Source organism: Cuculus canorus, chromosome 13, assembly GCF_017976375.1.
Source record: "Cuculus canorus isolate bCucCan1 chromosome 13, bCucCan1.pri, whole genome shotgun sequence".
In the NCBI taxonomy this organism is placed as follows: Eukaryota; Metazoa; Chordata; class Aves; order Cuculiformes; family Cuculidae; genus Cuculus; species Cuculus canorus.
Genome location: NC_071413.1, coordinates 7,748,597 through 8,853,242, shown reverse-complemented (window position 1 = coordinate 8,853,242; position 1,104,646 = coordinate 7,748,597). Strand labels below are relative to the sequence as shown.

At 38.9% G+C, this 1,104,646-nt stretch overlaps 10 protein-coding genes and 3 long non-coding RNA genes across 27 annotated transcripts; 9 read left to right on the top strand and 4 right to left on the bottom strand.

Moving 5' to 3' along the window:
* The first annotated feature begins 12,098 nt into the window (after window positions 1-12,098).
* Window positions 12,099-18,967, top strand: LOC128853476 (uncharacterized). Its single transcript, XR_008452018.1, has 3 exons — window positions 12,099-12,309; window positions 12,448-12,569; window positions 17,815-18,967. It is a non-coding gene; the product is annotated as an uncharacterized LOC128853476 (long non-coding RNA).
* A 2,048-nt stretch (window positions 18,968-21,015) lies between these two features.
* CMIP (c-Maf inducing protein) lies at window positions 21,016-153,249 on the top strand. 4 transcript variants are annotated; one of them, XM_054078673.1, is made up of 21 exons: window positions 21,016-21,637; window positions 89,788-89,913; window positions 98,574-98,624; window positions 116,335-116,496; window positions 117,641-117,682; window positions 120,465-120,527; window positions 121,947-122,027; window positions 125,285-125,388; window positions 125,916-126,020; window positions 127,256-127,609; window positions 136,395-136,460; window positions 137,554-137,580; window positions 138,056-138,104; window positions 139,624-139,749; window positions 142,264-142,380; window positions 143,827-143,967; window positions 144,889-144,936; window positions 145,685-145,831; window positions 147,419-147,524; window positions 148,659-148,729; window positions 151,305-153,249. In XM_054078673.1, exons 1-21 carry the CDS (start codon window positions 21,356-21,358, stop codon window positions 151,356-151,358), a joined length of 2,322 nt encoding a protein of 773 aa, XP_053934648.1. In that variant the 5' UTR covers window positions 21,016-21,355; the 3' UTR covers window positions 151,359-153,249. The 4 variants fall into 4 exon arrangements, with proteins under 4 accessions (XP_053934648.1, XP_053934649.1, XP_053934650.1 ...); XM_054078674.1 differs by having other exon boundaries at window positions 21,017-21,637; window positions 139,624-139,731; XM_054078675.1 differs by lacking the exon at window positions 21,016-21,637 and adding an exon at window positions 56,028-56,087.
* Window positions 153,250-177,080: 23,831 nt separating this feature from the next.
* On the top strand, window positions 177,081-245,462 carry PLCG2 (phospholipase C gamma 2). Of its 2 annotated transcripts, none has more exons than XM_054078667.1 (33): window positions 177,081-177,870; window positions 190,501-190,749; window positions 203,759-203,899; window positions 206,633-206,726; window positions 208,126-208,173; window positions 210,851-210,935; window positions 211,697-211,780; window positions 213,234-213,277; window positions 214,437-214,509; window positions 215,299-215,400; window positions 215,567-215,685; window positions 217,057-217,142; window positions 218,104-218,224; window positions 218,353-218,521; window positions 220,355-220,459; window positions 220,679-220,768; window positions 221,737-221,915; window positions 222,744-222,944; window positions 224,209-224,328; window positions 225,608-225,788; window positions 226,323-226,391; window positions 227,619-227,728; window positions 228,489-228,585; window positions 229,465-229,531; window positions 229,776-229,933; window positions 231,891-231,993; window positions 232,944-233,153; window positions 233,748-233,893; window positions 234,811-234,925; window positions 236,187-236,354; window positions 236,990-237,078; window positions 240,332-240,516; window positions 241,280-245,462. In XM_054078667.1, exons 2-33 carry the CDS (start codon window positions 190,554-190,556, stop codon window positions 241,320-241,322), a joined length of 3,798 nt encoding a protein of 1,265 aa, XP_053934642.1. In that variant the 5' UTR covers window positions 177,081-177,870; window positions 190,501-190,553; the 3' UTR covers window positions 241,323-245,462. The 2 variants fall into 2 exon arrangements, with proteins under 2 accessions (XP_053934642.1, XP_053934643.1); XM_054078668.1 differs by lacking the exon at window positions 177,081-177,870 and adding an exon at window positions 185,715-185,754.
* Window positions 245,463-247,441: 1,979 nt separating this feature from the next.
* Window positions 247,442-252,451, bottom strand: SDR42E1 (short chain dehydrogenase/reductase family 42E, member 1). 2 transcript variants are annotated; one of them, XM_054078670.1, is made up of 3 exons: window positions 252,398-252,421; window positions 251,204-251,287; window positions 247,442-249,727 (listed from the first exon to the last, which is right to left on the bottom strand). In XM_054078670.1, exons 2-3 carry the CDS (start codon window positions 251,269-251,271, stop codon window positions 248,620-248,622), a joined length of 1,176 nt encoding a protein of 391 aa, XP_053934645.1. In that variant the 5' UTR covers window positions 251,272-251,287; window positions 252,398-252,421; the 3' UTR covers window positions 247,442-248,619. The 2 variants fall into 2 exon arrangements, with proteins under 2 accessions (XP_053934645.1, XP_053934644.1); XM_054078669.1 differs by having other exon boundaries at window positions 247,447-249,727; window positions 251,204-251,305; window positions 252,398-252,451.
* An 18,146-nt stretch (window positions 252,452-270,597) lies between these two features.
* On the top strand, window positions 270,598-283,280 carry HSD17B2 (hydroxysteroid 17-beta dehydrogenase 2). Its single transcript, XM_054078887.1, has 5 exons — window positions 270,598-270,923; window positions 275,355-275,567; window positions 275,883-276,068; window positions 279,119-279,256; window positions 281,231-283,280. The coding sequence occupies exons 1-5, from the start codon at window positions 270,647-270,649 to the stop codon at window positions 281,560-281,562; spliced, it is 1,146 nt and encodes a 381-aa protein (XP_053934862.1). The 5' UTR covers window positions 270,598-270,646; the 3' UTR covers window positions 281,563-283,280.
* Window positions 283,281-314,573: 31,293 nt separating this feature from the next.
* Window positions 314,574-318,794, top strand: LOC104059382 (arylamine N-acetyltransferase, pineal gland isozyme NAT-3). Its single transcript, XM_054078342.1, has 2 exons — window positions 314,574-314,714; window positions 316,596-318,794. The coding sequence occupies exon 2, from the start codon at window positions 316,603-316,605 to the stop codon at window positions 317,473-317,475; it is 873 nt and encodes a 290-aa protein (XP_053934317.1). The 5' UTR covers window positions 314,574-314,714; window positions 316,596-316,602; the 3' UTR covers window positions 317,476-318,794.
* On the top strand, window positions 314,576-324,064 carry LOC104059383 (arylamine N-acetyltransferase, liver isozyme). 2 transcript variants are annotated; one of them, XM_009561050.2, is made up of 2 exons: window positions 314,576-314,714; window positions 323,161-324,064. In XM_009561050.2, exon 2 carries the CDS (start codon window positions 323,166-323,168, stop codon window positions 324,051-324,053), a length of 888 nt encoding a protein of 295 aa, XP_009559345.2. In that variant the 5' UTR covers window positions 314,576-314,714; window positions 323,161-323,165; the 3' UTR covers window positions 324,054-324,064. The 2 variants fall into 2 exon arrangements, with proteins under 2 accessions (XP_009559345.2, XP_053934319.1); XM_054078344.1 differs by lacking the exon at window positions 314,576-314,714 and adding an exon at window positions 319,747-319,885.
* LOC128853453 (uncharacterized) lies at window positions 318,834-323,152 on the bottom strand. Of its 5 annotated transcripts, none has more exons than XM_054078347.1 (5): window positions 322,733-323,152; window positions 322,275-322,358; window positions 321,521-321,627; window positions 320,329-320,531; window positions 319,688-319,986 (listed from the first exon to the last, which is right to left on the bottom strand). In XM_054078347.1, the coding sequence occupies exons 2-5, from the start codon at window positions 322,326-322,328 to the stop codon at window positions 319,688-319,690; spliced, it is 663 nt and encodes a 220-aa protein (XP_053934322.1). In that variant the 5' UTR covers window positions 322,329-322,358; window positions 322,733-323,152. The 5 variants fall into 5 exon arrangements, 4 of the variants coding, with proteins under 4 accessions (XP_053934324.1, XP_053934322.1, XP_053934321.1 ...); XM_054078346.1 differs by having other exon boundaries at window positions 322,275-322,355; XM_054078349.1 differs by lacking the exon at window positions 320,329-320,531 and adding an exon at window positions 318,834-318,971 and having other exon boundaries at window positions 319,913-319,986; window positions 322,275-323,152.
* A 1,517-nt stretch (window positions 324,065-325,581) lies between the features above and the next one.
* Window positions 325,582-333,962, top strand: LOC104059384 (arylamine N-acetyltransferase, pineal gland isozyme NAT-10). The gene is made up of 2 exons (XM_054078345.1): window positions 325,582-325,720; window positions 328,175-333,962. The coding sequence occupies exon 2, from the start codon at window positions 328,180-328,182 to the stop codon at window positions 329,050-329,052; it is 873 nt and encodes a 290-aa protein (XP_053934320.1). The 5' UTR covers window positions 325,582-325,720; window positions 328,175-328,179; the 3' UTR covers window positions 329,053-333,962.
* Window positions 333,963-334,025: 63 nt separating this feature from the next.
* MPHOSPH6 (M-phase phosphoprotein 6) lies at window positions 334,026-341,408 on the bottom strand. Its single transcript, XM_054078350.1, has 5 exons — window positions 341,280-341,408; window positions 337,330-337,442; window positions 335,688-335,778; window positions 334,608-334,705; window positions 334,026-334,180 (listed from the first exon to the last, which is right to left on the bottom strand). The coding sequence occupies exons 1-5, from the start codon at window positions 341,328-341,330 to the stop codon at window positions 334,036-334,038; spliced, it is 498 nt and encodes a 165-aa protein (XP_053934325.1). The 5' UTR covers window positions 341,331-341,408; the 3' UTR covers window positions 334,026-334,035.
* Window positions 341,409-344,347: 2,939 nt separating this feature from the next.
* Window positions 344,348-360,298, top strand: LOC128853545 (uncharacterized). The gene is made up of 3 exons (XR_008452150.1): window positions 344,348-344,449; window positions 354,544-354,588; window positions 356,521-360,298. It is a non-coding gene; the product is annotated as an uncharacterized LOC128853545 (long non-coding RNA).
* A 7,426-nt stretch (window positions 360,299-367,724) lies between these two features.
* Window positions 367,725-384,384, bottom strand: LOC128853544 (uncharacterized). Of its 4 annotated transcripts, none has more exons than XR_008452147.1 (6): window positions 384,306-384,373; window positions 382,397-382,498; window positions 378,031-378,490; window positions 377,168-377,221; window positions 371,598-371,996; window positions 367,725-369,006 (listed from the first exon to the last, which is right to left on the bottom strand). It is a non-coding gene; the product is annotated as an uncharacterized LOC128853544 (long non-coding RNA). The 4 variants fall into 4 exon arrangements; XR_008452146.1 differs by having other exon boundaries at window positions 367,725-368,931; XR_008452149.1 differs by lacking the exon at window positions 382,397-382,498 and having other exon boundaries at window positions 367,725-368,931; window positions 384,306-384,384.
* Window positions 384,385-505,898: 121,514 nt separating this feature from the next.
* Window positions 505,899-984,362, top strand: CDH13 (cadherin 13). 2 transcript variants are annotated; one of them, XM_009561054.2, is made up of 14 exons: window positions 505,900-506,064; window positions 596,709-596,820; window positions 671,720-671,928; window positions 703,751-703,867; window positions 731,455-731,607; window positions 779,244-779,388; window positions 836,205-836,383; window positions 891,491-891,631; window positions 919,972-920,154; window positions 921,111-921,364; window positions 947,535-947,677; window positions 961,815-962,048; window positions 963,323-963,538; window positions 978,729-984,362. In XM_009561054.2, exons 1-14 carry the CDS (start codon window positions 506,020-506,022, stop codon window positions 978,734-978,736), a joined length of 2,139 nt encoding a protein of 712 aa, XP_009559349.1. In that variant the 5' UTR covers window positions 505,900-506,019; the 3' UTR covers window positions 978,737-984,362. The 2 variants fall into 2 exon arrangements, with proteins under 2 accessions (XP_009559348.1, XP_009559349.1); XM_009561053.2 differs by lacking the exon at window positions 978,729-984,362 and having other exon boundaries at window positions 505,899-506,064; window positions 963,323-963,561.
* Window positions 984,363-1,104,646: the final 120,284 nt, after the last annotated feature.

Here is a 1,104,646-nt window from a genome sequence, read left to right as displayed (position 1 = left end):
TTTTTAAACATACTAAGAGCCTGGACAGAAGCTTTTAATTTTTCAGGGCAACTTTGATGTTTTCTGTCTTGAAGAGGAAAACAGATTCCCCTTTCAGTCCTTTTCCCCACCCTGCTGCCTCTGGAACACGCAGCACATCGGGTCCTGTGATCTTGGGCTGCATTTTGGCTTGGGTGCTTTGCAGAGAAAGAGGCTGGGTATGTCCTCTTGCTTGTCGCAGTGCCCGTTTAACTCTGCCACCCTGGGGCAGAGGCTGCTGGGCGCAGGCGGCCCTTCTCTGCTCCCTCTGTACCTGCACTCAGGGATGCCTGTCCTCGGGATATGAGTGCAGGGACACGAGCGCAGGGTTCACCTTACCAGCAGCAGGGCCCTGACATTTTCCACAACCTGTTCCTTAATCCTGAATCCTGCCCCGACTAGAAAAACCTTTATATGAGACACATTTCAGGACAGACAATAAGATGCCTTTCAGGACACCTTGGCAGGAGGGATTTTGCTGATCCTGTAAATACAGGCTTCCCTGTTTTAGTCAGTGTCGGGAGTCACAAAGAAAAGAACTGCTTTGAAATGCTAAAAGCTGCCTGACCAAAGAGACAGAGTGTTACCACGGTCCCTGGCAGCATTCCCAAGCGCTGCTGCCCACCTCCTCCTGCAGCCTCCCATCCTTTTCTGGTGCAGGACCTTCCTCTTCCCCCTCCCGCATTCAGGCTCCGTTCTGCCCTTCCCCAGGGGCCCCTTCGCTGAGGATGGCTCAGTCTCTAATGCTCACGCTCTTGATAGTCTCAGATTTAAGGACTGTAGCCCATACACTGAAATAATTGCACGGTGCCGTAGCACTGGCTGCAGCCGCCTCCCGAAGAGGCAGCGGGATGGACATGACCCCATCCCCTGCCATTCGTGCCCGCTTACAGTTCACCTGGGTTTTTCTTTCATCACTGGATGCGGTGACCCTACAGGAATGGGGAAGGCAACGCTGTGCTGCTCCTCCCCACGGAGTGGGTTTGTCCTAGATTTCTTCTCCTTGATGTTCTTGTGTCTGAGCGTGAGTCAGCCTGGGGACTGCTTGGTCTGAGATCTGAATGTCTCCTTGGGAAAGGCCTATCTGTTCCCATCAGCTGCCCTGGGTTGCTGAGGGCGATGCTCTCTGTGAAGGGCTTTGACATCAGGTGGAGTGATTCTTTGCTTTTTGCTATCTGTGCTTCAGCAAGTTTCGCTGATTTGCAATTAAATCTTCTTTCATGTTGGTTTTAATTGCTCTCTCGGTTCCCCATACTACAGAGTAATGCTGAAGAATCCATTTTGGGCCTTTGGTCTCCTCATTTCAGCAGTGTCTGTGCTGTTCTCCTTGCTGTCGTAGCGTGCAATATTCAGGGAGAAATGTGAAATTCCCTCATCTGAAAGTCACATACCACATCTTAGAGCTTGCCATGAGGCATGGGAACATTCCTGGCTCTACCTGCTTTGAAGAGCAAACAAAGGAAAGTTGCAAGCTGTCTAGTCTTGGCAGATGCTTTGGAGACCAGCCCGTTTTCATGGAAATTAGGTTGTTACTGTTAGTTTATTTTTTGTCAGGACCTGAGCGATTCCTCAATCATTTTTCCATTTTCCTAGAGCAGTTTGTGAATCACACGCAAGTAAAACGAAGGAGTGCTGCTTCCCTTTGATGTACGGTAATCTAGCCTTGTTTTTGTTATTGCTCCCTGGAATTTTACATTTTATTATGCATATTTTATTGAAAGTTGGAAAAGACCCCCCCCCACACACACACACACTGCCTTGTACTGGTTTAAAGAGAACAGGAAGGTCGCGCCAGCTAAAATGAAAACAAAACTGTTTGCAGCTGAATAGTTGTATAAACCACGTTAAGAAAGGAGACAAGGAAAGGGCTAGGGAAGAACATCCTGAAACAAACCCTTCAGGTGAGGGGCAGTGGCTAAGGTGAAACAGTCCCTGCCCAGAAAAATGTGATGCACTCACTGCATGGTATGGGAATAGCATTATGGCATTGTATTTGTTTTCCTAAGCCAGAGAAATGGCTTTAAAGGCAGCCACATTCCATTTGTCTTCACTCAGAGATGTAGCATCAGCATCAGAGCCAAGCGCACCACTACTCAGTTCAATGTTTACAGCATTTCCCAATGAAATGGGGAAATTCTCTATGCTGAATGGCATTTTATATACTCCAGATGTTAGTCTGGTGATTGACATAACCCGAAATCTTACAATTTCCTGCTACCTGCTATTAACTGCCCAGTCCAGCTTTCTGGGCTCCGTTTTTTCCTTTAACCTACCCTATTCCTTGGAGCTGATGTAATTAAAATGGCACCACCCTTGGACCTTGCTCTGAGATGACAAACGCTCCTTGCATTTGCTCTTCATTGCACAAACACAGAAGGCTCCTAGAGATGAACTTTTTCTTGCCTACATGAATGCCAAGAATAATTTAGGGGAAGCATAGCTGTTACTTACTTTATCCTTGAATTTGAAAAGGTAGGTATATTATTATTATGGATTTTTTCATATTTGTAGAAGTTAATCTGAACTAGAAGTCTTCTCTGTTTCCACTCTTTCACTGTCATTGGCAGTGTGGTGCGAGAGCGTCTTCCTACAGGGTTTCTCTGGGATGTTCAGTTCTGTTTACGTACTTTGGGCCTGCGGTGAAATAAACAGAGAAATGTCCTCTCTTTATGGTTGCATTTAACCATTTGGAAAAGATAGTTATCTGAGTCGGAGAACACAGGAATACCACAGTTTAATAGAGGAAACAGCCACGATCACAGCCACAGGCATCTATAACCCTGTGCGGTTTCTCGAGAAACCTGGAAGGAAGGAATCTTCTATAAAGTTACTTGGGCTGGATCAACACCCTGTTACTAACACGTGATGTCAGCGTTACTCTTGGGGTTGACCCTGAGTTATAAGCAGCACTAAGATTGCACAGTAAGGCCCAAATCCGACAAATATTTAGAGCTATGCTTAGGTTTTGTATTTGCAGCTCTTCGGTCCGACTTTGTGAGGCCCCTGGGAGCACAGCAGGCTGCTAGACAGGGAAGTGTTGCTTGGACCTGGAATGATACAGGGTCGAAAGCAGAACAGATAGGGAAACCTGAAAATTTGGACAACCAAGGGAGTGCTTTCTCAGCAGAGCTTCTCCCAGATTCTTCCACCACTCCCCCACTGTACCAGTTTATTAAAGAGACCTGAAAAAAGGAAAACTAGTTCTTGCCAGCCTGGGTGACTCCTATCACAGCTATGACAGGTTTATTCCATTTGCAAGTCAAAACAAGTTTCTTCTCTCTCTTGAAGGTACGTAATTATCAAGATCATCCTTTATGGCTACACCCGTTACCACTGCATATAATCTTGGGGTATTTGCACTTTCCTGGCACAGTCCTGACTGGCAAAACAAAGCTTGTGTGTGTGATAAGTTTAGCATAGGAGACTCTTCTCACTAGCGCTGGATGCCATGAATCAGAATGATTAAATTATTTGTCCAAAGCACAAAGTAGATTTAGTGTTTCTGCACTGCAGTCCTACTAAATCATGAATGTCACCAAATTCACATATATTGCCTAAAAATATTAAATTCTCGTCTCATAAATATGACCTGCTTCTATTTATACTGGAGGCCTCAAACCTTAACCATTATTTTTTTCTATAAACAAAAAAACTCCTAGAAAAATTAAAATTATGGTAGTTTAAATTTTTTCCATGCAAAAAAAATGTCACAAAGGTAGTAATTCTCTTTGGGCAATATATTGTTTGGAGCCAGAAAAAGCATCTAAAATTTAATCTGCTTCCCTCAGTTAATTGTTGTTTTTTATTTGGCCAACTGCAACTAACCTACCCACTGGTTATCAGTGAGTGAACTGTAGGCAGCAGTTAGGAGCGATAATGCTGGTGAACTATTATGAGAAACTCAGCAGAGATGAAGACAAATGTCCAGCAATGAAGACAGAGGTGCCTGGTGGCCTTGGTTCTGGTCCCTGCCCTTCTTTGCATCATCTGTGTGACTGGTAGGCTAGAGAGAGACAGATCTTTGGTCATTCAGGATCATCCTCTGAGATCTCTTGACTTCAAAGTCAGCTCATACCTTGGAGGAGATGCTTCCATCTTGTTCCTTGAGCTTAGACGAGAGAAAACAGAACTGACTGGTCTGCAGCGCTAATCTGCGATGTTTGAGAAGCTCTTACTTCTCCTTAGCAGGGCCTGTTCAACACATGTGGCAGCTCCCCATGATATTTGGGGAGCAGAGCCAGCATGACAGGGTGTAGACTAGGGGAGATGAAGAAAGGCAGCCCATACAGGTGGCTGATACCATCACAATCGAGAGGGCTTTGCTTGGAGCTTCTGACACACAGAAAAGCCTGCTGACAGCTGACTTCTGAGAGATAAGTGTAATTTTTTGCACTACTGCTCTGAAGCTCTCCTGTAGCTGCAGGGGCAGATGGATATCTCCTTTCGCCATAGGGCACAGCAACATGCAAAAAGCTCTTGCCTTTAATGCTTCAGTGCACAGTGATGCTGCTGGAAGGAGGAAGTATGAACAAGATGAAACTGCTTCAGCACCTTTAGCTCTCCCTGCTCACTCTCTTTGCTTTTCCAGTCATCTTAGTCCTCTTCTGCTGCTCAGCAGAAATGTTGTGCAATGCTCTCCATGTCACTGGAGCATTGCCTCCAGTGAATGGCCCCTGGTGGCTTAGGGGAAGGCTGAGTCCCTTCCCTGAGAAAGTTAAACAAGTCTCTTTAGTAGATTCACACATTTCAGTTGGCTTTCACGAGGCCAGATAGTGACAGTGACATCATAACCCTCCTCTGAGACTTCTCACCCAAAGTATTTTGCAAATGGTATGTAAAGTTACTCTCGCCATGCGAGATAAGTTATGCCTGAATGCCAGTTTTGTTGATGGATGTCCAGGGGCTCAGAGTGCTGTGTCCTACCAGGTGTCCCCTGAGGCACACACCAAACCTTGACCATGACCCAAGGAGCAGAGGATTTAGGAACGCTGCTGGCTCACGAAACCTCCAGGGCTCAAGCTTACACTCTGAAAACCCTCCTGCTATAGCATCCAACCCTTCCACATGGCAGTGGGGTTCTTGTGCCACATCATCACCTTTGTAGCTCTGTCCATAAAGGAGCTGCCCTCACCCAGGTCACAGGGAAACCCACAGCAGTCGTTCAGTGGGAAAAACTCTGTATGTGGCCACTGTTTCAGGCAGACATGCCTCATGCCCAAAAGAGAGGATAGAGAGCTGTGTGGGTGGGCAGTGCAGAACAGCCCCATGCGTTCTTTCTCTCTAGGGCTTGCGGGTGGTGCTGGCCAAGCCCCAGCCTGCACAGCAGAGCTAACACCGCCAGGGCCAGAGTCTCCTGGGGATGCCATAGTGTTGCAAACAAACATGGCCTTGGTCATGTACTATGGACTGACTGCACCCAGCTCCCCGCCACTTGCACACGGTGCCAAATCCCACTTCCTCTGATGCTCTCTCAGTATTAACACGCCAGGTCATATGTCTGATGGGTGCAGAGATGGGGAAGTCTGGTCAAAGCCTTTCTATTTATTTGCATCTGGCTGGGGTCTGCTCCCTTTCTGTTGCCATCCTGGGCCCTATTCTAGTCTTCCTTTCATTTTTTTTTCTCCCATGAAAGGGCTTGGCAAAGCTGTACCTACAAATTGCCACCAGTAAGCACCCCCTAGGAGTGCCTCTCTCTTTGCTTCCTCTAAGATCATAGCTGTTTGGTTTGCCAGCTGGAGAAGGAGACCACGGCATCACCAAGACCTGTGACTTTTGGGTATAAAGCATGCTTTATTGTGATTTATAGCCTAATCCCTAAATAATAGGACCTGAATTCATGCTTCATTCATGGCAAATCATAGCCTGGTGGCTTACACTGAGATTTCTGTGCAGGTTACTTTGGTCTTGCTTTTTACATCCCAAATTTGGTCTAACTTTCACATTGCTTCATGCAATTATGCTTGCAGAGAAAGGCTGAAGAGCCTGGAGAGTTAAGGAAGGTTTGCCTCTCCAGTTCCTCTTATGGAGGCAGTAACTTCTGCAAAGAGTGAGGGAACAGGCAGCGTCTACAGTCGCTGCTCGAGCCAAAGTGTCAGGCCATGGGCAAAAGTAGGAAGCAGCTGTGCCAGCTCCCCAGCTATTGGGGGCCTCTGCTCTCATGCAGCCAGAAAAGCCACTGGCAATTCTCATGCACTACTCTGAGAACAACTGGGCTGTTCATGCTATTTATCTGGAATGGATTTACATACCACACATTCAAACCTTAGTTTACTCTGTACCAGCCTCCCTGTGCAAGCAATCCCTAAGTAACCATCTTACCCAAAGTGACTTGCCCACTTGAATTTGGATAAGTATGTGCTTTCCCAATGCTTTCCCAGCTGGTTCATTGTTCTGCTGCTAAATATTGCTCAGTTATCCTAGCCATGCCAAGCTGGATTTTTATCTGTGGATTCTGCAAGGCAAGCTGTGGAATGCAAATTATTCCAGTCTATTTGCAGGTCTGTGCTGAGGAGAAGATCACTGGAGCTTGATCCTTCCGTTTCCCAATGACTCATTATTGTTACGTAGGTTGTATTGCCCCACTACTTTGAGATATGAAACGCTGGGGGTTTGCAGGTCACTCTTCTTTTGTAAAAGAACACAGGGTCACAGAATTGTGTGTGTGTGTGTGTGTAGCAGGAAACCCACATTCCAGTGGTGATCACAGCTGCTCTTGTATGCAAATCTTCCTTCCAAAATCTCACCCAAAATCTGTCTCTAGGCAAAGGTGGTGTCACCTCAAGCACTTCACAGTCCTTAAGTGCTTAGAGAAGGAACTCTGACTGCAGACACCAACTGTTAGCACAGCAAAGTCTAGTACAAGGCAAGCAGCTTTCTGCAGGCTCTTTTGTCTCAGGTGAGCAGCGTAATCCTTTGCTTTCACATCATAACCCCACCAGCAAAGAAGAGGTGGGGGGATCATTTACTAATTAGATGCTCATTTGATAAGGTGCACTCAAATGACTGCAAGTCCTTGTAAATTTTAATAACTCCTGCAGTTATGCTCCAGTTGCTCTAGTTAGATGTCCTTTCTGCTCTACTGCTGAACAAAGGAGGCAATTTTATCAGCTGCCTCAGTGAGAGAGATTTTGTGGCTTCCTTATGCAGAACAAGGCAAAGAATAGGTTAAAAAGTCTTGCCTCACACAGCTGCTCCTTCTCAAACAGCCAGCTATCTCTCTGCAGTCAGGATGGGTGGATTAGCTGCTGTGCCAGGAAAGAATGATGATCCTCCTGCAGCACCCATTCACCCCGTGGGAAGGGATGACCCAGAAGGGAGCAGTGAAGAGGGTAGGAAACTTTGGTGAAAGGAGGCACCTATGTCTTATGAGCAAATTAGTGTGTTTGATCACTGAATGGATCTAGGGCATCCTCACAAAGCTCAGCCCTGCATATAAAGTCTTACAGATTAAACAAACGTCTGGATCCAGGGATCTGAAAGCTTACGGCTGCCTCATCCTTACTTTGAGTTAACTCCTGGCTAATGCACACTACCGCGCTGACACGTAGGCCGATTTTGTCATGGGGTTGACTTTTTGCAGGTTTCCCCTGTTTGCCCACGCTTCATCCACCCTGCCCTGTCCATAGCTACTGTGGTGGGGAACGATGTCCGTGCTTAGCAGTGGTATGGGACAGAAGGTTGTGGCCAGTAGCATGCAGGTGGTGATTGGGCAGGATGAGGGACATAGGTTTTGTGCTTGCCACTGATAGTCTATGCATAGTGCAAAGGGTTTTGGGCTGTTCTGGAGATCCAAGCCAGGAGGTTTAGGTGATTTCAGCAGAATGCAGTCCAGGATTTGACTTTAGGTACCTTTTCTTGCTGTCATAACTAGTTTAAAAGAATGTTGGCAATAAACAGCAAAATGTTGCTCACTTTAGCAAATGCAAAACCCATCTTGAATACATGCTCTCTCTTTTATTTTCTCTATTTTTTGTGCTCTGTTTGACAGTGGTTTCTGACTGTCTTCCAGCAAGGCAATACTCAAGCTGACTAGTATTTGTCACCTCATATGAGCTAAATATAATTTGGCTTTTATTTACCTCATAGTATTTCTCTAACAAGTTCTCTGATTTGAGTTCTTCCTGGAAAAAAAAGAATTCCCCACATTGCTGTCCTGATGCAAAATAAATAAAATCTTTCTGTCTTCTTGCCACATTTAAATCTATATATAACCTTGGTACACAGAGGAGATATCAGCTTGAGAATTGGCACGCTGAGGGTAAATAATGAATTTACAGTAAAGCCTGGTTATTGTTTGTAAAGACCTATTGAAAGCAGAAGACTGTTCTTAATTTTCTCTTGTAATCTCATTTCAAGATGTTTAGCTCGTAAGGGACTGTCAGAACGTGGGGCCTGGACTTCTATCTTCACTCTCCAGTTGAAAACCTGAAGGACACTCTGGTTTTCCACTCCTGACCGTGGTCAGGAGGAGAGGCCGCGGCCAATATAGGATGAGCTCCTGTGGGCCGCCGCTGTACAATTCTTGTCCAGAAGTGAAAAGAGCTGTTAATCCTGCCTTGTTTGCTTTGTACACCACACCCCTGCTTATTGCCCACGATCTAAATTACAGAGGCAGCTAAACTTGCTTCCTGTTAAAAACAATAGCCCTGGCTGACACATCGACTCGAAATGCACGAAGTGAAGTGCAGGCTGGAACGGCTGAGTGGGTTTTACGGGCAGATGGGCCCCATGGCTGGGGGTGCCCGTGCTGGTGGCCCCTGCGGTGGGGTCACTGCCTGTGCCCCAGCTGGGCAGCAGGCTAGAGAAACACACGGGGGCTGCTGGTAGCGAGCTGAGGAAAGAAATGACTTTATGGAGGATGTTCATGGAAATGTAGCAGAGAACACGGGGAAATCTTCCTGAAAAGAACAAGCATGAACAGGATCACTAAAGTTTTATGAATTTAGTGGGAATTTCTATAAGGAAGCTAGTTTCTGTGTCCAGCTGTCTCGAAATCCGAGTCTTGCTTTTCTCTGTAAGAAGGAGGATATTGTTTTGTTGCAGAAAATATTTTCATTAGGTAGTCTTCATTTGAAGGATCATATGCGGGGATATAAGACCTAATTTCCTCAGTTTCTTTTACCTCTTCTAGGAAATGCCTGCAGCAGTCAGAGCTGATGTTGTTTGTGTCTAATAGCACTATTGGGAAGAGTTGTGCTGCGTAGGAGTCCCTCTGCAAACAGAGGCTTTGTAGAAAATGTCCCAGGTATTTCTCAGGAACTATACTGGATTGCAGCCAAAATGTCATGGAGGACGTAGACAACAGACCCAGCACTTCGATGTACAAACATTTGTGTTCACTGTGTCTGGCTAACAAAGGCCAATACAAGGTGAGAGCAGATCTGCTGTCCTTTAAATACCTGGCTGCCAGTGGCAAAAATTTCTGATTCTGGTATATCGAGACACATTCAGTGACTGTGCCTATGGTCTTAGGATGTGTACCAGCTTCCAAAACAGGAATTATCTTTCTCTTGTTTGAAATGGAGAATGTCACTTGCATATAGGAGCACTGCTGCTTCCCCGTGTTTACCCTGGTGAGATGCCACTGGGTTCAGTTGTTTACGCTACAGCTGACCTGCCCGAATAGTGCAGTAAAGGGGTGGTGAGTCAGGCCCACAATTGTTCAAGTGCAGGAAAACAAGCAGTGTGTGCAAAGCGATCTGGGCACTGGAGCTGGAAAATCTGTCTGAACCCTTTTGCTCTTGGTTCGAGGAGACCTGTGTTATGAAATTGTTCCTGGGCCACTATTAAGACTTATTTTTCAAGGGATGCTGGCATGTTGGGAAACTTTGCACTTATTTCAATTTTAATGTTCTTTTGTTCTGCATTCTGACTCAAAATAATACCTTTCCCTGTGAGCTGGAATTACAGCTGGAACTGGGTAATGGGTTCAAAGTTAGTCCGGTATCCCAGAGATCTACCTCAGTGATGAGTGTTAGAAATAATTTTCCCTATCTCTACCTACAATTTCTCTGCTTACAGTTTCTGACGGAATCCTGGGCATAGCTTGGGAAGGTTCTCTCTCCCTGTTTGCATCCTTGCTTTGGGATCAGAAGACATCTGGCTCCATCGCTTTCTCAGCCTTTAGATAATTTACTGTGTCCATCTCTCTCCCAGCATGATCTATACAATCTTCCCCTGAGACATTTTAATGTCTGGAATGAACTCCCCCATCTTCTCCGGTGAACACTGGAGATTTAACTGTAGTCAAATCTACCCTTTTTTTCTCTCTAAATTATCCCTCACTGTCTCCTCCTTCCTTTTCTTGGTTTTAACTAACAACCTCATGAAATGCCTGACTGCTTGTTTTTTCTAGGAAAAAATTTTAAACAAAACCACATTCAGACGCACAGACATACACACACAAAACACGAACAATGAGCACTCACAGACAACCGACACCATGCTCACAGAGGCATGCTTATATAGATATACAATGACGTAAATCAACACCCAGAAGCATTTATTATATTATCCAGATATATACACAGAGGGACAGGCAGGTGGGTTAGGGCTGCGTTTTTACTGATGGATAAATGAAAACATCACTTTAATGCCCACAGGAGAGTATTTTGGAAAAGCGGTGGCAGTAACCACACCAGATATTAAAGGTGATAATGTCTCTTTATTCACCCTTTCAGAGTAATTGGCTTATCCTAGGAAATGGCAACTACTGCTGCATAGCAAGCATGAATCCATACGCTTTCATCATAGACATCAGTGTGAAAACAGCACAGCAGTCTTTCCCGAAATCATTCCCTGTTCCTAGGCAAAGAATGATTCCTGGAACTTGCATAGCTAAACTCCCTCTTTTGATTGCTCTCGGCAGCCCTGTCTTCCTTTTTTCTTTCTAAAAGCTATGAAAGCAAACTGAATTCCCTGCATACAATCATGGGAAGAATTATTCCCAGCTACGCAACTCCTAATGTATTAAACAGACATTTTCCTGAATGCCCACTGTCCAGAGAGTGTGAGGCATTAGGAAACACTGTAGTTCATTAGCAGCTGGTACTCGGTTACTCCCACACCCATTTAAAGAGGCATTTTAACCACAGATACAAGTTAACTGAAGCAGCTGCGTGAAGTAAACCAGAAGAAGGTCTTCTTTTCTGGCCCATATGCAGGTTTTCACATTAGAAACTGCTGCTAAACTAACTGTAACCTCCTTAGATGTCCTTGAACCATGGGATTCACTGGTGTCTTCAATATGCTTATACTTAGTTATGAGCTATATGGTATAAGTGTACATAAGCACACTATACCAGCCTCATGATCCCTACTTGCACCTTTCTACCCAGTGCCTCAGTCTGACTAACTTCACCCAACGTCTTTTTTATTTCTTGTTTCACTGCTCAAATTTAAATAGTGTTTAGAACTGTAATGATCTTCTTTGCTCTTGATTACAGGACCAACGGAAGGCCAAACCCCAACTGTCTGTAGTTACAAAAGAGACTTGGTACACACATAAGACCTTTGTTCTGCGGGTGTTGATGATAACCCAGCCCAACCCCACTCTGCTCACCTCACATCCATGCACTGGTGCAGCTCCTCCCTCTCCTCCCATCACCTGTGTGGATGTGGTAAACAAATGTAAATTGATATCCACATTGGTGCAATTTGCTGATGGAGTTAACCATTTCACAAGTTGTTTTTTACTAACAGCCTAACCATCCCTAATACTCCCAGGGTCTTACTAACAGCTTCAGGAGCTAGTGCCAGACAGGTGGTTTGTTCCTATAATGCCCTGTTCTGCATTTGTATCTTAAAGCTTTCCATAGCATCAAAGAAAAGCTCAATCAAGATCTACTCTTTCTAGTTCTTTTACATATTATGGGAAAATAGCCTTATGTACTGAAAGCCAATTTTATATATTGAAGAAAATGCCTCCATTTTGGAACACTACGGTAGCTCAGAAACTCATTTCTGTGGTCAGCTGTGGCCTTGGGCACTATCAAAGCTATATGCATAATTTTTTTCTTTTTTTTTTTTTTTTTTCCCCTGGTTGTGATGTGTGATGTGTTTCTTCCAGGTATATGGTACAATCTGTCCATGTGGGTGAAATCTACCATCACTGACCATCTGTTCTTTTCAGAGAATTCTCTTGAATTTATCATCATCTTGCTCTGTCGCACGTCAGCTGGGGACTGCCCAAGAGACACCACCGTTCTCTTTTTTTTCTGTTTCCCTTTGGGTTGTAAAGCCTCCAAGGATATTATACTTCCAAGAAATCAGCTATGCTTAGCTGATGGACAGGTAAAAATTACAAGGTATACAATTACCAAAGCATATCCAAACACCTAATTTCCCCAGTTGTATTTGGGAATCTATAAACGGTGAAAGATAACTATGTTAAATTGATGCTTCTCTCTGCCCTTTATATTTCTTTCTTAGGCTTAAGTGAGGACTGTCTTAGAAGGTTGCTTGCTTAGCACAACAAAGCCACAGCACTGGATGGTGTGCACTATCATCAAATGGGAGTTTCTACTTTGCTTTATAACCCTGCTCATATTAAGGTAATGCTAGGAAAAGACGGGGACAAGTGGGAGAGTTTCAGCTGCCTTTTGTGTAATATTGTTTTGAAATGATTGCAACACAGTAATTTCATAATTAAAACAATAATTAAGGATGTTATTTTGCCTTCTCTTTCTTACTCTATGACACCTCTTCAACAGAAAATCTGTGGATACTAATCCTGCTAATACTTGATGCTCTTTTCCATTCTGCTTTTTTTTCTCCTCTGGTCTTTCAATAAGTAATCCAAGTCTTTCAGCATTTCATCCACTTCTGATTTCGCTTCCCTAGTGTGTTGATTCAGTGGCTGAAGATATACTTCCCTAATCTGTGGACTACCTTTTTCTTTCTTAGTTTGTCTTCCTCTGCTTTGGGGAAACTTCACCTTACTGTGATGAGGTCACAGCTCTGCATCATGTCCCACTTCCCTTTGACTTTTAAGACTTATTTGTGTTACAGTGATGTTTTATAAATGTTAAAAGCTAATAAAGTATTTCGGACTGACGAGCACTTACAGCTTGGAATGAGTGGCAGGGTGTAACCTACTGATGAAATAGGAAATATTAGCTGGGGGTGGGAACAATAATGCAGAAACGGAAATGGTGATTTTTTACCACGTCCTGCCAAAGGACAGTTTTTTATATACATCTTGATGGTGGTAAGCACTAAGGGAAAATGAGAGGGCAGCCTGATGAAGTTTGTCGGAAGTGCTTCTTTTTTCCAGGGCTTATTTCCATTCCTAACTGTGTGGGTGGCCGTGGAAGAAGGTAGAGGTTCATAGGGAAGAAGTTTACCACTTAGGGCTGCTGTGATTTAGAAGGGTGAATATATCTGATGCAGCAAAGCAGAAAAGACATTTCAGGCCTTCCCCCCCTTTCTTTGTGTCTTCTGCTTATTTCCTTCCTATCTACTCGTTTGTTTATTTTAGAATCATAGAATAGTTAGGGTTGGAAGGGACCTTAAAGATCATCTAGTTCCAACCCCCTGCCATGGGCAGGGACACCTCCCACTAAATCAGGCTGCCCAAAGCCCACCCAGCCTGGCCTTGAACACCTCCAGGGATAGGGCAGCCATAACTTCCCTGGGCAACCTGTTCCAGTGTCTCACTACTCTCATGGTAAAGAAATTCTTCCTAATATCCAGTCTAAATCTGCCCCTCTACAGTTCCCCTTTCCCCCTCCTCCCCCATTCCCCCTCCTGTAGGTCCCCTTCAGGTACTGGAAGGTCGCTATAAGATCTCTGAGCCTTCTCTTCTCCAGGCTGAACAACCCCAAATCTCTCAGCCTGTTCTCATAGGGAAGGCACTCCAGCCCTACAATCATCTTTGTAGCTCTCCTCGGGACCCATTCCAACAGCTCCATATCCTTCTTACATTGAGGATTCCAGAACTGGACACAGTATTCCAGATGAGGTCTCACAAGAGAGGAATAGAGGGGCAGAATTGCTTCCCTTGCCCTGCTGGACACACTTCTTTTGATGCAGCCCAGGATACGGTTGGCCTTCTGGGCTGTGAGCGCACATTGCCGGCTCATGTCGAGCTGCTTATTGACCAGCAGCCCATGTCCTTCTCTGCAGGACTGCTCTCAATCACATCGCCTCCCATCGTGTACTGAAAACGAGGATTGCCCCAATCCAGGTGCAGGAATTTACACTTGGCCTTGTTGAACCTCATGAGGTTCTCAGAGGCCCACTTTTCCAGGTCTGTCCAGGTCCCTCTGGATGACATCCTGGCCTTCTGGCGTGGCAACTACACCACTCAGTTTGGCGTCATCTGCAAACTTGCAGAGGGTGCACTCTATCTCGCTGTCAATATCATCGATAAAGATACTGAACAGCACCGGTCCCACTACGGACCCCTGAAGGACACCACTTGTCACGGATCTCCATCTGGACTTTGAGCCATTGACCACTACTCTTTGAATACGACCATCCAACCAGTTTCTCATGCACTGTACCGTCCACCCATCAAAACCATCTCTCTCCAACTTGAAGAGAAGGATGTTGTGAGGGACTGTGTCAAAGGCTTTATAGAAGTCTAGATAGATCACATCCGTCTGTTTACCCGTGTCCACTGCTGTGTTTACCCCATCATAGAAAGCCACCAAGTTGGTCAGACAGGACTTGCCCCTGGTGAAGCCATGCTGGCTGCCATTGATCACCTCCATGTCCTCCATGTGCTTTAGCATAGCTTCTAGGAGGATCTGTTCCATGATCTTCCCAGGCACAGAGGTGAGGCTGGCAGGTCAATAGTTCTCAGGGTCGTCTTTTCTACCCTTTTTAAAAATGGGCACAACATTACCCTTCTTCTGGTCACCAGGGACTTCTCCTGACTGCCATGACTTTTCAAATATCATGGAGAGTGGCTTGGCAACCACATCTGCCAATTCCCACAGGACTCTGGGATGCATCTCATCAGGTCCCATGGACTTATATATGTTCAGGTTCCTCAGATGGTTGCTTCTTTGTTTCTGCTTGTCCAACTCAGACTTAGACCTGCGATTATAGACTTGAGACTTCCTCTTTCCACTTAAATAAATTCCTCCACCACAGCAAATCTGTTAATGCTGCTTCTGTTCAGATATATTTTACCCTCTTTGCCTAGTGTGCTATCCTACTAATATCAGATCAGGTTAAAATTAGACTGGTGTGCTGCTCAGATCAGCAGATGGCAGACTCCTTCTAGCAATGGATGCCACCAACTTCAGCCTACTTTCCCCCTACATCAGAACATCTGATGATGGCAGGCAGAAAAAAGTATGATTTCTGCATCATGCACTCAAAATTGTGCATTATGTCATTAAGGAATCAAAGATATATGTGTCACCAGAGACTGTTAGCATGATAGTGCAATGTGCATCACCTGGGAAAGCAAGAACACTGAGAGTGAATAAACCTGAGAACAGTAGAAATCTGAAAGTCAGAGAGTTACAAGCTCACATCAGAGTCTGACTTCTTGCTGCTCCACCTGTGAAGTGCCCTCTAAAATTAGCGTTAGGCTCAGAAGCGGGCAATGAGAAATTCGGGGAAAAGAAAGAGATGCTTGAAATGCAAGCTTTATTTCATGCATCTGTGATCAATGGCGCCCCAATTAAGCCCTTCCTTCCCTTAGGGGCAACTACAGAACGGGAGGGTGTTTCTTTAATCTTTATCTAGTTAAGCTTTAAATGACCATCACTCCTTTTAGGAAACAATTCTGTTTCCCAAAGTTTTATGACTTGCTGAATCCTCTTAACACCACCATGCTGATTAATTTAAACAAACTTCAAATGCGGGCCTTTAAGCGTTACTGATACAGCATCTCTTTTATGTTTTGTGTGTTTGCTTGAATGTGTTGTATTCCCCAGTTTCACTGAAGAATGATTTAAAAGTATTTTTTTAAACAATGCAGCATTGTTATGAAAATGAGCTGACTAGTGAGTGTGATAGCAGGAATTTGCTCTGAGTCAACACTGGCAATTTGTAAGCATTGACTAATGAATTCCATAATCCACTAGCACCTCTGTGAGTAAGGGAAGAAAGCTCCATTATCTCTAATATGCATCGAGGTTTCAAACATGAGAGGGACAGCTGATGCGTAAGAGTCTAAACAAACGGATACTGAATACAAGTTGGGAATTCCTGGTACTTCCTTCTCTGCTTGGAAAAACTGTATCTCACAACTCTGTGCAGACAGCTCTCGGGTATGTTAGGAGAGGAGCGGAGGTTTTTTTAGAGAAAGCAGCCTCTAACAGAAAATTTCAGTGAGAGACAATGAAAGGAGATTTTTTTTTTCTTCTCTGTTTGACTGGGAGAAGAGTTTGCTAAAACATCTATTAATACTGTAACAGTCTGTAAAATAAATTATAAGGTGGAGTAAGGGGTTATTTTATTCCTTTTTTTTGTTTTCTCCTTGAAACTGTACTACAAATTCACCAGAGCCCCTTTAGGGACGGTGCTTCCCTCACGTAAGCACATATCCTGTTGAGGCATCTCAGTGTTTACATCTGGCCCTCGGAATCATAGCATCCCTCAAGTTGGAAGGGACCCATAAGGATCATTCAGCCCATGCTCCTCACAGTACTACCTACATCAGCTCCTCATACAGCTTGCCATAGAACGCCATTGCACAGATTTACACTCAAGCAAGGTGCCTTAAGGCAATATTTTTTCCTGCATAGTTTTGGCATCTCCAGTGTTTTCTCATGGTTTTCCTGAGACCCCACTGCTACGCCACTTGTGTGTTATTAGCACTGAGCACTACTTGCAAATTGCAGTCTTCTTTGGCTTCAGAAGATCATATTGTTTTTGTTGTAACACATGGTTACCAAGATTAAGAAGCTATGTCACGACGGCGCTTCTGTTTTGGCATCCAGGAATGACCTCTGCGGAACACCTGATGGAGTTGAGTGTAGACAGGCAAGAGACCAAATGCTGGAAATACATGATAGGCATTTGTTCTTAAGACTAGAGTCCCACTTGGAATTTGCAAATGATTGTGTTTATGGGCCTTCCTGGTATTATGGGCATTTAACTGAGCAGATAAGTATTCTGAATAATACAGATCACAACCAAATTACTTTTGAAGAAGGGAAAAAAACTCTGAATTTATTTCTCTGTTGCCCACCCAGAATTCTGTCTGTCTTAAATTCCACAGTGGGTATATCCCAGTTTTCCAGGCGACTGTGTTTTTTAGGAAGTGATGCTTCTGTTTACAAAGCCAGTGAGTAACAACAACAACAATAATAATACTAGATACAAAGAAGTACAAATGAAAGGGCAGAGGTCAGGAGCAGGGTATAGGACTGGCAGGTGGATCTGAATTATCCTTCTGCCACTGACCTTTCTTCTAGAAGAAACATCCTTACCTCTCCCTGCTCCTCTGATAGCCCCACTCTTGTTTTGGCACTGCACAGTAGGATAAGTCTCTCTCTAACTCTCTTTTCATATCTGATCTGGATTTACAGACCCTGCCTTAAAAGAGCTTCTGCTTGGTAGTAATATCAAAAATAACAAATGCTCAACTTTCATTTCCAAAGCCTGCATTTCTGTTCTAGCAGAGAAATTAAGTATTTCATAGAAAACCTCACAGATTCTTGAATTATTCAAAACTGGTAGCATACCCATAAGCACCTTGTGAGTAGCTAGAAGTACTTTTTCACTGATCTTCTATTTATTATGAATTATTTGCTCAGTGTTTATTATAGGAATGAATTACTTGTGTCTCAATTTTCTGATAAACTTCTGGTTGGATTTCTTCATAAAAATTAGATTCTGTGGAGAAAACTAAAACATACGGCAATCCTCGAATGCCACCTTGATATGCTGCCAACCATGTATACCTAAGACGTCTGCTGGGCTACATGGAGCCAGAAGAGTAAGCCTGGAAAAACACAAAGCTGGGAATACAATTCATCCAAACTCTGCTCGGTATAATTTATAAGGGACATGAGAAGGATGTTAGTTTTAATATGTTCAGCATTGGGTCACATACCAGCCATTTGCCGCAGCAAGCAGCGTGTTTCAATTTCACTTGTCTAGACAGAGTTTTGGGTTGTCCCGTTCTGGCAGGCAATGTGAGATTTCATACCTTGATCTTATCATTCTATGTTGAATTTACTTCAGAGAGAACACCTGCAGCCTGAAAGTGTGGATTCAGTGAGAGCTGCAAATGCAGAGCACCTCTGAGGATGTAGACCTCTGTCCTTGACAGGGGCTGCTAGCAGCAGTCCTTGCCTGATGTATTGTGTTTTTGCAATATCTCAATGGATTTCAATGATTTTGAACAGTGGTTTTCCAGCAGAGGCTTCCAGGTAACTCCTGGGTTGACTGCTAAAGACCACCCTTGCATTTTTTTGCTACCTTCTGTGGAACATGAGTGGAAAACATCGGCTCGAATTTGCCAGGAAATTCACTGAAGAACACCATATCCCTTACATATCGTCCTCCCACTGGCGAGCAGCTCTCAGAGACGACAATTACGGTAGACTTAAAGCAGTGGTTTGAACAGCTGGCTGGTTTGTGCAGACTTTCACCAAAATAGTCACACTGGTTGCGGTTCTCGCTGATCGAAGTGTTGATGCAGATGAATGTATGTGCATAATTCCAGTATTGATACTATTATTGTTTGTAGCAAAACAGTGCCTTGGGTCAAACAACAGGTCTTCCTTGTACCAGGCACCCCAGGAACTCCTAGAAACTGACAGTTCCTGTGCTAAAAGGCTTACAGATAAACAAAGCTTCCTTTTTAAATTGTTTGCAAGTCTTCTTTATATGATTATTATTTTTATTGCAGATCCATGCATATTTACAGGTATGAGTAGATCTGGATTTGGCTTTACTTCAGTGTAAATGCCTGTGTCGCTTATCCCCAGCAGTCTATGGTACACAAAGCTCTGTGGGAACCGCCTGTAAACTTTGGTGCATTTTGACCAGTCAGTGTGTTTAATTTCAGGAGGTAAGTTAATTACCAAGCCCATGAGATACTGATGTGAACCTCTATAAAAGTGGTTTTTGTCTTGCTCTTGGTGGTATTATTCATGTCATTAAATTAGTATCTTTCTTCTAACCTTAGCCAAATTGCATAATTCAGTGCATCATTCTATCAACCATCACACAGGAGAATTTCAGGGACTTCCCATAGCTTTTTATAAACAATTTTGATGCTAACGTAACAAAAGTATCAATCCAATTTGCCAGTAATTGATAGGTTACAAAAACCTTCCCTCCTGAAAGTGTTTAAACAGCAATTCTCCCATCAAATGCAAGCCTATTTCAACACAACAGCCCTATAATAACACACGTGATGGACACGCTTGCAGTAATTGTGGTCCAGCCAGTCATATATTGTCTTTGACAGCAGACACTACAAAAGGCTTTATGGCAAAGCCTCCCAAACCCTTCCAGTTGCAGCTTGCCTCTCCAGCAGATAATCCGTGTAACTCGTGATGGGAACATGTCAGATGAAAGAGCTTTCTGTTGGGCGGGCTCACGATTCTGCTCGTAACTGCTGGCACCTCACTTGGCATGGTGACCTTTCATGTGAGAACTATTGCACTAGAAGAAGCCACCAGAAGCCCAGCCGCAGGTACGTGCTGTGAAATAACTGACTTGTCACAGGGCAGACCATCCTTTTCCCAACCTCCCTCAAGTAGAGAGGAGTTTCAACTTTTAAACACAAAGGCTTATACTTCCTCCAAATATTTTGCTCGTAAATTTTGCTGTAAATTCCTTCTAAGTTCTGGACCTCAACAATACCCAGATCAGTCTCAAAGTTTAATGGCAGGAGCACACATTATGTGAAATGTAATTTTTTTGTTGGCCCTAAACTGGTTGTTCAAATGAGAAAATTTAAATAGAGATCCACTTTCTACCATTGCTTTTTTACAGTGCTGAGAAAAAAAGCAATTTACCACTGTACCGTTTCTCTTGACACAGCATCCATGCTGCACGTGGCATTACTGAGCTGTTACACAGGTCTGAGAAGGGAGTTATTTTTTTCCATTGGAGTTTTTTTTGAGGTGGTCAACAATTGTTCAGTGATCACAGAGAGGATCTCGATGCCCTGCACAGCACCGCATCATCAACTTCTGCCATTAATGGGTATAAACTGGAGAAGGGCAGATTTCTGGACATAAGGAATTTCTTCACTGTGAGGGTGGTGAGGCCCTGGCCCAGGTTGCCCAGGGAAGCTGTGGCTGCCCCATCCCTGGAGGTGTTCAAGGCCAGGTTGGATGGTGATCCAGTGGGAGGTGTCCGTGCCCATGGCAGCAGGGCTGGGAGCTGGATGGGCTGTAAGGTCCCATCCAACCCAAACCATTCTATGAGTCTACGATTCCCTGCTGGTCCCAGTTTCTCCATAAAGCCTGAGGAAAAGAATCACCAGTGGGAGCCACCGGGGAAGCTGACAGCGACCAGGCTCGGGGTTTTCCCTCAATGCTTTCTGCGGTGGTCGCCCTCAAAGCCGGAACGCAGACGCTCCAAACTCAACCAGTAACGCGCTGTCACCCCTTCCCTTTTCCCCTCCTCGCCACGGGTGAGGCGGACACCCGCCCGGGCTGGAGGAAGCGGGGGATTCACCGCACCCACTCCGCCCTCCGTGGGGCGCCCGGGGATCCCCTTGGGGCGAGGGGACCTGCACGTGTGCCCTCCCCTCCCGCGGTCAGCCTTTGCCCCTCGATGAGGCGACAGCGCCGAGGGGCCCCGTGCAAGAGGCGAGAGGAGGCGCGAAGGCGCCCCTCGCCCGCTGCCCCCGGCGGCTCCGCGGCCGCTGACGTCAGGGCGGGGTCACGTGACAGCGCCGGGGCCAATCGGGCGCCGCTCCGGCGAGGAGCTGTTGGGCAGCGCTCGCTCTTCTCTCTCTCGCCGCCTCCTCCTCCTCCTCCCGCGGCGGTGGCGGCGGCGGCGGCGGCGCGCGTGGAGACACACACACACACACACACACACACACGCGCGCGGACCCACGCACCCACCTCCACATGCACGCGCGTCGCCGCGCACGCGCCCCGCGGGCAAGGAAGGAGCCGCGGCCGGACGCCCCGCAGCCCGCGGAGCCCCCGCGCTCCGCCCGCCGCCCGCAGCATGGACGCGGCGCTCTGAGAGCCGCGGGGCTCCCGTAAGGATTTCTTCCTCCGGCTTCAACCCCTCCATCCTTCCCTAGTTTCGTATTTTTTTTATTTTATTTTATTTTCCTCCTCTTTTTTTTTTTTTTTTTAAACGTCCGCACGGGGTTGGATTTTTTTTCCCCCTCTTAATTATTCCGTGCGTGGCTCGTTCCCCCCGCGCGGCGCCGCCCCCCGGGCGCGGGGCTGCCATGGATCGCGGGGGCGGCGAGCGCCGGCAGCCCGAGGAGAGCCGGGCGCTGCTGGGCGAGATGTCCGCTCCCGACGGGAATAAAATGGGTGCCGCGCCGTGCCGGAGAGCGCTGCTGCACTGCCACGGCATGAGGTACAAGCTGCTGCAGGAGGGGGACATCCAGGTGTGTGTCATCCGGCACCCCCGGACGTTTCTCAGCAAGATCCTCACCTCCAAGTTCCTGCGGCGGTGGGAGCCGCACCACTTGGCGCTGGCGGACAACAGCGTCGCCTCGGCCACGGTGAGAGCGCGGCGGGGGGCGGGGGGCGAGTGGGGGGGTCCGTGTGTCTGTGTGTCTCTGATACGTGTGTCTCTGTAAAGGTGTCTCTGCGTGTGTCTCTGTGTGTCTCTGATACAATGTCTCCGTATAGGTGTCCCTATCTGTATGTGTCTTCGTATATGTGTCTGTCGTACAGTGTGTCTGTATGTGTATTTGTCTCTATGTGGGTATGTGTATGTGTCTCTCTGTCTGTCTCTCTGTCTCTGTGTGTCTATGTGTCTGTCTCTGTGTGTCTGTCTCTGTGTCTCTGTGTGTGCCTATGTGTGTGTATATGTCTGTGTCTGTGCATGTGTGTCTATCTGTGTGTCTGTGTCTCTGTGTTTGTATATGTCTGTGCATGTGTGTATGTCTGTATATGTGTGTGTGTCTGTGTGCGTTTCTCTCTGTGTGTATGTGCATGTCTGTATGTGTGTCTATGTCTGTGTGTGTGTCTGTCTCTGTATCTGTGTGTGTGTCTGTGTCTGTCTCTCTGTGCGTCTGTGTGTGTATATGTCTGTGCATGTGTGTATGTCTATATGTGCGTATGTGTCTGTGTTTCTCTGTGTGTCTCTGTGTGTGTCTCTGTCTCTGTGTTCACACCGGGGCCCCCCGCGGGTTTCGGTGTGCGAGGGCTTCTCTGCTCCCGTGCATCCCCGAACGCCTGCTTGATTTTATTCTCCCCATCTTTGTAACCCTCGAGATATTTTGCAGTTTCGGTGCTTTATTTTCCAAGCAACTCCAATTTCCTCCCAATATTATTGTTAGTATTGTTTGGTTTTGGGTTTTTTTTTTTCCATTTTATTTGTAATCAATCCCCCTTCTCACCATGAAAGTGACGGGGAGTCCCCTCCCCGCTCCTCGGCAGCCCCGGCCATCTGCTGGCACGCCGGCCGAGCTGGAGCCGAGGGACCTGGAGGATGCTTTTCATTCAGGAGCGAAGGCTCCGGGCTGCACGGGTTCCAATCTGCTTCGTTTCAGGCCTGGTTTTGGGCATCTGATTTGGTGGCCACATACCCTGCCCAGACACGGGCAGCGTGGTTGTAAAATAAAGGAGATTTCTTAGGGTTTTCTTCCTAATGGAAAATGATGCAAGAGAAAAATGCGAGGTGGTGGTAGCGACAGTACAAAAGATGTGTAATAGAGGGATGCAGTCTTTAAATATACGATGAATAAGTCTAAATACACGTACAACTTAAAATTTCATGGCCAGCATTATTTGAACATTCGTATCGTTTGTGATGTGACTACACCCGGATTTTTGTCTAACAGCGATTAACACAGCTCGCTAAACATGCTTTACAACTGATTTTTAATCATTCAGTTCTTCGATCGTGCCCTTTTTTCATTTATATATAAAAGCCTCGTTTTTCTCAATGGCTTCGTTCTGGCCTTCCTATAGGACACTGGAGATAGGAGAGAGTGGATTGGCTTTTGTGTAGGTTTCTATTAATGATGTCTTTAAATGGGATTCATCCAGGCTGTGCTGTGCTCGGAGGTTGGATTTTTTCACACTTTGGTGCACAGACCCAGTGTGTGCGAGTGCCTCTCCTGCATTATGCTCTGCTGTGGAGTATTCAGAGCAGGTTTTCAGTGGGAGCTGCTTTAACCTTCAGACACACCAGCTGCCTCTTCTCGCGGAGCTTTTTTTTGTGCCACAATGACATCTCTTCTTAACATTTCCACTGGGCTGTCGAGGATGTTTCCAAGGGAATATTTTTTTTTTTCTTTCATAGAGCTGCTATGTAAAGAGAGAAGGAAAACTCGGTTGAGCGTGGCTGGAGGAAACCCCCAAAAGACAGGAGCACAGGGAGTTCTTGCAGTTCTTCATTTTAGTAAGATAGCATCAGCCTGGAGGGGAAGTTGAATATCAGTGGAGATGAGGCATTTTCCTGACGATATCCATAGGTGATTATTTCTGAGCAAAGAAGAAGGACGCTGGTAGGGATAGGCATGGATATGATTCAGATGTTTCTCCCTGCGCTGTGGCAATACAAGCCGTGAAGTTGTATTTGTTCAGGACCTGTCAAACTCTCCTTGCTGGCAAAGCTGTTGCCAAAGACACTGGCTCTGAGAAAATGTAGTCTGAAGTCCTATGGGGTTGTGCTTTTAATTAATGTTGAGGCATTCTCATTCCTAATTATTTTATGTATATAAATAGCGAGAAGATACTACAAAATGGTACATGCCATTGCAGGCTCCATTTTGTTAAGCAGTGCTCTTCGTGCTTGGTCTTGCGCCTTATGATTTTTTTTCCAGCCGTAACTCACCAAGTAAATAGCATTACTCATAGAAATACCTGTGCTTTATTATTTCAGGTAGCGTCCTTGGTTTCCAGGGAGTAATTAAGGCACTAGGATAAGATTTGCGTTCACTTGTTGCGTGAATATACATTTAGCAGGCATTTTTCAGATGTTGGTTCTGCAATGTCTAGATTTTACTCTGATTTGAGCTGAAAAGATGTGATTTAAGCGAAAAATGCGGTAGCTTAACTTCTGCTCCCTGTGGCAGTGGGGTGCAGGCACAATGCCAAAACCTCCTGAAACTCTAGGTAGATATTTAAATGCAACTAATTCAGTTTTCAAGAGATGTAGAAAAATAACCACACCATCCATTGAAAGTGAGCATTGGGAGCACTCAACAGCTTTGATAACAAGGTCATTTTTACACATATGGCTTTCCACAGGCAGGGTGCTTTATGAACAGCCACTAATTAATCTTCACATCATCCCTTTGCAAATCCTCTGGCATGACGAGTTCTGCTGCATTCTATGTAACATGAATAAAATTGAACAGGAAAATAACATCACTTTGTTCTGCATTTGAAAGCAAAAGTTGTAATGACAGCTAAATCCAGATCTGGCCAATTATATCCTTGAGTAAAGATGATAACTTATTTGTTGATTCCACGCACTTTCTGTCCTTTTTATTGACACTCAAGATGTACATTTGAATTAAAATCTTCTCAAAATGAGCTCTTATCTGTCAGTGCCTGGGCTGCAATACAGGAGTCAACATTGGTTTGTGTATGGATTATTAATCTGCTTTTTTTCCATAGGTAGACACTGTATGAACCTACACACAGGTCTGAATAATGAGATCCTACTTACAGCTTTTTTTGCAAGAGCTGACTACTTGCATTGTTTAATTAGGCAGTTAAATGTTTTGTGCTGATGAGATAGCTTTCTGTAGCTGAATCACTATGCAAGAATGTAATGGAACAAGTGTTAGGTCATCTTATTTTCACAAAATTTAGGGAGGAGAAAAATCATGTTCTCTAAAAAGTGCTTTTTCTGACAGTATTACAAGTGGCTGTTTAAATTACCAATCATGTTCATAGTAATAATCATATTCTGTAGTGGTATATGTGCTTGGTTCACAAATTGGAAGGTATTAGCTTGTGGAGAGGAGAGACCTGTAGGTCTCAGCAGGTGTTGGGACTTTATCTGATTTACATGCTGTTTCCTTTGTTTGCTACATGTTTCTCATTTCTCTAAGAATGGGTTAAACATAGTACAGTTTCACTGTTAGTTTCACTCGCATCAGGTCCAGGCTTTCATTCTGCTTAAGATTTTTTGGGTGAAAGTAATTTTTTTTTTTTTTTTTAATGTGAATGCTAAAGTCCCAGTAGGAAATTTTGATACTTACAAACTTTGTTTGCCAAACAACAGCTTGCCTGGGGATGAATCTGACTTTTTCCCTCATGGGAGGAATAATGTTTATTTTATAAACACCTACCAAACTCAAATGTAGCGCCGTTACTAATTTTTTTCCCAGTGAGATCTGTCCTTGCACAGTTTGAAGGGCAGTGATAGTAAAAACAAAGACAACAATAAAATCAAATTTTATATTCTTTGTTTGATTTTTTTTTTGTTTGAGGGAGGTTGAAGAATAAAAGTATGGCTGTCTTCAGCAGAAATGTTAAAATATAATTTTCAGTAGTTCATAGGTAGCCATGATGTCTGAACTTCCATGCCTTTAATATCCTTCTGCCTTGTTCCTTTTATGTCTCTTCCCTGCTTTTCTCTTTCTTGCACCGTTAGGGAATACATGTTTAGGACAAACAATCTTAAAGCACTGGGTTGCAAAAAAGACTTGTGATACATGTGTATGTGCAGCAGACAGAGAAAGAATAAATAAGCGATTCATTTTCGCTGACTAGAGATGACCTCTAATTTCCATCTGAGGAGATAAGGCATTATTGAAACCATGAAGTTACTCATTAATATCCCCCAAGGAGGTGGAAACTTTGGCTTTTCATGCCCATTTGACATTTCTTGGTTTCACCTTGGCAGGTAAGTTGAGTGTAATGTAGTGTTATAGTCAAAGTTGGTGACAATCCTGAAAAGCTTTGAGTGTCTTTTAAACTTTTTTCTGTACAAAAGATATGCATGAAGATGATGATAGTTTATTGAGCAGCCAGCTAGTCAGAAATATATTTGCAACAAGAACATAAGTGGATTAGGGAACTGCATTTATATTTTTTTCTAGAGACAGGAGCGTACCCAATTAATATTAAATGAGGCAGGATGATATGTTTCAAATAGAAGAAGCAGAGTAGAAAATTGTCTTCTGATTGTTTTTTGAAATTCAACAATTCTTCTGCGTATGTTTCAGCATGCTATTACATGTCTTTCCTTCCTTCTTTTGGTAAAGATAGAACAAAAATTCCTATCAAGCCAGACTCATTGTTTACTTTAGCACAGGTTCCCATTAGTTAGAAAAACACACTTTTAAAAATTAAATTTCCCTTGAAAAACAATATGCTTAAGTTGGAAGTATTGTGTAGAGCCTAGAAGTTTGAAAACAATCTTACAAGACTAATTTCTTTAAAGCTTTCCTGGAAAACAAGTGTTATAGCACTAGTCAGGTTACAAAGAGAATTATTATGAATTAGCGAGGATAATAATAATAAAAAGAAAAGTAAACAATCTGCTTGGTAAAACAAGTGCTGTCCTTAAGTCCTGTGCTGTGATGAGGCTTTACGAATGGGACGTAAAACTAGCCTGATGGGCCTGCCATCATTAGGTGTATAAATAAATAACAACACATAAATAACAAAGCAATTTAAGATTTTTTTTTTTTATCTGTAGTAACAGCAAAATGCAAAATTACTATTTAAATTTAACATTTCTCATGATTTACTGTTACAAATGATCGTTTTTATTTGACAAGAAGCGGTACCTGTGGGTTTTGGGTCCATATATTTTTGCCTATTCTGGGTTACCTTGTTGCTCTCTATCAGGTATTTTCTTCATCAGAGAAAGCATTGAATCTCATAATTTGCACACAACCCCTGATAATTTAGAATTATCTGCAAATTGAGAACAAATTGCTCTGCATTCTCCATATTATCTGTGCTGGTGAGATTCTTTTTCAGAAGTGAAGGAAGGCATGTTGCCTGCATTAATGAGATCCAAATTTTTCTGAAGACTCAGTGCTTTAATGGAGTATTACTCTGTTGTTGCAAACTTACTTTATTGCTGTATTAGTTTGTAGCTCGGCATAAGAAAAGCCTAAAATGATATTTCTGTAAAGCTGTTTAATGCCTATCAAACATATCTTTGAATATATAGTTCCTGCAGTGATTAAAAAGCATATTTATAAGTCTGTAGTGTTAAGGTATGTGTTTATATGTCACAGAGCTTATATAAAATATAGAAACAGAAGCTATATTCATTGATAGGGTGAGAGCTCTTAAGGCCATTAATGTTAACACCCAGCCAGTAAATTTTACACGTTTAGGAGCATAAACATAAAGGATACTCAGAAATACTTCTGCCTCGTTTTTCATTTTGGCTGGGGAATAAAGATGTGGTGCTAGCCACTGTGTGGTGGTAATAGTCCCCCAGAGGAAGCTTGTAAATTGGCTCTGATCCTCTATGGGGACCTGATCCTGCATCAGAGCAGGGACTGGAGGAGCTCAGCATTCCTTATGGGGCATCCCTCTGTGGAGCTGTGAGATGATCTTCATTTTTTTGTAGTGGAACATTGTAACTTGTGATGAGAACAGTCTGCTGGATCATGGAAGTTGGGATGTGGTCCTTCTAGGAGAGGACCTACAGCCCAGAGAAACTGTGCATGCCCGATCATTGGAAGTGTTGATGGATGGGACTTTGAGCAGCCTTTTCTAGTGGAAGATGCCCATGCCTATGGCAGAGGGATTGGACTAGATGGTCCTGAAAGGTCCCTGCTGACCCAAATCTTTTTACAGTTCTGTGATTTTGTGAAACGCAAGAAAGACGTTCAGTTTTTCAGAGGCAAAAGGCTAGATTGCAAGTCCTATTTGCTTCACCATTCCAGTTTGCAAACTTAGGTTTGCATTATTAGCAAGAGTGGGAGAACAGAGATTGAAGCCTTGGTTCCACCAAAGTCTTTGACAGAGCTGTGTACGCTGAGGGGCATTTTTGGTGAAAAGATGGTAGGTTTAGTACATAGTGAGGAGTGATTTTTTAAATTATTATATGTAATTTCTTCATATCTTCGAAGTTCCTAAATAACAGGTGAGTTTTAATGTGATACAATAAAATGGCTTCTCTCATTTCCTTATATGTTAGTAAGCATGACTGAGGTAGCAGGGATTTACATTTACTCATCTCCCCACATAGGATTTATGAAAGAAGAGACCTACCTCAAGTAGTTCAAGCCTTTTGGATTCTTTAGAAGTAATTAGATTGTGGGTTGCATGGGTAGATTGTGGCTTGTTTATTAGTGTTTTCAGCAGTGCTAGTTGCATCAGTTTTGTTGTGCTTTGGTGTGTGTTTATAGATATGTAGTGCTTAACTCCATAAACAATTGTGTGTTTGAAGATGATTGATACTTTGGCGTGCCTCATCCCTGGAGAGTGCTTGTGCAGGTATGTACGCTCAATAAAACGCTTGTGCAGTCTGGTGATGCAGTGTCTGTTTCGGGTAGTCCTGGCCTGTGCCATTCTTTTCTCCATCTGTGCCATACTGCTTTAATCCATCTTTTGTACGTGTTTAACGGTTTGCAGGGTCAAGTTGAGCAAATTTGTGTGAACTGGCTGGTGAACGCTCTCTGTTTGAACCTTTTGCGGTTTTGTTGTCTTTTAACTGGATCAGAGAACTGATCTGTTTCAGCGTTAACAGTGTGCCAGACTGTTGAGGAAGAAGAGAGAGGGAAACATGGTAGGCTGGAATTGCTGCCAAAAACAATGTATTATTAAATCATTGCGTAAAATTTTCCTGTTTTGCACAATATTTAAGAATGCAGGGGCAATAGCAGGAAAGGGAAAAGACAATTGAAAAGCATACATTATAACCGAGCACGTCAATGTGAGCAAAGTTTTAGCTCTTGTGGTTGTGGAGGAAAACATGGAGAAGTCAAAACCAGATGCTAAATTAAAAGGCCTTCGCTTCATAGGCTTAAGTAGGAGAATTAAACAATACTCTCTGTGTTTCGGAGGAGGGGGTCTTGTTTCAGGGTCTGTGGGCATTTGATGTTAGCACTACCGGCATTTCTTGACTTCGCCTCTTGGGTTCTCCCATGACTGATGAGACAGGGCCAGTGGAGTGGGAAATAGAAAAGTAGGTAATGTGCCAGGTTGCAGACTGTGGTGCCCCAAAATAATTTTAAGTATTTTTCCTTTTTTTCTGAGGAACCTGGGGGGAAAAAGGCATCTGTTCATTTCTGGATTTAAGTGTGACTGCAAGATGTGTTTCTGTTGCTAATTGAGCTCAAGAAACTTGTCAAGTTGTGGTGACTAAAATCAGAACTGGAGGTACACTTGGTCACATACATTCTTGGTCTCACCCTGCCGAAATCAGAGTAACTTGAGGAGGGGGATTACCATTCATTGCTTGTAACGTGAATGGCAGGGTGTGCTGTTCAGAAATCCAGAGAGGTACAGCGAAAGATCACTGTGCATCTTGCAGGTTGGCTGCTGGCTGGGAGAGGTGTCCGACTCTGCTGTCAAGCTTGTCCAGCTCTCCACAAAACAGAGCCCCACTTCTTTTCTTTCGTTGGCAGATCTCAAGGTATTGAGCAGAGTGGCTCTTTTATGAGTAAGAGGCGTACTTGAACGTTCCTTGTTAGACAGAACCCGTATGAAAGTTCCTTGTTAGACAGAACCCAACAGAAGCCGATGAGTTTTATTCCGATGTTTCGACAGCAGTGTGCTGGTGGAAAGTTAATTTGTGGTAACTGAGTGCTAAGGACAGAGAAGCTAAGGAGAATTGCTCACCACAATCTGAATGCCCTGACAAAGGCAGTAATGAACATCTTAGACGCGACAGACCATGGGACCAAGTTCTTCCTCTGCCCCTTCATATCCCACAAAGCTGGGGAAGACCCATGTGATTTGCTGCAGTGTATTAATGTTTAATTATTCAGTAGAGTTGTGGTGGATCAGCAAATGTAGTTACTGACAGGGCAAGCTTTTTTTTTCGGCTTTTTTTTTGTTTTTTTTTAATTTGTGTCCAAGTCAAGTTTCCATGGGAGGACAGCGAGCTGATGCCTGTGATGCAGGAAATGCAGTCTGGCTCGCTGAGTGGCCCTGTGTCAGGCTGCACTGCGGTGCACACTCTTCCCATTCAGGATTCCTGGAAAGGTTCTGCCAGCTGCTGCCACTGCTCTGCAGGGCATGTGCCGGCTCCCTCCTACCTCTTTTCCTTGGACAGTAGAGCCTTATTAAGAAAAAAATGCTGCTCTCTGCAAATTGATCTTCTCTTGGTCTTGAAATCTGCCCAAATACTGCTGTGGTACATGGTCCTGGCTGAAGCTTCCATGAGGGTAAATCTTCTACAGGGGCAGCTGTCTCCAGTTTATCAGAGGTGCAGGAAGGCGGTGCTGCTGCTTCTGCTGTTGTCTTGCCTGGTATTCACATCTGTAGCCACTTTCACTTTGGAGACCATGGCGAAGTGTGAGGTTAGAAATGTGATAAGCCTTTTGTGGGCCCTTGAAGTGCCAAGAGATCGCATGATTTTTCTCATTGGATGAAAAATTTAAAAGGAAAAATTGCTTCCACTCTCATTAAGGAAAAGAGTAATAAGCAGGGCTTAAAAAAAGATGATTTAAAAAATGAATATCCAGTGCTTCTCAAACTCCAGATCTCTAATTTCATTATATTAAGAATGAGGAGGTTGAATGGTTGGAACTATCACTAAAGGGCTTTTCTACTTGGATTTACAGTGCTTGAAGAAATGCTGAATAAAATAACTATTTTTCTCCTCCTAAAAAAATTTAAGACTTAAATCTAAAAGCACACAGAAATGGATTTAGGTTTTGTAGGATTTTGTTTGCAAAGATGCCACATGTGGTACAATAAATATTGCCTGATGAAAGCTGAGATTAAGCTAAATGAGAGGGTTTTTTTTGAGTATACATAATTTTATTCCCAAATATAATTATTTCAGGTTTATATTTTGTATAGTATTTTTCTTAGACCTAAAGGGAAGTTTGCAAGTGATAACCAGAAATAATGTTTTTTCTCTTAGAAATAAGTTGTACATATTTTTGAAGTGTACAGATGTCTAGGCATATTTTATAGGTGAGATTTCTGGTGATGTTAAACCAAAGGTAAGGCAAAAATTTTGTAAACGAAAAGGTCACCCTGTTCTTTATTTGTGTATAGACAACATCTAAGTGAGGAAAATTAGGTAATTGTGTGTGCAGGTAGACAGTTCAGGTAATTTTTAAAGGAAATTCTCTTTTCTTAAACCTCCTGAAGATACCCATGGTGTGTTCCTAACAGTATTTTTCAAACAGCAGATATTTCTCAATGGTGAAGTTGTGATATTGCTATTTTTCGCATGGCAGTGGCCCTCTCCTCCCAGTCTTTGGCTGTTTTGGCTATTTGAATACAAGATTTCTCTTTCCATGTCTGGTTCCTGTTGTAATGGCGTTCTGTTGTGCCATGGAGTTTTTTGTTTGCTACTGTAACGCAATTAGCGTGTATTGTGAGCAGGCTATGTTTTTGCTCTATCTGTGCAAGAACCTAAAATAAGACTGAATGGCTTTGTTGTCCATTTGCAGGGATGCGCATTATTAATAGTAAAGTAGAAACTGCTTTGAAAAAAAAAAAGTTTCTGAAACTTGTCAAATGGAATCCAACTTTTAAATCAAAATACTAAGAGTGTGCATGTTTTTTCCATAAATATGAGTGTCTGTTTGACCTTCTATGAAAAAAGAAAAAAAGAGGGATTATTTTTGGCCTTTAAAAATGATCAGAAAAAAAGATTTTTGGATGACAGTATAATGACTTCATTCTACAAGTCCTTCAGTTTCAACTTCACTATGCTTTAACTGTCTCAATGTGCTTTATGGTCAGTGTTTTTATATGGGGGAAAAACAAAAAGATAAAAATGTCTGAAATTTTGATCTTCATGCCTCTTACTGTTGGTTCATGCTTAATTTGCATTTCCTTCTTAGTGTATGCATCTATGGTTCATTGTGGAGTGTCATATGTTGGACTCCAAGAATGAGTAGCATGTTGTGTCCTGCCCTCATGTTCACGATAAATCACTGGTAGGAGATGGAGCAGAAATGGAGTTTCTTTGCTTTGGCTGCCAGGCTGCATCTTCCCTCCTGATTTTGATGGCTATTCATTTTCTTAGTGGTTGTAAATCTTATTAAAAAATCAGTGAAGTGTAGGAGAGTGACAGCAGAATGTGGCCCCGGATGTCGTGCTCTTCTTACTACCCTTCAATCTTCCTGCGAAGAAAATATCTGTCAGGGAACCGGGTGCCAATCAGTTCAAGTCTCTTGCTTTCTGTGGTGTGCACGCTCTGTATAGTCTCCTAATCACCCCTTCTGACAACCTACCACTTTGCTTTTGCTTTTTAAATTCAGAAGTAGATGGCACTGAAATTTTCAGGATGAGAGTGATCTTGCAAAATTACTATAGAAGCCGGGTGTTGTGATCCATTTTTGAAAAAAAGATCAATTCTCTCTCCCTTCTCATATCTGGGATTTGCTATACAAACTTTTTAAGAATGTGATTGCAGAGGTATCTCAAAGTGCCACCTTTCTCTCTACTACAATGCATGCACTAAGATAGGAAACTGAAAGCAGAAAGTTACATGGGCTCAAACAGTGGATGTATGAGCCATTGGTGTAAGTTGATGCAGCCCTGCATGTTTGTTTCTGGTAGCTATACAGTTACGCTAGTTGAGGGTCTGAGTGTCGAGTAGTTCTTGGCAGCTTGAAAAGGCAGTTGAACAACAAGAGTTGTCTTCTCCCTGACTGTCACGATGGTGGGCTGAGCATTGGATATCAGTGATGGAGAGTTGTGTGTGCTTTCCTTGAATGCTCTGCCTCTGTGATGCTCTGCCCATAGGTAAGGTGTGTTGCCATCTGAGCACTTTGCTTAATATCTTGGCTGTGGAGGGGCCCAGTGAAAGGCCCAGTGATTTTTTGAAGAATGGCATTTACTATTGCAGTGGAGGAGAGGTCTACTTCGATGGACCGTGTTGAATGAGATCCATCTGTTTCATTGTCTTACTTCTCAGTAGTCAACAGCCTGTAGTTTCAGTACCTGTTGATTCCTTGTGGAAGATGATTCTATGTTCAATGAAGCGATCATGATCCTTATCCAACAGGAGTGCAGAACAGAGTCTTATTAGGGTATCTGGAGAAAGAGAAAACAACATTGTGTTACAGGTGTTGTTCAGTCATTGTTTAAACCAGAAGAAGATCTATACAGTTGCTGTACTTCTGCCTTTAGTAAGTAGGTTATAGTAGCACAATTATGGGATTGGAAAAGGAGCTTCAGCTTATTCATTTAGTGCAGGAATGCTGATACTTCATCACATATTATTACAAAAGGAATAGCAACTCCAACTGTATAGTAAGGGTTTGAAGTAGTGTTCCCAATCCTATTTGTTATGAAATGCAGCCAGTTTTCTTTCCTGGTATATAGAAGTGAGGAGCGTTGATGAAAGATACTACACAAGCGCAAATTATTAGTCTTTACTTGTTGAGTTTTTCTTTCAGCTCTCCACAGTTCTTTCAGATCCTTCCATGTTTTCTCTGTCACTGCTATTATGGTGACTTTGGATGAAAGTTTTTAATTTTTTAACTGAAGGTGGCTTGACACCCAGAGGCACAGAACAGGCTCCTCCTCCTCTCCCAGAGAAGCAAGTGGCCAGAGTGGAGTCCTAGCACTGGAATTTCATCTACTTTGCAACCAAATAATGTGGACATTGAAGAAAACATAAAAGTCATGCTGGCACAGAACTTTTTTGCTGAAGGTGAAAGTGTGGACATAGTCAGCATATCTCATCTGACTGAAAACATGTTTTGTAAGGTTAGATAATTCATCTTTTGTGATTGCTGTGAATGAAACAGGGAATAAAGCTGGAGGAGCTTCACATGAAATGAAACGTGCAGGACCAGACATGGATTTTATTATTAAATATTGACATACTACTTCTAGGTTACCACTTTGCCTTTGGAGCCCAGTTTTTGTCTTAAGACTGTAGTGTCATCTTGCTCTGAGGTTTATGGTGAAAAAATTGCCATTGAGAAGTATTCCTAATGGTCTGTCTCCTAATACTAATCTACACTTCTTCTGGTGCTAAGTCACTTCCTCCCTTGGAATTAATCTCATCTGATTTATTGTAAGTTATTTCAAATGTCCCCAGTGACTTGGGTTAACTAATATGCTTTAAATCTGGTGAAATCAAATCTGTCGTTGGAGTTGACTGTGTGTAAAGCTGCTCCCTCATGGAAACAGAAGACATGGGAAAGTACTGAGACCTCCTTGCTCAAATATAGGACTGATCCTCTGTTGGACTAAACCTGTATATTGGTGTGTAAGTTGGTTGGTTTTAGACCTTGGGTGAGTTGGGAGTGAGGTAGCACTAACTATATGCATTATCTACGTTCTGTGCAGGCTGTGTGCATTACTGGTGGTGTAGTATGCCCTGAGTGGACTTGAAGGAGAACAGGAAAGAAAGGAAGTGGTGATACGAAAAATTTAAACAAAGGAGCCTCAAGATACAGATTGGATCTTTGTGGTCCAGCTGAAAAGGGAAGTCTCTGAGTTAGTGACTGCAGCCTGCTCGTGGCTGGAGCTTTTTCACTCATCTTGAAGGGTTGTAGTCCACAGTGCAGCTTCTTAATATGAGGTTGAAGATGGCCTTCTGGAGCAGACCGCAGCATGCGAGGCCTATGCCACTGTATCATCCCTTTTGAATGCAGTTTAAACGTAGTGGAAATGTTTAAATTTGGTGGATTGTGTTTGTCTTCATTCATCATACCTGCTTTAACTGAGATAGAGATATAGTGCTCTCTGTTACATTATCTAGCTTTACCATTAAGAATTTGGGAGGTTGTGTGCCTTCACTTGTCAGATTTTTTTAGCAGAAATAGAAGAAAAAAACCCCCTACCAAGTGCATCTTCATGCCTGTACAGTCTGTACCTGGAGGTCTTTTCAGAACTGCTGTGTTGATACCCTGTGTCTGATCTAAAAGTCTTTCTGTGCTTGAATTTTGTGTTACCCGATTTTTTTTTTTCTCTTGCATTTGTAAGAAAAGCCTGTACAAAGAATGCTGTGCTGTTTCCAAACACAGTAAAGTTTCCCCCCTTGCTTCCTGTTTTTGTAGTGCGTTTGTGAAAAGGCTTTGTCTTCTTTGCACTGGAGTTAGCGTTAATGTAAATGCATTCAGCGTTAGCTACTATGTGTTCCAGCACGTAGGGACCAAAGTTTCTCTTCAGCAAGCAGTATTACCCTTTATTTACGGTAAGACTAGATTAAAAGAGTCTTGTGCATGTAAAAGTGAAAGCACAGGCAGTGTTAAATTGTGCAGTCATGAGCTTGTTATTTCCCCTCCCCCCTAGCCATGCAAGCCAGTTAGTAACCTAGTGATCTATACATGAGGCTTTAATTGGATATACGCCCAGAGTGCAGATTAATATGGAAAAGCTATAAAGGCATGGGTTCACAAACTTTATTTGACCACATGAGGACCGTCTGCATGATCCCATGTGGAATGCGTGAGGGATTCTCAAAACAAAGAAATAACTTCATGTATTTGGGCAGATCTGCGTGTAAACCACAGGATACAGAGGTGATGTCTTTGTGTTAAAGCCAGTGGACTGTTGATTGAATAGGACTTCCTCAGCCTAGTATACACTGCATGTTTCTTAGGAGTACTTAGGGAGGGCAGAGCTGCCTCTGTGGCCTCTGTGTCATTTACCCGACTTTTTAAGTTTTAGTTTTGAAATTGTTGAAGTTTTCTTTTTACAATTGGATATAATCTTGGCCGCCTTTGGAGGTAAGGGGGGAGCAAATCTCCCTGTAGTGAAATGAAAACAAGCAGCTGTCTTGACTGCAGCTGGCTTGAGATGAATCATTTCATATAAACTCGCCTGGAGAACATGATCTTATTCCTCTATAAACCTATACTCCAGAGGGAAGGGAGAATCCCCATTAGTCAATGACACCCTCCTGGCCTCAGATTCCAGTGTTTCTGGTTTGCAAATCACATGAAGCACATACAGGCTACTAGCTGTATTCAGCAAACGCTTTCTCAAGTCTCTTTAACTCAGATTTTGTGTCTCTTCTGGGATTTTTTTTTTTTCCTAAGTGAGAATTACAGTGTCCCTAAGTGTGTAAAAACTGCTGCAGTCACACCCCTGCATCCCCCAGATCAGTTTAATAATGATAAAACACCTTTTAAATTGGGATAGTATTGCAATAAAGAGTTTCGTGGCTTAGGAGGGCCCTGCTGCAGGCATAGCTAACCTTCCTGACCCTTCATGTGATGCAGAGCAGTAAGGCATACCACCTGTCTCAAAACTCTTTTCTCTCCCCTTCCACTTCCCCATGACTTTCTGGAAAGGGCTGGTGTGTTCAGAAATAACAGTGGTGGCCCCGGATCTCACAGTGGAATGGTACTGAGCTTGGTCATGCATCTGTGTCCCAGAGTAATCTACCGACACTGGCTTCTTCAGCCTTTGATGTCCTATTTCCTTCTGTAACACAGGGGCCCATGCCAGGATAGCTTTGCAGTTGATTTGTAATGTAGCTCGTCATTGGAAATGTGCTGCTTGCAAGCCTTTTGCAGTTGAGGCTATCTTGGTACTGGCGTTTATTCTCTTTGCTATCTTCTGCATGGTTTTGTGACACTCTTTGCTTGTTCCCTGAAGATGGTGGGATGCAAAAGTGATCTCCTTTATCATAAGCCCTAATCAGCCTGAAGAGTGGGGAGGTGACAGTAACTATGCTTAAATAGTTGCAGAAAATAAGATAACCCTAGATAAAGTTTTGTGCAGGTAGTTTCAGCATTGGATTCCGACTGTTTGTCTGACTAACGAAGATGAGGAACAGTCCTTAGCTCTCTGCCTGCAGCAAGAGTATGGGAATTCAAGTGACTCATTCTTAGGGACATGGCAGTGGGAATGAAGTACTGCTGTGGTTGCAGATAATTCCTTGGAACTCTCCGTTGTGCAGACTGCATTAATTGAAGAGATTCATGAGCTGCCTAGTGTCACATCACTTCCATTTCCTCCTCAGGGAACTGGAAGTCTCATCTGCATAGCAAAAAAACTCTGGTTTTGAGTAAATATTAACCTTTGTGAGAAGAGATTGCATGTGTTGTCTGGCTTGTTGTCCTGTATTGAACCTGTTGCCATATAGCTTGAATTTTTTCTTGCCATCCATCCTGTCAGATATGGGGACAGAGACAGTAGTGTAGCAACATGCATTTCAGTGCACAGAGGTGAGCAGTGGACCTGAGGAGGGAACTGTTTGCCGCTGGTTTCTTCAGTGATGTGCAGCAGAAGGATGGATGCTTCCTGTTTCTAACTGATCACCATCTGCGATGATTGCATTGGTCTCAGAACAGGCATATCTTTACATGCAGCGAGAGGATGCGGTATAGGATACCCCTGCTGAGAGCTGGAAATACAACGTGGTACTGTGTGGTCTTTGCTTGTTCCGGGGTGGATGAGAGCATGTGTATCTCTGGGGAACATACTCCTGCAGATAGTAACATATTCCTAGTAGGCAGTTCTGATGCATTGTGTAGGCAGCAGAAAATAAACAGTGCAGCCCACCGTTTGCAGATTTAAACTGGAGAAGGAAATGTGCTGCACTTATGGAAATTGGCCTTGCCACATGTGGTATTTCAGTTTTCAGAATGAGGTGTACTCGAGTTCTGATTTTCCCAAGTGCCTGTATTTCTGTCTTGCCCATTGCAGGTCCAGGTGAGAGCTAGTACAGAATGAGTACTATGGCATTTGCCATAGTTTATCCCATGGCATCTGAAGACACTGCTTCAGCCCAAGTTTTTATCCCTGTATTAGTTTTGTGACGGGGAAACATTGCACAGAAAAATACAGTTTAACACTTTAATAGCTACTTGTTTAAAAAAAAAAAAAAGCAGCTTGTATTTTTCTTATGTTTTTGAGAAGAAATTAGTAAAAATAAAGATTCTTGCATCTTGTTTGAATTTCTAATTGTAATATGTTTCTGAAGGTGATTGTACCTTACAGTGTTTGATGCTTGACTGAAGAGAGTTGGTCAGTGAGAGGAGATGCCCTTTCCTGTGGCTTTATGTGACACTGCTATCCTGAGTTTTGGGAGAACTAATAAGACTTCAGGGATGGAATTGAACACCTTTTGTCTTTCTAGCATCTCACTCTACCAGGAGTTACAGGGGTTTCAGTTGCATGATTCAAGCTCCTGTCTACCAGGAACAGCCATAATGCCTTAGCTATGCTCTTTGTCTGTGGCAAGCTGGTTAAGTGGTAAGAAGTACCTTTTAGATCCACTAATAACTGAGTTTTCCTTCATCTATGCCTTTGGGAACATTTCCGTACTTCGCCTGGCAGTGTATCACTGCTCTGAGTTGCATGTGGAAAAATGTCTGAAGCAAATGAAACAAAATGACTTGTGAGTAAATGATCAAGTCAAAACACTGTTGAGATGAGAATCATTGAGTTGATGAGTGCAACTGGGAAACCTTTAGTGATGCCAGGAGAGAAAAAATTGACCATGGTAGGCAAAGTTGCACTTGAGGTTTCTGTGACTTAAAAAAAAGCAACCCCCAAACCTCTTTATTTCTGTGATTTATTATTTTTGTGGTCACATGGCATGAGCTATTGTGAACACCAAGAGTCTTAGCAGAACATCCAACAGGTTGCCTATTTCAGCAAAGTGTGGGTTGAGACTAAATCTCAAAAAATTAAAGTGGAGGGAATGGGAGTGAAAAAAAATATTATTATTTTGGCATTATAGTTGTGGCTTGGCACGTCTAGATCCTGTGAGTCCATTTCATTGTTTTTACTCATAGTATCTTTCGCTCTTGTTGGGAATCACTATGAGTGATTTGGCATCTGTATCATACTAGTAAAATGAATCTTACAATTAATGTAAAACTACTTACAATTAATGAATTGTGTAAGTTGGCAGTTGCTGATTTGAGAGGATGGAATAACAAACATAAGAACAGTGTGAATTCTGCAGCGACTGGCAATGTATGTCAGAGAAAGAACCGCTTTATTTATCTGGTGTTGAATTGCTTTAGTGTGTAGACTTTTAAATAAACACTTCTTTAAGGAAGTGTGTCAGTTGCTTGATCTAAAGCCTATATCTTGGCTGAAAAGATGATATAATTTTATATCATCCTCTGTATCATGACATGACATCATTGTGAAGGGAAGACGCTGTCATGTTTTCCCTGATGTATTTATCTGGTTTTACTAGGTGGGAAAATAAGCCACTGACCTGAACTCGTTATACTGAAATGATCTTCCTGTGCTCGGTTGCTGGTTTTTTTTTTTTATCTCTTAAAATAGGATAACTTCGTGAGGAAACAAAAAAGCCAAACTGAGAACCAGCAAGGTTTCAAATGGTGACACTTGTTTTTGTGTTTTGTTGTTCTTAATGGAGAGAAAACAGCACTTTTGTTTTTTTATCAAGACTTTATCTGCAGCAAGATAATTAAACAAAACAAGCTACATGGACTAATTTTTGAAGAGAGTATTTTTTTTTTTGTTGCATGTTTTATTGGTTCAGAGTCGTGTGATTCCCCTTTGGACTGTCTCTTCAGGCTGTATATGTATGTTTAATTCAGTCAAGAACTAGATAAGATAGTAATCCCCTTACTTTGATTCTTTTGGTTTTTTGAGCATTTCTTGCCACATCAAAACCTTACGAAATGCCTGTTTCCCTATGGAAAGACAACCATTTAAGGAGAGTTGATGTTCTGGGCAATACATCCAAGATGACTATAGATGCTAGGTGAAGAGAAAGCAGCCTCAGGAACAATAGGGATGCTCTAAAATGCTGTTTAATTTGTGCCAAGCTGCTACTTTTTTGGGTTTTTTTTTTGGTTGTCATAGAAATGTGCCAGCCTGTGTCTCTCACAGATGAGCTCACTAGATGAATGGCTGTGCAGGATGAGTCTGTTTTCAATGAAGATGTTTATACTTGAACACAGATGGACTTAAACCACAGCTCAGAATCTAAACACCCCTGAGCTCCTGGGGGAGGGGAGCGATAGGAAATGAAATCTGGATTTTATAGCACATGCCTGCATCTGTTCTCCTTGATTTGAGTTATTATGGGAAAACAGGAGAGGAATAATATCTGCAGTAAGAAGGGTTTGTTTGTTGTTGGGTTTTGGGGCTGAGGATGATTCTATATTTGTCACAACTCCACTGGATTGGAAGAACTTCCTTATCTAGATTTCTTTGCAGGACTGTCACAGCTGAGGTTAATTGGTTGTAGAGACATTACTCTGATGTGTAGTCTTTAACAGGTAATTTTTCTGTCATTCCTGTACTTCTGTTACTCTGTCTTTTGAAATTAAATATTTTGAATGAGAGCTGACAATGTTATCTCCCGCGCTGCATGTAAAGTGCTGTGATACAGGTTTGGTAGGAGCTTACACTTAAATTTTGCTGGTGCAAATGACTGCGAGTGCTAGGAACAGCATCAGACCTAGGAAATACTGAAGAGTTTGCAGACGACACGACTCATAATCTTCAATGAGGTGTGTCATTGAGCGTTGAACAAATGCAATGCAGGCAACAAACACAGTGTACTGTATTGAACAAGGTGGTGTTCAGTGCAGGCAAAAATGTCATTTGCAGGATTTAGTCTCTGGATTGTTTGCTTATGAGCATAATTCTGTGACTTCTTTTCGCTTCCAAGAAACCCATTAATTCTTTATTTTCATCTACACTTGGCACTGTCAGAATGCCACAAAGGAGCTTAGGTGTAAAATGACAATAGCTACAGTAATCTCTAGGGTTTTCAGGTATCCAGATGATTTGTTTATCTGGCTGTCTTGCTTTCCTTGGTTTTTTATTCCTGGAGCTGGGCTGCTGGAAACGGTGCATGTTTCTGAATGCAGAATAGTCCTTGCTGTGCCAAGACATGTACTTGGAAGAATGGGATACTCTGTCCTATTAACTGGTATAAATAAACGAGAATATGGAATAAATGAAGTACTGTCTGTCTTTTTGTTTTCTACAAAAAAAAAAAAAAAAAAGCATTCCCAACAAGTGGAAGGTAGCGTCTTTTGAATTGAAGTCTACCCTTACCCGAAGTTTTCACTGTTGGAGAATACTTTAAGGACTTAGATCTTTAAGGACTGTTGGAGAGTACTTTAAGGAACAAGATCATAGAGTTGAGTTCAGCTGTGCAGACTCTTCTCTTGATACTTATTTTTTCCTTGTTATTCCCTGTTAAGTGTCCTGCTTGAACTTGTATTGGAAGACAGGTTGGGCTAGAATTGCCTTGCCTTTTAATGGAAAATATTCATTTTGAGGTAGGATGAATTCTTCACATGCAACAGGCTTCAGGAAGCGCAGTTTCTATGCAAAGAAATTCCTCTCCTGCTAACCTGACCAGTGTTTTGTGGGATCTGAGAAGATCCCCTTGTTCTGTTAAAGTCTCATTCGTTGTAGTGGAGGCACAGTTTCATTCAGATGAGGACACTATGTGTGTGTTGTGTGCTGTGCATCTCAGCACTTCACTGGTGTTAGCTCTCATGCAACTCCAACCAGTAAGGAAAGCTGCTGATGAGGAAAGTTGAATAAAAGCCAAATGGTTGGTCTACTTGAGGTAAGTAAAATGCCAGAGTTGGGGTGTCCGTTTCATACTTATCACAAAGGGGATGGTCAGCTTAGAGGAGACCATGGAGCCAGGAATTCCTGTGCTTTTCCAGCTCTCAGGCCACCAGGCAAAGTGGAGCCCTGCGTGCTTTCCTATTCTAGAGATGGTGTTAATAGGCTTCTTTACTGTAGGTATTTATTTTAAGGGTTAATTAATTAAGTGAAGCATCATCAACTGGAATTGTTGAGATGAATAATTTATAAACCTACTCAGTTTTCCGGTAGAGCTCTCTGAATAATTCGTCCTGTCTTTCTTCTAGTTTTGTAATAAATACCAAAAATTGACAATAGCTTTTTCTTCTCCAAAATCCGTCTCGTTCATTCAGTTTTGTAAGGGCCTTCGTGGAAAGGGAGTGCACAACTCATTACATCGTACTTAAGGAACTACAAAGTGATCAGCATGACAGCTGCCAAACGCATGGAATTAAGATGGAAACAATTAAATGACCATTTTAAATTTTTTTATTTATATCCTAGAACCCAGACCTCATGGAAATCCTTCAGTGGTGCATGTAGCAAATCAATAATGACTTCAGCGTGGTGCTCGCTCTGCTAGAAGTTACTGGTGAACCATCAGGCAGAAGGTCTGCCTGATGTTTAAGTGCCCTACAGCAGAGCAACAATTGTGACAGTAAAATATAAGTGGAAAGATGAGGTGGGGTATCCGTTCACTGCTGAACCGTACCTCCAGCCAGCATCATCTGTCCTGTGTCCAGAAGCACTGCCAGATCGAGGGTAGGATCTGAGCTGGAGTCAGCTTTTAAGGGGTGGAGAAAACCTGGGTGAATTGTTCACTTCTTCAAATACTGGAGTAGAATCATCTAAAGGAAATGGCAGCGTTTTTTTCAGGGCCAGTCAGTTTTATGGAATGATAAAATAGGTTGCCATCTTAGTTCTGGTTTAGGTCAACTCTGAATTTAGTACGAGGAGAGCTTTTGGGGATACTCCAGTCCTGCTGGCAATAGCCCTGCTCCTGGTGTGGTGGGTGAGAGCTCTGTGCGCGTGGGGAGCTGGGGTTGTGGGCTGGGGAGAGAGGGGAGTGGTGGGAAAGGGGAGTAAGGAGAGAGGGAAGAAGGGATGGGGAAGAAGAGAAAGCTCCATTTTTAAGTAAGGAAAAGAAAGGTAAAAGAAAGCTCCTTTTTTAAAGAAAGGAGTAGCAGTGGCCCTATTTGGTAGAAACACAGCTAGGAAGATTTACTTGCCTGGCTGTATTATGTATTATCTGGGCCAGTAGGATTACTTTATTTTTATTAATCAGTTTTGTTCCGTCTGATCGTCAAGGCAGTATGTACCCTTCTGACTGGGTCCTGTATAAGCATGAAATGGGTAACTAATAGATCCTGCCTTGGGGTCAGAGAGCACAACATTTACGTTTCAGAAGTAGCCAGAACACTCACGTGCATAAAGATAATTAATGATTTTCTTGGTGAATTCTCTAACTTGAGCTAAGTGTTCACCGGCATGTTCACATTCTACGTGGGAGCTGTTGGACATGCAATTGCACGGTTGTTACGCAACAATTGAATACCAGGGACAGCAGTTAAATGGGTTTTTCTATGGAGAAATGTCATAAAAAAAGAAAGATTTCAGCCCTGGTGTGTCTTTTAATTCTTTCATCACTTAGCAGAGCTTTTGTATACACACGACTTCATGTTTCCTGTGAGTTGCCATGTTTGGTGCTCATCTCTTGGACATTCGGGGCTGTTTTGCTTTCTGTGTGGAACAACAGGCATGGACTGACCAGTCACTAAGCTTCCTTTGCTTGTGCACTGTGCAGGGGTTTTTCCCCTGATTATGAACCTCGTCTGAACTTCATGCCAGAACCTCTTTGCTCTATGCGTTGGCTCCTTGCACAGGGGCTGGACCTGGTTGTTTTGAAGAGTGACCTTTCTGTCAGGGCTGATATGCCGAGCTTGCTGGCGTCGGGTCAGCAAAGTGATTCCTGACTCAGTTCAGTCTTCTGCTGCTGGTAAATTGTTGTAGCACTCTCAGCCTGAACACTTTGATCTACCTGAAATACCCAACATTAGAAATTACCTGGATGTGTGAAACCAGGTTCCCTTGTCGCATCAGGAAGGACCTAAAGGTAAAGATGGAGTTTGTGTTTTGCCGTGGTGGAACTGGGAATCGGCCTGCCAAGAGCAGGAGTTACATATGTTAGAGTCACGGGAGATTTTCTTTCCTTCAGCGCAGCTCAGAGCTTGCTGCAAACAGCTTAGCAGAGATGCTTAGAGAGAGGCTGCAGCGGGCACAGCCTTCATGTGTGTATTTGCAGATAGATAAAAACTGCTCAGGAGATCTTATGGTTGGAAAAAGGGATGGTTGTTGGAGATAAAGCTCTGTCAGGGGATGATGATAAAGGAACTGAGACTGAAAATGAAAGAGCTGCTGGGTGATAAGAGGAAGCTTCTCTGTTTTGAGAGCTGGACTTCAGCTAGATAAAATTCTTAAAAGCTCAGTTCAGATCAGCAGAATAATGCTCTTATGTAGGTTTTGCTAAGTTTTCCTCTGCCACCCAGGCTGTAGGAAGCAGTTTTCCTACTTCCCTGGCAGCCAGATTTTTGAATGTGGGAAACCTGATAGTGTGTCTGCTTAACTACCAGATTTTGGCCTGGTGCCCTTTCTGGTTTCCTTATCGAGTAAGTGCAGTGATGGGAAGAATGTGCTTCTTACACATGTAGTCATCTCGGTGATAGTAAACTGTAACACTGATACTCTGTTTAACCTACCTCTGCCTGCAGAGACATTGCTGCTGTACATGGGGGGTCACTGACAGGATAACAAGAAGTCAGCTTTAGATTGTGAGTGCCAAAGAGAATCTAGAAGTGAAATCAATTTTAGTTTCAGTCTGATTTTTTTGGGGAAACTAGATGTCTGTTCTAAACTGTTGACCTAATGCACATTAATCTATTTTCCTGAATGACTTGCAGTAGATGTATACAAAAAAAAAACCACCATGAATTTTGCAGGGTTCTTCTTACAATTTTACTTTTGTAAAATTGCTTTAGTATCATTTTGCATGATGTTCAGGTCAGTAAAAGGGAATTTGAATAATACAAGTAAGAACAGCTACCTGCTGGGAAGCCCCAGTCTGTATATACGACTGATGTCTTACCAAATCAAATTTGTAAAGCCTGCCAAACAAAAGCAAAATGTTTTGAATTATGGAAATGTAAACTGAAACTATGAAGGCCATGAGTTTGTGCTAGAGACAAAAGACTCTTCGGAAATGATGATAAAATGGTTTTACTTTATTTGAATTTTAATGTTTGTATTTTGTTTGTTTTTATTTGGGGGTATGTGTTTGGAAAATCAGCTTGCTGAAGATGTGTGCCAATTTTGGACTTTTCTTTCTGGCTGTCCCAAGTGGAGGTGAAACTGTAGGAATCAAGCATGAATTTAAGATCCCGAGGAATCAGTAGCTAGGACTTGTAGGTCTTGATACTGCAAAATGCTGCATACTCTGAAATCCTGTTGGTGATGGAGTGCTCTGCAATGTTCAGAACTGAAGCCAAGAAGCCATCAAGCCAGGTAGATGTGCACTGGGAAGTGATTTGGCAAACACTCGTTTCGTTATGACAGAGCTATTTGTGATGGTAAATGCTTGCAGGATCCTTATGCCTGGGTCTGAGCTACAGCCATGCACAACTGCAGTGTAGAAGCCTGATGTAAAGCCTCATTAAATTGAGGAACGTTTGAGTTGGCTACACTGGCTTTGAATTAAAACTTGAGACTTTAGTTCGGAAGAATACTTTCACTTAATGTATAAGAAACATATACGCTAAAGAGCGTGGTTTCTAACAGTTATTATTGGAGACTTCATTGATTTTCTGCTGGGAAGTGTGATTTGCAAGGAAGAATATTTCTAAAATATTTTCAGAGCTTTGCATATAATACATTTCAAGTAGCGAACTGCTTATTGGTGTGGTGTCTTACAAAGGAATGATTATTAGTACTCATTAAGGTTCTCTGGTGATCCGCCGCTTCTTAAGATACCCATTGTGGACTGTTATCCCAGTGAATCTGATAAATCACAATGTGGTTTCTCATGATACGCTTTATAATTAGGCACTAATACCTGCGTGTTTTTGGTGGGGAAGCAGAGCCATATACTCTTGTCCAAAACCAAATCTAAAATCTGTGTCAGAGCAAGAAATGGAAGAAGGACTTCCAAAGCTCAAGTTAAACAATGAAACTAAATGAATACTGAAAAAAAAAAGATTGTCTTGTATACAGGCATTTCTAACCCTGATACAGCCTTTTTGTAACGTGGCAAGCCAGTTGTCGTTATTACAGATACCTTTAATTATTAAGGTTTTTCAAGTCAAATCATGTTTGAGTTGTACAAAGATCAAAAAAGTAGCTGATGAGCTGTTCTTGAAAAAGTATGCCCTCCTGGAAAAGCTCAAGAAATTGTACAGAATTGTTTCACCACACGCACTGCCACCACCCCCTTCATGAAGGTTTTTTGAGAAATGATGTTTCTAATAGTTGGTGACAGGTTTATTTCTTCAAATACCAGTACAAATGTGAAATAAAGTATTTAACTATGTGCTACTGGAAAATAAGGTTCAATGTTCAGCTGTAGTGCCTCGTTCAGTCTTTTCTCTTTCCAGTTTCATTCACCGAAGAATTTCTAATACAAGGATATTTCTTAGTCCTGGGTGACTTTTTCTGAGGTGGTGAAGGTTTTCTGATCCTCTGCCTGTTTCTTATGTGGCATTATTAATCTGTTTTCCGGATCATATGTATGAATGCATAATAAAGGCCAGGAAAGTAGGTCAGCATCAGTGATGCTGACTCTATCTCCAGTACTGCTAAAAGAGCTCACTTGTCAGTTCCTACGTTTTATAACTTTCTTGTTGCTCTTGTTCATTGTTTCTTTATTCTGGAGGCCAGAGATGAATTTTAGAAAGCAAGTTTTAAGCTTGTCTGAGGAATATGTTGTTATTATTAATTTCCATATGTTAGCAGACAAGCGTTTTTTCCATTTCATTAGCATTGTTGTTGACTGTTGTAAAGAGCTGTACTGGTAAGTCTGCTTTTCTGTCCCCTGGAGAATGAATTGTAAACCCCTTAGTAACAGCTGGGGGGAAATTTATATCATACCTTCCCTGTGTTGGAGGGAGAGTCAGAAAACAAGTGCTGCAGATTTACCTGACATCACCTGGTTCGGAGGGACCGCTGCAGGGAATGAAACCAAAGAGAGTAATTCTGGTTGGAAAAGTTGCTTTAACTCACAGGATGAACGTGATGTCAGATGTGATGTGTTCTCTGTTTCAGTGAGTCAGGTTTTTGTTCTGTTTGTCTGGGTCTTTCAAACAGCAGCAGAGGAATGATAAACACTGGGACTGGAACCTTCCAAAAATGAAGCCATTTTTTCCTCAGGAAGAATTTTACTGCATGTGGGAACCTTGCTCTGACCGCAATTGCAGACATTCAACGGCACTGTATTATTTAAAGAATTGAAGGCATTCATTCTGTTTTACCCTAAGCAGGGTTTTGCTGTACTTGTGGTCATCCTGAGCAAATCTTTGTATCTTTATTTGTGTGTTTTTTTACTGCATTAGGCCAGTAGCATTCAATAAACAGTGTTAAATTTATGTAGCTGTTAAATACACTGACCTTTAGTATCGGTTTGCAGAAACCATGTACAATGTGAGTACCACTGAAATACCGTGTCTGATTTAAGCAAGTTGCTGTGCTGCAATCAAAATATGACATTTCTATTACTGAGCAGATGCTTCATCAGTGAGAGCATCACTGTTTCCCAGAACTAATTCTCTCTCTCCATCTTTTGAGCTTTGGTGTGGTGTCATTTCTCTTTCAGTCTCTGTTTCCTTACTTGAATAATAGAAATATAAATTCTTTGTGCTGGGGAATAACCAAGTTAATATTTGCTGAGTGCTTTGGAGCTGTATGGTCCCATGATACGCTGTATGGGGTCAACGTGACTATTGCTAAATCACACTCCAGTCAGAATTACAGTCATTAATAGCTCTGAGTCTGGGGAAAGAGTCACTGCAAATACTGTAACAGCTACTTTAACTGTTTCCTTTTAAGCAAACAAAACCTCTTGACGTTTCTGCTGAGCAAGTTATAATGGCTTAACTTATTAAAATGCGGCAGAGTATGTTGTTCCTTACTGGCCACAGTAGCCTTTTTTCTTTTCATTGAACCAACTGATGAGTGAAATTCCACCAAAAATGATGGCTGTTCTTCAGCTCAGTAGGTTTAGAGAATGGCTTTCTTGCTGTTACTCAAATTTGTGCCCTGAGAACGTGCAAGCTACAGTAATTTAGCAACAGGAGAAAAGGGGAACCTAGAATCAGTGACGCACGTAATTCTACTTCCCGTTCCCAGTGTCTTGGCCTTGGGTTTTCAGCACATTAATCAGCTTTGTGGAGGGGAATGCCCTGTTTTAATACAATTTAACTCTGTGTTTCCTGGTGGGCTGATGCTACTGTACCAGGTATCCTTTGAGAGATCGGGAACGGGGAGAGACTGATTGCTGGTGAGATACAAATAGCTGTACTAGGGGCTCACAGTTTCACCATGACAGGTACCACAGAAGAGGTATGTTTTCCTTCAGGACCTCTATGTGCAATATGATTTGTCCCTCCTTGAGATGAGAAGAGGGACGCCACATGTGCCTTAGCACTCTGCAAGGTGAATGGGAAAGAAATGGGAGAGAGGGCAGCCACAAGATCCAAGGAGTTCTTGGCTATAAAAATTACTTAGCATAAACTTTTAACATCTTGGATTTGCCATCTGTAAAATGTATGATTTCTCCATGCCAAATCACCTAATAATAGTGATTGAATACTGGAAAAACAAAAGGAAAACCAGCCCTGGAAGGAGTAGTAGAGCAAAGTCAGGTTGGAGAAGCTGTTAAGCTTTCTTGGAGGTATGAACGGGTTAGGAAATTGTTTAATCCTTTTCTTTGTTTTTTTTACAAAATAAAAAGTGTTTCCAGAGGGAAAATGAATGAAACTATTGCAACTAAAAATGCAGCACTAGAAGAAAGAACTGAAATAGTCTAATTTAATTAAAATCTGTGTGAAAGCGTGGGGTTATGTTCGCCTTTCTGAACAACTAAGAAAACAAGACTGTTTGCCAGTTGAGTGTATGTTCGGGTAAGTCTGTGCTTCCAAGTGAGAGATATCAGGAGAGAGGAAGTGGCTTAGTCCTTTCGTATCATTCTCATTCTGTAGGTCTGCTTTCTGTTCTATGAACTATTATGTGAGATATGCACGGTGAAAGGTTTATTAATTGAAAGATTCAGGAAATAGATTCAAACTGAGAGACTTAACTTTGACCATATTCCCATCTCTCTTTTTCACTGAGTTAAGAACAAAAAGAAAGAAAAAAGAAAGAAGAACCCCTAATAACTAACGCCCCCCTCCTTAGTCTTAGAATGAGCTGTGGTAGGCAGCTCCGTTTTGTTTTACTTTTTCTCTTGACTGGAGCTCTGGTGTTGCTCAGGCTTTTATTTAACAGGACTCCTCTCTCAGATTGATGTGGAAACTACAATGAGCTTGGAGATAGAGGGTAAATTTTATCTGATTTGTTAATTTTGGTGGTTGATCATAACCAGGCCCAAATATATTGTTTCTTGGATCAGTGCTGCCTTCTCTCTTATCCTTTTCCATCTTATCTTGTCTTGCTGTGGTGATTCTGATTCAGTAGACAAACAAAAATAACCAAAACCATCAAAACGAGAATTACTGGTACTGACTTAAACATTTGCAGCTAAGGCTCCTGTCAATGCTTGGTTTCTCTCTTATGTTATTTGGGTTCAAGAACTGTAAAAGTTCCTGAGGGTGCAATTTCATAGTTTGATTTAAACCAGACTTAATCTGTACTCAGAACAATAGGATTGTCTCCTCCAAAACTGCTGTGCAGTCCCATCTGTCTTGTACGCCTCCTTGACTTGTGCAACTGCGTCGTTGGATTAAGGATGTGGCTGACCTGCACATTTTTTATTGTTTTATTTATTGTAGGGTTAAGTTTTAGCTTTCAGTTCTCAATTCAAACTGCAAAATTTGTCTTTCAAATTCTCTTGTGAGTGGGTAGGAGTTGAGGGTTCTCAGCCCTTACGAGAAGCCCTTGGTGTTTTGCAGAATTAGACCACAAAGTGCTGTGGTGATTTGCACAGTGCACATATTTAGATCAGCCTGAGATATTTCGGGTAGAAGATTATTTGGGGAAAAGTGAGGGAGTTCCTGCTTTTCTGGTACAGAAAAAAATAAAATAATTTCTCATAACTTCAGGCTGTGAAGGGGTTTGGTTTAGCAGTTTGCATGTGATGGCCGTATCCTGTGAGGAAAGAAATGGTGTTTATCTAAGATGCATTGCAGTGAATGACAGGACAAAGGTCAGGTGTGTGTTGAAAAGGCTGGGCATTGATTTCCTGAAGACTTTTTTTGAAAGCTATAGCTGTTAGGGAGTGGAGACCTCAGTCTACACAATTAAGCATGTTTTGATCAAAAGTTACAGAAAAAGGTATGTCAGTCTTGCTCTTAATCTCTTACACAGAGATGATAAGACTGTCAGCTTTCTCATGCTTTACTGAAATAAAGTGTTGTGTTACAGTCTGGCTCAGTGATTTTACATGGACTTCACCCCATATTTAAGATAAGTGGTGCAATATATTTATGCCTGAGAATAAATTGATTTCTGAATGGCATAATTATTTCTTCACTGCTTATCAAACTGGCATCTCCAGGCAGATTGTTTAAAGACCAGATCTTTTACACTCATGGGGGCACTGGAAGAGGTTTTGTTGATGGCTTGGTAAACAATTGAAAAATCCAAGATCAGAAAATGCTGGGCTTTATGAAACAGAGCCTGGTAGGCATTTATTTTGGTTTTAGGTTTAGGTTTAACTAAGTTTTGTGTTCCCTTAATTTTTATGCACAATGCATTGTCTTAAGTGGTAACTTAAGAGCATTCTAATATACTTCTAGCAGTTCTGTGCTCAGCATCTGCATGAGGTAGTCACTACTCACAGTAGCAAAAAAACCAATGCTTTGTTCTTGCTAAAAAGCCCCGGTATCCCTCTGCTTTGTCTGTACATGTTTCATTCCAGGCTTACTGAGCTGCCTTTGATAAAAACAAAAGCAAAGGAGGGAGAAGCAAGAAGTGGATCTCTTGACGGCTATGACAGAGATCAAATTCCAAGCCAGGCCATGGGATTCTTGAGAAAGGGCTACTTAAACAGGACTCTCCTTTGATTAATTGGAGATAGGGTGACACCTCAGACGTCAGAACTGTATTTGAGTTTGTAATCAGATGCAGAGGGTCAAAGAGATGAGATGCTTCAGGGCTGAAATGTGATCCCAGCCGCTTCCCTCCCTCCCTTCTCCCCTTTCTGGCTGGTGTACAGACCTGCAGGTCCTGCTCATGTGGCTTTGTTTTATGCTCAGCACTAGCTCTGCTAATCATGAGTTCAGAAACTTTTGGCAGAATCGGTTGCTTTTCTGCTCTATGCAATGTTTTCTGGCATTGCCACCCTAGAAATCAAACTTCTTTACAGCCTTGCAAACAACCCTCTCGGTTCAGGCTTTGGAAACTTCCACCCATTGCTGAACTAGCCTTAGTAGACTTGCTTATTTTGCCCCAAGCAAATCTCTCATCAAGGACAGTGTTTTTTGAGTGGTTAATCACTTTTGCTTATCTTCTCTGATAGCAACCCTTTTACATGTTTGTTTGTTTTTTTTTTTTCAAGTGCACATTGCCAATATTAAAAAAGAGAAACAAAGGAATGTCTTCCGCTAGAGGAATATTTGGTCTCTTCTCCTTTCCTTGGGCTGTGGACAGGTTTAGTTTAACCAAACTGCTGACTCAAGATGCAAAACTTGGGATGGAATTCAACTTGCTTGACTTCAACAGCATAAAGCTTGTTGTAAAGCCTTCTAATTAAACTAGTCTGCTAAAATACTTTTGTTGTCAGCTGAATTCAGTAGCTGCTGAGAGTAATTCATATTCCACAGGTTTAATCATTTAGTGTCCAAAGGGCAGTCATGTTGCCAGGACTCAAAGTGGGTATTTATGGATTATAGATGTTCATAGACAGTGCAGGTTGCAGTGAGGCTGTAGCCATTTAGTGAGGTCTTTGGGATAGTCCTGAGTGTATGTAATCCATAGATTGAGGTGCTACAGGCTTTTTTTAACTGGACCTATATGTTGAGTTCTCTTTGTTCCCCAGTGCAGGTACCACCTGTGTTGGTTACAGGTTTGGAACCAATTTGCTGTCTATAAATGCTTGGGGATAGCGGGCAGCGCCTGCTACCGTCTTGGGAAGGTTGGCTCTGTTTTTGTTTGCAGAAAAATTATCAATCCAGTTCTATGCTAAACTCAGTCAAAGGCTCGGAAGTGAGTTAGTGTAGTGAAAAGTGCTGCTCCTTTAACTAGTGTCGTTAAACAATGAAGTGCTTTCAGCAAATTCAAGTGACCCTGCTTTTAAAGCTAGTTCTTAACTGAGGCGATCTTGTGTTGAAAAGTGTCAAAGGCAAAACATCTCTTTGGAAAAAATAGGCAAGCAGTCTTTGTGTTACGCCAGAAGGGCTCTCTATAGCAGTAGAGTCTTTACAAAAGAAATAATTAAGCAAAAACACATACTAAGAACATCATGGTTGAAGAATTTGATTCATTACCTGAGCCTAATGACCAAAGTTTGAACCCAACATGCAACCAAGAGTCCATTTAAAACAATTACGTTTTTCAAATGGAGAGACATAAAAGGCAGCAGAAGCGTAACTCTCCTTGTAGTTTACCTGTGGCCACAGGCATTTTTGCCTTTCTGAGTGCCATAGAGGAGGTATCATGGAATGGGGACAGGGTTTTCCCAGTCACCACCAATCTTGAAAAGCCCATTCAAAACTTTAAAAGCTAATTCCAGACTTTCTTCAGTCAGTTTACAGCCTTCGTTTTGGTGGGGTTTAAACCTGACCAGAGAAGGGATGAGATCCTGCCTGTTACCTGATACGAGTCGTCTGCTGCTGCTGCTGTTCTTGGATGTACGGCAGATGACCAAGGACCTTAGCAGGAGGTTGTATGTATGTGTATAGACCATGGGAACAGATTATTAACTCCATAAGCTTATTAGTTGTTCTGTTTTGAAGGAGCCTTACAGTTTTCACTGATGGTGCTAAACAATATAAAGTTGTCTAGTTCTGGATTTCGTTGGTTTTCTTTTTTTCTTTATTTCCTTTCTTTTCCTTCATGGCTTTTGAGACTGGCCTTAGAGTAAGCCTCGAGTGGCTGCTCTTTTTGTGGCTGGATCATTATTTGTGAAAATGAGCGGTACTGCAGAGTTACCATGGAAGCCATGCAAATGGAATTTCTGGAGCACAGGTTGCAATGACAGGGAGACAGGACTTTTTAAAATGAAAACCTGTTTTTAGCTGCTCTTCCTTGTTTGTAAATGACGTCGTTTTGTTTTTATAAATGATTTACATACATAATCCTTTCATCTATGTTCAGTACCTTGAGCAATCTATTTGACAGGCAGTTAAAAATTTAACTTATTCATTAAATGGGTTTTTTTGGCTGTTGGGAAGACCTCAAAACTGGAGTTGTTTCATAATCCCTCAGCCTCCCACAAAATTATTCTGCTGAAGCTTTGCCTTTCTGTAATATATGGTTTTCAGGGTTGGCAGCAGGGTTGCAACAATAGATTCATGACCTGCATGATAGAACTAACTAACTTAGTTGTCTCTGGAGCCTTTGAGATCTTCATGCACTCCTGAGATAGGGTGACTTGTCTTCGGTACAGTAAACGAGACTGTTTCATCAGTTTCTATTTGTATTCTCTATGCCATGGGGTGTCTGGGAACCCCAATCCTGGGGCTGGTGGCTGTACAGGTGTAGAGCACTAGGATAGCCTCTGTCAGGAGCTCTGCAGTCAGAGAGATAACTGATACCTCAGGCAGTTCAAGCCAACAGTCAAAAAGAAGTTTTTAACCTAATCCCTTGTAAGTGGTCAGTCTGGTACAAGAGCTTTGTAGTTTTTCCACCATTATTTGAATCTTGCTTCTCCTTCTCACTACGCATTTTGACACCACTTAATAAAGCTTTTCTTCAGATGCTCACAGTAACTTCCAGGGTCTGTTCTGAATGCTCATTGTTTGCTTCAGGTGTTATATTTATGGAAAGACATGAAAAAAACCTTGAAGATGATAGTGCTGTTGGAAGAATATGCTTGCCCATTTCTTCCCTTCATCCTAGGACAGCAATAGACCTTAGGTGGGCGTCTTCCCATTTTTAGGTGAGCTGATGTGGTAATTACACAGTTTAGGTGTATCCTACTTGGAAATAATGTATTACCTAATATAGAACAGTTCAGGAAACAATATGATGCTGACATTGCATTTTTTCTACTTCTGTTTTGAGGTTGGGTGTTTCCTTCTAGAAAGATTCGTGTTCTTGGATAAAGTTGTTTGTGCCACATAAATGATCAAGTGTTTCAACTTCTGTGGTAATTCTCTGATCAGAAAAGAAGGTAATTAAGATTATTTCTTTTTTTTACTGGAAAAGCAGCACCAACTTACATCGCTATAGTTATAGTTAGTAAGCCAGCCTGTGAAATGAAAAGAGACTGATTTTTTTGTGTGAGGGGTAAACACAAGACTGCTAAATCCTTTTAAAGCATATTGTATTCCTGTATTGTATTGATTACTAACCAGGTTTTACCTGACATCTCAGAATATGATTCATATTGATACTGACCTGCCTGGGAACTTGGCAAGAGGTTGAAAAACAAACAAACAACATTGCCTGGGCCCCTATCCCTACCATCTCAGAATTGTCCCTCTGCCATCCAAATCCTGAGCAGTGTGTTTTCCTGTTAAATTAGCCTTTTGTATAAGTAATGCTTACGAAGAGTGGAATTTGGTCCTGAAAAACTCCAGCCTTCAAGCTGCTTTGAACTCCAGCTCATGCTCCTCAGGTACTGAAGGATCTATAACAGACAGACATGTTCCCTATTTTCCTGCTTGATTTAGTTTTAGGTGAACCAGGAATGGGGTATGATGCATGAGGGAAGACAATGTTGTATCAAGTCGTCAGTGCGTAAGAAGAATTAGTCATGGTTCCTCAAAAAATAGGCACTGACTCTGTTCACCTAATTAATTCACTTTAGGTTAATCAGTTATCAATTCTGCTTGAACATGAAACCTTTGATTAGGAGTTTACTTTTGATCACTTGCAGTTGATTTCTGAGGATGTAAGTAATGCTCACATGTCTTGTGATAATAACTTTGTTTAGTGAGTGATAGACTAGGAATTTCTGATCTGCAACTGACCCTGTACGTATTCTTCAGAATGGCATTTATTTTCTCTTTCCACCTTAGTTTCTTTCCCTGTAAAACAGTATTAATCTTTAACTCTTTGCACAGTAGATTGTAAAAGTATTAATCATCCAACGTCTTGCAGTGCACTTGTCTTCAGTGCAACAGGCGCTTGAATGAGTGTACTCCTGTTGTAGTACTTTGGAAAAAGGAGTGACTGCGGTGTGAGACATCAGGAGCCGTGTGGAGGAGCTGGCTGAGCAGAGGCTGGCTCAGCAGGAAGTGGTTGATGAGTTACTAGCATTACAAGGTGAAGATGAAACTTGAGTTACAGTTTGAGCTTGCAAATATGATTGAGAAAAGTCTTTACAGGTGGAACTGTAGCATTATTTATTTTTATTCCACAGAACTTGTCTTGTCTGTGCGTTCAAAATTGGTGCTAATGTGAGATGTAATAATGTAGTCAGCTGTTCCTAAGTTAGCTTTCAAGGAGGAAAGGCAATTAAAAAAAAAAAAAAAAGGCAGAAATTGATAAAAATTTGTATTAAAACCAGCATCTCTTGATCAGTATTTTCATATTATTTGGAACCTGTCACTCCAAACAGGAAGCTCCATGCTGGGAGAAGAAATATTAAAGCAAATGGTCACTTTTCATGTGCTGTCTAAAATCTTTCAACAGCTGTGACCTGTTCCTTTGACTGCATGGTACACAATTTCCAGGTTGTGCCAGCATTATTTTAGTTCTGGTCTTGAAGGTGGTTTTACTGTGTGAGGAGGAATAAGTGCATTACAACTGGAGTATAATAGAAGTCTGCTTAAACCTGGAAACTTACTTTTTGGACCTTGATTTTTATTGCCAACTTATTTGTTTAGATATTATTTTTATTTTAATCTAGTTCAAGGGATTTCGTAGTCAAACTGATCTAGTTCTTTCTTTCCCTTCCGAGTAGCCACGAGTTGCTGCAGGCTGGAAAAGTATTACTGGAGACATCAGTGTCCCTATTCTTAGATGCTACACTTGAGGTACATTGATGAACAGAACTGGAGGAGGAGGGTGGGTTGGACATTTGAGCTCATTGGAAGAGCTTTCTTAAGTTCCCTCTCTGCACGGGAGTAATGGGAGGCAATTCTGGCAGTGTATGCTGAGAAAGGTATGATTTAGAAAAGAGTATTTACTTTGGTCAGGGTACTCTTGTGGACTGAGAGCAACTGAGTTTCGAGTCTCTTCTCTGAGGACGTTTCTGCATAGGTAAGTTATTGCAAGGTAAGCAGCAGTGAGGAAGTGCAGTTAATTAGCTCCTACTGCATGATCTCATTTGTGCTCTAGTAAAATCTTCTTATAAAGAACAGGAAATTGGAGAGAACAAAGCTTGAACCTGAATCTTCGTGTTTTCACCTGAAAACTCTGACCTTACAGCTGTGCAGGACTTGCTTGTGTTGTTTTCCTCAGAGTCTGAGAGAGGGAAACCTAGATTGCATGTTCATTCGCTCTTCTTTTTATCTTATTTTATTTATATTTATTTGGAGCACGAAAAGGTAGCCACAGAATAGTTTGAAAATGAAAAATGGAATTGTTTGCAGTGAAAATGGTATTGCTTGTACCTCTGAATTAAAATTTCGTGGGTGAATCAAAGTTCTCCTGCAGAATAAGAACAAGAAACAAACACACAAAAAATCCTTAGATAAGTACAGGAAGGAGAAAGGAGAATTACAGGCAGCTACTGGCTCATAACACAAAACTCAGTTTTAACTTGGAAATTCTTCTGCTAGTAAAACAGTCGCCAAACTTTTGATCCAGTTGGAGTCCTGACAGTAATTACTTGTACGTGTGGTACAATCATTGCTACTGCTCTCACAGCTATTCTTGAAGAGAGCTGGGTGGTTTTGTGCTAGATATCTATTACTGCTCCCTCTGCTTTCTAGGCATAGCATAACACTGTTTCGTGGGAGTATTGATCTCTACTGGCATTGATACCGCCTGTCTGGCTTCTAGTGCTTCTCAGAATCCAGCAAAGTTGGTTGTTACTTTTGACAACTGAATTAGATCTTTTTGATTTTTTTCCTTTTTATTTATACTCTCTCTCTCTGTAACTACCTGGAGGATGTTAAAAGCATCAAGGGTGTAAGTGAATTAACTGATTTTGCAGGAGAACTACCAGCATAGTAGTTTGCATCTGTGCACCTCAGGTCACATCTGATGCAGGTTTTGTTCTCTCTAGGAATGCCTCTTCTGCCCACAGGCACATTTTGGTGAGAGGGGATTGTGCTATGACAGAGTCTTGCACTGGTGCTGTGTGCATTTTGTGGGCAGGCCATGCACCTTGAATCACCTCTGTCCCTTGGTGAATCTTTCCCCAAGTATTTGTGCCATCTAAATATTCACACAAGATGTCAGATAACAGTGGTGCCACAGCAACTATCAATATTCTTGCTAAAGGACTTAGATCAGAGGCCAAAGAACAAACTCGTGATGGAGGTTCAAATATCACGGCTTCTTGGATGCCAGACTCGGTCCAGACGTAACTGAAGGATGTGAGCTGTATTGCAGTGTGTTAGGGGCTGTTGTGGGGTGAAACAGGGTGGTGACCTCATCGTGACGCCTTTCACCTGCTCGTATCTGTTGTTCAAGTTCACCTTTGAAACCAAGTCACTAGTCTCTCTGACAACTGGAGTGCAAACAGGCCTTGGTAATCTGTGTTCAGTAGGGATGCCGGATGGCTCTTTGATGTCTATAGGGATTGTTTAACAGCTTCTTTCTTACTTTTTCAAAGTGTGGCGCAAGTCAAATACAGCAAAGTTCATAAGCAGTTCAGCAGCTGAAGAGGCCAGAGGAAGAGCCTACGTGACAAAAGTTTTGGGTACCCTCCCTGTACAATATTACCAGTGGAGCTTATCCATGGAGAGAATATCAACATTTTGCCTTGGGCTGTGTAGGTGAACAGCTGAGCCAAGAGCTGCTCGTGCTCTGGAACTGCGTCTAAAAGGTGGGGATGCAGCAGTGTAAGCCAAAGAAAGTGAATGAAGAGCTGTAGTTGGGGAGAGAAATATTCCAGAAACTGAGCTGAGAGCTGTCTCTTTTCCTCCCCCTTCCTTGCCCTCACAGAAGAAATGTAAAAGACGGGTTTTACAAAACCTTAGGGCAAAGTAATTGCATGAAAAGACAGTTTAAATAAACGTGTGAGTAATTGTAAGTGTATTTAATTAAATACTATGCTGAGTAATGTGCTGAAATTGGGCCATTTTGAGCAGAAACAGAATACTGGAATAATATGTAGACCTATAAAAAGTTAGTTGTGTTGTAGATATTCAGGTGATGCCAAAACATGGCAGTCTGTCACTTGTGCCTGCCATTGAAATTAATTGCAAAACACCCGGAGACACAAAGTTTTATGAGGATTGAACTATCAAAACGGCTACACTCCATACTATTGCCCCTGTAGTGCTTGTTATTCTCTGCCTTCCAGTAATGACAAGGTCTTTCACCACTTTGACCTCAAAACATTATATTTGAACTAATTTTATAGCTGGGGCCAAAAGTACACTGAACTCTGCATCCATTGTCGGTTTATTGTGATCACCATAAACAGTAAAATGTGTGCAAATTGTGCCCTCTGACAGCCCTTTATACACGTGACTGAAGTTTATGTATATGAGTGCTGCCACTGAAGTCAAGAAGAACATCCTTTTAAATAACTTGAGTCCTCATTTCTTTGGTTTGATTTGTCCAACCATGACCAGAGGGAAGTTTTACTCTTTAGTTTCTTTACGTTGTAGGCTTGCAGTGTAGGTAGCAATTGATCTTACATTTCCAATTTAAAATAACAGATCTTAAAATACTCTTGATCTCCCCCTTGCTCCCGTTTATCTCTCTTTTGGAAAGATACTTCTAAGTGTCAGTGTCTAATTTAGGAAGTAGAGAGTTTACTTGTTTTAAATCCAAACACTAAAATGAGTTTATTGAGTTATGTGCCAGCAGAAACTGAAGCACTGGTTTGCTGCTGGTGTGGTATTTGCAGCTAATCAAGTTGTGGATACTAAGAAATGAGTAGCTCAGCTTGACTTCTTGGCATGCAGAATTCTTACCCTGGCTAGTAATTTTGAAAACTTGCTTGCAGACAATAGTTCAGTGGGCGCACTCACAAAATTGTGTGGGTAGTGATGTCAGAAAAATTTACCCAGCTGCATGTTACCCAGAAACCTAAATCTTCTGCCTCAAAAAATGCAAAGAGAATGAGAATAAGAAGTGATCTATGAGCTTTGTTAGAATGCCAGTTAAGAGGAACTGAAGGAGATACTAATTTGATTTTTTTGCTAACAGAAGGCTAATAGTAGAAAATAGAGTGATTTGATGTATTTTAATAGTTCTCTAAGTCTTGACCAGTACATTATAGTCTATGAAAGGGACATTTGAATTATTTGGTTTGCCATTATGTTCTATAACTTTGAGTAGGTACGCTAGGAGTTAGCTAACACAAATGAAATAGATAATACAGGAGTAAAATGCTAGTAAAACTATTTTCAAAGGAAAAACAGAAGGAAAAGGAAAACTTTGAAGTAAATATCTTTAAAGGTACTAGGAGCTATTATTTTCAAACAAACTGCTTTCCTGTCTCTGCTGCTTAGAAGTGTCTTACCTCAAAGGTAATTTGTTTCATGCTCATGCAACATTAATGGTATTCATTTTTAATTAATTTAACAGTAGCATTGTCCATCTGTCAGTGCAAACCTAATCTGTTAAACAGATAAAATCAACATGTCTACAAGTTCATTGTAGGTCGGCAGGCAACAGTTGTGTATATGCATTCAAGGTTCTTTGTTAAATAATAGAAAGACTTTTATACAAATACAAGTGCAGAGCCTTTTGAAACCGAATGTGCTTGGATGTGCTAGTACAGAACGGCAGAAAGTATCCTAGCTCATGGTTCAAGCATACCTAATGCTGGTAATCTTCTTGGCCAAAGTCTGCAGTTACTGTGTTATACAAATGCCCAGTTTTTCAGTTGAGTGGAGCCCTTGGAAGATGCCAATGAAGAATGCTTCAGAATGCTGTCTTTTAAATTTGGCCTCCAGTTCACCATCCATATTTGGAAACCCCATGTGTACTGCTGTCTAAATTTGGATTACAAAAGGTATTTTGAATGGAAACTACTGCTGGATGTGCTTTGTTTTAGGACTTTTTAAAGCTGGCTGTGCAGTTGTGAATAGAGGAGCATGTCTGTGTATCTGAGAACACTCAACTTTAAATGAAAGTGTTACTTGGGGTACTAGAGGTTGAGAACTGCTCTCTGTTCAAAGAGTTTGAATACCTCAAAAAACACTTGTATTCCAATTTCCTGTTTGAATGCTAAAATATGCTTTCGCACAACAGTTAAATTTAACACTGTGTTTTTGGTTTGGACAGAGATAAGCATCGGCAGCAAGGGAGAGCAGTTTTCTTTGCTACTCTTGAAACAGTGTCTGAATGGTCTTTGTGAAATACCAGATAGTGTGTCTGTTTTGTACTCAGGTACCTGACTGGTGGGAGCCAGAGCAGTGCTGTCTCTAAAAAGTGGGCAGATATGAACTTTGATTTTGCTGGAATTCTTACTTCAGCAATAACCTGCTCCAACAGCAGTTTGAAGCAGGGCTCTTGCATCTCACTGCCCTCCTCCAGGTTTGAACTGTGTTGATTAACCCAGTGATACTTGGATACGAAGTTTACTAATCTTTAGTTCTTGAGCAGCACAGGTCCAACATCAGCTGTTGTTGGGCTTGGAAAGGATAGAACTCTTTCACAGCCATAGAAGAAAACAACTACTTTTCCACATGTTGTATGGACTGCTCTGGTTTTGGCTTTGACTTGTTTTTCATCGTTTACCTAAGCAAAGCTTTCGAGTGTTAGAACTAGCAGACTGACAGTGCTGAATGACATGGGATCCCCTAATGCTAATTCCTGTCTGTTCTTTTGCATGTATCTGAGCTTGGTGTGTTTGCATTTCTTCCCAGTCTTTGAATTGGGATTCTTTAAAGAAGACAAAATCCTGTTGGTAGCTGCTTAGCAGTTTTGAATATCTAGTCCTGCACATGGAGAAATCCAGTGTATGTGTATTTGGCTATTCATCCTTCTCTAAATCTCTCCTCAGGGGAAAATACTCCATGTCATTCTTAACACAGTGCAAGGATGGATGCTGCAGGTCACAGTCCTTCAGCCCTTTCTTGGCTATCCAGTTGCGTATGTCTTGTGAAGAAAAAAAAAATGCTTGAAAATCAAGTGCTTTATTAAAAAGTACTGGACTATAGATCGAAATGAATCCTCTGCAGTACAAATTTGTGTAAAGAAATGAGTTTAAATGTAAAGCAGAATCAAGTTTTGGAAAATGAAATGTGTGATTGTAGGGGGTCTCCTTGTCTCTAGAGGAGGGTGCTGTGATAGGAACGAGGTGTTTCTGAGCTGGTGGAAAAAGCCATCGCTGCACTGACAAAAGCTGAAAAGTTGTCTCAGTGTAAGTGCTGGCTGAAGCTCCTCAGGCCTCCTGTCCGGTCATTCCCACCCCTAACGCCATCCTTTGCTTGGGTGGTCCAGCTGTTTACAGGCAGCCTGGTGAGTGAGGTCAAGAAATTCATCAGGGCTGGAAAAAAAGAGGCGGGGTTATTTTTGTCCTGGATCCGTTCCCTGATCCCATTTACCTTCCAGGCCTGCAAATGGTTGAACTAGCTCAGTTGAGGGAGCGATGGTAAAGCAGAAATGGGATGCAGGAAAGCAGAGAGTGTTAGATTATGACTCTGACCAAGAGAAATAGTCTATTTTCACTGGTTAAATAAAGAACTTTAAGGTTGGCTTCTCAGGCAGAAGTTTATTTTATGTTGTGCTGGCTCACGTAGCTGTTGAAGTGGCACTACCACATTAATTTTCCTAGCGCTACTTTCTCTTGAAAAATAAAACTGATTTGATCATCCCAGTGAATTTCAGTGCTAAGCTTTTTGGCAAGGGTAGGGCTTGTGCTACCTAGTATCCACCCAGTTCTGGCTCTGTTAGGACAAATTCGACGTCATGAACTTCAGTATAGGTATATGTTCCTACCATGCTGTTCCTGTAGAGATTATAGATTAACTAGAGTTCTGTGATAGCTATGGTTTCAGTATTGGGAATTTTTAGAACTAAAGCAGGGGATTCTGCTCTGTGCTGTCACTTCTTCAGCCTTTTGCCAAAGGATCCAAATAACAATGAAAGATGTGGAACTGGCAGGCCACCTTCCAGCATGCTCCAGAAATGCATGACTCGCCGCTTGCGTGCTGAAACGCCAGGTTCATTAAAGTGCAGGTCTCCTCCCGGCACCATACTGCTGGGGAAGGTGTGGTGCAGTCTGTGTGCGTGTGAGCAGGTTTTTTTCCTTTTCATCATGTAATATATTAAATTTTGGAGGCAACGCTGCAATTAGAGAGGATTAACTTGTTGATGTCAGATCAGCTTTCAGGATTGCTGTTTTGTCAAGCCTTGAGTTATGAAAGTAAAATGTAAAGGTGGGTCGATGACCTTGTATCCCAGGGAACATCTCCCCGAGCTCATGTCAGGTTAAGCATTCCTCTCTGGACTGCAGAGGGGGAAAGCAGATTCTGATGGCCTGTGTAGCTACAAATCATAGTGCCAGTTGTTGATTCAACCTGAAATACTCTACACGATATCTAAGACCAGCTGGCATGTTGTAATAGCCTTTTAGCTAAGAAGCTAAAATTTTGGTTTTAAAGTCTCCGATTTTCTTAACCAATGGTATTGCCAGACACTGCTAACTAGCTCTGTTTCTTTTTCAAAAGAGGAATATACTTCCAGTTTCTGGAGCGGTGCTGACTCTTACAGAACTAACTTCAGCAGGAGGAGTTGCTTTCCATCGCTCATTATTTGGAAACCAGTCATTCATTATTGCATACTCTACTGAGACTACCTACACTTTGACCAGCAAAGTTTCACTAATATGCAAGTCTGACACAAATAATATAATATTTGAGCTTACTGACTTGCTAAGATGCATCCTGTATTGCCTTTCCAAGCCTGGTGCCATGTACCACACAAGGTTTTGCAAGTTTTTACCTTCAATAGGTAAATGGTTGGCCAGTCGAAGCATGTTGAGAAGGGAGATTTTTTTCTTGTTGATTTTCCACAACTGTCTGTTGTGGAACTGCAGATAGTTACGGAATTTGAGTCTCAAATCGGCCCATATTCTTGATCAGACAGTATAAGTATCTGCAGTCACATGAAAGAAGTGGATCTCCCCTTAGACCAGTGTACGTGGTGATTGTAAAGTTTAGTCCACAGAGAAGTGGTGTTAGTTATTTTCTAAAAGTGCTCTGCTAAGGTGAAATAGTTTGCCTGGTGGCAGTAGAGTGGTGGGAAGAGACCTCACACAGGCACATTCAGAGAAAGACAGCTCGATTTATCTGGCTTTACTTTCACCATATTTCACTCAGCTGAGAAATTGGCATCTGTATTTTCTGCTTCCAGTGCCAGCGTCGGCTGCCAGGAACTGCTGCCTTGCTGGGTAGGGCTCTCTGATGAGTGGAAAACCAAAGAAGCACAGAAGAGTTGTTAATTACTGCAGATAGACAAATCGGCTTCTGAAGGACCACTCGAGGCCTCAGTGTACTAGCAAAGATATGCTTGGGCAGGGAGTATTTCACTGTGGTTTTGACCCTATCTAGGCACATAGGCAAGCTTCTCAGGTGTTCTTGACATGCTAACACGTCTGATTCATATTCTGGGAACTTTGTGGAACCTTTCCCTTGAAATAAGAGCAGAAAATTTGTTTTACGTACTTCGGTATCTGCTGGACTATAGATGTATTCACAATCTGTTCAGCACTGTGTGACGTTCTCAGTTTTTGAGACAGAGAGAGGCAAAGAGAACGGACCTGATGTGAATGCTGCAATGTGGTGTGGCATTCTGACATTCGCATAAAATGGCTTTTGATAAAAGTCTGGGCTGATGAAGGTCACAACCTGCGTAATGGATCTCCCAGCAAACTCATGTACTATTACACTCCTCCATCAATTGCATTCAAAATACCACTCTGCATTGCTTTCAGTCCAGTCCCTTTGTCCTTCTCTGCTCTTCGCATCACACACCATTAACCAGTCCAGGGCAGGTGAAGATGAATTCGGCCGTTGCGCTCTGGATCTGCCCTTGTTAAGGGAGGTTCTTGGATCTGCAGAAAGTTTGCACATGAACCACAAGTTAGGATTTTTTTGGGGAACGGTACTTGCTGTCCTAGCTTATGGATTATGTTTGACTGCTGCTAATACTCATGTGAATGATGTGCAAAGTACCAAGCAAAGAGCAGAGAAGATTGAAGAGCATGGGTGGAAATGCAGGGTATTCTCTATGGTTGCTGGAGACATCATTTGCTCAAGTTTGTCAGGAAATTTGATGGTTGTAATTTTTGTCAGTCATTAAGAGAAAGTGTTAGCATTTTAGGAGTAGGCGTGTTTTCCAGCAACTGTGATAGGAAAGTACTTTTGCTGCAGGAGAAAGAAGTGCTTTTAAGATAGTTGGGAACATACTGAATTCAGTCCTTTGAAGTACAACAAATTGGTGTGAGGTGTATTTTACAAAAATAAATCTTTAATTTTTCACATCTCTTTCATGTATCACCAGTGGTGATTTTTGTGAATTATACTTTGCAAAGTACACTTATGATTAAAAACAATGTCCATATTTATACCATCTCCACTAACCTTTATCCACTTCTGAACATTGACTCTAGGGGAATTATATTTGAAATAAATTTGGGAAGAATGTTCCGGTATTTTGCACACACCTGGGATGTGTGGTCTTTATTATGATGTCTGTTACCAACACAGGAGTTGGGTGGAGATCATAATCATTTTACTGTTTAGTATATATATAACAATTACAAATAGAACTCGAACATATGGTAATTTCTAACAGTATTTGGCCAAGAGTAATCTGTGCTTTTGTGATTGTAAGGATGGAAACTGTGCTCTGAAGATCCTCTATCCTTCCAGAATCCTTTGTGCATGTCTGTGTATATATGCATGAATACTTGGCCTGTGTAAGTAGGAAAGAAAATTGCTTGCTGAGATCTAATCTTACGTTCTTGGTGTAAATATTCTTGTACTCTCGCTTCCTTCATTGTTTTGCTAACAGCTGCCATCCTCTGAAAAAGGAGCACCAGAGCATGAAGGGAGATGGGAGGAGGGGGAATCTCCCATGCTGCCTGCGAATATACCATAATTGTTTACGTTCATTTTTGGTTCAGTTGTGAGTGCAAATCTTGTAACTCTTCCCATCTGCTTTGGGCATTTTCATCCAAGGATGTGACAAAACTTTAATGAATAGCCCCTTTTACAGTTATGTTTTAATGGCCTGGTTTAATTGAGGGGAAACTGATAGGCTGTAAGATAAGCTCTGAAAGCAGCTCGCTGGTTGGGTGAGTCCAGCTTAGGGTAACTGCATTAAGATACCTGTGAGCCAGTTTTGAAGGAGCTACATATCTGCTGCTAAAACTAATTGTGATGGGGTTTTTGGGAATCTGGATCCTAGATGGCTGGGTCCCGTTGGCTGAAGTGAGCACGAGTGTCTAGTCACCAAGAATTATTGGGAAATTCCAAAAATGTCTGGTTGCAACAAACTTGGTCATATCTCAAGTATTCGATAGATCAGAGAGTGGAACACAGCTCTGTGCATTAAGTACAAATGAGCCTTTCTGCTTTCTGATTGAGTTTTTAATTTTTTTTTTTTAGAAGATTACATGACCAGGGTAATCAGTTTAACTTGCTGTTTCCCCTGAGGTTTTTCCTTTATTCTTCACACGCATACATGCTCTACTTGCCTTTCGTTCCTATTTTCTTTTTTTACAGGCTAGCGGGAGTTTTTCTGACCAAGTTAGCTTGTAAGTCGTGATGAAGTTTTGGTTAATTGCAGGCCTAGAAATCTGATGTCCTGAGATGTCTAACCTGGCTGTGTCACACTCATTGTTCATTTGATAGTTCTTCATCAAAGCCTTGCAGTTCCCACTGGGATTTTTGACACAAGGAATTTGAACCCATTTATCTTTCACACAGAAAACTTAGTTGACATTTTGCTGGAGGCTGATAGCGACAACAGAAATAATCTCCAATCAACAACTTTTACAACCAGTTGGGCAGGAGGCAACACCCGTGCTATGCATTTACAGAATAGCTTTGGGACCAGGTATGCAACCATTTCCAATCACGCAGCAATCCATTTTTGTTAGAGGCAGCAGATGCGTGCAGATAGGAATCCTTATATATGTCTCTGTGTCCTGGGGTAGGTCTCTCTGCCCTTGTGGACTTATGGGTAGAGCTGAGCATCAGATGATTTCTCTCCTCTTGATGCTGACCTCTTAGGACAACACTGATTCATGATACAAGCATCCCAGAAATGTAGAGCTAGATGTAAAACTGTATCGCCCATGTTTCAGGCCCAAATCTTTTCTGAGGGAAGAGGTGATTTCTTAGGATGATCAGTGGGATTTGGCTATTGACCTGTGGACCTCTGCTCCACGCACACTGTGGTGCCTATTCTTGTAGGTGACGTGGTGAAGACTTTCTTGGCGAGACTTTCTTTAGGTTCTATTTATTTATTTAATATATCTTTGCTGTGGTGCTCCTGCCTGTGGGTACTTTGTACTTTTAAAAACTGAAGCAAGCATACCATGTTAGCTACAGTAGACAAAGGAACTGCGTAAATATACAGTGACCACACTTTTGAGGCCCTTTGTTGGAACAGTCATGTTTATGAATGATTCCCGTGTTCCTGAGCAACCAGCAGTGGCATGGGAGATCTGCTTTTCGGTTCTGCTTGCAGGCCCAGCTCTGCCTTTCTGGCTCAGGCTTCCTGACTTTGGGTGGAGGAGAGGTCTCTGCCCTCTGTGTTTTTACTTTAATTTCTCAGATAAAAAGATTTCTCTGTGTAAGCCTATTGGTGGTCGATCTTTGTAGATCAGAATTGGATAGTGGGGAAGCACGCCACCCTTGTGGTGTGCACCCTTGAATCTGCTAGTTCAGATGCACATGGGGATGGTCAGAGGTGCTTCCTTGCTGTGGGCTTAGATGCTGATCATTCCCAGTTCTGTAGTTTTGCTTTTCAGACTTGTCTTTTTGGTACACAAGTAAAGGTCTAGCAGAGGCAGGAGTCTTGGATTGCAGGCTTGGCTTTGAGGATTTGCATGAATGCAGGAAGCCCTTTTTGATGTACCCTTTTTCTTCAATTAAAAGAATATTTATGACGTGAGATAGCTCTCTTAAGGATTAATCAAGGTGAGACAGCAACGTTGCTGCAGATTTCCCTGATAACATACTGATGCTGTGCCTCTGTCTGGGTTAGCCAGTCACTAGTGTAAATGGCAGCAAATCAGTATGTCCCTCGCTTTGCCCTGAGTCAGGAGGCATTAAGAGAGAACACTGGTTTGGCTGTGTATGAAGCACAGTACCACCTTTATTGCCTGCTGACTCCTGGGACGAAGCCACAGTGAGCTGAACCGCAGGCTCCAGCACACACAGGGAAGCTGCTGAGCTCTCTTGGGATAGCGGAGACTTCTTGATGTTTGAGCCCTTTGGAGTAGCTGGTCTCGCATGTCGCTTTCAGATTGCAGCCTAGTGCCTTTTCATCTCCTCCACAAGGAATGTGTAAGTGCACCACAGCCACACACACGATAATGTGTTGGTTACCCATGTTTGCAAGAGCTGCAGATTTTTTGTTGTTGTTTCTCTTATAAATACTAACAGATGTAACCAGCGGACTCCATGAAAGATCGGTGTAGGGAAGGGCGCATTTGCATTTAAAGCCCTTCTAAATATATCAATACCAATAAACATTTTAATGAGAGGCAGGCCATAAACAGCGTTGGGAGAGTGCTCTGTCCTTCAAAACCTCTGCTTTTTATTTTCCCTATTTTGTTCTCTGACAGATGCCAAATGTATAAAAGGAGGATTTCAAGGGTAGTTTGTGCAGCTGGGGTACACAACTGCATCTCTAACAGGTTATTTTTCACTTCCCCAGTGCCAGCCCCTTGAGGGAAGCCTTGTTCTACCACCTTCATTTTAGTTTAATGTTCTTTAGAGTTTAATGCTATTGAAACAGGGAGGAGAAAAGAGGGAAGTGCAGTCTTACAATTATGTAACCTTTTGTGGAACAGTAGTTATAAAGGATGTGATTGTTACCTGTACTTGACTGAGAGGCCATTTATATATTTAAAGATATCTAGGACATACACAGGCTGGCAGATGCGGCAACCTGCAGTAGACCTGAGCCCTTCTGCAGAGGTCACTGGATCCTGCTGTGTCCCAAATGGTACCAGACATCTGGGCTTTTGGGGGAAAAGTTTTGGGGAAAAAGTTTTGGGAAAAGTTCTTGCAGCATCTTGGGCACCTGTGGGCAAAGAATCCTTTCAGCCTTCTTATGAATTTGCTGTGTAAGAAGAGATGACTGTTTTGTGCCTGAGTTTTCCTGTAAAAAAAGCAGAGGTGGTACCACAACTCATCAGAGTTCCTCCCAGGGAAGTTCTTGTGGATCAGAAGTGAGACAAACTTTTTTGTGTTTTGTCTGGATTTATGTAGTCTCTGTCCTTCCTGTGACGGGAAATTAGGTTTGCTCTGATAGTTTAAAGTGGTTGGCAGGATTTGCACCTCATTGCAAATCATAAAATAAATTCCCTTGTGGTTACGTTGCTTCTTTTTACTTAAATGCTCTTCGGCTGCCATTTAACCAATACATTCCAGTAACAGCTGACATATTTGAGGTAGAGGGGAAAAAAAACCTTAGCATTTAGGACTCCGACAGAGACTTCTGCATAGCCTTTTCATTTTGACCCTATAATTTTGATGTCATTGGAGATCATCCAAACTAGCATTAACCCTTTGGGCAGCAGGAAAGATTATGCAGTTATTTGTGTCCGTTTTCCTACATTTTCACTGTATTGCTGGCCTGTGAAATGTCTTTACCTATGGATTTGTCTGTATAACAGACGAGAAAAAGAGCTTTGGGTGAATGTGTTTTTGAGGTGGGTTTTGTGTGTCCATCACGCCTACCCCTCACCCCCCCCCCCCGCTTCGAAAACTCAGCCCACTGAAATGAGTAACTTCTGGGAGGACTCACTGAGATTTACTTACTTTCTTTGTGTTTTAAATTGTTGTCTAGATAAACATAGCTTGTACCGTATGGCCGGTGCTAAGACAAGCTTTAGAAAAAGAAAGATACTAAAGTCAGTCTATGCTCCAGTTATGTCTTGTCCTTCTGCAATTTGGGGATCTAGGAAGGAAAAACAGATGAGGGGAACTGTCTTTTCCCCAGAAGCATGGGTGAAGCAACAGTTGCCTTTGCAAGTGGCTGCATTTCTTGGGCAGTTCCAGACCAGAAGCTGCCAGCCCTCCACATCTCCAGCAAGAAACCAGAGCCCTTTGTAAACATACTCCATGCAAAGGTATGCAAGTAGAGCAGACTTCCCCAGCCAAGCATTGCTTCGCTCTCTCCTGTCCCCTCAGCCAGGAGCCAAGGCTGCTTCTGTTTATCTGTACCCTCCTCACACAGAGAAAAAGCCCTGGGCTTTGGTTTCCACTTCAAAGGCAGTGTTGGCTGCTGTGTTGGAGATGGAGCCTGATAATTTTGGTTATGAGTGACTGGTATGTTCCTACAGCTGGAATTACTGCTGGTGAAGGCGTTTTGCAGGCAGCCTTGCCGAGTGATATCATCTGTGTGTAGTGAGGGCAGAGGGCTGGAAAAATGTTTCCTTGCAGTGCTCTGCCCTTGTGGTGAGACCACCTCTAAGAGATCCCGTGCCAATATTTCTGGGCTTCTCCACAGACACTCTTTGAATAGATGCCAGCTGCTGCCAACTATGATGGTGGTTTTTGAGCTGTGTCTACTAGTAATTGAAATCGGGGAAGCCTGTGGGATTTGGCTCTTTAAGAAGAGAAAGGAACAAATATGTATGTTGCATTATCAGTGCATGCCACTGTAAAACCAACAGCTTGCATGCATCTTTCAAGAGAATGCATTTGGCCCAGTCTCACTGGTACATGCATCCATAATTTTAGATTTATGGTGAGGTACCGCTGGAAGAAAACAGTAACTTGGGGTTTGGGTTTTGAGTGTTGTAGGCAGTGGCTTGTGCAGTAGTACAGCTACTCGGAGGATCTCTTGAAGTGTAACTGTGCTTGCTCATTTGGTGGTTAGAGTACAGGAAGTTTGTGTTGGGGGGTGTGTATGTGTGTTTTGTTTTTTTTTTTTAAAGCTTTTGGTAAAGTAATAGATAGATCATAGGAAATGACGCAGCTGCTAGTTAATCCCTAGTTTTGTCTTCTGTTTCTTCTAAACAGTAGCATTTACTTAAAAAAAAGTTATAAAGCTATACAAATCAAAGCGCAAATGTATGCCTTAGATTTTAGAATCAAAACCACCTTGTCTTATTTTGAACGTTTGAGAAAAGTGATCTAGAATTTTAATTACACTTCCCAGCCACGTAAATTGCAGAGATAATTGTAGACATCAGCATTGTCTGACCTAGTTCTACAGCCGTGCCTTTCATCTGTGGATCTCCAAGTGCCTTGCAATGAAAATTCCTTCCTGTTAGAAGGTGGGGAACCTGGGGCACAGAGAAGCAAAACGAATATCCAGCCTGACAGTGACTAAACCCCACAGGGAAGCAAGGTCTTTTTAACCCCAGCAGACTTATTCTATTAAGGGGCACTTATTCTTTGCACAAGTGCTCACCATTACTGGCTACTTGTATACCCTTGCACTACATGCTATGTAACTGCATACCCATCTTTTTCTAGGTTTGTCTTGCATTACTTCTAACTGAATGAATGCCATATGTAATTTCCTTCTAAGCATCTCAGGTTTTGTTGCAGTTTGTGGTTCTGGAGATTGCTGCTAGGTGTGTATTTTCTTTTGGGTTTTCTATTTCCTTTGATGCCTGTGACACCTCCCATTTTCTCTAGAGTTGGCAGTGGGATGGTAGGGGAGCAAAGAGAGTCATGTTGCATTTAGTTTTCTGCAGCAGTAGCTTCTTTCTGATGCCTTTTTTTTTAAGAAAACAGCTGCTGAAATAGTGGTTTCACTGGCACACAGATATGTGATGTGGGTAAATAATCCCACATTGGTTAGCCAAGGCTTTGCTTGTCTTAAGTGGAGAGTGCAACTCTATTCTACAGTGTGTAAGCTGATCTTTTTCTGAATTTGAAATCAAAAGGGGACTTTCTGATAGGGATCAGTGGCAGTTGCACATTGCTCTGAAATGTAGCAGTTTTAGTCCTGATGAAAGATGTTTATCTGCTTCCAGAATCAAATCTTTCTGTTTATCTACAGAGTTGGAGTATCAACAGTGCAGTCTCCCACTACTACACATCCCATCCATTGCTCACTGAGGACAGCATGCAAGGTCAGAGGTGCTTCGACACTTCTGACCCAGTTTTTCCTTTGGCCTTCGTTCTGACTTTGCTCATCAGTGACGGTCCATGTCAAGAGCAGTTGTGATAGATAGTGGTTGTTACTAGTCTTTTTGCTACAGAGACAAATAGGTGGTGGCTTTGTATTTGCTGTGTTCCAAGATCTCAGCACAAAGAAATTAAGTGGGATAGACAAAAAGATTTTGAGGCTGAATGACGTTGCTTTCCTTCTGTCGGTTGATAGCCAGCTGTCACTTTCCAAAGCCCTAGTGTTGTGTTGGTAATGAGCTTTCAGATCAAGAGCAGGAATGCGAATGCAGTCCTCTGTCCCAGGGGGTACTTTTCTCCCTAATTTCCCCACCACTTTATGTAACGCAGAGTGAAACATCCTTTGTGCTCTTGCTGTGTGAAGCACCCGTGGTCAGTGCTGCGGTGCAAGTTGTCGTTGGTGTGTCGTCTGTGGTCCATCGATGTGTTAATAGCCTGTGCTTCATCGAAAGCTGACACCAGTACTATTTGTGGACTGGTTGCTGTTGAATTAAGTCAACTATTAACATTGGCACTTAGGTCTATTGTCTGCTTGGTCAAAACCAGGTTCTCTTTGCTGGCATGAGGTAGTAAGTGGCCTACAGGAACATTAGCAGTAGTAGTATGTGGGGGGAGAGGGGGATAAGCTGGGTGCCCTGTGTTCAGGATGTTGCTGGAATCTGTCCCTTAGTAACCAGGCTGTGCTCCCACAGTGTGCTGCTCTCTTAGGGAGAGCTGATCCCAGCAGCTTTTGTAACTTTTTCTAAGGAAATGTTCTCTTTGCTAGTAAATGGATTATATTAGTTGAGAAGCTGAGAGTCAGCTGTGCCTGTAGGATGTGGAACTTATAGGCTGGGCAGTTGCTTTGTAAAAGTGGGACAGAGTGTGAGCTTGTACGATACCACATTATGAGTGGTGCTGTCCTTGCTTTTGTCAAGTTAATTTAGGCAGTTTAAGAAAACAAACTAGGCTCAGCTGTTGCGTGCTACTTGTGATCAGGCATCTTACTGATGAAGTGATTTTATATTGACAGATTTTTCAAGTTTAGGGCTGTGCCTTTTTCACTATTTTGTACAAAATAAAGACAAAGTGGCTATCTGTCTGTGACAGCAAATGGGTTTAGGTTGTTTATTTTTTGTATTTGACATACTCTCTTTCCTTTGGCTGAGAATAAAAATATCTCTCTGAAGAGAGAAGGCAGATTCTGTGTCTGAGACATTTCAAAATGAACTAAACAAGAAAGTCTATGGGTAACCTGTGATACAGCCTAAGGCATGGCCTGAAGGAAGGCATATGAAACCTAAAAACCCCCAGGAGCCTTAAAGGTCGGAACAACCTGTTAAAATCAGCAGGATAGATTGGTGGAAGCTGAGGCAAAGCTGCCAGAAATGCAATAACGTGCTGGTCAGGCTTAGCAGCTGATGGACTCCTCTCCGTTGTCACGCTTGTGATTTTTCAGGTGTGGTTGTTTAAAAGGTCTATCTCTCGCCCTGGGCTGTGTTCGGCTGCAGGTGTTTGTGAGATGACAGTAGCACTCTCAGTACATTCAACGGCTTTGTGCTTGCTGGAGTAACCCTTGCTGAGCCCCGGTCAGGCAGCACAGCTTGCTGTGTGCAAGGTCAGCCTTTATCTTATTTGCATGGCTGGCCAAAGATCAGGCACTTTAACACCAAACCTGAAATCGGAGGCTTTGCTCTCTGTGGATTTTTCTGTGCTTTCTCAGGGAATTAAAGAGCAGAAGGTCCAGTTGCTGACGTCTTTAGCTTCTGCTGAAGCAATTAGGGACTGCTAGCTGCAGGGCTCGGCTCTCCCCGTGCTGGTGTGGGAAGGCCGTGTGAGGGAGGAAGCTCTTTGGTTGAAAGTGGTTTCATAATCTTCAGTGGGAAGGCAGACCGCGTCACTGCAAAGCAACGTCTTCAAAAGTCGCGCATCACACCGCCGATACAGAGCAGTAAATACAAAGTCACCCTCCACCCATGGCTGCTTTGTTGGTGTGGGAGACGACATTTGTAGAGTGTGGAGACTTGGTGGGTGTGTAACTTTTACAAGACTTGCCTCTGGGGCTGAGCGTTGGACGAAGCATCTGCGTGTCACTGAGGCTGTCCCTGCTCTGACATGCAGTGGTACCTGGCAGCCAGAGCCTTGCTGGTGGCTCGACAAGGCAGTCAGAAGCTGAATGCACACAGCCAGCTGCTGTTACACCCTAGAAGAAAACATGAGGGACCTCTTGTCCTGAACCAGGTTGTCAACCATACAGGCTTCATCTGATATTAAGTGGGTAATGAAAAAAATCCACCTTGCCCTCTGAGGGAGATGAATTGCAACCACATGTGGAAATTCCGTGACTACTTTTTTTTCCCTTCAACACAAGCATAAGTGGTTCTTTTTGTGTTGTGTTCTTCACCTAAGCTTTTTTCTTACCACTTTAGTCTCAAAACTGAAATCTATGTGTCATCAGAGCTTACTGTCTGAAAATCAACATTATGCTACCTGCTGTCATTGCTTTTGTTGAACACAGCACAAAGTTGAGGAATAACATGAGTGAGAGTTAGTGAACCAAAGTGGTGAAGACAAAATACTACTCCTGAGAATGATTAGTGCCTGTTGTAAGGAATTGTTCTTCCCTGATGTTGAAAACAGAAATAGATTTCAGAATTCGGGAAAAAAAATTTTTTATTTAACAAAAATAAAGCTACTGTTTAAGTGTTAGTTTTAATTGGGAAGCAAAGCATGAAACCACAGGTCATTTGTGTGTGCACAGTGTTGCAAAAGGCACGAAAGAGACTGCCAAGCACAGCAAACCTGAGATGAAGAAGTGAGCATTCAGAAAGACTGTCCAAAACTGTACAGTGAAATCTGAAAAGTATGCTGTGCTTTTTTCTCTTATTCTTTTTAAGCATGTAGAGAGTAGGTGCTAAACTCCTCTCTTGTGTGTTTAAGGTCACTATCTCCAACTCACACCCTTGTGTACAGGCGTATTCTGGTTAGAAGTGGAAGCGCTAACTAGGATATATTCAGAGAGCCCAGATCCTGACTGGGTGTTGCTGAAATTCTTGCTGATTTTTAAAAGCTGTTCATCTGCACGAATTAAGATCTGTAGTTACTTGTCTTTTGACATTGTAGACATCAAATTTCAAAGGCTTCCTTGACTGCCAGATAAAATATTGGCATCCTTTTATTTCTAATAGTCTTTAAAATGAAAGTGTGCTACAGGTTCTCAGCTGGAAGGAGTAAGTCTTGATCACGTTGGAGTACAACTGGAATGAGAAGTCTCATTTGCTCTTTGAGAATAATTTATAAAGAAGTTGAATGGAGCAGGAAAGATGACTCGGGTTTTCTGTTTTGCAGTACTCATAATTAGCTCATAATTGAAAAGGGAACCTGATTCTACAGACACATAATTTGTTATTTAGCATAATACATACACAGTGTTTTAACAGAAGAGGATTAAAGCATCTAGCAAGGGACTATTTTCAGTTCTGCTCCTTGTCAGCATATGGTGATTTTACTCTTCAGTTTCTGTGAATGTGAGTTATGCAGAAGTTATAAAGTTATTCATTGTAGAATGAGAGCACGAAAGACCTGCCATTATGTTTCCAGATCAGAGGTTTCAGTTTTTCAGTGTTCAGGAATTTAAGGCTTATATTTGAACAGTGGCTATAGAAAATTGTTGTAGCTTACCTCCTTCTATTAGGAGAGATATTGTTGCATATTTTTGATGAATTCTTGCCGGCATCGGAGAAGGCTCAATTTCTCATCAGTCCCACTGGATTTGCAAATGTACTCTTCCATTTGCTGGAGATGTACGTTGCTAGAAAAGAAGAACAACATGGCAATTTTTTTATTTGATAGGAGATTTTGCACTTTTTTTCAGTCTCTGCTTTTACCATTTCTGGTCATCTCTAAATTTTGTTTCAGATAAATGTAGTGAAAGAAGAGACTTGTATAAACTGACAGGTTCACTTGGTAAGGCTTTGTATTTTGTGAACTGCAGAATCTTGGTGAGAGCGGCAGAACGACTATGTGTCCTCAGCTATGATTGCCACTGGCTTTGAGTCTCCAGTGCATTCGTTATACAGCACTAATTAATATTAAAAAAAGAAACAACACACAGAAAAACTTATAAGAAAAAACTGTAATAATTTGTAGGCTATTTCTAATGATTTTATAAAGTATAGACTTGTTTAGCATGGAGTTAGTTTTGTCTCAGACCCTCCAGTGAACCTAGGTTCTAAGGGGAGGGCAGGGATCCTGTTTACACTGTGAGAGATCGCTGCTGTTTGCCAGTTCTGTAAACCCTGGTTTAAATTCTGCTAAAATCCACTTGATTTCAAATCTCCAGGACCCTGCATTCTGTAAGATTTTTTTTCTGTTAGGATCAAAACATGAGCATGGAGGCATCTGTACCTGAGTAGCCCTAGATGTTCACAGGATGTGTGTGAGCCTGGACAGCTGAGCAAGCTACATCAGAAGTGCAGCTTTTGCCACATGAATGTCTATTTTCTTGGTAGTGATCCATCTGGGCTTGGTTCTGGCAACAGGATGAGATGCCAGGAGTGGAACATAGTATAGAACCAGGACACCTGATTTGAGATTTTAGTGTCTGATTCACTGGGGGACGGATTTTCCTGGTCTTGATTGGATGGCTCATGGGAACTGGAGAAATGAAGACTCATGTAATCTTATAACAATCTCAGGTTTTGTATATGGTTTAAATGATACCCTTAGAGCATTTGGGACCATTCAGGAGAAAAAGGAAGATGCGGGAGTGTGTACTATTTATTTTCCATGACATAGTTGCATGTGGCTTTACTAGATTTACTCTACTTTTGTATTTACATAACTCAGGTGGGTGTCTTTTAGCCTTTAGAATTCTTTCTGTAGTCTGAATTCACATCTTTGATGCTTTACTTATGGAAAGCATTAGAATTGGCTACAGCTCAAGACAGAAGTGTCAGTCTGATTAGTCACAGAGCATCACCCGAGTGATCTCCATCCTTAGCCTGGCTCAGTCTCAGCCTTTTTGAAGCTATGCTGGTAGTTGGACTGCTGATTTCTGTTTCCAGATAATGTCAGTGTATCTTAAAGAACTTTATTAATTGATTAAAATGGTTCATGAGATGACTAAGATCTCAAGGGATCCAAACTTTGAGTATAATGGTGTAGAAGTGGCCGATCGCCTGTATCTGACTTTGGTAGTGGCTGAAGTAATAGCTGATAGTGGTCTGACAACTTGCACCCAAGATTCCTGTAGAAATGTAGCTTCAAAGGCATTTTGATTAGGTCTTGTGGAGAGCAACTGTGTCATATAGATTGTTAGGGAAAAAATAAATTCCATAAAGCTTCAGTCGCTGTGAGTTTCCTGTTTTCCCTTAGACCTTCAGCAACTGTGATCTGGATCAGGATGCTGGAAACAGGTTTGAGTGCTGTGAAGAGGAGAAACAAAGTAAAGGGTAGCATTTGTCCTGCAGTGACTAGTGAAATGTATTTTTGTGTGTGTGCACACTTTAAACACATTTTTTTTTTGGCAGTAAAAGTGTCATCTTCAGCTCTTCTCATCCAACATTTTAATGGTCTGACATGACTTTATGCTTTTGTGTCTGGTAAGGCTGATGGGCAGCTCTCATAACGCACTTGTCAATAGCTCGGTGTATTTATCCTGGCAGTGTTGAAGGCCTATGGTACTTAGTGCTCTGGACAGACAATACAGTTGCCATTCTTTGTCCTAGTATTGTTTTTTCCTGCTAGGAAAACAGAATGCACGCAGCATTAGTCAAGGACCGTAGTTTTTAATGCCTGAGAAGAAACGTTGTGATTGTCTAGTCTGACGTCTTCAAATCCTCATTCAGTGAGTTTTGCATTGAGTTGTAATTTGCAGTTCGCTAGCTATTTGTTCTATTCATGGTAGTATGAGGAGTAGATGACAAGTTTAGGGGTTGAATCTCAGTTTTTTACTGATGAAGGTTCTTGCAACCACTGGTTGCTTGTCTCAAAATGTGTGTGCAGGACCTGGACTGCTACATGAAAGCCATGAAAAGTTTCCTAATGACTTGCTCAAGCTGCTCTTAGTTACTGAAGCACACAGTTATGTCTCACTTTGTTCAAAAGTAAAGCCTAGTGCAGTCACTGAAATAACTGATTTGGTGTTTCATGATAACAGCTCATTCTTGAAAGTACTAAGACCTTGTATTCATCCCAAAGGCTGCTCTCTGCAGTGCTGTTGAATACTGAGTGCATCTCTAGTTGTATTTAGAGGCTAGTAGAATACTTCTGGACTGACAACAATATATTTAGTCTAACGCTAGATTACTGCCAGGATTATGTGTGCAGGCAGTGTTTTAAGAAGTGCTATTAGAATTCAGTGACATCTACAGTACATCTGCTGCCATTGAGGCATTACTGCTGCGTCCCTGCCTCTTGCAGGGGTCACAGAAGCACGCTGGAACATTGTGTTTCCAGCTCCGTGTAATAACCTCCCAAATGAATGATATACTGGATAGTAACTGAAAATATTTATGAAAATATTATTAAAAATAAAATAATAGAGGGAGAGATGACTACGTATATCTTCCTTGTAACTGGGCGTGTGGAGACAGCATGCTTAGATGAGATAAAAAAGAAAATTGGAGACAGGAATTTCGGAGGTGTGGTTTGTCTGGCACTGGTGTTTGTGACTGTGCTTGTAATACTCTGATGCACAAGGTACGCTTGTAGGCAGTTGCACCTTTGAAAATATGACGCTCTTTATTCATACCTAATCCTTGCATTACAGGAATGGCCCTGAATGTACAGGAAAGTCTTTGGTCTGTACTTGGAGAGAAATATGGGCAGAAACTTAGTAGAACTGGCTGCAGAGGTGTTAGGATGTGGGTCAATCTGAAACTTTCTATTGTTACTTTGGATCCCAGTCTGATTTTTGTTATTTGGCAGAGAACAGGATTTGAGGTTAAGAGTCTGAACTTCAATCTAGAGCAGCCAAGCATATTCCTTGGTTGTTCTCTGAACTTTTGAGTAGGGTTTAGTGATCCAAAATCTTCCCAAATATAGGAGTATTTGGAAATAATCTGCTACAGTGTTTTGTAGTGTGGAATTTGGTTTTCGTTTCTGTTTTATTAATTTCCAGTAAGAGCTGGTAATGTGTTGAAAGGAAACAAGAAGGGAGACTGATTTGGAATTCAAAGATGCATATTTTTAAATTCTGTGTTTTTCAGAAATAAAGGTCTTTCTCAGCAGGATGAAGGCTAGAGAAGAAGGCAGAGGTTACTTTATTATGCAAGCTTTATAATTCCTTTCCAATCATAATACTTCCCTAAAATGTCTTGATAACTTCCAGTTGAAGCTGGCTGATCACTTAGGTCTTTTTCATAGGTTAATGTCGATGCTGCTGTACCTTATTTTAAGATGCTTTGCATTTAACATGTTCCTTTGTCAATGTGATTGATAAACGATCTTTCTATTAAGCATTCATCTGTAAATGTTACCTGGGAAGAAGTAGGTAGGAAAATGGAGCTATTACATTCTTGATGCTTAACCCTTCCTACTCATTCTGCTCTGGTTGTTTTTCTTTTAAGCCAGGTTTTTCTCCATAGTTGCAAACGTGGTAGTGCCATAAGATTGGGTTAATGCTGTAGTAGTAACACTTAGTTGAAGCAAAGAGAAGGAAGACAGCCAGTATCAACAGTAAGTTCATTTATACCATTTGTTCAGCTGTGTTTAGTGAGAGTTGAGTTTATTAAAAAACATGCTAAGAAACTAAAAGCTGAGAGACAAAGCCGTGCATAGTTCAGTGCGGGTGACTGGTTCTGCTTCATGGCCGGCCTGTTGTGTTGTTAATCCTCTGCTGTTAGGGGAAGATAGGTGTGTAATGCAAAGCTGTCCTCAGCTGGAGGGAGCGTGACGTATGGGTTAGAGGGAGCAGGACTTTTCCTTGGTCATCGTTACGATTCTGTGCTGTGCAGCAGCAGTGTCATACAGTGACGTGGTAGTATTTGTGGATTTTAATTACATAGAGCAGGGCAGGAACGGTTATCCTTTTTTTCCGTTCCTGCCTTGGGTAAAGCTGATGCAACCAGAAGTGGGCAAACCCTGTGGTGTTTGTTCAGGTATATAGTTCAAACATACCTCTAATTCGGGAGCATTTGTAGTCTGCTAAACAAAAATGCCATAAAGGGGAAGCAAGTCATGTTTTCATCAATGTTTGGAGTCCACGTCACAACGCTGAGCGGTAGTTCTAAGTCCATGGTTGTTTGGATTCAGATTTACCATTAAATGTTAACGTACTTTGGTAGTATTGACTTTCTGTTGGAAGGCCTGTGGCTAAGCTAATGCTGGGCAAACAGCTCACTACAGACCATTCAGCTTTCCTTGGTAGAAATTTCTTGGTCTAATAGTAATAACTCTTCTGTTGCTCAGGTCAAAATTCTGCAATAGTATGCCCCTCTGCCCTTTCCTACCTGGGTGGAAAACACAGTCTACAAAGTTGTGTTTGCAGTATTTAAGGTTTTATAAAAATGAGCTGTTTCCTGTAGACAGTAAATAAATCAATAAAGAAATCTTGATAGAGGGCAAGGATCTGCACAGGAAAGCTGACTTGACCTTGAAACGCAAAACATATTTGCCAAGGATGAGAGTGAAACCTGCAGCCTGAAGGTCTGGCTTTTCTAAAAGTCCAGAATTATTTTAAAGCAGATTTTGATATGAAACTGGAAGGGAGGAGGTGTGAGTCAACCTAGTCTAGTATGCAAAGCTGCTTTGTTGGAAGGGTATTTTCACTGAGCACATGACTCTCAAGTGATACTGTGTAAGCCACCTCTATGCTGATAGACAGTGTGCCACATAATTTTTCCCTTTAAGTGAATCGTGGTCGTCTTTATGGTCTGAGAAGATAAGTAAGGCCAAGTAAATAGGCGGAGGAAATCCATAAAGCTGTGTGATTTTTCCTGCACTAGCTGCTGGCTGGGGAAGTATCTGTTTTCTTCCAAGATTGCACTGCAGGGACGTACCTGCATGGGCTGGTTTGTTGTGTTGCGTGAGCCCCAGCCTGCTCTCTGGAGACAGTAGCAGGGAGCGCATGTACCTCAGTTTCTTTGCCCCTGTGTGATCCCTGTATGGGAGGATACAGAGGAAATATCCAAACGTGTCTTGTTGAGGGCTGAATCATCCAGTTGGAACAGAAAATATATACGATTGGAGGATTGGGGTGGTTTAGTTTATAAAAAAACAGGGTGAGAGAGAAGAGTGGTGCGTGATGCATTATCTTCTGATAAACAAGGCTTCTCTGGAAACTGCACGGTCTCGATCCCTGGGGGGATTATTGCAATTCCTTGGAATTGTTCTCCAGCCTTTCAGGAGCCGCCCAGATAAAAGGGTTTGCCAGTTTCACAGCACCTGATTGTGGGGTTGCTCTTTGTTCTGCTTTTCAAAGTGTGTCTGTGGAGATGATGATAATGACAGCTGTCACAAGCAGGTGCTCCTGCTTCACTTTAGGCACTCTTATTCAGCTGTTTTGAAAAATAACTTGCTAGGCTCATAAATGTTGTATTGAAACAAAAAGTTTGCTAGCCTGGCATGCCAGTTTCCTACTGCTTCATTCTCTGTGAGCACAATGCCTTTATGATTTTAGCTAAATATTTATTTTTTTTTAAGCCAAAGAGAAAGCATCACTTTAAACGCTCCAATGTGACCTTTTGCATAGTAAGGGAGCTTATGAAAGTAATTTGGGTTCTAACTGGTGCTCCGTGCCCTCTCCATTATGCATTTGCCAGTCAACTGACACTCTTCTCAAATATTTACTCTGATATTTCACTGCAGTTGCCCTCTCCTCCATTCCAATACCATCTCCCTTCCACAGAGGTATCGCACGTATTTCAGTTACCCTCTATTTAAATAGCAACACTCCCTTCCAATACAAACAGTCAGTCAGTCATTAAACAATGAGGAAGACCAACAGTGGAGGAGGTTATAGGTGGGGCCAAGAGTGTGCAAGCGTGATTTTGTGTGGGACTTCCTGCTGAGGAGAAGAAAAGGACACTTTCCATTAGTGTTACGGTGTCATTCTGTAACGCTGAGAGACAAAATCAAGAGATCACTGCTGCAGACATAAGAGTGAGATCTCACTTAAAATTGTGTAGAAATATCCAAATCATTGTTGAAAGTAAGGTATGTTAAACAAAACACTGGCACTTTAACCATGTTTTCCCACCTCCTCCTGTAGCAGAAGGTGATTCCAAGTGGCTGTGACTCATGCTCAGGAGGTCCCCAGCAAGACTGTCCTTAAGAGGATAGCTACAGCTTTTCTGAAGGTTCTGCTACACATCCTTTCTTTTATGTAATGTACAGCAGAGAGCAGTATTAGTATTTACTCGTAACTTAAGAGCTGATCATGTTTTCTCCAAAAAAAGATCAGAATAGGGCATTCCCTGTTGGGAATTCAGAAGTATAGTTGGGTTCCTGTACTCTGTCCTGTGCTTGTTCATTAGAGATTGCATGTCACATCCTGGGAACTGCAGGATTAAAAATGCATTAAGGACAAGGAAAAAAATGATTAATGGAAACCATTTGACTGCTGAAGTGTCTAAGGGTTTCATGACTGTACAGGTTAGAGGCATGGTCATGATAAATAGTGTTGGAGAATGCTTGTTAAAATGAAGAACAAGAAGCTAATATATGTAGCGTATTTATGTTATGTTTAGATTTGCACCAGTTTAATTTCTAGAACTTGTAAATAAATTGTAGTAAGAAATGAGCTGGGATGTGAAGGTGGTAAGAACTGTCAGAATTGTGAAGTCTATGTGTAAAATTCTACATTTGTAATGGGACATGGGATCCTGAATAGTTCAGTTTCTTACCAATTCAGTATTTTATACTTGGATCAACTTTCAGATGGGAATTCACACGCCCAGGCGACAGAGCTGAAGGTATTGCATCCGTTGCAGCCTCCTCAGCCTTCTTGCTTTATAAACCTCTAAAATTTTGCATGTGCAGATCCTTGCACAGTGGATGTGACCCGACTGATAACAAATGCAGTTTCCTTCTCCTTTTGTTGACCTACTAGGCATTTGGAGGTCTGTAAGCCAGAAGTAAAAACCACTCTAAGTGCAAGGACAATATGCAACAGAAACATGCTATTGCTGTTACCTAAGCCAATTCTGTAAAACATAATCAAACAGTGATCTCCTGTTTGTAGTAGATGTAGTTTGGCCACGTTTTTGGTTATTTAACACTGTTTTCCAGGTGCCAACTTTGTATTTGAAATCAGCTGATGATCTTTCATTTCCAGCTCTCAGGGCTGCCCCTGGTTAAACAGACATTGAAGGGTAGCATTTTCGTGTAACGTACGTTGTGTCTGGCTTTGTGCAACCCTTACTCCTCTCTGTCTGGTTTATTGGCATTTGATAGATTTCATGCCGTGTGAAGTAGCTAATTTATTGAAAGAGAATTGAAAATAGAGAGCAGCCTTGACTCAAGATGTGGATGTGGTTTTGTTTTCTGTCACATCATGGTTGCTATGGTGACTTAGCAAGGATCTGTTTAGCAGTTGCTAGATGTTTCGTGTTCTGGGCAAAAGTTAGGGATTTTCCAGTATTCCTGTAACAGTTGTTTTACAGAAGTAGGTGTATGGAGAATGTTCTGCAATAAGTTCCTACTACTCTTGTTACGTATTGCTGCTTCTTTGAAGAGTACACCTGCTGTGTTTTGGCTGGTGGTGTCCCTGCCTTCCTGAAGTAACTTCAAGGAAGGTGGATAAACAACCTACCTGTCCTGTCAAGGTTGTCAAGTAGTTCCTCCCCAGGCGGGATGTCATGGACTGCAGTAGGAAATGCAGAGGGCTGGACAACACAAATGCTGCTAAGGGGTGGTCCTTCTTAGGAATCAGTTATGCAGTTTTGAGGAGGAGGTTGTGTTTGGACCTGATTTACAATGGTTGGAGTCAAGAAGTCTGAGCTCTGTTCACATATCTCTCAGGCTTCTCATGTCACCTATGGCATGATTAAGAGTGTCATGCAGCTACAACCATAACTGAGATTTTCTTCTTTTAGGTTGATAAGTGGAGATAGGAATTTTGTTCAGGTTCCCCACGTTCATTGGGAGGGGTTTAATGAAGGCTGCAGCGCATACGTGGAGAGTTACTGCTTCAAGTAGAGGCTCTCCACCTGGCAGGCGAGTTGGGCCAGTGTTTGTGAAATTCATGCTGTGTCTGGCAGCTTGCGTCAAACAGCTCTCTCCTCTTCCTGCTTCCCATCACTGGCCTGGGAGCAGCCTTTCTGCCCAGCGGTGGTGATCTGGCGGATTTGGTCACATCTCGGTGGTAAAATAAGCTGAGCACTGATTTCGCAGACTTTGTAGCTCATGTGTCTTAATGTTGAGACAAGCGTTTTTTCTTGTGAGCTCTTTAATGAACAGTTTTGTCCTGTCCATTTTCTGTAGCTTCGCAGAGCTGATACTTCAGCCCCACTGCAGACAGAGGCTGAAGGGTTTTTTCCACATGGTCTGGGGTAATCATTTTTCCTACTGGCAGCTCTTATGTTTTTATTAGTTTTGTAAGGTTAACTAATGCAACAACCTCCAGTCCCAGTTGTCTTAAATATTTAGAAGAAAGAAAGCGATTTATGCACGTTTTTGCTGCAAAGCTAGATTTAGTTGAATTTCTGTTGAATTTCTGAGTTAGATTCCCAGCTGATATAGATCGGTGAAGTGTCGCTGAAGTCTTTGGGATGATCAGCTCAGCTGAGGATCTGTCCTTTCTCAGTTAAATCATGTCACTTACGGAGGTTGAGATACTTTGCTCTGAGTATATGACAGTTGTTGCTGTATTTTTGTGCAGAGAAAGATGAGAGATATTTCTACTACCTTTTATCTCTGTGTAGCTATGGAGACAGACAGGAGTGTATGTGTATGGTTATACACATGCACACACACGTGGATGTTTATACACATGTTCCACAGACAGACAAATGTGGCAGGAAAACCTCTCCCTCTTTTTCCTATCGTTAATTAAGCCCTAATAATCCTAGGCTTCTGCTGACATGGATGGGTAGAGCCTCACTGAAGACTGGGGCCACTGTGTCCAAATTTATTTCCATGTATCAAAAAGCTCCAAACCCCAAACCTACGAAATGTCCCTAGCAAACTGGGAGACGCTTGGGAACAAAGCAGAAATAGTTTAGATTCACCCTACGGAGACCTTAAGCATCCATAAAGTCCTGCTCCCAATGCACAGAGCAAGTGAGGTCTCTTCTTATAGTCCAATACATGATACTTCATATTCATGCATAGGAGTGGGAAGAGAATGGTGATGATGGTCAGGCTAGGGGTCTTGGGAAGTGTGATGGATTAGGTGACAATGTTGTTCCCAGGAAGCTCAGAAATTCCTTTGTGCAGCTTTGAGGCAGAGTTGGGTGTCTCCCTGCTGTTAGTCTTTCTGTCTGTTTTCTTATCACGTTAATCTCTGTGAGATTAACATTGACTTTAAACTCTTTAAAGTCACTATGACAAGTAAGCACGGCAGTAAATTCTTCCATATCAAGAGTGAGACAAATTGTACTGCACTGCATATTATGGCATAGTACCACTAATTGCTTAACTTGATAAATGTCTTCTGATAGGTTATATAGTTAATGAACAAAGATGTTAATTGCTCTTATCTGAAATAGCTGCATTTGCAGGGGCGTTCTCTGGAGCCATGGATGTCTCATAACAAAGATTTATTTTAAATCATCCATTGTTTTCAGCAGTTTCAGAGTCCATTACCCCTCAGTGTGCCAACTGAATAGTCTCCACCCCTGTCAGTTTTGAGAGCAATCAACTTTTCCTACATGTTATTCAGCAGGTCTGAATCTTATTTGGGTATAGCAAACTTACATGTAATACATCATGGGCCACAGCAGCATGGCTCATTCTTAAGAGCAGCCAAGAGAGAAAGAAGTAGCTGACAGTGAAAGAGCAAGAGTCTGGAATAGCCCTGTTCCCCCGCATCATGTGAAGTATTTGATTGGAAAAATCATTTTTCATTGTTTTGTTGGTGGGAGTTGTCAGCCTAAATATGTTTTAATGCAAATAACCATCTCTATTTGTAGAATTCCTCTTCTCTAGACACTTTCTTTTGAAAATATGCAGCTGAAGGTCTAGTACGTTATTATATGAGTAAGTGCATGCAAGCCTCATATTAACAATGGACGTCATGTTTATTCTTTCCCTTTTAGAATTTCCCATAAAAACAAGTGGGCAGATTTTTGCATTATTGAGTAGTCTGCTGCTGCTGCCTTTTCTCAGAAACAAAGAGAGAAAAGTAGCCTTACTTGGGAGCCTACATGTTCTTCCAGTTTTGGGAGCACTGGATTCCCCAAAGATTTGATTTATAGTAGATTTTGGTGTGTGGCTATTCTGGTACAAAGTTATTTCAAAGCTGTATGTTTAATAAATCTTCATGGAACTGAAAAAAGACAAAGTTCTCACTGAAGTTAAAACATACCTGATTTCCCAGTGGAGAAGTTGCATGTTTCGATAGGAGGCTAAAGGCTAATGTGAAGAGAAAAATGTTTCCTTGACTTTGGGTTTTTGTTTGTTGTAATAAATTTCTTTTTCATTTATGAGTCTCTTAGTCTTACAAAATTTGTTCAGCAGCAAACAGCCAGAAGTTAAAAACTGTAACTGTAAATCTATAAGCTGACATATGTAGATTCTCTGGCCAAAGTTTCCTAAGTCAGGATTAATTTTGTAGAGTGAATGAGAAAAGTGCATTATCTTACTTCATTTGATAGATTTCAGACTTTGCCAAGAAGTATAAATCTCCTTTCAAAAATGACAGCTATAAAAATAAGAATTATTATTTTCTTAAATGAAAGCATTTTCAACTGAACTTGATGTATTACTTACCGCTCAAAGATACCGTGGCTTTAGACTGTCTCATACCAGTAAATAGACTGAAATATTTAGGTCCTCACTGCTCACTCTCTTCCCCACGATATGCTGCTCCCGAAGTTATGTTAACACAGTGGTTTCTGTTTCATGTTAGAAATGGGGCCAAAGGAGCTAGAAAGTAATCTGGCTGGATTCCTTGATCTTCCCGACACCACTGCCAGACACAAATATTTGTAGGGGCAGAGACACAGGGAGTGGATGGAGGTGGGAAGGCTGCATAAGACTAGTGTTGAGGCCAGATCCTTTGTGGTGACCCACTGAGGATCGGTCTCACTTTAGGTATGTTTGAATCTCTGAGGCCACATTTCTGGTCTTGGATGTTAATTTCAATTTACCGTGGAGTGACCTGAGAGAGTGGAGTGGATACAGCTTCTCGAGTTGTGTACGATGAAGACCAACTGAAACATGAGAATGTGTAACACTTGCACTGCTTATTTACCAACCACAACGATTCACCATGAGCGACGATGTTGGCATACCTGAATGTCAAAATAGCCTGTGTTTTAAGAGGAACCGGTGACTCAGGCTGTGGTTTTGCCTGAGGCCAGTTCCTGATAAACGACTGAACTGTGCTTGGTCTTGTGAAAACACAACCAAGGAGCACCATTCCGTCCTCACATCTGTGTGTGTGCAGGGATTAGGGAAAGGACTACTTTGTGTGGGGCTGACCTTCACCTCATTCGTGCCCTGGTCTCTCTGTGAGGAGCACCTTAGCCTTGTGAGGTTCTGGAGACCTCAGGTCAGACGAGAGGTCTCTTTCAGTGCTTCTTTAGAGCGTTTCTGCACAGACCTAATGTGGGAGTGTGTGCAGTGTTAGCATCTACAAGCACAGTTTCAAGGAGCTCTGCACAGTGATAAATCACTTTGCTTTAGACTCTTCCCATTGCAAAACAGACGTGAAGCTGCCTATAGCTGGTGTTGTCAGAGCTGAAAATATTTCACTTGCTAGAACATGGTATTTTTAATGAAAATGGAAACAATGCTCATGACATTGCTTTATAGGGATTAAAGTAGAGTCGGGCTATTTGTTTTTTGAGTAAGATAGCAGACAACTATAGTAAAGCTTTGTGTGTGGTATGGCTAGATAGAAGGTATGAAGTGGGATTATATGAGTGCTATAGAGACCGCCTCATTGGCATAACACTTTCATTTGGCGAGATTAACCATGTGTAATTGCATGTTATGGCTTAGGTAGTCTTCTCATCCTTTGCAGACCACAGAACTCTGTGTTCCTCCATTCTCCATAATGAAAAGGACTGTCCTATGAGAAGAGGTTTATGCCTGGCATGAAATCACTTGTGCATGACTCTAGAGCTGTGACTGAACTGGATCATTTGTCTTTAATGCTGTTTAAATGGATGGTTTAAGGTATAGAAGAGGCTTCTCTTGGGAACAGATTCTGTGAGAATTCTTCAAATCCTCTTTGAAGTTAATGGAGGGTATTAAGGGCAGTCAGCACCTTCTTAAGAGAGAAATTTAAATTGCTTTGATTCATTTTGTTTTATATTTGCATCGGCCAGTTCTGGATTTCTCCCTTCACTAGTCTTCCAGAGCATGTTTTTGATAACTTTGTCTCCTGAGCATACTAGCTTTTATGCTGGCTGTTTTCATATTTTTCCCTGAGTGTTGTAATGCTGATTACTGAAGGATCTTGGGCCTTTAGCTTCCTGTGAGAACGAGATAATTACTCTCGAATCGGCAACGCATGACGTATAGTATCAGCGTTAAGCCACTGGGATTCCAGTCACTAGTGTAGAACAATATTGTGGGTAAATGAATAAGCAGAAGTTTATCATACTTCCTGCATAACAAGGTTTTTGTTAAAGAGACAGGAAAATTGTTTTCAGCGAGGGCTCACGTAAAATGAACACTGCTGCAACAAACGTTACTGAGAAATGGGTTGCGGTTCAGTTCCCTGGCTTGCTGGGCTTTTCTTGCTGAAAAGACAACTGACAAGGTGGTTGGCAGGGCCATCAGCTGCGTTTTGACAGGTGACGTTTATGGCCTCATGAACATATATGAAGTGTGTAACATCAAAGTATGATTTCCAGATGCAACGCCTACTTAACGTATGGGAGAGAGTTGTACCAATAAGAAGCAGAGACCTTCCAAATGCAGATTGCTTATTTCACACTCGCCCCCAGGAATCCTCTGTTGTGATTTTAAGAGTTGGTCCTGTTTGACCCTGAAATAGATGTGGTTTCTCCCTTGCCTTCTTTATTTCAAGACTGTTGGTTAAAAATAACTTATGCATTGAGTACAGTGGGAGTAAATTGGAGAAGTTTAAGTTAGATGTAAACCAGTAATAGTGAGAAAATAATTCATAAATGTAATGAACTTTACTCTCATGCATGATGTGGCCAACCCAAGGATTTTTTCATGTGGTGGGATTAATCAGTAGCTTTTTATGAAAATAATTGCACTGCTATAGCAATACCGACCAGTTTGCAAAAGCAAAGCAAAGCAAAATAAATCACATCTTTAAGTACCTCTGCTAAATACTCAAATTAATTAGACAACATGAAGACTTGCATAAAGTGTGCTGTATGTATGCATACTCGATCGATACACAGCTGTATCTCTGTGTATTTATGTGTAGGACATAATTTTACTTGTTCTTACATATATACATTCGTATTTTGGCTTATCTCAGAGATAATTGTACTTCTGTGATGCTTAAGAATTATGGATATACTAAGAACTTTCATGTTCAACTTTGTTTCCTTGCTCCTGTCAATTTATGTTGTACATGTAATTGCAAAGTGCAGTTACTTATTTATGTTTTAATTGTGACTTTCACTTTAAACTGATCATCAGCAGTCTGTGCAGGAAACCAATGCTTTTGTATAAGCTGAAGTGAGTAGGTTGGTTGCTCTGCTTTTGCTTGAGTCTAAAAGCTGCGGGCTGACTCTCTGAAGCCCCAGGAACCACTGTCAAATGTAGCAGTCTAGGGTTCAGTGTGCTTCATCAACCTTGTAGACAGCAAGGAGAAGAATAGAGTAAAACTACCTTAATATAGTACACTGCTGTTCTGCCTACGACTGAGATGGTACGTTTGTAGCATGTGTATGGCCAAATACCTTTATAGCTCAGTTCGAATTGAGATTAGATTCCATTGAGTCTTGGGCCCGAACAAATGCAGTTTGACGTTTTCATATTTCAGGTACCTAGGTCTAGCCTGGTTTTGGTTTTATGTGGGTGTTCTTAACACTTGAGCATATTGGATGAAGGTGGCTGGATGTATCTCTCTGTTGAAAGGCATATGTAGGAATTTTGCTTTCCAATTAGATGTTTTGCAGATATTTTCAACACCAAGAGTAATTTTGATAGTGCAGTTGCTACTTTGAAATTGTGAAACTTCTGATGACTAAGTAAACATTTTTTTCCTCTCCTTTGTTTTCTTGCAGCCAACTGGGTACATGGAAAACTCCATTTCCTACAGTGCTATTGAAGATGTTCAACTGCTCTCCTGGGAGAATGCCCCTAAGTACTGTTTACAGCTCACAATCCCAGGGGGTACTGTCTTACTGCAGGTACCGTGAACACAGAAGCACAGTTTTCTTTCTCTCTTACTATGAATCTTTGAATTTCCCTTTGCTGTGCATGAAGTCTTAATTAGATGGACTCAGAAAAGACAGAGAAGTTGGTGCTGTTCGGTTATCTTAACGCAGAAAATTTGCTTGGGATGAAAGCTCTGAAACTCTTCATGTTGTTTGACAGTCAGAATGGAAATTTTGGGCCACAGTGATTAAATCTCCTTGCTAGTTTTGTATATCAAAATAGTGGACCCTGTGGAAGGGTACACTGATGTGGGCCTGGAACAATTTAATTTTTACATATAGTCCTATTCCTGCATGAAACAAGTTAAAAATTTCATCCTCAAGTTCATATAGGAAACCCATAACTCATGCTGGAGTTGGCAGGTATCCTTTTTTTTTAAGAGGAATTTGATCTTCACTGAAAGATTTCAATATATTTGTATGGATATCTACATATGCTAGTTCTCTAAGTATTGTTTTCAAACAGAAAATTCTGCATTTCTGTTATTCCAGACTTCTTAACCCACTTGAGAGGCTTTGTAGGACTCCTGAGATAATTGCAAATTTCAGTGACATAAGTGTTCCACAGCACTGAGCTCTGGAACTACTTCAGGAAAAGTAAAGCAACTGAAACCCCAGCTGCTTGGCCCCCAAAAAACTTGGAACAGTCATAATTTGAAAAAGACCGTTTTGGATCTAACTTAACTTTGGATCCACAGCTCCCTGCTGCATTTAAAGAAAATTGGTAGGGCATGCAGACTTTAATCTGGAGCAGCCTGCCATGTGGTACTTAAAAAAAAATCCCAATAAACCAAGCACACAAATAATTACATTTATGAGAAAGTAACATCTTAATGTGGATGCTTTGGTATTTTCTTCGAAAAGATCAGTGTCTTTATGTAACCTCATAGGAACTGATAAAGAAGTGGAGTGAGCTGGGCTTCTGTTATGTTTACTGGTGACTGGCTGAGCAGGCTGGATCGGATTACATTCTAACTCTATGGGAATTTCAACATAATTGAAAATACAAACTTTAAAAATGTTTTTGGTATGCCTTGGCCCTTGGTGGTGTCTCGCTTCATCCAATGTGGCCAGATTGGAGTGAGTATAAAAATAGATTTCCCTTGTACAATGCTAAACACAAATGCTAAACAGTAAGAAAAGTTATGTTTAGTAAACTTAAAAATCAAGAAGCAAAACTTGGATTAATCTGTAGCAGTCGAGTTCAGCAGCAATTCTTTGGTGTATGTGACAAAGAGTCTTAAGTATCCAAAATACCCATTCACTGGGGTGCTGGGAAACAGAAATGCTGAGAAATTAGTCCTTGCATACTTAGTTATTTCCACACTTCCGGGAGAGTTCAATACATTTATGGGGAATTGGGACTTCCGATCTTTTATAAAATCATTCTGCCCTGGTAGTCTGAGCAGCAGCGTGCTCTGATGTAATTTCCAACTCTGGTATCAGGAAGTGTATGATATTGGAACAAGTAAAACTAGTCCAAAACACGTTCCCCCGTACTGGTTTTTTTCCTGAAGTACACTTTTGGTGAAACCTGTTTTTTTTTTTCCCAAAGACTGTAGAAATATGATAAACTGTTTCGATTACTCTTCCCCCCTCCCATTTACTTACTATTTCTGATTAATTTCAATGTTATGTTTTGACATGAGTTTTTACACATGCTGTATTGCAAATTCTCTAATACTATGGGATACTATTGACTTATTTTGATGTAAAATTAAACATTTTATAGTTCTGAGTCACAGACTTTACTGATTTTTCATTTTTCATAAAAATTTAAAATTCCAGCTCCTGCTTCACTGATTTGAAGCAGAAGCAAATTTTGGATGCCTGGCATTTCCCGCTGATGGAAATGTATTTCCAGCAAACCTTGTTGTCAGCGTGTGATGTTAGAGCATCCCTCGTGTATTTGTCTGTTAGGCATGACAAATGCCATGAGAGAGTCCAAGTCTGTGTTCAAGTTCTCATTCTCCCTATCTGCTGTCACCAAGGCCTATTTTTGGCTTATTACTGCACAGTAATGAGTCAGAGAAGGAAGAGTGCCATTACCTTTCCTTACATCATCCTGATGTCCTCCCATAGCAATACTGACCTATCCCAACCTATATTAACACAGGAAATCTGACAAAGCAGTGCCGGAGCTGATGCAGCTGCTCTTGGGGACTCGGATCATGATAGCAGGACGTGTCTACCTGGGTTTCAGAGGAGAATTTGGTTCTCAGGCAGCAAACAGCTTAGTCTGGGCTGAGATCACACTGAAAAGTTGTCTTTGTGCGTGTGCTTCCCGCTCAGTGTTTGTTGTGGAAGCAAAACTGTGCACTGGCATGTTTCACTGCCTGGCTTTTGGGGATTCTCATCATCTCTCAGGGGAGTCCTGGACAGTGGGTTTTCTGGAAGTCACGGACAGTCAGTTCTCTAGACAACGCTGGTGGCTTGTGTTTTCTTTGTTCCTGACAAATGGTGTGATCCCTGGTCCTTCAGATGAGCAGCAATCAATTCTTGCACATTTTTTTTTTCTTTCCTGCTATTGGGATAGCAGGTGTGAAACAAGGTGTTGCTGAAGCTGGCTCGTAGGCCACAAACACTTCAAGCCAGGAAATGGGAGCTAAATTTAGCCTTTAAAGAAGTGTGAGCTTTTTAGTATCAGGGCCCTCTTCTGCTGGGCTAAACTTCTGCTCCTCTGCTGTCTGCCTGTAAAGCACAATCTGCAATTATGGTATTGTGCGGATGGTTATGAAGAGCGTGCTGCTATTGATAGTGAAATAACAGGAACAGCCTTCTGAAAGAGACTGAAAAAACCCTTAGAATATAATTTCACAGGCTGCTTAGCACCAAATGTCGGAAGAGACCCAGAAAAAAGGCTTTGGTGTGTCAGTCATGTCAGTACTACCTGCTTTCCTGTGATGTCCTTTCTTTTCGATGGGTTCTAAATGCCTTAAAGCTGCCACTTCTATCTCTACCACCAGTGGTGTTTACTCATATCTTGGCAATCGAGTGTAGTCAGAAGGAAAACCAAACAGAACAGAAAGCCCTGACAAGTCCAACAGTCACACGTTGTTGAGCTCAGTGCTTGAACATGATTATTTTGCCAGGGATTCCCCATGGTAAATGTTTTTACTGGATTTTTTACTAACATTTTGTTTTAGCCTCCTCAGAGAACCTGGCTTTTGTTTTAAGTTCAAGCCCAGCTGATATTGCTGGTGTGGAGAGATAGTGCAAGGACTAGAATCCGGTGGAGACTGGAATGTTTTCAGGAGGAAAACAGTGTTTCTAGGGATTGGCAGCAGCTCTGTCTGTACCTTGCATTAATCCAGGAAAGTAGCAAGTTTCACTTACCCGCCTGCCCGCGTCGTGGAGGTGCAAGGCTGGGATATGCGTCAGCAGTGTAAAGGTTTTGTACAATCAAAAAGGCAGCAGTGTGTGTTCCATGGGAGCTCGATGTCCTGCAGCCCTGAGCTGCTCTGCTCTGCTGTTCCTCTGGATGATGATAAATGGGTGCAGAGGAGCCTGCAATGTTTTATGAATCTCAGTAACGAGAATCAGCTGGAGGAAAGCATAACAAAACCCCCTCCTGCTGACCAGGGAGCAAGCTGGGGAGAGGAAGAAACACAGAATAAGACTAGGAAGAGTTGAAACCAGAGTCTGGATCATCAAATCCCACTTATTGCCACATCTTTTCAGATGGTTAAATCCCTTAGGAGGGTATGTGTGAAGCATGCTATTGTAAGGAAAAATGTGGGAACTTTTTGCTACGTGAACAAGTCTGTTCTTGTGTTCTTCTGAGTAACGCGTGCTAGTGAAAAGGGATCCGTAATGCTGACTTACCATTAAAGGACCTTGGTAGCATGGCATGTGTGGTGTGGTGGAGATGACAGGTTTTCTGCTCATGCTTGTTGCTACAGACATATTGATATCAGTGGAGCTGTGAGTATTTATATTATCTAAAGGTCTTCACCATAATTTCTAGAGTAGTTGGTTTCTTCTGGAGTTTGAGGTGTTTCTCAGTATCACACAGGTTCCTATTTTGTCTCCTCCTTGCTTGGGTGGAAATTACTGTAACACTGCTGTGAAACAAGTGTTCAGTTTCCTATTTCTGTGGAAAAAAAAAAAAGAAAATCTGGTTTTAAAAAGTTCACTTTTTTTTTTTTAAAATGAAAAGATATATTCCTATTCAAATGTCTAAGGAACCAAGTGGTTTGGGTGCAAAGAAAAATACTTCTCTTTTTTTGCAGAGATGTAAATTTACTTATGTTGACCACAGCTTTATATATACAGGCATTTAATCTGTTGCACAGTTTTCCTCTTGCAAGCAGTCTTTTCGAAGCTGATGAAATTAATCCTATGAGTAAAGTTTGTGCTGCAGTTGATCCCATGTGACTCTGTGACTGAACATTTACACCCCAAAAATTAGAATATAAAATCCTTCAGAACACAGTTCCAGGATCTTTTTTTTCTTTTTTTTTTAGAAAAAAGGTGCTGCCTACAGTGGATGTTTTGAAATCAGATTTCTTCCTCCTCATTGGAAAAATAATAAATAAGTTACAAGTAGTTGGAATCTTCTTGCACCTGCTGAGTTTTACTGTTACATTTTTCTGAAGCACTTTTCTACTGTGTTGTGGTTGTGCAAAAAAAACCGTGGGAGGCTTTGGTTGTGCAGGAAGCTCCAGTCATTTGGACTGTGTGCCACCCAGAACTCTGTAGTTGACAACAAAATTCTTAGTGGAATTGAGACCTAAACATACTAAACACAGGGGGCCCAGGCTGTTATTTTACTTACATAGGCTGTAAAATCTCCACAGTACTTCATTCGTTTCTCATTGACTATTTGTAACAACAGAAAGCAAAACATTTCCAGGTTGAATCTTTTTTTTCCCTAAGTTGGAAAGGTAGCTGTGAGATTAGTAGCGTAGAACCCACCATGCAGGCAAGGCTGAGTGTAAGAAAAATTTTCCCTGTATGGTCAGAATGCCTAAGGAAAGCCTGTTTTAGTTCTTTTGTGTCTCATTTTCTCCACCTTATTGTACCCTAGAGCTGAATAAATATAGTAGGTTATGCTCTTAGCTGAAGTAAAAAAAGTAGGTGTCGGTTCCTGGGAAGTGATGACTTCAGCGTAGAAGTGCTGGCCTCCAGGAACGCACTTCAGATAAAACTGTAAATGCGTGTGTACAGCCCCTGTAAATGGATTGTAGTTCCCTCCACTGCTTTGCACTTTTGGTGCTCCTTTGCATTTTCCTTGCTCCAAACTTTAGGCATTTTACGCACAATAACCTGTATGCTGCAGTAAGTCAGTGTGTGACAAGGTGGCCATCGGCTGGACAGCTATCTGGATGAGCACTGCCTGGCCTGATGACTCTTCTGTCATCCTGGCATACTCTCCCAGTTGTTTTGGTAAGAAATAAATATTCTCTGTAGTCCCTTTCCCAACGTAAGCCTGAAAAAGGAGGGAGGAACAAAGGATGCTGTGCAAGAGCGAGCACTTCATTGTCCTTTGCAAAAGATCCAGCATTTTCTGCGCATCACTGTGGTTTTGCAGCTTGCTGAAGTCATGCAAGCGGAAGGGTGTATAGGAAGGATTAGTCTCTGCTGCCTGGGAGAGGTGAGGAGTGCTAGTGTCAGACAGCTCCGTCCAGATAACGGTAGTTGGGTTAAATGCATTCAGTCTATCTATGTTAAACACTGTGGAAAAGCGCTGGTGAAATGACTGCTCACTTTCCAAGTTGCTCTTACCATCAAGTCCTGATCATTAATAGAAGTGTGGGAATTCCATAAAGGTTTGTTTTTCCACTTTTGTCCTCTTCTTTGTCCTCTTCTTTGTCCTCTTCTTTGTCCTCTTCTTTGTCCTCTTCTTTGTCCTCTTCTTTGTCCTCTTCTTTGTCCTCTTCTTTGTCTTCATTTTCCTTGGAGGTGGTCTCGAATGACAGCCGAAGCTCTCAGGATCAAACTGTGATCCTGAATCGTTCAAACTCCTCACCTAGATCCAGATGCAAGTTTTCTCGATCACTTCCCCTCTACAGTAGCTGACACTACATATAGACAGTGCTTGATCCCACACTTGGAACCTGCTCACTTTGCTGATTTTACTTTTTAAATGCTTCCTGTATTTTTCTGCTGTCAAGTTGAACAAGCCTTTCCTCTGCCTGTTTTGGTTTTGCCTTCTATAGCATTCTTTATTTGTTTTCTCCTCCAGTATTTACAGTGCACTTGTGTCTTGACCTCTGCCTGATGTTGTCCTCTTTAATAGTTTCTGTCATCCAGTTTATGTAAGGCTCCAGTCAGTTTGGCAATCTATCTACACATAGTATTTGCTACTTCTTTGTAGTGGTCTTACAATCTGTAGCTTCTGACATCCTGAAAATAGGAGAGTAATTAACAGTTTTCAACAGGTCCCATTTTTAGGGCTTTAGCATTTGCCCTCGCTGTAGACTTCAGTGCATTTTTGGTTCAAGTCATTTAATGGTCAGACCATGGCTGAGTCAGGTTGACATTTTGCCTGTTTGAGAGAAGTACTTAATCTCCCTAGAATATTTTGGATTTTATCAATTTAAGTAGCAGTATCATAGTTTGCATTGCTCCTGTGTACTCAATGCATGTGTTTTTTAAGGAAGTAATGGATGTGTAACCTGCAATATTATTAGCGCTGTTGCTTAGCGTACATACTCAAGCCTATAAAAACTTTCAGTTTTACTTACTTTTTAAAGGACCTTGTTGGTAATTTTTGAAATGAGGGTTTTCCATTCTCCTTCATGAAACAATTTTCACCTTAAAAAAAAAAAGAAAAAACGTTCTATTTGAAATTGTATCTTTCAAAGAAATCTGATGAATTTTGAAAGCATTTTGTCTTGGCAAAGATAAGAAGAACCTAAGCATATGCGCCTGTGTACTTCATGCCTTTTTAATTATGTTAAAAATGTTCTTCAGGCTTTTTTGTGGCTAATTATTTTTGACCGTTTTGTTATATTAAAATAGAGTATAAAGTATATCAACTTGAAATTCAATTCTATAATGTGTATAGGTAAAATGTCTATCTTACAATATGTTATGCATATACATGAAATACTGTGTAAATAACAGAAAGAAAATCATTAAATATTGGCAAACTAAAATATCCTGAAGACCTGCACTCTGAATGTTTTTACAGTTTTTCATTTCATGCAAAGAATAAAAAAAAAAAAAAAGAAAAAAAAGGAAAGGAATGGTGCTTTTTGTTTCCATTTGTTGGAAATTAATATTCTGATATGTCAGCATTCTTCATGAAATGGAAAGTTTGGTTTTGATAAACTTTGTGGTCAGCCAGGATTATTTATGATAGATTTGTTCTGCTTTATTGCCTAGAGATCTATTGGAGGAGCAGTCAATTCTCATTAATATATAAATAAATAATATGTAATACGTATATAGAACAGCATTACTCCATTAATTCCCAGAAATCCGTCCAAATTTAATGTCACTGTGGCAGCAGCACCTGACCTTGAGATTCAGTGCTGTTTTGGTAGCCATGCAGTTTTTACTTCCAATATTCTTGCTATTACCTGTGAACTGAACCAGCGTCAAGAAATGAAATTCATTCTGTGGTGTCAGTTTTTCATAATTAACCTGGAAAGGTGTTGGGGAGTAAAATTTTTTGCATGTTCCTTTAATTTGCTAGTAATATGTGTTTTTTAGCCTCTGAAGAATCTCACCTCATTTTTTTTTTAACATGGATTTGTAGGCTATTCTGTAATTTTCTCTGATTGTGTAAAACATTTTGAATTGTATGTAAAAATTGCCCATTGGCAGTGAGAGCTGGAAAAGCCAAAGGGCATCTCTACGCACTCAAATATTTCAAACCTATGTCACCTTGTTAAGGCATGCATATTTACGTCACTGTAGATGCTTTTGTATTTTTTGATACTGAGCCTTGTGACCTTCGGGAGTTTTGAACCGTTCCTTCATTGGCTCCAAACCTGGCTTCACACTGAGGATTTCTGGCAGCTCTGCTTAATACGGACGAAAGCGAGTGATCACTGGGAGTGATTATTGCAGTATTTATGCTGTTCCTGCTAACATTTCTGTGCATGTGTCTGCACGTCTGTGCGTTATGCTTTTCACTCTGTTTTAATATTGCTGAAAGAGCTAACATGTTGTTTGAATTGCTTTGGGGCCAGATGAGAAAGAGAACAAAAAAGGAAACTGGAGTATGGAAAAAACCCACCCTTCCTAGCAGAATGTCAACCTGGCTTCTTACTCTACTCCCCATGATTAATAGCAAAGGCAAATATCCTATGGACCTTAAAGATCTGACCAAAACCTGATTGTAACTAGAGAGGACTTTTCACAGTCTTTGAGTTGGACACTGTTTCGCAGAATGTTAATTTTTTGTAGGATTTTGTTTCAATGTTTCACATTTGCATGGAGAGCTTCATGTCACTGCTTTCTGTGAAAATAAACTGGTTATAATGTAAAGGTGTAGCTTTGAGCACAGTTTCCCTTGCTTTGATGAGGCTGGGGGTGAACTTAGACAGGGTCATAAAGTTTGGAAGAATATGGTGAGTGCAGCCTTGCTAGTTTTAGGGCACATATAGGTTATGGGCTTAGTTTTGGCTGAAACACTGTTAGAAACTAATGGTTCTCTTTGTAACTTCTGTTTATTGCAGGCTGCAAACAGTTACCTGAGGGATCAGTGGTTCCATTCTTTGCAGTGGAAGGTAAGTTCTGCACTTCAATCTCTCTCTTGTCTGGCTCTAAGAATACTTTTTAGCATTCCCTATTTCTTCATTGTAAGAGCCCTGAATGGACAATGTCTTTTTCTTACAGAAAACCTAAATCAGAACATGCATGCAGTTTCAACTTGTGCATATAGTGAATGAAGTAGATAGAAGTATAGAGACCGGTTCTGGTTTTGTACTATGAAGTGTACTCCATTACAGAATGACTACAGCTTAATCGGATGCTCTGTGTTCTTGGGATACATGGGGTTTTTCTTTATTACTTTCTTTGTCTGAGAAACTAGGGAGAAAAGGTGTCTTTTAGAGTTGCTTATTGTAAGTAACATCAATTTGTTATGCATCAGTCTGTGTTTATGCTTTAGGATGGTTTGGATTTAAAAGCAGTTTCCATTTCAGAGATCTTGAGCTGTTTCTCATTTTCAGTGAGAACAATTGACTGATTGCCCAGAGTAGGGGAAGTGGATCACAGTGAGAACATTGTCTCTCAAAAGCAGCACATTCCTCATTGAAAACTGTGGCTGGTGACCTTTGGATGGAATCTGTATGGATCTTTGGTGCAGCTAGAAACAAGTTATGGCCAGATGCTGAGTATGGTTGTCCTCTCTTTTCTTGCGGTGGGAAACACAAGCAGTAGCTTTTCAGCTCAGGACTTGTCTTTGGCAGGGTTTCAGTGAAGTCAGCCAGGTTGGCTGTGTAGCTTATCAAGATTTCAGCCTGCTGACAGCAACCACATGTGAAAATATAAGGAAGTCCCTCCCACCAAACTGGTTTTGTTGTAGGTGTGTTTGGTAGTTGCAAAATAGTTGTGTGGCAAAACTGCAGTATTGGTGCGCTTTGTATAGCAATCAGCATTTGGCAGAATCATATTCTTAGTGGATCCAGGTTCTTATCAGAAAGATCCAAGTGTCAGGATCTCCTTTTCCAGACCACTGGCATATCTTCCAGCCTGTTACCCTGATTACCTAAATGAGCATGGGACAGTAGTGCTGATAGCAGAAACTGGGCTATGGTGTTGCACTTTATTTCAGCCTCTTGACAGTATCATTAACACAGTGCCTAGCCAGTCTTGTTTTCTTTGCAACTCCTGAGCATAGCGAGAGCTAAAGGCATGCAGAGACAGTATTTCCATGTGGCCATTATTTTCCCTCCTGCTTTGGCCGACAGGGATGATCAGGGAAAGCGTGGACCAAAATGGTGATGGAGTTTCTTTTTCTGCCTTGGCCCTAGCCAGGAGGGCTCTGGTACTAATGTGCTCGTGGCATATGCCCACTTTGCTCCCACAGAGAGAAGAAAAATGGGGGTCGTAGATACAACTCTGAAAAACAAGGAAGGAGTGGTAAAGATGCAACCTGGCCCCAGCACCACCCACACTGTCAATTAAATTATAGGGGGGAAAGAAAAAAAGCCTAGACAGAGTGACCTGGCTTGCTCACATGCTTTTCAGTCATGGAGAGGGAGCTTTGCTCTGTGGGAGTTGTTTTTAAAGGAGTATTTCTTAAACTTTCCGATGCTTCTGACCAAGCATCTCATTTTGGGAAACTCTGAGTAATTTAACTTGTTGCAAAGTAGAATTTATTTTTGCTTCCTTGCTTCCCTCCCTACCCCCATTAAGTTCATTTCTAAAGCACAAGTGAAATATTATCTTGATTTGAAAGACCTTCCCATTACCAAGAATAGCAAGTAACTTTTTCCCATAAGAACAGTTTAGTCACTGCCCAGGTACTTACCACTAATAAATTTCTCTTTGCTAAAATGGTGATAGTTTTGATGAATTTTGTTGCTTAATAGTTTAAAGGAAGAGCTCCTGGTAACTATCTGCTCTTTACTTTTGCTCATATTTGACAGATTTAAGTGAGGTCACAACAGAACTAAGAGGAAAGACAAACAGTATTACCTAGAACAGGAGCGGAAGGAGCTGCTTTAGTGAAGTTTATCAGTTAATTTGCGCCATAGCCTGTGACTTTAAGAGCTTGGTGCCAAGGTTCATCTTACTCCGTAATTTTTATGCTTTGATGATTAAGCAGGTAGTGAGGGAACCCACAAAAAAACAGGAAGCCTGTTCTTCTGGAATGGGTCATTTACACAAAGCACCAGCTGGCAGAGAGATCGCCACAGCTGTATTATAATGGGATGGTTGTGCTGATGAATGATATATTTGTCCAGTGGTCTTACAAATAATAGGTCAAAACATTTCTGTGGGCATGTAGAACACAGATGCAAAGTGGTGCAGATAGCTGAAGCAGTTATTCTGGGGAAGATGTTCAACAGATTTGAGGTTGCTCTTACTAGTACTCATGTGGTGGAAGCATTTAGGGGGTCCAGCTGAACCCAGTCCCTGCTATTTTAGGCAGTAGATACAGGTGGAGCAGGAGACCTTCTCTTCTCCTGCCCTGCCCAAACGGGGCTGGAGGAACCCATTTTATGAATGGCAAACTGATATTCTGAGCCAGCAATGGGGATTGCCGACCTTGTTCTTAAAACAGGAATAACTTGAATTACAATTGTGGGAGTAGATCCGTATTCTGTCAATATTCTTCTGGCTCCTTTTCCTGTGCTTCAGGCTTTGGGAGTCAGATGCTGCCTGTGATCTGAGCTACCTGGAAAATGGCTAGGTCCAGTGAACAGCTGTGGTGTTAAATTTGGGGAAGTTCTTTAAGTTCAGTTGTACAAGGTTCAACACAAAAAAAAAGGGAAAAAAACCAAGAAGCCCTCTATCTTGGGAACCAAGAGTGGGAGGGGAGAGACAAAGAGGCGATTGTAGACCATATTCTAACCTGTCACAGTAAGATAAGGCTCACCTCAGTCACTTCACTCAGTACGAGTGGATGTGTGTTCAAATATAAATGTTTTCTTACCCTCAGTCAGAAAATATTGGTGTGCGCCAGTCCACAACGCTTTGTCTGTAAAGCAGTTTTTAGGTAATAACAACATTGCTGTGCTTGAGGACCCACCCTATTCTCAAGACCTGAACTCCTTCTTCCCAAAGATCCGATTGGTGCTTGAAGGAACCCTTTTTATGTTGATAGAAGATATGAAAGCAAAAATGATGGGGATCCTCAATAGCCTTTCAGAAAATGATCTGCAGAATTGCTTTGAGTGTTGGCAGTGTTGTATGCAGCAGCTGTGTGTCAGCTCAGAAGGGAACTCTTGAAGGTGATTGTAGTTGATTTTCATAACCTCTTAAAAAGACTTACTGGCATGGTCTCTTTTTTTTTTTTTGTCAGACCTCATATACTGGTTATCCTTTGGTATTTTATGAAGGTGCTAGGGCTGTGAGAGATCTTTTATGTGGTGCATTTTTAAGGTTTAACACACTTAGGGAATTTAATTTGCCAAACACCACTCTGGAAATAATTTTTGTTCTAGAGACAAACATTGAAATAAAAATCAAGAATAATTTCTTCCTACAGCCTCGAGAATAATAAAAGAGATGCTACAGATATACAGAAATAAAAGAAAACCAAACACATAATTATCCTTGTTTTAGATCCAGCTCCAAGAAGTTTTATGTGTCATCCAACTAACTAGCTGTCAAGATGCTTACACAGCTTTTTAGATGTGACTTTCTCCTTGAATACTGTGCTCATTGAAGAGAACATGGGTGTAGAGACAGACTGTTCCTTATGTAGTCATTTTTTCTTTGGGTTTTCCAGTTCATAAGCTTCCACTAAAAGTTGCTCATAATTCCTCATTTAATCTGGATATCAGTGTATATCAGAACTCCAAAAGGATTATTGGCCACCTCAGCCTATTAGAAATCCTGATTTCCCTCGGGTTGTAGCTAAGCCAGACTATCTTTGTCCAGAGAATAAACAGAACATGTTAACAAATGTCCAGATCCTCAAACATAAACAAATCATTAATCCATTGTGTAAGGAATGTTCCTTTCAACCAAGGAGGTTGGATTGAAACCATGGTATGTAATCTTTGGTGTTTGGAAGCTGATAAGTCATAACAGTGTATCAATAAAGATAACAACACTTTCTGTGAATATACAGAAGAGAATAACACATGCCATTCATTGCCCTTTCTGGATCTAGGCTGGGTCCAGAGGTAACCAGCTACTTCTGTAGGCAATGGAAACAGCTTAGTGTTGAAAGGGCACTGCAGCTGGTAGTTCTGACACACACAAATAAGCAAGTATGTACCCTTGGCATTTTCCCAGACTGCATCCATCTACTTTCTTGCATGTTTATATCTTGACGTCTTTAGGCTAAGAACTTCTGTATATTTGTGTAGTGCTGAGCACATAAAGGTACCACCCTCTGTAGAAAATGTTGACCCCTACATGCTTAAAGTATTAGTCACTAAAGACCCGCTTAACTAATTTAGTACCATGTTGTACTTAAAGACATCAGTGAGGTCTTTTCCAGGGATCATTGGGTCTTCTCTTGTAAATCTATACCTGTACTCCATATCACATTTATTGGGGGGGATACACCTAAAGGTTATACAGGGCATGTAGCATTTTTTAGCAGGCTTGTTAGTAATGTCTGAACACTGCCCTCATTGCGGGGTGTGGGTTGCTTGTGTTTTCTAGTTATCTGAATGACGCAGCAATGAAACGTGTCAGTTGAGGGCCTTTGGGGGAATGTCCTGAATTGACACAATACGGAAAGTACAGACCTAGCTCTGCAGTAAAGCGTGAAACATGACTCAAGCTGAGTTTTGTGTACCTCTGACCTGGATCTTCTAGAAAGGCGATCTTCTAGAAAGGCTTGCCTATACCGTATCTTTCCTACTGATGCTAATAGCCTGTCCTCTGCTGTCCCCTAATGAATGGTGCTGCTTGGTTGGGAGTTTTACCCATCTGTTTGCACGGACAGTGCAAATGTGTTAATTGTAGAATTGTTTAGGTTGGAAGAGACCTTGGAACATCATCTGGTCCTCTCTGCACCCATGATGCACTTTTCTTCACTCAGTGCAGGGTATACTTTGAAGTTGTAGAAGGTCACTGAGAGCCTGTGAAGCCTGCACCAGGCACAGTATTGATGTGTGGTCTCACAAGTGCTGAGCAGGGGGAGCAGTCGCCTCCCTTGCCCTGCTGTCTGTGCTTGTGCGTGTGCAGCCCACCATGTGTGTGCAGCCCTGGCTTGCAGTCAACAATCACATTACCTTTGTTTTAAAATTTGTCTTTTACACAGACACCATGTTTTGATTCCCATGAATTGGGAAACTGGAACGATGCTGTCATTTGGGATTTGCGAACATTATGCATCGAATGCTAAACTAAGTAATGCTGGCCTTCATTCAAAAACTTTAATTTTGGATTAATACTTCCCTGGTTCTCATAGGGATTGCTGTATCTGTGTCTTCAGGAAATAGATATTTCCATGCATAAGCAGTCTTATTAATTGCAAAAGGATTGACTCATATAAAGTCACACTTGACCTGAATGGTGGTTTCTGGTCTTTACTGTGTCCTGGATATGAATTCATTGTCCATTAGAAGTGAACATTTTTTTATACAAGAAATATGGATGAGTATCAGTTTTTGTATCTAATGGTGAAAGTTCAAAGGGAGTTATTTTTTTGTGCTGTAAAACTGCAAAAAAATTAAGTTGAAAGAAACTGTTCTCAAAGGGGGGTAAAGCCTTACTTTTGTAAAGCACCTTTACAGTTTTGTCGCCATGGTAATGATTAAAAATAGTGCTGATACAGGAGTGGGGTTTATATAGAATTTAAATGATGACATTAAAGAAATTTATAGCCTTAAATTTTGGTAAATCATGCCTTAAAACTATGAGATCAGGAAAAAAATCACATTGGTTATGGCTTAAAAGGCCCATGTCTGTCATTTGTATTTAATAAATTTATGATTCTAGAGAGAGGAATCTGTGATGCCCTGTGATGATTCAATAGCCCCATGCTGTATCGTATAGTAGAAGTATTGTTCAGAGCTCGGCAGTTCTTTGGAGTGGTAGTTCCTGGACTTCAGACCCTCTCGGTGGTGGTTACACAGCACATGCAACTGTAATTGTCTTGGCCGTTTCTTTGTTTTCTTTAACTGAATGTGAGATATTTTCACAGAACACAGAAATTTACATTTTCTGGTATTTTAAGTTGAAGCAGTAAATAATTATCATACAATTAGGCCAATGATGGCTTTTTTTTTTTCCCCTTTTTAATTTTGTATCTATATGTGAGTCAATAATATATTGATGGGAACTTAAGCTGTGAAATTAAGTTTTGCCTTTCAAAGCCTCAGGGCTTTTAAAACTTCGTGGGCTTCGATGACACACGTTTTGGAGAAGCGAGTCTCTTGCTTTGATAGATAAAAGGCAGGCCACAAGGTTTGACTGGTAATTTTACTCTTCCCGTGGAATGCACGGGTGCAAGTTGTGGGTGACCATGAAAGTGCTTGTAAGATAGCCAGAGCCTCTCCACTGCAGGACTTTGAGCATCCTGAAGGAGTTTCAGACTGGACTTTAAACTCCATAGGAAACAGATGCAGGGTCCAAGTGGTGTGTTGGTGGATCTGTGCTGCCAAGAAGAGAAGCTGGTAATAATTAGAGCTTTCTGGTGAACATAGTGGGGCTAAAAACGTGTCGTGACATTTGTCAGTCCCTGATGCACCCTCTCATGGTTAGGTTGATGTTTACTGCCAAAGTTTGTTCTTTTGTATTTGGAAGGTTTATAGTCTGAACAACCTCATTGCAAATTCAGGAGCTATATCATGGAAATCTTGACATACTTGTGGCCTTTTATTTCCATAATGTTTATTTTTTGTAGTTTCCTACCCTACAGGTTTGTCTTTTTCGTTTTTTTTTTATTTTTTTTTACTTAACACATCTTCATAAGCACGTGAAGTCCATTGGTTCCCTCATTTCCCTGCATGAGTTTGATCAGTCTTAGGCCATCTGTTATCAGAAGTCACTTGAAAAATCTTGGCCTTGTTTTCTGTTTCTGAGATCTCAGTTTGCTAGAGGTAACTGTCTTCTGTCGCAGCAGAAGGGCATTAATCTCACTTTGGGAAGTGGAAATGAATAGATGAAAACCAGACAAGATGTTGACAGAACTGGACTAGATAGAAATTTTATTTTTTTTTATGTTTCACTGGTTATGTTTTAAAAACTGGAATGGTTAGAATGATTAGGTTTTTTAAGCTTTCACTGCCTTTGCCTTGGGAAAATACCTGTCTTTCTGGGGGACTTTGGAACAGGTTCCTGCTGTAAGGTATGTCTGCAGCAGCAGTAGCTGATCTGTGGTCTGAGCTGGCTTAGCACGAATCAGTTTAAATCTCGGAGCTGCATATCCATGTCAGCACAGCACTTTGTCCAGCCAAAAGAAGCTCTCGGCAACACGCTGAGATGCCAGACTGGATCTGAGCTGCTGCTCTGAGCTGTTCTGCCCTCATCCAGCCATACACATGCATAGTTTGTATATCCATAGCTGCCTCTTGCATCGCCAAAACAGGCTTTTTTAAGGAGACAGAACTCAAGCCAATTAATTGCCCAGTGGTGAAATCTGAGTAGAAACTAGATAGTTATTTTCTATCTTGCTTTAGCTAAGTCAGGACCAGCACTAAATTTTCCCCTCTAGACTTGGATGCTATCCTATTCAAACTAATATTAGGTCTGAATATAGAGGGGTGTCAAAAACAGCTGAATAAACAGGTCAGCTTGTTATTGTGTACTTAGGTCTCAGCTCTAAAGAGGAGTAAATACAATTGCTGGCGTATGTTACTTCTCAGGAATGCTGAGCTGTTGGCCAAGAGGGATCCTCAGTTTTTGTCCTGGCAAATTGCTGCATTATTCCAGGACTGACCTTATGACTAAGTCTTTGCAGTTCAGGACTTCCAGGTCATGGTGACCACTAGTTTCACCAAATTACAACTTCTTCTCTGTGGCTGTTATGATATAGAGATGCACCAAAATTAGTGCATTGCTCAGGCTCTTAGATGTAGAAAAATCTGGTTTTAGGAGATGTCTTATGAACACAGGGCAAGACTGGTAGCTTTCCCGGGAGTGTAATTATCCTCTTCTCATGATGCATTGAGTGTGAAAGCCTAACTCTGGGAGTTGACACACACCAAGTACCTTGTTAAGCTAGTGTCCTGGGGCCTAATTCTGCGTTATGGATGTTATGAGTACTCTTAGTGTCAGAAGACCTATGTGAGCCTGAAGAAGCAAAGGTGTTGTTTTATATTTCTTTTTCCTTTCTTGATCAGTTTTGTCTTTGTGTATATTTCTTCCAATATAATTAGTGTGTTGAATGCATCATAGTTTACATAATGTATTAGAGAATTATAAAACTACTGCTCGTATCTACACAAAACCTGAAATAGTATGTTGCAAGTGTCACAGCCTGTATCATGCGCTGTCTCTTGCTATAAGTCACACTTACCTTGTCTATCATATCTCCTTGTCTTTTTCTCCCCCTGGAATACTGATTATTTCAAAATTAGAAAAAAGTATCAGAAAACAAGTAAGAGTATGCCCTTCATTCCCTTGTCTTCATTTAGAAGTCATTGCATCACAGCTATTTACTGTAGCCTGGTCTCTGGTGCTCTTTACTGTAGTATTTAAGCTGGGAATACTAGATCAGGCTGTGTGACCGGAGGCAAGATCCATCAAGGACAGTGGGGTTATTGCGGGTGACTTATTTGCATCAGCCCATCTCTGAACGTGAGATGGGCAGTCCTTTCGGTAGCACCTCAGTGATCTCTGATCCTCTGCGAGGAAGCTAGCCTTGGGATCAGAAAACTGAACACTGTGAGACTTGACTCAGTCTTGCATGTCATGCAGCATTTGTACGAAGGAGAAAGAAAACAAGCAAACTGCAGAGATTCAGGGGTATTTTGGTAGGCTAAAGAGTTGCAGGAGGTTTGGAGTTTTGTGCTGAGGCGGTGTAATAAGATGCGATATAAAAACATGGAACAAAATGAGGCTGTTTCAGATGCAGATGCTGCTCTGAAATCTGGTATCTCCCTGTGAGAAACTGGAAATTTCGAAGCTCCAAAGTCCAGTGGTCTGAAGACAGAAATACCCTGCTTTTCTGAAGTCCCTTTTAAGATGCTTGCAAGCATCACATCAGTATCCAGTATCCGTGCTCTCCCTAAGGCTCTGCAGCAGCTTTCTGACACAAACATGTTCCTCGAGCCGTGCACATCTCTCTTGCTGACGACATTGATGATGCAGGTGCACAAGAGAGAAGCCAATTTCAAAGCCATTTATGGTGTTGAAGTGCTAGAAACCCAGCTAAATAATACATTCGCCAAGGAGGAGAAAGTGAAACAGGTGGGTAAACCTCCATTTGGAAGGTTTTGCTGACAGGCGAGAGGGGAACACTGCAGGAAAAGCTGAAGGTGCCCACTGCTAGCACTGGAGAGTAATAAGGAAAAGAGATGACGTGGCTTTTTATTCCGGTTTGCATATCTGGGAAGAAATAATTGCTTTGTGTGCTACTCAGTGCTACCTAATCTTACTGGCATTTCCCGGAAAATAGAAGGGGATGAATTATCTTTCAAAGATTATCTTTTGTTAGCAGTTACTGCAATGCGTAGCATTAGTAACTGCTTAATCCCAGTTTGAGGCGGTTCCTCAGGTGGCAAGTTCTTCCAATCAGAGTTCTTGCGTGCCTGAAATTACTGGCATATGTTTTGCAGCCTTGCAGATGAGGCAGCATCCTGTTTTCCCGGTGATGACCAGCTCTCTCATGCCTTAGTGGGCTCTGAAGAGTGTAGTGTCAAAGTGGGGGCAGTTCTGCACAGCAGGCATGCTGCCTGGCTGTTCTCCATGGTGGCCTTGCACACAGCTTTTTCTTTGGCAGACCTGGTCAAAGTGCAATGGTGATAAGATTGTGCATGTTCTTTTTTTTCCTACACACTATCTCCTCTCTGCAGTAGCAAAGTAATTTATTCCCATTGCAGGCTGAGAGCTCGTGGATGTCAAGGACTAGGCTCCACAGATACCACCATCATGTGTGGAATATAAAGTGCCTGTACGTAAAGGTATTAGGAACCTGGATCAGTTCAGCTTACTGTCAGAGGCATTCTGTAATGCAGCCAGTAATATTAAGTTTCTGCACAATCACACAGTGCAGACCACATCTAGGTGGTAGTTAATGTGGCAGTGTTTTTTATCTTCTGCTTTCCGTTTGATGCATGCTAAACTCCACAGTCACACAGCGGCTGCTATAGTTTCTTTAATTTAATGCTATTCCCTCTTCCACCCTGCCATCCTCTGCAATGCAGTTAGTCCACTGAAGGTTTTGGAAAGTGTGGAGTATATATGGTACACGTATCCCTGCTTTTCATCTAGTAGTCTGCTGGTTTTTTTTTTCTTTTTCAAATGGAACATGATTTTGCTGACTCCAGCTCGTACTGCATAATCTCAAATACACGAGCACGTCAGGCTCACACCCCTCTGGAAACTGTGGATTGTGCCAGAACACTGAGATCTCGATGTCCAGACAGTGTTCGTGTGGCACATTTTCTGCTATGGGGAAAAGGACCAAAAATGCTGCAGCAGGCAGCAGTGAGGTCCTGCAGCAGGAGAGGGTTGTTGTGCCTAAACATGTTTGAAACCTTCCCTCTGATGAGTCAGAGGCTGAGTGCTGTGGATGAAGCAGGGTGTCTGGCTCCTGCCCTGATTGTGTGAGCCCAGCAACCTCGATGTGAAGGTTTTTCTCACTCATTCTGCGTAAGAGTTAAAAGCAACTCAGAAGGGTTTGTAAACCCTACCAGCCTGCAGTTAGGGCGGATCTTTTCCTGTACATGCTATTCAACTGTATTGAAGTTCTTGAAGATTTTTCTCCTGCCCAAGATCAGAAGGAAAAGGTGTTGTGTGACTTCTGCTTAAAAAAAAAAAAAAACCAACAAAATGCAACCCCTCAGAAATCCCACTGAAACACCCATGGACAACATATTATCAAGTATTTCTTTTACGGAGATGTTACATGGGATTTGCAACCCAAGATCGCAGCTGTGTCTCGCTTTTTGCAAGTAAGGAGTGGCTTGTGCTTCTGCTAGAAACGTATCTGCAGTCATAGTGAAATTCCGCATAGCCAAAGCAACATTAAAAACAAACCCCAGCTTGGCTCCGGTACGAAAAATACGGAACAGCAGTTGCTGTGTGCAAGATGAAAGCTGATGTTTTGCCAGCCTGAAGTGTAAAGCTGGTGCTGAAACTGGGGCCTGAAGAATGGGAGTGTTTGCCAAAAGGAAATGGAAGCAGGGATGGAGGGTTTCGGGGAATGCATCAAAGTCAGCTGTGCCAAAAAAGGTCTCCCCTGTGGACAGGTCTCATTACGATAGTAACCGCATTATCCCATGCAAAGTGCAGCTGGAGCCACAGTTGGCCTTTTGCGTTTTCTAGCTGGGGAGACGGCATCTTGAATGCACGGCTAAGGGAGAGTGAGGTTTGGATCGACCAGCTGTGTTCCTGCATCTTAGTGACTGAAGGGCTGTATGCAGGGATTTGAGAGAAAGATAAGATGCCAAAAAAAACAAAGCCAGTTTCTCTGCTTGGTAATGGGAATGTCTACTAAAGACAACCTCTTCCCTCCCCACTTAGGGGGCCAGAAAGAACCTACAATTTTTGTGTTGCTTTCAGTTTTTGAAAACGCACACACTGTATCTGCATGATACATGATATCTATCCTCCTATTCCAATCCTCTCATCCCCCCTTGTTGCAGATGGGTATCTTTGCAGTAGCCTTGAGCACATCAGAGAGCAGAAGCCCAGAAAGATGTTCAGTTAAGTGAAGGAGGTGGAGGTCAATCTGTCTGTCTGTCTGTCTATCTGTCTATCTACCTATCTTTGGGAGCAAATTCTTCAGTGCAGTAGTGTCACAGCTGCTCAGTATCATGCTGGGAGGTGAGCAAGGAGGCTGCCCTGTGAGCTCCCTGGTCCCATTTGCTCTTTGCACTTCTCTTGGTCCAAGCAGATGTGTTTTGTCTGTTTCCTCCTTTTAAAATTTTGTTTATATCAGCATTCTTTTACTTTGCAGTTGTACTGTCCCAATGGTATCTGAGCAAAGGACAAACTCTGTGCCTGTGGGAAGTGTCTGAGTGGTTGTTCCAGCTCCTGCATTAGTAACAGCTGAACCCACGTCACCACTTGCTGAACCCATTGAACTTTGTCGGCTGTGAAAAGGCACGGATCTGCGTGTTTGGGGGTTCTTACCTAGATTAACTGAGATCTGGAGCAAGGTGGTAGACTGGTGGGAAAAAAACAGGTGAAGGAATGTAGATTGGAAAAGGAGTGGAGGAAGGTGTTGTGATGGGGAGCACAGCAACAGCATAGCGACTTGCAGCTTACTTGCTATAGCTCCTGTGCATGCCAGTGATGCTTTTACTTTGGGGTGCCACAATCTAGCAATTAGTGTTGAGGGCTGAGAATCGTAAGACCTCAGTTCTGCTCTCATCCTGCCTTGATATATGAACTCAAAGAAGTCACTTTGGTTTTCTTGCTCAGTTTCTCCTTCTTGCCTTTAATCATCAAGACCACGAGCTGCTCAGGGCAGACCCTGTCGCTTGATGTATTTATTCAGAGTATAGATTCATGGTTAAAAATCTCAGTGCAATATATGTTGGTGATTTCATCAGGATCTTTTTTAAATGATTTGGGGAAAATGAAGTGTTACTTAGACCTTAGCTGAGTGATCTTCAGGAAGTGTCTAGCTTATAGCACTTCCCTCCAGTTCTCTGGCCTGTGGCTAGGAGCTTGTGGGCAAGTGAGCATTTAGAGAAGCGATCGAAGTAGAGAAGTTGATGCACTTCAGCATTTAGCACTAGGTAGAATGAAAAATGCCTTAACCTGAAAACACAGTAAAGTGCAAAAGTTTGCTGCTGCTGTTTTACAGCTATTTTAGAGAACAACACGTTAGTCTTTCCATGTAAGACGTTCAGAAGGTGATGAAGAGTTTGCAGCATGAGTACTCTGAAGTCCCCGATTTGGAAAAATCCCTATAATCTCGTCCCAGCCCCAGCTGTTTGCCTGGAATGGGACTCTCTATAAGTGTAGTCTTTTCAGATAAGTTGCTTTTTTCCTTCATATTGATAAATGTAGCTTGTAGGAACTTAGTTCAGAAGGCTTCCAGTGGATCCATCTGTTGGTTTAAGTCCATCTCTGGCTACCAGGGAAATTTCTCTTAGCAGCAAGTTATTCTTATGCTTTTTCCAGAATAACATGAAGTAAGTGATGCTTGCTAGTATTAAAAGCAGAATATGGATCTAGCTGAGTTCTGGGGATGCCATACCATCTTTGTTATCATGAAGGTAACAAGTTAATAGACAAAATGCCAGCAGATGGTGCCCAAGAATATGGTACAGCTCCTGGGCTTTGTGGGACAAGCCGAGCATGTGTATTGAACATCTCAAGCAACTCTTCCTGTTTGTTGTTATGCAGCTTTTTAACAAAATGCTCTGCTGCAGTGGAGAAAACCGTTCCCGTGTCTGCTCTCTGCGTTTCTTTTTCCTTGCGTCTAGCAAGAGGCACCTCCATTTTACACAAGCGTCGTCAACATTAAACTGTAACACTAGCTTGGCTCAGCCATCCCCACAATGAGCTGGGGAGGACCTCTGTGCGGGAGGTTGACCTTTTCCCTTTTGCTGGAACTGCCCTCGTTGCTCAGCAAGAAATAAACAATTGCTGGCACATGCAACCCTCAAAGTCTGTGTATGTTCCTGCAGTAGCTCCAGCCTCTCCAATAAAGAAGTGCTTAGTAGCAGACTGTTGTGCAGTAAAGGGCTGAAGAGCAGAGAGCTAGAATTTAACAGGCTATTCTGGATTAGGCTTGGCAATTAATTTTAATGTAAGGAAGATGGTATTTGTTTATGGGAAGACAGGTTTCCAAGAGTACAGAACGTTTCCTGGCCACCAGTGATAAAGCAGGGATGAACTTTGGTCATCAAGAATGCTAACTTCATCTTGCCCTTTTTGGATCAGGTGTGCCGGCTGCTTTAAGACGTTCCTAACACAAAAGGTCTTGCTAGGGCTGAAAAAGGCAGTTGTTGCCTGCTCTCCAGTTTTGTTCATTACAGTCCATTTTTCTTGGATGTCAACTACATTGATATTATCATTCTTGTTCAAGGAAATAGTGTATGAGCAAGAGCTACAGGATGAGGCCTTTATGGGATAGAAAAACACATGAAGATGTTACTTAAGAAAGCTGAAAGTTTCCTAGGCTCTTCTGAACTTCTTGTTCACAGCTCAGGAGGTTTTGAGCACTCATAGTAAAACCTGCTGCTTAACATATTTCTGTCACATTTTGTGGCTTAATAACACTGGAAAAGTAATTTTTCACATGTGGACTTCAATCCCTTCTCCTCTAAAAGAGGATTGAGACTTAGGTCTTTGGGTTTCTGCAAGACTTAATTAATTAGAGTGATTTGAGAATGATGGATGCCCTGCCACTGTCACTTATTCCCCATGCTGCTGCTTCTGGGTACTTATTAAATTCAGTGGTTTTGCTTTTAAAGTCAGCATAGCAAGATTTTGGAATGATACGAGCTGCATGGTTCTGGCTGGTCAGTAACTAGAGGGTCAAATTCCAAGTTGGCGTGTGTTATTTTCACTCATAAATTGTCGTAGGAGCTGCTGCTTTTAGTGAAATCCCAGTGAAACTGGATTCCCACCCCCAGTATTTTTCTCGTACATGCTATTAATGATGAATATTTTGTGAGTATTTTCAGCAACTGAAGGCATCTTTTACACCTACATTGAGGGGGAACAAACTCCTTACATGTGTTGATGTGCCTGTTCTCCAATATGGGTCTTTACCAGGTAGCTTTGCTTTTAAGCTCATGAGTGATTGTTTCTCCTTGCTCCAAAGTCAGCACAGGTAGAATAGACCAGATGGCTCGGTGTTGGCTAAGTGCTTGCTAATACACAGCAAATTGCTTCTGTAACTGAGTGATAGGTTTCAAGCTTTAATTGAGGCTTTCAACAAGGCGTTCAACAGTGAAAAGCATTCTGCTGAAAAAAACAGCAGTGTAGCCATGGGCAAAGGTTCAGGGTAGCAGAGTTCAGCCCTCTTGGGAATGGCTTCTCAATTTATTTATTTTCTGCTGCTTTCCCACCATCATTCAAGAATTCTGTAATGTCGCTTGCAGATTACAATTCAGTGTACCAGTTCGGTGCAACCCTTTGTGCTGAAAACGTGAAGCAGACAGTGATAGGTTTGGGGTTTCTTCTTGCAGTGGGCTCAGAAAGTCTGCAAAGGTAGCTGTCCCCTGATGCTCTGTTTGAGTCGTTGTCTGCCTGGTCTGAGCTGCAGCTTTTGTAGGTCTCCCTTGCGTAGCTGGGAGTACAGCTCCTGCTGCCTTTTCTCTTACGTACGTCAGCATCATTAGAATTTCAATTTTTAATGGACATCTCTAAAAGGGAAAAGAAACTTCCCTTGCTCCTCCCTCCCCACAAGCAAGAGTGGCTTTGACAGTAGAAGAAAGATATTTGTGGTGGGGTTGTCTGAGCTGTGTCCTGTTGGGCAAGAGGGTTTCCTTCAGCAGCTGTTCCTTAGGCTGAAGGAGCTGCTGTCTGACATCCCCTTGTAACTCACCCAAGTACTGGGCAGCCCAGAACAGGCAGGGATGCAATAACCCAGTGGTCTAGCTCTTGTGCTTCCCCCCACCCTCACTTTTTATCCTGCTTAGAACTCTGCTTTGAATTTGATTTCTTCATAGTCCAGGACCAGGAATAGGTTCCAGCATGGAAGATGTCTGTTGAACTAGCTTTGTTTAGTGTCCTCAGTTAGGCAGAAAGGAGTTGCTTAAAGTTATGAAGCTGGTTGGTGGGCCTTGAAGTTTAGATTTTATTTAGTGCTGGAGTGGGTCTAACAAAAAGTCCATTTAAAAAGGCAGTATATGAATAAGAGAACTTAAACTATGATTCAAGTTTCCTACAGTCCCAGAAATCTGTGATGATGGTAGAAGTAGTACTGGTAGCTTAAAAGCGCTGGTGGACTTTCTATGCCCCAAGGAGCTTAGAAGTACAAAGATTTTTACTCAGTTTTGAAATCCCAAGCTCATTTGATAATGCCCACAGTGTGTGTTTTTATGTTCCTTTAGCTTTTCAGTGGCTTAAAATGCACTGAAAGTGTGAACTACTGCCAGAGTGCCTTTGTAATTGCATGAATTTAATTAAAAAGGTAATTGGATTGCTTTATCAGCCTCTACATGTCAGCCCAGTGCCACCTTCTTCTCCCACCTCTAACAACATCGACAAACCTAAGGCATCTGAAATCTGTATTTTCCTGTGTTCTCTTCTGTTGTGTTTTGGATAGGGTACAGAGGTGACTGTGTTTTCTGTTGAGCATTAGATCTGCTGCCACGTGGGAAGGAAGCGACTGATAAGCAGAGAGTCAGCCTCTTCAGATGGTTCCTGCAGGGGCTGCCCTGTGCGAGTGAAGGGGGAAATGCTGTGTAGTGGCAAAACTCCAAAACAGAACAAAACAAAGCAGACTGACTCTTTGTGAAGTCCTCTGTCCTTATTACACTGACCATGTATAGCCCAAAATGCGCAGCTGAATCTGCGAACTGCACGATGTGAACAGTTTTTGTGATTCCTCTGGAAGTGCTGCCGAGGAAAGAAAGATCCATTTTTAGTGCAGAACACTGAGGTTTTCATGTAAACAGAGAAGTGCCTAGCCTGTGCTGTTTAATAAAGCTGAGGATGTATCCAGACTTCCTGACATCCCTCTGACAAATGGACCAGATTCGCACACAGAGAGGAGCGGAAAGGGCATATGACCTAAACAACATGCTGTGGTCCTGGCAGTTGCTTTCCATCAGCCATTAGAGCTCCTTCCCTTCCAGCTCCGGGGCCATGCAGTGCCTCCAGCGCTGCCTCCAGCACTGCCTGCTTTGGCAAACCTCGCCTGGCTCTGGTGCGTGCTTCGGGTTGTCGTTGGGAGTGGCATTTTAATGCTCGTCATCGTTTCCCTTAACTTTTAGAGTTTCATCAAGCCACCTCTGGGAATTTGGGAGGGTGGGTTTTCTCTAAAGAATACTATTTATAATACGAAGCAGCCCTTGTTCCAGTCATTTGTGGCAACATGGCTGCTGAGGAGGTAAGAACTCTCTTTTGCTTATCCAGCTGACCTGTGCATGGGGCGGTTTGTGAAACAGCTTGGGCACAGCCAGGAGCAACACACAGGCATGCAGAGGACTGGGGCAGAAGGGATTAAGCAGTCAGGAATGTTTTTCTTGAGAGTGGAAATGCTGTTGTGTTGAAGGTTTGGAGACTTCATGAGTTAATTTCTGTTACTTTCCAGGAATCTTCAAGAAAGAAACAAAAAGCTGTGGGTCTGTTGGAATTTTTCACTTTAATGAAATTGATTTAGTTCATACTGAATGTGAATTCACCTATTAGCAATGTAGAATAAAGTATCTGTAGAGTGATGTTTTGATGGCCTCTCTCCCCCATTCTTAATGACTTACTCCCTTTAAAAGTCTCTGTGGCTTTGGAAACAGTGTAATAGCTGTTATGTGTTATTAGCCTGAGGAAAAAGGTGTTTACAAGAGCAGATGATGGAAAGAAAGATGTTCTGGAATTGAAAAAAAGAGTCAATTTTTCATTGCTTCCTCAGAAGAAATTGGTTTAGACATATGAGGTCTGCAAACAGAAACGGCAAAAGTCTAAATACAAAGTGTCTCACTTGAAGTTGCCTGTAGGAATCACATATCCAGTCAGTTTTTACAAGGGGTTTATGATGGTGTCAGTGTGACCCTTTGTTTTTTCTTACAGAAAAAGATTTACAAGTACAAGAAGGTGCTCAGTAACCCCAGCCGCTGGGAGGTGGTGTTGAAGGAGATCAGGACGCTGGTGGACATGGCGCTGACGTCTCCACTTCAGGATGACTCTATTCACCAAGCACCGCTGGAGATTGTCTCAAAACTGCTCTCAGAGGTATGACCTCAGCAGTGCTTCTGCAAGACTGTCACATTTAGACAAGAGACAAACAGTTAAAGTTTGTGGATGGGTTTTATTTTAACTTGGGCAATCAAAATTCTGCTTTTGAGCCTACTTGTGATTTCTGCTGACTTGAGTGGAATTTGTACTTGCTGGAGAGAGAGAGAATTTGACCCATGTTAGCTAGATTTCTAGAAAGAAAACAAAACACATTTCCCTTGAGATTTGTTACTTATTTGTGGCATATTTATGGCAAATTTGTTATGGGTCTGATTCATGTCTTAGTTCAAGTCAGTGGAAACACTCCTCTTGACTAATATCCCATTGTCTTTCTTTTGATAATTCTTGTAGCAGTATGTATATACCAATGAATTTATTGTGCAGCTCCTGTGTTATTACCAATTCTGTCAAAGGATTTTATTTCTTTAGAGGTATCTATCCTCCTTTGATAGCACCTGTTTCAAATAGCTAACTGTTTATGGACAGGAAATGGAATGCCGAGTAGATTTTTCATGTCTTAATTCTGATGTACAAAGATTTGTCATGTGCAAAAAATTTACTAGTTATTTTTTATGCAGGAGGCAAAGGTCTTAGCAACTCACAACTTTGTAACCTCTGAATGAATCATGCTGCTGAGAAAGCCAAAAGCAAACTCTTTTGCATAGGTGGTGGTAGCGTAGGTGACTTCCAGTAAATGTGTTGGCTTTTACTGGTTCCATGTTTTAAGAAGGAATTTCAGGAAAACTGCTGCAGTTAGATTACTGCCAAATAAATGGTATACAACACCACAACAATCCTTTTATTAATTTTATTAGAAATGTAAAGCCTGTCTTAAGCAAGCATTTTTAAGAAATTTATTGCTAACTTTACTTTTCCAGCTGATTGAGACCTACTCTGTCAATCTGGTGTTTGTGTCCTCAGCTTTCATGCTTGGAGTGCTTGAGTCGGAAGATGCTGAGGGAGAAACAGAAGCTTGCACAACCCCTTGTAGCAGATATTAATTTGATTAGTTTTATTCTAAAAATAAGCAATTGCATTTGCTTTCTGCTTTTGTCTGGTGGTAGCTAAGAGTACTCTATGTGCTGGTGTGCCAACTTGAAGTACTCTGTGCTCATTCATGTCTTCTGTTCAACTCTTTCAGAACAACAACTTAACCACTCAAGACCATGAGAGCATTATTGTGGTGAGTACCTTTCTGTCATATTCTGAGGACAAAGATGTATTGTTTGATAACATTTCTGTTAATGCTTGCCTCTATCCGAGTGCAGTAGGGCAGATACGAAAGCATTTCCACCAATGCTGGTGAACTTAGGCAGGACTGAGCCCTTTTATTCTACTGGTTTTTGTGTGGTTGTATCATTCCTCTTGTTTCATAGATGAGCAACAATAGTTTCCTTATCAACTTATGTGAAACAGCACAGCATGTTGAGGGTTAATCATCTCCCCAAATGGCCTTCTTACAAGGTTACACAGTGCCATGTTCGTCTCTATAGATGTACTTTAAATAATCAAAAGCCCATCATTTCCAGATGTGTCCTATAAAACCCTTAGGCTTAGTAGTTTTGTGAGGGACTGTTACCATATACAGAATATCTTCATTGCTGATGGTATATGAGCAAGTGATTGTTTTTGTGTCTATATGGATATGTGTCACTGCAGTTTAACCTCCTGCTTGCTTAATTTGTAAAAATATCTTCTTCAGCTTTTTTCTTTTCCGTAGGTTGTGTTTATTTAGACATAAAAATAAGTGAATAAGTGGCAGTCTTTGTGCAACAAAATACAAAATCTCAACAATTTATCAGAGAGGTGAACTTGGTTCCCCATCACTGTGATTTAATTTCAGTCACTAGCAATTTCCAAGTTTTCCCAGTAATCCAATTTAGAACCTTACCACCGCCTATCATGTCTTGATGACTCTTTCTGCAAAATTACAAGGTAGCATGTAGCTGCCAGTTAGGTGTGAATCGTGTTTAACTGCTGCTTAAGGTCCCATTTTAGCTGGAATCGGCCACCAAGATAGGTTCTTGAAGTGGCATTTACTTGGTTTTTTGAGATCTTCTATAACTTTCATTTTTCTCTAGGGTAATTCAGCCCTCCAGCTACAACTGGTAGTTTTGGGGCAAGGATTTTAAAATCAAAGATGTAAGGTGACCCTGCTGTGAGCAGGGAAGTTGGACCTGGTGGCCTCCGAAGGTCCTTTCATCTGACATTATTCAGCACTTCTGAGTGATGGGCACAACTTGAACTGAAGAAGCCTTCTGCAGGTTGTGCCTGAACCATGAAGGAGCTGGCAGTTTCTGGGCATTGAGAGCTCACTGCTGTTATGTGGCTAACCTGCACTATTCTTAGGAAGTATTGCTAATACTGTGTATTTATGTGGTGTCTTAAAAGTACTCGGTGGTTTGCCGTGCGGGTGGGACCAGCTTTCCTTCTGTAGATGGTGCTGGAACGGATCAATATTACAATTGATTCTCTTCCCAGTAAGGAAGGGGAAGCACATGTTTCCGTAACTGGGCAACATGAGATAGAACGTTAATGCGTTTAACCACAGCACACATAAGGAAAATACAGGCTGTTTTCGTGCTGTCACTCTTCCACACTGGTCGTGCAGGCAGAGCTGTGACCTGCTTGATAGAGTCAGTTGTGGTTATTCCCTACATTTAGGAAGGACTGGCTTGAAACAATAAAGCTGATATTTCTTATACTAACGACATCTCTGATGCAGTAGTCCTCTGACAGTTACAGCACCGGTATAAACATTTGGTGATATTGCAATATGAGGCTCCTGTGGTTTGGCAGGTCCTGTAGCAAACGCTCCAAAAGATGGGTTCAAGGAAGATCTTTAGCTCGAGTGTTGGGTGGTTGGCAAGGATATTCTAGTCTCACTGTATAGCATCGCAATCTCCATCAGTCTGCTGTTGCTGCACCAGCAGAGGGAGAGCGAAGAGTTGCAGAATGGCACACCATAATGAACAGAAACTTCATAAATGTTATGCACACCCAAAACAGAACTTTGCAGATGTACTTGGGTTTCAGTTAATCTTGACCTGCTAGTGTGTGCAAGCAGACTGACTGGGGCTGGAATCCTTAAGGAGGTGAGGGAGAACAAAACCTAAAGCAGGCTGCCATAGTAAAACTCCAGATGCCATCTGGATAAAATATCTGCTGTTCAGTTGCTTAATACAAAATGTCCTAGCTGCTCTTTTTAGAGTACTTTTAAATGAGTACTGGGAATCCCTTTAGCTCAAGACTGGAAAAGCCCGAGGGCACCATTGCATAGAGAGAATACGTTGTTCTAGTACCATTCCCTAATTTACAAAGAAAGTAACAACAACATAAGTTCATTACACCCTCGGTGACAGGTATGACCTCTAATGTATTTACCAAGCATAAGCACATTGGTTTGCATAGCAACAAAGGAGGAATGGTTGATCTCAACTTTCACGAATTTAGATGCTTGATTTTTATGAATGGGATCCTCCGTTGAAGAATAATGCTATGTTACTTTTAGTGAGTTATTTCTCACAAAAAGAGTGTGAACCTACTTATAAAGGGTTTGTGTGTGTTTGTGGGTTTTTTTTTCATTTTTTTTCTTTTAGGAAGATGTTCTAATTGAAACAGTGAGACAGATTCATCCTTGCTGTTTTACATCCTAAAACACTTGGTCTGCTTCTGTTTTCATTTAAACCACTATAAGAATTATACGCTTTTGCTATATTTTATTTATGTACACTGTTGTAGTTAAAAGCAAAATTTTCCAGAAGATTCATAGCAAAGGTGTGATTGAGCTTACACGTAAAATAAATGCACAGCCCACCTCTAATTTCTCTATTGATGCTTTTGTGATGCTTTAGTCCTTGCTCTTTAAAAGTAAGCTTCCCCCCTCGCCCCTGAAAAAAATTTCCCTGCAAAATGCTTACTCCATTTGCAGTCCTTTAAGTAAATACTTCTCTCTTTTCTTAAAGGCAATTGCACCTTTGCTGGAAAACAACCATCCTCCTCCTGACCTCTGTGAATTCTTCTGCAAGGTATCAGAACAGCTTTGCTTTCTGCAATCTCGTCGTTGCGTATGAGTGTAGTTCTTTGAGGGGGTTGTTGTTGTTTTGACTCCTTACCTGATGTTCAAATTGATTTCAGTTTTTGGTCAACAACCAATGACATTGGCATAGTTAACAGCACCATTATGATAAATAGATCCATATCTTCAGTACATCAGATTGCGTAGTCTGTGAGAGTTAAAATCTTCAGACTCCCACACCCCAGTCTGGGTACAAGAGATGTCCTGCTGCATGTTCTATTTAGCTAATGCAAAAATCATTGGAGTCGCTGTGTTCAGATGAGTTGGTAATGTGATGCACAACTCAGCCCTAATGGTATTATATAATTGCTAATGGCAGCAGGAAGATCATAAGGACCCATCCTCTTTTCTCATAAATCCACGCTTTTGCTACATTTTGCATCTTTTCCATAAACTTCTGAGTATTTTGGATTGCAGAGCTTCTGGATTTGAGAATACTACTTTTCCTCCAGGCCTGTTTGTGTTTCAGTTTCAAGTCTGCTTAAATTTGCTTATTGATGAGTGGGTCTACATTTGTCAAACGTTCTGGATACTGCTTGTAATTCCCATCCAGACTTATTCATTAGCACCTTCTTCCTACAGAAATTGTCGAGTTTCAGAAACTTCTCTGACTGTTTCATTTTTATAAGCCAGTCACTTTTATTCCTGTGGGGTTTTTGCCTTTGGTCTCCTTCAGAGGTGGGCACCTAATTATCTTTAATAAGATGTGTGGGATAGGCTGTGTATAGTTGCAGGAAGGGAAATGGACATTTCTCCTTAGAGATACTCAGAACTGAAATGGACAAGGCTAATGAGAAGGCTAATGTGTCTCCAAAATTGACCCTGCCTTGAATGGTGGGGTTGGACCAGATGAACTCCAAAGGTCCTTCCCAACCTGTTTTATCTGGTTGATACATTATGACTGTATATTTTAGCTTGTGGTGGGAGAGTGGCTTGTTGATACCCTTGAAGATCCACTGTAGGCTTTTAGCCTGGATCCCAAGGAAAGGAAGTCTGTGCCATTACACTGCCTGTGTCTACATATCTGTTTTGTCGGCAATGCCTTTACTTTTAAACTGTCGGCGATTTTCAACCAAATTTGTCAAAAGGGGTAGAAGTCTCAAAAATAGTACATTCCAGTGAGCTTTGTGAAGAACAGGCAGTAGGGGAAGGAGCTTGTGTAGTTCATGAGCTCCCATGGTAATCTGCTATTAAATGGCAGCAAATCCATAGGAGAAAACGGTGTTAGGAGTACTCTAATTCTGGGAAAGATTAATTTCGGCCTTGGATCTTGGTAATCTTGGGGTTATCCATGCGTGGGGTGTGAAGCAAGAGAAGACACGTATTCGTAATTTCTGCAGCTCACAAAATGACTTGTTCCTCATTACAGCACTGCCGAGAGCGCCCGCGGTCCATGGTTGTGATAGAAGTGTTCACACCGGTGGTACAGAGGATTCTCAAACACAACATGGTGAGTGCATGTTGTGGAACTTGGTCCATCGGAGAAGTTTTACTGAGATACCTTTCATAATTATCAGCTGCTTTATAGCCTGTAATGCACAAAGCACTGTAATATCTAAATGTAATCCCTGAACTGTGGGTGCTGCATGTAACCATGTGGTTTTTTATAAATGCAAAACTAATAAGCACTCAGTGCGACTTCTAAAAGCACGTAAGCAAACCCATGATTTGAGAAACGTATCTTTTGACAGCAGTGCCAGTGTATGCAGCTCCAGTTCTTTCCCACCTGGCTCTTGGTTGCTTATTTGCCTTCTGCATGCCCTTGTTGTAGTTAAAATATTTTAAAATCAATTAAATAACAAAATCAGAATAGGGACTTCCTTGATTTTGAGATAAGGTTCTCAACTTTTTTTCTTGAAACCCCCAGCTCTTTGGATTTCCATTTGTCTTTAAACTCGTGTCTAAGGAGTTCTTACCTAGGTTTCCTGAATTTCCTTATGCTTTTCTGCTATTCTTTCTCTTTCTCATTCCAGGAACTGTGTACTGTTGTCATTTTATGATTGTTCTCTCCCAGGCTCTCTCTCCTCTGTTCCTTGCTAATGATTGAAGTAAATGCTAGGAGGCTGCCCTGCCAAGTCTACTCTCTCTGCCCAATATACCAGTTTCTCCCCTCTGACTCTGAAGATATTTTTACATGATCCATATTCCTTTCCTAAGAGAGGTCTGACTGATTACCAGCCCTCCATCCTTTGTAGCATATTAAGTTTCTTGCCACAGTTTTTAAGTTACATAAAGAAATTTTACTTCACAATGCTGTGGCAGAGTAACAAATACATAAAATATTTAAGATAGTTGGCTGTGATTCCAAGGATGGGTCTCATACCTCTGTAACTATAGAGTCAACTTCTTTTCACTAACTAATATAATTTTAGAGACCATACGCTGTCTTATGTACAGCGTGAACCCAGCTCATATTTCTTATTTTTACAACAGTATTATTATTTAACTTGAGCTTACAGAACTAGGTAGAAAGCCCAAGGTGGTGAAGAGGTCGTATTCCTGGCTCTATGCCTGCACTCTGCAGACATGTAAACATTTTTGAATATTCTGTAGTGTTTAATGAAATATTCTGTAAATGTTATTCTTGGATTCCAGACTCAGTTTTTTAAAGCATCCAGAGCTCTTGAAGGGGTCTCAAATGAAATTTAACTGCATAGTGTAATGCTTGTGTTTGGTTAGCTTCAGAGAATTTGGTATATTTACCATACTTAACATTTGCAGATTGAAAATCAACATGTCTGTACCACAGTGTGTAGTCAGAGAATTTATGGTGTCATATATTAATTGGAGTGGATTTGGGCACTTTACTGCTCTCTAGGGACTTCTGTACTGAATAGTCTTTTAGAGAATGTGTGTGTGTGCCTGTAAATAAAGTTATCCTTTAGGGAGACAGCGTTGTTGGCAGTAAACTTCATAACCTTAGGAGGCCCCATGTAATTCAGCATGCTTACAGCAGGAGACCTAGCTCTCTATTCCCTCCTTTGCTGCTAATTCATTCTGTGGTCTTTGATAAGGTCATGACCAATTTTGTTCCACAGTTACCCACCTATAAAATGGGGAAGGAGTGCTTAATTTATCTACCATTTTGAAATCTCAAAAGAAACGAGAGTAGCTTTTTCTCTTACTGATAGTAAGTTATGTGCAGGACTGGAGACTATTGTATGCTGAGTTGTTTGAGGAGTGCTCAGCAACCTCTCAGTACCTTTGGATTTCAGCTGTTTGTGGGCACAGCCCGAATGTTTGAGTATAAGCGCTATTGTTTGTTTTTTGAGGGAGAGCAAACAATATTGATTGTGTATAGTTCTGTACCTGGAATGGTGACAGGGCATCACAGTGTATTTAGAGAGGCATTTTATTTTAGAGCAGTCAGTAACCACATCCTCTTTATGATCTCTTGGACTTTCTTTCTAACTTCAATTAAGACACCTACGCAGGTTGAAGAATTTTATCAACAAATCGGAGTTGCAAAAGCTGTCTTGCAAGGAGTGTTCATGAAATTAAATGGCACCAAATAATAGGTGAAGTACACACGGTCTCATGCCCTTGAACCAAGTGTATTTGCACCTGCCAGAAGGAGTTGTTAAAAGTTTAATGATTTTAATTATAATACCAAGCGTGGAATCGCCCACAGTCCCTTTGCTGGGTGAAGTTACCAAGTGGCCATTCAGTGCTAGTGAAGAGTGCCACTAACGCTTAGACTTGAGGGAGACATTGTTCTGCCTAGGCTTGTATTCACGTTTTTTGTGAACCCATGAGATGTTAACATCAGTTGTGCTATAGAAGTGCCTGAAACCAGAATGAGTAGCAGGAGGTTTCGGTGCTTTGGAAGTGTATCTTCCTTTTTATGGACCACCGCTTCTTTACCACTTGTGGCACTTCTTAAACATTTCAGTTGCCATTTATTTTTTCAGGATTACTCTTCTTCTACAGCCATCTGCTTGAGGGATTAGTAGGAGGGCTTGTTTCGCCTCAGTGGGCCTTGTTTGCTGCCTGGAAATTTAGCTTTGTAGTTCTGTAACACCTGTGTAATAAGGTTACACCTGTGTAAATGTGAAGAAATGTACTGTGGAATAACTCTCACTAGACAGCAGATTTTACTCCTTTCATATCTAAAAATAGCAGGTGATGTGAGGAGATGCAGGATTTCAGTTAGCAGGTGCCTTTCTGACTGCAGGATTTGAAGAAGGTGACTGTTGAGCTCACTTCTCAAATTTGCGTTGTAGCTGGAGTAAAATCCCCAGAGGAAGAACTGATCTCTGGTTTTATACTTTATCACTTATCGATTGCACGTCAAAAAGATTTTCTCTAAAACAAGAATAGCTATGATGTCGAACATAGAAGTAAAAAACTGTCTGTGTTGCATTTCTAAAACACTACAGTTATCAGCGGAAGCAAAAATGCAAAACAACAAAAATTACAGGTATAAAGTGAAGTGTACAAAAAATCTAAGTGCAGGGAGGTTTGTTTTTTTTTCATTAAATACATCTATTATTTCAAGATGGATCTAGGGGAAAGAACAATTAGAAAGCATGTCATTATTAGTGGGAAGAACATTACTTCAACGTGCAGTGATAGTGTGCTCTTGAAGCTGTCAGCATCGAAGTGAAATAGGTTGTGTTTGAGTTGCTTTCTTTTGAACACCTACAGTTGCAATGTACATTGCAGATGTGTTTCGCTGTCTTCACTGAATCTCTCCTTTTTGGACAGGATTTTGGGAAGTGCCCTCGATTGCGGCTGTTTACTCAGGAGTATATTCTGGCTTTGAATGAGCTGAATGCTGGAATGGAGGTGGTAAAGAAGTTTATTCATAGGTTAGTTACATTTAATTTATGGTGTGTTTCCAGTGCTGTGTTACTTCTCCCAGCCCTGCTTATCTCTCTACTGGCTGTTAAGAATAGCTGGCACTCTTTCGTACTGGAAAACAGCAAATAAATTAGAAGACACCATGAGGCAATGTTGCTGAAGTCTTTTTTTTTTTAATAAAACAAACTGATTCTCAACTATGGCTGTGGTTTTCTGCCTAGGTACACAATGGAAGCAAATGAGCTTTGCTGAGCTTACGTTGTTTTTATACATTTACAGTGGAAGCTCAGTCATATGTGAGACTTTGGGGGGACTGTAGAGATACCATATCAAATACACCAAGGATGCAGCATAACCTTATTCATAAATAAGGACCATTGTGTATGGATTTATAGGGTTAAAATAGCTCTCTGCTATGGCCCTTCTGAAAATTTCCCAAAGCTGTCTGTCCAGTTCTGGCATCCTCTTCTGCCTGACTGCTTATGCCCACAGAGATCTTCCTCACAATGATGTCATCTTGTTTTTTCTTTTTCAGCATGCATGGTCCAACTGGACAATGCCCCCATCCCAGGGTCCTGCCAAATCTTGTAGCTGTCTGCTTAGCAGCCATTTATTCATGTTACGAGGAGTTTATCAACAGGTCAGTATGAATTCCCAGCTGACTGCATATTACGCCCTTCCGAACCCATGGTGTCCGTAAACAACATAGGTGTGAGCATGGGTATGTGACAGCGTGTCTTCGCTCTCACTCTGCTTGTTGCTAGAATTACATGTGGGAGTTCTGGTCAATCACGTCCATCTTTTTATAGATAAATGACTTTATTTATTACCGTTTGTGTGCTTGAAAACCTAAAAGATGCTGACCCTTCATTCAGTTGTACTCACTGTTACATGTTTTGAGGCGGTGTGCGTGGCAGTCTGTTATCGCACATCTTTGTCTCCTGTGTTTGAAAATGAGGGCAGTGCTGGTGATGCAAGGAGCTTGGCAGTTCCCAGTACAGAAGTACTGCATGCTGCGGTAACTTCCAGGATGAAGCTCAACAGCCAAATGCATGCTGATCATGGCCACTGGTGGGATATTCCTCTAAGGCAGACTGAAGCTGTAACCAGCGTCTCTACGCCAGCAGAAGATCAGTGGTCCACAAGAATCTCTGGAATTTAAGCACTACCCAGAGCCGTGCCAGTTTTGATCCCTTTCTGGCACATCAAGTGTGTGTTATACCTAAAGCAAAGGGAAGGATGAGATCCTGAAGAAAGGGCTGTGTGTAAATCCCTGTGTATCTACAGCTTTGAACATCAGCTGCTTTCGTAGTGCTGTCCCCATTATTGTGGAAAAATTTTATTCCTGCTTACTGCAAAATAGATGCCACAGTTCTTGACACATGAGCTGGTTTCCAGTAGGCACTGAGGGTTCCCGTCTGCTATGTTTCCTGTTTGTTGATGCCCATCTGACTTTCCTCATGGTAGTGCACGGACAGGGGCTCTTGTGTCCAACAAAAATCTCAGACGCGAGGACTGCAGACAAATGTCTGGGCATGTACTGTAGCCAGATACATACTTGGGCATGGATTCTGTTACAGCTTTGCACGACTTGGATGGGAAAGTTTACCTTTATACTAAACTGGCATGTCAAATAGAGTAAAGCAAGCTTGAATCTTTGTAGAACAGAGGGTACAGAACAGTCCTATTGGAGTCTTTTAATGTTTTTAATTGATTTCAGTAATCCGATTACACAGGAGAAAGCAATCTGGTGGGCTGGGGTGAAATGCAGTGGGAAATTGCAAAAGATCTTGGCTTCTCAGTGTTGCACTCTTTCTCCCGCGCTCTGCTGTTATGTCTGTCTATTGAAATTATTTTTTTATTTTTAAAATACAGTCGAGACAATTCGCCAAGCCTGAAGGAAATTCGGAACGGCTGCCAGCAGCAGTGTGACCGAAAGCCTAATCTCCCTCTCCGCCTTCTTCACACAAGTCCTGACCTGGTCTCTCAGGAGGCCACCTTGACTGAATCCCGTCTCAAACCAGTTATTGTCACTGCAAGTGACATCCATGTGGAGGTGGAACGCAACAACACAGCTAATCAGAAGATGACAGCCAACGTTGGCAATGACAGTGAGCCCAACCTGATTGACTGCTTGATGGTCAGTCCTACCTGCAGCACCATGAGCATTGAGCTGAGTGCCCAGGCAGACAGGATTCTTGGCTGTTATGTGGAAATACTCAAGATGCTGTGAGTAACTATTGTAAACAACTTCTTGAACAATATTATCTTAACAATAGAGGGCTTTTCGCGCAGGCCTGTCATCTTCAACATCTGTGTCCAGCAAGCACATGGTTATAAATCCACCTCCAACTCTAGAGCCCAGCCTTTGAAAGAGACATCTGGCACTGCCAATATGTTCTAAAAATAGCAGTAGGAAAATGAAAACGGAAAGCTTATTTGTACAATGAGCCACAGGCATATTAGAGAAGACGTGATGTTGTTGCGTGTGGTATGTGTTTTGTTCTTGTCCACCAGAAAAGAAATAATTCCATTTGTCTCCTCTGGGGCTCTTGAGATTGTCCCAAACAGAGCAAGAAAAGACAGGTTTGTGCTAGGCTCAGTGCTTGCACAGTGATGGGCAGCACTGCTCCCCTGGCTTCAGCAGGAGTTGGATGAGGTTAGTGTCTTGCACTTAGGTATTCTTCCCTCACATGTTTGTAGGCATTTTATGACTTGTTGGGATTTACTTTTATTGGAGTGGAGCCAGTTGTCAACCAGTTGCTTCGGTACACCAAATCTGTATTAGAACAAATGCTCAAATAGCCTTTACAAAACGATGGTTCCATGGTTTCCAGGGAGACAAATCCGCTGAATATCTTCAAGAGGAATATAAAATAAAAAGTTATTTGGGAAGAGCTTTTTTCCCTCCTGGATAAATAAATAAATGAAAAGGAGTAACACAAAAGGTGGACTATGTAATAGAAATTTATACTAGAAGAGCAATAAAGCAATCCAAATGAGCTGTGTTGACTTTGACTGTCAGCTCTGCTACTGAGTTGCCTTACGTCTTTGGGCAAATTGTTATATTTCTACATTAATTATTTGTAAACAATATAGGGCTAAATGAAGTAATATTTGAGTTTTGTAGAACAGGAGGCACAGTGGGTGAAATCTGGGCTCCGCTCTAAACTGTGAGCACGTGGCTACACTGTAGTCAGATGTAAATCTGGATGTGCACTCTTGTTAAATTAAAGGAAGTCCAACTGCCGTGATGGAGGATTTTGCAAAAGTTTCATCCCGCATTTTATTTTTTTCTGCGATGCATAGTACCAATTTTCAGTGTAATTCCTTCATTCACTGCAGAGCTGGCTTACAAATATGTTTATAAGCATACACTCGGAACTAGAGACAGGACAGATGAATCCAAGATACTGTTCCAATGTGCCTTTGCTTCATCTGGTGGCTTCTAAGTGTTCACGCACCCAGGTGCTACATTAAATACATTGTGTATTTATTCCCGTCCCCTTGACTCTAGATGTTTTCCATAAACACTATGAACTCTTTTCTCAGTCCTGATGCTGGCTTGGATGCTGACTCACTAAGCATTGACGGTTTTGGTTTCATCATGCAGCTGACACACACTTATAAACAAATTCACGAACGGGCATGTTCTTCTTCGCCATCTCTCCACACTTTAAATATTTGATATGCCAGGTCTCAATTCCCATACCGTTTCTGACACAAAAGACTGTTTATTTCAATCCATACCTTGAAATATTTTTTGATGTGTTTGCTGTCTTTTAAAAATCAAGCGCTTAGTGAAAACTAAGCAACAGTGAAAAAGAGAGTCTGTTACTGTTGTTGCGCAGGTTGTGGGGTGTGGAACAGTTTTGTGCCCTTTTTCAGTTTGAACAGTGGTAATTCTGAAGGGTGAAGCCCACAGGATATGTGTATAGTAAAGGGTCAGTGACACAGTAAAATTGGAACAACTCTGCTTAGAGTGCCTTGCCAGAGTCCATATTCTACTTGAGAAATCACAGCCTATGAGAATATAAGACTATTTCTAAGCAGAGCGATGGCTGGTATATGTTGTAGCTCCATTAATTTGGATTCTCTTCCATTCCTGTTCACACCTTGATTTTTTTTTTTCTGCATCTGAAAGCGTTAATGCAGAAATTAGTTTTGCTCCTGATTCTGCCACTGGCTAACTGTGTGGTTTTAGACAAGTCGCTTTTTATTGCGCTTCAGTTTCCTTACCTGTAAAATAGGTAAAGATTTTGAATGTTGTTTTTTAAACTGAAACCAGGGATGGAAAAGTGTTGTAGAAGGGCTAGTAGTTATTAATGAAAATGAGGGATAATGCTGTTGTGATGGAGATTCCTTGCATGCTCAAGCATTTCTTGAACAAAGGCTTTCTGATGCACTAAAAACTATTACTGTACCTTGAAAAACCAAGAATATGAAGAAAGAGAGTTGAAGAATATGCCAGTAGGAAGCAAACGTTAATTATAAAACAACTGCTATCCAGGAGCTGAGCTCTCAGTGGGCAGTCATTAAAATAATGTTCTTATTAATAAAGTGGTAAGCCAAACATAAATAAGTTGCTTAGTACTGAATTTAATTGTTCTTTTAGATGTCTGACTCAATATCATCATCAAAACAAGAGAGTCACCAACAATGATATCTTTTTTACATAATTAATTTAGGGAAGCAGGGAGTAATTTATCTAGGCAGATTTTAATTATTGAAAGTCTAGCAAATAAGAATTCTTAACAGTATCTTCTACAGAGGATGTTTTATTGTTCACCTTTTTCCTACACAGTGTTTACTTTCTGGGGAAAAAGCACTTCTAATATTGATAGGAATGCAACAGAAATTATTTAATAATCCCTGAAACACTTTGCTTTTTGCACTGAAGGCTAACTGTGCCAGTTAGAAAGTTAATCTGTGGGGCTGTTATCATAGCACCAAGAAGATCTTTGACCTCTTTTCTAATGTGTTTGAGTAACAGAACACAACTATTGCATACTAATGGAAAACAGAAAATCATGGTTTTAAAGATGTTGGCAGATAACCCAAAGCCTGGGCAGATTATAAGGGAAAGGCAGTCTCCAGTGGAACATGGTATTTTTGTCCTGCACTCACAAGTGGATCAAACTTCTGTGTCAATATTCTGTAATGCATTCTGGACTCTGATAGTGTTACTGATGCATTCAGGAGGCACTGACTGGCTACAAGTCTTAAACTGGTGTGTAGAAAATGCACTAAATTAATTGAAATCTTTCTGTTCATATTAAATTAAATGCTCTGAGAATGGCTTAGTGTTGTCCAGCTCCAACTTGCATGTTAATGTTTCCATGCATTAAAGAATATCTTGTACAGCCAAAGTTATGCTTGAACAGCACAACTGTGGTTAGAGAAGTTTGCAGTAAAAGGGTCTACGTGTCCTCTTCCTAGGACTGGAGAACTTCCAAGTGTGTGTGTCACCTGAAGGACCCTACCGATTCCTCTGGCAACACCCAGTGTACAGGGGAAACACTTAAACTCTGCCAGTACTGAAATCTAGATCAACAAGTAGCAAACCAAACTGACTGCAAGAATAGACACATCTTAGCGAGGCTGTGATGTTGAATCGTAAGCTGTCCCCCTTCACCTGTGTTATTTTTTGTTTCCTTGGTTGCCTGTAGTGGCAAGGGTCCTTCCAGATGCCCAGACACTTGTAGCCTTACCTGGGGCCAGAGTAGAGTTTGTTCCTTCGGACAAACCTCTGTTGCTGTTTGCTGATGCTGCCAAATGTTCTTCTCTTGAAAAAAAAAAACAACAAACAAGCCCAGCTCAAAAGAAGGCTGAACGTGAAAAGACACCTCATTGTTTCACCAATAGAAGATTTGTTCCTTATATGATAAGGGGATGTGGGTGGGCTTTTTCTCAGCCTGTGTGGAGCCCAGAGCTAAACATTGTGTCGTACAGTTCAGAGGAGTTGGACCTAGAGCCAGGGAAAGACTGAGTAAGGTACACTTCTAGGGTACTTGGTCATCTTAGTATTATCTGATAACAGAGTTACCTAAAAGATTTCTGATCTTGTCAAGCTGTTCAGGATGGAGAAAGAAGCTGCTTCCAAGTAGTTGCTCCTTGTCTCTTTATTATCCTCTAAAAACAGAGGGCTCGGGGGTGCAGTCTCTCAGTGATAAGACTGAGAGCTTTCTAGATGCAAGCGCCCACTGGAGCTTCCCCTGCCTTCTCAGCATTCCCCAATAGGTCAGTGGCATGCTTTGAATATCCCAAGTGGATTCTCTTATGTCATGTTTATCAGGGTTGCCCTGGGCTGCTAATATGTTTTGAATTGTTTGTGCCGCACATGACATATGGGCAGGTTTTCATTTTGGTGAAAGGTGATCCTGGGAAAGGAAAATGTATTATGTTGGCAGACCAGTAGCGACAGTGGCCCAAAGGCAAAGTCACTGCAGTCAGTGATTATTTAATTCTGTGGTTGGCCAGTGTTCTGGCCAATCCCCTCCAAAGGTTTCTGGTTAAGTAAAGCTGTGTGCAGTAGCAGTCAACTGCTGACAGACTTCACCTGCTTGGCACCCTGACCTACAGACTAACACACACTTTCCACGACCAGAGATTGGGCTGCAGGTTGACTGCTGTGCTCTCACCTGCAGTTGCAAATCCTGCAAAAATCAGAGCCTATGAGTGCATCAGGGAGTCTTTCTCCCCGTCTGCTTTTATAAGGCTAGTCCTGAGGTTAAGCTGTCTGATGAGGATGAGTGTTCAGCACAGCACCCTTTGAAGAGCTCCAAAGGGAGTTTGTCGCAGGTGCTCTCCTGAGATCTCCCTGTAGCTCTCTGCTCCCTCCTCCTCCTAGCATGGCCTCTTTGTCTGGCTCATTGCAGTGGTTGTTAACTGCCGCCAGAGCTAATCTATCTCCCTTTCTTTCCCTACTTCAAACGCTTTTTGCCTGTGTTAGAGCTTTGAATTCGACCAAAAGAGAAAAAAAAAGAGAAAGCAACTCTCAGAAATGAAAGCAAAGTGCAGATGAGATGAGCACAGACAGAAGGAAAATGTTTTTGAAAAGGGAGTAGGTGGGAGGAGGAGAAGCACCGTAGACATTTAATAAGTAGTTTAGTTTTATTCTTGTGCTATGTTTGTTTCATGTTTCCTAGCTCAGATTGAAAGGATTACAGGTTGTGTAGATTTTATGTTCAGGTCCCACTTGTGACCAAATTCTATATATTTCACAGGAGGCAGTTTTCTCTCTTTCTTCTTCTCCTAGGAAGTAAGGCTGTGGTTTATTTTCAGTGCCCTCTCTCAGACCTGCTCTGTAAGTGGATTCAGTAACTAACCTGCGACTTCAAGAAAAGTCCTGTTCTGTCTACAGTATATCACTTGGTGTTAGTCTGCTAGAAAGCAGCTTTATTTTCTTCCTCTTGCTAGTTCCTTTGAAGATCAGCCATTAAAAACTGATTGATCCACATTATTAGTAATCACAACTCTCTAGATTGCTCATGGAGGAATTTTAGTGGTGTAACATCTTTGCTTGAGGTGTCATGGGAACTAAGCTTCCAAGTGGGTCTCAGCTTTTAAGCTTCTGTTAGGAAAGATTTGTAGTTGCTTTATCTCATGTCATGTGAAACATCTTTTAACACCTTTGAATTTCCTAACTCAGACTTCTGACTTTCAGGTCTCTTCAGCTCAAAAATCTGCTCGTAAAGTTGTTGCATCTACCACTAAAAATGTGCTGGTTTTAGAGTAAAACTATCTATTGGTTTAGTAGGAATTTCCAGAGGGTATGTATATTTTAAAAAACAAACAAACAAACAAACCAGGAGAAATACTGCTCATTAGACTCGTCAGTTCTTTGAGGACCCAGGCGCAGGCACTGAGGTGTATGAGCTCTCCAGGGCCAGTGTTCTTGCTTGCGAGAAGCAGGGCTGTGATGTGGAGAGTGAGTTGAGTCTTGGGCAAAGCAGTGATCCCGAGAGGACAGCACTGCAGGACTTTGCTTGTGAGGATGTCACTAGTAACAGGAGGGGCACACAACATCTTGAGTACAGAGACCAATGTTTGTGTGGAAGTATGGTGCCAGCTCAAAGTCAGCCTACTTCTTGCGGTCTGGACTATTTTCTCACACCTAACAAACCTAGTGACACTCAGGCTATGTGGATCAGAAACCTCTGACACTTCTCGTAGCTACAACTATAGAAATGTTGCATCATCTATCTCTACAGAGACCTGGTCGGTAAACAAGGGACTTTCAGATGAATCTGAACACAGGTCAGAGTTCTGTGTCACTGACCCATTCAATTTGTCTATAGGTCAGAAACAACAAATAGTCTTGTAGACAGCCTTCTCTTTGTTAAAAGAATTCAGCGAGCTCATCTTAGAGGTGCTATATCTTGACTTATTTCAGTTTATATGACAAGCCCCGTCCTCAGGTGTTTCACCATATTCATTCTACAGAGACAGAGTAGAAAATCAACCTGTTGTAATGAAGTCCTGCTTCATGTCTTGCTCTTCTCAGACAGTAAACAAAGTTGGTCATTTTCCTTATTTGTTAAGTGTGTAAGTAGGTAAGGAGTTTTTGTCTCTGGAAAGAACCTTGTGAAAGGATGATTGCAAAATGCTTTATCTGCAAGGGACTCACGCTTGCTTTAGATTAATGTAACACCCCTTATCTCAGAATTGCTCCTAATTTAGAATACAGAACAGCATTCTTGATGGAGGAGAAAATTTGGCTCAATGGCTTTTAGTGCAAATGGCGTGGGCATTTTTTTTGGATTACTGTAGCTTCATATGCTCCATGCTTCATGCCTCGAGTGCTAAAGATAACAAAAGGAAAATAAACAAGCTGTGTTTATTAGGTGGCATAGCCAAGGCTCTCAAGGGTTACATTTGATGTTTTGAAGAGAAGCAGCACTGAGATTTTTGCCTGGCCGGTGCCACCTCAGCGGCTGAACTACTTGCCTTAAAGCCCCAGCCTTGTACCTAAGTGCTTTTATGATTGTTTAACAGCTGTAGGTGGGGGAGGAGACATCTCCCTGAACTCAACACAATGTTGTCGTTCTTGGACTCCTGGCAAGAGGGACTTTAGGAAATGACTGGGAAGTACATGCTAGGATTATCTTGTAATGCATCCATGAAAAGGGCAGGACTACTTGTTGAAGTTGTGGACACATAGTTTTGTGTGCTAGGCTGTATCTGGCATGGTAAAGAAAAATGTATGTATTGAACTTGAACCTTTTGCACAGCAATATGGAAGAAGGGCTACTACCCCATCCCACAGTGCTTTTGTATGGCATTCGTCTGTTTTTTTAATAAGTTAAGCCACTATCAGATCACAGTTGTGGATTGGTTACTTACATGAGATATTATATTCTATGTGTTTGTAACCTGAACTTGTACTACTCTGGGGCAAGTGGTAACTGCCTTCTTGGTTGATTTGTACATCATGATTATCCCTTCGATTAAAATTTCTATGCATGTTGCTTCTTATGAATACCCTGCATACGCACATAAGTTTTCTTTGTGTCCATGACCATGCCTTTGTGGACTGCCATTTGTATTATTAAGCTACAGATATCTCTGGTTTATGTGGTTCAAAAAAAAGGATGAGACTTTTGGAAATGCCTCCATCTTTGATTTCTCTGGGCTAGAACCTTCTCTTTGCAAAAAAACTGCATTATTTTGGAATGCTTCCCGTGCATATGTTGTCTCTTTCTAATGCTGTCAGTAGGTACTGTCCATTTGAGAACATTACACTTCGTTCCTTCCTCAAGAAACATCATACTTTTGTGCCAAGTTTGCATTAAGCTGCAGCCAATTATCTGCCTCTTAAAACTGAAGTTCAAAGGGTAACAGCACTCTTTTACACTGTCTTCTACAGACATCCCAAGGTGTTTAACCCATGTATGGGGCTTACTACGCTTACTTGTGTGTGTGCTCATTGGTATTAGTTGGAGTAAGAGTGGCCTAGCAGGCAGGCAGTGTCAGGATCTGGGCTCTGGCTGGTGGGTTCTGTGTCCTGTTCTGCTGCTGACTTGCCAAATTCTCTCATCTTCTGTGTACTTCACTTCATCCATCTTGTAATTACTGTATGCTTTGTGCAGTCCATTGCTGTGGCAATTAATTTGTGCTAACTAACCACTAAATGTTTAAGATCATTTGAAGGAGAGGGTTGGCAGTGTGCAAAGTGCCATTTCTATGTGAGAAGCCGTACCTGCTTCACCACATGTGCTTGAGCAGCTGGCGTTTTGCAGGTAGATTGAGGTGATGTGCCGCCAGATTAGTTTGCACAGACCAGTGCATGCTGTAAAGCAAAGTATTCTCTTTATCTTAGTTGGCATGAGCATGGATGGCTCCTCATAGAAGGACAGTTCTGTATAATTACAGCAGAATTGAAAACAAAAGGCATCATCTGGGAACTGTGGTGCTAACACAACAGAGAGGAGGCACTTCGTACAGGGTGCACCGGCTTGAGCTCTCAGTTCTGATTATTCTCTTCTGTCCTCTTTCACTCTTAATAATTCTGAAAGAGCTTCTTTCTCTGTTCTCTTCGGTCATAAGCTAAGGGCTTTGTGCTGCTTAAACTGACCCGTTCCTTTCTGCCCAGCTCAAAAATGGTGGTGGGGGTGTCTGTTTCTACAAATGGGCTTATGTCTTATAGAAAAAAAAAATAATTCCAATTAACTGCAGAGTAGAGCTGTAAATAGCAATGGCCTGGTGATTGCTGTACCAACTTAGTGAAAGTATTACTTGGTGATTAAATGTCAACAGGTTTAATAAACAGCAAATGTCTTTAAGTTGACATAAAGAAGGCCTCTCTGGGGATCATTGTAAATGCCAGATTTATTGTGCCTCAGTGGAGAATGTGCTGAAAATGGAAAGGGAAATGTCACTGTAGGTCTTTAGAGTGTCTCAGTAAAACAGAAGGGTTGTTGGTGCCTGCAGTAAAAAGCTTTTGACTTGAACTAACTGTTGACAAGCCGTATTCAATACTTGGTATCTTATTAATTAAATGTTTGTTTTTCAGGTCAGACTATGATGACTGGAGACCAGCACTGGCCAGCTTGCTTCAACCTATCCCATTTCCCAAAGAGTAAGTTTGCACTTAGTATTTACTGGGTTATTGTTGATACCTTTACTTTATGGGGAAATAAAACGTCAGCTAAAACCCAATGATAATAGAAGCCTTGTGCCTCTAGTATTGACTTAGAATTTAGAGTTGATTTTGACTGGTGGAGGGGGATGCAAAGACTCCCCTCTCTTCATCTTCCTGAACCTGGAGAGAAAAATGGTTAACTAGACACAGGCATACAAGAAGGAAAGGAAAGCTGGTAAGGAGGAGAGTAAAGTTAGAAATTTAGTGGAGGAGAATGCTTTACTGGCATCACAGAGACTCATATAATTTATATTTTGTATTAAATGAAGAAGCTAACCTGTGCATCAGCCAAGCTCCCTCGGAAACCTATTAATGAACAGTAGTGTTTATAAAATGCAGACCTCCACGGACAAACATTACAACCTATAATTGTACAATTTGCTAGCTTATCACATCCCCTAATGACTTGATGTCTTGAATCAGAGAGATCTAATCCTCCATGCCAGGTTACCTGGGCTACAGTGAAAGCTTGGAGATGGGCAACAGAGACATCATTTACCCAAGTCAAACTTGAGTCCTGGGAGAGGTGTAAACTGTACCATGGTGCAAGGCTTTTCACAGAATGAACATTAATTGCTTCACTGATGTATGATGTTAATTAGTTGCTACTGTACCTGAATTGCATTGCAATTAAAGAATTCACCTGCCTCTCAGATGTAGCCAAAATTCTGGTTTTAATTATATAACGGTAATGTAGGTCTTTTACTTACTGTCTTCTGACCCAAAGTTCCCCGTGACGTTAGTCAGAGCCTTGTCTAAGGCACTTCTCAGAAAAGCTACAAGATTTCTTCCAAGTCATTTTTACTTCCTCCTTCATTTCCACTCTTCGCTAGATTAATTTACCTGATCTTTTTTGGAATGATTATTCTTTTTGTCTTGTGGGCTGCAGTTGGTTAGCAAATCCTTTTATTATCTGGATGGGACTGTAAAGTGGTTGGTTGGCTTTTGGTGTGTGCTGTCCCCATCCCTCCATCCCTGTCCCCTGTCTTTCAGATACTCATATTCTTCTGTTTTCTGCTTTAAATTTCAGGGCTCTTGCACATGAGAAGTTCACAAAGTAAGTTTGTGGGGCTTGTTTGTTCTATTAAAGCGGGTAATTACTTAAAATACTTGTACTAGTCAACAATAGCAATGATGCGTTATTCAGTATTGTGCCTCTAATGTTGTTTATCTCTGAGAGGCTGTGAGCATGTTCTATTAGCAATAAAAAGATGTAGTTTTCTTTGTAATTTACTGTGACAGCAGGAACCCAAGGACTAAAGACACTGGATGCTGATAGAATTTACAAACTAGTTCATCACTGTGCATCTCTGAAAACTTTTCTAGACTACTGTGAATAGACACTGTCCTTGGCAATCACTCTTAGACTTCGTATTTCCTTCCTGTGGAAGCAATTCAACTTGTTTTTCTCTGAAATGCATGAATATATATCATTTAAAGTGTAATCCAAGAGAAATGTGACAGTTGTGTGAATATTGCAGCCAGCAACTGCTTATTCTTGTCCTTTTAACTTTTTTTTTTTTTTTTCCCAGGGAGCTGAAATATGTGATTCAGAGATTTGCAGAAGACCCAAGGCAAGAAGTGAGTTTATTGCCAGTTTACAGAACATTAATTGAAGGGGTGGCAAGTGTACTTGTTCAGAAGATGTCTCCTTAAGTAGTTTGTTTCAAAACATGGTGTTGTTTTGCTGTGCTAAAGTCACTTAGGGGGTTTAGTAGCCACTTAGGGGGCACAGTCTTAGTATGAATGGTTTCTTGCACATGTATAAACATGTGTTGTGACCTCCTTCTCTGGCATCAGTTGATATCCTTGCTCTGCAGTAAACTGCAACCAGTAAGATTTTCCACTCTGAATCTCTCGTAGCTTTTAATCTTCTGTACAAAAACAGGGAAGCAAAATCCATGGAGCCGTACAGCTTAAAAAATAGCAGGTTTTATTTAGCTGCATTTCAGTTACATTGTGTGCAAATGACCATAATTCTCATGAATTAGCGGGAGAAAGGAGGTGGGAGGTGTGTTACTGGAATGAGTGCGTAGCTGTAGCCTCATGGTGGCTGACTGCTTCATAGCTGCATGTGGAGCTTGTTCAACATCATCAGCTTTGGCTGAGTCAGAGGGAACCTCTCATCATTTTTGATGTTGGCATAAAGGGAAGAAAGCTCCCCCAGACTGTGGGTGAGGAGGCTGTGTTGTCATCATTGTTTGCTCAGAACTCCTGGTTTTCATGGTTTTAGCCTTTGTGAGCAGTAGTCACCCTTGTCAGATGAGAGATTATTTTGTCTTCAAATGGAACCAGGATTTCACCTGTCACTAGTGTTACATGCCCAAACGAAAGAACATGGACTTGACCTCTCTCCACCACAAAATTCGAAATAGGACATCTCTCTCTCTCCAAGGAAAAACAAAAAACGAAAAAGAAAAAAAAAAGCTTAATTATGACTCTTCTATCAAACTGTGGGACTAGATATGGTAATCTCTACAGTGAGCAAAATTTAGGCTAGTGGTTGCTCACTGGTGCCAGTTATTCTGTGCAACTTCTGTCTTACACATCCCTGTTGAATTTTCCTTGCAGTCTTCCTGCACTCTGACTGGTTAAATTTTATTATAGCAGGTGTAGTAAGAATTTGTGATGATTGGAATGATCAAGCCATCAGCCACTGCATTTGGTATGCAGGTCACATCAGAGGTATAGACACACATGCTGGGAGGATAGGGGGAAAATGGCAGAAGCTCAGGAATTTGAGTCTCTTTGTTGTTGTTTTTATTTTTTTGGTTTTTGTTTGTTTGTTTGTTTGTTGTTTGGTTGGTTTTTTTCCCCAAATGAGAGGAGCTGTTCTAGATTAGAGCCATTTGGGGTTTGATTTGTGTAAGGGGGATGAAAAAGGCCATGCGATAAGTGACGATACGGCTTCCCTCCTCATTTGCAGTGAAAAGCGGATTCTGTGAGTGGAGAGTTGCCTGCAGCTCTGTAGATGGGAGTATTAACCATGCAATTTCCAGCAGTCCCCAGTTTTGCACTTACTTCTTTTGGCCCTGTGTGGGAAAGTCTGGTGATTATTGGGAGGAACTGTAACCTTCACAATGTCTTCACTTCTTGGCAGGTCCACTCATGTTTACTGAGTGTGAGGGCTGGCAAAGACGGCTGGTTCCAGCTCTACAGCCCTGGAGGTGTGGCGTGTGATGATGATGGAGAGCTGTTTGCCAGTATGGTACGTGTCTGCAATAATGTGAGTTTAGTAACTTCTTTGTAGTAAGTAGCTAATGTGTAGTTGGCAGTAATGAGATTTACTTTAGTCAAAAAAAAAAATCATGGTTGTGTAAACCACAGGAAAGCTAAATCTTTGTATCTCCAAATCCATTGAATGTCCTTGCTGTTGCAGTTTGGTTAACATGTTAGCTTTCTCTTTTTGAACTTTAACATGTTTTTTCACTGGGAGCGTAATGCACAAAACACGCATGTATATATGTATTTGCACATGTATGTATGTATTTTTGTATCTATAAGTGTGTTTGTGTGTCTGCATAAAAAGCTCACAGAGAATATGGAGTACTGGGAGACAGTGTTCTGCACATCCCTACCTATGGTTTTCATTTATAGGCTTCCCTGGAATTTAAAAACACTGGTAGCATTCAGTTAATCAAAGGATAGACAGATAGGTATCAAAATGCATTAGGAGTTTCTCTACCCAATTACATTGTTGTGGGGACATGTAATTAGAAACCAGCATTCCACTTCCCGTAGTTATTTCTTTTGTAACTCTTAGAAGAACTAGACAGAAAATAACAGGTTTTAGTCACTGATGCTGGCACTGTCTTCCTCTGCAACCTGGATCAAGTCACGTAGGCCTCACTATGTATTAATTCTCCATATAGCAAGTAAGGTGGAAATGATATTACTTCCTTTCCCTGGTAAAGGGAAAAACATCTGTTGAAATTGGCTGTTGGCTATAGACTAGAATGACTTTCAGGATGATCTACACTTTGTGCATCTCCCACATGCTGAATGTTTTGGAACTTAAAGAACATTCATGTTTGTCTATACCCTTAACTTAAATTCTGATGGATCAGATACCTTTGAAACAGATAATGGGACAGTGACTGCTCACAAAAGGTTTCATCCTTCTTCACTGATTCTGTGCCTTTTATCTTGCAAAATTTCCTCAGAACTACATCATTTCTCCTGAGAGCTTTTGTGGTTCAGGATATCTATGAGCATCAGGAGATGGTGTGCATGAGGAAGCAGAATGCGAGCACTTATGTGCAGTACTCTGTGCCCTTTGCAAAGATGTTGATAAATACTTAAAGAGCTGTTAACAACTAACCATAAAGTTTGAAAAACATCCCGTTCTAAGATGGACTTTACATTAGTGTTAGCACCAGTATTTTCTGTTCCTCAAGAAAACTCCCCCAAAAAGCCTAATGATAACTGCATGAAATGAAATCCTTTTTGGCTTGAAGCTTACTATTTTTAAAAGCCACCTGAGGTGATGAATACTTTAGAAAAAAAAAAGATTTTTTGTTTTTCTAAAGGCCTTGCTGGTAATGAAACCATGAAGGATTGCATGGTAGCATGGGATCTGCATAGAATTGACCTCAGCGTAGCATGGTTGCAATATTTTTGGCAATATTGAATGTAGTCCTGGTGATGCCATGAAGCAGAGGGACCACTGAACGTATTTACAAGCTTATTGTAGAGTAGTGCTGATGTTGAGTCTACGTAATGAAGCTCTCACTGCCCAGGTTATTGGAAACGACAAATTCTCACGTGGTGCTCTGCTAGCAAGCTGGTGAATCAGCCGTCTGATTTTATGGCTAAAAGCCATAAAAGAAAGCTTTTAGCTAGGAACCAAAATTCTTTGTAGCTAACCTCTAGAGCTTTTAAATGGGAAAGTATATTGCCAACATTTTTTGTGGGAAGATGCTTTTAGATTTGATTTGTACAAGTGGCCTTGCATTTCTTTCATAGGTGTTACTGTGGGATGTCATTTGATGCTTTCTGGAGCTAGGAGAGAGTCTGCAGGACACTTTTAGTGGACTCAAAGGAGTCCTGCTCTCAGGCAATGTTCTCAGCATTCCTTTCCTTTCAGGGAAAACTGAGCCAAAGGGAAAGCAAGATAAAGACCCAAAAGCATGAAAGTGTATGAAGTCATCTCAGACTTAGGGTTCAGGACTGCTGGATTTTCTTGAGGCACTCCTTCCTTTCCCAACAGTTCTTGTCTGTTCATTCTAAACAGGTGATTTTGTCCATCACCACCCGTTGACCAAGGCTTGTGTTCAGTCTGTAGATTGGTGGTACCAGTGCCTTTTACCTAGACATCCAGCCCACACAATCCTTGCTCACCAGCTGGCATTTCCAGAGAAACTGAACTGCGAACAGATGTGAAAGCAAAATCTCCTGTGGTTCCCCTGAGGCTGGGTTCATAGTGTTACTAGGGATGGGGGCAATTGTACAGCTGCTCTGATGTTTCCTGGAGAGCCTATATCAGGCCTCTGGGCTGTCAGCTGAGCTCTTATATGGAGGAAAACTATGCACTCCCTCAGATCTCTCTAGGCATCACCTTTTTCAAAAAGTCACGTACATTCAGCAATAAAGCTGTTGAAACTGCAACTGTAATTATAACAAGGGCCTCCTTTTCTTTAGCTTTGTTGCTAATACTTCCATTTGTTTGGCCGTGTAACAATGTCTCTTCCCTCTGTTTCTTAGGCTTTCATCTCTAATTTTAGCTCTGTTTCTCAAATAGGTTCATATTTTAATGGGATCCTGCTATAAAACAAAGAAGTTCCTGCTTTCACTGGCTGAAAATAAACTAGGACCTTGCATGCTACTGGCTTTGAGGGGTAACCAGACAATGGTAGAGGTAAGCCCTAAACATATGTAGTGATATATGTTTCTGAGCAGTATTGAGATTTGATTTCACGTTGCCTTGCCCAAATTAGATCTAGTCGAAGTAGAAAAGCCGAGTTCAGGTTTGTGTCATATCAAACACCAGCAGCGGGCAGTTGTGTTTCTCTTGATTAAGTGGAACAGAATATTGTTGTTCTGCTGGTATGAGTGTGAATTATCTGAAAGGTGGGTGCAAGAACTTTTGGAGAGAGAAATTGTTTGTTGTGATTCAGTCAGAGAGGCTAAGATGAGAAATTAATGGCTGTGGTGAGGTGTCAGAATTCGGAACCACCAAGTTTTTCCATGATTAAATGCCTGATGCTTGTCTTGCCACCTGCAAAATGAGCAATGTGCAAGAAGTGCATCTGTAAAACCTTATTTACTTGCATTAATGCACTTTTTTTTGTGCTTATGACTGATTATTTTTGTTGCACTGATCATTTATACATAGTTTTATGGATATCTTTAGAGAATTTTCTTGATAAATGTCATCATTTATTTTAAACGGAAATACAGGGTGGTTAAATAGGTGGAAGGAGCTACAATTTTTCATTGACCTAGATCTGTGCATGCTAATTTGATCCAGTAAATAAAAGTGTGCTGCATGAATTTGAATATAATATTGCTTGATTTTTTTTTTCATTAAAAATAATTAAAATTAAGAAGGGAATAAAAGCTTTGCATTTGAATTGCAATGGCAAGATGTTTAGCTGAAAAGGAAAGGCAGCATGGAGGGGGCAGCTTGTGTGCTAAGCCGATGTGATCCCCTGGAATCAACCCCTGGTGTCTACCTTGCTCCTGGCAGCCCCTTGCCCAGGAGTGAGTCAAGTGTATTCCAAGTGAGGTAGAGGGTGTCCTGGCCACAGTAGTGATCTCGCAGCGTTATCTTCTCTAAGAGCGTCTCTGGCCTTTCCCCATCCTGCCTCGTAGACTGGATACACTTCACACGCATTCTGGTTGCACAGAAGCCCCAGCATTTAGGGACAGAAAATCCAACACTTAAGGAACTGCTTGGCTCTGCTGTTCATGTGTAATGTCCCAAGTCTGCCCATCTGCAGTCTAGCCAGTGTACCTGGGAATTACTGGATCGATTGTGCCTGTTCTGAAGAAGGCTGTGGCATGAATCCATCTTCCAGGACTGATGCAAAGTAATTACACCTCTCAGTCAGAAGGAATGAACAGTAACACAAGATGGGATAGATAGGCTGACTTTCAGAGATCAGAGTTCATTCTTTACGAATAAAGAATTGGTTTCCTGTGTTGGAAGGCCAGTAAATGTTGCTACAGTTCTCTAATATAGGCTGCATGCTGTAAAACCATACCCAGTAATTTAAACTAGCACGTCCAATGTAATTCAGATATTTGTAAGAAATTGAATGTAAGCACTGCAGTGACCACTCTTCTTTCATTCTGCTGCTAGATTTTGTGTTTAATGCTGGAATACAACATCATCGATAATAATGACACCCAGCTCCAGATCATCTCTACCCTGGAAAGCACAGACGTGGGAAAGAGAATGTATGAACAGCTGTGTGACAGGCAGAGGGAGTTAAAAGAGCTGGTATGTCACCCTGCATGCGGTATTGCCATAGCACATTGTGGTCTGTACTCTCCAGAAATGGAGGTACAAAAGAAAGACAAGCAGGGTGTGAAATTCCCGCTTAACAACAGGATGGGAACAGTATTTGGAGGGTTATACTGTGAATATATATCCTGTGTGATATTTACTGATGTGTCTAATCCCATACTATGTTTATGAATGATATTCAATAACCTGCGTAGAATCCCTGTGAAAGAATAAAGGTGAAATCCTGCTGTCTTAAGATCTTACAAGTCAGCTTGTCAAATTCTGCCACCTTTTGACATATGAGTAGCAAATGGTTCTAGTACCGGCCAGCATTTCTTAATGCTTTCACATTCACAACATTTCACTGAGATGGTCTCGTTCTCAGAGCTAGAGCTAGGAGAAAAAGATTTTTTCCTGCTTTTAAAGACAGGATCTACAGATTGAAGATAGATCTGCACTCATTAGCACTTTTTCACCTATGCAAACATACTTTCAGACTTCCTTTTCCCCCTTTTTCTCATTTTTATTTGTGTTCTTTAACCTGTGCTCCCTGCCTGAAAAGTATATGCTTTTTTTTGAAGTCAAACACACGCACTCACACCTTGCTATTTTAGTCCAGCATTTTAAGACTGTTTCCTTTAAATTGAAAGTAACCAAATAGTGGCAGGCTGAATCAGACGACATGCTGACCCATGGCACGAAGACCACTAGCGGCAGTTCATGCCAGTCCCCTGGGTAGCAACAGGCCTGCATCTAGCACACTCAGAAAAAACTGTCAGTGCAGAAAAAGCAGGGAAGAGGTGGAAAGGCTGGCAGGGAGTTTGAAACTGGAGCAGGGTTTTCTCTAGTGAAGAGTTTGCTGTTCTGAAATGTAGAATGGAAGCTTGTTTGACCAAAATATCTTCTCTATTACAGCAAAGAAAAGGTGGTCCCACAAGGTTAACACTGCCGTCCAAGTCCACAGTAAGTTAATCATGTCAATAGAAAAACAAGCTTTGTCTTTCCATATTTAAACACTTGATTTATGTTTACCATGTGGCACAGTGGTTTTGGTCAGTCGAGGGGCGAGCCATTCCACTTGCTCTGTCAACACAACTGGAGTTTACACAAGTAAGGGCACGTTTCTGCTCTTGGGTCCCTGCAGCAATTACCAATGCCAGTGCAAGCATCAGACTGTCAGATTTATACCAGTGCATAGATTTGGAATTTACAGTGGGATCTAATGATAGATTTAGGGACAGAATACTGCATTAAAAATGCAATGTCCAGTTCTGGATTTTAGACATGAAAGTCTGAAACAGACCCACTTCAGTGGGTAACTTACACAGAGTAACTTCACTGATGCCGGGGAAACGGTCTTAAAGACAGTTTGGGTTTAGAACTTGCAGTGAAATCTTCATTAAGTTAAAGGATCAATATTCACATTTATTCTAACACCGAAGCCTTCGTGTCTCATAAGGATACACACACGAAGCAAATTTTTATCCTAGTGTCTGGATACATTTTTCCCAGGGTATGTGAAGCAACACTGCCACGAGAGCCCAGCTGCTTGCCAAACAAACAGAAACTTCTCTGTGTGGTTCTCTGTTACTGTAAACAAGCGGTATAATTGTGCAACCATTGCTGGTTAACAGTATCAGTGACACCACTGCAGATGATTGCAGGCTGAGCAGTCAATACTCTTGCTTATCAATCTGTTGTTTGTTTTCAGGATGCAGACCTGGCCCGCTTGCTAAGCTCAGGATCTTTTGGAAATTTGGAAAACCTCAGCCTGGCCTTTACCAATGTGACAAGTGCTTGTGCTGAGCACCTCATTAAACTGCCTTCGCTCAAGCAGCTGAACCTGTGGTCAACTCAGGTAAGAGCTTTGCAGACTGAAACTCGGAGCTGACTAATTCTGAAATTTCACATTACGTCAGCACAAGAAGAGTGTGTGAAGAGGCTTGCTTAGAATAAGTTTGTCCTTATGCTATTTTTATAGGGCCTGTCTGTGGTCTAGCTCATCTTGGAGGCTGATTTTTCTCTTTTTCTTTTTTTTCTTTTATTCTTTTTCTTTTTTCTTTTATTCTTTTTCTTTTTTCTTTGTCTTTTTTTCTTTTTTCATTTTTCATTTTTTGTTTTCTTTTTTTTCTTTTTTTGTTTTAAATTTTATTTTATTTTTAATTCTATAACGATTCCTACTATCTTGGGTTGAATGTTCCCTTTGAGACATTGTTGATACTGCATACTTTGCAGTACATGTGCTGCTGTTCATCAGAGAAACACTCATCTTTTCAGCTATTTAGGATGAAAAAAATGATGCCGTGCAGCTCATCTGGTCAAGCAAAACATAAAGTCTGTGCAGTGTAGGCAGTGCAGTGAGTTTCTCTGAATGCTGTCCATCCAGAATTTCTTTAAACAACAGCAACAAAAAGAAATTCAAATAATGAAAAAGTAGAAGAAAACTATAATGAGAAAGTTGTTATTTTGTAAGCAAAAAGATGCTAAGTTAACTGAATAAATTATTCAGCTGTTAATTGAAAGACCTTTTAAAATTAAGATTTTCTTCTACATTTCCCTGCTGGATTTGGTCTCTGAGGTTCCCCACTGAATACTTTTCCCCCATTTGTTAGCACCTGTTTGTAGTGCTTGCTGAAAATATGATTATTCTCAGTGCAACCACAAAAAGCAGCATTATTTCCCCTCAAATATCATGTAAATGCCTTGTTTTGTTTTCCTAACTACTTTCGTATCCCAGAAATTTCCTCTTTTTGTGTAGGGAATATAAATCTGATTGCTTGCTTGTTTTAAGACTGTCTTGTATCTCCTCCAGATTTGTCCTAAAAATGTAACTTTTGGATGTGAAAACTTTGATGCTTCTTGCTCAAAATGAGTTTGATTTCACTGCACAAAGAGCCTGCTTTTTATATGTTTGGTTTTTTTAAATTAAGACAAAAAATGAGTTTAGATTCCATTTTATTTTGTGATGTCCTGGGTTCCATTAATCTAGAATTTAGAAACAGCAGAAATTAAGTGGGTCAATAGAACAATTACCAATCAATAGTACATTGTTCTTCAGACCAAAATAGCTAATTAGTACCACTTGAATTATGCTTATTTTTTTTTGTGATGTGGTTGAGAACTGGCTGAAACTGCCACATCCATCTTGTATAGCCTGGGTGGGAGATCTCTCGTACAAAGTCCAGATTTCAAATGAACCATTTTAATTAAATGATGGCCTGTGGTTAACTGCGCACAAGTCACTTGATTTTTCTGTTCCCCATCTGCATAATAGGGATAAAACTACTTGCTTTCTCTCCTGTCATTTAAGATCACGGTGAACAATGTGAGCGTGGATTTGAGGGCTCATCTGCAAACCTCCTTTTAACGTGCCCTGTTTGTGCTGAGGTGTTTGCACATGATGTTGATGCAACAAGTTGAAAACAATTTTGCTTGTGCCCCACAGTTTGGAGACGCAGGGTTGCGGCTTCTGTCTGAACACCTCACGATGCTGCAAGTGCTCAACCTGTGCGAGACCCCTGTCACAGATGCTGGACTGCTGGCACTGAGTTGTAAGTTACCAAATAAGCTACGGAGTGAAATTATGTGGGTTCGGAGGAATTCACGTGGGTTCAGACAGAAGATTGATTTCTTGGCTGCCACAGTACTGCTTCCGCAGGGATTTGGGACAGACTGTGGTTGTGTTTGGGTTTAAACTTGCCTCTTCCCTGCCCACTCAAGCGGCTGTTCAGCTTCGGGCAGGGGAAGCAGGACATGATCTGAGCCAAGGCCTACGCTTGCTGGCCTCATGTGGGCTTTGTTGTCCCGGACCGTCCTCTCGGTCTTGCCTCTGACTTTACTGATAGCACTTGTCTAGATCTCGTGTGGTAACTCGTTGTCCTGGGACTTCCCAGTTTTTTTCACACACTGTGTGTCCGCTCTGGATGGGAGGCTGACCGTGTGCGGCAGGAGGGGAAGGTTGCAAAGCCATGTAGCAACTTATTAGTGAGTTTAGCAACCGTGCACAGTTTCACAGTTTTCATACTCTCTGTGACATTTTTTGTTCCTTCTTTTTTAAGGAGGTGAAACTCTTGCTGTTCTTATTTAAGTAGGGCAAGGCAGAGTGAGGCCTCTAAGCAGCATTCAAGATTGCCCTGTGCACGAAGAGCTGCTCGACGTGCCAGAATGAGACCCTTTCCTACACCCAACAGTGTATTATAAACCTTGCCCATTGGGTTTAAAGGGTTCCTTTAGTAGGCTTGATCCTACACAGACATGCCAGACAGGCCAGTAGTTATGGATCATCTTAGGAAACTATTCTGCTAAGTACTGGAGCCTAAAATGGAAATGGAGGGGAGAGAGAGAGACTGCTAGATCAGTGTGGCCCCTGAGTGCACCATGCAGAGCACTGAGAACGGGTCCTGTCCAGAATAATGTGCAGGAAACTGATTATGAGAAGTTGCCTGAACTCCTTTGAAGTCAGCGGATTTAAGCATATGCCTAATGGCCCTTCCTAAATAGGGACTTTTTCCTGGATGGGGGCCCAAACAGCTGTTTATCTGTTCGTACTTCCACATTTTATGCTATTCAGCTTTTTCCTGAGAGTGCTGCACATAGGCATGCTTTGTTTATGCTTTGGACTACTGCAAGCTTGGTATTTTAAGAAAATGTAGCGTGATTGTAAATATCTGTGTTTTCTGTTTTAGCCATGAAGAGCCTGTGTAGTCTAAATATGAACAGCACCAAACTTTCAGCAGATACCTACGAAGATCTCAAGGTACTTCTTAATTGCATTCGCTAAAGATGAGAAGTGGCTGGCCCAGGAGGTCTTAGATTTAGCAAGCGCGTGGTGGTAGTGCCTAGTGCAGGGTGAAGTAGCCCCGTGGAGTGGGTAGCATGAAAGTCTTCTGAAGAGGGTGAAGTGGATTATTTTGGGGAGATAGTGACTGAAAACAGCATTCTTGGGTCGCTGACTTTGATGGACTCGGGAAATATTTAATATGCTGAATGGGCAAGTATGAGATGGAATCAGAACATGAATCTTTTTGTCAGCTTTATCAGCAGTAAAGGTTCCATAAACAGGACAATATCGGTTGTTTCCAATGATGATACAGAGACAGGTAAAATCTAGCATACACCGCCAAAGCTGTGTCCTCTACTGTTGTTAGGACCAAAACTAATCTGGGTGAACAGCATTATGGAGCTGTGATTCAGAATGCAAAGGGAAAATTAAAAGCATTGAGGAAGGTCAGGTTTATCTTGACACCCCTTGGACTGGTACTGGGCTTTAAACAGAAATGCCTGCACTGATGCCTGGTTCCTGAGTTTGACACATGAGATGTCTGGGGTTACCATTTCTACTGTGAATTTACAACCACTTCAGCAAAATGGTGTAAGGAACTGGAATGTAGCTGTGGGAGGGGAACGGCCCCAGGTTGTTTCAAACAAAGACCGCCTGAGATGTGTTGGCTTTCATGACTTCACGTGGATTTCATTTTCAGTCTGCTGTTGTGTGAGTCACATTTCCCAAAGTCTTACCTTATAAATCCAAGTGCTCAAGGTGAAACTTAACATCATGTTGTCTTGTGTGTAGAAACCTTAGATTGTGCCAGATTCACTCAGAAAGGTCACAACCTTGAATTGAGTTTCGAACTTCAGGCAAGTCATGAAACTCCTCTGCTTTCAAAACTCGCTGTCAGCTGTATATCTTCAGTTCTGATTGTCGAGCCAGGGCTCCCTCCCCCAGGGACTCGGTTGCAATGCTGCTAGCAGGGATTTTTCAAGATCGAGTTTTCAAAACTTGTGTCACAATTGTATATGCAGAGAAGTTGTCCTTGGAATTAACAGCTGGCTTGCAAATGGGTTCACACAATGGAGCTTGTATCAGGCCCCAAGCATTTACAGACAATCAAGGTCAATGCTGTATTTGACCCAGGGTTCTGAAATTCAGTCTATTGAAAGGCTTCTGCAGTCCTACCCCTGTTTCTGAGCCCCTTTGCCACTACATACCAAAACTCATATTTTCCTAACCAGTTCCCTCTGCTCTGGTATTGCGTGAACAGTCCTAAGCAGCAGCACAAGAAAGTGACTTGCCAGGGCAAACAGCAAAACTGGCTGTGGGCAAAGTCCCGATGATTGCAGAGAATTGAAAACACTGAGAACACAGACACGCATCACTTTTTCCCCCTCTCACCTCTTTCATTGAGATTTATGTTAGTGGCCATTATTTTAGAGTTGTGTTTGTGTGTGTGTGTGTGTGTTCAAAGGGAAGGTAATAGTTTCTTTCCCTGAAGCACATGATTGTACATCTGTTGAGAACGACTTAGACTTCAAAGAACATACTTTTGATAGAAATCTTTCCTTCTTTTCCCCTTGGTCTGCAAGAGCATTTGGGGCACAAGCCAGTGATGACATTTCCTCTCTCTCTACTCCATCCCCCACCCCACTAAACACGCTTGCACACACAGACGCCCACATATGTACCAGGCAGGCTGAACCAGACAATAAATAAACACCCACCACTGAAGTCATTATTGCCTAACTGAAAAATTATTTGCTGGCAGTGTCTGTAGGATTATGACTAGCTCTTATCAAAATATGCGCGCACATAAATCAAGGAGTGAGGTAATAATGACTCCTAGAAACTTCCAGCTCCTCAATTATGCTGTAGCCTAATTAAATGTGTTTATTTGTTTTGAGAGAATTAGCCATACAATTATGGTCAGAGAGAATGGAAATGGGATCAACATGTAGGAACAATGCAAACAGCCGATTCCCATTTGACTCGTGCGGGTAATTCAGGAACAATATGTCCAAATGCAGTGGAGTTGTGGAAGGGAGACCACAAAGACACCAAAAACCGCTAACAGTCTCTACACTTTTTTTAAACATGAAGGGAAATATCAAGCAATGACTTAGCGTGGAGGTGGAAGAAGCAGTGTGTAGCTAGTTGCTGCAGTTTGTCCACTGCCTTCACAACTAGAGTTTTACAAACAAATTTTGTGAAGCATTTGTGTAAAAGAAAAGAAGATTGAGGTCTGATCTGGACCTTATAGCTGGTGCGTGAGTTTTACTAGAGCCACTCGATTTTGCTGGGGGTGGAACTTAGTCTTGTGTGTGTGTGTAAAGGCTCAGCATGGTGTTCCTTCATTAACACCTGTAATGCTTCAGCTCGCTGCTGAACTCAGCACTGGTACTCGCCAGCAGGGTTGAGGTCGTAGCGCATCTGCCTGCAGTTTGTGGTCGATAGATCAATCCTTCCAACTTGCTGATGGTACAGATTTGATGGGAACTTTTCTCTTGAGTCCTGAACATGTGTCATTAATTCTGAAATTTTCCTACCCTCCTCACAGGCTAAACTACCCAATCTGAAGGAAGTGGATGTCCGCTACACTGAAGCGTGGTGAACTCTCCCTGCCTCCGACTCTTCTCTTTTGCTTCTCATGAGAAGGAAAAGATTTTTAAAAGAAACAGAGAAAAACAAACCGGAAAATAACTTTTGGCTAATTCCTGTAGAGCAGTGAGTCCTGGGACTTGGTGGTAGGAGTCATGGTTGTGGGGTAAAGGAGTGGCATTGTGTGTGTTGGGGGGTTACATGGCAAGCCTGGACCTGGCCGGATTCTTTCAACTTTGTGATTTTGGAATCAACATAATTTAAATTGAAAAGGAGAAAGAAAAAAAAAAAAAAGGACAAAAAGACTTTGTAGCAGCAAGAGGATTATAAAGAGGAAAAAAAGAACCTTTGTGGATTTTATTTGCCTTTGTGTTTTATGCCGTGTGGAGAAAAAAAACAATATATTCATTTGTCATTATTTACCTGGGTTTCCTTGGCTGGCACCCATCCAGTCTGAACTCCTCTTTCACCAGTTTTGCTCCAGATAATCAAACTTACAAAAATTTCAAGAGAAGAAAACCAAAACCAATATGATTTTCGCCTCCCCCTGTGTCCTTGCAGTTGTTATGCAAAGTAATTTTGTTGTACATAAGATTTACATAATGCACCTATTTAAGAAAATGGTTCACAAATAACAGGTCTGGGACCTGTCTTTTATTTATGAATTGTTAATTCTTTTACCCTTTTTTTTTGCGTATAGTACTGTATAAAGTAGTTTGCTGTCTTGTTGTTATTATTTTTTTTTAAAGGAACTGTCCTCCTTGAAGAATTGCCTTTTAGTAATGCATATTGTATTATAGTCCCTCTCTGTCACAATGTTCATCGTGTTGTCTTTTTGATTTCAAAATGCCTCAAACGTTATCAAATAGGAAGGAAAATCTCTCTCAAAGGGGTCTGGTTATGAGGGAGGGGGTGCAGGGATTAATAAAAGCCACATTTCCTTCTGAAGTCTGAAAACTTTCTTTAGTCTTTCAAACCACGTCAGGTTTAAATGGGGGAGATGGGAAAAGTTTATTCTGCCAATGGGGTATTGCAAAACTGTAGATTTTACAGGTTGCCTCGGTTGCTTTCTGTTTACGTCCAATATTTCAAAAAGAGAAAAAAAGCTCTCTCTCCATTTTGTGCATCAGCTTTTTCTAATTTTTTTCCCCTCCTCCTCCCCACCGTCCCCTCCCTCCCCCACCTGTTCTGTGCACGCATCGTTCTGCATGTTCCTCTGGGGAGACTGAAAAATACCGTTGTTGCTGATCCGATAGCTCTGACCTGTCTGTAAATGTGACTGCTACATTTTTCAAATTCCACAATTGCTTAGAAGATGATTTTTTAAAAATTGTGGTTTCTTTTATAACTATGCTGTTGACCTTTTTTTCATAATGAGCCTTCATTGTACAGAGCTGCTTATTTTAAAAAAAAAAACAACAACAAAAAAAGAAAAATAATTTTTCCTCTGTTTAACACCTTTATTTTATTCCTCAGCACCTCAAGGTTTCACATACAGCCAATGTAATTTTTTATATATAAATATATATATATTTAATCTTATTCAATGGAAGCCAAGCTTTTGGTTTTTGTTTTGTTTTTTTCTTGTTTTCTCTTTTTTAAACTTTGTTGCTACGTAGACAGCCCCCTCCCCAAATCACGTTCTTTTTTTTTTTTTTTAATAAATGAAACAGAAATTGAGTCTTAACTCATGTAGTGTGCCAGGTTTTTTTTCCCCTTCAAATCCCAAACTGTATGCGGATGCAGTATGGGAAGAAAGAAGAAGAAAAAAAAAAAAAAAAAAGAAGAAAAATTACGCCAACATTTTCCTTAGCACTGTTGCTTTTACCAATGGTTTACTACTACTGTTCTGTAGCTGTGTACAAAGAGATGTGAAATAATTTCAGGCAAAAATAAACTGTAAGTGAATATCTTTTAGCTGCGTGCTTTGTGTTTTCTTTGAAGGAAGCTTTCACTGGCCTGATGACGCAGGGATGCTGTGGGAGGTGCAGAGATGCTGGAGCTGGAGGATGAAGGACGGTGTCTCAAAGAGCCGGGCTCTCGGCTCTTGCAGCTTGCTCTGTGCCACTCCTCAGTGCCTCAGCGCTGCCCCTTTCCTGCAATCACAAAGCAAAGGGTCCAGCAGGCGGCCGTCACAGGTTTTTCCACCAGCCACCAGGTTTTGAGGCACCATCACCCAGAAGGGATAAGGAGGAGGACGACAGCCGAGTCTTTGTGCATCTGGTTCTTGTATCTCTCTCCAAGACTGTTTACCTCTGTTTTATTCCTAACCCTTTACAGGCTCAAGGAATTCTTGCACTGGGCATCAGAAGAGTTGCATTAATGAGATTTTGGGGTTTTTTGCACTGGTTTCTTGAAGTAGAGAGTACTGGAAGTACTGTGGCATTTCCAGACTTTAGAGAGGTTTATGTATGTTAAGGTGCATTTCAGGGCATCGTTCGAATGGAGGGATCTGCTGTATTTGCATTTTGTTCACTGTCCTTGATAAAGCGTGGTTCGTGGGCTGGAGGCCAGCAGAGAATCCAGCTGGAGCTTCACAACTCTGCTTCGATTGTCTGGACAGTTACTGAACTTCTTTAGCTTTTAGACAAATGGACCCCACTTGAAACCAATTCCTGCAGATGTTCTGAGGGTTGCCTTCATCATCTGTAGTACCTGCCTCCTGTATTCTCATTTTTACCTGTATTTTTGTCCTGTTCCACAAAATAGATGTTAAAACAAGAAGAAACATGGGTGTTTGTACTGTGTTTCCAGCCAAGGCAAAAAGTACTCACAGGATGGCCCCTTGATAAAGAGAATAAACTATGTCTTTATTTTTTTCCCCCTACTGAGCCAAGACAGCTGTAACGGAGGCTGTCAAGCTTTTTGCATCTTTCCCTTGAGCTGTCACTGCTGCATGTGGGCTATCCTCCCCTGGCAATGGCAGGGAGTTCAAAAAGCCTTCCTGGACCCTCAATAGCCATAACTAATCCTGCGATGGTGTTGCGTGAGAGATCAAGAAGTTGCCCAAGGAAGGAGAGCTTTGGGCCTTGGCAAAGCACGGGTGTGTGTTCGACACAGCTTCCCTTCCTCTCATGGGCAATGACCTGCTCCCTTGCTGCTCCTCAGGCTTTGCCTTCTGGGGAATCAGTGACAGCAGCTGAGTTTCTACAACTTCAACTGGATCCTCAACAGTGGAAGCTTGAACATCCTTGGTGCACTGGTTTCGTTCTAATGCCATGCAGGTGACTTGAAGTGAGCAAGGAAAGGGTGTGTGTGTGATCCTCCAATGCTTAGCCGAGTCCTGCCTTCTGCAACGACCTCCAACAAATCTCTGCTTTGTGCTTAGTTCCCTCTCCTGAACCAGCAAATATCGCTGCATGGCAGCAAGCTGAACAAAATCCAAGTGAGCTCAAAGATGATCAGTGTGTTGTTAAAAATGGTACTTGCGGTCTGTCTCACCTTGCAGGAGTCGCCTCTGCTGGGGCAGGTGCCTCTGGCATCCTGCCTGCAGCGATTACTGAGTGGCATTGTTAGAAGTTTTGAAGGATTGCATTGGACCAGGGATTCTTGGTAACAAAAGGGGAGGATTAAACATGGCATGATAAGAGATACTTTATCTCAGCTTGCTCTTAGAAAGGGTTTTCTGAGTTCTTTACTGCAGCACTGAGGTTTGTAGAGGGCCCTGGTGGTTTCACCTGGATAATGATGCCTTTCTGCCTGCCTTTCAGCTGCTGCTCCTGATAATATGAGCCATTATAAAGCTGCCTGATTTCATCTGGGAGGTTACCGCAGCCCATCTTCCCAGGGACTATGAATACCAGGGGTTTGTCTAACCTACAGCTTTTGGCTTTCAACCCAAACTGGAGTGATGGCTTTGATGCAAGTCCAAAAAGCACAAAGCCACAGTGCTGCCTTGTTTCAGCAACAGTTTTCTCATGTTCTTGTTAAAACCCTGTGATTGCCCTACCTTGCTTCTTCCACTGTTCACAGCTACGTTTTGAGTTTCAGGAGAAACTGCATTGAGACCAAATGCAGAGATGAATCTCAGGAAGTACTAGTTGCCTCCAGTTTCCCAGCTACACAGACACAGACTGTTCGTTGTCTGGAGAATAAAATGTATGCCTAAAATCCCAACGGTTAAGCATCAATTTGCTTGGAGGGGAGCGCTGGAACAGCTGCTGATCTGAAGAGTTCTCTGGTGGTATTTTTACCAGGTAAGAGTTTGGTATGTCTTATTCATGGAATCATAGAATGGTTCGGTTTGTAAGGGACCTTAAAACTCATCCAGTTCCAACTCCCCTGCTATGGACAGGGACACTTTCCACCGGATCAGGTTGCTCAAAGCCTCATCCAGACAGGCCTTAAACACCTACAGGGATGGGGCTTCTGCATCATCTCTGGACAACCTGTTCAAGTGCCTTGCCACCCTCACAGGAAAACATTTCTTCCTGATACCTAATCTAAATCTCCCCTCTTTCAGCATAAGACCCTTCCCCCTCCTCCTATTCCTGCACTCCCTGATAGAGAGCCCCTCCCCAGCTTTCCTGGAGGCCCCTTTTTAAGTACCATAAGGCTACTGTACGGTCTCCCTGGAGCCTTCTCTTCATGTGTTTGTATAGTCTTCCTCTGCAAGGAAGGACCTGAGGCAATCTGCCTGACGCTGCTTGTGGGACCTTGTGGGCAGATGTGGTAGATAGCATCGAGGTGTGTGAAGAACCTGCACTGTCCTCAGGGTAGATCTGCAGGTTGCTCGGTGCTCTCTTGAGATCTGTGGGTGTCCTGATCTCCTGAGAGCTGTACATGTGTCCCCAAAGCAGGCAAGCCACGTCAATGGGCTTTGAGCAGGCCTTGTCCCCATGTTGGTAGATCTGTGTAGGACCTGGGATGTGGACCACCAATCTCTAAATGGAGTAAAACTATGAAATAGTAACAATGTGCTCATACAAACTCTGCATGAGCCTGCTGTCTTCTGGACAACAGCAGGACCTTGGGTTGTTACTGTCTTTGCTATTTCCACTCCCCTGATGGATAGGAGCAGGAGTAACCTCCTGCCTCATGTACAAGGGTTTTTAATCTGGAAAATAACTCCCTGAAACTTTCTACATATCTATAAGCAATAAGACAGTAGTGCTACCATCGTTCTCACGCTAATGGCAATGCTGACCCCTCCCAGACTCTGTAAAGCCAACCAGCTGTACCTATTAGAACATGTCAGTCAACTCTATTGCTGTCTCTTGAATTTTTAATGATTTTTTCCAACTAAAGAGAGTACATGCATCAAAATATTTGTTTTAAGTGGATGTTGCCATCCAGTTTTTTCTGGTTTATTTTCTGTTGAGTGGGGGAAATCTTAAGTAAATATTTGAGATAAGCCATTTTTATTAATAACAGATCTTGGAATATCCTTTATGCCAGTAATATTAAACATGCAGGTGTTTTTCCTGCTAGCCTGGTACCTGGTTTTTGGTTTAGGCATTTTCGCTTTCATGCTTTTCACCAACCAACTAGAACATGTACTATAATCTCTTTGTAACTTTAAAAAAAGGTCCTATCAGATTTTATATATATCCATGTACACAAACTTCACAGAGGTCCACTGGTCATGAATAAATCTTGTTGATGTAGCCAAGGTAAATGGGTGTCCTTTTCCTACCAATCTCTACAAAGAACAAAACAAGGGTCTGTGTATCAGAATATAGCTCGCAGCTCGTGTTCAGTTCTTTGCTAGAATTAAGTTGGTCTCAACACCTAAATTAACTGGTTTGCTTCAAGGATCTGGCAGTTGATATAGTAACCAGTTTCTTGTTAATTTTTGTTCCAGCTGGGATATAATATCAACCATTAATCCTTTGATTTTAAGGCAGCATGCATTTGAAGTTGAATTGTCCACAGCATCTGAGATACTTCTAAATTTTAGCAGAGTCTCCCTCACCCAGTATCTCCCATTCTTACATTTGTCTTTACTATAAAATCGGTGCCTTTGTGTTAGATTACTTAACGTTATTTTTTTAAGTTTGCTTCGAATATGGGGTCAGAAACCTGCCAACCGTCTCACTTTAATAAAACTGTTGCTGGTGTCTTTGGTATGCAGTATGTGTCACTCTATTTAAAATACAGCAACCTTGGCTTAGAGGTACTTCTCTTTCCATATTTTACCAGTTAGGATGACATTAAGGATAACTAATGTTACTGACTCATTTTCAGGTGCTTTGAGATCTTGGAGCTAGGTTTTGTTATTTATTACCTCACTGAGTCGCAGGGCTGTGAACCTTGAAGGTTGCAGAAACACATTTATCAGGAATGCTTTGAATTTCAGTTTAAGCGTCATAATGACAGAAAGAGCAAGTTTTGGTTGTTTGTTGTTTATAAAAGAGGAAAAGTATTGTAAAAATCTGTTGACTAGGATTTTGTGTTGTTCTCTGATCCTGTTTTAGCAGCTGCCTCCCTTCCACGTGATGCTTTCTCCAGTCCTGACAGACAGGATGAGCGTGGTGGGGTTGGGTGAGAATCCCCATGCCTGGGGACGGGTGGATGGGGCTCATCCAGATCTCCTTCCTGGTTAGGAAAAGAGCAGATCCTGCACTCTCTGCACCGTGAGCTAGTGTAGAAGCGGGATTTGTCCAGCACAACAACAACAAAAAAAAATCAAACCTTTTTAAGAATTACAGACATAGCTAAAAAAAAAATTTCCCCATGATGGCAGGAGAAGGGCTGTGTATGAAAGGAGCAGTCAGGAAAGCTCAGCTGTAATGTTCCTCCTGCCCCGTTGGCAAGGTGAAGTGCTTAACATTGCTGTGAACTGGGTAACTCGTAGCACATGTTTGGCTGGAGCAGCCTGACCCAGACTCCTGCAATGATTCCCTGTTGGCGGCAGAAGCCTTGATAGGTGAAAGTTAAAGGAGGCTTCAGGGGAGTCAGGGATTTGTCAGATGGGATTATATCCATCCCTGGAACATGGCCTTGCCGAGGTCTGAGTCTCTTTGCTTGAGGGTCAGTGAAGAAGCCAGGTTTCACTGCCTCGCATTCTTTTCTTCCGAAAGCATGCTGGGTGTCATCTGAAGAGGGAATTTTGTTTCAGTGCTGGGGGGGACACCGTGGTGGTGTGTGCAGGGAGTTCACCCCAGTGCCAAGGGGAGAGCTCAGCCTCCACCACGTAGCTAGAGCCTCTCACAGCCATCAGACGTTCACGGTGGGCATTAGGCCCCTCGCAGAGACGTGGGCTTTCTGCCTCAGTGCATTTTGTCTGACTCTTCCTGATGGGAAAGCGAGCAGCAGCAGCTCTGGCCTAATGTGGTGTGACAGTGAGCCTGGTGTGCTCCAGTGTGGCGAGAGCCACAAGCGCCATCCAGAGCAAGTCTGCCAGCATGAGGCATCTCCTCGGGTGTAAAGCCTCGGGTCCTTTTTGGGAGCTTCCAAACTATTTCCCTTGGAAATATTGTCAGTTTACAAGGACAGGGGAAATGAGTCAGCATGTGTAGGGCAGAGCGTGGTCCTGATGGCTCAGTGTCTGGAATATGGCCGTGTCCCACTGCTACCAGTGACGGGACTCCCTGCCACCACCAAATGACCAAGGAGGGGCTTAGGGCTGGTGGACTTCAATAGATGCTGCTGCAGACCATAGCGGTGGGGTCACCTGCTGAGAGAAGAGAACAAATAAATAAAGAAAAGCCCCAACCAAGGCAGGGGATAAAAAAAGAAAAAAAAAAAAAGTTGCAGTTGAGGTTAACGCTGCTCTCCGCTGCAGAGCCGATGACATCAATGTTGCCGTGGCAACAAAATCTTCACTTAGGTATGGTGAGCGCCCTGAGCTTGTGGCTGCCAAGGAAACCCGCCTGAGCTTCGGCACACAGCCATTGCGGCAGCCCTGGGGCCTTCCTCTGCCCCCCCCCCTTGTCCTGCCCTGCTGCCGGAGGGGCTCTGGCCTGCACCCTTCTCCTTGTCCCTCCTGGAAGTTACTCGGCAAAATCTACATTTGTCCCTGCTGCTGTCCTGGCAGCTCCAGTGTGTCCTGAGGATGAGGGATAAGTGCTATGAGTAGAGATGTGAGGACATGGCAGCTCTGTGCCTGAATATCACCGGCACCACGAGTCACCTCCAGTCCAGTGATGGACTCCGACAACTTCACAGAGACTCAAAGCTATTTGCCTCCGCTCGCCCATGAGCGAAGTTACTTTGATTTTTGAGGAACAGTTTGGTCCAATGCCGGGCTCAGGGTTCTTGGGGAGCCCAGCTTTGCACAGGGCCCCTTTCTTTCCTAGTGAAGTTCCAGCCCCACGGCGTGGTGTGGCACAGCCCCATCCCCGGGGCGGCGAGCGTCTGGAGGGGCAATCCATGGAGGAGCAGGTGGGTGGGACATTTCGCATTCCCCCCGTGGATTGAGGCACAGCACAAAGCAAACTCCTCTGCAGCTGTTTCTCTACTGGGAGCCCTGCCACCACACCACAGGCTGGTTCCGTGTCATTTTTTTCCCTGTGATTCAGGTTAAAAGGCTGTGAATGCCATCAGCATTGGGGACCACTCCCCAAAGGAGAATTAGGGGAATTCGTGAGATGAAACAGCAGTGTTTATCCTCCTCCCCCTTCTGCTTCTCACCCGTTGTCATCAGTACAAATGAGAAACTCCCCCTAAAGTTTGTTTTTTCTCTTCATAATCCACTGATTTCAGGCAAGAGCAGTCTTTAGTCGCCAGGGTAAATCCATGGGCTAACGAGCAGTGGTTGAAGTGAGGAAAAATATTTGGTGAGATGTTTGGGTCTGAATAAAGCCCTGATTGCAGTTCTGTGCTCAGCTGAAGCTGTGCCATAGCCTGGCCAATTGTGAGCACCCTGACAGCAGCTTTGCCAGCCCAAAAGGATCCCAAAGGCCTCTTCAGCATCTTGGAAGATCATTTCCACACCTTGAGTACTGTGTTCAGTTCTGGGTCCCTCACCACAAGAAGGATGTTGAGGCTCTGGAGCGTGTCCAGAGAAGAGCAATGAAGCTGGTGAGGGGACTGGAGAACAAGTCTTACGAGGAGCGGCTGAGAGAGCTGGGGTTGTTTAGCCTGGAGAAGAGGAGGCTGAGGGGAGACCTTACTGCTCTCTACAACTACCTGAAAGGAGGTTGTGGAGAGGAGGGAGCTGGGCTCTTCTCCCAAGTGACAGGGGACAGGACAAGGGGGAATGGCCTGAAACTCCGCCAGGAGAGGTTCAGGCTGGATATCAGAAAAAATTCTTCATGGAAAGAGTCACCGGCCACTGGAACAGCTGCCCAGGGAGGTGATCGAGTTGTCTTCCCTGGAGGTGTTTAAGGAACGGGTTGATGAAGTGCTTAGGGACATGGTTTAAGGGAGGGTTAGGAATGGTTGGGTCCAGTGGGTCGATGATCCAGTGGGTCCTTTCCAACCTGGTGATTCTATGATTTGGTGGCTGCTGTCTGGGGAGCCTGTCCTGCCATGAATTCACCTCCCATGAAAAATTATAGTCCATATCCCACCAAAGCTGGTGGAAAAGATTGGGTTTTTAGCACATTTTAAAGCAGGCCTGAGTTGTTATTAGGCAGTCTGAGGTTTTTTACTTGGTTTTGTTTTTTAAGTGGATATTGAGTACAGGCTTATCAGTATCAGCAGCAAATAAAGTGACTCATAGTGGCAAATAATGCAACTGCGTGACTTCAGACAGGGCAGTGGCCATCCCTATGTGAACCCAGCCAAGCCTCTCTGGCTGCCTGTCCACACACAGAGGTACTGCTCTAGCTTCGAATTTAGAAGTTGGGGGTTTGGATCTTGGTCAAGCTGTAGTTATTTCAGAAAGAAGTGAAAAGAAATAAGGGGGAAAAAAGAGCCGATCTGTCTAAAAGAGAAACAACTGCTGGCACACGAGACACTGCTGGCTTTCAGGCTTTGGGGTCTGTGATTAATCAGGCTCTGAGTCGTGCCGCTGCTGGTTGCTGGAAAGGAAAGGAAAAGCTCGACAGCAGCACAGCACAGCAGAGCTGCCAAATCCCACATGGCAGGTGGGAGCCAGCCTGCCGGTGGGGATAACCCCCACCATGGACGCACTGCGGCGGCTGCGAAGCGAGTGCCCGAGGGTGAGCATTGCCTCACACCGGTTTTATTTTGGGAAGGAAATCACAGTTTGCTGGGAGGCAGAACTATGATTCAAGGAAAGCCTGACCTGCTGCTTGAACTCTGAAAGATGCTTTAAAAAAATGTAACAGTTCTGCAGTAGCATTATTCAGTTTTATTATAGAGCTGTGGTAGGAGCAAAGGCGATTAACTAATAGTAAATCACTGGACAAAATGAAGGAGGGTTTTGAATTTTGAATTTTTGAAACTAATTATTGAATTATTGAAATTCTTTCAAAATAATTATGAATTTTACACAGTACCAGATCTCTGCTATCTGATTTCTGGTCACAAGAGAGGAGCGTAGTCAAGGGGAAGTGACTCATGGCTGCCTGTGGTTGAAATTAATGAGATATTTATCTGGAAATATTCCTGTCAGTGGCTTTTATTTGTAGTTCGAGTCAGGACAACGGCATGGAAATCATCACTGAGGACAGTGGTGCCCTTGCTGTGATGTTGCAGGAACTGGAGGATCAGTTCTGGTAAGCATGTGATCAGCTGAGTGATGGCCAAAATCACTCCTTCTGAATGTTCAGGTGGACATGCTGCAGAATGCAGCCCCATTTTGCTCTCTGTCTCCTGCCATAACCCCACAAACAGTATTTATTGGGGAGAGAAGGGAGAAAGGAGATGATGAAGGAGAAATAGACAGAAGGCTGTTTCACATCCCGCATTGTCTTTCCTATAACCAAGATCTCTTACAGGATACCCTGGCTTTAAATATACGTGGAAGAGAAATCCTTCCCCTGCCTGTACCTGGAGTTACCCAGCCTGTCACCTTCCTGGAGAAAACCAGCAGTGACTGTGCAAGCAGAAATCTCTGTTTTCTGGACTGCTTCAAAGCTCTGCCCTGCCAACCAGATTATTGATCAAGAGGAAATGTCGGCATTTCTGAAGCTTCCCCAAAAAGGCATGGAGGCTGCTTGCTTCCCGTGCGTCACTGGGGCTGTTTTTATCCATGGATTTGCCGGCGCGTTTAGCAGAGCTGGGTCGCCCAGGAGGGACCCTGGCAGAATCTCCCCGCTGAGTGACTCATGCTCACACACCATGGGAATACGGGCTGGCTTCAACATACTGCACTTTTCAACTCTGATTCATGCCACCCTAGGAGAGTAAATAAGGCAACTCTACACACGTCTCTGCTGTGATGAGGTGTCTTCCCACTGAAAAGGTGTTGGGGCAAACAGCACTGCCAGTGAATAGTGTCACCTATAACTTAGCCAGCAGTTTCCTAAATGGGATGAAATATTTCTGTGCAGGCATGTGATGAGTCTTATTGGAGCCCAGGATACCTGCTGTCTTGCACATTGCAGGAGGTCTTTACTAAACCAAAGATGCTGGGCTAATTTCAGTGATCTTTGTAGCAGGTTTGCTAAAGCCTGGGGACATTTATTAGCAATCTGGGGTTGTCTCGTTTCAGGTAGATCATTTCTCTGCAGATCACTTCAAAAGGACAATTCAAAAAAAAAGCAAAAAGCCTCATTTGCCTGGATGATTCCCAAAAGCAGGGCAAGCCAGGTCGCTGCTGCAGAAGGTCTTACTTGATACCAATGTGTTTAGCACCATAGAGACAAAATCAGGAGCAGAATTTTTTAACAGGATCTAAACAAATCACATATTTGAAATCAGTTGTTTGGGGAAAAACTCCAGCTGTCATTACTAGTACCTGCATGGTGGTGAGTCACCAAATTACATCCTTGCTTTTGGGGAAATGTGTAGCTGGATAACTAGATGTCTAGTTGCCTGCTAAGCCAGTGAAGAAATTCAGCTAAAAAGCCTCATGTAATGGTCAGATGATTTCTTTGGTACAATTTCATTCCAATCCTGGCTTGCAGCTTTGGCCAAGAAAACCCAAAGAAAGCATCCAGGTGCTCCTTACGTATCCCATTGAGCCTCCGCAGCCAGGAATCGCAGGCAAAGGACAGCCCCTGCTCCGGGTTAGCTCTCGCAGCTCCCACTAGCATATGACACTGCAAATCCAGTGACTCAGCAGGAATATCTCTGCAGAACTCATGAAAAGAAGGAAGCCTTAGACATTTCCTGATGTCAGTCTGTGAATTTGTGCTTTTTATTTAGCCTAATCCGTCATCAGGAAGACCATATTGGTATCGGTCCTGGAGGATCTGGATTACGGGTGATTTTTCCAATTGCAGGTTGCTGATGCAAGAGCACTGAATGTGTTCTTATGCAAGTTAGCCAAATGAAAGGGGAAAAGCTATTGAATAAGCAGTAAATGCACTGTGTGCTTGATTCTCAATGAATGCCAGCTCCTCCAGTTCTTTGCTACCTTGGGCTTCAACAAAAACAATCTGTCTTATCCTCAAACCTGCAAGAGAGAAATATACATGGCAGCATAATTATTGCATGCTACGCCACCTCTTATGTTGCAGTGATATTGTCTTTCTTTCAAAATAAAGAAAGAAAGACATCCCCTCATTTTATTACATGTGCTGTTCTTTCCTTCAGGCTTGTCAACATGAAGCACAGAGATTGCCTAATCTGTTCTTGTAATTTAATTATGTGACTATGGTACGCTGCTCTGGCTTCTGTCCATAACCCATCACAACTGGCACCGCATTCCTGCCCAGCCTCCAAGTACTTCAAACACCAGTGGGTAAGGGAAGTTTTTCCTTACTTCTCTGCCTATTGGGTGCTGCGAGTGGTTAGTAAACACTGGAGTAAGGACATGACTTGAATTCAGCTGAGAGCTCGGTGAGTGAAGTGCTGGGTCCCCAGAATCCAGGCTTGTGGCCCCAGAGGGACTTCTGCCAAACCTTTGAGGAGGAGGCAGGTGGAGGCACTGGGTGTCCACCCTCTTTGGCATGCCCGCTCCCTAGGTACACAAGCTGGGATTTGTCTTCTGGCATTCTTGTTGCGTTCCCAGTAATCCTCTTGGCCCTGAGGTGTGGGACAAGCCAGGCTACGTGGTGTGCTGGGCCTGGGTCCCTCCGTGGGATGCTAGCAGCTCCTGGCTAGCTTGCATAAGTCCTATGCTGCCATCAGGGGAGAGCTGCAGCCTGTGTGTGTGTGTTTGAGGGCAATGTCTTAACCCAGACGGTTAAAAAAAGAATAAATATCCTTCATCTGCTAAAGTGCTGTTCCAGGAAGGACAGAGAAGCTCAGCTGTATGGCTCAACAACATGGATGAGTGGTGAGCTTCGGTGATGTTATATTAGATGAATTTATCCTCTCAGCCTTACTCAAACTGTCTGCATACCTGGTCCCTAACTCATTGTCTACATTGTCTTGTTATTTATTCTGTCTCCTTCACAGAGCTATTAAAGCCTTGGGCTTAAGAAGGTAGGATGTCTCTCCATGACTGCATCTCTGCCCTCTGCTGCTGACCATGTCCCCACATATGACCCTCAGCAGTGTTGCTGTATATGCCAGAGGAGAAAATATGGAGAATTTGGTCCCCACTGGCTTAAACCCTGAGGTGCTTTTCTTCCTCTATCACTTGCAAGGAAATGGATTACCATCAAGACAACAAACAGCCTAAAAATGAAGTCTTCTGCATGAAGTTGGTGTAGCTCTTGGAAATGGTCCTTCACAGTGGGACGGAGGTAGGAGAGAGGACTTAGAAAGAACTGCCTGGATCAATAGCTTTGCAAAAGCACTTTGATCCTCTGTAATTTTTATTAGGTGAACACCTGCATAGGCACAGAGTGATGTATTTTCCACTGAGTCAGACCCATTAGCCTGTGTCTAAGCAGCTTTGCCTCGGAGGTAATGTGGACTTTGTGGGGCTTCTGCATTGACACTGACTTCATCCAGCCCCAGCACCATAACACATATGTGGGAGAGCTTTGCAAAATGAGGGATTTCACCTGGAATCTGGCACTCAGATTACTCAGGCTTTGGGAATCCCCACCTAAATTCATGGGGTGGTTGGTAGGGGATGAAGTTTCCCTGTTTTTCTCTGCTTTCATTTCGTATCACTTGCTTTGTTTGAGTCCCATCTTAGCAGTTCTTGGGCCCAGGCCCAGCACTTAGCAGCAGCAGCAGCAGCAGCAGCACAGGAACTGGTTTCAGCAGAGGCAGACAATTCCCTAAATTATTAATGTTAACAATGGACAGACCACAAGACACAAGCAAAATTATACAGAAGAAAGAGCTAGAGAAAGCAAGAGGATGGCAGCTGGAACGATCGGGGTCATGAGAGGCAAAAGTGGGATAGAGAGAGGTGTCCCAGGTGACAGGGACCTAGAGAGTACAAGCCAATAAGATTTTGGGCAAATCCAAAAGCAAATTAATGCACCCTTTGGAGATGTTCTTAGATGCTATAGGTACGCACACTGCTATCTATCAGGGCTTCATAACCAGCAACAAACAGTTCACATGCAGGATTTCCTGTATGGCAAAAGATGTGTGCCCCATGTCTGTATTAAAAACCTCCTGAGGGGGCAGGGGACATTACTATATTGTTCCCCATCCCCTGCATGGAATTGGCCCTTGAGGTTGTGTGGTCCATACAACACTCGTCGGCTTGTTGGCAGCCTGCCTGGTGCGTCCTAGTTGTGTTTCTCAGAACCCCTCTGTGTTTTCAGCTGATTTGCTTTGACATCAGCAGCCGGCAAGAAGTTCTCTGTGTCGGGGTGTGTGGGAGTGCTATATGACACCTTAATCATGCTAAACAGGAACACACAGTCAGATTTCCTCGGTGTTTCAAAGAAATGTGATTTCCTTTGTGCTGCAAAGAAAGAGTTGACTTGATTGCAGCTCTCTGTGGAGATCTGCTCCAGTGCCTGTGAATTAGGGTGCCAAGATCTCATTCTGGGATAAAAAGGGAGATAAAACATACCAGGCTTCCGAGCTACAACCAGCAGGGTTTAGTTTCTTACTGGTAACTGGAGGGTATTTTGATGAGAGCTTTTTAATTGACCAATATATCAAGAAATCAGATTTTGTTCAAAAATAAATATAAAAATAAAAATCTGTATAGAGTCGAAGTACCAGCAAACATCATACTAAATCCCAACTTGGGAAACAGTTGTTAGTCATTTAGCACAGGCATTAGAAACTAATTCAAAGTCTAAAAGAACGATTAACTTGTTAATTTATTTCTTCTCCCTATATGGGTGACAAATGTTTTAGATCTCAGTGGAAACTCAGCTAGTGATGGTTAGGTACAGAGTTACCTGAGCATTCCCTGGCCTGGATGAATTGAAATAATGGGAACAGTTGTGAGACACCTTCTAGCACAGGGACAGGCAAAGGGTGATACATGGCATAGAGTGGGATTTTAAAGGGGGTGTGATATGTGGCAAGGCCAATGGAAAAGCTGTATTTGCTGGTCCGCTTATCCTGTTGACAGCCTCATTCACTCAGCTTTGCTCATCCAGAGGCACAGGACTGCTTGGATCCCCAGCATGAAAATGCCTTTCATTTTTTTCTGATTTATAAGATCATATTAAAAGCTCCACATTTGGTTAATTACCATGCATAGTAATAAGATCCTGTTGAATCTGATAAGCAAATTTGAATGATTATGTTTCATTTTTAAAATGGCTGTGTTCTTGCTAGATATGTATCCAAAACATACATCTGGAATGGAGTAGCATCCAGTAACCCTGTCATGGGGCAGTGAGGTTTTCATTGGGTTCATCAGTTCTGATAACTGTTGCTGCCCAACAGTTTCATTTTTCAGCACTGAATTTAATATTGCTGAATCTTGTTCACATAGCATGGAAAAAATAAGTAGGTCACTCAAGGCAGCAGGTGTCTCTGGGCTTGGAAATCCGTTTCTGAGTGATCACCATTCAGCAGCTCCTCTAGAGGATTACATGCATTGCCTACCTGAGCTGCGTCTTCAAAAGAGCAGTGACCTGTGTTCCTTTCCCCAGTGCTATGTGAGGTGCTTTTCCTTTTCCAACTGGACTGCTCTGAGAAAGGGAATGTCCCTTTCCACCTTCTGTGGTAATGACCTTTCTGTTTTAATTGAGAGCTAACAATAACTTCCGTTACTCTCTGAATCAAGGTCTGGACTTCCAGTCTCAGAACAGGAAATGATGCCTCTGCTGCAAGGGGAAGCTGAACGGAGGATGAATTTCTCCTCCCTTGTCTTGGTCTGCTGTTTCTCTGTGGTGTTGCGAAAACCCGATTCTGCCCCGAAGCAGAATGAGCACTGCTCCCTGAAGCTGCTGAGGGCCACCAAGGTGCACCGTGGTGTCCAGGGCCCAGGGACAAAAGGAGAGTCACCGTGGAGATGGCCCAGGTGTGGACTGCTGGTTGAGCAGCACTGGCCTGGACAGCAGGATAGTACGAACCAGCCCAAGCAGAGGGGGTTTGTCCTGGGAGCCTCTTAAAAAGAGTTCAGCGTTAGATTGACAATGTTGGATGTTTGTCTACTACAAGCTGCTCTTTCCCACGCTGCTCAGGCATTCTCCTTTGCCTTGCTCGGGGGATTTAAGGCAGTTTGCATGATCAGCTCTTGGCACTCAACCTACCTAATACTTTGTGCTCTGAATCCTGCCTGCTGGCTGGGGTTAAGTAGCCTGGTCATCTCCAGGAAAGCAGACCCGGGCAGGAGCTTTCTGCAGCTCACTTGCAGCTGCATTGCCACCCAGTCCCTCATCCAAATGGGCTTTCTGTCACCTCCTGCTCTTGCCTTATTTAAGCTCTTCATGTTGCATGCCTGGCTGCTGGCCTGTATGGCAGGAGGCAGACCTGCGAATGGCACGTTCCAGCACAATCGCAAACAGCAAAGTGTTTTTACTTCCTCAGCTAAAATATATCTGCTTGCATCTCTCTATGGATTGAATAGTGTCAGTGGCATCAGGCCAGTGTCCATCACTGCTCTTTCTCTCTGGGTGGAGCAAGGAGCTTTCCCACTATACTTTTGTCAGAGCTTGGGGGATCGATGTCAATTTAGAGCTATGGTTAAGCAGTCATGAAAAACTACCTGCGTAAAAATACAGTGCAGGGAACGTTAGCTAAGCTTCACTTAGATCACTGCAGATGTGTTATTTTGGGAGAGCATTCATACTCTGCAGTCCTTATTCAGGCAAAACTGCAATTGACGTAATTTTTTCCATAATGTTACTTTTATTTGAAATCATATCTATACATCTAGTACAAATCAAACTAATAATAAGCATTTCCATGACAGACTCTACATATGGATTAATTTTGGAATTTAGTTTATAGACTTGGTTTGACTTCAGTGGGATTTATGCCCCTAAAAGGACTGCAGCAACAGGGGACAAATGCTAGAAAGTGGCTTTTTGTCTATAATTCAACACATTTGTTTGTGGAACCCTGAACAATGTTCTAATCTTCCATCTGAAAACCGTCTTGTCACCTTTTGATTTACAGCTTTTTCCTTTGCCTTTCCTCTCTACAACTCAGTTGGTATTTCTTACAAGGCAGGTATTGTCAAATCTCTTCCTTCAAACATATAATAACTACCTTTTGTATTGAACAGGCATATAAATTACTCAGCTTATATGACAGAACAGAAAATAAAGAGTTGAGTATCTGGCAGAGATGCCAAAGAGTGATGCTATTATAACCTTACTGTGAAAGATTTGCCAACAGAAAACTACGTGTAAGTGAGGTAACCAGCAGCAATATTTCCTTTTTTACACCAAATACTCAAAAATGTTATGACATAGTGTATTTCCAGACAAATCACACCTCTCTTACCAGGAGGTTCAGTACCTATCCTTGTGCATAACAGATGGGATTTACAGCTTAAATAGACCCCGGATATTGAAAGACATACAACTACATAGTTTACGACTTCCAGTATCACAGTCTTGTTATTCAGACTTTCTTGGGAATTTTTCCAAGATGTTTGTTTTTAACTGGGAAATAGTGTCCCTGCAAAATGAAAATCTTGCAGGTTTTCAATTTCTCTTCGTAAAAAATTGTACCAGTAAAAGAATAGCTATTTCAAGGTGGAGTGGTCCAAATGAAACCAAACCACAATGCTTCATTTGGAGTAGTTTATAATATCCACCCATCCTTGCTGCTGTCAGACATATGGGATTTTTGTTCAGACGCTTTGTCCAGTTTGTGCAAACAGGCTTGGCTTCCCAAGGCACCTGCAGTCATCTTCTGGGTGGAGCAACACGATCTGCCCTGGCAGCCAGCACACTCAGTGTCTGTTGGGCACGGAGGTAAAAAGAAGCACATTGTAATCTTGTAGGAAAAGCTGAAGATTTCAGTTTATAGGGGAAAAGAAGATTAGAGGGCTGAGAGGCAGCTTAGAGAAAAGTACCTGTAGCTGCCTCTCCACGTTAGGGTTTATCCACTCAAACTTGTATGACCTTTTTTAAGCCTCAGAATAAAGCGGCCTTTCAAAGGGTAATCAGGACAGCATAACACAGCCACTGAAACAGAAATGTAAACCACTATTTCATCAGCTCTGTTCTCTGTGGCTGTCTGCATCCCGAGGCAACCCCGTTACCTACTGACTGGGGTGGGAATGGCTAAAGCTCTCCTGAACAGTGCCTATAGCACCCGAGCAATAACGAACAGCGTTATCATCAGCGCTTTCTGCTTGATTTATCGGTGCTTGTCAGCAATCAGCTGACCTTGGATGGAGACCGGCTCAGCCTGGCTGATGTGGGGAAAAAAAGAGAGAAAATCTCTTGGTAGCCGGTTATTCGGCTGGGATTTGGTGCATGGCTCCACCTCATGGCATGCAGAAGCAATCCAGGAAAGAAAGAGCTGTGGTTTGGCCTCATGGGGTGATGAGTGTCACCGTTGCCTTCTCAGGACCATAATTACCAAGCCAGCCTTAATCAAAACCCTGGAAATCAAAGTCAGGTGCAGCCGAAATCTTGGTCTTGAACTTTTTCTGCTCAAGGCATGAAAGTAGCACATAGGCTTTGGCTGCTTTTTATAAAAAAGCCTCTCTGCGTTATAAGTGGGGTGAGTAATGCTGCTCACCACGAAGGGCACCCAGTATTTCCCATTATCCTACTCTGTTTTCATATATTTGCAAATAGTTATTTGCAATTTGTTTACAAAGTTTTGGGAGGCTGAAAATTTGCAGGGTCAGTGTCTGCTTTGGAGAAACTTGTTGCTAAAGTAAACTAGTTGTTTGTGAACACAGCATCTGTTCTAAAACAGGCTTCCGAAACTTCATTATTTTCCCTTTCAACTGTTTTTTGTGCTGTTTTTTGTTTCCAGCTTGGGAACATGACATTTGCTGGCTTGAGGCAGAGCGGCTCTTTGTGTGTGTTTCTTGCTGTTCCCACCAGAACTAAAGAAAAAAACATTAGAAGTTTAAAACATTGTGGCTTCAGTACAGACATTTATCATCTGATTCTCCAGATGCCAGCTGCGGTTCCTCACATCTTCCGCATCCAGTAAGATGTCCAGCAGAGATGGCAGGAGACCTCACAGCTTGTCCCCAGCAGCCACCAAGGCAGCCGAGGCTGGAGTCAGGGTGGCCGGTGACACCACCCTGGTCAGAGCCACCTCGGTCACCAGAGCCCCGCAGAGCAGCTCCTCGTTTCACAATCTCTGCTGCCCTCACATGGCACATCCAGGAAAGCAAGTGAGCCTTTAGGTGAATTCAAAGGCATGGTTTGAATATGACATCATACATATAGAATAATTTGGGTTGGAAGAGAACTCAAAGATCATCTAATTCCAACCCTCTGCCATGGGCAGTGGCACCTCTTTCATTTGTGAATGCTCACACAGGCTCGCAGACGGTTTGGCAAAGGCTGATATAACTCTTTCCTTGGTAATCATACCTAAAATATATTGTCACTAGACTTCGGCACACTCAAAGCTGTGTTCAGTGAACCTGAGCTTCTGTAAGGAAGGTCTTGAAATACAAACCTAACAAACTGACCTAGCGATCTGTGCTTGTCCAGGCAGGGAGTCCTTGTCTGCTCTTCTGGTAAGTCGCTTTTTTTCCTTTATAGTGTCATTTTGCTCTTCACTAATGCTCTCCATCCAAGGTTATCAGGAAGCTAATCAGCTAGACCTCCCAAGGGCAAATAATTACCTAGGAAGACGTTACTTATCCTGAAGACTAAGTACAGCCTTGAGTCCTGCTTTGAACCGACATAAAAGGAGGATGTTCTAACTTGATGTAACAGTAAAATTTTTGTTTGCATTAGGGTCTTCTTTCTGCTGTTACTAGTAAACTAGTATTTTATAGAAGTATTAAATCATAGATCTAACTATGAAGAAAGTCTGAATTCAACCTGCTTCTCAGCTATGAGAAATTCTGGTATCCTGGATGTGGTCAGTACGGTAACTTGCATCCATTTCTAGTTATAACTTAGTAGACTTTTGCTTCCATTTTAGTTAAGCTTAATTGTAGTACAAGTTTGTTCTGTTTGCCTCTTGGTTTTTAAATCCCAAGGTAATATTTACACTAAGATGCACATCTCTGTGTGTGTTTTTGTAGCGATTACCAAAATCAAAGAAAGCTTGTACTGCAATGGCTAATAACATATAGCATGCAAAGGACTAAACCTGCTGTTTTACGGGATATGTGCTATATTCATGTACAGGTCACATGTGCGAGAGCAGATTTGAGAAGATAAGCTGCTAAACTGGCCTATCTCTGGGAGAAAGTCAAGCTGACAGACTGAAACAGCTGAGCTAATAGCTAAGTTGATCTTTAATCCATCTTTGTTGTAAGCTATCTAGAAAGAGATCACGAGGCACTAAGTGGTCTGTGTGGATGAGTTAAATGACAAAACCTGAGAAAAATCAATGCGAAAGTCAATATCTTGAATCATAAGAACTACCGTAAAGGCGTAATTGTATAAAGTGCAAGGCAGAAGAAAGATAGCCCTCTTTATCTTGGTGCCAAGCAAAAACCAATCATCACTGGTATTACCCTGGATTAGCACCTCGATTTGTTTTACTATGTGTCCATGCAAATGCAGCACCCTTGGGAAGAGCAGATCTAACTGGTGAAGGTGGGATGAAAACATTTGGTCATGTTGTGCAATTTCATTTCTATGGATGGATGAAAGGCTGTGGCATGAAGAGAGAGCACCTGTCCTTTGTTTTAAGGTTGTATAACTGTCAGAGGGCTGAAGTAGACCTCGTGCTGGTGGCTGTTGGGGTGTCTGGAGGTGACTTTGCTGATGCAGTTATTTAGCTTCTCAATTATGTTTTCCCCTTTGAAAGACACAGTCAAAAAGATCCAGCAGGTGTGCAGCAAGAAGAAAGGTGCTTAGGAGCCAAGTCAGAAACTTGCATGCTTCTGCTGAGGCAGCAACGTTTCTACTAAATGAATCCCGAGCAGAAAGTCTGCTAATACTGGATGTCGGCAGTGAGTGGCATTGTGGTATCACAGAAGCAGTAGCAGAACAAAAACTGGAGAGGTTTATACACAGCAGAGAGACAGATAAGAGGCATAGGAGGGGTGATTCTCAGTGTGGGGATCCTACCTGTGTTTGTGTCCTGTTCATATGCCCATGCACAATAAGCTCTATACCCTGCAGTTTATGGAAATTAAGTCATTTGCCAGCAGAGCTTGGGGTGCTCCTCCCTCTCTACAGCACCCAGCAGTAAGACAAGCAGTCATGTCTGTCTTCTCCTCCTGTGAATTGATGTGCCTTCTTCATGGCTCATAAAAATGCACAGAATAATAAATGACAGATCTTGATGATGGAAACGCCTGGTACGTTTGGGGTCATTGAGCCATTACTAGTTTATCATTAAAAGGGAGGGTGGCATAGGTGGTGCTAGAAGAAGGTCATGAATCCTGGTATGTGTAACAAAACAAGTGTCAGAGTGCTCAGATGATATTTTAACCTACAGGGAAAGAGAACGTTAGGGATCTGAATAACGCAAAGGTGCTCACTGGTGTTTCTGGGTCACTGGCTTGAAACCATGGCAGCCAGGAGCTCAGGGGAGGCTTGCTGATCGTTCATAACTGAGAACCGAAGCTGGAGCAAGTTTGCTAACTGAGGCTTACAGTCCACACACCACAGCCTTCCAGCCTGAGGAAATGCAGCATAAGGGACATGTAAATGTGACATACATGAATACAAATATTACTTTGGTAATCTGCTCCTGCATTATATTCTGAATGGCAGCACCTATAAATCATCTGCTCTGTTATGTTTTATTACTTGTAAGTACATAATAGAAGCAGTATTGTTTTAAAAGTCAATTTATCATGTTAATTTCAAATCTCAGTCCTGTTATATTCACTTTCTTTTTATCACATAATCCTTTACCTTCAGGAAACCAGTAGAAAAGATGTTAAATTTGCCACAAACAACTGATGTTTTGAAATATATTTCTTCTTTTTTTTTTTTTTCCCCAACTTAATTCCATCACATGGTGGCTGAGAAAAGAGAAATACAGATAAGTATGGTCTCAAAATTACAAATTGTTTTTTTCAGTGCTACAGTCATGCAGATTGCTGAATCCAGCAACAAACCTTGTTAGCATAGATTCCATTCCAGTAATGAAGTAATAGCAATGTTAATTGTAATGATAATACTAGCATTAGCAGTGCTATCTTGCTGATAAAGACTGTGTTGACAAATACTGCCTCCCATTCCCTGCTCCTGAAGCAAGAAGAGCTCAGCCAAGAGAAGCATCCTATTCTCTGCTCTACAGCTGGGGAAACTGAGGCACAAAGTGGTTTGCCCAGAGTCACCAAGGAGCAGTTGTAGAGCTGAGGAGACAAGAGTGCAGCTATGGCTGAGATCCCAGGAGGAAGCCTGCCCTGACACGCAAAACCGATGCTGTACAGACCATCTGCACGCATGCAGAGGCTCTGGTAAGCAACTGGGAAGATCATGTGGCAATGTGATGTTTTGAGTCCCTTGAAAAACGCTCGCAGTCTTTTTGAGTGCTGCTGTTGTCTCAGAATGCCTATGCAACACATTCTGCAGAAAGCTGTCCCTCTCTGCCGTATCAACCTCCATCATATTTACTGTCCAAACAGTTTAGGGGCAAACAAGGAAAGAAAATGAACTGCCAGCTGCTTTCCATAAAGTACGCTGGTTTCTCCTGGATACTTTGCAAGGGTTTTGTTTAGCCCTACTCTAACTTCTGCCATAGCGGCACGACCAAGAAAATGAGTTACCTACCACTATTCTGGTGGGAATACAAATGATCTGACAGCGGTCACACAACAGCAGCACATCAGATGGAGGTGTCTGAAATGTGACTCGATGCTACAAAACCACAGCACAGGCTCAGCTATGTCCTTTGTTTTATTATTATGCTCTTGAATCTCGAGGGCCTGTGGCAAACCCTGCAGAAGTAGTGAGTGTCTGTTTTGGGAGGTTTAGGGTGTTTTTTTTTTTAGTAAGTTGTTGAAAATCAAAATTTCTTAAAAAAAAAAAAATCCTGTAAAATCAACTAGGATTGTCACCCTGCCTGGGCTCTCTTCTTCTGCAATAACCGGGCACTTCTGTACATGAAGTACAGCCATTTTTCCCTTGTCTTTTTTCAACTAAAACATAACCAGAAAGACTGCTGCCCTCCTCCATTTCAAGGGAAGACTAATTAGAGAACATCCTCTTTATGCTATCAGCTTATCCCTAAAACATTAATTTTTCCTTCAAACAGTAAAAATGAAAAGAGGGTATGGTCAAAACAGTGAGATACAGGAGTCCCACACACACTGAGGAGCAACTGCAGCTCATTTTATCTTCAGTTGATCCAAAATTTTCTGCAGACCCTGATTTTTGATAGAATGATTAAACATCATTTTTGAACACGCCCGAGAAAGCAGCAAATTTGTTCTCAAGACAGATATAAATAAAGCCATGCTGTTTGAAGGTCTAGAAAAATTATAAAAGGTAGATAAGCAAGAAATACTACTTCCAAGGCAGCTCTACTCTCAACTTTTCTGCTTAAATATTTCAACAGAAATTATTAGTGTGGAATTTTTTTTTCAATCATCATGGAGGTTTTCACAAAACTTTTTTCTGTTTGCAAAATGCTCTTTTTCATTGACAAATTGCTTACACTATTCTAATTTTTTCCCCAAATCGACTGTGATAGGTCTTAATATATTTTAAGGTATCCATAGATGTCAAGACAATAGATTTTTTGTTTTCTCTTTGTCTTCACAAGAATCAGTCAATTGCTGGCTGGGTGGATCTGTCATTAGCAAATTGCAAAATACAGAATGATTTGCTTAATCACATGGTCACTTTTTTCAGCTTCCTCTCGGAAGATGGATGTAACTAAGTAACATGCAGATCAAATTCCAGGTATTTCAGCCAACTATGCTGTTCAAAGACTATTGTTGTGAGCTTCTGAATGTTTTTGCTGGATGAAGATGTATGTGAAACTTCAGCTTTAAACCAATTATGCTTCATCTCTTCACTTATGGGAATAGAGTCAACAACCTCTCATTGTTTTTCTGTCCTGTATTCTGTTGTTGTCTGTCCTATGATGCAAAGAACCACTGGTTTTAGCTATCGTAATTGCTAATAATAATAATAATAATTCTATAATAATTACAGCTACAGATGTGAAGTATTCCACTTGAAACTGGCATTCTTCAGTGTGAAACATGATGTCCACTGATAACTTAATGATAGGCAAACTCAAACTTCGCATGTTTTAGTTAAAAAAAAATTTCTATTCTGTATTTTTCTCTGAGAGAAACATGAAACAAAAATACCTGTCGTTTAAATAGGCAGCCCCGCACTTCCTGACTGACCCAGTATAAACCACTGTTGCTCTGCACCCATTATTTCCTCTCTTTGAAAAAAAAATGTAATAAAATTAGCCACAGTCTGGCAATAACTTGCTTTCCCATTGACCTTATCTCTCATCTTCTGGGGGTAGTCGCTTTTCACAAGAAGATAAGCTAAAGACACAGCTCACCTGGATTCCCACATTCAATTCTGGAGTCCTCAGCATAGGAAGGACATGTATCTACTAGAGTGAGTCTGGAGGAGGCCACAAAGATGATCAGAGGACTGGAGCATCTCTCATACGTGGACAGGCTGAGAGAATTGGGCTTGTTCAGCCTGGAGGCTCCTGGGAGACCTTAGAGCAGCCTTCCCATACTTAAAGGGGGCCTACAGGAAGCCTGGGGAGGGGCTCTTTGTCCTGGAGAAACCATCAAAAATCAACTTCAGCATTTGTTTCTGCTTTGCAACCGAGTCTTTCCTTCCAGAGAAGTAGCTCAGGTCCCCTTGTCCATCTGAAGACTTCTTTTATCAAGTCAGCAGCTCTGCATGTTACCTCCATGTATGTTGCTAGATCAGTGGGAGCTGGTGCCTTTCACACACAGTGTGCAAGTTTTTCTTGCTTCTCTTTAGCGATCCTATAAGGAGCTTTATCTCCAGTTATATTTCTGCTTTTTTTTTTTTGAGTTTTGTATGGGTTTTTTTGGTCAAATGGTGTCATATTTTGCCTGGCTTTCATAAAATACTTTGAAAAATATCTTGCTAGATTTGAACACTGTTTTGATATTAATATTTTTTGATATTAATATTTGGATTTTGTTTTAATCTGTTAAAATTATATTTATGAATAGATTTGTCTGTAGATCTATTGATAAATTATGATTACTATTTGAGAATAAATCAATAGGAAACTGGTATTATTCAGCTTCAACATTTTCATTTTTTAAAAATAAAAAATAAAATTGGTGCAAATTATCAGCTATTAATCTGTTTCCCTCCAGGCTAATAAACCAGGAGCCGTCTTCTGGTATAACTTTTAAATCCTCAGTTCCAAGTGGAAGCCATTTTTATCCTGACAGCAGATGGCTCAACACAGGTTGTGTGTATATATATTACAAATGCATATCTCAAAACAGAAGTAAGTGCTTTCAGTTCTCATGGTTTGTTTTATTTTTCTTAGGATTAAAGATATTAGATATTTTCCTTAAAGCCCAGCTGCTGGAATCGGCAGAGTCCAGGAGACTCTTAGTGTTTGCTAAAAAAGTAAATGATGAACTCCCTTGGTTACAAAGAAAACTTAAAACCAGGAAGAGAGGATATCCCAAAGGTTTAGAAAGCTAAGAATTCAAAATTTGCCTAAGATGAGCTAGAAACAGTAATGATTGTTGTGTTGATGTCAGGAGGGGGCATTTTTAATGCATTACTGCATTTTTAATGCATGATGGAAGTGACAGAACATGAAAAGAGCTCAGCCCATGAAGACGGTAAAAAAGGAGTGAGTCTCGCTGGCTGGAAGTGACATATTTCAGAATTTGTTTCCACTTTCTTTCTTATGACTTCCTTTTTTTTTTATTCCCCCCTCCCCGTTAACAACAACCGTAACAAAATCTGTCCTTGTGAAGGAGAAGAGAGTGTCATCAAAGGCGACAGCTTTTTAAACAATTTTAAATTAGCTAAAAGGCCCAGGCTGCTGAAAACTGGATAAGAAATTTTGTATGCTTAAGGGATCTTAACAGTGTGCTTTTACCCAGGTGGAATCAGAGTACAAAGAGGAAGAAACGTCCGTTTGACACTGCCTTGCTAATCTCAGCGGTATATCATTCATTATTCCGCACAGGATTAAAGGTAAGCTCTGTATTGCTGCCTTTGAGACGCAGCAGGGCAGCTATCCTTTGTAGAAATGGGGTTAAATAATTCCTGATGTGTGGCAGAAAGGATCTGGAGAGAAGACAGTTGGGTTTAAATTACCTGGCAGAGTATTCTGTGTTCTAACTTTTGTCTTCTCTCCCATAAAATAAAACATTCTGTAGTTTAGCTCCAGAATAAAAGGACTTTCTTAATCGTAAAGGAAATGTAAAAAGCATTTTATTTGAAAGAGGAACAGTATCTTAAAATTGCTAATCGAGTCTAAGAAAAAAAAAAAGGAGGAAACATTTTTGTGTGTGTGTGCATGAAATTTTTAATGTCATGAAGAGGCAAATAAGGCCTGGATGCTCAGCTGAAGATAATGAGCTATTTTTAATTCATTCCAATTTGGAGATGAGGCTAAATAAGCATTTGCAAATTCACATTACTAGGTTCTTTCTTTATTCTAGACATTGTTAAATGAGGGACATGTTAGAAACTTTCCTTTGAAAGAAAGTTTGTTGTTTTTTCGTGTTTTGTCTCTGTTAGAAAAGTTCAGGTTTAATGTTTGTTTTTTAAACAGCTCATACAGGGCATAAGCTCAGATTTTCAGTCAAATATTTCAGTCAAAAGATTGAGAAGATCTTGGTAGCCGGTACTTACAACATATTGTGAAGTTTCTGAATATTGTAGCAGAAATGAAATCCTCTAGGAGATGCAGAAGGCTTTTAATATATGATTTTTAATATGCTAAGGGACACAATGACTCTACCTGCATATGCAGACTTGTATTTGAGAAATAGTGTGTGTCTTGAGGTGGTTGATATCTGCCCGAATTTCTGAAAAATGGTCCTTTGCCAACAGAGCTTCTTCTGAAGGTGCAAAGTTGAATTTGCTTCACATGGTACTCAGAAGGTTGTTATTATAGACCATGGACCTCAGTGAATCTGCACAGTTTGCTGTACCAAGTCTTCTCTACCTATCAGCCCCAGAGCAGAGTACACATCCGGCTCTAACACAGCTGCTCTCATTCCTTCTGCAAGCTAGAAGGCAGTTTGGGAGACTAAAAAATTTAAGAAGCCTATCCCAAATATCTAATTTATTCAAGACTTCATTCATTAGCACCTATATTATCTAATTTTTTTCCTCTAAATTCTTAATAAATACGTTAATAAGATTGGGCCCCTGTGCCAGGGTCTGTCATGCCTCACCCAATACCAACTCCTACCTCGATCTGTTGACGCACAGGGTCTCTAACTCTGTATGTTAAAAAGATGTTTATCATAAAAAGTAGAACAGGAGGTTTTGACCCTTTTATGTGACTCATTCAGTTATGACTCCGGCGCATAAAGATAACAGCAATTGCAACAATGATTTGCATTCTATACAAATATGCTGATCTAAGAGATAAACCAGATGGATGCTCTTCCAAGGCACAGGCATCTGCAATGCATATACCAGAAGAGTATCTCTCATTCTACCCCTGTTCAGAAACTCTCTCTCAAGTAGACCATTAATTTTTCAATCATATTTTTATTTTAGTGAGATTTTGACACGTGTTTTTATGTGACTACATGCTTATCTCTATTAGGACCAGTGTGCTTTCTCAATTTCCAGCTAATTCCAGTACTTTGATTAGCTAGAGGGCTTTTCTAAACTTTTCTGATGTAGCATGTGATGGATTATAGCTGATTTTTGCATGAACGAGCACAGATGCAAGAACTTCTCCTCCCTTCCTGTGTGCCCTGAGGGAAGGCCTCAGACAATAATAAATCCCTGCAATCAGCCATGTATAAAGTAGTGAAAGACGTGGGTTATGTCTGTTTAATAGTCCCGGAAGATCTTCCACCAGTGGTAGCAAAGTCAACATTAACAAGAAGTCAGAATGGGAGGAAAATGGGAAACAACCAGCCTAAGAGCATGTTGCAGCAGTGCTTGGTGTGTGTTCTTACTGTCAGTGAACACCGCAAGACCTCACCAGGGCTTCATGTGGTGAGTTCCGAGCAGTGGCTAAACACACCAGTCCAGCCTCGCTCATCACTGTGCCCAGCCTGCCTTAAGTTAGCCTTCTTTATGCCTCTCGGAGCTCATGAGGATAATGAATGAGAGCAGGTGGCTAGAGCAGACAATAACAAAGCGCTTTTCTCTCCTAAACTTAACTGTGGTGCTACTCTGCAGTGGGAAAGAAATGAAAGGCTGAAAGGTAACTGGAGGAAAAACCTGGACTTTTTCTTGCTGAGTTGCAACTCACTTCATTCAGTAGTTTTTTTCAGTGCTTCCCAGTTGCAATCACATTGTTTTTTATGAAAGGTTTTCCTTTTATTGGCTCAAAAGGCACAGGAGGAAAGTTATCCTGGTTCCCTGCAGAGTCTCCTGCAGTTTTCCTGTTCTGCTGAGACCTTGGTAGCACTGAATTTCTCAGTGTCGATAGTGCTAATATTGAGCAGCTGGCATTTTACCACTGTTGCTGCAGTGGCTGTAGTGTTATTCCCTTCATTTGGAGGTGTGACTGCAATCCCTTTAAATAAACTGGTGTTTAGTGCAGCCAGCAAAACTGGCCCAAGACAATGAGTAAATATAGCTAATTAGTATACATATAAAAACCCACACTTTGATGCTTAGTTCAAATGTTCTCGCACGTATTTTGATGTTTTTCTTGGTCATCCAAATCACACAACAGAGTTGCTGCTCAACTGAAAGTTAAAAAAAAAAATAATTCTGACAAATGAAAAGATTTCTTCTGGCATATCTAGCTTTGCAATGAGGGAATACCATTCCTAGGGCAGGACGCTATTACAAAACCTGGAACACATTCTGCCCAAGGTGTGCCACTGCTGTGAGATGTCTGGTCAATCTGCTGAGTCTCTAGGTCTGATGCCTTTGAAAATGTGAAATAATGATCTCAATTTTTTTGTTTTAAATTGCTTTGACATCTACAAATGAAAATTATTACAGAAATTGCAAGGGATAGTACTATATTTTGTGTATGAGGACAGAAGGCAATAATACCTCAGAAGTTTTTTTAAAATGCAGTGCTCGCTAATACCAAGGGATAGGGTGAATTAACGGTGGAGTAGCTGAATGTTTTAGGACTCAGACAAACATCAGAGCAGGCAACAGGCCAATCAAATAAAAGTAGAACCAACCCACCTTCATGTCAGCTTTTCTGTCAGTGACTTAAGTAGTTTACTTTAAATCAATATTTACTTTAAATATTATGATTAAGAGACAATAATGTACCAAGATTAAAACGAAACTGATAAGAATGGAGCCAAGTATACACTGGAACACTTTTTACAAGAAATACACTTTGCCAGGAGCCTGAACTCCATTATGCTGAGAGGTACTGAGGGTGTTGGACCTCTCACGCACTACCATCATGTTTGAAGGTGGATGCCCTGTAAATTTCATTATTTGAGTTGTGCTGCTACAGCAGGACATTATTCTCAAATGTCAGCTTCATGCTGTGAAGGCCCTTTTAAAACACTAAAGAGGTGACCATTAAAATCCCATCAAGTCTTCCCAGCTGAAGCTACTGCCATGGGACAACAGGATGGTACAAGACTGTTCTGCCAGTGGCAGCAGTCACTGGAAATCCTTCCCCACCTTGCTCCAGCATGCAGCAGTCGCCGCCACCTCAACTCTGCAATGGGGCAAGAGGCCAATGGCTGCTGGGCCATTGCATGCAACGTCAAGTCTAGGACTAGCCTTGATTACTACATCCTGTGTACAAGAAATTTAATTCTCTTTGGCAAGGGAAAAACTTTGACAAAATAAGAGTTTTTGCATAAAAGCTATAAAAAAGCAACATATTCTTTGCATTCACTGGCCTCTGGAATCCCAGCAGCCAAAGAGTTCATGTGGATGTGTGTGTGAGCATCCTCTCATAAATCCGCCCAGGAAGCAGTAAACAGTTCTGCAAAGGTAATATCACTCCACTTACAGCAACTGTCTTCAGTCAGACTTGACTGATCACAGATATTTCCCTCAAATTGGCACTTGCTTCCTGAGGGGAAATTGAATTGACACCTAATCCTGAGAAGGCTGTATGCAAGTTCTCTTGACAATGAGTGTAAAACTTGCTTCAGAAACCTGCAGATTAAAAATTCATAAAAGAAAAGCTTGAAAATAAAGTATTCTCTACGAAATTTCTCCTTATAGGTTTGCAGCTCTAACTAGGAAATCTGGCTGACCTAATGTACCTCCTGCTGAGGACTGGTAATGGTGTGATAGTGTAGCAAGTACTTGGGCTAGATAGGCTGCCAGTGACAGTCTCCAAAACATTTGTTCCTCCTGCTTAATGACTCTAACATTTCTTATAATTGATGGGACAAAGCTATTCTACTGTCTTCTATATAAAAGCTGTATTTTCTTAGTAGCTCCTGTGAGGAGGCGGCACCAGTGTTATGACCATTATTTATTATATTCATGAGGCTGCTTAGCTAGTTCTGTGATTCTCTTTCATGCCTTGCTTTGTTATTCAGAGTAAGCAATCAACACTTCATTACCAAATACACCAGTAACAGAGCTGAATTTCTAATCCTGTAATTAAAGAAGTGTCAATGTCAACACTATAAATGCCCTTTTTGAGGATTTATGACTGAAATGTAAAAATGTTCTCCCAGCTGAAAAACCTGCTTCTCAGCTCTTATAATATGAACTGTGATTGTATTTTTTAACAATTCAAAGAGCATTTTAAAATTATAAGAAGAAAGTTGAGCTGGGGGAAAGAAAAAGGAAAAAGAAAAAAGGCAGGAAGATTTTATTCTAGTGGCTAACTTCCTTCTCCTCTTTAAAAGCACAGACTTTGCTGGGGCACCTATCCAGGCATTTTTGCTACAAAAAAGACTGAACATGTCACCTGATAATTATCTGTGACTGTGAGTTCCATACTCTTTACAGCAAGTTGTGTTTTCTGTCTGAATGGTCTCACTTTTAAGATTAGAGAGCTGGATGGCAGAGTTGTTGATTCTGACAGTAATTTGAATCTTCTGTTGTGATTGTGAAGATGTCTGAGTACACTTCTCGTGTAGTGGATGTGCTGAGTAACAGCTGGTTTCTAAGAGTTACTATTTTATTGGTTTGGTTTTAAGACTTACTTGCTTCATCTGTACGGCTGAGATTTTTGCAACATCCTGCAACTTATTAATTCGATGTTATGATCCCCATTGCAGTTATGATTTTCTTCCACGTACCTATTTTCTTTGTCTATATGACCACTCTTCAGCTTTAAGAGAGAGAGCTTTATCAGGTAAGTCTACAGTTGTGCAGGAAATGTTGGAAGCTTTGAGTCTTCCTTCCAGGACACCACTGAGGTACAACCACACCGAAGTGTGTCAAGCCCAGTACACTTTGCCGCAGTGCTTAACATGTGCAGCAGGGTCTCCAAGTATCATAAAGATGATTGACTCCATGCCTGTGCAGCTTGCAGGTTGTTCAAGGGTGGTTCCTGTGCTGAAGCTGTGTCATATGACTGACAAAGAGGCTGTTGGTACCTGGCCAAGTGAAGCAGAACCCAGCAAGGCTGCTGAGGTTGATATTTGCTGGAACTTGGATTCACTGTCATCATCTCCAGACGAATCCTGGATGTGAGAGATGGGATTCTGAGAATACTGTTATCTCTTGCTTGTAAAATGCCTGGGATCACCTCCATCCTTCAGCTCTCTGTGGTGTGTGGTATGCACCTTGTGGCTTTGACCATACGGATGTTTTAGTATTAGCTTTTGCAGCTGTGGAAGTTGGCCACTCAGTGCTAGCATACTGTCACCATTCAAATAATTTCAAAGGCAAGCAGCTTCAACATAACTGAAGGCTTAAAAGTTGAATAGCTAAAAATAAAGTACGGGAGACACAACCTGATATTACTGGTGCACATTCTGCTATTCTCCTTCTTTTACTATCATGTCTCCTGTAAGATGTTGTTCTGTGAATTTGTAAGTGTTGCATGCTATAAAGAGGGGAATTTTGCCAGATTTGGCATCCAGAAAAATCTGAAGTGTTTTTAGAAAGGTGGTTCATAAAATGGTGAACAATGATGAGATTGTAATCGTTGTCATTTTATTTTGCTTTTAAAATGATCCACACCTTTCACAGGTATTGGAGTTCAGGCTTTTTTTCCTTTCGAGGTGATGTATTTTGAAGGGACTACACAGTTCTGTTCTTGTTAAGTCATACTCATTTGAAACTCTCTGGTGCATTTAACTGTGATAAAGGCTTGTTAGTTTGCTTTTGGAAAGAGTTTCCCGAATTGCTCCTACAGCTTTTGCTGTATAAAATGGACATTTTCTTCTCTTTCTAGGTAAATAGATAGTATTGCTGCTGGTGTTTATTGCAGAACTTGTTGCTACCCTGTTCCAGATATCATTTTGTTTCAGTAGTTTCTCTACGTACAAAGTGAAACCATTAACACAAAATAATGTTTGACTACTGTTCAGCCATTTATAAAGCTGATTTATGGAAAACTTTTCCTCTCGAAAGAGTAGATTAGATTCTAGTCTTTTAAAAGGCGTGTCCATTCCACTCCTTGTGTCAGCTACTGGTGTTGGAAGGAGAGGAGATGAAGACGTATCTTTGCCAGACTTAACTCCAGTGTTTGGAAACCAATATTTGGAATATGGGTTCTGCTGTAGTAACATGGAGCTGCCCTAGCAGAATTAGCCAAGAACTTGCTTCCTCTGCATGAGAAATGTGTTCCTTGCAGACACTGTACCATCTCTAGCTTTGGTTTCTAGGCATTTGTTTCATAGTTTTCTGAACCGGCCTGACTTGCTTCCTGCGATAGCTTCGTTATTCTGCCTACAGATGCAGGAATTCTCCCCATCTTTATCAAACAGGTCTGGGGCAAGACTGATTCTTCAAATTTCATGGCAGCATCGGGGCTTGACCTGAAAACAGTAATTCCTGTCCTATCATTGCTATTCTGATTCCCAGACTGGGAAATACCTTGTGTTGGTGATCCAAAGCCCAGGTTGTTGAGATACAAAGGTATGGTGTATCAGTTAAAGTGAGTCAGTTTCAGCTTGAAAACCCCAGTGATGGTCAGTTTCAGAGCTCAAGGCTCTCATCAATCAGCCCAACCACTGGGGCACTGGGGGGACATTGGCAGGGGGATATGAGGGGGTGCTGAGGGGCAATTGGGGGTGCTGGGAGGGCACTGGGGAGAGCTGGGTGGGCAGTTTGGGGCGCTAAGGGGTGCTGAGGGGCACTGGGGAGCAATGAGGGGGCAATGGAGGGTACTGGGAAGGCAATGAGGGGCACTGGGGGGGCAATGGGGGATTCTGGGGATGCAATGAGGGGTGCTATGGGGAGGGCTGAAGGGCACTGGGGGGCACTGGAGAGCACTGAGAGGGCACTGGGGGCTCTGAGGGGGCTATATGGGACGCTGAGGGTGCTATGAGGGGCGCTGGGGTGGGCAGTGGGGGGGACAGTGAGGGGCAATAGGGAGCCCTGGGAGGGGACTGGGGGGCGCTGGGAAGCAATGGGGGCACTGGAGGGGCAACGAGTGGCTGTGGGGGATTAGTGGGGGGCACTGGGGAGGATATGAGGGGCTCTGAGGGGCACTGGGGAGCACTGGGGGGGATTGGGAGCGCTGAGGGGGAGCAATGGGGGGCACTGGAGAGCACTGAGGGGGCACTGGGGGCTCTGAGGGGGCTATATGGGACGCTGAGGGTGCTATGAGGGGCGCTGGGGTGTGCAATGGGGGGGACAATGAGGGGCAATAGGGGGCAGTGGGGACGCTGAGGGGGCACTGGGGGACAGTTGAGGGACACTGGGAGGCAGCCCCCCCCGCCCGTCCCCGCGCGCCGGGAGGTGCCGGGGGGGTCACGTGTCCCCGCCCCTTCCCGGTCGCGGCAGAAGCGGCAGCGGGAGCCGCGCGAGGCGCAGGTGAGGGCGGCCCCGGGGGGCGCGGGAGGGGCCGGGGGCGTGCGGCTGCCCCGCCGGGGAGGACGGGAAGGAGCCGTGCCCGTGTGCAGCCCACCCCGGGGGAGCGCCCCCTCCCCGCTCCGGGGCTGTCGCTGCGAAGCTTTTCACTGTGCTGTGTGTTGATTGTTGTTAATTATTAGCGCGCGGTAATGAGCTGGTGGTGGGTATCGCTTGTGGCAGTGCTGGGCTGAGGCAGCGGTGGTGTCCCGAGTGCATCCACGGGCAGAGACGGGGCGAGGGTGCCACGACTCTTGTGTAAGTGGAGGCGCCGGTGCCTGAGCAAATGGGAAAGGTTCGAACTGACTGGAGTCGAGCTTTGAGTTGCACCGCTGGGTGGGTGTTGTGTGCCGGGAAAGCACCTGCTGCGTTACAGGAGTGAAGTTTTAACAGGCGGGATTCAGCAGTGCTTCTCCGAGATGTCCTTTGCTAGCCTGTACCCTTGGAGTTTGCCTTTACTACAGTTTTTCCTCTTTGTTTTATCACAAAGAGTTGTAAGCCGATCTTAAGATAAGAAGGGTTTGTTTTTGAAACTCTGAAGTACTGAAATGAAGCTAAAACAAATAAACAGATTTTTTAATAGACTCAGTAGGTTTTTTTTTTCCGTGTCCATGTTCACTTGGTCACTTGCAATGAATCTTTCTGACTTTTTGTCCAAATTAGTCAGACTCTTCAATAAAAACCAATATAGAAACTATTTATAAACCAGCAGTAAGAAATGGTTCTAATTTTGCGTGTGGTGTGGGACACCATCAAAGTTTTGCTCTTTTGATGCCTACAGTCAAGGGGAAAGAGTTGTGCGTTGATTTCTGTGTCTAAACTGGAGCTTGCGATATGTTTCTGTGGCTGTTAGTTCACACCTTAAATTGTATAAGTAATGCTGGACCTTTCTACTCTAGGCTTCAATAACTCTTTGGTTGAAGAACAATAATGTTTCCATTGCACGTAAGGGTATCTTGTAGCTCATACCCCACTGGTTTAGAGGTATCCAGATAATAGGGTAATGAGGATCATTACAGAGTTCTACTGCATGAATGGGTAGAGATATTGTTGATTCGAATAGTTGTGCAGTGATGGGTGTTAGAAGGCTGAGGGACACCTGTGGGTAGGTGTAAGGAGGCTCTTATTATTAAAAAGATCAGGTCTAATATCAAGGGCTTCCTAGTGGAAGCTCTTCTTAATGGAACACTCTTTCGGTAGCTGTGATGTGTTTTATTGCTCTTTGTGACATTCTTAAACTGGAGCAGTAGCCAAAACACTATAGGAACTGTCAGCTTCAGATACTACAATGTTCTTTCAACCTTTTGCTGATGAAGTAGATATGCTTAACTACAGTATTGTTTCATAGCGAGTTAAAAATCTTTCCTTGTGACTTAGGATTTAAGTTTGACTAAAACTGCTGTTTGCTCTGTTTTTTGAAGAAAGAGCTACTTTAAAAGGGGAAGTCCAGTATATTTTATTCAGCGGAAACTGTTTACGAAGCCACCTCTGAGAGGCAGTTCCTTTGTATGAAGGGACTAATCTTTCAAAAAACCCTGCTGCCTTGCCTTTTCTTAAATGGCTGTATTTAGAAACTCATGTTTCATTTTACAGCTACACCTTGTGCTGTAAAAGGCAAAGCAGATGCATATTTTGTTATTAACTCCTAAAAACAATATAATTTAAAAGTTTAGGCTCTTATTATTGCAGTGTGGTTTTAATAAAACAGTTAAACTTTGTTCCAAATCATGACATGTTCTTTTTATTACAATTTTTAATGAAAAGAGCAAAGTGAGAAGACAAATTTTTTTGTCAGAAAACCAGGCAGTATACAAAGATTTTAATTTAATTTAATTTTTTATTTTACATTCCTTTTATTTCTTTTATTACAAGTCATTGTAGCAAGACCAGATGACTATGACTGTCTTGTTAGATGCTAGCCCATGATAATTAAAATGATTATCTGATTAGTTCCAGGGAGCCAGAAAGGATGAGTTACATTCTGGCTAAAATCTGCCATTGCTTACTACCCTTAGAAGATGCCCACTCCCTCTCGATTGAGGGACTGGGGTGTGTATATATATATTTCTTTTTTCAGTATTGTAAGAAAAGAGTACTCTGTTTTCTTAATGCAATATCAAGCTTATAGATGTTAAACACCATGTTATCTGTATAATGCTTTGCAAAACACGGAGTGAGACATGGTTTCCGCTCTAGATCATTTCAGGTTCAATGTGTAAACAGGCCACCTTGCAGGTAAAAAGGGATTGTTGTTTGCTTCTCTTTTACTATTTTTTTTTTTAAAAAGTGTTTATTGAAGTGGAATTTACAAAGGGATTGGAATGATTGCACCAGACAGCTTTAAAGTTGGACAGATTGCACCAAAAATAGTTCGTGACATGGTGTGAAAGACAGTTTTGTTGTGTTGATGGGAGAGCGAGCAAAAAGGAGCGCTCTTTAGTGAAGAGCAGGTCAGGAGACAGTGACATGGGGTGAGGGGGAGGAGGGTTGGAAGAAGTTACGAAGGGGAAGCGAGAAGTGGCATGGTCGAATTAGCTATCAACACGGAAACTGAAACTGCTTGTGATGGAGAGTAGTGGACTGAAGAGAGAGGAAGAGAACCAGAGGAGATGCTGTGGCTGTGGCTGCATGTGCCCAGAGATTCTTTAAACCCGTCCTGCTCAGGGATGTGGTTAAGGGAGATGGTTGGGAACTGTGCAGCTTCTGCTACTTGTATGAACATCGTATGCTTCCTTCTTTGTGCGTGGATGAATGAGTAGATTCCAGGGCATCCCGTTTATAAACAGTCTTGCTGAGGAGTAATCAAGCTTGTAGTTAGCTGGTTGATGCAATGGTGTGTGGGAGACCAAAAGCACAGAAATTTACTAATATTTGAGAGCTGCTGCATGTGCATCTGTCTTTTGGCTGTTTTGTGCCAAAATGTCTCCTGAATATATGTACACAAATATCTGCTGCCTGACCAGGGCGTAAGGAAGAGTACACTATGTAGGAGAAACACAGCCATGAAGTTTTAGCAGTACATAAACTGAGACATTTTAGACACAGCCAACATTTGTTTCAGTATTTGTATTTACTCATATTTCCCCCTCATTTTCCTTAGAGTTCACTGAAGGATCGTTAGCTGGTTTGAATTCTCATATAAGTTAAAGCTTAAGAGTTTGCACAAGCTGATAGCCAGGAAATAAGGATATCTTGTCATTGGATTACTAGGCTTCAGTCATTGTAGCCCCTCCTAATGTCTGTGGAGCCATTGAGGCTTCTCAGATTTCAGAGTTCTCTCCAGGCAGCAAATTGATGCTTCTTTATTATGCAGAGCAAGAAGAACAAACCTGCTGCAGTTCACCGTGAGTTGAGCTTTTGGTTATCTGAAGACAGCCCTGAGAATGTTAAAAGAATTAATCTTGGGAGAGTAGAAAATTTTAAATATGATTCAAATCTGTCACAAATATCTCTTTTATTGTGTTGATTGGCAATATTGGGACAAAATAGGTTTCCAGATACTTCTTGCAGTTGTGGAAATTAAATTATCCTCAGTTTCAGGAATGAAAGGTTTAACTTCCAGCTTATATTGAACTTATGAGGTTTTTATGGAACATAATTCTACAAATACCCTAAAATAATGAGATTCCTATAGGAATGGTGATTTCTGGTAAGAGCTACTTCTGTCTCTATGTCAGTTAGGGAAAATCTCTGTGAGCAGAAGTATCTCACTGTATAAAATAAGTGAAAGCAGATCTGATGCTTGAAAGGAATTTGTTTGGGGTAATGGCTTTAGACTACAAGGGGAGAAGTTTAGACTAGATATTACGAAGAAATTTCTTACACTGAGGCTGGTGAAACACTGGAACAGGTTGTCCAGAGAAGTGGCAGGTGCCCCACCCCTGGAAGCATTCAGAGTCAGGTTGAATGGGGCTCTGAGCAACCTGATCGAGTTGAAAATGTCCCTGCTCACTGCAGGGGAGGTTGGACTAGATGACCTTTGTGGTCCCTTCCAACCCAGACCATTCTATGGATCAAAGTACACATTTTTTTTTTCATGTCTTGGGAGACTCCTGAAGTCATCAAATCAAGATAAATGTAGTCAGGGTTTGAACTTTGTTTAAGGAAGTCTGTCTTCGGACCTACCAGTAAAAGTCGCCGTTTTCTGGAGTAAAACCAGTATTGTTATTTGAAAGCTTCAGAGGTGCATTCTTCCTTCTTGATGCTATGAAGTGCTGTTTTGGTGAAAGCGCTTTTGGACAGAATATGTGGTGTATTATAATTACATTCTGCATTTTGATGTGCATGCATAATTTGTAAGTAATATACTTACTATAGAAAACCTCTTAGATACTACAGAAGAGAATTCTGTTCATAATTGTATTGGGTACCGTTTTTGGCTATCTAATCAAGAGTTGCTTGTGTAACCATCCAGGAAGTAATTCTTCCTTGGCTACTCATTATACTGGCAAAAAAAGTTGGAGACTTGGTAAGTGACATAAACTGCCATGGTCAAAGCAATTTCTGCAGTGTAGTTGCATTTACACTATCTATTTGGTTAGGAGAAAGTGGTAGAAAATGGGACAGAAAATGCTACAGAGATATAAAATATTGCTTCTTTAGAACAGGTTTTTAACGTAGTTCTGCTTTAACTTACACAAATGTGATTTTTAAAGAAGCTAAAATGCTGTTTTAAATATTGAATTTTCTCCCTTTTTTTTTTCTTTTCAGGACATTGAAAATCATAAAACTTTGATTTAAAAAAAAAAAAAACCACAAAAAACATGCCTCGAAAGAGTATCAACTATGGAGTGTTGCCAGAGTATGAGAAAAGCCAGATCAAAAGGAACCTGGAGTTGGGAACTGTTATGACAGTATTCAGCCTGAAGAAGAGTAGTCCAGAAAGGAGAACTATTCAGGTCATAATGGAAACCCGACAGGTAGCGTGGAGCAAGACAGCTGACAAGATCGAAGGTTTCTGTGAGTATTTGCAAAGTGTACCTGAACTTGGAGTCACTAATAAATTGATATAATTGTCAAATAATAATTTACTGAGCCTTTGTTAACATAATGAAATTTTTGGCTGAAAAGAGTTTGGTAATTTGCTAAGAATATTCTGAATTTTTGCAATGTAGGTGAAGAAACTTCTGCAGCTTGTTATTTAGGTATCTAAGAGTACTTAAGTATGATTAATGTTGGTTTACCCTAAACCCTGTTCTTAAAATTTTCATCTTTGAATATGATGGTGCTTGTGTTCTCAGTGAATTGGTTTACTGTATGACAGTTGTTTTCCATCATTAAGCATCAAGATGTCTTATAAATTGAAGTGATTAGTACTTATTTATTCATTCTCTCTTCAAAAAAGAAAAAAATTCAGATACAAGTAAGTTGAATTCAAATTTCTGTTTTCTTAGAGAATTTACTCTTTCAGGGTAGAATTCATTCTTTAGGATGATTATTGGAAAGTACCAATGACTTAAGAGGATGGAGTGATAGATGTAACAGCTGATTTTAATGTCCAGAGTTGATATGGGCTCTTAAGTTAATGGGCTCTTATTTGGATTGACTAAACCCACTGTTTATAACAAGGTCGGGAAATAGAAGGGGAGTGTAAAGTTACATAGAACTGCAAAAGCTGTGGCAGAATAAAGCAAGACTGATCTTCAGTTCTTATTGAATGTGGCTGAACCAAGGTCAGCCTGTGCTTTTTGGGGTTTGTGTAGCTCGTGTTATAATGTAATTACAGTGCTTGCGTATGACTGTGTGGCAAGTTTCTATTTATTTATTACAGTCATGATTTTACTATGCAACAACTAAATAATGTTTGTCTTCAATAAAGGAAGTGCATCGTTTATTGGTCAGCCTCAGTTACTATGAGAAGCTTGGAGTTGAGGAACTGGGGGCACTGGGAAAAGAAATTGTAGTAGGAAGTTGGATTTTGGAATTGGAGAGCTGGGAAGGCTGAGCAGGTATATATTGTACTGTTTGAGCGCTATCCTATTCATAGAGCATTTGTGACTGGCCCCAGTTACTCCCGTAGTGCAACAGACAGGAGCTATAGTCCTGGTGTTCTCCCTGAATGAGTACACACTAATGTGAGAGAAACTGGGAAGAAAGAGACTAGTTTGTCCAAGTTGTGGATTTTTAGAAGGGCTTTTTTTGGTGAATACACAGTAAGTTAAAAATTCATTATCTGTTCAGGTTGAAAAGCCAGACACCGAGAAGTTGCACGGTTTTCGAATTGTCTGCAGCTTCCTTTCATGCTCCTTACTTACAAGTGTTAAATCTTGGTTTGCTACCTTTTCCATTAGTTCCTGTCTCATTCCTTGCACAGATCAGACCTGCAACTGGAAATGTAATGTAGTGGAATGAAAGACTGTTTGTCTGGAGAATGTTTTTATCATTAGTGATGAAAATATGGTCATACACTGTGTTCTGGGAAAAAGCAAACAGGTCTGGACACTCGAATTAACAGGTAGTCTGGATCATAATCTTGCAGTGCTCCGGTTTCTCATGTGGAGAATGAGGGTAATTGTCCCTTCCTATAATGATGCATATGAATGCAAGTCCATTACTGGTTCTGATATGCTCAGATCCTGAAGAGAGGTGTGCTAAAAAAAAATAGTCCTGGAGGAGATGAATAATTCAGTCATAAGAGCATGGTTTGCATATGCTTAGCAAATAAAGCCCAGGGTTACGCGTGCAGCCATAAGATTAAAACAAAATAGCAAATGACCACTTAGAGGGGGGAGTGAGGCATTAAAGACTCTGGCAAAAACAATATATGAGATCGTGTAGTTGAGGAGTTATCATTGCCGTTTGCACAGAGGGGGCTGGATTTAAAGCTGTACGGACTGTGCTTTCTAGCTTTTGCGGTCAACTTTTTCACTGTTCGACTTTTAATCTTTTATCAAAGCTTCTTGGAGGTGGTGTGTGTTTGTGGTAGTACATCCCAATAATTAAATAGTTTGCTCTGTATGTAGATTTTAACACTTTTAAAGGGAGGACAATGTTGTAATTTGTTTCTTACACCTGAATAATTCAGTGTGGTAATGACTTGCTTCCAGTTACACAGGCAATCATTACTAGAAGAAAGGCTATAGCTGCAGACCTGTGACTTATCTGAAGGCCATCTGCCTCGCTCCCCAAGAGCTGTAGTGCTGTAGCAGTTTTTTTAAGCTGAGCAAAATTTAGGTGACCTTTGTAATGATAGAAGCTTTAGATCTGAGAATATGTCGTACTCTAAAGTGTAATTTGCAAAATGTTGTTTTGTTGTCTTAACAGGCAACTAATCTGGCCAAAACCAAGACATATTTTGCAGGCATAGTTTCAGAATATGGTATGAACAGTTGTGACAATTTACCATGAACTGTCTGATCTACTTCAAATGAAAGTCTCTGCACCTTTAACTTGCTGACAGTGTTTTTGCCGAAGAGGAAGGAAATATTTTATTTATTTATTTAAATGTTGTTGCTTCTCTTGACTGAGGCGCAAGCTTTCTTTTTGCTTGAAAAGTGGAAAAATTATAGATTTGAAGCTTTCATATTTATTTATTGAATGGATGGGCTTCTTGAATACCGATTACAGGGGAATTGAAATTTTTATTTCTCTGGAGCTGTACTGAGGAGATGGTTTCAATTTTGTGGTAGGAATAAATCTGTTTTGTTTTGTACATATAAGTGCATATGTGAATTCCACAGATGGATTGCACTGTTTTTGTGAAAAATAAAAAACACTTTTTATTTTAAGTGTCTGAGGGCATAGAATTATCATCTCAAGTATTTATTGTTTAATATACTTGTTCTATACAAGAAATAGTATTTGTCATGTGATCTTTGTGTTTGTTATTTGCATGTGCTACAGTTCAATAAGAATTAACGTTCCCACCCCTACTCAATATTAAGATGTCTTCCTGTTGTGTATGTGCCTTTTAACTTGTTTGGCAACTGCTCTATACAGAAGGCTGAAAGCTGAACTTTTGCATCTGTGCTTCTAAATAAGATAGTGTGGAGACTTCTTAAGCTTTGGGATACAAAAATAGGCTGCTAATAGGTAAATGTGATGGAGACCAACTTTTGTACTTTGTTTTAATAGACTTTCTTTGGAAATCAAGAAAAAAAGATTATTTTTTTCTCTAACTGCCCTGTATAGTTTTGGGAACTTTGGGTGTCCTAGTGCTGATTTTCTTGCTGGTGAACTGTAAACATGTGAAGAACACTCGAATTACTTTAAGTCAGTGTTGCTCATAGTTATTACAAGGGCCTTTTTCAAGTTTGGTTATCGTTATTTTGGAATTAATTTAAGTTAAGCCTCAGAATAGCAAAAAGGCATCTTCTCTTATTCTGGAATAATTTGACTGGTGCAAGGGAGGTGTAAGATTAACTATACTGATGTAAATGTTTAGACAACCCAAAGGCCCTGAATGTGGCAGTACTGTGTATTTTAAGTTTCATTACTCTTGAAAGGATCCCTTTGGTTAAAACCCATCAACATTTCTGTTCAGAATAGAGCAAAATAGTTGCTAAAATTATGGCTGTTTCCTGCTCAGTGCAGATGTGTTTCTCTGGATGAGTAAATAAAATGGAGATATCTTTCTTTAGAAAACTCTTTTTAGACTCAGGCCTTTGGTTTAACTTCTGCGGACAAATGTTTTTCCCTTTGAGGAGCTGTGTGGTTTGGTGTTCCCCAAGCTCCCTGCTGCACTTTGGATGTTGCAGTGTGGTGTTAATACCTTATCAGATCACGCGTGCTTTGAAGCCATTGTGTTTTGTTTTTTTTTTTTTTCTGTTTCTATTTCTTATGCACATTGACTTTAGTTTCAGGGGAGCCCATAATTGATGTCAATAGGAGATATTTTCTCTGTTTCTTGAATGAGAAGTACATTTTGGTGAGTGTTGCAGAAGTGCTGCCCCATGGATAGACTGACTTGGCGAAAGGTTAATGACTGTGATGCAGAATGTACAGGGGCTTGGGAAATGAGGGTTATAAATAGCAATGGTGTTTCTGACAGTATATGAAATAACTTTGAGATTATATTTTCACAGCCTAATATCAAGCAGGTAACTTACAAGGCTAGCCTGCCCAGATAGTCATTTGGGAGAATGAAAGGCTCCTTCAGATTTATTTAGTTGCTGCTGTGAGTTACTGTCCACTGGAGTCTCTTGCTGTGGCCACTGAAAACATGAAATGCACAATAACACCAGCTTTCTAACTCTTGAGGCTGTGTGGTTTTCTTGTGCATTGTTTCATCTATACTGCTGGTTTAATTATAGGAGTTCTGCTGCAAAGCATTGTACATATAACAACGTAATTTGAATGTTGAGAGGAATTTTGAGTGTAAAAGAGAGCGCACAGAAATAAAGGAGCACTTTTTAGACCCACAGCTGTGGGTCTAAATCCCGTGGTGCTAGTTCTTCGACTGGTATCAGATACTATTGCCAGGAAAAATAAGCAAATCTCTTAGAAGTCTAGAGTGGACTACAGTCTTCTCCCACCACTTTTCCTTGCTGTAGCACAGGCTGACTTAGAAGCTGTGTGGTGCTTGAGAAAGCATTTGGCAACTTTGGTTATGCAGCAGGGGAGAGTGTGTGGTGCAGAAATGTGTTTTTCATCCAGTGATACCCTAGTGCAGGTGGGACCCAGTATGACTGGGCTATGGATCAGTTGCCCGTGTTGACTATTGCGCGTTCATGGGTTTGCAATTTAAGAACTACAGATCTTAGTGGCTGTAAAAGAGCTGAACTTTTGCTTTAGCAATACATCAGAGAAGGAAGCATCAGTTCCCTTGAATGGAGGGAATTGTTTTGCTTATCTAATTTGTAACAAGCCTTTTTCTTGCAGAAACTAATTTATGCATAGTAGATCCATGACTGTGAAGCTGTGACTTACCAGCGTGATTTATTGCAGTGTGTTGTTCAGCATGTTACTTCCTTATGGTTCTGCTGGGTATTTTCATTTGGTGTTTACCCTTTACAACTGTGCGTGGGCCTGTTTGGTGGCCCTTGGATTACGTACACGCTGTGTTGTTTCTTCCTGCTTCAAACTGTCCCAGGCTGGCCACACAACGGATGTGTGCGGTGCACCCCCGTGGTATCTAGGGGTCACTTCTGCCTCCACATCAGCTACTCTGCTGCTCTGTTTCTTTCCTAGGATAGCGAATGGCCCACAAACAAGTATACTGTTATAGCTGAGATAGTGGTGGAGGGAACTACTGGACAGCAGTGAAAGGCAGAGGGGAAGGAAGGGCTGGCCAAGAGCGAGAAGAGCTTGTCAGTGCTCTGCGAAGCGACATGTCTGTGAAACAGGCACCTGGGGTTTGCTGACTCAGTACTTTTCTGAAATATCAAATAAAGCCTTCCAAATTTCCTCATACTGTGGTAGACACATTTACATGCACAGGAATAAATTAGTGCCCAAAGAAGTTATGGTATTTAAGCTTGTAGAGCAAGTGGGTGGCAAGGTGTAAATCTCCAGGAAACTGATCCATAATGGGTGTTTCATTCTTTATCTGATGTGGAGTGCTTTAAGGACAGTTATTAAGGGAAAGTTTGTGGCTACCGCAGTTTGATTAGTCACTGGAAAATAAGATTTTCTGCATAGTCTTCCATGAATCCTTGTGTTAAGTGATGATTCACAGCCAGGAGAATTTATGCTCTGAGAAATCTATGGAACCTTCCTTGAATGTGCAAGTGTGTAATACAAGCATACATATTTCAAGGAAGATTCTGTTGAGGACATAAGATGATTTCTCTTTTTTGATTACTTAGGATTTTGGTTTTTCTTTTTAATATGTAAAGAGCCGACCTTCTCTTGTAAAATAATTTAAACGATATTTTAATCCTTTATTCTTTATTCTCAATTAATTGCAAAATACTCAAGGAAAAAAAATCTAGTGACCATTTAGTTGTGTAAGCATATGACTAGAAGTAAGCTTAAAACATTGGAAGGCCATACTTAGAAAAAGGTCATATAGTATAGCAGCTGTTAAAATGCTCATTCTGTAGGTAAACCAAGAGGTTAGGGGATAGGTAAGGTTGAAACAGAAAATGGAATAGATGTGATAGTATTAATTTATTAGGAAAACTTTCTGTTTCTCAGAGGATGTAACACTCGGAGGATGTTTTGGAATGGCAGAGACGCAGACCTCTTGTTGATGTAGTTATAAAATTATGAAGCAGAGGAATAAAGGCTACGTAAATAGATGCTGATGATGTACCTGAGTATAACATATAGTAACCATTTATTTTTTTTTCAGTCTAGACCTTATATTAAGGTGGTAGGACTGTGTTGTAAGTATTTTCATTTTCAGTAGGAAGGCATGACCAACAATGCGTAACATTTTATTTTAGGATTAACATGGGCTGATAATTCATATTGTCTCTCTTCTCCTGTTTTTTCTGTAGTATTTTTCCAGAGTTTGTAGAATGAAATTAATGTGGCCCACTTTTTTAATACATTTAACATCTCAAGTTCGTTTAGTGTTACTGATCTTTCATCTAACCTCTGAAAAAGAATTATTAAAGATTATTGAGATCACTTGAGATATTCTTCCTGCTCAAAAGAGGAGATTCTTACAGAATTTGTCCTCTAGAATATGATTTTGTTTTAAAAAAAACTTTAAAACAAGTTGAATTTTCATACTTCACAGATTTGTTAAGAAAGGGAATGAATGAAAACAAAGAATTGACAATATATTCATGTTATATGTAGATTTAGAACGTGTGCGAGCTGCTCTCTTTTATTTCTCTGTAAGATTACATGGTGTGTGTTTTCAGATTGTGTTACATTGCCAAGCAGAAATCACTGCTTTCTGCAAAATGGTGCACCTGTATTCGTAATGATCAAATCTCATTTGAGAAACAGTGCTTCTAAAATATAGTCCTGTGAATAACAGGACCAGATCAGGCCACACACAATTCCGGGGTGAGGTGAAAGGCAGGGATGTATAATTTAATGTAATGGCAATCTTGTCTCTGTTGCCACGGGGGTGCAGTTCTCGCTAAGAAGGTTTTTTATTTAATCTTCATTGCTGTATTTTGTGAATTTTGTCCTGCAGCATGTTTGCCCTGAAATCAAATGTAGCTAGTTTTGCTTTTAAAATCTTTGCTAAAATGACTCGTCAAAGAGAGGAAATATTGTTCCATGCAGCCTTTTGCCTGTCCGATACAGTTTGGAAACTTACAACGCTAACAACTAAGAGCCAATTCATGCAAGTGGCTTACGTACTTAAACTTAAATCATAGAATGAGGGATTACCCCCCCCCCCCATATGTTAAACAGCTAAGTTATTTAATTAGTAGAATTGTTAATGCCAATGTGAACTCCCTCTATGGTGGAAAAATTGTGTTTTATGCACCTTTCTGGGAGAAATGATGAGTATCTGCATATGCTGCTGAGAATGTGTAGTGAATGCTTCTTTTGGCTCGAACGTTAGAATTGACCCTGCTAGTTTCTTGTGGGGACTTTTTTTTTACTATTATCAGGATTTCTTTCTGTCTGAATTTCCTTACTGTTTTAGACATAAAGAAATAAATAAACTTTAACTTGCATCGAAAACCTCAAGTCCATATTCTGTCTTTTTCTTTCTGTTTTATATTCTGAATACTGTTAAAAAAGTATGTCATTGCAAAAGCGAATCTAATTCTTGCTCTTGGTGGAATATCTTTTCAAAGAAACATTAAAATTCACCTTTTTTTCTGTTTTGAAATTGCTGTGTTTCAGTTGCTACCCAGGGGATCTTTGTGTAAGTCTTCAGCTGAGTATTTAGAGCTTGGTTTCTGTGGTCAAATGAAAAAATGAACATGTGTAGCCTTTAGCTGTTTTCAGATCATTCCTTCCCTTTAGCAGCTCAGTTCTGCAATGTTTAATGCTAACTTAAAACGACCAGACTTCCTGTCACGGCCAGACAGCGAAACAAGGATGAAGTGAGCTTCATAGACCTGAGCACCTCCAATGTGATAGATCAAAGTGGGCCCGTGATATAGGTACTACAGTACACCATTATACTTTGTCCAAAGTCAGTTTTACGTGGCAACGTGTTTGGGTTTTCTTTTTTTTTTATTGCACTGAGTAGAATGTAAATTTTTATAGGCACATATAAAGATTTTGCCCTATTCTTATCTCATATTGTGAAGATGCCTTTTATTTTTTTATATGAAACCAATAGCTGTTTGAGCTGTATGGCTCCTTGAATTCAGAGCCCAGTCTGGGAAGGGCTGTAATATGTTGTTCTGCTGAACAGTCCAGTGAGAAGTTAATAGTTTAATGGCAATTCGTTTACTGTGTATGACAGCTGTGTGTGACCTGATTACTTAAAAACCTGTGGGTTTAAAAGGTGCACTTCTATAAAGCATATGTGAGTCATGCAGCTAAATCCCCAGGGAACCCCTTGAAAGGGTAGTTGTGTGCTTTCTCAAGACGCACTGCTCTGTTTCTCATGTTGTATCGTAACTGTTTTCAGATAATTTTGTTGCTTACCTGTGATGACTTCCTTGGGCCACTGACTGTCCCACTAAATTTCACTGTTTATATGAGCTGCATTACTTTTCATGCCACATCTGTACTGCCGTGCAGCAGGAGATTTCTGCCTTCATATGACTTTGTCCTTCTCTGAAAGAAGCCTCACCTTGTTCCCTTTAGATTTGCACAAGGTCTGTGTTTCATTCCTGCTCTGAATAAAACCAGCTGTTAAGACACACCTTGTATAGTTAATCTTTAATTCTGCAGAAGTGAGAACAAATCCATTGTCCTCAGTAACCACCGTGAAGTGCATTTGCAAAAGGATACTAAAAGCTTTCTTCATTCACTGGGAATTCTTTTGCACATAACCTGTGTTGCAGGAATCAGCTTCTACCTTTCTCAAATCAAACTTTCTTTGGAATATTTTGTAATGCAAATTGTTGGGGGAAAAAAAAGTGGATTCTTAAAACTGGTTCTTAAGTGCAGAATGTTGCTATACATTTATATATATACACACAAGAAAATGTGAATATATTCACATAGAGAATGCCTGTGTCTCCGTCTGCAGCACTCAAGTGATCATAGTCCCTTATTGTTCTCTCTAGAATATTGCCAGTAGTTTTCCTTTAACATTCTTGAGGCTTATAGAAAATATCTGCTGAAGTAAATAATGCTCATGGCCTGATTTCTGACTCCTTTGAATCTCTCTGTAGGCTTTTTCTTCCCCTGTATTAGGTACATAACTCTCAGATCCAAGCATCATTTGTGGCCACAGATACTGAAAGATTCCTGGGGACTTTGGATCAAGAGCCCTATCTTATGAGACTCTGTAGTCTACAAAGCCAGTCTCAGGTGAAATCTTACACTGTTAATCAAGGCTTTTCTGTCAGAGATACCTTGTTAGGTTGACAGCCTCTAAGGTTTTCTGACTTGATTTATGTACAGCCTCTCTGACTTTCCAGCCTAAAATTACCTGACTTGACCAAAGCTGATCCATGAAAATGTGCCTTCCTGCAGTGAACTTAGGTGGGCACTTCAAGCTATTGTAAGGTGTTCTGATATTGGCATTGGTTGTTTTTAAGCAGAATCCGTTTCCTATTTCAATTGTCTGTTTGAGTGCTGAACAGTTGCGCTCCCAACCGTTTGCGTGTTGTGTGAGCACAGGACGGACAGAGGCAGAAGTTCTCCCTTTGAAGAGCAGTGCTGATTCTCTTCTTCTGGGATGTGGAACAGTGTTACCGTGTACCACAATGAAATGGGGGTTTTTTTTGCAGTTCTGCTCATGTCATTTCCTACCTGTGCTTACCTTATGTCTTCACTTCTGCTCAGCTTGTACTGCACCTGCTGTAATGGAATCCAAGTTCTGTTTTACTGTCTGCCTCAAAGTTTAACTGAAGGAAAGGTAATGGCAGTTCATACCTCTGTGTGTGACTGAATGTGACCATTGCTGCCAGGTTATTTGAATGGAGATCAGTGGAGATGTCGAGGATCAAAAGTTTATGGCAGTAAATACCTCTAGCAAGGTACTCTGGAAGGGACTGAGCAATTAATTTGTGCAGTCTTTGGAACGCAGCTCTGTAGTAGTGTAACGATCCTTTGAATTAACTGATTTGCCAAACAACACATAACAGCAGGAGCTGAAGTTCAGCAGCTTCAGGCTTTGAGCTGCCATGAGTAACTGCACATGCAGTTCAGAGCCTGAAACAGGATGGTGATTGAAGGTGCCTTGGAGTACATTCTTGTTAAAAAAGAGCCACTTGAGGGAGTTGTCGGAATTAATAGGTGACTGATGAGGCTGTCGAGGAGATCCTTTTAACTTGTAGAAATAACCACATAAAAGGATGGATGAAATGTAAACTAGTGTTGTTGTAGCATTCTTAGAGAGGTGCTAGACTTCTCTACTATTTGGCTGAGGATTGAGTGCTTTGGGAGTGTTCTTGTCTTGCTGGGTGTGAGTCAACTTCTAATTTTTTTGCAGTAATTTATGGAAGTCATCTGCAAGCCTGTTGGGTTTGATCTGACACTGCAATCTGCATGTGTCCAGCTCTGTGATTTTCAGGTGTATCAGCCCCCAGGAGTATGTGTCTATGAAGCTAGGTTGGAATATGGTCCTGCAGTTTGAGCATGGGATTGAAAAGGGGGAAGGTTTCGGTGTCCGAGGTGCAGCGCTTGTAGTTCTGTCACAGGCATGAAGTTACATTTTAATTGTTCAGTGATAGATTGTTCTATAAAAAGTTCACAGTAACTGTGTAACAGCCAAGTTGGTACAGTTGATTCACTAATCAGAGTGAATCAGAGTCTGAAACATGTTGCTGCTTTTGCTGGCCTGTTTCTTTCTTGGTTTAGTTGGGATCAGCCACTCTGGACTTAGCAGGCATTGTGTGAAGGATGCCAAGTGACTCCGGTCTGCCTGGGGAGATAGCAGAGCTTAGCGAGAGACCAAAATTGATGCATGCAGTGTCTGTCTCTCTTTTCCCTCCTCTGATTTTCTGCCTTGGATTTTCTTTTGGTAATACAGAATAATGCATCCTAAACCACACTATAAAGTATCATTAAAAATGTGCAGGTAGTTTCTATTCATTTTCTGAATCTATAACATGTATCGAATCTTTCTTTTTCTAAAACTTTGAAGAATATTTAATAAAACTTGTGCTTTGTACATCTCTTTCATATATTATGTAAGTAAATGTAATGATATCTTGCCAGGATTTTGTAAGATATATATAATATGTTGCCTGAAAAGTACAGGAATGTAAAATGCTGAATTTGAAGGTATTTTAATATAAATCTTTCTGCTCCCCCATTTTCTTCTCATACTGACCCATTCCTCTGTTTACTGAATGTCTAGCGATTGGGGTATAGTAATCTCTTTGCAAGGACCAGCTGGAGAAACAATAATAGAGTTACCTGTGTGAAACCTGTGCATGCAGAAGTGGTTATGCCTGTATCTGTATATATACACATGCATTCACAAAAGAGAATGGGGTGGTAGGCTTGAAGGGTTATAATGGAAGGATAATAAGTGTAGCGAGTATAGTAACTGAAGGAGACATTGAGTAAGTTTGTGTTTGTTTCAGGGGTCAGTATGAGGTAAGAGCCACTTGAAATGACAACAGCAGTGCAGGTTGTGAAATTCATTTTATCGCTGCTTATAGTTTATATTTTGAGGATGTCTTCATGGCAGAGTGTTTCATATGTGCGGATTTATGAGTCTGAAATGAAAGGAGTGCTTGTCGTTGAAGTTAAAACTGTGTTTTTCAGCAGGGTTTTGTTGGGTGGAGGGAAAGCAGAAGAGGTGACTGAGGTTTCTCTTGCCTATGATTAGAATAAGCCAGCATGGTTTACAGTCCAAAGGCCTTTACTGCAGCCATGCAATCCCCTCCTTCCTTGCTTGTCTTTCTCTCCTTTCCATGTTGGCGTCATAGAATCCTAGTGTTACACAGGCTAAAGCTTTAATCAGTGTTCAGCTCCCTTTCTGTCAGCAGCAGAGTTGCTTTTTCAGTATGTTTTTAACTGTGTTCTGTTACTGATGAGGTGCTCAGTTAAAATATTGGAGCGTTCTTAAATACATGGACAGAAGCCCTCACATATTTCCCTTGGATCTTGCTAGGTCTGAGAAACACATTTCAACAGCAGCCATGAAGTGTTTCTTCACTTTTCATCCTCATAAGTCAAGACTGTCCAGAAGTGCGATGAGCTGTTTATTTGTCTGGTCCACAGGCAGAACAAAACCACTTCCTCAGTTTTCTAATAAGTATCTTATCTTGAGAGTGCACATATTCCTATTTCAGTGCTGTCTCACTACTGTTATGCAGGCCCGTATAGCAAGGGTTTGATAAAAAGGGAGGTGACGTGAGAAAATGTGTGCTTGTGCAGTGTTCCCGTTCTGCTCTGCTCTCATACGTACCTGGCTTCTGTAGAAAGCAGTTAACAGTGATACAGTTGGTTACACTAAATGATGGAGAACTCTTTGGAGTTGACCAGGAAAAAGCTTTCAAACATTCTTCTTGTTAGGCTGGATTTTCTTTTTCCATTCCTATCTTAATACTTTTCTTACAAGTACCAGTAACTGGACTAGCTGACTAGCTAATATCTGATGCGTAATATCTTTAGGTGAGTCAGAAGTTGTATCTTTTCTTGTTTGTCCCTTAACAGTTGTCATGGCAATTGGACATTTCTTGCTTAGAGTAAATGCCATTTGTGAAATCATGTCTTCTGTAACCCAAAGGGGCTATGTGTATACACTTTGGCCACAGACAGTCAGCGATAGAGAAATGCTAAAAAGAGGATGCTATTTTTCCTCTTTCTTTTCATCCTTCTCTGCTGCTGACTGTTAGTTGGTAATATGGTTAGTTATGGATTTGTGGATTGCAAGCTGGTGCAATTTGCATTTCTTGCCCATAAACATCTGTAAGTTTATTTATATAGGTATTTTACACATGTATGCATGTTTTGAGTTGTTCATGTTATTGTTTCAGTCCCTACTGGAATGCAAGTGCAATTGTACTGATGGAATGTTGTTTCATTTCAGTGGATCTGATGGAAATAAAAGAAATCCGCCCAGGAAAGAATTCAAAGGACTTTGAGCGTTGCAAAGCAAAGCAACGAGAAGAACACTGCTTTACTATTTTTTATGGTACTCAGTTTATCCTCAACACCTTAAGCTTAGCAGGTACTTTTTTCTTCTTCGCTTCTTTTTTAAATCTACAGACAAAATGAATCAAATGCATTGATGGAACAGAGATGCAAAGAATACTGTAGTTTTGAGTTCTGCAGTTCAGGAGTACACCAGTTGTTTAAAATCTGGAGATAGACCTTTTACTCAGCCCTTCACGTTTGTGAACTGTTGCATTTGTAATGTTTTGCTTTCAGATAGATTATGATGTGAATGTAGTTTCTGATTTGCTCAATCATTTATAGCAAGATAGACTTTTGCTGGTTAAATATCTCTTGTAAATATTTCAACACTAAGGAGCAAAACTGAAATTGTTCTCTCTAAAGTCAGCAAAGGATTTGCTTTTGTCTTCTGTGGTAGCCAGAATATAACCCTGACATTTACAGCGTGGCCAAAATGATTCTGGAAACAATAGGCATAAAGAGTTAGACTACAGCTGTATCACACAAAAATTTCTGTCACCAGTAAGCAGTTGCAGACTAATTTGCAAAAATGGAGTTCTAGTTTGGGTTATGTATGTGCCGATAATAGTAAGTCCCTTCTGAAGAAATTAGTAGAGGACCATATATAACATTGGAAGGTGACAAATTGAAAATGAAGAGGTCCATGTGAAATAGAAGGAAGTGGTATCCTGTATTTGTGGAAAGGTTTGGGCATTTCTTATTTCAGGTGAGATTATCCAGGGTTGCAAACCCGAAGATTTTGCAATGGAAAGGATTTAAATTCTTATAGTGCAGACTGAATAATTTTCTAACTAACGGAGTTCGCAAGAAATTTATCTACTAAAAATTTTGTGATAGCTCCTTGGTTTGGAATCATACACATGATTTATTTGGAGTAAGAGTTCTCTGTGCCCTGTGTAGGAACATGCTTGTCCATTTAAAGCATTAAATTAATTGTAAAATCTTAATGGGACAAAGAGGAATGCTTTGTAGCATTGTAACGTGAACAGTAGGTTGTTTTTTTTTTTCAAACTGAATTAATTGCTTATGGATTGCAGTACTAGAAGAATTTTTTTTTTTTTTTTGCGGTCTGATGCACTGGAAGTTAAAGACTGCTTGTGACTAATCTATTGTTATAGGCTTTTAACTAAGAATTACCATTGTTTGATGAAGTCTGTGAAAATTTTCAGTAAGTGGCTGTGTTTAAGTGCAGCTGTGCCAGGTATTTCAGATTGATTTCCTCTAGCAACCCCCTCACCATCCCTCCTCCACAGCAGTTCTCAAAACCAGGTCTTTGACTGGCTGAAAACATGCAGTACCATGAGATATGTTGCCATAATGCTGAACTGCAGAACAACATGATATAACTTTCAGTTAAGGGGAAATCCTTTTCCTTGTTGAAGGACTTTGTTGTGGCTTCTTAAACCAATGTGAAATAATTGTTACTTAAAGTGAATGGTAGCTGTCATAAAGGGCAGAATTGTCTTGGGAGAAGAACTGGTTTGGCAGTAGTAGTGGGTGTTTTTTCTGAAATTGTAACTAATTGAAAAACATTTCCATGGGGAGCTAAGGCTGGGCTCTAGCTTAATCCTTAGGGGATAAAGCATTGTTTGAGAGAAGGTTTAAATAAAATGTAATCTTCATCTTTTGAAACAGTTTTGCTTTGAAGGCGGTTAAGAGAATTTGCACAGTTTAGAACTCCTGTGTGAAAATAATTTTTCAGAACTGGTTTAATTGAACAATGCCTTCAGGAAATTTCAGAACCAGCATGCTAAAGCAAATGGATTTGTCCAGCTAAAGGCTGTAATGATAGCATCTTGTCCAAGGCCTAAAATATTGGTTTCAGCTTAACTGGTATTCCCTAGGGAAGGCTATATTCAGCATGCGGTTCATCATCTTGCTTCTGCTGGGTTGAAGCATTACCAAATGTGATCATGTTAAATGATGTGGAGGACTCTTCTGTTTTGGGAAATGGAAAAGCAGACTATGTTTAAAAGGAAACAAGACAGTGATAAACCAACTTGTAAGGTTGAGAGGAAGATGTACCTGGCTTCTAATGCCAAGCCATGTGGGGAATTAAGACTTTTTTTTAACTTAACTTGTATTGAAACATATTCTGTCTAAGCTTCACCAGTTTTTTACGTTGCTTCCTTCCTCTTCCTCCAGCTTAAGTCTAGTCTGGAACAATCTGTTTAGGGACACAGTTAGGAAAGACAGGAGGTGATTAGGTCTTTCAAAAAGCAGTACTTCACAATTTTCTTATAGATTCCTAGAATCATAGAATAGTTTGAGTTGGAAGGGACCTTAAAGATAATCCAGTTCCAACCCCCCTGTGATAGGCAGGGGCACCTACCACTAGATCAGGCTGCCCAAAGCCCATCCAGCCTGGCCTTGAACATCTCTTGTAAGTTCCTTGAACTGTAATGAGTTCACTTGGGTGATAGAAGATAAGAAAAGGAATTTTGATCGTGTGAGTTCAACAGTAGTTTCATAGCCTTTCTGCTGAGATATTGAAACTTGCTGATAAGCAGACTCTAAATTGAGGTATTTTTGGCCAGAGCTTCCAGAATTAACCCTCCCATCCCTGGATTTATGCTGGTATGAGGTTCTTTTGTGTTTTTTTTTTTGTTTTGTTTTTGTTTTTATTATTAGCAGCATGAAGCTATGCAATGAGATTTCTCAAAGAGGAAGATTAATCCGCAGCTTTGTGTACTAGAGTTCATATAAACATCAGAAATTGTGTGTTGATTTTGTTTTGGTGTTTCTCATGGCACATTTTTTTTTTCAGCTGACTCTAAAGATGATGCTGATAAATGGTTGTGTGGCTTGAATATCTTGTATCAAGAGGTCATGAGTGCTCCCACACCTGCAATCACAGAGAGGTAGGTGGACATATTTTCTTGTGAGGCTTGGTGTGTCTTTGGAACTCAAAATGCAAAATCTGAAAAAAATTTTTAATGTGCAACAAGTGTTTCCTGCCAGTTACCTTAAGAACAACTACTCTCCAGTTAGTGTATGATAGAGAGCTCACATGGAAATTATTTATGTCTGTTTTGCTATGTGTATGTTCTGGAATCGCACTCTGCTGCATCTACTACTGCGCACTTGCATTTACATTGTTCTGTATACCAAAAATCCCCCACTCAACTCCAACTCTTAATGCGATCCTGAGAACAGCTGGTGCAACTGTGTGTTGACTTCTTCGAAAATTCAAATGTCTTATGCAGTCACAGTAGGCTTGCTCTAATAGTGTCCCTGTGTCCTGTGTCCCAATAATTCTGAGATGTGCTTTCGCAGTTTGTCCTCTTTATTGGACCCATTGCACTATATGGCAATAGGACTGTGGTACAGAAAAGATGACTGTCTGAGCCTGGCTGAAAATGAACATTTTTAAGGATACTTTTTGGTAACGATGGTGACACTGCACCCTTAATGGCTCTGAGGGTGTTGCATGCAAAACAACTCATGCTCTGAATGCCAGTTTTGTTGATAAGCTTTTAACACTGTCTCCGTACTCACTGCTTTTCAGCACTTCTGGCATTTTTGTTTGTGGTGTGTCACTGCTGTTGGTTGTTGTGAGGCTATACCCTATCCTTTCTTGCTACCTGACCAGATTGTGGCTTTGACACTGATGGTGTCTTTACCTACTTGCTGTTCCAGTCGGAGAGAAAGCATTCTTACCTATTTTTATCTACATTTGTGCAGCAGAGTGATGCCCGTAGAGACTGACGATAAGCTTAATAATGACATGCTGTGTTCATCCTTTAGATCAAAATTTTGTGTGTATACTTACTGTTAATGCTACTAATAGTATTTTGCTGTGCACCTAAAATGGATGTGCACTCTAATGAGGATTTTCTTTAAAATTCTCTGAACTTCCCCCTCTACCCCCTTAGTTTTTATGGATCTAATAGATAGATTGACTTAATAGAGTTACTCTAGTTTAGATTAGCTGAAGTCCTGACTTGCTTTGTCCACTTATATTTTTACAGCTTCTGGTTGTTCTTTCTTTTCTTTCCTGCCCACCCTTCCCCTTCTGTGTTGTTTATGTGGCTTTAAAATGCAGTATTAAGCAGCAGAAAAGTATGCATTTACAAATAGTTACAAAACTGTCTGAATCCTTAGATGCTGCACTGGAAATGTTTTTGCTTTGTTAAAAGAGATGTATCTTACAACTCTTAGATATTTCTATTGAATGTTGCCTTTGGATTTTGATATTTCATTGGCTGTGTTTTCTCTATAATTCTTAGAGTAAACATTTTTATCCCTTTTTTTTCACAGCTGGCTGAGAAAGCAGATCTATTCTGTTGACCAGACCAGAAGAAACAGGTGAGAACTTATTTCCTTGTCCAATTTGTTTTTAGTGAACTTTGTTGCAGATTCTAAAAGAATGCAAAAGAAATGACTAAAAGAAATAAATACTTTGTCCAAGGTGCGAAATATGACACCCCTGAAAAGAGCATTTGCTCTTGCTTTAAGAACTTGAGTTTTGCTTTCTGCTAAACACAGCATGTTCGTAGCACTTGCTCATGTTCATGTACAAGCTATAATGAGGAAGCAAATGATAGGTTTGCTTTTAGCCTGGAACTGCCCTGCCAGAATAGGGAAAGGGAGTTGTCATCTTCCAGTCTTACTGTAGACATTCAGCTCAGCTCTGCAGTTGTGTTAGGCTGCTTGCTTTGTAGAGGTCTTTGCCCTTTCATAGCCAAGTTGGGAGTCCAGCAGCTTGGACTGTGTAACCAGCTGTGAGCTTTGCCGTGTAGCTATGCCGCCAGTTCTTCCTTCATTGTTGTTTGGGTAATAGTAACAACGAAGCTGCATAGCAAAGTTCAACATGGGCTGCTAAAGATCCAGGGAAGATGTTTAAGCATTTAGCCTTCCCTTGTTTCAGTTCTGATGGAGCCTGAACATGGCTAAAATGTGTGGTATCTAGTTTGAAACTAGTCATAGTAGCAGTGTCAGATATATCCAGAGATAGGGTTGTCCCAGATAGCATGAATTCTTTCTTGTAGGAATCAGAGCTGTGAGGAGAACAGAACAGAATATTAAGAGTAAAAAGAGATGAGAGATACCTGGGGATATTAAGGGTGAGGAGGACGAAGACTCTGGTATGACAGGATAGTCCTGTGGGAAAACAGAAAATATTCTTGGGGGTGCACAGAGAAGGGAGCCAAGTTAGTGGTTTGGAATAAGGGCAAATTATTATTTTTTTATTTTATTTTTTATTTTTTAGCAATTGGCTTGATTACATGGGCTTGGCTTTGCCACTTATTTGAATAGACCAAAGCCATAGAATTACCTCTGATGTGGCTGTGACATGGTGCTTCTTATATTGAAGAAATCCCATGAATTGTAGCTCCCAGGGTGCCATGTAACTTTGTATGTTTGAGTTTCATTAGTTCATTTCAGGTCTATGTGTGATGTGGGCTTGTAGCTTTTGCACAACAAAGGAGACTTTTTTTCTTTGTAATTCAGTTGCATACCTCTCTTTAGAGTCAGAAATCATGAAACACTGAGAAGAATGTTCCCCTTCTCCCCCACGTCTGTTACTTTACTGTGTTTTTGTCTTTGTCTGGAACTGCATTTTGTTCTCAGGTATATTTTAGTGTCAAAAAGTACATGCATTTCCTCTTATTTAGGCCTTTTCCTAAAAGCAAAATAGTGTGGTGTTTCATCGTGTGAATGAGACTGTGTTATTGCAGGAAGTAACACCATTCTGCAGAGTGGCTGTGGTGTTGTGCAGCTGGCTTCAATGTGAGCTTAAATGCCATTTCAAAACTGTTTCCCAAGTTGGCCAGAATGGTGAAGGGGAAAGTAAAACCCTTTACTGGATATTGGCTTATACCTCGTGATGTATTTTGAAAAACTAGCCCTGCAGTGGGGTTGTGATGGTGGACATCATGAAGCAAAAGCAATTGTTAGGATAGAGAAGCTGTGGCTTTGGTGCATGTCTGCTGAAGAGGTTTCATTTGCTGCTTTAGGACTCTTTCATTGCTACAAAGCAGTCTGGTTAGGATCAAGGGGACTTCCACTATGGAGAGGGGAGTTTCCTCTTGCCTTGATAGATGATTCCTGCTTTTAGAAAAATTCAGGAAAAGAGTAGGAATGGAGTTTCATTCTGTTTAGTGTTGCAGTTTCTAGGGAGGTTAATTGTAAAGGTTAGGCTTGCAGGCAAGTCGTTTTTCACAGGTTGAGTTTTTTTCCAGTGGTAATGAAGTCCCAGTTCTTTGTTTTGGCGTGCATTTGTCTGGCCAGAGGAAATTGCTTCTGCTTGGTGTTTAGGGTACAAACAGAGTGCTCTTTCTTGCTCTTAAAAGAAGTGTTTTTTTCCAGAGGTCTGGCGACAAGGCGGAAAGCCAGGAATTTCCTGAGTTCTAATCTGGCTTTGGCATGGACTTTGGCTAAGTTCCTTCTTGCTTTGCCTCTTTCCCTCTATACACAATGGAGATGAGAATATCTCGCAGCATAGCTGCTTGTATGGACACTGTAGATTAGAAGTGTTGCAGAAGGGGAGTCTTGCTGCTGTGAATCAATTTTACCATCCAAGTGAGTAACAGCTGGAGAAAAAGGCTATAATGGTAATGAAAACTGGGCCTTTTTCTTTTATGTTTCTGCACATCTCTTTGGTGTATCCTTTGAATGTTTTCTGTGTCTATATACCAGTTCCAGTGGGACTGGAACAATGGAAGAAAGGCTGCAGTTCATCTGATCATCTATATCTGATTAATTGCTGATGGAGACAAACGGGTATCTCTGCAGCAGGGTTCTTTTCATCCTGACAGGTGCCCAAATTAATTGAAATGCCTATTTCTCCCCACTAACTAGAAAACATGTCCAACTTGCTCACATGTAAGTGTTATGTTCATAGAAGTTTACAGTTATGCGAGATGAGCTCTATCCAAAATGTTTCAATAGTCATATTTTTGTTTTGATAGAAAAGACATTAGTAGCTGGCTAGGTAGAACTGTAGAGTTTCTGATGCCTTTTTTTTTTCTTTCCCCCCTAGTATCAGTCTTAGAGAGCTGAAAACGGTCCTTCCCCAAGTAAACTTCAAAGTGAGCAGCATGAAGTTCTTGAAGGATAAATTTGCGGTAATTATCTGATAACTGATATCTGTTTGGTATTGTCTGATACGTGTTGTTATTTGTTTTCAGAATATTGCCTGTGGTTTTGCTTCTTACTGTGTACAGTTAAATAAATTAACTGATTTCTCAGCTTGGCTTTACCAGTATCTAAGGCCGTAAGAAAATATAGACATAAATGCTCCTTTTTATTGTGCAGTTGATCAAAGCGAACATCGGGTTTGGAGCTCCGGTGCTGGTACTGTGCAGGTGCATAGGAAACTCTTTCATCTTTAAGATAAAATTGATATATAAGAAAAATAGTGTTTTTTTTGCAATATGATCAAGTAACAATTTCTTCACTCCAACTTCTGCTAATGCTAATAATTTCTGAAGGCTGTTTCCATTCCTACAGGAATTTTAAATATCCCCACCTTTTCCTGCTTTATAGCTCTCCACCCTTAAAGCATACATTCTTACTTCTGTTGCTCCAGCTAACAATGACCAAATCAGGCACTACTTTCCTCAGTAACGTAGTGGAAATGGAGTCAGGGTACAAAATGGAAAGCCAGAGATGCGGGCTAGGAGGAGTGTGTCGCAAACCAAGAATCTATTTATTTGTTTGTATTCTTAAGTAAATAAATTTTAAAAATCCCGAGTGCTTAAAACAAATTAAGTTGGAGTAGAACAGAATGCATGAGAGAGAGGCATCTGGAGTAAGAGTAATTTATTTGCTGTGGAAATGTAATTCAGGGAATTCTAAATTCACTGCATGCTAATTTCTATTGTAGGAAATAGGCGCTTACAAGGAAGAGCTTAGTTTTGAACAATTTCATTTGTTCTACAAGAAAATCATGTTTGAACAACAGAAATCGGTAAGCTTGTTCATAAGTGGTCTTTGTACTGTTAAACTGCTTGATCAGAATAAAGAGTGAATGCTGATTATTATTTGTTTCTGTTTGTTACTATTTTTTTTCCTCTCATTCTTGTGACAGAAAAAGAGTGCAGTACAGTACTTGTGTAGGTAACAGTCACCATCAGCTATTGGCTTAAGAAGATAAGTCTTTCATGTTTCTTCTTGTGTGCCAGTACTGGCGATATGCAGAGATAAAATGGGGTTTCTAGGAAGAACTTTTGGAGGGGATTTGTTTAGGATGTAGAATGTCTTTTCATTAGGCTTGGCTGATCTCTTTAGTGATAAGAACAAGGCTCATTCATACTTTATATTAATCTTTGATTGCTAAGACCATTCTGTCAATCAGGGGGATGTATCCTGAGCATCAAATAATGTTCACTCAAACAATGTCCTCATTGTCTCTCATGCTTTGAAATTACTGGTGGTGCATCCATTACATGACAGGCATCAGATGGTCCCTGAGAGGCATGAATGTGGCAGGATAACAGTTTAGCTAATTTATATGGGCAGCTGCCTGACTACTGTTTCCATGTGTTCGTTGCACAGATTCATGAAGCTGGTGGAAAATGCACCCATTTAGTGACTCTGAAAGCTAGGAACCTGTTAATGCTGTGAGAATGCACGTGGTTTGAAATTACTTTGTTGACAATGTGCTTATTGCTGATTCAACTTGCAGTTGCTAAAATAGAAGCTGTGATAGTGAAAGTCAGTGCTGTTTCTTAAGGCAATAGAGCTTTCTTGTGCTATTTAGAAGTGATGTTGAAATTATTGTGAAGTAATAAAGAATCTTCATTTACTGGCAGGGTTTTATTTTTGGTGATGAAAGTCTAGTTAATTAGCTTGAGCAGAAGGTTGGAGAATAAAACACACAATAAGGAGGCTCTCTGACTTCCTAAAACTCTCCTTATCGCCCCTTGTGGACAATTTCAAGGAAACTCCACAGTTTGCTCAATAATTGCTTTGGGTCAGTTGATATGTTTCCTGCAGTCTGTAACTATGCTGCTCCATCCTGGAAGACATTTAGATTTTATGTTCACCTGTGTAGATGTGATGGATGATATGTAATTTTCCTGGGATATCAGTGAATACAAGCTCCCCGCAAACTTGACTGATTGTGTGAATGAGGTACCTTATTGATAGCAAGTTTGTTGCCTGAGAATTGTGTGTTCCCCCTGAAAAGCCTGAAATGCAGTTGCCAGCCTTGGCAGTATGTTTTTTCTCATGTGTTTAATTCAAAATGTGTCTTGCCAACTTTTTTTTGCAGCTTCTCTAGAGCAGAAATGCATGTATTTTCCCTTCCCAAACTAATGAACATTATTAGATGGAATTATATAGAAAATTGCATGTTCCTTTATTATTTATGTTTTCCCCTTTTTGTGTTTCTTTGTTTGTTTTATTTGTTTTGTTTTAAGATTCTTGATGAATTCAAAAAGGATTCCTCTGTGTTCATTCTTGGGTGAGACTCTTCATTTGTATTATTTTTTCACATTTCCATACGATTGTAGTGCTGCAGAGTTGTTTTTTAATTGCATGACTTTTTTTTTTGTTGTGACACTTTAGTAAGTGTAAAGAAAATGTACATATTTTTGCATTCAGAAAGATGAATTTATAATGGAAATAAGTCCTGAATATAATTTGATAAAAATTTTTTACCTTCTGACTACCAAAATGGTATGGGCTTGAACAAGCAAATTTGCTTGTCCTCTGATTTTACAAAGAGCTGAACAGAACTATTGAAGGACAATTTGATGGAGAAGTTTTAACTTCAGTCTGGAGGAAGGTGTGGGGCACAGGATTTGCCTAGACCTGAGCAGGATGCTGGTACTAACAGTTACTGCGTTTTTCATTGGTGGACTTAAAGAAAGATGTGTACAGCATGAAAGGGGACGTCACAGGCATTGCTAAGATTTTGACTATGAATTTAAATAGTTTATCTTGGTTTTGACTATTATGCTAACAGATTAAGGTTAAAAAGTCTGCTCCGAGTGTACTGCGTATTTCCTTAGCCGTAGGTCATGTCATATGAATTAAATTTTGTGAGACCGCTTTAAAGCACAGATTTATCAAGAATGTGTAGGTTATGAATACTTTCTTGGTATCAGATGATGCAGAACATGTGTCCTACAAAGCAGTTGTGCCACTTTGGTGCAGCTGCATTTGGCCTTCCTTTTCAGGAGGTTTGGATCTGTCATAGCAGATCATCTGAATAAGAAATGGAAGGAGTTACTTGCGGAAATGTGGCTCTATGATAAAAGAACAGTGTCTCAGTATGCCTCAGCTAAGGTTAACAATGCTCCTGTCAAGTGAATGCTGCTTGTTTGCTACACAGCAATGAGCAAAGATTTGGTACTTTTCCCAGTGAATCACTATTGAAAATACATCAGGAATCCTGGAAACTTTATTTAAAGGCTCAATAATACAGTAATTACATAATACGCTGTTACAAGCCTAATCTAAATTCCATTGAAGTTATAGAAAGTTTCTTGGTGGTGGCAGTAGATATATACTGTATGTCCCAGATACAAATCTATGTAATTTTCTGCTCTAACATTTGATGACACTTGCTCTGTTAAATCTTTAGCTTCACTTTCCCTTTCTTTCTTTTTTTTTTAAAGAAATACTGACCGTCCAGATGCTTCAGCAGTTCACCTCCATGACTTTCAGAGATTCCTGCTACATGAGCAGCAGGTGGGAAGGTTGCAGAAATTTTTAGTTCTTTTTTCTTGAGATTGTCATGCAGAACTCAGTTCTCATTAAAAAGAAAGGTGATGTGTCAGAATATAATTGATGTCAGCTGTGATGCTAGGCCTTGGAAAGATTTCTCCTTATTTGTTGCCGTTAGAGTTCATGAGAACTGTTGTTTTTCATCTATTTAAAGAGTCTGAAGGTGCACCAGAGCATGAGAGGGTGGACAAAGTAAATAAAGTTTTAACAGCTCTCCATTTAATCACGTAGATGAACAGTCAAGGTTAGAAATAAACCCTGGTTGAATGTCAAAGATGATAGTCTGGCCAAGTTACAGCTGTAACAGCTCGGTACGTCTGGGGTAATGCCTTGGCTGTGGCCCCATTTTAGCATCACTTACGTAAAAAGCTGAGCTGACCACCTGCAATTGAGTCGAAGGTAATTTTCTGTTGAATGGAGCCAGTTCCATGTCCCATACCAGCAAGCAGATAATGATGGAGGCAGGGATTGGAACAGTGTCTTTGTGGTCTTCTGTAATGTTATTTAGCACAATCACCATGGGGGAAAAAATGTGTGATATTTGCTAGGCACTGCTAAGCTCCAGGTTTGCAAATATGATTAAAAAGTGAGACCTGCACTTCCTCTATAAGCTTGCTACTTTCTTTTTCTTTCCCCCCAGTATCAGTCTTAGAGAGTAAATCACATCTGTAGGTTTCTCTGTTCTTTATTTGATTTTGTATAGCATACCAACCACTACAATTTTTTTTTCCATTATATTATTATTATGTGAAGGAATCTTGGGCACAAGATCTCAGTAAAGTCCGAGAACGAATGACAAAGTTTATTGATGACACTATGAGAGAAACTGCTGAGCCCTTCCTCTTTGTGGATGAGGTAAGATAATGATACTTTCTACTAGTTCCTCGGGGACTTCTTTCAGTGCTTCTTCCTAGTTTGTTAATTGGTTGGCAGATCCTCTAGCGTCTTGCTGCATTACTGGATTTCTTTTAGTCTTCTATGGTAAAAACATCTTAATTCAGCCTCTCTCTTTGTATTGTAGTTCCTCACTTACCTTTTTGCAAAAGAAAACGGTATTTGGGATGAGAAATATGATTCAATAGATGCCCAGGACATGAATAATCCTTTGTCCCACTACTGGATTTCTTCTTCTCATAACACGTAAGTTACCAGAAGTCCGTTGTCTATATCTGTTGAAACAGACCTAGTGCATGTTAGGAGAATGTAATACTGTATGCCAGAAATATACTGCATGAGTGTATGAAACTTTCCTAAAGTGTGATGTAAATGTGGCAAATACAGTTTGTGGGACTGCTTTTCCCCCTTCTGTTACAATCTTAGAGGTTTTGAGATATAAGCAAGTTCAGCTGCCAGAAGACCCAAACTCTGAGTCCTGTTAAAAAAATGTAAAGAAGTCTTGAGTTGAGACTGTTCCAGCCTCTCTGCTTTCAGAAATTAAGGTTATTGAAGAAGCTTCTGGTTTTGCCAAGCACCAACAGCCTCCTTGGGCTAGTTTTGGCTTTAATTGTACCAGAACATAAGAATGTCTTAAGGATCCCACTGGTCCCATGGGAAAATCCCATGCTGTTGATGTGATCTGAAGGGCAGTGGATTTGTTGCCTTGGAGAGGAGGCACTATTAGTGATGTGCACTATTGATAGAATATCTCACAGTTTACAGTGTCCCAAAGTAGAAAAGATTTGGTCCCAAGTAGGACAGGGATATGGAGACCTTAAATTAGCGTCTGATGATTGTGGCCTGGCTATTCATGGTGTTTGCCCGTGTGACAAGGATTAGAGCAGATGGAGGTGCTTGAGGAAGAGGGGTCCAGTTTGCTATCCATACTCTTCTTTATTAGTTTGAGTTTATTTTATAGCCAGAACTTTGAAGGCCCAGGGACTGTATTTTTGTTGTTACTGTTTTTAGAATGTTATGCTTAGTAACTTGCTGATTTCTGTAGTTTGTGCTCAGGTATCCTATCCAGCCCTTTTCTTTGACAGTCTGTGGTATGCAAGCTCTTTCACCCAAGTACAAACCTATGTGGTGATGAGTTTGAACTGTCTTCAAATGAAGGAGGTTTGCTCACCTAGCATTGTAATGAAAAGAAAGAAGGTATAAAGAGAGGGGAGGAGAGATGAACAAATAAAATATTGCGGGGAACAAAATACAGTGGAGCTGGGTATAGCTTATAAGTATATTTTTGAAGTATAGAGTGTGGTATCTACGCTAAATACCCTCCACATCTCTCCAACATGAATATTCCTCAGCATGATGTGTTTCAAAGCTTGTGATTTGCTCTCCAGAAACGTGTGAGAGTTGGTTAATGTTTAGATTGAGCCTTTAATGTCCTATAATTTGGTCCTTTCAAAAATGTCATAGCATCAGATTCAGCAGACTTTGGCTTTTGCATCACAAGTTGAAAACAAAAAGATCAACATACAATTTCCATGACAGGAGAAAAAATGTCACCCAGTAAATGAATGGGAAATGATTGAAACTGGCTGCCTTTTACAATTTCCTTTTACTCCTTAGATATCTGACAGGAGACCAGCTTCGAAGTGAATCCTCCACAGAAGCTTACATCAGGTGCCTTAGAATGGGATGTCGATGTATTGAGTGTGAGTAAAAAGTTTGTTGAGTGGTTTGTATCATGCTTTCCATGTAAGTGGAGTTTCTTCTGTTTACCAAGAAAAAAAAAAAAGAACTGAAACGAAGAACTAATTTGTTTTCTTAAGTTGAAGTTAGGCATGTGAAAAATACTGATTCCCTAAATTATTTTTCTTATGCCTCATTATGGTGATGTTCACTTTTTCTGATTCTTGTTCCCCTGGAATTTTAAGAAGATCTTTCCAAATTGTATCTCACTGTTCAACTAAAAATCAGTTTTGAATCTACTATAGGAAGGCATAGGATTTAAGTTGGAATCACTTCTGTAATGTAGATAGATATATAGATAGTTTTTTGCTGTCATTGTAATACAGACAAGCTTAAGGCACAGAGGATTTGTAATTTGGTGCTACTTGTCGTCCTCTTTAACTTGCTTGTAAATCAGTTGATGCCTTTGTGCATTTGTTCTCAGCTAAGTCTTCATCCCTGTGCTTGTGTACTTAGTGAAAAGTTTGACTTTAATTTCATATTACTTCATTATTTCTTTCATAAAATTAGTTGCTACCACCTGTTTAAATTAGGTAACGCAAAATGTATCTCAAATTAGAGTTTCAGGGTTAAAATTAACACGATAGGTAAGCTGTCAAATTGCCACTTGTTGGAATGTGTTTATCCCTGCAAAATTGTTGTAAACTAGTAGACTGACAATATAACTGCCTGAATTCCTTACTTCCAGATTCCCACATGATAAGCCTTGGGAAAATGTTGCATTGTATTTTATTTGTATTGTTCTTACTTAAGTGAACTTAATTTCCCCTATGAGAGAGATAAATATATATAATAGAATGTTTTATTAGAACATTAATCTGTGACTCAGTAGGTGGAACACTAGAGATTTGGATGTATTTGTTCTATCAGAGTTGTTTAAGTACTGCGTGGTCTCTTCCTTTTTCTATTGCCTGTTTTTCCTAGTGGATTGCTGGGATGGTCCTGATGGGAAGCCCATAATTTACCACGGATGGACACGGACAACAAAGATTAAATTTGATGATGTAGTACAGGCAATCAAAGATCATGCCTTTGTTGCATCTGAGTAAGCTATACCTTTTGTCTTCTTGTTTGCTTTAAATGTGGGGGGTGAGGGAGGGTGCTGTTTTCGTTGCCTTGTCAGTTGTAGCAAAAATATGTTGTCTTAATTCACCCTGGTTTTCTCCATCAAAGATACCCTGTGATACTGTCAATTGAAGAGCACTGTAGTGTGGAGCAGCAGCGACACATGGCCAGAGTTTTCAAGGAAGTATTTGGGGAACAGCTTTTAATGAAGCCTGTTGAAGCCAGTGCAGATCAGTTGCCATCACCAACACAGCTGAAAGGAAAAATCATCATCAAGGTAGGCTTGCTTTGTGTGATGGTAGATAAAATAGGAAAACAAGAGCAAGAGCCAGAAATACTACTTCTGGCTTTGTTAGTTTCTGTTGAAAGAGAAAAAAACCCATGCTTGAAGTGTGTACTAGTAGCATTTTGAGATGATGTATGGAGTTTTGTAACGCTATCTGTTAAAGTCCTGCTATTGGTTTTTTCTGCAATAGGTGTTGCTAGTTCAAGCCCCAGATTGAATGTCAGCTCTGTTCTAAGGTCTTCCAGCTCCTGAAATGTCACTGCTAAATTTCAGCAAGATTCAGTGCTGCAGATGCTTGTCATAGACTTCTTACACAATGTGGCCTGCTTAAAAATGTCTATGTTCTTGCATAGAAAGTTAGATTAGTGTTATTAATTTGTTTTTCAAGCAAAACCTAAAGTACTTGCAGGCTGCCTACTTTAATTTTTAGGACTACTTCCAAACTGCAAAAGTTTATGGATATTTAATAAGTCGGTGTGATTTACATATGCAGTTTAATGAGCCACGTGTGAAACATGGAGGTGCTCCTATCAGAAGGCAGTTACTGTTAGGGGTCTTACCTTCTGGGCAGTACAAACTCATTATTGTTGTGCAACAACATGAGGCAGATAGCTGAAATAAGATTTCTCAGATTGAAACCGTAGTAGGGCTTTTTGAAAGGCAAAATTAGATGGAGGGTGTGAGGGCTACTCATGATTTTTTCAGTAAAATAAGAATTACTTTTGTCCTTGCTTCAGTTTTCCAGCTCTTGTGATAGTATTGCATCCTATGCATTAAAATTCTGAATAGAAGAAACAAGAGTAGATAGATATAAGCATACACCTCTTGAATATAAGACTGGAAATAACAGCAGCTGATGATAAGGTGTAAAAGTTCTTTGCTGAGATTTATGGTTTGTTTTTCTTTTAATTATTCCTTCAAACTGTCTGTTGTTACCATAGAGGGGTGTTGTGTAGACACATAATAACAACACGACATATCTGATTTAAAGGGTATTAGAAACTACTGTGGGTGCACAAGAGAACATCTGTATTGCTCTGTCCTGTCTAAAACAGTGTTAAAAGGTCTTTAAATAAATCAGCACCTGCCAGTAAGCTTGTTGTGTTATTTGGCTTTTGTTTGGAAACTGTTGTCAGTAAACAGCCAGAAGCAACTCCTACTTTAGGGGGCCTCTGGGATATTTCAGATAAGGCTGTCAAGCTGAAAGCTACCTACACTAGGCTGTGCAGAGCTGAGTGTAGTTGACAACTGCTAGATATGAGATGATTAATCCAATCATGAACTGCAGTAAAGTACTTATTGTTACCACTGGCCCCTTGAGTGAGGTTTTTTGTGAGCAGGCTCGAGGAGGTAGAACTTTTACCTTCTTTTCAGAAAAGATTTTTCTTCTAATTTTTCTTGTAAATGAGTGAATTCTCAATTTTATTTCTTTATAATTTTGTTTTGTTTTGCTTTTCTTGTTCCTTATGTCCTGCTGTCTACAGAGAGATCCTTGTTTTATCCTTGTTTTGTGATAATGTGCCACTTAATGTTTTCTGTCCTCTAACGAATGGTGAGCTCTTATCAGACAAATTGTTTCTTCATTGCTTGACTGATACCTCTACTAGTTTTTTAACATTTATTATGAGATATAAATTTTAAACAAAGAAATTCCAGCCCTGTTATATAAGGCCTTGTGGAACAGCTGTTGTTATGGTAGAAGGCTCAGCGATGGAGGGAAATACTACCAGTAATACTGCGTATGTTGAAATATTATGACCAACGTTGTATATGAATCTATATGAGTGTATGAATGTGGTGAGGTTTTTTTTTTTTGTTTTTAAGCACAAAAAACTAGGTCCAAAGGGAGACATTGATGTGAACTTGGAAGACAAGAAGGAAGAAAAAAAACAACAAGGAGAACTTTACATGTGGGACACAATAGAACAGGTATCGTTTATGTGACATTTGCTGTGGTTTGTTGTAAGCTTGTGTAATACTGGAAGTTTACACGAATTTCCTCATTTTTTTTTTTTTTAAGTAATATTGTCAGTTACACAGATGTGAATGAGGGGTGGTGGCATTTGTTTATTGTTACACGTTGTTTGGAAATTGTGGCTAGTGAGTTTGGCTCTCTTTTTAATGGTTTTAACATCTCTCAACTTTTAGAAATGGACTCGGCACTACTGTGCTATCGCTGATGAAAAGCTTTCATTCAGTGATGATATAGAACAGAATGCTGATGAAGATTCATCAAAGGTGATGGCTGTGTTTTATCATTTAAGCATGTTCTTAGTCTCTCAGATTATTTCACTGTCTTAAGATGTGTAGTTTTTATGCTGATGTTAAAATTGTAGAGGATCCATGTCAGGTAACAAGTGCGTCTGCAGAGAAGAAATTTTAAGGGTCTTTGCCAAGGTACTTTTAATAAAATAACTTTTGCTTTTGGGTAATTGAGGATTTGCAAAGAGGAGTACAAAGACAATGAAATATAATTTTGATACTCAAATGCTAATGCTGATGCATGCACTGACAATCAAAAGTATTTATATGCCTTTGGCTAAGTAATATTGCCATTCTCAAGCTAGACAGTATGAGTTAGTAACACAACACCTCTCTCACACAGTGCATGTTGTTCATTTCATATTTGCAAAGTGTCACAGATGAGCATGTATTACTTGTCTGTTGTGCATGGTAAAGCAGAAACATGAGGCTTACTGAGCATTGCAATAGCACTGATCATTGTGGTTTCTTGTTCTGACCTTTCAGGTATCCATGCACGATCTTTTGTTGCTAAAATGTACGTGCATGGTTTGGAGATCTCTCTGCATATGCAGAACGTTTTACTCATTCACTGTTAATGTCATTAATGTGTGAGGGAGAACACAGATGAATCCTGGAGAAAGCTGATTAGAAACTCTGTGATTAGCAGTAGGGTGTTTTGCCCTGAAATAGAAATCTGTTTGCACTGCTGCATTCTTTCACTGTCTCTTAATTACACATTTGAACAAGGCTGAAGCTGATCCCTGCTCCAAAGAAATGGCTTGACCAGGTGAGGGAGAGTCAAGGGTGACCATAAAGGTGATTTGCCTGTTTGTGGAAGGAGAGTTCAGGGCTAGGAAGAGATGAAATCCTGAAATAGTAGATTGTTATGTCAGTAACAAGTCCTTTGCTTCAAAATGATCAAATTAGAAATACATTATAAAAATTCTTACTTTCTGATCTAGGAGGTGAAACGTACTGAACTGCACTTAAAAGAAAAATGGTACCATGGGAAAATGAAAGAGGGGAGAACAACTGCTGAGAAACTGCTCCAGGAATATTGTGCAGAAATGGGTGGCAAGGATGGGACTTTCCTAGTTAGGGAAAGTGAGGCTTTCCCTGATGATTGCACCTTGTCATTCTGGTATGGTGATTGCCCTAAAATTTTTTTATGGATTTTGTTTGTTTTATGACATTGCTCAAAATGTGTGTATTTTTTCAGGTATGCATTTATAGCTGAGAAGGAATAGGAATAAGGAGTTACTATAATAACTAGAATGTTATTGATGGGATCGTGAAGACTACTTTCTAAATTAAACTACAGTGTAGCATAATGCATTTTGGCAGAATAGCCTTTATTTGAAGTGTTACAATTGTTAGGAGATGTTTGATTCCCTGCCCTTCTGCCAGCCTCCCCCGACTTTTCTAGTGTTCTGGCTGCATTTAGGATTTGTTATTTCCTCAGTGAAAGGATTCAAATTTTATCATTTAATTTTGGGATAAAATACTAGTTTCTGTACTGAAAAGGTACTCTCGTGAGTTTACCTTTATTAGCAGAAACTGATCTTTTCAATGAAACAATCATCTAAAGGGAAAAATAATACAGTATTTTCAGAGTTGGGTGTTTGGGGTTTTTTTTTTGTTAGTCTGTTTTTTTTTTTTCATTTTCTTCTAGTTGTGATATCCTGAGTAATAGTGTATTGGATGCATTTCTGACCCAGAGAAGCTGTCAGAGCAAGTTTTGCAGAGAGTCAGTGTTTGCCAGGATTTAAACTGTTGTGGGTTGAAAAGTATTATCTAACTTACCACGACTTCTGCTGCTGTTCTTTGGTGATAATGGAGATAATACAAATTTCTTGCCTCTTTACAGACTCACTGAGTAGCTAACTAGAAATGGGTGAGGAAACGCAGCAAAAGAAGAAAACCCGTTATAAAATCTTTCTTTTTCTTATGCTCTTCTTAATTTCTTCAGGAGATCAGGTAAAGTCCAACACTGCCGGATCCGTTCTTTGAATGATGGGGACACTGTGAAATACTACCTGACGGACAACCTCACTTTTGATAGCATCTATGATCTCATTCAACACTACAAGGAGACCCATTTGCGCTGTGCTGGGTTTGACCTGCGTCTGACTGATGCTGTGCCTAATCCCAGCCCTCATGAGAATAAAGAGTACGTACAGGAGCAGGCAAGCACCAGGGTTGTTATGTCAGTGTTTTTTTGCATTGTTTTAGATAGTCTTGGATTTTTGCATAGAAAATTCCCTGGATTCAGGAGCATGCCTGAGTGTTGCTTGTGCATGGATGTCACAGAAATAGGCTTCCCTGAAAGATGCTGAGTAAGCTCAGTGACTTTGTGAGAACCTGGTACAACAGAGAGCAGTCATTGGGAAAGCAATTTACTAGCAGCAACTAGGAAAATCCCTGAGAACAGTAATACTGTGGAAGTGTGCCAGTTCCTTCTTCCTCTCTTCAATGTTTTACAACACCCAGTGGGTTGGATTAGATATTTAGTAGTTGGCTGTGGTTTGGCAACTAAGTGGTCATGGGCTGTGCCATCTGGAAACTCTATTACTGGGGCAGTGAGCCCATACAGTTATGTTTTCCTAATCCCATGCTCCACCTCACCTCTGTCAGAGTTGGTTAGGCTGACTTCACCCTATGCTGACGGGAAGAAGTATAGCTTTGTGTTTATTTCCAGTTGGTATTTGCCTGTTGTAGATCCTGGGCAGAGCTTGCTCCTGTTTGCTGGCAGAACACTGTCATCACTGTCCTTTGTACTGTTTTCTTTGCAGTGAGAAAAAGTAAATCTCCTTTGCCTGTGTAATTTTGATCTGTGACTTCTTTTTTTGCCCACCCCAGGCTCTGGGAGTCACTCACCACCCATAGATGGTTTTGCAAGTTAGTGAGAAAGGAGAGTAGAGTTTAAGGGTTAGGCTTCCCTGCCTTTCTGTTTAAGGTGGAGATGTACTGCCAGCAGAAGTGGCCACAACTTCACTGAAGGCACATAAGAGCCAAGATAGGTCCATACTTAAAGGGAAAGGTAAAATCAAGCTCTGAATAAAAGAATTCAAATGCCTGATACTCTTCTTAAGTCTGCTGTGTCAAAATTCTGAATAAACTACTGAAAACTGAATGGCAGACTAAAAGCAGGATCCAGTGCCTTTGTTTCAGGAAGAAATGCAGATTTATGTTTTATTGTTTCAGACAGACAAGATGTTGTGATATATTCTTGATGCTTTCATATAAAATAAGCTGCTATGTTACAATGTGTTGTAATAAGCTGCTGTCATAGGTGGCAAGATGGAGAAAATCTAATGCATATTTTTTCTTGTAACATTTGAAACTATTGTTAATAATACTGCCTTTTATTCTTACTGAATGACATTTGACAAGCTTTGTAATCCTTTGTCCATTCTGATTTTTAACTGTTATAGTTGGTACTACAGCAACTTGAGTCGGGGAGAAGCAGAAGACATGCTGATGCGAATTCCTCGAGATGGAGCCTTTCTGATTAGGAAGAGAGAAGAACCTGATTCGTTTGCCATGACTTTCAGGTAAGAAAAGACAGTACCTTGTAGTCCAATAATGTTTGCTTTTTCTTATTTAAAAATGCAGTGGTGTATACATTCTTGCTTTCAAAGTTTGAGTAATTAGCATGGTCGATTTGTACAGCAGGTCCATGTATAAGAATATAAACAATAGTCAATTTGTGACTGGAATAAATGTTTATCCTTTTATAAAGAACATTTGGTCACCAACTGTCCATTTCTTCCTATACAGAACTGTTCATGGCCCTTCTTCACTTCCATGACACTCCTTACTACAGAGTATTATTTTGAAGTTTTCCTTGGTGCTGGTTCAGCAATGATTCTAGGTTCTTACGCGCTGTAAATCCTGCCCTGTCATATAACTGACTGAAATGAAATGTAAAAATGAAACTGTCAGCTTTTTTTTGTCCAGGGAAAAGATTTTTGAAACTGTAGTTCTTGCAACAACATTAATAAAGCGTATAGAATTGCGATGTTCTCCATTGTGCCTTCAAATCAAATTGCATTTCTCTGAAACTACGTATTTCTGCAACATATAAAATGGATTTGGAAAAACAAATACTTGTTTTCCTCTTACTTACACGTGTATTGAAGATGTCCAGAATTCCCCAGCCTCCTGTGTGCTTTGGCTTTAAGCTTGCTGCTGTTACCGAGGTGGATATTGAAGTAACTTGAGTTGCAGTGTCCTAATAAAACCATTTCACACTGAGGAAAACAAGTACCAAAGCTTCATCACCTTGAAAAAGATGCGGGGGTCTTCTGTGGGTAGGATGGTTGCTGGTGGATGGTTTTACTGTTACCAATGCAAGCACAAACCTTGTGTTCAAGCACAAGAGATATTTTTCTTTCACAAGTGATTCCCGTAGTTATCAAAATGAGTATAGGGAAGAGACAGCTATTCGTTTTGAGAAGAGTGCGTCTTTTGCTTAGGGACAATGGCAGATCAGCAAGAGCAGATGCCAGAGGGACTCCTAGTCTGATCAGAGGCATTTGTGTTAGTATGAAGATATGACAGAATACCTATCTTTAGAGGAAAAAATAGGGAAATTTAATGTAAACAAAAGCATAGGTTTGTCCCAAGGCTCTAGACCTTGTAGAAAAGTGAAAATGTCTCTTTGTGAATTTAATTAGGCAACTGGAATTCAATTTGAATAAAAGGCATTGGAAGTGTGGGAAAGTATTTCATATGATTAAGTTGCACAAATCGGTTTTGGTCCAGTTTACAGCACTAGGGGTCCCTCTGCAATTGCCAATATCTCTTAAAGCACCTGCACTTGTTTCACAGAGCGGAGGGGAAGGTGAAGCACTTTCGAATTCAGCAAGAAGGTCGACATTTTGTGCTTGGAACCTCAGCCTACTTTGAGAGTTTAGTGGAGCTGGTAACGTACTATGAGAAGCATCCACTGTACAGGAAAATGAAATTACGTTACCCAGTGACTGAGGAGCTGCTGGAGCGCTACAGCGTAGTAAGTGATGATCTTTGTGTGAGTGGTGGTTGCTGTAGTGGATGAGTCCCATATCTACACCTGGGGGTGCTCGGTTTGGTTCTGGCTGTGGTAGATGACCTTTGGGGTAGGTTAGGCAGGCAGTTTTCTTATCTGTGAAACCTTCTCACACAAAGGTTTTGAGATATGGGAAGGAAAGAGCTTTATCTTTGATTGCAGGTCAGCTCTTGCCTTCCTTATGATTTGATTGAAAAGCTGCTTTGTAAAGTGAGGGATTGTTGCTCTGCTAAAACGAGTTTTTACTAATAGCCTTGCCTGTATTTGGCCCTCTTTTCTATTGTTAGAGTGGGCAGAGATCTTAAGATGATCATGCAGATGCCAATAGATGGCTATAGAAATGAGCATAACAGAGATGTCTGCCTTCCTTCCTCTTCTGCTTGCTTGTGTGTTGCCAGAAAGGTGTTTTCAGCAATGAACATTCTATTAACGTGAAATACCTCTGTAATTTTTGATTCCTGTATCTTCATTATTCTTTTTCCTTCTTCCTGTTTTTAGGAAAAAGATATTAACTCCCTCTATGATGTCAAGATGTATGTGGAACCCAGTGAAATCACCCCTACAGTGGTAAGCTTAAAGAGAGAAATTCACACTTACTGTAGACTTCTGAAAATTTTAAGACTTCTGTTTTGATTTCCTGTTAGCAGTAAAAAAAAGTATAATTGAAAGCATCGAGCTGCTTGATTTATGGGGGAGTGGACAGCAGAAAGTTAAAGAGTGTAACGTTTTTCTATCATCTCTTTAAAATCTGTACTTGCACAATTTCTTGTGTGCAAATCCTGTATTGATTCATCCATACTGGGAACTTGAGCACTTCTTGCTGTTGAGTTTGTGGAGCGATTTGATTTGGCATGCATGGTTATGCAGGCTTGCCCCCAAATTAAGTAACCTCTAAAAAGGTTCAATCTGAGAAGGCCGAATCTTCATGGAAAGAAAGCACAACATGTAAACCCCAAATGTATGTGAGTCTGTGTGTCTGTGTGTTTATGAGCACTGTTATTTGTGCAAAAAATTATTGCAGTTCCGTTCGCAAATATGGCCTGCTTACACAAATAGGTGCAGAGTTTATTTATGTACTTTCTATATAAAAATGGTATCTTTGGTTTATAAATGAGTTATTAAAGTTTGTCTTCTTTTGAGATACATATGTTTTAAAAACAAGTTCGCCAGCAAACTTGTACTTATCTTTAATTCTTGTTAGGGCCTGCCTACTTGTAAATGCTCATAAAAATTCAGCTACTTGTAAATTTTGTGGCTGTAATTCTGTGACGCCTTTCTGGCCAAGGAGTTTGTATTGATGCTGAAGAATTTGGGTGGCAGTAAATTCAAGATAAAGAAATTGCTTGTCCTGCTAAAACTGGATGTCTTCCTAAAGGAAACATGACCAGCAGGATTGCTGATGTGGTTTTGAAGTGGAGGCTTTGTAGGCATCTAAGCCTACAAACTCCAACTGCATATGAATGCATGTCATGAAGATAGAGGATTGTTATTTTGCTGTGTGGTTTTCTTTTTTTTTTTAAATTTCTACAGTAATTGCGCAAGAGCACTCATAAAAGAAATATTTTCTTTTCTTTTCCTTTTTCCAAGCTCATACCTGAAGATAGCAGTTAAGTAGCTTCACTTGCTTCCACCGATAGATGTCACTCTGGATCTTCAGTATTATGTTTTCTAAGCTTCATAATAATAAAAAAAGGGTCCAATCACCCCCCCCTTTTTTTTTTTTTAAAGATTGCATTATTGATCATTTTATGACCTGTCCCCCTAGATGACCCTTTCGCTCTGTTTCTCTTAAAGCCTCAGAGAACAGTGAAAGCCTTGTATGACTACAGAGCCAAAAGAAGTGATGAATTGAGCTTCTGTCGAGGAGCTTTAATTCATAATGTCACAAAGGAAACTGGAGGCTGGTAAGGACAAAATTCCTCATAGGACAACTTCTGGTGACTTACTAGATGGAGGAAAATATTGAGCTTTGGGTAGTAGTTTTTAAAAACTTTGCCTAGTGTCTGATTGCTGCTTATTAACTGTGACCTAACAAATCTTAATGCCAATATATCAAAAAAAAAAAAAAAAAGCAAAGCGAAGCAAACCACTTCATCCTGAAGTCTCCTTTTGTGTCTTTTCCATTTTTCTATCCTACAGCAATTGCCTGCAGATCCTTCATAGTCAAATGTATCCAGTCTTTTTCCTCTACTACATTCATCTTTCCTGAACACTTTTGTGTGTTCTGGGAAGTCATGCATCTATTGTCATCATTGCTCTGCTAAGTATTTCTCAGGAGTCGAACTCAGTTTTTTAGTTATCTGTAGAATTTCCTTTCATAAAAGGATTTATTTCTTAGCTGGCTTGTAAATTGCTTGGAAAGCTTGGGAATCTAATGTTTCCCTGTAGTTTCTGGAGGGTAATCAACCACATAATAGTATTTTTAGTACTGGAGGGGGAAAAAGCCTCTTAAGTCATTAAATGCAGGTTACTGTAACTGTAATCCCTCTGAAATCATCTGTTACTACAGTTAATGATCACTTTGTTAGAGCTTTTAGCTAGTTCATCACTTATATTTTGGTGTTAGCCAGCTAGACAAGCGACTGTGGGGTATTAATGTTCAGTTATTTGCTTCATTAATGGGCTATTGAAGCTATTTTTTTCTCCTTTTCTCTTTAAATTCAGGTGGAAGGGGGATTACGGAGAAAAAGTCCAACGCTATTTTCCATCTAATTATGTTGAAGACTTGTCATCTAATAACTCTGCTGAGCTTGAGAGTCAGGTGAGGGTTAAAGTTTGTCTGCTATGTTTCCCTGGAAGATACTGCCTGCAGGAAGTGGAAGTCTGGTTTATGGAATTATGACTCTGCATGCTGTGCTTGAGATGACACAGAACAGAGAAATGAATGCATTCTTCATTGTTCTCTGCTTCTGAATATTTTTGTGAGGACATTCCTCAGAGAGAACTAGTATAAGGAGATAGCTGATTTGGTGGGTTTTTAGGCATTTCTAATGATTACCTGCTAATAAAAATCATACCAGCTTGGAATTTTCTGATAATTTGGCTAAACAGTAATGTGTCTGACACTTATAACTCATTATAACTTATTTGCCTATATAATTAATGTCTTGATATTTGCAACTAAGAAAACTATGTGTGCAAACACATCTTACTAGCTATTTCACACTCTACTATTATGCTTTCATGCATTATGTCTAAAAATCTAGTCCAGAGTCTTGGACAAAGAGCTCTTCAACAAAAGAAAGCAAAACTCTGTAGTAAACAGTTTTGACATTTTTGAGTTTTAAAAGTAAAAAGTTGCATTCTGTTGTTGTTCTTAAGGACTTCCAATGCTATGCCAGGAGTCTTTGTAGGAAAACACATGTATTGGATTTCCTTCTCCAGTCACTGCAGCTTGAAAAATAGGCAGTTGTCAGGACAGGAACTGCACTCCTCATTTTGACTCTCACTGGAGAAATCCTCATGTGTTTCTCAAAATGAGAAATTTTTGATATTGGAAACAGGCTTTTAAACGTTACAGTGGGCATGCTTTCAGTGAAACTGAGGTTAGATTTAATGGTGCATGTTTATTATTTGTTAATGTCCTGTGCATAATCACTCAAGAGAAGATTCATGGTCTGATTTAACTCATGCTTTTCAGATTATCGAGGACAATCCATTAGGCTCTTTGTGCCGTGGCATACTGGTACTCAATAAATACAATGTTGGTATGTATTTTCTGATATTTATATATGGACTTCTGAGCTTTCTGTGTTGACTAGGCTCTTTTATGTTTAGCAGAAAAGTTTTGTTTTGTTTTTTAAAAAACCCACCTACTTGTATTCATATAAATGTAAGAGTAATATGATGAAACTTTCTGATACTAACTGTTGCAATAAATCAACAATGACAGCTTAGAAGAACAGTTCTTGGATTTTAGTATAAATTTCTTGTTACTGTGTTGCCTAACAGTGAAAATGCCACAAGGGAAACACAAAAAATCTTTTGTCTTCATTCTGGAACCTAAGGATCCAGAAGATCCATGTGTAGAATTTGCAACTGATAAAGTAGAAGAACTCTTTGAATGGTACCAAAGTATCCGGGAAATCACATGGAAAACTGCAGAAGAGGTATTGATAAAAATTTATCCATTGATTTTGGTTTTTTTTAATCATCTTTTCTAGCATTTAAGAAGTCTTTGACATGACCAAAAAGTCCTTACAGTGACTATGTTTAAGTATACTCATCGCTTTTGGTCACTTTTTATTTTTAAGTGGGTGATAAGAGTGATGGAAAATGTGTTTCAGTGTCATGTTGGCTCAAGCTGTTTATCTGTTGTCTGAAGTGGTAATGCCTGCTGAGGGTCATCATAATCCTATTTATGATGGGCAAGTTGGTCTCTCAAGCAGAGGACTGCAAATTCAGCAAGGGAAGAAGCAACAGGAGCTGTTGACCTATTGTTGGGGGAGGAAAAATGCAATTCTTATGCCAGGCTGTTGTTTAGAAATAAAAATAAGGAAAAGAGAAACATATCCTAGGAGAAGTGTCTCTAAATTAAATATTTTTTTTATAGTACATCAGTGGCTCTTCAGGAGCTTGGCAGCTATTTCACCCTCTGTACAGTTAAAGAAGTATTAAACAATCTGTGTTCAGAGATGTTTTAAAACTCATTTCTGTCAATCAGGAGGCTTTTCTCACAGTGTGGCCTCTAGAAAATTCACATGATAGACTGCTGCATGGAGAGGGGAAAAAGATAAGGGGAGGCCCTTTTTGTCAGTACAGTTAACAGGCTGAATTTTGCGGGAGGAAAAAGCATAGTGAATCAACACTATGTTACAATAAGACACAGATGTTTTATGAGTTTATTTTTGGGCTCTGTCCATTATATACCAAAAGCAAAACTAAGCTCCTTGTATCTTGTCACCTCTATTTAATGCTGACGCTTGCCAAGCTGCTAGGAACAGTTGTTCAGGGCCAGCTCTCCTGCTTGGATACCACTAGGGGGGTTGTGTCTAAAGATCAGCTCGTGGCATCTAGAAATGCTCCTTTGCTGTTTGGAGCTCTGGTTACTGCTGAGCAGTGTCTGGGGAAACTATGGTGTATCACTAAGTACAATGAGGTTTGTACAGGTTTTTCCCAAGGTTTTTTTCCAGCTCTAAATGCCATATTTCTCTTTTCTTAGAGGCATAATCTCTGGTTCAGTGAAACATTGTAGAAGTCCCTGGCTCTCTAGCTCTGATTTTCATTCCTCTTTTGTTTGTGTTGCGTAGGGAATTCTTTTGGAAGCCTTCCTAAATGCTGCTACTTCATAATGTCTTGTACGAAAGCTAATTGCTGTTCAGTATGGGACTCTTCTAACAAATTTTGTCCTGTAATTGCTTCTTATGTCTGGAGAGCCTCCAGTCCAAATGTCTCTACTCAAGACAAGTCCTGCTGATTTCTGTAGCTTCCAGTCTCTGGTTGCAGGGACCGTTGCGCAGCTTCTGCAGAGCAGGTGCTTGCAAATGTGGAAGCAGATAGTGGGTTTATTACCGATGCTGCCTACGTGATTGCACATGGTTTTCCATATGTAACGTTAATGGTTTGTTGCACAAATAGAAAAGTACAAGAATGACGCTCATAGATTTTGAATTTAGCTGTCTGGAAGTTACGAATAAGACTTAAGTCCTACTCAAGATTGTAAATAAATACACTTCAAGACCCTTTACATTTTTTCTGCATACATTTGAATTTATATGAGATACAGAGTTGAGAATGTAGCTGGCATTGAGTAGAGCCACATTAAAAGAAAAAAATTATTGCCAGGATTCTGAGTAGGACTCATCAGGGAGGACTGAAACACTTGCTTAAAAAAAACAACATAACCACCTCCCCCCAAACACCACTCCCAGCTAAAACCCAAACCGGCTTGGTTAGCCTGTTCTCTGTATAGGGTCTTAAAGTACATTACATCTATACAAGTGTCTATCAGATAGGAATCTGGGCAACAAAGTCTGCTTCAGCTTTGTCATTTCATTACAGTATAACCTGGAGTTACTGTGCCATAATACCAATTGTGTCTGAATTCCAAGACTTTATGTTTTACAGGAGAACAGGAGGAAGTATTGGGAAAAGAATCAATTGATTGCTATTGAATTGTCTGATCTGGTAATCTACTGCAAGCCAACAAGCAAAACCAAGGACAATTTAGGTATTTCCTTTACTATTACACCTGAATTTTACCATTACTACTATCTTTAGAGACGTTAGTTGAAATCTTAGAACTGAAGATAACATCTATTCTTTCTGTACTGGAAAACAAAGTTCTGTCTCGCCCATGCAGTTTTCAGTGGCCCTCTGAAATTGTACACTAGAGGATTTGATGCTATTCAGCTGTCACAAAAAAAACTGTTACAAATTTCTAGCTAGTTAACTAGAGACATTCTCACATAGGTGTCGTTCAAGGGGAAGCTCTCTAGTTATCTGTTAATTGATTTGAGATCAAAAGCTCTGACCGAACACTTGTGATTTGTTTGTAAAAACTTTCAAAATGGATTTGTTGTGCATTATGTGACTTTACTGCAAGAAGCCATTTGCCATTTATGTAAGCTATTGGAATGGCTCCATAATATGTTTGATCTAGGGTCTATGTAATTGCAGGTGTGGAATCCAATACTGAAGTATGTACTACTTATTCCAGTTTTTTGTCATTACTTCTGGAGAAGCTGGAAGATGTGCCCTTCTTCCTTAAGTTTCTTTGCAAACATTTTTAATAAGCTATCGGTGTGGTTAAGACATTGTAATTATAGTCACTATTTGAAGCAGTGGCTAACCCAGGCTCACCCTTTCTTCTCCCCATTTAAACCCAGGAAAAGACATCTCATTTGAATATGTGTTCTAGTGGTCAGAAGTGCATTATTAGCAATGATGAGATGAGAAAATTACTATAGACTCCTATCTGCCCTGCTGCAAAACATGTGGCAGGAGGGTAATTTTAACTTTCAGACTTGATGCTCAACCAATTTGCTGTGTCTGCATGAAAACTGTGCCAATTATTGCATTAAAGGTCAAAGTAAAACAAAGTGTTAGTAGAAATGCTGTATAAACTTTGACTTCTTTCTTCCTTTAGTAACCACTCTTTTTCTTCCCTACCCTGTGTAGAAAATCCTGATTTCAAAGAAATCCGTTCTTTTGTGGAAACCAAGGCAGAGAGCATTGTTAAGCAAAAGCCAGTGGAGTTGTTGAAATACAACCTAAAGGGACTGACACGTGTCTATCCTAAAGGACAGAGGGTTGACTCATCCAACTACGACCCATTTCGTCTCTGGCTTTGTGGCTCCCAGATGGTAGCTCTTAACTTCCAAACTCCAGGTAATAGTCTCTTTAAAAAGTGATCTAATTCACCTTCCATTTCAACATAAACAAGCCCATTTCTGGCCCCTTTGCCATTCTAATTTCTGTGGCAGTCCTATTTATTTGTACTCTCAGCAAGGTGAGATATGCAAGAACTAAAGTTTGGTTTTGAATGTGTGACGCCTGATAGAGCTGGTTCACAAAAATCAGTCTCCAAAAGCCATGTCTCTGAGCCTAACTAGCCCCAAACTTGGAAAGGTTTGTTTCACCTTGATATCTTTGTGACAAGCAAGCATTGATATTTACAGTAATTACAGGTGGATGAAAGTCGCAGGGAAGACTCTACTCAACTTCCTGGTAAGGGTCAGCCAGCTTATGTCACATCTATAGGAAACTAATTATGAATGGAGATGGGTTTATTTGGATTAAAATTAATGAGAAATGGCCTATCGTGTTCAGTTACTGAAGGAAACTGAGTCTTCCAACTAATCTTTCCAGCTTTTTCTGATAAGGTGGTGACCAGAAAGAATTACAGAGATGAGCCATTAGTCTGGTATTTCCTTAGCTTTATTGAAATAGGGTTCTTTTATGACTGTTTAACTCTCTCCCTAGATAAATACATGCAATTGAACCATGCCTTGTTTTCACTTAATGGACGCACTGGCTATGTTCTGCAGCCAGAGAGCATGCGAAATGAAGACTATGACCCAATGCCAAATGACTCGAAGAGGAAATTGCAGATGATTATGACAGTGAGGGTAAATCTCTTCTGTAAATTATGTTTTTTACAAGTCATAAATCTCTATAAAACTAAAAATAAGGCTATTATTTTTTCAGAGCAAGATCTGACAGATTGTCAAAATACTGTTTTTAAATGCCAGTGTGTTTGAGAATTTAACTAATTCCACTGGTTCCTGAAAAGAAATATCTATCTTTGTAATGTTAATGAAGTACATGCTATCCGATTGAAAACACAATCCTGGGATAATTTTATATAATTGCTAGTGAAAATTCCAAATGAACTAACATGCATTTCCAGTCTAATGACTTCTCAATAGAAAGGCCCTATTGGAGATTGGTTAGCAGCAGGCTGATTAGTTCAGAGATTTCCAGTGTGGAAGAAAGATATTTATAATGAAATATAGAAACTAAGCAGAACAAATAATAAGCTGATTGCCCTCCTTCATCACATTTAGTACACTGTGACTTAATCAGAATTTTATTCTCATTTTTCATGGAGAGATGGGTTTATCATTTGAAAATTATGCCATGTTGTCTTTGGGTGCCAAACAAGAATTGAACTTGTTTCTGTTCTTAACAAAATATGTTTTCTGAGAAAGAAGAAACACATTAGCTGGTTTTCGTTACAGTTTAGAGAAGAGGTAAACAAGGGCTGTGAATGTAAAGCAGGAATGTCTTAAAATAAGTACGTAATAAAGACTTGTAATAAAGACTGAGGAAAGATAACAAAACTTATGTTACAAGCCTGGCCTGGAACTGCATTCCATGTGTAACCAATGTCAACTACAGTATCTTACAATGAAAATCAATGTATTTTTGCATGTTCTTCTGGACCCCCCCCCCCCCCATCATTCTGTAGGGAGAAACTTCTGTAGAGAAATAATGGTGCCAAGTTGCCTTTGGAGGTGGTTATAATTTATGGTTGTTTTTGCAGGTTTTAGGTGCTCGTCATCTCCCTAAACCTGGTAGAAGCATTGCTTGTCCCTTTGTAGAGGTAGAAATTTGTGGGGCTGAATATGATAATAACAAATTCAAGACAACAGTTGTGAGTGAGTATTTTCAGCTTTCTGTGTTGTGAGGTTGTAGTTCCAGTGTGCTTAAATGAGTGGAGAATGAGCACGAATTTGTTATCAGTAACTGGCCAGCAACCTGTATAGGGAGGAACATGGTAACTGTTGTTCTGGACTGATGAGTTGTACAATATTATTCTTTTGCTTTCCTCAGGGCCAGTTAATTTCAGAAACTTCAACGTATATCAAATTTAGGGGAAAAAGTACTGTTGCAATTTCTTAAGGGAAAAAAGGTCTAAATTTTATGATGTTTTTGCATACGCATAAGTTTGTGTATTTGCATATTTTAAAAAATTGCTGTCTTGAAAGTGCCTTCAACAGTGCTAGTTGGCTCCCAAAAGTCTGGCCCAAATGGGGAGTTGCTACTGTGAGATCCAGATTGTGTTTATTTAAACTTGGGTTCTAAGAGTGGCATCCCTTTGGAGACAGCTTGGGAGTATAGGGCTGAGAAGTAGTATAACTTGCAACACTACCGAAGTTTGATCAAAGCTCACTCCTAGTGAGTTGTGGATAAGGCATTTGAGTTTGTGTGCATGTGTGTTTGTATGTACACAACCTTCATTAAGTGCACTGAAATGGGGCAATATCTCAGCCACAGCCAAACAGCACCCAGGATTTTGAATGTAAGAAAATAACAGCCATTAATAAATTACTATCTTTTCACCATTTAATATTTCTGGATGCAGCAGTGTTCCTCTAGTAGAGAAAAGGCTTTATTTCTAATTATCCAAGTGACTCATTGCAGTGGAAGATAACATGGAATGAGGAGCAGAAGGTGTATTGTGGCTCTTCAGTACTTCAGAGAAGAGGATTATGATTTTAACTTTTTATGGGAAGTGACCAAGACTCTCGAGAGCAAACTTCCTGGCCTTTGGGCCATTGTGTGCTAGTCTTCCCAGTGTTTTTCATGCTTTTACTCTGATACGGAGCATGAGGCTCATGAATATGAGCAGTGAATTAGCTTTTGATTTTTCTTAACAAATGCATGTCCGGAGGGTTTATATGTTTAAATACAAATAATAGCTTTTATTCATGGATTTCCATCCCTGCCAAGTTTCCTCCTCTCTTCCCCAACAAATAAACAAATACAAACCTTCTGAAGCAAGGTTACAACAGGAGGCAGATGGTAAATAGGATTTTTGCGCCTTTGTATCCCCAGAAAATGTCCTGGGAGACATACCCATATGTGAATGAAGTAAAATTATCGCTTCATACTGCAAATGTTTCCTTTTCATTACAGATGACAATGGCCTTAATCCAGTTTGGGCACCCTGTCCAGAGCAAGTGAAATTTGAAATTTATGACCCAAATCTAGCATTTCTGCGGTTTGTTGTTTATGAGGAGGATATGTTCAGTGATCCCAATTTCTTAGCACATGCCACTTTTCCCATCAAAGGAATCAAATCGGGTAAGATCAGTGGGTATAATAAAGGGCTAACTCAGAAAGATGCTGTTCAGCATTGTTGTATCATGACTTTGCTCTTAGTAGCCACTACAGTGTGACTAAGGACAAGTGCTCCTTTGATCCGAGTTCTTTTAATCCATTGTTTATTATGATACTGGGTGTGTAGCATATAAGTATTTTTAATAATCTTCTCCCCCTCTTGAAATTCCTTTTTTTCAGTTGAGATATGGAAACATTATGTAGAATAACTTGCACTGTCTTTACCACGTACTCCCTTTCAGCCACAGGATGCTATGAGTAAAATTCGGGAAGATTATTTTTCTGTTTTAGTGTCAATGCATTTGTTTTGTTAATTATCTTAAATGTGGACATATGTAGAGTAAGTTTTCTGCTTTCCTCTGCTTCTGGCTTTGGTTTTCAAGAGCATGTGAAATCACACATTTCTCAATTTTGCCATTCTTGCCTTTTGCTTCCCTGTAATTGTCATACATAAGCCTGCTCTCAGCAGTGGGGCATTTGAGCAGTGAAGAATCTGTTAGCTTTCAGGACTGTTTGCACCATTTTTATGACTGCAGGTAACCCTTTGCCTTGGTTCTAATTGTCCTTTGTATGTGTTGCTTCTCCTCTCTCCATCCCAGGTTTTAGATCTGTTCCTCTCAAAAATGGATATAGTGAAGATATAGAGCTGGCCTCACTTCTGGTTCACTGTGAAATGCAACAAGTTCTGGTGAGAACCACCGGGGATTTTTTGTGTGTGCTTAAAGTGTGTTATCGGTTCTTTTTGGAAACCAGGAAATGAGGATTTAGCTTTCAGTTCTATGTCTGATGTGCTATTGGCAGGTGTTACTTCTGTTGGTACTGGGCAAGACCAATAAAGCAAATTGATTTACTCTCCCTCTGGTTGGACAGATGATGTAGTGGTTAAAAGAAATCACGTTAACATAGAATCGTTACCTCTGCTTTTTTAAAGGTCCTACACGAAAAGAATTCACTTTAGAAAGAGAAGGTAGTAATTTCTCCTAGTATTTCATTAAAATAACAATCCATCAAGTGGAAGGCATGTTCCAATTCCTACAGAAATGCTATTCTGTTTCTTTTAAGTCTCTCCAAAACACCTAATCGAAGTTCTAGTATTTTTAAATGTGCAGGGGAAAAACAATGATGCATCCTTGCTCATGTAGCCCAGCATTAAAGTGGCTGATCTGTGAAGAGCATTTGTTGGTGTTCCAAAGGTCCTGCTGTATATGTTGATTTGAAACAGGATTATTCTCAGACTCCCACTACCTCAGCAATATTTTATGTAATTTAAATATACTGGTGTAGAGGCTGTTTGATGAGACTTTAAAGATGCTTCTGTGAAGTGGGTATTTCGGGGTGCTTTGCAGTACCCTTCAGATTCACAGAAAGAAAAAAAAAGTCCAACTACTTATTTGTAGTCTTTTACAGCCGTTCAGTTCACACTAGCGTACATTATTTTCCCTGATTAAAACAGTAACTTCTGCTAACTAAGTCATTATGTTTCTGGAGGGATTGTGCCTGCAGATGTGTACACCGAAATGAAAATTACTGAGTTCAGTCACATTTTTCTTCACAAAGGAGCCTTTTTCAGACATCCTTTGTCAAGGTTTTTACAAAGCCACCTTGTAACACATGATGTAACACAGCTGTGTGTAATGACAGTGTTTGGCAGCCATGGTAGGTACCTTCTGTTGGCTACCAAAGAGTCATTGAGAGCAGGGGAAGGCTGGAAGCTGAGACCAAGAGTGTGTGTGTGTATGTAAACAAAAGAGACCTATGTCCTTTGAAGATAACATTTACAACCTCTGCATTTCATGGACACGAGTCTGATAGAGGAGGCCAGATAAACTGTTATTTTTTGGCTTGCTGCCTTTGAGAAAACTGGCAGGAACTCACCGTTGCCTGATATGTTGAGCAAGGACATAACTTGTAGGTATATTGTCAGTTCCTCCTGCTGTGGTTTCTCTTTGGAAATTCAGGTCATGATTTGCCTGAGGCAGGGGTATCTCTTACAGTGTTGTTCAGAGCAGCAGTATGCCTCCCAATCTGTTAGCAGCAAGTCCTTTGACAGGAGCGCATTTCGCGCTTTTGAAGCCCCTTCTGCTTGTTAAGCCAAATGAAGATGCAGCACAGCTCTGTTTTTTACCATGTCTGATGTCTCTGGGTGGTAAGGCAGTGGCAGGAGAACTTACAAAAATTTTCCCTTTTGTTTGGCAGTCTGCAGCAAACCAAGACTTGCCATAGTTAATCAACTTGTAGAACTTTTGCCAGATCGTTCAAGGAGCATCAGAAAAGATCAAGGCTGTCTCCATCTGTTCTTCTGCCCCTTTTTTAAAATGATGACCCTCCATAAAATGATATAATTTAATAACAGGCCTGTTTATATACAGAACCCATCTGTGTACTCTTGGAGATGAAATACAAAATTATAAAGGGGAATTACAGATGGCTGTGGAATGGTGAGGCAAGAATATTGTAGATGTAAGCATGCACATTTGTCAATTATTATGTGAGGTCTTACGCCGCTTCTGCTGAACTTAACCAGTTTTCTTGATATTGTAGAAATTGTACTGTACTGAAGTGGTTGTTACATTTAGAAGCATATTTAATTTGCTTGAAAACTGATTTATTTGCTTCAGGAAGTGTGTGTATCTCTTCAGCATTTTCTGATTACGATCGGCCTCAATGGTGTATGCGATTTTAACTTAAAGACAGAAGTGGACATTCTTAAATGGTTTTTTACAGTCTATGTTTGCAGATGCATTTATTTACAATAACAAATAGTAGTACATATGCATCTTGATGATAACACCTGCAAATCAGTACTTGGCAGTCTGCTTTCACTTTTGTGATTTGGGAATGCAAAGTTTCCTTCCCCTTTAAAAAGAAAAATATTTTTTAAAATTACTTTTTAAATCTTAATTAGTAACTTAGCACTGAAGCTGTTTCAGATGCTTCAACCCATACCTGGGAGCTGTGGGAATACACTTTGGGAGGAAAAAGAAGGTTTAGGAAAGTATCTTGTTGCTCTAACTGAAACTGCTTGCGTATGTTTCTAACCTGTCAATTTTCCTAGATCTAGACTGAGTGCAGAAAAGAGGCATTCTTATTAGTATGCTGCCTCTGAAAAGGTTTAGATTTATTGCATTTGTCGGTTGCATGTCATTTCGTGTAGGAGGAGTATCTGGTTTTACTGCTAACATGGAACTTAAGACTTGAGTCCTGCCAGTATTATCCCCCGCTAGTAACTCTATAAAGGAGACAGCTTTTGCATTCAAAGCTTTGAAGTGTTAAAATAATTTGAAGTCATAAAGGGAGTAATGATGATTATTTTATGCTTGTGGAGTACTTTGCAAGTATTGAATTGCTGTAGTTCCATAGAAACACAGGATCTGTCCTTTTTTTCATCATCTGAGTACTTGCTGCTCTTAGGGGTCATATTTACTAGTTAGTATTTCCACCTTTAGTTTAGATTTCGATAGGAAAGCACTGGCGTTGGTAGTGTGTAGTGTAATGCACGAATATGATGAAACAGTCAAAAATGAAACTTCTTTAAAAACTATTTTTAAAACTGTTATCATCTCATATGCCACCATGATACACCGTTTGCTGTCCTTTACTCAACAGACTTACATGCTTTATTAGGGAAAAGTATTCCAATAAAAGTGTTGCAATAGAAATGTTTAGATGTACACATTTTGTGACTGCTGCAATGCTCCTCGTGCCCCCATTATGGGATATGACTGTTCATAGTGTGGGGCTGGGTATTTTCCTTGTGCTTTCTTAGTTTGTTTCTGTAAACATTCCAGAAACATCTTATAAAACTGATTTTATAAAACATTTTATATAAAGCTAATGGAATGTGTTTAGGAAAACAAAATAATCGCCCAAACAATGTTGATTCTGTGTAATTCTGGGTGTGTTTCTTACAAGTTATATTGATTTCCAATATTCTTTTGAAGGAAAGTGAAGAAGAGCTTTATTCCTCATGTCGGCAACTTCGAAAGCGCCAGGAGGAGCTTAATAACCAGCTGTTTCTTTATGACACCCATACAAATTTAAGGAATCCTGCCAGAGATGCTATAGTAAAAGAATTCAATGTGAATGAGCACAAACTACAGATATATCAAGAGACATGCAACCGCAGGTGGGTTGATAACCACTATCCTTTCCAAGGCAACTCTTTCTAGACATGATTTATGGTAAGGGAATCGCAAAATTATCAAAATAAGCGTGTCTGAGGCAGGGAAGGGCTCCAGTGAAGCAAGGCTGGGCTGCAAACCGCTAGAGGCCAGCAGATGCTGTGAAACGTCTGCTCAGTGAAATCTCGCTTTCAGTAATTGAAGTGAAACCTGTTATCCCATGAGTTTATGTTCCCCTCTTCCAGGCTTTCCTCCTGGAAATCAGGAGAAGTATTTACAGCCAAATAAATAAACAACCTCACTCTTCCTACACTATCAAAGTTATGTCCCTGGAAGGGTTGTTAGCATATTATAATAGATATGTGGGAACAGAGCATGCTTACAGGTACACAAACCACAGAAGATAAAAACAGCCTTGAGTAGTAACACGACAGTGTTAGTGTCAGTTTCCTGTCAGTATGTTATCCAAAGCTTAGGGGAACCTGCCACCTTTGGGCTGTGTGTGAGAGTGACAGACAGAGGCATCATGTACCAGGAGGAAGTCTTGAGTGGATATCAAAATAGGATGGGAGGAACACTTTTCTTTAAATATTTGTACCCTTTTTTATGAATCACTCATTTCCTCTGGCTTACTGAGGAAAAAAATTGCAATGCTTGTTACCGATACATTAGTTGCCGTTCATATCTAAGTAAGTTAATCTTTGGTAGACTGTTTTCCTCTGAGTAATTCCTATTAGACTTGACTTTTTGTTTTTCTTTTCCTTAAAGATTAAGGGAGAAGAAAGTCAGTAACAGCAAATTCTACTCTTAAAGCAATCGTTCTTTCATGCGTGCTTTATGGTGCAATTCAGGAAGAGATGTTAATTTATCCTGGACACCCTATTCTACGATGGTCTCTCCAGACTGAATGACTGGAAGAAGAAGAGGAAAGATGGGTTTCCTTAATTTCTTCTTACAAGAAAAACTGTTTTACTTCCTAATAATTTATATTCTGCACAAAGCATACCCTCTGTGCAGGCCAGATCTTCTGCATATTCAAGATTTTTAAAATCTGAGGGCATGTAGTTGGATAGACTGCACTTGTCATTATCAATACCTGCAGTACAAGTATAAATAATCTACTGTATTTGTGTATGCAGGCTATAGATAAGACATTTACAACAATTTGCATGCATGGCATCGCACCACTTTAACAACTCGGCCCCTTAAGATTAACTGGTAGTGAGTTTTTAATTTATTAAATGCTATAAAAGCACTTCTACACCAGAATTGTCACGTCATGTATGTTACAGTATCCAAAGCAGCAGATTGTACTTCTGATACTGTATAAAATATTTTGGGCAGCTGATAGTTCATACTGTATTGTCTCTTGCTCAAAGTTTTCTGTTATGTCTTTGAGAAATAGTTAATATGTTAATTTTGTTGAAACCAAATATCCTCTGCAACTGTAGTTGTGTTTTTCCTGTTGAACTCTCTGTTAAAGTTTAAGAAAGGAACAACGCATGAACCTGTATTCATAGCCCCTGTGAACCCATGTTCACAACTGCAAGCACTGTTTGTTTGCAGAAAGGAAGGAGATTTCAAATTCTGAAAAGCACTTACTTTGGTATAGTATCATTTTGCAAATCCTTTCAGCTGCTAATGTGCTTAGAAATGAGTTTTTTAATGAACTGTCAATTTTTAATCTTGCAGTCCTACTTAGACAATAGCGTCAAATGATAGTGTTCTGTAAATGTAGACCATTTTCACAAAATGTATCTAATTGAAGAATGATCATATGCACAAATATAGAGGTACATTGTTCTTACAGCTTTAATCAAATGAAGAACATGGAGCTACAGATGAGAAAACTTGTTATATTAGCAAGTGTTTTCCTGCCAGAGCAGAACCAAAGTCTTCTGGTGTCATGTAACACCAGTTGTTATAATTTGTGTGTTTGTTGGTTCTTTGTGCTAGCACTGTCTTATTGCTATTGAATTCCTAGTTGCTTTATATCTACCTGGGTGGAGTTTTGCTGTCTATATGCTTGATTTTATATTTCAAATATGTGTAGAGGAGTTGTTTTTCTAAGTGACTGCCTGAGGCATAAAACGCTGCATATATAGTGCTGTATTTCTGATCACAGAAAAGTTGCATGGACTTGGGATTCATGGCATGATGAAGCTGTCTCAGCATTATGCGGTTTCTCTTGCTCACATGCTATGACTTCTGTTGCTTCAAGAGGCACTTAATTGATGCCATTGTGCATTCATGGATGATGGTTTCAGGAACCCCCTTGAAGTTTTAGTTATTCTCTAAAGACAGTCTTGTCTCAAAGATGAAAGTGCTGAGTGTCCCATAGTGTGATGGCTTCTGTAAATTTTTAATGATAAAGAAATTAATTACTAATCACCCAGCTGAAAAAGAGATGAGGGCAAAGTTAAAGGCAATTCTCTGCATTTATTCCTCCTGCCTGGAATCTCTTCAGTACCCGGTTGTGATTGACCTGTTCAAGGATTAGATGGGTTCCGACTCCCCTCAAAAAAAGGAAAAAATCAAATCAACTATGCATTTGTGAGGTGGGGCTGTAACCTAGACTACTGTATAAAGCTAGGCTTATCTGCAGTATCGAGGTGGAATGAGATAATCCATTTGCTGTTCCTTGAGGGGAGAACCGTTGGTGTGCATGCATTTTGTAGTGTGTTCCAGGACATGGTTAGTTTGTGATGTGATCAGTCCCTCTGCTATGTGTTTCATTTCACAGCCTCCATAAGTCCTATTTAATATTATGAGAACACTGCGTTGATCTCGGACAAAGTGGCCCGAAGGCTTGTTGGGAACATCCTGAGGTTGTTGCTACAGGTGGGACAGGATTTACAGCCAGCTGAGCACCAGCTAGGTTTGGACTGATCACAAAAAATAGGAGACTACGAGAGATGCTAGGGCTTAGGGAGATAAAACCCTAGAGCATGAGGCTGTTGCTGTGGTGGTTTTTTTGTTTCGTTTTGTGATGATTTTATTTAAGCTCAGTTCCAGAGCTGATGTAACCAAATTGTCCATTTTTCCTGGCTTCTTCTCTTGGTATGTGTATTCCAGGCACAGGACAGCCATTGTATGATGAATACAGGAGTTCCTTGTGCTGCTGCTGTGCTGATATTTAAGAATTAGCACATTTTATAGTGCTTTGAAAAGTCCTGTGCACATTCTTCACACATATGTAATGTGAAAAGTTATGAGGCACTCTCTTAGTGTTTATGAAAATGCATTTCATTTTACAGTGAGACTTTCCTCAGAATATAATGTTATACCCTATTCAGAAGGAAAAGACTGCATTGACTGTTTTTGTTGACTTGCAAGCAATGGGCAAGGCTGTGTACTAACTCTTCTCTTGTTTCTGGCATTCTGTGTTTTAACTCCAAAATTTCACCTCTCAATTCTTTATCAAAGAAGACTCTGTAGCAACTTTTTCACAGTTGCAACTGTTTTAATATGAAAGTAGGTCGAGTGTGTGTGCTAATTTTATAATCTAGGAGGAAAAACATTTATAAATTTTTTGAATTTAACAATATCTGTTAAATTGTTGTATTCTTATAGAAACTGTTTTAAATCCTTAAAATAACTTATTTTAATAAATAATTTTGTATATCTCAGCAGTGATGTGAATGATAACAGATGCTTCTTTAAGCATCGCTCATTGAAAGCAATGAATTGTGTGAGTCATCTGAGGCAGTATGAGTGAGTTCTTGTTAAGAAGTCACCTGCTGGAGTGTTATGGTGTGTTCTGCTAGAGGATGGAGGAAAGGTGTTTCTGTGTTCTGACTATTGATTGTTTCCATAGACATGGGTGTTTTTGCACTTCATCTGGCTGCAAATCAACAGGGCAGAAAGAAAAGGTCAAAGACCATGTTTAACTTGCAGCTCCTGACTGACCATTTTCAGTGGTAGGTTGATATAAGCTTCAGCCCTAGCAAGCATCAGTTTTGGATCAATTCAAACCATGAAGTCTGACTAAGGCAGAGATGACTTTGTAGTAATTTGGAAGCACAGTAATCTTCATGTTCACTATAAAATTATATCAGCATTATTTCTACCCACAAGGTTGCCTTAATTGCATGGGCAGAAGTGCTGCTGAGTGAATGCGTGCTGTCTTTATGTTGAGATTTTTTTTCACTGTTGGCAGTCTTGGGAACAGTTTTTTCCTCACTCTTTTGATAAGAATTATATACATATTGAGCAGGAATCATGTGAGGTATCTGCAGCCTAGGTCTTCTAGGAGGTCATTAGATGGCCAGATGGTCTTTATCACCCTTTAATTTGTGAATATTGGTATCCATGAGTTCTAAGTCGAAAAAATTGCTTCGTTCAGCGGTTTTGTTGCCTATGCTCTTACTGTCTTCCATCCCAGTGCATCTGTGTTGCAAATATTTTAGTGCTGCAGTTCTCAAGCCGACCTTGTATATGCTGAGATGGCATTAGCTACTACCAAAGATTATCTTTCAATTCTCCAAACTAGTTGTAAAATTATGAATGTGATATGGAAGCTGAAGTACAGTTGTTGAATTCTGCTATAGTCTTGTGTCAGCATTTCCAAGTGCAATCTAACTAGTTAACTTTGTTCCAGACTGGAATTCCACATACAGCATTAGAATCCGAAATTGCATATAATGAAAATTAACCTTCAGAACCAGTTAGGATCCAAATTTATCTTCTGCTCCCTAACAGTATTTATGAACATGCCCAGCTATTAGTTTCAAAAGAACTTAAAGTGCAGTTTCATTCATTGCTGGTTTATGTTCTTAAGTGTTATTTCATCAAAATAAGGAACTGTGAACTTGAATAAAATAAAGTAGTATTTCCCTTAACACTTGTGCACTCCTGAATTGCAATTTAACCTGGATTTACTGTATGTGTAAATTGTTACTGTTCAGGACACTTTTCTGTGACTATCACATCAGAAATTATTAAATATGCCACTATATTGTTGAAAATATGTGGAAATGAGTAATAAATAGTAAGGAGAAACAATTTTGTTTGGGTCACTTAGGAGAAGACACTATGAAAATCTGTCTACTTTAAGGATGATATTTAAGAGTCTGAAATAAATGTGTATATATATATATATATATACATAATATATATATGTATATATATATATTAGAAGTATAAGTTGTTCCTGTGTCTGGCAAAGTTTTACCTTGACCAAAGATTCTTAAACTACTCGCTTAAAACATTAACATCTTTCTTTACAGTGAGGCACGTATCAGTTCAGAAGTAATTTTGAGGACTAGGAAAAATTGAAGCTGTGCTATATTTTCAGTTCAGCTTTTTGAGTTTTTAGATGCATTTCTGGTAATTCTTTTTCAGGAAAATAGGTAACAGATTGAAATTGGGAATTGGACACAACACTTGAATTAATTAACGTTAATTTACACAGCGCGAGAGTAGTATTAAATAAAAAACAGGAAGGAGGAGAGAATTCTTATTGTAAAGTACTTTAAAATAGAGCAGCTGTGACTGGCTTTATACATACTTAATTTTCAAGCATTTTTTTAGAGTATCTCCTTGAGCCACAGATTTCCTGTTTTCATTTTGGAAAGAGTAAAGTATCCTTCACCTCTTCTGTAGCCAGGACTTTGCTTTTTTTACTAGAAGGGGCTGAATGACAGAGAATTAATGAACGTACTGACACACTGTTGATGTGGTCTAGGATGGCCATTGCCAAACTGATGACTGTTTCTCCTAACAAGTACCTGATTTAGTACACTAGGCTTAAGCAAATCATGGGCTGTTAGGACACAACAATGCCTCCTGTTCCGTTATCAGTGAAAAGTTCTGTCCTTGACTCCAGACAAATGAAAAGGTTCATGTGTTCAGCTCAGCTTCTGCAGGAGTTTTGGTATTTGTTGAGGTGGTTTTTGTCTGCTCAGGATCTTCCATTTCTCTTGCACCTTAAAAGCCATCCAGGGCTTTAACCAAAGCCAGCATTAACAGTGTGGGTTTAAGCCTTGTGAGCTCAGGATGCTTCCATAGATTTTTCCACCAAGCCCACCAGTGAGATAATTATGAATGGCAGTTGCTGAGTTTTGCTAATAAAAATACGAATAGCAGAAGAAATTCCTTTGGGCAGAAGAGTTATGTTCCATATCTTAAAAAAAAAAATCTTCTCACAAGACTTAGCATGAAAAACTGATGCTATGGTTCTGTGCAACAGGCTTGTGCAATTTCTCATACATTTTGGTTTTGTCTATTGATTCTGATGGCGCAGAAATTTCTTAATCTATTTCTGATAACATTGTGTCAAAACCAGAGACATTAAGGGGGAAAATGAGTACGTGGTTTTAACTTGAAAAACAGGCCCTGTTGGAAAGAGAACAGCAGTCCAATGGTTTCACGAGGTCACGACTGTCTTTTTGCTGTTTTGTTAAAAAGAAAGTTTCTTCTTTCTGCAGACTTAGGATGATTAATATTAATGACTTCTGGAAAAGGCCTTTCTGCCATCAGCTCTTTGTCAGAGGCACATAAGCTCTTTATAAAGGAGTGCAGCACTCCTACGGGAACACTGCTGCCTGAGGCCCCCTCCGTTTACTTGATATTGTGGTGAGGGAGGTGGGGGGAAGTTGAGTTCTCTTTTGAACTGTCCCGCAAGCTAAGTATTAAGTTTAATTTCTTTCATTGTACATATTTGGGGAATAAGGAAGAAAAGTCAGATTTCGAGCAAAACAAAGCATCTAGTTACCAGTAGTAAATTTTTTTTACAGGTAAACATATCAGGAAAAGAAGTTAACATTCCAGAAATAATGCCGTCTTCAGTCAGCACTAACTGCAAAAATCTTCTAAACACAGGCGGCAGTGACCTTTTATTTTGGTTTTTCTATTTAGGCAGTTTTGTTTTCTAAGAATCCTTTAACAATGCAATAGAAACGCTCTCTTCATCATTTAAATCATGGTAGAGTTCAACAGAACTGAAGCAGCTGGAACTTGGACAAAATTAAGATCAGTGTAATATTCACTGGAAAGGCTAAATTTTAAAGAGAAATGTGCAATTCTTGAAGGACTGTCCTTTTATCAGGAAGTACTATGGCAATGCTGATGGGTTAAGGGAAAACAACTTTGTAATTTAATATTTTGATATTAAGTTTCTCAGGATCTCTTCCTGTATCAAACTGACAGAGATGAGTGAGCTGCTAGAGACAGTGGAGACCCGCACTTAATGAAGTCTTATTTCTGTTCGTAAATATTCACAGAATTATGAGTTGCATTGTATCAGGTATTTATCATCCTACTGCAAAGATGAAATTCTATTCAAATGGTGTCAGGTATTAAAGAAATATTATTAAAGGCTAAAGTATAAAGAGTAGAATATGAATGTAATCGCATACCAAATGTCTTTGATGGATTGTTTGTTTAACCATTCAATAATGCTTGGAAAAATCATAGGTTTTATTTATGAAAACACTTTAGCTAGCTCATTCATTTTAAACAGGCATATTTTACTGTTAGGAAAATCTACAGATCTGTGCTGCTTTGAGCACTCTGCTGTAACTTGGATTAACCATTGTGCATTTTCTGGAAATGTCATTAGATATCCCAGAGTTAACTCAGAAAAGCATACCAGAATGCATTCATTTTAAAAAAAAGCATTTATTTATTGTCCAGTGGTTTATCAGTTGATCTTGGTTAGGTATATATACATTCAGGCTGGAAAGAAGAATTTTGTTTTGGAATGTGATCAAAGAATAAGATTATTCTCTGGATCATGTAGCACAAACTAGGAATAAAGGGCAGGGATAGAGAGTATAATCCCTTCAGGGAGAAGAAAGGTCAACCTAAGGACATTTGTTCCTTTCAGTGTGCTGTTGTACTTGAAATTAAAATGCTGTTTGCAGTAATACTGGGCTTCATCTTGTTAGTGATCTAATCAGTTTACTTTGAAGAGGAACCACGTATAAAAAAATTACATATTTTTACTCAGCAGTTCTGTTCCTGGGGGAAACAACTGTTAAAAATATTTACTTGTGTATTTTCATTTTATTATTTTTGCTATTACCTGTCTGTCAATACCAAGAGCACTCAGAGAACATAACTAAATCATAACTAAATTCTGCTTTCCATACTCAGTGTTTCATCTTTCAGAGCGAAAAAGTAAGTGCAGATGGAAACCATGAGACCATCACAGCAATCAGCAGCAAGAGCAATCCTCCATCCCTAACAAGATGCATAATGGTGTACATTCTGGGCTTTGGTCCACATCCCTGAGATCTAAACCACTCAACCACTTCATTCAGGCTGTATTGCTGAGGCTCATACCCCAGCTCTTTTTTGGCCTTCTCCATGCTAAAATAATGTGTGACACCAGTTTTGTAAACCTCTGTGCGAGTGAGGAGCGGCTGAAAATTATAAACATGACCGACAAGAAAATGAACTATTTCAGTAAGGAATGCAAAAAAATAGACAAGGGAGAGAGGAAGACGGCAGGTTGGGAATTTGTAACCCAAACCTTCCACTAATGGTCGGAAAAATTCAAAGTTATTTACAGGCCTGCCATCTGAAATAAAATAGGCTTGGCCTGCAGCTATGTGCTTTTTGTTGGCTTTGAGGGCCTCAGAGGCAAGGATATGAGCCTGAACTAGATTGTCTACATGTACAAATTCTACTAAACTAAGAGGATCTCCATATACAAATTTAAACAGTCCTCTTTCGATGTAACTAACTATTCTTGGAAGATGTCTTTGCTCTCCAGGCCCATAGATGCCTGCTGGTCGGAGAGCACAAGTCCTTAACACACCTTTCCCATTTCCAAGCTCAGCACCGTTTGCCTCCAGCACCTTCATCTCAGCTAAAGATTTGGTCCGGGAGTAGTGATCTGGGTGAAGGTGAAGAGGTAGGTAAGGCAGAGATTCATCCCCATTTTCTATAACCTGGCCTCCAAATACCACATTATATGTGCTCGTATAAATCAGACTCAACACTCCAGTGCTCTTGCAGGCTTGGATGACATTTTCTGTTCCTTTCACATTAACGTCTTCTATAAGTTTTCGGTTCAGCTGCTCCCTGCCAGACATTCCATAGGAAGCGATATGGAATACGCAGATTACATCTCTAAGAGCCTTTTCGACTTCAGACAGGCAACAGACATCCCCTTGCAGGAACTTTATTCCGTCTGGCATCGTTGGAAGTGGCTTCATGACATCAAAGAGAATCACATCAACTCCCTTTTGGTATATGGCACAACCTAACCTAAAACATGATAGAAACCGTATGTTACTAATCATAGCATAATGATGCATGAAACATTTCACCTGGAGGTAAGAGAAGACTATTAACTATTTTAATACTGGGGGGGGTTCTTTCATGTTTTGCTTTTTTTTTTCCCCCCGATGGAATTCTTAAATATTCAGCCATCTACTACAGGGAATATTCATCTGTAATACTTCAGGTACTGAAATAACTTTTCATGCTCCATCAATATTTTGGAGAAAAGAAGAACGGAGGGGGAAAAAGGTAGAACTGCTATAAAGTAAAATTCAGAACGTATAAATGCAGTGCTTTCAGCAGCCTTTTGAAAGAAGGCAGCTGTTAGTGTGCTTCTGTCCCCTATAGATCAGCAATAACCAACCTTTCAGATGTAAACCTGTAGCCAAAAGTTATTTTTTTTAAACCATACTGGTTTTATCTTATGGCTTTTGTACCATCCCTGTTCTGTCAGAACAATGGGTTAGTTTTTGCCATTGTTTGAAATTTATGGAGAAGAGGAATGAGCAAGCATACCTACATTTTACTTCAAGTCACAGGTAAAAGTGCAGGTGTTGACACAAAGTATAAACCTGGTATTCCTCTCTTTCTTTCCTACAACTGTTGTATTTTTATAGTGCTTAAAGGGCAAGACAGTGGAAGAAAAAGCCAAAAAGCCAAGCAGAAGTCAGATTGGTACCTTCTGATAGTTTGGTTTTTTTTCCTTCACTTGAAATTTACTTTTTGGTCTTGACTATAATCTCTCACCTATGCAAGCAGCTGTAACTCTGAAGGTAATCGGGAAGATAGTCAAGGGCTCAAAATAGGATTTTTTTCTTTACGTGGCCTGCAGAGCCATCTACACTAAAAGAAAATAGATTTCACTGACTAGGTACCTTATTAACAACCTTAATCACTGTCCATAAAAATACATTCTTGAGAGTAGAGAGCAGCTGGAGTATTTAATTTATATAGCTAAGCATGTGCACAACTCTTTGCAAGCCACAGTGTACTGTCAAAAAGATGATCTGCTACCAGTGTAGGCTTGTGCTTCAGAGCAGGCTGAAAGGCAGTGGTCTAAATCCCTGTTAGGAAGGGGAACTGACAGATAAATGTCTGCAAGTCAGTTAATGTTTACATTTGGAAACAGAAACACATATTAAAACCTTTAGAAACAGAATGTTTGTTTAAAACTGGGACACACGATGGCCAGGCACCTCCAGTTTTCCCCTTTTACAGATGAAGTTGCCTCACGAGCAGCAACCTATTGCAAAATTTTCCCAGGTTACCCAGGGAAGCTGTGTATGCCACCTCCCCGGAGGTGTTCAGTGCCAGGTTGGATGGGGCTTTGAGCAACCGGATCCAGTGGGAGGTGTCCCTACCAGGGTGTGTGTGCGTGTAACTGCATGATCTTTAAGGTCCCTCTGACCCAAACCATTCTGTGATCAGTTCTTGTACGTAGTAAGTATTTAATGCACCAACCGGAAGCCAAAATACCCGCCTCCTCCCGTGATGAGGACTGTGTCCTTGGCAGCGTGTCCTGGTTCCATCCTCTTCCCTTTGGCACTGTTTAAGGAAACTGACCTATAATACACATTGTAAACATACACATGAAAATCAGCCAGAGCTTTAATATTACTACACATTCAGTAACACACAGGTCTATTTTGTGTTTTAACGGAGGTCCCTCACTTCGCTGTCTCCGTGGCAAGGCAGAACTGCCCTCTGCCCTGTGTCCCTTAAGAGAGAGGGTGCACTTGGAGACAAAAAAATGACCGGTGTGAAAGAAGGATGAGGGGCAGATTTAGAATCACAGAATAGTTTGGGTTGGAAGGGACCTTAAAGATCATCCAGTTCCAACCCCCCTGTCATGGGCAGGGACACCTCCCACTGGGGTCAGGTTGTGCAGGCGCCCATCCAACCTGGCCTTGAAGGTCTCCAGGGATGGGGCAGCCACAACGTCCCTGGGCAACCTGTGCCAGTGCCTCACCACTCTCATCATGATGAAATTCTTCTTTTATCAAGCCTAAATCTGCCCCTCTCCTGTTTACACCCGTTGCCCCCTGTCCTATCCCCACAAGCCTTTGTGAACAGTCCCTCTCCAGCTTTCTTGTAGCCCCTTCAGGTGCTGGAAGGTCGCTATAAGGTCTCCTCTGAGCCTTCTCCAGTCCAACTCTCTCAGCCAACCCCAACTCTCTCAGCCTGTCCTTGAATGGAAGGTGCTTCAGCCCTCGGATCATCTTTGTAGCCTCCTCTGGACCCTTTCTAACAGCTCCATCTCCTTCTTATGTTGAGGATTCCAGAACTGGACACAATACTTCACGTGAGGTCTCACAAGAGATGAATAGAGGGGCAGAATCACCTCCCTCGACCTGGAGGAATTTCTTCACTGTGGGTGGTGAGGCCCTGGCACAGGTTTCTCAGGGAAGCCGTGGCTGCCGCATCCCTGGAGGTGTTCCAGGCCGGGTTGGATGGGGCTCTGAGCCCCTGACCCAGCGGGAGGTGTCCCTGCCCGTGGCAGCGGGTTGGAACTGATGGGCTTTAAGGTCCCTTCCAACCCAAACCATTCTACGAAAGCAGCAAAGCCCGGGCTGCCCTTCGCCCCCGCCCCGCGCTCTGCGCCCCGTGTCTGTCCCCCCGCGAGGGGAGCCGCTCGGGGCCCCCCCGCCCCGGTACCTGCGCCGGCAGCGCCGCGGGGCTGACGGGAAAGGCAGCTCCGGGGCGGGGCACGAAGCTGGAGGCTGCGAGGGGAGGGATCTTCTCTTGGTGGAGCGGGGGCGGTGCTGAGCCGGAGAGTGTGGGGGAAGCGTTTGGGCAACGCGCTCAGACACGCGGTGTGAACGTTGGGATTGTCCTGTGCGGGGACGGGAGTTGGACTCGATGGTCCGGGAACAGATTGCCCAGGGAGGCTGTGGCTGCCCCGTCCCTGGAGGTGTTCAAGGCCAGGTTGGATGAGGCCCTGAACAACCTCGTCCAGCAGGAGGTGTCCCTGCCCATGGCAGGGGGTTGGAATTGGGTGATCATTAAGGTCCCTTCCAACCCAAAGCATCCTGTGATCCCTGTGTGTCCCTTCTAACTGGGGTCATTCTGTGAAGATGATGGTGGGGAGGTCTGGGTGGGACGTGCGGTCTAGGCAGGAGGTGGTCTTTGGATGTCAAGTGTTGCAGTGAATGTCACTTAGTTGGGGTTTGCCGTGTTGTGCCAATTGGAGTGTCCAGATGCTGCTTTTCCCCTTCCCTTCCCCGGCGACACTTGACCAGAGCTTGGCTCTCAGCATAAGGCACTGAAAAGTGGTGAATCTCCCCTTGTCTCTGAACTCTGAGCCCTTTCCCCCTGTGTCAGCACGATCATTACTTCTCTGGGTGACCTGTTCCAGTGCATCACCATCCTCCTTGTGAAGAAATGCTGCCTTATGTCTGCTCTAAATCCGCCCCTCTCCAATTTATAGCCATTCCCTCTAATGCTACCGCTATATGTCTTTGTAAAAAGTCTCTTCCCAGCTTTTTTCTCTGCTATGTTTGTACTTCTCCCTCAGCGTGTGCCTGCAAGCACCAGCCCAGGGCTGCAAGGCTCTGCAGAGGTCTAGAACGTGCGAGAGACAAGTGGTTGAAGAGCACTTTCAGGTATTGTGGGCGGATGGGAAAGTTCTGGCCTCGCTGCTGAACACAATGATTCGAAGACATTGTGGCCACTCTCGAATAACCCACCACGTGTGGGAGAGCTGTGCCCTCGCAGCATCTCCGGGTGTGAACGTGGCAGTCCCACATCCTGGTGCAACTGTTGTGTGCCTGTACCCCGCAGCGTGCCGACAGGAGGCTGCTGCCCCTCAGCAGAGGCTGGAATGCTTTCGGCAGCAGGAAAACACTGTGCAGCAGGGGCTGACTGCAGCAGAACCGCTCCCAAGTTAAGCATCAGCAGTTCACTGCGAGCTCTCTGGAAGAGTGCCATCATAGGAAAACAATGAAGAATTAAACTATCAAAATCTGCTTTGTGGTATTTTCCCTTCTTCATTTACAGAAATTCAAGTCACTTGGGAATGTTAGAACTCAGAAAGTAGGTTCAGTGTCAAAACTACCTGAAACATGCAGGGTTCTGTTTTGTAAAACCTTGACAGAAGCAAATGCAGAACGCTGTGTTTTGATTTTGGTTGATGTCTGTTAAGAATTAAAACTAACCAGATTCTAAAAAAGAATACTGTGAGCATTAAATATGTTTTTTAGCAATGATTTCTTGGTGGTGAACCTCTGTGACTTTTGAATAGCTATTTCAAGCTTTGAGCTTGTGGTTTACATCCTGACCATGACTATGTAGATGTGCAGAGTGTCTAGTCTGGAGAGTATACTTTCACCATAGGTGATTCCTGTCAGCTGTCTGTGGGGCAGAAGAATGGGTTTGAGGCAGCTTTGAAGCATCTCTTAAAATGCTATGCAGGTGTATTCCCTGATGCGTAGGCAAATCCTTGTGTTTGAATAAGCAGCTGTTATCCTCAGGATGACATTTTGTCCTTTGAGCTTTGTGGTAGGTCCCTGCAGGACAGTTTGCAGAATTCAGACCTCTTTCTTTCTACATTCTGCCTTTCCCTGCTTTCTGCCTGGTATGTTATCTACAGGGAATGAATTGTGTCACATTATCCCATAATTAGAATAAATATTATGAATTATAATTAGAGTAAATATTATGAATATAATAAAGGTGTAGATAAGATGCTATAAAGTTTCTGCTCTTAAACGACTATCAGTTTTGTTTCATGCTATTGTAAGTAGTCCCTTTTTTTTTGGCTTCAGAGACCAGTAAGGAGAATTCATTCCTTCAAAATGGGGTGGCATCTGTGTGAAAGCTGTGGGTAAATATTGTTCTCATTTTACAGTGACAGATTTGACTTTAGAGTTTGACGCTCTCAGATCTCATCGCTTTGTGCAACCTATTTGTTCATGCTCTCATTCCTAACGAGACCCTGCTTTCCCTAAGACTTTATGGACTTTCTGAATGTATCGTAAATTCTGTATTGCCAGTAAATAAATGGAGTACCAGTTTTACTTTGTATATATGGGATTGTTTGTTTTTTAAAAATACTCATGTAAACCTGATCACCAGTAGCAATTTCTACTTTAAAGAACCAGTCATTTCAGAGCCTTGTCATGCTGTGGCATGACTTGCAGATATCCAAGCACACAGAGAATCAGACTACGTTACAGGCACCTGAAGAGATCCCATTGATACGTGGAATTGTGTGCTGGGGTACGATGTGTCAGGATAGAACCATTTGCGGTGCAAATACCATGTTATCTGCCACAACCTGAGTTGAAATGAACCTGAAATAGACTGTAAATAAAATCCTTAAATCAGCAACTAAACAGAGCAAAAGCAGCAGCTGTAGTGAACAATGCAAGTTAGAAAGAATGAGCAATGAAAACATTAATTATTCTTCCATAGCATGTTAGTTCATCTGGTTCCCTTAGCAATTTAAAATACTTACCTAGTAAAATTATTTTTGTTTTCAAAATATAAAATGTGCCAAAAATACTGTCTTAGGAAGCAGGGCAATATTTCATCTGGGGAAATAAACCTTAGTCTACTGCTTTTGTATTGTTTGATTAATTTCTGTATTATTTGATTTCTTTTTGGTGTTAATTAATTGTGCTTTTTTTTTTTTTAGTTGAAGAATGGGATAGGGAGAAGAGAATGAGACTTAAAACTAGCTCAGAACCAACAACATTGGTGGTTTACTAAAACATATAAAAACATTTGGTCATAGTACTAAAGAGGTGAAAGTAAATAAAAACAATAGTCTGAATTTTATTCTTGACTTTGATACAGGTCTGAGTGATCTTTATAAAAGCAATTTCCGTTCTGCAACGAAAGTAACATTGTCCTTCTTCACTGCCCAAGGTTGTGGTGGTGCTTGTTTCATTTGTGTTTCTGAAGCTCAAATTTGAGGTGCTGTACAAATATTCATAACTCAGGATATCAAACAAGCTGCTCAAACTTTGGCTGTTTTCAGCGCAATAGTTCAGGTTGGTTGGAAACACCAATCAGTTGCTAATGGAATCAGCTTCTTAATACGTTTGGATAATTTCTTTTGTATGTACCTATTCTTCAATGCTACCTGAGAGAGGATGCTGTTATACCGTAGTGCTGATGTAGCGCAAATATCTGAGATCATTAGTAGTGATGTTATATTTGATGTTATGGTACCAGATCTTATGGCCGAGTTACCAGGCAGGTATTTCATGCAATATATGTGCACTGTATGTTGTTAACAACAGGATTGTGCGAGTCAGCTTTCTTTCCAGATTGCTGTTCACAGGTCAGGACAACCTAGGCTCAGTAGTCATGCCTCGATTATCTTGAATTTTATGGGTGGGTTTCACTGTGTTTCACATCTTTGGTACATTAGTTACGAAAAATCATTAGTATGAAAGACACTGAAAATGTTTTGAATTACTTTTGCAGGGATTCTTAAAGAACAAGCTTGATTCTGAGATGTCTATTCAGCATAATGAAGTGATGCCTGTATTCTGCAAAGTCATCAGAAAGGAACTTCTTTTATCTTTTATAATCTTAAAAAATGTGGATTATTATGTGTTCAAAAGTAACATTAAGTTATTTTTGCTATAAGGAAGGGAAGAAAGAAAGTTTACATTTTTTTTAGGATAAGTGAATGTTTAGAGCACAGGACAGAGAATAACCTGTGTTCTCACCTTTTTATGTTGATGACAAATAGCTATTTGTGGTCTGTGTGTCCCTTTGGGTACTCGGCAGGGCACATCGATAACTCACTTTTCAAAATGAGTGGATATTAGTCTTCTTAACCTCCATGGAGCTCAACAGAGTCTCAAGAGACTCTTAACAGCCCATTCTAAGCATTTCAGTCTAGTTATCTAAACTAAGTGGTTGCTCCAACATTATTGATCTGAAGCTCCCATAAGCCTAGGGATTTTTTTAAGTTGTAATTTGACCTGATGTAATGCCTGATGTTCTGGAGTGCTAATACCTGTTTGCAAAACGTGTTTCAAACTTATTTGTACTTAACAGAATAAAAGGCTGTCATCCAAGATAACTGTGTCACCTTAGAGGTAAAAAGCCATATTTTAGTCCATTGTGTAACTTTACTTCATGAATAATTTTAGTAGTGCAGAGAGGGACACAGGACTGCAAGGGCTAAAGGGCTGAGCCTCTTTGTACCTGAAAGGATTGTATGTTTTAAAAGCTAGTACATTAAGGAACTCTTATGAAAAGACTAGCAAAATAGTCTTGAAAAGAGTTGCAGATGTTTTTGCTCTCAGAGTGAGGGAGGACAGGCTTTGGAATGCTATGCTGAATGTTTTTGATTCAGTTACTCAAAGCAAACCTCCTTGAAAGTTTAAATAGGCAACAATTTCAGAAGGTAATAATATAGTTATGTTTCAGTAATTGTCAGATTTAGTTTCAGGTGTGATAGATGTGCATCCAGCTACTCCTATTTACCACATTGATCATGAGGGATGGCTTCCATGTTGTAGTAATTTGTAATTTCATTCAGCTATCTATAGGTTTACAGAAATCTTACCCTTTTAGCTAGCAAAACCGAGATGCGGTCAGTCTGCTGTGAATCATTGACACTAATAACCGAATATCCAGTTGATGGTTGAAGATGTACTACTTTGATCTTTTGGAAGGATCTGAAGGGTCTTTCAGCTTCACAGGCAGCTAATCATGTGCTCTGCCATATGTAGAACAAGCTAGAGGCAAAATGTGTTCTTTATGTTTTGTACTGTGTTAATTTTCTGTCTGGGAATAAGGAATCCGAAGGTAGTGGTGGTGAGGATGAGAAGAGATGTGTCAGCAGGAACAACAAAGCCTGAATTTGTTGTAGAATTTCTTCTCGGTGAAAGCTGTATTTACTGGGGTGAATAGAAACATATTTGTTGAGGAAATGTCATCCATCTTCACACTTACTTCTGGTGCTTTCATATTCATGATACTGTCTTCAGGGTCTAGATAGGGATCTCCCATTTCCAGGCACTTAGAACAGCCAGAATGCAGAACAGAAACTGGCTTAAAAGTGATACTACCCAATTTAGTTCTGTAATTATCCTGAAAAACATTGCAAAAAATTACATAACTTTGCAGAGGAAAGATTAGGTAAGAGTTTGAACATGTAAGTAGGGGAAAACAACCTCTTGCTTCAGCTGTGTTTAAATTAGATAACTTCTATAAGGCTTACTTAATTGTATCTTGGTATTTACAACAGCACAGTGTTCTTATGAATTTGTGATGGTATTTATTCTGTTCCACAAAACTGATGACTCTAGAATTCAGAATTCATAAGTATTTTATTATGGCCTGATATGTGACTTAATTCTGAGCTATTTCAAATCAAACGGTTTTGACACAAAAAGGAGTTTTCCTTTGAAGTGGATTTCTTCAGAACCAAAAATTTGTCAGGTTGAAGGCATTTGGTCAAAACAAAATAAAACCCTTAACTCTGCAGTGGGGCAAAGTTACTGAAGTTTCAAAGAGGAGATAGCTATAATGTGCATTCTTCAGTTCAAAAGCCTTATTCGGACACATTTTGTCCTGGAATGGTAACATGAAGAAAGAACGCGTTCAAAGTGGGAGCTGTTCAACTGGGAGTATAAGCGTACCATAACTTAATTTATTGCAAGATATTCTTGCTCTTAGTTTTCATTCCACTCAGCAGAAGTTGTGGGTGCAGCACCTGGTTATAACTAATTTTGGATTTTTGCTACTTTTTACAGAGAAGCAACATCTGAATAATGGGGGGAGTCAAGTATACGATCTTTTGATTCTTACAGTGAAGAAATTCTGACTGAGCTTTGCATTTAAAGTGTGGCTTCTTTATCTTCTAGAAAGTAGCCCAACTGAAACAGAATTTGTGCCAGTTGAAAATGCTGTGTTAATTCCAGGACATAAATCAGCTTAATTATTTGTTCATCCTAGGAACAACCCTAACTATACTATGACTATGACTATGACTTTAACATGGAGCAATCAAACATGAAATGCATTATGAACAAACTGTATAAACAGAAATGTTCTTCTAAATGACTTAAAAGAACAACGTGTTCTAGTATAATGAAAATTTCTTGAGTATAATACGTAATCTTCAAGTTACAAAAAAACCTCCAAACTAGTTTGTACCTAAGGAGTTCTTTATGCTCCAGCTGAATAAAATGGTATAGAGGAAAATTACTTGCATAGTCAATTTAGATATTCAGCTTTAACAATTTAAATTATTATTATCATCATAAGAATGCCTGTTTTAGCATGTCATTTTAACACTTTCCAAGAGAAAGCATTATCTAGTACAATTCTCTCCCCAAGTTTGTCACTGACATTGCCAGAGTTCCTTTGCCCTTTCAAAAAATACTCTGGGAAAGCCTGGGAATGAAGTTTGAGTGGCCAGTGAGCGTCCCTTGAGTGCCATGTTGTTAACAATAAAGCCAAATAGAGATCACTATTTGTGTTTCTTGTGTAGTTTTGGTCCTGGCTCCTTTCCCTGCCCTCATAAATAAAACTAATCTCTGCTAGGAACAGGCATCAACTAAAGCAGGCAGTTAATCACACTTAGGCAACATGCACGTTATTAGTTTGTCTGGCAGAGTTGTCCCACCTCCTGCGATCTTTATCTGTTTATGAAGAAAATGCGTTCCATAAATGTATTTAACAAACCAAAATTTCTCACAGTTTTTAAGTGAGTTTAAGAGAATATATTATGCAGCCAAACTCTCCTTGTGACTTGTTCACCTCTTCAATAAGATTTTGTCAGCAATGGACTTCTCATCGTGTTCTGAAGTTTATTAACTTCAAGAGGATTTCAAAGTTGGGATGACTCTTGCGAGAATAGGCTATAAACATTTTTCCCGCTTAGGTAGGAAACTTATTCCCCTTATTATCTCTGGTAAGAAATGAAGCAGTCCAACCAGCACTGAATAAAGAGGTAGGCTTCTTAATTCCTGTAGATTATGCTTTAAGAAGGGGTCTCAGTTATCATCTACTGCCACTGAATTCAGCTTTTACAGGTAATCTCAGTGCAATATTACATAATTAATATGTTCTATAATTTAGACTTCTTAAAATTAGAGTTATTAGATTATTTGAGTAATTAGATTTAACAGGTTGACCACTAGGTGCTTCTGGCCATAATAGCTGAAGTTAATATCATGTTCTGATATCTTGGGGTGAAGGTGCTGTGGATTATGAAATTTTAATTTACTTTCTCATTTTATGAAATAAAAAGAGGAATATTTAATATAAAAATTAAGGTTAAATTAAACATATATATATGGAAATACCACAGAATTTACTTCACGCGTAGAGGCTCTAGCTTGTTTAGTGCATCATGCTGAAAGGCCGCACAACAGCACTCTAAGAAAGGCTGCCAAGTAATTTTTTTTCCTCTGGTGCATGTGTTCTGAGGCTGCATTTGCAGCCTTTGAGTTGTGACTGTTGTATTTCTGTGGCACTTCCTGACGTCTCTGGGCCGTTGAGCTGACCAATTTTGACTCTTAGTAGGTGAATGGTACTGTTGTAGGCAAGGTGCCACATGTAAACCTTTAATATCATTCAGCTAAGTCTTCATGTTCCTTTGCTGTAGGTACTGATTTTATAAAAGCTTCATGTGTCCTCTGGCACTTCACAGACCTTAGAGATTACAAAGAGACTTCTTTATAACCACACACAAGTCCGCAGTGGAATTTAAAAGAATGGATGAAAATAATTGTTGCCACTTCTTAAATTTTCATTAAAAGTCTGTCTTTTCCTCGTAATATTCTAGCTTGCATTGCTGTAAACATAAACTTTCATTTTAATGGATAATTTGTAGACTGGATCCCTCTTTGTGTGATGTGTTACTGTGCATGCTGGGCTGTGATTTAGCCTCATGAGGTTGCAATAGCTGTTTAACAAGCTGACAAAGTTTCACAGAACCTAAAGTACCAGTTTTAAAGATTACATTATTTTTAACTTGTCCTGTGCCTGGTGATCTTAAGGGTCTTTTCCAACTTAAATGACTCTATGATTCTTAGTCCTAAAGATACTCATCTGCCTCAGCTGAGGCTCAGCTTTCTACGTTCTCCATTCTGTGACACACCTCCTCTCTGACATCTGTTGTTTAAATCCAAAGAGTTTTGCGTGGAGTATCCTTTCTCAAAAGGAATATGGTGAGTGGCAAGAGTCCCGTTCAACTCTTTCTAACTGGATTTAGATTCAAAGAAGATGTATGAAAGATGAATAAAAAAGCTATGAACAAGGGGCCAACAATTCCTGCCAGAATGGCAGCGCACAGGACTGAAGGAGTTCTGCAAAAGAGCATCCTGTAAAGAACTTCAGCTGATTATTTTCCAACGCATTCTAGCTGAATGTGGCTCTGTTGCAGTTTGTGCCTGAGTGTAGATGTGAGATTTGAGACCTGTTCTGCTGGCAAATTGGTTCAAATCTGAACACATTGTGCCTTCAAAAAACAAGAGTAAGTAGGAAGAGCTTCACATTTAGAAATTTTAGACTGCTGCCATTTAAAAAAAAATTATTCTGAGTAATTATGCTTGTGTTTAGCACTACTGAGGTTTAGCTTATGACAACAGATGTGAACCAAGTGGGGACATCAGGAAAAGTGAATAGAAGAGGAATGATCTTGTGTGTAGAAAAGCCTTCTCTGGCTCACACTAGTGAGGCCAGGTGTGTCAACTAGCAGTTCCCCGTGGGAAATGTCCTCATAAAATAACGTCTTTTATTTAGGCCTTTGTCATAATTTTCTTGGATTAGGAATATCGTGTTTCTTGGCCTTCTTTGTAAAAGCATTTTTTCTCATTCGTGTCTGTCTGTCTGTCTACATGTGTATGTTTTTATCTTCTACACTTGTTTCCCATTCAGCAGAGAGATGCAAACACCCTCTCCTGATGGCCCTGCAATTCCATTCTCCAGTGCCCACTCCTTATTTTTTCAGTTAATCGTCTTCTCACTTTTTCGCATGTTTCTCTCAATTCTCCAGAGGAATTCTGTATAAGCATCTGAAGTGTGATTCACTGCTGACCTTTATACTGTGTTGTGATGTCTATAAAACATTATTTGATGTTCTTTATTTTACTTGTTCTCAAAGAGCATTTCGTCTCAAGCTGATCGCTCGTGACGGCAGAATCAAGCAGCAGAGTCTGGGAATGAGTGCCATGATACAGGAGTTTTCACCTTTGATTTTTTTTGACTAATTATAAGATTAACCTCTCTTTCCTTCAGTTCATTCATGTGTACTGTGGGAACAGTATTAGAGCATTTATGATGTCTAAGTGCTTAAATATTCCTGAGGGAAGGGAGCACCGTTTAAAGAGAGATCATGCCAGCGTAGTCAACATACCTCTTTCCTCTCTGTTTCCTGCATCTAGAGGTACTAAAGGCTACTTCATTCTTTTCCACTTTTCCAAGTTGAGTGCCTCATTTCTATTTGCCATTTTAAATATATCTGTGGGGATCAAAGACTGATAGATGAACCAGTTATCAGCAATTAAGCATACAGATGCAAAATTATACTCCTAAGTACACAGTTTCCATGTTTTAGACTCCTGTAATATTTTAAATTTAATTTGAATTCAGTTTGTGAACTTTGGCCAGTATCTGCTGATTTCCTTCACTACGACGTGTGGTCCAGTTTTCGTGACTGCTTTGAAAGCCCACTGCCTGCTTAGAGTCATTAAATAGCTTTCTTGTGAACCCTTTCTCCTTAGTTTGCACAACTCATTTTGAAATGGCATTGTTTAATTGAAAGTAGTAGTAATCAACTCTTCTTTGCAAGGTAGGAACTTTTATATGACATTGAAAATCTAATTTTAGCAGCACAAAGATATATTTGACATGAGCTTTTACTTTATTTAAAAATAAAATAAAAGCCTAGTTGAAAGGAAGCAAAAATTGCTCCTAGGCTGGTGCTTTTAAATCCTAGTTTCAGTCCATAAATTTGATTGTAGAGTTAAATTGAAAAACCAGAATATTTAACAAGTAGCATAAAAATCTTCAAGAATTGGAGATGCTCTCTGCTTTAAAATGTTAGAACTTGGAAAAAAGGAAATTGAAAACACATACGAGCTTGTTATTAGCAGTAATCGAGATCTAAAAGCCATCTTGGATGCTTGTGCGTGTCTTTTTAAAGTTAATAGAAATTGTATCATGTATCTGAGACCTTTCCTAAAAACGTGTGTCTGGAATAGTTGCTAGGCATGAACTATCTAATTATATTCCTCCTCCTCGTTACAATATAACTCCTGTAACTTTTATCATCTCTAGGTTGATTCAAAGTGCTGTCAAACAGTTTACAAAAGTATTTGCCCTTCAGTTACTAGTAAAAATGTGATTCAGCAGTGAGTAAAACTAGCTGCCTTCTGGTGGCCATTTGCATCCAGTGTTCCAGTTTAGTTCCCAGAGACAATATTTCAATGTGGATGTGATACCCTAACTTCCATCCCTAATGGAGAGAGAAAAAATATACCTTGTCATAGAGCATGAGTTCTTCTAACACTGCTGTAATTATGATGGGTTAAGAGCGTGGGCTGTAGATAGATGTTAATTTTAATAATTGTGTCCCCAATCTGCCCACATATATATATATGTAAATATAAATATACATAAATATAAAAATCCCAGGGACAAAGCACAGAACCTTTATACCATCTGACATTTTTGACAAGTTCTTCAGAATTATTCTGTCTAGGATCCACTATGCTCAGCTTAATTATGGAAAGGCTGCATCTGTGTTCAAAGCTGTTGAGAGAGAAAGAAGAAAGTAAAAATGTCCGCTAGGTTTGATTAACTGCTTTCAGCTTGATGGATAAAGACAGATGGTTACTAGTTATTTTTCCTTAATGGATTTTGGAGCTCCATTTGTTAGATGAATTAAAGTTATAGGTCCCAAATCTGCCTTTGAAGCTACGCCTGCATAGCCTGTAGCAATTCTACCAAATTTCGCATGCATCCAAGAGAAAGGTTTTCACTATGGCTGTTATATATGTTGGTAAAAAGCAGTTTTGAAATGAAAACTAAAATTCAAGTGATAGTTTACAATATTAATAAAACAAGTTACAAACTGTGCATAATTCAGAAAGGAATCCCCTGCAAGGGATGATTAGTGTGAATTGTCTGTGCAGACTTATTCCCCATAAAGTCTGTTCCTGTTCAGGTATGACCTCCACCTGGAGCTTGGCAATATTTTAATAGAGACTTTAAACTTGGAGAAGTTCATTAAAGTTGCACTTGATAGTTTTGTTGGCTGGAAAGAGGAGTAAATAGTTTTATGGTGTAGGTTCATTTGCATGAATCTTTTAGCACATCTCAAATCCAGGTGGAGGAGGTCTTTAAGACAGGGTCTAATTCTACAGATATGCGCGTTTAAATACATGGGTATGAATATTTCTGTCCTTTACTTGTGTATTCAAATCTGTGTTTAGTTTTTAGGGTGTTTGTAAGGGTCTGTGATTCAGGCTCTCAGGGTACGTTCAGACCTAATGGGTATCGGGACCGTTATTCAGCAACCTATTAAATGATCTATCTAGTTTTATCTGGGGATAGTCTTAGTGATCTTAATGGGAGTAGTTGTGCTTACGTCTAAATAATTTTTGAGTCAGGGGTTAAGGTTACTGTACGATATAAATTGTCTAAAGTGGAAAATGAAGAGAAACCAACAACAAAAGAAGTCACTGAGTATACAGATTTTTCCATAGTTGGTGAATTGCCTAAAGAAAAAATACCATTCAACTAAAACACTACCTGCCATAGAATCATCAACCACCCTTCCCCCAGATCCTGAAAGAGACCTTGAGAGGTCATCTAGTCTGTCCCTTTGCTCCACAGTAGGATCGTCTCTCACTAAGTCATTCCTGACAGAGAGCTGGTCTCGCTGGCAACGTTCGAACATGATTGCGGCAGTTTACAAGCAGCCCAAACATTGCTGGAAAGTGATGGGAACGCCCTTCAGATCAGCAGCATTAAGGGAGAAATCGGTGACATTCAGTATGTAGCAAACACACATTCAATCAAGATAATAATGTAAGTCATTGATTACACACAGACTGAGGTCACGACTCCTCAACAGGAAAAATACATGGCTTCACCATTTGGAAGCAAGGGATTTGTCCTTCAAGTGGCATAAAACAGAATGCGTTCAGGGCAGGTGACACTTTGTCATGGTTGATCGCTTAATGCTTTTTGAATCATTGGTTATTTTTCATTTCATTTTGCTACAGTTTTCATTTCAAAGTCTGGCTGATGTAACTGTGAGGAGAACCTAAAAATAAGTGAATTCTGTTTATGAGAGTCGGAGAGGTTTTTGAGTGTTTGCAGATGGAAGGGGAGGCATGTCACAGATGTGCGTAGTTAATCCAAGTGATGATGAGGAGATCCTACCACTCATTCTGTTTCATCCTCTTTGCAGAACCTATGCTCAGAGGTCAGATACATGTTCTGCGGCTCCAAGTTGTATGGGATGTTTTTTTAATGTTGCCACTATCTACGATGGCTAACAAGTCATGTTGATTCCTTTACTTTGAAGGGACTGTTTTCTGGGGGCCAAAGAGAGAAGTGAGGCTATTCTTGGAGCTGAGGATGGATAATATTGGTCAGTGTCTAGATTGCACTTGAAGGTCTCATTAAAGATGTGTATTTATGCTAGCTGCAGGGTAGCTAGCATATTGATTAAATATTTATAAGGGTGCTATAGGGCCTGGATTTCAATGGGAACTAATAATCTTCCACAGATACCTGGAGTCCCTGGTGAGCTGGGATTGCTGAAGTCTGCATTTACATCATTACTGTTACCTGTCTTAGCTACTCAATTTGTCTATCCATGCTTTAGTCAGACTTTTGATTACCACGTATGCCTGATTTTCTGTTTGCCTCTACATTCATGTTGCTGTTTATGAATTTAGCTATGGCAAAAATGATTTTGCGTAGATAATACCTAAATATTTGAAAACATTTTGTGGTCTACTAGTAACATGTGTGGAGAAGGTCAGATGTAGAACAGATGTTTCTCCAGCCTGCCATTGTTTGGAGACATGCAGGAGGAAAAGTTACAGAAAGATGATGCAGAGGTGTATCTTTTTCTGATGTAGATACGGTCTTATATGACTTGTGGTTAGGAGAAAACATCTAAAAGTGAGGCAGGCAAAATTGCAGTTATATTTCAGGACCTGCAAAGAAATGAGCAGACTGTGGGCAAGGAAAATGTGGAAATCTTTTGTGTTCTGGGCACATAGGTGCTACCATTAACTTTAGAGAGACAAAGCTGTAGAAAATGGAAGATGTAATAAAACTCAAGTTGGAAAAACAGACTAATATTACAGTCCACGGTATAGTTTGTATCTTTATTTCTCCTTTATTGAGGCATCACTGTGCTGTGCTTGGTCCTAGGCAGGGCTGGAATTTCACTCTAAATGAGCCAAAGGAAATTTGCTGTCAGAGAAGAGGACTAAGAGAAACTGATATCTTTTTTTCTCCAACACTGATAGTTCTGTGAAAGCTGGTTAATGTTATCAGATGACAGGAGACAGACAAGTAAGTGTAATTTCTCAGGAGGATAACCTAAGGATGATACCTGGCTAACTTCCTAAAGAATACCTGATTGCCTTCAGGTTTTCTGGTTCTATCCTCTTTTTGGAAAGTAATGTCAATTGGGTTGATAAAAAATGACTTATTTTGGAAAGAGTGCAATCCACTTTCAGCTGTAGCTGAAAGCCTCGAGATCCATACGTGTCTGGAGAGTTAGAGAAGAAAACCTCCCTTGCAAATACAAAGGAGTGCTCATCATATTAATGATTTCTCTGATTTAAGATGTTTTGTCTATTGCAGAAAATTTACAGTGGGTGATTAGAGTTCACGTAAATACCAAGACACAACTTACAGCCCATGGCTATATTTCATATGGCATGTTATTATGAGGTCTGCTGCTTCAAAGACAGAGCTACTGCCAGCATTGGAGTCATATGAGAACTGCAGGCTGCAGTTACCTCTTTTGAAAATCATATAATGCCAAGGTGTGTATTGCATGGGTACCTGCCAAAAGGATGTACAGGTCCAGTTTGGCCATCAGTACAGAAGCTCATCTCTTTGAGATTCTTACGATTGATAAAATAATGGGAGAATTAGCTGAGGAAGTAATTTTTATTGTTATTAGCTTTTGTTAGAATTTAATATTCAGAAATGGTGAACTATAGCTGTTTCTTTACTTGTGAGTGATCTTCAGGAATTGCTGTCTATCTCTCAATTTACAGTCTTTATAGTTACTATATTTCTAAACCCAAAATCTCCAGCGTCCTAGAGGTAAAATATACTCAATTTTCTTTATGGGAGACATACTTTATTGGACAAGAATTCTTTTCCCTAAGAGCCTGTTAAATAAATAATTTGAAGACAAAGCAGAGGTTACACAGCCTTATTTTCGGTTGCAAATGATCTTTTTTCCCCCCTTATTCAGTACAGGCCTATGAGCTCAGAGAGCTTAATTCACAAAGGTACTTGACTGCATTCCTAGCTTTAGGCAGTCAAATATGTTTGCTCTTTTTACTGGGACAATTCATATGCTTCAAGTTGAGTGCTTGAATAAATAACTGACCGAAGGAAGAGGAATATCTCAACCTTTGTATAGAAATTCACTAGTATGTGTAAGAGCAAAGTCTGTTTGCCCAAATGAATTTTGTGTGTGCAAGTTCAATAGTTTCTGTATCCAGGACTTACAGCCCAACAAGTGCTTGTCAAGCCATTAAGTGCACCAAAATCTAAATGTAGGAAGGTGTTTATATATTCTCAGAAGCTGTAGTAAATCAAAGCAAATAATTATGTATTTTTTCTGCCCATATATTTATTTGCAGATAAGAATATTTTTTTCTGTCTTAGTTGATTCATTTGTTGAAACGGATTCCAACCTATTTTCTGCTGAAATTATTTTCCAAGAAAAGCCTTGTAGCCAAGAATCTCTGTAGAGAATTTGAAATGCAGTTACCCTATCCAAGCCACAGCAGCACACGAAGCAGGGGCTCTCAGGAGCAACAGTCACTGCATTGCACTGCTGAAAGACTCTGAATCAGCAAACAAAATAGAGCAAAATGGATAACTGAAAAGTTCTGTAAGAAATTCTAGTCTGAACAGAAAAACAAATATGTCACTGGCAGAGGAAGCTGACATAGAGATTGGATATGTAGAAAAGATGGTTTATGCTTCTAGGAAATATAATTCATGTTGCAGCTGGAACAGAAGAATATAAATGGAAAGCAAATGTTGGATATGGCACATGGTACCTCTGGATGAAGGGAAAGTACTGAGAGGAAAACTGTGGACTAGTAAATTACTGAAAAGAAAGCACATGAGAAATATGGTCAAAAAAAGTGAAAAACAGTGCAGAGAAAGGTAGCAGAGACATGCTGAAGGCTTTGTGGTGAACTGGAAGCTTCTACTATGCTGGAAAGTCACAGAGGCTTTCAAAAAATATGCAGCAGGTAAACTGCTGAACCAGAAATGGAGTCATGAAAAGCAAAGACAGAAGAGTGCTCCTTAGCTGGATAGAACAGAAAAAGTGTGTGGTGGTGCTTTCAAAGAAGTTGTGAACAGGCTCAGTTTCACCAAGAAATGGGAGAACTTGAACGTTTTTCCTTTTCTCGTGTTAAGAGCAGACATTGAAAGCACAGGCTGCAGCCATCGTGGTGAGAAACATAGGGCCAGCAAGACATGACAAGATGGAATCTTAAAGAAATGGGAAGGCGGTAAATTAAAATCTGTGAAGAACTGGTTGTGCCCAGAGAATGAGAACATGGAGTCAACGAGTGGATGTTTATGGAAAAGATCCTACACATTGGAGAGTTGTCCCTGCATTGTCCTTTGCAGTGATACTACACCGGGTGAAAGATGCCATTAACTGTAGCGCTCAGAGAAAAACGTGCTGGATTTGGATTCAAGAGACGGTGTAGAGATTTGCCATTCATGCTGAAGATCACCATGGAAGGAACATTCTCCATGAACAACACCTTCTTTTGCCTTTGCTTTAATTGACTTTCAAAAGTTATCACTTATCATGACAAGGCTTACCTGGTGGGGTACGCTGGAGATCTACAAAGTCCGTTTGAGAAACATCAGAAGCGTGCACAGATTTCAAAGTGCTTATTGAGGGTAAGTAATCACACAATGGAAGAGTTCAGCCAGGAGGCTGGTCTGAATCGTTTCTTTGCTGCGATTTGGCATTAGCGTGGGCTGACTGTATAAGCAGTGTTCAGGCTTCGGTATAGAATATATAGAGTGCCAGGGCAGAAGGGGATGGTGCACTGAGTTATTGTCTAATGGCTCTGAAAACCTGAGGAGAAAGACAAGTGGAGAAAGCCAAGCTTAGCTCAAAATCAATTAGCTCGAATCCATTCTCCTTATAAGTCAGATGTCATGTTGAAATAACATCCTGGTTGTTTGGAGAAGCCGCAGTTTTGCCAGCAGAACTACTAAGAAAGAGGTAAAGTATCTGTTGGATGAGTGGAAATCTTTAAGAAGAAATCTTAACGAAGGCTAGAATTGACCTCGAGACCACCATGCTAATAAAAGAAGAAGCAGCAAATGGCAAGGAGAAGTGAAAATAGTTTACAGGTTGTGTACCAGTGGGAGGATGGCTGAATGAGTGTTCACTATAGTCATGAATGACAAGCAGACCTCGAGGGTAATGTTCCTTTAAGAAAGTGACTTCATCTGTAATGTAAGCTATGTCTAGACATATGTAAACATGATCACTGGCTATAAAAATGTATATTCAACAGATTTGTCATTCTATAAAACCCCAAACGAATAATGGAATGGAAGTATGTTTGTATCCCATGTTAGGTTTGCACTCTGCACTTCAGCCTTCCAGCCTAAAATAAAATAGGTCAGAACTAGATTTTCTTTTGGAAAACCAGCTACTTCTTGTTAGCTGGTTGTGTGGTAACTTACACTCGTCTCTCAAACCAATTAGCAGGGATTTTAAAATAGGGTTAAATGCTCCTAAGTTGTATTTAAATAGTTTTAGCTGGATGGATTTTAAAATATTGTTTTCTAATTGCTTAAATAACTTTCAGAGTACACCACAGCAGATGTCACACCTCTCAAATATAGTTAATCAATTCCTTTTTTTTTTTTTTGTCAATGTGCTGGGTGTTGAACCAGTGATTCCTGTCGAAACTAAGGTGTATGTTGTTACTGAAGGTCAACGAAAGACTTGGTCTCAGGTGTGTTACATGTGTTTGCTTAACGAAGTGCCCTTAATAGCAAACCAGCAATCACCCCTTCCCAGCCTCCTAGACCCCTCTGAATGTAATAGTCACTGGATGTGGAGTAAGTAAAGAGCCAAAGGTGTGCACTAAAGCAGGGAAGGTCATTTGGGGCTTTTTGTTGAAAGAGGAGGGTGGCCAATGTGCGATAAAGCCCAATGCTAACCACATGGTTTGCTCTACAGAGAGTAAATAGCCCTGTTCTGACTAATTCTTGTCACTGCCCATCTAAAAACAGTTCCACTGAAACAACACCCTGCGTTTTTAGGCAGGAAATTCCAACTGTTTCCCATAAAGGAAACTGTTCTTTTTTTTCACTGTCTGGTAAAATACGCTTTGAACATATAAAACGTATAGCAGTTAATTTCCTCCTGAAGGCAGCGCTCGCTACGTCCCAGTCCATTCTGAGTGCTGTCAATCATTTTCTAGCCAGCATATTGTTCAGAAGGTGGAGCTGTCAGGCAGAAGGAGTAAAAGGTAAGCAAAGGAAAGCCTCTGATTCTTGCTGATGTGGTGTGAAGGGTAAATGAGATTATGTCAAACCTTTAAACGGAGTCCCCTTTCTCTGCCCCACCCCCTGCTCCTATATAACATGCACTGCAGTTAGCAACACCTGCTTTTACCCAGCCAAGGGTGAGGGCTGTGTGCCTGTTTCTTGACCCTGCTGATGGATGCTCTTGCCAGCAGCCCCCTTGGATGGTTCTGTGTGGGCGTCACAGCTCTTTTTGGGGTGACCATGCTCCACGTGGCCAAGAGGAAGCCGGTGGAGAAAGCAAATGTGCTGGTTTGGAGCCTTCTGCCTGCCTTGCTGGGGCTGCTGTGTGTGGCTCTGCTGGGTGCTGGTGAAGGGCTGTTGGTGTTTTGTGCTGTGAGCATCTTCTCCTCTGTGTACCTGGGTGGCAGTGTGCTGCTGCCTGTGGGTGACAAAGCTGTGCTTATCACAGGTAAGGTGCTGCAGATGGGCTCTGGGAAGCAAAACTGGCTGGAAAACTTTGTGTCCTGGGGTTAGATATCTAGGAAATGCCTGCTTATAAGGTTTCCTTTTATTTTTTTTAGCTGATTTTATTTGCTTTGCCAGGGATGTTTTTTTCCCAGGCAAATAAGTGTTCTGAAATTAAATAGAATAGCATCTTACTAGATGCCATTAATTTTTAGTGTCTCATTTAATCTTTACAAGTAGCTTTTTAGACATGCTTGTGAAATTAACTGTTGCAAAAAAATGTAAGAATACTTATGATGGCCTTATTTTTTTAGGAGAGACATTAGTTTCTGGAAGCCCTCAGAACACTACATTCATACATTACTTTTGTTTACTCGAATTTATCGCGCTGTTACAGATGTGTGGGTATTTTTTGGTGTGTAGATTTACTCAGTGCACACTGTCTATATAATGTATATATTTCAAGACACTGGTTTAGTGCTATGTCTTTGAAACAATGTATGAAATCATTTAGGAGTGGGTAATTTCCTTTTCTTGCAGTAAAAGTTGAGATCTAATGAATTCAGTTGCTGTTAACACTCAAAACCCACTTCTAGTTTGCAAGGATAGCTTTTTTTTGTAGTTTTATGGCTTTTCTCCAATTTCTTCTAAAACTTTAAATGTTGTTTTATTTGTGTTAATCAAACCTTGAAACTGGAATCTCTACCAATTCCTCTTGCACTGTTAATATACTCTTTTTTTTTTTTTGTTTTATTTTCTAATTTTCCCCTCTGGAAAGCTGAATTAAGTTGTTTGAGTTTATATAGCTATTATTTCTTGCAGAATTTAATTTTGTTTTATAGAGACACCTGGAAATAATCTAGATTTGCCAAGTAAGCATTAAATTTAATACAAAAGTGGAGGGGACAAGATGAACAGGAAGTTCTCCCCTTGCAGTTTATGCCAGATGGGTTTCTCCCTTCAGATGAAGACAGGTATTTGGGTAGGGGGGAATAGGGACCATTTTTTTCTCCCTTCTGCAGATGTGGGGATTGAGCTTCTTGGACATCTCCTTGCTTTCTCTGAGACTGCAGTTCTTCAGGAAAAAGCACTATCTCGGAGCTCACTCGCTTTAAAGAATTTAAACTATAGCAATAATAGGAGAGTAAAGAATATTTGGGTATATTCCAGAAAGTGGAATATATCTTTCTTTGTACCTGTGCTGCAACTGTTCTGAAGAAATGCAAGTTTTGATGCTTCTGACAGCAACACATCTGCAGAGGCTCTTGGTCTTTCTTTCAATCCAGGCTGGTATGCAATCAATCAAACCCTCCATCAACTCAAATGAAAGCTTTGCTCAACACGTTTCTTGGTTAAATTGCTCTGATTGTAGTATTCTTCTCCATACCAACTGTGGGATGTGTGACTGCGTACAGGTGCAAGGTGCCTTTAAATCACTTTTTGTGTCATTTTCTCCAATTTAGGCAAGACCTGAGGTAGACCCTTCATGGACAATGGTGATTTATTTTCTGCTTTTCCCTCCATTTCAGCCCCACAGAGTTAAGGAATGCTGCTGTGTTCTGGGCAGCTGCCACACATCGCTTGTGAGACGGCTGCCTTTGGCCAGAGAGTCAAGTAATCTTTGTGCTTTTCTCCCTAGGCTTTGTCACATATTGTTCTGGTCCTCTTTGGATGTCCCTTGTATGAGTGCCACTGTACATTATTTGTTTAAGCCAACAGATCATCAAAGTACCTTCATAAGGGAAAACTGTGCTCAGTTGTCAAAATGCTTTTTTTGCATGAAAAACTGTGGGCGTGTGGGCAGTCATTGGTGAAACATTTCTATTGATCCTCTTGCTGGGAATGAGTGCTTTAATGTCCTTAAACAGAAGCTCCTGGGCATGTGGATACTTCAGGGTAGTTTGGTAGATCCAGTACCTAGTTTCTGTAAAAAATAAATCACCACGAAGATCTGAAGTAGTGGGAATTGTGAAATTCTTCCCTCAGTTATTCTATGTGCAATGGGATGGATTTCTCCAGCTAACCTGGTCTTTTCATTCTTAATGTGTGATTCGTCTGTTGTGATGTTTAGCATGAGGTGGCAATAAATTCCCAGTAATTCTTCAGTTACAGTCAGTAGTGGCTGCCTTTCTTTTAATAGACCTACTCATTCACAAATTGTTATTTTTGATATAGAAGCAGAGGATAGGGATGGTGAAATTCTCTATTTCTTCTCTAATGAGACCTAATTACTGTTGAATTCATTTAACTGGAGTTCATTTAACGGCTCTGAAACTCTAATCAGGCTTGTTTTGATAAAGGAGTAGCAGGCACAGGGAAACACTGCTTTTTATTTCCTCTCTGCGTTATTATACCTATCCCTAGTTATTGAGCACTTTGCCCCTTCCCAAGTTAAAACTTCATCATAAAACTTGAGTAATATATAACTCTGTGACAGTGTACTCACTGGGAAGGATGAAAGAGGGAGGATTTGATGTAGAAGGAGGGTTTTCACTAAACGAAAAAGGAGGAAATACACTCAACACAAAGCTGGAACCCAGTCATGTCTCTAGGATATTTGCAGGCTTCGCTGTGTTTCTTTAGGGAATTCCAGGAACACTGGCTTCTTCTTCTCTTTCAGGTCAGGGCTGTGAGAAGCTAAAATCCTTTTTTTTTTTTTTTTTTTAAAAAAAAAAAAAAGGATTAAGTAGAGCATGAGTAATTCTCTTCAACATCTTGCACTGATTGATCCAGGCAATGTACGTGTCTCTTTTAAGTCACCTGGAATTAATTTTTTTTACCTTTCAAGACTAAAGCCCTGGTTAAAAGACACAACCCAGAAATGAAGACACAGCATGATTGGGTCTCTGGCGGTCAGATTCTATTAACTATGAATTTTGAGTGCAGGAGCAGATGCGTAAATAGCTATGATAATATCCACTTTGGTGTGCCAAAGTCACGGATTAACCCTTATAAATTCCTGATAGGGTTAAGCAGGGAGTATTACGGCTCTTTCAGAAATGAGGAAATGGTGGGAAACTGGCAGGAATCCCAACTCTTTGTCCTGCATTCAGGTTCCAGCCATGCATGTAGCTTTGGAAGCTGAGCATTTATGTAATAAATTGCTGTTGCAGGAAATAGCCAAGCACTGGGATAACTCCATGGATCTTGGTGCACATCAACATTCAGGAATATTTGCTGTAGTTACAGTGCAGGGTGTGGTGCTGTATTGTGGGACATGCTGATGTATCTCTGCTTTTACAGTGTAAAAACTGCATTAATTTTTTTTTTTTCCCCTTTTTTTCCTCCTGATATTGTCTGTCCTTTGCAAAACTCCCACAGCACAGTCCATATACTCTCTGTCTGTCTCTAGCAGAGCCCTGTGCTGCTTCATTGCAAGTCTTAGCGGGCAGCTGGGTGAGATGTTTCCTCCCTCACTAAGAAATTCCTCTTTAGATGGGAAGAATGGAAACGGGGATTAAAAAAGACACCAGGAAAGAAAACACTTAGAAGTTTCTTAAGATAGCAGCAGCAAAATGCTGTGTTGACGGGAGAGATTTGTGAATCAATCAGATTATGTGTTAAATATTCATTATTGTTACCTGGTGGGAGGAATTGCATAATTGTGATCACAATGATCATTGTGTGTTTGCTCTAACAGTGCTCACTGTATTTGGTAGTTCATTGCTTTATAAGGATGAAGTTTGGGAGTGTGTTTGAAAGATGACAGAGTGGATAAGAGAAATTCTGATGCAAGTTTGAATAAATTAAACAGCTGGTACTCTTTGGCTTAGCCTAAAAATGCCATTCTAAAGCTTTCTTAGTGTTTGAAAGCACTGAACTTCTGTGCAGGTGGAGAAACAATTGCTTGGCTTTGACTTGGTAGCAGTATGTGACAAAAAAAGTGTTTATGAGAAAGATCTGGATGGTATATGTTTGAATAAAATAACACTACTTTGAATTAAGAAATAGAACCCAACGATTTCAGTTTCAGTGCCCTATAATTGCTTTGTCCACCTGAGATTTCAAATTCAATATTTTTGTGGGTTTTTTCTCGGTCCATTTCTTTTTTTCATAGTAGATATTTTGCTATCAGGTTTCAGTCTGAATATTTGTATACACCAAATGTAGGCTTTTATTTCCTCTGCATATATAAAGTAAGCCTTGGAATTTGTCAGTGGTAAAGCATGAGCTGGTACAATCAGCTCTGAGCCAAGAGGGAATGGTCTATCAATCTTTGTGGAACGTGCAAAGGTCCAGCTCATCAAACCTTCAGATCTGATCTATTCTTCCTACTTTTATATGCATACTGGTGGCTTTATTTCATCATCTTTTTTTGTTTCATTTGCATGTATTTCTAATGTGTATCTAGTTTGGGTTTTTTTTAGTTTTGTTTTGTTTTTCAAGATGGTTTAGGACAGACTCGCTTTTCAAGTGTCTTTTTTGCTGCTTTCAGGAAGCGACACTGGGATTGGACATGCACTGGCTAAATACCTGGATAACTTAGGTTTTGTTGTGTTTGCTGGGGTTCTGTATGAGGACGGACGTGGAGCTGAAGAACTGAGACGGACCTGTTCTCAGAGACTCTCTCTCCTGCAGCTGGATATAACCAATGCCACCCAAGTCAAGGAAGCCTATCTAAAAGTCTCAGAGAAGGTGCAAAATACAGGTATAGCTTTTTTCCGTTATATTGGGAGTACTACTGTAGTGGCTGACAAGGTGCATCTCTTAACTGTTGGCTGCATCATGGCTTATGTGTGTAGGTCACTTCCACACCACAGTCTGTGGTCTGTCAGTGTATTTATATCAATGAGTCCCGTTTTCTGGGATGTATGAAAAAAGCTGGTGACTGTGGAATGGGTGCTGTGTATCTGTAGCTGCAAACAATCTCTGCTTTGATCTGGAGGCACTGTTTGACTCATTTTAATCTTTATGGAGTTGATTCCCTGCTGTAGAGTAACCAGGTGCTTTCTCCTCTTCTCAGGACTCTGGGGAGTCGTGAACAATGCAGGCATCCTGGATTTCCCTGCCGATGGCGAGCTGCTCCCCATGAGCACATACAGGCGATGCATGGAGGTGAATTTCTTTGGGGCTGTAGAGGTGTCCAAGACTTTCTTACCATTACTTCGGAAGTCACAGGGGAGGCTGGTTAACATGTCCAGCATGGCAGGTAAGCTGAACTAAAGCACCAAAGGTATTTCTGATGCAACAGAAAAAATGACTAACTTGCTTGGCAAAAATGCCAAGGAAGGTGTTGGTTGGTCTTGCTTGTCTATACACTTTGGGAATTAATATCTAGGTAATAAATGTACACTTTTTCTTTTGTTTCAGAGACTATTTCCAGATAACAGCACTTAGAGGAGACTTGTGGCTAAAAATACGCCTTTATGTAAATGACAGTAAAAGTCAGATCTTGTGCTATAGATGCGAGGAGTGATGGTTTTGTAAGGTTCCAGAAAGATGGGTGGTTAATCACATGTCTTTCTGTAATGTTTTCCAGCAGAAGTCAGTGACCGTGTTGGTTTGTCTGTCATTGAACCACGCTATGGACATGCCCAAAAGCTGTCTGCCTTTTGGAGAGACAAGGTCTCTTCCATTTGGGTTGTTTCCACCTAAAGTTTCCATCTTTTTTTAATACTTCATGTTAAAACTGGTGCATTAATATCTTTTGGAGTAAGTTAATGACATTTGCCATTTTTAAGAGTCTATGGTAAACGTTAGATGTTTCACTTGGGCAGCTCCACCTCCCTACATGTTTTTTGCTGCATCTTATGTTCTTTCCAGAACGCACAATCCTAGAATGTGGTGTGAAACATTGGGACCTTAAGAGACTGTGTGTTTATAGTTCTTTAAAAATATTTTGGATATCTTCTTAAAAAAACTTTAGCTTAACTTATTAGCAAAGTAGTATTTCATGAAGAAAATAACTTTTTACAAATTCTTAACAGCATGTAATATGCTTTTCAGTTTTATTGCATAAATTTGATCTTGTGCTTACTATGTATATATGCCTTTATAGCATGACCTTCTAGTCTAGGAGGACAGCTGAGATGCTAAAGGAACCAAAGTAATACAGTATCTGGTAGTCAACAGCTGAGAATGCTCCTTTGAAAATAAGACCTGCTTGAAGCAGGATATCATTTTGCTGGAAAGAATTTTGGCTTAAGACTTCTTAAGGTTTATCTTATTGTCTGCTTCCCACATTTTCTTTTGCCCTGTATGCCTGGACCTTTCTATGCAGTTGACATCCACCGGTATCTTGCTGTAGTGGCTTGTGAAGGTGTTACATTATGTTTGCGGCTTAGGTTGAGTGTGTGGCCTCAGCCTAGCTCTGACATCTTGTCTTCTGTTTTCTTTTGATAATCCCAAGTATGTTTTGTATCTGCACATCTGTGTTTATCGTTTGTTGCTCACACTTAAAGAAATTGGGATTGAATTATCAGAAGGGTCTTTCTGGTGCTACTCTGCCCACTAGCCCTTGCACGCACAGAGACAGAGGTCAGTCCTCTGTGTTCTCTGAGCACTCAAGTGAAGCTTGCACATCCAGTGTTTTGGGGTAGTTGTCTTAATTCTTGGCATAAATTCCTGAGCTACCTTGCAGGGTTAAACAGAGAGAGCTTCCCGATGCTGAATAATTGGCCCTTGCTGGAGTTGATAATGACCCTGCTTAAACTATAGCTGTTTACGCAGATGTTTTTGCATGCTGGCTGGTTTGGGTAAAAGTCTTCCTCTTAACACAAGGGCTAAGGGTCCTTTGGTAAAACATTAGCAGAAAAGTTAGTGAGGTTTCATTGTGCTGAATCTATTCCTGTCTGCGTAGAGCTGATTTCACTGGCCTTGAGGTGACCCTAACCTCAGACAGGGAAAAGTATGTGGTTCGATCGGCTCAAACCAATTCAAACTCAGACTTATTCAGGTGCATATGGAAGAATAATTGATGTATAATTGGCCTGACTTCTTCGAAGGAATGACTCTGTGAGAAGCTCCCATGATACCTTTGGTTGTTGTGGTACAAAACCCAATAAACAGCAGCAGTGGCTTAACTGAAAATTCCTCCGTATCAAAGTATTTTCTTTTGAAAGATCGAAAGAGATTGAGATACATGTGTAATGTTTGAAATGGGGGCTGCATTGGATGATGTGCCCAGCTGCCCATGCAGGCAGGAGAAGGAGTGACATGCCTCAAGAAGCATTGTCCATTCTGTTTCCTCCTCCCTGCTGTGCCAACAGCCCATGGTGGCTGTGATGACCCCGACATCTAGCAGTGGTACTCCATGTGGGGATAACGCCAACATCAGGGGGGATTAAAGGGAGGAAATCAAAGTGTCTTTGGATTTTAATAAAGCTGAAAAAGGGACAAGTTTGCTAGGTTTTGGAACAGAGGAAATATCTGAAATAGTATTTGGAAGATACTATTTTCTAGAAGCTTTGGGTTTGTAAACATATGGGGCCTTGAACAGCCTGATCTAGTGGGAGATGTCCCTGCCTGTCGTGGGGGGTGGAACTGGATGATCTTTGATACCCCTTCCAATCCAAACTATTCTATGATTCTATATGGATTTATTTTAAGTTCATCTAAAATACTGCCTGTCCTCTATCTTTTCCATCTAAACAAATGCTGCTGCCAGAAGGGATATAACTATAGGCAGGGCATCTTGGAGTCCTGTCACCTGAGGGGTGTGATTACAGCTTTAGTTTGCCCACAGAGGTTTCCTTCTTGCACTGTTGTTTCTGGTCTTTCCAAAACCAACTGGAAAAAAACTGGAAGATAAGTTGGCTTTATAAGGCTAGAATTGAGAATACTTACACTGTTGTAACTGTGGTTTATAGCAGGAGCTTGAAATTCGTGTTATAGTGACAGGAACAGTGGTATTAAACTATTGCTTTGCTATTTATATGAACTAAAACATTATCTGTGTTTCCAAAACCAACAATCATAATTTTCAGCAGTTTTTACTCTTCAATGTAATGCAGTTTATTTTTTCTGCCATAGAAGGTGTCTTATCAGGTGTTACTGAGCATAACTGCTATAAGCAACTGCTATTTTACAACTTTCCCTTTTTTTAACCTCTAGAAAGAAATGATTCCCTCACTGACTTGTCTTTAACCTCAGTGAGAGCCACATAATTTTGGTTGTGCTATAATCTTCCTTCTAAATCATGAAAATAGAGGCTGGAAAGAGGCACTGTCAAGCTTTATCATGTATATATTGCTCCTGCAGGAGGCATTCCACTACCAAGGTATGCTGCATATGGTGCATCAAAAGCAGCTCTGTCTATGTTTTCTGGAGTAATGAGGCAAGAACTTTCCAAATGGGGAATTAAAGTTGCTGCAATTCATCCATCAGGCTTCCAAACAGGTTGGTATTTGACATTTTGGGAAGATCTTGCTGCCTTGCCTCTTTTCCTGTAGTCCAGCATCCTCAAACAGAGCCTGAGTGATTCTCAGCAGTTGAACTTTTTCCCTATTCTTTGCGTTGCCTATGGAAATTAGGATCCACAGTTTTGCAAGAGATGTTCCCTTTGGTTCTTCACGCTAATTGCCCATGTCTTTCTCCTCGGTGCAGGGGAGAGCTCTCTTTGCTTTGAGAAAGGGCTGCATTCTGGCAGTTGATGCTTTCCCTCTGCTCTAGTTTTGCTGAAGTGAAAAAAAACCCCAACCAACCGAGAAGCGCACCCCACCCCAAACATCACTATGTGGTTGATTTGAGAGTTTTGAGTTGCTTGTCCTGCATGAGAGCTTCATGACTCACTGTCAATCCTGTGTTTCTCAATATCAGAGCTCTTTATTGAGGTGCTCAATCTTGCATGAAAGTATCTGCAGCAATACCTGTCATCCTACTTACTTGCTGTCAATATTACTCTATATAGTCCTGAGCTTTCCTCTCCGCTCCTTCGTTCTGCTGTGTTCCCTCTGCTTTCATAGAATCATAGAATCACCAGGTTGGAAAGGACTCACTGGATCATTGAGTTCAACCATTCCTATCTCTCCCTTAAACCATGTCCCTAAGCACTTCACCAACCTGTTCCTTCAACACCTCCAGGGAAGGTGACTCGACCACCTCCCTGGGCAGCCTGTTCCAGTGCCCAAATCCCCCTGGAATTTCTGTTCCAAATCCCCCTTCCACTGCTCTGGATGCTTTCTGCAGAGCCCATATGGGTTGGACTCACCTCCTGCACCTGCCTGGGAGCAGGGTGGGTGTTACACAGGTCCCTGCTCTGTGGACAAGCCTGGCGGGTACCTTAGCACAACATCAAATCCCGTTGCTGCCTACTCAACGAGTCCTGATGACTTCATGGAAGCAATTTTTATGTTGATGAAAAGCAAAATGGTCTTTTTCATAAAATCCTGTTCCCTTGAATGCCTCCCCTCCTGGAGAAGAGGCTCTGTGGGGCACTGGGTGCTGACAGCTCCCGCTTGGTCAGTGGGAGTTTTGCCTGAAGTTTTGCCTTCAGGGCCCTGCTTTACTGTTGTCAGACTTCTGGAGGAAAACTTCATGCATCAAAACAAGTCCTGGTATCTGAAATTTAAATAAATATTTAAAGATTTTTTTTTTCCCCTTTATTTGCAGTGCTTAATTCATGATAGTTAGGCATAATGCCGATGAGAAAAATAAGTTTTGGTTTTGTTTTTTTTTTAGATCTGGCCTATCCTTTATGAAAATACCAATGTCACTCATGAAACAGGAGCTTAGCACTTGGCCAACCCAAGTGAATCCCGTTCATCTTAGCTTGCCTGTCTTTCCTTACTCACATCTGTTAATAAATACTGATTAGAAACACTCAAAAAATGAAGGAGGACAGAGTGGTAAGCAGAAAAAGTACAAATGCTGACTTGACTGTGAGAGCACCTTTAAAGGCAGAGCTGGTAACCAAATGGTGCACGAACCCCATGCCTTTCATACAGTCTGTCCTTTGTGCTTTCCCTTCTCTTCCAGGTAAAAGCACTTGCAGCTAACCAGTGGTTTGGCCTGTTCTTCACCGACCCAGTTTAGACCAACTAAATATTAGGAAGAATTTCTTCACCATGAGGGTGGTGAGATACTGGCACAGGTTGCCCAGGGAGGCTGTGGCTGCCCCATCCCTGGAGGTGTTCAATGCCAGGTTGGATGGGGCTTTGGGCAGCCTGATCCAGTGGGATGTCCCTGCCCATGGCAGGGGGGTTGGAACTGGATGATCTTTAAGGTCCCTTCCAACCCAAACTATTCTATGTTTCTAACTGTGAATCAGGGTGGTGGTGGAGAATAACTTATTGACTATTAATTATATATGAATTTTTTTTTTTGCAATTCAGTCTCAAACCCACTTGCTATCCTATGATGTCGCTGCTGCAGGTATACAAGGCACATCCGAACTGTGGGATAAGCAAGAAAAGGAGCTGATGGAGAATCTCCCAGCAGACACAAGGCAAGACTATGGTGAAGACTACCTCCTGGGGCTGAAGAACTACCTTCTGCACATACCCACGTACTGTAATGCTGACCTCTCCCCTGTGCTGAGTGCTATTCTGCATGCTTTGCTGGCCGAGAGACCACACGGCTTATACACTCCTGGGAAAGGGGCTTATATGCTCCTCTGCATCTTCTGCTACTTTCCCCTCTGGTTTTATGACTTTGTCATTAGTAAGATGCTAAGAACATCGGAAGCTGAAAGCAAGAATCTCTAAGGTATCCATCAGCATTTGTCTTACTTCATGAGATAACTGGGAAAACCTCTATTTTAAGGCACTGCTATTTATTGTACTGTCTTTGTTAAATTGCATTTACACCGCCTTGCAAATGGAGGTAAATCTTTGTGTTAAGAGTAATGTTCAGGAAAAATAGTGGATAAACAGAAAGAAAAAGCTATCCCCAGATGAGGCCCTTTTTTTTTTTTTTTAATAGGAATTCCTGTTTTCCTGATGTCTTTGTATCCTGCCTTCTGTGTAAGGTATCTGACAAGGTTATATAGCTCCTGTCTGCTTCAAAAGGTACAACCAGCACATAGAGAGATGACTAACCAATATTTTAAAATGGAACAAAAAAATCCTTGAGCATCCACAACCTTCTCGAGCATTCAAGGAAGCTGCATATATTCCTGTCACTGGAAAGATTTAGAGATGTCTAATCCAAATCCTTCTCGTTGCAGCTTTAGCCCAATACAGATTTATTTTGATTTTCATTGCTGTTGGACCTGAGAAGTGATTGACCTCCACCCCTTCCCCCCCCCCAGTTTTGTGAAGTATAGTTAAGATATCTATATTTTGTCCTTTTTGCTAGACTAAGCAACATGAATTAATTGGGGGGAACTAAGAACAAAGATGGATCAAGACCTTTTGTGAAGAAGCAAACAGTCTTCTTCCTTTAATATTATTAAAAGTAATAGTGAATATATAAGCTGCCAATTTAATATGACCATGTTGGAAATTCTGTGCATTGCCTGTATGTGCTTGTGCTTCTTTAATCTTTAGTAAATTCTGATCTTGCTTCTGCTTTTTTTTGTACATTTTTTTCTTATTCAGTTCTTCAATTTATGAAGAACTGGTGATTTCTGCCTTTCTCCTGATACCTTCCTGTTTCTCCCTCTGGTTTAGGAGAGTTTGTGCCCACTCGTCTAACATCAGACAGACTTCAAATTGGCTTTACTGGAGTCCCGTGTCTTCCTTCTGTTAGATTTTGATCACTCCTTTTCCCTGAATTCATTCTAGGACATCAGATACCTTCCCTGCTCCTCGTTGTCTGTGCCCTTTACCATAAAAACATCTCCTATGCTCAGAGGGTGGGCACTCTGCCTGTATTTCCTTACCCCACTCCCTTTTTTGCATTGCCTGTCACACACTTGGGATTTGAAAGGCTGTGAAATTTTGAAAGCAAGCCTCATCCCCCTGAGTTCCCTGGTTTGACCATCTGTCCTGAGCATTGCTTTGATAAGATGCATTTCTTTTCACATGACAGAAAATTGAAAGTCATCACTTTCTGGGCTTTAAACGTAGACGTACTTTCCTCCGGTTCCTTTCTGAACAAATTCTAGGCTTCTGTCATAATCCTACTTGGTTGATGTACTCTTGCAGTCGGCTGAACAAAATCACAATTGAATTAACATCTGTAATATTTCTTCCATCTCCTCCTGCATCAGTTCAAGATTCCTGTAAATGCGCAGAGGATGGTCAGCAGGTTTGGGCCACTACTTTAATTTTTGTCTCAGTGTGGAAATCCTCCTGTCCTGTACATACTGGCAGGATTACTGCTTTTCCTGCCAAGCCTTATCTCCTTTTGTGGTTTTACATCAGTACCGCTGTTACAGACTATTACTTTTCTTTGAAAAGTGTGACCAAAAATGCACTCAGAAAATCTGGGACTATATTGATCATCCTGTCTTTTTCCTTTACCTATTCTCAATTTTGTATATGCCAGCAAAAGTGCATAATAAAAAATATTTAGAAATGGGATTTTTGTGACTGTTTCTGTCTGACCTGATCTTTTGTCTTTGGGGACCAGTGCTATAACCCTTCTCTTCCAGGGCTGCCCTTGGTCTCGTAGTAAGAGAGTACCAAGGAGGAAGATGGTGGGGACCTCTTCCAGGGAAACGGGACAAAGCAGGAGTCTTGTTTTGAGAAGGATATGATCCCTAAATGGCTTAAAGACAGCTGGTGAACTGAAAAGAAAGGCAGGTGTGAGGGTGTGCTGGATGGCAGCCTCTGAATTTTTGACTGCCTTCAGGGTTAAGAGAACTTGCTGCCAGTCAGCCTTCCTCCGTCTCAGATGAAGGTGGTTGTTTTTCGCTCAGTACCCAGTTTAGGTGTAACTTAGGTGGGCTGCAATTTTGCCCTTAGGTGCATTATGCATTATACAAACAAAATCCCTTTCAGCAGTTAACTGTTTTCTGTAGCAGTCTTCACAATGATCTTTAATTGTTGCTATGTTATTTGGCTGTAGTTACAAAACATAACTTTTTTCTTCCCTTTCTAATAGGAATATTATCTCACACGTTGCAGATGCATTAAACTAGGCATCTACTTAGGCGATTTGGGTTTTTTTTAACTTTTTTTCCCAGAAAGTTTATGTTCTAAATAGCCATTTTTCAAATTTTCAACTAACTTAAAAGATATTTTGATAAGCCTCAACTAATTGTATCAAAGATTTGTATCAAAGATTAGTTTTTAGTTCCTACAATGATACTTTGTGATTTTAAAATAATTCTGTTGTAACAGGTAATTGAATTGTGTCATTTAATGAACTGTAGTATTAGAGATAAGTTTCTTTTACTAATGGCTTGCAAATTATTCAATGTGAGACTGGGAGAGCTGCAGAATAAGTTGTGGGTGTTTGTGACAAATACGGAGATATTAAATCTCACGCTCTTAAGCATCAGCATCTAGGTGATATTCTCCCTTGCTTACTAAAAAGCCTGATCTAATGCAAAGTTATTGTAGGTTAGGAAGAGAGTCCTAGCAGTGGCAACTGAAATATTACCTTACCCCCCCCAAACTAAGCACTGTGATTTGTGCTGATTTCAAAGACTATATTTCTAATGAAAAGCATATGGTATGAAGAAAAGCATCTGACAAGTTGAAGAAGTTAGATGTAGCTCTAAAAAAGGGGTAATAAATACACACTAAAGTGCTACTTAATGCCTCACACTAATGAAGAGTGTATATGTTAAAAACACGTGTAGTTTAAAACAGGGTTATATGCTGCAGAAATCATGATTAAAGAGTAGATTTTATACACAGCCTTCTGATCTCGCATTCCTCTGGAATGCAGGTTGTGACAAAGAAGTAAAGGCTCTTGGATGATCTTTACCAAGAAAATCTCTCTCTGGTGTCTGGATGCTCCCACTTTCCTACTCAGTTTAATAGTCTGGCTGACATCTGTTAGTCATATAAACAATTGATTTGAACTGTAGCTTTGGTGAGACAAAAGGTGAGTTGTAATGTAGTTTAGTTTTGAAACTTTTTTTATTTTAGGTCATTTTTCCATCTTTATGGGGTCCCTGATCACAACAGTATCTAATGTTTGCTTCTAGCATCGCACACTGGGGAAAACAAATAAAGTATCAGGTGTGTTTGTGGTTATGTCACTCATTCACCATAAGAAAATATTTTGGTGACCGCCTGCTGAGGGACTATTTCTGCATTTAAAGAAGCATTAATGTGCGAATGGCCCCCATAGCTGGAGGTTGGGAAAGTTTTGAGTGTGTTCAAATGACAGCTCTGATAGAGAGTTTGGATAAAACCAGTGATGTAGGAGGATAGGGAGCTCTGGATTGCACAGGGTTAGTCACGTGGGCACAGGGGTTAGTCCTAAAACTGCCTTCAAGCCCTGTAAGCGGCTGAGCAAACCCTTCTGCATCAGCCTGTTTTATGGTGGCTGCCTCAGTAATGTTTATGAACGACTTCGTTCTTCTGGGCAAAGCCATCAACATAGCATTGCATACATACAGTAATCTTAAAGCTGATTTTTCATTAGTATAGGCCAAAAACAGGGATGGGGAGAAAAGGAATAGTCACTTTTTCTAATTTAATAAGCATGAACAAAAGCTTAATTTCCACATGAAAGCACTTAAAATGCAGCTGTGACTGTTAACATACCTTCATGCTATTAATTATCTGTGAATATTAATGAATCTCCAGATTTTGACAGCTTGAGTCCCTTCTCCTGTGAAAAGAGAGGGGAAAAACTTCTATTTTCCTATGAGTTAGTGCCCTGGCATGTATGAGGATTTGATTTTTTTATAGCTGCATAAAACCAGTTGTAATTCTTTCTATCAAGACGATGCTTCCAAGTCTCTGTGATGTCAAAATGCAATGTTTTTGCTGTAAATTAACTAGTCCAGGTACAGTGTTGTACAGATATGACTAAAATGGGTGTTGTTTCATTTGCTTGAGTCATAAAGTCCACATCTGGCCACCAGCACCCATCTGTGCACCAATCATGTTTGCAACGTTTGAGACAAATATGTGAGTTTGGTCACAAAGACTGGTTCTGGGATCCTTTCTGGGACAAAACTTTGCTTGATATAGCCTTTTTTTTTTTTGGCTGTGTTTTGGAAGCCATCTGGATTCCCAAGATCACGCGACATCCAAGTGTGTTGCGCATCATGCCATCATCGTATTTCTAGGAACACTCAAAGAAGCTTCCTTTGAAATAAGAGTGATGCAGAGGAAAAGCATTCAAACAAAAGATGTTGGCTCTTGCAAGGAGATTAGCAGGAGAGTATTTTGTGTTGGTTGGCTGGTTTTTTTTCTTTTTACATTTCTTTTAAGTGTTAGTATACTTAAATGGAAAGTAATGCCATTGCCAGGAAACGCCCAGCACATTGGATCCAGAGATGCCTCATATGCAGTTGTTCCTGCTGAAACTTGTCGTCTGATGTAGTGCTCCCTGGTATGCAGACACCATCACAGACGGTACGTCAATAGCCAGTGCTTTTGTAATCTAAACTGAAGATTAGAGCTGTTGCTGTTCAATTATAGATGTATTGTGGCGACCTTGAGGCGGTGGGCTTTTACTGTACTAAAGGAGGTAATTGCTTTTATTTTTAAAGCGTGACCGAATAATAAATCAAGAATCACTGACATGTCATGAAAGGAGGTGAGTTTTAAATCTCTTTAATAGGATAAATGTGGTTTAAGCATGTTGTATAGGTCATCGTAACCTAAGCTAATGAATCTGGCTTTAACAAGCTGTATGAAAGTAATTATGGAGATATAAACAGTGTCCACAGGTTTAATGCTTGGAATATGTAGGTTAAACAATCCAAGTTATATGCCTGTGCATCTTCTTCCCTTTAGCTTTGGAAAGAGTGCTGAACAAGAGGGAAACTAATCCTGTGAGCTGAGAATTTGGATCTTGCCAGCTACCACGAGTGACAATAGTAAGGATGGCTCAGGAGTCAACAGATGGCTCTCAAATCCTAGTGGAGCCAGTCCAGCCTTTGCTGCTACTCTGATCGATCAGGAGAGCTCTGTGAGGTACAGAGTGTGTAGCACTTCCTACAGAGCCTTTCAGAAGTGACCTCGTAATTTGACTATATTTCTTCTGAGAGTTTTGTGTTCTGACTGTGTTTCTACTGAGCCCATCTGGATTTGGGACTTTCTCCTCCAGGTATAAAAGTGCACATTTCAAACTTTAAAATAAAAGGTCAAAAATGAAGCAAATATCAAAGAGTGTGAGAATGAAAGATCTAAAGAAAACAAACCCACAGTGATTGGTATGAATTTTAGACAGTGAGGGATGCAGAGGAAGGAAGAAGAGTGATGCTCAGGAAATGGGTTTGAGCAAGTTCAGCATGGCATGTCATGCTTGCGTGATGTTAAGGTACCCGCTGTCTTCACACCTCCTCCACCATCCTCTTCAACACCTGACTTTAAGAAGTGCTATTTAAGAGACTGTGAACTGTGATAAAATTACTTTGATGCTTTACTTGTGTTACTTGGCTTTGTAGCATCCCATCCCACCAAACCCTGGGATGGGGTGAGCTGCTCTGGCATGGGAGGTCACAGTGAGGACAGGAGAGGATTCTCCAAGCTTGACCTGCTCTCATTGGCTCTGGGTGGTAATGGGAGAAGCAGGTCTCTTATTTCCATTTCCCTGGGAATGTTGGTGGTGGGACAATGCACACCAGCACTCCAACGCAAAGCCTGCACCAGGCTGGTAGAGCTTACTTTGTTTGAGGGAAAGAATATCACACTGTAGTTTATGTCCTAATGGAAAAAAACAATTATTGCCCTTTAGCGATAGTAATTTCCATAGCAGAAATCTGTGAGAACAGGCGTCGTCGTCTCTCCTGGGTTTCCTGAGGGCATGCGCTGTCAGCAACAAGCCCTGGCGCCAATCTAGCAGCGTATGTGCAAATTTTTGATGCATGTATGACACAGTGAACAAAGCAAAAAAGATGAAGATGTACATCTGAGAATGGCCCAAGGGTGATTAATTCCCCTGCTGTGGGTGAATCCTACCTTTTCAGAAAAAGGGTTAGAAATCACTGTTGCAGTTTCTGCATATCTCAGAAAGCATCTTAATGCCTTTAATTTCTCAAACAAACTCAATTCACTGCCTGAAGGACAAAATGCTGAAGGGCTAATTTAATTAAAAAGATGAATAGTGGAAAACAGAGCAAACACGATACAATTATTGTTTTTTAATGTATATACGGCAATGTAATCATGTCGCATGCTTGACATAGATTGAATTAAGAGAATAAGAGGCTTGAAAACTTAGCATTTTTGAAAATGTTCTATCATGTAAAATTCTGTTAAAAGTTCATGTTGGAAGAAAACATGCTGCTTTAGATGTTAGAATGGGGAGCGCTGTTCTTAAAGAAAAAAAACAGCCAAAAAAATCCCCCAAGAGGCATCCACTCACCAGCAGTGACCTGAAAACATGGCTTTGGGTCATGCCATTGCTCCCTTCATATTTTTCAAGTATTCTTAAGGACAGGAAAAGGCTGATAGTAATAATATAAAAAGGATAGATGTTAAAAATAAGAAGATAAACGATTCTGTTCAGCCTACTGTTTTAACACATGGTATGGAGAAGCAAATGGGATGTGGTGACAGAACCATGTACAGAGTAATGAATGGCTGTGTCCAAGAGGTAACAGCACAGCAGCCCAACTCCAGTGGTGTCAGCTGAACTGGAGCATCGGGCAGCAAAGGATGTGTAAGCATGAATGAGGGCAACGTGATGAATGTGCCATGTAGTCCTTAAAGCTAAACTTTAGCAAACTGGCTTTGTGCAGTGGGGATAAAAGATGCTCCCGGTCTGGGAGAGGTTTTGTCCTTGCTGGTGTTGAGGTGTAGCAGCGGGGAGTGCTGCACTGAGGAGCAGGCAGCTGCCTGAAGTGCATTTTTTTTTCGGTTTGTTTGTTTTGAAGTCTCTTGAAAGCATTGCTAAGCATCAGAGGTTTTCTGTCTGAGGAAGGGAGGAAATGTAGATTTTTCACCCTAAAGTTATCTGAGGCTTTTTAGTTGCAATATGCAGTGTCGGCACCTTGCTGTCTGTCTCTTAGGGGATTAATGACTTAAGAGGTGAGTCTTTCTGTCTATGAAGAAAAGATTATGGGGATGTTTCCCCACTGTGTGAGCTGAAAGGCAGTTCTTGTGACCTTTTGTGTATCTTACTGCAATAAAAATACCCAGTGCCTGCAGAAAATATTCAGTTCAACCGTTTTGAGGGATTTGGCTTAGAAGTGACAGATGCTTCTGGAAGAATTAATCTTCCATGTAAACATTTGCACGATCTTTTGGTATCCGCTGATAATAGGGCTGATGAAATAGGATTTGCTGTGTTTGCCCCTCTATTGAGGTCTGATGGTCTCGTATTCCTGGGCTTACATATGCCACCATGGAAACTGGTTCTCCACAGCCTCTGGTTGGTCTTTGTTTGGGCTGATCTTGAATTCCTTGCTCTTTTGCTATTTGGTGGGCAACGACACATCTAGCAGAAACAGTATTGCTATGGCTAACACGAAGGGATAGCCACCATAAGACTGAATTAACTCTGCGACAGCTTGTGGCAGCGGTGAGATACCTGGCAGGGTCCTACCTGGACATATGATGTACCTATGCAGATATTTTTCTTTCCGGAGTGACATTACTACTGGCTGCTCAAGCAGGGCAACACTTGTACTTCAGAGCTGTTACAGCTGCCTCCATCGGAGAGCTCCAGAGTGTATTTATCTCTAGGAGTGGAGTCACTGGGAATGAAGATAGTATTTGCTCTCCTATGAGGAATGGGCAGATAGATTGCGTCCATGAGCATGTCGCTGGCACGCAAGCAGCTTGGCAGCAATGCTGTCTGAGCAGCAGCAACACCTGTGGGATCCCTGGGCATCTGCACCAGGATAGCTGAGGGCAACATCCAAACACATGCTACTGTTGCAGGAGCTGCTAGCGATAAAGCAAATATCCCCATAGAGAAATGAAAGCTCTCGAGGCATGGTTTCATTAGCCTTTTGAAGCCCTGCTGAATCCTGGGTTGTTCCTGGTTCTTAATGGATGTTTCTACACCTAACAAATTCTTGGTGCAGTAATTAAGTTTTTGATACTGAAACATTTAAGTCAAGTGTCTTAATTTTTACACTAATGAACTGGGATTCCCCATGGGTTGTCAACAGAAGCTGTTTCAGCATCGCAGAAATCTCTCCGTGCCAAATATATTTCAGGAAGCAGTAGTGAAAGCAGTTTGTTTCTCCTGTGAACCTCTCCATACTATTGAGTTGTTTGTGCTCTGCTGTCTTCAGGGGTGACTTTGACAATGCAATTCCCTTTAGGCAAGGGAGATGATTGCTAATTTTTTCTCATAAGCAGCTTTCTACCCACTTCCTAAACCAGCTGAAACTCCTTTTTCCCTGCAATCTGATTTGTTCAGAGATTGTGCTTTGACTTGGGACCAGTGATAAAAAGGGAAAGGTAGATGTGGCTGGGACACAACAACACGTTGCTGGTACCTCTGTGCTGGTGCTCAGGGAGACCTGGGGGTAGGACCTCGCTGGCCAATACCCACTGGTAAAATTCCCCCCTTCAGACAGCAACAAATGCAGCTGCTTGCTTGGCTGTGACCACTCATAACTCTGTTTAAACCGCAATCAGAGCCAGCAACTCTTTGCCAATATATTAACGAGACAATTTACTACTCTTTACTAAGTATTCACAGCATATTTACACCTGAATTTTAACACCAAATTCTCTCACATACGGAGATACTTTGGGCTGTGAAGTAAGATGCAACATACTGTAAAAAATAATCCCAAGAATCCCTAAATGTCATGTTAGTTTTACCCAACGTAAACATCTCCTCTGTAGTTGAGCTATAGTCTCTTTAACTCCAATAATCTAATTGGTGTAAGACTTAACAGAGAGGCAAAGAAATGATTTAGCTGTTTTTCTGTTGTAGTGGTAGATGAAGAGGAGAATCGGGCTGGAGTGGAGGTAACCACCTGGAGCATATGAAGGAAAGAAGGGATTTCCATGGCTGAGCTGTGCCTGGGGAGAGCAGTGTTTTGGGGGTGTGTCATCTCGATGCGCGTTGCCAAGAGGAACAGGCGAAATGCTTTCTTGTCTCCAAGTGACAGAGGTGAGAATGATGAGAAGCACAGCAATGTGTCCTGGCCTGTTGCGAGGAGCTGGTAGGAGGGAGCTAATAAGGCATCTCGAATGTGAGGTGCAGTAAATTCAATTAGCTGCAGGACATCTCCCATCAAGGCCTAATGCTGCCTTTCCAGGGTGCCTGGTAGTGGCCTTGGCCTGGAAAGCACGACCTACGTGGGCACGGGGGTACCAGTGGCTTAACTTGGTAATACTGAACCGTACCCAGCCCCTAGAGCAGACTAGTTCATGCTGATGCAATAATCTTACAGCTCTAAAAACCAAAGGACTCTCTCTGTCATGGCAGCTTTGAAGCCATGTATTTTGTAGAAAGATTTTGCTCTTCTTATAACAGCAGCATCGTTGATCTCATATGCATTTTTAGGACTGGGTGTGTGTCCAGTTGCTGACATTCCAGCAAACCAACAGGTAGCTGTTTGCAATGAGCAAGTCTGGGCTTCTGTTTTTGGTTTTTTTTTTTTTAATTTCTCTTTGTGCACTCCCTGGATGCAAACCTGGCAATAAAACCAGCAGACGCCAACTTGAGGGAACTAAGGAGGTGGTTTACAATCAAGTGTGCAGTACACGCTGTCCCAACATAAAATTAACTCTGCAAATTTTCTTTCTGGGCTAAGGAAAGAGAGAAGTGCCAACCATCCGACCTCCTTGCTGTCACGCATCCTTCCCTCCTTTAGCTAAACTCGCTGAGCTGAGGCAACTGATGTTCTCATCCTGAGTAAGTGCTTACTGCCAGAAATGCTTAGAATGAGGTTCACAGGATGTTCTGATTAAATTCTAGATCCTTGCAAACAATAGAAGCCAAGGGAAAAAAATACAGGATTTGAATTTGCAAATGAAGTATTATTTAATCCAAAAGAAATTGTGAAATCTTCCGAGGCATGAGAACCACTGCAGTTTCATGCACATGCAGCTGGCTGTCCAGGATCTTGCCAGGTCTCCTCCTTTGTTATTCTAAGCAAAAACCTTTTTGAGGTGAGGAAGCAAGCCCCAACACCAGCAGCCTCTTTTCTTGTGGTCATCTAATGTTCACACAGGAAGCACAAAAGGTTTGAAACCCCTCGGCAGACTTAACTCCTTGTTCATAATGTCTGAATAGATAACATAGATGTGAATTACATAAAACCAAACCAAACCATGAGAAGACCTAAAAAATGTGAGAAAACTGTCTCAGCTTATGGACAATATAAACTAAAGAGAGCTGTCTCCTCCTTTTTAGCTTAATCTTCCCATGATAGTGGGTTCTTGGTTTCTTTCTTTGTGCCCATTATACCCCTCAGGCTGTATGTGGATAGAGATTGCCATCAGACAGCTTTAATTAAAGCACATCTTTCTCTCCAGAGGCCGTACAGACCTCTTAATTCCATCTAGGCAGATTTAATTTTTCACCTTGAAACTTCTTCTGCTGCTTCTTTATTTAGATGACTGCCTGGCTGTGCTTCTTAATTAGATGACTGACTTTTATTCTTTCAAATCTTATCCGGAAATACTATTTTTATAAATTCTGCAGAGATCCAGAGAAATATGAATGACAGTCTCTTAATATTCCATGATTTTGCAGCATCTGTCACAGAGGGCTTGCATGATGATGGGGTTTATGCAGCCAGAAGGGCGAGTTGTTCTGCAGCTAAGAAGGAGATGCTGTAGTTGTGTCACAATCTGCCATCTGTTGTGAAAATACAGCTGAATAGGCAGAAAGGGTGGAATTTAGATCATGATCGCATCCTTGCATTGCCTGGTGTCCTCCTTGTCCTGAAGAAATACCACTTGGCTTCAACGAGGTAAAATTGTGGTTGGCCAAAAGTGATGAAGTCTGCGAAAACAGCCATATGGTGGTCAGCAATGGATGGTTGACCCTCTGCCTGCTAATGAATGGTGTGAGCTCTTCCTGAAGCTGCTTCACAGACGGTAGCTGGAAAAGCTCAGCCTTTCTGCGTCTGGAGGTACGTGAAGCTGTGGTGGATGGAGTGGGCAAGGTGCAAAGGGAAGGGAGAACAGAAGGTAGCACCAAGACAATCTCATCAGAGAAATTCTGGCAAAGACAGTCTAGTCAATAGTTAGTGGAAGATCTTGGATTTCAGAGCAAGGTAATCTTTGCTTTCTCACATACTGAGACCCTTGGCTGGATCACAAGAGTAAATTAGGTGTAAATTTTGGGTGCCTATGCACTGCTGAGATGCCTGCTTAGAAAAACCAGAAAATGGGAAAGTCCCCAGAAGTCCTGGCAGAGCTAAGCTATGTCCCCTATCCTGGCTGTGAGATTCAGAAAAGTGAATAACTGCTCCAGTGTTTCCCCTGCAAGATGCGGAGAGTGGGATTTATTTTCTTCCTTAGCCTTTGAATCCCAGGCAGCTGAAGGGATGGTCTGACTGTGCCACAGACAATAAGGCTTCATGGTGTGCACTGTTTGCAAAGGGAAGCATCGAGCTCTTTCTGGTCTTCTAAAGTGGTCTTCTAACTAAATCTAAGATCCAGTCAGTTTAAAGGTATATGAATGCCAAAATCTTGCAATACATTAATTGGACTTGGGAATTAGTTATTCAGTGCGTCAGAGCAGTAAATTGTATTTTACAATTTTTAGCGTCTCTCATCTTGAAAAATTGCGAGAAAGTTTAAAACTAGATGAAAGAATATGAAAGAGATTAATTAATAACAGGTATGATTTGCCGCAGAACACATTTATTGTTTTAATTGGACATATCAGATATCTCTGTGTAGGAACATACATACCATTTTCTTTTTGCTTTTCCTGGATTTGTGGAAAGGGAAGATCATTTGGCAAAGAGGGGGTAAGAAAAAATTATTCTCAGCTGTACAGTTTATCTTATTTGGAGCTCTTACAGCCCTTGCCAGCTGAGAATTGAATTTACCATCCCAGGAAGGTATGAGAAGTTCCTTGTGCTTCTGCAAACCATAAAGTGGGCTCCAGGAAATAAGACAGCATCTTCTCAAAGGAGCAAACTTGCTATCCCCATCCCTTCAATAAGGGGTTCTTCAAATGGATAGCATCACCAGCTTTTGGCCATGGGGACTGCATCTCCAGCAGAGAGCAGCTGGAGCTGAGGGCTGTAACCTGTTTCCTGTGTTTGCACTCTTTCTTAACTCCAACTGTACAGCTGTTTGCATAAAGTGCAAATGATCCTAACCCAGAAAGACAGGGGTGTTTACAGAGAGCGAGCCAACTTTGCACAAGTACATTTTGTTGCTGGGCTTGGGGTCCCTGTGAGGTGGGGGAGCTGCTGACAGTCTTTGAGACTGGATTTGCACAGAAGTGCGTTCCGCCAAATGTCTCTCTGGTACACTCCAGTGCTGCATCTCTATCAGACATGAACAAGTCACATAAATACTGTCACTTTTTGTAATGTTCTATAAATCCACAGGTACTTCAGCTTGCTACAGATCACTAAATAGTTTAACGTGTCCTGCTGCCAGAGGCGTTCTCCAGTTCCTTTTTATTGAGCCAAGTGATTTTGCTACTCTGGTTATGAAGATGTCCAGAGATGAAGCCTACTCTGCTGCAAGGCACAGCCCAGTCCCTCCCCCAGGTTGTATACCCCCTCGAGCCTTCTCCTCCAGGTACAGCACTTGGGGCAATGACTGTTTTTGTACAAGTGTGCGTCAGCCAGGAGGTACAGGGGAAAGGAAAATATTATTTCAGCTGGCTATGGTTGTGCCAGTTAATTTGTCTCCGGGATGTAACTGGAAATCCAATGATGCTCTTTAAGTATTTAGCTAATTGGAAAATGAGTTAATTTTTGTGTCAAGCTGTGCAAAATAGTCAATGGGTGTAGAATCATGCAAGTCCAACAGCAGTCTGTTTGACATGCTTCTGATAGCCTTTGCCTTTTCATTTTCTCTCTACGCTAACAGAGAAGTTAACATTATTCATTCTTTCCAGAAAGAAAAAACAATATCAAGTGTTCTAAAAGCTGTGACCTGAAGGCTTTCATTGTGTTGTGAAGTCAAGGACAAGGCTTGTATTCAGAATTGCAGAGAGGTAGACAACAACATGGATCAGCATAATAAAATTATTCAGCTTGAAAGAAAAAAAACACACACCAAAAACCTGGAGACCAAATATTTTCTGGTAAATGCAGAGAAATGGGTATAAAGAGATGGTTGTGCTCAGACTTGTAAAGACCAAATTACCTTCCCAGCAAAAGGGCCACTAAGTGAGGTTTCCATCCCACCAGCAGCTGCTTCTTGCTGATGTCGGTGGCTTTTCTGTGAAATAATGGGGCAATTACGCCTTCTTGACCTCAGGAGTTTTTGTAGGGAATAAGAAGAGAAGCTTGAGTTGGTCAGGGCACACTGCCATGGCAGCAGAGCATCACTCACCAGCAGGAGCTCCAGGATATCTCTAGAAAAGGAAATCTGAATTTAGTTTGTTTTTAGTTTTTTCCTTGCAAATAACACACTTGACTGCTCTGGCTCTGGCTATCGAAACATCCTCAGTCCCACACAATAGCTCGGACCTGCGCAAAATATGTAAGAAGATCCCCAGGCTGAGCTGAGGTTGGTGGAGGCAGTTGTCCTCTCCCAGTGCTGTGCTGCCAGGTGCTGGCAAATCTCCCTTCCCGACCGCGAAGGGCAGCGTAAAGCAGCCACAGAGGCACTCAGCTGCAGAAGGTGTGGGACACAAAATTTTGTCTCCAGTGCCTTAGCTTCTGAGGCTAATGAAGCTTTGAGGGATAATGTGAATCACTGCAAAAACTGATATCCTTTGCTAATTGCATCAGCATTTTTCTTTGATGAAAGCCTAGCGTAAGGTGCCAAGAAACTAATAACATACAACATCAATGGCTACTTTATAGAAGCAGAAGCTGATGATTGAATGTTCGATGATTCATGGAGCCATGAGTCAGCTCACCAGGAGATGTATTTTAAGGGTTCAGCGGAAGACTATTTCAACACGGTAAAGCATCACTCCTTAAAAAAATAAAACCCAAACATTTTCAGTATGTCTTTCAGGCTACTAAGATGAAGGTCGCCTTGTTCTGCTTGCTAAGACGAGACTTATCACCACCCACAAGCTGCTTCAATCCTCTCTAGTTTTCTCCACTTCTTGACTGCCAGCCAGTCATCTTATCCCAGATACGGAAAAAATAGGTGGCCAGAAACATTATCAAAGGCCTTCAGAGCCAAATCACTTACAGACCAGGGCTGCTGTGAATGCCTCACAAGCTTTTTCATGGCCAAATTGGATTAAGGCAGACCGTCGCTTGTTTGCTTGGGGTCTGACAGAAGGAAAAGCCCTGATATTCCTGAATGGTGCTGCCAAGCACCTCTGTGTCAGATGGTTGGTAGCAAACAAATTGTTATTACCTGGCAGCTGGCTGGAAATGGAAAGTCATTCACTCAAGTTTTCTATGGACGGAATAAAGCCCTGCAAAGTGGTACCATTCGCAGAGAACTGTTGGCTGCATCCTGCATGGCTGTGGCTGTTCCCGGCGGCTGCAGCGGCCTCCCCTGCTGCTCGATGCCAGCTTGTTACGCCTATTTTGGACACTTTTATCTCGACCTTGTTGCAATATCATTTCCTGCAGCAGTGCTGACAAATGCACTTCATGCCCATCATTTCTGTGCTCCGGAGAGGCCTGTCTCCATCACCGGCTGCGTGAACCAGAAATGTTTGCTCAGGCAGCAGGATCACTCAGTGTTATAATGGAGACATAGAAAATGAAGACTGGTTTTGCTTCCCCACTGAGGGGAAGCCTGATGAAGTTTCAATATTCTTATTTTCTTATGTGTAATTTGTTATAGAACCCGTTTGTGACGACTGTGAGGAAATGGTTCGCTTTCTTTTGGCGCAGGGGGCTGTGTGCGTGTTCGCTCAACTGGCAGCGCAGGAACAAAACCAAACACCCTGACAGATGCCGCGAATGTATAACTCCCTGTTAACTGCAGCCAAAATCACAGCTGCCTTGTGTAAATGTTTAGCAATGCCGATGAAGTGTGAGAAGGTTTGGATGAACAGAGAGTGGAAATGAGTCCAAAGGTGGAGCGATGTGGGAAGACATTTTGGGGATGTGCATGCACCCACCTGCCTGTTGCTGCCAAAGGTTAAAACACAAATGTTCTAGAAAAAGACACTCAAAGTGCATAGAAACATTGCTCATGTCTGAATGAGGTAAGAACTAAAGAACTCCACAGACGGAAACGCGGAGGGCTATCCACCATCTTTCCTCGCTCTTCAGCTCCTGTCTCTGCTGGTTCACCTGCATGACTTTTACCTGAGTATTCCTTATTTCTTCCTCTTCAGTTCCAAGCACATTACTGGAGAGCCTTACTGAACAATATATAAATGTTTACAGGAAATTACATCACTAAACAGATTTCTGAGAACAAATAATTTCAATCCAATCCAATTTATTTCTAAGATGGAACTGCTGTATGTGTTGATCTGTTTTTATCTTCACAGGACTTTTGCTGCTGTGCCTGTGACACGCTTTTATATCAATAGAGAAAATACAGGCTAAAAAAAATTGCAACAAGGTGGATGTATTAAAACTGAAAGATTGTTTACAAAAAGCAGCAAGTAACGGTCCAAGCACTGAAGTGATTTAGAGGTAAGGATGTGTCCAGTTCTGTTGCACATCACAAAGGAAGAGCTGCTCTGAGGAGGGGGGAGGAGGCCCTCAAAGGAAAAACAGTCAAAATAGTTTAGGCTTTCTAAAAAGAAATCTCTCTTCAGAAATTGTGGAGAATAGGGTTTTTTTTTAGTCCATGAGGGAGACAGCTGAGAAGGGATAACAGACTTTGTCTGAGGTGACTGGAGGCGAGCAGTGAGGTGATGGGAAACAGGAGTGTGATGGTGTGGAAGCAGCTGGGGCTGGTGGGACAGGGGATATGGGGGGGTAAGACATCTCACCAGGTGCTCATGCCACACCTAGGATTTGTCATTCCAGTGCAGAGAATTTCTATAATTCTGCACAGTGAGAATCTGCCCTAGTGCAGGAGGTGGGACCCCAGCAGCTCTTGCTGTCCTTTCATGTCCTGCATCCCTGGAATTCTTTTCCCCTACCTGTCTGAAACACAATGGGTTTCTTCTTGCTTTTTAAAACATTGTGATGAAAACAGGGGCATTGCATGCGCTTGCACGGTCTGAATTTGTTCCAGCTGAGGGGATGATACTGATGTAAATATGTAGTATTGAGTTACCATTTAATGCTACAGCATAGGTGGCTTTGTGCCACAAAGATGCAATTTCCAAATCTTTGGATCCCTGGCCTTGTTCCCCCTCAGCTAATTATACAGATCTTATTGATTTTATGTGTTTTCTTTTTAAATTCTGACCCAAAAGTGGTGTGTATGTATGGATGATGAATGATAACAGTATCATTCATAACTCTTCTACAGCTTCCTTAATCTTTTAGTGTATGCCTCAACACTTGATGTTACCCATTATGCAGAGATCAGTGTGTCAAAATGAGGTAGATTTATAGCGAAGACAATTCTGCTTCTGAGTTTGAAAAAAAAAGTGAAATATTTTCCCTGAGTTAATCAAAGGAATTCAAAGAGAGTTTAAATCTTTCAATTTTCTTTGACTCATGAAGAAGATGAAACATGTTTGACCTCCAGTAAACCAACTGAATTCATATGGTGGCTCTGTAGATAAATTAAATGTCCACCCAGACAGAATATTGATTACTTGGATACTAGTTGCTGAATCACAAGTAGGACTATCAAAAGCAAGAGAAGAAAGTATCATAAAATATATCAGGGCATTCAAAGTGTTTGGCTTAATGCAAATAGACAAGTTAAACAAGTTGTATTAAACTAACAAGATGCCATTGCTCCATTGCATTATTCACGGCAGCGGTAGTTCTGCTGTACCAAATACCTCTCCAGTATATGTTGCTTACTTTAGGGGAGCCAAATTGTTGGGTGGACAATTGTTGAATCAGCTGGGGCTCTCATGGAAAGTTAGGCTCCCAAATGATCTTATTATCACTGAGGCTTTTGAATGGGTGATTTAGTAGAACAGAAATTACTCATCGGTGGCCTTTGCAGTTGTATTTATTGGAAGTGTTGTTTGTGAATTAGAGTTGATAGCAGATTGCTGAGGTGACCACCTCCTGGGGCTTCCCGTGACGCTGGCAGTGTCACTGCTTGAAGCAGAGGTTACCTTAACAGCAGCCACTCTCACCTGATGGTGTTTTCAACACATAGGGAGGATCCATCACCTCTTGTTAGAGATAAGGAAAAAAATGATACTTTTTTTCCCACCTGTTAGGAAACCACGGCCCTGGAAGATTATATCAACCTGGTCAGAAAAAATAGGTAAATCTCAGGATTCATATTTTGAGCAATGTCTGCTTTCCGAGCAGAGACTTTGAGACTCTTTCTGTGACGGCTTTTCACAGAGCTGTATCTCTGCATGGATGGGTATAGAATCACCTTCCCTGCCCATCAGGTGGATCTGCTATATGTTGAGCAGGTGGTTTAGGAAGCGAGAAAAGAGAAGAGAGGATTACAGGAAATGAGGCATTAAAGATAGATATGTACTTCTTTCTGTCTTTCTTATGGAAGTGAGATCTAGCAAGTCCCACAGGATATTATACATATTTTACTGTAAGAGTGAACTGAAGATATTTTGTCAAAATAGGTAATTGGAAATTTAAATGAACTTCTTAATCCTGAAAGAGGTATATTTACTTCCTAAGGAAAAACACAAAATGAAAGATAACCTACATCAACTTCTAACCTGTAGCAGCTACAAAGTGACAAAGTTACAGATACACTGGCATGAAAGAAATTAAAATAAACAACTTTGCTGTTTTTATATTTGTGTGAGAAGTAGTGATAAAATGCATACTCTGTTTCTCCTTTTTCTCTACTGAAAGTACACAAGCCGCAACTAATTAGAAGTGTAGCAGCACTGCTGGAAGAAGTGATCATAAACCAAAGACTAATAAGCTGGGTAGTAATATTTCTAAGTTGAGATAATTTTGGACTTGTCATCTTTGGCTGAAGTTCTGATCCAGGCATATTTCCTTCCATATTAAATATATTACGTGTCATGAAGCAAAAATGAAAATAACCCTGGGCCTAAGTTAAAACAGCTCTTCAGACAGAGCTCTAACGTCTGTTTTGTTTGACTTTTCTTGGAAGACAGCAGACTTCAGATTGAAGGAATATGTGCTGTAGGAGACCCAGAAAAATCCTTTAAGCAGGCACGGGCACCTTCAGTAGTTATTGCTATGGGGTCCATACCCTTAGCTCTGAAAGGAGAAATGGGATGTAACCAGGGCTGATGGGGGAACCCACACCTTCATTCCCACTAAAGGCTGACTATGGAAATTCTGAAGGAAATGTATTCAGAAAGGGACCCCTATTTACAGTACTTTGTGCCATTCAGGGCTTATCCAGAGCCAAACAGTCTCTCAGTAATCTGCTGAATTACTGCATGATTCAGGAAATGAGGTATTGACCGCTCCATTTGGATGGACTTCTATGTTGCCGAGCTTTTGGGTAAGTGAGGATGATAAACTTGTTCAAATGTATTCTTGAACCCAAAGAAGCAGAACAGCAGCACAGGGATGGTTTGATTAAGAGCTGAGCTGGGTAGAGAATTTAAGAGCCAAAGAAGAACAAACAGAAATTAGGGCTTGTGCTAGTATTAGGCCAGTAGGGTAGCATTATGAAAATACCTCTTAAAAAACTCCAGCTCTTGGAGACCAGGGATTTTATGAAAAAGCAAACAATTCTGCTCAATTCAGTATCTAAATATCTTAGAAATCAGACCTTAGGTTCAATTCTAATGGAAAGAGACATGAACCAGCACTGGTTCTTTAGTGCTAGAGACAGAATGACCAAAAGCAAAGATTGATTTTTAGGCTTTGGCAGAGCTGTGGCATGGGCTGTGCTGCTGCCACGGGAGCCTTGATCACATACCGGGTAGTATTTGCACATACAACTTACGTTGTGCATCATGTGTTCGAGCACATATCTGGGGAGGTTACCAACACTGAACAGTGGCACAGGTGTAGAAGTTGGGACACTGCTGGAGGGCTCCAGCCCCCGCCAAGCCTGTGGTGGGTTGCCAAAATCCCACCGCAGCCTGGGGCTGTGTTTACATGGCCTTGTGCCTGTAGGGTGAGAGACAGAGTGGAGCCTTGTGGGATTATGAACACATTTTCTAATCTTTATCTTTCAGATTATGAGCAGTGTGGCTACAGGTTCATCATTAACCAGTGGATGTTAATGAAAATGAATGCATCGGCTGCAACGATCACCGGAGCCCTTTGTTTTCCTATGGCCTCACACCATTTGGAGACAGAGGTATTCACAGAAGTGGTTTTGCTGATTTGTTTGCATGTGGAGCCATTTGATTCATCTCATCCCCAGATATTCCCTTGTCTACTTTACTGTTCATGTAATCTGCTCTCCATTAGTTGCTTGTCTGCAGGCATAATTACCAGGTGAGTGGGATAGATTTAAAGCAGCAAGCTTGGATAATTAAGTAGGGATCTGATAAATGCATTAAAAAAAAGTAATTTTTTGCCTGATGCCTAGCTGGCAGAACTCCATCATTACAATATCAAACTGTCCTCTCGCCGTCAAGAGACACATTAAAAGTTGTTTCTGTGCATGCAGGCGCTCTGTTTAATTACCCTCAGAGATGGCACAGACAAAAGCAGGAGTCTGGATCACTTTTCCTCCTTCTCCGAGTTCTGTTTATTGTAATACGTGAATATTTTTTTTTGTTATTAATGATTAATTTTCCTATGTTTTGTGGTCCCTGGTTGGTTTCAGTTTAGAAAGCAAGTAAAATCGTGGTGACATCTAGTGGCTGCCTGGAATTCGCAGTGATATTAGAGGTGAGAACACCTTCCCTCTGTGTGGCCGAGTGTGCTGTGCACAAAACAGGTGGAAATATTGAACCTTTCAAGACCAATGGAGTTACACAACCTGAAATTAGAGACCTCCCCCTCTTGCTCAAGAACATTTATTGTTGCAATTTCTTTGAACAGTGCAGCTGTGCAAGCAGTCTTGGCATGCTTTCGTGTTGTCCCCCAGCACCTAGAATGCTTCAGAGAGACCAAAAATAGGTAATGTCACCAAAGTGGCCTTTTGTCCCCCAAATTTCAGTCTTCTTTAGGACAGCCTCCTGTGTCCCACTGCCCTGCTCTCTGTGGGCAATGAATTCACCAGCATCCACGGACTGGTTGTTTGCTGAAATACGACACAGTAAGTTTAGTTCACAGACATCTAGTGAGAGAAATTTAAGCCAATAACAGAAATATTTTGGAAAGCCGATTGCAAGGAAAGTAATATGCATTATAAGTTAAATAGCAAATACAAAGAGTTGGAATTAGATGATCTTTAAGGTCCCTTCCAACCCTAACTATTCTATGACTCTATGATCTGCCATGGCCATCCAGCTGTCTTGGCTGTGGGTTGCTGGCAGCTGGTCCACAGCTTGTATGTCTCCCACCTTCACAACTTGCTGAGACAGTTTGAAAGTGAGAACAGCTGGGAAATTATAAGGGAAACTGAGGCTTGTGATGATGTGGTTGGTAGGCTTCAGCACACGTGGTCAATGCAATGGATGGTCCAGCTAGTAATGTGTGTGGCCAATGCATGTAATTCATAAGGAAATGTGAGTTGTATATATTATGTGTTTCTACAGCAATATACCTCTAATTACTGGAGATAGTTGCACCCATTGTGGAGGGAAGTAAACCTCTTCCTTTCTGTCTGGGCCACAGCACATACAGCTGACGCACATGTCCTCTGGCAAGTCAGGACTCAAACCACCACCACCTTTCTGGGAGGAAAAAACAAGCTTTGATCTTAAGAAGAACCCAGGTTGAAAGTGATGATTAGGTGTCACCCAGGTAGCAGCCAGGCTGCCTGTGAATACAAGAAGCCTGCAAATCAAGAGGGAGAAAGAAAATCCCTGAAGGTATGTGGGCTGCAGAGATGGGAATACTGCACATCCAAGGCAGCAGTAGAAGGTATGTCTGGAGAAGGCTATCGCCTGCCTTCCGCTGGCTCCACACTGCATGGCAGGGATTGCACCCCGCAATGGGAGCCTGGCTCCTTCCTCTGCTGCAAAGCATGTGAAAATTGAAACTGCTGGAGCTGAGTGATATGCCCTCCCACGCCAAGCATTAGTCTAGTCTGTGCAAAACACTTTGATAAGTGAGATGCTGTTTAGGGGGAGTATCATTCCATTCAGGGCTGCTTGCGTAAAGTGATAGTAAGAGTGAATTAAGCAGGCAAGACCCGACCGTGAATAAAGATTTTAAAACTGGGGATTTGCTTTCATTTATAAGCACCTAGTGTTATTTTTGCATTTAAGTCCAATTTTCAAAATAGAGTTGAGAGCAAGAAAAACAGCAGGTCCCTGAAAGCCCTAACCTCAGGGCTTGTCGGCATAAGGAACTTTACTATCATTTCTCCTGTAGTCAAAGTATAAGTGAATTAAAATAAATCCAATTATGGCCACATTTTCTCTGACAGAGCGCATCCACACAGACTTGCCATCTGCTTTAAGTAATCTGTGCTATGAATTCATAACCCAGTATTGTTCCAGTTACTCTTCTGGGGTATTTCTGGGTAAACAAAGATTAAATCCTTTTAGAAATATGATTTACAGTTATGTCTCTATAAAGGTATTCCCCCTTAATTTAGTCTTGTTTTGAATTGTTTTCCATGTGCTATTAATCTGGTTTACAAGTGATGAAATGAAATGTGTGCTAACATTTAATATGCCATCTCTCACTTTGGACTGATAACAGTTTATGTTGGTTTTTGTTGAAAGAGCTCTTGACTGAGTCAAATTACGTTGAAATAAGTCAATGACCTGGAGAGAGATTCTGTCTGTAAGGGCATTGCCCATGTTTAAATGGAGCTTAAAGTTGTCACACCTGTAATCGAGCTGTTTCGATACTTTTTATGTATGCACATTGTGGCTCCTAGGTAATTTATAATAATTTATAAGTTATAATAATTTCTGACCCTCCAAAACAAATAAGACAATTCATGCAATTCCTTAAGAAGAATCTGCTATATATACAAAAATAGATCCTGGATACAATTTTCATTAGTCAGTTGCTTTAGCCCTTTGGTTTCTCTGTCTTCAATTAACAAGGAAGGCACTTCTGTCTACCAGCTGCTGATCTACCATAGAGGTGGTTATACTAACGAAGTCCCCAGTCATTTTCTAGACCTAAATTCAGTGGCAAAACTTTTAGAAGTCTCTTTATTTTCTGGTTTGTTTGTTGCTGTTACTCATTAGGCAAAACGCAGTGTGACCTGTTAGGTGAGATGTGGAGGAGAGTTTCTAAAGGGAGGACTGTGTTGCTTCCAATAAGCAACAGAATCCAAAAGGAAACAGGACTTTTTATGCTACGGCTGGCACAGAAGATGAAAGGCATTTGACCTCATAGGAACTAACAAAGCTTCTCTGCTGGTTCCACAGAAAAATAAAATGCGTGTCGGGAGGCATTACTGCTCATTTAGGCTTTTTAATGAATCCTGAAGAGAAAGGCTCCTCAAAAGCAAGATGGTGTCAATATCAGAATGTAATGTATTAGAGCAGACAAAATGTTGGGATTAATAGAGCTGGACAGGCCGTATAATTTGGGTGAAAGTAGCAAGCCAGGAGCCGTCTTTCATTAGTGATGTTTACCACCTGCTCAGACAACCCACCTCTCGCTGCTGCTCGCAGGAGAGTCAGGCACTCGTGAGCATTTAAAAACCCGCTGCCACCAGACCAGACAGCTACAAAGTCAATATGGAGTAATTCAAAGGGAAATGTGTTGTTGCAGACATTGTAATTAGCTTCTACCCAGCATACATTACCTCAGCATTCCTCATATCGTCATGGCTCTGTGTGGCTGCTTCACAGCAGGCATTCTTTTCCCCAGCTGTGAAGCTTCTTTGGACATGGCCAGGCTCTGCCATCCATCCCTTCCCACCGCAGGGACACGGAGACAGCCATGGCCCTTGGTCCTTTATCCTTGCTCACCAAAAGATGCCAGCAAAGAGCTTTGGTTCCTCAGGCTCAGCTCCCAGCATTGCATTCCGGAGCCTCCACGCTGCACTCTCAATAACTGTTTTTTCCTGAAAGACCTGCTTTTGGCATATTCCCTAGTGGGACCTGGAATATAGAGTGAAGATGCATGCTGCTGGTCTGGATAATGTCGTCAGATGGAGACAAACGATTTTTAAGCAGGCATTTTTACTATTATCAGTGGTGAATATTTTCCAATTTAAAAAAAAATTAATCCCATGGGTACCTATGCAGGAGTGTGGTTTATAATATTTAAATTGTCATATCCCAAAGGCTGAGTCCAACGGAGAAATCAACGATTCAGGAAATAGAGTGTGTGGATTTGAGTTGGCCTTGAAGAAATATATGCTGTAAAATCTTTTAAGACAAGTATCATAGTAACATAGTATAGCAAGGGTTGGAAGAGACCTTAAAGATCATCCAGCTGCATCCCCACTGCCATGGGCAGGGACATCCCACTGGATCAGGCTGCCCAAGGCCCATCCAACCTTGCCTTGAACACCTCCAGGGATGGGGCAAGTAAAACAGGTAAGATGCTTTTATAGAGATTTCTGGAGTCCTAAAACCTGTGTAATTAACCAAATTCACAGTAGGAATGGGTTGATCAGGTGAAAAGGAGGAAAATAGGAGTGCTCCGATAACTGAAGGAATTTGTGTTGTGTGCTTGGGAGAGAAGTGGGGGCTTTATTAGTGAACAACAAAATTTTAAGGGTATTTGGAGAAATATGCCATTGATCAATGGCATTATAGGTGTACCAGCCCCATGAACTGCACATAACTCAGGGCAGCACGTGTCTGCACACGTTTTGCTGCATGCACACACTGGAGGGATTTAATAACTCACTATAAGATTAACAGGACTTTCATGTTTTGAGCAGAAACCAGTGCATGCAGCCACATGTGGTATGTGCGTACACACACACACACACATATAAGTGCTTGGCTCCAGAGTTGTGTGGTTTTGTATTGTCCACACTGCAACTGCCCATAAAAACTCAGCCAAAGTCTGAGGCAAAGCTGGTTCTGCCTTCCCACCCCAGGAAACCCTCCATCAGCACAGCAGCTGGGTATTTTTCTGATCATTAACAAATACTTCAAAAGGGTTTTCAAGTAAGTTTACTAGAGCCCAGGAATCACATTGGTTCAGTAGGGCTGGAGATAGAGTAAAATCACAGTGACATCTAGCGATCGTAAATATTTCACAAAGATGCGACTGGTGAAAAAATAAAACATTTATTGTTAGACACACTCTAAAAGCGTGACACACAAAACCAGATCATTAACAGAGGCCAAGGAATGAGTTGGGACAGAAATAAGGGCAGACTATGTCAGATAATGTGCTGTGGGGATGATACAGGGCGAAGTGCCGGTGCTGGGGAAGGGTTGTGGATGGGTTTCTGCAGCAATCTTTGCCAGGTCCGCGTTTCTCACTGTTGCAATGGAGTTTGCTGATGGTACTAAATCGCAGCACATTTATATAAAAGAAGCGCAACGTTTTGGAGACTGGGAATACAACTAATAAAATGATGTGGAGCTTCAAAAAGCGCCGGCTTGTCCCCGAGGAGAAAAAAGCAAAATGAACCCTGTTCGGTGGAAGGGATATGCAGTGCTGCAGTAGCTTTGCCTGAGCTCTGGGCCAGCATGGAAGGATAAAACAAATAAAGAGATAGTACGAATTGGACATCAAAGCTGCAATTCAGGTTTGTATCTTGAATCAAAGTGGGATTTAGAGACCAGTAGGAACTCACTGGTTTAGTGATGTTTAGATCAATTAATTGAATATTTTCTACTCCAGGTTACTGATTGACTAATGACGTAATTTTTAAAAAAGGATTTTTCTTCTGTTTTTCAGTGGCTGAGGGGTGATCTGACCACTTGATCAGGTTGGACTTAAATTCTGCTGTCCTGCTGAAGTACCCTGCTGTAGCTGAAGCTGTAAGTATGAGCAAATGGTGTGTTACTGTGCAAACGATCAAGAGAAACACTTTCTCTTATGAGCATAGGACACGGCATTGCCTATTTATGTCTTCGTTGTGCAGAGTGATGAAAACCAAGTCAGTCAGGTTAGATGGAGTAACAACAAAGCATGATAACTCTTGCATTTGGTGAATTGATTTTGCAGCTTTAAAGTGGATGTCTTTGTGGCCATATAAATATGCAGCCACATTTTCTTATGATCAAACATTCAGGAACTGCTTCAATAAAAGTTGAGAAGGAAGCTCCCAGCCAATTTCTGAGCCCTTCCCTTGAGTCTCTAGCAGCCAGGCAGGTTGAGTGTCTCAATTATCAGCTGAAAGCAGAATATACATTCTCACCGTCTGATTTCAGATGCTGCTGGAGAATTTACCTCAGATACATGGGTAAGGGAGAAACAGATTCAGGCACATTGGATGCTATGGCTGCCTCTGACTCTTATGAGCAACAAAAAAAAACCCCAAACAGAATTGGAGTTTGTTCAAAATGGTAGCCCAAAATTAACTACTGGGGTTTTATGATTAGATAAGTGGTTTTCTAGATGGAAAAAATACGTAGATTGACTTCAGGTTCTGTATTTCAGTAAAGTTTTTGATACAGTGCTATTTGGCAGAAATTAGAAGAATGATTGCAAAGTGGGTAAGGACCTGCAGAGGACAGCTGAGAGGGGACCAGTGTTGCTTCTGGTGAGGTTGCTTAATGCTTTCATGAGTGATGAAAGGGAAGGGGTTCACAGACCTGCTCACCTTGTCTTCCCAGTACCGCTGGGGAGCGCTTGGTGCCTCTCACAAAAGCTGGAAATCAGAGCAAAAAGGGCATTGCAGCCACTTCACTTGCCCAGACAGCTGCTGCATCCTGCCACATCCCAGAAATTTCCCAAAGGGTTTGCACAGCTCTGATACTTTAGCAGAAAGCTATCTTGATTCGAAGGCACTTTACTCCATCGCCTGCCTGGGTTCCGGGTCCCGGTCTCCAGCCCCAGTGACAACACTATATTTGTCAGCATTATATTTGTCTCCATTTGCTCTGACCTCAGGGGATCTCGAGCTGTGCTGGGCAGGAGCCGCGATGAAACACCACGCGCAGCACTTGGTGCTAGGCAGGCTCTGAGCACAACTGCCGAGAAAGCAATTAAAAATAACATTAGTGTGAATCGACAAATTTAGCATTGGGTTTGGTCTCAGTGGGATTTCACGGTGTGCGGCTGAACCATAGGCTTTTCTCCATGATAGGTCTATTTATTATAAATAGGGGAGCAGCAGAGATGTGCCTCCAGCCCCTTAAAAAGTGAGTGGTTACTTTTGAAGGACTATTTCACCAGAGTTTCATGCCACAGCTCCTATTAAATAATGTTTTTGGTCAGGTTGATGACAATCTTCCAGCATGTAAGCATCCTCAATGTCCGCCTGAGAGGAAACACTGACCTGAACGTAGCATTGATTTGCAACAGTGTGATGAGGAAAATAAAGTACCACTGCTGTTGCATGGAAATAAGCTGCCTTTTACTTTATAGGATGAAAATGTACAGGGTTAATGTCACTTTAATCAGGTTCATCATCTCACAGTGAAGGCCATTCACCAGTTCAGATAATTAAGGATCAAACTGGTTCTTGCTGAGGAAAAATTAAACATGTGGTTATTGGCCCCGGGGCAGCACAGCAGATGTGGAGCTGTTTTCTGGGAAAGGGCTGTTTCTTGACATAGCTTGATTCCTGGAAGAGAATTTGATTCAGTAACTTGATTTTTTTTTTTTTTACAAGATTTCCTCAGCTCCAGCCCTAGCAATGCAGAAGTGGATGTGATTTTACATCTGTCAATAGGGATTTTTTCACCCCTTCTGCTTTCCAGAATACAACTTCCTGCACCAACCATATCTAAAATCTGCTTCCCAGGTTTCAGTCCTCCCCAACCCCCTGGAGGGCTCTGTTCTGCCTTCCATCCCTCCTCGGGTACAGCAGTACCCAGGATGCCAGCTTGCAAAACCATGGGCAATTTCTCCCTGCATCCTCTGCTCCAGGTGTGAATACTTTCTTTCCTTTTCCGAACACCTATATGTGGTGCACATTATTCTGTGCTGTATAGAGCAGCTGAGTGTGCATGGGGAGGCAGAAAAAAAAACACACGAAAAGGCCCTTTACATGTCCACTCGTACCCACCGTGGCACTTAGGAGTCACATCAGTGTCCCGTGCAAATATATAGCTGGGAGGAAAGCCAAGAGACTCCAGTCTTGGTTGCTACAGTAACCCTTGCTCTACTGCTCTTGGCTTTTACACCAGGGAAAATCTTTCACTCTGTAAGTACCCAGCTCCATGGATGTGCCTGACACTGATAATATTTATGGTGGGGCTGTTTATTGCCAAGAATCAATGAAGAAGAGTCTCATAGGACCATCTTCTTGCTTCTGAATCTTCCCACAATTTCCAGCCTCTCCTTCACGCAACCAAAAACTCCGGTGAAGGTAAGTCCGAGGGAGCATTTCGAATCTAGAGCATCTCTCCTTTCCTTTACCCAGTTGCACTCATTCAGCAATGGGGTGAAGGGAGTACGTTGTAGTCACAAACATATATTATTTCTGTGATGCATGTTAGTGCATTGTAATGAATATGTGTTTTCTGATTGTGTGGTTTTGTTTTCTCCTTTGCTGTCACTGTGCTGTTTCCTTCTCTTCACTGAGAAAAAAAGGTTTCCCTCCTGCCTACCTCCAAAAAATAAATCTGAGCAATAGGAATGACAGAACTCATGTAATTCTTCCTTCTTTGCATGTTTCCAGGCTGATATCCTGAATTAGGGCTGATTCAAATTCCCATTGAGGTCAATGAGAGCCTTTTCACTGAAACAACAGCTTTATTTTGGAGGAGCTTTTTGGAAGGGCAGGCTCAAAGCCAGGCAAGTGCAAGTAGCATTCTCCATGGCTTCAGTGGAATAAGGACAGTTTAACCCTCCTGAGGACGAGTCAGATTCTTTGCAAGAATAACTATGTGTAAATGGTGACTGTTGCTGCATTTAGGTACATGTACAAAGACTGATTTTCTTAAGAGCTTTTATCTCTGTGTGTATGTATATATATATATGTATAAATATAAATTGTCCAGGAATATAAATTGGATCACTATAGGGAGAGCATATAAATTATAAAGTCAAAATATTTTCCAGTTAGAAAAAATAAGGGCTATTTCCCTTTGAGATGTTCTTTCTGTTGTTTCATATCCCAGTTGTGGAAATATTGCAAGTGTTTCATCAGGACCTCTCTGCCATCCCAAACATGAGTTCACCTGAGGAATTTCAGAGGGCTGAGTGAACTTTCACATTTTCTGACTGTATTCCTGCACATATATAACTCTCGTTTATTCAGTGCATTTGTTGATTAGCTGGGAATGATAGACAGTACTTGCAAATCCTCTTGGCGCAAGCGGATGGTACCTAAAGGGGTGGAACTACATGTGCCCAGGTCACAGGCTATTTTATGCATTTTTTTAGCACAGTACATAATTTTTGCAGATGATTAGGTAATTAATTTTTGTGGGATGCCTTATGTTGATTTTTGGACTAGATCAATGTAACATCTTTATTTTCAAATAAGGCCTTTCTGTCACCACACAGAAAAATGCATTGCCCTGCAACTACCAAACAGCTACCAATAATGGTGAAAATGTGGTGAAATCTAAGAGAATTATAAACTGGTCTTTAGCAACTAATTCCCCACAGACAACCTACTTTGTTTATGCGCTCTTGCTGTGGATACTCATTTTGCCAGGCTGCACCTCTGTGACACTGCCTCAGTTCCAAATTTTTCCACATTTCCATATTTTCCCATTTGGAAAATGTCCAAAGCAGACTTCTGAGAGCATGACCCCATCTCAGGGTCCAGCCAGCAATGCCGATGCCCTGCTGTGCAATCCACTGTCGTGCTCCCTTTGGCAATGACAGTGTAGCATGATGGCAACTACTAACTTGTTAATCATGGAACAATTTATCCGCACAAAAAAACCCAGTGAAACAGACATATTTGATTTCTAGATAGGACATTGAAATGAAGAGAGAAAGATTCAAGTTCTGGGTCTCCAGAGGTGCTTTGGGTGCCTGCTACCCACTGATTTGGGAAGCACTGGAATATTTCTGAGTCAGTGCGTGCAATGGTCAGATGCAGAGAGAGAGAGTCTCCATCTCCAGGAGAGGTGGCCCATGAGATGGAGATGCTAACAGCATATTGAGGGTGTGATTATCGCTCATGAAATGGAAGACAAGTTTCCTGTCCTAATAGGCACCTGGAGCCTTGCACTGGAGTGGCAGAAACAGCTGTAGAGTGCCCCCATGGTGCTGTGACCATGCTTTGATGAGGATCCTGCCCTGATGTGTCCTGCCACAGCAGTCAGGATTCATGGGAAAACAACAACCAGATGCATAGGCACGTTTTTCATCAAAGCAGTTACTTAATTTACTTTTTTTTTTTTTTTTCTTCAAACCCACTATGAGATAAAGCCATTCAGGTAGAAAAGCCGATTGTTCCCCTTGTAATGGAATTCAACTGAATTACAACCACCTACATATAAGAGATTTATGCTGAAACCCTCAGGACTGGAAAGCACTTCAGACCAATGTGGTCTCCTCAATCTGCATTAACACCCTTAGTGTTGGCTTGGGTGAAAAACCTCATATTGCCAGGGTAAAGATAAGTAGAGAAAATAATTTTTGACACTCTCAGCCCTCAGAAAGATGGTTCTCAAGCGGAAATTGAGATTTTGTCTCTTCCTCACTGAAAAAAAAAGTCAAGCAAACTGCAGCACAGCTATTCCCTTCTGTAATCCCATGGGCAAAAGTTGCCATCATAGTCATGGGCTTATTTTTCAGCTGGTGGGGAGGGCACTACCAAAACCGCACATGATGGCTGCTGCAGATACAAATCAGAAAGATATGTAGCCACAAATATTTGATATCTGTGATTATATAAGGAAGGTCATGAATATAAAGCATGGGAGAGCTCTGCCATTATGAATACGTTTCTGGGCTGTGAATATTATTTACCAGTCCTGTATTAGAGCAGCCTATGTCTACTAAAATCCCTTTGGATATGTTACCCTAGAGTCAGCTACTTTGCTCAGGGTGTGCAAGGTTTCCTTTTCCAGTGGCTTCGAGCTCAGCAGGATGGAAATATCTGACCTTGTGTAAGATTTTAAGATTGTATACTAATTCCATTTAAAACTCTTAGATTGTTTTATTACTTTAAAAGTCTGCCTTCTCTCCTTTTCACCAAAACTGGATAGAAAAGTAGAATACAATTTAGTTTGTATATTCAGCATCCAATTCATATAATATAATGTGATATGATATGATGGGATAAACTTTACTTCTTTATACACCCCATCAAAGAGGTCATTATAGAGAGGAGCTGTTTAACAGTGAGCAGATAGTTAAATATTACCCCAAACAGGGCACCCTATGCTTTTATTTCCCCAGGCAAATATTGCTCTGTTAAAGTGGGGAAGGATATTAGATGCAGCCTCCCAGGAGAGTTAGGATGAGAGAAAGATTTCAGTAATAAATTAAAGGCTCTTGGCAGTTTAAACACAAATAAATAAAAGCAAGTGCAATTACATTTAGGGTCTTCTGGAAAAAGCTCAACCAGCTTCAGCTCCTGCCAAGGTTGGAAAACTGCATTACAGTGTATAGGTGGAAAGCAATATCTTTTCCAAGGGCATTCCTGTTTGCACATTCACCCTTTGGTCACTAGCCTGGGCTGGGCTTTGCCCTTTGTTGCTTTTGGGATGGGTGCAGGCAGGGACATGGCAGAACATTATGGCTGCATTACCCAGAAGCCATGATTGCAGTTTATTGCCCCACCAAGCCTGAAATTGGCCCCAATGTCCTGGCACAGAGCTGAAATGCAAACAGACCCCTGGGTCAAGATCAGCCACTTTGTACCTTCAGCGCTCATGGAGTGAGCTTTGCCTTCTGGTGGCCTTGGGAACACCTGGAGAGGATGAGAACTCTTGTTTTTACTGTCTTGGGGAGCAAAAGGTGCAGGATGGGACCAAAAAGGAGAGCCATGCAAGAATGATGGCATGGGGTAGTGAGTTGGAATGAGAATCTGAAAGACACAGGAAGAAAATGGTCAATATCAGAGCTATGTTATAGGGAGAGGAGCTAAGAAAAGCTGACTACTGAAGTAGAGGAGAAGTGGGGTTTGCTCCGACTTGGTTAGAAAACACTCTCGTCTTAACAGGCACCCAAAATGAGCTGCAACAGATGCTAAGCTGCTTAACGTGTTTGCCCAAGGGAGCACAGCAAAAAGCTGCTTCTGGCATCATCTGTATTCCCAAATGACTCTGGGCATGGAGCACATCCAGGTTTGCTCAGATATTGCACAGTGATGGGTCTTTTTGGTATGGTTCCCACTAGGACTGCAGGTCTGACTGCTTGACTTTTGGCTTCACTTCGTCAAAATAAGGGACTCTTAGTCTGTGGGAAAAGAAGGGATTATTCCACACACAGTAAGATCCACCCAGGAATATGGACTCTCTCTTTGTACCAAACTGGATCTGCCCAGAGGAGCCTGGTGAGGGCAGGTAATCCATTCCCTTCAGTGCCTCTCATCTTGGGCATTGGTTCTCACTTGCGGCGTCAAACTCTTGGGATGACAAAGAGCCAAATTTTGATATGCGAATGGAGCTGCGTAATGGGTTACTACAGGTATCACTGTTCTGATTTATTACCTCTGCTAATTATCCCAACAAATCAGTGTTTGAATGAAACTTGCTGTTGATACCAAAAGTGAAAGATTGGAACTATTGTTGGGGAACTAACGGAAAAGAATCCAGCTGTATATGAGAGACTTAATAGGACTTAGCTTGGCAAAATGCAAGCAAAATTTGTAGATACAAAAGTAGTATAAAACACAGCAAAACGATGGAGCTCCTTATGTGTTAGCACTCCGTAGTCATCATTTCGTCAACAGCCTCTTCGACACCATGGCATCCTCGGACACTACTTCTGGGCAAAGACCAAAGAAGACACACTCCTGTCCCAGTGTTTTCTTATAATCTGTGAAATTAACTGTGATAAAAAAAGTACACAGAAATGAGAGAGCAAATTAAGCAAAGGCAGTGCTGAAGTTCTTGTGTATATTCATTGGGACAACGGGGCTGCCGGTGCAAATTACAGTGCCAAAATCTCCCTGCTTTTCAGAAACAGTGCAAAAAACTTCTCAGATTGAAAGTATGCAACATTTCTTCCCCATGTTTCCAAACAGATAGTAAGCTAATAACTGGAGGGAAAAAAATATTATATATATATATCTATATATACATATATAACCCTGAGTGCATTCAGGCAGTTATTGAAACAGTGAAATACCCTCATCATCACAGTCCAGGCTAGTCCCTGCAGAGAGCATGAAATGCGTGAAAATGGGAAGCAGCCTCTGCTTTAATAACAACCAGGTTTTGCATTCATGTTGAGTCAGTGCTGTTGGTTTGCTTGCTCACTACAGCTCTCCTGCTCCACCCTTCTGCTATTTTGTTTCCCTTTTTTTTTTTTTTTTTTTTTTTTCCGGCTTTTGTAATCTGACAGAGGCGGTGAAAGCAAGTTGAGGGAAAAGACATTCCCCTGAAGAGGAGCAGAACAGTCCTCAAGCCCTGCCTGCGCTAGGGAAAGGACAGCCAGCCACGCCACTTGCTTCAGCCTAAACCCACCCCCAGCTCCAGAGAGACACTGGCGGGTGGACTGGTTTTCCAGGTAAGCTTTTTTTTTTTAAACCCCGAATCTTGGTAGCTGAGCACTCTCTAACCAGGAAGTTAAATCTGTTTGAAGACAAAACACTGCAGAAAATGGTGTAATGACAGAGTGCGGAATGCTCAGCTGTTCGGTGTAATAGATACACTGGTTTATTTACTCAGTTATCAGCCTCAATCAGATTGATTGGTCATTTGTGCCATCTGACTTATTCCAGATACCACTGTTGAGAGGGCCTTATAAACACCCTCAGGAGATGGACAGGCAGAAAACCCCACACCAATGTTTTCCCTTTAAGTAAAAGTTACTATGTGTGTTTCGTCTGCTGTGGCAAAATGAAAGGATGGGGGAAAGGAAAGGAAAAACATCTCCTTGCCTGTGATGCTGGTTTAAAGCTCACATGGCAAGAACTAAGTTTTCTGCCAAGTTTTCAAAAACGAGTAGAGTTGTCATTCTGGGGCTTTGGGAAGAAGCTTGGGAACAAGAAAAATCTGAACAAAGAGAATCCCCCAAATAATCATCTGATGGTCTTAACCCAACGGCCTTCTTGTTGGATGTTGGAGATGTGGTGGTGACCATGATACAATAGTTACAGATTGTTGTAGTGCCAAAGTCCCGAAGGTTAGGAGATGTGGATGACCAAACAGGTCACTCTGCTGCTGCCAGGATATTATGCCAAATGGAATTTTTTTTACTTTTGTTGCTTTGTTTATGTACTGAAAGTATCTTTCCAAAATTCCCGTGTAATTTGGGGTGTAACATTTTTCATCAGATTGAGAATTTAATCCTGTTGGAACAGTTGAATATTTTTCCTATGATTTTACCTTAAGAACTGGATAGTGGAACTTGGGAACGTTGTGGGACTTCTCGGGCCAATAATTTGAACAGCATCGCTCCACAGTCAGAGATGTCTGAGATTTAGCAGTGTCCGGGGAGCAATAACAAAAGTATTTGGCTACATAAAAATTCCTGTCTTGTTTCCTTACCACCACTCAAGCTGCTTTCTACTCTCGCGCTTGTGAAACAGCCTCCCGCCTAGCTGGGGAGCGCAATGCCTGGTCCCTTACCCCTGGGCACGCACCCACCAATGGGGAGACTGTGACTTGAAGGAGCAAATGCACCCAAAAATCGTGTCAGAAAATGTGAGGCCCCCTGAAAACGTGTAGTATTGGCCCAAACCTTGTTTTCCTCCTGCTGCTGGTGTAGGGCTGTGATTAGCAGAGCCCTGCTGCCGGGTTGTAGATCACAGCAGATGCAGCAAAAAACCCTCCCGCAGCCTTTGCTGCCCTAAAAAACTCCTCTGCGCTCCAGGTCATGTCTGCTATCACTGACATGGAGAGCAGAAGCAGGTAAGACCAGTCGGTGCTGGGTTGCCTAAATAATGAAGGGAATACCACAGCAGATTTATTTCAGATTGGTTGCAAAGGAGGCTCTGGATCGCTCTGCAAGAGTGGGAGGCTTTGTTTTCTCCTTCTGCTTCGCTGAGTCAAACCACAAGTAAATCAGTTCAGACTGGAAAAGTGTGAGTTCCTGTAATTTCTAGTGGGGAAACAGTGCTGCTACTGTTTCTGTTCCTTCCTACGGAGATTTGTAGCTTTGCTGGGCAGGAACTCTCTGCTGAAATGTGCTTAGCACAGCTGGAGCCTCTTGTCACAGCTGTAAAAGAAACAATTAAAAATAACATTTGTGCTCATCAGCAGTGTCCCATTGGCTTCTCTCAGCGCTAATACTCACTCTCAGCTGCCTTTGATAGGGCCATTAGTCAAATCCGGCTCCTCTTCTGAGCAGGCTGCCCGTACTGATGAGTACCCTGTTATAACGGATGGGAAAGATCCTTCTATCCCTTCTGACACAATCTGTGGGGTTTTTTCACCCTTTTCTCAGAGGCAGCATGGACATCAAGGAGTATTTCGACAGAATTTCTTACCAGGGCTCCTATGATAAACCGGACCTGGCCACCTTGACAGATATATTCCAGCACCACATCCGAGCAGTCCCCTTTGAAAACCTCAGCATCCACTGTGGGGAAAGCATTGAGCTGGACCTGGAAGCGACTTACAAGAAGATAGTGAGGAAGAGACGTGGGGGCTGGTGCATGGAAAACAATCACCTTTTATCTTGGGTCTTAAAAACCCTCGGCTACAATGTCACCCTTCTGGGATCAAGAGTTTATGTCCCAGAGTACGATGCATATGCGGAAGAAATCGATCACCTGCTGTTAAAAGTGGTGCTTGACGACAAATCCTACATTGTGGATGGTGGGTTTGGGATGGCCTACCAGATGTGGCAGCCAATGGAGCTGGTTTCAGGGACAGACCAGCCGCAGATTCCGGGGGTGTTTCGCTTCCTGGAGGACAGTGGAGTCTGGTACCTTGAGAAGGTGAAAAGGAAGCAGTGGGTTCCCAACCAAAGTGTCTCCACTTCCCATAATGTAGAAAAAGAAGTTTGCCGGCGAGTTTATCTCTTTACCCTTCAGCCACGAGACATTGAAGAGTTCAGAGCTAGCAATACCCACTTGCAGACAGCACCAGACTCTCTGTTTGTGATGAAGTCTATCTGTAGCCTGCAAACCTCCAACGGTGTCTGGGCTCTGGTGGGGTGGAAACTCACTGAGATAAAGTACAATTACAAGGATAATATGGATCTGATGGAAATTAGAATCCTTGCAGATGAAGAAATGGAAAAAACACTGAAGGAGAAATTCAATATAACACTAGACAACAAATTTGTACCCATCAATACAAGCAGATTGTCTCTGTTTTAACTCACTGCCTGAATTATAATTCAATCCAGCGGCATTACATGCAATCCTTCCCCCTGTTTCTGACAAGCATCTAAAGGTTAAGCTTTCTCTTTCCATCTACACTAGTGTAAGGCAGAATGTATTAGCATGAATCTGGAAAAGAAATTGATTTTCACAACTGCTACTGCATCTCTTTTTGGTTTGGGTACAAATAATTTCTTCCTAGCTCAATCAAATCACTCCCCTTCCATTTGTGCTTAGCTGGAAGCACACTCTGCTCATTCCCCACTCCTTTCATCTCTTAAAAGCTTTTCCAAATACATCCAGAGTAGCAAGGCAGAAGGATGGAGCTGTATGTCTTTTTCTTTATTACTTTGTGCTGCCACCTGGGGAAAATCATATCCACCTCTTAAATGAATATCATATTATTTTTGGAATTTAATAGCCAGAAAAACAAAGACATCCAGTGCCAAGTTTGCTACAGTAATCCATAACCCTGGCCTTTTTGCTCTTGCATTCACAACACTTTCTCAGGTGGGCAGCTGGGCAGTCCCATCTCTGTGCAGCACTGTGCAAATGCTCATGGACTGGCTATTCATGATCTAAATATCATGATGAGAAATATTAGAGCATTTTTAGTCTGTCTTGTTTCAGACTGTACAGAACTCCCGTTCTTTCAGTGGCATAACCAAACAGAGTATTTCTTTGAACTGGAAGCATCTCCCATCTACTCAGCATGTTTCTGCCCATCAGCGAACTGCTGGGAATACATGCTCATCTTGCAAGATCCATATCAAGTGATATTGCACATTAATTATCATGGCTGAACTCAAAAACATGCACAGAATTATTTTTCTGAAATTTATCTGTTCTACCGAAGGATGTGTTTGCAGTGATACTAATTATATTGATATAAGGAGAAAGGATGAATCTTAATCAGATACCTAAAGGCTAAGATTTTTAGCATGAGCAATTACTCAAATGTAATCACTTTGCCCTTTGAGATGATGCTTGATGTTCCTTTATGTACAAATCATGGAAGCATTACAACTATGCATTTATAATTAAGTAAATTATATAAGTGAATTACAATTAAATAAAAAATCAAGAATATTGGAGTAGTATTCAGCTAGTTTTCCCCAAATTACAACATGTATCACCAAAGTAAAAAAGTCTATTAATCACTACGGTTGTCTTGATTATTTGTATGTGCTAATATTTTGCAGCTAAGACTTTTAAAAATGCAGTAACTCACTGGCCCTTTTTCATTTGTTATGTAATATGTGCAGCTTTCTATAACCAGCAATTTATAGTTAATAAAAGCTATTCTGCACAATCACATTACAGAATCATAGAATCATTAATGCTGGAACAGACTCCTAAGATCACCCGGTGCAGCCTCACCATGCCTACTAAACCATGTCATGATGTGCCACATCTACATGTTCTTTGAACGCCTCCAGTGACTTCATCACTTCCTCGGTATTCTTGGGCGGATCAGGTCTGGTCCCATAGGCCTATGAGTGTCCAGATGGCGTAGCTGGTCATGGACTAATTCCTCTTGAGGTGGAAGAGGCTTTTCATCTCAGATCGCACGAGTTTCCTTTTCCCTCATCACTAATTTTAGAGGCAAATCCTTAAAAGCATAGCAGGCTCAGGAAGCCCAGTACTCTGCAGGAGCAGAATTCTTGGTGCCAAAGGACAGGGCTTCTCTTTGAACCCAAGGGGATTTAGACAGCTAAATGACTTTGCATATCTGACCTTATTGCTTTAGGGCTCTAGGGTCAGCCACAAAGAATAGCTCAATATGTTGTGATTAATTCAACAGTTGCTATCCCCAACAAAGAAACAGTGACTTACTTCTTGGCTGGGTTTACTATCTTTTTATCATGAGTCACTTCCTATAGAGCTCCAGGCCACATGTGTGTCAATAATGTAAAATCCATATAAAAATTTGCACTATTGCTTTACTGCTTCAGCATGGTTGCAGCTACCAAGGTGCTCCAGGAACTGAAGCACCTGAGTGACCTGCAGGGTTGAGGACAGGTTTATAACCACTTGTATAAATTGCTTGCACTCCCTATTTTCTCCTTTGCATTCCTGAAGGGCTTCAGGTCTCAATCAGTAACGTGGGAGGTTTAAATCTACTCAATATTGGATCATTTTCAGGCTTTTCCAGACACCTAACACAATGAATTGCGTAACAGAGCTTTCTACGCATGTATCAGTACAATTAAACTAACGAGCCCATCAGAATATAGATATTACAAAAGAAGAAACTCTCTCCCCTGTTTATCTGTTCCACTGGAGGATAGTGCCGTCCCTGCCAGGCAGTAAAGGCAGCCTGGACCTTTAAGAGCAGCAGTTCCCAGCACAACACTTCCTGGGAACTTTGGAGCAAACCAGGGCAGAGGGCCCTGCTGGCTGAGAGGTAAGCACTCGAGCATCTGATCTTTACCTTCATCCTGCAGCTGTGGGTCAGTCTGTTTGGAAAATCCCACCGCGCTGGGTCTGCGTAGCACATGCTTAGCACTGTAGGCGTATAAAAAAAGTAGAAATTACAGCAAACCCAGGGCTGACAGCGTGCGTTACATTGCAAGGACGTTGTCCAAGTACAAAGATCAAGTGCGCAAGATTTAAACTAACCCCTTTATGCTGAGCTACTGTATGAAAAACCCAGCTACTGCCTCACAGCATGGCTTAAAATCAAACAAATGGTATAGGCATGTGTAAAAGGATCCAACCCTGGAAGCCCCTAATGAATTTTAGCAGAGAAGAACTGTTCCTAATATTCAGCCTAATTATGAAAGGATACAGTGATCCCCAGGGATGCTTGCAGACAGGCAGAACTAACGTCTGAATCTCGCTACCCACCAAGCTGCTCCTGTGAACACGCACAAACGCTGAATGAAGCTCGGCTGCTGCAGAAACAAAAGTAAATAAGGCTGAGATTGGGATTGGGGCTTAGATATTTGGTAACCCAGTTTTGGAACACAAACTGTCCCCTGGGTAAGGGCTTGCTTACTGCTATAGCTCCATTTCCAGCATGGTGGGAACGGTTATGCCAAGAGGAAAACCTTGAAGGAATTAAACAATGGTTTACATGAATGCTCCCTAACGCCAGTGATTTTGCAGCTTTAGAATACTTAAACTTCTCTAAGGATTCATTGAGATCAGAGGCCATTTTGTCAGCCACCACGAGGCTGTCTCTACTACATAAACTTCAAATTGATGATGCCAGTGAAGGAACAACTGGGGAAACTGAGGCATGGGCTGCAAATTTCCCAGAACATTTTCCTAATGCCTCATTTCCAGCCCCTCATGGAGGCTTTTGATGGATGTGCCGGTTTGGGCTTGGGTATGGTTAATTTTCTTCATAGTAGCTAATATGGGGCTATGTTTTAGTTACTTTGGAAGACAAACAGCATCGCACTGAAAGCGATCCCCCTTTTTTCTTCTTCTCCCAGCTTTATATTGCTGAGCATGACATCTTATGGCATGGAATACCCCTTTGGTCAGTTGGGGTCAGCTGTCCTGGCTGTGCCCCCTTCAAACTTCTTGTGCACCCCCAGCCTTCTCGCTGGTGGGGTGAGGTGAGAAGTAGGAAAGCCTTGACTCCGTCAGCACTGTTCAGCAATAATCAAAACATTCCTGGATATATCAATGCTGTTTTCAACACAAATCCAAAATGCAGCCCCGTACCAGCTACTGTGAAGAAAATTAACTCTTTCTCAGCCCACACCATCACAACGGGGAGGTTGCTTATGGCTGGATGAGGGGAGATGCATTTACCCTATGGCCAGAGTGACGGGGGTAGCCAGACGCAGGCGATGGGTTATAGGAAGGACAACAGGTCCATTGCTGGCCTGGAGCAGGAACTGATAAGCTCTTGCTTGAAAGCAAATTTCAATCTTATCAGACCCACTGGGCTAACAGACGCGCTTAGGTCCCTCCTGGGCACAGAGGTTCAGCTCGACACCAATCACAACAAAAAGATATTTCCATCTGGCTATTCAAAATGGCTAAAAGTGAGAATAGAAAGAAAAAAAAAAAAGAGGCAGAGCACCTCGGAATGAGCTTGCCAGCATACAGATGTGCTGTCTGTTGGGGACAGAATGGCTTTCTACAACCAGCGTTTCCAAGGAGATCCTGCCAGAGATGAGTGCCCTTGTCCTAAAAAGGGATGAAAAAACTCCATAAAATGCAATATCAAAGGCACATTACTGTGTTTTTTATGTAGTCTCTTTGAGTCCTTTTGAAGTGAAAATGTTTCTCTCTTATTCCCTTATTGGATATTCCTTTATTTTAGTAAACTTTCCTGTAGTTTTGCATCAGCCTGTCTGAATCCCCGTACCAGTGCACATCAGGAGCAATACAACTAAGTCAAGTCAGTTGTGCTACTGGCATCAATGTTGGGCTTAAATCTAGAGATTAGGTCACCTCATGTTCTCACCTACTGGAGTGGGTGTATTTCCACCTACATATTTGAGGTGGGATTTTCAAAAGATCTCAGCACTTGCTTGAGCACTGGCATAGACATTGGGTCAAACTGCTGGTCACTCCTCGGGCAGCAGTTGGACCAAAGCTGAGAATAGACATAGGAAGATAATCTCTCCCATCCCATAGACATCAAATCATCTATGGAAAATCCTCCTAGGGAATGCGTGACCAATTTCAAGGGGCAAGAAATCCTCAGACATTTTGGAAAGGACTACAGTCCTTAGCAGATTGTTGAAAACAATTCTGGAAAACAAATATCCTTGCATGGAAAAAAGCCAAATTAAATCTAAATTAAAGGCAAAATAAATCCTTGCACATACCAGATGAATCAGTGGATTAGAAGTGTTACAGGGAACCTTTTGCCTCTTGGCCATGCAGCCAGTATCAGTGACAGTCTCTTTCTGCTAATGAAAGGGAAGGGGATCAGAGACATGAAGACACAAAATATACCCAATAATTTGAGCTGAAATTAAGGTCTTTGGTTGATAAAAGATAGTAAAAGAAACCAAAAGCCGATGAACACGCCTCAAATGTATTTTTAGTAATTAGCAATTCCTCTGTCCCTTAGGTTAGAAAAACTAACAGTTTCTTCCTTTCAACAGCCAGGGTCAAAGCTCTGTCTGAACTCCACAGGGAAACTAAAGAGATTAAGAAAACAACAATCACGGAAGCTTGCCTAAAATGGTGACACACTGAGATGTTAATCCCAGTTAGCTGAAGCCATGAATGCAAAACCTTCCAGTTAAATTGACTGTGGGATAAGTAAGGAATTGCTTACCTGTTATGAAAAAGAAACAGTAAGAAACTGCTGTGACTTTTAGGCCAGTATGGTCGAGCAGATTTTCTGCAAATCCATTTTATAAGCTTTCTGTCACATGGGATCCTCATCCAGAGCCAGAGATTCTGTTATGCCGTGTGCCCTGTCTTCCCCTAGGAAAGACATTCACCTGGGTTGAAGGCTACATTTGAGTGAGAGAAAGCATTATTGTCACCTGCTCCTATCCTCACATCTTTTTTTTAAGAAATACAGATGACACAGGCAGGTCCAGCTTGTATTTATCTCCTATCAAGGGCACAGGTTTCTTTCAAATCCATGATACAATGGCCTAGCCTACGCTTGCAGGCTAGTTAACCTTTGCTACAGAAATAGGAGCGAACCCCTTGAGAGCGGCACAACAGTAACTGGCTATTTTTCTGCTCACACAGGCAAAATGAACATTCAGGAGTATTTTGCAAGAATTTCTTACAATGATTCCCATAAGGATGCAGACTTGCAAACCTTAACAGTCATCTTCCAGCATCACATCCACGCAATTCCTTTTGAAAACCTCAGCATGCATTGCGGGGAGACCATTGAACTGGATTTACAATCTACTTACAACAAGATTGTGAGAAAGAAACGTGGTGGATGGTGCCTGGAAAGCAATCACCTTTTATTTTGGGCCTTGCAGGAATTAGGGTATGATGTCTGTATTCTTGGAGGAAACAGTTATGATCCAGCAGAGAAGGCATACACTGCTGAGATGAATCACATCCTAATGAAGGTGGTGATCAAGGGAAATTCCTACATAGTAGATGCTGGTTTTGGTGGTCCCTACCAGGCATGGGAGCCATTGCTGTTGATTTCTGGGAAGGATCAGCCCCAGATCCCCGGCATATTCCGCTTTATGGAAGACAATGGCACCTGGTACTTTGAGAAAGTGAAAAGGAAGCATTATATTCCTGAGCAAAGCATCCCTTTGGCTGGTACTCCAGAACTGGGGAATATCAGAAAAATATATACATTCACTCTCGAGCCACGGCATATAAATGACTTTCAGGAGTTGAATGGATACCTACAAGTGTCTCCAGATAACATACTTCAGAAGAAGTCAATTTGCAGTCTCCAGACTACTAAAGGGCTTTATGCCTTAGTTGGATGGACCTTCACTGAAGTGATGTATAACTACAAGGAGGACATGGACCTGATACAGATCACAACGCTTACAGATGAAGAGGTTGAGAAGACACTGAAAGACAAATTCAACATAGTGCTGGAGAACAAACTCACACCAGTAAACGTTCGTGGATTGCCACCTAATATAGTGGATAGAATCTAATTCTAATGCTGTGCTAGATGGTTCTTTAAATATCCAATATAAAAAATTCTAAAATTAACATTAGCTACATTAATGCGATTCTAAAGTTGAGCTAGTCAGATGAACAAAAAGCTTGGTAAATTCAAATACGTTGCAAATTAAATATATATACCAATTGCAATTTTTTTTCTTGAGCATCTCCTCCTTTAGAAACTGAGACATCTTACTACCTCTAATTTGCTCATATGGAAATTGCTTTTTGACTCCATAACATTTTGTTCCACCTCTCTAGATCTCATTTTATTTCAGATGTATTTTGTGGCAAAGGAGATCAAAATGATACAGAAGGAGAAGCTGTGGTACCATTTTACAAAAGAGACCCCTAACCTTTTTAGGTATTATTTCCAATCTTCTCAACAGAGTTTTTCAAATTATTCACTTTCTTTAGCAGTCTGAAATAGAAAGTTGAGCTGAACTTGGCTTTCAGAGACCTCATACAAAACCAAAAAAAAGGTTAAGACTTTCTCAAAACAAGCCACTATTAGGTGCTGATTAGCTTATGAAATAACTTGAAAGACTACTATTCTCTTACCAGAAATTAGCTTGAAGTAAGCCATTTTTTATGGGCTCATAAAAAAACCCAAAAACTCTCTAATTTTCAGTGTCCAGTTTTTCTGAGTCTGTTTTTTCTGTGCCTCTGACACAAAACAAAATCAATAGAAGCTGAGATGATTCAACTGTTCTTAGAAATCTGGCTTTTGGTTTAAAAAATGGAAACAATCAAAGCTGGATCAAGCTTTGCCAATTTTAATCTAAACTTTTGGGGCCTAAACTTCCTGTGATGTGAAGCGGACATTACTATATTATAGATAAAACTCATCATATTTATCACAAACAGTATTCTGCACAAAAGCTACCACAAGTAAGTAAAACTGCAGGTATGAAAGAAAACACTGGGAAGTCAGCACATTCCACAAATGCGTTTTCACAGCATGTTACACGTAAAATAAAAGCTTTTTACCTTTATGATACCCATTCGGTGTGTGTCATGGAAGAGAGTGACAGAAGAGCATCGGTCCTCAGCCAAGGAAAAGACTTCGACACTCATATTATTTGGGGTTGGAGTAGATGGCCTTCATAGTCCCTTCCAACCCAAACCGTTCTATGATTCTATGATTAATCAATCACACAGACTCACAGAGGTGAAGGTTTGAACAGATGGAAAAAGTTCCTTTGTAGGAAAAGAATAATAATTTTGTGCATCCACGGAACATGGGAACATGGAGCCTGCAATACCTTGGCAATTCAGCATATCCAAAAGGAAGCAGAAGACCATTCCCCACCACAAAGTGCTGGTTTGCAAAATAACAATAATTTAATTGAAAAACATTATGGAGCCATTTCCAACTGTCTACTGTAATTATTTTACATGGAAAACAAGTTCAGTCCGGTCTTAACTAGGGGAAAACATAAACATCTACTAATAGAGAAGAAACAAAGTTTAATTTGCTCATGGATCAGTGAAGTCCAAAAATGTGCATTCATTTTGGATGGACTCTGCCCCTTGTCAGCATTTAAGATACAGGAGTGAGGGCCAGTGGAGCTTAGAGAGGAAGACAACCCTCACAACAACAATAAACAACCCAGGAACTGAATAAATAAATAAAGAATTAAGGCTCTCTTAAGAGGTAAGTGTATTTTCTTAAAAAAACCCTCCAAACAGAGTAACAAACCCCCTGATTTCTTTGTGATGGTAAAGGTCACGGGCAATGACATCAGCAAATTCTCTTTAGGAAAAACGTTAGAAAAATGTGTGGATATAGAGATAAAATATCCCCTGCAAATACAGTAATAATGGGCAAAACCAGTAATAATGCAATCTGAATTCTTCTATCTTTTGTTGTCCAGGAGGAGATTCACTTAACTATGAGAGAGATGTTTCTATTTAGATACAATAGTATATATAAATTTAGAATGACAACCTCTTGTTGGAAGTTTATCTTTTAAACTTTATTTAAAAATATTGCAAACGCAAAGGCATCAAAAGAGCAATCCAATAATCAATAGATTCTTTTTTTATGGGAATAAAATTACAGTCCTTTAAAAAAAAACTTGAAAAACCCCAAACCTACAAACCGTGGATTGTATACTCCAGAAAGTCCATATGCTGATGTATTAGCATAAAGGTAGACAGATAATGTATTTTAACAGTGGAATTGCTCGTAGTGTGTATAGTCCTGGTAAGGAATATTTTTGTATGAGCACCTTCATTTGCACATTTAGAAATAGTTCATTAAAGTTCTTCTGCTGATGTTTTTCTCTGCATAAATCATAGCCACATTTGTAGGACTACCCTTTCAGTATCTGGCTTTTCATCTGATCTGCTCGCAATTCAAAAGAACGGTAGCTTTCATCTCCTACAGTCAAGATCTAACGATGATCAATCATATTATGGAGCTGCAGAGAGAAATTACAAAAAATATAACCTCAAGAACCAGCTTCATGCTGATGTGAGCTATTTAGCATTCACAATTTGAACGGGTAGGATCCAATATACTTGGATTCTGCAAATCAAAAGAAAAAAAGTGCTAGAAGTTTTATGTTCTATTTAACAAATATTACGTGGAGAATATCCTCCAACAATACACTTAAGTATCACTGGAAGTTAATTCCTTTCTGTAGAAGATAACATGGTTTTCCACGGGGCTCTCCATTCACCTTGGACACCTGCTTTCTATACCATGCATATGCACATCATGAATCTGTCACTGAAAATCACCTTGAGAAATTCTAGCTTGCAGTAAACATTCAAATGTTTACTGCTGAATCCATCTGAATACAACAACCTTCCTGAGTCGCTAGTATTGTCTAAACCTCAGATTACTCCAAGCACAAAAGATTTCCAAGTAGCTTTGTGGGTTGGCACGAAGCTAAATATTTGCAGTAACTCTAGACTGCTGAAACTCTTAGTGCTTTCTTTGCAAAGGTTCTAGCCTTCAAAACATTTTGTGCCCAGCTCCACACCCAAGCAGACGACCTACACTGTATTCCACAACCAATATCTGTTAGATACCTGCAGACTATCCAGCTCATAACGGTGGCCAGCAGACGGTGATGGGCCATTGCAAAAGCCGGGTGACGGTGCATGACTTTCCACAGTATTAGAAGGCAGAAAATAAGTTAAGTAGTTCCTTATCCAGCAGTCTTGTTCACGAAGACTCCTACCAAGGCAAGCCAGGAGGTGGGCACGGTTGAAGGCAGAATAGATCAGGGATGCACTGTACGAGGCTATGGTAATTCTCAGACATGCCTCCTCTGGAAGAAACAAAGTGAATTTTGAGAAAGGCTAGGACTAGAGAGGCGCAAACTAGCCCCTGTCCATTTTCAGAGCACCCTGTGAGATGTGCAGCAGGAAACAGAGATGTGCTCTTTGTCTTTTAGGTCACTCACCTCCATTCACATTCATTATTCCAACACCAAAATGAGTTTGTGCAACACTCAGAGGAGCCAAGAGACTCAGTAGTCTGTGACTCTTGCAAAGGTCAGAGGTATTTTTCTGTCCTAATTATCTGAATAAAACTTGACATTACAAAATGTATAGGGAGTATCATTTTCATTTTTTGTAAGTGGCGAAACAGCAACGTGTACTGAACGAGCAATTCATTTACCGTAACATAGATCAGTGGCAGACTCATGAAAAGAACACGTGAATCCTGGCCCAAATTATCCTCCCTCCAACCGGCAGACAACGCTGCTTCCCCCACTGACAATCCTTTCACTGAACAATGAATTTGGACCAGTTTTCCCAAACCCTCCTGAACCTCCCTCGCATGATCCTATGTTTCTTCATGTTACAATGGAAATATAGCAAATCCCCATTTCGAAGCCACTGCATATCAGCTGAAATTGCATCTGCTGTGTGCCATAGGAGTGACTCTAGGACGAAAAGCAAGCCCTCACGTGCACTGCTCTTCTTTGCTCAGGGAACCATTTTACATGAATACTTGTTACCTTTAATATCTGCTCTGATGAGGTTCAGTAGATTAAAGCATCTTTGCTGGCAGCAGCCTGAGCATTTTTCACAGTATCGTAAATCATCAATGTAAAGAAACAAAACCAAAATGCATTTCCTAACTTTACAGGAGACATGAACCTTGAAGAGTATTTTGCGAGAATTGGCTATAAAGGTTCCCCTGAAATACAAGATTTACAAACCTTAACGGATATATTCCAGCACCACATCCGTGCTGTTCCCTTCGAAAACCTCAGCATCCACTGCGGGGAGAAAATTACTTTGGAGTTGGAGCAGGTTTATAACAAAATTGTGCGGAAGAAGCGAGGTGGCTGGTGCATGGAAAACAACCAGCTGTTGAGCTGGGTCCTGAAATGCCTGGGGTACGACGCCAGCTTTCTGGGAGCGTATGTGTTCAATCCACATGAAAATGCATACGCCAGCATCATGACCCATCTCCTTGTAAAGGTTGTGATTGATGGCAAAACCTATATTGTTGATGGAGGCTTTGGTGTGTCCTATCAGATGTGGGAACCGATGGAGCTTGTGTCAGGGAAAGACCAGCCCCAGGCTCCTGGTGTCTTCCGCTTCACAGAAAAAAATGCCGTCTGGTACCTGGAAAAAATGAGACGGAAACAATATCTCTCTAATCAAAATTTCTCTAATTCTGATCTTTTGGAGAAGAGTGAGTGTCGGAAAGTTTATATGTTCAATCTTGAGCCACAGACAATGGAAGATTTCCGCTCCCAGTGCTCATACCTTCAGACCTCTCCAGATTCCCTCTTTACAAAGAAGTCCATCTGCACCCTCCAGACCACTGATGGCTTTCGAGCGCTAATTGGGTGGACACTCACTGAGACCACATACAACTACAAGGAAAATATGGATCTGGTGGAATTCGTAACTCTTGGAGAAGAGGAGATAGAAAAAACCCTCAAAGAGAAATTCAACATAACCCTGGATAGAAAACTTGTCCCAATTAACATAAAAGGATTTTACACAATCTAGAGGACCAGAAAAACCTACAATAATGTTATGTATGTACAGTACCTTCCGCTGTCTATGCAATCACTACTGTAAGATTATGGTATTCTTTTGCTGGTAATTGAAGGAAAAATATATTAATACCAGGTAAAAATGAATTTCGTTCTGGTAAAAATCAGGAATTTGAGACTCTTTAGTCAGGCAGAAAGAATTATTTGCTGTTAGATGACTGCAGTTCAATTTTTGGCACCAATGTACTATCTGATTTGAACCTGGTTATAAACTTGGGTAATAAATATGTCTGGGGAATTTTGGAGTGCCTATAGCACATAAATAGGAGTATGGATTATTAATTATGATATGCTGCCAACACATTTTCTACGGTTATTATAGGGAGAAAAGTCATCTGTGAGCATTTAGACAATGAAGTACACATTTAAAACTTCATTTTTCATAAGATCTAACCACTTGCCGCTCATCTCATTTCTCTACCTTTAATATAAGTAAAACAATGTCATCTTTGAAAGGAGCATTAGGATGCATAATGCCATTTCACTGTCATTCTTAGACAAAATATAGTACAAAATGAAAATTACCATCACATGCATCCCTTTTGTCATTGCTGCAGTAAATGGCCCAAAGTAACTTCTGGTATGTGCGTATTTTCTGTTGATGCAAATTGTATATAGTGCAGTATTACTGTGGCTGATGGGCTGTAAGAAGATACCTTCAAGCATTGCTTCTGCTAAGTGATTATCCTCTGAAGGATGAATGGCGCTTATACATCACAACTGGCTTAGATTTACTTCTATCCCAAAAGGAGTGGAAATTTTATATTTTTAACACTGCAAGTTATTTGTATAACAAAGGCAGAACAATGAAGCAAACACCACTACACTCTTAATTTTGCCCTCTTTGTGTATAGCAAATATGGGAGTAGATATGGCTATCCTGAAAGAGTACCACAAACAAAACCAAACAAACCCAGAGGCCTCGAGCTGGGGTTCCATTAGCAAGGCATTATTGCAGAAGGGAGATGCTCTACCAGACTGAAAATGAACAACCTAATCCTTAAAGCATCAGCTCTCACAGAAATTTGCACTCACATGCAGAGGGGAAACACAGGATGTTTGACATCCTTCACCACCGCTATGCTTTATTAACACTCTCTGAGAAAGGTTTAATGAGAGCCTGAGCTATTGTGCATTTTTCATTGTTGATTGTTGTTGAAATAAAGCAGAATAAATGCTTATAAACCTCCATCCAGGACCTGTACAATTCCAAATACAATTTATAACTATGGTATTGCAATTAACAGAAAGATGAGACAATCTTTCTTTAAGTCACCTCCCATACGAGGACAGGCTGAGAGAGTTGGGCTTTTTCAGCCTAGACAAGACCTTATAGTAGCCTTCCAGGGAGTGCTGGGATAGGATGTGGGGTAAAGGTTTTCAGGTGAAAGAGGGTGGATTTAGGTTAGATATTAGGAAGAATTTTTTTACAGTGAGGGTGTGAGGCACTGGCACAGGTTGCCCAGAGTTGTGGCTGCCCCCTCCCTAGGGGTGTTCAAAGACAGGTTGGATAAAGCTTTGAGCAACCTGATTCAGTGGAACGTGTCCTTGCTCATGGCAGGGGGTTGGAACTGGATGGTATTTAAGGTCCCTTCCAATTCAAACCATTCTATGATTAAGTCCCAGAATCCCAGCCCAGCTGACATTACACACACACAACACACAATGGCAATGACAGCCATTTGTGACAGTAGAATTGTATAATGGAATGGCTTATTAGAAAACAAGACATATAACAGAAGAAACACGGTTCAAACTCCATGGCACCACTGAACATCTTCCCTCCTCCCCAGTGAATCAAAGTTTAATCAGCTCATGCATTACTAAAAGGAGGATACAGGATAGCTCGCTTCAGTTGGACTCTGGTCCTGGACTTTTTAAGATCAAATACTAAGAATAAAAGTAACAAAGTGAGAAACATCAGCAAGAAAGATGAAGTTGTTCCATACTTACATGTTTCCAACCTCAGCAGTTATTTCATAAATAAACACTGCCAGCCTGTCAAAGGGAGGGACAAAACTTCACCTGACAAGAGACTTTCTTAAAATTAACTCTGCAAGCTGCCAGTGAGCACTGACTACAACACACAATTTGTTTTGTTCACCTTAATAGGTACATTAGTGTAACAGGTACAAGCACTTCTGGTCTGATACCTATCTACCCATTAAATTTTGCAGGTAGCCATCTTCTTTACACAAATGCTTACTACCTATCCCAGCTTGCCTTTGTTCTCAAAGAATAAATGCTTTTCATTTAGAAAGACAATCACGCGGGAAGGTTCTACAGCTTAGGGAGCTGCATATGAAAGTGCATCTGCATTTGAAATTGTGTCAGAGCGAAGAAAGCTTGAATTAACGTAGGTTCACATGATGAATATTTCACCGCTACATTTACATCTCTGTCAAGAGTAGTTCAAGCACAGATTAAATATAGCAGAATGTTTCCACCCTAGCAAGGAAGCTAGAGCCAGACTTCTCTCTATCTGTGTATGTATTTATAAGGTTAGGGATACAAATCTGTATTTCTGAAGATGTCATCATATAATGCCTGCTTGTAACTTTGGCTGCTTAAAGTACATTTTAAAAGTCACACAGGGCTGATGTTTAGTTTTCTCTTGCTCTTAATAACGCACTACAAATGGAGCTTTTAAAAATGCATTTTTCAAACTCCCCACGACTTAACAGATTGTGCTAAAAATTAGTAGTTGGTCCAGCATAGTATTTAAATACCTCACCTAGCCACTAGCTAAACACGAACAGCAGAGCACCCAGATTTGAAGACATTACACCAAAATCTGTACTTCCTTCACAGTTGGTATTGGGCACATTTAAAAAGCAGAAGAACCATCCTTTCTTCCTCCCAAACTCCAAAATTACAGATTTCCAGGAAGCTGTTCAGAGTTCACTCATGCTCTTACCCACACATCACACCACTCACATTTCCAGCAGTCTTTCAGGAAATGACATGAAATTAAGGACCAGCATATAGCAGAACGCCCTATAACTACACAAAGTTACCCCCCCATTGGACTGAACAGAACTCTGCAATGTGAGAGAGCTCTGCATAGACCTTTGACAAAGAAAGACTTCACTCAGAGTTCATCTGAGCCACCAATAGTTATGGAAATTACCCAAGAGCTCCTTTACATGACACCACCGGAACCTTCTCCAATCCACTCTCTCAGAGTCTGCAATTGCAGCGGCATCTCTGGGTTGCTGGTGGTTCACAGTTTCTTCCTCAACTACCCAGCACACATATGCAGAAATTCCCTCGCCATTGAAGAAATATGTGCAGATAGAGGGGAACCATTTTCCTACTAATAAGCAAGAAAGAATAATGGCATACATTCCGAGTTTTTCTTGTGATGACCAACAATAAATCATTTCTTAACTCAGGTCACATCTTCTATGAGAAGAAAAATGTCTTACCATCATTAACTTCTTTTCAGCTAGCAATAATATATGATCAGGTTTTAAGTAACTGAACCAGTAGCATTTAATTAGCTCTGAAAAACTCTCTCAGATCATGAATCACAGACTTCCCACCTGTATAAGGTCCCCTTACTAGGTTAAAAGAATATCTCTTTCCATATGTGATCCATCTTGAATATCTAATAAGGTGCTCTTGATATCTGGATGGTAGTTCATATATCACACACAAAATACAGCAGACACACAGTCTCTTTCTTGAGTTTCATGTCTTGCTTCACTGAGTTGTTAGAAAGATAATAGAAAAAAAAAGCCCCTTGTGTCTATGAAAGGCCACTACTAGGTTCAATTTAACAAATTCCTCTTACTCCAGACAGTCAGCATTAAGGATGCCTAACCTAAGATATCTGGCTGGGGAAATGGATTAAAAGAAAGAAATATTCCTTGTTGAAAATCAGGATACAGAGAACTGACATGATCTTAGACAAGACCACACTGACATTTTTGAATAGGCCCAGAGCACTGACTGACCAAACAGCATGTTGCTTCCATCCTAACATTGCTTCAGACGGCTTCTTTGCATGTTAAACAGGAAGTCAGTGTAGTCAACTAATATTTGGGGACATCTGTGGCCATCATAAAACGGGATCACTTTGTACAGACTGTATCAAGCATCATTTTCACATTAAATTAGCAAAACCACAATCATTAGCCACAAAAAATCAGCTTTTATTCAGCTTTCAAATATGTTTCTGAAGCTGTTATTACGCTTTTATGATAAGACCTAGATAATTATAAGATTGGATTTTTTTGCTGAAAAAGAGACAAGATTAGCAAACTTCTTTTGCAAGACTGAAATTGAGACTCACAATCTGCTCAAGTGTCAAACTGTAAATGTTGCCCAATATTTGGCTTGCTCTATAAAAAAGTTTTAATACACAATCCTCTATTTTTAAATAAGCTTTATAAAAAATAAAATTCAACAAAATGCATTTTATCTCTCTGTTCCCATCTTATTTTTAGCACAGTAAAAAAAACCACCAACCACTTGTTTCTGCTGACTTTTTTCAATTTGAAGACACCAAAAGTTTTCATTTTCATAATTTAAAAAAAAGAAAAAGGCAGTGAAAGCTGAACTACCTTACTGGATTGGACATTGCTTGTCCTTACTCCAAATACTCCTTTCAGATGCTATCATAAATTGTAAATAATGTTGCTCTAGATGGCACGAGACACTCAATCAAGTTGTACACAACATTTAAAAACACTGATGGGATTAGAGCCACAACACATTAAAAGCTGCTGAGAAGAAAGGATGTATGACATCCATTGTATACACATCCACTTCGAAGTGTCTGTCATATGGATGGTAGGAATTTCAACGAGAAAAGACTCAGATTTACAAATCCATCCTTTATATTAAATAGCAAAAACTCTAAATAACCTCCAGTTTGTGGTACTATATTTGGTAGATAACATTTCTATTGGCTCCAGTTCTGCAGCTGACATTAATCCTTAGGTTTTAAGAACTGTTTCTTAGCTGTTTTGCTAGGTGTTGCATTACTACTCCTATCTTCATCTTCATCATGGAGTACACGCTGGTCTCTTTTTCTCAAGAATTTCTTTCCTATTGTTCCCACTAATGTTTCGTATCTGTAAAGATAATGAAAAGTTTACAGCTTTTACTAAAACCAGAGAAAACTTCAATGCAGCAAATCGTAAATCTAACCAACAACATAAGTGGTGTAAAAAAACTTGTTATCAGAAGCTTAAGAAGCATAAGTACTACATGATCACTTATAACATTATTACTCATTGTGACAGTTTAGCTTTGTCAGCAATCTGGAATAAGGAGGGAATTAGCATGGAATAACAGAGGGCAGAACACCCCTACCAGATATTTTACCGTGAAAAGTGATAGAGATTTCAATAAAAACAGTAGAATTTCTGGAAAACCAGTTCTGTAAAGCACTATATCTGATACTTCATCATTTTGCATTGTTTGTTTCATTTTTCCCCACACATAATGCAGTAACATATCATATTTCTAGCTAATATTATGTCATAAAATATAACTTACCTTCTGGCCATTTCTTCATCTGACACATCAGCCTCCATTTTATCATCCACTTCAATTTCTTCTTTTTTGCCCTTAGAGTTCATTTGGATCATTAACTTCTGAAAATGAAGTAAGAAATAGCTTAAACACATAAACCTGACACAATGCCAACTATGCTGAAATTCATTGGTAGGAGAAACATATAAAAAGTGAGAGTCAAATTTAACAATTATTTGCTGTTCCTGGTCAGGCTAGAGCATACTGATATGAAAACTCAGGAAGAAAAGGTGACACGCCCGCCCGTTGCTAAACTGAGCTCAGAGTCTGCCTTTGGGAAAAGAGGCAAGACAGAGACAGGGCTTTCAGTGATTTGTACTATTCAAATATCTGCAAGGGCATGCCAGACATCTTCAGAAGACCAGAGAATTAGATCATAATGAATTTTTCATTGTGATGTTAACACATAGTCCTTGAAATGGTTTTGTTTGGAAGTAAAAATATCTGCAAAGATTTGCAAGAAACTACTAGTAAAAAACTATGAAGCAATGATACGGCAAGTCACAGTGAAAGCAAGCTCAAAACGGCTAAAAGAATCCCCTGGTAAATGACCTTGCAGAGCCTTCTGCATAACTCTTAGTCTTTATACCTTCATCCTCTTGCTTCAGTTCAAGTGCTAACATTTTTATTACTATCTCAGTGTAGTTCTTCAGAAAAAAATTAGAGACTCTCTTGTCTAGAATTTTTACTTTGGAGTTTTAAGTCCGTCCTTACACAAATGTTGAATAAACAGGGTTGAACGTTCACAGGATTGGACTCCAAATTAAATGGCAGGAGGAAAAGTGAACTACTGTTTTGGTGAGCAGCATGTGGGACGGTTTTCACTTCAGGGAGGGAAAACCTGCAGGAGCCATGCAATTACTCACCATCAACACAAGGAGATAAAAAGCTTCTATTTACCAGATGCTGCATTGATCAACATTTTGTTTTGAGGTAAGGTGCTGCAAAGGCCAAACAGCATGCAGTGTGAACACTCACATTCCTGTTGCCAAGGGCTTCTATCCTAATGCAAGACCACCTCAGAACAGAACATTTAAACAGTACCTCAATTTCCGGATTGAATCCTTTGAAGGACATTCTGCCATAAAGTAGATCCTCACATGCCATGAAGCTCCTCTCTTCTATTATAAAGCTCCTGCATGAAACCCCAAACCCAGCATTTTGTCAAACAGTACGCTTTAAAACAATCAAATTAAACAAATGCAAAAAGCATTTGCTGTCTTCCCTCGCGCAGATAAACAAAACCACAGTGTATTTTAAACCATCAACTACTTTCTGAAGCTTAATTGCTCCGATAAATCTTTCAATACAAGGAGCTTGGAGTGCAAAGGAATACTTTTTGCCAGTAGAACTGCCAGTTCCACAAGCAAAATTAACTCTCCTGACAAAAAGCACTCTTTGCTGGTATGATTCCACCTACATTAATGCCTTTGCCAGCATAAAAATACCATATAAATATCACTCTCCAGGTGGCATTACTATACCAGCAAAAGCTTCTAATTAATTTTTCATTGTGATATTAGACTTGGCATTAGTTGAGTCTGTCAGGATATAAAACACTGTGTAATTCTCTGTTCAGCAGAGAAAGATTTCCCCTTTTTCCCCTCTTTTAATGAGCATGGAGCGAGAAAAGAAACATGACCCTGAGGCGTTCATAATACACACATTAGATAAAAGTATTTCCATGAATCCTTCTTTTCCTTGCACACATATACACCTCTTCCCTCATCCTCTTCATCTCCATGTAAAACAAACTCTGACAGTCATAGGATGTTAGGCTGAAGAGATCAAGCTCCTTCTCCTACCTCAAAGTAGGATCACTTATACATGTACCATGAACAGCAGAGGTCCATCTAAGCTGTCCTCAAAAGATTTCCAATGATGAAGAATTTCCTTAGGAAATCTATTTTAGTGCTTTAATAGCCTCACTGTTAGAAAAATTCTCCCAATGTCCAGCCTGAGTCTTCCTTGCTGCAACTGAAGCTCAAATACCTTTTTGTCATATCCACCAACAGTCACGGAAAATAGCTTATCAAAGACCTTATTAAACTACAGTTAATTCCCTGGATCCCTGCTTTTAAGAAATTATGTTTCCCTCCCTCAAAGGAATTTTTGTCCTCTTTTGAAAGGACAAAAATCAAGCAATTTTAAAAGTAGTTCTTTTGCTATTTAAAGCATCTTTCTAAATAGCAGGATTGGACATTTTCTTCCTTATTAGCTAGACCTTCCTTTATTTTTGCCATTATCTCTCTTATTTCAAAACCAGGATTTGAAGTGAGCAGGGCTCAAAAGGACAGAACTGTCCTGAATGGACCTAACCGTGTGACTGGAGCTGAATTTACTAACACAAGGCTTCAAACTTCTTTTTTTTCAAATGATGGGAAAAAGCAGCAGTGAATGAATTGGTCCCTGCCTGAAAGAAACTAATTACGTGCATCCAGAACAATGTGTGAATGAAAGAAAACAACACACACAAGAAATGAAAGTAGGTCAAACTGCACTAGGCAACCTTGAGAACGTCCCTGAAAATAAATAATTAAAAAAGCTGTAATGCTAGGCTGTCACTATTTTTGCTTGTGCTAATTGCTTTTTAATAATACTTCTTTTATAGGAAAAATATGTATATTCTATTCCCACTCCACGATAATCCAATGATGAGAAGAAATACAAAAAGGTACAAACTTACTCTTTCTCCTTTAGATCTGGTAAATCAAGGTACCAGTGTTCATCACTAATTATCTTCTTTTCTTCCTCTTCTAGTTGTTTTTTAGTTTGTGAATCCAAACCCCTTTGCATGAACTAAAAGGAAAGACAGATAAACACATAGTTTCAGCTTTTTGCACCATTGGTATGTGCTGAACACACAATAATTACGTGACCACAATTATTCACCACATAATATTTAACAGTTGATAAAAGAAGTAAACACTTTTTGTTATTTTTCTGTGGGTTTGGTCTAAGTTTGAGCAAACAGGTAACGTTAAACAACTGCTGATCACAAACATCTATTGGAAGTTAACAGTCAGCCACATCTGTACTTAACACACAAAGAAACAGACCTTTCCTGGTTAGTTATGATATATCCGACTTGTAACAACTCCCTAACTTTGCTAAGATTTTTCTAATGTTTCAGCAAAGTCTGCCAAGATTGTTGAAACCAACAATTTAGATTAGGGTAAGGCTGCTAATTTTGCCTAATACAAGGACATTCCTGCAAACTGCTTCCTCAGTGATAACCTTTGGCAGAGGACGGCAATAGGCTGATAGAAACAGTAACCCCTCTCACAGGTGGGAGTAAAAGAGGACATCTGTCATAGCCTCTGAAAAATTGCTGAGAGTGCAAAACTACAGACCTGATAGATGTGAAAAAACCCTTTTCTTTCCATTTATCTCAAGCCAGGTGCCTGAATTGAGCAGCAATTTAAGTATCAATAACGTTAACCAAACACGTCGGAAAAAACTCAGAACCCTTCACAACCTTATATTAATAATCCTTACATTCTTGCATCCTTAGAAACTAGGATCTCCTTTACAGCCTACAGATGAAAGCATACCTGTATGTGCAACACTGCAGAGGAATTTCAGATCAATTAATTTTACCCCCCTCATTTTATGCAGCATCATTTCTGTGTTCAGATAAGCCTGCAGGCTGACAGGTAACATTCCAGTGGGGCACATCTGTTTCTTGAAGACTAGCAGAGACTTGGACATTATTTAGTCCCAGCTAAAATGGGCTTGGTTGGGGATAAAGCCCAAGAAAGCATCACAAAACACTTTTCTCCCACAAAACAACAGTACTGCAATACTGCTAGTGTCTCATTTTCCATTTATATTTCTATTTGCATCCATTTGTACAAGATATTTAATAAAAGAAAAACTGACTTTTCTGAGTCAATCCAAAATACGTCAAAGCTTTCCAATTAAAATTACAGTATCTTCTCAAGGAAAATAAGGGAATCTATGATGTGGAAAACGATATTGCTCAAGGAAATTGGTTAGCCAGTCAGAAATCTCCACAGGAGAAATTCTGCTACAAGCACTCAATTAAATAATCATTTCACATTACATTTTAAAGATTATGTTCCTAAGATTCCTAGAGGAATAACTAGATAAAAAATATGTGATCACACTTACCTAAAATGTAAATATATACGGATGAATTAAAAATATATCCACTGTGGTAGGCAGAGAATAAGTCAGTCAGTAAGTAAGTGGTTATTTGGAACAGTTTCCCCAAGCAATGGGGCCTAGATCAAATGGTGCAAGATCTAAAAACAAGAGCCATCCTTCAACACCAAGAGGTGAGCACACATGGTCTGGTACTTTACACAAAGGGTCTTCATAATGCTGCCACTGACCACATCACCTTTGTGTGACATTTCACCTGCCTACTGAATTGTGATAATATAATTTATCAGTATCTGCAGAAGCAGCTGCTAAAGTATTAATTAAAACATTTGTAAACAAGAGGATATGCAGAAGGCAAGTGCTAAATACAGGATCATGCATGACCTTTTCAAGACCTACTCATCTCTTCAAAGCTGGTTACTACCGCCCGATTGTAAACTTGCAAATGTCACAGCAGTACATTCACAGGCTGCTTCTCTGCAGCCTGCCATGGAAGGAAGTCTAAAAACTGGCTTTTGAAATCTCCAGGAGGTTAATAAACGGGCAAACAACAGGAGCAGAAATTTCACTTTAAAGAGAGCATTACTTAAAAGTAAGACAAATTAATGATGCTGCAACCCAGGTTATGGGATTCACTCTGTCATACACCACTAGCTAACTAAACTCAACACGTACTCCATTTTGAGAGCGAAGCAAGACATGTTCTGTTCCCTCTGTGCATGAGTCTTTCATTAGCAGATTCTGTTAACTGGGGTAAGTATTCCGCCACATTAGCATAGAAGCGTATACTTTACACGGCAGATTGAACTGAAGTCTGCTAAACTCCCTTCAGTGTTTGAAATATTGTCCCATATAAGTATATGGGGGCAGGAATGGTTAAATAAAACAGAAGCAAAAAGCCACAAAGGCCCCACCATACTCAGTGACAAAAATTTGATGGATATTAACATTTAAAAAAAAAAACGGCAAACCAACTGGTTGTTTTCCAGCAATAAAGGACCATCAAACACAGGAGAACACACTCTACTGAACTAGGTGCTGCAGTACCTGACATGAAGCAGAACCCATTAGCCAGTAAAGGGAAACAAATTTCACATGGGACTCGTTACAATATCCACAACTCCCAGGGTAAAAGGCACATCAGAATGTTAGTAACAGCCCTTACATTGATAAGTTGGGAAATGTGGGTAACTCTGCCATTCAGTTTGGGTATTTTTTGAGCCATCAATGTAAATGGAAATAAAAATGGACCCAATAAAAACCCCCACCCTAAGATTAAAAGCTCCCATAAGTAAGGCAAGCAACATTAATGTTTCAATTTGAACGTGTGTGTGTGTGTGTGTGACCAGGGAAGAAGTCCTATAATTTATCATGATAAGCAACCTAGCTGCGGAGAAGCTAGGTGGAACAAAGACTACAAATGGTGCCCAGAGTTGGCTCTTGTGAAGGCCAGGCTTTTGCTGCAATCTTGAAGTTGCTTTCCTAGCTCAAGTCCTCCAGCACCCTACAGTTTACAGCTCTGAGACCTCACACATGGTATTCACTGACGGCTCTTCGAAACTGCCTCTTGCCAATGCAGCTGGAAGTGATACTGAAAATGCAAGGAAATAAACTCCCTAAGACTCATTTTGGAGTTTTAGAAAGCAAGCATCCTTTAATCAGGCCTGGGCAACACAAGGGAGCAATCTCCATCAATTGTACGCAGCAAGACAAGAACTGGGCCAGAATGGATTTCCCACTTAGATGTGTATGGATAAACTTTCCCAGAAGTCTTATGCATACTCTACAACCTTCCAAGGACTAATGTTGCTATAACATTATAATATATAACATTATTAATTTTATTAATGTTATAATGTTATTATAACATTATAAAACATTACATATATATAACATCATATATACACAATATTATATATGACGATGTATAACGTATCAATATACTTAAAAGCACGCACCCCATGGGCAAGGGGTGGGCTGCCCCGAACCAGGGCGTTATAATATATATAATGTTATTATAACATTATCATATAATGTTATTATGAACTTGACAGCAGTCGGAACTTTTGCTAATGCGGAGCTGGCTCCAGCTCTGCCTGACCTCGCATTTGGGATAGGGGGAGACTGCAAACAGAGGTGATCACAGAAGACACATCTGTTCAGCACAGAGGTGAACACGAGGTGTTATCATCTCCAAAGCGTGAACAATGTCTTGGAAAAGTCTGAAAGAAAACACGCTGCCAGAGAGACGTTCTGTTTAACTGTCCAATAAAATACAATCACTCAGATGAAACTTAAATCCAATTTAAATAAAAAACACCCCACTTCTGTAGCAGTGACCACTTCCTGCGCCAGACAGCAGCAGCTCAGGACGCTGCAGGCCCCAGCGAGAGGGCGAGCGATAGGTTTATGGTTTAAAGCGTGAACAGGAGGGGGGACCCGAGCCAGGGCCAGGCGGGCCCCGGCCTCCCCGCCCCGGGCCTCCCCCTGCGCTCTTCCCGGCCCCACCTTCATGCGCAGCAGGTTCTTGGACAGCTTCGTCTTCACCTCCTTGGCCATGTTGGGCCGCGCTGCCCGCAGGCCGAGTCCCCACGCTTCCCCGGCGCTGCCACCGCCCCCGGCTCCGCCCCCGGCTCCGCCCGCCGCCAGCGGGAACGGCCCGGCAGGGGCGGGAACAGCCTTAAAGGGGCAGAGCGGGGAGGGAGGGGGTTGAAACAGGGGTGTGTAGGGAGACCAGAGATTGAGTATGATCTGAGGGGTGGAGGAACTGTGCTGTGGCGCCAGGCTGGGAGGGCGCGGTGTGCAGCCTGGAGAAGGCTCTGAGCTGAGTTTAGAGCGGCCTTCCAGTACCTGAAGGGGCTGCAGGAAAGCTGGGGAGGGGCTGTTCGCAAGGGCTTGGAGTGATAGGATGAGGAGGAGTGGCTTTAAGTTGGAGAGGGAAATATTTGGAGCAGACATTAGGAAGAATTTCTTCACCATGAGGGTGGTGAGGCCCTGGCCCAGGTTGCCCAGGGAAGCCGTGGCTGCCCCATCCCTGGAGGTGTTCAAGGCCAGGTTGGATGGGCCTTGGAGCCCCTGACCCAGCGGGAGGTGTCCCTGCCCCTGGCAGGGGGGGCTAAGCTGGGTGGGCTTTAAGGTCCCTTCCAACCCAAACTATTCTATGATTTCTTATTGGCACTTGTGCCTTCTCTAGCACTGCCGGCTTGAGGTTTCACCCACAATCATGTCACCTACAAGAAAGCTGAGGAGGGACTGTATTCAAAGGCTTGTAGTGATAGGACGAGGGGGAACGGGTATAAACTGGAGAGGGGCAGATTTAGACTGGACATAGGAAGAATTTCTTCACCATGAGGGTGTTGAGGCCCTGGCACAGGTTGCCCAGAGAAGCCGTGGCTGCCCCATCCCTGGAGGTGTTTAAGGCCAAGTTGGATAGGCCTTGTAGCCCCTGATACAGCAGAAGGTGGAACTGGGTGGGCTTTAAGGTCCCTTCCAACCCAAACTACTCTATGATTGTATGATATTTCAAAGAGACAAGGGAAGAACACATAATCCATCTCATTGGCATTTGCAAGTGGCTTGGCTTGTCTAGCTTTCAGATTTTTTATTTTTTTTAAATCAACACTGAGTTGCAGAAAAAGAAAACCACAGAATGGTTAAATGTGATTAAAACCAGAAAGCAAATTTTCCTGTCATCGTGGCACCTTCATTTCCAGGCTCCATAAATGACTTGAAGCTGCTCTGAGATTCAAGGCTCCAGAAAGAAGTTTTTTTGTGAGCGTGGGGCTGCCCTGCTTTGCTTGGTGCCATGTGTTTTGCTCCCTCTCTTCATTTATTAACAGCCATCAACACTTCCCGACAAAAGAAGGCTGAGAAGAAATTAGCAGTTTTATGAATGCAAATGTGCATAAAGGAATGAATATGTTTGAATCCTAGTAAACAAACCAATCAGCGAAAGCTCTTAATTAATGTAATGGCACAGCATGGCCATAATATCACATTTGGTGTTCTTTCTGTTTGCTGTTCATTCTAATAACGTATTTGCTTTTTGGTGATCACTGCAAACTAGAGCCCTGGGTTTAACTGCAGAACCTTCAGTGTCACTCAGGGCCTTTTCTGAGCAGTTTCAGTTAATTTACAGTCCAGGAATGTATTTGGAATGATTTCTTCTAAGTCCGTTTCTGTGCACCCATCAACACTTCTCCAGCCACTGAGCTATGGCAGCGCCCAGCTCTGCTTTGTGCCCTTTGTGGGAGCTGTGCCTGTTCACCCATCCTGCCCACGGAGCACCCAGGTCCTCGGTTCCTGCAGCCCCTTCTTCTGCAGGCTGTTTGCAGCCTTTTTGGCATGCAGACACTGCACCTACCAGCTACCCTTCATGTGAAGGAGCGTGACACCACCAACTCTATAATCTTGGGAGCCAAGTCTAAACAACACTGTGCAATGTTCAGCTGGGAGGGGGACAGTGCAACAGCTTTTAAGCTCATCTAACCATGAGGACTATTCCCCACTCTCCCTGCTAAGCGAGAGCTTGGGATCCGCAGCCCGAGCCCCATTGTGCCCCATGTCCTGGTGCTGCACCATGGGCTTGCATGGAGATGATGTTTTGTCTTGCGTGTCAAAAACATCAGCTAACAAACCACCTCATTACAGGCAGGGAGCAGTGTTTTGCAGTAAAGGCAGTACAGGCTGCGTGGTGTTTATTTAGAAAAGTGGAGATTGTAAAAAGGCTGCCACAGAAGTTGATCTATTTTGGCAGTAAAAAAGTCTGAAGAAAATTTTTGGATTACATCTCCCATTGCTTGAATTGGATGGGGAGGTTATAGATAACAGTCAGCTGTCTCGTGGACCAGATTATACTGTCTGGTAAATCTGAAGACACTCCATTGATTATAGGAGAAATTTTTATGATTTACTGGTGGTAGTGGAGGTAGCTGAGAGAAGAATCCAGCCCTGTAAATATGCCTGCTTGTGAGGGAGAGCAAGGGTAAGGAGTCAAGGCAGGAGAGATACTCTGTTTAGAGAAGTATCAAGGGTCATTTTAAATGACAGTTGTACACCTCTCCCACACCTCCTGCACGGCAGCTCTGCTTTCAACCTGGAAATTCATTTCTTTTTCAAAACAAAAATGCTCAGGGAAATAAGTCAGTGAGAGGAGCTCCATCTCATCAAAGACTGTACATTAAACAAGCAGATAAAAGACTTTTTCTTCCTGGGAAATGTGGTCCGTTCTCCCTCTAGTAATTACAGAAGTCAAATCAAAGGTGTCTTTAACATTATTTAAGAAGTGATCTCTGTTGGAGCAACACAAGTGACAGCTGTGAACTAATGTCACCCCAATGGGATCTAATTTGAGGGAACTTGTGGGTTACTTTTTTTGTAACCTTTTATTTATTTCTATTGTTGCAGGACTGTGATTTTAGCATAAAACATGTCTCAAACCTTACACCAACCTATCCCTTGACTTGATTTTTTATGAGCTGCCTTTGAATTGTGAAGCAGCTTTTTACATCTCTCGGAATACTTGCAGCCTTCCGTCCCACCCCCCGGAAATATAAAAATTCATATAGTAAGACAGGGAAGTCGTTAATTTGTGTCAAACTCCTCCATTATGTTTCAAGGATATTATGCATTTTTCCCTATGAATGAGGAAAAGAAAATGAGCAGTGGAGCTGCTGGAGGTATGTTTGCAAACTTGAAAGGAAGGTGTGCGTTGCTGTGTATGTCTGGGTGGGATCAGAAAGGCAGTTTTATACCCTACGCTCCATACATGATAGTGTGAAATTCTCCGAGTGGTAGAGAGGCATCGTTTTAAAGTAGAGGACATGCTTTTTATCTCTCTTGCTCCCACCAAGCTCTGAGCTGGCTGATGCATGCAGTGTATTGACAACTGCTAAGGTCCTAAGTGACTGAAGATTTGTTACAATATTCATTATCCTTTGATGCATGCACGTATAACCTGCTGGCCCGCGCATTTTGCTCAGCCTGCTTTGTACCTAATCCACGGAGGATAAGGGTTAGCTACAGCTCTTGGCTTCAGCATGTCAGCTCAGCCTGCACTGACTCATCTTCTTAGCTTTTGAAGTCCCCTTTTCTGGCTTTGGCACTGGTTTAGGTGGCAGCTCATACATGCAGAGTATTTTAAATCCGTGCCCTGTGTTCCTCAGCTGACCCCAGGGTTTCCTGTGGATGGGGAACGGTAGGGAGAGAATGAAGCAGAAGCTAAAATCCTGTAATTTGGGTAACACAGATCCATAAGCACTGTTCACATTGTTGAGGCTTTCCTTTTAATAGCCTTATGTGGTTCAGCGTGCAAAAAGGTGTGCCTTAAAAATGTGCTTGTGGCAAAATAGATTTACAAAATCTCCAGAAGAACCAAGACGTGTCTTTGTCTATAGAAAGTGCCTGTTGTCAGGTTGGGAGAAGACAGTTTATTCTGAGTGCTTCTGGCTGTCCCCACGGCAGGGTGACCTTTATGTGAATAAATACAGTAATTCCTTTTTGATTACAGAAAGAAGCAGCTTCATAATGGTAGCTCTTTATCTCCTGCCATCACCTAACGTGACGGGGGTAATACACACCAGTCTGTGATTCTGCTGACATGCGGATAAGCCTAAAAAGTTTGATCCTGTATTGCAATGATTTGATGTATCCCAGTGCTAGGAGTCAGAGCAGAGAGTATGACTGAAAAATGGTGTGGACCGTTCTTCTCTTTGCTTTCCTTTAAAAACTGGGAGGCTTTTAACTTTTTGGATTTGATGGAATCACAATTAAAAGAGAAAAGGAAAATATCACCTTCCATTTGTTAACTATAAAAATGTAATCCAGCAGTGCTGCTGGTGCTTTGCTGTTTCCCAGGTCAATAAATGGCTCCCCTGACTTTAATAAACATTGATGCTGCAGGCTTGTTCTACAGTGATTGAACTTTTTTATAGTTTCAAACACTCACATTGCATGAAAGTGTGAAGATTTTTTCTTTTTTTTTTTTTTTTTTTTTTTCTTTTTCAGGAGGGTTGGTTCTGATTGATTAAATTGTCATTTTCTGAGTTAGTTGCTGAATTATAACTTGGCATTTTTAACTGTGTGATTTGTTTAAAAAGACAGCTTTTTGATATAGCAAACCAGCTGAGAATTTTTAAGCAGTAAAAGGATATTTGGATATTTTACTCACTTTGTTCTCAGCCTTTCATCATGGCCTGACAAAAGTGCTCCTGAAAACAATGTAGAGGCTATGATATGAGGAGAAGGTATTTAGATTCATGCTCGTTTCTTCTTTATTCCATCATGGAACTGATCTCTGTAGTATTAAGTTGTTTTCAGTTATTAGTAGTCGGACACCTCATTGATGTTAACGTGTTTATCTTTCCAAGGAAAAGGGAAGGGAGGAAGAATTAGAGACATAACTTTGAGCGCCACTCAAGGTGATTTCAAAAGTAAGCGGCAGAACTGTGCTGTGGACCAAATGATTTTCCCCTTTATACACACAATGGATTTCTTAGCACCAAAATAATGGGCCCTGAACACACCTAAGTCAGATAACTGCAAGGTTTTCACCTAAATCCAGACTGGGCCTAGTTCAAAGGGAGAAAGACCTTGTAATTCTTTGAAAACTGAGAAAATCACAGCCATTTAATGCCTTTTTTTTTTTTTTTTCCTCTTATTTAACCAACTGCCACGTTCCTTCTCTGTGGATAGCTGCTTGGTTTCAAGACCTGATTTTTTTTTTTTCTCTTCTCTCCCCTCAATTTAAATCTGTATTCGAGACAGTAAAGCTGAAGTGAATGAGGCTCACATAAAACATGTGTGTTCAGAATGCGTTTGGAAAGAAAGGATGACAAAACTGTCTTGTAGCACATAACAGGGTCCCTTTTGCTTTTGATTTACGATGCCTGCAGGAGAAATGGAATAATCTAATGGTCTGAATATGGGAGATCTTAATGTTTGTTCACGGCAGTGTTACTGTGGTCGGACTCAGTGCTTAGCAGTGGAATTCTCAGGGTATCAATATGAAATACTGAAGTCCAATTATGCTTCTGCTTGTACACTTCCCCCTCTCTGGCCATTTCAGCTTCTGCACTGAAATAATAACTTAGGACAGCACGAAGCTGAATTTCAGAAGTGAATTATATCCCTGGCCTCTAAATTTAATTGCATGATACTGCAACTAACCCACAATCCATCTTGGTCCCTTGAATTCTTTTTGCCTCTTTTCCTCTATTTCTATACCGTTCATTCAAGACCTTTAAAAAGTGCGAAATAGGTGCCCAGGAAAAAGGCGAATTGTGAAATGAGCATTAAAACTTCTTACCCACTGCCAGTTCCTAAAGGTCTTTCATGAGAAGGATGGAAGTAGAGTTCACAATGGGGTCAGAATGAAGTGCTACAGGCTCTGACTGTTTTCTTGCAGTGCTGCTAGTGCTGGTTACCTGAAAGAGGGTTTCAGGAGGACCCTTTGCGAGCAGCAGTTTGGGTACGATCCAGTTGGCCAGGTGCTTTTCAGGATGTCCATTGTCCCTGGTAGTGCCAAACAAAAGTTGGCTACTGGAAAAAAAGATGGAATAGATAACAGATTCAGCATGCTCTGTTTCCCAGGTCAATAAATGGCTCCCCTGACCATAGATGCTCTGATTCAGCATGGCGAACCTGGTGTCCCTAACACCTGTTTTAATCAGCTGAAGATTTCACAGCAAAATGTTGGTGCATGAGCAAACTTTTAATGACAAACCCAAGAAGTTAGGTATTCTGCAATTATCGTAAATACAATATGATGAAGTTTTTAGGAGAGTCGCTCACGTTCATTTCAAAATCATCTTGAGGCCATTTTACAGAATGGTAAATAAGCTATAACATGAAAAGAGTAAAATATTCATTAAAGCTGTAATAATTTATATCATAACATTATGAGGTAGCACACTTTACTTTAGTACAGTTCCTCAATGGATGTTTTTCTAATTTCCATAAGTAATTGACCTCTCATTAGCAACTCATTAGAAAAATTGAGGTGATGTGACAAATGCAAACCCACTGCGACAGAAACTCTGCATGTGAATAAATTATTGAAAACTCTAATGGATTCAAAATGAAGGACCACAAGAATACTTTCTCTGACTGAAAAAGTATTCCATTTACATCTGCAAAATGAAACACTTTTCTCTGAACGTATATATCTGCACACTCAACAGTCCTTAAATCCATACTTTGACTCATGGTTGGTTTTCAAACACAAGAGAACATTCACTACTTCTTGCAAATAACTGCATGGGAAAAAAGAATTAGCCAAATAATTCAGACACATATGTAAGATTCTGGTACAACTGTAGACATCAAAGCTGGAAAAACTGAGAACAATTTTTGGAACATTTACTAAGTATGTGGTCTTATTTTTAATGAAATTAAACATAAAATGACACTTCTCAAGGACTCCAACCTAGAGGTGGATACCTACCAGAAAAGGCACAGTGCTGAATTCTTGTCCCTGAGCAATTGTTTCAGAAAGGAGGTGTCTGCCTTGTCCTTTTTATAGCCACTGTTCACCAACACATGAATGTTAACAAGCTCAAATAACAGATTTTGCACATATTGAAGTGTTAACTTTAATAACCATATATATCTGTCTTTTTTTGGATCAATAAATCAATTTTGGGCTAGTTCTTCATCATTGCAATATTGTGAAAAGTGAGGCTGATATTTAACGTAAAGGTTTATGAGCCCTGGATGCTTCTGCACAAATCCAGAAAAGAAACCCCATTTCTTTTTTAATATTTCCCTTTAAGTCCCGATGCCTATCTGAAACTTATTTGAAAGTAACTGGATTTATGGGTTCCAAGTTAGCATTTCATTACAAAGCTACATGAGGATGAGAAAGAAAAAAACCCCTATGTTTCAAAGTCTTATACAATGGAGAGAAATAAACTGATGATCTTCCCTGACCTTTTGCAGTACTGGCAAAGAAACTGTAGGGTCTAAAAAGGAGGCTAAAAGCAATGGCGTAATAATGTAAAAAAATGGGAAAAGATATTGTCTTAGGGCTGGCCTGGAAAAAAAGCCAGTGAGAATCTTGCTTTTCCTCATTTGGGAACTGAATCTGTTATCTGATTACCCTTCTCACAATTTGTGACAATACCAAGTGATCAGTTCTGTGACATTGCTCCTGTGTCTTTGTTTCTGCATGGTTGCAGAAACTATGGTTGCATGGTTGAGCTCTGATGGTTTCCGTTGATGTTTAGAGTAAAATCTACTCTCTAATGCCTTTTAGCACCAGAGAGCACATCTTTCTAGAGCCATGACTCAACTGAGTTGCAGGACTATTTAGGAAACCAAACATAGTACAAAACCCAAAAGCTGAAACTATGTTATTCATACCCATCTGCCTTATGTTCAACATCTCCTCTAGGATTTTCAGGACTGCTATAGCAATGAAGCCTTTAAAGTCCTGGACAACTATTATATTTGAATAAACCATCACAATCAAGTTTATCATCAAGTCTCTCAGCACAGCGCTATATCCTCTTCATTAGAGCCCCCTCTTTCCTACACAGTGACACACTCCTACACTGCACTACCAGGGTGACTCAGACAGAATTTCTTTGGGATTTAGGAATACATTTGGATTCCAGTCAATTGTGTAAAATACACATACTTCTTATACCCACACATGTACTCAATATATTTTTTTACCTATAGGTTCTGAATCAGTTGTTCTAAAAGCCTAAAGTTGAAGAAAGAACAAAATGCATTTATAACTGTGTTCCTTGATAAGGTCTTTTTAAAAAAATCATTTATTCAATCATTTTGTGAGAGTGAGATACCTGATAACACTGCAAGGTGGAAATAACACCTTATATAGATTGACTTTAAAGAAGTCACAGTGCTAGGGCTGGGCTTAAAATAAATAACTAAAGTAATTAAAAACACTTCCCTTTCTTCCCTCAAAATGAGACAAAATAGCTCACCTGTAAAAAAAAATGGGCAGTTTTGCAAGGCTTTGGGTGTACAGCTCTACTGCCCATTAGTGGGGCCCAAAGGTTAGCCCAAGGCTATCTGTGTCTTGCTATTTTATGCTGAAAGCTGCTTACGGTAAAAATGAAGTTAAAATTATGGGTCCAAATGCAATTTACAAACCTGCAATATCATATCAGCATGCCATGGGGCTATCAAAACTGTAGCTATTCAGGAACCCACCAAAATACCTAGGAAGGGCATCCTTAATGTCAGCAACAAAGGAAAATAGCTAGTTTTCTGTTGCAGCATGCTTTTGGGGTTTGTATGCAAAATGGTTTAATATCACCTTAATCCCAGCTTGCGGTGTGAAAAATGACTGTATCAGTTTGATGCAGTAGTAGAATATTGAGACTTGGAACATTTTGTCTAATAGTCAAGAGTTGACACAGACTAAATAATGCTTGATTGGATAAAACTGCCTTGATTTTGAATTCCAAACAAAAATAAAAATTTTGCACTAAGATTTATAAGGTTTGGGTTTTGTCTTTTTTTTTTTTTCTCCTGTCTGTGTTTGCTGGCCTTTGCTTGTGTCATCAATATTTCAGTTTAGCAGCAGCAGCATTTTTTTTTATTGATAAAGGCTAAATATTGCAAGATATTTGGCAATGCCAACATCAATGGGAGCTCCTCCGTTGTGTGCTGTCTAGTTATTGATGTTTTTATTAACAATCCTTATAAAGGCACATTTTGTCTTCCTTCTCACTGCCATAATGTAGAAGTGGGGAAAATGGGAAGACGCCTGTTGCGCTAAGCTATCTGTAAGAGAGTTTTGACTGAATACATCTCTGTCCTGTGACTAGCGACAAGCATAATGTAAATATGTGTGAGCACACTGGCGGGGTGTCTCCGCAATGTGGCTTTTGCATCTTTGCCCATCGATGCCTCTTCTCCTCTACTGGCTATGGGGATGGAAGACTAATCTTCATTGAAGCAGCCTCAATAAACAAAATCTGATGTAGGAAATACCATCCCTTATTTCTCCAGCTGCTTAGAATAGCTTTCCAGTTCAAGTATATGAACCACAACCCCACTGTGTTCCTGTAATATGTGTTGCCATATGGATTCAGGGCAAGGCTTGTGTGAGGGCACTATAGGGAAATTCTTTGAGAAAATTATTTTCTTATAATTTTCAGTAGCCACTATAAAAAGCCTGAACTTTTATCTTTGTTATTTTTTCTCCTGCTCTGCTTTATAAACAAACATGACACTTCATTCTACAAAGTGATGCCTTTCTGACTTATAGAACCGCAGAAAAAGCATATATAACCCACAAACCTTATTATTTTCGGATTCTTGAAACTCAAAATTGATTTAAACCAAGTTCAGCCAGCAATATTTCCTCCCTGTCTGAGGAACTATATCCTGGGTTTCAGACTAAAGTAAATTTTTATAGGCATTTGTAATTATAAGCCCTTGAGAAACAGAGTTTGTAACGAGGACACTGGCGCAAAGCTTCACTGTAGTTACTCTGCCAAGCACTGATGCAAAGAGGCTGAAAATCCATTCTCCCAAGAAGGAGTTTATTAAAAGACTGCAGTAGTTTTAATGACATTTCTTGTGACAACAAAATTATTTCATTTGGAATTACAGAGTATCTCTGCTTCTGCATTTTTGAAGGTCCAAGGAGAAAATACTGCTGCAGCCTCACAGTTATGAGCAGTGACTGAGGGAAGCAATCCGCAGAGATAAATCTACTCTGGTGCTCGTATCCTCTCACGATGGGAGATGTAAATCAATCTGTTTAATTAGAGCAGCATTTAATAATCATCACTAGGAAGGCAGGAGAAGTGTTTGGAATTACCATACAGGTTTTGTAAATGATCTGAGTTTAGCTTTTCCTCCCAAGCTATTGAATACTTGCTGAACTGTCAGTGATAACTGAACTCAAGATGAGAAGGTTTGGCTCATATCAGGTGTATTTAGTGACTTATGTTCTCATTCTGTTCTGTAAAGATCCTGGATTGATTTTCCTGCAATATTTCAAGCCAAATGGGTATTTTGAAGCAATATCCATTTCTGATAGGGCTGATCTTTGTACTATTTATCTCATGTCATTTGTACACATGAATTCAGATTAAATGATAGCAAAGTGCTTGGCAGAGATATATTGCAACATAAGAGACTAAGTCCTGCTCACTTGATCAACCTTAAATTAAAATTCTCAGCTATACAGGCATGCAGAGGCTTTACAAAGGTGGGTAAATAGCTTTATCCTCGTTTTAGAGGTGTTCAAAGACAAGTTAGCCCCAAGGCATGTACTAGCTCAGAGGCAGGAGTCCAAATTGCAGTCTTCTTCCACCATAATGTGTACCCTGATCCAATATCCACTGAAGCCAACAGTAAAACTCTCACCTACATCAAACTAGAATATCCAGCCTCTGGCAGCAAGTTTGTTTGACTTTCTCCTGATCTCCAGTCAGAGGAGGAAGGGGCTAAAAACTTGTATGATCTCAAATAACACGTAGAAGACAACAATTGATAGCAACACCATATAGAGAAGGGAGGAGAGGTTGGTAGAGCACATAGACTGTCACAGGCCATTGAATGGGAAATGACATAGTTTGTATTATAGCCCTTGACTTTTCAGGATTTTTGGCATTGGTTATTTAATCAGTCAGACAACGAAGCAGGAAATGGAAAACCACAGAAAACTCGACCTCTCCCACGGGGTGTGCAAGTAGCCAAAAATTGCTGCACAAATTGAATAGTGGGGCTGGGGAAGTTTTCCAAAGTTTTTCGGAATCTCTGGCCCATATTCCAAGAGAAAAACCGTGTTCATCTCCCTTTCTCTGAGCCAGCTCACTCATGCATTCACAAATAACACCGGCACCTGGGGCTGAACCCAGCTCCTTCTGAAGGCAATGGCAAAGCTCTTACTGGCTTCTGTGGAGGAAGGATTTGTCCCTTTGCAAGCTGATCATATTCAACACCCTGCAACTTAAAGTGAGGATTAGCAGAATTAAACTCTCCTAATTTGTATATCTCAGACTGCCAAACTGCAATTAACTTTTGTGCGTTTGAATTAACAGGAAAAATTATTAACTACCCTTTCCTCATGCAATTATCATTTTAGACTTCTGGAAAAATTCTCGTAAATATGAAAAGTAGCCCACGCCCCTGTGAACCTATCCTTCTTAATATCCTTTAGTTATTAGAGCAGGAAACAATTTTTCACCCCATTGCTTCCATATGCAAGTGATACTTGCCCAACACCATCGCCGTGCTGCGCACTCCGCTGTGTGCTTTGCTTTCTGTTGGCCAAAGGCTGGCCACTTTTCCAAGGGAGATGGGCCTTAAAGCTTGAAATTCAAGGATAACACCTGTGTGCATAGCCTTGGCAAACAGTACAATCAAGGGTATTCTATGCTGGTTTTAACCGTGCAATGAGCAGGCTCAATATTCTGCCTTTCCTTCTCTTGTGCAATCTAAAGAGGATGCTCTGGTCTTCTCTGGGCGCAAAGTTACAAGTTGGCATGGCAGAATAACGGCAGCATAAAGAAACCAGGTTTCTGCCTTATTTTCTGCTCTTCTCTTACACGTGCTGGCTGGACTCTGTCCTCGCGTAGGGCTAGTGAGGGAGGATCCAGCCAGTACCAAAAGCTTGCAAAGCATCTCTTCCTTGCACTACAGCACACCCTCTCCACTGTATGAAGAATGATGGTCATTTTTTCCCCAAACTGTAGTTTTCTGGGAAAAAGTACAATCCTAAGTGCTGGTTTGTTTTTTTTTTTTTTTTTTTTTTTTAACTGGGGATATATATATATATATATATATATATAAGAACATATAGCTTTTAATTTATTACCCTTTTATACAAATAAATTTTTAACAACATAATGAAATTGTTGAACAAAAGTTCTTTTCCAGAAGAATAATCTTTAACTGGTGCAAAATGCCTGACTGGGATTTTGTCAGGTTTTAATTTCAGTTTGCATAAATAATGTGAGACTATTTATGGCTGGGGAAGATAAAGGTGAATTTCATCTGCTTCCAGCTTGTCATAATGGAAATAACTACTTTAGCCAAAACCAAGTTTCCAATTAGTTTCTTAAAATAATATTATCCCCCCTTTTTTATAGATACTGCAGCTCATTTTGGAACTTAATTTTGATAATATACAAATGTTTCTAAAACACCTATTCCCACTGAAAGGATGACAAGTACAGACTTTGGCAGCACATGTTAGGAGGCTGTCTGTGCTGAAAAGCAGACTTTTCTCGAACTGAATCTTAAACAATGAAAAATAAATTTAAAATCTTCTTTAAAATGAAGACATTTTTCCTGAAAGACTTTATTTTAATTGCCTGGATAATGATCATTAGGCAAGACATGCTGAAATTATAAATTTCATTTCTCCTGCAAAGCAGATGGACTATTTATTTTTATTTTAAGAAAAATTAATGTGCTTTATGGAGGGCTTCAGGACACAGGAAAAGTGAAATAGTGCTGGTTTTTAAATGCAGCTGAGAGTGGCTGATTTATGTATTGTGATAAATTCAGAAACCAACACTAATGTGGTTCAGAAAAAAAAAATAAAAATCAAGACTAAGTTAATGTGTTTGAAAGGATCCTTTGAAGAGACTTAAGGGGACTATGTGCTGTTCAGTCCCACCCAGTGTTGTCTTCTAATACATCCCCACAGCACAACAAAATGGAGTTTTACTGTTTAAGATGATGGTTGTTTACACAAGAAGAAAAAGCCAATCTCTGGTGTCTTATACAATATACTGTACTCACCAAAATAACATTCATGCAATGGTGCAATTTATTTCAGGTCTGATCTGGCACTGTCTCCAAGCCACTGCAGAGCTTCCAGCTGGTAAGTTGGCTGGTCAAACACATCCCTCCAAAGGCCAAGTCAGGGATGAGCAAAGCTCCAGAGTTTATACTGGATCTTCCTGGGCTTCATGTTTCCCTCCCAAACATCCTATACCTTTAAGCTGCTGACCTCAGCCTCAACATTTCACTGAGACAACATTCAACATTAAGATGAGTTTTTAAAGGCCCTGAAGAGCAGTTTGGTGAAAAACACGGCAGCTGTGGGGCTCAGCAAGGGCTTTCAACTGCTTAAAGTTAAAGGGGCCTGAGGCACGTGCCATGGGCATTAGCTATTTAAATGAGCACAACATCAGAGCATAGGATTACTCACTTTAGCCATTCTGACTGCTGCAAAGTCAGTGTGGTATCTTCTGTCTTTCTGTACGCGCAGTGGTTAATAACAGCTAACAGCACTTATGGTATCAGAGGCATGGCTTGAGCTCTGACCCTATGTCGGGGAAGCTGAGATGCGTGGCCCTGGTGTTTTATCCATTCCTGCCTAAGCAAAAAAAATTAAAAAAAAAAACCCAAACCCCAGATTGAAGTAAAGCAGATGTGTTAAAACCATCAAATTTCACTTAAAAACGATATTTCAAAGTGTATAAACCTCTGGTCATCACATGTACATGTGTGTGCAAAATTATGTTGGAACAGGTCTGCGAACCACTGACAGTTCTAGTGATGTTATTCTAAATTTCGACGTTTTACAGTGTATTCTTGCTGTAATTATGGAGCTACTGGTAGAGTATAATGGAAAATTATCTCATGATAAAGGAGTGGACAAATAGCCAGCATGTATTTTTTATGAATGTGGGACATGTTGGCTGTCATACTGGCTTGAATGTGGGGTCCTTCTAATCTAGTATGTTGTCTCTGCCAGCAGCCAACATGAAATACTGTGGATGAAGGAGTAAATAAAGATCATGCAGAAAGCAATTGTAAGATAATTAAATAATTCACCCTTCACTATAGGTCTCAGCCTTCGTTGGAATTTTTTTTTTTGTAAGTTCTTGCTACGCAAGTTTTATGCGAGTAAATGATTACAGCAAGTAAACCTCAGTCTTCTGGTGTGACATGGTGTTAACAAGAGACTCTTTCAACTTTTGTGATGATAGAAAAAAAAATCTGTTGTAAACTGCCACAAAAGAACTGCTTGTCAACAACCAAGCTGGCGTTTGCCTGTAAAGCTGTTCAAACAGTTCTGAAATAAAACATTTACAAACATCATGTGCTATGTGCACATGTAGATCTTGGAAAAAAACCTCACCACCACACATATTACAATAAATAATTGATCAGTGCAGGTAGTTTTTCGTGAAAAGAGAATAAGGAAACAATAGCAAAGCAGGGCAGAAGATGGAAGTGGCGGTTTCTCTTTGTATAACATGCCAAGTGTACCAGTTAACCTACAGCAGAACCATATTTGCATCTGTTGTAAAAGGAAAAGATGTTATATGTGTGATTTACAGAAGTATGGTTTTACACAAATGAAAATAGGGCACTGATATGGCAAACCAGAGCATGGTATTTTTGTGCAATAAAGAAGAAAAAGTGGAGCAAACCATACTTGACAGTACATAAGATTTTGTGAAACCTCCTCTGTGATGCCCAGTCACTGGTACTAAAGCCAGACATTGACTTTATTGTGGCTGTTTTGATTTTTACTGAGTAAATAGGCGTTGTTGGGCAATTATGTAATGTCTTTAACGGAAGCCGATGTAAAGTGGTGTTGCAAGGGACGTGCAGGAGGGCTGTATGGAGGCTTTTGACACCTAACCAGCTCTTTAATCACAGACCTGAACTTCCCTGGAAATACAATGGGACCAAACTCTGAAACAGCAGCAGTATTCCTCGGATGGTGTTAGCTCCTAGGTGCGGGTATGTTGAATCTCACCTCTTCCATCACAAAAAAGCTTTTCTTTTTGTTTTACAGACCTGTGTATTACTCAGTGGAAGGTAAATGAAATGCTTTACTTGAGAGCTGAATATGACGTTTCTATGTCATGGAAACTGTCTCATAAAACTGGTTATTAAATGGATTCTTAGAAAAGCCCAATAAACAGAACTGGCAATTTTACCCATTCAAGAAGGAAATGAGTCAGTGACGGTGTGAAAAAGTAAAGGAATGACAGGGAAGCTTCATCACAGTATGCTGAGGGTCTTCTGAAAGAAGAAATCATTTGTTAAAAGTTTTAAGTTTGAATTAACTAAAATATAGGATTCTGACATAAAGTTTTTTTTTAGCGGGGCGGTGACTGTATCTGGTTGAAGGCAGATAACAAAGACTGGTACAACGGTCATAGGGAGAACCACCAGCTGGGCCAGATAAGGCCTGAAGGTGGCCTAAGCTCTCTAAGAGCATGCGCAAGGAGGGAAGGTGAAATGTTCCATGCGAGTAAGACTGCCTGCCTTCGTCCCCAAAGACCCCATCGACCATTACCACGAGAAAACGCACAAGTGCTGAGAGGAGAAGACCTATGATAATGAATTCCCGGAATTAATCTTACTATGATAATGAGTTCCAGGGACTAATCTTACTAACCCTACCCACTTCTTGGAAAAGTTATGACTGTGTATGTTAGCGCCATGCATATGTATAACACAGCACAATAAAAATGAACCGGCTTTGACACGTGCTGTGCAAGCTTGGAGGAAAGATCCCCCTTGCACCCTGTGCACAGCCACATACCTGCACCTAACTCTGCGTTTGGTGTCATTACTCCGTGAGTCACTTCCCCACTATGCTGGGAAGGGGACCTGTTTTTCTGTCAAGATTGCAAGTAGAAATCACTGGCTGGAGAAACAGTGAAACTTATGCTTGATGAAATGGAACCTTAAAACCAGCATAAATAGAGCCACTCAAAAATACTGAAATGAAGTTTTAAAAGGCATTAGTGCATTCCAGATTCAGCACCAGCAGCTGAATTTACATCCTGCAGAAAAGCAGCCGCAGAGGTGGAAACTGAGAAAATGCTGTTAGAGATGGGAGTGCTGAGCCAAAGGAGCCCCAGGAGGGTGATAGCATTGCTGAATGTTTCAGGATAATCCTTGAGGACTTTGAGTTTCTTTCAGTCCCTTCCATGCAGAAAGAAAAGAGTTAATAAATATTGTTAGTGCCTAGGGAATTGTTCACACGGGATCTTTTGGAACAGTAATCTTCATATTTAGAAGTATTTTCTCATTACGGGTAATAGGATGATGAACTGAGGGATGATCTCAGCCACTTATGATTCTAAAAGCCCCTAGCCTGAATAATCTATGCCGATTTAGAAATAATAACATCAAAGACATAACTCATTTAGCACAATGTCCATTTACTTACTCTGAAGACTTTTACTATCCTGCACCTATTTTATAGACACTTGTAAAAAGTTGATAATGATATAAAATGAATAACGTAATAATAATAAAAAAAAGATAAGTGTGCAGTGGGAAGTTCTCTGCCCAGGACTGAGCAACACACATACCAAACCTGCTCCTAATGAAGTGCAATACAAATGCTAAGAGAGACGAAAAAATACAGAGCATTCCCATTCTGCACCCATTAAAGTAAAACAAACTGACAGTGAGGATGGTTTTGTGTGCAAGACACTGTGGCAGCACTTAGAAGATGATAGTTGCACATTCCCTGTGCCAAGGAGAGTGCTTGTTGCTTCACTGCTGGGTTTCTCTTTGGTAAGGAAGCGATTCTGAGCCTTGATTTCACTGCTGCACCTGCTTAGTCTCTACGCTTTTGGAGGCAGAAGTCATCTTTTATCACATCTCTGTGCAGGATCCAGAATAACTGCATCTCTGCTGTGGTCTCTGCGTTCTCCTAGGACACACGTGCTAGCACTAGCAGAGGCAGCTGTCCCTAATTGCTCAGGATCACAGCCAACAGTTTCCCCATTTTACTTCCAAGTCCTCATGACTGTAACATCTTATTGTCAGGGAAAATGTTTTCCCACGCACGGGACAACAAATGTCAGACCACCTGAGAAACACTCTTTTCCTACCCTTTCCCTTCGGTTCTCTCTCCTCTTCAAAAGGTGATGATGAGCTCTTTAAATGCCCACTGGAGCATCATAAATCATCTTCCACTTTTTGTTTCATGTCATAGAGGTTTTGCTTCCATGTGTCCCACTGATTTTAGGCAGTTTTTGTATCTCCCAAGAGCATCACTGCAGGGGTTACTCATGAACCGCGTCATACTGGGTGACTTGCGTTCAGGCATATGGACAACGGAGTCAACACTTGCAGCACTGCAGTAACTGGTGACAAGTGTTTGACATATGAAAGGAGGGACATAGAGAAAGGACGTTGTGATTTAACTTTGCCTCTGCATTTTTAGGACAGAGGTGACATACAGCTGAACCAATGCAATGCTGCAACAGGGCCAGTCCTCATCCCTTCTCTCCTCCACTCCCAAATGTACACTTCCAGTGGAAATACTAAACTAACATTGTCCTTGAAAAATGTCGGTCTCCTTTCTAACTGATTCTTTCAATATGGATTTTATCACATACTTCTTTCCTCTAACCAAGTCATTTGTCATACAAACACAGCCTTTCCCTCCCAGATCAGAAGCGAAGAGCAGGCTGGTGGTGTGATGTGTGCATGAACAGCAGCTGATCTCCCCCTCGCTTAATACCTTGAGGTTTTACGTTCTTCCACTGCATTTTTTCCTGTGCTGTTTCCTCCTGCGCTGAGACCTTCTGCAGTTACATTCCTATTTGATTATGTAATAAACCCATGAATTATTAACAGTATATAAAATATTGACAAACTGTTCTCTGAGATAGAACAGCTTTAAAGTATTGATTATGAATCCAGAGAATTATAATTAGTTTCTGTGTAAGAGATAATTAAGTTATTATTGTTTCTCTTTCTTCTAATATGGTGATGTATGGAGGGTATTTATACTGAACACTATGAAATCTTATTAAAATTAAGGCGCAATAGGTTTATGGGCACTCAAGATAATGGCAAAATAAAGCATGATGAAGAAGCATTTGTGTTTTCAAAGATCTCAGCTGGCAACGTCCCCTTGTTGTGGAAAGATATAATTTCAGGTTTGCTCTGGTGAAACTCCTGGGCACAGGGATGTGATTGGCCTCAACAGAGCCAGAATCTCCTTTCAGTTTGGTTTCACCAGAAATCAAACCAACGCGACTGCGCTTTGTGCACGTTTTGAACCTAGAGGCTGACTCCAGTCAAATTTGTCTGGGAGGCAGCCTTAGAGGTACTTAGATTCTATAAGTTTTATACACATTTGTTGGCAAAACCATTGCAGTGTTAGTTTAGCTCTCGTTAGGTGTCAGAACAGGAGAGGGTTCAATATCAAGGGAAAATGATGCTGTTAACTACTTTTTATAGGTTCTGCTGCTCCAAAGTGATTTGTGCACCCCTAAAATTAGATATTTTTGCTACAACATTATGCCATATGAAAACCTAGTTTTCTTCAGTGGAATTTACTGTATGGGTAGAGCATTCCCAGCCAGGACTGGGCAACAGAGACTCATCCTGCCTAACTCCGTGCATTTTCCAGTGCTCTGCTGTGGAATCCTACTCCCTCCACAGTAAACAGGAGTGAGGGTTTTCTTCTAAGATGTAATCCATCTGACCTGCTTTGGGTGGAGACAAATCACTGTGGGCATTTAAAGTTAGGCAAAGTGAATCCTGTCTTTGGAGTGTGGTGTTGCAGAGGAGCTAATATAAATGTCAGGTGTAAGAAGCAGCAGGCTCTGCCAGAGGAGTGTCTGCCTCTCAGTTCATCCAGTTCTGCCCACACACCTGCTGCTACTCTCTCTGCCTTTTCCTCTGCTGTTTGTAAGAAAAGAACAAGCTCCAATGACGTGCAGTAGGTCAAATCCAGGAACTGGATGAGAACAAATGTAACAGTTCTTGGGACATATTCTCTTTAGTGAGGATCTCCTGGTGCTATTTAAATACATATTACCTGTTCCTGGAAAGTCATCTTTCAGGCTGGTGAATGGTTGGGCACCAGAAGAAAATAGAGTAGAAGAATTCAAGACGGTGACCCCTCCACCTCTGTGCAACTGGGCAGGATCAGTGCTGCCAAAAACCTTCCTCATGAGAGCATTTGTTCTGGAGCCCCTCAGAGATGCAGGCTCCCCAACCTCCCCTAAATCATGAATTTCATGAGTTATCCTTATGATTACATTTCCTAATATATAACTGTTTACAGCCAGGAACCTACACCAGAGAGAAATTAGGACAAGTTAAATCCACAGGGTGAATTAGTGCTACAATTTTTTTTGTGAGGAAACACTGTATAATATACCAAGATAACTGCTGCTTCACTTTGGACAACACTTGCAAATTCTGGAACTTTCTTATGGTTTCAGTTGCTTTTCATTATTGAGGGTTATGAGCTATTTGTCATTTCTATATTCTTGCATAACACAATTGGACCGTTCCCATCACCCAAGAAGGCCTGACAGCTGAGCCGAAGTGGCTTCCTTCAAAGCACAGCTTTTTCTCCTGAAAAAAGGAAAGGAATCTCAGACAACAACAGGCAGGCAGTGTTGTCCTGAGCCTGGCACAGTGCTGGGTGCAGACACCGGAGCTGGGGTTTGGTTTTGCTGAATGGCCACTTTCCAGTGCCTCTCACCGTGCCAGCCCTTCCAGGCCCCTCCAGCAGCTGCCTGACCTCCCCTGCTGGGCTGGGGCTTTGAACTATGCCCAAATAGCTGCTTTTAACTGTTCTTCATCTTCAAGCTTTTCCTCTTGGCATCAGGTGGGGGTAAATTACCTTGTTAGACTTATGTGATCCAGAAGGATCACTGTATTAAATAAACTGTGAATAGAAGTGCATAAGTAATACATTTGCAGGTCTCAAGAGCTGTCTTCAAGAAGTCAGAAAATACACGAAGTCTATGAGGGAACACGCTGTTAGGATTTCCACCAAGTTTGTAAGAGACTCTTAAATCCCACCTTCTTGGCCAATCCACTCTACATCTCTGAAAGCTACCTGCTAATGGCAAACAAGCCTCGGATCCAGAATGTGTTAATGTAAGAGGAGTCTAGGGGAACGGCTGAGCCATGCATGCGATGAATATCTCCCGTATTGTGAAATGAAGCTGAAATTGCAGCTATCTGTCAGGAAAGTGGATGAGATGGTTCTCCATCAGCTGTTAATAGGCATATGTGGCTGCTTTCATTATTTAACATTTGTTTGAAAGTACCTCTCTTTCGCTTTCATGCAGAGATATGAGCATCCTCCTGGAGGTCGCTGGTCCTGCACAATCACCATCTGCCTACAAAACAGTTTAAATTAAAATGTCTCCCCAACCCTGTGAACAAAATAAAGCACTTAATTGAAAGCCACACTATGAGTGCTTCTCCATCCCCTCCCTCCCCAGCACTGCATCTTCATCGCATCTTTTGTCCCCTGTACATCAGATGCGCCTTTCTTTCTTGGTCTGAATGAAAACAAACCCTGCTTCCCTGCAGCGAGCATGAAAACGTCTTCACAGAGCATGAGCACTAAATGGGAGCCGTGCTCACTCTGTGTACTTTGGAAGGCAGGAATATTTTGAGGGACTAAATTAATCCCTCACATTTTCAAAGTGCATGGCACAGATTTAGACTTTAGCTCCCACAGCGGTTAAAGCAAGAAAGAGGAGACAGGGTCCGTCGGGTTCAATCCCGCTGAGCTCTGGTGTGATGCATGGCACAGCTCAACTTTGCTGTGTTCAGCACTGGGGGTGAGGAGTGGCAGACAGACATCAGAAGGGACCTATCCTCACATTACTGCTTTGGGGAAAGATTTTTTTTTCCAGCCCCCCAATTGGAAACATCCAAGCTGTTGTGGAAAAGGGTTGCAGGGGAAAAAACAATCTGCACAGTGTGATGTTTTGGGATTACATACCACGTCTCACTCCTCTGAAATGTGTCGCATGGGCAGAGTGCAGCTCTGCTGGGTTGAAAATTGCCTCTCAGTGCTCTTGCCTTTGAGCCAGCGGTGTTTATGGGCTCAAAGGATCAAAGAGGCAGGATCTGCCGTGGCTCTAGGAGAACGGCAGCCAAGAGATAGAGACATGATTGCAAAAAGCAGCTGTGCCCTGGCTTTGCCAAGTGGTAGGTGCCCTTGCAGGGGATGGGAGTGAGCTGGAAAGCCACTGATTCAGCACGGAAGGGCTTGCCAGGCTGCCTCTTGCACATGTGACATTTGCAGGTGTGCCAGCCTGGCTCCCACCCTCCTGGCCATGAGCAGAGCCAGCAGCTTGCACCCATGTTTCAGTGCCATCTGGGTCTGTGTGGTGACCGATTGCAGTGCCAAGCTTGAACATGTGGCCCCAAGGAGAACTACATTTAGAGTTTCTCCTTGGCTTTGCTTTCTCCAGCAAGTTTTTCTTATGTGATATTCCCTGCCTCTTCTTTCACAGCAGAGAAATGTCAAACCTCTGGCTGTGTAATTAGACTGAGAAATTCCAGCTCCCCACTCCCAAATAGGTTGAGGGCAATGAATCCATTGAAAATCAATGCCCCCTATCAGCAGCAAAATTGTTGTTGCAGGAAGAAAGTCACTCTCAGCTGCTAGGTTTGATGAGTCCCCCTTTCCTGGCCATTCACCTGCGTAACTCAGCTTCTCACTAAGGGGAAACAGTTTTATCCAAAATGGAGCTGAGAGCACAAAGCAATGGTTCAGAGAAGGTTACCTTGAAAAAAAAGAGGAAGAATCTTCTCAAAAGACAAAGAGGGAGTTTTGATCTGCTGCAGACTTCTCCCTGGGTTGTCACAACAAGCTGCTTCTAATCGAGGTTGCCCTCACAGAGTGCGATTTCTTTCAATAGCAAAAAGGCAGAGATGCACTGCTTCAGAACAGCTGTTATTTAATGGCAAGAAGTAACTGTGTGTCTTGCTGCATCTTTTCTGAGTTTAGATGCAAGTACAGTATCTTCTGCATCTATAGGCAGAGGACACAGTTGAACTGAAAACCTTGCATCCCGCAGTGCTGCACGATACGCTGTACATCCTTACTAAGCCCTCCAGCTCTCAAACTAACTGCAATTGTCTGGCTGAGATTTAAAATGATGAAGATGGGATCAGCAAACATATACATCAGTAGTATTTTTGGAAGACTACAAGTGCAAGTAGGAGATACGCGTATTCACTTTAATTTCAGAATTTAAATTCCCGTGTGCTACTTGCACTTTGGGCCAGAAAAATAATTGTCCCTGTTGTGATGATGGTGGGATCTACTGCATTGATAAACACGGATTTGTCTACACTTCTTTCAGACATATTATGGAAATGAATTTATTCCTATCTTCGCCTTTCTTCTCAAAGGATCACAGATGCATTTATCTTGATGCTGTAAAGCCAAAGCTCATTGTGCCTAACATAACATGTATTTTTGATGGGCTGATTTTTATTACAGTACTTGCCTTGTACAGCTTCACCACTTCTAAACTCTTAAAAATTCCATCCTGTACTCTTCCCTAAAACAGGATACAACAGCAGCAATTGCCACCTGTTTTCCACCATGTGGTATTTTTCCTTTATTCTTTTCAAATGCTTGACACAACTGGGCAGAGTCAACTTTCCATTTTCTCCATGTGTGTCATTGCTTAGCAGCAGCTGCTGGAAGTAAAGCCCCATCATAATCAGTGTGTTTTGCCTGTAGCATAAGGCACTTCAGAAACATTGAAAAGCTGAAAGGAAATAGGAGATAAGTTGGAAATCATGAGCTGAAATGTGCTTTTCCATTTTAGATAATAAATTAGAAAAATATATTATCATGAATTTAAAACAGTACAACCAGCCAGCTTGACAGCTCGTCTGCGCTCACACTGGGCTGTTACTGAGGGAACTTGGGCCAGCATCCAGCATTAGGATCCTCATATCTCTGATGTTCAAAGGCCAGATCAAGCTTTGGGGTAGCGCTGCTTGGTGAGGAGCAGAGGAGATTGCTGCTGGAGCAACCTGCTGACTGCAGCACTTTGTGAACTCGATGACAGGCCAGCATTACCATGTTAAAGTGCTGCTGACCCATCTGGAGCGAGGAGGAAAAGGAACATAATGGTGAAAAATTGCAGAGATGGAAAAGCTGATATCAAATAAGACAGTCCTCTGGAGAATATAATGCGCAGCCAGGTGTAACTAAACAATCATTTCCTGGTCATCAGGAACACTTCAGTCCCATTGCATAGGTGACAAAGCTACTGTTTCATGGTTTTAGATGACATTCAGACAATCCCCAAGTGACAGTGTGCAGGAATAAAACATGAGGGCTCCTTAGATATCTCACTTAATGTATCCTCATCATTAAACCAAGGATCAAACCCCAAACTCCCTGGGAATCACACACACCCCTGCAGTGGGTTTGGACCTCTGATCTGTGGCTTCTAGCTTTGTGGTGCCATGGAAATCAGAGACTCTCAAAGCAGCTTTGCAGGGAAGATAATGAAAATTGGATAACTTTCTATGTTCCATCCTGCTAGTGATAAAGATGAGGTGTGAATCTTTCTTGTTTTCACTGTAGACTGTTCCACTGCCCATGCTAGAGCAGGAATTCCTCTGTGGGTTATCTTTTCTGTGTTTTCCCCCTTTTGACCATTTTCTTTATGTTGTCAATGGAATAAGTGTATAGACTTGTATGATACCACGCTCAGCCCCTCTTTTAGGTGAAAGCAGGAGAAAAATGGGCCAGATTAGGGTGATGTCTTTATTTCATCATCTCTAAAATGTGGAAAAGGTCCTGGCCTTGACTGACAGGGTGTCTCATCTATGCATAGCTATTTCACTGGACCTTTCAAGATGCCCAGTGTTCATGTGGAGAGCTGAAAGTCCTCATGAAAAGTTCACTTACACATGGATGAAACAATCAGGCTGCAAAGTTGTGCAATGAAGGAAGACTGCACCTTCAAAAGCAGGTGAAGCACCAGATTGAAAGTTTAGAAACAATTAATTTACCATGGCCTAACAGGTTGATACTCTGCACCGACACAAAGAGCTGGGCCAACCATACTCTTTCACTGCTATATTTGTCAGGTAAAATATGTAAGTTTAAACCTCTTCATTTTTCAGTCTTTTCCTCCAAGCAGAGAATTAATGCATGCAGGACATGAAAATAACTTCAAGAAGTTGAGGCAGACCAAATAAGTGTTACACAGAGAGGAGGCTGCTTCACAGCTTTCTTGGAATGAGACAGATGCTGTTCAAGATGGTTTAACGAAGAAAAAAAAAAGAGAAGATATGTCAGCAGGCTGTGCATATGGAATAGGGTTAGTTGTCTTGAGAAAAAATTAAAAATAGGTAGCTTATTGTGCCAAATCTTCCTGGCTTCTGTCATAAATTGTCTCAATATCTAGCTAGGAAACCACTGGGAAGATACACAAACTTAAGGAGCAAAGCAGCACAAAATGTACAAACAGGATCACTGAGTAAAGGCTGTACTGAAGATCTGAACTTCCAGCTACTGGTGGGGACCAGAGATGGGTCAGAGAACTGCTAGGGCTCAGCTTTTATTTCTTCCTTCAAACATAGCTGAAGGAAATCCTCTTTCTCCTTTAGCAGTTGCAGTAGAATGACTTCTTGCGTGAGCTTCATGGTACAAAACCATGAGAGAGATGTTGTTCCCATCCCAGCAGCACTGGAGGGGTGGTGGTATCCAGGGCCAGCATTGTTTGGAATGGTGATATATCACGGGGAAGGCGACATCTGCACAATGTGCAGTGCTGAAACAGGTGCCAATAGTGAAGTGGGGCGTCTGCTTGCAGGATGCAGGCTCAGATATCAACTCTTGGATAATAAATTGAGGTTCAGCTCTCACAGAAGAAGCAAGTGAGAATGTGAGATTCATGAGTCATGTGAAGAAAAAGATGTTTCTAATTGAATGGCAATCTACAGTTCTATCAGGTCATTGCCATAACCAGAGAATGAAATGCATTCCTACAGACTTACCATCTGAAAATTCATTCTACTTTTATTTTTATTGAGCCCACCATAAACAGTGTCAAGGCTTTGCATTCGATCAGTAGCAAGACCCATAGAAAGAGCCCCTCTAGCAGAAGACTCTGAGCTTGCCAGCCATTCAGTCAAGAAACTGTGTTGACTGTCTCCATCACCAAATGTGATGACAGACTACTGGGAACTGTGAGTTTACATCTGGAAAACACCTCTCATTCTTGGCCATTTGTACTCTGTCTGGGACACATGCTTTTGGACACAGTTAAAAACAAGATAGATGAACTTTCCTCCTACATCAGAATAAAGACAGTTAGCGTTAATATATGCTGATCTCTACATGTCTCCATTATGTATATCTATCTGTAGTTATTTCCTATATAAATGAATAAAGGGACGTTTATTTCAGAATTGCATGAGGACACACTCGGCTGGAACCACCCACAGAACCCAGAAAGGAAGCATTTTCTCCTGTCATCTGTCTCCCATATAAAACCAAACAAATGTCTTTGGACATACTAAAACAAATCAGGAGTCTGCCATTCAAAAGAGAGAAGATTAAAGCAAGGAATTGGCTATATGCTTGATTTCCCCAAATTATGCCTCTAGAACAAGGAAGGTGGTCCCTGAGGTTTTCCCTGAAGGGCTGCAGAGTGAGGCAGCACGGTAAGAGTGAGCAGAGCTGGCACCAGCTCAGTGCTGTGTACTGCATGGGCCTTCTTGCAAGGAGTTCGCATGGTCTAATTACAGCTTTCACCTGATTGATTTTTTCTTTGTCCATTTCATATTTTTCCAGTAGTGCTTTAATATTATACAGCCCCCTGGCTCTTTGACTTTCCCATTTTGGATGCATCCTGGGCTCCATTCAAAATTATGATACAATCCCCAACCTTGAACATAAGCCAGGCTCTCTCTTTCCCAAACTGACAGGCTGCATGGGAAGCAATGAACATATTTTTCACAGTTATGCATCTTGCATCTGACTCAGGTTGTTGTTGTTATGCAGTAAGTGTTTCAGTCTGAACATTAAAGAAAAGAAAAAATATTCAGGTCCTAAGGGGGGAATAAAATCCACTAATCCAACATAGGCTTTATTTGCTTGTTGACTACCAACCAGTGTTGAGAACGGTGGGACTCCCTGAGCTTCAAATGAGATTAGAGAGTAGGAAACAGGAAATTTATTTCAACTCAGATTCTTATTTAAGTCTTCATTCTAGCTATGCAGCTAGGTATTTGAACATCTGGTGAAAACTCTTGGCCATACACAAGCTCTGAAAATGTTGTTAATCTTTAAAATCAATATTACATTTAGGAAACTGCTCACCTACCAGTATGTTTGTGACTGCTAATTCATCCATATGCTATTTCATGAGTCATTAACTATGTAGGAAAAGGCATTACTTTCTCCTTATCACTCTTGGACAACTTAAACCACCTCTTATTCATTAATGTGTAAAATACTTTATTGCTATTCATTCGTATCAACTGGAAGGTTTAAAGAAAATTTTATAAGTGATTTCTGTAACCGGGACCTAAATGCTAGTTCAAAAGTACTTGAACACACATAACATTATATGAAAGAATGCTGGGTATCAACAAGTTGCACTATTGTCCCTCTGACCTCAAGAGACCAGTTGTCCCACCCATAATTAATGCTTTGAATGTCATACTGTTAAAATACCAAGCTGAATCTTGCTTTGCTTAAGAATCGGAAGGCTTGAAATACAGACTGTGGAAGTCAAACAATGGGGAGGTTGCTGTAATTTCCTAAAGCTGCTGCATTTGATTTGCCTTTAACTCCGTTAAGTATCTTGGCAAACTTTTAATTTGAAATCTGTAGAGGATGAGCATCACACTCTGCTAGGCCTATCGACAGATGGAGGAATTACTAGAGGTAAAATGTACGTCCTTATGCTACTTTATTTTTTCATCATTATACTAATCATGCGTTGAAATTATTAGTAAAGTCAGAGACTTACAGATTTATCTGCAACAAAAAGTGCTCCTGGAAAATTGTGGGACTCAGAGACACAGGTGGCAAGACTTTTCCCAACATGGGCTGACTTTTGTTGTGTGAAACTTAAAAGCTGATGGTAAACAAGGAAATCGGGTTTGAATCCCAAAGAGTTGGAAAATATGAAGTGTTTGGATTGCAAATGGGCAGTTGTGCACATGGCATGAGAGGCAACTTGAGTTCTCCCCTGTCTCTTGAGTTCAGATGAGAGCCGTCAGCCCCATGTGTTGAGTGTGGAGGACTAGGCATGGAAGCAGCAGGGACGCCATGCGCAGTCCATGTCATTTCTGGAGATGAAGCTTGTCGTTATCCTTATGATGTCCTCAAAGCCTGGAACATTGTGGCAGCCCTTCTCAATCACACTGTCCCACTTGGTTCTTGAAGGAGATCCTGAATACATCAGGTTCAATTCAAGGGCTGGCAAAGCCGAAAGAAAGAAAAACCTTAAATTCAGACCGCTTGCCTCCAGTGTGCACATAGTACCTAAGTGAACTGGAAGGAAATTAAATGAGCTGGAAGGAAATAAAGAAGTCCATGCATTTTCTCTTTACTTAGCTTGCTAACCTTATCTTCATTAATCATTAATCTTGGAGCTAAGTAAGTTACCCTTGCAGTGACCTAGTATCATTTATTTCCCTCCAAAATAATGCTGTTTTATGCAGATGCCCACTCATTGCAGGAGTATCCAGTGATGACACTAGCTGAGGTTTGCTCTTGTGCCCTCAGGTAAGCTGTCGGGATTGCAGATCACTTACATCCCACAGCACACTTGTCTGGCTTCCCTTTTGCACTACACATTTCATCCATTCTCCCCAAAACAACAATTCTCTTTACAAGCAAAGATCTTTAACAGGAGGCACATTGCAGAGAACTATTTGCTCCAGTTGCCCTCTGTGCTTGATACTGTTTTCTCTTTAAAATAAGCTTTTCAAAATAGTCTGTGGACTGAAAACAAAAATACAAGTGCAGATGAACCTTAATATACGATATAGATGTGAAATGAAATTCAATCATGCAGAAAGCACCAGTGACTTATTATAGACGAATGAGTTGGGAAGTACATTTTGTCTAATCCCAAGGCATTTTAAAATAACTGTTCAGCATCTTCTCACCTGAAATGTATCATCTTATTGATTTTAAGCTGACTTTTGCAGATGGACTCCATCTGCCTATTTGGCTGTCATGCTTTGGAGTCCTCAACTGCCCAGAAAATGGTGTCACTGCCATTCTTGAAGATGATTTTAGTGTAACTGGTTTAAGGTGAACTAGAACAATAGCCTGGAATGAAAACAGCTGAATAATAATGCCAGCCAGCTGGGAATAATAAGCACGGGGCTACAGCTGAACTCTTCTGCCATGGGATGGAAAATCTGTGTGTTTTAAAGGATTAACCAGCTACACAACCAGGAGAAAATATTTTTAATTGGAACAGGATTTTGTCAATTTACAGTGTGCAACATGGTCAAACGTGTAAGAAGTGTCAGGTCACTTATCACAACGATTTGTCTGCCAGCTAAATTGTTCCACCTCTGGCCTTCTGGCAATATTTAAGGCTTCCTAAGATATCTTACCAACTGCCCCCAGATTTTCTTTTATCAAGTATATAATTCTCTGCAATGAAATACAAGCTCCATCATGGCAAAACAGCAGGGCAGAAAAAGAAAAACAGAGAAAGAAGTAAAACTCAGCAGATATGAGAGTAAAATGAGAGTAAACCTCACTTTCAACACTGGAATTGCATTTCAGGGTTGGTTCACTGAGTCATGAACTCGGGCTGAAAGGGTTCGTGGTTTCTGCACTTAGTGAGCAAGTCTGTTCGAGTGTGCATGAGGGAGGAAAAGCTGGCTGCATGATTTCCCTGTGCGAGTTAATGTTTAATATCAACTTCAGTCATGACAAATTTATGCAGAGTGAGAACATTTCAAACATGCAAACTCAAATGCTATCCAAATACCTTGCTGTTTGACAAACACCACAGACAGAGTTCAAATATATCTTGGAGAAATGCAGAAGTTTAAGTCTGGGGTCCCCGGTGCACGCCTGCACCAGGGCAGGATGCTGCAGGGCAGGGATTATTCTCCAACTGCTTGGAGTGCCCAGGTACCATGAAAATGTGGTTGAAGAGCAGGATGCACAGGCTGATGCTTCTTACAGCACCCCACCTTACTGAGGCACCTGCCTAAAAACACTCTCAACAAAAGGCCAGATTTCACTTTCAATCTGAAAGATGCAAAATGACCCAAAATGTGTGCTGATTTAGAAATACCCAGAGCAGGATTTACCACTCATAAAACCAGGCTAGAGCAAGGCCTCTACAAAATTTGGTCTATATTTGGGATTAGAACTGATTTTCCAGCCTTATTGGCCAAATGTGGATGGGGTTCAGATTTGTGATCTGAATACGATGCAAGTGCTTGGCCATAAAGACACGAAAAATCACAGTTCAGATTTGTAAACAAGTGCTGGCACCCCAAACTATTTTATTACATTGTTTTGTTTCTAATCAGGCTGAAAAACATCCAAAGATCTTTACAACTTTCCCCCCATCTCAGTAAAAAGCTTCGGAATTCCCAGTGGGACATTGCAAACCACAGGTGTGTGGCTGGGTGTGGGACTTACTCTTACTATGGTTTGGGGTTGGTTTTAGTTATTTCTTCTAGAAGTCATGATACCAAAGTAAATCCACATCTCACTACCCAGCACAGGGATACTTTCTTTGTGCTGCTGTGGTATTGCCCGCATCTATTTCCGTGGTACATGTTTGCGATCTGTACACGGAGTGCGGATGGAGCCTCTTGCTCTGAGCACAGACCTGTGTCTGCCCTCAGCTGGTTTCCTGCTCACCAGCCTGATGGGTAGAGGGAAAAGATGGGTTCTGCAGCTTGTTAGGACAGATCAGGGCTTGGGGTGACCATGAGAGCAGATTGATTTTGGCTGAGCTGCCCATTCCCCCTCATCTCTAAGCTCTCAGCAGATACCTTCACGATAGAGGATGAGGCAGGAATTATCCTAGAGCTTGGCAAAATGAAGCAGATGATTCTGAGAGCTTCAGTGGCAAAATCTCAAGCCTAATTCTAGCTCACCTGATACTTCCTTTCATCTCTGTTGGAGACGATCCAGCACTGCCCAGCAGCTCCTGCAGCTCAGCAAAATAAGCGGAACAGCATGCCAGTAATTCTGACAGAACAAGAATGACACATTCATCTCACAGCTGGGCATAACTAGTGACGGCCGAAACGCTGTGTATAAAGAAATCAAAGCAGCGTTACACCGTTTATAGGTTGCACCGTTTAAGGGGACGCAGGGCAGCAGTCCCCTGAAGCGGATCGGTGGTTTTGAACACAACGTGGTTCATGTGATGCAGAGATAAAAAATGGAGCATTACTTTAGTCTAAATTGTAGCTTTGGTTTTTGAAAATTAATCACAGCAGGTCAGAGGGCCCAACACGTTTTTAGAAAGATTCAAAAGCATGGTAATCTTTCTGAAAAAAAAAAAGAGAGAAAATAGTGTGTGATAACAGTAACACTGCCAGCGTTACATCTAATGTGGAACAACAGGGGCTCTGCTAAGCAGACATCACTTCACCTTAAGTATTAAGCTAATTTCCTCGTACCATCAGGAGACAGCTTTCCTGCCAATCATTTCTGGGTGCATGACAGTTTATGGCTTAACTGCTTCTATCTTGTGTCATTTAACCAGATAGTATCTGTTTTGACATTCATGACTGAGATACTTGGCTTGTAATTGGGAATGAGTACAACAGAGCAGAACAGAATGATTTCCCTTCCCAAGGATGGTTGTTAGGGTGATGTGGCATTCCGGTGCTTAACTCACTGCACGTTAGAAACCTTCCTAGTAGTGCTGCAGAACAGGGCAAGCAAAGACTCGCGTGTGATTGGAAGAAAGGGTCATGCTCTAGAGGTACACAGGCCAGGTAACACATACGAGATGCCGTTGGCCTCATGCATAATTGTGTGTTGGGCTCTGCACCAGCAGAACGCAGAAATTTGCACAAAGCCAGGGAACACGTGGCTGCTGTGGGGCAGGCAAGGTGCCTTGCTGCGGAGATAACGCCCTAAGCATCAGCACACCACAGGCCTGAGGTCCCTCCTTCGCTTACACACTATGTTATTTGATTTTGTTTCATAATATTTTAGGAGAATTTCCCTACTGTGAGAGTATTTTATCTCCTGTCTTGGTTGTTATTTGACCTCCTCCCTTTATTTAATGGCGGGTAATGTGCAGACACCATAATGAAATCTGCTGTGTGGTTTCTGCTTTCATCTACAGTGGAGAAGTGGCTGGTGTTCACACAAGGTAAGCCAACACTGTCCTATTTCACGCCAAACGCACCTCTGGATTTTTCTGCGATTCAAAGAAACCATCACAAAACCTGATACTGAATATTTGATAATCGCTTAGATCAGAACCAAGATGGTAAAAGAAAGGATTTTACAATTGCACCTCAGAGCAACACTACTATTATTCTTCCTGAATATGTACGGTATAAGGAACTTGATAAAGCTATTGATGGCACAAACCAGGAAGAATTATGAGACTAAAAGAAGAGATTGAGTTCTTTGAGCTGTTTGATGTAACCATTACTGTCAGGTAAGCACCCTAATTAATACAGGTATCTCATTCTAATTGCATGGATCAGGCCGCTTTGTCTTTTCGATAATCTATGGAGCTGTACCTGGCATTAATCTTATTAATGGAACTATTACGCTGCCTACAAATTAATTTCCTGCATGAGATTATCTACTGGATGTGCTTGTGTGCAGAGGGATTTCTTTCCTCTGAACTGTAAGAATGGGAATCCCCCCAAAGTTCTCCAGGTTTTAAGATTTAAAATTTCAAAGTTGACCCCTGATGCTGAGGCTTCGAGTGTAGATTTTAAATGTCCCGATAAAGAAGTCATAGTCTTTAATTTCTGCTCTTTAAAACAGCGCTGCTGCTTGTATCGCACAGCTTGTTGTGTTGGGAGCAATCCTGTTGATTACAGCGTGATTATTTGAGATTACATGAAATAGTCCTGCTTAGTGGAAAGATTTTGTAGCCTAGTGTCTCTGAGAAGGAGAAAACTGCCTGTGGGACCATTGATTGAAGCCAAAATATAAATTTTGGTTTTTAGTTCAAGGAAAGGGATTGCAAGTGGGAGCAAAAAGATAGGCATCTAACCCCAATTTAATCACCTCCCTAAACGGGCTGCTCTGTAGGTCTCCATGAAGCCCCCAGTCGTCAAAATTGTTGCCCTTGATGAATTTCCTCCCTTCTCAAAAGGAAACTCTTATAGCGCAAATTATGAGTGACTCTGCAAAGGTGCCAGGAAGCAGAAGCAGAAACAGCTCTGGCATTGAATATCACAGCCAGAAAGAAAAAATCATGAAAATGAAATGAAGATTAGGAAGGAAAACTCCAATAAATGACTGATGATGCCTCCTTAGCATGTTCAGATGGATGCATCCACTTAATCTTCTTTCAAAAAACAAACATAAAATTAGGAAATCGAATTCTACTGTGCATTTATTATTGAAAAAAATAAACTCAGCAGCTGTCCTGTACGTTCCTGTAATTTTGCAGACTTGTTTGGATAGGTCATATCTTTTTTTCAGGATTTGTTAACGTTTTTCCATATGAATATCATGTGGAAAAAAAAATTGTTCTGGAGGTGATTACACTTCAGATCCTGGTTGCCTCTGTAGATACACGTGTGTGTTGCACACTGGTGGCACCCTGTTCCTGCAGGAGTGAAGTAGCCCAGGCAATCGCAAAGTTCTCACGTCCATCTCCCCATCTCCTGGAAATGCAATGGGCTTTCCTACATGTAATTTGGTGGGATAAGTTTAAGAAACTCCTTTTCATATAATTTCTTTATTCACAAGCCTGAAAGTTTAATAAGAAAGCGGGCATGACGATGTAAACTCACTCAGAAGCATTTGTTGCTGCTTAGACATGGTGTTGTATGGGATGTGCAAGGGCACACAGCTACAATTCTGCCACAAGCTGAGTATTCACCTCTAAACAAAATAATAATAATCCACTCTTCCCTCTCTGGAGATAATCTCCTCAGTGGATGGGAGGCCCCTCTCAGCTGGGGAGAGACAAAGTTGTATAACCCACCAGTTGAAAGGAAACGCCCTCTTGAAAAATGCCATTTCCAGAGTGCTAGACCTCGATATAGGCAGTTGTATTTTTTTCTGCCTCACACTGATGGAGCATGAAAGTTAAACACCTAATAATTTAGATTTCTATTAGAAACACAAGCAAAAATTGAAGTGACAATAATATAATAGTGCTATGTTTCAGCCACCGTTGCCACTGATGTCTGAAGCTTGGAGCTGTCAGAAATTCTAATAAAACTGAAATTGAAGTGACAAAAAGAAACAATTCCTTGTTAAAGTTTTAATTTTCGCACACCTCCTTGGCCATATCTGCTGTGTGTCAAAATGAGTGGAGATGGGAAGGATGCTGTCCCAGCTCTGCTGAGATCCTCACGCTTGGGGCAACTGATGCCTCTACTTGACCAAGAGATGCTGAGCCTGGCTGGATTGCAACCCTCAGAGCAAACCCATACGTCTCCATGCTGTGAAGTAGAGGTGGACACAATCTGAGTAAGTGAAGGCACTTAATTTCAGCCTGAAAACCACTGTGTGTTTAAGACATGTATTGATTTCCGTACTCTGCTAGTACTTTATGAGTGATTTCTTATTTAAGTGTCAGGTAAGAGACATGAAAGGAGACCTAATTAAAGTGTACACAAAGTACATGCAGTAAATCTCTTTGGCATGTCAGCCTGCTTTAGAGCAGCCCAGGAGAGCAAACAAGATGGCATAAATGAAAGATAAAGAAATACTAATAGTCTGTGACGTTCCCAGAACAACAACTTAGCTTGTGAGACACTAACATGAAGCAGCTGGGAATACCAAAGGAGAAAATGTGCTATTCCTGGGACATGTTCCACAGCCCTAAAGCACAAAACAATGGGATTTTTGCTCTCAACTTAAATAACAGCCCTGTGTTTATCCCTTGTGTCATAGCCATTATTCCATCACTCTTATAAATTAATGCTGTCTCTTCATCTGCGATCCATCCCAGTAGATTTTTATACCAACAAGAACATCACAGAGACAAAGAGAGTGCAGAAAATACTAGGGAAGTGAAAAAATAATAATTTTAGTATTAGAGATCCATCAGTATCAGGACAATGAGCTATTGTTTCTTTTTTTTTTATGACAGTCCCTAGCAAAGCTGGTGCGACCATTCTTCGAGGAGGAGCAGACTATGCTCACAATAAGCTGGCTGAGATACCATGATGCTCACATGCAGATTTTGGATGAGTTGAAAGGCTCATTGCTACAGTGAATCAGCAGCTTTATGGCAACATTTTCAAAAGCAAACTGATTTTGCATTGTCTGTCTGGATAGATGAAAACAGATGCAAGTTTTCTCTGCCTTCAGACCCAGCTAGTTGGAAATTCTGGTCTGGAAGTTATACACAGCTGCTTTCTACTTTTGGGAAATGCTGCGGCCAAGGTAATAAATACTACTGGAAATAAATACCACTGTATATTGGCTTGGGCATAGCACTGCACTAACTTATCTCTACAGCTTTTTGGACTGAAGCTGGCTTGTCTTTCTGCACGAAGGAGCTAAGGTCCACGTAAAGGTATTAAACACCCGACTACCCGAAATAACTGTCCAGAGCTGAGTTACAGTGGATTTTGTGCTGCTGTTTTCCTTAGCTTCTCTTGAAGATAAGACTTGGGAGTTTTTCAAAATGCTACCACTTCTCTTTTATAAAAGACTCATCCAGAATCTGCACCGCATTCCTTCTAAACTCCCACAGTGGTCCTTGGACAAGGAGAAAGCTATTCCCAATCTTTTATCTTGGCTGTGTGGCCTGGGACCTATTTTAATTTTACTCATCCATTCTGTTCATTAAAGTCTGCATTAGGGTGAAAGTCTTCTCTCTTAACCTCTGGGCTTCCTCACGTTGTGCCTCTCCTGGATAATGTGATGGAGTGGTGCACGCTAAGAAAATGTGCTCATTTCTAAAGCTGGTCATTAATAAGAAGCAAGATGGCTTTACCACGGGGAAGCTGGTATTACTTGGCTGACAGTGTCCCTTACGATCCTGGAGAGACTTTAATGGATTGAACAGGTTGATGTTGTCATTTTCAATTTGCCAAACTATCTGACAGTGTTCCCAACAATTAATACATACAAAATATGGAAACATGTTACCTTTTACGTTAAAAAAAGAATATGAGAAGCCGCCTGGTCTCTGGAGTTGTATAATAACTTGTTATTCTGGAGTGCTTGCTTTGACTTTAAATAGATTTCAGTACAGCAGAGTCACCCTAACCTTGGGATAAATTTAGATGTTGCCTGAGTCAGTACAGGGGTTTGGGATCATTAAAAGCTGATCAGGAATTAGCACATTCGCCCTGTGGTCGGGGTTGAAGGATGCGGCGGATGCGCTTGTGCAGCCCCTCGGTGAGCAGTGCTGGCAGACGTGAGGGGACGGGGGCATGGGAGGATCGCTGCTGAGACCCCCGTGCACAGTGCCTATCGCTGAGACCCCCTTCACCTCTGCAGCTCCCACCCCACAGTCACACAGCAAAGCACAGGAGGGAGCAAAGTGACTCACCCAAGGTCACGCAAAGGGATGGGCCCAAACGCCAGCCACCTTGTCCCCAGGCTCCTGCAGTGCGGATGAGAGAGAAGATGGGACAAATTAACACCCGTGAAGCAGAAGGTGCTGCAAGAGAGGTCATTTACCCTGGCTTGCTGGAATTAAAAGCTTGCTTTTGTTTCCGGAGTGGACATGAGACCATGAAATGCAGCTGTCAGCTAAGGAGAGATGGAAAGGAGCAACTAATGCAAAAAATTTGAAGGCAGCAGACACATATTTTTTAATACAATGTCAGCTGCAGTCATTTGAGATCCTCCACATCTTATATTAAAAAGAAATACATCTTCTGGCTTCTGACAGTGGGGCTGTTGCTTGCTCTGCATGTGACATAGGGTGACCTTCTCTGAGAGCAGGGTGGGCTCAGGAGGCATTCTTGCTCTCTGGGAAGCTGGGGGTTTCTCAGTGAATTTCTAGCACAAAGGGGCAGAAACATCTGCCTTCGAAAGACAGGGTTCAGCCCCATTTTTTTTCTCCCTGACTGTCAGTGGGTATCTTGTGCCACTGTGTGTTGTGGGGTGCACGTGTGAGCTTGGGCACACCCTCTCCTTCCACACTGCTTTCTTCTTTGCCACGGCAGCTGAGGAGAAGGGATTGGGGGATCAACAGGAGATTCTTCCAGAGTGCATGTGGCTTTACTGGGAACTGCGGACTGAAATCTTCCTTTAAATAAAGCAACCAGCCTAGGCTTGGTGATGTGTCCCCACCTAAGATGAGGGCAGGAGTAAGACCTTCTCTCACAAACCCCTGTCAGCAGGGAAGTGACCCCGATTTTTCACCGTATAGCAAAGGATGATGAATAATCGCTCAGATTCCACTACCTGTGGTGAGGCAAGTCCTGTAACCCTCGGAGTCCAAAGCTGTGCTTGGCAGGCTGTGTCTGTCTCAGTGCTGAGAGCAATACTCAGAAACCACTCGCCAAATACTTCTTCTTCTGGATAGGCATAGTCAGCTTGGCTTGCAACCAGGAGAGAGGGGCAGAAAGGATAGAAAGGAGCCCCCAGGCTGGTATCTGACCTCCCTGGGTGGATTCAGAGATGCTCTAATGGCTGCAGGATTCCATGCTTCAGATTTCTGTATTTTTAACTGCTGGCAATTCCTTGAGGACTTAGGAAAAGTCATAGGAAAAGATGAGCATAGTCAGAAGGCAGCCAGACATTTGAGATCTCAAGCATCAGAGTTGTGTGCATGTAGGAAACAAAAGTCTTCCTCAAGCATCCAAATCCAAGCTAGAAGTGTAGGAAGATTTGTGCTTCTTTGCAGGTTCTCATGCTGCTTTTCCTAGAGACAGTTTTGAGAAAGACTGTCAGAATATCTTCAACAAAATACTAAAGAAACACACTGGGAACTGTGAAAGCTCAGATTTGAATATAAATATGAACTGACAAGCTGCTTTGCGTGGTATCATTAAACTTCACAGTTAGACTTTTTTTGAAAACCAAATTATCTTGTAAAAATATGCCTGTAATAGTCAACTTAAGATGAAAACTGCTTATTTTTGTGTTTAGTGTAATAACTAGTAGAAAGAAAAGTTTCTGTGATTTAATGTTTAATAGGCTTTAGATTTATTTCTACATTTATAGCAGCTTAATTATGAATAACACTCATGAGGCTGCAAGCACATGGGGGCTGCAAAACTGAGGAAATCCAGGATGATTTTAAGATCATTTTTATGCTCTTAAGTCTAAATCAAAGCTCAAAAGTGGACTTCAATGTAGCTGCCAGCCAGGAGGCAGCCCAGCCTGCATTAGAGCATCCCGAGCGAGAGGGAACAGCTACTCTGATGCACAAATATCCCTATATTTAAGGAAGAATAGGGGACTTTGTGAATTTTGCCGGTCAGGCCGATGTCAGAGGGACCTCTGTGACCGCTGGATGTCACTGTTAAGTCACACAAAAGGCCTGGGCAGCCCCGGTTGTTGCCCCTGTGCCCCAGCTTTTGGCTCCCCTCTCCCCCAGGCTGCCAGGGGCTCACCCGCAGCAACAACCCCTTCTGCTTTGGGGACAAGAAAACTCCTGGTCTTTTTTTTTTGGTGTTTTCTCATTATTTTTAAGAGCTATGCAAAGTTCAAAGTGCTGAGGCAAAGCTATTCAAAGGCAGGGGCTGAAATTTAGGACAGCAGGAAAACAAAGTGAGATTTGGCTTTATCCTTTCTTTCAAACAAATCTCCGTACCCAAATCACCGTAGCCTAGGATGCGAGGTTTGTTTGGATATACAAGGTGTGAGGATTTGTAGGCGACTTGATTTCACTGCTATTTATGCTGCAGGAGCGAAAAAGAAAAGTGCCGTAATTCATTGGCACAAACAGGCTTAATACTAAACTGGAGCAACGAATCCTGCTGTGACCTGGGTGTAGTCCTCGGGACTTTTCTTCCACAGTGCGTGGATGTGTGGTTAAGTACTTCCCATATATTAAACACACACTGGATATTAAGCAGATGTTTAGGCAGTGTTTTCCTAAAGGAGGACAGAAATGCCTTTCTCCAGTTGTTTCCTATTTCTCTTTATTCACAGCTTTGACTACAGGTCTATTTTCAGTGCAAACTTCGGACAGTGTGCACTTCTCAGTAGTTTTAGTGCCAAAGCCATGGAAAATGGGCTCATATTATCAAAGCCTCACTCTGGAGCAGCCCTGTTTGCCAGGCCATTTTTACTAAAAAGTGGCCTGTTTTTTCTTAATATGCCATCACAAAAATTTCCTTTGAAAGAAGGCCTATTCTTGAATTCCCGATGGGCTGTGACAAACCCTGAATTTCAAACAGTTCCACATTTTATTATAAAAATTTCTTGCTTCTCTTCACATGAGCAAGTTGTTGTAGATATTTGCTCCAGCCCCATCATAACTCCCCGTCGGTGAGGTGGGGCTCGTTCCAGTGCTGTTCCCCCTCATGCTGACCCAGGAGAGCTCCCCTCATGGCAGGGGCTTCCCCACCAGTTAACTGAGTTCAGCCTCCAGCACATCTTACTTCATAATTCCCCTTCCTTCTGACATCTCAATGCCTGAGGGCTGGTGTGTCAAGAGGCTGTTCTGGCTATCCGTGGCACCTGGTAAAGTTTTTCTCTACCTTAATGACCCACAAGGGTATTCAGAGGTAATTTAGAGCGATAGGAGCTAGGATTGGAGCCACTGAAAGGACAAAGTTTCTCTTACCTTTGGATAGCATTTTTGTGACATCTTTCTGTCACTGTATGATAGTACAGGGGGGTCCTTGCTGTGGACCACAGGTGCCACCTTGGAACATGCAATAATTTAATCCCTTTGGGACCAGACTCATAACTGCTCAATCTTTTATGATGGAAAGGATCATATTTTCTTTTTCTATCCCCTCCCTCTGAACACCAGTTTTGTATGACCTTGGCTGCATCACAAAATCCCAGGAATATAGTACCAAGCACTGATCCTGCCACAACAGCTTTGCAGAGGCTGCAGAATCCCTTGTAAAACAGCCCATTCCTCCCAAAGCACAAGGTGTTGATAAGATAAACTTTTTCCTGGGACTTACTTACCCCTTCCTTTGAACTGTGAGCCCAAGTGCACTTCACTTATTCCCTTTGTTTCATGGATCCCAAATCAAAATTCTCACTTTTATCTATTTGTCTTGATTGGTGTCAGCTGTAATAAAACATCTATCTGAAGCAACCTAAGGAGAACTTAGCAAGGTGTTTGAGGCTAACCGAAGTGTTTCATTCTCCCCAATAGCTGTCAGCTAAAGTAACAACAAAATAGATCTCCAGTAAGGAGAAAACACTCTCAAGCCCTGAAATATATTTTGAGTGTATGTGTAAAAACACAAGGTATAAGGAAGCCTTAGACTGCAGCTCAACTCGGTGTCATCTCACCAATTTCCTTTATTGCTAAGCCTCCTTGCCTCTGCCCCGGCTCTGCTCTCTCCGTTGTTTCAGCCTTCTCACTCCGATTTCTGACATTGCCTCAGTCCATCACGCTGAGGAAAAAGAAAAATAGTCTTGTGCTATTCAGGCATTGAAAGCAGCAGGGTTACTAACGTACTGAGAAATGGCTCATTTTAAGTGTAGGGTACAAATATCTGATCTGTTTTCCGGATTTGTGTGAGAAACTGGGAAGACATCATCCGTAGTAATTGTTTCTGACTTCATCTGAATTTCACTTCATTAAACCAAACTGAATGTGAGATGAACTGGGGAAGGAGCCGAGTTAATTGCACTGGCAGTGCTGCCTTGAAAACTGGGATGAGGTGGGAAAGCAGGGCAGTTTGCTTGGGAGACACCAGGCAGGGAGCAGGCAAAGCCTAGTGCTTCACGGAGTTAAAGGAGTGGGCAGACACACCAGAGCAACCAAGTGGAAGGAGTAATTTCATGGTCAAAGGTCTTCATAGTGAAAGATGACCTAATAGTAATTATTTTTATGAAGATCACAGATTAGCAGCGAAGAGAACATCAGATGTGGGAGTCTGCATAGGTGGAGACTATCTGCTGCTGTAAAGGTTTGGGGAAACACCTGCTGCCAGGTGGTTTTGTGCTTATTGCCCCTGGGGAGTGGGAAGAAAAGCTGTAGATCCTTTAAGCACTCAAATGCTTTCGGCCATATAATGTTTGGATTAGGATCCACTTGAAGGTGCAGAGTGCATACTTGCTGAGTTCAAAACTGCCAGAGATGTGCTGGTGCTTATTATAAGGTAAGAAGGAGAGAGGTAATGTCCTTATCGCTCAATCAGTTACTCACAGAGAGAAGATAAGAGGAGATTCTGAATGGGGAAATGAAAGTTATTATTATCTGGACAAAACCATTCCTCCCAAAATTATAGTAATAGGGATAAGATATGTAGGGCTGCCAGCAGGAGGAAAGCAGACCTTGATTTCGCATTAGGAGGTGGCAGGAGTGCAGGTGGGGTCAGATCCCTCCTGGCATGACACTGTGCCGCCCGTGAGGCTCCAAGCACTTGGTCCTGCTCATTAGCAGCGTACGGACTAGAAGGAGCTCCCAACAGATCTGCTGCACTGCACTGATTAGGGGGCAGGAGAGATTGATTTATGATGAATGAATAAATAGGTAAGAATAAATGGAAAGGAAGCGGGAAGAGTCTAGAAGTATTTGAAGGGTGTTAACAGAGAGAAGGGATAAATTAAGGTGGAACAAGGGGTTTTCGCTGTGAGCAACAGGATGAAATTCAGAGGTAATACTCAGATATTATGTACGTGGACTTACCTAAATAAGGGGGCAGCCCAGAATAGCTGTTCCTCACTTGCTCCCTGGAGGATACCTTGCTCTGCACAAAGACTGCTTTGAGCACTCTGGATGTAATGCTAGCTATGTGAAATAAGAGGCATTTCTACACTGAATTGGCGGTGCCCTTCGCACTCATTTCAGCTTATTCGTCACTAACATCCCCATGTAGACAACAAGTATTTATCAGCGTAACTTTCTTTTTCAGTAGTGAGATTTAAGCCTGCAAAATAATCCCCTCATTGGACATGCAGAAGTAGCTGCAATACTCGGTAGATGTGAAAACTAGTCAGTCAACAGAAAAAGGGTTTTAAGAAAGAGATCTTAAGGAAGGTCAGTGCCTGAAGTGGCAGCCCCAGATTTACCAGCCTGAAATGGACCATCCCTCAAAGCACACATGTGGGCACTGTCTGTGCAACTGCCCACCTGTCTGGGTGGTTTCCCCAGGAGAAGCATAAGCATTTTCACCAGCATTTTTCCACCCCAGAGAGGTATTCCCTTGAGAAGACGATACACTTTTACTGGAGCTGTGCAGAACAATCTCGTTACGAGTACACGGACTTAACTCCAACTCATCCATCTTAATAGGACATATCATTTTACTTGATGGTTCTGATTTTCTATCCCATTAATAATAAAAAAGCTTCTCTTCTTATATATAATGCAATTCAACAGTAAGTCTCAAAGGAGGATCAAGATCACTTTGACTTTCCATCAATTTGATACCGATGCCTCTCCAGTTAAATAACTCGAGTGTGAGAACAGTGAAACGGGACAGGAGATTCATACTGTCACATGCAGCTTTGAACCCAAGCTTTTCTGAAGACAAAAGAATCTTCCAACCAATGACAGCAGACTTTCCACCACCTCCTGAAGGGTGTACCAGGGAGACAAAAGCCTCTGTATTTACCTGATGTAAACTGGGATGTCACTGTGACTTCAGCTGGGTAAGGCTGATCTCGACTACACAAGAATTGGGCCCAGAAGTTACCACATGATGGGTCTATGATTATTTTTCTGACACATACATTTCAAATTGGTGTCTGGAAAAGGGCTTGTTAGTCAGTGTTTGCAAATGGAATACTTCATGACAGTGCTAATTAAAATAAATGAAACTTGACTTTTCAAGATGATGGGTTTTTATAGCAAAGTACAGTAGTTTGGAAACATCTTTAATTTAATTGCAAAATACTTTCTCTGGTTATTTACTTAAAATTGTCTCCCATTGCAGAGCTGCACCAGTATTCTGGATGCACACTCATGATTTCGACATTTCACATTACATTATCAAGTTAATCTACCCAAATCATTAACCCCCAGCAGGAAAGATTTTTAATTATGTAGATTCACCAAGTATTTTTCAAGAACTGTTTTATCTCTAAGAGTTCAACCATAACGTACTGTGAGGAGAGGGAGGGCACTGTCCTACACTTGATTTCATCTTGTAAGAGGCTTCCAAATGTGCCGCAAGTTTCAGCAAATATATCTTATCCACAACAGAAAACAGCTAATTCCCTGGAGATTCCCTGCCCTCCTGGAAAGGAACACTGATGAGCGCTTCAGCAAGCAGGAGGGTAATTTAGACAAAACTGAGTCTAGTTTTTCCCTCTAACATAAGCCAGTTTTATTTCAGTTTATCTCAGTTCTGATTTGCATCTCAGGATGTGGCATCTGAATCAGGCTGAAGCTAACAGAAAAGTGTTCATGGTTAGTCCTGCGTTTATGTAGGTTAGAAACCACATGAAAAATTGAAAACAACATCAAACTCTATTTCTTAACATCATGGGGAAACCAAAGCTTTGGGAAGAGGATGGAGGGAGGACACTGCATTAGCTTTTAATAATTAGCACTGCTAATAGGTGTTGGTTTGAACCCTTAGTTTGAGCCTTACCTTGCTCGTATGACCCCCATGGTGGAAAGGCTTTCTCTAGTTGTCTGCAGGGACTCAGATGCTCTTTCTCGGGTTGGAGTCATACTGGGAAAGGCTTCTTGCTGGGGGACAAAAAAACCAATATCATAGGTCGTGGAAAAATCAGTGAGTCACCAGTGGCAGAACTACATAAAATTCTGCTGGTTTACTCATCCAAATGACTGTCAAAAGCTGAGCAGCAATTGGGAGGAAACAATTGCACAAGTGGGGTGTTCTCTCTACTAATGTCATTGGTGGGGTCAAAGCAAGGATTCATACCACCAAATGTAGTGCATATACAGGATGACAGATGATGACAATAATCCTACAGGAAGGGAAACATTTGAAGTGCCAGATTTTACCCTCCAAAAAAAGATGATACCAAATTCTTATGACTTGTGCCGCCAAGAGACAAACACAAACCAGAAATGAAACCCTTCAGAAAGTAGAGTGCATTTTAATTGAATCTGTCACTGATGGGAACCACATAGTGGTTTTACAGGTGTTTGGAAGCCACTTCCATGGCCACTTTTATCAAAGAAAGTTCATTTCAAGTTTTATTTTATCTGTTCTTGTACCTGAAGCCTATGAAATCTCTAATCTGTCAGCCTGTGTGATGTTTCACAGTGTTTCACATTGCTGTATCAAAGTTAGTAACAGCATCTCTATCTACTGCTGCAGACATCATTATTTATTTGCCCAGTGCTGCACTCAGAAGTCCCAGATGCAATCAGAGTTATTGCCGAGTCTGCACCTAATTTAAACGTCAGTCTAATACCAGACAAGCCACCGTACTGCCAGTATAAATATATGCTCTCTGATCATGGGAATGGATTTGAAACTAGCAGCTCTTCAATGAATTTCTTTCTTGGTTCACATCTTTCTTGCATTTCAGATTGGCTAGGATCCTACCAAAGACACAGCTGACACCACCAAGAAGAAACATGCTGTCTCTGTCCTCTTCACTTTCGTTACCTGCCTGTTGCCGTCCCCAGAGCTGTGGATGCTGTCTGCTGCCAGCAGATGTATGACTGTTGAACACAGGAATGAAGGGAGAGAGATGAGCAGCTACTTCATTGCAGGATGCGCTAAGTGCAAAGGTCGAAGACATGATGTGTCTGTTGCGTTGTGGCAGAGACGCGCTGAAGCATCCACAGGCTTCTGCCTGGAAGATCTCTGGAGACAGGATGATCTAGCTGTGGCAATATGTCATCATATGGCTGCATATAGAAAGACATCGTCTCATTTAGAGAACACAAAAAATTGCAGTGTATGTAGTGGTACAAGGCAACTTTCCTGATAGTTTGGGCTGATCCTCCTGAGGGCCTTTAGGGAGATCAGTGGATGTTTTCAGGAGATGCAGAGCGTTTGAACTTTATAACAGGAGATGGAGAAGGATCAAGACCTCAGGAAAAAAGCAGCTGCTTGGAAGTACTTTGTGTATTGCTTGATGCAAATGAGGTACAGAGTGTGGATCTAATTGCAAAAGAGAAAAAGAGAAAAAGGCTTGAACCCTTTATCCTTTTGAACTGGCATAAATCAGGAATAGCCTGGAAATCAGCTGCCCAAATCTTCATCAGTTTTCCTGATGGTTAAATTAAGTCAAAAGAGCTCTGCCAGTTTACAGGAGCTGAGGATATGGCCTGATGGAATTACACAAGCGTGAATATACTGTAAGCCAAAAGAGAATTAGACCCATTATTTTTAAAAAAGCAAGGCTTGATTAAGGATGTTCAGTACAGGTTTAGAAAAAAAGAGCACTGTCATGCCTCACTAACTTTGCTGTTCTGTTGAAACATGACTACCGGGGAGCTATTACACTGCACTGGGATTTTCTAAGAAACCAATCAAGGAAGTGTGGTTTCAAGAAGTGTGGGGAACAGGACTTTTGTCAGTGCTAATTGCAGGCGTTAATAGGAGCCCTAGCACAGCTAACTGTCTGGTACTCTGCTGAAATTGGAAGCACAAGTGCACTTCACTTTATGGGTGCAGACATACAGAGATAATTTCACTTGCAGAATGGAGAGGCAGGATACGAGCTCGAGAGGAGACATCCTGATCGCTCCCGACATGATCAGTCAGAGGTTCAAGAGCTGCAAGGAATAGAGGGGGGAGTTCGGAAGGCATTTCTTAAGATTAAAACATAATTAATTTGGATGCCTCAGAGGCTTAGTTCTAATGTTTGCGAAATACAGAGCAGGAACTTTATTATTTTTAAATGTACTGGATAAAACATGAAGACTAAGTTCGCAACAAAGGTCCATCAGCAGATACTTAACAGTCAAAACCTGATGTTGGCTTTTCAAACTGGGCATGTGTTAGGAAAATAATAGGGTCTGGCCCCATAAAAAACACATTAAAAACTACTGAAGACAGTAGACTGCTGAGACTTGGCACTGGAGCTGACAGCGACCAGGACTATGTGTGCATGCAGGGACTGTTACAGGAGTCACTGGGATGGGCAGTAAATTCAGGGAAGATTCACTGTTAGCAGTTCTGTCACTACCGGAGGGGAGGTACCAAACATGTCCCACACTGGCCCTTTACTTCAAAAGTCTTTGAGGTATTTTCTTAGTCATATCCCACATCAGAGAGCCTACAGATCAACTTCACACCATACAAAGTTAACACTGCTTTTTTTTCTGAGATATTTAAGCAGGTGAAGTTGATTCCTTTTTCCTTTCTTTTATATTTTTTTTTTTTTGTCTTTTCTTTGAGTGACGGTTCCCACATTAAATATTGGGCAAATAAGACCAATGTAGAACGTGACCACTGACATTATCAGGACCTCTATTTCTACTTTTTTTTTTTTTTATCAGCATAATGTGCACAGATCAAACAGTCTTTTAGGTATGGTATTTTACGTTACTTACCACATCTTCTCTTACTCTTATTTCTATCAAGTCATTTTTAATATTGAAAGATTCTCCTATAATATAAGAGTTTATTAGAGGCCAATGCCTCATTGCACCCTTGCATCCATGTTGCCCTCCACTGATGCAGCTTCTCCAGGTACTACGTGCTCTGTCTTCCTTCATCATTTCTACATACAGAAAACACAGTCAGAATATCACAGGTCCCCATCTCAGGGAAGTCAAGCACTGCAGCTGCCAGAGATTTCAGCTAACACTGCAGAGCTTCTGAAAAGTCAAGTGTCTTCAGGAGGGGCAGACATGTTCTGCCATCCCTACTGCAATGCATCCATATTTTTTCCCTGTGTTCAGATTAACTGTCTCTGTCCCTCTGCACAAATTGTTTGCTAGAGGGAAAGCCAGGACCTAAGGGTGTTTATACTTCCCCATTCATTCAAAAAGGGAGAAAAAAAAAAAGGCTTTATATAGCCTGAGAAACAAAGACAACAGCGTGGGTAAGTAGGAAAGCACAGGTGTAATTTCTGGACACAGCAAGAAGTCTTTTAAAAGCTCTTAAATGAGTAGTGTGTACATGTTTACCACTACTGCAGCTGGCATATAACCACAGGAGCACTGCACTACAGGGATAAAATGAGAACTTGTGGAGGGCTACTGAACACTGGGAATTTTCACAGTGAGGCAGAACAAAATTATTTAGCACTAGGGGGTTCTCTAATTTTGATACATTGGGGGAAAAAAAAGCACTGCCTTTGTCCAGGACTAATATTTGCTCACCAATGGTCCAACCCATCCACTCTCTTTCTCAAATGTGACCTGGAGTATGAAAGCTAGCATTTGTCACTCGCATTGTTCAAGAGAATCTGCAGGTGTTCACCCAAGGCTTACTAAAGGTCTTCTTGATTCTGTTTTGGTTGCTTTGCCTACGTGGCTTCTTGAAATTGTCCCAGGGCTTACACTTTGGCATATTTTTAAAAATGTAAACAGATTTTCAAGGCAAGCTTTGAGCCTCAGGGAGTCTCCAGCATTATAAACAACTGAGCCGGTGAAACACTTGAAGCACTTGCTGTGAGAGCAGATGAAAACCCTCCCGAGATCTGAGCAGCTTTAGCCATGATAACGTGGCCATTATGCCTTGGAGCTGCGTTTCCCTGCGCTTGCTTATAAAAGGTGGCCATGCAAAGACTTTGCAGCCAAGAACAGACTCTGTGGAAGACAAAGACCCAATTGCTCATCCAAGCGCTCCGCTTGGCCACAAGTTACAGACCCACTACATGCATTTTGCAGCGGGTCAGGACTTTTGCCTGACACCTTGTGTGGCTTTGCACTGCATCTACTGAGGCTGCTGTGAGTGGTACCATTGATTTGAAAGGCTGCAGCAAGATGCCTCACAAGACGATCCCATTTTTATGGCTGATATTACACTTATCTATATCCATTAAGTACCTCTTTCTCCTCATTAAATTTTGATCATTTTCTCTGATAAAATATGGCTTTGGAAGATTGCTGTTGCAGGTTCCAGCTTTCGTCTTGCTCCTGAGGCTAAGGTTTTAAAGGCGCAATCCTGCAAATTACTCCCCAAGTAAGGATTTTTATGCAAATACTCCTGTTAACTTTACATAAGAAAGAGTTTGCTAGATCGAGCCATTATTCCTAAGGCTTACAATGGAAACACAACTGACCTTTAGCTGTAATGAGCACCAGTAAAAAAATAAGTGTGACAAAATTGCCTAGATCTTTGCAAGCTGATACGAGCTGTGCGGTGTGCTAGCGGAGGACAGATCTCTGAACAAGCTGAAGGAGTTAAGTCATTTCACGGTGTTAGATAACAGCTAACTGACAGCAGATATAATGCATGTTGATAACCAAATGTGATTCGGCAGCTAAGAATGAAAGAACCCAAATATCTGCTAAACCAAGCTGTATGGGAGTTATTATAGGAATGTTCCCAAAGCTTTTGCAGCTGCAGAAAAGAAAAAAAAAAAAAAAAAGAAAACGCGATGCTGCAATCTAATACAAAAGAAAGAGGAATCAAAACAGATGGTGCAGTTGGTATATAAGGCACCAGAGTGATCGCACCTAAAGTGTGGCATGTTCAGTGCTGCGATAGCTGCGCAATGTAAATATGCAGCAAGGTATGAGAACTGCAGCTAAGCACAAGCGTTATGCCACTGTGCTTATGAAATTATAGGCAGGATGAACTACCTGGGTGAACGTGTGTATGAAAACAAGGCAGAAACATCCCTGACGTTATATCAAATTAAATTCAGCTATACAGAGGTGAAGGGCAGTGAGCCAAATATCTTCTGGCAGGTGGGTGGGTTACCAGCACTGAAGGAAAGTGTACAATCTGTGGGTAGGTTGTCAGACCAATGAGCTCAAACCTGGGCATCGTTTACCTCTCAGCGCTTTACCTCCCCTTTTAGTCCAAAAAGGCTGTGAAAAAGGCTCAGTATAGGTTAACCCATAGCACTGACCAAACAGCAATCCTGACTCCAGCTAGCTGCGGCTCGCTCTCCCCTCAGGTAACCAAGCATTAGCATTATTAATGCAAACACTTGCCATCACTTTGCAGCTAGAACAAAAACAGGTCAGCGGCATCACTGCCACTCCACACTTCCCTTTGCTTTGCTTTGTTTCCACTCCATTTCTCCTCCCTGCTTGTGCCTGCCCGTGACCATCCTCTGTCATTCACCCAGTGCCTCTTCTTCATTTCTGTTATACTGCTCTTGCTCTGCCTTCCCTTCATCTCCTCATTGTCCTTTTCCACCCCATTATCCAAGTGGCTTTTTTCTTCATTTCCTTGCTTTTACCTTTTCTTTCTGTCTTCTTTCTTTCCTTCCACTCTCTTATGATATTTTTAATGCCTTCCCTTTCCCTCTCTTTTTATTCCCCAGCTGCATTGTCTATTGTATTACTAGCCATTATCTCCAAATATATTTTGATATATTTTCCTCCTTTTTCCAGTCCAGCGTTTTGTTCCCTTTAAGGCACCAGAAAGCACTAAAGGTTAGAGAGGGAAACTGAAAAGCATTCCAGTAGTTTTCCATCAGCCTGTGTATAAAGCGTTTCTTTTTCCACTTGATGAGAAAGCAGTAATCAGTTTCCCCCTGCATCAAGCTCTTTTACACAAAGAGATCGCTGCAAAAAGGAACCAAATAGATTTCTAAGTGGCCTCCCCCTTATCTCTGCCTCGGTGCCCAGTGAACCCAGAGCCTTTTCGTTTGCTGCAGCTGCTGATGCCACGTGAAGCGGACGAGGTTGAGGGGGATGGCAGCAGCATGGCTTGCTGGTGTGTGTGCCTGGCTGATGTTGGCAGCGCTCGTGGCTTGGGTACTGTGCCTTGTTTCTCATCTGGAAAATTTAAAGCCTTGACGAGATAACAGGGAAAGGAGATCTCTAACTTTGCAACACCTGAAATGGTGGCAAAATGGGAGATAAAGGAGGAAATGTTTCAATAAGTACTAAAATTAAGCTTTGATCTTCAGAATCTTCACCCCACTCCTTAGGTACCCACCCTCCTACCTGTAGCCATGGGGTCCAAAAATGGCAATATATGTGCAAAGAATGGTTCCAGTTTAAGGAAGTATGGATTGAAATGGCATTTTCAGTCTGTTAAATACAACGTGCCCTCTCCTCAGTGTTGCCTTTACCAGAAGAAATCAGAGCACCGTGGGGAGACCACTTGCTGCTCCTAACATGGGTGCTATCAGCTCCCTTATCCTTCTGCATCAGCAGCCACAGACCCTACTGGGCCAAATCACCCCCAGTAGAATCCTTCCCTGCACCATGGAGCCCCTGATTTGTGATGACTGGGTCTGTCAGAACCCACCAGATATACTCCAGACCAGTGTGACCAACAGGTAAGGGCCCAGGACTAGCGACTCCCTCGATGTGGTTCTTAACCTCTATAATAAGTAAGTCAGAGCCCATTGTTGGCCAGCTGGGTGTTTCCTCTTCTACATAAGCCATCCTGTGTGCTGAGGATGTGCGGGGGCTGCACTGGCCCCCAGTGAGCTGGGTGATGCATTAGTGCCATAAGCATTTCTACAAGTTTAGGAGGAGATGAAACAAAATACAATCCTGAAATTGTGCCTAATAAGGTAAAGGGAAAATGAGAACATACAGCCAGAAGGTGAAAGCCCCATTATGAAAAATTTGGTTTCCTGTTTTTCTTTAAAATATAATTTCAGTCAAATGGATCTTATTTGCACAGTTGCATTTGTCATTCTGTCTCTTTTCTGCAACCACACAATACTTTTATCTCTGATGAGGAAATATTGTAATTGCTTTTGTCTCCTTCTCTACCTTTGTTACAGTTCTCTGCTTTCTTCCCCATCACCAAAAAAAAAAAAATAATAATAAAAAAATTCCCTCATCTAAGGCACAGGACCAGAGGTTTAATGTTGACAGTGTGCTTTGTCACTTTGGCTCTGGAAAAGGCTTACAAAAGCTTTATTAACAGGCTCATTAGCACGGCCTGATTTACTTCTGCAGACTTTACTCTTTTACTAGTTTCCAGGAGCATCAGCATCAGTTGCAGGGCTAATGAATTCACTCAGATTTGCATGCTAATGAAGCTCCCATGACTCTCTGTGCTCTCTACTTCAAATCGATCTTTGCTGTTGCTTGAGGAATATTAATAGAAATAAAAGTAAAGGGTAGCACCAGGCATTTCATTTGGACTTGCTGTAATCCAAGGCTGCTGAGCAATTCATATTTCATACATTACACTGTTTCAGATCTTATTTCTTTCATGCCTTATTGACTCAAACTTTGCAGAAGACATCACCTTTAGGAAATTCCTGGTATAGCAGTTGGCCAGGGACTCAAGAGACTACTTACCTAAAATCGTACTTGAGCTCTCAGTAAATAGGTCAGTCACCTAAAAGTGCTTCCGTGCAGCAATGCAGTTCCAGTTATTTTTCCCTAAACATATTAATTTCATTTCCCTTTGACAAAACAGAAAACCTTTCGACTTAGGTTGCCTATGATGCCTGTGCATCGCATCACATAAAAAAGTGGGGTCACGAAGCTCCTCTTAACTGGACCTTAAGCTCAGCTGGGTTGAGGAATCCAATCCAGGGGGGTTCTCTGGCTCCGGACGGGGTCTGCAGCCATAGGGCAGTCTCCAGGGACATGACAACAGGTGACCTAGCTTGAAGCAACCAGGGTGCCGGTACTAAGCTTATTCCTCAGCTTCTGGAAACCATTGGAAACCATCTTTCCTGAACTGTCCATTGTACTGCAACTGCCAATATATAAATTAATATATTTATATCATCCTGGAGCCTAGTGATTGCCATTTCATAGTCTGGAAAGTCTGTTTTTGCCTGAATGCCTTTTTAACAGGGACTGATTTTATTTGGGTTCTTGTAAGAAAAGCAAAAGGAATTTGGAACTGCAAGTAAGGATTCAAAGCTCCAAATCTTCTGCTCTGGTAGCTCTATAGGCTACCTATCGCATAGGATCAACGCAACAGATCCAACCAAATAAAAAGGCAGGTGATTTTTTTCTTTTAATGGGAGATGCTACCCTTTCAGCCCCTCTTTAATTTCAGCAATGATGATTACTGGTAAATGTCTGAAGCCCTAGAAAGAAATCCCATTGCACAATCTTGTTTTTACAAGAATATTTTTGGCTTCTGAAAGTGCACTTAACACATCCAAATTAATGGAAAAGAGGATTCTTCACTGAGCAGCCTCTCGAGCCTGCTCCTCTTAATTTGATACAATAGCAGAGCATACATTGAGATTAAAACGCTCTTTTGGATGCTCAATTGCAAGAAATCATTCAGCAAAAACCAGGGCACCATTTTCACATCTCTTGCGAGTGAGGATAAATCAAACAGCTCCATTTTGCTTGCTGCAAAAATAACACAATGGCCACATACTTTTTTGTTTCCCTCCCTCCCCCAAAACAGAAGTAAGGAAAATTAAATAAAATGAAAAGCAAGCTGTGGACTAATTATCCTTTTCTAAATGACTTCATATTGTAAAATAGCCTATTGAATGCATAATGAACATCATTACTACCAACTGCTTGCAAGTGGAGGAAAGCAGAGTGGTCATCCCATCATTATCAGCACTTGTTCCATGAGTGATGCAGAGTGCCAAGGTGAAGCGGATGCTTCCCGCCCCGGCTGCTGAAAAGGCAAACCAAACTGACAGCCTCAAAATTTTATTTACATTCAGTAGCACCTCACCCTGCCTCCAACTCCACTGCCTCGCTGCCCTCTGATGAGCTTTGTGGGACTCAGATGCTGCTTGTAGCAGGGACGTGTTTTGGGAATTGGCAGCTCTTCCCCCAGTTTCCCAGCAGCCAGAAGGAAAAAAAAGGGCTGGGCTGTATCTTCTGCTGTGGGAGGTTTGAAGGGGAAATATGTGTTAGGGCACTCATCAGGGCGGACGTGAGGATTCCCACCCATGACTTGGTGAGCATATTTGAGTATTTATAGCTGCTGTTCCCTGCAAAATAGAATGATTTCCTGGGAGAGGCTGGAGGAGCCCAGCCTAAGGTCTCTCTCCCAAGCCCCAAGCTGGGCACCTCCCCGAGGCTGTGAGTGACCATCCTTACTTTCAGTGAGACCCTCCTCTGCCCGACACTCATGTGCTGCTGTTCCTGACCTCAATGCAGACCTGGAGGATGCTGCAGACGAAAATCTCGTTTACTTTCCTCTCCCATTTTTCCATACAAAGGAAACAAATGCGAAGCACATGGATTACACTGTCACGGAGATGAAAATACTCAGAGAGATTAAAATACTCCTCCTATGTTAGGAATGTTCCTAAATTATATTTGTTGGACAGTTTCCCTGCTTTCAAGCGTTTGCAAGTCCTGGTTGCACTAGCCTGGCAGGTGCTGTGCAACAGAGGTTTGTGGCTACGACAGACGGTCACTCCCATTGTCTTCCGTCCAGTCTCATCCTCCATTTAGCAATTCTGTTTTATGCTCCAAGGCTAAGAGGTCATTTGTAACAGTTTGGCCTGGATCACTCGGAATGAAAACATCCAATCAAGCCCTAATTGTGACAAATTATATTACTCTGTGTTTGCGCAACTTGCATTGCAGCAACTTAATTCAGGCTGTGCTTAGGCTGTGGAAACCAGGTGAGGGTAAAGAGGTCCCTTTCGCACGCGGAGGGGTGTGTGTAGGAGACCTGAGCTTATGTACTGTCATTTAGAAGAATCACAGAAGAAAGAACTTCTGGCCTGTGATACAGAAAAAATGTCAAAATAAGGTTCAAGAAAGAAGAACGTGAAGGGAGTGTGTATCATTGCCCCATCATTCCCCATCCTCTGTGGAAGGTTCACTGGATTTTCAAATACTTTTCTCTAGCCCAAGATGTGACAGTGAGGCTGAAAAAAAATGTAAAAAAAAAAAGAAAAAAGGAAAGAAATCCTAAAATTAATTTTCCTACATGACATATTTTAAAGGGCACTGTCAATTGGCTTTATAATTACATTTCTAAATCACTGGAAGATTACATTGAAGGCTGAACTTTACAAAACCTGAATATTTTTATTTTTTAAAATTGAAAACCTTTCTGGGGATTTAAATACAATCCTTCAGTGATGTAAACCCATGTACCAGCAACAGCAAGGAAATGACTAGAATGTGCTATCCTTGTTCCTGCTCATTTGTACCTGTGATTTCCCACCGAGGCCACTATACCTTGTGGGATTCAGCAGCTCCTTCTTCAAAGGTGAGTAGCATGGTTAATCACAAATGCTGAGGTCTCCTCAAAGTTATGACACCTCCATCATTCATCAGGCTCCTGAGAAAAGACTTTAAGTGTTAATATTTGAGGCATGAGGTTTTTTTTGCTATCCGGCTTTTGAGCCTCCCAGATATCCCCACTTCATGCCTTTAGGCTTTTCTCTGCAATGAGGAAAGCTCCGAGTATCTTAACTCAGAGCTGAGCTTCTCACCTTATCAAATTGCTCCAGGTGTGAGAGAGAAACTGGGCATCAAGAGACTCAGCAGAGATATCGCCAGGTCTGCCTTTGGGGAGATATTTCTTTTGAAAGCATTGGAGTGAGCCAAAGAGATGAAATCCTTCATGGGTGGGCACCCTCCCAGTGCCCTCAAGCCTAAATTCCACTAGTTTCACAAGTCCTGTGAAAATACAGCGAATCTTGGGTAAATTTGTGCCCTAGCTATTCAGAAGATGCTCAGGAAAGGTATCTCGGTTAAACAAGGATGTGATTTGAAAACACCCAGGCTAAACCACGTTGAATTTTAACATCACTGCTCTACATTGAAATCAGACTTCTTTTACCTGAGCACCCTCCTCTGTGAGCTGAAATCCCATTTAAGTAGGTAACTTTCCCATGTGAGCAAACTCACTGCCTAGTCTTTACAAGGCAGAAAAATAAAAGCATAAAGCAACTTGACTTTGTAGTCGTCGGGCTTGCCAAATGCACTTAGGAAATGATGGAAGTCCCTGTGCTCATCCAGTACAGGAATCTATATTAGGTTTTTCAAAGTCTTACAAGTATAATAAGCTAATGCAGTCTCTCAGCACAGGTAAGATTTATTTCTCTCTTTCTCTAATATATACGGACCCGGATTCTCTGCTTGTATAATCCATCGGCTTACGTGGATTTACACCAGATATTGGCATTTGATCTACGACTGGTCTTGGTCTTTTGGCTCTAGTTTTAGTACAAGAATAAAGTTCAGAGGACAATTAATAGAGAAAGACTGCTTTTATGTGTATTGAAGACAACAAAATTGTGGTCTGATCAAATGGTCATCTAAGTAAATAATCTTGAGAAAACCAATTACTTACATACTAGGAAGCTACTGTCAGAAGCGTGCGTGTGCTCCTGCTGCATCAGACCAAAAAAAGCCAATATTTGTGTATAAAATGGATATCTGGTTACTGAAATAGTATAGCAACTCACTGATTATAATTAAAAAAACCCAACAATCAAAACACAAGATAATCCTGCGGGTAATCAAAAGCAGCATAAGTAGCAAGTGCTTGTAATCAGCTGTGGGTTTGCTGGATGGCTACCAAAGCAGGCTCTGACTGCTGAAGGTTGGAGGCGACAATGTGATGACTGATAAGGCAGTTTAGTCTGAAGGAGCACATGCTAATAACCTGGAGAACTTGTAGGGAAAGAAACCACAACCACCTTCAATCTACAATAGACCACCTCACATAAACTATGCAAATATATAAGTTTATGCAGCACATTTAAACGAATTTATAGGTTACATTGAAAATTTAGGTTTCATAGCTTCGAACAGGCCAAGAGCATCAAATGATATTACTTTTAATGTGAGCGTGTCAGTGATTTTAACAGCATTTGCTCTACTGAAACAAGATACGCCTTGGAATAATAAACAGCAGTTCAAAGATTAGATAAATATGTTTGGCAGTTCCCCTGCCCTTTGCCTCACAATATGTATATACCACAATTGAGGCTATCCCCAGTAAATTACCGCCCTCCGTGGGGTTCTCATGTTAAATTATTTCAAATAAGCAAGGCCAAATGCTCTCAACTTAGCCAGAGATAATCAACTAATGTAAAGCAATTTCCAACGGTTATGTTTTTCTGCTTCAGGCTCTTAAAAAAAAAAAAAAAACAACCCACAACAAACCACACACACACACACACAGAAAATTGGGGTGGAAAGAAATAAGAAATGTTGTCTATTGCTTGCCAGTGCCGGATCAGCTATCGTGTGTTCCTAAACTTTAAAGTTAGCAGTGCTGGATACTGAGCCCAAGCCATCCTCTACGAGTCAACAGCAGCACGATGGGGCTCAAAGCTCACCTGTACTTGACAGGAGCCTATGTGGATGAGATCTTTCTCATTAATTAGGTGATCCTTCTCCTAGTATAAAGCTGCAGGAATTAGTTTCACTTCCAGAGCTTTTTAATTACCCTCCAATATAAGTGCACCAGTCAGACAAAGAAATTGCATTACCTCCGAAGTTTCAGATCATGAAACTCTCTCCTTAAGGCTTTATTTTTGAGGTTTGCATTGACTTTCAATTTACAGTAGCCATTTCTTGTTGTAGCATAACACGACAATTTTCACTCTATGTTCAGAAACTCGTTGCAATTTCATGATTTGCATAATTAAGTTCCGAGCTGAAAGTTCTGATTTTAGACATATCCCTAAAACAGAAATGTGTGTTCTTTTTGCTTACATTTTGTAAGATCTGACACACCATTTTTTAAACAGTTGTGTAATTCTGCCTTGCTATTGCCAGTATGCCCCATTACCAGTCAAACTAATAGGCCTGGAGAATGAAACCCCCAAAAGAAATCCTCCAAATTAGTGAAATAAATACAGTTAATGACGATAATTAAGTCACTGGGGATAATTGAGAGATTATCCAATTACTATCTATAATTCTTTGGCTTGCAAATAAGATAAGAGCGTGTGGAGCTAATCCGTTACAATAATCATAATAATTTTAAAAAATAGGGGAAAACACCACAAAGAGCACCAATCCAGTAATTATTAGATTTCTTCATGACTGGAGGTATTCTGCCCATTTAATTGCCTAATTTGAGGTTTAAATAGTCTGGAATATTTTTTTAGGCAGCTATTTCAACCCTGGGCTCTTGAGGAGGTGGAGGTATTCTGGATCAGGATTGAATTCTCTACCACAGATCCTGAGCAAACCCTCCTGTTTCCTTGACTCAGACCAAGATGGGTGCATACATACCTAGCAAAGGTCTTAGGGTAACTACAGGTGAACTATTTAATGTTCTTGTGTGCAAAATGATCTCCAAATTCCCTCACATCCCCCATCAGCTGCAATGACACTCTTGTGGATGATTTTGCAGACGTGTACCACCATGCAGTCACATTGTCATCGTGCTGAGGAGAGGTTGTTGATCTCCTATGACCAGGTTTGGTGCTAAGGAGGAGTTTTCATCCCAAATATTTCGCAGTCTGAGACAAATAAGTCTCAAATGTTGCAAGTGGGTTAAGGATATGAGCCACACTCCAGGAAGACAAAATGATGCATTGGGTAAGTTTACATGCCCAGGGATAGGCATCAGTTTTGGAGGGCTCACTACATTTTTGTTCTTACTTTTGTTGTAAGTATTTGTAGGGCCTTGTTTGGCACAGGTGATATAAGGAGATCTAAATATGGCCCCTAGCAAGTCAATTAAGGATGTGTTTGATTTTCACACGTGCATAGTTCCTTTGGATCACATCCATGGAAATCAATGGCAAGACTGCTGATGGTTTGATTGGCTTCGGATCAGAGCCAGCAATTTTGATTGTAGAGATCAAATACTTAAAATTAAGCATATGACTAATACATCGCTGGGTTAGGGAATCAATTAATGGAAGTGGGGGGCTTGATATAAGATTTCATTAACTTTCATGCAGATTTTTTTTCCTGAACAGAAACTGCATATTCATTGCCCTTGAATGCATTTAGGTAACTTGGAAAAGAAAGAAAACAGTTGATATAACAGGATCTTCTAACGAAGCTTTTGCAAGGGGTGTGTGATTCTGTAAAGGAAATTATATCTTTACATTGAAAGACTGCATAGTGAGACCTTGTATCAAAAAGGTAAGTACCAGAAGGCTGTTCCAATCCTTTTTATGCCAAAAGCTCTTCAGAATATTCCGAGACTGACAAAGCTGGAAGGCGATCACCTTCACAATCAAATCAAATGGATCAGAAATGTTGTAGCAGAATGCGATCCCCTCTCTGCACGTCTTTTTTCATCTTTGAGTAGCTACTGGAAGTAAAGCATCCCTCAGCAGTTCAGCTCTTCCTTAACAGAGGCTTATACAAGAGCATCTCTATTCCCATCCTTGTTCAGTCCTACCAGCTCAGTAAAACTCCATTTCAGGCTCAAAGCTTCCTAAGCACTCAGGAAAAAAAAAAACCCCTGAAATCAGGTGGTGGGATGGTTACACACATCCTGCCAAGGCCCAGGAGCTGCTCTAGGAAGGCTCCTAGGGAAGGTCTCAGCCTACCCAGCTAGCACAGGCTTTGATGGGCTGCACTTCGTAGCAATATGTTTTTATTCCTTGGCCACAAAGGGAGCCCTGGGCAGCCAGCTCAGCTCTGGAGAAATTCCACTCCTAACACTTCCCTAATGCCAGCCTGGAGCTATGGAAGGGGGGCTGCCTTCGGCCAACAGAGTTGGTGCACATGCAGATGGCTGTAACGTCAGAGCAGCATATTAAGTCACAAAATGTTTCTGTAAATATTGTTTCACACTGGGGTGAGCAAAGCATGCTTTTATTTGAGAGACAGTGCAGGGTGTAAATTACATTGTAATTGAGAAATTGCAAATGCCAGCTTTTGCTTATTTTTTTTTTATTGTTAGTATTTTGTTACTAAAAAGGCCTGATTGTTAGTGCGGATAGCTCTGAGTGAAGCTCCCTGCAATGAGCCCGCTCTTGTTCCTGCAGAATTTCCCTCCTTCCTTCTGGCTTTTCTTGCCTAGATTCTCCTCCTCTTTCCTAATAAAGATGTCTCCAAGCCCACGAGAATTCCCAAGCCTTGCTTGCTCACAGCTTGGCAATCTTCCCCTGCAACATCTGCCAGCGGAGAGCGGGTGGTCTGGCTCTCTCTTTGCCCTGCTGCCCCTTCCTCCTCGCTGTTAGGCAGGTGCAAGCGAGGCTGACAGTCTGCTAAGACCCAGCCTTGTCGCTGGAGGGTGGAAATCAGAAGAAAAAACTCTGTTGAGAGTCTCGACATGAAGTGTTCTTTGCTGCAAAATCCGTGAGTGTGATTTCCCCCTCCCCAGAGCAGCTGGCAGCGGCACATCCATCGAGGGGCTCATAGGAACACCTCCCAGGTTTGACACCTGACCACTGCCATCCCTTCGGTCCATGGTGCACTACAGATGTTGTCCTCCCTTCCCCCACATATATTCTTCCTGGAAAATTGCCAATGCAGCTGGAAGCATAAGGAACATCTTAAGACTCTGTGCATCTTTGCAGGTCTTTGCATTATCCTAATGTCTTACATGTTGTCGTTGTACCCCAAAGGGTCACCCATCTAAGACTTAACAGGACATGAGATCTTATAGCATCCTGCTTTTTGCTGCTGATGGAAAAAGCCAATCGTTTGGAGCCCAGGCAGAAAGCATCCTGATTTCTGGAGTCTTGCATGTCCTTGCTTGCTCGGAAGCTTCCCTTTAGGAAGGGGAGTGGAGCACAACCTCATTCCTCAGGGCAGTCAATGAGCCTTCAAGCACAGGAGCTGGATGTGGCCGGACAGGAGGTGAGGGCAGGAAAGGGAGAGGAAGACAGAGCCAGCTGTATAAATCACTGCTTCATGGGCAGCTTTTTCTGGCAGCGCTCCGAGAGCCGGGGCTGGAGGCACAGCGCTGTGCCCCCCCCCCGCTGGGAGATGCAATGGGAGCATGAAGCACTTCCAGCTGGGAACTCAAAACTGCAATTGCAAATTGCACCCTCAGTGCGCAGGGGGGTGAGTCAAGCCCATTAGCCAGCTAATCCTCACAACAAGCTTTTGTGAGGCTACTATTTTGTTCTGGGGAAATGTATGATCTACTGATTACACAGTATCCCAACATGCCAAATATATGCTTGAAACCAGTAAACAATAAATATTTAATTAGCCGGTCATTTTTACAATAACAACAGGCAACAATTAAATGGGCTTTTCATTTCCTGTTCATTTAGTTGTCAGTCTTGTATAGTTACAGTTAAAAGCCAGATCCTGCCTTGACCACAACCTTTATTAAGATTGTGAAGAGAATATTTAGGTTTGATACGAGCTTTTGATCTATGTTGCTGATTTCTTCTGCCGTTGTGCAGATTGTGGGCATGCCTCACATAACCATTAATATAATGTGAGTTGAATTTGAAACTTAGAAGCTTATTTGTTTTAGTCTAAGAGTGCAAATCAAGGTTTCAGAAAGCAGTAACACTTGACAATACAGTTATGATTCAACCTGACACTGCTGATCTACTCCATTCCCACCAAGGCTTTGCTCACCTCACCTGTCTGTGTATGGTCTATTTTTTCTCTTTGAGCCCTTTTTCCATCCTCATTCCTCTGTGTATTCCTCTCTACTTGTCCACTCCTGTTTGTCCACAGCTCTTCTGCTGAATCCCAGGGGTGCTTGCCAAGGGGGTGTCAAATTCCTAAATGGAAAAAGAAAGAAGAAAGTAATTTCCAAGCACCAAATTGAAATTACATGCCACTTATGTTTGCATCTACAGCCTCTATATTCTCTCCTCTACAGTTTCATCAATTATTCTCTCCATTCTTTGTCTTTGCAGGGATCACCAAAATTTGCAGGCGAACTGCCTTCTTGGCAGGTTTATTGGAGAAACCTAGGGCTGGAGACTAAAATATTCTTGCATATTAAACCTACCTCCTCCCATGTTAAACACCTATCTCAAGCGTAGACACTTAGCAGTGTGGGAGCAGGATTAGGTGGAACATTCTCCCGCTGCAGATGAAGCCTCTCCTGACACTGACAATGACCCTTCTACTCCTGCAAATTAAGCAGGGGTTCTCTTACACAGCTTTCAGCCAGGGCACGCAGGTATGATAAGGAAAAGAATGGGGATTTCGGCTGGATGGGTTCAGAGCAGCAGACTGTAAATGAGGAGACTTGGTTGTAATCACAGTTCTCCTGCTGAACGGCTGTTTGACTGCAGACAAGTCGTTTTGCATCTGTTTCCCTTTCCATAATTTTCTGTGTTGTCTGTATGAATGTGAGATCTTTACAACACATTAATGTCTCCCTCATGTACCCAAATGACATTTAACATTGTGCAGCTGTGACGCTGCTCAAGACATGTAAACACTACTGTAATGGATGACATACACGCTCGACATGTATTCGCTTACAAATATTGTCCTTTTTTACATGTTGCCCTTTCACTACCACAATGCCACTTCCTGCCCAAATTCTTCATAGAGTAAAACCACTGAATTAAAAGTTTGCCACTAAGTCTTGTTAGATTTCAGTGAATGTCAAAGTCTGGTTTTCCTTTGATGAGAAATGAAAACCCTGAGTCCCCTCATACAATAGAGGTAACGTCCTGTAGAATTAATGGAATTAATTGTAAGAGTCAGATTTGAATGAAGTCTACTGTAGTTAGACTTACTCATCAGAAAGCATTTACAGAGTCACAAAAAGCTGATAAATTGTGTACACAGTTTTAAATATCCCATTGTAATGCGTTGTAAACCTTAATTTTAAACAAGACAGCTTAAAAGCTTTATGGATTTGATTGATGATATAACCTCTATATTGATGGCTGAACCCAGCATACTGTTATTTCTGCTTTGTCTTGCTAACAACAAAGTTCAGAATGATAATGTATTTTATAAAAGGCTTTACTATTACACCGCTGCAGAAGTGACATTAAATAATGATAATAGGCCTGAGACACAACTTCTTGTAGGAACGGTTCTGGAGACAACAAATATACATACCACAGGCACAGAGGCTGCGGGCAGCACAGGGATAATGCTCTAGCTCTCCAAAATATTAGTGTGTCAACATCCCACACAGTAAAGCATGAAATAAAGCTAAATTTTAGAAGCTAAGGGGTTCAAACCCTTCTGCTCCAGCAGTGCTAGTGGGGAACTCAGCAGTTTGTGGCTCTCCATTCAGGCTGGTAGAGGTCACATCTGTAGGGGCCAAACAGCCCGCAAAGCCCCTTGAAAAACCCTGCTAGAAATGCCGAGTCTTCTCCCTGTGAAGAATTCCAGTTCTACAGGGAGAAAAGCAAACCCAGCAGTTTGCTTTAGTAACACAACATAGTACTTCATTTTCCTCTGCTGATCCTGGCTTTGTCCCACGGATATAACAGAGCCAACACTCAGCAGAGCAGAACAGCGGCTTATCCACAGGAGCCGCACGAGGTGCTGCGTCACCTGTCCGTGTGAAGGGAGCAGCGGCCTGATAAAGTACCTTCAAAGCCTTCATTCCTTCTTCTCAGACTCTTCACATATCTTCACACATCTGAGTGGGATCACGTTTGTGCCGCCACGTGATTCAGGGGTGCTCAAATCCTCACGCCTCTTTCGCACTGATGCATCATTGTACAGATCACCAAATAAAAATGTAAAAGTTGTACTGATGGGCAGCTGCTCCTGCGCAAGCCAGAGTGGCCCCAAATCACATTAAATAAAAATAATAATGGCAGGAGAAAAAAATCCTCCTTGAGAAATAACCAGGTTAAGCAAGAAGTTGCAATGGAGCATTGACAGCAAAAAGCATTTTTATGTTTAAAAAACCTGTAGGGTTTATTCAACCAGAGCTGAATGGTGAATTGCAGATTTGGAAGTTACACAGGTTTACAGTTTGTGTAAATTAATAGTATGACTTCACAAACTAGTAGAGTTCAAAAGTCAACAATTCTTAAAATACTATTCAAAGACTTAAACTAAAAAAAAAAGGCATCTAGAGTCAAAAAGACTTGTTCTAAGCTTTACATGAAATACTGTCCAATAATACAATATCGTGTGCAGCTTCCTGAACAGCCAACAATTTTAAATTCTATCTTCAGTCTTACATTTACAGTGGATTGAATTTACACCTGTTAAGTAATCACCAGAAAATACAGTATGTAGCAGCCTCAAAATGTGACTTCTCAAATTTACTCCTCTGGTTTGTAAGTTAAGAAATTAATTGCTATCTCTGAAGACCACATAATTAGCATTTACATTTAAATGCATTTATGCTAAAATTTACCTTATAAACCCTATAATTACAATACTCGCCTGTGCAAAGAGAATTTTAGAAGTCGGATTTTATGACATCATGAACTTCCACATCGTAGCCCAGATTCCCTTCTTGCAATGAAGTCAAAACAATTCAGCACTGTAAAATCCTGTAGTTTTACATGTGTAATTAGGGGTGTGTTTTGTGGAAATAGTAACATGACAGAGATTGAAAGGAATCTATATTTCCTATTTCATATACACACAAAGAAATGCAGATTTTTTTTTTTCAGTAGATACACACATATACATGCATGTATTAACAGGTGGAAGACTACCAATATCAAAAATATTTGTGTGCAATGATGTAGAAGGCTTCCATTGCATGGAAACAAGGCTGATGCCGACCTCACTCTTGCCTGGAAAATTAAAGATTTAGGATTCAGACATAGGGGAACTAAAATCTTACCTCTTTCATGCAAGAGAGTTGTATGAAGAGTATAGAAAGCCATGTAGAAATGCAGTGAGGTGAAGCAATAGCAGAAGCTGAAATGCATTTGGAGCCCAAAGGGGAAGCTCTGAGGTCATTTACTGGACTGACTCTCAGCAGACAAATGCCAACTTTCTGGCTTCTAATTTAGGTTTGGTGTTGGATAAGGATTGAGTATTTCCAGCACCTTTGAGTTTGAAAACTACCCCCTCCAGGCTTTTTGTAGCGTCTTACACATCTAAAGTATGGATTGAAGCAGCTAAGAGTTCCTTTAGGCACCAAAGTCAATTTATGCCTGGAGAACACGTTTCATAAGTGTGATTATTATCATTCCTGTGCTAAAAATGTGCTAGGCAGTTCATGGAACAGAAGACATACCTCCTGTCTAGACAAGCTTGCAATCAAAGGTGCCAATCTTGCAATTTTGTGTATGCAAGCAGACTGCAATGGGAATATAGCAGTGCCGTCAGAGGGTGTGGTGGGCTGTGAGACCCCAGAAAAATGTAAAATCCAAGCACGGGGAGAAAATCTTAGGGATGCTAAGGCACAACAGGACTGTCATATGGAAATAAGCTCCCTTCAGATCCTGCTCCCAGTCATAAAAAATGATCGTAATAATATCTTCTTCTATTAAAATCTATGAATCTGTGAGAGAGGAGGGAGGAAAGAGGAGGGAGATACGAATTTACAATTCAGGCTTTTGAGTTTACACAAACACGCAGGCTCCGGGAATTCTGTACTGCTGCTTTTTAACTCTTCCTCAAATGGGTACTAAATATTTCAATCCCAGTAGTTGTCCATTATTTTCCATCTTAAGTAAATGCTACTACCACCTCTTTCATAAGTGTTCCTTACTGAACTGTGCTATTTGGGGAAGATTTTCCTTTTTTTTCTTCCTCCCCTCTAGTTCTTTCACTTATGAATCCTGATCGTTTTGGGTTTTGCTCTGTTCCTTCAAATGCCCCTTTAGTTTATGTGCATCTGTTGTCCCAGGACACTCTGCTTTTAGAAAATGGATCATTAGCAAGTGTTTCTCTCCCTCCCTCCCTCCTTGTGGAGAATAGAAAGTAATTTTTCAGGTAGCAGCTGACAGATCTGTAGGCACTTCTGGACCACTCTGTTTTTCTAGATTCAATGAACCACTTGACAAAAGTTAATTAGAGTATTGCTGTCTGGGATAGGAAGGCCCACTGAGAGATGTTGAAAGCATCCTGGTTCTCATAGCAGTTCAGCCAGAAAGCTACCCACCATGACTTTTATTATTAATAAACACACCATGCAATAATTATACCTTTTATAAGCAGTATGGATTAGAAAGTCGTGTTGTCAAACCTCCTGCATGGCTCTGAAAACAAGTAGCACCATGCCCCAAATGTTCAGCCGGGAGATGTTATATACATAAAATTACTAGAGGTGTCAATAATAATGCCAAGAATAAATAGAGATGCAAGTCAACCGCCAAAACTTCCTCATGCTGGGACAACCTAGGGTGGTCCTACAGGCACAGCTTCATAACACATCAGTAGCTTAATTTGGTAGGCAGACAAAACTGTGAGGAGAAGCAGGACTAGTTCCCTATTTCACACATTTTGTGTTTTTTCTGATATTTAGTCTTTTCTTACCCACAGCTCAAAGTGGCCCATGAGCCAACTGAACAGAGGAACAGGAAGATAAATTTCAGCCTACAAATCTTAACAAAATCAGTATAGAAACAACTCAGGACTGCCCAAATAAATAAACCCCCAATCTAAAAGGTATGTTAGGTGACCTTTTTCCTTGGAGAGTTGCTTTCAGTTAATGGGAGACAGCTCCATCTCCTAAGCTGGCTCAGTACGTCATTAAACAAAGCAGAAACAACAGCAAGTTCTTGATAAAAAAATTAGATAGGTGGAATTTATTAAGTATGCTTAATAATTCACTTAGATGAGGAACTGCAGGTTGAATTACAGTGTTTCCTGATGACAGGTTAGTTCTTATTAATATCACTGCCCCGACCTTTAACAGATGGTCACCAGATGACTCGATCTTTCCTCTACTGCAGAAACTTATTTGTAGCTCCCATATTCTACCAAAGGCTTGATCAGGATTAGAAGTTTTGGGGCTTTGCCACGCATGGGAGAAGGACGGGGTAGAGCTGCACAGGGACAATGTCCTTGGTGCAAATGATCTTCACCGTTATTCTTCCCTGGCTCCAGCTCTCTGCTTCCTGACCACGCAAGAGGTCTCCGTGCTGCCTCCTATACTTTTAAATGATGCCAAGAGGTCTGTGTTGTTACCATTTTGCACACGTAAAATCTGTGTCTTTCACTGAGCCCTTTCTTTCAGAGGAACAGTATTTAACTCCTCAAGCCACCGGTCTGTTTAGCTGTAGATTTCAACAGGAACAGAAATAAGGCCTCGGTCCAGAGAAGAATATTTTGCATAGGCAGCTAAAATTAGGATCTGGCCCTGGGAATGTATTTGCAGACATCTGGATATGATGCACAGCAGCAATGCTTCTGTGGATCTGCAGCATAATTGCAATAAATAATTCAAGAAACAGTAAATGATGCTAAAAGTGAACCCTCTGGCTTTGCGAAACAGCTGATTGCATCTTGTCTGCAGTGGGGACGTTTGCCAGGACAGGCGGCAGGCGCTGCGGAGCACAGCAGGTCCCTGCAGAACTGAAAGTGAACAAACGGGGCTGCAGATGAAGTCCCTTTGACAACCTGGCTTCAGACTGTAAATATGTAATTGTGGGCTCTTGGTCCTAAATGAGCTCTCCAACTTCCTTAAACCCCATAATTTTTCCTAAACTGAGGAACATCTAGAAATCTAGAGTTGGTCTTACACCACCTCTGCCTCCAGCCCTTCCCTGACAAGGCCTCCAATATACAGTCCCTAAAATATCAGCAATCATAACTCCTAACTGCGCACTCACAGGTGAGTGAAGATGGTGTTAAACATAACTCAGTAGGATGGAAGTACGTTGGTTTCTGTCATTTGTTTTTCTGGTTCCTTCCAACCAGTTCTGAGTTTGTTCCACTGATGCTTCACAGCAAACATCACTTCGCAGTTGCCTATAACCAGCAATCACCTACTATCTTGTATTTTACCTGCCTGAACATTTGATATTACTTGATATTGTATGAAAACACAGAACTATTCCACAACCCAGCAGTGTGGGTGCTACACTGGCTATCAGTAGGTTTCAAGTTTTGCCACTACTGAGTTGGCAAAACACCTCAACTTTCCTTTTAGGATAAATCCACCTCATTTTTAGAAGTCTTCAGGGCATGAACTGCCCATGACCAGTGTCTGCAGTATAAAGCTCCAGATCCCAGGAGGGGCTTTTAGGTCCCACAGTGACACGAGTGACAGCAGTGGTAACTTCACTGGGGAGAAGAAGGATTAGGAAGAGTAAGTTGGCTTTGCAGAATTGCACCATATGGGATTAAGAGGTGAACTCAGGCAGGGAATTAAGCTCTATGTTCAGTTCTTTCATGCACAGCCTGGGTGGATATGTTGAAATAGCCACTTCCAGATCCCAAAGTGAAGCCAGATAGGAATTTTCCTTTATGCCTATTGTTCTTTTCTTGGGCAATTGAGACCTTGGCCAGGAAAACATACAATAACTCAGAGATACAAGCTATAAATACAGAGGGTGTGGAGACAAGTTCTCTTTGTACAGGTGACACTGCTATACATCACAAACCCTGATGCTTTGGCACCAGCAGCCTCTGATTGAGCAGAAGAATTTGACTTTACTTCTGCTTATAAAATAAGTCTCAACACAGGGCTGTGAAGAAAAGACTCTTTCCTCATGAAATACAAGACCTTCAGTCATGCAAGGGGAGCAGCAATGTCTCTTGCTTGCTTAGAATTCAAATATGCAGAAGGGTCTTTATTTAATTAATTAATCAACTACGAAGAAAAAAAAAGGATCTAAGCAGGTCAGATGGCGCTGCCTCTAACCACTGCAGGTGGAGATGCCACTACCAGAGTAAACATCCACTAAACCCCATCTGACCACAACCGAACTATCTTCCATCTGTGATGGCTTAGAAAAATTGAGGTCTTGGAGATGCTCTCTTTTCCATCTCCTTACCCGTAGAAGGGCAGAGCATGCCTTTGTAGCAAGGTGTGAACAGAATCCACCACTACAAACTCTGGCTTTTTCTTAACAATTAACAGATTAACATAAAGTAATTTGTCCTACCGATGCATTGCTATCTAAGTCTCATATACATCTCTAATTGTGCTTTATTCCTTGGAGCACTCAAAATTCTGACTCACATTTGAATTACAATTTTGCAAAGACTCCTGTTACATATAAGAGGCAAAACCAAATCTATCTTCTTCCTCTGCTGCCTCACAACCTAGACGATTAAAAATCTATACACAAAATGTGGCACGTGAATCACATTTGCAGTGAAGTGTAATTATATCCAGAATAATGAATGTATGAAAAAAGATCCCTTCCTGATCCAGTGTCTACCTCTTATGACTGTTTGAGTCATGCTGGCCTCACTTTCTTCACAGTGTATTTTTTTTAATGACTACTATTGCTGTTAGGCAACATAACTGTGGAAAGAAGGTTAGGTTTTACTTTGCATCCCCTGTTATCACCAGCAACATCATCAGCTAATCTGCTCTAGGCAATGACCTACTTCAGGAAGCGGAAGGAGTGCTAGGTGTTCTTATATCTCAAGTTGGATTTGTTATGACTCACTCTTGGAAATACCATGTTTACCTTGTAAAAAAATATAATTTTATCTACAAACCATTGAAAGACACCAGAAATTGGAGCTCATAGAGTTTATAGACTTCCTTCCTTGAAGGAAGGACTTCTCTTCCATTTCTTGAAGAGAAAGGCAGCAGAGAGAGCTTGAAAGACCAGAATCTGGGGCAAAACAGAGTTTTTTTTCCTACCTTAAAAAAACCAAACAAAACCACAGGAAAAATATGTAAAGCATCCAATAAATTTACTATTACTGGTCCTAACCTTTCTCCTCAAACTCTTTGCTCATTCCAGCAACTGTGATTTTCTCCTGAAGCGCTACCCATGTTATGACACTTCCTCCACAGAAGAAAGATGGGAAGTAGCGGCAATTTCAGCAAAAAAATCACAGAGAAGCAGCAGACAGGAATATTACTGATCAATAACAAAAAACAAGATTAAAGGTAGTAACATCCTTATGGCACTTTGCCGAGCAATGAGTGAAGATCAAAGGGATTATCAAGTGCAAAGAGAGAGCTTGTGGCTATTAAGTTAAGAAAAAAAATCCTAAGGGAAATAGGAACAAAACTCTAAGCAAAAGATAAGAATCAGATTTTCTTGTTTCACAGAAGTAGAGATGTCAGAGGGACAGGTATCAGGAACCAGAGTCTTCTTGTAATGATATAAGGGCAGGGAGCTGGGCCTTAAAGAGCAAAGAGAAGGATGTAAATCACGGAATGGAAAGAAGAACTGAAGAAACTATAATGCGAAAGCCTCCATGAGGCATACAGCTCGGATCCAGTGATTCAGCAGGAGAACAATCAAGGTGCAGATATGTTTTAATGGTGAAATTGTGTTTTATACATTTAGACTTGATCTGGCTAGGAATGGGCATAACAGCATCTACTTAAATTTAAGGTCTTTTTGCTGAAGGGGCTCTAACAGGTTTAAAGTTCAACGTATTTTAAGTGTTTTTGTGGATAACTTGAAGCAGGAAGAAAGGGTGAGCTGGATTATGAATCTCCTTATACCCTTTCACAGCATTTATAATTAACTCTAAGTCTATTTTTTTTTTTGCTACTGGGAAGTAGCCTTGCTGTAATCTTCTAATTAATAAATGGCTCAATAAATCACAAGATCTTTTGTCCATGGAGAAACTTACACAGACTGTCAGAAATGCTACACTCCAAAATTGGTAGTAGACAAGCAACCATTTTTTTCCTCCTTTTGCAGCATCTTTTTTTTATACTTAATTTGAAAATGTTAAATGACTAAATTAGTCAAAGAAATTATCCAGTGAGGATGTAGTGCCACTTAAATCTGCATGAAAACTCTCATTAGCACCGAAAGGCTTTGGCGAGCCAAAGTCCTAAGAATGGTTCAGCAGCCAGGGTGATGCAGTAGCACAGGCTGTTCATGGTAGACCCCCATCCTGGTGGCTGGTGGACCAGGACATTGTGGGAGGGCATTCCCACAGCATAGTCCCAGGCAGGTGCTGCTTGGGCTGCATTCCCACCACAAACCCAAGAAAAAGACCCTTAGATAAAAATCCAGTCTTTGCAATAGGATTTGCCACACCCCCTTGCACGTAGTTGTCCATTTTATACATCACCCTCTATTCATTGACAAGAACTGTCCCACACCATGAGCCTTTTGTCATCGCTTCATTTGCACAATGTGTTTCTAGGGGAAGAGCCTGGTCCAATGCACAGAGCAGTAAAGAAAAGAGCAGGAGGTGTGGACTTCGCCCTTTGAATTGTGCTGTGGGCATTCTGCTGCACGTAGGTCTGCCCTGTCTTCTTTTACTCCTTGTTTTTTTTATCTCTTGCTCAGGTAAACTGAAAGCTCTCTCAGACATGGGCCATCTCTTACTCCGTGCTTGTAACACTCGGTTTACTGGAACATGAAATAAAAGAGCAATAAAACTTGCTGTGGGGCAGCAGTGACTGACAGTGACCTGGACTTTGTCATTTGTTAGCCAGACTTTCCTCTTGTCAACACCTCAAGTCCACCCTCTTCCTTTGGAGCAATGTTAAAATAAATATTCGCCATTCTGCTACTCAACGTAGGTAAACACCTTTCACTGTTCTCTCAGGAGGGAATCAAGGATCCTTATCTTCATTTTCAGAGTGGGGATGTAAAAGCAAAGACAGACAGGACAAGACTTTTCTGCTAAAATCATGCATCCTGTGTTTATCTAGGCAATGACTGTGATTTGACAGCCCAGGGATGGTTCATTGCATGTAAAGTAGTCCAGCATTTCCCAGCTGGCATGCAGGCTAATGTGCTTGTGAGACAAGACTTGGAGAACCAGGGAGTGATGCAAAGCTTGGTGGTTTGAACCAGCTGAAAAGGATCATAACCATGGAAAGACTACGAACGCAATAGGAAAGAGCAAATTCTGGTGGTGGCCACTGCCACAGCAGATTTGATAGACCACTGAGCTGCTCCCATGTACCATCCACAAAAGAGAAGTCTTTGTTACGGACTGTATAGACTGAGTACTTTTGCGCTGTATCTGAGAGCTGCAGCCTGTGACTCCTGGGGAAGGTGGTTACAGTGCCTGAGGAGATGGCAGAGTGCACAAGGCTAAGCAGAAAAAACATTTTTATTGTGTAAAATAAAAAGATTTTCTGAAAAGTTGCTATTTTTAGAAAATGATAGCACCGCATTTAAGACATGTCAAGAAAGGATCGATCACCCTCTCTATTTACACTGGTAAAAGACACAGCCTGTGTGTTAATAAAAAAAAATAAAATGGTGTGTGCAACTATTTTTGTTTGAATACTTAATTATTCCAGAAATCTTTCAAGTACAGCTCATCAGTTGGATATAAACACTAGCTTAGCTACAAGCATAGGTGTGAAAAGGGAAAAATTCCCATTATCAAAGCAATCTGCAGCTCTGAAGACTACAGCTTCCTGCACCAGCAAATTTTTAACTGTTCCTAGTGACTGATACTGGCAATAGTTTAGGAAAGTGAAGGAGTTCCTAATGCGAGATGTAAGATATTCATTAAAGACCAGGCAGGAGAACATTAATTTACCTTTTAAAATATATCAGGAGAAAAATAAGGCAGTGAAATCATTAGTATGCGTGCATTGCCTCTGCTGGATGAGATCAGACAGGCTCAGCTGTGCCTCCTAACGCTTGCACTGCAAAACATTGCTTGATAGGCTTAACATTTTAATAATAGTAATAGTAATAATATTTACTGATAGGCAAAGGCAGGATGTGATTTACTGTAATCAGAATTCTTGGGTTTTCTCTCTAGCTTGCATATGACTTCACACCACCTCTGTGAATACTTAAGTCCTTTTGCCTATGATAGTCAACAGTGAAAGAGGTAAACTAACAATAACCTGCCTAAGATCATCCTAAAAATACCCCAGGAAGTCTTAACAAGTCAATATTCTAGATATTCTGCACTAACCGGGAATGCAGCAGAACAGAGATGAATAAAAAAAAGGTAAAAATTTCTTGTGACAAGAAGTAAATAAACCATCCAAAACACTGTAGCTTTTTAAGGCAGCTCTGGGGTTTTCGTGACCAAAATAATACACCCAGTGAGGGTCAAATCAAGGGGATTTCTGCTGTCGAGGGCAGCCCTGAATAAAAATGATTACATTTCCTATCATTTATATTTTACTACAATCCTCCCTTCTAAACTTCAGCCCTTTCAGCTGAGATTACTGTTGGGAGACCCTGCCCTTAGCCACACAGTCACCTATGAGCAGTGATAAATCACCACTTCAAATGCTAAATTATGTTCTGTTTCAGGGTCTCTAAATATGGGGTGAGGTTTTTCCTTCATGTCTTGGCCTGATGCAGCATTAGTGCAAAAGGTAAAACAATACTTGAGCACTCTTTGATCTGGGTATCATCATGTGGGAAGCAGTGTCCTCTGACAGACAAGCTGCTGTGGGAAGGGATGGGTAGTAATTACCCATAGATACTTAAAAGTGAAGTTGCCTGCTGAGATTAAGCAAGAAAATGCAACAATATCTGCATATATTTACTCTGAAAAGAATAATCAGGAGATAAGAGATGTCTAAGAAGTGTGATCCTAGTCCACTAAGTCTAAGCAGACAGAATATGAGTTTTCAAAGGAGTTAACTTCAAAGGTAAAATTCTGGGGAACAAAAGGGAGAGGCATCGGTATGAACCAAGCAATACAGGGGAACCAGGATTTAACAGCTAATTAATTATGTGTGCTTCTTCCAATATAGCGACTCACAGTGATACAGGGCAGCCGGCTGCAAGACAGAAGATGGAGTCATCTCCATGGCTGGCTGCTCTCAAGCCTCTCCCCAGTCTTGCAGCCGCTCTTACACATCATTAAGATCCAAGCTCCCCACGGGGAACACCAGCAGTCTCATCAACATGGACAGCAGCCTTCTAGCTTTGCATCACCGAAGTCTTGAATATTCCCACATAGTCCCTATCTGAAACACTGCAGCTTTTAAAGGCAGGTCTGTGATTTTCATGAACCAAATAATACAGCCAGAGAGGGTCAAATTAAGGAAATTCCTGGTGTTTTGGGCAGCCAGGTGAAAGCACACGCTGGTCCGTTCAGTGCTGGTTCATCAACGGTTTGTATTAAACGGTTGCAGGGTGCTCGGAGGGAACCCTATAGGTATGAGTTTTAATTGAAAAGGGATTTCAGGGGATATAAACCAACATGAATGTCAGGGCACTGTTGCTTCCCCGAAAGGTCAGAACAAGCAGGCTGAAACTGTGCCTGAAAATGATAACTCTGACAGTGCTGTTCCAGCTATCAGAAGTTATGTAGCAATGCTCATCTATTCCAGCCTGGAAACTGCCATGGTAGGATGGGAAAACAGCCTCACAGAGGGCTGGGGATTGGAGAGACCTTTTTTGGATAGAGCTGCAAAAAGAGTATTCTGCTTTACAAAGGCACAGCCCAACTTATTATAGAACATTAATTTGCCATTAGGGCTTGCTGGAATCAGAGAGGAATATTTTTAAAAACAGAGTGAAAGGAAGGCATAAATGAAAAAAATATATTCAATCCTTTTAAAGTCTGACCTAAAAAAAACTTGCAGTGTAAAATATGCACTAAAATATTTATGTCAGGTTTCTATGGTTATATGTCTGTGTACATACATGATACGGAGCAAATTCAGCCTTGCGCCTCCTGCCTTGCACACTGTGAAACTCAGGTCCTCCCAGCGGAAGGGTAAAGCCCCACTGTGGTCAGCAGAGGCGGCTGCGTTTGCTGTATGGAGCGAAACAGTTCAGCCTCCAGATCATTGCCCTCTGCCTTGGCAAGTTTTTGTTAGCATGGACAACAGACCTCAAGGCATCTCTCCTGCTCTCCAGCACACTCCAGGGATGTTGAGAAGCTCTACCACGGGCTTCCTGAGAACCTAAGCTGCGGGAGAATTGCTAGCCATGAGCTCCTGGGATGGAGTGGTTCAATACATTCCCTACCCCTACAACAGCCCAGGTTTCCAGAGGCCTGTGAGAACCTTATGAACCTGTGATATAGTAGTAACTCCAAATAGATTTACAGGTTACTAGTTCAGCATTAACTCATCTCCCCCAGGTCCTGATAAAATCAGTCCCGTGGGCCTTCACCAGAAGCCCCTTATTCCTGTGTGAGAAGAACACTGTGCACAGGATGTCAAACCAGAACAACCTCTGTGCAAAAAGGATTGATCTATTGGGTGAAACTTTGAAGCAAGAAAGTTTCTTTCCTTTATACCAGAAGAAAATAACAGCCCTCCTTTCCCCCACCCCCATCCCAGAGAAAGGATTCAAGTCTCCAGGAAAATAAGGAAAGCTTAGTTCTACATAGAAACAAAGGGCCAGATTCAGACTTTATCTGTGCAAAAAAAAACCAGAGTAAAGCCTCAGTGTTAATGAGTTGATTCACATTTCAAGCAGCGTAACAGAGCTGAGCTGCTATATGAGTGTGCCTCTTGGTTTCTAAGGAGCCGGCTGTTATTTATGCAGTCTATTTACACATTCTCTTGGCTCTTTACGCAGAGGAAACATTTTATAGTGTAAGCTCCTTCTTTTTTGCCCCCCTTACATATACACTTACGCACACACTACCAACAGAGGAGGTGGGACAAAGATGTTTAAAAGAAAGAAGACATTTTAGGTTGTCAGTACGAAACTGTCATAGAACATAAATTATTATTGTCTGTGCATGTCTCTCTCCTAAGAGGATTGTGCTAATTAAACAAGAAGAGATTATCAAACTTTGTCTACACCTGATAAAATCCAACTACAAATTAAAATGCATGTTAAAGCTAATCCATCACAAACTGAAAAATTAAACTAGTGTATTTGCAATGTTTTTAGCATCCATTTGTCCTTCAGACAAATGCTAGAATTCGGTTGAGCTTAATGTTTTGCACTTTCATAGACATTTAGAATTGAACAATCCATACGGTTTCTAAAAGCTCATCTTCTTTGCACGTTGAACATTGTGTCAATTATTTGCATTCCCTTTTACAAATGGAATTGTATAAGAGAGAAGAAAATGTAAGCAAGCTGGATTAAAATAAACATTTGCCTCCTTCCAGTGCCAATAAGTTTTGAAAAGTTTCCTCATTGTTGCATACCTCTTGATGATTCACAGCAGCTGAAATGCCAAAATGCCACCAAAGAAAGGCTTTTCCTCTGTTATTAGTGGAACAAGAAAGAACAAGTAGTTCTGGAAATTCAGAGGGAGACACATACTCCTTTGGGACTCAGCCCTGTTTGCACGTATGTGCCTGAGTCATTTCAGCCGTGATTAACCAAATCAAAACGATCAGGGAGCTGCTCCAAAGTGGCACACCCAAACTCAAGCACTGCTGAAATAAGAATTTAAAGTTCAGGGCTGCTAAACCAAAGCACCCAGTCTTCAGATAGCAATCTGACACTTGATAACTAGAGGGCATTTCCCTCCTGGCACAAGTCCACTGCAGTCCGAAACAGTGCTGGGTTTGAGCGTGACAACAGCTAAAGGGTGAAGAAACAGATCTGAGTAGAAAAGATAACTGAGAGGCCGTGTAATCTAGAAGAAAAATCGCAGCTATCAGTCACAGGATCTGAGGTCTGTTCCTCGGTCTGCTGCCTGCTTGCTGCATAACCCTGGGACAAGTCACCTCACATTTTTGCTTCTATTTCTTTTCTCATCACTTGACATTTCAGACCCCTTTTGAGCAGGGTCTTTGTTTCAGTAGCATATGGTGATACTGAATGCTAATCTTACTAGTGACCTTTTGGACCTATGATGATTCAAATAATAATAGTGCAGCCAAGAAAAGTAAAACGTATGTAGTGTCTTTCAGCATAACAATCTTGTACCTTTTAAAGTAGTTGTTTGAATGGCTTACTCATTGCTAAAGTATTTAGTTAGTTTTTGTTCTGGCTTTGAAGGATATCAAGACTCAGATGGAGTCAAAATGATGAAAAGCACAGGCTCCTTCTCCCAAAGGACACAAAAAGCAAATTCTTTTCAAAAGGCAAGTTTGAGAGAAGAAGGAGGACATGGGTGAAATATTTTTGCCCACAAGTCACCCTCTTTCTTTCATTTGCCAGATGACATTTGAGCACTGCTTTTATATTTGCCCACCTCTCATCTCCTTGACTGAACACGTATGCAGTGGTCACATCCTCCCCAGCAGATGAGAAACCAGTCCAAGAGGTGCCTTCATTCTGCAGTTCACCTCTACCTCCAAGACCTTAGACACTCCTCTGGATCACCCAAAGCATCGCTAAATCCATGTATCTAACGAACCTGCCTATGCCCTGATAGCTCAGACTGGGTTTAACGTACCCTTACATAGAAATCTTTAGACACTGCCACTGTTCATACAATGTCATGGGGAATTATCTAATTAGCTGTACAAAGGGAGCCAACCTCTCCACACTTACACCACACAGATTGTGTGCTTACCCAGGCCCTGTTGTGACCCAGCATGGACAAGACATGTGTTAGCACTCTGCTAGATACCTTCTCTCAGAAACTCACGTTTTCATGTCAGTTGATTTCATAAGCCCTGCTCCAGGTTCTCATGTTGTGTCCATCTAGGCAGAAATTAAGATCCTGCTCTACATGGAAAAGAATAGTTGCAAGTCTCTGGCCTTTTTCATATTTAAAGCGGAGTTAATTCCTCATAGCTCTAGGAATCAGAATAAAAATTTCCACGTGTCCCTGCAATTGCTTTGACCTTGCTCTATGATTTGTGCTAGTGTAGGGTCTATTTAGACTACAAAACACAAGGGTAGTATTATTTAACTGATTATGCTGCATTCTTGTCTTATGAATCACTCTCCACAGATGGTACTTATGCCACGTCCTACTTTCTTGTTTGACAAACAACTCTCTTACATTGGCTCTTGCATGAATGTAACTACATTGAATGCAACGGATTTATTTTTTATTTATATTTGTGTCGACAAAGTTGGACATAGGGCCTGTAAAGTAAAAAAAGTGCCCCAAATACCTATAGAATTCGCTACGGCACATTAATTATTTATAAAATGATTGTTTCTGTTGCAGAACATTATTGATGATGTTATTTTGTGAGCTTTCCACATGTACAACTAGTACATACAACTGTACATAGTCAATACGGTTTGAGATTAATAAGACTGGTAGAAGGTTTACCAATCGATATATTCTCTCCAAAGAATATGCAACAGTGTGTATGAGGGAATTGATTCTGTTTTCACAGAGGTGTACATGAAAAATAATTCCTAGAAATGAAAGGAAATGTAAAAGCAGGAAACAAGAAGGCCATATGCAATGTAAAGATTAACATACATTTTAAATCCAACTTTGTAGCATTTTGGAGACCATTTTGGGATTACAGTAATTTTATGTTCAGTAAAAAGATTTTTTTTCCCCATGAAAGGGTTTGTCAACTTATTCTTGCAAAATTTTACTCTCTTCAAGAGTGTCTTCTTACATGAATAGTACCACCAGAAGGAGAAATCATTGAGAATGAGCTGTCTAAAGACTATACGCGTGAAAACCAGTCTACAAAGTACAAGGAATAATCTGTTATTGCAGAGGCCTTTCCATTCTCTAAGGAAGGAAAGGAGGTGTAACCGCCCTGCAACCCTGGGAGAGGTGAGAAGGGGTTAGGACCAATTGTAGATTACCCCTCCAGCTTTGGTATGATGAAAGGAATGTGAAACGTCTGTAAAATCCTTGGTGATTGCTTTCACTCATGTGCTCTGATGAAAGTTCATGGCTTCAGGACTTGTTCTCTGACTGACATAAGATCTCCTAACTAACCACCGAATAGACAAGTTCCTTGGTCCCAACATCGCTGAGGAGAAAGCAAAGCCTCGGCACCACCCATGGGGCACTTCTTAAAATTCATACATGCACATCACTACCAGTCATCTCTTCTGCCTAATCCATCCAAGAAACATGCTTCCACCCCATGGAACAAGCGACGTTTTAAAACCCATATGTGTTACACAAATATAAAGATGTTATGGATCCCTGCAGCCACACTGTTCTGGACAGCTTTTGCAAGATACTGTTGAGGTTTCGAGAGCTTCAAAAAAGGAAGCTGTTAAGCAAAACAGAAAGTATTACACAAAATGGGTTGAGCAATTGAGTTGATTATACTTGTCCTTCAATAGAGAATTAGCTCTACTGAGGGAGGTGCCATCTCTGGAGGAGATGTTAGATAGATGTCCTGGATGCTGAAAAGATTCGACAGCCTGGTAGCATTTTATACTAGATATTTTTGGTGTACTGGCCAAACTACAATTTGAGTAATTACATCCTGCCCACCTCTGCTGCTGTTATACTTTCAATCAGAGGTAATATTCTTCATATGCTGTCCAAAACAACTGTGTGCTGTAAAAAGAGTTATTTCATTTTTTCACAGGACTGACTTTTTCAGCAGTGGCTTGGACTCCTTGCAGATGTAAAAATAAATAAACAGGACTTCTGGATAGAAATATTCTGTGCAGGCTATATTGTCTTTACACATCAACTGTAATACCTGATCTTCATACATCGACCCCAGATTTACTAGCTATTTTCTACCAGTGCCCAGAAATGCAGAATCACTCAGGACCTTTCCTCTTTGGCAATGTATGAATCCACAGTGACAATTCCCATTTGGGAAGAGGTTGCACTCTGAATACCTAAGACAGTCCAGGTAAAACATACGCCCAGCAAAAGCAAAGAGATTTGGCCAAGGTCATCCAAATCTCTACAGCAGCCTGGGGACCTCACCTGCTGTTCAGACTCCTGCAGCTTTTGAACAATAACTCTGCTCAGTTTCCTCCCCTACTTGATCAGTTTACATCTTTATAAGTTGATTTGCTTTTGCTTTGTAATGATTTTTAATTCCCTCTTGCCTCCCTCAAATGAAAGCATGAAGTCACTGAAGTCTATTTTTTGCCTATTTCATGCATTTTTAGAGTGCACATTACTTGAGTTGATGCACAGAGTGGCTGCTTTAATAAAATTGCCTTTTTAAGTTGGATTGCTCCGAGTCTTCTCCTGGCGCCTGTCTGGAATGAGCCCCTTTGCTAGGGGTTGAGGCTGCAGCTCGTTTAGCAACAACCTGAAATATCTTGGAAGTCCCTCCAGAGGCAGGATATCATCTGGAATTTGTATTGCTCCTTGCTGCGAGCATGCCTGGTGGGATAGACTGGGGAGGAAGACTGAGTCGCTTCCCAGAGCATCTTCAGCACAAGGAGACAAACATTACAAACCTGAGGCAAAACACCTCAGGGCTCCCAAAGATGATTTGATATATAGCTCTAACCTTGTCTCCTTTCCATTTTTCTCTCTCTTTTTCCCCTCAATATGAAGGGGTGGTTAAAGCTGTGAGGTTCCCAGCAGCAGTGTGAGCTGAGAAGTAATTGTGAAGCTGGGGTGGATGGTGAACACGCCAGGACAGTGTGTTGCAGCAGGCAGATGAAAGGGAGAGAAAAGGAAAATCCTTATGAGTGAGATCCTGAAATTTTGACAAAGTGCCAGCAGAGTTCAGGGGGAGTTATGCCTAACTCAAGACTAAACAAGAAACTCAAGATCTGACTCATTAAGAGTGCTAAACTGTTAAGATTAAGATTAAGACTTTTGATAGATCCTTTAGACACCAGCACTGAAGTTGGGATCCAATATGGCAATAAAGCATAAGCCTCACTTTTAGGCCTGAAGGTAGTTTTTAAAGTTTTATTATTATATTTTATTTCAGTGGAAATAATCACATGGCTTAATTAAAATATATGCTAATATCTTCCTGAATCAGGAATTGTAAAAACGAAGGAGAGAAAACAGATGGACAGTCAGGATTAACAATTTAACACTGAACAGGTTCCAGGTAGCAAATGTGAGAGCACAGCTTACATAACCCACAGCTCCAGATGGAAACACTACTGGGTTGGAGGAAAGGTATCGCAGGCTTGAGAACCTGTCCCAGCAACTGTCCTGAGACCATTTTTTAATGCAGATCCATTCCACAATCCTACAACCCTTAGGCAGACAGAGACAAAATTGCCTCTCTAAATCCAGCTGGCTGCAGCGCAACTGTGGACCAGTCTTGATTCTGCTATAACCATGCTGCAACAACTGGTGTTCAAAGTAAATTGTCATCTCCTTTCTCCAGCTGCTATTACCATCTTTATGCTTGAAAAACAAATGAATGTTTCATTTCATCTGCTACTTGTGGAAATGAAGTGCCGTACTCCCAGTCTGAGGGGTAACGGTAAAATACAACTTGCATTCATAAGCTTGGTCTATATTTGAATTTTTGCTAGCCCAGCTCTGACATATAGGAGTGTGAAGGAAAAAAAAAAAAAAGAAAATCACACCCTCTAACTGATGTAACAGCATGTAAAAAAATCCTCATACATCTTTTGCCAAAATCACTTGGAAATCTGGTTTAATTTATCAGTAAAGAACTTTTTTTTTTATGCAATCTATTTCTTGTTACAGAAGATTGCTAGATTGGCACTGGCTCTGTCAATGTGGCTGCGAAGACAAACTTAAATTCTAAAGTAGTCAGCAGCTCTTAGAGTTTTCGGACCCAATATCTGCTAAATGCCAGACTGGTTTTCGCCTGCGTTCAGCCTGCACAGGCCAACGTCACACTGCGACGGCTGCCACCAAAGTGAGACGAAGACACAGCATTTCAGCACAGCTAACACTCACGGTTTTTAGCTAGAGAGACAAAGGTGGAAGTAAAGTTATCAGCTTCTATTAGACCAGCTGCTACAGTGGGAGGAAATGGATCCCGTATGGACACACCTCTTTGATGTTTTCTCCCAAACGACTTCTCACTTTTCTGACTGTTGTGATGATGGGCGCTACAGATATCCATGAACCATACTCCTAGTTTTGCTACCTCCTTCTTGCTATTGCTTTCTCAGAAATCCAAGCTTTCCTTCCCTAGCTGCAGAACCAAAAATCATAATTTATACATCAAGAAGCATCATGTCATTGTCAATGTCACAGTCCCTTGGGCAGCCCTGTGCCTGTGCCTGACACTGTTGCTTGGGGAACGCTGGCAAGAATTAAGTCAAAAAACAATGTAAAGGGAAAAAGTTAGCATGATCATCAGGAAGGATGACATAGTCCATATGTTTTCTTCAGAAACTCCACAGTTTCTTTAACACCATAGATGCTTTGTAAGCAGAATGGAGCTGCTTGTTGCTGCCTGACTCCAGCTGCAGAGGCTTTGGCTGAGCACAGAGGTTCAGCAAAGACACATCCATCTGCGCTTGCAGTGAAAAGGGCTTTCCAAAGTACACAGTCAATTCACTCGTGCACCTCTGTGCCGCTCAAGTTTGCGCTTTCTGAGTAAAATGTCTAAAAATAACCTCCTCTTTAATACTAAGCTCAAAGCATAGATATTGCTTTTGGCAATTTGTTTGCTGTGTTACAGCTGTAAGAATGCTACCAAGAAAAAAAATTCCCACAGTCTGTTCTTCTGATTGGCTTTACACATAACACAACACTAACAATATAACACTGTAAAACAAGTGACAGGAAAACATTTAAGTTCTACAGCTCTTTTCTTAACTGATCCTATTGTGCTCAGATATTACTCTTCCTGTGGTACTGCATATGAGACAGATTCTCCTTAGGGAGGATCATAACAGCTACAATAGCTGCCAGCAAGGAGAAGGGGAAGGTTGCAATGAAAGGTACTTCTGGCTGTACGTTGTATTAATAGATAGAAGCTAAGCATTGAAGTTAGAAGTAGCGTTTGACTTGAGTTCGTGTTTCAGGCTGGACACATGGACATCAGCGCCAGAGCCTCAGGTGCAGAAGTAGTTCAATTGTCTAGAGGGGAAATCTCCTACTCTTCCTTTCTCTGGACTGATGATCTTAATAAATAAATTCTCTGGCACAGGTTCATAAAAATAGTAGAGAAAACAATTTGTTTGGTGAGCAGAGAAAGTCACAGTCAAAGTAAGGAAACAACAAGAGAGCCACGGAAGAGCAACACTAACTTTATGCAGGAGAAAATGATCAAGCAAGGTTCCCAAAGGCTTTTAAATGCCATGCTCTGCTTTAAATGCACGCATTTCACCAATAAAATGCCAACACACTTCTTTTTCACAGCAAGAAGAAGTCAGAGGTCTAGTTATATCTTTACTCAAGTAGGAATTTTAAAGATAAAGACCTACTCCTCTTAAATACCCATATAAACACACACACGCATGCACAGAATGCACTCCAGTCACCCTAGAGTTTTCCATTATCATTAGGGCAACAAAACACTAATTGAAGGCTTGACTTATAACTGCAGTCTGATGAATTTTGATCCCCTCACCATCAAAAATTTGAATTCAAGTCAGACAAATCTGTCTCTCTGCAAATAGTTTCTAGCTTTTTATATGTAAAAAGAGTTGAGCTTATTTGATCTGCCATCTTTCACAGTGCACTTTTTATTTAATGATTTTTTTTGGGTTATTTTTTGGGTTTTTTTTTGAGCTGAAATGGATTTTTTTAATCTTTCTGTTCAAAAAACAAAACAAATATTATAATTTTTGCTTGGCCTAGTTAAGAATACACAACTGTCAGAAAATGGATAAGAAATGGGTTTTTATTTTATTAACGATATGTGTCATCTCCAAGATCACTTCTGAGCAGAATGCTAGGTATTCCTCCCTGCCAAGTTTCCTTTCTACCCTCTTCCTCCAGCATGTAAATAAACTAACCTGCTTTTCCTGCTGCTCTGATGAATTATTCCTCTGTCCTACGTGATGTGTGATCACATACAGGATGGTACCAGTAAGAACATTGATTACAGGTGTCATACTTGTTATTATTAGTGTTGTTTGCTGGTGGATTGTGATGCACAACATACAATTATTACCTTCAAGGAGAAAAACACAGGCAAAACTCAAACTCTACAGCATCCAAGTTTCAGTGTAATCAACAATAAAATTAGATTTTCTACTTTGTCAAACCTTCTTCGTCCTTCCTCATTTACTGAAAACACTCTGGGTGGTGACATCACAAGCTTCAGAAGTGTCATAGGTATTGATGCCATCATCTCACCAGGGGAGGTATTTTGGGATATTACCCATGAAAAAAGAAGGATGAGGGTTGGGAGAAGAAGGTAAAAAGAAAAGATAAACTTCAGCTAGCTAGGATTCATCTTCTGTACTAAATACTTTGAAACTCAAGGAACCATGCAGGGAATTTAGGCAGGATTGATTTTCCACCCCTTGCCCGATAGAAGACAGGACAAAACCACAACATTCTCTGGAGCATCTTCTGCTACCCTTGCTTTGGTCAGCCAACAGAACAAGCAACATTGTTCCTTGCTGCCTCCTTCTGCTCATTTTTATGTCAGGCCATTCATTTCAGCCACCCCCAAAATCAATTGTAATTTGCCTCAGCTTCAGGTCTGCCACTCTGTGGGACATTAATGGCAAAGTGTTATGTGTGTTTTAAAGCTAAGCTGAATGGAACAACTTTTTCCCATGGTAAAATATTAGGTCAGTTGATAATCCATGAGTGTGCATTGAACATATCAACCATTCAAAAATAATAGAAACAAACCCTAACTTTATCTAAAAAAAAAAAATCTGAAACCCAATCTTTTTAATTATACTTTTTAAAAGTGAATGGTGTTTTGATTCCTATGGGTCTTTATACTTTTTTGAAGCTCAAAAATAACAAAAACGGCCAAAGCCTATACAAATGAAACATTTTTTGTTTTCAGATGAGTGAAGAGCTGTATGTTCTCCAAAATGATTTTTGATCAGTCTTTTAGGTGGAAAAAAAATGTATACTCTTTGCCTGTGTGGCATGACTTCCCCCTGTCCCTTCTCCCCTTTCTTTTAGTCTCCTTTCCATTTTCCAGGTGAAAGTGCAGATCAAAATAAGAAAAAAAAAAAATCAATTATCCAATTTTTTACAGTTCTCTAACAAGGACCAGTCTTACCTGATGAAATACCTACAAAGCGTAACTGTAAATTTTATCGTGTACCACACACACTTGGTCGATTGAGTAACAGCTATGAGCTCTTAAAAAATCAATCTATATTTATCACATAACCTAACCATTCTGAACAAAAAGAGGGACATATTTTCTAAACGTGCTACGATCTTTGATGTGTGTGTGTGTGTCAGTGTGTGTATGGTGGAGAACATTTTGACCACAAACGGAGCTGATTATAGATATAATTATGCTGCAATCACACTAGAGGAAAGTATCCAGTAAATCAAAGCCAACTGTCCGCCCACTTGCAGTGAAGAGACTAAAACCTGTCAAATCAGGGAAGGAGGAACAGGTGGCCTCATTTGCAAAAAAAGGCTGTTCCTCGCACCACCGAGTGCCGTACATCAATACTCACACGTACACACATTTATTAAATACAGAATATCACCTCTTTGTGTGCAGCACATTAAATATGCTTCTGGTGCACGCACAGATATAAAATCTGACACACAGGTCTCTTAATACACTGAACAAATAACCTGGGACTTACTAAGTGCCGCCGTAAGTTTTCACCTTTTTAATTCTTTTTTAATCTCTGCTGACAGCACTGGGCAGCCTTCTGGGCAGCTCTGCCCAGTTGGTGTCTTTTTAACAGCTTGAGGTCCACCAGTGGCTTGGGGGAGGCTCTTGCTATGCTGATATGGGACATCCTTTATTCCCCTCATGGGGAATAATTCCCATTTTCGCACACTGCTTCTCTAGCCAGGGCTCACCCATGTTGGGCTCAAGAAATCCCTGGTGTCTTGCCTGAGTGGCAATCACTTCTTCTCTGGATTTTGCAAATTTTGAGTACTGAAAGGAGAAGTTTCCATCCTTCTATTCTGGCCTTCTCACATGGTAGGCATCAGAGGACAGGGAAGGAGCAGGAAGAGACAGTAGAATTCTTTGAGCAGGGTGTTAAGGAAGAAAGATAGAGAGTGTATTTTTGTAGAGTGCTGTGGTTTGCTCTAAACACAGAAGTGAAAGGGCACTGTGCGGTCTAACCATGGTTCACTATTCACTCATAAGCCAGAGCACAGCTGGCATCAAAGGAGAGACTGAAAGACCAGCCAGTGTCTCAAAACAGATGGCATTAAGACCCAAATCTCACGAGTTACCCTTAATTCGGTTCATACATTGGAAGGAAAGGCTTATAGGATCCACGTCAATCAACCTATTTTAGCAGCCAGTGGTTAGCCAGTGGCAACAGGTATAAGAAAATACTGTTATGAATTAGGATGCAAGCAGCTGCATTCACCTGCTCACACAAGACTGATCTCTAAGCTGTGGATATTATAATGGCCAGACTATGAATCTTCAAACTCAAGGTTAATTCCCATTTTCGGTAATGGATGGGAAAAGCTGGAAATCCATCAAAACTATAAATAGGAAGAAAATGCTTCTGAAAGCAAATGTCTCGAGAAAGTACTAGGCATTAAATGAAATGCAGGTATGACAAATGCTGTGGGCTCTCAAGATTCAAGTATATTCTCTTTCCAGAGTTACCCAAAGGAAAAGATGAAAATAGCTGAGATGTGTTAGAAGTGAGGTTGTGGCAGCTGCCATGTAACAGAAGCTTCTAAAAGGCTCCAGTCTCAGGGATGCCTCTATGACATAACACCTAAAATCACAAAACTTGCAGGATTTAACAGTGCAGAACATACAAGACTGTCTGGGATAGACAAGAATTGTAGTTATGGGCCCAAATGCTACATAATAAGACACAATGGTGGTCTGTGAAGTCATTAACTCCTTATTTTCCTGGTTGCAGATGATATTGTTTTATGATTCCTTTCACAAGCACAATACAGCTGTGTTCAAGTCTCGATACTGAAGTTGAAATCCCAGAGATCTATAGAAGCACAACAAATCTTGTATGGATGTATATACCTTATGCCCAAGGCTAAAATAAAACTTTTGCTCTGAAGGTGGCAAACTTTGGGAGAAAAAGCTCTATAAAGGGATTTTAAAGAACGATCTGTTGTGGAAAGAAAGCATATGCCTTGCCAATTATTCATTTATAATTGTTTTGTGTAATTTCAGTGGACACAAACTGATTTAGGAGAGAAACAATTTGTGAAGTACTCTTGGTTAGTAACAATGTATGCTATACAATTTAATCTGTAGACTGCTTCTCATAATATTCTGTGATGGTTTTCTGCTCTCAGTAGCTTAGCAGGCAGTTGCCCAAGTAAATCCCACATGAGGTAGGTGACCCCTTTATGACCCAACACATACAGTAGATGAGAGAAATCCTGCTTCGCTCATAAAACAAATCGTTCTCCTCTAATAGTCTACCATTTGCAGCTATCATAAAAATACCCTAACCATATTTAGCAGGCAGGGGCACAGTTCTGAGCTTGAAGGTTAAAGACCTGCACATGTCCATCCCCACGGCTGGATTGCTAACGGAAGTCAGTAATTCACAGCAAAATACCACCAAACGGCACTGAAAAATGAGAAGCCCGATACAAGAACAAAGGACTTCCTGGAAGCTGCACAGTTATGTAGCGTTGGCCTGTACAGCATTGGGGAATGTTGATAATCTTCGCAGCCAATACACTCAGGAATACTAGTGGGAACATTTTCTTTCCACAATAGCCACTGAAGCATTTAACTTGGGATATAACATTTTCATCCAGCTCAACATCTCACCACTTCCTCCCCAAGGCAAGCCATACTGATGACATCTTCCTTATCATCAATAAAAATGATGTACAGCGGATTGCGGAGTTATTCAACAAACAATTTCCAAAGATCACCTTTACTACAGCATATAAAACAGATCTAGGACTCCCTTTCCAGGATGTCAGAATTTTATGAAGCATCAACTCTACACTTGCAGCTAGCTGGTACAGAAAGAACGGCACTTTGGGTTGATATACAGCATTTCGCTTGCCTCAGCACATTCCCATGACTGCGCAAAAAGGTTGCCTGGAACGATGCTCATTATAAAAAGCACCATGGAGGTGATGCAAGAGATGGAAAACCATTTGCACAACACACCTAAAAAGAGCTGAGTAGATATTGCTGTCCATCAGCTCATTTTGCCTGAGCCTAAAATCCACCCTGTATGTGGATGGCTTCACCAAGTACCAGACTCACAGACAAGCCCTGCTCTTGATGCACCTTCTCCTAATTAGTGTTGTTAAAACTGAAAAGGTGGCTCTAGGAATTGATTAGATAAATCTCCTAATTGGGTAGAAAGTACTTTGCAACAAAACTGAGCATCACAGAATGATTATTTCTGCTATCAGTCAAAACGCTTCAGAAGGTGGCTTGCTATGAACAGAGTAGCGGCAAGGGCAAGGTGGGAGATAAGCACACGCTTAGAGCTAAGCACAGACTGTTAAAGGCATTTCTGAATCAAGGACTGAATCTCTTCTTGAGGGTGTAGCGTTTATTTCTAATTCTAGAGATAAGTCTTGGAAGAGTCAAAAGACAGTCCAGAAGCAAATTTGTTACTCCGCTGGTCTGAAGAAGAAATATTTTTCCCACCTCAGTATTTCATACTCATTTTTGCTTTTTCCTGTCAGCATCTCCTCTCCTGTAACTCTGTTTTCAAATCCAGGGACATCACCATTATTCAGGAATAGCCCCTCTACCAATGATAAAATGAAAGTAACATAATAGGCACAGCACTGACCAAGAACGTTAAATCCTACTCTACCTGGAATAAACAACTGCCTTCAGATGATTTCTGTATCCTGAAATTTGCATCTTATTTAGAAACAGTAAATATGAGGAAGTTAGTGCAAAAGAGTTGACACTGGATGAAAAAGTAGGGTACCATAACAGTTATCTTCTCTGTTTCAGAGTGCAGGCAGTATAATATACTGCATAGGAGAAAAGGTAAATGGATTTGCATTTAAGTTTCATCACTTTTAAGGTTCCCAGTATTCAAGCCTCCCTTTAAAAGAGCCCTAGTGGACAATAAAATCCTTTAGAAAATATACAGCAAAGCAGCAGTGCCTGATAAACAGACATAAAATTAGACTGCTGTAACGTTTCAGCTGTTCACTTCCTTTGATAAAGGCAGCTGGTAGCAAGACATTTGAAAAGACAGCACAAGTAACTTCTAATGGATAAATATATATTTTTTCCATACCGTACGTATTTTAAACACACATAAATGCGCACACTCTCACACGTGTACTAATAGGATAAATTTACAGGGCAAACAAAAATGAACAGTCACCAATATAGATACTGAGCTACCATTAAGCATTTAAAATAATTACAGCTTTTAAACCATGGAAACAAGAATTTTAAAAGGATATTTTTGGTATCTTTTCCTCTAAAGTGAAAACTTCTCAGCCATTTCTGCCCGAGTGAAATTAGAATTTCTCCAGTGCCATTATTTCATAAAAGCAAAAGATTTTCACTCAAAACCTGTGACAACAGCATCCCCAAATTATGTTGTGTGTGTGTGTCCCCCGCAAGAAAGTAATTTGTGCTAATATCTCAGAACACAATGAGACTGTATCTTTTTAATTAATAAATGGAAGGCATTCTCCTTTGCAGACAGACAATATTGACTCATAGAAGCAGGGGGATGGCAGCTGTCCCCTCTCTCTACACATTCTGTTTCTCATGCAGGTACGTGCTTCCAGGTATGAGTCCCCATAAAACATCACTCACTTCAAAAGAAAACAATTGGATGTACAGCTCTCCACAATGAATTTCTCAGTAAGATACCTGCACTGGAATCAAAGGATATTCATTATCCAAGAGAGCCAATTTCCCGTTGTAAGCATCACATTCAGCAGACTAAACTGACCTGTCTTAATGCAACAGTGCTCAATCACTGAACCGTTAAAGAATAAAACAAACCTACAAAAAATGAATTGAAAAAGAAATCCTTGACTTGTGTGAAAAAACCCACAAAACACAACCAAAACTCCCAGTGTTGTCCATAACCCCAGTGTTGACAGGACAAGGGGGAATGGCCTGAAGCTCTGCCAGGGGAGGTTCAGGCTGGATATCAGAAAAAAATTCTTCACGGAAAGAGTCATCGGGCACTGGCAGAGGCTGCCCAGGGAGGTGGGGGAGTCGCCTTCCCTGGAGGTGTTTAAGGAACGGGTGGATGAAGTGCTGAGGGACATGGTTTAAGGGAGTGTTAGGAATGGGTGGACTCGATGATCCAGTGGGTCCTTTCCAGCCTGGTGATTCTATGATAAGAAGCCAAGAACCCCTTAAGCTTTATGTAACACACCTTTGGACTTGCTTTACTCCTCCCTACAGTGCAATGCATTTCTCAAGAACTCTGGGAGGTCTGTGCAGCCTGGACCGCCTCATCTTTCATGACCAGGCACAGGAGGACAGAAGAGTTTTTTGGATGGTCCCCAGGTGCCCTGTTCCTACAGGTCTTCCTGCAGAAGAGGAGGAAATTATTTTTGTTTGCAATTTGGTTTTTAACTCTAATGCGTTCTACTTTCCTTCTGGATTTTATATACTTATGTTCCTAAGTGTTTGCAGTACCTTTCCGCTTTGTGGCAACCTGTGTTGTCTGCCAAGCAGAAATGTCAATATATATCAAGTACCGTGTGTGTCAGTCCTTATCCTGTATATAGGTGCAAGCCCTCCCCAGATCAATCGAAATAGATAATCGTTTCCAGAAAAAAACAAACCAAAACACATTATCTTTATTTGGCTTGAAGGCAGAGTTAAATGGTTTTGTGGTTCTTTTGGCACCTGAACATATAAAATAGGAAAAAAATCCTACTTTCTCATGGATATGGTTTCTTCCTCCCAAAACAATGAATATGTTCTTATCAAGTGTATGCCATAAAGGTACGAGTCCTTGAAAGACCTTTCTTCGTTTCCAACATGTACTCGGCTCTCTTTTTGGTATTTGTGCAATGAAAATAAACAGAAAAATATCTTTTCACATCCTTAATATGAACAGGTATATATTCAGGATGGGAAGGCACTAATCAACGTGCCCTGCTGTCCCACTGCACCTCTGCAGGGCACGAGGAGTTTATTCTGGTGCTTTGATTAGTGAGCCCTGTCCTGACACCTCCCGCTTCATGAAGCTGTGAGGCTGGAAAGGGCCTCAGATGCTTTCAGCAAAGGTGATTATTGACTCAGGTGGCCCTGATTAACAGAGGAATAACACAATATTGAAATTCCATATTGAATTTCCTCATTCTAAGATATCAGGTACCTCAGTAACCTTTAAAGGTAGGGCAAGCCTGAGGCATGAACTGAAAACACACAAGCACAGAAAATACCTGCAACTAATATTATCAGCCAGAATCACAAGTATGAAAAAAAACATATAACAAAAAAAAAAAGAATTATAATCCCAAACAAACTAAAAGAACAAACACTCCTTATAGCTTCTTAATATTTTCCTACTGTTTAATATCTTATGGCTTTGTATTAAGATGAATTATGACTCAGAAGAATGAAACACTGGGGGGACCGTGATGCTGTGGAGGAGATCAACACCTTTGTTGGTTTTGATGATGAGATAGCAGGCGGTTCCAAAGGGGGTGAGATAGGGCTGCCCATACCCGACACATACTACCATAAAGAGAAGACTTCAGGACATTTCAGGTATACCTGGGAGTTAGCCAAGACATCAGATGCTCTTTCACATGTTTTGAAAAGGCACAGGATAACATTGCTGCTTCCCACAAGGAATTTGCAATACTCTCTATGTTCTTTGTGTGCCGCTGCAATTATTACTGCTCTGTTAATCATGTTATGCAAATAGCCTCAGGGGGAAGGAGGCAGAAAAACTGAGGAGTAAAGGATGATAGTTTTGGATGGTTACAACTTTGCTCCCTGATTGAAATTCCTGGAATATTCAACTGTTTCTTATCGAAAGGCTTAAAAAGAAAGATTTTTCTTTTAATAAAAATAAATGAAGAAAAATGGATCTCTCATTTCCAAGGGATACAATGGAGATCACCTTGTAGTCTGGCAGCAGAATTGATATGATTTGCATTACCAAGGATGACTAAATGGAGTGTTAAATTATCTCAAAAATAAAAAGTAAATTGATATTCATGACATCAACAAGGTTAGAAAGAAAAAAAAGAAGACAGCAAGGCTTTACGTGTGCATGTATTCTTGTACTATACAAGCAATAATCTTATATTCTACGGGCACTACACTACTCCAAAAGGCATCTCTTGCTTTTGCATGACACCTCTAGGAAATTATTTGCAATTATATACCAGTTCTGAAACGCGATGCTGCAGCAATCAGAGTCAGCTATAAAAACATTAATTATTTCTGATAAATTCATTCTTCGAGTGCATTCTAAACACACACCAAAATGTTTAGCAAGCTCTAAATTTGATTTTGGAATCAACGTATGGCATTTTAAAAGTTTCTGGTGTGAAAGGAGTAGGGGAGGAAATAGGGGCTTCTCTAACAGATCAGCACTGGAATCTCTCAAAAATATTTTTGAGCAATATCTGAACTATGTTATTATTTGCAAAATATTATACTGACTGTTCATATAGGCTGCATTATCATTAATGCATTTATCTACACATGGATGTACATGGAATATTGCAGGTATGTACAGCAGGGTTCTACTTTGACCACACAACACACAAGACATCTCCTATACAAGATAAAAGCAATTTCATGAGTGTAAATCCATATTTGGCCCCCATAGTTGTATTATTGGCTTGGGTCAGCCCTAGGCTAAGGCTGTCATAAATTGTAGTCAGCCTGGAACATGGAGAATGGGGCCTTTGACCAAGGGATCTTCCCAGTCACAGATTTACTTGGGATCATGCTTTAAAAAAACTAAGGTAGGTTAAATTGAAAAGAAAATATTATTACCTCTAACTAGTGTCATCCAATCTCTTTAGTCAGCTTTTGGGACTTTATTTTGAGTCTTCAGATCGCTGAAGCTTTGTTCTTGGAGTCATAGGTTATAACTTAATCAGGATTTAAAATAAAGTATGTCGCACACACAAGTCCATACTAAATATTCCTCAAAGACTGCAAAGAATGGAAATCTCTTGTGGTATTTAGACACCAATTCTTACTGAAAAAAACCATGTATGGCTCTATACTGTGCCAAGAGGTTTGTAAAGTCATTGTGCGCTCGCCTTCTAGTCCATCACATGGTGGTGACATAGCATTGGTGCTGTAGCTGTAACCCTCTGTGGCCCAGACATAGTAGGGATTATCACCCAAAGCACATAAATCCCCACCTTCCCAAACAGCACAATCCCTGCGGCGAGTATATCATGGGCCGTGGTCTGCCTCTGCTCTCTCTTTCACAGATTGTGAATAGTTTTTCCCTTGTTGCAATTCTCCCACCTTCCTAGCAGTCTGCCATTACCTTACAGCTGACAAAGTTTGAGCTTTTCTCCTCTCCAGTGTCCAATATTGAAAAAAGTTAGGAAGAACATAAAATTAGGAAAAGATAGCAGCATTTGTTTAATATCACACAAAGATAACAGGTAGCGTCGAATACAACTTGGAAGTGTGAGAACACATTAGGTATATCACATTGTCTAGTTCATTTTATTCTTCTTTTAAAAGAAAAAAATTATTCGTTTTTGGAGTGGAACCTTCCTCCTCCTCAAACTTGCTCCATTGAAATACATCAAGCCCATTAAATCTGTTGCTTATCTTATTGCCAAGAAATCTATTTATAAGAGCAGTTCGAAAAATGTTTTTTTAATTTCCAATATCAGCGAAAAGATTATTTTGCCTTTTTATCCTCCAATATTCTTGTATAGCTGTTTATTATCATATTTTATATAGATGCTACCCTTATATTTGCAGATACAAATCTATGAATAAAATATTTTGCAGATGAGATCATAGATTAAGGCTAACAAATGCAGTAGCGATTTTTTCATTTGTAGTAACACAGTGACCTTCTTTGCATTGCAAATTTCACTATATTTGGGTTGGAGTGAGGACATGAAATATGTAACATCAAATAAGTATACATAATGAACTAAAAGCACATATCTGAGGAGCAAGACATCTGAAACTCCCCTCAACTTGGATTTAACAATTTTCAGTGTCTTCGTGTCATAGCACCTTAGTTGGTTCTTAATGAAACCCAGGATTGTACCCACTGGTGTCCTCAGATAACCTCTAGATGATGGGTGTGATGGAAGCAATACATACACTGACAGTTTTACACCATTCATCTCATGTCAGGAAGAGCATAATTTTCTGCAAAGCCCTTTCATACCGGTGGTCATTAATGACAATTAGCCCTGAAAAGTTTTCAGCAGTGCGGTGCTGTTTGCAGTGAAATGTAAAACGCCGTATTTCACAATGTGTCCATTAGCAGACCCCAGATGAAAGCTGAATTGAACACCTGCATTCAGATTCTTCTAAACAGCGTTTCCAGCTGTACTGACAAATCATACCTAGTTATTTTCCATGAAGTAAATTACCTCTTTAGAGGAAATCTGTTGGAGATAGATCAGTCCAATATTCTCCACCCATGAACAGTAACACGGAGCTACCAAACAAGTACCCTTCACAGACTTGGAGGTGCCTTTGCATATTCCTGTCCCCAAGTTTCATCACTTCATAAAAGAAACTGAATCTCCCATGTCTTCTTAAACCCCTATCATGGCAGAATAACAGCAAGCATTTAGAGAGAGATGTAAGAAAAGAGGTAAGAAAGGTGTAAGAGAAGGTGAAATTTTTGCTTTTCATTTGTTGTCAGACAATCAAAATACATTCTAATTCCTGTTCAAAAAAATATAAGTATACAATGGATTTCTATGGAATAATTGAGACGAGAACAGAAGGGGTCCACTTAGGCACTGCTATATTATAATCATCTGTTCTGTGTTCACTGTATTTTTAAACCCAGCACTTCTTGAAGAATGGTTCTCAGCTGACTTTCATCCTGGGAAAGGACTTGAATTTCAACCTTTATTTTGTTTAGTTGATTTTCACTCCAGATGTTCCTCCCTTTAGACCCTTTTGATCTGTGTTTAGCACTGCAGTTTTTGGTGCAACCCACAGACAACTGATGCTTAAGCAATTGTCTAGCCAAACATCCGTGCAGCCAACATGTAGTCGATTATTTTAATATTGTCTTTTAAATGAATCACTCTAATCATTCTGGCTGCCTACCTCTGAGGCTAAATTAACTTGTCAGTGTCTTTTTTGTTTTATGGGTCAATTTTAGAAAGGTATCAGCGGTGGCCCAAATCTACTCCCATTGAAATCAAGGGCCAACTCCCAGGATCCTCACTGGAAGCAGGTTTGGGCAAGTACAGAGCATTTATGAAAATTCCAGTCTTCAGGACAAAATTTCCTCTACTGCCTCCTCTATGGCATTAGAGAGACATCTACCTGTGACACGTACACAGAGTGCACTGAATCGGGCTGCCTTTTCTGTGCTCCTGCTCTGCATGGCAACATTATACTATTTTTCCTTTCCATAAGTGTCTGAAGCCATTACTGCCACCTAAATCCCTTTTCCTCCCCCAGCTGATCCACCTCTTATATTATTCCTTTTGCAATCGTTGTAATTGCATATTATAACAACCTGAATTTTACTATGTTGGTCAGGATTTTCCCTCCATTTATTCTTCCCCCCCAAAGGGATACTAATACTACCCCTCACAACTTAGAAAACCTTTGCATTAATCTGCTGCTTACCCCATCTTTCAGTTCGTTAAATAAAACAAGGATTAACCCCAAAAGCAATACCCAAAGTATCCCAAATTGCTATTTCTCTCCAAATCAATACACCATTGTTTGTCCTTCAACCAGTCTGGACTCCATGGGATCATGCTCAGAGCCAACTTCCTTTGCACTTCTTTTCCAAGTAGGATTTGGTAAGGTTCTGAAGTCAGCCTGTTATAAAACTGTAGATGGATTGCAAGCACTGCCTTTCCTCTTGGTTTTCCTGATGAGAATCTACCATTTATAACCTGTGGTCCACTGTGCTCATCTCTGGGCAGATACCTGAGCTGGGAAATCCCCCTCCTGCCCTCCAGAGCACAGAGCCCCCTGGTTTCTCCATAGTGGCTCCATGAACATCTCATCCATGCACTGCTGTAAATACTAGGAAACCTATAGGGCTGTGCTATAAAATGCAGCTGACAACATTTAAATCAATGTGTCAAGCAAACCAGAAACAGTTTGCTTTCACCAAAGAGCTGGAAAAGCCAGAAAGCTGAGTGGAAATACCCCATTGATTAAAAATAGATTAAGCTTTCCATAATTTTTCATTTCCATTATATTTAATCCAGGTACAGTAATCATCCATCTAATTTCTTTTTCTGTACAAAAATACCGCCGCCTACCACCACACACAGAGAGAAAAGTCAGGCAATTTATTCTTTAACACATTTTTCCTGGACTGACCATGACCTCACTGGGTGTATATTTCTCTCCACTTGACATTATCACAGAGTGAAAGAGTAGTTTTGCCTTGCACATGAGACTTAAGAAGAGTAAGTCATTGATCTTGGTTTTCATTTCTGCCACAAAGGAATGCACAGGCATTTTTTCTTCCACAAATGCGGATTTGGGTAAAAGCCAGCTTTACTTCTCTGGTAATATACACCACCAGTGTGTATTACTGTGCGTGACTGGCAACTAATGCTCTTGCCTACAAAACAGGAGAGAAGTGGCGTTTGTCATGGCATGCCTTTGACATTTTCCACAGCAAGAGGCAGATAATATCAAACCCTTGCTCATCCATTCGGCTTCCTGAGGAGAAACAGACTTCAAAAAATAAACCCAAGGAAAAACAGACTGTTAGACACTTGTCCTAAATGCTGCAAGAAAAGAAAAAGCGTTTATAAATGCATCAAACTGCGGGAACATAGTTTATCTTTGATTTGCCCTTGTCGGTTCTTGTCTGTGCAATTACACACCACCCACTCCCAGGGCAAAACTTGGCCCCAGGGTCTCGATGGAGCAACAGGAGTTTTGGGTTAACTCCTCCAACAGAAACCCCCAACAAAACATTCACACTGAGAATTAGATACAATATTTGAAAGCTTTAATTTGTCACCTATTGGCAATGAAAATAAACATCAGCAAAAGCAAGGCTGAGCATCCCATGGGGTCCATCTATTACTAACTTCCCATGCACCAAATCTCCTGTGTAACTGGAAGAGACAGAGGCTTCACCATAACTTATTTAAGCGTCCCCAAATCCAAGGGGCAGCCCAAGGATTGCAAGCTGTGCTACAGAGAGTCCCTGCTGGGGGAAGAGTCTTGAAACACTACTGAAGTTTAATTCCTAAAACTGCATCTATTCTCCAACAAGACTGACCTTTCAGCCTGTGTAGTACTCCATACTCAGGACACTCAGGTGGACAAGCTGCACTTTGCGTTAAACATTCGCAATGCTGTCCTGTTCAGCTAAGCAGCAGCTGGATTGCAAATTCATCCTAGAGCCACAGCTCCTGCTGCCGAGGGAAGAGAGCCAAAGGCTGGAGATGCCAACAGCAGTGCTTGGCGTGCCTTGGGTCAGGTCCACCAACACAGCAGGATCTGTCTGATTCTCTCTCGATCGTTCAAATAGTATTTCTTTCCATTTCAAAATCATGATACTTTAAAGCAATTATATAATACCAACAAGGAATAGAGAAGTCTTTTATAGCCAAGGTACCATTATTTTCATGAAGCCTACTACAGTATATTTTCTAATAAAGAAAACTTTACCCTGGCTTGTTTCAGTGAATTTGTATGCTTAGTTGACAATTCACAACGGTTGTAATATGAAGCTATAACTCAGCCATATAAACTATATTAAAATGATAAATCTAGAGTCGCTTAATCTTTACCCTGTCCCTCTGTGAGTTCAGGATATATTTCTTTATTCTCCCATTATGATCACCTCCTCCTTGCATTTTGTGTCCAGGCTGTAGACCATAAAGGTTTATACCCATGCTGACCTTCACATGCTGGAACTGGTTTCAATGCATTCTACAGTGTGCAATGCTATACGTGTGCAGCCTTAATTTGTAAACTCATTGCAACAGCAATTAATTGCCTATGTAATTGGGCACTGTGTTGTATATGTGTCTGTTGACACCTATGAGCACGTGAAATCATTAAGCTCTAAAAATATAATTATCAAATAGTAATAATCCTACACGTACTGCATGTGTGCACATGTTCAAATATAGAATACACATGCATAATTTAGTTGCAGTTTCTAAAGTAAAGAATCTGAGATTTAAACAGGAGTCTAATACAAAAGACAGCTGTCAAGAAAAGGCAGAAGCAGAAAATGACCTAAGGCTAAACCTTAATGACCTCTCGTCTATCAATAGAAATATTAGAAGACCAATGCCAGAATTTCTGCATAACAAGCAAAACCAGATCCCACCAAGATAAAAAGACAAGAAAGTGCTAACTTATGGTAAATCACATTATGCCTTCAACACTTGAATATTTTTGAATGAATGTGTGTTTTGCGGGTAGTTACTTTACTTAGCATTACAAATTTAAGTTAGAGTATGCTGCATATAAGCACATCCATATTTCATGAACCTCTGTGTAGGTTCCCAGTATTATCATGTAAGTGATATAGATTCCTTTCCTAGCCCTAATGGCAGAGTATATTCATTTTAATGATCCTTAATTCTATGCAGACTTGCACCTTAGAAATTACCTCACTTTTTTTTTTTTTGTAATTTTTTTCCTTACTGAATGTTCTGTGTGGTTTTGCCTTGAATTTTCAGATGGGGCCATATCTCCAGCTAAACTCAAACGTCAGTATGGGCCAACTCTGTAGCACCTTTGTATCACTGAAGAGCCATGAGTAAGATGCGATGGGGCAGAGCGCTGGGTTTTGGCTAGTCTATAGCTGGTGGCCTTCAGATACTCAGTGTTGTGTGATTTACCCCATCTGGTTTTCAGATGTTTGAATTTTCTGAGGGAGAATAAAAGAAACCTTGATTGAATGTAAATGATGTTTTCATATGGTAATATATTACTTGGCTTGGACTGAGTGCACAGTGGCATGAGGTGCATTTGAGACATAAAAGAAAACAAAAATCCTTGCACTGAAGAATTTATAGCCTAAAAGAATGAGCCTTGGATTCTCTCCAAGGAGAAAAAAACCCCAAACTCACTCCTGGGAATATATCCCAAGATATGTTTGAGAGAATGATTTTCAGGATATTATGTCTCATAGCATTAATATCTAGGAAACTTTCAAGCTGCCACCACATCACTTGGGTGCAAGGTAATGTCACTCCTGGTGCTCACCTTGCAACAGCCCTGCGGCAGAGACTGTGCAGGTCAGGCTGGGGGGGGGGAATGTGCAGTTTACTTTAAAACATTTTTGAAACACAGGAATTGTTGTAAGTGGAAGACTGTTGAAGTTTTTGGGCTTCTTCTGCCTTCCCAGGAGGACATAATTCAGAGATAGGGACCTTGAAACACAGCATATATTGGGTACAGTCATTACTCAGTTTGGATCCTTAGAATGCTCCTAAAAGGGGGCACCCACTCCTCCCAACCCAACAAAACCCCCTACTCTCCTGTTTCCAGGTCCTATAAATCAATGCAGCATACGGCCTTTCAACTGCAATCTTTTGGGCACAAACCTGTCTGCATCCATGTTCCTAAAGTAATTTGCTTCATGCTGGGCATTTATTTTGGTCACAGGCAAAAATCATTTTTGCTTGGAGCCTTTACCATGCTATTATTTCATGTATGGCATTGCTGGGTCAAACTGTCAGCAGCAGAGTGGCCTCTGCAGATCTCACACATCTTTTGCCGTCTCTTCATGTATGGCATCCTAAACACTCCATCTCTGTGTTCAAATGATAGGACCGGGGAAGATTTTGGCCTCAATATAACGCTGTACACAACTTGTGTGAAAACAAACCCAGCTCAGTGAAGCATGCATTATCAGCTAATGGGATATTACATCCCACCTATTTGCTTTTACCATCTTTTAAAACAACATGATTATGCCAAATGCATCGTTAGGGTGGGATTTACTGGAATGTTCAGCCTAATGTCTCCCTGCGAGCAAAATCCCTACCGGCACAGTAGAAAAAGCAATACACAAAAATAAGGGTTGCTGAAGAGGACAAGCTGTTGAAAGGATGCCCTCTTTATTACCAGCGTGCTGAGCATGTGCTGTCAATGTTTTATATGTGACTACATTGTTTTAAACAAACAAGAGTCTGGTGTAGAGCAGAAAAGCTGACAGAAAGAATGATTTAGGATGAGCCATCTTTCAGCAACCACTTAAAGGCTGTTCATAGAGAAGCCATGGGTAATTAGATCACAAACACCACCTCAAGTCCCCTTCTGAGTGGCAGAACAATCTCCGGCCAAGTTCAGAGCCAGGGAACTCAGAGACAAAAAAATATTAGCAAGGCTTAAGAGAAGACAAGTGGCCCCGGTATTAGATGAGTTGGATCTGAATGCAAGTGACTTATGAGAAACAGAGAGAGAGTTTTAGGTGAGATGGATGTGTATAGACTCAGGGTTATTTTAAAGGCACTTCCTGAGCTTTGTTCCTGCTGCAAAATATAGAGGGTGCCTCTATGTTAGTGTTTTATTGCAGATCAGCAGTGCAGTATTGGACTATGCCTCTCGATCATCTCCACCGATTGGGTTCACTTCACAGAACAGTCCCCAGAGATATGAATGTTAGGATGAAATGATCCTGGAAGACGTGCTCCAGAGGCACAGAATGTCACTAACAGAGGTGCAGCCAACAGGACAAAATAAGAGTTATGTGGGAGAAAAATCCCTCAAAATTAATACTGTGTGGGGATGATGGGTCCTCAGCAGCAACTGATTTACTCTGCATGTCTGCTCCATTTGGGCTGCACTCTTTCTGATGTTACTGAATCACACTGGTGTTACAAGAATCCATCTGGTAGTCACAGACGTCCCAGAAATGGAATTCTGAAGGGAAGCAGCACACTTGCCTGGTCCCAGTTAGATATGACATAAAACCTGTGCATTCAGAATAATATGGTCCACTCTCTAGTCTTAACCATAAGTGAATGATCTGAGAGAGAATACAAGTGTCACCTCTTTAATCCTCTTAGGTGTAGTTTACCCTACAACAGGATTAACCCTGCTTACCTTCTTTGGAAGAAACTCACTCCCACAAAAGGCAGCTCTATTCAGCACAAGAACAAGAATGATGGAAACCATCATCTTCAACTATAGATTTCTAGAAGGGCTACTGAGAGGCTACAAAGCCCTTTGAAGCCCAGGAACTTTTCAGCTACCTAAAGTTACATTTCTCCTCTATGACAGTTACTTGGAATTCACAGTAAGAGAATCCTTCTGATATAAACAAGCATATTGTTTAGTCAACAACTGAATTGTTTGACCGAAAGCAACCAATGTAGGTAAATGAATGCTGACAACTCTGCCTGCCTTGTAGCACAGAAGTCAAAAAGCTTATCTAATGCAAGCAAGGAACTCTAAAGGTTAATAGGTACATATACATATCTTGTAAGCATAGGATTATAAAAAGGAGGTACTCACAAATATCTAAAATTTGTTCTCAAGCACTTTCTGGTAAGTCTACACCAATCTCTCAGATTGGTTTAATTAATCAGATTTCATTAACGTATTAACCAATTCTTCTATCTGAGGTCTACCTCTAAAACAGAAGTAAAAATTCTGTTAAATATATTGCAGGACATTTTTTCTTGAAAGAAACTACCTTAATTAAGCAACTGTCCTTTATTAATAAACCGGAGCTAAACATTCAGCATTAAAGGTGTAAAAAACATTAAACAGATCCAAAGCTCCACTCTGAATCCAAGGAGACTCTCAGCAAGACCAATAGTATCCCGATTTAAACAAAAAGGAAAAAAAAACAAGGAAAAAAAAGAGAAATTCCAGTGGCCAAGCCAGTAATTTGGTATCTCTATTCATTTTTGTCTTTTCTTTATTCTCCTGAGAGCAGTGCCATATGCAACATGGCATTAAAACAGGAATTGCTGAGCTGCTGAACCACCAGAAGTTGACTCCATACCTCCTTAGCCCACGGGCAGGAAAGCAGTGCTCCTCTCCAGGGACATCTTTCATAGTCTAATACAACCATCTGAGCCCAAAGTGGCAATGAACTTGCAGCCCAATCTGCTGTTAAACTTCCTCAAAGCCACCAGCTATCAGAGAGGAACAAATATCAAATGATAAAACTATTCATGGCACACACATGCTACCAAGTTTAACCATAGCATCAAAAAGGCAATATTTGAAGTTTACAGAAAGCAAATTTAAGTAAACTCTAAGTCAATCAAAAGTGACTGAGAACAGCTTTGGTCCAAATAAGTGTTCAAAAAGGTCACAGCTGGTGTAATTATCCTTGCTAGACTTAGCATGCATTCAGCTGTACACTTAAGGTTGCCAAGAGCTAAAGTGTACACAGAATGCCTAAGTAACCGCCACCTTATTCAAAACAAAGAGGCTCATTAAAAAAATATTATAATTTAATGATACTTCAAGTTAGCATACAGTACAATCATTTCTTTGGGAAAGCAATTGGAAGGTTTGTCAAAACCAAACTCCCTCTTCCCGTCTCAGAAGTTTGTCTGCAGAGACAAGCCCAGTCAGATATACAAAAAAGAATTCACATTGAAAGGGATCACATGCGAGGGACAATATGATGGAAAGGGAATAAGAAACCAATGCCTTCCAAATGTTAATTATATCTCAAAGGGAAAATGAAATCAATAAATGCTGTTTCTAAAAAAAAAAAAAATGAAGTATCCAGCAGCAAAGATATCTGATATAAAATAAATGAGCAAAAATATTGTTTTATAAGAATGGTAATTTCAGAGTTGCTTTGCTGCTGTTATGGGGACTGGTTCCTTTTATTTATTGTCATCACCACAGCAGTCTTTACATCTCTCTATGGAAATAATGTGCGTAAAAATTATGTCCCCAAGTTACATCCTGTGTTAAGGACAGGCAGACCCAGGAAACTATGGTGACACAACAGTGCATGAGAGTAAAGGCAAAATCACAAAGATTTTGATGGCGACCTCCAGTACTCTTAAAACAGGCAGTAATGAACTCAGAATCTATGGGGGTAGAGATTACTTTGGACAGAGTAAAAGGCAAGGGGAGAGGTTAGTCTAAAATGTCAGAAATATTAGCCGCTGAAAAATATAGTAAGTGAATCAATGAGAATAGAGCTACTGGGTAAAAGGATTAAATGGCTAATAAAAGGGATACGCTACTGACCTCCAACATAGGAAAGAGTTGATAATGAGATAAGTAAAGCGTATGAAGATAATAAGAGTGTAATTATGGGTGAGTTCAAACCACTAAGTGTATATTAGGAAACCCCCAAGATATATATAGATATAAAACTCTGGATAGCCAGCAGCAAATGATTACCTTTTTGTTCAAAGTGCAAAAGGTTCAAACAATACAAAAAAATGACTGGATTTGAGCTTAACCTATAACCCAACAGTGGGAATACATAAAACATGGCACACTTTTTTAAGAAACATACAAGAAGGCACCGAGGTTATGCAGCAACTTATCCGCAGCAATTTCTGTTGCTACTTGGCCACACCGAGATGGGGCCCATAAACATGCAGAGATGTAATGGGCAACAGCCTTTGCCCAAGGAAGAGACTCTCTACCTACTCCAGAGACCCAAGCAAAGGGAAGGGAATTAGACAGGGCAAGTTTCTTCCCCAGTTCTTGTCACGGGACTCGTGAACTAACTCTCATAGTTGATATTTACTGAAGGACAACAGATGAATGCTACAAAATCAACCCTTAGCTTCATGCAAGCAGCTTCCCTGCATCCCCACAGCCTCATGTTTTGCTTCCCCATTTTTTTAATATATTTTTTAAAATAAGAAACAAGGGATATCATCCACTGCTGAAGATGCCAAATCAAACAGATTAGCCAGTGGTTCATGACAAATCTGGTGCTTATCAGAAAAGAACAAGTAAGCTTCAAGGGTCACATATTTAGCAGGACTTCATCTCAAGCTCCCGCATCAATCCTGCAATCAACTGACATTGTGAATAGTAGGGTTTGATTTCTTATTGTCCAATTTGTGGGCACAAACAACAACCTTACACTGAGAAACTCCGAGCACTTACAGTTCCCATTGACTTCATTTATATTTGCTATTTGTGCTTACAAATCAGGGAGATGTTTGATCTTTAAGTTCTATAATTTCCTCCTGCAATTGGTTGTACACACAAAATTGCACCTGTAGTTGATTGCCAGAGAAGATTTAAGGGCTGATTCTGAAGATGCAGCCTATGATTTCAGAAAAGCTAACTGTCAAGGTACGTTGGAAAGAAAGAGAAGAACAACCCGCTTAAAAATGTGAGTCATGTTTTAGTTAAAAAGACAGGTACATGATTGAATAAAATGAGAGTGACAGACAACAGACAACACAAGGTCTTAATAGATACAGTTTACACTTCTACTCCAAAAATAAAAACAAACATAGCCCAGAAAAACACTTTTCTGAACAGCTGTCAATCAGAAAGCAGCAATAATAAAAAAAGGGTAAAATAAATAAATGCAGATTCCAAATATCAACTCCTAAACTCTATTTGTCCCAGCCAAAGCATAAACAACTCTGTATTACACTGCACATGTGCCACTGTGCATACAAGTGAGGAACTTATATGGACAAATGACTACTTAATTGCATAAGATGTCATTTGTGTGTAGTCTCAAACATTCCATCATCAAATTAGTTATAGAACCAAGTGCAGGAATCTATGTTTACATTGCTAAAAAGCATAGCCAAACCAAACACTGAAAGGATAGATAAGACACTGGAACATGTGCAACTACCATATTAAACAAGATTTATTCCAAAAGACTTCCTAGGTCACAAAAAGATACGGGAAAAAAATAGAAGAGAGAGTTTGTGGCAAAATGACTTAACAAATGTAACATCATTTATTAGTATAGTACAAGTGCATACTGTGAAAGGGACAAGTGAAACATTACTGGGAACACAGGACAGTGAATTATTTAAGTGAAGTGTATTTTAGGACCATGAAAACCACAGTTCAGAAGAGCTGTTAGAACACTTAGTCCATACTTTTCCTCTAAGCCAACAAAACCCCTTAGTGCAGAGCCAGATCATTCATTTTTAATACTTTCTTCACTATTCTTAAGTGTTCAAAATGATGGAGTTTTTCACACCTTGGGAGACAACTGCACTTTCCAAAGGAAAAAAAAAAAAAAATATATAAATTGCCACAGAAGGAACTTAAAGCAAATCTCTCCTCCTGCCAGCATCCTGTGGCTGCTTTTCTATTCATTTTGAAACGTCCTACTGCAGAGTTGCCTTCAAAGGGGCACAACGAGGAACTACAACAAACTGCAAGAAACCTTTATAACCAATAAAAATCCTTCAGCTTATCTTCCGTGTAACTTATTTTTCTAGGCTGTATCAAAACAAGAAATAAAAGCTTGAAGGAAAAGAAATTTCAGGGAAGGCGAACTCCAACTTAACACGAAACATGAAGAAGGAAGTGGTGCACAGAAGACCAATATTAATCCTCTCAAATCCCAATACCACATCCTGTTTCCAGCTCAAAAAACGTCTTTGCTTGCCAGATCTGCAGACTCCACTTTGGATCTGAAGCTCGCATTGATTTCTTCTCCCATTTTCTTTCTTTTCACACTTACTCAAAAACAGCAAAGGAATTTTAAGTTAAATTGAGCTCCCAAGCCACCAATTCACCATTTTTAGCAGACTCCTGCAAATATAACTTATTTGAGCTCAGACGTGTGAGAAAGAGACCATGCATGCTCTATACTCATGGATGGTTTCCACTACTGATAAAGCATTAAGATGGGAAAATATATTTTATTGCTGACACAGATGGACAGAGCCCAGAGTGCAAAGAGAAGTTTACCTTTTGCCAAAATCTTTGACTATCCTAAGGAAGACTGTGCCTTAAATGACAATACTAATGAGAAAAATATTGTTCACCATGCAATGGAGTTTTGGGTTGGTAAACAACAACGGGCTGAACTTCTATAGGCTATGTCACGTGGGAAGGTGGAGATGTTGATCCATGGGTCTATTTGGTTTAGAAATCTAATTAATTGCTTTGGCCCAGATTTTATCTTTGTGCACAAGGCAGTGGTTCCCCCACTGAATTGTTTTTTCGTAGGGAACTTGTTGCCTCCTCCTCCTTCAGATGGGACAAATTTTACAGGCTGGGTCCTAACTAGCTTTGGCTAGGAAACTGCATATTCTTCTTGAAAAAATATTCCATGAAAACAAGCATCATAATTATGCCAGAACATTTTTATCTCTGTGATTCCGAGAAATTAATAATTAAAGGTGGCTGGAAGAACTCTGCTAAAAACTATTTCATTTTAAGTTTTTCCATCAACTCCAGTGCTGAGGGAGCTCATCAAATAACGCCAGGGAAAGGAGCACGGCCAAGGCTTTTCTGGGCCTTCATGCCATTCACACAGCTTAGCCTACTTATTTCAAGAGGGAAACAAGCCAGCAAGCAAAGCTCTTGACCCTGTAAGCACCCAGCTCTGAAGCTGAGAGCAAGAAGGGTTCTTAAGCATCTGGTTACAAGCAGCTGGGTTCAAAGTATGAACTTAAATAGTCAGGCTTGAAAGCTCTTTATTTTATCATATCAATTAAAAAACTCAAACAACAAAACTGAGATCTGGATTTTTTTTTTTTTATGAGGCTTAAAAATGCTGTCCTTCATATCTTTTTATGGGCACAAAAGGCAAGCCAAGCTGCTTAGTCTTTGTCTCCATATTTTGCCTTGCACTTTTGAACGTTACAGGGTAAACCTCCAGGGTTGAATTTTCTTTGCTCTGTGTGATGGATCATCAGACATACAATTCCCAATATTGCTAATGGCATTTGTGTGTCAAATTACTACACATGGCATTTAGATGCTAGTCCTCTGAGCTGCCTACTTTCCTTTTGCAGTAAAAGCACACAGAAAAATACACCAAGATGTTGTTACTTTTGAAGGTTGTTAGCTGTGAAAGTTTGCACAATAAAAAAAATTGCTGAAAGTTGTTATTACCTTAATACCAAAAAACTACACACAATTTTCACTTTTTACTGGGGAGCCATCGGTACTTTATACTGTGAAGAAGTCCAGAAAGTGCCAGGAAACAAAATTTAAAGTTAATCCATAGGCTACCATCAATGATAATTCTGGGCAACTCTGCCAGAGGTTAACACCAGTATATGAAACGTAAAATGCTATTGACAAAAATTTGGGATTATTATTATTTTTTTATTCTAGTAATATCTTCCAAAGAGATGGTTTGGCCTTGAAACTGCTGAGCAAATGAAACGGCAAGAGTCACAGAAAGGGCAACGACTGTTAAAGGCATAAATGTCACCATTGCCTTTGACATGATGGGATCAAAGCTGCTGTTTGTGTATCAGAAGCAGCACTCCAGGACGGCTCCTCTCCTCCAGCACCACATGGCAGCATGCATCCTGCAGTGGAATGTCACAGGACCAGCCCCACTGCCACTCCGAGGGTGACCCAGGTGCAAGGCATGGGCAACAGAAGAGGTTTGTTTCCAGTTTTTTTATTATGTGCTTTTCTCTCTTTTGAGCGGAATACAAGAAAGTTGCTGTTAAACCCTCAGGGTCTCTTTTCCTTCCTTCTTCCTCTACACTGAACAGTGTTTTCACACTCTGCCCATGCGATTTCAGTCAACTTACTGATGTACATGGGAAAATTTAAACAAACCTACATCTGCTTATAACTACACTCTGTATTTTGTTTAAAACATAAGGAGGCATCTGTAAGGGGAATAGACAGGTTCCTACTCTAAGCTGTGAAATATTTATGAAAACACCAGTGTGATGCCTCACCTTTGCTCCTTCAAACAGACAATGCTTTGACTGCCTCCCTAGAGCCAAGTTCCAGTGTCAGGGAGGATAGTAAGTAGCTTATTTTATCGTTAATACATGATTATGTCTTCTCTCTTAGCTCTCTCCCATTAAAGAGACCAAAACCTATATGTATGAAAATCCTTAACTTGAAATGAAGTTAGGGGATTTCTTTCCCCATTTGTAAAGCAGCTCAGTTGTAGAAAGGAGATTCAGAGGGAAAAGGTTCTACTACTCTTTTGCAGGAATTCTTTTTAAAAGGCTTCAGAACAGGAATTTTTTAGCATGCAATTTATCTTCATGCAGAAGGAGGGAAGAGATCCCATTGCCATTGGTGCTCTTCCTCTTGGTCTGCAAGACAGACAGTGGTTTGGGCAATGTTTGTTACTAAACTCATAGCTTCATTTACTGGAGCTTCACTGACAATTATACTGAATAAGCCTGGAAACCTAGCCAGCTGCAGCCACAAACCCACAAATCTTATCATGGCCTCTTCCCTCCTGAAATAGAAGAAACCAGATAATTTTCTTCCACAACACACCAATAAAACCTTGCAGAACCAGGCTCTCTGCTGATCCCAAGTCAACTCCTTTTACTACCAAGCCAAATTCAGACCAGACTCCAGTCGGAGCTATACCTTGTCAAATGCATTGGTTTTGAAATATCTCCCTGCAGCAATAAATAGTGAGATACAGAACCTTTGGAGGTTATAGATCACACCGGCTTCTCAAGAGGATGGTTGAACTCACTGTTCACTGCCTAAAAGTCCTTGGGAGTTTATGGACCTATGTTAAAATTTAAATCTTATAATTTGAAGAGATACTTCATTAAGGATAACATAAATTAGTTTAGAGTAAGTTTTTGTCAATCATAACTCAGGATATAGATAAATTTAAGCAATGCCTTTTTAAGTGCTCTATGAATCAACATTTTCATAGTTTCCCCTGGAACCTGGGGGAAATAAAGTTCTATTAGTAATTATTTTCCTACTTTTCTTTGTCTCAAGTGAACTTTTCTATTATTACTATTATAATCCAGGGTAGAAGACATCCAATTTACCTAGCTGACATGTTAATGGCCATTAACATGAGACCACTTTTCTTTCTTATTTTACAAAATTGATGTTCCGAAAGCTGTCAGCTTCTGTTTTAGCAACAGACCAAAAAAATATCCTTCAAAAGCTTTTTTTCAGATTTTCAGAAACTGTGGATTTGAAGAAAAGAAGAACAGAGACAATTCCTTTTCAAAATTTTGGCTTAAAACTGTCTCTCATATGAAATCATCAAGTCTCTTTGGCTCTCTAGTGCTTCACACAGATTTTTCTTGAGTCATATTTTTCATAAGAATATACAACATCAAACATTAGCAAAGCAGTACTCAAACTACTGGGCAGTCTTAATCTCCTCTGTTTCAGATGAGTCACTTCTGACTTTTATTAGGAGGTGGGAAAATCTCTTTCATCTAATTCCCAGCATCTTCATTCATGCGTGACAACTTTTCTCCATTCTCCGCCTCTGCAGTATGTGTGAAACAAGATGTCTCAGAGTCTAATTCTAGAATTTAAGTACTGAGATGAAAAAACAAGCTAAAGTTTCTTGTATATTTTTGTAATATAGGCTAGAATTATTAATAGTTGTAAAACACAAGGCCCTTTGCCCACAGCTGCTCTGCAGGTGGAGATACAGTTAACTTCACAAGAAACTGGCTTCCAAATATTGTGTTTCAAGTGCTAGAGAAGAATAAGGGGTCTAATCCTTCATGGACACACACAACTTAAGCCTTGTGACTGGCAGCAGACTTCAGTAGGACAAGTTAGCATGATAGATTTAATTGTACGCCTGGGATGTGGCAGAATCAAGGCCTAGACTCCAGTGGTTGACAGATGATCTAAATCGTGAGAGTTCATGGAACTGGCTAAATAGCTGTTCTCAAATGCAGCTTGACTTCTGCCTTGTAAGATGATAATGGCAGTGTCAGTTAGCATTCATGTGCCCGCAAAAGAGAATTGGAAAGGAAATGTAATGCAGGACTGAGCAGAAAAGAAAATTCACTGCATTGCAAAAAGGCAAAGGGTACATTTCCCTACTAGAACTGGCTGCCTCAACGTTTCTGACTGCTCAGGTCAACTGGAGATGTCTGCCTGGGCCAGTCCTTACAGTCTCTAGGAAGAACGGGAGCCTCATGGGGCAGACCAGAGTTGCTCTGGAAGTTTAAGAATGTAGATAGATCAATTCCATTAAGTGCTCACTAAAGGTAGCTGAGGAATTTGATGGAGCATCTTTCTGTTCAGAAATATTAGTATGCCAGAAAACTTTTATAGCAAATTCATGAAAATATTTGTTTGGGACAGTTTCTAGCACCTCCTCTTGAGAGAGAGATAATTGGCTCACTGGACCACTTACCTGAGAAGTGGGAAATACATGCTCATGTGATCTTGGAAACAGAAAGTTGTTCGCACCCATCCCAGAAGTGTTTCCCTACCACTGCTCCAAAGTGGAGCTTGTCCAGAATCTCTGTTGGGACTGCACAACGTGGAAAGGCATCTAGATGAACACACAATGGCGCAGCCCAAGCTTAGCTTCAGCTCTCATCTCTCACACCCTAGATGAATGTCTATCATCATCCTTCTACAGTCACATTCTCTCGACCCTTATTTCAGGAAAAAACTGAGAAGTCTACCACAGTAGTTCCAGTAATGAACGAAATCCATGAACACTTGATGGATTAAAGAAATTTCTCACCATGTCCACTACACATATAGCTATTACCTGAACTTATGTTCAACAACAACTGCAGAGGCAATTTCTCCTCTGTAAGGTCTTCCCTCTGTTTTCAGATTGTGATCTTACTGCCTGTGCTGGCTCTACAGGGTGTTACCCAGTTCCAAATGCACTGCAGCCTCACCAGTCACCACCACATCTACTGTGCAGTCCAACCAAGGTGTGCTCAAACCGTTTGCTTGTCAAGTGATCATTTCAAAAGGTTGTCTTATTGCAGAGAAGGCAAACCAGAACATGGTAAGAAATATTCCATCTTCAATTTTGCTTTCAAATAGATTTTTATGGAGGAAGAGAAACATGCCAACAGGCTGGCTTAGTTGTGCAGCTGAAAAATAAGAAAGATGAAATTCCTTTTTGATGTCTTTAATTGATTTCAGTTAAGCCACATATCAGAAATTAACCTGGCTTCACTCTCCCTCTCTCTCACACACATGGTCTTACTTAGAAAATTTGCTCAAGTTCTGGAAAACCTTTGCAGTTTTGGTAAACCTCCAATTGTTCTCCTGAGGGAAGTTTCTGTTAAATGACGTCTCTTTATTCACCTCAGTTAGAGTTTCTAAGAATAGGATTAATTAGTTTTAGACATCTCACTACCAAAAAGGTTAAGTTCTTCTTCATTAGGAACGACCTCATCTTGTTTCCAATCTCACACTGCTATCATCTGTAATGACACACCAGAGAGGCATCAGTCGTATCATGACTGAAAAGGCTGTTGGATGACTTGTTTATAACCAAAGCATTAATTCATTAAATAATGGAGAAAACAACTTTTTAATGTGAGTTGTGTTACTGCTTTGCAGACTGAGTGCTTGTTTCATTGCTGCTGTCACTTTTGGGGCTAATTTAATGAATAATTAAATAATTTAGCTTTTAACTAAATTAATCATTTAGTTAATTCATTAATAATAATCCATTGCACTTCTATAGTGCCTTCCAGCCTAAGATATCAAAGTGTTTCGTGAGCATTATGGGGAAGTTCACCCTTCTGCCTCCTGTATATAGCCTGAATAAATGTGGTTTTTTTATGATAAACTACATTAGTCAGCTTCAAAGTGAGAAGGAATCCAGTTCTGATTACATGGGTGGGGGTAAGGAACGGCTTAAACAACTAATCTGCCATTTTCAGCAGATGCAGACTTTCCTCTCCAAAAGCCATTTCACTCGCTGAAAGAGCGCACGCGATGGGAGGCAGGATGGTAGAACACGGGACCATGTTGTGATGCAGGTTGGGTTCCTTGCTCTGCTGAAGACTTTTTGTGTGAGGCAGTCCCCAAGTGCTTTACCTGTCCACCAACACAAGGTGGGCACAAACAGCTCCTTATTTCAAGAAAAACACACTTAATCCTGTGAGGTTTGTGTGGTAAAACAGCCAAGCTGCACATCTGAAAATACCAGCTCAAATTGTTTAACCATCATGCCCATGAACTCAAGGTTCTCTTCCTATCTCCTTGCACCAGGGAAGAAAAAAGAAGAGGCAAAGACCTGTTAAAGTCAGCAGGTTGATGGCAGAAGTTGGCACAAAACCAGCACTTGTAGTCCTTTGTGTGCCCAGCTGATGCATACTCAACTCACATCTGAGCCGCCTATCGACACTTCCTTATTTCAAGCAAAGCTCTACCTGGGGACTGCTAAATTTTCAAGCCATTATTACTAATTTCCTCATCAATACTCCATTGTTCCTCTTATTTTTCTCTCCTTGGTACCTGAATAGCCTGTGAAGGTGGTTTCCATACATTTAATATCATCTTTCCAGTTATAATAATTTTACTGTCTCGATTTGGTTCAACGATGTGCTATTTTTAAGACAGAATGGAAATTAATTTTTTTGTACATATTGAAAGAGGCTGATTATGTGGAACACTGTGGCCTGTTGTGCAGGAGCACAATCGCAAATCACTTTCATTTTTATTTTTTAGGCTTAAGCAAAGCTGAAATACTTAATGACAATCCAAAGTGACTATCTATCTAAAGGAAAAAAATATAAAATTCAGTACTTGGGGAGAGTAAACTGACAAAAAGCCAAATGGATTTAACTGTGCGACTCCGAAGGAGAGAGAAACAGAACAGCTTAAAAGAGCTATTATGTTCTTAAGTGAAGATGTGGTGATGCAGTGTTTAACAAGGGAAGAGTGGAGCCTGAACTGAAAAGAGAGAGGTAACATGATGCTCCAGAAAGCCTTGTGAGAAATATCTAGAATAAGAAGCCTGTTTCCACCTTCCCAAGCAATGTGATGGCAGAGTATACAATTCAAGATCTCTACGGAGATAGTGTTGCGGTGCAAGTGCAACGAAGCACTTTTAACACCCCCTTCAGGAGAAAGCAAAGGGGAGAGCACCTTTGAGAAGAAGGCAGCGGCAGTGCTTTTCAACAGCCATAACGCTTATGAAGATAAGAGTAGTGCAAACACTTCTGACAATGCAAAAGTTAACTTTGAGAGCATTCGAAATGCCCTGAGGATTTCAGTGAGTGAAATACTCTTATGTATACTGAAAACCAAAATTTATCTAGGGATGCTTGAGGGTAGATGGAAGCAGTGTACAGGAGAAACAAGAAAAATAAACCCTGCGTGTCCTCAGTATCACCCTGATTAAGGGGGAAACAAGCTCAAAGGTAGATTATGCTGATTTACTATGAGCCATGGCATACAGTCTCAGGACTAGTAAAAGCTGCAGGTACTAAACACTCGCTGGAAACAGAAACCTTTTGCTTCATCTCTGCACAATCTCCGTGTTCAACTCTAGGCCAGCATGAGGAGCCACCTCTAGCCTATTTTTTCAAGAAAATCTCATAGGAAGGACCAAAATGCTATAAATCTTTAAGAATCTGCCAAAAGGTTGAAATGGTACCAATCTTTCTGATTGCTTCGGAAGTGCAGGAGGAGTTGGGTGATCCACAATTACTGCCTAAGGAAATACTGACATGGAACAATATTGGCTTGTCTCTTTAAAGGCAAGCGTCTACTTAATCAAAGCCGCTTGTTACCTTGAAATTTAAGCATTTGTTTAAGTGCTTTGCTGGACAAGAACGTCATTACCCTCAGGCTTAAAGCTGAGCAGATGTTGAAGTACTTTTGCTGAACAGAAGCAGGGCTTACAGAAAACTCCAATTTTAGCAAACACCCAGTGTACGTACACAGGAGCCACAAAGTATCATCCCAGGCATTTCCTTAAGCCAAAACTGCCAAACACAAAAGTTATATTTTAGAAAAGGATGATTATCTGCAGGAGCACTCACTGCATGCTCTGTCCACATAATCAATGGACAAACAGATTGCTGGTATAAGTTTCCATATGCCAAAGCAGCCAGTGGTCCTATGACACTTGTAGAAGATAGATAACTATTTCCTAGACATGCATTTACTGTTATATTTTACCATGCTGTTATATTTTTGCTGGCTGATGCAAATACAGATATTTACTAATTTGACAGCTAATGCTATTCACTTAGCAGCAGTCAGTGGATTGTTCCTTCCCTGATAATAATTGCAGGAGAATCAGAAACAGTGAAAAGATGAGGAATTTAAAAGAACCCTTTTGAAGACATGTCATTGTGCTGTTCTGGCCCAAAAGATGAGTTTGTCATTAATTAGGCAAGGGAAAAGAAAAGGCATCTATGGGTTTATTAGCATGCTTTTATCATTGCACTCAGAGTAACAAATAATTAACAAAGCAAAACTCGTGGACGTCTGGCTGGTTCTGTGAAACATCCCTTGTTAGTTGTCTCCAACTACAGACATGAGGACCTGTCAAATTTTTGGTAATGTGCACATTCATGGATTTTCGGTAGCACCATTTGCTACTTGAAAGATCATGTATGTTGTCTATTTAACCTTGAAAATTCCACTGGCTAAAAGGGTTTAGGAATGTGAGGTGCTTTCCTCCCTAATTTTTCTATAAGTGTCAAATGGAAGATGTGTAATTTGGAAATACAATTTAATATAACAGCTGCTGTGACAGTCCAGCATAAGACCTTTCTAATCCCTGTTTACTTAGTCACCTTACTTATTGATCCTTCAAACCAGAAAACAAAAAGAAAGTAAAGGCAATTCTTAATTTTGAAGTACTTTAAGGTTTTATATTACACAGTAAAATTTGCAAGGCCAAGTTTAAAAGTGAATGCACAAGCTCATTAATTAATTTGACACCAACATTATCTGGAAAAAAAGTATCCTTAGTCATGAAAGCCAAATCAAAATGTAAAGTGAGGCTTGTATTTGCGCTATTTACACTTTAATATACATAACTTATTAAATTATTAATCAACTAATGTTTGTTAAGCTCTTTGAAGATTAAAAGCACTCAGTGTGAAATACTATTCTTCTCACCATCCTGTATTCTAATTTTCAGTGTTTTAGCACACAAAATGTGTTTTGCTCAGATCTAGAGGATGCTTAAAATTAGCTTGTTTATACATTTTGAGGATGCAGTTAATTTTTGTAGGTTAATGATTCCTGTGGCATATTGAGGATGCTGCATGGCAAATAAACAAGTTTGCCAGCTGACTCACATCAAGTAAATTGAGACTTCAGGATTCTGTCAAATCTCAGCTACAGTAAAAAACGCAGATGAAATCCTACTCTTGGGGAGAAATGGCAGCAAACCTCCCTTGGTTGCATGAACAAAATTCCATCCCTTTTCAAGTTGGACATCTTCACACTTCTTGGAGGTACTAGCATCAAAGCAAAGCTCTTGGACACAGAAGTGCTCTGCCAGTGACGGGAAGTACTAAGACTTCCTGACCTCCACATCTCCTGTCCCACTCCACCGGGGTTAATCACACCTGATACTCATGTCCTAAAGGTGGTCTAGAGAATGCTTCCACCAGCCCTGAGGATTACTTGGACAAGATCATATGAAGAGGGTAGATACACAGGATCCTATTTGATAATATCTGTGGAGGATGGGAAAAAAAAATGAATCGCTATTAAAGAAAGAGATCACCCTCTTCTGCAAAGGTTAAGCAGTAGCGGGAAACCCCTTGGAAGTGGTGGTAAAAAGATAGTTATAAAGACAAGTAATTGCTTCAATTCTCTTTAATGGAGAAGAATCGATGCTTAAGTAGATTTGCCAGGATCAACACAGACATCTCCATTTGTTTATGCACGAGGATGAAACAACATGTCCAAGTTTAGAACATGTAAATAAACATCCTTAAATTAGAGCTTGGTAAAAATGTGACCTTTTTGGGTTAAGAAGGGCAAGTAGCCACTCAGCTGCTGAAAGCAGGGAAGCAGCTGCCCTTTGCCCAGGCTAGTTCATAGCCTGCTGCACTAGGAGTGGGAACTTCTCCAAGTAAATTTGCAACTATGCTAGTGCTAAATAAATACTATAATGCATTTTCTGCACCAAGAAAGCTTTGTTTTTACTACAGCAGTGGGGTTCTTTTTGTACCCCCCTAAGTTCAGATGCTGATGGATATTAGTGAGGAAAGTTTGAAGAAGATACCTCTAGTTATTTTGATAACTCGGATTTGCTGTCAAGTCGTTAGTCCTTGACAAGTACCATGTTTCCCCTCAAGGATGTCCCAGATAAAATACTACCTTCTTGAGCCTGACATTTCCACACCTCCACAAGCTTCAGCCATGCATAACATGGTGACAAACTTAATCAAAAGTATAATTCATTTCCACTATGCACTCTACACAGCTTAAAATTAAATCTCATTTCTCCTTCGCTACTTTTGTAGCAACAGAAACCTCCAATTTTCTCGCTTGTTTCCTACCTTGGCTATGTGCAAGATAAACTTTTGTTAACATAAGTGCATGCGCATCTGTGTTTCCATATCTTTAAAAGACATGTTCCTGACAGCAGGAAAAACATCTCCAGGTTGCATGAAGGATGTATGTGGCATTTAGAAAAGTTACAAACATCTTGGGAAAAAAAAAAAAGGAAAAATAATCCTTTTAAAGCCATGTTTAGAAAAGACTATGAATAAAATTAACTTCTGAAATTCTACGCTTGTTGGCCTGACTAATTCAGCACTTCCCAGGGACCATTTATCTCAACACAAGAGCATAAATACTGTGTAGCACTGACTTTATCAGTACAACTTTAACTGAATAGTGTCCCTAGAGATGCTTAAGGGTTAATCCTTTGTATTGCAGGAAAGGTAATGGATTTTGATTAAAGGGAGAACATTAGCAGCTTGCAAGCCTAAAGCAGACACGCACATTTAAAACCAGTACTCTCAAAGAGGAACACAAGCCATTTACACCACCAGCAACTAATCCCAAAAATGTAATGCAACTAACCTCAGTAAAATGCAAATTGTGACCATGGCTTACCTGTAATAACTATTTGCATAAGGTTTTAGTGACAAGTATTTAGAGACTGGTGCATGTTTTCTTAATGAAACAATCTCAGCTTTTGGAAGAAAGACTCAGTGTGATTTTTCCAGGTGTGTTTTAAGATGACAGACCCTCCCCAAGAGCCTGAAGTTTGCCTGCATGGACAGAGCAGGCAGGCAGCCAACCCAGCTTCCCATGGTCAAAGCAGGTAGGGGAGCTACAACCGTTTTGCTAATCACTTTGTCTACTCCCTTACACTGGTATTGGATCCAAGGCCACTTTAAACTGTAATTAACTGTCTTTACTCACTAGCTGGTTGGTGGGCATGGGATTCTTCAGCTTTTCTGCCCAGTGACTGTCCACTACACGGAAAAGAAATTCAGGTCATTCCCGTGCAGTAACCAACTACCAACACAACACACAGAGACCTCCTGCGTAACTGATGGTCGCTCACAGAAGGTCAACCAATGAGGAATGAGATAAATGTTTTGGGACAACCTTGCTGGAACATATCTGGTTTCAGACAGAACAACAAGAAAATTTGCACAGCTTTTCACACAAGGATACTCTAGGGGGAATTCCTGCATATAAAAATCTCAGTTACATATGATGTCAACTTGTATTGGTCCAAAAGAATAGATTGTTTCCACATAGGCATAGATTTTCATCTATAGTTCAAATGGCCCTTTCATTGAAGTTCTTCCAAAGTTCAGACATATTATTGAAGGTTGTCTATTGATAATTGATTGAGTAGAGGAAAAAAAAACTTAAACCCAATCACAGATTCTGTCCAGAACAAAAGCCAATCACAATAGAAAAAAATAAAGCAGAAGTGAAATATGTGGTCTGCAAGGAAAAGGCCACCCTTTTTTTCAGATTTTAATTATGAAAATTTTTCTCTTCTGACAAGTGAAATGAATTTAGTCACTCATGCATGGTTTGAAAGTTGAATTGTCTGAAAATTAAATCAAAATAAAAAAAATGAAAACTACAAATGAGGCTTTCACTGCTACCAACAAGGGAGTCATCCTTTAGAGGTGACATTTCACAGCAGTCCCTGAGAAATGCGATTGTTCATAGCATTAAGTAAATTATGGTCCCTGAACAGTGTGGAAATAATTGAAAATGTTTGCTGTTTTTAAGTAAATGCTATAAATCCCTGAAGGCTGTTTGAGTGTTGAAGTAGAAGAGAATAAAATGTTTCAAACAGAAAAGCATATGGGTAGAACGCCTGATGGTTTGGCTGACAATTGTTAAACTTCACCCTAAATATCAGCTGGTAATAGTAGTTTTCCCTTTTCTGCTAATGGAATCACTTTTAGAAAGTTTTCCTTTCCTCCCTCCTCTCCAGACAACAATCACACCTGAAATTGCAATACTTACCTAGGTACATCTTTTGCCAAAACAAAAATGTCAGTGCATAAGCCCAAATGTAACATAAATAAAAGCCACACGCCACGTAATGCCACTTGTGTCAAAGAGGCAGAAAATACGATTCCCTGCTTGCTGCCTGGTGGCCACCGGTGTGTCTCTCTGTCACTACAGGAGCAAAGGCTGTGTAAGGTTTCCTGAGACTTTGTTTGTAAAGAGCTTACACCTTTGGCAATGGGATTCTACTGCAACCTAGAGACGGCTTTTACTGTTTGTGCCTAATCTGCCACATTTCATTACTGATCAGTATCTTCCAAAATTCCTCTTGAAATGCTTGTTCACCCTCATTATACTGTATCTGCCATTTCTTCTTCTTACTCCCTGATTATTGTGAATAAAAAAAAATAGCTTTTACATTTTTCTTGAAAATATATAAGATTGTTGCTTAGAGTACACTTGTCATTTTGTCTTATCACAACACTGTAAGACTCCAGCCCCAACATGGATATATTTAATACATCCAGACTGTGACACATTCTTTCAGTAAGAAGTCTCTAACACAAACACCCAGCGCTTCGTAACCCCACGTTAACCAAACTGACTAAAGCACATCCATCACGCTCTGCAAGAGTGTATTTAATGAAACCTGGGCTACTATTCCCTGGTGCTAAACACAGGTGTGTTCCAGCAAACATGGTTTTTTTATCTGTATGTGCAACACACTTTTGGGCTTCTTCCAAGCAGCAACAAAAGAAGTAAAATTAGCTCACCTGGCTCAACACCAGCCGTGACCCCACCTGCACGGAGCAGCTGCAAGACTTGGCATTAGCTCCTGACAAGTGGATTACTCACAGCAAGAAGACAATTCTATTACTCAGAGGAAGGAACAAAATATGTCACCAAAAGGTTTAGGGACCATGGAGCAGACATATAAACATTGCTTAGGCACCTATTTATGCATCTATGAGCCTAGTGGGAATCACAAAAGCACCTGCATACGTTAGTCACCTAATTTGTACCAGTTGTAGAGGTATTCAGCGCTAATTGCTTAAGTGCTTCTGAAACTCCTTGTAGGCATCGAAAGACCTTTGTAAACCTGTTCCCCTGCGTAACCAGATTTTTATGGACACAGCCTATAAACACAAATGAACAAATGCTTATTCTTTTGGTCACATGATTTTGATTGGTTTTTATAGGACTATTTGCATAGTTAGAGGTTTGTGTAGTCCTTGCCACATTGGGGTTTAAACAAGTCCAGTCACAAATTTGTAACTAATCTGCATGTAAAATTTGGCTGCACATTGTATGTTGCAGCATTGAATGCACAGTTATGGTTTAAACAGAAGTTTGCCAGAACAGAAATATTACTCCATCTTTCTACTACAAACACAAAGCTTTCACTAAGACAGTGTGACTGCTCCCAGTGTACTTATATTTGAGCTTTGATTTAAAAAGCAGGCTTTCCCCTTCACTGGTCACAGCTTTTTATCCCTTACGTGAACTAAATTCCTTTACAAACAACATACATCTTGTACACAACTCACTGAAAAACAGGATCTCTTCTTTTTCGTTGCAAAGATTTGTGTGGATAGCCTGACTCCATTAATTTCAACTGGATTGACTCTGCACCATCTGTTTTCTATGCTGCTGCTTTATTGTGGGGAGAGAAGAAGACAAAAAAAAAAAAAGCACGCTTCTAAGCTCTACCGGTGACATCCAGAAATAAAACTGTAATTGGTGGAAAACCTTCTGAAGTCTGCTGTAATCATAACAGCCAAAGGGATTAGAGTGTGATCTAAAAGAAGAGATGCAGATTAATTTTTTTTTTTTTTAAAGGGTTTGAAACCTGCCTACTAGAACCTTTGCAGGCCATCATCTCTTAGAAATAACATAAACCCACCGGTATGGGAAGCAATTGAACTCAAATTTATACAAACTTGTGTTCCTCACTGTTTTGGAGCGTATAGTAGACAGATAATAATCCAAAGAGTGATTACAGTGCATGTAGTAGGAGGGTGATATACTAACATATGCCCACTGCATACACTCGTTAGAATGGCAGTACATTAATTTTAGAACACTAAAATCCTGGTTTTGCGTAATCTTAATCACTGCTCTTATACCAATGATCTTAATGATATGCCTGCACAGAAGCAAAACACGCTTACTCCAGTGTAACCACCTACAGACGGGAATATAAACTCCCGAATTCAACAGCGTGAATCATTTCCAAACAGGAGCCAGGAAAACAATCTCACAAAGCAGGCAAGCAGTTGCACAACTGCAGCACAAAAGATGTGTTCAGCTCATTACATGTAATACATTACTACCAAGTAATATACACTTTGTTCCGGTTTTCATCTCTGTCATTGTGTTAAATCTGTGCCACACTCTTTCTGTTAAGCATACTTAGCACTAATAGTAATAGTGCCTATTTCAGGACCATCCTCCACATCAGTCATTTCATGATACAAACGCCACTGCATCTTGTCTTAATACTGCCAGTAGTTTTAGTCACATTTGTGAATGTTCTTGGTCCCAGAGACAATTTATTTATGCTTGAACTTTTTGTGATAAGAGCCGTGCCTTTGCAGGATTAAATGATGTTACCCATGTATTTATGACTTGGGTAACATGTTTTTCCCAGCTTTAATAAATAATGTAGCCCGGATGGCTTGCAATTGGATTCTCGCCCTCCTGGAGCCACAATGTGAGCCAGAACAGAGCACTGATGGCAGTCGGAGGAAAGAGCTCATTCCTCCGCCAAAGTAATCCTCAGCAGAATGCAACAACCACATAATACAGACGGCTGCTATAAATACAGCAGCAGTCTGGTAAGGAGTGATATGGGAAACGCGGGCTGCAGTTCAACATCTCCCACCACACTGAGTGTCTCTTTGGAGGTTGCTGTCTCCTTTGAGATGCCAAACACCCTCTTTTCCTGCCTACATCAAAGTCTGCCTGAAAAGCAAACTGAGGCCCTTTAGTGAAACAAAGCTTGATGCATAGGTGATAACTCAATAAACCAGACAGCAACATTTAACTAAGGGTGCACTCCTCTCATATATGACTTTCAGGTGTGCTACTTGTGGCAAAGTTGAGGATGGGTTTTGCTGTTGTTAGGAAGCAGTGATTACAATCTTTGTCTAATACTTGTTTTGAAGGAAGCAATCCTTTTCTTCTGAGCAGGACGTTCATTGTAACTTACATCAACAGATCAATAGAGAGGTGGGAAACATCTTCCAAGAACCTACATCTTCACAAAGACGCTTTCCAAAGATTTTTTCAGTTTCACACTTATATTTTCTGTGCTTTTTGTCTACACAACTTTATAGTCAATAAGCTTACACTGGTGTTAGTCTAATAACTACCCTGCTCCCCCAAAACAGCTGTCTATATGGAAATGTTGGAGCTCTTTAAACAATTTTGTTTGAATTTCAGCTGCAGAGATTGTTGATTAAAAAAATGAAACTCTTTTCTGAATCTTTGTCCCTGAGGTGTGTGAAGTCCTGTGTGACCCTGTCACGCTCATTCAGCATAAAACCTTCCTCCTCTCTACAGACTTCAGCAGCAAATGGTTCGCAGAACAGAAAACACCGTTGCCAACACAGCCCTGCTACCTCCTATTTCAAACTTTCACAGTTTTCAGTGCGTTTATCTCAACTTCCATCAGGAACGGTGAAGTCCTTTCAGATGAATGGAGGCACAGAGAATTAAAACAGATTGTAGCAGAGCAAAGAATTCAATCCAAGTCTCCCAAGCCTCTTGCTCACACCATACCCAGTAAATACCCACTGCAGCTAAGTGACACGGTAACTGAACACAAGCCGCCTGGGCATTAGTGCAGTCTGGCCAGGCTTAAGCTTCTGCCTTGGGAGAAGGGAATTTTTTGTTTCCCTGTATTCATTTACACGGCTATTTTATGTTTAATACTAATCTACCTACACTGAAAACAACACATGTTTGGGGGAATGGGACTTCAGTTCTAAGTACTTCAAAATGCTTATGACATAGACATTTACATGTTGTACATGGCAGAGTAATACTGTATTTACCTCAAACATTAAAAGTGTTTCAGATACTTAAATACATGCCTTAAAGCAAACACCTTGTAAAAGAAATATTCCCAAGTGTTCACAATTAAACAAGCTGCAGGGAGAAAGCAAAGAAAACACACAAAAAAGAATCATTGCAAGATAACAAATGAATAAAACACAGCTGAGATGGCACAGCAGAAATTCAGGGGCTTCTTTTAATAGGTTGCATCTTCCTAGCCTGCTTACCACAGCAGGCAACATGCCATTCGTAATTACACCAGTATAAATCCAGAGAAACTTTATCAAAAGCCTGAGTTCATAAAACCATGACTGAGAGATGGCATAACCGCTCTTCCCATCCATCTCCTCCTTTTTCTGGTTACATACAACTTGAATATTGTTAGTTTGTTCCCAAGTTTTTGAGATCTTTGGGACTGCATCACTCCAGAAGGAATATAACATTAAAGCAACAGCATCAGGAATACAATTGCTATGTATTTTTTGCAGAAAATGGACCAAAGCACAGTCAACATCATCAAGAAAGGAGAAAAGGCAGTTCCTTGCACCTCCCCATCCCCGCACCGCTGCATGACCATTGTTACCTCTAAACTGCTTTGCCAGCACCACACCAGACACTGCAAGTTTTGCTCCAATATAAAGATGCAGCTACTTGGAGTCACGAAAGCTGAATGTCCTGCCTTGAGTGGAGGAAGGAAAACCACTTTCCCTATGAGAGCAAATATATATATGCTGCTGCAGGGGAAGCTGTGGGTGTGGGAGGAGATCAGAGCAGATGAGGAGCTGAGGCAGAGCTGGGCACAAAGCTGGGGCCAACACTGAAAGCACCTGCACAGGCTGCAACAATCACAAGCCTGCAGAGACTTTTCTTAATTGTAAGATCTGATCTCGTCCCAGTGATACAAAAACTACCTGCAGTGAGAGAAACTGGAGGGTAGGTCCCACTTCTGCAGCAGGCAGAGAGGACTTAGGTTTACTAATCTCTCTCATTTCCATGCTGGATCCTTCTGAATTTTGTTCTCCAACATGAGAGGATCTTTTGATGTCTGCAGCATGTTCATGAGCAGACAGATACCATCAAACTTGTGACCAGCTTAGGGAGATCCCCTCAGCTTATAAATGTGAATTATTGGCATTGAATACTGACCAAAATATGTGTCTGTGTGGCTGTATAAATATTTATATATATAAACATACACCTGCATGCTTCGTATGCCTGTGTGAGCAAATAATATCTTGTGTTTGTCCTAAAGCCTTGATCCAACAGAGCAGCCAAGCAGAGAGAAAAAAACATGTACCCCTATGCTGTGTATATAAATCTTGACAATTTGCAAACCACCATTTTAAGTTAGAGAAAAATACTCCTTGTGACATGGATAAGGACAACACCACAGAAGCATTTTCCCAGCATTGCAAGGCTCTTCTGTATGATATATTTATAATATAATAGTCAGTATTTATGCCTAATTTCCTAACTTCTGAGAGCTCCTACAGAAGAGGTTCCACTTAGAATAATCAGTATCTGTTTTATGCTAAACTGACTTGATCAAAACTGTTTTTTTGATACGTACAGCTTTGGTGGTCCTATGGTGCATACTAAAAAGCTAGCTTTGTTATTACAGTGGCCATAAAAGCAATGAAAAGACTTCACAAGGAAGAAGAAATACAGAAAGACTGGGCACATCTGGACTTTGGAAAATGTATGAAATCCAAATTTTAAGATCGGCTTGTAAAATAAATGCAGTTCCCAAAAGCAACTAGAATTGTCTGGTCACCGACTAATTGATCTTCAAGGGTTTTAATGCATACTCTGGTCCAAGATACCGCTTTTCTCCATCAACTCTCCTCTGAAATAGTCAGTATTTAGATGAATTTCAAGGTACAGTGAGAATATCACAGGCTACTCATGCCTTTCTAAATCCTTCTAGATAGCTTTCAGGGAGTGAAACATAAGTAAAAGGTGAGAAGCCGCTTTTTGGTTGCTCAGCTAAGGAACAAACCGACGATGCTCCAGGGTCTCCCTCCTCCAGGCTACCAACCTCCTATTCCTGCCTCAGACGTAGTGTTCTATTTCAGCTGATTTCATGTGAAATGAAAAAATATTCTCAGATTGGGACATGTCTTACCTACACTGACTCCAGAATGTTAGTGGGAGTGGAAGATAGATCCCTGGTTTCCTGCAGGTTGTGCAGGAACGTACAATGCTGCCTTTCATCCCCTGCTTACTTTTCTGGGGGCAACAGAAGAAGGGGTCACTTCTTTCGACATTTGGCTGTGGGCAGAGCTGACAACTCTGTAGGAGACCAAAGCAGAGCTGCAGCTTGGAGTCAGGATTCCACAAATAACAGTGGCTTTGCCCTCTATACCAGCTATGCTGTTGTGGCTGCTATGTTGGGGTTTAAAAACCAAACCCTCTCCCACATTTTATAAATAGCCACACCTCTGCATTAGTGGTGAAAGGCTAGAAGAAAACGTGGGTATAGCAAGAGGCAAAGAGCTAACACCCGCTGCTTGAGGTCTTCCCCATTACGCCTTACACAAAGGGTATGATTTGTGCTGTGAGTTTACCCTTTTCAGAGGACGCTGGCAAACCTTTGAGCCTTTCCATACTGCTGAAGCCGCTGTGTCAGCTTTTTGGATCTGTGACTCTACAATTTGCTCATCACCTGTGCGGATGGTACAACAGCAGCGTTTTCGTGGCACAGGTACTATGGGACTGCCTCACTTGGATTTTCTGATACAACTCCTATGCTGTGAATTGCATGTTTACTGGGATTAGTCATCCATTCATATTCATTCCTTGGCTTTTCATAATGATATTCTAAATGGTTAGATCCACATTTAAACATGAAACACAGTAATTAATGGAAAAAAATCTGTAGAACTCTTATTTGCAATGGCAAAAGAATGAAGATTATAAATTTACTGTAGAATCAAGTATTTATTGTGGAGAAACTTCACAACTACTAAAAGCCAAAAGGAGCTCTTTGTCTTCTGACCTGTGCTGCTCACTGAATGCAAGGAACAAAGTGATTGCCTCAGTAATGGACAATCAAGCCATGGTCAGACACTGAAAACAAAGCAGCATTGGATGTTAAACGGTAAATATAAATACCAGACCCCCATGGATCACCAAGGATATAAATGATGTTAATGTACTTGAGGATTTTAACTCCTAAAAGTTAAAGAAGAGAGTAAATGGAGTACAGTAAAGCTGGGCATGTGATGGACAGTGCTGATTCACTCACTTTTTCCAGATCGCCTGGATGAAAGCAGTTATCAGTTATCTTGCCTTTCTAGTTACCAGCCTGTTACGTGCTGTTGCAGGTCTCTCACAGGACCCGATGCCTCTCTGGCAGATACACAGGTTAATCTCTGTGCTCTATGGACCCGATGCCAAGCTCCTCCCAGACATCAGGAAAAGCACCTGTGAAAAGGTTTCCCTGCACGCCCAGCTCCTGAGCAAAGGGCTGTCATGGTGCTCCAGCTGGTGATGGGAGATCATTTTTGAGAGATGAAGGGTGGTGGGAGAGCAGCCCATGGCCAGGGCCTTTGCTGTAGGGCTTGGTGGGATAAAGGATGGAGAGACACTAGTAGGGTGTGCAGAGGACCCGCACAGTGGAGTTTGATTGGAGGCTTTCTGGATGCTGTAGGTGCCCACACGATACCCTCATTGTATTTCACATCACCCACGTGGTGCTCTAAGCAGGCATGGGACAGCCCGAGAGCCACTGAGGACCGTACCAAGGTGCTGCTTGCTGTGATGCCAACATCTGGACTTCTGGGGAGAAAGGGATGGAGAGGTACAGAAGAAGTGAGATTGCTTTATAAATTATTGCCTGTGCTCAGCTTACACATTTCAAGCTTCAAAACAGGCATAAGCACTACTCACGGGTTTAAACTGTAAATCCTTAAAAAAAATCCTTGAAAAACAAAGAAAGACAATGCCAAAACCCAAACTACCCTCACTTCATTTATATTTTACAGTAGTTCAGCTTGTCAGTCGGATGTAATTTGTGACCCCTGCTCAGAAGATGTTCTGAACTGCCACAAAACTGCCAAAAGACACCAACTTTTGTTTTATTTTGTCCTTGCTGCTCTGTACCTTTAGAATGGGCCAACAATAAACTATATTTAATGTAAAGTATTAAAAGTAAAATTCTCCCCAGGCTGAAACCCAGTGCATAGACTTTCAAGTCTTCATGTTATAAATCAATCGCGAATTAAAACTCTGTCAAAACATAGGATAAAACAGCTCTTCTGGTTGCTGCTGTTGTTATAGATTATCTTATATATAGTGACCTGTTTCAGAATTGAATTTCCTGCATTGCTAGCAAGTGTTTTTTGCATTTGAGAATGATGCCCACTAACAAAGATTCTTTTCTATAACAGCTCACGCAAACAGCTGCCCAGTGCTGAATTTTCTGTTGTCTGCAGTTTAATAGATTTACAGATTTTAAGTTCATTAGATCATCATAGTTTATTTCCTCTGTATGACAGATCTTAGAGTCACTTTACAGAATAGGTTCTTTGTAGTTGTTCAGTCACGAATGCTCTCTAAATTTTATGTCCTCTACATTTAGTGAAAAACAATAATGATAATAATAATAATAGAAAGTTGACTGGGGTTCAAAAGAAAATGTCAGTGGAACATCACAGCTTACCTGTTGTCAAGTGTTAAGCCCTTGGTACTGTAGGAACACTAAATGTGTGATAGTTTGTCGTGTATCACACGTAAACTTTTAAGAGATGCATGTGCTAATAACCATTGGCTGCTTATGTTTTACTGAAAATATCTGTGGCCAAATTTCCATTACAAATGTCAAAAATGCAAGTGAAAACTTTGGGGAAAATTGCATTTTGATATGGAAATAATGTTTACTTTAATAACTACTGCTATCTCCTCCATACATCAAAGGTTACATTGTGCGAGATGGATGCTTAACTTCTACCTGAAAAAATATGCATATGTAGGTAAGTACAAATAGATTTAATTACCCAGCTGCAAATATCCTCTATTCACAAGCCAAAATGCTGAGCAAAATGCAGGTGGTAAAATTTGGCTCAGGATCTGCATATCAAAAGAGCAGTCCAGTGTATCGCTGTCTTCCTAGGCTCTGTACTTCTCCCTCTGTCGTTTCTTGACCTACTGTGATGTGCTTCAGAAGGCAGGGAATTTAGAACATCAAAATTAAACCCTAGGGAAGGAAAATAGCTTTTTGATGTGTTTGCTGTCAATGGGACTGAGTGTATAACCTCAGCTCACATTGATGAGTACTCAGTCAGTATCACCATTATCAATGGAGAGATCGTCATGGCTGCCCATAGCACCAACAGGATAAACCGAATTACAGCTGCAGTTTATTAGTATTTTGGACTTTTACTCAGATGTCTTGTGTGCAAATAGTTACTGCTAGCATGTGGATATCCAAGACCACGCACAGACATCTGCTCATGTGGATGGAGAGGCAAATTAAGCTCCCATCTTTGACAACTGCCCCTTTAGTATAATAAAAATCATCCAAATCACAAGTGTACACATCTTATTACAGTTAGTTAGAGAGGACTGAGATGCCTGAGTGTTGGATTTACAATAAACCAATTCTCTAGTATTTAGTGCCTTGAGCTAAAAAAATATAAAATTTATCCTATTATGTTTTCATTGTGTAAGAAAATTTAACAGTTGTCATGGCTTGGAGACAGTAAGGAGCAGCACTATATAACACCACATTCTTTCTCATATTTCTGTTCTCTGCTGTACTGGTCAGAAGAAAATAAATAGCACAATCTGGCTGGAAATTATTGAATCTTTTTTTTTTTCAGCACAAAATATTCATTTGCTGAAATGAACCAGGTTTCATATAAATGTATGTGGGTTTTGTCCCTTTCTGCTAGAGTCTGGTTGAGTGCTGAGATTCTGAAGCGCCTGGTTTGGCCACGTGAGAGAAGCTCCCTGTCTGCAAAAGCCCTGCCATCCTGTTCCATACAGCAGCCTGGAGGCTTCAGCCCCAGAAGTGCAGCTGTAGCACAGGTCCTGCAGGAGACTAAAATTTCGAGTCTCCAAATCCTGGGTGCCTTGGCTCAGTCCAGGGCTGTCGGACTTCAGGGTCCATCCGTCCCTGCTAGCAGATTGCTTCATACACCCAGGCAGCTGCCTGCTCCCCATTGTGCTGCATCATCAAGCTTATATAGTTTAATTTATCCAAATTAATTTCACCAGAATTTTTCTTCTGATAGGAATTCTCATGTGAATATGGGTTTTATTGTGATTTTGAACAAAACATTTTTGAGCTCCCAGAACGGCCAGAGGAAGGGCTTTTCCAAGCTTACACCCTCTCTGCCTTTGATTTTTAAAAAAACCTTTTTGTGTCTCTTCACATTTAGCCTGGTCAGTCTTTTCTTCTCTTTTATTCCCATTGTCTGCTTTTCCTCATTGCCTCCTGCTTCCAATTATCATTTAAATTAAGCTCAAAACTATGTCCCAACAAAAATGACTTTCCTTGTCCTGTACACTGCTCTTGTTCCTCTCCACCCCCTTTTCTTCCTTCCTCTCCTAACTTTTCTTTTGTTTCTTTAGCTGCAAAATAGGAGTCTCAGAAATCAGTCTGCCGCTGAAATTCGTTTCTCTTGGATCTGTCTCCTCTTCTGATCTTGGATCCCCTACTTCCCTCTTGCTCCCAGTGTCAGGTCTCCAAACTTTCTTGCAAGCGTTTATTTCTTATGGTGGGAAAAGAAAGTCAAGCAGTGGAACACTCTCTCAAATAGGTCATTCTCTTAGCAGAAACTGATGGCAAGAATAAAAATAAATCACATAGCTCTGACACTTACTCATTTAACAGGGCTGATGGGAGACAAGCATAAAAAACAAAAGCCCATAGCAGATTTGAACAAGAAGGCAAACAGCATAGATCTAAAAACCTAATAAAGCCTCAGCCAAAACAATTTTAGAGAGGAGAGATTTCCAGCAGAAGGGAGCATATGCTTGACTCAGCCTGATTGGAAGAAATAAATAGAGGCACAGCCATCCTGTGAGAGGAAAAACTTCCTGAGTCAGCATACACAGACCAACCCAGGGACAAGGCTGTTGAAGCACAAGACTCTCGGCAGCCTTGTATATGCTGTGTGTTTAATTGGACATCCTTGTTTCAAAAAAGAAACCACAAAACCAGACAGAATCCAGGGAAAGACCAAAAAAAGGAAGATGAAAATAGGTGCAGCGTCAGTAAAAAGAGGCACTCAAGATGTATGCATTTTTATAACATGAAAAGAAAAACAAGAGGAGGTTATCTACTCGAATAAAAAATGCTACTGTGTAGGGCAGTCAGTTGACCCTTTACACCATTTCCCTTAACAATATGATACTGAAAATAAGTAAAAAGAATAGGATCCTTTGTATAATGTGCGATTAATCCATGTAACGTAGTCTAACTGGATTTAAGGGGAAATGCACATAGGTATGACCCATCACCAGCAGTTACACGCACACATCAGTTTCAGAAAAATGAGCATTCTTGGAAGTTTTCAGGCTTTTTTTTCTCTTATTTGCAAACAAGACCTGGATGACTGTTAAGCTGTTAATGAATTGCAAAGTAAAATAATCAATTACTCCAAAAGGAAGGTTACTAAAATAAAAGTCCTTCCAGTGCACGTTCAATACACTCTCAAAACCAGAGTTTGGAACAGGCACCCCTCCAAGAACTGAAGCAAAGTTCATTGAGTTCAGAAGAAAGATTTCCATTGACTTAATGGAAATTGGATCAGGCCTTCAGGAAGAAACGTAATTACCATGTTTAATGCCAAACAGCAACTATCGAGCAAGTACCAAGTGCGGGAGAGCATTCCGTTCAAGCAAGCCTGCCAAGTTCAGTGTGCCCTGGTGTACCTACTTCGCTGGGATCCTGAAGTGCTTACCAAAGCTGTACTTTTTCACTGCATTTAAGTTCATCGGAAGCCATCAAGCCCTCGGACAAGTTGATATTATCTCACTATAGAAAGAAATAAAAGACAAGTGAGTGGTTTTGCAGGGGACATGTTTGTGAACATGAACGGTGGCTTGAGGACATCCAGCAATGGCTCTATACAGAGAACTGCATACTATTAGAACTACATTTTTTGCCCCAGTGAATGTTTTGGGTTTCCCAGCTGCATAATTAGTGCATCCCCAATTTCTGACTGAAATCCACGTAAAACGGAATTGATTGATGAGAACATCACTTTACACTGACGTAAAATTGATAGAAGCAGAAGGACAGATTATTCCTAACAGACTGGATGGGAGCAGTAGAGAATGATGAGTTCCCCACCAGTTCTCTCTCAACTCTTAAAGAGTTGACATGTATGGTTTAGATGTGTTTCCGGAAGTTATGAATCATGTAGATGAGCAATTATAAATCATACACATCTCTCTGTCTTTCTAGAGGATGGCGTTGGGATTTTTTTTCTGGAGTTTTGCTGTGGCTAAGTTAAAAATAAATTCTATGTAGCACATAACCTTTACATGTATATACGTATAAGTATATAAACAAAAACTGAAAAGTCATTCAAAATAAAAATCACTCAAGAAGAAATCTACAAAGAATATATCCCAGGTATACAATTGGATAAACATGATATCTAGAAACTCTAAGAGACTCATCTTCTGCTAAAAAACCACCTAAAAATGTAATTCTCTATTCTTTTTAAAGTCAGCTAGCCCTTAATGTTTCTATAAAGCACAATTCACAATTCAGGGTTTTGCTGAGATGTTAAATTATACTTTCAAAATATTTAAGATTCATTTCCTACTAAGTGCCGAACTATATTTCAGGAAGAAAGATGTAAATTCATAGTGAGAATTTAAGTAATGTATTCTGTGAGAGAACAGTGGAGTGCCACATTTCTTTTATAGTGACACATTAACCTCCTCATATCAGTATGTTGAAAGGGAAAAAAAAATCCCTTCACTCAAGAAAACTAAAAAGCTTTATTTTTCACCATTTCTGTTTGTTTGCATTTTTAAGATTCCTTTAAAGAAAAAAGGGTAATGCATACACAGGAATGGGACTAGATAATTTCCATCCCAGACTTCTGAGGGAACTGGCAAAACAAACTTCAGGCCCAGCAATAAACTGTTCAAACTGGTACGAGACCCGTGTGATTTGAGAATAGCAAATAAAACATCACAGAGCTAAGAGTAGGCGTTTTTATTTAACCCAGGATGGCAAACCATTGGTTGTTCAGTCGAGTTTGGCATGCAGAGTGATTTGGGATGTCACCAGGGGGAAAGAATTACTGTGCTTAAAAAAATACGTGTATTTGTCACAGCATACCAAAAAGGTTTCCCATTACTGGTACAGCTTCTGTGTGAGGTTCAGAGCTGATCATGGTGGAAAAAAATATTTTGGTGAGTGCAAACCAGAAAATGCAACCAAGATTTACTAAAAATAGCTCATGCCAAACTATCCTAATATTCTGTTTGAAAACAAAGCCTTAAAAGCAATAGATTAAATAAGCAGGGGCAATGCAGCTGATCTTATTTATTTCAGTGTCTACAAAGCAGCCAGTATAAGGTGTTTTGGATGCCAGAAAAAGTGGGGAGCTTTGAAGTGGCACTGATTTGTCTGACTAAAGGCGGTCATGAAAGGAGATGGAACACTAAAAATTGTGCTTGCCATGGGTCCTGCTGAATTTTCCCATTAATGATACAGACACAAGGAGGATAAGTATGAGGATTATATTCCCTAAAGACGTTGGGAAGCCCTGCCAATGCAAAGTATAGGGAGAGGGCTGGAGGACACTGGGGCTGAAGGAGATACATAGAAAGGAATTCAACCTTCTACAAGGGCACATACGTGGAAATTAATAAAATCTTTAGCTAATAGCTAGAGGTTGCTGTTTTAAGTGTCTCATCCAAAGTCTTTCCTAATGCAAGATGAGAATTCTGTAACCCCTCTTTGCCCTATAGCTTCTCTCCTCTCATGTGGCCTGAAATAAATATTCTTCATCATCAAAGCAGTTCCCTCTTCCCATTAGAACTGCTGTATCCCTTTTTGCATGACAGAGGTGAGTGAAGCACAGAAGTACATGTCCTGACAAGCAGCTGAGTCTCCTCACTTTGCAAGAAGTGGTTACGATGCTCATTTCTATTTGCAACCCCTCACCTTGTTTCCCCTCTCTACCTTTGGCCCTGCAAATCTTTGCTGTGCTGTGACTCCAAAAGAAGAAAGCGAAAGTGCCCACCAAAATTAATGTTTAACATCTTGGAAAGGGAAAGATGTGGTTTTGCCTCTTTAAAGCCGAGGAGAAACCGACACAGGTTTCCAGCTTCCCAGGCATATGTTTTAGCTACTAAGCTACTATAAAATGTGGCTCCGGTTACTGCCTCCACTTCCTGCTCCTCTTGGCTTCTGATCTCGCCATCAACAGCAAGGATTCTTTTGCTCAAAGTGAGAAATTAATTCTGGAAAAGGGTTATGGGCTCTGAATCTCATTTTCACAGCATCTCCTATCTCACGGATGTGGGTCAATGCTAAACCCAGGATATATGGAGGTTTTCAAATACACCCCTCTCTCTAGTATTTCCTAAGGCAGGCATAAGTATTCCCTGCTTTACTTCTTGCCTGCTTTGAACCTCATTCTGAGGGACTTAATCCTCTCCATTCCCCTCAGAGGGAATTCAGGCATCTCTGTGAACTCTACTCCTGGAACAAGACCTGCAAGCACCAGGCACTGCTCTGCTCGGAAATGCCGATTTATGAGGCTGAGTTTTGGGTTCTAACAGCAGTAATCATCCAAGGGGGCACGTACCAACCACTTGCATGACAGAGCTCAACTGTTTTCTTGGAACCTTATATTCAGCTTTTGATGAAAACTGTGGGATAAGTACTTTTCTCTGTCAGAAGCTGCTCATCAAACCGTTTAACCCAAGAGAGGTTCCTTAGAGGCAGAGGAAGAACAGGAGAGTTTATCTGCACTAGAAACAGGTTTTGCAGCCCTGAAATGGTGTGGTTTGGTGTTTTTTTCCCTGAGGAAAATTTCAAGGTTAAATAGTGTATAAACAAAGGATCCCTTGTAAACAAAGTTAGGAAGTGGGTAGTGATTCTGCAGATGTCTGACAGAGAATTGTCCCTAAACAGGAAAAGGAGGTTATTCCCCCTCAGATAATTTGGATCCTGGCATGGTTTCTGACTTCAGGCAGTCAAACCACAGAAACACGAAATGTAGTTGGACAAGACAGCAGTTTTAGCAACACTTAAATCAGTTCCTTCCCCACATGAAGGCAAGCATGTACTTTTCAAAGAGTATAAAATTCCAAGTAGAATCATAATCAGCCTTGGTCATGAGTCTCAGATGAGCCCACAGAATCGCCCTACTCAGTTGAAATGCTGTTTAACATATATGGGCCACTATAGACTAAGGTCCGTATTTCCCATGTCTGATACCTGGCAGGAAGGCTACCAAGTGCTCTTGCCTGCTCTGGTTTTCCCCACGCTATGTGTAAGGACTAAGTAGAGAACTCTGAATGGCAGTGAAATCAAGAAGATAGGAGATATTGCAAAAATATAGATAGCCATATAATGTAAATAATTGTCAGTAACATGGCTGTTCTTTTAAAGTAAGTATAAAGTGCCCAGCCACAATAAATAGCTATTGCCTTTGCCCTTTGTCTGCTTCAGTTATTCCCACACTTGTCACATCTCGTGGGCATCTGCTATCCTCCCCCACCCAGGGAACAATGCCTAAAACCAACAGCTTTAGACTCAGGAGTGTTCCACACTTTCAGAAGAAAGACATAAAATCTCATCAAGCTCCCAATCCTTTAGGTGTTAATTGTAATAAATACTACAAACAGACTAAATTAGATGTGCTTAGTATCGTGGATGGGACTGTACACAATCAAATCCAGGTGGCTGGGGGTTGTTGGGTTCTCAACGTTCTCACTCCTGGTAAGGAAGCCTTCCTTTTCAGATCCTTTTACTGGTTTTTTTTAAAGACATTTTTTTAACTACTGTTTTTCCTTCTGCTATCTTCCACTTGTCATGAAGATTTAACTGCTTAAACATTTTGAGAGCTGCTACTTAACAAGTACTGGATTTAACATGCCACCAGTGCTCTGTCAAGTGAGAACTAGGAGCATCACCTTTCCCTTGTGCTCCCTTCCCATTGCACTGGCTTTGGGTCACAGCTGCAAACCAGCGGTTGTCTGGCAGCACACTCAATTGTAGTTGTCAGCTCATGAGCCCTAAGAATCATCCAGTTTTCATGGCTCTGGAGTGTTTTATAATTAGTTCTCCACCTTCCGTAACGTCTCCTTGTCCCTTAGTTAAATGGGCTAAGTGTAACTGCCAAGAACCCAGCTGGGTGAATAGAACAGGACTGAGATTGAATGGAGAAATTTCTGGGAGCTATCAATCAAGTTGATTTCCCAACATGTTTCACTATGCAGCCCAGCCTTTTAACACCACTCAGGAACATGAGGCCTGACTCTGATGGCCACTGATATTCAGACTGAAGTTTTGAAAGTGTTTATTTAAATGAATTTTCCTTGGCATTTTCTTTACAAGTTATAAAAAGCCTCTTTCTTGCTTCAGTAGTTATAATGTAGTAGTTATACATTCTTTTGGACCTACAAACGTATTCTCTCTTGTTCGGATGCCAAACAAATTTATCTCCAGCTTTCATCTACTTCAAAAAGGTTTTTTTTTCTACTGTTACGTCTGCTGTACATACCAACTTTTTAAAGGCTTATCAAGTGTTAACAGTGTTTATCTCTTAATTTTGCAATTGTTTTCAGATACATTGTAATGTGTTTTTCTCACATTCAGCTATATTTCATTAAGAGAATGTTATGGCTTTTATAATCTTTGAGTGCTAGTTTTAAGATAGATGTATGCGAATATCTGTCACGTTTAATTATCTCCTCCATCAAATTCAGTAAGTGGCCTATTAAGAGTGAAATGACTGGTTCATATACTCATTAGAAAATGGAGATTTCATGGTACAACAAAGAGGAAGGGTATTTTTTATTTCTGATTCTACAAGAAAGAAAGAAGAAATCACAATGCTTAAAGAGGACTGTTTAATCTTTTGTATGAGCTAAAACAATCCAGAATATTTGTTTTATGCTATTGGTATGAGTTATAGATCCTTTGGTCACTGGTTCAAATCCAGCTTGTAGGTGGAGAGTGAAAACTATTATAACTAAATAGCTAATTGCTGACCTCTATAAATGAGTTGTTTTCAGTTTAGTTTTCAATGGCTGAGCCACAAAAATCTGCTCGGTCTCACTCCTCACTACATAAACCAGGCATGATTTTATGCTATGATTACTTACTGGAAATGTGAACTCTGTGACAAGGCACCAAAGTAATTTTTCCTTTGCTGTACAGTCAAGGACTGCATTATATTCCTTATGTGGACTTGACCTTGAGTAGCTGAGAAAACTATCTTGCTTTCTCTCCACTAAGAAGTAATTCTATGACGGATTTCTTTGCATCAGAAACATAGATCACTCTTGCCACAGAGGCACAGCGTCAGTGGTCATGTTGACATCTCTTCAGTTCACAGATGCTGAACCTTTCTGTCTGTACTGCGACTGTCCCTGGAGCCCACGGCAGAGGCTGCGTGGCACTGCTGCCTCCTATTCTCCTCCTCTCCTTGCAATGTCATTCCTCTGGTTGTCACACTGCCTGCCTCCTCTGCAGTCTAAAATCTGAGCCATATTAGAGCCCAGTGGTTGGGTCTTTTTTCTGTCTTGCACTTGCTCTGTCTCACCTCAGAATCTGTTCGTGTAATATGAAAAACAAAGGAGGGAATGTTCTGGTTCATTTTATAGAAGCCATAACTGAAGTTATTAGCATTTGCCACTCCAGCAAACCTCAACTTCAGCTCGTAGCTTCTCATGACTGACTCCAAAGAAGGACAGTTGGTATATCACTTTCTTATTTTTATAATATACAGGATGCTAGGTTGTAATATTGTTTTCCTATGCTACAGTTCCTCTTTTGCTTTCCTCACCTGTTGTATACTTCTGGGAATACTCTGGGTTCCTCCAAACTCCTCTCTTGCTTCTGCCAAATGGGATTCAGTTGAAGAACAGATCAGGAGCCAGTGGATCATCAAGATGGCTTAAGAAAAGAGGAATGGTGAGAGACACTGTTCTGGGGTTTGTAGGGTGAAAGTAACATCTTTAACTTTATTTATTGCAATGATGCTCTTCCTTCCCATCTTTTCTTTAGTTTTAGGAACTCTGAAAGATTAGATGTAACTCTTCCATTATGGACTGTCTGGCACCTAAACCCCCTAAATATTCCTTTCTTTTGGGGACTGGTTTTGTGTACTACATGGTTGTATCTTAGCATCATTTCTCCCCACGCCATGAGCAGTCACAAAAATACAGATAAAGAAGGCCATTTACACCCGTATCTTTATACTCCAGTCATCTTCTCTTCCTCCTTTTCACCATGGCCCAGTAATGCCCTTTGGTCAACTCTTCAGTCCCTTGGCATCATATTGCAGGCATTTTTGCAGGCAAACAAACACTTTGCAATTTAGGCATCTAGGTAAAGTGGATTAAGCAGCAGCTCTGCTGCTAAAACCAGTGAATACTATTTTTCATCATCATCAAGAGTAAAGTGTGTTTTCAAGCACTAGATTTGCTGCTGTGCTTTGGAGTATTAGATTTATAACCTTAGAAAATCAAGATCTGAGGATGTACATATATTATCTACAAAGAGCATAGCTATCTGTAGTAATAGGGAGATTTTTCTATAGATAGCTCGTAGTTTGACACTAAGAAAGATTTCATATAACAAAGTTGTGTAAGGCTTTAAAGCCAGATTTCAATATGAGTCCTAATTTATATTTCACATTTAAATAAATGGCCGGATTTTCACAAATGTTAAGGAAAAAGTTTGGCTCTGTTGGGCTTATGAGCCAGTTTCAGGAGTGAGAATACGAAAAAGATGCATGTTGCTTGAGATTGAGAGCTTGCTTGGGGGAAGAACCCTACAGGGGCTGCAAAGGGCAAGATTACCCAAGCTTCTTCCCATTTTCTTTTGCTACTCCTGTGTGTACAAAATTCCCAATGCTTGGTTGGTGCACAAAAAAAAGAAGGTTGGAAATGTTTTAGGAAATCACTCTCTCCCATACCATTTCTATGAAAAAATGGAATGCTTTCTGATGCCTTTAGTTCTTTTCTAAATACAATTCTAACTGAAATAAATTAGACATAATAGTTTATATAGAAAATCTACCTGTTGCTTATTCGGATAAAACAATATCTATGTGCTTGCAGATGTTTCACAATCTCCTTGGAAGATCTGTAACACGAATATCACATGATATATTTAGCTAATAAGAGAGGGAGAATGCTACGGTTTTCCATTTCTTTATTGACTGATCATTTGATTGTTTTGCAAGCCTTACACCATATGTTGCTAATTGACATACAAAGGATATGTGCTCTGTCGTCCTCATTAATTTGTAGCAACTAAATATTTTGTCTTCCACTTAAACTTGCTAAGATCCAGTTTGAAAAAGACTATAATTAGGCTCATTCTGTTTGTGAGTGCAGCAAGGGTATCCTGGCTCTCTCAGCTGGGAGGAGAAGGGAGAGAAGAATGAAGCTGTGCAAATGAAATCTGCAGGCAAAAGAGATATTGGCACGAGCAATTACATTTTGCAGTGTTCCTCAGCTAACAGTGTGTTGGAAAAGGGAAAATCAAATAAATTGTTAATATACTTTCCTGTAATGAAAATACTGCTGGAAACCGGTCAGTCCAGCTCACAGGAATGCAAAGGGCTGGAGCTCTCAGAGTGCTGCGACCTGCAGTCTGCGATGACTCCAAGTCAGCCCAGCACTTGCTTCTTGTATGGCATTAATTCTGGTGACTATCATGGGTGGTGCTGCTCACTCCTGATGTATCACAGAGCACGGGACCTAAAACAGGTACGGCTCCAACTTCTGGCCCCCCTCAGAAGATTAATTAGAGTGAGGTTGAACAGACATTGTCCCTTCCTCACTTTGGCTAATTTTGCCTAATTGTCACTGCAGAGGGGAGGCTGGAATGCACAGCAATGAGAGAGAGCCTCAGGAAACTGCTCTTTTTCTTCCCTTAAATCAAGATGATTTAAAAGCTAGTTTAAAAGACCACAACTCTGGACTGCCCTCAGCAATGACTTTATGCCACACATCTCTGGAAAGCCTGAGTTCATCCTCCATAAGAAATTCAATATCACTGTTACGTTACAAGGCCTCATTAACATGAGTAAAATCCTCTTGTGAAAGGCACTGTAGAGCAACAGAATTTTATCTTTTCCTTTTCCTGCAATGATTACCTTTCCATTCCTGTTATTCAGGGGAATGAAATTCATATTTATTTAGAACCTGCAAATTCAGGTTTACTATGCAGAAAACTCTGCAGAATTTGCAGCCTGCTTTTCTTCTAGGTGAGCTCAAATGGGCATATGGAGGCACTCCACCGTCTTCTGCCATACATCATCTTTTTATGCCTTTAGACCAGGAAGTAACCAGTGGTCAGAAAAGAGGAGTAAAATTGACCACTTATTTCACCGACTATATATATCCAGAAAAAGAGCTGAACGGAGAATAACAATAGATGAGGTTGATCAATCTTATATGCTGTGGCACTCACAGATGTATCCTCCCAAAGATGAATTTTCTGTCACAAGTCCAAACCACTAAAGCATGAGGAATAGCAGTAGCAGATATCGCTGATTATATGAAGCAGGAGTCTTTGATAGCTATCTAAATATCTCCTAAAAAAATATTATTTTCTGTCTCTAGGCTTGCTTTCCAGGTAGAAATGGAATATTGCTTCTGAACTTTATTAAGGAACAGATGGGTCTCTCCTCCAGATCAGCTTTCCTTCCAATAGCAGCAATGTTCTTCCTCATTGAAACACTGAACATTTGCTTGAAACTCATGGGTTACTAACCAGTGTTCTGTTCAGGAGAGGGCTTTGTCAGTTGATCTCCAAGGAATAAAACAAAAACCCCCAAATAATGACCCTGAAAACCCAACCAGCCAAATTTTTTTTATGGTAGCATGAAAATACAGTTAAGAGAACTTACTTATGTCTCTAAAGGAGAGGCAAGGTTGTTTAGGTTTGTGACAGATAAAAGAAACTGCAGCAATAACACACAAACAAGAGCAACAACAACTGTTAACAGTTGGCAGTTTTGCAGAAGTTTCAGCTGTGGCTTTGCAACACAACTGGCACGTCTCTCAGATGTGCTTGGCCTGACAGAGAAGGCAAGGCTGATTTTGCTCTGCTTTGCCTACAGCCGGTGTGGCGTGGCACACTGAAGGAGGAAAGGGTGTAGCCAGCTGTCCTAGACCATCGTGGTTGTGCTGATGTCACATAACGTAAAGCAGTGCTGAGGCTACCGTAAGATATGTTGTGCCGTCACTAACGGATACTAAAATCGGAGAAAAGGTGGAGGTTCTCAGAATTCTTCTAGATGTTTGTTGTCCAAAACAATCTTTTGGTTTAAATAATGACTAAAGTCCTTACAGTGAAATATGGCAAATTTTATCCTTTGAGATAGATGGCTTTATATCTGCTTCAGAGAGGGCTATGTAAAAGCACACATATCTCATGATCCAAAGCTTGTGGAGACATTGTTTCATGAGCTTTCCATTAGCCCTTTTGAAATCTCTAAATTGCTGAATCAAGTTTTTATCAATTTCTATAATGACTGCAGCTTCTCCATCATTACACATATCAGGTCAGTTTTTAGACACTTCCCTCCAATGATGAAGAAAACAATTTGATCTGTTGCAATAATGTGCTGCATCTTTGGATGTTATCCTCACCTATATTTTAACATTGGTGTTCATGACAGTTTCTCTGACTTTCCTTTGCATTTTTGTGTAAGCACCAGTTTAGCTGCTTTAAAGTAACATGCAGCAGAACATACAATTTACTGGTTTCTGGACAGAAAAGAACTAGCAGCGCACCCTAGTTTTATTCAGAAGGAAACCCTACTAGATGTGCTTTTGCGTGGGCAGATTTTGGTCTCTCAAGACTTCCATTAATTTAAAAGTTATGCATTTAAAAAAAAAAAATGTAATTCGCTTCCCCTCCTCCCCTTTATAAATGTCCCTGAAATCAAAAGGTTACATTATCCACCACGCTTTGAAATTTGATTTTGAAATGAATGGGACAATTGATTTAAAGTTCAAATTGAAAGTAAAGACTTGAAACTACTCAAAAGCCTGGCAATATTTCAGGCTGAGCCATGATGTTTTAAGGGTCTCATTCATCCCATGGACATTTTGTGCTGGACAACCCATTAGATTTTTGCTGTTCTGTTCTTCTCATAAAAACCATCAGGGCTCCCTCTTTCTGTCTATCTTAAAAAAAAAAAAAAAAAAAGAAAAAAAATCCAATTCCTCCAGTTAAGTCATTCTTTGGCACTGGAAACACAGGAAGTAATTTCTCACTGCCAGCAGGGAAACCATAAAGTTTGACTAGGTCAAGCCCTTAATTCCTCTTCAGCATCACTGATCACATTACCACCATCATAGCAGTACTATATATAGGAAGAGGACAGGGAAGATGGTTCTAACGCAGTTATTCTCTCCTGACAAGTGGCCTTAGACAACTTTTGCTTTCAGCTCTTAGAGCTGAAGATAAGAATACACCTTTTTGTCCCTACATAGTTAAGGAATACCTTTAAGGGGAGAAAAAGGACAATTTTGAAGCGCTAAGACCAAATATTGTTCACTGAAGTACAGTGTCAGGTAAATACATGAGCCGTACAGTCTGCAGCATAGATAAATAATATTGAAAAGTTGCAAAAAATAAACATTTTGACTTGTAGGGTCCATTTCAGTACTAGGGAGTCCTGTAGTTCCTTCTCCAGCAACTGAGATCTCACCAGCCGAGACTGACAGTCAGTATTTTACACACCACAGATTTTAAATATCAAAATGACAGTTTCTGACACGTTGTTGTCCATCAGTAGGAGCCATGATTGCTATTTGGAGAAGATGTGATTGCCAACCTGTGGCTGCTGTGATTGCTCTTTGCAATCTGCTGTTCCTGAATGTTTTTTTTGGGGGGCGAATGTGGGGGAGGCAAGTGGTTGGGCTGGAGTGCACTTCCCATACTAATGATTCTGTCCTGGTTTCTCACTGTAATGCTAATGCAATTATACTCTGTGTGTGTTTTAATTTCTTTGTCTCTTTTTAATATTTTTATATCCATTTTATACCCATTGGCTAATCTGATAGGTGCTAAGGTCCTGTAAGTTTTCTATAGGTAAACAGGGAGAACAGAGAGATTCTATCAACATTCTTATTGAGATAAAGGTTAATGTGTGACCAGTGGCCAAGAGTATTTTTATGTTTATGGTTTTTTGAGAATCAGAAGGAAAAGATCCTTTTGTACTTGATTAGGAAAGTGGTATTAAAAGAGGATTCACACAGCAGCTCTGATTCAAGACAGCTGCACAAAGCTTCTGTGCACAGAGCTATTTGTTTCCCGATATTGTTTTGTATGTTGGGTATATATGCAAACCTTGTTCCGCCCTCCAACATAACTATATATCTACAGTGAAAAGCACCACTGTAATTGCTGGAAGAACACAGGAGTTATTGGCTCTTTAGTCTGCCTAGTCCAGAGGAAAAATCTTAGGGAAAACTCTTCTGAATCATATTAGTGGCAGTTGACTTACGACCTATATCACAGTAATTTTTACTTGATATGAATAAAATCAATTGTGTTTCTCTGTAGTGTAACTATCCACTTTCACATTATTTGCATATCTAATCTGGTTTTGGATTGAATTTAGTTTTTGTCATCAATGAAACTTCATTTTGGTTAGTGCTGCTACGGATCATAGTGTGTTTTCTTTTAAATTTCTATCAGCTTTTAATTTCTTGCCTTTCAGATCAATTGATTGTGACTTCATTAAGTAAGAGGGTAAATATTAGTTACAGATGTGTTTTTTTCCTGTCCTACTGATTGCACTTTTCTCCCTCTATTCCCTCCATGGGGTTTCTCTTGTCTCCAGATTAAACTCTATTTTTTTTTCTGTCTCCCTTTAAATGGAAACCTCTCCAGACTGCTAATCACTTTTATTGCCTTTATCTACACATTGTGTCTTCTCTGAGATAGGGTGGTCGAGTTCATAAAATTTCGCAGAGGAGAGCAGGAAAGGAAGTTGTCGATCTGACGTTAATAAAGAATCTCATAGGCCAGTGGTTCCAGTTCAAGCTACGGTGTTACAGCTGAAACAATGTCAGGACCCATTTCACAATCTATTACAAAGGAAAAACCACACAACAACAGAAGCTCATAATGCTTTGGATGTTGCCCTGCGACCCATTCACACAGGCAGGTTCTGCAGGATATTGAATGTTCTCATATCACTGAGCAGAAATCATTTGCTGTTTTGCAGAAAGAGTTGGACTTCTCAGAAGTCTGAACCCCTTTCTGCTGCTGGAAAAACAATTTGAAGAGAAGGTCCAGAGTCTTGGATTATTGCCAGGTAAATAGAATGGAAAAAGCAGAAGGAAATACAAAACTTACTCCATCCAAGAAGTGGATGTGAGCCCATGGCATGAAATGAATATCAATGCACATGTATGGAAAGGAATGTATGCTATGTTTTATTGCAATTTAGAGTAGTTGTTTACCAGATGTTTCGTATTGCCACTGAAAACCAATAGATATGTGAATAGCAAAGACCTTCTTTCAAGACAAGGAAAAGATTCTTAGTTGCATTGAATTTATGACACTTTTCAACCATTTGGTGGCAGATCACTTGACCAAGAAGTTAACAGGCAGGGCTGTAGTGCCACCGGTTGCTTTTCTGTGCACATTCACATATTGATTAATGTCCATCTTGATTTATTTTCAGAGAGCATAGGCAATGTCCTATAACACACATTTGCACAAAGCAACTGTTGATTCATTTTGGACACATGATCAAAACCGTTCAGAAGCTTCAAAGCACTTTCTCTTACATTTCTATGATTTTTTTCCCCTCACTTCATCCTTGGGGGGAAAAAAAGACAGCAAAGTATGCAAATGCAATCACACTAGCCTCAGATGATGAATATTAATACTTTGATAGGTTACAGCTTTTTTCTGCTTTATATTGATGTATATTTGTTGCCATGGGTATGTGTGGGCAATGTGTAGGTGGCTTTATTAATGCTTTGCAGCTCATCAAAAGGTTTATATGTTTGAAGCCAACAATGATTATTATGCTTGTCCATGTGATATTTACTCTTATGTCTTACATTGTACACTAATTAAACTGTTGTAAAAGTGAATAGGTCGACACTGTAAAAGTTAATAGCCCCCTGCTTTAGAACTCCAGACATTTTTAGGGTCATATTTATAGCACTAATTTTGAGTGTCAGGCTGTTTGAACTCTGCTGAGTGCACTATTCATGGATATATCAAAGCAGCGTCTTCACTGTGAATTTAGTATTAGAATACTTCCCCTCTTGTCTGCAGAGAAAACCCACCACTTAAAGCAGGGCGAGTTAAGACAGAGTTAATTCTTGAGATGCTCCCTATGACACTGGTGTTCCAAATCGAAATCAGTATCTTTACAATGTTAATGCTGTAATTAAATCTCATTAGATTTAAAGCTCAACCTTTTCATGATGAATTAAAAAATACTCCTATATTGTTTTACTGATCATTGTGGTAAATCGCTTGAGAAAGTACGGTTTGAAGGCCAAGATTCTCAAAGGATATTGAGACCTAAATGGGACTCTGGTGGAATGAAGGTGTTTGGGTCCTGGACTGCAGCTCCCCGTCCTCCTACCTCTCTCCTTATACACTAATATACCTGCACAGGAGGAGAAGACAGAGACAGCTGTACCTCCTCCTAAGTATTACCCCATGAGTGTGACCTGGAGTCACTCTGCAATTCCCCTCCTCAAAAAGAGTCTTGTGTGGTTGTACTTATGGTCTCTTTGGGGCTTGGAGTGCAGTTCAGGACCCCACCACCACTTCTAGGATGACAGGAAATATTGTTGCATTAGTACAGAGCTGCATGCAGGCTAACCTGCTCTCATTACTGGCAGCCTTTGACCAAATACTAGGTTGTGTGGATTTCTGAGGGTCCCCAAAAGCCAGATTTTGTGCTAGCGTTGCAATACCTGTATCCTTTTGTCTCTCTTGTGCTTAGTTAACTGCTATTTGGACCCTCACTGAAGCAGCTTTCTGTTGACACTGATTGTCTCACCAGCTATTAGCCTGCCTCTAACCTTTGCGTTTATTGGAAAAAATTACTGAGACAAAGGTAGCAAAGCAATTTGGGCATCATTTGACAGGTTCTGATTTCCATCAGCTCTACTGGGTAGAGCTGGTGTAACCCAAGCAGCAAGCAGACATGAGGAGTCCATGCTGATTCAGTTATTATGACTATCTATACTGCCCTCAAAGGTTTAAGGCAACCTGCAGATCAGAAAGAAAGATGAGCTCAGAACCAGCCCAGTTCAAAGGCTTTTGAGGTAGGAGAAATCTTTGCATTGAATTAGGTGAGTTGTGGATCAGGGCCATTAAGAGAGCTTTGATGGGTGGGCAGACACGTTAGAAATCTTTTTCCCTCACTACACATTAAATAGAGATGGATGTTGGGAACTAAACACAGAATCATCTCACCTGTATAGTGTATGCTGTATTTCTACCTAAATAAAACATGTATATATTCTGTGTATACTATGTTGACCTTATAAACTAAATCCGACAGCTCTTTCCCTTTTTTCTTCCATAATATCCTACTGTATTTTCTAGGTCAATTCTCAGAAAGAAAATATTGTAATTGCAATTAATCAATCACCCGGGTTGTAGTTAAATGACTATATCAAAGAGGAAGAAATTAAACCTGGAATCCTTAAAACAACTATCCAGTGATATAATTACAGCACACCCGATGAACAAATTAGCTTTTGCCTGTGTGAGATCTGACAAACTAATAAACACCTTGCTGTGTAAATTGAGACCACATATTTTTTCAGACTCTTAATCACTGAAGCTTATAAAAGAGTGAAATGGCAATTACTATATTTTTTTCTCCTTTCTTGAGTGAAACACTGATTCAGTGTTAATCTTCTTTGTATATCTTTGGCTAGCTTTTTCCATGCGTCTTCCTAAGATTATTCATTCTTTCTTTTTGTAGTCAGGAGATTTGCCCCTGGAAGGAAATGTCTAGTGCACTTGTTCACTGCTTCTTAGTGAGCAGAAGTCATCGATATAAAAAATGACATTTGGCAAGATAAGGGTTGTGAATCTCTTGGCTTATATAACCACCTTATCAGTGCTGTTTAGAAAAGAAACATTCAAATTTCTGTGAATGCATCAAGAATCTTGTTAATGACTAACAATATGCACAGAGCAAAGAATATTCAACAGGTAACCTTACATTCCTTTCTTAATATAGTGCCAGGAATCTTAATATATTTGAATCATCCTACTAGAGAATGAAGTCAATGAAATGTCGGAAAGAGATTATCCCAGGAAGGGAATGCAAAAAGAGAAAACAAGATTTCAACAGAAGATTTTGATTTACTGTCGCAAGAGACATAAAGCCAACAAATGAGAAGATACCATATTCATGTTGAAATGTGCAGTAAATATGAAAGCGCATCATAAGAAACATTCTGATATAATTCACTTAGACCTTGTTCAAATTAATATACTACTTGTCGAATATGTGTAGGAGCTGTTAAGCTTATTTTAAGGAAATATATTGGCTTTAAGGAAGGAACAGTCGCTAAGACAGGCATTAAAACACCTGAGTGAATTAAGGAACATTATACTAAATGTATAACAAATGAAGGCATGATATTTAGGGAGGGGTGTTAGAGTTTAAGAAATCTTTAATGAGGCATTTGAACTGCATGGGAGAACAGTTCTCATAGCCTTTGGAACATGACTACAAAGAAGATATTGATCTGTAGATGTTATCCAATCGTACTCCAGATTAAAAGATGACAAAATCTTCAGGAGGTAACTGAAGAGATTAACCTGTCAAGGAGGTATCCATAATGAGATTATCCCAAAGTAAGACTTTTCACAAAGGAGAGAGATTGTTAAGACAGTGTTAAAAGGGATTTTAAGTGTAAGCTGGTTTTTTTGTGTGTGTGCACGTGGGTTCGTGTGTTTGTACTTCAATCAGTTTGACAGGTAGGGTTGAAATGACCAGCCTCAGCGCCCAGAGGTCAGTAGACTACAATTAACCCATGCCTAAAGCTTCCAGGAACAAAACACTACATTTAATGCAATCTTTATATGTACATCTATACAGATATCAGCCCTTATATAATGGTGACTGATGAGCCTGTCCACTTGTCGACTAATCTATTAGAATATTTATGTCATTTGTGATTTGTATTTAATAAACATGCAGATCTTGCTCTGATCTTGAAAATTTCTGTGTAGGTGTTTACTTTGTGTTAGCTTTTAGAGATCTTCATACTGCTGTCAGATACAACAGAGTAGCTCCTGTCTTTCCTCCTCTGTTGTTCCAGACAGGAATAACTACATCTGACTAGATGCATTTTATTGGTTTCCGTTCAAAAGTTATCGGTCACCAAATTCAGACTGAATTTTGCTTTCTAAGTTACGGTCTAGCAACATATCAGTTTATTATTAAGGGGTGATTAGATAAGTGCATTTTCCTACTGTGTCAGGACATTTTGTCATCTTGACTCATCACTTTCTAAGGAAGAGCTTATGATGTAGATCTCGGCTTTCCTCATGTTCATGTGCTGCGGTAGCTGTTCAAATGTTTATTGTTGAAACAGAATGAAGGTACTAGAGAAAGACAGTATGTTTTAACAACGAGGGCATGTCAACGAAGTTACATCAAGGATTAATCAGATCTCTTTGCTGAATTGCTGCACTGTAATGAACCAATATAGTGCTGAGTTGACTTTGAAGCTGGAATGATTACGTTTCTGTATTTGCCCTCTTGTTCCAGACCATCATTTATACTCTCAAGGCTGAAGTCTATAATTCAGACACTGAACAATCTTGTGCTGTCTAGGGAATCTTGACTGCTCATAGATGGCAGTGCTTCCAAAGACACTGCCAAAAAGCTAGACCTGGAACAAATCCAGGAGAGTTTATTAATTGATTCTTTCTTTTTGAAAGCTTACCGCCTATCTTTGTCCCAGTTTCCCCGTGTGAATGCTGTATTTCTGCTGGAAGAAGCTCAGAAGGGCAGACTTGATTGCATCAAAGAATAAAGATGATCCAGCTTAATTGTATGGATGCAAAAATGACCTGTCAATCTCAAGAGCTACCTGAGATATCTGACAAGCTCATGAGATATCAAGCCCTTCTGGTTCAGATCTCTTAGGCAGCATGGGAAGGTCAAGCTACTGCCACATATTGACAAATATGCAGTTGGTGCAACAATGAGATTCCTCTTGAATTATCTTTAAAATACTGCATTTAAAAGTCTGCTTAGTTTTGCAGCATGGCTTGTGCTGTGCCTTGTTTCCTTCTATTTAGTCCATCGCAGCATTGCTAATTGTGCCTTTTCTCCTCCCTCTGAAATCAAAGGAAAGCAAGCCCTTCCCTAATTATTTGGCATGCATATTCTGGATTTCTTTTTTCACTTTCTCTGCTAACTAGATGCAGTGATGTTCTTACCATTTGCTATCTCCAGGTGGAATTCAACACAGCCTCTGAGGACAATCATAGGGACAAGGAGCTGAACTCAGTGCACGAAGCATTTCTCCTCTCTAGGTCCTGCGAGGAATGTGTGTGATGTGTGTGACTTTGCTGAGTACACTAGCAAATTAACAGACAGAGGTGAAGTGGACGACAGAAATTATGGAAATTTAAAAGTCATACCACACAAAAGGTTAATCTACAAAGTCAGTGTACCTTGTAAGTGGGGAAAACTCTATTCATTTGGCTCCAGTAAGGCTGCTGAGTGACAAGAAATAAGTCATAGGCAATATTTCAAAAGGGTAAGTGAGGCAATAGGACTGGTCTCATCAATGATGATTTAGGGACTACTTTTTATATTACATAAGTAAACTTGGCAGCAGGTGTATTTTGAAAAGAGAATTAATTTATTGGTATCTGAGAAGAAGGGCAACAAACGTGACGGAACAAAGCCAACAAATTAAAGATAATTTGACAAAATTAGGTTTAAGTGCAAGCAAATGTACGATATACTTTTCAGGAGGGAAGTTACAAGGTAATGCAGCAGGGGACAAAAGATAATTATAAGGCCATACTTTTAGGAGACATTGATCATAGTGGAGGCTTAAAGATGGTTGTAGATGATATAGTAAAATACTGTGTTATTTATAAAAGGAGAGAACACACAGCAATAATTTCAAGAGTATATTGACTGAAACGTGAAATGCAAAAGGTGAAAATCAAAGTAGGTTGATGCTCATTTATTAATATTGATTTACATTATAGTAGCAACTTTATGTAGCCGCCAAGTTCAGCATCCCATTCTGCTAAGCACTGTATCAACACATGGTAAAAAGCATTTTATAATCCAAATAGACAGGAGAAACCAAAACATAGAAAAGAATTATAATCCCAAATGACAGACAGAGAACTGAAGCAGATAGATGGTAAAGGTTGAGCTGTTTGGAAAACATGACCTTTTAATTAAAAACACAGCTGAAAATGAAAAATATTTAAATTTTGTCACAGTTCTCATGGGAAATCTTGAGTTGTAGCTAAAAACACAGTGTTTTGGGTAGCAACAATAAACAATCCAAATATTGCTGCATGTCTTTTCCTTTACCACTCTCCCAAGAAAAGCCTTTTCAAAGGAATCAGAAGCACGAGTTCATTAACATGCATATTAGTTCTTTGCAAACCAAGCTTCCGATTCAAAGAAACAGTATTTTGAAAGAAATTTTTCAACCATCTTATATTAAGTTGTATCATTATTATTTGTCCTACCCAACAGGAGGTGCATAGAGTAATTGGAAAAAGCTCTCTTCCAAGCTATTATAACCATGAGAAAACCCTTCTTAGAGACACAGAAGAACCTCCTAAAGAATTTAGGACTTCTGTACTACAGGAGGTAGAGAACTGTTATGGATTTTCTCTGCCCGAGTTACTATGTTGTAAAGTCCCACGCACATTTAAGTTCAGTGTGGCTTACTCCACGTTTAATAGTGAAGGAAGTCATCCGCTACTCAGTGTGCCCTTAAAATGTCTATATGAGAGGTGAGGAGCTATAAATTCAAACCTTGCTTCACTGTGCGCTAGTTTCTTGGGTCAGACAAGCCCACAGAACATTACAGTTATTTTAGCATTATGGGGAAATAAGATAGACACCATTAACATTTTACTAGCAATTTTGGTCCCTGAAATATAAGACACTCAGCAGAGATTAAATTGGTAGTGCAACAGCAACAACAAAAAAATAAGGGTTCAAAGGTTTGTGGAACATGAATCAAAAGGAAAGATTAGGTAGTCATTGGGGATTATGGTAGAAAAGAAGTAGATAAACTCTTGACAAAGGTGACAGATTGATGCCAATAAGTTATATACGCTACTAAATACTTCAAGAGAAAGAGGGCAGGGATTGAAGCTAGGGGAAATGCTCAGTAGTTTTAGAACAGCCTCATATGAAACTTTAGCCACCCAAAGTCATCAGCAGAACTGAGAATTAGAAAATGATGTTACACAAAAGAAAAAGAGACCAAAATTTTTGCTTAATATTTTTTCATGAGTAAAATACAATTTAAAAACGGCTGGGGATTTTCTCAAGAATCAGCTCACAAATTTTTCCTGTTTACATGAGGAAAGTACGGTGTTATGGCACTGGATATTTCAGGTAACCCCATTCACTATTTCTGCTCTTCGTGCCTTGTGTCTTTAGTATTAATTATTTTGTTGCATCCCACTGCAGTGATTTTTTTCCTTCTTGCAAGCTCTTCACCAATAAGAAAATACTGCAGGACATATTTTGCCTCTTTTTTTCAGATACAGCACTCTATTCTGGAAAAAATCCATCAAATGGATATTATTTTTATGAGGGGATATATCTGAAAGCAAAATCAGTGGAGCTGTGGGCTGAATTATTTCTTTGGCTTTCAAAGATGGTTTAGTAACATCTATTAGTGTCCGTCAAATGCTAATAATGCTTTAGAGGAAAAAACTTTAAATTACAGCTACCCTTCAATAAACTTTTGACCTTCAGTGAATGGCTTATAAGCCTGAGAAACTTGGTGCATTATATGTTTCTATCTCTGGCCATACTGAAAACCTCATTTTTTAGGGTTTAAGACGCGACAAGAAAATTATACCAAGAATAAATTGATCTCTGCTCCTTCACTTTTTTCCCCAACATTTAAAACTTTGTTCTTTATAAAACACCTAGCAAAAAAGGTTTGTAATTGGAAAATTGTAAAACTAAATGAGCTGGAATACATATTAATTGAAGACTCTATTTTTAATGTTAATGGGCTGAATTCCTCAACAGCCCTCTCCCCATGCAAACAGCAACTTCCTTTACTGCCAGTCTAGTGACTTGGTGCAGAAAATGAGATTGAAAGAAAAAAACACCTGAAAAGCTGGTTTGATTTGATGAGAAGAATTATACTAAAACATTAAGAACTGCTTCAGAGTTAAGTGATTCTAGAAATACAAGTGGTTACATTAGCGCGCACTGTAAGACTCAGTAGTTATTAACACCTTCCATAGCTCATCAGAACGATGCATTGACGTGCCTGTGCACATCCGAGGGCACTGCACAGCCCTTCCAGCAGAGCAGTGACTTGTTGATGCAGGAACTTATTAGAGTTCTCTGTACAAGTGACTTACCACGCACAGCTTTCTGTCCTGATCTACAAAGCAGTAATAGCTGTGAGGTTGTTTCTCCTTTCCAATCATAACTATGGTTAGGATTTCTAAGGACATCGATATGCTACTTAAAAATGAGATAAAATAGAATGAAGTTCACAAGTGAAGGGAACGAAGCTCTCTTGGAAATTATATCTTGTGTCTGTTTAAGTATTTAAGTATCTAAAGGCGCAAGCTGATTCAAGAAGGGATTTTCAAAAGTCTTCTAGCAGAGGAAAGACAAAAATAGTGGCAGAAATCACCACTGCAGCTCTGTCAAGTCAATCTTGTTCTCTGTATGTCAGGAGCAGTAATTTGCTGGTTGTGCACCTCTATTACAGCATCACAACGCTCTGGGTGCAAAAGTGAATGTGTCTTGGGGGAGGTAGGCAGTATAAGGGGCTGGTGCTTTGTATTCACAAGTACTTGCTGTACTTTCTCCTAAAATCTTACCATTTGTTAAAGACAGATAAATAATGTTTATCCTCTCATTGCATGCATCCCCTATATTAAGATGAGGGAAATACTGCAAAGCATCTGTGTGTCAGACCTTACTCTCAGTTTAACAAATAAATAATACATATATACTCCTACATACTTATTCCCCTGTGTATTTAGCAAAGTAACATGAGGGATAGGACCACGCATGGGACCAGAAAGAAGTGGTAGCCAGAATATATTCCTCTACTTGTACTGATTGTTTTGATGCAACAAATCATCCCGAAAGGGCTCTTTGTGTTCAAAATGATGTTCCACGGATCCCAGACAAGAAGTCAAGAGCTCACCAGAGGATGACATTAAAAACAAAACCAAAGTGAGGTCTTGAAGACAACTTCTCCATCTGTCCGAGCATTTTCTGTCTGTTATTTTCTGCAAAAGAGGGAACATGTACAGACTAAAGACTTGGGTGACTCAAGGCCTGAGAGGATGTAATGAGGTGCAAAGCTTTTTTCACACGTACACATACATCCATCAGTTGCACAAAGCACACTAAGTCACTGTCAGCCTCTGGAATTCGTATTTCAGATGGCAAACACCATGGAAGAAGCACTGTTGCCCAAGGAATGGAAAAATCAGCAGGAGAGGCCAATCACAAGTGAAGCATTGCAAGTTCCATAGTGTGCTATAGCCAATTTTTGAAACAGCTTGTTTATTTTTATTGTCATATCATTAACTTGGCTACAGCTGACAAGCACAACAAGGATTAATAGTCCCTATTATTTATTTTGATTTGGAAAGATGTTTGGCATTCAGTCAATAGTTTTCTATCCCGTGTTATGGACATTTCCAATGTATATACTCATTAAAAAAATATACATAGACATATAGTAGGAGAGTGGATTGTTCATGCTTCATGAATAGATAAAAATGATGCATGTTATGTTATAGCAAATATTTCAGCTCCTGCAGGTTGCAGATCATTGCAATACTCAGTACATATATAATAAATCAAAAAGACAATAATTTACTCTTAATCACAGAAGACTGCTCAAAATGGTTTCTTTGAAGTTTTGAGACATATTTAAATGGAAAATTTTCTGTAGCAATATTGTCCCATCATATGCATCCTTCAATGTGATGGCATATAGAATATAGACTGTTTCTAGCCAGGTAAAATCATGCAGAACCAAACAAGTTCAAACTGACATGAATGTACAAATGGAAATCTTTTAGGATCCACGTGCAGCAGGAAAATGCATTAAGGGCATCGCTCAGACCTGTGAGATGTACAATGACCCTGTAATTACTGGCTTCACTCTCCAGTGACTTCTCATCAGCTCCAGGACTGCTACTCAGATTCTCAAGAATTCTTCTTTGGTTTTAGCTCTGCAGAAATTTTTATTGTGCTCAACTGTTCAGATTTTCGTTAGAAAGAGATAAACACAGTGGCAGTCAGAGCAAGTGGAACATTTTTCTTCAATATTTCTCCTGCAACTCTTTTTTAAATGATAACCAACCACATAACTATGCAAAGAAGCTCCTTGACTTTTTTGTGCTCCTCCTGTGCTCTACAGAAAATCTTACAGTCTTTCCAGTGTCAGAAGATAGGCTGTAACCCAAGCATCTGCTTATTGCCTAGATGTTATCTATAATCACACGCACCCTCTATAGCAGAAAACTGGGCTTTGGCTGTTTACAAAATTCGGCTCACAGATTGTGATAGGCAATCAAAGAAAGAAATGAAACTAAAGAATTTGGAAGATCCATAAAGCCCACTAGTGTATCTTTCCTGGTGATGCTCAGAAGGAAATAGTTCTGTAATTATTTCACCAGCATTTACGATTGTGTAATTGTCTCCCAGAAACCCCACAAAACAGCATTCCCAGCCCTGGCTCTTCTACTAAGAGGCTGCAGATTCATCTACAGGAACCAATCTTCTGCCCAAATGAGTCACAACAAAAACATAAACATGATCTAATTCATTTGAATTTCATAGGTACAGAATGCTCATTTTTTAAATACCAGCCAAGTATGTTTTTCTTGGGTCTTGAGTCAATTTCTGAATATTTTATTAAGTGGTGGTATCTGCTACAGTAGATATGGGAAATCATATGGTATTTACCTAAAAATAGATTCCCCAAATCCTTTATAAACCATCTCCTTTGCTGTTACTGTTTTCATGCAATATGAAAACTGCACACATTTGGATTGGCTCTTTACCTTAAAACAATTTCTTACTGAATCCCTCTCATTTTTACATATACATGTATTTTTTTTTCTTTTTGTAGTGGATCTTGTCTTTGGGAGTTGGGGGCAACAGTAAGATTGTTGGGAGTCACCAGATGGTGCTATTGTACATTGTCTGTCTGATTCTGTTCATCTGGATGTCAAGGGAATAACCTCATGAAATGCAAAGAATCAGCTGTTGTGCAGTTCCTACCAACATCGCTAGTAAAGCTTGTCTCTTGCCTGAACTTCCCTGATGAAGAATTACATTCTTAGGCATGCAAGCCATGAGCCCTTTTCATTTCTGTGTAAAAGGAAATGAAATATTCTGTGAAACCGGGTCGTCTGCATTACTTACGTGAGTAATGGTCAATGCTTTGAATTGACCATTAACGCCGAAGTTATGAATTGCCTAAAGCAAATTCAGAAAGTAAGAAAGAACTTCTGTAGAAGACATAACTGTAGACAAATAGCACCTGCTCTAGTTCTCTGGTGAGGAATAAAAATATTTCTGCCTGCTAGTTCAGGATGGAGATAAAGATGTGATGTTTAGATGCTCTGTAATACTTGGATAGTTCTGTCAACTGAAGCAGCTGCGTACATATTATAAGAGGTCTGAAAAATGTATCAGCCTAAATGTGTTTTCATGCTGCTCGTTTTGTAGCAAAGAGTAAGGAACGAGGCAACCTGTCGTCTCTGACAGCATCTTACTTGCTGGCTAAGGTTAATGTATTTCTTGGTGTGGAAAAAAATGGTTTGGGATAAATTTCCTGCAAACTGGAAGAGCGAGGAGCTAAGCTTGACTGAACTTACTGCTGCTAAAATCCACGAAACGCACGAACCCAGGCAAAATTCGTGTTCAGCAGTAAGTGTTTGAAGAAGCAATGTCTCAGGCTTTGTGTAACCACAGAATCGTAAAATAAGAGGTATGCCAAGAAACAAAATCTGGCTTAAATATGTGACAGCATTGATTTTTTCAATCAATGGTCTCAGGATGCATTAGCACTCTGCGTCCTTACACCTCTATGGTTATTCAATAGAAATGCAGTTTCCAGTTAGGGCAAGTGTCACCAGCAGGCATGGTAAGACCTCCAGGGCTTTTTCCTTAGTTCAAAAGTCAGTTTTGTCTATTCTTTTCATGAGGATTATTGTCTGCAAGTGTTTTGCATAAAAGCAGAAGCAGGTAGGCAGGAGCCAGTTGGCTTTCTGCAGAAAGTTTGGATTAAGCTGAGGAGGGAAGGCTGCAGAAGGTGGTGCTTCTGGGCACTGTCACATCAGTTCACATAAAGTTGGCAGCTTACTCCAATATTCCATTGGAAAATTGACTCCTGAAACCCCAATATTTCAAATCTGTCCAATATGTCAGCAATATTAGGCCAGAACTGAACGCTTTGGTTGAACGAGAACAATATTACACATTTTCCTGTTCCCGTTTTTGCGTTGTCATCCAAGCGATGACATTGTGCAAAGAGTTCACAACGAGGCAGAGTTTGTAGGGAGAATTTATACTTTTTTTTTTTAATCATTTGGGAAAAAACAAGCTCTAAGGAACCTCTGCTCAGTTCTACATTCACTACTGCCTTGGTCAGTGCACGGCTTTCTCTCTTCTGCTTCAGCCCAAAGCTACAAAAAACCTGGATGAACTCCTGTGTTAGCCGGCTGTATACCTGCAGTAACCCCTATCTAAAGTCGCTGGAAAGTTACTAATCAACAAATGCCCCTCTATTCACTTCTCTTTATTAAGCAGAAAATATTACTAGCATTACCTTTTTCTGTATTAGTGATCCAATATTCTGTCATGGTAGAATAGGACTCCTAATTTATGTTCTTACATATTTTGAACAGAGAATAAGGCTGAAATGTTTTATTCTTTGCAACTGTTTTTAAATGTTGAAACAGCATCTGTCTACTCTGGAATTCTTTTTTTGTCATTTTCTTCCTTCTTATCTTGATCTATGATTATCTCTTCTCAGCTTTCCAGGCTTAAAAGCTGTTTTTCAGGAAGGTCTTCAACAACTATTGTTTTCTATTTTAAGGCTGACGGCACCCTCGCAGCATTGTAACTACGTGCTTTGAAATGTTGTTATATAGATATATAATAATGTTCTCCAAAGAATATACAACCTGATTGCTTACTTCAGATACTTTTATCAATTTTTAGTCAACTGATTTATTTAGTAAAGTCCATTAGATCTTGACATAAGTAGGTATCCTAGAGGGGTTTTTTTCAGCTGAGTTCACTGGCTCCTTTTGCAACTGTTTTGATTGTTTTGACTTGGATCTAATCATAAGTAAAGTTTATTTCTTATTATTGGAGCTTGATTGTATATGAATATCTGTTAAGACATTTGGTATGTTTAACAGCATTTGATTGCTATTATTTTCTATGCCTGGCTTTCAGGTTTCAATAGACTGAAATAGTTAAATGGCTCATTTACTTACGTTGAACTGCATTTCTTACACCAGGTGCACCTCCTGCCCACTGGCTAGCGAAGTCATCCGTGCCCCTTTGTTTCAGTGTATCTCACTTAACTACTTAAATTCTGGCCTCAAAGTTAGAAAAATTAGTGAAGGGTTGATTCAAATAGCTGAGTCAGCATTCCCACAAACTCTCTTACAAAAATAAAGCAGTATTTTAGTTTGTACATTCTGGCCCAGAGTTTTATTTTAGTCCCTCTTTACTTAAAGGGAAGAAATACAAACAAGATATAAAAAGATGCAAAAAGCTTGAGAAAATAATTTCTCCTTTGCCATGGCACAAAATCTGAGCATCTCTCTTGCATAGGCTTGGTTTCAGGCACTGAGCCAATACTTTAAAATAGATGTTTAATTTCAAAATGTCCTTATAGCACCCTACACGTGCTGAGGTCCCAGGAAGGGTGAGACAGACTTGACAAACGATTTACTCCCTTTGGCCCCAGAGTAGTTTAGGGTCTCAGGAAGAGACCCACGGGCTGTCTCCAGGCTGTGCCACCACCCAAGCCACCCCAAGATGTGTACTCCAGACGCTTTCACCTGTGTTCTCTAATGAGAGCTCTCCTTACTGCAATGCTATTGAATCTTTTTGAGACCTGCTCAAAGGTGTAAAACTTGCACCTTTCAGCATCTTAATACCTTTGCTGCATCTCCAAACTGTGATGCATAGCAGCTGCTTGCCCTGGGGCTAAAGATGGACAGTTTTGCTACACAGGATGTGGTGCATGGGTTTTAGGAGGTCACAGTGGCCATTTTTTTGGAACCAGATGTTGATCACTGTGAGGAATCTCTTGGAAGACAATTTTGGTTTCCCCAGATTTGAACTGCAGTCAGAAGACTGTTTCTTTTATTCTCTAGACGAGGAAAAAAATTTCTTCTCAGAAAATAGCTCTATTTCTATAGAGTACTTACTAGTACTGCAGAATAATTCCTATTTCTTAGTTCAGTACTTACACAAGAACAGCTGTACTGGCTCCATCCATCTCACCTTCATTACTTGGGCTAACGGTGTTGTGGCAGGAACATAGCATCCTGTTGGCAAGGCGCAGTCTCTGCCTTGCAGCTGCACAGACACTTTTACTCCTGCCCTGTGCAGCGAGCTGCCTGCTTAGCTGCACGAATAGAAAGGGAGAAAAGGACCCTTTCCCTAGTCTTAAAATTAAAAAAACAAAAAGAGCACAGAAAAGGTTGAGCCAACCCACCTCCTGCTTTTCCATGAGGAGAGACTGTTACCTGCAAGAGCTGATCCTGTCTTCTCGCCTGAGATAATCACTGCCACCATCATCACGGCTATACAGCACCAGTACCCTGTAGCCTCACCACCTCACTTTCTTTTCCTCATTTCCACCTCACCTTCTTAGACATTCTTTTAAAGACTTTAGGAATACATTTACCCTTACTTCTCAGGGGAGACCAACAGCAAGAGCAGCCATAAACAGATGCCTAAGAAAGAGCAGGAACAAGCTACTCTCATATGATCTTTCCCCTGAGTACTTTTCCAGCTTCCAGCTGTTTGCAGCTCAGGGGATTTCCTGATCTGATGTTGTTAACGGCAGCATAAGGAAAAAAAGGTATTGTGGAGCTGACTGTGGCTTCTTTGATCGACTGACTTGTCTGTGCTGGGTTCAGCTTAAAGCAGAACAAGCCCAAAGCTGCTCTGATATATGCCAGTTGATTGCAGCTCCCAGGAGACTGACAACCTGCTGATACTGGCTGTACGGCACGCATGAGAATATGCAGCACTACTTTTTATCAAGCATGGCATAAAACTGGAAGATTTAGTAAATCTTAGATTTACTAAAGTCCTATTATGATTTAAAACATAGGAAAAAAAAATAGGAAATGACATTCCTGCATGCAGGTTGCTCTTGGAATATTCTGTTCCTCCAAGTTAAGTGTGTTCTTCCTGCATCAACAAAAGCACGTCTCCAACCCACGCTCTATCACATGAGCAGCTGACAAGGGACCTCAATATAAGAGCTATGTGATGCCTCAGAGCCCTAGAATGACCCACAGCAATCTGTTTTTACCTCCTCCGAGAGGCCCACGCAGCAAAAAACAGGTAATTTTATGGTCACAACCTGAGCAAGGCAAGATAATATGAGAATAGTTTGTTCTAGTGTTAAAGGATGCAATTCTGTCAACTCAAAAGAAATTATTTCACTTAGGGGCTGAGCCCAGTAAAACTCCTTAGACTGCCTCTTCCTGGGAGTACTGAATGCATTAGAAACTAAGCCCAAGAGAGATATTATAGACAAGCATAAGACAAGGTAACCTTCTAGAATCCTAAGGGAGAAAGCAATAGGAACAGTTTTTTTCCTCATATTTGCAGAGGCTTAATGAATTTTACATAAGAAAGATATAAAACTGAAGACAAACAACACAACACAAAGAGATCTCGAGATACATGATGAACCAAGAATTCATGCATAATATACACCATTTCAAAGGCATGTAAAAAAAGCAGTATAAAAATCAGATGTTTTTGGTGTATACAGGGTGATTTGTTCAAGACGTATTCCTTAAGGAGCTAAAACTTGAAGATATATGAGGCACAATGCGCCCTCGAGATAGAGAAGGGCAGAAAGGATCCCGTGGTTTAGGTTGAGTTCTGTATGGATGTACATTTCTGAGGATCATTTCAACATGCTCGCTTTTAATTGTCCCTAGAAATACTTGCATACATTGTTACCATGGCATACTCAGCTAATTTAAAGGTAATTAGTGACCTATTATTACTGAAGCCAGTCAGTTTAAGGTACTCTTTGAGATGCCACTGGCTTAGGTTAAAGTAACTGTGTAGTAGCATAGTGCAACATTTTATCTAACCTGATCATCGTTAGGGTGATTAAAGCACCAGGTTATTTTCAAACTTAAAAAACCAAACCAAACAGCTTTCTGGTCATTTAAAGAAAGTTCAGTTTTCAAACATTAATTTTTTCCCCTGCATCACAGAGGCTTTTGTTTTCTTAAGTCATGTCTAGATTTGTAGAGAAAAATTTATTCTAAGGCTACATAATGTCAGACAGCTTTGTCAAAAATAGTTTGATAGGTATAGAAAACTTCACTGGAAAAGGAAATCCAGAACATTTCCCAGTGTAATTCCAACTATTCAAGATTGAGAAAACTTATCATCGAAGAGAATATTGTTATTTCTAGTTGGCAAATCTTCCAGTGATAAGGAGATGTATCTTAAAATCAATTTTTGAAGCCAAATATGTAAGACTAATCACTTTATTTCCATGCTTAACAGGTGCTGATACCAGAGGGAAAATACTAAATAGCATATGACACCCTTGAGAAGCATGTAAGATATTTATCTGCCTAAAAGCCATGACAATTGCATAGAGAAAAGGTTACGAATATAAATGGGGAAGAAAGAATGTAGGGGTGGAGGATGAACTCTTGATGGAGCTGAAATCTATGGCATTTTGAGTTCAGGGGGACATAGATATCCCTCAGCTCACCCTAAACTTACTCTTGGTTACAGAGCTCAGGCTGTTCTTCCAGGTCAGGTTGTAAATGTATCTTTTCATTCTGTAATGGAGATTTTGCTCAAATCCCTTTTCCTACACCCATGTCTTCCAGCTGGAGCAGCTGTTAGGAAGCAACCCCTAAATATCTCACCCCACTTTGAGCTCCAGACCGTTGGTGGCTGCCATGCCCAGGGCAGATACAATCGTGGGTCTGACAGAGGGGCTTTGCAATCATCTCTTTATGATAATTGGCCAGCACAAACACAGTAGGTGAAAATAACACCAAATAGAGCAGTTACACCTTTCTCTTAACATACACAGTGCAAGTGGCTATGCGCAAAGTCAGGAGGTTTAAAGCTCTGGGTCTATGTATCAGTTAAAATCCTGTGCACAGAGGTATTCAAAGACTGACACATTCTCCCTCTCTCTCTCAACTATTTTATTTCTCCTAAAATGTACTTATGCATCTGCTGTTCCTCTGTGAAAAGGTGAAAGATTAAGCTTGCTTCTGGCTGGGTAAGAATGGTGAAATGTGCTACCCATAAGTAAGCTGTGTATTCATGGTAGAATATTTTAAATGACCCTTATGTCATAAGTAGGGATTTAAAAAAAAATCCTTAACTGTTGGAATTAAGAGCATATCTCTCACATTTGAATTTTCTAGCTGATACTTGGTTGGGCTTTAGAAAGTGTCACACAATAAAGCCATTAAAATTCTATGGTTAATTTATTCCTGCAGTATTAACTTTCCCATAACTCACGATGAATATCTTGAGTTTGGATACAACTTAGAAGAACCTCTGACAGTGATAACTTGCCTTTTCTCCCATTTCCTGTGGAAATCTTATTTTTTAATGTATAAAAGTGTAACTTTTCTAATAAACTCGCGCAATGAATTTTTAAATAATGACTTTGACTTTGCATAGTTACTACCAAAATAGGGGATGATAAGTCCTTTTGTGCATTTATTTGATTAATTATTCTGATCTGTATTTCTTGGCAGTATTCAGTATAACAGAGCCTTGGAAAATACAGTTCCCCCTGCAAAAACAAATTTTCTCATTCCTAGATCCATTCATTTCCTAGACAATAGGTGAGGTCAGAAGGGAAACAAGGAGTCATTCCCTTAATATGGGCAAACCACTAATGAGCTACCATGCATCATATTCTGTTCCAATGGAACTATAATTGCTTCCAGAACAACCCTATTTAGGCCAGATACAATTATATATACAGGGGGAGGGCAAAGTAGTAGTGGCGTTAAAACAAGAAGGGAGAGGTACATATGGGGAACGGAAACAGATAACCCAGCCAATAAAGACTTTTTTAATTAAACTGCATTTCAGTTTTGGTTTTGCACAATAACAGAGGAAACTCCCAGGTCCCCCAGGAAGGCTGATGGGCTCTTTCAATAGACGGAAAGGCCAGTGCCTAAGGCATTTAGCTAGAAGTCCAATTTTAACTCCGTGTTTAACCACCTTTGTGATCTTAAACAGGTCCCTTTTGCATCCTGTGCTTTCACTTTTCCTTCTTGTGTGCAATTGCAGGAATATTTTGCTATATCCCTGTGTTTTGGGGAGGACAAAAATGCTAATGTCTATGAGGTAACTTTGCGTTACTGAAAAGTGAGTAAAGAGGGCCAGAATTCTACTACCTACCCATGGATATAGATGTTGGATTGCAAAGGACTGAATTACTGCAAACTGCTGCTAAACCAAAGTGCTTGGGAGCTTTGCAGTCAGGGAAAGCTCACAGTGCAAGCTCAGTTGCTATGATTCAGCTGAAAGGGAGAAGTCCATAACAGGTATCAGAAAATACCTGCCATTCCTCCAGAAAACAGGTTAAGGTGCTGGAGGTCAGCTGAGGAGCAGAGACTGTCTCCTCACAGAGCCCCACTGGGAGAAGGGAATAGAAACAAACTTGTTTCCATGAAGCAGATGCCATGGAGCACCTGACCAACCACGGGTTCTCACTCCTTCCCCATCTTAGTTCAGTTGAAAGGTGAATTAAGGAATAGCTTGCTCCTGGTAAGGATTAGAAGATTAGATGTACAGCACTGCAAATTGCCACTCTAGAATGCTTTACAATAGCTAAGTTTCAGAAGCTCAACATACATTTCATTTATGCTTAAAGGATTCAGGGATGCAAACCAAAAACGTAATAGGATTTTTTTTTTGTTTAAAAATTGAAGAAATAACTCCTGTGGTCATGGTAAGCAGGGATTATTAGTATTTGAAGAAAAAAAAACCATGGGGTGATCTCTTAAAGGTTTTTCTAAAATGTAAGTTTCCTGTTTGACTCACCAACTGCTTCTAAGTCCTCTTCTAACAACAAAACATGTTGAGTTTCTTTTCATTGAAGTATCAGTTTGTTCTACTGGCCTGCGACTTGCCTGTTAGCAAGAAAACAAAACCCATTAACTATCCTAGAGCTTGGGCTGAGATGTAGAAAAGCAGTAGACAAAGCATCCAGCAGTCTCACAGGTTTTCGAGAAAGCTGCACTAATGCCAAACTTTCTGTTGCCAATAAACCCTTAGTGTAAGAAGCACTGGTAGGAGTTTGAGGTATTATGGAGATAGTGGGTTGAGTACATTATGAAAACTATGGGCTCACTTTCAAAATGCAAAACTCTATGTTTTTGTGAATCCTTCCTAAAGAAACCTGAGTTTCATTGAGACTGGGAATCACTACCCAAGCCTGTTTTGGCAGAACTGCCAAGTTGAAAACCACAGTGCCTGGAAACACATCCCTTAACTCTTCAGTAAATCAGCTCTATTACTGTCTTCTGAATCTCTGTCCTCCAGAATAAAACATTGCAGCCAATTTCTTCATTTCTTCCTGCTGGAGAATGTCAGGCAGGAAGACAGGATTTCACTCCTGCTACAGATTGCAGCTGTAGCCATTTACTACAACTTTTTATTCTCAGGAAGTGGTGGTGGCTCTGCAGGCAGAGCAGGAAGGTACATGCCAGGCCTGCTGGACACAGCAAGTCAGTCTTGCTTTCTTCTGTTTTCTGGCAGTTCTTGGAGTGAACCCAATAAGATCTCAGAAAGCCCTAACCTGCATAATTTTTTTCCTAATAACAAGGGTGATGTCACATATGCTGTCTCCGAACTTACTCTTTGAATTAGTTCGCTTGACTGAATTTGTTTTCCACTATGTTCTTGGCCCATCTGCCCTAAAAGAAAGTCAACTATAACTGTCCTTTAGGGGCAGATGCTGATCTGATGAGGACTGAGTTATCTGGACTGCATTATGCTTCCATATTAGGGTTGTGCCCTTTTTGTTCCTTCCATTCAAGAAACACGCCACCCAAGCCCACCCCAGTTGCTGCCCAGCACTAAAGCTTTTTTTGTGGGCTTGAGGAGTGAGAAACTGCAGTGTGGTGTGGCAGCCAGGAGTATATAGATTGCCAACACTACGGTAGAGGAAATCAGTCTGTCTCTTTTGTATCCAGGTTTTTTATGTGACTCATTTTAATGTGAAATTAAACTTCCTTGTTCTTCTGATAGATTCATGGCAGCTAATCCTCAGCTTTTTCAAAACAGTCAGGGCAAACCTTCCAAAGGTCAAAAGGCATTTCTGGCATAATGTAGCGACTCCCTCATCTGCTAATGGGTCTATCTCTGACAACACCTTACGTGTTGCCGGCAATTAATACTGTTCATATTAGCCTCAGCTCAGCTTCAGCGTCTATTGCCAGAGTATGTCATGGAGACTGAGTGAGCTGATTGTGTCAAGTTCCCCATGGTTTTACAAGTGAAAATGCTGGCATCTTGCATCTAAAGATTGCAGAGCATGTTACATCCATCAGTTAACATAGGCTTGGACCTAGAAAAGGTCTCATCAAGATCTTTCTTTGCTCACACACCGAGACTGTTCTCAGTCATTACCTAAACTCAACACACGTTTTCTCTCAGCAGGTAGGAGAAATGCAGCCTGCCCTAAAACACACCTCGATCCTCTCCTCTGATCATGTCCTAAACCTAAGACTGTTCTTTCTGTCACTGTTGCTCCACAGTCCAACAATGTCACATTTCATTTGTGCAGTAAAATTGCTTCAAAGAGAGGATTAGAAAACAACCACTCTCCATCCATCAGAGCTTTGCCTCCCAACCTGCTCCTTAGAGATGTTTAAACATTCTCCTATCACCTAAGGCTGAGAAGGACTGAGGAACCAACTCTTAATTTCTAATTAACAACCTAACAACTGTTCATTAATTATCTAATCAACAGAGAAGACTCTATTCCTGACCCCAGCAGAGACATCCCTGCTGGGAGCTCACCTGCAAGGGGCCAAACTCTTTTCCTGGACCTCAGGGGCTGATTTACAGTCATCACCCACCTCCTGCTGCTGCTGGAGGTCCCAGTTAAGCCCAGTTACCCGCCCTTAGCAAGCAGGGCTGCTGTGCACTGGATTTTACCTCACCGGAGCAGTCTGAAAAGGCCCTTTCCCAAAGGCACCGATGCCCTACGCAGGTGGACACTGGGCATTGATGAGGCTGCCTCACACCTGCCGGCCTTGCTGGGCCTGGGATTGGCCGCAGCCTGGTATACCCTGAGAACTGTTAATTGCTATTCTAGGTGTGGTTAATTACCCTCCAGGGATAAATAGGAGCAGCTGTGAGCAGAGAGTTAACACCAGAGGGACAGGTTGCCTGGGAGTGGAGGGAAGAGGTTAGTGTCTTAAATCTTCTTTTTTGTTTAAGCAATGCTCTTTTATTGCTGTGGGAGAATAATTGTTTGCTGTTTCTGGAGGTGAGGGGTTGTGGCGTGTGCTGGTGGAGCCCCTCAGGGGGGCTGGCTCTGCCCTGTGCCTTCCTGTGGTGCAGAGCAGGAGAGAAGCTCAGCCCTACTCTTTGTGGCTGTGAGAGCAGATGGAAGGTCTCTAATATCTTGTTTGCCCTCTCTTCCCCCTTTGTACAGTGGCCCCATAGCTATGCTGCCTTGTGCAGAACTTAACTGCTCATATCTGCTCAAATCTCACGTTAGTGCAAATAGTGGAGTGAATCATCTACCCCATGACTTGACTTTTTTTTTTTTTTTTTTAATGTGTCCCTTTCCTGTGGAACAGGATGCAGATATGCTTTTGTGTTTTTCAGCCACCACCTACATCTGGTTTGCCTGGTAACTCACTCAGGTGTCTGGCCTCTGTTTGTGGGGTTTAAGAGTCTGTACACATCCCAGCTTTCCCATACAAAGGTTGCGTGTACTATGTTACAGTTGGTGCTGTTGTTTGCCCTACGAAACCCCTACAGCCTTGTTTACAGACTTCTGAGGCTCTTCCATTGAGGCTGGGACTCAGTGGAAACCTTGGACCCTGAAGGAGCAGTCACTCTCACTTATTTTTGAGCATGAAGAACTCCAAGACTTGGCTTTTCTTTTTTTACCTTCCTAAGATGGAAGGTGAACATATTGGGGTTTTATTGTGTATAAGTAGTGAATATTTTGCAGTTACAGATAACATTGTGATTGCTACAGGTAGTTCCTGCTGGATTTGGCTTCAATTCTGAGCCTTCTTGAGTATTAATTTATACTTGTGTGTGATGAAGGTACTGAAGCAGAGTTACTGTTGCATGTGAGAGCTTAGACTTGAAAGGTTGGTGTTTTCCTTCAGCTTTAGTCCAGTCTGTAAGTAATGGAAGACAGGAGCTGTGAGCAGTAGGCTAGCAGCAGTTGGGGAAGATGTCAAGCAACATTATTCACAGCAGGAAGCTCTTGCTGATGCTGAGGAACTCAAAGTGGTCGCTAGCTCCTTTGAATGTGTATCCCTTCATATCTGCCTACCTGCTTTCCCTTCCCCACGCTTTTGCTCACCTTTGCTGGCACCAGCCATGAGAGTTGAGGAGGCTTTTGACCCTATTGAGAATGGGGGAAGGGTACTGCTAAACAACTCCAGTGACTGGAAGAAGACCAGTCGAAAAAGGACTGGACCGTTGTGATAATGGGGAGTGGCAAGAGAGCTGGAGCTGGAAATGCAGATGAGGGAATTCGTTCATAATCTTTGGTCTATCTGCCTGGTGTTACTTGCTGGTTTGCAACATAACTAATCAAGAGAAAGCAGGTTCTGGAAACATTCCTCTTAAAAACAGAAAAGTTTTTGTAATTGAAGGCATGCACTTTTGAAACTTTGTTGTAGATTCAAGTTCACTGAATCAAACCCTGGCTCTGCCATTGCTTGAACAGTTAATGAAATCTATTGCCTTATGATAGATTCTTTCTGCAGGCTAGAATTGATCTGTCTTCATTGTGATTTGTGAGATTGAGGGGCAAACACAAAATATAATGTTCCTGCTGCAGTGACAAATTTCACTGTGTTCTGCTAAGGCTTGGAACTAACTAAAACTGCAGTGGTCATTTTTTTGATTTATTGAAAGAAAAGCGTATCTTATTAACAATTTAATAAAGAGAATCCTTTTGCAGTGGTGCTCAGAGTTGCTCTTATTTCTCTCTGTGCAATTCCATTCTCTAACAGAGAAAATACTATTGAGATCCGTAAGGCATGATTTGTTAGAGTGAAACTAAACACACAAATACACCAAAGCAAGAAGCTTTCTAAAGGTGCTGTGTTTGCGAGAGGTGCTTGCCCAATATGTGTGATGCAAAATGGGGATGCTTTGTGAAGAAATCATCCTTGTAAAGCCATTGGTTCTGGTCATCAGACTCTATCCAATGCTTTAGTGATGATGCTGCTGATCTATTTGGGAAGTTGGCTGGCTCTCAAGGCAGAGTCTCTTCTCAAAGGCTGTTTCACAGTGAAAATATGCTCAGTGCAGTCGAGTGCATGAATGAAAAAGCCTCTGGTACCTTCTAGTCTGGCAAAATGCAGCACAAAACTCAACTTACTCTGTCCTTTCTGCTGTCCCAGGTAAGAGATGTGTGGGTTTTTTTTCTTGTTTTATTAAATCTTCCTTCTCTTGTGCGTTTGGATTTGAAAGTACTTGTAATTCAGGTCTGATTTCTGACTAATTATACAGTGCTTGAATTATTGTCGAAAGATGTAAGATCTCTGCTATAAGCCAGTTGCTAGGAATCTTATAGTTCCTTGATTTACAATTACAACAAATTTGCTGTGTGATATACAGGGTGTTTTGTTTCCCTTCAGGAAGGGTGTGGGGGGGGGATCTTTCAAGTGTCTCGGTAGCAGCTGCAGCAGCAATATTTTCTGTCATATCAGATGCTGCAACTTTGATTTGCCTCTTTCCTCTGTGGCTTTTGCCGGGTTGTGGGCTTATAGGCTGTTATAGGCAGCTCACATTATTTATTGCTTTAAAAAAAAAAAAGAGGGGGGGAGAATATGGAGGAAAAATAAAATCAGACCTTGCAAAACGTTCCTTTCCCTGTACTCTCTTGATAGATGTGTAAGACTGTTAGTGACTTGCTGTGTAGCCTTTCTCCTATTAAATGTAATAGATCCCCCTCTGCCAGAAAGCAGAGGAATAAACAGCCAGCCTTAAAATCGCGGTGCTGCGAAAGCCCTGCTGCCACTGTCTGTCAAAGCAAAGGGACTCGCTGGGCTTTGGCTTCTCCATACCTTCTGGTTGCTCTCTTTTCCTCTTGCTGCTGTTACAGGGTTCACTTTTTGGAAGCTCTGGGGAGGTTTGAAAATCCTTTGTTGTTGTCCAGCTTAAATGTATGCTTCCTTCTTTTGTCTGAAGAGCCTGTAAACTCTTTTGTTTTGTGACAGTGGCACTGGCATCCTGTGCACTGAGTAGAGCTAGAAGTTAATTCCTTTTTGACTTGCGTTTGAGTGGTTTTGTTAACCCTTAGGGGGTTGGTGGGTTTTTAAAGCATGAAACTAGTGTATGGGATGCGGAGTCTGTGCACTTGTATTTGTGTAACTACAATCTCCATCAGGCATTTAGTTTGCTTTATCAAAATAGGATGATAAGAAGAAAAATGGTGAGGGGTCACTGTTGGGAGAACTTTACTGCTGATAGGAGATACCTTAAGAGCGTGTAAGTAAGGTGAATGAATACATATATGCTGTGCATTAAGGCTAGAGTATTTGGGTCCTGGTTTAACCTGATAAGGAGTAAAAGCACTAGTGGGGGTTGCTGGAGGTTATGGCACAGTTGAAGGCTCGGGGACTGGGGACTCATGAGCAAGCACATAAGCATTCATGTGGGTTCAGGATGACCATCCTACTTCAGTGGGTGGAACACATGAAAGCATCTGCTTTGGACTATAGGTTTGATGAAGGGTGGGTTTGAGGAGACAGAGCAGCACACACTGGGGGTTTATGTGGAATTTCTTGCAGGGCCTCGCTAAGAGCTTTGACTGAGGCTCTGTGGGCTATGTTGGAGGGCTGGCCGGTGGGCAGCTTGCAGCGCTGCTGAGACTGGCTGCAGCAAGTGGGCAAACTGCTGCTTCTGGGGATGGCCAAAGGGCTCCTGGGAAGGAGATGATGCCAAAATGGGCTGAGAATCCAGCCTAGTTAGGCAGCTGGGCTGGCAAAGCTGCCAGGGAGAGGCAATGCATAGGGAGCAGAGGGGCTGGGGGGAGAGGGCACGGAAAGTGTAAAGGTAACCTGGAGTTGTACTGGGCTGGTGCTCTGTCACCTTGGATTGCAGACCTGCCATCTGGACTGCAGTTTGCTTGGCTTTCTCTGTTTTCAGTCCTTTTTTTGTCAGTCTTCTTTAGCACTACTGAATTAATCATCTTGAGTTTGGATTTTCTTCGGTGGTCTGTTGTAGGAAAAGCAGTATGTACATGCCAGAGGAGGTCAGACTTCTCAGGTCTATTAAACCACGTTGCTGGCTTTCTTAACATCAGTAACTACCTAATATCTGACAAGGTACAGAATACCTGATTCTGAAAACAATTGCATACTTTATTAATAACTTTCCACAATATTTCAGTTTCTTCTCTTGATGGGCTGAGATGAGTTTGAGTATACTGCAGGGCTGAGCTTGTGATGTTTAAGCATTATTTAGTGTTTAAGTGCTTAAACTGCACCCCGCTTTCTTTATTAGCAGATAGCCTCATCTGACAATGCCTCTACCTGATGATTTAACAGATCTCCAAGTGTACTTTATAGATCATGTCTAAGAGTTGATTAATTAGGGAATGAGTTACACTATAATGAGGAAGTGTGCATAAATCTGTCTTCAGGTATAAGATTGTTGAGTAGTGGCAGGTTCAAGTATGACCTGAAGATGATGGAATGCTAGGGAAGGAAAAGAGTTTTACTGAGATGCTGTTTGGCTTTTCTCTTTGACACACCACATGCCCAACTTTCATGTGACAGGAAAAGTAAACGGGCGAATATGTGAAACAACATATTAAACAAATGCAGCCATCTGGCTGTGTAGTGGTTGTAACACATCTTGGATTTTTTTCATAAGTTTTCTTTTTTCTCCCTTAGCAGTAAAGCCTCATATAATACAATGATACTGGAACCTGCAGAGTTCAATTTTGATAAAATGACTTCTAAGCAACTGCGATGTAGTAATGCAATACTTTCTGTGGAAGCAGAAGATGGCAATAACTTAATTTCAAAGTACTGACAGCAAAGTTTATACTGTAGAAAGAAGCTTGAGGAATTCACAAGAACACTAACAAAAAATCTTTAATCAAAAGATGATTTCTAAAATTAGTAACATTGGGTTTGTGTTCTCTTGGTCTGCATGTCATTCAACTGCATTTGTTAAATATAAAAAAAATTGCCTCTTCAGAGATTAATTAGCTGAAGATGGGGAATTGCTTTTGTAGCATATTAAGTATATTTGTGAAAGCTGTGGTAAACAGTTGGGCTATAAATGGTTTTTTTTTTCCCCTCCTTTTGCAAAGACTTAATCTATACTAATATGAAGTGCTTGTCTTGATTTCACCAAGACGATAACTGAATGTTAGCTGGAATAGCTGAGAAAGGTGCGTTTCCAGTAATCCTTTAATTCAGGATCTTCTTTTAAACTACAAAGTATACCTATAATACACAGCTTCATTGATCTGAAGCTAACAATAAAAATTAAGTGTACTCTGGTACATTGTGCAATTACACACTATGCAGTGTACAACAGTAGAGAGTAAATAAATACAGATTTTTAAATCTATTGAATTAGTGATTTTTACCTATTTTTCCCAGAGGATATTTTCAAAGGCTTACCTGCAAAATATTTGTTTGAAAAGGGAAGTGGTTCACAGGCTTGGTTTTTTATGTCATGCATTTCATGCAGGCAGAGGAATCAACATAGAATTTATAAGCCGAGCTTAAAAGATGAGGAAAATATTTTTAGGTAACTTTAACAATAACTGGCATGTTGCCCTGGGTTGCATCCAAGTCAATTGGAAAAAAGTGGACATCTTATAAGCCTCTTATTACAGTGAACAGAGATAATTAGTCTTAAAACTCTTTCCCCAACTGCATAGCCTAGGCTGCTGCATTCCTAAGCTTTTATTTTTTCACTTTTCTCCAGAAGAGGGCTCCATGCACAGCTTGAAAGTCGGCACTCATGTATTAAACGAAAAAGAAATCTATCAGCTTCAGGAAAAAAGAAAAATCTTGCTCACGCAGTCTAATGTAGCAGTAAAGATTATGTTCGAATTCTGACAAAGCAATTCCTTGTTGTGTCTTGTTGCTGTAGGTCTTATTTTGTTTAAGACTGCTGACTGAGAATTCGAGTGGAAGGAAGAGGTCCTATCTCTCTTGTGCCATCACTGAGCTGTAAAAATGCTTTAAGAATGTTAGAGGAGCCAGTTACTACGTGTAATTTGCACCGGTGATCATTTTGTGAGCAGGCTGATGCTTGCTCCTGGCTGTTTCAGGCCATGGTTTTTAGTTATATAGTACAAAATATCTTCTATTTACCTGTCTCGTTCAAAAGATGGTGTTTCCCAAAACACAGAGCCATTCCAGCAGTCGGGCTGTGCTATTTGTCAAATATTACCTTGGAGGGAAGGTTGGCCCCTGGTGAATTAGTGTGACTTGAAAAGGTAGGAGCTACTGCCTAAAGATATTCTTGCACAGGACGTGACCAGACTCCTTACTATTAAGTAAGGGGGATTTGTTACAATAGATGACTGGAAATGCATCATGAAAATGCCGCTAGAGTTACAGCATTATAATTAAACCTACTTTGTGCACCACTTGAGGCTCTATCTTTCAATTTAAGATGCAGCTCAGACAAAATGTGGGACCTGGTTCCTGGTTTTGATGATCAAAGAATGGAAAAGGTTATTCCATCGCATGTAATATCTTTGTGCTGTGATCCATTGGGGGCTCTTGACTTCATTTTTAGAGACTTGTCAGCTAGGAAATGAGTATCTCAAAAAGGTTTCCAATGCAACGGAAACTAATAGAACTAGGTAGATAGCAACAGTGGTGTCTATTCAAGACAATATAAAGTTCTGCCTTTCATTTTCTTCCTGTTCCTTGTTAGATAAGTAGGCTCTTCCCATTCTATTAATATGTAAGGTAGGCTAGATAACAAAGTTGTTGCTGTTATACTCTTCCTACATCACTGGTGGAGTCAAATCTCTTATCTTTAGCTGCTGGATTGGACCCATGTACTCTGTGTCAGGATTGTGCCCTCAGGATTCGGAGTTCCTATGTCAGCAGAAGCCTCTTGGGAGAACGGGACTTCATTTGGGGCTTGAGGGAGAAATGTGAGGTTAATATTTCTTTTTTGTTTCACAGAAAAGATTTCTTCATCCTGTTTTTGACAGGTACAAGTACCAAAGTAACTTTTTTTTCCTCTATCAGTAGCATTCTAACAAGCAAAGCTTCATCTGTGCAGGAAGAAAGACAAATCTGCCATGTCCGCTGGGGAGGAGAGGCAGAATGAAAGGGATCTATCATCCTTGGGAGACTAAGTGGGCAATAGCTCTTCCCACTTAACTCTGGATTGTATTAGTGGATTCTTGATCACAGCCATACAGTTGCACTGTGCCCTGCCCAAATCCCAAGATGTATGGGACCAGCCCAGATGGGAGGCTGTGTCTCCGTGTCACTTCAGGAGTGCTGTAACTAGCACAATGCTAGTGTATGCAAGTCAGTAGGATATTAAATGCGAAAGAGGAGTGAAAAATAAGACTTGTTTTATTCACTCCCCTTTCACTATTTAAAGGTCTTGGAAATTTTCCCACTGTTGTTGTTTTTGGCTTGTTTTTTTTACTGTTGTCATGCAGAGTGTATTCTCTGTCTTACAGAAGAATCTAACTTTTTGAAAGCCTTATTGTTTTGTATGAAGGGAACTCATTCCACCACTAACTTATCTAATATTCTGCTGTTTTGCACTGTTAATTTCTTGGCTAAAGAGAAAAGGAGGAATTTAAGACTTGTTTTGATGGGGCTGGGTAAAACAGTTCTAAGAACAGACTAAAATAAATATGAGCTATTAAGAGTGAGGTGGGGTGGATCTTCTCAACACACAGCAGTTTATCTGTATCTCTAGCCACATGGAAAAGCTGATTACGGTGTTTAAATAACTTCTGATATCTATGAAATGCCCATGTATGGATGTCTAATTTTCTATCCATGAGCCTGTTTTTTAGGGAGCTGAACATCTACCTTCAAGCTTTTGAAGTGTCTCAAAATTGGGCACCCATGTGCAGCTCTCAGCAATGAATAAGTTTTTATTGCCTAAAGTTCTTCAGATTCTATTTTATAAAGGTTCTGCTCCCAAAACTTTTCTTTAAAAGAGAAAAAAGAAAAACCAAAACAAAAAAACCCCCAGAACTAATGGTTACTCTTTCAGTCTAAACTCTTGTTCTCTTGCTGTGAACAATTAATGTTAACTTCTTTATTTGTAGTGGCAATATGTATATTTCTAGAAGGTAGTATTTAATTCCCCAAGGAGTTTGCAGTCTGGTACAATAATTTTTTGTGCATGTGAAGGCTTTGTTAATGGTGTACAGACAAAATGGGTTTTCAAAAGTTTGAAGAAGTTTAGGGTAAATGAGTAATCATGGGAGTTGGACCCTGTGGTACTTTAAGGGGTGAAAGTGCTGAAAACTATGGGTTTTAGGCCGTTAAGCTCTCATGATGCTGTTAACATGGCTGTATGCAAAGAAATATGTATATGAACAACTTGAATTTAGGATATGAGGCTCTTTTGCAAATATCTGTACCTGTAAGCTTTTCTCTGCTATTACTACCTGTGTGCTGAAGGGCACTGTTGAGAGTGACCCCCTCTTCCTCCTCTGAGGTATGTTAAGTGTGAGTGCTCTTTATCTGCTCCAGGACAAAGCTGGCAAGCTTGGTTGGAAACACAGCTGAGGGAGTACTGATTCTAGCCATTAATGGCTGTCTGCCACAGGGACAGTGACACATCTGTGGCAGAGGTAGAAAGAGGATGAGTAACTTCTCATATTGCTCAAAATCAGTCCATAAAGCTGTTAGCACATTGAGTTTTGTTTGAATTCCTATGGGACAAAAAAAGCATGTTAAGATATACTTATCACACTGATAATTGGCTCATCACTTTATAGACACATTATTTCTGTTTATTCTCTTGGCATGACTTGGAATTGCAAGAAAGCTTTCTGTGCAAACTGTCTTTAAGGAGGAGCCTTTGTCAAACATAGGGGATTTTGAACCCATAAAATAATAGCTGGTTGCTGTACATGGAGTCACAGTAAAAAGGCAGAAATTTGAAGCTGCTGTAAGATCATTCACGATTGATCTATCCCAGCATGCATGAATTTAGGAGTATGGTCTGTAGCTCGTACAGACAACATACAAAGGTAGAGGTGAGGGAAAATCATGTAAAGCTTCCCTTTTCTCAGCCTATTGTAGTTTTCTTGATGTAAGATGGTATTTGCTGCATGTCTAGTTAACTTTGAGCCAACTGTTGGTAACTGCTTGGCAACGGAGAAAAAAAAATCCCTGGGAACAGTGTTTCCAAGATCTTGCATTTTCCCATCAACAAACTTTACTGTCTCCGAGTTTCATGACTACCAAATAAGGTGTATTTATACACTTCTCTAGAGACAGGCCTGTGTTTTCCCTGGGGAACCATGTTTTATCAGACAACAAACAGCTATATCAAAATGGAAGAGCTGAACATAGCACTGCTCTATAGCTGACAGAGTAGGAAACTGAGAGCATCTGGTACTTCGGACTCTAAGCAAAAGGAGAGGGGAATTAGCAGTGAGATTTGGATGGGGACTTCCTTCCCTGTTAAACCCATTGTTTCAGACCTCTATCAGAGGAAGCTGAGGGACTCCAACTGTACCACTCATCAGGAACAGATAGCTCAGCTTCAGGTTTGAGCTGTTCAGTACAGGTTGATAACTGGCCAAATGAAAAGATGTTCAGTTTTACCTTCTGCCAAGATAACTGATCTTGCAAGTGCCAAGAAGTCATGGATATGATCTACCATCCTTATTCAGGTGAAATGCAAAATGGAAAACCCGGGAGTAAAGATGGAGAACTAAATTAAAATAGGACAATACATAAAAAGGGATTTTAATTTCTAGGTATTTGCATTAGCCTGCTGCCTAAAGGCTTATTCTGTGTCAGGCTAAATGGCTTTGTTCTCTTCCAAAATGTCTTTTGTTTTCATGATTCATGATCTGATTGAAGTAACTGGATGCTGAACTCTATAAATCTTGATTGATGAATATTGATAATCCTATTAATTTACTGACATACAGCTCTGGTGTGAACAGTGAAGTATTTAGGCCCATATTTGATGATCTTTCCTTAATATGTGGCAATATCATTGCAGGATACGTAATTCAGTGGGACAAAGATGTAAGAATGGTCATCAGAGCCTGGCAGTAATGTGAAATACACCTTTCTGCACCTACTTACACTAGTGTTTAGAAATAGATAAGGATCTGACATCTGCCTCTATTTTTGGAATCATTATTTTCTTATATTTTTAATTAAAAATCCCATTTTAAAATGAAGTACAACATCATGTCCAGTTTTAAATGTCATCAATAGTTTTCCCTAATTGTTAGATCTACTCCACAGTGTGGCGTTCTGTGCCGTGAGGCTACTGTTTATTTTAATTTAATTAAACAGATTATAATTTTGCATACAATGTATTTCCAGGAAATAAAGATGCTAGGAATTGTGGAACTCTTATATCTTATGGAAATGACTTCTGTTCTTGTACATACCTCAACCTTGGTTTTTGGAGTTATAAGAGCAAAACACTGTTGCTCTTGCTGGTACTGAGCAGGTCTCCAGCGAACATGGATTGATTGCATTGCCTTGCTTTATGTTATCTAAGTGAAGGATGGTTAGTATCAATGCCATGTGCATTTCTACTGCATGCATATTGGGAGGCTTACATGGCTTCTATTACTATTATATCTGAGCACCCTGCAAATGGTAATGAATTTATCCTTGCTTCCCTAAAACAAATGCGGAGTTACGACAGGAACATTATTTTGCAATGGGAGACAACCTCCAACATCTGCCTGTTCCAATGACTTTAGTTCCATTATCTTAGTTGAGTAATGATGTAGGCTGCTGTCACTTTTGCTGCTGGTGTTGATTCAGTAGTGACAGTTCACTGTACTATAGAAAGATTAATTCTGATTGGAAGGAGCCCAGAATAAACTCAGTATTTAGGCCAATCGGAACCTGGTGTATGTAGTACTAATTTAAAAAATGCTTCTTATCTTTCAGGGAAATAATTAATTATGATTTACCAGAGACCTATGAATTGCTATGCATAGTATTTTGCATATAGAGGAGACTAATAAGAAAAAGGAGTTAGCTGTCATAACTGTTCAGTGTTCTTTTGGGAATAAGGAAAATGGGGTGTACTTACTTGTAACGGGTGTTTGTGATGGCTGCTGGCAAAAATGATTATGTGGAGCAAAGGAGGATGAGGATGAGGCCGGCGGGGCTAAGTGCACTTGCAGAATTTGATACTACAACAGTTTAGGATAGAAGATGGGGCAGATAATATACAACCAACTATGCTTCCAGAGCTCGGTAGGGGCGATGTGCTGGATATTCCCCCCGCAGTGTGAGATGTACTCTCAATGGCAGAATATTTCCCCTGCCATTTTTTCAACTGATAATAAAGTTCCATATTTCTTCCTTTTGTTGGCTTGGAGGAGAAGGAACTACCAAAATCTTGGGCTCCTCTGGTAGGAGGTGAGCTGCCTAGTTGTGGGTGTTCCATTCTTATATGTAGAATTCTGGAAATGTGATGTTACTGTTGTAAAGTGTCAGTGTTAGTGAAATGCACCTAAACGTTTGAATTCCTGGAGGGATGATGACACTGTGGGTGGACCCTTGGTTACAAATCCAAAACATAAGAATCTGTGAACTTGTATGGACTACTGTAAACTAATCTATGATATTGGAAGAGCTGCTTCTTCCTATATGATTTTGTCTCTGAAATGAAGAGATTCAATCTTATATTTGCTTCCGAAGCATACAATTTTCAAAGATTTCGTTCGTTCATGAGTCAAAGGCATGAAAACACAGAACCTATTTCTTAGAGTGCCTTAGTGGGAACTAAACAGTGATTATGGGTGGCTGAAAGATTTAACTAAAATAGAAACCAGCTTGGTTGTCTAATACAACTCATGTCGAACCCGAACAAAATCACTTTTCCAGCTTGTTCTTGACTTCTGATTTCTGCATGCGCTGTGTTTGTGGAGTCTGGCTGGGATATGAAGGAAGAAAAAGCAATCATGCACAGCACGAGTGGTTCTTCCTGCTTTACCTCCAGGCTGACTGGAAGCATCAGCATTCTTGTAATTTAGTTGTTCAAATTACTTTTTCTGTGTTCCACTTCATGTGCTCAAAAAAAAAAAATTCAGAAAGTCTGAGTGGCTTTAATTTTTTTAATTCAAACTTCCAGAATGTCTAGGGTTGGGGGGGAAAAATATGAGTACTTCTTACTACTGTGCTTTAGCTTCTCTTAGATGGGCTTAAAGAAGACTTTTTAGAAAGTCTGTGTGTGTTCTTGGTGCTTATTGGTGTTTATTTTGGTGATAGGTGAGAAAAAGCATTCCTATAGCATTTTAAATAGGGCTTGGCTATTTTCACTGAGTAATCTGTAGACCTCCTTGTTTAAATGGTGACTGCTAGTTAATGTGGTAGGCAGTTAGTTATAAGTATTGTAGAGTTTGTATTTGTGTCTGGCCCAAATCTTGATCATTTCTTGGTGTGTTCATATTCGCCTACTCCTTTCTCCCTCAGTCCCCTACGGCACTCTAGTTCTAGCTGTACAGGCTGGAAAAGAGAATTTAATTTGGTTGTCTCATTAATGTTTTTCAGTTTATGATCTCTTAGAGCCAGAAATGCTGGGATAGTTGTTTAGTAATAAACATGCTGACATAGTTGCTAAATTTCTTGTCCCTTTCCTTGGCTGACTGGGGGGGGAGATCATCAGAACTTAACATGTGAAAAATGGAATGGAAAACAAAACAAGGGGGAAAGAAAACAAAGTGGTATTCAATGTCCTGTAAACTTTTGCAATGGCTAAGATTTGGAAGTCAGCAGCCTGTATTTGTGGTACCATTAACAGGTGTATACAGTACTGGAGTGCAGCATCTAGTCTGATTCTGCTTCATTTCCACATCTTTATTTAAAGACAATCTTGCCTGATAGTTTAGGCTGACACCTAAAGAGTCCTTGCTCATATCTGAAAGTGTTGGTATAGGGAAATAGCAGTACTTTGTGCTGTTTTATGCACATGTGTGTATCAGCCTGCCAGTTTGAGAGGCAGGAGACTTAGTACTTCGTAGAGCTCCATTTCCAGCATTCATTAGCTACCTAGCCACAAAACTCTCCTCCCTCTTACTTTGTATGTTTTGATGGAACTTTATTATCACTTGCTGGCTGTCTTACTAGCCGATACTTATCTTTGTGTTGCTGTTGTTGTGTTTATGATAGTTACATCCATTCTACTGATGCTTTGTAAAACTTGTTGCTGCACAGGTGAAATTATAGTTAAGAGATACCTTAGATTGACTAATTGGCTGGGGAAGGAATGAGGACACAACAGAGAGCAAACTTGGTATAAGGTGTGAGACCAAATGAGCCTTTATTGGAGGACAGCACATTGCAGTTTCTTTTGAAACTGTTTGCGTGTTGTTTCTTTAACTGTCTGAAACAATATTGGGTATATTGGAAGGGTGATTTCCCACACATCCTCTAAGTAACACAAACACACTTGTTAACTGCGTACTGGTGACAATAACCATGCCCCAGAGAAAACTGGAAGGTAGTGAAGAGCCAGAGAACCTGGGAGGGGAAGAACCACTGTTATGGCTTTCCAGCAATAAATAGGAAGCAAGCCAGATAACGGGAAAAGCTAGGCAATGTCTTGTTAAAATGAGTATTATGGGCCAACTGTTTTGAGAGATAAATGTGTCAAAGTTTTGTCAGTTATGTGGGTTTTTTTCCCCCGTCCTGCTACCTCTTCTGCTTACATTTAATTTCACAGGCTTATGCCCTTTCACTTATTTTTTGACATCTCTTGGAGGCCAGCTGAAAAATGCAAAGGTTAAAGGGAAGAGAACCTGACTTCAGGCACACTTGTAAACTGTTAACTTTCTTCTGTGCCTAAAATGGAAACAACCCTTCCCTGGCAACCGAGCATACAATCCATGTACAATGGATCTACTTCAGACACAGTGTTTCTGGGATGTTTGCATATGACTCATGATTCATCTGGCAGTGCTTGAGTTTAAGCACTGATAAAGAGAACACAGTAGAGTGCAAACACATTTGACCTTTCAGAGCATTTTAAAGAAAACAAAAATAGGAAAATATTTACTTTGCAGTTACTCTTACAGTGTGTAAGGACTGCAAGAAAGCTAGCACTCTTATTTCTGCTATGGGAGCCTGAGAAGCATAACGGTGTCTAGGTTGAGAACCACTGATTTACACTTGCCATCCCCAGGACACTGAGTTGGTCTGATATTGGAGTAGAGGTTCAAGTCAGCTTTGATTTCTCCAGTTGAGGATTGGCCTGTAGATCAGGTCTGTTGCATCGCAAAGCCTTTACTGTTTGATAGGCGCTCTGTTTTAATTGGCATGCTGGTCTTGCTTCACTTGCCTGATGGGCAGGAGTCTGTATTTCAAGTGTAACGTATCACTGCAACTGTCACTTTAAATCGGTAGTGCTGATACAGAAGTGAGGCTCAGCTAGTTGGGGTAAGTTTCTGCTGAAATCCTGAGTTATCTTACAGCCTCAGCTGACCTGAATGCAGCCTCTTCTTAATACTGTGATGAGCAGCTTTTAAAAAGCGAGTGGTTCTGTGGGTGCTATATGGTGTGAACGCTGCTGTTCAGCCTTGCGCTGAGCTGACCCCTCTAGAAGGGTTTTTTTAGTAGCAGTGTGGCTGAACCAGAGGTATATCGTGCCTGTCAGGCTGCCACTCCCCATGTTATTTCTGCTCCTGGAGAATGGGTAGTTCTGAATATGGCCCCAAATATGACAGCAACTGAAGATCCTCCTTCCTTGTCCTCATAAAATTGTTGCGAATTTATGGGCGCATTCCTTTGCTTTAAGAGCGGAGGAAGTACATGTGGTACACCTCTCCCAGCCTGCAAGCTACAGTACACAGTATGCAGAAATTTGTGCCAACCTCTAGGGTTTAGGGTAGGTTTTGAATGGTGTGTTCAAAGTAAATTTTTCTTGAACACTTTTGGGGAAGAAAGGGAAAGCTATGCAGCACTTGGGGTAGAACTCTGATCTGGTATTGCTACAACTTTTTTTGTTATTTTTAAAACTACTTTGCACAGGAATTTTTGGATGGGTTTTTGGGTCTGAAGCTGCTTAACTGTAAACAATAGCCCCTTCTTGATTTATTTGTGCTACTCTGCAGCCTATCATATGCTGGTGAAGTCCAGTGCAACAGGGAGAAACATTTTTTTTCCTTCTCATCCCACTTTCTTATTTCTTGGTTCACTGTGTAGTCACCTTCTGTGGCTTTGGTTACATGAATTTCATTAATGGCAAATCTTGAGCAATCCGCTTAAATAATAGTCAGCACGCCATTTAATTTATCCTTCTTCTATACGTTTGTAGTAAATAGGTGAACTATCTGATCAGATAGCTACCCTAGCCCTTGCAAATAAATCTTTTTGGTTTTGTTCAGTGATATTGGCAAGGCTTCTTGCTGAAGCAGAGCTGCTGGACTGGAAGGTGTGTAGTACTTGTGGAGCCTAAAAAAGGTAGACTAGAAAGTGTGACTGCAGTTTAATAAGTAGAGAGCATCCTTCAAGGAAGGGATTCCTTGGTGTTCTGACTTTAGTGACTTTTTTTTTTTGCTGTAAAATATGCAATTGGTCCCTGGATAGCAGCACTAGTACATCAAACTTGCCATTTTTCCCAGACAAACTTTTAACTGTTCCTTTCAAATTTATGCTCTGTTTTGCTCAGTCTGCATCTGGCCCAAGGCATCTCTTCCATGAAATAGGCTGGCTTTGGCTGGGCAAAAGTAGGACAGGGAGCTTTCTTAAGCAATAGCTATGGCTTTGAGTGTCCTTAGGTTGAGGAGGGCTTTGAGCTTTGGCCTTTCCTTTGCCCGGCAAACTCTTTGTGGACTTTGATTTTACTTTATTTTTAGCCTCTCTTCAAACTGTGCTGCTTCATTAAGCATCTGAACTGTAAAGCAGTGCCTTTTCTAATGAGCTGTGTGCATAAGGCTGACCCTTGGCTTGAATACAGTTTGGTGTCAGCCTTGTCCTGTTACCAAATATAGTGCAAATCTTACTGGCAAGGCTTCCCGGCAGCTGTGGGGATGGAGGCAGTGAATATGTCTGAACGACAGAAGTGATTTCAGATCCTCTGTACTTAGCACTGAAGCACATGCACCAACAGGTCCAGGAGAAGAAGGTTGTTTCTAGCGCTATGTCTTGCACTGTTTCCATGTGGATACCCTCCCCTGAGCTGTGGCTCACCTTGCAGTGCTTGGCTAGCATGCTTGGGGGTCAGAGGCCCCTGGGAATGGCCCTGGTGGGGATAACTGTGCTCACAGCACTTGGAGCCCTGCTTCTCTCTTAACAACCTTCTTGAGCATCTTGATTTCAAGTGTCTGTTGAAGCACTGTAAACAGATTTCCTTCAGTTCTGTGACACTACATGCCGTGTTGCGATACATTTTGTCTACTTTAAAGCTGTTAGTGATTCATTAGTTTACAGTTCCAAAAACCAATTCCAAAGGGATCACTCATCTCCCTAGAGCAGGGAAGATATTTTCAGGCTGACTACACAGTGCTATGGCAGTGTTTTTGAGGCTTTCCTGGTTCAAATCATGTGGCAGTGATACTGCCAAAGGCTGCCAATTCAATGGAGGATTGCACACGGATTCCATGGGTGGGAGCTTGCAGTATTATTAGGCACAGCTAATAATAGTTCCTCTTGACATCTGAAATGTCAGAATGGTCTTGTGAGTAACTGCACTTTGGAAAGCATTAACCTTTTGTTTGTCACCGAGAGCAGTCCCTGATATGTTTAACACTGTATAGTGCTTGTAATACATAGAGGAATACACTGGAAATCGGGAATCTTAAATATATTTATCTGTGGATTGACTGGTGTCAAGATCTGAGTTGCAGTGTCAGTCTGGGGACCCATGACTGTTCTGTGCATGCACGGTAACTAGAAAGATGAGCTTTTGCTATCCAGCGGTTAATAAACTGGAATGAATATGCCTCTGCCTCACTTTCCCCATCTCCAAAAGGCTTTGAAACCTAATGTTGAGAAATATCTAGTGTATGATTAATAAAAAGTATCCTAACATAAAATAGCAGCTTGATTTGTTTTGAGAGGGGTTTGTTACTGTCTGACAGAGTTTCCCAGAGCCAGGTCTCCAGGATTTCTTGAGTTTCTGAGTAAATCTCCCAGAACAATTGCTCTAGAGCTGGGTCTTCTGGCAGGCAGCAATAACTCTGCTTTGTAGAGGATTTCAGAAGTTTTCAATTGCTTTACGAATCAAGTGAAACCAAAAGTAAAAAATTTCTAAATGCTATGTGGAGCTAAGTTAATACGTTTCCTTACACTAGCTATTTATTTCTTTTTGTTGTGTGGTGAATTCAGCAAGGGTGCCAGCAGTGTGTGTCCACCTGTAGGATTTACTGGGAGGCTTTTATGGACCGCTGGAGGCCAGTAAATAAGGGATTTTCATATCTTCACTACAGAATGGCAGAAACTGACAAATGGAAAAAAAAAAACTACAGGACCGCATCCTTGGTCAAAAGATGCTAATGTTTAGAAGAGTGGGAAATTAAACCATGAGCATTTGTCCTTTTGAGGATGTAACAAAAAGCATAGCTCTGAGGTGGATGAGCTGAGCTTCAAGAGATGCTGGATGTCTGTGTCGTCTGGTGGTTTGAATAAAGTTGGGGCGGTTGCCCCTTGTCAATACAGGGTTACATGGGAATTGCAGGAAAGACAGGTGACATATTCAGAGTGCCTACTCCCAACCTCATTTTGCAACTAGTTGCTATGATTAGGAACATAGCTGGTGGATGCATCTTGCAAGGCAGAATTGCTTACTGGGTGTTACAAATAGCCTTATATAGTGAAGGGACCTGACTCTCTCTATACTGCTAGATCTCTAGTTTTTATTTTCCTTATGTAGCTGAGAAATTAGATGATGTCGTTTAAGACCAGGAAAAACTAAGGTACAAAGCAAGAAAGTAGCTTGTGCAAATTCCTATAGGAAGTCTAACAAGTAGGATGCAGTCGCAGCTCAGGAGCTCCAGATGGCCCATCAGTACATATTGTCCCTGGTACTGAGAACCCAGAACAACATTCTCTTTTTGGGATGCCATCTTGGCAAGTCTTGCACTCTTTCAGTTTATTAGAACTAAAACTTTAATTACAGTAACTAGTTTGTATCTTAATAATTCATACCTCTACTTTTGTCTGCAGTGCATCTAACTGCTACCATTTAATCCTTGTCTTAAAGATATGTTGCAGCCTTTTTGTGGCAATGAAAATGTATTTTTAGTGTTCTGAGGAACTATAGTTAAGAGAATGGCTTCACCCAAAGGAGGATCTTGACTGTTGTCATTTTGTTCTTGTTCAGTAATCCAAAATACATTGTTGACATCAATGCTGTACCAAAAGTTAAATAAGATTGGGATCAATAGGTTTTTAAGAATACTTTCCTTTTTCTCATGAGCGTTTTGTGTGTTGGGTTTGTGTTTTTTTTTTTTCTTAGGGCTACTCTGTCACTTTCTGTGCTTGGCAACTTAAATTAAATATTGCTCGTGAGCATCTGAAGTGAGTTGCCTGCTTACATTTCTAAGAATAAAGGCAGAAAAGATTTGTCTTCTAATAAGTTCTTATTCTTCCTATATTTACTATCCCTTGTCCCCTCTGCCCTCTAAATCATGATAACTGGGCATTGAAAAACATTTTATGTGAGAATCCATGATAGTCCTGACAGATGAAAAAAGAGTCCTCTCAGCTGCTCTTCACCATTGTTGGATAAACTGCCTTTTGAAGACTCACTGAAGGTGTCACTGTCCTTCCTTTCAAGTTCATCCTCCTTTGTCTTCCTAACAGGCGCTAATGTACAAAGGCATTTGAGGAATTATGAAATAAAATCATAGGTGTTCTTAGAGCTGTGATGTCAAGCCACACAGTAGCACACGTGACAATTGCTATTTGTTGTGCTTTAAACTTCTTGAAAGAATTGGGTTGCTATTCTCTCCATGTGCTGTCCGCAGTTAATGGCAATCGAAGAGAAGAGTGGAGGTGGTCTACTAGGAATGCTTCTTTTGTCCTGCATGAAAGAACAAATTTCTCCTGTATTCTCCCTCATTGCAATAACATGTTCATCTACCTACTTCTGAGCCCAGTCAACAACTCTTTTCACAAAGTATCGGTGCAAACACTGAATTCTTCTCCGGTGGCTCAAACAGCTGTGTAAGTCACCTTCCCATTGTTTGCAGCCTTATTATGAGGTGGAGTGGGGAAGAAAGCAGTGAGAAGTGTTACCTGCCCAGGCTTCCTACGTGAAGCTGGTGGTCTCCTTTCTATGTGTAGTATCCTGTGCAGCCCAGAAACACACAACAGTCTTAAGCCAGTGTTTCACTCAGGAACTAAGAAGTCTTACATCAAATAATTTGCGGCTGACTACTGTGAATGGAGTTTGTTTCTTCATTGTGCAATTCAAACCAGAGGCTAAACATAATAGTGAAGAGTTAGTTATTTTAATATTTCATCAAAATCCAGTGTGTGAAATGCTTGGTGAGAAAGAAGCCAATATGGGTGATTCAATTTAAATATGCAGCTTTTAAATTGTGAATCTTTGTAGAGAAATGTTTGGTTTTAAAACTTTGTCATCATTTTGGCACTATACTTGAGAACGATGATTGTGATGTTACTAAAAATGTAAGGTGTATACTTGTAAAGTATCAGTAACAGTTAAGCATTTTGTTTTTTTCTGCTTTTAAATGTTATGATATTAACAGAAGATAAAAATCAGGTTTTCTTTCTCTGCTGAGATTTCATAATTCAATTAAGCTAGGGTTTTTGCAAACAAAACTAAGATTTGAAAGAGGGAAAGCCTCCCTGAGCTTTTAGGGAATGTGCGTATGTCTGTATGTCTCCCTTGCGATTCTTGTAACTCTAATCATTGGAAGCTGTAAACCCATTTAAAATATTGTCTAAGCACTGACAACATCCTCAGTGTTAGTACAATGCATTAAAAAAGACAAACAAAAAATCTTGTGTAATCTCTGCTTTCAAGGACAAACCACCTAATTTGCTGACCTGCTTGAAACGCACTGCGTTTCTGTTTATTAAGGCACAACACATTGCATAATTCAAACTTAAGGTTTAGAATTGGAAAGATCTGGGTAAAGAAGCATTTCATGGTAGAGAGGGGAGATGAACTGTGGAGGCATTAGATACTACGATGAAGATGATGCCATGTATGTGTGTGTGCATATGTGAAGGTATGTGTAGGATCAGATACCTTTGTTTTTATCTAACCTACATTGTGTAAGCTTTGCAGACTTTGTTATGCCTCAAGGACTTTTTTGACTCCCAAGGTAGTATTTGATTTCTAACTTATTCTCCTAATGTGTATTCGTACCTTAAGATTGAAGCTTCTGGACTTGCAAAAAAAATAAATACATTGGACTCAATTCGGGCTTCAGGTTCCTCTAAACCAGGTCTGAGATATGCACATAAAATCCATGCAGAACACAGCCATGAACTGTGCTTTTATGTTTTGAATCTGTGTTTTTTTGAACACACTCAAACTTGCATTACAAGTACGAAAGCAAGTGCTTAAATAATCCTGCTCTTCAAAACCAGCTTAAGTGTGTTTATATCTTCAAAGTAACCTACTGCACCTGCATAGTAGTCTTATGGGTTTACAGTCATTGAATTGTTACAATGAAAGCAGAGGTAAACAGCAATTGTGAACCAGAAATGGGTGTGGAATAATTCAACGAACTGGCGTGTTAGAAGTACAAATAAAGACTTGCAAGGTTTGATAGCCTTTAAAATGTTTGGTTGTTACACTAAAGACCATCGTTCTGGACCACATTAATTCTTTGGTTCCTGTACAGTTTTACTAAGCTGAATCTGATCACTTGTGAATAAGTTTTCATTGTCTAAACATGCAGCCTCACAGAGTGATTTCTTATTTGGACAAGCATAACTCACATGAAATATAGGCAAGAGGATTTCGATCTACATAAGCCATAGGAACTTTAACAATTGGGAAATACTTATTTCCAAGAGAATACTGATGTGATGTTTAAAGAGAGCCTGAAAGCAATATGTTAAAATACATGCAGACCTCAAAGATGTATCAGGTATAAGTATATACAGAGCAACTTAGAGCAAACTACAGAATGGTGCTTTTATTTTAACCCGTGGTGTGATGTTATAGCAGAGGCATTGTGTATATAGGGGAGAATAGAATGTTTCCTTTTTTCCTCCTCCTTTTAAGTACAGTGACATGTCCTAATTTAGACCTAATTTTCATTCTTGTAACATTACTTGTAGTAACGTCCAAAGTCCTCAGAATTAATTTGACTGGAAAAATTCCAGGAGGACTTTCAATTTTTCTCATTAAAAACATTATAGATGTCTTAATTAGGCACTGTTATTAATGGTAACATTACTCAATAACTACACACTTAAGATGTGGTTACCTCTAGCATGATCAGTCAAAGAAGCTCTGCTATGCAAGGATGCACACTAGAATTTTAAACAGTTAAATATTTAGAACCAGAAGCTCAGCTGTGTGAATTGTGTGGCTATCGTGATCTCAGTGGAGCTAGACTAGTACACATTAACTGAGGGTTTGTTATCTAAAGTCATTTATAACTGTTTCTGGCTGATCCCCTCACTCTTTCTCCTTTTCTTTTACTTTCTAGTGTTTGCTCATTCTTTTTCCCCTCGATGTACTTACAGTAGAATAAGTTTATGAAGTAATACATATATATTCTTGTCTATAATAGAAACAGTTTAACGGCTGAAATTAAGATACTCTGCACTTGCATTACTTTCTCCTCTGTGTTATCCCAGGGGGATTTCACTCAAGTAGGCTTGCTCCTGATCCAGAGCACAGTTCAAAGACCTCTTTACAGTGCCTTTGACTGTAATGGGCTCTGTTACAAGCTTTAAGTTTTGTAGATCTGTTTACTTGGTGAGGACCTGCTGCCGCTGTTGTATGTGAGGTAAAGTTAGTTGGAAGTCTTATTTGCTTGCCTAGAAACAAATTTATACAAACTTTTAAAGTACTCTGTGAACCATAAAATGTGTGTGTGTTTTCCTGTTAGAAGATTGAAAGGAGCTATTTGGATTTACTATATTTTGTGCCTGGCTTCGTTAGTGCATAAGAATCCATGACAGTTTTGATTTCTATAATTACTGGCTGCCTATCCTGTTCCTTATGTTTATTGAGATCGTGGATGGGAAAGACTCTTAGCTACATTAGTTATTGTGTGCCTCTCTGTGACTTTAATTGGGGAGTTTGTACAGAATAAAGCAGATACGTTGGTTATTGCCAGGGTATAAGACTTCATTTTTTTTGAAGAAACAACCCTGCAAAATCCCACAACAAATGTTTCTGCTTTCAAAATGGTTTCAAAAGTGAGATGTCTAAATTAAACTGAAAGTAACATAGCAAATTTTTGTGTGTTACTCAATCCCAGTGTTTAGATTCCAAATATTCTCAATTATGTACAATGTTGCCTCAGCCGTGTACCAGCTCCTTTGCGTGGCAGAAAAAGAGTATTCTTATATGAACTGAGTGAAACCCAGACTTGTGTCATCTTGCAAGTAGTTTAGCGGTGAAATGAGCAGTCTTCATACCTTCAGGTTAAGGTGGACAGATGTGCATGAGGATTTTTAAAGCAAAAGGTATCTGAACGTGTAATTGGTAAATGGGATTGTACTGAAATCTCAGAATGGTACAGACATTTGTATCTGTTCACTGATGTACATAATGACAAGTTATTGGGGGTAGTAGGGTGTAAAGTTTAAAAGGAACTTAATGGCTTTTCTTTTAATAAATCATTTGACTACAACAGTGTCATATTTTATTAGCTTGTAATTTTGTAGAAGTTAAAATTGAGCATAATGTTGCATATAATTCTAGAACATCTGGTAGTGATATCTAGTAGCAGCTGTTTAGTACCTGAAATATAAACAAAACAAGATTTTATCCATAGTTGTCACGGTTAATTTTGCTGGAATTACTTGTTTTGGAGTACTTGCGCTAAGAAATAGATCTGGCCAGAAGAAAGAATGGATTTGAAAACAAAATATCATTCAAAGGTCAAGCAGGAAGAACAGAGCATTGCACAAAATCTGGGCTACTAAGTGTGATGTGTTTATAATTATTTTATTTCTGTACAATATGCAACTTTAGAACAAATACTAAAATTAATTATAGTACTTAAATACAGTGTGCTTTGGTACTGAACTGCATCCTATTAACACAGTTTTAACAGATCACAGACTTCATATTTTTTAATTCCCTATACCTATGTTGTTGATATATGGTTGCATTACTGTCCATTGAGCACTAGAAGAAAAACCCAACTAAATAAAAAACCCAACGACCCCCACAAACAAAGCTGAAAAGGACATAAAAATGAGGTGACAGCAGTGTCTTTTGCTTCTGACGTTCCTTTGCTGCTTTTACTGTCTTGTTCTAACTTGGGATTAAAAGGAAATGTGTAGGCTGCATTGTCACATGGACAGGAGAGCAGACAAAAAATGTGCCTTTGAGCTGCTGTAATTTGTATTGCAACTTGTAATGCCACCCAGATGCCTGTTCTGAAGTTTCATGTTTTGCGATTTCTTTTTCTGTCCCAAGGCATCACATATATTTGTTCACTGGGAGTGAGAAGTTGATGTAACTGATGCTACATCAGCTGAGGCTCCCCTTGATGCTCTCCTTCTCTTTTCATGCTCCTTTCATGATTCCTCTGTGGTGTGAACTGTATTTGGGGCATCGCTATTCCAGCAACCCATTTATCCAGTCACGTTTAAGCTGCTGGTACAGAATAGTATCACTTCAAGGATGGAATAATGTTGATATTTAACATGTGAATAGGTTTTTCTCACTCCAAATTTATGATAAGGATCCTTAATGATGATAAATGGTTAACTGTGATACTGGCTGTGTTTTTCCCTTTTCATTTCCTAGTAAGGACATGAGGACTCTTTAAGAGCATGAGCGTAATGAAGTTTATATCTGTCTGGGGCATTAGTTTTCTTTTGTTTTTTTCCAACAGTGATTAAAAGTCACTCTTCTGGCATCTTGATCAGTGCCTACCATGAGTCTGAATATGTGGTGCAGAACAAGTAGATCCGTGGCTGTGTAGGCACAATTTTGGATTAAATCTAGGCACATCTAACAGGAAAAAACCTTATTTTTCTTATGGTGAAGTGATACTTCTAATGAATAATTCAGGTGCTTTATATATAAGTTGATTTTAAAAACATTTACATTTGAACATCAATACTGCATAATAACTTAGAATCATAGTCTTATGCTGGAGGATGCTAAGTATCAGTAATTTTGCATTATAATTTATCATGGATGACATTCTGGCTCCCAGTGGGTTGATTGTGGAACTCCCTTGGCCATAGTAACACCAGGATTTCACCATAAGCATGTTACCTAAAAAATATAAAATTGGCATTTCTGTTCTTACTTAATCTAATTAATTGCATAATCATTGGTATGTCATCTTATTCTGAAGGCCTGGAAGAACACCACAAATTCTGGCCCGAGTCCTGCAGTTTTTTTGCTCATCTGAAATGCAAGTTCTTGTATGTGCATACATAGGCTGCTTGTATTCATTTCTAAGTGCTTAAGGGATCTTGGCTTGATTGTATACAGTGTATTCCCTTGCAAGTAAAGCTTAGCTGTTGCTGTCTGGAATATGATGATCATTTAAACACCAAATGCAACAAATAATCACCAGGTTACAGCTACTGCAGCTTGAACAGGAGAGTTTTCAATCTGTGTTAACAAATTAGATTCGTCTCCTGGGAAAGAGGAAAGCGTGGATTTGAGCCACCTTTGGATGGAGGATGAAACAGTGTGAGTGAATGCTCTCGACATTAGATGAGAAAATAAAGAGGATACAAGACTATTACCTTGTCATCTTTCTCGGTCGCTTGAAAAGACTGATCCCCTGAATAAGGAGTCAGTTACAATGAAGGGACAGAATTAAATCTTCCGTGTCTCGAATAGAAGGAGCTTCATCCTACAGCCTTCGAGGTGGCATCGGCTGTTCTCCCATGTGCTTAAGACTGATCCAGCACTAGCCAGCTATCTTGCTCTGTGTCTATTCTATTGAGTTGTCATCCTGTGAATGTTCAATGCCTGTTAGAAAAGGTTTCTGCCCTATGTTAATTTCCAGATGTGCCGGGCTGCTCTTGGTGAGAGCCTGGTGGGATAGCCCAAGAGCTTTTGCATAGGACCAGCTGCCTCTAAACACTCGCATGCTGTGCAGACTTACTCCCTGTTCTTTGCTGGGTCTTCTGGACTACAGCTATGCCCAACACTACCCCTGTACGGTACAGAGACCACAGACACCTCTGGAGGTTCTGGGGCTGTGAATCTGAAAGTTAATAGGACTCTGACCTTTTCAGTTTGTTGTAGCCAATAAACCCATAAAAAGCAACAGTTGCTATACCTTTAGTTATTTAATCTCAAACCTGCAAGAGAAGATCAAGGTGCCAAAGATTTACCTTGTGTAGAGCGTGCATTCCAAGTATCATTGTCAAGATTTTTGTCTGCTTTTCTAATCTATTTTAGCCAAAGCAAATAATAATCTTCTTGTGAGATTCACTTCATATGGGAGAGTTTTGGAGAAGGTAGTACAGTACTTTTCTGTTAAAAAGAGGAAGATTTTATGAGACTTCCCATCTCAGCTGGAGGAAGCCCTGAGCAATGTAGTCTGACTTTGAAGCTTTGAGCAGGAGGCTGGACTAGCTGACCTCTGGAGGCCTCTTCCAACCTCAAGTATTTTGTGACTCTGCAGCGATCTCACTATTTGTAATACTCTTGTGAAATGGTCTCCTTTTTCCTTATGGATATATTTAGCTTATAGGTAGAAATTGGCTTGTGGTGGTCTTTACACTTGAAAAATGGGAAGAATAAAATCTATACGTTGCAAGGGGAACGACTGCCTGGTATGGCTGCAAAGTGAAAGTAGGTTTTTGAGATCTGATAAACAGGGGGAAACATTTCTAATACTGTCAGCACTTCTGCTTCTGTCTCTCATTCCCTATAATTCATTCTGATGACAAATTTTATCAAAAGCAACTTCAACAATTTCCCAAGTGCTCTTGGTAGCTTGTGTCATGCTGTAGTAGCAACTTATAGTAGAAAGGCTTCAAATTTGACTCTGTGTTTCTGGCAAACTAATACAGGTTTTCTATTTTGCTACACCTGTAATCCAGTAAGTGGATTGGTATTATGGAGGGCATTCTACTAAGATTATATTTGTTGTGATACTTCTTTTCTGCTAGAAAAGAATTTTTTTCACTGTTTAAATGTAACAGAGAAGGGGACCTGTTTGATCTTGCCATTAGACATATTCTAGACTTGTGGAAGTTGGCTGTAGCGATTGAGTTGCACTTGGATTGTGAATGTCTGTGTTTTGAAGACATTCAATGACCTCATTTAAGTAGAAGTTTTAATATCACTGTCAGATAAGGAGATATTTATAATTCTAGCATTTGGCTATCATTTCTTGCATTGCAGCAGAATCTAGAGATTCTGTATCTGAGACCTAGTATATTGCTTATCTTTTAGAAATAGTTCTCGTATTTCTTTTTGAGAGAAAATGGCAAGATATCGATGGGGAGAGCACAATGAAAATACTGTTATGAGTGTAACACAGCACTTAGCAGCCCTTGATAGTAGTCAGTTGCTGTAAATGTGAATTTTTAAGAGACTTTGAATAATGTAGTGATTTGGTACACTTATTTTCAGATTTATTTTTTTATTAGGAGGAGCCACATCAATCCTTATTGAATGCAGGCAATTTTTCTGACCCTTTACAATCTCTGCTACTATTTATTGAAATGTCAGCTATCTCCTCTATCAGTGATGCAAATACTCTCTCTCATTCTACTACTCTGACCTGGGAAGGAGCTATCTGCAAGACCAATTTATAGTCCTCTTTCAACTCTTTAATGTTCTCTGTTGCAGTGATTCAGTGACTGCTCTGTAAGAGTCATTGGAAAATAGTATTAATCAGTACTATCTCATACTCCCCTCTGAATTATTTGCTGTATTCTAGGCTGGATGACTGGATCGTGTGACTTTTTGCTTCTGAATATGTGTATGGACAGGCCTTAGCCTGGGAAACCCTACCCTATATGCGTAAATAACAAACATAAATGCAAATCCTAGAGAGCATTAGATCAATCTGAGCAAGCTTAGTGTGAAATGTTCATGATATTGACTCTGCACCTGAATCTCTCGAATGTTGTCATGACTCTTCTTGTATTAATTGACAGGAGCATTTGCTAATGGTGTTTCCTGTTTCTCTCCTTTCTGGCACTTGCCAGTTAGAGAATAAAAGGCAGATTTGAGAGCAAGATAGAAGGAGATGTATTCATATGATCCAGATTTAAGAGCCTAAGCTAGATACCTATGCTTTCTCACAGTAATTGAGCCTTTAGGTAGGCAAATGAAAGCCCCTATATTAGGAGCCTGTTTCATTCTTCTGGCAGTGTGATGAAGCGTGTGACTAAATTTGACAAGTTTTGTAGTGTGAATAATCTAAGCTATATCTTCATTTGTTTTTCAAAGCCCTATGAGCGGAAAAATGGGAGGTTGAGCTGTGGAAACAGACCTCTGAAGCTCTTCACTGGGGCCTTGAATGTCCCTGTCTGCATGCAAGTTGTGAAAGAGGGGGTTGCTCTCTAGTTCAAGACCCAAGAGGCTGGTTATGCTGGATGAGAATGTTGCTAGAAACTCTCCACACTTTGTTCTGTTTCCCTTTTTGTGAGAACTAGACTAATACCTAAGTGGAAGGATAAAATTAACGAATAGAAAAGAAGTAAGAGTCTAGCTAATTGGTTTACACTATTTTGTAGACATCTGAACTGTCTGAGGAAGAGACCAAGTGAGCGTAATTAAACTGTCTTCTCTTCGTCGTGTAAAAAAAAAAACTTATGCATTTTTATGAATTCACTATGCATACTTTTCCAATGTTTTGTTGTTGGACCTTGTGCCATCTCTTATAGCTCAGATAAACAGGCTTTTGACATCATAACATTTTAAGTCTGTAAAAATGTGGTGTGTGAGGGTTTTTTGCCTTTTGCATGTTATACTGTGGCACTTAAAAGTGTGACCCTTTATTCTGTTTCATGACATGGGCTGCATCTTTGGCTGATTATACTAGAGGTCAGACTGCTTTACTGCTGTCAGCCTCCATTAGCCTGTAGCTTAAATGAATACAGGACAAGTAGAACATGGTATACATACATCTCAAGTGGCAAAATGACATAGAATTCCATAGCTTGTCTACTACAAGCTGCAGTTGTTTATTAATAATTGGATCCAGATATGTTATTCAGAAGCAACTTGGCTTTGTGAACAAGGAATGTGGAGAAAATCTGTTTATTCTTTGGAGACAGTTTTTTTTACTATTAATTCAAAGAAACTTCTGTCTTAAATCTTTATTGCTCTATGCTCCTCTAGTGAGATGTCTGTTATAACAGCAGGAAGAAAATTAAAGAGCAATGTCAAAATCACAGGACCCGTGGGATGGCGAGTGTTAGCAGATGCTGTAGGGAGCTTTAATATTGGATGCAGACCTGTATCAGAGGTTGTACGTAAAAGGAAGAAAACCAAAGCGTTTAAGGAATAGCGAAATGTATCTTAATACTCATTTGGTCGTGGCAGGTTCAGCGTTGCTCTTGTGAGAGTGCTAAGAGGATACTCAGTTGATTCAATGTAGATGAATGGATGTGACCACTTAGCATAATTTGGCATGTGAGCTCTTTTTTTCTTCTGTTAACTGAGATTTTTGTGCATGTGTTCAGTTTTACTGAATGATTCCTTATAATACAGAGATGAATACCATGCAGTTTCTCTTCTGTATTAACTTGATTTGTTAGGTGGCACACTACAGAAAGAGGAGAGAGAACCCTCTCTGCTGTTGATTCACCCACTTACTCCAGTAGAAGTGGTGGCTGCTGTGCCTCAGGACAAGCTTAGGGCATCTGAAGTACAGGTGAATTCCTGTACTGGGTGCAGGGTGTAAACCTCATCACAATGTAGCTGTGACCGTGTGCTTTTGTGTGTGGTTAGCCTAGCTCTAGTCATAACAGCGTGCTATCTATTAACAAATGTTGACAAGCCACATGCTTTGCAAGTCCTTTTCCAGGCTTGCTTCTGATGCTCACACTAGGAATACTCGGCTCTGCTGTGCTCTCGCCAGCTAGAAATTTAATAGCCTTTTTCCCTGTCTAACTGCTTATTTGACAATTTATCTCAATGGTTTCTTGGCATCTTTGCTCAGTATTTGTTCACATGCCAAATCAACTAATACCTGCTCAAACCTGGCTTTTCACCTTGCTGCCACAAATTCAGCATCTGTGAATGACTAATTGAAGGCTGGGTACCAGGTGTGAATGTCAGTGTATGGTCCAGTGAGTATATGGTAGTCAAGATGGTGTAATTCTGCTTGTCATAGATGAAAAAGTAAGGGTGCAAGACAGCTAGGGAAGATAGGTTGTTTTCTGTTTTGCTTGGTTGAGATGGAGCAAGATGTTGCTGAAATAAACATCAGCTGGCTTAAAAACTGAAGTCTGAATAAAAAAATATGGGTGGTGTTCCCTCTTAGGGTTTTAAGATGTTTTCTTTATAAGCTCTAAAGGGAAGTAGTTTTCTTGTACTTGCTTTTAATTAGCAGTTTCATTAGACTGTCATTAGAAGTTGATATAACCTAGTACAGAGTTTACTCTAGGAGTTAGGGGTGACTGCCTCTGGTGTTTGCTTGCAGGCTCTCTTACTTCATATTCTGCATCTCAAGATGTAGAAAATTATACAGAGACGTCTTATAAATCACATTAAGCTCTAGCAATGCACTATTGAAGCTCTATATAATAGCTAGCTATTACTGTTTTATATTCTTAACTGTAAAAACAAAACATCTGGCATGTTGCTGTTACTAGGCTGGGTGACAGGGTAATAGTTGCTTTTGAATTAGTTAACTACTTAAAGTGTTTTATAGTAAAAAGTTTCTACGAATGGAGCTACCTGGAAACATCTAGCTATGACAATTCTAAATAAGAAAACTACAAATCCATTAGCATCAGGAATTGGATATGATAGAGAAATAGAAGTTATTGTAGCCTTGCACATGAGTCCAAAGTGCTTCCACTTTACACTGGGTACATTCACAGGAGACTTGTTTCTGAAGCAGTTTTGTTTTTCCTGGGTTTAACATGCAGTGTTACATGCAAACAATTTTTTACATAGATTCTAACAGATGTGACCAGCTGGAATCATGATAGTGCAAGGTTAGTCCTTATTTTTGTCATTTAATTTTGTAAAATCTGTCATTGTAACAAGTTTACTTTTTGTTCATTGTCTCTATGCATGGCATTGATCGCTTGCTACATGTTCCTCTGCAGTTTTTCCCTCTGAAATATGTTGCTTTATATCTAAGAACATTTTTAATGAAAGCAAGAGAGTCTGAAGGATAGAGGAAGATCAGTAAGCATTCTCAGACTAACATGATTGTTGAAAGCATTGACAGAAGCATTCTTTGATCTAGTTATCTGAGAAGTATTCTTCAACGCTGAACACGTTAGTCTGACTTGTCTATTCCCGATTCAAGCAGTTTGCAGTCCACCCCATTGTCTAATAGTCCCCCTTTAATAACTTTATGCTTTATAGAAACCATAATTCACTTCTTAAGATTTTATACATGTAATGCCAAACTTTTCCACAGCTTGGAAAAATCTGTTGGTTTTTAACTTTGAAATGTGTGCAATATATTTGAAGGCACTATTAGACTTCTTGCTGTAATCATCTGTAGTTTTAAGCTGTAAAACTTTCCTTAGGAATCTATAAATACGACTGCTGAGTTAAATCTGCCAATCAGAATCATGGAATGGTTTGGGTTGGAAGGGACCTCAAAGATCATTTAGTTCCAGCGCTTCCTATATCCTGATAAAGACATGTTGGGCAAACGGACCCTTCTCTGTCATGGCCATACTTGTGTTGGTAAGGCAAAGCCAGGAGTAAGAATGGGAGACTGTCTTACTTGCTGCTTGTAGTTACTGTGATGTTAGTCCCAGCAATTCATGGTAGTTTATATTAACTGATCAGGAAAGTTTTGACTGTCAGCTCTCGTATTATGGAGTACAAGTTTAGATGAGATGAGGAAGAAGTGGATCTGGATCTAGTGCTTAATGTGGTAAGTGCGTGTAAAACCAGAGATAAGTGTACATGATTTCATCTAAATCCTGATTCTCTCTATGGGCAGCTTCAGGTACTGATGTTCAAGAATTGGTACAAATGGAGAAACTCTGGTCTTCATAATGAAATTAAGCAGAATGAATGGTTTATGCTCTTTGGAAGCCTTTATATTAAGGTTGCCTGCTTTGGTTTTTTTTAAGCTGCTCTAAGAATCTTATTCTAAGAATTTTGCGGGACCCTTGAAAACTAAGCTCAAAGTAGTTAAGCCTAATGCTTTTTAAAGAAATAATAAAATAATCAAGATAAAGAAATCAGGAAACATATAATACACTTGTTGAAAGACAATCAAAAGTCAAAAGCTATCTCGTTGCTGCTTTATCATTTTCTATTCTTCTGTTTTCAGAGAGAATAAGTTTGTTTTTGCCCTATTTTCTCTCTCTGCTTAGTCCCTTGACACCATTATTTCCATCTGACTCTGCTATATGTGGGTCACCTGGTTCTAGTGTGCAAAAAGACTTCCTGTCCTTTGGCATGAAAATGAAATTTCAACTTCTGCTGCTATAAAATGAAAGTATAGCTCCTACATCTGAATTCAGTGTCAGTGTAACTGAAGTGAAAAAGCACCACTGGTATAAAATGATAGAAAGTTCTTCAGCTTCAATTTTCTCAGACTATTGAATGGAATTAATTCAAGTAATCGTTTCCTCCTTGCTCCATGAAAGAATATTTTGTTTTTTATAGAACCAGATTATGATGAGACTGTTGCGTAGCAATTTAAAAAGTAAATCCTTGAGCATCTTACAAAGTGAGCAGCACTGTGAAATGTAGTTTTTCAGAAGGTAAATGTTCAACATATTCTACATCAGGGACTGACAAAACACACCAAAACCTTGCTTTGTGACTGTTTCTGACTCTAAGAAGTGGAATTGCTCAGGATACAGTGTGAGGTAATTTGTTATGGAGCTTATAAAAAGACTAACTGAATTGCTTACGCTTTGTCATCAACAGAAGATGTGGTGTGCATTGTGGAGTTGTGAAAGAGCATGTTACACGGGACAAAATCATCTAAAATTTTTATTTTAGCTGCAACTCCATAAATCATCAACCATGGTGAGCTAGCATTTACTTTATTAAAAAAGTTTCAAAAGGAAAACTTGTTATGTAACAACTTTGAAATAGCTGAGAACACTAGAGATTATTTGGAAAAGCTTTTTGGTTCATTTCATTAAAGCCCACCTTCCTCCTGAAAGAAGACTTCTTTAAAGCAATCTTGATTTAGCCATTACTTCCGTTTAATACCATATACAATGTTTGGAGTGGCATGATTTTTATCTTTTAATAGATTGGGTGATAAATTTGTGTGTCTATTTACACAAAACATACTGGGATTTGCCTTTTTAATACTTTCCTGTGACTGAAGTAGTTGACTGGTTCTTCAACTGCTCCATTGGGTGATTGCAATTGAAATGGTTTGTCGAAGTGCTTGTAAAATGTGACGGATTTCACAACTCACAAGTTAGGAGCAGCAGTGTTTCAGCTATGGATATGTGTCATGGATGACTTTCTGAAGTTCCTGGATGATGAGGTAGGGTTGGAATAATTGAATGCCGAGTGGACTACAAGAGGAGTAAAAGCACAGGATTGCTGGGGCACTAGAGCACAAATCATACCACTGTATGTCATGCTTTATTGTAGTCTACGCAAAGAAAAGTTTATTGAGGGATTTAGTATGCAAATAAAATGTCATAAATGTTGGCACTTCAAAGGCCTATGCATGCATTTGCCATATAATTGCCTGAAGATATAGGCTGTTTTGGATATTGAGCCTTTATTTGCATTTGGAGGATTAGCAGACTGTTTATTTTACTACCCTTAGCCTTTAAGTGCACTTAAGCTGTTTTTCCAACAGAGCTCAATTTATTCAGTGCTAACTTCTTGATTGACATAGCAGAAAAAGCATATCAACAAAAATGTACAGGACCTTGCAGCAAACAGCCTGTTTCATTTGCGACCTTGTAATGTGTAATGGGAACCAGTGGATTTGAATGAAAAAAAAAAAGTTGTAACTAGCATTAGAGATTTCTGGAGGAAAAAATGTACATAGATGAGGATAAAGATTAGACCTGACAGAATAGCAATTTTTCCTGTTAATTTTATCATATCTTAAAAAAATTCAGTGCACATAATTTATTTTCATTTTCATTATCCTTTCAGCTTAGGTGGCAGGCCCAGATTCCAGAGTAGTTAATAGAAGTCTCTGTACTGACTTTAGACAAATTTAGATCAGGCTCTAAATGGCAAAGAATGAGCCCCAAACATTTATGCATATTTATGAACTAAATGAAAATTTGTTAATGAAATGTTCACGCACGATTCATTCCAGACTGACTGTGCATTCATCTAAAAAAGCCTATAAGCACCATTCTTCTAGTCTTCTGTTAAATGCTGACCAAAAAGTCGATGGGATTTTGCTGGAATGAGGCATTTGGGACTTGGTCAGTATTCGTGTACATAAATCTTTAATATTTATTGCTAAGGATTGAAGCTTATATAGTGAACAGGCCCTTTATGCGTGGAAGAAAGGTATGTAACTTACAGCTTGATCAAAGCAATGGTCTCTGTTTCCAGTGTCATAAATCTTGACCAGTCCTGACTTTGTCCCTTTACAGGAACTCAAGGATGTCCTTATTGCTTCCAACCTGCCAATATTTCCTATGAAAGTTAAACAAAAAGGAGGCAGTTGACTCTGTCAGTTTAACAACAGATTGGCTTCTCTACACTAATTCAAGCTCTAGCGTATGAGAATGTGGCATATGGAACCTGGTAGCACTTGTACTCGAAGGAGACTAGATCTTCCAGGTGAGCAGCTACTGTCAGGATATATCATTCATTATGCCCAAATACATTGACAGTGCCTTCATAACTGTCTCTTTTAAAAGCCAAGATTGGATTTGATATGATAAATGGAAAGACTAATGTGCTTTAGCTCATGTAAGTGCAGTTTCGTTGTCTGTGTGATATTTAGTCTGACAACAGATTATGAATTTTTCCCCTTCACGTAATATGGAAGCAAATGAGGCTTTTCCCTTCCTTGTCCTTCTGCAGGTACTCACTGAGCATTTAATCAAACTACTTGTATCTGCATCTTTCCGCTTCCGACTTTCAGGCTCTGTTTTGAATTGTCCCTTGACATAAGGACTTGATTCTACCCTCCCCTCTGATTTTATAGTGAACACTGCAAAGATGAATGTGTCCTAATTTCAGCAGATCAGAAGGTACATCTTCATAAAATACTTAATTGGGGCTGACTGGGATGGAGGAGGTCACTTCTCAGCCTTGCTATTGCCTGAGGTAGATTGTGTCCAAATTATCAGTACCTTGCTGTGGAATTCTCTATAGCATTTGCAAAGGACTTTTAAAAATAGAGATAAGAAATTGCTCTCAGGCACCGAGGCTTAGTTCCCTCCTCTGTGTGTATTTCATAATCCCTGGACCAAATACAGATGCTATGCTAATTTAAGTCCAGTTTAAAAGCCAGGAAACATGATCTGTGCAATTTTGCTGAGGATTAGACTGCTATAGTAAGGCTAAGAGTTAGAGTTGTTTTGACTTCATAGCAGGTCACTCACCTGACAGACAGTGACTATTAATTTCTTTTCAATATGAATTTTTATTAACTTAGTTTATCAGCTGTACGTCGTTTTTTATCCTGGATATTTCTTTCTGCCAATCTTCAATTAAATATATTCTTACTAAAATTTACAATATTCCTTACTATTGACAAGGAGGAAAATCCCCTTGGATTCATCTTGTGAGATTGAACAGTTCTGTTTGAACTGCCTCTACTGAGTGATGGCCAAAATTCTTCCATTTATAACTTCTGATGTTTCTTGTGTGTGAACATTGGTGGTACTCTTATCTTGTACTTGGAGTTTTGTGCTTTCAGCATAAGAACTATCTTGGCACATGACTTGTCTGGTAGCTACTTAGTTTTCATGGGTTCCAGGTAGATGAGGCAGCTCCTTGTTTATGCATAAAATCTGGGTTTTTATCAGACATTAAATGTGCTGGAAAGGCTGGTGATATATAAGCACTTGTGCCTTTGGTAGACCCTAAGCACCTCACAGTAGATGTCTATTTGTTTTATTTAAATATAAACCAAAGATGTTGCAAATGAAACAGATTTGAGAAACTAAAAAAATATCCCTAGCTGTCAAATAAGGCTTTTGTTATCTTGTGGTCAAGGAGGAAATTTCTCATGAGAAGTGTGACAGCTCTTATAACCTGACCTCTTTCCATGTGCTATTGCACTGGGCAGATTCCCCCAACACAGGAAGCGAGTTGCTGCTTTGGGCTCAGGCAGCTATAAGTGCCTGTAGGAACTGCATTTTATCCTTGTGGTATGCTGGCCTTTTTCGCATTAGCTGGCTTGGTTTTCCAGGAGTCCCGCTGAGATGTTGCATAAAGATGGGGTGCAAAACCAGAGGGAATATGCCAAAAGGGGTAAACCTAAAGCCATTTCCATTATGATTAGAGTGTAGCCAGTGCATGTGAAACTTTCCTTTCTAGCCTTGGGAAATGAACCTTGAGTACCTTTCTCTTCAAAGCATCTCACTTCAACTAAAATGCCAGTGTCCAGTAGAGCAGCCATATAATCAATATCTGCCCCTCTCTAGAAGAAAGTAGAGTATCCTGATAGCCATTCTGAAGGGTTGGATGAAAAATTACTTTTGTATTTTCAAGGAGCTTGCAATGACTGTTGATCTGGCCACCGTTAACATCTTTGCTTTGGTCACTTTAATAAAGCGTATGTTCAGCAGTTACCGTATCATGACCAACAGCGCGTGGTGAAATGTTTGTCACTTCTGCAGTCTACTGAATCTCTTGCAAACAGAAGCACAGACATCCCCAGAAGGTTATTCTTGCCATTACAACAGGCAAAGCAGGACACTAGGGTATGTTCTGTGAAATGATTAATAGATATGTGAATAGCACCATGTGATTTATTACGACATCTACATTATCTTGCTCGAAAATTGCCTTTTGCTGATGCGGAAGGGCAATGTTTTTTTCCCATGTAGTTTATAGCTATTATAAACCACTTCTACCAGCATCTCTGCAATCACATCCTGTATTTCACCTTCTGTTCGTCCCTGTTTGTAATAAGGAATGTGAAGCTGTTTCTATAAAGGCTCAGTATGCAAAATCCGAGGGCTCTGAGGTGAAAGTATAGATGTTCTGCTGAGTCATCAATAATGACGAATACTGGAGTTTTACAGATGTGCAGAGTCACTTTTACTGACTTACTCTAATTTGAATTTAGCTGAGTTTTAATTGTTCTGGTCACCCTTATTCAAGGTGTTAATATTTCTTGGGTATGGAAGGAAATAAGAGCAAGAGCACTTCTCAAGACATCCTTATTAAATATAATGAAGGTCAACTTCAGAGAAATGTGCAACTTGGACCTGCCTGTGCCTGTACTTGCTTTAGAGCAATTGGAGACTCTTACATGTTTCTAATACTCGGTAACTTAAAGTAATAATGTTTGTCCATATATCATTGTGGTTCTTTTGAAAATAAAAACATACATCCACAGTCCTTTCTTTTAGAGTATGACTAGATTAGAAGTGTTTAGATGCCTCTCAAAAAAGATAATATAGTGGTGTTTTTTCTCTGGCTATGTTTTTATTGATTCTTGTTTGCTGTTACCCAGTCTATTTCAAAGCTTGTCAAACAGTTGAATAGGAAAAAGTAGTTGAGATGTTAATGTGTTGACATGCAATTTGTCTGTTCCCTGCTTTGGTTCTTATGATCTGCTTTTGTTCAGCAGATGCATTTGGAGTTGAGATAAGCTTTGAGTTTTTTCCTTGTCATTCCTGTCTCAAGTCTTATTTCTGGTTGCCGCTTCACGGGGCCTACTTGCCTGCCAGAGTTGGGGGATGATTTGAACTAAAGCTAAGGGGAGTTGGGAAAGTGTAAATTCAATTAGTGCTAATGGGAGTTAGTCCTATCAAATTCCTGTGCATCAGTTACGCCTCTTAGACCTCTATGTACTGGTGGCTCCCTTTAGGTAAACTTCCTAATTTCCCTTTTCATGGTGTGTTGCTGCTTTTTTTAGTCTTTGTATTCTTCAGCAGTTAAGTAAAAATCTTGAGTTTACTATGACTAGAAGAACTCCATTCTGACAATGGAAAAAGTTGATTTTTTTTTTTAGTTACTTGGTCTTTTAAGCCAGTGATGTATGCCTTGATCACGCATGACCCATATGCTACATAACACAAAATGCTCTAAGCTTTTGGGTGACAGACAAGAATGTGAGGAGTTAATTTTATACTGCAGTAAATTTACCTAGTATTGCAGTTGACTGAAAACTAGAACCACCTGGAATATGTGCTTTCTCTACAAATCCAGATTTTTTTTATCAATTTCATTCTTTTCAGTCAAACAGTCAAACAATTTTATTTTAAATTAATTGTGTGAAATCCTTTGTCAGTGTAATGTTCCTTGTCATGTAATCTTAGCGTAGATGCTGTTTTGTCTGTTCTAGTTTTGGAAACGCTTTCTATAGTGCGTCTCAACACCTATTCAAGGTTCATTTTTTGAGTTTCCTTTTGCAATACAACTAACAATGCTCACCCTGAAGAGCTTTTTTTATACCCTATTGCACAAATCAATCTGGGGGGAACAGACAAATCTTGTTTTATAGAGCTGCAAAAATAGAGCTGCTTTAAGTTGAAAGATGCATCATTGAGTACAAAATAATTCTGAAGTGAGAAACACCTTTATTGAAAGGGATGAACAAATATATCTTTTTCCAAACACTTTGTCTCTAGTTTCAGTAGTTTCTTTTCAGTCCTTCCTGCATATGGTGTGAAAAGTCCTTCCCTCCTACTTAGGGCCAGAATTGGAGCGATCCTTGAGAATAACGAGGCAATTGATTGTGATGTTAAAGGAAAGGACTAGTAGCCACTAAGACTAAGCAAAATGATGACTCTGGCTCTGCTGCTGCCTTTTCTGAGCTAGGGCAGGTGAGGAGAGAGTTCCTGAGCTCCCTGGAGAAGCCTGATCAACTTTCTGTGGAGCTTCTGGTGGCTCTTGCAGCTACTGCCCTGAGAAGCAGTTTTGTAGAAACCAGTCTCTTCTTTCTTCCTTCTGCCCTTTCCCCCTGCCTGGAGCAGGGGTTGCAACTGCAGCTCTGCAGAGCTCTTCTCCAGCTTTATTATTCCAGTCTAGTTTTTAGTCCATCTTCTGGGATGCTGGGATTCAGGTCAACCTACACTGCTCAGAAGCTTTGAAGCAGCTCTGTGAAATAAAGGAAAATTATGAATGCTTAATTTCATTCCTGGTTTGCCTCTGGTCCTATGGAAGTAGCGTTTGCTTTGTTTTGTGGGCTGAGTTGTCTTGGGTTGGGAGATGTGAAAGTGGCAGGGGAGGAGGAATTTGACTGACATGGGCTCATGTGAAAATGTCTGCTATCTTTAGTGATGGACAATTGAAACCTAATTAGGCCTTTCTGGATAGGAAACTGAGGCTTCCTTACTTAAATTAGAAGAATCTGAAGTGTCCAGAAAGTATTGAAAGTGTGGAGACTATGGAAAACAAACCTCTCTTCTTTTTCTGGAGTTTAGTCCACGTCTTTCCTCCCCAGAAAATAATGTATCTTTACAGAGTATGAAATAAAAGGACAATGAAAACCACACTAAAAAGTGAAGTCTTTTCACCAAATGGAAGAGTAAAGGTGGATTGCATCACAGAAGATGAAAAAAGCCACGTTTTTTCTTGTTTCAGGTACATTCAGACTCCTTTTGCGGCAATGAAAACTAGTCTAGCAACTTTAGTTTTCCTCTTAAAACTCCTCCATAACTTCCTGAGTGCACATTCTTCTCTGTTCCGGTGTTCTTTGCTCTTCATCTATTTTCCTGGTTACTCCAGAAGAGACTATGAATAGAACACCAGCCACAAAATGATGTTAAAGCTTGAGAATAGCAGAACATGGGTGAATAACAATTCAGTAGGACATACTTTCAACAGAAAATGTTCCTCAGATCATTCAGGCTGAACATATAGAATTAAAGGATTCTCTTGTAGTATCTCTACTTTAACAAAACAGAAGTAGCAATTCTAATGGACAATTAGAACAAAGCTTATTCTTAAATGACCACTTGCACTTCAAAGTAAGAGTCCAGCTTTGAGAACTTTTAATAACCAAGATATTTATCTGAGGGGAAAACCAAGTCTTCTGAATGGCATTCTGAATGCAGCTTGACTTTTGTTGTATTACCTGAATTTGTCTTTTTAATGTCTGTAGGTGTTCATTGTATACAACCCTAACTTGATATAACAATAAACAGAGGTGATAGTACAACTTGTTTTGTGAAATCATAAATATTTTTATCTGCATGGGAATGGGAAAATAGTTATAACTAAGACAGAAATGAATACTTTATTTCACAGAAATGACAGCAGGCTTAAATGGAGTACTAATCATCAATTTCTGTGTTCATGACGTGTGTTTAACCTTAAGGTTAAAAAAAACAAGCCTATTTTAAGATCTTCTCATAACAGCTAGCAGTGGGAAGTGTGACTACTCCCAAGATTCAGCAAAGAGCACTTGATCATAAACTGTAAAACTTGGGTCAAAATGTTTTAAAAGTGGGTTTTCATAGGAAATGGTTTTCTCATAAAAATGTTTGAGATTTTAATGGTTTTTCCTTTGGCATACTGTTATGACCCCAAGTTTGTCTAAAGCTTTTTGGTTTTGTTTCTTAAACAATCAATACAGGCACTCTTGAATAGCCAGCAGGAAAAGAAGAGTAGAAAAGCTTTAACTGATTTGCTCTAACCATTGATTTGTTGCCTACCTGGGAGAGTGCCTTGCTGTACCTGCCTAGATGTACAGCTAAGGAATGTTTATCTGACAAAACCTTAATTAAATCAGCATATTCCAGTGGAAAGTTTGATTTTTTTTTTTTTAACAACTTTAAATCATTCAGGACAAAACTAGAACTTCTAGCAATCCTTCTTGCATGTTATGTGGTCAGATGGGTATAGCATAAATGGAGCATCCCCATGACCTTGCCTGTGGGGTTACTCAAAACATACTTCAAAGCTTTTCTCCCCTGCATTTAGATACCATAGAAAAATGTTAACATTGGCTCACCGAGGAGTTTGAGCCAAACTTGGTCCATAATTTTTCATGTTGTGAGTAAATCATTAAGTGTCAGTAGAAACACTAATATTGTTTCGTTCCAGAAACCTAGCTAATTATCTCCTGCAGAAAGATTTAAATGCAAGAAATAGAATTTTAATGCTTGTACCCAAACTGCATTTTAACCTTTAGACCACCAGGTTCTCTATAGATTTCAGTGTTCTACCATGTTATACTGAATGCGAATACATGCAAATATTATCCTGGCAAATGACAGAATGAAGCATTAAAATGTCTTGTGGGACTGGATTGAAACCTAGCGGAATGTTTTTCCGTACTCAGTGTCTGGCTAATGTGAGTGTGATGGCATTAGCACGTAATACCTGGTATTAATTTGATTTCAATTTTATCCTGCTGCTCTTCTCTGAAGAGAGGAACAGAGATACTGCCTGTGGTGAAAATCAAGTTGAATAGTTCAACTCCAACTATTGTTAACATCGGCTTAAAATGGAGACAATAGCTCCAGGATTCACTGAACCATTACAAAATTTAGGTCCAATTCAAAGGACATAGAAATTGATATTGTGTTAAACCTGATTTTGCTGAAGCTTTCATGTTAGTCAATAGGAAACTGTTCAAGAGGAATTTGAGTTCAGGTGATGTATGATACCTCATTGTCACGAATTCTGATATCTCTAGACAAGGACTTTTTTTGTTATATGGCTGCTTAATCTGTTTCTCTGCTATAGCAGGTATGTGGGAGAGAAATCTGTGGCCCATTACCTTCTCCTGTGAACCTGGCTGCAGTAGTCTTCAGAAGAAAGAGTATATATGTTCAGATTTCAAGAATAATTCCATACGTATTGTTTTGAAGTTACAGGTTGTATTTTTGACATAGATTGCATCTAATTTAAAGTTACATGAACAAAAATAAATATTGCAGCATCAGTGGTGAACAGTCTCAAACAACAAAATAGTGTCTTTCTGTGCTTCCTGATTTTATGTGTAATGAAACTTTGATTCATGTCCTTGTAGGATCTAGGAAAATTCTCTGTATTTTGCAGAAGTTTGAGATTGGCTTTGGAAACCTATGCCATTTGTTTTCTTCTAGAGAAGTTACTTTAGTTGTCCTTCAGACCTGGTATTTCAAAGGGCACAACACCCCACACAAATCTTTAGAAGAATCTCCTTGCTTCGCAGTGAGGAAATTCCGTCAGTGAATTGTGTATGTGATTTGAATGAATTAGAATGATAGTTTCCTGTACATGTCTCATAAAAGACTGACCTTCATCTGTTCCTTTCTATGGATCCATGGAGGGATCATAATCTTAACACTTCCTTTGATCTCCTGAATATATGCTTGTGGGAATAGAAGAGCTGATCACTGCTCTAAGATATAATCTGCTCTATGTGCTGACACTCTCAAAGGCTTTTTTTCCTTATATCTCTTGTAATAAGATGGTTATGAACATTTCAGAACATGAGTGAGAGGTAGTGAAAGGGGTGGAAAAGGAATATTAGACTCTATACAGCTTATAATTAAAATCCTGGAGAGCAATAGCTGTGAACTGAGTAAAGAAACATATAATAAAAGCAAGAAACCGAAAAACCCCACTTGATCCTAGAAAGCACAAAGGCAGGCTGTTTCATTTGCAAGGCTTTCTATTTCAAGTCACCTTATCACTGAGACAGCTTTCAGTTTAAGATGACAAACAAAAAGCCCAAAGGAATTCTTTCCCCATTCTAGGGGAGAGACAAACCTTCCATGTGGATGCTTGGCACGTTTCAGCTCTGTCCCACGCTGAGCAGTTCTACAGTTTTATACCTCACTGCTGTTTTATGATACTTCCAAGGGATTAACTTGACAGGGTGAAAAACAGCAAGATGTATATTTGAATAGAGATTAAAAATACAACACAGAGCATTCTATTCTCCTGTCAACAATTTCAAGGTGAAAAACCCAACAACACATCAAGTAATAAAGAAACACTTCACAGAGGTTAGCATAATGTAACCAAAACCGAGGAGACATTGAGGAAGAGTGTGAAATGTCTTTGGTATGCTTCAAGCATTAGAACACTTAGCCATGGTTTGAAGATCAACATGGCAAAACACTCTTTATTACGTATTAATGCTTGTGAGTAGAAAACATAGTAACTAATACAATCATGTAACTGTCACAGACATGTTTTTCCGCTTTGTCAATATGTGAAGTGTATTTCAGTTTGCATATAGCTAAAACTTTCTGGTCAATGATGAGATTTATAAACCCCTTTTTACAGCAACCTAGAAAGTAACAAGGAGGGGTTTGTTACATCTTTCTGCTATACAAGCAATCAGCTCAAATGCTCTCTAATGTACATTTGTGGGTGACTCACGGTGAGGTGTTGGAGATGTGTGTAAAGGAGTTCATAGAACAATTGCATGGAGAGATACTTCCAAAGCTAAGTGACCCTAAGTTTTGTATTTCTGTCTTGGTGTCAACCTGCTGTCTCCCTACACTATTTTTTTTTTATTAAGACTTTGAATCTTCATTTAAAGACCTCAAGGGAGGGCATGGAACTTGTCACATCTGACCGTAATCACCAGTTGACTGAGAATGCTTAAACTCATTAGGATCTGTTTTCCTTTAGAATTATGTTGGGCTGAAAGCTTGAAGAAGATTAGAGCACACTTATTTAATTTGTATGCTTCTCTCCTTTTCAAATGTCTTTGCTTCTTATTGTATAAAGAGAAGCTTTAAGCCTCGTATTATTCATGCTCAACAACAAAAACAATTAAGATATGTATTTTCAGTAGAAATGTAGAACTTGTAAAAAAGGTATAAATTCATGCTTTTGTGCAGATATTCAAAAGTAGCTTAGTAATAAAGAATATTATCTGTGGAGTTATTGAAAGCCAATATTGCAAAGCTTTTTTTTTTCAATATTATCCAAACGGCAGTTAACACTGCTATGCTCACTAAATGCATCACATCTCTAACTTAAATTATGCAATTTCATGTCACTAACTCTTGCTATTTGAACTTCAACTTCTTGTCTACAATGGTCTGCAGCACTGCTCCTGTTACAAGAACTCTTAAAGAATGTTTTTTGTATGAAATGTTCACGGGCTTGATGGGTGCATTAAAGCCAAAACCTGTTTGCGAAATTGCACTGCCAAAAATAACATTGATATATTAAAGCTCTGAAACAAAGAATTCATCACATATTTCAGTAGAGCGAGTGACCTGTTTAACTTAATTTAAAACTATACTGTAATATGGATATTCTGAAATGATAATAAAACTAGTGATCAAAGAATGATTTCTCTACAGCATTTCATTATAAACTTGAGCAAAAAATGGAGGGTGACATTGCAGAAAGATTGCATTACATGCACAGGTCTTCCTGTGCAACTTTGTAAACCTGTAATAAAACACCTAAATGTTTCTGTTCTAGCAGAGTTAGGTTGATGATAAATGCAAGATGTAGGCTAATGCGAAATGACCTGTTATAAATGGCATCCTTTAATATATTGTTCCTTAATTTCTTGTAGACTACCACAAAGCTCTTCTGTTCAAACATTGGATAATATAGTGTTACATTAGCTACTTATGACTTCTGCAGCAAAAGCAGTTGTAACTCTTTTATCTTGTTTCCCCTGTCTGTAAGACAGTCAAAGTTATCTTTTTTTTGCTCAGAGTGATCCGAGAACTGATTAATTCATGTCTGCAATGCATTCGCAGATTATCAAAGGAAAAGTGTCACAGAAGAAACCATGTTATTTTTATTCTAGACTGTTGGTAAAGCTTCTGAAATATCACTGTGCTGGAGCTTTTGGTGCCGTTTGTTTTGCACATCACGCTTTAGATGGCATCCTGCAGGTGTACGACTAGTACCTGCCCACTGGGTTTCATGCATTTCTTCTCCATGCAAATGCCTGTGCTCCCTTACAGGAGCAGTGATGACAACAGACACCTAATGTCAACGTTGGTTTGATAGTTTTTATTCTAGTCCTGTAAATAGCCAGGAAGTTGAATCAACACAGTTTTGTTGTCATCTCAAGGGGATTTTGGAGAAGTAAGGTGGTGTGTCTATAGATATGAATGGCGATTCCTCTTCAAGATCTTGCGACTGAAATACAGATTATCTTTAGAAAGACACTGAGTGTTGATTTGAAGACTTCACTGATGGTCTAGACACTACGTATCTTGGAAGGCTGTGGAGCAACTTGCTTAAACTATGACCCCATTTCCAGTCAGGTACTTCTGGCTTGAAATTCTAACCTGTAGATCTTGTTAAGATTACAGATTATGGGCTTGCACCCAAGCAGAGTGGAATTAGGGTGGAGTACTCCTACTCAGTTTAACAGGCATAAAATCAGAGATTTTATGAACATAACAAATTAACTTGTGAATCTTTGTAGATCAGTATCAATCATTCCTTATCTCTTGTGAATGTCTCCTCATTATTTCCGTTGTCAAAACTTGAAGTTTTTCTATTTCAAGCTTCTTGGCTTGTGTTTTGATAAAACATACATAAAGGTGTTAAATCCATGTGTTTTTCAGATTTCAGATAGTAGAAATAAAGATAGGGTGAAACCGAATGTTGTGCTACACAATATGAAGTGTCAGAATGAAGGATCCTTATAAACTCTTGTACTTTTTTAAAGTATAGTAAATTCTCAGTATGGTAATCTCCGCTTTTTATATTTGGGGGATAAAAGAAGTATGTATTCTCAAGAATGATTTATCTTGAAGACCAAAAATAGGTGATATGTAAGTGCCACTAATGTATTTGAGGAGACCCTATTATACTAATTATATCCGAGGAAAATTTTTGTTACTCTCCAGTGACATCTGTTGCCTGTTTGAAGCTGCCATGTAAACATATGCAAGTATACCGGGCAGATTTAGAGCAGGTTTCACTTTTCAGGTGGCAGTGAATACAAGATAAACTTCTAAATGTTAATGCATCTGCTAAGAGGTAAACTGCTGTCATGATAGGCGAAGTGCATACACAGCTCAGATTTCTTGGAATGCACAGTCCTAAGTGTTGCTCCCATATTTGAGTGCATTAAGCCAAAATTCTCATCTAGAATGAACAGGCAATTCTCAATTTTATGGACTAATATTCTCTTTTATCACCTCTCTTCACCTCTTTGAAATTCAGACCTGCTGTTTCACCACTAAATAATTTTCTACTTTCTCGTCTCTTGAAAGATCAACAGATCTCTCTTAGAAGCAAGACGTGACAGAAGCCTGGCCTCTGGGAGAGGGCTCCTCCTTGTTCTCTTCTTCACTTTCACTGTATTTCTGCATGCTTCCTATCCCACTTGGGCTGTTCTTGTGATCTTTTCCCTTTTTTTTAACAAATCATGAAGTAGAAATGATGGATAAAGTTGATTAAATCCTTCCCAAGGCCACTCGTGTTTATGCACCAAATTGTGGTAGACCTTGATAACTGTATTCCACTCCTAGTGCTGTTTGATCACTCCTTATGAGCAAGGGCAATGTTGAAGTCCTCAGAGTCAAAAATCACAAACGCACGTCTGTCATCTGGCAGCCTAATAGAGGTCATCTAATGTACAGGTTTAACTTCTTAATACTGTTCCAACCTTAACATTTGGATTTAGTCCTATAGAAATTGCAAGTATGTTATTTATTGTAAATGCCTGAAAGTCCTGCAGAGACAACTCACGTTGAAGTAAAATTATTGCTTTGTTAGAGTGGTGCTTAGACCTCTTAGTAGGAGAGTATTGGCAACCTTCACGTTGGCTAAGAGTGAGAATAGATTTACACGTGTTCCACAATATTCTTCAGTTATGTAAACCTTTGTGAGAAAAGAAGAAAAAACAATCAGTTGTCTCACTCACAAAATAATAGGGATGGAGCTGGTTAAAATCTTGATTACTACATGTGAAGTATTTTAGATTATTTTTGGTCTGACTTGGAAGGGAAACAAATCTGTCATTAATATATATCTTACACTACTGGCATGAAGTTTTGGGGGTTTGTGAAATGTTTCTATTGATACATAGCTAACTTTGTCAGTTCTGTTTCTTTTTCAACTTAGTGTTGGCAATTAATGCATTGAGACACTGAAACGATGGAGAGATCCTTGAATTAAAGCAGGAATTAATAAAAAGTGAGGAGAAGTGTTCTCTCATAACTCCCATTTGACAAAGCTGTTCAACACGTTTTGTGTAAATTTTCTTAGTGGTATTTTCTAAAAACATTGACAAAGTGTGTGGGTTTTTTTCAAAATAAAGCAACCCTCAACAATATTGATAAAGCAGATCACAGTTCAGTCACTGTTTGCCTCGTACAGAAGATAGCTTAGGTCTTGAACTTAAAATTGTAGCTTTTTATAGCCACCACCATTTCCAAGTTTTTGGTTAAGTGAAGGGGAAAAGTTGGTGTATTCTAACAACGTCTTTTAGAAGAGGAAATGCTAACAGGCTCTAACTATAACTAAATGGCTGCTCACAATTTGTGATGTCTTAGGGGGATAAACAGCTGCTGTATGGAATGTGTGCAGCCTGGCAGACTCAAGGGCTTCTAGTCCTCGGGCACATTTGTGCTGGGAAACGCTGCCAGGGGTTTATCTGTGGCTTTCCTGGCTCATCAGAGTGCCAAAGAGATCTATTAAACAGCATTTCTTAGTTGCTGTAAGGGGGTGGCTGCAGGGTGGTTGCTGCGAGGTACTGTTGGTGTTGGGAGACACCTCTGCTGGATCAAGCTCTGGCTTAGTTTCTGATGTTGACATGGACTGAGCGCTTGATGTAAAGTCTGAGAACTTAAGATGAGCAGAAACTCCCCAAACCTGTAGTGTTGTGGCTTGTTTCCTAGTCTACTCCACTAACTAATTTCTACTGACCTGAGATAAATAAATTATTTTAAATTTTAGCTTTGTCTTTAAGCCTTATTTTTAAAATGGTAAGTATAGAATTAATTGTTTTTCCTTAGCTGTTTGCTAATGACCCTACATACCTCTGTGTCCTAACTTAGTTCTCTCATTTCAAATATGCAACCCTACTTAACCTTAAGCTCTTTTCTTAGGATGTATGTTGAGTTCACAGCTGGTGTAAACTGATACAGGTGCACTACTGATACAGCAACTGTGTTTATTTACAACAGCCTTTCTTTCTGTCACACAATTTCTAGTGTTGCAGAATAGAGTATAAAACAGGGGAAAAAAAAAAAAAGGTAACTTTAACAAGCATCCTCATAGGTAACTGTGTTTTTTTAAGTAAATTTTTTAGAAATGAAAACAGCTGAGGGAAAGGTGTGGAAAGCTCTTTATTTTAAGAATATATACAAGAAGACAGAGGGGTTTTGCAGGTTTATTTTGGGGAGTAGAAAAAGTAGCTACTTGAACTTTCATTGTTCAACACGTAAAAATATGTCTACCACATAGTCTCTACCTCTTCAGAAATTCAAACCTAATTACATCTTAATTTGCATATCAAAGCAAATTACAGCCTAATGAAACATTTGCCTGCCAAACATTTCTTTATCTTAATGAACAGAATAAGAATACCTATTACATCCTGATTAAAATGTCTTTGTACTCATCCAACAGGTTACACTCTGTATACATAAAAATATTGTTTCACTGTCTTAACTGGCGATGAGAACAAAACAGATTCTAATTTACAGCATAACTTTATTGCTTGTATCCATAGATATAATAAATGATGGAGGGGAAACGTTTTGGATTTACATTGGAGGCAGAAGAGTGGTAGTTTAATTCTGGACACATATTAATCATGTTATTTAGAGTCCTCTACCATACCATGATAGTGCAAACAATCTGAGAAACTGTGGTCCTAGATCCATTTATTACTATGTGCATATACCATACTGGATTTCTTCCTACAGAATTTGGTTTGTGACACTTGAGAGAGTTTAGACATAAAATAAACTAATACTAAAAGCTAAGCCTTTAGGGAAAAAATATCTTTAACCTATGCCACAACTAATTTCTGTAATCTGTGAAAGATACTATAACTTCACCAATAAATACAGAGCTATAAGTCTGTTTTACTGTGAGTACGTGTATTGAGGGAAATATGTTTTATTAACTTAATTTAAAAGTCTACACACTGTAGCTGTTTGGGCTTATTCTCACTAGTCTTTAGTAATTAACCAAAAGCTAAAATAAATTTGCTGAACAAGACTGTTCTTAATACAAATGTTAAATCACTTTCCTGCGATGTAATTGTACCTGAATGGGTGCAACTGTAACATGAGCCATAAAAGGAGATAAAGCAGCAACATAATGTACAGTTTCCTACTGCATAATGGTAACTCTGGATAACACATGCTCCAGGAAGAAAAGTAATTTAAACTATATTACAACAAATGTCATATTTTAAAATGGAAACTATCCATCATGTGTTGAAAGAAGGCATTGGTGAACTGCAGTAAGTCTACGGAACGTACTTTAAAAATTCTTTTAGTAGTCCATTAAAAATAAATTGATTGACTTAATTTCAGGACATTATAATAAATTGTAAGTGACAGTTACATGTCGCCTCCCACCATGTGTAAAGCTCGTAATTGCAAACATAGTGGACAGCAATTGTTCAAGATAATCAAAAGTAGTTCCTAGTCTATCCAAGATAAAACCTTCCTTTTAGGAAATGATTAGTGCCTTTATAAATCATGTCAGTAAAAATGCCTGATATTTAATTTAGTTTTTTATTCCTGTGGGTGTCTGATTTATAGTAGCACAGTAAGTTTGAACAGTGAAAGCCCAAGTATGGAGGTGGTTGTAAGAAACTTATATATGCATGAAGGCTTTGTAATGGCTTTCTAAAAATAGAAATCAGAAACTACACTTATAAAATTGTTATTCATTCATAGATGGCTCCAAAATACATGTGTATTTTATGGCTTTAGAGGGGAAGGCCCCTTGAAGGGTAGAACACCTCTTTTTGTAATCCTTTTTTACATATAAAATTGTGAGATCACAGAGAAAGGGTGGTTGGCATCCTGCTGATGTTAATTTGGACACATAAGCCCACATCCTCTGGTAATGTGTATTAGAGATTTGCAGTATGTGTTGGTGGTATATCTCACTGTCAAAATATTGAATATCAAGGAAATAGTATCTGTCCCCATCTAAACTTTTTTTTCCTCAACTGAAGAGCCTTTTTGTTTCTGAATGTAATTCTTTGGAATAGCTGAAAATTTGCAGAGGCGTCTGCGCCTTCTGGAAGGCATTACTGAGGTCATTAGTAGCATCCAGGAGCTTTAGTTTGCTGGCTGATTTAATTAAGATGCTTTGGGTTTAGTTAGGTTGTTTTTTCTCACCTGTTTGCCATTAACCATGATTGAAGAATTCTATTTGGTACTGTGGAGTACTTCTCCTTATTCATAAGTGGTAGTTAGTTTGCTTTCTTTTATCTACAGTTGTGCTTGAATATAAGAAGTGAAGGAAATGGTGTATTGAGTGCCTCAGCCCCCTCAGTAGCAAGCCAAAATATGTCGAGTAGTGTTTTCAGCAAGCTCACTTTCTTTTATCAAGACTGTTTGTTCCCTCACTTCTTGTCTTCATGAGTATCTAGAATTTAGCCTATAATTTTAACTAGATTTATATGTTTAAACCGAAACAGTGATGAGCAAAACTCTTATCTCCCATCAACATGTTGCCCCTAATTTCAGTGACTTTGCTTTCTGCTGGTTTTCTGGAAGCTATTTTCTATTTTGTTACACTGCTTGAGATACTTTTAATAGGGCCTTCTTAATACTGCTGAAGAAACTTACTTTCAATATAGTCTAATTCTCCATGAGTCCATTGGTGGTTTGAGGATTTTTGTGGGGAGTGGGAGGGTGATGGTGCTGTGGTAATGGTGATCAACTTCTGCCTTTGAGCTTGCCTATGGTACATGTACACAACGTAGGTACAGCCTTCAGAAATATGGACCCAACTCTATTGTGGAATGAAGTGAACTCTGTCCTTACTGAGCTTTAGATTTACCAAAAAGAAGGTTACTTGTTCAGATGGTTTACTAACACTAATGAAATGCATTAATGCACCACGAGTCAGTAGGAAAAAAAATTGCATTTGAAGCAAAGCTAAACAAAACCTGAGAAATACAATGAGATGATTTCAAGTGTATGGAATCTTGGTTGAATTTTCTTTCCTGTGGGAAGTTTTGAGTAAGAAACACTTTTTGTTTAAAACTAAGTACTGTGTCTTTGAGTAGCCTATATTTTTTGGCAGGTGACTGCCAGGGCCTGAAACTTTGTTCTCCAACTACCTGTGTGTAATACATTAGGGATAAAGACAAAATGTTATGCCTCAAATGAGAACTAAACTATATGACTCTATAAAATGATTATTTTAAAATTCATATACTGTGTAATATCTTTGTACTTGCTTAAATCTGTCAGTATCTATTAATTGCTTATAGAGTGTAGAAAAGAGTAAAAGTGTAGTTTATGTTCAATGGTTTTGATGAAACCGAAGTTTCATTCTGCTTTCTTTAACGTGTTGACTATTTGTATTACTAGGTGTAAATTAGCAATTATAGTCTTCATATATCCGACCTCACTAGCTTGTCAGTTGGCATCTGCTATCTGCCTCTCATCTTCTCCTGGAACGTCTGTGCAGAAGGGAGTGCAGGTTTGCCATTATAATTATGGTAATAAGCAGCATTAATGCAACGTGAATGATTTTGGAGAGGTGCAACCAAGTGAGAGGCAAGACTAGTTCTGTGAAGAACTGTATCATTTGCCACAGGCTGAATACCTTTTTTAGGGAATAGTCTACTTTGAGGTTGCTGGGTTGACAACCTGAATTTATTTGGAATTATATTTGTGACAGAAATTAAATATATTGCATCTGATACAGAATTCTTCTGTCAGTCTGAGCAGGCCATGAAGATCTGTGCTTGCGTTTTCCTTTTTTCTTTCTCTTTTAAACAAAGTGTCAAACTTACTTTTCAACTGCAATGAAGTATTATGAGAATAAATTCATAAACTGATGAATTTCCAGATTCCACAGTGATTTATGTGAAAAAATAAAGATATCAAGAAAAAAACCACTAGATGATGGTCATAATTTCAGACACTATGAACAGTGTGTTATGGAGACGCATGGTCCGGTTGGAACTAACTTCAGAATGTGGCTCTTGTTTCTAGTGTTGCTTCTTGCTCTACCTGTACTGATACTTCAAATGCTTTTTTTCTAAACAAATTTAATGCTGACAAAAGTAGAGCCCTTTGTACACAGTGCTCTGTGAATCTGGCATAAAACAGAGGTGTCCACTGAGATGGACAAGAGTATCCACTTGCTACATCTGGTATGAAGTTACCTTTGCAAAAAAAAAATGACTCTACTGCTACTTTCTGCTTTGACAAGGTAGTGAAACATTCCATCTTCTTCAGTCTGTGCTCCCAAGGCTGAGCATTTTCTTATGATGACACCTTCTCTCTATATTTGCTTTTCAATAAATTGTAAACAGGAAGAGTTACTTTGATTCAAAGCAGGGAAGATTACTTTTTCATGAAAAAAGTGCAACTCTATTGAAGATAAAATGGTATAATCTCCAGGGTGCTTCTGTCCAGTCATACTTTTGTATTGGAGGAAACACACCTCATCACATAGTGCAGATGAATGCAAGGTTAACAGCAGAGGGTGGGAATTTGGGGCATGTTTACAAAACTATCGAAGATGCCTGACGGAGTGCTTTTAAACAAATCTCACCAAATAAACCAATGTATCTGTCATAAAAGTGGTTCAAATACTCAAAGTGTGGCTGCTTGGATGGTTGTACAATTCATGTCTGGTATATTAATGAAACACAGGACGTGTTATAGCATGTAGGGAAGAAGACTGCAGATTCCTATGATGTAGTTACTACCTCAAATCTGGTTTAGAAACTATAGGGTTTTTTATAACAAATTTGACTAATCCTCATGTGCAACACGCCAGAAGCCATATTTGTATATTCTGTTCTCATGTGATATACATATGTATGTATGTGTGTGTATCTCTATGTATCCATGAATGACTTGATAAATAGTATTTTTCTTATTTACTTTTACCTGCAGTTCCTGGTGGGGAAGAACTTCCAAACTTAACTCTTTCAGTATTGCATGATTGCAAAGCGGTACTTCTTTACTGCTTTCAAGTTGCTTTCAAGATGTTGACACAGGAACTAATAATTGAAATAAATTTATTAATCCAGTTTGGACTACTGATCAATACTCTTTGGCTTAATCTTTCTTTTCTTATTCCTTCACAGCTGGTAATGGAATAATTAGCAGCCATAGTAATTTCTTGACATTTTAATTGTTTAGCCAATGAAATAGCTTACTTAGGTTCTAAAGACTGGGTTATATGCCTGATGTTTATTTTTTTTCTGTTTATCTGTCCAGGGAGCCTTTCTGAATCCCAGTATTTCCTATACTAGATGCAGTATGTCCTAGAGATAATCTGGTTAGATGAAGTGGATGCTGATATTTGGTGTTTTGACAAGTGATCTTAAGGCTACTTTAGTTCATCAAGTCTCCGTGCTACTGGCACAATCTCCAAGTGTTATGGTTAAGACTCTTCCTATGTTAAGTTCCACTTCAACAAAGAAATTTGCAAGATCCAGCTCTGCTTGTTTAATTTTCAGCGTAACTGAGATACTCCAAACCAGGCACTCTAGCAAACTAGAGTAACCTCACTTCTATGGTATTCCTGTTGCTTTGACTTCTACTATTTGTTTTACCTGTAGATCAGTGGATGAAATTTCATGGAGGTCCAAAGGAATAAATGCTTATTTTCATTGTCAATGAATATTCAGCATCTGGGGTGGCTGCAGGTGATATGCTAGAGGTTTACCTCTACCTACTGTGACAAGTGAATTTGAAGTTCTAGTTATGTTGCATTACTCTGTTTTCTAATTCTTAACCATGGTTAATGTAAGGTTGGGGGAAGACTCTTCAGTACAAAATCCAGGATACAGCTACTCTTTCAAGTGTTAGCAGCAATAGCCTCAAGTACTCCGACTGATTAGGAAGCACTGAAAACCAGTGCAAAATGCTTTGTTTATCAAATGAGTCATTTTCTGCTCATATTTGCATGCACGTAACTGTAAAATGTCATAATTCAAGTGGCAATTAAGGCAACATGTGCAAATTGGTTGATTCTGCATGCAGCTGGCCAGTTGTGCATGCACAATTACCCAAATTAGGAATGCAATCATGGTTATTCCATGTACAAATAAGGTACGTAAATGTGCCCCAGCAGTGTAAAAATTGTTTCTGTTTTGCATCACAGGATGATTTCCTGGATAAAGCTGTGATAATCCTGAGGCAGTGGATCTTTTGTCACGGTCAGGAAATTACTTGGTAGTGAGGATGCCCTTTAAAATTGTAAGCTACTGACTTGTCTTGTGGGATTTTGAATGGCTGAGATACAATTATGGATCAGAATTTTCCTTTAACAGGGCAGTGTACTTTATCTGCTGTCTTCACATTCAGTAATCCATTTTATTTAAATATTGATGGTGGAGGTGGGATATGTATTGAACAAGTGACTTACTGAATTCATCTTTAACCTGTCCCACACTGCTTCTGAATGGTTGTGTGTGACACTTTCTTTTCCTTCTGTTACTGATTTGGGAAAAGCCATGCTCTAAAACGTGAGCAGCTTGTTCACGTCTTGTTCAAATGCTACCTCAAAGTACTTGAGCAGTTGTATTATGTTTTGGATGAGGACTGAAGCTGAGGAAGGCTCTGGAATAGGGGTTTTGCCAGAGCCACAATTTCTATCTTTAATTCTTTTGTTATATTTCAGAGACAGGATAGTGGTAAACATTTTGACTGCCTTCTCATATATCAGTGTAGCATTTCTACTTTTCTATAGCAGTCTTAAAAACAAAAAATAAAGGTATCCCCCAAATGTCCAAAGTCCATAATAAAATATAAGAAGCTGGGAAAGGATCTCTGGGCAGTAAGATGCTTTTTATAGCAGCATGCAAAGAAATCTTGGGAAAGCTGGAGATTATCCAAGGCAAAAATGTTGCGAGAGGGGGAGCCTTATAGAACCGGGGCTTATAGTAAGTGTAACTTACAGCTAAACAACACTGTCAGAAAATACTTGCTATAGAAGCAGCTGCTTAGTGTGCTCTTCCAACAAAGAATTAGGTTGAGCTTTGTAGTGTTGGAAGGTAAGTTTCCTTTTTGTAGTGAATTGGCCTTCAATTCAGTAGTTCTCGGTTATATAGATATTAAATTTATATTCACCTTTAATGTTACAAATTACTTATTTCTGTCCCTAGTTCCCTTAAAGGAACAATGGAAAAGTACATAGAATAGGGACGTAAACAACTGTGTGTGATTAAGAACAATCTCTTTCTGCCATCAAAACTCCTGCTGATTGAAATGCCTCACATGGCTAAGTAAAACACAAAATAATGAATGAAGCTTTAAATTATCCCGTCTGAGCAGGCTGATTTTGAGCTGAAAAAATATCCTTGTTAATGCAGAATGGCTGCAGGCATGCTGTTGGTAGGTTTGGTAAGTAGATGGGAGTAGCTGCATTGCAAGAGATTAACTGTGAGACAACTTAACTGTAGGTCTAGGAATGGGTGACATAAATATCCTAATGCCCTAAGACTTATCAGTGCTAGTTGAAGTGGGGAACAAACTAACGAATATTTGCTCTTTGGGGCAAGCTTTCTCAGAATAAATCAATCGCTGCTGGGGAAGCAAATCCCAACTTGCAGATGCCCAAGTCTAGAAAATGATAGCTTGAGCATCTTGACTAAAATTAATTAGCTAAATTGATCATTGCTGTGTGCACTAACTTAGTCCCTTCTGACTATCTGGAGAGAATCACATTGCTAATGAAGAGATAATGCCTTGTGGTTTGTAGTCAGTAGTGCAATGCCTCTGTGAGCTATTCTGGAGTGCTAAATGTAATCCCAAAGTTCTGGGACAGAGGCAAAATGTCCCTCAAGGATACAGTACCCGCTTGCTGTGTTTATATATAGGTCATCCTAATATTCAGGAAAAGGAAATCAAGCTGACAGATTTATTTCTTCTCGCAGTTATTATAAGTGATTTGCATTTAGAGAAATCCTCCTTGAGCCCTACCTCAGATGTCAGTCTTTATTCTTCTGTGCCTGGGCACAGAATAGCACAGAGTTGCTATTTCAAAGCGTTTGTAATCCAAATAGTCCTGACTGACTTAAATATTACACTTAAGTTTAATTTAAATGAATAAAAAAAAAGAAAAATCTTTGTGGGAGACTGAGGAATGCAAAGATGGGATATCTTGGCCTTTGGCTATGTAAGTAGCTATAGACATACTTGCATCAACTCTCCCTCCTTTCAAATTTCTTTCTCTAGCACTCCAGCTATATTTTTCTTTTCCAAGCATTTAACTCTGTTACCCAAAGATGGCTTTACATATAATTCTGACAATTAAGATCTTTGGACAAAGCCAGGGCCGTTAGTGTGAACAAAGGCTGGACAACAAATAGCTTTTGGGGAAAAAGTCCTCAAGAGAAAGTGAGAAAGATGAACTGTGATTATCTTTAAGTCCAAATGGTGGAGAAAAGGTGGAATGAACATCAATAGAAACAAATCTGATATCTAAAGAGATTAGTTTATTAATTATGAGGCTGATCTGAGCCCATCAACCTAATGTACAGAAGGATGCTTCCTATCCCAACCACAGTTACTCAAACAAGATTTTAACTTAAATTAATCATCGCTAGATGTTATCTACTGTTCGTAAAAGGGAAGTTACTTTCTTCTTTTTGGCACTGGATCTAACTTTGTTTTGCCTAAAATACAATTCCTTAATGTATGGCACTCTCAAGTAGCTGGGCTAACCATGAAGGCTAAAAATGTGTATCAGCAGTGAATGCGATTGTAAAAGGTCCGTTTATAAACTCCAAATGATACTTTGTCATGGTACAAAACAGATTTCATCTGGGGAGTTTGGGGCTGGGACTTTGCAGCTCTTACTGCTGACTCTCTTGTAGTGGTGCCGTGCCCTGGTTTGTAAGCCCCTTCAGTAATTCTAATGTCCCTGAAGGTTACAGAACTTTCTCACGCTTCTTTTATCCACCTGGTTAATCTCTTCTAGGCTTACTGACACGATGATAGTGCAGGCAGTGGCCTGGATCCTAATAAAACAGTTCATCTGGCTCTACCCCTGCCGCAACTGGAAATAGCTGATATGAGAAGGATGTAGTGTTTACTGATAAAGCAACTAGTCTGACTTATACAATATTGGTATGTACATTGTAGATCTTTTCAGTTAATTTGTGAGGTTAAACAGTAAGCAGAGATGTTCTCTCTTGTTAATGGTTTATCAGAGTAACACAGGTGGTCTTTCAACTGACAGCAGGTTCTAAGACCAGCATACTGTTCCTTCTTCCTTAGTAGGTTATTCTTTTTACAGCAATTTAAGTGTGATCTAAAAAGTAATATAACTTTATTTCTTAAACTAGTACTGTCTGGCAATTTCACTGAGCTGAGCGATTCTCAGAGAACATTCATTTTAAAGCCACTTGTAGTGCAATGACTTGCAAAATTATCATGTCTGGAAATACGTTTGCTGTTGGCTACTACTAACACTGCTTCATGTACACCATTTCAACACCCTGCCACATTAAAAGTTAATGGTTGCTGCATAGCTGTGAACTTGTCTGTGCTTTGCCATATTTCCAGTTCTATGTAGTGTCTGATACTTCTGAGAGTTGTCTGGATCAGTGTTCCTGAGTAAGTTGTTATGATGGCAAAATGTTAGCTGCTTTCCTTTAATCATCTCTGGGTAATATTTTTAAGTTAAATTATGATGGATTATGATTAAAATCTTGAAACCCTCCCCAAATTAAGTATAGCTGTAGACCAAATATTCCTTTTATATTTCCTATGCAAGTGATTGGGGAGGAAAGTAAATTTTGACAAATAACTAATTATTGGAGGAGATTTGAGGTCAATTTAAACTCTCATTGTGAGGTCACTGACTGGTGCTAGTGTTGGGCTGACAATTGGACTTCATGATCCTAGAGGTCTTTTCCAATGCTAATGACTATAAATTCACTGATTATTCATAGGCAATAGTTCCAGTACACTGATGGCTTCTTGGGTTTGTTTTTTCATCATGGTGGAACGGCTATAAAGAGAGCAGTGAAGCTAAGTGGCAAGGCTTGGTTTTAGTCTCATTGGACTAAATGCAATGCTCTTTGAAAACTAATCTGCGAGTGGCCCATTTAATATTTGAAGGTAACTATCTGTTTAGAGTCACAGAATTATTTAGGATGGAGAAGACCTTTAAGATCATCAGATGAAAGTCTGCAAGTACCAATTAAATATCTGAAACGTACCACAAAGTGCATGAATAATGGTTGTGCCTCTGGCATGTGCAGTCACCTGGTGCTGCCCTGCATTGTGTTCCCAGCTGGTGTCTGCCTTCATCCTGCTCTGTGCTTATCTCTGTCCTTGGCATTCCTTCCTAAGGGTATTTGGGCACTGACAAGGACACTGAAGAGACCAGGAATGCGGGGCACATCACTGTGCATTCCTACTATGTACTCTAGGTATATATGGCCCAGGCAATAAATTTATCTCTGCTGTGTTGATTTAGCAATAAATATCACGGGGAAAGGAGTAGCATAGGTTTAGGAGGAGTTTCTTTCTAGTGTCTGAAGCAGCACATTTAGCAAGCACGAGTGAGAACCTGGTGCTCTAAATTAATCTAACATCAACCTTTGTGCAAGTGCAGAAAATAAAGGTCTCCTCTAGATGTCAAAATAAATGTTGTTAGTGAAACTATTATATTTCTGTTGTTTTAAGTAACTGTTACAAACACAATTTCAAAGATGGTTTCAGATGGCTTATTGGATTTGCTTCTGAAGCAAATGTGTCGTGCCAAAATCAAAGGAAAAATCCCAGTGACATGATAGCTACTTCAATTGTCTCTTCATGTGTGGTGTTACCAAAAGTAGAAACATGATTAAAAAGAACCTGTTTCATTTTCAGTAGTATCTTTTTTTCATTAGTGCTATTATGTTCTTTTGAATAATTTAGTTCTTGTGTTCAGACAAAAATGTAACTGGCTGTTGATATAATCTCATTAGGATTAAAGTGACTTGTCATTTCACAATAAACATGTTGTTTTCCTGGTGTAGTTGGTGTCTGAAGTGACCTCAGATTATCTTGTAGCCTACATACTGAAGTGTTGCTAGCTAGAACAACTGGAAATTCTTGAGTATAGATGCCTATATTATATTAATTGTATTAATAGTATGCAAATACATTGTGCAAAAAAGACACAGGCAGATGGCTTCGTTTCACCTATGCCATTGAGTCAGGAAATGTGATAAGAAAGAATGATTTTAAAAGCTCCTTAGACCCCAGCAGCTCTGAAAATAACTGAGGCATTGTCTGAGCTGTCACAGGTGTTAGAACACTGACAAAGTTAATGACCACTACAGATCCAAGAAAGAGTCACAGATGTGATATTATTGTGTCTTGGCTTTATTATGAGCTTATTTGAATTGCAGTTCTTTGTTTGCTTTTTTCTTAATATAAAATTACTTAAGCTTTCTGAACTTTTATAGACTTGTAAAGGTGTGATTTGTGGAGTGGGAATGGCTCTTAGTTATGATCCTGTCATTCTTGTGTCTCTTCTCTCTTTTTGTCTCACAGGAATTTAAACTCTTGGGTGCAAGGAGCATGTCTCCCTGGATGTTTGTTCTGCTTAAAACAAAGGATCACTGATATCTCTCGGTGACATACAGTTGTTATGGCTGAGCTGGTAACTGAGCAAATGACTGTACTGCTAGAACAAATTCTGCATCTAATGCCACCTTTGCACCCACGTTTCTGCTACTTGGCGAAAATTTGGAGATGGAATTTAACCCATCATGAGGATCTGTATGAAGAAAAGTATAGGCTGTATTTTCACTTCGTGTTAGTGTGGTGTTGAAGGAAAGCTCTTCCTTGACTGATTACAAGCATTAATTTTTTTGGTCTTTGTTTAACCAGAATGACTTCAAAGGGCTTATGCTATTTCTTATTCCTGATATAGCTTCAAAGGTATTTGGTAACTATTTTTTAATATCTCATAGTTTGATTAAGAATGTAATTAGACTTTTATATAGATGAATCTCATTTTTACTACTGATAGTTATTGAAATGCAACATAAGTACATTTCATATTTAACATTGGGATTCTCTTGTATTTGTCTGTATAGCTTTGATTTTTTTTTCACCACTTTAGAGTACGGCTACTAATACGTAAATTTTCATCAAAGTTTGTCAGAGTCCATCCACACTTTCACACATTTCATGCCCTCCTCTGTTGGTTAGTTTACTTTTTCCTTATAGACACTGATTAAGTATCTTTACCAGTAAATTTATGCCTTCAATCTCATCAAATCAATATTTACAGCTGTGGAGTGGTCCATTTAGTGTTAATTCGGAATCTAAGGAAAGGCTTTCATTATAGTATTCATAGCAACAGGAGAATACTAGTTTCCAAAAGAAATCTCTAAAATAGGGGACAGGATAAATCTAGTCACTTGCATACTTTTTTGATGGGTGAGCCATGGAAGTAGAAAAAGGTTAGATCTTGTCCTGCAAATCATACACTTACTGTGTAAGGACAGTCTCGGTGGTTGAAGTGTGACCTCGAGGCTGCATACACAGGTTCAGTTACTAGAGTTATGTGCCTTTTAACTTGGAAATGTATGGTATTGTTTTATTTGGGGAGAGGTATCTAGATCGTGTGTTTCAAACCAGGAATGTGTGGTGCATGTCTTGGTTGAACTGCCTCCTCTTTTATTTGGAGAGCAGCATTTTCCTTTTGCCTTTTCCAAACACTTAGCATTCCTGCCTATAACTTGGTAATCAATCGAATGGGAAGGTAGCAATAGGAAAAATACTAATGGATTTTTAGCTTTTTTTAAAAAGAATTTAGCACCAGGAACTCGGGAAAGCAAATATAACAATTTGACACCAGCGGATAAATAGATTTCTGACAAATTCTAGCTTTATGCATGTGGTTCATAGGTAGCTCTTCAGCCTGCTGTGCTGCCCACCCATTGGGAATTAGATAGCTTTGTGCTTCTCAATTTTGCCTGTTTATCTACAAGAAAATTCCATTTTCATCCATTTTCTTATTAGCTCTGTGGTATGTGATATCTTTGATCTTTTTCTTCCCTTTTTTTACTAGGATTTGTTTTGGTAGACAATGGTCTTTCTCTGAAATAAGAGGAATAGGCTCTTGCTATTTAAAAATTATTTAATTACACTCTGATTCTGTCTTACTCTTTCATTGAAACTTCTCATACTAAATGTGATGCTGAGCAATGGCTGTATCTCTTCAGAGTTTATTTACAAGTAATTGCTCAAAGCCAGCTGTATTGGGAGTTTTCTCATGGAGTCCTTGCAGAGACTGAAGATAAGAACCTCCACTAATTTTGTTGTTATCTTAGGAATACAGGTATATTGGAGCATATACTTAATAAGTTAAAAGTATCTATTAGAATTTCTCTGAGAGAAAACACCCTATGATCCTCAATATGTTTATTTATTAACAAAAACTAACAACCTTTGTGTCCCCCCTAGACTAGAACTTTTTGTTCCCCAAGAAATAGAGCTATGCTACAAACTCCCTGTGGCAGAGACCCTCTCACAGTTCTTATTATAGATTTGGGATAGAGTGAATGCAGAAGTACAAATAACCGGATATTTTATGCAAAAGCATAAGTAACTGCATCCCTATGGAAGATGGAGCGCTTAGACAAAGTAATGAGTATGTTTTAATGAAAAAATCTCTTCTCCTTTGAAACCAGCCTGCAGTAATGAGGAATAGATTCCACTATTAATGTTGAATGTTGGCTTCATTGTCTCCTTCAGCAACTTCAGCATTATTTAAATTTGGTGGTGAAAGGTTTTCATTTACTGTTCTGAGTGCCAGAACACAAATCAAGTGGTTAGACAAGTCTGGAGAAAAGTGCATCTAATTCTGGAGACAAATAGGAACGCTGTAGATGCTGAGCAGTGCTGTGTCTGCACTTTGTTATGATGTCCTCTGACATCAGTTCTGTGCTAATGCTTACATGCCAGGCTGTACGTTAACGTGGATAAAACAATTTGTTCATATGTGAGAGTAGTTTGGCTCAGTTCTTCAATGATACTAACTGAACTATTCAGTTTTCAAGTTGGTGGAATTATGCCTAGTTAGAGAATTACTTGGAACTGTTTAGCAGTCAGCAGTGCAAGAGAAATGTTCTCTGTTCTTTATGCTCTGGAAAAGCAGAAAGATTAAATAGGCATAACTTCTTCTTACCAAACACAAATTAATTCCTTCTTCTAACATCTTTCCTTCACCCACTCTCTATTTACACCTCTTCTTTTAGGCAGGATACTTGTGACAGGAAAAAGGTTGTAGCTAATAGGCAGCTGTCTATAAATACTGTCCTGTTAGCCCTGGAGCTGAACTTCTTGCAGTGTTTCTGTTTTGCCTTCTGCCTCTTCAACACGCTGTCACACTTTGGCCTCTTCTCCACCCAGTGGGAATGAACTGTGAGGCAGATTACCCTCTGCTGCTGGCAGCTCCACTGCCTGCTGATGTGACGGTAATGAGATAAAAGCACAAAAGCTCACAGGGATGAAGAGCGCATCGTTTGCTGTTGTGTTAGTGCTGGTGTCCTGCTGCACATGCTGAGCTGTTGCCTGTGCCTACCTTGAATCTCCCTGCATCTAGAATGGGAGCCCTTACAGCAAGAAAATACACTACTTTTCCCCACCTGGTCTGCTGCTTTCTCCTCCCAAGACAAATGGTCACGTTATGTTTGTCAGGGCTATCCTTTCCCATGTTAAATGGGACACACGCAAATTGAAACCTCTCAGTGAGGTGTGAGCCTGAACAGCAACAGTTCATTTGTGTATATTGTGAAGGATTAAACAAAAATCTATCTTAAATCAACCATTTACCAATGCTGATCAAGTCCTATTTCAAATGATACTCACTGTGTTTTATGCGTATGATAGTTACTTTCATAGCTCCTGCTGTTGTGTGGCATGGAATTGTTTCTCTTATCTCAAACTTCAACATGGGGAAATTTGATCTGGTAATGAGAGCAACAAAACTCTGTGTATTTTCAGTATATGATTCAGGAGCAATGATGTTTAAAGTCACAGGTCACAGTGTAACTGGGGACAGATATTTATTGTGAGTTTTTCAAGAGGAATGAGGGCTTTTAGCCTTTGAAAATACTAAAAGTATGTGCAATTTATTTTAAGCAAGACTCAATCCTTCCAAGATGAGTCACTGGCATTTCTGCCGAGCCCCATCTCGCTGGCAGAATTAGCTGTATTGTCTTGAATGGTAGGGGGAAACATTTTCAGATTTTAAAGGATAAATGGTTATGTGCAGTAGTAATCAGTTGTTACAAACATTATTCTAATCAGGCTGATTAATGATTACATTATGATGGGCTCTATTTGAACACAAATCTGGATGTTATGATATTTGGCAGCTGAGCACAAACTCTGTTTTGACTGCTTGGTTTAGTTCAGAAATCAATATTCTCTTTTGATCAGTTACTGTACAGATCTGACTTTGCTTTTTAACTGCCTGGACTTAAAGCAACCTTATTGCTTTACATGATCCATATGTGAAAACTGACCCAATCTGAGTTTTTTATGGATTGGAGAGTAGATCTGTTTAGACACACTGATAGTTTCACAGGGAATTGATAACCTTAGAGATGTTTATGCTATTTTACCTAAATACTTCTCTCTTGAATGGGCTTATACAGCCACGAGACGAAGACTGTTAGAAGAATATGCATTTTATGGAGCATGGATATTGCAGGGTGGTTAACTTGCTTTGTGTACTCTTGCAACTCAGGTTGAGTCCCCTGAGGGCTGGGAAGTTGATAAAATAAAAACAAAATATAAAACAACATTTTAAGCATCTTCACTGTTGAGCAAGGAAGTATTCTCTTCTTCTGGGCCATGAGTTGGAATGATGAATATTTGTACAATAAATCCAACAGAATGTAGTGTAGGTGTTCTGGGGTCTAATGGTTTGGTTTTCTTAATTTTTTTTTTTGTTTACCTGTTGATGTTTCTCTGTTCCTGACCTGGTGTCAGAGAAAAAGGCCAGGTAGGCTTTATTTACCTTCATGTATTATTTATATTAATCTTTATTTCATTTAATCTTTTCTATTGCATCTTCTCCATTGCAGCTTAGTATCTTTTACTATCAGATGTTTGTCAAAAATTTCATGTTAACTTTTATCTTTTGCCTTTTATTGACCAGATGAATGAAAAGAGATGGGGATATCCAAGCATAAGAAACTACAGCTTATTGTTGACATAAAAGAGAGATATAAAGTCGGATTAAGTAGTGGTTGCAAGCCATAAAATCAATGGCTTCTGCAGAGCCTTTCCAGCTGGGAAACTAGATTTCTGTGTTAGAAATGCTAGCTCTTGTGTAACTCAAGCCTAGTACCCACTAGTATTGTCCTGAGGCATAGTGTTTCTTGCTGTAAACCATCATAGTACCTCCAAGTCAGGCAAGTCTAAATTTATACAGCTGGGTAGAAGGTGAAAGAACCACAATTTGAGTGTTTAGGTTTGGACTTGTTCCTCATCCCCAAAGTTGAGTAACTTTGTGTGATCTCAGAAGATTCTGGAAAAGTAGACATATGTAATTTGGCAAGTTTCATCTGTACAAATAACCACTGCATGTTCCACACCTTCGTGGAGTTATCCTTCATCACTGGGTGAAGCGCAGCGTGAAGAATAAAATCTCCCACCTGCCTCTTTTCATTGACAACTTATTCCTTATTTTTATAAAGTGTTTAAGGGCATAGGCAGGAGCTACTGGCACATTGCTAGGAGGACAGCAGGATGCAGGCAGATCTGTGGATCCTGCCAGCTCTGCACAGGCATCGGCAGTGAGCGTGCTCATTGAGAAAGAATTTCTTCCTGACTTTCTGATGCAAGGAAGAACTTTCCGTTACAGAAGATGCTGCACATATTGATCTTTTTCATATTGTTTACTGCTGGTTAATAACCAGCAATTTAGTAAAACGGAAGGTTTTCATAAATGATGGACGCATTTTCAGTGTTATTAAAAGTAATGCAGACAAAAAATTCAAGCAGGCTCTTGTAATAAATAACATTCTGCTTTAGTTATGAAATGAGCTACTTTCATAACTCTTACAAGGCAACAACATAGCAATAAGATAGTTATGATTCTGGGAGTTTTGTTGCTTTATTTTGGATAGAGAGGTAGCCAGTCCCTCTATTAGTCTCACTTGGGCTGAAGCTCTTTACCAAAGTACTCAAGCACACGCTTACACTAAATCTTAATCAGCAAAATGCATTGAGGAAGTGCTTGTGTATTTTGCCAAACCTCTACGTGTGACTACTGTGAGTTGAAAAAAAAAATCTGATGAAAACAATGTCTGAAAACAAAAGTGCAGACCCATTTAGCTATAGAATGATTGTGTTTATCTTTTGGTTCCTTACTTTTCTGTGGTGAATAGTAACAGTCTTGAGACTGAGTTTATCTGTAAAATATTGGTTTCTTTGGCTGGAAATTTCGGGAACCAGAAAATCATGGAGAATTTTAGTAAATCTTGAAAGAGCGCTTAATGCACAGATCTAGAGTGACATTAACATGTGAATCAGAGTAATATGCCTGATGTCCGCAGCAGGCATTTGCAACATCAGTGGATACAGGGGTAGGATAAATCACTCAGAATAAATGCCTGATTAATTGTGCTTTGAATTCCAATAATGGAGATTGTCTTTATGTGCCGAATAGCAGATTCTTAATTTGACATTCAGTTCTAGACTTGGGGTAATAAGCAAACCTCCTATTGCCTGTGGATTGACTTTAAAAAAAAAAAAAATATCTTATTAGAGAACATTTGATTATGGACTGACTTGCTATGCATCTCTTACAGAATTTGGATTGATTCTGAGGAATGTGGGTAACTGCAAATTACCCCTCTCAACCAAAAAAGAGGTTTGCATCTCTTATGCACTTACGTGTGAGTGATTAATGAACATCCTCATTCCATCAGCTTTCCAGCAGTGACTTTATCTTGACTGTGTTGTTAGAAATGAAGCATTTAAGAAATCGGACTGTTTTCAGTAAATAAGGGAGGATAAAAATATATATCTTTTAAAGAGAGTTGAAGCTAGTTTTGTGGCTGTAATAGGAAATGAAGAATCCTATTTCCCTACAACAAAAGAAGGTGGCTTTTTATCACCTACAGAGGAAGTTAGATCAGACCATGTATTCATATATGTAAAAAGAAAGGTAACCACGTTCTCATAAATGACCCTCCTTTGCATACTTCATTACATATGTCTCATCTTGGTTTGGACTTTGACAGTATATGTCTATCTGACCTAGTTCTTTTGGCTATTTTAATAGTCAATTAAAGATTAGATTTTTTTTGTAATGTAGCTAATCTTTACTTGACGTATGGTCCTAACAATAAGTCTGAATAAATATATTAAAGAAAAACATTCTCTGTCCATGGATCAGAATACTAACAGTGGCTGAATCACATTCTTGAATGTGAATTTGTGGACAACTGATGGATAATGGAATGTCAAACCAATGCTTGATGCTAGTGCAGTACTGTGATTCAGCACATTCAAAGTTTAAGTACTGTAAATACAGCGGTACTTTACAGGGAGTATTCACTCTATTTCATACTGGATATCTTCAGAGTTGTGCCACTATGGTTTATCTGTAGAGCCACGTCACTGTATGAGACTGATCTCACACAGGAACACAGATTCTACCTAGCATTGAGCACAACTTGAAAATCAAAATTACACCAAACGAAAGACCTTTCTGAAGAAGTTTAGACTGTTCCTTGTAAATATGTTTTTGAAGATTGTAGATTGTTAGTTCTATGGAGAACTACTTCTTGGATACTACTACTTAAGTCTTTATTCGTTAGGAACAGGATCCTTATAAGTATAAAAAATGAGCAATTTTCACTAGCAGTTTCTTTCTATGTTGATTCAAGACACACATTCTTCCTTCAGCCCCTTCTTGAACAACAGTAAAAAAAAAAATCTTAACTACAAGTCTACTTCATTTATTTTACTAGATGACTGCTGACTACGCCTGTCTCATTACAGTTCTTTATCAATATATTTTATTTTTCTTTAGATATATTACATTTAGGTTGAATTCTCTAATGAGCTTTTCAGCTGTGCATGAAAGCACAGCTGTTAATCTGGAATTTTTCAGTAATTATTTCTGTTATGTAACTGTAAGGTATATCCAGCTCAATGAGTCGGTGACCTATACAAACATACAGTTCAGTATTTGGAAGTATGGGCAAATATATAAATATAGCTTCCACTGCCTTTGTGCACGAGTACTCTCACCTTCAAAAGCAATCTGTAAATGCACTTTTTAAACATTTCTCTGAGAAGAATAGATTTTTGTGTTTGAAACTATCTAGCCCTCAATGGAAGTTATGCCTACCTGCATTAGCAAGTGAATTTTTTTCCCCCTCTAGTTTTTTTAAAAACATATACCATTATCTACTACACCAGGGAGAAAAAGTAAGTTAAGTAGAGGGAAATCATGCTTAAAATCAGAAATTAACAATTACCTTTCACTTTGGGGGGGAGGGGGAATTATTGAGCACAATACAAAATACACTTTAGTGAACAAAATAATGAGAGACTTATGAAAAATACAATCTTTTTAGAAAACCTTATGTACAGTGAGTAATCATCGGTTCTCCATAATATTAACCAGAAGGTGCACTTAAATTTTTTGACATCCCTAATCATGGAGCCTGGGGAGAACTACAGAATATTTGCATTAAATTACTCCTCATTTTCCCAGCCCTGTCTGCCCCTTCCAAAGGTTTTGCTGCCAGTATTTGTGAATTTGGCAGATGCCTACCGATTTCATAGCTAATATTGTTGTCTCCTGCCAGGAATATCAGAATAAGGTGCATTACATGCTGCATGACAATTAAGAGTTGATGGAAATCATGCCGGTTTTCAGATGCAGCACCCTGGTGTTATTGTTTGTACCAAATTAGTGAAATGGTGTCAAAGATGGTACTCCACATGCGTCACTTCTGATGTCCTGTGTATTTCTATTAAGAGTTCAGGTGAACTCTCGTAGGAAGGATGTGAGCCTGCAATTTCCACCACTGCAGAGGCAGGAGGGTAGAGTGGTTGTCCTGCCTTTGTAAGATGTGTGTGATTGCGTGTGCATTGCGCTGCTTTTCATTTGATTATACATGTCCCTGTATCACGGTGAAGGCTGGATGACGTGTGCAGCCACTTTCTATTGTTGCCTTGTATTAACTTTGAGTGCTATTTTTTTGGATCCCACCTTTAACGCGATAGGTAGACTTTTTCAGAAGAGTTCATTCTTGGCCTAATTCTGCTTTCGTTTAATGCTTTGCCAACACAACAGATGTTGTACCAGTTTAGCTGTATGGGCAGAACACCTCTCTCCTGGGGCAGATACAGCCCTGTAGGACTAACCTATGCCTGAGCAGTTAACACTGGCTCCTAAAAGCAGGCTGCTCTAGCCTTTTTCGACTTTGGTTTCTATTTGGTTATTACAATGTAGTTAGTGTTAAAATCCTTGTTAATTTTGGGGGAATAAGGTATAGCCATATAAACATGTTTAAATGTTGGGAGGATTTATCATTGTGCCTCATTTACTGTAACTTATAGAAGTCCTTTCGAGGAATGAGGTGGCTGCTTGGGAAAACCAGAGTGATATATGCCTGAGAGCAGCATAACAAACATGAAAAGGAATTCAGGTACAGATGTGTACACACAGAAGGTATCTGTGAGGCTTATTATGGTTTGTTTTGCTGGCAGTGATGCTGCAAGGCGAGGAACCTTCCCCTGCTTATTGAATTAACAGAGGTAATGCATTTTTCTTCTCTGGGTTACAACTGGAGATGGCACCTCTCAGAGACTGTTAAGTTCAGAGCATCTGGGTGGGGTTTTCTGAGATAGAGTGGAACAAAATTTCTATTAAGTGTATTGGATTAACACTGGCTGGGAAGCAAAACTGATATTCTGAAGGAAAAGAAAACACTTGAAGGAACGTGGTCCAAATTTTTCCCAGTAAAAATTACTAACATAAATACCAAATCAAACAAAAATATTCTGGGACTATCTAAATTCTGTATTTTCTCATTACTGAAACATTGTATTCTGATTTTAAATATTAAATACTTTGGCATCACGTAATTAAGTATTACGCAGGTCAAAATATTAATGTCTTTTGGCATCACTGAAAATGGGTTTCAAACAGAAACACAGTTTTATGAAATGTTTTATTCTTGGTAAAACTGCCTTTTCTGATAAAAAGCTACTACGTTGAAAACAAACTTGTCAGCTCTGTATTTCAGCAAGGATTAGCAGATTCTTCTGCTGGACCCTCAGTTTCTATTTTCTGATCTACAGTGTGGATAAACTGCAGTTTTTTTTGACAAGCATATTTTCATGCATGCTGTGTAAAAAGGAAGAATAATAAAAATTATCACTATAGGATCTTTTGGCTACTTCTTCTGTTGGTACAGTTATATTAGTAAGTTAATATAGTGTAGTGTTATTGTTGAAATATGCTAGATGATAAAATTTATCATATAGACTACTTTTGAGTTATTGTGGACCATTTCCTGAAACCCCACACCATGGAACCTCCCTCCCCTGGGCTGAGGCAGCCAAGTCTTATCTTCCAGGGAGTGAGACAAAGGTGTTAATATTTTAGCATCTGCTGGCGGCTTCACTACTCTGACAATGGCTTTAGTCTGTGTTTAGGTTTTCTATCCCAGGAGGACTCCAATCTAATACTTTTAAATCCCTTGCTGAAATGAAGTGCCTAAGTAGGCTATTTCAATGAGAGAAATAATCTTATCGTTGGCACACAGCTCAAATCATTGAACCAGGAGAAGTTACTGAGGAAAAATATTTGGTGTTTAGGTAGTGGTTTGGACCTGGATGATCATTGTATTTCTCTTTGACTTTAGAATCTGCCATCTTAAGAACTGTAGAATGCTAGGAAGACTTATAATATTCGCAGTGATATTATCATTATAATGCTAAAAGACATCCAAAGTAGTTTCAGAAGCCCCAAGCCTTGTGTGTCGCATAGGACTCCAGCCTATTGAACAGCCCTCTGTGTGGCAATTTCAGGGGAGGGAAACTAAAAATGAAATCTGAAACCTGGTTTTGCAGCTGTAATGTCCTAGTGATTTGTCATAGAGTTCACAAAAGCAACAGGACTTTCTAAGTCTACCTTCTTTTGCTATAGCTTTCTCATTTATCACAGCCCTTCAAGGAGTTCCTCTTCAGTGCTGCTTAATTCCCACCTAGCTATTATGTCTCCTTGTTGTGATCATGAATCCAAAATAGAGAAGCAGCACTGTTGGATGGGTTTCTCTGTTGAAAGACTGCAGAAGCTGCCTCAGGAGTGAATTACCAGCCTGATAATTTTTTTTCATTCATGTTTCCTGGCTTCTCTTACTGAGGACACATGTAGCACAAGGGGATCGCTGCAGTGCTTAATATACGGGACTAAAATTTCTCCTAGAAAAGTCAGCTCTTCCCCTTGAGAGATGGCTTTTGTTTGCCGTGTAGGTAGACTTAATATTGAAATGGATGATGAAAGCGAGCAAGAAAGAGGAAACTCCCATGTTGTATAGCAAGTGGGCAGCAGGAGAAGTCAGGGATTAGGGAACAAGCCTGGCTAAAGCATTTTGGTAACAAGTTGGTAGTGCTTAAAGGCAAGATCTACTCGATGGTCTCTATTTGATGTGCATGCTTACACTGTTTCAGCTCAGCAGATTGTAATCTCTGGCAGTGGATACACAGATAGGTATGCTCGAAGTGAAAAAGAAAGCTTTAGGCAACCAGATCTCTTTCTATTGTGATTGCTGTGTCTGTCCAGGGAATGTTTTAAGGCAGTGAGGAAATGAAGAAAGTTATCATCAAATACATTGATATATAATATTTTCATAACCGGTAGTGTTGAAAGGAGATATAGTAGAAAGGTGTAATAAGTGAGAAGGAAATATTTAGAGCCTAAGTAAGCATCTATTGTTGGTTTTATTTTTTTTCTTTTTTTGTTATTTTTTATAAAAATAAACCAACCCAAAACTCTTAATGAAAAAGTTCTGTAAATTTCTTCTAGGCTATATTGCCTGGGGAACTGCTGATGTTTTGTAATTCAATTGAATACAGTGCCTTGTTTCAAAGACTGTTCCTGTAAATTATTATACTCTGCTTCTGTCAGCCTGTCCTCACACTTGGGGGACCCTTACTGAGCTGTGTCATTTAAAAGTCAAAAAAACCATTAAGTCTGTGGATTTTGGGGTTTTGAGTTGTTAGTTGTTTTCTTTTCAATACTGAATATAGTAGCAACACACATCTCTGGCATCATTGCTTTAGTCTTTAAATGTTATGGTTTCATTTTATGTGGGTTACTATCGTGCTGCTAGTGCATGGAAATAAGTAGGGTCTTTCAAACCCTGTTTTTAAAGCTATGAAGAGAAACTGAGAGGACTGAGACAGAAGAGATTTTATGGGAGTCTTAATAAGGAAATTGTTGCATGTGAACACGCTGGCAATCGAAAGAATACCCAGGGTTCTTATCTGTGCCCTCAAAACTAGTGGTATGACACAAGGAGAGATTTCCATTAATTTTAGTAGACTTTGAATCAAGTCAGATGTTCTTAATGTTGCTTTGGCACAAGTGCTCTGAATAAAGAGATAATTCTAAGTACTAATATGACCTGAATTACTGCTATGCCTAAGCATCATCAGTGTGCAAATATATTCTAGATGTAAAAACATCAGCTCGGTCTTTTAGTTTTTGTGCTTTACAGCCTTCCTGTCTCTTGAAAATAGTACCAAACATATTAACACCTATTCTGTGATGGACATAGGCATCTTGAATCTTCTGTTGTTGATTTAGGGAGTGGGTAGGTAAAATGGAACAACAGAGGTAAAGGAAAGACATAAGCCAAATGTCACTTATCAATGAAGTTCTCATTCTCAGAGTGAGAACATTATGGTAAATTTTTTTTTGCTAGGCCCTGACTTGCTGGAATGAAATGTGAGGAAACAAGAAATAATTTCTAGGTAAAATGAATGTTCACGAGTAAAAACTTAATAACTGTATTAAATAGTCTTTTCAGTATATCACTTCTGGCTCGCTTTAAGATACTGTGCCTTTATTTCTGTTTATATTTTTTCCTATTGTCAAAATCTTAAAATATTTTATCCTTTTCTATAAATTTATTTATTTTTCTGTGTAGAAGGTACCGGAAACCCTCATTTTAAATTGTGCGTTGGTGTAAAATTGAATAGCCTGTGTTATGTATGTACTGTTATTCCCTGACAAACACTATCATAGTTGTTAAGATACTTACTACTCACTTCATGATTTTATAAATCTGATCTTTTTTACTATGAGGAAATATTTTGTTTGTCTGATCCAAAACCCGTTATAGTTCCTGGGAAGATTCCCACTGATTTCCATAAGTTTTGGAATGGTACTTAGGAGATGTTGCTACAAAAGCAGCTTGTGTGAGTGTAGGAAAAGGAAGGTTGTAGGAACGTTGGCACCTTTCACCACATATTCATTCAGTCTCTCTCCCTGTCTAGAGTCAAGTCACAGCAGCCTGTGCTGCTTCTGCCATCCAGAAATGCTTTCCTATAGCTCTCTGCCTCATTGATTCTCCATCTGTTTTAATCTGAACATCTTTCTGGTGACCTATGTTCACATCTGGTGTAAATATGCTACTATTCACAATGTTTTTACTCTGTCAGTTACCATTTTGGGGAATGATTTATTGTAACAGAAGCTGCGTGCTGCAGAAAAGGGAGGAAAAAACAGATATGGCCTTAAGGATTTCTTGTGTCTTGCTTGAGTGAGATGGGGAAGTGTGTCTCTTGGCAGCACATGGCCTCAAAACTGATACTCTATCCCCCCAAATTACTGAGTAAATAAAGGAGGTGGGGATCAGGCCAACAAAGACAGCTGTTATCCACATTTCCTCGAAAACCTGAGCCAAACCTGATGGGTGTCAGAAGTCTGCCAGCCACTCTGAAAGACATTTGATAACACAAAGGAGTCTGCTGGAAGCTTGACCCACTTTTCCAAGTTAGTGCCTTAATTACAACATGATCCTTCTATCCTTTTAGCTAGAAAAACAATATATTTCATATAGATAGAGAACCACATTACAGTCTAGTAGCAATTTATATTCCAAGGCCGTACAGATTTTTTTATTTCAGCACAAGATTAAGAGGGCAAGGAATTGCAAAAGAATTGATGTTTGAAAGGAAATTTGAATGTAGACCAGGTGGTTAATTTGCTCACATTAGTTACTCTATTACAAGGGACGGTGCAGTCTACAGTCGAGCCTCTGGAAGAACATCTCTGTTGCTATTTAGCATCACTGCACAGCTTGTGATTTTGCCCTTTCCTTTGTGCTTCCACTTTTTTTTTTGTGAAATACTAGGCAAAGAAAATAACACATGGATGAGAAGTGGCATATCTGAATGGCTATGTATGTCTATTACATGAATTGCTACAGAAGAAAAGTATGAATCATCATGCTTTGATAACAAGCAAATCGGAAGCAATTACTCTTTTCTTTCTGAGAAAAGGGGATCACTTACAGTACTTCAAAATAAGAATATTTTTTCCAATGGCCTAGAGAAGAATAATCTTTTTTTATGTAAGCTGAGACACTACCATTTCTTTCCATATCACTGCGAGTGAGCCATTTGAGGTGTATGAATGTATCTCTGTGCTTAAGCAATAGATTGCTGCTATTGAATTGGATAAGCTGTGGTGATGCCACTTCTGAGATATCATTGACTCTCAATCCAATTGGATTAGATTTTGATCTTTATAATGCATTCTCTATTATGAAGAAGAAAATGAAGGGAACAGATTATTTTTCATAAGGTTTTGGCAACAAGAAAATAATTTTGAGGCTGTTATGTATTGATTTCTCATGTGTTTGAGTAATTATGTATAGAATGAAATTTTGGATTGTCACATTTGGTAACCGTGTTACCTATATAGCGAAGGTCCTTATTCACAGTTGCTTTGGGCAAAGCATGATGAGCTTGGCACTGGTGGTAACTTGTTCTTAGGCAGTGCTTATTCTGCAACTTGTGTGTGAATATGGATTCTTAGCTATGGAAAATTACTGAGCCACCTACAGCCTCTCTTGACTTTAGAGGGACTTGCAAATACTTGGCAGCCTCTTAGTTACGTTGCACATTATAAGGAAAGTTCACTTCCTAGTAGAAACTCATGGTTAAAAAAAGACTAATATCCCGGTAAATACAGCTTATACATCACAAATTGTAGGTAGTGGGAAGAAAATCTGTTGCTGTTGGACAATAAACAACCTGTCAAATAATGTAAAGTGATATTAAGAAGCAAAGACAAATTGAAATTTCAATGTGTTAAAAGCATTTCTACATGTAGACTTTGACTCCTGTTCATTTGCTGTTCTAGTGACAGGAGACAGGACAAGGGGGATCCACCTTAAGCTCTGCCAGGGGAGGTTCAGGCTGGACATCAGGAAGAAGTTTTTCATGGAAGGGTCATTGGGCACTGGTAGAGGCTGCCCAGGGAGGGGGTGGAGTCACCTTCCCTGGAGGTGTTTAAGGGACGGGTGGATGAGGTGCTGAGGGGTATGGGTTAGGAATTGATAGCAATGGTTGGATTTGATGACCCAGTGGGTCTCTTCCAACCTAGCGATTCTATGGTTCTATGATTCCTCCTGCATGGCCTTATTTGTGTTTATTTGCTATTTTCCAATGGGATTGAAAAAAAGAAAACCAACTTCAACAGCTTCATGACAGGGCTTATTTCTTTAATATTTGGAGAGGCTGAATGAAAAGAACATGTTATGCTTATTATAAATGCTAATACATGATTAATGAAATAACACTGGCTAGCCAATAAGCTGGGTTTAATACACACAACAGGAAAAGATAATGCCTTGTTGTTGCTAGTTTATTTTGTATGTACTTTATTTTACTTGGCCTCACAGAAAAGCAGCAGGTAACAGGTATGTCCGTATACCTTCTTTGGCTGCTGCGGAAAGTTAGTAGCGCCTCTTTCCAGGTCTCTTCCTCAGTTGGCTGTAATATTCATTCTGGCCTGGCTATTCTAGCCCCTTGTCTTTCTTAGTGCTCTGGTGTCCCCTGCAGAGGTGTTCCTGTGGGTTTGCTGTGTCTCCTGTCACTAAGTATAGCTAAGCTGTGACACTGCAGGTTCGTGTCCTGTAAGTACAAACAGTCTACAATTTTCTTCAAGCTTTGGTTCATTGAATCAATCTTTTTTAGTATTTAAATGGCCTTTCAATAGTTCAGGAGTAACAACTTTTCCACTGTGTTCAGTGCTATTACCCTCTTCCTGTGGCTGTTATGGCACACTTGGAGAAGGGATAGCATTACAGTGGCTTCTTCTATGCCTATCAGAATTACAGGAATCAACAAGGAAGCTGTAAATCCTCTGCTAAAAGGAAGCTAACAGTGGAAAAAAAAATATTCATAATACCTGCCTTTTGGTGTCAATCCTATAGCAGTTATTGTCTGCAAGACACAATGGAACATCTGGAAGCAAGAGCCCTTCTATTTAAGTAGCTGAAATTGCATTATCTGCTCTCGCATAGAGAACAGGATTAGAATGACAGACCTCCCCGCTGAAATATTTGCTTTTGAATAAACTTGTCAAATGCAGCAAGGAGTGTCATGGCAAAACTTTCCTGCTTCTGCTGTGAAGAGAGCTTCTGTTTATATTATGACAAGAGGCCCCTGTTTAATTGAGTTGCATTTTGGTGCTGTCTGTTGTAGGTAGATACAATGAAAGGGGACAAAGGGCAAGTTCAATTCATTGCTATCAAGCTTCCTCTCTTCTAGTAGCAGGTAACAGCAAAATAATTACCACATGTTTAAAGCAGGTGTGTTGTAGGAAGCGGGGGAAGCAAGGAACTGCTGTGATAGCTTTGCATTAATTTATGCTCGAGATAGATTTGTTGTTCTTCATGGCACAACAGGGAACCCTAAATATAATAGGAAATACAAACTAGATGAGGCTGGTAAAGAAGGAAGGCATCAGCAATGCCTTTCCAGTTCATGAGTTATTCCTTCTTGCCAGAATCCCCTTTGGTGAGCATTCATTTAAGTGTAATGAAAGCATAGCTCACAGTGTAGCTTTGAAGAAACTGGGTCAGGTAAATCAGAGATGCTATTGTGACTTTACTCACTCTTCATCTGTAGATCTAAAGTTAAAATAAAAAAAATTAAAAGTGTAATTTTCATTAGCAGCCACTGCAAAACTGCCATGCAATTCAGTACATTGAAATGAGGCAAAGGTGTAACAAGTCTGACTTTCAAAGTCATTTTTAGGCAGCTTGGTTCCTACTTGAACTGCTTTAAAACACAGTTCTGATTTGAAAATGCCTGTCTTTACTCCTTAGTGATGTTATTTCTTCTCATAATATTTATTTCCTTGGTTTGTTTTAGGTTATACTGCAGGAAAAATATAATGCCAGTTTTTTCACCTTGGCTACTGGTTGGAAAAGTGCCTTTGCAGTTAAACAGAGCTGTGCTGTCTCCCTTTACTCATGAAGGCCTAGTTTGTTCACTAGAAACAAATCTGTTACACTTGTGCAATTTTCCTTGCAGGCTAAAGTTTCATCCCCTTTTGTAAAGGAGTTGATCTGCGAGGATGACTCACTAACTTCTTGCATTTTTTGCCTGTAGCAGCTTATGTCTGTAGAATGCAATGCTGAATGAATAAAGGTGTTTATGCCATGATTATGGCAATGCTGAAATTATTTTAAACAATAACAAAAATAAGAAGTACTTGGTGGTTTGGTGAGCCGGTGAAGTTGAGCCACACAGGTGGCTCAAAAATATTTTATCTGTTTAGAGTGGTTGTTCTAACAAGTGTGAGCAAAGCAGAGAACAGGTTTCTATGAGGCTCCTCCACCCCAGGCTCTTGGGTGGTGTATCATTTGTAGACCAAGTTCTCCCCTATGGTTGAGTGGGAGAAACATGTCCAGAGTGGTTATTCAGATGGAGACCCTATCACACAGGACAAGAGAAACAAAATGACCGGCTTCCAAGCCGTGTGGCAGAAGTTGAAGTATAATGTTGAGCTAATGTAAATGAAACAATCCAATTTGGCTCTGAAACCAGAAATGAAGCACTCTGATTTGGGAAACTTGTAATTGCTCATTTTGTTTAAAAAATGGTAAAATAAAATGATTTGGTATTTTCAGAACATTTTTTCCAATGCTCTTCTAGATTTAGAAAAAAATATTTTGTTGGGTTTTTTTTACTGTTTTAATGTACCCAACCGAGAGAGTAATATTTGCCCAAGGGAGAGGAAAAAAATTGCATTTTAATTATTTTTATGGAATATTATTATCTAAGTATAGAATATTATTATCTAAGTAATGCATAAGAGATGACAAAGAATGTCATTAATATTAACAGAATTAGATAGTTTTATTACACTTCTAACTTGTGGAGTCTTAGCTCCACGTGTGTCTCAGCTCTGGGGAGCAAACAGTTTAATATAACTTCTGGTCCTAATTTAATCTTTGCTAGTCTTAGATGAACTTCTGTTCTCTCATTGTAGTACTTAATATTGACCTACCTTAAACTTATATTGGCTTTATTGTTTCTTTTCAGAGGCAGAAATATGGATATCAATTATTCAGTAGAAATTTTTCCTTGATAAAATTTTTGCTTGACTAAAGAAAGATCTTTTAGCATACTGATTTCTTTCTTTATTTGTCTTCCAGCTTAGTTAACTCATTAGTAGACACCGAAGTAGGTATATACTAACAGTGGGTATCTATCGAAGCTAATAATTTCTAGATCGTCAAGTCTTAATGTGTTACTGCACTTTTTAGAATGGATTAATAACCATGCGGATGTAAAAGTTATAAAGTATATTGCTTTTGTTGTAGTGTGTCAGCAGTAGTGAAATTTCCAGTGGAAACAAGTTAAATATTATCTGTATATTTGTATGAAACTCTTTCTGAAGAAACTTACTATAAGCACACAGATCACCACTGTTTATATAGCTGGCAACTGAATACTATTTAGAGTGAAATGGATGCTCTTGTCTTTGTCATAGCTGTGAAGGGAATTCATGCACCTGTGCCCCTGTCAACTGTCCAGTAATCCTGGCAGCCTTTCGGATGTAGGATATGGGAGCAGAAATGAAAGCCAAAAAAAAGAGAGAACCTAAATCTAGGACACGGATGCTAGCTTAACAAGTAAATAGCTAAGCGAAGAGACATGGAGTTTAAATAAAAATAAGTGGGATGGGATTCTGGCTCTGTTGCAGATGAGACTTTCATGAGAGTTTAAGATTTTTTGCCCTTGTAGTTTAGGAGAATCCTCTATCAACTAATTTCACTAGAGCAAGTAATTAAAAGCAACTATTCCTCTTCCCTTACCCTCTTTTAACAGATTTTGGTGAGCGTTTGGAAGCGGTATGACTTCTGTTGGTGAAACAAATTACATGCGAAGAAACACTGATGTGTTTGGTTTAGACGACACAAAAGCATGTTGTCTAAGATGTTGTCTATGGGCTGTTTGGGGGTGCTGGATGTAGAACCATCGTGCAGACCACACTGTCAAATATCTGTGAGCTTTTAGAGCAAGCATGGAATTTTTTTACTGCCCCACTTCCATGTTTATCCTTCAAGTCTCTTCCACTGTGGTATACCTTCCCCCTTGGGCTGATTGTTTTGCACCAAGTTTTTCCTTTTTCTTTAATGCTTCCCTCCAAGTGCTTTCTTATCTCGCTAAATGGGTATAAATTATACACTTGCTTACTAGGAACTCTTCTGCCAGAAGCTGCCTACTGTCAAATCTACTGTGCCTATTTTTCTGGATTTCATTTTGTTTTTTTAAAAAATGTAATAAAATGGGTGTTTTCCCTGACATTGATCAAACAATTTCTCATTCTCCCTTTACTCCCTATAAAATTTGTTCCTATTGTTACTTTTGTTTTATTTCTGTGGCCAATGGATACAATAAGGGATTGTAATTTTATTGATGGCAGAAGTGAACATAACCATTTCATTTCAATTATGGCTTTGTTTTCCAAAATTCTTGTCTCTTACAATGTAGATCACTACGTTAAATTAGTTTTTTTTTAAATTATGTCCTGTGTGGATTTGAAACCTGACAGGTATCACATTGAGCATAAACCTTTTGTAGGAATTTCATTCCATTCTCTATATTAATACTGATTTTATGTTAGTTACTAGCAATGTCTTTGCTGTTGTCAAGGCGCTAACAAGTGCAAAAGGGAAAAGGTGACACTGTAGTATACGTGAACTTACTTGGATGACTCTTCTAATTGAGGTAGATTTCATCATATATAAAAGGCAAGTGGGTGAAGTGCTTGTTGCTTTTTCACTAATAAATAAAGAGCCTTCTGTCAGTGCTGGGAATTACAGAACTAAAAGCTAGGTTTGGATATAATTTTCATCAGTGCTGAAAAGATCATAATGCCTGAATGTTTGCCTTGAATGTCTCTATATAAATGCAAACTATTTAGCCTAATTAGAAAACAAAATGCAACCCTGAGTTTCAAATCTTATGTTTTGTAGCTGTTTCTCCCTTTTTCCCTCTGAAAAAAGTATCCCTCCTTAGGGACGATGAATACATGTGAGGGAAATATATAACAGAGTTACTGGTGTATTATAGATATAGAGAATAGATTTTTAAAATTGAGAATTCATCTAAGTGATATCTATTTAGTAACAGCTCAAGTAACAATCGTTGATTTAACATGCTGTTTAAAAGAAGAATTCTTCTGAACAGAAGTGGAAAACTACTACTAAGACAGTTTATTACTTGATCAGAATCTATGTAAAATAACTCCAAAGTAGAAAGAACGTATATTTGATTGATACTGGTTTTCTCAAGTTATTGCACTAGAGATTTCTCTACCAAATGAATTTGTGGTTTTGCACTGTGTATCTGTATTTAATATGGTAACTTAGAAATAATTTTCTACTAAAAATTAGCAGTGTTTTATATTAAGCATCTGACAGCACTTTCTTTTAGATTCTTATCTGAACCTCTCAGTATTTTTCCCACTGCAGAGAGATAGACTTAAAGGAGGAAAGCTGTAAAATTGATCTCAAGAAAGAAGGCTTGTAATTTGACTGCTATCATTAGTTTTTAACTGATACACTATACGGGGAGGGGGTGTAACGAGAAGCTACAACAGGTGTAGCATTTTGGAAACTTCAGTGCTTCTGCTGTGATCCTGTTTCTTGTATGCTCAAAACAGTTACTCATGGGGCCTCAAATGGGCAATATTTGCCAGAATTTATGCAGTACTACTTACTCAAGGGTTTAAATCTCTTCAAAACACTTACGTAGCAGGGAGGCTCTGTGATTTACTTATGGTAATTGTATTGTTTGCATTTACAGATGGGGAACATAGGGAGGTTAAGTGGTTTGTCTGTGGTGTGCAATCTGAGTTTGTCTCTTGGCTTGGATTAGAACAGAGGAAGGGATGTCTTTATTGCAGTGACTGGGAACACTGGGACTAACCAACAGGTCTGGGATTGTAGGATGTTTACACCTTCTCCACTGAAATGGCAATTAAAATAAGGAAAATGCAGGTGAAAGCATTCATAACTTAAAATGAGGCACCAAAACCCCCAATTTACTGTGCCTTCTAGTTTGCTTTTGGCTCAGTTCCTAATCTTGTTTCTCACAAGAGAAACTCCTACTGGGAATAACTTCTCCTTGATAATAGAATATTACCTCACTGATTAATATTTGTTGGACTCTTAGACTAATTATGGCTTCTCACAGCCTCTTTAATTACTATAATATGAGGTTTAACTTAAGCGAAATATTTTGGATGAGTTTAGAAGTGCTTTGCAACTTAATTCTGTACATGGGGCACAGCAGCTGGCTATTGGGAGAGAAGAAAACAGCATCCTTCCTGAAAGTAAGACACGTGTTTCTGAATGATAAGATATGTTAGTGTTCCTGTTTCTGAATCAAAAGATGTAATACCGTGGCTTTACAGAAGCTGGGAACTCTGAAACCTCAGCCTAGGGAATAGCTGCAGTGAACGTGATTAACAGGATAAAGGGGAGCTCTGTGGAGCACAATTCAGGATGTTGGTGTGTACTTACTAATTGAAATGGAGAGATGGAATTAAAAGCCTATGATTATTAAGGCATGCCAACATCTTTAAGGACTTGCTGCTAGTTTTTCAAACAAACATGCAGAGAACCACTGAGGTTGTTTTTCTTGGTGGGAAATTATCCTAGTTCTTCTATGTAATTTGTGTTAAAAAGCAAAAGGTGAAATATGAAGGCAAGATTTTTGAAAAAAGTAATCACATTTTTTTTTTTCTTTACAGGATGTCACATTTTAAAGTAGAGTTTAGATCATGTTCGTGTTTGTGGGATATGTTGGTGGAAAGTACAAAAATACTTGCATAGTTTTTTTTTTTTGTTTGGTAGTGAATGTAAATATGCACATAAGGCAGAATATTCCTGCTTGGTACCCTTCGTTTAATAGTGGAAGATACACTAATAATGTGGCCTCTCAGCTGTATTTCTCAGTTCTCCATTTGTTACGTCTCCAGTGCTATTTCCAAATGTTGCAACTTAATTTCCTCTCCTTTCACAGGGAAATGCTTGAGAGAAGTCCATGTTCTTGACTACTGAGAATGATAAAGCAGTTAGTTTTTATTTTTTAAAAATAAGGTTTCTGTGTATCAGGCCTGTTAAATCAGGAATGAAGTCCTTTAAGTCCAGCCTGGATTTCCTACTTTTATATATTTTGTATTTACAGTAGGCTTGAACCAGACTGTATCCATGCTACGGAGGGTTTGAATCTTTGCTTGACATGAAGTTTGATATATAATACATTATACTGTGGGAATAAATACTTCTTGTTTTTTCCTGGACTCAAAGAAACTTTCAGACTTTGTTTTTCTCCTTTGAAATTATTTATTTCAATTTACCAAAGCAGAAGTATGTAGCTTCTGAAATGCTCATGCTTCATCATGTGTAGTAAGACATGGGAATTCAATTATGGAAAAAGGGTTTCCTGCAAGATTTAAAAAGAAAAATTAGGTTTCTGATGTTGCATAATGCTGATTTATTTTGAAGTGTAATATTTTATGCTTTCACCCTTGCAAACTGTTTCTTATTTGATGAAAAATGTGTAAAAGATAAAACTCTTGTATAATTTGACTGATAATGTACTGTAAATTCCAAGAATTTAGTCCCAAACATGAAGCACCCATTTTAAAAAAGGCATTTAAATAAATTAAAATTATTTGATGCTGGACATAAGAACCCCAATCATTTTCAAATAAAAGTACCTCTAAAACCATTGGAGCAGTTGAATAAGATTTCTTTTTTAATGTACAAATCAAACAACTTTATTCTAATGATAATATTCATGTTTAGATTATAATACAGGTGGCAATCTCTTGCATGTTATGTGTTTGTGTCAGTTGCCTGTTAAAACTTATGTAGAACAAACGATAGATAATTATAGATCTAATAAATGTACTGAAAGTGCTGTCTACAATGTTAAGTGAGGAGGCTACAGTAACATACAGTTTCCTAACCTCCACAGAGGCCAAATTTGAATTAAACTATGCATTTCAAAGCAAACACCAGTTTATTGTAGAGGTTTCCTGACTGAGTTTGTGGCATGCAACCATATGTGTGTCCTTATGCCTCAGGACAGGCAGATGTTTCTTCACCTAAAGAAAAAAATGGTTTCTTGGGTATGGAAAACTTGTCCAGTGTTTTCTGTGATGGTTGTTTCCACAGCAAATCAGAAAGAGCCCTGAAATATTTAACAATCGCCTTGCAATATTTCCCAGCAACATTATTCCTTCAAAGATGAAAGGTCTACTGTAAAGAAATAAGTAGATATTCAATAGGGTGTTACAGCGCTCATGAGATTGTACTCTTAAAGTGTTGGGATTTGCTTTGACTTCCTAATACGTGCGATGTCAATAGCTTTATCCTTTAAAAAAAGGTTTTGTTCAGCTTTTAAATGGCAAGCAATTATAAGAGAGAGGGTTATAGACCAAGGTCTTGGCTTTATATTATTTATGTTCTCATGAATTTACCAGACTACTTTTTCCCCCCTGCTTTGGCTACTAAGTGTTGGTCTTTAATAGTTATCTTGTTCCTAGCATTAATGGGTTTTATTTCTTTGGAAAGGTCATTCTTGATGTAATTTCACTGTTAACACAAGGGAGCCTGTAAGCTTTAGAGATTTCACTTTATTGTGCTGTGCTCAAAAATGTTCAACTACTTGCTGTCTTTGCCCTAGGGCATATTTTTTTTTAAACTCAGAAAAGTTAGTGCAAGTTCTTCTAAATTTTGACAGTGTTCTAGCAATTCATTTAAAATACAATACTTAAGTAGTTGCTGGCACAGCCAAAAAGGCCTGCGTCTCTTTTGGGTTTTCTGGGTCTCTTTTGGGTTTTTTTAATATCCTTTGCTATTTCGTAGAGCCATAGAATGGTTTGGATTGGAAAGAACCTTAAAGATCATCTAGTTCCAATCACCCTGCTATGGGCAGGGACACCTCCCGCTGGATCAAGTTGTTCAGGGCTTCATCCAACCTGGTCTTGGACACCTCCAGGGATGGGGCAGCCACAGCTTCCCTGGGCAACCTGTGCCAGTGCCTCACCACCCTCATTGTGAAGAATTTCTTCCTAGTGTCTAGCCTAAAGCTTTCCCCTTCCAATTTAAAGCCATTTTCCCCCACGTTGTCATTCCATGCCCTCGTAAAAAGTCCCTCCCCAGCCTTCCTGGAGGCCCAATTCAGGAACTGAAAGGCTGCTTTGAGGTCTCCCCAGAACCATTTCTTCTCCAGGCTGAACAACCCCAGCTGTCTCAGCCTGTTCTCATAGCAGGGGGGTGTTCCATCCCTCTGGTCATCTTCGTATTTATTTCTAAATTACACTAGGAACTTGAAAATTACTGCCTCTTGTAAATAAATGCATGAGCCCTTAACTGGTAAATGAGCAGTGTACAACAACTTGGGTCATATCAAATAAATTAATTAAAAATATGTATGGTAACTGTCTTACTAGTAATAATGGATAATTAATGCTTTGTAGGAGCAGAAAAGTAAAATCACTTGAAAACCAACATTGAACAAGAAAGTACAAAACCTCATAAATAAATTCAATAATCAGTTTTGGAATTTCATTCTAGGCTGAAATATTAAATATATTAAAATATAGTAATAATAATATTAATATATGAAATATATTAAAATATATTAAATTATACTAGAAATCCTTTGCATTTATCAAACAATCTCTGTTAAAGCAATTTAAAAATGCACACATTTAAGTATGTGCAATATAAAAATACATATATATTGCATGCATCTTTTTGTCATTTCATTCAAGTATCTTTTTTTCCCTTGTTTTAGTTATTTCCAAGTTAATCAGTTATTGTTTCTCTAATAAAACGGGTAACTTTGGCTGATCAAGTTCTGTAAGAAGTTAAGTAGGGATAGCAGTGCTTTACTTTGACAGGCGTACATGGAGTGAAGGGGGGGAGCAGCATGAAAGGCTTTTTACTTTACGAGAACTTGCTGCTGTGTAATTATGTAGCTCAGCTTAATGGGTTAATCTATGCTATATAGAAGAATAGCTCTTAAGAAGGTTCAGCTGGCAGGTAACAGGTAATCTACTTCTATTTTCTTTCATGAAATTTTTCCTGGATTGTGAGATAAAGGCAATTTAGATATTGCATGTATGTATGTGTACTGTCTAGGACAACTTATTGCAATTCCAATGACCTCAGTTTGTACAGCTAATAAAGGCTTAAAATCCAACACCACTCCCCCCCGCCTTTACTTTATTGATGGCAAATTGTTTATTCACTACACTATCTTTTAAGGCTTTCCTCTGCTTTACAGTCAAAAGTTTAGCCTATAGGTGGGCATTTTCTGGTTTGTATTTTGTTTCCTACTTTGCTGACTTCTTTAGCGAGAAGGCGATTTCTTAGATTTATTTTATGTCCTTGAAATTATTTATGTCCTTAAGCTTTACCAATTGAGTTAACAGGACAAGAACAAATAGTGTACTCTACGCCACTATGTATCACTTACACAATAGTTTTCTGAGACTATAAGCCTTATTGTCTTATTGTTTAACTACATTTTTATGATTCCCTCTTGTGGCACTTGAAACTAGCGGGCAGTTTCAGTTGCAGTTGGTAGGCTGAGTTGTTAAGTGTCAAGTTCATAGCAGTTTCATGAAAACGAGAAGCTGATGAGAAGGTAGAGAATATATTGACATTCCCACTGAAAGAAAGATTGAGGTGATTAACAGGCCCTGTCCTTTCTGAAAGAGAATCCACCTATGAGCTTGTGTTTTTTAAACTGAAATCAATAGGAAGCCAGTCTTTGGAACTATTTATTTTAATGCTATCATACCACTATTGCTCAGTATGATTTGTAGTAAAAAAGAAAAGATAACCACGTGGTGTGGAGCTAAGTTTGTGCAAAAAATATATCTGCATCTTATTCTACAGAATATATTGTCCTCCTCTTCCTGAAGCCAAGTAAAAGGATGTCAAAATTGCTAGATGGGTTTGCTAGATGACTTCTCGCCTTGTAACAACTTATCAATTCTTTTTATGAGTTTTTGGATGTTAGGCTTGGTTTTGTTCAATATGTTCGCCTGAATACAGGGATTTACTTGAAAGTATTCATTATTAAAAATTTTGCATTTGTGACTGTGTAGGAGAAGGTCAGAAAATATTCTATAAATGTTTTCTTAAGGTTGAAGAAGAGATGCTTTCTTTTATCCTTGTAATTTGAGTTCTGTGCTTTGGTTCCTGTTTTTGTAATGTCTCAAGATGACAGCACCGCATATGTGTTTAATACTTAGAACTGTGCTATTCTTTAAAAGATTGTTTTCAGCAAGCTAATTTTTAGTTTTCACTTACCAGTGTAAAAGACAGATGTTCAGCGTTACATTAAGTTCAGTTTTGTCCTGCAGTAATAATTACTTTATACTATTACTTTGTGGAGTATAAAGAAAAAAATGGATGGCAGGTTGCACCTTTTTTGATAATGATCACACTGCTGGAGAATTAAACATATATCATGTTTTTTATAGTTTCCAGCCACCCTATCCAAAACCCACTATCTGCTCTAAGAAATATGATTTTAATTTTTTCTCTAATGGCTTTTACCACATCAGTGTTTTCCTGCATGGAATGACTTTGCTCCATGCAACTGCATCGGAAGTGTTTTAAATATGTTTAAATAATTGTTTTTTTTTTTGTTGTTTACAAATAGACCCCTGTATTTCCATTCATCTAAGTGTTTCATGAAATTGTAACTGCTGGAAAATAGGATTAACTTCTTTAGTTCATTAGGTGATAAATAACTAAAATCTTTGGTTTAAGCAGATCTTTGAACAGGTTTTTGTTGTAAGGCTGTTTCATTTCAGCAATTGCATACCTTGCAGTATAACGAGATCAGAATTCTGACTTTCAATTTTATTCTTTATGATTCTATCAGTGGTACAGAAGTGCTATGGAGTGGTTCACTTACACTATTCTGTGTCCTATAAAATGAATTAGTTATGCGGCTTCTCTAAACAGGCTAACCAGTTGTAATCTCATTCCAGTGGTGTACGGGTTTCAGCAAAATAAGATTAATTTTTTCATAATGCCTACGAAAAATAACTTTGGAGCCCAACCCATCCTTTCATCTCAGGAATGAGTCAATGATGGGTAGGTATTTCCTTGTTAAATAGTTGAGTCATTTAGAATATTGCTTATTTTGAACACAAGAAACATGATTGGGCCTCTATTATTAATTATTAGAAACCTTAATGAACAAGGATGATAGTCATTGCCTGGATTACAAAAATCTGGACAATGTTCAGATGAGTTTCACAAATGAAACAGTAAATTGATCCTGCACTGAGTCATACGAGCACAAGCCGACTTGACCCTGGAAGCCATCACCTATCAGCAAATCCCGAGTCTTGTTTAATTTTCATTCAGAGAAGAGGTTAAACTTGGGGTCTTCACTTTAAGACGAATGTCACTCGTCAGCAGAGTTGGTGCCCATATGGTCAGAAAGGGCATAGCTAGATTTAGCAATCCATGAGGGTTTGCAGCTGTGTTTGTATTTCATAAAGATTAATCCTGACTTTGTTTGCAAAAGCTGCTTAACACTGTTGTAGCAGAATCTCCGCCGATGTCAAATTTTTCAGCTCTTTGTGTGTTAGTGAATTTTAGAATGGTTGTGATCCATAAGAAAGATAAGACCTTAAAATGGAATTTTAGGAAGAATTAGGCAACGTATTTAGGCTTAAGATTGATTGTAAACAGGTTACTGAGATGATCAAAGAAATGTTTCTTTATAGGAGGAGACTGAAAAATCTTGTTTTGTCTAGCCTAAGAAATTGAAGAGTTAGAGAGGAGAAAGGTTAATTAAGTTATGAGACGAGATTTGTACAAGAACAAATGACTTTAAATTGACCGTGAACAAATTTATTCTTGAAGCTAAGAAATGATCATCAGAATAAGGGTCCAGAATTGTGGAAAGCAGGAAGAACTATTTCTGAATGGGATGAAGAGATCCAGACGGGAAAATATACGTCGTGTCTGCTTGTGACAGCAGAAGGTAGTTCCTTCTAGGCTTGTATAAGGTTTTCTGGTTCTCAAGTCAAGAGAACTTTAAGCTAGCTCGTATTCTAATGCATGGAAGATATGTTAGTAAGAGTTTATTAAAAACTTTAATTTCAGTGTGCAGTTTCACATCAGCTTAACCAGATTAAGCGCAATGGTGATGGTATTGTCCCCGACCATGCTTTTCCAGCTATACTATTAACAGGGCACGGGCTTTTATAGAGATACTTGGTGACTTGATTGAGGGAGTAGATGTGCCGGAAGAAGAGCAGGAAAAAAAATATGATTGGTTTCCAAGTAAATCAATACCTGAGGAGAGGTGAATGGTCACAATACTTCAAACAAGAGTGCTGTGAAATCATTGCTGTACTTTCTAGTACACTTCTCATATCCTTCTTGACTCTAAGCAGTTTGGACTCAGGCTCTAAACAGATCTTGGCTTCACATCTGAACAAACTGATAGGCCCTCTTCCAGAGATCTGGAATTTCGGAAGCAAAGTAGCTGGCTGTTCAGACACTAGTGCTGGCAAATTACTTCTTAAATAACTTAGCAAGATTTCCAGTGTCATGGCAGATACACACTTTTTACTGAACATGTGATAAAATACGTGTAATAAACGCACATTCGCAAGGAATGTGCTCATAAAAAAGTTTCTGTGCTAGATAGTCCCACAAAAGAGTTTCTTTTCCCCCCCCCCCCCCAGTTAATGGATGCTGAGCGCAGTCACACTGTTTAGTGACAGGAGAAGTGAATATATTTGAGCCAATAAAATCATTCTAATTTGCATTTTCATAGCCCACCCTTCACTATTCCAAATGTGACTTTCACTTTTAGGACAGAGCTATGTGGTAAATGGATATGTAGGCCCTTTAAAAGAATATTTATCATCCTTGAAGAATCTTGGTGCCAAATCTTAATAGCATTTCTTACAAAAATGACTTGAATTCACTATAAGATTCCAAGGTAGAGCTGTAGAGATTCTGAATACACTTTCTGAACTTCTTTCTTGATAAAAAGAAGAGGTGAAAGCTTAAACCAGTGAAAACTTTCCCTCCAAAATGAAAACATTGAATAAAAATTTCCCAAATTGTAGTGCTCTAAAAAGCAAATTAATGCAGAAAAACTTTTCTTTATTTAATTTAGTCATTTGTAGAGATAAATAATTCAACATACCTTTATGCAATATTAAAATACCTTTGTTAATTATGCCAATCAGAAGATAAGTTATTCAAGCTTTTGAGTTTTTTTCTGTTCCAATTGATGTAAAAAAAAATACAGAAGACAAGGAGAAGTCCATGTCCAGTCTGTATGTGATTTGATGAAACAATTGCCTTGGGACCTGCAGACACTCTAATTGGAGTCTGCATAATGCAGAATCAGAACCTTACTTAAAGCAATGCTCTTCTGTTTTAAGTATCCCTCTGTTAATTTCATTTAAATAACTCTCATTTAAATCTTTGTAATAAGTATTCATTGACTTTAGTTTTTTTCACAGACTTCAGTGAAGGCAGGATCTCATCATCTCTCTGCAAATCATTTTGACTGTGTGATCCTTATTGCTTGGGAGTTTTTTTCTGATGCCTTCCTCTTTATCCATTTTTGAGGGTTTAGTGTTGCAGCACCTGAAGATAGAAAGGGTTTTAAGATTCAGAGATCTTGATCTGCATGATAAAAATATTACGTCATTTGCAATTTCATTCAGTGTTGGCTGTTCTCGTTATTCTGCTTACTTATTTTCTTCTTGGTTTTCAGCTATTTGGATCACCGTATTTTATATGAAAATCTGAAGTTTTCATATGCAAAGTGAAAGTTTCTAGTTTTCGTGCTTTCAGAGAAAACCTTAGGAGCAAAGATTTTCTAAGTCAGGTTGCCCAAAGCCCCATCTAACCTGGCCTTGAACACCTACAGGGATGGGGCAGCCACAGCTCCCCTGGGCAACCTGTGCCAGGGGCTCACCACACTCATGATAAAGAAATTTCTCTTTGTTTACTTCTAAATCTGCCCCTCTCCAGTTGATTCCCATTGCCTCTAGTCCTATCCCCACAAGCCTTTGTAAACAGTCTCTCCCCAGCTTTCTTGTAGCCCCTTCTGGTGCTGGAAGGTCACTGTAAGTTCTCCTTGAAACCTTCTCTTCTCCAGGCTGAACAACCCCAGCTGTCTCAGCCTGTCCTTGTCTGTGAGGTGCTTTAGCTGTCAGATCATCTTTGTAGCCTCCTCTGAACCCATTCCAGCAGCCCAAAGGTACCTTAACACCAGGGGTTTTATTAATTTCCTCTGCGGTACGGAATAAAATTGCCATCCTCTTTTGCTTTTCAATCCATATTCTATGTGAGCGGCTCTCAGAGAAAATGCTGAGGTCAGTCAAGGTCACCAGCACGTGTGTGCTGTTTTATTAATGAAAAACAAAGGTGTTTCACAGGCTTGAAGCATCAAAAGTACGATTCTAGCCCAGTGACCAAAGTTTCACGCGAGTTGTCTGAACCTAGTGACACTTCGCTACAGAGACTGGCAATAAATTCAGGAAGAAAAATTGTCGGGATATGAGAAATGAATCTTCACTCTGTGTGTTTCTGAAAAGCAGAAGGCTATGAAAAAAAAAGATTTTTCTTGTTAGTGAATATAGGATCGGTAGGTCTGAGTAGTCATGACTCCCTGATTTGCTTTTCAAATTTATACCCCTTCAGATTATCATGAGCAACTGATATTTGCTGCATAATTGTCATATTCTTTCGAGACTGAGGCTTCTTGTAGTAGTGGGTGAAGGATCCTTTTGCACTAATGGCCCAGTACTTAGTTGATTAGATATAGGAACAATATTTATGCATTCTGAATTCTACATATAACATTTAAATATTATTTTCAGTCTATTTAGCTGAAGTTTTTAGGGACCTATCAGCTCTTAAAACCTTTTATTATATTAAAGAAACGAAGTCCACATGGAGTTTAAATTCAGAATGTATTCTACTTTGAACGATATTCATTTTGCCTTCTACATATGCTTATGTGGCTTATTTTTTCAAGGTATTTTTAAAGACTTTTTTTCATCAAAGTAAAGAACCTCAACAGAAATTATTTTAATGAGATAGACATTTAGTTTAACAGAAGAAGCTTCTTCATGAGAAAAATAAATTAGAAGAATAATTGGGCTTTTAAAAGATAATTAATTAAAAACTGTGTGGTGACAAATTTAACATCCTGTCTGATGTAGTCAGAAAAAGACAGTGCCTGGAATTGCACAAGTAAAATAAAATGTTCCATTTCACAGCAAGGCTGAGCCCGAGTCTTGTAATTATTTCAGAGGGAGTAAAGGTCATTTTCTATTTGCTACATCTGTATTATGTGAGTCTTCTGCACCAGGCTTACAGAAGTTAACTCATGACCTATTTAGATTGCCCAGATTTCAAAGCCAACTTATACTGTCAGAAATCTGATAAAATAGACATATTCTCTTCTCTAAGTACTAACATAAATGATATCCAAACCAGGCTTTTTATTTATAGCTCTGTAAGACAAGAGTTTCAACTTTCAGATGCCAGTATCTGGGAGATCAGAATATGATTTGTCTCTTACTTGCTGTGTTATTCCTTTAGGAATAGAGTTGTTTGTGGTTAAATTTTGGTATATATTGCTTGGGCTGTTTTTCCTGCTGTGGACTTGTTATATAACTTCAGTCGTTGCTTGCATCTTGAGATCAGTCGAATTTTTTCTGCTGTGACTGCATTTTTATGCATATTCATTCAGTAAAAGTATGAGTCAGAAAGGTACTTTAAAAATGCACCTGTGCATACTGAAAATGTGTGTGGAAAATGCTTGTGTTTCTTTCTGAGCGTATGACCATTTAAATGCATATCAGGCTAGTTTTTTTTAAAACAGTAATCAAGTTTTAGAGAATTTTAAGGACAGGCTCTGAATATGTCAGTTCACATATGCAGATGTCTCATACAACAAGACAGAAGAGGATGTGTCCAATTCTCAATCTCTATAGAGTTCAGAATCTTCAATAAATTCAATATATCAATGTCAATAATTGAATGAGGGATTAGGCACTGTTTTTAGGCTTTGTAGGAAAGGCAGGAATTATTTGGATATATGGAAGTGAATACTAGTCAAGTGTATTGTACCTTGCTTGGTGTATTACCTGAAGTCTTTCTGTTCTTTCTTGGTTAATCCTTCAAAGAGACAAACATATAGCAGGTCAGGATGGAAGGCAAAAGCGTCCATCTGCTGCGTTTGACTACTGCCAGCTTAATTGTCATGAAATATTCTGGCTGTTTCTCACAGTCTGCTAGCACTTCTAGCCAAGCTTTTATAGCAAATGTCAGTGACATGAAACAAATGATCCAGCAGTTGTTTTCAATAAGAACTGATGCAGAGCAGGTGCGTATTTCTGTCCTTGTTTTTTATAAATGTGATCACATAAAACTTATAGTGAGTGTGAAGTGCACGAAGAGAGGGAGCAGATAACTTATTGCTCTGGTTTAGTGAATAGACTGAGTGGTGGTTAAGCAGGAGATGGGTAGATGTTAAAATTTTGCAGGACACGTCTCTGGGATCAGAATTATCATATTGAGGGTAATAGGGTGGTGGTAGAATGGAGATGTGTGACATGCTGCTGTTGGGTTGGGAGAAGTGAGAGAGCAGTTGGTCACCCTAGCTGGTGAAGGAGGCTTCAGCAGTTGCCTATGTGGTATAGGTGAGAAATTGTCCTCACTTTACAAGTGAACATCATTCGGAACTACTCTGATTGCTTGACTGTTTTCTTCTTTATTTTTCTTTGCCCGTCCAGCAGGCAGCAGATTGGCTGCTACCACCCTGAGATCAGACTATCTGGGCACCAGCAGAAAGTCAAGTTTTAAAACGTGCATTCCGAGGTTCTGAAGCAGAAAACACTTTTGAAAACGTGGTTATACGCATATAGGTTGAAACATGCAGATTTGGCTTTTCCTACTTTGAAGCTTCCTCCTTTTGCCTCTCTCTAACCTTTTAAGCATTTTAGTAATTTGTACTTGCTGTCTGTTTCTTGGACATTCTTACTCCCATGGTCTCATTTGTTGGGAAAAATAGCCTTTTGTGTTGTTGATTCTCTTTAGGGATAGAACACAAAGCTTCAGAGGCTGAGATTAGCATTGTACCTCTTTCCAAACAATTTTATTTTGCTTCTAAGCTTCCTTCTTTGCTAAGGTGTTCCAGTGGTGCTGGGGAACTTTGACCATGTATGGACAGTGACATGACCTGTATTCGACTTTAAACTTCAGATCCACCACCACTATGGTGCACACACTTCATTTTCAGTCTTCCCTTGGTGTAAACAAGATTTTGACTACATGGAAAATGGAAAATCTGTCTCAGAGAGGAAGAAAAAAAAAATCAAGTCAACAGTTTACATTAGTTGGCAAAGTTCTTTTATAAAGGACACTTTTGTGATGTGAAACTTTGCCCTTGAATAAAGAATTCCTTCTGTAATTCTGTGATCAACTTTGTGAAACTACGTTTGCAGACTGTAATTTATCAATTTACTGCTTAATTTAAGCATGTATTTAAACCTACCTGTAGCTATCAGTGAGTTTAAGAGAAATATTATGTTTGATAATCTGAACCGAACCTTGAAAGCTACTGTTTTGTAATTTCTATGTGAGCCCACGTATGTAAAAGCAGAAATCTTTAAATAAAAAATTGTCTACTATTATTTGAAGGGGGAAGTATGATGTGATGGATATATTGTGTTATGAGCACAGAGCCTAATCCTAGTATGATCCACTGAAGCCATTGTGATAGATGAAGAAGTGAATGATAAAAGTATGTTTCCCGTTTTTCCTCAGGTTCTGCTGCTTGCACATGCAGAAGATTTAGAATGTGTCCCTGGATTCCAGCAGAAGGTTTTGTATATTGAACAGCCATTTGAATTCACAGAGGACCAGCCAGTCCTGAACTGTATGTTATTTTCTTATATTATTATTGTACGAAAATCAGAATCACTTGTGTTTGTATAGCTCCTGCTATCTATCAAAAACTTTAATATTATCATGATTCTGTCTGGGTTCTCCTGTCTTAATCACGCATCTTCCATGTATCACAGATAGTAAAATACTCTGTAAAAAAGCTATGTATAATAGTTTAGGACAAGACTAATAATGTGAAGACTTAGAATCATCTAATTTTTAAAAGAAAATTTAATCTGAATTTATAGTCTTTCCTATAATCTTGGAAATTGAGGCCTTCCTATTATTAGCAAATACTTATGACATGTGTCGTGCGACTGGGATATTCAGTAGTGTTTCCAATGACCACACATCACATTATAAAATCCAACCTGACACTGTATGTTCGAAGCATTAAGGAGAAGGAGATGTAACTGTCTTTCAGTCCTGGTTCACTGAATGCTTTAGATGCCAAGTGTTACAACTTGTTCATCCAATTCTGTGGCTTTGGGACTTCAGGACTGTCAAATTAAGATAGTAACTTATCCAGTGGTCAGTGATTCTGAAGATTTTAAGACAATAATTGCTGGAAATTTCATAACTTCCAAACATGCCAGCATTTTTGTGTGATACATACTACTAATAGTTTTTTTTTGTCACGCTTGGTTGCTTGTGGTTGAACCAGGAATTCTTCTAGGCATGAAGCATGAGACAGTAGTGCTTGGCATGTACATACAATATCTAGAACCTACAGTGCGATATATAATGGAAGTTTGATGAAACCAAGAAATGCAAAGCGCGTTTTGCATGTCAGTTCCCTCTAGTTACTACTCCTATATATTGATATATTGTCACTGTTACGCAGGTTTGGATGAAGGTGTATTATTTGTGCATACTCATTTTTAAATAGCACTTCTATTTCAAAATGAAATGTCAGAATTAATTGCCAGCGTCTATTGAAACGACTCTCTAGTTTAAGTCATTCAGCCTTTAACAGGTGCTGGAGCAAACCTTTAGGATAACATTTTCAGTAAGTGTTTCGCTAAGCTACTTGGTCTCCATTGTATTTTAAGAGGAAACTTAGATCGTGAGTGTAGTAACACTGTTCAGAGATGTGAGATGGATATTCATTTTGAAAGAGATTTTAAGCTTCTAATTCCTTGGGCAATTTTTTTTAGAATAGAGTTTAACCGTGTAGGAATGATGTCTTTTAAAAGTAGAAATTTATATAACATAGGAAGTATAATAGAATTAATAAGCACGCAGTGTTGAAAAACTACATAAAAAATAGCTATATTAATAAGCTAATGTTAAACTGAATGAAAAGAACCTTTCCTGTATTCTTTGGCTGCTTCTAAATTTTGAGGCTGTAGTGTTTCTGGTCAGATTTCCTACCGATTAGTGTTTGTCCTACTGAATAACTAAAGGTTGGTTTGGTTAAACCAAATGGTCTGCTCTATGGTGACCCAGTAAATTTACCCTGATGTGAAACTAGCACAGGAATTAAGGTACCATCATTAATGTGGGGAAGAGGGCCGAACGGGAGGAGACTTTGAAATGCCTGGAAACAATCTTCAGAATTAAATTATTTTAATAAGCAAACACTAAATTGGCTTAATGTGTAATGTTTGACAAAGGCAGGCTGTTGATGCATGATCCTAGTTAATTCAGTCACTCAGAAACAGTACGTCCTTCATGCAGCAGCATTAAACCTCTGCACAGTTTCTCCATTTTAGCTGTCAACAGAATTGATATTTTTAATTGTCTGTTTGAATACACTTTGCATGCTCTTGCATCTTCTTATACCCATTACCCACGAGTGGTGCAATTTAGCAGTTGCACTGCAATGTGAGGCTTACTAGTGCTATGTAAATTAATGGAGTGAATATGCAAAGCAGGCCTATAGCAGTGATTGCTTTTGTAGTCCTTTAAGCCAAGGAGCTCCTTAATTCTTTTCTGAAGTGCAATGAAACAATCTTTTTCCTTTTTCTTTTTTTTTTCCATTTTAAACAAGGACCTCTTGTACATTTCACTGCTAGTATGTCCTTTGTAATTAAATATAGGTTGTGGCTGGTGCTTATGTATTTATTACTTCTAAATACATCCATGTTAATCATATTTTTACATTTATGCATGGGAAGGAGGAAGAAGCCCAGACTGAGGATACAGAAGTTTATCTTATTGCTACTCTAATTCATACTAATTCTTATCAAAGCCTGCTTATAAGCTGGCCATAAAAATTATATCAGTCCAGCTGTGTATGGATGTTGACCCTCCTGTTAGTTTCACTGAAATTCTGTTGCTGTTTCTTAGCTTTTATCTCATTTTGCTCAGGCTGAACTGCTTTTATTCAATTTATTTATTTACCATTAAATCTCACTTAACAGCATCTCCAGGCTTGGACCATTTTATTAATTTTGTCGTTGTTTTTCTTGAATATTGACGTTTTTCTCATGATACCCCTTTATCTATTTATAACTTGTGCTTTCTATGACTGCAAACAAAATCAGGCATTACTTTCCTACTTGTGGGCTGCACAGCTCTTTTCCTGGAGTGCAATTTTCTTAAACTAGATGTTTCTTCAATGTAGTGGGAGAGGATTCATAGAGTCACTTTCTGGAAATACTAGAGGATCTGTCTATGTGATTATTGCAATTATTGTAATTTACAAGCAGTGATGTTACTGGATTATTTTTTTGTGCTCATAGTTTTCTTTTTTAGTTTAGACTTGGGACTGTCTTCTGCGATTAAATAGAGAAAATCATAGAGATTTCTATGTTCTTGATAAGGTAATAATTGACAACGTTTAATTAAAAGGTTTTAAACCTTTCTGAAATGATTGTGGCCATGAAACGCTTCCCCATCAGCAAGCTTGTCTTTGGCAAGGCTGACAGGGCACTGGTGGTGACAACGCTTTGTCATGCCAAGCTGATAGAAAGTTCCTAATCAGACTCATCAAACGTGGAAATGTAATTGTGTTACATTAATCATGTTTATACTTAACATCCATGAGTCTTGGCTTTTTGAGGGTATTTTTAATTGACAATGAATCAAATAGTGCACTTGAAAAATTGAAGCAATTAACATAAAGGCGTTAGGTGGTGTGTTGTGCATACTAAACTGGGGAATACACTGCCAGTGATTTAAATGTCAAAACAAAGGAAGTTTTTGACCCTTATTTGAAAAGCTTTAATTTGAATGTTAATTAACGGCTGACCTCTTCTGTCTCTTACCTGAAAGACTGCAAGTTTCAGAGCTCGGGCTGTTTTCAGATCAGGGCTTTGTCTGTCTGTATTTGGGTACTTTCTTATTCTGTGGATTTTAATAAACACTTTTCTGTTTAACCATATTGAGAAATCTTTATATACTTATACGATGGGAAATACATTACTCTGCTTATCACTAATGCTTAAAGGCAGTTCTTCTGTTGTCTGTCAAAGCTGGAACGTCCAACATGATTTCCTTTGTTCAACTGAATAGTGCCTCTTTGAAGATCAGAGACCATTCCCACTATTGTATCATGTGTGTACATGGATCTCAGCACCAGTCCTCCTCACATCAAAACATTTCCTATAGATTCTCAGACAACGTCATGTGAGATTTATCATATATGCTCTTGCCACTGATTACCATGAAATTTCACTGTACAAGCGGCCTCTTTCTGTGACTGTTTTGTGCTATCAGTGTTAGTACTGATACTGTTACTCTCTTTTACTCTGATCCATACAGTGTATGTTATCATGCACACTTGATTCATCTCCTCCTGCTTCACTTTTTGCAGACTAATTCAATATACTGCAATACGCCAAACCCTCTATGGAGTTTTAATATGAGTTTTATACACCTATTTTAACTATTCATGCTGAATTTTGCAGCTTTTATGTAACTGGAACTACAGGTAGTAGTTGTAGTTTGCAAATAAACGTGTTCACACAAGGTAAGATTTTTTTACTTAGTAATTTCTCTTAGGGAAATCCGTCTGGACTTTTGGCTAATAGCTAGATAATTATAGGGGGTTTTGCACCTATTCAGGTGTATGTATCTGTAGTGCATTCATGTTGAAACATAGTTGTGCCTTTTCAATATAAGGAAATCTAACACATTTTGAATTCTACAAACATCTTAAAATTACTTTCTTTTCACATAAATCACACTTTAAGAAGTGTAGTTCTTCAGAAGATGTTGAAAAATGACTCAATTCCTCTGTTGGGTGCATAGTAGCACTTTCTACAGAAATGCATCTGTCAACTTTTCCACCCAGCTAGTGAAATGCTTTTTATAATCTAAAATATATCTTAATGTTCATGAAGTGTATATAGAGCTTGAATACCCCAGAGTTTCAGCTCTGACACTTGGGTACATGATTAAGACCAGGCATGCGAGACTCGTGTCAGGCAGACAGAAATATTGGTCAGGATTTGAAATCGGACGCTAGGGATATCTTTTAATCACTCCAATTCCTGTTAAATGGCTTTAGGAAGCCAAACTCGCATTACCAATATTCCAGAAATATCTGGGGGTATGCCAAATATTTACAAAATTGTGGATGTAATTTCTAAAGTGGGAGACTGGGAAATTTACAGCATGTTCATGAAGGCAGAATGAGGAGGATCTTCAAAAGAAAATAACCTTTTGCTCTTTAATTAAAGAGCAATGCCTGAGGTATTTAAGTTTGATGTCTAACTCTTACACAGAGGGAGAAAGTTGTCTGCCTGTGCGTTGCAAATGTTTATTGTGACCAAGTAATGCAGAACATCTCAGATGTGCAACATAATGCAATATCACATCATGTGTCATCGGTTAAACTGTTTTTGCCACATGTGACTAAAGCAAACGAGGAAAAAGATAGTAGCTGAGTGCCAGGTGGTCAGACAGTTGCGTTTCAAACAGTGCATATCAGCTTGCTAACAGCACCTGGGAGGAAATGAGTTTAAAATAGACTGATATTTTTTTATAAATATACATTTAATTAAACTATTTTTTTTAAAGTTAGGACACTAGATTGAGCAATGTGAAAGAATTACTTAGTCTCTGAAAAACAGCTTCAGGGCTGAGTCAGCTCTTGTAGAGTCATGGAAGAAGGCTACATGTGCTGGAGAAACCTCCTCTTGTCATAAATTCAAGGTGGAGGAAGTGAGGATCTAAACTCAGTGTCTTGTCTGTGTTCTTGAGAATAGTCATGCAATACTGGTTTAAAAAATAAAATAGGAAAGCATCTTTGCAGTGACAGCAAATGCTCTGTTAATGGCTTGGTCTGGATTTTGGAAGGTAAAAGTAGCAGATTACTCGGTTTGAGATTTGATTTGCTTCTGGAGGCTTCCCAAGAGCCATGTTTCACATATAATAGTTTTCTGAAATACACCTAGCCCTTCAGTTAGTTGAAGTATAACAGCTGTTCTTCTAATAATCTAAATCAACGGCCAACTGTTCAAGGCTGGCAGGACAGGTCTTCCGTAGTGCAAACCTCTTAGTGCAGTGCAAACCTTATATTAATACTATCCCTAGGTGCTTCAGCGGAAGACTTCTCTGTTCATTTCCAGTTGCTAATTCTAAGCCAAAAATCAGACTAACTAAGCTATTACTACTTAGCAAATTAGTAACGCAGGCCAAGAGGCAGCCTCGTTCTCTGCAGGTGTATAAACGTTTTGGAAGGCCAAAATCTGTCATTTATGAAAATGTAGGTATTTTGGGCAGATTCAGCAAGCAAATAGTCTAATAGTCTAATGCTGGTTGCTTATTGGTGAAAAAAATCCAACAGGGTCGTCTTCCTGAGGAAATGCAGGGTAGGGGTCTATGACTTTGGGTTATAGTTTAGAGTTGGGTTTGTGCTGAAAGGGCTACAGCATCAGCTCAGCTTTTTCAGGAGGGAGCAGTTGCTGCTATTTGGAAAACAGATGCAATACAAAATACAGCGTGCTGAGACGTTAATGCATTTCTGTAGTACATAGCTTTGTATTTTCAGAGGCCACATTTCTGACAGAACTTTTAATTTGAAGATCTTAGGAAAGCACCATTCAAAAGAATCCTGGCTAGCTAACCTTTTCCATCATATTTCAAAGTGTGTGGGCATTTAGCGAGAATTCATGGGAGCATGCGAGGTTAAATCTTTCTTTAAACATAGAATCTTATTTAAATTAATGATATCTTAAAGCAAGCAAGTATTCTTGAAAATAATTGTAGATGTATTTTGCAATTAATTCTTGGCTTTTAGGATTTCTCTCGTTTAATCCAAATCAAATTATAACTTTTCAAATGTAATTATGCTAATGCTTCAACTTAGTTTTTCTTTCCTTTTTCTTATTTAAAGCAGTCTCTCCTGGACAGAGCAATCTGTCTGCTTGTATCGGCTATTGTCTTCTTTAATGGACACATCTCCTTTTTACATAGGTTTCTTGTGGCATGTGATCTCTCAGTCTTGCTTTGAGAATAAGTAATAGTGGCAGTAAATTCATGAAGTATTTCAGAAATTTATTAGATTGAGCGCTTTTCTCTAGCTGGAGGCCAGTCTTCCTGATTTTGTCTTATGTCTTTCTTCAGCTTATCCACCTGAACTCTTTCCCCTAAAGAAGGCAAAAAAAAAAAGTATCTTCTTATGGGTTGAGTCTGAAAACCCTGGTCATTTTGGGGTGACTTTGTGCATATTTGTATGCCTCGTACACACTGCTGTTTCTTGAGCAGACAAGTGAAGCTGTAGATTTTGGAGTGTGTGTCATGTTCTGTGACGTGAATATTAACTATAGTGTTTATTTTTTCAAAGATTACAAAAATAAAAGCCACAGTCAACCTTGGTGATGAATGGTAGGATTTGCTGAAATTAGAAATTGGCTAAAAAAGACTTGCTTGATTTTTTTTTTAACAAAAATATGAAATATCTTTACCAAACCAATCTTTTCAAACAAGTTGAAAATAATGTTGGGAGCCCTGGGAAGGTGTAAAAGAAGATTCTTGTAGCAGTCTGGGATGTTGCTTTTTAGACAGGACCTACAATTCCAATACTAGCTTTGATTTTGTTTCCTTTCTTTATAAAGAAAGAAAGAAAAATCAGTGCAACCCTTTCTCTGTCTCAGCTATGGAAAGAAGTGAAGCGGAACTGAGGGGTCTTTTAAAGAAAGCAGCAAAACGAAGGCATAGTGGAGCAGCTTACAGATAGCTGATAGCAAAAGCGAAATTCAACACTGAAGTTGCGGCCGGCATTGATATATCTTGGACACTTTTGAAGCACTTGCCTACATGTGCTGAAACTTAAATGCAAATTGGACTGGAGGAAATAGTAATCTAATCAATACATGGGACCATTCTGCAGCTGAGGATTAGGGTTTATTTTACTGAAGAGCAAATTCCCAACACACTTATCAACAGTGGTGTGAACAATTTGGCCGGACCTAGCTTTATGTGTAAACTGAGTTGTCCTGTCTTGCCATTTTTGTCAAGAAACTGGAAAGTAGGATGTAGAAAAAGGTGTGGTTTTTATGTTTTTATTATATTGCTAGAATATATATATTCTCTGCTAACCTTACTGATAAGAAACATTGTGTAAAAGCATTCAGGCACGTGGGGTTTGTTTACCTTCTTTTGTGTGGCAGCGAATTAACAGGAACAGAGAATTTACTGTGGTTTGCTAGAAACCAAATTGCCTGGTTACAAGTAGGACTCCTGCAGAGTTTATTTAGCTGGAGTTTTAATTACAGTGCCAGCTCTGAACTCCTACAATAAAACAGTAGGGAGACCAGTATAATTTGACCTTTATAAAACGTTAACACCAATGTATAGAAAAATGTAATGTCAACTTTAAAGAATAAATACTGTAGGAGGCAGAAGTCAAGGAGTTATGAAAATGAAGTGTGCATGTATTTCTTTTCCAAGAGTAAAAATATTAAAAATACGTTAGCTTGGACACCAAAGTGATGCTGGTGTGTTTCGTTCCCTGTATCCATCTTCTGGTCCTCACACAAAAATGAAGCATAGTTAAAAGCATTTCTTCATGGTTTTACCATGCTTCAGAGAAAGCAAACCTGCTGTGAGGCTTAAAACAAAGGATACCATACAAACCATACGGGAAATGTTGATTGATTAGAGTCTCTTTCCTCAGAAGAGTCAATTCAGGAAGCTTTAGGTGCCCACTCATTCCCTCTGAATCTCTTCTCACTCTTGTATCTTCTCTCACTTGCGGTATTCACTGGAGGGGAAGTATTCGTGACAGTCAGCTGTTGTGAACTCTTCCCTGGGCCAACTGGTCCTTTCTTCTGCCAAGAGTCACAAAAGAATGAGGTGGGGCTGAAGAAGGGGGAACAGAGTAGGGCAGTACGAGTTGTATGGGAATGTCAATGCAACAGCACTGTTGGAACCTGAAATAGGTAACAGTACTAGATCCCAGCTGCATACAGCACTGTAAACAATCACAAATACAAACATATTTTAGGTTAAATCTGGCTAAAATATTGAGATATGCTGTAGCAGCTCAGAGTATTTTGTAGTTCTGCCTTCATGGAAAGCAGTGTACTCCAGGTCTTCCATGGACTTTAATATCATTCAAAGCATTCAAAATAAATTCAAACTGAATTGAAGCTGTAAACATGAGAGTCTTTTAAATTAATTGGTTTTTATGTCCCATAATAAAATAAAATTTGAAGATGTTTGAATGCCAAGGTTATAAGTTGCTTTTATGTGACCTGAGACAATTCTATTTTCATTGCTTTTGTCACCTTTATTTTGCAGTTTGTTTGAGAGGTGAAGCACTAACTGCCTAAAACCATTTTTCTTTAATTTTACTCCTGATCTCATATTTCATAACACATTATATTATGGATAGCTGTGTTAGTAAGGTGCACTTCCTTCTGCCATGTGTCAGGCTATGCATCAGATACACTGGGGAAGAGATAAAGAGTAGGAGTGTGTATCAATTTCTGGGAACTCTCACAAAATAATGGTTCGTAGGCCTATTTGAAGTTCAAAATTGTCTTGGAGAGCTGTCACTCATGGAGTGTCCATATTGTGGTGGGAAACGGCATGATTCCAATGATTGCTGTGTTTGCACTCAAGGAAAGGCATCCTCTGCTCTCTTGGTGCTTGAGGAAGGAGGGGATGAAATATTTTCAGTAGAATGGCTCCTCTTTCCATATGCAATGCTTGGCTACCCCCCTATTGACTAAAAGGTTTTCTTAGACCTGAAAGCTTAGGCAGACCTGACAGAATCATAAGAGGATTTCTTTGATTCCTCTGTGTGAGTTTGTGTTCAAACACTATGTTGAACGCAAACAAAAAATAAGGAGGATAGGAAAGTAGCTATTAAGTATTATGGTGAGAGAGCGTCCGAGGGATTCATTGTGGCTGAAGGAAAGGCCATGAATTCAGTTGTCTGAAAAATCTGTGTTGGGTTGTCTAAGTAGTTTTGTTTTGGGATTTTTTTGTGTTTTTCTTTGTTTTTAACCTTGGTTTTTCTAGCCAAAAGTGGTATTCAGGCTGGCTTGTATTTTTGGGGAAACAACTCAATTTTGACATAGAAGAAAATAGGAAATGGTGATTTTAAAATAATTTTCTAGAGAAATGAAAGCAGCGTTGTGGGAGTTGTACAGTGTAATTTGCAACCAAAGAGCTTGTTTCATTTAGATTTTTAAAAGTTAGGTTTGTGACACAGGAAATAATCTAAAATTATCTTTAATAACAGAGCTGATCAGTTCACTCTTCTGATTAATAAGAAAATGCAATGCTCAAACTGTTCTGTAAGATTTGGTGTTTCTTCTGAGAAATGTCAGATCTTATGCAGGTAGGCAGAAGCTTTTTGGCATAACAGAATAGCAGCTTCTGTCGACTGTAAATCAAAATAAGAAACTTTATTAAAAGAAGATATTATTACTTCTGGCACTTTACTTTTATTCTTTGAGACCCTGTCTTTAATAGCTTCTCCAATAATGTTAGAAGAAACTGAAATATAGAGGCTTTAACACTTACATAATAAATCTATTAGTCTTAATGCTTCTGGAAATATGTTTTTATAAGTCAGCATCATTTCCCAGAATTATATGATACTAACTACTGTTAGCACTGATAATTAATTGAAATGAAATTACCTCTAGGATGAATGAGTGCTGGACATGTTTAACTTAACTCTTTCTGGCACCATAGTTATGCTTTAGATTCTGATTTGGCAAGGTGTTTAAGCAGCACCTTAATTTAAGTACTCTCCACACTGTATATGGAAATTTGACTTTACTTCTGTGTACAGTACACCTAAACTCTATTGGCTTCAGCACGAGTTTTTGCTTAGGGAAAATATTTGTTCTTTGGGAAGGGCTTGGCAATAGAAGCACTGTAAGGTGACTGTTACCTACGCAGCCGTGCAACAGAAAAGCCATACAGGTTTCCCAGAACATGTGTTTTCTGTGCTGCAACAGATGATTCGGAGTGATTATGCTCAGAACCATAGACACAGCAAGAAGTTCAGCTTCCATGGATGAGCGCTATTTCTGCTGAAGTTGGTTTTAGTGCATAATTCTGTGCCAAAACGTGCATCCTCCCTTACTGCAAGTGACACTGGATTTTAGGTAACTAAGAAAACAAATCTAGACAGGTCTTTGTTTTCTTAATGACCTCTTAAGTATAATGAAGCTCTTGATAGGGATGAGCACTGAAAATAGGTGGAGAAGGTTGGTGCTGCAGTACGTAGGTGAGAGGCTCAGAGTTGAGCTACTGGCAGGGCTCCTGCCGAGGAAGGTGGTGGGGAGGAAGCAGCGGCTGCTTTGGGCTGTGGGAAGCAACCCTTGCTTGAACAGCTGGCACTGCCCCCATGAGAACTGACAGATTTAAAAGTTTAGTGAAGATACTTAAGTACGATTAAAGGGTAGGCTCATCGTGACCAGAGTGGAAATGGTAGGTTATAGGTAAATGTTATAATTTTTTTGTCTTTAGTTTTCTGTCTTTGCTATTCATACTGGTCTCTAGTGTCAGGTATACAATTCAGTCTCCCTGCTAGAAATGGGGTTTTAGAAAATGTGGTAGCAGCTCCTGCTTTCTGTTTATTCTCTGCAAAAGTATCTGCATGAGTTTAATACAATATTGTCAGTTTAGTAATGGTGGTAAAAAGAACCACTTTCATTCCAGATGAAGTCTTGTGTGCTTAATTCCATCAAGACAACAGAAATAGATAGTGCTCACAAACATCAATTAAAGACCCTATTTAGGCAAAAAGAACATTAGAAGGTACCCAGGCAGCTGCATGCTTTGCATGGGCAATGTGCGGCAGCCTCCTGAATCTGGGTGTGTGTGAGATGCTGGGAGAGTGATGGCACACGCTGAGCCAGATGCAAATGGGACTCTACTGGGTAGTTGGGTACTGCTGTGCCGAAAGGAAAATGGCACAACCTGCCTTTCTGGGGTGTTGAAAAAATTCCTCCATCACCAAAAACTAAAACTCCAAAATCAACCAAGCCCCCACCAGCAGAGTAAAAATAAATAAAAAACAAATAAAACCATCAAAGCAAGATTTGGGTAAATGCAGCATGTTAGACAGCAGCAAACATCTACTTCTTTCTCCTGTCCTATCATCTCTCTGTGACAGTCTGAGAATCTTTGTGGCAGCCTTTGAGATCTTATGTGCCACAGAGTGTTTTATCATGTAGGTTTTTCTGAGAAGCAGAGCCTTTACTTGGATCTACATGTGCCATATACTCAGGAAATGGAAGTCTTTTTAACTGTGCACGTGTGTCCCTGCTTTACCCTTCTGCTACCTTTTCCTTCTGTTGAAACTGTTATACTTCAAATGAGTTAATTATGTGTGAATTATATAAGTGATTCCATAGCCTCGTAGTTTCTTCATTTCCATATGAGTGAAGGTTGTTGTTTCGGTCTCTGCTCACCTGAGTGCTTATACTTTTCTAATTCTTTTTTAAAGAAAAAGTACTATTAAAACCATGAGAAGCATTAGTGATTTTAGAAGAAGTTTTTTTATAGGTATTTCAATAAGTATTCAGGGAGCTGCAACTGGAACCCGCTTGTAATGCGTGCGGGAGAATATTTGGATATAATGCTTTGAAAGTAAGTAGAAACATTTAAACAGTGGTTTCAGTAGGAAGCAGAAGAACAAGTATCTTTTTCTCTGAATTTTCAAGCCATGTGGCAGAATATCATTCCTGTGATTTGTGTTTAGTGGGTTTCTTTTTCCTGCAATGATTGGTTGCAAAACAATTGAAATGGCTCTGACAAAAGGGACTGACGCTGCTGGCTGGTTAAGAGTTCTCTAAAGAAGTAAAGGGAATAGTTTAGGCTCCAGTAGCTTTGAACAAGCAGAGCAGCTGAATCTGAACTCTCCCAGATCCGAGTGGAATAGTGGAGCTACTGGCTACATGATCATTATGGCTCTTCCTCTTCTCACATAGCTTTGTAATTCTGGAACCTTATTTTTTCCTACATTTGAGAGAGTCCAACTTTTGTTTATCAACAGGAATGCTTTCTGTTGCACTTAACAATATCCTTTTTTTTTTTTTTTTTTCCATTTTGGCAAGAGGATGGTCTTTCTTTTGAATTTGATTCTGGTGGAACTTTTTCCCTCAATACCTTCTGCTTGGTAACCGAACCACAAATAAATTATTTGCACAACTCTAATGGTGTCAGTAAATTGATTTCCATAGAACACAAGGACTGCATTTCCTCTCTGGAATACCCTAAAGTGATCATTATTAATGATAAATGACAGTAGATGTTTGTAGAGAAATTAATAGCTTGTACATTGCTATGAAATGAGAAAAGCAACATGGATGCCCTTGAAGGATCCTAAACGTCTCTTCCTTTGTGCATTCTGTTCCTTGTTCAGTAATACATTATAGGAAAGCCGTACTCCAATTTATTTGCCATCTGGTTCACTCTATTAAGAGCAGCATTATCAAAAGCAAAGGGGATCACATAGCTGTGTTACCTGTGCCTGCCGTCCTGCCTGCCAGCGGGGGATGTGAATGGTTGGTATTTCACTTGGTTTTTTTGGAACAAAGCTTAACACCTCAACTTCAAGTGAGAATGGTTGAATTCTGTGAGATCAGCGGATTTAGCAACAATATACTTCCTCAGCTACATTCATTTCAGAGAATTCACATGGGAAACAAACGGAGAGATCTTCCCTTGAAAGAAGGGAATTAAACAAGGATGAACAAATTATCTTTAAAGAAGAATTTTGAATAGCAGTATCTCACTTACTTCTACTAAATTAACCTGATCTTAAAGCTTTTTTTATGCCATGCTGTAAGTAACAGTGATGCTTGCCAGCTCTTCTACTGTCAAAAGTGAACTCTGCATAGTCTGATGTTCAGTAATGACTGCAAATACTATTCTGTGTATTTTCCCTCCCAATTTAGTGCTAAAAAAATCTAATCAGAAAGACTACTGGAACAGAAATAAAATGGGCTAAAATAGATAGTATTATTTTTCCTTGAAGAAAGGCAGAAATATAGTTGATTATTTTGATCTAAAGCTTCCAAGGGTTTGGTAGAAACCTCCCATGGTATGCTCATGAAATCTTACAGGAATCATAAACAGTGCTGAATGCTGATTTGTGAATGTGATTTGTAGCTGACTTCATGCAGTTTTGTTTTACCTTTGGAAAATAAAATCAATTTCAGATTAACTTTGATAAGGAGGTGTTGAGGTGTGTGAGTCAGCACTTACTTGGCTGCCTCTGCCCTCCTGTTGGGAAGACAAAGAATTGTGATGGATATTATCAATAACAGTGCTAACCTGCAAGTAAAATCAGCAAACTAAGTTAAGGAACACTTTCTTGCCTTGTCCTGGCACACTTGACAAAAAACTAAATTTGGAGTTATTATGAGTGTATGAAACAGAAATTTATCTTGAGATTTAGGAGCTCCACCCCCTGCTTCCCGCTCCCTGCCTTTGCAAAATAAAGCTGTTATTTCTTTTACTGCCTTAGAGATTCTGTTTTGAAATCTGGAACAGGTTTTTGTAGTCTGGAACACTGTTTGGTGTATGTCAGTACAGCGTGATTGAAGCAATGTGGGATTTCATTCTTTTTATCCACAATCTTTGAGATATATTTAATAACCTTTCATAATAATCTTTCCACTATACTGAATTATGTATCGGTTCTTTTTTTACAGTATGTTCATTGCAGAATTCCAGAAGGATACAGGCTTTTAGATGTCAACCTGACGATCTTTACGCTTTTGAATATGCTATTACATATAATTCTGTGAGGACCTAATCATACATCGTTTGATTTCAATGAAACAACTCTCATTGACTTTACTGAGAGCTGGCTGAGACTCAGATTGAACTATTGCCACGTTATTGAAAGTATAATAAGCATTTTGATTCAATTTTCAGTCTCTTTCATGGTTTTATATTTTTAGCTCAGCTCTGCTATGTGGTCCTGCTACATCTAGCAGTGTGGAGGGTACTGCAATCCCTGACTGTAGCTTTCAGAGAAACGCTTTTAGATTTGATTTAAAAAGTAAAGGGTAGTTATATTTTTAATTGTAAACTTTGTTGATGGCGTTACTGCAGGTGCTGTGTGTTGCAGAGGAGGAATCTTGGCGATGGGTTTGTGGCTCTGGTTGCATAGGCTTCTTTGGAAGAAGTTCCAGAGGTTAACGGCTCTGTTCCATGCACAAGTCTCTGATCATTGATTTTTAGGGGCTGTTGATGTAGAAAGTAAGACTGGCATTTAAGAGAGATAAAGCACCTTATTAAAGTTAATGCCTTTGATTTGCTTCAAATCATCTGTAATCCATGTGGACCTGTCATAATTTATACCTTGCTTGGTCACAGCAATAATTCTAAAACTGTCATATAATCTGCATCAATGCTTGTGCACAAAAGAAATTATACGTACTGCTTACTGAAGCTGGTGTCATGGTATTTACCTCTCATCGCTTAGAAGGTTACCCTCAGCTTAATTGGCATGTCCCATTATTTATATTGCTAGGGGAAAAGGATTAAATACCAGGAGAGAAGCTTAACAGTGGTTTTCCTTCATAAGATAGATAAAAATCAATTTCTGATTGTTTCTAAACATGATAAATGTGACTAGGTTTTTCAGTCTTCCCTGCTGTCCCCAGTCTTGAACCTCCTGAGGATAATCTTAATAGGATAAAGTGGCCTTTGAAAGGTAATTAGCAAGACTCCTATGAACTGGTCTGTGCACGTGCCATGCTCAAAACCCTCTTGATTAATGCTCATCTTAATTCAATTTCTAGAGATTTATTTACTCATTTCATGTATAATGCGTTTAGTTCCTTTAACCTTGCTCTACTATGATTTGAAAGCATATTGCTGCGTTTCAGCTTCGCGTACAGCTGTATTTCTACCTGTTGCTCTTGTGAGCAGACACCAGCCCATATGCACGGCTGGTCGCTTGCGCTCTTCTACTTTGGAGCAGGGGTTTTGAGGCCCAGCAGCCCACGATTCTTTTCACCAACATGTACTAATAAATTAGCTTGATGGCTTTGGGTTTGGGCTAGGTTTCTTACTTGGGCACGCGTTTATTCAGTAAGGGGAGAGAGAGATATATAGCAATCTGAATACTATGTGTATTTGGAGATACCTTGAGCTGAGATCCTTAGTAATCAAGATACGGAAATAGTAGTGTTAGATCTTTCTTAGCAATATGGGATAACTGCAATATATGGGCCATTTAGCAATGAAAACTGAGTTTAGATCACAGTCGATACAATGGTTTATCAGTACCAATAATTAGCATTTTAACAAGTTCCATATGAAAAATGGGATCCGCGAGGAAAATGTAGGTCTCTTTAGGATGAAATTCAGCTCCTTCTGTCCACGCTCTTGATTTTATTCTAGAAGAATTGTGTTTTCTGGAAGACATGCAACTCCCAGTGTAACAAAGCTGAATGGAAAACTCTTTTTTAACTAATGCCTCATGTGCAATAGTCATGAATTATTTTTTTCTAAAATCTTTTCTGTGGAAGAAATTTCAGCGTTTGTCACTCCTTACCCAGTCTCTATCCATGGCTAAATTTTGAGAATTCCAGGAAAAGCCAAGATCCTGTTAAGTGTCTTCCAGGAGATACTGTAAAAATATATTTAGTTAATATTGTTCCTTTATTACTGTAGTTTCTCTATTCAGGAAGACTCTTCCTCCAGGAGGTTTTTTGAACTCATTTCATATGCTTTGACACCTTTTGTGAGCTACATTTCTTTCTTTAATGTTTATTTTAGTCTTCAGAAATTAGTACAGTGGGGAAACAGAGGTCCCTGCCACCCACCTGCTATCTGGAGCTCAAATGCTCGAAGCACCAGTCTGACTACAGACAAGAAATAAGCAAACAAACAGATCTAACCAGAAGGTTTCAGTAAAGAACCTGTCTTTCTTTTTCCAAAATTAAATAAGATGCAGAACCTACTTCAAAACAGACTGTCTGAGGGGAAGAGAGCAGTGGTTCATTATTGAAGTTACTTCTCATCTACACCCTATAAAGACGCAACCTGTAACGGGTAAATAATTCTAACTACAAGAAGTAGTAGGTTCTCTGAGGTAGGGAGTATCTTCCTACATATGTTTTCAGTTAGTAAGACTCTTAGTAGATTGTTGCTGGAAATCAATGGAGATTAGTACATTTTCCAGGCTTTACAGTACCTTATAAGATGTTGAAAATACAGAAAAATTCAATGTGTTCTTAAAAGATAAACATGAATATGGAATTTGAGGATTGGGAGTTTTTAATTGGGGTATTTCTTAGGGTGATTTGGGATGCGTTGTGCTGTGCAAAGGCTTTTGCTGCCAAGCTGAGAATCTACTGCTGAAGCGACCTTCATACTTAAATGGTTGCTTTGAGCCTATCATACTATAATAGTTACGGGTGAGATCTGCACTGGATGGAGTCGTTGTCAGCATCTGTTGTCTTATTCCTTTATAGGCTCTCTTAAGATCTTTGCAGTGTTTTCTATCCAGACTTGCTTTGATTTAGCTGGTTTATCTGTATATTGATCTTCAGCTGTCGGTTAATTTACAGGCGGCATTCATGCAGCACAGTATGTACACAGTGAAGACAGGAGACAGGAATTCAAAGTCCTGTCCATGTTGCTCATTAATGTATTACAGCTACATCTATACTGTAACAACAAGCCTGCAATGTTGGCTGCCTGCATCCAAATCATTAAATCCTCTTGCTCTAAAAACGAGGGTGGCTGTATGCAAACTGTCTGCCGCGTGTGATCCTTGACCAATGTGTACTCTTAAACCAGGTCTGAGAATATAGGCAATTAGGCTGCAGCAGGGAAGGACAAATGGAAAATAGAAGAAGCTGTACTAAATGGCACTGTGAGTTTGAGTGTAGCTCTTAACAGCATTTGCCAAAAATAGTGTTTTTCTATTGAGGTTTCAATGCTGAGGGAAAAATGAAGAGCAGTAGGACCTGGAAAAGAAATGCATAGGACTGTTGGAGATATATATTATTATGAAGTTAACCTAGAAAAATCATTGCTTTTCCTTGGCTCTGCTTATTGCACAGGTTTATAAGCACTTTGATTTAAGTTACTGAGGCTGATGGCAAACTTACGCAAGCACTTATGAGGAAGACACATGCTCCTGTGGAATGCTGACTGGAAGTTTAGCTAATGATCTATTCAGTTCTGGGTGCCATACACAGATCATGAAACATTTACTTTCAATAATTAACTGTTTTGTAGCTTGTTTTTTGGTTGTTTTTTTTTTTTTTTCAATTTTTCTGTTACTTTTTGCTCCGTTTTAATCCTACTGAGGCATATTGACAAACGTGGCTTTCTGCTCTACTTTTGGAGAAAGCTGCAGCTGCAAATGTTTCTTGAGTTATGCCAATCATTTGCAGATGTTCTTCTGAAAGCAAAAATTAAATAGAGTTTCTTGATGCCAGTAAATTATAGAAAAATGTTAGATACTCTCTTATCTCTAAGAAATGTGTGCTGTGGTCACAATATATCAAATGCTGCTAATATGATGATGACCTTTTAAAAGAAAACACATTATGCTGTAGCTGTCTCCACATTATAACTGTGGAATGCTGGTATGCGAAAGTCAAGCTACTAAATAGTGGGAGAAATAGAGTGAAAATAATGTGTTTTGCTTTTGTCTGATATTGCCGTTTATTTTTCTCTGTTATCCCATATTGAGTCATGCTCTTCTTGAAATGGTAAAACAGAGACGGATCAAATGCAAGGTAATATTTTGGAAAGGAAAATCCTACTGAGTTGTGATGAGTTGGATCAAAATCCCAGTGACCAAAAGCTGTTGTTCGATAGCAAAAATGAGCATAACCAAAGGGGAAGACAGGGAGAGTCCTTGTTCAAACTTCTCACAGTCAGAGCATTAGGAAACGAGGAACAAATATCAATCTAGAGACCAGATGCTTGCTCAGAATTAAGGAGACTTCTGTTTATTCACAGGGATCTACAGATTTTGAGTGGATAGGTCATTTGAGCCAAGGTCTTCAAAAGATGGTAAAGGATTTTTGATGATCTGTGCTTAGATATTTATCTCTCTGTCCATCATGTAAATGTGGAATCAGTCCTCTCTTTCTTTGCAAGTGTGTTTTTTGTGATTGATCTCACATTTGCAAGCTATTGAGGTGCTGTGATGGGAAAGGTAAAGAATATTAAATACCTGCTGGTACTGAGTGGATTACAGTCATGTTCCAGATACTTGCTGGAGAAATAGAACTTAATTCCTAGGGCCATGGTTGTGATGCCCTTCCTACCAGTTCATTCACTTGGAAAATATTTTTTTTCTTTTTTCATTTTTCTTATCTCTACGGAGTAAAAGAAGAAACCTCCTTGTATTTGGCTGTCTCTCTGTTATGGTAGGTGCTGAGAAAAAGTCTGGTCTAGAACATTTATGAGCTATAAGAAGCTATATTTAAGAGAAGAAGGCTATGTTGCATAGCACGATGATGTCATAACCGTGAACTATTTTGTATGTACCTCAGGTATGGAGAGAAGGGATTTAAGTGTTTGATGTGACTGCTTTTCCAAACTTAATTTTGAGGTTTGATACCAGTGAATCCCAGTGCCAAGTTAGACTCTGGTGATTCCAATGAGGAGCAGATGCATATAACTTTGCACTTATGGAGGCTGACAGTAATTTCCCGTCCAAGAAGGTGGCCTTGCTAGCTGTAGGGAGCACAGCTTTCATCGCCACACTGTTTGCAAGGTGGCTTTGAGGCAGTGTAGGTAATGCAAGATTGTGTTGTGTTTGCATGGGGAGTTAAATAAACATCTCGTGCTGTTATAATTTTCCTGGTGTTCCCACTCTATAAACAGATTGCAGGTTGCCTGTCAATCAGCTTCTGTTTTGGTGCTACTAATTATATAAGCAATCATTAAAAACCAACTAAATAAAGTTTCAAGTCTGATATTGGATAAGTCAAAATCTTCTAAAACAGTTGTTTCCCTCCTTGCAACATAAAGGTTTTTCAGAAGGCCTTTCAACCTGGAAGATCAAAGAGAGGTTTTTGTTCCTAATGTGTACCCATCACCACATACTTTGCACTTTAATTGCCATTCTTGTTGGCTTTCTATTATCAACACCCACCAGACTCTGCAGAGATTAATGATAATTTATGAGAAATGGACAATGTTGTGTGAAATACATTGCTGAGTATAACTCATTCTGTGTTTGAAGACTTAGACCAAAGCTGTGGTTAGAATATTATTTGTTCCTCCCTCCTAATACACACTAATTAACAGCAGGATTTTGCCACTGTAGGCAGTAGGAAATACTGAAAAGGGTTCCTTTGAGCATTGGGCTTCTTTCTTGACCTGTTCCCTTACAAAGGCTTCCAGTGTCTCTTCCAACTCACTTTTCCTGGAGGAGACTTAATTTGAAGTAACTTTTTTTTTCCTACAGAGCCCTATTCAAATTAACAGCCCTCAAAACCTCCCGTGACTCCTGAGTGAGCTTTTAATTTTAAAATATAAATTAAGCACATTGGTATCATTTAGATTTCATCGGTTTGATAGTTCTACAGAATCCACGGTAGCTGATACTGAGACCAAACTTACCGGTTCCATTAGCAACATTTCACATCTAAGCTATTCTTTGCGCCCCTGGCAGTTGATGTAAGCGTGTCTGACAATGCCTGTGCGTGCCGGGCATGTCTGGCAGGTTTCTAACTTGAGGATCAAGAGCATTCATGCCCTCAACTGTTAGAGCTACTGCAGATGGGCAAGGCTGATCCTCTCTGCCTGGTAGGGATATTTTACATCCAAGTAGCCTTATTGAAAAACTGGTTTATTTGCCTGGGCTACGATGTACGCACAGCAGATTTTTACTTGTCTAGCGAATAAGTTTAAATACTTGTAGCAATTTATTTTTAAACCGATCTGTATTTGTAAGGTTAAGGCTACTCAATTTGAATTAGCTACAGTATAGAACCAATGTAATGAACAGAGTTAACCACCGTGTAATTCTTGGTCTATCGATAAGCTGGATATGCTGACAAATACTACTCGTTTAATAATTACAAATGGATGAAGTTTAAGTGTTCTTTCCCCTTTTACGAGTCTGTTCTGCAGTTCTCAAAAGTCAAATTCTTTTTCTTGAAGAATTCTCCATTGTTAAGCTAGTGTCTAATATTATATTCTGTGGATTATTTCAATGTTTGTATCTGTGTTCTTCATTAATTCAGGGTGTACAACTCTTTTCTGATGACTTACTTTTGGAAATCTTAACAAAAGATAAGCCGATACTGTTGTTTAAACTGGGTTTTTTTGATCCAAAAACCTCTTTGGTACGTGTTTGCAAATCAAGTAGTGAAATGTTTCAGTAATTTATCTCGGAATTAAATCAAGTTTCAAAATATCCATTTGTTTTATGACTTCTGCTAGATGTTTGCCATCCATGGTGGTTCAGGGCATCTGTAAATGCGAAGATACAGACTCAAGTTCAGCAAAACTGAAGACAAAGATTTTGTATGACTTCTTTGTCTAAATTGGTGCTTTATTTCAAAATACATTGGGCAGAACTGCTGACACTGTTGGAAATTGTGGAACAGATTATAAAATTTCAGTGTCTCCAAGAGTGTGTTTATCCATTTTTCTTTTATTTAGAAAAAGGAGTCATTGTTATCTGTCAGACTAAATCTGAGTTCTGTTCTAAAGCCTAATATTGAGAGTGCTGGTTATACTGAGGAAGAAAAATTAGACTAAGCAGAAAATCAGATATGTACTTTTTAATCCAGTTTTTTTCCCCCGTATAAACTTTGTCTCTCTTGTGCACCTACTGAATTATTTAATCATTTGTCTCAAAATACTCAGTTGGATACAGAAGTTATTACTGTATATTAGGAAATTTTACTCTTATATATACTGTAAACCTTTGAAGAATTTATTTTCTCTCTAGAAGAGTAAATAATTTTCTGATATCGTCCTCATGCACAAGGATGTTGGTCACATTTCTGAGAATCCTGAATTGTACATTTCTAAATACCAAATCACAATACCTCCCTCCGCTGTTTGTGAATACTATTAGTTTAAAAAATAATAAAGCTACCCCCAAAACAAGGAACTAACCACTCTGTAAAAAAAAATCCACAACCCAAATAACATTATTTAAAATATTGCTGCAAAGATTTTCGTAAATTATTCCTAAACCATTTGGGATTTTACCCTGTAATTATTAAGTTTCTTGTACCTTAATTAATTTAGTATAGGTAGAAAAACAAGTGTAGGTATTGTTAAGGTTACCTAAGTTTTTCTATTCAATTTAATAGTGTTCTCAATTTCTCACGTCAGATGCATTGGTTTTTTCCTCAGTTATTACCTGCATTTTTGAATGGCACTTTTTTAATCTTAAAACAAACTACCCCCAAACCAAAAAGAGCAAAATGCTCTTCAAGTAAAAAAAGGAAAAGGGGTATTTTTATATGCAACATAAATAAAAATGCCTGTTTTCTTTCTGTAAAAACAAATCTTCTGCAGCATACAGTTCAACCAGTGTAGGAGGACAGCTGAAACTCAGTAGCAGTATAACTAAGTCTTAAAGCTTTTTATTTGCATGAAAGCTGTTTATGATTTGTTTTTACTTAAACAAAGAGGACTTTGTTTAAGTAAATAAAATACTATATTGTGTGTGTTTGCATCTTCCTTTATGGCAGCATGTATATAGCCTTATAGTTGTACCAGCACTTTATAAGATCCAGGCTCAGGTGAAAATAACCTATTTTCTTTGGATTTGGCATCATGTAATGTCTGCCTCAAAAGTATAGGTGGTTAAATTCTTATCTTCCAGTAAAGCATAATTCCGAAATCCTAGAAAATTCTGTATGTTAAATAAAGAGTAAATTCTCAGAAAGGTGCAAAATGACAAGGGTAAGTTTACAGGAAAACTCTGCTCTTTTTCCCCTGTAAAAATGTTCTGTAATTGCATAGTTGCATCCTATTTGTCAGAGAAACTTTCTTAGTTATATTTTATTTTGACAGCTCAGTGAAATTAGTGTCCATGAAATTAATTTATATCTTAGATGCCTTTTAGAAGGTTGTAAAAAATAAATGTTGCCTTCATATTACTGTGAAATCATTCTAAATAATTGTGCTAAATTGTATTAAAAAGCTCCAGGATAGAGAAGACTAAGCATAAGGATAAAGGTCATATATGATTTCTCCTCTGCTATTCAAGTGAGGCAATTTGACATTGCAGTCAACTGAAAGGCATCTTTTGCAACAGAATAGTTGGAGGGTGAATAACATCGTTTTGACTGTTAATTCCAAGTCATACTTCAAATGGTAGTTTGTCTGGAGAGGCAGTCTGTCCTTCTTTCCAGTGGTTTACCTTGGGAGTGGCAGGTGATAAAAGCAAACACTGCAATATTATTAATCGAGAGATGTAGTATATATCTATGAAATTGCTTTTGAAACAGGTGTTGGATGATTTGCTCCTCACAGACCCAGTAAGATATCTACTGCTCTTGTATAATTAGCTTCCTTCCCACATCACTTGTCTATTTGTAGTTATTTCAGCACTTACTGAAATTTATGATGAGCATTTTAGACTTCTACCTGGATTATTGAGAAAGAAGGTGTATTCATACCGAAGGAACAACCTTCACGGGACTACAGAAGGAGAACAGGCAATACAAGACTATGGAACCAAGAACAAATTGGGCTGAAATACAATACCACTCTCTCTCTAATTATCTTGATAAATCTTTGTGTTAGGACCACAGAGACACTCTGCCCATGCAGCCTGTCAAGCATAGTGGCAGAAATCAGTCTGGCACAATCCACTGCCAGGAAGGGGATGGGTTGAATATGCAGATAAAACAGCTTCTAGAAGAAAACACACTGTGTGCTGACTTATAGGTCTTTGAGGTTATTGGAGAACAAGACAACTGGCAAACTGCAAAAGCAGTGGAAACTACTGCTAGATCATGCACTCATAGACCTACAAAGGAAAGAAAGTGATGTGAGTAACATGTTCTCCCTCTTTGTCTGTAAAGAAAAAGGAGTAAAAGAAACAATGATGCCTGATCTATCTTGTGGCCAAGAAGGCCAATGTCATCTCGGCTTGGATCAGAAACTGTGTGACCAGCAGGTCCAGGGGGGTTATTCTCTCTCTGTACTCGGCACTGGTGAGACTGCACCTCGAGTACTGTGTTCAGTTCTGGGCCCCTCATTCCAAGAAGGATGTTGAGGCTCTGGAGTGTGTCCAGAGAAGAGCAACAAAGCTGGTGAGGGGGCTGGAGAACAAGTCTTACAAGGAGCGGCTGAGAGAGCTGGGGGTGTTTAGCCTGGAGAAGAGGAGGCTGAGGGGAGACTTTATTACTCTCTACAACTGCTTGAAAGGAGGTTGTGGAGAGGAGGGAGCTGGGCTCTTCTCCCAAGTGACAGGGGACAGGACAAGGGGGAATAGCCTCAAGCTCCACCAGGAGAGGTTCAGGCTGGATGTCAGAAAAAAATTCTTCATGGGAAGAGTCATCGGGCCCTGGCAGAGGCTGCCCAGGGAGGTGGTCGAGTCACCTTCCCTGGAGGTGTTTAAGGAGTGGGTGGATGAAGTGCTGAGGGACATGGTTTAAGGGAGTGTTAGGAATGGTTGGACTTGATGATCCAGTGGGTCCTTTCCAACCTGGTGATTCTATGATCTCAAGTCAGAGCAGCTGACAGGTTCTGGGGTGTTGTATCAGAAGTTTAGGAAACAGACGAAAATACCAAATTATTATAATTAACTCTATAGTACCAAGCCAGAGAGAGATAGATGTGACAGAGACATGGGAACTGAAACTCTCAGCAGAAATTGAAACTCTCAGTTTTGAGTGACCTTGTTAGAGGTCAGAATCCTCTTTTGCCACAGAAGGAAGAAAAGCAGCTGCAACATGCAGTAATGGAGAAAGGAAAGGTATCTGGAGGAAGAGGAGAACGAGGGTAAATGTTCTGTCATATCTCAAACATTTGGATCACCATGGATAGCAAAAGGATGCCAAAGTTCCAGCTGTCCTATCTGCAACTGAACCACTGGTTCAAACATGGATCTGCTGCCAGCTGGCCTCCAGGCTGCTACTGCAGAGGGAAACCACCAGCACTTATGTGCAGAATTATTATCCTCAAGAAACATTATCTCTTAGGAATGCATGGCAAAATCATTTCAAGGCCAGTGCATAGATAAAGAAAAACTATTAAAATAGCTCAAGAGATTTTCCGGGGTAAGCGAAGTTGGAGAACTTACAAAACTTAAAGAGGAAGTACCTTATATATGGGGGTAACAGAGGGGAGTAGTTGGCTTTCTGGAGCAAAGAATTCAGCCTGCAATGATACGTAATGAATCTGAAGGTTCATTAAACACTATCTGATGCGTACAGACCTTTGCAAGATAAGTATTTACAAAATATGTAAGTGAAAGAGGGTCAGAAGGCAGCAGAACTGATCTGGAGAAGTTGTAAAACTGAGAACTGAGGTCCTAACTTTCAGTTTGGTGTGTCTTTGTTTTAACAGTGATTCCTACCTTGTTGTTTTTATCTTTAATCATAATTTCCAGTGTATACTTAAAGCAATTATATTTGCAGGTTTACTTTTTCATTTGCAAAAAAGGCTTTGAGTATTCACTGTGCATATTAAACAGTCACCACAGTGCTTTTTTTTTTGTCAAAACAGATGAATATAAACATAGTACAACATGCTTTTCATCTCACTTCTGTTGGCTTAGGAGCTTAATATATTTTCTCTATATGTTTATTTTAAGATTCATTCTTTAATCCCATTTTCATGGAGTTCAAGATTTTCCTTCTAGCAGCTTTCTCTGGTTTCTCTGCCTGTCACCTTTACTGGGTATCTGAATGGCGCTTTTAATATTTCTGCTTAGGATAACTCTTATTAGTTCAAAGCAGAGCTACATATTTTAAATTGATCAAGGTTTCTGAAGCAATTATAACAGCGGCTTTTAGAAGACAGTTGCAGTTTTCATTTTGATACTATATGAAAGCATAAGTTTCTTCAAAGCTGCAAATGAAAGCCAGTAAAAGGTAGCTGGTAATTATTCTGTATTAAACGTAGTAGAGAGTACATGAAGAAAAATTAGGGGACATACGTATTGCCTGCAAAGTAATTAATAAAAATCTTGGGGCACTTAAAAGAAAATCCAGCCTGTAAATAAATGTGTGTTTATGTATTTGAGTACATTCCAAATTAACAGGTCTGTTGTGATCAAATTTGTTATTTGTTTGCAAACTGTCTTTTGCTTTTTATCTTTCAACAGACTGTTGTACTTTAGGGGAAAAACTATTATTTGTGAACTCTTAATATCCTTTATAAAATACTTTAAACTTCAAATGTCTGCTTTTGCTCAATCTCAAATAATGAAATTTTTAATATTTTAATAATGTCTTTATTTTAATTTGTTTTGATTGTAAACATTTGAGCATGGTTAAAACAATGAATCTCCATGCAATAACAAAACAGCTCACAAACAACTGCCAAAAATTCTATTCTTATGAGTGATTTGTGCGGGATTATTATTTTTAGGGATTTTTAGTATATTTTTATTTTTTCTGAATACATTCTGCTAAATCAAAGGTGTTTACTGAAATATGCAAGCAGAAGAGACAAAAGCATGACAGCTGGAATCCTTGAGAAATGAGCAAAGAAACTGTTTGTTGCAGAAGAGCCATGTTCACCGTTGCTCTCGGGCTACAAGTGGCTTGTGTTCTGTAAGGCTAAGGCTTGGTTCAAAAGAGAACATTAAATAAAAACTGGTCCCTGAGGGGGAGAAAGGGAAAGGGAGTTTTTGTGAGTTAAGTAGCTTTGTTCAAGGCTGCTAAAAAAAACCTAACAAGCATGCAAGGCTACAATGTCAAAGCAGCATGTGTACTGTGGTTAGCAGGCTTGTAAGCTAGAGATGGAGGTAATTGGTTTAGGACAAATGCTCTCCAAAGCCAGGAAAAGATTGAGTGACAGGAGGGAAAAATATAAACATCGGTAAATTTTAGTTTTCTATTTGGATGGAAGAATAACAAGTTTGCCTTAAAGAATTTATTTCTGTGACATCTACAAATATATGTTGTCGCGGCTTTCTTGAACGGAGAATTGTTATGAATCCTCAAATCAGTTGGTTTTGTTACTATCCAAGCACCAAGCTGGAGTACTTGTTTAAGAGGAGTGAAAGATGTTAAAGATGCAATTTATGTTAGAACTCTGATGAAACTGGTTTTGTCATTTAAAATGCATTGTTTTACTTTTGTCATTTAAACTCAATTGCCTCATGTTGCAGATAGCCATAGCTTGATGTTGATGCTCTTTTTCTGATAGGTTACCTCCCCAGTGGCTGTCTGTTGTGTCCTTTTGTAAGACATTACAACACAGTCTTTAAAATTGCATTAAATCATGAGAGGTTATATTTTTTGGAAGGTTGCTAAATGTCTTCTAATCGAGACAGAAGCTTCCTAGGTGCTGCTAGTCCTGTCTCTACATTTCTGCACCTGAAAACATAGTTAGACTTTATCCATTTGTACCAGCGAGATAATGAGAAAGTAAAATAAGCGTACAGATGCATAAATTCATCCCATGTTCCTCTAAGTGCTCATTTGAGATACCAAAATGAGATGTATCAAGACTTTAGTAAGTGATTGGCTGTTATCAATGGTTTCTCTCCAAGTGGGTACAATCGGAGAGTGACTTCTAACCTTCCTGAGATCTACATAGTAATAATCTCTGAGGGTGTCTTATCCATCCACTTACTGTAGAGAGACCATTAAGCTGACTAAGCCCATTTTGGAGGTGTTTTATAAGCCTAAATTAAGCGGAAGAAGTCTACATTTCCGTGCATTTACTCTGGTTGTTCATTTGAGTCTCATCAGGAGACTGGATTGCCCCAGTGTTTCAAGCTGGATTACATCGGTTTCGGGTACGAGCACAGCAATCCCCTGCTGACTGCACCGCTGGCTTGGGGGTGTTTTCTTCTTGGCAAAAGGGACAGTTAAGGTTATTATACACAGCTGGTAGAGCTAGATATAAACCCGTGTCTGCTAGTGTGCCATAAATCATGCTGCCCTGAGACATTAAAAATTATTTGCCGTGGCCTATGCCCAGCATGCTTCTTTTGTTTTCCTTTTTTTTAATGCAAACCATCCCATTATGAAATATATTGTAGTTTATCATGTGCTGATGCTCTCACACCGTGCCGAGTATGCTGGCATGAAAATCATTGCAACAGGCACACCACAACCTTTAGTGCTCTGGTTTCTGTAGTTGCTCTGTGAGTTAGATAACCAGTTGAAAGTTGCTCCATGCTCTGTTTAGTTTTTGTGGTTTTATTTCATTTTTACAAATAACTAGCATTTAAAAATAAACTGATGAAAAGGCTGCTCCCTACTGATACGCCAGTCGCATTTGTTAGTGCATTGTGTTAGGTGAGGGAGAGAGTTCTGTTACTAATGGTTTAAGTCATGACTAATGCTACGTGCCAACAACAGAGATACAGATTCAAATTTAAATAAACTACCCAGGCAGTGTTTTACAGGATGTGTTTCTTGTTGGCAATTTGTTGTTCCTGACAGCGTAGGATCCTCAGGCCGTTGTTATGCCAGCCACTGGGATTAGAACACACACAGGCTGAGCTTATAAATGTTTCAAAACTGCAATGATGGAACAGTAGAAAAATGTGAGGCTTTTTAAATGTGATCAAATATTCTTTTGGAAACAGTTAATGTGAAAGAAGCCAGATTTGTTGGAGTTTGGATTTTTTTCTTTTTTTTTTTTTTTCCGATGCAGCATCAGTGATAATACTTTAGTATCCGCTATTCTAATGATAAATGCTGGGCCAAAGTGAGGTTTGTTGTAATGAGGCACAACATTATGCTATCAAGCCAGGTTTCTCTGTTAAATTCGAAACATTTTGTTAATATATGTAAACAAACCTGGTTTGTGCAACTATCTCCATTAGCGGAGAGTGTTCTGAAAGTACTTTTGATCTCTTTCTGGTTACCAAAGATGTGACCCTGTTGTCAGTTTGAAATAAGTCCGAAGATTATATAGATATTTAATCTAGATCTTACAGAAATATTTGCTTTTACATACAAACATTCTAACTGAATGCGAGTCCTGCTTCAATTAGATCATATTGTCTACATACCTTTCAGAGCTTTTAGGACAAATACTTTTTTATAGTCATGGTTTTCTTAGAATATTAGTCAAATGAAATTTTCAGGTGGAAGCATGTTGTAATAAAAAACGGATAAGCTTCTGGCTTTACAAGCTAGTCTTCAACTCTGAAGCACAGGGAGAAAGATTCTTACTTGAGTAGATCTAGGAACAACTGCCTTCAGTGTAGCTTTGTTACCTTTGTAAAGAGCTGAACAATCAAAAGGTTTGTCCGCTTCTTGTACTCTCTGTATTTATTACACCCAAGTGACCTACATCATGATTTGGTCTGGTACATGGTGATACACACAAATAGGCTAAAGCTTCTGTGTACTGGATGTAAAATATAAAGGAAGCTCCTGATTTGATTGTTTACAGCTGCTAGATAATGCCTCCTTTTTCATATGTTGTTCTCTACAATCCATCAACATTCCTTCTCCAATAGGAATGAGAAAGCTAAGGCAAACCTGGAAAAGCTTACAGGAAGAAAAGCTTTTGATGCCAGAAGACACTTTTATTTCAGGCTCATAAAGCAGTAGTTTTTGTGGGATTGATCTCGGAGGGAGATGTGCTTACAAAGCTGCTTCACAGCATTTCTTAATTATTGAGGACTTTCTTCTTGAATATGTCATAGAAGCATTCAGTATTTCTCATCGGACTTTACTGTTCAAAACATGCTTCCTTCTCATTAGGCAGTGCTGGGTCTTGTCAGTATGGCTTTATTTATTTATTTTTTAATTAGAGCAACTCTTTTTCATGAGATTTGCATATGGAATGTGGCTGTTTGACATGTACTCCACTGGGGCCTTCACCTTTATCGCACCAATGCTTAAGGAGTTCCCCTGACAGCTTCTCACAAACTCTTTTGTAAAGTATACCGTATTTCCTTATCTTTCACTGCTAACACTTTACAACTGTCTGTCCACAGACATTCAATTCCAGATCTCCAAATTAAAAGCTGTTCTAAAGAAATACGCGATAGACTGGTGCTGTTCTGTCTCTTCTATCTGTTCATGAAGAGTGAGAGGGTGTAGGGTGTTTTTACACAAAATGGGGTCTCCATTTTTATCTCTGCATTTATCTAAAAAGTGTAAAATTTCAGGCATGAATAACAAACAGTTTATTGATTTGGTAAGGTTTCATTAAATCCTTTGATACTCCTGATTTTGCTGTTTATGGTAATGCCTTATAAAATTGATACAATTCTTTTTGTGTTCAGGAGTCAAATATACGTTAGACTTGGTGTTTAGGAATAATAGCATGACATGTATTTGTTTCATGATTATAGATTTTGTTTAACCATATGTTTTAAACCACATAATTATAGAATTGAGTTAATAGTCTGATGTGTCATGGAACTGATACATTGTTAATGTGACTATTGCAAAATAACTGAAACTTGTGATAAATATTTACCACTCTATTCTAGTCCTTTTTTATAATGAAGTTAGTAAAAAAGGTAGTAGTTCCAGTTGGTAAAAAAGAACCCCGACCTTGTTCAGATAGTGCAAGTGAGATGTATTGCTCAAGGATGTATCAGTGCTTACAAAGTTACTTTAACATTACATTTTCCCTAGCAAGTTATTCAGAATCAAGACTTTATTGAGAAACTTTTTTGTCATTGCTGCAGAAATACTATTTTGAAGCTATCTTATTTTGGGGGGCTTTATTCAGTATTTTTATTGTGTCCATACAAAGGCTCGGGGTAGAATTAACCACTGCTTTAATTGTTGTTTTGTTTTTGTAGTAATAAAATAACTTCATTGCCTCCACGCCTCTCTAATCCCTGCCAAAACATGTGCTTTGTAAAGCATGACCCCATCTGCTATAATCTAGTGAAATACTACTGAAATTAGTGGTGTTGCAATAATTTATCACTGTGGTGCTTGTCCTCTAATTTTAGAAGTCTTGGATAATTCTGATAGAGACCTTCATTAGTAATTGTGGTTTTAAGTTTTTAATGCTATTTCCTTGCAAGTAATGGCAAAAGACCAGTTAAGTTCTAAAAGGTCAAGAATAAAGTGACAGCTCAGAACTGGATATGAAGAGTCTGCTGGTTCTTTGTGTCATGATTCCTGTAAGGTGATGTCTTGTACTGTTGTCTCTGAAGAGATACACTAAGGGAGAAGAAATTGTTGTTTTCATAGTCATTACTTCAAGTTTGATCTGTCCCAGAATTTGTTTGGAAGATTATTAAATGAAAAGGGATTTTGTGTATTTGTCAGTGTTAAGATTTGAGTAAAAGTTTCTCCCTGCAATTTGGCAGCAAGTCTGACATCCCTGACCATGGGCCACGTGCCACGTATTGCAGTGTTTGAGCAGCCCCTGAGAACCTGCAGGTAACGATTGCCTCTCGGAGAGAGCATTTCCGTATGCACTGAGTTCAGAATTAACTTCCAAAAAACCCAGTTTGTAAGGCATCTATTCTTAGCTTTGGATGTATGAAAGGTTTAGCTCTTCCTATCCCATAATTAACCACTAAAATATCTATTATGGGATGGAGTAGGTGTTTTAATATGAAGGCATGAACAAAAAGCCAATTCTGCACTATGAAACAAGTGTCCCAGCTGTGTGCAGTTGTGCAGCATTCAGTCACTGACCCTGGAAACTTGGGTGTAAATATCTATACAGCTGGAATTATTGTGATGTATATTTATCCCTTAGACTAGAAGGGAATAATTCATTACCTAATTATGATTTAATTCACTACTTTAATTACAACAGAGGATAATATGCTTATCAAGTCTCACAGAAGCAATGACAGTCCTCACCCTTTTTTTCCCAACACAGTGAGAGTGGTGAGGCTATTAAAGTGCATCTCTTTCTATTAGTATGCAGGATCTAACTCCTGCTGCTGCAATAGATGTCTTTCTGTGTAGCTTTTGCAACATGCAAGCCAGTGGTCTTTTTCATTTACAGTTTTGAAAGCCCCACGCTGTCATGGATTTGTTTTCTCTGGGAAGAATGCGTTGGTCATTGAATGGCGTAATGCAGTAGTATAGTATAAAGACAAAGCTTAACTTCTTCATGGAGTTTCCTGAAACACTTTTCTTTGTGTCTCAATGCAAAGTTATGTTTTTGTGCATGCTGAGCCCTAGCTGGAATAGGCACGTTAATTAATTGCTCATAACAGAGTCATATATTAGTCAATAAACATCTTTTGTGGGTTATTAAACTGAAAAATGAAGTTGAAGAACTTAATAATCCCCAAATATAGGAATATTTGTGAATATAGTCCAAGTCACTGTGTTTCTTTCCTGCTGAATGATGAAAAAAAGGGAACATTTTGTGTACAAGGTAGAAAATAGTGGAGGAAAAGCTCATTTTGTTTAGCTCTTGAGTGCTAGCTTCTCACTTGGTTATTCTACTGCCACGAGTTAGGTTGCTATCTAAAGGCTTTTATACTTAAAAAGAGAAAACAAGAGAGTGTTGTCCATCCATGTCCCCCTCACCTTACCCCCATCATCATCCACCCCCACCTCCCAAAAAAATCTTTCTTGAAAGAGGAAAGTTCCTCTGAATTTCTTGAACATATTTTCTTAATGTTCTGGGATTATTCTTGGCAGATACAGCTTAACCCTCAAAACTGTACAACAAAAGTAACATTCGTCTGTTTGTAGATTTCGGAGTTAACCAGATACAAACTTGAGGCATTTAAACAAATCCAACGGACAAGATCTGAGAAAAATTTCTTTCACCAAAACTTTTTCCCATATATTTCAAGATGTTTGTGTTAAAAGCTCTGCTATAATACATACATTTAATGAAATATTCAGGAGGAAGGCATAATCTGTAACAGATTATAAAAAAAAACCCCAACATAACAGCTTTATGGTAATTTATTCTCTTGTGGGTACTACCTTAGTATTTAGATGTGATTCTGAGAAAATGTATGAATTCATGTAAGGAAAATAAATGTTATATTTTCCCCCATCATTAGGTACTCCTCTAGGAATGCCTAATTATAACTTTGGCAGCACAGCAGGATTTATAATACTTAATATATTGTGTTAGCTCTCTTGTTTGCAGGAGGATGAAATTCTGTTATTCAGAGCTTTGCTTCAAATCCTTTTATTGTACAATTAAACAGTCCTTTTTTAGTATTAAACCTCATACTTGAAGAAAACATGCTTTCAAGCTGAAGTACATAGGATTTAAGTATTTCAGGTGATATACTGAGCTCATACTACAAAACACACCAAGCCTATCAGAACAGCAGAGGAACCAAAGTTGGACACGATTTCTCTTCATTTGGGCACTTTATTCTTTTCCTTGTCTGAAGCCCATGTTCAGGTTGCAGAAAGTGTGTTGACTGTATTGGAAGGGTGCGGTTTTCCTCTTTCTATTTTTAATCATCACAGTAAAAAAATAACATGTGCTGGATTTTATGATGCAAATAAGAGTGAGTTAGGTGAATTATACCCAGAGTACTCAAACTACGTACTCGGCCCTTGAGGAAATACACGGCTGATTTTGGGGGAATGCAAAGGACTTGCAAGTCTTGCTGTTTCATATTTTTATTTTTTATCTTTTCCTATTGAAGCCACAAATAAACGTGGTATATACCTGCAGGGCTGTTGAGTACAGCCATGTGTCCCAGGAGGCCTGTGAGGATTTATGTAGTGTATGAAGGGGATATGGGTTTATTATTTTCATTCTTTTAAATCTGAGTTAGTCACTTCAAAGGCAGAATCTGTGTATTCACTGAAGTTTCTGCTTTGGTTTGATTTTTTTTGTGGTTTTTTTTTTTCCCATCATCAGATTAAGCCAAGAGGATTAATCACTAACAGGAATGATATGTCTCTCACCTGGAGCTGGAACATTTGGATTCCCTTATTCTGAGTCACTAAAACTCAACTCAGTCGCTAACACTCATGGTTCCACTTTTTATCTATTTGCAAATTTTTCTCTTTGGGCAATGGGCAGTCGATGCGGATGATGTCATCTTGTCCATGTGGAATTTTCAATCTTAGTAGTTTTTGAAGCATACCCCTGACTTGAATCTGTGACATCCAGAGCACCAAATTTCTGTAAAATTCAAGGAATTTTTATAAATACATATTTAAAATACTTTTTTCTTCCTGAGCCCCAGGAGCTCTTCAATCATACTTTACTACTACTTATGATTTGAAAATAAACAAGTTCTGAAATATTTCAGAAACCAGAAAAAGTATAAATGGTCCATCTGACAACTTCTTCGTCCAATGTAAGTCTCTGAACCCTGGACCTAAAGCCCATCTGTCACTATACATAGCTAAAAACTAACTCAGAAATGCATGGATATTCAATGCATGATAATGAAGTTTCAAAGTGTAATGAGAAAACAGCAGTTTTCTGAGTTATGATTCTACTGGTATTTGTGTGTCACTCATTTTCAGTTCATATAACCTTTTGCTTTGATAATAACTGAAAATATATACCTTCAATAACATAACAGGCAATATGAATTTAGAAAGTTTACTGGAAAATTTGTTATACTATTTAATATTTCCATGTTTCCTAACTTAATTTGTACTTATAATTTAGAAATACAAAGAAATATGAAGTTTTTCTTGAAGAAGGCTATTGGACAAGCTCTTTGTATTGTTGTTTTTACTCTACTAATGTTCTTGCTGCAAGGGAATTTGCACCATTGGAGGGTTTACTAGTTGCTAGTACAGTAAAAAAACAGATGTTTATTTAGATTTTTATAAAGTCTCCAAATTAAACTTTTTCTATGCTAGATCCCTTAACGTTACAGCTCTAACGCGTTGGAGTTTGAACTTGCATAGGGCCAAACCCTCATTGCAATTACACGCTGTCAGCCTGAAGCTTTCTAGAAAGTCTGTTCTTAACTAGCTTAGTGCATTATATATAATCAGAACATCAGTTAAGATAAAGCCTCTGCTACTCTGAGCCCTGCTTTGAAGAGTTTTCAGCCTAATTACAAAGTCCAAGTGATTTTTACAAACGAGGAAAAAGCCATAGGGCAGCTCTGTGGTTGACCCAATAGGTTCCAAGTCAGTTATTTGTTAGCTAACGCTAAGTTCTCCCCAGTATTCTCTGTGCATAAACTTCTAATCAGAGAGTAATTTATTTTTGAAAGAATGAGATGAGGCTCTACCCCTTCCTCTCTTCCGATTACTGCTGCTAATTCTTTGTGAAAGACCTTAAATAATTTCTTTCCCTTTTTGAAATCTGCCCTTTTCATGTGTTTGTACAGAATTATTGGATCTCACCTTCTGTTTCCTCTTTAGCCATTCTCGATATGTTTGGCTCTCAGTTGTTACCTTAGATCAATATTTCTAGCCCCTCAATTATTTGTATTTCTCTTCGGTGGCGTGTCAATATTTCTGTTCAGGGGAGTGCAATATTCTGGATGCCTTCACATCAGAGCTATAAAAAGCGTGACTGCTGTCTTCCTGTTTCGAGAATGTAATACTGCTGTAATTATTGCCTGTGTGTAAACTCTCCCTTTGCTGTGTCATCGTATGTGTTTTGCCCCCCGTTGGTTGAATTCAAGACACTCTTCCCTATGCCCCCAAACACACCGAGCAGCTGTATTATAAGAGTATTTTATTTGTGTTTATTGTTCATCATTACAAGTAATGCCTAAACAGGATTCTTCAAAAAACAAAGGAAAGACCTAGCCCGGATTCTACTTAGAATAAGGGAATAAATCCTCTTTGATTTATGAGATTTTTTACAGTCAAGCCTTTACTACAGCATTTCAGATGCTATTGTCACGTAATTGTGTAAATTGTTCTCTTTCTCCTGGTAGCAATTGCTCTTTCATCTTGGATTAAGGTGCATATTTTGGGTCTTATACGTTAAACTTTCAAAACTGACATGTACAGAAGTTACATCTATTTTTGACTCTTATTTGTGTTATTGAATATAATACAGTCAGAAAAATAAATTTACAGTTTATCCTTGGGGAAAAAAGCATTTCTAGACAAAATAAATCATTATTTCAGGGCTCTTCAAAGATCAAAGGCGCAGGAAACTTTGAGAAAGAGTGAAAGCAATATTTTTTTTTATCAAAGTGTAGATTTTATTTTGAAAGACTGAAGAGAGAAAAAATCTCTAAAGGGTTATCTTAGGATTTATTATTAAGATGAAACTCAGTGGTGACCTGCACGCATACGGTTGGTATTTTGATTTGTGTCAAATGTTTATTGGATATAGTATCCACCAACTTCTGTCTTGAAATAATTTGGTAGCTAACTGTTGTGATCCTAAAGAATGCAGGATTTCAATAAAAGGAATACATAATGATGACCTAATTAATATTGTTTATTATTGTAAATAGATTATGAAATTCAATAAAAATTAAAGGTAAGTAGGGTTTCAAACTGGACGAGTAAAACTAAGTAATATCTCCAATGTGGAATCACCACATGCCAGAAGTACTACTTCTTAAAGTAAGATAAAGCATAATAATGTTTGGAAAGTCAATTAGTGGTGGTAGGATGCACAACAAGCCAAACTAAGCATGAATTTACCACTGTTTTCATAAGTTAGCATCTGTAAGAGATTGGGACAATAAAATTGGAAGGCTGGATAGTTGGCTTAGAACGAGTGCTTAAATAGTTTTTAACTTACCCAAATAACCAGGCTAATAAGTAAGTCCATTTTAGATTCTATGAGTTCCATATTAAATATCCACTTGAGTGCCTCTCTTGATGTTAAACATTCAATACATGGATAGGTCCTTTGACTTCAGAAGGATTATTAGCGTACTTATATAATACATGGATTTGAGCATTATATTAAATTGGGCAAGAAATGGTTCATAGCCTCTTAGAGAATCAGGTCCAAGCTTAGCACCTCGCTTTCTAAATGGCATTTTTGCAAGAAGCAAGTGATACTTCAGTGAGCCTAAGACATATCACTCACTGCTTTCTGGACAGTTCTATATTCTCATGAGTTTTCAGCTGCACCGATGGAGGTAGTTCACTTTCTGCTGGAGGATGCTTTGGTTAAAATTCTTAATTATCACTTTTCCTGGCTCCATTTATGAGGAGTTTTCGAATGAAAAAGAGGGCTTTATGTTTTGTTGTTTATTTGAATGAATATTTGATGGTTACACTTGTTACGTACACAGAAATAAGGTGCAATAGTTTAGATTTTACTTGCAGGATTCTCAAACAGTAAGGAAGTACTGAGCAAATCAGCTATTATGTTATGACCTAAGGGAAGGGAACTATCGTTTGTGGCTTTGTGCCAAGTCTCCTCATCAACATCTCTAAACAGGGTGGCTTTTGGTCCTGTTGCTCAGCTCTGGAAATTGAATTTTGTTATACGCAGCAGAGAAGGAATGAGGGGGAGACTCTAGCTAACAGCATCATTTGTACATCACTCTAGTGGAAAGAACACTTCTTGGATCTAATTAGGTTTGGTGCTATAATTGTTGTTGCAATAGATAAAGTAAATTTAGAATGACTAAAGAGGCACTTTGTGCATCAAAGACACCATGAATGTGCAGGAGATAATTATCTTAAATTGCGTTACCTTTTATTTATCTAGATGAATGGCAAGGGATTATGGTTTTAGTGGATGGGTTCAAGAACAACAGTATCGTTTTCACTTAACTGTGTACGTATTTGTTTCTGGGGTGTCTGTTCAGGCAATCAATTCTTACTATTTGCATGAAAATAATTTAAAGATATTGAAGCAAAGACCACCCTTTGTTCGTTTTCCAAATAAAAGTAGAAGCAGATTTTATCCTTTCCCAGGTTAATTTAAAGTCCAAGCCTCTGCCTGCCATTTGCTGTGACTTTTTCTTAGTATGATTTAAATTACGTGTGCGAGTAAATATCCTGTTAAAGTAGTCAAGATGCTGGATACAACAAAATCATTTTGAAAGACTGAGAAAATCAAATGAAATAGCAAACCCATGAATCTTGTTAATTGCTTTTTTGCTTTTGATTTTTATCTCTGATTTGGAAGCTCAGAAAATCTGTTTTCTGAATAGAGATTTGAATCATCTCTTTGAATCTGAATAGAAAAAGAAGAGGGATATACTGCTGTTGAATAATTTTAATATAACATTATATTGACTAGTTATTTCAGTTAAAATCTATTTTTTGTATCTGAGATATGCAGATATGTAGTGCTGATAACCTTGTTCAGGGTGAAATTTAACATTAAAATAAGAAAGAGATGGGGAATGTCCCAATGGTGAATCAATAATCAATCAGTAATACTCCCTAATTACTTGCCAATCAGTTATAATCTTTGTATAATATACTGTAAAAACATTTAGCCCAGAAAAGGCTTGGCTATCTCTTTCTAGTAGTAACTTTTAATGCCAGAGAATGTGTTTAAAAAAAAAAGTGTTAAAAAGCTGCTGGAATAGTTGTGAGGTCTTCCTGGAGAAGTAGAAAATTAATCCCAATACTTTCTAATATAATTTTCTGTCTTCTCTATATCTTTAATTTAAGAAAAATCTGATTTCAAGTGAATTATGATACAAACCCTTACTAGGGATGTTGGTATGATTTTGAAAATACTATCGTTTTTTACCTTGCTTTAAATTAGTTGAGCAAAAAATGCTTACCCTGTACCTACAAACTTCGAAGTCCCATTAAATTATGAAATTGGAACACCCATTGGTGTAGGAGCAGGTAGTGAATTCCAGTGAGATCCATGTCTTCACTGTAGCAGTAAACCTACTGATGGTTTTGTGCTTCAACTTCCGTCTTTTGAGATGCCCCAAACTTCTGTGAGTTGCTCAAGATGAGTGTTTATGGTAGAAGTCTGCAATGTAAAGGACAACTGTTGCTGAAGGTCATAGAAACAGGCAAGTTTGGCTACTAGAATCGTGCAAGGAATTAGATTCTTTATTAGAGATTAAAGGTTTTGCCTGGATCAATCTATCAAAGTCTTATCCTCTTCAAAGCAGAAACTGCTAATTTTCCAAGACTGTAGTGTGCATTCATTCTGTTTATCAAACTCCGTTAAGAGTAAGGTTCGTTCTTGTTGTAGTGAGAGGTAAGGATTTATGGAGGCTTTAAGTGTTGATCCGAGAATAAGTATCTGGCTGTTATAATTTAGATTTTGGTGATGACTCTGTGAATTGTTTTTGGAGGGCTTGGGGGAAGGATTGCAATGAACTGTGGACCATAATGCTGGGAAATATTTGTGAGAGTTCTTCCTAAAGTGAAGCCTTTTCACATGGATATGAAGATATTTCTTACCAAAATTCTATCAAATGGACCAACATAACTGTTACAGTTCTTGATGAACCGTTTAATTCATATTTTATATTTCGCCTAGGGGAGGGCACAGTCCCTTGTTACAGCAACATACTTTTCGGAAAATAAGATGAAGTTATGTTAAAGTGGAAATGTCAGGTCCAGGTTAATCTTAAACTTCATGTTTTCTTCTCAATTGTGTTTGTATTTTACCTTTGTTTTAAACAAGTGTTAAGTTGGAGGAAAGAGATTAATTTATTGATGTCTGCTTACCTCCCTTTCATGTTTTAATGAAATTTGTGTACCTAATTTGTAATTAGAAATTGTCTTTCATTGCTTTGCAAGGTAAGAAAAAAATTCTGTTTTTACTACCACACATCTTACTCCGGAGGAAACTCAAAAGTCATATATCCATAGAGGAACCCTGTTATCACTTAATTTTACCCCTAGTATTTGTGGATTTGTTGATTTCCCTGAAATTGTTCTTATTTGACCTTGAGCATTTCTGATAGGAGAAAGAAGAAAAAATGAATGAAAAATTACAAGTATTAGAGAACTGAGAAGGAACTTAATTTCATCCTTTGTACAGTGTTTTACTTTGTCTTGTCTTCTAAAGCAGAGTGGAGTGTCCTTCATATTCCCTATATTTCTTGCTTGCAGCTTGTGATCAAGTTAACATGTAAACATTTCTTTGGCAAACTCTATAAGCTGAACTGGTTGCTTTTTTGAGTCTGTCAGTGTAAGGCATCCCTCGCAATCCGTAGTCGTCCTTTTGCTCCTCACCGTGTACCTCATTTTATCAATATCTTCCTGAAAGTTAAAATGATCATACAAGCACGAAGCTAAAGTGGAGTCTGTGGGACTGGGACAGGGTCTCCTCAGAATGGACTGAACATAATGGAAAAATATCCTTTGCAGGATTTAACTACAATGTGTGACGTGGTATAGTCACATCATTGATTGTTCGTCGTTTCTATTCTTTTCCTTCAGTACATATATTCTTTCCTGTTAAGATTAAAGAAAGCACTTAGGTAACATGCATATATCCTCATAAGTATTTTTCTTACTAAAGGAAATATAAATTAAACCTAGTTTATTCTGCTTGAGTTAAATTCTGTTAAAGATACTTGAGTCGTAATGTTTTTCATTGCTGTATTAGCAGCAGATTAAGTTGGAAAGAAGGAAATGGAACATATGTTCCTCTGTTCTGATTACAGACTTGTAAAATCATGTCAGATAAAGTCAACATGTCAGCAAGCAACCGCATTGACAGCTTTATACAAAGTTTTTTTGAAAAGGCAACTTTCATTTGTGGTAATTTAGCTTAGAAGCAAATTTTCTTCTACAGTGATGGCTTACCTGCTGACATTTGAATAATGCAATCTTGGAATTTGTTTCTAGTTTACATCACACTTCTGCAGCACATACAAATGATTTCCATCAGCTTTTAAAAGCCAAATTTTCAGCTGAAGTGAATCAGGATATGTCTGTTAAAATCAGTGTTGTTCTGATTTACATCAACTGGCCCTAAATATAGTAGGCATGCTGTAGCCTTTTATTTCGATGTAGAACTCCCCTGTTGAATTAAATGGAGACTTCTGCTGAAAAAATCAATGGCATAGCAGACCTCACTGACATTATCTTAAAACACAAATGATTTTCAGTTCTAAATCTATACACCAAAATAGATTTCCTCTGCATCTTTTTTCACTTACTCATAGCATTAGTGATTCTGTATTTACATAAATGTATTGGAGTCATCTCCAGCTCCATTTGCAAGAGTTAAACTTTGAAGTTTTGCAGCTTATTTTTGTTGCTTCTTGGTTGTTTAATAGAAGGGCACTGCAAAAGCACAATTATGATGGAATCAGTAATGGATTTTCAGATGTGCTACAATAAATCATATATTCAAACACAAGTTTAGGCCAGATTCTTTTCAGTTATACTTGCCAGACAGTAGAATAGTTATGTATCTACTTAATTTGCATTTATTTTGAAAATGTGAAATTCATACAGGTGTGATATTGTCTGCATGCGATGGAAAATGATTTATCCTTTGCAAAACTCTTATTTTTCGGACACACTGGAACATCTGAGATTTTTTTTTTTATTTTAAATAAAAATATAATGTGAGACAAATTATTTTCTGTTAATTGGACTTAAATAAGGCACTCAAAGGACCCTTGATAAAGCCCTAGCTTTTCAGAGATGATCGCTTCATTCCTCTTAAGAAAGATATTTTAGAAAACGTCTGTTCGCATAGTTTTTTGCATGTGGAACTGCTTTATGTCCATTGAATATAGAGCTGAGAACTTGCTCCGGGTATTGAATTTATGACCAAAATGAAATAAGGCAGCTAGTGATGGTTTTATTTCACATGGATTAGTTTGATTAGGTTAACCGAAAATAAACAAGAACAACTAATATTATATGCCATTTGTTAGGAAAAAAAAAATGGGTATGATTTAATCTTTTAAGGTCAGTTCTGAAATCCTATGTAAACTTCTTCATATAATTAAGTTTAATTTACACTGATTTATTTGAGTGTATATTCTGAAGTATCTTCCAGACTCGTTGTGAGTTTCTTGTATTTAACACCATGCATTTAGTAGAACAAAAGATCTCAGTCCTTGGTGTTGGATGTTTAGCCTGAAGTCCATTCAGAGTCAGTTTCTTCCTGGCAAAACACAATTTCTACTTGAATATACTTAACGCTTGCATCAAACTTTTGAGGACTTCTGAAGAAATACTTGGGCATATGGGAACAACATAATACCAAACAATTTAATTTCTTCTTGAAAACATGTATTTTTCTAGAAAGACAGATCATCTGTTTGTTTCATATACTGCAAATCTTAAGTGATTTTTTACTTCGATTCTTTGAACTTCTCCTGCTGCTCACATTTTGACAAATAAAAACCTCAAATAAAGACTGCAAAGCAGAGTTGCACAGGAACCCTGCCAATTTTTCATTTTCAGTTAGGTTACACTTACATGGAAGTTAATATATTAAAGGTTAATGTCATCATTTTTCTTGCATTCTGTTAATTAATTTCTTTTAATTGAGAAGAAAATATATTTAAGAGCATAAAAAGAGCCAAAGATTTTTCTAAATCACAGACCTATTAGGAAACTTTTAAACTGATAGTTTGATCTATGAACCTGTCTTTTCCCCATTTAAAAATGAGTTCAACAATTGTTTACAGCACAAAGAAGGCATTTTTATAGAAAACATTTATTTTTGCTAGGATTATACAACCAAAGCCAATGAGTCACTCACTGTGAAACAATGTATTTCCAATATTGTATTAAAATCAGAAAAAGTTGATATGTTTTGTGAACTACTTCTAGTTTCTAAAATACCTAAAATTGGTTTTATATAGTGATAATATTTTATTTGTTTATGTATGTTAAAAAAACACATGAACGTATGTTCGTGTACTTGCTAGTATTTTATTAGTTGAAGGCAGCAATACTGCAGTACCCATTAACTATATGTCATCTTTACATATTTCAATGTAAACCTAAAATTCCATTTTTGTTTTTTCCTATTCCCAGTAAAACTTACCCAATGTGTTGTCTGTATCCCAGACCACATTCTGGAATCAAGTAGTACAAGGGAAATGCAGCACAATAGAAATTACAAGTTATGGTAATGTTATGATATTCGGTGGTGAATGAATTTTGAAAGTCTGCCATTTGGCCAGGAACAGCAGGAGGGAAAACTTTAAAAGGAGATGGAAAAAAAGGAAATTCTTAAAAAAGATTTGGGATGAAGGGAAAGTATGCCTACTGGAAAAGAGGAAAAGTGGTATAGCATGAGAGTAGCTCCAGTTAAGGGGAAACAAGGCTTTGGAGCAAATATTTTTGGAAGAGGTCGGATACACAACAGGAGACTGTCAGGAGAAAGCTGGAAAAGAGCAAAGGCTGTGTCCATGGGGTGAGATTTGTGTCCATTATTATACGTAGAGGCACAAGAAAAACCTCCATGAGTCCTGAATATTATAAGGCAAGAATAGCTTTACAATATGTCCAAGGGAACAGTGGAACTCAAAGGCTACTGTGTTTTTTTTCCCTTCCTTCTGGCTGTTCTTGTCTGCTGGACAGTCTTTGCCAGAGCACAAGAACCAATTACAAAAATGGTACCAACCAGAAGAGACAACAGCGTTTGATTTTTTTTTAATTTTTTTCCCCCACTTCAAAGTAAACCAGAAAAATACATTGTACTAAAGTAATATCCTCCGTTTATAAAGACTACTATGCTATTGTGCTTATGTTACTTATAATGGAAGATGCAGTAAAAAAATAGTAATACAAAATCGGAGCTACGCAAACCCAATGGTGTTGTGAGATTTTCAGTTTTTGAGATGTATTCTGACTTCTGCCAAGTAGGGGACAGTCATTGAAAGTACCTTGTGAGCTGATGTTTGCTTTGATACTTATTAATTCTCAGAATCACAAATTAACAGTTCCTAGGTGAGGGAGTTCTCTTGGGAAATTCAACTAGGACAACTGGATGAAAAAGGAGCAAGTGCTGGTTTAAACTCTCCTTACTAGAGTTGAACACCAGATAATACCACTTTACTTTCTAAAAGTAGTATTTGCTGCAGTCTCGGGGGAAGTCTTGTCTTAGGTGTATTGTCAGGAAAAGAGTTTGAATCTGGTCTCACTGATAACATGTATAAGACCTATACAGTTTTCTTTAAGCCTTCTAAAAAAACACTTTGGGGGTTTCGAAGCCTTATGTTTGTATTGCACGACTGCCCAGTGTTGAAAAGCAGCTCAATTCCTGGCTGTTGTGGCTGCCACAAAATATAATCTTAACAACACTGACACCTACATTGTATTCAGTATTCTCTTGTGTGTCTTTGGATGTATGTATGTATTTTCATTCTGCTTTAATCATGGAGCCTCGGAGAGGAATTATTAATCTAATCAGCTCTTTATACTTATATTGTCTGATTAATGCCTACCAGGGCAGCCTATTTGTGTTATAGTAAAGATCTTCATGCTCTGGTCTCAGTTGTGGTGTTTTTAGTGTTCCCTGGCTTGTGATAAAAGGGCCAGCTGTTGAACAGCTGCATTAACCGTTGTTTCTCATTTGTGCTGCTTCAGTTTGCTGTGATGGAGTTGCACCAAGCTGCTGTTGTGTCTGGATCTTCCTTCAGGGGTGCAGGAAGGTCTAGAAGTTGTGACAGAGTCTCAGCATGGAGAGGCTATATTAGACATAAGTTACGGATGCTGAAGATACAACACTGCTGTAGGCAACTGTTTCCTAATATGTTCTCGATTGGATTGTAGCAATGTTATCCTCTTGTGTTTCTTCTAATGTGTAAAACCAGGTGTGTTTTCTTCTGCACGTATGTGGGTTGGGGAAAGTCCTGTTTTATTGTACAGGAAATTGAATTTTTTTGATGAAATCTGTAACTCAGACTGGTCAGTAGTGGTAGAATCCAGCACTTCGTTTCATACTGGCTGTTGGAAAGGGTTTGTCTGGTGAAAGCAACAGTCATTCAACTTGTCCCACCAGCAGATGTTCTCTTGCCTCAGCTCCCACCACCCCTATCAAGGTCTAGAGAACACAGCCCCACAGTCCTCTATTCCCAGATTGCCGGTTGTCCTATACCTTGCTACTTTTGCCATGGAACTTCCTGTGTTTGGATGACACAAGTCCATAAGTGAGAGTAAAGCAAGAGCTGCACCTTGATGAATACTCCTCAATAGAAGGTTAGAATCATAGAATAGTTTGGGTTGGAAGGGACATTAGAGATCATCCAGTTCCAACCCCCCTGCCATGGGCAGGGATATCCCACTAAATCAGGCTGCCCGAGGTCCATCCAACCTGGCTTTGAAGGATAGAAAGTATATTCCACAGTTACCTCGGAATGTTCCTGATGGATATATGTTTTTGCAGGAAGGTACAGGTAAAGACCATGGTAGCTGCAAAGGTTTTGAAAATATGACCAGAAAAACAGCAAAGCCTCTGAAACTTTTGTATTGCAATTGCTTTAGCTTTCTTTGTTTCAAATGTATAAAATTAAATGGTACGGTGGCTATGTAAAATTTATAGGAGGAGTATGAGATCAGGAAACACTGAATACATACTAACAGGCTGCTCTTAAAGGATATCACTATCGACTCCAACACTTGCATCACTGAGTAGATCAGACGGTAGTCAGGCATGAAGCAAAGGGGAAGAATGTTTCCTGAAGTATAACATGTCATTTGTCTTTTTACTCCTATCCTAATTGTGGATGTAAATTTATTTCTTCACTGAAAAAACTACTAATCTAGGCTGTTTTGTATCGTTTCTATTAGTTAGGGCCTCATAGGGTTAGCAGGGCAGAGAACATGGTTATTGGACCTTTGTGAATAATTTTGTCGTCGTTGTGGAGAGTGGAGCTGTACAGAATTTCTTTTTACCTATATCTTATCTTCAGCTTTAAAAGGCTCTTAAATATTTGGCAAATATATACACATTTATTAGCGTATCTAATATTGCCGTCTGCCCCCATACACTGTCTTATTGAAGAAATACATTCCTCAGCAAATGTTGTATTTCAGGTAATCCTCTTTTATATTTAAGTAACTCCAAAACATTAAGCTAACCGTATTTTGTCTAACACAAATGAAAGGCTTTATAGACTGGCCACTGGAGTAATCTCATTTTAATAGAATACCTCCATTTCTCTTTTGTTTAGCACTGTCTATTTTAGGACTGCAACCCTGGGAACTGTACTTAGAAAAATTCTGAACCATGGGGTTGCAGCTGCCTTCAAGTAATACCACAACAATTCCAGCAATGCTTGGGTGGGGTTTTTGGTTTGGTTTTGTTTGTTTGGGGTTTTTTTTGAGATACAGAATGGGATTTGTTTGGGTTCTCAAACATCTCAAGTCATTTATTGTATTAACTTTTGCAGATTTTCCTCCTGATTTGTGGAACTGGGTTGCAGAGCTTTGCATTTCTCGATGTAGCTGTGCTACACGTCTAGATATTCTTATAAAATCTAGTCCTGCACCGCTAAATCCTAGTTATTGGAGATCTTTCTTCAGAAGACTACAGATACTATAGTCATATGTAACTTCAATTGAAGCTGTTGTACTTGGATATTAAAGAGGGAGAGTTAAACTACTTTCTTTTCTAAATTGCTTGCATTGTTTTCTTTTAATTTGGTTCTCCTCCAGAGATGTTATAGACATAAATGGCATGTGCTTACACTTTCTGTATTAGAATCTCTAAGGGATTTTACTAAGTGTGTTTGGAATAGCTGTTATTGAATCCAAAATGAAAGATTCTTCAAGTCAGAGGAGTACCTCAAAACTTTGTCCTTGGCACTATCAAGTAGCCAGAAGTAGAACACCTTCACAATACTACATGCAACTCCTTAAAACACCAAATGTTTTGCTCCTTAATTCTGAAGTTTACTGTAAGTGATGCCTTTTTTCCTTCTGTATCCTCATTTGGACATAAATCAGCCTTCTGATTTATTTGAAGTTCTTGAAAGAGACACACACAACCAACCACAAAACAAACTAAAACCCCACAAACCCCTGGAGTAGTTTGAAAGGAAACCTACTTTGGAATTATATTGAGTTGTTACCATTAACTTAAAGATTTCTTAAATAAGAAGTAAAAGTTGAGAAGATATGCCTTCATGGACAGATATACCCTCATATCTGTTCTTCAGGCTGAGCTAGAGAATTAAGATTTTTCTGTTCCTGTAAGCCTTGTGGTTGGTCATATAAGCGGACCAGACTTTTTATTGTTACAGAGCCTCTTGCACTGAGAAACTGATCTAATCTTCTAATATTGACATGTAAAATAATTCCAAGGGTTAAAAAAGGGATAATTCTGAGCAGATAGGTTTAGTTTTGCTTTATAACATGAAGAATTCATAGGGAGAAAGAGCAATGGACATTTTAGGGGTGGTTTTGTTGGGTTTATTTTGTTTGTTTTTTTATTTTTATTGGGTTTTTTTTGTTTATTATATTGTTTTGTTTTGGTTTTAATCTCATGTAGGTATAAAGACCTTAAGTTAACAGAAAATTCTAGGTAGGAAGCTGGGGGAGTAGGAATAGCTTCTCCAGCTGTTCTGATGTTACCCCTCTCTCCAGGCCACCCACTGTATCCTTGCTTTCAGTACTTTTGTTAAGATGGTTCAACAGTGTTGTCCCTTACACTTAAAACAAATGAACAATCCCCACTCTCTTAGTTTCAAGTCTCACTGTATATAATCTCACTGTGAATAATGAGAGCTTTGGTGGAAGGCAGTAGAATTATGTACTAATATAAGTGACAAGTGATGGGAGAGGGGGGGGAGGTGGGAGGAAGCTTTTAAATGTGTGTCTTTCTGCCCATTTCACAAAAGAAGTGTATCTTAAATTGTGTGTGAATAATCTTACTTGGTCAAAGCTGACAACTAAATTTTCAGAGAGAAAATCATGGGTTTAGCCTCATGTTACAGTAACTTCAAGATGCTCAGTTAGAGATTCTCTCATCTTTTCTGGTCCAGGTCTAAGGAAATACTGACTTTTGTAAAACTTTTAAGGGACTGCCCAAATACTAGATGGCCTAACATTAATGTGTCAACACATAGTTAAAAAGCTACTGAGCAAAAATTAATTTGATCAGGTGTATCTAGTAGGTAGAAACATGGGAAGGTGAAAAGTCTTCGATCTGCCGTAGAGGTAGTCACGTGTGGAAGAGAATACACAAGGAACTTGCAAATGAAATCAGTTAAACTGTGCAATCCTATAGATGATTAAAAGTTTGATTTCTTCTTACACACATATGCTAAAGGGATATGCTTTTGTTAGTGAATCCAACACATGGCTCCATAAAAAAGCCAATGGGAAGAGTCCATTTGATGAAATGATATAGAAACAAAGTTTATAGTTCTCTTTCAAAGGTAAGTCACTGGGGCGACTGTTTTCTAAGACTGATAAGCAGCTTTTCTTTACTAAGAAATGTACAAACCGGTACATCTGTGATCTTCCTCTCTACTCCTTTTCATTTGGCATTATCCTCTAATCAGTACTGTTTAATCTTGTGTATCTCCAGCAAAAATAATGATGCTAATAAAAGGATCAGCTAGTAGGTACATGCTTATTTATAGACATTTTGTACTACTTTTTTTTCAGAAGATCACTGACATTTTATGTTCTTCTGTGGAAATAAATCTTATGGAATAATTGGTTGGGTCAGAATGAAATTAACTGTTCAAATATTTGACTTTGTTTTCTTGCTCTACTTCATAATGCATGACTTTACATTCTTTCCCATCATGGATCCCTAAAAGACAGAATTGTTCTTCCTCCAAGATTATAAAAGTCAGATGGATGGATTTATTATTTTGGTTATATCATTTTGTAGACTAGAGGAGGAGAGGAGATAAGAACTCTAACCTTAACATCCCTGATGTTAAGGGAAGGAAATGCCTTACAAAGGACAGGAGGATTTGACCCCAAGGTTATTTCTTAAGGGATAAAAGTTTATTTCCTATTCTTTCTTCTAATAGCTGCTATTACCTCAGAACTATCCTGCTATTTTGTAGTCTATGAAAATGGGCCAAAAAGATCTCTTCTCTGTAAGTTGAAGCTAGCAGGGAAATAGTAGTTCTCAAAACCCTCTCTTCACCCAAATACATGCAAATAAGTGCCAGAGGCAACCCTTCAGTATGTGGGGAGAACATTGAAACCATGGCCATGTTTTGGAAAGCAAAGTTGACAGGTTATTTTTTCCCCCACTACATTTGTGGCTGAGTTAATAAAACAACAGGATGATTAAAGGATGTTGTGACTGCGAGAGGGCCCCTTCTGCTTTCATCCCTGGGCAACTTCTCTCTCTGTGGGTGTGGTGCTGTGCTATGCACACGTTATCAGAGATTTCTGTCTCTTGCTGGAGCTTTCCAAGCCTGGAAGAGAAGATAACGGTCCCACTAGGTGAACTGTTTGCAGTTAAAATTGAAATCAGAGAAACGGGTGTGTGAAGTCTTAATACGCATTGAGACTTAAGGGAATTAACCTTGAGTGACCATATCGAAAACGGTTTAGGGCTCGTAGCTGGCTCTTGGTACTGAGAAAGGTTTGTGAGTGCTCAAGCCTGGTACAATGATTTATTATGAACTTCTGGTCTTATTCTTTTGAATTATTTTCTGGGTTGTGTACTCTTTAAGTTTCTCTCTGCTCCTGTTTTGCATAAAGTGACTCCCAAAACTTTTTTTTCCTCCTGTGTCTTTAAACCATTATCTAGAGTGTGTAAGGAACAGAAGGAAAGTTATAATGTCTTTTTAGCCATTTTTGTAAACTGCATTGAATAATTTATTGTTCAGTTGTGATAATACTTCAAGGAAAAAATGGCCTTAGTGTTACTCAGGAATTTCACATTTGTGTGAACTTGATAGCATCATTTCATTGGTTCTGCTACTATAACATATGACTATATAATATGTTCTTAACACATAAAATGTCTGTTTTCTGAACTTGTGAATTTTTCCTTAGTTTGTGACTAACTGAAGATACAGTATGCAGAGTTGTATAAAATTTTTTTGTGCCCTGTGCCTCACTGGAAAAGAATTAAACCTTGAAAGTCTTCTTTGTTTTCCACTCATTGGTATTTGCCAAGACATCCTTCCCCTTTACATAAAATTTTCTATCAGAATAAAACCGAGCATGGCATATAGCAGTTCTCAACGCAGCCATCAGTAGCGCTCCTTTCATGTCTCAGAGGTTAGAGGATTGGAAGAACCTGTGAATTCACTTTCAACCATTCCTTGAAGGATGATCAGTAGAAAAGCTTAGCTGAGCAGGCTGTTCCATTTCTGTATGTATTGAAGTGCAGCTCAGTCCTGTTGAAGGTATTTTGATGAAAGTTTTCATTTTCTCTCCTTCTTTGCAAGGATTGCCTCTTTCTTGAAGAACGATGCTGTGGATGGGTGACTTGCTGACTATATGGAGCATTAGGAGTGTTTTCTTGAATGCTCCATGACGAATAAATCTCTTCTACTTTTCAGCACAGTTATTGAGATACTTAACTCTATTCCATGTGTGGCAAGCTGGTTTTGAATTCTGCTGTAATAATGCACACTGCTGGTGCTGAGGCCAAAATAATTTTGCTTTTCGGGAGTGTTTTCCACAGCCACCAACAATGAATCTTCGGTCAGCTACTGGGTATCGGGAACGTTTAACAAAGCAAGTACTAGCTGATAAACCCTAAACCATCAGTGAAAAACAGGCAGGCAGCAAGGAAAGAAAGGTGTTTAAAAAAGATGGGCTCTAATGTGCTGCTCACAATAATATGGAAAGGAGACTCACTTAAATTCAAGTTCAAGTTAATGACGCTGTGTTGAAAGCAGCTGTCAAGTTTATAGAAAATATACTCATGAAGCTATCATTTACACTTTCTTAATGCCTAACTTACAGAAAAGCTCACAATGGGGGAGCACAATAACTAATTGATGGCTTAGAAGTTGGGAATTTCTGTTTTGCTTCAGTTTTGCAGAAACTGTGATAAAAGTCTGTAAGTGTTTTCTGTTTCTTTTGTGATCTGAGATAGAAATTAACATAAGACATTTGTTTCTTTAGATATCGTTAATTAGGTGGATCTGTATGTAATTTTTTACCTGGTCCTCAGCATCCAAAATAGATATGTTTCCTAGGCTTTAATGTCACCTGATCAGTTGTTGAAAATGTTACATAAAGGTGGCAAACCGATATGTTTTTAACTCCCCAAAATAACAATTACAGCAGCTTTCTTGGAAGATAAATATTTTTCAGCCTTATCTGAAGTCCTAGTTGCTTGCATACAATGCTACCATTAAACTAAGAAAGAGAAAAGAAGGTTTCTTTTTCTTAAAAAGAAAAGGGCCCAAATTTTCGGAACTTCACAGGCTGCTAAGTGCATGCAGTTCTCAAAAGTGTGCGAGTAATTATGGTAAGTACATAGATGATCTATTAGGTACACAAATATACATCTATACCTGTGACTGAGAGGTGTGCATGTGGAACTGTTTCAGTATATTAGGACTCTACAGAAGATTGTATCAGGCCCCAAGTATTTCCAGTAAGTGCCAGAGGAACCAGGGAGGACGTGTGCTCTTTGCAGGAGTGTTCAGACCAGGAAAAGATAGCTATCACTTTTCCCCATTGGTAATCAGAGCACATAATGTGACTCATAAATATGCATTCTGACAGTGGTTCACTGGGTTAGAGTCATGGAGAAACTAGATAAGCAAGGTGTGACTGTTAGTTTTTTTTGACCACAGATTCGTGGGAACATCACAAGCTCTTTGGCAGAAATTCATTAAATATTTAATAAGCGTGGGGAAAAGTTTCAAATGAAGCTTACAATGTTTGTATTTTTTAAGAAGGAGATATTTGCAGAAATGCTCCACATTTGACATCATCTTTATTGAATAAATATTTTCTTCAAAATTACATGAGATGACATAACTATTTTAGTGGTAGAATATAGAATAGCTAGTGTAAACTAGCTTTAAAAATTATACATGCAAATGTTTATGCAGAAGAGTCTGAAAGTGATCCAGACACAGGAAGATGGAAAATGTTTTGGAAACTTATTGTGATTATTGCTATTCATAATTGATTAATTGTTTACATATTATTTAGAAGTGTGCTTAATGTTCCACCAATGGGAATGCTGCCTACAATTTCCAGCAAATTTTTATAGATGTGTAGTTCAAAATCATACTCTTTTTTTTTTTCAAAAAGGATACTCAGCTAAATAAAGTGAAAAGAATCTGACCTGAAAAGCACATATTAGTACCACGTTCTTTAAGTGTTCTCTGCAGTTGTACATCCTGATGTTATGCTGAAACTCACTGCAATCAGATACAAAGTGTAGGTGGGATGTATTGTTGAGGTAGGACGGCTGCTGGCAGCTCTGTATTTGTACCAGTTTTTCAGCTTTAAATCACAAAGCATTTTTTAAGCAGAACACCAAATGAACTGGAGTTTCTTCATAGGAAGGGAAGATTTATATGCAATTTTAAGCACCTGTTAATGGGAAAAATATGCCAACTCCTTGGATAGCAGCCACTTGTTGTGAATGAGCAAACTGTGATAACGAGGGAGAAATATCAGTTTCACTAATTCACTCAGTTAATCTGAGAGGCTTTCACCCCAATGCTGTAACCTCAGTCCTGAGAACTAGTGAGTGGTATTGAAAACTCTGGAATAAGACCCCTTTGCTGGAGTCTCTGCATGAAAGGTTAGATGTTGAACCTGAATCCAAAATCATTGTGGCTGTTCTTGTGGACCTGAGTAGAATACTTGGGATCTTACTTTTCCTATACCAATTTAAATAATACTCCATGTAAGACTGCAGAAAAGTGTAATTTAGAAACAGGAGATCAGGTCTCATTAAGCCAAACTTGTGAAATTGCAAACTCAAATACGTTAAACCGATTTTGATTTCCCCCAGCGTTATTGCTAATGCCTTCATCACATCAAATACTTAAACGGACACAGCTTCAATATCCCTAAATTTTCTTGGGAATCCAGTAGTTGTACTATTTAGTGAATAAATTTGTTAGTGGCCAGAAAACTTTGTCTGCGCATCAGCTTTAGCAAGTTAACCATTTGTTTTCTTTACCTAAGATGTCAGCCTGCATTGTATTACAGCATTAACTTTCATAATGTTGTTTGTGGTGTTATGGATGTCAGATTTCAACTCTAAGAAAATGCTTTGCTGTGTAACATTGATTTTTGTCACTTTTTCTGCGCATCAGTGTCTTATTCTTTATATTTCATCCTGTTGTAACAGTACAGTAATCTAAGAAGCCACAATACAAACTGAATCTGGTCTTGAGAAAAGTCTTTGTCCAATAGTGATTTGCACATTTTGTATAAACAAGAAAACCCCAAAACAACCACAACAAAGTAATTTCTTGTATATCTAGGTAAAAAATCAAAGCTATAGAATAACAATGAAAAAATGTTGTAGTAGAAAGATTACTGTTAGCAAAACTTCTAACAGCACTAATAACACAACATTTTGTTTGTATGTTTACCAGATTCTGAATATAACATCAGTATTGGATAAGTTTATGAAAGTTATATCTAGGACCACAAAGAGAATGTTGAAATGAAATTGTGCAATCAGGAGAGGGAAACAGAACGGGTTTTTTTATTCCAAATTTTCAAAGTAGATGTAGCATGCTCCTGTGAAATATTTGTAGTTTGATATTAAAAAAAAATATAATTCTTGGATGTTTTTAAAGCTTTTTTCTCAATGATATTACAGAGCTTTAGGTAAGGCTGGTAAGGAAGCATTGTCTTATTAGTTTTATAGAAACATAAATATTTCCTTTACCCTGATAAGTTCAAGCATTAAGAACTAAACGTGTTGATGCAGGAAAATCAATTCATTCAGTGCAAAAAATATTATTTTCTATTACCTTGCTATATTATTTATTTCTGATGGAAATATTTTTTTTCCCCCATAAAGTGTCAGGAGTCTTCAGTGTATTTGGAAAGGAGTGTATTCCAGGACTAAAACGAACAGCTTTCTCAAATGAGAAATAGTTGAGAGGTGTGAGGAAAAATAAATCATTTTAATGCTATTCAGAACAGGGCCTGACTAATCAGTGTGTTTATGGTTCCTTGCTGTTTGTAGGATAGAATAGTATAATTTAGTGAAATATTTGCACTACAATGCTTGCGAAATTGGGGAAATGGAATTTGGATTAAACCAGGATTATTTTTGATCTTATCCTTCCCTGCTTTTTTTTTAGTGAGTATGAACAGTGCTGATGTACGTGCATAAAGAAAATAGCTTATTTTCTTTGAAGTGTCAATAACATTGTTGGGTATTTATCTGAGTAAACACACAGCAGAATGATTAAATTGGTGTGAAGCTGAATGCATGAGATACGAATTAATTTTAGCATTGTTTATAACCAGTACACTACACAAAATACAGAACGGTTTGAGCAGGGAAAAAGTACTGAGCTATGTTAAAAACGTCAAAATGAGATATGAGAAATTAGCTGCTATGTAATGAGGTTTGGAAAGAAGCCCTGGTTCAAATCAGCAAAATCGTTAGTAAAGATGTTTCCTTACACTGAAATGATGTGATCTAAGTTTGAAGAATGGGTTTTCCTGTGCCCCACAAAACACTGAAGAGCCTATGTGACATTGTGGCCAAGAAGGAAATGTCACCTACTACGTGTGTGTCTTGCACCTGGCACCAAAAAGCTCTCCATCCTCTCCTGTACCTCTCAGCTCTACTGATGTATAATTGTCAAAATGAAGAAAGGTGAGAAGGAGCAACACTTTTGTGAATACTGTTATGTTGGGACAGTTATATATCAATTCAACAGAATAATTTCTAATTATAACCTAATCAAAACCTTCTGAGACCAATGCAGAAACCACTTTGACATTAGAGATCTGAGCCTGTCTGTTAATCAATTCTATCAGTGGTTACAAAAGAACTTGGAGCAGCCAAGAACTAGCATCCTCTTCATGTGAGGAAGTAACAGCAGAAATATTCAGGCTAACAGATAGTCAAACCAAGAAATAGATGTCCTGAATCTCTCCACTGAAGCAAACAAACAAAAAAAACCAGGCTGTATTTGTGACAGCAAAGAAGTTTCCTAGAAAGAACAAGGAGAAGTCACTAAATGTCAGACTCTACTTAAGAAACCTCTTATAATGTTATCTGATAAATGACACAATAGTTTTCCCTTCTATTGAAAGACTAGTTAATGTTGTATGAAACTTCAGCCCATATTTATGGTTAATATCCAAGACATATTTGTACATAGGATGTTTGCAGTTATGTTGATACTGCTCATTATTAAAAAGAAAATCTATATATAAAATGTAATATAAGGATCAGTTTTTTAGTTTTATGTTTACTCCATATATTTAAAAACAATTTACTAAAATAGAAGAGAAAGGCAAAATTACTTCTTCAAGGAGTTACCATCCTCTGTTTTTAGTTTGGTAAACACGGTATTAATCAGCTGGAAAATGTTCAGCAAAAATATAAAATGTTTTGGGCTCTTGTTCAGAGAAATATACAAATAGAAATATATTTAGCTTCTGTACTTCAAAAGGCAGTGCAAAGCTGCAGAACCTGTGGGAAAATCAATTTTCTGCTGCATCAGTGGCTTGCACAAAACTTTGCAATGCACCATCTAGATTTCTTCTTTTTTTTTTCCCCCTTAATTTAACTGATTTACTCCGCTCCTCTCTCTAGTGTTGGGGCTGCGAAAGCATTCAGGTCGATATTTCCAATTCTTTTGAAAATAAAATATTAAAGCTTGGTGACACCGAAAGAAGTTGCATGAAAGGCACATCTCTTCCTCTGTTTTGCATTCACACATTATGAGTCAACCTTGCTTTCCACTGAAAATTAGGGCGCGATGATTAGAGAATCTCCACCTACTCCAAATAGCCCTGGTAAGGCGGCTCACTGGGTAACTCCCTGAGTGGCACACCATGTTCCTGTGTTTGTTTTTGAAGAGAGATGACTAATTCCCCTGCTTGGGAGCATGTACGCTGTTCTTTGTACCAAAAGGTAATTATCAGACAGCTGCGATTTGATCAAATCTCCATTGAAAGCAATAGACAGATCCTGCCTACGCGCGTTTGTTCTGCTGAGGGGAGTGATATAATGTGTCCCCAGTATAGATTTCATGAGTCCCTCTTCTGTGGCAGGATGATTTTTTAGGAATCGTCCCTAGAGAATAAGCGTGCTATATTTCCTTCTTTGATGTGCTGCCCAGGGACTTCAAAGAAAAACTTATACAAAATACATCCTCTTTAAAAATGCTTTGTTTATAAATCCCAGTTACAATGACTAGCTTAATTTTATGTTGACTTTTTTGATTACATTAGATTTAATTTTAGATTATATTACCACTTAACTCTTTATTGTCTGTACCATTATAAAGGTGCATTTCTTATGTAAACGTCACTCCTGAAATAAGTAGTTTAAACACAGGATGTAATCTGGCCATATTTCACATGATTATACTTTCTTATTTGGATCTTTCCAATAGAGTGCCTGCTCCATCACTGCTGGTGCTTGTTGTTTTGAGGAAAGGGGAATGGATTACAGTCAGCAGCGTGGCTTGCGAGCATTGTTCAATCTTGTGAAGCAAGATCACGCTCTCTAATGTAAAATGCATTACTGCTAACTCTGTAAAATTCAATTATAATCTTTCTCTTCCAAGAGATATCTTATGAAAAAGTGATGGAGAAAAAGTAAACTGTTGAAAGTTTGAAAGAATGGTGAATTACTATTACTGCCGTATTTTCTGTAGCTCTGTTTTTTCTGCCTATCTCTCCTTTTCATCTCTGTTTAACTGCATGGTAGTCAGGTCGTTTGACTTGTCAACACGTACGTGAGACACACTGGGTATAAAACACTGTTAATTGATAATAAGGGTGCAAATATAGATTCACATCTAGCTTTAGAGATTTTGAGATGAAAATGTGATAATCTTAAGTAATGCTAACGTTGAGGTGAAAAATGTTCACCTTTCCACTTGAGTGTGAAGCATGGGTAATGAAACAGGAGAAAATCCAGAAACAAAACAAAACAATGGAACTAAAGAACAAGAACTTAGAGGACTCATCTTACATTAGGGAACTGTGGCTTTGATTTGGTAGTGAACTTTCTCTTTGTCCTCAAGTTTCACCACCTCCTTTCAGGCAGAGAAGATTTGTAGGGATAGTAGTGAGGGTTTCTGCTATACATATGCATGAGCTGGAGGTTCTGGAGGAGAAAAGGGACTTGGCTGGGGGTGGCTTGATTGGATGCCAGCATGCTTAGACGAAGTGGTTATCAGCTCTCTATGACAGAGGATTCCCTTCTGGGTGGAGGGAAGCGACTGATGAGCTAAGGTCTGAGTCTGTTGTTTTGAAGGACTGGTAGTTGTCATCCCCTTACATCTCTTTTGGACTCCTGGGATATGATCTGTGGTGTTACTCCCTTAAGTGCTGGGTATACAGTTTAAGGACAATTTGGGCAACAACCATCTGGGATTGTTAGCAAAAGTGCTACTGGCTCAGGCAGCACCTTTACAAACAGTAGAAAACACAGAGGCAGTTAATGTCAAAGAAGTCTTCTGTCTGTCTTACGTATTTTGGTAATGGTTTTGGCACTGAAAATAACTGAAATAATGCCACTGAAACATCTATTGAAGCAAGATGTAGCATTGTCTACACCAGAGCTTTTGTCAGTATGGAAATGTCAGAAAACATTATAGTCAGAGCCCAAATTGCAAGTATAGACCTGACAAAGTAAATTTTGAACTGTGTACTCAAGTGTAATGTTTGAAACATATTCCAAATAGGCAAGTTGCAACCAATCATGGAACAGAACTAGTGCTCCAAACACTGACAGAGCCAATGTTGAAATCTGAATAATTGCAACTACATTTTCATAGTAATTTAAATGGAAGAAGCATTGGCAGAAAATCATGAATAATTTACACATAAGAATTTAGCAATCTGTGGTGAATAGAAAAATAAATGGCAAAGCCAATAAATAAATGATTATTCTGAATTATTTGCTCTGCTCTGATGTTTGCCAAGAAGTGTCTTTTTGGGTTTTCTTTTAAAAGGCTGCATTTGAACTCCTGCTTCTTAGGTAAACACTGTCTTAAAGGAATAGCAGAAATGTAGATATCTGCCAGGGGAAAAAAAAATGTAACAAACTACAAACAAAACAACATGAATCCATGACACAGATTGTTTTATGAGGGGTGCATATAAGATGACCTTATTTTCCATGCAGCATCTGCAATTGCAAAATATGTAGCCTTAATGAGAAATGTTAACTGATATATATAATGATGAGTTATACACTGCAGCAGTGTTTTAATTAATTCTGCATAAAGTTTTAAGATTTATGGAGGACGTAACATCTGAAAAGAGAAATCCCTAATTCCCCTCTGTGCCTTTCAGAATGTGATATTATTTTAATAAGCAAGAAATTAATTTACACAGCACCAATATTTGTTTCTACATAGAATGGATTTTGGGACTGTGTAAAAAAAGAATGGAAAAATTGTTTATCCGGTTTGCTGCACACAGTTCTTCAAACAAGATAAAGACACTAAACAGTTTTGTGGTTGGGAGGTGGTGTATTTTTAGTGGAGTGGTGATGGTTTTGAATTTTTTGTAAATCTATTTAATCTCAGTGTTTATTTAAAAATACTGAAATTCTGTTTCTTATGTAATACTTATGAAGTATTACCCATTAATTTAGTAGCAGTAAAGCCTCTTAATGCATCTTTTGGACTTATGAGAACAGTTACTTTTTGGCCCAGAAATTCTTTTGAGTTTGAAAACCTAGGTTTTCTTTACTTTGCGTGGGTTTGGTTTGTTTTTTTTTTTAACTTGCTTAATTTTTTTGATAACATCAGTATATTCCATGTTGTGCTGCTGTACTAAATAGAGAAGAACTGGTGTCTACCTGTTAAAAGGCAAGTCCACGTTATATAAATAATGCCTAGCTGGGAATGAGAATAAAGCTATGGTTTTGAAGTTTCTTTGGTGCTATTTATTCCATTCCTGATAGCAATTAAACACACTAGGTTGACTTTCTAAATATTAGTGTCTAGCTACTGTCCATATGCAACAGCTGGATGATTATGTTGGTACTATTGAATGTTAAATATCCTTTTTTAATCTTAAATAGCAACATGATCATCCCTGTCTAACGTTTTCAACACTTGATATACGTTCCTTCCCCTGAGATGAACTTTCTCAGGTAGTTTCTGTGGCTGTGCCTGTTTTCTGTAGGTCATAGTATGCATTTTGAACAGATGAATTTTCAGTACTAGTAGCTAAAACCCATGTCAGTGCAAATGAAAAGTCTATTGTTTCTGTACAAGAAGACAATGAAATAAATGTAACACGCCTCTGCCAACAAAAAGCTTTATTATTTCAGATTGACAGTCTTCGTAACACCCTCTACTGTCAAGTGATGTTTTCAGGTGGTTGTTAACTTTCTGAGCCTATTTTATGAGTGCTGATCAACTATCCTTGCAGTTCTGGATTTCTTCCCAAGCCAGCGTTTACTCTAGAGTCAAAATGCCTGCAGTTTTTCTGAGGTGCATACAACTTCCCATGGTGTGCCGATTTAGACCATCATGTATGAGCAGTGCCGTACAGACCTATGGCTGCAGTTGAGCAGTATAAATTATTGTCAGTTATTGTACAAGAAACTTCTGTGGCGAGATAATGTCAGCAGAAGAGCTGATGGAAAGCAGGCACGTAAGTAGTAAATCACTTAAGAGGAACAGTTCCTTGAGGAACTTAGCACATTAGTTGTTGGTGCTTGTTCAGTCATGTGCTCTCAAGATGTAAGCCATGTGAGTAGCCTAGAGACCGAGTCTACAAACAGTATAAAGGCTTAGTCTGCAAAGACAGGTAAAAATGTGGGTGTATGTGAAGAGTCTATAGTTGATTTCTTGATTGTGATTGGCCAAGCAACTAAATTTCACTATATCAGGGCTACTCTGATTCCTTCTGCAGGGAAGCTTCTCATATGTTGGGATCATGATACATCTAAGATAACCATTCTGTGTGGGGAATGAGTAGTAAGGCTGCGTGGTTTATGCCAGTTCAGGATTCAAGTCTCTGTCTTTAATTTAGTCTTTCTGTGAAAGCTTCCGTGGTGAAGAATGTACTCTTTCTAGACTTGTCTCTGACTTAACTTCAAAACGTTAGTGGACATCTTTTAGGGCTGTAAAGAAATCTGGTATTCTTTAGACTTCGTCTTTGCCAAGCACATCTTAATGAAAAGATTTGCAAAACGAAGGTCTTGTAGGTCATGATTAAGACTTTGCTTTCCTAAAATAATCGGAGATGAACAACTTTAAAGTATGCTGGTAATGCTGCACCTGTATAAGTCTACATTGAAACACAGGAGCGGGCTTTGCTTATACAATAATGTGTATCCTCAGATTCAAGACAGTGGGAGTTTATAATAATAGCGTATTTATGCAAAACAGAGAGGGGAGAGAAAAGGGGAGGGAGGGAATGAAAATTGTCTAGCAGGCTGAATGCACAAAGCCTTTGGTACTTGAAAACTAATTTTATTTTTAGTTAATATTCATTGATGCAAGTTCTTCTCTATTGTTAAATGATTCTAGTGAATAATTGTATCCATCATTTTGAAATGTTTAAGACAAGTATGGAGTTGTAAAACCAATCTTTTGTACTGGAATCATCACCAAAGTTGCATTGTGAAAACTATGTTGACACTATAGTTTGATCATGTTCTTGGAGTAAGCAGGGCTCTCAGCGTCTTCTCAGAAATTGCTTCTGTGCATTGTATTTACACACATTATGTAACCGTTCTTGTTTTCGTGGGAACCGTAAGAAAGTGTGCAGCATTTCTATATTTTCATTTCCTCAGAACATGTCAGCTTTTGAATGTGACCCATCTGTTGAGGAGTGAATGGCAACTGTTTATTCCAGAATAAAGCATGTGCTAAAATGCAAACATACAGCCTACGGAAGCACTGAGCTAAGTTTAATTAGCTGTAGATTTCATTTAAACTTCAACTACTAAGTTAACTCACTAGTCAGTGGAGTTTATAATATATTTTTTGCTAGACAGGGGAGATGATGATATTACATTTGTTGCTATGTGATGAGTTCCGATAACCTTTCTGTTCCTAAATCTATAAATGTCTCATATGCACTTTCTGAAATAGCATAATTCTTTATTTACACCCCAATTCCTGGATAGAACAGCTACGAAGTGGCTAAACAGCTATATGTATAAATATATCATGTTGTGTCACTTGAAACATTTTGGCAAGTCACATTTACCAAATGAATTCTCAGTTTGCCATGACTGTAGCCATTAGCGAAGTGCAACACAAAGGAGGTTTATCAGTGTACTGAAGGACTGTGTTTTATTTGTCACAAGAGACTAATGCTTTGGAAGGAGACATGAGCTGGAAAAATGTACAGATTCAGTGGGTTTATTCTTAATGGGTTTTAAACCAGGAGGAAAGTAAAGATTGACTGATTATTATCTCATCTTTTTAAACTTCATAAGCATTGTAATCATTATGGTTATTCTAACGTGAAACAAGAGGCAGTTATTACAACAGATATGCTAAGGTTTCTGCATTCTAATACTGCAAAGTCAGGTGATAGTGTAGGAAATCTATATCACTAATCCTCAGTGCAGTCATCAGAGCATTTGCAATTAAGGGTACGTATACCACGTCCTAAGGAAAGAGAAGGGAAGATGAGAGCGCACATTTTTTTTAATCTATTTGAATTGGAAAACTGAAAGTAACTATTAGATTTTTAAATAAATGAAATCAGTGGATGTAGATGTGCCACTGGATGAACAGCAAACTTCGGTGTGTTGGTGACTGAGATGGTATATGGAATTCACATAGTTTTAGGAATAACTGTGATTTAATACATTTAAGAGAGCACTTCGTGATAACATTCTAGTTATATATTGGTTACCAAGTTAGTATTGTAATTACCATGTGGTGGGCCAGTTTCTTGTGTAATGTGTCTCTGGCGTGATCAGCATATGAAAATAAATGACACTCACAAGAAAAAAAAGAAATAATATAAAACTATATTGCTGTTTATTCACTAGTGATATTCTGGTGTCCTTAATACCCACACAAGAAATATTCTGTTTTCATTTTTCTTGTAATGCTTTTTTTTTTTCTACAGACAGTTCCTATTTTGAGTGTTCATATCTAGGATGTTAGCTTAGATATCTTTTCATTGTAGCCTTTTGTTGACTGTTTAACACAAAGAAAAATTTTATTCATTGGTCACAGATATCTGTGGAATCTGTCGGTTATTAGCCTGATCCATATTCCTGACAGAAGCTGACAGAAAGGCTTGGAATTAAACACTGCACTGGTCTCAACTGTTGTGATGGTTGCATTGATGCAAACTATAGGCTGATAGTGTTATGTACACAGTGCTAAATGAAAGTGGATAATCTGTCTTTGGAAAACAGTAAGCAGCCAAATGGCATTATCAGCTACTATGTGTATTTGAAATGTAGATTGTGTTAAGTAATTGACACCATTTTTTGATGTCATTTGCTTCGTATACGATGCTACGTGTTTACATGTGAGCACACATAGCAACGCCATCTGTTCAAGTAGGAAATGTGAATAGCAGTGTCACGTGGCTTGTCAGACAATCACTATTGGGCTGCACATATTACCTGGTTGGGTTTTTACATTGCTTCTTAGTTATTAAAAAGAGGCAGCAACATCAGTAGCCTGATGTTCTTTCCTTGGTTTATCTATGTAAACAAATTTCAGGTTACTTATAAATGATCCTGACTGACAGAATAGACTTTCCCTCAGGTCAGTCCTTTTGTGGAAGATGCCAAAGCTGTCTTTCTTTAAAGTATAAAAACCCATGTTTGACGTGAATAGAAACTGTTCTGGGAATGACTGTGCAGAGCAAGATTACATGGTGCAATTTTAATTGTATTGTTCTCAGCAGTGCTATTTGTCTGATCTTAGTGTAAGAGTTGAAATTTAGACCAAGGTTATTTAGTTCTCTAACTGTTAGCCAAGCATGAGGGTGATGATAAGTTGAGCAAGCTTAGAATCCAGCAGGGTTTTGAGCGGTGGTTTTCCTCGTTAATCTCTTAAATTGAGTACTTTAGCAGGCTGCAGTTGAGCAGTTGATTTTGCATGGTTTATAAAATTATCTGTGGTTTGGAATCGGCTTGATACTTGGGTAAAACAGAAGATCCACTGCCAATTATTATAATTTTACAAATTTAAATGCAATTTAGATTTTTGAAAGCATTCTGAAAAGCTATTCATAAACGGTATCCAAAGGATATATTTTAATAACCCAATTTTTAGACTGAGGACTGAAAAGGGGTGTAGGCCTGTTACTTGTGAATTAGTTGGATAGACCTAGAAAAATCAACTTTCTACTGGTGACTCTTAAAAAAAGGTTGAGAGAACTCAATTGAGAGAATTTGATAAAACTTACTAAGAGGAGTTGTTATTTTTCTGCCAGATTCATTGACGGAAAAGATGAGAAGGCAAAAGTTTTCCCCTGGAAACAGGAGAACCATGGTTTCAGATTTTCACTGGGAAAGTTGAACACTGTACTGAATAATGGTTTGTGCAGATTTTCAGGCATGGCATTACTCATTCAGCAGCTGGGAAAATAGGCCAGCAACCTACAGTATCCATTTTGAAAGGAAAACATTACAGAATGGATTTATTACTCACTCTCATTTCCTTTTATGTATTGTAAACGATGCGTCAGTCTCTATTTCTGAAAGAACCTCCTACCACCAAGTGCTATTTGGAGATCGGTTGCACATGGCACAAGCTGAAAGCTTTATTCCCGGGGATATCTTTTAAGAAAACATCATTGTACATCAAAAAAGACTTTTATAATAATTATGTTTTCAGAAGAAGGGCAGATGTCCACATGCTTGGGTTGTTTTTAACATTTTCTAGAATGTGCGGACCAATAGTTTTGCTGATTGATTATCAGAGTGTTGAGCTTAGGAAGCAGCCTGTGAGACTCACTGTTGAAAGATTAGTTGTGATTTCACACCAAAGGTCAAACCAAGACCCAAGACTGAGAAGATGGGAGCAATATTGCCTCTGGACAGTATCTGCTCGTAGTGTGTAAAAAGCACTTCGTATTTGATAGCTTATTTAGTGAAAAGCTCCTGTGCTTTGACATCTTGTTGCAAGGTACTACTGGAGCAAGAAAGGGATACCAAGCAGTAATTTTTCCTTCCACCTCTGAAAAAAAGCAAATGTACAAGAGCATGAGTGGCTACCGTAGATTTGGTAATAAAGATAATTTTTTTACTATAGTAATTTCTTTTTTCTATCCTCAAATTACTGTATTTGTACTTACTACTGAAGGAGCAAACAAAGTATCTATTCCTCCAATGAGGCCTGATATTTCATTTCTAACAATTAGTAAGCTTTCTTACTAATGACCCAAACTTCAGGCAAATTTTAAATGCGTGTGTAATTTAGTGAATCTCATGTTCTTCTCATAATATAGCCAAATTCCAATTAAATTAACTGAAGACTCACAGAAAACTGGTCTTAGTTGAGTGTTGACAGAAGCTTGTGCCACAAAAAAAAAGAAATAATTACAAAGGGGAAACAAGAAGTTATGACGGATCACATTAAGAAATGACAGATCACTGTAATTATAACAAACTGACCTTGAAAACAAACAGTTTTAATTGCGAACTTGAGGGAAAAAATCCCCATGACCTGCAGCTAATTGTCTAGTTAACTGAAATCCCTTACTAAATAAATTTGTGGCTTTGCAGACTTTTAAAGAAACATACTGGCATAAATAAGGTACTTTTTGCTCTGGTTGCACAGTAGTTGCTTCTTGTGAGTGATTGCTTGTTTTTACTTTTTGACATCTGCTGGCAACAATTTATTTATATAGTTAAATCTCCTGGGACACTGTTTCTTTTGCTGAATACAATACCAAGGGATCAGTTTTCAATAAATTACATATATCAAAAGATTTGGTTTGGGTAGCACTTAATGGTCGCTGCTCAAAGATCAGATGTGTGCTTGTGCAGAAGCCAAGAAAACTCATGGTCAGTAGTGCGCTGCCTTTTGATGCTTTATTCAGCCAGCATTCAAAGGAAATTATCCATTATAACCCACTGGGAATTCTTGTAGCAACTCAGATTTTTGTCCCATCTTCCTACAGTGTAAGATACAATTAATTTCACATTGACGAACTTCTCACAGTGATGTGTAGAGCCACAACATATTGAATACATTTGAATTTATTTGATTCTGCCTGCTTGTGTCTCAGATTCAGACAGTGCAGATTTTGTAAGACTCTAAAGTTAATTTCATCTTATGTTCTCTTGGGCTTCTTAGCAAAATGTTATGTAAATCTACTAAAATGGAACAATATCGATCATTTGCATTGCAATGGGAAACCCTTTAGCTGAAACTAATGAATTTAAAAAGAATCTTTTCTAGATATTGCTTCTGAGCTTGGGGTCATTTGGACTGTTCAGAATCATGCAGTGTAAATAGTGAAATGTCGTAGCCCTGCATGGATGTGACATTTCCCTTGAGAATGTAGCTTCACAAATATAGTGTCAGTTTAAGTGTCCTCTGCATTTACAAAGAGACAACAGCTTCACTTAAACTGAACTATGCATTGTGCTCAGAAGATTGATGACTGTGATAAAAGAGCTGAAGCTTTGATTACCTATTTTTGTTCAGACACACTTGCTGACATCATATTTTTGTTGAAACAGTGATTTTTCTCTAGGGCATACAGCAGAAGCTATAGTATTACCATGCCTCGTACTGCAGCCACTGACCCAGGAGATCAGTCAGTAATGTGTCTCCATTGTGATGAGTAAGTCAAGATAACTTCCAGCTGAGAACAACTCATTACCACTCCCTCCCTTTGCCTAGATTTTTGCCTTAAACGAGACAATGGGCAGCAAAATGATGTGTGAAGGTATCACATCATGTGAGCTGGTGAAGTCTGCTGGAGGAAGGAGGGAATGCCTTCAGTTTTGGGTTTAGCATTTGTATTTTCCTGTAATGTCAAACAACCAGAGACTGCTGATGGAGCCTTATTGGTAGAATACATTTGCTGAAGAGCATGAGATGGCATTGAGGGATCTTTCTTTCCCGGAGAAAGGAAAGAGGGGAGCATGGTGGAAAAGGTAAGAAGAAGCTGTGCTGAAAGAGGCAGGAATCCTTGAGTTTGGTAGTGAAAGAGCCGTTTTGCTGGCATAGTACTCTGAAAATACTCAGTGGAAACTCAGGCAGCAACCCTAGTGCTGCAGGGCTAATACAGTTTTACTTTGGTGCTGGGCTGATACAGGTTGCAACGCTTCTGGTTTTAGGGCAGGGTTGTTCAGCTCTAGCTCAGGGTAGCAGATGCCATGCTCGTATCTGGCCAAGTTGTAGTGTGATGTCCAAGGAGAAGAGAGGCAGAGCTCTGTGAGATGTGGAAGGATGCCGGAGCAGAGCGCTGGGTATAGCAAAAGGTGAAGAGAGAGGGCAGAGCACTGCTAATATGGGTCTTCAGTAGAGAGAGAGCCACTCAGTCTGGAATCACAGGTCATACTCATCACGATATCACTTATGGCTCATGGGAACCGCACTAGATGATTGTTAGCAATGTTTACAGCTCTACGCGTTCTATTGGTGGTAGCCAGGTAACACAGGAGAGGGACCAATGTGATTCTTCAAGTGAAAACATTGCACCACTTATTGACTGTGGCTGGTTTCTGGATGAAATCCCTCATTTTTCTTGATCTGGAGGAAGCTTATTTGCTGCTTGTGATATATTTTTGCCACGCATTTTGACAGCATGGGAAAAACCTGTGACTATTAATAGGCACCATTTATACTGTGGGAAGGGTATTCTCTAAAGGGCGGCGGATACGTACACCCTAGCGCCTGCTGGGCGAACTGTTGGTGTCATCTTTGCATTTTAACAGGGCTACGCTCAAATCTGGTCATTGCACAAATTGTGTGTGGATGTTTGACAGTCTATGTAATCAGTTTTTGTAGAGAATGTGTATGCCATGATAAATTCTTGTTTCATACTTGTTCTTCAAAAAAAGTTGAATACATAACAGATATCTATTTGATTGTATTAAGCAATTTTTGTTATATTTTGATGAACATTGTTCTATGGATCCTGTTTCCTCGGTTTTTGATTATCTGGATGCTAAATAAGTTGTCATTATAATTTATTTTGGGGGCACACAAAGAATATAATATATAGACAGAAGAGAATCATAAACATGCAGTGGGAGAGAATAATCTACTATTGCTTGTTAGACTTCTTTAAAAAGAAACAAACATTCTGTAGCAATTCTACTGCTGAAAGCCAGAATTTAGCACCAAACTGTTTAAAAGTAGCTTCAAAAATATTTTCATAAACTTAATTTTATTTTCTTAAATATTCAATATTTTTTTTCCTGTCTTTAAAGAAATCGTTTAGTTGTGCTTGTAGCTTTTCTTATCGCCAAATCCATTGTTTATATATGTGTATATATACTAAATATGAAGTAATAATAACCTTATATCTTAAGGAACAGCATGTATGACTTGACTGTTGATAGTGTCCTCTCTGAACTTCAGTCTGTCCCCAAAAGTGTCATGGGGAAGCACTGCTCTCTTTCTGTTCTTCTTCCTACTGCTGTTCAGGTATTCTTGTAGAAAAACAGCAGAAATAAACACATTCTGGAACTCATGTCCAAGTCATGATTTTGAAAGCATCTCAAAGTAAGGAAGAGAAGCTGTTTCTCCCAGTTGACGGTATTGTTGGCTCGAAAAGCAGGATTTCTTTTGGTTTTCAACTGCCTTTGTCATTAGTTGTGACTGTTTCCTCTTTTGTTCTTGGATGGATTCAGGTTGTCCAGATGTATTGGTTGCAAGTTGGATTTCATCCTCTCTGCATTGATAGGATAATTTGGCTCTGTAGACTCATGACGCTTTGTATTTCTATTAGTTTGAGTTGAGCTACTGTGTGACAACCTGTATCAGAATCAAGCGTTCATCAGTCCTGTGAATGCCATCACGTGGTGGCCAGTTACCATCTCCTTAGTTATTGGCCTGCTGTTTTCCGTCAGCATCAGTCTTATTGCTCACAAGAGCTTTGCTGGGTCATGATACTTGATGAATTTTTATGTACAACAACAGCACTCAGAAGTATTTCTCTTTGCTTCAACCTTCACTTCTCTCTGTCTGTAGCTAATGAAGCTCAGCTTTCCCATTTTCTGTCTAACTTCTGTATTTTGCTAATATCATTGAGCAGGAAGGGCTCCTTAGCAGAGCTGAGGGATCCCTGCTGGGCTGGAATGTTAACTTGGTTTTGTGCAGCTGTAACATGCTTCTCTTGCACCTCTAGACCTCTCATAGGCGCAGCTCTGACCTGTGATTTCAATATGATCGAAAGTTACTTGATAAAAAGTATAAAAAAAACAGTATTGGTCAGTGCTGCAATTCCCACTGATTTGAACTAGACTAGATTGTATTTATAAGGAGGATGCTAACCTTCATTGATAGAGTAATTCGTGTGTGTGTTTGTATTTTCAATGTGACATTTCCTCAGTAAGGAGCCATTTCGTTGCTTGCAATCATTAGCTAACGTAAAAATATGAATGCAGAGTAAGTTTTTGTGTGCTTATAGATAAATATGTGTATTTAATTATTCAGTATACCTCTGCAGAGATTTTGTTAAAGAGAAAATAGAGGATTCTGTGTTTCTATTCAAAACAATTTAAATTTCTGAAAAATAAAGTATAAAAGATTATTTGGAAGAGGAATAGATGGGTCAAATTTATGCTTTTGAATATAAGAAATTCATTTCAGTTTGCTTTCTTTTCATATCATTTAGAAGACTCCAACTGCTAACCTTTCAATGTTTTAAAATGATACTCTTCAAAACATCTGTTGTTCATTATCATAAATATCACAGTTGTGTAGAAACCTCACCTATGTGGCGCATCATAACAGTGAGAATAGGATGCACTGAAATGATGAATCCCAGGAATGTGAGATTTCTTGCTGAGATGCAAAGGGTAACATTTCCAATTGTGACTTCAGTTTACCATTGTTACAGTAATGGACTTGATATCTTGCACAAGAAGCTGTTTTTCAACAGGTCCTTTGATAATAAGAAACTCAAAGTCAGCAATTAAAGCCTTGGGTTGTGTGCAGGTATTACCAATAGTGAAGATTGCTTGGTGAGCAAAATATTCTGTACAATTCACATGTGAAAAAGAGTTAAAGTTAAGTAGAGGAGGCTGAGAAATGAACAGAGTGATGAGTGACATGCATGTTGTTTTTCATTGGGAGATGCTTGGCAGTGTTTTCATTTTGCTTGCATAGAGTTTTGGAGCCTGTCTCATACCATATGGCATATTAAGTACAATAAAGATGTTCATTTGGCAGCTGGAGCATGACTAGCAACATCAAGAGAGTCATATATGCATCAATAAATGAAGAACTTCACCTCCATGTAAATAAATACTAGATCATTGTTTTAATTGCCCATTGAGTTCCTGTCAATGAGACACAATCACTAGTCATGTCTGGTGTAGCACTGCCAAAATTTTAGTTTAAGGCTATGGTTGAACAGTTAATAATAGTAACTTTTTGCACTTCTTTAAGCACCTTGAGCATCAAACATGAATCAAGTGCTGTACAGACATACAACGGACAAGCAGTCTCTGCTCTGACTGAAGACCTTTCAAACTCCTTAAGCTCTAAGATAAAATGAGTATTCAGGAGGACATGGATGTTTTAGTGTGTGTGGCCACTCTCATCAGGCTTCTATTCATGCAGTCTGTTATGATACAGCTGGATAGTATGAATAATGTCAGTTATCCGTCTTGTGTCTTTCATCACACGTCATCTCCATCACAAATGCGTGAACATCATAAAAATCATCATATACCATGAGGGTCAGGTGTCAAAACGGTTGCCAAGCAGCAAAGTGTTACATATTGGGAGACCACCTTTTCTTTTCAGGCAGACTGCCAGATGATTTGGTCTCTTCTCTCCATGAACATTTGCAGACCACTTAGAGCATAGGTTATCCATCCAACTGACATACATTTTGGGAACTAACTTTTTTTTTCTTTTGCTCTTTGGAGATTGTTTAAATACTAATCTAAAAAGACCTTAATTGGAATTACTCTTTGTAATAGATGTTTTATTTCTGAAAAAAAGACATTCATGCCACTTTCTTGAAACTGGGCACTTTTGATTGTTCAGAAAACTTTTTGGTGGAAGAGTCTGAGCTGTTTTCTTGTGTATGCTTGTTCATCTTTTATTCAGAAGTTCCATGCTCAATTTCCATCAGTCTTGGGAGAGATTTCAGTGTCCAGGACTCTGCGTTTTTGTAGTTTTCTTGAATGAGCTCCATGTATATAGGCCTGATGTAAACCTGAAAGGACAAGGACATTAATTGAATATAGGATGTCTATGTGTGGAAAAGACTTTAATGTGTCACATAGTCCATTTTCTTGATTTGAAACAGGACCAGGTGCAGAGATTGATCTAATTGATTGAGTAATTTTAGATTAAGCTGGTATTTGAATAACTTGCAATGGTAAGTGTTCAGCATGTCCTCAGCATCTTCTTTTTAATGGTTACCTGGAAAACATTCTTTCATATCCCTCTGAACCTTCCCACAACTGCTATTCACAACCCCCTGTCTAATTTCTTCTGTACTGGTTAGTACTTGGATGACAAGGAGTAATTAGTTGATCACTCTTTATAGCTTTTACATAGAGATTTGTAGACAGGATTTTTGTACGAAGCAAGCTTTCTTGTTGCAGCCTCTCAATATTTAAAGAGGGGTTATAGAAATATGGGGGCAGAATTTAGCAGGACCTGTTGCAGTGAGACAAGGGAGAATTGTTTTAAACTGAAAGATCGTAGATTTAAACTAGATATAAGGAAGAATTTTTTTTTTAATTTTATTTTTCACAATGAGGGTGTTTAAAACACTGGCACAGGGCGCCCAGAGGGGGGTGGTAGGCACCCCATCCCCGGGAACATTGAAGGTCAGGTTGGACTGGTCTCTGAGCAATGTGATCTAGTTTACCTGTCCCTGCTCACTGCAGGGGGTTTGGACTAGGTGGCATTTAAAGGTCCCTTCCAACCCAAACGATTCTATGATTCTTCACCAGAGATGAGGAACTAAAAATTCTATTTGCCCTATATTCAATAGCCCATGATTTTCAGAGTGTCAGCAACTTGTAGTTTTGTTTAAGAGATAGATGTAATGCCTCAAGTAGGAAATCTGAGTAAGCTCCTGAAGCCTGAACTCCTCAGATCTCTCCCGAGTGCCTGGCAGGGAAGAAAAGCGTGGTCAGTGCCTAGGCCAGCTCCCCAGACTGTGCAGCTGCTACTGGAGCCTGTCAGGGGTAGTTCAAGAACTGTAAATGTGGGGTATCTGCATTGTCTTTCCCACAGAAGTCATATGAACTTAAGGAAGCAAATGTTCCTACTGAGGGGCATCAGGAGAATGATGAGGAACTCAATGCAATCATGTGTGACGTTCCCTGATCATACCAATCTAGGAGGAATAATCATTCTGAAAAAGTTTGCATTTGCCCTCAACTTCAGACTAGGGATTTTAATCTAAGATTACAGTTCTCATCAGCTCTCTTTACAACTGGCTTCAGCTTCATCTCTTGTGACCCTTGGTCCAAATAATCTTTAGGATTCTTTATCCTTACGATCATTTCATTTCATTCTACCCACTTCTAATTTCTCTCCTACATATCAGTACTTCTCAGAGACTTTTCATTTTCTTTTCCTTTCCTTGCTATTAACCTCATCAAATACTATTGTTTCCGTGGTAGAACTGGGAACTGAAAGCATCAATGCTTTTGGATGAGATGTGGCAGCAAGAAAACAGTTTCCTGCTTTCAAACAAGTCTGCTTCAGCGCTAGTTGGGAAAAGTTGCAGGGTTTCATAAAGCAAGGTCAATGGATGAGCAAAATATAGAAAGTTTAAAACTGTCAAATTTGTAACTCCAAGGGAATGTAGAATATAGATCCAAGTACTTTCTGATTCCATGTGTCGAATCTGCATGTGGTCTTTGAATTTCTGCAGTGCTTGCAGATGGCAACAATGCAGGAATCTCAAGGTCTGTGAATGCTAAGCAGAGAGGTGGGAAAAGTGTATTCCCAGCCAGCTTCACCCCTCTTTTTGAACCACAACACAGTGTGACCTGTAGTGTTTGGCTGGGAGGTGCTGTAACTCTAAATTGTGACATTTGTTTTGAAGTGATTACTTTATCATAGTTGTTAGGCTTTTCTTTGATCTTTTTTTTTCTTTTTTATTCCTGATATAATTGATTTCTCTGAGAGATGCCAATATTTTTTCTTCTTGTAAGCTATTAATAGACAGTAGATCACAAGCAGACTTTGACCACCAGAAGGATGTATTTATTCAATGTAAAATGGCAACTTCCTAAGACTCTATTTGATTGTTTTGGGTTTTTTAAAGGGAAGAAAAGTATGAGTTAAGAGAGAATTCGCTTATAATTCATCAAGGCTGCAATCTATACAGTGATTAGTACAGAGAATTTCAACTTCACACATTTGTGGTGACAGGGAAATTTCATCTTTTTTTGTGAGTTGATAGCTTTAGGAGATTGCAGTGAATCTGTTGAAATGCCTGTCATATCATCAATATCATTTGCAATGGATGGTTTTACACCAGGGAGGCCTTGTTAACAGAGAGCGTTCCATTAAAATCCTACCGTGAGCACAAGACCCTTTCTGTGAGCATTTCACGGCCTTGGAGAGCAGCCGCAGCTCGGGGCCGTGTGGACACCAGCGTGGTTTGAGCACTGCAAAATTGTTTTAAACTGCTGCTGCTCCCCAGCGCTGTGTTTCACCCCTTCCTGTTTCTGCTGCAGAAACATAAGACTGTGCGAGCAGGGGTCTGCGACACGACGGACTGAGATAGGATTGTCTGGAGAGAATGGAGTATCTGAGGGGAAAAGAGCTTTTTCTTTTTTATTTATAATCCTTCTTGCTTTAAGCAAAATTCAATGAAATGGTAAATGGGCTGATGAAATTCTAGTTTCTTATCCCACTGTGAATCCAAGGATAGTTCTTTTGCCCTCAAGTAAAGCCGAGGAAATGGGAGCAGCTTTTAGTTAAAAATATGTAAGAAAGCCTAAAACTTATGCAGAAGCACATCTTTCCAGTGCTGGGATAATTTTTATTCAAGAAACTGTGGTGACTGTAGAAACGGGACTCTCAGTAAGAAAATACACAGGATCAGAATTTTGTTCTTTTAAAATCCCACCTCAAGTTCCAAATGCCGTTCCCAATGCCCAGGGGGGTGGGTGCTGGCAGCGGGGACCGCAGGGCCTCTGTGAGGAGAGGCCAGGCTGCAGGGATTGGACACAGCTGCTTCCAGGCTGCTCCAGATGCTTCTGGCTGGTTCTGCAGTGGTCCCACCACAAGGCACAGCTGAGCCCCTTGGGGAAACTGGTGGAGCCTTTATGGAAGTGTGTTTAAGAAAGAGGCAAAATGCTACCTGGGAATGAGGAGTGATGGGGAAGAAGTGTGAATGGAACGAGAAAAAGGTCTCCAGGAGTCTGAGGAGACATTCCCTGTAGCTTCTGGACAACCCGACATCAGGGTTGTGCTGAAGAAAGTCCTGATGGGTGTCCTGAAGGAAGCTGCAGACCATGGAGGGTACTCAGGCTGGAACAGGGGAAAGGTGTGAGGAAGGAGCTCCAGAGAGGAGCTATGGAGTACTGAATGTACTGCCCTGTTCCTCATCCACCTGTGCCGCTGAGGAGAGGGTGCAAAGGAGATGGGATGAAGGAATGAAACTGACCTTTGGGGAACAAGGTGGGCAGTGAGGAGAGACAGTGTGGTTTTAATTTTATCTTTTTATCACTATACAAATCTATTTTAATTGGCAATAAATTAATTTTCCCTGAGTCATGTCTGTTTGACCAGTGATTGTAACTGGTAAGCTCACTGTCTTTATCTTGACCCATGAGATTTTTCATCTGATTTTCTCTCCTGTGGAGGTGGAGGAGTGAGAGGAAGAGCAGGATGGCTGTCTGGGTGCAGCCCGCGGTCAACCCACTGCTATTGATTTGGCAAACAGTGTCACACATCTCATTTTCTGCTCGTTATTCTGAATTTTGGTCATTTGGGTTTTTTTGCTCTTAGTTTATTTTTTGATTTAAGTTTTCTCATCAATTTTTGTGATAAAATGAAGTTGCATTTAAATTCTTCAACCAGCAGCAGTTCTTCCTTGTGGTTCTACTCTGGGATTCAATACCAGTAGATGTCCAGAGAGGAAGGATCTCCACAGGGTCTTCTGGCAGCCCTTTCTGCAAGTTGGTGTCTGTGAATAGATGCAAAATACACTGAAGAGGATTCTGTGTAACTTCCCAGGAGAGCTGTGAAGCCATTCAGGATGAGATTTTGACTGTCTTTTAAGAACAGTTATAGATGTTACATAGTCAGAAAAAGCTTTGGTATTGGCCAGGCTGTGAGAGAATCTGTGAGAATTACTTTTTTTTCTATTAAAAACAGCGATGGGATACAACAGGTGTATATAATGCATGCAAACAATTATAGAAAGTGCTTTATCTTCAGGAAAACTCTGATTCTCTGAAGTCTCTATCCCTGTCTGTATCCATTACTAAAGCACAACTCAGATTTTAAAGATCCAATAGAAATAAAACGTAAAATAGCATGCAGGTAAAGGGAAAACAGTAGTAACTCAAAGAGCAGGTAGGGGATGTAGAAGTGACTGATTGCAAAAAAAAAAAGTTCCATATGTAAATATATTGTTCATACATGTCAAAACCTGAAAAAATCACTTAGCAACTAAAAGTTGGTTGTGAAGACCTTGTCATCATACAGCTGATAATTACATCACTAATGTTTTTTCCAGTATTTTATGCAAAGTGAATTTACCAGACTTATAGAAGAATCCTGAGGCCAAGCCTCAATCCTCTGTAGTTTAGAGATATTTTTCTCTTTATGCCAGCCCTCCTAAATATTTTCAATCTTCCATGTAAAGTGAAACAGGTTTGAAGCTACTGTTTAATTAAAGTTCTCATAACCCTTAGCTACACTGATGGTGCAGTTCATGCACTATGTCACAATCCTGGTAGCCGGTAGGAAATGTTGCAGTTCATTTTTTCTGTTATGTGCCATTCTTGAACTAGACTATGAAGTTGAGTATTCTGTAAAGAACTGATGCCAAACATAAATATTTACTCGATATCTGAAAACATTTTGCAAGGACAAGAGCTTTTAGAGATCCCAGGTTACAATAAGGAATATAACAAGGTCTCTACCGCTACTACTGCTGTGTTTGTAAAACTAGGCTTGCATTTGTTTTGAGTGATAACAAAATGTTCATGTCCAAAGTGGTTTATCTGCTACATCCTCAACTAGCATACTCAAAACCTCTTCATCCTGAAAGTGTGCATTCATAAGATTTGTCTATGAATTATAGTTACACAAATATAAATCTTCTTTGAAAGGTTTTCCCCTTAAACAGAGACTTTTCTTCCGAAGTTCGGTATGCAAGACAATAATATAAAGACATTGAAGTCTGTGTTCCAAAGTGGGTACTTATAATTGTGTTTTTTTTTTTTTCTTTCCCCTTCCCCAGTGGAATTTGATGACTGCAAAGGGAATAACAAATTGAACTTCGAAGTTTCTAACCCAGACTTTAAAGTGGAACGTGATGGGTCTTTAGTTGCACTAAAGAATATATCAGAAGCTGTCAGAGCCTTGTTTGTCCACGCGCGGTCTGAGCATGCTGAGGATATGGCAGAAATTTTGATTGGTGGAGCACATGAAAAACATGGTGCATTAAAGGTAAGAGAAGTACAAAATAATAAAAGAAAGTGCCAAGGAGATGTTGCTAGACATTAACATGTGTCATCTAGGACTGTGAGCAGTTACAATGTGTTAGCAGAAATGAAAATTGGTCTTCAATCCAGATATTTCTGTACTATTTTAGTATTTAGTTTAATTTAAAATACAAATTTTCCAGATTTTGAAGGATGTATTACATCTTCAAGTGTAAAACGAATTAATTCACATAAAAGAGCTCAAGTATCAAAATAGACTGGTTTTTTTTCTAGCACTTTTTATGCCAGATTACTACTAGTTTGGCCATAACTAAAATGGAAAATCATAGCCTAAATGTGTAATTTAGAATTTATAGAACCTTCATGTTCGCTTAAGGTCTAAGTGTAAGGGAATTAATTCTATGTTGTGGAATTTAAATTTTTATACAGATCTGCTTATCTGATATTGTTATGCATTAAACTATATAAACATGTGTCCAAATAACGAAGTATGTTTGCACTCTGTCTCTACATGCCAGTGATTTTTGTTCTGCTCTGTCCACTGAATGATGTGTCCTTTCTTTGCCAGTTCTGATTTCAGTGTAATACTAATCTCCACTATGGAGAAGAAGTCCTTCACAAACTGATTGAATTGTTTACTTCACATCCATGAAAACAATAAAAGGAAGTGTGAGGCGGCCTTCTCAGAGTAATGATATGTGATGTGTGAAATAGCCTTCTCAGAGACAGAAGTGTCCTGATATTTAGGAGAGAGGCAGGCAAGAAGGTGGCTTGCTAGACAAATAAGCCTGGTAGATTTGCAGACCTAGAATTTCAAGGAAGTATAAAGAAGTCGCCATAAAAATGGTTGCTCTGTTTCTTCTGCTGGTATTTAGACTTTTGCCAACATTCTTATATTTCCAATAATGGCTTAGCATAACTTGTGTCTTGCACTAAAAAAAAAAAAAATAGCTTTAGGGGAAAGGTCTAACCAACTCCTGAAAGTCTCTGTTGGAGGAAAGGTTCTGATCTGCACTTTAAGTGGAATGTGATGTGAATATAGATTGCCAGTGGGAGTGAAAGTACCAGAACGTGTAACTGCAGAAAGCTGATCAGAACACTTAAATTGAATTTAATGTTATTTAAATACGCTTTCTTCACAAAGTTAAATTTTAACAAATTTGATTTGAGAGAATCTCTGATGTGGTGGAATGAGGACCGCATGCTCCCAAACTCAGAGGAGGAAAACTACCCTTGCAGGAGATGGGCACTTGGCCATAGTGTGTCTCAAACCAGCAAGGTATTCCCAAGAATGTTCAAGTGATTTTGTTTTTACTCCAGTTTTGAAATCTCAGAAGCAGTTTCAATATGGAAATTAGTTACAAGTTACTTGAACCCTCAGAGGAGTTTGAAACATTTCTGACTGGAGGTCTGGTGTTCGTGTGAGAGTCACATTCTGAAGTTTTATTCTGCTTTTGTTACAGAAGCAACTCTCAATGTCTTTGAGTGGAGATATTCTATGGGAGTTAATCTAGGGGAAATCTTATCTCATGAGTATTAACAGATACATGAATTAACAGATACATATTAGCACGGACTATGATGTAGCTTTGTCAGTGACCTTTTCTCTTTACATCCTTTTTGGGTTCTGTGTAGTCTCCTTCCAAAATGTTCCAGCAATATTAATTAGTGCTTAGCATTGAAATCCATCACAGGACTACATTCAAAAGCCAAGTCTAATTTGGCCCCACTCCTGGATTCTGTTCCAACCACTTTGTGTTGCTTCAGAGAGAGAAAAAACAGATTAAACTTGGCAACCTTTCCTCACAGGTGACTCCTCAAAGCCACATCACATCATGATCTCTACCTGCATCCGTCACTTCTTTAAGGGTGCTGGTATTCAGCTCGTGATTAGATTACCCTTTTAGTACAGGTTTTAGTACGGTGATCTTTGGTGTCTGCAGTGCCCTTGGGAGTTATGTGATGCATTAATGTGTCCTGGGAAATCCATCTAGGGGGAGGATCAACCCCTTCTTTAAGGGAATATAAAGATCTTTTGGGATGGCTGACCTATTGTGACCAAAGGCAGATCTCTTATAGCTGTCAATATTATTTACCAACCATTTCAGCTACCGTTTGCCTCTTTAGAACACAACACAATTAGTATTGTCTTTCTGTTTGTTGTACTTGAGAAGGATATAAAGACTACAGCATCGTCTCTAAAGTGATTTTATGATAAATTTGAACTTAATCCTGTACTACTGCAGTCTGAGTGTGTCAGTATGGAAACAGAACTGCTCCATCTGTTTGTGCAGGAGTCTCAGCTAAGAAATGCTCAGATGGAGCCTTAGTAATTCAGTGTAATTCTGTAGGGTTAAGACTAGCACACGCTAGAGCACTGCTTATCATTCAGTACTTAGAGCACAGTACCTTGTTTAATTAGGGGATAAGTAGTCCTTAAGTATTTCCCCACTGCCAAGCAACTGTCCTTTCTTTTCTGAAAGCCTGTAACCTACATCTGTGAAATCCCATTGTTAATGTTTCTAATTACGGATTTCCAATGTGTTTTGAAATGACTGACAACAGTGATCTCTAATGTGCTGACTGGCAGGCTGAGCCTGGGAACAGAGAGCATAATTCATAAAACCTTGTCATTCCTACCAACCATGTTTTAGATGAATATTGAAAATATTTAGAGGTGCAATCTGAAGGTTGCAGAAAAGCTTTTAGTATTCTTGTGGTGGAGGGGTGTGGTTCTTTCCTGCTGAGGATCTGAGATTGCAGGTGGCCTTGCTGTGATCAGTCCTGCATGATTAACTAAAAACTAACTTCATGGCCATAGTATAGTCAGTGACTGTTAGCGTATCAGGTACTATTTAACTTGGCTTTTTGAGTCTGAAGGGCATGTTTCCTTACTCTTCTGCCAGAAGCGTATTAGATTTACAGAGCCTGCAGCTTTCTATCAAAGGGTGGCCATGACTACAGTATGAGAAGATAGATGGTTCCTCAACATCAGCAGCCAACTTGGCTGTTGCTCTCTGATCACAGTGTCTTTCGCAGGGTCTAGTGACAGAAGGCAGATATGTACTGCTGCTTTCCCAGATGTCTGGATGTTTCTGCAAAATACCTTAAATTCCATGAACGTCTGTACCCACAGATATGCAGACACGCTATTGAGAACAAAAATCTGTACGTTGCATTACAGTTAGATTGCGTTCTATAACCTTCTGTTAGCGCCCCTTTCCTCCTATGGTTTTGGCTACATATTTTGGTTTCTCTCTGTTGTGCCAGAGGTGCCTATTCACAAAAAGCTACTGTGGTTTTTCAATGGCATGTGGAAAACAAGTGCACAGAAGAGTTGCCTTGGGCCTGTGGAAGCTGTAACATTACAGTGTGTTATAATTTTAAGAGTTATTTATGTGTACATGCTTGTACCCTCAGGCAAATGAAGTGCTCAAAGGAAGAAATAAAGTTCACTGTGAGGTAGTACTGGTGAGGCATGTGCATCTGCTCCAGTGCTCTGCTTTGCCCAACTTTTACTTAATACCCTTTCACACAGTCTGGACTTGAGTGCTTGATGATGCAGCAAAAAGACACGGAAGTGTTTCAATTCACCCAGGATTCCAAAAATGAACTTTAGGTTAATTCTGAATAATTCATAAAAATGCTAAATTTCAGATGTCTGTGCCCTTCTACTCATCACTTGTGAGGCTGCACCCCAAATACTGTGTTCAGTTTTGGGCTCCTCAGTATAAGAAGGACATTGAGTTTCTGGTGCATGCCCAGAGAAAGGCAACAAAGATGGTGAAGGGTCTGGAGCGCACAATTCTTATGAGGAGTGATTGAAAGGACTGGAATTGGTTAGTAGCAACGATTATTTTTTTAACTTACCTTTTCCAGTGCTTGGTCCCTGCTTTGTTCTATTAACTAGCAAACGACTGAAAGTTGGAAAATTCATCACATCTGAGCATTTGACCAGACATTAGTGGATTTATTTATTTTATCTACTTAGTCTGATTTTGTGGAAGACAAGAAAGCATAGCCAGTCTTCTATAAATTCTCGTAACAGATTGTGAGTTGCAAAAGGCAGGGAGCTGGAATTGAACTGTGTCCTCCAAAGTTGAATAAAATGGTTGTCTGCTAGTCCTTCTCCCCATCTGTAATCTAATGCTGGTATTAATGATTATATGCTTAATATGCTGGGAGCTAAAAGAAAAACTTGAGAAACAACCTTTTTCTGCCTTTTTTGTGTGTTGGAAAAATGCGGGCTTTTCTTTTTTTTTCCGCAAAGCAAAGGGAGTTATTTAGAACTTTTATTTGTTACAGCATCACAAATGTGGGCTGAGGAGTAGGAGGGAGTGAGAGATCAAGAATCTGGCATCAAAGCAGCTGAGAGGGCAGGCAGATATTCAGAAATTCCAGACTGGTAGTAACTTCACTGTATGGTGCTCAGCAGTCTTCCATACAGAAGGACAAAATGATTAAACAGAAACTGTCAAACCCTCAGGACACTTTTCAGAGACTAGATGGAAAAGGAATAGGAGAAAGAAGAGAAGAGATAAGAGGGAGGAGCACACCCAGAAACAGCATGTTGTAGACAAAGAAAGTTTAAATTCATCTCCAGCAGTAGCTGGGATTGAAGGAAATGAAGTTGCTCGAGTCCTGCTATTCTGTCCAGTCTACTCTGTAACAGTTCCAGGCTAGTGTAGCTGCTTCTACTTTTCCCTTAGTCAAACCACTTCTTCCCACAACATGAGTACCCCACTATTTTTATTATAGCAAAGACAGGAGAGGCAGCCTGGCCAAAAACTTCACCAGCTGCCTTGCAGACTTGGATTCTGTTTCCTTCTAAGTCAGTGCCCAAATGTATATGTTTGTGCAAGTTGCTTTATGCCTGTGCCTCTGTCTCCTAAAGTATCAAATGGAAATAATGAAACTAAGCTCCATGGATTTAAATGTTAACATTTCTTGTTTGTATCCTACTCTTTGCTTTATCCCATTGCATATTTTATTGATACGAGATAAAAAGTGCCTAGAGCTTTAAATCCTGTGTGTATGGCTTTCTGCCTTGAAACAGATGATAAGGGATCAATAATCTTATTATGAATCAGGATTCTCTCACAGAAGAAATATTCACGCGAGGAAGCGAGTTGCTGAGTTTAGTCATCTGGCAGTTCAATAATTTATTTGGAAAATGAGATCAAGAATCAGCCTCTCTGATAAAGCAAGCAATCATTCCCGTTAATGTAGATTAGCATTTTTTTCAGTTCAGAATAGAGTTCCAAATAGGCTGAAAATGACTGTGCAGAAGTATAAAGATGGACTCTCACATGAGATATTGACAAACAGGCTAGAAGAGTTTCATATCGTTAGATTTTGCGTATAGCGGTTGCTGCAAAAAGCAATGCACTGCATAAATAAAATACCATGTTTTGCATTTAATTTTAAGGCACAAAATAGAGTCACAGGGGTACATCAATATCTACGATACACTTCTGAGTTATTATCCTGATCAAACAGTATGTAGAATACTATTTTCAGAAAAGATATTTTTCCTTTTGATATGAAGGTGTCCTTCAGGCATGCAAAGATGGGCTTTCTTAAAGAGCAAGCAAAGAAATTAATCTTCTGATGTTTGCGTTCAGTTTGGCAGGAAGCTTAACATAGTAATATTCTGCTATTAGCTGTTAAATGATTAATTTTTTATTACTTCTTTTGCTTTTGTTCATTATTAAGGTGCAAACACTTGTTGACTTGGAATTCATGCATGTAAAGCTGAGGTATAAGTGATTTTAGAATTTAGTATGTGTGTTGATAGTACTTTGGTAAATTACTCTCCCCTGCTTTAATCACTGGTGAAAGGATGCAATTTGTAATTTTTTCTTTTAAGTCAAATGCTACATTGCAGGTTTCACAGAGTACCTCTTAATTAATGTCAGTGAAGGCAAGATCTTGTTCTCATCAATGGGCCATTCTGTAGAAACATTTAGCTGCCTTTTGGCTATATTTTTATAAAAATTCTCTGTGCAGACCACTTGCTTTTGGGGAAAAAAACCAAAGAGCTCCTTTGTATAAGAAATTTCCTTAGCCACTGAAATAAGCTGTTTTCCATAGAAATTCCAGTCACCTAGTTTCCCTTTTTATCCTTCAGCCTGATCCAGAACCTGCTGAAATAATCAGATTCCAGCAGACTTTAAATCAAAGCCTCGAAGCAGGAGTTTTGTCTGACAGTGCTGTACAGATGTGACTCCTGTACCTCTTTGTTGGGCTGTTTCTGAGTGACCTTGCAAGTCCCAGGGCAGTTCACAATGGTTATGATTTTTCATATAGAGCCACGCTCCCCCTTTCACACAGCTCTGCAACAGAGCTTCACCTCTATTGACAGCCCTTGTGCTTTCCCTCAGGCTTGGACTGAATTTATACCTCCAAATTAACCCTGCAGATTCCTGCCACCAAAGAAATGCAGGTTTCACACACTCTGGCTTTGGAGTTTGCTCTGACAGAGATCCATTTATTTGAGAATTATTGTGGTGCCAAGAGATGGGGCAGTTGCCATAGCAACAACTACATATTGTGTTGAATACCAGAGTAAATACTATAAAATCATGAGCCACCGGTAGTTTTCATTAATTTAACGCTCCTTTTTTTTGGGCAAAGTGTGTCTTGTAAGTTTATTCGCTGTGTATATAAATGCTTAGATCAAAGGGGTGGGCTAGCTTTCCTTCTATTTCCCTCAGTGTGCAACTTCAGCATGTAAATGAGAAGTACTTGGCTATTTAAGGGGAGAAAAATGGTCTTAAAGACTGGAAACGTGAATAATTGACTGTGAAACAAGAAGGTGTTAGCTTCTGTGAATGTCCAGTGCTTTTCTTTGAGTAATCTACATTCAGATTTTATATCAACTAGAGACGTATTTATCCAGGAAAAAGGACTTTGTGCTTTTCACTAACAAGTAGAACTAAGACAAATACACTATATATTTAACAGTGATTCAAAGGTGAAATCAGAGGATTTTTGAAGCAAATGCAAAACTTGTTAATTATTCCAAATTATTAACGGACTAATGAAAATGCCAGGCAAAAATATTTTAAATGGAAGCATTTTGTTGAAAACATCTAAAATAATGCGCTTTAGGACTGAAAGGAATTATTTAGACTTCTCATTTATTTCTCCCTGCAGTAACAGGTTTCACCCACAGGAGATTTTTCACTACTGCTTGGTGTGCTTCTGGTGTAGACTTGCTGCTTTTGTGGAAGCTCATGATCAAGTGCAGTTCTGGAATGCAACCAATTTTATCTGATTTTCTTTTAAAAGACACTTAGGGTCTTATCCCTCATCCATAAAATTTAATGGCAAAGCTTTCATAAATCTCAGTGAGAGAGATTGTTCAAAGATTGCTCAAGTCTTTCATCTGAACTAAAATTCATCCTGGCACAGAGTACCACAAAAATACCTATTTACCTCTTGCCTCTGGATAATTTTTATGAGAGTTCAAATGGTAGATGAGCTGCGTAAAGAAATTTTGAACTGAATTAAATTCTTATTATGATCTGGAATGCTAACTGTCCTTTATCCATTAAAAAAACAACCAAACAAACAAAAACCCTACTAAATTTTTGGGAGGAGTTATTAAACATCATGCATTAACATATAAATTTTCAAGTTATTATTGTTCTGTGTCCAGCCTGAAAGTATTCTGATACAGAGCAAACTGTACCAATCCTATGTGTTAATCTCCAGAAACCAATGGAGTCGTGCGGAAATTTGTGGCAGTGGTGTGGGGAGCACTCAAAGGAACAATTTGGAAAAAGCTGAAATTTAAAATTCATTGTAGTAAATGGAGATACAAGTGGGAAAGCGACAGGAAAAACATGATGTAGTACATTATTAAGCAAGATCCTAGAGAATAAGTAGATGTCTCTTAAGATATCTAATATATTTCTTTTATAAAGCGGCTTTAATTCTGCAAGATGCTTCAAGTATAACTTTTAAGTACACAGAGAAAGACTATGAGTGTGTGCACATCTCTATAAAAACATCTGTAAAAAGAGGTAGGTATCTTTATTGTTGATGATTATTTTATAGTATTTTTTCACATTAGGATAGGAACAGAAAAATTTTTGAATAAGAGGTTTGGGAAAAGCACATGGTGATTTCTATATGATGTTAAAATTACCTTGACTTCCTTAGTGCCCTCAAATCCATAACGAACAAGAGATGAAATCTGTGAGTCTACTGGGAAACAAGAAAAATTGTCTATTTCTTCCATGGTTTTTCTCTCATCCAGCACGCAGGAATGATGCAGACAGACACCTCAGATTTATTAAGGAACAGAGACAACTCTGAGAGGACATCAAGCTAAGTTGTGTTCAAAACTAAACTCAAGGTTTCCTTTTGTGTCAGAAACACAAAATATTGCTGGTGTTTTCCCACTATAAGATTTTCCATTAGTTTCCAGGAACAGAGTGGATTTGGGAGCAACATAATAGGAGAAATTATTCAGACGAAAAGATGTCTTTAGTAAGAGTTTAGCCGTTTCTCCCCATCAGAGACATCAATAATCATCCCTAATGATTGCCCCAACCATTCTGGTTTTCACAGACCTGAAGGAACATTTATTATGGTTATTATAGTAACACCTATCTCAACACATATCTTAAGCGTTTAATGGACCATCACAGGATAAAAATCTACGTTTGTCCTCCCCCAAGAACAGATTCTGTCACTGCAAGGATAAATGGCTCCTTCTGGACTGAAAATTCCTTATTTGTTGATCATCACAATTCTGAGTATTCTTTTGCATCTTATTTTACAGCTTATTTTTTAAAGTACCTGGACTAACTTGGCAAGTTGAAGAAATATTTATCTAAGAAGGACAGAGTTAAAGCTTAATATAATTTGACATCTTTGTAATAAACAGCTCTGATAATATTTACAGTCATCTTGGGGTCATTAATCATCCAGCTTCTCATTTCTTATTTCACCACCAAATCAAACTGAATAACCTTTGCATTAAGCAGTTGATCCATCTTAGAAAAAATAGTTGTAGTAGTTTATGCATTTTTTTCTCTTACTGAGAAGGCACTCGGGGATAACAGCTACACAGGAAGAGAGTGAAGGGGCAGTGGTTCGATTTGAACCGTCCAGTAGTCCGGTTATATGTGGTAATTGGCTGCTGCTAATAATTTCGATAACACTAAAAATTCTCTGTGTCCTTCACTGTTATGGAAAAGATAAATGCTTGTTTAAGGTAACTGGGAAACAGATGTACTAGTAGGAAAGGAGAGACTGAATTGGGCCTCTAGCTTCTTAATGACCTCACTGTGACTGTGACTTGTTGCACAGCAGTAAAAAAGGAGTTTCTGGTGATTAGGAATAGATTTGCTAAAATGTTTTTAGTAATTGTTCTGGTAACTTGTTTGATTCAAGTTCTAGCAACACTAAGTCATTTAGTCAGCAACTGTTCAAACTGTTGTAAGCAGATACACTTTAATTTGCCTGCTAGTCAGCAAATACCCGTGTGGTTGAGGCTATTCAATACTTGTTGAACCATTTGACATATGTTTGAACTTAGAAGGAAATTATCTTGAAAACACATTGTCTTTTGTTTCTTCTCTATCTCTAGAATTACCTCGTGGTTTTGAGATAAGTGAATCACGGATCTAGCGTATGCAGCTTTTTAAGATTATGAATAGACTGATACTTTTAAAACACAAGCTAGATCTAGCTGTTGGTGTACTGGCCTTGTGGACTAAATGCTATGATCACAGTACAATACTGTAGCTCCTACCTTTTAAGAGGGTCCTTTTTTGCACCATAAATCGGCACTAGGTTAAATGCCTAACTTTAAATACAGTGCATCTTTCTTTATAATGGTACTAATCACACTGGAGAGCTACTGAATATTTAATGTGACCCAGTACCCTGTTCTACAGTTCATGTATTCACAAATGGAAATTTGGAGTCTTTTTGTGTGTCTGAAGTTTGTCTTCAGAATACTCATATCTTGTATGAGTATAAATGTATAAGTGGTAAGATTTTCTGGAGCTTTAAGGACTTTGCTAATACGAAACAACAAAGAGTTGAGCATTTTCTTATCCTCCTGATGCCCAACATCTTTTCAGTGTTAGTAGAACAGGCACGCAAAATATATCCATCAGATAAAGATTTAAGACTTTGCAGACTTAATGATGATACTCTACAAGCTATTTAGGAATTAAATAATACAATTTCTTTTAAAATTTCTGCTAGAATCCCATTTGACCCTGTATGTTAACATGTTGAATGTTTGGGGGGGGTTCTTGGCTTTTATTTGTACAGTATTGAACATTGTTGTGCTCTGTGAAGAATTATCCTCTATATGGAAGAAATGGGACCACAGAAGTTTTTTAAAATCTAGGAAATGGTATTAAACTTTCTTTCTCGTCTATTGACCTAGATTTATTTTTCTATAGATGTTTTAAGGGTATTATCCTGTGAAGTACTGGACTATCCTAGGAGATGCTGAAGGCTTTATATGTGCACTGACAGTAGTATCACTTGACTTTGGAACTCCAAGAAAAAGAAATCTTAGTAAGAAATCTATTTGTGTTTGCACTACTGTTAGTTTTAAAAGCTATTTCCAAATGCAGATGGCTTCCTTGAAGCACAGCAGTGTGGTTCTAAAGTAGTGTGTCAGCCCCTGTGATATAGGGCACTTGAGTGCTCTCACGAGGCATATCCTTTTGATTTGAATAACTAACAGAAATCCCAGTAAATTAAAAATTCTCGATTGACTGACAAATACAACACTTTGCAGTTTCTTCTCTGCACAGGAAGAATATTCTCATATGTACCTGTGACTTTTTTTCTTTGAAGATTAAATAAAAACTCAGCCATTTCTCTTTGGCAGGAAATTCATTCTGAAAGAATATATCAGTAGGCAAAACCCCTGGCAAGACCAGGTGTACTCAGTCAATTGTGCTCCAGCGTGGCAGTATCTGGCAACAAGAATATTCAGACTAGATCTGTTCTTGTTGCTGTTCTTTGCTGCAAACTATAAACTCATGCCTTAGATTAAGATGATGATTGCACTGGTGTTCTGTATTTCATCTGGCATGCATTAATCCTTCCAGACCTTTGCAACGGAATTGCCTGCTAGAAATAAAAACATTTAGACTGCATTCCTGATTTAGGAAATGGGGATTTCATTATTTGTTTTGGAACTGGCTCAATCAACAGACAACTTATCAGTTATGAATTCATTCATTTACTGTTATTAACTATATCAAGACTTGAACCTCCATGTCATGAGGTTCACTGGAACTAAAAGTCAAAATAGGCTCAGATTTGGCTCTGAGTTGGGCTCTCTTCTATAACACTCAGACTTATTGCTGACAAAGTTACATGTATGAAGCTTTAAGTTACAGGATTGATTTGAGGCATGATTATTTACAAAACCGTGTAATTAATCTGTCATAGGAACACATAGAAAGCAGTACTCCAAATGCAATCTCCATTAAGTCAACAGGAGTCATTCCACTGACTTTAATGAGCTTTGAATATACTCATAAATCTGCCATGAGGAGTGTCCAAATCAAAATTTATTTGAGAGTGACCTTGATGTTAATTGCTAGTGCTTCCATGTTGTTTAATTGCTGGGAAAACTGAATGTATTAGTGGGACTCTCATAGGGTATAGTCCTTTCTATTGGATACTACTAGCATCAAGTTGATATATATATTTATATATATATAATATTAAGTATGCATAATGTTAGTGAGCAGTTACGGAACGTCAGTAATATTTTGCCTATGAAACAGGATAAAACTAATTTATTCAGTTATTTTAATGCCATTTGTGCCTTGAGCTCAATCCCTGAAAAATTATTAATTTTTTTATCAAGCAGCTCTTTAGAAGATCTCAAAAATTTCACACTTATTCCAGAATTTGTGTATTGACTATAATTAATTTAAAATTATATCTTAAGTTTGTAAATATCATAAGGCAGATTCTGTTCATTCCTATGATCTTTAATATTATTTACATCTGCCAGAAAAGTTCAATCCTCTGCATCCTGAATGGAAATGTTTCCTGCTTTAGCATGTCATATTTAGTTCAGTTAGGGAAAAAATATGGGAAATATACTGAAAAAATAAATGGGAAAGGATTCCTTTTATACTTGTCTACTAAACAGAAAAGTAGCTGGTTAACTTGAGGAACTTAATTGCTGTATCTTCTAGTGGTATGAAAATTGGGATAGTTAGAAGGTGAGGGCAAGAAATTATTTTGGTTTTATTTAACGGCTTTCCTAATTCATTGTCACTGCTGGTAATCGTTATCTCTTTTCTTTTAGTTGCATTAAACTGTATTTAGGATCATTTTATTAATTGAAAATGTGTTTCAGAACAATTGTGAATTAGATAAGTGATTTGATTAAGACTCATTCTTTAAAGCTATACAATGAGAAAAAATAAAGTGAGAGAAATTAATCTTGATTCCAGACAGTAGGAAGATAAGACTCTGATTTCCAGAGTAAGAATATGTGTTTAGAAGAATTAAAGGAGAGAACAAAAGCATTCTGCATTTGCATTAGTTATCCTTCAATTTGTTGTAGCAGCAGAGAAACACTGACAAATATTGCGGCTTTTAAGACCCTGTCGATGCATGTAGTTAAAGATAACATCTGTCCAGAGAGCATCCAGACAGAACGGAAGTTGGAAAGATTGAAGAAGTTTTATAATGCTGATAGTCTTTATTTTTCTGTGTCGCTGCCTCAGATTTCTGAGTATAAAAGTGAGATAATAAGTATTTTAAAGGTAAGGTGTTCGGATACAGAGTGTTAGGAACCTTTCACATTTTGCTGGCACAGACCTAGCCAGAATTCCAAGCCACCTACTTGGTGGTTAGATCTGAGCTCTACTTCAGGGGACACACGCGCTAACGTTGTGGAGGCCTTGATGTGGCCTTTGGTTTACCAAGGAGAGCTTGATGACTTTGACCATTTCTCTCTAGAAAGGTAATAATTCAGCATATACGGATAGATATTTCCCTTTAGCTTATGTTCGTCTTCAAGAAGTTTCCCCTGGCCTTTGACACCTCATTATTATCATTCCTCATGTTGATGAAGAGCAATTTGTAGTCTCTTCTGATAACAATGTGATTTAAATGTGTGAAATATGTTTTCCGAAATAAGTCTTTGGGCTTGTGTTGTAACCTGAGTTATATAGAAGTCCTTTTAGTCCTTTTTAGTTCACCTCTCTCTCTCTCGACATATATGGATGCGCTACACAGATTTTGTACCTGCTAATGAGCAGGAATTATACATCCTGAAATACTTCTCCTATTTGTTAAGCTTAATGTTGTTCTTAAAATTACCTGAAAATACAAGTAGGGTTTAGAAGATTTTCTTTGACTTTTAACATGCTGTCACTTTTATTGTGGGACGACAAATAACTTAATTCACTGTAGTAATTCTCTTATTAAAAAAAAAAAAGAAAAGAATGCTAAGCATGTTTTTTCCACCAGAAAGTTTCTTTTTAATTCTTAGCATTTCACGTCTAACACTGTGCTAGATAAGAACATGACTTAGCAGTTGATATTGATTTGCTCGTCATTTTTTCTTTCACTTTCCTATTCAAAAAGAATCAGTGCTGACAAGTTAATGAACTCCAGCTACAAATACATAGATAAGCCAAAGGATAGGTTTAGTACCTGCCTTGTTCTAATTATGAAAGTATTTCCTTAGATGACTCTTCCACGTTCACTACAAGGAAACTAGAATGCTCTGCTCTTACAGTAACTGTCAACAAAGCAGACTATCTGGAGAGGTGGCCTAATAGGGAGCTATTTATAGAAACCTTTTAGCAAGTCTAAATACATTTATCCCAGTGTATTTAAGTCTTGAATAGTTACATGTGGAATACAATTACTTAAAATGAAAGTACACTGAGCCCTAGGGCTCTACATTTAGTAAGGGTTCATAAAACTATGCTGAATTATACCTTCTAATTTTAAATTGACTTCTTGTATAAATTATTAACTTTGGACAGTAGCAGTGGGGATGAGGACTATAGAATCACTTCATAGCATGTTTTTTGCTAAACATGCTTGTAAATCATTTACACCAATGTACAGTCAATTAGTATATCTGATATCTAAGAAATCTTTCCTTTGTTTTGAATTTTTTTTTAATAGGTATTATTGCATTTTCTGTTTTGCAGTTCTTTAACGCAGATAAATTCGTATATCTGATGCAACTGATCTTTTAGCTGTTGTCTTCTCCTGCTCAGAGCTATGAACTGGCCACATATGGTTCAGCATCAGAAAAAGCTGGAAATCCTATGGTCTGTTTCTTAGTCTTATGGGTGGGGTTTTTTTTCCCCTATGATTTGACACTGCATCCAGAAAGGATGAACTGTAAAACAGGATAAAATTGAGCTCCGTGTTAAGTATTGCTAATCTATGGCATGTGTCATATTGAATTGCTTGCTGTGCTTTTAGGGGATGAACTCATCATGGTACTCTTCTGTGATGTAGATTTACTAGAAGGTAACTCTCCACCACCCAGGAATTTTCTGCTAGGCACTTTCTGCATTATCAGCAGTTATAAGGGTAATTAATCTGCTTAGGGAATTTTGCCACCAAAGTCTTTTGTGGGCTTTTGGAATTAAAGACTTACTTTCCAAATGTTTGTATGGGTTGGAAGACTATGAAGAAGAGTTATGGAAGAAAAAGAAGCTGTATATATTAACTAGCTTGTGAAGTAAATGTCTGTGATGACCTTAAAAGGCAGGGAACAGTATGTTTCATACTTTCCATCATAATTTCTCTTTTCAGAAGAACAGGGTGGAGCTGATTGTGGCATGCTGCCCTGAATTCCATATACATGACTTGCCAGGCATTGCTCTGGCAATGGGAACAAACTCTTGCCTCTGAGAAACACCCTGAAGTATTTGGCGGATTGGACAAGTGGCATAAACAAGAGTTTAAAACTGTATTTTTGAAGTTATGCTTTCACAGCATTAGAAGCCTATTCTGCATTCCTGTCATGCTGGTGATGCTGACACGCAAAGCCAAGGTGCACTGGTTTATTGACTTTAGAGGGAGCTCTGATTTCCAGGAGGATGGAGCTAGATATGTAGCAGCAGAAAACACATTTTTCTTCTTCCTACCCCCCAAAAATAGAAGTAAAAACATAACTAAGCATCAGGAGCAGTAATATTATTTATCAGGGATGCTAGGATGAGAGGTTGAAATTTTTTTCATTTTTTTCCCCGAATTATTCTTTAGTCTTGTGACTGGAAATGCATGGGGATAAGGATTTAGTTCTTTGTCATTTCTGTACTTTTCATATTTTGTTAGCTTGAGAAAAAGGTGAAATAACGAAAAGATTGATCTTTATTTCAGGATTAAAGTTTCAAAAGCTTAAAACTAAACTTTACTTAAACCTTTTGAAGAGGTTTGAAAAGTTACGTAATCATATGGTATGTTTCAATGGTGGTTGGAAACACTACTATCAACATGAAAATATTGGATTTTATCATATTTCTCTTTGTATTGCAAGAGTATATCTCTCTTGTGACATCTAACTAAAATTTGCAGGCTCAAGAAGTTTATGATTATTTGTTTGGACAAGCCTATAACGACCCTGCTATGTGTTTTGTGCAAATGTAGACCTCCTCATGGTTTTGAAGTTTAGCTATATCTGACAGTGGGGACATTAAAAGTCTTTGTTGTTTTTAGAAGTAATGATAGTTTCAGTGTATTTCTTGTATTTTCTTGGAAAGTTTGAGTGTATTAGTGGTGTAAGAACACAGATTTAGCAACATAGAAATAATATCTATTACTTCATTATTTAATACAAAAATTGAAGTGCTTGTGATTTATAGAAAATGAAAGGGGTTGGGGTGAGGGAAGACCTGTTGGAGTATGATCCAAACAAAACTGAGGTTTCATGTGGTCCCAGTGCCCTAAGAGTGACACTGTCTCTTGAGATGCTTTCCTGCTGATTCTGCTTGATAAAGCCTTTTAAGGTCATCACAGACATTTACTTCACAAGCTAGTTAATATATACAGCTTCTTTTTCTTCCATAACTCTTCTTCATAGTCTTCCAACCCATACAAACATTTGGAAAGTAAGTCTTTAATTCCAAAAGCCCACAAAAGACTTTGGTGGCAAAATTCCCTAAGCAGATTAATTACCTGTATAACTGCTGATAATACAGAAAGTGCCTAGCAGAAAATTCCTGGGTGGTGGAGAGTTACCTTCTAGTAAATCTACATCACAGAAGAGTACCATGATCAGTTCATCCCCTACAAGCACAGCAAGCAATTCAGGATGACACAGGCTATATCCAGATGTTCAGATCAGCAGCTTTAATCTGAGCTCTTCCTTGTACTTAACTACTGTAAAGATTCTTAACAGCATTGATAAACTGTTTTCATGCTGTCCTCTGGACATCATCTTTAGAAGTACATGCCAAAGTTTTGAAGTCTACTTTAGTGGCTCTTTCACATCAGTTTTGCAGAGTCAGCTTCGGTGGGTTTGCTTTGAAGGATTTTCCTGCTAGGGAATGCCTGTCACCTCAAGGGGGTGGAAATAAATGAAAATATATTGCCAGAACTAAAAATAAAAACCAGAAAAGCATCTCATTTGTACAAATTTTCTAGGGGAAGACAGGTGAGGGACAGAGAAGAGGGGAGGTGGAGAATAATCATGAGGTAAAAGTTGTGGTGGGCAGGAAGGGTCATGAAGAGCAGGACTGAAATTAGAGGAAAAAAAAGGAGTAAAAGTAGATAGACAGCAAATCAGAGTTCAGAAAAAAAAATAAAGGAAAAGAATGTAAAAATAGCTCTATCTATTGTTACAGGTTTCCTCAAATTGGTCACTCCTGCTGTTTTAGTTTCTCTTTTCAGCCTGTAGCACGAGTCTCATAAAACTTCACTAAGATTATAACGCAATACCTTGGCACCAATCTCTCTTGTTTATGTGTCCATTAGTTCAAAGCCACAGACAGGCAATTTATTGGGTATGAAAAATGTCACCTATGGCACCCTCATTTGCATCTGAAAATTGATTTTTGTCACACTGGGATTTTAGGACAACCTTTTTTGGCAGCCAACATTGCCACAAAGCATAATAAAAATAATTATGTGACCACAAAAGCAGGTAAGGTTCACTGTAAATTTAAAGTCTCTACAGAATTGTAGTTGGCAAGGCATTATGGATGAGATTGTGGAAGAGTTACCTGTGGTAATCCTTCTTGATAATTTAATATTGACACCTAAACTTAGGACATAACTTGTGGTTGTTAGCTAAGTGTATAACAACATAATAATACTTAATTATGTTTAGTCAAACATTCCAGGACCATAACAGAATATTAGAAATGTCAGTTGAACAATTGATCAAATATTAAAAGTGATAATTGCCGAACCATAGAATGCTTTTCTAAGGAAGTACTATAAAACACCTTTTGATGATTAGTTAAAACATGTCACATTCCTAAGTTAATTTATTTTCTGCTTTCTGATGTATTTGGCTCTTGGACTCTGCAAGTTTTTCTCTTCATTGATGAGATGGTTAATGTACATAGGAAGGTATCATCGTCTGTTATTCTGAAGAACCCTATTAATTATCAGTGCTGTTTGTTCATTGGTTATTTTGGCAAAACAATTACCTAGGGCAAGATATATTTACCTAACAAATTTCTCTAATGTTAAATCAACCATAAATGGGTTATGCAAACTTGTTTTATTTTTTTTTTTGTAGATAAATTGGTTTACAGCCATGTTTGTTATGAGGAAGTTCTTTGTCCACTGTAGTACTTTATCAGCACAGAATAATCTACAGCCTCAGTTTCAAAGGCAAAAAGACGCCATTCTTTAATATGAATGCAGCTTTTAATCTTAGCTCAGGATGTTGGTTCTTTCTCTCTTTTTTTTTTTATTTCCCTTATTTAAAAGCCAGGCCAAGATGGCAATTTATAAACTCATATTCCTTACTCTAAGTTTTTGTATATAGGTACTAAGGGAATAAGGTACTGTTGAAAATGCATGAGCATAGTCTCACTGAGATGCATCTTAGATAAGGGAGGGAGGAAAAAAAAAGAGTGATTGTTTGGTATTTAAATAATGTGTGAGTTTTTATCCAAAAAATGAAAGCATGCAGTGGGGAAATCTGAGTTTATTGAAGGCTTCGTTTTTACAAAAGTAAAGATGTATTCTTTGTTTTTCCCAATCAAATTCATGTTTAGTGCTTTAATACTACATTAATAATACTTTGGCATTTTGACTGAATATTGAGAGAAGTGCTCAGAGTGTGACACCACTACTGGCTGGTTTTGTGGAATGACTTTTCTAGGATTTATGAGGTAGGCGCCTAAACAGTAAACAAGGAGTGTGCATATATATATTTCACATTCATTCAGCGCTATTTCTGCTAGCAGAAGGATTCAATCTTAATCATGGATTAGTCATAGTCCACCCAAAACTATGACTGTTTTAAGTCATGCATGGCAAGAATATTTTACACTGACGTCAGGCTTCAGCTGCTGGGCACGTTTTCTGTCACTTGGGACCAATTGGCATAAATTTTTAGCAAAGCTAATGACTCAAAAGGTAGAACTAGGAAAGTTAGTCAGAGACGTTACTTCATAGTGAGATGAGATGTATCTTTGTTGGCTCTTGCGTGTGCAGTCAGACTCGATACCTTTGTATTCCAATGTCATGGTACAATTCAGCTGAAACTCAGACATATTTTCTTCTTTTCAAATGGTTTTCCTGTCTATCAGTCATTTAAGCTTGACTTTAAATATTTACTGGAAAAAAACGCTGCTATTTTCTAAGTTTCTTCCAATTGTTTTAGCAGTATTTCTTCCTTTAGGGTTGGTTTGGTTTTCATGACTTGGGCTATATTTTAGATGTAGGCTTTATAGTTTGTAGAAGTAGCTATGATCACGCTCTGAGAATGTACTCAGTCACATAGTTTTACCATATTTGGTTTTCTCCAAATGAAAGCAGCGGACTCTGCTAGTAAAATTCTATATTTAGTTTTGAACTGATGATTTTGCTTTTATAAATTGTTGTATCCAATAGAGAAGAAAAATCATTATTATCAGTGGAGAAACACTTGGGCAAATAAAGAGTTTTTTCATATAGTTAAAAGAAGAAAAAATGTATGAGTTTGTGTTTCTCATACTGATAGCATCAACACAAAAAGGTTTTACTGTGTTTCTATGTAATCTACAATGAAATACTAGTGAATACTTTTTTTGGCCTCACTGAATCAGACCTGGCTCTTACCATCAGTATGAATAAAGTTACTTGCTTCTCTTTCTGTGCTCGCTGAAAACTCTGAAGAAAGGCAAATAATAATTTATTTCAATCTCCATGACTTTTTCCTAACCTAGCTACCTATGCTTTGATCTATGAAAATATAATAGTAATCCCTGGAAAGTACTAATCAACAGAAGTGAAACCCATAATTTCTATGTAGATAACTAGTAAAATGAATTATTGCACAGGTTCTGTTTCATTCCATAGCAAGATTATTCCAGGCTTCCATCCCATTCTTTATCATCTTCATATTTCTGTGAATGATTTTTTGGCCAAATAAACTCCCTTGGCTGCACTCTTCACCGAATCCATGCAATTCCTTTTTTAAAAAATGATTTTTTGCTTGTTTGTTTTTGCAAATTATGCCCCTAGTTCTCCAAATGGCACAAGCATTGCTTCCCTCGTCAAATCATTCAGATCAGAGATAACCGTTTTTGTTTTCATCTTGTGCTGTAAATGTAATAAATCAAACCCTTGCCAAAAGCAAGTTTTGAATTTTATATCATGAAATTTGCATTTCATGCTCTGTTGCTTATTCACATAAGCCATCCTATCTGAAAAGAAAAATAATACCACATGATTTGTGTAACTAATACAGACAAATGTTTCCAAGCAACTGCCTGAGCAATCTGAAGATCAAAAATTACTCATCTGAGAAACTTGCATATAATGGTAGATAATGTATTTGTTCACAGATTTCAAGGTCTGTTAATGGACAGTGTGTAAACTGAAACAGGACCGAAAATGTACCCAATTATGAATGCTGCAATTTATTAACCCATCTCTATAAGATAAGCTGATAACTTCAGAAAATTAAAGCTATTTTAAGCTAGGAAACTGATTCTGTACTTCACTCTGCTCTGAAATGGTCAGGCAACAGCCATCGGTACCTTAAGCACTAAGCCGATAGCTGATTTTGTTGCAGCGTTACATTCAGATACCAAAGAGAATAGTACAAAGAAAGTTGAATAATATAAAGCAGAATTAATTTTCTTACATTCCTTAGAAGTTCTAGACTTCATAGAAGAAACATGCTGTGCAGAACCTGATATATGCAATAGGTCTTTGGTCAGATTTTGAGGCAGAACATTTGTACTTGGCGTGTGTGACGACAACTGAAGAATTCATCTTACAAATTTATAACACCATTTAAATACAACCCAGTTGAGATTCTTCTGGGGCCAGCTGCATGATGGATAATTATGAGGAGTAGAGAGATTTTGCTGATTTAGCTCAAGCTGTGAGAGCTCGGGTTTTTAATTCTAGAATTCTCCTGTTTAAATTCCAGTGTGTCAGTAAAGGCAGCAGACATCACAGATCTGACTTTAATGACTTTAGTGACTTTGGGAGTAAGACAATGCATAGAGGGGAAAAAAAAAATCACCTTATCTGGCAGGACTGAACAAAAAAGTAAAGTGGCAACTAAGGAGTAGATAATATTCTATTTTGGTTGAAGCTTGAGGTTGTTTTTAAATGCATTTCAATGTATCATTTCATTCTCAGAATGACACTGGATTAGAAATCAAGAGACCCAAGTACAGCTTTTAGATCTGTGGGGTGTAAGTGCTAAAATAACGTGGTTCATTGGAAAGTCTCTTGAAGCAATTATCAGAACAATACTGAATCTGTATCTTCTCTGTCCCCTGTGAATGCTTTGACCGCTGAACTGTCTCTCTCTATTCAGTCACTGCCTTGTAGTCAATCAAGAGCTATGAGTGCTCCAACCCTACTCTCACAGTTTATAGAGTATAATTTCTTTTTAATGATCTCAGATGCTTCTTCCTAGTGAGGCTGCATCTGGAGTCCTGTGTCCAGCTCTGGGCTCTCCAGCTCAAGAAAGATTAGGAACTACTGGAGACAGTCCGGTGGGGGATCACAAAGACAAACAGGGGACTGGTGCATCTGGGTCTGTTTAGACTGGAGAAAATAAGGCTGAGGGGGAATTTTATCTTATAAGTATTTAAAGAGTGAGTGTCAAGAGGGTGGGGCCAGACTCTTCTTGACAGTGCCAAGTGACATGACAAACAGCAACAGACACAAAACTCTGAGGGTGACAGAGCACTGGAACAGGCTGCTCCGTAAGGTTGTGGAGGCTCCCTCTCTGGAGTTATTCAAAACCTGCCTGACCATGTTTCTATGCAACCTGAGTTAGGTGAGCCTGCCTTAGCGTGGGGATTGGACTGGATTATCTCCACGGGTCCCTTCCAACCCAGATCATTCTGTGATTCTATGATTCCTACAGACCAGAAAACCAGAGTAGGCAATGGCCAATGCTACAAAACCAAGGCAGTAGGAGTAACAGTGGAGCTGCCAAACAGATGGCATGTAGTCTAGGAGTAAGTTTTATCTGTCTTCTCTTAGCCAGGAAACTTGAATAAAACCTGTTTACTTGTTGTTTGTGTAGGTGGTGACTGTTCTCATCCCATGAAGACACTCAGTTAAATGTCAACAGGTGTGAAGTAGGGAATATAAATATTTTTATGCTATTATGTCTGCAGGTTGTTAGGGCAAAATGCTCAGATCCAAACATATGAATTTTACTGATATACAATATTGAACTATCAGTGTCACAATTAATGTACGGTAAAGCTGTACTTGACTTTAGTTTCATCAGTAATAATCTAGGAGAAAAAAACCCCAACCAAACTACTTTAAACACAAACTACTTTAAACCATTGTAAACTCTAACTCCTGCCATTTTAGCTCTTTCTTCCTGAAGTATGTAGCAATTAATATTGTTAGAGCTAGATGTTGCAGCTCATGAATCATTGATCTCTTCCAGTATAACAATTAATTTGCTCCCGATTACTAACAGGTACACTCTTTGAATTTCCCAAATTATTCTTAATTGTCAGCAGGTAATTAAGGAGAAATGTGAATCTATTGAGATCTCCAAGCCTGTCTGGGTCTCAGTCTTACGTGTTTCACCTTTTGTTTGGAAATATTCTGCTTTCCCACCCTGAAACATTTATGGCAAAACCAATAGGATGTTGCTATATCTATCATACTTTACAAGTTTTGTAGAAGCTGGATCTAGAAGTAAACTTTGAGTGAATGCCTGTTTTTTTTAATGTCTTGGTAGTCATACTTTTAAAAAGTTGTTTCATTGCGTGTGAATTTTAGATACCTCTCATCAAAGTCAGAACTTCACCTGTGTATTCTCTTCTTCAGTAATACCGTGTGGGTCTTTGAGACTTTCCAGACAGAAGGGTTTAAAATTAAGGGGCATTGTCCTGCGAATTTAATTGGGTCATTGTGGTGGCAACAAACAACACAGGGTATGTTCAGGTCTTGTGTTTTTGTCTTTGACAAATGCAGTCAAGTCCAGTACCACTCAGGCAGTGATAAGAAACTGTCCACAAGACGCTATATCACTATCTCTTCATTTGTATCACAGAACAGAATTAAGCTTCTGATATCAGACAGTTACCGTCTGTTAATTTGTTCGTATCGAAGAGTAAAAATACAGTCCAAGTTGTGAAGTGAACTAATAGACTACAATTTCAGCTTTTTGGACTCATTTAATGCCTGTTAATGAATTTGTTCTCAGTAACTGGATGAAGTAGTGAAGTGGATTAATGCACTAACATTTCAGCTTTTTCAACCAAATTTCAAATCTAGCTGGCTGACTGAGCAGCTTTGCCTTAGCCTAGATCTAAGTGGGTATTTTGTCTTCATCACAGACTGCCATTTCATTTGTCAATCTGGCAGCTTCTGTATAAGAAAGCACGAGAATGCCGGCTCTGAAGGGCACCATGCATGCATACTCAAGTCTAATAGAATATATCCAGATTTCTTTGTGGTGCAGATCTATGATCTAAACATAATGCATTCATTCCTTCTTTGCAGTCTTATGAAATATATTTTTGCTAGGAGTCAACACAGCCTTGATTTAATGGAAAGGAGGAAGGAAATGGTGCAGGTGAATGACTGCAACGTTACCTTAGGTGCCAGGGTGTACCAGTGCTACTGGAAAGAAAAGTAGTGAAACTGCCTCCCAGTTAAACTGTCCACGACTACTGCAACAAGAGACAGACTTTTCAGACTCTTAATAAAAGAGGTCATGTTTTTCAGCATGAGGTAACTGGCAATTTTTTTGCAATATCCATGGTCGTGTCTCCTACAGATCACATGCAATCTGTGCTGTGTGAAAAGTATGAGTCTTTTCAGTGTGCCCAGGTGACTGTACTTGGACAGTTCAGGTTGTCAGAATATACAAGTTGGGGTTGTAGGACATACAGTCAGTGTCTGTATTGTGATTTTATATATTTTTTTAATTTTGTGAAATCTCAGGCCAAAGGCTGGATTCCTCATTCTCACCCCCTGCCTCCCTACACCCCAAGAATTCTATAGCATGGGAAAATGAGGTGTTTTTCTGTACAGTCAAGAGTAGTGGTATATTGTGAGAGAAGGAAGAGATGATGTTTAATGTGTGTAACTGTCCAAACAACATGAATTAATTCTCATTTTAAATGAAAACCTGCTTTTATTTTATTAAATTATTTTTTATTAAAGCCTGGAAGTTTCAGAACCCATGGGTCTCCTGGTAGCTTAACAAGGGACTTTGCTTTCTGCTGTCACTCTTCTTAAATCCCTGCTTATACCATGAACAGTCAGTTTATTAAAATGCCACTGTTTTGATATAACAGAATTTAAGCATTCCCTGAGCTGACTTGTGTGTCTGTGCATTGGGAAGGGCAGAGGACGAGAACAGTAGGGTCCTGATTTCACCAGCTCTAGACTGATCCATGGCACATGCAAATCTATTTGCTGCAGTGCTTCATGTGAGTCATGTCAGATTCCAATTAGAAAATCGGGGGCTAAATATGGCACTATGAGGAACTGCTGTTACTTTTCTTGTCTTGAATGAGTTAAAGGACCTGTAGCAGAAGTGTTCCCAAATCTAATAAGATTTCAGAAGTGACATTGACTGTGCTTTTGGTGGGGGAGATGTAATTCCAAGAAAAGAATTGCTCTAAAAAAAAAGCATAAGAATGCAAAAAAAAAGAAATAAAATGAGATATGAGATTACTTCAGTTTGGGTAGAAATGTATCATCAGTGCTCAAGAGAAACATTCAAAATGAATGTTAAGGAATGATTTTTTTTTCCAAAACAAAATAGGACTTACAGAATTACACTGAGATCTGAAGCAAGAAAAACTGAGGTGTTATTTGGGCACGCAGAAGGTGCACAGGAAGCACAGAAAGATTGAGCGGAGTCTAGAAAAGAACAGCAGGGTAAATAATCAATGTCTGGAATTAGATGAGGGGGTGTTTTATTGAGGGAGTGGAGTTAATGAAGAAATTGAGGGATAGCAAGGAATATGTGGCAACAGAGCTTTAAAGAAATTGTAGGGGAGGAGAACTGAGAAGATTTTAATTGTAATCACAGCTTGGAGCCTGGTAGGGGGTAGGAAGAAATGTGTTTTACGTATCCGTGCAGACACGGGACTGGGAGTGCAGCCACTAGATCAATCGAAGAGTGTACATAACTTGAATATACAATATTATTGCTTTAGGGTATCATGAAATTGCTTTTATGCAGCTCTGTTATAATGCAAGGCATTCCATAGCACTTGAGCAATCCAGAACACAGGAATAAAATGTGTTAGTTTTCATCCACATGCTTATAGCTGGCTGCCTTGCAGCAAGATGTAGAAAGATGTTTTTTCAAGGTAGGACAACTGCTGCTGTGAATAGAATTTATTTTACATAAGAAATAAATTTCCTTTATTAGAAATTGTCCTTATATCCCAGAAGTGAAACATCAAGCAGCTTCCTCATGGCTGCTTGTGTTATTCCACCTTCAGAATTGTCACTTGGCTGGTACTGGTCCACAAATTCTGTAGCTTGGTATAGTTTACTGTCCCACAAAAGGCTTTGATCTTTGATTCGTTCGTCAAGCCCTAGAATTAAAATATTTGTTCTATGTGTTCCTTTCCCTCCTCACTCTGGAAATCATGGTGGTTTTAACATATGTGAAGCTTGCTGGGGGTTAAAAGGAGTGTCTTGTGTTTCGAATTACGCCAATACAAGTAAAGAAAGAAATCCACTCAGTGGACTCAGCAGGAATATTAAGGGTTAGAAGTTAAGGCTTTGTGTCCATGCTCTAAGATGAATTTTCCATGTGGCTTTTATTAATTCTCAGAAAGAACAGGTTTGTAAAAGGTTTAATTTCTCCAGAACTCTGCTCTAGTACTCCAGTACTACTTTCAACAGCAGTTTGGTATCTAACCCAGTGGGAGATGCTTTCACTAGAAGAAGAACAAAGCCAGAAGAAACCTCTTTTGAAGGTAGATTTTTACTACAGGACTCTTAAGGTTTGTGTGCCTTGGCAATTGCATCAGCGAGTGCTTTCTTTATTTATGCTACATTTACTTAAGGTGTTGCAGGTTTTGGAACATCTCTAATAATTTCCATTATTTTTTTTCTGGTATGCTGTCAGGGCAGTCTGTTTCTGTTTGCTTTGCAATCAGTGCAAGCATAATAGAGGTGGGGAGAAGAGTATTTTTAATGATAATAAGCAATGTGTTAGTATATCCAGTGTAGACAGAGGCATAAGGTCAGCTGTTGTCTTTTCCTTAAGCCTATATTTGCTACTTGACAGATACAGTCAGTCAGAGCATATTTGGTTGGTTGTGTATAAGAGATATCTCATTATATTTAATGAGCAGTGAGGAACCTATATGAGATTTCCTGAAAGAGGAGATGATACACCTATGGGTCAAAATGAAAATAACACTCACTAAGTGGTGACAAGAAAAGTCTGGAATGTTAATTTTAAAAGAGAAAAGGCACTTGGTTGTCGTTTCTGTATTATTCTCAGAACAGGTAAGTCCCATGGTTAATGTTTACAAAAGGAGAGTTAATAACATTTAGTCTATTATCATCTTAGAAAAACTTTTCCCTGACACAGAATAGGCAGGTGTGAAGATAAGTGAAACAAACTTGAATAGAAACAGGACTTTTTCATCACAAAAGATACTGCAGATGTTCATGGCAAGAATGGAGTGTATCGTTTCAGAAAGCAACATTTTGGATTTGTCTCCATGATAGCTGATATTTTGTCACATATGCTTTACATAAAAACTTTGGATTAAATTAACATTAAAATAGTTCTGGTTTACATGTGACCTAATGATTTGAACAAGAATAAAATTTTCCCTGATATATTTTTGACTCCTCTAAAGATAAAAGGATCATCCATCCTACAAAATACCTGTTGTACAGCCAGCTGTACGGCATAGTAGCAAAGCTGTAGTCTGTGATTATCAAATGTTTATGGATATTAATGGGTGTATTGGCTGGTCTGTGTAAGGATCTGCCTCTCTATATAACAATTATAACTGTAGAAACACCCAGTGTAATTAAATTGAGTTCCACCAGCAACTTCCATTACCCAGATGTTATATCTGACCATCCTTCACAAGCATGGAAGCTAATGTGCTCTGGAATATCTGTTTCCCCTTATTATGCTAGATTTTAGCTGGATTTGTTCTTTTAAACTATTCCATGTGATTTTTAGCGTGACATCTACAGGCATTGAAGACAGACTGCTTTTGAGCAGATATTTATGTCTATGCCATTGACCTTTACAACTCTTAACTTTATTAATTGAACTAATCATTTGTTTAAACAGTTGTTCTTTAACTCACTTGTAAAGTTCTGGAACATTTTTTTGATAGAATCATAGAATTGTTTAGGTTAGAAAAAACCTTTAAGTTCACAGAGTCCAACTGTAAACCTAACACTACCAAGCCCACAACTACTAAAAAAGATCAGTTAAGTAGCCAACAAACTCAAGGGCTGAGGAGTAAATTAATTTACTTGTATACAACTTTAACAACGGAGCACTAGACTGTACAGGATACTCATATTTTCGTATTAACAACACGAGAAAATATTTTTCAGGTTTGGCACATGTTTAAGAATAATTAGCTATTAATACTGCTCAGAACAGCAATATTCTGGTGATAGAAATAACATACATAAAGTGACTAAGTATCACAGCACCGTTGTGAAATTTCAGCTGAGAATTACACAAAACTTGTTTTGTCTTAAGTTGATCTGTATTCAGCTTTAGGTTTTCATTCTTCTGTAGTGGTGTTCTTTTGTAAGAAGACTGGTATACCACTGAATACCACATTCCATTCACTATTTTATATCATAAAGCTTAGTATATAAAACAACAAAATAATAAGAAACTCAACCACTTTTCTGGTCACTATAGTGGTATGATGTTGCCAACCCTTATTGTGACAAATTGATATCAGTATTCAGCCACCTTATTCCTGTGACAAGTGCTAATGAAATTTTCTTTGCCAAGAGTAATGGTACCTGCTACTGGATACTGACTGGGCCATTCATTCAAATATTCAAGTACTGCGATGTCCCCAAGAACTCCTGGTAAAAAGAAAGAAAAACAAAATAGAGAATTCTCAAGGGATTTAGGGAAACCGCAGCTTGTATAGCATCACAGTTTGGGCAGACTGGCATCTTTCAGTGAAAGCTTGGCCTAAGTGTTGAAAACTGAGAAGACTGTGTTTATTTCTTGCTTTATGTGAGTAGGGAATCAAGCTTTGTTGCCCATGAATCAGCATATCGGGTGCTGAACTATTGCTGTATTGACTCCATATTTAGAAACGGAGTCTAATGAAGCCAAAAAGAGGGTGTAAAAGCTGGCTATGAAACGGTGGACAGTGAAATGGTGATTGGATTCTGATCAGATAATCCACTGTCCATGAAAGTAGCAGCTGATAGTTATCACAGATGTGATATTGCAGCTAAATAATAAAATTAAAGAACTTGCTAGGATTTCTCTCCTAATGTTTTGGTTATTTAAAAAAAAAAACAAACCATCAATCAGAAAAATAGATTTTTTTTTTTTTTGGTGCACTTTTCTTAGGAAGGCGTATCTATATTATAATATTTATACTTTCTAAGTATTGCTTGAGATGGATGTTTCCAGACACACACCTTGTTTCTGTTTGTTGTACAAAGCAGCAGGTGTGAGTGAAGCAGGGGTTAATCGTAGCCATTGTCTCTCTGGGAGCTGGTTAAACACCACCACTGACTTGGGACATGCCATTCTAAGCTCTTCAGACTCCTGGCACATAAATACTTGTCTGGAGTTATGGCTGCTACAAAGGAATGGTATGTGCTGTAGTCTTTGATCAGTTGGTGGCAGCAAAGATGATGGAAAACTCCTTTGTGGGTTCCACTTATGTCAAGGGGGCAAAGAAAACTGCTTTTATTGTGCCGGCCTGATAGTCTAAGAAAATTCAAAGCAAAATTACCAACTCTGAGTTTCTTTTTCAAGAAACTAAAAGGTGAAATCAGTAAAAATTATTATATAAAAGTATGATCAAAATCTTTTCAGTGTTTTAGCTGTTGAATTGGGTGCTAAGTGCATGTGTTATTTCAGATTAATTGGCTTCTGGTTTGTATGCTAGTTGAGGATCAAACCCTCAGTTGCAGGTGCTTGACATTAAGTCCAACTGTTCTTTCTCCCTGTCCTTTACAAAGGCGGAAGTTATTCTGATAACCACAAAGAGCAGTGGATTATTAAAGGTGGTGTTGAAGTACCTCCATCTTTTCTTCTTTTCTGTTTACCTGCGTTCCTTAGTGATGCTTTTGGCTAATCATTAATCAGTCGTGTTGCAGTTAGGAAGCAGGGGATGGTAAGAAAGAGAGAAATCATCATGTTGAAATCACTATTTAAAAACAAACTGTGGGATTTGAAGAATAAACACTGTGAAACATATTCTGTGGAGCTCTTACATTTCTATGTGCAGTCTGCAGAAGGTTTCCTCACTGTGCAGCTGACTAATAGTGCTTAGAGACAAAACCAAACACGAATATCTTTCTGCTTTTTGTTCCAAAGTGAAGTTCAGAGATATGAACTTGGAGGCTTTAAGTGTTGCCACCCTGTTGCTTTCCTCTGAAACTTCACTTCCTTGTATTAATGACTGCAGCGTTGACTTATTGAATATGATTTGGCATTTTTTTCTACCATTTTTTTGGCCTCTGGGAAAGTGTAAGGATAACTTGTCAGGAAAAAGTGATGAATTATTTGCATACGTGGGTCTATGGCTACCAAAATTTGGAGATCAAGATGTTGAACAGTCTGAAAATTCCTTTTACTCCTCAAACTACCTAGAAAGAAACATGAAACATTCAAAGTCAGGTTGGATGGGACTCTGAGCAACCTGATCCAGATGAAGATGACTTGGCTTACTACAGCGCAGGTGGACTAGATAGCCTTTAAAGGTCTTCCAACCTAAACCATTCTATGATACACAGGGACGTAAATCTGAATGAATGTCTTACCCATTTCCAAATAGCATGCATCTGGGAATTCTTCTCATTTTCATGAGCTGAAGGAAAATTACCAATCTAGGAATAGGCATGACTGAACATTTTGATCAACTGAGTGCTGCTTCTGCTGAACAAAAGAACTGCCATTTCCTGTTATCCATACTGGTAGTCACTTTTCTTCCCTTAGAAATGTTACGGATACATGCTGGTCAAACTGTCTGCTGTGTTTACAGTGCAAGTGATTTTGAAAGCTTGCTGCTATGTGCATTTGCCTTTGGACAGAATTCAGTCCTTTCCTTTTTATTTGACACTTGAAATGATTTTATCTTGAACTTTCTCATGAATTTTTATCAGGGAAAGCTCTTTGGGGAGAGGAATTGAAAGACAAAACCAGGGACCCAAGTGGCCTCCAGACTAAAATTTTAGAGAGAAGTGGCAAAGCCTTTGGGAGAGAGATGGAAATGTTTTGTTGGAGTGGGCCTCAAAATTTTATGAAAATTAGCAAATTTGTAAGTAGGTATTCTCTGTATGGTTCCTGCTGCTCTTTCATTTTATCATATCTACAGCTGACTGTTGAAATCTTGAGTTTTTCTTGTTGCTGTTTGTTGTCAGATCTGAAAAGTGGTGCTAAAGGTGGTAGAGGTCGTGTTTCGGTGATGATAGGCTCATTAGATGGGAGGCATCTGCACGGATGGAAGCGGGAGCAGCCTGTGGAGTTATTGACTGATGGATATCCACATTGTGCCACCAAGAAAACTAGTTCAGCTTTCCAGTTTTATAAAAACATAGAAGAGGGATGAAGCTCTCCTTATGTAGTAAAGTGGCAGTTATTAAAACAACAACATGGGCTCTAGAACTGAATGAGTTTCTGCATTAAAATTGCACAGAAAATTGTTATGGGTATGATGTTAACTATCTTGTTGGAATTAGATGTTTAATTCAGCCTATGATTTCTGTTGTAAAACTGTCCTGACAACCTGAATGGTTAGAAGTGATCTGAATATTTTGCTTCACAATTCCAAGCACAGTAAAAATTTGTGTGTTTGTTGGTTTGTGTGTGGTGGTTTGGTGTGGTTTTTTTCCTGTTATATTTTGCGTTTGGTTCTGTGGTGGTTGGCTGGTTTTTGTGTGGCTGTTTGGATTTTTTTAGCTGTATGATGGTGAGAGGGGTGATGGTTTTTATGTTTTGTGGTTTTTTTTTTCTTCTCTCCTCCCCAAGAAAAGGGGTCTGAGCAAAGGGGAGAGCTTTGGGAGATGGGCAGAGGCTGTTTTTAACCTTGGTAGTAACTGTGCTTGGAGAAGAGAGTTGCAGAGACTGTAGCAGGAAGCAAAAAGAAGAGAGTGGTCCCTGGGAAACTATAGTTCATGCAGAGAGCACCGAGATGATCAAAGGGCAGAAGGGGAGAGAAGGCAAAGATGTGACAGGCAGTCTTCCAGGGGCCAGAGGCCACTGTGAAGAGTTTGCTGTAGCTCAGAAAGTGCTGAATTGCCTAAAGCTCAGCTAGAACTAAATACTGCAGAAAATGCAGCAGGAAAAGCAAGACTTGTGTTCTTTCCGATGCAGTTGTGTGAAGTTTCTTCTAGCAGAAAGAAAAAATGACAACCAAACAAAAAAAAAATCCAAAAAAATTTAAAAGACCAAACACACACACAAATCCCCCCCTACTAACTGATATTCTTAGTTACATCTGGATTTTGTTGTCTATCTTTATTCTTAATTTACAAGATTTTGGTATTTTTTTAAGAGTTTATTATCCATGGACAGTCTCAGTAAATTCACATGTAAGTTCTGCCACATTAAAAGCCTGGACTGAGAAGTGACAGAGGACAGATGTGATCTGAGATGTGAAAATTACGTAAGAGATTTAAAGTGTGGCCTTTTGCAGGTCTCATGCAAGTATTCAAGGCAAACCAGACCTTGTTTAAGTTTTATGATTTAAGCAGGTGTCAGGTTAGGATGGTATAGACACTTGCTTAGGTTTAAAAGTAGTCTACAGGAATCCAAAATGAATACAGCCTATCTACTGTCACTGTAATGAGTGCAGCAGTCGAGCAGATTTAAAAGAATAGTTAATATGTTGTCACATTGCTGGATAATATAATAACACACAGACTCTGACAGTTTAAGTTGATTATGTCTAAAGATGTAGGGATGAAAATAACAACTGAATATTATTTTGAAAGTCTTTGTAATCAGTCTTTTTCTTTTTTAGGAAATCTTTAAGATAGAAGGCAACCTTGGAATTCCAAGACAAAAAAGGGCTATTTTGGCAACTCCGATATTAATTCCTGAAAACCAAAGACCGCCATTCCCCAGATCCGTTGGCAAGGTAAGTCAACAAAGAACTAGATCAAATTTGATATTAAGTAATTGTTAAGTATTTTTAATTTCTATCCTGTGAAGTAATATCCCAGAAAACATTAAGAAACCTAAAACTGAACAGACAAGATTATTTTTCTGTCTATATTAAGTAGGAAGAAGAAAATAACTTTGTATTCATGGCAGACTACAACAACAGATATTCTGGTAGAAAGCATTAACCAGAGATATGTGTTCATGTATCTGCTGTCTTCTATAGATGTTGCTGCCTGCCCGTGTATTTTTGTGTTAAACTGAGTCTGAAATCTTGGCCAGGAATGTTATGAAGAATATCCCACTGCATAGTGTGGATTATCTCATCTCTGTTCACAAGACATAAAGTCAAAACGTATTACATGTGAAAACATCTTTTGTTAATTCCTCACTTAATTTCTAGCATCCAAAGCTGAAAGAAATACTTGCAGGTGTTTTCACTTTTGTTTTCTGTTGTTTGCAAAGGTCTGACAAAGAAGTAGACAGTTTTTCTCGTGTCTGCAGGCAACCAGATAGACAAGAGCTTTAACAGACGCTCTTCCAGAACTTCAGATACACGGCTCACATAAAAAACCATTAACATTACATTACTAATATGGGTTCAAATGACCATTGTGGCCTCAGAAGTTGTAATTGCATGAATATATTTTGCATGTTGATAGTCCTGAAGCAGGAACCCCTATGCATCGCTCTTGCTGTAGTAAGTGTGTTAATGATTTGGTGCCCTATACAGCTGTGCAGTCTACTCTTGATCCTCTCCGGTATGATCATTGGAGCTGAATGCATAGCTTGAGGGTGGAATTTTACTCCGTGATCGATGCGTAATTTGGCCATCTGGCACCTAATCAGTTAGTTTTATAATTAGGAAAGGTTGTTTTCCTATCAGTAAAATGAAAGAATAATCTATGAAAATTTAATTTTCTCCCCTTTCCGCATCAATAACTTATACTGATCTCATAAGTTTCCTTAAGTTTTTCATCTTCTTAAAGTACTTTTAATGTCTCCTAAACTTTCTGAACTTTTCACTTCAGTTTTCAGTGTTTGAGAATTAATGAAGGATAACTAAAGCAAATATTATTGGTTAATATTTTAGTGATAAATAATTTTTAAGACTTTGGTAGTACAATTTTAAAAGCAGTGAGAAAATGAGAAAGGTTACTTATACACAGATCCATGGTCTTTCTTTTTTGATGTTGTTATTTGATTTCTCCCTGTCCCCTTCCATCCCTGCTGCTCATAAAAAAAAATGGAGTTTTTGATCTGAGGTAGTCTGAGTTGTTCTATAGAAAGGCCTTTTATTTTGAGTTTAGGATGCTAGTCCTGGTGACTGAGGCTCCTAAAGCACAATGAGACTTTTTTTTTTGGAGACCTCTTCTGCGGTATCGTTTCCAGTTCTGGAACCCACAGCACAGGAAAGACATGGTCTGACATGATTCTTTTGCATCAGGTCCAGAGGAGAGCCACAAAAATGTTCAGAGACGGAACATGTCTCCTGTGAAAAAACACTGAGAGACTTGGGATTGTTCAGTCTGAAGAGGAGAAGGCTCCAGAGAGACCTTCTAGCAACATTTTAGTGTTTAAATGGGGCCTACAAGAAAGCTGTGGACATGTTTCTTAGCAGAACCCATTGTGATAGCACAAAGAGTAATGATTTTAAATTAAAAGGGGGTAGATATAGACTAAATATAAGGCAGAAATTTTTTACACTGAAGGTGATGAAATGGTGGCTCAGATTGCCTGGAGAGGTGGTAGGTGGCCCTTCCCTGGGAGCATTCAAGGTCATGTTGGACAAATCTCTGAGCAATCTGATCTAATTTATGTTGTCCCTGATTACTGCAGGGGGTTGGACTGAGTGACCCATAAAGTTCCCTTTCAATTCAAACCATTTTATGTTTCTATGATTTTGGATATAGTCTATTGAAAATAGTAACAGAGGGTGTGTGTGTGCACCAAGTGAGACAAAAATTTAGAGCTATTTAAAATAATAGGATGACATATTCTAGGTCAACTGCATTCATTTGCAACTGAATTCTTAACCAAACGTAAATGGAAAAAGTTTGGAGCCTCAGACATACTGGTGATAGGAAGAGAATATATTGTTCCCTAACTAAAAAATTCAGTAAGAGTCAAAGCTGGTTGGACTCGATGATCCAATGGGTCCTTTCCAACCTTGTGATTCTGTGTGAAAGCTGAAAATAAAGGCAGTTCTTTTAGGTCTTTTTGATGTGTCACAGATCTTCATAACAGAGGCCGTGAAATCTTCAGAAATGGAAGTCTGTACTGATCTAGAGAGCCTTAGACACCCAATTCATATACTTGTTTCAGATCCTGCAATAACTGTAGAAAAAGTTCATCATCTGTCTCATTTAACTTTAGATGCTTATTATGAGCTTTACGCAGCTTTATGAATTTTTAAAACTTCGTTTAGCTGCCCAATTCTGCAGGGCATGAGAAACACTTATCTCCTCATCCCCTGTATTGTAGGGCTTATCTTCAGAAACTTCAAGGGGATATTACATGGACTGTTGAATTACAGCTTCTGACGTGTATGAATTTCTCTTGAACTTAAAAATTGCCATCTCTGGTCTGCTGTGATCACTGCCAAGGGACATTGCAGATGTATTCTGTATCTATGGTTTCTCGAGTATGTTGGGGGAGAGAAAAGACATACAGAGAATGGATCTTTAGTAGAACTTCAAAAATAAGAAGGAAGAAGAAAGGAAAGCAGATTCTGGATCAAATTTTTGTCATGTAACTGCCAGGGCTGAGATCTCGTGCAGGTTTGCTATGATGGGATCAGCAGAGTTTGTCTCCTGCCACGGGGCCTCACAAGAACTCGCTTTCTGTCCAACACTGAGCAGTGTCCTTCTGCTTCTCTGTAATGGGTTTTCCTCATCAAATGTCTGTGAGATTGTACTGTGGGGCAGTTCATATTTTATTCAGAAATAGCAATGAACTTAGCAATAAAAACATTTAGGAGAAAGAAATTACAGTACTGGCGGGGTTAGAGCAGATAACCACACATTTTCCTATGTGCAAAATAATTCCAGATTTTGGTTTGCTTTTATCTTTTTTCCTGCAATGTTACGTTTTCCTCTTATCAGGAATGTGAACCTTTCCTGACTGAATTAAATATAGGATAGTGATAATTTCAAATATGACTACTTCTTTTTAATACCATCATGTAGTCCGGTTTGGGTATCCACATAAAGGTTAAGTTCCCAGTTGTACCCTCTGTGTGTTATTTTCACCTTCTTTCTTCTGCTGTAGCAAATTCCCAGGGTAGTTTACTCATCCGTCCTGACTGCCTCTCGCTTTCCAACTTATAGTGTACTGCCTGGAAATGCTCAGGTTTTTTTGGGACTGACTGTAGCAGCCACCAACAATTGAGCTGACTGTTAGACCTTAGGTGGGAGAAGGGCAGCCGTGTAAAAATAGGAGAGAAACGGGAGAGCAATCAATTAATTTTTACTTCACATTTAGAAAACAACAGTATAAACAAAAATATATAGGTATTAAGAGGACTTATTAATAAGGGTCTGGTAATATAAATCAGGAAGGAGATGCACTGGACAAGTGAAAAAATGTTTCTTTTAATTAATTACAAAAATTCAAATTTGTTTTTAGCTTAAAGAAATACATGTGTAGAAGCTGTTGTCTGTGCTGTTACTGGCTTTCCAGCATATCCACTTAATAATGAGATTACTGTCTTGTCGTTTGCACACTGTTATCATATCTGTTATTTAAATACCTATCACAGGCTTAATGACCTTATAGGTAAAGGAATTCACTTTTTAGCAGAATTTAAGCTTTTGCATATTATCCTTCATTTCTGAGGGGAAAATAGTGGGATTAAAATGTTTTAATACAGTCTTGGTAATCTGGGTCTTTGTGACTGATATGGGTCACAGTATGGCCCACACTAAAAGTCTTTAATGTCATTCATGTGTTGTGTTTCGCTCTGACTGATATAACACAGGGATATGACACGAAACTTTTAGTCTCTCTCCATGTGTGAATTTTCTGGTTTATTTGTCCATATCAGGTCAAATAAAGTACAAAAGAGGGGGATGCAGGTTTACCTTGTAATTATGGGGATTAGATTATTCATCACGACATTATGGGAACGTTTTGTAAGACTGACTTGAGAGCCACGATTCTACAAATCTATTTGATGACAATTTCCAGACACACTTTAACTGTGGTGATGCACTACATGATGGTACTTTTTTGAAGTCCAATCCTTACAGTAATGTAGACCTCAAAGTACAGTAGGGTAATTGTGGAGATGGGCAAAAAATTCCAGCTCTTCTTCCAGTTGTAAAGAGAGAAGCACACCTACAAACTGAGAGTGTTTTAATATAGGCTGAAAGCATTTGCTATGGCTTTTATTGATGAACGTATAATTAATCCATTATTCTGCCCTTTAATTTAAAGGAATTGTCCTTCATAGGAATGAGTATTTTAGCTGTTGACATTTAAAATCCGGAAGCCAGGAGTGGCCTGGTAAAACTAGCAGTACTATTTATGCTTAGTGGAGGCCAGAAAACAAAGCACAGCACAGAGTAAACCTTTTAGGAAACTAGTTCTGAATGAAGAAAAAGTAAAATCTTGCTTTTTCACAGTAAGAGAATTTTTTAATTTGTTATTTGGCTGTTTTGTCCTTTTGGAAGGAGAGGACGTTTGTTCAGATATGTTGCATCAGATCAGTGTACATACCCTCCTTGGCTTTTATGTGGGCTGAAGGACAGTCAGCTGCCAAACAACAATTAGACGACAGGGCTGACCTAAACAAAAGCTCAAGAGAAAAAGTGGTGCAGGCTAGCAACCAGGATAAAAATCATTATGATCTATGAGGAGGTGTGTTTTTTCCCTCTTCTGAACTATGAATTTAAGGCAGAGAGAAAACACAGCTTGTTTTTTTAATGCAGCAATAGAAAAAATATCTGAAGAGGGGAGGAAACTGAAGATATCAGGATGGAAAAGCTGCTGGAAGCTTATTATATTTGCGTGGTTATCTGATTGAAACTATTTATGTATGATAAATTATATGCCTTACAGAAGAGAAAAGTTAAGAACTAAAGATGCAGCAGGAAAAAATGACTAACTTCAGGCAAAAGTTTGAAAAGATGATAAAACTTTTGTGGGATGTGGTCATGATCCAAGAAACTTTGAAGACAACCTATGGAGAAGAGTATTGTAGATTACAGGAAGACATGTAAGACAACAGAAGAACATGTACAACAGTAAAATAAAAGCTCAATTAAGGAGGGCTTTGTTCTGCTGGAAAATTGGGCAGAAAATAAGAGAGTGGAGAGAGAAAAAATTCTAGAGAAGATGAAGACAGAAAGAACCTGCCTAGGAAGGGTGTTGATATGATAATGATGTGTGCAGGCAGTGAACAGAATGATGTGCAGAACAGAGGAGCTGCACCAAAAAGTCTTTCCAACACCAAAAGAGAGATGTCTATCACTCCTTACCAACTTCTCAAGTGGTAAAGATCTGAACCTGAGTTCTTGGTCTGAATTTTCATGTCAGTTACTAAAAATTATGCAGAAGAAAAGGATCATACTTCTTGCTGTCGAGCTAGAAATGGGTCTGAGTTCTACAGGAAATATTCAGTGGATTTTTAATAATTATTTTTTTAATATCTATTTGGTTGTTTTCAAATCATCTTCACATCAGGTGTAACCATCAGCCTGTTCCAAAGAGTGTGCTCAGAAAAGGGTCATTGGTAAAAGACCTGATTTGTCCAGAAGGCAAGAATATTTCGGAGACAGACGAAAAAGTGGTATCATCAGGGAAGTGTTGGAATGATTGGCTCCTGAGAAGCATTGCAGGGTGAGGACCTTTTTCAGAGAGCTGATAGAATTACTTAGGTACAAGGAATTCTGGTTTCTTGTGTCAAAGTCTGATGGTGTATAAGGACATCACTCAGTTAAAGTACGCAGAAGTGTGTCTATCAGTCCCTGCAGCAAAAGACACAATGACAGTTGAGGATATAGAAACAAGCAGCAAACCTAAGAGTGGTAGAAAGATGTACAGAGAAGGATTAGGAGGAAAGGGTGTTATTGATGAATAGAACTTAGGCAATAAAGACAGCCTTAATAATTGAACACTTTCTAACCCAGCAGGAAAAAAATGTTGAGGTTAGAGAAAAACCGAGTAATGGTACTAGTACAGTAAGATTGGGCAGAAATATATATGAGATCATTTTGGTCAGCCCAAACGGTCTCTGTAAATCCAGAGTGAGTGTAATGATTTAATAAGTGAAAGGAATACACTGGTGTAATAACTAGTGTATACAAATTTTGGCAGAAGATTAGAAGAAAAGTTTCTAGTCTCCAGAGAAGAGGCATTACTTCCCAGTAGAAGTACCGAGGAGGAAATACTAAGTTTGATAAATATATGATCTCAATTCCATAGTACAGCTGCTTCTGACCCCAAAAGAACAGACACCTAGAGGTTTCCAGATATTCTGGTATTTTTGAAAATGTGTAATACTCTGCTGAGTTGGACCTGAACGGACCGTTGAAGATGTCAAGAGTTTAACATCAGATCAAAGTAATGGCTTGCATGAAGGAATGGCACACTTCTGACCTTAATGGAAATATACCAACCCATCTCAGCAATGAATGTAATGAGATGAACAACACTCCATTAAATTAAAGTGCTTTTGATGCAAGTATATGAATTATTAAACCACAGCATATTAATTTTTATTAAAGGACATGTATTTGATGTTCTAACAAACCATTAAGAGAAAACAGCACTTCAAATTCATCTCTTTTTCTGAAAGGTCTCTCTTCAAGATACTTTCTTTTATTTTTTATTTTTTTAAAATATTGATAGTCACATAGACCACTCCAACAGAATGCATTTGTTCTTTTAAAGCTAACAGAATTGTAATGAAAAGCCTTGTTAAAATACTTATGTTTACTTAAGGTCTTTCAGAAGAATCACACTTGAGCAGCAGATGTCTGAGAAAACGGGAAAATAATATTTACCCATATTTTTCGGTGTTCGATGTCATTAATGAGAATAAAAGATTTTTAAAACATTTGAGGAATACTTTCCAATCTAGTTACTATGGTTACAAGTTTATTGGAGATAAAGCAGTTCGGTGGCAGTGATGGAATTAAATTTTCTGCCCAATATTGAAATACTCAGTTCTTAATTACCTGCTTCATAATAAATCATGCTGATGACCTTAAGGAGACCACGAGACAGAAGAGATTTTACACTCTGAACTGTTCAGCAAAGCATGCTGTACTTTAACTCTGGCACTGTTTGTGTTAACTTTCATCTTTGAAGCCAACATCTTAAACTGTGTTGTAGATGAAAGTAGAGGTGAAAAATGCCAATTCCTGCCAGTAAAGTACCTATGTGTAGTAACTGAGATGAAATAAGACCCTGGCATTTTTCATTGACATGCTAACTGAATTTTTGAACTTGAGTTTAAGGAAAACATTTGCATTATTTTCAGATGGAACAACTACATCATCTAATGATACCCGACATTAGATACCTCTGCATAATGTTTTCTTTCTTAAATAATTCATAGTCATCTTCACAAAAATAAAGCCAAAGGACGTCCCCAAAGCTAAAGGCCTGTTCCAGCCTCCTTGAGCCAAATAAACCCCCAAACTCATGCTTTAAGAATCACGTGTAGGGTGTGATTCTGTCCTGGTGTTACTGAGTATATTGTGAATGGAGGGTGTCATCGGCAGAAGCAGCTGGAAAATGCCTTCTAGGGATGCAGAACAATAACTACTAGATTGTCATTCCCTAACTCTGTTCTCTGTGGGTTTTATGAAACTATACTGACATTTGGATTTTTTATTAGCTTTCATCTTTGCGGTCTTCCAAGATGATTACATATCCTGAGTTGACTAATGAAAAGTTCTTTTGATATCCACCTTGACTTTATCTTAGTTTACTTCAGATTTTGAAATAACCGCTCCATTTGTCCACCTTGAAAAGCTATTTTCTTATTGAATGTGTATTTTGTGAGCAAAACTTTGATCTCTGCATTCTTCAGAGGGTGAAATTTTAGCCTTATCAAGATGTAAGGCCTCATTCTGTAATCTCAGAATAGTAAAACAAACCTACTTACAATTTCTTTTAAGTAGGGTGAAAAATGTAACGGACTTGTCCAGCATTACTTAGCAGTGTACTGCGTTAATATATTACTGGCAAAGTGATGAGGTTTGCAGAATATAGGAATCAGCAGAGAGAACGAGGCCATAGAACTTTTAAATCAATTAAAATATTTATATAATAGTTGTGAATGGATTCATACTGCTTTATGTGCCATCCGTTTGTTATCTGAACACTGTACCTTTTCCACTCAGACTTTTTTGCTTTTTCATTCCAAATTATCCCTTTGGTTTACTGTTATGCAAAGCCAGTTGTTAGCAAGTCTATAGTGTAGTATAAACCAATATCCGAACAAATGACACTTAGGAAGAAAAATAACTCATCCCTGCCAATTTACAAACTAAATAGTGTCAGACTGTCAACTTTGGTACTTACATTAATGGAAGACTTTATTAAAGGCATTTTGTGGACTGGACTGGCGACAAATTTGATATTACTAACCTTGGCTTGTTTATGTGGTATTAAGAAAAGATGGTTGGCAGAGCATTTCAGAGAGGAAAAATTATATGTATTATATCTGGCTCACCTTTAAGTTGGAGTAAATAGCTGTCACTCAGGGAAGCATAGTCATTTTCTTCTGACTAACGACTGGATCTCTTCGATGATTACTACCTAATTTTAACCTCTTTGTTTTTTGTACTTCGTTTTAGAATACATGAGTGATTTTTCTTTTTATTTTTTTCTCTTGCATTTTAGAGTGTTATCTGGTAACAAATCAATTTTTTTTAATTATTAGTTTAATTCAATAAATCTTTTTCCTTCTCCTTTTCAAAACACCTGTTGCTCTTTTCCAGTTGCCCTCTAAAGGCAACTTTCTTTTTTAACTTTTCTGGTTAATGACCTTTGCCTCTTTGTTTGCAACCTTGTTGTGGTATTCAGAAGTGGACTAAGTTGTAGTCTATATGGCAGAATCGTAGAATGGTTCAAGTTGGAAGGGATCTCTGGAGGTAATCTTGTCCAACTCTTCTGTTCAAGCAGGGTCACCTACAACCAGCAACTATGTCCAGGTGACTTCTTAGTATCCTTGAGGTGAGAGACTGACTCCACAAGCTTTCTGGGCAACGTGTTTTACTGCTTTGTCACCCTCACAGTAAAAAAGAGTTTCCTGGTGGCCAGATGGAAGTTGAGTAATTAAATTAGCAACAGTGATTTTTTTATTTGGCCATCACATGCTTTAGATTTTTTCAGTTTTTTTATGAAGTCATGCAATTATTGTAACTCTTATATTTGGAATTTATGTACAGGAATCATGTCCTCCATCCTATACTCTTATGCACAAACATACTCGGAGATGCATAATGATAAGTGACTCCAGACTTGTACACACATCTGGATTTTCATGTATTCTCTGCTTGGTCAAAGCTATTGACTATGTATGTGCTTTTTCTCCCATTTTAATCTATCAGATGCTGCTGTAAGTACATATTCCTTCTGTTGGAAAGTCTCCCAATTTTGCCTGCTCTTATGTCAACAAGTATCAGTTGCATTATAGTTCTTTTGTATTGTATTTTCCTGCCATATTACAATCTGTCTCATATTTCTTAAGAAGAGGAAAATAACACGGAATAAACATTTATACAAATTCTATCTAAGAACTGAAATGACTGTTAAATACATTTTCACTGTTTTTTCAACACATTATTTTAGCAATTTTATTTAGCTTGCATGCTGGTTTAAGCTCAGATGTAACAGTCTTTATAGGCTTGTCTTTATCACTCAGCAATTCCACAGTGGCAGTCTGTTAAGCACGTGTTTTTCTGTGTCATTATACGATGTTGTCTGACCTTAAACTCATTGAAGCTAACAGAAATTTTCCCATCAAAGTAGGAAAGTAGTTTTGATCAGGCCAGCCATACTGGGAGATTGTAGAGGGGGAAAAAAAGACACTTGAAACATGAACTAAGCTGATCATGTACATATCAGGTTTTATTTTGTTTCACTGTGTTTATAGGGAAAATTATTAATGTATATTTGGGAAATACGATTTTTATCAAGGTTCAAATTCATCTCTTTTTTTTTATCATCATATGTACTTTTGCACTGCTTCAGAAGTTTTTTTCTTTTCATTACTACAACGCGTGGACAAAACTACTAAGCTTACATTTTTCAATTGAGCTTGCTGGAGATGAGAATGGGTTTTGATAATAGAAATCTGTACAACAATGAAGTCCAGAAATTGAAAGTAGTAGTGATCCCTATAATCCAATAATACATGCCTTAATGTATTTTTTTTATTACTTAATAGAATTTCAAAAAACTCGAGGAAGTGTGGATGTAGCTGAGTGTGGTTACAGCTTGGATTCAAGGGCTTTGTTAATTTAACAGAAATTCATGTTCAAACCTGATTTACAGTATATTACAAGTATTTGCATGAGAAATGGAAGGTGATGAAAGCTGATTTCCTAGAAATATTTATTTTCTGCAACAAGCCCAGATTTTCTTATGTGTGATAACACCTCAAGAACAATGACCCTGGATCATCCCACTGTGCTTCCGGCAACACTAGTGTTATTTTTTACTTTCTGGCATTTAAAATTTAAATAAGAGACAGTACGGACTGTTAGGTAAACCGAACTTGACTGTGCAATGAATGCAAAATGGAAACTCCTCCTATCGTTCTGTCTCTGCAGGTGTTAGTAGGTGGTTTTACTTTATGAAACTTCTAGGAACTTTGTATGTTTGATTTTATATTTTCTGATCAAATTTTGTTGAAAGTAGGCAATAGGCTTAAAATGACTCAGAAAACATAATCCCTTAACTGCTTTTTTTTAAGGAGACTAGACTAAAGCAGCGGGGGTGTAGCATAATAACCATTCCGCAGCTCACCCTTTTCTATTTGATAAACACACCCTTAAATGTTACTGAGGAAACCGTTGCTCCTCATAGGCTTGGAATAATTGTTAAAACAGCATATTACAAAAAACAATGTCTGCAATGGGGAACTCACTAATTTTGTAAGGGAAAAACTATAGGGTCTGTATGACTTTTATCACCAATAAAATTAATGAATAATACAGATCATGCTGAAATTGTGTAAATAGGAAAACATAATAAATCAGCTTCATCCATTATTACTGTGCTGTTGTGCTTTCTAATATGAATTTGCTAAGGGTCACTGAAAATGAAAATTAATTTAAATTAATAGAATCTATTATACTTGTATTAAGCTTTTTTAAAAATCATATAGTACCAATACAGATTTTTACTAATTTCTTTTCTTGTGAGAATCTTTCAGCGCCTTTTATTTAGTAAATTATCTCCTCTAAAAAAAAAATAAATGAACACAATCATGATACAGTCAATACTGTTTTGAAAAAGAAAATGTAATTATCTGTTAAGAAGAAATCTTAAAAATCAGGCATATTTTTTACTTTAGGTTATGGCTGTTGAAGGATATTCTTTGCAAGCAGTAGAAAATTTATTGTATTTTTTTATGTGGAAAGCTTTCTCATTCTGAGCAGACTTTTAATTCCGGGAAAAAATTAAGCACAGGTTTCCTGATTATAACACGTGTACACACACACACACGTGTATAATGTATTGGTATGAAACATTCCAGTGCAATATTTACTTACAGTAGAGTTAAGAGCAAAAAACTTTTTCTTCACATAAATAATTTTCTTCACATTTTTCGTAAAAACAATTTTCTAAAATTCTTATTAGACTGTAAAAGTTAATTATATTTTTAGAATTAGATTGAAATTTTCCTATCAGCTTTTATATCAAGGACTGGAGGCAAAATAAAATACAGCTAGGTTGCCATTTTTTGTCCTTCATTCTCTCAAAGAGGGACTCCCTGCTGCTTGTGTAATGAACCATGGGGACCCTTCTGCAGTAGCTTTCAAAGTAAGAAATTATCATGTTGAAGAGCTAGGGAATTATTTAATTGCAAATAATGTAGTAGCAGGACGTGCCATTGGTTTCAGTCATGAATTTACTGTCAGGATATTTTGGTTTTGTAAATCTGTGTAACAAGCAAATAGTTGACAGTTAATATAAGCAGTTTTACTTCCACTGGAGGTTCAGAAAGTCTCTAAAAGAGTTTTAAATTCCCAACCTCCCTTAAAAAGTTGAAAGTCCTGTCAAAATGGAAGAGTAAGCTGTAAACAACCAGTAAGGGTTTTTCAAGTATTTTGGAAACTCTCGTGTTCCCTGCCAGGGGGGCTGTGTCGTGCTGCAGTTGTTCTCAATGAAGGAAGGGGACAGGAGTCCGAAGGGTCATCTAAAACTGAAATGTCAAAAGAAATTGGGTGCAGAGTAAACCAGAGAGTATTTTATAAAAGAGCAAAGACCAAATTTTGAGAGAGCTCAAACAAGGAATTGCTGAACTCCTAACTGTGACATGTAACTACCCGCAAGCTTTGACTTCACTTGCACTGGAACGTGGGCATCATATACTGCCCATCCTTTTGTAAAAGGACCGTAGGAAGCCTTGAAATGCATTAGGATCTACAGTCCACTGAATCCGACTCCCACAGGAGTGAATTGGACAAGTCAAGCTCTAACAGTCACTGGAATAGACAAACTTTTGGGTGATCGTGAAGTGAATAGTTAACGTGGTTCTTTTGAAGGCAAGTCATATCTCATAAGTGTATTAAGATCTATGAAGGAGTCAAATGTGATCAATAAACCATCCTTGGATTTCTCTGCTAAGAGGGAATGTCTTATTTTCACTAAAAAAGATTGAAGCATCAGTGTTGAAATAGATTTTCATAGGGAAGGTTTTGCCAATGATTATTTATGTGTGCAGTCATTTGTGATGTTTAATACAATAAAAAATCATCTGAAAAAGCAGAGAGTGAGGAGCTCCTGAATATTGTGTAGTTCTAGAGTTGCTCAGAAAGAAGTGTCTTGTCTGTAGTGTGACTTCTTTTGGACAAAAGTGTTGTCTCTCCTTTTTAAAGGCTACTGTAGTACAGTTAGGCCCCTTACTGCTATTCAAAAGAGTGATGCTGGGCTGATGTATACACTATTTTCAGCTAAAATTGTCCTAATGCGTTAATCATGCAGAAGCTGTCTCTGTAGGTTAAGGTCATTTGAAGTTGGGCTTTTTAATTGAGTGATTTAAGGCTTCAGTTGTGCTTCTTCCTCTACCAGGGACTGGGCAAGTGCTAAATTTAAAAACTATTTTTTCTAATATTTATTTTCTGTATATATATATATTTCTTATTACTCGAGGAAGTGAGAGGCAAGGAGATGCTGTGTGTTATAAGTGAAAAAACTGTAATATCTAGATTTCAGTAAAATAAATTGCTGTGATAGTTAACAGAATTGTGTGGAATATGTCTGACATCCACTAAATATCATTGTACACTGGCATCGATTATGTTAGTTTATGTTAGACAGACCTGTTAAAGGTTGTGCTTTAAAGTTGATTCCTTAGGTTTGGAGTGCAATATCAAAACTGTAGGAACACAATAGTGCAATGAAATGACACATCACTCCTCAGACCTCTGCTTGTAATGGGAATATATCCCTAGTCTTTACTGTCTAAGTTGAGGGGTTTGGAGGTTTAATTTTTTTTAACAGTGTCTTGTTTAAATTATCACACTGTTCTGTAAATTTAGTTTAAGGTAGATATACTCGGTCAATCGGAAATTTCTAAGGCAAGCCAAAGTGATAGAGAAGTAGTCCTAATTGGTGAGAGATCTATTTTCTTGCCTGTTGATTTCTTTGGCTACAATTGAAACAAATGATTTGTAATGGAAAAGACTTGATTGTTCTCTCTAAATATCCATTTCAAAACAGTCTCTGCTGTTTGTATTACCTGGTAATCCCAGGAATGTTTTAAGATCTTTCTGTGTTCCAGACACAGTAAGTGCAGCCACAGAAACATATATATTAGGGAGGTTTTAATTATTAATAAAATTAGTGCATCTTATTAACTTATTTTTCTAACTTTATCATGTGTTGTTGACTAATTTCCAAAAAAGATAAATAGTTGCTAATGCCATTAAATATTTTTATTCAGTTTTTGAGGATTGCAATCATACGCCTGCAGACGTAACTTTCAGCAAAAATTAAACAACGAAATCTTACCCTGAGGAAGCTAACATGCTTCATTAATCTAAAGGCTTGGTTTACCTCATTGCTTATCCCTACAGTTTCAGACCTGCATTTCTTTTAAATCAGAAGAGGAATATACATATATTTTAAATATATCACTGAATTCTTTGTAAAGATGGGTTCACCCTTGTGCTTTCATCTTTATATGTGTCAGCACGTTATTCAGGGGCTCTCAAAGTATGTCTACTCTGTTCTAACATGAGACTCACTGGTATTCTAGATAAGTTCAGTCCTTTTTGCCTGAAAATGCAATATGATTGTTACTATATCAATATACAGTAACAGTCTGTGCAATTATAAGTAACATGCTTTATATTTGTTTTCATTAGATGTTTTAGTTATTCTATAGCCACAGTTACATAGAGGGTTGCAGCAATTAATTACAGAAAAAATAGTGGTTAACTGTTTTGTTAGTTCTAAAGCATGTAACCAGAATAATAATCTGGGCCCAAATAAAGTGATGAACTGAGTTGATGAAATGTCTATGAAAACTAGACGTATTTTGGATTTAAGTGTATTTATTTGAGGTTAAATATAGTTATAGGTGACTACAGATTATTGCTTAATAAGGTCAGTTAGTATCAGTAAGAAATGGTTGGTATGAAATGGAAACAGCTGTCAAATTAAACTGTTTTCCTTTTAGGTGTGGGTTGTCTTGGCATCAGCAGTGAGACAGTGCCTTGTTATTGCTGTAAATCCAAGGCTTCAGTATTCGCGATCTTTTGAACAAAATATAAACCCAAGATAAACCCAAGACCCAGAATGTTTGTGGCTACTTAACAGTAATTGAACGATATAGCTGAATCCTCTCTGGGCATGGTACTGATGGAGCAGGTCCTGGTTGGTTATTTATATTTCCCCACTTAGAAATGGCTCTCCAAACCTATGTTTATTGCTAATTTAAATTCAGTATTATAGAATGGATTAAATGTTTTTTTAAACATAATAGGATAAACACCTGATACTGGGGAATTAAGAGAACCATTAAACCCTGGTGTTACTCAGAGTAGACCATCCTTCAGACTGTAACATTAGTTCCACGTTTCTCACCAGTGGAAGAAGAAAGCCCCATTTGCAGACTGGAGTCACTCAAAGGCTCCTCTAGCATCCATTTAGCTCTTGGTGGGAACCAGTCTCACCTCCATTGTGCCTGACATCAGCAAAACACGACTCAGTGTAGCTTTTTCTGTTGGATCCTGAAGCCACTCTTAGAGTAGCAGGGCCAGGCTACACCAGATTCACCCCCACTAAACAAGTTTGAACAGCTTTTTTTTAAAGATAGGTTTAAAATTGGTTTATCTGCATCTGGTGGATGCAGCAGAAACTCCTTGACTCCTAAACTCATCTAGAAACAAGACCTTGCTTGCTACAAGAGTGATTTTTTTTTTCCTTCAAACAATTAGAATACTTTATGCAAATATCCTACTTTTTTTTTCTAGTTTATTCAGTGTGAACTCTGCTTCTTGAATGTCTTTCTCTATTCCTTTTTTTCTTCCATCTCTACTAGAGCGTTAAACTGATTTTTCCACATTAGTAGCTACATTTACATTCTGTGAGATATAGAATGCATACCCATTATCCACCAAACTTATGTATTTAATGGTTTAATAATTTAACAGCTCAAACTTTCAGAAAATGTTACCATTAGCTTTAAATTGTATTTTTTGACATTGAACAGTGTTATGATAAGCAATTGTATGTGACTGGAAATCATCTAATTTTTAGAGTTAGAGAAGATAATGCTGCTACAGGTACAGAAAAAATCTTGTATTTAGTCACAAGTGGATTAGAAAGCCTGGGCGTGTTCTGTTTGTTTCTTTGGGGGGGAAAAAAGTGATGTTTTAATTGTATAATAACTGTAATTCAGATTTATGTATTGATAACTGATAAATTCACAGGCTGGCAGTAACTAGTAAGTTTATAAAATGTACTGTTGCCCTTTTTAAAAAAAAATACAAAACCAGACAAATAGAAGGTTAAATCTATTTCTATTGCCTACGATTTTTTTCTTGACTTCAGGCAATGATTGGGCAAAATCAAACCTTTTAATATTGCACATAGCATCCATTTACCCCTCAGTGCTTTCCTCTGAAAAGTACATTTCTTTTAACTTCAAGAACAGAATTTCTGTTCTTTATATTATATGGATTCTTGAATGCTAAAGCTTTAATCGTTAGTAGCTGGTGGTGGGACCCTGAAAATGTAATTGTTACATTAATGGATTATCACACTGAATAATTTTTAGATACTTTCTAAATAAATATAATATTGGGTTCAATCTGCAGCTTGCAGAAAATTCATCTTTAACTTATAGAAATACTTATAGCATTTACAGTTGAAGCTCACCTCTAATAGTTACCGGTTAAAGCGTCCAAAAGGTATTATGCATAATCTTTAAGGAAAGGAAGTTGTTACTTATGATTTTAATGAACTGAGAGTTTGTAGATTTATTTTTTTGTGGTTACGGTCTTTTGCAAACGTAGCAATGCTGACTGTGTGAATAATAGTTTCATATTATTATGTAGTTGTTTTATTTCTTACATAGAGGAAGTTGAGGGAAAGATCTTAATTACACTTTTCAAAACTTGGAAAATATTTCCAAGTATCCACGTCATCTGTCTTAAAGCCATATAAGCCATATTTTTTTGCTTGTTGTCAACAAGATACCAATTTTGCTGAATTCTTGCTTAAGGCTTCTTAATCAAAGAGGTTACATGAAAGTTTAAACACAATGCAATTAATCACTAAAAGTTAACATACTAAGTTTACTTCTCTGGATTGTTTGTTATTTATTCTCAGTGAGATATCCATATATCTTCTTTATAGTCTTACAGTTGTTTGTTAGAGCTAAAAGCAAGCAGCTATGCAGATCTTCCCAATATCCTTGAAATCACTTCAAACTTTTGGGTGATTTTTGTAGGAGATTTTTGGAGACGTGTGGAGTTTTTTCTAAATGAGTCATTAGATCAAAAAGCTTTAACGTTTGTTTGCTGGCAGAGAAAATCGGTGGCAATAGGGTATTCAAGGTAATACTTGATAAGAACTGTCATTGTAAAAACTATCATTATGTTATAAAGGATAGTTTTATCAGAGTTCAATTCGACAACTTTCCATATCGCAAAAGCTCTGGTAATCTGAGGTATAAATTGTGACTGCTTTGTGCCTCGCTTCCCTGGGACAAATGCTTTACTAATGTACTGCAAGTTTTGATATGCAGTTTTGTTTAGCGTATGTGGGTTCACGTCAGTAACTGCAAATGATCAGCACGTATTTGGCCTCTTATCTGCAGACTTTTGGGTGTCTGTTATTTCTCTTGCTGATTAGCGTAGACTGGAGTGAAACTTCTGAAAGCACATTCATGTTTTCGTGCACATACATGAAACTGTAATACATAGACGCCAATTCTTGTATACACATGCATATGTTTATGCCTACCTATCTATATAAATAGCTGTATCAATAAGAGAAAACACTAAAGCAAAGACACCCTTAGTTGGAATAAAGACAACTTTTAGCTTGCTGAGTCAGAAAATGTAGATGTTTTGCACAGTTAAATTTTATGTCTCAGCTTCTAGTTTTTCAAGGAAGGAAATTATAAACTTTGGACGAATTCTCACATTAACCTAGAGGGATTATTTGCTGCATGAATTAAGTTTGGGTAATTGGTATTGTTGCAAAATTGTATTAAATAGTTGTCCAAGTTCAGAATTAGATACACTGAGGTGTCTTGATGCAAATAAACATGGCTAATATTTTATTGTCTATGATTTTTTTTAGAGAGAGCCCTTAGAAAAGCTACAAACAGGTGAATAACTTCTCACATTGTATACAGGGAGTTAAAGTAAGTTCTGGGTTGGCACTTGTAGAAAAAACTATGTTGATTTCATGATAGCTACCAGCAATTTGTGGTACACTTGAGCTCTTTGTGCGTTTTTAGAAATTTAGCAGTAGGTTTTAAAAGTACACTCCAAAGACCTTCAGTATTTTTGTCAAGTATCTTGGGAAGAACAGACATTCTATTTTCTGGGGCTCTATAAACACCTTAAATTATTGTATGTTTAGCATGTTATATCTTGAGATACAATGTACTTGTATTAAAAAATGTTAGGTAGAAATAAAACTGCCATGGAATAAATGGCAGTGAAAATATTAAGAGTCAGAGATTTACCATTCAGTTTTTCTACCTACTCCAGTAACAATTCTACTTTATAAACTGATTATGGGCTTTACACAAGCCCAGCAAAAATCAGTCTGGTAGATATTTCATTTGTGTTTTTTAAATATGTGCAGCTCTTTTCAATGTTAGTATAAATAATTTTGGTACATATAAAATAGCTAAAGTAGTTTTGAAACTACCTATTCTTAGTTTTTTAAAAAGTCATTTATTCTATCATTTAGTCGGAATAGGCTGCAAATTAGAAGCAGTCGGATTTATCAGTGTGTAGTTGTAACTATCTTTTGAGTATATAACATTATCAGTGGCTACTGACGTGTTGTCTTTGTGTTAGATCTTCAAACACAGCCTAAGCAACGAGAGTCTGAATAAACAGAAGTTACTGGAGATTTTCTATTGACTCTAACAGACTTGGAGTTCGGGATGGTCAGAGTTTATCCTCTAGTGTCAATAATAATAATAACAATGATAAAAGAATATACAAAAGTAACTCATGATCCGATTACTCATTATTTGCTGATCAATGCCCAGCCAGTCCCTGAGCACAGGGACACAGGGCACTGTCCTGCCCTGGCCAACTCCCCTGGGTTTTATTGGTTTTATTCCACATCCTATGGTATGGAATATCACTTTGGCCAGTTTGGGTCTGTTGTCCTGGCTCAGTCCCCTTCCAGCTTCTTGTGCACTCCCAGCTTCCTCGCTGGCAGGGCAGCATGAGAAGCTGAGAAGTCCTGGCCTAAGTGTAAACGCTGCTCAGCAACACCTAAAACATCAGTGTGTTCTAAGAATTATTCTTATCCTAAATTCAGAACACAGTAATATGCCAGCTACCAGGAAGAAAACTAACTCTATCCCATCCAAAACCAGGACAATTGATCAGGACAGAGCTGAATAGTGTTCTTGTGTTACAAATGAAGAGGACAAATCCGATAAATCTTCCCTCTGCCATCCTCGAATTCATTCTAATTCATCCCTGTTCAAGTTAATTATTAGCATGTATCTGAGTTTCCAAAGAATAACAATTTGTCAAAAAGCAGATTAGCAGTAATTATAACTTTTTTTCATAGGCTGTTGCAGTTACATGCATGTAGGTAAAATTAATCTAGTTTGTGATGACATTGATACTGGCCATTAAAATCAACAGAAAAAGATGAGTTATATTTATCATTTGTTACTTTAAGTTAAATTCTTGCCTATCATTTCTAATCAGTTTTATCTATTTACAGCTGTTTTGAACTGACCTCTGACAGTTAATCATTTAGACTGAGAAGTGAGGTGGACCCATTGTTAAAAACGAATTAGTTTACAGAATAAAAATTAAAATCCTTTGTTTACAGCATAAAGCATCAAATAACGTTGTTACTAATAGAAGTATTAAGTGTTTCATCAGATTAAAATGTTTAAAGTTTTAAACATCCAAGATAGACGTCAAATATAGATGCCATCTATCCTTGACGGAAGTGCCAACATCTGCTGAGATGCAGACCTGTGACCTCTAGATAAGTTTCTATACGCAGAAAAATATTTATCTTCCTACTATGACCTTCCATGCACAAGACACGAGCCATGGATTTGTTTCCTAGGGAACTAGTGACTGAGGAAAATCTATAATTAGATCTGTGGGTTGTTTGCTACAAATGGGAATTGGGTGCTAAGCAGGTTCTCAAAGTACCAGAAGTATTACATTGACTTCATGTAATGGAACCAAATTTTTAAAGATGTCCTTCATCATGATATTTCTCTTTTAATATTTTCAATTAAAAAAATTAAATACTTTTGATAGAATACTTATTCTTCTAGGTTCATTTTATCTGCAAAATATTTTCAGCAGTCAAGGCTCAGCAAGTTGCTTGAACTGGACACAGTTTTCCAATAAATTTCTTCAAATTAATCTGAATCTTAATTTTCAAGATTGATTTTACGTGAGCCATTCTCACTATCTCCGTTTTTCTCACTTTACCACTCCTATTCTGTTCGTCAGGTTGGCTCTGCAGCTTCAATGTCTTCTTCTGCAATTCCAATTACTCTACTTGACTGGAAGTTCCCATTTATTCCAGATTTTGATTTCTGTTTTTGCTGCATGCCTTGGATCGAAAGCTAACATTTGTAGCTAGGTCTCATGGGCAGTAATTGTAGCTGCAAGGAAAGGAAGCAACTAGGTTTTTTATATTCCTTTCCCAGACAACCCAGGGCAGACTTTTCTAGACCTTATCAGCAGATCATTTTAGCCGGGCTGCTGTGTGGCTTCCAGTCCGCTGTGAGGTCAGAGTGCCTTATGCTTTCTTGGATGCTGCAAAAGCAGCCTTAAGTAATAAATTAATACTTTGATCTCATTCAGAATAGATAGTACTGTGAAATACCCGGAATATGGTACAGTAAATTGGCTGTGTTCTCCTCTTTTCTCCCGCTTTTTGTAGACTTAATTACACGTGTGGTGATCACACGTTATGTGTTTTGTCCTGAATTTCTGCTATTTAAAACCATTAAATGTTGTCTCTCGCCATTTCTGCCCTTTTAGATCAGTGATAAGTTTGCAATAAAGCACCTCTATAAATCCAAATAATCTGTTTCTTTCTTTCTTTTTTCTTTTTTAAGGGCATCTTTTGAGTAGTGTTTCATTTAATAATGTCAGTCACAGTCAGATATTTCCTAACAGCTAACCGGAGCTTTCGAGATACTTCATCTGGCTGTCTTTCAAAAAACAGCGGCCCTCAAGTTCCTCCAACTAACAGGGTTTGTTGCAAATTAGTTATTTAGATATCTATTAAATGGCTACTGAAAGGCCAAATCAGCCAGTGAAATATCCAGACTTTTTTATTTTTGTGAAAAATAATACTTGTAGGTTCTTTTCCTTTGAGATTACAAAAGAACTGTGTTTATAAATTCTGTGCTGTCTGTAGGAGGAGATTGTTGTGTACTGGTTCCAGACTTTGCAGATATATGTCTGAAATCAACTATTACTTGGAAAGGGGGGAAGTGAAAATTATTTGTAATGAATCTTCTTGCTCTTTATAAATTGAGTAAAAGGAAGCTGAAGGATTACCTGCTACAAAAGATAGTGTACACCTTGGTGTGTTCATTGAATTACCTTACTTAGCTTTGTGAGCAAATGCTCGCTGTTAGCTGTTTATATTGGTTAAATCCTCAGATTTAGCGCAATTGCAGATGAAGCTCACAGGCCCCGGTGCTACAATTGATTCTTCAAGGGCAACTTGCATCTGTGTGCAGCTGTGATAATGAACCTTGAACTGAAGGGATCCACTGGTGCGCGGGGCTTCCACATGCATAAATTCATTTTATTTCACTTGGACACCTGTGCATCCTACTACAGAACTGATCTGTATGTTGTAAACGTTTCTGCATAATTATGATAAAAAGCCATTATGCTGAGAAGATATATTTTTTGGTTGACTATCAAATATCCGGTTTGTGTTAATTATTCTAAAGATCCCTCATAAAATGAGCACTGGTGGTGAAACTACTTCACCAGTTTTTAATATATTGTGTCACTTTCATAGGTGAAGATATTTTGTTGAAATAATTGTCTATTGAATTTTTTAATCTTGGCAAATTTCAGTTTTAGAACCGTTTTTTTAATATAACTACTAAAGCATAGTATTTGCACTTATGTATTGAAATAATAGTTGGTATAGTGACTTCTGTAGGAAGCAGAGCCCCAGTCCAACAAAATATTTATATATACCATCTGCATTCCAAGCAATACGAGTTCCATCTCCTTCATGTACGTAAAGTTCTGAATATGATACCTGATAAGAGTATTCATGCAGTGTTGTTTGGATTGTTTGAGGCAAGGAACATTTGTACCATTTGCTGCCCCCAATCAGTCTTGCAAACATGCATCAAAAATATACTAAAACTATGTGCTTTAATTCTCACAGCGTTGTTCCTAAATTTGACACTTCCTGAAATGTTTCCCATGACAAAGCTCATAGCAAAGATGCTAAAAAAAAAACCCTGTTGAGAATATTGGTGTATGATTTTTGATTTTCATAATTCATTGAATTTCAACACACTTTTTTTATTTGCATGTTACATCTCTGACAGTTGGTATAAAAGTTTCCACATTCAGGGTATCGGTACAACCAGCACTCAAGTACTTCAAAAACTTTATACAGCTATTACAAAGGTTTCAGTTTACAGATGCATTATTGTAATATACACGAGTTCCTATTTGCAGAACTTTTTCTGTAATTAATTACAGTATTAAGTGAAGCGATGCAAAAGAATGCAAATAAGAAGTAATGGCTAATCCTTTAATTGCCCAGTGGCCACTGAGTTTTTAGTGCATACATTAAAGCACAAAATTTAGACGTTTCAGTCGTGTTTCATCCAGTGAAAACTGAGTCTTAGGGATCTGACTAAAGTTGCTGGGGAAGAAGAACCTTGATCCATCACATTCCTACTTGTTTGATGCCATAGTGTGTTGGATTTATTGCTGGTTATCATCAATAAAGGACGTTGTCACATAGAAAAGCTTTATAATTTCTGTTACCATTAGTTATGCGAATAAATCACCTGGATGTTCTTGGATATCACCTGTACATTGAATGAATTCTGAAGAAAGTCCTAGTCAAGGAGATAGTAAAGGTCAGATTTGGCCAGCGTTTCCTTTTCTCAAAGAGCAGAATTTGGTTCCCATGCTTAGTTTATCTCGGATTTAATTAATGAAGATAGAGGTATTGAGAACTAATAGATATAATAAATTATTAAACTTGGCAAATTATATAAATTACTTTCTAACCACAGTTTTTGTATGCTTAGCTTATAGTAATGAAGCAGTTTCTGTTAATGCTTTTGAATAATGATGGGAATATTTTGCATTTGTTTTGGTTGAAAGATTATTTGAATCAATACAGAGCAGATGGAGCCTCTGACTGTAAAGAGTGATTTTCAGTATGGCAGGACAGGAAGTGTCTGTTTAAATATTTATGTGATATCTAAACAATGGGCCTAAACCCATTGTTTTACTCTTGTGGAACACAGTGATTAAAGAAAATAGTAGTTCACCTCTAAATATTCCATGAGGGAGGAAACACCAAATCCACATAGACCCACAAAAAATAAAAACCACACAAGAGAGACAGCATAATGCTCTGAAATGAAAAGTACTGGTTTATGAACCAAATATTCTATTCTGAGGGTGGGATTTATTTTCTAATTAAAAAGTAGAACTAATATAATGCATATGTAATTGAGATAGTGTCAAGAACTTATAAATTGTGAAAGAAAGTTGGGGCAAACACTTATAGAATAAAATTGGTAAACTCAGTGGTGCTGTTAAAGACATTCACTGCAGAACTGTGAGGTTTCTTTTTGGGGGTAGTGTGGGGTTTTTTATACTTCTATCTCTTTTTCTCTTGAGACAACTCTGATATACTTGTGCGATAAACCCGTAACAACAGGGGGGTCACATTGCTGAAATGAGTTTAGCTGGAAGGGATGCATAATGTCAGCTGAAAAATAGTACTTGGTAAATGTTTTGGCCATTGTTCAGCAGAACGCAGATCCTGACAGCTAAGTAACGTCCTGTTTTCTTGAAAGTGTCTTTTAGTAGAGCAGAATTGTACAGTCTCTACTGGTTTTTTTGGGTTTTATTTTTACGGTGGCAGGGAGAGGAGATGCGGAAGGTAGGAGGTTATCTCGGGTGCTATACACGTTGTCCTGGCAAAGTTATCATGGATCACTTCAGTTTTCAACACATTTATTCTCTGATGTACCCTTGACCAGGGAAAGTGTTATCAGGTGTGGGGAAGTGAGTAATGTCTAAGTCTACATCTAATACTGTCCTTTGGGTCCCGGGTGAAGAAATAGCCTTCAAAAGTCTATATTATTGTGGGATGCTCAGCTGGCATTTATTCTGTCTATGACATCTGACCACGCAAAGTCAAGGCCCCTTTAAATTGTGAGACCGGAACAAGGGAAATGAAATAGGTAGCAATTGGGAAGCCCAGATAAAGTATGCCTGCCTCATCCATATTGTCAGTGGATGGTTCCTTGGGTTTGCTACCTTAACCAGACCATTTCCTGAGAATGAAGAGTTTTTATATGAAACATCCAGCCTGTCATACGGTGCAGACATTTTCCTTATTAGAACCTGCACTGGAGTTCCTAAAGTCATGAACAAATTATGGAAATAAGTGTTTCTGTTTGGGCTTCAGGTAGTAGCAACTGTTGGAAAGTCATTTATGTATTTTAGAAAACGTAAAAATGACATCCCGAAGTAAACATTGCAGCAGAAATAATCTGAGCTTTCTTTCTTTCTTTCTTTTTTTTCTCAGCCAGTAAATTGGGAAAGCATTGTTGTGTAAATACATCATAAGCTAGGAAATGTTCATACGAACAGTGCTGTGTTTATGACAGCATTCAGAATAGCTCTTTTGCCAGAGGAGATGTCAGACAATCCTCCTTTCTTTTCTGCTCTTGTTGAAGCAGAAAACCATATGGCAAATTAAGCCTGATTTTTATTAAACTTTTCATTGTACTGAGCTTTGTGTGAACTGGGAAATGCACTTTCTTAGAACTATGCAGCCATTGTCGAAGTATCTTAATTAGTAGATGTTAATGTTTGTCCTTACATTCCTGGAGTATGTAGCTCCCTCTTGTGGCTAATTAAACATTGGAAAAGAAAGCAAATTTGCAGAATTGCTTTTTGTGCAACCACTATTACTCTTTACCAAATGATAAGACTGTTCGTGTAGGACATCTATTCTGGTCATTCTGGGCTGTTTATTTGTACATCAAGCAGAAGTTGCTATGCAGTAACTAAATGCGTAGATGGGTAAATAGATGAAAGAGAAGGGTCTGCACGCCCTAGCGCAGTGAATGTGACTGCTTCCTGAAGGCTTAAAAATACTGAATGGACACATCCATTAGAAAAAACTCTGCTGTCTGGTAACTCTGTTGGTCCTGTACATTATATGCTGAAGAGTGGTTTGTAGTTGAAGCGGGGATGAGATATGGGATGTGCCATAGCTCCAAGGAGTACAGATCTTTCAGGTACCACATTGGCATGTCTTGCCATCAAACTCAAGCTTCAGATCTATGCCAGAGTTGAGAGGAAATATTCCCTCCAGTCAAGTTTACAAGGACCCTTATTATTATTATTCCACTCCTGCCTGTCTGTTTAGTGGGGGGCGAGATCTGTATATGATTTTCTCGAATTTTTTTCATGAATTCCCTCGAACAGCCCATGATTTGTTTTGCCTTCTTTGTGTGGATTGTTACAGCGGGGGCATTGTTCCTATACTACATCTTAAATTTGTCATAAACAATTAGGTAATGTTTGATAGCTACAATGGAAACAGCTGTTGTGAAGACATCTCTGAATTAGACCGTCGTGCTGGCCTGTGGCTGACTTCAGATCTTTCAAATCACTGTTCTTATATTGGATGGAAAGGTGCACTTGTCTTTTAATAAGTCTAAGAAATCAGGGCAGGTGATGTTCCATTCATCTTTTCCCTAAAAAAGTGAGCAATGGTCATGACATTGCAAAACATTAAGCCAAGTTTTATGCTAAAAAAACCACATATTTCTAGGCTTGATATAAAAACATATTGGAGACTCATCAAAAAAATGTATTGAACAGCAGGTAACTTGTCAGAGGGAAACATTAAGTTTCCGATTCATCACAAAACCTGAAGTTACAGAGTTGCTTTACCCTTTTGTCACCTGCGGTGTTGTCTGTCTCTGTGTTCTGGCATAACATACTCAGAAATGCACAGGAAGAAAACTTAATCTGTTAGTGTTTCTGACTTAGAAGGAGGAAGAAAAAAAAAGGCGAAACAGGTTTTTACTTTGAAATTTCTTCCTTCCTCAAGGGGTTTGAGAATTGAAACTTTACCTCTGAAAATGCTGATTTCCTACTTTGTAACTTGTGGCAAATATTTCTCAATTAAAATAAAGGAATAATCATTATGGAGTTTGCTGAACCCACAGCAATAGGGCAGGAAACATCTATTTCCTCAGGGACATTATTAAACCCCCTGCATATTTACTGTCTCAAAATGGGAGCAGGTCCAGGTTTCGAAGGCCACTTTTTCCCTTCCTCTTCCTGAGCTGTAATTCAGACCAGCATATAAATATTTGACTTAATGTTTCTGTGGAAATATTAACAGTATAAAATTGCTGGAAACAAAAGAGCACGAAACAGCAGAGGGAAGGAATGGTTTGGCAAGATTGTCAGCCTTAAAGCACAAGATTATTTTATAATCCTTCCAGATTCTGGTGTACAAATACAAATTTGCAAAGCTTGTAGCTTATAACAAATATCGTGTAGCTCTGCAAGTTTACATATGCTGCTCTCGCTAATGTGAGACAGCCTTGAAATTGGATTTTTAGGGATTTTTTTTTTTCTTATGGGGAAATAAGATAGTGATAGTAACAAGGAGTTCCTGTACATGGGTGTGTGTATATATACACATAAATACGCGCCCAGCTTTGGAAAGTGAGGGAATTCCAACTGTGTTTCTAAGAGGAATTCTGGGCAGGGTCCCCAGATATTTTCATGAGGAGTTTTTTCCTTTAGTTTACAACCCTGGGAAAGGAGGAAGGAGGAGTGTAGAAGGGAACTGGGGCGGGGTGGAACCTGAAAGTAGTCTATTTTGTAATGACTTTGTGAATAAAAAGAACTGACTAACAGGAAAATAATATGTGATGGCTATCTGGTACCATAAGGGTCGTTGTGAACTAAGTATGCTTTATTCCACTCAATGGAACGTGTCTTTATTTCTTCCTTTTTTGTGTGTGTGTTTGTAGCTGTTTTATCAATTTTACTCAAAAAATAAATAGAACTACGTAAAATGTCAAATTCTAGATATAGAATGAATACAGTAGCAATGGAATAATAGAAACTTTAAGTAGCAAAATAGAAGACAGTAAAGATAAGATAGGAATAGGCTAAGGACAGGAGTAGCTTTTTCCAAGGTTTAACACAGGAAGTGCACAGTGTTTTCTGAATGATTGAAAACCTGTTTTAGAGATATATATAATATATTACCATAAACCATTTTTTTTTACAGTTATGTATTATTGTCAGGGAACAATCCTCAGCAGCAGGTAAAAGATCAAAATGGCTTATGTGTTTCTGGAGTGACTTTAAAGGTTTTACTAATATGGTGTATAACTTATTGTTTCCTGTCACGCAGGTCATCAGCAGCGAAGGGACAGAGGGAGCAAAGTTTCGACTCTCTGGTAAAGGAGTAGATCAAGACCCGAAAGGAATCTTTAGAATCAATGAGATCACTGGGGATGTCTCTGTGACCCGAGCCCTTGACAGAGAAGCAATTGCCAGTTATGAGGTGAGTACCCACAGCAATAAGATCTCTTCCTCTATGTGGATAATATATATATTTTTTGAATGTATGCTTGCTTTTGAAAGGACTGCATTTATTGAAGGCTAAATTGTGGTTACTGTCCTAATAAATTTCCAGAGGAACAGTCTGTCCTTTAGAAATGGTATAAATGTGTTTATTTTTACATGCGATAAAAATTCCGCTCTGCTTTCTGCATGCAATTTCTGTCTTTTATCTTTGGTAGAAATACAACATGTATGCATTTGAGTAGTAAATACAAAATTATATTTAGACAAAAGGAGGTCTTTTCTGGAAGTTACCACTAAGGTGTTATATGGTTATACTTTTTTATTGTCAAGCTGTCAATGGAGTATACCATTCAACTCCATTTTTAGTAATGTGTATCTTTTAATAGAGAAAAAGAAATTCTGTTATTATGAAAACGTTAGGTACGTCTCTGTCAGATATGTCTCCTACACAGATTTTATTAAAGATTCCTTTCTTTGTTAATAAATCATGTGCTTCTTTCCACTGAAATTCTAACAAATGATCTCTGAAATCTGAAAAATAACTGCACTGTAATGTCCTGAAATGCACAGTATAGACAGGGGATCTGTCAAGTCATGTTTTCTGTCTAGCTCTTGAAATGTATGGTCAGGTATACTGTCTGGCCAGCTCCGTATAGGTGAGCAGCAAAATTTGGAATGCCAAATGGTTAGTGTGTTTGCATATTGCCGCTTCTGCCACAGCATGGGGGACTGACCTGTGTATCCATGCAGCAGGGAGTGTGTGGGACTCCAGCCCAGGTGGGGCGTAAGCCCTGGTGACAATTGTGACCACTATCCCTGACCTCTTTGCTTTGTTTTCTACTGTGTAGTAATCAATACTTGTACTTTCAATGGTGTTTCTCTCCTCTTCTGGAAGAGTTTACCGGTTAGATGACTAGTCACACTTGCTCAAACAGCACTGTTAAGATTGACCATATGTTGGTTTTCAACACTTAAACATCTATTTCTCATCCACGTCCACAGTGAAATGTATATTAACCACTCACATCAGATGTATGGTAGTTACTGATGTCCTTCTTAAAAGCAAAATATTGCCTTTTCTCTCTTTAACACTGTTCCTCATCTTCATTTACCAGCTGTTTCTTATTTTTATCAGTGGCTTTCCACTGTGATGTGTTCAGTGTAAAACCTGAGTATTTTTTCACTGGAAAATCATAGTCTTTTCAACCTAATGCATCAAACCACAAATGGCACTCCTATCTGATCTGGAAAAGTACACAATTAAGACAAAAACAGTTCCCTAGAGGAACCTTTTTGAAGCAATGAAAATTATATATAAACAGTGCAGTGTAGTAGATTATCCAATGCAATGTGAATGTATACCCTAATAGACTGTAGTGCTTTCTAACCTGTTATATTGCACTCTGCTCAGCATGCTCACTGGCATCCCGTAGTGCGAAATGTAGTTGAGAAGTTCTGTGGGAGAACCCACAACTTGATTAGTCTGTCTTTGAATCAGCCCGTTGTTTTCCAATAAAGCTGTGTTATGGTGTCAGGAAAGCAGCAGGATTTTTTCCTTTCTTTCCTTGGTACACAGAAAGATGAATTACCTGAAAGACCCTTAAATTTCTCTCAAAATTGTTTTTGTTTTCTGGGTTTTTTTTTTTGAGCTTCCCCTACCCGGTATTGATGTCCTGAAAGACAAAGTTCAAAGCAAATTGCAAACAAGGAAAGAATAGTTCTCTGACAAAACTGCTTTGCACACTGTTCTATCAAGTGTATAATCAGTGGTGAGGTGAAGGTAAAAACATTAAATCTGTTTGAATCCTTCCAGCTACACAGAGGGCTGCTGTGCATGAGCACTGATTTATTTCCTATGCTCAGTGCATATAAACTTCAGAAGAGAATTATATAAACGTCAACAGTGCACAAAACAGAGCTTTGGTGATCACAGTGTTTCATAGAACTTAGCAGATGTTACCATCTATGGACCTCAAAATGTTTTCAATTAGTTAATAATGTTTACTCTATTATAAAAATGATGTTGTTTCTTTCATTGAGTGTTTGAAATTCTGCTTTTGCTGCCCTCTGTGTCCTGGAAGAATAGTGAGAACCCTGTAGGAGTTTTTCTCTACGTTCATTACAGAAGAAACATGATTAAATCAAAGGAGTACTAAATTCTGCTCTGGTAACTGCTGATTGTCTGAGTAAATCCCTTCTTTCTACTGTTTATTTTTAAATATTTTATTTTTAGTAAAAGTTTTTAAAAAGATTTAAAATAGTGTGAAAAATTCTACCTGAGGGTGACAGTCTGTCAGCCTATTTGTGCAGCCCTTTTGTATAGCAGTTGTATCTTCAGATGAGTTCTGGTTTTGTTTGAAATCAGTTCAATTGTTTAAAAAATAGACAATTATGTGGAAACTCCACCAAAATATTAATGCCATAGTGATTAATTGCTGTAGTTATTCTAACTTAACCACCTGCACATTTGAAGATGTGATGGATTCTATTGAGAAAATGGATGTGTGCTGGAGTAGGCTGAGCGAGACAGCAATAGTCCAAAAGCCACTACATTGAAATTAGCCATTAGCAATACTTTTTTTTCCTCACGTCTATGAAACTATGCTAATGCAATTGTGTTTGCCAATGGAAAAAGGTAGATACTTCTGTGTGTTTATAAGGCACCTCCCTAAATGTCAGAGAATGTCAGTCAGCTTCAGTTTTAAGTGAAAGGTTTTTATGAAGAAAAACAAGAGGATGTAATGATATTATGCCCACCAAAGACAGACTGTTTTGGAAAAAACTTTGTAGTAATTCCTGTTTCCTATTAAGAGGTTTGAAAAAGAGTGGCCTGTTAGGAATTCTCTGGGACAGAGTAAACCAGTGGATTTACATTGAGTGGTTTTATTTTGGGGCTCGCTACATCCTGTCAGTGAAACTACTAAATGATGCTCTGAAGAAGAGGCTTAAGCCTTCAATAATATGGCCCTATTATTGAATTCTTTCTGGGCTGGTGAGAGAAGACCCTGTTTGATGGGGAAAAAAAAGGTGTTCAGTTGCACAAATATGCTCTCAAAACTAATATCTTTGATTTTCTCTCAAGATTTGAATAAATAAGGTTAGAGATTTCAGACAGTGGCAAGTCATTTATTTATTTAGTGTTGAAAAGTGTAGATGTGTTAAATCAGATGAAGGAAATGTAAATGGATTTTCTAGTCCAAATCAGTGCGCTACACACCATCCACAAATCGCTGATAATCTATACCATTTGGAATTCACTTCAGATCCATAGTCCTTTCTAAGTCCGGCAGAGCATAAATATTAGTGACTTTTCAGGTTTTCAGGTGCATCTTTTAGCAAACAAAAGAATCGAGTGCTTCTAGAGCAAGCTGCAATAACTAAACAAAAGGATTCTGATGAAACTGGAAGTCTGTTTGTGCTAAGTGTTGATTAAAGAGTGTCATCGGTACTTCACCCGACTGCCGTGACTTTTCAAATATCGTGCAGAGTGGTTTGTCAACTACACCTTTCAACTCCTTCAGGACTCTGGGATGCATCTCATCAGGTTCCATAGAGTTAGGTATGTGCATGCTCCTCAGGTGGTCACAAACCTGATCTTTTCTTACAACAAGAGGGACTTTGCTCCCTCAGTCCCTGTCTTGTGGTCCATCCACTCCGGAGGTGTGGGAAGAGAGGTTGCCAGTGAAGGTGAATACCTTGGCATACTCCTTATCTGTTGTTACCAGTTTGCCAGATTTTCTTATCATGGGGTTTGCACTTTCTTTCATTACTGGGGGGCATTCAGTTGGGTCTCAAGATTTTAAAGCCTGTTACCATCATTGGAGGGTTTTTTTGTAACTGCTTTCCAAGTGTAAATATGTGTGGAAGAGAAATAATCATAAAGCGATCCTTTGCAAGCATGAAATGATGAAACTATTCAGTGACAGTGTGCAAATTAAAGCTGTGACCAAATTTACCTATGCAATTTGAACTGTTAATGAAGAGTTAGTTTTAATTATTTTTTAAGTAAAGACCTTTATTTGCTTTAGAAAATGCTTAACGAACAGAGGTGTGAAATCAGCTCTCGGCTTTTTTTATAGTGACAGATCTCATTTCTGTGAGATGCCTTGCGACTGGTAGTGACAGACTGAGACAGTTAGAAAGCTTGTGTTAGCAGGGCTAAAAAGCAAATTAGGAATAATTGCTTTATGTAGTATTGTTTGTCTGTGTTGGATAACAAGTAGAAAGAAAGCACTCAGCCTTACATAGGAGTTAGGGCTTTGTCTTGTAGAAATATAAATTTTAGTAAAAGGTGTTACACTTAATAGAAGCATCAGTAATGCATAGAGAAAACTTGTTAAAATATCTGTACTCCTCAATTGTGTCTGTTACGTCAAAAAGTTTGCAATAATGAGAGAGATTGCAAACTTTCAGGGAGGAACAGGAAAGAAAATCTCACTGAAAAAACCCCAGCGTTCTTGTGCAGCTTTTCGATATGATTATTAATAAGCTAGAAACTTGTTTATATAAATGAGCTGATGTTAGATCAACTGATATACAGCTGAAAAATCTGACAGTGAAAAAGGCCTTTGTATCTTGCTACACATATATGTAGAGTCCATAAGGTATTATATGCTTTTTATTTATGTGTATATTCATTACTGTGTTCACATGCTGGGGCACCACATAAATTCAGAGAGGACTGTTTTTAATTAATCTCATATTTTGACTACCAAAAGAGAAATGAATGCTGAGAAAGTGCCATTGGGTTGTTGCCTGACAACATTACTTGAAATCTGGCTATCCATATACGGGCTTTTGAGTAAGGAAACTGATGATAATGCCTATGCAAAAGAGGACAATTAATCACTGTGATTGCTAAAAATAATGAATTGATATAGGTAGGATCTCAAAAAAATATGGGTGATCTCTTGAAAAAACATCAAATTCCGTCTGTTGTGGCATAATAGTCACAGACTATCATTTCTATAAGCCTAAGTTAACACAATGTCATCCTTAGCAACAGAAATTGGTCAATTCACAGCTGAAACTCAGTTATACTGGTATTATTCCAAAACCGTAATTTTCATATAGGAAGATTAAATAAATTCTGCTTTTATATCAGAATTGCTTCATCATCTTGAAGATGGAAAATGCAGGAAGTTCACTAGTCTGCTATAGGAGTAATATTACCCTGTTTCACTCCTTTCTGAAACTTCCACTGTGGTGGAAAGTTTTGGAGCAGTAAAGTTTCACCACTGTTGATGTAGTAGGTGTGTGAGCACACAAGATTTGTTACTGACAGAGCGTTCTGTAGGTTATACATCATCTCTCAGCAATGCCTTTATTCCAGCACAACTTCTCAGCATAGCGTGGCTTAGATGTCTCGAATAGATTTAAACTGCTTGCTATGAGGGTCTATATGTCTCTCAGTCCCTTATAAACAAGGGGCTGTTGGTCTCTGTAATTTCCAATTAAGCATTCTGTCCATAAAATGTCATTGTGTTACAGAGAACTTAATGGATCTTATGGAAACTTGTTCGTTGTTCTGACAATGCTGGCTTGGTACTGAGCTTTGTTTCTGCAATGATTGTTCATGACTCGCCACTGATTTTACATGTATGGGGAAAGGGTGAATTAAATTAATCTGTCAACCTAACCCCCCCACTTTTTATCTAAAAACTAAGAGCGATGGATTAGTAAAAAAAAAAAAAACCAAACAAAACACTTCTGCTTCCCCTTCTTCTGTAGCAAATGGATTTAAACATAGAAGACATTTTTTTTTTTCTAGGATACCATGACCTGGAGAAAAACTAATATCTTTGTTAAAAGATGATGATAGACTCACAGGCTCCGACCCCCCTGCTACGGGCAGAGACACCTTCCACCATACTAGGTTGTTCAAAGCCTCATCCAACCTGGCATTGAATTAGTATTTCTTTAATTTTCTTCCCCTGCTCTGACACTATGAAATGGTATTAACAGATATTTCACCAAACCTGGAAGCAGAAATACAACAGGTACAAAACCAGCAGAAGCAAAGGTCTACATCCTTCAATGAGGTCTGTATGGGCAGACTCCTGCATTCATGGTGAACTCTTTGTCATTGATTGTTTACCAAGGTCGAAACAAGGTGGTCACCGTAACTGTGTGCATAAATCAAATATTTGAGCATATAAATTTTACATAGAGTCACATTTCTTAAAAGCATGATTTAAATAGTTGCTTGCACAGCTGAGGTACAAATGGGATTTCCAGCTACTGGAATATCTGTCTTTCTCCCAAGGTTGGTTTATTGGATAAAAAGAAAACCTGACAGGAAATGAAGTTAAAATTCATGCTATTTTTATGCATGTTCTGCCATTTTGTCTTGGGGGAACAGCATATCTATTTTATATAAACTCCCTAATTTACCATATCTTTTTCACTTTATCTGTAAATAATCTATTCAATCCATACTGTAGATCTTAACCTTATGAGATATCAGCAGGGTACTGTGATTCATCTCAGAAGCCACTAGAATCCTCGTGTCATTTATGTGGAAAGCATACGAAAGTCACTTTTTGGAGGGTATATGTTTTGTTCTTAGATCTAACTGCTTGCATGGCTTTGACATTCCTGCTGTTCAACAGCACTGTCCTGTCATTTGTAGGAGGAACAGAGTGACGTTTCATTAAAGCAAGAGTCAGTAAAGGTTTTTTTTATATCTGTAACTTTCAAGACAAGGTAGTGGGCTTGGATTTCCATGCTGAAAATAACCCGAACTCCAAACACCAGGCAAAATTAGTATTATCTCAATGAAGAGTGGGAAGTGGAAATGCACAGAAGTAAGAAATAAAGAAAAATGGGACTTTACCGAAACAGTAACAAATGACACAAAATTTGGTTTCACGGTTATTTTATTTGTTTATTTTCTATTCTTTTATATTTGAACACCACTCCTGGAAAAAGTAATGATTTGTTCGGTAAAACAAGAGAAGACTAATGACATTTTTGTCATATTATGTCAAGAGTCTGTGAAACTTCTTTTTGCTGTTAGAAATTAATTGCATTTTAAGGCGTTTAAATGTCATCATGATACTTCACTCTTTAGCACGATCAGCGTGTTTGTTTTCCTTGTCTATTTGTATTAGAGCAACCCTCAAAACATCCTGCTGAAGGCTCACTGTTGTAGGTGCAGCGTTAAATGCCTGCGAAGACAGCCCTTTCCCAGACCTTGTGTTTTCCTGCAGTGAAAGGAAGGAGTCTGGCCTTGTAAACAGCCATAATTGTTCTGAGCTGTGTGTAGTAATGGACGTGACAACAGTTTCACAGAGACTAGTGATGCACTATGTCTCTCTAGCGAGGGCATACCAGGTCTGAATTGAGAGGATGGAAAGACTAGGTGAGGTTCTGCGGCTCAGCTCTGTACTACACGTCACTATATATTGCAGTTCTGTACAATTTGTCACACTTTTGTCTACTAAGAGGTGTCTGATAGCACTCGTGTATGCAAATATGTAGCTTCGAAGTTTTGGGGAAATACGGGAATATCCCTTTTTTTATTGGTGTGAGTCAAACAACTTTATTAGGAAATAATTTTCTGCTCAAAAACTTTTCTGGAATGAGTTTTGATACGTTGGCACTCTGCTAAATCACTGTAGATTGAGTAGAAGCTGTTACTCTTGTCATTATGAATGCCCAGGAGGGTTCCGTTTCCTCTTTTCTTAGGTACAAAAATATTTGGTTTTGCGTTTGTTCTGGAAATAGTGCACAAGTTCTAAGCTTCTTGATCCTTTGCTAAGCAAGCAAAGGTGCTGAGGTGTGTATTTTGAAACAGAGTACCTTCCCTGTGGCTCATGACAAAGTCTGCAAGGTCTGGCCTTGGTCTTTTGCAACACTGCTCTAACACTGTGTAGACCATTAGTAACTTTTAGAATGTAATACAGAATTTTTGAAGCTTGATTGCTCATATCTCTGTATCTTATGTTCCTCCTCTTCTTAATAATAATGACGATAACAATGATAATGATGATAATAATAATATTAATATATCTTATTTTAATACTTGATCAAAATTCAGAATCTTAATATTTTAATTGCTGAAAAGACCTTGATTTCTATAGGTATTTATTCATCTTGGAAATGTGGGTCCGTGACAATCTATAGCTTATTTCTTTTATTGAAAACTGAGGTATGATCTGTAATAACTTGTTCTTTTTTTTGCGAACAAGGTAATGGATTCATTATTTTTCTTGTCAATAATTTCCTGCCTACAGTTAGAGGAGCTGCTGTCTTCTTTCTGACCTCTTGTTCTTTATGTACCCAAAGAAAATCGTATTAGCTATCTTATCCTCTCCTGCAATCTTCTTTTCATTTTCCACCTTCTTGCATCTTCTTTTCCCTTACACTTTTAACTTCGTTCTGTAACCTTTTTACTCCCCCGTCTTGATGTTTTATGTCATTCACTTAACAGTTTTCCTACACTTTCCGCAATTTTTCATTCAGACATTCTCACTCGTTTTATGCTCTTTATGAATAATGTTTCTAGGGGTATGCATAACCATCGTCTAAGCATAAATTTGTTTTGTTATTGTATAGAACCTTTCCACTCTTTTCGCAAAAGCTGTACTGCTTTATCCGTCCTATTCAGCTGTGATCATAAGTAAATCCCTTTAAAAACCTGCATTTTGGAAACCTTTGACTTTGTATTACTTACTACAGAGCCTAACTTTTCTTCAATTTTGTTGAAACAGCCTAGGTAGTTAATATGTCATGCTATGAAAATTTAGTGGAAATATTAGTTCTGTTTCCTTTTTAATTATTTTTTTACTGTATCTACACCTATACCTCTTCCATCAAATTATGCTTACTAATTTAAGTAGTAAATTGTTGGCTGCAAATTCCTAGCATTTAGTTTATTAGAAATAATTCTAATACTTAATTCTGTCAACACTGGAATTGTCTGCTCAAAAGCCATCAGCCTCAAAATGAGAGCTATGTAATAGAATGCCTGATACAATAATTAGTTCTGTGACTTCAGAACTGTGGTTTTAATATTTGATCTCTGTAAAAGTATTGTAGGATAATTTGCCATAATTATAAAGCTGTATATGCATGTGTTTGTAGCAAACCAACTAAACAGGTTTCTAATTTTTATGCAGATGTAAGTTTTAATTAATGTGGAGTGGTGTGGCATGATATTTTTACAAAATGTAGGAAAATAATTTCTATAAATTAAGAAAGAAGCACGCTTCAGTGACTCAGTTGGTGGATTTGGTGTTCCATTGTGCGTGTTTCTCTAACATCATTAGAGGGAATTAGGCTATGACAAATCTCATCATTTTAATATTATGGTCCAGTTGAACATGTAGTTAAGTTATCTTCCAAATCCAACCTTCCTGCATCTGCTCTTTCTTCACCAAGGTTTAGGACCTCTAATATGATGCAGTTGTTTCAGTGTATGTTCATTGTTATGTATTTTTTCCTTGTCTATAAGAGACTTTGAGGAAAAGTGGCAGAATGGGCTATGACGTCTCTATTGTTGAAATGACATAAAAATTAAAATGCAGTGCAAAATGTTTTTTTCTTTTTTAAAAAAAAGAAAATTATTGGAGTCTAGGATCCACTTGCCTGTGTCGTCTTCAAAGCTTTTTGACTGCTATTTTTAAGTCCACTGAAGGATTCATCTGTTTCTCAGGCCCACAGATGAGGCAGATGACCAATTATACGTGCGTGACATTAGTTTATATTGTGATCTGTGAAAGTGGAGCCATTTGTGGATTGTCTGTCCCCACCCCAAAACATATCAGTTGTGTTTTTGCTACCACACTGATGACAATTCTTGAGTTGTGAGCAGGATGAACGTAGCTAACAGCATAATTCGGCCCTGCAGTCAGAGTTAAGTTAACAAATTGACTGATGCTGCATGAGCATAAATAGAATCGGTTCCTCTCAGGCATTCGGTAGTGTTTACAAGAAGTAAAATGTAAGAAATTTTGTGGTTTATGAATATAGTTCTGACTGATAACATTTACCAGCCAAACAATAAGAGACTAATTCAAATTCCAATCCACTTTAAACTAAAATACAGCTGCACTTCAGTGTATTGAATAGATGTGTGCATGCAGGTTGCTTTCCTGACATACTTTGATTAAATACCTACAAATATGTCCCAAACTATGTGTTACTGTATAAGCACAAATATATGATATCGTGAACCTTAGCATATCATAACAGGGTTATAATGCAACTATTTTGTTTATTCCACTCAAATTTCCCTTCTATTTCAGTCAAATGAAAATCTTGTTTCAGTGCTTGCCAGCGTGAAATCGCTAGTGCTCTGTCATTATTTCTTAATTGCAATATTTCTCACTTATTTGTGGAGACTTCAGTCATGCTGAACCTTAGGCATCCTACTCTCTCTATCTGAAATGTTACCTGTCCCAAGAATTTAAAATACGTCAGAGCCCAGAAACTTGCATGAGAATCTGAGTGATGCATTGGGTTCCTTTGAGTCCAACTTCCTTGCTTTTTTTTTGATCCATGTCATCTGAACTTCTGAGTTATTTTTGGCAGTAAGATATTTTTCTCTTTAAAATGAAAATATGACAGGATTGATCTATTTGTTGTGGTTTACTCGGGTCATTGCTAATTATTTCTTAATTAGAGATATTCCTTAAAATAAAGCTGTATTTATGGGAACGCATTGATTTTTTTTTTAAAATTTTATTTTCTTGTAGCTTATCAACAAAACTTGTGGCTGTAGTTTAAGATTCTTCAACAGACACCTTGTTTATATCAGTTCATGTAAAACACCATATATCTACACTCATATGATGATAATTTTTCTTTAGAGGTCTCAGTAGCTACTGGCAAAATTCATTGTGCAGGTGTGTGACTAAAAGTTTGTAAGGATAGAGGTATTAACTGCAATCCTGATCCTTTTGAAGTTATCCCAGAAGACATCTTTTTCTCTGTGAGCATTTCTATACCAAAAACATTTTGTCTAAACCTGTTAGGCTGCTGGCAGCAGGACGAGGGGCTGGTAAACGTTCTGTTTCGATCTCTCCTGAAGAGCAACAGTAAAATATAGAGGATCATAAAACAATCCAGTTGGGAATTAAGACTTCTAGGTGAGAAGGCACGTGGGTAAGATATTGGAGAAGGAGGTACAGAGCCAGAAAACTTCTGTCTGAAACAGTTATATACAGGAGAGGCTTGGAGAAATATTAATTACAATTTATTCTAGTTTTTGTCATTAGCATGTGTTATATAGTTTATCTTGCTATGTGGTTTAAATTTGCAAAATAGAAAGAGTTCATCTTTGTAGAGTTCTTCCCATCCTTTTCTCTGATCCTTACTATTTATTTTATATAGTGTTAGTCCAGGTAGCTGAATGCACTGCATTGAAAATACGTATTACTTATTTAAGGCTCTGTTATTATATATATACTTCTTAAATGTGTTATGTGTATCTAATGCACAGGTGATATGAATACAGATTACAGTTTTTATTTGTGGATGGGAAGAAGTAAAGCAATATGCTGCCATTATTTTTGTTATTTTTAAAAGATTTAATAGAGTTAAATAACAGGATTATGATTTACAGCTTAGAAATTACTAAGAGGGAGGAAAATCATGACAGTTTTAAACTACCAATTTTTCTTGTTATCTAAAACAATTTGTAAAAAACACTTTCATTTTTTTCCTTGCTGCTAGGGAAACCTAGTGGAGAGGACAAAAGAAGAGGAAAGATATTGTTATAAAAATAATACAGACTCCCCAAATGCTATGCTACTTTACTGTATTTTAACTTTTCCCCTCCAAAGAAGAAAGGAAATATTTGATATGGAAGAATATCTTCTTGGCTAACCATTCTGTATGAGCTTCAATCTCCCCACGATCCGCGGGACAGCTCTCCGCCACTGCGTGCAGAGGCGTATTTGTTCAGCAGTCTGGGAGTCATAGTTCTGAAGGCCTTATTCCCATCAACTGGAGTTTTTCCTCAAAAAGGACTGCAATATTTGTCTCAGTCAGAAATCTGGAGCTTTCAAGATAGAGACTTGAAAACCACCCAACAGTTTTGATAGCTCTTAGGGCTAAATTTTTTTCTAAGTTCAAGTCTTGGGATGTGAAAATTTGGACTCTTTATTTCCTACTCTCTATGGGGAGTGTCTAATAACACCGAACTTATTGACTCGTGGATCTGCTGTACGTGAAATAAGTAAATCAAAGCACAATCTCCTATGTTTATGGGCCTCACGAGACAGCAAACTGATTCTTCAAATACGTAACTTCCTTGTCATTTAGCTTTGCAGAACACGGGTGTGGCAGTACAGAAATAGGAGACTGTAACTGCATTTTGCAACCTTTAATATATTAACAATACACCAGTTTGAAAACCACACTGCATTTAGTCAGCTTTTAAATTGCAAAATTAATATTCATTATTACCTTTAAGGTACTATGTCATTTACGGTACTGACATCCAATTCTTGTTAAACCTATTTGAGATTGATATTTGCAATATATATTTTTAAAGGAATTGAGGTGTTTGAGGATAGGTATTTAATTTCACCCCATTTTTTATTGGTAGCTTTGATCAATGCTGTTCTTACTACTTCTGCCACATGCTTTGAAGTTGTGGATGCAAGCGTATAAATAATTTCCCATGTCAATTCTTGGCTGATCTGCTCAGGCTGAAATATAAAAAGCAAGTTGTCTCCTAAATTCTAGTGAGTGGGATTAGTGAATTGATTAGTTGAATTCTGAATTAAAATTGCAATTAAAGGCAAAATTGTATCCCTTAGAAAGGCTTCAAGTCATTTCCCCGAAGAAGAGCAGTCAGATTACAAGGTTTGACAAAGATTTGTATTGTGAATAAAAACTATTTTCAGCAACATTTTTATTCTGTTTGTAAATCAAACTCTTAGAATAACAGTAATTAGTAAGCAAAAAAAGATGTGATATAGTTTTTGCAGTTTGTCAGCTTACAGTGGAAATTCCATTGATTGCTGAAAATACTGAAGATGTGACTCCATGAAAACAATTACAAATAAAGGCCATCAGTTGCATATAATGATTTTTTTCCCAAGAGATTCTGCTCAAAGTATTTAAAATGACAGTGTGGGTATTTTGTATTCAATTGCAATTAGTATTTACAAAATATCGATATACTCTTTTCTTTAGCAGTCTCTGGGCATACTTCAGGCATAGGCATTTGCATTTGAGTCCTCACCAAAACCTTCCCTGATGACACATAAAATGCCAAGAATTTTATGAACGTGTTTATTTCAAATACTGGCAGTACTTTTCTACCTTTTTATGAGGTATTCTCTTTTCTACTTTCCTATGCCCTTTTCAGGGCTTTGTTAGACTATTCATTAATGTCTTTCTGAACACATTTCCACCACTTATCCTAGGTCCGTCATCGCTATTTATTCTTTTCAGTCTGTAATGTGTTTGTCTGATGTTATTGGAAATGACCACAGAATGTGACATTTTGATCTTAGCAGTTTTGCAAAATATACACATTTTAATTACCTTAACCTGCAGACACTGAGAGCACATTCTAACCCCTAGAGAAGTAGTTTTAATGATCGACTAGATCATATATATGATATATATATATATATCAGATACCTCATATAGCAACAGTAGTGATTCAAATCAGTAGTGATTGCTCCTATGTTGAAGGATCCTTTGCTCCTGTTGGCATTTTTATTTGGATTATACGAGAAGCTAACGTACTGATATTAGCTATGCAAGTTTAATTTTTGCTGTTCAGTACCATTACTTACGGTATTTTATGACTAATTTAAAAGATATGACTTGAACTAATTATGCATTCTGCTCCAAATTCCAAAACTTTTGAGAAATGTATAATTATGGTAAGTCATATCCACCAGGTCAATTTTCTTTTATCTTTTCACAAAGAACAGTAGGACATATGTATGAAGTTTACAAGCACCATTGTTAGACAGACTTATTAAAGCTGCTTATTAATGAGAATATTTTCCTTCTCATAACTCAAAACTTGTCTTATGTGAGTAGTATGCAGAACCTGCCAGCTCCTGCAACGGCTTTTTGCCTTATTCTAACAAGGAATGAAACTGAGTAATTGAGATGGTGGGAAAGGAAGCCAGAGATTCTTTACAAATTGGAGCTGAAATGTATCCCTTTCAAAATACAAAAAATCCTCCAAGCATTTAGTATTTAAGTAACTCTACTACCTGTTGATTTCACTTTGTGTTAAATTTTAAATACCAAGAATATCTTAAAATAAGATTAGCTCTTTAAAAGGTGTGGTAGATTATCTTCCAGTTTTCTGTTTTCTATACAACTTCATAATTTTTTTTTCTACACCGTCTTTAGGGTTAAATGTTCAGGGAACAAAATGCTCTTTTTTCCCCTTGTGAAGTCAGTGTTTCAGTTTTACTTGTTTGTTGTGTTAGATTTGGTTGTAACCTTTTTATAGCAGTTGTTTGGCAATTCAGATGACTTAACCATTTTCTTAGAGGTGTTAGGATCAGCTTTCTTTCTTATGCTAACTGTTAGCTTTATCTCACTGATTTGCTGCTTAAAGTCAGATACTACTGCTCTTACTAGTAGTAAATGCTGACTTATTCTGTGTTTAATACCAGCTGGTTTAACTTATGCACACGTTGCTCAACGGTGGTGAGGCTGATAACAGTGATAGGTGTTGTCATCTTATTATCTATCTTTGGGGTGGCATAATTGCATCAACAGTCTGATACTGAATTAAGACTAGTAGTTGTCTAAGTGCTTCCCACAGAGACTGCAATATATCAAGCCAAACTTTTAATATGAAAAAGAACAGAAGAAATAGATCATTCAAAATAAACTCTGTTAACAAGTAATAATTCATTGCATTAAATGTAGTGCTCACTAATGGATGTGTTTTCTTGTGTTCTGTATGTTATGGTATTTTATTGCTGTATAATAATTTTCATTGCTGATGAGCAAGCTAATAGAAAAGTGAATGTAAAACTTGGGATGTAACAAATAACAAATTTTTAAGAACTTTTTTATATCGGAACGATTACAATGCAGTGAAGAATTTGGCCAGTTGCACGGGAAATCTGTGTAGCTCTGACAAGCACAGTTGTTCAGCAAACTAAGTTCTGGTGTTATGTCTCGAATACGTACCACACATAAGGTGCCAGGTCCAATTAACAGTGTGATGGTGGTAAATCCATTATCCTTGGAAAGAGAGTCCACCATCAGGAGACATTAATTCAATGTGACACCAACTGGGGTGTTTACATACAGCTAATTGCAATGTCAGACATTCTGCTCTAATTGAGTTTAATTGTGGCAAAATTGGAGTTAATTAAAAGTTAATGGTATAGAGCACATCATGTTGTTATAAACCACGGCTACGTGTTTCATATCCATATTATTGTTATTTAAATGGTGCTTTCAATTACTATGCCTCATATTGGCACTTTGGAAATATACTGTAATTGTTTTCACATCACTGAAAGTTTTTGTTTTGAGTAGGCATGAAGAAATGTGTTTATTTTTTAAAAACTTGACAAAGTTTAGGTTAATTAATTATACCATAATATAAACTTCACGTGTGGTGTTTCCAACCACCTTGCTAAGGAAATGGTTGACTTCAAGAGACTGCTAGTAAAATAGAAGAAAATTCTAGTTCACCTTAAGAAAGGGTTACCATTTTTTATGTTTTCAGTTATATTTTGATAAAGAAATCTGTGTTTCCCTATCTTTTACGAATCCATCTTTTAATTGTATCTTATCTCTGTGTCACCATCCCTTCTGACCAATCTCCTTTCTGTGCAATTTTGCCTGGAATGTCTTCACCTTCTGTCTCTACACATCTTGTCTGCTTCTGTAGCTTCTGATTATACATATACATAGACAGTTCCATCTCTATCCTGACCACTCTCTTGATGAAGTTTTATATATCAAAATATTCATTTAACACGTCCTTCTGATGTCTTGCTGCCAGTTCAGACATAATCATTGTACATTCTCCTTTTTCTGTTAATGTGGGCAACCTAGCCATCCTTCTGCCAATCAACCCAACAGAAGGTCTTTCTTTCTGCATTCTTCACGTGCTCTTGTCATGTCCAAGTCTTTCAGATCTTCCTACATTATAACTGCAAACTGATCTGCTCCTTGCATACTATCCATCATCTAAGTCCTGCTCTTCTCAGTCTTAACGTTTTACAGCTTTCTGCAGCACAAACACCTTGCATCTCATGGTTATTGCTAATGAAGCCGCTGTTGTCTTTACCACAAGGTATTTGTAGCATTCTACCACAGCGTTCTATCCGCTGTGTTTCTTTCCATTGGATTAAATTGAAGCTGTTCCTATAATGAAACTCTTGACAAGTTGTTCTTTCCCAGGCATTGCTCTCCCTTTGGTCAACACTTAGTTGTCTTCAGATCTTACAAGTTGTTTAGCCATCACTCACTGTTTCTTCTCACTTGAGTGCTTCTTTTGGGAACAGCAGACCTGTTCCTTACATCATGGCTCACAGTAGCATTGTGCTTTGTGCATGTGCTGCAAGGTGCAAAACACCATTGCTGCTTCTTTCATATGTATTTTAAAGGCATTGACCTCGGGCTGACCAGCTGATATTAATTAAAGCATTAGGAGACACATATATGTGATCTAGGACCTTTTAAAAATAAAATATTTCTCTTTATTACATTTGGAAATTAGCCTAAACTTCCCCTTATCCATACAAACTGTCACAGTTTCCAAAGTTTTGGCACTTGACTGACATGAAATGTAAAAACTCCTTTATTTTACCCTTTAATCCAGAATACATTTCAATCCGATCTAGAACTAGTTTGATATTTAACATTGACATTTTGATAATCATAAGGAGCCATGAACATATATTTGTGTTAAAAAAGAGTACCTTTACATTCAATGGGAAAGAAATGAGTTGCTTTATCCAGCAATAAAAGGGCAAGTTTGCTAGCTTACTTGTGATTAAAAGAGTTTATAGCTTTAGATTGAAGAAAAATCTGACTTATGTTACTTAAATACTAAAAATATATACTTTCACTTTATAAATCATAAGGAAATTTACATTAAAGACAATGAAAAATATCCTGTTGTTATACCTCCCAAAGTTTTCCAGAGGGCTCTTTCCTACAGCATAGTGAGGTGGTTGCATATGTATGGGAGTATAAATGGGCTGGTTAGGTTTTAGTTGTTTCCTCAACATTGTATTTTTATCTTCACACAGCTTGTTTAGAACTGTCAAAATAAAATGAATACAATCATATGAAGTGCTTGTTTTCAAGAACTGTGGTTCCATGTACAAATGGAGTATTTTGATATGGCCAGGTTAATGCAGGACAGGTCAATTCAGGTTAGTCTGAATACACAAATGCACAAAAATTGCTATATTTGAAAAGGTTCCTTCTGCTGAGAAAGTAAAATTACTGGTTTTCATCACTTTTAAGTAGTCTAACCCTTTCTTCCATTATCTTTATCTATTGCAGGCCAGGAGTTTCCTCGGTCTTTTATTCTGTAAAGCTAAGTAGACTGAAAAAGGCAGACTGTTTTGGTAACAGATAGCATAGGCATTTAAAATAATTCCAATAAGTGGAAATTTGACATTGCAGCTCCCTAACATACTCTTGTCTTCTGCAATATTTTTTTATTATTTCTTTTTCTAAAATAAACTGTTTTCCTTGTGGAAATTAATTAGCCATTGTATTAGGAATTTTTACTTTCAGAAAACATAAGTGAGATGCACTACTGTTTCTTTTATCACAGCAGAGCAATGATCTATGCAACAGAAGGAAACCCCTTGTAACAAATACACTTGCAGATTTTCCTAAAGCTGAGAAATCCTTTCATAGTATGGTTTTGCTTAACACCAAAAACTGACCTAAAGAAGTGAGCGAAGACGAAGGTGAAAACCCTGTCATAGTTCAGAAAGTATAATGAGGTTCTCCCTCTCTGAGTAATAAAACTGGACACTGTGGATAGGGAGGAGATTTGTACTCCAATATTATTTTTTTAATTTGTCACAACCACTAGATCTGGGTTTTGCATAGTTGGTTATTTTTATTAATTTTTTTTTAATTTATTTAAAGAGAGACATTTTACTAGGTTATTGATGTGTCTAATAAAAGCTGGCTTGTGTCCTTGGTAGGCTTTGAGTATTCTCTGTTTGCCCAATTCAAAGAGAATGTACGTCAGTTTAACCTCAAATCTCTGAATGACGCTGGATCCAACATATGGGGTAGTGAAACAACTCACCTTCTCTGTAGATTGATATCTTGTCTATGTGTTAATAGATACAAGTTTTAAAGCCTCATTTAAGGCTCAGTTTCATTCCATCTGTATTAGGCTTTGATTAAAACCCTTTCTAATCATACTCTGTGACTCTGCATGTTCTTAAAATTGTGCTTTGTGTGTGTGTAGAATGCCAAACTTCTACAACGTAAACCAGCTCTTCAGAATAATAAGGCTTTCTTCTGGATTGTAATCTCATCTGAGGGGATACACAGTTAGAACTGTCTTTTTTGACATACTTCTTGTAAACAAATAAGGCACCTATGGGTTGATTGGGACCAGATTACGAGCAGCCAAGCTGCAGTAGGAAAAAAAAAGTGCTACTCTGGAAAAGGAGAAATGAAGTGTTCTACTAAGTGTTTGTAAGCATTTTTAACAGCAGCAGAATGTATCCACTATAAGAAGTCTACTTCTGATTCCTTAGAATATAATCATTGAGGATTTTGGAGAATATATTTGGGGAATTAAAGTAAGGGGGATCAGTAGTTAGAATCTACAGAAAAAGAAAAGATGCCTAAGAAAAAGATTTCTGTCAACAGCAGCAAAATTAATGCTGCAGAAACCCCGTGTTAGAGGCAGTAGAGACCAATGAAATTAAAAATTTTTGATCACATTATGAAGCTCATCGGACAGCTAAAGAAAGCAGTATTGATAATAGAAAAAGATCTGATGATGCTTTAAATTCTGTGGATTTGTAATTATACCAGGATTGCTTAGACTGTGCAAGGCTGTCCAGTATTTTGGGGAGGAAGTAATTATTAATGCTTTTGTTTATATATACATGTGAGAGGAAAAAAAGACCTAAGATATTAAAGACATGAAAGGCTTATCCAAACTATGACAATTACAGTGTGGTATATGATCTAGAATCTCTCTACTCTAACATTTATTTTAGATAAAGGAAAGTATTTGCTAGTTTTTCATTCATTACAACATTGTAGAATACTAATATGACTGTGTGCAACACTGTAAATGGAAGTAGCTGTCAAAAAGATGGTTTAACGGACCACCAAAAAATTATGAATATATCATCTGCTTTTATTAATGTAAACACATGGCACTTCTTCAAGCAGAATTCTGTTATTCTGAACTAGCTGTATTAACAGGTATTTGTTTTTCCTTTCTTCCCTCACCACCAGAATTACTTGATCGTGTATTTATCTTTTTTATGGTTATAACAATTTTGTAATACTTGCATAGAAAAATTTTTGCGAGTGTAATTTTCCTGGGCTTTCGCAGTGAAATAGATATGACCGAGCTCCTCATTTCTGTATTTTCCAGCACGGTCATTTATCCCATATCCCAGCTTAAACTTGTGCCCATGTGTGATTGTTACCAGAATAGTTTCTTGTAAAGAGAAAACAAGAATGAAAACAGATGGGATGTAAAATATACTGAGCTGCTATGGGTTCCGGGAAACTTTAAAAACTTTCATAAATTAAATCCCAGCTCTTTGATGCTAAGATTAAACCAGGTGGTTTACAACAAGCTAGGAGTAATATCTAAGCTGCCAGTAAATCCCGTATGGGAAGTTCTTCAGTGAACTTCAAGAGAATGAGCCAATTTCTTGGCTCACTTTTGATGAAGCAGTGTGGTATAAGAAGCAGTAGCTAAGAATTTCACATGTTTTCCCATCTGCTTCTACCAAGCAGAAAAAGTTTCCCTTTCATCACACTTTTGGACTCCCATGAAGTCCTGGTGCTTTTCAGCTTCCCAAGTCCTACCTTCCCGTCTTAGGAAAGTTAACAGAAAATTCTTGACACATCTAATCTGGGGTTTTGGTTTGGTTTTGTTTGTCTTTTGTAGTAACTTGATTTTTTTAATTGAGTAGAAAGGCAATGAATTCTCTTATGGATCATTTATGTCCCAGATTTTGAGAGAGACTAATAGTCTCAGTAACTCAGAGTGGCTTCTGCTGTGACAGCCAACCACGTGGCTTGGGAAATGATCTATTGGCTCTTATTTGTCTGCTGTATGTTCTCATTTACTTGTAGTCTCAGCCACAGCAAACCTTTCTTTGCAATCTTATGCATTATTATTCACTCAGAAATATACAGCAGCATGAAATAAAAAAAATTGAAATTGATTTGGATTGTTCTTTTTTGGTCCAACCCATTCTATGTCCTTTATAAGCACTTACAATTTAGCTACTCTATTTGTCCGTGGTCTCACAGGAGAAGCAATAAAGGAGAGATGAAAGAATATTTCAGATTTTACATGATGTTAGTTTTGCATAGTCATATCAAACCTGGCAATGATTAGCATTGATTTTCTTCCATGTTCCACTGGAATGGTGTAATTTATGAATTGGATGAGGTGCACTTTAAAATAAAACTTTCCATTAAAAGTTCTTTTTAGTATAGAAAGACGTATAAAGTAAGACAGTGTTTGCACTGCTTTGCATTTAGCTTGAGAACAGTCTTTCTCCTTGTTTCTGCAATTGCCAGAAGGAAATTATAATCCTCAGTTCTTAGACACTTCTAGCACTTTGATTCTTCTGCCACCAGCAAAGAGTCTTTGGAGCAGTCTCTCTCTATGCAAATTGATGGAGTAAACCCAAGTGATGGCGACATCACTTCCCAACACTGGCAAGTTTAAAATATTTCTGTGTTCTCCTTCTATTCTGCGTATCAGAATTTATTCAAACAATGAAATACTTTCTGGGATCGAAGAGCCTTAGTTTTGATCCAAACAGGCAGAGAATAATTTGTTCTCAGGGAGTCTTGAGTTACAGAGGGGCAGTAATTTACCTAAATAATCTTTCCTCTTATTGGTTAAATATTTACAAAAGAAACCACTCAATATCTCCCTCACGTCCTTCTGCCCTGCTCCCGCCCAAGAAAGCCCCCAAACCTCAAACTACAGCTTTTCTCAGGGCCCAGTTTTTATCACCTTTGGAGAGAGAAATTTTTTATGTCATTAACAGATTGAAGTGCATTTAACTCCTGGAAGCAGGGGATAGTTTCTGTAGTAATTTCCTTAATAATTTCTTTAAATTATGTTTCATAGAATTGAAATTCATGTTTTGCTTTCATTCCCAGTCAAAAAACCAAATATCAAAATTCCCAGGTCTTCAACACAAGAAAGGTACTATCTCTGTCCTGGTTTGCTTTTATCACCTACAACTGTAGCAACTGCATATTTGTGTTTTGCCATTACAGAAGAATATTACGATGACATGTCTCATACTAAGGCAACACAAGTTTGTTTTGCCTGCAGCCTGTAAGGCGGGTGGGCACTTAAGCCCCAACACTTTAACCTCTATTGAAATACCAGGTTGTAACTTGTAAGAACACAGACCTGGACAGTAACCAACGTATTCTTTCTGCTTGGGGACTTTGTTTCTTATTGTGTTCTTGTTTTGGAAGTCCTGATAAGCTCTGTTTATGTCTTTATATATATATTTAATCTTCAAAATAAACCGTATGTGATATGAAATAACTTATTTAGTACATGTGCTGAGAAACATCTCAGCTAGCCTAATTCTTTGTACCAAAGCTAACACTTTTAAGCTCATTAAGTAACCTCATTAATATGCTGAGCCATCTTTAAAGCTGCACGCTGGATATCTTCTGTTGGAAGAGAATTAGGTTCAAAGGTGTTTGAATTCTTTGTCTTTTTATTTGAACGTTCTTTCATTTCTCTCATTTTCTTTTGAACAGTTTTGTTGTCTATTAACTTTAAATTCTTGCATTAAAAAAATATAAATGTTCATATCTATGTATACATTTGTATGAATACATACCTATTCTAGAATGGAAGTATGTGATATTTTTATTAAATAAGAATTTACAGAATATTTTTTGTGGTCTTGTATCATATTGGCAGAGAATTGGATATTCACCAAAATTCAATCACTTTACATGACAGGGTAAAGTTAAGTATTCCTAAATTATGTCTAAATTACTTTCATCACTGCTTTTATTTCACATCTTTTCACATTGTAAGACTGCTCTAAAGGATCAGTGATGCAACATGGAATCAGAGTTTCAAGAGAAAAGAGTAAGGAAGATAAAAAGACTATTTGCCTCAGTCAAAAAAATGTTTATTTCTCTTAAAATTTGCTTATGTCAGCAAATCCTAACTCAATTTTCTGCTACCATTATAGTTCTTCAGAACATTAATTTGTTCAAACTCTCGTTATTTGAATTAAGAGGATTACAGAAGACGTTATGCTATACAGTGCCAATGAATGTTCCCAATTTAAATAACTAAATATATGCAACTGTTGATGGACCTTATTGCACCACTACTATATAACATCAAGCAGCCTTTCTATCAACTGAAAATTGAATTGTATTGGGTGTACAACTACTGCAGTAACACTAAGTATAACAGGATCTTGTAGTTATACCTTCTGAATTACCAAGGTCATCACTAGTTCATGAAGGTAGTTATTCAGCCCTAATTAATTGAAGAGGTAACATACTGAATAACTTTCCATTGGAAAAGGCTTCTTATAAATGCTAACAACTTTGGAACAAGCATGATATGGTAAATTATGATTGTTGAACTACAGTTTGCTGTAACTAATGGAAAAGAGATTTTGTAACCTATAAGATGATGAACGTTCTTGCAAAACAAAAATTTAGAGGGCTTCAATGGAACTGAAAAAGTGGTAGTTTTATTTTTCGATTGTATTTCAATGAATGGTAATTTAATGCATTATTAAAAAGAGATTAATCTTATGTGTATTTTTAAGATTAATTAACCCTTCCTAATATACGTGTTTTATGAGTACTATTAATGTGCCAGAAGAAAAATAATCTTACTAGAGCGGGAAATGCACAATGGTCTTAAAGTCTTAGGGTCAAGAGAAACACTTTAGATACTGTGAATTTATGTATTCATTTGTTTGCTTATTTATACCTAGGAGGAAATAATGCCTTTCAGCAAACCATGCTTTTGTTTTGTCTCTAATAGTCATCTGGAGTTGTGTGATTTATTTACTGATAAAGGTTAAAGGAGTCTTCTTGAATGGAGCGGAATGTGTGAACACAGCATTTAAGTTCTCTGTCTTTAGGAACAACATCATGGTCCTAAAGAAATTAATTTCTTCAATGAGGACAGATTCACATGTGTAAGTCCGCTCCAGAACAGGAGTAACACGTTATTGCTGTTGCATATACACACACATATAGACATAGAGATGAGGTATGTACATGTGTATATCATATGCACGTATCAATTCCATGTTTTCTCAGACGATGAGGATCCTGAGTTTCAGTTTCTAGCTTAATGTGAATAAATATCTTTTTTTAATAAAGGCTGGATCTCATCGGTTCAACATACTTTTTAGCTCTTCCAGCATACTGACAACAGCTAAAAACACATTTCACATTTTTAAATGCATTAATCAGGTAGCGGGGTTGGCTGCATTGTGAAACACTGAAAGAAACAATACCTACCACTCAGCCTGTTTCCATGGCTGTCGTTCTGGCAATACATTCATTTCACAAAGAAAAGCAGTACCTTATCATAATATATATTTTGAATATAACAGAGTACTGTTTCTTAGCAACAAGAGCTCGGTAGCTGGTGATCCTGAGATGAGACACGGAATAGAGGTGAAACATGTACATGTACTTGTGAACCATAGTGCTTCAATTAACAGGTAGCTCATAGAAAAAACAGAGGCATTTTGATACCAGATTTCTCTCAGTAATTTTAGTTATTGTAATAGCGAGTGAGAGAGTAAAGGAGCACTCATCTGACCCCAGCAAAAGACTGGTCTTCACAAAGAATTAAAGTACTCCTTTCCCTCTTAGTGAATAGAATAAATCACTTTGAGTTGCACACAAAAACACGCACAGAATAAATGTGACCTGACTATGAAACAAATGTCTTTTTATGAACCTCAGGAAGTAATTACACACAACTTCTTTTAGAGAGACCTACTTTCTTTCACTCTGAAAAAAATGAATGTGTGCATATGTGATATTATAACAATATCTTTGAGAGCTACCGACACGAAAGAACTTTAAAGATGAGCACTTTCTGACAAGTGGCACCTTCATGGACTCTTATTTTCACTCTGTGGCTAGTAAAGGAAAAGCAGTGTGGGAAAATAATACCAAAAAAGAGAAATTAGAGCAGTCTTATAGTTCTCCCTGTGTAGAGATTTCTATCCTCAATTCAGATTTTACTACTTTTACTCTTTTTGAAGTATTCCTTACTGCTTGAATGCATGTTTTTGATATCAGTGGCACTCATCACAGATCAGAATATACCAAAACTGTGTGAGGTGCTTTAAGAAATTAAACATAAATCATATAAAATGTCCTTCCATATGGGTTTTCTATAGAACAGAAGGATGTATGAAATTATAGGAAATGGCTGTTTAGGTTAATTGACTTCTTCATGTCTGAATGGCAATGGCAGTGAAGATAAAAAGTTCCAGTTCTTACCTTAAGAACCCTTTCTGGTTTCTGTGGCTACTTGTTCTTGTGGCAACACTTTAAAACAAATTCAGCATATAACTAGGCATATCCCTGTGTTATCAATGGACTTTAGATTAGCAAATAGTGTAGCAAAATAATACAAAAGGATACTACTCTTTGTCTTTTATGATCTTTGGATTGTATTTTATATGTGTAATTTACAGCTGAGAGAGATGAACCCACAGATAATTAATGTTAAGAAATATGAATATGGTTCTTTATCTTGAGTTTCATTTCCTCAACTCATGTCAAAATCTTAAAACCGCAGAAAAATAGCTTTTGATTGGGAAAATGTTTCATTTCTTTCAAGTCAGCTGAAAGGGAGAAGTTATCAGAACTGTTAGGTGATCTATTATTTTATTGTCCATCAAAGCTAAATGCTACTTTGCCAAGCATTAAGTATAGGCCTTAAATATTTATGTTGTTCATTGTAAATACTATCTAATAATTTTTTGTAAGTAACTGGCATTTGCTAATTGGATTGCTGTGCTGGCTAATACTAGCTAAAAGAATCCATTTGTAATTAAATAACCTTAGTGAAGTGAACGCTTAACAAACAAAGGACTCGACTTCCAACTATTAATGAGTAGTGCATTAGACATGATAGTGATTATGGTAGTAATTATCATTTGGTAATATATTTGTAATTTTAGAAGCATATTTACCAAAGTCATTCTTTGTTGAATATTTACAGAATTTATGCAGATGTTAAAGGTTGCGTATTTTTTTCTTAAAGAATGAATTCCTATTTTCTATTCTTCTGCTCTACTTCCTAAAGTTGTGTTAAGTGTTGCCACTGATTTGTTGCAAGATGCAAAGTATTGTGTAATGTGTGTTTTGGTTTATTTGTGCAAACCCTGTAATTATGAGGGGCAGTGCCGTGAAATATTAAGAGATTTGCCATCTGTTTGTGCAAAGCTGTTTGGTGTGGCTGTAGTCAAGGCTGAATACTCTGGAGTATGAGTGAAGTTTTTATATTTGCATTCCTTACGGTACAAGCAAAGCACGGCAAACTTGAAAATTTTCACGTTACATACACAAAGTGAAATCCTGGCTTTGCTGCAGTCCAAGACAGCTTTGTTACTTCTTTCAGTGAATACAATTGTCAGTTTATTGTTTCAGCTATTCATTTTCCTTAATTTTGATATTTGCATTTTAGCTACTGTTATTGCTTATGTCAAGTTCTCTACATTTGAAAAAATCAGCATTTCACAGCAATAGAGCAGAAATTCACAAAGATTGGCGGTAGAAAAAAGAGCAAAGATGTCTGGGCAAAGACTGTAGAGTCATAGTCATCGGCCACAGTGACCAGAATTTGTTGCAAAATAGCGTATGGGGTTTTTCTTTAAATATAACATGAATAAAACCATCGCATTTTTATTAGTGAACAGGAACGCAATCTCACTTGCTTTTCCCTGTGTTTTAACACCTCTTTTCCAGAGGGAAGGAAAAGTACAGAAAGAGTGAGAATACCACAAGGATGATCATAATTCTTAGAAAATGAACTGAAAGGGGTGTCATGCGTGATAAACTATGTCATTACAATTCGTAGCATAGACTGATACGGCTCCATCTTTACTTGATTTTTGTGTACACACGTTCCCATTGAAAAATTCATCCAGACTCTCATTGTTGTGATTGGAAATTTTGTTGTATCTCTATCCTAAATGTATTTATGTTTAATTATTTGTTCTTGTGCTGCTATCATCCTATCTCTTGATTGTTTTGCTTTCCTGATGTCTGGCTGCTGGGAGATTTACAACTAATCTCACAGAAATTACTGTAGGTGAAGTAATCACTAGATTCTGAGCATTGTGCTAGCTTTGACTTTCTGAAGCCAAGGTAGAATGACACAACTTTTAAGTTGTCTTTATCTTTTTCAATAACTGATTATTGATAAAGCCTGTTACGTGGATGGTTCACTCTTGGCTAACTTACCTTTAGTGCTTCCTGTGTGGATGATAAAATGCCAAAGTAAGAATCTATCAATACTTAGGAAAACCTACCCATGAGTTTTACAAACAACTTAATTGATAGCATTAAGACTTAACATTCATTCTTCCCAGCTTACACCATGGCACAGTGTCCAGAGAGTACAGCACAGGTTGTTTCTGAGAGATTACTGCAAAATTAGGCACAGAAATTGTATTTTAATTTGAAATAATAACATTGTGATGTCTTCCTTGCAGTCACAAGGTTATCTTTAAATTTAGATTTTGAGCTTATTGGAGCACAGCAAGTCTCTAACCATGTAGTTTAGTTTATATGTTGCACATCCCAGTAAGGATTCTGATTTATTCCTGTTATTACCATAATAGAAGTAATAAGCAGCAATCAGGTGAAATAATGTCAAAATAGAGACCATAGATTTTAGTCAGTGGTCTTTAGACATTGTATATCACATTTTTAAATTCTATGCTGACAGTTTATTAAAGGAATGAGGGCAATTTACATTTTAAAGCCTAGTTTACAAAATTGGCTTTGCTCATTAGAAAGTCATGGTTGGATTTTCACAAATCTGTCCCTGCTCACTGCTCAACCCATTCTTTGTCCTATTCATGTTTAATCTCTGCGTATATGCATAGTTATCCCATCTTCCAATAAAAAACTGTTGTAAAACTGTTCATTTCATAGATATCTTAAAACATCTTTATCCCACATCTCGCAGAAGATATTTCACAGATTTTTAGGCTTATTTGTTAATGTCCATTACCACGCAACCTATGGGCTTGAACTGCAGACACGTCAAATTTATACCCACTTCATTTTCAAAGAGTATAATTGAGAATTCCATTTAATCTAGATATATTCCATGGTGACTTTTACATCTTTCTGAAGCTTCCGTTCTCACTGAAGATTTAACATAGTTGTGTTACCTACTTTTCTTCTCTTTCTTTTCTTTTTCTTTTTCTTTTTTTTTTTTTTTTTTTGTGAGGGAAAGCTAATAGCTATTCAGAAACCACAGTTGATATAAAAATGTGCTCAATTATTATTTTTTTCTCCTGGACAATTTGAAAAACAGGAACACAAAATCAACATTAAAAGCTTGAATCCTGACTTGCACATAGATAAGGCTCAAGATTCAGGTTCTTCCGTGGGCTGCTTTCATTCCAGCTGATATACAGAGAAATAAATTAAGCCCTCTCTACATAACAGCTTATATTCAAATCAAGTTTCATCTTCATGAGGGAGAAACAACTTCAGGTATGAGTTTTCCTGTATATCTGCTGTTCAGACAAGATGGAAACATATCATACCACAAGCTTTTGTCTTTTAATATGAGTACCAAGTCAAGGTATAAATATACACGTGGTGACGAGTTGCCACAACAGGGCATAAAAATAAAGAAACAGCAAAATATGAGATTTCATTACTCACAGAAATCTTGCAATGTATGAAAGTGTTTTAATTGAAAGTCTGAGCCGTTTCCTTCCACTTGTGAATTTTTTATTTCTTTGTTAGAGATAAGACACTAATCTAGAGTAACTTAAGTGGAGATACTGAATGGAAGTTAGGGACCGAGAAATTATGAAGTAAAGCTTTAAGAACATATTTGGTTTGACAATTTGGTTAGTTTCTTCACTTGCTGTTGAAAATGGTGAATACCGGTCAGGGTTTTCCAGCTATTAATAATTCTTTCAGCTACAGAAGTGTTGCTGATTACAGTGTGGCTTGCCAATCTTGTAATAATGGTGGCAAAGTGTAACACCTGGTCCAGTTCATATCTGATCTTTGACATTTAGTTCTTCGGCACTAGCAAGTCTTCACAATAATTTTATATTCAGATCCTCAGATGAAATGCAAATGTTCAGCTGGCAAAATTCAATGCACGATGTCACTGAATTCTAGGAATCACAAGCAGTAATGCAAGTTAATTTTATCACTAATTTTAGTCTGGGGTGTTTTCCCTGAACTGCAACACCGGCATGCAGGGTCCATATCTTTTCTTGAAGGATCATTCCTTGTGTACACTGATGTCTGTGATCTTCATCAAAGATCATAGCATTTCAAAAGTTCTAAGCTTAAAAATTAAGAATCTGAGGTACTTTTATTGTAAGTGAAGTAGTAATTTTTTTTATACTAAATTCTTACTATATTGTTAAAAATGGTATTGTAGTATTGCTCATACTGGGTATGCTCATAGGCTGTATAATGCTTGAAGTGATTTCATCAATTGTTTAAGTAGCACGCACTTCAACAGCTCTTAAAACTTGTGCTCACTTGATTGACACTAATGATTCTGAAAGAGACACTTTAGTCTGTCAAGTGGGTAATTTGGTTTTTCTTTAAAAAAAATTGCTTGAATACCTGTTTACCCGGTAGATATAACAGCGGGGGAGACATTGTGACGATATAGCCAATAGATAACAGTTACTATTTTTTTAAGTATCTGAAATACATGACAACAAAATCTGACACGATGGCTCTTAAGAAATGGATATTCATATACCTGTAAAATTCTGTAAATACAAAACCATGTTTTTGGTCTAGTTGTCTCTAGTTTTTTAATCATCAAAATTATTACTAGCTTGAATATTCCAGTGGGGTAAGCTTCACTAAACAGGAGATCATAGTATTATTTCTTACATCATCTGCAATGCATTTATGTATTTGTTTTATTTCATAAACCGTCACTTCTTAGTAAATTTTTGGTCTGCTCTGAGTGCACGTGGAACCTGTGGGAGTTTAAGTAACTGTATTTATCCTTATGATTGGAAACACTTTAGTCTTACTCATATACCTGTTGCTCTACTCGAGTGGGATTCAACTAAATAACACATCATCATTATTAGTGGGGAATAAGTCACGTGTGGAGTGATACGAGGAGTTAGTACAGAGTCATCTACGTTTACTTCTCATTCCTGATCCACAGTGCCTTTCCATGATAGAAAACACAAGCAATAAGACACGGATTCACATAGTGTTTGGTTCACAACCTGCACCCAGAGGGCTCAATGCATTCACCCAGGGTTGCTACCTGACCTCAGCAATTTCCAGACTCCTTTTTCCTGAAGGCCTTCCGTGAGCGTGTTATGAACCCACTGATTGCAATCGTGGTATGACAGTCTGTTCTGCGTGGTTAAATTTGCAAGGTGTCTATGTAGTAAAATATCTGATGCCAGCAAAGGCTTTATACCTCGTATTGCTGGCAGCATTGCAACGCTACTATATGTTAACTGTAGAAGTCTGTTACCAGCATGAAGTAAAAGATAGCTGAGTCTGTAAGAGGCGTAGAGTAATGTGGAAATATTGCCCTGACCTGCTTTCTTAGAATAGCCTCCCTGGGTTTATAGTATAAGGGTCTACTTTTTGTGAAGTAAACTTTCAGAAGGTCTCTATTCTTTGGACTCTAAGAAAAGTAGAAGGCGGTGGGTGGAGGAAGACCTCAGCTTTTACCTTGTACTTTCTTGACTTCTCTGCTTTTATGTACAGACCACAGGATTTCTGTTTCATCTCAAATCTATTCTAAGCTTAATGAGAACTGTGCACATTCATTGGTAAAGCTTATGGCCTTCTGGAGTGTTTATGTGGGGAGCTGTATTTCACCCATGGGTTATGTAGGTTGGATGATTACACACTAGGGGCACAACTGGTTCTTTTCACGAGTTTTTCCTCTTCCACTTTCTGTTAACTGGTCCCATTGTTTAGTTAATGAATGGAAAAGAGGAGAAGAACCTGCACATGGCCCATACTAATAGTTTAGATTCAGAATTTTGTATACCTCTCTCTTAGACATGGACTACAGGCTCTGCTCAACTTTTGATGCATTATAAAAACAGATTTAAAAAGATTACAGCTTCAAGCATCTGATATTGATTGAAGTTTTTCAATTTCTGAAGAGTAATCTTTTGGTTAATATTCTTAGCGAATTAAATCTCCTTGAATTCCAGAAACCTTTAATCTGTATATGTAAAATTAAGAAACACTGCTGTTGAAAGGCTGAATGCTTTGTTCACACATTTTAAGTTTAAGGGATCTGTGTTGAGAATACCAGAATGTTCTTTATAGAAGATTATTTAGATCATAGACTTTATTGACTGGTGAAATATTTATCTTCATAATAAGAAAATGCAGGAGCTTTAGAGTGGAATAAAGAAAACCACTGAAAAGAAGTCTTCTTCCTCTCCAATCTCATTTGTTGAAAGAAAATGCATATTAATTAAAAATTTAGACACTTCATTTCTGTTGCAAGGCTCCTTGCAAAAGATAAATTATTTTATACATCTAGTATGTGTTAGAACTGACAGATGAGATTAATATGCTTCTTAAATTACCATTACCAAGGGTCAATTAATAAGTGAACTAACCTTGTGAAAGTCATTCTGAGAGACTAGTTATGGATCTGTAATAGTCCCTGTCAAATTACCTGGAATTGAGAAAATTAGAGAGCTGTTAAATAAATATGATACCTACTAATTATGTTCTGCATAAGGTAAATGAGCTTTTGTGATTGTTGGTGGAAGGGACAAGAAATACATTTAAGAAATATTATTGAAAATTATTCACAGATTTGGTGGAAAACTTAACGTGAAGGAAGATGTATGTATAGAAATCTGTCTTAGTAAGAGAAAAGTTAAATTTCTTTGAAGTTACAGAATAAGAGATGCAAAGGTCAAATGACAATTATAGAAATGTCTCTTAGGCTATGGTATCAATTATCACCTTGGTAAATGCAAATTTCCCCTATTTTTTCATTCTTTGATTATGATACACTTCTTAGTTGGCCTTTTGTTCTCTAGATGTTGACTTACTTATATAAAAAGGTTTCATAATGACAAGAAAGACAGCCGCAATGTGTGCTGTGTGAATTGACTAAAATAAACACTGATATTAGGTTTCTCTCTGTGGGAAGGACTTTAAAAAACACTTCACCTTCATACCTGCAAGATGACCACGTGTCATATTATTCACTAATCTTATTTCTTGTGATTAGGTTACAAAATTACAGCAGATGTAAAAGCAAAATAATAGAAAAATAATTTACATTATTCCAGAAAATACTAAAGATTAAAGACACTTCCAGCAACAAAACCACTGATAAAAGCATTTTTGAGTAAAGATTTGCCCTTCACAGCTGTAGGCAACTGCAAATAGTTTTTTTCCACTACAGATCTCAACGTGAGCCCATTTCAGGATTACTGTGTTGTGCCTATTAAATTATCTAACTACATCTATTAGTTACTAACTGTTATTATTATATAAACATTAAATACTTTAAAAAAGCACAAATTAGCTGTGTGATGTGAATGTCGAAAACCAGCAAGTTTAACACTTATTTGTACAGGAAACACCACATTTGCTGTGATGGCAGCAGTGGCTCTTTGGGCATCTGTTTTCTAATAATATGGGTGTAAGAATTTTGGTATTGATACAAATATTTATAGATTAAATATAATCTTACAAAAAATATCTTGATCTACATGTGATTTTCAGTGCTAGTAAGATTATCTATTACTAATGAAACAACAGAGAAGTGACATGGTATTGGATAGGATAATCATACCTGGGTAATAATAATCTGACCTGGGGGTGTTGGTTGACAGCCGACTGAACATGAGCCAGCAGTGTGCCCAGGTGGCCAAGAAGGCCAACGGCATCTTGGCTTGGATCAGAAATGGGGTCACCAGCAGGTCCAGGGAGGCTATTCTCCCTCTGTACTCGGCACTGGTGAGACCGCACCTCGAATACTGTGTTCAGTTCTGGGCCCCTCATTCCAAGAAGGATGTTGAGGCTCTGGAGAGTGTCCAGAGAAGAGCAACGAAGCTGGTGAAGGGGCTGGAGAACAAGTCTTATGAGGAGCGGCTGAGAGAGCTGGGGTTGTTTAGCCTGGAGAAGAGGAGGCTGAGGGGAGACCTTATTGCTCTCTACAACTACCTGAAAGGAGGTTGTGGAGAGGAGGGAGCTGGGCTCTTCTCCCCAGTGACAGGGGACAGGATAAGAGGGAATGGCCTGAAGCTCCATCAGGGGAGGTTCAGGTTGGATATCAGAAAAAAATTCTTCACAGTAAGAGTCATCGGGCACTGGAACAGCTGCCCAGGGAGGGGGTCGAGTCACCTTCCCTGGAGGTGTTTAAGGAACGGGTGATTGAAGTGCTTAGGGACATGGTTTAGGGAGTGTTAGGAATGGTTGGACTCGATGATCCAGTGGGTCCTTTCCAACCTTGTGATTCTGTGATATCACTATATGCTGCTGTGAAGCTTTGAGCTGCAAATTACTTATTCCAATCCTATAAAACTTTATAGGGGAGGTTGCGTTGTGGTTTACCAGCAATGCCATGTGACTGAGCAGTCAGCACAGCTATTTGGTGCTAAAGACTGAAACGGGTTCAATGACAGTGTTTATGCATAAGTTTAAATGATAAATGGGGTTCTGAAAAAACGAGCCTGAGCAGAGAAAAGGCAAAAGGATTGAAAAACAAGTTTCCAGATACTTATTCAGTTCTGCTCTCTGTGATCTTCTGCTAGGTAAACTTCATGTCACTTTTCTGTTGTTTCATTAGTAATAGTTAATTTTTCTAGAGCTGAAAATCACGTGTAGATCAAGATATTTTTTGTAAGGAACTCCATTTTAGGTAAACCCTTACACTATGTCATTTACTTGCTATCTAACACAGTTCAAGTGCCATAGCTTGGTACAAGCATATTCCAGAACTTATCAGGATTTAATGAGCTATGAATATTTTTTTTTTAGTGGTGCATTTTTATATGTTTTTTTTCCGAACACTCTACAGCACACAGTGCATCCTTAATTGAGTGTCTTTTTTTTTTTTTTTTATGCAGCAAAATGTTACTGTTGTACAATTTTGGTTCCTCACTGAAGTTTCTATCCACAGATGTCCTCCTCTTTTTTTTTTTTCCCTTTTTAATGAGAAAGATGAAGGTCTGATTACTTAAAATATGTTTCTGTCAGGCGTGTTTTCTCTGGGTAAAACTCCCACTTCCTTTGAATTGCTTACTATGAAGCTCATTTATGTTTTGATTAAAAGCAATTCTTTTTAAGTGGTGTCTGTAGTAGAATTAGGGCAGGTGACTAAACTCAGTCCACTCATCTCTCTCTCTCAGCTGTCTCCATTTAGTGGTATGTGTAAGCTATTTGTAGAAGAACATAAGTGCCATCTATTGAACAGTTATGTGATCCTGCACCCCTGGTTTTGAAAGAAGGTGAGACACAACCGTATTTATAGAACATTTAACATGCAGAAATATTAACAGCCTACTACAGATTCTAGTGTATTTCCTTTCGTGTTCATTTTCTTCTTTGATATAAAGTGAAACAATCAGCCTCTAAAATAATTATTCTTGGCCTACTTTACATTTGAGAAATTATTTGGCGATGCCTCTGCTTTCATGAGTAGACCTAATAATGTTAAGTAAGCATTTTGTGGCTGATTCTGCATTCCTTAAGAAGACATTTCTCTGAAAAGATAAACTTAGCTCTGTAATGTTAGTTCATACAACATTTTTTTTTCATTTTGGTCTTCATGATCTATGCGATAATACAAGAGTGATCCATTATTTGCTAATTCCTTATTTCTTAAGATAACTGTAGCACTTATAAGCATGACTGCTTTACAGTTTTAGGTGCTTTCTGTTATTCAGATGCCATAGAATTTACTTGGTGTGATAGAAACAAACCTTTAGTTCTACAGGACAGTTCAGTTACAAACAGAATAATTATATTCTCTTTGATAGACTCTGAATGTTTGATGTATTGCTACTGATTTGAGCTCAAAAATCTAACTCTTGGTATTGATTGGACTGAGTTTCTGTAGGTGTTTTACATTGAGCTAGCAAGTTACTTAATAGTGATGGATTTATATATGGGTTACTCCAAATAAAAGAAAATATCTTCTATTTGAACCAGCAATATATTGATGAAAAGTGACCTTGCAGAGTAAAACAACAATGTTTTTGGTGATGTAGCAGTTTGGAGTGAGGAAAAACTTTTATGCTTTTTGCAGCTAATGGTTATTTTATTGAATGATAGAGTCTGATCATCATGTACGCTGCACACATCAACATAAAAACTAGGAGGAGACAGGATCAGTGGAATGGAGACAGGAGTAGACCTAGCCACAGACAATAATGGAATTTGGTGAGGAATAAATACTAGGTGTAATGCTTTTCTCTTTTTAGTAAGGAACTTGTGTAGTAAGATTCCATCTGTACTCTCTGGGGCTATATCAGCAGTTATGTTGGTAACAATAGTAACACTTCAAGCTGTAATTAAATGCATTTCATGAGAATCATACCGTGTTGTTAAAATTCCTCCCTATTTTTTAAAAGAAGTTCAGATTTTAATACACACAGGGCTATTATTTTCAGAAAATATCTGTACTGTGATATTCTTAAGTTTCTTAATTGATATAGTTAGGCTCCAGGGAGTTATAATGGAGTAAAATCCCATAGGATGAATACTCTGGTCTATGCAAGAAGTCATTGTGATGCTTTGGCGCATAAACTTCAGAGGATTTGTTAAAGGACTTCCTGGATTAGGCTATTTAAGATTTAAAAAAAATGCTATGCCTCAACAGATTTTAACAGGTCAAAATGATGCAAGATTTCTCCTCCTTTGCACATTTGTCTCTACTGTATGTTTAGTTTTCCAGTCTCATCATGGTAATCCTGTTTGCTTGAAATTAGTTGCCTTTATTTAATTGCTAGTTATTTGTAATAGAGCATACTTTTATTTCTGTTACAACTTTAATTTACTCCTCGTGTTCTGTTAGTGATTATCTCTGTGGTTACAAAAAATACTTCCTTTGTTTCAGTTACAGCTTTGTAATAGAAGAAACAAATTTTACAGCAACAGCTTGCTATGATGGATTTTGGAAGTTTATTTCATTTACGATCATTTATTTTGCAGGTACACCAAAAAGAGTCTTGCTGATTGTTGTAATTCAAAAAGGCCTTTTCCATTTGGCGTTTAATGAATTTTCTGATTGACCGTACCCAGACTTTATTTCTGCTGCAATAACTTTTACCTTCCAATTCTCCCTTTGTTACCAAATATGTAAGGTTTTCTTTTTCTATGCATTCTTTTATTCAGCTGCATCAAGCAATGAAAAAGTAGAGATCTGTAGCATTATTTTTTTCTTGCAAAAATGGGGTTTTTTTGACTCAAAATAATTTCTATTAAGATTTGTAAATTATCAAAGGGTTTGGAACCAGTAAAAAAGGACTAAAGATGACAGTTATATTGTAAGTTGTGGAATTTGGGGAATTGCTTTAATGAGTTTGTCATAATGTTCAACTCAGTAGAAGCATGAGGAAGAGAAAAAAGGTCTATCAAAAAAAAATAGTTGTAGAAGCATAGCATGGATAAAGTCCTGAAAGACAGTGAAAAATCAGTAATTCAGAAGTCTGTAGGTATGGTTTGAGATCTAACTTTTCATCCAGCAGTACCCCCAAGTCCTCCTTGGGGGCTGCTCTCAACCTTATCATCACCCAGCCTGTGTTGATATTGGGGGTTGCCTCAAACCGCATGCAGGACCTTGCACTTGACTTTGTTGAATCTCTTGATTCTTTATTGAATGTTGGTTCACATTGGCCAACTTATCAAACTTGTTGAAGTCCCTCTAGGTAGCATCCTGTCCCTCAGACATGTCAACAGCACCGCTCAGCTTGGCATGGTCTGCAAACTTGCTGAGAGTGCACTCTGTTTTGCCATCTGTGCCATTGGTGAAGACAATAAACACACTGTTCCCAATACAGACACCACTTGTCACCAGTCTACATGGGGGCATCGAGCTGTTGACCACTCCCTTTGTGTGGAAACCATTCAGATATTTCCTTTTCTCTATGTATGAAATACATACCTTGCTGGTTTTGGCAAAGCAGAAAAACCAAATTGCACGGAAACAAGGAAACTGCTAACTGTTTGTGATCAGGGATGTGCTAATCCATTTACTTGTTGTTACCGGGAAGATCAGCTGTCTGAATTACAAAAGTATCTGGCATAAACATTCTCCTGGAAGAAACAACTGGGCACAATGTGAAATTCAATAAAGCTGACTGCAGACAAAATCAGCCAGAACTCACTTAGTTCAGAATAACAGGGAGAAACAAACTGAGCTTTGTTACCTTCAGTGCTCGTATATCATTGTAACTGCTAGTGCTAAGAAAAGAATTCAGGAGGGAAATGAAAGCAAACTGCTAACTGTGAATACTTCTGTGATATATTTAGCCAATCAAATGTCAAAATTCAACCTTCTTAATCTAAGTGTTTACAACCTCTTATGATGATTTTGATGAAGATTGATAAACTCAATTTCACTGACATATATAACCAAATATACAGTAGGTAGATGTAGAAATCATGTAAATGGCATTTCCAGCACCCAAACCTATTAAAAGCAGCAGAGAAATGTGTCATCTTCGGCTTAGCAAACAGAGTCAACAGTGTGAAATGTTCACTACTGAAGAATATATATTGAAGAAGGAAGCTGAGCACCATGGAAGTTGTAGCTTAGCTCTGTGGTCAAACAAGTAGGTTCCAGCTGGTTATGCACATGCATTTGTGTATCTGAGAGGCTGCCAGAGATTACAAAAGTTGTTAGAATTATATCTGGCAGCAGAATAAAAAATAAACAAATCTGAAAGTGACTGCATAGGTACAGAAACAGGATATGTAATAGTTGGGAAAAGGGAGCAACAGATGTTTTGTACCATAACACAATGTTTCACAGCAAAGACTCAGTGATAGGGGTTTTGCGGCTCTGCAGTTTGAATGGATTTGATAACACATGGCCCTTATTGGTGGTACAGTCATCTAAATCCTACAAAGCAGATAGAAATGAATTTCATCTAGTTCTCTTTATCTATCTGACTCCTACAGAATAACCTTTAAAAAGGTGAAATTTAAAAAAAAAGATAGAACTGCAACTTATGTGTGTGTGGCAAATACAGTGTATAAAGTATACTGACATTGGTTCACGTTTTGAAGAAAAGAGCAATTTATTTATAGAATAAGCAAATTTCTTGAAGTCTGCTAGGAAAATCGTGGTCCCAAATTACCAAATATTTCTCTTCATCAATGCTTGGACCCCAAGCACTCTGCCTTCTTGAATGGGGCTTTGAAGGACTCCTGGTTGCAGCTCTTCACTTGAAAACTGACAGTATAGAGAGCATGAGAGCTGATGGAGCCAGAAACTTGGGCAGCAAGACATAAACATGCCGCAGGCCCTCCAGGCCAGGTTGTGAAATCTTCTATGCAAGTGCTCTTGCAATTCCTTGTTTTGTTCCTTTACATTAGAGAAAGCTGGTTAGATAAATCCGTACTAGACTAGTATTAAACTTGAGTGAACCTTGACTTCTAAGACCTTTTCCTACTCGTTTGTAGGAACAGATATTTTAAGCAATAATAGCAAAGAAAAATATATGTGTTGATCTATACCTGACATTTACACTGACCTTTATTTCTTACTCCTAAATAAGTCAGTTTTCTTGTCACTGATGCATTTTAGATCTTGGGGTTTTGTTGTTAGTCTGATTAGTTATGGGCTCTCTCTGACCCTGTTGCTTCTTGAATCTCTCTGTGAGATGAAATTCGTTAAACTCTTGCCACTTCCTACATGCTGTTTAATATTATTTTCAAACAGTAAGAACGGTGAGCGGTGCTTGGATACTGCTAGGAGCTATTTAAAAGTGCAAAGACATTTTTCATCTTTTCCTATGTAAGTGTCTTTGTTGGGTTTTTTGGTGCAGCACAGAGCCTAAAAATTCTGGCACAGCTTATGTCTTAATCCTTTATTTCACTCCTACTTCCTCTCTTTTTGATTTTCTTTAATTTAATATTTTTGTGGTGATTAGCCTTGATTGCTTTTGTGAATCCTGATATCTTCTCTCTCCTCTCCACTCTCCCTCTCTTTTTGAGGGGCTCAACATGTGTTTTCTTGTGATATGGGAAGATTTTAATTAGTATTTATGTGATCATCTGTAATACTTTTGGTCTGTGTGAAGTACACATGCCTTCATTTGAAGAGCTTTATTGCTCCGTGGATTTGAAGGATGTCCTTTACTACTTCTTTGTTCAGTGAGGTTATTTTTGGAGTGGGCATTCTAACTTCAAAACTCATAGATAATGTTTAACAGGAAGTATTCTTCAAAAGTAATTTTAATTCTGTATTTGTAACAGTATGAGAGACCCTTAGAAATACGTAGCTTTCTGTTGTGAGAATGTAGAAAAATATTTTCAGCCGTGGTATGTGCCTGTCAGCTGTAGAATAGTGCTTAATGGGGGGGAAAAAGAGGCACCAAGAGAACAATCTGTTTTTCAAAGCTCTTTCAAAGGTGTTTTGATTTTAATAGGATATATTACCCAGTCTTGTAAGGCACTTTGAAAAATTACACTGTGTGCTTGTTGCTAGCTTAATAACCTTTGTAAATCTGATTTTACAACACTTGTGCAGCAAGAGATGGAATTTAGCTAACAATCTTGTATTTGGAGATCAAAAAACCTAGATTCCAGCTTGAATTAGATTCCATCTGGCGTACGGCTTTGGTGGTCATTTAATCTTTATTTCTTCTCCCGTCTTGTGCCTTTCGTATTTATGTAATTGATTTTCTTTTGAAATAGACTGCTATATTGCATCAGTTTGTTCCATCAGTTCTATCGTAATCAGGATGGCTTCAATCAGTTTGAGTACCTCATATCTCCTTTATGTCCACCTCTGAAACCGAGATGAGGGTTTTGAGCTTTTGAACATTCTTATAGCGATTGCATTTCATCAGCCCACGAGTGCAGCAGCTTTGCGTGTGCACCCAGAGCCCCTGGGGAGGATCTGGCAGGACCTTGGAGCAGTGACTCCTAACGTGCCCTGCAGCACAGTGTTGTTCAGATTTCCTGCACGATATAAAAGAGAGTTTTGAGATAATGCCAATGTTTTCCATTCTCTGCCCTCAGTTCCTTTGCTTGCGCTGACTTTTGTGTAACTAAGCAGCTAAACCCAGTTTTCTCCTATGCAACCTGACTGTTCAGATCATAGTGTCCCTGGACAGTGACACTGATCATAGGGCTGGATTTTATGAAGAGAGGATCTCATGTATAAGATGGGTTGAAGCTCTGAAGATTTGCTAGTTCCTGCTGTTTGATCATACACATAAAACTAAATATTCTCTAAGTATCAGAAGGAACCTGCCATGTGCAGAGAATCACTTCTTACAAATATTAAAATATTAAAAATATGAAATCTTAAAATAATCATTACAAGAACCCACAAGAGTAAATCTTGTCTGCTCCAAACTGACACAAATATTTGAAAATATCATTTACCGCTTGAGAGTCAGCTTTGCTTTTAATATTTTGTCCTGGGCTCGTCTGGGATAGTTAGTTTTCTTCAGCTTCTCATGCTGACCCACCAACGAGAAGTTGGGGAGTGCATAGTTGGGACAGCTGACCCAGTCTGGCCAGAGAGGTATTCGATACCATGGGATATTATGCTCAATCTATAACAAGAGAGTGGTCAGGAACAGGCTGGACATCACTTTCCACATGGTGAACAATTGCATTGTGCATTACTTGCTTTGTATATTATATTCCTTTTATTATTTTTGTCTTCTGTTTCTATTTTATTAAATTGTCTTTATCCCAAATCCATGTTTTACATTTTTCTTTATGATTCTCCTCCCTGTCCCACCAAGGGGGAAAGAATGAGCGAGCAGACTCATGGTGCTTAGTTGTGGGCTGGGGTTTAGCTATAACATAATAAAAACTATCCTCAAGAATATGTGATTGAAAAAAAAAAGAGATTATGTTATCTGTTTTGTGGGGTTATTTTTCCTGCTGACACAGAAGAAATCTTCCACAAAGTCCCAAATTATTTAATTATTTTTTAATGAGCTGAAAACCTCAAAATTATTTTTTCATGTGGAAAAGATAGAGTTCATTTTGGTATAAGCTTTGTATGAGCGTGTGCTTAATGTATTCTTTTCTCTGAGATTTATGGCATGATTCTCTATTTTTTTTTCTGTTTTGTGATTTTGTTCACAAGAGAGAGATCATACAGTAGAGAAAATTTTCCAGGACTTAAGTTCTACATGAAAACAGCACCTTTTTAGCAATATTATGATTCAGAGTTACATAGTTGTGGAAGAAAATACATTTGTTGTGATGCTAATAGTGTTACAGCATATACATTAAATAAGATAGTGAATTCATAATTGCTTAGCTTAGCGCTATGGGGGAATTTAATACATTAAAATTAAAATTATTAGATGTATAGTATTTTAACTTCTTTTTGCAACAATGAGCATATTTGATTGATGATATCTCCTAGACCCATTCTGCTAAGTGAACTGAAAATCAAAGGCGTGCTGGTGCTGGAGAACAGACTATAGTACTGCCAGTACAGGATAAAGAACCTGGAAAACTCCAAGTACTGATATCACTAATTTCATCATTCAAGATTTATTTCCAGCTCACACTTAGGAAGAACATTCCCCAAGACGTAATGTTATATTCTGGATTGTCAGTGCCAAGTTTTTCAGAGATGAACAATTTATGATGGATGATGATATCATCTCAAGGCAACAGGAGGTACAGGCGCAATGTGCTTTTGGAAGCTGGCCTGTACGGAATGTAAAGTGGCAAAGACAATGTTCATGTGCGTCCCACTTCAGGGGATGGATGACACTAAGATATTCACGATAGAAAGATTTACTACACAAAATTAATGTGGAAAATACACTGAATGTTATGATTGCACAGCTGGGTCAATGAAAACCTTTATTTTAGTGAGATCTTTGCTAAAACTCTTCAGTCTTTCACCTGATTCAGAGGTGTAGAACAGTTACAGTTGACAGGTCATTGCAAAGTGTATGGTGTTGTCTAGGAGAATACTACATAAAAGCAGCTTGGGAAGCATCCTACTCACAAGAGCCTTATTTTTAATTTAGCTTTCCTGTCTTAATTCGCATTTCAGTGGCTCCAACTTGCTGTGTAGAATCGGATAACAATACCACCATAGAAATCATCTGATATTGTAAAACGTAATGCTTAATTTGGAGAACAGTTACAGATTGTATATTGCCCTTATTGTGGTTTACAGAGGAAAAAATTAATCATTCACAGAATGTTCCGTTGTTGTTTTTAATATTCTTCTTTGTGAAATCTGTAGACACTCAAAATTCTTTAAAGGCTTCATAGAGATTAATGTTTCCTGTATTTTCTGTGATAGAAAATTCAGTGGTTTTATGTGTTAGGGCAGGCATGTATATTTATGCTAGGACTAGCTTTTGTATTGTAGTGATAGTACGAAACTTTTTGGTTATTTGAAGCAATTACATTTTGGTTATTTAAACTAGAAGTACTGTCTAAAAGTTGCTTTGTTTTGCATAAGAATATAACAAGACTAGATCACTGTGTTGGCCTTTCCTGTGAATTACTTTTCAAGTTATTTCTTTCTGAAGAAAGGCATGACACGACCAGCATTTGCAGGCTGATTAGAAAATACAATTATGCTTTGCAAATGTCTAAGAAAAGAGACAGGATCGAGTTTAGGAACACTTAAAGCTAGGACAACTTTGTTATAAGCCAATTATTAAAAAGATCTAGTAGGATTTCAAACCAACATCTGCATTTCTAAACCTAAACCTAAACTCTTTTCAGACATTGCATAGATCCTTGTTAGGAGAAGAGTGAATTAGAAAAACTGTAGCACTTGTATAGTTTGTGAAGTGTTTTACAGCTTAAGGTAAAAGAAAGTCTGCGTTTAGAAAACTTCCTAATGCTTTATGCTTTCTTCCAAAACTATTTTTTCAACAAAAATTGCTAAAGGTAAAACCTGTCTAATAAAGACAGACACCTATCTTAAAATAAAAGCCAAAGCACAGCTTCTTCGCCACTAGTCTTCATGAGTATGAAAATATAGAGAAGAATACAGTGATATGTGTAATCACTAAGGTGGTGCTTTAGGCTGTCAGAAGTCCATGTACTGAACATTAACTGAAAGGAGATATTCATTATCTTCATGCTGCAAGATCCTTTTAGACTGGAACCGCTTAAATTTCACTCATGGAGATATTGCAAATTGGTGCATTAACAAAAGATTATGTGACTATTGCTACATAAAAATCCAATACAATTAGAGTAATAAATTGTATATTTTTTAGGGAATCAATCTATTTTTTTTAAGATGCTCATAGGAGTACTTAGAATGGCTAATTAGTCTCTTCCCACCTAGACTCTAACTATGAATGTGAGACTAAATTATCCCATTGTAGGTAATTGCACCAATTTTTTCCATCATCTATAGAACCTTGCTGAGATAATCGATACCCTATCATCAAGCAGTTAGAGATAAAATTATTGATATCTATTAGAAGCAGTGTATTATAACTTTTAGATCCTCTCTCTCCATCTCTTCTTGTACCATATAAAGATTTGCTAATATTTTATTCATATTCTTAATAGCAGGAAAATTTAATTGCAATTAATTTCTTCATGACTGAATTATTATCTTCTCTGAGTTGTTTTAAGTAATTGCATCAAATTTTTAATAAAACTTTCCACTGTAAAGATAATTTTTTTACTATTTTTTATGACCTCGAGGTGGCCAAATGTTTTATTCTCTTGCCAGGAAATTGCCTATATGAAAGATCTGTTAAACCTGTTGCCTTTCTTTACTGTCAATACACACTTAGGAAATGAAGATAGATAAACCCAATGAGTGTTCTCAATAATAATTCTAGTCAAGCTAGGAATAAATAAAGCCAGCAGCGGTCTGTACCTATAGACACCTGATAATATCTGAGATAGGATCAGGCAGTGGTACGGTAGTAATGGTGCAGTGCCATGCCAGGATGGTGCACTTTTCCTCTGTTCGGGTCAGATTTTACTCGTCTGCCACAGTGGGTTGTCCTTATGGGATTGGGGGGGTTGTGCAGAGCAATGGGATGAAAAGCTCACGGGTCAAGATGAAGACAAAACTCCCTCGTTTTGCCCTTTGTTACACGTGGTATTCCGGAGGCTCCACCAGTGTTGCTGAGGGCTCAGCGGTGCCTCGTGGTGGGGCTGCCTAAAACCATCAAGAGTTGGCTGGAACTGGCATGGGCAGCCCTGGCTTCACCTCACAGCAGACTTTGTGGTCCCCACTGCTGACATCTGGGTATGGAGACCCAGTGTGGACACCACAGAGACCCTCTCTCTCTGGCAATCTGGTGGTTTCACCCAGAGGAAATGACTGATTGTATTTATTTTATTTTTGCTGGGTGAAGCTGGGTACGAGGAACGTGTAGAAACAACTCCATCTGTTGAAACAACTGGAGGAATTCTGGGAGAAACATTCTTATCAGCTGTGAACTGGAAATTAAAATTAGAAGGCAGTTAAACACTAAAGAACCTGTATTAAACTTTGAAGATAATTAAGTACTAAAAGATATTACAGGTTTATGAAAAACTTTAAATTTATTATGTAATTTTGTGTGGACCATTGGCTGACTGGCTGCAAAGTAAAAATACGCATCTATATGCAGAGAAGGAAGGTGGTTATCCAGAATTGTTTCACCAAAAGCAATAAATGAATGAAAACAACTGTTCTGTGAAGAGAAACCTTTGAAATTACTTTAAGTAATGGTAAGGGTGAGACTGGTTATCTTTTCCTGTAAATGTTGTTGCTGGCTGCAGACAGGAAGGCAATCAAGACTATATAAAATAAAGCAGATTGGTTAAAGCAGGTTTGCGCAGCTTTAAATAAGCTTACTAAACTTCTGGTCAAATCATTGTACTTGGGGTGATGAGAAAGATCCTCACTTTAGATACGGTGAAGGAAATTGGATGGGAAGTCAAGAAGTCCCTTTTGAGAAGGGAGAGGCTTGAATAAGAGTTTGTCTAGGCAGACAGGCTAAAATCTACTACTGCCTGAAGATTTCAATTTTATATTGCTTTTCCCTGTTTTATTGTTGTGATAATTTTATCAGTGTTTCTCAGCTATATTAGAAGCCAAAGTCTGATTTGTATCCTGTCACAAACTTGTGTTGCGAGGTACAACAGTTCTCATAAATGCTTGGCTACCCTTTGTCGTTTACTTTTTAATTTTGTCAAAAATGAAATTGGGATTTAGCCTCAAATGTTCCTGAAAATATGGTTGGTTAGATTATCAGCTTCATTATTATGAATATAGTTCCATAACTTTTAAGTTGGAACATTGAAAACATGGTCAATCCCATGAGGTTTATGCATAATAAATAGCTACAGAGCTCTGCAGATGTGTTTTTTTTTTTTGGTCAATTTGCCCAAATCTATCTTTGTGCTTACCGCTCTTCCTTAGAGTTATGTTGTTACAATCAAGTAGTAACTTACTTGCTGAATGTTCAATTACTATTTCTTGATATCAAAAGAAAGAATGCAGTATCTTTCATACATCAGTCAAGTTTTACATTAAAACTAGATAGGCTTTCCTGCCTTTCTTCTTTAATGAAAGACTGAAATCTCACTCTTCTGATAGTTAGCCGCAAATCTAATTTTCCACCTGGTCTTATTTACAGCCCATTCAAAGTAATTTCTTTTTTTGTGCCAATATTGTCATTTACTTGAATGCTTCTTTCTCTTGTATGTGTTGTTTTTTTTAAGTAACAATATACTTCTGTTGCTGTTTTGTTGCATCTGTGCTTTTTGTTTTCTCATTTTGTGGGCAATGTGTCTATATAGAGTTCTTTGTGCAGTGTTTTTGCTTGGTCGAGATAAGATGCAAGGCAGATTCTTTCACAAACTACTCATGTAAAGATAGGTGATCATACTTTCAGCGCTGCAAGCTTTTATTTGGAAAACATTGTGGAAGAGTGGTTTGAAAAGAAGCTGGTGAGTTAACCCATTAGGCTTAGCATAAGCCTGGAATTTATTGTACAGAGACTGATAAAATAAAGTTCTCTGTCATCTTAATAAAATAAAGCTGAGATGAGGTATCCATTCCTATGGACTTGTCATGCCAACTTTTTGGGCCAGCTGGTATTAGAAGCAGTGAACTTGGCAATGATAAAGTAAATCTATCTGTCTTTAATAAGAATCTCGTATAGTCTTCTTTAACCTGTGTGAGCCTGGGAAAAAAGGCCTAGGGTTAGACCAGCCTTTGCTTTATATGACTTACAATTTTGATAAAGTACTTTTTTTAAATTTAGCAAACGCTTTGTTCTTTCCAAAGAGCAAGATACAGATTAACAGCAAATTATCTTGAATTTGAAACTGAATATGCTGGAATTTCACAGAGAAATATTGCTATTCTTCCATTTCCCAAAGCAATTAACATAGTTTTGATGAGTCAACTTTTACTAAGATAAATCTTTTTTGTCAGCAGTTTCCAACTCTATCTATGACCATATCTAGCTTTAATGTAGTTCAGTAATAAGACTGCGTTTTTCTTTCTAGTCTCTATCACGTCATACACAATCCTAAGTTTGTTACATCGACTTTAGAGAACAGATTTAAGTAAGGTCTGGAAACTGAAGGGACTCATGCTTCCATAAAACTTTGACTGTGCCAATGCCACATGAGTCTTCACATCAAAATATTTGTTCACTTTTAAGCTGTTAGTAAAAAATAAGACTTGGGAAATGCTTGCAAGAATAATTGCTAGAGAAGTGAAGATAAGCAGTGAGTAGATATTAAAATGGACTGTGACACTATTTGCAAGTGGTGTATGTGAGCAGGTAGTTTACTCATAAATACTCCTACTCACACCCAACACACTGCACTATATAAGGGGAATGTATTTATAAGCATAACAAAATACAGAAAGATGTGATAATAAGCCATCCATTTTAAGAAGGAATTAGAATTCTAACCTAATTCTTCCAGGGTAGAATTTATCACTAGTTTATAAATAACTTGGAGGTATAAGACATGGCAATGAAGAATAAATTAACAGAATAAACAAAATGCTCAGAGTCTTCGATCTCCTGCTGCTACCGCTTTCTCGGGGAAAGACTAGAAGAAAGTGGTATTAACATCTGTGCTCAGGTTCATTTTCTGGCTGGCTTAATTCCATTAAAGAGTTGAGTCTTAGGACGGGTACGGTAGGTAAAAATAAAAGCTGTGTCTCTGATACGTTTATTGCTGTGTTTTACTGACATCTTAGTGAGGAAAGAGAACTGCAGCTGCAACATGAAGTTGCAATTTAAATTGACCTTTTCTGCTATCTGTTTGTCATGGTTTGCCCTAACGTCTGATTAAGTTGTGGTAACTCATTTTGACTTTCCGTTGGAAGTGGATTAGAGGGTTGAGATATACAGTATGATCTTTCTTTCAAGGTTTTAGAAGTAAAGGAAGTCCAAACAGATCTTCAGCTACATATATTGGCTTTCTGTTCAACATGTGATTCTATACTTTGGGATGTAAATGGGCATACTTATATAAGACTGCATATATTGTTCTCTTCTTCCATACCTTATTAGAAAAGCTGAAGAACTGTCAAAATTACCTAACATAATACTTTATGTGATCATCACTGAGAAAATACATTTAATGTCTAATGTATTCTTGCCTTCTTTTAAACAGAAAAAAGGCTTTTTACTAAGCATTAGTAGATACATCAGTTATATTGTGGTAGTTCCGTGTATGCCTGCTATAAATGTGCTTGAAAAAAGTAAAGAAACAAATTATAATCAAATATTCTCATGATTGATATCAAATTTAAAGGGTGTCCTTTTTTTCTTACGCTCATCGTTTAATTCTTCAGGGAATATGCTCTTTTCAAGCTGCCAAGCAGTATCTAGATTCGACTGTACATCTGTCTTTCTCTTTTGCTTAGACTGAAAATCTGCTCCGAGTCTTATCCAAAAGAATAGGCTGCAAGTGGTATCTCTGGCAGGGTCTGGTTACTACAATGCTGTTCTGAGCTATTTTTTTCTTGCTCTTTGCTCACTGTGATAGTGAATTAATGAATTTACTCCTCTCTTTTTGCTCATACAGCTTGAAGTTGAGGTGACAGATATAAATGGGAAAACCATTGATGGTCCCGTCCGCCTGGATATTTCCGTTATTGATCAAAACGATAACAGGCCCATGTTCAAAGAAGGACCGTATGTGGGTCATGTCATGGAGGGATCCCCTACAGGTAAGCCCATGCAGAAGTTTACACCCCTTATTCACCACATGCCTTTCCTAAATAGTATTTAGTGTTTAGCTTTGACTGTTAATTCTAGGCTATGAGACAATATTTAACTGTTATCAGCTATGCTCTTTCTTTACTCGAACTCTATACTAGGACTGTTTTTTCTGCTATGCTTTTGTTGGGTTTTTTTTTTTTTCAAACTGGCATTTCCCTATTTTTGCTCATCTATAAACTATCCTTTCTTTTCTGTTTGGGTTTTTTTTTTCATTCCTTATATTGATTTATGCTTCTGATTCAGTAGACATGTTTCTGAGTCCGACTTCCAGTGAATTTTTGTGTAATTGCTTTCATCCATTTTCGCTTGCTGCACTTTGGCATTTATCCATGTAGCATTTGGCATTTTGGTTGTCTTTTTTAGTTGAATTTTGAATAATTTTTATCATATTTTTCTCATCCTCTCCCTCTTTCCCTGAGGTATTCATCCCATTGAACTTCATAACCTCATTTTCCAGGTGTCAAGAACACCAATACTTGCAAAGTTATTTTGTGCAGAAGTGAAACTGTAGAATCAGAGTTTGCTAGATTTTGCTGTAGTTCTCTATGTGGATGGCATCCAGTCAACAAATATATCATGTTGTTTACATATGTTTTCCATATTTCTTCAAATTTTACGGCCTGTATCTTAAAATTATTCATCAGATTGTGCTGTCTTGCTGCTCCCAATCAATAATTCCACTGCACAGCTTGATAGAAATGTTTATATGCGTGTGTTTGCTTGTATGGTTCCTGATTCCTCATTATATCAAAATTGTATCGTTGTATTTCTTTTTTGAAGCTCCAAAAGAAATGCTTTGCATTATATGCGTAACATTATTTCCTATCAAGCCACCTTTATCCTCATTCAAGCTCTGAATCAGACGCATTCATGGAAACAGTCTTCTGCTGAAAAAATAAATAGTGTTAATACAGTTACCTTAGGTCTGTTTTCATGATCGTTGGGTCAAAGTGTAAATGTCCATGGATCCCAATACTTCATTGATAAGAGATATATAATAATGTAGAAGAACATATAGATATATTGGAACTTTGCCTGAGGGGTTTTGAGGCCTTGTTAAGGGATTGAAGTGATATTATTATGTCCCTTTAAGTTATTCATTGCTGATTTCCTGTTTGTTTTCCTACGGGGTGGTGATTCCTGCAGTCTCAAATCCAGTGGAATTTTCTAGCGGCTTTCCACTTTACTGACTCTAAAATTGCACTTACGCAGTGTCTATTGTTCATTAGAAATGTCAGAGATTTACTGATAAATAAACCTTGGAGAGAGTAAGTTTAAAAATTTTAAATATATTAATGTTCAAGTGAATGTCTGCATTACACTTCCTCGATGTTTCTGCAAGACACATGTTCCAGCTTTTTATTGTTTTCCAAAATGATTTTTTTTCCTTAATGACTTGGAGGTTAAAGTTTTTCTTAACTAGGGAAGGACACAAAACTTAAAGTGAAATGTAGTGCAGAGCCCCTTTAAAGGATCCCCCTATCTCTGCCATAAATAGTGACAAGTTCAAGAAAACAAAAGAAAACACATAGCTAGTGTGTGATTTATTTATTTATTGGATCTGTCTACAGATAATTAAAGAATCTTTTGTGCATAGTCCCAGTGAGGATGTATTTTGGTGGTATTTTAATACATTTTCTGTGTATTCACCTTTTGTTGTACGTGAGATTTTAAACTCAAAGTATACACCACTGATTATTTGGACATCTATGATTTGTGTGCCATAATTTTGAGAGAGACAAATACCTGGGCATAATTACTGAGTATATAAACTTGTATATATGCATTATGTGAGTAAATACCCATCTCAATTTCAGGCTAATTCTTGCCACAGATTATAATTAATGATAAAAATATGTGAATGGTAAGGGATATAGTCACATATTTTTTTCCTGATACATCTTTCCTGGAGAGATTTCGTGATGTACTTAGTTACAGTTAATTAGCTGTTTTCATGGAAAATTGATTTATTCCTGGATATAGGCTAGAGGCTAATTCTAACAAAAGTATGCTTAAAGTGGCCATAGACCTTTTCGGATTTCTCTTAGGAGGTCTTTTCCTGGAGAAACTGCAAACTTGGAGGCTATTTGTTTTTTTCTATAGAAAAAAACCAACCTCAAAGGCAGTAGAGACATAGTGTGGTTTATTTATTATTTATAAAGTCTGTAATTTCTGTATGAGATTGAATTCACTATACATATACCAGGAAAATAATTGTTGCACTTGATTCAGCGACACCTTTGGCAATTTTTGTACTGACTTCAATAGGTTTTATGTTACCTATGTTGCTGATTTCTTGTGGTTTTGTTTTCTAAGTTATGACCCAGTTTATTTCACATAGGAATCTGGTCTATCTTATTGCCAGTTCCAGAGATGAGAATCTATGTCCTGCTGCAAACTTACCTCAGTATATTAATGAGAGTGACTCTAATCTTATGGATTACATAGGCAGACAGAAACATTTGGGTATCTCATTTCTTAAAGGTTGGAAAATGAAGGCTGGTTGAATGAACTTGGCAGCCATCTCACCTCACTTGCTGGAGGCATTTAACAGAAATTATTTTAAGCACGTTTGACATTGCGACTTATAACAATATGCTGCAAGCCCATTGGGGTAAAAATCTTAGCTGCAGTGGTTGGGGGAATTGCTCAAGAAATAAATGTAAAAAAAATAGCTTTTTCCCATGATTCATAACAGCCTGAATATATTGCTTTGCAGCCAAGAAGCCCCAAACCAGGACTGATCCATATCTATAAATAATCGTTAGAAATATAAGGGTGTTAGAAGACATTTAGAGAGGAAATGGAATTAAGAAGAATAGCCTAAAGGCTTATTCAGTGTTGTAAAATAATAACTAATAAGACCGGATGAAATATAAGGAAGGGTCTGAAGTAGTAAGTATTCTTGATAGTTAAGCCCTGCGTAGTACTCCGTGCCTGTGATACAGAGAAATTAAAACTGTTTCTAAAGATTGTGGCTTTTTATGAAGAACAACTTGTGAGAAAAAGGTTTTTCTATACTTAAGCTAACAACAACAAGAAGGTTAGAACTTCCTGGAAAATTAAATTGTAGGGCTAGTTCAGGATATCACATCCTAAGTAGTGTGAAAACCAAAACGGTGTTAATGTTAACACATCTCTAGAGAAAGCACTAAGCATTGGTTGATGATCTGGGTGAGAAGCTGGATGTGGGTTTGCACATATTTATTGTGGTGATGATTCTTACTGAGCTGAATTTTACTCGAAGTCTGATGGAGAGATTGACAAAGTTTTAGAGAGTTTCACACAGAAAATCTGCCATCGGTTTAGTGGAATGTAACAATTGTGTAGAACTATTTCATCAAGCAAAAAGCTTCCTAAGCCAAGTAGTCTGGGGCAAACACTTGGAAAACAGCCTGAGTGTAGATAGAGTTCATGACCATAATGAGAATACAATATGAAATATTGGAGCGAGAATTGCAGAAAAAATGTAATCAAAACAAAGAGGTACATTTTGATGGGCATCAAATGTACTTTTAAAGTAAAGACACATGCTTGAACTACTACTGTCACTAATGATGGTCTTAAACAAGTTAAAAATGAGTTTGCGACAGTAGCAGAAATAGTTTCCTGCTTATGATGTGTAAGGAGAACTAAATACTAATGAATTCCTTATACATTTCTTGTAATGAGAGAATTATGATGAACTCTTTGGGGTATTCAGTTTAAGAAAATAAATATTACCACTAGGTTCAGCAAGGAAAAAAAGAAACAACAGTTTAATTTTCCTATGATGGAAGCTTAAATATGTGTTGTAGATGTGCTTTGTATAGTATTGGAATATTGATGCATCCTAATACTAGAAAGTAAAATATTGCACTTTGTTGTGAATTTTAATTATCAGAGCCTCAAACACATCATAAATTAAATCTTTAATAGCCTGCCTGCTCAGCCCTGTCTTGGTCCCAATTGGGTGGGCATGATTCGCTAACCCTGAGGAAAGTTTCTTTCCCATCTTGTATTTATTAAACTGGGATGATCTAAAATACGTCTTTTCTCTCAAGCTAAGCCAAAGAAATTTTCATCTCAATTTTTTTTTATTTGTTCTCTCTGTTGATAAAGAAACAAATAAGCAACTCTCAAAGTTACGTTTTAGCCGTACACCCTGTATCTAAACCGGAGCTCTGACTAAAGGTGTTGTTGAAAATTTAAGTGCTCATTATGCTTATGATGGTGCTTTATGAGTTTTTGAAGACCTATCAGTTCATTTTCAGTGTCTGCCTGTTGGCTGTTAAAGGTATGTAATGGCCAAACTAATTATTTCATTGTAAATTTTTTTTTTTTTTTTTTTTTATATCTCGGCAGTAGAAAGTTTAGAAGTATGTATAGATCTGAGCTGGAAAGCTGAAATGTTCCAGTAAATCATCCTCAAAAATATCTGAAAATTAAATGTTTGAACCTGAGCTTTTTATTCAGAGCAATGTCTATTACAGCAATGCTTTGATTTTAAAGGAGGTATAAAATGTCAAACGTCACACATTTAATTATGAAAGCTCTTGCTATGAGCTGCTGTGGAAAACAAAAGTATAAATTGATTGAAGGAATTTGATAAATCCAGGGAGAAAAATTCATAAGTGACTTGGTTATTCAACATAATAGTCCTTAATGAGGCTGTGGTCGAGGAAGTCAAAGGAAACAAAAGAATATGTATGTATTTTGATATACAAGCCTTTTTTTGCATGCTTTTTCCCTAGTCCTCCACTGCTGGAGACTGGATATTTAACTCTGGGCATAACTCAGCACAGCAGTTTTTATGATCTTCTATGTATTAATATGCGCAGTTTTATGCATACTTTAAAAATTGTTGATGACAAACTTTCAGCAAACTTTTCTTAGGATTAATTATCTGCATTTCAGCAAAAACGTACTTGCTGCCTTGAAGGTTTTGTGGGTTTTTTTTGCAATCTAGCCTGTAAGTGTAACGGATGTCAACTGGTAGAAACATCTGTAATGTCAATATTTTAATTTTAACATAGAAGCCAAACAGAAGCCAGTTGGTTAATTATGCACAACTGCTTTGTATATCTCAGTCGGAATTTGTTCTCAGATCTGGGTGGGATAAAATATAACTGTACATGAATATTAGTATTTTGTGCTATGTATATATGTGTATTTTTATACATATCTATTTTATATATGTGATATGTATATATTACAGAGAGATTAAAATATAAAGATACACAAATATTTATCCTTTAGTAAGCCCTAGGGATCCTGGTATGCTCTAGTTACCTTGTATGTGAATGATGAGAGAAAAGATATATATTTATTAATCATGTATCATATTATGGAGTATAAAGGTGTACATCCAGTCTAATCTGCCTATGTTTCTTCGAAGAAGTTAAGAGGAACAGCCCATTAAAGTGTTACCCAGTAATTAATAGGTGCCCAGCCATGCGAGTGTGGTTAAACCAGCATATTTTAACAAATTAAAATAATCTCATGAGCAGCAATTTGCAGTTCATTCAAACCGAGTACGTGATATGAGCGTCTGGAAGCAGGAGTCTGCAGTTCACTCCAGGGTTCAATTATTCTTGATTTTCAGCAGAAATAGGTTAGACTCGGAAAAGACTCCCAATCATCTTAGGTGCACAGGTCATAATTAGTGGCCTGTTTATGAGGACTAGAATTGATGAACCACCTCCTTTCTCAGCCCCAAACAGAAAAATTCCCTTTGACTTTCTCCTTTTTACTACACAGTTGATTCAGTTGCTCAGTGTCCCTCCTGCTGAAATGAGTTTTCATCTACTTTTCTGTACTTACACACAAAAATTACTTATGGCCAGATCAGCAATAATGCCTAACGTTAAAGTTTATAAAGGCATTACTGTCCCCTCTACCTTGGACGTTTCATGGAGTAAAGTACTCATACTTTCACTCAAAGAGAGGTGAAAGCAACAACGTTGAGCTGTTTTGGCTTCTTTTACTTTGCAGCCCAGGTTCATTAAATAAAAATAAGCCTGTTTCTTAATTAAAGAACAAATAAATATTTCAAAAAATGCTGGTGTCCTTGCTGGCTACTGAAACACAAGGTCTCAAGTGAGTTTGTGGAATTCAATATGTAATTCTTTGCAAAGAGAATTTTATATGTTAATAAATTTACCAGTGGCTTTGCACCTGGGCTTTTGCACCTGTTTTATGCATCTGCTTCTGCCCTCTCAGGAAAGGACGGGTTTTCAAGGCTTAAGCCTTTTAGACATATTAGACCATCTCAACCATATAATCAATTAATTGAAAGATACTATAGTGCCAGGAATACCTTATCTGAAAAAATGCATCACTGTGTGGTATACTGCAGAGGAGGAGGAGGATGCAGCCCTCTTGATAAGCTTTATTAGTGTTATAAAACCTCAGTTTGTGTTGATATACTTCTATATCAGCATTCCTGGGAATTGCCTTCCCATCCCCTATTTGCCAGCCCAGCAGCCTTGCAGGCTGCACTGCACGTTGTGCTTCGAGTCAGTGGACTGTCAGCATCCACACCGCTATATTTTATTCAAGTCCTTTAAAGTGCATGAAAAGGGTGATAAATCCTCACAACTTGGGATCATGTGTCATAAATTTACTATATGATTTAGAGACTGATGGCAGCAGATACAACAGTTGAAGCCCTCCACCCTCTTCCTTGTCCTCTTGCTCAGCTGGACGTAAATCCTGGAGTTGTGTGACCAGGTATTATAACAATAGGACATCATTTCCCCTGACAGTAACGCTATGGTGTGGTCACTACTTCAAGTGCTAAAGGGTACAAAGCCTATAAATTGTCAGTGCAGGATTTGTTTGCCTTAGCGTGCGATACCAGGATCAGTCAATAGGCAGGTCCGTACTGTGAAAGAAATACATTGTTGAATAAAACCTCATCATTGCAGAATGGCAGGACTATTTATTCCCCTTTCAGGTTAACTGGAATATTTCTCCCAATACTATTTGAAAGATATTACTGGATAGGTGGTGTCTTTTAAAAAAAAAAAGGGAGAAAAAAAGATATTAATTTTAAATTATGGGTTCAAATTATTCTTCACACTTTTTTCTCCCCCCTTTCTTTAAAAAACAAATATTTCATGTACTCACAGGTTCTCTTTTGCCATTAAATATAGTGTTTGGGGTTAAATTGTGGTCTGTAGTCCCAAGAAGTCAAAGGATAGTTGTACATTTAGAAGACTGAGGGCAACTGCTTATGGAAAAGAAATCGTAGTATGAATGACTCAAAAGTGAAAAGTAAACCGAAGAAATAATGATAGGCACTCTACTCTTAATAGTCCAATGTGTTTTTTCCTTTATAGAAATATTCAAAATGCTTCACTTTAGTTAACGTTTGGCAAAATTTTTAGAAAATGTAACTCCTTGATTTCATTTTCCAGATTACATCTTTTAAGTGGAGAAAATGTCTACCTTTGCATGCACCTATTTACTTTCACACATATTTGTGCTAAGTGCAAGCATATTTCTGTGTAGCAGCTTTCTATGTCTGTCCATCAAAATAAATGGGAAATGATGTTTATTTTTAGAAATCAAGTTGTGTTAGTGATCACGACTAACATGCTTGAAAATAAGAAAGAAAATATTTTAAAAATTTGTACCCCAAGAATATTCTGTAAAAGCTGAAAAGCTTATTATTGGGTATCTTGCAGGGTATGGAGGAGAGTGGTTGTTGTCAGCTGGTATATAAGATATGCAAGGAATGCACGACTGAGTTATAATAAATGAGATATAATAAATGTGGTAGGTTGAAGGCGAAATCTCACAGTGGTATGTTTTTCTTGCTCTCCATCCATCTTTTGCTGGTGTGTGTTGGAAATTCCCAGTAGAAATGTCTTTTAAATATGTGTCTAAGAAAATATTAACAGATACGTATTCAAGGCAGTAATTTTTTGGAATACAAGTGTAGCTCATCAGTATTATGATTGAAGGGTACGTAAGTAAAACAGGGTTATCATTCTCAAAATTGTTATCAAAAGGATATGCAACAATTTGTATGTGGTTCTAAGACTATTTTATGACACTCTAAATGTAAAAAAAACCCAAACAACACCAATAACAACAGTATAACCTTGAAGTCTCACTTAACAGTCAAGAATTTGAGTTTTAATTTCCTTTGTTATTTTATGAATCAGTTTAATTTCTTTGAGGTTTAATAAGTGATGACTGTTGTGTTGGCCAAAACAGAGAGTATTACTCTGAAGGTGTCTTATGGCTAAAAAAACATTAGTATATTCTAAAGTAAAGTCTCATCTTAATAAATAAGTCAAAAGACAATGTATGATATGCACTGATGCGTAGCTGTTGCCACAATATTCTCTCACTACTCTATTTTTAAACTAACTGGCTATGTCAGTAGATCAAGGTTTAGAATCTACACGCCAAATAGCTTTCAGGAATAGGTATAATCTCCCTTTCAGTTTGTAACAGTCAACTTCCACGTTTTTTTCAGCAGTGAATGTATGAAACTGTTAAGGGTAAAAAAATTAATGATTGATAATCTCACTTTTCTTATGTAACTAATGAAATATTTGATACATAGTTGTTTTCCTCTTACTAACTTTCATGGATTTTAATGATAAAAATAATGGTTTTATTTGATAATTATCATCATCATCATCTAATATTAGTATGAAAGAATGACATGCCTTCTTTCATAGTGAATAGTTGAGAACAAAAAATAGCGACCAGGGTCTTACATCTTCTCAGAGGAACGTTCTTTTCATTTATTTACAATGCGTGTATTCTCCATATAGAAAACAAATATGCTGTTATTCAGGGACAATATAATTTCTTGCTCTTTGTGGCCTGGGAGATTCTGAGCGTCTCTATTTTCATACCATTAATATATGAACTTCTGATTTTCATCAAACTGGAATATTAGAGTCTTGGGACTAGATTTTATGTAGTTCAAGTTTAAAAAAAATCCTTTGACTGTATTATCTAACAAATAGTTGTATTATGCCTTTGTCTCCCACAAATGCAGACAAAACTTAATGGAAAAATATTTTTATGGTGTTTTTCCAGTGGAAAGGAAAACCAGAAATTAAGAGCTATTCCAGTTTTCAGGTGGAAACTACATGACCTCAGTTTCCAGTTTGCAGTTTTGTACAACAAATGAAATGTTTTAATCGAATTATTTACTAATTTTAATTTTTGAATCAAAATTTATTTTACCTTCACAGTGTTTAAATTATTTTTACAGTGTCGTTACTTATTAGACTTGCAAGGTATTTTAAAAATAGATAGTACCGTGTTTGTGCTAAGAATTACATTGGTGAAGATAATGTATGTTTTCTTGGACAGTTCTGTCCCTGCTCCAAATCTGCTCTTTCACAGTGTAACTTATACAGCATTCTATTCTAAAATCCAGTGTTGGTGAAATATGATCTTAAGAGTAATATAAGTATTTAAATTTTTTTTTGTAAGAAATAGGAATGTTACAAAAAACTGCAATTTTGAATAAAATAAGCCTCTGTAGCAATATTTGCATGCAAACATTGTGATGTAGCACAACAATAAAACAAGATGGACATTACTGGGCGAAATATATCAGTTTCCACTGTGGAAGCTCTAAGAGAAAAGCAGAATACAGTGTTCTCTTTAGAAGTTAAGAGCACATTCTGCTTTTAATATATTCTCATTTTAATTATCAAAGGCATTGTTAGGAACCTTGGAAGGGAAGTTTATTTTCAACACAGTTTTGAACTGAGAAGCATTCCTTAAGACGAAGCTACTTTAGTTAATGAAAAACTTTGTGGTACGTGGGGTCTACGATTACTCCTTCAATGAATACGTTATGTATTTTCTTCCAGCCTGCTCAAGAGTGTAATTTTATTAAGTACATGGGCAAAGAGTATTTCTTGGCCTCGCTGCTTTAGGCTGCAAAAGGGCAGGTTGTACTTGGTCTCTCAGAGGGAGGCAAGAAAAAATGTTTTTTCTCAGATTGGGCATAAAACCCAAACCAAAACAAAACTAACAAAAAAACCTTTCAACCTTACAAATTCAGTTGGTCAAACCTTTTTTTTTTTCTTTTCTCAAATGAAGATGCATTGATTTGTTGCTCTAAGCTGTAGTCTGTCATCTGTAGCGCTGTACAGCTCCTTTGGGCTTTGAAAACATTGCCAGTGTCTCAGTGTGGTTTTACAATCTGAATTCCATGATGCGTGATTAAAAAAATTCCGTCGAACAATGATTCATTTTTACTCCTGGCGATTACAAATACAGTATCTTCCTTTAAACCAGTTTCTAATTTTTAAAGAGATATTTTTTTAAAAGTTATTTCTTGCCATCAACCCTGCGCTCCTGTGGTGTATCCAAGAAGTTTGTGAGGCATCTGAAACACTTAATTTCAAGGGAGTATTATTTAAAGATTTCTTTGTGCTTTCCTGTTAAGTGACAATTCTTTCCGTAAGCTGAGATTGGCCTGTTGTGAAATCAGTGGGTTTAGGGATGTCAATGAAATTCATGCAGGCTTATTATTGCTAAAACCCCGTGTACTACAAATCCAAGCCTTTGGAGACAAAATTTGCAATCATTACTATCTAGAGTAGCAAAAATCACTCTTGCTACATCACCACCCCTTTGATTCAGAGTAAGGAGATAATGTAGGTCTGGATCTGTTGATAGAACATATACAAATTCCAGAAGGACATCTGCATCTTAGCTGGATTCTGTCCAGGACTTTTCTTTCAAAATTTAATTCACTACCTTAATTTTCTTTTATATTATATTGCATGAGCCATTAATTTATGTCACTGATCTTGTGGTTTTAATTGTTCAGCACCTGTAGCACCTTTTCTGGAAAGCTTCATAGCTAAGTACTGCTACTCAAAACATTCTCAGTAAATTCTCTGATTCAGCACTGAGGCAGCACTTTTTCACTCTTCAAAAAGTTCTCCTCTGGGGTAGAGCACCAATTATAAAAATGCAATCACAGCAGTTGCATGATATTAAAATAAAACTAATACTGTGGCATATAGGAGCAAATCAAACTATTAAACAATGTAGAGTTCCTTTCTATATGCAAGAATAGGCTCTTACTCCCACAGGCTATGTAAGTGCTACGGTCAGAAGAATTGTATATGTTTGCAGGATTGGGCTGGTTTTGACCAAGCCCTGCAATGAAGCCTGGGCGAATGTAAAAGGAGGAAACATCCTGATGATCAGTTTCAATTGAACTTACTTTGATTTCTTCCACTAAGAGATATCAGCTCATTGTTTTAAGCCGGAAGAATGATTTCCAGACACTTTTTATCCAGGATCTACATTGTACCCAGATGCAATAATGCTAGTATGAACAGCTACTTATTTAGTGGTTTAAAAGTGGTTTAAGGTTTTCATCTGTGAATATTCTGCAATAGTTACATGAATAATTTTGAGGACTGTTTAGACAAATCCAGTTGGAGAGAAAGAGCTCATACCCTTAAAACACTATTAGACTTTCTGGTAATTAAGATTGGCCAGATATTGAATGAGTAGCCATATAAACAAATAAAAAAATATAAATAGTATCATAGTATAGTTTGGGTTGGAAGGGACTTTAAAGATCAACTAATTCCAACCCCCCTGCCATGGGCAGGGACATCCCACTGGCTCAGGCTGCCCAAGGCCCATCCAACCTGGCCTTGAACACCTCCAGGGATGGGGCAGCCACAGGCTCCCTGGGCAACCTGTGCCAGGGCCTCACCACCCTCATGGTGAAGAAATTCTTCCTAATGTCCAGTCTAAATCTGCCCCTCTCCATTTTATACCCATTCCTCCTGGTCCTACCCCCACAAGCCTTTATGAATAGCCCCTCTCCAGGTACTGGAAGGTCACTATAAGATCTCCTCTGAGCCTCCTCCAGGCTGAACAACCCCAATTCTCTCAGCCTGTCCTCGTAGGGAAGGTGCTCCAGCCCTACAATCATCTCTGTAGCTCTCCTCTGGACCTGTTCCAACAGCTCCATATCCTTCTTATGTTGAAGATTCCAGAACTGGACACAGTATTCCAGATGAGGTCTCACAAGAGAGGAATAGAGGGGCAGAATCGCTTCCCTCGCCCTGCTGGCCACGCTTCTTTTGATGCAGCCCAGGATACAGTTGGCCTTCTGGGCTGTGAGTGCGCATTGCCAGCTCATGTTGAGCTTCTCACTGACCAGCACCCCAAGTCCTTTGCTCAGGGCCGCTCTCAGTCACATTGTCCCCCATTGTGTACTGAAAATGGGTACTAAGAAAAATAGTACCAAAAGAATGAGATAGTGAAATGCCTGTGCTGTAGCTATGAATACATGGATTTTGTTACTGTCAGTCATTACTGTCGTGTAGGAGCAGCCTATATGATGGTAGTAAAAGAAATAGTTTAGAAAGCAAAGTGTGTGAGAGATTTAACAAAAAGAGGATGGGCAGTGCCGTTCTTGTTCTTTTGTGCAGATGCAATAAGAGGTCCCTGGTTCTGGTTAGAACTTGGCGGAGAAGCTCAGTTCTCAGCTGTAGCAATGAAGGGCCATAGCTATGGTAAGCAGAGGGAAGAGAGGCACATGGGCATTTGTTAAGTGTAATGGATCATGAAATTGCATACATTACTGTTCTGACAGACTTTCAAGCACTGTTCTGCAGACTTCTTGTTTTTCTAATTTAAACAGTTTTGCCTTCTTGATTTTAAGCTGAACTCTATCATAGTTTCTGTTAACAAAAATCTACAGTACTCAAAATAATTATAAGACAAAAAGATAGACATGCCTCTTGGGCTTGTTCTAATCTTGCTTATTTGGCAGTTTAATTTTGGGAGGTTACACTTCCAGCAGCCTTGGTATGTGCTGCAGGCTTACTAAATAAGAATAAAAGAATTGAAAATTTGATCGTGTTTTCTTAACCAGGGAAAAAAGATAGTAGTGTAGCTTTTGCTTTTCAATTTCATATTTTGAATGTTTGCCTTTGCTAGTTAAGATAATACAGTTTATCCATCTTTTGAGCTCTTATTTTCTCATTGCTACACCTGTATCCAAGGCAGCTGAAATTATCAACTTCAGGCTTCATTGCTACTGAATAAAGTTTTAACTAATTTTTTTTAATCTTTTTTTTCTTCTTCTTTATTTCTTCAAACTGAAGGATCCTTCAAGAAAATCTTTAAGTTTTTTCCCTCTTCCTGGTTCCTAAATTAAAATTTGCCTGTCAGTTCCTTTTCAAGTACTTACTCATAGCTGGGAAGTTTTTCTCAGTTGCTGTATTGTTTTAAGCCGCACTTACAGAGTTACACTATTATTAGCACACACTCCCGTGTGAGCAGGTAAGTCCATGCTATGCTCAGAGAAACCCCTTCACAGAGGCATTCAGAACTTCTGATTGTACCACTTCCAGCCATAAACTACAATTTGGTAACCGTTTCACAAGGAACCTTTGTTCTGTATGATTTGCTGCTGAACGTAGGTATTTCTTTCCTAAGTGAAGCTAAATCAAATTTTCTGATAAAGACAAGATTCGTTTCCTCAGATCCCATCCAGGGAGAGATGCTGTACTGTACAGGTTGTAAGAAGAAATCTGTTAATTCCCACCACAGCTCTGTATTAAATATACTGTTGCATAAAAAGCGATGCGATATTTTCTCATGACTGGTACATCCTTGTATTACTTTGGTCTGTCCTGAGGGTTTTAAACAATGTGAGCTAGAGTACAGAAAAAAAATATGTTCCTTAGCTTATGTATTTTAGCATTTTCATAAACATGTCTCTGTGGACGGGAAGGAGTGAGGCTGTTTCAATACTATTAAATTTGCTTGGACTGCAGCAGCCAAAGAAGTAGAAAACATTAAAAAAAAAAACATTAATTAAGAGAAACCAAATTAGGTAGAGGTTTCTTTGTTATTGTAGCTGATTTCAGTGCTTAAATTATGTTTTCTCTTGCAAATCTGGTATACCTTAGCTGTAGGCTAGTCCCTGACATGGTCCAGGAAGTACAACTTGTTGAATGCTAAGTAGATGATGTGGGCCAATATTAATGAGGGTCTGTAGAGCAATCTCTTTATTACTGCTAGCCGAAGGGGGAAAAAGCAGGGTATTTCATGGTTTGCTACTCTGCCTAGGGATACCAAATTTACATATGGCCTAAAACTGCTGATCAGAGCTAATCTCCATGATCATTATAGCTTGAAGAAAGGTTTAATATTCAGGATTTTCTGAAGTTTTTTTTTCTAAACAAAAATAGGCTGCATGAAAGTGGGCTATTGGCAAGCCAGGAATGTGTGCTGCTGCCAAGAATTTTAATTACTTGATGCTAAGAAGCAAAGACTTGTGCTCCGGTAAAACTTTCTACAGATTTGTTCATAGATATCTGCTTAGTTCGTTTTGTTTTCTTAAGTTTGTACTAAAGCACAGTTTTCCCCCAGACCTCTCGGACAGACCTTCAGAGTGTGAGAAACAGTAGAATACAGCTGCTCAGTAGAGTTTTGGTAGTAGACGTGGTTGTTCCGATTGCTATTGGTTGTTCCGATTGCTATTGATTGTTCCGATTGCTATTGGTTGTTCCTTAAAGTCTTCTCTTGACAGTTTTCCTGGTGGGATATGTCAGTTTGCTGTTAAGTCAGTGGGCTTCGTTTTCATTAGTGCATAAAAGGAAGGGGTACAATCTTTTTTTGAGGTGGAGACTCCTTTGTTTCTCCTCATTTTTGCAATTGAAAATCTTGCCAGTTGAAAATAACTGTTTAAGGAAAGAAGGTTGGGGAAAAAAAGTTATTTTTTTGATGGTATTATTTTTCCTGAAGATAATAAAATGTGAAAATTAAAAAATACACTCTCCCTTATACTGTCCACTCACCAAAGCCGTGGAGAGACTATTACTTGAATGCTTGAAATACTGATAGCTGTGCAGAGGAGTTGATGGGACCTCTTATGGTTGCTATGTTTGTGTCATTCCAAGCAGGCTTTGGTTTGTGGCTTCCTTCTGATCTCTGTGTAGTATCTTTTCTTCCCTCAGCTGTAGCAAATCTGAGACGCCTCATACCTCCTAGAACATCATGTTTCCTCATCTCTCTGCATTTCTTCTGTCATGATCCTTGTGGAGGAATAGTCAAAGTGCTTCTGAGCTATGAGGGCAGAGATTTAAATGTGTGTAAGTCAGAAACTGAAAACGTTTTGCCTTACAGTGCCTCTTGTTCTCTTTTGCATCACATATGCTGTATATACTCAACTGCAAAACCCAGAAGATGTATTTTTTAAGTTTAGTTTGTTTAATTTGTTCCTTAAAGGGTACAAATTTAGGCTTTCTTATAAATATGTGCAAGGAATTTTGTTAAGTGAGCATCTTGAATATATTAAGTGCCTTTGAAAGTCTCAGCTTTCATGTGAATTGTAGGAGTGGTATCTGTGACATGATTAGAATTTTATTGTGCATAAGCTGCAAAGCAATGTGTGTCTGTGTTGGTAGGTGGCACTTTTTGAAATGCATTCTTTCCTATGTATACACATATGTGGTTTCTTTTGCTGCAAATCACCATTGGGAATGGGTCTCATTAAACCTATGTATGAGATGCTGGTTCCTAATATTTCTGAAGTATGCTGAACAGCTATAATTTCATATGTTTACTTCTAAGAATACCACATGATGTTTTCAGACCAATCTGGGACACCTCTGGCACAGGATACAGAAGTTTTGCTCATACTTTTGACTTTTTTAGTTGATTTTCAGTAACATAAATTCCTGCTAATTAATTTTTTTATATGGTTGGAAATGACTGCCACAGTTGGCAACTGCAAGTTGCTATGGAGATATTTTCTGTAGGTTTTAAGAGTTGAATGATGATGTTTACATGTACTTAACATGTACCTGGAGTGTGTATATATATATTTACGTCTTGATTCATTAATTCCAACTGTTAAATAAAGTTAAAATTTTGAATATAAACCACTTTATTTGAGCATTCGTTTCAGAGTTCACCAAATATTTCTGCATTATCTGCGTCGGTTTTTAAAAAAATTGTGAAGCATGAAAATCACCTCTTCATAGGTCATACAAATTAATTTGCTATTTGGGATGTGAACAGAGACAGTTGACAAAAAGTGAATCAGCTGCATGCAGGTTAATAGAAAGCAGGTAGTGAAATCTGGCCCCACCAGAGTTTGAAGTATATTTTCTGTTAATTAGAAGATATTTGCTACTTTACATATACTTTATGTAGTGAAGTACTATATATTTGAGACTTGGGAAGCAGATGTTTTTCATTGATGCCACAGGTCAGCAAAGAGCCTACACACTATTTATACTGACAGAGCAGTTTCCTTTTAAAAGACTGAACGAGCACTGAAGTTTCTAGTTTGTAGTGAGCCGAAGCAACTGTAACCTCCTCCCTTATGTTTTAAGATGATTTTTATTCTGATACAATTCATTACTTCCAGTTTAGTCATCTTGGAAACTCAGTGCACTGTCAGGAACAACAAATATTGCCAAAATTTATGATATAATAGACAGTGCAAGTTAATCCATATTTTTGTTATGAGTTTAGTTCTGTAAGCAATAGAATGTATCAGAATAAAAACTTTCCACACCTCTAAGCTGCAGGAAAGAAAATTAAAACTAAAAAACTGCATTTGCCCAGAAACTAACAAATTGATACTGCTGCTTATTGATTCATTTTCATTTCCTGGTTTTGAAGTCAAACTCTGGATATACAAAGTTAAGTGTAATAAGTAACACTGCCTGATAATTTCATTTACTGGGCAAATCATAAACAGTGTGGAAGGCTCAGTCGTGAAACTTCTTGGGCATATTCTTTATGTTCATTAGGGAAATGCAAACAAACCAGAGTGAAGCTCTTTAGGTGCTGTAGTTTCTCTTGGCGCCTAAGTGCACACATCACGTGCGACTGTTTGGTGGCATGGTCAGCTGTGTTTGAAGCAAGGATTCACGCAGGGACAGAAAGGTCCCTCAGGTCTATGCCAGGGATGGGGAATGCCAGTAAGATGGTGGGAGCTAATGACATAGAAATTAAAAACCTCTTTTCCTTTTTTGATCCCCATGCCCACATACTGACTATTTTTTTAAGGGGGAAATGGTATATTTCAAAGCTGAAAGTAGTCAGCATGTTATTTTTGCTTCAGATAGAGTTTTCTGTTATGAATAACTTTATGAACCCAACAGAGAAAAAGAAACATTTAATACTGCAGTCTTCAAGAGAATACTTTCATATGAAACTTATGCTTCACCATTCCTATTTGTGTGTAGAAAAGCAGTGCTGATGTGGGGTTGATTGTGTTGTGTTTCATTGTTTCTCTCTAAGTCATATTACAATGTGGACAGAAATCATAAACCCTTGAGATTTAAAAACCAAAACACATTTGTGAGAGCTCCAATGAAGAATAGTCCTAAATCTTTCAACAAAGATCTATAGGAAAAGGTTCCTTGAAAGGATACTTAAGTTGTTATAGAAGAAAGTTCTGAGTTTTAAAAAGTTTGTGTGATATTTTATTTTATTTATATATAATATCAAACCCTCCAAGAATCTCCCCGGTGTCATGCAATAAGTAACTAACTCGATACTAGAAGTAATGAAACACGTAGCACTCGGCATTCTTTATTCCTAAAGTGCTTTAGGCTGCATGAATATTTGCATTATGTAAATAGTTTGTTAAATGCTGAATAAAATTGAACCCAGTTTTATATTTATAACTTTTAATATAGAAAGCATGCAGAATTTTGCTAAAAGAACAAATTCTTAATTTCGTTAAGTTATTGGAGAGAGATGTAATACTTTTTATGATTTGCTAGTACTTTTTATCTTCCTGAAATAGTCATCAAAACCCAAATGATCTTGTTGGCACATTTTATTGTTACTAATTGAAGGAAAGCTGAGATATAAAGGCTGCTCGGACTATTTTGGTGGCTATTTTTCTTTTAAAATTTCTCTCACTCCGAAGTGAAATATTGCCTCCGGTGAATACGTTGGGAGTTCTGCTGTCAACTCAAAGCTCTAAAGTTCAATCTTAAAAATGTTTGAAAAAAAAAAAAAATTGCATCAAACTTCCAAGTAGAGTCAATATCCACAAAGGGGAAATAAAAAAAAGCAAGAATTTAAGATGTGGAAGAACTTGGGTCACGCATCAATGTACCCCTGTAATCATCTTCAAAATAAGGAGAAAAACCAGACATAGCTGTAAAGTGGCAGGAAGTATCTAATGAATGAGATGTGTATTATAGCTTAGTCCTCTACTTCCCTCTAGAGTCAGTGGGAAGAAATAGATGTCTCTAAATGGGTGATTAATCCTCTAATACTTAAATGGCTTTAAGCAGGTTCTCATCAGGTTAAAAGCAGGCAACTCCTTAAGTCAAAACAGCGTTTGTTGTGAAATTGGTTTGTACTCTAAAGATTTCTGTCGTATGTTTAGGAAGGGTAAACATTTGGTTGGTAACACAGATTGTTAAATAATGTGCTACTACATCATTGATACCTAATTCTAGTCATGATCATGTTGCGCTATAGAAAAGGAATGTGAAACAAAGACGTGGAAAGTAAAAGTTCAAAATTCATCTTCGGTTTGCTTATTTATTTGCTTGTTTCACATGTCTTACTGGAAGCTGCAATCAATTATGATGCGCTATCTGCGCATGCAGCAGGCAGGATTTCAAAATTGCAGTTTTGGCACACAAACTTTGCACATTTTTTATCAAATGTGAGGACTTAATTTTAACTTCCTATAGGAGAGAAAAAATAATAGGAACCGATATTTCTCTTCCTATTTAGAACAACAGCTTTGGGTTTAGAATATTAAATTTATAAAATATTCTGCTAAGTTTGAAAGGGGAAAAAAAAGTCAGTGTGTTCAATTTGAGAAATGGTTCCATTCACCTACAAATTTAATTATTTTATTTCATTAAGATAATTTGTCATATAATTTTGTATACTGCTTTCATTTCACTAATGAAAAAACATTCTGTAGTCGCATGCACTTAACAGTGTCTTTAAGTCTTACTTTAAGGGGAATATATTTGATTTTGACCTGATCTTTTTTCACTTACTGTAGTGTTCCACATGCCTTCAGGTTAAGTTTGTTTTTAAGAGATAGTATTCTTTTACTTTAAATGTAAAGCTATGGTAAAACTCATGAATGTTCATACCATAAAAAAAAAAAAAAATCACCCAATTCTGCAATGAAAATCTGAAAGTTAAAATGGAGGTCTTCTTTCAATAAAAAGAAAAAATCACTCTTTTGTGTGGTATACCCAGTTGTGATGCCGGGCAAAGGTGAAAGAAAAAATAAAATAAATGGTAAATAGTAAGAAAATAAACAGAAGGTATAGCATAAAACATATGACATAGCATTGACATAGCATGACATAGCATGACATAACATAGAGGTGCAGTTTCCAGATGAGTACACATCTCCTATTTTGTTGTAACCTTCAGTATGTGCGTCTCCGGTAGAAATAACACAGAGTTACTAACACTTTTGGAGAATGGGTCTTGAATTTCTTCCTGTGAGATAAACGTCTATATTACTTCTATTCTATACACCATGAAATTAGAGTCTGTTCAGTTTCTTTTGCGTGTATTAATTAACCTCACCCACTATTTCTGAATTAGGTGGAGAAGGTTTTTTTTATCACAGTTCAAAGGGAACGCTAGGAAATGCCCCAATGAAGGCTGGTTGTTCAGCATAAACTGTCTGCGTTCTGTGTATGCATTACTTCATTTCCTTTTCTGTTTTTGTGATTGCAAATTGTGTCCTGTAGGACTCACCTCATTTACTGCAAAGGCAGATGATGTGAAGAGAAAGAGGATATGCAGTGAATAAACGAGGAACTGAGAGTACATTTTAAAAAAAGAGATTTTTTTCCTTTTTTTTTTTACTACTTTGTGTTAACAACTATAGCCCTACCAATGCCAGGGGCATGTTATTAATTTGCTTTAAGTTCGGCACATTGTTCTTGGGTTTTATGTATTTTTTTCTATGTTATTTGTCACAGATGAATTAACAGAAGATGAGAAATATAACTTAGGTACTAACTCAAGTTATTTTCTCAATCTACAGTACCTTTTTATGAATAATAATTCCCTAGAGGTGGTATAATAAGAACACTCAATAAGAACTAAGTTCATAATGTAATTAACTTATATTGAGTAACAGACTTCTTGTACACTTGGTCATTTGGGAGTTCTATGGGCAAGAAGGCAAACTATTCTATAAAATTAGCTTTCCCTTTTTCTTCCAACTGAAAAGCTCAGGTAACTGTTAACATGATACTAATTCATTCATTCATGCATTTTCACCCAGAACTGTAGCTCAATAAAATGTTGAAAAGAGTGCAGTATAGCAGCTTCTTAACTCGCAGTGTAATTTGTAGGTCCAGGACTCCCCTAACAGTTTCCATTTGTATAACCATAAAGAGATAAGAGAAGTTCTGAAGGTAGGGGGACCATAAGGAGCTGAAGAGGGAACCAGAGTATCATTTTGATGGATACTCGATATTTGGGAAAGACTTATTGTGGTAGAAACTGGACAGCAGACAGAGATAATGTGGCATGGTTTTACATTTGCTACGTGCTGGTGCTACTGTCTAAAAAGAAATGTTATTTTGTTTTGAATGGTGGTGGCTGTCTAGCTTAATATTTGTGAGTTAATCAGCTCTACATGTCCTCTCAAATTTGCTTTCCAAAGGCTCTTCTGCTACAAAGGCTTAAGTCTGGAATAGAGGAGGATAGCTGTGGTTGGATAAGCTATTAAATGAAAACCAAAATAAGCAGAGAGATTACAGGTAGTGGGAGAAATGACTGATCTCATGGACGGGACACACATGGTTACCCTCGCAAAGCCTTGTTCCTTCCCTATGCAACGTCCCTACAGCAGAGTCCTCTGGTGACGCTTGGCCAGGGAAGTTCAGTTTTAGGAGGAATAAGATGAAAGAGCTCTCCTGAAAGGAGGTTCATCTGGGTCCTCCAGATAGGAGGACTGTCAGGTACAAGAGACTTAAAAAGAAACAGATGTTCCTTCTTACAGCTTTCCAGCTCTACTAGTTTTAGAGGTAGTCTTGAGAGTCTTTAATGCTAATCCAGCATTGAATAATGGGAAATGGAATGAAAGGAAACTTAAAGGATGTCTCTTCCTTGAAGAGCCCTCACTATGGAGTTTTTCTGTGTGAGGTAACAATTTGTGTCCTTAAATGGAATTTTAAATATAGCTTTGCAATGTTTGTAGTATTTTATACTCTAATTCTGCTTGTTATTGTAAGTGCATTTATTGTACTAGGAAAAGGTGAAAAGTGAAAACTACTTAATCTAAATAGCATAAATCCCCCGCTCTCTCCACCCCGACTATTCAGGAGAAAGTTGTCCTTGTGTTCTACGTTGTCACACTTGTTGTTCTATCCTACCCAGGAAGCCGCTGGATAGTCTTCCCAGTTTTGTTGCACACTGAGCTATTACAGTTTGTACCCATTGGGAAAGCAGATCTTCATGCAGTCTTCTTTGGTGAGATTACTCAACGTTGAGTTAGTGCATTTAACAATGGACTGTAACAAATCTACAATTGTATGATAATACTATCTTTGCCTGATACTGATGTAATTTTTAATCTGTCAATCACAATCAAGAGCCATGGAATAAAAGCAAATCTAAGCACACAAATTTCTTTTATTAATGGGTATATCAGACTTAAATCAATGATGACTGATAAATACACGTCAGACATCAAACTCATGTTCCTTCACACTAGAGGGAAAAAAATTATGGTATGTCAGGTGTTTTTTTTGGTTTTGAAAAACTATGAGTAATTATGCAGTCATTTACCAGTCCTGCCAATCTCAGTGTATTCAGATGATTGCTGACAAGTTTTACCATAGTCTAATTTGAGCATCAAATAAAACAGAAAGGGCAACTACATGTTTCCATACAGTAGCATGCTGTATTAATCATCTTATGAGCACTTAACTTAATCTTAGAAGTAATTGCAAATATATTTACATTTTGCATAAAAAGAAATGGCCAATCTAATCTTAAAATCCACAAGTACTGCATTGAGTCCGTTTCACAGCCTTTCTTTCCCTTGTTAGTCTTCCCTGCAGACAGCTAGCTTGGCAAAACAAGTCAGCAAATGTATCTCTGTAGTTAATTCATCCTAAAGTTAAATGCATAATAGAATGAATATTTGAATTTAATTATTCTTTGTATCATGGAAATAATATTACAGGTACCTATTAAAAAGAATCCCGGTCCTTCATTTAGCCCATAAACTCTATTATTAGTATTGGAACATAAGCATAAGCTAACATAAAATAAAACACACAATGATCTGAAACTCCTTTTCCCTGAAATATCTGTTAACAAGTCTTTCAGCTATGGCACTGGATAACAGGAGTTATCGAGAGGTCTCTTTTATGGAGTGGAATTATCAAATGGTTTATTATAATTTACTATTTTTCATTTCTTGGTCTTACTATTGAAACCCATCTTGGAATTTTTAAAACAAAAATACCGGTGGCATGGACAAAGCTCTTGCTAAGGATGGAATTCAAACCTAATGCCACTAAATATCAGTGGGTATCGATTTGGCCCTTTAGTGTAAATAAGAGAGCTAAATACTGACAAAACCAAATTCAGGCTTCCTCATAGGACTTCCTAAAAGTTCGTGTTTGGTTGGTTGGTTGTTTTTTGTAGCTTAACTACTGACTTGAACAGAAGCTGCATTAAGCTAAGAAGCCGTTTTGATGTTGATTTTGAATAGGTATGTGCTTCAAAAAATACGTTGTGGCAGCCAATCTGTAAAACATTGAGAGTTTTGAAGAAAACTTTCATTTAATTGAGTTTTTAGAAGCTAGGAAAAAAAATACTTTATCACTCTCTCTGTGTCCTCTTTTTATAACACTTCTACAGAAATAGTACCTTTTATAATCACAGAGGCTCAATACATGAACTTGAGGACTTGTACAAAGGGAATTTTTTCTCATTGGTTTCTCATTGCTTTGATGTGCTAATTTCTGTTAAGAATAGTCTAGGAATAATTAAAACATTTTGTGAAATAGACCTCCAGGGAGGCTGGGAGACACCTACTAATGATATTCAAGAACTACTGAAGGTGACATCATTTCACTATATTAAGTATATTGAAAAGCCCTAATGCTAAATCTTTATATATATTTTTAATGCCTCACTTAAACTATAAGAGAGAAATGAAAAAGAATAGCAAGAAAGAGGAACATCTATGCGTTTATGGTTATGGGATTCCCTGTATAAGCATAGATTTTTGTTAATTCCTATGTCTCATTAACACCTTTTCTCTATGATAACAAGTGAATTCACAGAATCACCAGGTTGGAAAAGACCTCCAGGATCTTTGAGTCCAACCATTCCTATCAACCACTAAACCATGTCCCTCAACATCTCATCCACCCATCTTTTAAATACCTACATGGACGGTGACTCCACCCCCTCCCTGGGCAGCCTCTGACAGTGCCCAACGACCCTTTCTGTGAAAAACTTTTTTGATATACAGCTTGAACCTCCCCTGGCACAGCTCGAGGCCATTCCCCCTTGTCTTGTACCCTGTCCCTTGGGAGAAGAGCCCAGCTCCCTCCTCTCCACAACCTCCTTTCAGGCAGTTGTAGAGAGCAATAAGGTCTCCCCTCAGCCTCCTCTTCTCCAGGCTAAACAACCCCAGCTCTCTCAGCCGCTCCTCATAAGACTTGTTCTCCAGCCCCTCACCAGCTTCGTTGCTCTTCTCTGGACACGCTCCAGAGCCTCAACATCCTTCATGTAGCGAGGGGCCCAGAACTGAACGTGTAGTCTTTTTAGCTTTTCTTTATTTTTTTACATATATATTTAGATCTAGTACATCCTCTGCTTTATTTTCTGCCGAGGATCTTGGATGCCAAATACCTGTATTAATCTAATATGGACTTTGAGTTGTTAAGACGTCTCATAAAGCACAAGAAATACTTTACCTTCTGGGCTTCTGACGTAGCACTATATATTGCCAGTGGAATTTGGTAGATTGCTTCTGTGATGGTACAAGTTTCCATGCTGGTAGTAGTTGATCCAGCATTGTTAGTTTGTTTTGTTTTGGGTTTGGAAATGCTAGTCTCTTTCCAGTATTCTTGCAATGTTTTCATCTTAGTGAACAACCTGTAAAGAATCCTTTTTTTTTCTTGTTTTTTTTTTTTCCTTAGTTTCTTAACTTTTTAAGGTTATGTTCAAACTGTAAAAAATGACAAAGGAATTCTCTTGCTAAATGTGTACAACAGATCCACTGCTTCACTTGCAAATGACCATCCTTTCCTAAAAAAATGTTGCACAGCTTGTAGCTAATAGAAGCCCAAAAAGATAATGAGGTCTCTCTTGCAGAACAGATGTATACTGCTTCTTTTATCATAAGGAATAGATTTACGAAAGGAAAAAAAATGTAGTAACCCTTGAAAATCCACAGCTTTTCCATCGTTCCTTGCTATCTGTTATTACATGAAAAAGGACACAGTGAAAGCAATTAAATAAAAATTAAAAACATACAAATAAGTTTAACGTATAATGAAGAGACAAGTATTTCTTGGAGAGTATTTGAAAAAATGGAAAAAGACTAAGAGGAGAAACTATTAAATGACAGAAAATATTGGATGGTAGTTTCTTGCAAACACATTACTTGGGGAGTAATTCAACAATTAGGTAATTGTCAAATGCTACAGTAAAGAATGTACAGAAAATTTATGAACATAACAAGGGTTTTTTTATTTTTTCCCAAAGCAATATCACTCTGTTCTATGGCTGCATTGTCAAAAGTGCCTGGAAACCACAGGATCACATTACATCCATTAGAGCTGGTAGAGTGCTTCAAGTCGGTGCTTTGGGTCTGCATTGTCTGCAGCAGCAGGCTGGATCCATTATTTTGCCATTCTTGATAGAAACAAGAGGTAGAACTGTAGTCCATTCCATGTTTGGAATGTTCTCTCAGAGCAGCAGGTATTACAAGCTCTCTTTCCCATTCCACCATAAACAGACCAACCATGGAGTGCCTTCCACTTGTATTCCTCCAGCACAGGGATTTTTTTCTGCAAACTACAGCGGTAATACACTGATTGCCAAGCTACAGCAGGGGTGGGGTACCATTTACAGCGGGAAAAAGACATAGATGTTGTTTGAAGGAAAAAGAGCTCCTAAAATGTTCTGCCCCTATTTCTGATCCTATGGCAATGTTCTTTGGTCAGTGTTAGGAGCAGGTTAACCCAGTGAATCATCACGCAGCTTTCTGTGATATCATCACACTGTACTTCCAAGGCTTTATAAATCAAGACATGACCACAGCCACTATGTCCAGCACACTGATATGCCACTTTAGTACTAAAATATCATGTGAAGGACAGAGAAATTCAAAAGCGGTGGAGTGTATTCACTTCTTAATATTTTGGCATGAAATTGTAGGTTGGACTTGGAACTACAGTAGGAAAATAAAGATAAATTACAAAATCATCTAGACTGATGAGAAACACCTTTAATAACAATAATGTCAAAGCTTTTTACAGCTTTTCAGATTTCAAGATATTGTTTCAGGATTTATGTTTATTTTGAAAGATGCATTTCACCCATAGTGCTCAAACTATTTTAGAGCGTGTTTTATTTTTAATAGTACAATGATAATTCTCCACGGTCTGCTTAGGAGGGATGATTTGAGATGCTGAAATTACTGCTAAACGATTTCAGTTTTACTGTAACAGCATTCTGTCCAAGTCATGCATTTAACGTACTTTAAATTATGGTGGTCAAATAATAACAAATGTTTCAGTGGAACTTTCTCTGTTTGCATTCTGTGTTAGTTTAATGAGAGAAAAAAAACACATCTGCTATAACCCTGTGTCAGCTGTCATTTGAAGTCAGCTGGTTAAACCCTCTACCTGTCAATTCTGGTGGTCCTTTGTGTGGTCTAAGCAATGTTTTGCCCCAGATTTCATTATCTTGTTGAACACAAGATATCAGTAATTGAGTCAGCAAACTTTTTGGACAATCTTAGTGTCTCTTGAAGCAGCAACCTTGTCTAAACAACTTATGTTTTCTTCGGTGAGTTGGTTGCCCGGTATAATCACAGGAAAGACGTCTCAAAGAGATGTCAGACTTGCACTTCACTTACATTTTAATCAAGCTCACGAGAGCTTTCTCCATGAAAACTCATTAAAACTTTGCTGGAATGTTTGTAGCAACTGTGGTGTTAAAACCCGCTAGGCTCCATCATTATGTGATATATGCTTATGGATTGCTTTCAGATTTCTTCTTCAGGAAGAGCTGTCCCTCTCTGAACCATTTTTAGTTATAATATTCTGAACTTGATACTACTTTTGTCCTAACAAACAAGTAAAGCAATATGAATCAAGTATAGTAATAAAATATGGACAATATGCAAGTGCCTGTGCTGCTTTCTGGGATGCTTCCCTTACTGATTTTAGGGAATCTTATGCCTTTATCTTATTTGTGTAAGGTTACTAGGTAGGGATAGAACTTTCAAGAACAAATCCATGTTTAACTCATGTTACAAGACATTGCAGACATCAGTTAGTGATGATGCCCTTTTCTCGTTACAAGAATGGGAGGAAAAAACTTTCAGCAATCATAGTGAATGATCATGGAGAGATCAAGTCTCTTTGGAGCTGAGGATGCATATGTATGTAGATTTATATAATACATAATGTATGCAAAGACAAATTTTAAGTGCAGCATGACTGTTTATATAAAAAGGAGTCATTGCTTTTTTTGTCTCCCTTGCATTAAGATTGTTAGCTTCTGGTGCTTTTCTTAACCCAGAATATCATTTGCCAAGCCATTTCAATCTCACCTTCGTTATTTGAGCAAAGCCCGAGTGTAGTTTCATTTGTTTACTTCAGCATTCCTGCAGAACTCTGTGCTGACCGCTTTTAGTTAAGGTTTTGCAACCTTTCTTATGCTGCCCTTGTTTACTATGTATGCTGGAGGTTTGTGTGACTTTTGGCATATCACTTTCGCAACTTACTGTACAGATATTTTTTTGGTTTTGTTACAGCCTGTGCTACCTTTCTAAGTAATTGTGATATATAAAAACAATAAGACAGATACAGCTGAAGGATGCTGCAGGGACAGGAAGAGTTCTTTTTATTCCATTTAGAAGATCTAGCTATGGGCCACACCTTCATTAAGACAGGTTTCTTAATAAATGACTCCTTTGGTTCTGTATATGCAGATCTCATTAAGGAGCAGCCTGATTTCTTGGTGTAAATTTTGCTCACAGTTCCAGAGGGTTTGTCCTTAGGTTTTGGGGGAACTGTCCTTTTTCTCTCTTTGGTTGTTTGCCTTGGTTTAAAGTTTTTTTTCTCAGTTGAAACTAAACGTCAAGCTGCCAGATTGCTTTTGGAATTTAGTGTCTCTTTCTTTCAGGATTTGCTAATATACAAAGTTCACCAATATCTGAATTATCAGCAAAGGCTAAAGCCTTCTCCTGCTGTTGAGCAACATCTTTTCTTTGCTTTTGCCACCAAGGAGGCTTCATAGTCTCAAATGCCAACAATTTATTTTCCTGCAATTTTCTGATTTCCCCAAGAAGGCTCTGACCCTTTAAAAAGTTGCACTACATCCATTTTATTATGTGGAGGAAAAGGAGTCCAGCTTCTGTCTGAGGCTTCTTCGCACCTCACAACCTCTTTGCACCTAAGATTGACTTAATTGTTAAGTGAGAGAGATCTAATGATTGATTAGAGGGAATCGAGATGGTTGGTCTAGGCATGGGGATCAAATTAAGCCAGGGCAGGCAGTATGAAGATCAGGCTTGCATAGCATTGTGGATAGTGGAAACCTGACTCAGAAGAGAATTATTACGACAGTAGAGTCCCTGAATTCCAGCTGAATAAAAAATTAGTTACTAACAGCTCTTGAGGACCACTCATTTCATCCTCAAAGAGGTTTTAGGGTAGCAAATGAACTACACCACAAAAGGGACTCTTGCTCTCCTTGACTTTAAACAGGAGTATGGGTTATTATATCAGACAATGTATTTAACTTTTCAATGGCTACAATTTGATTAGATTAATTTGATCATTACTAAGCTGGGATGTGTCTGCTGTGCAAAACTAGAGACAATGGATCTCAAACAAAGAGTTTGAAACCAGATCTGCCTGTAGCATTATGAGATTACTCTTAGGCTTATGTTGAGATTAGGTTAGACACTTTGCCAAGAGGCGTTTCTTGATGTTTTCCTGGGATCTTTAATAATTTTTATGGTATTTATCAAATGAGCTATACCATATTAGTTAGGTCACTTTCTTATTCAGCAGCTGTTATGCAGTGCAATGCAGAACCGGCACTGACATACACAGTTCATTGGATAAAATCGCTGTCTTGACACTGATGTTTCACTTCATGCTTTCCTAAGGCTTTCTTAATATCACTGCAACAATAATTTTAAGACTGGATAAGCTGTTTAATTCTAACTGTGATTGCTGCTTCAAACTCCTTATGGAAAAGATCTCTCTTATTGGATATATTTTTTTTTTATTTTTAACAATATCATTTTTGGCTGATATTTTGACAGCTAAGTTGCAGAAAGAATGAATGAATTGCAGCTGTTTGCACCTGCCATTTAGTAAATTTCTTTTTAATGGCATATAGCCAGTTGATATGCCAATAAGATAAATGATCGCATGCATGCAATGCATTCAAGAATAAAATATTCATCACATTTAGCCAGCTGACAATCATGTGGATTATATAGAGAGTAATAGGGAACTGTCATTTTGAGAATAATGCACTAATTGCTGATGGCAACAGGCTGTGACAGTGGAAATTTTGACTATGTGTTGACCAGTTGATAACTGTTTAAAGAGAGCAGAGAGCCTGTTCGAATGGCGGGCTGCAAAAAGGCTATGAGAACTGTTACTGACCTACACTAACTGTTCAAGTCTTAATTAGCAACCTTGAAATCTAGGGTAGGTTTCACAACAAATACTTGTATCATTCGAGAGGAAAATACAGATAGTACATACTGGCAAGAAAAAGGCTTTTTCTCTATTTCCTAATAAGCTAAGATAAATGAATTATCGCTTCCTGATGTTATGATCTTGTGCAACAACCGATAAATTAAAAGCATTCAGAAAGCTTCATTCTCAAATGTAGATTTTGTCTAGCAATAGAAGTTCTGCAATCAATTCCAAATTCAGCAATATCCTAAGTAAATTTGCAGTTGTATGAAATTACAAAAAAAAAAGCTGCCTCAGAATGTTTACTGCCATAAAACCAAAAAGAAATGTGAAGCTGTATGTTCTAGGCATTATGTGAGAGTGTGCAAAATGTGAAGAACAAAGCATTAAATCAACGCCTTCCCGTTACTAACTTTTCTGTACAAATTTCTAACTGGAATCTCCTAGCAGCAATAAGATTTTCTACACCTCTCACCAGGTTTAGTGTTCAATGCATTTGCATGAAGTTTTGGCAGTTAGGAAGTTTTAACAGGTAAATTTTTTGTTATGCAGTTATAACTTGTTTGTCAAGGATTTTATTATGAGAAAATTATTTTTCTCATTACTTTCTATTTTAAAAAGCCCTTCCAACATCTCTTTCCTTCTTTGGTAAATACGTAAGGCAGAGAGATACTCACCTCAATTCAAAATAATTGGGATTTTTTATTGTAATTCCATTTGTTTCTGCAAATATTTTAAAATTATGATTCACTGGGGATAAATTTCTACTAACCTGTTCTTTATTATCTCATTTTATACTACACCTTTTTTAATATAACACCTGCTGTGCTATTAGTCATACTAATATCTCTCCCTCAATTTTCCCCGTTGGCTTCTCAAGCTGTTTTACTACAAAGCAATTTTCCTTTCTGTGGGTTCCTTTTCTGGCAGTTGGGGCTAATCTTGGGGGATTTGTGCCCAGGAAGAGAGCAGCACCAAAAGCAAAGTACTCACCATGGAGGTTTAAAGATAAGAAATCAACATGAGTGACAGTTTTCCAGTAGAGCTTACCCTAATTAAAGCTGAGAAAGGATACAGACTATCAGTGTGGTGCTCACTTAGCTGTTTTTAATCAGGTGAGAGGCACAAAGCACAAAAGGTAAACGGGAACAAACTAACATTATGAAGAGAGATCTTGAGACTTTTGCTGTGTGTTTTATTACACTTGTTTGATACGGTGATTGTTTATGACTTTTCTGAACGGAGATAAGTGTTCTATAGTAAACTGTTTAAAAACACTTATGAAAGAGTGGCTCATATGAAAGAGTGGCTGAAACATTTAATTTTCCTTTGATTTTTGGAAGCTTTGGTGAGCATGGCCTGCATCTTCTGCCGTGTTATCTGGCTGTTCTTTTAGCCAAACTAAACCTGTCAAAAAAAGTTGTATTCCAGCAACTTCTAATTTTGGAGACTTTTAATTTTGAAAAGCTGACGTGCCCTGAGCATTTTAATGGCGACTGCATGATTAAATGTTCCTTTTTATGTACTTATTGTTAGTGCTGTTTCAAACCATCAGTTACTGACATCTAAAGTACAGTCCTGAGCATCTCGATGTTTCATTTAGAATGTAGCATGTAGCAGGATTATATAACTGGATATAACTTTTGTGGTTTTTTGTTTAAGGAAATTATTGATGTGCAAATGAGAAAAAACCCCTTCAAATCTAACTATGTTGTTTTCTCTGAAAATTCATCATTACCTTGATCTCTCAAGTCTCCAGCTGATCGTGGAATCTTTTTGAAACCTTTGTGCAGTCTTTCAGCTTGATGATTAATTATGATACCCTTAATGTGTACTTGTTCATTGCTGTTATTTCTCCTGTTTCAGCTGAAGAAGTGGAGATAAGAGATACTATCAGGCTGTGATCTTTAAAACATACGTGTATTTATTGTGGTCTTTGGTTAAAGTGTTAGACCTATCTTATATATAAGCTATTTATACTTTCAGTGTGTTTACTATGAACAGCATTTAGGTATACAATAGTTGTATTTCTGAATCAGGTCTTGATTTATAACAGTTAATACAGGGCATCCCTCTTGTTAAGTCATCTTCATCTACCTCCACATCTTCATCGATTAGTCAGGTTTTATTTTTGCTATACCATAAATGTCAATGTATTGATAGAATTTCAAAGTGACGGTTTTAAAGTTCTAAGGAAAAAAATTGTAGAATTTTTAAAGTATACAACCTTGGAAGCATCAGAAGAACCTCAAAATAAAATATGACTTTTAAGTAAAACATATTCCCGATTGTTTTTAATCTTTAGTAGGTTTGGAAATGAAGCTTTATTCATATTAACACACCAAACCAGGAAGCTCATTTGAGGTCAATGAAAATTCTTCCTGTAAAATCTTACTATGAAGAACTAGTCCCACTGACCTCCTTTAGAACTGAGCTTGTTTTCAAAAGCAGCAAATTTGGGAGACCCGATAGGAGACACTTTAGAGTTTGCCTTTCTAAGGGGAGGTTCAGTAGGAGGTGGAAATCCAGATCTTTGACATTATTTCAGTTGGGCCAATTTGGAAGGCAAGATATCGTTATGTCTTCCTTCAGATTTCTTGCTGTTTCAATAGAAAAAAATCTTTGAAACAAATAATTCAGCCAATTCTTCTGGGTACTATGCAACTATGCACGTTTTTTTGCCATATTTGTCAAAGCACAGATCTGTAGTTATTTTTAGTTTATTTGCCTTTTGAATTGGCTATTGACAAGTAATTTTAAAAATTACTGAATTGGATCTACCCACTGGCTTACAGCCCGCTGTCTGTACTGTACTCACATGGGTTGTCCATATTTTACAAATAAGGAACTATAACAATAATGAAAAGGATTATACCTTTTATTTTTGAGGTCACAGTTGGATGTTTAGCAAAGTTACAAAGTTCCCTTTGTTTCCATTTCAATGCTATAATTAGCTTCACTATCTGGTTTTTAGTTTATTCTGTCTTTATTTGTCAGATAAGTGTTACTCTGATGATATTATGATGGAAACTTCACAGAACTGTACTTTTAAGGAGAAAGAAGTGCTTTGTCAAATGTGTTTAAATCTTGTGTTATCTGGTTTTAAGATGGAAGCCCTTAGGCAGTCAACGCATTGCTGGGATAAATGTTGTATAGATTTTAATACTAATCATTGTTGATTCATGGTAGATATGAACAAACTGTAAAAGATTATCCCTGATGGTTGTGAACAAAATGAATTAAAGAGACTCATAAGCAAATACTTAAGCAGTTATATTTTAACCATACACTAAACCTATTATAAATTAAGAGTGTGCTTATATGTTTTGCCAAGTTTACACTGTGTTCAAAGAAGCTGACTTTTATGAATCTTCATGAGAAATAGAGAGAGATAATCTTACATGGATGAACCCAGGAAATCCATCCCTCATTCTGTATCTGTCTGATTTCTGTTATAGATCAAAAGCAGATAGTTCAGTATATTGATAACTTATTTGATATTTCACTTTTGTGATGACATTTCTTTTGTTTTTATTGTGTGTTTTAGCTAACACATTTTCAAGTTATGTGTTTTTCATTAGGGTTCTGTACGCAGTGTAGTAAATGCAAGAGTTCCCTGCTTTAACTTTAATAGTGATGCTGTTGTAAACTGTTGATTATAGCACCTGAAAATTTGGCTCTTATTTTGTACTGATCAAAAGTTATGCAGAAAACAATCTGCTTCAAGCTTTCCACAAGGGAAAAAAACCACTCTTTGTTTTGTGTCTGTTTCACCTTTCTAATGGAATACTTTCGGGGAAAAAGAATAAGGGCCATCCATGTGCTCTAGGTGTCAAATGGCTAACGTTTCCATGCAGAATTATAGGTGGAGGGCCTCCTATTGTCACTTCTTAAATCTTTACACCTACTGCTCTGGAGTTTTATTCTTACAGTCTTTTTTCACTGCTATTGTAATTGCTTTGAAAACAGTGAAGCTGGGCTAGTCCAAGGCTTTGACAATATGTGACTGCATTTAGCCTGCTGATATTGGCATTCAGAGTTCTTTAGGATCCCTCTTTTCTGAATTTAGAGGAATTTAAAAGATACCATTGTAACGTTTTTAATCACAAACAGTCCTCTCGCTGTAATGCCTTTTTTTGCTGTGCTTATTACAGTCTGTTTCCAAAGAAATGCCATTGGTTCACAATCTGTATTCTTTTTGACAGAATGATTTCACTTTCTTTCAAACACAGTTTATTATATGGCATTGAAATTATAGCACTTATTTTTTAGAAATTAACTTCTTGCTGTATGCTTTCAAGTTTGTATCATTTCTTTATCCCCATGAAAGTCTAAGGGCAAAATAGTATCTTTTTCACATTAAAGATAAACTGAAATGCCCTCTGACTGTCCTGGAAGGTCCTATAGATAATCCAGGACAAAGTACATATCTTTTAAAATAAGACAAAACTTTTATTTTCAACCTACCTCCCACTGAGTGACCTTTGAAAGATTGCTGGATCAGGGGCATGTACCGTAAGTGAACATATGTCCCTCTCCAGGAATTTGTCAATAAGAGTAATAAATACATGACATTGGGGACATCATACTCTGGTATCACTGCTTCTTGTGGGCGCGGCTAGACCTCAGTTGAAATATTTCCATGGGGTTTGGATAGGGTTGGATCAAAGCATAAAGGAGGGGAGGGATGAAGTCTTTGCAGTGCAGTGACCGACTGCCTTTGCTCAAACGTTAGTGCTTGTTCTACCATCAAAAGGATTGTTCTTGTAAGAGGTAGGCACATTTTCTGATCTCTGCTAGTCTATTTTCTTCAAATAAGTGACTGAGACCTGTTGAATGTGTACCAGTGGAAATGTATATGTCCCTAAGAGGGAAACCAGTGCCTGGCACTTTCATGCAGCTTGTTATCTTTGCATCAGTATGTACTTTTTACTGGTTTAGAGGCAAGCCAAGAGTGAGATCGTCTGCTCGTGAGAACAGCTCTTGCTTGCAAGGGGATAGACGCAGTGCCTCTTAAAAGTAATCCCTTCCTATTTCTCTCTATTTCCTCTCTTTGCTTTTTCTTCCTTGCTTTATTGATCTGATGTGCTTTTGCCCAAATTGATCCCTGAGGTTGTAGAGCAGCCCTTTAAAAACTCTCCTTGATATATGTGGAAACTGGGAATACCCTTTACAGCGAGTATTTGGTGAATTTGACTGCTTACAGTGTGTGCAAAAGCTGACATTTGAATGTGATCTTCAAAACACCTCATTACAACAGCAGAGTGAAGCAGTTTAAAGAAATCAGTACAAGGCCTGCTTGCTTGATGCTGGGCATCTAAACATGTTAAACATGTACTAAATATTGATTACAGAACAGTGTATTAATTAGAGAAACCTCTGGGGTTTTCTGAGTACTAAAAGATTCCTTTTTTTTTTAAAGACAGAATTAAATAAGGCAATTCCAAAAAAATAATTAAAATAATTAAAATCTTTAGTGCTTCCCATGTGCTATTAGCACAGTAATATATAATTTCACTGTTGTTTTGCCTTGAATTAAGGCTATTTTATGCATGGTTTAGATGAAGGCGTAGCACCTGCCAGGAATCCATTCTTATTACCAACTTGGCTGGACAGTTAGCTTTATTTTTTTTTTTAAATATCTTTATGTCCTCAACCAGCATTTTCATAAACTTATTGTTTCATTCACAAGTAAGAATTTGCATGATTCATCAGCTTATTTTGCTAATGAGTATGATTTGCATTTGACCTCTCAGTGCCGCAGAATGTGCCTCAGTTGACAGGTTTGTACCCCCAACTTTCATACTGTTTCTTCAGCCTTACCAGAGAGAAGTGAATTTTGCCAGTGAGCTGTGCTCGTTTTTTTGCCACAAGCAATTTCTTTCTTCAAAATAGCACATAAATAAAATATTTGTTCACGCTTCTCTCTGAGCAAAGCGTAAGGAAAATGTTTACTCACTTATGCAGAAAGTGATATCTGTTGCAAAGAGTAAATCCTCATTTTCATATTTAATGAAGCTGTAATCAATGGTAATGGATGAAGATTGCATTAAAGAAATCTTAATGTTCCTCTCAAGGGAAAGTAATTTTACTGGAAACAAGCTATTTAATCAGCCTCAGAAAAACTATGTTTTATTGTACAGGCAGGTTTTCCAAGGACAAAGAAGGAAATGTAACAGAAACAGTCAATTTTTATCTTCAGAAATTTATCACATAGGGCGTGATATAGATTACATTCCCTCTCTGAAACAGAGTGATAGTCTTTTTGTTTAAGTTTGCAAACCGACAAAGGCTGACATTAGTAAAATATTTATTTCTGCCCTCTACTCTCTGTGATTTTAACACAAATGAAAATTTCCCCATTAAACGAGTCTTTATAAAAGACCTAAATAGGAAGAGTACAGAGAGCAGTAGCCACGCAATTTTTTCCGTCACCTTGTGTTATATAGTTAGATCAGAACTTAACTTCAGTGGACTTACCCATAGAAACTCCAGAGGTCTATGCAGTGCGATGCTCATGTGCGATGCTCAAAGTCTTCTCTGCGTAAGGGAAGTGAAGGTCAACAGTTTAACATGATCTACTGGTTGGCAGACCATCCTCCACTCGTTTCTTGCCACTGTATGACTGGAGAACTCATGCTGCGAAAGAACTGCCTGGATCACAAGCTGGGGAGGAAAAATCTTGCAGTCCAACACTTTTTTCTGTCTGGATTTGGGCTGCCAGCTCCATCTTCCCTGTGGCACGAGCATGTAATTATTTAACGTGAGCTAAAAACATTCAGAAATTATTTTGCTGCTAAGATTCTACCATAGGACTTAACGTCCGCAGATGACACATTGCGCCTGGCTTACAGTTGAAGGACAGGACACGTTTCACTGAAGTGTAAAGCCTCTTTGTACAGAGGTGTTCTGTGGTTGTGGTGCACTAAGAGTGTGAGTAGAATATCTTTGTAAGGGGAAAGAATATTTTTTTATTTGTCCAACAAAATTGGAAACAGAAGATTACCTGTGGAGGACCAAGCCCTTTTGAAAGGTAGCATTCAAGTAAGAGATATGTATCGAAAAGCTTTACTTTATTCAGTCAGTTAAAAAAAAAACCAAAACAAAACCCAACCCACTGCTTTTCTGCAAAGAAATTGGTTTACTTGTTTTGGAATTCAATGGGACAAGCTTTGCTTGTTCCTTTGACTGGGGAGATGCAAAGACTCATTGCATCTGCATCTCCTCCCTCAATCCTGGAAGACCTTTACTATTAGTTTGATACAGCTGAGAATCAAGTCCATTTCTTCTGCGTTTGGCAGAAAAGCTGAATCAGCCTTTTCAGCTGATGTGTTTAAAACGAACTACATTTCTTATACACGTTTCTTGGAGCGGTTTGTATTGTGTACACATAAGGAAAATAGATTGTTTTACAGTTTTGTAATTAAAATGCAGCTGAAAATCATTGATCTGAAAAAAGAACAGTACAGAGAAAAAGAAACATAGCTTATGGTTTCAAGCAGAACCCGCAAATGAAGCACAATCTATCGTGTGCTGTGGCAATGCCACATTTGTAGTGAGTCTTAGACTATTTATAAATGCGCTACCTTTTGGTCATTGCAGAGGGGTAGGAGGAAGGAAAGGAAAATGGAGTTAATGTCAGCAAAAAAAATATATATATTGGAAATGCCTTTAAGAGAAAATGCTAATGTTCTCACTTATGTAACTTGGAGAGAACAAGAAAGTAACAGCATAATGACATAGGCTTGAACTTGATGATCTAATTCATTTTCTGACCTCTCATTTCTGTGATTAATTTTAAGAGGCCTTTTCAAGCTTACGTAGCTGTGAAACAAATAGAACAAACGGGAAGTGTGGAAACAAAGTAATGATCTGCTCATCATGTTAATGTTACTGCTGACAGAAGTAATAACATTCATTTAACAATTCTTCTGCATTAATATGAATGTATATATAATAAAATACAGTCCTTCTTTCAAAGAACTTGATCCTATGTTAGCACCCTTCCTAAGTCATCCTCGAATCAAAGGAAGAGTTATACAGCGAGGAAGTGTCACTATCCTGGAAATACTTGTGGATGGTACTTGGGAACCAGCTTGCTTCCTAATGTAGATTTAAATTTAGGACCTTAAAATTCTGTAATTAAAATTTGAAGAAGGTTGAAACCTGCCAGAGCAATACATCTTCAGTATATCCGAGGAAAGGAAAGATGATGGCAGTTTTATTTTATGTTGGGCTTGTGCTGATATATTTCAAGAGGTCTGTATTTCCTTCTAAAAACACTCTGCACTGCAATGTCTGCATAGGATGTATATATCAAAATAAACAGTTTTCATTCTAACTCCCCAGCACTACAGTAAGAGACCAGTAACCAGTTGGGCAGTGCATTAAAATGCAGTGATTCATAAAGTACTACGACTCTACACGCCCCTTGAACTGATCGCCATCAGCAGCTTTTCATTCACCTCTTTTCTAAGTCATGTAATAGCCTCTGAAAACTATGCAAGAATAAATAATTTTGGCTTTCAGAATCAACAGTAATAAATTTCCTAGATTGTCTTTTGAAGTTTACCTCCTTGTATTTCCATTTAGTCTCATCTGTCTTGAGTGCATTTCTGTAGTACTCTCTGACTCCAGCACAGGAAGGGCTAGAGCAGAAGGATGAGAGTTCTTCTTTCTGTTAGCCCAGCGCTAACTGCACTTGCTTTTCCTGCAGTCTTTCTTTGAGGGCAGTGCTGCCACTGTTAGAGTACTTACTCTGAATGACATCTCCATGTCAGCATCTTTTCCTGGGTTCTTACCATCACAAGGATCCTTGATAGATTCAGAGGTCGCTCACTTCTACCGTAACTGTAGGGCCATTCAAATAGTCCTTTCCTGTATGATCCCCTCTATTTTCAATGAGTAAATAATGCCTAATATGGATGAGGGAAGGATAACGGGCAAATCTTAAGCTGCCTTTTAGCAGCAAGTGTGCTGCTTTGCCACTTATGAGTTTTGCAAGCCTGAACATCGCAGCACTGTGCAAGTCTTCCACTGGAATCAGAGAAGCAATAGTTTTTGCTCGCAGCACAAGTGAAGTGGTTGCTAGGGTTGTGCTCCATGTGCGCTGCTGCTCAGGATGAAACTAATTGGCTACCTTTGTCTCTTTTTTGGTTGCTGTTCAAAGTCCTTTTGTCTGTTCCACTGAGGACTGGAAGTACAAAGATTGCACACAAGTCCCTTTCACAGTTTCATCCAGCGTAAACAACTTTTTAAGGTTGTAAGTGGTAAGCACAAGTATCCCCTTCTCATGAAAAGTCTGACTTACTCTATAACAAAAGCGTGAATCTGTTACCGATTATATGGATTCTGTTTAAAGGAAGGAATTAAATGGTTTTATCTTATGGCAAGATGCCAGGGATATTTGTACTGCAAGTACTCGTTTTGTGGTTTAAAATAGTGTTTCATTACTGTGTGTAGAACTTTTTATATTGCTGTAGGGAGCTCACTGATCAGGAAAACATTCCAAAATATCATAAAAGGAAATTAGACTTGTAGGAGATTATGCAAATGAAGCTGTTTTCTTACAGAGAGAGAAGGATCTATAAATCTTCCTTTGTTTAGGTTTTGCATGTTTGCCTACATGAAACAAATAGAGGAAATCAGATTTTTTTTCCTCTCTCTTTAAATTCTAGTGCTGGTTAGTATCCTGTAATTACTTCTCTGTTACTATGTTTAAGAACTGGAACATTAAATGGAAATTTTACTTACAGTACTTTCTAAGGTGTCTCTGAACATATAAGTTAATATATTACATTTTATAGTTGTTTATGGCTGTTTGCTTTACACATTTGTATATTTTTCAAATATTCTAATTGAATAAACCTAGTAAAGAATCAATATAACCAGTTCTGTACAGTGGATACAAAGGCAAAAATACAGCCTTTTTGTATAACAAGTTTATTTATTGTAATGTTGCAGGTCAATCTCCAGGGATTTTAATGAAAGTATTTTCAGAGCAGGAGCAGAAATTGTTTTGTTCCTCCTGTGTCTTAACATATATAATTTTTCATTAATATTAATTGACTAGCTAATTAGTCAGTACTGAGAATTGCTTTCTCTACATACAGCAAAACATGAACAATACGAATGCTATACCTTCACTGATTACTTTTAAAAAGCATTTGTATTTTTAACTACCATAGTTGAATGACCAAGTATGAGTTCATGTCTTGAGCAGTGCCTTTGGGTGAAGATGATATTTCTACTTCAGAATACGAAATTACAAGGACCTGAATTTCTCAGGAATTTGATGGACTGTGTATCCTTCCACCTTGAAGCTCACTGGGGTGGGTATGTTCTTCTGTAGGGCTGGAGGAGTTTCTGGGGTCAGTAAGCTCTGGGCATCTTAGAGATGCGTGGGAAGCACGGCATGTGGAAAGGACTTTGGCTACCTCAGCTAAGAGATGATGCTAAGCTGCTTATTTCATGAGGGATTCTTTTAGTATTACCTGAGCCAAGCCAAATTAATGAGGGTAATGCAGAAGATGAAAATGTCAATGAAAAGAAGCCACGTCTGAAACGAATTTGCAGTGATATAAACTAAAAGCAAATTCATCCAAATCTATTTGTTTACCATATTTTCCTATATCTATGCATCCATTGTGTATATGTTACACCAAGTAAATATGTGTATGTAATATATAATATCTAAAATTAGCTACGTTACGTATTTAAACAGCGCTATTCAAAATGAAATCACATCAAAGAAAAACACACAGGCAGTTATAATAGTACATATATTAAAATATATCTCCTTGCTTCAGAGAAGTGTATTTAAATAGATCTTAGTTTTAAGAATGTACGTACTGTCAGTTCTTAAAACATTCATTTGCTTTTCTGAGCCTGTAATGCTCCTATACTGACACTGTTCATAGTGTCATTCCAATATTAAGAAGTCAAAACTTGCAAGAAATTACCATGTATCCAGTATTCCAACATCTTCACACTCTGTAACTAGGACAGAAGATGAAATGAAAGTACATTATAAAGTTTGCCTGGAAAACCGAAAGTCATCATTTATACTCTCTTTCTATATAAATGCCTTAGAAATAGCTAACCAGTTCTGAATAAATCTTTTATAAAGGTTTAATTGAGGGTCACTAGGTTGATTTTAATTATGGCTTATAAATATCATAGCACATTTAATTTATAATGTAATTTGTAGGTATGTACAGAGATCTCACTGCTTTAGAAACACACACAAGTAGTAATTGAAAAAATTTCTTAATGGCTTTTTGCTAATTGCTTTCCAACTACTGTCTACTGGTGCAGCTTTGTAATATTTCCATTCATATCCCAATGAAGTGATGTCTTCATGATGTCCTACGCGGAACAGCACAAGCATTTTTATTGTGTCCAAACCCAGCATTACATTAATTTAAAAAGGAGATATTTGAAACAAACTCTGAGTACATTCAATTACATAGAATATTCACCATATAACTTTTTTCTGTACAGGAATGTTATTGTTTTGAGGCAGCAGAAGGGTCTATATGTAGAGCTCAAGTAGTATACACAGAATATTCCGTATCTAATGCCCAACAGAACATTTAGCGATTGATTTTCTACATGCAAATATGACAAAACCCCTCTGCAATAAGCGTAACTAGGTTGTTTTGCAAGTGGGATGCAACTGAGTGATATTATGAACTACTGCTGAAAGTACTGTACTGGAATAAAACCTTTAGAGGTGCTTTTCTGCAGCTCATCCTTCCTACTAATTCTGCAAACGAAAGAACCGATTTATGGACAAAGTCTAAGCAGAGAATGGCAGTGCTTTTCATTTTGTTTACTCACAGAACCCAGGTGTAGATGTTGCTTTTAGCAAAACTATCTTGTTTCCTGCTGCAGCACCACCAGCAGACTGCCAGCCGAGGGCTGGGGACGACAGAGAATTTTGATTCAGATTGCATTTCAGACACTAGAGTGAACCTAATAGGATATAGGCAACTTAGCTTTTCAGCCAGCAACAGCTTTATGTTATCTTGCCAAATGTCACTGTAAATGATAGAAATGTTCTGGTATTATCACTTGCCATCAAAACAACCATTTTGAAATGATAATTATTCATGAACAAAAGCAGCTTTCTTCATGAATTGAAAGTCTGAAGGACACTTAATTCTTGAGAAAGTTGGATCTAAGTGGAAAGCAGGCAGTTTACAGTGTGGTTTGCATAGTACGTGCTCCTGGTAGGTCCACTTTTACTGGAGGAAATTTTATCAACTCCCACTGTATTTTTTGCTGTTGCGTTTGATTCCAGAAAACAAATTACTGGCTAGTAGACTACAACATTTCATGGTACATGAAACTGGAAGTGGCATGCTATGAAGGTAGTAATATAATGCACGATTTGTTTATTTGTCAAATGCAAAAACTGTATGGAACATTAGAGGAGTTTTTTCACTGTGATTTTTTTTAACTAGCGACCAAAATACATCTAGGAGTTTTGAGTTTTGCTGAGGGACATGGTTTAGGGAGTGTTAGGAATGGTTGGACTCGATAATCCAACGGGTCCTTTCCAACCTTGTGATTCTGTGAGTGAAACTTAGTCCCAAACAATCATCAGTTCAAGGACAGAACGTAACCTTGGTATTTAATATAGAGAAACAAGTTTAAATTTTACAAAGTTTTAATATGTATTATTAGATATATTCTATTTGGGGCAAATATTTATGTAACTTTTAATATAAAATGGAGTTTTGTTAACCAGAAAAGTCTGAAGAATTCAGAAAATAAATACAGTAAAAATCGCGTCTAATTTCTTTAAAGCTTAATTAATTTGAGAACTTTATGCTCTTGCTCCAACTTTTCTTACAGCGTTATTAACACTTGCATTTCTGTGCTTTTGACAACATAACCATATTGTGATGTATTCCCCCATTCATTTACTTTAGGAAATTAACCATTTGGTATAATTCTTTGTTGCATTGTGCCAACAGACATATTCGGTGCAAAGGTCATTACCAGGTGGGGGTATTATAGGCATAGAAAATTCAGTATGCTTAGCAGAATGCTGCAAGGATTAGTATCAATGGGTTCTTTCATAAGCAGCACGCAAGTGAATGAAATTATGAACTGTTCTCTCTTTCAAGTGGTACATTTGAATAAGAAGCTAAGGGAATTCCCTGAACAAAGGAGTTTGCAGCTATCAAATGAATGTTTCTAGTAATATAACAAAAATACAGAATGACTTTATTTGGCATTGGTGCATCACATTGGAGTACATATCTCCTCTTAGACTTTGAAGATTTGTCACTAATGTACGATTTAAGCTACAGTATTTCAAATTTGACACATAATCTCCATAGATTCAAATCATTATGGCTTACTTATAACTGTCATAGGTATTTTGCTGTAGATAAATAGGCATAATTAAAGACATCAATGCAGATAAGTTTGTTGTTTGTTTGTTTGTTTGTTTTTAATTTCTATTTAGCAGGTGTTAAGTTGGGGGGGATACAGGTCCTGCCAGAAGTCAAGGTATTTAAAATATACCTGTAGTAGGGATTCTATGGTCTTCTTCCATTGAGTTTATATAAATAACATATGTAAGATGATCTCATCCAAATACAAAGAGTGTGTCAGGAAAAGATATTATCAGACATCTTGGAGACAAAAACTATGACTCAGTAACGATAATGACCTTGACTTTGTGGACTAGCAAGGAGATTTACAGCTTGCATCCGTAGAAAGTAGGATTTAATATGAATCAGTGAGAAAACAGTAAATCATAGAAGAACAAGGGGTATCAAGTAAAAGGTTTCCTGTTGGATTGTTCTAACTGAAGTTTTGCATGGATATTCATTCAGGCTCTTAGAGATTGTATCCTGAAGGTCGATACCTTTTGAAATTGTCATTCTTCCACATACCTTGCACCAAGGCTCAAAATTACGAAAGAGCTGAGACAGAAGTATAGCTTTATGCATCTATTTGACAAATTGTGTTTACAGATTTCGTTTGAACTTGGTGGTATATTGCTATTGACATTTTCAACACTAGAAATTGTAAGGGCAAAAGTCAACAGGTAGCTCAAGACAAGGCAATTTCTATCTGCTCCGAAGTCCCATTTGCTTTTCCATTTACTTCTAATAGAGAAAGAAGATGTGTGGAATGGATATTCACCTGTTATGGCTCCACTCAGTGCATCCTTGACATAGACCCGACCCACCTTCTCCCCAAGAGACATTATTTGTTTGGAGTCCTGAACTTGAAAACTAAAAAGGAAATTAAAAGCTCAGTTGTTGTTCTTTATATGCCTGGCATATGCCACTGAATAGAACAGAATTGAGTAACTCGTATGTTTTTGGTATCTTTGCTGACAAAAATTGTCCTAATTGAAATCAGATATTTGTTTCAAGACAGAAAATTATTTACTTTGTGCAAGAATGAGTACAGAGATCACTGAACTAATTGGCCATATAACACTGTGCCCACTTCTGGTGGCCTTCAGCCCAGAAAGTAGTCTATAAGCCTGTCTTCCAACAGTTTAGGACTGAGTCAGGTACGTATAGTACCACAATAGGAGGAAATAGGAAAAAAAAGCAGTCAACATGGATACAAAAAGACAGATACAGCTTCATCCATTTTCACTCTGAGTTGCCCCACACTAGAACCAAATCCACACCAAAGACCATGTTGTCAAGTTTGCATGAAGTTCTCTGTGGGCTGAGAATCTCAGCTTCAAAATCAGGGAGTAATGAAAGTCATGGCATAATAGCAGCTTATCAGCATTCTTCAGGTATACCTTATAGTTTCTGGACATTATTTAGATCCCTGCCAGGCAGCAGGAGAGTGAAGCAACAAACCCGTTTCAGTCCTTTGCTAACTGAGATATGATGGAGAGATATTAAGGGGAAAGGACTCAGTGAATGAGGACATTTTAGTAGTTGAATTTGGTTCACTGCAAACGATGAAACTACTTGAATTTTAAGTGCATTCAAGTTGAGGGCTGTGTACTTGGTGGAAAGGTAGAAGTGTGTCACCATTTAGTATCTGTTTCTGGATTTTGTTTCAGGACACAATATAGCACTGGCTAATGCTTGTTTTCTTTGGGTCTAAGAAAGAATATGTGCATATATGTAAATATATTTGAACAAACGTAGTTTAATGACACTGTATTCGCACACGGGTCCACAAATCCTTGTTCTCTAAGTATACAGCTGCTGACAGTGATATATCTTTAGCTGTTCTGTGCTTAATTTTACATTAAGGAGTTCCACAGTCAGTATTTAGATATTCTATGACATATAGAGCTGTTTCCCAGCTCGTATTTTCTTTGCAGGGCATATTGTAGCCCTTTCAATCCTAAATCAATCACACACAAAGTTAAAATATCTGTTGCTTAAGGTCCTTTCCTAACATGATGCATCAATTCTAGGGGAGTAAGAACATGATGTCATGGCCTGTTGTTAATCCTCACAGACCTCTGCTTTTCAAGGGTTAAGTGTCAGCGCTGAATGTTAAGCTGCCCAGGCCAGAGTTAAGGCAGCCTTTAATGCAATTCCTACAGGCATGTTTTCCTTTTGGCTGTAAGCAGTCATGAAGTGGGAAAGAAAAAGTCTTTTGGAGTGTGTGATACCTGTTTTCCACCTCTAAAGTGATAAGCAGAATTAATAGGAATGCTATCCCTTATTTTAAGTGCCTGGGAGTTTTGATGTATTTTCTTACTTAGATTTCCTTCTGAACTAATGACTTCTAAAGATACTTCATCACACCTTTCTTAAATATTTTATCTTAGAATGGGATGAACTGCATCCAAAATTGCCAATCTCTCTCCAGTGTCTATTAAGAAACTTAAAAGACTTTATATCTGAGCCTAAAATGATTGTAATCACACTGTCTAATCCCAAACTTGCTGACTATAATGACTTAATTCAGGAAGGAATATTAAAGCCCCTACCAAAGGCACATACCACACATTCCAAAATGTATTCTTCTTACATAAGTGGATGGAGATTTTGAAACCTGTGATTTACGGGCTCTTTCCAAAGACCTGCTTTAAAATCATTAAGCGTACTCTTTTAGTATCTGAATAATTTATTAAATTCAGTTATAAGTGGCTTTAAAATTTAATTTTGCCAAAAACCAGGATTTTGTCAAGGGCTGTGGAGATTTCTGTGTGCAGATATCTCAATCTCAAGATTGTGAAATGGCTGAAAAGCATTATAATTTCTGTTATTCTGGAATGCTATTAGGGAATGAGTTGTTGCTACAGTTTGGATTTAAAGACTGACCAAAGTGTATGTTTCCAGAATAACTGATTGCTGATAAAAGACATGCCTTATGAACTGTAAGGATTTGTTCAATACTACGTTCAAGACCTTACAATTAAATACTTCACTCTTGTTTGTAATTTTAACAGGAATTACTGCATATTCAATATGTTTTATCTAGAAAAGTGCAATAGACTTAATGCAATTCTATGGATGGAAAACAGGGAGTAGTTGCCTAATTCATTTATTGGGTGTAGCAGTGAAGAAGCTCAGTATGAACTGTCATTTGGGCAGGATGAATTTTTAACATCTTCAACAGAGGAGATGCTGAGAGACCAACAAAATAATTTACCCAGTAATTCATCTGTGGGAGTGGGAAAGGAAAAATGAAACTCACCTAGAAAGGTCCTGTATTAAGACGGAAATACTTATCCCTCAGATAAAACTTTCAGATGTTTAATAGATCAAATGTCTAGGACTTGGCTATGAAATCAATACAAAGATGAAATGATACATTAAAATAAGCGTGTCCATTTTTTCCTACAGATGGAGAAAGCAACTATGTAAGATTGATCTCTCATTATGAGGTCTGATTCTTCTTTCATTCACACTACTTTTGTAATATTGAAGCACACTTGGCTTACATGGATTAATTTTAGATTGGTGTAGATGATGAGATTCACAGTGATGGAGTCAGAGGTAACAAGGATGGATGTTCCTATTACATCCCCATTTTGTAACAAGGGATTAATTCACAACCAGTTAATAATAGTTAAAGAGGCAAAGAATAAAGACGAGGGCTTTTAAGCTGAATTACTGATGAAGTATATGTTGGTGTATTATTGTTATCCTATATCCATGTGAAAAAAAAAAAAGATATTTGTATATGTTTCTGGTAGCAAGAAGGAAAAGTGTCTAACGTAGAAGAGGAACAGAAAAGGTACAGATCATTGTTTTGCTTTCCTCTTTCGTTTCACATCTACTCAAGTGAGGAATTAGGAAGGTAAAATGGGAATAAAGGCAATACAATGCTGTGTACACATAATAGAGACCTTCAAGGTCATAACTGTATTTCATAGCCTCACCTAATATAAACCTTTGCTTTAGTAGTACTGGGCTAATTTAGATCAACAGGAATTCTGGCCCACTGTCTCAAAAACTGTTTCCAGTTAGGGAAGATTGAACTTGCACTATGAGACCTTATGAAAATGTAATATTATTACTTTTTAATCAAGAAGGATGCCAGAGTACGTTACTTTGACACAGAAGAACAGTCTAAAGTGGTATCTGTGAAGTAATGACGTGTTTTGGACTAAAGCCCACTGAGGCAGAGGAGTATAATTGTTGACTTTCTTATATTTTTAAGAAGGCAGTCAATTCCTTTCCAAAAGCAGGCAATTTAAAAAATGAGATCCTCCATCTTTCAAGTGTGTCCCTGATCAAGGCTATTGAAGTCCGTGAAAATACTAACTTCTTGAAAAAATTGCTCGATTTTGTTGTTGTTTTTGAACAAGTCCTAATGCAGAGTATGCACACAGAGCCTGGGTTTCTAATAACCTATTCCACACAGACTGTATTTTTATAGTGTTTTTAAACAATGGAAACTTACTTACAGGACATTATGTTGTTTTTATTTTCATTTTAAAATACTTTTTTTGTTGTAATGATAGGGAAAATATTCTTCATATTTCCTTTTTATTTTCGAAGTGTTATTAGATTTTAATGTACTACTGATTTAAAATATATGTCGCTGATCTCTTTCATTTACATGAATTTTATTTCACTGGTTTCACTCCTGCCTTGCAGATAGTCAGGCAAAAATAAAAGCAGTCCAAAGTGTTATCTTGATTCTTTTTTAGCTAAGCTGTGTCCTCAGTCCAGAGTCTCCACAGGCGGACCTGTTAAAACACAGCGTCTTTCTCTCTACCGGTGGACCCAAGTTTTCCTTCCAAAGGACACCGGTGCTGTGAAAGGGTTGTGCACTAGAATATGGCTATGATAGTTACCTGAATCCACGAGCTGATGCGTGCTGCTAGGACTCCAAATTCAGAGGCTTTTATGGCTTGATGGATAGCTGAACGTGAACTGGGCTCCCAGTGATTAGACATGTGTTGTTTAACAAAGGTTAAGAGAAGAGTCTATACTTATTCTTGTTGCTCTTCCTGTAAATATTCGGAATACTAACTCCTCTTGGCAGAGCTGGATGAAGACAAGCTGAAAGCTGCTTTGAAGTGAAAGGTGTCCAGTTCTGTCCCAGAAGTTTAGAATGCAAATAATTTACAAACCTTTTTTACTAACCTAAATGAAGTCTCTGAAATATCTATTTTTTTTTCTTGATTCATCTTGATTAAGAATCTCTCCCTATTTAAAGAATAAGAGAAACTGGATATTAACTTCTTTTTTTGGGAGAAAGTTAAATGTTTAATCTAATTTTATGTGGTTTATTTTCTGTCTTGAAGTTTAAGGGAAGCTTTCTACCCCATTTAAAATGTAATTTCTCACAGACATTTCTGGATATGAAATTTACATCAGGCTTTATATATTTCTATTACTTTAAAAATTGCTGTCTTTTACCAATTTGCATTACTCTGGCCAGAGCTATGCCACCCAGATAAATAGGAATTAGGAGAAGAATGAGAAACTATTAAAGAAAAGGTAGAGAAAAACTAAAAGAAAACATTTGAATTATAAAACAGAGATAAGTGCAAGGTATGTATTTTTAGTAAGCTCTCTGCTTAGCTATTCTTGCCTATAAAGTTTGCATCTGCATTTAAACAGCCTGTATATGTCTGAAATCAAATTTGAATGATTGCAGGCAATTCCAGTTTTACATGAGAACCGTGAAAACAGCGCGGTGAGTCACGTGAGCTGTAAGCATCTCTGACAAAATGTTTGAGCTGTCAAGAAGTTCAGATCGAAGGACAGTGAATGAGCAAGTCACCTTAGGAAAAGGAAATTGAGTCAAAAACTTAACTCTAGCAGTTGTATAAAAGGTGAGGCAAGAGCTCAGTGCGGCCCATCTCCACTGGTGCAGTCTGGAGCCCGGCTGATTATTTTTGCCGTTGACCTATCTCCTCTTAGGAGTTGAGCTAACTTTTCTGGTGTTTGCCAAATGCATTTGCCGTGGAGATGCTGCACAGGGATTGTGGAAATTTCTCTGTTTGAATTTTTCAAAAAAGAAGACGGTATTCTTTGATATCTTTTCAAGAATAATCCCGCATTGTTTTTAGGGGTGTGAATTTAATGAAGTTTTAGCATCTCATCTAGTCACTTCCCATGGTTTTGATGACTGACACCTAGAGCTAACCAAACTCCAGAGAGACTGTGGGTCCTCTGTGTTTTCTGAGTGTGCCTAGGGCTGAATCTCACTCTTTGTATATTGAATAGCTATTCTTTCACACATAAATCACTGTTCTGTCATATTCGCCTGCTGCGAGATGTTCAATGCATATCATCATTTACATTAAACCACTTACTTCAAGAGAATGTATTATATTACTTTATGAATTATGTTATCTGACATATAAGATTATGTTATGAGTTGGCAGTAAGAATATTAGAACAGCGGGAGTTTTTATAGCTCATGGTCATGATCCAAAAAGTAATTCATGCCTTCTCTTAATAGACTTCACTGGCCAAAAGCGAAGCAGACAGGAAAGTACACCATTTTACTACTGATCCAGAATTTAGGCAGAATCCTAGTTAAGAAAAAAACTTTGGTGATTTGCTTAAAACTGCAATGTATTCACATTTGGAAAAAGGACTCCGTTTTTTCATCTATGGCTCTATGGTACTATTTCACTAAATTGGTAATTCTCGGCCCATCTGAAGAGGCTGTAAGTGAGCGAATGTCACTTCCTCATGTCTGAGAAAGGAAGGCTTGTTTCCACAAGCTGAAACAATGATGTCAAGTAGAACTGGGGGAACTGTTTAGGGAAAGGCAGAGTTTTAGTAGGCATAATTTGGCGAGGAGCTTCTAACGGCAGCAGAGCAGTCAATATTCTTCTTCTCTCCTGTTTCCCTTATTCCTCTTATCTGGAGGTTTAGACTCACATTTAAGAAAGGATACACTTTAGGAACATATCACAGTGCTTTCCTTTCTTTCTAAGGAACCCAATATGTTAAACTCTTATTTTTTTGAAATGTGAAAAGTTAGTATTTTTTGAAAAGTTCAGGAGTCGGACACGTGCTATGAAACAGAGGAGAACATTTACACCAATCAGCACCGTTACTCTTATGTAAAAGCCTCTAATAGCTGTGTTGCCTCATATCAAAGTTTCAGTTGTTACTTCTACACCTGTATATGTTCAGATGAAGGGGAAGCTTAATAAGTAGTACACTTGGCACAGAAAAGAAAACAGCCTAATGTTTTCCTTTGATGGGCAGACTGCTTGGGAGTAGTGTTTGAGTTTGAATACAGATGCATGATGAAAAGAAACTGGTGAACAAAAAAGAGCCATGAGGCTAAGACAAGTTTTAGCACACGTTTTTACCTGTCTGTCTGGCAGTCTGTCCCTCAAAACTTTTGAACTCTTCACTCGGTTTCCACTAATATTCTTATAGGGATAAAGCTGTCTGAAGGACTGCCTTAGATTTGTGTATGTCTCATGAAAGAGGAGAAAAAGATCCTGTTAATGATTTTGCTGAGGGAATGACTGAATTTAGCTGCTCTGGGACAGCATCTTATCCATCCGGGCGTTGAACCTTTGGACATTACCAGATAGGAAGTGAAATTTCATTGATTTTAATCCTCATAGAGCTGCCGATTTCATGTTATCTGCAGTCTATGTCATGCTCTCTGTAGTCCATCAGGAGAATGCAGAGACTAAATGGATTTTTATTTTTTTTTGGTGAGGGAAGACTGCACAGTGTCTAAAATCATGGATCACAAGTTTTATATTTTGTACAACACAAGATCTGTGATTGGGATCTTAATACTGTGAAAAGATAAATAATACTCTATTTGCTTCATAGTTTCTTGTATCTGCCTACAGTACAGTATAAGTTTCAGTATACATATGTTACCACAAAATCTCATAACCTGCTATTTACTGGTAATATATGCATGACTTGGGAATGATTGGTGGGGCTAAAAACTTTCAGTGTTTTGAAGCAACAGTTTTACCCTAAAGAAAGAAACATGCATAGCGCTTAGAGAAAAAGCACAATACACCAAAATAGCATCCATGTCGTGAGTCATCAAGTAATGCAAACTAATTTATTGACATTTCATAGATCAGTGTCTCACCTGGAGCATCAGATATCTGAAAGCTTTTAACATAATTTTCAGTCATGTAACACTCTACCCTACAGTCTGGTGAGGGACAATGTTGTATAAAACCCATTCTCAAAAAATGCCGGCAGTGAATAATTTATTCTGCCAAAACAGCTGTGTTACTCATGAGAAAAATGTTAAACAACTAGTATTGCTAAAGGTTGACCTGCCCATATATCTTTTCTGATTTGTCCTAATATTCAGCTAGGAATGTCCCATTGTTTCTTACTCAATTTATACGCTTTCTGACTGCACTAACTCTCTGTACATAGTAACAGTTCTTAACAGTTCTTAATCTTCACTTAACATTACAGAAGTTTCTTTTGTGTATCAACAGCACCTTGTTTATTATTCCACAATTGATAGTTCACCAGTGCATCTCTCCACTCCTGCTGTCTGCAGTGTATTGGTATGCCCATTGTATTGATCAGTGATGCCATTTAAATTCTGTTTTAAAACAAGTATACACCTACCCTGAGTTTGCCACACGTCCAAATAGACCGTGTGATAGTCCCACAGCATTGAAAATTATTACCCTATACAAACATAAGATGTGCTAAAAGAATGGACTCATTAATTCTTGCTAAATATCTTCTCTGTTGTGCAAGATCTTTGAGGTTTTAATAACATGGATAAGTCAATAACTGTAGTTGCAATTCAAATGCAATTGATAGGAGCTATAACAGACCTCTCTTCTTATATTAGTTTTGCTTCCCTGGGGCTTGTTGTACAAAATGACAGTCAAACATGTAATTAGTCATGATGAGTATAGTAGTCAGAAGAGTATTCTCCTTTGCTCCATTCTTTGAAAGTTGATATCTTTTTTTTTTCTGTAGCAAAAGATGCCATGGGCTCTGGAGATATAGATAACCCGCTTAGTTTCTTCCTTTTTCATCTCACTTTTTATTCTTTGTTCTCCTTCTTTAGGTTAAAATAGCTGTGGTTTTGGAAGTGTACAATTGTACAACTGATTGTTATTGGTGTATGGAGGTACAACTGAACTTGTGAAAAATTGGAAATAAAACTTGGCAATCCAACTACCTTAATTAGGAAAGCAGACCCTTCCCTTTCTGTAGGAAATGTAGAAAACATTTAACATCCTGAACTTGCAATGGAGACTCTCAAACAGAGTGAAAATAACGTAAGAATATTCTAGCGCAACCTTTTTAAGCACTGTAGCTCTCATGAAGAGAGTCCTTAAACTGGATGATATCTTAAAGTTAATATTCAAATTCAGAGTCATTTAAGGCTGGAGGCTTAACACACTTGTTCCCATTTAACGAAGCTAGAAATAGGTCCCACCTCCTCTACATGCCAGTCATTTTTTGTAAACCTTACAGCTCAATATAATAAACAAACAAATAAATAAATAAGAGGGATAAGTAGTAACCTCATCCATCAGTTGAAATGTTCCTGGTGTTCTCTTGTCATCTTGAGAAAAAAGTGAAAGTCATTACACGCACCCCACACACCCCCTTGAAAAAGGAAAAGGAAAAATAAAATAAAGGAGGAAATAGAAAGGTTGTTAAGCGCTGACTAACAAAACGCCAAAGAACTTTCCCAAGGAACCACCTGTTCCGATCATGACAAAATTGTGCAAGCATTATGTTTTATTTCTTGATGGCTAAAGGGAGGATTTTGCCAATATTGCCAAGCCAACCTACAGGCCAAGTGAGCCATCAAGAGGTTGAGAGCTGCGGCCTCTGGAGCGATGTGCTTGGCTAGTGGGGTAGAAGTGCGATCAGTGAGGAACTCTGGGAGGCGCAAGCAAAGGCTTTGAGTGATTATGATAACTGTGAAACAGCCTAGAAAGTGTGATGAATAAACCATGAATGTTGAAATAAACCAAGGCATAACTATAGCTTTCCTGAAGGAGACTGCTTCAGTGACTACCTGCACATCATCGAAAGAACTATAAAGTTGCTGATTTTGCAGACATTTCTTCCTCATCTTGATAAGTTAATATATATTGTTTAACATGATAATGTAGCAAGCTGTTGTTTTGTGGTTTTGAAAGCCAGCTGCATTTGATTGATGCCAGGAATGGAAGTATTTATGAAATGACACTGAATTAGAAGTAGTCAGTTTATGGATCTGAGGAAATGAATCTTTTATGAAGAATAAAACTTTATGTTGAAGGAGTAATACTGGGGAAGCATGCATCATGAATTAAACTGGTTTGGATGGGATGTATCTTGCAGAGCCTTTTAAAAAATAATTGCATTCACTTTATTTTTAGGAAAGAGTTCTCTATAAATGTTGTCTTTTATGGTGGTCCTATCCCAAATGTATGCCTATATGTGTTCTGTGAACACCTCAACTAGGCTAGCAAAGCTCTTCCCTGGAAATATAGCTATCAGACTTCCCCAAAATGTTTATGGAATATTTGCTCATGAGACTTTTTTTGAACCTTTTCCATTTTTCCAGTTTGGTGCAAATGTTGAACGACTGTTGAATGGTCAATATTTAGTTCTTCTCCAACCTCTTGAATTGTTTTCATGGGATCATTTCAATAATGACCCTGAACTGGTTGTTGTCTATTGCAGAAGGATGTCTGTGACCCTTCTCATCTTAAAGGCTCTTGTTTCCATCACAAAACTTTTGGAACCAATGTCAAGCTGTGCACTCATTGATGATCCCCTGAACAAATGCTCGGTTGACATTGCTAGCAGTTTCTGATGGTTTATGCCCCTTTTGAACTCATACAGCAAAAACCTCAAATTTTCTCTTTTTCCATCTTTAATTTGACAGTGTTATATAAAAAAAAGAATCACAGTGAAAACAAAAACATTAATATAAATATGTAGACAAATGTCACGTTTTGAAATGGTCTAATACATGAACATAGGTAAATAAAAGTTTAATCCAAAATAAGCACCGCAGTTAACAATGACAAAAAATGACAATGAGTTTTGTTTTACCAACATAATAATTTTAGCTGCTGGTTTAAAGCTGTTGTGATTTTTGAGATATCAACCACAAATACTACCCGTTCTAGCTTTGTATCTATGTGAGGATTTTAGTTTGTTTTGTTTTAATGGAATAGAACATAGAGTAGGTCCCACTGTGCTCTGAAATGAATTGAGAGCACTGCACTCTGGTTAGTTTGCAAACCTGCTTGTGAGCGCAAGAGTGTAAAGGACAGGTTTGAGAGGACCAGCCATCCTCTGCATGGCTGCAGGAACTTTCAGCTTGGTGTGAGGGCTTCCCTTTTGTTTTCAGCTGCAATATTCAGCCTCTTGTCTGGTTGTTGTAGCGATGCTACCATATAGGTGATGTTTTAAAAGGTGTCGTTTTCTGTATTGATGTTCATGAACAGGAAAAGAGGTACAACCTTGAATCTACTATACTAATGCATAATGACATCTAAAGACAATTCCAAATTTTATGTGCGTTTTTACATCTGTTACAAACTTGTGAAAATAGGATAATGTTTTTTAAATATAAATGCCACTCTGCTGGCAGCTAGAAACCATTATCTCAAAACTTCTGACATCAGCAAGACAGAAACAAATGGATCCAATTCTCCCCAGATTTCCTTCTGGAACTAAAATCTCTATGCAAAATGAATGTAAAATTCTGCTCTTCTGAACTGCTGGAATCCCTTATCTGTGTGTGCCAGAGGAATGATTGCACAGAACAAGATAATGTCCAATGAGTTGAAAGGTTAAAGAGCTGCAGCTGGCAAATCAGAATCAGATTCAGCCATTGTTTTAAATCAGTTTTATACAGCGTAACAAGAGATTTGATGATTTAAACCAGGTCTCAAAATCTACAAGTGCCTTCCACATTCATATCACCAGAAATATTTCAGTAGGAATGTCTAGAACAATTGTATGAATAGGAATTTTACCTGAGTATATCTTCTAATCAGTTACTAAATCTCTGCTGGGCAACGTTTTCTCTAATATATTACTAACATTAACAACTTTATAATCACTTCAACTATAGTCAAATATAATGGTGTATAGCATCTTACAGAATTGTATTTTTCAGGAAAGAGTTATGTACCAAAACCCAGTGAATTTTACTTGTATTTGGGCATTCCTTAAGGTTCTTTGAAGATATGTTTTAATTCTTAATTATTTTACTGAAATCTTGTGATTTAGGAGATCGTCATGAAATATATTATCCAACAGGAATATAAACAATCCTTTTGAAATGTGCTAAAAAGCTAAAAAGTAGCAGTGATTTACTTCTGAAAAGAGAGTGCATCTTCATTCTTCAAAACAGAAAGTGGCTCTTTTTTTTTCTCTTTGCTTCTGAAGAAGGCTCAAATAACATAGGTGAAAATATCAGGGCTAGGATCATCTTGTAATATCGGAAAAGACGGCATGGCATCCAGTGGTAAGCTTCTTTTTGAGCTGCCTGACCTTCAATCACTGGTGAATAAACCCAACATGCTGTCAGATCTCTGTTATTTTTCTCGAGGGGGCAGGTCTGCCTGAAGTAGCAATGAAGGAAAACCTTTGAGAGCTGGTATTCAAGGGCACTACAAGCGGCAATACTTTGTACACCGGGAAGTACAGCAAAAAAAACAGGAAAGAAACATATCTAAACAAGCTAAAACACGCTAGTTCTGTTTGTTTAACAGTGAAGCAGACAGTTGTTACGTCAGGTTATAAATGAAGCTAGGTTAGTTTTTACTTTTATCACAATATTTCATTTTTATTTGAGTTTAAATGATCTGTGCTTCAAGACCTTCACAAAGAATATAAACTCACTGTTTATCATTGTACACCAATGATATTATACTTTTGTTCTTCAGGCGCTTCCAATGTGAAGTCTTAGGCCTCGTCTGTACAAGAAAGTCTTAATCACTTGTGGTTATTTGGCCACTAAAGGCTATGTGGATACTTAGAACAGAACATGAGGTCTTACAGACTTGTTAAGAAAGAAAAATGTTGTATTTGAAACTTTTTTTCATAATTATATTTTAAAATAATACTTGCCTGCTGAAAGTCTGTGGGAGAAAAGAAAAGGTTAACCACAAATTAATCTCTAACACAGAATTATAAGTAACGTCAATGCTGTGGTTCACATATTAGGTGAAATGGCTTCATTGTTAAACTGTGAAAATTTAAATTGATGGAATTTGTTTTAGTTGGGATTTTTAAGTGAAAGAAGGAATACCATCTTAGATTCCTTATTTGTATCAAGCCTGCTAATACTTTTTGCATACATTTGTTACTTAATTTTGATCCACCAATAAAACTAGTTTGTTGGTTTGATCATTACATTTTGTTATTTGGTAGGATTTTCTTCTTTCTTTAGGTCAATATTATGAGAAATATATATTGGTTTTGATGTGGTGGTCTACTACTTTTAAGTAGATTTTTAAAAAATAATGCTTACATTTATACCTATAAATGAACAGATGAAGAGATCATATTGGTCCAGGGGTGACTATCTCGCTATTTAGCCTAGATGTCTAACTACTTATTTAGTTCTCAATGTACTGTACAAAGCACATAAAAGAAAGCTATGACAAAATTTTGTAGGCTGTCAGCCTCCCGTGTGCCTGTAAGAGGGAAAGACTTGATCCTGTGATGAAGGAGCGTGTGTTCCGCTAACCCCACAGAGAATTGGTAGCACCTCAGTCCTCTCTGTTCTAACTGTGATGTAGAAGAACGAGGTTTTTACCCCTGTACCTCACTTAGGAATTTGTACAGCAAAGAGCATTTCCCTTATTGCACTCTGGAACAGATCTACATTCTATAGGATTTTCATGTTAGAAGAAACCTTGATCACTCGAAGGATAGCCTGGAAATAGAAGTGGGGTGTTTTTATTGAGGCTGATATAAGAAGCTCATAAATTTATACAAATTGAAATTAGAATAATGTAGGTTTTAATAAATAAAAATTTCTTATTGACAAATTTATGATGTCCAACCAATTCTGAAACTGTGCAAGGTTTTAAAGGGAAAATAAAGAACTCTCTGTTATTTCAGCATTGTCATTTGCATTATAAATATCCTGTAAACTTCCTACCTGTGGAACTTAAAGTAAAAAATATATATCTATAGTTCCTTTTGTGAAATGTAATTATTATGGGTGGCAATGAAGTATTTGGGAACTTATGTTACAGTTATATATCCGCTGCAAAGCAGATATATATCCGCTGCAAAGCAGAAACACCAGTGGTCTGTTGTTAGCTCAGGAACAAGAGAAAATAATACAAATGCAAGTACAGACTCAATATCAGGTGAAACTACTAGTGGTCTTGATGAGATAATTACATATTGTACCCACCTGGTTCTTACAGGTGAAGGCAGTATAATTTTCCATGTTCTTGCTGATTCCATTTTCTTGTCGGTTCCCCTTTCTCTTAGGAACGACTGTGATGCGTATGACAGCATTTGATGCAGATGATTCTAGCACAGACAATGCTCTCCTGCGCTATAACATCCTCAAGCAGACACCTACCAAACCATCTCCAAATATGTTCTATATTGACCCAGAAAAGGGAGATATTGTTACAGTGGTGTCACCTGTACTGCTAGATCGTGAGGTAAGTGAATATTTTCATATTACCAGTCTGATGTTTTAATGTTTGTTACTGTAATTTTCTCCTGTAATGGCAAAAGAGGTTCAGAGTATTTCAGGGGTGTGGATTCAGATGGTCAACTTTGAGGAGCCTTTTAAGAGTTCGGTTTATTTTTCATTTGATCGTAAGAAGTTGTATGCTTTGGTCAGTATTTGTAAATGTAGTAGTTTGTCATTTCTTGGTAAGTGTTAAATAGTGAAAGCAAAGATTTTTGGAACAAGTGGGATTTAACTTAGAGTTAATAATTAATGCTTTAGAAGCAAAAAAACCCCAAACTTAATCGTGTGCATAGGCTGCTATGAGATTGTTACAGTTTGGTGCTTTAAATCCTTTTCTGGAATTTTAATTGAGTGGACTTAATGAATTAAGTAACTTGGTACCCCATAGACAAAAAGAAAGAAAAAGGAAATACAGAAAAGGAATAGTAAAGGGACAAGTAGCCTGCATGTGATGTTAAGGTGAATTACCATAGTGCCAAAATCTATGTCCATTATAGATCATTAACATGGGATAATAAACTGGTAGTGAAGAAAGCTTAACTGTGATCATTTCATGTTCAGAAGATAATAAATTAGAGCCAATCTGTTAAGGCAATCAGTTAGTTATCAGAATATGTGAGATCTGAGCACCAATACAGTGACGATTTAAGCAATTGTTCTAAAAATTACAATTTCCTTCGATTACATAGCCCTGTGTACCCTTAGATTCCTGGAGATGACAGTATTCTTTTTTTACAGGCTATTTCAGGTATATGTTGATTTACTGAACTTGTTTTCTAAATTGGCTGGATCCAGGACTGTCCAGTATTCTGAGTATTCAGGATGCTATTTCTCAATTTAACCAGATGAAAATGATGCCTGTACTATTTCCCATTTTAGCTGAGTAGTTTCTCTGCAGGCTTTTCCAACAGCAGATATTTAAAGTGTAGACCACGCATGCCTTCCAGAAACACAGAGCAGCAAAACTAAAGTCTGAGCCTATAGGTCTGTCTTTTAAGCTTAGAGAGATTCCACTTCTTTCATACTTGTGTGACAGGCTGTAGAATCATGCCCAAGATTTACACAATCACTACTTTTTTGCCTTAGATTTCCCTTCTAAATTCATAGTTTCAGTTCAAAAGCTTTATACTGTTTTCTAAAGTCAATTTAGGTATTTTTATTCCTAATAGATATCCATTCCCCAGATTAAACCAATTTACTCAAAATTAGAAAATCAATGGAAGGGAATGAACATGCCTGCTTTCTCCAGTATCTTCCAAAGGTCAGTAGTGAGTCATGAAATAATGATACTGTCTCTATACAAGAAGTCTGGCCTCAATCGAACAGGTATTACAGCCTGGTAGTATATCCTGAAGGCAAGATCTGAGTTCCTCATGATTTTTAATAATAGTCAATTCAATACCTGTACTTTGAAGGTGACAAGGCAAGCTCCACACTTGTTGAAACTGCTAAGTAATTATTGTTGTTGCTGCAAATGCTGTATGTTTTATAGCGAAAATGTAGGACTGTGTAAAATTTTAATGCTAAACCCAGACATTATCAGCAGCTGAAGTCCAGCCTAATACTGTCTTGTCAGGTCAAAGGCTTGCGAAAAATTATTGCTTTCCATTTTTCACAAGATGTTCTGTGTTGTGCTCGGTTGTCTTTGTGGATTCTGCCTATTCTTCTTCCTGCTTATGTATATCTCGCGTCGAAAATGGTACTCATGCCTCCTTTTTTGTCTGTCATTAGCCATTCATGGTTAAAGATGTGTAACTTCTATTTTTAACTGTAGTAGCAGTTTTTAGGGACATCAGCCTAATGATCCTATTCTGAACAATTCTGTGTACCAATGTAAACTCTATAAATAACTGTTATGTATTTCTATGTAGCTCATGAAATTGAATTATTATAAAAGAATTGTCTGCATCAGGTAGAGACCAGAGTAACATCTGGAGGAGGAAATGTCTGTAGCTACTGCTTAGGGAATAAGGTATCTGTATATCACCAGGTTTGAAGAAATGCCTTTCAGGATATGGGGAAGCTGGTGGGCAGGAACATTAGCCACTCACCTGTAGGATATCAATTGATCTTGGTGCCTTATTGTTGTTATATTTTCTTTAGTGAACCTGTGTAGATCTTAAATGTTTTGACTATTTATCATATTCTTCTATGAAGTGTGTTGTAGTAACATGGGACAAAGAAACAATCTTACCCTTGAAAGCCATGCAAGTAGGTGCGCACCATCAGAGGACAAAAACTGTAGATAGGGGCATTGAGTTATTGTTGGACAAAGGCTGTGCGAAACAGTATTTGTGAGTGAGAGAGCAATGGTTTTACCTCCTCAGTACTTTTACTGATATCTCAGTAGAGAATGTATTATATTAGACTTGCATAGAAAACAGCAAACTTTTTATCAATGTTTTCCATTGCTTGGAAAATGGATACTGAACAGCTGAGCTGATCCATTTTGATGACTGGGATTTGAGTCAGCAGTATCTGCAGTTAACTGGGTGTAGTTCATAAAGGTACACGTGGAGTTTATATGGGGAGGGCAGGGAAGCAAAGGAAAGGTGCATTTCTGCTAGGAAATTCCACAGCTCCAGGAACTGCAAAAATTGGCCTTGGTGAATCTGATTATTCATGACTGCCAATTTAAATCAATGGCTTCTCCTAGATTTTACTTAGAGTTTAAATTAGGTCAATTACCTGTGATTTTTTTGTCTTTTGCTAGCTCTACTTATCTTCTACTTGAATCTTAAAAATGAGTACCAGTCAAAAGTGGATTATTAGTTGCTCCTTGTAGTTGTACTGTTTAAAACTACTAGCCCTAGAATCCAATTAAGAAGCTGAATTAAAGTGAAAACTTCTCTAGAATGGCTCTGGAATAGGGAGAAAACTGTCTCTTGTTAATCATTTGTATATGAACCAGAGGTTGATATAAACTTATTTTAAAACATATTAAAACACTGATTAAAATTACTTACATTCTCCATCTCTTTTAGCAAGTTTTAGATTGGATCTTGATGCTTTTGGGAAACTTTCTATTTCATTTAAGACACATTAACAGAATATACGCTGTTTGGGGTTTCGTTGCTTATTTAAGTGTCACTTCTTTCATGTTTCTGTATCTGAGGGAACAGGAGACTGGGAGTATTGCCCAGCAGGAGATACTGAGATGTGGAGATAAAAGGCATCTGGCAGGTTTGCATGTAGTGTATTGTCTTCATTATTTTTCCATGTTTCAACATTTTCAGAAAATTTTCTTCAGCATGTCTTCAAAAATTCTTGTTTCAGTGTAAAGAATGAAAATACAGCCATCTACTCTAAAGCAAAATAAATTGTGGCCACCTAGAGATCACAGGTTTTAGAATCTGTTAAATATGTGTAGGAGAATGTTAGCATGCATAAGTAAATATCTAGGTTAATAATAATTTATAGAGATTAAAATTAAATAAAACATTTTTATGATAATACTTAACAGTTGAAAGTTAATTCTAAGCAGATACTTGTAAAATAAGACAAAATTTAAAAGAAAAGAAAAAAGCAGGAGTTAACTTGCAGCTGGTGAACCTCAACTGTGCATCTGCTTGGTCTTTCAGTTACCCAGAGTCAACATAAAATGAAGACAATTTTGTTAAATCCCTATAAGCCATCAAAATTTCTTCTTCTGTGACTGGCATTTACTAGGTGTTTCGCTAAACTGAGAATTTGGAGATGGGAATGCTCCCTGGGTCATTAAATGATGTCATCTTCAAAGGCTTTTCCAAAGCTTTTCTGTGTATCAGGCAGCAGAAAGAATATGTAAGGTGAAAGGCATCACTCTCTTTAATAGTGTTTTCTATTCTTGTACTGGCTAGAAACAGAAAGGTTGTCTTAGGTCTTTTCTTGGAGTTGCCTGTCCATTTCCAGGGTCCAAAACCTTTATTTTTTTAACTTTGGTTGTAATTGGATGGGTGTTTGATTTAGAACAAATGGGGGTCAGCAAGTGTTTTGGAAATATTTCCATACCATAGTATCACCTACAAAAGCATTAGGAAAAAATAGTCATTCTCTCCAGCATGCAGAAAAATATCTGTAAGAATACCACAGTTTACATTCAGCGAGCTGCTGGGTGTTTTGATTTTGATTGACATCTGCTAAGGGAAACAGAGTACTTCACGCCTCCAAGGAAAGACTTAGTGCCGGGCAGGATTTGTATGGCCTGAATCTACCCGAGTGTTTTTATTCATAAATCTTTCAGATTCAAAATTGTTTCCAAAATTGCATGATCCTCAGGGTTTGCAGCAAAACTCAGATAGTTTCGCAAATAACATCCATTTTCGTTTTCAGAAGGCAGGTAAGGACATATTTTTGAAGATCAATGTGGTGGGGTTTTTTTTCTTGTGGGAGTTAGGCATCCTTGAATGCGTCAGCAATAAAGATTGAAGAGTGTTAGGGGGCAAATTATACCTCCAGTTATCCGTTTGAGAATATGTTTTGATTCATAAATTCAGAGGAGAAGAATGCCCTCTATCAAAGCGTATGGTCTAAATGACCTAAAATAGAGCACAACAGGGCAGGATGGGCAGGAGAGAAAGAAGGGGACAAGAATCAAAAAAAAAAAAGGGAAAGAAACCTTGAGGAAATGTTCTGAATTTTATATTTCAGGGATGCAAAGTCCACTTCAAAGCGAAACTTCCCTGCAGTGAAAAAAACCCTAATGCTTCTCATGCATAGAAGGAGAAAACACTAGTACAGTCAACTCTTAAATTTCTTTTATGGGTCAGTAATCAGTTTTTTTGCTTACTCACAATGCTGTTTTGCCAGTGTAAAGGACCCCTCTGCTCTGCAGGAAAGTAGCTGTACGATATTTATGAATTTTATATGACTAAAGTACTATAAGAAATCTGCCACTCCTTAAGTGAAATATCTACCTTGCTTCTTGCAGTTTGAGGATGAGTATGCTTTCGCTTTTAATAGCAACTCCTGTGCTTAATTTGAATTGAAGTCAACAAATAGTTTGAAACACCTCAACATGCTGGACTATATGCTCTCACATTTGTTTTTTAAACACCTCTTCTCAAGAAAAGCAATTTAAGTCCTCTGTAATTCTGAGAAACCCTGGGCTAGTTTCAGTTAAATGAATGTTCTCCAGGCAGACCGATACCTAATGTGTCTGTGCAAGCCACAACACTATTTCAGTAAGCAAGAGTTATGTTCTGTAGCCATTTGAACCAATCTTGGTGCATCAATCTACCATTATTTGTGGCATATATATCTTTCCCTCTCTTTATTACTTGGAAACATGGAGCCGAAATCCATATGCCATGAACAATAAGAAATCTGGAGTTACGTTACACCATCCTGCTCGTGTTTCTGCGAATTGCTTGCAATTATGTAATAGGTGGCTGAGCCTCCTGCTTAACTGGATGGCTCTAAGCTTTAAACAACAACTGCAACAAAAAGCAGTGTATAACAACTAGCAAATGTCCATTCCTATCCATACATTGATGAATGACTGCGCAGTGGATAGCAATTTTTCGAGTCAATAGTGGCCCACTGATACATATTCACCAATACACTGCCTGCGTGAAGCAATGAATGCCTGCATAAATGTTCTTTACAGTATTCAGCTGGTTCTGCTGTGATAAGTAAATCATAGCATTTTTGTTGATAGGGCTCAAGTTCTCTGGAGGGGTAGCAGAACGAAATAGAAAAAGCATGTCCACTTCTGCACATGGACACTACCCTCTTTATCCATATTTTCCATTTTGGAGATATGTGTCTTAGGCAGTCAATATACTTATTACTTACTCGATCTAAATGCAAATGTTGAACCAACAGTGCACTCTCATTTTTAATGAAAAGATATTAATCTTTTCAGCAAATGCATTCCACATTTGATCTTCATATTAACCTCTAAAATATTCATATTTACAGTGATTGTGGGAAAACGTATACCTTGGAGCATATCAGCTCTCAGTTAGAATAATTGTATCATTTTGTCTTGTCTTCTCTGACAGAATTCCCACTTGCACATTTTTAACCTGTTTTGCAATATAGTAAATTCCATAGCTGGACCTCAATTTCTACGGTTTGGATTTTTTTAGTGACAAGTATGGCAATAGCTCATATTTCTTTTCTGCCCAACAAGCAAGATAAACAAGGCGTTAAACCTTTTCCCTTGACTAATGCATTCCTTATGCTATCGTTTCTGATGTCTGTAATTCTTAGGAGCAGTGGGTCTTCAGTTAGCGAAAAAGTGGTAGGTCTCCAGTCTCTTTTTCAGAGATTATTCCGTGACCCATTTTATCTCAAATATTAGAAAAGTAAAAAAAATGGGGATAAGAAGCCTTCCAGTTATAACACTGGCTTACAAACTCTTCTGATTTGAGCAAATAGACGATGAAAGGGGCTGGTTAGTGAGAAGTAAACTCACTTAAAGTTATGTTTATGATGAATTTCCCAGCATTTGGGCCTAAGTGTCTGCAGTGAGAATCTCTTTTTACTACGTGTACCAGTAATTCTTAGTTTCTATCATGGTTTTTTTATGAGAAACCCACTTTTGAATCTTGAAAGAGGCTGTGCAAAAGAGGTAAACAAAAGTAAAAATTATATGTCAAAGTCTAAGGAGTAACATTCAGCTTAAGAATTGTAAAGGTTACAACTGCCAGAATATTTGAAAAATTGTTCATTTAAAAAAGTCTGATTTGCATAAAGTTGTAGAGGCAGAATTTCTGCAAATCTTTTATTACGTTGTTATTATCTGTGTCTACTTCCATTTAATTCAAGGAATGGTTTGATAGTCAGATTTTGCTTAATAGAAGAATAATTATCTCTGAAAATAATGGGAACCAGATTTTCTTTTCTATAAATATCTATCAGAGATTAACATATCACTTCTCAAACCTCACAAACAGTCATTTAAGCTGACGCTTTCTGGAGAGTGACTATATTGCCAAGATCAGAAGGCAGATGAATCACTGAATGGATTCTTCGCAACAATGAGCACAACATGACAGAATCCTACCTCTAGGAAAAAAAAAAATCATTAGGTGAACAAAGGCATTTCCTTTCTTTGTAAATGAAAGGTTCACTGACTAAGCTACTCCTTATACTCTGTCTGGCATTTACTTTTCCCACTCGGAATGAGCATGACTCACTCAAATGATTGCTGGAGCGCTTTTCAGGCTCTTGTATCGGCTCCTCTGTGTGGGTGGTTGAGACTACAGCAGCTTTTCCTTCTTATTTTTGAACTCTGGCTCATTGATAACAACTTTGTAGGTAGAAATCCCTGCTATTTTGGCTTCACTGCCTCCCGTGGCAGATATTTTGCGATCCTCTAGATATGTCACTCATCTAAACACCATGAATTTCTCTAACACTGATTTATTGCGCAGAGATTTAATAAACAATATTCAACACACTTAGAGTGACACAAAGCACGATACCAGCTGCTCATATACTTTGAATAAAGCTAATAACTCTAATGTTATATTTTTTTTTGGCTAGAGTTTCTTTATTTAAGAAAAATGATAGTAATATTAGCTCTATGGATCTTTAGATGTTAAAATCCCACTGTGACAAATCAATATCTAAGAGGGGGGAAGAAGTGGTAAACTTCAAGTGGAAGATAGCACATACTACAAAGAGCCTGATGGTCACTAAAATTCAGCTAAAATGGAAGACAGTAAAACTTGGAAATTCCAGATTGGAAATGTACCATCCACTTTGAAAGTGCCTGGGGCAGCGGTTTCAGTTTAGGAGACAGAGGATTGGAAGGGCCAAAAGGTGAGAAAAATCTGAAAATTTCTCACTGCCGATGTTTTTCAGACCTTTCTTAGGGCCAAGGAATTGACTACAAAATCTAGAAGTCTATCTCTAATGATTAATCTAAATACACTCTCTTTTTTTCTTGCATATATCCCTAGTTTCCAAACAGGTTTTGCTGTCTGCATAAGACTAACTCCTTGCTGTAGAAATAGGAAGGATGTATCACAGTTAACGCTTGAAAAAAATCTCTTTTGCGTTTCCTGTCTTAAAAGTTTGATTTTTGCATCAAGTATCAATATTTTCAGACTGCTCAGTGCTTAAGAGAGCAAAAAGAAAAACATCTGGTAGTAGCCAGTTTACAACCAGCATGACTCAAGTGGAGTTAGTACTGAAAAGTAAATGGAATTACTTCAAAGTCACTATAGGGATAATTGCTAAGGTATATCAGAGCTGCAGCTCAGTGTGCTTGGGACTCTACAGGAGTTACCCCAGAGATGCCTCAAGATAAAAAGCTTTGTGTGCTTCAATCTCAAAATTAATCACTATTCTTTCTTTCCTGAAAATACAAAAAAGCTTTGGAAACTAAGTGATTAACAGCTCTACCTTTAGTCAAGAGCAAACACACACTCTTTATTGTGACAATAATGAATGCATAACCCTAATGTTGTTGGAAATTCACCAAACATATACATCTGTATACTGATGTATAAATAAATATAAGAAACCCCTTAGATTAATATTTAATACTGAAAAAAGGATCTAGATATAAAACTGTGGTTTGCGTCTAGATTCCTTAACTATTTTTTTTTGAACATAAAAGAGGTATCATTAAATACGTATAAGGCTATTTTCAGTGTTCTGCTAGCGTAGTTCAGGCTTCCCATTGCTATTATTGTGGTATAATTCCTCTGGAATCAATAGGATGTTACTTTTGATTCCCCAAATACCAATAAGGTAGCAGGTTCATGTTCCTTGTTTTATTTTCACTTACTTTTATCTTTTTGTTTTCTAATGACCTTCTATTTTTAGAATGTATACAGCAAAAATTATTAAAATATGCTCTTTTGTAGAAGATTTTATCTTGCTATCATCAATGAGAAAATTCTTTCTCTCCAAATTCTGCCTAGAACCTATCCTTTGTGCTGGAACGTCTAATTACAATAACATAAATTAAAATGTGGGGGAAGAGGGCATCAGCTTTTACTCCGAGTGCAATTTTATTCCTTTTTCTTCTCTGAAGCATTAGGTAGCATTTCTCTGTTTAGTTGTGTCAACATCCTGTAGACCTTAGTCTGTACTATGGAGTTATATAAAACTCTATTCAAGGTTAAAAAGAAAACACTCTTAGACTATGTAAATAACATTAGTTTTTAGTTTTCTGCTCATAGGCCCAGTAAATCAATTAAAAGGTAATCTGAAAAGGCACAATGTGTGAATAATGTTGGTATATTTGATTGAATTATACCTTTTAGTTCTTAGACAGATAAACACATGTAAATACACAGAAATAGCCTGAAGGAACACACCAGTGAAGAGTTCTGGACTTGGATAAATCGTTGATTTAAGCACATAGACTTATGTTAATCAAATTCTATTCTGCTGCTCTTTTGGCCTAAAGAATCCATTACTGTTTCACCTGTATTACATTCATGCAACTTTTTGCCTATTTGTTTTTCATTTTCATATGTAAAGCAAAGTGTGAAAATTGAAATCTTAATTCAAATACAGCTCAAATATCCCAGAGAGACTAACGACAGCCTTTAAATGTTTTTAGTTGTAAACATTGGACATTACATCCATATTATAGTATATGTAAATATTTCGGAAGATCAAAATCTAAAGTATAAATGAAGTCATCCAATCATGTAGTTGATTACTACAGAACTAAAGAAGTTCAATCTGCCCCAGAAAGGCTTGCCTTTTCTTTATATACTTTATACACTTTTGATATGGCTATGAAAGTTCTCAAAATGATTCATTTTGGCTTGCTGGAAGATCACTGAATTCTCTATGATCAAAATGCTGCTGCTCATGGATATAATTCAGTTTTGCTGATTACTTTTTACAGTTTGTTTTAATTTGACTTATGTCAAGGATTCTTTTTTTTATTTCTTGGAAAGAAAATCCATAAAGCACTACTCTCCCTGCAGAACCAAATGTAAACTGACTCCTTCAAGATCATATACAAATCACTCTTAAGGGAAGATACTGCTCACTCAGAAAAGTGATTTCTAAGCACTTTAAGTTTGTGCCATATTTTAGTACCATCTTCAAGCATATACCTCCAACCAAAATATGAATTCTGCCTTGTAGTTTGATGGTACCACGTAGTAATATTTATGAATGTTGACTTTCCTTTTTTGACATACAACATATGATGACTTCAGACTGTGATGCCTGACACTGCTCATGGAATGGTTTTTAGAATATAGGACCACAACCTGCCTTAGATGAGACGTTATTTTCAGTACAAGAAGTTAATATCTTTGCCACCTTAATTTTTATTCATAGTATTTATAGTAGGATGTTGTCTTTCATGAAGTATGAAAGTACAATTAGAGGGATCAGGCAACATATATGCTACAAATAAAAGCGTTTTAGTGCTTGTAGGGGAGGAGAGTCTTTGAAATGGGGGATAATTACACTGAGAGTCACGAGGGACATTTAGACTGCGATGGGAAAGAGGCCTTAGAATCTGGCCTTTGCTTCTGCAGTGAAGAGCAGGGGAAGTAAATTTTGTTCCAAATGTATTTCAATTTAATAAACATCTGTCATGTATATTTAAAACTGCCATTTCAGGATTGTAATTATATCATCTGAAAATAAGTCCTCTTCAAAAGAGAACTGAAGTGACAGGCTGAAGAAAATGAAACATGATGTTGCTCATTCTCCTTTCATCCTAGAGCTAAAATTTAAATTAATTTTCTTCTTGTCAGAAAGTATTTTAATTGGAAATGATTTTTGATTGCAGTTTTCAGAGGAATGAGATTTTTCTACTCTGTGTGTATGGAACTTGTTCAGTGTCTCCATAATATTTTCCTAAATTAATTATTTGCAGATATTTTAAATAGCTGACAGCTGAACTAGTAATTCTAAAGAAAGTTTAAAAAAAATTAAAAACAGGTAAATGAAAAGATTTTTACTTTTGCTTTGTTCTTCAGCACCTTTGCGTGCAGCCATGTTGTGTTTGTTGCTATAGTTACCTGCCTGTCTGGAGAAATGAATATTTGGTATTAGCATTAACCAGGCTGTAAAAATTAGATATGCTACTTTAGTTCAATTTAGGTTTATCACAATTTTTTTTTACAGCTGAATATCCTGTAAAAATGTTGAAGGAAAGTTATGGAGCCATAATCTTAAGGGATGTACAAGTCTCTATAGCCCTGTAGGTTCATTCACTTTCATTCCACAGTTCTCTGATGAATTAAAAGATCCTAATTAAATTTCCTTCCAATATACTCTCACTTTCGGCTTTAGGCTCTCCTATAAAAGGAGTTTCTCCTTAACCTCAGTATCACAGAGGACAGCCGTAGTCATGCCAAGGCCATCACAGATAGTGACTTTCTGTGCTGAAGCAGAATAAGCAATAAGTCAGCCTGTAAGGGATAAAATATCAGTGTTAAGCCTAATATCTCACTGCCAAATTGCTTCTGATTTGATGTCATGCTTTTTGACACTCTTTGGCCATCACCAGAGAGTGAAGCACCAGGAGGTGTTCTAAATACAACTCTAAATTACCATCCAGGTAACAACTCGGTGGAAGTTGCACATCAGAGAGGAAAAATGTATACAGATGGATAAAAAGAACATGAGAGTCTATTACAAAGATTACAAGATTGGAGCAGTTGCTACTTTAATATTTACCTCAGCGTTGGCACTTGACTGCATGGATGAAACTCTTGCAGAATGAGAGACTTAAGGAAAAACATATCTCTGAGACATGTTTTCATGCAATTCTATCTCAGTCATGAGAAGTGACGGAAGTCTTGTAACTGCAGTTGTCTTTAATTACCCTAATTCAGAAGTTTCTGAATCATCTCTGTGTATTTTCACTAATTTACCCTTGGTGAAAGGCAAAACTTAGAGAAGAGACAGACTGAAGGGAGATCAGTTTCCCTAGAGGATTTCTGCCATGAATGATAGATAGTAAGTGCTGAAATGAGAGCATGAGTTTTTCAGGTGAATTTGTCAAAAGTGTACCTCTAATACTTGGAAGTCCAGAGATGTTCACTAATGTGATTAAACGTTTGAGAATACAAGACAGTAAAATCTGTGCTTATGGTAGTAAAAGACTGATTTAGGTTTTGCTGAGGTAACTGGGAAGTTGTCTCTGTTGATTCTCGTGGCAGACTTTGTCGATAATCACGAATTTTAAGCATTGTCACTTCTAGAGACAGACACTCTCTGAAAAACATGCAGTTAACTTTCAGAAAATTCAGTTACTTAAACAAAGCTGAGCTGAAATGTTAGGAAATTAATTCTGCTTTAGCTCAAACCAAACCAAAACCCAGTATAGAGAGGGCATTTAACAGTGGTGCTCCAAAATTTTCAACACCAGAGCAAACAAAAAACAATAAAGTTTCAAGAGTTATACTCCATTTCATCGAGGAGCAGAACAGCAGATAAGGCTGGCAAAACACTTTTACCTCAGTGGGTAGCAGTTGTACTGTATCTGAGATTGTACTGCCACTCTGAATTCACTGCACATGATCTGGCTGTGTAAAGCACATTGATTTCCTCCTGTTTAAAGAATGACACAGTTTACCTTGTGAAAAAATGTCCTCAGTGCTATGTCATCACCGACAATATGGCTCTACTTCCCCAGAGAATAAGAAGAGGAATTTGTTTCTTACATAGTAGAAAATTCCACTAGCAATAGCCTCAAGCCTGCAGTGGATTTTCCATCTTGCCTTATTTATTGAGGGGATGGAAGACAGAAAATTCAGTGAGATTTTGGAATATAAATTAAGAATTTAGATGACGTTTTGATGAAATAGATAAGCAGAAGATGCCTTTTGCTATAGTTGAAGCAAAGCCTGTCTTTTCCAATCCTATCCAGGGAAAATATATTACATAGTATCATTCAGACTATTACTGATAAGTGTAATGGATCAAACATAATGTTCTAAGTTTCAATAAATAGTTGTGAGAAAGGTAACTTTCTAAAAGCTTTCCTATTTTCTGTACAGCCCATCTCAGAAAATAATAGACAGTATCTTTAAAACAAATTGTACAATGTACTGCGGAAAACATACTGCAATATTTTATATAATTTTAAACATATTTTTCACTCTGTTGTAAATATTGGGGAAAACTGGAAGATTGTGTTGTGGCATATTGCATATAAATATTTTCTATTCATACACAGGCATAACAGTAACCACTCAAAGATATGATAGCTGATTTAAGACTTGTTGGCAAAAAGGAATCTGTTCCAATAGAAAGTAAAGGCTAAGAAATGAATAGTTGATCTTGTAGGAAAGTAATGAGTGGAGAAGGAAATGAGCAGCAAATATAAGTTGTTCAAGAATTTCTGAACTGCCTCACAGTGCCTAATTTAGGCTGTTGAGCAAGATGTGCTCTTGTATAGTCAGTGAGGAAAGGGCAGTTTGGATCTTAGACCTGTTGCATAGTCCCTTATAAACTCCTGTTCCTCTCCACTGACATGTGGTAAGCCAGACTATGCTTTAAAATGTTAGATGGCGTGAGCCCTCTCCTCCCAGTCGTGAGGGGTAAGGGAATGCTCTTATCAACTATCACGAAGAAAAACATCATGGGAAGAGTTGGGGAATAAAAGCCATGAGGACAAATTCTGTTTTGCATGATCATATCCTCTTTCCAGAACACTGCTCTGTGGCTCTTTTACTATCATGAAAATATCTGGAGAGGTACAGTTATGTGTATTCGAAATCTCAGTCACATGAATTCAGTTGAAAATAATTCCAGGATTTTCTTCTTCATTTTGGCTTCTAGCTCAGTGTATGTTTGAAACTCTGAAAAGAGCAAAGATTTTACTTTGCTGGTACATGGTTTATATTGTTTAATAGCAATCTCTGTCATAGCAGAAAAGAATAGGAACATCCTTACCACATAAAAGTCAATGCTTCATCTCCAAAGAGCCTCAACTAGTCGCATAATTCATGAGTTTTCCTTTTGTCTACTTGTGAAAGATTCATGAACACTTGTGCTACTGTCTATATCCATCTAGTTCTTCAATAACGTGAATTAAGAAGTTGCTGTTCTTGTTCCCTTTTTGTTGTTGAATGCTCTTCTCAAGTTGCTAGGCTGGGACCTGGTTAATGCAGAACCATCCATTTCTGCATTCCCTTTCCAGATTCTACAGTAAACGCATGCTGATGTTGGCAGAGAGTGACCAAAAAAAGCACAACTAAGATTTATTTCTTTGTTCAGCCCTTTCCTGCAGTAGGTAAAACCTCAAATGGCCTATCTACACATCTACCGTTTCCTGGGTAATCCATCTCTAGAAACAATCTTTCATAGGTATAATTATCTCCTTGGGAGGACCAGAGACTCCTGTGCTGGTGCACACTGATTTATTCCTCTGCTAATCCTTGTGTGTTTGGCAACAGAACATTGCGGTAGCCGCTACATTAGAAATTTATGCCTTGAAATCACTGGATGGCTGAGAACAGAATAAAAAAAAGATTGGCTTTGAACTATTTATCTTAAAGCTATTTTCTCATCTGCTTCTATTTATTTCACTTTTTCTTCTAAAGTTCTAGTCCAATAAATAATATCTTTTCAGTGGCTCTCACTTTCTGATGAATTTCTCCTTTTCAATGAACAATGTATAGTTAAGAAAATAACGTATTTTTAAACGTTTTCAAAGTCAGTGAGATTAAAGAAAAAATATAAAGGAACAAAGAGGAGTCAAATTTACTACTGCTGTAATAAAACATAGCTCAGCTCACTACTCTGGAATATACCGGAGCAAAACTAAGGGGGAAAAAAAACAGTGAGAAGAGAAACAGGGAGAGGGAAATTTGCAGAAGACAATGAAGTACAAAAAAATAATCTGTTGAGTTAGAATTTTTGATAGTTCACTTGTGTGTATTGTATTCATGAGTAAAGGAATTAAACTGGATAAAGAAAAATACTCAGGAACATTTTATATCAAAGCTTAAATATGAAATTGCTTTCTAAATTAATTTTTACTTTGAAGGAGAACAGAAAAGGAACCAACAATTTTCATGTGTGTGTTTTAACAAAAATTTAAAAGAAAAAAAAACACATTCACGAACAATGTACCACTCAGAAAAATAATTTTCACAATTGAAACTTTCATTCTCTTCATTTTATAGATGTTTTTAAAGATGAATTCTGAAGTAAATGGGCAATTTTTACAATGTGGAATCTAAAATATTGCGTTTTGAATCTTTATGCATAGCTTTGTGCTTCAGGTTTCAAAACTGTAGAATAAGTAATCAAAAGGAATATATATTTTAAAAGACCTATTAAATAGGACTTTAAGGAATGTAAAGTATAAATCAATCAGTAGGTAGAAACGTTCACCAGCTGTGTAGGGGTTATCAGTGAATGTGATGAAAAAGTAAACAGGTAAAAAGCATCCATGCTATTTCTGAAGAACCCTGATGACTTTTGAGAAACACAGTTCATTACTGAATATCCAGATGTTCATATAATAAGGTGCTATTTAAAGTTAGCGCAAACTTCCTTCTATCTCTCTAGATAGCATCACACTTTTGAAGTCTTTTAAAAGATATAAATTGAGTGCTTCAGAAAAAAATGCAAATCAACACATATAAACATAGAAGAAGAATGGAAACGAGAAAGGGTTTAAAATGTTATTTTATTCACATTGGTTTAGATTTTCTGAGTCATCCAAGCTTCTTCTCTACCGTAGAAAATTGCTTCAGAAATTGCTCCAGGCAGTTAGCTCAAAAATCGTGTTTCCAGATTTGTTCATAGACTTACTACACTTGTTCACATCTGCTTACTCTAAATGGACACTAACAAATAGTTTGGTTTTAGTCCCGGCCTTTGAACTTAATCAAGGTGCAAGGTTTTCTGAAATCTAAGCATAATTTTTTAATATAAATATTTGTGAGGCTTGCATTAAGGAATTCTTTCCAAGCTTCCTTTTGTTACCTGCAAACCAGCTCACAGTATGGTGAAAAAATGATGATAATATTACTGGAAAGTAAAAATCTGCTAAGGCTGGTGCCTGCAATCTGCATTTGCCTAGTAATGTAAACAGAACCAGCAAATAAATAATATTCCAAGTTTCTAAAATATATGGAACATAATGAGGGATTCTGTGAAAACAAAAAGATTTTTGCAAGTGTTTTTCTGCACACTGACCCGTTTCATTGATGGAGAGAGTGTTGCTAAATATTGACATTAATCTCTTTGTCCACAAAGGGGTTCTAGTCTCAAGGCACCCTAGAAAGATTAACATTGACCTTCACAGTTTAACCTTCAAGAGAAGATAGCTCTGGTGGGATGTCTCTGAAGTTTTTACTGAAAAAAAATTAAATTCTTCATTTTTTTTGTGTTAAAATGTACTTAGTCTATTTAACAGCTTTGAATATTCCTTTGGTTATTGTTATTGTAAGAGCGGGTTGATAGTTTGGTCACCACAAGACCATGCCTAAGCCTGAGTGTAAGCCAAAGTCACATTCTTCCAGAAGATAAACTAAACCTCTGGCTAATCTAAACCCCTTGTTTAGTGGTCAATTTCCCCATCTTTGCAAAGATGAAGTTAACCCAATCAATGTGGATATGTATACATGGCCTGAGTGAAACCATGTGGCAATGGGATGTTGAACAGTAGAGACTGGAGGTAAAATTCCTGTCCAGATGGGTCAAATGAGATGTTTTCCTGCACATTTAATCATTTAAATAAATGAGGTAAGAATTTCTGAAGTATGGACTTTGCCAACAGGTGGGAATGCTCAACACCTTTGAAACTAAGCTGTTTTCCACATAGTTGGTGAAAGACTGAAGAGCTTCATTTTTGACAACCAGAATGTCAGATTCAATTGCATTGGCTTAATCTTAGCAATCTCATGAAAAGGGAATGGCAATAGAGTGATCATATGAATATTTCATATATCAGCAGAGGGGAAGTAATATTTTTAAAATATAATTTACATGAAAATGTTCCTCAAAGACGTGCATTACAAATACAAAGGATATGAGGGCTATCAAGTGAGACAGTACAAGGAGGAAGACAGCAATACATTATATTACATCCCCCTTAATCACAGGAAAATCCATTTTCAGCTAATCAGATTTTGATGTGCAGAAATGTAGGTTCTCGGAAGTTCAAATAGTTCTGAAGATGCCCACTTTGTAGCCTGTAGTTCTCTTGACCGGTTCTTTCTACGCATGTTAGCAGATAAGGAAATTATAGAAAAGATTTGAAAAATATTTACCTAGAAAAAAGCATACAGTTCTTTGTACAGAAGATACATAGAGGCCATGATTATATAATATTGCAACCTTAAGGACACAGATAAGACTATTCTCCACCTGTGTTCCCTCATAGAGATCTCACCTCTGTAAGAGCAGTTTATGAGTCCCTTACTATACATCAACAATACTACTTCTTCAGTTATTGTGAAGAGCTATTTGAGTGGATGAGGAGTCGTTCATATACAGAAAACAATAATGTCATTTTCTATGAAACATATATAAAAGTACTGTTATGCACAGGAGAAGTCTCATTTTGGACTGAGGTTTTGAACTGTTAATCCTAGATTGAAATGTAATTCGGCTGCCAGAGTGGGTTTATTTTCTTCCTAGACTCTGGGTTTATATTATTCCTACGTTGAGCTGTTGTGGTTGTGTGATCTTAAATTAAAACACAGTATGTACGATGATAGTGACCCGTATTATTTGTCAAGATGCAAGGACTTTAGATTGTACATTAGTACATTTGTGCTAAGTTTATTTATGCTACATATATTCTATTCAACCAGCTTGTTGCTGAAGTTGAAAAAGCCCCGTTATTTACAAAAGGAATAGTTTTGATTGTTGCAAATGTGGTTTTGAATGTTTCAAGTACTGGAAATCAGATATGTTCATGCTGTACTTCCATAAGTGTATACTTTCAATTTTACTAAAACAGTAGGTTTAAGTTAATATGTTAAACACACCAGAGTAGTTTAAGGTAAAACAAGGAAATGTATTCAACACAACTCATCCTTAAGCCAATTGCAGTGAAATCCCAAACCTAGGAGGTATTTCTCCGGCTGTATAGGGCTGTACAAGCCCTGGCTCAAGGTGATGGCAGTGTTATGCAAACAGATGGATAGTGCAAGATTGGTGATGTTACAGTATAAAAAAATACACTTGCGTACCTCAAATTTTAGTCAAAATCCAGATTTCTGAAACAAGACTGAAAAAAAGGAACGAAATGTGTAAATATTGGACAATGTACCCTGAATAATTCTTACGCTGATCAAAGAACTCATTATATAAAGGCATTAGTGGAGGGAAAGTTGGTGTGTTGTTGTGTCATGCAGGTAATACAAGAGAAGAATTTAGGAAGAAGGAAACAGCTTTAAATTTTGCAGAAGTTCATGTTTTGAGCATACCTAGTTAAAGATCGTGGTAGAGCCTGTTCTTATTCTCCCGACCTAGGTGAAAACTACAAAATGCTTATCTTGAGTAAAATTTTACCGTATTTATACCAAACAATTAAAACAATTCAAAAAACCCATTCTCTCTCTAGTGAACACCAGCCTTAGGTTACAGCTTTCCAGAGGGAAAAGGATGTTGGCATTCAGCAGAGATTGTTTGCTTTAAATTTATAGTAGACTTGTAATGAAGTGGTCCTTTTGCTGACTCAGAGCCTAGGGTGCAGACAGTGTGACACTGCATGAGTGCAGGTGACAGGATTTCCATGCACGTGGTTGTGGAATTTAATGGGTTTTGGGCAGAGGAAAGCAGAAGTAAATTTTAGATGTTAGGCCATGGTTCTTAGCGCTTCCATCCAGGACATGTGTAGGTGGATTCTTGTATTTAATGGTTTTCTCATTTCCGATGTTCCAGTGATTCACATTTGCTACTGCACTTCTTTACAAGATACTCTATATCTTTCACTTCAGAAACAAATATTCCTCCCCTTGCTGCTTTTCTTATTTCATTCTGTTAATTAGGGTGTCAGAAATGCTCATTCCCTGAACTGAAATGTTGGAAAACAGTACCCCTTTCATGAAAATACTCAGTTACTATTTTTAATCCCTTCCATCTGAGACTGAATGCTGCGTTTATAGTATTTTTTGGAGAAAAAAAAAAAAAATTGAGTCAAGAAAAAATTGAGTCAAGAAGAAATGCTTTGCAAGCTTGTAAATTCTCATGAGGTTTTTTAATATAAACCTTCTCCCTCTTAGAGAGTAGGCATGCTTATGAAGAGATTTTATTTGTCTGCATTGTAAGATAGAATTCTTGCTCTGTCCCAGATTCTTAACTTCCAAAACATTTTCAGTGTGGCTATAAGAGACTAATTCTGTGATTGTGCCTTAAATGAATTGTTTCTGGCTGTGGAACTGCAGGAAGAGACAAGTCACTTGATGAGGCAATGTCTCTCTGTGCCAACTCCCTTATTTTGCAAATAACACAGCTGTGCCCATGTGCTGAGAGAGCTCCTACTGCAACTCTGCTGGTAGAGCGGCCACCAAAAAAATTACTAGATACCTCAGACCCCCAGCCTCAGTTCCAGAACCTTCCAGAAGGGGCCCTGCGCAAGTGCATCAAAACCCCCTCCCTGCAAGGACTCTAACCTATAAATAAGACTCTGGAAGTAGGGTTGTGCCCACCACTCTGTGGGTCTGCAGAGAGTGCAGGAGCGTTGGGCAGTGATCTTGCACCTTTCCATCTCTTTCCTCCTTTCCTTTCTCTCCTTGTTTTTTTTTTTTGTTTTTTCTTACTGCAAGTCAATGTCTATATTATTCCTAAGATTGCCCGTGCAAATAAATTTCTTTTAAATCAATCATTTGGTGCTGCATTGCCTTAATGTAGCCCGAGGGGAATGGAACCCACCAATTTTATGGAGAGACCCAGGGTCTACCCTAGTGACTCCCGGATATAACAACGCCCTGGTTTGAACTGGTTTATTTAATTTTTTGTTAACTTTGACCTGTGGGACAAATAAAACACAAGAAACAAAATAATCTTTAGAAGTCTTTTTAAGTATGGGAAGTTTAGTTAAAGGGTGAAGCATCATTAATTTTATCAGGCCATATAAACAGAAGGAAAAATAAGTCTCAATTATAGAAAGGTCAAAATCCATGGGTATCTATAGTTATTAGCAGAGCTTTATGTGGCATTAAGAATTGATATCCCCTGGTGACTGCTAAACGTATTTTTATAATTGATAAATAAATCTAATTGCTTGCCTTACTGCCATGGGGTTCTTTTGTTTCCCTAAAGCTAAGCACAATAGATGTTGAAAACGATATTCTGTCCTCAGAACTTTTAAATGTTATAACTGACAGTGATACCCGAGCTTCTGTTTGAAGCTTCATTCATCGTGGGCCATTGATGCTAGTAAAGAGCATTTGGGAAAGCTAACATCGCACTCTTTTGTAGCTGTATTAGGTTCTACAGTACTAAGAAAGGGGAAAAAAACCTGTTGGTGTGGAGCTTACTATAGGCAAAGATTGTAGACCTGTTCAGTAAGAAGAAACGTGTTTTCAGCCCAAAAATGTACCGAGGATTTTTCTAGGTGACAGACACTGAATATGGACTTAAGGAGTGCAAAATTATTGTTTTCTTTGTTAAAATTTGGTTATGAAGTAATTGTTTGTGAAGTTGGCTGTGGCAGCGCTGTTGAATGCCCATACCTGCATATGCGTGGCCCTTGCTAACCTGCTCCATCTAGGGGATAGTTTACATAATTCACGTTTTCACGTACACTTTGCGCCTTTTAAGTCTTTTAACATCATTTAAACTGGATTTACACTAGTGTAATGAAATCAAAATCTATATTGCGAAGAGCAAAAATTTACTTTATTCATGCAATAATACAGTAATAGCACTTGTTTTACTTGACTGGTACTTTTTTATACCTATCAGTATTTAGCAAACACATAAAATCAGTTTATTGTTTGAGGGTCTGACTTGCAATGTTGCTTCAACATAACCTCAATGTAAGCTGCTCAGTAAGATATTTATAAAACGTATTTTTGGCCTCTGTAGAGGCTTTTACGGAACACATATGTTGCTTAATTTTTCAGAAATGGATTAATGTTTAATAGAGAAATTAATTTTGAGATGTTTCACAATGTACGAAAATAAGTTAAAGACAGATTTTCCTCTGAACATAATCTTTTCCAAAGGGTGTTTTGTATCTCTCATATAGTAGTCCAGAAATAGTTTTAAAGTCTTTGAGACAATTTGCATGACCTAGAACCACAAATGCTTGTAATAAGGTGCTGCTCACCTTTCTTGAGTGGCTGTTCCCTGTGCTGAATAGAAGTGGAAGACAGAGTGAGTCATTTGCTGCCAGAAACACCATTTTCATCATGTTAGGCACTGCTAATTTGCTTTAAAGTGTTGCCTGGGCCTGAATCAGAACTTCTGACTTTCATTCATATATTATTTCTTATTAATTGGTACTGATTTTTAATATATTAACAGTGTAAAAATACATTAATTGAGCTACATTTGTGCATATTCTTTTCATTGGCAATACCTGTGTCATCAGCAGTATATTTTAAAGGTATTAAGCTGCCACACCAAAAATTTTATGCAAAATTAAAATAAGTGTCACATTAAAATACAACCACATAAAAATATTTGATTTGTGAAGCAGCTTATTCCTAGATGTGAGCTCAACAAGAAGCACATCTTCATTCTGCAGCTGTTTTTAAAAATACAAAGGTAAATGTTAATGATCAGAAGAGTAGAGTTAATGATCAGGAGAGTAGGGTGGGCAATGCTAGAAATAAGCTCAGGCTACCGTTCTTGAGCTGAACTATAAGAAATAACATACTTGCAGATATTTGGTATGAGGTCTTAGTTATATTTCTAATCCAGTTGCTTCTTTCCCCTGAAAGACATAAGGTGTTTCCATTGATGTCAGCTCTAACCATGTTGGGATTCAAAGGAGTGCACATCACGTGCTGTCCTGATAGGTTTTGTGCTTTGAGTGTCACTGGGTCACCAAGGGATATCAGACAATAAGTCTCTCGGTGGTAACAGATCTTATGGAAATACGGCAGCTGAAACATAACTTAAAATTATACAAGTTAAAAATGCACGTTGAAAGTGGATTTGGATCAGATTGAGGAAGGAAAGGTAATTATTTTATTACTGTGAGGGATGGTGGCACTTTCATCAATTTCAAGTGCTCTGCAATAGCACCTAATACAAAATAGTCCCTGTTGTTCAGATTCTCTCTGTGGAATTACCCAACCTTGTTAGCCTTGTATGTATATCATTCTCTCCTTTGCTCCAGCCTTGACCTTCTTAGTGCCCTCACCCTGCAATTGCATAGCCTGCAGTCACGCTTTCCCCTGCCATTGCCCTCACAAGGCTTTGAACTTTGCTACCTGTCTGGTTTTGAATGAGCCACTTACTTGCAGGCTTGGCATTTTCCTTTAACCTTCCTTTGGATCCTCTTATGCCCAGATCTCTGTGCGCACTCTCCCTGCAATGTTTTCTGTTAGACGCTGAAAATACAACTTGTATTGTCTTTAATGAAAACAGCAAATTACTCTTATTACTCATTTCCAGTCCTTTGCTGCAGCAACCCGTTATGAAAGAAATAACCACTAGAAATAACAGAGAAGGGGAAAAAAAAAGCTGAACTGAAATCACAACCACCTTTTGACCTTGATGACTGTTTCCAAGTTGTTCTGCTGTCTGTGGTCCCTCTCATTCAAGATTTCCCAGTGCCTTCCAGTGCCTCTGAGAGTAAAAATATGAATTGTTACATCAGTTTCACAGATGGAGATGAAGGATGAGGCATGGAAATACTGTGAGTGTCTAGGCCAAAGTCAGCTAGGAAATATGAATTAATGGAATTTACTTTAATCACCATTAAAATAAAAGTACACAAGTAAAACTAAACATAACTACATTTACTCAGTTTTCTAAATAAAACTGTGAGTGTTCATGTTTTCTTTTTAAACGTCTTACAGATGTTTAACGTTGTGATTAATATGGAAAGATATTAGTGACTTCTTGCATTGTTTTACAATTCTACAGTTCAGATTGTACCCAGGCAATACAATAAGTCAACAGTAATGACGAGCTTAATAGTTTCATGTATGTTTTTCATTTATCTGACATTAAAATTACACCTGTACGAGCACAGAAAATGAATTTCCATAACTTGAAAACTGGGCTTGAAAGCTCAGAAGAGAAAGCATTTTATGTGACTTCAGACAGTTCCTGCTTTAGCTTTTAGTTAGAACCCCCACAAAAGTTTTTTGTACAGTAGGCATCAACAGTTGTGGTTGCTATAGATGGGCGTTAGGAGAGGTAATATGTATTAAACAATATTCTGTATCACTGATAAAGACGTAGATTAAGTTATCTGTTTAAACAGGTGATGGTATTGCCGTAAAAGGCGGGTAATATGTTTCAATGTGTGTGGTACAAGGCATTTGATCCTAGGCATAGCTACATATTTTATAGATTTTGTTTAGAAATCAAAAGTGAGAAGTCTGAGTACATTTCTGTACGTCTCAAATATTTATTTCTCATCCGAGATCCTGTTTAGTTGAAACATTTGAAGCTTCTCTATCTGATCCCATGAGATGTCCCATAAAAGAGTTTTGCCTGTGGGTATCAATATCTATATGCAACACAGCTGTTTGACTCAGCAGCGTGATAGATTCAGCTTTTATGAACATAACGCAATGGAAGTTTTAGATGCAGTAAAACAGACACAAGACAGCACATCAAACAGAATAGAGTCCGTCTGTGTTCTCCCTTTCAGGAGCGCTGTACACTTCTGCAGCCTTCAAAAATAAGAACTGCTCAGGAGATTCTGTATCCTACTTCCAGCATGCCGAAACAAGGGCTGCTCTGCTATGCACAAATCAAATCAAGCTGAATTGCATATTAATCAGAGCCCCTTTAGCAATGCTTGCCACTCAGTAGCGAGACTGTAACACTTTCATCCTTGCACAGAATGTGCTGTCATAATTGGTTTGTGTTAGGTGTTAGAAACATCTTGTGACTGAATGACCTGTAACTAATAAGAAGCAATGCTCAAATGTAATGAAGGTCCTTGTCTTCCAAGCACTGTACAAATGGGTTCCATCTGGCAGTATGGTGACTTGATGCGTGATTTATGTTGGACTGTTGCAGGTTGGGAGATTTAAAGAACCTCATCAAAATGTGGGGATTCCTACTACAGCTTTTAAGCTTTTGAACCTTACTGAAAACTTCAAAGAGAGAAGTTTCTTTAGGAAAAGAACAAGAAATCTTAGATCAGAAATTTTAAGAAAAAAATGAATGAATCTAGGGCAGAGGACACCTTTCCTATCCTGTTTAGTTTTCAACGATTATCTGGATCAGCACAAGGATGAAGTAGAGACTGCTGGAAAATGAAAACAAACAGTAATGCAGTTAAAACATTTGCCTGACAAGCTCTCTCTCCGTGCCTTCCATTTAAAGACCTGAACTTCAGTCTGTTTTTAATGAGACTATAATGGTGTTGAATTTTTGTCTTGACACATATTTTGTTGAAACATACTTTCTAATCAAAAGTGGTGGTCTTGAAGGATTGGTGTTTTGTGATTAAAAGTCTCTTTATTAATAAACCTACGAGCTGGTTAGAACAAGAGCAAAGATTGTGTCATAATTTGGAGGTCCTGGTAGTTTCGTACAGGAAAAATGTTTCTGGAAATGAGTGGAATACTTAATTCTTGTTGTAGCATGTTCAAAATAAATGTGATCAGCATATTAAGTTGTACTTGAAAAGAATTTGGAAAGATGACTGGCAGTTTCACTGCTGCTGATCAGATTTAACGCACTTTGCTTTTTCACCCTGATGGTGATTTTTTTTCTCATTCTCTTGATCTTAGTTCCTTGTTGCAGCATTCATAAGGTTCTTTATAGTTACCCCTTGGAAGTAGGAGGTATTTCTGCTGTATTTGCTTATTCTTGGGTGGCAACAGTATGATTTGTTAATGCAGCAGGTTCACAGCTGGAAGGGATGCTGTCTGATTGTACATTGTAATCCAGGGAATGTGGAGTGGAGAAATGTGGCCGCAGGAGGAGAACAGTGACAGGAGGTTGGTTTTTTTTCTTTCTCTGAAGAGAGCAACAAAGTGTGTTCATTGGGGAACAGAGATATCAGGAGTGCAGACATAAGAGAGAGACAGCAAGCTGAGAGTCTCACACAGGAAACAACAAGAGACACCTAAAAAGAGCAGGGAGCCCACATCCAGCCAAGCCTCGGTGATTATGGGGAAAAAGAGAATTCCTAGGAGGTCTATTCGAGTTTGTTACAGATTGAGAAGGCAGTGAAATTTGCTGGAGGGAGAGCAAAATTGATCCCCACCAAGACTGCACAGTGCTCAGGGGGAGAACGTTTTCTTTTTTTCAAGCATTTTTCAAAAGTTTCACCCACCAAAGCTGAATTTTCTCTTTTAAAAATGAAAATCCTGCAACTACCCGCCTACCGCACATCCCAAACTTACTCTAGCTACTACAGTTAGCATTCTAATATGATACAGTTCAGAGAGTGATGATTTTTTCTCTACCTCAATGCCTAGCTCACTTGACAGCCTGTCACATCCTTGGGTAAAGACTTGCGCAATGAGGACCTGCTTCTCTGAACCATGTCCATCCCCTATCCAAATTAATTTTGATGGATTCAGTGTGCTTTTCAGATCAGATTCCTGTATTTTGTTTTGTGATTTTCCCATTAAGAATTCAGTAGAAACACTCTCTCTAAGCATTTTATACTTTTCCCTTTTTGTCTTTTTTTCCCTTCCCACCCAGAAGGTCTTGGTATTTTAATTCTAACCTTAAAAGAGGGTGGAGGAACTGGGACTAGGATTTTCAAAGAAATATTGAGATAACCTTATTTTCTTATTGTCTCCATCCATTGACCTATAAGAAGTAAAATGCCATATTTGTCCATTCTTTTCTTTCCCACCACCTGCCTCCCTTTTCTCTTTAGTATAAAACTTGGAGATTGAAAGATTGGGTTTGTAATTGTCTGTTGAACATACATCATGCTGTTGACCTGCAATATTGCTGTTATCATGTTTACAGCTGAGACAGTTCTTTATACATCTTCCTATGCCTTTACTTAGAAATGGATTACTTTCCATTTCTGGTGTAATGTAGGGCATGGAATAGCTTTGATTATGGTAAAGATCTATGCAGCTTTTCTTGTATTGCATTACTGTAGCTTTTCAGGCAAAAAAATATTCTAACACTTTTGTGATGAGACTTTATATGAAAATTAATAAATTAAATAAGAGCAATGTAAAATTTGATTCATCTCAGTTCTGCGCATGATTCGCCATTATTAAACTAAGAAACCTTTCCAGACACATTACTGCAGAGGTCTTAGCTGCTCCATCCTAGCCAGCTGTGCTAGACTCAAATGCGTGTTCCTCAAGAGCTCAAAACCAGCTCTGTTAGTCAAGCTAATGCCACCCAGCTGAGCAGTAGGAGATGCCTTCAGGAGGCATTGTCTTTTAACTGATTACTAGAAAAGGCAAATCACATTGCCTGGCCTAAATCTCCACTATGCTGACAGGCAGATCTGAGATAACAAAATGACATAAGGATCTAGGAAATGCAAACCCAATGCTAAATACAGACAGAGGTGAAATTCTGGACTTTTTTAGCATGGTGGACCATAGTCGTAGCATCCTGTAAATCCAGATTTTATGGGAGGATGAGAAATATGTTGAAAGAGAACACTGAAACACCTTTCCAGAGACACTTAGTATTGCCTCCCGTGGCTGGGAAAAGCACAGCAGAAAGCATGAGAGTCTGTTCTAAATACTAAATGAGAGTTAATAAACTTGATTATAATAGACAGTAATACATCCTGATACAGAAGGATCTCCTGCTTGTTTCTTAACTGGAGTTACCTTGTGTTTCTTAATTTCCTAGCTTGTCTTTGTCAAATATGTTCAGTCTTGTGCCAAACAGCAAATTCTGGTCTGTCCTTTAGATACAGAGATCTTCATTTCAGATTCAGGGTGTTCTATTTGAGTTGCTATACTCTCAACATTTTTTCAGGTTCATTTTATAGATACACAACCATGTTGTCCTGGAGGTGCTTTGTCATATATGTCATGCTGTAGTAATCGGTGCTCTTCTACTTTTTCACTACTTTAAAACACATACTTTCTTCTTTTGGTGCTACAACCACCACCTCTTGCTGGCAGGTGGTTAGTCATGTCACAGGGATGCCCCTGAAGCTTTTAAGTTATTCTAGAAGAGGGGCTGTAACTAACAGCGCTACTTTTGAAAATGAAGAAAAATAGCATAGTGTAATTCTCATTCCCTGAAGGCCTGATTTTGTAATAGATTTCCACTCACCCACCGGCCTTCTGTGCATAGCAGGGGATATACTTTGTATGATTTGAAGTGATAATTACAAATGATGATCTGTGGCCACAGAAGGGAATGTAGATCCAATGCAATAAATGAGTCTCAACAGAGTGACACATCGCCTTCTCATAAGATGGTTTAATTCTACAGTTCCTTGGAATTAAACCTGTGAGTTCCTAACCAAAATTCTTAGAAGTAAAATAGTAAAGTATATAACATTTACTGGTAGCAAATGGTAGAATCATAAATACATACAGAAATATTCTAAAACAGCATTAATACAACTATGAAAATATAAATTATTTTGAGAGGAGGATTTTTTCCTTTTATATATATTGTTAAAATATATTATAAAATATATTTTTTATATATATTTATAAAATATATTATTAAAATATATTTTAGGAAGCGGTCATTGTTATGATGATATATATTTGTAGGAATCCAATTTAAGTAGAGGATTTATTTCTGGGAATATGTGGCTTTAATTTGGGGACACAGCTATTCCTTGATATCCCATGGAGCAAACTCCTTTTACCATGTAATAGGTAAAGCCTACTGAGATGTCATGCAAGCAGTCTAAATCATGCAGCCAAGCTTTTGCAGCAGTCGCTTTGTGCAGAGCTTACTTGAATCTATTTGGATGAACCCGTGATGCCTTTCTTCCCTTAATACTGGAGAATGTTATTCAAAGGTGTAACAAATGTAATTCGGATGGCGCATGTTTGAATACGGCCTTGACTGGAATTTAATTTTGCTTTCCAAATTAGCATGTTTCATTATTGTCCTTTTCCCAGTGATAAACAAGATAATTCACTTTGGGTATTTCTGCACCACAGAAACATAAAAATTTGTCAACAGTAAATTGCTGTAGGTGTCATTAAAATTCTCCCTAAACAACCTAATACATGCCACATATTTTTTTTCAGAGACACTCGAAGCTATTTTTAAACCACCTGCTGTGTCTATACATATTTAGACCATAATGGGAAGGCACTGCTGAGAAATTCAATAGAAAATAATTTAAAGAGGGACATGAGAGTAAGTGTTAGAAAGTTCAGTAAGTTAATGCACTAGTTTTAGGTCTTTCTCCCCACCGTGATCTTGCAAACACCCTTTTCTGCGTGTCAAAGCTTCCGATTTGGCTCGTGTTCCAATTTACATGGAATTGTCTTCAAGTCTTAGAGAGTTTTTTGTGTTAGGAAGCAAATACCTTGTAGTACTACGGGAAAGTCTGTAGTTTGTCTTTAGAGAGATGTTAGTGATGATGCACAGAATGGTTCTTAAAGCACAGAATTATAGCGACTAAACTGCATGGAAGACTGCACAATGTTTGTCCTGGGATTTTGATAATAGTGAGAACTTTTTTGTATGTTTGTACAAGTGCTCTGACCCTTCTGTAATGTCTGCTTTATGACATTTTTAAAACTGTTTTTAAAGGAGTCCTGTGGCTCTTTGCATTCTGTCCTAAATCTTGTTCTTAAAAGAGAACTCTTAGTAATCAAAGGATTAGGGTTTTTTCTTACCAGCCTCTTCCATCTTATAAGAGTATAAACCCAAAAGGGAGGAAATGTACTCTTGCCTTGACCACTCTTCTCTTCCTGGGGGTATTATAGTTTCTCACAAGTTCTGGATGCCCTGTCTATAAACGGGCATTCACATCAGTCAGTCTTCAAAACCTTGTAGCACTAAGTTATTCCATTCATACTTTATATCAAAGGGTTGGTTGATTATGGGTTACCCTCCTCCCTTTTCTCATTTAAGTAGCAAATTCATCATATATAACAGTTGAGAAAGGAGGCTAATTTGACCACATTATATTGGTATCTGCTGGTAGGGTGGAAAAGTATCAACTTTTCCACCCTACCAGCAGATACCAATATAATGGAAAAGTATCAACTTTTCCACCTATTTTTCCTGTTTCTTACTTAAGGCTTATTTTTTTTAATTTTTTTAAAGTACGTTAAGCAGATCACTCTTACCAACAAGAAGTTCTGAATTCATGAAGCAATAAAGTAGTGACTCACCACCCCTGACATTCCATACTGCCCAGCCCAGCTGCAGTGGCTCTGGAGAGCCACTAGGACACCAGGAATGGTTAAGTTGTTCTTCCTAACTGAGTCACGGATATAAACTAGGAGCAGTGGCAGAGTGGGAATTGTGTTGAATAAATGATTTAAAGTATTACAGTAACTTGAAGTTGACTTGTACTCTGAAGTTTAGTAAGTCATGACAGTCTGAGATAAGATTGCATTATACAGTAGCCTCATTAGACGAACTCTTAGCCTGTGGCTGGAGTGGGTTTTCAGAAGCCATTAGCAGTGCTGCTTTTATTTTTTGTATATTTTTTAAATATTTTTTTTAATCTTTATTTTATTGGTTACATTTTTCTCCACTTACTCTGCTCACAAGGCTGATAAGGTCCAACGGAGGGCTGTGTTAACAGCACTAGCCCTTGTAGGACACCAACCAATATCTCTTCCTCTGCTGCCCTTTGCAACATAAGAGCACACTCTGGGATCATTTGTTTTATACTGAGTTCTGTTGTTAGATGTGCCTCAGAGCGTTCTGGTGATTCAGACTCATTGGTAGGTCTTAGAGCAGAAGAACATTTCTTTCCAAAATCGGAAACAGTGCCTGCAGAGACAGGAACAAGATTTTGGGTTGGGATCAGTAATCCATGTGAGGTTCTGCCTTGAAAGCTGTGTAATCCAATGCAGTTGAGTGATAGTTTGATGTCCAGTTCTTCTACAAAATATTTATACCTGAAGATGCGTGGAGGGGTGTGTATGTGTGTACATATAAATATATATATATATATATATAAAATCATCCTTTTCTGCTAGTGCAAAAAGTGCTGCGGTGGAGGCCACTGGCTGTACCGTACTATTAACCAAGACTTTTTGCCCGTACACAGATGTTACTGAACCTGTCCTTCTTCCACTTAAATTTAATGGAAGTTAATGGTAAATATGGGCTAATCTTATGAGTGCAGGCTTAAGACTTGTGTTTGTAGAGTGAGGAGTGCACAGTTATGTACATAACATTAAGGAATTCCTGATAGCGTAGATCATAAAATGTTTAAATTATTTCTCACATAGCTTAAACAAAGTAATAGACCAAATGGCCTAATGAGGTAGCCTTTATATTTCTTTAATCTTAACTTTAGCTCCTAATAAGAGGTTTATCATATTTCATGATTAAGTTTGTGCTCCTGCTGACTGGATTTCCGTTATCCTTGGTTTTGGTCTTTAGATAGCTATTATTTTTTATTGTGCCCTTTTTGAAAGCAAATAAATGAGAGAAAGTAAATTGGAGGAACTCGTTATCAGAGGAGGCAGTGAGAGATCATTGAGTTCAGGTAGAAGGCAAGAAAATAGGGGAAGGATGTTGATGGAATGAGATGGAAGTATTTTGTAATTCAGATACTCAAATATGAAGGCAGTATTACTTGTAAAGAATAAGGGACTTATGTTTGGTACTTTCAACTATAGCTTAGTCTATTTTGTGAATCACTTTAACTTTTAATGCTTGACTTCTACACAAATATGGGGTTTTTTTCCTCCCAAGAAAAACAGAATGCCTGTTACTTGTTGTGTAATGATGGTTGATGGAACCAAAGCCTGAGAACTCTAAACCTGAATACAATCCAAAACACACAGATTTACATGGACTGGGGAACATCCTCTGGCCTGTCACAGAAGTCAGGGTACACAGACTTTTCAACCAGTTTCAGTCTCAGAAATTGTTAGTATATCTGGATCTGCCCATTCAATTATTGCCAGAGATCACTTGTCAAAAAGGCAGATTTTAGTCTAAGCCTCTCGTTATGCAAGCACTCCTGAAGGAGGAATAAAAAGGATCCCACCTTCAAAAAGTGTACTTCAGTGATAAAGGACAGGTCTACCCAGATACGTGCAGGTTGGCTGTGCAGGCAGCTCATGAGAGAGGCAATTCTCTCCGATTTATTAATGTTTCCTTTTACACCAGTTCAAAAGGTACCTATAGCTGAAAGAAAAATTTTCCTCTTTTTGTTTGTAGTTTCAAGTTAGTATCTGAGTTCTGTGCCCACTGAAGTAAATATGTGACAATACCTTAAAAAGCTCTATTCCTCCTCATCTTCCTGTTCCCAAATATAAACCCACGGTGCCAATATCCGTGCCGCATTTTAATCTCTGTGTAGGGTAAGGTAAAGCACTGAATGTCTTTGCTAAGTAAGATGATGTTTTGCATTAGGAATCAGAAGCTATTCCAAGATGCATAGATTTGCAATTATAGCTTTATCCTGGGAGTGAGGATACAAAAATCATCCGCTGACACAAATTTGCTCTGTGACCTGGGGAAATATTTAAATACTTTGTGCTTCATTTTTCTCCTGCTGCTACATAAATTTTTCAGTGCTGCATCTTATGCCGGTTGATTTGTGTCTTCTGTTTAATCTGGCACTATAAAATTCTCGCCTTTTAGCTATGTAATGCGACTGAATGACTTTGCAATTGATACGTCAGATACTGGCCTGATATTTTTTGAATTTTTTTAATTAATTTCTATCTTGTCATGATACGCCTGTTGCTTTGGACTAAATTGAAACACTTGAAAAATATTGTTCCACTACTAATTTATATTCCAAGCGTTACTTAATGTCAGAATTAGTGGCATACAGTTGTCTTGATGCAGGTGAATCAGTTTGCAGTGTCAAGTCCAATTCTGCTTCTATTTAAGATGATAATAAATCACCCACAGAGCTATGCTGTGCACATTGTGGCCTATATTTTGTGTTGTTATAGCTTGTTTAAATTTCTAATGAAGGCACAGAATAATGTATGCTCTTATTATGGTTTCATTATACAAAGTAAAATGTCTGTAGGAAAACATGTCCCTAGTCAATCATCGGTTTGAGAAGTTTTCTCTTTTACTAACTAATACCCCATCACTTTGATACCTTATAGTCAGGTTTTACATTCACCTCATGTCCTCAGTGTCTACAAAACAGCTCAGAAAAATAAGCTAGTGCCCAATGCCATAATAGTGTGTGCTGTTAGAGCCCATATGGTGTTAGTTTCTCAAAAATAAATCACGCTGAAAACTGTTGGATACATACAGGGGCCTTTTCCAGTCTTCCTTGCAGGAAACGGTACAAAAAAAATATTTTAGAAGAGCAGTAATGCATTGCTTTGTAAGAATTATGCTAAACAAATGAACCTGGGATGGATTAATATTCATAGCATTAATACAAATTAAATTTTAATTGCTGTTTAGTAAACCACATATTGTAATTTAATAGCTAATTTAAAATCAAAATTACAATACTTAGTGAGTTTTAAACCAAGAAATTGTATGTTCTGCATAGTCCGCACATTTGTGCTAATGATTTAATGTATTTATTAGATAAACCTGACTGTCATTCTATTGCACTTTTGCATGCACCATATAGAGAAGGTTCTTATAAACAAATTTTTCATCTTTTGGGAAGCAGAACCTTTACCTACAGCTCTAGAAAAACAAGTGGAAGTTCAATATCTCAACAGGGTTGTGTTATCTTTCATCAATTCTTAAAGATTCCCCTGGGCAGGCAAGGGTCATCCAGGCAGTTGTAAGGCAAAAATGCTTTTAAAGCTGCATGCTCTTTCACAAAACGAAAACAAGTGGCAAGTAAAACAATATTCTCTTCAAAATATCAAAGTTATTATCTCGGCTGTGTTTTCAGGCTTCTCTGTGCTCTTGCACATAAGGACACTAGTTATCTCTGAGGTGACATGCATCTACAACCCATTGATACCCTGTCTTGACTTATGCAATAGGTTCACCTACTGAAATCTTTGTTTCCAGATTATGCCAGATTCACCTGATTTTGTTTTTACTTAAATCTCAGTGTTGGGTGTTTCCTTTTGGCATGGCGAAGCCTTCAGAAAAAAATCTACCAGACAGGAAAAAGTGAAATTAGTTCAGTGGAACAAGCGGCTTGTTTTCAGGCTACCTTTGAAATTAAGTGCTAAGAATGTTCACCCATAAATTTCACAAGGATTTTGCAAAAGAATCTTGAGTCGTTAAGCATCTTCCTAATATAGATGAAAAAGAGAAAGGAAGAAAACAAAACCAAAGAGCAGCTTCCTCAACATAAGAAGGAGACGTTCCTGTCCAGCTCGGATAGCGTTGTTTTCTGATCTTGTGTTTTAACAGGTCATAAGTCAGTGGTTTGTTGTATGGCACTAGAACAAAACAAGACTAAACTAAAACAAGGGAAATGTTCTGCATGATACAAAATCTATCTCCATTTCAGGAGCTGTCAAAATGAAAAATGAAACCACAAGTTTGGCCTTTAAAAATATTAATTTATTTTAAAGATGTAATGTAAGAGTACTGGGACAGAAGTAACCTTACCTTCAGGAAGAAGCAAGAAAGACTAAATCCCTGTTGCTCTTCCTAGATCTCTGATGGCACTTTCTTGCCATCTTTAAATCTAAAAATGAGTGTAATTGTCAGTTCTTACCACCATAAATTCCTAAAGGATTTTTTCTGTATTATTAATGAGGCAGTCATCAAATGTACTAACAGGGATTTAAGTTATTATATTTTCAATGGACTTTTTATCAGTTTTCCTGAGTGATGGAGATTCAGTTCATTGAACCGAATACTACAGCAGTATTTCTGGATTGCAGCCATGTCTTATTGACAGAAGAAAACATTGGCCATTACGATGTCAAAAAAGTAATTGGTGAATATTCAGCTAATAAACTGTCAATATCCTGCTAGGTCTAATGTAGAGAATTCACAAGCATTCATTAAAAGCCTATATTTAACTGTTTAGTTAAGCATAATTTAAACTTTTTAGGGGTCATCTTGCCTATCTGATACTACTGATTCCACATAGCAAGCTAATCAACTGATCAATCTATGACCTTTATTCACAGTAAAATAATTTAATAAATTATTTTTTTTTACTGGTTTAAATGATATCTTGATATGTTTTCATCGAAAGATATTGCAGATATTTCTCACAAAGTAAGTATCTTAATTTCTTATATTTAGGCTTGACTTTGTTACCTAATCTACACAGTGCAAGTGAGAAAAGAAAACCTCTACTAACACAGAAATGCTGAAGGAGGTGATAAAAGAGATGTGCAAGTTCGCTGCCACAGTGGACCAGTTTATAAAGAGTTCATTTACCGTGATTGTCATAAATAAACCGCAGTTCTTGAAGTGGATATGAACAACTTGCTGCCACGTGCCTCCTTCTTTCCTCACAGACAATAGTCTGATTACCAGATCTGCTGGTGTTACTGGAGCTGCTGTTGCTGATTCCTAAAGAAACTGCAGCTCCAGAAGATGGGGACAGGAGGGGTAGAATCCTCCGCAGCTGTAGAGCAATTTCATTGTTTCCCATTAAGCTGCACAAGGTTGTACCAGCTGAGATTCTGAAACTGAATTCTTGCTGGTTAACGTCTATTGTATTATCCGTCCTTGCAGGGAAAGGATGTTCAAAAAGTAGTCATGAACCAACTATTTCAGGATGTAGATATCTCATGTGCTTTTCGTTCATTGTCAGTCCAGCATCAGGGCTGACTACTGCCCAGAAGCTGCTCTAGTTTAATTTAACTTAGTGGTAGTTGGTGGATTCCGTATTCAAGTTTGAGTGGATGACTAGTTCTGGATAAAGGTCTTGCAGGCTATGAGAATGGCACGAGCGTTGCTGTTGAGAGATTTCCCTTTTCTCATGCAGAGAGCTTCAATCACGCTTTTCAATCTGTTGGCTTTGTTTAACACGCTTCTTTTTGAATTCTAAAGGAGTTTATTCTTTCACCTTCTTAATTTTGAAAGGAAACATATAGTATCCAAGACTGTGACTGTAATCGTGTTATAGGTGGATAAGGTGCAGCTTTTTTTATTGGAACCAGACAAAGGTGGTGCCTAGGCAGATTGGAGATATGAATAAAAATTACCATGTATCCCTTTGAGTCCTGAGGTGGTAGAGCATTTTTAATAACATAACATTGCATTTGACAGTTTTCCAGAGTGAAATGTGTCATACTTTTGTCTTTAAAACTCAATTCCTGTTTCAGAGGATTGGAGCTTCAGTTTTATTCATCTCGGAGGATAAGGCAAAACCAGCACTGTCCTGTATTTGCCTGTATTTTAGAGAAAGAAAAACTGATCGCACCTGTAAGATGGCTCTAACCACATCATGAAATTGCCTCATTTCAAGGATTGAACCGTTGAATTGAAAAATATATATAAGTAAAGAAGCTTTTCACGCTGATTTTATAATGGTACCATTTAGAAACTTACTACAAAATGATGCTGAGACCACTGCGTTGTATTTACTTGGAGTTGCGAATGTGAGTGTAGTAGTAAGCCTTCTTCTGTGAGTTGGGTTTTCTTTTCCACCAGATGTGTGTCCACACATCTAACACACACAGGATAACACTCTGCCCCATCACTGGGGCAGCTGTATGTGGCCCTGTGCTGACTGCCTTCCTTGGTAGTTTGTCGTTGATTGGCAGTCAAAGTGCAGAACAATTTTCTGCTGGGATAAAACAGAAGCAAAAGTGGGAAACTGTTGTACTTCCACCAGCTGTAGCCAAAAGGAAAGAGGACTTATGTCTCTCTGGCTGTGGTTGGCATGTATGGCCGTGTAGTAAAACTTTGGGTACTCCCCCGACCCCCTTAGTCTGATGGCTTCTGGACATCCTGTGATATTCACAGGAAGAAATCCATCAGAAACATTGTGTCAAGTGTCTCCAAATCAAGGCTTGCCATTTAATTTTGCCCTTACGCTGACATTCACAATCTATGCTACCTGCCAAAGAAATAAAAGCTAAATTTTCAACATAATAGGTCTGAGACACAGCTTTTGTTCCATTAACGTTTTTTCTGAGATTACATTACAGTCAGGGTGTATTGAATTTTCTAATTATTAATGTCTTCAAATGCACCGGCACAAACTGCTGGACAGAAGTGAACCTAATCATAAACCAGTAATTTTAGTAGTAAAACATATATTGTAATTCTGCAATTACACTTGGAAAAAAAAATGTAATGTGGAACTTGGTATCATTCTTCTTGAAATACTGACTGTGATAATGAGTCTCTTTTTTATTTTTTCCAGTCATCTGGTGGGATTTTTCTTTTATTTTTATGTCACCTCCCACAAATCCCCAGTTCCTGTTGTCAGACTGCCACTATAGTAATGGAGAGAATGAAAAGCTGTTGAGTAAGGCAGATAGCGAAGAGTGGTTACGGTATAACAACTGCAAGCCAAGAGAAATAGAGCCTGTAGTTTGTCTTTTGTATTCATAAGTACACCTGCCATTTCCTTCTGAGGTTTAATTTTCCTTGCAGCTTGTTTTAATATTTCAAGCAAGTGGAAGTTCAATACTGGAGAGCCTTATAATGAATATTTCCCATTGTTTTATTTCCTAGCACCATAACCAATGAGGCAAATAATCCACGGCCGTTAAGCTTTCTGCATAAAGAATTGGAAGGTATGAAGAGCTTACAACAGCATGAATGATAGAGATCTTTCTTTAGGCCGTCAAAGGTTGACACACAGAGACAAACCCACATGAACTCAGTTTTTCAAGTACAGGTGATTATCTATTTAGTATTAGAATACTTTTTTTTTTTTTTCTGCAGAAAATAGTTGTGTGTCACTTGGCCATCGAGAAATTTGGGGCAAATGACTTATGAATTTAAATAGTTTTTGTTTAAATCTTTTTTGTTCCTTTTTTTTTTTTTCTCGTACAGTGAAGCTCAGGCATTTCTCCTCCAGGTACAAACAACAGATCAAAAAAAACCATTCCATACATCTGAACACTTGCATATCAAACCTTATGAGATCATCAGAGAGTTCTGTCACATCAAATAAAAGATAGCAATTAAATGGTAGAAACAGACTCCTTCCTAGAGGCTTGGAGGATTTAAAGTTAGTCTCAAAAAAATAAAAAAGCATATGAATGTTGATCCCTCAGAAGATCTAATAAGCAAGAATATACCTAAACCAAACTAGCTATGTAAATATCTGAAAGGTTAGTTAGTGCCTTTAAAGTTCTGATGCAAATATTCCAATTAGAGTCACTGGCTAATAAACAGTCAACAACTGACCTGAGATGAAACCCTGCCATTCCTGCTGCCTCCTAAAGCAATCAAACTTTTGATTTTAGTGAAACACCCAATAAAGATTATAATATTCCACAACGAAAAGCATTGAGTCAAAGCAGGCATGGCTAACAGAACCTAGGAGGGCACATGATGTTTCTTTTTTTTACCATAACATTATATTTATGGGGATCACAAGCTTTGAGACTGCAGATTCTCAGCTAGACAGTCAAGCTGGTCATTAAGTAGGGCAAGGGAGTAACACGAGGGGTGTGTGTACCAGCGGTCTGAAGCAAGGAAACCACGCAAGTCATTATAAAAACAGGAAGATATTCTTTTTCATTTATAGCTAAAAGAGAGGAAGTTTTTCGACTCATGGACTAGGAAGCAGAATTTTCAGTCTACTACTAAGTCTATGAGTGATTCTCAGCATGACCTCGGTCACACCACAGAATTGTTTAGGTTGGAAAAGAGCTTTAAGATCATCAAGTCCAATTTTAAAACTAACACTGCCAAGTCCACCACCAAACCATGTCCCTCACTCTTTCAATTAACCTTTCTATGGAGTGTTGTTGTATCCACATAATGGATGTTTGTGGTGAACATCAGGATGATCATGTAAAGACACATTTCATTGCTTCTGGTTACTATGCTGCATGCTAAATAGATGGCTGCACACAATAAAAGTAGCTTATCGCTCTGTCATGGATTTAAATAGTATGCTGTTCAATAACTCAATCCTTACTTTAGTGCAAGGTATGGATAAAGACGTTCTGTTAAAAATGGCACTTGTAAAGGTGAAACCCTTTCTCTTTTTAAAGTTGCTTAACCAATATTGTTTATTTCCTAAATAGTTTCATTAAACCCATGCAACTACCTCTGTGGGAGTTAATGAAGTACTGTATGTGTGGATTTCTTGATAGGGTTTCTCCTGTTAATTTTTAGTCTGTTATCAAGAGATCTCTTTATATAATCCTGAGCAAACTACATTTGCTGGTAACTTGTCAATGTGGGGAAATGAGTGAATGGCACAGCAGCATGTGAATTGACAAGGCGCTGGATACCTTAGTTGAGAAGCCCATGTGGAATTTCTACCACCAGTGCACATGTGAGAAGGCAGAAGTGGGTGCCTGCTGGGTCTAGTTTCCCAAGTAGAACTGAAGCCATCCTGGTTGAGTCCTCACTCCGCATTGCAATAGTCTCCCTTGAAGAGATAATCATCGTTGGAAGTGCCTTTATGAGTACCCAATTGTTTCTGGGATTGCTGGCAAAAATGCTGCCAGCTACATTAAAGTCAAAGATACTGTGGTATTTCTTTTGGTGTCTGAAGCTGGAGAGATACATTTTTCTTTATGATCATTGTCCAGTGCTACTCTGGACATTGCCAGGACCAGATATATTTACCTTTAGTAAGCAGGTCATCTGTAAATAAATTTTAAGGGCGGAATTCATTGTTCTTTTTAATGTAGGGCTGTTTTTAGAGAAGTTATTTTCCATAGAACAGGTATGACTGACTGCTTAGCTTGAATATTGATGGAGGAATATGTCAGATGTATAAAATTCTGGTTAAAATACTTAGATTTTGCAGAACCATATCTCAAAAATACTAATTAAACACAACATAACTCTTCATTCTTCCAGGACAGATCAAAACATACTCGGCAATTTGCTGTTATTTGGAAAGCAGGTTACAAACTGTGTATTTTCCTTTCTTTGTGCTGTAGAATTTTCATTTAAAATGCTCCTCTCCTAAATATTGTAAGGAAAAATTTCAATTGTGAATTATGCACTATGGACCAAATAACAAGGTGTTAGTTATCTCTGTGTGGGTACAGTTCAGTGGTCTACTCGGGATAATGAATGCCCATTAATATGGGTGCTACTTAGTGCTGTTTTTCAACATCTAGAAACAGAATACACTGAAAAAGAGAATGTGTCTGATAAACTCCATGGAGTTGGATACAGTTGGGTTTGATGATCTCAGAGGTCTTTTCCAATTTATTGTTTCTATGATTCTATATTATAAATTCACTTTTAACTACTTCGTCCTCCAAACGCACCAAAATCTTAGGTCCAGGGAGATTGATCAGTAGTATCCAAACTCATTATCCGCTGTCACCCTCCTGCAGGTCCTCCTTCACAAAGAAATGCTTTTAAGCAAAACATAACTTGTCCCAGGCAAAGTTCCACTAACACTGTATGTGTGTTACTATGCCATCAGACTGGACTCAGCCGGAGCAGTCTTCAGACAGCAGTGCGAGTCCCTGTGCTCTCCTGGAGCCCCTCCTGAAGCACTGGGATTGCGCAAGCTGACAACTTAACTGTTTATTAAGGAAAGATGATCTTGATAGCTGAGATCACTGCAATTTTAAGTCCCAAGAAAGTGTAACACATCCATCCTGGGACACGTTGTACTCCAGGGTACATTCAGACCTTACAGCAAGTTTTGAACATGTTGCATGTACCATTATTAGCTGAGAATCCTGCATTCATTCAGCATTTCCTTGTCAAAGCTGGAGAACTGCAGATGCTTTCACTCCCATGGAGTAATAACCTTGCTCGATTTTTGTCTCCCATTGTGATATCCCTCCTGACAGGAAGCACGGCTGAATGTGCGAGTTTCTCATTCGGTGCCTTTTGAAATATATTTGAAATAGGGATAGCTGCAGAGAAGGCAAAGCTCGGGGAGAGGGAGAATGCTGGAAAGAAAATGTATTCTACCCTAATAATCCATTGCCAGTTTGAATTCCCATTGACAGAAACATAGATGTCCATTTTTTTTATTCTGCTTTACTTTCAGTTGTGTACTACAGTTCTGCTTTAAGGAGTTCATGCAACCTCATGTAAATGTTATTTTATATTTGCACTGGTAATTGTATTCCTACTTCAATAAACAGGATCTTTCTAGGCTTAAGGTACTGCACATTGGACAAAGGCAGTAATTTTCAATGTGCCTTCTCCATCTGTTTATTAAACTAATTGTTTTACTTGTAGCTTCCCTTCCAATCGGTTCTGTTTATTGATACGTAGGGCTAAATAAGAAAAGAATGAAATTGAATGGACACATTTTAAATGGAAAATTCCGTTGTTATCTCTTTCATCAGAAAGTAAATCCTGTGGAGGGGTTGACTTTCCCCCCCCATAGCGCGATAAGCTTTTTAGTAAAACAGCAATAGTGTAATAGAGATCCATTTTACGTAATTTTTGCTTGGATGATTTAGAATTAGATCAATTTATATTCTGTGGGTATAATCCAACAAGAGTATATATGCAGCCACTAGAATTGTTTTTGTCCATGAGCAAAGCTAGTATATTTTACTGATTCATTACACTCTCAGCAGGGTCCTTTATTTCAAAAGCTACCTGGAACTATTACCGGCAACAGAATGCTAAATTCTAAAATAAGATTTGCATAAAAAATTAAAGAAAAAATTATAATAGTGATTAAAAGTAAAAATTTATGTCTTTCGTAATTAGAGTACCATATTTAAGTTGTAATTAGTTCAAATGGACATGTAGGGTTCTTTCCGCCTTCAACTCCAACTTATAAAGCTCCTATTTAACAAGAATATTATGTTCCCGAAAATATGCCTGAAATAATAGACAGTGCTTCCATTAATATTTAACATAAACATCAAGCAAAGGTTGTGCATCTGGAATCACAGAATATACTTTGTGCATCAGAGTATTAATTTTAGAAATAACCTCTGCGTGCTTAGGTCTGCTGATGTGTGGTTGTCATCGTAAGTCAGTAATTGAGTTTTCTGGGCATTTTGACCACTGGTACAAATTTGCAAAGCAGATTACACAGCAGAAACACAATTTCCATCCTGACCTTTATAACATTGCTTTCTGTTGTGGGAATTGGAATGTTTATGGAGGGAAATATAGTCTAAATGCACCTAATTTGTAAGAATGTGATTTCTGACGTTAACCCAGTAGGTTTCATTTTGATTCATTTGATAACAGATTATGTAAAGACTTGGCGTTAGGGGAGGTATCATAAAACTTATTGTCTTTTATTACCTCGGCAGAAAATATTGGTTTAGATGATTATAAATTGAAACTCGATGAAAACTGTCATTTTCAGCTGCTATGCAAAGATCCACAAGAAACCTTTTTCCCAGTGATCAGTCACAGATTTAGCAAACAAATGGCATTGTTTGCACTCACCAGTATAAACCGGGCATGGGAACAATGCTCAGCTTTGGTCGATCTACTGATACTGTTTGGGAGAAAGGATGAAGGACCTGTTTGAAAATCCTCTGCATCAGGTACTATCAGATGATTCTTCATTGTCTTGCTATTGACACGCTCTTGTTGTGTCACATCCTTTGGAACTTCAGGGGTCTATTCTTTCTTGTCCCTGTTGTTGTCTCCTTGCACAGTCTGGCGTAAGAGCTTGCTGTCACCAGTTAATTACTGTAAACTCCATAGCTGTCTATTTATTGTGGATTGAAGGCTATCTCTGCATTAACGGATAGAGTACATCAGCAGAAGAACACCTCTAGAGCAAGTTTATGAATTTTTTATGACTTAACACCGTACTGTACGCTGAAATTTTTCACTTCAGATAGCTCTAGTCTGGCCCCTCAGACCGAATTACGCTGATGGCTGGAAGGAGTCAGGTGATGCACAGAGCCTATTCTCCAGCTGAATTTCAGCTGAAAAAAAAAAATCCAGTTGTCAGACTCTCAGTGATGTAAACTGTAATGTACTAAGTGTAAGCAATGGGAAGGTTCACTTCAAAAGGTCTTTTCTAAGCAGTGCTGAAGCAACAGTACACACAAACTTTGCATGGGCATGTAGTCCAGCAGCTTTGTCTGGGAATGCTGTTGTCAGTTGGATAAGTTTAAATGAACTTGGCTTACCTGACCATCCATCTAGGGTTTGATGAAGAGGTGAAGAAAAACACTGTAGCGGTCTGCATGTTTTTGGAATGATTAGTACAAGTGTTGCATTGGCATCCAGGCAGATCTCAGCCGTGTAAACCTGAGTAATCGAAATTCAGCTCTTGTGAGATGATAAATTGCTCGATGGTGAAAATAATAAAAAAAACCCAGCATCAGGTTTTCACTTAAGTTTCCTGCAATGCATACCTTCAAAAATGTGTGCTAATAAGTGCAGTTTGGGAGTATAGAGGCCTGTAGTGTCCAGGATTTAAGCTGTCATGGGTTTGTTGCTTTATTCAGAGCTGATTTTGTGGGGAGGGGAGGTATTGGGAATAAGCTTAGGCTGAACCGCTTCAGACTGTACCTCTGCTTCATTCAGACCCATTTCTTCTACCTTGAGAAGATAAAACTCCAGCTATTTTATTTATTTTATTTTCCATTGCTTTGGAGATGTCTTCTGGGACACACTTTCTTGACAGGCAGTATTTACCTTTTGTAACTGTTCAGTATCCTTCTCCAAAGCATGCAGGATACACTTCGGGGATTCTTGAACCTCATTCAGACTCAAAGAGGAACAAATTCAAGTACTGATAAGCATACTTGACAGTCTTCTGTTTCGTTGCTTAGTGAGGAATTTCTGTGCCTGGGGGCTGCAGGTATGAGGTGTGTTTATCAATGAGATCACTGATAACTGATGTTGGCTGCCATCCACACATTTTAAGAAGGCAATTTTTTTCCCAATAAACAGAGGGGAGTGCTGGTGCTGTCATAGGATATATCGATATCCTCCACCAACGGGTTAAAAGCCTAGAACTTCTCATTAGTTTCCAGAGCCTGTGTTGCACAAACACAGGCACAGATACCCTCTTACAATTAAAGGTGAACAAGGTTTCCCAAATTCTAATGTGTTTATACCTGTAACAAGGCAGAAAAAAGCTACCTTTATTCCTCCTCTTTTGAAGAATTTGAGGACTATTTTCAGTGTGTATTTGGGGACCTTTGGCTCTCATTCCCTTGATCGTAGAATCATAGAATCACCAGGCTGGAAAGGACCCACTGGATCATCGAGTCCAACCATTCCTAACACTCCCTAGCCCGTGCCCCTCAGCACCTCCTCCACCCATCGTTTAAACACCTCCAGGGAAGGTGACTCCACCCCCTTCCTGCCCAGCCTGTTCCAGCACCCAATGATGATTTCTGTGAAAAAATTTTCCCTGATGTCCAGCCTGACCCTCCCCTGGTGGAGCTTGAGGCCATTCCCTTTCGTCCTGTCACCTGAGAGAAGAGCCCAGCTCACTCCTCTCCACACCCTCCTTTCAGGTAGTTGTGGAGAGCAATAAGGTCTCCCCTCAACCTCCTCTTCTCCAGGCTAAATCACCCCTTGTAATCTAATAAGGCCCTGGGGTTACTTGAGGTCATCTAGACAGACCCAGGGGTCACCAGAGGTCATCCAAGCAGGCTCTAGGGGTCACTTAAGGTCATTCCGGTAGACGCAGGGGTTACTTGAGGTCATCCAAGGCAAGACCAGGGGTTATTTGAGGTCATCCAAGGCAAGACCAGGGGTTATTTGAGGTCATCCAGGCAGGACGAGGGGTCATTTGAGGTCATACAGGCAGGCCCTGAAGTTACTTGAGGTCATCCAGGCAGGCCCTGGGGTCATTTGAGGTCATCCAGGCAGCCCCTGGGGTCACTTGAGGTCATCCAGGCAGCCCCTGGGGTCACTTGAGGTCATCCAGGCAGGCCCTGGGGTCACTTGAGGTCATCCAAGAAGGCCCATGGGTCATTTGAGGTCATCCAGGCAGCCCCTGGGGTCACTTGAGGTCATCCAGGCAGGCCTAGGGTCACTTGAGGTCATCCAGGCAGGCCCTGGGGTTACTTGAGGTCATCCAGGTAGGCCCTGGGGTCATTTGAGGTCATCCAGGCAGGCCCAGGAGTTACTTGAGGTCATCCAGGCAGGCATTGGAGTCACTTGAGGTCATCCAGGCAGGCATTGGGGTCATTTGAGGTCATCCAAGAAGGCCCAGGGGTCATTTGAGGTCATCCAGGCAGTCAGTGGGGTCACTTGAGGTCATCCAGGCAGCCCCTGGGGTCATTTGAGGTCATCCAGGCAGGCCCAGGGGGTTATTTGAGGTCATCCAGGCAGGCCCAGGGGTCACTTGAGGTCATCCAGGCAGGCATTGGGGTCACTTGAGGTCATCCAGGCAGACATTGGGGTCATTTGAGGTCATCCAGGCAGGCCCAGGGGTCATTTGAGGTCATCCAGGCAGGCCCAGGGGTCACTTGAGGTCATCCAGGCAGGCATTGGGGTTACTTGAGGTCATCCAGGTAGGCCCAGGAGGTTATTTGAGGTCATCCAGGCAGGCCCAGGGGGTCATTTGAGGTCATCCAGGCAGGCCCAGGAGTTACTTGAGGTCATCCCGGCAGGCCCAGGAGGTTATTTGAGGTCATCCAGGCAGGCCCAGGGGTCACTTGAGGTCATCCAGGCAGGCCCAGGGGTTATTATAGGTCATCCAGGCAGCCCCTGGGGTTATTTGAGGTCATCCAGGCAGGCCCAGGGGGTTATTTGAGGTCATCCAGGCAGTCAGTGGGGTCACTTGAGGTCATCCAGGCAGGCATTGGGGTCACTTGAGGTCATCCAGGCAGGCATTGGGGTCATTCGAGGTCATCCCGGCAGGCCCAGGGGTCACTTGAGGTCATCCAGGCAGGCCCTGGGGTCACTTGAGGTCATCCAGGCAGGCCCAGGGGTTACTTGAGGTCATCCAGGCAGGCCCAGGGGTCACTCGAGGTCATCCGGGCAGGCATTGGGGTCACTTGAGGTCATCCCGGCAGGCCCAGGGGTTACTTGAGGTCAACCAGGCAGGCCCTGGGGTTACTTGGGGTCAACCAGGCAGGCCCTGAGGTCACTTGAGGTCATACAGGCAGGCCCAGGGGTTACTTGAGGTCATCCAGGCAGGCCCTGGGGTTACTTGAGGTCATCCAGGCAGGCCCTGGGGTTACTTGAGGTCATCCAGGCAGGCCCTGGGGTCATTTGAGGTCATCCAAGCAGGCCCAGGGGTTACTTGAGATCATCCAAGAAGGCCCAGGGGTCATTTGAGGTCATCCAGGCAGTCAGTGGGGTCACTTGAGGTCATCCAGGCAGCCCCTGGGGTCATTTGAGGTCATCCAGGCAGGCCCAGGGGGTTATTTGAGGTCATCCAGGCAGGCCCTGGGGTCACTTGAGGTCATCCAGGAAGGCCCAGGGGTCATTTGAGGTCATCCAGGCAGTCAGTGGGGTCACTTGAGGTCATCCAGGCAGCCCCTGGGGTCATTTGAGGTCATCCAGGCAGGCCCAGGGGGTTATTTGAGGTCATCCAGGCAGGCCCAGGGGTCACTTGAGGTCATCCAGGCAGGCATTGGGGTCACTTGAGGTCATCCAGGCAGGCATTGGGGTCATTTGAGGTCATCCAGGCAGGCCCAGGGGTCATTTGAGGTCATCCAGGCAGGCCCAGGGGTCACTTGAGGTCATCCAGGCAGGCATTGGGGTTACTTGAGGTCATCCAGGTAGGCCCAGGAGGTTATTTGAGGTCATCCAGGCAGGCCCAGGGGTCACTTGAGGTCATACAGGCAGGCCCAGGGGTTATTATAGGTCATCCAGGCAGCCCCTGGGGTTATTTGAGGTCATCCAGGCAGGCCCAGGGGGTTATTTGAGGTCATCCAGGCAGTCAGTGGGGTCACTTGAGGTCATCCAGGCATGTCCTTTGGTCGCTTGAGTTCATCCAGGCAGGTCTAGGGGTTCACTTGAGGTCATCCAGGCAGGCATTGGGGTCATTTGAGGTCATCTAGGCAGCCCCAGGGGTCACTTGAGGTCATCCAGGCAGGCCCTGGGGTCACTTGAGGTCTTCCAGGCAGGCATTGGGGTCACTCGAGGTCATCCAGGCAGGCCCTGGGGTCATTTGAGGTCATCCAGGCAGGCCCAGGGGTTACTCGAGGTCATCCAGGTAGGCCCAGGGGTCACTTGAGGTCATCCAGGCAGGCCCAGGGGTCATTTGAGGTCATCCAGGCAGTCAGTGGGGTCACTCGAGGTCATCCGGGCAGGCCCAGGGGTTACTTGAGGTCATCCAGGCAGGCCTGGGGTCACTTGAGGTCATCCAGGCAGGCCCTGGGGTCACTTGAGGTCATCCAGGCAGGCCCAGGGGTCACTCGAGGTCAACCAGGCAGGCCCTGGGGTCACTCGAGGTCATCCAGGCAGGCCCAGGGGTCATTTGAGGTCATCCAGGCAGGCCCAGGGGTCATTTGAGGTCATCCAGGTAGGCCCAGGGGTCACTTGAGGTCATCCAGGCAGGCCCAGGGGTCATTTGAGGTCATCCAGGCAGTCAGTGGGGTCACTCGAGGTCATCCGGGCAGGCCTAGGGGTTACTTGAGGTCATCCAGGCAGGCCCTGGGGTCACTTGAGGTCATCCAGGTAGGCCCAGGGGTTACTTGGGGTCAACCAGGCAGGCCTAGGGTCACTTGAGGTCATCCAGGCAGGCCCAGGGGTTACTTGAGGTCATCCAGGCAGGCCTAGGGTCACTTGAGGTCATCCAGGCAGGCCCAGGGGGTTATTTGAGGTCATCCAGGCAGTCAGTGGGGTCACTTGAGGTCATCCAGGCAGGCATTGGGGTCACTTGAGGTCATCCAGGCAGGCATTGGGGTCATTCGAGGTCATCCCGGCAGGCCCAGGGGTCACTTGAGGTCATCCAGGCAGGCCCTGGGGTCACTTGAGGTCATACAGGCAGGCCCAGGGGTTACTTGAGGTCATCCAGGCAGGCCCAGGGGTCACTCGAGGTCATCCGGGCAGGCATTGGGGTCACTTGAGGTCATCCCGGCAGGCCCAGGGGTTACTTGAGGTCAACCAGGCAGGCCCTGGGGTCACTTGAGGTCATACAGGCAGGCCGAGGGGTTACTTGAGGTCAACCAGTCAGGCCCTGGGGTCACTTGAGGCCATACAGGCAGGCCCAGGGGTTACTTGAGGTCATCCAGGCAGGCCCTGGGGTCACTCGAGGTCATCCAGGCAGGCCCAGGGGTTACTTGTGGTCATCCAGGCAGGCCCTGGGGTCATTTGAGGTCATCCAGGCAGGCCCAGGGGTTACTTGAGGTCATCCAGGTAGGCCCAGGAGGTTATTTGAGGTCATCCAGGCAGGCCCTGCGGTCACTTGAGGTCATCCAGGCAGGCCCAGGGGGTCATTTGAGGTCATCCAGGCAGGCCCAGGAGGTTATTTGAGGTCATCCAGGCAGGCCCAGGGGTCACTTGAGGTCATCCAGGCAGGCCCTGGGGTCACTTGAGGTCATCCAGGCAGGCCCAGGGGTTACTTGTGGTCATCCAGGCAGGCCCTGGGGTCACTTGAGGTCATCCAGGCAGGCCCTGGGGTCACTTGAGGTCATCCAGGCATGTCCTTTGGTAGCTTGAGTTCATCCAGGCAGGTCTAGGGGTTCACTTGAGGTTATCCAGGTAGACCTAGGGATTACTGGAGGTTATCCAGGTAGATGTAGGGGTCACTTGAGGTCATCCAGGCAGGCCCTGGGGGTTACTTTAGGTAATCTATATAAGTCCAGGGGTTACTTTAGGTCATCCCATAAGGCTATGCTCATGAAGATTTGGTTGGCACTCTCTTGCAATGATTTTCTCTTTGGTTTATATTGAAACTTTTCAGGTTTTTTTTACGAGTAATAAGCATCTTATTTTGTGAGTTCAAGGCATATGTGCGTGTTCTTTCATAAACGTGTTAAATTATAGCTTAATAAACGTGCAAATAAAGTCACGTGTCCCGTTTAAACTCAGTGAGTCTGTGTTGATACGCACTAGGCTGTGGATCTATTCAGGTCTGAATACTTTGCGTTTGCTCACGAATTTTTCTCTCTAAAAGTTACAGCAGAATACCTTCACTCCTCTCTGTGTACTGGTCCTTATTATGTAACTTTTGCGTTCTTCACGTACTTATGGAATTTTCTTGGCAGAGGTATTTTGATGTAGAGATAGTCGAAAATCCGTCTGTACCGGTAACCATGACACATTCCTACATCAGAGAAACTCATTTCTCCTTTATGTTTTTCGATTTAAATAGACTAATTTCTGCCTACAGCAGGGACTAAGAATGGTTCAATATTTTACAACTAATAATTTATTAGAACGACTTTGCCCTTCTTTCTCTTCACCAATTGTCTGCAAACAGATTGTACGGCTCTAATACGCTAATGGCTGGAAATTATTTAAACATTTTTTTTTTTCAGCAAATATCTTCTGCTCCCCAGATTATTTGAGTTGCAAATTGTGACTGTTGAAATGAAATATATAATTAACGCCGCAAATAGAGCTGATTGGGTATTACAGGAGAACAGTTTTTATGGAAATGTATTGATTTGTTGAAGTAAGCATTTGTTACAAAAATATAGCGATTAAAAAACAAGCTTTGTTGAAATAAATATCTGTAATCCAGAAGGGAGGTGTTATCTGAGTGCTCTGTGTTTGGTACTTTAAACTTCGGATAGTCTTTGGAAGGGCGTAGCGGTAACGGCAGTCTTCGTGACATGTAAATACAGAGGGAATGTTTGCCTATATCAGGGCCTATAGGTGCATACAGATTATAATGTAGTTCTCTGTTCTTTTTTCAGACGTAGTACTAGGGAGTAGTCACTTACTATAGCTACGATCTACCTTTGATAGAAGGTTTAGGTGAGATGAGCGTGCTAGTTCAGTTCCTGACACCTCCAAGCACGTAATAACAATAGAGTGATTAAATGGTCTACAATCAGCACGAGAAGTTACATAATAATTGAAGCTTTCTCACTGGAGTGAAAGATTTCTGTGGTACTGTTTAATTATGAGGAACAACTGGATTTTTTTACTGAAAAAAACCCCCTTGAAATTACATACATTGGTCCAGAAGGAAAGCTGAAATGCACCTTGTCATTTTATCTATTTTAAGGTATGATTTAATGATATTTGACAGTAAGCGTTTTGCTTGGGATATTATGACTCTTATTCTCTATTGCTATTCAAACTTTTTATAGCACTTTGTGCTTCTAACACAGCTGACATGGAAAAAAGTTTCTTTTATCAAGCATCTTGTGAGTACCTGTTGCAGATCAACATGCCACTCTGTTCCAAACAAGCCATACTCTGGGAAATATCTTTGGCTGTTAAAAATCCACATGGGGATAGTAACTTTAATGGTGTTATTTTATGATAATTATGGATTTTGTTTAGAATATTTCTGTCTTCCCAGGGCTTATTTTTGGTAACGGCATAACTAAAAAGAATAATTTAAATGGAACTATCTCAGACTAATCAGATCTTCAATCACTGTTCTGTACTAGAAATTGGTGATCTCTTCCTAATTTGAAATTTCTTATTAATAGCATTCTCAATGTAAAGATGCTCCCTTAAGTGAAGTTAATGCCTGCGCAAATACTGTAATGCTTGTAGGTAAGAGCCGAGATGCACATGCTCTGCAGATTTCTAGTACTTTTCAAAGGAAAGCTTGTCCTCCCACCATGGTTAGCAACCTTCTCCCAAATGATACAAAATCAATAGCAACCCTAATTCTAGTTTGCATATCAGTCAAACCTGATAATTTTACACAAAGTATTGGAAATCAGCACATAGAATTCCTCTGTTTCCGTGTAAAATAAAACAAACATATCCATGCATATCAGCTCTTTAATTACATCAGCGTTAGAAGGAATTTAAGTCTTAATCCTGTACGTTTATATATAAAATAGTTATGTATTTCCTCTTGATGGGAAATGGATATTTCTGGACAGAAAAGCTATTTCTATCAAGCACTTTGGAGCAATTTCTTTCCTTTTTCAACAGCAACTGCTGAAGGAGAAAATTTAGTTTTCCAGTTGCTTCCAGATATACCTATGTACTATATGTCTTTGGTGGGTAGTAAATAGATATTGATTTTCTTCATAACTGAAGTACATTATTACAGTGATTAAACCGTAGACCTTCTTTTACGATATAAAAATTTGGAAATTGTTGAGTTAAAGAGGATTTATATTACAAAATTGCTTGGGTATTTGTATTCATCAAACTGTAATTCAAGTCCTGAACGCAAAGCCTTTGTGTATGTTGCCCTTTTTAAGCAGCAACAATTGGCATTTAAAATAAATGCTGATATTATAATTATAAAAGCATTATGTCTGCTAGAGCTGTTAATAGTCACATTGCTTCATTTCTTTATTCTACGTTTGTTAAAATCCTGACAGCATACTACGGAGCAATGCAAGGCTGAATGTTGATATCGCTCCTCAACGATAACATTGATTATGTTTTAATAGGACATGTTCAGTACATACTTTATGCGATTATCAATTTAAATGAACACACAAGCATTTATTTAGCATGAACAGAAATTATTTAAGTTCTAGGAACTTTTTTTTCTGGTTAGCTTTATATTATAAAGACATTAGTAACAACTGTGATATGGTAACTCACTACTGATAGTGTTATGAATGAATACATTGCTCATAAACAGAAGTGAGGCGTTGCTGCATTGTTAGAGAAAATCCCCAAACCCACAAAATAGCAAAATAATCTCTGTGTTGGTAGTAACCATCAAGATAGTCTGAAAGGATGCTTAAGTAGAAAGTGTATCTGTACTGAACTGCGTATCCCTCTGTTGTGATTAGATCCTGCAAACTTTGTCAGGAATATGAAAAAGTGCCTTTCTGGTCTCTCATTTCATACTAATGGTGAACCAGTTAGGTTGAACAGCAGGGAAGTGAAATCTGATATGTTAACACTGGTGGGTGGTCCTTCAAAAAAGAAAAAAATCAAGACATAGCTCACCTCTTGGGCAAACCAAAGAACTTGCCAAAGTCAACCCTGCCATGGCTAAATGACTGCAGTGAAAACTTAAGGGGAAAAGAATACTTCTCCTGCTGTAATCATACAAACCTTCTCAAGAGTGTTATACTCCACAATGTCACAGCTCATAAATAATAACCCACGCAAACAGTGACTTAATGTTTGTTTATTAAAATCGTCTATTATCCTTTTTAGCTGTAGATCCATTGTGTTGAGAGTTGTTATATTGCTAACATCTCACTATCCAAATGGTATGAACTGCATTGTTTTTGCAAGAGTGTGCTTTAGGGGCCAGGTCACCACTTTGACAAGCAGGGGACCTGGCTTTGGAGACAGTCAATGTCATGGTTAGCCAACACTCTAAGGGACTGGGGGAGTCCCAAAGTGCTACAAATTGTGGGTGCTGCGTTTATCCCTAACCTGCACAGCGTAGCAGGGATGGAGAAGGTGAAGGAAGGGTTACTTTTGTCCTTCACTGCCCAGCTCTATCACAAGATGGGAGCAAGTGCAGAGACCTGACTCACAGGGGTGAAAAACCTGAGCTGTGTGAAGAGGGAAAAGGCACGGAATTGCCATGACTGCTTGCACTGTGGCTCCTGCCCTGGGGGATCCCCCCCGCACAGACACTGCTCCTCCGCAGCACTGAGGAATGGAGTTAGCAATAGCACAGAGAGCCGTGCTCTGTCCACGGGTCCCCACTCCTGCGTCCCAGGGTTTACCAGCAGTGTGATAAATCACACAGATCCAAATAATTGCTACTAGTGTCTGAATTAGTTTGGCTAGAAGCATGAAAAACGCTAAAAAGTCCTTTACACACAATCTCCTAGTGTAAAGAGAGCATCTGATGGGAACAAGCTTCTGCTCTTGGGCTTGGATCTGTTAAGAATTACCTTCTCTAACAAAGCAAATATTTGGTGACAGAACTAGATGTCGAAAGTTCTGCATGGCAGGAAAGTGTGAAGTATTCATAATTATACGAAATACTACTGAAAGTTCGATGTTTTTCACATTCTATTGCGAGCTTAAACATTAGAGTCCTGTCATAGAAATTTCTGCTGCAGTAGACACAATTTCTAGCATAAATGCGCTTGCTGTTAATAGAAAATGGGACAGTTTTCAAAGTAAAAAAGGCCAATTTGTGAGTAAAAATGGACCTCTTTCTGAGCAAAGAGGCTTATAAACATGAAGTGATAAATGGCTTTGCAAGTTTTCTGCACAATAATAACAGTTTCCTAATCAAAAGAATGAAAAAGTTGCATCTAGAGGAGGGAAGTTCTATTCGCATTTTAATATATTGAAAACATTTTAGAGAGTAAATATATGAAAACTGTAAATTTTGTTCCACTTGGTAAGCTGAATTTGTTTTGGTGGCATGTCAGTAATATTTCTTTGCGTATATTTATATGATGTTATAAATCAAAATCCTGTTCAGGGTTTGCTGCCTTCTGAGATGAATTTCACAGAATAATGTTGCAAGACTTAAGGAAATACGTTTCCTAGTATCCCCTAAGTGGCAGAGGCATCTGATTTTCTAGTAGTCCATATGTTTTTAGAACTTAATATATCTTCTGGCGTGACTCATTGATTCTACATGCAAATATATTGCTTCATAATAGCTGATCTGATGAGCAACTGATATGGTTGTTTCTCTCACGCTCTAAAAATGATTCAAGATTGAAGTACTAAGGAACTGGATTCTCTTTACGTATGCTCCAAGAAAGGTGGTGTGATCTACCCAGGAAAACGCATAGTGCAAAATGCACAATTTAATAAATGCTTTCAAATCACTTAGCTGCGGAGAAGATTCTGTCACCCGAGAGGTGGTTTTGCTAAGCTAGAGAGAGGAAATGAGTCTCCTAAAATTTTAAATGGTGAGATGCACGCTGGGAAATGAAGGGATTGAGAACCCCCAGGAAGGACTTGTGTGTACTGGTAGATGAAAATCTACATGTCAGCTGTCAATGTGTGCTTGCAGCCCCAAAAGCCAGCTCTGTCCTGTGCTGCATCAAATGAAGCATAACCAGCAGTTCAGGAGAGGTGATTTTGCCCTTCTACTCTTACCAAGTGAGACCCCACCTCTGCAGTACTGTTTCCAGCTCTGAGGTCCTCATTAAAGGAAAGACATGGACCATTAGGGGACTGTTCCAGAGGAGGGCCGCAAAAAATCATTGGAGGGATGGAACACCTCTCCTATGAAGAAAGGCTGAGAGACCTGGGGTTCTTTAGTCTGGAGAAGAGGAAGCTCCAGGGAGACCTTATCGTGGCCTTTCGTTACTTAAAGGGGATTTAAGATGGGGACAGACTTTTCAATAGAGCCTGTTGCAATAAGACAAGTGGCAATGGTTTTAAACTAAGGGAGGGTAGATTTAAATTAGATACAAGGAAGAATTTTTTATACTGAGGCTGGTGAAACACCAGCTCAGGTTAACCAGAGGTATAGCAGACCATCCTTGTAAATGTTCAGGTTCAGGTTGGATGGGGTTCTGAGCAGCCGCATCCATTTGAATCTGTCATCGCAGGGGTTTGGACTGGATGACCTTTAAAGGTCCCTTTCAATCCAAACTACTCTGTGATTCTACATTATCTGCTATGGGATAAGCCCTACTTCAGCTTCCTTGATTCTGCTTTACAAGGTGGTGTACGGAGAGTAAATAGAGATAATTGTGTAACTCTATGGGGTTTTACACAAACTGTCTCTTTGCATGTTAATTCTCTGGAAAAGTGTTAGATAAAGAACATAGGCACAGTGAAGTCAAAAATATGTAGCCTTGGTTCTTGTAAACACAGTTGGGTGATAGAGCTGGTCTGAGGTTAAAAAAAAAGCCACCCTCTAGCACTAGTACCCCAGCACCCCTTTCAGATACCATTATGTCCCTTTGCCTCTGAGATCCAGGCTTATTTTTCAAGGAAGGTTTGAAAAAAACATTCCTGAGCACGCATGATATTCTTACCATACAGTTTTAAAGGTGACTGCAGCACTTCCCCATCTGTGTCCTCCACTGATGATCCAGCACATATGGTCTTTGGGCAGATGTTTCTGTACAAAAGCAGCCATACAAATGGGGAAAATATTCATTTAAATTAGGTGTCTGGTCTTGTCTCCAGTGAAATCCGTGTCAAAATTTTCCATGAGTTTCATGGGAGCAGGTTCTGATGCTGATAATAGCTCCCTTTGATGAGCTGTATTACTAGCTCATTGTCCAGCTTGAAAACAGATGTGCTTTCATGCCTGATGTGAGAGGTGAATTAGAAATGCTGTCACATTCTCACTGCAGAATGGTGGCAGCAAATTTTTTTCCAAGTTCTGACTGTCTTTTGATGGAGGGAAATTAAGGATGGCTTTGGCTGTGGACGTATGCAATATGTATGCAGTCGGATAAGTAATCGTAACAGAGGAATCGAATATTATAGATGCAAATCATTAGTGTTACTATACACATTTGCTTCGTGCAAGAACTGGCAATCGTTGCCCATTTTAGAAACTACTTTCTTGTTTTTTTACAGTGAAGCAAACAGATTACCATCCTAAATGCAAATATACGGAATGAATGTGATTTAGTAAAATAAAGTGAATTTATATGTAGATTGTGACATTAGGGTTAAATTATGTACCATCATAACACTGATGAAGAAAGCTGCTAAATATTGGTGTATTGAAGTGAGAGCTCACTCTTAAAGAGCAGGTATATTTCAATTTCTTTCCTAAACCCCTTAAATAATAGAATAGATTAGATAATATTTAGCAATATTCATCTTCATATTGTACTCCAAGTCAGTTTTCCATCGTAGCAGCTGAAGCTCATAGAAAGCTGTGCTTCTGTTTTACTAAAACACTGTGAAAACAGATCTGTTTCTATGGTGTGTTTCATCAGGCCAAATTAAGGGGTTTGTTTATTTATTTATTTATTTTCTTGATGTGAATTAAAAGTAATATGTTATTTGCGGTAGGCTTTTTTATTTTAACCTTTCCTTTTCTGTTGGTTTTGTTTTTCAGACTATGGAAACGCCCAAATATGAGCTAGTTATAGAAGCTAAGGATATGGGTGGTCTTGACGTGGGACTAACTGGCACAGCAACTGCCACAATTCTGATTGATGATAAAAATGACCATCCACCAGAATTTACCAAGAAGGAGGTAAGAGTTTGCCATCTGTGTTCCGCAAAATGGTGCATGGAATTGTAAGTAGCTTGGTTCTAAATACAAAAATACTCCTTAATGGAAGGAAATACTTACAGACGTGTCTCAATATGACAGATTTCTGTGGAGCTGGTCTTTTCTTCTTTTATGTTAATAAGTAGGTGCACATCATTTCCAAAATAAAACGCAACTGTAAGGCAAAAATTTATATCAAGAGGTATCACTCAGCGGTTGGTTAGCAAGATCAAAACCTGTAAAATAGGTTTGTTAGTTGTAACTTTTTCCCTTAGCTCCTACGGGAGAAAATAGAGAATTCTCCCTCGCCTACATTCCTATGTAGAGCTTTTGATGGCCAGGAACATGGGTGAAAGCATGTTTAGTCCTGGCTTCAATACTTCACCTGTGAGACAGCTAACGTTGATAGTTCTGTAATGAAAGCTCTAGTCCTAAAAGCTTTAAATCTAATCTACCGGTGGAATTTTTGAGGAAAGATTTTTTTTCACTGCAAGTTGAATTCTACTGAAAAATGCTGAAAAGTTTGAAAACCCCTAAACAAAAATGACAGATGTCCATTGCTTGCAGGACAGTGCAATAGTACTACAGCAGAGTTTCTGTTTTCAGGCAAAATATCTAGCAAATGTCCTGCCTTTCTCACTCTGCTTCCTTCCCTCCTCTACGTTTACTATTAGTCCGATGTATAAATATATATATATATATATATATATTTGCCTCTGGTATTTGGAGAGAATTCGAGTTTGTCCAAGTTTTACCTAATAACAGCTGGTTTGCATTTTGCCGTCAAAGTTTTCTGAGGCTCTGCAGATTTTAAGAAATATTCCCAAGAGGTAAGAAATAAGCATGAGGGATGCTGATTTTAAGGTAAATTTAGAAGGACAAAAGGAAAGGTTATTGCTATAGAAGTCTTGGTTTTCTCCTCATGGTATACTTTTACTTCTTTTGATTTTCTTTTTCCGGCCTAATTTTAGTGATTGGACAGCAGGTTATTTGGAAAAAAATCATTGTGATTGTACTTGAATAAATATTTCTTTTTTAAATGCAAGTTGGATAACCAGATTATAAAAGAATGGAGAAAGTTTCTTCTAAAAGATAATAAGAAAGAAACAATGACAATTTTGTCAATAAGAATGGTATTTCTTGCTTATCAGTGGCAATAGCCACTTACTTAAGTAAAATGCTTCAGAAGAGCATTTCAGTCACCTTAAAAGTACCATGAAAAGCCTGATCCAAACCTTTCAAGTACATAGGTGATTACTAAGTGATTCTGATCAAACTATTAATTCTCTTAATTACCTTTTCGATCAGGCTTTTAATGCCATGAAAGCTGTTTCCTGACAATAAATGGTTAAAGTATATTCAAAAACATTGTAATTTTTAGCACTCTGAAACATAATAATATAAAAGGACAAGTCAGCATATGCAGAAATAGGAAGAAATTGTATTAATCAATATCAATAACAGTTCCTGTCATTCAAAGTGCTACCTACTTGAATTTTCAAACTTTGAGATTTCTTCTTTTGAAGATGAAAGATTTGTTCCTTTAAGGCACCTTTCTATGTAACTTTCAATAGATTCAATTCTTTTAAAGGAATCTTTGTATAATTATGTTTGAATTAATAGTTTGGTATTTTGGGCAAGAATATTAAATACCTTGGGTGACCGCTTAGCCATAAATGTACTGTTAGTGTCTATTTCTGTGGGAATTCAGAAACATTTATAAATTCAGTTCAGTCAGTGATAGCAAAAGGTACACTATATACTTGAAAGTCTGGTGGTTTCAGTATAGAAATAAAATAGCAGATGTGAACAGACACATCTTTTTTGAAAGCTTTTTTGAAAATTCCGGTCTTATACGTTTTCTTGCACTTTTATACGACATAAAAATTTTCCAGTAGAGATATCTCTCTTTTTTTTTTTTTCTTTTTTATACATTGTGACATAGTTTTGAACCTTTCACTCTTTAGGGACGTTAATGACCTTAGAAATCTTCCCTCTGCCTTCCCTAAGTGGTATTCTTGTTCGATGAATAGGGCGGTAAAAATCAGTCTTTAATGCATGGTGCCAGGTCCCTTTAGAAACATGTGCTCTATTCTAGAATAGTAGTCTAAGAGGGGGAGACTGTCTTTTAATAGAGCTAATGCCACTTTATTTGGCTTATTGCTTAAAGTACTTAGTTATTGTATTTAAGTGTCGCACACCACATGCTGCAATGCCATTGATCTGAAGAAATCTTGTCCAAAAATGACATATGTTCAAGATAACTTTTGAAATAGAAAGTTCCGATTCAGTAAATCTGAAGATTTGATTTCAGAGTGCATCTTCTGTTATTTGCTTTGAGGTCAGTTGCTTTAGGGCTGGTTTCTTGTGGCATTGACATGTTTTTCCAGCTATCTTCTTCTTCATTAAATTTTGACTTTTTTTCTCAATGCCCGTTTCCCTTGTGTAAAACAAATGCTTATTTACTGGTTTATGTTTTCTTCTGACAGCATAACTTTTACCTAAAATAGCACTGCCATTATTTGTCACATGCTGTTGATGTAGCCTAATTAAGCCAAGTTTTCAATGTATTCTCTTTGTCTGTAAGCGCAGGGGCCAAGTTAATTCATGATTTAACACAGTGAAAGTCAACGAAATAGAGAGATGCGTTTTTTCAAATGTCTGAACACTACGTGGATACAGCACTGGGTACCCCAGACTGTGCACTAAATGGTGTTTTGTAGAATGCAGAATGCATTGTTATATATATATATCTTAATAAATGCATATAAGATTTCAGCAATGTTAATGCCAAGACAGAAGTTTAATCATCTGTCCTCCCTCTTCTGGCTTCTGTCTTGATTTTTTTTATATTTTCCCAAGGAAGAAGCTTATGTTGCCTCTCTTTAATAATAGATTCTTTTTCCTTAATGATGAATATATTGTCTTTCCTTACTAAATGTTCTCAGGCATCTGAGAGAAGAATGCAGTGATGTGGCTTAAGCGGATGAATTTTCCACAGTCCACCTAATTCTCCTACCTGTCTTTCACCACAGATTTGGGACAGTAGCATCTCCCTAGTCATACAACAAAAAGTAGTGGGACTTGCCAGGAAGCTGTCACTTGTGTATAAGAAAGAGAGAGTTCATTTGGCCAGGGAACAGTCTTATTCTTGAGATGATTCCTCTTTCCGCCGCTTCCATCCTTACCTTCATTTTCATCCATTTCTCGGACAAAGTAATGTAAAATAGAAAGAATTCTGTCACGTCAGGGAGCATAAGATTGGAGAAAATATTTTTCCAAGTTTAGATTTTTTGAGTATACATTCTTAGAAATAAATTTTCCAGTTAAATAAAGAAGCTTGCCTCCTGTGAAGAGAATAAAATTTGTGTAATTTGACAAAACATCACGACAATGAAATTTGAGATACACTAGTATTGAGTCTTGAGTGAAAGGTATTATTTGCTCACATTTTGAATGCCTACTGATAAATGGTTTATAAAAGAGTAGTAAATGACTGATGTGTGCTTTAATAAATGATTCATCAATTCCTATACAGACCTGTAAGTGAATAGTTTGCTTGTCACCATGATTCATAATGACTTCCAACACTGTCTTCTGATTCAGTTGTGCTACCCGCTGGGGTAAAACAACCTGGAATACAACACATATCTATGTCTGCTCATGTTTCAAAGAGGGTATGAGACTTCCAGAGCAACATCTGGAGAGATTTATTTTTCAGTTCAGGCTATGGAGAAATACGCTTGTACCATTCAGAATAACTATCTTGTTTCTTGGTGTTGACTAAATCATACTAAAAACATACTTGGTGTTGGCTAAATCATACTGAGGACCAAAACTGAGCTAAAAGCACTTTTAAGGTTCCTCCTGGCTCTCTTTTCCGCAGTTTTACAATAAGTTCTCTCTTAGACATGGTACTGTTATTTTCCATGCTAGACATACCTCACCGACACAGACCAGATGTGTCCATTCGGTTTGCACTTTTAGAAACAACGACATATCTCACTCCCTTTTTTCTGTGATCTGAAGTCAACCTGAGTCCCTCTTATCATATCTTACAGGGAAAATGTTGCCCTTTGGGAATCCTAATTGATATTATTCCTTTATCTGTAGGTCTTGCCAGTGAGCTGGAAACTACCTTTGGGCACTAACGACACTGTTAATTGTAGATTTTTCCCCTGCAACTCACTCCTACCCTTAGATCTGATTTGGAGAAACCACTAGTGAGGACCAGAGTTCTATACAAAACTAGGCAAACAAGTGCCGTTGTGCTAAACCTGTAGTACTCCTGGTTTTTTTAACCCACAAATATTAACCTAGCAGTTTAAGTGAAAACAGAAGAGATCAAGGGTTTTGTAAGTGGCTCGTGTTCTCTCATGTAGAGGCTGAGGCAAAGATGTAGAGATCCACGTGTTTCTACTAGAATCCGTTTGCAAAGTATCTCTTAAATTAGTTTACAGGATATCTGTTAGTCAAATGAAAAGCTGTTTATTATTAAATATAGGTGAAAGAAAACAAGCATCATAATAGTAATAAATGTTTTAGTTTCTAAATGAAGACTTGTGAACATTCTGTCCTCCCTGCAAAAATAAAATGGTTGAAATTTTCAATAAAATTCTACTAACTGTACCATTTCTTCATGGGTAATAATTGGCCACTACTCTCAGTTGTGTTAAAGTCCAAGGCATTCAGAGTTTTCTTAGTTGTCACGAGCTGCAGAACAGATATTCAAAATCACATAAGCAGTTTAGAAAAGTTTCTAAATTACACAGATATTTAGATTTTTTTTTTCCTCCCTGAAATAATTTTAAATGTCAAAGATAAAAAAAGAAGAGCTTAATGGACTTTAAAAATAGTTTTAGGAACATCTAATTACCACTGGAGTTTAAAAAGCTGGGTTTAGGAGTATAGGTTGCTTTGATTCTCGGTGCAATCAGGATTCCAAACGTCTGTTTGTTTTCTAAACCTAGGAACTTTCAAATCACTTGAAAAATGCTTCTTAGTATTTCTGAGTTGTGTTGTGGTGGTACCAAACTAAAGACACTTGAAAGACTTAAACAATCTGCCTATCCGCATAATGAAATTTCCTTTTTGTTATTTTTTTCTTCTTCTTCAATGCTGTATGTCAGTTCTTACCTGAATTAGCTGGTTTGAGGTTTCTTATGTGATGAGGAATGCTCAGCACAACTCAGGATTGAATTACCAATGAACTTAAAAGCAAATACTCTGCTGTTGCATTGCAAGTAAAAATGAAATAATTGGGGAGAAAGACAGAAAACCAATATGCTTACTCTGTGCATTCACTAAAATAGAGGACTGTTCAGAAAAAAACAGGGTGTGGAAGATCTGTGCTTCCTGTGCTCATCCAGATTCATATTGTGTCCATAATAATTTGTATTCCTGTGGCTACCAGCGAGCTATCTGCATAACCAGTGTAAGCATTTTGTTCAAGAACTTTTGCAAAATATGTTTAACATTGAGTCCATCCACTTATCACTTAATTAGAGCTGGATACACTGCATAGCAGTAGGCAGCAGACTTCTACATTTATCTTTGCTTGTGAGGGGTGAGTTCATTGCTTTGTTTCTTTCCACCAAGGTCACGAAATACATGAAGTTGTCTATTTAATCTCCAGATAAACACATTTCAGTGGTACATAAAACAACAGCGTGCCTGCTTTATAATCTGAAAGCAGCTGAGAAACACTTGTATAAGTACAGGATAGATTCTATGAATAGAAATGATCATTCAAACAGTGTGAAATTGGGGAGGAACACAAAGGCACTTCAATGCTTCTCCACATCTGATTTTTTCCCAGCAGTCTTGCTCTCTAAGTTAGCTTACATAGTAAAATTGTATTTTTATCAGTTCTTTTCTCATTTTCTTTTTGTGTTCATTTCCTGCCTTTTGTTTAGTTTCCTTGATTTGTTACGACCAGCTGATCTAAGTGGTCCTGATGCAAACTTTGTGAGTCCTTGCCTCTTGTAACCCTCTGGTTATGCTTGGAAGGTCAGCAGCAACTCAGTGGTAATAACAGCAATTCTCACTACAGCTGCTAAATTCTCACCACAAAACCATTCCAATGCTGTCTGTCCTCTGAAGACTTCTTCCATCTGCTTCCGCTAACAGCAAATATCCAAATACTGTGAGCAACAAAAACCCATAAACCCACAATTTATTGCTCTCTTCTACAAGAACTGAAGGTTAATATTCTTCCTCAATGTGGTCTATGAAGTGTGAACTTTGCCATAGATATTAAGGTCTGAATTACAAAGCAAAGAGTAGTAGTAAGGGTTTTGACTACATCTAGCACAAATACGTTTGGGTAAATAACTAGATAGTAGGAATTAAAGAGAGAGGAAGGCTGAAACAAAGGCTCTGGAGAGAAGCGCAATCTAAACAAAGATAATGTAATGTCTCCAGACCAAGTCTTGGACCACTTATTCAGGGAAGCTGTATAAACATAATTATTAACAGTCATTACTAGGAATGGCTATGTGATTTTCCAATTAAACTTTTTCTTCCCAGCTGGAATTTTGCATTTGCCTTCAAATCAAATTCGGACTGCTTTCTAGAGATTTCAATTTTAACACAAATTTCTAAATCTGAGCCTTTTGCTAGAGAAATTATCTTTTTTTTTTTCTTTTCTCTGAATGTGCTGCTGGAGCACTCGGTGGAAATAGAATTTTACTCTTCTCCAAGAACAGTTTATAGCATGTTGCCCCTCATTAACTGTTCAAGGGGTTCCACCTTGAACACTGAGGGCAGGCAGGTGACATCCAACCCTCAAAGAAATTTCACACAATTATTTTCAGATGAAGGCATGAAAGAATGCATCACTCCCTTTCTCAAATTGACTTTTGGGTTCTGTATCGGGAGACCTCATTTGGTTATTTAGAATCCAATTGTCTGAAATCCTAATTTCTGTCTGGAAATATTGAGGTTTCTACACATGGAATTAATTGCAGAGTGACTCCTTAATCATCATTAACTCATTCGGGGTAGAGAGGGTGTAAATCAGTGGGCAGGTAGTGGGCAATAGATGACCTGGTATTACCTGTGGCTTCAAGAGGCTTTTATTTTATGTAAATAAAGGACTACATTTACTCACATGTGGAAAGTGAGATCTTAACGGAAATACCAGGAACTCTTGTCTGACACAGCAGAGCTGATTTGAGGAGTAATAAATATAGGAATTGTTAGATGTGTAGCAAAATATCATTCTAATCCCATGAGTTAAGAAACCCACACAGATAATATGCCTCTGGCATCTGTAGGAGTTCTATTTTTAAAGTAGGATTACACAAGATAACACACTATAGATCTTAACATATTCAATTCGCACCAGACAAGACCCTATTTAATAGCAATTACACAATATGTGCCAGCTGATATCATAGTTTCAGTTTATATGAGCAGAAGGGATTTATAAAGCTGAAGTATATTCATACAAGAATAATAGTTATGTGACTCCTTAGGTCATTCCACTTTAGTGGAATGAGTTTTTTGATCAATTTATCAGTTTCTTCACTGACAAGTGAGTTTCTAACATTTTTGTCAGCAACACTAAAACTGATTTGGCTACTGCAAAATTTGCTAACCATCTGTGTATACGAATCAAAACGTCAGGATTATTTAGACAAAATATCTTTTTTCCTTCTGCTCTGAAATGTTAAAATAGTGAACCGATAAAAATCAACATGCTAAAAGGAGCTGTACATTTATTCAAGTAAAATTGTTAGTAAGTGGCTATGAAAGAGACTCATTTAGAAAGCAATAAAATTCTATAGGGCTGATCGTCTCTTGAACTTACTGGAATGGAAGTGGTGTTGATACATTTAAGAAAAAAACACATTAGGGGATTCATACAGAACTCTTCGCAGTTATAGTCTCTGTAGAGGAAAATGGTTCAGGAGTGTAATTTATTCATATCCTTGTACTTTCTACTTTGGCTTACTTCCAGGCCTTGTTTGCCTTAGAGTCCCAGATGCTTATTTGCTTAAAGGGTAGCCCTTTCTCTAGCCTGCTGTCTAACAGTCACTTAATATTTATTTGTTTTTACAAATGTTTTCTCCTGTGTTCCCAGTCCATATGTCACAAGAAAAAGTAGAATCCCAATGCTACGCAGAGTATTGATGTTATCCTCATTTCCTATTCCGTATTTTGACCCCATTATGAAAAATCCCTGAATCCCAGTTGGTTATCTGAACCTATGCTTCCCTCCAACACTATTGCTCTGTGGCCAGCCCTTTGAGTTTATGTTCTAACTCCCATTCTTCTCTTCCACTTAGCTTGATGCAAGAGTTTTTGCTCACTTCTATCCATATTGTGGAAGACTTCTTCAAGCTATTTACTTGTCTAATCTTCTCAATATTTGATTTGCCCGATGGTGAAATTTATTGCTGTCCCAAAGTCCCTTCTGCCTGCTTCATCATTCTCTTTTTTTTTCAAAAAACAAAACTAAAACCCCCATGCCAGCCAACCAAACGGAAAACTCTTGTGGTCTTTTCCGCTTTCAAACCTGTTCTTTATTCAGCAGCCTGTAAAGAGTCTTCTCTGAAAGTTAATAATTAATTTTTCTTTTCAAACTCCTCGAGTCTGTCATTTGACTCTCAGAGCCTGATCTTCTAGCATCCTTTAATTGTCTCCCTGCTCCTGTTTCCAGTTCCTGCTTCAGATCTACCAAGACTAATTTCAGGGATGTATCCATTGACTCCTTTCTGCTGAGTGTCATGTGATGTCCCCTTTCCTTTTGCTGTTATTTTCGTCTCTTTCCCTGCTGTATTTTTACATGGAAAACTCTTCTTCTAACATTTCATAAAAATCTGTGGTTTTGATCTTCGTCATCTCAGGATCCTCTTTCTGTGCCCATGATTTTGCTCCTTTAGTTTTATTTATGGAAGACCTTCCTTTTTCCTTTCCTTGATGCTGTCCCCCAGTGAACTCTCCTTCATTGCCTCACCGCCTGCTTCCTTTGAGAACCACCTTTCTGTTTTCATGACTTAAACTGACTGTTTGCTTATGACTTGCAAAAGCCCATGTACACTCTTTGTCTGCCCTCTATAAATCGAGTACCATCACTGTCTGCATCCACACATCATCTCATTTTTTTCCTTTTATGCTTTATTTCCTCCTCCTCAGCTCATTTGTTTTGACCGCCTTCAGTAACTGAGGCCAGCAGTGCCCATATGTTATGTAGCACTGTCAGATATTCTTAGAGCAATGATTTTTCTTCATTTAGAAGACTGATGGTAAGGAGAGCGCTGCTGTCCTCAACAAGTTTAAAGGGTTGAAAGCTTCTTTTGGTTCAAAAAAACTTTGAAAAATGTAAGGAGTTAGTGTGAGAAACTTTCAAAAGGTACATAAGAAAAATAAATCTCGCTAAATAAGCTTAAATCTAAACCAACAGTTGTCTTTTGCTGAAATAATATCAAGAAAAAAGATTTATCTATAGTATTGATATTCTTAGCTGCCAGTAGCCAAGTTACGGCTCACATCCAAACAGTGTGCTCCTTGGAGATGTGAATGCAGGATTAGGCTATACTGTAAATCTGGATTTTATACACATGCACATCTATATATGTAGAAGCACAGGCTCACAGATATTTGCATACCTAAACTGAGGACCAGATGTTTTATTATCTTAAAATTGCATTTTCTCTAATATAGATTAAACAAAAAAAAAATGAAATTTGGTTTGATTTTACTTGTCTACTTGAAAATAGCACAACGAGCGTTTGAAAATATTGAACACTGTACCTGATTAATTGATTCGATGTTGAACTAAGCTAAGAAAAAGGTGTATGTTTGAAGACAAATGAAGGGCATGTTTTCTAAGTTAGCAGCTCTGACCTTTTCAAGTTTTCCATCTTAAATAATAATTGAAGCCATGAGTAAATAAATTCAACTTTGCCTGCAGATGTTGAACTCTCTAATGTCCTTTTCCTCTAACATAGCCGCTGCCTGATACTAATGGCAGAAACAATTTTATCATGCCCCATGCTGGGAGTGACTGGCAATCTCTAAGAACTGTTTTCTTTCCTCCAGCTGTATGATTAAAATGCAGTTACAATCAATAAATCTGTGCGGTTTCTGTCAATGTTAAGTGTTCGCCTAAGGATCTTCTGTGTCCCAGAGGTATTTATTTTCTTCAGTTCTTCTGAATTCACAAGAGAAACAAATTACAATATATCTTGTTTACCTAGACTGCCTGTTGAGATTGTTTTTGGATTGCCTACTGGAACTGGAGTGAGCATATGAACACACTCAGGTGCTGATAGATATAGACATGAGTAAGGTGCTTATAACAATATTGGGTTCCAACACTGCCTCTGTGAAGTCTTTGCTTTAGGAAGGTTAAATATTTAAGCATGGACTCCTGACTTATTTGGTATGTTAATGGGGAAACAGTGTAGGGTGGATTACAAGGAGAGGTCTGAGATTCTAACATCTGATTTCAGCTGAACTTCAGCACTTCTTAAGGATGTCAGGGTTGCCGTCTTCCCTTTTCTTGAATGAGGATTATGTCAGCTGATCAATGAGGCAATACATGAGCAACTAATCAATTTTAGATTCTCTTTACTCTAGTAGAAATCACTTTAATGCAATCGATTATAAGGCAATTTTAATGATATTACGACTTGTGCTTTCAGAGGAAACATGGCAGTTATTATAGAACTCTTAATTTATTATTTCCCATGGTGATCAGTTTGGAAAATCAAAACATAAGCTTTTAAGATGTGGCATCCCCTACAGTTTCACTTGTTTATTTCTTAAATTTGTATGCCATCTTTATAAATAATGGTGAAATAGAAACAATGGAGCAATTTTTTGCACTGAGATTTTTTTCCATTTTTCATTTTTCTGTTATGGGAGATACAAGAGAGGGGTAATATTCCTGCCTGAATTCAGCAACAGGTAGCGTGTGTTTCCATGCATGTGAAGAGCCAAGAATATTGCCTAGTTTATTTCTTTGAAAGACTGGTCTCAAAGGGAAGTAGGTGCCTATAAATGCAAACACTAGGTTCTAGTAATTGGAAATAATTGCATTCAGCTACATGTTGCACATCTGAATTATTTATTCAGAAATAATAAACGTGTTTTTTCAACACTTACACAGACGGTTTGTCTGTGTTACATAACAAAGCTATTGCAATATCTTTCCTAGACTTATTTTGAAGTATTTAGGGAGAATCTTATTCATTTTTAAATGCTCAGACTCTAGACTATAGGTTGAAGCTCACTTATTCCATAAATTTATTTTTCCTAAATTCATAATGCATAGGCAGCGTTACAAATGTTAATGCTACTATTATAGGATCATAATTTAAAAATACCAGCATTCTCAAAGGTCTCCAGCAGTGTGTCATTTCCCTACTTTATTAAAATGAATGAACAGATGTACAATTTATTTCTGCTGAACTATCATCTAAATTCATAAGCTATTTCTCATGTGTCTGAAATCTGTGTTGGTTTCCCATTTTCTTTGCCTTAGAAAAAAAAAATTACACTCTCACATTTATCTCTCTGGGGATATAAACGAGAAGTATACTCGCCACTTCATTCACTTTAGACTAATATCCTCAATGTAATTTAAATCCCATCTCTTCAAGGCTATTCAGCAAAACCTAGGCACTGGAACACCCAGGATCCGATTGGAAAACTCCTTTGCCATCTATGTTGATGACTGGCGGGTGGACTCTGAGGACACTGTCTGTTCTCTCTGACAGAATGAGGTGGCACACAACAGCGTTTAATATTTTGAGTTGGCATTTACAGCGCTAGTGGAGGCTATGCAATTTCTTAGCAACAAGTTAGGAAAAACAAGGAAAGGACAAATAATGACTGATAGGCGGGAGAGGTGAGAAGGTTGGGTGTAATTATGAAATTTGCAGCGAAGGAGCTCGTGTCAGCGGTCTCCAACCACTCATGAAGATGTGTTTTAGTTGTCTTGTGGCAGCCTAGGAGCATGGCTCCCTGGAAGTGATCAACAAACAAAACAAGACAATGCAGAGATTAGATGGAAAGAAATTATAGAAGCATAAAAGTGCATGAAACAGGCATGTTGCCATGGAAAAAATCGAATATAAAAATCCCAGACAGTGTACTCTCAGCTTATTGCATTTCTTATATGTTGCAAGTTTTGTAGGGAATGCAAGGGTGATACTTAGCACTAATTTTCTGAGAGGAACAAGTGAATAATATACCCTAGGGGTTCGGGCAACAATTTTTCTGTAAAATCTATTTCTAGAGGTGTATATTGTAAAGAAGCCATAAAAATTTTTGATGGTTTGAAGTTGACAACAGAAGTCCCAGGCTTAGATTGTGGTTTTGTTAGGTTGTTGTTTTTTTTTTTCTCTGATAAAAATCACTTTGGCAAAGAGAGTAGTAGAACAGAATGCGAATCAATCTGCCTTCTTCATTTCATAGCTGCTCTGGAATTTAAATGCAGGCCTTTAAATACCTCTTAGCAGACAATTCAGGAAATGATAAAGTAATGGTTGAGATTCATAAAAAAAATGATTTTCTTCAGAAACTTTCTCTGCAGTGGCAGGAGCCGTTTTTCCCTGTGGGACTGCTAGGAAAGAGTTGTTAATTGACTAGTAAGAATGGAGGAGTTGTACCTGGAGCAGGCATTTTTTTATATAATGGCCACATTGCCAACAATCTCAAAACAATTAAGTTTGGGTATGTAGTTCTGCCATTCTTGTTCCTTTATAGTCCTTCTGCAAGCTGAGATCATAATTGTTTTCCTCTCCTCTTTCCTTACATTTTGTTGCCAAAACAGAACACAACCAGCTAGGAAAGCAAATGCCAGAGGCATAATTTTCATCTTTTATCTATAGTAGGGACGGGTAATGTGATTTTGCAGTTGTATCTGTCAGTAGCAAATCCACTATAACGAAAAGTCTTGTGTGATGGGTGGTTTGAGACTGGAATCTCAGATGGGGAACTTCTTCCCATTGCTTGGTTTTGGCAACCCAGTGAGCTTCATGGACCTTAAAAATGCTAGAAAACTATGCAAAAATGTTTACTTCCCCTTTCTGTTCTGTATAGATTCTTGGATTGGGGCTTATCACAAAACCCTCAGGGGAAGGGTTATCCAGATATCTCCCAGCCCCTCCTTCCTATTTGTGTTATTTGCAGCATGCCTTTATTTTTCCTTCAGGAGCTGTGAAGATACAGTCTCCGTGACCCCCCAGCACTCTACTGCAGTACTTCAGCTACCCAGCTATGAGCAGCTTTTGCCTTGTCCCTAACGAGAATTTCCCTTTCCTCCACTGAAGCCCATTGTTTCTTGGTCTTGTCCACTATAGACAGTCCTTTTGTCTGCAACAGCCCTGTGTGCCTTTGCTATGTAGATTTATTCAAGACCATGAGCTTTAGAGATCTGTTTCACTGACTGTTCTTTGCCTTCTACTCTGTGGCCAGGAATTGTGTGCTAGAATACAGCTGGGACACCCCAGTGCTGAGCAGATGGAAGAATTCCTGCTTCTGTCTTGCACTTGGTATTACTTCTTACACATCTCAACACAATTTTGCTGTTTTCACAACATTAAATTGCCTTTATTGTCCACAATTCTTTTCCAGTAGCAGAGTAAGCGACAAAACTAACATCTGCTGTATGTGGTTTCTTCTTTCATCCTCACCACAGGAGAAGAGTGTATATTTTTTGAGCATTTTGATGTGATGGTGTTGGGCTGCTGTTTGTTTTCTTCTATAGATGTGTGTTTGTGTTTAATATGGGAGAATTTTATGATATCTTTTGGGTGATTTCTTTTTATTTGTTTTGGGTTTTGTCAGGCTGAGCATATTTCCTACACAAATGAGAGTCTGTAAGCACTCCCCGTTTAGGCACACTGGGATCTTCTCTACATCTCTCTGCTAATACAGTTAACTTTTGAACCCGCTATAATCTTGCATTTTCCATGGGTTTCACTCAAGGTAAAGGAGTATGACAGCAGTGTCAGACTTTCTGCCACAAACACAGGATCTTTGGAAGACATACATCAATTCCAGAGTTAGGTCAAAGTGACTTTCATTAAAAGTATATTTTATAACCATATAGACTTCTTCATTACAAAGAACCCCAAAGGAATGTACAGAAAATGGATCCTCTCCATAGGCAAACAGAAAATTAAATTGCAACTTTCTGCTGCTTGCAGGGAATATGGAGGTGGAAGACTTTGTTTACTTTATTAAAGAATCCTATTCAGGAAAGTTGCTTTAATTTCTACAGAAGCATTGCAAATAATGGCTAACTCTGGTATTGTATTGCTAATACTAAAATATTGTTGATGGTCAAAGGGAAAGCCTATCTTATATATAAATCCAAGAATTTGTTCTTAGTAAAATTGACAACTAATCCAGGTATCATCATTAATCCAGACTGAATTACTGCAGGTGAAAAAACAGACTTCTATTCAGAAAAATTTTCAGTAATGATAATAGGCCTAATATCATTAATAATAACCATTTTCCTGCCACTATTCTCACCTTTTCCCTCTTCCTCTGGGTGGTAGAGATGGGAGTTTCATCCTAGTGTTTGTTGTAGGGTGTTATGGCAAGTTGCCAGCATTTGGAGTCCCTTGCAAAGACAAGTTTGATGCTTGTGTCAACCGTTTCTCCTCCTTCTCTTTGGGATCATTTGGGGTCACTTTTATGTATCTACTAACATGCTTTTACTCAAAACATGCCCTATTACTAGCAGTGGCAACAGCATGTACAGAGCTACAGTCACTGTGTCCTTCTGTGGGAGTGAGTGAGTGAGTGAGTGAGTGATGTGCACTCACTCATTTTGAAGCGCAATGAAAGCTCTCCATCATTATTAGTCTCCCGAAACTCTAGTAACCAGCTCGTCTCTGGGTCAGAAGGCAGAATCAGTGGCTGTGGCACAGCCTCAGGATCCACAACAAAGAATATCTGTGCATGAACAGATTTGGATCTGTTACATAGGACGCAAAGCTAACTAGCAGGAGTCAAACTGAGCTGCTGGGCGTTTGTATTCATGTCAGAAGTGCCTCGAGGCTTTCAGGGAGTAGTAAGAGGTCCTTTTTTATATTTCATGTCATACTACTTGCTGCTTCAGGTGACTGAATATTGTGCAAGTATCTTTAATGAGCTCCCCCAAACTCCATCTGAGCACACACAAGGGTTGTCTGAATGTAGGACTGTGCCATATCACTAGTGATCAAAGTCTCTTTGCTTATAAGACAAATTAATTGGTACTCTGATAAACAATAGTAAAAATCTACCAAAAGTAAAAGAAGAGCTAAAATATGGCAGTGGCAAGAGAGAGAAATTGAGAGAACCAAAAGGACTTTTCTGAGCCACTGATAGAGCAGGTAACCAGCAAAGCGGCAGCTGAACTATGGAAGTGAGTGTGTGTATCTGCGAGAAAGGCTATTATACAAGTTAATACATGCAACTCTTCTTTCTCTGGTTTCCCTTTCCCCGTCCAAGCTTAACGCTCCTGAATTTATGAGTGAAAATATCACGAGTAATTTAACTTACAAACCCCAGTAGAATATTAAATTAGAAATTAAGCAAAAATGCTCATCAGCTGGAGCACAGAAATCCTGGGCAGGTTTTCTAATGTAGTATTACAGCAATTGGAATGCTTTTCTTTTTTTTCCCCAACTGCTTCACTGACTGAATTGATTGAATTAAATGTGTTCTGTGGTGCTAACTAACCTCTGACCCCAGTTACTCAGGATAATGAAGGGGGTAATCAGCCTGCCATGATCTGAGCTCCAAAGGAACAAGAATACTTTTTAGGGAGTTTTGGAGGTTTAGGGAGTCTATGCTGGCATTAATCAGATGTCATTGGGATTTGATTATAAATCCTGCAGACCACCAAATTGATACAACATGTTTTAATTCACTAAACAATAGGTGTCTACATATTAATCACCAAGCTGCATATCCGATAGTGATTGTTTTTCTTGTGAGTGAAGTCAGATGTGAGTGAATGTCAGAAGTCATTCTGGCTCTTCAGAATGTCCCATGGTTTAGTAATAAATATAATGATCAGCATCAGCACAAAAGTAGCATTAGCTAGATTAAAAAAGATTTTGTTCTAACCTCAAATATTTTTTTTTCCTCCTGATGCAGTTTACAGCTCCATTGAAATTGTTCCTCGTGTTTCTACTCTAATTATAAGCTTACTCAGAAGCAAGAAATAGTACATGTTTCGAATTACCTGCAAGCACAGCATTTTTCTCCCCTCCAAAGGGAGAAAGGGTGGCTGCTTACAGTGTATCATATTGCTGTGTATAGAAATAAAGTGATATTTATTGTCTCTTAAAATGATTTCTCCTAGAACTGGCAAGCTGAGTTGAGAAATCTGTATCTATAAATGTGTGTTAGGATCCAATTAATTGCTACTGTATTTACTTGCTCTCCTCGGGAAGAGTTCAGTGTGGCAATTTTGATGCAGATGTATTAGCATATTATGTAGAAATTTTCTACAGGAGGAGAGGAAGCAGTCTTGAGAGAGGGAAATAGCACAGTTCTTAATAAACTAATTTTCTTCATGCAGGCCCTGATTTAATGAGCATTCAACTCTGTGGAAAATCTTTTTCGGTATAAACAAATGATAATACAAAAATCTTACTTATCTTATTGGTGTCACCTGCATTTGCTGGAAATTGCCTTTGTTTGGATTAGAAATGTGATCTACTTGGAATCGGATGACTTGAGCTGCTGCTCAAGAATTTCCAAGCATACCACAGCATTAACTGTGACCATAATAACCATGATGTGCCACTGGGACAGGCCACGTTTGCTGTTCATGTTCAGGTAATCTCTGCAGCCCATACAAGCTGAGTCTGACAGGTTTGATTAACTGTGCGTAGACTTTATGGCACACACACACATATCTTTCTGTCCAAAGAACACGTGTAGTGCCCTGGCCTGTCTTGACCTTCATCCAGACTTGTGGCACTCAGACACATAAGCTGAGGAGCCCTGCCATCAAACTCAGTCATTCCCATTCTCCAAAGGAGAGACAATTCAGTATCAGGATATAAAAATCCTTGGTTCATTCTTTATTCTCCCTATTGATAAAAGGGACCAAATGGATCCTTATCTGTTTACAGTAAAGCTTATCCATCTCAGGCTACAATGGTGTTTATAGTCAAGAAGACTGTGTACCATAAGTGTATGGCTTGGAAAACATAAATTACAGGGAAGAAAATTAAAGGGCCCAGAATGCTCCCTCTGTGCAATAAGCACAGAATGGGAACTTTTAAAAGGAACATTTAGTTTTCCTTTGTTGCAAATACTTTTCTCTCAAGAAAAGATGAAACAAACGTTTGCAAAAGGAGCTGGACAGTAGGAGATAGAAACTATGGGTGTACTTAAAGCAGAAAGCAAAAAATCTGTTTAGCATACTCTTGCTTTTTTTCTGACCTTTTCCAATTCTGTGCAATGCAAACCATACATCTGTTGTTCCATGCTTCAATCATTGTTTAGCTGCAAGTGAACTCCTCAAAGTGCATTTTGAAGCCTCCTAGCACAGTTCTATAGGGGGAGACTCAGATCTGCATAGTCATTACTCAAATAGATCTCATTCATTTCTACTATTCTTTCTCCTTTACCTTGGGAAAAGAATTTTGCTGTGCTAATAGGGCTGGAGACCACAGGACCTGGATGTTCCCTATCAGAGTAACCAGAGCACTGTGCTTACCTGGATATTCAAGATATGATAAAGATTTTTCTGCTGTAGGAGGAAAACAAAGACAAAGGAGACCGTTAATCATGAAGGTTTACTCCTATCTACGATCCCTAAATGATTCTTCTTGTATCATAGCTTTTTGATATAGCAGTAATATTTATGTTCAATGAATGTTGTGCAAACAGGATTGAGTCTAGATGAGAAAAAAGTAATGTATATCGAGTAGAGGAGCCTATGTGCAGTAGACTTCATTCATCACTTGGTTGGCAGACTTGGAAGATTTAGTGTGTTCTGATAGATTTAAACACAGAATGTTCAGCCCAAATTCTCCTTTCCCTTTTTCCACAGAAAACAAAATGCTGGTTAGCGATTTCATTTTTAAAATTCAGACAAATTCTGTATCACTGCAGATAATACTGCCTGTAAACTTCCATCTGTACCTCCACCAGAACAGCGTGAAACCTTGCAGAGTTCGTATCTGCTTCCAAAAAAAAGAGTTTTCAAACTGGGCTAACTTCAGAAAGCTCTCAGCTGGAGGGGCTTGTAAATCTAGGGCATATCATCCCCATCAGTTGGCACAATCTAAAATGCCAGAAGTTAGGGGAATTGATGAAATTCATTGCTAAAATATTCTAGAGATACAAGTTGCTTTGAGTGCTTTGAATGGTGCTTCAAGGCACTGCTCACCAAAGACCATGTGAAGAAGCTTAACCACTGTCAAAACATCTGTTGTTGGCAGCATGGATTGTGATCAGCTGTAAACTGGCAGAGCGAATCTTCTTTGGAAGCATTGTCCTCTCAGGGCAGAAAAAGCAAGATTTCTCATTGGACACATATGCTTCTTTTTACCAAAGAGCCTCGAGATTCTGCCATTGAGAAAAGTCTCACATATTAATTTCCACCTTTCTGCAAATACATGTTTGCTTCTTAACCTGGTAAGACTATGGTTCAGTCTTGCAATATTAAGGTGTGAAAATAGAATGTTTTCATGGTATTTTGAAAAGTGTATAATGGATTTGAAAAGCCCCATATTAATTTGTGATTTCCTCCTCCAGGGAAATCTTTGGAAGTTCTGCTAAATTGTGACTCAGTTCCATCTGCTATTCAATAGTCAAATTGTATTTAATCTATGTTTTAAACTTGATCTTGAACTAACTGCATTCTGAAATATCGTGACAGTAGCTTGGTGTCTATATATAAAGAGCTTCATAGACTAATTTATTATTTCCTTATTTATATGTAGTTTGAGAGGTAATCATCGTCATAATTTTAAACAGAGAACAAATAACAATTGGAGCTCTTTGCCAAAGAAGCTCATAGTATGCTTGTCACTTAGGTTCTTTAAATCTAGAATTACTGTTATTTGAGAACATTTTCCTCAACTTCAAGTTGTCAATATTGATGCTGAGCCACTGAAAGTAACTATTCAAGATGTTTTTGAATATTTTTAACAAATATTTTAAAGAGCCAATAGCACTACCGAATTCACTTAAATTAAACTATGTGCTTTCGAAAAACTGTGAATGCATTTTCTGTTTGGTGTTCACGTAATGCAAGAGAAACATTTGGAAAAATCACTCCCAGTACAGGTTACAACATTTTAGTTAATTTCTTGAGTAAAAAGAACATCATCTTAAAGGTATTTTTGTTGTTGTTTTTCTTTTTCCCCAACAAGACATGTATAAATCCTTGCTTGTCACAATGGATTTCTTAGCATTTATTTTTTCATTAGATCTCTACACAGTTATAGCCCATGTCCGTTCTAAGGGCATGTCTGTGAAGTATTCCGGAATACTGTATCATTGCTAAGTTCTCAAATAATAATCATGAAATTAGGATTTCACTGAACATTCATTCATAACTGCTGTAGTAGTTGAACATAGATGAATATAGTTGAATATAGATGAACAAGATCCCTCTAGAATTTTTTCTAGGAAATTTTTGTTCTTTGAACAATTTAGCATGAAGTATTATATTTTTTTAACTTCTTCAATTAGTTTGCTTTCATCTGACACTAAAATACGGTGTTCATACGTGCATGACAAGAAATTGTGGAAGTTACCTTCCTAAAGAGAAGTCACAAAATGCCCTTCTCTGTTTCTTAAGTGTAAACATGCCAATAATTCTAAACTCATTGGTTGCTTCCATCTTCTGAAGCTCTTGTCACTGCCCTGCTCCCTCCCTGTCAGTCAGAGGGCACTGCATTTATTTATACCTGAGAGAAGATGAAAGCTGCCCAAGTAGTTTCTCCTTCATTGCTCTAAATCTCCCAGACTTTCTAGCAAATTGTCTGGTCTCTGCATATCCATGTTAAAGTCAATGATATCAAAATAATCTTTCTGTTGTGTGAAAAAGATCCACTTTCATCTACCACTTTGATATTCAGAGAGGAGTGAATTCATCTGTCCTGCTCTTAAGGAGCCTAAATAGTACAGATAGAAACTTCAACACTTAAATAGGACATCTTTTTTGAACCTATTCCATGTCCAGACAACACCCGAAACCGTGATCTGGAACCAGTAGGAGGAATTTGTTATTTACAGTTCAGACCCATGGGATGAATGCATCCCACCTGTAACCTGGATTGGCAGTTGAAGCAGTCTTAGTGGCGTAGGAGAGGTTGCATAAATGCCCTGTAATATGAGTAGGTGGATTCCACACTTCCCTGTTAGTAAGGAAGTATTAGTGAGCTCAACAATATATGCTCAGATGTTAATCTTTAACATCAGAAATGTTGGTCTGGGTATGAAAAAGTCTCTGCTAGAAATGAAAGAGGAGCTTTTAACAAGGACTCCTTCCCTTCCCTCATGACCATCATTAGCATAAGTGAGAATTGTGTGGGCTGGTGGGGGAAAAACCTGTAAAACCTTTCTGCTCCTAAAATGCACTCGATGAAATAAAAAAAAGGAAAGAAACATCCAGCTAAGTCTATGCTATTCAAAGCTCATTCTATTTAAAGAAGACATCCAGCATCTTAGAAAGAAGATAGGCTTAACACTGATCTTGATGGGAAGTAAGAAGAAGAAGAAATAATATGTGGCTGGGTTGGCTGAATACAGCAGCAGTAGTCTCATAAATGCGAAAAGCAGGTATGTCTGTGGTCCCTGGGCAACATTCACACTGTAACAGGTGAATAGGTGTAGTTTGGTCTTTCAGGCTTGGTCAGATCATCATTTTCTAAGATGTTTTCTATGTTGTTTTAAACATAAGGTTTGTTCTTCCTAAGGGGAAAGAACTTTTTTAGATAAGAAAATAGAATCATTATTTCTTAGTTTTTCTTTAAAATACCTTAAGTGTAGTGAATATTATAATGACCTTTTGCTGTCCGCTGTTCACTTGAAGGAAGGCTATTTGTTTTTCTGTTATGTGAATGTCACTCTAGAATTGTCCGTTGTATTTGTGGTTCCTTGATTTTTTTCTAGAAATAATTGAACACATATCACAATTATAGGTGGAAAAGTGAAAATAAGAATGAACCTTTTATAAATGATTTATATATTCCGAAAAAGAAGAGAGATGTTTGTCTTCCTTCTGAATCTTCAGACAACTGTACTATATTTGATGTATACCCTGGAGGTAACAGGCTTTGAAGCAAACATTCAACACATGATTAATACATGTTAGAATTATCTTTTTACCTTCACTCAATGAGGCCATGAGCTGGGCTGAGAAAGTCAAAGCCTAGTGGAAACAGAAGCCTTCAAAATGATTCAAAGAAGTGGCTATTTTCAAGTATTCTGCATCATCAGTTATTTACAGTCCCTGGACGGCTTTTTAGCCTTCTGCAAACACATAAATGAGATGATAGCAGTACATCACCAGTTCTGAACGGGATTTCAGCACTGCTGGGGGAAAAAAAAAAGCAGAAAAGAAAGTTCTTTAACCTAATTTCTGAATCTTATGAGGATCTTACTCTGTAGATCTTCCAAAGTTTTCTAATAGGATGTTAGTAAGAGGGACAGGAGGACTCTGCGTTACCACTCTGGCAACTTTATAGACAACTCTTGTCGCACCCAGCAGTTTATCCATCCATCCTTCCATTTTACCCTGTGAGGTTTGCTTTCTTTCCCTGCCCTGCTCCATCATGAATCCTAATACCTAAAGAGGTTTTGAAGTGGTCCCACTGAATCCCAGAGATAGCTTGGCTTCATCACAATGGAAAACTGCTCAGACAGGGTCTTGGACCTTGGGCATAAGGATCAATACTTTCTTTTTCTTTGTTTATTGCATTACTAGTCCTCCTGAGCAGTGCTTTTCCAAGCAGACTTTTGAGTAGAAAAATATTCACGTTGAAACTCCCCTTGCCATTTTTAGATCGTTCGTGATTAATATCAGTGATATAAAACACTTTTGTGTTTTTCAATAAGAAGACACAAATTTATAGAGCCTGCAGATATTGCAGCTTTGTTACAGAGAGCAGAATTTAATCTTTGGCCTTCCATTTAGCTAATTAATCTTTTGGATTTCTTGCTGTTGTTGCAGGCTGCAGCATATAGTGGACAAAAATATTCATTCAATCTTTCATTATTGAGCAGTACTCCTATATCGTAAAGTAACTGGTCTGTGCCTTGAAAGATCACAAGGCATTTACAATACATAGCCTGTGAAATTCATTCAAAAGTGAAAAGTGGAAATGCATCCGAAATTATTATGGTCAATTTCTTATATTCAGAAAGATTTTTTTCTAAGCTACAATTGAATTCTATCTGTAATTTCACCAGGGAAATGGAAGAATATTATGTACTTAGGAAAAATATAGAATAAGCTGAAGGAAACATTTTAAGTTAAGAAATAATATAATGCTACGAACCAGCATTATAACAGTAAGACAATGACTATTACTAAAGGCTGTTTAGGTGACTCATAGCTTTAATTTGTGCTTTGCATCTAGTTTAAGCCGTCAAATCCTTGTCATACTACAATAATGCTGTATATTTACGTAGCGTCTTTCATCTAAATGGCTTCCCGAGTGTTTCATACGTTGCTTTGTGTACAATTTACATCAATTTAATCTGTTATGTTGATAGTGCTATCCCTGTAGTGAAATACAGCAGTTATTTGTGTCCATATAGTGAAGGCTATGCACAGTTTCAAGAGAGAAAATACCTTCAAAATCAATAGAATAGGAAGAATGTAGTGCCAAGTCACAATTTATCTTGACCACAAAATGGGGGATTAAATTGCATGTGTGTAGAGAACAGTACAAACTGCAGTTGGTGAGATCCTCCGTTTCTCAGCCCACCAGAGGCTCCTGATGGCACGCCAGCACATTTGATCGTTCTGCTGGCATGAAAAGTGACAGCAGAATTATCAGTATCACGTTGTTTTTTTTCTTTTTATGTACAAATGTTATGTTAAATATTTCCATCTATTATTTCACCTGCCTAGTTTGTGAGGTCTGATGAGCTCCGAGCACCAGATTGCTTGATTTATTGTTAGTTGGCAAGCTGGGCTCCGTGTCCCAGTGACTTCCACAAGAAATTGCTGACATTTATGAGATTCTTATTCCTGATTGCTTGAAAATGCAAACCTTTCTGATCACCCTGAAAATTCATTTGTCATCGGAGATATTCCAGATACAGAGCTACGGAGAATACAATGTTTCCTCAACAAATAAATATTCGCTGCTCAGGTGTGTACATAGTGAATGACAGTATGCAAAGTAAAAGACACAGACAAAAAGCAAGTAGATTGCAAGAGATTGTATAAGCTTGTTTTCATGTTTTCAAGAAAGTAGATAGACAAAACATGGTTGCAAAAGCAGAGGACTTTAGTGGAGGAGGACAAACACAATAACACAATTTCCCTGGGGAATTTATAATACAGACGTGGGAATTAATATATCCCATTATTTCTCATTTTTTATGGTATATAGATGGAGAAACACATGATAGTAACAGAATGCTTTCAACTGGGATGTTGCGCTGATAAATGCAAACTGACATGGAGTTTTAATTTGTTTGTTCTTGACTGGGAGTCACAGCATGCAGAATATTAACGAGCCATGGGGCAGCAATCACCAACCCAAGGCACGTCTATCTTTCATTGTGTCTACAGCTTGTGGCAGCACTTTAATTTGGGTATATTGGTTACCCACTCTAAGACAGGTTTTGGTGCCTTCATAAAAGTATTAAGGTTTTTGCTGCCTGTTTGTTGTTGTGCTGTTGCTGGACAGTAGACTTTGAGGTGATGCTGGCGCAGTTAAGTTCACTTGTTCCTCTGTACTCTGAGAAGCCAGTAAATAATTCCTCACTTATTACAGAAGCTTTAAACAAAGCTGTCAGATAAGAATCCAATTTTCATACAAGTTAGGTATTTGCACTTTTATTTGAGGCTGAGATGGGTCAGTGCCACGATTCTCAGGTGATAACTTTTTACAAAGTGATCTTTTCATTTATCTTTTCCATGGTGGAAATCTGAAAAGACTGTTTTTTCCCAGAGCCATAGAGCTCAGTGCGGAGGAGGATTTGATTCGGTGTTATATCATATCCTGGCTCCACCAGGAATCAGTAACTAAAATTAGCCGTGGTTCAATTTGTTTGTTTCCACACTTGACTTCTCCCTTTAGCTACCCTTTAATGCAGGCCTTATTATTCTCAGCAGACACCTTCCATCTTGAATTTCCTACACTCACTAAGATAAAATACCTGCCTCCTTGGAAACGTAATTTTTCGTTTTATCTTTTCAAGGTTTGCACATAGTTTGGAGCACGCCTGCACGATCCAGAGAAGGGCGGAGCAGAGCATAATTGCTGAACTGAGATTTTTTTCTTGTGCTCAGGGTTATCCTAGGTGCTGTTGGATAGGCTGTATTCTAACACAGCTGTTTTGAAAGTTACTCATCTCCTTGCCATCCCTTTACTGACTCCCGTGTTGTAAGAAATACAAGCTGCTTGTTTTCACTCTCAGGGACTTCCCTGCCTGGTGGAACCATCTTTGTGAACTCTTACAAGACTGTCCAGTGGTCAATATCTGCTTCCTATCAGTTTATCGTGACAGCAAACATTGCTCACTCATTACATTTTCACATCTATTTGAGCTTCTTCCCAAGCTATCCTCACGCTTTTGGAGGAACTCTCCACCTACAGCCATCACTATATTCCTTGGCATCTTTCAGTTCCCCATTAAAAGTCTTATTTGTCTACAAAAATCTGATGATTAAGTGCAGAGTGCTGTCTGCCATTCACTCATTGTTTCCTTCCAAGTTGTTAATAGTCTGTTGTTATTCCTTCTGTATTTTTTCATAACCTTTTGGGGAATCTAGTCTTTCTTTCCCTACATTTATAGAGCTCTCGGTATGACAGAATTACCATGTGCATGATAAGAACAATAAATGACTATCTGGCATACCAGTCCTCAGAACAAGTTAAACTTTCATATTCAAAGTCTCAGCTGTAGTACATGCACATAGCTCCTTGCAGCCAAATGCAACTCTGGCCCAGGGTATTTGTCTCCTAAGTTATTATTTTTAATATGGGTCCAGATGACAGCAGTTTAAATAAAGTAGTGAACTTATCTATTTTATTCTTAATTTATAGTGGTGCTTAGGGGATATGCAGATATTTAAAAAGAGTAAAATCAATTAACTTTTGATCCAATTATTTCTGTTAGCCACTATGGGGTTTTATTTCAGAGCACTGGATCAGACATTCTCGTTAAGCACAGTGCTTTGAGAGCGTAAACCTTTCGTTTGGAAATATGATGAACCTGTGGTTATCTTTTCTCTATTTGCATAGCTAATTCCTATTTTTGTCCTTTCATAGCTTTTAAATTCCCTTTTTTACTTTTGTCTGTGAAAGGCACCCAGTATAACAGAATTTTCTAAATACTAGGAAGTCTATTCTTTATATAAAGGTGGCTGAACAGACAAAAGTGTTCACCTTCTACATAATATATTCTATATTTTTCTAGGCCTCCATATTTCACAGCAGATACTTGTCTTTTGCAATCACAAATCCATGATTTATTCACTTTTCATGTTGTAAATTTAGAGTAGAGCTACGTGACATCTTCTGTGATTTGATCATTCTTCTTTTTCCATCTATCTTGAACAGATTTTAGTCTAATGTTCCAGACAGGTTCAAATACACTCTGTTTTCACATGGTCATTCCTAAAACACAAAGAATGTTAGCGGTAAGCGTACCACTACGCTTGGAATTATTTGGTTTGGCTCAGCCTTTGCCTGTAGATGTTGTGTTGAAAGCTCTGCAGTGTTATGCCCCCAGAAAAAAATCTGTGTGCTCTTTCTGCACTACTAACTCACTGCAATTGAAGATATTCAGCCCTTCCTAAATATGGAGAAAATGGGAATGCAGAAGAAAGCCAAACCCAGCAGAGATGTCCTTGAATTAGATATCATTAAACTGAAATTCAATATTTTTTTAGCTTGTTGGCTCATCATGGCAACCTTTTCCATCACAGTCTGGTACTGGTAGGGTAAGCTCAATAAATTTATCTCGCTGGCTTTACAATTATATATCTGAATAAAATAGCCAGGTCTTTAAATATTTTACCCTAGTAAGTCTTGCTGTTCCCACAGTGATCCAGGCAGTATCGAACACTTAATTGAATCAGACTGGTGCATTAAGGAAAAGATTTTTCAGAAGGATCAATATGAATTAGGAGCAAATGCCCAGTCAAATCTAAGGGTTAGATTCTTTAGGATTAGGTTACTTGAAGGCTTGTCATCTTTTTAAATGGCGAAATAAGAATTGTGTTCTACTGAACACTTGTTGGGAAAAAAACTCTGGCCCTTGTGGTTCTAATGTCTCATTTTATACGTGCTCGAGCTGAGACAATATTAAATAATTCAAAAATATTCATCAGGCTAATAACGTTACTTCAATTAGAGTAAGTCCAGTGTGCTTTTCACTGACAGTAGTTTGCTGAACAGGACAGAATACAATCTTCATAATCATTCCTCTGTTATGTCCAAGAGTCTTAACAGAGCTTTTCTTCCGATTTATTTCAAAGCAAGGGAAAATATTGTTATATTATCATTTAGAATTAATTAAACTGCAAATGAGCTTAACGATCTGTCTGAAACACAGCTCAATCACAACCTGTTGCATATTAACTATCAAAATGAGAAGAATCTTTATATTCTTTGTTAAACATACCAAAGAAAAAAGTAATAGCCAGTCACTAATGTCATTCCTTTAGGAAATCAAATTTGAGGCTGGAAAGCTTGGACTAAATACATACTTAAAATACTCAAATTATACAGCTAAACTGAAAAACTATTTGAATGCATAAGTAAAATCTATTGGAATAAATGAAAAAAAACCCAAAAACTGTACATGGGAAAACACGTAGTTGTCTCTTTTGTATTTGAGTATGAGGAAAGCCATTTTACTTACTATTTGTCCAGACTGTTAAATCTATATATTAGTGAGATTACATTTTTTTGATTCAATATTCTCACTAAATCTCTGTAGTGTTAAGACTTCATGTGGTCTCTAAGATGGAACAAAAGACATTTAGTCTATTCAGATCTTGAAGCCACTTGGGTGATTTTCTCCCTCGAGTGATATAATGTTATACAGTGTATCTTTGGAGCAATGCATGTAAGGCAAAGCCTATTTCTGTCAATAAAGTTTGTAATTTTTGACTTTTGAAAGCTTAATGTCTAGAAATGCTAACATTTCTTAATGGTCTATAATGGTATTGCTGATGTTCAGCACTTCTCCGAATTAGGTACGTTATCATTCTGGTTTATCTACCTATAAAGCAAGTATCATCTTATCACTCTTATATACAGCGCTTTTAGCAAGTCAGCCCCAAGTACTTGAAAAGTGAGAAGTATTATTAAGTCTGACCCTTGCAAGCTTTTACTATTATTTGCTTAATGTTTTTCCTACATAAATAAGGATGATGTTATTCACTGTTGGCCTGCACAGTACAGTAGAGAGAATGTTCTCCTAGGGCTTGGCCAACTCAACAGTACAGCAGTGCAACAAACCTCACACAGTCATCAAAAATTCTGCTGCAAAAAGAAAGTAACACTGACTTACAGTTACGCAGACAAGGTGGTAACGTGAGGTCCAATTATTTTTCAGTATCTTGGAGCGATCCCTCAAAAAAAGAATATGGGAACAATATTTGTGAAAAAAAAAAATATATCGATTACAGTGTAGTGAAAGATTAATAAGGGTGAGGTGATTTATGAAAATAATAGTCTGAAATGCAAAACCAGATTATTTGTAAATAATAGTGCATTCAAGAGCAAGAATGGGCTATATTAGTCAGGTTCCTCTTCCCCTTAGCTGGGAACGTTGTTCCATTTCTGATAGCATATGTGCCTATGCAACACTGTATGTATATTCAGGATTAACTCTTTCAGTAATATCAGATTAACTGTTGTCTTGTGATCAGAATCTCCCAGAGCTTAATTCTTGTCACATTGCTGCTTCTCTGCCATCTGTTTAATGGAGAGCAGCTGTAATGTGCTACCTTACATTTCATGAGTGAGAATGTATTATTCAGAGTCTATAACATCCAGTTTCCGTCAAGGGTTACATCTTTCTCCTGTTGAGGTAAATAATTAATGCTGCCTTGGATATTTCATATATATATATATGTGTGTGCGTGTGTATGGTAGTTAACTGAAAATAGTAACAATTTCCTCTTTATTTTTTTTTTCTAGTTTCAAGCCACGGTAAAGGAGGGAGTCACAGGTGTAATAGTAAACTTAACTGTCGGTGACAAAGATGACCCAGCAACTGGTGCATGGAGAGCTGTCTACACCATTATTAATGGAAATCCAGGACAGAGTTTTGAAATCCACACCAATCCCCAGACAAATGAGGGAATGCTCTCTGTTGTTAAAGTAAGAAAAACTTGCTGTTGTGCTGTATTCTTACGGTGAGGTCCACCCACAAGATTTACTGCATAAGAGAAGACACAGCAATGCTAAGTTACTCAAAATATATAGTTGGCTACTGGCTCTTGTCTAAATTATATGTATAACCCCTTCTTCTGTCACAGTCATTTTAGTTCTTTAGTCAGATGGACCTGCCTGTTGCTAACCATATTGTCATTGTGCTTAAATAACAGTAGTTTTGCAGTAAGCATCACAATTAATAGCGAGACTTTACAACAGAGTTTTGTTTGACTTGAGCGGAACAATTAGAATTCAAGAGCCACGTTTTGTTCTAAGAGAACACAAATACCGGGAAAGTAAGTGTTGTGGTTTTAGTGACCTGGAGAGACATCTTTGGCCCCAGCTTTCTGAAGTCTCATAAAAAAATATGTTACATGTCTTTCTATGAAATAATCTTATAAACCACACGTAAAAAAATATTCCTGATTGCTGTCTGTACCAGAATTTTCTAATTTTCTCTGCTTGACTTCAGAAAAGGTGTTTTCAATTCTAAAGATAAATGGAATGCTATTTCATGATAGTGCTTTTAATTTCAACGTAGGAGTTGAGAAAATAGCTTTACCTTACTTATCATAAGTAACTATTAAGTATGACCCTGATTTGTTTCCTTAATGCATGTTATATCATAAATAAACATGTATCGGATTATATCTGTGAGATGTAGCAAAAAAATTGAGTACTCTTGGATAGAAGGACATCTCCATCTTTCATTAGGTCAATTACATTCAATATCTTTAAAGTACTTCATCACTACCATTGTATCTAAGGCTAAAATCTGACCAGGTATCAGATGCAGTGAGCAATGTTGTCCCTTTCTGGCTAATTCTGTCTCCTGCAAGTTTGCAAGGAAAAAGTGTTGATTACTTTCTTTGCAACTTGAACTCTTATTTTATGTTTTCCAGCCTTTAGATTATGAAATTTCAGCGTTTCACACGTTGCTGATCAAAGTAGAAAATGAAGACCCACTGATTCCAGACATAGCCTATGGCCCCAGTTCCACGGCAACAGTTCAGATCACTGTCGAGGATGTGAATGAAGGCCCAGTTTTCCACCCAAACCCAATGGCAGTGACAAAACAAGAAAACATCCCTATTGGCAGTGTCGTATTGACGGTAAACGCCACCGATCCAGACACTTTGCAACATCAGACTATTAGGTAAGTGAGCGTGTCTTTTATACCTGAGAATTTGCCTGCCAGTACAGAATTAAGAAAGTGGTTTGGGATCTACACAATAAGTGGATTTATTTTTTTTTCTTAAAATGAAGAGATTCACTATGATAAAAACAAAGAACTGCATTAGACCAGGAGGAGTTTTCCAAATTATAATATTACTGCAGTAGAAAAATCAAGTTTCACGAGCAATAAACACAGCTTCAGTGTTTCAAAATTACTTTTAACCAACTTGTGTATTCCTTTTCCTTCATAAGAGCCAGAGAAAACATGTAAAAGTTGAAAATGTGAATAGAAATAAATTTTCTGTTTTGCATATAGATTAAAGCAGGTTAAGATCATTTATAATGTCCCTCAGTGAAATAGTGACTATCCATCCAAGTTCAAGGGCCGAGAAAATATTTCCCAGTGAAACAGTGAAGCCACAGCAAGTTAAGACCTGGCCTTGCCCAGAGAGAAGAAAGTAAACAATTCCTTATATGATAACATAATCCTATAGATTTGCCAATTCGCAAGGAACCAACCTAGATATTAAGCGATGCCATCATCTTGTATTTTCATCCACTTGATCAGGTATTTGGGTTTAGATTTACTACTTCCTGTATTTGAAATTTATGTATTTATTTATTTACAGAATGCATTTTTAATATTAATTTTAGTTTTAGGTGCGGTTTCCTTATTTCATTCATAATGATCACACATATTTATCTATGGATGAAAAAACTACAGAATTTCTGTTGCTGATCAGATGCAGCATTATGGCCCTCAGCAGCATTAATCAGAACCCGCTTTGTGCAGGGAAAGGCATTTACTCCCTTAGGATCTGGGATTGAATATAACAAAAGTATTTATTGAAGTGCTTCATAGCTTTATGCATTTCTAAGGGAGATAATTCATATTGATTACTGTAACAGTTGATTTTGTGGTGCTGAAAGAGAAAAGCCAAGTAAATATAAGCATTTGGTTATCTACACCAAAAATCCAGAAATCACTATCTGAATTTTTGCCCTTGACCTACTGATTTTGATTAATTTTTCCTAACTACGTTGGCAGTAAAATTGTAGGACATACCAATAAATCAAAGAAAATTCAAAGTTAGCTTTAAATATTGTGTGTAACCAGCCAAGTGAAATAAAGACTTTTAGCAGTCCACCACATCTCTCAACTGGCTGCAAAATAACTCTCAAATCTTGGCTATAACCAGCTCGCAATCTATATCAGAAGAAAATAACGCAAGTGTGATGGGAATCTGGGAAATAGCAGAATGTTTCACTAAAGACAAATTTGACTACCTGTATGTCCTTCTTTTGATTAAATAACAAGAAAGCATAAAATAGCATTTTTTAAAGATGCTTTAAACACTAACAGGTGTTACTGAGGGAAGAACGTAGTATTTGAGAACAGCATCTGCAATTAAGGATAGTTTAAAATTGCATCTACAAAGGCCAAAGCTGTTCACCAGTTTGGGTCTGGCAGAAATCTTTTCTTATAAGTTCCTACGAGCAGGTGTGTGTTTAGAGTTTGGGCCGTGGTCCAGATCTTTTATAGACAATGCATACCAAACTACATGGTTCTCAGACTATGCTGCTATAAGTTGTGTTATCAAAGTCCTTACTATGATTATGGTGTTAAAATAAAGGCCAATCAGGCACAATACAGACATGTAAACAAGATATTACACTAAATATCAATGACAAGCAAGCAACGTTTTGTGCCTGCAAGAAACAATGAATACCAGATTTGTATTGTGTGTGCTGTGTGAACAATGTACATCACCCCCAGCAGAGAGTATATCTGTTCAAAATGTACAGGTGGATACAAACAAAAGAAAAAAAGGGGAATTAGCAATGTTAATTTTTCCTATTTTCAACATAAAATGACTGAGATATGTGTAACTTTAGGGATATTTTTAGCTAGTTTTCTATATAAAACTTGTAGAAGAGGCTAACAATTATTTGTAATCAGGAAATTTAGTTACTCTACTAGATATAACGTCGTAAATGCATTTCAAGAACCATGAATAGCGTATAGAAGCCATTTGTGCCATTGTCCACATCTAGATTGAATTTATTCTTTGAACATTGCATATCTGAATCAGATTCAAATTACTTATCTCTTTGAAAAACATGGCTTATTTTGTAAAAATTCCTAAAAACAGCTGTACATTTGAAGCAATTTTCTTTCTTATTCTTCAGCTTGAAGTGTTTTTGAGGACTGAGAAAGAATTCCATTTAAATGCTCAAACAAGCTGGCAAAATTGTTTTACACTGAAAAAACCATGACTCCCAAGTACTTGTAAAACTCGAAAGCACATACCTTGAGCTCTAGCTGTTTGTCTGCACATGATTAGAAGTGAACTTTCATAGTGTCAGCTCTTCTCTGATCTACCAATGTTAACATTTCAAGGTAAAAACTCAAGGTAGAGTTAGAAACACCATCCTGGAAAGAAGAGCTGCATGCTCATATTGACCAGCTAAACAACATAGGTATCAAGTTTAATTTTACTCTAAATTATACCTGTTTAAAACTAGCTTAAGACTGACTTTCATAACTATACCCAGATCTGTGTTTTCCTATGAAAAGTCTGCAGTGAGCATGGTTAGCTTTGGACTGGGAATATTATATAAAGGTAGGAGCAGGCAGAATCAGTGGTTTCACCCAAACACATACCTTTGAGTGGAAAGCAGTGTTTGTTCTGCTGTGATCACCTCCAAAAAGAAAAAGAACCTGTTCAAGTTGGATCACATTTCTTACATTCGTTAACCTATTTTTTTTTTTTAATAGTTTAATTCCCTTTGGAATTCCAAACATTTTTAGGATTTAAAAATGAAAGGAATCCAGCAGGCCCCATTTTAATTATAACCCAACAATTTATTAATAGAACACTAATGAAGTTTCTGAAATTTGATTTCTTAATCAGGGATCATTGTTATTTTTGTAGCAGATTTAAGAGTTTAATTTTGGGTGCTTCTTCCCAACCTCTGAAATTTTAATCAGAAGTTTCAAGTGTAGATGTCAATGAGAAGTTAAAGGCCAAATTTAATAACATTTTCTACCTTGGGAAATTAAAGGAAGAGCCTCACTCTCTGAAATCCATTATTAACAGTAGATCTTAATTAAACACCGTTACGGTCCTCAATATTTTTATGTGTGAAGAGATTGGTTTCAATATTTTTCCCAATTTTTGATTCAACAAGGCCAGGATATGCAATAGTCAGACTTTTAACTATGTGTAAATAAGTTGTTTACTGCAGTGTATTTGTAATTTTTTAATTAAAGCAATGTTGTTCTTTGGTTTCATGGTTTATCATGGCAATATATTTTTACTACCTACTGTGTTCTTGGATTTTAAATTATTTAGGTAAATATATTATTGCAGTATTTATTCTCAGTAAGCAATGCGACTCAATGCTTCAGAAATATCCTCACAAGAAAATTTTATTATAGCTTTAAAGCATATCTAATTCATTAAATAGAATTAAAATGCAGTATTTGAAGCTGGAGAATTTAGAAACAGAACCCAAACTGCAATGCGTTTCATGGTAATATGAAAGACTGCCAGAAATTTCTAAAGCAGTGTATGTAAATAAGGTACATATTTGTGTGCGTAATTTTATCTGCACCTGACTCCAGCTGACCCCACATAGTCTAAGGGGTTCTGGAAGCATAAGTACTTTCTTTGTAGTGATCTCAACTGTTCTAATTCGAAAGCCATTTTTTTCCTTGGAATTTGACAAACTTTTATTTGGTTCTGGTGCCTTTATATAGAATCACAGAACCATAGAATTGTTTGGGTTGGAAGGGATCTTAGAGATCCTCCAGTTCCAACCCCCCTGATGTGGTCGGGGACACCTTCCACTAGATCAGGTTGCTCAGAGCCTCATCCAGCCCAGCCCTGAACACCTCTAGGCATGGGGCATTTACAGCTTCTCTGGGTATCCTGCTCCAGTGTCTCACCACCATCACAGTAAAAAATTTCTTCCCAGTATCTCATCTAAATCTCCTCTCTTTCAGCTTAAAACCATTTCCCTTCATCCTATCCCTGCTCCCTCTGATAAAAAGCCCCTCTCCAGCTTTCCTGTAGGCACCTTTTAGGTACTGGAAGGCTATAAAGTCTTCCTTGAGCCTTCTCTTCTCCAAGCTGAACAACTCCAACTCGCTCAGCCTGTCCTCACCTGGGAGCTGCTCCAGCCCTCTGAATATATTCATGGCCCTCCTCTGCACTCCCTCTAACAGATCTATGTCCTTCCTGTGCTGAGGACTCTGGAACTGAACACAGTACTCTGGGTAAAGTCTCACGAGAGTGGAGTAGAGGAGGAAAATCTCCTCCCTCGACCAGCTGGTTACAGCTCTGATGCAGCCCAGGATACGATTGGCTTTCTTGGCTGCAAGAGCGCATTGCTGGCTCATGTCAAGCTTCTAAGCCACCAGCACCCCCAAGTCCTTCCCTTCAGGTTACTCTCAATCTATTCTCCACCCAAACTGTGTTTGTGCCTGGGATTGCCCTGACCCTGTGATGGTGGTAGGATATCACCGTATTATTAATTTAGTGGAATTACATGAATATGGAACCAGTAAATCTCCATTTGTTTGAGATTAATCATTTCAGATCAGCATTAGCCTCTGGTGCATCCACCTACCCAGCTGCCTGTTAACCCACAGCCAGAACCTTCGACTGCTATAACACTGCCATTTCACTCTCTGTACAGTTGATAGTTCTGCTCGCCTGTAATTTATTATTGTCATCATTTCCAAATAAGAGCTACTAGACTATCTGAAAGGTGGATAGACTCTTTACATAAAGTGCAATTTTCTGCAAACTAAGTGTATGTATCAATAAGGCTTTATCCTTGAACATCAGACCGTGGGGACAATAAGGATTAACTCTACAGACACGGAATGGATTGTGATAGCGTTTGTTTGTTCATATTTTCACTGGACAATGGGCTGGTCGTTTACTTTGGGAACAGGAACTTTTACTACTGGGCCATATTTTGCTTTACGTTACGTCATCATAAGTTTGGGATCAGTGCCTATGTAGTTGCTGCAAGTCAGAGGAAATGTTCCAAACTCTTCTTGCTGGCAACCATGACCTGTATACTCTTCGTCAAAAAAATGATAACCTAAAACTCTTTAAATCAGTGCTGAAACTACACTGAAGTAGGATTTCTTGCTCAGTGAGTTTCTTCCAAATCTCAAATAGTTTAGAAAACTAAGGAGAATTCAGTGGAAAAAGCAAGTTTACTTCTTTTACTTCTCTTTGCTGTCAATCACTGCCCTTACATTTAGTAATATATAAGCAAAGACAATTCAAAAAGCCTTTTTCAGTTCTCTTTCTAGGACTTCTTTCAGAGATCCTGAACCCCCTCTGAACAAAAATAAGACTTCAAATTACATTCATCACAAACACTTAAGGGATCAATTTTGCATACTCTGTTGTACATCAAGCCTTTTTAAAGCACTTTCGTTGAGGTGGAGGTCAATAAACTTGCTTTTTTGGATACACTACAATCACTTACAGAAGTACTGTATAATGAGAGGGGGATAGAAAGTCTTAAAGGGTGAATGCTTGTGAAGTGACACACTCAGTCATTTTTAAGTGTGTCTCCTTACAGGCTGATGGACTTGTCTTTGATTCCTAACAACAGGAGATTTGTTTTCCTTGTGCAGACAGAATAGTTCTGTTGTTACAAATGAATGGCTGAGCCACGCTCTCAGCATGCAGTGCCAGAGATTTTCACTCTAAGTTGCACCCAAGAGCATCTCAAGTCGGCCCTGCCGTTTTATTTATGGCCTGCCTGAGCCCAGCCACTGGGAATTTGTAGCACATCTCTACATTTGAAGTTCCTATATATTGGACAGTGCAAATAGTTTTTATTTTCCTTTCTCTTTTTTAAGTTAGAAGGAAAGCCAGGTTAGAGGGGGAACCAACTCAAAGCAAAAAGTTTTTCCTTCTTCATCCTTCCTGCAAAATTTTGAAACAGCGAAACACTAACTCAAGAGTTAGTGTATGTATTGAGGTGTCTGGCAAGGAGTGTAAGAAAAGGAGAGATTTAATCACTTCTGAAAGAAAGAACTGGGTTTGTTCCCTTATGCTCCACAACTACCACCTGTGATTTCAGGTACTCATTAGTCAACTCTTAGCCCAACAATATTCTACACAACAGTCTGCTTATTGAAACTGTTTGTTGAATGCTTTAAGGCTATCAGTGTAGGTAATCACTATGACAAATATATGTTACTATCATAATATTAATAGCGGAAGTGAAAAATTAATGAAAAATGCATTGTTGTTTTTGTTGTTTGACCAAACTGACCTTTACTTGTTGTTTACTGACAAAGCAAAAAGACTTCTTTTCCCCATACTCTTTAGAACTGTAGCAAAATGCGAAACAAGAAAAATTCTTCCTGGAGTTGTACTGTACCTCATTTATTCTCCTTTCATACCAGTGGCCACACCAATGTAACTCTGGAATTGTTATAAAGGCTTAAGAGTAAAATCAGGCCACATTTTTCCTGTTCAGAAGGTGACTTGGAGCTGGGCAGCACTGTGCAGAGACATCACTGAATTAATGTGGAAGAAGCAGCTGGTAAAAAAAAAAAAAGTCCCTGGTGGGAACTACTGAAATGAGACTGAAGAGAATAAATGACTGGAGTAAAATCTCAGTGCTGAGAGAATTAAAACATCTGCCAAGTGTGGAAACCATGCCCTATAAAAGCTGTGGACAGCATCTAACGCTGACTATTCAGGAAAGCCCCTTTCAATTCTTTCAGCTTCAGTATCGGAGCTATTCTACTAGAGGACATTCTTTTCCTCAAAGTAGTCAACAGATGTTAATAGTATGCTTTCCAAAATCTGTTATTCAGTCCTTTTATTGCTCACAGGCATTCCCTGGCTTGCTTAATTTACAACCAACCTGTCAATACCTCCCTTTTAGCACCTTGGAGACTCCTTACGAGTCCTTGATTTCTCAGTTGCTTCTGGTGTTTCTACTAGTGGTGAACACCTCTAAGTCTCCACAATTGTTTCTTTCTGCTCTCTTCTTACTGATATTCTCTGTCTCTGTGTTGGGGCAGCTGTTAAGGCCTGCTTTTCCGTATCTTAATTTTTAGTGTGTAAGGACAACCCCATCTAACCAGTCGGTACTAAGCTTTTGGTATGTCAGCTTTTGCCTTGCAGGGAGGTGGGGGAACTCTCACAATTCCTTTGTCTTATCTATGTTACCATCTTATCTTACTGCTTGGTTTTTTCTGGCAGATGCTAAAGTTTGGGGGAAATATTAAGTTACTTAAACACGTTGCTGCAGCACCTATTTTTATCTTACCATCTTATAGTAAAAAAAGAGGGAGAGCAGAGAGAAAATTTTCACCCAGACTGAATGAGGCAGCTCTCCAGGAGAGCAGTGTACCTTTCCCAAGAAAGAAAGATTAATCTCTCTCTCTCTCATTAATCCCTGAAATAGCAGAATTGTTTGAATGCAATTATTAAAGACTAGCTAAAGCAAGGGTTGCAGGAATTCTCAATCCAGTGATTCATAGTTTTGCAGGGAACCCAAAAAACTGGCTGAAGCCAGACTTTATCATTCCTGACAATCACAGCATAAGAGAATAGTCAGGGTTAGAAAGAACCTCTGGAGATCATCCAGTCCAACCTGCCTGGTAAAGGAAGTTCACCTAGAGTAGGTTACACAAGAACACGTCCAGGCAGGGTTTGAATGTCACCAGAGAAAATGACTCCTCAGCCTCCCTGGGCAGAGTGTTGCAGTGCTTGTCAGATGAGTGTATTCCCAAAAGTCTCCATCTGTTCTACTTTGTTGGCATAAATCATACTCAATATGTTGATATTAAAGCTATAGAATTGAGAATCTGTGTTTCCATGTAAACAAATAAGCCATAGGAACCAATTCTAACTTCCCCTGATATTTCTTTAAGAATCTCAAATTCTTGGTTAGTAAGGATGAATGTAACATTTAAGATGAATTTAATTAGACCCTCTGTCTTTATCCTGCATAACAGTACTGCACCACATTAGGATTTCAACCATGTCAGCGCTTCGAATGAAAGGCTGTGAATTGTGAAATTATAGGGCACATTTTTTATGTCACTGACTAAACAGTATTGCATAGCTTCTTGAGAAATATAACAATAGGATATATCAGTCACAAGTTATGCTTGCAGTGGAAGTCAGATCTTGACAATAACTCACTTTGTTATTACTGTTCTAGTATCAGAAAAGGCAGGAATTTGCCTCTGGAAGAAGTGAAGAGTATCTTCATTGTAATAAGTTGGCTATGAAGTATGAGGAGGAAAGCTGACAGGGACAGGGGGGTCTCATGAATTTCTGTTGATATTTTAAAGCTACTGAATTCTTCAGTCCCACTCAGCCAAGTTAGATTGCACGTGCACTTCAGTATGGTATTATAGCTTTTGGTGGTGTTTTGACTGAAATTTATGGGGACTGATAATATGTAACATCATAGCTCCAGTTACCAATGTTATTTTATACAAAGGCCAAAGCTAGAAAACTAAGCGCTTAAATAAAAGTTTTCCAGAGAGAACGGTAATACATCCAGGCCAGAATCCTGTCATCAAGTGGAATTATAAAATTAAGCCATTGTTCTTCTTGTGGATCTCAGCACTTCTATCTTTGAAGCAGGTACAGATCTCAGATGACAACAGAGCAGGTGTTGTCTGGCATTCATGTCCTGATTGGAAAAGGGAAACACTGTAGTTCTTCCATACCTTTTTGCTGTGCAGTGAAGATGTGCAGTGCCAGTGTTATGACTGTGTTTCATTAATTTGCCTCTCCACAACGAGGACAGAATAAACCATGGACACATTCAGTTCAGTGGCAAAAGTCCCACTGTTTCTGGCTGTAGGGTTTAATCTCAGAGCAGAAACTTTCCCAAATGCACACAACTTCTGTGTATGTTTACAGCAATTGCTCAACTACGAGACATAAATACTCTGTGCATTTCTAGGTATAAAAAATACAATCTTCCTTCAGACTCACAGACAGTTATTCTTGGAGTAGAATTTAAGTTCAATGAGGAAATTGTCACAAGGTTTAAGCACTCATTTTTACTAAATGGAGCTCTGCAATGTTACTATAATAGGGAAAAAAATCTCATGGAGTTCAATTGGATTTTTTCTATTAACTTAGTAATAAGGATGCCAATTTCTGTAAAGTAGTTTCTGAGTAAGAGTGAAATTATGCATTTTGTTAAGCAGCAGTAAGCCTGCAGATTCATTCTTGGTTCAAACGTGAGTTTCTAGGGGCTGACTTCTTCCTAATTTTATGACCATTGTGCTCTAGGTAAATATGCCTACAGAGACACGCATGCCTACTCTGTGTATAGCTAGATAATTATTATCCATGTTATCCCTGCTTGGGGCAGCTCCATTGGGTAGTACTTAGCATAGCATTTTTTCAGAGATACTAACCTATCTCACCTAGATTTCACGGAATAGTCCAAACCCCGGAGAATTTTACACATTTATCTATTTTAATGGGCCTATTGGGATAATGTTTCCTCTTTTTCTTTTCAAATATGTTATGTCCAATAGAATTCCACTCACCCAAGGCCCAGCCTCTCTGCAGAGTCAGCCCTGGGTTATTGGTAGCATTTCCTACATAAAAAAAACAAGTGTAGCCCCAGAATGTATCTGACAAATTTTAGGGATAAAACAAGAATGTTTTGTATTAGTGGGGCACAAGTTTTACAGCTTCAAAACAGAGCACTCAAAAGTTACTTCTGGCCCTGGAGCTTCTAAATTATTAACTAGTGTTTAGAACATATTTTAGTAAAGAAAACAGCACTTTCTCTGTTTGGCGTATCTCTGTGTCAATTGTATGGTTATTTTGCCTGTTAAGAACATCCTTTAATTTTCTGTTTCTTCATATAACATGTGGGGGTTTTCTATAGACTGTATATTATATGTCAAAATATGTATAAAAGGGCCATTTTCTCCGTCCTTGTGACATCCTTTTCAGAATACCTAGCAGAATTTAATTTCTGTCAGTATTCTCTATTAATATTTATGTGTAGGGAACCAAATCTGTTTTGCAGTAACATCAGTAAGACAACGGGCATTACAACAAATATCGCCGGATTGAATGTATCTGAATGTGGAATCTGACTGGAAGGTTTTTGTTCAACAAGTAAAAACTAGTATCTCATTTTTCTAACATCCCTTGAAGGCACAGGCAGAAAGAAGTGGAAGAGGAGGGATTCAGGGCAGCAATGGATAACAAATGTAACAACCTAGACTTGATGACATTATAAATAAAACTACTAAGACATTGTTATACACAATCTTGAAAAGTGATAAAGGCCAGACAGGTAAGAGGAAAGTCCGTGGGTTTTAAAGTGCATTTGGACAGCTTGAATGCCTGAGAATCTGATTCATAGAGATTAGAAAAGGTAAATCACACTTCCCTTTACATTTGTCATGGTCATTAAAGTTAGTGAGGTAGGCAAACAAAAGAAGCTGGCATAAAATAAAGGAAAAGATGAGACACGATAGCACACAGTGCTCCAGCATTTAGGACAGAAAGAAGTTGCATGTTTTTTGTATAGCTCAGTGTACTCAGTCAAATAAGCCTCAGATAGGAAGGAGATTGCCTATTATTAAAAAAAAAGAGTGAAAGAGAATTAATTGATTTTCTTCTCTAAGAACTGCACTCATGAAGTGCATAGCATATTCAAAATCATCTGGAAAGAAATGAAAACTTAATGGGTGTTATTATTAACCAGGAATAAATGTGCCTTTTTCTTCATATTAGCTCATTGGATTCTATTAGTAATTTTTATTGAATGTTATATACTCACATGATCACATACGCTACTGAATTTCTCATCTATCATTTCCTTCTTTGTTACTGAACGCTGCAAAGCTGGAAAGGACCCAGCAAGAATTAATTCCTCTGGGCTACGTAACTCTACAAAAACATCAAGAGAGTCCACTCTCCTACTACAAATACGGTTCTTTCTAAACAAAGCTGAATTAAAGAACTAAAAAGAAAGACATCTCAACTGCTGCAATAATATTACAGGAGTGACACATTTTATGGAATTAGTTAAGTTCTATTTCTGTGGAAACATGAATTTATCAACTCTTCGGTTTTATAAAACCGTAAAAGAATTTCCAGTTCTTCTGGATAACGTCAGACCATTCATCAAACATTAGACAGTCTTGCATATATTTTTCATATAGACATTGACACAAAATTAACATTATCATGTTTATGTATTGTAATATGCAACTGAAAACAGTCTGATGGTGAGCAGTGGTAAGGATACTTTTTTTACTATAACATCAATTTAGCGCAAGTTTTTACCTATAATTTTCCTAAAGTAATGCCTACACTGAGAAGTACTGAAACACAAAGGTAATGGGAAATATGTTTGTGTTTATTATGGGAAATAAGCATGTGTTTGCTTGGATCTGCATATTGGGGTGCACCTGAGGATTAGTGAGCGGCAGGGCATGAGGAGACCTGGCAGGCTGTGGTGGCAATAGCTGCGTGCGGCGCTGTAGGATGACAGGAGAGGCTGAGGGGTGATTCTACACGTTGCTCTGGGCTTGCACAGCTCTCCTTGTTGAACAAATCCTCTTTAAGAGATGTCAGGCGCTAATTCGGTTGTTATTGTGAACTGGTAATATGAAATATACTTCTGGGGATCAGCTCCACTTTCAGCAAAGACTACAAACAATGGCTCAGGCAGTGCTCTAATGTGAGAAAAAAACAAGATTCCAGGCATGCTTTTTTCCCTGGATCAGGTTCAGCTCGGCTCCCAGGATTAGTGTTTTCCTTTTACTCTGGTGAAATTTGGATTCCAACGTGGATCTTTGCCATTCAAGATTATTCCTGATAAATAGGTGAAAATACGCTCTTATAATCATAGGATTAGCAACCAATATCTCATGAAAGTGAGTTTCTGGCAACCAAAACCTGCACCAGCTGCATATTTTATACCTCCTGTCACATACACGGAGTTTTAACAGAGCTGGGGGACAGTGTTGTGTGCTTGGTGAGGAAAGGAGAGGAAACGAGTAGGAATGGAGATATTTTTCCTGTCAAGCCCCTAACTGCAAGCTGCCAAGAGACTCGGAGGCTTTTCTAAGTCAGCAGAACATTACTGTTCTCCTATCATCTCTTGTGTAACGGCTCTCACCTTAGAAATAGCTGAATCTTAGAAATAAGTCCTATGCAAGTTCAGCCAACCTAGGAATGCCCCAGCTCCATCAGCACAGGAAACTACTTTGATTACTTTTTCTGGCAGTATCAGCTTCTTCGCAGATTTTCTTTCTGAATTGCTACTTATTGCATGGTCAATTTATTATGTGTTAAATTTTGTCTTTTCTTATGCTCGGCCCTTTTATCTTTGTCTTTTGTTGCTAAGCTAAGAAAAAGCGACTGGAAATATTTATGCTGGTTCATCACAGCAAATATACTTTTATGTATTTTTTTTTTAAATACCTGATATAGCCAGGGGAGCTTCTTTTTTTCCTTCAAGACAAATCTCGTGGAATTAGGACTCAGGTCTCAAGTAACTTTGTTTGAAGTATTTGGCCTTTATAATGAAATTTTTGCTTCACTGAGTTAGTTAAGAATAAGCAAATTGCTGTGATTGATGTGCTATCCTTCCCATGAATCATTGGATCTGTCCTTTACTGTGGCTATATGTTCTTCGTAGCAGATACTTTGCATTAAAGGATATTTCCTACTTTATCCAAGACTGAGACTCAGACTCTTCTTCTTTATTGCTTAGAACCTTTCACTTTATTGTTCCTGACCTTGACTTGACAGACTGAGCAGACGTTTCCTTTGTGGCACCTCTTTCACAACTGTAACTAATGTTGTCTCTTCATTTCAAGGTTGAGGTTTGTGAGTCTGAAACTTATTTTCTGGCAAAATTTCTATCTCATTGCTATTTTCAGGATTTGTGGCTATAGTCCACATTTCTGTGGTAGAATGGATGTCACCAAGCTACCGTATTTTCAGAGCCTCATTAACTTTTAAGTACCCGTCCTTTCAAAAATGTTTGCACTGTCTTTCAACTTTGTTAACAAGTGATAAGATTCCTCTCTTTTGAATTATTAGACTCTTTTTGGCTAAGACCTTATTTCTGACTTCTACTGTAGCTCGTGCCCTGGCCTGCCTCTCTTCCCCTTTATCTTTTCCGTATATTAATGTAACAGAAAACTAAAGCCATAGTTCATAAATTCCTGGCACATTTTTCTCTAGTAAAAGTTGTAGTCTTTATAAATGGAAAACACTGACTAAAGCATCATCTTCCACCTTTAGTTTCATAATTTAATCTTCGGCTGGAGGTAATCATTTTCTTTACTAACAGGTATGATATAATACTTCAATTTTTTTCCACTTTCAAATTCCAGTGTAGGTTCCCCCATATAAATCATAACAGCATTTCATTTTTAAATTTTATAAAATTCATAGTTTATGCACTCTTTTCTAGCATTTTCTCTAGCACTGAAGGTGCAAAAAAGGCTACATGTAGTAAGGAATAAGATAAAGTCATGCTACTAAAAATTTTGTTTCCCTTGAGGATAGCCAGAAACTACGATCCCAGAGATCCCACCTGTATGTTTAGATTTAGACACTATTCTTTCCATTTGTGTCATTTGTGATCAGTATTCTCTTCCCAATAAACATCTGTAATTAATGGGAAAAGTTGTGCGTGTTTAGTACCAAAGGAAGCTGTTCTGCAAAATCTGTGGGAAAAATGTCCTCCCTGGCATTGCTTGTTCCTCTGGCATTAGGGAGAATGCCCTCTGATAATTCTAGACTTTAATTATTTTCAGAATGACAAGGAGTTTTTTCCCATCTTTGGGATAAGCTGGTCCTGATGGCTTTTAGGTTTGTACAGGACTGTAATTATTTGAAAAGTTTTGATGAGAAAAAGGTAACAAGAGGGGGGGGAAAAAGCAGCAAATGAGTGTGAAAGAAACAGATGGGTAATGCGCAGGGGATGCCTGTTGCACTAACCTCTGTTTTGAAAGGCATCGATATAACGAAAGCTTAAGATGGGCGCAGGACGTAAACTGTGCTAAAATGATTATTCAGCATATTCACCAATTCGTTACACTTTCCTCCTGGAAATTAATTTGCAGAAACACTAATTCCTTTCCTTCCTTCTGAGACGAGTCCCAAAGTTAATAGATGTTAGTAGGGTCCAGGACTGGATCTTGGGAATACGTTTGTATCATGCGGGCTCAGGTTTCAAACCTGCACTGGAGCTGAGACTCGTGACTCCACTACTTGGCTTTTTCGGGGAGCACATCCACACAAGGCTATTTTCTTTGTGATTTCAGTATTTTCCAGGGCAAAACGGAGGGTTTATGGCAGCTGGCAGAAGTAATCTGATCTTGGGACCAGCAGTAGGACCCGCAGGAGTTGCACTGATCCAGATAGACTATGGCTTCAAAGGAATAAGCCACTTCCCACTCTTTTTCCACCCATCTCTTAGGAAAAAATATTTCACATTGAATCTGTAGAAAGGTGCTATTTCACAACTGTATTCAACAGTAACATTTTAGTAGTGAGTCTTCTTGGCTCTAAAGAAAAATGTCCTATATTTTCAAGAGCCACCAGGCCCCCTGCTTGATAGTAAATGCATTTGCAGTGGGAGAAGCTGCTTTTACTGGAAGCACAGTTGCAGAGAACTGCCACGTGCAGAAATTTGATAGAGTTTTTTGCCACAACCTTCTCTAGGTAGTTTATAAAAGAACCTCCAGCTCACCTCATGCTGATTAGCTTTTGAGGCACAATTGCTACAATGAAAATACCTCTACTGATTTGCATGTGTCGACAATTATTCTAACAGTAACAACCTGATTATACTAGCATGTTAGTCCCAGATACGGTGTATTATTCCCTAGCTTTAGGAATGATTCAGATAGTTATAGCCTCTGGGATCATTTAACCATAGCCCTAATCACTTCTGATTAAAAAATACATAAATGAGTTTGTGGATTTTTTTTTTCTTTCACTTTTTTGTCCTGAAGGAAATAAAAAAACCACACTGAAAATTAGATCTTGGTATAGAGAAACATTTGAAAAACTATATAGCAATAACAAAAAATATTTTCCTTTTCATAACATTTTATTTAACTCTTAATTATTACAATTTCTTTTTCGTTTGATTAATAGCTGTAGGTTTTGTGTTTGGGCTGTTTTATTATTCTAGTTGCAATGCCTCTCCTGTTACTTTCCTCATGTTTACCAAGGGTTTTATTCTTATTGTTTCTCCACACAAATAACTAATTAGTCAACCATTTTCTCATCTGATATTTCCTAGTGGCGGGGGACTAGAATCTGGATTTCATCTAATTTTTCATTCTGTTTTGATCATGTCATTGTAGACAGAGAATCGTGATGAAAGCCAACCTGCTAAATCATTGATGTGACAAGCAAAATAAAGCTGAAACGATGAATCTTTTTGCTCAGATGGTGAGGTGGGGTGCATAATTTTAAAAGTGCCCTGCAGATGGAAACAGAAACAAATACCATCTGCAATGTGGCCTCAGCCCTGCAAACTGTTCCCTTGGGGCAGAAGAACCACTTCCAGTGCTAAAATCTATGAGATTAAAGCCCCAGCCTGAAAAATGCATGGTCAGTAGTGTATAAGCACAGGAGCTCATTGTCTTCCAAGTCTGATGCAGAATAGCACCAATATTTCTTTTTATAACAGACTCAAATTTCCACTGTGCTCCCTCTGATTCAGTGAGCAGCAGGAGACCACATTGGATATATATCGATCTGTCATTAGCAGTAAAGACGAGTGGGTGAAGCTCTCTCATTTGACCTTTTATGCTGTCCCATATGCTTCAATTTGCCTGTATTGGCAATACTTCATCTTTACTTGAATGAGACAAAAACAATTTCTGTGAGAGGTGTGCTACTTAATTCTGTCTGCTGGGTCTGCAGTCGGCTCTAAGTGAAGCCAAGAAATAGAGATATCTCAGCATTATCCTCTTCTCCCACCCATACGAAGCAATGTTTATATTGCAGCCCAGTTAACTGCAAAAAAAAAAGATAGAAGTATGCAAGATTTTTTCTTGGTTTTGTTCATTTGTTTTATTTTTAAGCAAAATCATTTCTGCTGTGATTTCTTGCTTGTAGAAAATATTATCTGGTGGGAGGAGGAATTAGCTGCTATTATTTCTAGCTGATTTTTTTTAATTTATAATTTTAAATTGGAGTTTTACTTTTGTAAACTGGGAATAGAATGTTAGTGTTTCTAAGTATAAAGGCATAGTGGTATAGATCAAGTACTCTTTAGAGTGCCCATTTTATTATTTTATCTATCTTTTAAAATGTGTTCTATCAAAAAAAGTACATTTTCAATTGTAAAAATTGAAAAAAAGAAAACCAACACACCTGAAATATTTCAGAAACGTCTGATTTACATTTTCAGCAGTCTTTCCTGTGGCTTAGTGACATAAAGCAGACACCAGACAGGAAAGGCTGTAGCAGAGACAAATTGTCCTCCAAAATATTGGATAGACTTTTCTTGCTATAAGTATCTATATATTATTTATGTTATAAACTGAAAGGGTGACTGAAGGCTCAAATGGATGCTTGTTCCAAAGAATATTCTGTGTTTATACCGCATAGAGGAGTTTTAGCAATAAATGCTGACCTTTTACAGAGGTGTTCTCAGCCCTGTGGTACCACAACATTCCTGCTCTGGTTCTCAGTAAAATACACATTTCATTGGAACACATTGAAGTGAGTTTTTCTTAGGACTGAATCAATGGAAAACTGATATTAAGAGTAAACATCTGATCAAACCATGAATGTGGGTAAACTTTAAACCTTAAAAAGCACCATACATCATTCTTGTGCAGCACCAGTGAATTTCGTGTTGTGTGTATCTTGTCTGCTGCACATTCTAACCGATCCGCGTGCCCCTGGGTGGGGATTAGTACATTATTTCACGTGCCAGATTGGCACTGAGGCCAGAAGAGTGCGATGCCTGCTCAGATAGGGTTAGAATAAAGCATGTGTATTCTTATATTTGTACATAAACTCTTAGGAACTTGAGAGACACTTCAGAATCACCCAGGAAGAAATTGGTGCAGTGAGTTACTACAAAGACTGTTCTGTCCAACCTGCGGAGCTAAGCTATGCACTAGCGCGTAGCTAATGAATTCACCCTGGACTATGTCCAGTTTATCAAAGACAAACATGAATTTCCAGTGACCAAAAATGCACAGAGTGACTTGTGGCACAACATTGATGGGGATTTTAATTTATTTTTTTGAAATTGTACTCTAAGTTGACATTTCCAGCCTCTGAAAATATAGACAGTCTGCAAGCCCATAAATCTGTTCCATGAAGCTGAAAAATAGCTATTGCATAAATCCTCTATCTTCCAGTAATTTTAAAAATGTATCTGACCTAATAGCTCAACAATGTCACTAAGAAATGTGATTTATTTCAGTTTTTAGATATTGTTAATGATATATTTATTCTGATTAATAAGAGCATATTTCAGTTAAATTTGCTTTGTATATTTTAATTTTTTCATTTTAATAATCTACCCAAAGTAATTTGAGCATATCCAAATCTCTGCAGGAGACCACTGCAGGAGATATTTTACAGCCTGCTGCACATTTAGCATAAAGCAATACTTTCAGTAACAGCATTTCAATCCAAATTCAAGATCGTGCATTCTGTATGATCACATATTTATTGGGAAAAGATGGCTAACTATGCTTAGTTTGCCGTCTGTAGTGTATAAGTCAGATATGGGGAATGGAAAGTAGAAACAGGCAATAGTTTAGATTTCTTTTCCTTTCAAACTTTTTCATAGCACCTTTCAAAGATTGTTGAGGGCTTCTTAACTCTGTGTTAATAGAGCATGTTTACAATTGCGGTTTTGGTCAGATGCAGTTAGGTTTAAGATTCAAAACGGGTCTTAAAAACCGTCAGTGATCGTTTTGTGGAATCGCAAAGTTAGCCATATAGAAACAGCTTCTGAAAGCTTTGAAGATTAGTAACAAATGTGTACATTTATACAACTAAATGCAAAAGATCTGAAAAAGCCCTTTAATGGGCTATTAGTTCTGTTGCTTTTATGATTTCTCTTATAACCTGCATAACCTGTCTTGTAGTTTTTAAGAGTAACAAATGCTTGCATTTTGTCTCAATAACATTCTATGTTTAAGCATTTATGCTTCCGTTTTCCCCTGTGGTATGAAATCCTACCACTGCTTTTTAGTCTTTAGTAAATGCAAATGCTTTTTTAAGTTGTGTCCACAGAATGATGGTGGATATCTGGAGTAGCTTTAAATCAGCTAGCAATACTAGCAGGTTGTTATTGACAGCACGGAGCTTACTACAGGATTTTTTTACCGTTGATTCATATTATATGTGTGAAAAGAAAAATGCTGCAACTAAAGAAACAATCCACCTGGCTGACTTGGTAGGGCTGCATGTTGTGTTGTATTTTCTTATCGGTGCCCTATACATTGGATGACAAATCTATTGCCATTATTCAACAGGGATTTTCTTTAGCTCTATTGTGAATGCTTAATGTTACCAGTTCCCCCAAACTGGTATTCTGGATCCTCAACTGTCACATGCTTACCCGAATCAACTGGTAGCTGAGTCTCTTGTCTACAAACCATAGTCCTGTTTCAAACAGCACATTGAGCAGTGATTATGTCCATAAATAGAGTGAAGTCTCCTGGTGCATTTCCTCAGGAAACGCAAGGCCCACACGCTCAGGTAGGGAGCATCGTGGTGAAAGCAATGCGGAACAGGGAATTTAGCAAGCACCAGAGTAGCATTGAATATCCGCTTGCCAACAGCAATGTATTTTGTGTATGTATGAAAAACAGTACCGATCAGTTTTTGCCCCTCTCTCCTAATGCAAAACCATTCACCCGATGATGTGATTTTCTTATTTCAGGCAGTGCTATTTGAATTGCTAATGAATTGGGGGGGGGGTGGGTAAAAAGGCCTATCTTTGAATTGTTACTCGGTTATGCCCACATTAGTGAACACCCTACGCAACAGCAGAGTGATGTTGAACTTTTCGTGATGTTGTGCCTACAACAGTAATTTTATAGTTCTGCCAACACGGTCACACTGACCGCTGCACTCACTTGAGAGGAGTTGCAAAAGAAGACACAAAACTGTTACGGCAGAGCAATGCCAACTGCAGTGGAGATGAGTGGTTGGCATTGGCACTTTGTCGAACCACAGACCGTTGCTGGGTGTTGAAAGAGATGTGGAACAGTGTAATGCTCAAATGCAGGCTCAGATCGAGGCACTTCCAAATTGAATGGCAAGATGCTGGCCTCCGAGTCTACCTCACACAGAAGGATCTGAAGACATCCTCTCATATGAATCAATAGAAATTGTAGAGCTCTTCAAGAGTCTTAAAGAAAAAAGATGCACTTGGGTATTTAAAATGGGAAAGCACATGAGGAAGTAGTATTGAATGTAGGTATTAAAAGCCTAATAGAATAACCGATTTTCCACAGAACTCCTTACTGGTAGTTGCTTTAAGCTTATGTGATAAGGTAAATATGAGTCTCACTGGCAATGTCTCTGTTCCATTAGCAGATTTTTTGCTAAAATGGTGAATTCATTTATCCTTAATAATGCCTTCTTTCTATTGTTAGGTCATGCTTCATCAGAATAAACATGGGGGATTATGGATCTTGTATTACTGACCTGTACAACAGAGTGTTTAGGGGCTGCAGCAGCAGATTTTAGGCAGTAGCTTTATATCTGGTTATAAAATGGAAAACAAACCTGTGTATTCACTCACCCTTTGAAATAAGTACAATTTGTTCACTGACATTATCGTTATCTGAAAAAAGTGAAAACCCACAACTGCTTTGAAAGTCACTCTCCTACTGCCTTTACTGACAAAAACTATTTAAATAAAAAAAAATAAGCCTAGAAGTGGCATAAAAAGTATCTTTGCAAAATCAAATGTTAATATAGTTAGAGAGCATTAGATATCATGTATTTCAGAGAATTACTATTACTGTTTTCATTCAGCATGGGTTAGCAATTAGAGACCCTGCTGTGGGAGGCTGTTAATGTACATATATGATATGTAAGTCGCTCTCCCAAAGCTTCTAACCTAAAACAGTATGGGAGCTGGAATACCTTTGTTATCATATACTCAAAGAACAGAAAAATTGCAGTGTGTCATCATTAATGAGTCTGGAGTATATTTCAGCTGGAGATTTGCTGTGTTGCAATAAGATTTTCTTTCAACTCTTTGTGATACCATATGTTGCCATAATTAGTGCAAGCAAAAGGTAATCATAGCGCAGTGGAAAAGATGGAGCACGATGGGAAGCAGGTTGTTCTCTGAAGTTCTACATTACGAAATCTGTATATAAAGTCAATGTAGCACAATGTAGATTTCATCCAGATTTTTATTGTTACACTTATGTTTTGGAAAGGCTTCCATCTTTCTCTTAGAACCACCACTGTTTAGATAGACACGTATATCATGCTGTAATGTCTACATTTGTCTTTCCCAAATACCTGTGAATCTTCTTCCAGAGGTAGTCTCTCTTGATTTTTCAGATGGACTTGATATAATGAGGTGAAATTAATATTGGCTGGACTTAAACATTACATAACGTCTGTGTTTAGGGATTTTTTCATTCAGAGGCAAAGGGGAGTTCTCATGCTGAGCTCTTAAGCATAGACAATACAAAATTACCTTCCCTACTGATCATTTGACTTGAATAGTTCATGAAGGGCTTATAGAGAAAATTCAGGGACTGCCGCTGTATGATATAGTCCCAGCAGGAGCAAAGCAGCTACGGTAACTTCAGTATGTTACCTAACTGTAGGTGAACTGCTATCTATTCAGAAATGTGCATAATGTGGGTGTTTTTCATTCAAAATGCAAACATGTATCTATATTTCTTAGGTGAACTATTTGTTCCATTCAACTGATATTTTTTCACCTATGTCAGTGGGACCAGGATCCATACAAGTAGCAAATATGATTTGGAAGTCTGGTGTATGAATAAGCTTTGTTACGCTTCTGATACTGACTCCTGCCAGTCATATTGAAAACACTATGAAACTGATTGCTAGCAATATTTGACATTTTCACTCAAGGCCAGTAAGTATACACACAAATATATATGTGTCTATGACAGAGAATATGAATTTTCACTCATCTGGGTTTAACTCAATAATTCCATTTTAAATATAGTTTAAAAAAAAGTGGACATGAGCAAATGTACAATTTGACCATGAATATCTTTCAGCACGTTGAGAGAGGTATTCAAATTATTCTTTTCTGTTCTGTTTGTCTCAATACTTTTGATGTCCCTTGTTGCTCTATGTCTTCAGTCCTCTTTGCAATGATTTACAGCTTTTAACCTTTTAATCGCTTTCCAAGGCAGAAATATATTTGCACTATTTTAAACTGAGTTGGGGGCATAGCACAAATTAAATGGCTTTCCTAATGCAATTGTGACAGAGCAGGGACTCAAGAGTCCAGTTCTCCAAGTCCTAATTCAGCCAGACCAGCCCTTCTCACTAGTTCACCACAGTATCAACTTGCCTCCTACGCTCTCTTGCCCTGTTAAGCAAAGCCCAATCACAGAATCAGACAGATATTTCATGGGGCCAATGCCACCTCCTTTCTGTTGCATCTCTCTGGTCATTTAGTCTCTGTACAACATGACTTGAACCGTCTCCAGATGCGCAAGGCTGAAAACCACCACCCTGACAAGCCTTTCTGAATTGCTCACCTTAATCCTGTCAATGCCACACATCAAACTGGTACAGATGTGTTGTTCAGTGCAGATTTGGCAGTGCTTCGTTTTGTCCTCCTTCTCTTTCTGTTAAAGTGCAAAAGCCAAGACCTCTTGATTCCACATGGGAAAAACCTATCAACTACCAGGCTCTGGAAACCCTTGCCAAGAGCATCATCTGACTCTGCCTAGACACCTGGCTGCTCTCCTATGATGCCCTGGGCTATCCCGCTGTTGGCTGTGAAATTCTTTTTGTGGCTAGTGCAAGGTTATGGCTCTGATTAGATTTCTATGTCTGTGTCATCATCACTGTTCTGTATAACGATCTTCCGCGCTAATCAAGCTGCCAGCCACCAGCACCATGTACATCTGTTAGCAACCTCAGAAGGTGTTCTCTGAATTATTTTCATGAATTACAGGAATAGGAAGATGCCATATAGAAATTTAAACTATTTGCATATATTTGCTACTTTATTTTAGTTCTGCACCAAACAGACGAAGTTTTGATTTGTGCTCTCTTTTTCTGCATCTATAGTCTTTCTTCATGTTTTCCAGTCTAAGGGAATCGTTTTTTTCTGCTTCCTTTGAAGTACGTGGCTTATAGATAGTGTAAGGACATGAGCCTAATGCAAGGAGGTCACAATCAAAATAGGTTACACACACTCACCCATCCCTTGTTGTAAGCCCTGGGGAACTGTAAGCTGTTAGCGTAGTTTAAAAGTAAAAAAAAGAAATAAAGAAAATCCACAAAGCAGCACTAAATTTCACCACTGCAATGTAAAATAAGTAATTGGCACACTAGGGAAAATAGTTGTGTCTACATCCATCCAGAAGTATCGATGTACTTCTGATTTTCAAAACTAAGTAGGTACATGCAGGCACATAAGTTCATGTTTAACCACCTAAAAAATGGTCTGAATTTCAAAACTGCTGTGCAATCAACAGATCCCACTGAAGTCAAAAGTAGGAAGTGAAATACGTATTCTACACTTTTACTTTTTTATAGTGCTTTCCTTAATGGGCCTATTCTAAACCTTTTGCTAGCAGAGCCCTCAAAAAAAAATGAACAAAGAACAATCATCTTAACTGTACTGCAATACACTGTTACAATGAGTAAAAAGTGTGGTTGGAAAGACAAAGCACTACTTTTACAATATCCTGTGCCAAATCACAGGTTATACATTCAGTTTCTTATTTTCATAGCCAACAGTGCTTTGTAGAGCAATCAGGGAAGATAATACAATCCATTTTAAATTCTCATTACTTTAGAAGTGTTGAATCTTTTTAAATTGTTCTGGGGTTAATTGGGAATTTGCAGTTTTACAATAGACTAGGAATTGTTTAGGCTTCCCTCGTTTCATATTTTTATGCATACCTGTGTTCCAAAGATATAAAACCAACAATAAAGAAAGAAAGAAGTGAAATGAAATAATGATCTGCATTTTTACTATTCTAGTAAGTCATTTTTACAGGAGATAAAGCTCAGGTATTGATTAATGTTTAAATGGTTATCAAGTGGAAGGATATGCCGGGTTGATGGAATGTCTCACTATGCACTAGCATTTGCCTTTGATTCTTTTTATTCCCTAAGGGATAATTTCTGCTCCTGGAGAAGACAGTGGTGAAACTGAGTGACTTTTGTTGGAGCATGAATAAGTCAAGTATTTCCAGTATTTGTCTTTTTCTCAGAAATACCAAAAATTTATGGTTTCCAAATTTGTCCTTTAATTTATTTTAACTCAATAATAGCTAATAAAAATGTGGACTTTTTCAAGGCTATATGTATTGAAGCTTTGAATCCAAACTGGCCACCTGAACACTAGTGTGTTCCTATGGAAAAGTCAGTCTGGTTCTGCAGCCCTGAGGATGTTGAATTTTTCAAGCCTGAAGCAAAGGCTGGATAAAGAACAGCAGTCATGTGGATGGTGGAGTTAGGTAGTGCCTCTGAAATTAGCCACGCTCATCCTATGTAGGATGATATCACTTCCCCTGGAGGTACACCAAAGACCTATTAAGGCAACCGATGATTCTTTTGGTGAGAGGTATATGATGAATTAAGAGAAGGCTTTCTGCTAAAAGCAATTAAGACAAAGCTCTGTATTTTTTCTTTGGACAACCATTCTTTTGGAAAAAGAGTAATTTATCAACCTTTGAAGTATAGCGTCATTCTCTAGAATAGTTTATCTAAAGGGACCTGTGGCTCATATGGCAAATTTATAGGGATTCTGGAGCCCTGTGCTTTCTAAGGCATAAATTCAACACTTGCTCTGCCTCCAGCTAATCCAATTATAACAGATACTGTGGGCTGGGAAAATATGTCTGTGCTTCTGGCCTGTATTTCTCAGTATATGCACCGCCTCATTTATGCATGAGGAAACCAATTTGCTCAGAGCTTTTCTGTTTTTAACGATTTTCTTCCTGCTTAATAGTATGTTGTCTGTGCCCCAAAATTTATCATCCGAGGGCTATTATAAGTCAAAACTGTTCTAATCTTTCCTAACTTACATGAGAAAAAAACCCCATCCTTACTTAAGGACACCTTTCTATGGCATTATTTCAAATGTTGGAGAGGAACTTCCTGGGAGAAATCCATTCTTCAGTTCGTTCAATATCTTTTACAGAGGCATTTTAATGACAGAATTTAAGCTTGAGCCATGCGCTAAGTAATTTGTATTTGTTTTTCCTTTACCTTCAGCAGATGATCAGACCCGATCAAAACACGGTACAATTTGCTACATGAGTCATGTATAACACTAGTGGCTATCTCAGACAGCTGAGAGCCGTGACTTTTCTGAGATCCCAGCAAAGATCCACAGTTCTCAAACATTGACTGATCAAAATAACTGGACAATGAAAAAGCACAAGTTATACAGAACTGCCAGGTCTGAAATGAGGATTTGGGGGGTCAGAGGCAGTTGGATAGGACAGCTGCACTTTGCCTCCTTGTTGTTACCTATGCTAACGGACATTCCTTAACAACCTGCTAGAGGGACAACTTCTTTTTCCACTTTCCAGGAAGCACAAGAGACCAAGCCTATGAAATAAGCGTTAAGTGAGACCATGTCTTTCTTTGTTGGCCTGCATTTTATTCTTTCCTCCTCTAGCAACTGTAATTTTATTTCATTTAATTGGCTATTTTTTACCCCCTGACAAACTGTTATTTTTTATTAATCCCTCTGGAAGCAGTTGCACTGATAAATTATTTTTGGCAGCTTTATCACATAGACACCTTTCAGATGAATACTATTATGAGGCGCTGGCTAGGTGCATCCTCATTAAACAATAATAGGTTTCATGTCAATTACTTATGTTTTAAAATGTCTGTAAAAGATTGTATGGCTATAACATTTCACTTGATAACTATTCACTACAAAAAAAGAAAAACAGGTTATTATACTAAGTATTGATTATAGGATTGGAGTTTCGGTTTAAAACATTAACACTTTTCATTGGAGAGAGAATTGGTACCAGTTAATTCAGCTCCGTGTTTTTATGCTACTTAATCTGAGTATAGAATTAGGACCTAATCATGAACATTCTTACATTTATTACTTCAGTCAAGTAGGGCAGTTCTTAGTGCATAAATTCCACAATATCTCTAAATTTATCCAGTATCAGGTTCTAAATATTTGTACCGATTGACGCAAAGAAAACACAACAGTGAATTTTGTATAGAGGGATCGTGACAGACAGCATTTTCAAATCCTTATTTAGACAACACATATGTAGTTGAATTGTTCCAAGATTCTGATCATCTATTTAAAATCATCAGAAGCAAGAAACTACAGATCACAGACTACAGAACAAATGTAGGCAAACTGGATAAGCATACAACCAGCTCCCATTAGACCTAACGAATCTGTAGTCTAATTCTCTTTTTGCTACTATAACCTATGATTTATTACACTTCCACTATGACTCAAAATAGCTAACTCTAAGAAAAAGAAACTCTCAAAAAAAATAGACTAAAAATGTAACTCCTATTCTAGCCAGGATTTTTATTCTGGAAAAAGGAGGACTGTTAGAAGGTTCATGAAGTATATAAATACCTATATTGGGGCAGTGATCCATTGAAAGTGTTCAGGTACTCTGGCTATACAACACAGGAGTAGGTACAGGTCCTACGTAATGTTTTAAATCGTGATTTCTGTCTTATTTGTGATCCAAAGAAATTTTCTCAAACCTCTCTGTCTGTCAGGTAAGCCTAACAATAATGAACTATATCAAAGGGGAGGCACACACAAGGTTTAAATTGTATTTTTTAAGAGACCCACACCATGAAAGCCAGTGAGTGTAAAGACATTCCTTTTGCAGTAACATGATGGTTTTATGTCTAGATATATAATTTGTTAACAACTTCTCTATTTTTCTTTAGGTATTCGGTTTACAAGGATCCAGCAGGCTGGCTAGAAATTAACCCTACCAATGGTACCATTGGCACCACTGCTGTCTTGGACCGAGAATCTCCTTACGTACAGGATGACAAATACACTGCTCTTTTTCTGGCAATAGACAGTGGTGAGTAACTACTATGGATTGTATTCGTTAAAGCTTATGACTTTTTCCCTGCTTGAAACTTCCTGTTGAGAAAGCTGCAAGTGTGAAGTTAAGCATTCAATTCAGCACTTTGTTAGGTGGTCACCTGAAAGTATTTGAGATCATTGTGACAAATAGAAAGTAGAGGAATTAACTTCAAACTTATAACAGCTTTGATTTAAAGTTACATCTCACACATTTATTCCTACACTGAGATCTTAATTCTGGATGCAAATAGTCTGTGAGCACTCTTGGAAAGTAATTAATCATCTTTATCAGAGTAAATGTCTTCATAATACTTGAGTAGTTAGTAAGCCTCCAGCACGCAAATACCAATAGCAACTCATCCCTGACATGCTGAATCCTATTCTATTCAATACAATTATAGTGACAATAAAAACATATAAAAATCCTTGTTAAAATGCAATATTTTTTACATATTGTGTGGATTAAATTTCCTTCTGTCAAATATAATCAAAATTAAAGCATCTAGTGAAAATTCAGTGAGTGACTTGAGCAGAGGAAGAAAGAGAAAATCCTGAACATTCCAAATCTCCAGAGCTAAAGGCACAAAAATAAATAAAAGATTTGTCTGTAATAGAACAGCTAATATGCTTACACTTTTTTCACAGCTGCAGCTGGTTTAGCCCTGGTGATGAATTGTAAACTGTTCTTTTTAGGAGAGTAATTCTACATTTTTGTAACCACATGACTCTGAGAACATTTGCAGAGCCTGACAGGAAAAAAAAAATATTGTCTTAAGTATAAAAGAAAAAAAATTCTGCTGACATGATGTTTTACTTGTATATTCATATGCATATTTTTCTTAGGAAATTTCCATGGAAAAATGTAGCTTAAACTTATTTCTGTCTTTAACTTGGATAAAGATTCTTTAGAAGCATCTTAAAATCCAGTGCACTAGAAAATGTCATCTTGCAAGGAAAATAAAGATTCAGGATAATATTACTGGGAGACAAAGTTGCATATATTTTAAAGGTGGAGCCAAATATCATCAAAGAGAATAGATGAAACAAGAAGCTAAATGAGCTTGAAAGAAAGTAGATTTTTGGGTACACTCTTATGTTGCACTTAGGACATTGACACGCATTGCTCATCTATTCTAAGTCAAAAACCTCATTGCTAGGTGACCCTTCTAAATTCCAGAGTTTTTTCTGTACAGGAAAAATGAGAGAAGGGAAGAATTGTCTGTGTGTTGAACAGCAGAGCAAGAGAAGATATTTAATGTGGGTTAGAGGAAAGCAATCCTGTTCAGTTGAGGTACTGAGTCAGCCTCTGAGCAGCTGTTACTGTGTTTATTTGTAATTCTGCAGTTCTGTTAGCGCAAGAGCTAATCTACTCCTACATTATTGACTTCTTTGAATGAAGTAATTAGAAACCACATGTGTGCATTTAGTACTGTCATGCTAAGGTGTTAATAATGATCATTCAGGAGTATTGTACTACTTCACTGTATGTAGCTCAGCCACGTGTGGAAGTGGCAATAAATAGCAGAACTTAAATAGCTATTATTAACCTTGTGGTCTCTATCACCCCTGGATTAATTAGCAAACAGCTTCTGAAACTTTAAGCTTAGAGGCAGGTTGGTAACCAGAAAAATTATCTACTGGTCTGTATAAATATGTAAGATTGGAATTTGTGGGGGCTGAGAGAAGCAGGATCTCCTCTGGAGCCCCAACCTCAGTATCAGTCACACACAGGCACTTGCCTCAGGTCTTGCTTGGACAAGAGAGTGGTGCTTGGGGCCTGCTGGGGAACAGAGCTTCACTTTGGACAGGCCTGTGATAAGCCAGACAAGGTTCAGTTCACACACTGTCCGCTTCCCATTTGATTGCTTCCATTTGTAGAGGAAACAATGCTGTCTTTACACACGGGTATTGTCAGTCTGAAGTCTCAGTCTACACTCTGGCTAAAACAGTCAAGGAAGTTTTATAATTGATTTCACTGCTAGGTTTGGAAGTCTGTCTTGTACCCTACATAGAATCATAGAGTAATTAAGGCTGGAAAAGACCTCTAAGATCATCAAGTCCAACCGTCAGCCCAATATCACCATTAAGCCATGTCCCGAAGTGCCTCATCTACACATTTTTTTTTAACACTTCCAGGGATGGTGACTCCACCACTTCCCTGGCAACCAGTTCAAATGCTTTACCACTCTTTCAGTAAAGAATTTTTTCCTAATATCCAATCTAAACCTCTCCTGGTGCAAATTAAGGCCATTTCCTCTCATCCTATTTCTTGTTACATGGCAGAAGAGACCAACAGCCACCTCACCAGAAACCTCGTTTCAGGCAGTTATAGAAAGCAATAAGATCTCCCCTCAGCCTTCTCTTCTCCGGACTAAAGAGTCCCACTTCCCTCTGCCACTTCTCCTAAGACTTGTGCTCCAGACCTCTCACCAGCTTCGTTGCCCTTCTCTGGATGCACTCCAGCAGCTCAATGTCTTTCTTATGGTGAGGGGCCCAAAATTGAACACAGGATTTGAGGTGCAGCCTTAACAATGCTGAGTACCGGGGCACGATCACGTCCTTTCTCCTGCTGCCCACACTATTTCTCATACAAGCCAGCATGCATTTGGCCTTCTTGGCCACCTGGGCCACTGCTGGTTCATGTTCAGCTGGTTGTCGTTCAGCACTCCCAGGTCTTTTTCTGCCAAGCAGCTTTCCAGCCACTCTTCCCAAGCTTGTAGCATTGCATGGTGGCATTGTGAGCAAAGTGTAGGACCCGGCATTTGGTTGTTAAACCTCGTACAAGTGGCCTCAGCCCATCGATCCAGCCTCTCTGTCATCTGCAGACTCATTGAGAGAGCACTCCATCCCCTCATCCAGATCATTGATAAAGATAGTAAATAACACCAGCCCCAAAACTAACCCCTGGGGAACAACGCTTGTTGATCGGCTGCCAAATGGATTTAACGCTGTTCACCACAATGTTATGCAGTTATGACTGGGACTGATAATATCCCTGGAAGGTGTTGCTCGACTTATTTCTAGGCCACTGATAATGCTAACTAGCAAAGCTGTGAAACCCACTTCATTTTTCCAGCTATCATAAAGAATGTCCATCTTGAAAAGGAATATTACTTTAGATGACAAGCCAAATCGTGGTAGAATAATGTGAAATGAATACAAAATTCATTCAGTGTTTTCAAAGAAGTTCATGTTAACTTAAAAAGGAAATAATCAGGTTGAATGTAACTGTACACATTCTCTTTAAAACAGAATTTTCCACGAACCACAAATCTTTCTTGAATTTAGTGAGTGTAGCCTAATACCAGTGAATCTGGTTTTCTGTGAGAGGGCAGCCAAAGGCAGGATTAAGAATTGAAAATGAGATAGGGTGTCAAATTGAAAATTCAGAGGCATTTCCAGTAAAGTAAGTAATCTGCTTGGGCTAACAGTCTTGGGCTTAAAAGGGAGGAGAGGGGAAAAAAAAATACCCTCATACTTAATCAGAAATGATACCTTTTTCAGAAGCATTCAAAGTAGGTTATTATTTCCTTTGGCTTATCTCATCTTATCTCTAAGACATACCTGAGATGTGTTGGCTCATGCACTGAGGAAGTCTGAGCTGCCGTAGACTTTGCTTTTCTTTACTGGAGAAATTACAGGTCATGTCTGATGCGCAGTACAGCAGAGTGAAATGGTACCAAATGCACCTCCAAGCATAACACTGAGCACCTCAGTCCCGGTCCAGCTTTGCGAGACTTCCTAGACAAGCCGGTCAGGTAGAGTTCTGCATATCCATGTACACATCAACAACTCCTAACCCACACTCCCCCAAGTTCAGTTTCTGACAGCACTAGCAGGAGTTTCGGCAGTCTGAATCTTGTTAATTGTCAGTATAAGGGGTAGCAAACATAATCCTTACTGTGGTAGGGTTTCTGTGAACCGTGAGCTGATTTTTAATAGTAGTTATTATAGGGCAAGGTTTTAAAATCACATAAAACTTTGGACCTTAGACCTTGCTAAAGGACATTACACGTACACTAAATCAGTTAATAAATATATTATTTTCTATTAGTATTCACAGCACATATGGTAATAGAATCACAGAAAAGATATTGCTATCCCATCATATTCCATGATCACCTCTATTTAAAATGACCTGACATTCGTGTGCTATCTTGGGTGAAGAGTGGAGGCAGCTGAAAACAAAATTCACGGTGGTATATATTTTCATACCCTTTCACTGATGTCAATAGAGAATCTGTCACGGGATTCAGCAGGATCTGGCTTCTTGTTGTTGTGCTTCAGCGCAGGGGACGAGAGCCAGGGCATTTTTCTGTTTGTAAAATGTTGAAGGTTTCTCCCAGAAGTAAAACCAGGAACTTTACGCTTGATAATTCTTTATATAAATTCATCACATCTTTATCTTTTTCCAGTAAATCACAAAAATATGTGTTACCAGGACAGTAACCACGAATGGACCATAGAAAATGGAATCATTCCATTGCAGGAAATAATTTAGTTGCTTATGATATTCTTTTTTGAACTTCATGATATTATTCTTCAGCGTTATCAAATTAACTGCAGAGAAAGGTAGTTAAGTATGAATTATGATATTTCTGATCTAAACAGTTCCTGCACCTTCCCAAATGTAATTGAAACAATGTGTAAGAACAAATTTAATGGACACAGTATTAATTTTACAGATAATAAAATTTGACCTTTTATTGGGGAAATTTCACTTTTAAAAGCACATTTTGGAATGAATATCCTAATTTCCTCTGTACTTTTGATTTCAATAAAGGCCAAGGCAGTGTCTTTAAATTTGAAAACTTTTTATTACAGACTTGTGTAGACATAGTCTCCGGTCTATTAAAGAAGAAATTAAGCACTAGTAGGAAATATCATGAAGCAGAGTTAACACATTAAAAAGTCATGAACTGTGTTTAATCTGAGAATGAGCTCATAATGGGACAAAGTCAGATTTATACAAACTTGGAAAACATAAGGGGTTTCATTCAATTAGCAAAAGTGCCAATAATGGTGATAATTTTATTTCCCGCGTTTAACATTTTACTCACTAAAAACAATGCAATATCACAAGCATACAGCACGATTATTGGGATTATATCCATAAAACAAACACGCTAAATACAGACAAGAAATCATTTGAGTTTGAGAAATCTGTGTAATCATGTGGTAGTGTCATCCGATAGATTCTGTTAAATACTGAAGTATTTTTTAAGACTATAATAAAGCAGAACATCTGTATGTTTTTCTCAGGAGTTCAAGCATGCTAAAAACTCTCCTGGAATGTTTTTTTTTCTCTGAATTCTGAGACTTTGAGTCGCAATTTAGAAAAAGTAAAGGAGGAGAAAACCATGAGATTTATGGTGATGAAGCAAAAAAAATCTGGAAAATGTGTGAAATCTAAAAAAGTCAAAATTGGTTTCTCCTTTTCCTTTAAGAGCAATGAATAATAAAATATATCCAGTTTTACCTTAGTTCAAAAAAAATCACTCATGTTGTTGTGGAGGGGCACAATACACTAGTTAATGTTCCCACTGTGTAACTTTTTCTACCTCTTAGAAAGAAAAATGTCAGTTACCTTTGTTTGCCTCATACACGGAAACAAATACTGATGCTGTTCAAATATGTCAGCTGCCAGTGACAAGCGAGGAAGCACTAATAGCCAGTCCTGCTCATCTGGTTAAATGCAGTTAGGAACTTCACTTTTCTTATGCAACCTTTGTGGAGAACCGCTCACACAAATCCAGGTAGCAGAGTTCCCCCACTGAGACAGATACTTCTATCTCGTGTAAGTACCACCTTCTCATCGCCAGGGAACTGCTTAGACAAAGACTTTGAATGTACATAAGTACTTCTATCTTAAACATAGAAGAGGAGAAATGTCTTTGAATATGTGGCATCTCTCTTGTGAGACCTCATCTGGAATACTGTGTCCAGTTCTGGAATCCTCAATGTAAGAAGGAGATGTAGCTGTTGGAACGGGTCCAGAGGAGGCTACAAAACTGATCGTAGAGCTGGAGCACCTTCCCTGGGAGGACAGGCTGAGAGAGTTGGGCCTGTTCAGCCCGGAGAAGAGAAGGCTCTGAGGACGTCTTATAGCGAACTTCCAGTACCTGAAGGGGCTACAGGAAAGCTGGAGAGGGGCTATTCACAAAGGCTTGTGGGGACAGGACCAGGGGGAAAGGGTACAAACTGGACAGAGGCAGATTTAGACTGAACATTAGGAAAACTTTCTTCACCATGAGAATGGTGAGGCCCTGGAACAGGGAGGTTGTGGCCGCCCCATCCCTGGAGGTGTTCAAGGCCAGGTTGGATGGCCTTGGGCAGCTTGATCCAGTGGGATGTCCATGCCCATGGCAGGGGGTTTGGAACTAGATGATCTTTAAGGTCCCTTCCAACCCTAACTATTCCATGATTCTATGATCTCTTCTAGATATTAGAGATACTTGGAGATGGAGTTACAGGTCAAAAATTTTAACTGATGTAGCTTTAATTGCAGTAAGCACTGTTTCTTACAGCAATACTGTACGAGTGGAAGCAACTGTTTTCTTTTCTGAAAGTGGTTTGCTCCCTACATGACATCACCATCTCCAGAATTTGACATTACAAGCTTTTGCATGGCAGCCATCCCCAGTCACAGGCAGGATGGCACAGGGAACAACCTTTGGGAGTAGTAGCCTCTATTTAATGGGGTGTAAGCATTTGAGGAAGATAAAAGTTAAGAAATACGGAGGGCTATAAAAAGGTATGATTGTGGACTGGTTAGATTTCAGTGTTTGTGTTGAGCTACACCAATCATTTTTAAAAATATCCAACCTGAATACTGCTTTAGGACCGTGGCCACTTGTGTGTGTGTAAATTAGCAAGATGAGTGACACGATTTCAATTCCCTGTTGCCCAAGCAAAGCAAAATAAGGAAGAAGAGAGTCACGGTCTAGTTTTCACATTTTTCATTGTTCCCAAGGACCATCTCAACTACGCTCAAGCAATTCCATATAGCATTTATTGTGCAAGTCTCAATACTCCTAATTAATAAAAAGAAAAGTTATCATTCTGTTATGAATGGTAACAGACAACATCTAGAAAAAAACAGAGTAAGGAAGAGACGTGTAACAATTTGCAATTAGAACTTTTCCTTACATGTATCTAACCTGTCTTCTTGCTTCCTGGTGCACCTAATTAGATTACCAAAGATTGATTCCACCAAAAACATGCTATTTTTGAAGAAATCAGGCAATTAGTTGCTATGGCAACCCAATTAAGCCAGTTTTATATGCCTTATCTTAATTGCTGTATTAATGAAGAAGAGAAAATAAATTGAATACTCATCCTTTTCTTGCCATTTTAAATTTCAGTAAAATATGAATTGCACACAAAATATTGTTTTAATTTGTCATCATGGACTCATGATTAGAAAAAGAAATTAGAATGCTGAAAACAGTATTTAAGACGGATGGCATATGTCAGTAGCGATTTGATATGCTGAAAAAGCTGTGTTCTTTTAAAATGTGATTACTCAAAAATAGGATCTGCATATATTATTGGAGTGAATGAATGAAGGATTGTAACTTTTAAAGACTGTTTATCTCATAATAAAAACTAACTATATGCCAATACATACAAAATATGCATAGGAGATTTCAACTCATGGGAAATTTGGGACCTCTTTTATACATAATGTCAGCATATGGCATTAATTGGAGCAGTTTTCAAATATGTCAGAATCTGAGCAGCACACCCGAATCTTAACATGTTCCCACTGTACTGCTTCAATTTACTTTGGTCGAACCATTAATAGATTTCACCTTGAAGAAAAACTGTGATGGCATACACCTATCTGAATGGGATTTATGCCTGCAGTGCGGGTACCTGCAGCCAAATCACCTATTACACAAACATTTTCTGATTACAAAAACAACATATGGCTGAAGGGGTGGGGGAAATCCATGAGAGAGGGGGTAGAAATTTGTATTTAGATTTTTCATAGCCATGTCATTAGAAAGCATGAAGCATTATTTCTCACTCTCCATATCTAAGTATAGTAATTTAAAGAGAGAACGTGTTAACCTTACCACGTACTGCACTGTCTGTCTGCATAGCTCCCTCCAAACAATTTGGGAATTTCTAATATGCTTTTTTTCACTCTTTCTTCTCCTCCTTTCTTGCTGTATTCTCTGGCAAATATGAAGCTGAAAATAGAGAAATTAGTGACAAATCCCTATCCAAAGATAGAATCTAGGCAGTCCTACATTTCACAGTTAGTTACGTACGAATAAAATGAAGGAAATTGTGTAGGTACCATTGCAGTTCCAAATTGACCTCAATGTGACCGTGATTCAAATGTAGTTTATAGAAGTTTTAACAGATAAGGCTTTATTCACAGTGGTTCAGAGGAAAGGTAATTGTGCCAGAAACTATCAGACACACATTATCAAAGGCTTTTTTTTTTATCCTGCTCAAATATGAAGAAAAATTGTTCTCCCTGTAATTGCTCACTCACTTTGTATCTATGTAGCTTTATTAGCCAGCAAAAGAAGCAGCAGCAGGAAAAAAGTTTGGAATTGAGCTTTTTGACTTAAGTAAGTGATAGTGCAAGTGAATTGAAAATTGCTTCTCGGTGGTAAACCATAAATATCCTACTAAAAAGTAGAATAAATGAATTTCCACCCTACTACTCTCTCTCTTGAGAGAGAATCCATATGTCAGTGGATGTCGTATTGCTTGCTCTAGGAATTAAACGGTTTTGTAATTTTTGCATCATGATAAGGAAGGGCATAGATAATATGTATTAATTTGATAGTGCTCTGAGCTTAATTTAATAAGAAAAAATGACTACAGAAGTCTTTTCACCATTCATAATGAGCATGTGAAAAGGCACAGTTCATACTCCACTCTTCCTAAAAGCTATTCCGCCTTTGAGCAATACTGTGCCTTAGATCTGTGTGGCAGCTGGATTCTTTAGAACGTTGACTTTTCTTCTTTATAAATTTGATAAATGTTACCAGAATCCAAGGTCTCCGATGTTGCATTTAGATAATATCCCTTTGCTGTAATGACCAAGATACAAACCATCGGGTTTCTAAACAGTGAAGATTCCCTATGTTAAGCTTTTGATACTATTATGTGAACTTTCTAAGTATAAAAGAAAATATGCACTCTCATTCTTTCCCAGTCTTAATACTTTTTGATTTGTGTCTGGCATTTTTTTTGTTTACTTGATTATTACTACTTTGTTCCTTAGTTGTGCCACTAAACAAATTATGTTATTTACAATTAAACTGAATTTCATCTAATTTATTCAAATCTCATTTTCATTCAGCATGTGAAAATGTACTTTTTTGCGTTTGATAAGTCTTATTCTCACTTGTGCAGATCTATTTTAGATCAAGTCAAGTTTGGTGTCAAACTAAAAAAAATATTAAACTAGAAGAGAAAATGTTTCTTGAGGATTTTCCTCTTGGTTTCACAAATTGAATAAAATTTTATTTACCTGAAAAAATAGTCTTATTATGCCAAATTTCTTTAATTTATCTTATCCTTTGAATATTTAAATAAAAATAAAGGCAGCATAGATAACATCAGTTTAAATCTTTGATTTTGGGTGTTCTGTTGACCAAAAGACATGATTTTGTGTTCAAACAATCATTTTACTTGGATATGTTCTAAGAAATATGCAAGGAATGCTTTAAGGAATATGCATCTTCATTTTCAAGGGTACTCTAAACTTACGGTAATCACAAACGTCTAAGTGTCTTCATTTTCTAAGTTCTGAATATATTTGGGTTTTTATGCTTGGAAAAGGTAATAAGTGTTATTTAGGTTGAACCTGAGATTTGCTGCAAATCAGAAAGGGAAAGCTGGAGAAAAGGGTTAAGGCTTCATGAGATTTTTTGTCTTTGAGACAACTTGAAACAACTTTCATCATAAAAATGTTCTGTCAGTTCAGAACAACGTTTCTGACCAGCTTCTGTAAGCACAGACCGGCCATTTAGCGTAGATGGATAGCTGCTTTTAACTACCCTCATGCTCAGCTGTACCCCTAGAAGAGAATATAGTGTCTAAGCATGATAACTGTTGTGATTCCAACAATGAAGTGCCTAAATTGTTTCTCCCACTGTTCCTGTTATTTATAGAGCTCACTTAGTGGAGAAGAACTCTATTGAATGTGAAAATAACAGGTTGATGTGGCCCAGATACCAGTGTAGCCAGTGTTGTGTTCTCCAAGAGTCCCTTAGCATTAAGTGAAAAAAATGTATGAACTTGAAATGCTTCATGAAAATCACATTTTGTCTTAAAACATACAAAACTAACTTTCATTTTAATGATTTGAGGCTACATATTTATTAGACCTGCACTGACTCTTTTAAAGCATCTGTAGATATGTTTGCACAAGATGTGGTGAGACATTGAGATGTGACTGTGCACTTACATACTCATGTGGTGCGGATCCTTATATCGGTCTTTCATGATGGTAACAGTAAGAAATAAGATAGCAGCACAAGCATGTTTACATCATGCAAAGGACTAGGATGCTATGTAGACAACCCTCAGTCATATGACGAGTTTCCTTTGGACACCCACCAAAATGAATTCCTTAACTTTCATTGACTTTTTAGCAGTGTTTTGCTTCTTGCTCTGTGAGACATATCAGAAAATCTCACCTGCTGTGGAGCAATTCCTAACTCTGTATATTTGCTGTCATTTCAATTAAATGAAAGCTGTTGGTGTTTGAATGTAGGTTGATGAGGAATATCTTCATTCGGTTTCAAATCAGTCCAGATACCGTCTTTGATTTCACAGAGCCCAGCTCAGACGTATTAGAAACCCGTACACAACAGCATCACATTTCTGTAGAAAAACTAAAAAGTGGAACATGAAATGGCTCTTCATGCCCATAAAAATAGTATGCTCAGATTAAATGTATTATCAGCTATTCAACCATGTGATTGCTTGTTAGACATGCCATTTAATGCCAGTCTTGATACTTAAGAGAAATGTCATCTTAGTCCATGGCCATCATTGTGCATAATTGGTATCTTTTAAGTAACCAACTACCTGATTGGCAGTCTCATTCGAGTAGTTAGATGTCTAAATGCCATCGTGATTCCTATGGGAACTTTCTGGACCAAAACCAAATGCCAGTTCTCAAATTTCTTGGCTATGTGTTTCTACAGAGGCCTTATAATTTAAGACTTTACACTTATATACTTCTTGTATGATTCTGCATGGCTTTTAGTTAAAATTCAATCATATAGAGGTATGCAAAGTATCTGTTTTTATAATGTTTCTTTTAAAACTATTTTTTTTTAAATAAAGGTAACAACGTGATCATTTATACTGATAGCACTAAAACCCAGTTTAACATCTGTGTCTTCGGGCAACAGTCCCTTGCATTACAGATTCTGGGGCTCCCACAAGTGGCATAGCTGGAATATGCGATGACAAGCATAGGGAAAAAATACAGATTCATCTTAGAATATACTGTGATTGGAAACGTATGGTACACTTATTGGAATTGGATCAGGACCAGTAATGTCTCTGTATCCTGGCATTAGGCTGCCAACAAAGCTTCTGAAAGGAGCCTTCGGCTAGGCAATAGCTACTGCTGGTGTAAGACGAAACAAGTGAAAAAGAGATTACCAACAGTAGTTGAGATATAGGATATGATTGGGTCTATTGTCTGAGATAGCAGGAATTTGAAAATCTCTATCCCAAATGGCTTCAAAGCCACTTAAAGGTTCAAAGTTTTCAGCCTTAGGAGGAATGGCCAATTTAGTTCAATGATGAAAATGGGAGCTGAGCTCTGTTGGAAAGATGCTACCAAGGGTTGCTGGACAGACCCCTTTATGCCTTAGGTTACACATTAATTTTGCTTTCAGCTGCAAGGTTTTGCAATACAAATTAAGAGAAGTTCTATTTCAGAATTAAAATGTGCTATGGAAATCTTTCATTTCTAAGCCAAAGCTGCCTGAAGATCATGGGTTTTTTGAATTATTTCAAAGGCATAATACTGACAAATTTATGAAAGTCATAAGCTGTCAATGGATATGTAGTGACCATTTTTCCTTGATTCATTTATTGTTGTATTTTTAATGACAAGAATGTTAACAAGCTTCAATTTATGACCTTGACATTTGCTTATTTTTCTCTTAGAGGTCTTCAAAATTCACCAAAAGGTTTTGTTTAAATCATTATAAATAAACCAACCAGAGAATAAGTCATTGAAATGGACAGAAGCAATTTCCTTTCTCTCTCTTTGTGCGTAATAGTTGACTGGCCCATAAGCCATGCGAAGATAATGAATCATTAGCATGGCAGAGAAAATGCAGCCATATCTGCATTTGACATAATAACAGTACATTCATAATGCTGTTGGCTTCTTAATTTCAAAAGGCAGATTTTAATATTACTGACTTCAAGGAAAGATAAGAAGGGCAGTGCATAAGACATTATCAGTCCAGTGTGGAAATAATGCGTTCAAAATTAAAGACAGCGGTTTAATTAAGTATATGAAAGGCTGGCTTTTATGATCATATTTCAAATACTCAAATGTCTTTTCATCCATTCTGCCGTATGACTTTACTTAATAATATATCAGGAACAAAAAATGTATTGGAGTCTTTCTGCAAATTCAATTAGTCCAATAAAAAGTGAAAAATAATTTCTTTTTCATTAAAAAGAACTCAACCCTAACCCCTCTGATGACAAAGTGCAAGATGAGGAGGAGGGGGAAGCTAAAAAACGATGAAAATTATGCCTTTGTTATGCACTTATGTGTGCATGAAACAGATGAAGTGTCACTATTAGTAACATTTGTTATTGAAAAGACTAATTGCATTCTGCTACAGTTAGTAGTTTATCAGATCCACACCAGAGGGTATTTACTTCTCCCTTAGGATGAACTCGCAGTGCAGCAATAATTCCATGGTTTATTGGGCTGCTATAGGCAGGGTAATTATGCTAAAGTGTGCCTTTTTCAGTGTTGAACTTAAAACTACAATGACACATTGCACTAGTGCTTTACAGGTTAAGTGCAGCCTCTCGAATCCTTTCTGCCTGCTAAGCCTTTATAGCTAAGGGAAGTGCAGAGATCATAGATCTTGTGTGCTAAGGCAGAAAAACATGTAAAAAACAACCCAGAAGTGCAGCATTATGAAACAGAAATTTCAAAATATGGTATACCATGAAGAAAATAACACGCATTGAGAAAACTTTGAGATCAGTTAAGGTGTCCTGGCAAAGGGATCCATAATAAAATATCGAGTAGGCTACTGGCTCAACCATGGAACACTTCTGTAGTGACTGAAAGTTATTACCACTTGTCAGCTCCTCTCTGACCTCTGTGAAATGAGGTGCTAGTCTCAGTCAAGCTGCCAATGGGCAGACATCTCCGTTACAAACACTTCCAGTGCCACGGCTGGTTTGTCAGTCACAGCCTTGGCACAAAGGCTTGTAGCGGTACCATGGTGAATAAACAACATCCTCACCTCTGAAGCTGGTTCTTTCAGGTCAAGGCTGAGGCAGGTTGGCAAATAATCTGAGAAAGATTGAAACTCAGCTGCTAACACAGGGTGGCTCTGGGTAAATAAAAGATCTCGTTTTCCAGAGTTGCATGTTGACAGGTTTCACTTCTGCTGACATAACTAAATGTGGCCCCAAGGGTTGTTGGGGAACAATCTGATCCTGCTCTATTATGGGCACCCAGCATCCAAATTGATTCCACACTGCTAACATTTTTCCTCTTGTCTTGTTCTTGATTTTTCTAATATCCATGCTGTCTGTCTAGAGAATGTTTCCTGCTACGTTTCTCGGTATGTGTTTATGAACAGGTTCTTTTCCAGATATGTATTTATGTCCTAATCTCATTTTAACTTCGAAATATTCATCTCCCAGAGGTTTCTTTAGAATAATTATCCACACTGTAGAGAAACAGACAGGCTGGATTCTGAAAATACAGCAACAAGTTTACAATAGTGACTCATCAGGTTTTTAAAGCAATAACTGTCATTTAACAGAGGTAAGAACCATAAAAATTATTTCCCTTTGCAAGCATGCAGGTACAAGTAAGAACAACTGTTTGTGAAAGTATGATTTAATATACATATATCTATTTTCTTGTACAGGTAACCCTCCCGCTACAGGTACAGGAACTTTACACATTACCTTGGAGGATGTCAATGACAACGTCCCATCCCTTTATCCAACACTGGCAAAAGTATGTGATGATGCAAAAGACCTTAGAGTAGTGGTATTAGGAGCATCAGACAAAGACCTTCATCCTAACACAGATCCATTCAAATTTGAACTGAGTAAGCAATCTGGCCCAGAAAAACTGTGGAGAATCACAAAGATTAACAGTAAGTGTATTACTTTTTTTATATAATATTTAATAATTTTTCTTATGCATTTTCTCATGCATTTATTCCTCCCACCTCTACACCCCAGTATACTCAACCCGAGGCTGCCCATTATGTGAATTCAGGAGCAGTTGTGCTTGAAAGTCTTGCAGCATAGACCCATTGCTGCGGTTCTACACTGTGCTGGATTTGCTCAGACCAGCTGCCTGGTGGGACATACTAATAGGCTGTCTGCATTTTCTCTGAAATATGTCATTAATTTTGCAAAAATTACCATATCTCATGGCACGGAATTTTTATGCATGAGATACATAATGCTTTGCTATAGGACAGTATGAAACTTTTGCATGAGCTTTAGCAATGGACTTGAAAAGGTTCCTGATTTTTAGTATTTGAACACTTCACAGACAAAATACCAAAATGCGCTGTGATACATTATTGGTAAGAGGATCAAAGCCCATGCTATGCAATTGCAGAAGGCTTGTATGGCAAATTCTGGGCACAAAGTGCTACATTTCTTTTTAATGTAAATGATTTCTGTTTGTTTTCTACCATATATTATTTATCTCTGTCACCATCGAAACTTTTAGTGGTTCATTTCAAATTCTTCTTGGAATAAAATCTAAAAATTAATGCAATTTCTCTACCTGCCTGAAAGACAAAGTGAAGGAATCATCTTCTTTAATGTTCTCCTGACATCAAACCACTACTCTGTTAAACCCCTAAAAGAGTCATCACCCTCACATGGGTACTAACAGCTGTTAGGACTCACTGTTGCTCAGGTGGAGCAGATCTGTGACTTGAAGGGGTATTATTTCCCTTCACTGCATTCTCAGTCAAACTGGGGAAGTGGTCAGGCACCTTTGCCTGTACGTCTTTGTGAGAAGGGTTTTTGCCTTTGGTAAAAAGATATATTCTTCTCTGTTTTGTTGCTTTGGGGATTATGTGTCTTAGCATTTGATTAGTATATTAGTGTCCACAGGCAAATGCTGACAATAATTTGTAGACCAAATAATATATTTAAACAAAAGGGTTTATTAGCAGTCTTTCTTTTGGTGGAGTTTAGAATAAGTTTGCCATTAGCTCTCAGCCCATGAAAGAATTTCTGGACTGGTTCTACTTACCTCCCATTCAGCACTTTTGTCTTTTCCTTAGGGTGTTTTTGGTTTTTTTTCTTACTTTCCATGAATAACTGTGGGATGTCTGATATTGTCTGCATAGTCTTCTTCCCTCCCAAACAATTATTTGGCTAATTCTCACTTTATCCTTTGCAGATACTCATGCCCAGGTCATCCTGCTTCAAAACCTGAAAAAGGCCAATTATAACATCCCAATCTCAGTGACAGATTCTGGAAAACCACCTCTGACTAACAACACAGAACTGAAATTACAAGTGTGCTCCTGCAAGAAATCCAAAATGGACTGCAGTGCAACTGATGCCCTTCACATCAGCATGACCCTTATCCTTCTTTCACTCATCAGTTTATTTTGTAAGTCTTTTCCTGAACTGTAAGTAACGGAGTACTATTTATCTGCCAATTTGTATGCTGCATAAGAAAACTTAAATCCATACATTGATATCATAATGCAGTAAGTTTGGGTTTGGGTTCTTTTTTCTGAGGAAGTAGCTGCAAGAGAGAGAGAGGGGGGAGGCTTTTTCCATGGTCAAAAAATAGCAATGAATGCCTGGTTGTCAAATTAAGAAATAGAAGTAATGATTTTAAGAAGAATCAAAGAGAATTAGAGCTAGCATATGAAAAACTAAGAATTACCAGCTGTAGTAGCAGATTTGTGAGACACTTTCTTTCATCTCTCCCCACTTGCGTTCAATTCAAAAACAGAAACTGGAGATTAAAGGTGTTCTTGTAACAATAGCTGTTCTGGGTCACCATGAAAATGAGTACTGTCTGCTTCAATCTATTTCTCTGTATAAAGTGCTCAGACAACTGGAACGGGAAGAACTTATTCAAGATTCTGGGCTTGGAGCCACCCAGAATTGATAATCAAATTGCAAGTCTAGGTTGGAGGGCAGAGCGAACTGATACAGAAAGAAAGTTTGCTGCTTCTGAGAAAGCTTTCTACAAGAGAATTACAAAATTCATAATTTAAATTGGAAGGAGTAAAAAAAAAAAAATCCCTGAATGACTGAACAGCAGGAATTCAAGCCATGTGACAGCTTCCAGCATTTTTTTTAATGCAGTATTGAGTTCCTTATCTGTTAAAAAGGAATAACTATATCCTATAGCTATGGTAGTAAATCTGTTGTTCAAGGATTATTACTGTCATCTTATGCTAGTAAAATACTTTTTATATGAATTAATACCTGAGCCGTGGAGAAAGACCTTATATTCTTGATGAGATATCTACCACAAGGCAGAGAGAGAGGTCAAGGAAGAGAAAGCTTACGCATCTGAGGCTTGATGTATGCTTGATTAAACATCTTGTCAGATTTTTTTCTTATATTACTTTTATCGCCAAAAATTTAACATGAAGGTCATTGTGAAAGAATTGGAACTAGCTAATGTTTGTGATACACTTTGAAGATGAAAGAACTACATAATTGCAAAGTGTAAATTCACATTCTTTGTTCCCATCAGTGACACCTGAAGTATCTCCATTGGCTTTGGTTCGGTGATCCTGGGTTTAATCAGCTGCAACCAAACACAGATTTCCGTTATTAGAAGTAATACATTAAAAATATTTGACAGTATGTGACACTTATCACATCAGTGGTATAGAAATGCAGTCCATTGATTCAAATATATTCTTGTTACCACTTCATAAATGCTGCTAGTGCTATACTGGGCATGGCTTTCAGTACAGGAATTACTTACTTATCTGACATGATTTGCACTTGAATTTTATTTACATTAAGGCATCTGTGTAGAGTACAATGAGGTAGAGAAAAGGTTTTAGCTTTTGAAAGTTATCATATTGCTTTTTTTCTAGACCTAAAGAAGTCTGATTATTTTACTTACGCTGAATTATAAAAAGTAATTTTAGGTATTGGAAAGCTCTTCTTGACGACAGAGCTTCTCCAGCTCAGCTGTGGGCAGACTATTGGCCCCTGGCACCTGAATCGTGCATGGTGCTCTGAATGACTGAGGGCTTCTCCCTTCTACTGTAAAAGAATAAATAGCACTGAATAGTCTTTACACTGTGAAACAATATAGACATGCCTAGAGCCTTTCTGCAACCTTGCATTTCTTCAGAGTACTGTAATAAGTGTGGAAAGACCTGTAATTTTAAACAAAGAACAGAATAAGATTATGCACTTAATCTGCTAACAGTGTGATACTCAGGTCTGAGCAATGGAATCAAAACAAAGGGCAATAGTGGATAAGTTGACAGGATGGGGGGGGAAAAAATCTCAGTCTGAGGACAGAGGTTGTTTTATACACAGTTGTTGGGAGTGAGAGCATGAATTCCAGAAACAGACTGCAGCATAGACAAACCTAATCCTCAACACACGACTGCAGGTTTTGCTAAGATTTGCAAGTATTCAGTTGCGTGATTTGGGCTCACCTGATTACACAGAGTGAGGTTGGTATTCCGTGTCTGGTACAGTACCTAATCATAGGAAGCAAAACAACTTTCATAACCATTTTTCTCAGGTGTACCTGACTACAGAGAGACCTAAAAGAATGAGGCCAGGAACCAGTTAAAAATAATGTGATTCTGTATTTGAACTTCTCTAAAATGTGCTGGTATCACTGCATTCCTGATTCATTTTCACACACAGTTTTTTTTATGACTGCGATTAGTTCCATCGCAATGTTTTGTATAGTCCAAATATTTATCAGAGTAATCAAAGATTATGATGCCATAAAAACAAAGAGAACTTTAGTGCTTATTGAACAGATGAAATATCCCATTTCTAGTGGCAAGTTATGGGTTTAATTTTTACAAAAGCCCTTACGCGGCTGACTTTGCTCCCAATGTTTATGTTTTATGAGGCTCTTGTTCTTAGGAGGTAAATACTTCAGTCAAATGAACTTTGTTATTCATGCCAAAGTACTTCTTTTTGTATTTGACATCTGGTGTGAGGCTAGATAGACCTATGAAAGAGTTGTTCATGATTAAAATGCCCTGCATGATTCTCCTCCCCATACAAAACATCTTGGTATTATCATTTAAATGGTGCAATTATTATCTGTGCTTAGAATACGTTCCTGCTTCGTAAATCATGGAAGAAGTCATATGTGGTAGATTTCTGAAGTATCTGAGCATAGAACTGAAGAGGCTGATTAAAACTGTAATGTGTGCAAAAAGCAGCAGTTTTGCCTGTTCAGTAGCTGCCTTACTGTGTTCAGTATATTGAGGGATAATGGGATGCAGACTGCAGAGTTGCCCAGAAGCCCTTGGAAAGGTAGATATACTTGGAACAAGAAAAATTTAGGAGTTCATGTCAGCTAGAAATAGAAAATATAAGACATCAAGTTATATGAGTAGATTGCTGGTTTTCCACAACAAAACAGTAAGGGGTTTGGTGAAATTAAAAAGACAGCGAATATTGAGTTGTTTGCAAAAATGAGAATCTCTGCATATTTTGTACTTAACTTAATCGCTGGGAATCACTGAAGTCAAGCTGGAAAGCTGTGGACAGGTAGAGGACTTTCCAAAGTTATAATAGTTAATGCTAATGACTATTGGGAAGAATATGAAATCTTATCTGTCATTAATGCAGATACAATGTTTAAAATGAGACCTAATGTAGTGGCATCTTTTCCTCTCTCTGCTTTTCAGGGCCACTACTGGAGACGAGAGAGGCCCAAAATGTTCAGATCAAAAAATGGATCTGGGTTGCTAGTCAGGGAGGAGGATTAGGGAAATCAGTTACATGAGTAAGAGAAGAAGTCAGAGAAAGAAAGCATATTACAGCACGTGTCTGGTGCTGGGTCTGAGATTGTCCTTTTTGTCCCTTACTGCTGTGTTGTCTCAGTCATCTCATGTTTTCTACGAACAAGGCTAAAATAGCTTGGCTCAGAATTAATGTAACCAAAGTGATACACTCAACAACACTAGAATAATAAACACATTCCCTCTAGAAGGCTTCTGAACATATTTTGTAAGAGAATATCTACAACAGTTCATAAGGATAAAGGATGGAGAGTGAGGGGAAGGATGGAGAGAGAGAGAGGAAGAATGTGCCCCGTATTGGCACTGGCAGAGGCTGCCCAGGGAGGGGTTGAGTCACCTTCCCTGGAGGTGTTTAAGGAATGCGTGAAGTGGTTTAAGGGAGTGTTAGGAATGGTTGGACTCGATGATCCAGTGGGTCCTTTCCAACCATGTGATTCTATGATTCTAAACCTGTGAATTGGTAGTGGATATTTCATTTAGGTATTGATTGAACAATACTTAAACAGGATAACCAATACCTAAAAGGGAGAATAGCTGTCCTTGAAAATTTGCTTAAGTATCATCAATATCACAACAAATCATTGTAAATACACATTTAACACATATTGCACAGCAATCTCTCAAGATATATTGATGTTGGTAAAGCTATTCTTTTTGTCCCCTGCTAAAGACATGGCAGAGTAAGTTTCCACACGGAACTTGGTCAGAACAATCCAAATCAAAGGCATACATTAAAGAACTTTTAGGAATTAAGTTATGTAAGGGTGACTGGAAAAAAAAAAAAAACCCAAAAAACCAAGATAAAAAAGTAAAAGATCAAAATAGAAATAGAGTTATATGCATTTTTATAATGAAATCAGCAACAAAATCTGCCCCAGACCCTGTGGGAGACTGAGAAACTACTCTGTGTGGCAGAACTAGGCTTTGTGTCAATTGCAAAGTATTTATGTTATTATTATTTAAAGTAGTATTTGAATTCTGGAATTTTGATTTGACAATAATTATTTCACTTAATTGCATAATCTTAGAATGATAATTACATTTCATATTTCCTTTTATGTTTTACCAACATAAAAGGCCAAATTAGACTCCAATGTGTTGAATCAAGTGACTAAAAGAAGAACCAAAAGCACAATAGTCATGTCGTGAACAAGCAGAAGTCAGAGCAATTTCATTAGTGGTTCAGACACACTAGCAATAATATTTTACTTAACTTTCTCATTAGGAAAAAAACTGTTTTTTAAGCACATCATGTTGGGGGGGGGGAAAAAGCTTACATCACTGTCAAACATTGATAAGAAACTTTTTTTTGTTAACCTGGCCAGTGGACTACGAAGCTGTAAGTTGACTTGAGCTTAAATAAGTAAAGTATTCCATTATTATGAACAGAAAGCAAGGTGAGAGACTGGAGGGGAAATACTGCTATGAAGAAATTAAATAAGCTGGAGGTCTCTACATTCAAATTAATTTGTTAAACTAGGGATGAAAGGCCTCAGGTGTGTTGAAAAACAGAGACTTGCACAGGTGTCTGTACTGTGATTGCAAAGAAGCCTTAGAGATACTCCCGAACTTAACTTTCTATTAATTTCCACTAACTTTTCCTGTTTTTATACCTGCTGTCCTCTACCATAACGGTTTTTTTTCTGATTTGAGGAATTCAGCTACAGGGGTAATAGACAAAATGTCTTTTCTTTTTTTTTCTTTTTCTTTCCCCTTAAGAACTATGTATTTGGTATTAAAGCATTACAAATACTTAAATTATATTTAACTGGTGGATTTGAATTTACCCGAATATAGACAGACAGAGTAAAAACAGCAATGTTATCTTTCACCTACTTCATTTCTCAGAGCAAAAGATACATCTGTGTCTGTTCTACGTTATTTGTGGAGAAATTCAAGTATGCGAAGAAACGCATTCTTGAATGACATAGTACTAAGATGAATCATAGCAGGTTTCAAATAGAAAAGGTCTTTGAAGTCATTGCTTTTTCCATTACAAGTGTAGATTTGTTATCTGCTTATTCAGTTTTTAGCCTTTATTGTGATTCATGTTGCTCAATTTTAGACAATCAGATATATAGTGTATTTTTTCAGGGCTCAACTACTGTTTAGTTTTTACAGTAGTTTTGTTGTTTTTCCAAGAGAAAAAGAAAAAGTTCATCCCTATTCCACATAGTTCCAATGAAGATGCTTCAGAGGAACCACTCCCTATAAAACAATTTACTAAAAATAATGCTTATTCTTTTTTTTAAGAGACTCAGTTTAATTAGCAAGACCTCAAGGTTTTCAAGATAAATTTTTCCATTTGTGAGAAGTAAAATATTTCTGTATTAGCTAGACTTTCAAAATCTGCCAAAATGTTATTTTCTGTTGTGAGGGGTGGTTTGTTGGGTTTTTGGGGTGTTTTTTCTGCACTATTCTAAATAATGTTATGTTCTTGTATTAGAGCACTTACCATTTGAGTACCAGCTGAATGATCTTACCCAAGTAACAGGAAATTACTGACGTTTAGTGAGTTTCAGTGATATAAATCTCACTTTCTAAAACCATAATAACAGCAGCAATATCCACTATTACTGTAATACTTATTATCTTTGTTACAAATGCTTTTGTCCATATTAACATTATTATTGTTATTGCTAAACTCTCAGTGAATATAGACACTTTCTCAAATGCTTGTATGAGAAAAACATCAATATTTATTCCCGTAAAGATTTTGGTTGATTAGCTCTAGTAAGGAAAGGATGGCTTGGGGGTTAAGGGATTACCCTTAAATTGAGACAGTCTGGATTGAAATCTCACTTTTAACACAGACCTCTGTGTCCAGTCTCCTAATTTCTCTGCAGGTGTACTCAGTCCTGCAGTTTGTAGTGCAGTTGGCTTTGGGAGCCCACCTAAAGTTAATGGGGCTTGAAATGGCAGAGAAGTCCATATGTATGTATTTAATTAGAGAAAGGATGTTTATATACCTAGTCATTGGACATGACAAATAGAAATACCTTCAAATAGCACATCAGCATATTTAAAATGTTCTTAATGACATTACATTTCATTGAGTCAATTAGGTGGGAAATGGCACTTTATGCGCATTATAAACCACCCAAACATGTTCCAGAAGTATAGACATGAAAAAATACAACAGTTTAGAAGATGTGTGTTTGGAATGCAAAAGAGAAAAATGTTACTATCAAATACCGCTTCTTTCCTAAGAGCTGTAATATTGTCCCTGATGGTCATTCTGTAGACATGAAATGAACATTTAAGGAGATTGGTTTGATAGACCATTCAGTGTTGTGAATTCAAATGAACGTTTTATGTTTTCATTTTCCCAACAGTTCTCAACAGTAGCTGTTGATACATTGTATTTTGTATTTCTTTTCTGAACAGCCTCTTAAAGTCACGTAAATATATGACTTCAGATATTTATAATCTGAATTGTTCCGAAGTAGTATAACTAAAAACTTGAACTGAACAAAAAAGACTAGCTCAAATATTCATTCATTCATGGCCACTAAACACCACAGGAGTTTAACTGTCTCTGTCCTTGGATATTTCCTCACTCTATCACATCCAAACACCTCAAAATGTGCTCTCCATGCAGACAGCTTGCTATTTAACTTTAGATGCGATATGTGATGTTAGAGATGAATAGAGAGATTTATTATGCCTAAAGCCTAGAAGATGTTTCTTTTGCTTCTGTGTTAGACAGCTGATACTTAAAAAATCCTTTAAAATGCCATTGATGTTTGGACTACACATTAAGGCCTTACTTTACGCATACGTGTAATTTGTATATATCATTTAGTACTCATGTAAGCAGTCATGCTTCCAAGTTCTTCTTGAAAGATTTTGAAATAGTCAGGTTGATATCAACAGTGATGTGTTGCTTAGGGACATGAATTAGTGGTGGCTTGACAGTGCTAGGTAACCTAAACAATTATATGATTCTATAGCAAAACTTGGCAACTTTCCAATTTGATTTTTCCTTTTCTATGGCTTCTAAGCACAATCATTTCCTCTTAATTTTATTCTGGTGTAATAATTTTTTTTCAGATGATTTTTTTAGTGTTTCAAGCTGGTTTCACTGTATACCTGCAGAACTGAAAGTGTCTGCACTACTTATGTTCATATTCTACTTATTAAAAACTGATAGTAAACTAATCTGTACTGCTGTGCAGAATGAGATCTGACTGCTTAAGCAGTTATACATTGCTTTAAAAGATTGGCTAGCTGTTACATTTGATGCATCCCATTTTCAGCATGAATATGAAAAAGGAGGAGGCTTGATCAATGCTGTATTTCAAACCTGTACCTATTCATTTCACTTGCTGGATATATTCAACTGTTCGGCTAAATCTGTCAAGTTAGAGCATGAGAAAATACACTTCCATTTTGCAGCCAGTCACCTCCGCAATTGTTTTGTTTAGTAGGAATTGGAAAAGAAAAGGAGCATTTATTTCTTATTGGTCAAATGAAAGTGACTTTGCTTTGGCGAAGTACCTAACTAAAGTTCACACTAAAAAAAATAATCTAGAACGTCTTTGCTGTTTTACCCTAGAAACCACCTCCTCCCCCTCCAGTTAGTGAACAGGAACGCTGTTAGAAGAGGCTTTATTAGACAAACATAGCACTGCAGTGGACCAGGCAGCACAGGTTCCTGCATTTCTAGGCAAACAGAGTTCTTCTAGTTGATCTGAGGAATTATTCTCTCAGATGGTGCTTCTTCTGTGCGCATATATTTCACACTTCAAAAGAACAGGCCGTTACATATTGGGTACGTGTGGGTACATGACAAGGAAGAAGTAAAGCAGAAGTAGGGATTCAAGAGTGAGCAAGACCCTTGCCAGAAGTCAGAGGAGTAAATCAGCACAGTTCACACTAGTAGCACTAGTACATAATACACTATACAAGATACACTAGTATAGTCTTATAATAAACACATTAGCAAAGTGAGACACACTCTTGGAAATATCATCTGCTGATGTCAAACAGATACCCTTTGAAAATTACTTCAGCCTCAGCAATTTATTCCCCTGTACAAGCTGATTAGTTTAGATTGGCGTGTTTCTCCACTGTCTTGCCAATTTGGGCCAATTGCATAGCACACGCTGGCATTTTAGCTCCTGAAGTTAAATATTGACATTGATACATGAGAGCCTGCTGGAGCTTTGAGTAGAATTATGAGACTTTCATTTTACAAAGGCAGTACTAACACACACTGTGTTTTTCCTGTCATTAAGAACTTTGAAATTATTCTTCATATAGATGGGAAACAAATTATATGTGATGTTATAAGCTGTAAATTTTGAAGATAGATAAACTCATTTACTTCTCTTCCTTAAAAACTTTTCCACAGGGTATTAAGAAGTCCCAGTGAGATCACTAATTTTCTCTAGTGACAAGCATACCTACTGGTATTCCTGATACTAAACCCAAATTTCTTAATTGCAGGATTAATGATGCATGGTATCTGTCTCGGGAGAGCTGTTTCAGTCTTTCAAATTCAGTGAGATTGGGGGTGAAAAGATTCTCTTATTTTTTTGAGAAGTGGGCAGTCAAAACCCACTAGATTTTGACACTTGCAGCAAAGCCTGGACAGTGCTTTGGGCCATTGGCGAGGTCACAGAAGAGCAGAGCTATTAAGTGATTATAACACTGTGTGACACTTTTTGTATTGAAAACTACCCATAGCAAATCAACCAGTGATGTACATGAAAGCCATTTATTTTTTCTAACTTCTACATGAAGTTTAAACCAATAATTTTGTATTTAATTAATGTCCTTTTAGAGATGGTAAATCTAGGAAAGAAGTACCTGGGTGTTGATTAGCTCCCTAATCAGAAACATGGTTCTGATCTCTCCTACCATTTTCACTTTATCTCTTAACGTTACTGAGGTTTTGATAGAGCCCATGATGTAATATAGGCTTCTAATTATGCAAAGATTAATGTAATATTTCTGATGAGAGGGTAATTGAAAGAAATCTGAAAGAAATGGAGCATGCACGAGTTGAACTCCAAACTCCAGCTGTGTTAAGACTCTTCTCTATGTTAAATGGGAATTAGAGGATGAATGCATCTTGGGTAAAGTTCATTCCTGTACGGAGGGTCAGCATGAAACCTAAAGGCATTTAATTTTTATGAGGTTTTAACTGCAATGTAGAAGGCATAGTGTGTGTAATGAGGGGTGAGTTTGGTCTTACAAGGAACACATCTTTCAAAGGCTTTGAATTACTCGATATAGACCTGTTTCTTTAAAATAACCAGGGTATCAAGTCACTAATACGTAAATATTTTCAGAGAAAGCTAAGGCTGCAACAGGGAAAGCTACAGTGCCTGTGAATTTTCAGAGCATTTTCTGAGATCATAAGAAGTTGTTTTGCAAACAAGATTGTTTGCTGGCTGATTAGAAAGGTTCTGCCGGAATATGAGCTCTTGGCAACCTAAAACACTGTGAACAAGCTCACATGCTGCCAGTTGCCTTTTTCATAGAATGAAGCATTATGAAATCTTTGTCTTGAAGAGTTATGTGCATTTTTTTCTCTGTTTTCTTTTATCACATGAATCAACATAATGGATAAACCTTAAATTAGCCCACGCTTGAAACAGATAGGTAACTATAGTCATTGAAAAAGTCAATATTATATAGTTAGTATTAGGTGGCTTTCTCCTTTTCTGAACCAATTCATTGTCTAAAACCTCATGATTAGATAACAATTCAGATCTCAGTCCTGTGGAGTTTTCCATCAACAGCAACAGCTCTTTTGACCTTCTAAATACAGTCGACATCAATTGACTTTAGTGGGAGCAGAAAGTGGATTTTTTTCCATTTAAGTTTCTACATTATGAATCTCCCTACCCTAAAATGCATACTTACACCTATATTGCATTATTCCACTCCACACTGTTAGTACATTAGCTCCAGATAAACACGTGTGTTTGCCAGTTTCTTGACCAGCAAAAGCAAACAACAGCTTCTAGTGCCAAAGCACCAACGCCAACAGACACCATCTGTTTATGATAATGAGTTGTGCTTTCTTATCTGAGACCCATTAACCATAATAGCAATAATTCAGACAGCAAGTACATAAAACCAACCCGGCCTATTTCACTGTTATTTCACTATTAGACTGTTATCTTAAAAGGAATGTGGCTGAATGTTTCTCTCAGGTGTTGAAGAGGTAGAGCAGAGAAGAACTGTGAGATAAAAATGAAGATCACATTAGAATCACTTCAGTGAGAATGATTTCTGGAGAAAAAAAAACAACTATAAATAGATACGTTAAATGTATCCTGCTTGTGTATTTCCTGGATACCTTAAGGGAAAAGTGCGGGCTGACCACGTAACGGCAATGATGCACACACAGCACTGTGGCTTTCATGTCTTCAGATGTTTGCGGCAAATCACTTCTTGTAGGTAGATAGAAATCACGTTTAAAACAACACATGGTGTATAACAATTCTTGGGTGCTGAGACCAGCTATAGAGATAGTGTTGCTCTTAACACCTGAAACAAAGAAAATAAAATAATTACTAGGCATAATGATCATTAGGGTACAGATCTAAACCTGCCAGGCACAGGTTTACCAGGGCATTAAGTTCCTAAAAGAGATAGCGTGGAGCAGCAAATATGCACCCTCACACATTATTTGTGCATTTTATGCTCACAATATTCCTTAAATACTAATATCTTTTATGTGCTGTTGCCAGCTGCAAGCTTGAAATAGCACATGATATAAAATACATCAGATGAGCCCAAAAGGGAAAAAAAAAAAATGAAGTCAACACAACCCCATTGAAGTCAGTGGATAAACATCAGAAGTCAGTAGTGTCTAACTTTGCTGTTTAGGAGAAGAACAATTTGGCAATGTATGTGTATTTCTGGAACTTTCATTTGGTCTTTCTTTATGGGGAGAATAAAGGAAAGAAAAAGCAAACAAGAAAACTACAGTTCCTATGCAGAAAACAATAATGAACATTGGAAATCCAGCTGGGAGAGCAGAGAAATTTTAAATATGGACCAGATGCTTATCCGATCCCCAAAGAATTTATAATAGAGAAGTTTTGTTGATTTCAGTAGCTCTGCTTACATTCATGATTGAATTTTCTGCACAATACATTTGTTATTCTTGATTTTTTTCAGATTTTATATTCAGGGAGTTGCTGGCCAGAACGTTTGTGCAATAACAACTTATATGACTATATTAGAATATTTTTATAAAGTACATTTTTAACTGATAACTTTGCTATTAACCATGGAAACTAAAGTCAGATGAACTTCTCTATTGGACATAAACACTTTTGTATCAATCTGTGTACGACAGAAAGGCCAAAGACAGATTTGATCACGAGTATTTTCACTGTCAGTATCAGAAGATTTATGAGCTATTGAAATTTTACAGCCTATATTTTTGAATGTGGTATGTGATTTGAAAAGCCAAAATCTTTCTGAATTCACTTCTACGAAAGGGTCAAGTCATCAATAATGAGCCGAGGGGTACAAACTAGGCTTCCAAACAATGTCTGGTATAGTAGACTTCGTTTGGTTCAATTTCAGTCAAGGCTGGTGAAAGGGTTAAGGTGAATTCATAATAGCCTTGGTAGCCTTTACCAATGCCAAGATTTTTTGTAGATATGTCAGAAAAGAAGATGCAAAGGAGATGGTATTTTATGGATGCTTGTAGAGCGTTCATCTTATTACATGGGAAAGCCTGGGGGAAAGCTCAAACAGGTTTCTTTGCAAACATGTAAATGAAAGCTGCCATCATGTGCAATGAATGAGAGGAAAAACAGGTCATGTAGGGATAATCCAGGAAAACATGAGCAGCAGGGAAGAGGCCATGAAAGAGTCACAGTAGCAGAGGATTTGTCAAAGTGGCAGACTAGGAAAAGGTTCTGTACTGCAAAAGACTGGCAAGATAGGAGCACAGTAGCTTGAATTTGTCAAGGGCTGTGAAAAGATGTTGCAAAACTGCTAACTGAGGAGAGCCTGTGTTGAGATTTAGCTGTTTGAAAGGCTAGAAAAAGCCCTTAGGGATGATGTATGAAAAAGAACCCTCTTGATTAAGACATAACCTAAATATACAGACCTAGAAAGGAGATTCCATGACAAAAGCTTCCTCCAGTTTGTTTCTGCTTTTAGGCTCAAATAAAAGGCAAGATGATAGTGCTGTCCCGAGCAATCAAAGGAAGAACTAGGAAGGAGTGCTGTAGGGAAAAGATTTAACAGCTCAGTTTTAGCTGTGCAAGGCTGTCAGCTAAACATTGAAAAGTTATCAGAGCCTAGAGGTCAATATTTTAGTCTAAATGGAAAAGCAGGTAAAGAGAGTAAGGTCTCTGAACTGTCAGCACTGAAGTGATTGCTGAGCATGTGTGAATGGTGTCATAGAGGAGAGGAAGAAATTAAAGTGGGAGGAAAAAGGTTTCCCCAGAAACTTGGGATGGAGGGAATGAGACAGAAGGATGTGCTGATAAAATGATTGGAGAAATCTTACTAAAATGGCACGAAGAGTCATAGAAGCCAAGGGAAGCATCAGTTTTCCAGGTATGTGATTAAATGGGTTGAAGCCAGCTGATAGGTCAGAAATTTCTAGTAATGGAGAAATTTCTGTAGAAAATCAGTCTATGCAGGGATCATAGAGCTATGAGATGAAAGGGAGAAGGAATGTGGAACGATGCTTGAAGAGGTGGGTGGGATAATAAGGAGAATCAAAAACATATTGTGAAAGAGAGAAACTAAACTTGCATAGGAAAAGGTACATTCATAATTAAAGCTGAACTAACTAGTTTTAATACGTAGTTTACTCAGACAAGGCAAAGTGTATGATAAAGTAGTAACATATATGTTGATATGATGTGAAATATACAAGCTTTTCTTCAAGTCTGTCCATAAATCAACATATATTGCCCTTTATTTACAAGCTGTTGGTGAAGCAGTCACTAGCTGCTTGAATTTGTGTGAAATTTATAAATTTATAAATATCGTGCTGACAGATTCCTCTGGTGAAGCTTCAGTCTATGGTTTGTACAGAAATTCAGTACTACACCTTCTGTTCATTCATCATATAAAAGTGCCTGTCGGTAGCAGGAAGACCTCCAGGGATCTGCTAAAGATGCAAAGTGTCTAGAGTTATTTCCTTTGAGTCAGAGTTGAAGAAATGCCTTTTAATGACACCAAGCTTCATGGCAGGGCGGTTGGATCTGGATGATCTTTAAGGTCACTTCCTTAAACTTGATTTCCCCCAAAAGAAAAACAGATAATTAAAAAATAGTGAAGAGCACAAGCCAGCATCTAATGATGGCTATTATGTTACTACTTATGATGCATATGGCTGTGGTTGTGGCAAAGCAATTGATACTGCATCATATCCAAAATATTGCACTGTACAAGCTGGCATAAAAAAAATTAACCCCATCCCAGCCAAAACCAGTACAACCAGTAACTGAACACTGTAAGGTCAGAAGTGATACTTGTATGAGAGGAGGCAGATCAAACTTAGCTCTGTATTTTGCTAATGTGAGGTCCAATACAAACAAATATACCCATAAAAAAAACCCAAAAGAGACTAACCCTATGCCTTAGGAACCAAGTGTGGGAGGGTAAAGACAAAGAGGTGATTATAGAACATGTTCTAACCTGTCACAGTGAGACAAGGTTCAACTTGATTGCTTCACTCAGTACAAGTGGACACATGTTCAAATATAGATGTTTTCTTACCAGAAAAACAGAAAATGTCAGCGTGCACCAGCCCACAACGCACTGTCTGTGAAGCATCTTTTAGCTAATAACATCATCATCGTGCTTGAGCACCTGTCCTATTTGCAAGACCCAGCTCCCTCTTCCCAAAGATCCAGTTGATGCTCAAAGGAACTCCTTTTTTGTTGGTAGAAGATGCGAAAGCGAGAACAGCAGAGATCCCCATTATCTCTCAGAAAATGATCTCTGGAATTGCTTTGAACTTTGGTAGTATCGTGTGCAGCTGTGTGTCAGCTCAGCAGGAAACATATTGAATATGATTGTAGTTGATTTTCTTGATTTCTTGAATCAAGTTTTGCAGGCACAGTCTCATTTTTTTGTGTGTTGGAATGCATATTATTCTTACTATTATCTATTTTTACTACAAACCTGAGTATTTCCAACTTACTAGTGCTCAAGCAAAGTTGGTGTAAAATGGAGTGACCTATCAACTACCACTAATGATGCATTTGCTCCTAATCTCTGTTTTTCTAAATTTCTCTACTACTTCTGTGTTATCAGAGTGCCCATCTGAAACAGGTGAAATCATTCCGATTGCGCCAACTTCGCTTTATTTAAAAAATAAAAATTCAGTCTACATAAGATTTATATTTCTGTAGCAACATTAATATGATATGCAAGCTCTTTTATTCTCTGGCATATTCACAGGCTATAAGGCGCTATAAACATGTATTTTTTTAAAGGTATTGTTTGTTTGCTCTTTGCTTGTCAGCGTGTGTGCACGCAAGGGAGTGACTCACTGGCATTTTCTTGCACTAAAATAAATGATTGAGGTGTCAGATGGGGAGAATCAGGTCCTGGCTCGGAATTTACACTCAGACCTTCGCACTACATCTTCCTGAATTGCACTACAAAGGTCTCTGAATGCCCCAGGTGACATTTGGGGGTTTCCTCTTGGAGATTTCTGTCTTCACAAGTAATTGCTTCTGAACCTGGGTAATTTATACTTAATTACTGACAAATGTGCATGCACTCCATCAGTAATTTGATTGGGGAAAAAAACCAAGACGTTAAAAGATACTGTGATCTGCATAGTAATAATCACACGCATTTCCCATCATTTAGGTCTGTAAGAACTCCTGACATTTGAAGCTGTCCTACTGAGTTGCCATGGCAACGAGAAAAAAGAAAACGTCAGATCTGAAGATTGCAGTTTACAGTTACTGTTCTTCACTACTAGGCCTCAGTTGCTCCAGATTCAGTTTAATTTGCAATCTCATTTAATCCGTCAGACTCTACATTGGTGTTTGACAGCCTCTACCCCAGCTTCTGTTTATTAATGGATTCCTCTTGTGAGACGCAAGGTTTATGCGAATTTTCTCAGAATGTTAAAAGACCACGACATGTAAACTGGACCTTGGGGGAGCAGAAAACAGATTGACTCCATTTTTTTCTATCTGTTGACTTGTTGCTATTCAACTGTTCAGAAAATATTTTGTCTGTGGGTTAGTATTTGTATATGTATGAGTGTATGTATATATATATAGATTTATATAGAGAGAAGAGTTATACGACAGGTTTAGCTTTTATAAAATATTCATCTGGAACGTGCAAGGAACAAAGAATAATACAGCCACAGATGAATCGTAACTATTCTACCACAGCTAAACCTACTGTATTTACTGTTTATCGTGTGGCCAGAAGGAGAGAGCCTATTGCAATCATATCGCTACAACAGCCACTTTGTTGACACCAAATAAAGCAGACCCAGGGCTCTGCAGTTTCACTTCTTGTACCTCAGGTTCAGCAAACAAGAACCACAAGTCCCCCTGGCTTGTTTCTGACCCATCCAAATGGAATTTACGATCCAGCAGGAGCGCAGTGTTTCGCTCCCTATTTCAGTGGGAGCAGCGCTGGGAGGTTTGGCGAAGCTCTGATTTGTGAGCGAGTGGGAAGCAACCAGCCGTGACCAGCATTGCACGGGCCACGATTTACACCGTTGGGAGCGCTGGGCTCGATTCTAAAGGGGCTAAAGTCAGCTTTCTTTATATTTGTGCTGATAATTATTTGCTGGGACAGTTTACAAAAATTAAGTCTTTCATCAGCTCTGCGGACACAGTTAAGTTGGTAGATGTCTGCGTATAGGAAGCTGATTAGAAGAGGAAAAGCAACGTATTTCTCAGAAGCACTGGTCTCTCTCTCAGCCTCTATGCATCTGCCATTACATAAGTGCAAGGAGGAAAACAGATGCCCTGTTATATAAATATATTCACACAAATATATATAGTGTTGAATATATATATACATACATACACACGTACACAGTTTCCAGTTAAGAGTAACAAGAGCGTTTCTTTGTGTGTGTAAAATTACCACACTTGTTTGCAGACTTGGGAAAAAAAAGGGTGTTCATTATATATGAATAAGAATCCTTTTTTATTCTGTGAGCATGTAAGGTTAAAAAAGCCCTTCTAACTGTATCAAGATGATCATCTTGTTTATAAATTGTAAATGATCCATCAAAGCTCACACCAAATTTTTATAAAATTAACACAAAAAGTATACTAGTGACAGACTGTGGCTTTTATTAGAGCTTGCCAGTAACTAGGGTAAGTGTCTTAGAATATTTTAATAAACTTGCTTATTTAAAGTTTAAACAAGCTTCCTTATGCAATAGAACTTTGCAGCTGCATTCTTTAGTTAGCATTTTTACAGTACTTATGAGTCATGCTGTATGTTGTCTTTACTACAGTGAGATTATGAGCATATCTTCCACACCACATATATTTTTCAATAGTAAAGCTTTTTGGAAGCATTAAAAAGTCCAAACATACATTTAGTTTTTCATATTGCTACACTAGATATTAAATGTGTGTTGGTGGTTAAAAATTGCTGTACAATAGCTTTTCTCTGACTTCCTGTATTGTACCAAATATGAAACAGGCTTTTGTTTTTTGGGTTTTTTTTTTTAATCAAAAGAAGTAATAACAACAGCAACAGAGGAAAAATTAGTTTGTGTTGTGAACTTTCCTAAGGTTGTAGATTTCTTGATAAGATACAAGCTGCCTTCTGACAGAAACCTATTTTTCTCTTCCAGCTTAACTCCTGCAGTCCTAAGTAAAATCTCCCACTAACCTTGTTTCTCTTGCAGCACATTCTAGGTGTTTCAATTACCAAAGTGGTACTTTGAGGTTAGCAGGAGATTCTCTCAAGCAAGGGCTTCAGGAGTGGGCTGTTTGGCAGCTGCAGGCATTTCAGCAGGAAAGTGCCTGACCTCAAACATTAACATGGACATGCTTCTGATTCTCTTTTTCTCTGCCCATGCCTTGTAATAATCATATGATGCTGCTTTATCTTCAGCAATCATGTGTTAAAAAAAAATACAGTTTTCAGGCAAATTTTTTCAAAAGGACAAAATTGACAAATGCGTAACACCACTGGATTTTCAACATGTCTATTTAATGAATGCATCCAAATGCACTTAAACATTAACTGCACCCTACGCTTCAATCTACAAACCCTCTATCTTGAATAAAAGAAATAATAATGGAATGTTCTCCCTCACAAATACTCTTCCTCTCTCTATCTAACAAAACCCACCTCTGGAAAGAGACTTATTGACATTCGTCTCATTTTAATCAAGTACCAGAAAAGCTACACTTTTCCTGTTTAATGAGGGCTTGCATAGCATTTGGTGGATCATTCCAAGGGCATCCAAAAGGAGGAACAAAGGAAAATCTTTTCTGCTTGGAACTAAGCTAACAATAGGAAGACTCTTTTTACCACTTTGTACCAGAGTTCAAGAGATCTTTCTTCTTGGATACCACTGCAACCTTTTGACATGTCAGTATCAGGGCTGAATCTCTGAATCAAGATGCATCAAAGCCTTCATTCACCACTATCGCTTTATTTCTGCACCTAGATTAAAGTCTCTCGGTCTTTATGAGTGTCTCTAGGCTTCAGACAGAGCTAATCACTGGACTACCTAAGCATGCAAAGAGAAGATGAATCTGCCATGTTAATGTTTCTCCCTCTCTGTATCTGAGAACAAACTCCATTTAACAAGAGATTATGGCACTTTCGGTAGCCTTATACACATGAGGAACCATATTAGAATCTTTTTCCTACCTGAATAGATTGTCGGTGCTGGCTCAAAAATTATGCTTATGTCCTGAAATAAAGGAGCAACAATAATATATTAGATTTTTTACAATGTCATGAAAAAGTAGAAGAGCTGCAAAATTGGATGTCATTTTTTAAACAGTTAATTATGTTTAATGTTTTTTTCAGCCAAGCTTACTGTTTTTATAACATAGCACTTATTTCTACCTAGCTATTTGGGTCACTATAACATTTATTTCAGTCCAAGTTTGTAGACATACAATGCTGCCTAGAGTTGGAAAGGCGGCGAATTGTTGATTTTCATTTTGTAACGTGCACGAAACTTCTTGTGCAAAAATCATTTCACTTGAAAAGAGTATCTGCTGTTAAAACACAAATTGGTTATAACAATCAGTGAGAGGAGTTTATTAGCAAGACAAAGGTCTCATTTGTTGTGCACTTGCTAATTGAACCCTCATCTGTACACCTCACGTATGTGCTTTCGCAATATGCCTATGTGCATTTCTTAATGTACATTTTGTTCAGTAGCTGTAGGTCTGAAGATTAAAACAAAGGGAAATGAGCTGAATTTCCTACTGGGAATTGAGGAAATTTAGGTAAGAGAGGAACACTGGCTAATACACATTCCAGTCCTTGTTCTCATCTCACTTACAGTCTTGTAAATCAAAGAGCAACTCCATTAATAGAATAGTTTGAGATTCAGTTAATCCTGTTTAGATGAAGTTTTTCATCTAAACCTCCCCATATATTGCTTTTACTCCTCTGCTGTGAACAGTAAAGCAGCGGTACTTGTCACAGGATCATTGAGTATTTATATTACTGAAAATCTGTCTTTTGTGACATATAGAGAAACGTATAGCTTAGGTGCTTCCCACAGAAGAGACACTTTCTTTAACAACCATTATAACGTGTCTTTAAGGCACTCAGTATAATTTGCTTCAACCTTTATTTGAAAGGGTTGTGGCCTGTAGTCAAATAACTTGTCCTGGTCTCTTACTTGGTCGATTAAGTTAGAGACTGCTATAATACAAAGTTTATTTATTAAATTATGCACTTACAATCAGTTTGGAGGGTCCTAGCTTAAAAGTTTTATTACTATCAAAATACAGAAACATGTTCTATTAACAACTTTTACATCATCCATCTTTCCTTTGCAAAGACCTCCCTGTCTGAAATGCTGAGAAAGCCACCGATTTTCTTCTCAATTGCTACTAATATACTCAGCCGCTTGAAATAGCAGAATTTTGTACACAAACAATTTTACGTCACTGTTAAAGGCTAATTTCCCTTCTGAATGGGTTTAGTAATGCTTTATTTATTTAAGCAAAGAAAAATCAAATAAATTATGTTAAAGTCACATCACCTTGAGAACGCTAAGTCTAAGGTAAAACTCTGATCCTGTCTTCCCTTTGTTACATCTCTAGACACTCAGTTGTCTGAGAGTTATACTGTTCAATGCTAACAAAAATAACTAAAACAGCAATTATTTTCTTTCGATGAACTCATGATCTATAATCCTTAGAATTAGCATGCAAGATACATTAGAAATTATCGTTATAACTGCTCCATTTAAAGCAGATATAGCTGACTATTTCACTATGTAAAGCACATAACCCATTGACTAAACTGTCAACTCACATCAAGAGACGCTGGTTGATTTGTATTTGCCCAAATGAAATGGATACACTCATATGCTCTCAGTGGAAAGTTACTAGTTGCACAATTGCTCTGTGTGTGTATATATGTAGATATATAGAGATATACACATACATATAATAAAAGATATATAAAATATATGCAGATAGAGGGAGATTAATACAACACGGGGACTTGGAATAAGTGGTTTAATTCAATGAATTATAGATGAATACATGAGTTAAGGGACAGCATGGGTTATGTGTGTTATACCAGCGTGATTTAAAGAAAAAAAGCCAAACCACACATACTAAACAGCAGGTTTATCCCAACTCTCATACTGTATTTATGTTACCTTTAACTGTCCCCTCTTAACACAATTATATCACCCGAAGACAAGCAGACTTATTTACTGACTCATTTTCACTTGTCTGTGTATCAGCAGGTCACCAGAAAGGTAAGGGTTCATAGCCAGAATTCTGCACTACTGTGCTTTCAGTGGGACAGCTATTTGGGAAAGTTTCATCCATCTTTTGACTATTACAATCCTCCTCTGCATCAGCAAATGGCTGTATTTGATGATTTGGGATTAAAGTGAACATAGTCTAAAGACAGACTGTATGTATGTGCATACACAGCCCGTCAGACACTTTAGAATAAGAGCATGTCTGGTGGGCTGTGACAGTGAATTCAGTACAAACAAGTTGTGTTGTTACCACCATTTCAGATGGAACCCTCCTGTAAAAACCACATTTGCCCTATAACAAACTCTGTCTCTTTAAGTTACGACTAATTTTTTTTTATTATTATTCTCTTTCTTTTATTATAATTCAGGCAAGGAGGAAAATATTTTTTTATTTTAAAAGTACATAATTCAGCTACTTTTCCAGGTATTTTTTTTTCTTTGGGCCCTAGTTGCTGAATCGCTTGCTGTTTCTGAGGTGTAAATAAACATTTTGATTTATGACGTGGTTGCAAAGAAACTTGTAATTTATTTGTGAAATGCTCAAATAAAGGATGTATGGGCTTTTACCTTTTGTCTGGGCGTAGACCTTCCTGACACGATACAGCAGGAATGGAAGTCTGCAAAACAACCTTGAGACTGCCACGGGGATGAAACAGCCTGCGCTAAGTACCGGAAACTCCCATGTTCCTCTAAATAAAAGAGATAAATTGCAGCCGTCATCACCACTTTGCCATAGTTATAGAATGAGAGAGGTAAATAATTTTTGGCCTCAAGAAAGCAGTAGCATGTTATTCAACATCTATTCAGGTAACAGCAATGATTTCCCTTCTAAAGCCTCACTTTCCTACAATCTTAGAAACGTTTGGGTTGGAAAAGATCTTTAAGATCATCAAATTCAACACAAACTAACAGTGCCACATCTACCACTAAGCATGTCCCATCTATGCGTCTTTTAAAAAGCTCTTAGGATGGTGACTCCACCAGTTCCCTGGCAGCCTCTGCCAGTGCTTGACAACTCTTTTCATGAAGAATTTTTTCATAATATCCAACCTAAACCTGTCCTGACATAACTTGAGGCCAATTCCTCTTGTCCTATAACAAGTTACGTTGGAAAAGAGACCAACATCCACCTCGCTACAACCTCCTTTCAACCTCAATATCTTTCTTGTAGTGAGGGGCTCAAAACCAAACACAGGATTTGAGGTGCAGCCTCACCAGTGCTGAGTACAGGGGCACGATCACCTCCCTACTCCTGCTGGCCACACCATTTCTCATACAAGCCGGGATGCTGTTGGCTGCCTTGACCACCTGAGCACACTGCACGGCCCAACTGCAACATGTTGAACCTCATACAATTGGCCTCAGCCATTGATGCAGCCTTTCAGAGCCCTCTGTAACCCTTTGATCACAATGCATTGCACTGAGCCAAATCTGGGTTGCATGTCCCTAGGCTGGACTATGCGCAGGAGCCTGGGTGGATTTCTGTTGCAATTCCTTTCTGCTTCACCTTTCCCACCTACTACCATCAGTTCAGCTTATATAGGACAGGCACAAAAAGTGAACATCGTAAACAACGCAGAAACAGGCTGAACAAATGTCAGTCAGCGAGGACTTCTGTGGGATGGCGCAGCGCTCTGTTTCTGTCTCTGCTGTCACGGCCAATTACAAGATAGTCTTTAACAGCCAGTACTGCCATAGCCTATTGTCACGTCCGATATCCTCCCCTCCATGTGTGACTCCTGCTTAAATACATATGCAGATATGGCCTACTTGTTGCCCTGATTCAGAAAATCTTACTCCGAAGTTTAGAGCCCTTGTGGCCTTCAAACCCAAACTGCTCCGGTTCAGATTGCCCCAAAAAGCTTGTAATGCTTTAATGCCCTTCTATAGCAGGAAAAGCAGAATTCGTTGATGAGACTTACCACTTCAGCGTGCTGCCGTCGCAGCAGCAGGACTTAAATACTGTAAGACAGCTACTATTTATGGTTTTCACTGAGCTCTCATAATCTGCAGTTATGAGGGGAAAGGAAGTGGGGTGTGCTTTCCTCTGCTGTCAGCTGCTCTCAGGCTTGGCAGAAGGGCCAGTAGGTAGGGAAAAAAAAAAGGAATAATTCCGGCCCAGAACCCAGAGCAAGAAAAAAAGAGAGTAGAAGGCTAGGTAGAATGAAAATCCTGCAGGAAATTTGTGCCATAGCAGCATAGCATTCTTGCCTCTTTGTCACGAGTTCTTTTTCTAGCACAAAGCTAGAGCCTGTTGGCTTTCTGAAATCCCTGTGAGTTTTCTTTTCAGATGTTCTAGGAAGTTATCTAAAGTGGCAGAGACACATAAAGATGGACTATCCCTGAAAATAGCCTTTTACTACATCTGAGGAATAAAGGAATCTGGGAGAGGGAAGGCAGCACTGGAAGGAAAGATTTGAGTACAAGCCACAGCACCTTGCTTTCACTGAAACCCACCTCCAGCTTTTGCCTATTGCCAATGTTTTATCAGACACTGAATCTAAAGAGGACTTTTTTTATGTGGTCCCTAATAACTAGAGGATGAAAAAGTGTGACTGAAACTTGTGGTGTAATTGAGCAAGAGGTCATTATCTGAAAGCTACAGCAAAAAAGTGTCACCCTCTTTGATCTCGGTTGAGATCAGTGCCCTAAACTAAAGCTGTGCTTTGTATCTTAAAAGAGATGTTTGAAACAGTACAAAGTTAAATCATAAGCAAGGAAATGTTAACAGAGAGAGAAAATGCTGAACAGCTTTTAGCTGGCTACAAGTTTTCTGTTGCCCTTTCAACCTTCTTCTGTCTCATCTAACACCACACTTTCCAGATTGCAGTCTGCTGTTACTCGGTAGCTTCGCACAGTTCGATCCAGTTATATTTTTTCTCCAGCAACAGTAAATCAGAACAGTCCCTTCTGGCTTCAGTATAACCTTCTTACCTGCAGAAACAAAGCAAGGGTCATTCCTCCTGCTGTAAAACTATTGGGATGCTCTTCTTCAACTGCCACACCTCTGGCCGGACTCTACTCATCCACCTCCCCGCGCCCGATGACCTTCACTGCTCCTGTGGTTACAACAGCAAGTAAGTTACTCTAGTCCAGTACACTTCAACAGTATACGACAGCATATTTTATCACTTATGACTCATTTTGCAACTTACTGTTTCCACATGCAATTGGTTGCTGCTCACCATCCTTGCTGTGGCCGCATGTAATTTTTATGACTGCCCAAACTGAGAAAAGCAAAAGTTACACTACTTGTTTACTACATGGTATAAGGAAAAAATGAGAGTGTAAAATATAGCCGGACTCTTAAAATTAATGAATAGCTTGAAAACAGTGTTCTGCAATACAGTTACAATACTGGAGTAATTGATTTGGAAAAGGGGATGTTCATAAACAGCTTTTTGAGGTACGTTTAAAAAAAAAAGAACAAACCACAAAACAAAACCCTCATAGTGTTTTCTTTACAAACTGACAACATATTTTTAACAGAAGGATAACAAAAAATAAGTAGGCAGTGCTTCTGGATTGGATTAAATCTTTGACACTAACAGCCTTTTTAAATTATAGCTTTTATAAATGCATCCACTGTTGTTTACACCTGTCATCTTGTTTCATGTCAGCAACCACGGGGGAACAAATTCCGTAGTGGGCTGATTTTGCCATTATAGTTATCTTGCCAGCCTCACCCATGCTGTCACTGATCTGCTGGGGCAGCGGTAAGATAACAATTCTAGCCTGCACTTGGAAATGGCAGCAAATCAAATAATGCCTCTCTATACACAAATGAAAAAAAAAAAAGAAAAGAAAAGAATCACATCAGCTGTGTCTCATTCTTTGCGGTATTTGATTAGCTGCTGAAAAACAACAGTGCTGTAAGATACCTTCCCAGGGATTATAACCCGCCTTAGGGTTACAGCATGTATTATTGACTAGACTAGTACCAAGGGGGTTAGCCTTTGGCAGGGTTTGAACACCTAGTTCTTACTGTCATCACTAAAAAACAGATGCCTAATAATTGAAATTCTTCTCCTGCCCTGACTGATAAAATAATTATATAACTATAAACTATTTCTTTTTTTTTTAAAAGTCACCATGAGCTCATACACACTGAAATGTTTCCTGTATCTCCAAGGTAACTTAATTGTCATCGCTATTCATACTGAGCAAAACCTCTAGAGAACAGGTGCCCCAATTAACAGATACACAGCTTTTCATATACTGGATTGCCAAAAAGAAGAAAAAGCAAAACAAGATTGAGGATATTTAATTCATATGAGGATCACAAAGAATGTGACAGAATCCACCGATAAAGGAAAGTTGAAACAATATAGTGTTAATCTGAATAACCCTTCATACAAAACAATAATTCTAGAGGAAAGATATAGACTTTTTAGTGCAATAGCTGCGTCTATTAGCTACATCATGTAGGAACTAGACATGAGCTGGAAAGCCAAGCCATGGTGCCTGGCAAATTTTGTCTTTGTTATTTATGGCAAAAGCTGCATTAATCCATGTGAAAACGCCTTGCTCTTGGATCCTGCACAGAGAAGTTGAACCAGTAATGACTCTAGAGAGAAAATCTTTGAGCTGGGTGATCCCCCTACATCCTCAGCCCTGCCAAGGGCTTAGTGCAGCTGCCTACCATCACGCTGGCAGAGCTGACGGCTAAATATTTCCCAGAAGGGGGACTACCGCCTCGGCCATCCAGCCACAAGGCCCCTCAAAGTTAGGTAGACCCATCGTCATGTGGCAGCTGAGCAGGTGTCAGAGTCTGCCCCAGATTCCTGCCAGACATTACACCTTCTGTCAGCCCTGATGTGCGTGTCAGGTCCCACTTACAGCTGGGCTGTCAGTCAGCATTTGTACAAAATGAGGAGGCACACCCAGCACCAGAAAATTAAACAGCAATGGAAAGAGGTTTTTTTCTTGGTTGCTTTTTTGCCCCCTTCATCCTCACTCAGTCAACACAGTTCTCATCGTCTGGTTTCTGGGCCACGGACATCCCATCATCACTCCTGCACCGACGGTCTCACCTGGTCTCACCTTTTACCGGAGACTCACAAGGGCTTACTCTTTTATCAGTCCCATGATAAACCCAGTCTGGCATAGTCTGAACAACTTGTGGGCTGCGTTACTCTCTCATACTCTTAAATTTCTGTTCCTTGGCAATGTGTACCTTGTTCTTCAGCAAATGAGTGCTAAGTACCAGAAGATAATTTGCGCTCAACAGAACTTCATCTTGTGGGGTTGAGTATGTGCAGTCCCAGTTGTTCCTTACTTCAATTTTAAACAAAAGTCCTTTTGCTACTACAGCTCTTATATGTCTCTTATCCTGCTTAAGCTAAAAAAACAGAGGGAGGCAGAACATGTGTTTCAATGCCATTATTCAGTGAAGACAGATGCATGAATGCAATAGATTTATGGTTAAAATCAAAGTATAAAAACACGTATGTGTGTATATATAAACAGGTAACACAATGAGTTTCATTATTGCCACCCCCTCCAATAAAAAAACCAGGCTTTTTTAAAATTGGTTATTAAACAGTGAATACTCATTAAAAGCTCCGTTCATTGGGGAAAAAATAGTACGATGCAATTAAACTGTACTACCAACTAATTAATATGGGAATTGGGGCAATTCAAATACCTTTAAAGAGATGGAAGCGGGGACAGTAGGCAGCACGGACTTGTACCAGTCATCTTTGTTAGCCTAGCAGATAGATTTTCTGCTACTTTAGGATTTTGCTGAGGGATCTATTTCATTCGTTTAGTTTCAAAGGAAATCGGAGGGGTCAGAAATATTTTCTAATGGATGTCTTCAAAAGTCTGGAAAAAATTACTTTAAAGAAGACAATAGATTGATATATTACTTACCCCCATAACGTGGTCAACTCTCACTTTGTTTCTTTAGAGACTTGATCTTGGCACTCTGCATCCTTCCTTTACACAAATAAAATTGAAATATACTAAGCCCTGATAAAATAAAATGCTCAGCCTGCTTAGCTTCTCAGTCATGCAGCATCATTTCCCTATGGGACATCCCTGCTAGTTTGTTCTTACCAAAGGCCTCAGTGTCAAGAACCATTGTTACGAGCTGTCCAATTTCTTGTGAGACGGAACGTATTTACCTGTTACAAACCAGACTTTTAATGAGAAGTATTTTGCTGCCTTTCTTATAATGGAAATGAAAGGTTGCCAAATCTCTAAATCTTCCACCATTGAAGGACAGTAGCATTTGGGTTTGGTTTTTTTTATGCACTCAATCCAAAAGTTTAAAGATGTAGGATGTCACGTGAGCCAAAACTGTGAAAAGTTGTCACTCACATTTCACCAGTGTCAGACAAACATTTAGGTATCGGAGGGCCCTGTTGTAGAGATTTGTTAAAAATACACGTTTATACCTAAACCCGGGGTGGCATTCAGACAAAAAGCCAAACTAAAGTTTGATGATGCCATTGGTGTTTATGAGAAGTTTCCCTGGAAGTCTGGGTCTTGTTTAATATCTTGGCAGGAGCTGCACAAGCCAATCTACTCCAGATTCTGCCCTTTGGAGGTCAGTCTTTCATTGCATAACAGAAATTTACTGTTTACCATTCCAACCAAAAGTAAATTATAGTTCTAAGAGATTCTTGGCATCTGATGTTTGACTGAACTAAGATTTTGAAAGTCCAACTGTCTGACTCTTTAGCTCTTCACTACTTGTGCGCATTTATGCCACTGGTGCATTTACACTTAACTGTAAGAATATAAATCAGATCAGCTTTAATTCACTAGTATTTTCCTCCTAGTTTCTGGAATTGTAAATTACTCTGCAGGAGGACAAACACTGATCCGACTGTTAGATCACTATTATATAGCTGTGTTATGAAGCAAAACCCATTCACAAATACTCATTTGAGAGAGATATCACTGGCCTAACACAATGAGCTTCTTTCAAGCCCTCCTTTATAGTTCATTCTTTTATTTCTCTGTTAATAAATAAATAAAATCCCCATTGGTTTATAGCTGTAAGAAATGAAAGGACTCTTTCTCATGTCAACGTCGTGTAGCGCTGATGGTGTCTGGCAATAGTCATATCCTAGCTCAGACTTCTGTTCTGCTTTCCTTATTAGCATTTTTCTTGGCTGTTCCTGCCAAAGTCTCCTGGACATTTCTGAACTCTGTGAATTGTTGCAAATATTGCAACATGGAAGTGTGAAATGAACTCCATGGAAACTCCTGGGAACCTGTTAACAGCGTATTAACAATAACCTCAAGTTCACAGGAAACAACAGGCATGTGTTCAATGGGGAACTCATTCTTAAATTGACACTCAATTATCACTGCATATTTTAGCATCATTTTTGCACCTTATCTAAGACCTATCACGAGCCTTGAAAGCCTGTTTACTTATTTAAAACCAGACTTCACAAACCAAGACAAAAATTAGAACATGAAGGACTGGAATGTAAAAATAACTTGGCATTTTAAAAGGATTCTAGAAAAATCTCTGTCATTTGTTGCAGTTCTGGTTTACTTGAATACGAATTGAGAAGACAATTTAGATAAGTCAGGTTCTTAATCTTAATAATTACCTCTAAGTTATTACAGTCACGAAAGAAAGATTTCCTTATAAAAGAAATAAAGCTGAATAACTAAAACCTTACATTTAAGAATGGAATACCTTAAACATTTAATAATTATAGTCAACATTGTGAGATTGAGAAGCTAAAACTTAATGCCTAAAAGTATTTTAAAAGTGTTAAAGATTCTAACCATTACCTGCATTATAAATAAATTTGTATTATTAGTAGTACACTATACTATACTATTAAAGGACATCTATATTCATTTTGCGGTCCATAAATGATGTTCAGCTCTAAAACAAAATCCCACAGTTCTTACTCATATATACAACACGGGAGCTCTGAAGAAGCACATTTTCTGTGTTGTATTAATATATAACAAGTCTCTTTCCCACTCTGGAAAGGTTTCTTGCACACATTGGTACCGACACGAGGTCAGTGATTTGACTTCTTTTATGTATACCTTCACAACACCTACGCAGCCCCTGCAATCATCCTGTAAAGCAGTATGTTCTCCCTCTAAGAAGCCATTCAAGAAGATGTTCTTGAACAAAAGGAGGAATTGTGCTGAAATATAGCGGCCTCTCTAGCCTGCTGCTATAAGGATAGCCCAAAGCTTATCAATTAATGACTCCCAGGAGAACAGTGGTGTTACTGTGGCTATGGATAGGTCTAGATAGCAAACTGCTTTTTAATGTTCGAGTAAATCAATCAGCCAAAGTTGTTCATTCATTATAGCCCACAGGTCTGTCACTTGTGCAAGTGTCATCTAGATACAGATTAGCTTTTTCTTCCTGTCCATTCAGTAGGTTTTCCACCCAAACTCAGCTGGCTTTTTCAGAGCTCATTTATACTTTTTCATAATTCCTCCAGTCTGATCATAACTGTCTCTGAATAATGGATAATGATTAATGTCCCATTAACTATGGTCTTACTCTTGAATATTTAACTACTATGACAGTAGGATGATGTATTTCCATTTTCTTTTAATACCAGAAAAATTTAACTTCTGAACTGAATCTAGAAGCTTGAAGTTTGACATGTCTTTCTAGTCACAAACAGATGTACTTAATCTTAAATCCTATCCTTCACATCCTTCAGGACTAGGACACAAAATTATTTCAAGTAATGAGCATTCTTGAGGATCGGGAGGAGAGAGAGAGACAATTTGCCACCACATGACTGAGTGAATAATACTGAATACTCGGTAGCTGAATTATTCTCTCATGTATGCTACACAGAACAATTTGTGTTTGAAAATATTCTCCACTTACAGAGATTGCTCAAATAACAATTGAGAGGTGTGCACACACACAACATATATAAAGGTACGTACATCATATATGTATGGTTTATTTCAAATTAAACTTCTAAGAAACAAGAGGGAAAGCCAGATCATGGATACAGGTAATGTGCAGTTTAAATTATATATATAGATAGATGTTATTATTTATCATAGCCAAAAAATATCATTGAAAATAATATCTGAAATATTACACAAGATGTTTTCTTCTCTTCCAGTAAAACACTATATTACTTTGATTTTTTCTTCCTCTAATATTCTTGGACTTTCTCCCCCTACAAGTGATGAACTAATAATTCTTTCCCACTATCTTGTTAGCCTTTTGGAGCCGTGTTCTCTTCCAAGTCCTCATTCAGGCAAGTTACACTGACACCAATATCAGATTTATGAAGGGTAACTGTGTTCACTTTGCTGCTAATTACCATAAGTTGCCATTTTTCCCATGTTAAATAACTTGTATTATCATCCCTGCCTGGCTGCATGCTTGACCTCTTACATGTAGTACTCATTCTCTGTTAAAGTCTATCTCTGCCTCATTTCTGGGTTATGTCTTTGATGGACCAAGTGATTATTTTTCAGCCAATGATCCAATTTACACTTAAAGTAAAATATTCCCTAATGATTGCCTTCATTTCAAATAACCTTATCTGTTGCTTCTGGATGATGCTTTCTAATGGAGCATCTAATTTTCTCCTTTCTTCTCACTTCTTTGCAGTCACATCAGTTATAATCTAACAATAAATGAGATTGATTGATTAAATGGTTGAGGTACACACGAAACAGCCCCAATTGGAAAAACATTTAATGGAGGTTAAATGCTATACTGTTGTATATACTACTTGAAAAAATGAGTATGACTAACACAGCAGTCAAAGCCCTTCGAAAATGCTTCTCTGGGCCCGTTTACTGACATATATTTTGTCATGCCAGCTCTAATTAAGCCTGTCTAATTACTTCTCTTACAAGGGTTTCAGGTTGAGCCTATAAATTCTGGAGCTCTTCATCTGCTCTAGGTGTATAAACGTCCTCTAGAATAATAGGGAGGGAAATGTCTGTAGGAAAAATTAGTACTTTTTATTAGACCATATGATGTAATTGGGAAAATGGACAAGCTTTTAGACACAAGATCTTTGCTAAATATCAATGAAGAATTACTACATGTCTAAAAGAATATCATTTTTTTTCCACCTGTCTCAGCTGGTCAGATAAAGTATTAGAATCCTTTCCTGTCTCATATCCTTCTGTCTTTGAAACTACTGCTACATCTAAAGTATATCCAATGAAGAAAATTAACTATCTGTTGAACAGGCTTCTATTTTGTTGGGTTTGTTTGCAGTAAACTGAAAAGGAATTAAAAGAAATTAAACAGCTTTTACTCACATAACATCTTGGCGTGGGAATTCTTCAGTTTTTTTCTGCGGAACAGAACAGGTCTGGCAAAAAATATCTCCCCCAAAATTGCCATAAATTGGTGATGAGGGCACACTGGTGTGAAATGCTACACATTAGGAGTTAGATGCTTATATACATCAAGGGAAAGGAAGGAATGCAGTGTTTATTTTCTCACTTTGAAGGACCCTCTCCTACCTGCACTGGACATCTTTCATACTGTTTGGTCCCTAGGTAGGCTCTGAGGATGCCTTCAATTTAGCTCTTGCTCAGCCTTGCCAAGAATGAAGGCCTTCCCAGCATGTCTTAAAAAAACCCAAGGAAACAGAAAAAACCAGCAACCCCCAACAACAACAAAAAATACAAAAAAAACCTCATTCATCAATGCTTGTGAAATTTTGACCCAGAATGCCGTGGCAGCTACAGATTGCAGCAGTTGAAAAGTATCTGTCTTTACTGCAAGTGTGGACTCAGAAAATGGTCAAGAAAACACGACATCACTTTCCATGGATCTACACAAGATTACAGAGAATTATCCTCTATGGAACCTTGTTTTTAAATGCAAGTAGTATTGAATTCAAAGTATGAATTATCAAGAATAAGCTTATTATCTTTTCCTTGCTATTGTTCACAGTAATGCTGCCACCATGCTTCCCTGCGCATCTCACCAGGTTTAGAATTTTGATTTGCATTTTTTCGATCACTGGTGAAACCAGGCTTAAAAGTACAGTACTTAATGTAAGAAATATCGGCAGGAGAAACCAGGGTCCAAAATAAATTCCATTTTGCAAAATCACACTGTAATTTAAATTGGGGAAAAAAAAGCCATAACCCTACTCTCAAGGGTTCAGTTGGGAAGAAGATTGGGCTGCGAGTAGAATTTAATTACCACATGGCTTTAAACAGGTTTTGCTTGAAAGGCTGATGTCAGAATCACAGTCAGGTTTCTGCTTTATATTTCAAATGAAAGCAACCCCCCTAGAAAAACAGAGCACAAAAAAAACCCACCAAAACCCCCACACAAAGGACTAAAGTAATATCTGTAAAGTGCATACATTTAGTAGCAAAAAGCTTTTGTTGTACATAGTTACTATAATTTAGTCTGTGTCATTACTTGAATGTAGCCATTGTAGCTGTTTTGCTGTCGCCTTGACTTTTCTAATTTAAATACCTTTGTTGGAACTTTAATTTGTTGGGGGAAAATAGAAAATTTGCAAAATACACAGTATTCTGACCAAACTGATAGCAAACCCGAAGCTTTCCAAGTTCTAATCTTATTCTGCGTTTGTGTTCTTTTGTATGAAGTGTAGAAACAGAATTAAATAATTCCATAACAAAGTTTGATGAAAGCGACAATTAAAAAGGAATCAATCTGATACATCTTATTCTTCATATTACCATGCTCTGTAAAATGTAAATCTGTATCTCCGTCACTAAAGCTTTCATTTCCCATCTTGATTAAACAAATATCAAAAACAATAATAATTTTTCAATAAAGTGAGCCTTTAACAAATAAGTAGAAAGAGTGCACTATGGATATTACATTTTCTACAGAAGACTGGCTTTCACATTAGCGATTGCTATTAGTGTATCTCATGTCACTCCCTCATACTGTCTCTCACTCAAATCCTACATTTGTTGGAGCAGATGGAAAGTTAGTTTAAATTAATTGAAAGCTTGCTGTGCACAGCTTGTGGTACCAAGAACACACAAAGAAGAAAGGAAGATACATCAATTTCCTTTCTAACATACCTGTAAGTGTGGAAAAAGAACTTTTGAGAAACCATCAAGATATTATGCTTCCTTTCTTTTCTTTTTTTTCTTCTTTTTATTTTTTTTTTTCGAGATTGCTATACTGTTTTGATTTTAACAGGAGGAAGGAGATGTAGTGAAATTGGCTGTATACACACCATTTGAAAAATAAATTCTACATTTTATTATGGATCATAATAAAATGACACAGAGAAAGCTAGTAATTACTGGTTTGTTTCTGTAGTCTTAACTACAGGTCTTATATCGACAAGTTTGAAGGTTAATTGCCTCCACACCTATTGTGGTTAATTCTACTTCCTGTATCTGGATCTTCAGTTTTTTCTTCAGTCATCAACTGAAAATCCACTTGTCTTCTTTGTTCTCTGAACCATCAATATGTTATTAAGGACTGCATCAATATTTTTTACCCCAAACTCAAATGAGAAGGCTGATCTGCTTCTTTAAAGCAACAGTCCATGGCCATTCTTCGGTACCTTTACAGTTAAAATCAGCTTCAAAAACTATCATAGTATAAATTATTTAATTTTCAGTGGCTTTTCGACCAAGTAATAATGGCAAGATTTATTAATTAGTTTTTATTTTCAACAAAATATTCTAAATATTTGTTCCATAGTGGTGTAAAATTTGAGGGTAGCGAGAAGGAGGTACTGAGAGGGCAAATGTTTCTAAGATGGATGGCACCTATTTGTTTTGGATATTACGCTCTCTTAAAAAAAGACTGTGGTGGGGCAGATGGGAGGAAGGATTTCTACTTACATCAATGTGGCCCAGGCCATGGTGAAACCCACTGGCATGAACCAGACCCGTCATGTCCTGTAAAGCACCTGGAAGTGAAGAAATCAAAGAGGAAAAGAAGATTCTGGGGTACAAGATGGGAAAACCAGGCAGAAAACAAGAAAGCTGCCACACAGGTCTGCTGGTCTTGGTAGGGAGCAGGTGTAGTCAAACTCTAGAAGTGATAGAAAGAAGAAAGCACCATGTCCTAGAAATACTTAAATTAGAACTTGCTACAAACAAGAAATGCACTGCAATTTGCTGGGCTGAGAAAGGCCTCAATGGCCCAGGCATGAAAATGGTGAGAGAGATGTCATTTTAACCTGTCTTGTTGAGTTTTCTCTGTTTCAAATGTTGCTCTGTTCTGGTTTGCATTCAGATAAAAGCTAGCTTTTGAGTTTAGATCCCTTTTGCTATCCTTGGTGTCTTTCTCACATATCTCATCTCGTTGCTGTCTAAAAATTTTTCTTTTCTTCTCCAAAAAGGTCAAAAGAAAAGATGGGGCCTAAATATTTTTTACATTTGCTCTTTCAGTCTTGAAGAGCTACAAAGCCAAAGTAGAACAAAATTAAAATAATACATTTTGGTTTCAGAAAAGACAAAAAATTTCTCTGGAAAGTTCAAAGAAATCAAGTAATTCCCACTTTTTTTACCAAATTACTAAGATCATTTTATGTTTACCTTTGGGGTAATGTGTGCTATGTATCGATGCACTTCTCTCCATTCTGACTGTAAATGCTGAGCCTGTGTTGTTGGGGGCCTTATTTCTGCCAGACACCGAACGCATTTGACCATCTCTACTCCTTGCAGATCAAACACAACTCTAGCATCCGCAAACGAGAAAGGTAAAATGATTCAAACCTTTCCCAATTCTATTGGCCTGGTTTTATCTTCCTTCTTTCCCGAGTGTCTTCAGACATTTAGTTGAGCCAGTCTTCCTTTTTTTTTTTGATGATCTGCTGACATCATTTATCCTCCACAAATGATTATTTTTTGTACTAAATATCCCTGAGATTCAGTTGTACTCTTGTAAGGCTTCATAATTTCTTGTTGCCACGTTTTCTTTATTTCCTCCACAACTATCTCTAAAAAGCCTTGCTCTTACTGATACTTTTATTTAGATTCCTTCCTATTATATTTATTTACTTTCAGTTTTGTTCTTTAAACTATAGTGCCTGCATAATGTTCTTTTAACTTTTTTCTACCTTGTACAAATTCTTTATGGCCACCCAAGCTAGCACTTCTTCCTCTGTTCTTAAAAGGCCTTATCACAGCCTTTATCACAAATCTTTGCCTATTTAATTCACAGCAGAAATATGCTTCTTCCTGCATGCCAAACTCCTTGCTTCACGAGCAAGTTGCGTAAACTTAATGCAAGGGAAAATTTGGCTCTGCAATCATAATGTCTCTTGAGCACACAACAAGCATCTTGGTTCGTATTAACAAATCTCCTTGAGAATTCAAATGATTGTACAGGTAATCATTGTTTGATTAATAATTTACAATACCAACAGGACAGAAATAAAAATTGGAGAACGACAATCTCAAAGCAACTGCATGTCAGTCAAATATGTAAATTTTTTGCCCTTCTTCCTCTGTTTGGGCACTGCTTAACCCCATGCTGAGTTGCCTTTCTACAACATAACCCCTGCAACGTTCATGAATAATTAGATAGTCATAAAGAAACAGGGAAAGAGTGAGAATTAACTTCCCAACTCCTACTTTCACTTGAAGATTAATTTACCTAAAACCTAATTAGCTAACACTCCACAAGCACAGAACCTCAAATGAAATGAAATTAAAAGAAAAATAATAAACAAACAAATCTTAAACCAAAATTTTCGATCTCTGAATCTATCTACAAGCAAGCTTAGTGCTTGTTGGAAAAAGCTGCTGGATTAAATTCCCAAAATATATTTTTTTCTAAAGGGTAAATTAAACCATTATGCAGCAGGGAAGAAATCCTTCAGCCATTTTATTAACATCTGCAAGTAAAGTAAATGCCATTGCATGAAAATTCTTTCTAAAGATAAAAGTATCAACTAGTTTTAAAATTACAAGCGGTTCATACAGCTGAGGGCACACGGAGCGGTTCAACTGATTTAGCCATTTAATGCCCGCTGAAGCTTAATAGCGGCCAAGTCATTGGTCAGGGCTGGATATTACGATAAGTAAATGAAGTCAGCAGGTGTATCTCAGAGCCAATGATGTAATTAGCACCTTAGTTTGGAGGCAATTCTTTCTCCAACAGGGTGAGAAAATTAGGCAGTAAGGAAGTCTTCCATATAGAAGGATTTATTTCTAAGCTAGGAACCTGTGCTGGGTACTAACGCCAAATTCGCTGAAAGAAAAACAGGATGAGTAGAATCCAAAACACTAACCAAGAGAATAAGAGTTTTATGGCTGGCTGAACTTTTAAGAGCTATTGGAGGATAAGCCAAGACTAAGTATCTGAGCTAGACGCTATTTAATTGGTGGTGAATGGTTCTGACATTTCTCAAATTTCACGCAGGATACTCAAAAGTCATCTGGAGTTTAAGAAAGTGCTCCTCCATACAGGACCACTTCAAGAAACACAGGAGGTTTTCAGTCTCAGGGATGTGCAAAAAACTTCAATATTTCGATTTATTTCAGTGAACTCTTCCATACTGAACTCATAAAATTGTACAAAACACTCTAAAGTAGGCTAATAAACTGTATAAAAATATTATGCTGATGTTGAGTATTAACTGTGAATTATTATTTTTAGCAGGGAAAAACTGAAGTACATTTTCATACTAAGGTTTTGAATATAAATTCATCTTCTCAGACTTTTCTGTAAGAACATCTCTGTATGTCCACTCCTGTATTCACTCAAACAATGAAAGTTAATTATCCACAAAAAAAAAGGAAATTTAGTCTTCCTGTGAACACTTCAAAAAGTCAGGAAATCTAGAGCTTCCCTATGCACAGTGTTGGTCTTATGGTTAAAAATTTTTAGTTTATTCCTAATTTTCCTATGTTTAGGGAATTAGCTCATGTCATCTCTTTTCACAGCAAAAACATATTTTGTACCTGCTGTGCTTTTCCCCACTAAATTATTTCCACTTAGTAAGTGAATTTATTGTCAATCATTTTTATTTCTCTCCAGACCTCAAAAAACATTTTAGGGCCTATTTTCTGCTGTCTCTAAATTTGCCATAAACAAAATTTGCCTTATACTTAAAGAAATAATAAAGACACCACTCGGGTTCTTTGGTATTTCTCACCGCAGTGGTGAATTCCAGAGTGAATTCAGCTCCATTCAAGGCAGAATTCCCCACTTTGAATAATAAAATAAAAATAGGCAGCTATGCAAAATATTACTTCATTGTGGTTGAATGCAGCCACGCCTCCAAATTCAGCAAGAGGGAGAGTATATGACAACAAAAAAAGAGAGGGTGGGTAAAAGACAACCTATGAGAGCACAAGCTTGGTATTAGCAGTTTAGATGTTTGCCATTGATTTTATTTTTCTCTGGAGCTATTAGGAGAACATGTAATGTGTTCAACTGCCTGTTGGCAAAATATTAACAGCTGGAAACACAGGGAGCGAACCACCATCTCGCAGCCAGTTGGCACTCGACAATTCACCAGTGGTCCACAGAGTGAAATTTTGGAACCTCTGTTCTGTACAATTGCTGTTATATATTAGGTCTACAGTCATATCAGGTCTTTTCAGCAGAGAAGAGGCTATCTGATGCAATTCAATATCACAACTATGGTAAGGTGAATGAGGAATATTTATAAAGGCTGCTGCTTTACTCAAAGAGATCAGAGGTTTCAAGTCCTGTCGAATTTTGCAGTTGCCAGGGTAACAGGTTTGCATTTCTAATTGCCCCTGAGCCTGGGAGATTGTACAATATGCAGTCATCTTCTGCTGTCTCCCCAAACCATCTAGTTCTGGATACATGCAACTTGTTTCATCTGTGAAATCAGTGGGACTTCCTGCCAAATATGGTAAGAATTTTCATGTCAAATGTCCCTGAGTAAAGTTAAGAACAAATGTTCAATTAAACTGTGCACTAAGTCCTTCTCTTTTGATATCAGCCTTGCACAAATGATTTTGTTTATTAAAAAAATGCCAGAAATTTTAGCGTGCATCCCCTGGAGGGGGCTCAAACATTATGAGCTTTCTCTGCATATTATGTTAATTGAGTCTATCTCATCTTTATTAAATATACCACATGCATCCAAGGACAGGTGCAATTAGCAATTTCAAATGTGCTTTTTTACAAAAGAAAAAGAAAAAGACAACAACATAGTGGAGGAAAGATTGCAGCGAAACTGTCACTAATGAAACAAAGGGGAGACTACAAGAATGGGAACATATCATGAAAACACATTTTCCTACTTCTTTGAAGGTGGTTACCTTGCTGTTTTTCCTCAAGAAAATTACAGCAACTTGCTGTCAATGAGGTTGTTACATCTGAACAATCTTGACAAAACCAGAAGCAGAGTCAAGCTTATCCCTTCCACAGATGAAGTTCTTTTCTCTCTCCCTTTCTCTTTTATTTTCCTTAATTATTTTCTTTTCTCAAAAAGAATTTCAGAGAACGTTAAACTTTTCCAGAGAACTGGAATCTGGAAGGAGAACACGTGGCCTTTTATGTTCAGTGCCACCCAGATCAGCCTCAGCATGAAAGGGGTCTGGCTGAACAGTTACGCTACAGCTGTCACTCGCCAGGACACCAAAGCCTCAGGTGACTACACTATTAGTGACAGTACAATAGCATAATGGAAAGATAAAGAAGAGACTCACTGTAAAAAACAGAATATTACAGACTATTCCCATATATCACCAAATTTCTTCAAACGTAGCGCATTCTTGATGATGTTAACAAATATTCTCCACGGACATTTTCTCTCTTTGAATGTCTTATATTTATCTCCCTGTAAACAGGTAGCAGAGTATTACAAAGGTCATCATAAACAAAGGGTCATACTGTGAAAACATTTGCCTCTTACGCACTTTATGTTTTGTTTCTGTCAGCTTTTAAAAGTACAAATAGTAAAAAGGGAATGGCTATTAGAGCAATCAGCTTGTTGGTATAAACTAAATTGCATCTTCAAGCTTAAAAGTAAGGGGTACAAAATACAAGATCCTATGAATCATCTTTAGCCATTTTGGGGGGAAAACTACCAATAGATGATTGAGCATTCAGCAAAAATAGCTTGAAACCAGACAGCCAATGCCTGTACAAACTCACTCAATAAATGACCTGCAAATCAAAACTTACCAGCAAAGAATAGTTTGAGTGCTTAAAGTACCTAACCAGACTAAAGTCTGTCTCCAGATCTGCAGCCTGTAACCAACTTACTTATTCAACATCGTTCTAGTTTCATTATCAAATACTTTCCGTTTTCTTAAAAATAAGCTCAAACAATTCATATATAGAGGGAGGGGAAGTAAAATTATTTAATAAAATATTCATTAGAAATTACTCTAACAGCTTTATATTCAGCCTAGTAGCATCTTTGCTTCAAGCATAGATAACCCTCACCAAGTCTTTCCAAATTATGAGTGATACAATACGTTCTCTGATGCTGACAACGTAGTCTTGTACAGTACATGCAAATGAAAATGGTAAAGTGCTACACAAGGTACTATATAAAAATCCAACCTAAGGATACAAGGCTAGAGCACTTATCTTCCAGGAAGAGAGATTAATTTTTGGGAGAACTGGCTCAAGCCATTGGTGTAAGGGACTCTACTGCTGAGTTATATCAGTAAGTCATTTTTTAATGGTTGAAGACCTACACTGTAATTCCACACTAAAGTCTATTCTAAAATTTATTAAGGAAGTTTCAGCGTGTTGGAGCAATATATCTAATCTTCATTAACTCTCAGGAGGTATAGCTGCAGGAGGAGCATCAATGCTATTCCCTCAAAGTGCTGGGTTGACTCGCTATGTATGTTCACTTACCTCGCCCAGAGTCCTGATCCTGCCACAAGTGTTGGTGTCTAAGCTCATGCAATTAAGGAGAGACCTCACATGCTCAATGGACATACTCAGGCCTCTGCGGTAGCAGGACACGTTAAAGAAGGGCTCAAGAAATCCCTTCTAGTTGTTATGTGAAATTGCTTTGGGCAAAAAGAAAAACCACCTCATAAAAGGATTCAAGAATGCAAGAATGCCAGAATGTATTGCTACTCCAGGTAAAGTCAAGCAAAAGACATCAATAGCCCAGTTAATATCTCACCTGGGCAACAATACAAGTTGTTTGATTAAAGGAAAAAGAAGAAAGAATAATGCAATTAAAACTGTAGTATATAGCTTATGCTAACTAATATTTGTCTGGATTATTCGAGGCTTCTCCTCCATCAGGGGTGGTCACCACCCATGGTTTCGTGGTGCTTCTAGCCATGCATGCCTTGGGGAAGTATTTGTGGTTGAGATGCAATGTTATCGCCCCATGATCCTGCCAGGAGATCCATATCAAGTCTGCTGCTTTGGGGTTGGCTTATAGTTACTTTAATTTTATGGCCTGTCAATATTTTTCTCTCCTAATGATCAGAAATTTCATGTTATACTACAAATATTTTCTCATCGGAGGTTCTTTGCTACGCTTTTGCCGTGTGTGTATCACTCACCGTTAGCTGACATGCTGTAGGTAGGCATAGAAAATTCAATTAAAGAAGTCCAAATAACTGCAAGGAGGGAAGTTAGTGAATAAGACTCATCATGAAGTAATAACCACCTAAGCTTTTAATTTCGCTACTCCACTTGAGCTACCCAATTACTCTGTAGCAAAGGCAAGCAAGAAAATTCCTTGAGCTGAAATGAAGCGATGTGGTGTGTAGTCTGTCACTACCCATGATAACACCATAGATAACAGGCTACAAGGCCACTCGGCACAGTGCTAACAACCTCTTTGGTTTGTCTGTCTAGAGCTCAGAGTACAAAGCTTAGTGTCACCCTCCCTGGTAGTCCTATACATGGATTTGGCCTCAACAATAAGTCTGCAAAAGATGGAAAGTCAGGAGTATCTGTCACAGCATCTCTGACTAACAAAACCAAACTGCAGACCGCAAATAACCTAAACCAGCTAATTTTACAGTCTCTTATTCAAGGCATGCTAATGACAAAACACTCTTTCTAATTTTAATGCCATTTTGACTTTCTTACCTGACTCAGACAGAGGAAGCCTGAGGATAACTTTATCACAAAGCAGCAGATGGCCATTAATGATGGGGATCAGACTTTGGGTTCAGGGTGAATAAAATGTGATACTTCCTAGCCCTGATTAATGAGGTAAAATGTATTTAATTTGGATGTGCTGCAAATAAGAGGGGCTAAAACTCCAGCCTGACAGAGAGTAAGCACCACAACAAGCAATCTGGTCTCTTTCCAAAATCCGTATGATCTTGAAAAAAGACCAACCACTTCATCTAGAGGGACCAAGAAGACTGTTTACTTATTTTTACATTTGACCACATAACTTGTTATGCATGCTGTCATCCCCTACAGTCACAAATGTCGATGCGTGCATTAGTCTGTTTTGATTTATTGAAGGATGTTTAATTGCAGGCAGAAATGGTACTTTCAACGTTTACCTGCCAGCTCTTAAACACTTAAGCCACAAAATCTCACAATTTGCTCAACACACTAGCCCTGTTTCCTAGAGAACACGGATAATAAACGGAGAGCAGTTGTTAGAAACTTTTCTATGCCTCTATTCCCTTTCAGAAAAGTATCTGGGAGATATTCAGCCCAGCTTAACTTCAGAGAAGTCAAACCCAGGAACTGAATCTAAGAAAATCATCTAAGCAAATCATCCAGCCTTCCTTCACAGTCAGTGTGAGTCACTTCATCTAATTTATTTTAGGATAGGACTAACTGCCCCTTGGAAAGGCAATTTCTTACTATTGACTATATGAGACTAGCTGCCTAGCTTATTGACTGTTATAACAAAAACATTTCCAGAAGAAATCCTACCACTGCAAAATATTAGTTCATTGCTCTCTGCATCCTTTACCTCTTCCTGCAACACAGGAAATCTCTTTAGCATTGTCTACGTACTCTGTGAAGAAACTTATATGTATCATCTAACCTCTTGTGTTCACTTTTGCAACCAAATGCTATACCCTTAATGACACCAATTGGAATATTTTCTACCTATCTTGGAATCACAAACTAACCAGACCCCAATTCTGATGTTGTAGATAACAGTCACCCTGACACTCAGCCAGTATGAAGGTAAAAGGGTAGGAAAACCTAAGCTTCATCACAGCCAAACTAGACACAATTACATAGCAGGTACCAAAATATCCATAGCTAAGTTATAAGTCGAGGGATGAAACAAGTCAGCATCAATGCTGTAAAAGTAGATAGAAAAACATCTGAAATATTTGTATCTCTTGAATTCTGTAACACCTTGAAGGACCTCATATCAGTTATCTCACCTAATCTCATCTCTGCAACAATATGTTTGTCACCATATGTCCTCACTGTTCTATTTGTCTCCTTCATTTAAAAAAATAAACAAACAAATGAAAAAACCCTAATGAAATTATCAGGCAGATAATGCTTTTAAAACCTCTTTGGTTTAAGAGAATAGTGTTCTAGGATAAAGGAAAGCACCTGTGGTGTTTCCCAAAAGGAGAATTCTTCTGCAGGGCTGACCCCAGAGTTTGTCACAGCCCAGTGAACAACCTTGTTTGGCCCTGCAGTAACAGCAAATTAGATAATCCACACCAATAGCTCACACGGAAAAAACCCTGCCCTCATCTATATTTCTTCTTATTACTTTGCTCCGCACAATTTTGATGGGAAAATATCCTCTGCCCATTATTAAGCATTTATGCATATTTACACAAGCATGTTTTTCTAACAGATAACAGCTGTGGTCTGTGTTTACGTTCTAGAAAACCTCAAGACAGAATTCTCTGTTTCTCTCTCTCTGGCTTTGAAACTGGACATGCCCAGCAAAAAAAAAACCCATCTGCTTCAAAGCCTCGCTTCGTGTCTCAGTACCAACACACAGTTGATGACGGTTTGTAGCTAACGTGCTCCAATTTCCTCAGAACTTGCAACTGTTTTACTATCAGAGGGCTCCAAAGCTCGAAAACTGATGTCTTCATTTTATTGTGCTGTTTTTGTGAGATGGATTTGCTCTGCTTAATGTAATATGATGCAACTGTTAAGTGCATTTTAAAACCTAGCAAGGTTTCTTTGAATTCTCTTGCAGAAACAGTGTTTTCTGCACGTTTATTCCCATTTCTTCATAGGATACTTCTTATGCATGACTGATTAATAGGCCCCAAGCTATACTCAACCTGCTACCCACAGTAAATTGTTCTTTCTGCTGTCTGTGTCATTTTCTTTAAAATATCAAGCTGTTTCATAATTAAAGAGTCCCTTGAAGGTCTTGTTTCAATAAACAATCATTTCTTACACTGTGTGAAGTTCTTATGCTAATAAACTATTTAACACCATATATTATTTTTCTTGTTTCCAGAACTAACTTTTTATGGAACCTTCCCTAAGCCAAAACTTGAAATGTGATGCTGACCATACGCACAGGTGCAAAACTTCAGAGTGTGTTGTACAGCTCAGTATTACGCCTGTTTTAATCTGCATATTGTGTGAGTTATAGAAGATTAATTGCTCACAGTAGTAGATGCTTTCATATGTCACCCAGAAGATGGCTGAAGAGTTACTTATCTCCAGCAGCTTTATCCTTAATTACCTTCGTTCTGATAATTCCAGAATTGGGATTCAATGCACAGTGAAAATCTCCTGTATTAATTAGAGATTGTAACTTTGTTATACAATGTGTTTCCTATGATAAACGGCTTTTTCCTTGAATACTGAGTGTTTTTGGAAAATGGCGATATCTTTGATAGTTTTGCAATGCTGCCAGAAACTTTTTCCAGATTTTTAAATATACAGTGACTCTGGGGCTTATACATGAGTATATATGTATTTTTTCAGGCCGTGATAAAATTGATTATAATTTCATTTTTCTGGAAAAAACAATGGGTAAATAAGGTGTTGGGGTTTTTTTAATTTTTAATGCAATTTAAAAAAAGTGTTTGCTTAAAGTCATACAAGATAACTAAAATTTATGTAAAATTAAGATATCAGATCAGTTTCACCTCCTAAAAAGTGAAAGTTTTTAATCAGTATTTTAATGTGCTATAATTTGCAAGTTTAAATTTCTAAATATTTGATCATTGTTCACTGATTTAGGTGTCCTAATAAAGTAAAAATGTTCTCACAGAGCCTGAAGGTTTTCCACAGTGTCTTTGAGATGAGCATTAAGAGGGTGACAAGAATTAGCTTGCTCGGAAACCCATGATAACGTCGCTTAGTGACACGGGTTATGTTGAGAGCGCAACCATGTAAAGTGGTAGACTGTGCCTCGATGCTGGCAAATCCTCCCCTGCTCCAGATTTTGGTTACTGTATTTTATTCTCTCCTCATTCCAAAGTCATCACACAGATATACCATTAAATTTGCAGCTAATTTCCGTAAAAGCTTATCTACTCAGTTCTCTGGCCTTTTTTTTGCCGTAGCTTCTTTTGGTTGATAATAGAGCAGCCTTCTCATTAAATCCTTAGCCTATAACCACCATCTGAAAGACTATACAATACTATAACATACTCATCTTTGATCATCTGGCATATATATTTAGCAGCTGTTGAACACATCCAGTAGGAAAACTGGGGTTTTTTTCCCCTCTCAGGATTTACATGATGATATTCCTTCTCTCCTTACTTTCAATGATGCACAGTTTTCACTGTATTTCTGTGTAATGTGCACATTTTTGGCTTTTTTTGTGAACCAGATCACATTAGAATTTTTATCTATTTTCAATCTCCACCCAGGAGACACTATACCACTTCACTCCAAGGGTACAAGTTGCTCCAGCTACATGAAAATCTTTGGCACTACCTCATTATTCAATAACCAGACTTCATTCCTTCAGGTATTTTTATCTTTATGGCCATAATCTCATAATTCATATCTGTGCCCTTAATGTGACATTCTGTCATCAATACTTTATCTCTCCTTTTTGATTTGCAGGTTGGTTCCCTGCCTCGTTTTTCACCAGGGGGATTTAGCAGAATCAGACACGTACAAAGAAGGGCACCCAGAACAGAGGCACGGTTTGCCTTCTGACAACGGTTAAATAAGGTAGGGCTCTTCAGTTTTGTGATAAACAATGTGTGACAGAAGTACGGAGAAATGCAGATAGTTCAGCAAACTTGAATGGAAAACAATTGCTCTTCCTGGGACCCCAAGAAGCAGAAGGAACAAGCAAACGTGCCGTTCAGGTCACAGACATTGCCCTGTCCCACGCAGGAGGCCCCCACGACTGGGGAGGAATCGCTCGGTGCATGGCTGTGCAGGCAGAGCACAGCTTGGATGAGGCATCATTCTCTAGTTCGGACCAGGAGTGCCTCCAGCCTCTCCCTTCTACCTGGCCAGGTGACACGCTTTCACCTTTGCATTTTTTATGTTGTAGCCCTGCTCTACCTAGAAAGGAATGGCTCTTCTGACAAACTCCAGCAAATATCCCCAATGGGAAGCTGCTGTTTGAGGTTTCATTTCTGTGATGTGCGACCTGCCCTCAAATGTGCCGTGGTGTCCCATTCCATCCACCAGATAAGTTATTCCTAAACACATAGACTTTTGGCATGACATCTTTCCTTCCTGTGCACAGGTCAGATTAACCACCTTTCCTAAAAGCTCACCATAACCACTTCTGATCTTTCAGTGGGGTTGATCCCTGCCAAACACAAAAGGGCATGTTATTAGTCCGACAAAAATATCGCTGCAAATAAGCCAGAAGCATTATCTGCACATGCTAGAGCAGAATTCAGGAAAATGCAAATCCCCAAAACTGTTTGAGTATCTCTTGTTAGAAGATGCATGATACACATTTCAAAAGTAAATCTGCCAGGGTGCTCTTAGATGGTTCTCTGCACTAATTACAGTAGAACTGTATATGATGTCATTAAGCAGAACAGCATAAACACTTAACTAAATTAACCCCTTCTGCATTCCAACAAAAACCAACAGGAAACCATAGATGAGAGAATAAGTGGATAGTTTATATATATTATTCTCATCTTCCAAACTCCTTTAGAAAGTTGCCACCTTTTCTTGACAGGGGTTTAAGATCTACAGTTTATTCCCTTGACACCATAGTGAACATGTAGCCATCAACTGATAGATAGATGTAGTGTACTGAAAGTGAAAAAAAGGAGAATAGGTCTTAGAATTCTTAGAAAACATATATATATATATATGTTTTATATATATATATATATATATATAAAGACCCTGAGACTGTGCTATAGAAGAATGAGTCTGTCTACAGTACCTACATGAAACAGTCTGGAAAACAGAAAGCAGATATTTACTTCTACTTGTCTGGAAAATGGGTCATTAAACAAAACAAAAAAAAAAAGCCAAAAAATAAAAAAAACCCATCCAAATCAGCAGTTTAGTGTTCTTAGTGTTATAACAAAGCAGAATTTCAGTGGTGAATTGACTACAATATGTTTGAGTTACAAATACAATATGTTACAGAATAATTTTCTTCCTCTAAATTACAGAGAGCCAAATTACTTATCACAGTGTGTTATATTACATAAGAGATAAGGACTTAACTTTTTCTGGTCCCCGGTCTGATGCAGAGTACTTTGCCAGCCATCTTCCAGCCAGAAAATTAGAGAAGATTTGTAACAACTTACTGCCAAAGAAGGGTTGTACCAGCTGTCCAGCGCTAAGCTATAACAAATTTTTCTTTCAGTGACTAAACCACAATTCAGAAACACTGGGGTCTCGTATGCAGTCTCTGCCATGACCTACAGCTAGTATCCCAAGGTAAATCTAGTTCTACGTAGATTGGAGGCTCAGCACCTGTCATAAGCAGTTATCATTAGCAACTATCAGTTTTAGTGAGGCTGCACACACACGTATATATTTATGTATAAAATACACTTATATACAGGCATACGCAACATACCTTGATGTACTAGCAGAAGGAAGTTTCAATATTAGTATTTTTCAGCATCTTCATGCAGAAAAACTTCCTTTTTTTCTGTTTAAGACAAAAAAGTAGAAGAAAGAGTAAGACTTCAAGCTAAAAATGACCTAGAATCATACGTGATTTAAATCAAGAGATCCACTTCTTATTACTCTTTGACACTTTAGGTCCATTTTTCTTTCTCAATCATCCATTTTATTTTTCACCTTTATTCTCAGCTTCTTTGTTCTCTTTTAATTATAATCCCACTAAGCCTGGACACGGTGTCTATTCTGCTCCAATCATTCCTTGAATACTAACTAGGAAAAGACAGCAAGCAGTTTCTTCCGTATGCTGTCAAATGTTAGTATTGGAGAAGTGCTGAATCAAATGCCAGTCATGCCATAGTTGTAACTCTAAGCCAAAATGGGATGATTAACTAAGTTCCTGTAAGGAGACTTAATTTCAAAGAGGGGATGCCCCAGAAGAGTAAAGAAGAGCAAATATCATACTTAACTTCACAAAGAAGTGAAAAGGAAGATGCAGACAACTCAAGACAAGGTACTTTAACTTCTGCACCCAGAAAAATATGAGATCAATTTATTAGAGGACTAATTTATCAGTGCCTGGGGAGTATATAAGTGACTGGAAACAGATGACATTTATCAAGAATCTATCGTGTCAAACTTGTCTGGTTTCTGTCTCTGGCAAGGTAACTTGCCTAACGGGTAAAGTAGTAGATGTCATACATCTTAAATTTAGTGAGGCTTCCGATCAATAATTCCTAAATAGCAGCATAGATTATTGAAGCTGCTGTTGAAGGGTTTCAAATACTGACTGAAGCGCACACGGACATGCCACTGCCTGGCATCCAGGCGCCCCTTCCAGCACGCTGACCTTCACCAGGTCCCTACAAGTAGCACTCTTCAGGGAAGAGTACTTCAGGGGACCACCCAACTCTTCTGGTGGACCGTGGACAGCCCATGTCCATTTTCCCATTCAGCTTTTAGTTACTGAAAGGAGGGCAGATATTAGGTGAATAAATCTGCTCCAAGATCAGTCATATGCTAAGTGAGCCATAGAAGGCTTATCTGGGGATAAACTGTTGAAATAATACAAAGTTAGACAGGTAGCTACTAAGCACTTGGGAAAAAAGGATTACTAGTGAGGAAATAAAATAGAAAAATACTCCAAAGCACTATTATCAATTTTTAAAAAAAAAGATAAATGCAAAAGGTTTCATTTTAGAAGAAAAATTCAAACGCACAAATACAATGTGAAAAGAAGTTGTGTAGGCAGAATAAATTCAGGGAAGGATTACAGAGGAGGCCATAAGTAGAAAAAAACATATTGGTCTGTAATTTTCACTTCTCGAGTCAATGCTCTGACAGGATCTGGAACCATGATCTCTTCCTACACACGCATCGTACAGTATCACAGTTTTTACTTATGGATCATTTATGGATGAAAATGTAATTGATGGCTGCCAAGAAGCAATCACAGGTGAACAGTTATTCTGAGAATCTGGAGTTTTGGACTTTCTTTCCTGCAGGAGCTATAGTTGGGAATTTGGCACTTTAGCCCTCGACTGCTCCTGTTTAATGAAATGTTCCTCCTGTAATTCCACAATAAAAAGTTTTCCCTTATGTGATAATTGGAATATCTATTAGAGAGGCTTTGAGGGAATTGATTCGAAATGAATAGATTTGATTAATTAGCTATACCATGTTGACTGCCATGCCATAAGTACCACCCCAGTACTCTATCAGAAGGTTTCCTACTGTTAATTTACAGCAGATTATTAAGTACTTGAGGCAGGGCCCAGCTCATTATCTTACACTGCTTTATCGCTATAGAACACTGTCCACAACTAGCACATCAAGTTACTACTCCAATACAAACAATAAAATAACTATAATAACTTGTCACCAAAACACTCTCAGCTATTGGAGAGAAGAACCGATATGAGTCAACACTGATAAAACTAAATGAGGCAGTTTTGCAATCACCTTGCTTCTGTAACTCTTGCAAATCAAGCTCAATACTGCCATAATTAATTCCCAGTGCTCAAAGGGAAAACTGAAATCCCAGACATTGCTGTCATTGTAACAAAACAAACCACTCAATCAAATTTAAAGTCCTCTGAGTTTTTCCCAAAGTTAAATTAAGTAGAGATGTTGCGCCCAGAGAGGAAGTGACCCACAGCATGCTACGATGCCACCATACTTATACATTCATTTCCAGAGTGCAGCAGGTTTTGTGATTTACAAGCTTTCTATTCCTCATGAACATGCAACTTAATGTGCCTCTGTAATGTCTTTCTCTTAAGTTCTACAGAGATAGCTCACGGTATATCTAAAACGTTACATAATCATTTCCAAGTTCTTATTTTGTTTCCTTCTCTTGGCATTTAGCAAATGGTATTTTTGTTCATGTAAGTCACGTTCTTCCCAACTACAGAGTCTTTCACAAAAATGAAATTAATCTTATATGAAAATCAGATTCTTAGTATGAATATGTCGAATGTCATTGAATTTTTTTATCTCTTTATGCTCATAGGGCAAGCCAGTGAAATATAACTGAAATGTCAAATGACACGAATGGCAAAGCGATTAGGAAGAAACTTCTAGCATTTGTTACAGATTAATATGTTAATTATGGCACATATTGTGGAAAAAGATTAAGTATCACCAAAGTAAATTTATTTTTAACCAGCTTTATTCCTCACACTTCATAAATTAAGCAGCAGAATACGTAATGGGGAAGAATTCAGACACAGAGATTGCTAGAAATTATGCAAAACTGCAAAGAATACAAGGTTGTAACACAGATAACGTCTTTGCTTTAAAATAAGCACTTCATCAAAAGAGAATTATGCTTCCTCTGAAATGCTTATTTTCATAGACTACTTCTAGGTATCTCTAAAATATGTTGCCACAATGACAATGTCAAAACTGATCAATATTTAAACTCTGTTTTTGTCATGTAACATATATTAAGACAGACTAAATGCCGATTCCAAACATAACAATGCAAATACCCATCCGACATTAAAAAATTGCTGAGAGAAATAGCTGCATTTATAAAAATAACAAAAGACTACAATGTAATATAACACTGAAATCTTTAAACAGAACAGCACGTGCTGTGAGATGTTGACGGCTGCATAAACTTCGCATTCAGGCTTGAACTTGTATTTGCATGCGAGCTGAAAAAGCCTCAAAAACAGAGTCTAAAACAATAGCCAGAATGAAGGCGGTGGGAGTTTTACCATGGATTTCTGGGAAAGTGGGATTTTGAGTTATTTTGAGAAAGTATGTGGATTCAAAGGCCCCTAAAGTCAGCAGAAGCTTTTCATTTCATTTCAGTGGCTCACGCAGAACACGGGATGGGAATCATTTGCAGCCCAAGCCTGATCCTCTTCAAAAGCACAGCTTTTGAATATCTCTGTACAGCTTGACTACTCCATCATTAAAACACGATATTCATGCTGACATGCTCCTTGGAATACAACTGCTGTGTAATTTATAAAGAAATTAATGCAATTAACATTAAAACTCGTGCTGTATGGTGCTTGGTTAACTCATGATCTGGGCAACCTCCAAATATTTTGACACATTCAGTATAAAAAATAATTTCATCCTGGTATAAAGCATCTTTTTATAATAAGAAAAAGAAACTGTAATGTTAAATTACAGGTCCACCTGCCAAGAAAAATCCTATGTCCATTGACACGTATAAGCATCCAGGTTAAGAAAATAACAGCAAATTCCAAACTCATTAATCCTGCGATTGGCAATTACTCTAGTAAAGTATGATGCCCCTATCATTTTGAGAGTTTGGAAGGCTAATTGTAGCCTTTTTATGGGTTTTTTTGTGTGAAAAGATTTTCATCAGATTCCCTGTAATAGATGACTTCTATTTTATTCTCGGGACAAACCTGTAATTTAAATACAGGTTTGATATCTGGAGGCATACCAAGATGATGAGATCAGACAGATGTATCATTTTACTACTGTTTGGGGATCTTCTCCCTAGCAAAACACCAGAGCAATCAGAATTGGTAATCTGTGTTCTACAATACTACTAGGTCATCCTCCTCTCTTAGTAAGGCCTTCCATGTGTGAAGGGGTGTATTGTCACTAATACTAATAATTGTGTTTACTGTTTGTTAGATTTCTGGGCTTAATCAGGATCCCTTTGTTCTGGGTGCTGTTTTAGCACATAGCAACATGTGACAAATTTTAACGAAACAGAATAATTTTTCCCCATTTTGCAAAACTAGGAGAAGAGAAAGCCCAAGAGAAATTCTGCCTCACCTCGGCTGTTCTTGTGAAAGATGCAGAAAGAGAAAGACATTGGTGATAAGTTAATGTTCATAAAAATGTTGTTAGATCATCATGAAAGAGAGATGACATCTGGTTTAATATTCATTAGGTTAACAGGAAGAGTCTCAAAAATTAAAAAAGTACTTTGGTTCAAGCTCACAGAAGTCCTGCTGATGACACTCCCTTTGGTACATCTTTCTATTGCTTTATTTCTCTCCACATAGCCCATTTGTAACATATTGTTCTCACAAATTATCTATATCCTCAGTGGACCTCTTCAAGGCTGACAATCAAATCTGTTCTTGGCCACTTCAGCTGCAGCCTCTGGACTTTCAAATTGTCAAATAACTCTCAACATATCTGGAAAACCATTAAAGATCAATCCCCTTGGCTTATTGCAAGCATATCAGGAGTTATTCATTCTTAAAGTCTATAAGCCTAATGGTTTTCTCAGACACATGGCTGGTCTCTACTGTGCCTGTAGGAATTGAGACATATGTTGGTCACTCGCTATAGCTGGACCTTTCATAAAGCGTTATGAGAAAATCCAAGTCACTCTATGTGGAAAGTAAGCAAGACCAGGCAGGTGGTTAAGAAGTAGGACCACCAAACGAAGTTGGAAGAGAAACTGTTATATATTCACCAAAACACATTTTCATTTCCAACTCAATCATGTGTTTAAGGAGCCTTTGACTGATTCTCCCTTCCATTGAAAGCAAGCAAAACTAACAAACCACTTATGAAAGTTGCTTATATCCTCATAGATTTTTAATTGAAATGCAACTCCCACAGCACCTCATTAGTTCATTGAATGGTGTATTAGTTTAATTAACCTAAGGTTTTTTTGCACCTGCCTCACACATTTACCCCATTAAGCATGTGCAGATTATCAGATAACTGCTCAATTAAACTAAACTACTGTTCAAACTGAATATTTCATTATATTAACAAAGTTAAAAGCTACTTGGCATGTATTAGCAAATATGGTTTCCTTCACTGAAATGTATTTTCAGATTAAATTGTGACACTCATACTCTTCATCCTGCTAAAATTGATGCAAAAGATTCCAATCAACTCCAATGGCCTTTAGATAAACTTTTAAATTAGGTGGTGTTTCTTTAGAATTACTTCTCTAAGGGAAGATTACTAAAGAATGGGTTCATGTCAATCTGGTAACCTTTGTCTTTGCCTGGCTTTCTATACCCAAAGCATCTACAGATGCACCAAAAATTCAAAGCAGAACTCATCAAAGCCAAAGACTTTTGCCCTGTTTCATTCCTTGGGTTTTGTTTGAAACTCAGTACCACTCTGTAGACTTTAATGAACCTTTTGGTTCAAAGGCAAACTCAGGTTGACTCATGCATTACATGCTTCAGCTGGAATATATCAGAGAGAGTTATTCTTGGCAACAAGGGGAGCTCATTTTCCTGCAGAAAAGTGGGAAAATGATAGGGAGTACAATTTAAATTGTAGTGGATTTTTTTGTTCTCTGATGGTTAAATTCTATCATACTCATTCACACTGAATAGTGATTTAATTTGAATTTAGCCAAGTGATTCAATGGAGAAGCATTTGCAAGAAAAATATTATCCTATAAAATTACTGTATTGCAGCAAGGTCAAGAAGCCTTATCATAAACAGCTCCCCAGTACACTAATTCCAGTCCTAGAGAGTTTTAAAAAGACAATAGCAGAACAAAGAGATTAGAGGTATATTATAGTCATTGCATAATAGGTAACCTCATTCTTCTCTATTTCCATGCCAAAGTAAGCTTGTCCAGCCTGACATCCATTCAACCAGGCATCCTGTCATTATCTTAGAGCCGAGGCAAAACAAAAGAAGACAATGTTGTTCAGCATGATAGGTAACTATCTCGGCACACCAGATGCCAACTTTCTGTAGAGACTTGGAGGAAATCTGTCCCCGTGAGTGTCATATCATCAGTCTCACTCCTGGTTGGGCTACAAGGCTGGATTATGTTTAATCACCATCTAATAGTACATCCTAAACCTTGGACCCTCATTATACACTCTCACTTAAGCTGATATGGTTTAATCAGATGTCTTGTTTTAAAACATACTAAATCAGTGCAAAAACCCTATGTAGCCTATTACAGTTTCATGAAATGCCATACAGCAATTATGAAACAGAAGCATCTTCTTCACTGATTATCTCATATAACTTCTCACTTGCAGGGGGTGTAATATATAAGGAGATATAATGACCTGCTGCACTGTAGCTTCATTTAATTTCTCAGTAAAGTAAACCTGCATACTAGTCTTTTAATTTTCAGATACTCTTACTCAACCCAGCACAAACCATAGAAGTGTAGAAGTAGAGATAAACTACCTAATGAGTCTGCTCTAAAGAAAAGGAAAAAAATCTTTGCAAACAAAAAATCTCACATATTTTTCAAAATCTGAAGAGACAAATATACATAAACCCTTCATTCAACATCACACACCAAATTTGACTGGTTCTTAGGAAAGCAAAAAGAGGATTAACTAGTCCGCAGAAAGACTCTTCAGCTGCCACTACCACTGGTGCAGTGCTTTCTCACATTATTTATTCTTGTTGCCAGGTGACCAGCATCGCCAGCTAGCTTGCAGCAATAGATTTTAAATCCTCTTGATTCAACAGTTTTGCTGGATTGCTGAAATTAATTACTAGAATTATCATGAAAATTGAATATATCAAAATAGAAGTTTTGCCAATAAAAATGAAAGAGAAACTGTAATGTACTGTACTACTGTAGTTAACTAAATGGAATGAGGTCTGAATAGCTGTTGCTATCTTTCTTTCAGCGAGATAAAAAAAACCTTCCAGATTGTCATCAACAGAAATTGTCTCATTAAAGATAAGGAGGCTATCAGCATGGACAAAATTAGCAGGATTTGTCTCCCAAACAGCGAGCTGATTAAATAGTTTTCCCTCAAGGGACAGCAGTGTAGAATTCTATCTACCTATCAGCAGACCTATGAATGGGCTTAACTAGTTAGGTGGGTTGACATAATTGAAGATGGTAGTGTGCTAGTTACATAAAAGCCTCTCTTCTGCACTAAGAACAAAACCTACAAAGCATTTCTTCATTCAAGCATTATGTCTAGACTGTCTTCTTAACTGAATTCTTATGCAGGAACATATCTGTTCTTGTCTGTAGATCTGCAACAATTCAAGTACCTTTGAGGTTTCAGACATATGTGGCAGCCTGGGAAGCTGTGCCCGAGGTAAAGGCTTCAGAAAGCCTCTGTGACTGAATACATTTGTTTAATGTACCGCCAGTCCAAAATTATTACACAATCATTGCAGGTTTTCCTTAGCCTCTGATGATCCATGAGCATACCTGAAGGCAGGTAATTAAGAAGCTAAATTAGAATTTTTATTTCTGGCAGTTAATTTCTGTCCGAGTTGATAGAGTATGTGTTGCAGAGCTAAAATAAAATATAAAACAACCAGTCCTTGTGAGTGAGCTAGCAGAAAATCCCTAACTTAATTTTTAGAATGGCATTGTTGTAACTTCTACAGAGATCCCTGTAGCAATGGCTAAAACCAAACAAAACAAAGAAAAAAAAGTTAGCTTTAACAATGCTAAAAATGCCATTATTACTCACAAGTACATACATTTATGTTATCATTCTTCCTCTTAATCTTCCTATTTATTAATCTACCTCTTATTATCATTTTTACCCTGCAAAGTCTCCAAGTCACTTATAATGCATTTGTCCAGAACAAAACAGTCTCAAGACCACATCTGTTTGTCATCTTCCAGTATAGCAATGTAGACAATAGAAGCAATAAGGAATAAATTTCCACCAGGAGTGACTGCAGTACACAATTCGAGGTATAGCAGCATAACCCTTTGCACAAAAGTTAGTTGAAGAAATATAGATAACATGGAAATTACTGGCGAGCGCTACTGCTGGTGATATTTTTTTTTATATAAGGAGAATAACCCCAAAGTTTTCCTTGCCATTCAAGTAAATATGATGCTTTAACCATGATAATATTAAGAATCAATTCAGCCACAGCTTCTGAAAAAGGTGGTTCTTTGTAGAAAAGTAATATATTATTGCAGGTCACCAAAGAGAATAGTATATTGCAATTCAGATGTACCTAAAGTACATTCCAATAGTGACAGAAAAACATGAATGCGGAACCCTCCTACTTAAATAATTCTTTTTTACCTAAAAATGGCTGTCTTTGAACTCTGGCTTTTCACATTGACTTAATCAGTGGGTCTTGTGTGAAACAAAGGATGAAGCTGTGGCCAACGGCCCTTCAGATTTAGAAAGAATAAAGCCAGAAAAAATAGAATTGATCATTTTAAAGCTAAAGATACTTGTCAGTTTTAATCTTCTCTTTGCAAAAAGAAAATGAAAATTTTAAACAGATGACAACCAAAACGAGCTTACAAACTTACATCCCTTCCTGCAGTTCGGCTGGCATCAGAAGAACAATGGGATAAAAGTTACTGGATCCCAATTTCTACAGCTCAAAGAAAGGATCACCCCAACTTAACCGGTGCAGTTAAGCCTAGACACGAATGTGCAAGCAGTCTCTTTCTGGAGCAAGGATCGATACAATGGAAATATGAAAGTAGCAATAACACAGAGCTTCTGGTGAAAACTAGCATATCCTTACAGCTATAAAATAAATTACCATGTATGTGATGTCCTGCGCTCACCATAGTGATGATCCAGTCATCAGAACAGTTTCATAAAGAGCAGAGATGCAGCATGAAAGACAGTAGGGACAATTTATTGTTTTCTTTTTTTCTTAAGTATCTAACTTCATTAACCGGGGGAGTCTAATAACAAACTTAACTAATGAAAGAACTATTTTGGAATTCAGTGAACAGAGAAGGCTTGAAAAATAAATGCTGCTTTCAAATCTTTACCGTTTCTTTGGAGAATGCTTTCATTTTCACACTGACTTGAGAATGTATGTATGTCCAACTCCCACAGGTAAATACTGCATGAAGTTCAGAATCCTCATGGTAACATAAGGATATTTTTGTGTACTTTCTTAAAAGGATATTCCTTTCTACCACTGAGACTTCTACCACCTTGTCAATTCCTCTATAGGAAATTGTTTTCTACCAAGGAAAGGGGTGGTGGTAAATAGCAAAAGCACAGAATCAACATGTACATCAGATCCATAGGACAAGGAATCTCATGAAGAAGACCAGAGTCAATGGAAGAAAAAGAAAGCAATTAAATTAACACCAAATATTCATTTTACAGTATTTTGCAAACATACTAGGCACTATCTGTGCTTTTTCACACTCAAAATTATAGAGATGGCAGCAGGAGATCACACTCTCTGGTCCTGTCTGCACGAGATATGCAACTGCCCTAAAAAGATGAAGACTCTTGCAAACACAAGGAAGAGCGAACATTTTATTGCTGTTACTGAGATCTTAAAGGCAACCGCTGTTCCTCCTTTCTATATGCTTTTCTATCATGTCTTCCCAGCTGGAGTCAGAAAATGAAGGACCACATCCCTTGGAGAACAAATGCTTTTGTTCATTTTAGTTCTTTCTAGTATGCCCCTCATCTTTACTACTGAGGCCTTTCCAGAAGCACATCTGGCTCAAAGCAGGTAGCAGCAAAAAAATCTCATAAGCAAGCTGGTAGCTTCTTACAAATTTTCCAGCCCGGTCTGGCAGAGAGAAGAGTTTCTGATAATCATCAAAAACAGTCGGATGCTTTCTGAAGCTTATCTGAGCCAAACAGAACCTTAGGCCCTTCTGAGGTTTGTCCTGCATTGGTTTGAATAGGCTTCAGTCATTGTATTGTATTCAGAAAGTGATTTTCTTTGTTGTGCTCAGAGCAGTAGCCAACGGAGTAAGGAGGCTGCACTCCTATGCCGTATCACCCACACTCATATGTTTGCTTTTTCAGCTTCTGCTGTTTGAACCTCTGCAATGGACTCAACACAAAAATCAGATACAAAAAAATCAGACGTGGGACTGGGAAACTCATCCAAATGAAACAGAGACTACTAGAAAACTTATTAAAAGAGTATTAGGAAAGGGACAGCTCTGCTCAAGGCTACGTAATGTTAATTTCCTAGAAATCTTTACAGTTGGTGGCTCAGCGCTGCAGGCAGCACATCTGTTTGCTACATGAAGGTCCTGGGTTTGGGAAGGACTTGGCATTCTTCCTTGTGTGGCCAGCAGGGTGTCTAGAAACTGATGCTTCGCTTGACATGGCAAACTACAGAGCTCCAAGAATAATGATATCTGAAATTTTATCCAGAGAATAAACAAATAAATATGTCCCTTCTTCCTCCTTGTACCAAAGTCTAGTTTGCAAAATTTAGGTTGTCTCTTTCATGATGTATGGGTTTTAGCTTGATATCTTATCAGGGAATGAGATATATGACTGTGTGTACAACTCCGTCTTTCTTTCACCAAACCGTTTTTAAGCCTGCATGTCAAGTTTCAATTAAATTTGATGGGGGAAAAGTCTCAAAGACACAAAATTCCTGCAAGCTTTAGGAAAAGAGGAAGCATATGTAGAAGAGAGAGTTTATATAGGTTTTCTCAGTGGATAAGGGCTGCGTTGCAAGCCAGACCTTCATTGGACACTAGCACATTAACTCTTAAGGCTTCTCTTACCTCCAGTAAGAGGGAAACCTTGACAGTACCATTTAAAGTACCCTAAGAATTTGCTCCAAGTAGGCTTTGATGTCTGATGGGCTGTGTCCATAACATAACTTTCTTTATTTGAATCGAAATACAAGGCAAAGCAGGCTTAGTTAATTCCTCCGCCCATAAAGCTACCTATTAAAGTTTTTTTGACCAATCTTTTACAAACAGCAATTTGAGCAATAAAGTGTGAAACACTGGTGCTCAGCCTCTGCCAGCACATCTTTCTCTCTCCCTATCTACTTACTGAAAACGGCATTTGAAGCGACTGCTCCAGCAGAATGAGAAGTGGATGAATAGCCACCAATTCCTCATAAGCTCTCTTAGACGCTTAGATACTGCCCAGTAAAGTTCTGACTGATCTTTCATTGTGTCAGTTCTGTCTCACAGCTTTGCTTTCACTCCATCTCAAGGTAGAAATAGAGAAAGAGTTATACAACAGCATCAGTTCAACCGAAAAAAACCAGGATGAGTTTCACTGCAAAAGCTGCAGTTGGCAGCAGCAAACAGCAACCAGCAGCATGGGTAGTTGCTGCTCATAGCCCTGAACCTTAGGTATTATGGTTATATGTTGTACTTCACACTACACGGATAGGTAAGGTTGACTGGATTTAATCGAACTGGCAGCCTTGCCATCTTTTCTGTCTCTCTGTTCCTGCTTGAAGCCAATCCTCTTTATTCCCTGCTTTGCACAAAGCAGCCCGATAGCCACATTAAGGAAATACCTGATATTTCTTGGAGTGAGTTACTCTGTGCCACGTAGCCAGAAAGAAGCAGAACAGCAGCAGACCTGCTGTTTTCAGCTAGCGAGCTAAAAAAACCTGCCTTTTGGGCACGCCTACTCTCATTCTTAAATCTGCCTTTCTGAAATCGGAATTGGAATATGGCCTTAAGAGTCTTAGAATCAGAGCAAAGACCCATGCAATGACTCTGAGGCTATTTTGAAATCCATCTGAGCAGGGCAGAGCAGCCGCCTTTAGTACAGAAACCTGAATCAACAAGGTCTCTCTTGAAACTGAGCCAAATAATAACACAGCGATAGAGCAGCCTCTCCTTGGTTTTTATCAATGTCAAAATAAATAACAGGGAGAGAGAAGTTACACAATGATGAATAAAAATGGATTTTTATTTTTATTTTCATCCATATTCTCCACGAATGTGGGAGGCTGGAGCCAAAGAACAGAGGGCAAAGCTACAATTCCTTGTGCCTCTTCAGTGAATGCAGTTGAAAGAATGAATATAGTAAGGAAAATATATTCTCAGCCTGGAGTGTGGGTAGAACCTGTTCTCTTTGCTCAGCAGGATGGCTGTTAATGCTTGGATAGAAGCCCTGTTGATTAGCTAAAGGAAACCAACTGTCACAATCCCCTGACCCTCACTCAATTAAGATAATGGCATAAAATCCAGCCCTGTCTTCATCCAAGGTCTGTCTTCTTCCAGTCAAAAGACGGGTGGTCAGTATAAAAGGGAGAGTGTTTGCAAGAAAGCAAACTTGTTATTGCAAGAGCCCAGAAGGCTGAGCAGCAGAAGGCTAAGTGAAGCTCAGACAGCAGCTATGCACCACCCCATTCCAGAGATACATTGGATCACTTCGAAGACCTGGGTATTGAAAGCTTGAGAAGGGGCGTGATGGCAGAGGAACCGAGTAGCAGTTTCCTTGAGAAGCCTGACTGTATATCTAGCATACAACACACACTGTCATCTCTGGTATTTTCTATTGATAAGCAGTTATAAGGACCGATGATCATATCTGTAAAAGGCACAGAATTTGTCCACTGTCAGTGTAGTCAGTGGTATTATTCCTCCTCATAGCAGGTATCAAGCAGCCAGCAGACACCTATTTGATCGTGGTCACTATTTAAGCCAGAAATGTGTGAAATGGAGGTCAGGATGTAACAGGCTTTTCAATTCACCATCCATTCCCATAGCCCAGCCAATAAAAAACGATTTTATTTTTACACTACCCTGACATTTAGTTCCCTAGCATGGCACATGCATTACTCTGGAAAGAAGCTGATAGGAAATTTGTACACTGGTGCATGAAATGAAAATTAAACAAGGCTAAAACTCATCCAGCAAAACAGGAGTCAACTCAAGCTCTTGTTGGATACACGTGAAGATGGATTTGGTGCCTCTTGCAGAGAAACACAGACCATACATAATTAAAATCTGCACGAGTGAGTTTATTCCTGTCAACCCCTAAGTATCACCATCCTATTCTTTGAAGAGAACAAAAGATTCATTTGGAGTACTACCTACCTGGAGCAGTGGCTGTTGCATTGAAAGCTTGTGTAACACTAGCGGCTGTGAAGCACATCATTGGTTTTAAAGGTATTAAGTTTGGATATTTCCATGTAACAGGTAATGCATAACAATACTCAGTGTCTCTTTGGTGATAATTGCTATTGTGATGGACAACACTAGGATGAAAGGAAACTGTAAAGTCTTGGTGGAAGCTTTCGGAACCCTGCAAGGACTTGCTAGGTAATTGATACTGGCTGTACAGAGGACAAACGTACTCTTCAGAATTGAAAGGGGCCCTACAGCAGAGAGGCACTGGAGGAGAACCCAAGTAGTACTCCTAGTAACAATTAACATCAGGTGCTGTATAAAAATGGAGCTTGCAGAAGAGTTTGTTGGCATGAAAGAAAAGTTCATTTCAGCCTGCTAATCAATCATTGATTTGTTACTCTTACTGATTTCCTTCAATTTGATTTTCATAGTGTGTGAAGCGTGCTGGACTTCCCGCTTCTACCTAATTTCTTCTGTTTGTGGATGTCTGAACAGTCAGGATTATCAAAAATGGTTTTAGAACAGGTCATGCTCAGAAATAAAAAAGTTTTGGAAAATGATGTTTTACCACCTCTGTGCCATCACCCCACAGCAATTTATTCATCTTCCTGACTTATCCTAGCTCCTGAAATACATGAAGCACAGCCTAGAATTTCATTTTAGCAGCAGGTTGGAGTAATAGATGCTACAAGGAATAGTGACATTCCTGATGTGTGATGTGCTGTGCACCACAGGGAGCTGAAATCTCACTTTGTATGCCTTATGGCAAGCCGTAAATTCCTGATTTTATGTGCAGATGTAAAAAGCTGTTTAGCAAATCCATTGGAGCAGCCTGCCTGGGTCAATGTTATGACAGGCACACAGAATCCCAATGGCATTCCTATGAGAAAATATCTGAACATCTTGATTCACAGGTAAATATTAATATGTTCATGAGAACATATTAGAATGAATTTGTTTCCACCTCCAGTGACTCAGTATTGTTGTAGCAATACAGAAGCTGAACTTCAGCTCTAAAAAGGCATATACTCTTTCCATCACAGCTGCCCTGAACAGTTTGTGGGCAGCTAGTGACATGTAACAGCACTCTCCTCAAACTCATAAAGTTCTATATAGATAATATGTTGATAGCTTCGAGAGACAACTAAGCAGGGGTCATCCCAAATTATAACTCAGTTGCACACTAGAATGTTACCATCAAATGTACAAATACCAAGAAAATCGTTTCCCCATGGTGAATTTAAATGTATGCATCACCACCTGCACCAAAGACTGCCTTTCTAAGGCCCTTAGAAAGATAAGGAAAACACAAGAAATGGACGTGCACTGACAGCTACACATGCTGAATATATATATTATTGTGCCACTTGTTGGAGATTATTATCAAAATGTAGTTAGATACAGCTGTAGTATTCAGGCCTCATTCCATAAATTTTACAATTGCTTTGTATGCACAAACTAAAATGGCAGTTGGTAATCTAAAGCACTCAAGGATACTGCAAAAATCATTGGCTTTGAGACATTCAGAGGAAATGTACACAGTATCAAATATTAATCACTCAACTATCAGCCCACAGAAACACGTAGGTTATAGAAGAGGAACAAAAGATGCTCAAATTAGCTCAGTATTACAGTGGTTGTAGAAAAGTAGTGGGAGTTGCTGGACAGTCCCAAATGTATGCAGAAAGTCTGAATTAAATATATGTGTCTTTTTGCAGTTTCTGCAAGGAAAAAGCTTGATCTTTATCTAAGTGTTCAACATTTCTCAGCTTAGGAAAAATCTTGAAAGCTCTGGTTTTGTGGCAGATTTAGCTCTCAGGAAAGAAGCTTGGAGAGACCTTTCATCTTTGTCACAAATCCTACAAAGATGCGACCTTGCCATTTATAAAGCCACAGAGCATATTAGAAGAGCTGCCATTCCTGTAGAAAAGGCTATGAACGTGTAAAGGAACAAGATTTGCAAAGGTTAGAGTGCATGAGGTAAGAGTATTTCCTCAGAATAAATCATGTTGACCAAAAGCAATACAAAGTTGAAAGGCATGACTTTTCTTAACCATATGAAAGTCAGGTAGGATTTTTGTGCTTGAAAAAGCACGCACATTATTCAAAGAGCTTTCAGATGCATTGCATTCTCCACCAGGAGACTATCCATCTAAGCAAGGAGTTCCTTGTTTCAGACGTTATTTAGTTCAGCACGTGAAACATCAGTTGAGACTCAACACAGAAATTAATGTACAGTCCAGGGATAATGACATGCTGATGACTTGCAATGAAACTTGTTGCTAATAGAGAATATTGATATTGTCAATGAAACAAAATGCTTTCTCCAGGACCATTTAACCATTCACCCCAATAGCAGCTGAGCTTGTCCTTTTCCTGACAAGAATTAAATTCTTAACCTAATTGTCACAACATTAATCCAACTCTTTGCCTATTCACACTGTGGCTTGAATCATTAAGGTTCTGATGAACTGGAAAACTGCACTGTGGAAGCCAAAATTTCCCAACTGCAGGTTCTCAAATGCTCCAACAGGAGATGAAAAAGAAAAGACAAACCAACTATGTATTGCAATAATACGGTGCATTGTAGTTGGAAAATTTCTAACCAGCAGAGTATTTTCAAAAACAAGGGTAGATATCTGGGATACACCAGTTTCTCTTCTGCTTTCCTGTCTTCAGGTACAGGAAACAAATCTATATATGCAACTTGCTTAACCATAATAAACAATTTACCAAGCAGGACAGCCAACTTCCATTGTTTTTACTTTGCACTAAGCCATTCCTGTTTCCTTTGCAAATCAATTTATTCAGCATGAACGATTCGTAGTAATATACACTGCCTATTCTGTGCTACATAAGCTTTTTCATATGTAATTAATACTTTATTAAATTTTTAACATTAAATTGCTTTTCTTATGAAATAAAAGATTATATTTTCCAGTTCACGGATGCAAATCTACCTATAAATAATGTAAGCAATGTTAAAATATCAACAGATATCAGTTTAATACAAAATAAATTACTTCCTTCCCTAGAGAATGTTTAATCTCAATTATTGCTTATGGAAAGCTCACATAACAAGCAAGCCAAGAACCATCTCCTTCCCAGACAAACTACTGCAAACATATTTTGATTACTAAACTGCACTATATACCCAACAATTTTACCCGAATCCTGTTTACAGAAATAGGGAATCCTCAAAGCCATTCAGCTCCTTCATTTAGATTATTTCTATGCTGCCCAAGAGGAAGACGGGTACCTTAGTAAGCATCCAAGGGAATGCTGCAAATCTTATATTTATAGTCATTGTCAGAGCTCACAAACATCACAGTTTGTTTGGCACTAACATCTTGACTGTAAGGTTACATAACCTCCTGTAACATGAGTAGAGGTGCTTCAAAACTCAAACATGGGCAGAATAAGGTCACGCTGAGCTGACAGCTACTGTGTTCACTTCTCCATGTAGTGCGGTACAAGCAGCAGATAGTTTTTGGACAACTCCCTTATCCTTATTGACTCTCAAAAAGTGTTCTAGGACTTCCTCACCCAAAACAGAATTGACTCCATCAGACTTAAAGCCCAGAAGAGCTCCATAACCATTTTATTAACAGGCTGGTTTGATCTTTTTTTGATATGCTGGAAATGGAGGAAGTGAGACAAAATCTGATCAATGTATTGGTGGAGCATCGCACATGCTCAAAGCTAGGAAAATGTTCTGACACTGTAGCATTCTGAATCTCCAGTGTTCTGTTCAGCTGGAACCCAGTTAGAGGGCAGTACAACCAAAGCACAGCCTAGGTCTGCTTTGCCAGTGCTCCATGGATTACCACAGAAGCGATAAAACAACTTAACACTCCAGGGTTGCAGTGGAACGAATGTAACCTGACAGTATCTGATAGCATTGGTTGCTTTATTCTACAGGTTCGATGGGACAGAATAAAAAAAAGAGCATTGCTTGTCACCAAAAGGGAAAATCAGTACAGTCTCAGAACAAGTGCCAGGTCTATAATGACTGAACACAGATGTTACTAGAGTAAACTTGAGAAAAATATGATAAAGGCTGAACAATCAGCCATCTCTCATTGGGTGAAAATATTCAAAGTAGCTGGTTGAGTGGGAACATGTGCAAAATGAATGAATCGTGTATGGACCCCAGATGGATGAGAACATCTGCGATGATGATGCTGGCATTGAGAACTACTTGCATATTCATGCTATCACTATTACTCCTGCTTCTGTGCAGCTTCTTATTGCATAGAAGAACTACAACTCTCATATCTACAGTCAACAGCTCCAAGATCATTGGGAAATCCAGTTAACAGCAGCATCTTCAATTTTGGACAGAGTAAAACACTTTACAACATAAGCAGGCAACATACAATGCAATTCCATCTTTGAATCTACACAAACCTCTTGGTGGCCATCTTGGCTTCCATTTGTAATCCTCTTTCACTCACACTACAGAAGAATATATTGGCCCTTAGAAGCTTCACAAGCTGTCACTAACTACATTTCTCCAAGGGTAAAAGAGTTTGCATATTAGTGTAGTGTGTTGTACCAGGTCTTTTATACTCATGTTTAAAGCTCCTCTTTGTTTCCAGATTAGTGTTAAGGGTGTATATGCATAAAGAAAACAAACTCTTTATCTTTGCAGTTGCAGCAAATAAACTGAATTGGACTGAACACAAGTATCTGTGAGAGACTGAATATGGTCAAGTGCTACATAAGGTCAAGCCCCTTGACAATGTATTCCAGAGGATGGGCATCTTGTTCTAGGAGCCATTTAAGCCTGCAGCACAAATAAGTGCAATCAGTTAGGAAAAGGTAATAAACCACTGTGTGATACAGAGAGACAGCAGATCGTGATGGTAGTTGTAGTGCTTGCGTAGAAATAAACTCATCATCTCTCACTCTCTTACTACAGACGTAACTATTTCTCCCGTAATGTTTCTTGTCTCCCACTGCTTATTAATACTTGTGCAAGCTGCTTAGACCTGTGTTACTCGAATGAAGTAAACAATAGAATAAATTCCTTTCCTACTGTTTGTATCTCTGCTATCATTTGCACTTTCTAATGTAAGTTGACATGTGGTAACGAAGGTGGGGAGGGTTTCCATCTCCACAAAGTCAAAAAACACCATATCAACCACTTCTGAACGATACATATGTCTCACAGGTATTCTTCCAGCCATTGCTATCCTATGCAGTCTCTGGGCAGCATTATAGTTAACTGCTTCATCTTTTACATCCTCTTATGCTGTGAAAATTATATTAAGAACTTTTGACCAGAAATCTCAATGCTGCAACTGTTATTGCACTTCCTAAATTAACCTTTATTTGCTTTGGTTGTAGCATTCTGATATACGTAACTCAAAGATGTAGCCAAGGGGACATGCTAATAAGTTAGAAAGGAAATTTAGAACCTAATATAACTTTTTAGTACGTAAAAAGGAAATTTAGAACCAAACATAACTTTTTAGTAAGTAAAAAACGTATATGAAAGCAGCAGTATGATCCTCCCTGTCTGATCATAATAACAGGGTGAGTGGCTAAACAAAGTCTGTGATGGAGGTCAGAATGGAGACTGACTAATTTTTATGAAATAAATTTTTCTCTCAAAACTCAATAAACAAAAACAAGCATTACACAATTGTTTCCCTTTCCTTAAAGCTAATCTGTGAAAATAGTCAGGGCACGTATGAAAACGTGCCTATAAATTTGGATTTGTTACACTGGGGTATAATTTAGAGCATAAGTAGAACCGTATCAGGTAGTTAATACAGGCATTAATACAACTTTAAGCTGATTTATATGGTTCAGACTTTTCTGTGTTTGGCATGGCTTCTGACAGCCGGATCAACCCTGATCAAAACACAAATGTAGCACCACCAGCCTTTCTCTGGAGTTCCCCTTCTGCAACACCTCAGACAGTTTGACAGCCACATACCAACACCACCACCTATCAGACTAACAAAGGCTACTATCTTGTTTCCTTTTCCCCACTGTTTGCCTATACTAAATCTGGTCTTTCTTCTCCTATATTCAGGCTACAAGTTTTTGAGGCCAAAGATATTTGCACGCACACCTCAGCCATGTGAGGTGTAAGTGCGATTCTTACCACACTTTCAGAACAAGCAAGTTTATTGTAGCGCTAGTAGCTTAAAGGGCACTGATCTGAAAAGCTTCATTTAAACATGGGACTCCTTTGCAGTAATTCCTGCAATATAACCTAGACCTTGTTAAATTTTAGAACCATTACAAATATTATGAATTGCAGAATACTGATGCTTTTCCAGCCTACAAAAGCAGTGCTGTAATATCGGTTTACTTTCTGGTTTCTGCAGGATGATTTTCCTCTTCTTACGTAAAGATTGTTCTTTTATTCGCCACCAGGAACTTAGTTAACAGAAACATTCTATACCTGAACACACAAGACATCCAACCTCAAAATGGTAAAACTGCAGTGCACAAGGAGCAGCGCTGAGGGACCCCACCCTACACAGCCTTATCTGTACCCATGTTGTATAGCTGAATTTTGCCAGGTGCTATGTCACAATTCACAAGATCTATTGCAATCCATGAAAAAAAAAAAAAAAAATCACATTATATCAGCTGCGGGCAGACTTGACGAATAGGAGGCTCCAAAGCTTCGCCCCTCACTTTTTCATCCCCTTCCTTCTGCAGCTCGATGCAGCGAGAGCCCCAACCTGCCCTCATTGGCATGAGCAAACAATATTGCCCAGGGACCACGCCACTAGCTGGCATAGTATGTGCTGATCCTCAGGCCCAGCACATTCTCAAGGTACTTTTTCATGTCAGTTGGTTCTATACGGGGTGTTATATCTATTTACTAAGCATAGCTTAGTAAACACTACAAGGGATTCAAGAAAACAGACTCTGTACGTAACACTGCCACCTGTCTCCGAGTGGTTCTGGGCAAGTCACTTGGCTTCCTAGAATATTCTCTTGAGTACTGAGAGTAGGAGAAGATCTACTTCACTGAGGTCTATTAATGGAAAAAAGCTAAAAATTAGTAGTTATAGCAGCAAATTCTACTGTCTGTATTTTGTTGGATAAATTGACCTGTGCATGGACTGCACAGAAAGGAGGAAGAAAAAAGCAGCAAGGTGACAGCGTTCAATGCCTGATCAAACTAAGCTACTCCTAATTTGTTTCAATACATCTCTCAAGCTACAGCTTGTCAGAGTCACCTGAATAATCCTGGTATAATTCCAATGATATTTCTACCTAAAATATTGAAAATCTTTAGCATTCAATTAATACAGCTGACAATGACACAGCACACCTTTCTGCCCTCTTGCACCGAGTGAGGTTTAATAACAAATATGCCCAATGGGCTCAAATAATTTAGAGCTCATATTTGTTCTCAGGAGTGGCTCTTACTGACTGAAGTTTTCACCTCTTCCTCATAAATATAAGGAGTGAATGTGTAGGTGGGGTGCACGGAGGAAGAGATTTGTGGGAGAAATTCTGACAGTTTATAGAGACAGCTTCTCATAAGGAGAATTTGCTTTTTGTGCAGTCATTTTGAGGTATTAAATTTTGAAACTCTTTAATCACTGCAGTTTAATGACACAGAGGCAGCAGGTGAAGGGGGAATCCATCATGTTTGTTCCAGAACCTGGCTGTCTTCCTGCTGTGAACGTTTAACATGACACAGTAGACTGAAGCTCTCCTTTTGCAGATGCAGTTCAGAGAAAAAAGATTTTGTAGTCTTCCAAAGATGCTTGATTTCCCTGAAGAAACCTTTTACCTGATCAAAAGTCATCCTTGACTTTCCAAGCAAAAAAGTGTCGTTCAAAAAGATACAAAGTGCCTGGATTTAGACATAAGCTTTTTTTAATTTTAAAATTGGCCAAGACAGATTATTTTATCCTGTAGAAGTGTTTGTTGCAAGTGTCACTTCAAACCCTTGTTTGACAAAGTGCTTAGCTTTTAATTCACACTTAATAAATGTCAGCTAATAAAATCAAAGTCCCTGGCGATACTCTTGGCCTCTCAGGTATGATTATTTTTATTATGAAGTTCTTGTATTTTATCCCACAGAATCTCCAAACCTATAAACAATTTGTTTTCTGCAGATAGAGAGATGGATGAGCAGCCAGCAGTCAGATCCCATGATTCAATCTTAAACCATAGACACGCTGTTAGTCATGTAGGTAAAGCACAGTGCTCAAATGTTTGAGGCATTGAGGAAGGTAATAACAAGAAAACTTATTTTACAATAACTAGATATTACTTGAGCTGTTTCAGGAAATACACTTGCATAAGCCAAAAGGTGTACACACTCTTGGTGTAACCACAGTGAAAGTTGCAGCTATCCTTTACAGAAGGATATTGCTTTGTTGTTTCTGTTCACAATGAAGTTCAGCAACCTTATTCCACATTAAAGTCTTCTTGTCAAGACAATATTGGAACAACTATAGCTTGTACCTTTCTCTAGGACTGATTGACTTCTTGGAGAGCATGAAGCTGGACACAGTCTTTGTTGTTGGGAAAGTGTGTTCACCCAGCCAAAAACGTTTAGCCAGTTCTCACCACCCACCCCTTGTGACAGTATCTAAATTCTTCATTTATTAATTTGATATTAGATCATCCCAAGAATGTTTTGCTATGACCTAAGATATGACACCACAGAAAAGGTGTCATAACATTTTACAATTCAGTAGTTACCTTTCCCCTTGTTCTGCCAAATAGAATGTTATCAGTATGTCAAACATAAGTCACAACGTCACCAGATCTTCCCATAACTTCAGGAAATATAATTTAAAGTTTTACAGTATTCACCATCTAATAATTCTTAACCGGTTCTGTTACTAATAACCTTTGAAAAACTGGTATATATTTACAAGAACAGGAAGACAAATATTATGACAAATGAATTACAGTCTTAAGACCACTGCTGTTGGTGTGGTCCTACTGTGAAGCCAGATTACTTTCTAAATGACTGTTCTGATGTGCCAATCAAAAAAAAAAAAAATCACTCTGATGTAACTAAATGGTGATTGCCTTGTACACCTCCTCTCAAACTGCTTACATCTACTGCCACAGCAGGGATGGTTGGTACCAGTTCAAATATTAATTCTCCAGAGTGAATTCAACCAATTAGTCTTTCTCCCTTATCCATTTCCTGCAGGAATTTGTGCAAAGTGCTCTACCTCTCAGCATTTGATGTTGAAGAGGGAAAGCGATCACAAGGAGCCCCAGACAGACTCAAGTACAGAGGAGCTGGTGTGCAAGATTTTGCCTTTAAAGTCCTCAGCTCTGCAGCTGGTAGATAGACCCTTCAGTTGTTTTCCAGGACTAAGCCAATTGTTACTATAAGTGACAATATTAGCAAAAAACATTCTTCCTCCTCCTCTGACATAGCAGACTCATTTATTGTTTATTTCTTTTTACATCTTGAAAAATACAAGAATCTGACTGCAAGATTTTCCTTTCTTCTCCCCCAGCTCCAACTCCTTCCAGCTGCATATAAATCATGCATGACAGCCATTAATTGAGTGGGTACAATTCAGCTTAAGAAGTCATTAGAAGTGTAATTTTACACTACATATCTGACCATCAGCCTTCCCTCACTTGGAACAAATATATTGATTTCTAAGAGGCAAAACCTTTTTATTGTTTTATCTCAACCATTCAAATGAAAACATTCCTTCGGTTCAAGTCAAATTTCCAAAGCCGCTCCAGGGGCAGAAATTATCACCCTTCTCTTTATCTTTATCCTTTTTCTCATTTTTTCCTCTCTGAACAAGAAGTTTAATATACAAAACTTTGCAAACAATATCTATAAAACCAATTAGGAGTTGGGCTTCTCATTTTCAATCCACTAACAGAAAAAGAAAGCAAGCAACACCACAGAGTAACGATGCCTATTTTAACACTGATGACTTTTTTTGGAAAGAGGTTGAAGTGCCATTTAGAATACATATGATCACTTGCTTTTATTTTGCACAGAATTGGCTTTAAAATGGATAAAGCCTCTTGGGTCCTCAGAAGAGAATGATTCTTTTTCCTCCCCCCTTCTCACAAATAGCAGTCAGCTCAGTATTGTTTTTCTGTGAAGGAAGTTCTGCTTAACAACAACAATCCCTTCTATCTTCCCTGCTCTTAAGGCCACTCTTCTCTTCCTTTTATGTATTTCTCCAAATTACTGGTCCCTCACACAATCTTTCACATTTATACCCTTCCACAAATTGATTCCAGGCTTTCTAAAAAGCTCTCCAGCTCCCACTTCAAAGATTCAGATCAACAGAAAGGCACCGAGACAGGATATACCTTTATTCAACTTTCCACCATTGTGAGTTATAGCAGAAATAGAAGCGCCTCTAATTACATTCTCCTATACATAAACTCCAGTTTCATCAGTGCCTGAATTCGTAGCTGTGTTTTGGTCATTCGTCTCCATCTTACCCCAAAGATGTTCAATAAAACCTGTAAGGAAACATTATTTTCAAAACAAGCTATAACCATCCCTGTGAGCTGGCTGTCTCCCAGGGGCGATGAGTCAAAAACAATCCCTAGTGAGGAATAAGAACATCACACCTTAGATCAGATCCTTCATTCTCTAATGGTTTCATGGAACATGACACGTTCTAGCTAACATTAAGTACTAAACTTCTCCAAAAGCCACCATCCCTTGATGTCAGTGGTGCACGAATACCAGTACAGCACTTAGAGGAGCAGTACGAGTAGGTTTTGAAGACCAGAGTGTCTTACATTCTTTAAAACACCTTACAAATGAAGTGATGACATTTCCTTCCAACTTCTACTTTCCCATATTTTATTTGCTTGGAGATATCCGGATTTAAAGTTTCTGGCTTCTGGTTCTTATCAGAAGTATACACTTGCCTTTGATAGCTTTTAGTAAAAGTTATTATTAGGAAACTTTTCACTTTTATCTCTTATCACTTTCCACTCAAGAAAAGCTTATCACTCCTTTCACTAAGTGTATGATAATTGGAGCTTTGCAATTACAGGTACAATACACACAGATTTAATGGACCAATTTGACAAGCTAAAAGAATTCTAGTTTCCTTATCTATTTAGTGTTTTAATAGTGCTTCTTCCTAATTAGTCTGTAGTTATAGTTACCAAAGTAATTGTCAATTACTGTAACCATAAATAAAGGAGACTGGTCAGAGGTAGCCTAATCTTACAGTGGATGGAATCTTTTCCAAGGAATGAGTAAATACACTACAAGTTTTCAGTTAGAGTCAAATTTCTCCTGAGGTTTGAGACTAAGAGTTGGATTACTAAACAGCCCTCAAGACCAGCGTGAAAAATCAGACGCCTCTTTCCGATGCTTTTCTAGCAGTAGTTAGAACAGAAAGGTACTGCAAAGATGAAGTTAGAGAGATGTACTAAACCAGGACCACTTACACGAGCACCCTCTGGCTAGGCTGCACTTCCTCGGTTAGTTACCACATGTGCAGGCAGTATTATAGCGTGGGGGAGACGCATGTCGTTCTTCTTTGGGAATGAGGGAATAGACCAATCTGAACACCACAGGGCTTCACTGATTATTTCCTCCCATTTCCTCCTTCAAGCTGTTGCTCTCTTTCTACTCCAACCACAGTGGTGATTGAACATCTTATTTTTCCTATTGCACAGGCACACATACCTTACAATGACTGAATACACTGGAATCTTGCAAGAAATCTATATGCTGTTAAGTCTTTTGCTGCCAAACCAGACACAAGACAGAGGATATTTTGAGAATATATAACAGATCCTGATCTACACCAAATGAAAATGCATTAAGTATTAAAATACAAGTTAAGTAGCTGTAACTTTTTATGCGTTGCACCAAGCAGTTCTGTCTTAAGTGACATGGAAAATATTTGAAAGAAGGCAGTTTTCTCTGTGTACCATTTTGCATGCACGTTTGTGCCTGAAGCCACGTCCCACAGTTTATGAGCTCTCACGAGATCCTAGGAAATGTCCTTTTGTTTCGTGGCAGAGATAGCTGTTGGCCTCACAAGAGGCTTACCAAAGATTAGAAAAGTAGTGTAAAGAAACAATGGATAAGAAAACAAAAGGAAACAGATTTTTTTTTATCCTCTCCTTCGAAGTTTGACTTAATGGTAAAAAAAATTGAAGTATTTCCTTCTTGGTATATAAGAAACATTTTTTTCTGTTATCCTTAAAGATCTAAACCTACAATCAATTAAAAATAAACATGAGAGATTTCTTTCCTTTCAAAGGACACTTTTGGTCTCAAATGGGAAGAAATAGAAGGATTGGACTGTAAAATATTAGTAAAAGCCGCAAACTCAGGACAAGTGAACAAATTAGTAACTCTCTCTTTAGAGAGAGATGGTGTATTTAGTTTTTCAAATCTCTGCTTTCTTTAATGTATGTGAAAACACTGAGGTCAAGAAAGGAAAACAATGCCATGAACAGAAGTTAACAGCCAGGGGAAAAGAAAAAAAATATAGCAGACAGCAAATTTAACAGCATAGGTACGTGTGTACATCTCCTGATCAAAGTCTGTGGAAGCCCGATTTAATAAACCAGGGGCTGGCAAGCAGTTTTTCTGCTTCTGTGGGACAGAACAGCAATTAGTTCTAATTGGTTCAATTCCCAGTTTGCAGCCTTCTGGAAAAAAAAATTAAGTGAACTAAGCATGTTTCCTTGAAGCAGACAATATCTTAGGTAAAGAAAATGATGAAGCATCTTACAGACTTGTGGGAATAAAAATGTTTTTCGCAAGTATTTGCATAAAAGCAAAACCATATCTTGTTAGCAATGCCTCATCCAGATGTCAGAGCCATAAATTTGACCAACACTTCTTACTTAAGGGAGCCAGACATATATATACTTAGCTGATCGGATACTTTCTTCCTTTGGTTCATTTCTCTGAAGCGAACACTGTACGAGGATCATGCACCTTTCAAATAAAGCTTTATCCTTCTTCCTAGTCATCTTCTATAAGTTATCCAATTCTAATCATGATCTTACTGAATACATTCAATTATACACACTTATTTGAATATTACTTATGTGAATAATTTCCAAGTGATTTCAATTGCAAATGTTGCAGGATGCACAGCTTGTTCCATAACACAGGCAGTGAACTTTAAACAGACTACCACAAACTTTGATATAATTTGTTGCTTCTTGTGCAGTACTGTTAAACACAACACCTAAATCAGAAACCAGAAAGAGTAATCTCATCCAAACGCAGCACTTCATCTCAAGTCCTGGATGCACATCCTGCCATCCTACAGCAAATTCACCGAGAGTGAAGCTTTGAAAATTCATCTCCCTCATATATCTGAATACAGATTATAAAAATATCCCCCCCTCCATGACTATGGAAAGGGGAGACAGTGAATTTTTATCATTTTCTCCTCTCTATTTCCGGAAAATAAGACGATCTCTACACTAGAGAATGGAGGAAGAGGGGAATGCAATAAAGCTCTGCTAGAATAGAGAAAATTTTCTACTATTATAGATTTGAAAAGCTATTTTCCAAATACTTTTGTCCCAGCCTTCTATAAGACTGCAAAGGAAAGCTTGTCAACTAGCTTCGTGCAGATATTCATGGCAGGGAACTCGTGGACTTGGCTTGCAGTCCCTATGAGGCTGAATATTTAGCAAGATTTGCCACTATTTTATGCTTTCTGTATATAGACCAGCAAGAACTTTCCAGCAACATGCTGTTCCAGCTGTGCTCTGATTTAGCTCCCTATTAAGGCTTTGTTGTTTTTATACATACACAGAACCTTGCCCACTATTTTTCCCTATCTGCTTTGCTGTCTCCTCCTATCAGAGGAATTCTCTGGCAAAACTAGGAGTTACATATTTTCAAGCATTTTTTTCTGAAGACCGAAGTCCAGTGATCAACAGCAACAGCCCTGTACTAATTCTTTCTACCTCACTAGTCTGAAAAGCACAGTTTTGTCCTTATTTACCTCACAGAAGTTTGGCAGATCTGCGTGTTTGAAGCACAAATCTTAAAAAAGTTAAGTATTGGATACACATCTAAACCACAAAAAACTGAACAACAAAATTAATACATACCAAGAGACTAAATCTGTAGTTCTCAACTCATAAAAATCTCTTCGACTTTAATGAAAAATTGCTTGCATAAGGCTTGCAGGATCGTGCATGGAACATTCTAATTAAGGCCTACTGAAAATCTATACAGCGATTGAATTCCTAAATAAATATTCAATCATCCATTTGTCCCTCCACTGTAGAAACTTTTCTCCTCAATGAAATCTTTTACCATCTACGACTGCAGGATTTGGAAGTCTTTGATTTTGCATATGGAAATAAAACTTCTTTAAGTCATTAAATTTTTAGACTTCAGCAAAGATAAAAATTTCCCGTGAAGCTGCATATTATTTTAAGTACATGTATGTCTTCAGAGTAAAAAAGAGGGAGTGAAGTCTTATACAAGCTCAGAAGGTGAGGAAAGACTAGAACAACCATCTATATTAACTTTCAATGAGGTTAAGATATTTCAAAGATACATCTCGTCTTTCCTCGGTGGACCAACACGACTGTGAATCTTGAAGAAGTAAAAAACAGAAGAGGAAACTGATAGTGATCTTTAAATACATAAAAGCTGGAAAGGGAAGTTTCTATCCATGTCTATAACAAACAACATGATAGACTTAAACTGGAAAAAAGAAGGAAAAGTCACATTAGATAATAAGAAATATTTCCTCAGACTAAGCAAGGTACTGAAAATAATCTGGAAGCTTCAGTGTCTAATAGAACTTGAAAGTATACCGACCGCAGTGGAGAAAGAGTATGGATAGGATGATCTTTTGAGGTCTAGTCTAGGTCTACAGTATATGGAGGCATCCTAATTTCCCTTTTCTTCACAGTCATCTCAGGTCTGATAGGCACTGGTTTTGTATCCAGCTTGTACAATTCTCCAGAACTGTTGCCCTATAATTAGGGGGAAGATTCTTCTTTCAACTCCTAATGAGGCCCAAACAACCTTTCTTATATTTCCACTAGTCTCTAAACTCACAGCATTCCGTTCCAAACTCACAGCATTCAGTTTGAAATGTGAATTGATTTTGTTTTCCTGTTGTTAAACTTGCATTAAAAATATGTATTTCAAAGGAGCTGTCATTCAAAAGAATACAAATTTTAAAGAGTGCCAAAATAATCCTTTTCTCAATTTTTCAGAAGTTTTCTCAACCTGTCTCCTAACAGGACTGAGACATTTTTACAGACTCAACTTATGATTTGTTTTGGATAACCTATATAGGTAACCTAAATAAAGAAATAAAACCACAACACAATTTCTCCCATAAAAAGGCTGCAATAATCTCTGTTAAAACACTTTCTTTTCATCTCCTAAAGCTCCCACAAATACTCCTCCTAGTCTGTTAAAATGGTTTCCCATCTGAAATTAACTCAGTCCTGCTCATATAGTCTTTTTGGTATCAAAACTCACAGTGCTGAACACATTCTTACGCCATGACCGTACACATCTATGAGCTCTGGAAATATAGTTCTTTCTTAAATAACCTTGCACAGTCAAAGAGACGGAAGCGACAATCAATGCTAAGGCGGGTATTTCCATCTAACTGTCATTGTGGGAAATCTGCAACGATGGATATATCATCCATCCAGTTCAGAACCTCACTGTTTTTCCATTGTACCACCAATGTTTTTATTTTCTCTAATTTTTTAGCATTCTGGTTTGCAGCTGCAGTCGACGATGGCTGTAATCCAAGGGCTGGCTGGTTCTGAGAGATAACTAGACCCTGCCTTCTCTCTGGTGCTCCGATTCCACCCCAGCCACGTACACAACACCAGAATCACACGGTCTCCTGGCAAGTCACAGCAGAGATCCTACGTGGCCATTGCTCATTTTAGTTTCAGGGGTTTTGTTGTTGCTATTGGGTCAGTGCTCAGCCAGATCATTTCCACTATTTGTGTACAAGTACACAGTCAGTGACAGCACAAGGAAAGATGTAGGTTTCTCACTCTTGTATTTGTCTAACAGTGTCTTTTGCCTCTATAAACCTTGAAAATAAACAAAGCGAAACCAAGAAAAGATGCTCAGATTTCATTTTCCAACACCATATGGACAAATTGGGTTATACCAATGTTTTCAAATGGAGCTAAAAGCAATACATGAAACAGTGAAATTCAGCATCTCTCTATGAGAAACATGGGGGATTTCATGCTGTAAAGAACTTCCTTACCTTCTAATGTTAAAGATATCCTTAAACTCATGTTTCTTAGGTAACATGAGTATAAACCCTTCTGGGTTTATTACATGCATGCATTATTTGCATTTCTGTGTAGCTTCAGGCCAGTTAGAGTCTATACAGACACAAAAGAAAAAGATGGCCCATGACAAGAATCTAACACAAGGGAAAAGTAAGTGCTAAGTCCACATCATGCACCAATGGCCTCTGTCTCAGCAGTGGCAGATAACCACTCGGGAGTTTGAGGGCATTGTAACAAAAGAATTTCAGAACATAAATTAGTTTTAAAAGAGGAATTTGAAAGAGAACCAAGATGTGGCTTTGCTGTGAGCATGGGAATCTTCCCAAAGACGAGAGAGATGAAGGAGAAGTACAAAGTCTTCTGCTGCCAGTATTTAACAGATGGCATACAGGGGCTGGTATCTTAGGATGATCAGATATGGGAGCCGACTTTCAATTCTTTGAGATAAGAGTTAGGTCAAAGAGAGACTGCAAATAGCTTTAAAAGTGAACCTGAGAGATTTCATTTGATGCAATAAGGAAAGAGGCAATGAAGGAATGCAAAGAGAGCAATGACATGGTCCAAGGGGCAGATAAGGCAAAAGATCTTTGCAAAAGAATGGATTCAAGCATGAGCAGCAAGGGAAAAGAAAGGGATGGTGCTGCATTTTATATGTGAACCTTCTTGAGAAGGTTGGTCAGGAAAAGCTGTATATTCCCGAGGTGTTACAGAAAAAGATTCTGAGTGTTCAAGCTAAGTATAAATGTAAGCATTTAGAAAATATATGAAAAAAGGGCTATAAAACCGTCATTTTTTGCAATCAACATTAAGTTTCACTTACAACCTACAGCCTTTTTCTCTTACTTTTCCACTAAGTCATAGTTAAATCTGAATCTGTAACTGTTGTTTTGGGATGGACTATCATGCTCACAGAAAGAGAATTTCTTCAATAAAGCTATCTTTTCGTTTCAGTTTGAAGAATAATTACTCACACAGCACAAACGAAGCACAAGAAACTCCAGGAAAAGGAGAACATGGGGGGGAAAAAATTTACTGCCAGATGACTATTTCTTTACTGCACCATCAAAGAAGACAAAAGCTGGTAGCTGCGTTTTCATTCACCTCCAAAGGAAAATACTACTTGTACATGAAGGTTTCCTTATTATATGTTAAAAGACAGTTAAAAGATACAAAGCAGTAGCATAATGTGCACCGGTGAGAAGGGAGAAGATTTTATTAACACAACTCAGACAACCCAGCCAAGTCAGCTGCTGCTGGGCTCCTGGCCACTGATAGTACAGCAAGGACACCACTGTGTGTTCCCTGCCTTTAGCTTTCCAACCACCCCGAGCCCCCTCTCACATCTGCAAAAGAACCGGCAGCAGCAGCAGCAGCAATGCACATCAAGGTCTATGCTGGCATTAAAGCGCCACATCGCCTTCTGGCAGAATAAAGCGAGGACAATTCCAGCAGCAACTTACGGCTCTGGCTGTATAAGGGTGGATGTAGTACTTCAGGTACCACCAGTTCCTCCGCAGTCACTAATTGTTTCCCTGGTGAGAATTCAAAGAGGGTTTTTCAAGGGAAGCGTTAAAGCTGGTAATGTGGTTTATCCACAGGCAGCCATGTATAGCAAATACGTATGCTTGGAATAAAGAAAGACTTTCTCCAATGACCACCTCTCCAGAGACAGAATTTCCATAGCCTTAAACCAAATCATCTTTGTCATGCAAAAGGCAGTTTCTGTAATACAAGCACCAATGAAACACAGACAAAGCACTCCAGGGCCTCTGCTGCAGTTGGCATCTCAATGAGGCCAAAACCAAAGCACAAATAAATAAATAGAAAGCCAGAATTCCAATTAAAAAAAAAAAAAACCCAAACATTTTAAGTCTCCAGAACAAAACCACATTCTTCATATCACCTGCTAAAATACTACTTATACAAATTCATACTTAAAGTAAGACCAAGTAATTTTTCCCAGCTGTTTTCAGACATAGGGGACTTTAAAAACAGTTTTAAAACCTGTTAAGGACCTAAAAATTACTTTTGGGTCCATGCCAGAATTTCCTTTTGAAAATGGATTTGTACTTTTTCTCCCCATGATAGAGAAATCAAGAATTTTAAGTTCTGTCTAAAAAGTTGTTTAAACTTCAAAAACAGTTTCCTTAAAAAATTAAACAGGAATGTAAATTGGAAAAGAAAAATTATTTTAAAGGAAAAAACACTGCATTATGAAGATCCTGAAAATGATTATTATTGAAAATCTTAATTTATATTTCTAAATGAGATGTTTAAAAAAGTTTACTTGCAGGAACCTCTAGTGTAGAAACCAGCTATTGGCTTCATTAGACTAAAGTTAATAAAGTCCAATTTTTACAATGTTCAAACAGACTTTAACATTGTCAGCATTGTTTCCAAGACAATATGTTCTAAAAAGCTACACTACTGTTTATGCATCAAAAAAAATGAACAAAGTTTTAGAAACTGTGGATGTTTTCACAGATGCTCAATGTCCGAAGTGTCCTTGACGTGCACATACATTCCGAAAATTGGTCAACTTTGGATTTCAAATAGGAGATGAGATCTTTTGATAACACAGCCTAAAGGAGATTACGGCTGTTCCATCTCTAAAATGGAAAGATACACAAAGGAACAAGCTGACCCTGCTATGTATAAGAAATATTGCCATCAGTTTTATCACAAAACATAACCATCACAGAAGTGACACCTTTCATTGCATTTCCATAAGGAAACAATTCATGTCTTCAGTTTGAAAACCATGGCCAATTGAAATACAAAAGTTAACAGGAGTTCTTTGGGAAGATGCCTTTATGTACCAACAATCTGTCTGAACAATATTTAGCATATTAATAGAATATGTTTAAAAATAAAATGTGAAGAGTGTCGAACAGAAGGTCTTCAGGCCAAAGCTTCATCCTCGCCTGCTCTATTTCTGTAAGTAAAGTAGAAATAAATCCATCCGAAAAGCTAATCATCAAAATAGCTAGATAACAGATATTGCATTCTATATTTGGTAATGCCAGTACTGAATTGTACTAATCTCCAGAAGAAAGTGTATGACCAGAAGCAGATCTGAAAGACAAGAGCAAACCCTTATGAAGACCAGCAAATCCTCTGCTGGAGACAAGACACAGCACATCTCTCTGAAGCAGAGAGATCCTCTGGCAGCCCATATGCACCAGAAGAAAACAGGAGAGAGCAAGGTCAGAACAAAGGCTTATTTCTGCTTTCCTTCACTTCAGTTCTGCAGAAAGGATGCAACTTGCATCATTATAATATCAGACTAAAGCAAAGGCCACTACAGTCCTTGCTGCAATCTATCAAGCAAGTCCACATGAGAGCACCACTGACATCCATCAAGGCAACTGAGGATCTACTGAGGAGTAGACATTCAATACTGAATACCTACAGAGTGTTAAAACTACAACTGTCTTTATCTTTTCCTCATTGACCTTTCTATATCATTAGGACATTAAAAAAATGCCATTAGATGAGAAAAAAACATCACCGCAAAAAGCAACTATCCGTAACTAAAATAATTTAACTGCATATTGCTTAAGTGGGCAACAGGAGGAAAAACAATTTGGGGAGATGTCTCTTGCCTTTTAATGTACTATTTTTATCCCAGGAATGCACAAATCCAAAATAACTTCCATCAGAATGATTTAGTCATAATTTATGCCAAGCGCAGTAAAGCATAGCCTAGATGGCAGGTCAGAACACTATCTGTAGGCAGTACTGGAACCAAAACACACTCACATCCAGGCTGCAATATTTTCTTGATGTACAGCAGAAGTTAGTTTTTACATTCTTATGGTCTGTTCCTGGTAACATCACCCATCTTTCCAGTGGCCCTTTTGTGTTCCTTTGGGCTGACGAGGACGATGGTAGCATTAACATCTTATAAGTAGTAAAGAAATTCTCTCACTAAGCAACAATTCAGTTGGTTTTGCCTCTTTCTGCCCTTTCTTCCTGATCTATGATTTAAGGCACGGTTCATGCTGTAATTGTAGAAGAGCCCATAAACATATTGTTCTTTTCAACTGCACCATTCCACTTACTCAAATCTTCCTGTCATATGAAGTAAAATTTGAAGATTGTGTTTAAGCAAACTTTTAGCATGCCTGACAAGGCCTGACAGAGCTTTGAAAAGGCTTGCAAAACACTGCAGTTATTTCTGGAAAGGACTCATTTTTTCTCCATATTCATTCATTATTATAATTCTCAGAAAGCCAAGGGCTCACAGGAAGCCTACATGCATTTTCAGCACTACCACAATTCAAAGAAATAAAAAAGCAAGACCCACAAATGCTTGTTGCCTTGAAATAAAGCAGGAAATGTAATTGAAGTCTTCAATTACAATTGGCATTTCTGATTCTGTTGCTGTAGGAGGCCATCCTGTCAAAACTGGCAAAGCAAGATTCCCTAGAGAGAAGCTCTGAACTGTATTTCAGACCAGTTTATTAATCATTTCATCATCAAAGAGCTGTATTTAAACTCAGTATTTAGTGACTAAATGTTACATATTAAAGGTTGAATAGTCAGAGGTCTGGTTCAGACTATTTGTGCATGTGTAACTTTCTACGTGCACATTTCAATTCCAGTTTTGTTGCACTGAGTGCATGACATATGCATTCATATTAGAATATTAAGGCTGAGATGAATCACCACAGAAGACATTTCAGCCCTCTTTTTGCAGATTGGAAATTCCATTGATGCTTTATTTGCAAAATTGCAAATCAGTTCATGTAATGTGAAACCTGACATTTGTGTGCACAGAAATCATCGCACGCATCTATGGAGAATCCATTTTCAAGCCACATTTCAGGCTCTTACTAGCCCACTTTTATGTTATTACCGAAAAGACTGAGACATGATTTACATTTTCTTCCTTTGAGGGTATGACACCAACAGAGGATAAGTGACTTCTTTTTCTGGAAGTACCAGAGTCAGAATGGATAAAAGACTGAGGAAACTACTGTGCTATACAACCAGGCTTTGTAAAGAACGAAGCTTAGATATTACTGATGCCAAGAATAAGTATGTACGTCATGAGGTCTTGTGCCTACACGTATCTATCACTCTCTAGTACTTACACACTACCACAACAGAAGCTGTGCAAGTACTTCACAACCTTTACTGTAGTTAAGTTCACATCTCTGTCAACTCTCTACTATCCAAGCCAGTGAGGAGAGAAGGGTTAGGACAGAGGGAAAACATCAACAATTAAAAAAAGTTTAGTAGAAAGATATGCAGGGAGGACACAGTGAGGAAAAAGCAGAAGATAAAGACTGGCTTCACTGCCAAGTCCGGCAAAGTGCAATTCCCACATCACCACCGACATGAGCATCTAAGTTTACATGGCAAATAACACAGTGCACATAAGAAGCCATGTAGCTTCAAGAAAACTGGATCCTAAAACATCAGCCTTGGTGTTTCTGCAGTTAATCCTGCCTGATGTCCAAGAGACGAAGCTATGCTCAGTTTACAGAGAAAGGTCTGAATTGCAGTGCTGCGGGGAATCTGTCCGGCATCGTGTAGTTGGTCTGTAGCAAAACTGGAACTGAATCCAGGAGCCCAGAGCCTTGGGCCACTCCACTGCAGAACCACAGCTATTACTCCTCAAAATACTGATTTACTCCAAGATTTCTTCACTGATCTGAAGACCACAGGAGGAACGGCTTCAATCCTCTACCTAGACACACCTCAAGAACCTTCAGACCACTGACACTTCTGGAGATTTAACACACCCTTTAGAAAGTCAATCATTCTGAAATGCGTCTGATTTTATTGACTTCCAGCCCCGGGCACAGGAGCTCATCATCATACTTTTTCCAGCAAAGATTAACAAACTACCTACTGTCAGATGTCTCCTCCCCAGAAGCCTCTTCATAAATGACAGGCTGAGCATCAAGACTAAGTCCCAGAGTCCAAGTCATTAGTAGAGCTGTTTTCTGAAGCTTTAATTTTTCCATGCAGTCAATTCTTGAAATTCACTACCAATTGTTATCATCTTCTTCTACTCTTTGACTACTTTATCAATGTCCTAGCGATTGATAGGAGCAAGGTATGTTAAGCAAAGCTTTGCACTGCAGCAAAAAATGGGTGTGGATATTTCATATGGCCACAACACGTTTATATGTTAATGCCAATCAGTATTTAATGATTGTTCCCTGTACAATGCAATAGGATGTTTTCAGTGGTGATTTCTACAAAGGGACAGGTTGTGATTAGTAGATCAGGACAACTTTTACTAAAGATATATCTCTAAAAGGTTTAAGAAACACTCCGACTGCAACCTAATAAGATATATGTGGACAGTACCAGTTCACAAAGCAGATGTTATATGGCTTTTTGATATTTGAGTTGTGACAAAATAGGCATCTTTGCACAACAAGTTCTCATTTGTACTCTTGTCTTTTCAGCAGTTCAACATCTACTGTGAAAACCCGCTTGTAATTTTTTTATTTATTGGTGGAAATGTAGTAATGAGTTGCTTTTATTTTGGCTTAGTGTGGAGTTTTGAGATTTTAAAACAAAACGGCAACAAAAAAAAGCAAGCACAAAAATTCTTTAAAAAAGAAAAAAACAAACTACAAGTTTATTTCATTTTTTTTTCTTCCGTTCTCATAAATAGGCATCTACTGCTGCTAACAAATGAATCAGATGAGAAATGCAAAGCACTTGCAGTTTTCTCCCCCAGGAGAAACTGACAAGTAAGCAACATATCACAAAAGGCTGTTGACAGCAAATGAAACAGTGCCATGATTTGACAAAGAAATAATCACAGGGAATGGCATACAGAATTTTACAAACAGTGAGATAGATCCTTCAAGGCTGAAAATCCCAGTTCTTAAGTTAATAGGAGTTGTTAGCAGCCATTTTTATGCAAGTATTCCATGTGACAACAAAAGAAAGTTTATGATTACGGTAAAAATGCCAATGAGTGATCAGTAAAAGTCATCAGTCCTCAATTCATCTCAGTTCCTTTCCAATTATCTCCTCCCCTTTCCACATCTTATGCCAAATGCTCCGCTATAAAATGACAGGAACATCTCCATCCTAACGAAATACCCTTTGTAGCACTTTAGCTCATCAGATTGGTTTTCTATGGAACCAATATTTCATTAATCCTGGAATATAAAACTTGAATAGGAAGAGCACAAACATGATTATCTGAACACAAACTTCCAGGAACATTGAGCAGATAGTTCATGTCTATTAAACTCTTAGAGTGTATGTGAAATTCACCATGGTCAGAGCCTAACTAACTTCCCTAGGTAAAACATTGGTGGGTTTGGAGGTACTCTGGATTCATCTTCTCCCCAAATTAGCACAAAAAACTAGCAAAAACTCAAGCAGTTCTTCAAAGCTTATGTGAGACAACCTTACACAGACATAGTGGCAAAATCATTGAACTGAATGGTCAGCCATCACATGACTGATGTCTCACCCTATGATTCATCTAAAGATATTCTAACGTTCAGGTAAGAAATAATCCTGAAAAGTGCATTAGCGTTTCTTCGGAACTGATGCAGACTAAATTACCTCAATAGTACCTTCGAGATTAGCATTCTAAGAAAACAGTAATTCCTGAGGTCTCAACTGACATTTGATGGTAAACTTGAGATTTTCTGATAAATAAGGCTTTGCAGATTTGAGAAGGTTCAAAAATTAAATGAAAGTTTGATCATGAGCTTTTAATGGTGGTGGGGGGCTTGGTGTTAGAAGAGGAAGTATATACATTTCATCCATTTTCTGGTAGTTCCACATCTAGACCTGCTCATCAGGCACAATTCCAGTTACAAAAGCTTACTAGTAGTACTATGTGCACATGAGCTATCGTTTATAACAAAAATTAGAGCAATAATTTAATTTATAATGGTAAAATTTTTAGTGCAATTGACCAATTGAGCTTTCCCAATCCCTTCATTCCCTAAAACGTGCAATCCATGTGTTTTATGTGACGTAAAATAACTATACATTCACAGATGATAGATTGACTGTTGTCTCGTTTTGTTGTGGGTTTTTTTGATGACTGTAACAGTATTACAGACACGCGAATAATTTGAAGTGACTTTTTCAAGACTAGCACAGGATTTAAATACGCTTCAGTGTGTCAACCACCTGCCAAAGCTTTAGCTGAATCAAGCAGTTCCAGATCATTGGAACTCTAATTATTATAAGCACAAGTGGCTCTTGGAAGAGCAGTGAGCTCTACGTGACAATGTTGGCAAGCGCTTTGCAGGCAAATGAATTAAACGTCACTTGCCGGTCGCAATTACTAGATCATTCACTATTTTCTGATCATTTGGTTTCACAGGAAATTAGAACCAGTGCTGAATGTTTCCAAAAAAAAGCCAAAAAGCCAACTGAATCAAAGCATGTACTGACATAAAGCTTCCCTCCATTTATGCCTGTGTGATAATGAGAAACTAAGTCGATGCACTTAAAGCAGCAATATTTGGTCATGATGCAATAAGCAATTTTTATTGCATATTTCGTGCCTATTACAAATGCAAAGTAGGACACGTTAGCTGAAAACACCTTTGGTGGTTATGGTCCCCTCTCTATTAACATCATTCACACTGTGTGACAGGAAAGCAACTGTAACACAAACAGTTCGTTTTTCACCTCCCCACTGCGATTAAATCTTTATTCTAATGTCAGGTGGTTTCAGGCCATGATGGCATGTTGGGTCATAACTTATCTTGCCCTTTAAACAACAGGCAATTCCCGACACATCAACAAGATGGAAGACAATTTTCTAAATACTCCAGGACACAGATGATTTAGAATTATTTCTTCTAAGGTATTTTCAACAATTATATACTATTTTATTTGAGATGGCATTAGAAATTACATACGTTATCCAATATATCCACATATTTTTCAACCTGCTATATCACAATAAGAGATTTGTGTTCAGATTTTTAATTATGTTTCAGAGGCCATAATTTTGCTATCACAAACCTCTCAGTAACTTTCAGTTCTCAGACTATTACAGGCAGTGGAGGTCATTAAGTAGATTAAATGAAGTCTACCCTTAAAATAATTCTGTACTGCAAATTATGTGACAAAAATTACACTTTTTACTGCTCAAGTAACATTACAGTACAATTTGCAAACTGCAAAGCAAGGCTTTAAGTTGTTTCTCATTTTGGTCACCCAGTTTTAAAGCACAAAGGTGTTATAGGTCAGAAAGTAACATAAAATATTTCCTTTTATATCAAAATATGATTAAATAATGAGTCTGAGGGCTCAGCACTCCCTGGGAGACCCGAATCCTATGCGTTGTGTAATAACAAGTGATGCAAATCTACATTCAGGCTTATAGAAAAAGCAATGCAGTATTTCATAATCCATGCGCAGGACAGATTCAAATAAAAAGGAGCTGAGCAGAATAGGGAGCTATCGTCTTGCTCTTCCATCTGATGCAAGGAACTAACATTCAGACTGACTAGCAGAACATATTTGTAGGCTACAGATTATATGCCAATTCCCAAATTTCTCTTCACTACATTTTCAACTTCTTTTCCCTTCTCTTTTTAATATTTTATTTGCTTCTTAGTACAGTATCCAATCAATTCAAACCCCTTGCTGAGGATTCAACAACAGGAAAACCACTGCTACTGAAAATGCACAAACTCTCTCTAATTTACAACATTAGACCTCAAGGCAATTTCCAATTTCTTGATACGCATTTGAAAAAAGTTATTTTTATTTATGAACACTAAGGATAAATACACATAAAAGGGTATCACTGAAAAGTAGGACAGTCAGTGGAAAAATGGAAGCTAGCAGAAGTAAGAGAGACACCCAGCATACTGCTTTGGGTACAAATGATGGAATGTCATTTTTCCCCCCAAGTGGCTGAGGTACAGTGGTCTATAGTTCACTGTATCAACAAATTCCAGCGATGTTAGCAGCAACCGGCCAAAGCAGCAGCAAATGTTCCCCGAGCTCTCCAACTCTGCTTGCTCGGTGGAAAGCAACACAAACGCACAGTTATCCAGCCTTCTGACTGAGGTTGTTTTTCTGGGCTACCTACCCAAATGCCACACTGTTACGAAACACTGCATCTGCTGCTCAGCAGGCAAAATGACACATCTGTGTGTCTCCTATACAGTCACTCCTCTAAGTGCAATGTACACACTGCTCTGATTACTCCTAAACGTTCCTCAGATTTGAAGTAGGACAGCAATGAGAAAAATCTCCATCCAGTTTTGAAGCAGAGAGCATGGCACAAACCATGTTTCACCCTCACAAACTTGCTTGAGTTGTGCATCTTTTATTCTGTGCTTTGGGTCTTCTATGACAAAACATTCTGACATCCATCTGGCGAGACAAAGCTGGGTACAGTTTCACTATGTTATAATAAAGTTCTACTGTGCTAATCCTCCAAGAATGCAGCAATTATCTCCTACCAGACAGGTATTAAATGCTACCTTCCTAGAGATTATCCCATCCTGTCTCATTCCCTTCTGCCCTAGCTGTACAAGGGACAACAATAAATAGAATATACCACTATCTCAATAGGTAAAGAAGAGTTCTTAAGTCTTGATCCCACGACAGGGATTCACAGTAAAGCAAGGATGAGCTAACTTCATACCAGCTCAGTCCCTTTCATCTTGCAGCAAGTAAACGACATTTTTCCATGGAAAGCTTTTAAAAGTGTTCCATTTTTGAAGATTTGTGCTATTTTCCTCGCCCTTTATTTCTCCTCCATGTATCAAAATAGAACAGTGAAAACCAGGATGGAATGAACCCACATACACACCCAGAGAAGTAAAAAGTTGCAGAAAAATAATTTGTTCCCAATTTTGAGATGGGTCTTCTCTTGTGTAGCTGCTTAAAAGATTCATATAACCCAGAGACTTCTTTCCAACAGCAGCAAATAGTAGATGCTTTAGGAAAGTGGGTAAGAAAATAAGTGGAATCATCCTTCCTCCCATATAGTCCAAACTTTCACCAATCAGTGTATTAATTGTCAGTTAGGTGGAGCCTGTTTATCTTGCCAAAGCTAGGACCACTTCAAGTTAATATTTTAACTATAATCTAACTGAAGTTCTATTTTTTTTCTTGTTTCCAAAAAGAAATCTGAAAAACACGAGTTCTTTCTCTTTGTCTGTCCTCATGTTTTGTGCATTAGCAGTATGCTCAGTTTCATACAAGTACTCCTCAGTCATCCATCAAATTAGAAGTCAGAAAAGCCTTTCTGTGTGCAATCTCCCTTTCAAAAATCTATCAAAATTATCAAATTCATACTCAGTATTCTTATCAATGCTCCCTGCAATGGGAAACAGATTTGAAATATTCTTCCCTGTCCTCCTCTTCCCATACCTTCAGAAAACATCTCTACAGCAGAATACAATTTGTAGAGTCCAGAAAACAAGCAAGCAATCAAAACCACACCTTTAACAGTACTTTCTTTATATCTTCCTACACAACTCTGCCCAAGGGCCACACCAGTTAGTATTGAAATTCTGAGTTTTAAAAGAATTCCTTCAGATGCAGTTCATCCTCACTGTTTTTCAGGATCAGAATAGATCTGCATTACCCTGCATCACCAATTGCACAACAATCCACACAAAAATTCAGATACTACATAATGCAAGAGCAACATCATAACAGCCAAATTTTGTATTAAAAAAAGATTAATCGTAAAATCAAATGAGAAAGCAGCCTTGTTACTATCTGAAGTCAAGACTATTTAAGACAGCCAAGATGTCTTGCTAGTCATTACTTTATTTTTGAAGAAAAGCAGTCCACACATATGGAAGTCTGTATGGAAATACTGGTCTTCCCTCAAAAGTTTATTTTGGGTTTTTTTATGACTATAACCTACAGTAATAGAAAAAATAAGGCAGATATTTGCACTGCAGGTGTGTTAGATGTACTTTTCTGTTTATGATCTCAGGCCTTTCTCTTTTGTTGTCTTTGGTTTGGTTGGTGTTGTCATTTTTATTCTGAGGGGTGTGTTTTGAGAGTTTGTTTTAAGGAAAAAAAATCTAGGATTATATCTCATTCTGATTACTCTTAAAAGCATCTTTGGTTTTGAGAATATGATTAGTGTTGTCAGGCACAAAAAGTTCTATTTCTTTGGAGTGGAAAGTTGTAATATGATATTACAATATTAACAACACAAAAGCATTCATATTGAAAGAATATGACCTTAAAAGGAACTTCAAGAAAAAGTCTGAATCTTCAAATGCTTTTGTTCCATTGTAGTTACCGATGTTAAAAAAGGAACAAATGAAGGTGGAAAAAAAGTCAAAAATTAAAATCTCAAAATTAATCTAAATTAACAGGTGGTCGCTACTTTAGCTTTAGTTTGCCCCGTAGTGACAAAGATCATGAGATATTCAGCCCCTAGAGAGCAGAACTTCCTTACAGCACAACTATATTATTCCTAGTCCCTTGTGTTCAAGCCTAACAAGTGGCTGTAGTCAATCTCTAGCATTCAAGAATGACAAAAGAAAGGATTAAAGTAGTAATCTGCAATCTGAGCATGGGTCAGAAAAAGAATCCTTGGTGGTAAAAAAGACTTCATGAGAAGGAAGATATCAAAATGAATATTTGAGTGCTGCCAAGTGGCAACATGCCATTAGAGTGAGAAAAAAGTCATAATAGGGCAATGGTTCCAACAAATGTGCCTTTGTTATGTTTTTATGACGTTAATATTGACTTCACCTACTCTGTACAGAAGCCTAAAGTTGGGAGTAAGAACGCTGCCGCTGCCAGCTGGCTGGTCTCTAGCTCAGGCAAATATCATGTCAGTGCCGAACTGCTGCTTTAATGCTCAGGAAGCCTGCAGCAAACTAGCATTAAAAAAATACATATAGGCAGCAGAAAAACAGTGAAAATAGACCAGATCAGTTACAAACAACATTAACAGCTCCTTTGGTGGACTGCTGGTAAACCCACCTTTCAATTAGCATCCCTCCAAGAAGTCCTACCCCCAGAAAACCTGCAAAAGCTGATGCTTTTTGCCATACAGCCCTGAGATTGTTCCTTTGTTGCAATGGCCTCATGCACAGTTCCGAGAGTCTCACGATGCTCTTTTATCCTCATCCTGCCCTCTCCTCCCACAGAAGGCGGCAGTTCTCCACCCTCCCCACTCTTGCTACTGCACTTTTACTGTCCAGAAAGGCTGTGACATAAAGGAACCAATTCCTTACCAACCCTAGTTACTCCATCCCCTTGAGTGAAACTGTGACAAAAGAGAACATAGCTACCTATGTTCTTCAAGGCCACCACACACAGCCTCCAAGACACCATTAGATACTGCCAAGGGGTTCAACCAGCTGTGATCTCAACAGAGTAGGAAACTCAACAGGGGACAAACAACACAGATACTGCCAGAGCACCTTTCCTGTCAACCCCAGAAAAAGGATGACTACAGAGGACTTTAAAGCTCCTTGGCCCCGTTAAGATAAAGTTGTCTTATTCACCACATTGACCTGTGAAAAACAGCACTGGTTATGCAGTAGCAGTTGTTCCAAACATTAAAAATTACCACCTGAGTGACATGAGAGAACAGAAGACAGACAGGAGTACTGGTGGATCTCTTTCACTACACATACTAAACTGAAGTAATTGGGATTTATAGGGAAGTAAGAGTAAGTTTAGGTTCAGACTTCATCAAAACTTAGAGAACAAAAGAAAGATAGTTTGGGTTTATGACTGGGGAAAAAAGAGTTCTTTATGTTCAAAGCATATCTCTATTCTTTCCCTCTAAGGCAGCAGCTGTTTATGGACCAGGTGCATAATCATAACCTATGTCTCCTCCAATTCTTACTCCCTTTGCACAAACCTTATCTGCAGAATATAAAAGGAAATTTTGTTCAAGCAAGACGCGACACAAGACTATCAAATACCCACTGAGTGTCATTTCCCCACGTGATGTCTATGAAATATGCAAAATGAGCAGCAGCATCATATTTGTACCTAGTTATATTTAGTAATATCTTCTTTTCAACTAGCTCAGAATCATAATTTCCTCACATACCTTACATCCTTTTCTAGTATATATCTGCAATTCATATGCTTTCCCAACCATATCTTTCCTGGGGATGTGCATGTACATGTTTACTCCTCTCTGACCAGAACCTACTTTTGAATCTGTTGTGGCTATTTTTCCTGGCACCTCTAACTACTTCTGGAAGGATTCCCCATGGAAATATCCTAGTCATCTCTGCTTTGCCTCCTGGTGATAGGTAATGTAATAATATTTCCCTTATCTACTCAAGAATTTCTCTCTTTTAATGCAGCCAGTTCTTGTAAAATTAAAAGATTCTTTCATACAATGAAAAAAGAAGATTGAGTTATCACCAATTTCACCCACATCATCCCTGCTGCCTGGACCTTTTGCCACCATGAGCACAACATTAAGAAGGATACTGAAGTATTCCTTTTTTACCTGTAGCTTTCATCTTTTGGTGATAAATAAATAACTGTTCTTATAAGAAAAAGATGAGCATGCAGTCAGAGCTTGGACTGGGGGAAAGGACTGAAGCATGGGAGCATGGCTGACCTTTAAGATGAGACCTATGGCCATGCAAGGCATCAACATGAAAGCACAGTCATGCTAAATTCTCAGATGTTCAATAGAAGATGGGTGTTCTTGGGGCCTTATGTACCACGCACTGAACTCTTTTGTTAGGTAAGTGAGACAGGAAAATGTCATGAGACTTGGAAAATCTCCATCTTCGGAGAAACAGAAGACATATATCAAAATGAGGTTTTGTTCAGAGAAATTCTGAGATTCCTCATGGCTTCTTAGAACTCAGGAATTTCAGGTAACTAAAAGATGACTCAGCACATGTTTTCCTGTAAACACTGAAAAAGTTAAAACTGGGGGAAGTTGACCACTACCTGATATTTTCATTAAAACACAAGAAGGAATCATACTCATTAGACTACCAGAAAGACCTCAGCTTTAGTCATGTAATTATCTAAAATTTCCTTACAACCAGAGCAGCAAGGGATTCACTGGTACTTTAAACAATAAACAAAAACTCTAAGAATAACTCTCCAGAGACACCAACATGGGTCTTTTTTTCAAATGAAGCTGAATCAGTGGCCAAATACTGGTTTAGACCAAGTTAATTTTAAACAAAGATTCTTTCTCAGTGTCCCTCACTCAACTTCACGCTTCATCTTGACAAATCAGTCATCACCACCATTGTGACTGAGCCTTTGGCAGGAACTTTTGAACTTTTGTCATTTGTCTTCAGCTGCTGTAGGACACATAATGAAATACACACATTTGGGGGGTTACTTCATTACTAAATGTTGGAGAGCATTGAACCTCCAGGCAAGACAAGAACCAACAGAAGCTGCTAGAAGGTGGTCAGAAAAAGAAACTGCTATGCAGAATTACAAAACCAACGGACATCCTGCCACATCCAGATATAATCCTTTTCTTCAGAGCCTCCTTTGCTGTGAATTCAAGGCATGCAGCTTTTCCCCTGCTCCCTTCCTGCATAGCTTCATCTCTATCAGCTCCACAAATTACCTATTGCTGCTCAAACGCCCTGGAATAAGTGTCTTCTATTCTTTTTTTTTTTTTTTCAATAAAACCACCAAAAAAAACCAACCAGTTCAACAGCTTTGTTTTTATGCAAGTAACAGTATAACAACATTTCAGAAGGCTTATTAGTGTATGGATTTTTCTCTCCAAGCCAGCAACTATCCCTACAACACTGCAATACACTTTTTTCCTTGCCAGATGTACTATGACCCGAGCTAACCCTTTGCACATGTTTTATTAAGGTTCATATTGAGACTCAATATCCAACACACTAGCATCCAGATTTTGCTGTTCCTGTTCCCACTGAAGTAAGAAAATTAAAGTGCTTAGGTACAAATAATTTTAGTTGGACTCCTTGTGAGGAAAGAAACATCAACTGTAACAAGATAATGGAAACAGATAACGCTGTGGACAGTGGAGCAACCACAAACGTTCCAGAAAAAAGCCTCCAGCTATTTAGGAAGAGGAAATAGCATTTGGATAATGGGACAGCATATACTGTTCTCTCTCACCTTATGGATTTGTCACATTTGTTAATGGTGTTTAACCTCTCCTCTGCTCTAAAGGGCTGCCCTGCTAATGAAAGACAATGCAGCACGAGAAGCTGCTGCTGCTCAACAAGATGAAATCAGGCACAGAGAATCTTTGCTCCTGTCAGAGGCTCCTCGCTTTTCCTTCAGCACAGAAAACAAGGGCAGAGGAACATTTTCCCATCAACAATATATGCATAGAGCTGCATGCCACCATGCACAAGGTGGCATCGGCACATTTTTGGTTTTATTACATTTGGATGTAGTGGATCATTTTTGCCATCTACAGTTAAAATAAGCATACTGGTTAAGGTTAACCACTGATCACTTCAAAAGACGTACATCTTTGTTAGATATATGGCAGCATAGTAAATAACATTCACGGCTAGCGTTTCAGCAGAAGAACTCAATTTTTAAGTGATACCAATAAAATAATATCACACAAAACAATAGCAACTTCTCCTTTTGACAGAAGCCCATTTAACTTTGTTAGCAAAAGTAGCCCTCAGTCTGCTTTAGAGTAAAAAGCTCACAGGCCTTTGATCACAGCTTTTCTCAATTTTCTGAGCTTTTCTTAATTTCTGCACAATTATATTAGGAAAGACTGGTATTCAACTCTTTTGAGAAAAAACAGTTTGGTAGGAGGGACTTGATGAGGGTAAAAGGAGAGAAGAACAATTACACTTCAGGAATGCAGCCAATGATAAACTGTCTTGTAGCATATCCTTGACAATGTTATGTCAACCTCTGCTTCTTCTGGCTTAGGAGGACTGAATCCCATCACAGTCAACTTATTCAGTTCCACACAACCATAAAAGGCATTCATCGGAGATTAAAGTATAAAAGCATACTTACAGTTTATTGTCAAATATCATTTGATATATACATATTATCAAATTTATTAATTTAATAACAATATCATTAGATTAGATATGCCAGTCCACAAATTTGGATAATGTATTATGTTAAAAAATATTTGTCTAGAATTAATATTTAGAAACTATCATTCCCTCTGTTCTGTCTGTGACAAAGGTATAACACATGTGCTCTGAATGTTTTGCAAATCATTACAGGAAAAAAAAGGTTATGGGATATAGTTTGTGTTCTAAATTATATGGTATTTGATGACTCACTAATCAAACATTAAATCTAATGAATTAACCAGTTTAAAACAGAGCTTGATAAAGCACATGCTGTGGCATGAAAGCACTCAGGAAATGCACGCAGAAAGACAAAACAGCCACTTCAGACTACACAGAAATATTTAACTCTATCAACTTTCACAACAGACTCCTGGCTTTAGCTTCCTCATCGCTAAAGTTTGGAATAAGGTTGATTGCGGACACTCAGTTACGCTTCCATCCCAGACAACAGGAAGGAGTGGCAGTCATCTTATGCAAGAAACTGTTTGCTAGTCCCATATTGCTCAGGGATCTTTGGAGAAATCTTCTGGATACTCTTGTGGTCCCAGACCACATTTCTCAGTGACAGACACTAGTCATAAAACTAAGGCGAGAAGTTTTACAGATTACTAAATGAATAAATGTTGTTTCCTTCTGTCAAGGATTTACTTTCTAAAACCTTAGTCCTAAGTAGAAGCGGCTAACAAAGATCCTTCCAGAAACTCCAGCGTATACTCTGCAAGTACAGTTTCCTATGCAGGATCAAGGAGAAACTAGAAATAAGGTATTAAGATTAAGCAATGACTTAGTCAAGGATGGGTAAAAGGAACATGATGGTCCGTGTGTGCCATATGCACAGCATATTAAAAGAGATTTTCTACACCGGTATTCCTATTAAAGACTTCAAACATCTGTGATGAGAACTTTTTGAAAATGCCATACTCCAGATGAAATCCTGGCTTCAGCAAATGAAAAACTTTGCATTTGTCCTCAACTGATCAAGGATTGCACACTGTCTGCTTATAACAGAGAAATCCTTCTTTTTAAGTCTCTTTGAATTTCTTTGTCAGACCTTTAGAGCTTTTAACAACCTGTATTAGAATATGTTTGAAGTTCAGTTGAAGAATTAATTTTACTGGAACTGACTTTACTGGATGAGTTGAATGAAGATCGTTTGTGGAGTTTTACAATCTTTGGAGAAGCAACAAGTATCAACCACCTAATTCAATGAGATTTGGAAACAAAGAGCTATTCAGGATGAACACAGGGCAAATATGGTCACTTGCACTTGACAGGTACAAACGAAATTATATGGTGAAGCCCATTTTCTCAAGAACAGAGAAATTACTATGTCATCCAATAGATAGTAATGTACATTAAATACAAGTACTAAGATCTGCCAAGAATCAATAGATCTGTGTGCGTGCATGTGTGTGTATATATACACACATACATATGCAGGCATTGTTCTTCCCAGCAATTCTTTAACAGTAATACCCTTAATATGAAACACAAGTAGTAAAGAATTCTGAAACAGGATAAGAAAAAGCCGTCATATATTCTCAGATGTCATTTTAACAGCAGCTGATATATTACAATTGTATGCACTTTTTAACTGCGAGTAAAATAGCCATTATACTTGTTATAGCCAATAACATTTTATGTGCAACGTTATTGAAGAGAAAAAGGCTTTAACAATATATATTTGAAAAATTGTTGCTCTCAATTCACAATTCATGAATGTAGACTTCCTGCAACATATCACATCTATAGCCAGGTTTCCATCACACTGCCTTTTAGGAAACTAAATGCTGGGCTGATAGGCTGTCCTTTACAGAATGGAAAACCAAAAAATACCCACAGCGGGTGGAGGGTGGGGATTATTTTTTTCTGATGGTCAAAAGAGGGATTTAACCAAAGTTTTCTAGCTGTTTTTCTGGAAGCCCCAAGACCTAGGGATATTGTGACTGGTCTGAACACAGTCATTGTTCGCAAGTAAAGCTCAAAATCCAGAGAATGCGGATGCATTACCTGCAAAGGACGAAAAATGTGACTGCCTTATTTCCATTTTGTTCATTTGTTATTACTTCTTGCCTCGTCAGAAAAAAAGAAATCACAGGTTTCTAATAGAGAACAACAAGCAGGGAATACAAACTCCTACACAGCTGCACTATGATATGGCAACTAACTTAAAAGACAGGAAGCCTTAGATAATTGTTAATTGCACTTTCTTTAAGGCAAAATTAAGTTTGAGATGTGGAAAACAGAAGGAGTGTTAAATAATTATAGGTCTTTCTCATGTGAGAGTAAAGGGTACCAATAATGGACTGGTTTACATTTCTGTCTTACTGCTTGAAACCTGGCCCCTGGTGATTCTTTTTTGTGTATATTCATCAGCAAACATGAAACAAGTTTAGTACTTGGGACTCCTGCTTCTGAGCAACGAGGCTTCTCTGATTTTCTCGAAGACTATAGTCAAGCCTTATCCATCCCAAGAAGTTGTTACATCAAATAATTAGTTGTCTAATCTTTCTTTATGATACTTACTTTAATTTTCATCTTACATTGGCAGGCCATCCAAGAAGACAAACATAACTATAGGGTTTACTTCTTGCCATGTGACAGCTCTTGAAATGGACTCCAAAGTACTCTTTGCCCACAAAAGAGGACAAAGAGGTCCCATAAAGACAAACTGTGAGATGACTCCAGCTCTATTCTATTCACACACTTCAGCATCACTGACACAATTGAGAAAATACAATTAAGTAGTATTAAGAGAGACAAAATCTGAAGTATTTTCCTTCTTTTACTCAAAGCGTCAGTCTGCTACTTGACCGTACAGTTTACATAATTTGGTTTATATATTACTATTCCCTGGTTTTCCTATTGCCTATACATCATTATCCAGGGATTTTTATGCTGTTATCTCATCCCCTTGTCTGTTAGAGTAACTACATTATCTTTTCACTGTGCTATTGCCATCTGTATTTCAAAGAGAGCACTGCAAACCTAGATATACTTTGAGTAGACACTGAAGGTATCTCTATTTGCACATATATTTATATACAAACAAAATGCACATGGAAGATTTAGAAGTAGTGCTTTCCATTTTAGTGATCATTTGACATATGCTTCCTCAGTAAGTATAACGTCAAGCATAACCTGTAAGTGTCAGCACATCGCAGATGGAGCTGAAGAAGTTCAATAGAGACGCTGACCTCAGCTCCAAAGGAAAGGGATATTCAGATTTGTGACACTGGTTTAAATGTACCTCTATATTGCTGATTGTCGTTACTCACAGAAAATTCATTGGAATCTTCCAGATATATATGCAGCATAATTTTCACACATACCAAAGACTTGATTCTGTTGACCGCGTGTAAGCATTCACAACAATAGCCCTGCCAGGGAAAGCTGAAGGAGAAATTAAGGTGGATGAAACTCAAATTGACAGTTGTCAATTTGTCCCACTTTCAAAAAAAAAAAAAAAAGCAAAATAAATTTAAGCTAGCTTAAATCAAGGACGGTAATGGCAGTAACCCTTTGAAAACAACAAGGAAAATAGTTCAAAAAAATATGTGCTCCATAAATAAAATATACCAGTGGAAGCTGCAAGTGCAGTATTGATCCCAGATGCAAGTTGAGATGTAGATAACTGCAGAGCTGGCACTCACGTCTTCTGGCTTGACAATAAATCCCTGGTTTGCCAGTATCCATGTTACTATCTCTGCACCCCCCCAGTTGGGAGGAAATTATTAATTAGGCTGGCTTCCGTACTCCGGAGGTAAAGGTAGAATTATCCCACTATGCTTTATGACCTTCTTTTTATTTACAACTTTTGGGAGACATTCTGCAAACTGATTGGCAAAAACCATCAGTAAATGCAGTGTAACCAAAGCCAAAGAAAGGGAAAGGTATAATCATCGGACAAATCTGTGATTCCACTGACTACCGATACTGAAAAAATAAACAGTGTAAAGCTACGTGTGGTGAGGGTTTTTAAAACATACAATAAATTAAGATTGTTTTCCACTGTAGTAAAGAGTTATTCAAAGGTTGCTGTTGCACCAAAGGAACAAGGTTACAGGTAGTTTGCTATGTATTTTCTAGTATGCTTTCCTATAAGGGAATTGCAGAGAAGTCTGTCTTATTAATTCAAGTGGGAGAGAAGCAAATCTAACATTAGAGCTTTATCTTTTGGCTATTCTTGAAAACAGTGGCTTGGCTGATGTGTGTGGAGCAGCAACAGCGTGCCAACTCTTTTTTTTTTATTTTAAGGAAATATTTTTCTTAATTTTCGTGTTACACATATTTATGTCTACTCTGTTACTGTATCAGTCAAAGAATCACTTAGGTAGCTCTGCTGTGCATTTGTAGTTTCCCACCTCTCTTTGAAACCGTTCTTAGATACAGGATGTGTAGGACTTATTTTGCAATTCTATCAGTTTGAAAGTGAAGAAATCAACATTCAGAAGACTTTATAATCCAACCCGATATGAAACAAAGGTTTGCAGCTTTTCATGCCAGAATTTGTTTTGTTTTGATACAAATTCATTTTTGACACATTCCTGTCATCCCAGCAAAACCTCTACAGATATTTAAGCAGATGAAGGAATTTAAACAGGAAAAAAAAAAAATAGAAGTGTAGAACAGTTCACTTAGACCATTGGATTTGCAGTGTAAGTTCTGGCATAGCTGACAACTCTTACAGTAATATTTGTTTCTATTTGGTCAAAATTTCCACTCGGATGTCACCTTCCCGTCATGGCGGAGAGGTAGCCCTTAAGGATAGTTACCACCAAATCAAATTAGTTACCTTCTAATCAGATGTTAGATACAACTATAATACAAGTCAAGGTCACACAGAAATGCAAACCCTAGTATTTTCTGATATGATTTAATGCTATAGGGAAGGAAACAGATTGGATCCGAACATTACCAGGAGTGTGACTGACACCAGAAAATACATCAGTTTGCCTTGATCCAACTCTGACATTCTTGTATAGAAAGCAAATTCAGACCTTCTTTAGCCCAAGCACTAGTGAAAGAATAGATTATCCATCAGGCCAATTCTAGATGTTCTCTGAGATTACAGAGGTAGTTTTATTGCACAGAAATTTTGTAAGCACCACAGCTGGTATTAGCAGCTCACCGATGGGTAGCCTTTCACGCCAAGCCTACATTCAAGGTCAAAAGGCTGTGGGTTTTTGTTGTTTAGTTGGTTTGGGGGTTTTTTGTTGTTTAGTTATTTTAATTTTTTTTTTTTTTGACTGCTGCATTATTACAATCATTTCTCAGCCAGCTCAAGCCGGCTACTGTAAGCTAAAGGTCAAAACATCCTGGATTACACTTGTTTTTTAAAATAGGTTTAATACTAAACATCCCCAAATTTTATTCCTAGAGAAGTTTTGACTTTAGAGGTCTCATAGAAGGTCAGAGTCAGAATCATGGTGAATCTTTTCTCAAAACAATGATGCTGACCACCCCTTCAGAACTGCCACCAAAGGTTAAGAACTTAAATATGAATCAGCGTGTTATTCTCCACGTGCATTGTATTTCTGTCTTTTTCCATTCCTCTCTCTGCTTTTTCTTGTTGCTCCTTATTAAAGACAAAATCATACTTCAAATGCATTTCTCCAAGACTTCAGAACATTTTTGGAGAGAGATGTGAGCAGAAGCAAGAAAGCGAAGTGCAGGAAACAGCAACTCATGCCATCAAGGGCAAAGATTGGGAGCAGGAAGGCTAAAAATCTCAGGACTCAGAAGTTGGAAAAAAGCTAACAAAATATTATACTACATTCATGAATATAAGAGAGGTTAGGTGGGTTGGACTGCAAATGTTCTACGAACAGTTTTACAAACAGAAGGCCTTGAAAACAAACAAACAAACTAAGAAAAAACGCACCATACACACTTCTAACCAATTCTGTTCAACACACTGTTGAAGAATATCATGGGGCTAATGCAAAGCTAACTGAAACAACTATAAATCTTTTGTCAAACACAATGACTTCATGTCAGGCTTCATATGATAAATTACAGAATAAATAAGGTGTGTGCTTATCCAAGGCATCACAAGAACCTCATAGCTAACCCACAAAATAGGAATACCACAAATCATCTAGGCCAAAGCAAATGACTGTCTGGTTAACCAGTAGGAAATACAGTATATAACTCAAGGAGGGGAAAGGTTCATCTGGGAAATATTTTAAAGTAATTAAAGAAATCCTGAAAGATTTCTAAATAATTAAAATTGTAAAAAATACTGTGTTCTACTGATTTCCTACAACAGTAACACTGGATCCTCACCAGTCATTAACCAATTTTAATAAAAGCCGAAAAATAAGTCATATGCTAACAGTTCCCTGAAGAAGCTCTCACCTGAAAGTCTATATTCTTGCTGAAAGTCAATAATTTAATTCACCTACAGGGCATAAAGTTCACCTTGACCCTACCTATCAGTTTTCTTTCAAAGACCAAGCCCATAGGACTCATTACAAGCATGGACATCACCAGGCTTGAGCTTTTGAAAATCAAGATGAAAACTTACTTAACAGCTGAACCTTCTTAATGTAGAACACCCTCTTTCCTTGGCTTCAGGCAAAGCCAATAATGAGCCTGTGCAAACCCCTCTACAGCTTACAAGGCAAGGCAAGAATCCAGGCAATTTCTAGTAGTGCAGTCCCAACCCATACGAGCCTTTATATTTCAAAAGCAGCAATTTTGATTTAATCCTACAATTTGTAGTCAGTAAAGAAGAAGAAGGCACTACTGAAAAGCGTTGCTTTGGATTAGCCAACACATTCCAGGTTGGCTTCAGCTCCTGCCTCAGGCAGAGGATTCCCTCATGAACCAAAACATAGCGCCCTCCTTCAAACACAGAACCACCAAGAAAAGAAAATCCTTTCTCTAGACTAAGACTTGCTTAAGTTTAAATTGTTGCACAGGTTTTAATTTGCACTCATGAAAAAGATTTGTCATCGTGAAGACAGGAAACAAGACAAAACAACAGCAATAAAAGCATGAAAGAAACAGAAACCACATGCAGCAGAACCATTTATCAAATGTCATATTTCATTGTTATTTTAAAGTCTTGGAAAAGCCACCATGCCCTCATTTTCTAAAGTGACAAGTTACTTTGCTTTAGTGACAGGGGGACAGATCAGGTCACTGCCTGGCTCAGATTTCCTTGGATGACAATTTTAAGCATCAATTATTATTGCCAAGTTGAAATAGTCACATTCGATATATTCAACACCTCCACCTCCTCATGCCAGATGAGTTAGAACAATTGATTCTGAATAGATATTCTTTCACAACTTAGAAAATATCTTCAAGCAGCCAATACTCACTTCAATCCACACACATATTCCAGAAGCTTTTGTGATCTTGTCAGATTTTGCACTGAGTCAGGAAAGCAGTCATTCAGGAGACCACAAGGAAAAACTCTACACTGTTGCTAAGTTAGGATTCCAAAGCCTTCTTTAGCCATAATTGCAAAAGATATGGGAATATGCCCCAATTATTACTGCTTAAGTCAAACTTAGTGACTTTATTCTACCTTTTCCTAATAGAACTACTCTACAAACATAACTAATATAGATAACTTACTTCAGCAGGTTCTGAGGACTTACAGGATATTTACAGCTTCACTGATGCTGTGAATACAGATTCTTAAATTATATAAGCAAGGAGAGCTCTAATTATCAGTGGAGGTGTAACCATTCCCATCATTTTAAAAGCTCTGTCCTGGAGATTGCTATTAGATACCAGGGCAGTTCTTATTCCCACCCTCTTCTCAATCACTTAGCGATTAAAAGAATAAAGTTTACAGGAATAAAAAGCAAATAAAAATTAAAACTTAACATTTAAATACGCTTACTGAGAAATGGTCCATAAGAAGATCCAATTCTCACATGTTATCAAAAAAAGATTAAGTTTAACTTCCTAATACTTGTTCAGGCATACCTACACGCACGAGCACTAATGGAAAATAAATACAGATAATCCTACTGCAGACTATTAATGGAGTAATGAGATGTCATTAACATGTAAAAAAAAAAATTAAGGTGGTAACATGGCTTGAGAATGATTGGCAAGTGAAGACAAATGCCAAATATTATTTGCTCATTTCATTAAATTGTTTAGAAAATTCTTAAACCTTTAATCCAAATATTCAGTTTCTAATTCATAAATTATTCATAAGTAACTTAATCTTCTGTACTCCCAAGAAGAAAAAGAAAAACTTCAGAAAAAGACGAGTGAAGTGAGAAAAAAAAAAGAGCTTATCAGTATTTTGCTCTTCACTACCAACTTCAGCTTTCTGATCAACTACAGGCCTGGAAACATATAAAGGTTATGAGTTAGCATCTCACTCACCTTTAATGGAGAGCTAGGTAAGAAATCCATGCCCCAAACAGCTGCATTTTCATTTGAGACCTTCAGCAGCAGGAAAGAGAAATGTTGAGTGCAAGAGTAACTCAGACACTTCTTGGAGAAAGTGTGTCTTTGTGAGATAAACTACTAACTAAGCATTTTCCTTTAGGTTCGTAGCACTTGTGTCCTGCTACCACGCCCCTAATCTTGTATGGGCAGCCTGTTAACTGCATCAAATTACCCTCCAGAAAATACTAATGGATTTCAGGTGGCTGATCCATGTGTTTGCTATTTTCCGTTAGGGGAAAACACTTCTTAAGAGGCCCTGATTAAGGTTTGGAAAGCACTTACACATATGGTCTGTGCTGAAAACCCTAATGAAAGTACTGAAATCATGAGTCAGCTGAGCTGTTGCATGTGCATAGTTATCCATATGGAAAAGGAATATTTTAGATAAACTAATGCTCTTGTCTTCCTCGAGGGAGGGCTACATTTTGTTTTCTATATACATAGGAGATAGCTAAATGCAAAACATTTATGAATAAAACCATCTTGATAGACCTACAATAAGAACAAGCTTTAAGAAGGCAGTTAGAGTGCAACTAATATCCATAGAAAAACAAAACCAGGGAGGAAACAAGTTCTGAGACATGTGAACTCATTAAATTAGCATTCCCTTTTTCATAAATGCAAAACTTAGCAGTTTTGCATCATTAAGTTATGCTTTCTTGAACATACCCATGAGCTCTGATGTGTTGACTCAACACACCAGAGACCTTGCCTGAAGATCTTGCTGTGCTTTAGGGACTGCAGCTGAGATGTAGAACAGAATAGCTTCCTGCACTTATAGCAAGAAATGATCCTAGCATGAGTTTCTAGGCTATCTCCAGGGAAGTGTCTTTTTCCTATGCCAGATACTGCCTAAATTAAGGAAACCATTTCTACTCACCTCACTAGATTCTCAGCTGGTGCAAGTCAGCACAGCTGCTTTCATTTCAGTGTAATGACTATAGCTTTGCTCCACCTGAGCTCTCACTTAGGGTCTGCAGTTGATGGACCCATTTAATAGTATTTCAGGGAATAAAAGACCTGAAAATGATTTTTAAAGTCTACATATCTGCAAAAATTCTTTTAAGACACCTGCTCTGTTATTTATACCTATTAGGAACTGAAATGAACGAACTGTAAAGGAGACTTGCATGAAAGCTAGCTACAATAAATAATTATTCCTAGAAACTTCCTCTGCCTTTATTACAGATCCTGCCTATTAAAGTAAAAATGCCACTGAAATTTGTTTATTGATAGCTCAAAGGGTTCAATGCAGTGTAACTCAGAGTTCACAGTCTAAGCAATAGGGAGAAAATACCTTCTCTAAGGCAATTCCACCAGAGCAGTCAGTGGATGTACTTGCACAAATTAAAACAACATTAGGTGTGCAACCTCAAACAGGGGTGTTCCTTTCTCTGCTGCTGGCTGTGTTCTTGTTTTCCTCCTTTTTCTGGCACTTGCACTCATAAAACCACTACTACCACAACAAGAGATGGATTGGTTTTCGATTAGCTGACTTTGCCACATACATGTAGGAGACCTAATGGGCAGAACAAGTGCACCAGGAACTCTTAATGGGACTGTGTCCCCTTTAGTGGTGGCTGAGTTTTAAACAGCCTTCAACCTGTAGCAATGACTATACACTCTGCTTGCCTATCCCAAATTCTGTTCTACTGTAGCCCAGCAGGCACGACATCCTCTTTTCTGTGGTTTCTCTGTCCATGTAGCAAACAGATGGTTTTCTCCCTCAGGAATCACCTTTGTGCTTCAGTGAAGCAGATTCTCAGGAGGAGCTCACTGTACGTGCAAGAGAGATTTCCTTTCCATTTTCATTATTCTTCTGTCTCTCTGGGAGGATGGTGTAGGATGCATTTAGTAAATAACGAAGTCATGATAGGGGGTGGAACAAATGACATCTCTGGCTTCTCTTTGCCATCATCTGTCGAGACTTAGGTTGCAGAGAATTAGATGGCTTGAAGTAATAGTGGTTCAGCGTCCCTGTAAGACAGAACTTCTCACTGTGACTGGCTCACTGTCAATTTATAACCTGGAGCATGAAGTCCTTTAAACCCCCTGTAATTTTTCAACTGCAAGGGATTTGGGGAACTTATCAGTGAAGAAACTGTATTGTTAAGGTTTCTTTCTTGCAAGTGTTTCAGGCCTCATATTAAATCTGCGAGCTCCTTGGGTTAGTTGGATTTCTCTAATAGTTTAACATTTCAAAAGTTGCGGGACAGAAGTTGTAAAGTTCGTATGCTGCCAGCACGAGGCATCTCCGAGTCACCTGGGTTACGGCTGGGAGTACACATAGTTATGGGTAAACATTCCTACTATGTCATATTAACCAATATGCTTTATTAAAGGGAAGAAACATTGCTTAGTCAGAATATCTAATAAAGGAAACTGTTGTGCAGTCTTATTTTCCAAGCAGTAGGCTTGCTGTCCTGTCATTCTGATAAGAGCCTGCCGTATCCAATATTCCAGCTCTGAAAATGGCCTCTGATTCACGACTCAGAGGTGGAAAGTCACTCCACTTTGGCCCTCCATTGAGACAATACTCTCTCACCTCTGTAAACCACTGTATCTACAGGTTCCCCACATTCCCAGTTTCCTTAACCAGCTGCATACCGTCTATAGAGTAAATGCAAACCATGAGCTTCCCTCTCTTGGTTGCTTTAAAGTCACAATATAACTAAGCATTTCAGCTCGAAAGAAAGCTAAGATGAGCTGTAGCGCTGATACAAGTCCCACAAGTTAGATTAGTTGCTGTAAAATGCTACATATTATTTGTGCAGGGAGTCTTTAATGTCTCCAAGCTGACTGCATTGACAAAAAGGATTACTGCACAGTAACTTATAGTCATGTTTACCACATCGCCACCCGACCACGTGAATAATAACCTGTTTTGCTGCTATAACCATTCTAGTAGAGCTGCAAAAACATTTTCCTACAGCTCATCAACTAAAATAACGTCCATATCTGTATGTCGTGACAAATGCAGCATTCAAAACCTAACCTCAGAAATCAAACCACTAGCCCCCAAAGAGATGAGAATAAAATGCTAAGCACATCACCTCAGCCAGGAAAAAAAAAGATTATTATGAAATGTTTTCATATCTATGTATATTTTAATCTAGGAATGGATTCAAAATATTAATCGAAGTTATATTCTGGCTGGTCTCCCAGCATTGCTCGCTGCAGTAATTTTATTCTGTATACATGTGCAGAGAAAGCACAAAAGGTCTTGGCATTTGAAAGACTGATAAAATTTAATTTGTAAGTTTGTCTGATAAACACTTCAAACACATCAAATGTAGGAGAAAATATTAAGCTTGACAAACAATATGGTTAAGGTGCAGTAAATGAAACTCTCCATGCAAATCTAGCCCGTCTGCTCGCCAGAAATGGCATATTCTGGAAAATTCAGGTTTGACCCAGAGCACACAATGGCATTGGGAATCTTCCAATTCCTTTTCTAGGAAGCCAAGTTTCAGGCAGCAGACTAAGAAGTTGTTCAAATTATCCTCCTGTATTAGAATTCTTGTTTCTTTTATGGTTACAGCTTTATTCAAAAGAGGAGGTGGAGGAAAGATGTAACTGTCTTTTAAAAAGCACTTTCAAACAAGTGAGTCGCGGGTGTTGCTACTGTGTTTGTGTTAAATGCTGTAATAAATTGGGGGTGATTTGATTTGATTTGACTTTCATGATATCTAAGGGAAATGAAAATAAAGTCTGCAGGAAATGTGTCAGTTCCTCATACAAATCAAAATAGAGTGATTGTTTCTGTAACAATAATATAGTTTGCCATAAAAATTTCTATTGAGAAAGCATTGTACTATGATCACTGCAGCAAATAACATTAGAAAATATATATAGCAGTACAAATTGATTTTATGAACTATGCATTTGAGGATATAGAAATAATACATGGTAGAAGGGCTAGGATGTGTCTGTGTGTGAACACAGTATATGAAGTTGTGTACAGACATATTCCAGGTTAAAAAAAAAGAAAACAAAAAAAAAATCAAACAAAACTAAAAAAATATTTTAAAAAAGCACAAATGAACAGATTTTTATGTGGAATCAGAAGGGAAAGAGAGGAACACTGAGAAAAATAAGACATTAACAAAATGTAATCTTAAGGTGTTCTTTCTTCATCTGTCTTTTTTTTACAGAATAGAGAGAACTAACAGTTCTCTTCATTGGCACTTCAGGCTTCCAGCCATTTCCCCTGGTTTGTTCTGCATGTCTGTATGATGTGAAACCTAATGAAATATATTAAAAAGAGAGAAAATAAACAAAACTGTTCAGGCCCTGTAGTTATGGAGTAATTCTGTCAGCCTTCAGATTTTCCAGGAGCAAAAGCTGGCAAACGTTTTTATATTGCACATTACACACTGATTAGCAAAGCCTTCTGGTCTGCAAAGTTTTTAGATTGTTTTGGAAATATGCAGGTATTTTATGCAGAAAACCAATTATTTCTCACTGAATTATAAAAAAGAAAGGGGGGGGAGGGAACAATGCACAAACAAGGCACCGGATTTCTGACTGGAAAAATGGATCAGCTACGTGTCACCTGATGCTCACAATAGTCAGAAATCAGAAGAGTTATTTCTATAGGCTGGAACACTCACGAAGCAGAGCATGGAATGGGCAGGATAATGTATGAAGGACTAAAGATCATTAAGGCTTTCTGCATGACCTCTCTCTAACATAATAACAGTCTTTGAAAAGAAGAATTTTCAAGAGAAGAACAAGGAAATTCAGACACCCTCCGGCACAGGGGCAGTAGTTCGAAGGATGTTGTCACCTGAAGATCTCCTGATGTTTGGGAGACATCCATAACTTACACAAAGTAAAAATGCATCTTAAATTGAAGACAGACATGACTGTTATTTGCTTTTATATCTTGGCATCAATGCGCCAGCCAACAAACCAGCTGTCCTGAAATGTTTTTCCAAGGAAAAAGGTAAAGCCCTCACTGTTCCAATCTACAACAAAAATCCTTTTGAAGTCAAACATTTCAGCTGAGCCTTCTAAACAATACACACCTGGATGTAATAAAACTAACTGCAAAATATTCCCATTTGTGGGACATAGCCAGCACATCACAACTCAGAACAACCTATAAATTAATAGGTCTTAAGAAACCTGGAGTTTTTCAGTAGTGTAGCGGCACAAAGCTCAGTACTCCGGGTGGCTCAGCTCTCTCTAAATCACATGGCAAACTGTTTTCATATGGATTTCGGGCAAGGCTGATGACTGGCTCACGGAGAAAAAAACTTTCAAGTGTACAAAAGAATCAGGTAACACTTTTTGCAAAAGGAAAGGATTTGGAAAATTTGTGAACAATCATGTCTCCAGTATATCTTATTTCATATTTTACCATCCTTTTTTGTTTTCTAAGTGAATTTTTTGCATGTGTGATGTTCCTTTCTCCTTCCCCTGACACATAACTGTCACTCACTTCAGTCTGAGGGTTTTGTAATTATCCCCATAGTACACGCATTGCCTAACGTGGAATATAACCAGCAGCTCTGGAGAACTGAGATATTTGGGTCTGACATGCTTGGGAGATGTTCACTGGTATTTAAATTGAAGGCAAGAGGCTTGCTGCATCTCGAGGCAAGATACTCAGTTCAGGATACTGTAGATAAAATTCCCATCCCTTTTCAGTGAATGTAACTCCCAAAGGCTTCCCTTAAACTAGAATTTTATAATAGCACAGTAAGGAAAAACAGGATAATTACTGAAACCAATTAAAAATAATACATACCACTTTACCACAAACCCAAACAGTGGGTTATGCATCAAGAAAAACAGAAAAATAATAAGGAGCAGTCTGTTGGATGTCCTTTAGTTTGTCTGATGTGACACACAAGGTACAGGAAATGTCTTCATGAAGACCAGGAATAGTTTCATCAATCAAATACGAATCTCTCTGTGAATATGTGATTCAGGCAGACAGTCAAAAGCGGTAATGCAGTTCTAATTGGATGGACAAAATATGCCTTTAAAATACTAGAAGTATTTTAGAATGACAGCAGTTTACTATTCTGCCTGGATCGCCAACATTTAAAAAAAACCAAATTTAATGTTCTTTCTTTTTTCCTGACAAATATTTGGGTAAATTCAGCCTTTCATGTACCAACCAAGTAAATTTCATGGCATGGACATGTGATTTATTGTCTAATTGCTGCATATTTCCTATGACTGAAATAGATGATACTTATCAAATTAGATCCTTTACTTTCACAATGAGTCCATGACAGGTTCTTTTGCTAAAAGAAACAGCAAGAAGCCTTTAAGTGCAACATGTTCATCTAATTATCATCACATTTTTGGCCAGTTCAGTTTTGGCGAAAAGCATGATTCTGAATTGAAAGTTGTCTTTGATATTTTTGCTACTTCAAGAATGTTGTTCATGCTTAAGTGAGTAAAAAAACCTCAATCCTGTTTGACTGGGCAGGATTCAACCACGCTGAAGGAATTATCCCTACCCATCTCTTTATAAACCTCTCAGTATGTGTTATTGAGAACTGAGCAGCTTGCTCAGTTTATTCTGCCCCGGCAATTCCTCTGCTTGCCCACAAATAGGTAGCTGGGGCAAACAGCCATAGCTTCACAAAAGCCACTGAATCCATAAGAATTTTGGCCAGCTGAGAAGTTTCATTTCTGTATTTTAGCGGTGCCTAGCTGGTGATTTTTATAGCTATAGGATTCACTAAAGCATCACAGAAGTTGCATTTGAAGACGAGAAGACAAGTCTGTAACACCAGAGAGCATCAGATGTGGCTGCAGTTACCAACAGTGACCCACCTCACACGCTCCGCTCCTACTGATTGGAACCAAAGCTCAGGAATTCGTGTAACTTCCCTAGCATAATGAATATATAAAAGCAACCCAGCACCGTATACCTGGGGCTGCTCTGCCAAAGTTTCAATGAATAAAGGCCCTGAAGCAGCTAAACCACATTCCTAACACTTCCTTCATTTCAAAGTCTTGCCCTGCCAAATTGCTGGCTGTATAACTATGTTTAAATATAGGTATCTCTCCTGTTTCCAGATTTACTCTCCTTCCTCCCAAAATAATCTCCTTCCTCCCAAAAAAAAAATCTACTTCAACGGACATGCATTTTATTTTTAAAGGTATCTACGTTACAGCATTCCAGGTTTAAAAAAATCAGATTTTCTTTTCTGAGAAGGAAAAAAAAAAACCCACATTATTAGGCTGAGACAGAAAATTCATCCAAAAGAAGAAAAAAAACCCGAAAATGTGCCTGTTGCCTCAATTCAACTATAAAACAATCAATTCCATTGTATCAATATTTCTTTAAAAATAAATACCTTTCCCAAATTATGACCTTCTGCTGCCTCACCCTTAGCTATTTCATGGCTGACTTACAGCCTTGAGAAAAAAAACAAGCAACTCATTACAGAAAAATCGGTATAGCCTCGATTTCAGCAGCACGATGAGTTACTCCAGCTGTTATTGTGACTAATAATCATGTTATTATAAACAAATAGGGGTAAAAATGGGTAGTGAGAAATGCAAAGAATCTATATACACATATATACACTACCACCCATGGATGACAAAAATAAAATATATATCTAATGGGAGACATTTCTATTTTAAAGGCCACTATTCATTTCTTTTTCGTTCATATGGGCTAATATTGATTAATACTTATGTAACTGTGTTAGGCACAGCTAACTTCAACAGCAGTTGCTCTTGTGAAACGCAGGGGACGGGAAACCATTACTGCCATCTTGGGTTGGTCATTTGAGAATTTTCTTCCCTTCTCCTTTGAAATGAAACTGAAAATAGTGCACAGCTGGGAAGGATTCTTAGTGATAAATGTTATATTTAGAGCTGTCATAAGCATATACTTTCCAAAATCACTCTCCAGTGTATGTGAAATCTCCCGAAGGCCTCCTTTGTATGCATTAGCTGATGGAGAAAGTTGACCTAGGATGAAAATATTCAGCCTTGAATATTTTTACATTTTCAGATATCAATATACACAGCCAGATCTGGTCAAGGAGTTGAGGCTATAAACAAAAATCTTGATCTTTTTATTGTCTTATAGTGCCAGAAAATTAATATACCCACAAATAGTTGAATGTTTAAAAGGTGCCTAGGAACTTGCTATAAAATTTAAAATTCTATCTACTGGATGTCATGCATACATGTTCACTACTTTCAAACAATTCTTATATTCACAGTGCTTATATAAGAAAAGAGGCCATGTATTTTAGTGCTTTGTTTCCATTTTTATGACATCAACATATAAGCTGTAAAATCTGTCAACTCCCCTTCCAGAAAACAAACCATATGTCCACAAAAGGAGTGAACAGGTGATTGGGTACAATATTGGAAGAAAGATAGCCAACTATTACTTTTTGCTAATTTATCTTGAATAAACCTCAACCATTTCACTCTGAATGCTGAAAAATATTCACATTTAGTGGCTATATTTCCCAGAAAATATACTTTATATTTGAATTCAAAATTATCTTTCAACTAGAAATGTTTTTTAATTAAGATTCTTTAAATTATTTAAAGGTAACATAATATGTAGCATATAAACCACATGACTTTAAATGATACATTTTCAGTTTACCGAGGAAATGTGAAATTTCCTTTGACAACGGGACTCATTTAGAAGGGTGCCAATTTCACTTATTTTTTTTTACTTTTCTGCTCTTTTGTCCTACAATATCAAACAGTACACTTTGAAATTCATAATTTGCATATTCGAATTTGATTCAATTTCATCTTTCAATAGAAAAAAAAAAAAAAGCAGAACACCTGGGAAGAAAAACAGCTTTCTTCAAATTTAAAGAATTTGGCAGATAAGAACTGTAGTTGAAAATGAAAGGAATGGGAGTTTCATACGTACTGGAGTTCAGATCTGATCCAAAACCTGTTTACACTAAATCACTAATTGTAATGGAAAAAAATGGGCTATAAAACTTATTCTTTATTACAGCTTCACTCTCCAATTGCCAATTGTGTCTCACACTGGTAAAACCAGACTTTCAATGGCTTCTTATTTCCTTGTAAATGCTGGCAATTCCCACAACGTTTGTTCAGGATTATCACTGCATGAGGTGGTACTTCATACTTTGGTAAAAGCAAAACCCAAGTTATCTACATACATTGATAATCCGTCCCTGTTCTCTTACTCTCACTGTCCTCCAATTTTGGAAAGTGGAAAAAGCAGACTAAATAGGGAAAAGGATGAACCCTGGAAAGGAAACACCTGTGGTCTATATTTGTGAGCTTTAGCCATCACCAGAGTGATGAGGAGGCATTTCTCTGCAATACAGTCCCAAACAATGCAGCTTTCCTCAGTTTTCAATGCATGTTATCACAGGATAATCTCATCTGATGCTCTCCGCTTCTTCCATGCTTTTTTTTTCCCTTACAAGTCTTCGCTTGGCTAGCACTGAATAGCAGCAAATTCAGAAACATTATTCATGAAAAAAGAAGTCCTGACTTTTGCTTAGCCTTCTGTGAGCAAAAAAACCCTCTGTTTCCGACCTGCTGATAACAGCGTTAGAAGAAAAACGTCACTACATCTCCAGAGGACTGCTGGCCTTTGGCACATCGCACATCCCGGTGAAGCCACAGCCAGGTCTACACGTCTGTGTTCTCAACGTGGAGATTCATCTCATGAAGATTCATGTCTCATCTCACCATGGAGATTTTTCAGCAAACAATCCAGTTCAGTTCAAAGCAGATTAAGTCCTGCCTCCTTTTTTTTTTTTCTACTGAAATACCACTCGCGTCACTGCTTTCCCAAACTAATTGTCAGTGTCAGTCATCGCATGCAGTCAGGACGAAAAGCATACTGCAAAATCAATAATAACAGGATCCATGTCGAGTCACAAATTAAAAGCCTCTTACCTCAGAAAAATCAAGGACCTACTCTCCCACGCTCCTTCTTTCAACTCAGCCAAAGGGAATAATTCAAGGCCCAGGTGTGCGGTGCTCGCAAAGGGAAAGGAAATGTGCTTGTTATGTGAAGCAGGTGTTGAATATTGTCATAACCGAAGCCAAGTTAATAACATTCTAATGAGCAATAATAAAGAGTCAAAAGCAATAAAAAAGGAGAAAATAATCTCAAGAGTAATCATCCCATACTTAATATACCCAGAGAGCAAAGGGCACAATTGAATGGGGGAGGACGGGGGGTGCAGCAGAGGGAAAGGTGTGAGCAAAGAATGTTGGATCTCTGTACTTTTTTTACTGGAAAATATGGACAACTGACACTCTCAAGAGGACTGCGAAATCAAAATTTTGATATAAAGTAGTGAATTTCCTAATACCAGCACGCAGCATATCTGGGATCCGAAAAGCATCTGGTGTCAGCTGGCATAAACAAAAATAACTCAATATCCACCCTTTGTCTCCTTTGATGTTTTCTTCACAACAAACAAGCATAAATGCACATCCTCTCAACTATGTGTCTAAAATATCTCCTGGTAATAACCAGTGAAGATGAACAAGGTTTGTACGCAGAGGCTTTTTATCGTGACTGTTGGTGTATAATCTGAAGTAGGGATTATTTGGGTAATTTTATTGGAAGTTAATTTATTTTTATTCACAGTAAAAGCAAGTCACTTCTGTTTGCATATAAGTTTTAAGAGGGAAAATAAAATAGGAAAAGAAGGCATTACTTGCCTAAGTTGTCCAAGCACTATTCTGAAGTACACACACCACTCAAAAACCACACACGTTCTCATAAAGAATTATGGTGTTTCAATGTATTTCAGAATTAAACTTTTCTATAAATCCGAAGACTTTCCAAGGCCTCTCCCCAGAGGGTTCTAAATGGAATATTCCAGTGTTAGCCTTTGCCTAGTGCTGACCCACAGGCTGGGCCAGGTCTGTATATCGTCTCTGCTGCCGCGTCTCCCATACTTGCCCTGTCTCACTATTCTGTCACAGGCACATTATGTTCCACACGTCTGTAATTCTGGATGGAAACCCAGACTGTGACACATGATATATTAATCTACAAGACAAACACCCAAATACGTTTATCTGAAAACCCTCCAATTTATCAATGCAGTGTTCTTAGGGGTTAGGTTGTGAAGAACGATCTCTGGACTTTGATGACAGGTTTTAATCTGATAATGCTATAGTCCACAAGGTAAATTCTGCAGCTTGTCTCCCTTTAAAGGATTGTTTTTAATGAACAAAAGTTCAATTTCTCATCGAAGCAAATGTAAATGTAACCTGTCTCACAGCCCCCTGTGGCATCAAAGAATTATCTGCTTTTGTGGAGTGGGTAGTCATTTTCAAAGAAAGCTTCATCCAAAAGCTATGGAAATTACCGGTGATATTTCACAGAGATGAGCTGGTTTTGGATCATGACCTATAAGAAAATATATCTATTCTAAAGGTGGAAGGGAGGGAGGAACAGAGAGGCTGTTGTCTGCCTTTGTTCGTTTTGTAACTCTCATATTTATACTGCTGTGAACAAATATTCTGATGTCTCAAGCTGGCAGTGAAAAAGAACCATTTTCACTTGTAAATAAAAATTCATCCTCCTTTCTTGCTACAGAAAGTTAATTTGATTTGTATGTTGTCTGCACAATTTGAACTGGGTTAAGAAACACAGCAGACTGATTCACTGAATGTGGCATCCACCTGTTATAAAAGTTACATACTTTTGCAGTAATTAATGTACTTAATATTTAGCATGTGTATTTTTTAAACCTTCCTTTCAGCTCTGATTTCTCCAGAAATTCCTCAGTGTATTGCTGTTAATAACAACAAAGAAACTACTGCACTGATTTAATGCTCTGACTCCTGGCTGCCATTCAACAGAATAAAAGAGCTTTCTTCCTATGCTATTTTAGATTTTTTCATATCAGCTGCCTGCAAAAATCTCCAAGCTTTCTCCGATTAGGGTTTTGAGGTCTTGAATATATGCTTTTCTCAGAAACTTCAGTGAGAATTCAAGGTGCCTCAAACTTCTGGAAATCAAGATATTATACTTATCTTCAACTTTTCAGTCTAATTCATCAGCTAAGCAACTAACCACATCCCTACCCCTGCACAAAGCCAGCAGTGCAGTAAAAGTCTGATTTGCCACTCCTTGAGCTGCCAGGGTGCCAACTCTAAAGCCCTGGTTATATGTTTAAGGATTATTTCCCCGTGGAAATGCCTAAATCCCATATGTTATATGAGTTCACTGAGTGGCTTGGCGTCCTTGTTCCAATTCCTATTGCCTCACTACTTGATTTTAGCTGGAAGGATCTGTAAAGAAACCTAAACAAGGATTCTGAATTCAGTAAACAACTGTTTGGACCGAGGAAGCCTGAAATTGCACGCACAGTTTTATTAACGCTTAGGTCTTTGCCTCTACTCTGTTCAGCGAACTTTACTCTTATGATTCAAAGAGTCATTATATTGCTATTACCACTCGAGTAGAATACTTCTTCATAAGTGAAGAAAGATTTAGGAACTAAATAGCTTGACATGGTGTCATATTTTACCCTAGCATCTAAAGATACAAATGTACTCCATATACTCCTTTTCCAAGAAACTAGAGAAAAAGTGACAGCAAAAATATTTAAAGAGAAATGAACCCACTGGAAAAAGCATTAAAATACAGAGAAGGTAAATGTAATTGTTTTTAAACCCAATGTTTTTGTAAGATAAATTCCATGTTGGACAGGCTCTTTAAAAATCAATTTGCACTTGCTTCCTCTATAAAGATTTATCCCAGAGAAAAAAAAATCCATTAGTATTAAAGTGCTTAAAAACTTGGCAGACTATCTCCAAAGGCATCAATTTCTAGTGCTAATTACCACTAATTATTCACTCAGCAGTTGTAAGTTGCATTCAGTCCCTGAGGGTGGGAGAGAGATTTGTCTCTCTTCAGCGTAGCGTGTTTTGTATTTTTGTTTCAAGAGATTTTTACATTCCAACATCAAAATAGCATGGACTTAGAGATTTGCAGAACTTCCTTGTCTATTACCAGGAGTGGATCAACATTTCCTTGTGTAATATAAAGAGTCTATAAAGTCCCTCAACGTCCTGTCCCTGGCATGAGCGGTTTTTATTACCGTTTCCCTGCTATGTGGTAGAGATTGGACCTCACATATTTTTTTCAGCGTATAAGTGGATTTAATTCCAATTGCTCAGGCTTGAAGGTCTAGTGTCCAACCTAGCTGCTAAACAACTGTGCATAATTGACTCAGAGCTTGTTGTTCATGACCACAGTTACCAGAGAGGCCGTCACATCCTAGATCTTCAGTGCTTAGATTTGGACCTATACCAGACCCCACACATCCCTTGAAACTCATTTCTTCAAGCACTATGAGCAGCTAATAGACTTGGACACTGTTACTGCTTTGCAACTCCTGGAGATGATTCAGCCCTTTTTCCCCAAGGTTAGACAAGACAAAAATTGGAAAAGAAAAAGTTTTCAGGGAATTAAACATATCTAGGAATGTTTATTTAGAAACAGAACATTATTTCATTGTGGTCGTATCAACCCATGCCAATTAAATTAGTGTGCCTAATTTAAAGGTTTGTCTTTCCGATTCAAAATTCAACTGAAATGGACCTTTTGTTACTCTTGCCCCTACAAAAGTAGTGATAGTAATTGAACTCCTGAGCTCTGGGAAAAAAAATGAGGGTTTTAAACATCCAAATTTCCTAGCTTGCTTTTTTTAAACACCTTTCATATCCCTGTATTCTGTTACATAGCGAAGCAAGCACTGGTGGGGATGGAGGGAAGAGAGAGATTCAAGTTTCCTGATGCAAGAAGGAAAGAAAATGGAACTGACTAGAAAAACTGCTGAGAAGAATATTAATGCAGCACAACACTCTCTCTGCCCCAGAAAAAAGATAGATGTATATGAGAGAGAGAAGCAATAAAGGGTCAGTAATAAAAGAAATATATCACTTGTAGAATTGACTAGGCTTTACTTGAGATTCATAATCCATTTGAACTGTAGTAATTTGTGACTCCTGGAGACAGACTGCATATTAGACATGATATTTTTGTAGGGCACCACCCAGGAATAAAATATATGAAATTCGTGAGCGAACTTGCTCTTCCCTTGTGTTGTTTTAAATAATACTCTTTGTACCAGAATATTTTATTTAATGCCATTAACTACCAGTCAATGGATAACAAAAGCAAAGAGAAGAGGTTAAGTGAATTACCGCAAAAATTACACAGTGAGTCAGCAAGAGAACAGGCCTGATTTCTCAAGTCTCCTAATTTCTACACTCAGCCTAGCACATCATGGTTCTAGACACCTCCATAACTTTCTTGAATCTAATGATCTTTGTTTTCCTACCTCATATATCACAGAACACTCTACTCTTGGTCTATGAGGCACTCAGAAGACTTAAGTACTTTTCAAAATCTTGGTATTAATTTTCAATAATTGCTCTAGTACAGCCCATCATAGAATCAGAGAATCATAGATCACTTAGGGTTGGAAGGGACCTTAAAGATCATCCAGTTCCAATCCCCCTGCCATGGGCAGGGACATCATAACCAATATGGCAGTATCACAGCACAGGGTGATTGATATTTCACTATAAACTCTGAAGAGGCTAATGGTAGCATGGCATAAGCTTCATTATCCATGAGAAGGGCAGGACTATGCTGGGAGATCTGCAGGCTTTAAACAGCAAAATGTATTTTGCAAGATCTCTTATACATCTCTTTGTCAAGGTTGTGATTTCATGATGTAATGAATCAAAGCCCCGGCTGACATAAATTGCCAGAGTACCAGTGACTGCCCCAAAGCTGTGCTGATTTACAGCTGCAGAAATTAGACCCATTGACTATAGTGAAATTATTTGCAGAGTATAGAACCCTTTGATATTTCTAAAGGGACATTTAATACCAGAGGACATGTCAGGTTTATTAGCTTGGATTCAGCGCTATGTTAATACAGTAACAACTTCTAGTAAGCTTAGACTGAAGTAAAGCAAGCTTATGTTTTCTTAGAAGTTCTAGAGGTCGAACTTTTGACTTTACTGTGTGGTGGGTAAACATTCCCTATGTCTGACAGAAAATCATTTTAAAGTTCAAATTCCCTGCTTATTCATAGGTCTCAGTAATCATATAGTCTGGCTTTAATAAGAAAATGAACAAATAAAATGGGGGTGAAAGAGCAGGGAAATTTCACAATTTCCAGTAAATGCTAAAATTTAATTCCTCAATATAATTCATGCTGTCCTGCAAAAACACAAGTGCTTGCATGAAACCATTGCTTTCATTGGGGATTTGTGAAGGAAGAGTTTAAAGGATCTGATACCTGAGTTTAATGCAATTTCATATTTCTTGTTTTATTTCTTTATCTTCCTCTCCTTAGCTCTCGGTTGTTTGACCAACTTTTTTTTAGAATAATCCTTATTTCTCTTTTCCCCTTGGATCAGAGTCTTGCCTTGTTAAAGAGTAATTAGGATATCCTCTTAATCATTTCATTAATAGGAAAAGACCACAAGTGACTCTTGATGTTTTTTAAAGTCCTTATTGAATGAAGGAAAGGTGGAATAGTAATCCCCTGTGGTTAAAACATTTTTTCCCCTTCATTCTGTGGGAATATTACTTAATTAAAGAACTCTGCGGTTTTGTTTCTGGTCAATGTGCATAAATTAAGGTGATTAAATTCAAAGTATTGCACTAGTTGAACTGACAGTTCCACTCTTGTAAACTGAAAGCAGAAATGTGCTAAAAATATAAATCAGTCATAGGAAGTTGCTCTTTTGTTGTGTTTGCAGATGTCCTTAGCCATATTTTATTTTTGTATAGGACTTTAATCTGTTTTCTTTGAAAGCCAGACTTCTTCACATTATGCCTGCCCAATAAATATTGCTTGCAGGGAGTTAATTATTTTAAAAGAATTTTTTTTAAAGAAAAATAACTGTTTCTTACATAGTTCTGTCTCCCACTCTGTTGAGCAATCTAAAAAATTTTGTAAAGGACCAAACTTATAGAAGTAGTGAAATTGCATACAGCCCCTAAGGACCTGGACGACAAAGATACAATTTACTTAGTGTTTATGGCTATGGGGAATTTCTCCAAAAAGAGCAGAACTGTAGAACATAATTTGAAAGTACCGTAACAAATGCAATTTAGCTGATACTGACGTGACATGCAATTATATAAAGCTTCTTGAAGACCCAATTAAATTCTACCTTAATTTCTTAGAGTTGTGAGAGATCACATATTTGGGATCTACAGATTCCTGGCTAATTCTACACTAGAGGATTAAGAACGGGCTCATGAAAAAAACATGAAAATGTTTCCTGCAGCGATTTGGCTTTGTGGCAGCCTCTAAGTTTGGCTTCAGCCTGGTCATAAAGTCTTGCACTGTGGTAATCCATGTGGTGCAGGCAAGCACCACCACAAAAAATCCACAGTTACAAAAAAGTTAGGTGGCAAAATCAAGAACGGAACCTCCAAAACCTGTTTCATGCCCTACTGTGCTAATCAGTAGATAGCATTGCTTCATACCAACAGAAGCTAATTTTTGAGAACATTTCTATTGAAATTTGCATAAAATAGGTTTACACTTTCAGTGAACAGGATTCAGACTCTGTACCCAGAAATAGTCATCATAGTCACAAGAAATATCTTCTCAAGGTATAACTAGAAGGAGCAATGTGCAATTTGAAGTCCATAGGAGATCTGCTTATGGTCCACATGGAAACTCATAATAACCAGTGGTGGTTGATTAAGGATTTTTATTTTCCACTGCATTTATGGATGAAAATGAAATTGTGCAGTTCCTGCAGAACACCTGTGTTTATACTGAACCTTCAAAGAGCAGTCAAAACTATCATGTAATTATATGGAATAAAACTCCTCTATGAGACACAAAATTTTAGCAGTAGCCCGAGTTTGGCAGCAGGGATCAAAACCAGGACAGGACTCGTCAGATCACAGAAAGAAGGGAAACACTAAACCTTAAAAGAGGTATGTGTTTCACGAGGCAGCACAAACACCAATAGGAGTAGCACTTCATCTGGGATGAGTGGTGAGCTCTACTGTATGAGAATATGTGTCATTAAGGGCCAGCAAAAGGTAGAAAAATTATCTTTAAAATATCTTTTGGTAAAGCTGACTCCAAACCCTTCTTCCATCCTTTCCTTCTTATTTTTACCATGTTTTATGAACAAATAGCAATAAAGGCACTGTGGCAATGAAAAAAACTAACCATTTTTTTCCTTGGCTGTAAAATATTTCAGGGACATATATATATATGGATAGGAAAACAGTACACCCCCAGAGAGAAAAGCATTTTCCTAGAGATTACAATAAAGAAGATATCAAATATGAATCCAAGGTAAACATTTCTTTATGCATTATAGGGTCTTGCTCATGCCATCAGCTTGAAAGAAGACACTATTTGCCATGCCAATCTCTTGCTCATTAAAGATCAAGCAGCTGCTGGTGCTGGCAGCAAACATGTGAGAATGAGAATTGGCTATTTGGCTTATCTGAGCTCATCCACATTAATACCTTGTTTCCACAGAGCAAATTCTAGGTGCTTCTTGATTATGCCCTTGGTGTCATCACTTCCTAAACCTTGCCAAGCAGATCTCTCCAAACATTTATTACTCTCAGACAGAAAAGATGCTCCCCCGTGTCTTTATTTCAATTTAAATTCCATTTGTGCTCTTTTGTCAAATTTTCTATATTGAGTTATGAATACTACTGACATTAGCTCTACCATTATAGAGTTTGAGCTCTCTAATTAGATTCCCTTATTCAACTTTTTTCTAAGGTTAAGGTTTTAAACTAGTCCTCATAACTCATTCTTTTAAAGCTGAAAGCAACGACATTGATGCTTTACTCTCATGATTCTCTCTTTTCAAGTGCCATAATATCCTTTCCAATGCAATGACTGGAAGTGACTGCTTTGATTGAAGGCTGCCCACCCGTCGTGCAATGACAGTCATGCACACTACAAAATTCCCCCATGATTCAGTAAAGTATTTGATTTTCTCTTTTATTTGTCTCACTTTAGACATGCATACTACAATATATCCTCATTTCTGCATGCCTAAAAGCAAGCTCTGATCTCAGGACATTCTTTTCTATTGCTCTCACAATCCACAGTAATTTTACATCACGCAGGATTTGAACTCCAGGATTTGATTTCTTCCTTTTGCTTTCCCTATCACTTCTCTCTCATATAAATAAACGGCCACCTTAAAAATCTTCACTTATGTTGTGAGGAAAGTGAAGTGTCAGGAACTATCACAGTGTTTCTGGGCCTTTTAAATTAGCTATAACCACCTCCAGTTTAAGAACTACCAGCAAGGATTCTCTTACGTACATATCATAAAGTACTCTTAAGGAGTCTCGTGAAGGATCCAACCAGAAGTTCAGCTTTAAAAAATGCGAAAAAAAAAGCTTTAAAAAAAAAACTAAGGACTAAGGAAGAAAGAGCAATACCTGAAAGGGCAACTCCCGATTTCTGAGTTGTCCCACTTGAAAACAGTGCCGCTTTACCTGCTGTCTCAATACCAAGTATGTATTTGTTGTTGCCATTGCTTCTGTCTTTTATTCCTGAATGAGAATTTTTGAAGCTTATAGGACAAATCATTCCCGTCATAGGAAACTTTCTGAAGGACACATTAACATGTAGACAATCGGATACATTCCTGTCTCACTGTGCTATGAGTAAAGCATGAAAATCTCTTTTTTACGGAGAACATAACCGAGTCATTTAACTAGGCTGTCCATGAGCTCTGGTAGGCAAGATATTCCTTTATGCTATTAACCCCCTAGTGGTTTCCATCTGCGTAAGTGATGCTAAGACAAGACAGTGTCCAGCCTGAAAAAGATTTGATGATAATGATACTAAATGGTGGGCATGAAGAACGAACTCCTCAGGCTATGTTTTAAGTTTTAAAAAGATTGAGGGGAGAAAGGGGGATGAATAAACCATACCACCCGTTGTTTTTCAACATCAAAATCTCTGAAGAGTTATGGATTCAGTGTGAAGGAAAGATGCTGTATCAAAAATCAAATTGCAGCATATTGTCTATTTCAGAGTGACTTCTGAAGCTGAAATTAATTTTCCATTTCTATTAAAATGGAAAATGACAGTTTGAGAAAAGGGGAAAAAAAAACACAGTGCAAAATGACATGCTAAATCCCCCAAACAGGCATTAACAATAATGATAAACGATGAGCCACAGTTCTCTGGCAGAACCAAGGCAGCTGAAAGTGTGGCATCACCACTTCAATGACTGCTGCCTCCAGGATGGATGCTCAAAGTGGTGACACAAACCAGAATCGGCATGTGCAGTCCCTCTGGCAGCTTGAAAACTAGGTGGAAACACAGAGTCTATCTGTGTCCAGCAGCCTCAACAAGCAAATCCATTTGTATTCATCATAACCTAATCCTGCTTCTTACCTGCCAGGACACATGGCAGGAGAGGAAATAAATCCATCAAGGAGGAGCGAAAGCCAGGATGTGATTTCTTTTTAAGGAAAGGGATGATGGGATAAGTTCAGTTTTTGTCATGGCAAATGGAACTGTAACAATATCTCCAGAATTGTAACCACTTGCAAAAAACATCTGAATTTGGCTCTCTACGTAGAAACAGAGCCAAATGATCAGATGTTACCCGTCTTCAATGCAAGCCACAGGAGATATATATTTGGAGGAACAATAATGAAAAGATAAATGGAGACAGCCTGAGCTGCAACAGTGGTGTTAAACAGGTAAATCACCGTGGAGGATCTGGGTGCTTAGCTACTCTCAGCATCCAAGAAACACTGTCACTATGTGTTGATCAGTTTGGACAAAGCACACAAGCCTGTACCTTGCAATGTATCCTGGAACACATCTAAAAGAATACGCTTAGAATGTGAGAGTGCGTGTTCTAATTTCACATTCTCACCAAACTTGAGGGGGACATATCCCCCTCAAGGGGGATGTGATATTTAGTCAGGATTTATATAGCATTTTAAGAACAAAATATGAAAGAGGTCTGGTGTCGAAATTGCATCCATGAAAAAAAGAAATTTATGCAGTGATTTTATGATGAAGAAAAGCAAAGCAAGTGCAGCTCCCCATCAGTGAACGAAAGGAGAGAGAAGGCCTCAGAACAGGTGGAAAGGTAGAGAGAAACGCTTCCTTCCTTCCTTCCTTCCTTCCTTCCTTCCTTCCTTCCTTCCTTCCTTCCATACATCATTTCCATCATCCTTACTTTCTCCTCTCTTTCTCTTCTTTGTAAAATGTTTCTGAAAATATTGGTGACCACTCTGCCAAATTTCAGTTGCTGTGCTGGAAGTCCTCTAAACCCCATCATTTCCTTTTGGTTGGGTAACACATTCACTGTTGGGCCAACACTAAACTTCGTTTGCAATAGACTGTATAGCGATTTAGTGTAGCTACTCACAGCAACACCTTACAGAGTGCACAGTTTTCTTTTAAAGGTTTTGCAGCTGGACCAGAGAAAAAAAGGCCTTTTTGTTTACTTTGTGATGGCATGGGGACACCACTGAATCTTCTCTGAGATAAAACCATAATGTCCAGGGAAATAATATAGAGCAGTGCAGGATGATGTGGGCAGGGAAAAAGAGATGCAGCCAGCGGGGAACCTGTAGTGGATGAAGAAGATGTCCAAGCAAAGGAGAAAGGAGGCTCAAAACAAGTTTTAGATGCAGTGGAAAGGAAAAATTCTCAAGAAAGAAAAATATATTGAGATTGTGCCAACCCAAGAATCTACCTGAGAAGAAAAGAAGGGCAGCTGCTGCAAGCCACAAGGTATGCATGTAGGAAGATGAGTTGTTTTCATTGCTACTCTGTTTTGCCTAGAAATTTTCTCCATTTTTAATAACCCATGATTCTAGGCTGCCTTCTAATCAGATATAGCCCTAGAATTTGTAAAGTCCTTTTGGTGTTCTTCAGACACTTGCTTGAAGGACAAGAAGCAAAGAGATTCAAGGCAGAGCACATCCCCTCATGACAAATTATGAAATAATATAAAAAAAAAATATAGTCTCAACATGTACAACTGGTTAATTACCAGCAAGAACTTCCTTCCACTCGCTAACTCCTTAGCACAAGCTAATAAAAACACATGCAGATCTGTCACAGCTGACTTGCCCCAGGAGGCACATAGCTCTACCTTCAGCCCTAGGCAGGTGCCATACGAACCCCAGCCTGGGGCCATTCTGGAGCCTTCTGTCTGTCTCCCATTAGCACAGCACAGGTAGCTCGTTCACAGCTTCTGTAATCAATCAGTTATGCACGTAGCCCTTGTGTATCCAGGCACATCATATTTGAAAGTATAATTGCCACAGCAAGACAACACAAACTAGAAACATTAACAAATCTTATTTTTTCACATCCTCCTTCCAAACGAGAATCTGAATAATTTTCTATGGGTTGGCAGCTCTTGATTACATTTTTGCACCTTTTAAAATTGTCTAAATGAAATTTTAAGTAATTTAAGCAGCAAGAAAAAAAATGACACATCTTTGTGTTCTACTTGCATAAGAAAGAATACTGGAAGTGTCAGTCTTTAGCAGCCACAAGTCAAATTCTCCAGCATTTTTCTGCAAGACAGTGAAATGCCTGACACTGCTACTGGGTAGAAGGAAGAACGTTACTGATGTGAGTGAGGATTGTAGGGTTCAGTCAACACAAAAGAAAATAATAATAATCTGAAAATCATGACAAGCTGGCTGTGTGTCAGTTTACTTAGTTGTTGGCTATAACAACAGCATGCAGTCTAACGAAGGACGAATTTCAAGGAAAGGCAGAATTCAGTTTGCAGGAGCATCGATATGCTATGGGATATTCAGACCTGAACCTATCCAGGAAATTGAGGAAAGTGTAACTCCTGACAACTGGCATAGCCTTAAAAAGATACCTGCAAAATGTCATGCAACGGGAGAGACTGCTGCTACCTCATTACCAGGCTGCACCCAACCTTGCTAGCTGCTCATTTGGGCAGTGACTTTATTAGCAAGGGGCTCTTTGTCTTCTGTGTCTGCAATGTGGGAGTATACGGTGTTATATAAATGAAATCTTTCTAATTACTGCATATAAAAGTTTAGACTGTGTATAAACTAGGCAGACGTCTCAGGGATACTCGGCTGGAAAGCTCATAAAAAGATTTTTAAATTGTAGATTTCTACCTTAATACGAAGTAAAAAATTTCCTTGAGGTATTTCTACTTTAGAATACAATACACATTACTGAAAGTTACTCTGACACTATTTTTTTTTTGCTTTTTTTTTTTCCTATATAGGAGACCCATTAAATAAGATGAAAAAAGTGCTCGCTTCCAGTGTACAAGTGAATTTCACCTTTCAGCTTCAAAACAGAGAAGGTTGCCATTGCTAAGCAGCTCCCAAAAATAGGTTCATTGCCCTCCATTGAAGGAGGAAATAGAGGATTTTAAGGGAGTGAATACTTGCAAGATCTCTGAGCAGTTTTAAGCCTATTCTTCCAGATTCATCTCACATTCCTGGAAGAGTCTTGTTCGTATTTTATCTTCTTCACCAGGTCACACATCTATAATACACAGTCTTGGGGATTTCTGTAATCTAAAATGTCCTTCTACTTAAAAGGGAAATGCGCAATGTAATCAATATTTTTTTTACCCTGTTAGAAATGGTACTGTTCAACTACAAATAAATCATTTGTATGTGGCAGGCCCAGAGCAAATGAGAAAAATATTCTCTTCTAGCCTTTATGTCTAAAATTTACAGCTTTTTAATGAATTAATGAAAATGGAGGAAAGACTCACTCCAGACTACTAAAGAAACTTGAGGAATGCCTAGTATGCTTTGTCCTTGCTATTACCTCTTGATTAACAATGGGAGAATTTTAAGTAAAGGCTAAAAAAAAACTTTTATGTAAGTCACATAGAAATCAATGCTTCCGACAACTGCAACATGAATAGAAAAAAAAAATAGAAATTGTGAATAGAAAAAAGCCTGGATAATTTTGAACAGCGGAGAATGATACTGGCAATACACATGAATAAGATGCTATTGAAAAATAAATGCTATAATCTGGACATAACTAAAAGAGCATAAAGAGACTTATAAGGACTGACTTTCATCTAGGTTTTCTGAGATCTCAACTCTCCATACAGTGAATTAATACTTGGTGTCAATATGGCCTTGCAAATTGCAGCCTCTTTTTACTTTGCCCTTTTAGAGCACCTTTCATTGAATGGTTTCAAGGATCATCATTGAAAGAGACTGCATAGCTATACCTATGCTCTAAGGCAGTTAAGAATTTCTTTTTTATATATTACTTTTTCTTGTTTCTCCTTATTCTAACTATTTTGGGTCTCCTATTAAAAAAGGAGAATATATTTTATTAAGAAGAAAGTGGAAGCATTAAGCAAAAATTAGTATATCTTTCTAACATCTTTTTTAAAATATAGAAAAAGTAATTGCCAAAGAAATCTCAACAGCCAGCAGAGGAAACAATCATAAAAAGTTATATCAGAGAACCTTTTCAAACAGTCCGAAGAGTTATTCCCATTTAGCACTACATAAGGTCCTTCAAAATATAAATTACACACAAGATGTTAACCCTAGAAATCTAATTTAGTTATTACTTTTTTCTTATACAGAACAAATGAAAAGAAACACAGAGAAGCAGAGAAGAAATGAATCCATCAAAAACTGAAACGTGTCAGCGTGAAGCACTGACATTTCAACTCAATTTTGCAAATAAAAAGAATGTTTAGAAAAGGAAAGAATTTAGAAGCTTGAGATGAAGGAAGAGAGGCATTCATTACAAACGCCATCCTGCAATGTCAGATCTGGTTAAGTACAGTACGTCACTCTCTCTGCAGTTAGGCGTTATTCGGTTTAAATTGAGCTGAGTCGTGGCAGCCATGAGTGGATTTTTTATACAGTGCCACGGAAATATAATCAGGCTCCAGAAAATTCTCGCTCATCTACCTACAAAGCAGCCTGGCAGAGTAATACATACGGAAGCTGGACAAGACCATGATACGTAAATAGTAAAGCGATGCTGCGTGTAGAAGATGATTACAAACTAGAAAGGAAAACTGAGCCTGCATGGATGATGCTCGCTCACTACAAGAAAGAAAAAGCAACGGCTGGGAAAAGTGATGGTCCTGTATGTTCTGTTTGGTTGGCTTTGGCAGAGTGTTCCTGTATGCGTTGCCTTCAGCTGGCATTGCCTCTGGATGGCATTGTTACCAATATAAGTATTATTGTTGCTGACTTTCAGGTGATTCATTCCGACAAAACAGTGAGCATCATTGAACTAACTCACAAAGTTTTCCACCACTCCTCAAAGAGACTGGCACATCATACAGACCTTCAAAGGACCCCCTAGGCACTGCTCAGGATCCTCCCCGGTGACAGATATTGCTACAAACAGCAGCTGCTTTGCCTCTCCCTGTGTTCTCTTAGAGTGAGAAAAAGTGAAAGCTATGAATCAGTCTGCTATCATGAATCCAGGGATAATGAAACAAGGAATAATTAAGGTGCCAGAAGTACCATTTGGCACATATGAATTATAAGTAATTGTTGGAACACAGGTTTTCCCAGCTCCATAAAACTTCTATTCTTCCCCAGTGAAATCAGGCCAGTATTGCAGCACAGAAACCGTGGAACAAGTTCTCAATTACATTCTACCCATGTTTTTGTTTTGACTTAGGAACACCAAGGTTTTTGATGGAAGAATGAAGTTGCTTATATGTATTTACAGATGGCTGCCTGTCTGAGTGACAGACATAAGTGCTGGACCAGTGTTAAGTGCTGTCACTTTGGTTTATGGAGCAGTTGCTTTGAAAAGATTTCATCTTAATGCTAAAAAAGTGAGATAAAATTAAAAATAAGTAGGGCAATTAGAAAGTAAACATTGTTCTCCTTTCAATTCTTTCAATGAAAGTGTGAAAAAAAATGTCATGTAGATTGAGGTGTAAAGAAAACTTTAAGCACAAGATCATATTCCTGTCTGTGAAGAAGCGTAGCCTGTGATCAGGGGAGCTGTATTTGTTTATTGATTTGTTCAAATGAGATGAACGTCTGGCAAGTTCATCTTCTGCCACATCTTGTCACCTGAAGGGCAACCACCCAATAGGGGGGATTTTTTGATCCAGCAGTGCAACCCACACAGGTGATGAAGGTCATGAAGTATGAAATGAGTGTATGTCCAGAAATACGAAAAAAATACTGTGCCAGGAAATACATAAAATATGTGAGTAATTTTGTTTGTATGGGGGGGGCTCTGATCTTTTGTCTTTTTGCCAGTGAGAAATGATTCGTTACTGTCCTCAAATCCAGAAAAAGATCTGCAAGTTTTAATGTTCTGCAGAGGGAAAATACAGGAACAAAAGCAATTAGACACCACTGCAAGAGTCTTTTTCCTCTTATTAAATGTAATCAGGGAAAACCAGGAAAAAAAGTCTATATTTTTCAAAAGACATCTTTTTTTCCAAAACTGTTTTGTTCCTGTGGCTTCTTTTAAAACCCCAGCGCTCAGCTGATTTCAGTTCAAACAATGCATATATACTGAAATAATTGAAATTAACATACACAACAAGTCTTTCTAAAGAAAGTATTGTGGAACTTCACAAGGAGGAAGAAAACCTGAGAGACAGAAGGGTTCTTTCAGCACAACAAATTCTTATTATGTATTATTATGTATTTTAGTAGGCCAGGAAAAAGAATAAAAACAAAACCCACAACTGCAAGGAAGGTTCAACAGTAAGTGACTCGCCTTCTACCTAAATTCTGTTTTCCTAAGTGTTTCTATGCTGTAGTGAAAGAAAGATGGAAGTGCTTTCTGGTCATAAGGATTATTAAATACTTTCCAAGAGCACGTTCAATAGAGTATATCAGAAAATCAAAGATCAGAAAGAATAGATGTCACAAAATCACAGAATCACAGAATCACTAGGTTGGAAAAGACCTCCAGGATCATCGAGTCCAACCATTCCTATCAACCACTAAACCATGTCTTTCAAGAGTTCAATGAGAACAGGCTTAGGAGATATCTGGACTACTCAAGTGAACCACTGAAATATTTTGGAAATGTGTAAAAGTGCAAATGTCGAGATAGTATTCAGGAAGACCAAGTAAAATAGCTCAGCAAAGACTTGTTAGCTTCTCATGAAAAATCTGAAAAAGAACTCATCTGATATAGGATTAGAAAGGACTGTGAGTCACCATCGTTTTGTGGAAGAACTTTTTTGCCAGATTAATCTAATTTCATATCCTGATAAAATTACAAGTGCAGTTTATGCAGGTGAAAAAATTAAATTCTTATAAATGTAATGATAGATTATTGTAATGAACAGTATCCTGTTTAAATGTAGTATTGCACCTTCTTGAGATAAACATTAACTGGGTTAATAACTAGCCGTACGGCAGATTTTACAAACCTCAAGGAAGTTGTCACGGAAAAATGGAATTTTAGCGCATCACTGACTACTAGAATTCAATCTTTTCATCAGTGATCCAGAATTAAATTTAAAATCACTGTTGAGAAAACTGGTGGCTGCTGTAGCTGTTGCTCAAGAGTAAAACTGGTAAGAAACCTGAACAGAACTGCTTAGTAAATTGGGGTAATTCAAGCAATGGACACTCACACATGGCCAAATGCAACTGGACATATCTAAACAGAAGGAGTGCTGGCCATGCCTGTCACACACTACTACTCCGAGAAGATTTGCTGCTCAGAGTGAATATAGAGCTGAATGGATGTGTTTCTAGGATGATGCTGAACCAGAAAGAGCTAATGAAATCTTTATACAAACAGAGGCAATGTGAGTAGAAACAGAAATGTGATTTTTATCTCCTCACTGAACACTCAAGAGTCTGATAAATTCTTGCATTCAAATAGATGCTTCACAAAAAGACGCTTAAAATCTCAGTCCATTTAGTTTATCATAAAAAAAGAAAAAAGGTGTCTTGAGGATCAAGAGGAAGATAAAAATGCCACATCCTGTAATTTTTTTTAATCTGGAGCAAGATAAGAGAATGGAATAGAGGCCCAAAGAATTAAAATAATTTCTTTTTTGGTTCAGCCTCGATGAATCTTTACAAAAGATGTTTTAGTAAAATACTCCTCAGGAGAAGAAATATCAGAGAAACCCATGATCTTTCATACTCGAGATGAAAAATTTAGACCAGTGTAGGCCAGGTGCAGTCATAGATCAGATCTCACCTACAAGATACTTCCATCTAGCCCATCATCTTCTTTCCACAGGTTGTAAACATATGTTCCTTACGATAGTGGGCACTGCTTCGACAGCCAAGAACTCCTGGGTTACACCTGAGTATTCTGGATCCCTTTTCTGCTTCTACAGATCGGTTAAGAAGAGGAAGAAAGGCAGTCACCCTTCACAGGAATTGGCACCTGTGTTCTTGGTATTACACTGCATCCTCTGCAAAAGCTCTGCAAAGGAGTCAAAACCAGGCAAATTTTCTTTTCCTCATGATGTCTTGTGGCATGCCAGTGTCCGAGGCTATGTTAACTTCCATGTAGCTTTAAAACACCTGCTGTGTCTGTACTTCAAAGTGGAGTATGTAACAAGCGTGCTGGTTTAGTACCATCACGCCGTACTGTTCCAAGAACAAAATTTCAGCCAAAGAAAACATGTATTTTGACATAAATATCAAATGTTTTATATTTTTCTTAACCTTTAGACCCTATACGATGTCTTCTGCAACCTTCTGCTCTCAGAATAGTCTTGTTCTCCTATAAAGGATTTTTTGGCTGCTATAACAAACTGGCTTCTACTCGTGTCATGTTAAACATTAACTGCTCTCAGATGCTCTCTTTTTGGCTCAGTGGCAGGGCTAAAGTTTGAGGAAACAAGAATCCTTCTTCCTGCAAAGGCTATTGAAATCTTGCTCTTAGACACTTGAGTCCAAGAGGAGACTTTCATAGGTCCCATTCATTTCTTTCTTTCAGCTTGCTTCCTTGAAAAGAGAGATAAGACAATAGCTTTTCTCTCTACTCACATCTTTCTGTTTGTGCTAATGAATGGGGGAAGTAGAAGATCCAAAAATGACATCAGGGCTGAATGATACCTGTCTTTACCCATTGGGGAACTGATTTATGTATGCTTTTAATAGAAGTTTAAGAAAGTGTGTAGGTTGACTTTACTTCAGCGTGACTAATCTGTGATTGGCTTTACCCTGCAGCTTGGTATAAAGCCACTGGATTCCATATTGCATTTGACCGCAATTTATTTTATGGTCCTTATTGAGAAAGTTATTCTTTAAAGAGATTTGAGTATTAAGGGGAATACCATCTACTGAAAGGAGATGGGCCTTTTTAAATTAGGGCCATCAGATGGAGAGAAGTGAAGAGACAATGTTCAACAATATGGAGAGGAACGCTCGCTGTAAGAAGTACAGTCTGTTTCTATAAGGCTGAAAATGTAATTGTAGAGTGGTGACAGCCAGATAATGATGTCAGGGGATGGGATGTAGGTGCATGTAGACTGCAGCACATAGGACTACATTGCACTGCATCCAGTACAATGGAATATGTTGGAAGACTTTTATTGAATAGCATTACAGAAAGGAAATGCATTTTACCTCTACAACATTTTAGCCTATCTTATAAATGCTTTTTTTCCCTCTTTACGCAGCTATTGCATGAACTCATACCTGAAAACAATTGTGGCAGTACATTTGGATTAGATCCACAATGCCATACCACAGCGCAGATAAATGAGAGATGAATGCTGTTAGGTCTTGTGTGGGTGCTGCTGATGAAGAATGAATGCATAAGTAGGGCCTTTATTTCAAGGACTGCTTTGGCAATTGAGGACAAACAATTTGGATCGAAATGTTTCTTGCTGAAAGTAATTTATGAAGAAACATGATCCTCCGCTGTTGCTGAGAAAAACACTGCAGCAGAGGAGATGGCGAATAAAAGTGGCTTCAACTTGTATTTGAAATTCCCTGAACTTCGTCTAGGTTTAAGTCTGCCAGGATCATGCTGGCCACACACTACCTAGAGATTATTTGGGCAACTGGCCTAAAGGAGAGGTTTGACTACACCCTATTCCTCTGAGCAACAGTCCTGTTTCATTAAGCCAGTGTTGGTGTTGAAAGTAAAGTGGCACTGAAGTATCTCACTGGAGGAAGCCCTTTTCGAATTAGATTTTCCCTCCCATCATAATCTAGTTCATCTCTGGAGGGAGAGGGTGAAAATGGGCTATTTTACACCAGACACACAACCCAAATTGGTTACAATACTAAGGAATCAGATACAAGGAGTCAGCTTAGTTCCTTTTCAGTATTGTCTCAACATATTATCACGTATATTCAGCACCCTGGCACTGAGAAAATCTCTCCAGAGGGATTCATCCTTTTGCTACTAATAGGGAGAGGCAGAAAAAAAGAGAGAGAGAGACTGAGAGGGAGAAAACAAGACAGACGGGAAAAGAGAGAGCAAGAATGTCTTGGTACAGAAAAGTCAAGCTACAGTAAGTTATTTCACCACTTTCTCTCTGCTGAATTGTACATGAACAGCTCATAAGTTTCTGACATAATTTCAGTGCCAATAAATTTACTTGAATAGTTTTCGGCTGGGTGCTCATTTACAAATATTCAGTATTAAGAATATAAATTGTTCCAGCTGCATACATATTATTTGTTGGGTATTTGTATTTCCCAAAATTTAACATTTAGATCAAGGTTTCTGGAATGAACACTGACAGTTACAAATGTGCCTTCTGTTAAAATTACTCTTAGGTTGGCTATTTTGATTAAAATTGCTCGGTGGAAGATTCACAAGAAATGAAGTCTGAAAAAGGACTGAACTCAATTTTGAGGAAAGTTCTTTTCAGAACTGAAATAAGTATTCAAGAGGGATGTCGGGAATGTAAAATGAAATGCCTTCATTCCAGTATGCCAAATAGTCAGGCATCAAAATCATGCCTTTTTCCTCCGTGTTCTTGATCTGAATCCCAGAACCTGCTCTGAGAGGATATATGCTTTGCAATGTAGTTGCACTTTACTAATGAATTCTAATTAACATCCTGAAACATATTCAGTGGGAAGAGACAGTCATTCTATGCTTGTCACATTTCATAGATTGCTACAATTACTGATATGAAAGTATCACTCTGGGAGGAAATTCTGGAATCTATGGATATCTACTACATTTCTATCAGTATCTACTGATTCTGACTTGTGCTTACACGGAGAACTACTACAGGCTGCTCATCACAGCTCCAAGCTCTTTTGGGTCTTCTTTTTGCAGCAAGTCCTTCTAATGTTTTTAAGACCTCTAGAAGGTTATGTTCAGAAAGGGGGTACTTCATTGCCCAGTCATTCAACGGATGATTCACCCGGGGTTCACTTTAGCATCTTTAAGTCCTGATTATCCTTAGTCCAGAAGTCGATGATGCCAAGTTTAAAGACTTTACCTACAACCGAGGCTGGTGCCCGACTTAAAACTTATGGCAACTTTAGTTAGAATAACATGGGCCACTTGTGCGCTGAATATTGTGTGATATTTCGCTCCCTCCCCAAATCAATGCTTAAGAATGCCACAGTTAATGCCCCCTGCTTTAAATAGTAAATAATTGTTTTATAAACCATCATAAATGTAAGGTACCATCCAAAATCAGTGCTCTTTCCAATCACTGCCTCTCTCCCACAAGCTAACGGTAGTTCTATGTATCTACTGGTGTGTGGGTATATAAGTTCATTCTATTTGATTTCTCTTCCCTAGTAGAAAAACTGCAAAAATATCTTTTCCAATTTTGTTCTTCATTCTAGCCCAACAAATAGAAATAAGTAACGTATCAGAAAAGTGAGACTATACTGAGGAGCACTGTAATCCATTTAATATATTTTTCTGATATCTTGGTTCATACATGATAAGTGCTGAAGAAAAAGGAGTATTAATAGAACATGCATAATTTATTTGTGTGTGGGTAATGTATGCATGATCTCACATTAAGACTCTCATCAAAGTAGCCATAAAGTCCATGTAAAATATATATAAAAAAGTGAACATATGTCTTTAGTGAAAGTACAGTGAACTATTTCATGGATTATAAATAGACCAGAACTAGAAAATAAGCTCCTGCTGAGGCTGAATGCTCCAGTCATTCTGATTATGCAGGGAGCTTGTCACCTCGCCAAAGAATCAAAGTAAAATATTTCTGGCTTCTAATAACCTGCTCATTATGGTCTCACAGGTGAACATTCCTTCACAAAAAATGAATGAAACACCACTGAGAACCATAACAAAGGTAAACTGGAAGGTACTCCTGAAAAGTGAGTAATACATTTTCGTTTTACCTTTTGGGGCCCTACTGGAAGACAAACATCCAGAAGTTACCAATTAAAATAAAGGTGGATATTCCCACAGTGCATCTGCCATTGATGGGACTGCGAATTTAGATGAGCTGGAATTTAAATGGCATTGGCTTGCATCCATGACAAGGCCTGACTAGTGGGAGAAGGAGATCCAGATTCAGGCTGTTAACAAAATAACTTTCAAATTTCATATTTTCATTATTTTTTGTCCTTCTGTGAGCAATAATAATAGGAAAAGCCCCAGGGATGCAGCTGGGTTTCAGGTAACTGTGTTCCTTAGCTTCTCTGAATGGTAGACAAGTGATCATTTTATGGCTTTGATTCATAGAATTATTTGTTAAAATATACACAACAGAAAAATCATACAGACAAAATGTTTAAGAGACATAATCATATTTCTGGAATGTTCGAGTTGCCTATAAAATTCAAAGAAAAAAAGGAGGAAATAAAAGAAACTACTTAATAAAGCCAAACTCTTACCTGAAAGTCTGTGAAGGGAACATGTAAGACATCTGAACATGTTAGGCCTGGAGAAAACAGAGGGCACAACCATATAAACCCATATAAAGAGGCATCACAGAAAGACCTTTGAATGTTGTGCAAAGACCTGGTTTTCTCATCTCAAAAGGACTGTAGCAGAAGTGGAAAAAATGCAGAAAATGGAAACTAGACTGTGCACTAACTCTCCATAAAAGTAATAATAGAGTAAATTGGGACGATTCAACCTAGAAAAAGAATCTTTTGGTGGGATCGGATAGAAGCATACAAAATCCTGAAAGGATAGAGGAGGAATAACTGTTTACTAGATACTCATTCTCTTATTCATGCAAAAGCAGGAGCATCAAGTGAAGTGCGGATAGGCATGTTCAAACCTACAGCAAGCAGGTGATTCTTTCCGCTACAGGCAGCAGATCTCAGAAACTCTTTGCAAAAGAGATGCCAGAAATTTACATGGACTCAAGAAGAAACTGGACATACACTTGGAAGAGAAATTAATTGCTTATTAAGGATTAAAAACCAAATTGAGCTGCCTTTATATATGGCCATACTGTCAACACTGGGACTAAGTAGATAACGTATTTAGTTATTTTCTCTGCCAAAGCAGAATAATGTACAACTCTAGGCGGTGGAGACTAAGTTCTGACACTAGGAAACTGCTAGTAAAGTATTTCATTCAAGAGGATGAGTAGGCAGGATTAGGTATTAGCACAGGCATTGTAACACAAAAAATATGTCAACAGTGATTTTTCAAGACCTACTTCCCCATATCCACTTGGTGCCATGCTCTACTGAGCAAACGTTAATCGGGTACCATTCTTTGCACTGTACTTGCAGTATAAAACCAAGGTGATCACTAATTCTTATTTTATTCTTGAGCTGGCAACAGTGTCCATGCTTGTGACTCGTGGGCAGATGTTAGACTTCACCTACGTAAGCCTGCAAAATTATGTGCATGAGGTTAGTTATCGCAGTTATTTTACAGCCAGATTGATGTTCCAGTGATGATCTTCATGTTTCCTAACCATCCCACAGGTCTTGGACAGCTTAACTTGATCTTCAGGCTAAACTTGTAGCAGCAATGTAAGATTTGTTATTATATCTGTTAGGCAAAAGCACATGAACTTAATCAATACTTTAAAATATTGTTTGCTTCATGCAAATGAGGTGACCACAAGAAATTCTGGGAGCTCCAAAGAGCCTATTGCATGAAATGTTGACATAATATAACCATTTTGCATATTAATTTAATCAGAAGTCTACTAATTAGCTTCTTTGTAGTGCAAATATTAATGAATTATCATATAAGGCTTACAGAAAAATTAAAATAGAGTTTCTCTCTAAAGTGGAATGCAGAAACACTGGGCAAAGGAGATGGCCACTTGATATGTTCATGGTGTGTCAATATTTACTCTGCAAAATTGTTTCTCTGAAGATTAGGATAGTTTAATCTATGGACATGGTAGATAATTTGAATTGAATTACACTTCAGAATGTATTTTTTGTTAGGAAGAGCTGAGGTAATAGATGTTGATTAGCCATCCAACTAGTTGCTAGCACATGAACTTCAATTACTTACCAAGTATTCAGGAAGCATATTTCAATGAAAACTCTTAGACCAAGAGTGAGTAAACCTTCCAATAGTTTAAGCTTCCCTGAATCACTTCAATTAATTTGGGGGCTTGTAAAATTGGTGTGAGTCTGCAAAGCAGATTTCCACCCACATCCCTCAATTTAATTCCTTTTCTTTCCCTAGAGGCAGCTTTATTTTCCCTCTCCTTCACCTTTATCCACTTCTCACAGAAAGATCTTTTAGCAAAGGGAAGATTCTGATATTGAATTTCCCTTTAGCTCATAAAAATATTGAGCTGCTACAAGCGGTACTTCATGTACAATGCAATATTTGCATATGTCCACAAATACTTATTTTCATACTGAACATTTGCTGTCTATATGGTTCCCCTGCTATCCCTCAAGTCTCTCTGAAATTGCTTATTTCATTCTATTTTTGTTCCACTTGATACAAGCAACATTAAAATTCCTTTTTAAGGTATGGGTTTAAAGTGCTATTGAACTCTAATGAGACAGAAGCACACGCTTAACTGATTTGCTGAATTAGGGCCAAGAAAATGAAGTAACTTGCTTCAATTCCTCCAAAAGCAAATTGAGTTTGCGTCTTCTATCATTGTAGGTTAACACTAGGTTGAGAATAGCTCAAGACATGCTTGGTGGGAAGGCTCTCCTTAGGGAACTGGTGTCTTGAAAGCAGTGAACGGTGACTCCGAGATCCTTTTCTGAGTCATCTTCTCAACGACCATTCAACTCTCTTGGCTTCCAAGGTCTGATATTTTGAAGATCTGCAGTTAAGCCTTAAGATCCACATTTTCTGTTATTAATTGTTATTAATTGATATTACTTTAGCTAGGCACTTAGTACGCTGAACAAGAAACAGGTATTTGCAGCAACAGCCATCTCCAGCTAGAGTGCTTTATCTGCTAGATTTCGTATCAATATACTGAGAAGTTTTACTAGCAAAACAATCTTGGGTGTGCCTGTGTTACAGCCTGAAGCACAGCGTACAGACAGGGAAGGTAGCTGTAAACAAGCTGGAAGAGAATAGTTACAGCAATAGAGTGCTCATTTAGAGAAAATTCAAGATAAAAATAAAAGTGGTGGTATTTTTGTAGTAAATTAAAGTGGTAGTACTTATAACTACAATAAAAATACTATTAATTGTTAAGTTTCTTCCATTGGTATGCAAATCACTGCTGCAAACCATGGAAGTTTTATATAATATAAAACCAATCCATTTGATTTAATATAATTTTGAGTGGCAGGAATAGGAAGGGAGGAGAGAAACGAGCAAAATATGTATTTGGTGAACACTGTTGCAGTAACATACCGAGATTAATTCAAGGTAAATTCCAGGGAGACATACACACTAAACAAAATATTCTTGCATTCCTCTTTAAGTAATTATTATGCTTTACTACTCAGAAAACTCCAGTGAAATACAGACAAGGGTCGTTTTATGACCAAACTGCATCCAAATTACTTCATGCAAATAAGCCCGGTAAAAGTAGATTCATTCAGTGCCTGTAAATCCACACTGCTAGATCCAGGAGTGGGCTCATCTTGTGTAAAATTAGGTCAATCTCTCCAACAGATGAAGGAACCTACAATGGTCGACACTTTTCAGAACAAATGCCATCCTTTTCAAATTGGCTTCATTAGCCTTTCCTGCATACAAGTAAAATGTAATTTAGTTTCTTAAACAGACTTCTCTCAACTGTAAAATTCATAGGACTTGGCTTATACAACAATATTTTCTTTTGATTAAAAGGTATAAACTTAATAATCCGTAAGGCTATGAACAACCTTTGTATTTAGTACAGAAGGCTCCTCAGTTAGCTGGAGTGAGCATTTGGGTTTAGACACTTCCAGTCCATTAAACTGATTGAATAAGCAAGAATTCATTCTTCCAGAATAACCAGTTGCTCCAGGAAGTGATGCTGACAATTAAGTAAGCGACACTCTTTCTTCTGAAGCATAACCAGCAAGTGTCCCAGCAAGGAGCTCTGTTGAACTACACATATCTTCTCAGAACAAATCATTAAATGAAAGCTCAGACAGTTTCACAGAAGAACCGTGTTTCCTAGTTCTTTAATCACTTCCCAAATCCATGTGCACTATGAACTTGTCTCTGACCAAAGAAGGATGTAAGTCTGCATATTTCGACATTGCTGTGCAAGGATGACAGATGGGCTGCCACCCCTCTCCCCACATAGCAATGGGTGATGCTGTTTATCTGCAAGTGTTTCTTCTTTCAAGAAAGGAATCTGTGGATATTTAAAGTAGGGATATGAGAAAGCTAAAGTGATTTAGCTGGATGAGCTTGAATTTAACAGGATTACTTCTTATTTTTATTAGAAAGCTGTAATGTGATTCTGCTCTTTTTTTTTTCACCAGAAAGGTCATCATCATGGTAACAGCAGAATTATCTGCATTCTATAGAATCCCTGCAGCAATATTATTGCACAGACTCACAGCAATGTGGCATATTTAACTGGTTTCACCATCCATCATCTGTAACTCTCTACTACACACTCAAACCTCTGGAATATTTAAAAAAAAAAATGTACTGCATTTTTAGCTCCTTGCAAATTAAGAGCACATGGAGCTCAAAGCAAATTCTAAAACCAGCTACCGCACACAAAAGAAGTTTAGATAAAGAAGAAATATCTGAGACATGAGTGTAAAAATGTAATAGAAATACAGCTACTGCAATTTCTACTTTTTCTCCTGTCCGAAAAGGAGATTGGGTTTCAAAGCACAGAATTAAACACAGAATTAGTAGACCTGAATTATAGCATTGCTTCCTAATGAGACATTACCAGTCAAGGAGGTCTACCTATGTTAAAAAAATGACTTAGTAATACAAACTCTAGACGACAGGCAGAGGAGTCATCACAAATCGTGATATACTCCAGGACCCTCAGATGACACTGGAGAAGGAAGACCATGCACCACAAGCATAACTGCCAGAACATGAGAGAGGGAGTCAGTAGTCCCAACCAAAAGTAGTCGCGACTTTTCTGAGCAATCCAAGGAAAAGGTGGTTTTGTTCTATGCAGGAGACAGAAAGATAAGAAGATGTTTTGTATTGAACAGAAGCATACGTTTCTGAATATCAGAGTATCTTTCTAAACAGCATGTGTGAGATGGAGTGATTACTTTGCTCTTACTCTACGAGTAATGGCCACAAGTTTCACTTTGCAAGCTATTTATGAATCACTAATGGTAAAGTATGTGGACAAACAGGGACTGATAGTACCAATGCCTGTCAGCCTTTTGATAAGCCTCTTTTGCATCCTGCCCTTTGAAACAGGTTCTCTGAGTATTGCTTCTCTTTTTTAAATACAACTTTTTGGTTTTTAGGGCAGTTATGCCTAACTCAAACTTTGGAATACCTGAGGAACTTGTTGGATGGAGTAAATATCACTGTTTGTTAGACTAGATTCCTTCAAACACCTCGATAAATCCAATTCAAAACCAGCAGCACAGCTTTCCTTTCTGGTTCAAGGCAACCAAACAAGATGTCTGGGTATGAGATTTAAAAGGCATGAGTTTCCCAAAAGAAAGTTCACATCCTTGTCAGCTCCTTCAAACCATGTGGAAAGCAGCTACGCTCACTCTTTCACAGCCTGATTGGTGCAGTAGTAATTTAATTTGGCTGATTCTATAATTAAGAAGATACTTAGACTTGTCAGCAACAACACAGCCAGTTTGTTCCAAGTTTAAGCTGCATGACAAGGAAGATAGCAATCTCCAGGCTTCTGAGCATAATACATTAATATAATTGTTAATGCCCTGGTGTAATTTTTTTTCTCATTCTTTTCTTTTCCCCTCCTCCTTTCTTCCCTTCCAATTTTTTTCACTATCAAGACAAGACTGCATTAGAAATAGCTCTTATCATTTTAATAGTCTTTAAATTAGGCTGGCACAGCCTTAAATAAAGAGATTTTTTTGTGGGGCAAAAAAGGAAAATAGAGGAACTGTTTGTAAAACATAACTCTTGTGCCCAAAGGGACATATCATTTTCATATTTTAAATCTGAATGCATTTTAGTTATTTTGTGTTTTTGCAGCAATCAGTTCACATTATGAGAATAGGGTAGTATAATTATGGAAATTAAGTACAGATTTCAGTTGAATGAACTCATCAGATGGAATTACAGCCTTTCTAGATTGGTCGTCTGGCTTTATGTCAGATGATTTGCATAAAACATTTAGCTTAATGAGAAGTAAACAACAAGGCTGTGGAATATATTAACCCAAGGGGGTCTGAGCTGACATATAAGAAATATTAAGGTTGTAGGTTTTTTTTTTATTATTTTAAAGACAAAAAGGAAGCCTTGAGAGCAGATTAGGGACTTAAAGTTAATTCTGGTTTGGATCATAATTCTTTGTGGGTGGTATTTTTCACCACCTACAGTCACCTACACTGTAAAGTAATTTTTTTAGATTTATTTACTTTCAGTTCCCTCTAAGCAAAATCTGACATAATCTAGTTACCCTGTCAGATAGTGTTCATGGTTGCAAACATGTCTTTGTGTTCAGTAGTTGAATTTTCTCCTGGTCAGTGGTCTGGAACTTGCTCAAATTATGTTCTGGGATATCTAATCATTTATCCATCCTGTCTGGAGGGTCTAATTTTCATTGGGAAGTAAGAAACCAAACAATGCTTTTGCATCTTTAACCATTAAACTCAGAAATGCTACCATCCTAAAAGCATATTGATAGCAAGTCTACTTAATGTACAAAATATTAAAGGGATGTTTGTTTCTGTTCCCATAGCAGCATCTCCTTCTGGGAGGGGATTCTACAGGAGGCCTAAGCAAAGTACATGAGAAGTGCTTTGAAATTACTGTTCTTCCCATAAGATTTTCAGACTCTGCCCATGGGCTGCTTCCCAGCCTGGTACAGCCTGGAATTTCCACAATACTATTAATTCTATGCCCCATCCCATTGTAGATCAACTCTTGATGTGTCTTCATCTTATGCTATAATTTGAAAGCAGGCATTTACTGTAAACCTGTGTTGCACTTCCACTAAGGGTGCTTTGCTCTCTGTTTACAGCACTGTGGGTTGTGAAGTAGAAAGACTGTAGGTGGAAGCAGAATTACTTCCCTGATATTTAAGAGACTTAGGACTTAATTAAGCCTTCAACACTATACCTCTAACAAGGCTAAGAATGTGGACAGATGATCACAAGAGACAAAGTTAGCATGCCTTAAGACATGACCACTCATTAGCTGAAAATTACCACTCACAGCAGATGGGCAGCATTGCTTGTGAATGCGATTTCTTCTGATCATCTGGCCATACGTGTAGAGCCTCTTCAAATGCCAGTCTCTCTGATTACAGATAACGAGCTTGATTACTTAAAAGAAATGTCCCCAATTAAGAATGTAGCATTCACATTGCCCACACTGCCCCTTAAGGTGACCACTGTGCTGCAGTTTGTGCAACACAACATGAAGCGATGGGAGCTGAGAATCTAGACCCAAACTGGTTTAAAAGGTGACATTTGGGAGACTTTCCTATAATTGAAAGCCCTCCTGATATTTTCTCATCCTAACACAGGGAAAAAGAAAAGTATGCAAAGAGAAATCAAGCTCTATTGCTCTATCTTTCATTTAACGCCCATTTGTGAACATTTCAGGGAGCAACCCAGAATAGCCAGTAAAGTGGTAGGTAGAAATTCTATGGCAAGTATTTTGACTAACACCTATCTGACTTAGAGGCATAAAACAAACCACAGTGTTTAGGCAGGATCCTGATGGTGCCAATTTTAACCTTTTTTGTATTCTCCAAAGAAAATCACCATATGAGACAGTCTGAGTAGAAGGGTATGAATACACTTTCATCTAGAAGGCAAAGCTTCTATTACCCTTGCCCAGGAAGCACAGTACTGGGAAAGATTGCCTTTCCCCAGTTCATGGTTGCTAGTGACAACATACAGAGAAGTAAGTTACCAATTCACTGAGTTGAAGAATGGCATGCCACATGTTGTGCTTAGATTTCAAAATAAAAAATTGTATGGCAGTAGGAAATGGAAAAACCTGCCACATGTGTGCTTTCTACTGCTGAGCTCTCCTTAATGAAAAATTGGTCCAGGTTCGAAGAAGCAGAGCAAGAGATGAGAAAGAAATGCTGGTACGAAAAACTATTGACCTTTGCGTCTAGCTGAATACAGAAGCAGCATAGGTAGGGGGTTCCTTAAAAGAGTATGTCTGAATCTATGAGCTCATGACTGACTGCATGTAAGGAAATCAATTGAAATGAGAAAACTTAAGTGTGCTGGATGAATGTGCAGATCTGATAAGAAAAGACGAGCTATAGCAAATTAAACGCTGATGGTTCAGTGGCCACACAGCCAGCGTAAGGAGAACAGGATTGCTGCTCCTTTCAGAAACACATTATATCAAAAGCCTTTGGGACATGTCCTGTAGCAACTGAAATCAGTTGGAATTTTGCTTGCTATATAGTTGATTTGGAGCTCCAGTTTGAAGTCAGACCATTTGCCATCACCACAAACACCCTGGGGAGTCTCTCATCCTTCTAGATGGTCTGGTGAATATCACCCAGAGAGAAATTAGCATCAAACCTGCAATGGTGTCTTTAGAGAAGACTGAAGATCTCATATTTTAACTTTTAATTTCTTAAAATGAACCCAGTTTCACCCTTGGGCAACTGAGATTCAGGGCCATACCAATTGCCTCAGACACTCCAGAACGGTCCGGCTCA

Coding starts and splice junctions, on each gene's coding strand:
- CMIP (XM_054078673.1), top strand. CDS start 21,356: ATGGATCGCGGGGGCGGCGAGCGCCGGCAGCCCGAGGAGAGCCGGGCG. Junction 126,021..127,255: donor TACGAGGAGTTTATCAACAG/GTCAGTATGAAT, acceptor TTTAAAATACAG/TCGAGACAATTCGCCAAGCC. Junction 148,730..151,304: donor ATACCTACGAAGATCTCAAG/GTACTTCTTAAT, acceptor CCCTCCTCACAG/GCTAAACTACCCAATCTGAA.
- PLCG2 (XM_054078667.1), top strand. CDS start 190,554: ATGCCTCGAAAGAGTATCAACTATGGAGTGTTGCCAGAGTATGAGAAA. Junction 215,401..215,566: donor CCTTCCTCTTTGTGGATGAG/GTAAGATAATGA, acceptor TTTGTATTGTAG/TTCCTCACTTACCTTTTTGC. Junction 224,329..225,607: donor TCGTTTGCCATGACTTTCAG/GTAAGAAAAGAC, acceptor CTTGTTTCACAG/AGCGGAGGGGAAGGTGAAGC.
- SDR42E1 (XM_054078669.1), bottom strand. CDS start 251,271: ATGGAACCAGGACACGCTGCCAAGGACACAGTCCTCATCACGGGAGGA. Junction 249,728..251,203: donor GGCGGGTATTTTGGCTTCCG/GTTGGTGCATTA, acceptor ATCATGTTTTAG/GTTAGGTTGTGCCATATACC.
- HSD17B2 (XM_054078887.1), top strand. CDS start 270,647: ATGGATGCTCTTGCCAGCAGCCCCCTTGGATGGTTCTGTGTGGGCGTC. Junction 275,568..275,882: donor AGAGAAGGTGCAAAATACAG/GTATAGCTTTTT, acceptor TCCTCTTCTCAG/GACTCTGGGGAGTCGTGAAC. Junction 279,257..281,230: donor TCCATCAGGCTTCCAAACAG/GTTGGTATTTGA, acceptor TCGCTGCTGCAG/GTATACAAGGCACATCCGAA.
- LOC104059382 (XM_054078342.1), top strand. CDS start 316,603: ATGGACATCAAGGAGTATTTCGACAGAATTTCTTACCAGGGCTCCTAT.
- LOC128853453 (XM_054078347.1), bottom strand. CDS start 322,328: ATGGCCAAGAGGCAAAAGGTTCCCTGTAACACTTCTAATCCACTGATT. Junction 321,628..322,274: donor CTAATCCACTGATTCATCTG/GTATGTGCAAGG, acceptor ATCCCTTTTTAG/GACAAGGGCACTCATCTCTG. Junction 319,987..320,328: donor GTGTTCACAGGAGCAGCTTG/GTGGGTAGCGAG, acceptor ATACGCCTACAG/TGCTAAGCATGTGCTACGCA.
- LOC104059383 (XM_009561050.2), top strand. CDS start 323,166: ATGAACATTCAGGAGTATTTTGCAAGAATTTCTTACAATGATTCCCAT.
- LOC104059384 (XM_054078345.1), top strand. CDS start 328,180: ATGAACCTTGAAGAGTATTTTGCGAGAATTGGCTATAAAGGTTCCCCT.
- MPHOSPH6 (XM_054078350.1), bottom strand. CDS start 341,330: ATGGCCAAGGAGGTGAAGACGAAGCTGTCCAAGAACCTGCTGCGCATG. Junction 335,779..337,329: donor CCAGATCTAAAGGAGAAAGA/GTAAGTTTGTAC, acceptor GGTTTCATGCAG/GAGCTTTATAATAGAAGAGA. Junction 334,181..334,607: donor GATGAAGAAATGGCCAGAAG/GTAAGTTATATT, acceptor TTATCTTTACAG/ATACGAAACATTAGTGGGAA.
- CDH13 (XM_009561053.2), top strand. CDS start 506,020: ATGCAGCACAAAACTCAACTTACTCTGTCCTTTCTGCTGTCCCAG. Junction 921,365..947,534: donor TTGCAACATCAGACTATTAG/GTAAGTGAGCGT, acceptor ATTTTTCTTTAG/GTATTCGGTTTACAAGGATC. Junction 962,049..963,322: donor GAGAATCACAAAGATTAACA/GTAAGTGTATTA, acceptor TATCCTTTGCAG/ATACTCATGCCCAGGTCATC.